Raw genomic sequence first — 1,108,494 nt, forward strand, 5'->3', positions numbered from 1 at the left:
GTAGAATCAAATTCTTCCTCTACTTTCACTTTTTCTTTTGAATAAAAAATTGCCCCAGTTTTTCATTTCCCTTGTTAGGCATGCCTATGGGATTAGGTTTATGTTTGAACCAGCTAGTTGCTTCTTGTTTCTTAGCAAGCTCTGCCATATGATCAAGGCAGTCTTCTTGTTGTCATGACAACCGACATTTACATAAGCAAGAACTGGGGGAAAATATTTGTTGTTTGGAATGATTTGTGGTAAATTTCATCGTAATGGAAAGATATAGCACCAACTTGACAGGCTAGCAGCTAGAATTGGAAAGACAAAACAGACTTTTCCTATTTCTTTTAGTGAGATCTATTTGATAGGTGCCACTTTTGGCTATCCTAAGTACCACCGTATCTGGGAAAAAAAGGAAAGAATGTGATAATCTTTCATTCTGTCTTTAATCACAATTTCAGTAGCAATCAGGACTTGGTGTGATTTTGAGAGGGAGAGGAGGGGCCTGTTCCAAAAGCAACGGTTATTGAACCAGAATCTTATAACCCCACAGATAAACCTCCTAAGGGGTATGGCAGAGATTACTCACTCAAATCCGTGTTCTCTTCTATGCACACTGCCTGACTACATTAACAGGACTTCCTTGCTGTTACGTAGGACCATGTGATTGACATCAGCCAACGGACTGTGTGCAGGAGTGTCTACGCCACTTTCGGGCCTGGCTTGTACAAACCCCTACAGGTGCTCCTCCATGCTCACCATTTCCACCCGGCTGGAATGGAGATGAGACCCAGGGCAGAAAGTTCATCCCCCTGACCCCTAAATGACTGCATGTAGAAGGGCCTCTCCAGCTTCGTTACCAGCTAGGTAGGAAATAAGCTTTGTTCAACCATTATATGGGGGCACGTGGCTGGCTCAGTCGGTGGAGCATGGGACTCGATCTCGGGGTTGTGAGTTTGAGGCCCACGTTGGGAATAGAGATTACTTAAAAATAAAATCTTCAGGGGCGCCTGGGTGGCTCAGTTGGTTAAGCGGCCGACTTCGGCTCAGGTCATGATCTCTCACTCCATGAGTTCGAGCCCCGCATCGGGCTCTGTGCTGACAGCTCAGAGCCTGGAACCTGTTTCAGATTCTGTGTCTCCCTCACTCTCTCTCTCTCACCCTCCCCTGTTCATGCTCAGCCTCAAAAATAAATAAAATGTTAAAAAAAATTAAAAAAAAAAAAAAAATCTTCAGGGGTGCCTGGGGTGTGGCATCGGTCTCTGGTCTGAGCATGGAGCCTGCTTATGATTCTCACTCTCCCTCTGCCCCTCTCCCCCACTGGTGCTCGCTCTCTCTCTCAAATAAATTTTATTATTTTTTTTTTTAATTTTTTTTTTCAACGTTTATTTATTTTTGGGACAGAGAGAGACAGAGCATGAACGGGGGAGGGGCAGAGAGAGAGGGAGACACAGAATCGGAAACAGGCTCCAGGCTCTGAGCCATCAGCCCAGAGCCCGACGCGGGGCTCGAACTCACGGACCGCGAGATCGTGACCTGGCTGAAGTCGGACGCTTAACCGACTGCGCCACCCAGGCGCCCCTCTCAAATAAATTTTAAAAAATGAAAAAATAAAATCTTTAAAAAGAAAATAAAATCTTAAAAATATTTTTAATTTTTAAAAATAAATTTCGAAAATCAAGAAACCTGGGGCGCCTGAGTGGCTCAGTCGGTTAAGTGTCCAACTTCAGCTCAGGTCATGATCTTGCGGTTTGTGGGTTCGAGCTCCATGTCGGGCTCTGTGGTGACAGCTCAGAGCCTGGAGCCTGCTTCAGATTCTGTGTCTCCATCTGTCTCTACCCCTTCTCTGCTTGCGCTCTGTCTCTCAAAAATAAATAAACATTAAAAATAATTCTTTTTTAAAAACCCATTTTATGTTTTAAGATCAAATAGTAGTAGCAGTTAGCCTACTCTAATACAAAGGAGTTGAATTGGATAGCTGAGAGGCTAACCAGCTGGCAGGCTGTTAAGACTGTATGATGCCAAAACTTTGTAGAAATTGGTCTAAGTATGTCCCATGTAATACCTGAAATTGAAATTTAACTGAGCGGGGCGCCTGGGTGGCTGAGTCGGTTAAGTGTTCGGCTTTTGGTCTCGACTCCAGTCATGATGTCACGGTTTGCGAGTTTGAGCCCCGCTGACAGTGCAGAGCCTGTTTGGGATTCTCTCTCCCTACCTCTTTCTCTGGCCCTCCCCTGCTTGTACCTCCTTTCTCTCTCAAAATAAATAAATAAACTTAAAAATTAAAAAAAAAAAAAATTTAACTGAGCATCCGTATTTTCATTTGCTAAACCTGGCAATTCTATCCCCGGCTGCCCTTTAAAAGGGAAACACAAGGGGCGCCTGGGTGGCGCAGTCGGTTAAGCGTCCAACTTCAGCCAGGTCACGATCTCGCGGTCCGTGAGTTCGAGCCCCGCGTCGGGCTCTGGGCTGATGGCTCAGAGCCTGGAGCCTGTTTCCGATTCTGTGTCTCCCTCTCTCTCTGCCCCTCCCCCGTTCATGCTCTGTCTCTCTCTGTCCCAAAAATAAATAAACGTTGGAAAAAAAAAAAAAAATTTAAAAGGGAAACACTGTGCCGGGCTGCTGCTCTCTCCTCAAGGGGTATTGCATTCCTTCCAAAGCATGAACAATCCGTACCTGGACATCTGGGGCCAACCCACTCATACTGTACTTCACATTCTTGTCATTTTGCTAATTGCCCCAAGTGTAAGTCCCCCAGTCACCCTTCATTTTGTTCCTGGCATCCTCAAGCTGTGCCGAGTCTTCTCTGAACATATGTGCCCTGTTTTGGACTTCACTCCATCTTTGAAGGTCTTGCCATCCTGTTCTGCCCCTTACCCACTTTACTGTCATCAACCAACCTTCCTCTCATTTTTTTTTTTTAATTTTTAATGTTTATTTATTTTTGAGAGAGAGCGTGAGTGGGAGAGGGGCAGAGAGAGAGGGAGACACAGAATCCAAAGCAGGCTCCAGGCTCTGAGCTGTCAGCACAGAACCCCACACGGGGCTCAAATTCACGAACTGCGAGATCATGACCTGAGCCAAAGTGAAACGCTTAACTGACTGAACCACCCAGGTGGCTCATTTATGAAAGGTTTACCTTCCTCTCATTTATGAAAGGTTTTGACATCTGGCCTGCTATCATCTGGGGTGACCCATCCATCACCTTGGCCTCTCTCTCTCTCTCTCTCTCTCTCTCTGTTTTTTTTTTTTTTTTTTTTTTTTTTTTTTTTTTTTTTTTTTTTTTTTTTCCGAGTACTTCAAATTCATTTTCTTGTACTTTTACATCCTGGGATCCTAGACATTTTACTCTCTGACCACTACCTTCTAGGCTTCCGGTTCTCTCACTTTTCCCAAAGCTCTCTTCTTCCCTTCCTCCTCTAGTCCCTAAACTCCTCAACTATCAGATACCTCCTATCTTTTTTTTTTTTTTCAAGTTAGATAATGAGCAAATATATAAAATATTGTTTGTCAGGTCTTAGATATATCCAACTGCCTACTAGACATCTCCATTTGGATGTCCTGAAGGCACCTCAGACTTAACATATTCTAAACTGAATTCTTCATCTCTTCCCCTATTTTTTTTTAAGATTTTATTTTTAAGTAATCTCTATACCCAATGTGGGGCTCAAACTTATAACCCTGAGATCAAGAGTTGCAGGCTCCAGGGGCACCTGCGTGGCTCATTTGGTTAAGCATCCAACTTCGGCTCGGGTCATAATCTCATGGTTCGTGAGTTCGAGCCTCATATCAGGTTCTGCATGGACAGTACAGAGCCTGCCTGGGATTCTCTCTCTCCCTCTCTCTGCTCCTCCCCCACTCGCTCTCTCTCTCCCTCCCCTACTTTCTCTCTCTCTCTCAAAATAAATAAACTTAAAAAAACAAAAAAAAAGAGTTACATGCCCCACCGACTGAACTGGACACAGTTGCCCCTTCTGTTCCCCTGTTCCTCATCCACATTCTTAACCTCAATTCTATCACCATTTGGCCAAGCCAAAAATCTGGGACCACCCTTTATTCCTTCCTCTCGTTCATCATTCCATTTCTAGTCAGTTATGGAATCTTAACTCCTAAGCATCTATAATATCAGTCCACTTAACTTCATCCCCACTACTGCTACCTTAGTTCAAACTGCCACATTCTGTCATCTAGATGACTGCAACAGCCGCCTAACTGGTCTCCTGCCTCTACTTTCAACCCCTCCAGTCCCTCTGTCACCTTGCAGTCCTAGTGAGGTTTCTACATTCATATTATATTAGATTATATTCCCCTGCAGCAGATAGCTAAACTCTCTGTAAAGGCGGGTAGAGCTCTTTGTGTTCTAGTTCCTGCTTCTCTCTCCAGCCCTGCCTCTCCTTGCTCTCCCTCCTGTACTCTGGGCTCTAGCCACACTGAATTTCTTGACCTTTCTTTACCTGACCCTCCTCGGTGCCCCTCCGGGCTTTTGTGTACAGTCTATACCTCTCTCTGACTCACCTTCTCACTTTCAATTACTAGTCTTATCTGACTAGTAATTATCTGACTAGTTATCTTATCTGACTAGTTAGGTGTCTGTCCCAGGTCCTTTGTTGGCAATATGTATTTACATTTGTAGCATCACACTGAACTGAAACTATCTGTATGTGTCTGTTGCATAACCAACGTGGCTCATTGGTGTATTTCAGTACCCAGCTCTGCTTGTACACACAACAGATACCCAATGGTATCTTGTACACACCCAGATACCATTATTTTGGACAAAATAATGGAAAGCAGGATAAGCCAGAGGTCATCAAAAGCCAAGTGGGAGCAGCGGGTAGTAATAAGCCAATGGACATAAGAAAGTTACTGTATCAGTTAGCTTTTGCTGCAAAGTAAACCATGTCAATACTTAGTGGCTTAAAACAACAATCACAGGGGCGCCTGGGTGGCGCAGTCGGTTAAGCGTCCGACTTCAGCCAGGTCACGATCTTGCAGTCCGTGAGTTCGAGCCCCGCGTCGGGCTCTGGGCTGATGGCTCAGAGCCTGGAGCCTGTTTCCGATTCTGTGTCTCCCTCTCTCTCTGCCCCTCCCCCATTCATGCTCTGTCTCTCTCTGTCCCAAAAATAAATAAACGTTGAAAAAAAAAAAACAAAAAAAAACAATCACTTATTTATCTTATAGTTCTGCAGTTTAGGTTGGCTCAGCTGGACTGTTCTGGTCTGCTCAGGTTCTATAAAAAAAAATTTTTTTTTAACATTTATTTATTTTTGAAAGAGAGAGACAGAATGCGAGCAGGGGAGGGGCAGAGAGAGAGAGGGAGACATAGAATCCGAAGCAGGCTCCAGGCTCTGAACTGTCAGCACAGAGCCTTATGCGGGGCTCAAACCCACAAACCGTGAATGTGGGGCTCAAACCCAGGAACCATGAGATCATGACCTGACCCGAAGTCAGACATTTAATCAACTGAGTCCCCCATGCGCCTCTGGTCTGCTCAGCTTCTGACTGACTGGGGGCTGGCCGGTCTTGGATAGCCCTCAGCCGACACAGTTTATCTCTGCTTTGTGTGACCTTCCATCCTCCGGCAGGGTAGCCTGGACCGGGTCTCATAGCTACTGACAGAATTCCAAAAGAACAGGAAGAATCCTATGGAGGCTCTTAAGGCCTAACCTTAGAACTGACACTATGTGAACTCCACCGCATTCGATCGATCAAAGGGAGTCTCAAGGCCAGCCAGGTTTCAAGGAGTGAAGAAATAGACTCCCCCTCTTGATGAGATGAGCTGTAAATACATCAAGAGTTGCATGTGCTATAGACTGAGCCAGCCAGGTGCCCTATAGTGTTTATTTTTTAATAGCTTCCCTCTATTTTATTTTATAAAAATAAAATAAATAAAAATATTTATTTCTTTAAGTAATCTCTACAGTCAACATGGGGCTTGAGCTCATGACCCCAAGATCAAGAGTCACACGTTCAAACAACTGAGCCGGCCAGGTGCCCCAAGCATGATTTTTAGCACCTGCCAAAGTGGGTGTTTGGAACTGGGCCTTGGGAACTGTTTGAGAAGAAAGGCCCATGGAAAAAGATTACTGGGAATGAAAAGACTCTGACAGCAAGTTTCTTAACGTCAGGGGTTGTGCCCATTTTATTCGCTTTTATCTGTAGCACCTCACATAATTACCACACAGGAAACACTCAGCAAATGTTTGTCAAATGACTAATAGTAAACTTCTATTTACTACTGTAAAGGAGAACCAAATGTCTAGTCTTACTAGCAGTGCTGCTGCATGTGAATATACAAGTTAGGCCCTAACGAAGGACTTGTGGGGCACAGAGGAGTGGAGTCCAAATCCAATCTGTGCTCCGATGGCCAAGATTCAGGCCTGGCTCCTGGCTTTGCCTGCCTGCGGGGGGCATAGTTTTAAGTTCAAACATAGCAGCCTTTTGCCTGCTAAGCAGCAAGCCTTTAAGACTGTGTGTTGGAGGGGGCACCTATTTTACAAATCTTACAACAGTTCTTTTGGGCGAGCCTGGCCCGGCCCTGGTAGTCTAGGGGAGCACAGAGGTGGCTACTGAGGGATACAAGACGACACAAAATGCACAAAGCAAGGAAATTAAGCATAAAACTAGAGACACTGTTCTTAAAAATTGATCAACATTGGGGCGCCTGGGTGGCTCAGTCGGTTAAGTGTCCAACTCTTGATTTCAGCTCAGGTTATGATCTCAGGGCTCATGAGATCGAGCCCCGTGCCAGGCTCTGCGCTGACAGTGCAGAGCCTACTTGGGATTCTTTCTCCCTCTTTCTTTCAGGCCCTCCTCCGCTTGTGTGCATGTGTGCACACATACACAAAATAAATAAAAAAGCTTTAAAAAATATTTAAAAAGGGTCACCTGGGTGGCTCAGTCAATTAAGCATCCAACTCTTGATTTCGGCTTACGTCATGATCTCACGGTTTGTATGTTGGGCTCTGCGCTGACAGCATGGAGCTCACTTGGGACTTGCTCTCTCCTGTCTCTGCCCCTCCCTGACTCGTGTTTTCTCTCTGTCAAAATAAATAAATAAACTTAAAAATTTTTTTTAGAAATTAATCAACGTCAATGAATGAGGGATTGAGAGAAACAGGAGCAAGAGAAGGAAAAAGGCATAGTGAGGTTAAAATGTCTGAACCAGGGGCGCCTGGGTGGCTCAGTCGGTTGAGCGTCCGACTTCGGCTCAGGACATGATCTCACAGTGTGTGAGTTCAAGCCCCGCTTTGGGCTCTGTGCTGATAGCTGGGAGCCTGGAGCCTACTTCCGATTCTGTGTCTCCCTCTCTCTCTGCCCCTCCCCTGCTCATGCTCTGTCTCTCTCTGTCTCAAAAATAAATAAAAACATTAAAAAAAATTTTTTTTTATAAATAAAATGTCTGAACCGAATTCTGAAACCGACTGAGAGTTAACAGAGACGAAAACAGTGGAGCACACAAAATATGATTTGTTTTTATATAGGGTGAATCTATGAGACAGAAAATAGATTTATGGTTGCCTGGGGCTGGGAGTAGGAATGGGGACTGACTGTAAATGGGCTCAAAGTTTCATTTCAGCATGATGGAAGTCTTCTAAAATTAGACTGTGGCAACAGCTACATAACTCTGTTAACACACTGAAATTAATTGAATTTTACGCTGAAAACTAATGGATTTTATGGTGTGTTTATCTCAGTAAAGCGATTTGAAAATATTTGTCTCAAATAAAAATAAACAAACAAATAAATAAATAAAAATATCTGTCTCAGCAAGAGATAACAAATGTTGGGGTGCCTAGGCTGGCTTAGTCAGTGCGGCATGCAATTCTTGATCTCGGGGTTATGAGTGCAAGCCCCACATTAGGTGTAGAGATTACCTACAAACACATAAATAGGGGCACCTGGGTGGCTCAGTTGGTTGAGCATTCGACATCAGCTCAGGTCATGATATCACTGTTTGTGAGTTCAAGCCCCACTTTGGGATTGCTGATGTCAGTGTGAAGCCTGCTTCGAATCTTCTGTTCCCCTCTCCCTCAGTCCCTCCCCCGCCCGCGCTCATGCTCTCTCTCAAAAATAAATAAAACATTAAAAATTTTTTTATAAAACAAATTTTAAAAATACATAAATAAAATCTTTTTTTAAATTGCTGTCCAGATTTTTTTTAAGTTTATTCATTTATTTTGAGAGAGAGAGAAAGCGCATGTTGGGAGGGACAGAGAAAGAGAGAACCCCACGTAGACTCCACACTGTCAGCACAGGAGCCTGATGTGGGGCTTGAACCCATGAACTGCAAGATCATGATCTGAGCTGAAATCAATGCTCAATGACTGAGCCACCCAGGCGCCCCCATAAAAAATTTTTTTTTAAAGAAAAGAAATGAGTGTTGGTGAAGATGTAGAAACACAGATCCCTCCTGCACTCTTGGTAGGAATGTAAATTGGTGCAGCCACTGTGGAAAACAGTATGGAGTTTCCTCAAAAAAATTAAAAATGGAAGGTTACCTGGCTGGCTCAGTCAGTGGAGCATGCAACTCTTGACCTCAGGGCTGTGAGTTTGAGTTTTACATAAATAAAATATTAAAAAAAAATTCAAACTAGGGGTGCCTGGGTGGCTCAGTCCGTTAACCATCTGCCTTCAGCTCAGGTCATGATCTCGTGGTTTGTGAATTCGAGCCCCGTGTGGGGCTCTGTGCTGACAGCTCAGAGCCTAGAGCCTGTTTCAGATTCTGTGTCTCCTTCTCTCTCTACCCCTCTCCTACTTGCACTCTGTCTCTCTCTCAAAAATAAGTAAACACTAAAAAAATTAAAATAGAAATACCATATGATCCAGTAATTCCATTACTCACTATATACCCCTCAAAATGAAAAAACTAGGGGCACCTGGGTGGCTCAGTCAGTTAAGCGTCTGACTTCGGCTCAGGTCATGATCTCACGGTCTGTGAGTTCGAGCCCTGCATCGGGCTCTGTGCTGACAGCTCAGAGCCTGGAGCCTGCTTCAGATTCGGTGTCTCCCTCTCTCTCTGACCCTCCCCTGTTCATACTCTGTCTCTCTCTGTCTCAAAAATAAATAAACATTAAAAAAATTTTTTTTAAATGAAAAAACTAATTTGAAAAGATATACACACCGCTATGTTTATAGCAGCATTATTTGCAATAGCCAAGATATGGAAGCAGCCCAAGTGTCCATCAGTAGATGAATGGATAAAGAAGATGTGGTATATACATACACAGTGGAATACTCAGCCATAAAAAAGAATGAGATCTTGCCATTTGTGACATATATGGATAGAGTGTATTATGCTAAGGGCAATAAGTCAGGCAGAGAAAGACAACATGATTTCACTTATATATGGAATCTAAAAAACAAATCAACAAACCAAAAAACAGACTTTTTTGTTTGTTTTAGAGAGACAGAGAGCAGGGGAGAGGGGCAGAGGGAGAAAGAGGATAATTTTTTTTTTTGAGTGTACACTGTATTTTATTATTTTATATTTATTAAATAATACATGCTTATGATAAAAAATAATAATACGTGAAGGGATGAAAAGTCCACCAGTTATGTGATTACACAAGGAAAACCACTGTTAATATTTGCTATATGTTTTCTGGTATGTGTAGAGAGAGGAGAATCTCCAGCAGGCTCCATGCACAGCACAGAGCCGACGTGGGACTCAATCCACGACCCAGGGATCATGACCTGAGCTGAAATCAAGAGTCGGATGCTCAACCGACTGAGCCACCCAGGTGCCCCCCGAAACACATTTTTAAATACATAAAACAAACGGGTAGTTGCCAGAGGGGAGGTGGGTAGGGACAAAATAGGTGAAGGGGATTAAGAAATACAAACTTCAAAAAAAAAAAAAGAGATACAAACTTCCGGTAATAAACGAAATGTCATGATAATGAAAAGTACAGCATGGGCAGTATAGTAAATAATGTTGTAATAACACAGTACGGTGACAGATTGTGATTACGCCCACTGCGGTGAGCAATGAATAATGCATTGTCAAATCACTACGTTGCATACCTGAAACTAATATAATATTGGTGGTTTTTTTTTGTGGTTGTGTTTTTACTAACATAACATTGTATGTTGTATAACAATTATATTTCAATGAAAAAGAAAAATTTAAAAAACAGAAAACATTGTTCTGAGTATGATAAAATTATTTGTCTCTTATCAGTGATAGCCACACTAAAAGTGAATAAGACATTGTGTGTCACCGATGTGATACAACAGGAAGCTCATAGCAAGCACCACCTCGGAGGCATTCAAATTAAAAAAAAAAAAAAAAAAAGGACCTTACTCTAATCCAGCTATCAGTTTACAGGAAATATGAGGAATACAGGAACAAGTTAAATAACACCATAAGGAAGTGAGGACGTATCCAGGATGTGAGATATTCTATAAGACAAATGGCCCAGTTTCTCTCAAATAAATGGCATGAAAAAGAAGAAGGACAGGAAGGGAGATCTGTTATGGATAAAGAGAGACTTAAGAGCTCTACTCACTGATGTATTGTGTGAATTTAGTTTGTATCCTGATTCAGGTATACCAATTGGAAAAAAAAAAAAAAAAGCATTTGAGACAACCGTGGGAAATTGACCATGGACTGAATATTCAATGATATTAAAAAAATGAATGAGGAGCACCTGGCTGGCTCAGTCAGTAGAGTATGCAACCCTTGATCTCTGGGTTGTGAGTTTGAGCCCAGCGTTGGGTATAGAGATAACTCAAAAAAAATAAAATCTTGAGGTACCTGGGTGGCTCAATCAGCTAAGTGTCTGACTCTTGATTTTGGCTCAGGGCATAATTTCATGGTTCGGGGATTTGAGACCACTGTCAGGCTCTGTGTTGACAGGGTGGAGCCTGCTTGGGATTCTCTCTCGTTCTCTCTCTCTGCCCTTCCTTCACTATCTCTCTCTCTCTCCCCCTCTCTTTCTCTCTCCTTCAAAATAAATAATGAAGGGGGCGCCTGGGTGGCTCAGTCGGTCGAGTGTCTGACTTCGGCTCAGGTCATGATCTCACGACTCATGAGTTCAAGCCCCACATCGGGCTCTGTGCTGACAGCTCAGAGCCTGGAGTCTGCTTTGGATTCTGTGTCCCTTCTCTCGCTGTGCCCCTCCCTCACTCATGCTCTGTCTCTCTCTTTCTCAAGAATAAATGAAACATAAATATATAAATATATATATGTCAAAATAAATAATGAAAACATTTAAAAAAAAGAATTAAAGATTAATTGATGAACTTTTCAAAAAGTATAACTCACTCAATTTACTTGTAAATTTTATTACTAGTGAGAAAGAATATATTTCTTTATTAACTCTTTGACTTTTCTCATGTATGAATTAGCAGGTTATACCCTTTTATTTTTTTTGTTTTTACTTACTTACTACTTTTAATTTAGAGAGAGTGTGCATGCGCTAGCTTCCACACACCCGTGTGGGGGAGGGGCAGAGGGAGAAGGTGAGGGAATCTTAAGCAGGCTCCACGCTCAGCTCAGAGCCCTAACATGGGGCTGGATCCCAGATCCTGAGATCATGACCTGAGCAGAAATCAAGAGTTGGATGCTCAGCTGATTGAGCTACCCAGGTGTCCCAGGTTATACCCTTTCCATATTTTATTTACTGGATTTACTCTTTATTCAAATAGTCCTTTTTTTTTTAATTTTTTTTAACGTTTATTTATTTTTGAGACAGAGAGAGACAGAGCATGAATGGGGGAGGGTCAGAGAAAGAGGGAGACACAGAATCTGAAACAAGCTCCAGGCTCCAAGATGTCAGCACAGAGCCTGACGCGGGGCTCGAACTCACAGACCGCGAGATCGTGACCTGAGCCGAAGTCGGACGCCTAACCGACTGAGCCACCCAGGCGCCCCTCAAATAGTCCATTTTTTTAATGTTTATTTTTGAAAGAGAGAGAGAGAGAGAGAGAGAGAGAGAACGAGTGGGGGGGGGGGGGCAGAGAGAGAGAGGGAGACACAGAATCGGAAGCAGGCTCCAGGATCTGAGCTGTCAGCACAGAGCCCGATGAGGGCTTGAACCCATGAACCGTGAGATCATGACCTGAGCCAAAATCAGATGCTTAACCAACTGAGCCACCCAGGATCCCCTTCAAATAGTCAATTTTTACTTTCAATGCTAAAAAACCTTCTTCCATTGATCTGACAGGTATTTGATTATATTTTATACTAATATTTATAGAAGTTGGTTCTTTTTTTTTTTTTTTTTTTCAACGTTTATTTATTTATTTGGGACAGAGAGAGACAGAGCATGAACGGGGGAGGGGCAGAGAGAGAGGGAGACACAGAATCGGAAACAGGCTCCAGGCTCCGAGCCATCAGCCCAGAGCCCGACGCGGGGCTCGAACTCACAGACCGCGAGATCGTGACCTGGCTGAAGTCGGACGCTTAACCGACTGCGCCACCCAGGCGCCCCTAGAAGTTGGTTCTTAACCTTACTTCATTAAATTTAAAAACTAATTGGTGAATGGCATAAAGTGTAGACCTAACTTCTTTCTAATTTGCTACTGTCCTCAAACTACTTACAAGATAATCTTTTCTTCTTCCTAAGTAATACAATCTTGTGAGGGTTGGAAGTGGTAGGTTTTACTAGTTATTTGGAGAATAGCAGAATCTTTTTTTTTTTTAACTGTATTTATTTTGGCGGGGGAGGAGCAGAGAGGGGGAAAGAGAAAGAATTCCAAGCAGGCCCTGCTATCAATGCTGACTGAACCCGATGGGGGGCTCCATCTCATGAATCTAGAGATCATGACCTGAGCTGAAATCAAGAGTCAGACACTCAACCGACTGAGCTACCCAGGTGCCCCGGAGGGTAGCAGAATCTTGAGTGAAATCAGCCACAAATGTAGAAGGACGTGATGTGGTGGATTGCTCATGTGCCCAAGCCTCTCTGGGCACCTGACCAGAGGGTTGAGGAGAGATGGCAGGATAGAGAGGAGGTGCCAGGGAAGCCACCTGTACTCCCATCTTTCCGCACAATATAAACGTGGGTATTTTCCTGAGAGTCAATGGGCAAGACTATAAGTTTCTGGGCTGAAACTACTTGCCTGTAACCTACCAAGAGGGGAAGCCCTTCGGAACCTTCCCAACAGGGTCACCTGGGTGGCTCAGTCCATTGAGCATCTGATGCTTGATTTTGGCTCAGGTCCTGATCCCAGGGCCATGGGATCCAGCCCCGTGCCCAGCTCTCTGCGCTGAGCATGGAGCCTGCTTGGGATTCTCTCTCTCTCTCTTCCTTTGCCCCTCTACCTTGCTTGCACTCTCTCTCTCTCTCCTAAAAAAAAAAAATAATAATTAAAACAACAAAAAAAAGAACACTCCCAACATATTTACACAGGTGTCCTGAAGAGAGCCAGTCACGGGCTGCCTGCCATATGTATATATAACTAAGAAATTATTCCAGCAATGTAAATATGAGTCCATTAGAAAATCTACTAATATAACCAACTATACTTACTCATTAAAGAAAAAAAAACATACTTTATAAAAATTGAGCCTGAAAAAGCCTCCAGTAAAAAGTAAAAACTTTTTTTTTTTATGATTATTTCCTTAAATAATTTCTATACCCAATGTGAGGCTCAAACTCACAACCCCGAGATCAAGACAGCATGCTCTACTGACTGAGCCAGCCAGGTACCCCAACATTCACTTTTTAACTCAGTTTTTATTTATTTTAAAAATATTTATTTATTTTGGGGGAGAGCACAAGTGGGAAAGGGGCAGATAGAAGCGGGCTCTGTGCTGACAGGCTGACAGCAGTGAGCCTGATGTGGGGCTTGAACTCACAAACTGTGAGATTATGACCTGCGCGGAAGTCGGATGTTCAACCATCTGAGCCACCCAGGTGCCCCTTAACTTAGTGTTTAATAAACAGTCTTACCAAATTAGAAGTAGAGGGATCTCTTTAACTTGATTTAAAAAAAACGCCTATTTATCAAACCATTAGTAAACATTACTCTTAATGTGAAATATTAAATTCACCTTAAATATTAAGGTGAAATATTAGACATTCCCATTAAAATATGGAATTTAACAAATGCCCAATTTGATCCCATATTCAACATTTATCTGAAGCTACATAGATATGGAGAAATGAGAAGTAAATAGGAGCTATCTTACTGTAAAGGAAGACACAAAAATTTATCTTTTTAAATTTTTTTTAAAAGTTTATTTATGTATTTTTGACAGAGTGAGCAGGGAAGGGGCAGAGAGAGAGGAAGAGAGAGAATCCTAAGCAGACTCCACACTGTCAGCACGGAGCCCAATGTGGGGCTCGAACTCAAGAACCACCAGATCCTGACCTGAGCTGAAACCAAGAGACGCTTAACCGACTGAGCCACCCAGGAACCATGAGACAAAAATTTTAGTAGTTCACTCTGAAAACCCAAGCCAGGGGGAAAGAGAGAGGGAAAGCCAGAGGGAAAGCCAGGGTGGCTCAGTCGGTTAAGCTTCCGACTTCAGCTCAGGTCATGATCTCATGGTTCGTGGGTTTGAGCCCCACATCCAGCTCTGTGCTGACAGTGCAGAGCCTGCTTGGGATTCTCTCTCTGTCTCTCTCTCTCTCTCTGCCCCTCCCCCACTTGTTATCTCCTCTCTCTCTCTCCCTCTCTCTCTCAAAAATAAGTAAACATTAAAAAAAAGATTCCCAACTTCCCCCTAATTAATCTATAAATTCAGGAGAACCCCAATCAAAATCAAAATGGATCTTGGGAGGGGCGCCTAGGTAGCTCAGTAGGTTGACCATCCAACTATTGAATTCAATCTGGTCATGATCCCCCTGGGATCAAGCTGTGCGTCAGGCCAAGTGTAGAGCCTGTTTGGGATTCTCTCTCTCTCTTTCACTGTCTCCTTCTGCCCCTCTCCCCAACTTGCACACACTTTCTCCCTCTCTAAAATAAAGAAAAAAATTCAAAACGTATCTTTTTTTTTAATTTTTTTTCAACGTTTATTTATTTTTGAGACAGAGAGAGACACAGCATGAACGGGGGAGGGGCAGAGAGAGAGGGAGACACAGAATCAGAAGCAGGCTCCAGGCTCTGAGCCATCAGCCCAGAGCCCGACGCGGGGCTCGAACTCGCGGACCGCGAGATCGTGACCTGAGCTGAACTCGGACACTCAACCGACTGAGCCACCCAAGCGCCCCTTAATTTTTTTTTTTTAACATTTATTTATTTTGAGACAGAGAAAGACAGAGCATGAATAGGGGAGGCACAGAGAGAGAGGGAGACGCAGAATCTGAAACAGGTTCCAGGCTCTGAGCTGTCAGCACAGAGCCCGATGTGGGGCTCGAACTCACGGACCGTGAGATCATGACCTGAGCTGAAGTCAGACGCTTAACCGACTGAGCCACCCAGGCGCCCCTCAAAACGGATCTTGAGAGAATGTTTCAGGTTGATTCTCCAGTTCATCTGGGAGACTTATAATACAAAATGAGTGAAATTTTGAAAAACATGTTTACTTTACCAATATGATAGTGTGCTGTAAACCTATTGTAATAAATAATGTCATGTTGAAATAAGGATAGACAAACGAGCACCTGGCTGGCTTAGTTGGTAGCATGAGACTCTTGATCTTGGAGCTGTGAGTTCCAGTCCCATATTGGGTGTAGAGATTACTTACAAATTAACCTTTAGAAAATAATAATAATAACTTTTCCTTCTAGGGGCTTCTAGGGGCTGGCTCAGTCGGTAGAGCATGCAACTCTTAGTCTTGGGGTCATGAGTTAGAGCCCCACATTGCGTGTAGAGATTGCTTAAAAATAAATAAATAGGGGCGCCTGGGTGGCTCAGTCGGTTGAGCGTCCGACTTCAGCTCAGGTCACGATCTCGCGGTCCGTGAGTTCGAGCCCCGCGTCGGGCTCTGGGCTGATGGCTCAGAGCCTGGAGCCTGCTTCCATTCTGTGTCTCCCCCTCTCTCTGCCCCTCCCCTGTTCATGCTCTGTCTCAAAAATAAATAAAACGTTAAAAAAAAATTTTTTTTAAATAATAAATAAATAAATAGATAAATAAATAAATAAATAAATAAAACAATTTTCCTTCCTAGAAATACCCTTATATATATGTAAATATGTAAATACCCTTATATATATGCAAATATACCCATATATATGTAAATAAATAAAGGGATTTGTTACAGTATTATTTGTAACAGCAGTAATTAAAAAAAATTTTTTTTAATGTTTATTTACTTTGGAGGGGCAGGGAAGAGGCAGGGCCAAGAAAGAGAGACGCAGAATCTGAAATAGGCTCCGGGCTCTGAGCTGTGAGCACAGAGCCCAACTCGGGACTCGAGCTCACAAACCATGAAATCATAGTCAGATGGTTAACTGACTGAGGCACCCAGGTGCCCCTGTAACAGCAATAAATTTTAAAGAGCTTAGGGGCGCCTGGGTGGCGCAGTCGGTTAAACGTCCGACTTCGGCCAGGTCACGATCTCGCGGTCCGTGAGTTCGAGCCCCGCGTCAGGCTCTGGGCTGATGGCTCCGAGCCTGGAGCCTGTTTCCGATTCTGTGTCTCCCTCTCTCTCTGCCCCTCCCCTGTTCATGCTCTGTCTCTCTCTGTCCCAAAAATAAAAAATAAAAAAGTTGAAAAAAAAAAAAATTTAAATTTTAAAGAGCTTAGATATTTATCAGTAGAAGATTGATTAAATAATATAACACCCATACAAGAGAATATCATAGGTGTTAAAAAGAGAAAAGTAGCTTTATAGGTACTATTGAAAAAATATTCTTGAAGGACACCATGCTGGCTCAGTCAGTGGAGCACACAACTCTTGATGTCAAGGTGGTGAGTTTGAGCCCCATGTTGGACATACAGTTTACAAAAAAAAAAAAAAGGTATGTGTGTATATATATCATATATATATATATATATATATATATATATGATATATTGAATGGAAAAAGCAGTCTGAGTCTGCAGAACAATATTATGGCAGAAAGTAATTTTTATTTCTTTTGGTTCACTTTTTTATTCTTTTTTTTTTTGTTCCTAAGTAGGCTCCATGCCCAGTTGGAGTCCAACAAGGGCCTTGAACTCCCCAGCCTGAGATCAAGACCTAAGCTGAGATCAAGAGTCGGAGGCTTAACCAACTGAGCCACCCTGGTGCCCTCACCTTTCTACGCTTTAAAAGTAGTACATAGGGGCACCTGGGTGGCTCAGTTGGTTAAGCGTCCGACTTCGGCTCAGGTCATGATCTCACGGTCTGTGAGTTCGAGCCCCGTGTCGGGCTCTGTGCTGACAGCTCAGAGCCTGCAGCCCATTTCAGATTCTGTGTCTCCCTCTCTCTCTGCCCCTCCCCTGTTCATGCTCTGTCTCTCTCTGTCTCAAAAATAAATAAACATTAAAAAAAATTAAAAAAAAAAAGTAGTACATAATCCAGGGCACTCGGGTGGTGCACTGTCAGGACGGAGCCTGCTTCTGATTCTCTCCCTCTCTCTCTGACCCTCCTCTGCTTGCACTCTCTCACTCTCTCAAAACAAATAAATTTCAAAAAGTTAAAAAAAATAAAAGCAATACATAATTAAAGATATTTATGAAAATACAACAAAAAATGAAAGCAAAAGCTGAAAATAAAACACCTATAATCCCTAAAAAACTGATTTTAACCTTCTTGGGGCACCTGGGTGGCTCAGTCGGTTAAGCGTCCGACTTCGGCTCAGGTCATGATCTTGTGGTTTGTGAGTTCCAGCCCTATGTTGGACTCTGTGCTGACAACTCAGAGCCTGGAGACTGCTTCAGATTCTGTGTCTCTGTCTCCCTCTGCCCCTCCCCAGCTGGCGTTCTCTCTCTCTCTCTCTCTCTCTCTCTCACTCAAAAATAATTAAACGTAAAAAAATTTTTTTAATGTTTTTAAATTTATTTTTGAGACAGAGAGAGACAGAGCCTGAGCAGGGGAGGGGCAGAGAGAGAGGGAGACACAGAATCTGAAGCAGGCTCCAGGCTCCTAGCTGTCAGCACAGAGCCCGACGCGGGGCTCGAACTCACAAACCATGAGATCATGACCTGAGCCAAAGTCGGATGCTTAACCGACTGAGCCACCCAGGCGCCCCTATACGTAAAAATTTTTTAAAAAACTGATTTCAACATTCTATTAGTGTATTTTTATTGTTTTCTAAATATAATTGTATTTTTAACAATGCAATGATACTAAATATGTGATTTCATTGCTTTTATACTTAATCATACATCATGAGAGTTTTTCATGGGTATCTTCATAAATTTTATATTGTAAATTAAAAAAAATTAATTTTTAAAAATTAAATTGTAAATTTTAAGGTAGTACACACATTTTAAAAATTTAAACAAATTTTAAAAAGTTTAAAATAAAATAATTAGCCTATTTTTACAAGTAAAAACACAATGTTAACTTAAAAAAAAAAAAAACAACTAAACTGCAAGCTCCCGGAGGCAATGACTAATCATATTTTTTAATGTCCTATTTCCTTCTTGTAGTGCTTAGCACACTGCCATGTATGGATACACTACTCAAGACAAGTCAAGTGAGGTCTTGTTTCCATTAAAGGAAATATTTCAATAAAGTTGGGAGACTCATACTTAAGGGTGTGATTTAATGACCTGGTGATTGTTTTAAAGGATTTTCAATGGAGTATGAAGTATCCATTAACACAGCAGCTGTGCGAAGTTCAGTATTACACTGTGAGAACCACCTCAATACAGCACCATGATTTTCTGTAAGTATTAATCTCTCCACCCAAGATAGTGCTTGAACTCCTCATCCTGAAATCAAGAGTCACAGGCTTTACTGGGCGCCTGAGCAGTTGGCTCAGTTGGTTGAGAGTCCAACTCTAGGTTTCAGCTCAGGTCATGATCTCAGGGAATAGTGAGACTGAGACCCAACAGGACTCTGTGCTGACAGCACGAAGCCTGCATGGGATTCTCTTTTCCCCTCTTTTTGCCCCTGCCCCTCCCCTGCATTCTCTCTCTCTTTCAAATAAATAAATAAACATTAAAAAAAAAAAGTCATATGCCCTACCAACTGAGCTAGCCAGGCACCTCTATGCATGCACCATGATTTTTTTATATCTGTTTTTTATAGTCCCAGATGCTATATCAAAAATGTTTCTCCTTTTTTTTTTTTTTTTTGACATAGTACTGGAAGTCCTAACCACACCAATCAAACAAAAACAAAAAAAACAAAAACAAACAAACAAATAAAAGAAAAAGAAAAAGAAATGAAAGGCATCCAAATTAGTAAGGAAAAAGTAAAACTCACTATTTTTTTAAACAGATATAAACTATTGAATATTTGCCACCAAATATTGTTTTTTTTTTCTAATGTTTATTTATTTTTTGAGAAAGAGAGAGAGACAGAGCATGAGTGGGGAAGGGGCAGAGAGAGAAGAAGACACAGAATCCGAAGCTGGCTCCAAGCTGTCAGCACAGAGCCCGATGTGGGGCTCGAACTCAGGAGCCGTGAGATCATGACCTGAGCTGAAGTCAGATGCCCAACTGACTGAGCCATCCAGGTGCCCTGTATTTATTTATTTATTTTGACAGAGAGAGAGAGAGAGACAGAGAGAGAGAGAGAGAGAGAGAGAGAGAGAGAGAGAGAGAGAGAGAAAACACACGAACCAGTGGGGGAGGGGCAGAGAGAGGGACAGAGGATCCAAAGTGGGCTCCATGCTGACAGCTAAGAGCCCGCTGTGAGCCTGAAACTCACAAACCAGGGGAGCACGACCTGAGCCAAAGTCGGATGCCCAACCGAGTCACCCAGGTGCCCCTTCACATTCTACCTTTAAACTTTCATTATTTTCAGAAGACATGATACTGTATATATTGAAAACCCTAAAAACTCCACCAACAACTACTAAAACTGATAAATGAATTCAGTAAGGTCACACATAGGACACAAAATCAATATACAGAAATCCATTGCATTCTCCACACTAATAATGAAGTAGTAGAAAGAGAAATTAAGAAAATAATACCATGTATAGTTGCATCAAAAGTAATAAAACACCTAGGAATAAACCGAACCAAGGAGGTGAAAAACTTGTACTCTGAAGATCATGAAACATAGATGAAAGAAATTGAAGATGATACAAGCAAATGGAAAGACATTCCATGCTCATGGGTTGGAAGAACAAATATTGTTAAAATGTCCATACCACCTAAAGCATTCTACAGATTTAATGCAATCCCTATCAAAATGGCAACAGTATTTTTCACTGAACTGGAGCAAATAATCCTAAATTTGTATGGAACCACAAAAGACCCCAGAGAGCCAAAGCAATCTTGAGAAAGAAGAACAAAGGTGGAGGTATCACAATCCAGATTTCAAGATACACTACAAGACTGTAGTAATCAATCCAGATTTCAAGATACACTACAAGACTGTAGTAATCAATCCAGATTTCAAGATACACTACAAGACTGTAGTAATCAAAACAGAATGGTACTGGCACAAAAATAGGCACAAAAATCAATGGAACAGAATAGAGAGTCCAGTAACAAACCTTGATTATATGGTCAATTAATCTTTGACAATGGAGACAAGAATATTCAGTGGGAAAAAAACAGTCCCTTCAACAAATGGTGTTGGGAAAGTTAGAGAAACATGCAAAAGAATGAAACTGGATCACTTTCTTACACCATAAACAAAAATAAATCCAAAATGGATTAAGGAACTAAATGTAAGACCTGAAACCATTTAAAAAATGTGAGACCTTAAAAAAAAAAGTGAGATCTAAAACCATAAAAATCCTTTTTTTAAAAAGTTTACTACTTATTCATTTTGGGGGTGGGGTGGGGTGGGCAGAGAGAGAGACAGAGAAAGAGAATCCTGAGCAGGCTCTATTCTACAATCCTGGGATCATGACCTGAGCTGAAATCAAGAGCCAGATGCTCAGCTGACTGAGCCACCCAGGAGCCCCTATGCCCCCCTAAAATCATAAAAATCCTAGTAAAAGATCATAGGTGGTAATTTATCTGACATTGGCCGTAGCAACATTTTTCTGGATATGTCTCCTGAAGCAAGGGAAACAAAAGCAAAAGTGAACTATTGGAACTACATCAAAAATTGGTCTGCATAGCAACCAACCATCAAAATGAAATAACAATGTATTGAATGGGATAAGATATTTGCAAATGGCATACCCAATAAAGGGTTAGTATCCAAAACACAGAAAGAACTTGTACCAACTCAACACCCAAACATCCCAAATAATCCAATAAAAAAATGAGCAGAAGACATTAACACACATTTCTCCAAAGAAGACAGGTGGCCAACAGCCACATGAAAAGATGCTCAACATCATTCATCATCAGGGAAACCACAATGAGATATCGCCTCACACTTGTCAGAATGCCTAAAATAAAAACACAAGAAACAAGTGTCGGTGAGGATGAGGAGAAAAAGGAACTCTCTCTCCCTGTTGGTGGGAATGCAAACTCGTGTAGCCACTGTGAAAAACAGTATGGAGCTTCCTCACAGAAATTAAAAATAGAACTACCATGTGATCCAGTAATTCCACTCCTGGATATTTACCCAAGAATACCAAAACACTAATTCAAAAAGATATATGCACCCCTTTGTTTATTGCGGCGTTATTTACAATGGCCAAATTACGGAAGCAGCACAAGTGTTCATTGATAGATGAATGACAAGATGTGGTATATATACAGGATGGAATATTATTCAGCCATAAAAATAATAAAATCTTGCTGTTTGTTACAACATGGATAGATCTAGAGAATATAATGCCAAGTAAAGTAACCAGTCAGAGAAAGATAAACACTATATGATCTCATTCATAGATGCAATTTAGGAAACAAAATTGTCTGTAGAGAACAAACTGAAGGTTACCAGAGGGAAGGTGGGTAGGGAGATGGGTGAAATAGGTAAAACGGATTAAGCATTAAGAGTACACTTACCAGGGGTGCCTGGGTGGCTCAGTTGGTTAAGTGTCTGACTTTGGCTCAGGTCATGATCTCACGGTTCGTGGGTTCAAGCCCCACATCGGGCTCTGTCTGCCGACAGCCTGGAGCCTGCTTCCGATGCTGTCTCCCTCTCTCTTTGCCCCTCCCCCCCTCACACTGTCTCTCTCTCTCTCTCTCTCTCTCTCTCTCTCTCTTCCAAAAAGTGAATAAAAAATTAAAAAAGAAGAGTATACTTATCAAGGTGAGCACTGAGCAATGTAACAATTGTTGAATCATTATATTGTACAACCGAAACTAATATAACCTTGTATATTAACTATGCTGAAATTAAATTTAAAAATATTTCTTTATATGTTTGTTACCTTGTCAATAATTTCTGTCTCTCTTAGTTCTGTTTGTTGAGAGGACAGGCAGTACAGTCAAAGAATCCATCTAGGTTTAAGATTTCCACCTTCTCAGCAGTTTCTTAGGAAGAGGCACCTTCAGATAGACTTCAGCCAGTCTTGGGAGACACTGCTCGGGAGAGAGTACCAAGTGGTGACAATGAGGTCCCCCCAAACCTCTGCATGTCCATGATAGCCCTGTAGCATCCTGGGAGCACAGCTGGCTTTGTAGGGTGAAAAAGGGGGGCCAATCTGGCCACCCCTGTTGGCTACTATTTCTGTGAAATGACCACTCTCTATCTTTTCACTGCTTTTCTTCTCAAGAGAACCCCACACTTACTGCTCTCACTTTCTTGCCTTCTTTATGCTTTAGCCAAATGCAGTGTGGCCTCCAACATCCTTTAGAAGCTGCTCTTGAAGGTCAGTAATGACCTAATTCCTACATCCAATGGCTTTTCCTCATTGCTAATCTTTTTTTCCCAAAGTTTATGTATTTAGTAATCTGTACACCTAATGTGGGGCTCGAACTCACAACCCCAAGATCCAGAAGAGTCCATGTTCTGTCAACTGAGCCAGCCAGGAGCCCCTATGCTGCTGTGGTAGGTTTGCTATTATTTTGTTGAAGCGGTTTGCATCTATTTATAAAAGACTTTGGTCTGTAGTTTTCTTGTAATGTCTTTGTCCAGATTTGGTATTAGAGAGCCAGGTAAAAGCTGGTCTAACAAAACGAGGTAGGACGTGCTCTCTCAGCTAATTTTTCGGAAGAATTTCAAAGGGTTTGGTGTTAATTCTTTAAATGCTTGGCAGAAAAAAAAAAAAGAAAGAAAAGAAAAGAAAAAAAGGGGCGTCCGGGTGGCTCAGTCAGTTGGGCGTCTGACTTCAGCTCAGGTCATGATCTCACAGCTTGTGAGTTCGAGCCCCACATCAGGCTCTGTGCTGACAGCTTGCTCAGAGCCTGCAGCCTGCTTCAGCTTCTGTGTCTCCCTCTCTCTCTGCCCCTCCCCCGCTCATGCTCTGTCTCTCTCCTACAAAAATAAATAAACATTAAAAAAAATTTTTTTTTAAGTGCTTGGCAGAATTCACCAGTGAAGCCATCTAGTCGTGGGATTTTATTTGTTGGAAGATTATTTTCTATTTCTTCTTGAGTCAGTTTTGGTAGTTTGCACGTAGTATGATCTGGTTCTACACACAATATTTCTTATACCAAATGTGTGGGTTCCCACACCAAGCAATTTTCCAATTATCTGTGGACACCAACTGGGTATCCTAAATTTTAATTCAATTCTGACACTACCCAGAGTTACTACAGACCCCGGGGACTGAGGTTAAGGGCTCAGTTCCATAGGACAGTTACCCACTTCATTATTTATTTATTAAAAAAAATGTTTTTAATGTTTATTTATTTTTGAGAGAGGGAGATGCCTGGGTCGCTCAGTTGGTTAAGCAGCCAACTTCGGCTCAGGTCATGATCTCACGGTTTGTGAGTTCGAGCCCCGCGTTGGGCTCTGTGCTAACAGGCTCACAGCTCAGAGCCCGGAGCCTGGAGCCTGCTTCGGATTCTGTGTCTCTCCTTCTTTCTCTGCCCCTCCCCTTCTTGTGCTCTGTCTCTCTCTCTCTCTCTCTCAAAAATAAATAAACATTTAAAAAATAAAAAAAAACAACAAATAACAGAAGCTCTTCACAGGCATTATTTGGGAAGTTACAAGAGTTTTAGGAGCTCTGTTCAAGGAACTAAGGACAAAGGCCAAACATGTACTTTTTACTATATCATGATATCACATTATGTTTCTAGGAATTTGTCCATTTCATTTGTTATCCAGTTTATCGGCATAGCATTGTTCATAATACAATCCTTCTTTCTGTAAGGTTTATAGTAATGTCCCTACTTTCATTTCTGATTTTAATTTTGAGACTTCTTTTCTTCTTAGCCAATCTAGTTTTTGTTATTCTCTATTTTATTTATGTCCACTTTAATCTTTATTCCGCTAATTTTCAGTTTAGTTGATTCTTCTTTTTGTAGTTCCTTAAGATGTACAGTTATTAATTTGAGATCTTCCTTTTTTTATTTTTTTTTTTAATTTTTTAACGTTTATTTATTTTTGAGACAGAGAGAGACAGAGCATGAACGGGGGAGGGTCAGAGAGAGAGGGAGACACAGAATCTGAAACAGGCTCCAGGTTCTGAGCGGTCAGCACAGAGCCCGGCACGGGGCTTGAACTCACGGACCACGAGATCATGCCCTGAGCCGAAGTCGGACGCTTAACCGACTGAGCCACCCAGGCGCCCCGAGATCTTCCTTTTTTTAAATGTTTATTTTTGAAAGAGAGAGAGAGGGAGGGAGATAATGCGAATGGGGGAGGGGCAGAGAGCGAGGGGGACAGAAGATGGGAAGAAGTGGGCTCCGCATTGATAGCAGCTAGCCCAACGCGGGGCTCAGACTCACGAACTGCGAGATCATGACCTGAGCTAAAGTCGGTTGCTCAACCCACCGAGCCACCCAGGCACCCCAAAAGATCTTCCTTTTTTAATGTAGGCATTTACAGCTATAAATTTCCCTCTTAGCACTATTTTTACTCATCTCATGTTTTGGTATACTGTGTGCTTGTTTTTATTCATCTCAAGGTATTTTTAAATTTCCCTGGTGATTTCTTCCTGGGCCATTAGTTATTTAAAAGTGTTATTTCAGGGGCGCCTGGGTGGCTCAGTCGGTTGAGTGTCTGACTCTTGATTTTGGCTCTGGTCATGAGCTCGTAGTTCTTGGGATTGAGCCCCCAATCTGGCTCTGCGCTGACAGCACGGGGCCTGCTTGGGATCCTCTCTCTCCCCCTCTCTCTGCCCCTCTGCTAAGCACATGCACTCTTTCTCTCTGTCTCTCAAAATAAATTTATGAACTTAAAAAACATATTTAAAAGTGTTTCTTCATTTCCACATATTTGTTAATTTTCCAGTTTTCTTTTTATTATTGATTTTTAGTTTCATTCCATTGTGATAGGAAAAGATATTTTGTATGATTGCATTCTTTTAACTTTTTTTTTAAGTTTATATATTTCTTTTTGAGAGAGAGAGAGAGAGAGCACACGTGGGGTAGGAGCAGAGAGAAGGAGAAACAGAATCCCAAGCAGTTTCCGCACCATCACTGCAGGGTGCAAAGCCCGATGGAGGGCTCGAACTCACAAATGATGAGATCATGACCTGAGCTGAGAGCGAGTCGGACGCTTAACTGACTACACCACCCAGGCGCCCCTCAATGTTTCAGCATTTATTAAAACTCATTTTGTGGGGTGCTTGGGTGGCTCAGTTGGTTGGGCATCTGACTTGGCTCAGGTCATGATCTCATGGTTCGTGGGTTCGATCCCCGCATCCCGCTCTTTGCTGACAGCTCAGAGCCTGGAGCCTGCTTTGGATTCTGTGTCTCCCTCTCTCTCTGCCTCTCCCCCACTTGCACTCTGTCTCTGTCTCTCAAAAATAAATAAATATTAAAAACAAAAAGACTGCTTTTGTGGCCTATCATACAATCTCCAGTTCCTTAACTTACAGAAGAACATGATGTTTGCTGAAGGTCACATGTTTATTTATTTACAGAATTGGGACTGGAACCTAGTAGGTCTTTTTGATTTTCATGTTTACCATTAAGATTGATAAGCTGGGGCGCCTGGGTGGCGCAGTCGGTTAAGCGTCCGACTTCAGCCAGGTCACGATCTCACGGTCCATGAGTTCGAGCCCCGCGTCAGGCTCTGGGCTGATGGCTCGGAGCCTGGAGCCTGTTTCCGATTCTGTGTCTCCCTCTCTCTCTGCCCCTCCCCCGTTCATGCTCTGTCTCTGTCTGTCCCATAAATAAATAAAAAAAAAAACAAAAAAAAAAACGTTGAAAAAAAGATTGATAAGTTGTTTTTTTTGTTTGTTTGTTTTTTATTTTTATTTTTATTTTTTTAGAGAGAGAAAGAGATGGAAGGAAGGGCAGAGGGAGAGAGAGAGAGAGAATCTTAAGCATGAGGCTTCAAGCTCAGTGTGTAGATCAACTTGGGGCTTGATTTCACGACCCTGGGATCAGGACCTGAGCAGAAATCAATAGTCAGAGGCTTACCTGACTGAGTCCCCCAGGCGTGCCCCTGATAAGTATGTTTAAAGTGTAAAGGGGCTTCGTTTCGAAGGCAATAAGGAGCTACCCAATCTCTTTCGTTGGGTCTCCTGCTTTCAAATATCTCTTAAAAGCAGGTCTTCTTCAAGGTTTCTCTGGTCTTCTACCTGCACACATCCTCTAGTTGCTTCCGTGGCAGCCTCCCAATTCCATGCTGGTAATTGTTACCTGATGATCTGTGAGAACCTTAGAACATGTACAAAAAGGAATTCATGTCTCTGTTCATTCCGTCATGTCTCTGTTCATTTATGTTCCGTTCATTCCGTCAGCAGCTTTCCCTACCCGTCAATTTTAATTTTTTTTTCCTCTTCACAAAATTGACACATCTGAACAGCTACAAACTTTTTTTTTTTAATCTTATTTTTAAGTAATCTCTACACCCAATGTGGGGCTCAAACTCACAACCCTGAAGTCAAGAGTTGCATGCTCTACCAACTGAGCCAGCCAGGTGCCCCCAGCTATGAACTCTTGAGGCTTTTCTCTGCAGGACTATTTCTATCTGTCCTTTCCTTCCTATTTTTCCTGCAACCATCTATTACTCTTACCTGTATTATTGTAGCCTTTCTTTAATCACAGCTGTGCAACCTTGTTTTAATTTTTATTTCATAATCATAAAGTTATGTTTTAAAAAATTTGTTTAAGTTTTTATTTTGAGAGAGAGAGAGGAAGAATGAGCCGGGGAGAGGGGGCAGAGACAGAGGAGAACAGAGGATCTGAAGTGGGCTCTGTGCTGACAGCAGAGAGCCTGATGTGGGGCTCAAACTCACAAACCATGAGATCATGACCTGAGCCCAAGTTGGATGCTTTACCGACTGAGTCACCCAGGCACCCCTCATAAACTTATTTTTGAAATTTATTTTTATTTATTTTGAGAGAGAGTGAGAGAGAGTGAGCGGAGGAGGGGCAGAGAGAGGGAAGGATACAGAATCCCAAGCAGGATTGGCGATGGCAGCACAGAGCCTGATGTGGGGCTTGAACTCATGAACTGTGAGATCATGACCTGAGCCAAAATCAAGAGTCGGAAGCTTAACTGACTGAGCCACCCAGGCACCCCATAAACCTTTTTAAAAGATTTTTTATTTTTGAGTAATCTCTACATACAGTGTGGAGCTTTAGCTCACAATCCAAGATCAAGAGTTGCACGTCCTTCCTACTGAGCCAGCCAGGAGCCCCTCATCATCACAAACTTAACTTTGGAATCCAGCTAGACATGGAGAGGAGTAAGGAAAATATGGAACCCATAGAACTATAGTGAGAGCACAAAGATTATGGGATTTTTGGAGCAGATGGGGGTGAAGGGGTGCTCTCCTGAGCTATAGAATGAATGGTCTCGTCGTTAAGATAAAACACAAATCAAAACCAAAAAAGATAAAACACAAGTTAAATTTATTAGATTTGTCCACAGTCAGCAATGGTCATCTTCTTACTGGTCTTGCCATTCCTGGCCCCAAAGCACTTCATGGCTTCCATAATACTCATGCTCTCTTTCACTTTGCAAAAGACCGCATGCTTGCCATCCAGTCTTGGCAAAGTGGATGAAAAACTTTGTGTTGGGTCCTGCACTTGCCATGGACAGATGCCAACACTTGTATGCTTCAGGATGAAATTCTCATCATCAGATTTCTCCCCACAGATGGACTTGCCACCACTGCCATTTTGGCATGGGAAGTCACCACCCTGGCCCATGAATCCCAAACAATCCTGTGAAAGCAGGAATCTTTATAACCAAATCTTTTCTCCCCTGTGCTCAGAGCACAAAAGTTTGCTTGCTGTCTTTGGAACTTTTGTCTGCAAACAGCTGGAAGGCGTCGTGGCCCAATGGCTCCCCAACCACAGCGATGTGGAAGAACATGGTGGGGTTGATCATGGCTGGGCAGTGCAGGTGGTTCTGGGATCATGGGGACTGCAAGGCCTCCCATGCAATCTCTATTAATCTTTCCAAAGTGTATCCATGATGGCATCATCCTCCACGTAAAATCATCAAAAAATAACTCCCTTGTGCCCACGGAATAAGGTGCAAACTTCCTAATTTACCATACAAGACTCTTCATAATTTGTTTCCAATCTACTTTTTATTCCACATCTATTGCATATCCCACCACAGTTTGTATTCTGACCTGAGCTTCAGTCATGCAACCAATATGTTATTGAGTACAAGGTGCTGGGAATCCATTGGGAAGAAACACAGGCCAGGTTCTTTCCTGCCTCCTCCATCTCGATTTAATATTGGTCCCACTCTTCTGCACCTTGCACTCCAGACCGGATTTCTCTAACAACTTCCCTCTCCTATCCACGGTGGGCCTAAGGAGAAAAAGAAGACTAAAAAGGAAGAAGAAAAAGATTGCAAAAGGCAAGGATGAAGTTGAGGTGTGAAATCTGCAGGCCCCTTTCCCCTACCAATTATAGCAGAGCCCCACTCTTAACCCTGGTGTCAAAAGGGTGTGAAAATGTCCCAGGACTGGGTTTGGCTGAAAAATACAGGAGCAGGTAGGACAGAAGTTGGTTTCAGTGAGGAAGGCCTGCCATTATAAAAACCGTTACAGCCTCTGGCTCTCTTCCCGCACGTCCAGGCGTCGGCCTTCGGTCACAGCCCAGGCTCCCTCACTCACTCGCTTCAGGAGCCGTCCAGGCGGCCTCCCCCGCGCTGTCTCTCTCTTCCCTCAATCTCTCGGGATAGTTCTCCCTCCCAGCCGTCGCAGTTCCCGCCTCAACGTCCCAACGCCTGCGGAGCCCACGGAGGAGGCGCTTCAGGCTGGTTCCAGCCTCTTCGGGCTTTGAGCTCCTGGACCCGCCCCCCTCCCCCCTCCGCGCCAGTTGCCAGGGAGCGGTTGCCATAGAGCTGAGCAGTTGTCCGCGTGCGCAGGCGGAAGTCCCGGATTGAGGCGCCGCCATTTTTGCTGCCCAGACACGGAGCGAGAGGCTGAGAGAGTCGGAGACACTATCCGCTTCCATCCGTCGCGCAGACCCTGCCGGAGCCGCTGCCGCTATGGATGATCGGGAGGATCTGGTGTACCAGGCGAAGCTGGCCGAGCAGGCTGAGCGATACGACGGTGAGTTGGGGGGGTTACGGGGGGCTGGAATTCTCGGACCCTCTGCCGCCGCCCACAGAGGCCGGGAGCAGGAGACAAAATGGCGGCATCGTCTCCGAACCTGCCCGGGGACGTGGATTCGGGAAGCAGGAAATGGCCTGTGGGCTCCCGGAGCGGTGGGAGGCTCCAGGCCCAGGAATTTGACCCCTTTGGCGTCCTCAGTTGCAGACACTCGCGGGCCTGGAGGCCGAGGCGAGAGGGTGGAGGAGTTGGTTGTAAAATGGCGGCTGGGGGGGGAGGGCGAGTCCCGGGGCGGGGGAGGGGGAGGAGATGGCGGGTGCTGTCTCCGCGCGAGCAATCCCCAGGGGAACCTCTGGGCCATCTTGGGATGTGGCGAACAATTGGGTGGGGTGATGGGGGAAGAAACACCCGTCACATGGGGGAGAGTGGCACCAGGAGCTGCAGCGCGGGCGCCTTTGAGGGAAATATGGCGGGTGGGGGCGGTGGCTTTTCCCCGGAGGCCCAATGTGGGGCGGCGGCTGTGGAGTCTCACAAAGGAGAATCCTTGCGAGCGGAGGGCTTCTTTGGGTTTGTGGTGGAGGGCCGTCTTGGGTGAGGGGTGGGGAAGGACAGAGTGGGAATCACTGCAGTTCATCCTTGAGCGGAGGCCAGCTGAGATGCTGCGATCGGATTTCCTTTCCGTAGGCCGGCACACCTTGTATTGAGTGATTTTTAGACTTTACGTTCAATCAACCTTGCTTTCTTCTGGGGAGGTCTAGAAAAACCTCACTCACGGTCCCTTTCCTCGGACTTATCCTGGAGAGCTCGCAAGTTCCTGTAATCATTTTCTGGCATCGTTAGCTGGGGACGGCGGGGGGGGGGGTGTGGGGAGACAGGTTCTGGTGGATAAAGCATTGAACAGGAAACAAGGAGACCATGATTCTTAGTCCTTTAGATGCCCGTGCCTCAGTTTACCAGTTTATAAAAATGATGACTTTACTGTTTACAGTTACCATTATGACAAACGAAAAGACCTGTTGGAAAATAAAGTTATTTCAAATAATGTTTAATAACTGTATTTTGGTTGACTCCCCCGGCTTGGAATGCGTGTTTGTATTTAATGGGGAGGTCGTAACCTACCCGAAGCCCTCAGCTGAGGGTTTGGTTATTGGATTTTGAACATAGGGCATCCCAGCAGATCGTATTTTCTCTTTTCTATTTTAAAGAAATGGCTTTGTGTACAGATTTGAACAGTTCTTTGTTCATTGCTCCTTTGCCCCTAAAGGTTCTTGAGTCATTTTTTTTAGAACTTGATCGAAATGTCCATTGTGTCTGTTTAGTCGTCAAAGGGTGCTGCTCTTTAAAATTGCCCTTACCTCCTCCATTTTGGACCTAGGTAACTTGAATTACCCCACATCCGTTAAACTGTAGTATTATAAAAACAAAAAACCTTATATGTGGTTTCTGTGGTTTTAATTCTGTTCAGGGGTGAGACAAGGTTGGAAACAACCATTGATCTTCAGATTTTTTCATAATTACTGAAGCCACTTATTTTTCAAAATGTTATGTAGGGCCCATGCTTTTCTTGAATGCCAGGTTGGTCATGTGAATAGCCTCAGGGGTAGTCTCAGTATATCATCATATATTAGGATTCAAGAATTTGAAAATTAGAAAAGGTCAGGAACTCCAATTGCATTTCGTAAATTCTTACATACCTATTAGTATTGAACAAGGTTTTTGTTGGGAGGGAGAGGGAAATAAGATGGGGAAGTACAGCTCAAGGTCAGATTTGTCTTTATTTCCGTGTTTAAAAGTGAAACAATGTAGGTGTGCTCCTTGTGGAAGTTTTTCTTCATCCCCCTTAGGCACCAGATAGGTTCCTCTCAATCTATTAGTGTCCTTGGGGGGAAACTTGAAATTATATTTGAATGCTCTCTGGTCTGTAAGGATTTAGGCTCAAATTCTCAAGTTAGGATTTAGGTTTTGCCAAAACCAAAAAGGGTGTGGAAGAAGCTTTTTGTTTTTAATTTGTTTTAAAACTGATTTTGGAAGCTCATGATTGTAGCTTCCAATCAAGTGATGGTTTAGTGATAATATTGGAGCTGGGTGGTGAGGAGTTTTAACCAAAGCCCTGTTGGTTATTGAACATAGTATTATCTAGAGAGAGCCACTTCATTAAGTTATTTAAACGTTAAGTGTCTCCTTCAGGATATAAAGGGGGAAAGAAATAGGATCTACCAGGTGGGAAGGAACTCCTGTGACTGTTGGGCACAAGATAGGGAGGAATTCATTGGGAAGAAGAGGAAAGCAGTCATCAGGAAGCAGCCTCTACCTGTGTCCACTCCTTTGTTGAGTGCAATAATTCAGTTTTGTGGTGACAAAAATTCCTCATAGTTTTAGTCACTGAACAATATGTGGTGTGGGGAGTAGAAGAAGTGCATTTGAATGATTTGTTTTTGGGTTGGAAGTAAATACTGGCTTTTCTGGTTCCTGCAGTATCTGTTATGTTGCATACTCTGTTGAACCTAATACTTTTTTGTAGCATCATTTAATTATATTCTGGGGAATTGGAATCAATTTATATGGATTATTTAATGGTACTGGAGGAAGAGCTAAGCTGTGTTCAGGAAAAGGACACTTGGGGGTTGCAGATAGGAAATATTGAAGTTTGGGGTAGGAGTGTTCACCTTGGAGATTAAATCTAACGGCATCACTTAGTCTAAGACATAGGTTTTCTAACATTTGTAGCAGTTTTAAGCAAGCCTGTTACCTTTAAGCATTTCTGAACCAAGTCTGAACATTCCCATATACACAAACCACAGTAGTACAGAAAAGGAAAAATAAAAGCGGAAAAAGTGCTTTTCACATTTTTCAGAGTAGAGGGGTCAGCATAAAGTACATTGGGTTTGTGGGGTAGTTGCTGGTTTTGTCCTTTCTTACCTTTTCCCTGTGATGATTGGCTCCTTGTGGGGTAGGGGTAAAGTTTAGATGGTCACTTCTGATTCATTCTCTGTGTGAATGAATGCATCTATTCTGAGTTATTTACTTGAGAGCTGTCCTTTTTAAAATACCAGAGCCTCATCTCTAGCTTATTCTATAGGCAGTGAAGGTGGGAACATGTTGTGAATAAACTCCTTAATAGATGTTAGGGAGAGAAAAACGGATAAAGAGTAACTTTAGTAACGAGTTTAAAGCAGGTTACTATCAATTCTATGTAGGGCAATAATAATTTTTATTATTCCTATTTCAGTTAATGGGAGTTAACTTTATTGAATGTTTTTTTCCCCTGCGTAAATATAAGCAGAATTGGATAACACAATTAAAAAAATCCCTTCTACAGGTAACCTTTAGCCTTAATTTTAAAACAAAAAAAATTTTTTTTTTTTTTTTTTTTGTGGGGCGCCTGGGTGGCTCAGTCGGTTGAGCCTCCGACTTCGGCTCAGGTCATGATCTCACGGTCTGTGAGTTCGAGCCCCGCATCGGGCTCTGTGCTGACAGCTCAGAGCCTGGAGCCTGCTTCAGATTCTGTGTCGTCATCTTCTCTCTCTGCCTCTCCCCCGTTCATGCTGTCTCTGTCTCAAAAATAAATAAACATTAAAAAAATTAAAAAAAAATTTTTTGAATGTTTATTTTCAAGAGCGAGTGAGAGCCCAAATGGGGAGGGGGGGGCACATAATCTGAAGCAGGCTCCAGGCAGGGGAGGGGCAGAGAGAGTGGGGGAGACGCAGAATCTGAAGCAGGCTCCAGGTTCCCAGCTGTCTTCACAGAGTCCAGCTAGGGGCTTGAACTCATGGACCATGAGATGACCTGAGCCGAAGTCAGATGCTTAACTGACTGAGCCACCCAGGTGCCCTAGCCTTCATATTTAATTAAATCGGATGCTCTTTTGTGTTTACTTTAACATTTAAAATACTTTTTTGTTTAAGTAAACTGTACACCCCACATGGGGCAGGAATTCATGACCCCAAGATCAAGAGTCGCATGCTCCACCAACTGAACCAGCCAGGCACCCCTACTTTAGGCTTTTGTACAGTATTGTGCACAGTGGGCAAATTTCAGTTTATTTTGTTGGCTTCCCAAACTATGGAATATAATGAAATCATTGTAATTTGAGATGATGGGAGTAAATTCTTACTATTGTGGACATTCCTAGGCATCCTTTTCACCTTTATTTGAAAAGGTCTCAATTTGAATTCTAGTATGGTCTAGAACACATAATCTGAGCAAAATTTGGATTCAGTAAGTACAAACAAACACGTTGAGAGTGTGTGCAAACAAGCAGAGTTTTCATAATTGTCTAATAAGCTTGTTCAAAGGAATATGAAATATTTAAAACACTCCTGGACTTTAACCTGGTATATACAGCAAGTGAAATATAGAAAGTGAAATTTCAGTCTGGTAACTTAATGTATCTAATTTTACAAATGAGTTACCAATACTTTAAGAAGATGATCTGAGAACATTTTTATTTATTTTTATTTTCTTAAAAAAATTTTTTTTTAATGTTTATTCATTTTTTGAGACACAGAAACAGAGCGTGAGTGGGGGAGGGGCAGAGAGAGGGGGAGACACAGAATCCGAAGCAAGCTCCAGGCTCTGAACTGATAGCAGCACAGATCCTGATGCGGGGCTCGAACTCACGGACTGTGTGATGATGACCTGAGCCGAAGTTGGACGCTTAACCAACTGAGCCACCCAGGCGCCCCTATTTTTATTTTCTTAAAATTTATTTATTTTGAGAGAGCACGGATGCAGAGAAAGGGAGAGAGAGAATCCTAAGCAGGCTTAGCACAGAGCCTGACATGGAGCTTGAGCTCAGGAAACCGTGAGATCGTGACCTGAGCTGTTATCAAGAGTTGGACACTTAACCCAACTGAGCCACCCAGGTACCCCTGAAAGCATAATTAAAAAAACTTTTTTTTTCATTTTTTAAAGTTTATTTATTTTGATAGAGAACGAGTGGGGGAGGGGCGGGGGGAACAGAGGATCTGAAGCAGGCTCTGTGCTGACAGCCCAGTGTGGGGCTCGAATTCCCAAACTGCGAGATCATGACCTGAACTGAAGTCAGACGCTTAACCCACTGAGCCACCCAAATGCCCCAAAAGCATAATTTTTTAAAAAGTTTTGATGATTTATTTATTTATTTTAATTTTTTTAATGTTTACTTTTGGGAGAGAGAGTGTGACCGGGGGAGGGGCAGAGACAGAGGGAGATGCGGTCTCCAAGCTGTCAGCTCAGAGCCTGATGGGGCACTGGAACTCATGAGAAGCCACATCATGACCTGAGCCGAAGTCGGAAGCTTAACTGACTGAGCCACTGAGGTGCCCCCAAAAGCATAATTTAAAAAAAAAAAAAAAAAAAAAAATTTTTTTTTGAGAGAGCGCGAGCATGAGCAGTGATGGGGCAGATACAGAATCGGAAGCAAGCTCCAGGCTCTGTGTGGGGCCAAACTCACGAACTCCGAGATCATGATCTGAGCTGAAGTCAGATGCTTAGCCGACTGAGCCACCCAAAGCATTTTTTTTTTAAATTTTTTTTAACGTTTATTTATTATTGAGAGACAGAGAGAAACAGAGCGTGAACAGGGGAGGGGCAGAGAGAGGGGGAGACACAATGTGAAGCAGGCCCCGGGCTCCGAGCTGTCAGCACAGAGCCCGACTCTGGGCTCAAACCCATGAAACGTGAGATCATGACCTGAGCCGAAGTCAGACGCTCATCTGAGCCACCCGGGCACCCCTAACCCAAAGCATAATTTTTAAAAAAGAAGGCTGTAAAGCTGATTTTGCAGCAATTTTTTTTTTTTTTACTTTATATTTAAGACGAGTGTGTGTTTAAACAGCAATGACAGGAGTAGGGTAAAGGCTAAACTTTTAGACTTTATAGAACACATTTGTCTAGAATTTCACATTTCACAAACCTCTTTCACAAACTTTTTTACTTATATCATGTATCAGTGAACTAGATAATGTTGCTTCCATTTTATGGTTCAGGAAAGTGAATTTGAGATTTAATGTATTTTTTTTTTTTTCTCTACCACATGACTGGTTGGCTAGTAAATGGCAAAGCCAGAACTTGTCTGCTGACCTTTAGACCAGTACTCTTATTTCTTCTAAGCCACTCCTAAGCCACAAAAGAGACCTATGTGTAACTAATTAAGGTAGTAAGCTGGGAATGCTGTATACTTATCTTTTTAGTAGTTCAAATAATGTGTCTTGGTGCTTGACTTGTATCTGTCATAAATAGTAGATAAAACATCTTCACGCTTTTCTAAAGAAACCTCGTGTTTTCAAAACAATTCCATCTTAGGACACCTCCCTGGCTCAGTCCGAAAAGCGTGCGATTCTTTAATTTTTTTTAATATTTACTTATTAAAAATATTTTTTAATGTTTATTTTTTTAATTTTTTTTTTCAACGTTTATTTATTTTTGGGACAGAGAGAGACAGAGCATGAACGGGGGAGGGGCAGAGAGAGAGGGAGACACAGAATCGGAAACAGGCTCCAGGCTCTGAGCCATCAGCCCAGAGCCTGACGCGGGGCTCGAACTCACGGACCGCGAGATTGTGACCTGGCTGAAGTCGGACGCTTAACCGACTGCGCCACCCAGGCGCCCCTTTAATGTTTATTTTTGAGAGAGAGGGAGGGGCAGAGAGAGGGAGACACAGAATCTGAAGCAGGCTTCTGGCTCTGAGCTGTCAGCACAGAGCCCGATATGGAGCTCTAACCCGCGAATTGTGAGATCATGACCTGAGCTGAAGTGGGTCGCTTAACTGACTGAGCCATCCAGGCTCCCCAACGTTTATTTATTTTTGAGGGAGAGGGAGACACAGAATCTGAAGCAGGCCCCAGTCTCTGAGCTGTCAGCACAGAGCCCGACGTGGGGCTCGAACCCACAAACCGTGAGATTGTGACCTGAGCCGAAGTTGGATTCTTAAACGCTTAACCCAGTAAGCCACGCAGGTGCCCCATAGTGTGCGATTCTTGATCTTGGGGTCATGAGTTTGAGCCCCACATTGGGTGGAGAGATTATTAAAAAAAAAATTCATAAACTTAAAAAAAAATCTCATTTTAAGGCACAGTGAATGAAGTTAGAATGAGGGATTTTAGGTAATCTCAAAATGTGTGTTTGCATACAGTTTCCTTGGTTTCCTCGGTTTGTAGAGTCTGCTGAGGTATGGCCAGGCATTTCTGCAAATTGCTTTTATTTAAAACCTCTGTCCACCCCCCCCCCCCTTTTGTCTTGATGGATGCAACCTTTAAGTTAATGATTTAGTCATAATACTTTTAGGAGGGGGAGAGGTTGACAAATGATTTGCAAATGTTGTTCCAAATACTAGCCTAGAGAGCTGTCATACAGAATCCATTAAGGGGTAGTGAGGAACAGTAGCAAAAAGTTAACGTATACTGTTTCTGAAATGGTCAGTTAACAGCAAATTGGTTTGCCAACATAATTCTGTGGTTTGAACTCATTAAATATTCATGTTAGACTACATAATAATTGGGTCATAATAACTGCCATAATAATTAAAGGGCCATCATAATTTATCATTCAAATCAGGATACCTTGAAACGAAGGGGTAGCAATTCATAATAGTGCTAAGACCGTAAGCATAAACTAGGATTGTTCGGAGATGCAAACTTGCCTTACGGTTATTGTACTTAAGACCATTTGTTCTTACTCATTTAGATTCATACAAACTACCAACCGGTGGACCTGACTGATAGTGTCAAAGCCAAATATGTTAGTTTTATGTCTGTCTGTCTTGAGTAGATCTGTGTTTTTGATGAATGCAGTGGTTAAGCTCAGGTCATGATGTCAGTTTGTGTCAGCTCAGAACCTGCTTTGGATCCTCTGTCTCTCTCTCTCTGCCCCCTCCTCCCCCCCCCCCCCGCTTGTTCTCTATCTCTCCATCTCTCTCTTCCTCCCCCCCCCCAAAAAAAAAAACATTAAAAAAGTCTTTAAAAATACTTGACTTAGGTGTTAGTAGCAGTGTCTGTCCTAAGCTTGGAAGATTTTCCCCAAGTACGCTTCTATAGTCTAACCCCATACCTTGTTACGACCATTCTGTTTAGAACACTGAATTGTTGAGTTTAGAAAACATGACCATGATCCTGGTTTATCTTGTTTTAAATTTAATCTTCAGTTTGTAGCCCTTCTTCCAGCGATTTAGCACAATAGCTGGGCAGATCTGTCATTGGTAAGCTTGATTTGTGATCAGGTCAGGATTTTATCCAGCTAAAGCAATTTGAAATATGTTTAACTTTCATTTGTGAAATTTCAAAGAGACACGCTGCATTGAAATTTATGACTATTTTCATATTTTGGCAGATGTGGTATAGTGCAAAGGCCTTGGAACCCTTGCATTCTTTGTCTGTAGAAGGGCAATTAATGATTACTTGCCTGCTAATTTACAGGGTTATGAAATTATGGGTTCATTAAAGGGCAGAGTATTCCTGTTTTCCGGTGTGAAAGATGAAGTAAAATTTTGCTGTGGATATACTGTGGTCATATTATAAGATGAATTATCTCTTTTGAGTTATTCCTAGCAAGTGTACTCTGGTGGTGTTAGTCTCTAAGTTACATTTGCATAAAGAGAAATTAGTTCTGAAAATCCTTAATTGTAACTCAAATCTGAACATTTGCATATCCTAAAAGTGAAGGTTGTCCAAATTATTCCGAAGCAATATAATACATAATTTGGCCATGTTGAGCTGGTCTGTAGTTCTTTTGATACTAATTCCAGGTTAATATTCAAGAGAATGTTCATGTCTCTCTGACAAATAAAACACCTGTTGTATGTGGATCTGGAATGAAAGATTCCATAGAATAAAAATATAATTTAGGATTAAAATATTTTTGCTAGCAGTCTCAAGATTACTCACTAGGAACATACTGATACTATCTATAGTAGGTACATATAGTGTATATACTACCTATAACCAGTTTTGTGAAATGTGATTCTAAAGGCTTAATGTAAGCCTTGGGCAGTGAATGGGTTCTGATTAATAAAATGCTACCAATTAATACTACTTGTACCTTGGTGGTTAGTCATTGTATTTATTTGTTACAATGTGTTGTTTTAAGTAGTAAAACTTTATGAGAAGAATATCATGAAAATTTCAAAACACTGTGTGTTCTTTGACTAGGAAATATCACTGACAGTTATGATTTTATTTTTTTAAATGTTTGTTTATTTTTAGAGAGAGCCCATGTGTGTGTGAGTGGGGGAGGGGCTGAGAGAATTCCAAGCAGGCTTCACGCTGTCAGCACAGAGGGCTCAATCAAGAGTTGGATGCTTAACCAACTGAGCCACCCAGGCGCCCCAGTTAGGACTTTGTTTTTAGAATTTCCAAAAGGAATTCATTAATACAAAATCTGCAGAATAGGTTTCTTTCTCACAGCTTTAAAACTGCTGAAATTTTGGTGAAGGTTTCTTGGCTGTTCAGAGACTTAGAAGAATAAATGAAATTAGTAATAAATTTGAATGGTGTAACCTTTCTTTTAAGCTGTATCAGTACAAGGGTTATTTTTGGTGCTTTTTTTCTTTGATGTAGTCTAAAACAAATGTGTCTTCTAATTCTGCAAAAATACGACAAAAGATTTAGACCTTGACCTTTTTTTTTCCTTTTTTCCCCCATACGTCAGTGTCTTAGGTCGCTTATCTTGCCAATCTCTTTTCTTTTTATTAAAAAAAATTTTTTTAACGTTTTTATTTATTTTTGAAGGAGAGACAGAGCATGAGTGGGGGAGGAGCAGAGAGAGAGGGAGACATAGAATTTGAAGCAGGCTTCAGGCTCTGAGCTGTCAGCACAGAGCCTGACGCGGGGCTCGAACTCACGAACTTGTGAGATCATGACCTGAGCTGAAGTTGAATGCTTAACCGACTGAGCTACCCAGGCACCCCTCTCTTTTCTTTTTAAATCTCTTATTTTCTATCTCTGTTTTCTCTGCACCTCATCTTTTTGATTCTACCAAGGCTTAACATTTTTGGCTGCCTGAGGGGATATCCTCTTAAACTCTTGGAAGAGAAAACTCCTGTTTTGATGGAAGTCAGAGGGAATTTCCCACTTCCCCCAATCGTGAGACTAATGAGAGTGGTACTTCTTTGCAGTCAAAATTGTAGAATCTGGGTAGAAGGTTGTCCTATTTAAAACAAAACATTTTTTTAAAGTTAATTTATTTTGAGAGAGAGAGAGAGAGAGAAAACGCACAAGTGGGGAAGGGGCAGAGAAGAGAGAATCCCAAGCAGGCTCCGTGCCAGCGGTGCAGAGCCCAGTGCTGGGCTCAGTGAGATCATGATCCGAGCTGAGACCAGGAGTCCTGACGCTTAACACACTGTGCTACCCAGGCACCCCAAGGTTGTCCTGTTTCTACCTAACAGAAGCTAGTTGGGAATGTTTTAAAGTTCTTCAGAAGGCGTACACAAGATTTTTTTTTTGCCTGTTTCTAGGGAAGATAGGAGTTAATTCTAGAGTGAGAGGTTCTTCTCTTCAGGCTGGTACAAGAAGAAAAAAATTGTACTTGAATGTCAAGATTATTGTGTTTTGAAAGTCTTTAGTATTCAGAGTGTTAAAAGTAATTTCCAAAGGCATTTGACAAATACATAATGAGATCCAACTATGTACCAGGCACTGTTCTAGACACTTGGGATTCATCATTAAACAAAATAGACAAAGGGTCTCTTCAAGGAGTTTATATTGCAGTGAATGTATAAACGTTTTTAGAATTATTTCTTCTGTTAGTATGTGTAATTGAGTTAATTTGAATTAGTAACAGTGATGTTTAATAAAGGCACCATACCTATTGCTGGTCCCTGTCCTGTATCAAGGACTAGAAAACTACAAATGTACTTTATTGGCTGCTGTTGTCAAGTAGTGCTAACAAACTGAAAAGCTTTACAAAGTTTTCATTGACTCTGTGATAATAAAATTCTATAATAACATCTATTAATTATGCCAGGTACTTATTATTTCTCTCAATCCTCAAAAAAAAAAAAAACCCCTGCAAAGTAGATATACCACTTATTTTACAGGTAAGGATTAAAGAACATTAGGAGAGGTGGCAGTAAATAGGTAACATCACTGGGATGGATGTTGCACTCCCAGGCTCATAGCTTCTGTGCTTGTATGTAAACATTAGTCCACTCTCCTTGAAGCTCTTATTTCTGTTCCATAGATTTTAATTTTGTAACTTAGAAGTTCCTTTGAAGAGTCTTTTGACTTAATTTCTGTTTAACATTTTTTTTCTTTTGAGAGGGAGAGTGGGGGAGGGGCAGAGAGAGGGAGAGACAGAATCCCAAGCAGGCTCTCCCAAAGTGGGACTCAAACCCACGAACCGTGAGATCATGACCTGAGCTGAGATCAAGAGTTGGACATCCAACTGACTGAGCCACCCGGGCACCCCTTTGTAAAAAATTAAAAAAAAAAAAAAAAGTTTGTTTAATTTTGAGAGTGCCTGCGCGTGAGTTGGGGAGGGGCAGAGAGAAAGAGGGATAATCCCAAGTAGGCCCCGAGCTGCCAGTGCAGAGCCTGATGGTGGGCTCAAACCCACTAGTTGTGAGATTATGACCTGAGCAGAAACCAAGAGTTGGATGCTTAACTTTTCTGAGCCACCCTGGGCGCCCCTAGCATTTTCTTTCATAGGAAGGAGACAGGGGTGTGGAGGTCGAGTATATTTTCCAGTGGAGAGGCAACAAGAGATAGTAGAACAAGCACTTCACAAGAAGTCATTAAATTTAGGGGGAGGTTTGTTACGTTCAGATTTTATGTGGATCACTCTCTTGAGACATGGTTACTTTCAAGGCCTGTTTTTATCATCTGTATAATGAGAGATTTTACTTTATTTTATTTTTTTAGTATTTATGAGAGTATGTGTGCGAGCTAGTGGGGAGAGAGTGAGACTTTTCTTTCTTTTTTTTTTTAACCTTTTTTAGTGTATTATTTATTTTGAGGGAGAGAGAGAGCGTGCATGTGTGTGTGAGAGAGACAGTGAGTGGGGGGAGGGGCAGAGAGCATCCCTAGCCAGCTTCCTGCTTTCCGCAGAGCCCAACAAGGGGCGATCTCACAAGCTAGGAGATCCTGTTCTGAGCTGAAATCAAAGTTGGACGCTTAACTGACTGAGCCACCCCAGACACCCCGAGAGAGAATCTTAAGCAGGCTCCACAGATAGTGTGGAGCCCAACTTGGGGATTGATCCCACGACCCTGGCTGGGATCACGAGCCGAGCCAGAATCAAGAGTGTGACACTCAACCAACTGAGCCACCCAGGCACCCTGAGAGATTTCTTTTCTGAAAGTTATTTTATGAATTTGCAGGCTGAAACTACTTAATTTATTTGTTGTATATATTTAAATGTTTACTTTTGAGGAGAGTGAGTGCAAGCAGGGGAGGGGCAAAGAGAGGGGAACAGAGGATTGGAGGCCGCTTCCATGCTGACAGCAGAGACCCCGATGCAGGGCTTGAACTCACAAACTGTGAGATCACGACCTGAGCTGAAGTCAGAAGCTCAGCTGGGGGCTCTGAGGCTGCAGCTTATTAAAAAAAAAAAAAAAATTTTTTTTTTGCATTTTTGAGACACAGTGAGTGGGGGAGGGGCAGAGAGAATGAGACAGAATCAGACAGAATCGGAAGCAGGCTCCAGGCTCTGAGCTGTCAACACAGAGCCTGAGGCAGGGCTCGACCACAAACTGAGATCCTGACCTGAGCCGAAGTTGCACGCTTCTGAGCCACCCAGGCGCCCCTGCAACTTTTAAAATCTTTGCCTTGTGACAAGTGGATGGAGAGCTAGGAAATGAATCTAAATTCAGATCTAGATTACATCTACAACTTTGGTTTTTTGATCCAGCCAACTTAGCTACTGATTTCATTGAATAGAAAGCTTCCATTCTCAAAATTTGCATTTCTACATAAATTATTTATTTAAATTTTGTTGTACAAATTGCCCCATTTATTATAGGCTAGCAATATTTCAAATGGTGGAGCTTCTTTCACCTCCTTCAGTCTTCTCATGACTGACTTTGCTGTGACAGCAGACGTGGTGTTGTAGTTCCAGGCACCACCCGCTCGCTATGGTTTGCATGCAGGAACCACAATGCCAGATCCCCACAGCTCATCTTTTCATCCTGGTTTTGCCACACAAGGAGGAAGTGTACTTGTGTGCTGGCTTGTTTCTTTTTAAAAAATATATTTTATTTTTGAGAGACCAGAGTGCAAGCGGGGTAGGAGCAGAGAGGGCGGGAGAGACAGCGTAAGCGGGAGAGGGGCAGAGAACGAGGGAGACACAGAATCTGAAGCACAACTGACAGGCGCTCAACTGACTGAGCCACCCAGGCACCCCTCCCCAAAACTTTTTTTTAATGTTTTTTATTTTTATATTTTGAGAGAGAGACAGAGTGCACGCAGGGGAAAGGCAGAGAAAGAGAGGGAGACAAGGAATCCAAAGCAGGCTCCAGGCTTCAAGCTGTCAGCACAGAGCCTGATGTGGGGCTTGAACCCACGAATGTGAGATTATGGCCCAAGCCGGAGTTGGACGCTCAACCATCTGAGCCACCCAGGCGCCCCATGTGCTGGCTCATTTCAGTCTTCACCATTTTCCTGAGGGAGGCACCATAACATGTCCCATGTTTATTGACAATTCCGTCTTTGTTGGTGCGTGTAGCCATGTCACCGCAAACTAGGTCCAAGCCCAGGGAGGACAAATTTGCATTTATATTTCTGCTTGTGTTGAATGAATTATGAGGTTGAACTATATGAAATTGCCAATTTCAGTCAATTTTTAGTTGAAGTATAGTGAACATGCATGGGATACTAGTTTGGGTGTACAACGTTGTGATTCAGTAATTCTATACATTGTGCAGTGCTCACCACAATAAGTGTAGTTTGTCACCATACCAAGTTATATTATTGACTATTTCTTTTTTTTTTTTTTTTAATTTTTTTTTCAACGTTTATTTATTTTTGGGACAGAGAGAGACAGAGCATGAACGGGGGAGGGGCAGAGAGAGAGGGAGACACAGAATCGGAAGCAGGCTCCAGGCTCTGAGCCATCAGCCCAGAGCCCGACGTGGGGCTCGAACCCACGGACCGCGAGATCGTGACCTGGCTGAAGTCGGACGCTTAACCGACTGCGCCACCCAGGCGCCCCATGACAGTATTTCTTATGCTGTATGTACTTTATAGCATTGTGACTTATTTATTTTACAGTTTTTTTAAATGTTTATTTGAGACACAGAGCAAGGGGGGGCGGGCAGAGAGCAAGGGAGACACAGAATCCGAAGCAGGCTCCAGGCTCTGAGCTGTCAGCACAGAGCCCAACATGGGTCTTGAACCCACAAACTGCGAGATCATGACCTGAGTTGAAGTCAAACGCTTAACTGACTGAGCCATCTAGGCTTCCCACCCCCCCCCCCGCCCCTTTTTGTTTTTATTTGAGAGAGTGAGCATACTCATGCATATAAGCAAAGTAAGGACAGAGGGAGAGGGAGGGACAGGAGCCCAACGATGGGTTTGATTTCATGACCCTGAGCTCATGACCTGAGCAGAAATCAACTGAGCCACACAGGTGCCCCATGACTTATTTATTTTATAATTGGCAGTTTGTACCTCAATTTCAATCATTTTTCACCTGTAAAAATGATCATTTCATATGGTACAACCTAAGTTAAGTGGTGGTTGGAAGGTCTGGAAGGTGAGCTGTTAATATATCCAAAGAGGCATCAAGTTTTAAGGAAGTACCAGGGTTACTGAGGTATTGTACATGAATATTTTCTGAGGTTGTTTTTGCTTTTTGTACGTACTTAAATAGATTTTACCTATTTTAATTTTCTAGGTCTTTTTTTTCTCTCAATAATTGATTCAAATTTGCTGTTTGCACTTTCTGTTTGTTTGTTTTTAATGTTTATTTTAGAGACAGAGCACAAGCGGGGGAGGGGCAGAGAGAGAGAGGGAGACAGAATCTGAAGCACGCTCCAGGCTCTGAGCACAGAACCTGATGCAGGGGCTCGAACCCAGGAACCATGAGATCATGACTTCAGCTGAAGTCGGACACTTAACTGACTGAGCCACCCAGGCATCCCTGTTTGCGGTTCTTTTAATGCAGCATTTTAAGGGTCACTGGATAGTATAACTTCTGGAACTGTGCAACATAGGTACTGCAGATAAATTTAGAAAATTTTGGAGGAAGGGTGGCAAACATTTTCCCCCCTCCCTCAAACAAAATGAGTGGAATTTACCCTTTTTTTATTAAAACATTTTTTTCTTAAAGTTTTCTTACTATCTTGAGAGAGAGCACGAGCAGGGGAAGGGGAGAGTGGGGAGGGAGGGGGGGAGAGAGAGAGAGGGAGAGAGAGAGAGAGAGAGAGAGAGAGAGAGAGAGAGAGAATGAATCCCAAGCAGGCCCTGTGCTGTAAGCATGGAGCCAGATGAGGGGTTCACACTCAAGTATCATGAGATCATAACCTGAGCTGAAACCAGGAATAGGATGCTTAACTGTGATTGAGCCAGCTAGGTGCCTTGGGATTTATCCCCCACCCCCATTTTTTTTTGGTTTTTTTTTTTTGGCTAGTTGTTTGCATGAAGAGAATGGAAAAGGCCACTATGCTCACTTTTCTTTCCAGAAGAGAATTGGTCTTGATACAGTTATAAGAAAATGTTCAGATTTATTAGATTATACGGTAGTAATAGGTTCCTCACCTGTAGCCAGTAGAATCCCATTTATAGATGTGGAATTTTTCTTATAATTCTATATTTATTTTAAAGAACTGATATCCTCCCTCTTTCCCCTCCCTCATTGTGAGATTCTTGTGTTTCTTTCTAGCTTTGGAATCTCACAAACCCTTGAGTTATTGTTCAGCCTTCTACCTCTTTAAAAAAAATTTTTTTTTAGTATTTATTTTTGAGAGAGAGTGTGAGTAGGGGAGGGGCAGAGAGAGAGAGAGAGAGAGAGAGAGAGAGAGAGAGGGAGACACAGAATCCCAAGCAGGCTCCAGGCTCTGAGCTGTCAGCACAGAGCCGGATGCAGGGCTTGAACCCACAAACCGTGAGATCATGACTTGAGCCGAAGTTGAACGCTTCACTGATTGAGCCACCCAGGCACCACCACCAACCTTCTACTTTTTAATATGGCCATTGAATATGTTCAAATGTTACTTAAAAAAAATTTTTTTTTTTGTTTGAGAGTGAGAGACTGAAGGCAAGCAGGGGAGGAGCAGAGAGAGAGGGAGACAGAATCTGAAGCAGGCTCCAGGCTCCAAGCTGTCAGCACGGGAGCTGCATATGGGACTTGAACTCACTAACTGAGAGATCATGACCTGAGAGGAAGTTGGGTGCTTAACAGACTGAACCACCCAGGTGCCCTCACCTGTTATTTAATCAAGGAATAGAGCAAATAAAACAATGCTGAGCATAAGAAAAATAACTACTGTTTGTAACCTCTTGCTAGACTAACTTTATAAAGGGCTGGATAGGAAAGAAGCTGTAGGAACTTAATGAGACAGTAATACGGCCCTCTGTTTTCCTTTTTCTTTCTTTTTCTTTTTATTCTTTATTTTTCAGTTTTAGAGAGCGAGATGGGGAGAGGGGCAGAGGGAATTCCAAACAGGCTCCGTGTTGAGTGCAGAGCCTGACTCGGGGCTCGATCCCACGACCCTGGGATCGTAACCTGAGCAGAAATCAAGAGTCGATGCTCAACAACTGAGTCACCCAGGTGCCCCTTTTCTTTTTCTTTATGTATCTTTTCAGTGTGTGATTTGTAAGGCATGTAATTTGGGGGCACTGGGGAACGGCCACAGGAGACGTTGGTTTTTTTCTCTAGACTATTTGCTGTTAAGTTGGTTTTTCCTCTTCCTGACAGTTAACAGATAACCATTAACATGGTCCTTTATGCCTTTGTCTTTTATTCGTCATTGCTGCAACTTGCTTATGACTTTCTTGATTTAGTTTTCCTCCATTCAGGATGTTGTTTGCCAGCATTTCTTTAGTCATTTTGTCTTTACTTTTTATTCTTGTCTATCAGACTGCATTAATATTGTTGCCCAGTTTTCTTTCCTATGCTTTAAAATTTTTTTTAACGTTTGTTTATTTTTGAGATAGAGACAATGTGAATGGGGGAGAGTCAGAGAGAGAGGGAGACACAATCTGAAACAGGCTCCAGGCTCTGAGCTGTCAGCACAGAGCCTGACGCAGGGCTCGAACTCATGGACCATGAGATCATGACCTGAGCCAAAGTCGGACGCTTAACCGACTGAGCCACCCAGGCGCCCCTCTTTCCTACGCTTTTAAAAGCTGAAAGTTTTGGAATACTAGTAGTAATATGTAAAGCAGTATATTTTATTTTAGTTCTGTATGACTTTGAAGATAATTAGATTAAGAGAATGGCCTATTGTAGAGGTCTTCATATCAAGTCTTGATTGATTATCAAGTAGACTTATTTGACTAATCAAGATGTGATTTAAATAATTAAAATTACTTTTTTCTCTTATTTTTATTTGACATCAAGTATTTAAGCTTAAAAATCTGAAAGTGATTTTTTAAATTTACTGACACTTGTGAAGCAGAGAGGAATTGAGGACAATCATTACTAAAAATAGTAGCTGGCTAAAGTGCATTAAAATTGACTTGAGTAACTTGGATATTTTCCAGCTAAAGCCTCTATCTAGTATATTTTCTGTATTTTTTTTTTCAGTGTAGATGTATATTTGTGGAAAATTTGAAAAACCAAAGGTGGGAAGAAAACTTGTATTAACTGGTGTGTTCTGTGCAGATTTTGTTTTGTTTCACTATTTCATTGTTTTTTATATATGTCTTTAAAAAATTTTTTTTTAGTAATCTGTACATCCAGTCTGGAGCTCAAACTCAAGACCTTGAGATGAAGAGTTGCACGTTCTTCCAGCTGAGCCAGCGAGGAGCCTGTTTTTTTTTTTTTTTTTTAACGTTTATTTATTTTTTTGAGACAGAGAGAGACAGAGCATGAACGGGGGAGGGTCAGAGAGGGAGACACAGAATCTGAAACAGGCTCCAGGCTCTGAGCGGTCAGCACAGAGCCCGACGCGGGGCTTGAACTCATGGACCGCGAGATTATGACCTGAGCCGAAGTCGGCCGCTTAACCGACTGAGCCACCCAGGCGCCCCTGGAGCCTGTTTTTTATATACTTTTTTATCTCGTTTTGCACAGTTTTGTATTATGGACATTTTTCTTATATCACGAACTATTTTGTAAATATTCTTATTGGCTGTGTAACATCCAGTAACAAACGTTTTTGGCTAGTATATTGCTAGTAATACTGCAATGAAATACTTACATTCAACGTAGCATTTTCTGTAATTTGGGTTATTTGCTTAGGAGAGATTTTGAGGAGTGGAATTTACTGGTCTAAGTAAATAAACCTGGGGTGCCCATGGCTCAGTCAGTTAAGTGTTCGACTTTGGCTCAGGTCATGATCTCATGGTTCATGAGTTCGAGCCCCTCCTCCTGGCTCTATGCTGACTGCTCAGAGCCTGGAGCTTCCCTTGGATTCTGTGTCTCCCTCTCTTTACTCCTCCTCCACTTGCTTGCATGCCCTCTCTCTCTCCCTCAAAAATAAACATCATAAAAAAAGGTAAATAAACCTGAGGCCTTTGGCTTCTGTACCATCCTTTTCTGAGAGGAGCTTTTCATTTTACAGTACAACGAGTTCATGAATGCTCAGTGCATATAATGTTTTCACTACAAGAACTCATGTATTTAAATATTTTAAACGTTACTTAAAATGTGAAACGCATGTCTGTTTTAATTACAAAAGCTAAAATTAAATGTTATAAAGTCCAATAGTACAGCCCTGTCAAATAGATACAGCTTCTCTGTACCGCCAGAAGTAATTATTGTTATTGTTAATGGTTTGAATATACTTCGAGAATTTTGTCTTTGCTCCAGTGTCCATGCACGTACAAATACAGGAAGATACTTCCATTTTATAGACCCCAACATGCTATTGATTTGACGTACATTATTACTTTGTATAACACCAATAAAGAAAAATGCTGCCTATTCCACCATTGATACATCACTAAGAAAAATCTGGATCGTATGGATGTTAATATGGAAAGTTTCCTAAAAGAGTGGATGTACACATCTGTATTACATTTTTTCATGGAAACATACATATCATTTAGCAGCATACCTTTTTCTCAGCAAAACATTGTAGATGTTAAAAAATACTTTAGAAACCAATTGGATGATGGGTTTAGCCAGACTAACATGAAAATTTAAAAAATGGTGTGTTAATCTAGGTCAGTCTAACGTCTAAAACAAAAACGTCTGGAGTGCCTGGGTGGCTCAGTCAGTTAAATGTCTGACTGTTGGTTTTGGCTCAGGTCATGATTTGAGGGTTCGTGGGTTTCAGCCCCTGGTCGCTCTTGTCTGAGTTGGCAGTGTAGAACCTGCTTGGGATTCTCTCTTTCCTTCTCTCTCTGTCCCTTCCCTGCTCACTCCTCTCTTCCTCTCTAAAAATAAATAAACTTAAAAACATTTTTTTCAGGGGCGCCTGGGTGGCGCAGTCGGTTAAGCGTCCGACTTCAGCCAGGTCACGATCTCGCGGTCCGTGAGTTCGAGCCCCGCGTCGGGCTCTGGGCTGATGGCTCAGAGCCTGGAGCCTGTTTCCGATTCTGTGTCTCCCTCTCTCTCTGCCCCTCCCCCGTTCATGCTCTGTCTCTCTCTGTCCCAAAAATAAATGTTGAAAAAAAAAAAATAAATAAAAAATAAAAAAAAAAAATTTTTTTTCTTTTTGTTAAATTACAGAAATGTTCAACATTTTTTAAAAAGGATTTTTATTTTTTTAATGTTTTTTCATTTTTCTTACGGTTTGTTTTTGAGAGAGTGGGGGAGGGGCAGAGAGGGAGAGAGAAAATCCCAAGCTGCCTCCCCACTGTCAGTGCAAAGCCCCATGCAGGGCTCAGTCTCAGAAACCGTGAGATCATGAGTTGGAGGCTTCACGAACTGAACCACTCAGGTTCCCCTTCAAACATTTTTTTAAAAAAGTTTATTTTTTAAATGTTTTATTTTTGACAGAGAGCTTGAGCAAGGGAGGGCAGAGAGAGAGGAGGGAGACAGGATCTGAAGCAGGTTCTGCACTGAGAGCACAGCCTGATGTGGGGCTCGAACCCACGAACTTAATGAACCATGAGATCATGACCGGAGCCGAAGTCTGATGTCCAACAGACTGAACCACCCAGGCATCTCTAAAGTTTATTTATTTTGAGTGACAGAGAGCGAGAGTGAGCGAGCACTCGTGGGCCAGTGGTGGAGGGGCAGAGAGAGGGGGTGAGAAGAGAGAATCCTAGCTCTCAGCAAGGAGCCCACAGCAGGGCTTAGTTTCACAGACTGAGATAATGACCTGAGCGAAGTCATGACCTGAGCGAAGAGTTGGATGCTCAACCCACCGAGCCACCCAGGTGCCCCAAAAGAAGAACTCCTTAAAGAATTTCAGTGTGCAGCCAGCATTGAGAACCACTGGAATCGATCATTGTTTCTCATATGCCTGACTGAATTAGAGTAACTGAGTGTGCTTATTAAAAATTCAGGCATTTGGTCTGTACTCCAAACCTAATGCGTATCTCGGGGTATACAGCTGCTTTTGACTAGATGACCTTGTAACGTTCCCTTCTAGAGAGAGGCTGTCTCAACGGTTTTTTTCAGCAGTTAAGTAATTGTCAGGGATCCTGAGTTTGAGAATATTGGAAGCTATGTAGCAGTACTGCATAGCTTTTTTTGTCTAATTTTTGTCCAGCTTTGAACAATGAGTAATGGTTAGTTATGTGGATATATTTGCCCAAGTGCAGTAATAAAGGATTACTTTCTGCCTTGCAGATGATAGAATATGTAGCATAACTTTAGATTTAAATTTAGCTGTAAATGCTAATAAGCATATTTAATCTGACTTAAAAAATACTATTTATCTTGTTTTAGAGTTGGCACTGCATACCTTATGGGCTTCTTAATGTTTCTTCCCTTCATTTGTTGATTTCTATCATTTTCCCCTGTATCAACATTTTTATATTACATTTTGATCATTTGATATAATTAGGAATTCCTCTCTTGGTACCTTCAAAAGCATTCCTAAGGATTTCTCCTGTAAATCAATTCTTGGGCTTTTTAATCAATAGGTATTTAGTGAGTTTTGAGAATGAGTTTCCCCTTGTGAATGATAAAAGAATTTACTATAATACTCAATGTAAAGGATCTTACAGTCCACTTTAAGGAGAATTGTGGCTAAAAACAAAATGATTTTGCTAGCTTATTGTTATGCCCAGAATTCATGATCCCCAAAGACCACTAGGGAGCCGAGTCCGATGCAAAAGCAAAGAGCCTTTATTCGAGCTAGCTCGAGCTCAATCCCCTACCTGCACCGACGCAGCGGTGAGATACCAGGGAAAGAGGGCGAGTTTCAAAAGGACAAAGGTTTTATTGGGGCCTGGGGGCAGTTGGTGAGGTAATGGCTATGGCCTCAGCCGATTGGCTGGGGAAGGGTCCTGGGGAAGGGTCGAGTCCTGTTAGGCAGGTGAGGGGGGGTTACTCAAGGGGAGGAGGTGTGGTCAAGGTGAAGGACACAGAACAAGATGGAGTCGGCTGGCATAGGCCCGCCCTTTCACTTATGTGATACAGGAATTTGAGAAAAGGGGAATTGAGGATAGCATTGTGAATAATTATTAGGGAAAGCTTGAGTAATAGGCGAGCTATCCAGTGGATAAGATTTGGGTAGTGAGAGAGGAAGGTTCTTTCAGATATGTCATCAAGAGTGCAGTATTGGAATTAAGCATGTGAGGCCTAAGAATGGAGTTATCTGGGCTAGAAAGAGGAGATGGAGTTAGGTGATGCAAAAGGTTCTATTTATTAGGCTTAGATTCTAAACCGTGTTCTTTATTTAGCTCATTACTGCATCAAGCACATTGTTAACATTCCTCTGAGGGCTTACATCCTCCTGGATTCCTCTGTCCCCCTTTTTTTAAATCTTGGAAGAGAGGCAAGCAAAGAAAAGGATTTTTAAGATGCTGTTGAGTTCTGTTACTTGCTACAGAATTTGCCTATGCAGTCTTCCTTTTAATTCTCAGAACCTAGTGGGTATCTCTGATCAGGAAACAGTCTTACAGAGATTACCTGACATAGGTTAAATAGCTTGTAAATAAATACGTAAGGCAGGAAGAAAGTCTCATCTGAGTCTTTCTGGCTGTAAAGGTGGTGTTTTCCTAGCATGCTATGTTTCTCAAAGTGTGTGTGTGTTTTTTGGTCCACTTACTAAGAGTACAAGTGAGAATTGTGGAAGTGTTACTAGAATTGAATAGGACCTCTTTAGAGAGGCTTCCCAGACATATTTTCTATTTCAAAAATCCTATTTCCTCCAACACAAAGTATACTTCTATTGACTTCTAAGTTAATTTATTAATTCTGTCCACTTGAAGCCGTTTAAACTCTTGCTTAAAAATCCCAGGAGAAGCTTCAAATCTTGCAAAATTATTTACTTCAAATTTCCTTCCTTTATAACTTCTAAAAATTTATTTTTTTTTTCAACGTTTTTTTTTTTTAATTTATTTTTGGGACAGAGAGAAACAGAGCATGAACGGGGGAGGGGGCAGAGAGAGAGGGAGACACAGAATAGGAAACAGGCTCCAGGCTCCGAGCCATCAGCCCAGAGCCTGACGCGGGGCTCGAACTCACAGACCGCGAGATCGTGACCTGGCTGAAGTCGGACGCTTAACCGACTGCGCCACCCAGGCGCCCCTAAAAATTTATTTTTTAAAAGTATTTATTTTTGAGAGAGAGCGTGCAAGCTGGGGAGGGGCAGAGAGAGCGGGAGAGAGAATCCCAAGCAGGCTCTCTGCACTGAGCGCAGAGCCAGATATGAGGCTTGAACCTACAAACTGTGAGATCATGACGTGAGCTGAAATCAAGAGTTGGTCACTTCACCAAGTGAGCCACCCAGGTGCACCAAGACTTTTTTTTTAATAGATTGAATTACAGTTTTGAGTAATGCAAAATCGTAAACTATGTTTTAGCATCTCCTAGAATTCCTTAGTGATTTGGAAGCCCACTCAAGTGCAAATAGACTTTAAAATGATGGCACCACAAACTTTGAGTAGACTCAAGCAGTCGAATTATTTATGATAAAGTTAAAATTGTCAAATTTGGCAGGGATTTAATGTTTAACAACCATTATAAGTTAGTTTAGCTAAGAATGTTTTGTAACCAACTTAATCTCATGGGTTTATTAGAGTGTAGTTATGTCAAAAATCATGTTCCATAGGGATTATACTGAATTTGTTGTATGGTTAACTGATACTGTACTCTCCCTTAAGATTGTCAAATGAAAATTTATTTTCCATGCTTTATGGTACAGAACTGGTATCTCCAATGGAGTATTTGTCGATGTGATAAAGTGCATGGTATTTAGAAAAATCTGTGTATCTATGTATTCCTAAATGTTTTTTTCTTTCATTTTTAAAAGTGTATTTCTGAGAGAGAACACAAGCAGGGGAGGTGCAGAGAGAGAGGGGGACAGGGGCTCAGAAGCAGGCTCTGCACCGATGCAGGACTCAAACCCATGAACCACGAACGAGATCATGACCTTAGCTGAAGTTTGGTGCTCAACTGACTGAACCACCTAGGCACCCTGGTGTATTCCTAAGTATTAACAGCAGAGTCTTTGCTACCAAGTTATTTGGATCTTTTATAAATCTGTAAGGCAGAGTATTGATTGTCATTGAATTATCTATGAATTGGCTGTTTAGAGATTGTCCAAATTTCGTTTGGCTGATAATTTCAGCCATTCCTTGGATATTGTGTAAGTCCATCAGTTCTAAAAGAAGCATAATACCTGAACTTTGACATACATAATTTTTTTTAAGGTGTATTTATTAATTTTGAGAATCCCAATCAGGCTCTGTGCTGTCAGCTGTAAGCCTGACACAGAGTTGGAACCCATGAACCGTGAGATCGTGATCTGAGTAGAAATCAAGAGTCAGACGCTTAGCTCACTGAGTCACCCAGGCACCCCACTATGTGTATCTTCTAAAAATAATGTCTGCTTTGGGGCGCCTGGGTGGCGCAGTCGGTTAAGCGTCCGACTTCAGCCAGGTCACGATCTCGCGGTCCGTGAGTTCGAGCCCCGCGTCAGGCTCTGGGCTGATGGCTCAGAGCCTGGAGCCTGTTTCCGATTCTGTGTCTCCCTCTCTCTCTGCCCCTCCCCCGTTCATGCTCTGTCTCTCTCTGTCCCAAAAATAAATAAACGTTGAAAAAAAAATAAATAAATACAGTATCTTAAAAAAAAAAATGTCTGCTTTGACTTGACAGCCTTTTTTTTTTTTTTAATTTTAGTGTGTTTTCATTGGCTTTTCTTTTTCTTTTATATTGATACACTAGTGCTTCCTCCCCTCTTTTCACAACTTCTGTACTTAGGCAGAAGGGCCATGTGAGCTGTTCATCAGTGAAATGTGAGCAGCACTAATGTGCGTAACTGTAGAGGCAGTGAAAACCCCTTTCCTGATTATTTTGTTTTTCCCTTTTCTGCTTTGACCAGGAATCCTCAACTATCAAAAGGCATAGTTCCTCACTTAAGAAACCTTGTGTGAAGTCTCTGAAATTTGGGGAGTAATTTTGTTCTCAAGCATATCCTCCCCCCCAGGCTATTGATTCTTTAGAAAAGGTTTAAACCTGTTTACAGCCTCTTTTGTGTTTTCAAATTGAGATGCTAAGTAGATTTCATCCAGGCTACTCTGCTTTCTAGATTTTAGGGGATTGTTTAAAATTTATATGCTAACTTTACTGAAGATGAGTAAAATCATCCTTTGACTGTTATCTTAAATATGTGCATGCCAAATGAAGGACATTTTACTTCTCTGGTAGCTTCAGAATATGAATGAATAAAGGGGCGTGATACTTCACCATTTCTGTGTAGACTAATTCTCTGGTGGAGTTCCTTCTTTTCATTCCTTTATTTCTAAACTGCATCTCTTTAAAATTAAGTATGGAGATTTACATTAGAAATTTGTTTTTTTTTTTTTTTTTTTTTTTAAATTTTTTTTTTCAACGTTTATTTATTTTTGGGACAGAGAGAGACAGAGCATGAACGGGGGAGGGGCAGAGAGAGAGGGAGACACAGAATCGGAAACAGGCTCCAGGCTCCGAGCCATCAGCCCAGAGCCTGATGCGAGCCTGACGCGGGGCTCGAACTCACGGACCGCGAGATCGTGACCTGGCTGAAGTCGGACGCTTAACCGACTGCGCCACCCAGGCGCCCTAGAAATTTGTTTTAAGAGAGAGCACACGTGTGAGCGTGCAGCACATACTGGAACAAGCAGGGAAGAGGGGCAGAGGGAGGGAGGGAGGGAGGGAGGGAGAGAGAGAGAGAGAGAGAGAGAGAGAGAGAGAGAGAGAATGAGTATATCTTAAGCATGCCCCACGCTCAGCATAGAGCCAGACTTGGGCTCCATTCCATGACCCCCAGGATCATGACCTGATTAGGACGCTCAACTGACTGAGCCACCCAGGTGCCTCCTTACTACTGAGGTTTGTTTAATTTGTTACATTAAGTTCTCTGGCGTTTATTTTAGGTCTTTTAGTTCTCCCTTTGGTCCTTAATTTAGCTATTCTTCCAATGTATTTGCTGGAGCAGGTCTGGGTTTTTGGTTTTTATTCGCTTGGGTGTCCCACCCCCCATGCGGACATCAGGTTTTTCTTTGCTGCTGTACTTCCTCCTTTTTGAGCCCAGAAGACGCAAATACATATATTTTTTACATATGGTGCAAGAGTCATTCATGTTCATACAGGGGTCTCTCCCTTCAGTGTTAATATCTCTGATAATCATAAGATGGGGACATTCTTAAAATTTAAACTGTTGACACACTCCTTCTAATAAGTTTACCTCTTTTTATCATCAAAGGATAAAATACTTTTTCGCAGCAGCTGGGAAAATGCTGCAGGATGTTTTGTTCTCTTCTTGCTGTTCTCTTCTAGTGCAAGTGGCTTTCCATGATGGTAAGTCTTTTCTGTGGTATTTATCCTTATTTTTAGATTTTTAAAAATAAGTGAAGTGTCTGTAAGATAATAGTCATCATGTGATGAAAGAATATTCAAGGTAAGGGAAAGATAGTGGCATTTTATTGGAATGTACAGGTCTTACACTGTCATTTATAATTGTACAGTAGATTTACCTCTTTTGGTAGATGTTCTATTATTTAATAGAATATTATTTAGCAAAAAGAACTATAGGGGCAGGTTAAGTGCCTGACTTGGCTCAGGTCTTGATCTCACGATTCACAGGTTTTGAGCCCAGTGTTGGGCTCTCTGCTGTCAGCAGGGAGCCTGTTTCAGATTCTCTTTCCCACTTCTTTCTCTGCCCCTCCCCCGACCACACGCATGCTTGCATGCTCGCCCACTCTCTCTCAAAAATAAATAAACATTAAAAAAATATTTTTATCTCAGGAAGTAATAACTTCTCTATTGATCAGTTCAGATATATGCATATAAAATATATTTTGATAGGTCCCAAACTGTTTCAAACAACCATTCCTGAGAACTAATAATTAGTCTAGAGAGAGAGAGTTTTACTGAGTTGATTTTTATAATTACACCAATGTGAATTTTAGAGAGTTTTACAGTTTACAGAGGTACCTTGTTTTTTTCCTCATCTTCCCCCATCCCCATTATAGTTCTGAGTCATCCCTAAGATAACTTTGCATTCTTTCCATGTGACATAGTGATTTGGGAAACTTGCCTTCATGCAGGCCAGCAGGAGCAGTAGAGGGACAGAGAGAGAGGGGGAGAGGTAGAGGGAATCTTAAGCAGGTTCCATGCCTAGCACGGACTAGGGGCCCAATCTTAGAACCTTTAGATCATGACCTGAGCCAGAATCAAGAGTCGGACCCTTAACCAGTTGAGCCACCCAGGTGCCCCTTTCCTTCCCTTTTTAAGGCTGAATAATATTTTATTGTATGTGTATATTACATTTTGCTTATCCATTCATCCACTGATGGACACTTGGGTTGTTTCCATGTTTTAGCTATTGTGAATAATGCTGCTGTGAACATGTGTGTACAAATATGTTTTCAAGACCCTGCTTTCAATTCTTTTTGGTATATTCCCAGAAGTAAAATTGTTGGGTTATATGGTAATTGTATTTAACAAGTTTTGTGGAAGGAAATGTTTTACTGTTTCACACAGCAAATATACCATTTTTCATGCCCACCACAACAGTGCAGGGTCTAATTCTCCACAGCCTTGTCAGCACTTCTTTCCTGCTTTTTTGGTGGTAGCCATCCTTATCTTTTATTTTTTTTAATTTTTTTTAAAAGCTTTTATTTAAATTCCAGTTACCATACAGTGTAATGTTAGTTTCAGGTGTACAATATAGTGATTTGACAGTTCCATACATCACCTGGTGCTCATCACAAGTGCACTCCTTAATCCTCATCACCTATGTAACCTGTCCCCCCAACCCCCACCTCCTTTCTGATAACCATCGGTTTATTTTTTTTAAATCTTTTAAATGTTTATTTTTTGAGACAGAGTGGGGGAGGGGCAGAGAGGCCAACAGAGGATCTGAAGCAGCCTCTGCTGACAACACAGAGCCCTATGCGGGGCTCGAACTCAAGAAACACAGGATCATGACCTGAGCTGAAGTCGGACGCTTAACCAACTTGAGCCACCCAGGCACCCCAAGTTTGTTTTCTATAGCTGAGAGTCTTGTTTCTTGGTTTGCTTCTTTTTTTTCCCCCTTTGCTCTTTTGTTTCCTAAATTCCATATATGAGTGAAATCATATGGTATTTGTCTTTTTTTTTTTTTAATTTTTTTTTCAACGTTTTTATTTTTATTTTTGGGACAGAGAGAGACAGAGCATGAACGGGGGAGGGGCAGAGAGAGAGGGAGACACAGAATCGGAAACAGGCTCCATGCTCCGAGCCATCAGCCCAGAGCCTGATGCGGGGCTCGAACTCACGGACCGCGAGATCGTGACCTGGCTGAAGCCGGACGCTTAACCGACTGCGCCACCCAGGCGCCCCGGTATTTGTCTTTATCTGACTGACTTCACTTAGCATAAATACTCTCTAGTGCCATCCATGTTGTTGGAAATGGGCAAGATTTCATTCCCTTTTTTTTTTTTTACTTTTTTTTTTTTTTTTTAATTATTGAGAGAGCATGAGCATGGGAGTGGCAGAGAGAGGGGGAGACAAAGAATCTGAAGCAGGCTCCAGGCTCGGAGCTGTCAGCACAGAGCCCGACACGGTTCATCAGTCTATGGTTACTTGGGCTGTTTCCATAATTTGGCTAATGTAGATAATGCTGCTGTAAACATAGGGGTGCATGTATCCCTTTGAGTTAATATTTTTACATTCTTTGGGTAAATACCTAGTAGTGTGATTATCTTTAAAAAATTTTTTTTAATGTTTATTTATTTTTGAGACAGTGCTAGAGACAGAGTGCAAGCGGTGGAGGGGCAGACAGAGGGAGACATAGAATTTGAAGTAGGCTTCAGCACAGAGCCCGATGTGGGGCTTGAACTCACGAACTGTGGGATCATGACCTGAGCCGACGTTTAACCGACTGAGCTACCCAGGCGTCCCAGTGTGACTATATTTTAAATAGATAAAGGACAGAGCTAGGATTTTTCTTTCACTGTCCTCTTAAATGCGCCCTAGGAGCTCTTGACTGGGAAAAGTGGCATTTTTTTTTTTTTAACCCTCTTTTATAGATTGCATTGATGGGTTTATTTCCCACCCACCCTTGTTTTTTACACCAACCAGTCACTTTTCCATTTAAAACATGTTATAATCCTACTCATTCTGTTTGTCTTCTCTTGATGATAAGTGGTGGAACTTCTAGACCAGGTTCTCACAATATCCCTAAATGCTTTGACTCTTGTAATGTGAAATGGTGTTGGTTCTCCTTTGGTCATTTCGTGTACAGGATTCAAGATAGGATCCCTGAAGATACCATAGTCTTGTTAGTTGGGAATATTATTTGAATGTATAGGCACTTTACCAAAGTGAGATAACATAAGACACTATACTAAATTTCCCTTTATATATTTAAAGAACAGACCTCAGATTTTCAGGATGATGATACCTTGGGTCTCAGGGACCTCTTTAGGGACAGATATAAGTAAGTTTTCTACCAAATAATACTGCTGACAGATGATTACAGAATCTTTGGTCCTATCTAGAAGGAATCCTTAAAGATTTCATTTACCTCTGACATAGTCAAGCCTACCATAGCCTATTTCTGTCTTTTTATTTAATATAGTTTGTCTTACTGTCTTTATTCTTTCATCACATGTTTGTGTTCCTTTTGTGGCATTAGATACTATGCTCTTCTGGAAATACATAGATAAAAACACATTTCTTGACCTTTTAGGAAAGTAATTTTTTTAAAAATTACTTTTTAAGTGTTTATTTTTGAGAGAGTGTGAGCAGGAGAGGTGCAGAGGGCGGCGGGGACAGCGGATCCTAAGTGGGCTCTACACTGACAGGAGAGCCCGATGTGGGGCTCGAGCTCATGAACTGTCAGGTCATGGCCTGAGCTGAAGTTGAAGTCTATGCTTAATCAGCTGAGCCACCCAGCCACCCCAGGAAGGGAATTTTCTAAATTATTGATTGACTGGAAGGTTATATTTGATGGGGAGAAAAAACACTGATCTTCAGAGAAATGTGTACATGGATTGGGAAGCACAGGAAGGCTTTATAGAATGAGATGTTTGAGTTTGATTCATAGTGATGAATAATTTCCTAGGCAAAGAAGAACAGTCATGGGCCAACTGATCGACCTTTACATAAAGCAAACCCAGTACCTCTCCAGAACCTTGAGTGACAGAACCTTTGTAAGGCAGTGTCTGATGCTATTATGGCCTTTTTCTTTTCTTGGGATGATTACTTTCAGTGTTCTTGGACTTAAGAATTTCTTGTTTCTATGAGCATTTAACTTGGAAAGTTCGTTGAATGTGGTGTTTGAGAGTTTAGGCACTTTAGTTAAATTGTCTGGTTTTGAATTATTAAAAAAAATTTTTTTAGACAGAGCACAAGTGGGGGAGGGGCAGAGAGAGAAGGAGACCCAGAATCCTAAGCAGGCTCCAGGCTCTGAGCTGTCAGCACAGCCCGACACGGGGTTCTAACCCATGAACTGTGAGATCATTGACCTGAGCCCAAGTCAGTTGCTTAAGTGACTAAGCCACCCAGGCGCCCCTGGTTTTGTGTTTTAAAGTCAGGATTATGTTTTGTAACCACTGGCAAGTATTTTTTCCATTTTGGGAATAATTATGGTTATGACCCTGTATGCTTCAGTACAAGGTACATTAATTCTGTCAGCTAGTACAGTGCCTGCTCATTTTTCCATGACAGATGCTGAACAGTTTGCTTCTCTTCTGACCCTGGATCTCATCAGGAACTGTAGAATTAGGCATTGTGGTAATTTTTAGTCAGTTTAAGGTGGAAACATGCCCCCTTGTAGATTTGTACTTTGTCTTTATAAGATTACAGGGCTATTGAATCTCAGCAGAAACTTGCTTTACCAGCTGTTGGGGACATCTTGGGATAATCATGTTTACTGGGACGTTGATGTAGAAATCTTAGTAGCATGGGAGTTATTCTGCTAGGCATGGGCATTAAGCTTTTTGGAGATAGTGTTCTGGAGGGTTAACTTGGTGGAAAAGGATGTGCTTTAAGCAAGAATAAGCCAAATTTTAATGTATTAAGCTTGTGTCTCTTGTCACTGCATCCATTTATTGCATCTGTTCTTACTTCAATTAAAAAAAAAGACCGGGTTGGGGGGTGGGGAGGAAAAGACCAAAGGATCCCCATCCAGAGGAATTCAAATAAATGTTCAAATCTGAGGTAGTATGATTAAATGAAAGTACAGCTCTGGAGTCAGATTGCCTGGGTTTATAATCTACTGACTTTGTGATTTCGATCAAGTTTAACTTCCCCGTTCTTCAATTTCCTTATAAAATGGGGATAATACTGCTACCTACTTCAGAGGCTTGTTGAGAAGATTAAATGCATTAATACCTGCAAAGCATTTGGAACAGTGCCTGGCATGAGGTGTTTTATATGTGAATGGTTTATTGAATGAATATATTTACACAAATACTTCAAAGAGCAAAACTAAGAAATAAAGCTAAATTAAAGTCAGGGTGAAAAATAGGGAACTTTTGGCAGGATAGTCCCATAACAAATATAGGCAAGCTGGTTTAAAGTAATTGATGTCTTACTAGGCTATTACTACACAGTAAAGGGGAAATGGCCTGGAACCAAACAGGCTTTTTTTTTTTTTTTAACTTTATAAATTATTATTACTATTTTTGAGAGAAAAAGGGCACAAATGATCGAGGGGCAGAGAGAGAGAGACAGACAGACAGAAGCAGGGCTCGAGTTCACCCAAAGCGGAACTCGAACTCACGAACTGTGAGATCATGACCTGAGACAAAGTCAGATGCTTTAACTGACTAAGCCACCCAGGTGCCCCCAAACAGGCATTTATTAGTATGTTTGATTATTGTGCCCTTTCTGTTGCTAGTATTCTAAATTTCCGTTTCTTTGATGATTTTCAGTCAGCTACCTATTGTCCCCAAGCTACTTGGAAGTCTCCCAAATTTTGTCCAGAGTTTTTGTACCAAATTGCCTCTGCATCCACATGTAGTCTTTGACAGTGACACTCTATTCACTGGTTCATAAGTTTTGATCATACCTGCTGCAAACAGATTTGACAGCCATCCCCCATCCCAGAAGTGCTTAGATCACATTGAGAAAATAGTTATTGCAGGGAAGACTTTGTGAAATACTAGTTAAATTGAGCATTTTTTGTGAATATAATTGCGCTAATCCTGCTGATGGTGGTTTCGAAGGTGTGGCCAGTTTTGGATAAATCAGTTTTCACGTAAAGTTTTGGGGTACTTTATAGGTAGGATCATGTTTCTGTTGCTGGTGTTAAAAGGGTGAGGATGACACCAAGGTTTTCATGAGAGCTTCATTATAGTCATAATTTGCAAATTGGTACAAAGCGCTGGTTGTATAGAACACCCAGGGGTAGTAGGAAGTGCTTTTTATGACTCATGGCTACTACTCTCCCTTAATCTACTACCTTCAGGAATGGACAGATTCTGGAAGTTGAGGGGCTAAGAGGGAAGAGTTGGGGTCTTAAAAGTAAATAACATCTGCAGCTCCATTATAAAAAGACAAGCCAATTAAAAGATTGGCAAAGCATCTGAATATTTTCCAGAGAAAGTACGCAGATGGCCAGTAAGCACATGAAAAGATGCTCAACATCATTAGCCATTAAAGAAATAAAAACCATGATGTGTACGACTTTGCACACACTGAGGTAACTTTTTTTTTTTTTAAAGAAACTAACAAATATTGGTGAGAGTATGGAGAAATTAGAATCTTCCTATATTGCCAGTAGGAATGTAAAAATAGTGCAGCCCCTGTGAAAAAGTTTGGAAGTTCCTTCAAAAAGTTAGTATGATGTCCCTGCAGTTCCACTGCTAGGTAATATAGGCAAGAGACCTGAAAGCATACTTCTGTGAATATTCATAGCAGCGTTAGTCATGGTGGCCAAAAAGTGAAAATTCAACTCACATGTCCACTAACTGGTAAACGTATAAATAAAATGTGGTCTATCCATATAGTTTGTGAACTATATTGTTAGGTGCTGCATTCTGGGTGAACCCTGAGACATGCTAATTGAAAGAAGCCAGTTACAAAGACAACATATTAGAAGCATACTTGGAGATATTGTTGATTTAGTTCCAGACTGCTGCAGTAAAGTGAACATCCCAGTGAAGCGAATATCCTAATCAAGTCAGATGAGTTTTTTGGTTTGCTAGTGCATATAAAAGTTATTTTACAATATGCTGTAGTCCTTAAGTATGCAGTAGCATTATGTCAAAAAAAATTACATACCTTAGTTAAAAATACTTTATTGCTAAAAAGGCTGTGTCTGAACGTTCAGTGAGTCATCTTTTTTTTTGGTGCTGGAATGTCTTGCCTTGTTGATGGCTGCTAACGGATCAGGGTGGTGGTTGCTGAAGGTAGGGACGGTTGTGGCAGTGTCTTAAAGACAACAGTGAGGTTTTCTGCATTGATTGATTTCCTTTCAGGAGCATGGGATGCTGTTTGATAGCATTTTGCCCATGGTAGAATGTCTTTCAAAATTGGGAGTCAACGTCTAACCCTAACCCTAACCCTAACCCTAACCCTGCTAATGCTTTATCAACTAAGTCTAAGTACTATTTTAAATGCTTTAATGTCATTTCAGAAGTCTTTTTTCCAATTAAAATTTTTTTCTTAAATTTACATCCAAGTTAGTTAGCATATAGTACAATACTGATTGCAGGAGTCAAATCCAGTGATTCATCCTCTTCATATAATACCCAGTGCTCATCCCAACAAGTGTCATGCTTAATGCCCCTTGCCCATTTAGCCCATACCCCCACCCACAACCCCTTCAGCAACCCTGTTTGTTCTCTATATTTAAGAGTATGTTATGTTTTGTCCCCCTCTCTGTTTTTATGGTTTTTTACTTCCTTTCCATTATGTTCATCTGTTTTGTGTCTTAAATTCCAGATATGAGTGAAGTCCTATTTGTCTTTCTCTAATTTTGCTTAGCACGATACACTCTAGTTCCATACATATTGTTTGAAATGGCAAGGTTTCATTCTTTTTGATTGCTGAGTAATAATACTCCATTGTGTGTGTGTGTGTGTGTGTGTGTGTGTATCTCACATCTTTATCCATTCATCTGTTGATGGACATTTGGGCTCTTTCCATACTTTGGCTGTTGTGGATAACGCTGTTATAAACATTGGGGTGCATGTGCCCCTTTGAAACAGCATGCCTGTATCCTTTGGATAAATACGTAGTAGCGCAGTTGCTGGGTTGTAAGGTAGTTCTATTTTTAAATATTTTGAGGAAACTCCATACCGTTTTCCAGAGTGGCTGCACCAGTTTGCATCCCACTAGCAGTGAAAAAGGGTGCTTTTTTTTCCACATCCTTGCCAACATCTGTTGTTGTCTGAGTTGTTAATTTGTAGCCATTCTGACAGGTGAGGTGGTATCTCATTGTGGTTTTGATTTGTATTTCCTTGGGGCGCCTGGGTGGCGCAGTCGGTTGGGCGTCCGACTTCAGCCAGGTCACGATCTCGCGGTCCGTGAGTTCGAGCCCCGCGTTAGGCTCTGGGCTGATGGCTCGGAGCCTGGAGCCTGTTTCCGATTCTGTGTCTCCCTCTTTCTCTGCCCCTCCCCCGTTCATGCTCTGTCTCTCTCTGTCCCAAAAAATAAATAAATGTTGAAAAAAAAAATTTTTTTTTGATTTGTATTTCCTTGATGATAAGTGATGTTGAGTATGTTTTCATGTGTCTGTTAGCCATCTGGATGTCTTCTTTGGGAGAAGTGTCTATTCATGTCTTTTGCCCATTTCTTCACTGGATTATTTGGTTTTTGGGTGTTGATTTTGATAAGTTCTTTATAGATTTTGGATTCATTTCAGCAGTCTTAACCAGAAGTAAATTCCATCTCAAAAAACCATTTTCTGGGGTGCCTGGGTGGCTCAGCCGGTTGAGTGTCCAACTTTGGCTCAGGTCATGGTCTTGCAGTTCGTGTGTTTGAGCCCCGTATCAGGCTTGCGTTGGATTCTTTGTCCCCCTCCCTGCCCTTTCTCCACTCACACTCTCGCAAAGATAAATGAACATTAAAAAAAATAAACCATTTTCTTTGCTCTATTCATAAGAAGCAACCTAACTCCCTTATTTGTTAGTTTTATCATGAGATTGCAGCAGTTGAGTCAACCTTCAGGCCTACTTTGTTATTTTATTATTTTAGTTTATTTATGTATTTTGAGAGAGGGAGAGAGCATGCATGCGAGGGAGGGGCAGAGAGAGAGAATCCCAAACAGGCTCTGTACTGTATGGATTATACAATGTTCACCACAAGTGTAGCTACTTCTGTCACTATACAGCATTATCACAACACCACTGACTGTATTCCCTGTGCTGTACCTTTCATCCCTCTGACTTACTCATTCCATAACTGGAAGCCCATACCTCCCACTCTCCTTCACACTTTTGTCCATCCCCTACCTCCCTTTCCTCTGGCAGCTACCAGTTCTCTGTACTTAGGGGTCTGTTTCTGCTTTTTTGTTTGTTCTTTTATTTTGTTCTTTAGATTTCATATATAGGTGAAATATGGTGTTTGTCTTTCTCTGTCTTATTTCACTTGGCAGAATATCTTCTGTGTCCGTCCATATTATTGCAAATGACAAGAGGTCATTCTTTTTCGTGGCTGAGTAGTATTCCATGGAATGTATGTGTACACACTATATCTTTATCCATTCATCTCTTGATCGACACTTAGATTGCTTCCATATCTTGGTTATTGTAAATAATACTGTGATAAGTGGAGATGCATATATCTTTTCAAATTAGTGTTTTTATTTTCATTGAGTTAAATACTCAGTGGAATTACTGGATCATATGGTATTTCTATTTTTAAAAAATTTTTTATGTTTATTTTTTTATTTTTGAGAGAGAGAGAGACGGAGCATGAGTGGGAGAAGAGCAGAGAGAGAGAGACAGAATCCGAAGCAGGCTCCAGGCTCTGTCAGCACAGAGCCTGACGTGGGGCTTGAACCCACGAACTGTGCGATCATGACCTGAGCTGAAGTTGGACGCTCAACCGACGGAGCCACCCAGGCGCCCCGTCTATTTTTAATTTTTTGAGGAATCTCCATACTGTTTTCTACAGTGGCTGCACGAATTTACATTCCCACCAGTAGTGCATTAGGGTTCCCTTCTGTCCACATGTTCACCAACACTTATTTTTTGTCTTTTTGACAGTAGCCATTCTGACAGGTGATATCTCATTTTGGTTTTGATTAAGTGCACTTTTTTTAAAGTTTGTTTACGTAATGTCCACCCAACATGGGTCTTGAACCCATGATCCCAAGATCAAGAGTGGCATGCTGTACTGATTGAGCCAGCCAGGCACCCCTGAAATGTATTTCTTTTTTTTTTTTTTCTTTCTGAAATGTATTTGTTAATAATAGTGAAAGTTGAAATTATCCTTGATTCTTGGGATGCAGAATTGATATTGTGTTAGCAGGCATGTGAAAACCTTAATCTTGTCCATCTCCATCAGAGCTCTAGGGTGGCCAGGTCCATTGTCATTGAGCAGTAATATTTTGAAAAGGAATCTTTTTTCCTGAGCAGTAGGTCTCAATAGTAGGCTAAAAATAGTGAACTGTGTTGTAAACAGATGTGCTGTCATCAGGCTTTTGTTCCCTTATACTGTACAGGCAGAGTAGATTCAGCGTAATTTTTTTTGAAGATTATATTTTTAGTAATCTCTACAACCAGTGAGGGGCTTGAACTCACAACCCTGAGGTCAAGAGTTGCATGCTGTACCGACTATGCTCACCAGGCACCCAAATTTAGCATAATTCTTAAGGGCTGAGGATTTTCAGACTCGTCAGTGAACATTGGCTTCAACTTAAAATCACCAGCTGCTTTAGCCCTACCTAACATGAGAGTCACCCTATCCTTTGAAATTTTGAAACCAGGCATTGACTTCTCTTTAGCTGGGAAAATCTTAGATGGCATCTAATAATATAGAGCTGTTTTATCAACACTGAAAATCTGTTGAGTGTGTAGCCACCTTCATTAATTATGTTAGCTAGATCTTCTGGATAACTTGTTGTAGCTTGTACCACAGCACTTGCTGCTTCACCTTGTTGTGGAGAGGACTTTCTTCCCTTAAACCTCATGAACCAACCTTTGCTGGCCTGACTTTTCTTCTGTAGTTTCCTCCCCTCTCTCAGCCTTCATATAATAGAAGAAAGTTAGGGCCTTGATCTGGATTAGGTTTTGGCTTAAGGGAATGTTGTGGCTAGTTTGATCTTCTATCCAGACCACTAAAACTTCTCTGTATCAGGGATAAGGCTGTTTTTCTTTCTTATTATTCATGTGTTAACTGGAGTAGTGCTTTTCATTTCAACTTCAAGAACTTTTCCTTTGTATTCACAGTTTGGCAAATTGTTTGGCATAAGAGGCCTAGCTTTTGTCCTGCCTCAACTTTCACCATACCTTCCTTACTAAACTTAATCATTGCTAGCTTTTGATTTACAGTGAGAGTTGTGTGACTTCCTTTCACTTGAACACTTAGGGACCATTTTAGGGTTATTAACTGGCCTAATTTCAATATTGTAGTGTCTCAGAGAATAGAGAGGCTTGAGGAGAGAGGCAGAGATAGTGGAGTGTGGGGTGACAGGACATGGTACTGAAGATGAATAGCAGGTTGGTGGGACAGAACACATCATTTATTGTTTGCCATTTTATATGGGTGCGGTTTGTGGTGCCCCAAAACAGTTGTAACATCAAAGATCACTGATTATAGATCGCCATAACAAATGTAATAATAATGAAAAATCAGCTTGAAATATTACGAGAATTATTGAAGTGTGACACAGAAACATGAAATGAACTGATGCTGTTGGAAATACGGTGCTGAGGACTTGCTTAGTACAAAGTTGCTACAAATCTTCAATTTGTAAACAATGCAGTTGTAAAACAAGGTATGCCTACATAACATGGTTGCATTTATATGGAATGGCCGGAATGGTAAATCCGTAGAGATGGAAAGGAGATTGGTGGTTACTTAGGGTTGAGAGAATTGGGGTATATGTGGGGAGTGATGGCTAATGGGTATGGAGTGTTTCTTTTTCAGGTGAGATGAAACTGTTCTAAAACTGATTGTGGTCATCGTTACACCACTTTGTGAATATACTAAAAACCACTACATTGTGCATTTTATTTATTTTTAAAACTTTTATTTTTTAAAAATTTACATCCAAATTAGCATATAGTGCAGCAATGATTCCAGGAGTAGATTCCTTAGTGCCCCTTACCCATTTTAGCCCATCCCTCCTCCCACACCCCCTCTAGTAACCCTCTGTTTGTTCTCCATATTTATGAGTCTCTTATGTTTTGGTCTCCTCCCTGTTTTTATATTTTTGTTTTCCTTCCCTTATGTTCATCTGTTTTGAAGATTAAAAGTCCTCATATGGGTGAAGTCATAATATTTGTCTTTCTCTGACTAATTTCACTTAGCCTAATACTTCCAGTTCCATCCAGTAGTTGCAGATGGTAAGATTTCATTCTTTTTGATTGCCGAGTAATACTCCATTGTGTGTGTGTATATGTATGTATGTATGTATGTATGTGTATGTATGTATATATACTACATCTTCTTTATCCATTCATCCACTGATGGACATTTGGGCTCTTTCCATACTTTGGCTATTGTTGATGGTGCTGCTATAAACATTGGGGTGCCTGTGTCCCTTCGAAACAGCACACCTGTATTCCTTGGATAAATACCTAGTAGCACAATTGCTGGGTCGTAGGGTAGTTCTATTTTTAGTTTTTTGAGGCACCTTCATACTGTTTTCCAGAGTGGCTGCACCAGCTTGCATTCCCATACATTGTACATTTTAAATGAGTGAATCATATAGGTGAAGATCAGTGAAGCTGTTGTTTAATAAAACTGGGTAAATGCTGCTTCTGTAGTTGTACCATAGTCTTTTGTGCATAGTTTGTGGCTTTCTAAAATGAAAGGAGTGATATACTTAATTGAATCGGATTGTAGACTATCATTGAGTCCTTTAATTCCATTTCCCTAGGGCCCTTGGGTGGCTCAGTTGGTTGAATGTTGGACTCTTGATTTTGGCTCAGGTTGTGATCAAGCTCTGCAACGGGCTCCATGCTGAGCCTTGATCCTGCTTGGGATTCTCTCTCTCCCCCTCTGCCTCTCTCCACTGTTCACGTTCTCCCTTTCTCTCAAAAAATTTTTAAAAATTAAAAAAATTTTTAAAAATATATTTCCCTCTTCTTACTGTAAAAATATTGTTAAAATGTTGAAAATTTTAAAGCATAGAAAGTGAAGGAAATGCAGATTATCTGGAATAGTACTCAGATCTATCATTGTTAAATTTTTGGTGGTATTTTGTGTATAGTTTTTCCATATAGTTGCAAAGTCATACAATTTAAAAGAATTGTCTTTTGGTGTGGCTAGATTAATTTTTAAATTGCTTTGTTGGGGCCAATATAGAAAACTAATTACTGATTCATTTCTGAGGAATGTTTAATTTGTTAGTTTTTTGAAAATAAACTTGTATGGAAGTGATCTTGAAATTACCCTCTGACTCCACTGGCCCTAAATTTAGCCCTTTTTTTTCCTAAATGTTTATTTTTCAGAGAGAGAGAGAGAGAGAGAGAGAGCGCGCGCGCGCGCCCATGAGCAGGGGAGGGGCAGAGAAAGAGGGAGACACAGAAATGGAAACAGGCTCCAGGCTCTGAGCTGTCAGCAGAGCCCAATGCTGTAACTCACAGACCGCAAGATCATGACCTGAGCCGAAGTCAGACGCTCAACTGACTGAGCCACCCAGGCGCCCCCCCCCCCCCCTTTTTAATGACTGTAGTTAAAAAAAAAAAGTTCTGGGGCACTTGGCTGGCTCAGTCCTTATAGCATGTGACTCTTGATCTCAAGGTGGTGAGTTCAAGCCCTGTGTTGGGCATGGAGCCTACTGAATTAAAAAAGAATGAATGCTTTCAGGCTTCCACAAATGAATTAATGGTTTTATTACTGTACTCCCTACTATTTCTTTAATGCTTCAGAATTACATTAAAAATTAAAGTATAATTTATATATGATAAAATATACCCCTTTTACATATACAGTTGACTCTTGAACAACAACATGGGCTTGAACTGAGCAGGTCTACTTACATGTGGATTTTTTTTTCAATGAACCAGTACAGTACTGTGAATGTATTTTCTCTTATGGAATTTTCTTTATAACTTTTTCTCTAGCTTACTTTATTGTGGAATGCAGTATATCATAGATACAGCATACAGAAATATGTGTTAATTATCAGCAAGGCTTTTGGTCAGCATTCGGCTATTAGTAAAGGTTTTGGGGAGCTACAAGGTATACTTGGATTTCTGACTGTGCTTGGTGCCCTACTCTTGTGTGATTCAAGGGTTTATATTGTACAATTTAGTGTTTAGATAAGTGTAACCACCACAGTGGAGCAATTTTCTTACTCCCCAAATTTCCTTTACACACAAGCCCGTCACTTCACCCCTATACCTTGGTATAACCACTTATTTGTTGTCTTTATAGTTTTGCAATTTCTGTGACTTGGCTTGAATGAATTATATAGTCTTTTTTGGTCTGGCTTTTTTCAGTTAGAATGATTTTGTAATTCATCTATCTTGTGACTTTTTGTTTTAAAATTTGTTTTTGTGCGGGTTGGGGAGAAGGAAGTGCATGTGCCCACATACGTGTGCGAGCAAGGAATGGGCAGAGGGAGAGAACCCCATGCAGGCTTCTTGTCCCAAGAACTGTGAGGTCATGACCCAAGCCGAAATTAACAGACTTAAAAGGCTGAGCCACCCCCAGGCGCCCCCTACATCTTGTTATTTGTATCCGTAGTTTATTTTTTTATTCTTGAGTAGTACTCCATTGTATACTTAGACTTTTGGGTTGTTTTCACCTTAGCGTTTTGAATAAAGTTGCTGTGACCATTTATTTGTGGGTCCTTGTTAAGATACATTTTAATTTCTTTTGGGAAATCTCTAGTAGTAGAATTACTGCGTCTTAATAGGGTTTTCTAACTATAAGAACTACCAAACTTTTCAAAGACCTTACTGTCTTAATATTTCTATTAATTTTCTGGTACTCCCTAAAGTGTAATTTTTTAAAACTTATTTTCCTGGGACAGCACATAATTTAACTGTTAAGGAGTGTTTCATAAAGTTACTATCTGTATCATATTTTAGAATATGCTTATGCTTAGAGTGTTAATGTATGCTAAGGGTATTTGTTAAAATGTAGATTCTTGGGGTCTTATGACCAAAGATTCTGAATCAGTAAAGAGCCACATGGTGATATGGCATTTAGTCTTTTCTAAAAGCATAGTTTTAGTAAATATATTTATTGGGTTAGTATTCATTGAGCTGTTTTTGGTTCTTCTTTTGCGTTTCTCTGCATTGTTGTTCCCTGTGTTTTTCTTTAAACTTGGGGATCTCCTAAGGTTTATCTGGGCTCCTTTCTTAGCCCGCCACCTAGTGGTAACAAATAGGAACCATCAAAAGTTTTGCTAATGAATGTGTAGGAGGTGGACAGTTTCTTTCTAAAGGTGGAAGGATGGAAACATCCAAAGTTATGTTTGGTTTGTGTTTGTGATTTAACCAAATGCTCAAATGTGTATGTTTGCTATATGAATATTCTTTTCTCCCATGACTTTTTGAAATAGAATTTATTTGTAAGAAAAAATATTTTAGAGCCTGTAAATTAAAACATTTTTTTTAATAAATTTTTTTTTTCAACGTTTATTTATTTTTGGGATAGAGAGAGACAGAGCATGAACGGGGGAGGGGCAGAGAGAGAGGGAGACACAGAATCGGAAACAGGCTCCAGGCTCCGAGCCATCAGCCCAGAGCCTGACGCGGGGCTCGAGCTCACGGACTGCGAGATCGTGACCTGGCTGAAGTCGGACGCTTAACCGACTGCGCCACCCAGGCGCCCCTAAAACAGATTTTCTTAATGCTTATTTTATTTTCGAGAGAGCACGCGCATGAGTGGGGGAGGGGCAGAGAGAGAGAGACATAATCTGAAGCAAGCTCCAGGTTCTGAGTTGTCAGCACAGAGCCCGATGTGGGGCTTGAACCCACAAGCTGTGAGTTCATTGTCTAAGCCAAAGTTGGGGGTTTGACCGACTGAGCCACCCAGGTACCCCTAGAGCCTACAGATTTTTAATCTTTGTCTTAAACTGCCAGCTCAATTATTTTTACTGGGAAATGGGCAGATGTGCTTTCCTAGTTCCCTTATTTAATGAGACAGATGCTTCTAAGCTGTATTGAGTTAGGTGGCATATGAGGTTTTGATTCCATAGAACTTTTATTACAGATTCTCTTGTTCTAGGCTCTTAGTTTACTTTCTTTTACATGATTTTTGGTTTTTTACTCCTTTCAGGTTTAATGATTGTAGTTATTTTTGTTAAAATTCTTACCTTTTTATACTAGCTTGACAGAAAAAAAGACCTATTGTGAAGGGATTTTGTATCAACAAAACTTACTTTGTAAGGTCTGATTTCACTTTTCCCTTATAGAAATGGTGGAATCGATGAAGAAAGTAGCAGGGATGGATGTGGAGTTGACAGTTGAAGAAAGAAACCTCCTATCTGTTGCATATAAAAATGTGATTGGAGCCAGAAGAGCTTCCTGGAGAATAATCAGCAGCATTGAACAGAAAGAAGAAAACAAGGGAGGAGAAGACAAACTAAAAATGATTCGGGAATATCGGCAAATGGTGAGATTATCTATCCTAGGCTTCTTTAAAGAAAGATGCCTCATGTTTTGGATATTTTATTTTAAAGCTCGGGGCATCTGGGTGACTCAGTCAGTTAAACGTCCAATGTCATGCTCAGGTCATGATCTCATGGCTTGTGAGTTTGAACCCCACTTCGGGCTCTGTGTGCTGACAGCTCAGAACCTGGAGCCTGCTTTGGATTCTGTCTTATTTTCTTGCCCCTCCCCTGCTTGTGCTCTGTCTCAGAAATAAACATTAAAAAATTTAGTAAAATTTTATTTAAGTAGTCTCTAAACCTGGTGTGGGGCTTGAACTCATGATTCTGAGATTGTCACATGCTCTTCCGACTGAGCCAGTCAGGCGTCCCAGGTTTTGAACATTTTATTATTTTTTTTAAGAATTTTTAAAAAGTTCATTTATCTTGAGAGAGAGCGAGTGAGCATAAAAGCAGGGGAGGAACAGAGAGAGAGAGAATCCCAAGCAGGCTCTGCATCTACAGTGCAGAGCCTGATAATGGGTCGTGAACTCGTGAATGGTGAGATCATCTCCTGAGCCAAAATCAAGAGTTGGACACTTAACTGACTGAGCCACCCAGGTGTCCCTGAACATTTTAGATCACACTGTAGTACACATGTGTAATATAAATTTTACACTTGAATGGATTTGCATATTTTGCTTAACCCAGATTATAGGTCATACAGTATTTCAGGACAGAGGTGAAGAAGTTTTCTCTGGAAGCTATAGAAGGTGCTCACTTTTGAGCACCAACAAGTAGAAACTAATTTAATCTTGTTTTTATTGTAGTTAACTGCAAAATACTTCATTGAGTGACTTGAAAGAACCATCCAGGACAATGTAACAAGTATTTTTGTGCCTCTTATGTGCCGCACAATTTGCTAGGTGCTATGGATGTAAAGATGAGACAAATACAGGTTACTTTGCATATGGAGGTTCAGTCTAGTCATTGTTTTCTTAATTGAGTAGAAAATGTTAAAGGCATTGGACATTATTTCTTGAAGTTACTGTTTCAGGTATTTTATATATAAATGGAATTTTTCGTACTGTGAGTTTTGGTCAAAAAAGTACCATAGCCGTTGATCTAGGTCAGTGGTTTTCAACCAGAGGTGATTCTACTGCTCAGAGGGCATTTGGCAATTTCTGAAGACATTTTTGGTTGTCACAACTTGGAGGGTGCTATTGGCATCCAGTGGGTAGAGACAAGGATGCTGTTTGTTGAATACCCTGTGGATAGAACAGCCCTGTATAGCAAAGAATGATCTAGTCCAAAATGTCAGGCTACTATTGAGAAAGTGATTCTTGTGGAAGAGAAAGGCATATAAACACATTTTGAGTCCAGCGAGGGAAATTACAGGAACACTCAAAAAGTAGCATGGGGAATGAATTTGGTAGGGAGAGGGAAAAGGGCAACTACATTTATTATCTCCACCTTTGTTGGACGCTGTTCTTGAGTGGGGAGATATTAATACACATAATTGTGCAACATACGGTATTTATTTAAATTACCCTGTAAAGAATAGGTATTAGTCTACTTTATAGATGGGAAAACTGAGGTTTTGAGTGACTTAAGAGGTGGTAAGCTGATATAGGGGCACGCCTGGGTGGCTCAGTCAGTTAAGCATCTGACTTCGGCCCAGGTCATGATCTCACAGTTCGTGAGTTCGAACCCAGTGTCGGGCTCTGTGCTGACAGCTTGGAGCTTGGGGCCTGCTTCGGGTTCTGTGTCTCCCTCTCTCTGCCCCTCCCCAGCTCATGCTCTCACTTTGTCAAAAATAAATAAACTTAAAATAATCTTTAAAAAAAGGTGGTAAGCTGATATCAGTGTGCCCATTAATGTCAAATATATTGGAACAAGAGTATGGGTTGTCAGTAGAAAAGTTTGGTGTCTCAGAGGAACGATGAAATGAGAAAGTTAAAAATGCTTAAGTGGCAGAATTCTGTGCTAAATTGTGGGATTTGGGCTAAGTAGGAAAGGAAGCAGGAAGCAAAGAGAGGGACTGATAAATTGGGGGAAGATGAGAGATTCAAGAGGCTGGAGGTCTTGATGTGTCTCTAATTAGGAATAACAGGAATAAAGAAGTAAGGAAGGAAGTTACAATGTAGTAGTGAAATAGAATTTAAGACGTCTTGGATAGGGGCGCCTGGGTGGCTCAGTCAGTTGAGCGTCCGACTTCGGCTCAGGTCATGATCTCGCAGTCTGTGAGTTCGAGCCCCGTGTCGGGCTCTGTGCTGACAACTCAGAGCCTGGAGCCTGCTTCGGATTCTGTGTCTCCCTCTGTCTCTGCCCCTCCCCTGCTCATGCTCTGTCTCTCTCTCTGTCAAAAATAAATAAAACATTAAAAAAAAAAAAAGACTTCTTGGATAAAGCAGCTCAGTTAGAGATGTTGACAAATAGGTCATGGAGTTGAGATCAGGGAACTGTATTGAAAGGAACATGAGTGATAATACCTTGGTGTGATACCAGGAATTGGAGAGGTAGCCTGTGAATGTGGTTGGAAGGCCTGTAGAGATCCACTGATAACAGATAGTGAAAAATTAGGTCACAGAGGATGAGCTTCCAGAGAGGAGCTGTTTGTGGAGTAACAGCAGCCAGTCATACTGAGTTAGTGGGGAGCTAAGAGAATTCAGAAATTTTTTCTCTTAGAATAATTGCTACTTGAAAAGCCATGAGGGAGGTAGTTTATTCAGGAAAGAGCTAGTTTAATTTAGGATCTGGATGAGATTATAGGAGAAGAGAGAGTGGGAGGATTCTTTACAATGGAAAGGAGGTTCCAGAGGGCATAAGAACTTGGAAAGGTTCACCAGTGTCACCATGAATTAATAGAAAATAGAGACTAAGATAATATGTACGTTCACTTGGGATATTCATCTTTGGTATGATAAATTGAGATGAGTGGCAATATTTACTTGAGTATACAGAGTTTTAGTGCTATAATTTGGCTGTGGATCTCTTCCACTTACGGCTGTTGAGCACAGTAGTGGTTAGGAATGTGAGCACTGGAGGCCAGTTGCCTGGGACTGAATTTTTATTCCATCCCTTATAAACCATGACCTTAGGTTTTCTAGCCTGCCTCTGTTCACATCATAGCTCTGTCTCTTGTTTTAATGTTTATTTTTGAGAGGGAGACAGACAGCACAGGCAGGGGAAGGGCAGAGAGAAAGGGAGACACAAAATCTCAAGCAGGCTACATGCTCTGAGCTGTCAGTGCAGAGCCTGACATAGGGTTGGAATCCATGAACCTCCAGATCATGACCTGAGCCAAAGTTGTATGCTCAGTAGACTGAGCTCCCCCAGGTGCCTCAAGATTTTTATTTTTATGTAGTATCCATACCCAACCTGGGGCTTGAACTCACAAGCCGGAGATTGAGAGTCCCATGCTCCATGGTCTGTGTCAGCCAGGCACTCCTGCCTTTTTTCTTTTTTAAAGCACTTAACAGTATGGAGAAAGAAAGAAGGTAATTTCTGTAACTTGGAGATAACTTTTCTCTCTCTCTTTTTTTTTTTTTTTTAATCAAGAGAGAGGAAGAAGGTTTGGAGAAAGATGTATATTCTGTTTACTATGGCTCTCTTCCTTAAAACCAGAGGGAGATTGTGTCATAATTTATGTAATCTCTTAGACTTAAACAATTTTTGACTTTTTTTTCCAGGTTGAGACTGAGCTAAAGTTAATCTGTTGTGACATTCTGGATGTACTGGACAAACACCTCATTCCAGCAGCTAACACTGGCGAGTCCAAGGTTTTCTATTATAAAATGTAGGTTCTATACTAGAAGGGAAAATGTGAGATTAAATGTTGGCTCCCTTAGAATTACCACTTTCTCTGTGTAGGTGTTCAACTTTAATAATAGTTTGTTAGAAGAATAGTTACACGGGAAGAATGATTTTCAAAACTTAATTTTTGAGTAGTCGTTTGCAGATTCACTGCTAGTGAACAGTTGTTGCGTTTAAGATGGTCAGACTACTGTGAAAGTACTAGGTTTTATTTTACCTGTTTGCATTTTTGTGTGGAATTAGCCCCCAGCTGTATAGTAATACATTATTACATAGCTCAATTTTAACATTTTATGTACAAGTTTTATTTCATGATTAACAAACTGTCATGCCATTTTTTTTGGGAACCACTTCTCATTTTTAATTCTAGTCATTGACAAATTTGTTCATTTTTGAGGCTTTTCAGTTGATTTCTCTAGTGTTTTGCTTCTGTTTGGTAATACGAACTCTGAGGGGGAAAACTAGATAGACTAGTCAGTCTTTCCTGAAAGAGACTTTGTGAAATTACTGAAGTATACTTGTTAATTATTGATATATTTTTGTCACATACTTCATTTTATAGAATATAGAAAAATTGTAACAGTCTACTTTCATTTAAAAACATTTTTCTTAATTCTATTTGTTTTATTTTGTTTTGTTTTAGGAAAGGGGACTACCACAGGTATCTGGCTGAATTTGCCACAGGAAATGACAGGAAGGAGGCTGCGGAGAACAGCCTAGTGGCTTATAAAGCTGCTAGTGATATTGCAATGACAGAACTTCCACCGACGCATCCTATTCGCTTAGGTCTTGCTCTCAATTTCTCCGTATTCTACTATGAAATTCTTAATTCCCCTGACCGTGCCTGCAGGTAAGTCATGGAAGAGAAACAAAAGCTCTCACTATGAAAGTGAAAAAGTTACAAAGGACAATTGTTTCTGTTTTGTTTCCTGGGACTGCCTTTGTATCCTTGGCCATGTACTAAAGAATTCTTTTGGCTCTTAATGAAACTGCTTTGGATGATTTAGGACAGACCTTACCTAGTTTGCTAGGATAGCAGTTTTGGATGTTGATGGGGAAATATTTTGTTGATAGGTTGAAAAAATTTTTTAACTTGTTAGTGATAGAGTGAAATGAGAGGAATTGTAGTAGAGTTATTTTAATGTTTTTATATTAGCTGTTAGTCCTTGTAGGCATGCTTTTTAATATAGTTATGCTCTTAGTTGTACATATTTTGTAATTTCTATTTTAATATGAACAGTTCTCCAGCTTTGTATGTTAACAATTCGCCCATTTGTATTTCAGATTGTTCCCAATTTTTTCCCTAAATTTATTTACTTATTTTGAGAGAGACAGAGGGCGAGTGGGGTAGGGGCAAAGGGAAGAGAGAGAATCTTAAGCAGGCTCCAAACCGTGAGTGTGGGAGCAGAGCCTGATATGGGGCTCAATGAGACTCATGTACTGTAGGATCATGACCTGAGCCAAAACCAAGAGTCAGATGCTCAACCGAGCCACCCAGGTGCCCCGCAATTTTTGAAACAGATAGAAATTTAAAGGATAGCTTTATGTACATGGCTTTTTACTTGTAAAAATTACTACAAAATACAACATGAAGGTTGTCATTCTAACCATTTTGTTGTATAATTGGATGGCATTATGTACACCTACAGTATTGTGTAACTGTCACTACTGTTTCTAAAACTTCATCACCAGGGGCGCCTGGGTGGCGCAGTCGGTTAAGCGTCCGACTTCAGCCAGGTCACGATCTCGCGGTCCGTGAGTTCGAGCCCCGCGTCGGGCTCTGGGCTGATGGCTCGGAGCCTGGAGCCTGTTTCTGATTCTGTGTCTCCCTCTCTCTCTGCCCCTCCCCCGTTCATGCTCTGTCTCTCTCTGTCCCAAAAATAAATAAACGTTGAAAAAAAAAAAAAAAAAAAATAAAACTTCATCACCAGAAACAAACTCTAACCACTAATTCTCCATATCCCCCCCCACTATTGCCCCTTCACAGTGTCTGCTCTCTGTCTTTGTGAATTTGCCTATTTTAGGTACCTCATAATTGGAATAATGTATTTGTTGTTTGTAACTTAGAGTATTCTTGAGTATATAGGAATCAGATAGATATTCCATGAGAGATTTTCCTGATGGGAGGTAGATTCATTTAAATGCAAACCGTGGGGCGCCTGGGTGGCGCAGTCGGTTAAGCGTCCGACTTCAGCCAGGTCACGATCTCGCGGTCCGTGAGTTCGAGCCCCGCGTCAGGCTCTGGGCTGATGGCTCAGAGCCTGGAGCCTGTTTCCGATTCTGTGTCTCCCTCTCTCTCTGCCCCTCCCCCGTTCATGCTCTGTCTCTCTCTGTCCCAAAAAAATAAATAAATGTTAAAAAAAAAATTAAAAAAAAAATGCAAACCGTTATTTATTCATCTAAAAGCATTCTAAATGCCTAGTTGAATTTGTCCAAACATATACAGGTTTTAATGAAGAAGTTATAGCTATCTGTCAGCTAATAGTATTGTGCTCTTTCATTGTTATTCTCTAGTTTAGGCTGTCCCACACATCACTTTGATTTAAGTCTTATCCATGTCTTTGTTATTACGCATTTGCTTTAGTCTTAAGCGTGCCATTCATGCTCTTTTCCTACTTTGAAGATGAGTTCAAATTTGTCTTCCCATCCCCATTTCCTCATCCTCTAGGGTTTCCGAAGCACTTTCTCCAGAGTAGCATACTTCTTTTATAATAGTTTTATGTGTCAGTCCTCTATTCCTAGATGTTTTAAGTTCATTGTGGACTGAGATCGTCTTTTTCTTCAGTTTCTCCACCAGTGTCCTGCTTTACTTGGTGCTCATTATATACCATACTCAGTAAATGTTGATTTTATTTCTTTTAAATTGCAGCAAATGGCTTATATGATCACATTTCTGTGGGTTCTATACTGCCCCCCCCTCCCCGCTTCTATTAACATTAAATTCTATGAAATTAAACTGAGATACTGTCTAAGTGAGTTGTTGACTAGAACTTGGCAATACCTTTATATTGCATGTATTTTGGCGGTGGTTTAGGATAGAATTTGGTTTGTGTATTCTGTTTACTGATAGGCTTGTTAAGCATAGTAAGAAGCAGTGCTCCAGGGGCATGTGGTTGGCTGGTAGAGAAGATGACTCTTGATCTCAGGGTCATGAGTTTGAGCCCCACATTGAGGGGAGAGTATGTTTAAAAAAAAAAAAAAAAAGAATAAGTAGTGCTCCAAAAATTTTACTACCTCCAAATTTGCTACATTACAAAATTAAATAGTTAATTTTTATCAGTTACACTTGCTTTTCTTTTATTTTGGTATTTAAACCCAAGTTACTTAGTGTCACTATTACATACTGTGGGATAACTAAAGAAAAAGATTGATTTCTAACATGTTATTTCTAATTCTGTTTTTGGGCTTATTTTTGTAATACATTTATGTAAATGCTTTTAGGTTGGCAAAAGCAGCTTTTGATGATGCAATTGCAGAACTGGATACGCTGAGTGAAGAAAGCTATAAGGACTCTACACTTATCATGCAGTTGTTACGTGATAATCTGACACTATGGACTTCAGACATGCAGGGTGATGGTAAGGAAACTTGGAAGTTAATGAATGCATCTTTTTGAGTTGTTGGGTCTTTTTACTCTTAGACATTCCTTGGCATTTTTTCACATTAAGCTGCAATTTAGACTCAGCCTATCGTCCACAAAGTATCAGATTTTAATTATTGCCTTTACAGCAAACGATCTCAAAACTACAGTTTTCCGTTTTGGGCTGTATGATAATGTAAAAGACTTGTTTGGAAAAGGGGATCTTTTTTTGTATTCGAAGATTTAAAAATTTTGCCTCTAATGTTCGCTAACTTCTCTCACTGTTGTGGAAGATTGAGGGAGGAAGCAGTTCATTTTATCTTCCTCAGATTCAATTTTAGAGATCGAATATAATTGTATTTGAATGTCCTGATCACTACTTTGGCCGACTGGTATCCTCAGGTTAAAACTGGATGGTGTCAGTAAATATTTATGAAGCGTCTTCTCTGTGTGGAAATCTTTTATCTAAAGAAGATTTTCTAGAGCAAATGGAATGTCCTGTCTTGCCATTAGTCCTTATTTAAGATGTGTGGTTTTAGTTTTCAGTTATAAATAGTTAGTATTTTACAAAACTTACTTTTGTGATTGGGCCAGGGGGTTAAAATTCTAAATGCCAAAATTTGTCATAATTGTTGATTTTAAAGGAGATTTTGTTGTGCTTATTCCAGAGAATCCATTTTATCCATGATAGATCACTGAAGAGTCAGGGGGAGGAGGGCACAGGGTGCAAAAACAAGTGTGACATGACCATTTTATGAGATAGCTTTACAGTTGGTGGTGGTATGGGGAAAAGAAAGTTTGTCAATATCAACTGCAGATCCTATAAGAGTATATTACCAAAATGAAACATATAGGTTGCATTGCTTGAGGCTAACTGTAGTCTGTTGGTCACACCAGCATGCTGTACTGTCTTTGGAAGCGTTATATTTCTTTAAAAGTGCCTCTGAAAATGGGTTTTCGTTTTAAATGTCCTTACTATGGAAGGATAGAGTGAGATTTTAGACTTACCTTAGGTACTAAAGTGAGAATTAGGTGACTCAGCTTTAAAGCTCACTAGGTCTATGAAATATTTAGATATTTGACTAGGGTTGGCTTGAGATGTGTGGCACGTGTGACCTGCTTGCACACTTTTCCAGCAAAGCCAGACAGTGCCACAGATTACTTTTTAACACAGCACTTCAGGCAACTGCTACCAGTCTTTGGGACTCAAAACCAATTTACCATCTCTGAACTAATGACTTGAGGTTCCTTCCAGCTTTAAAATTCTGTTGTATTCTAAACAATAACTACTCAGAAGAATGACCAAACAGCTGTGGACTCTTCATAGTCACCCTCAGCTCAGAGAAGACTAGTATCTGTTTGAGGGGATAAAAGGAAACATGTGGAGAGTTTGGTAAGCGGTGTTGACCCAAGTAAGGTATATACCTCTGGGGACATTTTTCTGAGGGTGAAAATAACAAACAAGGTGACCTGGGTTGAAACATTGCTTTTTAAAAGACATTTTATGCCAGCTTTTATAACTAAGATTGCTAGATTACAGAATTAAACAGAAATAAAGTTTTATATTTTCTCTAAAAAAATTTTTTTTAAGTTTAATTACTTTGAGAGAGGGAGAGAGAGCACAAGCAGGGGAGAGGGGGAGAGAGAGAATCCCAAGCAGGCTCTACACTTGAACCCACAAACCATGAGATCATGACCTGAGCCAAAACCAAGAGTCGAATACTTAACCAACTGAGCCATCCAAGCTCCCCTGAACTTTATATTTTCTACTTTATCATTGATAACCAGTAATTGATAAATCAAAGTAAACTATGTTTTTCCGTCTGTTTTTATATAAAACCAAAGATACTCTCTTCCTTGGTTATCAAGCATTTTATGAAATAGATCACTTTTTACAATAGGATATTTTCTTGAAACTACTCACTTTTCATAGTTGCAAAGGTTCTTTGTACAAAGATGTTTTATTACATTTCAGCATAGATTTCTCTTTAATCCTAAAACAGGTTTATGTAAATCTTAGTTAAATCCAGTTGCTTCAATTCTTACCACTTTGTAAACTGAATAATTGATTAAATTGGTTGTGACAGACTAATTTTCATTTAAGAGGTTTCATTTAATTTTCATTAAAGACAGTATTTGAAATGATGAAACTTGCTAGTTTAACAGCAAAAAATTCTAGTAGTCTCGTGACATTTTTAGTAAAATTAACAAATTATCTGAATTTACAAATTGTTGTGGGTACTAGTAATTTATTTGCCATTTTCCTAAAAGGTATAGTATTACATGTTTTATTAAATTGGTTTTGTGACTTAATCCATGCAGAATTGCAGTCATGGAATTGGCAGTTTTCCAGGATGTTGGATTTAGCGGACCATCAGTTTTCTCCTTTTTAATTTTTTTATGAAGGAAGAAATGTATGTGTTTCACAAGCTTTTATTGAGACGCTTTTATACTTTTTTAACTGCAGAATATGTTAACTTCTGTGTTGGAACATCTTTGTAAACAGATCACCACTTTTTCTCATTAAGTGATTTCAGTCCTTTTAATCTGTGTTCAGAGGACATTTCATACACAAGTCTATAGAAAAAATGTGTGTTCTCTGCCTTATTCCTGTCTTCCCTCAAAATCAAGAAACAATGGGCAAAGAAATACATACCCAAAGAAACATTTTTTCCTCTTCTGTATACCTTTTAAGAGGATATTATTTCATCCTTTTAAAGGTAAAAGGAACAGATAACTTTGTAGAATGAAGTTTATACAAAGTAAAAAGACCAAAATCTGATTCCCCTAAATCATTGATGTTTTCTTTTGTCCTGCTGTCTGGTTTATTTTTCTTGTAATGTTGCTTTCATATGATTGTTCTCCCTCCCTTTCTCCTTACAATATAGATTCCTAAAGGAAAATCCAACTCTTCCTTTCCTAAAAACTCTACTTTGTAAGTCATTATCATGGCACAGCAAATTCTGCTTTTTAGTTTTGGTTCTTCACTAATCATGCCTGCATATATTATCATCCTTTTGCTTACAAAACTGCCTGTTCTACATTCTAGGATGTGAAATCTTCTAAGACATTTATGATCTGCTACCCTTGTCTACCTCTGGTTGGGTGTGACTCATCTGACAATATTCTATGCCAAAGTTACTTGGAACTCTTGGCAAATCTAATGGTTGCTTATAAGTGAATTAGAGTGTGTTCTGTTGTTGTATGTTAACCATATTTTGGCAGTGTATTGCTGTTAAAAATGAGCGTGAATGTTCCTATCATTTCTAAGTTTGAATACATTGTTTTGGGAACGATTGATTGGGTGGTCCATCATTTCTTTCCTCAGTAAATGTTTTTTTGTCTTTGCATGTCCATTTTCTATATATGAGTCAAAAATCTTTATGTACCTTAAGTACTTTTTAAGAGTCACATATCAGTATCAAACATTTCTGTTAGGGAAGAAAATTATAAATGTTCTAAAACTACATTCACCTAATCCTTGTTGCCATGACAGCATTTATTGTTTATCATATCAAGGGCTGTTTAAAAACACTCTTTAGGGTAAATGCTTCATGTTGGTAGTCAGCCGGTCTTAGTGTTGTTTATCCATCCTGACTAATTGAGCAAGCAATGGGAATGGATGGATTGTCTGAACTGGAATGATGATTGGATTAGTTAATTGGTATTATTTTTTCCTGTTGAAATTTGATTCAAACTAGTAACTACATAGGAATTGTAGTGGTTTGTTAAAGCACAAAAGAATGTAACTTTTACCTGTTTTTTTATTATTATTTTATTTTAGCAAAAACTTGCATGTTCTCTTTAGTATGGCTGTGACTTATTTAATGCTTATTAATAGGTAGATGATTCTCCAGTGAATAGGCTGGCTTTTTATTGCATGTCATAGTGCAGTTGAAACTCCCGAGGCCGATCATCATGTTTTAAGGGAAAAGAAAAATGGCATGAGAGAACTGGTCCAAATGCCCTTCTTTAATAACCTCAGTGGTCTGGTTTACTTTGAGCATGCTGTTTCACTTTGGAGTAAGGAATTTGGTTTATGGTTTGGTGTGACTGGCTAAGATACAAAATGTAAGATACCTTAAAAAGCAAAACTCTCCCTCTAAAACTATAGACCTCCTTTGGAGCATTTTACTGCTCAGTTCTCTTTATTGAAGCATTTCTCATGGAGCTTGTGGGTAGATTTTACAAAACAAAAAAACCAACAACTATAAAGTACTGTTGAGTCTCTTGAAGAGGTGAGGTTATTGAGAAAGAGTATTTTGACCCAAGATATACATGAAAGCTTGAAAATCATTTAATAGTTATGGTTACCTTGGCTGTCTACTTTCAAGAGCTTATTTTAGCATAAAACTAGTTTTACTGTGCGCATCAGTTTTTTCATCCTGTTTACCATTCAGGACCATGGTCCAGCAGCACCTCTTGGCTTAGGGGTCTCAGGTGTTAAGGGTGGTAGAAGTCTTTTGCCTGTCTGTGGTTAATACCAATTGTAGCAAATATAAGAAGTCTTTATGCTTGGAATGATGCCTTTGTTTGTGACCACAACAGCCTGACTAGCCAGTATGCAATAATTAACTCATTCTTCTTTGTAGGTGAAGAGCAGAATAAAGAAGCGCTGCAGGATGTGGAAGATGAAAATCAGTGAGACATAAAAGCCAACAAGAGAAACCATCTCTGACCACCCCATTCCTTCCCATCCCACCCCCATTGGAAATTCCCCCATTGTCACTGAGAACCACCAAATCTGACTTTTACATTTGGTCTCAGAATTTAGGTTCCTGCCCTGTTGGTTTTTTTTTTTTTTTTTTAAACCGTTTTCAAAAGTTCTTAAAGGCAAGAGTGAATTTCTGTGGATTTTACTGGTCCCAGCTTTTAGGTTCTTTAAGACACTAACAGGACTGCATAGAGGCTTTTTCAGCATTACTGTATTGTCTCCTGCCAGGTGGGGCAAGATCACCATTAGAAATGGAAATGATATTTGAAAGCTATTAGACTTCTAGGTGACGCGAGCATCTAAGAGAGAGGTTAATCACACTATGAGGCATTGTGGTATTTTTCCTTTTTCTAATTGTTTAAATTGAATTTTATACCAATGTTTAAAATTAATTGGGTGTTAGCTTGAGGTGGTTAAAAGTTGTTCGGAGAGTTGTAATGGTTTTGCTGTAAAAAGTGTTTCAAACTCTGCTGAAATGTTGCTGAAAAGCATGGTGCTGGTAACAGTTCAACAATCCGTGGCTGCTCATTCTTGCCTACTTTTACTCTCCCTCTAAAGCAGGTTAGCATTGAAGGTGGTATGGAAAAGCCTGCATGCGTGTTCAATTCTTTGTTTCTTCTCCTTCCCTCTCCCCCCCGGGCCCCCCCCGTCCCTACTTCGCTCGCTCAACCTCTTTTGTTCAGTATGTGTAACTTGAAGCTAATTTGTACTACTGGATATCTGACTGGAGCCACAGATACAGAATCTGTATTGTTCTTACTGAAACACAGCATGGAATTAACATTAAACTTAAATAAAACAAACCTAAATTAAAAATGCCAAATATTATTGCGCCTCCATCCTTTATCTTTCTAAAATAAAATCTCTAGTCCAAACACATTGACAGTATTGTTTTCCTGAATGTGGAAAGGTCTCCCCTCCCTTTTCTTCGTAAATCACTTGTCTGTTTCCCCAAAGATGATGTGTATTTTTAGAAAAAGAATTTTTTTTTTACTTGTAACCTGGTTGTGAAGAACACTAAGAAACACCAAGTCACTTCATTACTGTCCTCTCAACCAGGTAGCAACACGGTATTTATTTTAATCATAAAAGGACAAATTCATACTTAAGGTATAATTATGGATCATTTTCTAGCATGGAATTTTGGGTTATACAACTAAATAAGGCTGAATGTGTCCAAATAATCCTCCTTACTTAGTCTGAAGTAAAATTACCTTAGCCCCCACTACCACTCCAAAGGTCAGTGGCAGAAGCAGAAAAGAATACTTTTCGTTCTCAGTAGTACATGTACACGTGGTAGAAGTCTGTAGCCGTTCCCCTTACTAGAGACAGTGTTAAGTAGTTTTTTTCAAAAAATAGTCTGTACAGCGTGTATAGGTATTTAGCTAATACAGATCATTCTGTATTCCGCATTTAGATTTAATTTGAATGACAGTGTAACATGGATGTACTCCTGATCTTTTCTTAACTAGTTGACTCCCTTTGGACATTCAGATTGTTTCCAGCATTGCTATTATAAATGGTGCTGCATTAAATATCCTTGTAACTGCACTTAAATATTTGCATGTGTATTTGATACATTTCTAGGTTTCCTGTGTCCGAGAACATTAACTTTTCTACTGGTAAATATTGTCCATTTCCCTCCAAAGGGGTCGTGCCACTTTATAGCCCCCCTCTTCCCTATCAGCAGTATAAGAATATCCGCTCCATCATCACACTTGATTTGTTGCTACTAAATGAGGTGTTGACACCACAAGTGTATATATCCTGGCTTCTCGGTAGAGAAGACTTAGGAAATTAACAGAATAGTAATGTGTCTTAGTAGTTTTTATCTTATGAAAATATATGTGTATGCCCATAATTAGAATAAGTAATTAAGATTTTTGTGTTAATGCTCCTCCATTAGATAGTTGGAGACATTTGGGGTTACGTCCAAGAGATTTTCAGGTTGATTTTTTTGTTTTTTTTTCCAGCGGCAAAGTGGCCAACTGCCTGCTGCATCTAGATCAAAACTGAAGGAATTCATAAAATTGTATTACACATTTTTAAACAAAGTTTTTTAATGTTTATTTTTGAGAGAGAGAGAGGGAGACAGTCTGAAGCAGGCTCCAGGCTCTGTCAGCACAGAACCTGACGCAGGGCTCAAACTCACGAACTGTGAGATCATGACCTGAGCTGAAGTTGGATGCTTAGCCAACTGAACCACCCAGGCACCCCTCTATTACACATTGTTAAAGATAATGGCATTCAGCGTTTTGTAGTCTGTTCCCATACTAAACACGAATGCACAAATGCCTGGATTTGAGTCAAACACATAGGTAATTTACAACATGGCATGGCTTGTGGAGGTGATGTTTGTCAACTTAGATCATCACATGAGTTTGTTTAGTTAAAAGGGTTCTCTAGTTGGTTCTGTGGATGGACTTCATTATATAATGTAGTCCACAAACTCAGGATGCCAGGAGCATGCTCAAGAATGTGATGATCTTGATACGGAGAGAAAAACCAATGAAGGCACTTGGGAAGGATTGTGGTGATGGGTACAGGTCTTTGGATCTCTGTCAGAAGTTGGAAGACAGGGAAGACTGCAGAAAGGGGACAGCCCTTGTAAGGACAGTATCGCTTCCACTTCTATCTGTGGTCTGGAAAGGTGGAGTTGTTTCAGCTCTTGGTTGAATGCTCTGAGGATCAATTGGTTTCAAGAGAAACTTGAGTTACCATTACAATTCGAGTGCAATTTGTTTCAATTATAATTCTTAGTGCTTTTCTTTGAAAAAAGATGTTTTAAACCCAAAGTGTTTTTTTTTTTTTTAAATATGTCTCTATATCCATACTTGGGTTTGAAAAAGATGTTTTAAACCCAAAGCTTTTTTAAAATGTTGGGAGCACCAATGAATGTATCTATGCTTGGGTTCTGGAACCGATGGCCAGAAAAGCAAATCCTCCAGAGTTATATTTTGCTTCTAGGAAGATAAGCATGAACTTTATGTCAGATCATAGTAAGGGGAAGGTGATGGAATAAATGTAGAAACATCTAACTTGGCTTCTGCCTCAGACAAATGCCACTTTGAGAGCTATTAATAAGGAAGACCCCAAATTGGCTGCTATACTAATGATTGTAGGACTGTAGGAGCTGGAGCATGCTGAAAAATGGCGTTTCATTTATTTTTTATTTTGGAGAGAGAGAGAGGAGGAGCATGAGCTGGGGAGGGGCAGAGAGGAGACACAGAATCTGAAGCAGGCTGTAGACACTGAGCTGACAGCAAGAGCCCGTGTGGGACTTGAACTCCTGAACTGTGAGATCATGACCTGAGCTGAAGTCGGGTGCTTAACCAACTAAGCCACCCAGGGGCCCTGAAAAATGGCATTTTAAAGGTGAATCTTGCTTTGTTTGGGAAATGGTAATTATTAACCCTGTCTTGCTATATATATGTCATTTGAGGTACTAATCTTGTAGTTGGTACATAATATGCAGTTAGTATTTAGTACTGGCCATATGCAGGCACTGTGCTCATTATTAAACAGTGTCTGTGATCTAGCACATAAATAATAGTTTGGTGAGTTGTCACCTGCATTTTGCAAATAGTAAACCAGGGAAAAGTTGAACTTGCCCAAAGCCACACAGCTAACTGTATTCAAACAGGATTAATAGTTAGGTCTGTATGACTACAGAGGCTGTGTTCTTAACCATTAAGCCATTCTATCTTTTTGCTCTTTATCAAAACTCTTAATGTTTTATTGAAATACTGTGTTTTCTCTATTTTACAGTGATCATTTAAAAAATACATTTTAACCTTTCTGAGATCATTTGTTTTTCAGTTGATAAACGCCTTTCAAAAGCTGTAATATATGAAGAGGTGAGCCCTGTGCTGTCTCAGTTACTACTTTAGGGAAGACCCGGGGTTGGCACTCTTGTATGATCAGCTGACTGTGTCAGGTTGTAGGTACAGGCCTGCTATGTATAAGGGAGGGCTGAAAACTGTTACTCTTAAAAAGTGCTTTGCTCTTTGGACATTTACTTTCTTTCATAATTGAAGTAATGTGTACTTGCACAACCCAGGCAGTATGAATCCTGTTCGGGGGCTACTTCTAAAGCTGCCATTGACCATGCTTCCAGTTGTGTTGAAACTCTTGGCAGTCCTGCTTCCACTCTATATTGCTTGTTTCTAGGTCTTTCACAAAGACCCTTTTTTTGCTATTTAAAATTCTGGTGCTTATAAGTCTTCCTTTCCATTAATAGCACATTTGTAGCCTTGATAACAGGTCTTTGCAACTGCTGAGCCCCCTCAGAATTTGCTTTTGATGGAATTCTAGGAAGAAACAACTTTAAGAGCATTCCCTCCCCCCCCCCAACCTTGTTCCTCTTTAAAATGTTAGTCAAAACATTTAAGAGATGCTAATTTTCCTTTGGTAAAGATTATAATTGGCAAAGATGATTAGATTTCTAGAATAATCTATATGTAAATTGTATGTAGAGAAACATTCTCCTATACTGTCGGCATTCTTTTAAAGCAAATTTCATATTCAAGTATAAAGAAAATAGATCAAAAGCCTACAGCTTAATGAATTTCCACAAAGGGAATACACTGTTTAACCATCACTTGCATCAAGAAATAGAACAAAACCAGCATCCTGGAAGACTCCCTCATGCCCCCTTCTCAGTCATATAGTTCTCCCCTTACTCCAACTGAAACCAGTGTCTTGATCATAGCCTTTGTTTGGTTTTGCCTGTTTTTGAACTTGATGTAAATGGAATCATACAGCATTTTTCCCCCTCTCAACATTCTGTGAGATTACTCCATGTAATAATAGTAATGTAATATCCTGAATAATAGTGTGTTTTCTGTTGTATTAGTATACCATTATGTATTTTATGGATGGACATTGGATTATTTTCAATTTGGGGATGTTACTAGTGATGATGTTATGGACATTGTACATCTCTTTTGGCATTTACATGTATGCATCAATGTAGCATATATACTTGAGAATGGACTTACTGGGTTATGGGGAATATGTATGTTCAGCTTTTGTAGGTAGATAATGCAAAAACAGTTTTCCAAAGTAGTTGTGCTGTTTTCAGTCCTACCAGCAGTGTGAGAGTCCTAGTTGCTCCACATGGTCAGTGGCATTTGGTATGGTCACTGGTTTTAGTTGTAGTCTTCTGGTGGATATGTAGTGGTCATTCTGGTTGTAATGGCATTTTCCTGATGACTAATGAGACTGAGCACTAAAATCTGTTTACTGGACATTTGGATATCCTCTTTTCTTAAATACCTTCTTTTGCCTGTTTTTCTGTTGGGTTGTCATTTTCTTATTGATTTGTAAGAAATCTGTATATTTAGGAATAGGGTATGTTTTTGGGGTTGTTACTGCAGTTGCCTTCTATCATTCTATGCCTTGCCTTTTCATTATATTGATGTCTTTTGACAAAAGGGATCTTAATTTAGTCTAATTTATCCATATTTTCCTTTAAGGTAAGTGCTTTATAGGTTTTATTTAAGAACTGTTTGCAAACCTCAAGATCATTAATCTTTTATGTGTTTTTTCTAGAAGCTTTGACCTATCACATCTAGATCTGGAATCTCCTAGAATTTGTTTTGTATATGGTAATAGGGAGATGTTAAAAGTAATATTTTCCTGTATGGATATTCAGAAGCGCCAGTGTTGGTCTATTTGTCTTAGTGCCAGTACACTTATGTTCAGTATCTGGTAACATGAATCCTCCAGTTTTTTGCTCTTCAAGACTGTATTGGTTATTCTTGGCTCTTTGCATTTCCATACATATTTTAGAATCGGCTTGTCAATTTCACTAGTAGAACAGCAGTAACAAAATCTGTTGTGATTTTGGTAAGCATTTTATTCCATAAATATATGCTCAGAGAATTAACATCCTTACACAACTATGTCTTTTGATTCATGAACAGAGTATATTCTTCCATTTCTTTAGATTAAATTTTTTTTTTCCAATTCTGTAGTTTTCTTTGTAGAGGTCTGATATCTTTTACTGGCCTTATTCCTAGGTTTTTTTTTTTTATGTTATTGTAAATAGTATTTAATTTTTTTCATTTTCATATTGTTGCTGCTTAATATTGACTATTGTATACTATCTCATACTCCATGACCTTGTTAAATTAATTTATTAATTCCAACAGTTTGATGTAGATTCTGAGACAGTTTTTTTGTTTAAGATTTTAGTTTTAAGTAATCTCTACACCCAGTAGTGGGGCTTGAAAGAATCACATGCTCTACTGATTGAGCCAGCCAGGTGCCCCCTGAGATGTTTTTTTAGAGGATTATCTGACAGTATAAATGAAAGTTTTAAACACCTGCATCCTTTGCTTGTGTGTGTATGGTCACAAGTATATGCAAAATATGTTCATTTCAGCATTATAATAGCATATTAGAAATAACCTAAATGCCCATCAATCATGGTATATCGTTACTATGTGCACCATGTTTTTTTTTTTTTAAAGATAAACCATTTCTTCTAATACAGAAAGATGTCTGATGTCTGCATATGTTAACTGAGAAAAGGAAGATACCTAACCTGTATAATCTTGTGTGTAAAATGAAGAATATGCTGTATGTGTACTTGCCTATCTTCAGAAAATTTCTGAAAGATACAACTTTTTAAGTAAAAAAAAACTCCAGCTTTATTGAGGTATAATTGACATAAAGTGCATGTACTAAACTACAGTTTAAAGCTTTGGCATATGTTTGCCCCTGTAAAACCATCATCATAAGCAAGATAGTCAGTATAGCCTTCACCTTTACAAGTGTCTGTTGTTACTTTGTAATTTCCTTGCCTCTATTCCCAATCAACCACTAACCTGCTTTCTGTTACATTAGTTTGTGTTTTTTAGAATTTTGTATAAATTGAATCCTATAGTATGTACTCTCTTTTCTTTTTAGAGGGAGTGTCTGGCTTCTTCAGTTCAGCATAATTGTTTTGAGATTCATCCGTGTTGCATGCATCAGTTCATTCCTTTTATTGCCGAGAAGCATTCCATTGTTATATGATATACCACAATTTGTTTATTCACCTATTCATGGACAATTTGGTTATTCCCAGTTTTTGTTACAAATAAAGCTGCTGTGAATGTTTGTGTACAAGTCTTTATGTGGGCATATATTTCCCTTTTTGTGGGTAAGTAGGAGTGGAATGGTTGGATGGCATGGTAGGTGTATATTTAGCTTTTTAAGAAACTCAAACTGTTTTATAAAGTGATTATACCATTTTACATTTCCACCAGCAGTGTCTGAAAGCTGTTTTCCACATCCTTTCCAGAACTTGGTATTGTCAGTCTTTAACTTTTCCATTCTTATGGGTGTGTAGTGGCATCTTAGTGTGTGTGTGTGTGTGTGTGTTTAAAATTTTCCTAATAACTAATGAAGTTGAGCATCTTTTTATGTGCTCATTTGCCATCTGTATATCTTTGGTGAAGTGTCTTTTCTAATAATACTGAGTCTTCTGATCCATGAGCAAGGTATATCTAATAGTTTAGGCATTCTTTAACTGTTGAAGTTATAAAGTTATATTTTGTACTGTTCAGAGTATAGGACTTTGCACTTCTTTTGTCAGGTTCATCTCTAAATATTTAATAATTACGGATGTTTTTGTAAGTGACTGCCTTTGAAAATTCAATTTTTGATTGCTCATTGCCATTATTTAGAAATAAAATTTTATATTTGTGTATTGATATATATCCTGTAACCTTGCTAAAACTCCCTTATTCTAGCAGGGTTTTTGTTTTTGTTTTTAAGATCTCCGACTTTTTTCATCGATAATCATATTGTCCGTGAATATAAAGTTTTCACTTATTTTTTGCTCCGGTCTGGAGACTGACTGTTTATTTTGCCTCATTGCACTGGCTGGAACCTCCAGTACCATGCTGAATGGAAGTGGTAAGAGTAGACATCCTTGTATTGTTCCTAGAAAGCATTCAGTGTTTCACCATTAAGTACAATGTTAGCTCTAAGTTTTTCATAGGTGCTCTTTAGTAGGTTGAGTTTACAACCTACTAAACTTGATAGCTTATTAAGAATGTAAGTTGGGTTTGTCAGATGTCTTCTCTGCATCTGTTTAGGTGATCGTGTGGGTTTTCTTTTCTAGTTTGTTAATATAATGAATTATATTGATTGCTCTTTGAATATTAAACCAGCCCTTCACTCCTGGGATAAACTCCAGTTGTTACATATTTTTATAAAAATATTTTTAGATTTGATTTGCTAGAGTTTTGTTTATTGCATTTATGTTCATGAACCCATACCTGAAAGTTCTGGGGTGATGAAGTGAATGTTAATAGCACCAAAAGTTTTATCTTCTGTGGCACTGTAGAGAGGAAAGAACAGCTGACATTCACAATGGATCTGCATGAAGGAATGGAAGAACGCTATAAATGGTAAATATGAAGGTAATATAAGACTTATTTTTCTCAGGATCTTTAAAAAATCTCAATGTGTTTAAGGCAAAAATTTTGTGGGATTTATAACATGTAGGTACATCATACATATGGTTACTATAGCATAAAAGGCAGCCAGGGCGTGGTAAATGGAGCCATTTGAATGCAAGTTTCTTCCATTTTACTTGATACTATTAACTCTAAGACCTTGAAAGATTAAGGATATATGGTAATACTTAATGCAAGTGCTACATGCAAATAATGCAAAGAGGTATATCTAAAAATCTGTAGATAAACTAAAATGTAATCCTAAAAAGTATTCATTTAATCCAAAAGAAGGCAGGAGGGGACAATAGCATTTGTGCTGCCCAATCTTCTCTCTAGGAGAGATTGAAAACTCAGTAAGAATTAATTTTGACAGCTGGGAACTTGTGTTCTTTGTTTTTTTGATGGCTGGAAACTTCTCAACAGTGTTGGCATTTTGAAATGACTCCTCTGAGCAATTTATAGAATAGTTATGCAGATTATGCCATGTTGTGCTTTTTGAAACAAAGTCAACATTAAAAAATATGCCCAAATAATTTCCTCATCTAAAAATCTCTTTGTTTACTGCACTGACATTTCAGCTGCCACCCACTGCTGATACAGAATTTACAGTATGATTTCAGCCAAGTAACTGATAAAAATTAAGTCTTCAGAGGAGCATAACAGAATCTAGAGTCAAATCATTTACAATAAACTTGGATATAATCCAAAACTCTGCATATGAAGAATCAGAAAAATGTGACCCATACTCGAGACAACCAATGGAGATTATCCCTGAGATGACCTAGATATGTAAATTAGCAGTTTTATTGTCCTACCATAGCAAACAAGGATTTTAAAGCTGATATGATTATGTTCAAGAAGGAAAGGGAAATACGTTTGTGACCAATGAAAAGAAATTCCTACAGATACTGCAACTATAATGAAGAACCAAATGGGCATTTGGAACTGAAAAGTAGATTTGAAATAAAGATTCACTGGATGGGCTTAACAGGAGAATAAGAAATGAAAATGATGGAAGGATCAGTGAATTTGAAGTTAGCTCAATAGAAATTATTCAATCTGAAGGAGAGAAAAAATAATTTAAAAAATGAGCATGGCTTTTAGAGCACTTGTAAGATCGTATGAAAAGGGCTAGCATACATGTAAGTATAGTTCTAGAAGGAGAGAAGAAAGCAAAACAATGGAGAAAAATGAAATATGACTAAAATTTGCTCCTATTTTGTAGAAGGTAGATTTGCAATTCAAGAAACCCAGGGAAAATTAAGCAAAATAAATACAAAGAAAACAGGCACATTATAGTGAAACTGCTGAAAATAAAAATACTGGAAATAGCATACATACTTATCAACAAATAGACAAATTATATACAAGGGAATAATTTAAACAATTGACTTTCCATTAGAAACAACAGAAGCCAGAAGACCACGGAACACAGTGTTCTAAGAAAAACAGCCAATCCAGAATTCTACAGTGAAAACATCCTTAAGAATGAAAGTGAAATAAAGACATTTTCAGGTAAAAGAGAATGAAGAATTAGTTCCGAGATTTCACAACAGAGAATGCTGAAGAAAGTTCTTCAGGCCGAGAAGAAATGATAACCAGATAGAAATGTAGATGTTTAGGAAGGAGTGAAGAGTGGAAGTAAATATTTTTTGATATACTTTTTTTTTTTAATTAGAGGATAAGTTTATTTATTTTGAGAAAGAGAGAGGGAGAGCGAGAGTCCCAAGCAGGCTCTGTGCTGTCAGTGTGGAGCCCCATGCGGGGCTTGAACTCACAAACATTGAGGTCATGGCCTGATCTGAAGTCAAGAGTTGGATGCTTAACCGACTGGGCCACCCAGGCACCCCTCTTTTGATATCTTTAGAAGAGCATATCACTTGTTTAAAGCAAATTTATACCACTGTATTTTGGGGTTAATAGCTTACAGATGTGAAACATATGGCAACTATAACAAGTACAAATAACTGAAACACTGGAGGGGTTCAACAAGCTGTGAGCAGGCAGAAGAAAGGATCAATGAATTTGAAGAAATGGTAGGAAAACTGGGTATCCAACCACATGCAGAAGAATAAAGTTAAGACCTTTACCATACACAGAAAAATTAAAGTGAGTTGAAAACAAACTCAAGAGCTGCAACTATAAAACTCTTAGAAGAAAACCTAAGGGAAAACCTTCATGACATTGGGTTTGGCAATGAACTCTCAGATAATGATCACAAAACCACAAGCAACAAAATAAATTGGTCTTAATCAAAATGAACTCCTTGTGCATCAAAGGACAATTGAAAGTGAAAAGACAACCCATGGAATGAAGGGAAATATTTGCAAATCATACATCTGATAAGGGATTAGTATCCAGAACACAGATCTCCTACAATTGAACAATGTAAACTTAATTCAAAAATGGGCAAAGGACTTAAACACACATCTCTGCAGAGAAAGTACACAAATGTCCAATAAGCCTGTGAAAAGATGCTCAACATCCCCAATCATTAGGTACATGAAAATGAAAGCCAGAGTAAGATACCACTCCACACCCATTAGGATAATTATTACAAAGACAAAATAAGGTTTGGTGAGGACGTGAAGAAAATGGAGCCCTTGTGCATGTCTGGTAGGAATGAATGTATAATGTTACAGCCACTGTGGAAAACAGCTTGGTGGTTCCGCAAACATATGTCCCAACAATTCCACTCCGAGGTATGAGCAGGGACTTAAAGATAATCTGTACAACAATATTCCTAGCAGCATTATTTGCATGAACCCAAAGATGGAAACAACCCAAGTATTCGTCAACAGATGAATGGATGGGGTACCTGGCTGGCTTGGCAGAGCATGTGCCTCAATCTTGGGGTCAAGGGTTCAAGTGCCACTTGGGGCATAGAATATACTTAAAGCACAGATGAAAAGATAAAACATATATTCATGTTATTCAGCCATAAAAGGAACAAAATTCTGGTATAGACTACAACATGGAGGAGACTTGAAATATGCTGAATGAGATAAGCCAGTCATAACAAGACAGATACAGGATTCCAATTATGTAAAGTACCTGAAACAGGCAATTCGTAAAGATCGTAAAATAGAGCATACCAGGGTCTGAGTATGGAGGAAATGGGGAGTTACATTGTTCAATGAGTATGCAATGTCTGGGCTGATGAGAAACTTCTGGAAATAGTGGTGATGGTTGCACCAGATTGGGAATGTACTTAACGCCAGTGTATTGCCAACCTAAAAATAGTTAAAATGACTTTTTTTTTTCCCTAAAGAAAGGCAGACTGCCACATGGAGTGCTTCATTTGGCTGTGTCTGGAGTTTTGGAAGCTTGACTACCTTATGTTTTCCTGCAAATGGACCTTGAAAACTTGTTTGAAGGTTCTAGTGAGTGTGGCTACTCCTATACCCTTGACGGAGAATGGTCCTCTTCCATCAGGGAAGGTTGTCTTCTTTGGGTGCACAGCTTTGGGAGGGATACACATGGAGTGGTGATGGAGGAAGGGGACACCTGCCTACCCAGGCAGGTCAACTGAATCAACCTTGGTGATCAGTAGGGTGAGAGATGGCACAGCCAGGTTGCCCCCACGTCCTAAACCGAAAATTTGTATTTATATTTTGCCACAGTGAGATAATTGAAAAGAACTGTCCTCTACACTCAATTTTGCTTTGCTCCTTCACTTTCCTACATTTCCAAGCTCTCACCATGTTTATATTTAAAAATGGAAATGACTGCATGACTCTCTAGCTTTCAGATAGGCTATAATGGAATTTAGGTTATTTCCTTGTTTCTTTAGTGTTTTGGTTGTTTACCAGTCTTTGCCTTTTTTTTTTTTAAATGTTTGAGAGACAGTACGGGAGGAGGGGCAGAGAGAAGAGAGAGAGAATCCAAGCAGGCTCTGTGCCATCAGCCTGGAGCAGCCTGACATGGGGCTCCATCTCATGAACCATGAAATTGTGACCTGAGCCAAACTCAAGAGTCAGATGATGCTTGACCCAGTGTTCCTTGTCTCCTTGCCCATAGCCATGGTTTTATCCCCTGGCCCTTTGATCTAAGGAGGTGAGTTCTAATCTTAACTGAGTCATTTCTCTCCTGAGAAGCTAAATAAGAGTCAGAAAATATTTCTGGGTAGCTCAGCTCAAAAGCCACCCCGACTTGGGGCTGAGGCCACAATTTTGCATCATTTATTAACCGATGAATCCATGTGTGTTGACAGGGTGGAGGAAGGTGCAGTGCAGGAGGCTCAGCAAGATCTTGGTTTCTCAGTTTTCTGATTCTTATAAGGTAATTTCATTGGTTCAAAGCCACATAAGTGCTTCCCAGTTCAACATGTTCTCCAGGAAGAGATCTTGCCTGCCTGTGGTCAGGAGACACACAGAAGGGAATTGGGGGCCTATGACAGGAACCCATTGGGCAAAGGTGAGCATTGCATTTGGTCAAGATGACAGGACCCTGAGAGTGAGCCCTAGAAAATCTTTCCCAGCAGAGCAGAACCCTGCTGGGGTGGGCGTGAATAAGGCTGAACCTACAAGAAACCTAGTGGGACCTGGGCATCTTCCACCAGGCCTGGCAACACCATTTGCTGCTTACAGCAGCATAGTGTAGAGATTAGGAGTATGGATTCTGGAGCCATAAGGCTTGGGTCCAAATCCCAGCTCTACCCTTTATCCTTTGTTCCCCAGTTTTCCCATCTATAAAATGAGGAAACAGTTGCATAATTATGAGGATTAAATGAGTACAACACTTTGTGAGAGCTCTCACAAAGTGAGAGTAATAATATGGGTATTATTGCTGCTGCCATTATAGTTCTGGCACCTTCTCTCTGGTCCCTATTATTTTCCTAGAGTTCTTAAGGATTCCCCTCCTGCTGAAGTAGCACAAGAACTAATGGTCTTTCCTCCCATGACCGATTATCTTCCTTTGTGCCGAGGGTTTGTGTGGGGTTTGCTACCTTCATTGTGGAGTATCTAGAAGGAGAGACTGTAGGTTTGTCCTGAGTAGGTGGCCTGTTAGAAATGAAATAAGCTCCCATCTCACACACAGTTTTTCTGTCCTATTTGGTCCCCTGTCCTGTGCTCCCATTTACTGCCCTTCCCTTGCCCCACCCTGCTCTGGCCCTATTGGTCTCCTTGCTATTCTCATTCATGCCACACCTGCCCCCACCCCGAGGGATACTGGCCACTTCCTCCACCCAAAACATTCCATTCCTGGTGCCACCTGCCTGGCTCTGTTGGTGAAGCGGGAGACTCGATCTTGGGGTTGTGAGGTCAAGCCCGACTTTGGGTGTGGAGATCACTTAAATCTTTAAAAAAAAAAAAAAAACCCTCATCCCATTTTGAGTATCTCCATAGTTCCCTCCCTCAGCCCCCTCCAAATTTTAGCTCAAAAGTCACCTTTGGAGGGCCACCTCACCTTATTTAAGCCCAACCTCTCCCTCCCATCCCACCTTACTCCTTTTATGTCCTTTTTGTCATTAAAAAAAACTAATCTGTACTCTCACTGTGGGGCTCAAACTCATGAGCCTGAGATCGAGTTGTGTGCTCCAGCGACCGAGCCAGCCAGATGCCCCTATTGTCATCTTTGAACATGCTATGTTTACTGTTTGTTGGCTGTCTTGATGATGAATCTGACCCACCAGTGCCTGGTGGTGGAGTTAATACTTCACAACTGTTTGTCGAATGAGTGGATGACAGCGTAAAGTCTTGGGAGGCATGAGATGAATCCTAGTTGTGTCACTTACAAGCTGTGTGATTCAGCACATTTTAACCTGAGCCTTAGTTTTCCCGTCTGTAACTGGAGACCTACCTCTCATGAGTTCTTTGTGAAGAGTTAAAGGAGACAATGTGCTGAATGAGCCTCAGTTGCCATTCTCTCATTCTTTCCGGTCCTATCAACTCTATTTAAAGAGTCTCCCAAGCCAATTGAATTGCAGTGAACGTTTTCATTTACTTTGGATTATAGGTCGTTATAAATATTAACAAATAAGACTTAAAAAGGACACCTTCCAGGTCAGACGAAAGTACAAAAATTGTGTGTGGGGCTGCAGTTTAAGGACCTTTTCTGCAGCCACCACATGGTAGCAAAACGGTGTTAAGCAGTGCACGAGAGTCTGCGTCGACGACAGCCAGAGTCCATGCATCGGGAGGTTCTCTCGGTTTGAGAAGAAACAAACAGGACATGCACGGGCCGGGAGGTGCAGTTCCTCGCTCTTGCCGCTAGGGGTCAGGAGGTTACCGCTTCAGGGTTGGAAGACGGGCCCCGTCTGGGATTGATTGGCTAGTGGTGGCGGTGGGAGGTGGGGGTGGAGGAGGATGCAGCGTGCTGTCGGGCGACTTCCTGGTTACTGACACCAAACTTTGGAATGACTTTGTGGTGGTGGTTGGTAGGGAGGGGCGTCAACTTTCCAGTCTTAGACCAGAGGAAAGATGCCAGTTTGGGGCCAAAGGCAGAGATGATACTGCAGCTTCCCAAAGAGCTTTTTCTTCAGCAGATACAATCTGCGAGGGGTCCAGAGCAGTGCCAGGGTCCTGGTGAAGATTCCCTCCTCCCTGGGGGTAAGCGCGGGGGGGGGGGGGGGGGGCTCCTTCCTAAGCACCCCACCCTCCACTGGGGCTGTCTGTCCAGAAGATCCATCTTTTATCCTGACTGTCCCTGGTCACGAGGGACCATCTTTCAGGACCAAGTCTACCCTTGTACAGCCTGGGGCAGTAAAGAGCCCCAAGTGGGCTCCTCGCATTTACTGGGCCTCTGTTTTCCCACTGTCTAATAAGGTAGTTGTTGAGACTCCCAGCCCCTTCTAGCCTTGCCATTCAGTTCAGTATCTTCACAGAAAGTCTGTGGGGTTCTTTTCTGAATGAGGCCCTCCAAGAGGCAAAGCTAAGAAAAAGCTAAGATACCCAGGGCTCACCCAGACAGGAGGCCTCTCCAAAATAGGCCATCTCTTTGCTCCCCAAAGGTTCCCCCACGCCAGCCTTGTGGTTAAAAGAGGAACCCTTGCCTGAGCCCCTGTGAGGAGCACGGCCTGGCCCATGGACTCAGAGCCCAGGGAGGGATGGATAGCTGAGCTCTCGGCCTGGACTGTGGGGACCTCTGGGGAAGCTCTGAATGGCAGAAGTGATTTCAAAGCTATCTAGCAGCTGAGGCAGCAGGACTGCCGTGGTCCTACCCCTTCACCATGCACCAGACCCTACCGAGTCTGCTATCTGCTGAACCCTCCAGAAGCCCGGAGGCAGAGGCCCAGAGAGTACGATCTCCCAGACAACCAGACCATGTGGCAGTCACAGGACCTGGGCTGAGTCCTGGTTTGCCCTTTCCCAGCTGTGTGCCACTGACAGACTACACAGCCTCTCTGAATCTCAGCTTCTTCGTCTGTCAAATGAGGACGACAAACCCACCCCATAGAATTGTGAGGATTCATTGCGAAAGTGCACGTAAAACTCTTAACATACACAAAGCTACCTTAAAGACAGGAAAACCAAGGCTCCGTGACCAGCAAAAGTTTCCCAGCTACCGTTTGGGGGCTGGAATCCTGTTCAACCTGCAAAGTGGGAAAGGGCTGATGGGCACTTGGTGGAATTCGAATCATCACCTCAGGCCTCAGATGGTGATGTGCTTTGTGTCTGCAGCAGGCAAGAGTGAGCCCTAGGCAGGCAGCTTACAGGATGGACCTCTTGTGTAGGAGTCCAGCACCCTACTTCCATTGTGTCCATAGCTCTGGGCTGGTGGTGAGGCAGGGGCCATGAAGCCCGGCCTTTGCCAGCTGTGGTAGGGCAGGAAGGCCTCAGGCAGGTCACTTTCCCTCTCTGGGCCTCTGTTTTATCCATCAGCGCAGTGATGGGACAAACACAGAAATTCCCTGGTTTTGCACTAGTTCATACAGCAGCCTTGAAGGCCCCTGGGTAGGCAGGAAAAGTTTGGGGCTTCATACCTGGGCCCCAAGATTCCAATGCCCTCAACCTGACTCAGCGTGCAAGGCCCACCAAGCAGGGTGTCTCAGCCCTTGGAGGGAGAGGAGCCAGCCTCACAGGTCTTCCCAGAAATGAGGCCCTGGACTGCCACCCAGCACTCTGAAAGGAACATCAGTGGCCACAGTAGGGCCAGGATGTAGGGCACTCATCTGGGCCTCTCACTTCCTAGCCCTGAACTCAGAAGTGGGGGGTGGGTGAAGGAAGAGGGTGAGGATGGAGACTTTTTGCTTCGTGAAAAAGGGAAGAGGGACTCTTCGGGACTAGAGCTGGCCTTATGCTTAAGCTGGTAATGAGAGGCTGGATCCATCCTCCAGGTTCTTAGGGAGGAGAAAGATTAAAGGTAGGAGAACTGGGTCTGAGGACTGAACTTGACCCTGACCCATCACTTCCCTCCTATGAACTGGGGTAAGCCTGGCAGGAAGGGATGGGGTGAGAGCAGGGCTGGGTGACATCACCCCTACCCCCATGCCTGTCCTAACAAACCCTGTCTCCAGAGTGAGACCCCACATCTTGCACAGTGATCCTTGACCCAATCACCATACTCTCCCCTCCAGGCCTTTGTAGATCATTTCCACTGCACACAGTGCCTTTCCTCTATCTGCCTAGAAACCCATTCATCCTTCAAGGCCTTGCTGAGGCATCACCTCCTCCAGGAAGCCCTCCCAGCCGAGTCAGAATCCATGGCACTCACCAGTTATGTCAACCTGGCCTTGGCATTCCTCACTCCCTGTTGTAATGGTTTCTAGCTCCCTGATTAGACCAGGAACTCTGAGGGTAGGCCCTGGTTCTCATTCTTCTCCAGCGGCTCGTGGAATCATTGAAGTGCTTGCCAATTGCCCATGTTCAGTGAGCTTGTAGGAACTTGACCATTCTTGCTCTCAGGTCAGCTTTTCTCCATCTGCCCAGTAATGCCAGAGACGAACGGTTGCAGTAAGAGCCTCCTTTTGGGAATAAACTTTTCCAACTCTTCCCTTCATGCCCCTTTCTCCCTAATGTCCCTCAGGAGTTCTCCCTGGCCCCACCAAGGCCAAGGTGCCCCTGCACTCCTGTTCTCTCCACCTGGGGTCCCCGTGACTTACTACTGACCTCAAATAGGGTCCTCAGCCCCTGGACGGCCCCCTTCCCTTCCCTGGGGTGGGTGCTGAGGCCAAGGTTCTCTCCCATCTCCTGCCCTCTTGGGCCCCAGGGGGCTGGAAGCAGGCCCAGCTTTCTGGCCTTGCTCTCCCTTGGAGTGGCTAGGTCCTCCACAGCCTCCAAGCGGGAGCTGCAGTGGCTCTGTGTCTGAGCAGCATCCTGGATCTCCCCCAAGATGAGGGCCAAGGCCCTTGGTGGCAGCTGAGGAAGCCCAGGGCCAGGCTGGTGCTGGGCCAGGTGACAGGCAGGGGCGGGTGCGGCAGCAGGTGGGGGCTGGTCAGTCGCTGAGCACAGCCCCTGGGAGTTCATTGGTGAGCGTGTGCCAGCGCTCGATCCTCTTGTCCTTGTTCTTCAGGCAGTCGAACCAGTGCTTCAGGCGCTCGCCCTTAGCATTGATGCCCAGAACCACGCCTCCTGCAAGAAGGGAACCGAAGGAGTAGCGAGGGACATGGTGACCTTCTGACTCCCAAGGGCCTGGGGGCAGGGGTTCCCATAAGACTAACCTTCTTGAACCAGTGCCCCCCACCCCAAAACCACCCCCTCCAGGGCTGGACCCTCCACCCTGCCCACTGGGCTCTGAGGGTGAGCAGTGGTTTGACTACCACACCACACTCTTAGCCTGACCCCCATCCCCTCTGCGAAACCAGAGCCCTGGGATCCTGTCCTTCCCCTCTCTAGGGCCAGAGCAGTGCTGGGGGTAAGGTGTGGTCACGTCTTAGGAGCCGAGGGATGGAGGCAGCTCCACTATGCACAGCCACGACGCGGATGCCGACGCCCACCAGGAATTCAGGGCCCCGAGGGCTCCGAGTCCAGCCCAAAGCACTGACCATCTTCACCTCTCACCACTGCTCCACACAGGCTGGTGTGTGACCCTCCCAGACCCCTTTCCCCTCTCTGGGCCTATCTATTCCTCTGTCACATGGAGTCAGGCTGGATAAAGTCTGAGGCCCCTTGTGCCTGGGGCCAGATAGTCTGGGGAAAGCCGGGGCCATAGAGGCTAGGAAGCAGAGGCTGTGGCCTGGATTCAGGGTCGCTGTCCTCTGCGAACCCAGAACAGGCATGTGGCTAAAGGACATTCTCATTGTGTCCTCTTACCAATGAAATCGTTGGATTTTCCAATGTCATAATCCCAAACAGTGACTTCCAGGGTCTTCTTCGCCAGGTCCCCATGCTTAATCTCGTAACAGAATTCCTGGTGGTCAGAAGAAGAGAGTCAGGGCCAACACCACGGGGTCTGGAACCTGGCCAGTGGCCAGGAAGGCTCTGGGGGTGCGGTGAGGGGCGAATGAATGGAGGGAGAAAGGAAGGGAGAGGGGGAGGGGTGGATGGGAGGGTGATCAGTGCTCAGTGGTAGATGGTGGCAGATCCTCACCTATTCCACCCACTTCTGCCTGAGAACCTGGCTGGGGTCCTCAAGGTCCCCTGCTCTCCAACCTGCCTGGTTCCTCTGTCACTGAAGCTGCTCTCTCCAGATCCCCAGGAGCCTCATTATCACCAAATCAACACACACTTGGCAACCTTAGCATGCTTGACCACTCTTGGGTCTGGCTCTGTTGACCACTCCCTGCCTTGTGAAAGTTTCTCCCCCACAGCTTCCGGGATCATCTGACATCTGGTATCCCTTTCACTCTCTGAAAGCATCTCCTTGGTCTCCTCTGCCTGCCCCTCAGTCACGCGGGCTCTTCCCTAGGCCCCTCTGCTCCTCTCCATGTGCCCCTGCCCCCCGAGCTGAAGACCTTGGGATCCACCCGGAGCAGACCTTCTCAAGGCCCTGGGACATCTCAAATCCTCACACCCACCAGAGCTTTCTCCATCTCGCTTGTACCTCCCCTCTTGTTGTCGGGTCCCCCCCTTCCACCGCCACATCCTCATGGCCACAGTCCCAATCAGCTGGATCCTCTGAAGAGCTTTCCGGGATTCCTTGCATCTCCACCTGCACCACTTTGGCCTGGTCCAGCCTGGCCTTGCCTCTCCCCCACCTCTCATGGTTAGGGGCTCTCCTGTTGGCCCCTCCCCACCCCTCAGTTTCCACAGTAACCCTTGGAAAAGCCAGTCTCTCCAGCAAACCCTGACCTGAGGGAGAGCAAGCAGCTTCCCAGCAGCTTCACCAGCCCCTCATACCTCGTTGAACTCGGGATTCAGGGTCTTCTTCTTTACTGCCGTCTTGTGTTTGGATTTCTTGTCCACATCTGGCTTCAGGTATCTGGAATTAGAACCAACAAATGGGCAGAGGGTGGGGAGAAGCTAAGGGGACAGACAGAGCCAGCAGGGCTTGGAAAAGCCTTTTGTTCTGGAGAGACATCCCTGGGCCCCCCATTCATACTAACCATGGGACACCCCAGCACTACTTTGTGGCCAAGGTTAGTGGTCATCTGCAGTGGGAGGAGAAGCAAGCGGTTCCTTTGTCACCTAGACTTCTGTCCCCACGCCCATTTCGGAAGTTAACCACAGAGTCCCCTTCTCCCCTAGAGGTTTTTCCTGGTTTCTGGAAGTCTAATGTTCATAAAGCTTACATTTCCCACCAGAAAAAAAAACATTTTTAGCAGCATTGGTCCCTTGTTAGTTTAAATAGCAGATTTATCAAGATATAATTCACATACTATGAATATCATCTTTCTAAAGTATGTGAAGTATAGTATATAATTATACAGGTGCTATATATAGTATACAACATAATAGTCTATTCCCAGATTATACAACCATTGCCTCTGCCTCACTGGAGCTTTGAGGAAGTTACAACAGTGCTTTCTGTAGGGAGAGTGAAGCCTGGCGTAGGAGCCAGTTCCTTTATAAGGAACTAATACCTAGACTTTGATACAGAAGGACTGCTTTCATCAGGCTCAGAGAGGTAGAGGGACTTGCCAGGCCACACAGCTGCTCAGCACAGGGCTGGTGCTCACAACCCAGGACAGGAGTTCCTTTGCAGAACTGCTCACCCTGTCCCTGCATAGACACTTGAGTGAGAACTGTCCTTCCCCTGCTGAGAGTTCTTTGGGCGTGAGGACTACATCTGTCTCACTCACCACCAGCTTCCTGGCACCCTGCTTGGGGCTCAGTACATTGGGTAGGTCAACAAACACCTGCTGAATGAATGCATGAATTCCTAGAAGTGACATTACCCGCCCAAAGGTACACACGTATCAAGTTTCTTGCTTCATTGTGCCAAACTGTCCTCTGGAAAGGCTGTATGGATGATGCATCGTACCCTCAACAAAGCTGAGTATGGCTGCCTTAAAACTCCTTGCTGGTCTGCAATCATCTCTTGGACATCAGTCTTAGCAACGTATTTATGGATGGGTCTCCTCAGGCAAGGGAAACAGAAGCAAAAATAAACTACTGGGACCATACCAAAATAAAAAGCTTGTACACACAAAGGAAACCATTAGTAAAATGAAAAACACAACTTACTGAAAGAGAGAAAATACTTGCAAATGATAGATCTGAGAAGGGGTTAATACCCAAAATATATTAAAAATTTTTTAACATTTATTTTTGAAAGGCAGAGCAGGGAAGGGGCAGAGAGAGAGGAAGACAGAGGATCAGAAGTGGGCTCTTCACTGATAGCAGAGAGCCCAATGTGGGGCTCAAACTCACAAACCATGAGATCATGACCTGAGCCCAAGCCGGATGCTTAACTGAGTCACCCAGGTGCCCTTAATACCCAAAATATATAAAGAACTTACACGCTCAACACCAAAATCCCCCAAATAATCTGATTAAAACATGGGCAGGGAACCTGAATAGACATTTTTCTTTAAAAATAAGATTTAAAAAAAGCCTGTAAAGTTTATTTATTTTGAGAGAGAGGGAGCACATGAGTGAGAGAGGCAGGGAGAGAGGGAAAGAGAATCCCAAGCAGGCTCTGCACTGTCAGCGCCGAGCCCAATGCAGGGCTTGGACTCACGAACCATGAGATCATGACCTGAGCAGAAATCAAGAGTTGGATGCTTAACCAACAAAGCCACCCAGGCGCCCCTAAGTAGACATTTTTCTGAAGCAAGTATACAGATGGCCAACAGATACATGAAATCAATAATCATCATGGGAGTATAAATCAAAACCACCGGGAGATACCACCTTACACCTGTCAGAAATGGCTAGCGTCAAATAGACAAGAAGTAAGTGTTGCTGAAGATGTGATGAGGAACCCATTCCTTGTTGGTGGGAATGCCAACTGGTGCAACCACTGTGGAAAACAGTATGGACGTTACTCAAAAGAGTAAAAGTAGAAATACCATATGATCCGGTAATTCCATTACTGAGTATTTACCCAAAGAAAACAAAAACACTAATTCAAAAAGGTATGGATATTCCCGTGTTTACTGAAGCATTATTTACAATAGCCAAATTATGGAAGCAACACGAGTATTCACTGATAGATTAATGGATAAAGAAAATGTGGTATATGTATGTATATGCATGTATATATATTTGTTCTATATACACACAAGGGAATATTAACCCTAAAAAAATGAGAGCTTTTCATTTGTGGCAACATGGATAGACCTAGAGAGTATTATACTAAGCGAAATAAGTCAGAGAGAGAAGTACCATATTCTTTCCCTTACATGCAAAATCTGAAAACCAAAGCAAATGAGTAAAAAACCAGAAACATCCTCATAAACCGAAACAAACTGGTAGTTGCCAGAGGGGAGGGACAGGAAGGAAGGGACAGTTAAAACCGGTGAATGGAATTAAGAGGTACAGATTTCCAGTTATTTAAAAAAAAAAAAAAATCCTTGCTGGCTTGAAAGGCAGCAAGTGTGATATATCATTGTTGGCTTTTTCAGTTGTGGTTTTTAGTACATAAAAAACACTAGTTCGTTATAGGAACACTAGAAGATACGTACTGGAGAAACTTGGAGGTGGGAAAGAGAAATGAAGACGTAGATCCAACAAAAACCTGTTTAGCAGTGCTATGCAGTTTATCAATAACTGGAAACTCACAAAAACCAACAGGAAACAATGAACAAAATGCAAGTAAGTACACACCTATCAATAATTACTTTAAATCTACATGGTCTAGGGGCGCCTGGGTGGCTCAGTCGGTTAAGCGGCCGACTTCGGCTCAGGTCATGATCTCGCGATCCGTGAGTTCGAGCCCCGCGTCGGGCTCTGTGCTGACAGCTCAGAACTTGGAGCCTGTTTCAGATTCTGTGTCTCCCTCTCTCTGACCCTCCCCCGTTCATGCTGTCTCAAAAATAAATAAATGTTAAAAAATAAATAAATAAATAAATAAATAAATAAATAAATAAATTTACATGGTCTAAATGCTTACAAGGCATGGGGTTACAGAATGGATTAAAAAAAGGAAAAAAAAAGACTTATCTATAAGCTGCCTAGAAGGGGCTCAGTTCAGACTTAAAGACACAGACTGAAAATGAGGGGATGGAAAAAGAAATTACATGCAAATGGAAGTGGGGGTGGGGGGAAAGCTGGGGTAGCAATACTTGCATCAGACAAAACAGACTTTAAAACAGAGACAAAGAAGGGCAGTATATAATGATAAGGGGATCAGTCCTACAAGAAAATATGAGAGTTATAAATATGTATACACCCAACATTGTAGCATCTAAATACATAAAGACATAAATACTAACAGACATAAAGAACACAACTGACAGTAATACGGTAATAGTAGGTGACTAATACCCCAACAATTACATCAATGGATAGACCATCCAGGCAGAAAATCAATAAGGAAACTGTCTTTGAATGGCACATTACACCAGCTGGAACATTCTCCAAGATTGATCACCTGTTAGACCACAAAACAAATCTCTATATTTAAGAAGACTGAAATCACATCAGACATTTTTCCCAACAATAAGAAACTAAAAATCAATTAAAAGAAAGAACTGGAAAAACCCACACACGGAGGATAAACAACATGCTACTAAACAACCAGTGGGTTAACAAAGAAATCAGACAAAATTTAAAAATACATGGAGACAGGGCACCTGGGTGGCTCAGTTGGTTGAGCATCCAACTTCAGCTCAGGTTATGATCTCACGGTTTATGAGTTCGAGCCCCGCGTCCGACTCTGTGCTGACAGCTCAGAGCCTGGAGCCTGCTTTGGATTCTGGGTCTCCCTCTCTGTCTCTCCCCTGCTCATGCTCTGACTTTCTCTCTCAAAAATAAACAAACATTAAAAAAATACATGGAGACAAAAATGAAAACACAATGGTCCAAAATCTTTGCGATGCAGCGAAAGTAGTTCTAAGAGAAATTGACAGAGATACAGTGCTACCTCAAGAAACAAGAAAAATCTCAATCTAACCTTACACCCAAAGGAACTAGAAAAAGAACAAAGCCTAAAGTTAAAAGAAGGAAATAATAAAGATCAGAGTGGAATAAATGAAATAAAGACTTAAAAACAGGAAAATACCAGTGAAACTAAGGGCTGTTGTTTAAAAAGATAAACAGGGGCACCCGGGTGGCTCAGTCAGTTAAGCACCTGAACACAGAGCCCATAATTCTTTCTTTTTTGAAATATTTTGAAAGCAAGTGAGCGAGCAGGGGAAGGGTACAGAGAGAGAAGGAGACAGAGAGTCCCAAGCAGTTTCTGCATGGTCAGTGCAGAGCCCAACATGGGGCTCAAACTCACAAACCATGAGATCATGACCTGAGGTGAAATCAAGAGTCTGATGCTTAACCAACTGAGCCACCCAGGTGCCCTTAGAGAGCCCATAGTTAAACCCATGCTTATATGGGTTAATTAATATACAACAAAGGAGGCAAGAATATATAGTGGGGAAAAGATGGTCTCTTCAATAAGTGATAGTGGGAAAACTGGACCACTTTTTTTTTTTTTTTAACACCCTGTACAAAAATAAACTCAAAATTGATTAAAGACTTAAATATAAGACCTGCAACCATAAAACTCCTAGAAGAAAACAGAAGTAGTAATCTCTCGGACGTCAGCCTCTGCCACATTTTCCTAGATATGGCCCCTCAGGCAAGGGAAACAAAAGCAAAAAAAAAAAAAAAAAAAAAAAACTATAGGGACTACATCAAAATAAAGATTATTTGTGCAGTAAAGGAAATCACCAACAAAATGAAAAGACAACCTACTGAAAGAAATTTGCAAATGATATATCCATTATCACCGTTAAATCCAAAATATATAAAGAATTTGTGCAACTCAACACTAAAAAAAGCCGATTAAAAGTGGGTAGAATAGATTGTTGTTTTATTTCAAAGAAGACACACAGCTAGCTAACAGAAACACGGGAAGATGCTCAAGATCAGTCATCATCAGAAAGATGCAAATCAAACCCACGAGATATCATCTCACACCTGTCAGAATGACTAGTATGAAAAAGACAAGAAATAACAAGTATTGACAAGGATGTGGAGAAAAAGCAACTCTCATGCACATTGGTGGGAATGTAAATTGGTGCAGCCACTGTGGAAAATTGTATGGAGGTTCCTCAGAAAATACCTAGGGGAGGGGGAAATACAGGCTTCCAGTAAAATGAGTAAGTCACGAGAATAAAAGACACGACATAGGGAATATAGTCAGCGATATTGTAATAGCGTTGTATGGTGACAGAGGGTAGCTACAGTTGTGGTGGGCAAAGCATAATATATACACGTGTTGAATCACTGTGTTGCACACCTGAAACTCACGTAACATCGTGTGTCAACTATCCCTCTACAGTGAATAAATAGAATGTGGAAAAAAAAAAAGAAATAGTAGATAATCCAGTAATTCCACTACTGGGTATTTATCCAAAGAAAATGAAAACGATAATTTTAAAAGATGCGTGTACCTGTGTGTTCATTGCAGCATTATTTACAACAGTCAAGATATGGATAGATGAATGGATAAAGAGGTGACACAGACACGCACGAATATTACTCAGCCATAAAAAAGAAGATCTTGCCATTTGCAACAACATAGATGGACCTAGAGAGTACGAAGCTAAATGAAATAGGTCAGAGAAAGACAAAAACCACGTGAAGTCACTCATGTGAAATCTAAAGAATAAAACAAGCGAACAAAGAAACAGACCCATAAACACAGAGAACAAACCGGTGGCTGCCAGAGGGGTGGGGGTGGGGGTTCGGGCAAAACTGGGGAAAGGATGTGGGAGACACAGGTTTCCAGGTATGGAATGAGTACAGGGACAAAAGGCACAGCATAGGGAATGTAGTCAAAGGTATTGTAATAGCATTGTATGGTGACAGGGTAACGTTGTGGGTCAATTATACTCAAAAAAAAAAAAAAAAAAAAAAAGGAAACCGAAACGTGCTTCGACCTAAAGGGGAACTGAGCAACAACTTGTGGTTTCTCTAGGTGATGAATGACTATCTGGTAATAAGAAAGACCAAACTACGGGTGCTCGTGATCATGTGGGTGAATCTCCAATGCGTTATGCAACATGAAAGAAGTTAGGTTTAAAAGGCAACATGCTGAAAGGTTACCTTTAAAAGAAAGTGTGGAGGGGCACCTGGGTGGCTCAGTCAGTTAAGCATCCGACTCTTGATCTCAGCTCAGGTCATGATCTCACCGTTTGTGGCTTCGAGCCCCGCATCAGGCTCCGTGCTGACAACACCAAGGCAGCTTGAGACTCCGTCTGTCCCTCTCTCTCTGCCCCTCCTGTGCATGCATGTGCTTGCTCGCTCTCTCTCTCAAAATGAATATAAGTGCACTTTAAAAAAAAAAGGCCGGAGGGGCGCCTGGGTGGCGCAGTCGGTTAAGCGTCCGACTTCAGCCAGGTCACGATCTCGCGGTCCGTGAGTTCGAGCCCCGCGTCAGGCTCTGGGCTGATGGCTCGGAGCCTGGAGCCTGTTTCCGATTCTGTCTCCCTCTCTCCCTGCCCCTCCCCCGTTCATGCTCTGTCTCTCTCTGTCCCAAAAATAAATAAAAACGTTGAAAAAAAAAATAAAAAAATAAAAAAAAGGCCGGAAAAGGCAAAACTGTTGGGAATGAAAACAAATCTGTGGTTGCCTAGGGCTGGGGGAACTTTCTGGGGTGACAGAGGTATTCCCTATCTTGACTGCGGTGGTGAGAACAAGATTGTATGTAGCAGTTAAACTTCAAAAGGGGAGAAACTTACAGTGTGTAAATTATACCTCACTAAATCTGACTTTTAATCCATCACAGGAACCTGGAATTCCTGTCAACTTGGCAGGTGGACACAGAGCCAGATTTTCAACATTTATTTTTGGGACAGAGAGAGACAGAGCATGAACGGGGGAGGGGCAGAGAGAGAGGGAGACACAGAATCGGAAACAGGCTCCAGGCTCTGAGCCATCAGCCCAGAGCCCGACGCGGGGCTCGAACTCACAGACCGCGAGATCGTGACCTGGCTGAAGTCAGACGCTTAACCGACTGCGCCACCCAGGCGCCCCAGAGCCAGATTTTCAGATTTCACGCCACTTTGGCTTTGGATTGGCTTTCCTCCCGTACCGGAGCTCTAGCACCCCAGATACAAGTGAAGGCACTTTGATGCCCTCCCCAGGCCCTTCCCCCTCCTCCCTGCCTCCCCAGAGACCACCACTGCTAGGACATTCTCTGCAGGGTTGGAGATCTACAAATGTCCAGAAATAGTATCGCGCTGTATATTTGAGATCTACAGATGTTCAGAAACACTGTTCTCAAGTTTGCTTTGGGGATCAGCATGTTTGGATAGCTGTCCATGTTAATTTATCTAGCCTGAATTTATTCATTTTAACTGCACGCTACTTCATTACACGCATATGCCACATTTTATTAATCTATTCTTCTGCTGATGAACGCGTGGCTATTTCGAGTGTACTGCTATGCCGAGCAATGCTGCAAAAATCGGCCTCTCACCCGTACGTGGGTTTCTAGGATACAAACCTGGGAGGGAGATAATACAGCCACAGGGTGCCCACATTTGCCTAGTTGACTGGATATGGCTGACTTTTCCTCCAGTGGTTATGGAGAGTCTCCTGATTATCTTCTGGATGGTTATGGCATTTCCTCTCACAGTAGTCTTTAATCTACTGGAAATCACGGTTTTGCTAATGATGGAGGTGGGGACCCAAATCACTGTTTTTTTTCCTTATTTTCTTATTTATTTTGAGAGATGGAGAGGCACAGCCTTGGGTGGGGGTGTGCAGAGAGAGAGGGAAAGAGAGAATCCAAAGCAGGTTCAGCATGGTCAGTATGGAGCCCGACACAGGGCTCGAACTCATGAACTGTGAGATCACGGCCTGAGCAGAAATCAAGAGTCCAGCACCCCTCAAATCACTGTTTATGTGGAAAACCAGTAGCCCCTGCACCATGTGACCCAGGTCAGCTTCCCATTATACCTGGCCCTGCTGCTGGGCCTGATGGCGTTGAAGTTTTAAATAATAGCTCTACTAAAACATGATTCAGGGGTGCCTGGGTGGCTCAGTCAGTTAAGTGTCTGACTCTCGATCTTGGCTCGGGTCATGATCTCACAGTCGAGATCGAGCCCCATTGTCAGGCTCTGTGCTATACGTGATGCCTGCTTAAGATTCTCACTCTCTGCCCCTCCCCTGCTCGTGCTCTCTCTCTCGAAAAAAAATGATCCACACGTTATATAACGCGCTGTTTTAAAACATACAATTGGGAGCGCCTGGCTGGCTCAGTCAGTGGAACAGAGGACTCTTGATCTCAGGGTCGTGAGATCCATGTCGGGTATGGTGCCTACTTAAAAAAAATAAAGTACAAAAAATGGTTTTTAGTATATTCAGAGCTGGGCAACCATCACAGTCAATTTCAGAACATTTTCGTCACCTGGGAAAGAAATGCAGTACCTGTTAGCAGTCACTCCCCATTTCCCCCCAACCTCCTTCCAGCCCCGCCAACTACCAATCTAATCTGTTTGCTGTCTCTGTGGATTTGCCTATATATATACATAGTTTATTTATTTTGAGACAGAGAGAGATCACAAGCAGGGGAGGGGCAGAGAGAGAATCCCAAGCAGGCTCTGCGCTGTCAGTACAGAGCCCGATGCAGGGCTCAAACTCCCAAACTGTGAGATCACGACCTGAACTGAAATACTGAAATCAAGTGTCCAACGCTTAATAGACTGAGCCACCCAGGAGCTCCTGTATTTGCCTATTTAAGGCTTTCGTATAAATGAAGTTCTACAACACGTGGCTTCTCTTGTGTTTGGCTTCTCTCCCTTAGCATAATCTTTGCATGGTCTTTTCAAGGTTTGTACAGGTTATAGCATAGCCATAGTTTTATGGCTGAAGCCCGTCGCTCTGTGTAGCTATGCCACTGTTGGTCTATCCACTCATCAGCTGACGGACATTTAGGTGGTCTCCTTTTGTCCCCTGTGACTGATGCTGCTGTGAGCATTCATGTACCAGTGTTCGTGTGCACGTGTGTTTCCAGCTCTCGAGTGGACTTGCTGGATCACGTGGTGACTCCATGTTTAACTTCTGAGGAACCACAGATGGTTTCCTGGAGTGGCTGTACCACATTTTATAATAAATAAAATCCTACCTACTTACTTTAAAATCTTAAGTTTTTTTTAACCTAAGTTTACTTACTTTTTTTTTTTTTTTTTTTTGAGACAGAGACAGAGCATGAGCAGGGGAGGGGCAGAGAGAGAGGGAGACACAGAATCCTAAGCAGGCTCCAGGCTCTGAGCTGTCGGCACAGAGCCCGACGTGGGGCTTGAACTCACGAACCAGGAGATCATGATCTGAGCTGAAGTCAGACGCGTAACTGACTGAGCCACCCAGGTGCCCCATTTTACTTGCTTATTTTTGAGAGCAAGAGACTATGCGGGAAGGGGAGGGGGAGGGGGAGGGGCAGAGAGAGAGAGAGAGAGAGAGAGAATATCTCAAGCTGCCTCCCCTATGTCAGCACAGAGCCCAAAGCGGAGCTCGATCCCATGAAACATGAGATCATGCGTGACCTGAGCCGAAATCAACAGTGGGATGCTTAACCAACTGAGTCACCCAGGCGCCCCTAAAATCTTTAAAAGTAATCTCTACATCCAACGTGGGGCTCGAACTCACAACCCTAAGATCAAGAGTCACACACTTCACTGGCTGAGCTAGCCAGGCATCCCTATAATGGGACCTTAAAAGTGACAGAAATAGAATGGAGGCCGATGGGAATGGTAGGCAGCCCCAGAGCTGTGCCTGTGGCAGGCCTGGCCTCCCTATGGTGTCAAGGCACCCCATGGCCCTTGGGGCTCCTCACTGTCCCCTCAGGCCAGGCTCATCCCTCTTCTAGGTTTAGCTCCTCTATTCCTCTGCCTACACAGGAATGCCTCCCCTCTGCTGAGCCAAATTCCTGCCCGCGTCCCACCCTTCCAGAAATTCTCACTGTGAAAGCAAACGTCCATCATTTATTTGTAGCAGGCCCAAAGCACGGACGGTGTAAGCTGTGTGTCCCGCTTCCTCCCTGTCTGCAGGGCCACCAGCTCCTGCCTTCCCCTCCAAGCTAGGGTCACTGCATAGCCTGGCACAGGTGCATGATGGCCTTGCACGCCCCCCCCCCCAAGTTAGGGTTTCTCTCCAGCACCGCCATAGGCCTCCCTGGCAGGGCGGAGTGGACCCTGACAGGCACCTGTGGCACCAGCACGGGGCTGGGCACACACGGGCAGCCCTAAGTCCTGGCAGAGCTCCTGCTCTGGATCTCCATGCCCGTGCCAGGCCTGGCCCCTCCTCCAACCTGCTAACGGCCCCTCCTGAGGCCGCAGTCAAGGGCAAGTCCGAATGGGGTGTCAGGAGACAACCACGCTCTGTGTGACCCGGGAAGCCATTCAGATTCTCCAGGCCTCGGCTTCCTCCTCTGGGAGACGTGGATGGTCAAACTTAACCCACAGAGTGGCCAAGAAGAGCACACGCTCCTGGGGATGCGGCGCCCACCCTGCCTCGGGAGATGCTCTAGCGCTTGCCACGCCACGCTCCCGTCCCGTGAGGTGAAGGGGGAAGGAGACGGCTGGCCTGGGCCGTTCACTCACGTCTTCACGTAGGGGTCCGAGTAGCCGTTGGCGTCCATGGCGGCCAGGTGTGCACAGCGCACGATGCCAACCAGCAGGCCCTGCTTCTGCGAGCTGTACTTGAGGGAGATCAGGATGCGGCCCCGCTCCTCCAGGGACTTGTCTTCTGTCTTGTCCACCTGTGGGGCAGGCAGTCACCTGGCCGTCCTCGCGCGCTCCCACTCTCTCCCGCAGCCAGGGGCTACTGAAGCGGTCCGCTGGCCCGGTGGGTGGGGAGGGGGGTCATCCTGGCCTGAGACCCCCCGAAGGTACTTCCTGGAGCCTTCAGGGTGCGGGGGGCAGCCCCCTTGGGGAGAGCCCACATACAGCTTCGACATATTCCTGACCCCAAGCAGAACAGGGGGGCCCCTCCTGTGCCCTGGCCCCTGCCCGGGGGTGCCTCGGGGATCAGACCTCAACTGTAGGTCTCCCCATCTGCCCCCCCCACCCCAACTAGCCTGAGGGTTTCCACTCCCCACCCTCCTGAGAGCACGGTTCCCACCGTCTGGCTCCTGCTCTTCCAGAACTTCTTCTCCCGACCCTCCATCCACCTGGACACACCCAGCTAGAGGCCCCAATGTCCCTCCTTGGGCCTCTCTGGTAGGCTCCTCTCACTGAAGTCCCAGCCACATCCCTTTGCCCACGACGGTCCTCTGCCTGTCACTCAAGTGACGTCCCGTGTGGCTCCTCATTGGCAGGGCTTCATGCCTACACCTCTCCGGAGATGGGACTCCCGTGAGGTGAGGGAAGGGCCACCTCCCCTAACTCCCACACCCAGAGCAGACAGGACTAATTGGCCACCGAATTTACTCTAAGCTCAGAAGAGGCCTCAGCATCTTTCTCGACACAGTGCTGGACGGCCATTATTAACAGCCCAGACCAGGCACGGGGGTTTTAACCGTCTGCCACTTGGGCCTGGTGCTTTGTGTGTGATGGTTCAGTAAACAGCGGCTTGTGCTAGTTTGGGTGACGGGTGAACATGAAACGATATAGAGGAGATTTTCAGCTGCTTTTTGGGGGGGGGGGGGGCGGGGTTCATTATACACTGGGTTGTTTCATAGAAAGACCATTGGATCGGGTATTGTTCAGTACTTACTGAGAACGAATAACGTTCACAGACCACGTAAAAACCTAAGATGTGCCATCAAAGCGTGTCTTTACTGCCAGAGCACTGATCTTAAACCGCATTCCTTGGTTACCGCGTGCCTGAGACCGGACCAGCGAGCGACTAGCAAATCCAAGCGAGGCTTGGCGACACCCTGATCACGCCCCAAGCACAGGCACGCGCGTACTGTCACGCATCCACGTGCGTGAACACACGCATGTGCTCCACCTACTTGAGAACGTGCCCACACGCATTTGCACACGCACCCACATCCCTGTGCGCTCCCATCCCCACACAGCGGTTTGTCATGCCAGGGTTCACAATTCAGGAACACAGCCATACTAGGGGTTGATGTTGCCTTTTAGAAGTGACATAGATCATTCGGAAAAAGTGGGTTTTGGCTAGTGACTCGTGATAAAATAAAAAAGGTTATATCCATCCATCATTCAAATGTCTAGGAGTTGGAAAGAATATGACAAGGGAATAAAATTTGATCAGGTTATGCAAAAAGTCAGAGTTGGGATCTTGGCCTCGGGCTGACTGTTTTTTTTCCAGGGCTGGACTAGGGCCAGCCTGCACGGAGCATTTGTCCCAGGGCCCGGGCCCTACCAGGGATGAGCCTTCCCCTTGCCCAGGCCTCTGGGGGGAAAATGCCCTAAAAGGGGGGTTGTGCCCTCAACACTAGGCTGCTGGAGGGTCTCAGGGTCCTGGGGCCCCCTGGCCAACGCCTCCCACCACCTCTTCTGAACAGAGTAAAGGCCAGGCCTCCAAGAGCTGGGAAGGGGATGGGGCGGGGGGAGGTGAGGGGAAGGGAGACACAGATGGACAGAGGTTGGGAGGGCTCAGCTGCAGCGGACAGCAGGGGGCAAAGTTGGTTTTGACCATTTCTAGGAAAGGATTAATTTTCGGCTCCTCTAGGTGTCTCACATGCACCTCACGCCTGTCGTGCTCCTGGAGCATCCCCAGTGGCTCTTCCCATGGCCCTCCACATCACAGTGGCCTCGGATCTTTCCAGGCGCTCGACCCCCCCCCCACCATGTCGGGGATGCTTGATCTACCAGCACACCCACTCCTCCTCCGCTGTGCACCCCACCCGCCCCGCCGCTGGGTCATACTTATCCCCCCACGGCTCTCCCCACCCTCAGTCTCCTCTCCCTCCAAGCCTGCGCCCAGGGAGCCTGTTAAGACAGTCAGAGGCCTTAGCCTCTGCGTGGCATCCCCCTGCCCCCCACCATGGCCCATCTCGCTCACGGTGAAGAGTCCCTCCCCGCTCCCTCCCCCACCAACCTCTGATCTCCCCTCCTAGGACCCAGTCCCATCGTTCTCCCTGATCCACACAGTGAGCCTCTTGCTTGTGCCTCTAACAGACCCAGCTATTCCCTCTGCCAGGAATATTCCCCAAACCTCCATCTAAACCACTGGCCACTCGGGCTTTCCTTCGTGACCCTGAGCACTGTCTAACCTAGGCTCTATTTGGGTAACTCCCCTTATTTTGAATCCGTCTCCTGCCCAAGCTCCACGAAGGCTGGGATTTTTGTCTGCTTCCCCAGCACCTAAAACCAGGTCAGGCATATAGTAGGTGCTCAATAAATGCCACTGGCCCTGAGCTGCCAAGCAGGGGGGGAGCCCAGGTAGCCTGTGGAGCCCCATCCCCCACTCACCGGCAGCTGCTTCTCCAGGCAGATGCTGAACGTCTTGGTGTGATTGGGCTTCAGCTTCTTCAGGGGCACGCGCGTCTCCCCGATGAACTCATTGTGGCGGAATTTGTCCTCGTCACACACGGAGATCCTGGAGGACAAGAAGCCAGCTCTTCAGATACGAGGTGGGGGCCGGGTGGGCGGTGCTCTCTGTTTGCTTTCAAAGTCGTAGGGATGTGCAGGGTGGTTGGGGACGTGGGCAGCAGGGCCAGCCCGAGGGGGAGGCTGGGGCGGGGCGTGGGTGAGGAAGGGGCCTGGGGCCCTCACCCACCGCAGGGTCTTCCGGATCATGTCTTCGTCTGTGATCCCGTAGTAAGTGAGGGTCTCATTCCATGTGGGGTTCAGAGTGTTTCGGAGAGTTTTTGTTCGAAGTTTATTTGCCTGGTGAGAGCAGAAACGAGGCTGTGAGTGTCAGGGAGTCCAGGCCTGCTGGGCCCCCAACACTGAGTAGGCCTAGGGGAAGAAGGTTGTTAAATTGGCTGGCTAAAACATGGAGGTCGGGGCGCCTGGGTGGCTCAGTGGAGGGAGGTCATGACCTCATGGTTTGTGGGGTCAAGCCCCGCTGAGAGGATATCGCGGAGCCTGCTTGGGATTCTCCCTCCTTCTCTCTCTGCCCCTCCCCTTCTCATGTGTGCATGTGCACATGCAAGCTCTCTCTCAAAAAATAAGCTTTAGAAATAAAAAATAAAACATGGAGATTTTCCAGGTGAGCCGGGCAGGCTCAATGCAATGTGATTATAGGGCCCTTGAAGGAGGCAGGGGGAGGCAGGGGGAGGCAGGGGGAGGCAGGGGGAGGCAGGGGGAGGCAGGGGGAGGCAGGGGGAGGCAGGGGGAGGCAGGGGGAGGCAGGGGGAGGCAGGGGGAGAACGTGGGAGCAACACTCAAAGAGGAAAGAAGTCACAGGCGGACGCTGGCGTGGGAGGTGGAGGGAGGAATAACGGGCGGGCGGCCTCTCGCTGCTGGAAAAGGGTGGAAATGGCCTCTCCTGCAGCCCTGCCACGCTGGGTGTCACCCCCATGGGAGCTGCGGCACTGGGAGAGAAGAAATGCGTGCTGCAAGCGAGGAAGTCGGCGGCAACTGGCTAGGGCAGCCCTAGGAAACTAGAACGGGGGCTCCCGGCGTCCAGGCCCCCAGCTTGTGTTTCTGCAGGAGGTGCTAGTACTGGGCTGCCGAGAAGCCTGGCGACGGGGCCGGCTTCTCTCCCACCCACCTCCTTGCCTCAGTCAGGCCCTTCCCTGTACCTGGAACACCATCTCCTAGAAAATGCCCGTGGGGTGGCGGGTCCGGGCTGCCCCATCACCTCCACTCCTCCCTCTGCTTCCCATAGCTGTTGGTTCTTTTATACTCCTCATCTGTCCTGCCCACCTGGGACTCAGCCCCACGACGGGCTCCCCCTGAGGTTGGCCATCGCAGCCAGGCTAGGAGGTCAGGCGGGCCCGGGCTCCAATCCCAGCTGTCCTTGCCCAAGCTCTGTGGAGCCCAGCAGGTTACTCGCCCCCTGGGAGCGTCAAGTTCCCACTGCAAAATAGGGCATAATAGTGCCTCTTTCTCAGCATGGTTTTCAGGAGCCTTCTTGATCAGGCGACGGCTTTTTATAAAACGCTGCCCTATGCGGGAGCTCCTGTGTGTGTGGGAAGGTCCTTACGACTCAGCCTCCTGGTACTGCTGACTCTAGCTCCTGTGAGTCTAGGGACTCACAGCTATCGTGCTTCGGAGTTGGGGACATTCCCCTGGTCACAAGGCCCTACCTGTAACAGGAGGACACTGAAGCCTGGAGTGGTGGCCCAGTGCCTCCAGGTACAGGTGGTTGGCCACTGCTGTTTCCCCTGCAGCCCTGCTTTCCTGAAGCGGGACTAATCGCCTCTGCCAGATGGCCCTCCTGGACTGGTGGGGAGCCTCAGCCCTTACACGCTGGCATAGGGGGTTTGGGCCTCAGACCCAACCTGGGCCCTAGCAGCCCATGGCTCTTCAGTCTCCTCCCTGCTTAGTTGGCCTGGGAAGAGTCAGGGGCAAGGGCAGCCCTCTCCCCAGGAGGGCATTTCCATCACAGTCTCTTCCTAGCAGGCCACTTGAAGGCCAGGAAGTCCTTTCCAAACTCTTGGTTTCTTAGAGCAAAGGCCAGGACAAGACCACCAGCCCTCGGGCTCTGCTGCTCGTGCTCCGGTGCCCCGTGTGCCCCAGCCTTCTGCTGGTGTCCTCTTGGAAGCAGAGCTGGTCTCCTGTCAGTCTCCCCCCCCAGCAATGGGGTCCACACAGCCTGCCCCTGAAAAGTCTGTGGGTCCCACACCCAACTCTGAAAAGATGATCTAACCCTCTCTCCGGTGAAATTAAAAACAAGACACTGAACTGTAAGACGTAAGAAAGTCTAGACCTTCTATCCAGTGTGGAGGGTCACCTTGAGCTTTGGGCTTAATAGCAAGTCTTTTCCAGAAAGAGTTCCCTTTTCCTAGGTGCACCATGAGGCTGTGGGGCTGACTGGGGGCTCTGGGTGGAGGGAAGTGACTGAGGTCCCATCAACTTGCTTGGGCTGTGAGGGGGCAGGGGAGCTCTACACCTCACTGGGTGCTCCAAGCCCAGCGTGGGCCCCTGTCGCAGCAGGGGGAGCCGGCTGGCAGCCTTGGGGTGGACTCCCTCACCTTACTGGCTCCTGGCAGCAGATGCAGCTTGACGTAGGGGTCCGCCAGCCCGTTGTGGTCCATCGGCTTCAGGCCCTGAGTGGAGGGGGGACAGCCAAAGGTGTGAAGAGGGAGCTGGAGACACAGAGCAGCCAGGGCCTCCGGGCACGGGGTTGGCAGGCATCCCTCGTGCCCAGGCCTCCTGGCTGGGTCCCCTCACCACCCTCTTTGCAGAGACCCCTGAACCCACGCCCTCAGAACTGGGAGGATGGCTCAGCGCCAGAGCAATCGCCCCTCCCCCTACACGTCCCGGCCCAGGGCAGGCGTCACGGTCGGTCTTTGTCAGACCAGCTTTTCTCTCCTCCAGATCATGGAGGCCAGGTGACTCACCCTTCTCTGAATGAGGGCCTCATTATCCTGCTTTGGTGAGGCCCTTCCTTCTTCCGGATGCCTCTTCCCCCGCTCCCCGAACCCACGGCTTCCCTCACTGACCCTCTGCCCACGTGACCCTCTATCCGCTCATCTATAGGCTTCCCTCTTTCCCACGGGAAAATGTTCTGGGTCCTGGAGACCAGGTTCAGTTTTGCTCCAGATTTGCCACCGCTCCCTGCCCGCCTGAATCCAAGGAGGCCACACGTCCTGGCTGGCCCTGGAGGGTCCTTCCACAAGATGGCATCCCTCGCTCGCTTTGAGACTTCAGTCAAGTGTGCACAGCCAGGGAACCAATGGAACCATAAGCAGACAGGGTCTTAGCAGACCTCATGCCTGCTCTGGTTTCTGGAAATTGTATTTTCTTTCTTCCACGGTGGCACCTGGGCATGAAGGGAGGCAGCCGTGGCCTGTGTGGGGCTGAGCTCACAACCCCGTGGCATCACAGATGAACGGCCGTTCACGACCAGGCCCACCTCCAAGGAGGATGGAGGCTCTCACCCCCACCCCCCCGGTTTGGCTTGGAGAGCTGGGGAGGAGGGGGGCTGAGATTGGAGGTCAGGGCTTCCAATCTCCCTTCTCCCCCCTGGTAGGGAAGGCAGGGCACACGGCACAGGAGGGGCTGGTGTCTGGAAGGGAGAAGAGACTGGGTGGCTCTGACCAGAGTGGCCTGACAGCAGGTGCCTGCTCCCAGTTCCCAAGCCCGGACCACCTCTACAAAGCTGGGTGGAAGGAGAGGGAAAGGGACCTGCCCGGGCCCTGCGGCTGGCACCCCACGTTGGTGTGGCTGCGGATCACCAGGTTCTCAGCTCCTTTCCTAAGGGCAGGTCTGGAGCCCCTGCATCTCAGCCCGGGCAGCTCCCGAGGGGGGTCAGGGCCAGGATGGCACATGCGGGCTTCTAGGTGTCCAATCAGGGCCCCGGGCCCAAAATGGACACTACTCCCCCTGCATGGCAGTCCAAGCGTGCTGGCTCAGGCCAGGTGACGGCGGAGACAGGCAGCCTGTCCCTCAGGGTGGGCAGAGCCATGGGTGAAGGTGCTAAAGGGCAGAGGAGCTCCCGGACTGGGACTGAGGGAGGGGTCTGGGCCCAGGCCCCTCCACGGCTCTACTGGGAGTCCCACTAGGCTGTACTACCACCCTTACCTTGCGGGAGAACATCAACTTTGGCACCTTCCTCCCAGAGGAATCGATGCGGGGGGTGGAGGGAACAGCATGGCTAAGAAGAGAGCTGATGCCTGCCAGCCGGAGGCGGGAGACGCCCCCAGCCCCAACCCAGAGACCAGAGAGCAAGGCTGGGCGCTGAGCCCACGGGAGATGAATCCCCTGCCTGGAGCAGGGCGTGGGTGCCCACCCACTCGTCGGGGTGCCCAGGTGTTGGGAACTTCAGGGGTCACAGGCAACCAATTGGAACCCTCTGGGTCTAGCAGGACATACCTGTCATCTCTCCGCTTCCCCTCCCTTCCCTCCACAGCCCCTCCCCAGCCCCGCCCCCAACCTGTGCCTTCCTTCTCTCATTCGCTTTCTGCTTCCTTGTTCTTCTCCTTCCCTGAGTGCCTGGCCCGGCAAGGCCTTCTGGGGCAGCGGAGAGGATTTAGGCCAGAATTCCCTCCCTGCCCTGCACCCACGATGCAGGTGCCACAGGGCCCAGACAGGAAACAGTGGGGAGGATGGGCCTCTGGATCTCAACCCCCGCCTCCCACCAACTCCAGCCGGGGCCCCAGACCCCGGGGACCGTGGGAGCCGGCGGGGGCCTACCTTGGCCTTGCTGATGGTGCAGTGCAGGGCGTTGTTCTCCTGGTCGTAGAGCAGGCTGAAGTCCAGCGTGCCCAGGGCAGCTGCGGACAGGGGGCTCGGGTCACGCACTGGCCACACAGTGGCAGAGCATCATCCACCCCTGTGCGGTGGGACCAGGTGCCCACAGTGACTGCCATTGACCAAGAACCTACTGCACCCAATCTCTCCACCCAGCCTCTTAGCCCCACCAGCCCTAGGAAGCGAGCAATGTCCTCCTCACATTCCAGACGACCGAGGAGCCGAGGTTCAGTGAGGCTACGTCAGCCCCGGTCACCATGAGTAGCGGCCCAGGAGTCAAACCCAGGTGGCAGGCCCCACAGCCCAGACCCCCGTGCTGTGGTGCTGGGCCTGGGGCTGGTCCGGCGTTGGGCCCAGTGTGCCTGGGGTACAGGGCACTCAGCTAAAGGTTCCTGTCCTCCCGCCGTCCTCGTGCAACTGCCAGACTTGGCTCTGTGCGTCAGTTTCTCTCACCCGTGAAGGGTCACGAGGACGGTGGGAGAAGTCAGAGGAGACACGGCTTTGAGAGGCTGTGGGTCCCGGCCAGGCTGCCTGGCTGACCCCCCCACTCCCCAGCAACACCTGGGGCCGCGGCTCCCCCGTCTCTCTGGTCCGCTGGGGGGCCCCGCGCAGGCAGCAAGGAGCCACCTAGGTCCCCACGCTGCTGAGCTGCAAGCCTTTTAAAGGCAGCAGGCAACTCTCTAGGGCTGGGCAGAGCATTTGGCAATAATTGGGTGCAGCTGCAACCCTGGGGGACAGTCACACACAGCAGCTGTGTTCTCCCGTGTTGACGTGGCTCCTGGCACGAAAGCGGGGGTTGTGGGTGAGCAGCAGGCCTCCAGGGGTGAGTCTCTGGACAGTAAGATGCAAATTCACAGGATGTCTTTGGAAACCCAGACACTGGCCGGTCAACTGGCACGCTATTCATTCATTCATTCTTTACCAAACAGTATTACGATAAGCTGGTTTCTAGGGATGAGGATATCAATAAGGCGGTGCTACTGCCCCAAGGAAAGCGGAGCTTAATAGGAGAAACAGATGGAAAGAATCTACCCTAACAGAGTCTGGTGAGCGAGGAGCAATAGGGGTCTAAGGATGTGAACTGGGGCCACCAGGGAAGGCTCCCTGGAGGAGGTGATGCTTCACCTGAGCCATATAAGATGATTAGAGGTTGGCCAGTACACAGTGGCACTGGGAGAAAGGGCATTCCAACCACAGGCCGACCGGGGGCTGGGGGGCTGAGTGGGTGGAGTGAGGCTAGGGGGAGGGCGCGGCTCTGTTCTTCCGGCCAGCGGCACCCAACACGGTTCTAGACTGAACTATGGCCCAGTGGCCTAGTCCAGCCAGGCTCATCTCTTCACATCTTGTCCACGGCTGCTTTTGCACTATGGTGGCAGAGTGGAGTAGATCCACAGGGACCGTATGCCTGCAGACCCCTGGGCTCGTGCAGGGGCCAGGGCATGGCTAAGTTTGGCTTGGCAGAGAAACGGGCAACTTAAGGGCCATGCGTGTGCAGCTGCCCTTCATTTTGAGGTGATGGCACTGAGTCGCATTTGTCTTGCCCCCTAGCTCCTAACACAGGGCAAGGCAGCCAGCCCAGTCTCTGTCCTTGCCTGGGAGGGGCGCACGTGGGGTAGGAGACCCGCCCTCTGACCCCGGACCTCGGGTTCAAGTCCTGGCTGTACTGTGCTTCTTTGCGGTGTGACTTTAGATAGCTTTTCTTGCCTCTCTGTGCCTCAGTTTCCTCATGTGCAAAATGGAGACACCACAGAGCCCACCTCACAGCATTGTGCCTTAACGCAGCCCCTGGGGGACCGGAAATGCTCAGTATGTAATTATAGAAAGAGCAGATCTATTTTGGCGATTTTTCTAGATAACTGTACTTGCCCCTCCGAGACACCTTCTGGAATGAACTCGTTCCAAACTGGATCACTCCCCTCCCGGCCTTTGTGGACAGGATATACAAATGGTCACAGATACTGTTTTCTTCGTTTTTCTGCCTCCTCCTTGGCCATCAGCCTAAAACTCCTCTTAGAATACTTGCCTCTGGTAGGCACACACAGCTCTCCCTCCTTTTCAATCGTCCCTTGTCTGTTCCACGAAACCAGGGGAGAATCTTTACTAGAATTGTGTCCAAACTATGAGTCAACAGGGCTCGAGTGGCGCCTAAGGCGCTTTCGTCAGTAGAGTCCGTGTGCTTCAGCGCTATCTGTATCTGGCTGCGGCCTGGATCCTGGCTCCCATCTGTGCAGCTGGGCGGGTGGGGGTGCTGTGAGCGAGGTTCGTATCACCACGCCTGTAACAGCGCACAGAGCCACGGGCCCCGGACTCTCCAGGTCCCTGCCTGTAGAATATTCTCCAACGCTGTTGGCTCTACGTGACAGGAAATCAGTCTGCTGTTCGGTTCAGGCCTCCCCAGGTCCAGTCTCCCGCCAGACATGAGCTTCCAGAGAGGAGGGACCATTGCCTCAGCCATGCCAGTGACACCGGCAGGGAGCAGATGTTCAATCCACATGGCCGGTCCGTTCCAACCAACTTGCTCTCCAGCTGTTCAAGGGAGCGGGGATTGGGTGTGATGCCCACGTGTTAAAAATGCACACCCCACGATCTCTGCCCGTTGCCCACTCTCAGAGAAGGACAGCCAGCCAGACGGCAGGGCTACCTGCTCCCCACTGGGGAACTTAGGTCCAGAAGAGAAGAGCCCCTTTCACCGGCTCTCCAGCCACACATCCCTGTTGAGGGACAGCTGACGCTGCTCGGGGAAGCCAGCACCTGTTATCAATTCCCAGGAAGGAACAGCGCACCCAGTGCGGTCCCCCCTCCCCCACGGCTGCAGGATTGATGACTTTTTTTGAACTCCAACGGAAGCTTTGAAAGAAATAATAGTTTTTAGGAGCGCCTGGGTGGCTCAGTCGGTTAAACGTCTGACTCTTGATTTCGGCTCAGGTCGTGGTCTCAGGGTTTGTGGGATTGAGCCCCGAGTCAAGCCTGCTTGGGTTCTCTCTCCCTCTCTCTCTGCCGCTCCCCTGCTCACATGCACTCTTTTTCTCTCTCTCTCACAATAAATAAATAAATGTTTTTTTTAAAAAAAGAATAGTTTGTAAATAGAAGCGTGGTCACCATTGGTAGAAACTTGCTGGTGGTGGAGATCTCTTGGGCAGGGATCTTATCGTCCAAAGTCTTCATTTCCCATTCAGGGGAATGAGGCTCAGAGAGGGGAGGTGACCTGGTCAGGGTTGCACAGCAGAATTGGAAGCAGAATCCAGGCCTCTTCACTTCCATCCTGATAGTTCCTTTCTTAAAGCCTAGTGGTGGGGTGCCTGGGTGGCTCAGTCGGTTAAGTGTCCGACCTCGGCTCAGGTCATGATCTCGCGGTCCGTGGGTTCGAGCCCCGTGTCGGGCTCTGTGCTGACAGCCTGGAGCCTGTTTCAGATTCTGTGTCTCCTTCTCTCTCTGACCCTCCCCCGTTCATGCTCTGTCTCTCTCTGTCTCAAAAATAAAATAAACGTTAAAAAAAAAATTTAAAGCCTAGTGGTTTCCCCCAATTTTTCTGTCTGCCACTTTGCGTGGCTGAAACCTTAGGAGGACGCAACAGAGAAACAGGGAGAGAAAAGCCAAGTTGCTCTCCGGGATGAGGGAGGGCTGGGCTGCCGTCCCGGAGATGGCTCACAGTGCAGGTGAGGAGGGCCCTAAGGGCAGGTGAAGGTGCTCGTCTGTGTGATCCGCTGGGTCCTGCCCTCCACCCACTCAAATCACGTGTCCTGGCTAAAGTTTACATCCTTGGAAAAATAATGAGGGTTGGTCACTAATGGGCCCTTGAGAGTTGTCACCTGCCTGTCGATAATTATAGAGCTTTAATGGGGCTAATTCAGAGAAAATCAGGCTCAAGCCCCTGTCAGTTCCTCTAAGGCCAAACATCCCTTTGCTCTGCTGATGGAGACTGACAGCATCATTTTGACCTTGGTTTGCACCTGGACTTTCCTCACCCGTACACTCTTGGGGATAGGAAATCTGCCCTGGTTGTTCTCTTTTCTTTTTTTTTTTTCTTTTTGAAGAAAAATGTCAGCCTCTCAAATAGTTTTAAAAAACTATGGCAAGGGGCGCCTGGGTGGCTCAGTCGGTTGAGCGTCTGACTTTGGTTCAGGTCATGATTTCATGGTTTGTGGGTTAGAGCCCCATGTCAGACTCTGTGCTGACAGCTCAGAGCCTGGAGCCTACTTTGGATCTGTCTCCTCTCTCTCTCTCTGCCCCTTTCCTGCTTCCACTCTGTCTCTCAAAAATAAATAAATTAAAAAAAAAAAAAAAAACTATTGCAAGAACCACAGAAAAATGGTCAAGCCTGAGTTGAAAGCATTTCCTAGTTGGGAAAACTGAGGCACTGAGCCAAGAACTTCAGGAAGGTACAAAGAAGAACGAGTCATAGCCTCTGTTTCCCAGCAGCTCTGGGGCAGAGGATTAGAACTTTAGGACCTTTGTAAGTCTAATCATTCTCCTGCTTTAAATTATTCAAAGGTTCACCACTGCCTCCTGGACTCAGTTTAACCTCCTTGGTGTAGCACTGAAGGCCCTCTGTGATATGACCACCTTGTCCTGAGCCACTTGACGGGCACCTGTGCCGGGCTGTGTTTCCTACGCCTCTCTACCTGTGCACACGGCACTCCCTCTGCCAGGAGCACCTCTCTTTTCTCCTTCCACTGTGCCAGCCTGCTTCTTCCCTTCTCCCAGCCTCAGAGCAGAGCCTTCTCTGTGGGTAAACTCTGTGCATGCTAGCGCTTATCCTTCGGGTTCCTGCCTCCCTGTTGTCACTGCTGGGCTACTTGTGCATCTCGGTTTCCGTGAAATCCCTCATGTCAGAGATTGTGTCTCGGGCATTCGTGAATCTCAGCACAGTGCCGGCCGTACAGTTGGTCTTGTAACGTTGAATCCATAGAAATATGGCGTGAGCAGGACATGACTGGGCACAAAGGAAGGGGAGTCACAGCCAGCAGGGACCAGAAACGCTGCCAGCTGAGGGCCTTCGGGACAGCGATTCCTCCACTCCATCCTCACTCCAGGCCTCCAGGGGCATCGCTCCTGACCCAGACCAGGGCGAATCATGCAGGGGCAGGTGTGAGCACGGGCATGTGATGCAATTCTGGCCAATGAGACAGAAGGACAGGTCTCCTGGGGACTCTGAGAGAGCTGTCCTCACCCTCGAACCGAGATACGGGCAAGGAAACTCGCCCTTGTCAAATTTAGGATCTTCTTGTTACATGTGACACCTGGACCTGAAGCGGCCGCCTTGCACCGGGAGGGAGGTCGGCCTACGAAGAGAAGAGCATGGCCGAGTGGAAAGGGGGGCAGAACCATCACCTCCCAGGTTGCTGATGAGACACTGCATAAACCTACCTGCGGGTCCCACGATCTCAACTGTCCTCACTGTTTAAGGCACTTTGAGTTTGCTGTTACTTACAACCTGGATATTCTAGTCTTTATAGTTTTGAAGAAGGGCCTGGGTCTCCCAGGTGGAGAGTGGGTGGGAGGGCATCAGCAGGGGAGAAGCACATGCAGAGGGCGGGGCCCGGGGCCCTTCTCCAGGGCAGCAGGCAGCCCAGCCCAGCTTGGCCAGGCCACACCGTGGACCCGTGGGAGGAAGGGCGCTTCTAACTCCAACGTTCACTGCGTTTTCTCCCCACCATCGCCCCCTATTAGATCAGTTTGGAACATGCGAATTTTGTGCTTGTGCCTGGAGGTGCCTTAATAAAGGATGGGCTTTAAAGAGAAGAGGGGGAAAGGCTGAATAAATACACAGCACTTCATTCTCAGCCTTGGACAACAGAGCAACCGCCCTAATTTCTTTTTGTTAGAACAGAGATAATCCAATAATTAGGGCAGCAAATAGCATAACCCTGGCTAAAGCCCTAATGAACCATCTGGCTTGAATCACTTAGGCTTATTCTAGGGATCTGGCTGGTAGGGCTGAGAGGGGGCCTCGGCCTGGGGTATCTGCTGAAGAGCGATTCCACCCCCAGCCTGGTCCCACCACAGGAAGGAGCTGAGTTTTCTGTGTTCCCATGCCTAGGATGTTTGCTCGGTCACTGATGGGATCCAAGTCTGGGGTGGGCTGCTGCTGGAAGGGGACAAGGGGGCCCAAGCTGGCCGTGGCTCAGCCATATGCCCTCCTCCTTAGCTCTTTTCAACAGACTGCCTGGTGTCATGGGTGTGGCCAGCCCACAGTTCAGGCTGGCAAGGCTGTGTCCAGGATGGCCTCGCATTGCCCACCTCAACTGAGTCTGTCCCCTGCTGGGACACGTGAGCTCCCTGGGCCCCACGACCCTGTCCTGTTTCCCTTTGCCCCACTCTCTGCTGCTGGGACAGTGCTCAGTGACAGGCTGCTGAGTTGATGGACTGGAGATGAGGCAGCTGGCCTGAGTTTGGGACTTTTGGGCCACCTTGCCTGGGGGCTTAGGGAGAGCCCAAAGAGATGACAAGATTTCTCACCTCATAACAGTGTGTCATCCAGAGGGCCCTTGGTGGCACCAGGAGGGTTCCCTGAAGTTCACGGGGAAGCCCTGCCCTGCCAGCTCACTCCCTTGGCACAGCAGGAAAGATGTTGGAAGGGCAACAGGTTCCCTAACCCTTCTTCTGGAGGTGGCTTTGGATTCATCACATCCAAAGGGGTGACTTGGGTCCCAGTTAGGTCCTTCCCAGATGCATGGCAAGTAAGGGGTTGTGATTTGCCCAGGGTGCCAGGAGCTGAGGGTGGGGAAGATCCAGGGCACAGCCCTGAGGACAATCAACTCCCACGACCCAATTTCCCCAAGCTGTCAGGGAAGGGAGTGGGGGGGGAGGACTGCTTCCCACGTCCATGCCCCACAGCAAGGCCTCAATACACCAGGTTCCGACCAGAGTGCTGAGGTCCAGGCCCACTGAAAGTACCTAGCACTTTCCTCCCCTTGGAGGATGGAGGTGGGGCCTCCTCCAGCTCTCTCCTCCAGGGCCTCCCTAGGTAGGACAATGAGCGGTGGGCCACCTCCCCCAGTGGTGCTGATGACCTCCACATTCAGCTTCCAGAGGCACATTTTATGCTTGGGGAAACTCCAGGCCGCCGGCCTTAGGCCCTTGTGAGCACCCAAACCAGGCGCAGCCACCTTCGCGGGCGCAGCACGTGGTTGTGGAGGGACTCAGCTGAGCGGGCCTTGGCGAAGCCTGCGAGCGACCCCTGCGTGGAAAGGTTCACATCCCTGGCAGGTCTGGTGTGGCAGGTCTCACAGTGACGCGACTGGGGCTACAGCTCGGCTGGGGACCCTAGCGAGCAGCGCTGCCCCCCAGCCCCACCCCGGTCTCGTGCCAACCCCTTCCGAACCAGGCAGCGACCTCTTCCACCTCGGTTTCCCCTAAGGTCCCGGGTCGGGCGCGGCAGGCACCCTCAGAGACGGGAAAGGCGAGGAGCTCCCGCCGGCCGGGCCTCGGCCCGGGGACCCCCGCGCTTGCCCACTCCCTGGGGCTCGAGGCTCAGCCCTGGGAGGAGGAGGCGCGTGCTGGGTGACCCTTCCTGGCGGTGGAAAGCGGGCGTAACAGGTGGGCGAAGGTCGGCGGCCCGGGAGAGCTCCGCGGCGGGGTCCACGGACACAGGAGGAAGAACGGCCAAGGTTTTTCCAAAGGACAAGCGGCCCCGCGGTCCTTTGGTGCTCGGCCCGGACGCCAGCGAAGCCGCCGCGCTCTGCGGGCCGCCGGGCCCACTCGGGAGGCCGGCCCGGCCCCGGGCCCCTCCACCTCCCGCCCCAGCCCGGCCCCTCGGCTGCGGGGCCGGCCCCGCAACGGGTTCCCAAGCGGGGAGGACCGCGCGGCAGGCAGCAACTGGTGTCTCCCCGGGGCGCAGCTCCGCCCTTCCCCGGAACAAAAGCCACCGCCCGCGCCGGAGCTCCCCGCCAGCGGGCCGAGAGGGGGCGCGGCGCGGGCTCCGAGAACCGGGCCCCGGAAATGGGACACCCCCAGGGGGCGCCCCCAAACTTCCCACCTCTCCAGTGCGGGTCAGGGAGGGGTTCGGGGCTGCCTCTGTAGGGCGCGCGGAGAGCGCACGGAGCGGGCGAGGGGCCGCTACCGGCGGGGGTGGATGCCGGCGAAAGGGGAGACCGCAGGGGGCCGGGGCACCCGCGAGGTCGGGGAGCGAACGAGAGGCCGGGCCGGGGGAGGGGGCGGGAAGTCGGCGAGTTGGAAACTTACTGCAGTCGTCGGATTCGTAGCCGTCGGCGTCCGGCTCGTCCTCGGGCGGCTTGGCGGGCGGCCGAGCCGGGCTGGGGCCGGGGCTAGGGCCCGGGCTGGCGCCGTAGGCTCCAAAGAGCTGGTCGACATCCTCGTCGTCGTCGCGGGCGCCGTCGGAGGGGCTGCGGCGGCCCGCGCTGGCCGCGGCGGGGCGCGCGGGGGCGTCCGGGGGCGCAGCGGCGCGGGGCCCGGCGTCCGGAGGCAGGCCCCGCGGGAAGCGGGGGAAATAGTCGGAGATCTGCTTGATGGGCCGGATGGGGCCGGGACACACGTCGATGGCCATATGCTCCTGGATGCTGATGGTCGCCTTCTCCCCGCGCCGCCGGAGGGTCATGCAGGCAGCGCGGCCCCGCCCGGGCGCGGCCCGGCCCGGCCCGGCGCGGCCCCGGCCCGGGGTGGGGGGGGGGGGGGGGCGGGGCGGCTCAGCAGGCCCGGCGGGGCGCGGCGAGGGCTGCGGGCATCGCCGGCGGCGCCCCCCGGACGGCCCTGACGCGGCTGCTGCCTGCTCGGCGGCGGCCGGCGAGTGAGTGCCAGGGGCCGGCAGGCGGGGGGCGGGCCCAGCCCGCGTCACCCGGCAGCAACCAAGCAGTGTGAGTGTGCGGGCTGCGCGGGCGGGCGCGGAGCGGAGCGAGCGAACGGCGCCGCACTCACTCGCACTGGCACCGGCGCGCGCACACCCGCGGGCCCCGGGCGCCTTCCACTCGCGCACACGGGCAGGACCGCCGGGAGGCTGAGCAGGGAGCCGCAGGACGCACACTCGCACGTTCCCGCTTGTCCCAGCCCTTGTGGGGTTCCGTTCCCTCCCACAGGACACACGCGGGGGTGCCAAGTCACTCTAAGCACACAGAAGCGTGTGCAGACGCTTGGCAGAAGCGTCCGCTGGCTCACACCTGCAGGACACATCCGCAAACGTTATGTACCCATACAGAGTTGGTTGCGGGTGCCGTTCACCCCCGATACACATCTGCCTAACAGGACACACACAGACACACCCATAGAAGTGATCAGGGGACTCGGGGCATCCCCCTCCACCCCCATCTAGCAGGACACACAGCCACGCTCCTAGGAATGTGCGTGAGCAACGTGTGTTGCTCACACGCTGGTAGGGCATGTACATCCTCAGTGGCCCAAGGTCATTGCTGTTCACAATTCCTCTCGGGTCACATACAAGCACACACTCTTCGTAACCCGGAGTCAGTCCCTCACTTGGTTAGTGAGCAGTTTGAGGAACTCGCCCGCTCTCCCCATGGGGATAGGATGGGTGAGAACCTTGACCACAGACTGGTCCCGAGGGGGGAGGGCAGACATGGCCTGGGCAGAAGACACATGCCCGGTGATGATGGATGAGGCAGAAGTGGGGAGGCAGGGCGTGGCCTGCCCACCTGCTCAAGCCTCCCACATGGTCAGATAACTAAACAAATCTCGGCAGCCCAGCCCAGAGCTTTCCGGGAACAGAGCTCTGTTGGGAATGGCTGCTGCTTATACAGGTGTGTCTCCAGAGAGCCCTGGGCCTGGACAGAATCCTGTTTACTGCCTGGCTTCTGACATATCAGAAATGCTTCTTGGCTGGGTCCCCTCCATGAGTCTGAATGAGGACAGCCCCAAGCCTGTGTCCCTCCCTCCACCATAACCCACTGAAAGAGGTGGGGGGAACAGAGAGAAGAGAGAGGAGGCTCTTTCTCATCACATCCAGCTGCTACATCCTGACGGATCATCTGATCTTTTTGAACCTCAGTTTCCTCATCTGGGAAATGGGGCTAATTCCAACCTCACAGCATTATGGGGAGGCCCCTTCCGGCATAGAACATGACAGATCAGAGGTGCTCGACAGGGTTGGCTTTCTCTTCTCCCTTCCCTTGAGAGACAAGACTCACTGGTGAGAAATGATGGAGAACCATACGCTGTTTTGTAAGTTCTGCACTGGGTGGTGATAGTCGGCATGACTATATCAAGACCGTTTCCAGCTGCCATCGCTTTGATCCCTTACATTACCCCATGGTGTAGACAGGGCATACTGTTACCATGTTCAGGCGAGGAGATTAAAGCTCAGGCACGATGACTTACCCACAGTGACTGCTGGCTTGTAGCAGAGCTGGGAGTAGAACCCAGGTGTTCTGACTTTTTTGAAGCTTCCACGCACCCCCTCCTCTGCCTCTTCCTCTCCATCCCTGTGAAGCTTGAAGGGTCCGAGCAGAGCTGGAAACACAGGTAAAACCTCGTTTCCCAGAGTTAGGGGGGCGGGGGCGGGGGTGGGGGGGGCGGGGAGAGGCGGCCAAGCCTCAGTGGTTACAATAGGAATGAACCAGCCTGGGGGCTCCCTAAGGACGATCTGGGAACCCGGTAGGAGAAAAAAAATCAACCTTCCAAGAATCAGAGGCCAAGGGAAGGCCAGGAAAGCCTGGAAGCCTAACACAGTGGGTTTCTCATTTCTGGGAATGCTTAAGGGGATTAGTTCTTAAATAGGCACAGAGTGACTTCTATGCCAGAGGTAGCTGCATCACAAAGTGATTATGTAATGATACGGGTATTAAAGTACAGACACTGAGCCATCATTTCATAAGTCCTTCACTTGAGGAGCAAGAGAGTATTGTCATCTGTTTACATCTGGGGAAACTGAGGCTTCAGGAAGTCAAGGGTCTGGGAATGAGAGTGGATATCCTGACCCCTGACCCTGTGCCCTTTTGACATCAAAGGTATACCCCTGTGTTCACTGGGAGTGGGGACAGAAGGGGGCTGACCTCTCCCTCTGGCCTCTTGACCTTCTGTGGGTCTGGCTTTTTGGAGGAGCAGCTCACAGCTTTTGGCCCTGCAGGTGCTGGCTCTTGGAGGGTCTGGAAGAAGTGGGGTGGAAGGCCCAGCCTCCAAAGCACTGAGTTGGGGAACCCCGGGATGCCCACTGGAGAAAGGGGAGGAGTGTGTGGGACCAACCCCTGGCAGGTGGCAGAGTGGAGAGCCACTCCACGGTCTGAGTTCATCCAGCTATGAGCCCCACCGAGAAGGGGCAGGGTCCCCCTGGAGGGACAGAATTGGTGTTATCCGGGCAGGTGACCATTTTTCTACAAAGAGTATGGGCTGGGGAGTCAGGCAAATTTGGACTCAAAAGCCAGTGTCTCCTGGCCCGTAACTGTGTCTGACTTTGGTCAAGTTGCTTAACTTAGGCCCCTCAGTGGTGGAGTGGGGGAGGCCACGAACAAGCGTGTGAGAAACGCTGATGGGGATGGATGGCACGCAACAGGCACTCAGTCCGTCGTAATTCTTTTGCCCCTGCCTTCCTGGTGCAAACCATCTGCATATGCCCTGTGCCTGCCTCAGTTTCTCTATCAGTGAAGCGCAGTTGGCCGCCCTCTTCCTGTCTGCTGCAGGACCAGGTGAGGCTATGGGGGGAAGTGCAGGCGGAGGTGAATGTACTTGCTGGCTGGCATGAATGGGGATCTTGAGGCGGCTGGACATGTCCAGGCCCCATCAATCATGTTGCCTTCCATGCTGGCAGCTGGACTGGCCCTTAGCAAAGTTAAGTGGGACCGTCTGCCCTTGGTCACAGCTCTCGGGAATCCTGGGCCCACGCTTCCTCTCCACCTGCTTCTCCCAACAGGCTTCTGAGCATGCCCCCCACCCCCCCAAGGCCCCTGTGCGATGAAGTAGAAGCGGGTTCCTCGAAGGATGGCCCAGCCATCTGTACCGGCAGGATGCATCTTAATAACGCAGATTCCAGGCCCCTACCTCACACCCCCTGACTCAGATACGCATGTACGTGAAGACTCAGGATGCATCTTAACCAGCGCCCCGGATTATTTTTATTCACAGTTATTTTTGTGGGAATCGCTGGGTGAGAAGGTGCTAAGGTTTAATACAGTGATTCTCAACCTGGTTTGCTACCTCCACACTGTTCACTGTGCAACACCCAGGCGGGGGTGGGTGTTGGAATTTCTAGAGTGCTTTGGCAAAGTCCCACACACACCACTTTGGGCATTGGGGCTTCTTTCCTGGCTGAGAATGACCAGTTAAAGCCTTTCCTTCCAGCAGGCGATGGGCATTTTAGAGGAAATGACTCGGCACTCGGCCACATGTCCTTGGTTGGCATCTCTGGCTGGTATCCACGTGCCCTGGAAGGAAGGGCCCTCCCTGGCCTGGCCTAACGTGTACCCCCAATTTCCACTCTCCTCTGATTACTGGAGGAGGAGAAGGTTGGGCTAAAAGAACCTTCTCTATATTCATAGGAATTTTTTACCCAGAGGAGGGGCTGATGGAGGACTTCTAAGCACAGTGGCTGGTTGTTGGAGAGGCCTTCCAGGGGCTCCTGAGAATCCACTGTTTACCAAGTATCTATTGAGCACCCACTCTGTGACAGGCCCCGTGCTACGTTCTGCAGGGCGCCTGGTGATGAATGAAGCCCCCCTTTGCTTTAGATTCCAGGGATAGAGGGCGGATCAGGAAGGGACGTGGGAGCCATCCACTCCGGCCCATCGCTGCCTCCTCCTTGCCCCACACAGTGGCCTCGGCTCAGGAAGCCTGGTAGAAGTCCGAGGAAACGAGTCACCAGAAGTGTTAGCGGTTGTAGCCTGTGGCTGCCGAGGGGCGAACTTGACGTGATAATTTATTATGCCCATTCTCATAAACACATGACACTGGTCACAGTACATTTACTAGCACTAGGTCTACCGTGAGGAAAAGCTGACACCTGGTGACGTTGTTTTGCAGACGTCAAACGCTCCTGGAGCTGTCGTGATGGGCTAAGTGGCTCAGAGACGGTCATCGTCTTCCCCTTCTGGGACACCTGTGCAGTGGTGTGCAGACCACAGATCTGTGGGCCCCTCCCCCGCCCGCTTCGCGTCCCATGTGAGCAAACAGGCTGGTGGAAATGGAGGGCCTGGTCCAAGGTCACAAGGGGCCGGGCCAGGACTCGCACTCACACGTTCCCTCCCTGCAGGGTGTGGCCTGTGCTGCCGGCGACGGGACAGATGGCAACGAGACCTAGTGAGAGCTCACCTGCCAGGAGGGGCTTAGCCTGGGATCGTGCTGCCTGTGGGAGGAGATCAGATGCCAGCAAAGGATAACGCTGCATCCTCAGGGGTTGCTCCGGAAATGACCTGCGGGAGGAAAAGGGGGATGGCCTGAGGACAAGGCGGTGCCCTCACCACCCTGCCCCCAGAGGCCTGGGGGTCGTTGGAGCCCTGGGTCTTGTCTGAATGTCTTTAGGACGGGGGTGGCTATCTCAGCATTACCGTGGGTTAGGATGGGCAGGAGCCCTAACTGGCAAGTTTGAAACCCAGGTCAACAGCCACACATGTTCCCTCAAACAGCTTTATATTAATGATGCAATCCAAAAGGTATTAACAGTGCAAATGGTGGCTTCCAATTTTAACTCATTCTACTTTTAAAATGTATGAGATATTTCAGTTCAGGCCAAAAAAGGCCTGGAGGATAATGTGAAGACTGCCCGAACTACCAGCCAGCTTACAAGCGAAACATTACAGGCTCCTCAAAGAAGCTAAAATAGAATTAGCACAATCAAAACAAAAATTATAGGGGCACCCGGATGGCTCAGTTGGTTAAGCGTCGGACTTCGGCTCAGGTCATGATCTCAAGGTCTGTGAGTTCGAGCCCCGGGTCGGGCTCTGTGCTGACAGCTCGGAGCCTGGAGGCTGCCTCGGATTCTGTGTCTCCCTCTCTCTCTGCCCTTCCCTTGCTTGTCCTCACTCTTTCTCTCTCTCTCCCTCGAAAATAAATGAACATTAAAAAAAAATTACAGATGCATTTGAAATGCCCCGATAGTCCTCCTCGATCCTGCTGCTCTCTCCAGAGGCAGTCACTATCTGGAATTTGATAATCATCGCCCCATGCACGCATTTTTACCTTTACTAAAGACATATGCATCCATAAACAATACGTGGTATTGTTTTACATGTTTTAAAACTTCAGGGGCGCCTGAGTGGCTCAGTCGGTTAAGCGTCTGACTTCAGCTCAGGTGGTGATCTCACGGTCTGTGAGTTCGAGTCCCGCATCGGGCTCTGTGCTGACAGCTCAGAGCCCGGAGCCTGCTTTGGATTCTGTGTTACCTCGCGCTCTGCCCCTCCCCCGCTCGCTCGCTCTCTCAAAAATAAACATTAAAAAAATTTTTTTTTCAACGTTTTTATTTATTTTTGGGACAGAGAGAGACAGAGCATGAACGGGGGAGGGGCAGAGAGAGAGGGAGACACAGAATCGGAAACAGGCTCCAGGCTCCAAGCCATCAGCCCAGAGCCTGACGCGGGGCTCGAACTCACGGACCGCGAGATCGTGACCTGGCTGAAGCCGGACACTTAACCGACTGTGCCACCCAGGCGCCCCTAAAAAATTTTTAAAAACTTCATATAAATGTATCATATGGTACGTATCCTCATTCAACTGATTTTATCACGTGCCATTGTGAGATTTAGTCCTGCCAATGCATGTGGCTGCCTATACTTAATTTTCATCACAGTGCAATATTCCACTCTGTGAACACACCACAACTTGTTTCTCTGTTTTCCTATCACTGGACATTTAGGTGGAATCCCATGCTTTGCTATCACTCTACACCTGTTATGGTGGCTATTCTTGTCTCCTGGCCCACCTGTGACAGTGTCGTTACCGTTTCCTGGAGAGGGAATTGCTGGGCGGAAGCACATACGTATCCCTGGCTTGACCAAGTAGTGCAAAGTGGCCATCTCCGTTTCCACCCGCTGTGTGTGAGAGTTCTGCTTCCCCCGCATCCGCATCAACACTCGGTGTTGCCAGACTCGAGTTTTTGTTGGTCTGATTGGTGAGAGAGGGCATCTCATTGTATTTAATTTGTTCTTCTGGCTTTTACTGTCGAACCTTTGCTATGAAGGGTGGGTGGGTGTTGTCAACAGACAAATGGAGCAAATTGAAGAGTTTTTTCTTTAACGTTTAAAAAGTTTACGCATTTTGAGAGAGAGAGAGAGAATGAGTGGGATGAGGGGGGGAGGGAGAGAGACTCCAAGCAGGCTCAGCACTGTCTGTGCAGAGCCTGACATGGGGCTCGAACTGTGAGATGGTGACCTGAGCTGAGATCAAGAGTCAGATGCTTGGGGTGCCTTGGTGGCTCCGTCCGTTAAGCCTCCGACTCCGTCCGGCTCAGGTCCTGATCTCGTGGCTCTTGAGTTCCAGCCCCGCGTCGGGCTCTGTGCTGACAGCTCAGAGCCTGGAGCCTGCTTCCGATTCTGTGTCTCCCTCCCTCTCTGCCCCTCTACCTGCTCATGCTCTGTCTCTCTCTCCTTCAAACTAAATAAATATTAAAAATTAAAAAAATGAGAGATGCTTAACTGACTGAACCACGCAGGTGTCCCCAGAATTGAACAGTTTCCATCAATAGCAGGGTAGGTTGAATGCAGAATGAGTCCCCCATATGGTGGGATAATGTACAGCCATCAAGAAGGACAGGGCAGCTGTGTGCACACTGATATGGGAGCTATATTGATATTCTGCTGTGCTAGAAAACTTTACATCTCAGAAGTATGGTTAAATAAAAAGAGGCATAAACAGCATGTAAATAAAAGGATATATAACACATGTATATTTTCATATATGCCTAAGATACCCCCGAAAGAGCAAAGAAATTGATAAAATAGTTCATCTCGGAAGGGAACCGGGGGGCAGGGAAACTTTTCTGCTCTGTGCATTTTTGCTACCTACATGCATTACTAATCCCGCCCCCCCCCCAAAAAAAAAAATCAGCCTGAAATAGGTGAATTGAGAGAGACAGAAAGTAGATAGAAGTTACCAGAGGCTCGGGGGGTTATTATTTAATGAGTATGGAGCTTCTCTTTGGGAAGACGAAACAGTTCTAGAAATAGTTACAACATTGTGAACATATACTTAACCCACTGATCATACACTTAACAATGGTGAAAATGGTAGGCTTTATGTTACGTATATTTTACCACAATAAAAAAGGTAGGAAAAAAGCCCACAATGTAAGCTTTTTTTTAATGGCACCATTAAAAAATAATGATGCTAAGAGAGTAGATCTTAAAAGTTCTCATCACAAGAAAAAAAATCCTTTTTCTTTTTGAAAAAAAATTCTAACTATATGTTAACTAGATTTCCTGTGGTGATCATCTCACAATATATACAAATAGCAAATCATGACATTGTACCCCTACATGAATATATGTCAATTACACCTCAATAAACCAATTATAATTATTGAAAACATCACTGCCTGTGTCTCCATCCCCTGAGACAAATCCTGATCCTGGCTCCATGGCCGGATGGTGGGAGCCTGGAGCTGGCACCAGGACCAACCGAGGCAAGACTCTCCACAGGAGGGCACTGTGACTTCCGGGGCAGGGGGTGGGGGGAAGGGGGGGAAGGGGCTCTTCTGGGCAGAGGCCACGGCTCCTGAGGCCTTGGCTGAGTACCGCCTAACTCCCCAGCGGGACTGTCCCCATTGGCCTGGGGCCTGGGTGCTCAAGCATCTCTGAGCTTCCCTAGCCCCAGGCTCCCTCCCACTGCTGGCTTCCCTCTCAGCCCTGTCCCTGTGTCTCAAAGATTCTTACTTTTCTGTAAACAAGACTTCGGATGACCGGGCCTCCCCAACCATTTCACCGCCCTCTTCCATCCCTTGGCAGTGGAGTCCCCCAAATCCTTCTGAGGCTCCTGCCAACAGGCTGCATCCCAGCCTCCACTGATACACACACTGCCCTCCCTCGTCATTCTTGCCCGGCAACACAATGGACCCAGTCCTGGACTCCTCGACGGCCAACCACCTTCCTGGCGGTTTCATTTCGGCCACACTCCCCCATGGCCACACCCTGGGCCCTGCCATGCCCTGTGGCCACGTCAGTTCCTAAATCACACGTGCAGCCCAGGGATCAGACACCAGAGGCGGGGGCGCTGGTCCTGTCCTCACAGGACACAGTAGCATCCTCCACGCTCCCCTGCTGCTCCTGACTACTCTGTCACCTGACAGGCCATGCGTCTCCACCTGTCCCAGCTTTCTGGGGTCTCTGGGTCTGAAGAACAGATTGAAAACCCTTGGCGCCCTGTGGGAGTCCCACGCAGAGCCAAGCGGTCCCCTAAACTGGCGTTCCCTAAGCTCTGTCACCTGTGAGGCAGCTTCTCAGCTGGGGCCTGGGTTGTTTACATTTTTCTTTAAACACCAACTTGCTTCGGGGCACCTGGGTGGCTCAGTCAGTTAAGAGTCCGACTCTTGGTTTCAGCTGAGGTCCTGATCGCACAGGTTGTGGGACTGAGCCCTGAGTCAGGCTCTAGGATGACAGCGTGGAGCCTGCTTGGGATTCTTTCTCTCCCCCCACCCTCTCTCTCTGCCCCTCCCATACTTGTGAACACGATCTCTCTCTCAAAATAAATAAATAAACATTAAAAAAATCAATTTGCTTAAAAAGTGCTTTAAATATTCAGCCTTGCTTTGTCCTCACAACAGTGTCTGTGACGGAAATTAATGTGCTGGTTACATTTCTCTACTGCACATCGAAATAAACATATAATTACTACAATAAAATACTTCTCATTAAGCATATGAGGTTAAGTCAACTGCCCAAGGTCTCACAGCTAAAAAGAGGCAGGACCAACAGTTGAGCCCAGGCTGGTTTGGCTCCAGAATCCATGCCCTTGACCATCACCAGCCCCTATGTGTTCAGCCCTGTCACCCCGGGCTGGGACAGTTGCTGTTCCCCAACACCCATCGACAGGCCAAATTTGCCACACATATTTAAGCTGACGATAACCCAGCTCTTTGCACGTGTTAGGGGGGTGTCGAGTCAGAATGAGGTTTGTTTCACATCCTCCATATGGGATCTACCCAGCTCTGGGTCCATCCTCCCCTTTCGTGGGACAACTGCCCTGGGGCCCGCACTACTGTAGGGCAGGTCTTAGGGCTCACCCAGAGAGCCCAGGGTCTGAGCGGGGGAGTGGGGTCAGCAGCGGCTGCCCCGCCTCCCCGGCCCCCATCTGCTGGGTCCCTGAAACCCAAGGCTGAGAAAGAGTTCAGCAAAGGGGGTGAAGGAAGCAGAAGTTTGTCTTCGCAGGAGGCCCGGTCTGCACTAATGTCGTCGCTGTGGGAGAGTGTGGCTGTTTGCACAACTGTTTGTGGTTGAGTCGGCTGGAGCTTGGGGTGTGCAGGGGGGCCCTACAGGGGTGGAGGGTAGAGGCCTGATGCCCTGCTGTCACACTGCCCCTGGATGCTGCTGACCCGCCAGTTCTGCCTGCTTCTGGGCAAGGGTGGGGAGCACTTCGCGGCACATGTATGTAGAGCCAGAGTCTGGGACCATGAAGTGCTTCTTCCGGCTCGCCCAGCGCCTCTCCCGCTGCACGGTCTGGGGCCCAAACATACCCATCGGCGGGGCTGCTGTGCCTCTGCCCGCTGCCCTCACCCCTCCCCGATCACTCGGCACGCTCCTATGCTGCCTTCAATGCCCTGCTCAGGTGTTGTTTATCCCTGAAGCCGATGCAGGTGTTCTTTCCACGATACCCCCTTGTGGCGTGCCTGTGACATGTTACCGGGCTTATCACACACCGCGTGATTTGGGTTTAAGAGTCGGTCTCCCCAATGGTGTCGAATTTCTTGAAGAGCTGGAGGGGACGGCTCCATCTTTGTGGTCCTCGAGGTGTGGGGTGTTGATTGATGGGACTTGGAACCCTCTGGGAGAGTCTCAGGACCCACCCTTAGGGAGCCCAGGCTGCAGGCCCAGAGTGGGGCCTGGGAATCAATCATGTTCCCAGGGTCCTGAAGCTGGGGGGCAGGTAGGACTTCCACAAGCACGGCATGTCTTTACTAACAGGGAACCTGAGGGCCTGAGAGGTTAACCTGACCTGTCCAAGGTCATACAGTAACTTTGAGTCAGGGACAGGGCTTGAGGCTCTGCACTTCCCCTTGCCTGAGGGGCTGGGAGCATGGGTCTCCCCTCTCCTGCCATCTGGGTCATTCATTCATTCATTCATTCATATTACTTTGCTTTTTTTTCTTCTCCTTAAGTTTATTTATTTATTTATTTAGAGAGAGAGGCGGAGAAAGAGACTGAGAATCCCAAGCAGGCTCTATGCTCAGTGCTGAGCCTGACACAGGGCTCGATCCCATGAAGTGTGAGGTCATGACCTGAGCTGAAATCAAGAGGCGGATGCCTAACCGACTGAGCCACCCAAGCACCCCTACCTGGGGTCCCTTTAGGCCCAGCCTCGGGCTCAGGGCTCGAAGCCCACCCATTAAGCCAGTGGAGTTTTCCTGAGGCTCTTCCCTTGGCCCTGCCTGGGTTCTGGTGGCCCTGATGGTGACTATACCTTGACCCCCTCCCACAGGGCCTTGGCAGAGGGCACTTAGTCTTGAGGAGAAATCCATTTAGTTTCCTTCATCCTACCCTCTGCTGAACAGGCCCGAAGACATTGAGGTGGGTTTGCCTCAGGGCATTTGCACTAGCCAGTTCCTCTTCCAAAATATCCTTGCACCAAATCACTTCATGGGGGACTCATTCTCACCTTTTAGATCTTGGCTCAAGACGGTCTCCTAGAGAGCCTCTACCAAAGCCTCTGTGGTCGGGTCCTGTTGTTTATTGTCAGGGAGCTCCTTGTAGGCAGGCACCTAGCACTGTGCCTGGCCCCTGGCTGGTGGAGTTCACAGTGGCTGAAGGGAGGGGTCTGAGCACATAGGTGGCCCTGGCCTCGCCTGTGGGCGACACCTTGGGGTTCCAGGCAGGGCAGCTGAGCGGAAGGAGGCAGAAAGACCAGCAGAGGCCCCGCCAGCCAGCCGGCCCAGCTCCTCCCTGCCTGCGCGCCCTCCCACTCTGGGCGGGCGGCCTTGGAGACAGCAGCATTTAGAGAGAGGAGAGAGGAAAAGCACAGGTCATCCATCAGCAGGGAGACGTGGAGAGCCTGGTAAATCAGGGAGGCTGTCTGAGGCCCTTTTGCCAACTGTCTGCCAGCACCCAGGGCGTCTGGGAGCCTGGGGGACAGGCTGAGGGGCCCCTTCGGCCCAGCTGCCCCCATGGGGACTGAGGACAGCCAAGGCAACCACAGGACCTCCCTGGTTGAGGAGAGAGGACCAAGAGATGCTCCATGCCCTGCCCCCCTCCTGCATGCTTCAGTGTGTTGACCCCCCCCCCCCCCCCCCGCCCCAGGAGCCTAATTACTTATACAACCCTCAGTATTTAGAATTTCAATACATAAGAGTGTAGAGATTAACACAACAAACCCCAAAACCATCCTCAACAAAATGAACATTTCATCTTTTTTTTTTTTTTTTTTTTTTTTTTTTTTTGAGAGGGTTTTTAACTTAAAGTGAACTATAAGGGCCACCTGGGTGGCTCAGTCCGTTAAAGTGTTGACACTTGGTTTCAGCTCAGGTCATGATCCCAGGGTTGTGGGATGGAGCCCCCAGTCTGGTTCCGCACTGAGCAGGCAGCCAGCTTGAGACTCTCTCTCTCTCTCTCTCTCTCTCTCTCTCTCTCCCTCTCTCTCTCCCTCTGCCCTTCTCCCCAGCCTGCTCTCTCTCTCCAAAATAAGATAAAAAGTAAAATAAATAAAAATATCAACACTGTAAAATATCATAGATATAACTTCCCCTTCCTGGGTCCCATGAGCGCCCCAGGGGCAAGCTTAATTATGCAGCTGATGTGGGTCCGCCCGGGGCTGCCTTTGATATTTTTATTATGCATATTTATATTCAAGAAGTATTGTTTTATAGAGTTTAAAACTTTTTATAAATGGCACCAATACGGCATGTATTATTCTGCAACTTGGCTCTAAATGCTTTATTAAAAAAACAGCTTTATTGAGGTATAATTTATACACTCTAAAACGACCATGGTAAGTGTACGATTTAATGATTTTGAGTAAATTTACAGGGTTGTGCAACCATCAGCACAATCCAATTTTAGAACAGTTGCGTGCCTCCTAAAATGTCTAAGTGGTTTTTTTTTTTGTTTTCTCTCTTTCTCTAAATGCTTCTCGATACACATTTTAAGAACTGCCGTCATAAAGCTCCTACTGTGTGCCTAGCGCTGTTCTGACAGCATTCCATACACGCACGGCTCACTTAACCCTCCCAGCCCCTGCGTAAGTTGAGCTCTCTTAGAGACAATGACACTGGGCACGGAGAGGGTGAGAAACCACCCGAGGTCACCTTGCTAGAAACCTACAGAATGTGCTGCGAACCCGGCCTCCTGACCCCAGAGCCTGCGACGCTTCGGTGCCACCATCTGAATGCACGAATCTGCCTGTGGCTCACGTGTCAGGCAAACACTCGTATCCCATGATGGGACACTGAGGCTTGGTGTCCCTGGGATGGGAAATGGCGGAGCTGGGATTCGGTCCCAGGTCTGTGTGACCCCCAGGTCTCCCGGCCCTCTTCTAGTCCCCTCTGCGGCTTTTCTTTTTTTTATTCCAGCAAAGGGAGAAGGGGAGAAAAAGGAAGGGAAGAATGAGTGGAAAGGGAGAGAAAGAGAGAGAGACAGGTCAGAACCAACTTTTAAGTTCTTTTGTGCTCACGCAGGTCTCTGCAAACACACTTCTATACCAGCACCTGTGCATGCGCAGCCACACTTGCACCCGTGACCGCACGCACGCACACGCGTGTACACACATCTGCACACACCTGTGCAGGTGCACACATTCATGTTCGTGCCCTCGTGTGCAGTGCACGCATGCTCAAAGGACCGGAGTCAGTGTTCAGAGGTCCTTTGTTGCTCAGAGGACAGAGAATGTCAGTGTGTGTGTGGGGGGAGGGGTTTTAGCCCCCCACCCCTACCCACACTCCTCTCTTCTGTCCAGGCGCCGGCTGAGGGCCTTTGTTAAGGCAGGTTTCAGCGCAGGGGAAACGGGGCGGGGTATGACTTCTGGGGACTTCGCTGGGTTGCTGGAGCCGTAGGGTCAGCCCGACCTTGCACTACCAGGAGTCCCGTCCACTGTGTCTCTGCTCCCCGGCCTGGATGCTTCCCGTCCCCAAGGTCATTCCTGGCCCCGGACGTATTTGAACATGCACAGACCTGCAAGGAACATGGGGGAGCCAGTTTGCTCACGAGTGAGCAAGCTCTGGGTGCCGGATACACGTCCTCATGACAGACCCACGAGGGGTGCGTGTGGTGGTCCCTGCCATTTTAGGTGGGAGAGAGCGAGGCACGTGGGCCTTCTGCAGGACCCTACAACTAGTGAGAGGCGGGCTCTGGATGCAAAGCCAGGCTGTGTCTCTGCCCCAGCTGGCCCGGGGATCCCCAGCCCCATCCCACACAACAGCAGCTGCTCCGAACCCGAACCCGAACCCAGGAGTTCTGGCATCTAGCTCCTGAGTCTGGATCCTGGCTGGTGCTTTACACGGGCTGGTAAGCTGACAGATTCGTGACGAAGCCTTTACCCAGCCATGGCAGAATAGGAAAAGCAGAGGACAACACGGTGAGTTTTATACAAAGTTAAATCCACTTAATTTGAAAAAGATGGCCTTTTTTGTGATCTTTTTTCTGAAATGAGAATGGTCTTATATGGTGGTTCTGATTAAAAAAATTTTTTTTTTTTTGGGCGCCTGGGTGGCACAGTCGGTTAAGCGTCCGACTTCAGCCAGGTCACGATCTCGCGGTCCGTGAGTTCGAGCCCCGCATCGGGCTCTGGGCTGATGGCTCGGAGCCTGGAGCCTGTTTCCGATTCTGTGTCTCCCTCTCTCTCTGCCCCTCGCCCGTTCATGCTCTGTCTCTCTCTGTCCCAAAAATAAATAAACGTTGAAAAAAAAAATTAAAAAAAAATTTTTTTTTTAATGTTTAAAAAGTGAGAGAGAGTGAGAGAGAGAGAGAGAGAGAGAGCAGGGGAGGGGCAGAGAGAGAGGGAGACACAGAATCAGAAACAGGCTCCAGGCTCTGAGCTGCCAGCACAGAGCCCAACGCGAGGCTCAAACTCATGACCTGAGCAGAAGTCGGACACTTAACCTACTGAGCTATTGAGGTGTCCCTGGTGGTTCTGACTTTTTAAAAAAAATGTTTAATGTTTATTTATTTTTGAGAGAGAGACAGAGACAGAGAGAGATGGAGAATGAGTGGGGGAGGGGCAGAGAGAGAGGGAGGCACAGAATCCAAAACAGGCTCCAAGCTCTGTCAACACAGAGCCTGATGTGGGGCTCGAACTCACAAACTGTTAGATCATGATCTGATCCAAAGTCGGACCCTCAACTGAGTAAGCCGCCCAGGTGCCCCAGATTTTATATTCTTACTTGGCAAGATAAAAATGTGGGTAACTGCACACCAGCCCCCAAATCCAGGGGAGAGGTTTCTGGTTTGTGGCCCCCCTAAAGTTTGGGCCTCTTCTGGGTGCCCACCATTCGACACACCTCGAGCCTGGAATCGGGACTTCTGTAGCTGTCCTCCCCAGTTTCACGTTTGTATTTGCGAAAACAATCTAGTTGAGGAAATCCTATCCAGGATGTTTGAAATCTTTATGCCACCAGCTCAGACTCTGGATTGAGTTAACAACAAAATGGACAGAAACTCCCTTTCTCCTTCAGCAGTCAGACTTCAAGGCAACTTCAACCCTGGGAACTCAGCCAGTTCTGGGGAAGAGAAAGAATCAAAGGCTTCTGAACATTAAAAAAAAAAAAAAAAAAACCACAACAAAAAAACCCTGCCTTTAGAACAGAGTTCAGTTGGGAGCCCAAGCTTTGGCCTTACTGCAAATTAAGAACAATGACTTGGTAAAGCTTGTTTATCTCCCGTGCACCATCCCTGCGGTGGGGGGGGGGCGGGGGGCAGCAGGCAGCAGATTCCGACTGTCGACTGTCAGGGGTTGGGGGCGCAGGGCTGACCTGTTAACAAGAACATTTAGGGGGAAGGCAGCCGTCCCAGTGACCCAGGGCCATTTAGTGTGGGGACGAAGAGGTCTTATGTCTCTAGTCCAGCAAAATTGACAGGGCGCTTACGTGCTGATCTGGAGAAAAAGGGCGGTCCTAATACATTGCGGGAAGATTGCCATAAAAGTGGCTAAAAAGCAATCATAAAACCAAAACAAAACCCGAACAGCTAGGGGACCGGATGAACTTCAGTTATCTGGAAGCTTAAGAGAGTGGCATTCACAGCGTGAATGCCTTGGCTGGCGGGAGGTGGAGGGTCAGTCTGGGCAGCCCCCTCCCCCTCGAGTTAGCGGTGTTGGGCATGGGCACAAGTTTCCCTCTGAGAGCTGGCCCTTGGGGTGGGCCTGGTACCCCAGGGTCATGGGTCCAATTGCACTCTGTGTCCTCCCCTGCTGGATCTTGCACCCAGAGCCTGGTAGCTATTCTGTGCCCCCTCTGATCTTGGGAGTGGGCATAACCTGAAAGAGTGGCTAAGCCAGGGCATTTGCTGCCCTTATCACGAACGAGGCAACGTTTGAAGCACGCACCGTGCATTATTTCATGTAATCCTGTTGTTATCTCCAGGAGACAGCGTCTCAGAGAGGTTAAGCTATTTGCCTAAGGTCACACAGCCAGCTAGTGCCAGAGCTAAGAAGAGAACACAGCGTTGTCTAACTCCGGGGCCTGGGCTTTCTGCCCTGAACTCCCCAGCCTCTTCAGCCAGCTGGTGGCCAGGTTCTGCTGCCTGGGGCTTCCACGGAGGCCGCGCCTGCTCAGGGCAGCCATGTGCCGGGCCTGGGATTGACCTCGCATTCTTTCTCACCCCTGGGGCTGCACTGACAGCAGAAAGCAGAATGTTTTCATTTCTCTTTCCCCAGATACCAGCTCTGACACCTCCAATTTCTACTGCGATCATAGTGTTTTCTGAGTCAAGCAGAGTAGAAGGAAAATCGCTCTTTCCCTGGAATAATTTATCATCTTGTTATTTCCATTAGCAGACTCTGTTTGAGCCTATTCCTTGCTGAGCTGTTTGAATTCCCAGCTTGGAAATCCCTGGGCTGGGTGCGGGCGGGGGGGGGGGGGGGGACGGGAAATGCTGCTTCCCACTTTGGGAGTGGAGGAGAGAGGGGTTCTGCCATCAGCTAGGGGACAGGGCATGGAATACAGTGGGGACAGGGCTAGGGATAAAAACCAAGCCAGGAAGCAGGGGGCATTCTTGTTGCTTCTGACTCCATAGGTGTGAATGTGTTGGAGCTCCACGGGGCCCTGCTGGGCTGATGGCTGGGGGTGGCAGAGGGCTGCTGGGATCCACAGCTAGGGGCCCGAGGAAGCAGGAATGGGGATCGTTCCAGAGGAGACCCAGGCCCTGGACCACAGCATGGAGTGAGGCGGCTTGAGGCTGCTTGAAGATGCTGATTTCCATTTTCCACAAGTCGAGCATCCTCAGGAGACCATGGACATGAGCACACAGCTTAAGAGCAGGGGCCATGGGTTCACATCCTCGCTCAGCCACTTGCTGGCTGTGTTCTCTCGTGTAAACCACTTAAGCTCTCCCAGCCTCGGTCTCCTCCTCTGTGAAGTGGGAGGAATGATGTCTCCCTCCCAGTGTTGTCAGGACTAATGGAGGGAGCGGTGTGAAGAGCTGTCTAGCAGCCAGCCGTGGCTCATGTGAGCCACATGTCAGCTGTTTACAGAGATGGGCTCTTCCCAATTTGCCTGGGAACTCTGCTGGTTTTGGTACTTTCATCTTGCGTCCTGGGAAACCCCTTAGTTGTGGGGACACTGGGACGGGTGGTCACGCTGGCCTGTAGCCTCTACACTCCTCAGATCCCGGACAGGAGCCCCCGGAGCCCGCTTCGGTCCTTAGCGGCACCGACGCAAAATCCCGAGCGTCGGTATCCCTCTGGCTCTGAGGTCTTGTTTTGGCTGAGTTAACGCCCCGTTGCGGGGTGGCCTTAAGTTTCCATATTCAGGATTCTGAACCACGGAGATTCCGATGTGAAATTCAGGCCCTTCTTCACCCAAATCCATCTCCATAAGCATCTGGGCATGCAGGTGGCACTGGGGACGTTCAGGGTGAGGTGAGGAGTGGCTTTTATCCCTGTGGCACCAACAGCATCGAACGGAACATGCACACTAGTGATTCAGCCACCCCTGTGGGTGGGGTCATGTGGCTGAGTGGGGGGCAGGGGGAGCTGTACCCAGGCATCCCCCCTCCCCGCCTCACCCCACCGCTCTGGTTTCAGTCTCTGACCTCTCTCCCTACTCGAAATACCTGTTTGCTTCTTCTCTTTATTTTTAGTGTTTATTTATTTATTTTTAACAGAGAGAGAGAGAGAGAGAGAGAGAGAGAGAGAGAGAGAGAGAGAGCGCAAGCGCACACAAGCAGGGGAGGGGCAGAGAGAGAGGGAGACACAGAATCTGAAACAGGCTCCAGGCTCTGAGCTGTCAGCGCAGAGTCTGACGGCGGGGCTTGAACTCACGGACCGCGAGATCATGATCTGAGCCGAAGTCGGACGCTTAACCGACGGAGCCACCCAGGCGCCCCAATACCTGTACTGTTCACTTCCAATATCTCTTTTGCGGCCTTGGTCCCCTGGTGGAGTGTATTCTTGGGATCATCCGCAGTCATCCTTTAAAAGTATTTTCCGAAACCGAAACAGTTTTTTCCCAAGAGGAATTGTGGGGCCGACCGTTCAGATAATAGCAGCTGTGCCTCACAGGGAACTGTGTTGAGTCATCTGTTTAGACTTGGAAAGCCCTAAGCATTGGGAAAGGCCACGTTTGGGATCTGTTCCATTCCTCTCTCCATCCCTCCCTCCCTCCACCCCGTCTGCCCACTCATCCACCTGCCCGGCTACTCATCCAGCAATCCGGCAATATTTCCTGACAGCTAACCAAAGCTGAATAAGCCACAGCTCCTGCCTGTAAGGACGGACTCCAGGGAACCCAGCTCTGCCACCCCTCATCTGGAAGCAGAGCCCAGGCAGCGGGCACAGGGCACCAGTCTGAGCAGGCCCTGCACGGGGAGGAGGGGTGCAGGATGAGAACACCCAGCCCTCCGTTTCCCCGCCATCAATGAGCCTGGGCAGAGGGGTGGAGGGACGGCAGTCGGGAAGGAGGGAGGCAGAGCGAGCGAGAGGCTTCATTTGTCAGCTGCTCAGCAGGTACAGTCAGACTTAAAACGTCCCCAAAGAGTGTGTGCTGAGAGGCGGGGGGGGGGGGTGGGGGGGGGGGTGGTGAGCACGCTGAATTATTTCTGCAGTAATTGGCATTGAAGGAGCTTCAGACATCCTGGGGTCTGCTCTCACACTCGCCTGCCTGGGTGAAGACGAGAGGGGCAGCTTGTCGGGGCCTCCCGGGGCTCTCCCCTCCCACCGGCCCACCCTCCCTCCTCCCCCTCTCCTGGGCCTGGGTACTGATGGGTCTGCAGGCTCCTTGACTTTGCACAGGTGGCCTGGGGGCGGGGCTGGTGCGCGCAGGTCAGAGGCCCACAGTCTGCAGAGCCTCGGGGCCCTTCTCTGCAGGCAACGGCCTTGCCAGGGGCTCTGCCATCGCCTGCCTGGCGGGGTCCTTGTCCCCAAACGGTCTGGGCAAGGCCAGTGCTGGGTTTTCCTTTGGTCTCATCCCTCCCCTGTGCAGAAGAGCCTTTGGTGGTGCTTAGGATGAACAATTTGAAACAACTGGTCACACAGTTTGTAAACAATTGAATCTTTCCATGTGTGTACGCACGTGTGTGTGTGTGTGTGTGTGTGTGTGTTCATGATGTTTGGTATCTATCTTCCCTGGTCTGGCTGGTACCTGGGGCACCCCTCCCACAGCTGGGCCCTCCACCTGGCAGCCTTATGCTGGAGGCTTCTCCTTCCTCCCCAGGGGCAGAGTGCGAGTGTGGGCAGCCTGGGGTGGGCGATCCAGACAGGTCACTTTCTAGCCGACCCTCATTCCTTCCTGCTGTGGAACCAAGCAGAGAGAACAGGTAAGAGGGGAGTCCCTATGTTGGCAGGAGGGGTGGGCATGGGTCCCAAACTGCCCCCTGGGACTTCCTGTGCCCCAGCTCCCACCCCCACCCCAGGCTGGTCTGGGGAGCACCGTTAGAAAACTCTATTTAGGGCACCTGGGTGGCTCAGTTGGTTAAACGTCTGTCTTCAGCTCAGGTCGTGATCGCACGGTCTATGAGCTTGAGCCCCGCATCGGGCTCTGTGCTGACGGCTCAGAGCCTGGAGCCTGCTTGGGATTCTGTGTCTCCCTCTCTCTCTGCCCCTCCCCCACTCATACTCTGTCTCTCTGTGTCTCTCAAAAATGAATAAACGCTAAAAAAATTTTTTTGATTAAAAAAAGAAAACTATTCAGTTCTCCTATCTCGTAGACGGGGAGTGACAAAGGCAGAAGGCTGGCAGCAGACACAGGATGAAGACCTGTGTCCCACATTCCCAGTCAGGGGCTCTGGCCTCCGGCCCAGGTGGAGAGTCTAAGTATTCGCTTCATCAGGCCTTGACTGAAGACCTGGCTATACTTATGGTCTGCACCCAGAAAGAAGAGCCAGGCCAGTCAGGACCAGCTACATAATTTGCAGGGCCCAGTGCAGAATGAGAATGTGGGGGTGGGTGCCTTGGTCGGTTAAGTGTCTGACTTTGGCTCAGGTCATGGTCCCACGGTTCCTGAGATCAAGCCCTGTGTCGGGCTCTGTGCTGACAGCTGAGAGCCTGGGGCCTGCTTCGGATTCTGTGTCTCCCTCTCTCTCTCTGCCCCTCCCCATTTGTGCTCTGTCTCTCTCTCTCTCTCAAAAATAAATAAACATTAAAAAAAGTTAAAAAAAAAAAAAGAATGAGAGTGTAGTCCCTTGTTCAAAATTATTTTTTTAAATTTGTTTAAAGAATGTTTACTTTTGAGAGAGAGAGAGAGAGAGAGAGAGAGGGGAGGAGTGGCAGAGAGAGAGAGAGAACGAGAGAGAGAGAGAGAAAGAGAGAGAGAGAGAGAGAGGGAGACACAGAATCTGACGCAGGCTCCAGGCTCTGAGCTGTCAGCACAGAGCCCGACATGAGGCTGGAAGCCATGAACTGAGACATCATGACTTGCGCCGAACTTAGACACTTAACCAACGGAATCACCCAGGCACCCCATTGTTCAAAATTACTTTGAATTTGAAGACAGCGACAGCAGCGTATTACACTGAGCGTGGGGCTCTGTGTGACCACGCAGGTCGTGTATGTACCCGTGAGGCCAGCACCGTGCCCTTCGGGAGCAGCTGGGGTCTCTGGGTGACTGCCATTCCCCATGCCAGGAGCCAGAGGGGCCAGAGAGATGCTGGAGGAGAGCATACTGCCTTCGAAGGAAAGGCAGCCCCTCGTGTACCCCTGGTGGGAACAGAAAACGGTGCAGCTGCTGTGGAAAACAGACGGGTGGTTCCTCAAAGACCTACACAGGGGACCGCCACGTGCTCTGGCAATGCCACTTCTGGGAGCATGCCCCGAACAATTAAAACAGGGTCTCGAGCACACACCTGGCCACCAATGTTCCTAGCAGCATTATTCACAATAGCCACAAGGTGGAAATAACCCAAGTGTCCTTCCCCAGATAAATGGATAAGCCATGTGATACAGCTATACAATGGACTTATTGTATAATTGGAATTATTTATTCGGCCACAAAAATGGAAGGAAATTCTGACATATGCTACAACGTGGATGGACCTTGACAACATTACATTAAGTAAAATGAGCCAGATGCAAAAGAATAAATACCGTGTAATTCCCTTTATATGAGGTACCTGGAACAGTTAAGTTCATAAAGACAGAGGGGAGAATGCTGGCTAGCGGGACCTGGGGGAGGGGAATGGGGAACAGGTGTTTAATGGGTATACAGTTCAATTTGGAAAGATGAAAAAGTCTGGAGATGGATGGTGGTGATGGTTGTACAACAGTGTGAAGGTAGCGTTGCTAAACTGTGCACTTCAAAATGGCTAAAATGGTCATAGAGCTAGAACAAACAATCCCAAAATTTGTATGGAACCAGAAAAGACCCCGAATAGCCAAAGCAATCTTGAAAAAGAAAACCAAAGCAGGAGGCATCACAATCCTGGACTTCAAGCTATACTACAAAGCTGTAATCATCAAGACAGTATGGTACTGGCACAAGAACAGACACTCAGATCAATGGAACAGAACAGAGAACCCAGAAATGGACCCACAAACATATGGCCAACTGATCTTTGACAAAGCAGGAAAGAATATCCAATGGAATAAAGACAGTCTCTTCAGCAAGTGGTGCTGGGAAAACTGGACAGCGACATGCAGAAGAATGAACCTGGACCACTTTCTTACACCACACACAAAAAGAAACTCAAAGTGGATGAAAGACCTCAATGTAAGACAGGAAGCCATCAAAATCTTCGAGGAGAAAGCAGGCAAAAACCGCTTTGACCTTGGCCGCAGCAACTTCTTACTCAAAACATCTCCAGAGGCAAGGGAAGCAAAAGCAAAAATGAAGTATTGGGACCTCAACAAAATAAAAAGCTCCTGAATAGCAAAGGAAACAATCAGCAAAACCAAAAGGCAACTGACGGAATGGGAGAAGATATTTGCAAACAACGTATCAGATAAAGGGTTAGTATCCAAAATCTATAAAGAACGTATCAAACTCAACACCCCAAAAATAAATAATCCAGTGAAGAAATGGGCAAAAGACATGAATAGACACTTCTCCAAAGAAGACATCCAGATGCCCAACTGACACATGAAATGATGCTCAACATCATTCATCATCAGGGAAATCCAAATCAAAACCACAATGAGATACCACCTTACACCCATCAGAATGGCTCACATTAACAACTCAGGCAACAACAGATGTTGGCGAGGATGCGGAAAGAGGATCTCTTTTGCACCGCTGGTGGGAATGCAAGCTGGTGCAGCCACTCTGGAAAACAGTATGGAGGTGCCTCAAAAAATTAAAAATAGAACTACCCTATGACCCAGCAATTGCACTACTAGGCATTTATCCAAGGGATACAGGTGTGCTGTTTCGAAGGGACACGTGCACCCCCATGTTTATAGCAGCACCATCAACAATAGCCAAAGTATGGAAAGAGCCCAAATGTCCATCGATGGATGAATGGATAAAGAAGATGTGGTATATATATATACAATGGAGTATTACTCGGCAATCAGAAAGAATGAAATCTTGCCATTTGCAACTACGTGGATGGAACTGGAGGGTATTATGCTAAGTGAAATTAGTCAATCAGAGAAAGAAAAATCCTATGACTTCACTCATATGAGGACTTTAAGAGACAAAACAGATGAACATAAGGGAAGGGACGCAAAAATAATATAAAAACGGGGAGGGGGACAAAAACATAAGAGACTCTTAAATATGGAGAACAAACAGAGGGTTACTGGAGGGGTTGTGGGAGGGGGGGATGGGCTAAATGGGTAAGGAGCATTAAGGATTCTACTCCTGAAATCATCGTTGCACTATATGCTAACTAACTTGGATGTAAATTTGAAAAAATAAATTTAAAAAATGGCTAAAATGGTAAACTTCTGTGTATTTTGCCACGATAAGAAAAAACAAAGAAAAAAAGGAAGGGAAGGCAGGTGGCATGGGAAGACAAGACAGTTGTAGGGGTGGTGAGATGTGCTGGGGGCTGCGGAATGGCAGCCTCCCCTTCCGGAGGTCAGGGGCCAAGTTCAGGGTTAGCTCCCAAAGCCCTTGGAGGAGCTGCAGGTCAGCCCAGAGCCAGGCCCTGGTTCCAAAGGCCCTGAGAGGCTACTTGATTGGTAAGTAGGAGCTCTTGGAAAACTTCTAAGCCAAACCCACCCCTGCCATTGCCTATATCTTGTGGCCTGAAAAGACGGCCACCTTACTGAACTCACCCTGGGTGTCCCTGTGAGGGAAGATTCATGAAAGCACCCGGAGTTCTCAACCACCCTGGACCGTGGGCACGAGACAGTGTCCAACATGGGGGCAAAATCTCCGGGCAGTGACTGAGATTTGCTCTCATTTATTACATTAGCAGTGGGGGAAAGCCCCAGAGGGACAAGGGGCTGGCTTTACCCTATTCATCTAGAAGTTTGGATCTGTGCTGCTGACATAGCCTGGCTGCCCTTCTACCTGTGTCTGGATCGCTTGACCCTCGGCACCCTGATTCACCAGCAAACCCCCACCCTGCATCCAATGGCCCCACATTCAAATATGGGCTCTTTTGACCCTTCTGGGTCTTAGTTTCCTCTTCTGTAAAATGGGCACAATAGAAGTATCTGCCTCATAGGTGGGTGAAGACCCCTAAAGCTGATAGCAGGTGACTGACTCAAGAAATGGTATCCACGATGGTTATTATGCAGCAAAATGCTTCCTTTCTCCCTGGCCGGGGCTCAGTGGAACTGGGGGCTCTGCTTGTTGTCAGCGAACAAAACGGTGTGAGGAGGCAGGGTCAGTGAGGGAAGCGAGAGGGTCCTTGCTGGGCCTCTCTCCAGAGCCTGAGTCTGCCCTTCCGCTTCCCTGTCCCAGGCTTGCAGCACCCTGCACTCAGGCAGAACACAGAGATGGTCCACGGGAGAAGTAGAAACAGGCAGAGACAGACACAGGCTTCTGGGAGCCTTGAGATGCAAGGCCAGGAAGTGGGTGTTTTCTCATTTGGGAAAAGATCCCGTCCCCACTTTGTTGTGCACTGGCTCTCACCTGCTGGGCCGTGGATGCTTTTGCCTCCAGGGCTAAAGAGCAGCTAGGGCGGCGCATCTGTCCAGGAGCTGATGTGGCAGCAGGATTCTGTCTGACGTTTGTCTCCTCGGCCTGTGGGGGCCGTGTTTTTTTCTGCCAGCCCCGTCCTCATTGTGGCTTCCCAGCCTGGGTCAGTCTAGGGATGGAAGTCCAAGGAAATGCAGGTAAACTGGTTCCACTAGACCAGTCGTTCTTTCTCTTTTTCTTTTTCAATGTTTATTTGTTCTTGAGAGAGAGAGAGAGAGAGAGAGAGAAAGAGAGAGAGAGAGTGGGGAGGGGCAGAAAGAGAGGGAGACACAGGAACTGAAGCAGGCTCTAGGCTCTGAGCTGTCAGCACAGAGCCTGACGCGGGGCTCGAACTCACGGTCCACAAGATCATGACCTGAGCCAAAGTTGGACACTTCACCGACTGAGCCACCCAGGTGCTCCAGCTCCTTATCTTTTTGTATATCCTTGTATACCTCCTCTGTGCTCATGCTCCAATCTGGGCTGGCTGGCCTTGGCCTCTAGCCCAGCCACACAGCCACCGCCATTGTCCTAGGGACTCTCTTTGCCCCTTTCCTGTGCTGGCTCTCCAGTTTCCTGTGTCCCCGGCAGTCTGCTTTTCTCCCTTGTTTGGTTGGAGCACATCTTCTAGCAGCTGCCTGAGAAAGAATGTATGGGAGGTCAGGTTTTTCAAAACTCACAATGTCTGAAAATATCATCATTCTACTATCATTGAGATTTGGCTGGGTACACATCTAGATTAGAAACCATTTCTGGGGGGCTGGGGTGGCTCTGTTGGTCAAGCGTCCAACTCCTGATTCCGGCTCAGGTCATGCTCTCACAGTTCTTGAGATTGAGCCCTGCGTCGGGCTCTGCGCTTGGCAGAGTGGAGCCTGCTTGGGATTCTCTCTCTCTCCCTCTCTCTCTGCCATTGCCCCGCTCACACTCTCTCTCTCAAAATAAATAAATTAAACAACAACAACAACACTACCAATATGTTGAAACCCTTCCTTAGCTAGCCCCTTCTTCTTGAGACGTACCTTGAGATCTGTTGTTTATCCTTCCTGTGCATTTCTTTATTCTTCTGCTGCATAAAATATATGTTAATATATGTTGTTTCTCCATGTTTTACAATCTATATATAGATGGTGTCGTAACATACACATTTCCTGCCATCTGCTTCTTTGCTCAGGTTGTTCATGAGAGTCATCTGTGCTCAGAGTGCTGGCTTTCACTATTGCACGATACGCCATTGACTCCACCGTATCCCAGCTTCTGTATCTGTTTGTCTGTTGATGTCATTTGGGTCGCTTCCAATTTTTGGCTGATAAAAAGGTACAGCTCTAAACATTCTGTACACGTCTCCTGGAGCCCACTGGGAAGAGCGTCTGTATGGAAAGGGTTCTCCGTTCTGCCAGCACCTCGGAGTCACGTGGGGGAGGTTTCCAAAATCATAACGTCGAGGCTGTGCCCCAAGCTGACGAAATCTCCCGGGGTGGGGGCCGGTCCGGTGTGATGTGTTTCTAAAACTCCGCGGGTAATTCCAATGAGTTCAGCCAGTGGTGACCAACAACGCCCTACACCAGCGCTACTCAGAGCGTGGTCCTCCAGCCAGGAGATCGCTCCGTGTACGCTCTCAGCCCCCGACCCAGGCCGGGTGAGCGAGAACCTGTTTTAGCGAGACCTCAGGGGGTGGATAGAATTTCTTCAACAGTTCTCTCCCCTTTGTTTCTTGTTTTGAAATTCCTATCAGTTGGAAGTTGGACCTCCCGCATGGATCTTACTTTGGGTTGTCCAATGTTCTTGACTTTTCCCCTATACTTTTACATGTCTTTTTTTGTGTTTTACTTCCTGGGAGATTTTCCTCTCATCTTCTGTCCCTTCTAATGCATTTTTAAATTCTTTAAAAATTTTTTTGAATGTACATTTATTTTTGAGAGAGAGAGAGCAAGCAGGGGAGGGGCAGAGAGAGAGGGAGACACAGAATCCAAAGCAGGCTCCAGCCAAGCTGTCAGCACAGAGCCGCATGCGGGGCTGGAACCCACGAACCGTGAGATCATGACCTGAGCGGAAGTCAGACGTTTAACCAACTGAGCCACTCAGGCGCCCCACATTTTTAAATTCTATTATATTAAAAAAATTTTTTTGGGGGCGCCTGGGTGGCGCAGTCGGTCAAGCGTCCGACTTCAGCCAGGTCACGATCTCGCGATCCGTGAGTTCGAGCCCCGCGTCGGGCTCTGGGCTGATGGCTCGGAGCCTGGAGCCTGTTTCCGATTCTGTGTCTCCCTCTCTCTCTGCCCCTCCCCCATTCATGCTCTGTCTCTCTCTGTCCCAAAAATAAATAAACGTTGAAAAAAAAAATTAAAAAAAAAAATTTTTTTTAACATTTGTTTTTGAGAGACAGAGAAACAGAGCATGAGCAGGGGAAGGGCAGAGAGAGAGAGAGGGAGACACAGAATCTGGAAACAGGCTCCAGGCTCTGAGCTGTCAGCACCAAGCCCGACGCAGAGCTCGAACTCATGAATCGCAAGATCATGACCTAGGCCAAAGTCGGATGCTTAACTGACCAAGCTACCCAGGTGCCCCAAATTCTATTATATTTGTTTTAATTTTTTTTTAACATTTATTTATTTTTGAGACAGAGAGAGACAGAGCATGAACGGGGGAGGGGCAGAGAGAGAGGGAGACACAGAATTGGAAGCAGGCTCCAGGCTCTGAGCCATCAGCCCAGAGCCCGACGCGGGGCTCGAACTCACGGACCGCGAGATCGTGACCTGAGCTGAAGTCGGACGCTCAACCGACTGAGCCACCCAGGCGCCCCTATATTTTTAATTTTCAAGAGCTTTAACACTTCCTTTTTAAAAAATAACATTCTTTCCCTGTTTCATGGGTGAATATCTTCAGAGGGTTAGTCCCTGTCCCCTTTCTCCTATGTATTGGAGTCTCTGTATTTTCGGTTGTTGGTTTTGGTCAACTGTTGGTGCCTTTGGCAGCTCCAACTGAGTGTGACACAGCCAAGCTACTAGGAAACTGTACATGTGGGTGGTGCCTGTGGACAGGGGCCTCCCGGTGGTGACTGGGAAGAGGATGGGAGATCGCCAACATTAGGATCTGTCCATCTTTTCTCTTTAGTGACTTTCCCAGTGATGAATTCAATCACATCTTGCCTTCAGGGTGGGTGGATGGAGAAAAAACCAGCTGTTAGTTAGGGAAGGGGACTGTGGATCTCTCCATTCATTGCTGTCTCACTCCAGCCTTTGGCTGGGCTTGGGCCCCCTGGTCCCAAATCTTTCTAGTTCAATCTTGGCCCGCAGTAAACCCCTCTTCTACCAGGGTCAGGGAAGGACCACATAGGCTGGGAGAAGGAAACTGGCGGTCTAGCTTCTTCCAACCAATACTATTTTCATATGCATCCCAACTTCCACCTGAGGGACACCTGGTCCCTCTAAGTTCTGAGCATCTGGGGGACTCTGCAAAGCAAATGGGGCTTATTCATGGTTGGCTTTCTCCCTTGTAGACATCTGGGGGAGCTGGGAAGCTGGCACTCCACAGTCATACTCTTCCATCTTCCAAAGTCTGCAGACCTCTCACCGGCTGCCATCCCTCTCCTCTCCTTTTTGGCTTTGCAATCTATGCCATTTTTAGTCCTTTAGGTAATTTTGGTGGAGTTTTGGGGGCAGAGGAAATACAAATGTGTTCGGTCCACTGTATTTAACCACAAGTCCTTGTCCATTTTACATATGTGCATATAAATTTGTACAAGTCAGGGCGCCTGGGTGGCTCAGTCAGTTGAGCGTCCGACTTTGGCTCAGGTCATGATCTTGTGATTCATAGGTTGGAGCCCCACATCAGGCTCTGTGCTGACAGCTCAGAGCCTGGAACCTGCTTTGGATTCTGTGTCTCCCTCTCTTGCCATTCTTCCTCCACTCACACTCTGTCCCTCTCTCATAAATAAAAATTAAAATTAAAAAAAAATTAAAAAAAGTTTGTACAGCTCATTTTGATTATATGTATACTTAATTTTTTTTTTTTAAAACATCAATGGCCTTGTTTTTCCATTCAACGTGAGGTTTGTGAGCTCTCCTAACACACATAGATCTAGCTCATTCCTTTTACTGTGGCTTAGGGAGTGCTCCAGTGACCAACATACTATGTTCCTTTCCATCCATTTCTCGATCGATGCATCTCAGAAACATAAGCGACTGTGCTCTGTTGATCAACACACTGGCTCAATGCAAATTCTAATCTTTATTGAATTCTGAAGCATGATTTGTCACACGGAAACAGTCTTTTTATGTCTGCCAGCAGCAAGGGCAAAAAAGCTAACGGTGGGGGCCTGAGAGCCCAGAGAGAAGGCCCTTCCAGAACTAGGTATGGGGGCCAGTGGGAGAGTGGCAGGAAGGATGAGAGAAGCCGACACACGCACGCGCACGCACACACACACACACACACACACTCTCTCTCTCTCTCTCTCTCTCTCTCACTCAATCTCTTTCTGTCTTCAGGGAAGGGTTTTCCAGAAGCAGTTGCTCACACTCTGAATTACTTATTTTTCATGCCAAACTGAACCTACTGAAGAGAAGTGAATTAAAGGCTCAGGGGAGCCTCGCACCCCAGCTGGGGACTCCGCTGAAGGCTGGTCTTCAATGAGTGAATTCACAGTATCCACCGGAACCCTTCCCAGCTCCACCAGCTGGAGAGAGGCTGAGCAAGACTTGGGGAGGCCAACAGAGGGTTCCAGGAAACCTAAGCAAGAACCAGGTTTTAACCATAGTGTCTGGGCCAGCCCCAAATGAAGGGAGGATGTTGCTGCCACCTTTGAGAGTCACAGGCAAAGGGAGGGTGGGCAAGCCTCTCATCCCACACTCTCTGGACCCACTGCTCGTCTCTAGGGGCCAAGCTCAGCTCTGAAGGGCAATGTTCAGGGTTGGACTCTGCTTCCATTAATACAAATATGGAGAAAGCCCAGCCCAGTGCCCTCCAAAGCCGCAGTGCACGTGGGAGGGCCTGAAGGCCCTTGCACCCCAACACAAGACAAGAACAAACTTAAAATGAACATGGAGGTAGGCCGAGGGAGGGTGCAGGCAAAGGACAATAAATAAAGGTCACGGTGAGCGGAATGGCTGGGGGATGGGGGTGGATGAGGAGGGCTCCCAGGAGAGAAGGGTGCAGAAAGGCACTGAGTGAGGGGGGAAGCAGACCCAGCCCCACAAACACTGGTTTGTTGAGTCAGAGGTCATATCCAACAGGGCTGGCCAGCTGAGGGCTCCGAGACCGGTCAGGAAGGAGCCGGGAGGGGTCTGGGGACCCTTCCAGCTTTCTCTCGCTCTCAAACTCTTCCACTGGAAAATCTGCTCCGCGCACCAATCACGCCTCTGCCAGGGCAGACAGAGAGGAACTTCACAGGTCATGTCAGCAGCGGGGACTCGCCCAGGTGTGCCTTTTGCCTTTAGGGGAGAGGAAAAAAAAGGCCGCTCTAGGGTAAGTGGAGGCGGAGTCCGTCCCCAGTGACAGCTTGACCTTTGGGAATGAGATGGAGGTGACCGCAGGGAAGACAGGCTCCTTGCTGGAGTGACCCCACACCTGAAGCAGCTTCCCTTTCTGAAACTAAACAGGGATCTGCCAGGGAGGACTGGGGGCTGGTGCCCCGGCCAGAGCTTTGCTCCGTTTCATTGCATCGTTGCTGGCAAATCATCTACTCCCCGTGCTTCAGTGTGTCCATCGACACCCAGGGTAATCAACACAGGTGATCTTAGACGCCAGAAAGAGCAAACGGGCATGGCAATATAAAGCTTCTCTGTCGGGGCGTCTGGGGTGGTTTAGTCGGTTGAGCATCCGACTTCGGCTCAGGTCACGATCTCACAGTTCGTGAGTTTAAGCCCCACATTGGGTTCACAGCTGTCAGCGCAGAGCCCAGATCAGATCCTCTGTCCCCTTCTCTCTGCCCCTTCCCTGATTGTGCTCTCTCAAAAAACCAAAAAAACAAAAAACCCCAAAACTTCCCTGTAGACCAATCCTCTTTGGGTTGTATCATAAGCCCTGGAGGCTCTCTACGCTCTGGGCCACATGGCCTCCATTGCTAGGTTTGTGCCAAAGACCTACTTAGGGCAGGCACTCCACACGGACCCTACATTTAACCCTCCCTGCAACCCCATGAGGAACACAGGGGGGTCCCCCCCCCCCGTAGCAATAATGGAATTGGGCACAGAGAGATCAAATATTAGGTTGAGTCACATGATTGCCGATATGTGGCTCTTTCTCATCTATAAAAATGCAATTTCATATGGTTGAATTTTATGGTCTGTCCAAGTTCACATGTCTGGGAGCGGCAGGGCTAGGACTAAAACATGGCTGATTCCAAACTGTCCTCTGTGGAGGGTTTCAGGAGGCGGGAAGGAGGGGAGAGGGTCCATTCCACAGCCCCGGCCACAGGGCCTCCCTCTCCCAGAGACCCGCCCACCCGCCACCTCTCTTACATGCCCTGCCCTATAGCTTCCTTGCACCATCAAGGCAGGAGAAAGGGGAGGAGGGAAGACAGGGAGTGGGTGGGAGCTTCCACGAGGTTTCCTGGAGGGTGGCTGCCAGCACACATGGGCTCCCGCACCCCTAAATGCAGATTCCTGCATGGAGCTAACTGCGGACCGCGGACCCACACACGCACTGCGTGCCCACAGGTCTGCTGACCCAGAGGTGCCAGGTCTGGCTGGGGCTTCTTTCTTTCCTTTTTAAAAAGATTTTACTTAAAAAAATTTTTTTTTAAATGTTTATTTCTTTTTGAGAGAGACAGAGCGCAAGCAGGGGAGGGGCAGGAGAAAGGGAGACACAGAATCCCAAGCAGGCTCCAGGCTCCAAGCTGTCAGCACAGAGCCGGATGTGAGGCTCGAACCCACAAACTGTAAGATCAGGACCTGAGCCAAAGTTGGACACTTAACCGACTGAGTCGCCCAGGTGCCCCAAGATTTTATTTTATTTTATTTTTATTTTTTTATTATTTAAAAAAATTTTTTTTTCAACGTTTATTTATTTTTGGGACAGAGAGAGACAGAGCATGAATGGGGGAGGGGCAGAGAGAGAGGGAGACACAGAATTGGAAACAGGCTCCAGGCTCTGAGCCATCAGCCCAGAGCCTGACGCGGGGCTCGAACTCACGGACCGCGAGATCGTGACCTGGCTGAAGCCGGACGCTTAACCGACTGCGCCACCCAGGCGCCCCCCCAAGATTTTATTTTTTAAGTAATCTCTATATCCAACGTGGGGCTCAAACTTACAACCCCGAGACAGAGTCACATGTTCCACTGACTGAGCCAGCCAGACAACCCTGGGTGCGAGGGCAGAACTGAGGACTCTCACCACGTGCCCCCCCACCCCCCCACTGCATGATGATCCCTAGTTGGCCAGACAGGGACAGTGGGCACGGCAGGGTGGAGCTTGGGTTCTTACCCTTGGTTTCCACACCTATCAAATGGGGGTAATAAGCCTGCCATCCACTACTCCAGTAGAATGCAAGGGGATCTTAGGGGCATCTGGATGTCTCAGTCGACTGAGCGTCTGCCTCTTGATTTCAGTTCAGGTTTGCGGGACTGAGGCACGTGTTGGGGTCCACACTGAGCCTGGACCCTGCTTAAGATTTTCTCTCTCTCCCTTTGCCCCTCCCTGGCTCTTGTGCAAAAAAAAAAAAAAAAAAAAAAAAAAGAATGCAAGGGGACCTTAGGGGTGCAAGGGCAGGCTAGGCTCTATGCTGCCAGCTCCAGGGGTCCTGAATTCTCCCTCTGATTTAGGTCTGGGCTGATTTGGGTGAGTTGACTCGGCTTCCTCAGCCACATGTTAGGTTTCTGGAGGTCAAGGACTGTCTCCCATCTGCCCACACTGGGCACACAATTGGGCTTGGTGAGGACTGGGGTGCCTGGCACACAGTAGGTGCTCTTGAAATGGGAGTTACTAAGGCCTCTGTGGAGATGGGGAAATGCTTTGAAAGATTACATGTACAAAGCAGTGGATGGTAACAACCATTGTTATGATTACTAAGAAGGGAGGGGGTGGTTGTCCTTATTTTGGGTCCCTCTCTGTTCATTGCAGGCAGGTGTGGGGTCTGGCTCACCTCTGTTCCCCCCAGTGCCTGGCATGGTGCTCAATAAACACAGAATTGCAAATGTCGTGTAGTACTCTCCAGTTTGGGCAGGTTGAGTGAGGGAGGAGGACCACGGGGAGCGGAACAGGGAGAGGAGGAGGCTGGGTTAGAAGGAGCGGCTTGGTACTCACCGGGGCCCTTGGGGTCTGGCCAGGGTGGGGTGCCCAGCTGCGGGTCTGCAGAACCAGTCCCGGTCTCACTGGCCAGGTTTCTCTGGCTCTCCGAGAGGTGGCTGGGCTGGCAGGCGGGCCTCATCTTGGGGGACTCCGTGCTGCCACCTGGAAGAGACCACGGGTGGGCTCTTTGGACCTTGAACTGAGACCGGGATGATGTCAGCCTGATAAGGAGCTGACGTAAAAGCTTCTCATTTGAAACTGTGATGGGTATCTATGGGATTGTCTGCCCGGAGCCCCTTACCTGCCGCCCCCACGTGCCTGTCACGTTCTGGCGTGACCCCACCTTCTGGCCAGTGCTGAATGGTCCAGGATATATAAAGGCCACTGCATGGGCCCTTGGGTCAGCTCAGTAAGGAACAAGCCACCCACATGAAAACTGGCAACAAGGAGGAGTTCTTCCTGACTTCATAGAATGAGGAGGGGGAAGGGCGTATACCTCCGTTAACCTGATGGGGTTATTATTTTTAAGTTTACGTATCTATTTCAGTAATCTCTACACCCAATGTGGGGCTTGAACTCACGACCTGGAGATCAAGGGTTGCATGCTCTACCGACTTAACCGACTGAGTCACCCAGGCGCCCCTCCTTCACACTTTTAAAAGATAGAATCTTTAGCCTGAGGGGCCTAAGAGATCATCCAGTCCAGCAGCGGTCGTCTCCTGTGCTGCCTCCACCTACTGATACTGATACTGAACACTCGGATAACTGTGCCAAGGAGGATTCTGACGCCATGTCAGGCTCTGTGGGAAAGAGTATCATGATCCACTAGTAATGTCTGCCATGGGCACAGGCGTGGGAGTAGAAGTGCGTGTGCCAGGCACCTGACATCTCTGATCTAGCCTGAACTGCTGTCCCCACCGGGAGTTCCTTCCCTATCAGCCCTGGCAGATCACCCAGCCTTGGCCCCAGGACAGCACCGGAGGCATGTCATTCCAGTTTGGGACAGTTATTATAAAGCTCTTTGCTTATGCCCTAAAACCAGCCTTCCTGAAATGTCTTTCAAATATCCCACTTCTAACCTCTGGAGTAACTCTGAATGACGTTGGTCCCCAGAAGGCCTTTTATGTGTTTAAAGGAAAGAAAAATATGCCCGAGGCCTTCTCTGCACCAGCCTCAAGACGCCGTTAAGGCTCTTTCACATGACAAGGTCACAGAGGAGAGCTCCAAGATGTTAAACTCAGGAGAAATTTTTTTGGGGACCACCTGCTAAATAGAAACAGAGGGGGCACCTGGATGGCTCAGTCAGTTAAGAGACCGGCTCTTGACTTTGGGTCAGGTCATGATCTCATGGTTTGTGAGTTCGAGCCCGCATCTGGCTCTGAGCTGACAGGGTGGAGCCTGTTTGGGATTCTCTCCCTCGCCCCGCCCCTCCCCTCCCCTCTCTGCCGTCTCCCCCCCCCCCCCCCCCCCCGCCGCCCTGTGCTCTCTCTCTCAGAATAAATAAACTTCAAGAAAAAAATAAAAAGAAGGAAACACAGGCCCAAAAGGTCAAGGTATGTGTTTAGGGCCCCACTGTAGTTTCACGGCAGAGCTGAGCCCAAAGAACTTCATAACTGATTTTTGCAACCATCATCACTCACAAGGCACAGTCTCATCTTGGGAAAGCTTGCAGTGAGCTTGGGGAGGAATTCTGGGTGTGCAGGCAGGTTGGCTAGATCCGCCCTCCTTCCCCCACCCCTGCACATACACCTGGGGCTCTTTTTCCTCCTGCTCTGCAGTGGTGCTAACGCTTCAGCTTGAAGCATCCCAGCCCCCAGGCCCACCTCTCCTCCCTGATCTAGAACAACTCCATAGACACCTGCTGGGGAGCCACAGCCCGAGGAAGCAGCGAAGCCACTTGCACCGGGGGCTTTGGAAACGAGCAGTGTACTGGCTATGCTTACCTGATTCCCCCTGGGGTTTGTCACCTTTGGGGGCCCTCGCGCCAGTCGGAAGGAGTCTGTCCTCCAGGCTGGAGGAGCTGAGATCCGAGTCACTGTCACTGTCACTGGAAACCACTGGAAAGAACAGACACCAGCATAGGAGGTTACCGCTGCTGGTCACTACCAGCAGGCATGCAGGTTGGAGGGGCCAGGGCAGGCCTCCCCTCTGCCAGCACTTTCGCATATGCTAACTCACGGATGCTTCACAACAACCCCTGGAAGACAGGGTTACCTTCGTTTCACTTGTGAGGAAACCGAGGCCCTCACTCAAGGCAGTAAGTGGGAGAGCTGGGATTAGTTCCCTAGCAGGCTGGCTCCACACCCTGTGTTTGTGACCACTCTGATTTTACTGGAAGAAATGAACTGGAAGTCAGCAGGCCTCGGCTCTCATCCCAGTTCATCCAGTAACTTGCACTGGGGCCCTGTGAGTGCAGAAGGGAGCCAGGCTGATGGGATTGGAGTCCCAGGAGAGGGGAGGAGAGGGAGCTCTCATGGCGGACACCTACTGTGGTAGAAATCTTTTCTGGACTAAATGGGACCATATTTGGCTGGTTAATCCACAGTGGGAGTCGTAATACAGGATATATTCAGAGGCTGAACATTCTATTTTAATTTTTTTTAAGTTGATTTTGAGAGAGCGTGTGCACATGCACACAGGGTACAAAGAGAGGAGAGGGCGAGAATCCCAAGCAGGCTATGCGCTGCCAGTGTAGAGCCTGATGCAGGACTCGATCCCACGAACTGCCAGATCGAAATCAAGAGTCAGACGCTTAAGCGACTGAGCCACCCGGGCACCCCTCCATTTTCATTTTAAGCACAGAAACGTACGTCCATCCGCCAATGTTTTGATGTAGGGGTGGGTGCTTCTTTGAGATGGGGCCACACAATCTTCCATGTCTAAGCTGCATCCATACTGCACTGTGATCCCCGGGTTCAGTTTCTTTAAACTGGAGCACAGCTTAAAGACACTGGCAAAGCAGGAGGAGTGCAGAATCCGTCCCTGTTTTTTCCATTTCTTTCTCCTGCCTTTTACAGTCGTCCTGCCCACACCTGATTCAATAGCTTTTTTAAGCAAGTAGTTTCTATCAAGACTTTCCAAAGTCCTGGTTTTAATGAAATGACTGTCTTTTCTGGCTCTTTTCATCAGTTTATGTAACATTTAATTAAATGATGTAATTCTAATACCAAGTACAACAGCACAGAAAGGTTTGGGATCACAGGTAAGTAGCTCTCACAGGTGACTGACTCTGTGGATGGGGCAAGAGTCAGTGTGCCTTGGGGCGCCTGGGTGGCTCAGTCGGTTGAACATCCGACTTCGGCTCAGGTCATGATCTCGCCGTGCAGAGTTCGAGCCCAGGGTCGGGCTCTGTGCTGACAGCTCAGAGCCCGGAGCCTGCTTCGGATTCTGTGTCTCCCTCTCTCTGCCCCTCCCCCCTCTCCCCCCTGCCCCGGTCAAAAATAAATACACATTAAAGAGTCAGTGTGCCTGGCCAGAGAGTACAAGACACCTGGTTCCAGAGGGAGGGTTGGAGGGGCTGGGCGCCCTCTGCCCGGCACTATACCAGGTGCCTAGACAGCATTATCTGCCAATCAGCCCCGTGCCATTGGGACTTGTCTGGCGGGACACGGGACTGGAAATAAAACCAGTCTATGCCAACGGTGGCTCATAGGTTGCGTCTGACCAGCTGGGCTGCTTGAGGAGCAACTTGCAGAGGGGGATCCTGAGGTGGCACCAAGAGCCCGCAGGAAGACCAGCCTGGTCACGCAGGGAAACCCAGAGTGGGCACAGGGGCGGGGCAGCAGCGGCAGGACCTAAGCCATGTAGCTTCTAGCCAGATCTAAGGCCTTCTGGAAAGCCTCTGTGCCTTCAGCCTGGGTCACCTTTCAGCAAAGGGGGTCACGGGTCACAGAATTCGGCAACCAGAAGGATGGAGCTGGCCAACCATAATCAAGAGATTCTCAACCCCGCAGCTTCCATAGCAGAGCTCTTCTCTCCCCCTCATCGCCACATTCTGCCAGTTTCACCTCCTAAATGGTTCTCCAATCAGTGGCCTTCTCACCATCGGTCACGGCCCCTGCCTAGCTCAGGGCCTCAGGGTCTCCGGTCTGGTCTCCCTCAATAACTTCCCACCCGGGCCCCTCCTTAAGGCACGTCCATCTGCACAGAGGGCAACGCTCCAGCTAACACACAGATCCTAGCTCGTCCCTCTTTAGGCGTTCCCTGTAACCCACAAGCCCATGCTCCTGATCTTTGTCTACTCCTCTAGCTGCATCCTGCACAATCTGCTCTCTTGCCCAGGCTTCTCCACACCTCTCAGAGTTCCTACCAAACTGCCAGTTGGTACCTCCTGCGGTTACTCACTTCCTGCTGCCCAGAACGCCCTGCCCATGGCTCTTCTCCTGGCTCCTTTTTATTTATTTAGTTAGTAATCTCTACCCCCAATGTGGGGCTCGAACTCACAACCTCGAGATCAAGACTCACATGTTCTACTGACTGCGCCAGCCGGAAACCCCTCTCCTGGCTCCTTTTGGACACCATCTCCTCCAATCACCCGCGCCTGACTGGCTGAATACCTGACGCATTTTGGTATAGCCACTCTCGGCTTTCAGTGTGCGTGTGTCTTTCCCCCAGCGGACCCCCAGGCTCCTGGAGGGCAGGGGCCAAAGTGCACCCCTGATTGAGGCTGGTGAACTTCTGCACAGCCTGACCCATGTGGGTGGGGCGAGAGTGACGTCAACGTGGCGGTTCCCAGCTTTTCCTTCCTTTATCTGCTCAAGGAGTTTGCTTTTTCTGCTCTCTTTCCCTCCTGGCCTTCAAGAAAGAGTTCTGCTTTGGCTCTTTGGGCTTTTGTGACGTAGACGCAAAAGGAGCTGGGAACTCAGATGGGCTGTGGTCCATATGCCCCTTCATAGTATTTGAGAAATGCAACGGCCTAATTGAGTTTGCAATTGCTTTGCAGGTCCCAGACTGGGTTTCTCTGATCATGACTCCACTGACCGAACCTCATGGGCATTGGATTTATAAGCATTTACGTGTTTTTGACTCAGTCAGCCTAAAGTGACTAAACACCAACCCTGTGGGTCTCCAGACAAAGGGAGTGGGAAGTGGGCAGGAAGCAGCCAGCAGCTTCCTGTGCCTCCCCGTCTCCCTTGGGGCAGCTGCAAAGGAATCAGGGAGGATTCTGCCCCTCCATGGCAGGGGGTCTGGCAGCCTGTTAAGCAGAGAGGAAGTCCCTGAGGGGAGCGGGGACTGATCTCCACATTGGCTTCCCCAAGTCTCTGGCAGAGATGCTTATGGGTAATCTCATTCTTCTTGACCTGGAACGTTCCATCTCTCTGATGTTTCATATGCACGATCTTCATAATTCTGGGCCAGCGGGGAGGGGGCATGGGGCTGGGGCAGTGGGGGCCTGGGGGACATGTGGCTCCCTGATCTTGAAACAGTGCCTCAATCCAATGCACAGATGACAAAGGGCACAAAATACCGAGAGCTCCAAAGGAGACGATGGGAAAGGGTGTCCAGGACTCAGGTTATGGTGGTGAGTTTTTTGTTTTTTTAATTAAAAAAAAAATGTTTATTCATTTTTGAGAGGCAGAGAGAGGCAGAGTGTGAGCGGGGGAGGAGCAGAGAGAGAAGGAGACACAGAGTCCGAAGCAGGCTCCAGGCTCTGAGCTGTCAGCACAGAGCCCGATGTGGGGCTTGAACCCATGAACCGCAAGATCATGTATGGTGGTGAGCTCTTTATCCCACTTCTTTACCCTCCTCCCTGGTGTGTCGTCTGTCATATGTGCACAGTGTTGGGTCACATGAGTCCCGGAGTGAGCCTGAACTGTAAGAAGGACTATGCCGTGGTACACTGAGAGAGCAGCTTTTGTGGGGAGGGGTATGTCTTGTCCAAAGCATCCAATCTCTGGAGGCAGAGTTCGGGAGGCAACGCGCTATGCAGTTCCCGTGTGCCTGTGCTGTGCAGGGTTTAGAAAAAACTAAATGTTTCCCAAGTTAGTCCGTTGACTTGTTCTTTGTCTCCTTTTATGGACCCCCGATGCCCACAGCCATGGAAAGGGGGGAATGGTTCCAGATGACAGGTGAATTTATGAAGGTGTCACAGAGCAGAGAACCGGCCAGCTGACAAGACTCCTTCCCTTAGGCTGTGTCTCCCTTGGCTGGCGCATCTTTGCTCATTGCATCTGGGATTTTGAGCCGGGGCCAGGCCTCAGCTTAGAGGTCTTTGCAGTGCAAACCCGATCCCATTCTAATCCACCGTAATAAACTTTACTTGAAAGAAAGAAACCAAAAGAAGCCAGCAGTGTCCACGCCTGGCCTTGGCATTTCCTGTCAGTAGGAAAGAAACACACCAAAAGGACACTGCTGAGAATGTCCCTGGACAGGGTCCAACGCAAACGCCATTTGCCCAAATATTCCTCCAGCAACAAGGGATGAAGTTTTTCTTCTTCCTCCCCCTCCGACTGTCACCATAAAACCCAAACCTTGGCTAATTTGCCATTCGATTGCCGTTGCCACCCTTCTCGCTGCGTAGCAGCTGTGATCGTAAATCTTCCAGGTCTATTAACGATGCTTTTAGGCTCATAAATCTTTTGGCCCTTGCTCTTCCATCCTCAACAAAACACTGTGTCTGAAGGCTGATTTTTTCTCTTCGAATTCCCCAAAGACAGTCTAGGACGGCTTGGCGATGAGTGCTTGTATTCAGCCCACGCCTCGTTTTTCAGATTGAAGATGGGAAAACACCAGAGAGAAGACTGTCCCACTAGTCTCCCAAGGAGGAGGAGTCGCCAAATGGATTCACTTGGGCTCTGCCAGGAGGCAGGGAGGAGGGAGAGCCTCCTCCACCACGGTGGCCTGAGACCCTGGACCACTTGCTCGGGGAACTGGCATCCCTGAGATTTTCCCAGCATGCCCCAGAAGGGCTGTCCCACTCTGCTCGGCTCTCGTCCTCAGCAGCGGCTAGCCCCAGCGCCAGCCATGCCCACTTCTCTGGGGATAGGCCAGCTTTTTTTTTTTTTTTTTTTTTTTTTTTCCTGGCTCACTCTTAGATGGATTTGCAATTTGACTGTCACCATGGAAACTTAGAGTTTGGGTACATGGAGGTGGGGGAAGTCTTTCCTTTTGGAAAGTCTTTCCTGATTGTCTCAAAGGACATGTGTGGCAGCTGCCATCCTGTGAAGCCACCCTGCCCGGGATGGTCCAGGGCACAGGCAGGATGCTGGCTGCTTGACCTCACAGCACTGCATTGGGTGGGGGCACCTGGCTCCTGGCTCTTCTCTGCCACCACCTTTCCTTGTGACCGTGGGCATCTCTCAGGACTTCATCACACAGAGACCAACCCAGGCAGCTACTGGGTCTGAATCCTAGGATTCAACCTCAGATCAGCTCTGTATCATCAGGGGAGAGACCCCAGGGTCCCTCTCTGGTTGAGAGGTGGGGAGATGGGACTTCTGGGCCACAACACCCGCCTGCCTGGCACAAGGACAGCCCGTGAGCTTGGGAGGCACTTGTGAGCTGCTGCTCTACTTGGAGGCTCCCAAAGCCCCCAGAAACTACGGGGAATTAGAGAGGAAGAGAGATATTTTCAGCAAACATTCTGCCAAGGCAAAGCAGATGGTGGAAAATTTTGCCTACTAAAAACACAATAATTTTTTTTAACGTAAAGGAAAGATGCTAAAGCCCTGGGGAACGCACAGACATCCCCAATTAGCCTTACCCAGCCTACCAGGCTGCAGAGGGCGGTCGCAGAACTGTCCCTCCTGGGACAGGCGAGGGCTGCCTCACCTGCAAACAAGGCCAGGCTGCTGAAATCCCCCTGAGATGCCCCCCCCCCCCGCCACCCCACCAAGTCTGGGGCTCTGTTTGGTGGTACCAGGAGGAAGGTACAGGCTGGTGGAGATGCACTCTGATGGGCTCCGATGGGTCCTTTTCTGAGCTGTGAGCATTAGCAAAGTAACACAGGCAGTGCCTGGAACATGGTAGGAGCTTTCTACTTGAGGGGGTCATCCTGAACTCATGGCCCGCACCACCTGGTACAGGGCTGGCCTCCAGAGTCACCATATTCGGTGTCCCGGCCAATCTCACAGGGGTGGCCTGGCCTCTTCCAAGGGGCTGAGGTTCCTAGGTTGTGATGTACAGGACACTGAAAACACTAGATGCCTTCAGGGGCCCTTTGCAGGCCAAGCTGGGATTTGAACCCAGGCCTACCTACTGCTGAGATCTCTGTTCTTTCCTCCCCACCCTGCAGGCAGGGCACCCCACAGTCTGGCCTCACCCTAAGGGCTCTGCTCCCTCAGGAGTCCTGCCCTCCAGGCATGCCCTCCCCAACATGCCCACTGCAATGTGAGAGACTTCTAGTTCATTCCTGACATCTAGGGTTGAGTTCTGGCCCTGCCTTGGACACTCCTGGGCAATGACCTTCATCCCTCTGAACCCCAATCTTCTCATTTGTAAAATGGAGACAATAATAACTCCCAAAAATAAGATCAAGGAGGACAAAAGGCATTGTAAGTTTAAAGAGCTATACAGCTGCCTGGGTGGCTCAGTCGGTTAAGCGTCTGACTTCGGCTCAGGTCATGATCTCACGGTTCACGGGTATGAGCCCCGCGTCGGGCTCTGTGCTGACAGCTCGGAGCCTGGAGCCTGCTTCAGATTCTCTGTCTTCCTCTCTCTCCACCCCTCCCCCACTTGCCCTCTGTTTCTTTCTCTCTCAAAAATAAATATTAAAAAAAAAAAAGCCATTCGAGACCATACATATTTTTAAAAATTAGATTCCACTTCATCCTCCAGGAACTCATCTAAATTGTGCCTCTACCGGAAAAGTCTTTCCAGCCCCGGAGAAGGAGAGATGGAATACAGGCCTTTGCTCACTCTCCCCACCACGGCTGGCGCGGCTCTTCTGGCCCCTCTCGGACACCGCCTGGCATTGCATTTCTTTTCCTACAAGTGCCTGCCTTGATTTCCCCACCTGTACCAGGAAACACCTGAGGGTGGGGCCACGTCTTAATCTGCATCTGACTCCTTCCCTCAGCCCCCAACACTGAGCTTTGAGTCAAGCAGGCACAAAGTGAGTAGCTGAGTGCTTTCTGAAAACACCCCCCAGGAGAGGGTACAGCACCATACAGAGACAGCAGAACCAACCGGTGGTCAGCAAGGTGGTGGCGAGCCAACTCCAGAAGGGGCGCACTTTCCAGCGAGCAGGCGCCTCCTCACAGCCTGCTCCCCCTTGAAGGACACTCAAGTGGGACAAGCCTGGCTGCTGGCGGCCTCAGCCGGAGCCAGGGACAGACTAATGAGGGGAGGAGCTGTCGGAGGCTGGTTGTCATGGGCAAGGGGTGAGCGGGGCCTGGGTGGGGGTGGGATGCCCTGTTCACACAGACTCTGTTCTTCTTTCTTTTTTTTTTTTTTTTTTAATTTTTTTTTTTTTTCAACGTTTATTTATTTTTGGGACAGAGAGAGACAGAGCATGAACGGGGGAGGGGCAGAGAGAGAGGGAGACACAGAATCGGAAACAGGCTCCAGGCTCTGAGCCATCAGCCCAGAGCCTGATGCGGGGCTCGAACTCACAGACCGCGAGATCGTGACCTGGCTGAAGTCGGATGCTTAACCGACTGCGCCACCCAGGCGCCCCTCTGTTCTTCTTTCAAATCCAAGGCCAGGCCACAGGAACAGGTTCTTCCTTTGTTTGGAAAACTCCCTCTAGGACTCCAGAGAGTCAGAGCCTGGACAAGGAGAAAGGGAGCCTCAAGGCTGGGGAGCCTGTCCTCATAGGAATGGGTCCTGTGAAGTCACAGAGGTATAGAGCCTGCCTCCCTCCCTCCTGGACCCCAGAGTCCAGGAGATCTCGGTGACATGACCACCCTGAGCTTCATTTCCTCATCTGTGAGGTGGGGTATCACAGCACAACCTCAGAGGGCGGGGTGAGTGTGCGACACCCAGGGGGCTTCCTTCCTTTCTTGGTCTCCTTTCCAAGCTGCCACCAGGGACATCAGCAGGGACGGCCCAGACCAGGCTGGGAATTGACCACTGGGGAGTGGAGGGTTTCCTGTGCTTGTTTATTCATTCGCCATTGATTTTAATTAACTCTCTCCTTTGGATTCACAGACAGACAGGAGGCACTGGATAATGAAGACGAGTCTTCAAGTCGATAGTGATGTGGTCGCCAGCACTGAAATCCTGTAGTCCTGCCCTTGCTGGAGGAGCTCCAGGTAGAACAGGAGATGGATGGATGATAAGGACAGCTTCCTCCAGCGAGAACATGATACTCTCTAGGGGAGGCAGACAGTGTTCAGGGAGAAGGGAAGTCAGGGAGGGCATCTCGGAAGAGGTGGCGTTTAAAAATGGGCACAACTTAGACAGAAATGCTAGGGCTGGTGTGTCCCACGGGCAGGGCAAAGGCCAAGTGGTGGGCTTCTCTGGGGCCTGGACAGCCCCGCTGGCTCAAAGAAAAGCTCCAGGCTCAGGCACCTCGGGCACGAGGTCCGTACTGTTTCTCTGCGGCAGGTTATTGTTGCTGATTTACGGCAGAGAAGAAACAAAGTGAGTGCATATCTCCTGCCTTTGCTGGATGCAAAGTACGGCTTTGCTCTGTCCCTGACCACAGCTCTCTCTCTCCTTCTGTCTCTGTGGATCTCTGGGCCTTTGTCTTTACTTTGTCTCTTCGTGCCTCCTTTTTGCCGATGTTTTAAAAAAATCTCTGTCTGCCTTTGCTTCCCTTGTCTTTCTTTCCCTGTCTTGTCTGTGTCATATGTCTTTGTGTTCTGGGTCTTCCTGGGGTTTTCTCTCATTTCCTTTTTCTGTTTTTGTCAGTTTCTCTCTCTCCAGTCTCATCTCTCAGCATCTTTGTCTGTCTGTCTGTCTCTGGGTCTGCATCCACCTCTCTCTCTCTCTTTCTCTCTCTCTCTCTCTCTCTCTCTCTCTCCCCCTTTCTCTCTCCCCAGGCCTCTCAGTCCCATTCTCTCAGGCTCCAGCCTTCTCAGCTTCTGGGTTTGTCCTTCTGGTTCCCTCACCTGAGCAGAAGCTCAGGGATATGGGGTCTGTGCTCAGAGCCTGGGTGTGGGGGATGGGCTGCCAGGTCTACCTGAGCCCCAGGGGGACCCAGAGGCAAGTGAGGCAGGAGAGGCCTGGTCCTGCTGTCCTGTATGGAGATCCGGGCAGACAGACTCTCCTAGCTTTGCTGTGACTCCCAGACCAGCAGTTAGGAATCAACTCGTCCTGCCTGCGAGGCTGGCCTTGACCTATGATGGACAGGCGGCCCCAGGAGAGAGCTTCCGAACTGAGCGGAGCCACGATGCTATCTCCTTGGACTTTACTAGAGTCTGACAGGGCAGGCGGGCCCAGGGTTATTCACTTTACCCAGGTCCCCAAAGGCTGAGAAATCTAGAGTGGGCAGAATTGAGATGTAGGTGTTTATATGGTGAGACAGGTGAGCGGCTGGGGAGGGTGTGCATCACTGCGTGAGGTGGAGCCCAGCCCTGGCCTGGCCCACGGCGGCAGGAGCTCTGTGCACGTCATTCGAGCTGAAGCCAGAGGCTGACTCGGGGGACAGGGCCCTGCTTTCCTGTCGGCTCGGATGCCATGGGAGTGGGGGCTGGGAGTCCCCAGCACCTTACAGCTGGAATCACCCAATCAGCTGAGGCTGTCACTGGGTTTGGGCAAATGAGAAGCGACAGCCACGGCCCTGACCTCTGTGGTGTGGCTAATGAGGGCCTTCTGCTCTTGGGAAATCAATCCTCAAGCCAATGAGGATGCCCAGGACAGGCAGGAGGGTTGCTGGGGCAGGAGTGGGGCGTGGGAGTAGGGGCGACACAGCCTGCCGAAGCTTAGGGCTTCTGTTCTGGGGATGCCCCGCCCCCACTTACCCACACTGGCATCGGACTAGAGTTTGGCTTCACCAAGGGCTCTGAAGGTCAAGACAAATTAGTATGCGTGGGCTTCTCTTTCAAAACACAGCCACATAAGAGGTGGCCAGGTCTCCACTTCCCTGGGAAAGGGCAGAGTTTCCCGAAGGCCGAGGGGATCTTTCTGCCCACACCGAGGTTATGATGCAAGTTATTTGCCTCTCCGTGCCCTACTATAAAATGGGACAGCAGTCCAGCCCCCCACCCCCGCCCCCCTGTGTCAGAGGAATGCACGGCGCCCAGCACAGCCTGCAGTGAGCAACCACGCAATCCACGTGGCTACAATAGTTGCTGGTTTTATTTGGCCACTTGCCACTGAGGCCTAACGCATACCTCTTTCACTGCACAGACCTACGGGCAGACGGTACCCTGGTCCTCAGAGCACGGAGCGCTGGCGGCCACGTGGGAAGCCCAACGACTGGCTGGCCGTTGGGTGTCTGCCCCAGTGGGGCCCACATGGGCTCAGGCAACTTGGCACCCTCCCCACTGCCTTCTCCTGCCTTTGGAGAAGGATGACATTCAGTTCCCCAAATGGCTGGTGGAAGCCCCAGACAGCACTGTCTGTGCCTCTTTCTGGTTTACTTATTTCCTGGACCCGAACAGCCGACCAACCCCATGCAGACTGGAGTCAAGGGGTTCAGTGAGGGACCCACAGTGCCCTTCTCAGGTGGTGGGAAGACAGCTTCTCCCACCCTCCTCTCTAAACAGTCCTTCCCGGCTCGTGTGCACGCGTGCGTGTGCGTGCAGGGGCAGGGCCAGGGCCAGTGCTGAAACGGGGCTCACCACCTGCCAGACATTTCTCCAGAAAGTTTCATTCCCTTGGATTTGGAGCTAGAAGATAAAAGCTGGAAGAGAACAGACTCTGTCCAGGCCCCCTAGTCTCTCCATCCCACTCATGGGGCAACCAGGGCTCAGAGAGGAAGAGGAACCGGCATCCCTAGCCTGGGGTCAGGGTCAGGAGTGGGAACACGCAGATGTGACACGCTCAGGCTCTGTCTTCCACTGGTGAGCTGGAGCGGCCAGTGGGTGAGGCGAGCCGGACATGATATTTGCTCTGCTCCATTTACGACATTTCTGGATACGAGTATTGATTTCCACAGAGAGGTATGCTCACTTTTCTTGCAACAGATGTTCCTGTTGGTCTAAGTCCTATTCTCTCTCTTTTCATAGGGATGTGGAAACCAGAACTATTTCACTTTCTTCTTAATAACCCTGTAAGCGTGATGATCACAGCATCAAGAGACAATAGGGAGGGGTGGGGACTGTGGCAAACCAGAGACCATGCGGCCAGGGTGAAGAGGAAGCTGCGACTCAGCTTGTCCGATTTTTCCAGGGAGGGGGGCAGTACTGGCAGACTTCCTGATTTTCAAAAAAGAAGCCAGAATTTCACTTTTTTTGAGAGAGAGAGAGAGTGAGACAGAGCGTGAGTGGAGGAGGGACAGAAAGACAGGCAGACAGAGAATCGGAAGCGGGCTCCAGGCTCTGGGCTGTCAGCACAGAGCCCAACGTGGGGCTTGAACTCACGAGCCGTAAGATCGTGACCTGAGCCGAAGTTGGACGCTTAACCGACTAAACCACCCAGGCGCCCCCCACCTTCTTTTTAATGAGGATTTTCCATGTTTAAAAAAGTTATCGGTGAGCATAAAGCAGGGAGCCAGATCGAGTCACTGCTCCACCAGTTTGCGACCTCTAACACTGGCGCGTGTCCGACCCTTGGCAGACAGATGGCATCCCGTTTCCCAACACGGACGCCCTCCTGCTCTGCTGTCCTCTGCCTCCTCCACGCCTCAGCCAGCCTGACCCCTCTGCCCATAGCACACACTCCCAGCTGCTCCGAAGGCTGCAGGGAGTTCACGCACCACGTCCAGGCCAACGTGACAGAAATGCCAAGGCCAGAGTCTGCTGGGGAAACACTGGGGGGTGAGCAGGAGGTGGGAGAGGGCAGCTGAGCGCTCTGAGGAGCTTCCAAAATGCCAATTTCTTAGGAATGGGGAAAGAAGGAAGGTGGCATAGCAACAGCTGGCTCTGGGCAGTGAGCAATCCTGTATGAAAATAAAACATTTTACAATCCACAACCGTGGCTCATTAAGAATGAATGGATCTACTGGTATAAATAGCACGCTGCGTTAAGAAGTCAGGAAACAGCATATGCGTTTGATGGAAAAACGGCTGCCACGGAACTGCTTATTAGCTCCGTCGGCTGCAGCTCCGCACTAACCAGACAGAGGTCTCTGGTTCAACGCTTTGGAGGGTCATGTGGATTTCTTGACCTTGGGCTGTAGAATGCATCCCCATCTCCCCAGCCCCGGTCACAATATGGGAGCAGATTCGGGACACACAGTAACGAGCCCCTAGTGAGTTTCCCCCAGTTTCTGAAGCACAGTATCCTCTATAATATAAAGTATCCAATATGCTCTACTATAATATCCAGCCTCTGCTTGAATGCTCCCGGTGACAGGGAACTTGCTACCATGTCAGACACAAAACACCCCATTCTGGGGTTCAGTGGCTCCTGAGCAAGGGACCCAAACCCCCTGCTCTGTCCCAGCTCTGCTTTGCGGGAGGGCTGTCCTAGCTAGCCACGCCACCTATTATATCTAATGGGGTACAGGCTAGGTGCAAAAGGGACAGCCCGGGTAGGAATGAGTCGGGCCAATCACCTCCGCGCTGAGTGTGGACACGGGGTCCCGAGAGCGGGGCCAGAGGAAGGGCGTGCAGGTGTGAGGCTAGGGGACGCAGCTGATCCAAGAGCTCCCTGAGAAGGAGAAATAGCCGCTGCCACACTCCTCCACCTCACAGGTCTTGCAAGCCTTGTCTCCTTCCCTGCTTCTGGGAGACAGACCTTCCCAGCAGCCTGGTGGCTATGCCTGTACAGGGGCTGCCTGTGGTGGTGGTCTCTGTTCCTGGCGACCAAAATCCTCTCGCCAAGTCTGAAAGGGGACAGCTGGTGCGTGTGTGGTGATTTGGGCAACGGTTTATTCTGTGTTGAACTCAGAGGGGAGGGGGATGGGCTGGGACTCAGACGCCTCTGGGCTGCAGCCTATATAGGTCGGATCGTCCATCACGAAGAACCACTTTTGCCGTCCGAAGCTGCCCCACAGGCTGTCTGAACATCAGATGAGATAACGACCGTGAGCCACAGAACTCTGACTGTGGCCAACACAGCACCCAGTATACTGGACGTGGTGGCACGGGCGGGTCAGCCGGGGTCATTCCGGAAGGGTGGCCCAGGGTAAACATGTGTAGCCTGATCTGAACCAGACTGTTCAACCCAAACAATCCTGAAGCTTGCTTTCGCTAGACTGCCAACGGAACCACAGTTGAGGATTTTTTAAAAAATCGTTTAAAATTTAGTGAACCAATGAAGTAGCAATGAAACCCACCCCTCTGTTTTTCTCAAAACTGTCCAACTGGAACAAATCCAAAACCTTGAAGTACGTTTCTGGAACAGACCTTGAAGTCGACCTGTGTGTAAATCTGTTCAAATCCATCTAGGAAGCTTGTGCTCTGTTCGTAGGGGATGCCAGGGGGCTGGAGGTAGGAGGACCCTGGAGAGGGACGGTGACCCTGGCCTCAGCGGAGATGGGAAAGTGAACTTGCCTCACAGCCATGGGAGCTGTAGAGGTCTGCTTGTGCCTCAGCCAGGGGCCTTTTGGCCCATCAAGGTTTCTCTGCCATCTCTGGGGGGATGGAGTATGGAGGAAATGGCTGTTTATACCCCGTGGGTAAGGCTTTATGGCGACTAGGGTGGAAGTGAAATATGAAAAGTCCTCCAGAGTCTGGCCAGGCCACAGGGCAGTGATGAGGGCTTCACACAAGGGGTGCCCTCCCACCTTCCCAGCCCCAGGCTCCCAGGCAGAGGCAGGTAAGCAAAGCCTTACCAATCCGGGGGTCGGTCTCCCAGGAACCCCAGCTCTCTGGCTCCCATCTGAGAAAAGTGCACATATCCTAGAAAGCCCTTTGACCAATGCATGGACTCTAGACTCAGGGCTTCAGGCCCCCAATTTCAGGGGCTCAGCCCCAGACGGGCAAGCTGGTGTAGACCAACCATTAAGCAGGTCCAGGGCAATGTTGCCTCAGTCAGAGCACTGCGGGCTGAAGAAAATAAGAAGCCTCATCATATTAAGGATCCTTGCCATTGGAGGCAGAGAAGCACAAAATCCTATCAGAATAATTTCCACAGGTAATGACTTCAGTCAGATCAGTTCGGCTCTCTGTCTAGGTCTTAAACGGAATTAGGCTCATCCAATGCCCAGTCTCCCTTTGACCTTTCTTCCATTCTTTGTAGTGAGTGACTAATGGCTAGAACCGCAGCAACCATCTTGTGACCACGAGGGAAAGAGCAAGAATTATAAAGACATCTGTCCTGACATCACCGAGCTGCTGAACCAAAGCTACAGGTGCCTTCCCTAATTTTCTAGCATGTGGCAAAAAAAAAAAAAAAAAAAAGGAAGCTCGTATTACCCAGATATGCCAGGTTAATATGGCACCCACCACCCCTACCACCAGCAAATATCTTTGCACTTGGCCCCACGGCGGGAATCCAGCTCAAAGGAAAGAAGTCTACGGAAGAGGTGGGCCCGGCTCTAAAGGGATTAAGACCCAAGAACCCATAGTACTGGCTCCACGTCTTACACCTTCCATTTCACAGGGGAACAGAGAGACCCAGGAGGGTGCCAAAGCGGGCTGCATTCATTGCTGCCGTCAACTTGGAGCAGTGGCCTGCCCGGGGGAAGCAGCATGGAGCGCTCTCCATTTAGGCTGAGCAGGTGGGAGTGTGCAGTCTCCCAGAGGCATGCAGATCGCAGCCGGGGCCACTCAGGCCGCACCATTCCTCGCCCCATCCTGGGGAAACAACGAATGTCCTGCCATAAACGAGCTGGGAGAGGGCTTACCAAGGGGTCTGCAGGCAAGTTCTTGGCCCAAATCAACAGCCCGTGTCAAAAGAGGGAGAGGGTAGCCAGTCAGGTAGTCAGTCAACCGGCTGCAGGTCCCACAGCCTCAGCCTCGCCGGCTCTCTTTGAGATAACATAGCGGCAAAACCGCTTCTGATCTTTCTCTAATACATTCTCTGTGTTATTTTTAACATTTAGATCTTTAACCTACCTGCAGTGTGTTTCTGAATACACATGGAACGGGGTGGAAATCTAATTATGCTAATTTCAGTTGTGACATAAACCTGTTATTTTCCCAGTGAATTGAAAAACTACCTATGTTCAGCTTCCATACGTCCTTAGATCTCTTATTTCTCTATTCTGTTCTACTAATCTATTTATTTATTCTATAAGTAAATATTCTATTTATTCTGGTGACAATGCTATACAATTGTATTGATTATAGTACCTTCAGAATAAGCTTTATTTGGTCAGGCAGTTCCTTCTACTACCTTGCCATTCTTGGGCGCCTGGGTGGTTCAGTTGGTGAAGCATCCGACTTTTGCTTTCGGCTCAGGTCATGATCTCACGGTTCGTGGGTTCAAGCCCAGCTTCGGGCTCTCTGTGCTGACAGTGCAGAGCCCGCTTGGGATTCTTTTTCTCTCTGTCTCTGTTCCTCCCCCATTCTCTCCCTCCCTCCCTCCCTCCCTCCCTCTCTCTCTCTCTCTCCCTCTAAAATGAATATACTAGGCATTTATCCACGGGATACAGGTGTGCTGTTTCGAAGGGACACAGGTACCCCAATGTTTATAGCAGCACTATCAACAATGGCCAAAGTATGGAAAGAGCCCAAATGTCCCATCGATGGATGAATGGATAAAGAAGATAATGGAGTATTACTCGGCAATCAGAAAGAATGAAATATTGCCATTTGCAACTACGTGGATGGAACTGGAGGGTATTATGCTAAGTGAAATTAGTTAATCAGAGAAAGAAAAATCATATGACTTCACTCATATGAGGACTTTAAGAGACAAAACAGATGAACATAAGGAAAGGAAAACAAAAATAATATAAAAGCGGGCAGAGGACAAAGCATAAGAGACTCATAAATATGGAGAACAAACAGAGGGTTACTGGAGGGAGTGTGGGAGGGGGGATGGGCTAAATGGGTAAGGGGCACTAAGGAATCTACTCTTGAAATCATTGTTGCACCATATGCTAACTAATTTGGATGTAAATTTTTAAAAATAAAATTAAAAAACGAATAAAGTAAAAAAAAAGTTTATGCAAAAAAATGAATAAACTACCTTGCCATTCTTTAAAAAAAAAAAAAAAAAAACATTCTGGGGCACCTGGGTGGCTTAGTCAGTTGAGTGTCCCAACTCTTGATTTCGGCTCAGGTCATGATCCCAGGGTCGTTGGATGGAGCCCCACATCGGGCTTTGCGCTGGGCATGGGGCCTGCTTAACATTCTCTCTGTCTCCCTTTGTCCCTCTTCCCTGATCACGTGAGCTGTCTCTCTCTCTCTCAAAATAAAATAATTCTTAAAAAAGAAAAACACATTTTTGGGGCACCCGGGTGGCTCAGCTGAGTAAGCTTCTGATTCTACCCTCGATTTCGGCTCAGGTCATGATCTCTCAGTTTGTGAGTTCAAGCCCTGTGTCAGGCCGTGTGCTAACAGTGTGGAGCCTGCTTGGGATTCTCTCTCTCTGCTCCTCCCCTGCTTATGCTCTCCCTCATCTCTCTCCCTCTCTCAAAATAAATAAAGTTAAAAAAATATAAAATAAAAAGACACATTTTGTTAAATTGAAATATAACTCACATACCATAAAATTCACCCTTTGAAAGCATAGGATTCTGTGGTTTTTAGAATATTCATTAAGTCGCGCAATTATCACCACTGTCCATTTCCAGAACATCTTCATCACATGTTCTCTGTACCCATCAGCAATCACTCCGTTTCCCCTCTTACCACCCCTGGCAATCGCGAATCTACTTTCTGTCTCCATGGATTTGCCTGTTCCGAACATTTCATGTAATTGCAACAATATGCTACATGGCCTTTGTCTCTAGCTTCTTTCACTTAGCATAAAGTCTGCAAGGTTCATCTGTATTGCAACTGGTGTCAGTATTTCAACCGTTTTTAGGGCTGACTAATATTTCTTTAAAAAAATTTTTTTAAACGTTTCTTCATTTTTGAGAGACACAGAGAGACAGAGAGTGAGTGGGGGAGGGGCAGAGAGCGAGGGAGACACAGAATCTGAAGGAGTCTCCAGGCTCCAAGCTGTCAGCACAGAGCCAGACTCAGGGCCCAAACTCACTAATCGAGAGATCATGACCTGAGCCGAAGTCAGACGGACACTTAACCCACTGAGCCACTCTGGTGCCCCAAGGCCGACTGATATGTCACTACATGACTATGCCACATTTTGTTTCTCCAATGGAGAACGGAACATTTGAGTCCATTCCTTTCTAAAGACTCCACTGGGAATCAGGTAGGAATTGTTACACTTAACTAATTTGGAGGGACCAAAATCTTTGTCTGCCTCTCTGTGTCTTACTTTTTGTCCTTTGGTAAGATTCTATAATTGTCTTCATGTTGGACCTGTAATTCTCTTTCAAAATTTGCTTCTAGGCATTTTGTAATTTTTGCTGCAATTATGAGTGAATTTTCCCATTTTTCCTTCTAATTAGTCAGCACAGAGTAAACTATTGATTTGTACTTGTGTACTTTTACTTCGTATCCTGTCAGTTCTCAAATTCTCTTATTAATCCTAGTGTGTGTTTTAGCAGGCTTTCTTGGGTTTTCTTGATATATAAGCATATCATCTGTAAGTAAGAAAATTTCTTCTCTTTTCTAATAGTAACAGATTATTTTATTTTCTTGCCTTATTGCATTAGTTAAATACTACAAAATACTGTCACATGATGGTGGTGATGGGGGTATTCTTGACTTGCATTTCGATAGAACATGGCTTTGGTGCTTTATCAGTGAATATAATATTTGGTGTTGGGTTTTGTTTCTTCTTTGGTAATTTCCTCATATGTAAGTAATTTCCTTATTCTCATTAGATTTTTTTATTTAGCGTATCTTTTTTTAACTTTGGAGAGGAAGGCACTTCGAAGCAACACGGGAAACCTAGAAACCACAAAACAATGAAAGACATACTTGACTTGACAGAAATGAAGAGAAGTCGTTTTTGAATGGCAGAATAGTGTGAGTAAAGGCTGGGGTCGAAAGAAACGGGAATTCAAGGAGGAAAACATTTGCAAGCCATCTAACATCCCTAACTCATAAGCAGCACCTATAAATCAAGGAGAAAATAAACCACCTAATATGAAATGAGCAATGGATTCAAACAGGCAGAGGAGTCCACACCCCAATGCTGGCCACTCCATTTCTGCCTGGCCCTGAGCTCAGCTGTGGCTGAATGGGGTGCTATAAGGGCTGGGCTTCCCAGATAGGCTCTAAACTAGACCGCAGACTATAGTTCTACCCCCAGCCAGCTGCCCAGCACCTGGGCACTGCTGATGGTCGGGCTGGGGAGGGGAGGCGACTCTTGGAGCTCAAGAAACGCTCAATGGTTCCCCAATCATCAGTGGTCTGGAAGGAAAGGTCCAGTGACGTCCCTATGCCAGATTTGCAAGGCTGCCGGCTGGGGGCTATCTGCGGCTAGGAGTCTGACAGCCTCGAGCCCAGCTTGAGAAGGAACCAGGACTGAGGCAGCGGCCCCCTGGCAGGTTGGGGGGCTTCCCAGACAGGTAAGGCAGACCTTTCCCCTGAAGTTGCTGCAGGCTTGACTTCCAGGCCATGTATACCGACCAGGAGGAAGCCAAAGAAGGGCTGGCGTGGGGCTGACCTCCCCTTGCCCCCAGGCTCTGGACCAGCTGTGAGGATGGCTGCGTCTGGCTCGGGCCTCTGATCTCCCACAACTATCCCGTAGCCACCCGAGTGCCTCGGTGAGTACATAGCTGTTTCTGGGATGGCCAGGGGACCCAAACTCAGCCAGAAGGCACAGATCCTGGCTTCTGCACAGGCTAATCGGAGAGGACAACCATGGGATCAGGCTCGGAAGCAGTTTAGGGACAGTCGGCTTGTTTGTGGCCCCTGCTTACAAACCCCTGTGACGCAGAACCTCGCAGCTTTCCTCCTACGTCCCCAGCTGCGCCTCCTTTGCCTCCTCCACCAGCTCCTATTCTTCCTTCCTCGCAGGACTGTGGGTTTCCTCAAGTTCAGTCTGCCCACCACATGTACCCCATGCACTCCCGATGTACGCCTTCCGTGGGTGTATGCAGACACCTCCTGGGCCTCCCCAACCAGCTTGGGGCCATCAGCCCTCACCTTTCTGGTGCCCACGGTGAGACACAGAAGTCATCTGTCTGGGCCACCTCTCCCTGCCTGGGACTAAAATGTGGATCATCACAGGGCTGCGATGCACTGGCCCGGGGCCTTGGCATGAAGGATGTGCTGCCTCGTGCTCTGGGAGCCTGGAGACTTGTGACCCAGTCTTCGGAGGGACACCAAGCTCACATGGGGGCCTCCACATGGCGTGGCCTGGCCGCAGCGCAAAGGCAGTAAATAAGCCGTGCCAACGGCAAGCGTGTGGGCCACTGGCCGCCTCGCCCACGTAATTAAAAGGCCATCTGTGTCTGCGTGGCTGAGGAATGGGGGCTCTGCCCTTCCCAGGGGTGTGTGTGTGCACACCTGTGCATGTGAACATGTGTGCTGTGCGGATGCTGAGCAGACAGGGCGGGGAGGGCCCTCGGGGCCTCCCCTCCCCAACCCCTCAAAGCAACATTCTGTTTCCGGGCTGCAACTCCTCCCTGGGCCAGAGGGGCACAGAGGTACCCTGACAGGGCCCAGAGCACAAGACCCTGCCTTTTGGTCCCAGCTCTGCCATATAGCAGCTCAGGAAGTCCATCCTTCCCTCTGGGCCTCAGGCTACACGTCTATCAAACAGGGCTACTAAATCGCTGCCCGGACTGCCTCTGCAACTTTTTAAAAAAAAAAATTTTTTTTTTAACGTTTATTTTTGAGACAGAGAGAGACAGAGCATGAATGGGGGAGGGGCAGAGAGAGAGGGAGACACAGAATCGGAAGCAGGCTCCAGGCTCTGAGCCATCAGCCCAGAGCCCAACGCGGGGCTCGAACCCACAGACCGTGAGACCGTGACCTGAGCTGAAGTCGGACGCTTAACCGACTGAGCCACCCAGGCGCCCCTGCAACTTTGAAACAAAATCACGAACGTAAAAGTGCTGTGTGAGCCATGGAGGGCCACCTACCGCAGCAGGTACCATTATCACCAGTGGGGCTGAGCACCCCTTCTGATGCTGGCCACGGCAGCGCGGCCTCCACAAATACCAAAGTGCCCTGGGTGCAAAGTCATTTTGCTCATTAGGACCAAGGACGTCAGGAGTCCTCCCTTCCCAGGACGCCCTTCCCGGGACGCGAGACGGGTCCGAGAAGAGAGGGTACAGGCCAGCTTCGGAAAGACACATTTCAATACTTTGCCAAAAACCCCAACGGCTATCACATTTCCGCAAAGATCCGAGGGCTCGTAGCATCCCCACCCCCAAACTGGTGCCTGTTTGGGAATCAGCCTCCGGCGGACCCTCCCCCTGCAAGCCGTCACTGTGCTAAGGTGCCCACGTGGGTGCAGGCGGGGCAGCTGGAGGCACTCGGGGACAGAGCACCAGCATGAGCCACGCAGAGGGTGTGGCAGACGCTGGCCTGGTGCCTGTGGCACTGGCGGCTGGCTGACAGCTGGACTGTGACAGCTGCTCTCCTGGGAGAGGGAGCGAGGGGGACTTACCTCTCCCTCGGGCCCACGTGTAGACGCGGCTCGTCTCGGTGCTTCTGGGCTTTTGCTCGGTGGGCTCCATGGGCAACGGTCGGAAGTGGGGGTCATCGGCCCGGCCGGGGGTCTTCAGTGGCAGGATGTACTTAGGGAGCCCTCGGTAGAACCAGGCCCCTGACCTCTTCCAGACCTGGCAGGGGTGATATTTACTTAGAGCGAGGGACACAGAGCAGCTCCCTGCACCATGCTCCCGCACGGGCTCACCCGCCTCTCCTGTTGCAAAGTTGGAAAGTGCTCAGCCTGGTGGGCATCTAGAGGGTGCTCAAGAGGTGCCACCTGCCTCCCTGCCACCTGCACCTTCCCTTGAGGCTCTGGGGCAGAGCAAGCGACAAGAGGCTAGAAGACATGGGGGGTGGGGGGCTGGGTCACAGCACAGTACTGGACCCAGAGCTTCCCAGGGATGAGTCTAGCTCTGTGAAGGCTCAGGGAGGGCCCAGGCCCCAGAGGGCCCCAGATTAGAATTCAGAGCAGCAACTGAGATTCCTGAACCCTTAATGCCTACTTCATAAAACACCAAGCGCTCTATAACTTCTTTGCCATTGAAGGAAATACTTTCAGGGTATTTAGTAAGAGGAGTGGGAGAGTGTGAAGGAATGTGACCTTCTTAGAGAAGAGCGAGCCTTGGCGGTTCAGAGCAGACGGCCCTGGGTTTGAACCCTGGATCCGTCATCCCTCAGCTGTGAGATGTGGACACTTCAACCTTCCAGATCCCGTTTCATCACCAGTAGGTGGAATGCAGGAACAGCATCCATCTCACGGAGCAGCCATGAGGACTAGACTCTCTTTGTTTTTTTTTTGTTTTTTTTTTAATTTTTTTTTTTCAACGTTTATTTATTTTTGGGACAGAGAGAGACAGAGCATGAACGGGGGAGGGGCAGAGAGAGAGGGAGACACAGAATCGGAAACAGGCTCCAGGCTCTGAGCCATTAGCCCAGAGCCTGACACGGGGCTCGAACTCAGGGACCGCGAGATCGTGACCTGGCTGAAGTCGGACGCTTAACCGACTGCGCCACCCAGGCGCCCCGAGGACTAGACTCTCAAACGAATGTTAAGGCCCCGCTGGCCAGTGTAGGGCAGGGCGCAGTCACTCAACAGACCTGATGCGCACAACCATCATTGTCACCCCCCCCCCCCACCTCATCTGACAAACGTGGAAGCTTTACAACCAGTGGACCAAGTTCCCTACTCAAAAAAGAGAATCAGAAGGCCGGGATGGCTCAGTTGGAAGAGCATGCGACTCTTGATCTCAGGGTCTTGAGTTCGAGCCCCACATTGGGTGTAGAGATTGATTAAATAAATAAATAAATAAATAAATAAATAAATAAATAAATAAAATGTGAAACAATATATATAGAATCTCAAGCTCTGTCCCTGATCTTCTGAGGCAGAATCTGCACTTCATCAATAAAATCAGAAGGCCAGAGTCTGCCCTGATTCTCTCTAGGACAGATTTTCCTAATCCTCAAACTTCCTCTGCATATTAGTTCTGCGGGATATTGACATGGCCGAACCAAAAAAATAAAATAAAATAAGGTTTCTGATCATGTACACTTGGGAAGCACTAGGTTAAACCAAGCATCACTGCAGGACTTATCAGAGCCTTTAATACACCAGTGTACTCAGGATTCCTCAATGTGGAGTACTTTCTGCTTTGGATCTACTCAGCAGGTTTTCCCAGAGAAGCTCAACCCTACTAATTGATCTGCATAGACTCAGCACTTAACTGCAACAGTTACATCACTCAACTATCGTATGTCATCTCTTCATGCTTCAAAGTGCCAGGCATGGGGGGACTGAGTCCGAACCCTGTCCCTGGCTTGAATCACTCCTCCTCCCTCCCAGCTACCCTATGCAGAAGGGCCTGTTTTTGAGTGGCTCTTTAATAACATAGCACCCATCTGGTGGGATGAATGCCTCATGGATCCTCCTTTTAAAAACCCTTTCTGATCCTTTCACGGAGCCTCCTACAATAAATATTTATGTGAATTGGTAGCAGGTACAGGTGGTCAAAAATTCATTGGGTGTGAAATTAAAGTCTCCTCCCCATTCCCAAAGGCATCTATCTGGGGATATAGTTCTTTGAGGAGTTTTGCTATTATCCCCACTTTCCAGGTGGGAAAATTGAGGCTCCGACAACTTAAGCAACATGCCCAAGGCTAGTCCAGCGTTCTATTGGCCTCAGACACTGAAGGCCTCAGGGTCTCATCCCCACAGTTTACGGATGCAAAGGGGATGCTCAGGAAATGTGGCCGAGTGCTGAATAAACCCTCAGCAGGTCAGACATCATCATGGACTCTGCGGAGCCCCTGCATGGTTCCTGAGAACAGACGCCCAAGCCCAAGAGGCCATGGGGGGCTGGCGAGGGGCTCATTCGGCCTCCCTGTGCTAAGTGAAGCCTGTGCACCCCACTGGTGCCGGCTTTGCCTGCCCTCCCCTGAGCACACCAGCCTCCTGCCTCCCAACACGGACTGGGCCTCAGGGGGACCAAATGAAGCAAGCCCTCAAGAGCCATCTGTATACCCTGCCATATACACAATTTTTTTTTTGAACGATCATATACATGCAACCCCATGTTTGTGCCACCCCACCCCCCGTCACTTAACTATAGATTATGGCAACTGTCCACTGTCACTTTTTAATGGCTTCATAGTTTGGATTTATTAAACTTAATCAAACCAGCCTTCCACTGATAGGCATTTATTTTATTATTATTAGTTTTTAATGTTTATGTATTTTTGAGAGAGAGAAACAGAGCATGAGTGGGGGAGGGGCAGGGAGAGAGGGAGACACAGAACCCGAAGCAGGCTCCAGGCTCCGAGCTGTCAGCACAGAGCCCAACGTGGGGCTCGAACTCACGAGCTGCAAGATCATGACCTGAGCTGAAGTCGGACGCTCAACCGACTGAGCCTCCCAGGCGCTCCCACTGACAGACATTTAAATGGTTTCCGGATTTTCACTCTTGTGAGCAGTGCCACAACCATCACCTCTGCACCCACGTCAGACAGGTGTTGTTTACTGCCTTAGAAAATACTCTGAGGGGTGGGTCTGCTGGGTCAAGGGATGTGTATACATTTACACGATGGTACATATCGTCAGACCACCCTCCAGGAAGAAAAGTTGAGTCTGAAGTGGGGTGCTAGGTGTCTTCAGGGTGGGAACCCTGCACTGTACCTCCTGCTGGGATCTAGGGTCTGGTCTAGGGACCCAGCTCGGGAGCAGTTCCCATGGGGTGTGGGGGAGGTGCTTGTCAGGACCTGGGGCCACAAGTTAGGTGCCACAGGAGGGAAGATGGGGACCTCACTGTCACCCCTGGGGCACACCGTCACAGGTGGAGAGCACACCCCTTCAGGTGCCCTGTTTGAAGGGGAGTGGAGAGGAGGACACTGTGGGTGATTCAGTGATGTGTTTAACACTTCACTGTTGTGTGGCTCTCAGTGGGAGAGACCCAGAAACACTATAGAGATGCGTTCGGGACTTTCACAGGGCCAGACCCATTCCTAATCCTCATGGGGCCTCATCTTGGACAAGCTGGGCCTACGGTCCTGGCCCCTGCGTGTGCATCCTCCTTTCTCTCCTTTTTTGTTTTAAATGAAAACAAATTTTAATTGTGGAAGACATCCATAACATAAAATTTACCATCTTAGCCATTTTTTTTTAACTACTTTTTAGGTTTATTTATTCACTCTGAGACAGAGCACAAGTGGGGGAGGGGCAGAGAGAACACTTTACTGATCAGAGAGAATCCCAAGCAGGCTCTGCACTATCAGCGCAAAGCCCAACGCGGGGCTCGAACTCACAAACGGTGAGATCGTGACCCGAGTCGAAGTCAGAGGCTTAACAGACAGAGCCACCCGGGCGCCCCACATCTTAGCCATTTCTAAACGTATAGTTCAGTAGTGTTAAGTGCGTGCACGTTGTGTAGCCAATCTCCAGAACTTTGTTTATCTCGTAAAATAGAAACTCTGCACCCATGAAACAGCAACTCCCATTCCCCTGTCTCCCCAGCCGCCGACAGCCACCATTCTACTTCCTGAGGATTTGATTACTCTGGGTACTTCATACGAACGGAATAGTATTGATCTTTTTGTAACTGGCTTCTTTCGCTTCGCATAATGGCCTCAGGTTCATTTCTGTTGCTACATGTGTCAGAACCTCCTTCCTTTTTGAGGCTGATCAGTATTCTATCGTCGGTACGTACCGCCTCTTATCTAGTCGTTTATCCCCTGCTGGCCACTTCGGTTGTGTCTACCTTATGACTGGCCCTTTCGTTGGTAGAGGCCATGAGGCTCCACCATCCAGGAGGGAGGGCCGGGGCACTTGGCTCACCATTGTGTCTTCAAGTTCCTGACACATAGTAGGTGCTCAATAAACATTGGCAGCTACGGGTGGTTTGCTGGAACGTGTCCCAATCCATAGAGTTGTCACCTTCCTGCAGAAGTGGCCTGGGGGTTTCACCCAAGTTCTTGTAATTAATCAAGTGGATTTACTGTTTCAGACTAAAAGAGGGATCAAGCAAAGGAGCCTAGAAGGGCGTGCCGGTGCAGAGCAAGCTCCAGCGAACCTCCCCGACCTAACCTCCCAGCCCCTCCTCAGGCACCAGCGAGACCGATAGCCCTGGCTGCCCCTGACTCCCCCGGAACATCATGGCCAGAGGGCCCCAGGCTCTCAGCCTCGCCTCCTGCCGCAAGGATCCACCTCCGCCCTTACCCCAGGGCTTAAACAAATACCGATCAGTAAAGTGCTTTTGGGAAATAGGATAAACAGCCCAAGATCCAAAGTATGAGGCTGAACTGCACAAACATGCAACGTTTTTTGGTATTCAATCATTTTTGACCTATAAATCCCCCCATTAATTTCTTATAATTCACCCTGATATTTATGCTCAGCAGGGCAATGACCCCACGGGACTGCCAGGCCTGCAGCATCTCCCTGGGGTCCAGTGGGTCCACTGTCACGGGGCCTGGGGTCTGTCTGCTTCTCTCATGTTGGTCCTGCAACCCAGGCGGAAGGCTTGATGTTGCCGCAGTGGACAGAGGTCAGAAGACCAGGAAGTCCAGTGATCCTCCAGACAGAGGAGCTGCCGTTCCTGAGGCCCCACGGGGGTGGGGTGGGGACCAGAGCACACAGGTGCCTTGCCCAATGTGGAGGGCACACCTGGGCAGGGGTGCACGAAACACATTATTTTGGAAAATGCCTTCCACATGGGAGAGCAGGACCGCCGAGGCGAGGAATGAGGGATCCCAGCTGGGCTGACTTCTGAGCTGCCCCCCTCCTCCCCTCCATGCCAATCCATGCACATCCTCAGACCTTCTCTCGCCTCGGTGCCTGTCCCCACTCTGCAAAATGCACCCCAGTAGCTTTTAATCGTGCGATTCTGCTCTGTGCATCCAGGCCCGACGCCCGCTGCCTGGCCCAACACCCTCTCCAAGAACGGCAGCGGGAAAAGCCCTCCACAAATTGGAAAACCTTCACTTTCTAGAGAAGCTGTGGGACTCTGCAAAGCCCCACTCTGTTCCCCACGTGTGGTTTGCTGTGATAAGGCCAGCAAAGCAGCCAGGCTTGAAAATGCCATTAAATAAGAAAAGGCCCACACGGCCGCCGTGGCCCTTGCAGGGGTGGCCAGCGGCATTCAATCCTCCCCGTGGCACTGCTTTGTGCTCTGCTTCGAGGTTTTCATTAGGATTGCAGCTCACGGCCAACCTGACTGCAGATACTGATGGATATTAGCCAAGCTGTTCCCAGGGAATTTTAATTACCGCGATAACAATCGCCAATCACTGCCATTTCCTAAATGGCTGTGGCTGGACAAGGTAGTGACTGCCAGGCCCTTCTGGAAAGAGGAGGATCCTAGGGAGGCCACTGGGGAGGATGCAAAGGGACGCCTTCTAAGACCTCTGTCCCTGCCCCTTGCTCCACCCCGTCCGCGTGTTACCGCCTCTCCCTGTCTCCCAAGCAACTCCGGAGTGCACCTGCATGAATGCAAGTGAGGCGTCCACACCCGGATCGGAGCAGGGATATAGTCTGTGGCACGTGCTGTGCCTTCCACCTGAGGCGTCCTTCATCCTCGTCTCCCACCAGGCAGTGACACTGCCCATAGGAAGCTTTCTGTGCCACCTCGTGCAGAACCAGAGCCCCTCTGCTGTGCTCCTGGAGGCCATTTGGACCTGCTGCCCCGGCATCTTACCCGGTCAGGAAGCTGTGAGCCCAAGGGCAAGGCTGTGCCCGAGCCACCCCCACGAGCCATGCCCGCCTTCCCAGGCCCAGTGAGGAGGCTTCGCGCAGCAAGGACGTTGCTGGCTGACAGAGTGAATGAACAGACGAAGAAGGCAAAGCAAAGGAATCATTCTCAGGGGACAGAACTCGGACTCTGTCTTCAGGGAGACTGTGTTCTGTCTGCTTAACAAGCTGGCCCAACCTTGAAAAGCCACAGGAAATGGCCTGTTATAGAGATGTCTTCTTGCTAACACTTTGGCCATTTTGTTTTTATTTATTTGTTTTCTTAAAAGTTTGTTTACTTATTTTGAGGGAGAGAGGGGGAGAGAGAGAGTAAGCTGGGGAGGGGCAGAGAGAGAGGGAGAGAGAGAAACCCAAGCAGGCTGTGCACTGTCAGCACAGAGACTGACATGGGACTTGATCTCACGAACCGTGAGCTCATGACCAAACCAAAGTCCGATGCTTGGCCAACCGAGCCACCCAGGTGCCCCCACTTTGGCCCTTTTAAAAAGGGTCTCTTAAAGGGCCAACCCACCTGGCAGGCCACACAGCCTTCCCTAACCCGTTCCCCGAACACACACACATGCATACTCACAGAGTGGCCTCCCAGAGCTCCACCATCAAAGCCAAATTGCACAGCATGGCCAACAAGACCCCAGAACTCTGCCAGCTCCTGCCTCCCTCACCAGCCTCCTCTCTTGTCTCCTCCCACCCCACGCTCAGGATCCGCCCGACACAGCCACGCTCAACTCCCCGACCACACAAAGCTGTCTCTTGCTTCCAGGCCTTTGTACATGCTGTTCCTTCTTCCCTCCCTAGGCTAGGCCAAAGAAATGCAACCTTTAGGAAATTACTTTCATCTAGGGGCTTCTACAGAACCATGCGCGTCTCCCACTGCACGGCACACACCGTGAAGATTGCCTATTTACATGTCTGTTTCCTGCACCAGATCTGGCCTCTGTTATTCCCATGGCCAAATTAATGGCCAAAGATGTGTCTTCTGGTGCCTCATGCTGGGTGCAGAGATTACTTAAAAAATGAAAAACCAAACATAAAATCGTTTTTTAAGTTTATTTTTTAACATTTTAAAAAAAGTTTCATTTATTTATTTTGAGAGAGAGAGCGCGCGCGCGCGCTCGAGCAGGGGAGGGACGGGGGAGGGATGGGGGGTGGAGAGAGAATCCCAAGTAGGCTCTACACCATCATCATGGAGACTGATGTGGGGCTCGATCTCATGAACTGTAAGATCGTGACCTGAGCCAGAATCAAGAGTCGGGTGCTTAACCGACTGAACCACCTGGACGTCCCCCCAAAAATAAAATCTTAAACCTCCATTCAATCCCAAGTCCACACTACCAATCACCTCCTTACGTAACTCTCACTCACCAAGCCAATATTCTTCTGCCTAAATCACCCAGGGAAGGCCCCTATGCCCCAGTGCTTGCCTAAATTACTTAAACTAGCCAATCCTCAGATATTTACCCTGCCCTGACTTGTCTTTCCCATAGAAACCCCAATAAAGGCCTGGCCTCGGCTTTTCCTTCACTCTTTTCTGCCCCCTGACCACATGTGACCCTGTGTGGCATGGCATGCCCCTTTGTCTCAGAACTGTAGGCAATACATTGTTCTTTAATGGCATTCACTCTCCATGTTGCCACTTAGTCACTTTTATAAATTAAGAACTGGCACAAGTCACAGAGCATGGGAAAATCAATTATGGCTAAAGAACATCTTTTTTTTTTTTTTAATTTTTTTTTCAACGTTTATTTATTTTTGGGACAGAGAGAGACAGAGCATGAACGGGGGAGGGGCAGAGAGAGAGGGAGACACAGAATCGGAAACAGGCTCCAGGCTCTGAGCCATCAGCCCAGAGCTCGACGTGGGGCTCGAACTCACGGACCGCGAGATCGTGACCTGGCTGAAGTCGGACGCTTAACCGACTGCACCACCCAGGCGCTCCCTTTTTTTTTTTTTTTAAGAGAGATAGAGGCAGAAGGAGAGGGAGAGGGAATCTTAAGCAGGCTCCATGGTCAGTGCAGAGCCTGATGCAGGGTTTGATCCCACAACCCAGGGATCGTGACCTGAGCCAAAATCAAGAGTTGGACACTTAGCTGACTGAGCTACCCAGGCACCCCTAAAGAACAATCTAAATGTACAATTCTGGCAATCTAGTCAGTAAAGGTATAATCTAGAAAAGGAAGGAGGCGAGAGCAGGCGAGGGAAGAACAAGGGCATTTGTGCCCACAACTCACACGAAAGGTTGATGGAAGAAGGAAGAGGCAACTATTATATAAAGTTACCAATTCCGTCAAACTCCAACACATTTTCAGTTGCAAATAATAAAAGTATCAAAAATTAGGAGTGGGGGGAATCAGAGTGGCCCAGGTTAGCCAGCTCATCACCCTTCAGAGCTTGCAGTCAATAGACAGTGCCCGAAGTTCTCACCTGGTGGAAGTCGAGGCAGTGGTGAGCATGTGAACTACAACAGGAGGTCTATACAGGGTGGGCTGGGTGAGGGAGAGGCTGGGCAGGTGGCTGCCCTTCTCCAGGGTAAGCTCTTCAGAATGAGTGAATTTTTCTTTCAACTAACTACATGTATCACTTTGATTAAGATCAAAGGATAACAGATTGGTAACTGGATGTCAATGTTATTAAAGTCCTGGGCTGCATGACAGACAGGCGGATACATGCAGAGTCGGGCAATCTATGGCTGGTATATTGACCCTGGATGTGACTTAAGAGAGAAAAACTGGTAGCTCAGGAAAGGAAAAGAAAGCAGTAATTAAAAATTCTGTAGTAGGGGCGCCTGGGTGGCTCAGTCGGTTGAGCGTCTGGCTTCGGCTCAGGTCATGATCTCACAGTTTGTGGGTTCGAGCCCCGCATCGGGCTCTGTGCTGACAGCTTAGAGCCTGGAGCCTGCTTTGGATTCTGTGTCTCCCTCTCTCTCTGCTCCTCCCCTGCTCATGCTCTGTCTCTCTGTCCTTCAAAAATAAATAAAAACATTAAAAAAAAAATTTTTTTTTTAATTCTGTAGTAAAGCAAGATAGGAAAAGAACCAAGTTATGGTTAGCTTAAAAACACCTGCACAAGTTCATAATACTGAGATTTCCGTCCCTGAAGAAAGCCATGCTGCCCCTTGGATGTCAGTGTACCCACCTAACGTCCAAGAGTCAGAATTTTGACAATGGGAGAAACTTGGACAGTTTTTCAAAGGGAACCAGGGCTTCCAAGCATAAAGGCTGGCAGAGCTGGGTCCCCCAGAAAACAGGAAGTGCCTGGGGCCTCCTGCTGCTGGAGGGAGGCTGCCCTCAAATACTGCTGGGCAGTACCTTTGACCAGGTTTCCGTGGTGACAAGCTGAGTATGAAAAGCCCTAATTACAGCCAAGGGCGACAAGCTGATACTGAGCAAGGCAAGTTGACATGAGATGTGCTAATGTAACGAACACAGTCGTTTTTTAGTTCTAGTTCATGCCAGAAATGCTGCTGCTCAAACCAGATTGGGACCATCCTATCTGGAAGTTGTGGCTAACAGCTTGATTACCTGCTGCCCTACTCAAGGAGAAAGGAGACTCAGCATTTATCCTGTGTGTGGGACTGTGGCATGGATTTGACCGTGTGTGTTTGTTCATCGCGAGCAGTGAGTGAGGGCAGGAAGCAAGTCACAGGGCCTGTTCCCACATGGAGGCAGCCCAGGAAGGCTGTCAGCCTTAATGCTTAGAACGGCAATCTCTATTTGCCTCAGTCATCAGGAGAATGGCCTCAGTTCTCATCTAGAAAAAGGTACTGTGGACCACATCAGCAAAAAAATATGAATGGTGAATCCAGTCTTCTTAAAATATTGCCCAAAAGTAGAGTTCACTTGATCAACAGATGAATTAAAATAAGAAACTCCTGAAGGGGTGGGGCAGCTGGGTGGCTCAGTCGGTTAAGCGTCCGACTTATGCTCAGGGTCATGATCTCCTGGTCTCGGAGTTCAAGCCCGCATGGGGCTCTCTGCCTGCTTCAGATCCTCTGTCCCCCTGCCCCCCCCCGCCCCCATCTCCTCCTCCCCGCCCCTCCCCTACTTGCACTCTCTCTCTCTCTCTCTCTCTCTCTCTCAAAAATAAACATTAAAAAAAAAAAAAAAAGCTCCTGAATGGGGAACCCGTGGTACCAAAAATTAACAGTTAATGAAATAAAGACAGAAGTTAGTCTAAATAACCAGTGTAAATGTAACTACAAAATAATAAAAATGTGAAGGAAATGATGCTTAAAATGTAGATATAAAATACTTAGTTAAAAAAAAAATAATCTGACCCCAAATCCAGATTGTCTCAACAAAAGGAAAAAGTGAGTGGGGGTGGGGCGGAAGGCATTGGGCTCCTCATTCTCAGTGGCCAGGGGAGTTAATAGACACTATTTCTACTGTAGTATAAGCAATTGGACAAATATTGCATTAAATATTTTAAAAAGTTATATATGCATTTACACACTTATCTGTCCATTTAAGACAACCAGCAGAATTGAAACTACAGAAAAAGTTTATCCTACCAAAATACATGATTTTCTGAGTATTCTTTTTCTTTCTCTTTTTCCTTCCTCCCTCCCTCACTCACTCCCTGTCTCTTTCTTGTTTTGTTTCGAAAATTTTCTCCTTGGAATGCCTGGGTGGCTCGGTCAGTTAAGCAGCCTATGCTTGATTTCAGCTCGGGTCATGATCTCACGGTTTGTGAGTTCAAGCCCCACATCGGGTTCTGTGCTGGCAGTGCAGGGCCTTCTTGGGATTCTCTCTATCTCTCTCTCTCTCTCAAAATAAATAAACTTAAAAAAAAGAGAAAGAGAAATTTCTCCTTGTTCTTGTCGTTTTTTCTTTAGAGCAGCCATCTTTGCTCCTGGCTTGTTTCCCCTACCTCAGAAAGAAGCTTACAACCAGCCTCTGAAGAGGAAGTGAGTAGATATTAATTCACTTAAATAACATTTCTTCAGGACCTCTACTTGTTAAGACTGAGGGAAGGAAAGAAAAGATCAAATGATTTTGCAAATGAGGGGCCCGTGGCAGAAATCCCCACCAGGCTGAGGTCCTCAGCTCCGTTTTTTCTAGCACCAGAGACTGTGTTCCCGCTCTGCCTTCGAGAGCTACTCTGTGTGGCTTCCCTATATCCACCTCCCCACCCCCCGCCCCCCCAGCACCTGGGGAGAAACCTTCAGTCTGCGGTATGGAGGTAAGTAAGCAATCCCGAGCCCACAAAGGGCTCTGAGAGGCTCCCCTCCTGCCCTGGGCTCTCCACTTACCCTCCTAACCAAGGTGTTAGCAGAAAGCTAAGGGAGACCTCTTCCAGAGTATTTTTGCATGTTTCCATTTTAAAATACTTTAAAACCTCCGGGGGGGGGGGGGAGGGGGGAGAGAGAGAGAGAGAGAGAGAGAGAGACAGAGAGACAGACTCTGTGTGTGTGTGTGTATGTTGGTGAGCCAGGGAGAAAGCCCCACCTCGCCCCCATCCTCTAGGCCCCAGCTCCTCCTGCCTGGAAAGCCTCCTGCTTCCGGGTCCTGCTGAAGGCCGGCTGGCTCCCCACACTGGGGCCGGGCCTGCGCCTCCCAGGGAGATGGGCTGGAAATTAAGCCCCAGCAAAGACAGAGCACCCACCTGACCCTTCCTCCGACCCCACCGCAGGCAGCTCCTCCCTGGGCCCAGGGAACCCTTGCGGATTTTCTTTTCATTTCTAGTGGGTTTTGAGCAACCAGGTCAGTCGGGGAGGAGAGCAATTGCCAGCACGGTTGAATGGAAAAAAGGCAGCGAGAAGAAATATTCTGAGGGTGCTATCTGTTTTCTTGACAGATAATTTAAACACCTTGGCTGGATTATTTCAGAACCAAAGGAAATGCTTTGGCTCCCATTAACCCCTGGCGAGGGGCTCACTCCCGTGAGGCTTCCGCACAATTACTGGGGAGCGGCGTGTGCCAGCTTCAGAGAGACGTGGCTCCCGACAGTGGTGCTCTATGGCTGCGGGGCTGTGTGCCTCACCCCTTTCTCACGGCCTAAGCTCAGGCCTGGGTGCCCCCCTCCCCCATTACCTGTGATGTGGAGAGGCCCCTGCACGCCAGTGAGAACAGGGACCCCTGTCTTCCCTCTCCCTTGGGTCCCACAGGCCATCTTCTCCCTGTATTCCAAATGGTCTCGCGAGTTCAACAAATCCATGTAGGCTAATGACGCTTATACTATTGTCCTTAATTACTTGATTTGCCAACATTGCATGCAGGCCTCCTCTTACGCTTCATTTGCATGCAGCATGAAATCCCTCTGAATCCCAAATATTTAACTATCTTCCCTGTTCCAAGACAGATTTGAGAGGGCAAACGTGTTACAGTGGTGTTTGGCTGTGTCCCTGCCTCTGTCCCCAGATGGAGTGGGCCACACATAGGGAATGAATAGAGCTGGAATCAGAAAATTGGACAGGCCAATTATGCCCAGCCAGGTCTTTTCAGAGGACCTTTGTGATTCTGATTCAATTCCCAGAACAATAAACATGCCTATGTTTAAACACAGTCTCAGAAACATATTCCAAATCCAACGTGAAATCGTTTCTGGGCTGACTGCGACCTGGCAGGGCTCATGGGCCTTGCAGGAACGCTTTCCTGGGTTATGGATTTGATTATTGCTTCATTTCCAATTGGTCTTGTTCCTTGTTGGGGAAAACCTGTAATTCTGAGGTTCTGTTGCCTTGTCTGTCTTCCAGATTCACCAATGTTTCTCTTATTGTTTTCAGCTCTCCCTGCCCCTCTTTCCCCCGGCATTCTGGGAGATTTCTGAAGCTTCTGTTCCTACCACTGATTCAAGCTTTTTTGGGTCTGATTTTAGTAATCCCTTGTTATCTCTAAGGTGTATGCCTGTGAAATCTAGCATGTATACGAAAGTACATGAAAACAAAGTACATTTCAAAGAACCATAGTTGGGGCACCTGAGTGGCTCAGTCGGTTAAGCATCCAGCTCTTGATTTCAGCTCAGGTCATGATCTCATGGTTGTGGGATCGAGTCCCACGTAGGGCTCCAAGCTGGGTGTGGAACCTGCTTAACATTCTCTCACTCCCTCTGGCCCTTTCCCCTGCTTGCATGTGCACTCTCTCTCTCTCTCTCTCTCTCTCTGTCTGTCTTTCTCTAAAACAAAACAAAACAAAAAACCAAACTGAACCATAGAACCATAGTTAAGTAAACACCTGTGAACTCATGGAGAAATGAAATATTACCCAATCTGGGAAGCCTCTATAAGCCCTTCCTGTCTTCCAGAGGTCACCATTGGGAATCTTGTGTTAAATAATCCCTTCCTTTTCTATTAAAAACAAAACAATACAAAAAAACTTATGTGTGCATTTCTAAAAAGTAAATATTTACTATTACCTGTTTTTGAACATCATATTTTTGAATCACTGTATATTCTTTGGTGACTTGCTTTTTTCCCCTTTGATCACTGTGTTTTTAAAAACAGTTCTTTGCAATCGCCATCAAAATAACACCAGCATTCTTCACAGAGCTAAAACAAACAATCCTAAAATTTGTATGGAACCAGAAAAGCCCCCGAATAGCTAAAGCAATCCTGAAAAAGAAAACCAAAGCAGGAGGCATCACAATCCTGGACTTCAAGCTATACTACAAAGCTGTAATCATCAAGACAGTATGGTACTGGCACAAGAACAGACACTCAGATCAGTGGAACAGAATAGAGAACCCAGAGATGGACCCACAAACGTATGGCCAACTGATCTTTGACAAAGCAGGAAAGAATATCCAATGGAATACAGACAGTCTCTTCAGCAAGTGGTGCTGGGAAAACTGGACAGCAACATGCAGGAGAATGAACCTGGACCACTTCCTTATACCATACATAAAAATAAACTCAAAATGGATGAAAGACCTAAATTTAAGACAGGAAGCCAACAAAATCCTCAAGGAGAAAGCAGGCAAAAACCCCTCTGATCTTGGCTGCAGCAACTTCTTACTCAACAAGTCTCCGGAGGCGAGGGAAACAAAAGCAAAAATGAACTACTAGGACCTCATCAAAATAAAAAGCTCCTGAACAGCAAAGGAAACAATCAGCAAAACTATAAGGTAACCGATAGAATGGGAGAAGATATATGCAAACGACATATCAGATAAAGGGTTAGTATCCAAAATCTATAAAGAATTTATCAAAGTCAACACCCAAAAAACAAATAATCCAGTGAAGAAATGGGCAAAAGACATGAATAGACACTTCTCCAAAGAAGACATCCAGATGGCCAACCGACAAATGAAAACATGCTCCACATCACTCATCATCAGGGAAATACAAATCAAAACCACAATGAGATACCACCTCACACCTGTCAGAATGGCTCACATTAACAACTCAGGCAACAACAGATGTTGGCGAGGATGCGGAGAAAGAGGATCTCTTTTGCACCGCTGGAGGGAATGCAGGCTGGTGCAGCCACTCTGGAAAACAGTATGGAGGTGCCTCAAAAATTTAAAAATCGAACTACCCTACGACCCAGCAATTGCACTACTAGGTATTTCTACAAGGTATACAGGTGTGTTGTTTCGAAGGGGCACATGCACCCAAATGTTTATAGCGGCACTATCAACAATAGCCAAAGTATGGAAAGAGTCCAAATATCCACTGATGGATGAATGGATAAAGAAGATGTGGTATACACACACACACACACACACACACACACACACACACACACACACACACACACAAGGGAGTATTACTTGGCAATCAAAAAGAAGCAAATCTTGCCATTTGCAACTACATGGATGGAACTAGAGGGTATTATGCTAAGCGAAATTAGCCAGTCAGAGAAAGACAAATATCATATGACTTCAGTCATATGAGGACTTTAAGAGACAAAACAGATGAACAGAAGGGAAGGGAAGCAAAAATAATATAAAAACAGGGAGGGGGACAAAGCATAAGAGACTCATAAATATGGAGAACAAACTGAGGATTACTGGAGGGGTTGTGGGAGGGGGATGAGCTAAATGGGTAAGGGGCATTAAGGAATCTACTCCTGAAATCATTGTTGCACTATATGCTAACTAACTTGGATGTACATTAAAAAATTAAAAAATTTAACGTTCATTTATTTTTGGGAGGGGGGAGGGACACAGAGAGAGGGAGACACAGAATCCAAAGCAGGCTCCAGGCTCCAAGCTCCAAGCGTCAGCACAGAGCCCGATGTGGGGCTCAAACTCATAAACTGTGAGATCATAACCTGAGCCAGACACTTAACCGACTGAGCCACCCAGGAGCCTTGCTCATTGTGTTTTTAATTCACCCTTTGATGACTTTAGGTATAGTTCTTTTTTTCGCTGCTATATATTATTCCACAGCCATGATTTACCTATTCATCGTACCATGAAAGACCATTTGGGATGTCCCCAGGTTTTTTTGCCGTTACAAAATATGCTGCTATAGGCACTCTTGGCCATGTCTCCTGGGGAGCCTTGTGAGAGTTTCTCCAGGTCGTATGGCTAGGAGTAGGGTGTGAGGTCGAGCATCGTGCACAGGAGATGACACTCATGAGGTGCCAGGTGCAGCATGGAAATGAACCAGCCAGGACTCCTACTGAAGGGGCCGCTCTGATTTAGTTTGTAGATAGGGAGCATCAGGACCTGACCCATGACATGACATGACCTTAAGTTGATGCAGGTTGGGAGCAGCAGGCAAAGTTTAAGAGTTAAGGGGACAACCAGGTGCCAGGTTCAGAGCTACAAACTGTTATCAGAAAATGGTCAGGGCCAGGAGGGCTTTGTTGTGGGTACATGGGCCCAGTCTGGGATGTAATGACTTACAAAGTCAAAGCAAGAAGAAGGGGGTCAGGGAGCCAGGAGTCCCCCAGAGCATGGGGGATGACTACTTTGGCAACGAAGGGGAGGGAGGCTGAGGGCCACCCCTATGCATCCATCCTGTCTTCCTCCAGCCCTCGAGCTGTCCTGGATTGGGAAGGAGTGAGGACCTATTCTGGAGAACAGTGGTCACAGGTTTGGTAGAAAATTGGGAGCGGGAAGCTGGTCTAGTGGCAAGGTTCAGACAGCCCAGGTTCAAATCCCAGTTCTTCATGCCCTTGCTGTGTCACCTTAGACTGTTGTACTTAAGGTCCTGGAGCTTCCATTTGGGTGGAAAATGGAGACACAGAGCCCCACGCCTGGCCCAGAGGAGGAGCCCAACAAAACAAGTTGTTTTCTGGTTCCTTTTTTTTTTTTTTTTTTTTTTATAAGAGGGATTTTCTGGCACTGTAGTAGGTCACGTGTCTTGAGTTATTTCCTTAGGAGAGGAGATGGGTGTGTTTTTCCAGGGCTGGGCACCACCTAGGAGTTTAATAAATATTTCCTGAAGGATGGAGTCACACTCTACTCCCCAGTCTCCATCCGCAAGACAGCTGGCTAGGGGGAAGGGCACAACTGTGCCAGCCAATGTCACTTGGCATCTGGAAAACGGGCAGGAAGATCCGATTATCCAAATTTTTATTCAAATTAATGCAGGAAACCGACCAAATTGTATGCTTTCTCCCTAGCTCACCTCCCTGGGACACATAGAGGAGGGTATCATAGCAGGGAAAACCAGGTCACAGAGGGGACCCATATGGGAGGAGGGGTGGGGTGAGCTGGGCTGTGGTGTCATGACACTGTTATACCAACACATCCACAGGGACAGTGAAGTGGTTCTGCACCTCGTCATACTCAAAATTGGTCACACAGATCACAGAGTCCCTAACCCCACAGACTACTGAGCACCCTGGGGTGGCTGAGTAAGTTGGGGGGGGGGGTGGGCACACAGCGGTGTAACAGAGCCAAACACTAGGAGCTGTGGGCCACGTTCCTGGTAGGGCTTCACATCAGGCCACGTCAACCCATCTCCCTAGTCTCTACGGCCAAAGAGCCTCCTGCTCCCCGCCTCAGGGGAACCCAGGACCTTGGACGTGGAAGGTGGGGAATCCCATCGGCTCTATGCCGCTCTGTGAACTCGACAGCACAGCGTGTCCCCATCCTGGACAGCCCCTCTCCGAGAGGGCCGCCGGCCTCTCTGCTGTACCCTTTCTACTTCATCTTCTCAAGAGGTCCACCCTGGACAGTCTCCACTCCCCACTTTTTAAACTGTGGTAAAAATGTGCGTAATGTAAAACTCACCTTTCCGCCCATTTTTAGCTGAACAGTCCAGGACCATCCAGAACACTCACATTATTGTGCTACTGCTACACCATCCGCCAGAACTCTTCCATCTTCCCAAACTGAAACTGTGTGCCCGTTAATGAATAATCCCTCATCCCCCCACCTCCAGCCCCTGGCAACCATCATTCTACTTTCTATGAATCTGACTATTCTAGGGACCCCGTGTAAGTGGAATCCTACAATGTTTGTCCTTTCGTGTCTAGCTTATTATTCAGCCTCACGTCCTCGAGGTTCTTCCATGTTGTAGCGTGTAACAGAATTTCCATCCCCCCCCCCCCCCCGCCGCCCTTTAAAGTAGGCTTCATGCCCAGCATGGAGCCCAATGCGGTACTGAAACTCATGACCCTGAGATAAGGACCTGAGCCGAGATCAAGAGTCAGATGCTCAACTGACAGAGCCACCCAGGCGCCCCATCCATTTCTTTTTAAGACTGAATAATATGAATAATAATCAGAAAGTACAACATATCGTTTATCCATTCATCCAACAGTAGACACTTGGGTTGCTTCCACCTTTAGGCTGATGTGAGTAATGCCACAAGGAACACTGATGTGCGAGGTCTGCTTGAATCCCTGCTTCCAATTCTTTAGGGGATATACCCAGAAGTAGAACTGGTAGATCATTAATTTGTGGAGCTCCCACCAAAGTGTCTTCCGTAGTGGCTGCACTATTGTACGCTCCCCCCAGCAGTGCTCAAGGTTCAAATCCCTCTATATCCTCACCAACACTTATTACTTTCTGCTTTTTAAATATCAGCCATCCTGACTAGCGTGTGATGTGGGGACTGGTCTACTTTTAGCCCTGTAGCCTCCCTCCCCACCCTGCACCCAACACTCCTGATCCCTCTGCCCTGTTCTACTCTCTTCCCCCTTCAGAATCTGACATCCTATATGATTTGCTTATCGATTAGTTTGATCATTTTTATTGTCTGTTCCCTCTCTCTTCTTCCTGCCCCTGCTAGAACGTAAACTCAAGGTAGAGGTATTTGGCTTTTTGTTCATTGCTATTTTCCAAGGACCTAAAACAGTGCCTGGCACATAGTAAATACTCAATGAACACTGAATGAATGAATGAATGAATGAGTGAACGAATGAATGAACAGCAAGTAGAGCTGTTAGAAGTTTTAGAGGCAGACACACCTGGCTCCATCAATTACCACCTGGTGTCTCTGGGCAAGTGACTTCCTTTCCCTAAGCCTCAGTTTCCCCATCTGTCACATAAGGGCAAAACTGAGTACTGCACTGGGCTCCTGAGAGGATGATGATTAATATTCCCTGTCTGGTCCACAGTGGGTGCTCGGTTAACATCTACTGCTCAACGCCAGGCGGGACTCCTGTGGAGTGCATGGGCAGGACCACTGGCCCAGTGGACTGGAGCACAGTGGTGAGGAAGTCCTCTCGGACTGGGCAGCCTCTCGGAGAGGAAAGTTCTTTCTCCGGGGCACAGATACAGGCGCAGATAGGCACCCCAAATAAGTGGCAGAGAAGTGAGCGGGAGACTACTCTGCCAGCCCCCACAGGAGGAAGGCGTGCTGGAGGGCCCCACGATCCCACTCCCCCTGCCACTTCCACATGCGTGGGAGGCCAGGAGCCTACGCTGATGGTCCGCTTGGCAGAGCCATGGAGTGTGGGAGGTGACCAACACACTGAGGAAGTAGGACCACCCGGGTCCCCCAGGGACGCTGTGACAGCAGCCCAGAGCCAGACACAGATGATGGGGCGCTCAGGCAGCTGCCCGCCCGCCTGCTCCGGTGCCAGCCGCCCACTCCTGAGCGCACTCATGGGCCTCCAGAAGGGCCCTCTGGCCAAGCTGTTTGCAGCAACAATCAAAACAGCAAGTAACAGCAGGAGCAGGAGAGGACCAGCGTGGGGAGGCAGATGGCAGCCTGCAGTGAGCGCAGGCTGCCCGCCTGGAAGGCAGGTGCCACGAGGCCTCCGGGCTAGGCTGGCGAGGCTGCTTCCTGTTGGTGCTGGCTTGCAGCGAAGGGGCCCCTGCTTCTCCTGGCCTCCTGTAGGTCTGTGCCAAGGTGGACCCTTCCCAGGGGCCCCACTGGGTCATACTGCGCACCCTCCAGGTTAGGCAATTTGGAGATGAGTTAAAGACCATCATGTGAAGCTACTTTCCTACTTCAAAAATTGCTCTTTTCAGTCAATCATCAAATGGGAGGGAGGGGCCAAGAGATGAGAATACAGACCCAGCATCGATGGGCATCAATGTGGGACCCCAGCCAGGGGCAGCTGTGAGGAGACTTCAGGGAAATCAAAAGCCCCCTGCTGGGAAAAGGTTCTAAAGTGGTCTGAACAAGGAACCGGCTTTCCTTTTTTTGCAAATGTCTCTTTCAATCAGCAAACGTTTCCTGAGCACCTTTTATATGCAAAGCACTGCAGGAAACACAGTAAGTGTTGGTGCAGCCCCGGACTCCGCTGAGTTATAATCAGGATGCGGCATGAAACTGGGAAGGCAAAGTGAACGCTCTAATTGTATTAATCAGCTTTCAATTGCTTACAAATTGGTCTTCTCCCCTTTCTAGCTCAGCCCCCTCAGAGAACGCCTGCGTCCTCAAAGAAGCCTTCTTATTCCAAAGGTACAGCCTCTACAAAGAGGCTCGAGGAATGGTTTCTGGAATCCTGGGGAATTTAGATTCTAATTAACTTTTCTACAGATTACAGTAGAACTTTGAGTGAGTCACTCTTTCTTTAAATGAATTGGGATTAAAGGCTAAACAAGCAGTGAAATAATTTCCGGCTTGCAACATCATGTGCTGAGAAGCCCCCATGCAGCCCCTCCTGACCTTGGACTAACACAGTCATGAAAGCACGTGAAGAAAGGGCACAAGGACACCGGCACAGGAGGGATCTGACAGTCAGCCTACAGGTGGTTGGTCTCCCCTCCGACAACAGAGTGGGCCAGATAGAAAGTGTGCGTCCCTGGGCCACCAGGGCCTTTCCTGCCTGGTAGGGATCAGGGGGCAGGGTGCAAAGCCCCCTGGGCAGCCTTCCTGGTGTGGCATGTCTGTGGGTTTCTAGCGCTGCACAGGAGCACATCACTCCCCCAGCCCTGCCTTTATACATGGGAGACAGGCTCCCAGAAGAGAACCAGGTGTGAGTGGGAAGGAGCTGCCATGGTGAATTGCATCTGGAAAGGTGCGTTTCCCTAAGGAAGGCTCAGCAGTGGGAGCAGGGACAGGCAGAAAGAACCAAACCAGGCCTGTAGATGTCTCCACCCTTCCTGGTCCCGATGGCTGCAAGGCTGGGTCCCAGGAGCGCCATGGTGTGTCCTCCGTGGAGCAAGATCCCAGACCCAGGAAAGGGGTTATGAACAGTGTGTATGCTGCCTGGGGTAAATCCTAGTCTGCAGAGCTCACAGCACCTGAAGGTGGATGTTGCACATTCGTATGCACAAAGACAAACACAGGAAACCACCAGAGTCATACAAATAACAACAACAATAAAAAACCCCAAAAAACCAGGATCGGTGATGTGGAAGGAAAGCTTTAAGATTCTTCAGAATGGAGGAGTTGGAAATGATTTGGTAGAAGATCATGAATACAGAAGACAGGATGGAAATGCACCCTTCAACTTAGAAGTGCCCCCAAGAAGAAACCAGAAGAGCTGGGAACAAAGCAATAAGCAAACACATAATTGAAACCCTTTCTGGAACGGAAGACCCAAATATGCCTATTCTAGAAAAATAATCAATGAAAATGACCTAAGCATATCCAGACAAAAATGTTAATTTCCAAATACATACATCTACACACCACCAGGTTATTTAAAGAAGAATAAAATGAGCCAAGTCTGGCTTCAGACTTCTCCCCCATGTCTCTGAGCTTGCCTTGAAAACTGTCTGTTGTGCATCGGATCCTGTCATCCCGCCTTCTCTTTTTCTCAGTTTTGCCTTCACGGGCTCCACGGGCTTGTAGCCTAAGCTGTCTCCCCGAGTCCCCGAAACTGTCTTCTGGCTCATGATGTCCTTCCTGGAGTTCTGTGGTGGTGCCTGATGTGCTATTTCACCAGTCCACCCAGCTCCTTCATCCCCCTTTCTTTATATCTTGAACACATGTCAGAGTCTATTAATTTGCCCACAAGGAAACCGGGAAAGTGACTGCAGAGGGTGGCTGCTCACAGAGGGAATGGGAACGGCGTGGGGCGGGGAGTCCGGGGAGCAAATGCTTCCACAGCAGCAAGTTGAAAAAAGGCCAATTGGGTAAGGGCTGTAGTTTTGTGTGGTCACAAAAAACATCATATTCACGACAGCTGGCACAGTAGAAATAGGGACTCAGTGCTCCAGGCTGTTGGGAGTTTTGACCAGGGATCAAAAATTTAAAAACAATCAATAAGAACCAAAAAATAAGGAAACATACGTGGCTGTTAATGGGAATGACAAGGTTCATTGTTCTAAAAAATTACTGAAGTAGAGCGCAATTGAGTTTTAAAATTTATTAATAGGGGCGCCTGGGTGGCGCAGTCGGTTGGGCGTCCGACTTCAGCCAGGTCACGATCTCGCGGTCCGTGAGTTCGAGCCCCGCGTCAGGCTCTGGGCTGATGGCTCGGAGCCTGGAGCCTGTTTCCGATTCTGTGTCTCCCTCTCTCTCTGCCCCTCCCCCGTTCATGCTCTGTCTCTCTCTGTCCCAAAAATAAATAAACGTTGAAAAAAAAATTTAAAATTTATTAATAACATTTTTCATTTTTAGAAATGAAAATGGTTCCGTGGTTCTTTTTCAAAGTTGCTGATTCTTTTTCAAAGGTCCTATTTGTTCAATTTGGTTTCTGATCTTTCTCTTATCTCTTTTCCTTAACTAATGAAAAAAAAAACCCATATTTATATCTCTTTTAGCTTCTCTATTATCTCTAGTTCCCTGGACACCAACCCTAGTTGTTACCTTTGCTGACCCTCCCTCATGGTGATTCTTTTCATATGTGGTTGGCAGACAACAGGGCAAACTCACAGAATTGTGAATGGGAAAGAGTATGATCAGTCCTATTACCAGTGAAGTTGTCTCTATGGTATAAAGGCAGGAGCTATTATTGGATAACAAAAGATTCCAAAAGCATACCATCCATGGGCCCATATTTAAGATGACCTAAAATTACACACAAGCTAATGAGATAAATCAAAAGTGGTAACTCAAAAGTGTATAAGAGGGAATATAAATGCTGGTGTTTATTCTTCTCTTCCAAGAATCCATTCTGAGAATATAATAAAAAAAAAAAAAACTTTTTAACATTTATTTATTTTTTGAGAGACAGAGACAGAGTGTGAGCAGGGGAGGGACAGAGACAGAGGGGAGTCACAGGATCTGAAGCAGGCCAGGCTCTAAGCTGTCACCACAGATCTCGACGCGGGGCTCGAACTCACAAACTGCGAGATCATGACCTGAGTTGAAGTCGGATGCTTAACCAACTGAGCCACCCAGGTGCCCCACCTGAGGATATAATTTTAGATGTAGGCAAAGAGTTATGCACAGATATTCTGTGGTTAATAAGAAGGAAAAAAAGGAAATAACTTAGACATCCTAAATTAGAAGTAGCCATATGACAGAATGTTTATAAGGAGTTATAGATTATGCTGAAAACGACTTACTATACGTTAATGTTGAAATGTAGGTTAACAATATAAAGAAAAAAGATCAGAAGAAAACATGTCAAAATGTTAGCAGTGATTGTTTCTGGATGACAAGATTATGGATTTGCGGGTGTATGTATTTCTTTATGCTTTTTGATAACACTGTAAATGTCAATGATCCATATTGATTTCATAATCAGAAAAGAGTAAAATGTATGTAACGTTTAAAAAAAAAATGAAAACTTCGGGGCACCTGGGTGGTTCATTTGGTTAAGCATCTGACTCTTGCTTTCAGCTCAGGTCATGAGCTTGCTGCAGTTTGTGGGTTCGAGCCCCGCGTTGGGCTCTGTGCTGACAGCGTGGAGCCTCCTTGGGATTCTCTCTCTCTGCCCCTCCCATGCTCCTGCTCACTCCTGTTCCCTCTCAAAATAAATAAATAAACCTTAAAAAAAAATTAAAAAATGAAAACTTCTAAGAGTAACAACAGTTAAGGACTTAAATATCTGGGTAACGTTAAATGCGAGAGCTGAAATGCCATCACCCTGACGCGGACATTATAGTGCACCATTCTCAAAACAACAGCCGGAGCATCCTTTAAAAAGAGGGAGAGGATTCAGGTCCTGTCTCTCCACTACTCAAGACCCCCAGGGGCTCTGCATTTCACTCAGGGTAAAAGCCGAAGTCCTTACAAGAGTCCACAAGGGCCAACACGATGTAACCCTCTGCCATGTCTCTGAGCTCCTCTTCCAACTCTGGCTAAAGCCAGTCACACTGGTCTCCTTGCTGTTCCTCAAGCCTTTGCAGTCACTGTACCCTCCTCGTGGAGTGCTTTCCAATCACATATCCATATAGCGTGCGTCAGACCTCTGCTCAAGTGTCATTTCATCAGTGAGCCCTTCCCTGACCCCCATACAAAATGGCAGCTGCCCCCAATGTTTGCAGCCCCCTCCCCTTCACCCTGAGCACGTTTTCACCATCTGTGACACGGCAGAATTCACTTTGCTGTGTTTGTGGTCTCCCTGTCCCACGAGAAGATGCTCAATAGATGTGTGTTGAATGCTCGGATGAATAAATGCGTTAGACTAAGGGCTGAAGCTCACACTGCCGTACCGCTGAAGTGCACAGATCAGGCAGTGACACCAGCCCGAGAGCCCCAGGGACACAGAACCAGCATCCTGCTCACTCCAGAGAAAACACTTACAATTACAGCCAGAGAGGACAGAAGGGAAGTGTCAAAAGGAAAGAAAGATGGGAGCGTTAGGGCACAGCAGTATGAAAGTTTCCGTCAGAAAATTCAAGTGCTTCCATCAGGATGTGGCTTTGCTGCAGGACAGAACTCCCGATTTTTATCACAGACTCCGAACCAGCTCTCTGTGTCACTTAAAATGACATTTTAAATGCTCTATTTAACTATCACTTTGTTGTGATTAGATAATTTTTCTAAGACAAAAAGGTATGAGGAAACCAATTACACGGTCACTCTCGCACCCCAAAAACAGGCAGGAAAATGTAGCACCTGGGTATGGTACACACTGGCACCCCGATGCACCACATGTGCGCTTTCACAGCCGGTCTGCACCTCCCAAATGTCCACAGTGGGCCTAGAGGGAATGTGGACTTTTTTTTTTTTTTTTAATATTTCTTATTCATTTTTGAGAGAGAGACAGAGAGACAGAGCGTGAGCAGGGGAGGGGCGGAGAGAGAGAGGGAGACAGAATCTGAAGCAGGCTCCAGGCTCTGAGCCGTCAACACAGAGCCCAGCGCAGGGCTCGAACCCACGAACCACGAGATCATGACTTGAGCCGAAGTCGGATGCTCAACCGACTGAGCCACCCAGGTGCCCCGGGAATGTGGGCTCCTCTCGCTAAGTTGTACTGGCCTCTAGAAATTCAAGGACAAACTGATAGCATAATGCACAGCCTCATATTCTTTGCCTTAGAAGAGATAAGAAAATTCATCCTAAGCTATTTCAGACTTTTCTGGGCACCAGAGCGCTCTGGAGATTAGGACGGGCCAGTGGAGGGCCCCGCACGTGGCAGCTCAGGACGGTTAGGGAGTGTGAGGGTGACCTGCGGGGGGCTGGGCAGGGGCAGCTGCCTCCGGAGCGCCCGGCTAAATCATTACGTTTGCTAAATTCGTCTTCCACCTCCTTTTCCCTGACAGCTCCTTCCTCTCTGTCCTCCCACAGCTGACCGCCATTTCATCCTAAGAATCTGCCACCAGACACTTAGCAGGAATTTCCTCTCTCTCTCTCTCTCTCTCTCTCTCTCTCTCTCTCTCTCTCAGCAGTGGATTTCTGCATCTTAAAAGGGAACCCTGAAGATACCTAAAGGACTTCGGGTTCAAAGTGAGAATTTCTGGCTGGGTGAGAGAGAGGCCTCTGATATAATGAAGTACCTATTCTAAGCCAGACATCTTGTGCACTTTGCATACTTTAATGACCTTGCTGAATTCCCACAGCACCTCTAGGCAACAGGTGGTATCATCTCCATTTCAGGGTGAGAAATCAGGGACCTCCAGACAAGACAGAATGTTAGCTCATACTTTGAGTATCTTCCCTGTTCTTCTTTTTTTTTAATTTTTTTTTTAACATTTATTTATTTTTGAGACAGAGACAGAGCATGAATGGGGGAGGGTCAGAGAGAGGGAGACACAGAATCCGAAACAGGCTCCAGGCTCTGAGCTGTCAGCACAGAGCCCGACACGGGGCTCGAACTCACGGACCATGAGATCGTGACCTGAGCCGAAGTCGGCCGCTCAACCGACTGAGCCACCCAGGCGCCCCATCTTCCCTGTTCTAAAACACAGCAGTGACCGATGAAAATATTCTAAAAACAAAATGTAAACTTATCCATATTTAAAAATAAAATATATATGGGGGCGCCTGGGTGGCTCAGTCGGTTAAGCATCCAACCTCAGCTCAGGCCATGCTCTCATGGCTTCTGAGTTCAAGACCCACATCGGGCTCACATCTGTCAGCACAGAGCCTGCTTCAGATCCTCTGTCCCTCTCTCTTTCTGCCCCTCCCCCACTCATGCTATCTCTCTCTCTCTCTCTCTCTCTCTCTCTCTTTCTCTCTCAAAAATAAATATTACAAAATGTTTAGGGGTGCCTGGGTGGCTCAGTCAGTTAAGCGTCTGACTTCAGCTCAGGTCATGAACTTGCAGTCCCCACATCAGGCCCCACATCAGGCTCTGTGTTGACAGCTTGGAGCCTGGAGCCTGCTTTGGATTCTGTGTCTCCCTCTCTCTCTGTTCCTCCCCTGCTCGTACTCTGTCTCTCTCTCTCTTAAAAATAAATATTTAAAAAAATTTTAAATGTTTATAAAACATTATGTATACATATGTATATGTATACATTATATACAAAACATATATGTATATATATTTGGAGTTTCTGATATATATATATATATATATATATATATATATATATATCAGATATGTATATCTCAATGGATCAGAAACTCCAAATAGTTACTATTTTGAGGGGCTGAAGGCACAGCCTGCTGAGCTCTGGGTCCAGAAGCAGGTGGAGGCAGCTGGGAGCTTAGCCTTCCAGGGTACAGGAAGAGGTGGGGCACTAGAGTCAGAGTCACTGAAGATGGGGGTTGGTGAAGGGACTTCCCGCCTGGGAAAGGAGGCTGAAAAAAGTGGAGACTGTCCCCTTGTCCAAGACTAAGAATGTGAACACTGAGGGAAGGTGGAAGTAGCACACACACAGTCAGGGCCTGGCCACGCTGCCCATGGCAGTAATGATCAGCTCTGGACATAATCCCATCATCACTGGGGTCACACAGCCCATCGCTAACCCAGGACATCTGGCTCTGCACTGGGGTGGGGGAGGGGACCCAGGACCTGTGGAGGAAACAGAATCTCAGCTGGGTGCAGGTGGGGGCAGGGGGAGAAATGGACTCCCACTCAAGACGAGCGTACAAACCCAGATGCCAAAACGCCTGAGGAAAGCGGACATTAGGGAAGACAACTAACAAAACCAACAGTTGGGAGACAGTCTCAAAGATTTAGTGAAATGGAAGGCAGTACTGAAGACTCTACCCAGAAAGTATGCCTGAAAGATAAAGAAAAAAAACAGGAAAGAGCAGTTGGGAGCTACTGGAGGATGACTGAGGCTCTATAATGTGTCCCACAGGACCTCCAGAAGAGAAGACACGGACTAGCAGGATAGCAACATTCAAGGACAGCATGGCTGAAAATTCCCCGTAACCGAAGATGTTTTATGGATCCATAGATTGGAAGTGTGTATCATTATCGAACTCAACACCCAAGAAACAAATAATCCAGTGAAGAAATGGGCAAAAGACATGAATAGACACTTCTCCAGAGAAGACATCCAGATGGCCAACTGACACATGAAAACATGCTCCACATCACTCATCATCAGGGAAATACAAATCAAAACCACAATGAGATACCACCTCACACCTGTCAGGATGGCTCACAATAACAACTCAGGTTGGGGCGCCTGGGTAGCTCAGTCGGTTAAGTGCCCGACTTCAGCTCAGGTCACGATCTCGTGGTCCACGAGTTCGAGCCCCGCGTCAGGCTCTGGGCTGATGGCTCAGAGCCTGGAGCTTGCTTCCGATTCTGTGTCTCCCTCTCTCTCTGCCCCTCCCCCGTTCATGCTGTGTCTCTCTCTGTCTCAAAAATAAATAAACGTTAAAAAAAAAAAAATTAAAAAAAAAAAATAACAACTCAGGCAACAACAGATGTTGGCGAGGATGTGGAGAGAGAGGCTCTCTTTTGCACTGCTGGTGGGAATGCAAGCTGGTGCAGCCACTCTGGAAAACAGTATGGAGGGTGCCTCAAAAAATTAAAACTAGAACTACCCTACGACCCAGCAACTGCACTACTTAGGTATTTATCCAAGGGATACAGGTGTGCTGTTTCAAAGGGGCACATGCCCCCCCAATGTTTACAGCAGCACCATCAACAACAGCCAAAGTATGGAAAGAGTCCAAATGTCCATCGACAGATGAATGGATAAAGGAGATGTGGTATAAATACACACACACACACACACACACACCGGAGTATTACTAGTCAATCAAAAAGAACAAAATCTTGCCATTTGCAACTACATGGATGGAACTGGAGGGTATTATGTTAAGTGAAATTAGTCAGAGAAAGACAAATTTCATATGACTTCACTCACATGAGGACTTTAAGAGACAAAACATATGAACATAAGGGAAGGGAAGCAAAAATAATATAAAAATGGGGAGGGGGACAAAACATAAGAGACTCTTAAATATGGAGAACAAACAGAGGGTTACTGGAGGGGGTGTGGGGGGGATGGGCTAAATGGGTAAGGGGCATTAAGGAATCTACTCCTGAAATCATTGTTGCACTAAATGCTAACTAACCTGGATATAAATTAATAAATAAATAAAAATTTTTTAAAAAAAGTGTCTATCAGTTGCAAAGTGAAATAAGTGAAAAAATAAATCCACATCTGGAAAACCAGGGGTGTGCTCCCTTGTGCCTGGCTCATTCGGTTACCACGATCCCCGTCCCGTGACCCTCCACAGAGAGGAGCTGCCTGCCGATGTCCTCCTGCCTTGACCCTGATCCTGGTACCGTGAAGAAAGTCCTGGGTTTGGGGTTAGGAGACATGGTTTGAGCCCCCTCAGAAAGCTCACTGAGCCTCGATTTCTTCTCCTAAAACGGGGTCAGCACCAGAATTATAGAAACTTAGCACCGGAAGGGACTTTGGGGTGGCTCATCACAGCAGACCGTGGCTGTGTTCGATTTCCAGCTCTCCCACTAACTGGCAGCTGTGCCCACAAGTTACTTAATCTCTAGTGTCTCCATTTCTCCATCGGCAAAAGGGGATAATAAGAGCACCCGCCTATGGGATTGTGTAAGGATGAAACGAACTTATATCTATAAAGAACTTAGCACAGTGTCAGGTGCACAGTAAACATTCAACCTAGGATGGCCATTACTATCACTGTAATACGAGCCTCACAAAAATGCTATGCGTACTTACACTCCGTGAGGGACTCCCCACTGAAACCACAGATCCCAGGCAAGGCATGCCACTGCTGCACTGTGGAACAGGCGAGCTTTCCACCCTTCTCCCTGGCCGCCCGTGGTAGGTCCTCCTTGGCCTCTAGGGAAGCCCCTCCCAGCGACCAACCATGAATTTCCCCAAATGCAAGTGTGCTCAGACCCGCCCCATCCCACCCCCACCTGCTGCCCTGGGCATCCTACCTCTCTCTGCTCACTGCAGATCTTACACAGCCACAGAGGCCGCTTCTGGCCGGGGGAGGCCTCGATCCCACATTTGGTGCACACTTTCTACAAGAGAGAGGACACAAGAATGTAAATACTTCAGCCACTTCCTCCTCAGCTGGGGGGCTGTGAAAACGAACCAAGGAACGCTTTGGCACCTTCCAAGGGGATGGTGTTTGCTTCAGACCGTCAGGGTACATGACTCAAAGGGCACAGATCATCTGAAACCCATAGCTGGCTCTGGGGCACAATGGACGTACCCAGCCACGGATTGCCATGATATAAATTCACCCCACCCCTCATTACGTTCTGTTAGGATCACATAAAAAAAACTAAGCTTGCTGGTATTCACAGCTGCATCATTTTCCACCGCAAAAAACTGGAAACAACCCAAATGCCCGATGCCAGCAGAAGATCCAGGCAAACGTAACAGAGTACGTTGTGGCCTTATCAGCAGATTGTGTCGATACCTGGTAATGTGGGCAGAAGTGATGCTAGTCAACAGAGAAAACACGCATTTGTATACAACCTCACAAAAAACTCACCTATGTGCCTGACAAGGTGAGAAGATGGTCTGGTGAGAAACACCAGTGACAGCTTTATGCCATGTTGCTCGCGGAATGACTCCAAGAACCCCATTATGGAAGTATTAGGCCCATTTCACAGGTGAGCAACCTGGGGTTCAGAGCAGTTTGAAAATCTGCCCAAGTTCATGCAGCAGGTAAGTAATGGACTCAGGTCTGACTCTAGAGCTATTACATAATTTTCCCCAGACGCGGAAGTGGCCAGAAGCTAGTTTCTGCGTGCTTTTCCTTCTATAGTGTTGCTTAAGAGTGTAACTTCTGTTAAGTTTCTCAAAAGCCACATATGAATGAAAACATATGGTATCTGTCTTTCTCTGCCTGGCTTATTTCACTTAGCATAATACCCTCCAGTTCCATCCACATTGCTGCAGATGTCCAGATTTCATTCTTTCTCATTGCCAAGTAGTATTCCATTATATATATATATCCCACATCTTCTTTATTCATTCACCAGTTGATAGGCATTTAGGCTCTTCCCATAATTTGGCTATTGAAAGCACCGCTATAAACATTGGGGTACAAGTGTCCCTATGTATCAGCACTCCTATATCCCTTGGGTAGATTCTAGCAGTGCTGTTGCTGGGTCATAGGGCAGTTCTATTTTTAATTTTTTGAGAAAACTCCACACTGTTTTCCAGAGAGGCTGCACCAGTGTGCATTCCCACCAGCAGTGCAAGAGGGTTCCTGTTTCTCCACATCCTCACCAGCACCTATAGCCTCCTGGTTTGCCCATTTTAGCCACTCTGACCATGGGGGAGGGGAAGGGGGAAAAAAAGTTACAGAGAGGGAGGAAGGCAAACCATAAGAGACTCTTAAGGACTGAGAACAAACTGAGGGTAGATGGAGGGTGGGGGAGAGGGGAAAGTGGGTGATGGGCAGGGAGGAGGGCCCTTGTTGGGATGAGCACTGGCTGGTGTATGGAAACCAATTTGACAATAAATTATATTTAAAAAAAAGAGTATAACTTCTACACATATATTTGGCTTCTCTGAAACACACAGCAACAGGCCAGGGCGGGCAACACCAGAAGAAATTCCCGGGGAGGCACGGGGGACTTCGTGGGGCTGAGACGGGTCTCCAGCTAACCCAGGCAGAGTATGATTCAGCGACAGCACAGCGGATCCTCCTCCAGAGGACTGTCCCACCGGCTAATCAATCTTTCTGCCAGGAGGAAGCTACTTGGTCCTTGCTGGGCCGGGGGCTCTCTCCTGCCTCCCGCCGCTGAGGGAAGGCTGGATCTGTAGCTTGGCCTTTTCCGCAGGCTGCCAACTGAGCAAGGAACACACTCTCCTCAGAGAGGAAAATGTCACCGACTTGGCTTCCCAGAGCATGTCGTCACCACCCGGTCAGGTGGCTGAGCCCAGCACCGCGGGGAGGCGGGAGCCAGCTCTCAGCAAAGGGAAAGCTGTGATACATTGGTGGGGGGTATACATTTGCTACCACTCAATGCTCAGGGATGAGAAACGTCACTTTTATTTATTATAAAATGTAATCTGCTTCAAGCTCTTGTCTGTCTGGGCTGGCAGGAAGTCCATCCCAGCCACAATTGGGGCCCCTCCCTGGCTCTTATGAAGGTCCTAAGCTTGGGGTCTCTGGTGGTGCAGTCCAATTGGGGAGGGGTCAGTGAATGCCATCTGGGGTGCTCACTGCTGTGCTGCTCTCCCTCTGGGTGCCCACAGTCCCTTGGAGGGGTAAGGGGTCTAGCTACTTCTGAACCAGGTCTGGGTTTGGGATCTGTAACAGGCTGGGGCTTAGTGTCACCAGGGGTCAGCAGCCTGTCTCCCAGGAGCCCTGAGCTGCCATCCCTGACCTGGTCTGGAGACTCCCCTCCCCCTCCCAGTACTCACCCTCAACCCTTCTATCCCTAGGACAGGGGGCCCCATAAGCCCAGACAGTGGGCCTGAAAACAACAACATGGGCCTCTCTTGCTGAGGGTAAAGAGACAGGAAGGAAGCACTGAAGCCAGCTGGCTGCTTCCCTTGCTAATTCCCACCATCCTGTATAAATGGCACATGTGTGGCCCTCTCAGAGAGGTGAGATTTTCCTAATGCTTATAGTGCTGGATGACAACTCACCTCAAAGCACCCTCTGCCCTCCCAACGAGATGAAGGTGCTAGGCATAAGGAGAGAATAGAAGACCAGTTGCTACCATTTCCTGAGCAATTGCATGTGCCAGGCACTGGGACCCTGGTGACAAAGTATGAAGGAGGGGGGTGTTATGATCTCCATTATAAGGATAAGGAAACTGAGGCTCAGAGGCGTTCAAGACTGCTCAAGGCCCCACAGCTAGCTAGGGACTATCAGGATCTGTGAGCATCCCTTCTCCCAGACCTCAGGAGAGCTGGATAACGCCCTCCCTTGCCTGGGTGCCAAGCTGGTGTCCTGGCTCTCCAGGGAGCTGGTTCATATCCCTGGGAGTGTGGCTGATACCTCTCAAATAGACAGAGAAGGCAACAAGCGTGACCCTGAGATGAGGCTTTGCTGGGATTGGGGTGCAGCCACACTGCTTATCAGCTGCATGACACTGGTTTTAGGAGCAAACACTTGGACTTGAAGTGAGCCTTGAAGGATGGGCACGCACGTGCCCTCGAGACCTATCGTCCGGTTGAATGAACATCCGTGCCATCGGGGGATAGGCATAACAGCTGTGTTGTCTTCTACCCGCGGACCTTGGGACACAGAAGCACCCAGCCTGGGGACAGGAGCAGCATGGGCCCGTTGCCCTCCAGAGGCTGGGCCAAAGGCTGTTCATCAATTACCAGCCTGGAGGGCAGGAAGAGGGATGGGTTGCACGTCCCAAATGTCCCCTCTGCTTCTTGTCCTGTGGAATGGTGTGTGTGTATCGGGGGGGGGGGGGGCGGCGGCGATCAGGAGTGGCACGACAGGACACACAAGCCTGTTTTCAGGCTACCACAGGCCATCACTGGTGGAGCCCATAGTCCGTTCTTGCCATCTCTCGGTCACCTTCCTGCGCCTGCAGTGTCTCTGGCTGGGGAATCCGGGCCAGCAAAAAGATAACGTGCTTCAGTTCAAATCATACATAATTGCTGCTCCATTAAATCTCGGATCAGTAAGAAAATAATGCACCTTTTCTCCTTATGGGCTTGGTCTTTGTTCTGGGGTTCCAATAAGGGAAATTAGGCAGGTGGTGTTTGAAAAAGCCAGTGACAGAGAGGGTGAGCCAGCCATGACATCAACCCAATGCAAAAGGCATAGGGCACCCTTATGTCAGGGACAGTCTCGGGGCCTGGAGATGGGCTTCCACTGAGTGGAATTGCCCCGGGGGTGCGACCACCAGCTTCCCGGGCTCGGCTGTCCCTTGCTTCCTGCAGCTTGGACCTCTGAGCATTAAACAAAACACGCCTAGCTCCTGGGCCTGCCTCAGAGCAGAAGCAACAAAGCTCCAGGCCTTCAGCCGCACCTGCTCTCTCTCCTTTCCCTCCATGCCCGCCTTTTGCAAATATGTATTCCAGCCCAGACGGGGTGGCTCAGGGCACAGTCCACAGGCTGTGGGGGCAAGAAGGCACAGCCTGCCATTAAGACGCAACCTTGGACTTGTTTCTAAGTTTCTCTGAGCCTCGTTTCTTCGCCCGTAAAATGGTGGTACCGGGCGGATTCCTGCCACAGTTGGGAGGTGGAGGGAGATGATTCATGAAAGTGCTTAGAACACCACGTGGTCAAGAGCAGCAACACCGCAGTTCTTTCCTGCACACCTGCCTCAGTGAAGGGTGCCAGCACCCATCAGTCACACAAGCCCAAATGCAAATCATCCTCGATCCTCACTCTCCCTCATTCCCACCAAACAATCCACCTCCAAGAATGCTACATCTCACTGGACGCCGTTGCCTCGCCTTCACCGCCCGCCACCCCCCTGACCCCGCCATGATCCACACCGTGGCTGTCTTCACTGCCCGGACTGCACCGTGGCCTCCCGGCAGATCTCCTCACCCCCACTTTGGCCAGCCTCCAGTTGGTTCCTGGCACAGCAGCAGGAGTGATCTTTTCAAGATGCAAATCTAATCATGTCATTTCTCCTGTCCCTGCCAGCTTAAAAGCCTCCAAAGACTTCCTGTTGTTCTCTGGATGAAGACCGCCTGCCTTCACGTGGTATGCGGTGCCTGTTGAGGCTGGACTCTCCTTGTCTGCCTCAGTTCACTCTCCCCGGCTTTACTACCTCACTCTCCATGCTCTGAGACCCAAAGGACCTGCTTTTAATCCCTGGTCCTCATTTGCTTCTTCTGCCACAGGACCTTTGCATATGCTGCTCCCTCTGTCTGGGATGCACTTGGCCACACTCTCTCATTGTTAACCTATGCATCCTTCAGACCTCAGCAAAAGTACCACTTCTTCAAGGAAGCCTTCCCTGCCTTCTTACCCCATTGGAGCTTCCATAACAGGCTCTTGCCTCTGTTTCTTCCACTGTCAGAGTCAAGATTTTTACCCTCAGCTATGTGGTGACTGTCACTTCCTCTACTAAGCTGTCAGATCCCTAAGAGCAGAGGCCATGTCTATGTCTGTTCACCTTCCTGTTTTCAGTGACCGGCACAATGAATATTTGTGGAATGAACGAATGAATGAACAAATACATAGGTGATACTTTTAGTATTATAATTGGGAAGACAAAACATAGTCCTTTCTAGAATGTGCCAGTCTGTTGGGGACACAAGACACACAGAGACAGGAAATAGCAGCACAAGCCAGGGTGTGCTCCCATCCACACCAAGTGATGCTAACCAGCAGGGCAATGGGAGAGCCCATACATGGGGTAGAGTGCCTGAGGTAGGACTGCCGGACGGGTGGGCCTCACTCTCAGGGTATGGGGCATGAATCCAGGCCTGCCTGGCCACAGAGAAGATGGCGCAGAGGGTCCTTTGTTAAGGATGGGGGGAAGGGATGTGTACCCTGCCCTCCACGTGACCGCTTCCGCCTGCTTTCCCAAGGGTACATCCTGCCGGCCACCTGTGTTTGCAGACCCATTCCAAGGTCTGATCAGGTGCCCTCTTTGACATCCTCACAATCCAGGCCACTTTGGTTACCCCTTCTACTCCCTGGAGCCCCCACACTGCAATCCAAACCTTTACCTTCCCACACCGCAGTCAAGAAACAGGAAGTACAAGGAAGTCTGTGAGGCCACGTGCGCCAGAGCTCAAGCACTTTACTCCCAGGTCAGGCCTTCTCATCCTCACTGTGAACCCCCGACCCCTTTCAGGCAGAACCCGTGCTTCTCGGGGGTCCCCAAGCTGCTGCCAATTAGAAGACGGGAGGGACACAGTGCCAGCGCAGGGCGGGAACGACACTGTTGGGCACGCTCTCCAACCCTTCCCAGGAACAGAGGTCTGGGGGCATCCGCCAAGCGGGAAACAGCCACACTCCCCACGACGGGTCCTGAGGGCTTTGTGGTATGATCAGATGTCACACAGAAAGCCACTTTTGTGATGCTCAGTCAAGGAAAAAAAAAGACGGAAAGGGACCCAAATGTTCCATGCAAGGAGCCAGAGAATGCACACTGTGCTGCGGAAATGAATATCGAAGACAGTTCACTTTAAAATATTTGGTGCTTCAATTCAACAAACGTTCGAAACTGGGTATAAGGCTCTGTTCTAGGGAGGAAGAGGATGAACACGGCAGGACCCTTTGTCCTCAATGACTCAGTGAGTGTCCCCCTGAACCGAGGAGTTTACGAACTGGTAAAACTCATCTGGAAAAGGACCTTCTGGACAGTTCCAATCATCATCTGAAGGTGGTTTGGAGGTGAAGCCGCCCCCATCAGGACCCACACTGCCGTGATGCTCACGGAGCGGCCGAGCTAACCCCGGGGAGCAGGGGCAGGAGTGGTTCCGCACGAATGACTGTAGCACCTGCACGAAGCAACGTAAAGAGGAAAGCCCGCAAGTGTGCCCCTCACCACACAACGTGCTCCCGGGGCTAGAGCCCCAGTCTGCAACAAGGAGCGATCTGCTTGTGTTCTGCGGAAAGCTATAGCGATAAAAATGCTGACAATGCAAACCAGAAGAAATGAAGTCAATCACAGCGAAGCTGTTATTTGTACTGAAATGGAACAACATTCACAAGAAGTTAAATTTAAAAAGCATGTTATAAACAGCATGCATAGTGTGATGCTCTGCCATATAAATATGTATAAGTGCCTACGTGTGTTTAGAAGCCAATATATGCACAGAAAAATCTATGGAATGATAGCGCCCAAAATGTAAATCAAATTGTGCTAAGTCAAAATCTATTTTAAATGGATAAGCAGAGCTCCTATTTAAAGGAAGCCTGTGCTAAATGCTTAGGGAAATCACTAGCCCCAAGTTCGTTTTTTGACCAGATCTCTATTTTGTGGGTCAGGATGGATTCAAGAAGCCAAAAGCACATGTACAAATAGGCAGGAGACAGGGCTTTTTGGTTGACTACGGCTCAAGTGTAGATGGTCAGCCTTGTCCCCCAGCCTCTCCCAGATGGTGTCACTCAGTCACTGAGTGACTGATCATAGGCTCAGCCCTGCTAAACCCCAGAGACATCATTGGCCAGGTTTGGAGGTGCATCAGCAGCCCCTATGGACCAGGAGTACAGGGGCTAGACACGGCCTTGTTGCCATGGATTCAGTATCTGGAACCCAGGTCCTGCTGCCAGATGACTTTAAATAGCTTAGATACTGATGTACATATTATAAATACTTACACGCTTTACTGAGCACTCATGCCACACCAGGCACCAAGCTAGATGTCTTACGTAGAATCTTATTAATTTGCGTAATAACCTAGGAGGTGGATGTTATTGTCCCTGTTCCATACACGAGAGATCTGAGGCTTGAGGTTAAGTAACTTGATCGCAGGGAGCTGGGATGTGAACCCCATGCTATATGAGCCCTAAGTGGCTGCCCAGACAGACACTTATCCCCTACCTCACCCCCAACCCCCAGTGATGGCAGAGCTCGTCCCTCCTCCAGAGTTACAGACTAGGTCAAACCTCAAGTAGGAGAGGCCATTGCCGGGCGCCACCTCCTTCCTGCTCACCAGGACACGGCCTGGGAGCCAGTGGGGCCGAGGGCACACTGACCTTAGCCCTGACTGCCTGCAAACCCCGAGTCACTGGGCCCAAAGACGTGCAGCCTTAAGAATGCCAGCCATCTGCTGCTCTGTCTGACACAGAAGCCAGGAAGCGACTGGAGAAAAATTTCAGAAGGAAGGCAGCTTTCTCTGTGCTTCCCACCCTAATGCCGGGCCAGGGAAACACCAGCAGTCTCCAGGCCGGCTGTGGGTAGCAGGCTCGTGACCACACAGGGCCGGGTCTCTGCTCTTCACACAGGCTTCCGGAAGGCTGCACGGTCGGCTTTGGGCAGGCCCACCCCCACCAGATGAGCCACTGACCCCCGGCCCCCAGCTAAAAGGAAGCACCGCAAATTTCAGGACTAGCTTCCAAAACACCTTACTCCAGCCAGACAGCATGGAGCGCTGAGTGGAGAATGGGGGTTGAAGAAAACACCAGAGAAAGCTATGGATTATTAACACTCACAAGCACATGATAAGACATCATGCTCGGACGTGGCTCGGGATCATCTCTGTGCCCGTGCCCCACAGAGCGCGTCTGATGGGGGAATGGGCTACTTCGGGCAAGATGAAGCTGCCAGGCTGGCTGCGAGGGCCCAGATGCTGCCCCACCTGCCCCTCATCCCTGCTAACTCTTCCTGATCCTGCTTATCCTCAGCATCACCTCTCAGGCCCCAGATGGAGTGCCCAATTTGTATCTCTCTTCCAGACAAACGTGGGAAGCAGCGTGCGAAAGACCTCCACTCCTCTGAGAGCGGTTTTGTCAGGGTCCTTGAACACAACCCTCCGAAAATCCCCAGGGCCTGGTGTGCACCTCAGAGCTCGCTCGGCACTGAGCCAACCTCCCGAGGGAAAAGGAGGATACGTATGGTCGATGGAGTTCTACCATCAAGCTTTTCGTAAGCTCTGAACACAGCCTGCTCCCCGCTGCCTGGCTCTGACAAGTCCTGCAACTTGAATCCCTGAGCCCTCATTCGCTCCTTCCAGCCTAGGGGAAGACCTCCTTGCTTCTGTGCCCTGCTTGCCAGCCTGGGTTCCCGGAACTGACGGCGCCTGAGCCGTGCCTGAGCGTATCTTGTCCCCCGGGCTCCGAGCCACGGGTCCGCTGTGCTCCACCTGAATCCCCGGGAGGGAAGGGGCTCTGGCCAAGGGTCTCTCAGGACTGCCATGTCACACGGTGGCCTGCAGCCTCCAGCTCCCCTCTGTCAGGAGGGAGTCAGGGCAGGGAAAGGCCCAGGTGGTAGAGGGAGCCGACTTACATCCAACTTGCTCCCTGCTGCGTGGTTACTTAGAATTACGACTCATAATAACGATAATGGCCACCATTTATTGGGCACTTTATTCCATGCCTGGCTCCACGCTCAGTGCTCAACACGCATTATCGTTATCACATTCAATCTCGTTTACGTTCAACACAGTCCTGTGAGGGTGGTTTTATGATCTGAATGTCATGGATGAGGAATCGAGGGCCCAGAGATGTTGGGTAGCTCGGCCAGGTTGATGCTACAAGGAAGTGGCAAAGCCAGGGTACGGACCCAGGTCCGTCATAATAAAAGCAAGAGCTTATATAATACGCACTGCATGCTGGGCACGGCATGAGTGCTTTACCTGGATTATTCATTTAACGATGACGGGAGTGGGGCGGACGGCTTAGGTAACTGGTCTGGGGTCACACACTTGTCTCAGTCTGGACTGCGGTCCTGCTCCCAGCCCCACCGCTCGCCCGTGCCCTCTGCGACCCCCTACTTACAGGGCCCAGGAAACGGACGTCACTGGGAAAGAGCAAGTGGACAGAGTGGTCCTATGAACAACGGTGGCCTGAAAACAAACGGCAGCTCACTTTCTGAGATACACAGCATCCATGCCAGGAACAAACACGAGGAACTGGAAGTCCCAAAGCCAGTCCTGGCCTCCCTTGGCCCAGCCATGGCTGCAGAATCCACCTCTGCTGCCCAGAAGTCCTGGGTCCAGGCCTCTCACAGACAGTTTCTGACTAGGGGGCATGCCTGCCACCTGGTAGAAATTTGGCTCGGGTTCCGTTAAAGGAACCTGGCTGAGGAAGAGACTGGACCTTTTTTTTGTCCTTTTTGTCCTCACCTCCAGCACCTTGAAAATGCCCTGCGCCTCTCAGCAGCCCCTGAACTAATGGCTGCAAATAGGCTTGGCTCCTTGGGGGCTGCCACAAAGCCACACCTTACAGGAGGGTACCCGCGGTGATCAGCACTGGCCACGCCAGGAGCCCTTGGCCAGGTCTGCCCCACAGATCCTAGCTCAGAAACTCTGTGGTCCCAGGGCACGTGACCAGTGTGGGCCTGACCCCACCAAAGATGCTGAAGTCACAGCCCCGCTTGCGGAAGGCTTGAAATCTCCATGGGAAGGCGAGGCAAGAGGCTCCTGCTAAGCCTCCACCAGCCCTTTCCCTAGAATCTGGTGGGCAGCAACGTTAGCTACAGGCCAGGAGCATTCAGCAAGCACTTCCCAAGGCCCCGCTACCACCAGGTCCCGGACCAGGCTGCCCGCACAGCGAGGCTTCCAGGTGAGGGGCGGAAAGAAAAGAAAACACCCGCACATACACCTGACAACCCCGCTCCTCGGCCCCCACCTAACCCTCCAGCTCCTCCAAGCCCACCCCCATGCCTCAGTGTCTGCTCCTAACACCCTGGATACTTCCACGCCTCCATGCTTTTTCCCAGGCTCCCTTTGTGCCTAGAGAACTTCTGTGTATCCTTCAGGCACAATGCAAACGTCTCCTCCCTCAAGGCTCCTTCCTGGATTTACCCCCGAGGGGAGCACTAGTTACTGCCTCCTGTGCACAATGAGCTGACATTTCTAGACTGATGACTGCATCATACTGAAATGGTCTCTCCCGTGATTGTGCCCCCCTCCTCCGACCATGAGTCCTTGGAGAAAAAGGACCTCGTTCCCATTCAAATGCCCAACTTTAGCAGGTAGCTGGCATAAATGAAGTTGGCCAGGAAAGGAGGGAGGGCCTGAATGACAAGCACAGTGTGCCCCAAGGCTGGGATGCCACTGCTTTCAAAGAGGGGACAGATCAGATCTGGGTTTCAGAAAAAGTACCTCTACCGAATGGTTCAGTCACCTTCCTGGTCCACCTGTCCTCTGAAGTCTCAGCAAAGGTTCTTTTTCCAGACCATTCCCGGATGACTATGGAATTCCGGCTCCTAGCTGGATAAGGGAGGTGAGGCAAGGAAGGGCTCCAGGGTCATTCTGAGGCTGCTGATGGGCAGTGGTGACGTTAACGGGGCGTGGTGAGGGGCGGGGGGGGGGGTAGGTAACTGGCTTTGGACACGCTGATCTTTGCAGTGTGAGCGGACTCCCTTGGAAGAGCTGCCCAGAGGTACTTGATACACAGGACCAAGGCTGGGGAGGAAGGCCAGGCAACCTACAGAAGAGGGAGGGCTGGAGCTTGGGAACTCAAGGGGAGTGGAGAGGTCTCACAGACCAGCGAACTTTCCATATTGATCTGTGTGCTGTCTACTGTCGATTTCACCACCCCTGGAAGGTGCTTCAGGAGGGCTGAGGCTTTGCCTGCCTCGTTCCCTGTGGGAGCTCCAGAACCCGGACTGTGCCCTATGTGCTCAATAAATGTTTGTTCAATCTGAAGGGGAGTTGAACACCTGGATTCTCAGTGATGGAGCTGGTGGAAAGGGAGAGCAGGGTAGGGGAAAAGGCTGCCACTGAGGCCAGTACCTGGGGAAGGCACAAGATGACCTGGAGCACTGCCATGGGGCCCGAAGCTGGATGCAACCGCCAGCCGTCCAACAAACTCGTTGCTCAGCCAAAGAGACCAGGGTAGGAAGCAGGGAAGGCTCGGGGAGGCTGGGGAAGGCTGGTGGGGGTCCGCCAGAAGCCAAGTCGGCACGAACTGCCTCCTGGTTAAAGTCGGGAGACCCCACCCATCCCCCAGCCCTGCCCCCACTAACTCAGCATGGCACATTTCAGCCCCTCAGGAGCCCCACCTGTCCCTGGGGTCTGCACTGCCTTCTCTGACTTTATGGGATTATCTTAAAGGTCAGTTTGTGTGAAAATACCCTCTCCCTCCAGTGCCTGGGACATAGCAAATATCTTTGAAGCCAAAAAATACCTGTTATTGGGACTGATTTTTTTTTTTCCTTGAAAAATACAGCAGACTAGACAAACATCCTAGGGCTTCAAGGAACAGCAGCGCTAACGATCAATGAGGGGCCCTGGTGATGCGCAGGAACAGAGCGCCAAGGAGAGTGGCCACCGGTCTGGGCCAGGTGGAGTCAGGCCCAATCCCTGGGTATTTCATTTATGCTGCTAAAGGCAGCAGCTTGTGCCCAGGGAATGGACTGAGAGCCCCGGATATCATGTGGGGGCGGTGAGACTTCATTCCGCAGGCAGTAGGGAGCCACGGAAGGCACAGGGAGGAAGGAGCACACCGATCACACTCGAGCAAGATGAATGAGCAGAGAAGCAGAGCATGATCTGGAAAGCAAATGAGATGCTAGGGCAGGCCATCAGGAGCTGGGTGGGGAGGCTCTGTAGTGCCAGGCGCTCAGGCCTCTCTCCCTGGCAGGCCCCATCCACACTCCTGTCTGCACCTGGAAACTCAGCAAGGCAGATGTGGTTCCTGGACCTTGAAGGAAGGGGTCTCTGGAAGGCCTCCCAGGCTCAGTTTGCCCATCTGTAACCTGGGAGACCATCCCTCCCACAGAGGGTGGGATGACAGGGTGAGGGAAGGGTTTGGAAGGGAAGTCACAGAGCCTCCCAGCCCTCCTGTGACAAAGGCCTGATTCTTGGTTCAGAAGCCCAGCCTAATGGGAACCACAGGAGGAGAGTCAGCTCCCCACTCTCTCCTCAGCTGCTCCCATCAGCACGAGAGGCGATGGGGGAACAGAGGACTGGCTAAATCCACCTCGAGTTAAGGTCAGTGAATACCAAATAGCCGTGAGGGAAATGTCGCAGGAGGAAAACAGAGGCCATTTGAGAGCGATGAAGAATCACAGGCCGTATGAAGTGTGGCAGCTGGCAGGGTGCAGCCGGAGAGGTGAGGGCCACACCACTGCCTGGAAATGTCATTATCTGTTATTTACCACAACAGAGGACAAGAGGCTGCACAAAATTACTGTTCCTGGTAACAGCCGCCGAACAGATTTGCCAACACGGCTTCCTGCTGCCAGCGTTCTCTCAAAGCTACGCTGACCAGACCCGGGCCAAAGAGCCACTGAGCTCAGATGGCAAGGGGCCCACGGGGCTGCTGGACGTGTGTCCTTGGGGAAGAGGCCTGGCCATGGTCCCCAACACCCCAACCCAAACCTGCAGAAGCTTTCACCCACTCGATGAGGAGCTGACCTCACAGTGACTCTGGTCCATACCCCCGGCAGACCCCCTACATACGTCCTGTCACCCAGATACCTCAGAGGTGTGACAAAGCAGGTTGAAGCCTCAGGCTCACTCTGCGATGGGTATGCTTCGGGGGGGGGGGGGGGGCGGGTCTGGGGATGGGTGCTACACCCTACTATGGATGGCCCACTCTAAGGGCTACACACTTAGTCAATACCCTTCGTACCCCATTGGCAAGCTGGCACCAGGCAGCACCTTCCTTTGGGGGTCTCCTACATGTCTTTAGCTCTCTCTACTTCCCACAGGATATGTGGGCAAAGTTCTGAACCAAGCAGTGAGAGCAGCTCTCTCTCGGCCTATTTCTCTATCTGGAAAATGGGTATAATCACTGTCTTTTGCGTACCTACTTCTGGCGGGGGTGGGGGGCTTGCCATGAGGGGCATATGGCGTCAGAGAAACATCAGAGGCAGAGGGGCTCTCAGAAGCACATGCCAACCCCCACACTGGCTTCCCCCTGCTAAGAGGACACGGATGCAATCATAGTCTGAGCCAAAGCAGACCGGGAGAGAAACTGATGACGGCTTTAAAGCAACAAGCCGAACTGTATTCGGGAGGCTTGAGAAATGAGGTTTAGCTCTCAGCTGCCGCTCCCTGATCTGTGAGGCCAGCGCAGCCCCTGGGGACCAGGTTCTGGGGTGGCAACACGACAAGGGCTGACTAAGCCTGAGCTTCACAGAAGGAAACTGCTGGAAGGGCCCGAGAGACTCTTTCATCCAACGGTTTCCTTTCACAAGGGAGGACAGAGGCCCAGAGGGGGAAGGGAATTTTACCCGGGATCCCAGCAGGGATCAGAACAGAGCTGTGGCTGTGGCTGGGTCTCCCGATGCGGGGTCCACTCGCTGCAGGTGAGCGAACAGTAGGCGGGTAGCGCCGAGCAGATGCGCATGTACTTCACCTACAGATTTAGGCCCCACGGCCCCACCCCAACCCACGAGCCGTGTCCATCCTCTGATTCCCTTCTGGGAAAGAACCTGACCTAAGGCCTTGACTGGATTTCAGGCATAGGGGAGGGGGGGAAGCCTGAGCAGAGGAAAGCCAAAGGAGCTAACCGGCAAAGCCGCAAAGCAAGCGGCACGTGGCCCTGAGAGAGGTGGGACGGACAGAAGGGGCCAGAACTAACGGGGAGCAGGGGGAGAGATGTCCGGAGTGAGGGGTGGGCCCAGCGTCCTGCCCCGGTCCTGATCCCCAGCGGGTGTGTGAGCAGCCCCAGAGGGGCCACAGGTAAGTGTGAAAAATTCCCTTAGATCACACAGCTCCTAAAGATGGAATTAGATTGCCAGGTATAGACCTGAAGCGGGTGGAGGGTGTGGTGGGGGGGGGGGGTAATCTTTGATGTTATTAAGTGGGAAAAAAAAAGGGAAAATTACAGAGTAAAGAGCCTATTACGGTCCCATTTAAAGTTATGTATGTAGGGGTGCCTGGGTGGCTCGGTCGGTTAAGTGTCCGACTTCAAGTCAGGTCATGAGCTCACAGATCATGAGTTTGAACCCCCCCCCGTTGGGCTCGCTGCTGTCAGCGCAGAGCCTGGAGCCTGCTTCGGATCCTCTGTCCCCCTGTCTCTCTGCCCCTCCCCTGCTCACGCTCGCATGCTCTCTCTCTCCCTCAAAAACAAAGAAGCATTAAAAAAATAAAGTTATGTACCTACGTACATCTGTGTGTGCTCGCATGCATGTGGACATAGAAGGGTGTGCAGAACACAAACACCCAGGCTGCTTAAGGATGGGGCTGGGCAGAGTTGAAGTGTATAGGCTCTATACCATCTGAGTTTTAGAACACAGCCAGGCATTGTTTCTAAGAGCTTACCATATACTTCACTCATTCCAACCCTCTCACCACCTTGTGAGGCAGGGGCCATTGTTATTCTTAATTTCCAGGTGAGGAAACGGAGGCAGAGAGGAAACTTGCCCAAGCCAGGCAGCCCAAAGTCAGGGCCCTTAACCTCTATGCCACGGTGAAACGTACTTCTTAAAATTCCAGGAAAGTAGAACCAATACAAGTAAGGGGATACCATCTTATTGAATTCATTAGTGCTCTGGAGCCCCAGCAACAACTCTGGCCCCCACCAACACGTAACAGGGAGGGGAAGGAAACACACCCCTTCTCACGCCAGTGGCCTGGTGCCCTGGGTCAGGGCTAACGGGTTAGGACAAGGGTTGGCATACTTTTTCGGTAAAAGGTGAGAAAGCAAAGATTTTACGCTCTCTGTCACAACTACTCAACCGTGCCACGGTCAAGCCTAAGTAGCCATATGTAAATGAGTGGGCGTGGCTTGTCCAACAGACTTCATGGACACCGAAACTGAAATTTCGCATAATTTTCACGCGTCACGAGATATTCTTCTTCTGATTGTTTCCCAACCATTTGCAAATGTGAAAACCATTTTAGCTCAAAGATTATACAAAAAAATGGGTTATCAAGTGCCACCCAGCGCTCAGGGCCCTGGTGCAGGAGAGGAACAGGGCAGGATGCTTGGAGTAGGGCTCCAAGGTGCACAGCCCGGGACAGGACAGGAGTTGTGAATTCTGGAAACACAGTCGGGGTAAAGCCGGAGGTGCCGGTACTGGCAGTCAGGGCTCAGGGTAAAGCCCGAGTTGAGGCACCAAATTTCAGCTCTCAGATGGAGCACTCAGATGAAAAGCCCTGAGCTCTTGAGGCCCTTCGAAGGCGGCCCCACAAGGGCCAGTCAGGAGGATGGGGTGGTGCCTCCCTCACAGCTTAAGGGGCTGGGCAGGGGAGAACCACCCCTCCTGGAGGCCCAGCTCTCTCCAACCTTCTAGGCCCCCAACGCCCTACTGGGCAGCTCCCCTGCCATTTTTATGGATCAATCCTTCTCACTGTAACTCCGCTCACACCTGGGTGACCTGACCTGACCGTACGTAGCAGGTGCCCAGTGACCCTGGTTCACTTGCCGTATAGACAAGCCCTGACGTTTCACAAGCATGACACCCACATAGGAACAAGAAGTTGCAGAAATGTCTCCACGAGGTCATTTAGGCATGTTCAGGGGGAGAATACAGCCGCCCCCCCTACCCTCCTGCCATGTACATCTTCTCCTCAACCCAGGCCTTCACTTTCTCCCATACCAATTCGGTTGCCCCCCACTTCCCACCCCCGACATCCACCTCTGGACTGCCCATCTCCCTCCAGGGACCCTCTTCAGATCCACGGCCCGGAATCCTGCCCACAGACCACGAGGTCCCCATGGCTTCCCCAAGTGACCTCAGTCCTCTCTGCATCAACAAGCCCCCCAGCCCGTCCCCATGCCTGCTGCCGCCCCAGCCACACCCTGCACGGCAGGCCCTGAGCACAGGCTCAGCACACGGGGCAAGGCCATCAGACCCTGCCACTGACCCTCATGTGGCCAGGCAAGGGACTAACCTCCACACACTTGTTTCCTCACCTGCAGGGTGGGGATCATGACCTCCCAGGGTGGCTGGTAATTAATCGAGCTCTCAATCACTGGCGGCTTTTGTTATTTGTAACTCATTAACTGTCTTTCAAGTCTCCATCCTGGTTGTCCCTCTCTGAATTCAGGCCCTTGCTATTGCTACTTGAGTAATGCAGCATCCAGCAGGCTCTCCAACCCACTACATCTTCCCTCCTCCAAATCTGCCCCTGGATGTCATCCCCAAAGACCTGCCTGGGTGTCATCCCCTGCTGTGCACCCTTTGATGGCTTTGCTGCCTACAAGATCCTCAGCAGCCTGGCCCCGTTCTTTCCCTCCCCGCTCTTCCTCCTTCCTCCACCACCCTTCCCCTGACCCACCGCCCCCCACCAGCTACAGCCACCAGCCCCAGCTCTTCCTCTCACCCTGCCCCTGCAGAGCTCCCCGGCTCCTCAGTGCCCACCCTCCCAGGTCTAGGCCTGGCCGAGAACCCGCTGCACTCAGCAGCCTCTCCCAGGGCCCTGTGCTCCTGATCACCCCACACCTCCGCCTACACGCTTCTCTCGGTGCTGCACTATCTGGCGCCGGCGGTGAGCGGGGCTCGGCAGGAAGGTGGACTGAGTGGGAGAGTCTCCGGAGGGCTGCAGGAAGGCACCCAATGGCCATAACCCCGGTGTCTCTCTGGGAAGCTCTGGGCTTTGATGTCAGGAGGCTGCGTGGTTCCCAGGGGCCACCCTCGCTCGCTCTCTCGCTCGGCAGCTCTTCTGCTGCCTTTGTCCTGACGACCCTGAAGGTCAGTGGCACGACAGGGTGAACAGAATGGACTCTGAACTGCACAAAACGGCAAGGAAGAAGCTAGGCTCGGGGAAGAAAAGTCGTGGCGCAGCCTCCAGGACGGCCAGAGAGAAGTGTGCCTTAATGGAGATATTCTGTTCCTTAGATTCCGGAGCAAGGCAGATGTTCCAAGATGCTGTGCGGTGTCTGGTCCAATCCTCCAATCTTGGCAACGGCAGCCAAGTCGATTCCTGCCAAGCAGCCTGGGTGATGCATCGGCAGCCAGAGCACGCCCGCGGGGCAGACGAATGAAGTGACTTTCCCAGGGAATTTAGGAAACATGAGTAGTTGAATGAAAAAATCCATCTTTGTAATGAGGCACACAAACGCACGTCTTCCACATCTGAACTGGGTCGAGGAGGAGAGAGGACACGGGGAGGCCAGTCTGGAGGCAGCTCGGATGGAATGAAACGGTTGCTGCTTTTGTGGCCACACCGAGGGACAGAGCCGCTGGGGGCTGGGTTAGGAAAGGGAGTCGGGGACGGGGACACGTGGACGTGGACGACCTTCACTGGGAGTCCACACGGCAGGCAGGCTCTGCGAAAAACCGCCCCCTCCTAAACCTCATACACCTCTGGTGGGATTTGCGAAAATGGTGCAGCCACCATGGAGAACAGTTTGCCAGCTCCTCAGGAAATCGAACATAGAACTATCACATGATCCAGCAATTCCACTTCTGGAAAGAACTGAAAGCAAAGCCTCGAAGAGAGAGTCACACACCCATATTCATAGCAGCACTATTAACAACAGCTACAATGCGGAAGCAACCCACATGTCCATCGACCTAACGGATCAACAAAATGGGTTATATACACACAGCAGAATATTATTTGATCTTAAGATGGCAGGAAATTCTTTTTGGGGGGGGGAGGGAGAGAGCACGTGCATGTACATGAATGCAAGTGGGGGAGGGTCAGAGAGAGAGAGACAGAAAATCTTAAACAGGTTCCATGATCAGCATGGAGTCCAACATGGGGCTCCATCGCACAAACCATGAGATCATGACCTGAGCTGAAATCAACAGTCAGACATTTCACCAATTGAGCCCCCAAGGCACCCCCAAAAGGCAGGAAATTCTTACACATGCTACCACACGCACGGACCTTGAAGACAGTATGCTCAGCGAAAGAAGCCAGTCAGAAAAAGACACGCACTGTATGATTCCGCTTATACGAGGTACCTAGAGTAGCCAAACTCATAGAGACAGAAAGTAGGTTGGTGGATGCCAGGGACAGGGCAGAGGGGTGAGGGGGTGCATAGGAGTTAGTGATTAATGGTACAGACTTTCAGTTTTTCAAGAAGAGAAAGTTCTGGAGATAGTGGCGGAGATGGTAGGACAACAATGTGAATGTACTTAATGCCCCTGAACCACACACTTAAAAAGGGTTAGGGGCCCCTGGGTGGCTCAGTCGGTTTAACATCTGACTCTTGATATCAGCTCAGGTCCTGATCTCGTGGTCATCTGATTAAGCCTCAGGTCAAGCTCTGTGTTGCCCATGGAGTCTGTTTGGAATTCTCTCCCTCCCTCCCTTCCTCCCTCCCCCCCCCCTCTCTGCCCCTTCCCTGCTCACGCACTCTCTCTCAAAATAAATAAACATTTTTAAAAAAACCATTAAAATTAGGGTGCCTGGGTAGCTCAGCTGGGTAAGCATCCGACTCTTGATTTCATCTCAGGTCATGATCTCATGGTTCGTGAGTTCGAGCTCCACATTGGGCTCTGTGAGCTGACAGCAAGGAGCCTGCCTGGGATTCTCTCTCCCCGCCTCTTTCTGCCCCTCCCCACTGGCATGTGTGCTCTCTCTCTCTCTTTCTAAATAAACATTTTTTAAAAACCTGTTAAAATCATCAATTTTATGTTACGTACATTCTACCACAAATTAAAAAACATGTTTTTTAATTGCCCCCTATTTTGAGGGACTCAAGTTAATTCAAGGAGCGGGGGGGCAGCCCCCCACTATGTGGGCCCAACAAGGGCCAGACTAGAGATTTGAAGGGTCATTTGTGAGGCCCTCTGCCTCCCCAGATTCCTGGCCGTTTTCCTTCTGTTTCTCACTTGTGCCCTGCACTTCCCCCCACAGCACCTCGTCCACGCACCCTCTTGGCCTGGGACACTTTCTTTAGATCCGACTTCAATTTCTCGTCATGGTCCCAGTGCAAATGTCATCTCATAGAGGCCCACGCTGTGCATCCAAAACAAAGTCGCTCCTTCTTACTCCCTCCCCCCACGCTCCCCATTTCTGCCTGCAGCTTTCCGAAATTATTGTATTTAGTCGTTCCCATCCATCTTACCTGTCCAGGTCATACACTCCACGGAGGGGATGTAGGACCGCAGTTCACAGCCAGGATGCTCAGAACCAGCCTGCTTGGTTTCAAATCCTGTCTCCGCATCTAACTAGCTGAGTGACCCTGGGCAGGGTTTAACCACTCAGTGCCTCAGTTTCCCCACCTGTAAAAGGGTGATGATAACAGTGCTGCCCCACAGGGCTGTTAGGAGGACTGAATAAGCTAATGCGTGAAAAGCCCTCAGAACCGTGTCCGGCACGGGAAAGTGAGGCAAGTACTGACGCTCAGTGTTACCAGCAGGGCTCACGAGGGGCAGGCTGCCTCCTGCCTCGTTCATCACAGGTACCGCCAACCCAACACACGCGGCAGGATCAATGAGGGACGGAGTTCTGCAGAGAGGCAGCGCTTCATGCAAGTCCATTTTCATTCGCAAGGACAGGCCTAGGGCGCTGAGCTGACTCCAAAAGAGGGGAGGGTCCCCGAGAGGGCCGCTCTTCTCTTGCTCGCACGGGCCCTTGGCCGAGGTGGGCCCAGCTCAGCCCCAGGATTTAGCTTTTGCCCTGGGAACATCCTGAGAGCATTCAGGCTGCCCCTGAAGGTCGTGGGGAAGTGGCTCAAAAAGGTGTTTCCCCCAGTGGTGGTCGGGGCAGCCAGCCAGCCACGCTGCTGGCACCGGGCAGAGTCCAGGTGGGAGGGCGGCCCCCAGACAGGGCCACCCGGGTGTACGCAGGGTCCCTGAAGGCATCTTCCATGCTAACACAGGCACCCCCTCTTTGACTTTAAGCGACTTCCCCTGTATCCTTTTTTGCCTATCTTTCCTCCAAAGCGTTTATTTATTTTTAATATTTTTATTTTATTTTTGAGAGAGCAAGCAGGGGAGGGACAGAGAGAGAGCGGGACAGGGGAGCCAAAGCAGGATCGCTCTCAGCACAGAGCCCGCCCGACGTGGGCCTCGAACTCACAAACCGTGAGATCACGACCTAAGCCGAAGTCCGACCCTTAAGTGACTGAACCACCCGGGCGCCCCTCCTCCCAAGTATTTGTAATTTTACCTTTTACATTTAAATCTATATTCAATCTAGAATTGACTTTTGTGCCTACTATGAGGTAAAAGTCAAGATACATTTTTTTCCATATGCATATCCAAATAGCTTTGCATCATTCATTCAAGAGACCATTCTTTTCCCTCTTGCATCTCAGCGTCTATTGTCATAAATTGGACTTTTTATTTTCTCTCATTTTTGCCTCAGATGTATGGAAATACTGATTTTTTTACATGTATATTAAACTTGTATGCAATAACCTTGCTAATAAATTCACCTACTAACTGTAATCATTTGTATTTATTTACTTTTTAACTGTTCATTTATTTTTGAGAGGGAGAGAGAGAGAGAGGGAGAGAGAGAGACAGAGCGTGAGCAGGGGAGGGGCAGAGAGAGAGGGAGACAGAATCCGAAGCAGGCTCCAGGCCCTGAACTGTCAGCACAGAGCCCGACGCGGGACTCGAACCCGTGAACCATGAGATCATGACCTGAGCTGAAGTTGGACGCTTAACCGACTGAGCCACCCAGGCGCCCCGTAACCATTTGTATTTAGATTCTTTCAGATTTTTCTAGTTGCATAATCATGTTCTTCAGAGATAATGACGGTTTTAGCTATTCTTTTCCAATCCTTGTACCATACGCTTCTTCCCTTGCCTGATTGCGCTGGCCAGGCTTCTAGCACAATGTTGGATAAAGATACGTAGCACTTGTCTTATTCCTGATTTCAGAGAAAGTTTCTGATATTTAACCACTGAGTATGTTTCTTCTTCCGTGTTCTCTACAAAGACAGCCCTGCTTCTCCCAGGAAGGGAGATGAGGTGGCTGCTTTGGTCTGAAGAAATGACGGAGCGGCAAGCACGGTGCAGCGAACACCCCCGGGGAACCCAGCTCCCCACCACCTGGCTGGGTCACCCAACTGGGCCACATGACCTCAGACGAAGCCCCCTGCTCTCCTTACGGCTTTGTCCTGAGGCTCAAAAAGTTTTGCGAAACGGCTTTATAAACCCTAAAGGACATCACAAAGTGAGAAAGACACGGCCTCGGCCTCGGGGCCCACGGTTTGTGAGAGCGAGGATGGCCTGAGGGAGGGTGTGGGAGACCCTGAGCTGGGGCGTGTGGTGTGTGGTGTGTGGTGTGGGGGTGAGGAGGTATGCGGGGGAGGTGTGGGGGGATGTGGGGACTGGGGGGTGTGGGGGAGGGCAAGGAGAGGGAGACAGGCAGAGGTCCTGGGCCGGGCCTGGGGCTGGGACCTTAGAGCAGAGGTTTTCAAACCCAAAGAGAATGAGCATCCCCTGGAGCCCTTGTTACACACAGGTCAGCGCCCCCACCCCCCAGGGTTTCTGTTCAGCAGGTACCAGGGGCTGAATGTGCTCCCTCAAAATTCATGCGTCACCGTCCTAACCCCCACGGTGATGGTGTTTGGAGGGGACCCTTTGGGAGGTGATCGGGGTCAGATGAGGTCATGGGGATTAGTGCGGGGGGTGGGGGTCACTGCCAGCTCCCCCGAAGGACACACCTCCTCAGGGCCCTGAGCAGGGGCGGGGGGCAGGAATCGGGTTCGGGGCGTGGCCCCTTCCTGCCGGGCTTCCCTATCCTGTGCAGGGTGCCTGACCCCACAAGAAGCTGGATTGTCCCTAAGGGCTTGAAGCAGAGTAGAAAGAGTCCCTCTTTCACATGGACTCAGCGAACACATCACAGAGACCTCTGTTTCATGCGCAAGCCCCTCTGGGTCCGCATTTTGGCCGAGACCAGACAAACCGTGACTGCTTCCCCTGCACAGTGACAACGCCGTCCTGGGCTCAGGTGGGGTCTCCCGCGGCCCTGTCTGCCCCCGCTCCGCCATGGTTGGTGAAGACTCTCAATCAAACCGAAAGCTGGCTGACTCAGCGCCTAAGCAATCAGAAGCACCAGGGCTCTCTAATTAACCAGCCAGCCCCTTTCCCTTCCCACCACAGCCCTCTGGTAATGAGGGCTGGCGGCCTGGGCGTGCAGACCCAATTACGGAGGGGACATTGCACCAAGGACCAGCATGGGTTCTACCAGCACACTCATTAGCTTGTGACTGCTGAATGCGTCAGGGCTCTTGCTGGGGACAGCTCCGTGTGGCCAGGAGCGCCCGCGCATGTGCCCCCCAGGCTTGGATCTGAACACTTCCCGTGTCGGAGGTCTCCCCAGCATCCCCTCTCTGGAGCCTGCCCACGCCTGCACACCTCCCAGCACCCAGGGCTGCAGGCAAAAGGTGAGAAGGTGGCCAGTGATGTGGAAATAAACAGGGGAAGCTCCCTAGAAATTGGTGAGCCCAGAGGGGAGGGCTCCTGATGCCCCTCATTAGGTCCAGTGCCCTGTTAGAGCTCTCTCAGTCCCCCAGGGCCGCCTCAGTAACCCCAACCACAACTGTAATTAATGATCCATAATCCTTTAACACCCCCTCCAGAGGGCAGGGTCTGTGTGTGTTTACACTGTATCCCCAGTGCCTGTACGCACAGACCTACAATAAATATTTGATGGATAAGTGAAAGGAGGACGCCGTCCCTCCCCTCCCAGACACTGTAGAGCCCCTGCAAAGCTTTAACTAAACCTTTAACTAGAACAGGGGCTCTAAGGTTAAGTCTGAACCTCCCTCCTGATTCTCTTGGGACTTGGCTGTAAGTGACCACCACCCGGCAGAGTGGCCCCACCCTGGCAGGGGGTCTGCACCTCTGTGGCCATTTCCCGGGGGACCCAGGGCCATATAGACCTGCCTACTCTGCTCAAATGCAGCTTGGCCCTCAAGACACCTCTTCCTTCTAATGAGCCCCATCTCCTTCCAAAGATCTCGGCCCTGCCCCCACGTCTTCCAGTCCCCAGGATCTTGTCTTGTCCCTCCCCCAAGGCTCCCGTTCCCCAGTCAAATCTGATGCCTTCTCCTACGTCCTTCCTTCTTTCAGCCCACTTCTCCTCGTCCTCGGGGCCTGCATCCTTATCGTCAAGTCCTTGCCCAGCCTGTTTCCAGCTATGTGCCTCTGCTGTGCTGTTCTCCCCTCCTCGAAATGCCCTTCACTCTGCTCTCAGCCTCTCAGAAGCCCAGTCAGCTTCCAGGAACCAGCTCCTACAGGCAGACCTCCCCACTGCTCTCCTCCTGGAACGCTGGTCCAGCCGTGTTGAGCATCACTCTAGACAATACAGTCTGCCCACCTTGACTGTCAGGACCTGAGGGAAGTCACTGTTCTAGACACCTCTCCTTTTGGATTCCTCTAACCCCAAATTAGCCCACAACAGTTGTGTAAGTGATTGAGTGTTAACATTTACATGAAGTACTTGACAGAAACCAAGGCATCTCCCTGCTGGCTCAGGACATCCAACGCTGAAGAGCTACAAAGACATCTGGAAACTTTTATATGACTTATCAAAACTATACGACTAATTGTGGGAGCTCCAATTTTAAGTACAAGAAAACATGAGTTCTAATAAGGAAAATGTGGGGTGCTATGGACTGAATTGTATCCCCTAAAAATTCAAATACTGATGGAGAGTATCATCAGTTAGCTCTCCTAACCCCCAATATGACTGTCCTGGAGACAAGGGGTCTTTAGGAGGTAATTAAGGTTAAATGAGGTCATAATGGTGGGGTCCTGATCCAGTAGGATTGGTGTCCTTATGAGAAAAGAGAGGCCAGAGCTCGCTCTCTGCCAGGTAGGACCCAGTGACAAGCCAGGAGTGTTCGAGCCAGGAAGAGAGTCTGTACTAGAAAGTGAATCAGCCGGCACCTTGATCTTGGACTTCCAGCCTCCAGAACTGTGAGAAACAAATTTCTCTTAGGGCAGCTGCGTAGTCCGTGGCATTTGGTTTTGGCGGCCTGAGCTGAGACATAGGGTGTCACTAAATCTGAGATACATGGAAGGTCAGCTCCATCCTGGGTCTGAACAGCCAGGACCTCGAAGTGGATGAATAACAGCAACAGGTATCCTTTACTGGGTCTTTGAAATGGATCCTGCACTCTGCTAAGGGCTTCCGCCTCCTTAGCTCACCTCCTCCTCACACCCACCCCATGGTGACGTAAGAAGCTTTATTACCCCATTTACAGGTGAAGAAACAGAAGCCCAGAGGTTAAGTCCTAGAGACCTTGTACAAGGTCCCGGTGCTGTGGTCGAGCTGGGACGGCAACCCACGCCCATGTGCACAGGAACGGCACTCACTGGCAAGCCCAGGAGGACCACCGCCCCTTTATCACACAGGGCAGACGGAGTGGTCTCTTGCTTCGGCCCATCTGCAGCCTAGGACCTGCTTTCCCTCCCGGGACCCTAGATCACCCTCTGTAACCTGTCCCCACCTGCTTAGATACAGTGAAAATATGTGACCCCCCCCAGGCTGTGTTGCCTCATCTCCACCCCCACTGTCTCATCCCTAATGACAGGCAGTGCCTAACCGGTCTCCCACTGTCACTTTATCTCCCCCTGCAACCCACTCGCCAGACGGATTAGGATGAGCCGCCAGCAGCTGGGCTCATCATGTACAAAGACAAATCAGATCACATCACACCCTTGCTTAAAACACTCCACTGGCATCCTATTAAACTTAGAACCAAAGCTCAACTCCTGACCTTGACTTTCGAAGCTCTTGTGGGATCGGCATGCCCGCCTCTGCCCCAGGTGCCTTCGTCAGTTCCTTGAACATGCCCCAGCTGGTTTCCACCTCAGGAACTTCATGCTTGCTGCTCCCTCTGCCTGGAACCCTTTTCCAACCGGATCTTCCCAGGGCTGGCTCCTTCAGCTCTGAGCTCAGAGCGGCCTTCGTGGTCATACTCCACCACACTGCCCTGCTCTAATTCACGGTGTGTTTGTCTGTTGTCTCTCTTCTCCCACCCCTGGAAAAAATCTCCACGGGGGCAAGGGGTTTGTTTGCCTTTCTCGTTCATGGTATTGTCAGCACCTAGAACGGCCTGCACGTAGGAGGCCCGCTACTGTTTGCAGAATGAATGGATGGATGAATGAGCGAATGACACAATCTTCTCAAGGATGGATGAAGAAAACCTCCAAATGCCCATCGTTCGTCTGTGGCCCCAACTAGCACCCTCTCCTCCACTTCTACCCAGGAGCAACTCCCCTCAGAAACTCAAAGGCCTCCCTGCCTCACCACCCAAGCCAAAACCAGGTCATCAGCCTGCTGCAAAATAAGAACAATTTCAAATGGAAATGTCTCTGGACCAGCCCAGTGCTCCAGGATACCATGGGGCAGGGCATCTAGAAGAATATTTTGTACCCTGTCCACCCCCATGCAACCGAGGTCATTCCCCGGGAACGCCACTGTTGCCTAGGAAATGGCTCTCCAAGGACTCTTCAGCAGTCAGGGCAGGAGCCGGCCTCTACAGCAGAGGTCCCAGACTTTTCCAGGGGAAGAGACAAGGCTCTGCCCCCTCGTCATGGCCCCACAAACCTGGACATTTATAGCAGTGGTGGGGGTAGGGGGGTAGAAAGAGGAAATAGGCTGCTGGGCCCCCTTGTCCCAGGCAGAAGTCACAGAATATAACCGAACCTGCCCGAGGGCTGGGAACAAGGCGTTCTGAGTCCCTCTGCCTACTACCTATGTTGGTATCTGGTCCAAGGCCACGAAGGGCTTAAGGGGGAGCTGACGCACAAGTGCACCCCACCCCCTGCCCGGCCGCATCTCCACTGTTCTTGGGACCCTTCACCAGCGAATCCACACTCCTTAGCCCAGTTCACCACGTGTCACAGACAGGGGAAAAATGACCTTATCTGAAATCCTGGCTTTCCCACTTATTAGTTTGGTATATTGACCTTTTTGCCTCTTGGTTCTCTCGTCCAGCTTTTGAATGCAACTCAAAATGATCTTATCAAGGCTGCCGATGGCCTCCATGTGGCCAAGTCCATGTTTACTTCTTTGACTTCTCTATATTCTACAGTCCTCTTGTTCTAACCACCCCACCCCATCCCACCCCATCCCCGATCTTCTATCCCCTGTTATATTCCCAGAATGTATTACGTCCTGAAGTATTCTTATTTGATCATTATTTGCTTTCGGTTCCCTTACCCAGTGTAATCTCAAGAGAGAAGTTTCCATCTTTGTCTTGTTGACCAAAAGATAGGCTTGTTGACCAACTTTGTCTTGTTGACCAACTCTAGGCTTAAAACACATTGAAGATGGGTGCCAGTAAAACTAGAGTGAAAAACAAAGAGGAAGATATAGTAACTTGGGAAAAGTGTCTCTAACCTAGGAAGGCAGTCAAGGGAAGTCCTATGATGACAGCTATGCAGCAACTAGTCTGGGCTGGAGTTAAGGCTAAGTGTCTCGAAGGAAAAAAATGTAGGCTCCATGCCATAGAGAGTAAAATTGAGATGCTAAATAATCCTGAGGATTGGAAGGCACATTATTCTTGGGTCAATAAGAAAAGAAAGGTAATTAGAAACTCCAGGAAAAACAGTTACTTTAAGAAGTTCTGGACTCAAGGCGCCTGGGTGATTCAGTCGGTTAAGCGTCCGACTTCGGCTCAGGTCATGATCTCGCAGTTCATGAGTTTGAGACCCTCATCGGGCTCTGTGCTGACAGCTCAGAGCCTGGAGCCTGCTTTGGATTCTGTGTCACCCTCTCTCTGCCCCTCCCCAACTCACACTCTGTGTGTGTGTGTGTGTGTGTGTGTGTGTGTGTGTGTGTGTATGTGTGTGTCTCTATCTCTCTCTCTCAAAACTAAACATTAAAAAAAATTAAAAAACAAAAAAAGAAGTCCTGGACTCAATAGGAACCAATTTAATATGTGGCACAATTTAGAATAATCTGTAGAGTATAAGATAAGGGAAAAATCCATTTGACTTTGCAGCAAAAATCATTCTCATTTGAGGGGCCAGGGATTGAGAGCAGATCAACAGAATAAGAAGTATTATCCTAGCACACTGGCCCTGAGGTGGATTTTATTTATTTAAAATGACGAATAAAATTTATTGAGTACTTATGTGCCAAATAAGGTTTTTAAGAGCTTTGCATGTAATAAATAATCCTCACAACTTTCTAGGGTACATATTATCGTTATCCCTATTTTACAGATGAGGAAGACGAGACTCAACGTATTAAACAAGTTTTCTGGAGTCATCCAGCTAGTGGAAGAACCGAATTCATACCCGGGCCTGAGAAATCCAGAGGTCCACTCCCCACAGGTGGCCCTAGAAGACAGGCCATTTGACCTAAGGCCTCAGTTCTTCTTGCCAACAAGCACAGGATACTGTGTGCATGCACAGACACACACAGACACGCAGTAGACACTCCCGCAGAGCAGGGCCAGACTGGGTAGGCAGAGCAGGGCCTTACCTTCCTGCAGTCTTTGCAGAACACCGAGGAGCTGCCCAGGAAGCCCAGCATCTCCCCACACAGCAGACACTGGGAGAGGCCATTCCCCATCACGTTCCGCCTCATGGTCTCCAGCCGCTCTACCAGCCGCCTGCAGCACAGGACAGAGTCAGATGGAATGTGACCAGAGTCGGGTGGGATGTTTCCTGTGCCCAACCTGACCACTGCCCGGGTGTGGCTGCCACGGGGCCCCAGCGCTGTATCCTGCCCCTTGTGCTACTCCCTCACCTGGGGTACTGTTCCCTGCCCCACCCCTTTCCCAGGCCAGCTCCTAATCATTCATTTGCTCGCCAACTATTGAGTACCTACGATGTGCCAGGGACTGGGAATATTGAAGCAAACAAGCCAGAGACAGACACGGTCCCTGCTCTCACAGAACGTATGTTCGGTAAAGCGAGGAAGTCCATGAAGAAGTCAACGTGCAAACTGATTTCAGACAGAGGGCGTGGTATAAAATCAACTAAGTGTGTGGGAGAAGTCTAAGGGGGACTGTATGCCCAGGCATGTCCAATGGTGATCAGTGACGGCCTCTCTGAGAACGTGTGAACTGACAAGGCCAAACCAGGTGAAGAGCGGGGGAGGGGCACTCCAGGAGGAGGGCAAAGACAAAGGCCTTGGCACCTTAGAACAGCAGGGTGGCTGGTAGGACCACCTCCCTGTGAACCAGCAGGAGCCTGGGATAAAGGGGGCTGGAGGGGCGAGGAGGGGACAGACGACAAGGGTTTTGTAGGTCACAAAATAGAGTTTGGATTATATTCTAAGATCAATATGAAGCCTCTGAAGAGTTTTAAGGAGAGGGGTGATTTGATCCAAGTGACATTTTTAAAAGCTCACTCCAGCTGTGGGTGGAGAGCCAGGACTGGGGTTGGCAGGTGGGGGGGAGGGGGGAGGGTAGTGCAGGTGAGGAAGCCAGCAGGAGGCAGTGGGAGGTCCAGTGAGGGGGGACCAAGACTGGCATTACTGGAAATGGGGCGTGAGGGTGGGGGGTAAGAGGGAGATCCGGGATGATGTAGAGGTTTTGGTTTGAGCAAGTGGGTGCATGAAGAAACTGGAGGAAGAAAGAAAAAGTGATCTTCTCTGAACCTCTGATGCCGAGTGTCTGGGAGCCTCCCCTGAGCCCTGCTAAGCCTAGGATAGGTCACTCTCCTCAGAGCCCCAAGCCCCTCAGCCCACTGTGACTCCCTCCCTTCATGGCAACCCTACAACCCCCACGAAGCTGGTGGCCACTTCTGTCTTATCGGCCATTATATCTCCAGTACCCAGGGGACCCTCAGTGGAAACTCCTGAATGAACAAATGGAGGACAGATTGCAGATACGTTGTCTCAACCCCCTCCCCCAGTGAGGAGGATGCTATTTTCCCACATTTTAAAGAAGAGAAGATTGGGGCGCCTGGGTGGCTTAGTCAGTTAAACATTGGACTTCAGCTCAGGTCATGATCTCACGGCTCCATGAGTCCGAGCCCCGTGTCAGGCTCTGTGCTGACAGCTCAGAGCCTGGAGCCTGCTTCGGATTCTGTGTCTCCCTCTCTCTGCCTCTCCCCCACTCATTCTCTGTCTCTCTCTGTCTCTCAAAAGAACATAAACATTAAAAAAATTTTTTTAAATAAAGAGGAAAAGATTGAGGCTCAGAAATATAAAGTCACTTTCCACGAGAGTTATACAGTCCCTAACAGGTGGAGCCCAGAACCAAACACCTAGGCCTCTCTCTCATGGCAACCCTATATTCTCCCCAGAGGTGATCAGGCTCTGCCTGGGGCCAAAGGGGAGCAGACTGCACAGAAGCTTCCTCTACCTACGCACCCTCCAGAGAGCACTTCTGCTCACATGTGCCTGGGCTCACGTGTCCAGGGAGCACTTCTTACAGAGGGGCCTTCTGAGGTTTTGCTGGGCTGGGTCATGCATCTATACCCCGGGGGCACTGGGGCAGAGCAGACTCACTCTGCATGGTGACAGCCAGCACGAGGACCCAGAGTGTTGATCTGACACCAAATGCCTCTGCTTCCCTCTCCTGGATCCCGTCCCAGCTCAGAAGCGGCCCTTACCCAATTCTCTGCTGCTCCAGGACGTCCAGCCGCTCTGCTCTCTGGATCACCTGCAGGATGGCCTCCACCTCGGCGGGGCTGAGGCACTGGTTCTTCCTCTGCTTCTCCGTCTGATAGGTGTGCACAGACCAGCCCGTCTGCAGCCTGGAGAGAGGACACAGCCGGCCTTGAGGCCACCACAGTGCAACCCCAGGCAGCCCTGCCAGATCACGAAGCCCCCCTGGAAACAGTGTGGGGACGGCCCAGGAGCTGTGTGTCAGGAGGAAGGATTCAGGGAACAGGGCAGACGCTTTGAAAGCTGGCTCTGACACCTGCCAGCCACTGGGTCCCGCACAGACGGCAGCGCTGGCTTAGCACCGTGGGAGGCAGGAGCATGGAGTGTGGCCTCCGGATGGATGGAGAAAGGCCACGGCCACAGCATGTGAGGCTTCCGAGGGAAGAACATGGAAGATCATCAAGACTGAGATCTGAGGCGTATAAGTGAAACGGAACTTGACCACGGGCTAGGAAAGAGTGGCGATTAGGTTAAAAACAAACCCTGAAGATAAAAGGAGATGCACACAGCAGTTTGAAAACTAGAGGGTTCGAGGGCAGGAGGGCAACACAGCAGTGCACCAGGAGAGGTGGCGAGGGCAGGCCGGGTGGTGGGGCAGAGCTGGGGCACAGCTGGGGGACCCTAGGGTCTCCACAGCCATGGGCTGCGAGAGCGCCGCCTCCTGAAGCTGTGACCAGGGGCTGAGGGCAAGAATTCACACCTGTCCCATCTTTCTGGATGGAAAGGGAGTGGCGGCAGCAGACCGAGCCCCAAGTCTCTGCCCAGGGTCCCCGCGTCTCTGAGACATTCTGAGCCAAGTGCTGGGGACACAGAGACAGGCAAGATGGCAAGTGACCACCTCGAAGAACTGTAACGTGCTTGGGGACACCAATGCCCAGTCAGTTACACCAGTATTTACTTAATGAAAACCAAGAAGAGCTATGCAGTCAGCACATATTTGTTGGGTGTCCACTGGGGCTCGTTAGGTGTTAGGGATGTGCTGCTGGGTGGGACACGCAGGCGGGCATTAGGAGGACGTATAAATAAGAGAACTAACCTAGTCGGGGTATGTTCTGGAAAGGCTTCCCTAAAGGAGTGACAGCAGGGGTGCCTGGGTGGCTCAGTCAGTTAAGCGTTCGACTCTCGGTTTCAGCTCAGGTCATGATCTCACAATTCATGGGTTCGAGCCCCGCACAGGGCTCAGCAATGGCAGCGCGGAGCCTGCTTGCAATTCTCTCTCCCTCTTCTCTCTCTCTCTGCCCTTCCCCCACTCTGCCCCCCCCACCGCCCCATCTCTCCCTCTCTCCCTGTTCCTCCCCCCACACTCACTCTCAAAACAAACACACTTAAAAAAAAAAGAAGTGGCAGCAGGCAAGAGTCTTAGATGCAGGACACAGAGAAGGAGGGTGAGGATGTAGACGCCTTCCGGGTGGTTCCCTGACACAAGGTGGACACCGGTGGTCTCATATCACTGCCCCACCCAGGCTGCTACAACCAACAGTTCTTGCACGGTGGGCACAGTGAGTGTCAGGAGGGCAAAAGAGCGCGTCCTCTCTCCGCAAGTAGAGCAGGCTGGTTAAGGTGAAGGACTCAGACTGGAGTCTGCTGGTTTTTACCTTCTGGCTCCCGCCCTTCCCAGCGGTGAGAATGCAGGGAGCTGTTCACAGCTGGATCTCCCGATCTACCTCTTTAAAGGGCGCCATGCAGATTAAACAAGGCAGGGTAGACAGGGCGCTCTGCATACAGCAGATGCCCAATTGCTTAATCAGTGGTGGTTAATGATGATTACTATAATCACCACGGGTAGGACCATCAGGAATGGCTTGACCAAAGAGGCAGGGCTTGTGCAGGATGAACAGGCGCTTCCCCACACGGAAAGAGGGGGACGGCGTTCAGGCAGAGGACCCATGCGTGCAAAGGCTCAAAGACATAAAATAAAACAATATGCTGTACTGAGGGTCCCCAGACTTCTAGACCGCTTATGTCTCCAATTCAAAAAGAAGCACAGCCCTAGACCAACACTTTCTCAAGCGGTCCTCACGGGGCTGGGGGAAGCGAACAATAGGAAAGGGGCAGGACTGGGGGGCAGAGGAAGGGAGTCCAGTCCTTGGAGTGGGCAAGGGCACGCGCCCGCCTTTCCTCTGTGCACTGGGCAGACTCAGGCCCTGAAAGGCAACACTCTCTCACCCCAACCTGCAGGTTTTCTCCACCTGAGCATTTCAAGGACTCAAGTGACTGGCCAGGACACCCTCTGTGTGCGACTCACTGGGCCCAGGGAGGAGACCTGGAAAACAGGGTCCCCAAGCTCAGGCCTCCCACCACATGGGAAAAAGAAAAGCCAAGCAACACAGTAGCAGGAGGGCACAGCACCAGGAACTTCGATCCATCCTGGAGGGTGTGCAACCCCTACCCAGCTAGCTCTGGGCCTGGCTCCGCCCAGGGCACGGCAGACCTCTTCGTGCCGGACCCTCCTGCCATTCTATAAGGCAGGCTCCCCATTTCTCAGTGGAGTAAAGAGACCGAGTGTAGTTAGATAGCTTTCTAAAGGCAAGTCAGAGGTGTCTGAGTGGCTCAGTCTGTTAAGCCTCCGACTCTTGATTTCAGCTCAGGTCATGATCTCACAGTTTGTGAGTTTGAGCCCCGCATCAGGCTCTGCGCTGACAGCCTGGAGCCTGCTTGGGATTCTCTCTTTCTCCCTCTCTCTGCCCCTCCCCCACTTGTGCACGCACACACACGCGCGCACACACACACACACACACACACACACTCTCTCTCTCTCAACATAGATAAACATTAAAATAATAATAATAAAATAAACAATAAAGGTGATCAGAGGTTGGTTGGCCTCCAGATCCAAGGAGCCCATGGCCAGCCGCTGCTGACAGCCCCCTGCCAGGCTTCCCTAGGGCATCCTCCAGGCCTCCATTTCTGCCTCCATCTGGTCACCTACCAAGCCCTGACAAGCTGTCCTCTCATTCAACCTCCTCCCCGGGCCCCTGCCTCTGTCCAGTCAGGCTGCAGCTCGTGCCTTTGGCCCTGGCTGCCACTGAGTATCTTGTTCCCCGGAATGGCCCTCCACACCACCAAAGGTGGCCAACTCGTGGCTGCCAGATAATAGGCATGGTTGTAAGCCCCAAGGAAGACTCTTCAGTGGCGACCAGCGCCCATCTGTACATGCCCCCCATACGGTGGCCTCATCTCGCGGCTGGCCTGGACTCACATGGTGCACCAACAACTGTTCGTAGTTCCTTGCGTTCTAGGCTGCACGCTGTGTCCAGGCCTTTGCTCACACTGTGCCCTCCGCCCACAGCGCCTGCCCGTCTCCCTAAACCCCCTTTTCCACTGGGTCACTCCTATTCTTTTTAAAGTCTTCTTTTATTTTTTAATGTTTATTTAATTTTGAGAAAGACAGTGGGGGAGGGGCAGAGAGGGAGGGAGACAGAGGATCCAAAGTAGGCTCCATGCTAATAGCAGAGAGCCCGACGTGGGGCTCAAACTCACAACCTGTGAGATCATGACCTGAACCAAAGTCGGATGCTTAACCAACTGAACCACCCAGGTGCCTCAAGACTTCTTTTAGATGCATGGTGAAGATTCGCTCCAAGGTGGGTCAAGAGTCCATTCTCAGAGTTCCCAGAAGGCCCAGGCATACCTCCATCACAGGGCTTAAACATTACCTCAAGGCCGGGTGGGAGACCCTCTGTCTCCCCGTCCAGAATGTGAGTCTAGGGGACCAGCCCTGCCCCATCTGGCCCCTGAACACTTCCCCAACTTCCTTTCCCCCCTTTTAGCACCTCACTCTGCATTCAAGCCACAGTGGCCTCCTATCAGGCATGTTCCTTCTACCTCAGGGCCTTTGCTCATGCTATTCCTTCTGCCTAGAAGCTCCTTCCCCCTATTTCCATCTAACATGTACCCCTCCTCCAGGACTCAAATTAAACATCACTTTCTCAGGGAAGCCTCTCCAAATCCCTGGATTAAGTTAGCACCTGCCTTCTTCACCCCACTGCCTGCTTCCACTGTCAAAGTAGCTACACATGGGTAATTTCATGTATAATGTTCACCTCTTCCTATCAGTGCCTTAAGACCAAGCACCATATTGGTCTTGTTCACTGCTGTGCAACCAGTGCCTGGCACCTGGTAGGGGGTTAGAAAATGTCTGGTGTCTCAGGACAGACCTGAGCTGATGCCCGGGTGGTAACTTCCCCGGGCCTCCCAGAGGAACCGTCAGGGCACAGCACCCAGTTGCAGGATTTGTGGTGTTCTTCTTTACGGAGCCTGGCATTACAAGGCAACACACCCTGGGGAGGAGATAAAAGCATTTGCTCTTCTAAAAGACGCTACAACAGCTTCTGGCTGCTGCTGAGCACAAGACAAGGTCAGGGAAAACTGAAAGAAATGCCAGAGGGGTCATCAGGGGTCACACCAGGCCCTGGTACAAAAGCACAGCTCTCTTCATATGCCGCCAGGGAGGACACATCGTCTTGCCTGGCATCGAAGCAGAGAGGGACAGGGGCTGGCTTCATCCCTGGTCTCTCCCCTGTGGGGGGGGCTGTGCAGGGGCTGAAAGGAGCTGAGCCACCCCAGTGAGAGGGACAAATTAACTACTGCACGGAGATTCCTGCAAATCATGCAGGGCTCCGCTCCTCTCGGGCGTTTCGGATTAATTTTTCTATCCCTCTTTGATGTTTCAGCTCTGTCCCCCTGCAGGCCTGTAACATCTAATTGCAAATTTCTTGAACTTGGTCCCATTGGGGAAATGCCGGCTCCCATAACTGACACTGTTTGACAGATCGAAGGGGCATTCTTGGGCTTATCAGGCACTGGGGACCGCCAAGTCCTCAGATGGATAGGGAAGACTGGAAGGCAGGACAGGCATCCGGGAGCCTCTGGTCTCCAGCCACGGGGGGACATTGAGGAGAGATGGCCCAATCTAACTGGATCTGAGGGATCACCAGGCTGAGGGTAACAGGAAAACTGGGGCTCTCAGGGGACAAACCAGCATCAGAGAGGCCCTGTTAAGGGCAGGGAGGAGACCGGGGATGCCTTGAGGCTGGCTGTGTGTTTCAGCCTGGGCAGGGAGGTGACGGGGGCAGGGGCTCAGGGACTGAAGGCTCAGTGACAGGGGGATTTATACTCTTAACCGAGAAGGCAGAGGAAGCAGTTTGACACCCGCACCCCCAGCCTGCTGTGATAGAAAGAACACAGGCATGGGAGTCAGGGGAGCCTGGGTGCGGGTCCCAGGCTTGCCGCTCACAAGGTAAGTGCCTTGGGCAAGGAGCCCAGCCTCGTTTTCCTCATCCAAGAAATGAGGGTAAGTCCGACGTGGCAGTTAAATGAGTGAATGGCTGTTAAGTGCTCAGCTCGGGCCTGGTGTGCCTCAGTCACGCACTTGTCTCCAAACTTCTCTTTCTGGGTCCCCGATAATGAATCTTGTCCAAAAATGGAGGGAAGCAGGGGTGGAGGAGGAAGGGAAGGCCTGGCGGGGTCTTGGGGGACTCACTTGGCTCGCAGGGCAAGCTGCCGATCATTGGGGCAAACCCACTGGTCGTTCCCGCTGCCGAAGATGGTGTCGGCCATGGCCTGGAGTGCCCAGCCGGGGCAGGGAGTCACATCTGAGGTGAGAAGAGGGAAAGACAAGAAGCGTGTCATCAGCTGGGGAGGAGATGGCGCACCAAGCGCTGGCACTTCTGGCGTGTCCCCGTGCCAGGCCACCTGCGGACGCATCACCCACAGAATCCCTTCTCCGGCTAAATACCGTTCCCTCAAAGCTCCTCTTTCTCATAATTCTGGGAGGGATAACTACGTGGCTCATGGAGCTAAGTGATAAGATTGGACATGACTGGCCAGACATCCGGGGTTAGAAGCAGAAAAGGGAGAAGAGGCACATCTCAGTAATCTTCAACTTGGCCGGCAGGACCTGAGGGCATTTGACTCCCGCGCCTCCCAAGTACAGCCCCTACTGGACTGAGCACAATGCCTAGCAGGAGGAGCTGGGGCCAGGGGGGCACACAGCTAGATAGCCCGGGAAAGCTTTACACCACCCCCAAACCTGGGGGTCCCACCGCAGCAGCCCAAGGCCTATGGGTGCAGTGAAAGTTGGCCACCCTCACGGGCTCTGCTCCCCACCATGTTCTGCTGACCATCACAGTGCTCCCCAGAGCAGGAAGGAGGGCAGGGAGCAGCGGCTGCAGCCGGACTGCCATCCTGCACAACTATAGGGGGCACGGTCCACCAGGACTACAATGACAACGGCACCCTCGGGCATCCTGCAGGGAGGCACCCCGGCTCCAGAACTTCCTGGTGGTTTAACTGGTGCAGCCCAACTTAGCTACCTTTCTCCTTGCCACCAAGGATATGACCAGCTCCTTGATTATCTAGCATGAGGATTATCTAGCTCATGTATTCTGAAGGGAGTGTGTGTGTGTGTGTGTGTGTGTGTGTGTGTGTGTGTGTGTTGAGGGAATGGAAAAGAGAGTAACTCAATCCCAGAGCAAAGATGAGGGATTGCACTGAGTTATCCACACCCCCCTGGGCCAATCCCATCTAGACCAGTAGATCTCAAACACAGAAATCTTTCATACTCTTAAAAATTACTGAGGTTGGGGGCGCCTGGGTGGCTCAGTCGGTTGGGTGTCTGACTCTTGATCTCGGCTCAGGTCATGATCTCACGGTTCATGAGATGGAGCCCCACACGGGGCTCTGTGCTAACAGCAAGGAGCCTGCTTGGGATTCTCTCTCCCTCGCTCTCTGCCCCTCCCCCACTCATGCTCATTCTCTCCCTCTCTCTCAAAATTAATAAGCATTTTTTAAAAAAAGTTACTGAGGTTGGAAATTAGTCTAGCAGTGCCTTCAATGTTAAACAGAGTTACCATGTGACCCAGAAACTCCTTCGAGGTATATACCCAAGAGAACTGAACATATATGTCCACACAAAACCTTTTATGTGGGTGTTCATAGCAGCATTATTCACAACAGCCAAAAAGTGGGAACAATTTAAATGCCCACCAACTGATAAATGGATAAAATATGCCATATCCATGCACACTGGAATATTATTTGGCCATAAAAGAATAAAGTACTGATACAGGCTATTAACACGGCTGAACCCTGGAAGCATTATGCTAAGTTTCAAGAGTCAGTCACAAAAGACCACATATTGTACGATTCCATTTACAAGAAATGTCCAGAACAGGCAAATCCAGAGAGGCAAAAAGTAGATTCATGGCTGTCAGGGTCTGGAGTACGGGTGGCCAGAGGAGAATGAGGAGTTTCTACTACTCAGTTCAGGGTTTCTTTTGGGGGCTCATGAAAATGTTCTGGAATTAGGTCACGATGATGGTTGCACAACTTTGAGAGTAAACTAAAACCAATGAATTGTAACCTTCAAGAGTGTGAATTTTATGGTATAGGAACTACACCTCATTAAACTGTTATAAAAAATTCTTTCCAATGGCAAATGATGTGAGTTTTATCTATTCATATTTACCACATTAGAAATTAAAACTAAAAAAAATTTTAATTGTAATTCATCAAAAAACAATAAACCCATTAGATGTTCACATATTTTATGTATGTATGTATGTATGTATGTATGTATGTATGTGTGTGTGTGTGTGTGTTTATATTTAGGGGCGCCTGGATGGCTCAGTGAGTTAAGCATCTGACTTCAGCTCAGATCATGATCTCACGGTCCGTGAGTTCGAGCCCCGCCTCAGGCTCTGTGCTGACAGCTCGAAGCCTGGAGCCTGCTTTGGATTCTGTGTCTTCCTCTCTGTCCCTCCCGTTTGTGCTCTGTCGCTCGCTCTCTCTTTCTCTCGCTCTCAAACATGTTACGTTTCTTTTTGAGAGAGAGAGCACGAGAGGGGGAAGTGTAGAGGGAGGGGGACAAGGGATCCAAAGCAGGCACTGCACTGACAGCAGAGAGCCCAACGTGGGGCTCTAATTCACAAACTATGAGATCATGACCTGAGCCAAAGTCAGCCACTCAACCAACTGAGCCACCCATGCTCCTTCTCTATATTTTATTTAAAAATATATTCTTTCAGAACAAAAACAATTAGTGAGAATGGTATTGCTTTACATTTTAAAAAATCTGCAGGTGCGCCTGGGTGGCTTGGTCGGTTAAGCGTCCAGCTTCGGCACAGGTCATGGTCTCGTGGTCTCATGGTTTGTGGGTTCAAGCCCCACGTCGGGCTCTGTGCTGACAGCTCGGAGGCTGGAGCCTGCTTCGGATTCTGTGTCTCCCTCCCTCTCTCTGTCCCTCCCCGGCTCGTGATATGTCTCTCTCTCTCAAAAATAAATGTTAAAAAATTTTTTTTACATAAAAATAAAAATCTGTGTAATATTTGGTTTAACAAAAGTCAGCTGGGTGTTCATATCTGATTTTTTTGTTCAATCTTTTGTGATTACGTGGTTTTGTTAAACTGCAGGAAGGATATCCAGATTCTCACAGATATGTACTACATGTGGAAAAGGGAGGAATATCTTAATCTATGTACCTACCTACCTATCTGTTTAGTAGGCTTCATGTCCAGCACAGAGCCCAAGGTAGGGCTTGAACTCACAACCCTGAGATCAAGACCTGAACCGAGATCAAGAGTCGGATGCTCAACCTACTGAGGCACCCAGGCGTCCCAAGGGAGGAGTACTTCAATAGTCTTCCTAGATAATTGTGGATACTCTTTCATACTGTACCAGAACTCAACAGATGGTAGTTTCCTAAAGATTAGTTTCAAATGTGGCATCTGGAACCGCATTAATGAACTTTTCATTTTCAGTACATTTGTGAGAGAACAGGATGCAGTATCTTATTACTATCAGGAAAACAGTTTTGACCTAGTGAATTTCCTGAAAGATACTGGGGATCCCCAGGGATCCTTGGATCATGGTTTGAGAACTACTGTTCCAGACCAATGTCACCGATTTCTACGATGACCAGCAGGGGGCAGCGGGTGGACTGTAGCTAACTGACCCACATAGAGACCAAGCCCATGACCTAGAATGCAGTGGTCTCCCTGTCCCGCGCAGCACATCCAAGTACCTGTGTTCCACTGTGGGCCACCTGGGGAGAGAGACCTGAGCACCTCCAGACCCTAAAGGGACCCCATGGCCAGGCCCAGCACTGGGAGGCCACCATCACCAAAGTCCTCCTCAAATCGAAAGCCTTGATCTTCTCCCAAATGAGGCGAACATATGATCCAGGAAAACACAGACAGGGTCAAAATGACACTCATCAAATAAGTGTAAACCAGTGTCCCACCTCCAGCCTTCAGTGCTCTATGGTTTGTTTTGTTGTTTTTTTGAAATTTCTGTTATCGGGGCGCCTGGGTGGCTCAGTCGGTTGAGCGTCTGACTTCGGCTCAGGTCACGATCTCACGGTCCGGGAGTTCGAGCCCCGCGTCAGGCTCTGGGCTGATGGCTCAGAGCCTGGAGCCTGCTTCCGATTCTGTGTCTCCCTCTCTCTCTGCCCCTCCCCCGTTCATGCTCTGTCTCTCTCTGTCCCAAAAATAAATAAACATTAAAAAAAAAAAAAAAGAAATTTCTGTTATCTTGTGACTAGCACAACCACACTGCCACGTGGGTGTGAAAAGCATTACTCCGTTCCAAGTAAACATTTAGAACATACTACAATTCATTAGCCTGCTCATTATTTTTTTTAAAAAAATACTTTGAGGGGACGCCTGGGTGGCTCAGTCAGTTAAGCGTTCCACTTCAGCTCAGGTCATGATCTCACGGTTTGGGAGTTTGAGCCCCACACTGGGCTCCTTGCTGGAGGTACAGAGCTTGCTTGGGATTCTCTCTCTCTTCCTCTCTCTCTGCTCCTCCCTTGCTCGCTCGAGCTCGCTTTCTCTCTCTCTCTCTGTGTCTCTCTCAAAATAAATAAATACGAACTTAAAAAAAATACTTTGGGAGCTGCAAGAAATGGAAATGATGGGGGTCTCCCTGACCCAGAGGGACTGGACTGTGTCTGGGCAAACAGGGTGTCGAGGAGCCACCGCTCCTGCCACAGCCTGCAGGGGGCGCCACGTCCCCGGCCACTGCTCCCAGGGCTGGAGGGTCCTGAGCCTCTCCCTCCGCTCTACCACAGACACCCCCACAGAAGCAGGGGTACACGAGGGGTGACCCCCGGAGGGGATGGAGCCAGCCAGGGAACCTCAGGGTGGCTATTCCATCTTCCGGACCAAAACTGTGTGGAGCTGGGCAGGGGGAGGTGAGGAGAAGGAAGGGGTCCTAGGCTCTCATGCGCCCACCTTCACCTCCTTTAATGGTGGGGACAGGTGGGGACAACCCAGGAGAAGACCGCAGAGGTCAAGATTTCAACAACAGTTCCTCACAGGCTGAAATCAGCCTTTAGGGGATGAAGCCCTTTTGTCTCCTGTGGGTCACTCCCTAGGGGTGCCAGAGTTTGGGGATCACTTGCAAGAGAGCCCCCAAGCTAACATTTCTCTCTCCTCTGACCCGTCTGAGTTCTGTTCCTCTTCATTTTTTTTTTTTTTCCTGTTTTTTGGTTTTTTACTCTTCTCTTCTTTTCAAAACTTTGGCAGAAATAACTCTGCCGTCGCCCACAGGTACTGTTCTGTTCTCCCTAAATCTAATCAGGACAGAAGAGAAACAAGAGAGGTTAAGAGAAAAGGTCACACAGCTAACTGCGCTGGTCTACTAACCCTTACTTCAATGCTAATTTCTCTGCACTGGGTCACCTTCTGCCGTAGGGCAGAGGGAAGCGTTTTGGGTGGTGAGGAAGGGGGAAAGACGACTCAGCTGGACAGAAACGCCCCGTCAAAGTCTGGCTTTTATGCACATGTCCTGAAAGACCGGGAACAAGTCAGCTGTCTTCTTTGGGCCCGTTTTCTCAGAGGGACCCGAAGGGGCGGAGACAGGCTGGAGGGGCTGCCCTGGGCAATTCTGACACCTGAGTCCACCCTGCCGAGTTCCGAGTTGCGAGTTGCGGGAGGGAGGCACAGGTGGCAGATGGGGGACTGGAGAAGGGTCCTGGGGCAGGAGGGGGGTGGCTGCTCCAACCTGGGAGGTGGGAACTGAGCCCCACCCCAGCCTAGTCCCTGAGGGGGTGGGGCGGGAGAAGGAAGGCATCCCCCTGTCCCCCACCCCTGTCACTATGCTCAGGAAGCTTCAGGGAAGATGAGCAGATGGCACCTTCGAGGCCCTGGGGTTGTGAACGCTGGCTGGCAGGGTCTTAGACGGTGCCAAGTTCGTGGCCGGGCTTGTCCACAGGGGTGTCTCCGAGGGAGAACTGGGGCTTCTGCCCAGGCTACAGCCCACGTCTCGCAAGGCACAGCTGTCCCTCGTCCACAAAGAGCAACCTTGGGACAGACGCTGAGAGAGGAAGGGCAGCTCGAGGAGCCACATTTTAGGAAACTGCCAACAGAGCCAGCTCAGGCTTTCCAAATCTCTTCAGTCTGAGCCAGCTGCCGGCTCCCTCGCATCACCAGCCAACCCCTGTCCCCGGCTTCCCGAACGCTCTTCATCCAGGGGGCTCCTCTGCCAAGCTGTGTGCTCACCACCAGCCAGCACGCACCGCCTGGGTTCTGCTCCAGGAGGAGGCCCCTCCCAAAGCCCATGCCCTCTTAAGAGCTGGGTCCTTAAGGCTTCCGAGGAGCAGTACCATGTGAGTTGAACGTATTAACAAGTGCCAATCTGTCCCGGCCAAAAATCAACTGATGGAACAGAACAGGGCCTTACAGAAGGCCAGTGAAAAGGCAGGAAATGCAAACCACACATACTGGAGGGAAAAGCGAGACTCAGGCCTAGAGGTAAGCAAGGCGGCAGGGTCCGCGGAGAGAGGGCTGCATGGAGCCCTGGCCTGCTCTTGAACAAGCAGAGAACAGGTGGCCGGGCCAGGCCTCCCTCTGAAGTCCTTCCAGCTGTGAGGGGGAAGAGCCTGAAGGAGAGACGTATGTGGTGTGCGTGTGTGTGTGTGTGTGTGTGTGTGTGTGTGTGTGTGTGTGTGCGCGCGCGCGCACGAGCGTGTGTGTCCTGCTGAGAAGGGAGACTGGTCCCGGGGGAGGTGGGCGTCAGGTCTGGGAACCCAGGCTCCCATTTTACTGACAACACGCTCCCCCCTCCTTCCCCACAGGCCTATGCCCTTGTCCCCTCTCTGTCCCCGGGGCCCAGCACAGGGCCTGCCACAAAGCCAGCGCTCAGGGACTAGCTGTTCAGTGGAACTGATTTCCTCAGAGAGACGGCCATTCCCAGACAAGGAGAGACTGAGACAACAAGGCAGAGTAGCTCAGGGGCAGCCCGTACTCTGCGACTTGTTCGCTCACAAAACAGTTTGTTCCTCGGGACTCCCCGCTGGGTAGTCAGCACCCAGTGGCTCCGATGGCTGAGCCACCTCCCTACTTAACCCAGAGGCCAGTGTGCCACAGGGCCCCCGCTGGGACACTGGGCCTCCAGGTGCTGCCTCCATCCTGGACTCAGGGGACCCTTCGGGGGACAGGGAACAGGGAACAGGAAATGCATTTCCTCAGAAAATTCCACAGGGTGGGGGGCGCCTCGGTGGCTCAGCAGGTTGAGCATCCGACAACTTCAGCTCAGGTCATGATCTCACAGCTCGTGGGTTCGAGCCCCACATCAGGCTCTGTGCCGACAGCCCAGAGCCTGGAGCCTGCTGCGGATTCCGTCTGTCTGTCTGCCTGTCTGTCTGTCTCTCTCTCTCTCTCTCTGCCCCTCCCCCGCTCACACTGTCTCTCTCAAAAATAAATGAACATTAAAAAAATGATCTTACTTTCTTTAAAAAAAAAAAAAAAGAAAGAAAGAAAGAAAGAAAGAAAAGAAAAGTCCATGGGGAAGGAGGTTCATGAGCCCCAGGCAACTTTCTGAGGCAGATCTGTGAAAACAAACTCGTTTTTACAGAGAGTTCCAATTGTCTCTCCCTAAAGTCCAAAGCTTGTCACTCTGGGTGTTAGTCACTGTCGACTGTCTCCACTGGACAAGCCACTGGACAAGCCACAATGCAACCACAGTCACCTTCTGGACATTGCCGAATACAGGACAGAAACCAGCCTGCACTCACTCATCACCCACCCCAGATGAATACTCTGGACATCTCAGTGTAAGGCCTCTTGATTTTGTTCCGGATATTTCTGTAGAAACTCCAAATAAAATTGGGTTCTTGCTACACATCCTGTTTGCTGTTTTCTTATCACATGGTACTTTCTCACATTATTAAAATACCTCAAAAAACCATGATTTTTAATTGTAACTTAGCGTTCTGGATATATTTTGTCATTTTCCTCTTTGGGAGCACACAGATGACTTGCAGTTTTGTTCTATTATATTTATATTCAACACCAAAATGCGTATCTGTGAGCTAAACCTCTGTGCCTGTCTCTGATTATTTCGTTAGGATCGATTCCTTTTGTTCTCTCTCGGTGGCTGTTTGGAAGCAGCGTCCTGCTCTTGCTGGTGACTTGTGTTTGCCTTTGCACGTGGTATGCAAAGGGGAAAGTATACTTTTGGCTAATATATTCTTGAGACAACTTTTACTGTTCATAGCCGCTCAAAGCTGTCAGTTGCAGGCCTCAGCCTGCTCTCTCCGAGGTGCTTCTAGAATGGCTCACCACTTTTCGTAGTGACAGAGTTGCATCTCTTTCCCATCGGTCTCATGTGGATTCTGGATTTTCGGTCCCAGAAGGCAGATGAAAGAACCTGTCTGGAAATCTCCAATAAGTTGGTTTTATAATGCACACAGCCAGGGGTGCCTGGGTGGCTCAGTCGGTTAAGCATCCAACTTCGGCTCAGGTCATGGTCTCACGGCTCATGAGTTTGAGCCCCACATCAGGCTCTGTGCTCAGAGCCTAGAGCCTACTTCAGATTCTGTGTCTCCCTCTCTCTCTGCCCCTCCCCTGCTTGTTCTCTCCCTCTCTCTCTCAAAAATAAACATTGACAACAAAAAATGTATAACACGTACAGCCCTCTAATCACTAAAAAAGGCCTCTGCTCCACAAGCATTCGCATCTACTTGAAAGAAGCCTTAAAGGGCTTCGTGTGCTCAGAATCCAGTGAAGCGAACACGGAAGTGAACACAGAGCCCCGAGTGACCCGGGTAGTCATGTAACACCGCCCCCCCTCCAGCCAATGTTCTCCTCCAAAAAGGGGCAGGGGGGCTCCAACTCCACCACAGGCTCCTGGTGAGGAGGAAATGAAAGAGCACTGCCATGAACTCCACACAGCAGCACAAATCGTCACTAATCCAAGAAAACACTGCTGTCAGACCCCCCGTCCCTCCAAACTCACACGTGCTTTAACACAGTGCTGGGAAACACTGCGGCTGCAGCTGTCTCCGAGAGGGCGGGGGCGGGGAGGTACAAAGCAACCCGCCCTTTGAGAAGGATTACACACACTCACGGGGTCCTCTGCTCTGCCTGCCAGGGCCAGGGTGGGGACACAGGCACCTGCCCTATTACCAAAGCTAATCACCTTTCCCTGGGGTGGTTATGTCTCCCACCTTTAGACCCTGGCATTTTCCACCTCCTTGATTTTGTTTCAGGGAGCATCCACTGATACAGCTGGGACGATGACCATCCCTCCCACCCGCTGCCCCCGGGTGTGCTGTGGATAGACAGCCTCGTGGGAGAGAAGAAATGATACCGAGAGAACAGTGGGAACGGAGCCGGCAGAATGGAAGGGCTGAAAGAAACCACAGGGTCTAGGAGGGGACATCACGTGCAAAGGCAAACACAAGTCGCCAGCAAGAGCAGGACGCCGCTTCCAAACAGCCACCAAGAGAGAACAAAAGAACGTGCGCGCGAGGCGTAGGAGGTTTTCTCTGAGTTGCTGGACCAGGATGAATGAAATGCAAGGTCTAGCCAAGAGCCCTGGCTGACCCATGGACTCAGGAACAATGAATAAATGTTGTAAACCACCAAGTTTGGAGGTGCTTGTTACGCAGCATTATCATGACAAATATATAACTGATACAAATGCTATCTGGTAAATAAAATCCCAACCCTGACCTCAGTATCCAGCCCAACCCCCTCCCAGAGCTGTTTAGGGTTTGATTTTCAAACCTGTGAGCAGTGGAAAGGCCAAAAGACCAGATGAGGAAGGCAAACTGGAGCCACAAGAGGCAAACAAGACCGCTCTGCTCCCCACCCACATGTCAGAGTAAGGAGAGGGGACTGGGGAGGGGCCTAGAGCCTTGGCAGGCAGCCTGCGCAGGGCTGGAAAAGAGGCTTCATCCCAGTGCCAAATCTGAGCCGACACAGAGAGTGCTGAACTGGGCAGGATTCAGGGCCTGCATTCAGCCTCTGGAGGACAGACGGCTGTGATCCTTTCCTCATGCCTGGCCTGGGCGGGCGGGAAGACTGCCTGTACACCCTCTACTGCCCAGTCTGCCATCCCAAGACAGCTAGCTGTGATGGGCCAGGGTGGCAGGTGAGTAGACGAGGGTCTAAAGGAGGAAGGAAAAGCAGGGATAAATATCAAAAAAATACTTGCCACCAAGCTGGCGCTTCCCGAGGTCTCCAAGACACCGTATAAGAGCCCTCAGTTCTACACCCAGGTATTAATATTCCAGGGAACCCTTAGCAACAGGCCCTGACATCTGTTCTGTTACCATGATACGGGAAACATGCTAATAGCAAGATAAGGTGAGCTGAGACATCCGCATTTCCTCCACCTGTCACGCCACACCGGAGGATGAAAGATCCAGACAGGAAGCCTCGAAGGCCTGTCTGAAACCAGAAGGAACCTCTCTATGGTGTCTTGGGCTAATTATGCATGAGGCAGGGCTCGAGGGTTTGGGAGATGAGACAGGACCCCTGAGGAAGCTACTGCCCGACAAACGTCCCTAGAACTCACCCTGTCAGCAGGCATCCTGCCAGAGCTGCTTCCTTGAGGGACTCTTCCCTCCCCTGCCTATTCAGTCCTCTGCCTCTCTTGCTCAGACTGTGGCAAAACCTTCCCAGTTGGCCTTGGGACCTCCTGGGGCCCACTTCACGCCCTTCACTTGCAGCCAGAGAGGTCGTCCTTAAAGCTTAGGTCAGGCCCTGTAATTCCCTTGCTCAAAAACCTTCAATGGCTCCCCACTGCCAAAGGAAAAGACCAAGGCCACACTCGAGGTCATCCGTGATCTGACCCTAACTACCCCACCAGCCTCACCTGCCACCACAACCCTCCACAAAACTCATGCTCTAGTCACTGGGCACCTGGACACATTCTGGCTGCTCACCTCTGTCTCCAGAACTTCTCACATGAAACGCCGTTCCTGCACGTTGTTTGCCTGCAGAGGCCCAGTAACCACCTCCTCTGGGAATTCTCTAACTCCTCCCCACCTAGCTCCTGTTCAGAATCCACCCCTCCCTCCCTCCCCACAGCATTTCATTCCCCTTTGTATCCTGGGGGGGGGGGGGGGAGGGTCTTTACCTCTGTTACCCGTATGAAGGCCACAGCCCCCAGGATGTGCCTCCGTGTCCCTGGGCTAGCGTGGTGCTCTGAACATGGCGGGTGTCATTGCACATTTATGGACCTAATACTAACCTTCAAGAGTTTACCACAGCCCATGGAATAATGCTCAGCCTCCCCGGCCTGGAACTGAAGGCCCCACATTGTAACCTCGGGCTTCCTTAACCACACGCAGGCCCACCCACCGCACAGGCCTCACCTGCCCTGCCTCTGGCCCACTCTGTAAAGTGGTTTCCACCAACTAGAATGGTAGGAAACCTAGAAAGGACCCCGACTCTTGAGGAGTGGTCAACTCAACAAGAGCACATCCAGGCACAATGTCACAGTCAACATCACAAATGACAAATGACCGGGGCGCCCAGGGGGTGCAGTCAGTTAAGTGTTTGACTCTCGGTTTTGGACCAGGTCATGATCTAACAGTCATGGAATCGAGTCCCACATCAGGTTCTGTGCTGACAGTGCAGAGGCTGCTCAGGATTCCCTCTCTCCCTCCTCTCTCTCTGCCCCTACCCCGCTCACATGCACGCTCTCCCTCTCGAAATAAATAAATAAGCATTTTTTTTAAAAGCAATGAAAATAAATGACAAAAGACCTAGAAAAGGGTTTATAGCCAGATCAGGAATAAGAAGTAGGGTAAGTGGTAGACACAACGACAGCACAACATACCGAGCGTGGGAGATGCAGAGCTCACGAGTCAGAGGAGAACGATTTGACATCGTGGGTGAATGGATTTCTGTAATCCTCTTCTCAGGGTAAGTTAGGCACCCTACCTGTCCTCGCGGCTCCCGCTCGGATTCCTCCTCCTGGGAGGGGCTCGCTAAGACCCTGCAGCCCCTGCTCCCATTCCTGCAGCCTCTCTCGTCTGTGGCCTTCCGGGACAGCCAATCCTGGGCCCCCTGTGGCCCATTCGGGAGCACATCCCCATGGACTCACAGACCTAGGAGCGTGCTGGGGTCCTCAGAAAGGCAAGCAGTGGCTACTTTTGGCTTCGCTGCCTTCACTCATTCGCCAAGCAAGCATTGAGCGTTGACCGTGCGTCGGACTTTGCTGCAGGGGGAGCTGGGGGCTGTTCTTTGTGCCCCCAGAAGGCCTCATGTGGTAGGAGGCCTCCGCAAGGAAGGAAATCCTCACCCAAGATGCCCACTCTGTGGGGCCCAACCCCCTGCCTGTCTCTTTGTCTCACCGAAGCCACTCTCTCTTTCCCAGGCTGAAGTGCTATGGAAGGCCTCCAACCGAAATGAGATGCGGAGCAACCCACTTCTTCCCCCCTCTCACTCCGAGTGCCAGCCCTCCAATTTTAACAGCCACAAGCTCTGCCGACATGTCCCCAGAGGCACAGCTCGCTTTTGTCATTTCCGAAAGGCCTAAAACCAGGTAGGGACAGGTCCCAGATCAAGGCGGTCAAAGTGGGCGGAGACCCGCTCCAGGGTAACCAGATCCCCTCGGGCCGGATCCTCAACCCGCAAACACACAGGAAGCCTCCCAGGTTGGCTGCCAGGCTCCCAGCAGCGGCCCATTCCCCATCGGACCACAGGCTATAGTCTCCTAGTGCTGCTGTAACCATTTACCACAAACTGGGAGGCTTGAGCAGTTCTAGAGCCTAGAAGTCCAAAACCAAGATGGTGACAGAGCCAGTTTTCTCTGAAGGACTCGGAGAGGAATCTGTCCAATGCCTCTCTCTTGGCTTTGGGTGTTTGCCCAGCAATCCTTGGCGCTCCTTGGCTTGAAGTTGGATCACTGCAATCTGTCTTCACTTTCACGTGGCCTTCCTCCCAGGTATCTTTGTACGGTTGTCAACTCCCTGGGCCTCTCACCACACTGGAGTGAGACCAAGGACATTCCCGTATGACCTCACCTTAACCAATGACAACGGCAATGCCCCTATGTCCAAGTAAGACCACAGTCTAAGGTTCTGAGCGTTGGGACTTCATCATACCCCTCTGGGGGACACAATTCACCAGGTAACACAGGGGGAAAGTGGAAACCTGGGCCCTCCCCTGGGGGGCTGGGTCAGCAGACTCGGGGGCCCTTCAGTGTGTACGCACAGAAGCTTAAGTTGGTCTAAAATGCATCCTGGAGTTCCTAGGTGCTGGGAACTAGGAGACGAGTCTAAATCTAAGAGAGCTGTCATGGTTGGTGCAAAAAGAGGATTCAAGAAAACATCTCCTTTGGGCACTGCTTCTCTTGGGAGTTCTATCAGGGGAGTTGTGACCTCGGGTGGGAATAAATTATACCTTTCTTTCCATTAACCTGCAACTGAAATTGTCTATTTTCTTTTACTACAAATGTAGGTAACACATCAGAGTCAAATTATTAGTACCTGTGGCTTGGTCATTAATAGATCAACGGTATTTACATATCACAGAGTTACAGATATCTCAAAATATTACTTATGTTCATCACTACATAAGTTATATTTAAAATTAAAATAGTTATTAGACCCACTGTAAGGTGGTTTACCTAATAACTCAAAAATGAATCACACGGATTACTATGTCAAAACTTGTTTTTTTAAAAATACTCTGAGAGCTATAAGTCAGTATAAGTGGCTCCTGTGTAATCCTGTTTGTACATTAAAAATCATTATCTTGAGAAAGGTTCCACAGGATTCACCAGACTATCAAAAAAAAAAAAAAAAAAGGGTCGATGGCACAAAAAAAGAACAGGAAACAGAATTGGAGCTCGATTAAGGTTACCAGAAGAAAACAAGTTTTCAGGTAATCGGATGTCTGTGGCCCCCAGGGACTGTGCTCAGAAAATGCCCAAACCTCCCCCAGGGGCTGCCAGGCACCTGGCTTGGGGTGCACAGTGAGGGGTGTTAGTGCTGCTTATCTTTCAGTGCAGGAATACAAGCCTGCTTCCAAGTGTGCAGTCTGTGTGTGTGTGTGTGTGAGAGAGAGAGAGAGAGAGAAAAGTTCTAGGCAAACAATTTTTGCAAAGGAAATCTGATTTTAGTTCGAACCTAGGAGTAGCTTGCTGGAGGAACCCAGTAGAAACTTCTCCATGCAGCAGAGAAGCCTCTGGAAAAAAGGCAGGTCCAGCCCTTCTCACCTGCTTGGTAAAGTCCCAATGTTCAGGTGTGCTGACAGGGGCAGTCCTCCGGGTCCCCAGGGCTTCCACACTGCTGCCACCCCTAGGGGCCTCCGCAAGGCCCCACCAGGACACCAGCTCCCTGGCAGTTCTTCTCAGGCTCTGCCAGGTACTTCTCCATGCTTCTCCCGCCCACTTCACCAGAGCCTGGGCGGGGACCTTGGCTCGGGCTATTTGCTTGAAGCCAGCAGCCAAGGCAACCCCCAGCTGACCTAGCCTGCTATCTGCCAGCCAGCTGTCCCCTCTCGTTCATGGAAACACAAACAGACGTTTCTCTGTTCCAACTCCAAGGTTAAGTACTGCACTGCCAAGCGCCAGCTGTCAACTTCTCTGTGCACTCCCCATTCCCCCGGCTGAGGCTAAGACCCCAGACAAGTGGGGGCGCCCGTCATGAATGCCCATGGTAAGGACTGCCAAGGACTTGGGCAACCGGGGGGAAGGGACATCAGGCAGTGAGAGAGGGGACCAACCCCAGAATGCGGCACGGTACAGAGGAGATGAGCTGCGGAAAGGTCAAACAGAACCACCGGCATCTTGCCGCAGTTTTTGAGGCTTTTAGGAGCAGTCTGCAAATTAAAATATACCTGCAAACACTCAGCCTGGCCCTGAGCTATCGGATGGGGAAGGGAAAGCAGCTGGCTTCATGGGGCACAACCTACCTGCGGGTACTTGCCACAGGCTGACCAAGTGAAATTCATCCCAGTCCCAAGGGGATGGCTTGATCATCATCCCTTTCCAGAGAGGAAATTTGAGACTGACACTTGAGGGGTGCAGCCTTAGGGCCACACAGCTGGCCACTGGCACTTTCTGTCACCTCTGTTCCCCAAGGAGCCCGGGCTATGGCGTATGGCATCTAATGAAAGCAATAGACCAGGGAGTGTCTCCAACCATCTCCCCTGCTCCCAGTACTATGGAGTGTGCCAGGAATTCACGGAAACTCAGACACGCAGAAATTGGCCAAACAGGAGTTCTGAGAACGTTCAGGATTACGTGGGCCACAGCAGCCCGCAGGTGCTGCTATGGCTCACCCTACAGCCCGAGGAGTAGTGAGGCACAGAGGCACCATCTCTGATGGCCCCTGCTCCCCACCATTCCCACTGCCTGACCCAGGTGCTCACCCAAACCCCAGTCACCCTATGATTCTAAGTGGTTCCCTGTCTCCAAGCTCCTCCACACAGACGAGCCCTGCAATGGCCCAGCTCTACTCAGACACTTCCAAATAGAGCCCAACATCCTCACCTGCAAGTTCACGGCCATCCACAGGCTCTGCCCCACCTTGCCAAATTTGTCTGCAGACACACAGAAACAATTGGCATCATCCCCCACATCTAAGCCCACACTCCCTCCAGGCAGCCCTCTTGCTGTACCCCCTGCCCCCATTCCACACCCACTGCCCCAGCCTGAAGCAACTGCTCCCTCTCCAGCATCTTCACAAACACCTACATTTTACCCCTCCCCAACACTTGCCAATTTCCGGTGGTTATGAATGTGTCTGACCTTTCCTATCGGACCAGATGCTCCCTGAGAGCAGGACAAGCCTCGTGCCTGGACGATGCTCAAAACATGTGCACGGGAGTAGATCTGAGAGTCCTGGAATAAACCCATACATCTAGGATCAACTGATCTGAGACAAGGGTGTCAAGGATGTCCCCATTCAGTGGGGAAAGGAGACTCTTTCAAAAAATGCTGCTCTGACAACTGGGTAGCCACAGGCAAAAGTATGAGGTTGGACCCTTACCTCACACCACTTAAAAATTTTACCTTTAGGGGCACGTGGGTGGCTCAGCTGGTTAAGCGGCAGACTCTCCATTTCAGCTCAGGTCATGATCTTATGGTTTGTCGTTCAAGTTCCACACTGTACTCCATGCTGACAGTGCAGAGCCTGCTTGGGATTTTCTCTCTCTCCCTCTCTCTCTCTCTGCCCCTCCTTTGTTCTCTCTCTCTCTCTTTCTCAAAATAAACTTAAAAAAAAATTTCTAACTCTAGGGGTACTTGGGTGGCTCTGTAGGTTAAGCTTCCAACTCCTGATTTTGGCTCAGGTGATGATCTCCCAGTCGTGAGATGGAGCTCTGCGTCAGGCTCCATGCTGAGTGTGGTGCCTGCTTGGTATTCTGTCTCTCTCTCTCTGCGCAGCGCCCCCCACTCATGCACTTCTGCGCATGCTATCTCTCAAAATAAACAAACATTTTGGTCTTAATTTAACTCTAGGGGCGCCTGGGTGGCCTCGTTGGTTAAGTGTCCCACTCTTGGTTTCGGCTCAGGTCATGATCTCGCGGTTCGTGAGTTCAAGCCCTGTGTTGGGCTCCATGCTGACAGTGCAGAGCCTGCTTGGGATTCTCTCTCTCTCCCTCTCTCTCTGCCTCTCCCCATTCGCTCCCTCTGTCTCTCAAAATAAATAAACCTCAAAAAAATTTAACAAAATTAACTCTAAATGGATCAAAGAGCTAAAACTATAAAACTCTTGGAAGGAAATGTAGGGGTACATCTTCACAGCCTCACACTCGGTGCTGGTCTTCTAGAGGTGACACCAAGAGCATGAGCAACAACAACAACAACAACAGACCACATAAACTGGACTCCATCAACATAAAGACCTTTAGTGCACCAAAGGACATCTCAAGAAGGTGAACAGATAGAGAATGGGAGAAAATATTTGCAAATCGTGTATCTGATACGGGTCTGGTATTTAGAATAAATCATGAACTCTTACAGCTCAACAATAAGAGACAACTTACCTAAAAAATGGGTAAAGGATTTAGACATTTCTCCAAGGCAGACAGACCCAAGCCCAAAAGCACATGAAGAGATGTCTGACATCATCAGCCATCAGGGAAACACAAACCAAAAGCACAAGGAAATGCCACTTCATACCTACTTGGATGGCTAAAACTTTGTAAATGGGAAATAACAAGTGTTAGTGAGGATATGGAGAAATCGGAACCCTCTTACGTCGCTGGTGGGAATGTAAAATATTGCAGCCACTCTGGAAACCAGTTGGGCACTTCCTCAAAGAGTTAAATATAGAGGGGCGCCCGGCTGGCTCAGTCAGTGGAGTGTGTGGGCTCTTGATCCCAGGTTTGTGACTTCGAGCCCCATTTTGGGAGTAAGATTACTTCAAAATAAAATTAGGGGTGCCTGGGTGGCTCAGTCGGTTAAGCATCTGACTCTTGATCTCAGCTCAGGTCTTGATCTCAGGGTCATGAGTTCAAGCTCCATGGTGGGCTCCGTGCTGGGTCTAAAGCCTACTTTTAAAAAAAGTTAGGGGCACCTGGGCGGCTCAGCCAGTTAAGAGTCCGACTTCATCTCAGGTCATGATCTTGCAGTTCACAAGTTCAAGCCCCGTGTTGGGCTCTGTGCTGACAGCTCAGAGCCTGGAGCCTGCTTCGGATTCTGTGTCTCCCTCTCTCTGTCCCTTCCCACTCACACACACACACACACACACACACACACACACTCTCTCTCTCTCTCTCTCTCTCTCTTTCTGTCTCTCCCTCTCTCAAAAATAAAATAAGCATTGGGGCGCCTGGGTGGCTCAGTCGGTTAAGCGGCCGACTTTAGCTCAGGTCATGATCTCGCGGTCCGTGGGTTCGAGCCCCGCGTCGGGCTCTGTGCTGACAGCTCAGAGCCTGGAGCCTGTTTCAGATTCTGTGTCCCCCTCTCTCTGACCCTCCCCTGTTCATGTTCTGTCTCTCTCTGTCTCAAAAATAAATAAACGTTAAAAAAAAATTAAAAAAAAATAAGCATTAAAATTTTTTTTTAAAAGTTAAATATAGAATTACCACACAACTCAACAGTTCCACTGCTAGGTATATTCCCAAAAGAAGTGAAACAGGTGTCCCCAAAAAACTTGTACACAGATGTCCCCAAAAAACTTGTACAGCACTATCCACAATAGCCAAAAGGTAGAAACAACCCAGTGTCCATAAACTAATGAACGATGGTAAAACCATACAGCAGAATGTTATTTGGCTATAAGAAGAAACAAAGTACTGATTCATACAACATGGATGAACCTTGAAAACATAGTGCTAAAAGAAGCCGGCCACAGGGGCGCCTGGGTGGCGCAGTCGGTTAAGCATCCGACTTCAGCCAGGTCACGATCTCGCGGTCCGGGAGTTCGAGCCCCGCGTCAGGCTCTGGGCTGATGGCTCAGAGCCTGGAGCCTGTTTCCGATTCTGTGTCTCCCTCTCTCTCTGCCCCTCCCTCGTTCATGCTCTGTCTCTCTCTGTCCGAAAAATAAAAAAAAAAAACGTTAAAAAAAAATTAAAAAAAAAAAAAAAAAAAAGAAGCCGGCCACAAAAGACTGCATAGATTATTCCGTTTACGTGAAGTGTCCAGAACAGGCAAATCTATAGACAGAAAGTAGACTAGCGGTTGCCTGGACTTATGGGGAAGAAGGCAGGTAACAGGATATGGGGTTTACCTCTGCAGTGATGCAAATGCTCTAAAACTGGCTGTGATGACAGCTGCCCCATCTGTGAATACACTAAAACCCACTGAATTGTACATTTTTTACAGTTGGCTCCATGCCCAGCGTGGAGCCCAATGTGGGGCTGGAACTCACAACCCTGAGATCAAGACCTGAGCTGAGATCGAGAGTCGGACACATAACCAGCTGAGCCAACCAGACAACCCTGAATTGTACATTTTAAGTGGGCGACCCATATGGCGTGTAAATTACATCTCAAAAAGCCGTTTAAAAAATCATGGGGCACAGTGAAGAATGAACCTGGGGTCTGAACAAGACAGCCAGGTACACAGTCTCCAGGGGGCAAAGAGCTGGCCACTGACACTTTACCATCAACCCTGATTGGTGTAGGGCCAGATTAACTGTAAATCAACCTCAAAACGCGCGCACGCGTGCACACACACACACACACACAACAGATGGTGCATTTGTGATAACACTGCAGGAGAGGGGCAGGGGAGAGAGGGGGGGAGAGGGGGAGAGAGAGAGAGAGAGAGAGAGAGAGAGAGAGAGAGAGAGACAGAAAGCAAATATGGTCAAATGCTAAGAATTACTGATGTCAAGTGGAGGGAAGACAGGTTTTCTTTGTATTATTTTGTCCAGCTTCTCTGCAGTGGTTGAAAACCTTCACAACAAAAACTTTCATAATGAACTCTCAATGGTTAAAGCTGGAATGATCTGGGCAACAAAATAAATAACAATACCATTGGATTATAACCTATAAAATAAAATAAATAGCTATGAGTCCTTACATAGATAATTGATTAAATAAATAGGGAGAGAGGACAGCTCTTTCTCGCAGAAGAGCCCTAATTAATAAATGCAGAATGATGGACTCCATGCTGGGCATGCAGCCTACTTAAAAAAAAAATTATATATATATATAAATATAATTAAGGAAACAAAAGAATCACCATTAAAACATCTCAGTAATAACTGTTACAGGGAAGATCTGTGGATGGATTCCAAAATTCGGAGGCCAAAGCTTGAGGACAAACAGGATAATTGCATCATCCCAAAGTATCTCCCCCAGAGTCTTAGTTGATTATGAAGGAAAAAACCAGTAACTTTACAGGGGAGAAACCAGCAGATACTACCTTAACCAAATGGCCAAGACTAATATCACCAGCGATAACACAAAGGGACATCGTGTACCTCCTGATACGATGCACTGAGAAAGACCTATCACTTCTGTGAGATTCTTACCAGAATGGATCACCCCAAATGAATCATAAGAAAATACCAGACGAACCCAAACTGAGGGACATTCTCTAAAATAATTGACAGTGATCTTCAAAAATGTGAAGGTCATGAGAGATCAGGAAAAAATTAATGAGAAGTGGTCATACTGTTACGTAAGCAGGGTAAACAGGGGTATAGGAACTCTCGGGACCCTTTTTGCAAATTGCACATGAGTTTAAATGATCTCAAAATAAGAAGCTGTTAGATTTTGCATAATTAAAACACAACTTTGGGGGCGCCTGGCTGGCTCAGTCAGAAGAGCATGTGATTCTTGATCTCGGGATTATGAGTTGAAGCCCCACGTGGGGTGTAGGGATTACTTAAATAACAAACAACTTTGTATTAAGGTGTCTACTGTTTAGAATCACTTATACCAAGGGATATGCAGGGTGATGTGGCTTCATAGGACAGTGACTTCTGGAGGAACATCCCCTCCCTGCCTGAAGCGGTAGCTGAGGCCCACTCAGGAAAGGGAGGGGCTCAAGATGTGACAGTGGGTCCCCCTGCCCCAGGGAATCTGGGCTGAAGGGAGCAGGAGTTAACCAGAGGGTCTGTCTGTCAGGGTCTGTGCTTATTTCTGAGACAGAGGAGGGCTCCCCAAAAGGAAGACAACAATAGTTAAGAATTTCACAAACGGGGCCCTTTTGATGTCAAGCAGTTTATATGACTTTTATTGTTTGAAACTATTACTCTTGTATTATCACTATTTTTGTAAGTTTACTTGTTTTGAGAGAGAGGAAGGGGAGAGAGAGCGCACAAGCAGGGAAAGGGCAGAGAACCAAGGGTTCGAACCCATGTACCGTGAGATCATGACCTGAGTCAAAATCAAGAGTCGAATGCCTAATGGACTGAGCCACCCAGGCTCCCCACACTTGTATTATTTCCATACTTTAAGATGACATAGATTCAATGCTGGGTGGCGTTTTTATTTTTTTTATTGTTTTTTTTAATGCTTATTTATTTTTGAGAGACACAGAGAGAGACAATACAAGCAGAGAAGAGGCAGAGAGAGAGGGAGACACAGAATCCAAAGCAGACTCCAGGCTGTGAGTTGTCAGCACAGAGCCTGACACAGGGCCTGAACCCACGAACTGCAAGATCATGACCTGAGCTGAAGTTGGCACTTAACCACTGAGCCACCCAGGTGCCCTCCCGAGGATGGCGTTTTTATTTTTTTAATTTTAATATGAAATTTATTGTCAGATTGGTTTCCATACAACACCCAGTGCTCATCCCATAAGGTGCCCTCCTCAATACCCATCACCCACCCTCCCCTCCCTCCCACCCCCCATCAACCCTCAGTTTGTTCTCAGTTTTTAAGAGTCTCTTATGTTTTGGCTCCCTCCCTCTCTAACCTCTTTTTTTTTCCTTCCCCTCCCCCATGGTCTTCTGTTCAGTTTCTCAGGATCCACATAAGAGTGAAACCATATGGTATCTGTCTTTCTCTGTATGGCTTATTTCACTTAGCATCACACTCTCCAGTTCCATCCACGTTGCTACAAAAGGCCATATTTCATTCTTTCTCATTGCCACGTAGTATTCCATTGTGTATATAAACCGCAATTTCTTTATCCATTCATCAGTTGATGGACATTTAGGCTCTTTCCATCATTTGGCGATTGTTGAGAGTGCTGATATAAACACTGGGGTACAAGTGCCCCTGTGCATCAGTACTCCTGTATCCCTTGGGTGAATTCCTAGCAGTGCTATTGCTGGGTCATAGGGTAGGTCTATTTTTAATTTTTTGAGGAACCTCCATACTGTTTTCCAGAGTGGCTGCACCAGTTTGCATTCCCACCAACAGTGCAAGAGGGTTCCCGTTTCTCCACATCCTCGCCAGCATCTATATTTACCAACAGGCACATGAAAAGATGCTCAACGTCGCTCCTCATCAGGGAAATACAAATCAAAACCACACTCAGATACCACCTCACAACAGTCAGAGTGGCTAAAGGATGGTGTTTTTAAATAACATTCTGATCTATTTAGTAACTTGTTTTAACTAGTTTTGCTTCAGTGAGTAGGGTCATCCATGGCTCTGAACCTCCCCCATCAGCCTGGTTAATGTAGATCATCTTTTTCTCATTACCACTGTCTATGTTATTAATGTATTCTCCTCATGGAAAATTCACAGTGTGCTCACTGTGACCCACCGGGCAGAGACGATGCTGACCTGAGTTCCAGAAAAGGGAAACAGAAATGCAGTAAAATATTAATAATAGAATCTAAGTGGTGGGCATGTAAGTAATCGCCATAAAACACTTTCACCTTTGCTTTATGCTTTTGATTTTTTCAAAATAAATTATTATTTTTTTTAAAAAAGGAAAAATTGCAAATGAGTATTTTGGGCATTCAAACCGTAAACCCAGATTCACAGCCTTGGTGGGAGAAAGCAGACGATGAGCCTTGGAGGCCCCCCATTTGCCGAAAACTCAGCCCAGGCTGTCTTTCCTTCTCCCCACAGGTGTCTGCAGGGGACAGGGCTGCCTGGAGGAGAGAGAAGTAGCGGAACTTCCTGTCACCGGCAAAGACCCGGGGCCTGTGGAGACAGTCTCCCTGGAAATACATCCAGCTCTCCGGGTTCAAACCAAGTCAGAAAACGGAGCAGCCGCCTCCCTGTTTTTATCAGCTCCAAATGAATTTGGCAACGGATGCCCGGGCTGACCACGCAGGCCCCAACCTGGTCACGTACCCCAGGTGGTTCTGCCGAGGGGCGGCTGAATTCGCCTTTTCTGCCAGGTAATAAAGGGCAGCGGTTACAAGACTGTTCTTTGGATCAGGTGTCTGGGGTTTGCATTCTGCCCTGTGAATTATTAGCTGGGCGTTCTTGGACAGCTTCCTTTATTTCTCCCAGCCTTAGCTGCCTCATCTGTAAAATGAGGAGCTGCCTCCTGGGGCTGTTGAGAAGAATAAATTAGATCAGTGGTTGTGAATCAGGGTGATTTTGTCTCCCAAGGGACATCTGGCGCATTCTGGAGGCATGGGGGGGGGGGGCGGTTGCCACTGGCCACACCAGGATGCTGCTAAACGTCCTGCAGCACCTAGAGAAGCTCCCACCCCCCACATAAAATCACCCAGCTGAAAACATCAAAGCACCCAAGTTTGAGAAAGCCTGATTTCAATGGTGCGGGTCACACATCCAGCACAGGACCTGTAACTCTGTGCACTCTCAGTGCATGATGGTGGCCATCATCACCGTCATTGTACCACCATGACCGCCACCACCATCACCTTCATCATCACGGTCATGGTCAGTATTAGCAGCCCTCCGATTCGCGGTACCCGGGAGCGGGCAGGTAGGGGGCATCAATGAGTGCCGCAGTACCAAACTGAACAGGTCGTCCCGTTGGTTAAGGACCGCCCGCTTCCAGAATGCACCTTCACGCGCCTAAGCTCCCTGAGAGACCTGCAGCAGTCTGAGGCAGGGAGGGGGAGATGGGAAAGGGGGGGCAGACGGGGAAAAGGGAGAGATGGGGAAAGGGAGGGGGAGACGGGAAAGGAGGGGGAGAAGGGAAAGGGGGGAGACTGGAAAGGATGGGAGACAGGAAAGGGGGGGAAGCAGGGGAAAGGGGGGTAGACGGGGAAGGGGGGGAGACAGGGAAGGGGGGGAGACGGGAAAGGAGGGGGAGATGGTAAAGGGGGGAGACAGGGGAAAAGGGGAGAAGATGGGGGAAAGGAGTGGGAGACAGGAAAGTGCGGGAGATGGGAAAGGGGTGGACACTGGGGAAAGGAGGGGGAGACGGGGAAAGGAGGGGGAGATGGGAAAGGGGGGAGATGGGGGAAAGTGGGGGAGACGGGGGGGAAGTGGGGGAGACGGGGGGGGAAGTGGAGGAGACGGGGAAAGGGGGGGAGACGGGAAAGGAGGTGGCGACAGGAAAGGGCGGGAGACGGGAAGGGGGGGAGACAGGGGAAAGTGGGGGGACGGGAAAGGGGGGATGGGGAAAGGGAGGGGGAGACGGGAAGGGAGGGGGAGACGGGAAAGGGGGGAGATGGGGGAAAGAGGGAGATGGGGGAAAGGGGGGGAGATGGGAAAAGAGGGGGAGACGGGAAATGGCGGGAGACGGGAAAGTGGGGGAGACGGGGGGAAGAGGGGGCGACGGGAAAGGAGGGCGGGGGTGCTCCGGGGAAAGGGTCCGAACCAACGATGAGGATACCGCGGACATCCTCATTTAGCACCGACCTTGTGTGAGTTCTATTCATTTCACACGTATTAATCCAACTCTTCCAATGACCGAAGGAGGTCAGTTCATAACAGAATAATATTATCTCCCCTCCCCACCATGATGGTAACTACTGAACTGTGCTCCCCTGGCGGGAAGGAACAGTGTTTCACAGAATTTGCCCTCTGCCTGTAACCAGTCCTGCCACTTGTCTGACCTCTGTACAAAGAGCCTCAGAATGTCGATGGTTTCCGAGCTTTCCATGCTGTTTTGTGGGAAATGCCCAAAAAGCATCATTTCTGGGCAGGGCAGAAGTCTGGGGAGAAGAAAGTCTATCTCCTGGGGAAAGAAACCAGCAGGAGGGGAAAGGCCATACTGCTTTCCTGACAGGGCTGTAGGGGCCCATCGGTTGACGCCCTATGACGAGCCAACTCCAATGCCCACGTCTAAAGGAGCCAGGAGCGAGGCAGTCGGGAGCCACTGCCGGGAGGCCTCTGCCAGCCCGGGCACTTTCCCACCTCTCTTGACTTTTCCTTACTGCCATAGCAGGAACTCGCTCAAACAAGATGGAGCTGGGATTCATCCCCAGAGAAGTCAGAATGAGGCGCAGCGAGGATGTCGACACTTGTAGCCAGGCTTAGAGCAGCAGCTCAGAGGACACGGCCCACAGAAGGAATCTCCAAGAGAAGGTGAGTGGAACAAGTCTGGGGCTTGTAACAAGGCAAGTGAGGGGAGGCCAGGGAAGGGCTGAGATCTGGGAAGTGGGTGTCTGCCTAGGGCATGACGTGCCTCCCATATGCTCACACTTCCTAACTCTGCGCTGTGAAGATAAGTGGGATTCTAGTGGGCTCTGGGGTCTCAAAGACCAGGACACAAGGGAAACATAAAATGTCACACGGGAGAAATGAAAGGTATGCATGTTAATTATCTAGTAGAAGAACCGCCATTTATCGAGGGTTTACTGTTTGTCAAGCTTGGTACCAAGTACTTTAAAGAATCACCTCCTTTATTTTTCACAGCAGGTTTTAACATGCCCATTTTACAGGGGAGGAAACTGAGGTTCATAAAAGCAAACGATTTACCCAAAGTCACACAGTCAGTAAGTGGCAAAGCCCAGGATTTGGACTCTAAGCAAAAGCTCTTCATTTCAAGGGTATCCCAACTGCTTAACACTAGACAGAAGTCTATGTGTTTTGGGGTCAATCGCCCCCACTCATACACACAGTCTTTCTTCTTGATCCTTTCAGATAAGTCAGAGATGATGAGTGAGATTCCAAATGGGGATCACTATTTTTTCTAAAATAAGAAAACAACCCAGTTAAAAAATGGGCAAAATACCTGAACAGACGCCTCACCAAAGATACACAAATGGCAAATATTAGCTTAAGAAAAGATGCTCAGCATCATGTCCTTAAGGAATCCCAGATTAAGATAACAGTGAGATACCTACATACCTATTGGAATGGCCACAGTCCAGAATACTGACAACACCAAATGCTGACAAGCATGTAGCGTGACAGGAACTCTTATTTACTGCAAAACTGTCCAATTGCTTTGGAAGGCTGTATTTTACAAAACTAAATATGCTCTTGCCATATGATCCAGCAACTATACTCCTTGGTATTTGCCCAAAGAAATGAAAACTTATATCCACACAAAAAATAGCACACTAATGTTTATACCTGTTTTATTCATTACTGCCCAGACTTGGAAGCAACCAAGATGTCCTTCAAGAGGTGAATGGATAAACTGTTGGATGTCCATACAGTGGAATAAAATTCAGCAGTAAAAATGAGCTTAAACCATGAAAAGACATGGGGGAAACTTAAATGTGTACTGCTAAGTGAGAGAAGCCAATCTGAAAGGCTACATGCTGTATGATTCCAACTACATGACATTCTGCAAGAGGCAAAACTATGGAGTCCGCAAAAAGATCAGAGGTCTGGGGGGAGAGAGGAAACGATGAACAGGTAGAACACAGGGAATTTTTAGGGCAGTGAAACTATTATTCTATAGGATACTGTAATGGTGGATATACTCAAATTTGTCATTTACATTTGTTAAAACCTAAGGTCCAACACCGAGAGTGATCCCTAATGTAAACTATGACTTCAGTTAATAGTAAATTCTCCTTTTCCAAAGAAGACATCCAGATGGCCAACAGACACATGAAAAAATGCTCAACATCACTCATCATCAGGGAAATACAAACCAAAACCACAATGAGATACCACCTCATACCTGTCAGGATGGCTAACACTAACAGTTCAGACAACAACAGGTGTTGGCAAGGATGCAGAGAAAGAGGATCTCTTTTGCACTGCTGGTGGGAATGCAAGCTGGTGCAGCCACTCTGGAAAACAGTATGGAGGTGCCTCAAAAAACTAAAAATCGAACTACCCTCCGACCCAGCAATTACACTACTAGGTATGTATCCAAGGGATATAGGTGTGCTGTCTCGAAGGGTCACATGCACCCCAATGTTTACAGCAGCGCTATCGACAATAGCCAAAGTATGGAAAGAGCCCAAATGTCCATCGGTGGATGAATGGATGAAGAAGATGTGGTATATATATACAATGGAGTATTACTTGGCAATCAAAAAGAATGAAATCTTGCCATTTGCAAAACATGGATGGAACTGGAGTGTATTAGGCTAAGCGAAATTAGTCAGGGAAAGACAAAAATCCTATGACTTCACTCATATGAGGACTTTAAGATACAAAACAGATGAACGTAGGGGAAGGGAAGTAAAAATAATATAAGAACAAGAAGGGGGACAAGAGATTCTTAAATATAGAGAACAAACTGAGGGTTGCTGGATGGGTTGTGGCGGGGGGGGGGGGGGGAGGATGGGTTAAATGTGTGATGGGCATTAAGGAAGAAACTTGCTGGGATGAGCCACTGCGTGTTACATGTAAGGGATGAATCACTGGCATCTACTCCTGAAATCATTATTGCATTTATGCTAACTAGGATGTAATTTAAAAATAATAATAATAATGCTATAACTTGTATAATAAACATTGACAATCATTTGTTTTTAAAAAAAGTAATGTCTCAATACCAGCTCATCAATTGTCACAAATGTCATCAATGCAAGACGTTAATGGGAACCCGGGGGCAGTAAGGGGATATGTGTGAACCCTCCATACGGTTTGCTCAATTTTTTTCTGTAAACTTAAAACTGTGTTTACAAAAAGTCAGGGGCCCCTGAGTGACTCAGTCGGTTGAGCATCTGACTCTTGATTTCGGCTCAGGTCAGGATCCCAGGGTTGTAGGATCAAGTTCTGTGTTGAGCTCTACCCTGAGCATGGAGCCTGCTTAAGATTCTCCCTCTCCCCCCACTGCCCCTCTCCCCTGCTCTCTTTTTCACTAAAATAAAAATTAAAAACAAATATTTTTTAAAAAGAACCCAATAAATACCATCCTGTTTTTTTTTTTTAAAATCAAATGCTATTAATGCAATGGAAAAAAATTTTTTTAATTTTCTTCTACAGAGAGAGAAAAAAAAACTATACCCTAATCTTCATCAATGGGAAAGAATCTTTCGATACTGCCCCCATGATTAAAATTAAATCCGTAAAACGTATCTGACCCTTCAAATGTTTTGGGGCCAATTAACGATTTGATGTCATCCCCGACTACAACCAAGGAAAACGCATACTGCTCGCGCCTTTATTCCTTGAACGTCTTCTCCGTCCCCACAACGTGGCCCACATGGGGACACAGCCTATTGCAGAAGGCTGCAAGGTCAACAAACACTAGCTCCCGATTCTCTTTCTTCATCGCATGTATCACAATTTGAGTGTGTGCATCTATTTCTTTGTTAATCTCCGCAGGGTCCTCGGGGAGAGGGGCCCCCTCTGTTTGGCTCGCTGTGAATACCCCGTGCAGACTGCACGTGAGCAGGATGAATCCTGAGTGAATCAGACAATGACTCTAATAAATGCTGGAACCGTACAAAGAACAGTGAGAGCAAAGAGCAGGCGCAGTTAGGATTTCTCTCTGCGGCAATCCCGGAGGGCCTCAAAGAGAAGAGTCTGGTGGAGAGTGGAAAAGAAAAAGTAGGCGGATATCAGGCAGGCATTCCAGGAAGGGAGTCATCCTGGTAGAAGGGCCAGAAAGGAAGAGGCCTCTCTGAACTTGAGAGCTGGGAAGTAATTCAGAGGATAGCAAGTTAAGATCACATTCATTCAGGACCCACAGCTCCCAGGCACCAACTCAGGACGGGTGAGATCCTGGGACCTCCTAGGAGCCCCTGAAAACAGCAGAGTGCACCTTGATTCTCAGGCCTTCACCTAAGTGAGGCTAATGACAGAAGAAAGTGAATACAGATCCCCCACCCCCACCCCCCTGGCATCCAGGGACCGGGAGTGTGGCCAGAAGCAACCAGCCCAAAGGTGAAATACCTCTGATGTCAAATTCCCATGCTAGGCCATATTATTAATTATTTTAAAATTAAAACAGTGTTTCTCCCTCACCTTAAGTGATACTGTCCCCAAAATGTCTTCCAGTAAAATTGATGTTCGGGATTGCATAAACCCTGGGTTTATGTAATAATGGTAGCAGCAGCTGATATCTATTATCAGAACTCACATAACCCTCACTGCAACGCTGTTTTGGGAGCTGTCCGTGCCCACATTTTACAGATGCACCCCAGCACACCACAGGGGGCTGCCCCACACACAGGCAGAGGAGCACAGACAGGGACGTCCTTCTCCCAAGTTACAGATCTCATCCACAGTCTCATTCCCAGACAACACCAGCATGTGTATGGAATCAGGCTCTGCAGTTAACTGGCTACAGAACTGGGGATTAGCTGTATTTCCCCACACTCTGTTCCCTCCTTCATACAAAGCAGGGAATAATACTTTCCTCAACAGGTCTTGTCCAGATTGAGGGTCAAATTCCAAACACAGTCCCTGGTACATCGTAGGTCCTCGAGGGGGAAAACAAAAACTCTTGTTCTTTAAACCAAGCTTGTCTCTGAACTCCTGGTGAACTCCCCTGCACTAGAAGGGAGAAATGGGAGAGTTAAACAAGACAGCGGACCCAGAAGACCGGCCGCTGACGAACGAAACCCTCGCCAGGGGCTGTCAGCCAGGCTGCCCAGGGCCAAGCTGTAGGGCAGGAAAATGCCTGCTTCCTTCTCCCGCAGGAACTGGGAACTCTGGCCTGGAGAGGAGCTTCCTTCAGCCGTCCCCACCCATTTCCTCCAGAACATTCCACACTCAGCCAGAAAACACCAAGAAGAGGCCACCGGGACCAACTGGGAGAGGTGGGCAGAACCCCCCCTTCCGGGCCTCTGCGCGTGACCTCTGACCTGCACCTTTGTCGGGCCCCCACTGTCTCCCCACACAGAGACCAAGAGTTGATTCGTCCACCCCAGGCCCGCCACTCTCCAGCTTCTCCAGGCTGCTGGCCAGAGCTGGCGGAAGACAGCCTGGGAAGCTAGACTGCTTGTCCTCAGCCATGGCCCTAGTTTGGCCTCTCACGCTCTCTTTCCTTAGGTCCCTGACTGGTCGTCAGGGTGCCCTGACTGGTACCTCTAGTCCTGGTACTCACTACAAGTGAGTCTCTTCAACGGCAGTCACGAACCTCTCCCCTCCTCAAGCACCTTCAATGTCTCCCACTCTCCACTGAATAAGTTCAGAGACTGCACCCTGGGATTCACTGTCTTCTCCGATATAATCCAAACCCACACTCCAGTCCCCACAGGACTGATACTGAAATAAATTATACCAGGATTTGCACACGCACTTCTGGATCTGTGATATGGATCCACCCTATCTGGATCCCAGCTGGATCCTATTCCTCCCCTTCCCCCCACCTGACTCTCTCATGAGCCCTTTCCCTTCCTGGTCTCTGAATCCGTCTAGCATGCTCTTCCCAAACCACAGGCATCCCGTGACACCTGCCATCTCCACATGGTCCCCGCACTATTCTTTACTTAATATTTTCCTTAAAATCAGCTCACTCTTTCACTTAAATTTATTTTCAAAGGAAACTCTGTATCTCTACCATAAACAGAAACACATATCATTTGCCATAAACAGAAGGCAACTGAAGGAAACACTTATATTCTAACAGACATGAAAATAGTAAGCATTAAGTGTTTTAAATGCTCATCTGTATAACATACTTTTTGCATTTTTTTAAATTTTAGAGACAGAGTGAGCGAGAGCAAGTGGAGGAGGGGGCAGTGGGAGAGAGAGAATTTTCCATGTTTATTCTTTTTTTTTTTAATTTTTTTTCAACGTTTTTTATTTATTTTGGGACAGAGAGAGACAGAGCATGAACGGGGGAGGGGCAGAGAGAGAGGGAGACACAGAATCGGAAACAGGCTCCAGGCTCCGAGCCATCAGCCCAGAGCCTGACGCGGGGCTCGAACTCACGGACCGCGAGATCGTGACCTGGCTGAAGTCGGACGCCCAACCGACTGCGCCACCCAGGCACCCCTCCATGTTTATTCTTGAGAGAGAGAGAGAGAGACAGAGAGTGCAAGCAGGGGGAGGGGCAGAGAGGGAGACACAAAATCTGAAGCAGACTCCAGCCTCTGAGCTGTCAGCACAGAGCCTAATGCGGGGCTCAAACTCACAGACCATAAGATCATGACCTGAGCTGAAGTTGGATGCTCAGCCCAACCGACTGAGCCACCCAGGCACCCCAGAGAAAGAGAAAATCTTAAGCAGGCTCTGCAATGAGTGTGGCTCAGCCCCCCGGTGCGGGCTCGATCGACTCTGGGATCATAACCTGAGCCAAAATCAGTAGTTGGACGCTCAACCAACTGAGCCACCAGGCGCTCCCCTATCTATATGACAAACTTGAATATTACTGTTTAATATACTTAAAGTCCTCTCACACCCTAAGAAACACCGCCTTGGCAGTTTATTTTTGCCTCTCGTGGCCCTTGGTTTTTCTGACCCTATCACACAGTTATCTGGGGACTTGTGTTAGGCTTGTCCTGGTTGACCCCAAATGTGAGTACTTCGGGGACACAGATCCTGCCACCTCTCTCCTGGTGGCTACATACAGCATAATGTGCCATAAAAATATTTATCAAACCAAATGTTCCAATTAGCTCGTTTGTATTAGCGTGGCCCCATTCTCCACCTGGTCCTTAGCCGCTGCTGCTCAGCTTTCCACCAAAACACACATCCTTTCCGCCTACCGCCCCCAAATCCATCCCTGTACACTGGGTCTCTTGGAGGATGGCACAGATAGTGACTGTCGAGGCAGCACTGGGCGAGGACCCCTGGAGCAGCAGGACCTGGGCAACCCAAACCCGGAAAAGCAAGTCTCCGGTTAACCATTAAGCCATACTCTCCCGGCCCAGACACACACCCTGCCCTGGGAGTCAGCAAGCTTCTGGGAAAACCCCTGCATGAGCTGAGCCCCTGGCTCCAGGAAATACAAGTCGTCTTCCTGTCCCCTCGGAGCCAGAGACCCCAAAACACCTACCAGGAATGGAGGGGGGCTTCGCCGGGCCTGGCCCTGCTGGCGCCCCAGACAGGAGGAGGTCACTCTCCCTCCCACCACGTGTTGTCAGGGGCGACCCCGAGGAAGATCTGAATCACTCAGACTTAAGTCAATAAGTGGCAGCTGCCGGGGAGGCCCCAGCTGCAGCCAAACCAAGGCCTGGATTCTCCCGGGCAGACGGAAGCCTGGACGAAGCCAGCCCACGGCCAGTTTGCTGGTGACCAACTTCCTGGACGACACAGTCTTTTCTAAAATTGAACAGACTCAGGCCACTTCCTGTCAGAGGGAGGCCTCCTTTGGGAATGTTTATGATCTTTTTGGTACTACTTTTGCAGTCTGGTCACTTTTATGAATTTCAAGGATTTTTTGTCGTTGTTAAAAAAGGGTACATTTCATGGACAGGTATCCAAAATGTTCATTCTAGACAGTGGTCATGCATGAGACATGAGCACCTCATAACTTTGGGTGTGGTTCCCCAGGAAGAAGGCAAAGTGAGGAACAGAGAACTTAACCAACACTGTAAATGGAATGGCCTCCCAAATGTAGCTTGAGGAGGACAAGGATAACGGAGAGAGCCCCTGCGTAGCCGGGGACCGTTACGCACCGACGCCTGGCCAGAGCGAGAGAAGGAAGATGACGAGGATCTCCTTTTTGACCTTTTCATAGTGCAAACAAGCTAATGACAGAAAAAAATGTGGTGGTGGGAAGAAAAACACCACAGCTAGCAGCCTATCGCTCACGGGGAGCAAAGGCAGATGCCACTAAAAGGGATGGATGGCCACAATCATGAAGAGGTTCTCAAACAGGGTTCCAAGGAGCCCTGGGGTGTCACGTACCCCTTCGGGGCCGGGGATGTAGGATTGGGGGGGGGATATAGAGGGTGCGCTCCAACCCAACCCAGAGCAACATGGCTCTTGGCCCGCTTCATAGATTGATTGGACTTTCGGGGAGGGTTTCATTTCAAGAAAAGAACAGCTGGGGTGCCTGGGTGGCTCAGCTGGTTGAGCGTCTGACTGGGGCTCAGGTCATGATCTTGTGTTTGTGGGTTCGAGTCCCGCGTCGGGCTCTGTGCTAATGGCTCAGAGCCTGGAGAGCCTGCTTCGGATTCTGTGTTTCCCTCTCTCTCTGTCCCTCCCCTGCTCGTGCTCTGTCTCCCTCTCTCAAAATAAAATAAAGTGTAAAAAAAAAAAAAGAAAAAAAAACAGAACAGCTGACAATGTTGAAAAAGGCTGATGTGTGACACTGGTGGTATCAAACAGGAGAAGGTGACATAAGTTGTCTCTGAGTTTGCGGGAAGCAGCTGCCACGTAGCCAGGTGTGCCGGGAACCAGCTGGTCCCACACCCGGAGTGTGGGCTCGGAGCTCAGGAAAAACGAAGGACAGGAGCCTTCTTTGCGGGTCCAGCCTGGCCACTTTGCCCCTCCCCTGGCCGAACCACAGGCTGGAAAGTGTAGGTGACACCAAAATCAAGCCATGCCCAGAAGGGAGTCAAGATGCAGAAAGGAGATTCAAGCCTCAACAGGCACAGGGTCAAACGTGGAGCCAGATTTGTGAGTCCTGCGACCAGAATTCCAGGACCGGAGGCCAAAGGGCCACGAGGAGTGGTGTCCGTTACTGTAGCCGATCTTGGGCAAAGACCTGGGACAATGCAGTGGCCAGAGGCTGGTTTCTGCACGCTCCTAGCAGCTTGCTGCAGGCACAAGGCTGGCTTGGATGAACCAGACCCGAGGATGCGAAGAGGCCTGAGTGGGCATATTCCCCCCAAAGACAACAGGCACGTTATCGCGGTGCTACGCAGATGTGCCCTTGACTCCAGACAGCCGCGTGCCCGTGTGCAAAGGCAGAGGCTGGCCTGAGCAGACGTGTTGTTTGCCCAGCATTCCTGTCTTTGAGAATGAGTCCTCCTCCAGGCCAGGGAAATCATGCCCAGTCCTTCTCCTGATGGTGATGGCAGGGGATGTAACAGGGGATAGGACACAGCCCCTCCTTCCCCTTCCTCAGGGCGAATGTGACTGGGGCCGACCGATTAGAATACCCCCTCCCCCCTGGGCACAGTGACTGGCTCAGGACTGAGCGTATGACCCAGCCCCAGCCATTCCGGGTCCTCCGCCAGGGTTCTCACTAGAGTTACTAAGAAACATGCTCTTGCCCTGTGCGAGTAAGCTGTGAGGACAGTGTTGGCTTGGGATGGCGGGTGGCCATCTCACCACCACTTGGAAACAGCCTGAGAATGAAACCAAGCGGAGCTGAGAAATGGACACAGATAACCTAAACGGCATCGTCAGTCACTGGATCCAGCCATACCTGAGTCACTATTTTGATTCCCAGGCTGCCAGGTCCACAGAGTCTCCTCTTTGCTTCAGGTAGTTTAAGCTGGGTCTTTGTTGGCTGTAATGAAGAGCCCTGAGTAAGGCACCTCTCCAGGAATGGGAAGGAACGGAAACACATACGCTAACTTGAGTGAACTTGGCATGTTAGCTGAAACGCCCTGGAAACGAGCTTCCTGCTCCAGGGCTCAACTGCCCCTGTGGAGGTCCGTGCCAGCAGCGGAGACGCCAGGGTGGTGGCTGCTCCCCTTTGAAGTGCCCCGTGATCATTCCCAGGTCTGCTTGGGTTCCTCTGCAGCATCCCCATGCCCAGAGGGAGCCCCTCCAAGGTGGACTTCTTCCATGGCCCCTGAATGGTATGGCAGCCTCCCTGGTGTCACCACGAGTGACCTTTTCCCCCAGCATCCACACAGACCGCTACGGGAGGCTCACCGCCGTTCGCGCCCCGAGGATACGTGAAGCTGGCCCAGGTCATCCCAGACCCCGGTTCATCTGCCAGGCTCCACGTCTGGGCTCAGGCTCCGCCGCTAACCACCCCAGGCTCTGCCGGTCTTCGGGACCAGTACCACCAGAAGGAACATGGCAAGGAAGCCTTGCATGCCGACTCAAGAACCTTCCACACGAACACGTGGGGAGTGTGAGCAGCCTCCGGCATCTCTGAATCCAGCATCATCCTGTGACGTAGGAATCACAAGCAGAAAGGCCCACTGGCTGCATCCTCTCACACTCCAGTCCCAACCTCACCGGACGTTTGGATGTGAAAGTAGGTACCAAATTGTTCAGTGAGTCCGTATATGAGATTCGCAAGACGGAGGCCAAAAGGGATAAACTGAATGACTCATACATGAAAGACAGTAATTTGATAGATGATATACACAGGAAATAAAAGTTCCCTATGTAAGTGACTAAAAAAAAACACCTAAAAAAGCTGAAGAGGGGGGAAATTAGGAAAATAAATCTGTTTCTGGAAAGTAAGAGCAATTAAAAAAAGCCGTGTTCAAGAAAACGTGCTACAAATACGATCAATACATATTCTATTTTAAACTGGAAAAGTGTCGTGCAGTGACCCAGCTGGACAAAGCCCATCTGGAGAGCCAGGCCACGCCAGCAGGGGGTGGCAGGCATGGCCGGGGCTCAGAGGAGGTCCTGGACCCCCCAACATGCCAGAGGGTGGCCCCCCAGGGTTGACAGGCACAGGGAGGCAGGATGTAAACCGAGACTGAAGAGTGAAGGCTGTTAGGTGCCCCCAGGGACTGCCTTCACCACTCCTGGGGCCGACTTGGCTAATTTCCCCAGCTTTCCTCCCACCTGCCCTGCCTGCCTCAGGTCCCTCTCACCCCATCCCTGCTCCAACCACAAATCTGCCGCCACCCCCTCAGGAAGCCCGTGGGCACAGCCCCAGCAGCTGGCTCCCCGTCTCCCCGCCACTGCCCTAACAGCACTGCCCCAGAGTAATTCTGGCCCCTTCTCGCCTCCAGCTCTGCCCCTCTGCCTTGGCTCCGGCTGCCCCCAGGGCCCCAGATGTCCCTCCCTGCATCCTTGCAGACACAGCGAATGGTGCGACATGACACCGAGCCCTCCTTGATCTCCCTGTCCCTCTGGAAGCAGACTCTCCTCCCCTGAGGTCCCTTAGCTCCTCACCGTCCCCTCCCTTCAGAGCTGAGGACCTGCCCCCTGATGTTGGTATTCGTCCACGTCTTTACTTCCACCAGACAGTCCGCATCCGCTTCACCTTGTGCCCTCTTTGTTCTTTCTTCCAGTCATTCCACAATTAAGGACCGAGCGCCTTCTACGTGCCACACCTGTGCTGGCACTGGGGCCGAACAAGACAGACACCGGAACTCAAGGGCAACAAGGCCACCAAACAAGTCAACACAAACGAATGGATCAGTCCAAGCTGTGATGGGGCCACAAGAGAAAGGTGCAGAGTGGCCAGTGTGTGAGCTCTGAACTAGAGGAGAAGTCGAGGAAGGCATCTCTGAGGAAGTGACCGGCACCGGAGGGGAGAGGACAGTAGGTCAGGCACACTTTCTAGGCAGATAATAATAGGTATTTGCTAAATGTCTGAGGAACACATGAGTGACCATAGTGAGTCACTCACTGTAGTGAGTCAGAAATTCCTAGTGTGCCCCTGTGTCCTTCCAGACACGTTTGTCCCCTCTTATCACCCTGACGGGTCACTCCAGCTGGCACCGAGCAACTCTATCTCCGACGACGGACACACAGGACAGGTCCGCCTGTGTCACACCTGCAGAAGTGCTTGTCAAGACAACGTGGCTCTCTACTCAGAGTCCCCTCCTGACTCCCGACACTGCCATCACCCCCCGTGTGGTCATGGCAAGTGGGTTTCATCTGGCACGTTGACTCCAGATCACTGGTAATGGCTGCCCGGAGCACATGCTAGAAGGATGGAAAAGGGCCATGACTGACTAGTGACGTCCGCCACGGGAGCAGGAGCAGACAGCGACGGCAATGGCACCCGCATCCCATATTTTCTTTGCCACCCGGGGTCCCGTAGATGACCACCCAGGCAAGAAATGTCCTTCACATCTAATGGCCTGGAAAAGCACTTGGTAGCTGGTATCCTTTTCCTTATAGATCACACGAACCATGCAAATAATATTATTTTCCTGCTTTAACTGCTCATTAGTTCAGTGAGAAACTTGTGGTTCGATGTAGCAAACTGTGTACAGGTCTATGGCCTGAGTATGTAGTCCGACTCTCTTCCCGGTTTTGACCTTCTAGTGAATCTGCATTTTTCCTGATCTTATTTTTATGGGTTTTTAATTACATACACATATACACAAATGTGTGTGTATAAATAAAACATCCACATATAGGTCGGGCATATAGTATCTCCTTTATGCTTTTATTATAAATACCTATCTCTGTATTTCTTTTATATTCAAGATGTAGAGAGAAAGCTCTAGTCTTGTGGGCATCTTGATTCCTTTATGGAACAAGATGGAGGCATAAGTGGAGAGATGGGTAGACGGCACACAGGAAAAACCAGGAAGGATGAAATAGAGTCTTTGCCTAAAAGGACTCAGGACACCGCCGTGCCCCGCCGTGAACACGGGCCGGGATCAGAGATGAGAAGCCCGGCTCTGTGTCCGAGCTCTGACCGGCAGTGACTGTACAGGAGAAGAACTACTCACACCCCCACCCCCACCCCGGGCAACTAGAGGTTTTACCAACTACTAAATGCACATAAGACAATCTGCCCCACTTGCTTCGCTTGGTTGTAACAGAAAGTAGATGGAAGGTTCGTGACTGCTAATCAGCGGTAAGCCCCCGGCTTATGCCGCCGACATCATTATCAGCACTGAAAACAACATTCTGGGCAACCAGCACCCAGCCGTAAGTGAGAAAACGCCACGCCGCATGGCTTCCTCTAAATGCCGCAGGAATTCAAAGAGAAAGGCGCCTCAGAGCCTCCATCTGCATGCAGTGTCCTTCCTCGTCCCCCCCCCCCCCCCCCCCAGATGTCTGAGAGCAGTGCCTGCCTGAAGGACTTCAATTCCCTGCTTCTCACAGCAAGAGAAAAAGCGCCATCCAGATCGGTCACACTCCTTGGGGCTGGAAATGGCGGCAGCCGCCTCCCCCTGGCTGGAAGGGCCAGGGGCTCCAGGCCGCCACGCATCAGGGAAAGAGCAGGAGCAGAGGCTGGAAACCGTGGGTGGGTCGGAGCGAGGTCGACAGCGGCCAACCCTCACACACGTCTCTGCCGACTGCACAGGCGTTTCCTGTCCCTTCCCGTCCCCAATCAGAGGCCCATTTATGCCACAATCACCAGGGTTTCAGGACACCTGAATCAGGGCCACTCATTTCAAACAGCAGGTGAAAGTGAGACAATGAAAATAACTCCGGTCCTTTTCAACCAGTTTGTCAGCAGGGCATGGGTTAGGACTTTCTTTTCTGGGGGAACTGACAGAATTCTCAAAGGTGGTAAAACTAATTCCAAATTCTAGAATGTTCCCTGCCCAGTCAAGAGCTGAAAGTGAAGGCCAAAAGAGGAGAGGAGGCAGGCAGTCAGGGGGCTGTGTCTGCAAACCAGTTCAAGTGACAAAAGGTCTCATATAGTTTTATCCCTGGAGGGGCAGACCAGTCCTAGGCAGTGAATTATCCAAGGTGGGGGTGGGGACATCCTGTCATAAGATAACCTGGCATCCCATCCAATGTCCCTTCTCCTCCCTGGCCTTCCCATAGCTGCCCAGCTGCCTTTAGAGGGACTGCAGAAGCCCAGTGTTTACACTGTGACCAGCCCCCTGGACCCAGCTGACCCCCCAGGGATGCACCTAGCCCAAGCTGGCATGTTGAGGTCCTTCCTCTTGACAATCTGAGAAATGGGCTAAGAGACCCAAGTCTCAACTTAGCTGTTCTCTGGAACAATAAGATGTAAACCTAGGAGCTAATGGAGGGGCTATTTTCCACTTGTAGAGACACCCAGGAAAGAGAAGGGTGGTGTGCAGTGAGGGAAGCGAGAGATGACCTAGCGGCTAGCACAAACACGAGTCAGAGAAGGGGCTCTTGCATTTGTCTCTGGTCCGTGTGCTTGATTCAGACCTTCCAGGGGCCTGTGCTTCAGTGAGATACTCCAGTGCCCTGGCAAAAATTCCCGTTTTTGTTCAATGTCTACTGTTTGCAACCAGCTAGCCCTAGTCAGCCTGATTAATATGAGGCCCATTCCCTACCACGCTCCCATTACGCAAGGAGATCTCAGCCGCTCTCTGGGTTGATTAAGAATACCCAGGGCAGGGCACCTGGGTGGCTCAGTCGGTTAAGCATCCAACTCTTGATTTCGGCTCAGGTCATGATCTCACAGTTCAAATAAGATAGAGCGTGGAGCCTGCCTGGGATTCTCTCTCCTCTGTCTCTGCCCCTCCCTCCGTCTCTCTCTCTCTCTCTCTCTCTTAAAAATAAATAAACATTTAAAAAAAAAAAAAAACATTGGGGCGCCTGTGTGGCTCAGTCGGTTAAGTGTTGGATTTCGGCTCAGGTCATGATCTCATGGTTGGTGGGTTTAAGCCCCATGTCGGGCTCTATGCTGACAGCTCAGAGCCTGGAGCTTGCTTCAGATTCTATATCTCCCTCTCTCTCTGCCCCTCCTCTGCTCTCTCTCAAAAATAAATAAACATTAAAAAAGTAAAAAAAAAAAAAAAAAAAAAAACCACCCAGGGGGATTCAAATCAGTGACCAGTGGAGAGGTTTCTGTGCCAGAAGGACCCAGGTCTGGCTCCATCTAGCCAGGGGACCCTGAACAATAACCTCCCTGAAATGCAGGTTCCTCCCAACTGGGCTACCGCAGATGCCTCCCCAGACCTACTGCTGACCCTCTCCAATCTGTTGTCACTGTGCAGCCCTGAAATGGAACTCCCTGTGCAAATCTGCCAGTGGCTTCCTACTGCTCTGATGATAAAACCCAAATCTTCCTCACTAACCCAGCCCAGATCAGCAAGCACTCCCCATTCCCCCCCCCCCAGCCCCCAGGGACCACTAATTCCCTTCTTTCTCTGTGGCTCTGCATACTCTAAACATTTCATATAAATGGCACCACATAATAAGTGGCCTTTTCTATTCTTTCATTTTTCTGTGCTCTAATCTTTATGATTTCTTTCCTTCTGCTTGCTTTGGATTGAGTTTCCTCTTCTTTTTCTAGTTTCTTAAGGTAGAAGATTATTAATTTGAGGTCTTCTTTATTAATGCAGGCATTTGTAACTACTAATTTCCTCCTAAGCACTGCTTCAGCTGCATCCTGTTAAGTTTGGGTATGTTGCATTTTCCTTTTCATACATCTCGAAGTATTTTCAAAATTCTCCTGTGACTTCCTCTTTGACGCATCGGTTATTTAGGAGTGTTTGCTTTCCACATATTTGTGAATTTCCCCAATTCCCTTTTGTTACTGATTTCTAATTTCATTCCACTGCAGTCAGAGAACATACTTTGTAGGATTTCGATCCCTTGAAATTTAATGAGGCTTGTTTCATGACCCAGCATATGGTCTCTCCTGGAGCACACTTTACACGCACCTGAGAAGAATGTGTATTCTGCTGTTGACGGGTGCAGCGCCGTGTGGACGTCTGTGAGGTCTGCCTGGCTTCCAGTGTTGTTGAAGTCTCGTGTTTCCTTGCTGATTCTGCCTGCCCCGTCCATCTATCACTGAAGGTGGAACCTTAGAGTCTCCAGTGATTACTGTCGAATTGTCTAGCTCTCCTCTCATTTCGGTTAGTTTCTGCTTCATGGATTTGGGGGGTCTGTTGTTAGGTGCATACATGTTTATGATTATTATGTTTTCCTGATTGATCAACCCCTTATTCACTACAAAATGTCCTTGTTTGCCTCTAGTAACTTTTTTTTGTCTGAACTATTTTGCCTGCTGTCAGCAGAGCCACTTCAGCTCTTAGTTACTGCTTGCGTGGCATATCTTTTTCTACTCCTCTACTTTCCACTTATGTGTATCTTTGAATCTAAAGTGTGTCTCTTGTACACAGCATAGAGCTGGGTTTTTTTTTTCATTCTGGTAATCTCTTTTTATTGGAGTATTTTACTCCACCTGCATTTAACATATTTACTGATAAGATTTATGCCGTTTTGCTATTTGTTTTCCTTTTCTTTTTTTTTTAATGTTTATTTATTTTTGAGAGACACATAGAGACAGAGTACGAGCTGGGGAGGAGCAGAGAGAGAGGGAGATACAGAATCTGAAGCAGGCTCCAGGCTCCGAGCTGTCAGCACAGAGCCCGACATGGGGCTTGAACCCATGAGCCGAGAGATCATGACCTGAGCTGAAGTCAGACGCTTAACTGACTGAGCCACCCAGGTGCCCTACTATTTGTTTTCTATATGTCATAGTCTTTTTACTCCTACATTCTTGCATTAATGCCTTATAGGGACATTCCAGCGTGGCATTTTAATTCTCTTTTATTACATATTTTTTAGTTATTTTCTTAGCGATTGTCCTGGAGATTACAATTGACATTTTAACTTAAAATGGCCCAGTTCTAATTAATGCCAGATTAATTTCAACATACACAAAAACTTCATTATAATATAGCTGTTTCCTCTCTTTGGTGCTGTTATTGTCATACAAGTTACATCTTTGTATGTTATTACCCTGCCAACACTGTTTTGTAACCATTGCTTTATGCAGATGGAAGGAAGGAGTTACAAACAAAATCTATTTATAGCTTTAAAGGTGCTCCTGATCTCTTCCTGTGGACTTCAGTTCCTGTCTAGGGGCCTTTCATTTCGGCCTGAAGAACTCCCTCTAGCATTTCTTGTACGGCAGGGCTGATAGCAACAAATTCAGTTTCCGTTTATCTGGGATGTCTTAATTTCTCTTTCATTTCTGAAGGATAGATCTTTTTCTGGATATAGAATTCTTAGTTGATGGTCTTTTCTTTCCGCACTTTGACCGTCATCCCACTGCCTCCTGGTTTCCATGGCTTCTGATGAGAAGTCAGCAGTTAATCTTATTAAGGATCCTCTGGCTAATTAAGTTTTCCCCTTCATTTCTGAGCTCAACCATCTCTTCCTCTCTGGATGAGCTCAGGCCCTTTTATACCTACCCTCCTGTGCTCTTTACTTCTCCTTTGTAGTGATGATTACAGCTGTAATTAAATAATCCAGGACAGAAGTAGCTCTTTTGTGTCTGTTTCCACCACTAGAATATAATTCCACAAGACAAGAACCAGGCCTGCTTTGTTCACCACTCTATCCCCAGGGGCAGCACAGTGAGTGGCACACTATAGTCTTTCAAAAAAAAAAAAAATTTCCTGAGCAAATGAGTGAAATTCATCCCCAAGTAGGCTGAATTATTGGTGTCAATTCTTCACTCCCGGTAATAGGATGAGATAGCCACACTCCGCCATGGCCTGATGGTGGGCAGCGTACTTCCCCGCGCCTTGGCTGGGGATTGACCACGTGGCTTGGGATTGGCCAATGGGATGTCAGCGGATATGATGTGAGCAAAGGCCTGAAATGCGCTAGTGCAACTGAGCCTGCTCTCTTGCCTTCCTGCCTGTCACCGGGACACGAACGTGCCCTTGGTGGCCACTGGTCCAAGTGGGGTGAGAGACACACGGAACACGCCTAAACCCAACTCACAGCCTGAAGCCAGTAAGTCCCACTGAGAGCAGCTTAGGTCAGCCAAACCTCACCCAACCCGCAGATACGTGAGGAGGAATTAACACTTACTGCCATATGCTGGTGGGTTTTGGGGTGGTTTGTTATGCAGCAACATTGTGGCAATAGATGACTGAGACGTATGTCTTGGCAAGTCTGAAGAGCACAAGGAGGTCCTGGGGAAGCTCTTCCATCCGGTCCTTCATATGGCCCACCATCGGGTCTAAGCTGATTCTATGGCAGATCCACAGCCCTCCTCCAGACTTACAGAATGAACTGCCCAGAATTCTACCATCCCACAACTGGGATCATCACCTCTCGGAGCAGCCTCCCAGGGCAGCCCGGGGTGGCTGAGGCGCCTGGAGCAGTGCCGGGCACACAGCAATGCTTGATGAGAGTTAGTCTTTTCTTCCTCCACCCACTGTCCCACCAACCCCCAAGAGGCCTGACGGTGCCTCTCCACAGCCAGAAGAATCTGGTTTTTCTCTCTGCAGTGGGGCTACGGAGGGGGGTGCACCCTAACCTGTCCCAGGGACTGGCCCTTCTTGCTGCCTCAACCAATCCCCCCGACTCAGGTACAGAGGAGAGGGCGGGGCACAGGCAGGAGGAGCACACCTCCTTACACCGTGACTCTGATTCCACGTATGATCTCAAATTATATTTATGAACTCAAGATGCATAACTGCCTCTTTCAAGGAGGGCTTGAGGCAGCTTGAGGGCTAAATGCAATAACAAATAAACAAGTCAGGGATCAAAGAGAACAGAAGCCAGGCAGAGAGCAGAAAGAGGAGACAGATGCCACCTGAAATCTGATGATTAACCTGAGCCACACATCTGACTCAGCCTTGCAGCCGCAGAAACAGGGCGAGCATATGGGTCACGGATTCGAGATAAAATCAAAGCAGCAGCTCTCGTGTCTGAGCGTGAACCTCCCCCTGCAGGCAGCCCTGAGGGCAAGACACACCCGTGAGGCCAAATCGGGGAGGCGTCAATACTACCGATCGTGACAAGCACTGTCCACGTGCCAAGCACTGCCCTACGTGCTCACGCAACACTTCTCATTTAGTCCTCGTCGCAAGGCGGAGACTCTCGTTACTCCCATTTTACAGGTGAGGAAACTGAGGTCCACAGAGGCAAAGCAACGTTTCAAGGCGTTGAGACGTTCGAGGCGAGAGAGCATTGGAGGCAGGATGAAACCTGCAAGCCTCAACCCAGAGCCCAAGCCCTTCACCAGGAAGCGATCCCCTTCTGCTCTGCTCAGGTTGGCCCCACCCACATCCTCCAGACGCTGAGCAGTTCTGGCTCTGGGCCAGCTACAGCGCCCCTCTTCTCTACTGAGGCCTCATCCCCTACACTTCGCTGGCCCAGCCTGTGTGTCAGGACCCCATCAGCGCCTGGTGAGCCTCCTGCAGAGAACCTGCCTGGATTCCCACCTGCCGCCTTACCTTCTTATCCCCACGAAACCTGCATTCCCAGCACTCACGCCCCCTTGCCACCTAGCCCTCCTTCGAGTGCAGCTCCTTCCGGGCTGCCTCAATGTGCTGTCCATCCCACGCGCCTCCCCCCCTTCCAACCGTAATGCTCTGAATACACGTTCTCCATCTGTCAGCAGGGCTCACCATAGACAGTGAAGCACGGTGAACCTGCTCTAGGGCAATGGCCCCTGGAGTGCAAACCTGTAGCCCCTGACTGGCTGCTTGGCCCATGCTCTGGACAGGTCTGCACAAAGTGAGGTTCGGGCCCAGCTGAGGTCCAGCTGGTCCCTTGGCCTGTCCTGTCTGCTCTGACCTCAGAGGGGGACCTGGATGCAAAGTGTCAATTCAGCGAAGGCAATTTAGATTCCACACAGGGCCTTCTTACTCCCAAGTTCCCTCCTTTGCCAAGTTATCCCCCGTCGCCCTGTCGAGGGTGACCCCGTTCATCGTACGACCCAAACCTGAAGATGGGCTTGTGGAAAGTCTGAGGCCATCCCGGCCCGTGACGCGCTTGTGTGCCATGAGAGGAGGCTGCTTATCGGAGGTGCTCCTCTTCCACCTGTTTGAAAATCATCGCAGTAAACTGAGCACACGAACACAAGACACTTCACGTCCATTTGTTAGAAACTGCTGTCATCAACCACGTACACCGAAGGCCTGCTCTGTGTGATGCCCTCGTAGGACGCTCGGCTTGCAAAAAGGTCTTTGGCAAACCCACCATGCCCACAACCACCTGCAGCTCTGGCCGAGCAAGATACTCAAAGTGGGGCGCCTGGGTGGCTCAGCCGGTTGAGCATCCGACTTCGACTCAGTTGACGATCTTGCAGTTTGTAGGTTCGAGCCCTGCATCGGGCTCTGTGCTAACAGCTCAGAGCCTGGAGCCTGCTTCGGATTCTGTGTCTCCCCCCTCTCTCTGCCCCTCCCCCACTCACACTCTGTCTTTCTTCCTCTCTCTCTCTCTCAAAAATAAACATTAAAAAAAAAAAAGATACTCAAAGCAATTTAGTCACCTGTTCAGCAGTACCCTCAAGACAGGGAAAGAACCATGTCCTGTTTCTGCTGAGCTCAAGTCACAGGTATAAGGGCCTAACAAGCCTGGAGAGTGTGAGAAACTTCTTCGTGTGTAGGCCAGGGTCATCAGACCCCAAAGTGATGGCTTCTGCAAACAAGGAAAACCACCATCAGGGTTAGAACCGATGGAAAGAGATCGCGACGGGAACCGGCTGTCCAGCAGGGCCGTGGGATGGAAACTGGGAAGATGCGGGCCACTGGGGTGGCTGCTCCCAGACACAGCAGGCTGGGCTGGTTTTCATCATCTGGGGTTAGACAGAATTTCACATTCATCTCTGACCTTTTCTTCGCGAACTTCACCCATGGCACTTTCCCCTTGATCAAATACTCTCCCAGACCCTGACATTAATGAGGACAAGCACTGTGACAACCCAGATGCCAGTGGAAATTGGGTCATTTCCTGTCACTAATCTGTGGGATTCGATGACATTAAAAAAGAAACCAGAAGTGAATTCATTTCCTTTCTTACTTTTAAATGAGGCCCCACTTAGAGTAGAACGATTTGGATGTAGAGCCTTCTCAAGCAAACGGTCCCTGAGGGGTGGTGTGGAAGAACTCGGGGTCTGGCCCTCGTGTTGTGGTCACCGCCCTGAATGGCCTCACCTTGCCTCAGCGCTCTACATGGAGGAGCAAGAGAAATGAACCTGGTTTCCGAAAACGAAATCCAGAAAATCATACACACTCCTACATTTCACCTGCTAAATTAAGCGTTCTCCATTAACGTTCCACTGGGGATGGAGAGAAAATTGTTGCAAAATTGCAAACTAAATTTAAAGTTAGAGGGGGAAAAAAAAAACCCAACAATTCACTAAACTCAAACGTTTGAAGCAGCTTTGTAACCAACGTTTAAATTAGAGATAAAGTGACTACCTGTTGGAGAGCTCACCTTGTCAGCCCAGGAATCCAAGGGTTCAAAAGGGGTCGTGTAAAAACTCAGGGATTGGTTAAAGGCAGATTCTACTGCTAAGATGATGCTAGCAATATGAGGGACACAATCCACTAAAAGGTGGGGGCTAGTGGTCTGGCATGCTGTACCCACCGGAAGTCTGTGGTTGTGAGCAACAGAAGCCAGGTCTGGCTGACGTGAAAGCACAAAGGAATCCATGGGCGGGATGGACACCTGATAGCTCAGAATCCATGGCAAAGCTGAAGCTGAAGTGGAAGGAAACAGGAACACTAGTAGCCACGGGAGTCCCGGCCTCAGAGTCTCTTCAGCTCCCCTGCAGAATCCTTTCCCTCCTTGCTTCATTCGGCACAAGTGCCAGGTCCCAGAATGGACAGCCCAGCTGACTGGCCCAGCGTGGGCCAAGATCCCACCCCTTGACCTGGATGATGGCTAGGTGGCTGCGTACACTTTGCAAAAATTATTCAAGCAGTACACTTAGGATGTGTGTGCTTTTCTGAATGGACCTGATTCTTAAAAAAAAAAAAAAAAAAAAAGGCCTAACCTATGACCCAGCAATTCCACTCTTAACAGAAGTAAGACATGTGAGAGAAAATATATATAAGGGCACCTGGGTGGCTCAGTCGGTTAAGCGTCCAACTCTTGATTTCGGGTCAGGTCATGATTTCATGGTTCGTGAGATCGAGCCCCACATCGGGCTCTGCGCTAACAGGGTGAAGTCTGCTTGGGATTCTCTGTCTCCCTCTCTCTCTGCCCCTCTCCCACTTACACGCTGTCTCTCAAAAATAAACATTGAAAAAAATGTTTAATAAATAAAAATTAAAAATAAATAAACTTTAATTGCTTCTCGGCCTTTTGGCTAAGATCAAGTGTAAAAATAAATAAACTTTAAATAAATCAGTAAGTAAAAATAAAATTTGGAATCCAGTGTGATTCAATTGATAAAACTTCGAACACATACAAAAGGCAAACAATGGATTGTTTAAGGACATAAACCCATACGGGAAAGCTATAAAGGACAGAAGGTTAATAACTGTAACAAAATCCAGGTTAGTGCATCCCCAGGCGGTAGGGAAAGAGGGAGATCCATTTAAGGAGAGGCATAAAAGCAATTTCTAAAGGTGTTCTATTTCTTAAGCTGGCTAGGCATAGGTCTGCTTTATTATTCTTATTTAAACTGTAAAAAAAATGTTTTATGTGCTCTTTTATATGTCCATCTCACAATAATTCAAAAAAATTTTTCTCATGTTTACTTTTTGAGAGAAAGTGAGACAGAGCGCAAGCGGGAGAGGGGCAGAGAGAGAGGGAGACCCAGAATCCAAAGCAGGCTCCTGGCTGTGAGCTGTCCGCACAGAGCCCCACAATGGGGCTTGAACTCAAGAACCGCGAGATCGTGACCAGAGCCGAAGTCGGATGCTTAACCGACTGAACCACCCACATGCCCCTCACAATAATTTTTTAAATAACTTCTTATATTCCAACATATCCAGTTGAAAATAAAATGTTTATTAAAAAAAAAAAAGATCCTATTCCCGAGCAACAAAAAACATAAACCACCTAGGAACAAACTAAAGAAGAAATGTTTACAGTCTTCATAAAGAAATCTATGAAACTTTACTGCACGCTACAAAAGAAGAGATGACTGGAAAGAAAGCATAAATAAATACAGGACAGACCATATTTCTAGATAGGAAAACTCGATGCAGTTATTATTTTATACATTTAATATAATTCCAAATTATATTTGATATTTGTAGAAAAACAATGAAATGATTATAAATTTCATATAGAATGAATAAACAGGCAAGCATAGCCAAGCAAATTTCAACAAAGAATCTGCACTACCGGATGTTAAAATTTATTTTTTAAAATGTAATTGGTGGCACCTCGGTGGCTCAATCCATTAAGTGTCTCCAGCTCGGGTCATGATCTCATGGTATGTGAGTTTGAGCCCCAAGTCTGGCTCTGTGCTGACAGCTCAGAGCCTGGAACCTCCTTCGGATTCTATGCCTCCCTCTCTCTGCCCCTCCCCTGCTTGCACTCTCTCTCTCTCTCAAAAATAAATAAACATTAAAACATTTTTTTAAATAAATAAAAATAAAAAATGTAATCGTAGAGGAAAAAGAGACAGGTCATGGAAGAAACAGAAAGCCTGGAAGCTTATACATTTGTGCACTATAATAAAGCCCCCATCTGGAAGGAGGGGGAAGGATACCTAGGGTCCAAAACCAAAATCTATAACCTAGTCACGCCTAGCTCCTAGTAACACCTTTCTGGAACCGGGAAGCTAAGGGATAAGAGAGGGAGAATCTCACTGTTTGTCTTTTGTATCTTTTGAATGTTGTAGTTTTTTTTTTTAAGTTTTAATTTTCATTCCGGTTAGTTAACACATAGTGTAATATTAGTTTCAGGTGTACAATCGTATCTGTTGAATTTTGAACAACAGGATTGTAACATATACTCAAAAAATCCACTTAAACTTAAAATATAGCTGGTGGGAAAAGAAATTAAATGGAAAGAACTGGTGACAGTTTGTAAAGCGATAAAATCAGGGTCTTATCTTACATGATAAACCAAAATAAGTTTCGATCGGATTAGAGCTGAACGCAAAAGGGAGCGGTGAATGGAAAAGCCGACACCAAATAAAGAACCAGAAGAAAATACAGGTGGATATTTATCTGACCTTGGGGTGGGGAAGTCCTTGCGAACCCTCAAGCAGAGGAAGAAATCATAAATGAAAGGACTTAGCCACAGTTATCAGTCAGCTAGGCTGCCTTAGAGACTGGGCAACCTAAACAACAGATGTTGATTCTTTGCAGTTCTGAAGGCTGAAGTTTCAAGATCAAGGTGCTGCCTAACTTGGTTCCTGGTATGGGCTCTCTTCCAGGCTGGCAGACAGGGGCCTGACTGCTGTGTGCTCACTTGGCCTTTCCTCTGTGCAAGGAGAGCAGAGAGAGAGAGAGAGACAGAAAGACAGAGTGGGAGGGAGGGAGAGGGAGAGGGGGGAAGCTGGTCTCTCTTCTTATAAGGACACTAATCCCATCATGAGGGCCCCACCCTCATGGCCTCATCTAATCGGAACTACCTGCTGAGCACACCATCTTCAAATACCATCCCACTGGAGGTTAGAGCATCAACATATGAACTTTTTAAATTTTATTTTATTTTTAGTAACTCTGTACCTAACATGGGGCGCAAACTCACAACCCTGAGATTAAGAATTGCATGCTCTTCTGACTGGGCCAGCCAGGTGTCCCTCAACACATGAATTTGGGGAGAACAGAAACATTCAGCCCACAATACCACACAGAAACTTCTCTATGTTTAATAATAATGATAAGAAGGAGGAAGAGGAGGAGGAGGAGGACACTGAACAAAGAAAAATGTGTTACATATATGTCAGTCACTATTGTTATGGATGAATAAACAAAATGCAGGTTGTAAAATCACTAACATAGAATGATCTCAATTTTTAAACATTAAACAACAGTTATCTCTGGGGGTTCGGAGTCACTGGCTTTTATTTTCTTGTGTTTTTGTGTGTTTTCTAAATTTCCACGATCAACATGAATTATTTTTGTGATTCAAAAGACCATTATGTTGAAGAAGTGTTACGTCGTGGTCAAGCAGCATCAGGGGCAGAGGGCCGTGTTCTGCAAAACTTGAGGAGGTTGGCTGATGAACCAGGTGCCCAGCACACTTTAGGATCTGGAATGCATGACCCTAATTAGCCCATAGTCTACAAAGGACGCCTTTAGGCAGAGAGTATTTGTGCCCAGAGGAGTCAGGCATGAGAGGGATCTTGCATCAGTGAAAATCCTGTGCCTTGTAGAAAGGAAGACTTGTTTGAAATGGCTCCAAAAGGACAGACTCAGAGGCAGAACAATAAAGAGGCAGATCTCAGCTCAAAAAAGGGAAGAATTTCTACATACACAAGCTGCCCTTAAATGCAAAACACTATGTGGAGAACATGTCTCAGTCCAACTGAGCTCAGAGACGCACCGAGGAAAGTTTTCTTGTATCAAACGGCCACCCCTCCTGGCTACGCACATCTGGTACCATGGGATTCCGTTTATATAAAGGTGTTGGAAGTCGGTGTAAGGGGTTCCTGGGCACGAGGAAGGTTTCTGGGAGGCTGGTAATGTTTGTTTTCTTTAGCTGGGTGTTGGTCACATAGGTGTGTCCGCATTGTCAAAATTCATCAATTTTTTAATTTTTTTTTTTTAATTTTTTCTTAACATTTATTTATTTTTGAGACAGAGAGAGACAGAGCATGAACAGGGGAGGGGCAGAGAGAGAGGGAGACAAAGAATTGGAAGCAGGCTCCAGGCTCTGAGCTGTTAGCACAGAGCCTGACGCGGGGCTCGAACTCACGGACTGCGAGATAACCTGAGCCGAAGTCGGACGCTTAACCAACTGAGCCACCCAGGCGCCCCTCAAAATTCATCAATTTTAATATGTGTACTTCTGTGTGTGCGGATAAGATTTAGCAAAACCAGAAGAAAGGCAGCAGTGACCCTAACCCCAGGACATGAATACAGACACACCATACTTTTGACTTCACTGTACCTGGAACCTTGGATTTCTAGTGACAACTGGGAGGTGCCATGAGAGTGGGTGCCCAGGGTCTGGTGGGAGGGAGGGGGTGGGAAGCTCTGGGGATGTGCAAGCAGGGCCATCAGCTCTGGTTTCTTCCTGTCCCCCGCCACTCTGATGGGTTTGGAGAGAGCTTGCTAAGCTAGGATGTGGCTTGTTGGGATCTGTCAAGTCAGTGAAGTGGCCCTTTTCTCACTGCCGTGATGCCTGGGGGCCAGCGAGGCGATGCGTATCACCTTCTGTTGGTTGTGGGGTGTCAAGTTGGCCCGGAGAAATGGCAGAAGACAGCTGGTGTTATAGCCCTCGGCATAGACATCCTCAACCCTCTGACAGCAATGAGCTGCCTGTAAAACATTGGCATTTCAAGGACCACGCCAGCCTGTAAAGTAAGTGGCATTCGCTGGGAGAGCGTCTCCTTTCGTATGGCAGTTATATGCTGCTAAAAATACCAGAGCACCTTATGCAAGACCGCCGTTACGGAGAGAGCACCTTATGTAAAAGCACCTAGTATAGCATGAGCAGTTAATCGGTTGGGTGTTGCAGTAATGGCTGTTGGCATCATTACAAAGTTATGGTGTGTTTACTCGTGAGGAGAGTGAATGATCATCAATATCCAGCCTTGGGGGGTGCCCAGGTGCCTCACTGGTGAAGCTTTCGACTCTTGATTCTGGCTCAGGTCATGATCTCACAGCCCATGAGATCGAGGCCCGCATCGGGCTCTGTGCTGACAGCACGGAGCCCGCTTGGGATTCTCTCTCCCTCTCTCTCTGCCCCTCCCTCCCTCTCTCTCTTTCACAAAATAAATAAACTTAAAAATATATATATATCCAGCCCTGCCTGACTCACATAGCTGTGCTCATGACTACTTTATGTGTTAGTGCTTTTTCATCTTTGGATCTGATTGTCGAAGCAGCTGAGTTGATGCCGGAGTTTATAAAGTTCCCTCTTGTTTGGTCCCCACCCCCTTCTCATTCACTGATTATACATCCTACGACTCCCAGAAATGTGGCATCTTGGATTTAGAAGGACCTCCTTCCCAGCCAAGAGTCCCCTCACAGAGTAGCCAGGAGGGGAGGGCCATCTGGCCTGTGCTTAGAGTGACCAGTGACGGGCCATCGCATTGTTGGGTGATGATCAGGAAGGAAGCGCAATGGAACAAAACCAAGGCACAGAATATGCCAGCGAGACCAAAATGCCTGCCTGAAACTGACAAGAGGAAATTTCACAGGGATCAGATTGATGAAGCCATGGGATCTGAGGCTGGGAAAGGAATGTCACAGTGGACATCAATTCGTTGAAATGACAAATGCACCTGCCCTATGGCACAGGGATTCTATTGCTCAGGATCTGCCCTAAAGAACCCCCGGCATGTGTGCACAGGTGGAAAGTTCTGGGACAGTCTCTGTGGCAGTTTGCAACTGTGAAAAACTGTGCAGTCTGAACATTCGCTGCTTGTGGAAAAGCTAAGTAAACTCAATTACTTGGCTTATGTGACTCAGCCATGTTGCTTCATGTGGCTGCACATTGTTCATCCTCGCTTAGAATGTTCCGCTGTGTGTACTCCCCCCAATTTATTTGTCCATCCTACTGCCAGTTGGGAATTGGGTGCTCTCCAGTTCTTTGGCTATTACAAATAGTGCTGCTATAAACATTCTAGTACATGCTTTTTCACCACCGTCTTTTGCCCGTAAGACATAAAAAGTTGTAAACTAAAAAAAAAAAAAAAAAGTTTGAAAACTGCTGCTTTAGGCCTCCAATCTTGAGAAAGACAACCTGCCCCACCTCTCCAATTCACCCTTTCGTTCTTTCAACATAGTCCTTCCAGCTTCTGCGTGGCACCAAATAAGGGTACTGGCCATAGGAGTCACACTTCCTAGGACTATTGCTGTGTGTCCTTGGGCAAGCACTTAAGTTCTCTATACATCAATTTCCTTACATATAAAATGGGGATAATAATAGTTGTTTTTTTGTTTTTTTTTTTTTTTTAAGCAGGCTTCACATCCGGCGCAGAGCCCAACACAGGGCTTGAACTCACGACCCTGGGATCAAGACCTGAGTTGAGATCAGGACACTTAACTGATTGAGCCATCCAGGCGCCCCAGCAATAGCACTTTTAACTTCGCTTGGTTGAGGATTAAATAAGGGAACGGTGTCCGCGCACAGTAAATGCTCCATCAACGTCAGTAGCTATGATAACTGCCAAAGGCACCCTTTCTTCGCACCCCTGAGGCACCCCGCTTTGGGCGGCCCCTGCCGGGAGAGCTGAGCAAGACTCCAACACAGGACACAGCAGCTGAAGACAAACCATGTCACCACCTCCAAGTGGAGCAGACCTGCACCCAAAAGCCCTCCCTACCACACCACACCGCTCTCTCCCTCTGCCTCCCCGGTCCCCGAGGATGTGCCGCGGCCACAGCCACTGTTCAATGGATGCCACTCAAAGTATGACCTAAACCAGGGGCACTGTTCTCGAGTTATTATTAACGGTATGTGCCGGCAGGCCAGTGACAAGCTGCCAGAGCATCAACATGGCCCAGAAATCGCTGCCTGAAAAAACAAAATGTTTTAACGTCCACGCAAAAGGATTGTGAAACGTAGGAGTGTGTGTTTTTAGGAGAAGAAGACGGAAAAAGCCCCTGGAAGCTTACAGTGCAGAGACCTAGGAGCAAGAGACTCAGGGCCTCACACTAGTGGTTACCATGGCAACTGTATTTCACAGCAGGAACTCATTTTCATGTGACAGTGACCTGCAGAGGGAAGGAAGGACTCGGAAACTTAGTTGAAGGCCTTACTGTTTGGGAGGGTGGGGTTGGTTTTGTTTACAAAAAAAAAAAAAAAAGCACGTAAAATTGCCTTCAGGGACCGAAAAGACCCAAACTATCCACGGGCGCTGCAGGGTTCTCTGTAGCACAACTTTTACTTAAGACACATGTGCGCGCACACACACGGAGACAAACACATAGGCTGTTTCTAAGGCCTCGGGGCAGATGTCACAGCCTCCCTGAGTCACTTATCCCACCATTAACCATCTGTTCTGTTACTAAGTCCTTTCCTGGAGTCCCCAAGCAACCAGTTGACCAGGCCACCAACACATCCCACACACCTGGGCCAGGTGCCAAGAGGACACAGAACACGCCCTGGACTGAAGCATACATACGCTTCCCCAAACTGCAAATCCTAGCATTGAAAAAGTCTTGGGAGTCAGACACCCGAGTCCCAACCTCCACCCTTGCCCACCTACAAGCTGTGTGATTTAGGTAGGTCCCTGAAGCTCTCTGGGTTTGAGCCCTCAGGGGCAGAACGAGACAATAATCGCAGTGCCCACCCCTCTGGGCACGGAGAGGATAACACACACAAGGGAACTGCCTGGAAAGATCAGCACACCGCCCCATTCCCAATCACCACTCAATAAACAGCTGCTATGATCACGAGCCGGAAAAGCATCTCTCACGCCCATGATACAACTGGAGGCTAATGGCAGAGAACAAAGTATTAAGTTGGGTGGCACAAACTGTAATGAATCCATCAATAACCCAGCAGGAGTGTGGATGGATGGGAATCCGGAACACTGGAACAGTCTAGGATGGAGGTGGACTTTCAGCCAGACCCTGAAGGACGACAGGGAGGTATTCACAGACGTCTGGGGGTGGGAATTCCTTTACTGAGTGTTTACGGGGTGCCAGGTCCTGGGGATCTTCAGGGACACGAAGGGTTGGAGACCAGCAGGCAGACAGCTGCATGAGGGCATGGTAGACAGGGAAGGCCAAGAAAGGGGCTCCCAGTGCAGCCAGCTTTCCCCAAAGCTTTCCCAGGGGAACAGTGACCGAGCGGGAATCCCAAAGGGCAAAAGGGCTGACCACAGAGGTAGGGAAGAAGTTGCACGACTGGAAACTGGTTTGGGAGAGCGAGGACACACGACCGAGGGGCCTTCAAATCTGGGAAGAAGAGCTAGGCTTTGTGCAGGAGGGAACCCAGAGCCTCTGAAGATTTCTCAGCGGAGGAAGGTCAGACAGAGACAGAGTAGTCAGGGACCGTCAGTCTACAGGTGACTTGGCAGATGGACTGCAGAGGCTCAGACACACTTCGGGAGGGAACCCCACTGCTGGGGAGCAAATGAGAGCAGCTGCCTGGGAGGAGGCCAGACTCCAAGGTGCCGAGTTTGGGGTGTCCCCGGGGCATCCAAGGAGCCAGGACTGGAGCCAGAACCCAGAGAGGGCAGCTCCCCTGAGGGCTCCCGGAGACAGCTCCTGCAGAGGCTAAGCACAGCACCTCAAAACACACCCCGCTAAAGAGGGAAGAGGGGTCCAAAGAGAAAGAACAATGGAGAAGGACAAAACCAGGAGAGTGGGGTACCCCAGAAATCACACCAAAGAAGCTGCAGAGAAGACACAAGCACACGGGGGTCTGCTCCCCAGGCAGAAGGACGAGGCCAGCAAATGAGCAATGTTTGGAAACAAGATGACTTTCAGGAAAGCAGTTTCAGCAAAGTGGTGGGGCCAGGCTGCGCCAGGCTGCAGAGGATTAAGAGGGGAGGCGTGCAGCTGAGAGGCAGGCGGCAGGTGCAGAGCACTTGTCTGGAAAATGTGACAGCGAGAGAAAAGAGGAAATGAAGCTTAGGGCTCCGATACGTGTTTTTCCCCCCAAGAGATGGGAAGCCAAGTGGATGTCACAGGCAGGAGGATGAGGGGCGTGGAGACCCCGTAGGGGCACATTCTCTCAAGGAGGTGGGGAGGGACTGCAGCCCTAGCTCTGCAGGGTGCCACAGGGCCACCCCGCCTCCTCCAACCCCCAGCTGCTAGGAAGATCAAAGGTTCTCATGGAGCAGCACAGATGGAACTTGATCTGTCACCACAATCTCCCTGGCCCTGATCTCACTGAGGATGGATTTCCATTTTCTGCATCACACCTGTCCTTAGAACAACCTGGGGAGTTGGGGGGGGGGGGGGGGGGACACAGACCACCTAGACGGGAAAATCAGGTCCTCAGCCTTCCAGCCAGGCAAGGGACAAACGTCCCAGATCTCCCAACAGAGCCCTTGCTAGAGCCCAAGAAAGGAAGAAAGGGGGCTTCCGCCGCAATAGTGCTGTGTCATAGGCACCACTATGAGCCCAGAGCCTTCATCCCGAAAGCAGCGAGGCACCCTGGTTTCAACACTTCCTCCAAGTCTTCTACCTGGGAAAAACAGGTGGCTGGAGTGGGTTTCCGGAGAGTTAGAAAGCAAACCCAGGGCAAGATTCTCAGGCCGAAAGAGGTGGGCAGAGTCACAGAAGAATCCCGTCTGGCCAGTGAGAAACACCTCCATCCCGCACTCACACGCTCCTGGGCACCAACGTGTCATGGGAATCCCACTCCCGACCACCTAACTACGGGCGAGGCCCAAACTTCCAGGGCCGGGGCCCACGGCGGAGCCCCAAGCCTATCACCCGGAGAGCGGGATCCTCAACAAGGGCAAGGTCGAGCGCAGAGGGGCAGTGGCGCGGCGACACCGAGGCCCCTCCCGCCGCACGTGCGCGCCCCGGCGGGGCAACCGGCGGCGCAACCCGCGGCGGGTGCTCGGTAAACACGGCACTTGTTGACTCGCTCGCGGGGAACGCTCACCCCAGCGCCGCCTGGCGTCGGCGGCCGCACTCGCCCGCCCTCCCCCTCCCCGCCGCGGCCGCCCCCGCTTCGCCCCCGCCGCCCCCCCAGCTCGGGGCGCACGACCCGCTCCGCGAAGGGCCCCGGGCCGGCAGCGGGCCAGACGCCGAGCGCACGCCGTCCCGGGGCCCGGGCCCGGGCGCTGCCCGCGGCCGCTCGGGTCCAGCCCGGGCTCCGGGAGAGACCGGCGGCGAGCGCGGCGGGGAGGGGAGCGCGGCGCCAGGGCCTGCCAGCGCCCCGCCGGCCCCCGGGGCTCTCGCCCCCGCCCCGAGAGCCAAGAGCTCCCAGGCCCCGCCCGCCGCTCCGCGGCCGCCCCGCCGGGAGCCAGACGCACCCCCCGGCCCTCCGAGACTGGGCCCCGGACGGAAGGCGGCCCCACTTTGGCCACACTCACCTGAGGGGTGGGGGGCGGGGGTCCGCCCTGCCGCCGGGCGCGCTCCCTGGCTGCCCTCTGCCGGCGGCCGCAGGTACCCAGGCGCCCGCCCCGCCCCGCCCCGCCCCTCTCCGCCCCGAGACCTGTTGCGGCGCGCGCGGGAGAACCGCGCCTGAGGTCACCTGGCGGGCGAGGGTCCCGCTACACCGCGACGTTCGCCGCGGACGGGTCTCCAGGGCCCCTTCTTGTTGTTGGTTTGCAAGCATCACTCTTTTCCACAAGCAGCTTCAAGTCCCCAAAGCCAAAAACGAGCCGTTCTAACAACCCCAGGATGCCAAGGGAGGGCGGGTGGGAGGCCTGAACCGGTACCCGTCACCCGCCGGAGCTCCACGTCAGTTCGTTGAGTGGACGAATCCTCCATTGATGGAGGGGCAAACGGAGGCAACTTGCTCCAGTCCTTGAGGGAAACAGCGACGAAAAGCTAAAGCTTTCATCGGCCTGGGGTGTTGCCTCCACCAGTTCAAGAACCTGTGCAATCAATGTTCTCCATTTTCATTGCCTCTGAGTCTCAGGGTGGGGGTCAGGGAAGAATGCAGGGGCCACGCTGAAGCTCTTTAACCCTTCACTCTACCAGGAAAACCATTAGACAAAAAAAAAAAAAAAAAAAAAAAAAACCCACATATATATATATATGAATATATATGAATATATATATGAATATATATATATATATGAAATAATTTCCTGAGATAATCCCAGAAGTCAGTAGTCGAGTGATAACCAAATCTGAGAGTCCTGGTTTCCAGACACACGGCAGCCCCCACCAGTCCCTGGGGTTGACTTCCATTTCGGATCTGGATCTTCCCCATTGGAGTCGTGATCTTGGCCATGTGAGCAAATCTCCCTAAGCCAGCACCGTCCCGCAGACTTCCTGCAATTAGAGACATGTTGTACTGCTATGCTGTCCACCAGCCACTAGTCACATGAGATGGATTCTTAAATTTCATTTAATTGTGCTTAATTTAAATTGAAATCACCAAGGTAGCTAGTGGCTAAGTCTCCGTTTCTTTATACGAGAAAGAGACCTCATAATAGTCCTGCTGTAAGGATTGAATGACCAATGCTGCAGGGATTCCACAAGTGCTACCCCACCTACCGGCCCCAAAACCGTCCCCCCCAGGAGTCGCCCACATGCTGCTTGCGTAGCCTGTGACAGTGCACTTACCGTCTGTGGGGGGACCTGACTTTTCTTTGGATCGCTGACCACCCAGAAAAGATTTATACCTGACCCTTCTGTGTGCATAGATTTGGGTGGAGAACTCAAAGAAGTGTTGAGTTTCAAGGGCGCACAACAGCCAAGGACAGGGCGAGGCCCGAGGTAGAGAGCCTTGAAAGAGCAAGTGCCTCAAATTAGGGACGGAGCCTGCTTTCATTTCAAGGCTTGGGGGAGCCCCAGCTGACAACCTGGTTATTAAGAATTATTTCCCAGGGCGCCTGGGTGGCTCAGTCGTTAAGTGTCCAACTTCGGCTCAGATCATCATCTCACAGTTCGTGGGTTTGAGCCCCACGTCAGACTCTGTGCTGACAGCTCGGAGCCTGGAGTCTGCTTCGGATTCTGTGTCTCCCTCTCTCTCTCCTCCTCCCCCACACACACTGTCTCTCTCTCTCTCTCCCTCTCTCTCTCTCTCAAAAATAAATAAAAACATTTAAAAATTAAAAAGAGAGAGAATCAGCAATCTATTTGCATGCGTGTGAAGACGTCTCTTTTCTATTGAGTCTGTGAGAGAAGGGTGAATAGATATTGGCTTATACAAATTCATTCCCACAGGGGGAAGACTTTATGAATATAATGCATCCTCATTATAGAGTTCCATATATTTCCAAGTGCCACTGACGGATGTAATAACCTGTGGCATAGATATTCAGGTCCTCAGGTTATAGATGCGCTCATGTGTATGCCCAGAGACACCCTGGCAGAAATTAGTGACTGAAGCTCAAACTCACTTCTCCTTACTTCAGGGCACTTGGAGACCTTGTGATCCAATAAACCACAGCTCCTTCTGTATGTTTCCTATGACACTTTCAGTAGATTGGAGATGGGGATCAGGCAGCGTGGACTAGTTGGTCTAAACTTACAGAACAGGGGTGCCTGGGTGGCTCAGTCGGTTAAGCACCTGACTTTGGCTCAGGTCATGATCTCGCAGTGCATGAGTTCAAGCCCCGAGTCAGACTCTGCTGACAGCTCAGAGCCTGGAGCCTGCTTCAGATTCTGTGTCTCCCTCTCTCTTTGCCCCTCCCCTGTTCACGCTCTCTCTCTCTCTCTCTCTCTCAAAAATAAATAAACATTTTTAAAAATTTTAATTAATAGACTATTTGTAGAAGAGCATTAGATTTACAGAAAAATTGAGCTTACACAGATTTCCTTAGTTTTTGTCTAATATCCTTTTTATGTCCCATCCAAGATACCGTATTACACTTAATTGTCATGTCTCCTTAAGCTCCTCTTAGCTACGACAGTTCCTCAAACTTTCCTTGTTTCTGATGACCTTGACAGTTTTGAGAAGGACTTGCCAGGTATGTTATAGGACGCCCCACTGTTGGGATTTGTCTGATATCTCTTCGTGGCTACACTGGAGCTATGGGTTTGAGGAGGTGGACCATAGAGGCAAAGAGCCATTTTCTTCCCATCATATCAAGGGTTCATGACTGTTGCCATAATTTATCACTGTCGATTGTTGGCCTTGATCACCTGGCTGAGGTGTCCATCAGATTTCTCCTCTCCAAAGTTACTCTCTCCATGGAGGTCACTATGCAGGGCCCACACTTAAGGAGTGGGATGTTCTGTTCCTCCTCCTTGAGAGTGGGGTAGCTACATAATTTATTTGGAATTCTTCTGTATGGGAGATTTGTGTCTTCCCCGCCATGATACTGTGATATAATAAGAAATATAGGGGCACCTGGGTAGCTCAGTCGGTTGAACGTCCGACTCTTGATTTCGGCTCAGGTCACGATCTCACGGTTCGTGACATCGAACCTTGTATCAGGCTCTGCGCTGACAGCGGGGAGCCTGCTTGAGATTCTCTCTCTCCCTCTCTCTCCGCCCCTCCCCTGCTTGCATGTGCTTGTGCGCACACACTCTCTCAAAAATGAATAAATATTTTCTAAAAAGAAGAAGAAATTCATATGTTGGTTTTCTTCCTGACTCCTGACCAGAGCTCCTAAAACCCGTCTATGTTTCCTAAGTGATAAGAACTCTAGGGCCATCTTTTGTTGTGATATTTAGGTGTTGTCCCAGGCTCCTGAAGCAGCTCCAGAGGGATAGAAGCGAGAGAGCATCTTTTCTGGTCCATAACAAGCCCCTTTCAAGCGCACCTGAGTTTATGTTAATGAGTGACTTTTGAAAGCCCCTAAGGATGCCCTAAGGATGGATGAGCCCGTTGCCAGGGGAACCAACCACGTGATTAGAGGGCTGGCACTTTTAGCTCCACCTCTGGGGAGCAGAGAGGGAAAGGGACTGGAGACTGACTTCATCATCAGTGGCCAATGATTTAGCCAGTCGTGCTTACATCAGGAAGCCTCCACAAAAATCCTAACTAAAAGGGTTTGGAGAGTTGCCAGGTTGGTGAAAACATGGAGGCGCTGGGAAGGTGACACCCCAAGAGGGCGTGAAGCTCGGCATCCCTCCCCACACCCCTTCCCTATGTATCTCTTCATCTAGCTGTTCGTTTGTACCCTCTATTTTATTTTTGGTTTTAGAGAGAGAGTGCATGAGCAGGGGAGGGGCAGAGACAGAGACAGAGAGAGAATCTCAAGCAGGCTCCATGCTCAGCACAGAGCCCAATGCAGGGTTTGATCCCACCACCCTGGGATCATGACCTGAGTCGAAATCAAGAGCCTGACGCTCAACCGACTGAGCCACCCACGCACCCTGCATTTGTATCCTTTAATATATCCATATATCCTTTGTAATAAATTGGTGACCCCTCCCCCCCAGTTTATAACTGATCAGTTTAAAGCATGGGAGGCCTGGATCTGTATTGGCATCTGAATGGGCGTGGGGGTAGAGCGGTCTTATGGGATTGAGCCCTTAATTTGTGAGGTCTGTGCTACCTCTGGGCAATTAGTGTCAGAATTAAATTAAATTGTAAAACACTCAGCTGGCGTCTGCCGAGAATTGGAGACTTGGTTGGTGTGGAAAAACCCATATATCTGGTGCCAGAAGTGTTATGTGTTTAAAAGGAAACAAAGCAAAATTTTCCTTCAGTGGATGTCAAAAAAAAGTGGGATTTGCTAGAATGGCCCTGGCTCGTGGGTGTAATTTGGGAAGAGAAGGATAAAAGGCTGGGGGTGAGGAACTGTGTGGGGGACAGTTCCTGTGTGAGGGACCTAGGTGGTCCCCGATGGTCTGAATCAGTAGCTGTGCTCAGTTACTAGAGGTAAAAGTTACCAATGGAATTTAGAGAGAGCTCCAACTCCCAGGGAGATGGTTCACAGGATGTATAAGGAAATGCAAACTAGTAAGAAAAAGGCAAAATACTCAGTCCTTTGGTTACTATCTGTAATAGCTAAAATGAAATTCAGAGTTCTGGGATGGACTTTAATGCTAGGCTCAGTTCAGATTTGGGTCAGTTTAAATTTTGGCTACTAGCCTCGAAGCCCCCCCAGCAAAGGAAAAAGTATGCAGTGACAACAGAAAGGATTTCTAAGACTTCACTGGCACCAAGAAGGTAGTCAATGTCGGGGGAGGGCAAAACCGAGAAACTTCTGAAACCAGGGCTATAGTATGAAGGAGCTGTTAAATTTTATAGGTTGGTGTCGTCAGCTTCCAGAGGAACTTGAAGCAAAATGGATTGTGGAAGTAACTAATTTGGGGGCTTTGTCTTTGGTTTTGAGTGCTGCAGAGTAGAAGAACATGCTGGGGTCGATGCAGGACCCACGGGTCCCTAGGGAACAGCACAGACTACTTGATACATAACCCAGACACAAAACAGCTTATTCCCAAGGGAACAGCCAGCCCGGTGGACTGGATAAAAGCCACTGTAAGGTCTGTTTACCCTGAGAATGGGACAGTCTGTCCTCTGCTATGAATGCCAAGTAGAGCACCGCAGATGAAGCAGCAAGTCATGGGGGACAGCTTTACAATGACCCGGATATTCGCCACCCATTACTCAGATCATGATAAATGCCAGGGTTAACGGAGTGACTGTTACATGGGCACCCCATATAACCTCACTACTGTAAAACTGAGGGTAGGTTCTGGAAACCTTATCAAATTTGCCGCCTCAGCTTCCCCTCATGGGTCTTACTGACACTAGTAAAAATTAGTAAAAACTAGTAAAAACATTAGGTTAATTAATGAGAGAATGGGGAAAGACAGAGCCTAGGCACTGGTTCAAGTATGGTGGAAATTTTAAAATGGTTAGTAAGAAATAAGACGAATAAAGTAAATATTTATAGGAGCAAAACAAAGAGGAAACAGAAAGGAAAAGCCATGGGACTTACCCAGAAGAATGGAAACCTTTGGATGGTTATTAAGAAGCAGGATGAGTGGGGATGCCTGGCTGGCTACTTGGTAAGGCACGCGACTCTTAATCTCAGGGTTGTGAGTTCAAGCCCTACGTTGGGCATCGAGCCTACTTAAAAAAGAAGAAACGGGGCGCCTGGGTGGCTCAGTCGGTTAAGCGACCGACTTCAGCTCAGGTCATGATCTCAAAGCTCGTGGGTTTGAGCCCCGCGTCAGGGCGAGTGACCGGTTCGTGGGTTCCAGCCCCGAGTCGGGATCTGCTGACAGCTCAGAGCCTGGAGCCTGCTTCAGATTCTGTGTCTCCCTCTCTCCCCGCCCCGCCCCCGCTCGCACTGTCTCTCCTTCAAAAATAAACAAACATTAAAAATTTTTGGAAAAAAAATGAAATGTTTGAACAGGCTTTTTGTGAAGTGCTGAGGTCTCTTTCACCTGATTGTATTATGAGGATGTGTCAGAAGCTGCGGTTAGTTAGGCTTTTTAACCGGATGCCTGGAGGCCAACAAATGGGGAGTTGGAGGCCGAGGCCGCTATCAGGACAGTTAGCAACCTGCCCTCGCGGCATTCCACGGGCAGGGCCACAAGAAGCCAGATCAAACCAGACAGGCCCCAGACAAAGAAGGCCTTGAGACCCTGACCAAGTAAGGAAGAAAAATTGCAAGACTCTGCTCCCAAAGAAATCCCCTCCCCAAATAATAAATATTCCACTCTACCCATAGTCAACATTGTCAATAAAAGAGCCCCCAAACCCTGGGTAGAGCTGACTCTTGCGGTCTCTTGCTCTCACATCTCCAGAATGCACTCTCTTTTTAATAAACCCTTCCCTCGCACTGCTCAACCACTCTGGTCTGTCCTTGAATTATTTTCTTGGGACAGGAGTAAGACCCTCAATGATGTCTGGTGGATGGGCTGAGCGGACGCCTCCGGGTCACCCAGCATCAGATGGACGTTGTGTCTGACTGGGGCACGTCTCCCCTGCCTTGGGTTGTCAAATAGAGGAGATGGGAATCCACCCTGCAAGCAGTAGTAATTGGACATGCCAGGGCGCCCGGCTGGCTCAACTGGAAGAACATGTGACTCTTGATCTCGGGGTCCTGAGTTCGAGCCCCATGTTGGGTGTAGAGATTACTTAAATAAAACTTTGATTAAACAATGTATAAAATAAAAAAAATTAATTAGACATGCAAAATGGGGACAAATAAGATTGCCTGCACCCACCCAGTATAGAATAAAATGTGGAGTGTTGGTGGGGACAAATGCTCTGTGTGGTAGCCCTGTGTAGGGCATAGACGGGGGCTTATGGCATAAGCTGGTGAGTGCCTCTCAGCAGTCTCCTGGGACTCGAGAATTTCCATCTGCAGGGCCTTTACTAGCTTGCTCTCTGACATTTATTGAAACTGCCCCTATGGCTAAAAGACAAAAAATAATCTTGAAGCCCAAAGTATGCAGGATGTCTTGGATGATGTCAGAGAAGCACTCGCTCCCATGAGATTGGTAGTGCTCAGAGAGTTCCAGAACAATATGTAAATGGCGAATGTAGGATCGTGCTGCCTGGGGAATGCATGATGCTGTTGGAGTTTCTTGGGCAAGAGGTCATTACTGTGGGTGTTCGCCTGAAGAAGGTTTCTGGTTGTCTGTGTATCTATTTGAGAGACTTTGTTTGTTTGTTTGTTTGTTTGTTTATGAGAGAGAAAGAGAGAGAGAGAGAGAGAGAGAGAGAGAGAGAATCCCAAGAAGACTCCATGCCCAGCATGGAGCCCGACACAGGGCTCATGACTGTGAGATCATGACCTGAGCCGGAATCAAGAGCCTGATGCTTAACCAAGAGAGTCAGGGAGGCACCTGGAGAGGCTATGTTTATACTTCAAGCCAATTTCTCAAAAGTGGCCTCTTGTGTCAGAAGCACCTGAGGGCTTGTTAAATATGCAGATTCACAGGCCCTGTATTGAATCTGGAGGTGGGGCCCAGAATCACATTTTAACATACTCTCCCAAGGATTCTGATGCACACCAAGGTGAACCCTATCAGGAAGGGCTGGGAGTCCACTAGCAGGAGACCACTGAAGATAGAATCTATGTTCTTCTACAGAGGCCAGCCTGATTCGTTGTTACCTTGGTTCTTCTTTCGCCACATGTAGAGCATTGGAACAGACACATCGCTCAGTTGCGAGCCTCTAGTAACCTCAGCAGGAACAGCCTCCTTGACTCCTACCTTCCTTTTGACAAAGACTCGCACCTTGACCAAATTTTAGTCGGCTCCTCTGATCCTACTTCTGGACGAGGCCTCAACCTTGGCCTGTAAGAACTGCAATTTTCAACGTGAACAAGATTGTCCACTCCCTCCACACGGAGACTTGAAAAAATATCTGGTATGGCTTGTAGCAGCCCAAGGTCACCATGTCACCCGGATGACCAGCCCTCCTTGAGTTCCTTAAGTGCCTTTTTTTTTTTTTTTAAGTAGGCTCAAAGCCTAGTGTGGGTCTTGAACTCACGACCCTGGGATCAAGCTCAAGAGTCACATGCTCTACTGACTGGGCCAGCCAGGTGCCCCTTGAGTTCCTGTCTGAAAAGCTCAAGGCTGCCAAAAGAATCTGCCATTTGTCCGGGCACCTGGGTGACTCAGTCAGTTGAGTGTCTGACTCTTGACTTCAGGTCTAGGCATGATCCCAGCGTCGTGGGATCAGCTCTGCCTATGTTGGCCTCCACACTCAGCCTGGAGCCTGCTTGAGATTCTCTCTCTCTCTCTCTCTCTCTCTCTCTCTCTCTCTCTCTCTCCTCTCTCTTTCCCTCTGCCCCTTACCCCTGCCTCACACCCTGTCTCTGTCTCAAAACAAACAAACAAACAAACAAACAAACAAACAAACAATCTACTATTAGTTCCACCTAATATTTGCCGTAGGCCCCTGTCCTCCATTTTCTTAGAGCATTTATTTTAAAAACTTGGTATTGTATATTCTTTCTCTGTCCCTTTCAGATGTACGTGTACCTTCTAGAACCCAGGAGCGTCTTCCTCAAGGACCTGGGAGTCATTCCTTTGCAATATAACCATCAGGAAGGACACGATCCCTGGGTCCCAGTCTCTGTGGAACAGTAGGAGCCTGACTGGGTAAGTGCCAAATTAATGGCCTAATCGCTTTGATATTGACCACTTTCTGGCCTTTAGTAATTTTTTTTACTTTTCTGACTCTGCTCAAGCCTCCACTTGCTCCCTGTCCCTACTCCCTCACTTTCCCCCCCTTTATTTTTTTAATTTTTAATTTTCTATTTTAGAGAGAGAGTGAGAGAAAGAGAGAGAGAGAGCACGAGTGAGCAGGGGAAGGGACAGGGGGAGGGAAAGAGAGAGAGAGAGAGACAGGAGGGGGCAGAATCTTAAGCAGGCTCGATGTTCAGGGTAGAGCCCACATGGGGCTCGATCCTACAACCCTGGAATCATGACCTGAGCTGAAATCAAGAATCGGACACTCAACCGACTAGCCATGCAGACGACCCATTCTGTTTAAAAGACCATGTCACCTGTACACAGCTCAGAACCAAACTCAGTTCTACATTAAAGCAGACTCTTTCCTCTATTGCTGTACTATTGAAAATCTGTCTTTACCACCATTAACTAATAACCAACTTAATTTTTCTGTAACACTTCCCAGGAATGTTCTGGGTAAGATGGAGCCTTAGGGCTCCCTGCCACCTTAGAATGAACAGGCCTTGTGACTCAGCCGTTAGGTATCAGTCCACAAAGGCAAGCCTGAGGGCAATAGGTCAGCTGTTAGTCAATAAGGCCTGGATCTCATACAAAAGGATCTCCCTTTGCCCAGTCAGGGAGGCCCTAGAGAGGCAACAGGCATCCTACAGAGATGGCAGCTGTCCTCAACAATAACTAATACAGAAAGAAACGTGGATCTTCTGAGTTCTGGAAACAGCGGGGGGGGGGGGGGGGTGCAAAATGTGGATGTAATCGCTTAACATTCCAGAGGAAACTACAGTCACAGAAGGGTCCCAGCACTTAATTATACAGATCCTGGGGAAGGGGCCCTGCAAACAGACCCACAAGTGTGTGTGTGTGGGGGGGGGGGTCCCAACTTCCTGGGACTAGCGACCTGAAAAGACAGCAAAAATGGTCCAGGCGTGAATAAATAACAAATCATCCCATTCGTGGAGCACACGAACCCCGAGTAATTACATTCCGTGCGTTATCTCAGAGGTGCCATTATTGTCCCCATTTCACAGGTATGGGGACCAGGGCTTGGAACAGCTAAGCTCACTTACCCAACGTGAGAAGTAAGGGAGATGATTCATTTTCAGAAGTACCAAATAAAAGCGGTGCTGTCTAGCTAACAGTAGGTTCACAGCCTGCTGGAAATATGTATGAACTCCCCACAACGGAGTCCCAAACCCTTGGACACTTCACTTCCTGGTTCTTCTCCTCTCCATTTCTAGGGCTTATTTTTATTGGTTTTGCAATGAGTGTGCACCAAAGAACAAGGAGAAGACGGACTGAAAGTCTCTGCATCACCTCAGGGAATGTACCTTTGTTCCAATCGGACTACTTGTTGCCTTACATGGGCATAGGCGACATCCGGGTAAGGCTGTAACCTCTGAGGTACTCAGCCAATGAGGAATCAGGGGAGGGACTTGCAGGCTAGGAATAAACCGTCTGCTGAAACCGCCCCCAGTGTGTCTGTTCATTAGACACCTGCTCTAGCAATGACATTGATTAAAGCCTCACTTCACTGTGCTCAGAGCCTCTGCGTCCCTCCTTTGATTGAGTCAGTGGGCTTATTTATCACACCCAAGGTCACAGAGCTAATAAGTGCTTGGCCTAGGGTTTCAATGTGAGCTGTCTCTAGTGCTGGCTCTTCTCCATTCCAACACACTGTCTGCTTGGTGCCAGGTCAACACTGAAATGCATCAGCTCCCTCGCTTCTGCTGCTGGTCTAGGAGTGGAGAAGAGTCCATTCATCACAAACCTTCTTCAGACCCCTGATCCCACCTCCCTGCATTCCACCAGCAGAGCCCCCTCCTGGGTTTCCATGACACCCAGGCTGTGCAGGACCTGAAGGCCACGGTGGTCGTAGTCAGGGCTATTTGCTCAGGGCTACCCGGTGAATGACAGGTGTCATTTCAAAGCTCCCTGTAGTTACAGGAAGGGAAATACTCCAGGAGTATCCAAGCACCCACCTCCGGGCCAGGCTGAAATCTTCATTGGGTGACTGTGATTGCAAGGCAGAATCCTGAGGAAAACACCCATAGTGCTAAGGCCTGGTGACAAGTGTCCCTCTCATTGGCTTCCACACATTGCACAAAATGTTCTGAAAATCGTGTTTTCCAGAAATAAACGTCATCTCTAGAATCAGCCGGGAGTTGAGAATGTCTTATCACTGATACTGCACCCAGGCCATTTTGTTTAGAGAAATAAATATTGATTTGAATGACATGGACATGGGGGGCGTGCAAGGGCACCTGGCTCTAGGGGTGTCAGGCAGACCAGGTTCCGCCCAGGCCGCTGATGACAGAGTGGTGGTAAAACAAGAAAGTTTCTCTCTCTCCCTCTCTCTGCCCCCCCCCAAACAGATATAGATAGATATATAGATGATAGATAGATAGATAGATAGATAGATAGATAGATAGATAGATGATAGATAGGAGATAAATTTTTAAAAAGGGGGCACATGAGTGGTTCAGTCTCTTGAGCATCCAACTCTTGAGTTTGGCTCAGGTCATGACCTCATGGTTTGTGAGATGGAGCCCTGAGTGGGGCTCTGTGCTGACAGGGTGGAGCCTGCTTGGGATTCTCTATTTCTATCAGGAAAATTTTCTATCAGGAAAATGTAGGGCAAAGTGGGTGGGTAGGAGCAGGTAGGCAGTCAAGGTCAAATATTCACAGTCTTAGAGTGAACCACCGGCAGGGCCTTGCTGGCTCAGGGCAGTCCTTGCCTGAGGGGGTAGTTTCAGTCCCCATCAGGGGATAGTTTGCCTGCAGGGTCCTCCGCCTAAGCCAAGAGACAAGATGGCAAGACGATAATCTATAAAGCTTGAAGCCAAAATGGAAGCAGCTGAAGACCTCTTTCATGAAGTTTAAAGCAAAGTAGAACAAAACAAAACACGACACTATACATGTGATGTTGGCAGGCCAGCTCTGGGGACCCAGTGGGGGTCCCGCAGGACCAGCCCAGAGGGCCCTGGCTGAGCACAGGATGGAAATCAAATGCGAGCCAGCAGAAGGTGAAGGCAGAGTTCATTGTACAGAGAGAGGGCAGGTATGGAGTGGGACACTCAGAAAGGAAAGGACGGAGTCTTTCCTCTCTGTGTCGGGTCTGGGGGGGTTTTACTGAGGACGCTGGTCTGGTGTGTCTGTCCTCTCAGGCATCCAGGAACTGGTTAGGACAAAGACGGGAGCCCAGGTGTTACTCCACGGAGCTGGGGGACTCGATGTGGAGACGTGCAGTGCTGGTGGTCTGCAAAACACATGTGATAGCTTCTTCCTGACACCCTCACATGGTCCTTCCTTAGACATGTTCTATCCTAAAGAAATCATTAACTCCTGGTCCCTTATAAGGACGACATACACTATTTGCATTCTCAGGCGTGTATAAAAGTGGGGGTGCAGGTCCTGGCAAGAACAGAAGCGGGAAAAGGAGCAAAAAGCAGGTTTTTATGCAGTCTTTCCATTTCCCTATCTCACGTGCTGCGCTAGGAACTATGTTAAAAGTTTTTCAAACTACTCATCTAATCCTCTCAACAACTCTAGGATGTGAGTACTCATAATCACAATTTAAAAGATAAGAAAACGGAGGCACAGAAAGGTCAAGTATTGCCCCAGGTCACACAGCAAGTAAGTAGCAGAACCAGGATTCAAATCCAAGCAATCTGGTCCCAGAGCCCATACAAGTAACCAGCACAGGACACAGCCAGCCAGGGTGGGACAGGTGGGTAGCTGGGGGCCTTCCCACATCCCCCAGGTCTTCAGTCAGCCCCAAGCCATTCTCCAAGCTCCTGGCATGATCACTGCCAGTTTCTCCCCCTGGAACCCCAGCTCCTACCTGGTCTAGGTCCAGGTCTGAAGATGGGTTTTTAAAATGCTAAAAACAGGAGATGGGAGGATGAGTCTTTCAGCCAACGCAGATCCCTGGGCCTTCCCACCCTTTTCTGTGCTGTATTTTGTCTGCTCTGGTGGCTAAACATAGCAGGAAGTCATGCAGTGAGCCTCATATAAGGTGGAAGATGGGAAGTGGAGAGGGAAAACTGTGGCCTGTGGGAAACCGGGGGGGGGGGGGGGGGGGGCGGGTAAGACAAAAATCCATATGAGTCTACTTAGCCTAACACAACAAAGAACCACAGACTGGGGGGCTAAAACAACAGCATTTTACTTCCCACGTTTATTGAGGGCAGAAGTCCGAGATCAAGGTGCTGACAGGGTGGCTTCTCCTGAGGCCTGTCTCCTTGACCGGTAGACAGCCCTCTTCCTGATGTGTCCTCACATGGTCGTCCCTCAGTGCATGCCTGTGTCCCAATTTCTTATAATTATGCCAGTCACATTGAACTAGGGCCCACTCTAATATCCTCATTTTTATTTATCACTGCTTTAAAGATCCTATCTCTAGGGGCGCCTGGGTGGCTCAGTCGGTTAAACATCTGACTTCAGCTCAGGTCATGATCTCATAGTTTGTGGGTTCGAGCCCCGCATTGGGCTCTGTGCTGACAGCTCAGAGCCTGGAGCCTGCTTCCAATTCTGTGTCTCCCTCTCTCTGCCCCTCCCGTTTGCACATGCTCTCTCTCTCTCAAAAACAAATAAACTTTAAAAAAATGAAAAAAAAAAAAGATCCTATCTCTAAATACACTCCCGTTCTGCATTACTGGGGTTAGGACTTCAACATATAAATGGAGGCAACACAATTCAGCAGATACTAGGATCCTAAGGAAATGGATAGGCTGGAGCTGTGTGAGGTTTTGAATTGCTTAGAAAAAAAAAAAAAAAAAAAAAAAAATATATATATATATATATATATATATATATATATATATATTTTTTTTTTTTTTTTTTTTTTTTTTTAAGTAGGCTCCATGCCCAAAGTGGGGCTTGAACTCATGACCCTGAGATCAAGAGTTCCATGCTCTACTGGCTGAGCCAGCCAGACAACCCTGCTTAGAAAATATTTTAGACAGGGGTACCCAGCTAGCTCCGTTGGAAGGGCATGTGAATCTTGATTTTGGGGTCATGAGTTCAAGCCCCACACTGGGTGTAGAGATTATTTAAGTAAATAAATAAAAGTAAAAACTTAAAAAATATTTTAGACATACTGAAAGGTATAAAGAATAATATAAACTATACATATATGATGTACCCACTACTCACCTGAAGAAATGCTCCTGGCTGGCTCAGTCGGTAGAGTATGGGACTCTTGATCATGGTCAAGATCTTCATCATGAGTTCAAGCCCCATGTTGGATGTATTTATTTATTTATTTTTAAATGTTTGAAAGAGAGCCCTCAAGCGGGGGAGGGGAGGGCAGAAAGAGAGAGAGAATCCCAAGCAGGCTCCGTGGCTCTATCCCACGACCTGTGAGATCATGACAAGAACCAAAATCAAGAGTCAGATGCTTAACAAACTGAGCCACCCAGGGGCACCAGGATGTAGAGATTACTTTAAAAAGAAAAAGAAAAAAAAAAAAAAAAAAGATGGGGAGATGGGGCACTTGGATATGCTCCGCTCAGCATGGACCCTGCTTGGGATTCTCTCTCTGTTTCTCTCTGTCCCTCCCGCACTCTCTTTCTCAAAATAAAGAAACTTTTTTTAAAAAAATTTGAAAAGAGGAGAGAAATGAAATGTTTCCAATCCAGTGGAAGCTCTGCTTGTAACCTTCACAGTCATGATCATCTCCCAACCTCCAGAGGTAACCGTAGCTAGAATTTAGTGTTTCCAGTTTCCCCGGTGTTCCTTTATACTTTTACTATATACCTGTGCATCCTAAAATGATATATAATATTGTCTTTTTATGCCTTCAACTTTATGTAAATTGTAACATTCTCTGTTTTTTAATTGAGGTGAAATTCACATAACATACAGTTCCCAGTATTAAAGTGTACAATGCAGTGGCATTTAGAGCATCCACAGTGTTGTGCAAACACCACTTCTCTCTAGTTCCAAAATTTTTCATCACACTAAAAGAAAACTCCACATCCATTAAGCAATTATTTTCCGTGTCCCCCTTCTTCCTCCCCACTGGCCACTACGGATCTGCTTTCTATCTCTACAGAGTTGCTTCTCTGTGTTCTTTTGCAATGTTTTTGTTCAGCATTTCAGACATCCATCCATGTGGTCACCTTTGACCATTGTTTGCTTGTTTTTCATTCCCATAAAATAAAATCAGTCCCATCATGGGACTCAACCACATTTTTCAAGTTCTTAGTTCTTACTCCTATTGATGAATTTATGGAACTTTAAAAAAGTCATTTGAGGGGCACCTGGGTGGCTCAGTTGGTTGAGCATCCGACCCTTGATTTCAGCTTAGGTCATGATCCCAGGGTCATGAGATCAAGCCCAGAGTCCAGCTCCATGCTGAGCGTAGAGCCTGCTTAAGATTCTCTCTCTTTCTCTCTCTCCCTCTGCCCCTCTTCCCCCACCTCTCAAATTAAAAAAAGAAATCAGGGGCGCCTGGGTGGCGCAGTCAGTTAAGCGTCCGACTTCAGCCAGGTCACGATCTCGCGGTCTGTGAGTTCGAGCCCCGCGTCAGGCTCTGGGCTGATGGCTCAGAGCCTGGAGCCTGTTTCCGATTCTGTGTCTCCCTCTCTCTCTGCCCCTCCCCCGTTCATGCTCTGTCTCTCTCTGTCCCCCCAAAAAATAAATAAATAAAACATTGAAAAAAAGAAAAAAAAATTAAAAAAAAAAAAAAAGAAATCATTTGAAAAATAAGTATTATATGCATGTGGCCACAAAGTCAAGCATCACAAAAGAAAATAAGGTGAAACTGTCTTTTCCCCCCTTTCAAAGAGACAACCACTTTACCTGTTTTTTTTTTAAGTTTATTTATTTATTTTGAGAGATACAGAGTGTGCATGCACACCAGTAGGAGGAAAAGCAGAGAGGGAGAGGGAGAGGGAGAATCCCAAGCAGGCTCCATGCTGTCGGCACAGCACCCGACTTGGGGCTCAGTCTTGGAACTGTGAGATCGTGACCCGAGGCAAAATCAAGAGTTAGACACTCAACCAACTGAGCCACCCAGGTGCCCCTATTTTTTTAAGTTTATTTATTTTTACTGATCTCTACACCCAATGTGGGGTTTGAACCCACAACCCCAAGATGGGAGTCGTACACTTCTCCAACTGAGCCAGCCAAGGCCCCCTGATAAGTAGTTACTGAGTGCTTGTTGTATGTAAAGCACTGTTTCAGGTTTTGGAGGTCCAGCAGTGAACAAAACAAAGCTCCCAGCTCATATTCTAGCAGAGACACACAGAGGAGGCACAAATAAACAACTAGATGTATATGTCAAAGGGCAGTAAGTGCTCTGAAAGAAAATAAAGGACCCTCAGGGACAGCAGTCAGGAAAGGCTTTCCTGATAAGGTAACATTTGAATTGTAGAGGACGAAACATCTTTTTCTTTCTATCCTCCAAGGTTTGGTAGCTAGGACCTGTGAATTAAACTGATAGAAGACAGGTTAACAAGAGAATAAAAGTTTTAATTAGGTGCACACCAGAGTTTACATAGAACAAATGTGACTCAGGAGGGTCCAGGTGCTTGAGACTTATATACCATCTGAGGCTAAACAAAGGAAAGGGGATTTGGGGCTTCTGTGTGGGAGGGAGTATGGGAAGGTGACCAGGAGAAGTATGGTAAGCAAGGGTTGCCTGGTAAGGTCTGTTATGTCTATTTCAGCCAGTGACTTCTCTGAATTAAGAGTTCACTTCTGGAATGGGAGAGGGAGACCTCTCTACAAATGTAAATTTCTTTTATAAATGTCATTTTCCTTTACAAGAGCTTTTTAGGGCTTTTCCTGTGTCTGCTAGTTCTCAATGGCCTTTAGCTCAAAATAAACCATATTCTAAAGAGATCTATTTGTGGGTGGCTTATTCTGGTACCCTTTGGAATAAAGGCAGGACATCTAGAGCAAGAATGTTCCGGGGGCAGCATGTGTAAAGACCTGAGCTGAGAGGTCTCAGCATGTTGAAGAAGCAGCAAGGAGCTCAGTGGGGCTGAAGGGAAGTGAGGGCGGGGGTAACAGGTGTTAGCAAACCATTTATGCTGCTCTGCACTTCTCCATGAGCACTCTCTTGGCCTCTGTCCCGAATTAGCCTAAATCAAACTGTCTCATTCTGTTTCAGAAGCTCCCAGGGACTCCACCATATGGATACAGTGCAATTTATATAACTGGTTGTAGGGTTTTTCCTCTAATTTTTTTTTTTTTTTTTTAGATAACATGAGGTATGAAGCGTGTAAAAAAGAAAACCACAGGTCCAAAATGGTGTCACTTAGGCCAAGTCAGCTAACCAAGACTTAATACCTAACCTAACTGCAGTTTCAACCCCCCAGGAATGTAGCTTTTAACCAGGCCACATGAAACTTCCTGGTCAATACTAGGAAATATACTGATAGACCCCTTCCTCCCGCCTTAGGAGGGCAATCTTGCCTAAACAATGCGTTTCTTGCTAATAATTTCCTTCCTTCCTTCCTTCCTTCCTTCCTTCCTTCCTTCCTTCCTTCCTTCCTTCCCTCCCTCCCTCCCTCCTTCCTTCCCTTCTCTTCCTTTCTCTTTCTTTTTCCCTCCCTCTGTCTGCATTTAAAAACTCTTCTTTTCTTTAGCTCAGCTCAGCAGACATCTCTCTACTTACTAAATGGGATGCTGTCCAATTCACAAATAGATTAATAAAACCAATTAGTTCTTCACATTTATTCAGTTGAATTTTTGTTATTTAACAAGTGAATATCAGGAAGCGGTCAGAGTGGGTTATAAAAGGAGGAAAGAAAAGAGCAGACCTGCTCTTAACAGTTGTAAAGCCCGGGGCAAGAGTGGAAGTGGAGGCCCACATACCATATGTCTAAATATTAAAAGTCATAAATTAAATGAACATACTGTTAAATAAAATATGCACTATTTCTTACCTTCATAACAATCTGGAAAGCTAGATTTAAATTTAAAATCTCAGGGCCTTTGGGGTTCTGCACCCAGCCCGTGGTCTGCCCACTCTTCTTACCATTCCCGGCTCCATCCTGCACTGACAAGGTCCTTGAATGCATAGGTCTGGACACCTCAGTCAGCTTAGGAGTTTCCATCTATGCTGCCCTTGGCCTAGAGCTACTTGGGAGGATAGGGCCAGGGAAAAGGCCCAGACAGCCCCTACACATGGGCTGGGGCCATTTAGGCAATAAAGTCCAAGGTGCCAGGGACTCAGATGATGGGCTAAAAGGGTGGGGGAGGGCACCTGGATGGCTTAGTTGGCTAAGCATCTGACTCTTGGTTTTGACTCAGGTCATGATCTCACGGTTCGTGGGTTGGAGCCCCGCATCAGGCTCTGTGTTGACAGTGCAGAGCCTGCTTTGGATTCTCTCTCTCCCCCTCCCTTACATGCATGCTGTCTCTCTTTCAAAATAAATAAACTAAAAAAAAAAAAAAAAAAAAAAAAAGGATGGGGGAGAGGGACGAGGTTAGCAGAACCACTTAATTCCACAGACTTCCTGCCCTTTAGGGAGACAGCTGGAGGAGAGTCAGAACAGGGTCCTGTGAAGTACAAGACCCAGGGCAGGGTCTCCACTTGCCCAAGTCTAAGGCCGGTGCGGCTGAAGAGTAGAAACTGCCTAGTGGCCTTGGGGGAAAAAAACTAACAGCATGGAGAAAGTGGGCTGGGCAGGGCAGAGCAGAGAGTGGGAACCATCAGCCCAGCCAGCTGGAGGGACCCGGCTAAGCGGGTAGCAGGAAGGGATAAAGTCCCAAGCTCTCCAAGGCATGCCCACATCAGGGCTGGCCAAAGGGAAAACTTGACCCTTGTAAAGGAAGCTCAGCTCTTAACTGCTCAAAACAATACCAGCCACTGAGACCACAAGAAGAAAGTATAAACAAGGAAGCTGGAACAAGTAATGAAAATACAATCATCTCTTCTGTTGGTCAGTGAACATCATTGTAAAATCAACTGATCTCCTGCAAGAGATATAGAACTAGGAATGTGGATTTTGTCACCAGCAAGACCCCAAGACCTGACCCTTGCATGTACCCACTCACCTTTGTCCCACATTTCCTTAAGTCTTGTTTCCAGCATATTTTTCTTTAAGTAAACTCTAGCTCCAACATGGGGCTCAAACCCAAGACCCCAAGATCAAGAGTCACATGCTGTACTGATTGAACCAGGCACTCAATTTCCAGCTTGTCTTTTAACTCAGGCAAAAAATCCCACGGGCATAGCATCCCATGATAAAAACTGAAAGGACAGCCCTGACCACCCAGACTAGTCTGAGCTCAACCACGACTCAGAACTGTGCAGATGGGCCCTGGAGTAACCAACGGTTGTCTCTACCTCATTGTAATTCTAAAATATCCACCCAAGAAGGAGCTGAACTTCATCAACATCACACACAATACGTGCAAAGGCACTTTTCCCTGACCTTATGCCCACCTCTGCCTACAATGACACAACTCCTCTTTCTGAATATTCATCCTACCCTCAACAAAAGAAACCCACATACTCGTGCTTGGGAAGTCACAGCTTCCCAAGTTACAGTTTTGGAACTTATTCCCCTGATCTCTCTATTTGCTGCAAAGTTTCCTTTCTCTGACACCTCGAGCTGGTGTAGTCTCTACTTGTAACTCACCAAGGAGGGAACTCACATTAGTTCAGTTACAATTTCAGGCCCAACACGGTAGCTAATTAACAGAGAGAGATGGAGCAAGTCACTTTGCATCTCTGATTCCTCATCAATCAAATTGGGATATACTTCCCCAATCTCTACTTGCAAGAGCTTTTTATGATTATACAACAGTATGTTCCTTTCCTGGATGTGAATTTTCTCTTTCAAAGCTGACTGGCTGGCTCAACATAACCTCTATGCAACCTTCACTAAAATCAGGAATCAGAATGGTCAAGCTGCCTCCTGCCAGATGAACATCCAGGCACAGAGGACCAGCTGAGAGGAAGACATGCCAGCCTTTCTTGGAAAGGAAGCACCTGTCTACAAGCACCAGGGGGAATAGGGCAGAGTACCTGGAAAGCCAACCCTGATGTCTCTATTGGCAGGTGATCATTTGCACAAAGGATCTCTGTCATTTACATTTCACTTAACTCCTAGGGACAAAAGCAGACAGGCAAAAGGCAGATTCCAAGCACTCGGGTATGTAGAGTTGTGCTGGACACATTAGGGAGCTTGCCAGTGTCTGAGAGGACTAAGGACATACCTACAGAACAACAGAACAGTCCTTTACAGAGGAGTAACGTGTCCACACATGCCTGTGTGTGGGTCAGTACTAATGACTGTCATTACTGAGTAAAATAGTGCCATGCCAAACCAGATAGATCTGATGCAATCCCCATCAAAATCCCAGCAGGCTGTTTTAAGGAAATAGACAAGATGATTTAAAAATGTGTATGGAGGGGCGCCTGGGTGGCGCAGTCGGTTAAGCGTCCGACTTCAGCCAGGTCACGATCTCGCGGTCCGTGAGTTCGAGCCCCGCGTCGGGCTCTGGGCTGATGGCTCAGAGCCTGGAGCCTGTTTCCGATTCTGTGTCTCCCTCTCTCTCTGCCCCTGCCCCGTTCATGCTCTGTCTCTCTCTGTCCCAAAAATAAATAAACGTTGAAAAAAAAAATGTGTATGGAAAAGCAAAAGCTCTGGAATAGTCAAAACAATCTTGAAAATGAACAGAGCTGGAAAACATACATGACCTGACATCGACATTTACTGTAAAGCTTACAATAACCAAGACAATGCAGTATCAGTGGGAGGAGAGACAAATAGATTGATGGAACAGAATAGAGTCCAGAAATGGATTCATACATATACGTTAGTTGATATTTAACAACAAAAAAAAAAAATGCCAAGTCAAGTCAATGGGGAGAGAAGTGTCTCTTCAATGAAAATTGCTGGGAAAAAAAAAAGAAAGAAAAGAAAATTGCTGAAAATATTGGAAATCCATTTGGGAAAAAAATGGGGGCGCCTGGGTGGCGCAGTCGGTTAAGCGCCCGACTTCAGCCAGGTCACGATCTCGCGGTCCGTGAGTTTGAGCCCCGCGTCAGGCTCTGGGCTAATGGCTCAGAGCCTGGAGCCTGTTTCCGATTCTGTGTCTCCCTCTCTCTCTGACCCTCCCCCGTTCATGCTCTGTCTCTCTCTGTCCCAAAAATAAATAAACGTTGAAAAAAAAAATTTAAAAAAAAAAGAAAAAAAAAATGAACCCTGGAACCATAAAGCTTCTTGAAGAAAACAGAAGACTATCTTTGTGATTAGGAGTAAGGAAAGAAAAAAAAAAAAAAAGGAGTAAGAGTAAGGAAAGACTCCTTGGGGAGGATATTAAAAGAAAAAAAAAACTGATAAAATGGCTTCATCAGCATTTTAAATGTCTGCTTTCTTTTTTCTTTTTTTTTTTTTTTAACGTTTATTTATTTTTGAGAGAGAGAGAGAGAGAGAGCACACGCCAGGGAGGGCCAGAGAGAGGGGGACAGAGGATCCCAAGGAGGCTCCGCACTGACAGCAGAAAGCCTGATGTGGTGCTCAAATTCACGTGAGATCATGACCTGATCCAAAGTTGGACACTTAACCCATTGAGCCACGCAGGTGCCCCATAATGTCTGCTTATCAAAAGACACTAACAAGAACATAATTGACAAGCTGCAGACCTGGAAAAATGTCTTTGCAGCCATCAAACTGAGAAAGGATTTATAGCCAAGACATGTAAAGAACTCTTACAAATCGACACTAAAAATATAAACATTCCAATTACAAAATGGGAAAAGACTTCAACAAACACTTTCACAAAGTAAGATACACAAATGGCCAATAAGCAGTTTAAAAAGTGCTCACTGGGGTTCCTGGGTGGCTCAGTCAGTTAAGCATCCGATTCTTGATTTCAGCTCAGGTCACGATCTCACAGTTTATGAGTTCCAGCCCCAAGTCGGGCTCTGTGTTGACAGCACGGAGCCCGCTTGAGACTCTCTGTCTCCCTCTGTCTCTCTGCCCCTCCCCTGCTCACGCTTTCTCTCCCCAAATACAGAAAAACATTTAAAAAATAAAAAAATTACTTCTGAGGGAAATGGCATTTACAACCACAGAGAAATACAACTTCATACACACTAGTGATGAGGGACCATAAGGCAAGCTGAGGGCAAAGCACAAGCTAGCACCTCCCTCCCCTCAGGTGGGAGGTGCGTGATATTCCTCAGGCACCCCGGCTGCCCAAGGACAAAGGAAAGGAAAGAAAACAGATCACAGTCATGCAGGACATGAGTCTCCATCAGTTTACAAATATCTCAGTAAATTACAAGAAAAAGGCAATCTTATCAGTAGCCTCATCTCCAGAAACCTATAGACTCAGTTTCCTGGAGCCCCAACATCTCCCTTCCATAGTGATGTGGGAACAAAGGCAAGAAGGAAATGGCAGGTAAAATTAAGTTTCCTTATAACCTGCCGCCCGTTGACAAACACTTGAGGCAAATACAGAGTAGAACACTTCTCTAGGAACGCCCTACCGTCCTAACGTTAATGTCTTACTAGAGGGAAAACAACCTTAGCTAGACAACAGCAAGGCCTCAGGCATCTTACGCGTTCTCTTTAGTGTATCAAAGTCCCTCTGGAGGCCTCCCTTTTGTCTTTACCTCCCCCAATTCCATAGAATATAAGCAGTCACTCTACACGACACCAGCGCAGCTCTTTCTGCCCGCAGGTCCTGTCCCCGTGCTTTACTAAAATCACCTTTTTTCACCAAAGAAGTCTTCAAGAATTCTTTCTGAGTCATCAGCTCCAAACGCCACCACCCCCACCATCACCCCAAAACCTCATCACTAGAATGGCTAAAATAAAAAAACTGATGTGCCGGTTACCTATTGGTGCATATCTTATTACCCCAAAACTTAGTTTGGTCGACAATTACAATCCTTTTGTCTCTTACAACCTCTTTGGGTCAGGAAGTCAGGATGGGGTTGGCTTCGTGAGGCTGGCCTGGGCTGGGGGTGGGAGGCAGTCTGCTGTTGCAGTGAGACTACGGCTGGATGTGGAAAAGGGGGACTGGAGCAGCTGGGGCCTCTCTCTCTTCCTTCACATACTTTTACCGTCTCTCCATGTGGTCTAGTTTGGGCTTCTTCCCAGCATGGCAGCCTCAAGGTATCAGACTTCCTTCCAGGGGGCTGAGGTCTCCAAGGCTAACATGGATGCTGCTGATTACTTTGCACTACCTAGCCAAGAAGCCACAGCCGCACTTTCCTCCCATTCCATGGGTTACAAGTGAGTCAACCAACCCACCCACATTGAAGGGGCATGGACTTAGACTCTGTCTCTTGATGTGGAAGTGGTAGGAGGCTAGAAGAGCATAGGAGGATGAGAGATACTCTCGCACTCGTTTTTGGAAAACAACCTGTGGTGGATAAGCTCGGCAAGAAAAGCAGATCACACCAGGCCTCGTAAGCCACACTAAAGTTCAGTCTTTTTTTGAGAGAGAGAGAGAGAGCGAGGGAGGAGCAGGCATAGGCAGGGGACAGAGGATCCCTGTGCTGACAGCAGGGAGCCAAGAGAGCCTGATGCGGGGCTCGAACTCAGGAACTATGAGATCACGACCTGAGTCGAAGGCAGTCGCTCAACCGACCGAGCCACCCGGCCACCCCTAAAGTTCAGTCTTGCTAGGTATTGTGATGGGGGCCCACTGGAGGGTTTTAAGCAAGAGAGTGAAATTTAGCCAATTGTTTTGAAGAGTTCATTATAGCAGGTTGCGGATAAAGAATTTGTGAGGAGGGTTTGGATGCAGAGAGACCATTTAGGTGGGAGGTCCAGAAGTTCAAGTGCCAAGCATGACCGTGAGTCCAGCCTAGGTAAGGGCACAGGGAGAATGTCGGGGAAGGTTTCTGCCCGTCCAGCTGCTCTGTTCCAGGAGAACCATGGGGAAACAGCTTTGTTTGAGACGCGTTGGGCTTGCAAGGCCCGGGGGGACGTACCGAGACTGGAAGCTGGGAGATAAAAATTTAGTAGACAACCAACAGCATTTTAAAAGGCACAGAAGCGAACGTGTACGTCAGCCCAAGCTTTAGAATCTCTCTCCTCCTCCCGGACTCACCGCGGACGGGGCCAAGGTCTCCCACATACTGAAAGGCGCATGCGCACGCCTACTCCCACGGGCGGCCCCTGGGCGGCAGCTTCCTGCTTGCGCACGCGCGATGTGCGGCGGTCGCCATGGAGACGCGTGGCCCTGGGCTGGCGCTTAGCTCCTGAGGCCGCGGGCTCGGCGGCCGCGGGTCTTGGGCTGCCCCAGGCGCAGGTGGCGGCCGGGAGGGCGGATGGACTGCCGCGGTGGGGCCGGGGCATCCGGGTACGGCGAAGAGGGCGAGGACGAGGAGGAGGAGGAGGAGGAGGAGGAGGAGGAGGAGCGAGAGGGTGACCCTGCGAGCTCGCAGAGACCCAAACTGCCCCCCATAGCAGGCAACGCCTTAGAATTGAGCAAACAGAAGGTGAAGAAGAAAAGGAAGAAGAAGAAGACGAAAGGGTCGGGCAAGGGGGACGGTAAGAGGCGCAGCTAGCGCGGCAGCCTCAGCTCCCGTGCCAGAGTTTCTTTCTTCCTTTCTTTTTTTAAAATGTTTTAATTTACATGTGTTTATTTTTGAGAGACAGAATGAGACAGAGCATGAGCGGAGGAGGGGCAGAGAGAGGAGACACAGAATCTGAAGCAGGTTCCAGGCTCTGAGCTGACAGCACAGAGCCTGATGTGGGGCTCGAATCCACCAACCTCCAACCTCAGAGATCATGACCTGAGCCGAAGTCAGACACTTCACCGACTGAGCCACCCACCCAGGCGCCCCTCCCATGCCAGGGTTTCTTCTCCAAGGTCACCTCTCCCCACTCCTCACAGAGATCCCTCATCTACTTGCAGGACCACTTGAGACCAGAAACAGAATCTCGCCAGTCCCAAACAGAGGTCCTCCCACTTAACGCAACACAGTGATGCCCCAGCCCCACCCATAAAAACCATAGGTGTCCACAGAGACCCCAAATCCTGCGTGGAGAATTCTCTACAGCCTTGGAGACCCTCTACCCCACAGAGATCCCCCACATAGCAGCATTATTCCCACAGAGGGTCCCAGCTCCACACAGCAACTCAGCTTTGCATGGACACCCTCTCAATTTCCTAATCCCTAAGCTGGAACTCAGAATCTTAAATATCCCCGCCTTGCCCACAGAAATTTCAAGCCCTCCTACAGAGATCCCCTCATCTTCACACACACACACACACACACACACACACACACACACACACACACACACACACACTTTCCCCAATCCTAAAATACTAAGACACTAGTGACCAACATGCTCAGAAACGCAGGCTTTTGCCTTCTGTCTCATGTGCTCAGGACACCTGCCCTAGATGTTAGACATCCTGTAAATGCATATAAAGTATCTTTACTGCACAGACTGTCTTCCGCCCCCCCCCCCCCCCACTTTGCCAGGGCCAGCCATCAGCCACACACACACCATCACACTAGTCACTGCTACATACTCTTATACTCCCCAACACCCTCAACAACAACCCCCTTATATCATTATAGTCACCAAATAAAACTCAAGTACAGATACCCCATCAGGCACAGCCTTTCCCAGTCTACACATACACATGGGTCCTCTGCTACACACTCACATTCATAAACCCCACCCCACCCCAGACACTTCCTGCACGCATGTGACTCTACGCCCTCAGGTTCCCAGCTTTATGGACACCTCACATACATACACACAGCAACACATGCCACAATCCCACGGGCTACCTGTATCTCACAAATTTCCTCTCCCAGAACCGCGCATTCCCCCGATTTCTCAACAGAGGCACTGAGCACCCACTTTATGGAGAGTGCAACCGTGACATGGAATGCACCTGCCTTTGTCACTTGTGTGGTCCCTCTCTGGGGACCGTCCTTGATCCTGGCACAGCAGCCCTGACCTGCAGCATGGTTAGTCCCTGGTTCAAGTTCCTGGGCCCTGGCCCATTGGCCTGCAGAGCTGGGGGCAAGAAGGAGCGGCAGCCTTCCCCATGTCATCCTTGTATTTGGGGGAGGGAACCACGGGAAGATTATAATGGCTCCTGCAGGTGGAATCTTCACAGAAAGGCAAGAAAGAAATTCTGGAGTTTAGGTCCAAAAGCCCCATGTGTATCTCCAAAACCAAACTGGGAAACTTCTTGTCTTTTTGGCTTCGCTTCTGACTCGAGACGTTGTAATGGCACGTAACTCATACTGTCAGCAGGGGACACCGAGTTGTTTTTGGGGAGTAGGAAGATACAGAAATGCCCAGACAGGATTTTTTTTTTCTTATTTTCTCTTGTTTTGGGAGGGATTTCTGTCTCCCCAAAAGTAGAAGGATGAGCTGATGAAAGAGCCATAACTTACAGTACTTTATATGAGTATTCTACAATTCCGAAATGCTATTAATATAAGAAATATCAGCACAAGCCACGAAGCAGAAGTATTTCCCGGCTTGGCATAATATTGCTTTCCACAATCAGATGTAGGGAGCGTCTCTGTTGTTCTCATTTCTCCCATCATGAAGAAGTCTGCACTAGGGGTAGAGACTCCTGGAAGCGGAAGGTACCTCGATGTGCATGTGGAGCATGGTGGAAAGAACAGGGCACTGGGAGTCAGGCCTGTGTTCAAATCCTGGTCCTGCCACTCACTATGTGACGTTGCTTGAGTTAGACTTTTTTTTCTTATTTATTTATTTATTTATTTATTTATTTATTTATTTATTTATTTAGAGAAAGAGCACGAGTAGGGGAGGGGCAGAGAGAGAGGGAGAGAGAGAATCCCGAGCAGGCTCCGTGCCCTCAGCACAGAGCCTGATACAGGGCTCGAACTCACAAACCATGAGATCATGACCAGAGCCAAATCAAGGGTCGGACGCTTAACGGACTGAGCCACCCAGGTGCCCCCGTTAAGACTTCTGGAGTCTCAGTTTCCTCAGCTGGAAAATAGGGCTGATAGACTTTATCCAGAGGACCTGGCCTACAGTATGTACTCAATAAATGGTTCCTCCTCCCCGCAAAATGACCTGACGGAAAGCATAGAGCCAGTGCGTGTGTACAGGTTGTTGGGCTTGGCTAGCTGAGCTCTAGGTTCCCAGGGGCCTCCACCCCCTCACATCTTTGGTGACTCGGGCATCGCAACCGAGCAGGCGGAGGGCAGGCAGCAGGCTGACAACCGCTAACACCTTTCATCTGCTCAGCAGATAAACATCAGAGTCGAGGCCTGAAGAATCAGCAGCTGTCCTCATCCTTCCACGACATCTTAAGTCCCCGCAAAGATCCCGGCCCGAGGCCAGAGCGCAAGCAGGACAAAGCTGAAAGCAAGCCCACACCCCCTTACTCCTCCACTCGAAGTCTCCGCTCTGTCGCTGAAATAGAAGAGCACCTCGCCAAGCAGGTGAACGAAAGCCTGCGTTGGGATGGAATTCTCGCCGACCCGGAGGCTGAGAAGGAAAGGATTCGCGTATATAAACTGAACCGGAGGAAGCGGTACCGGCTCTTGGCCCTGAAGGGCCTCCACCCTGACCCGTGCGCCGAGGAGGACCCGGAGAGCCGACCCTACCTCCCGGAGACAGACGGTGGCTCCGACGGCAGGAAAGCCCACCACCCCGATCCCTTCTTCCGAGGCACCGTCACACATTCTGACCTGGCTCTGCCAGAGTGACCATCCCCCCTCCACCCCCCGACACCGACCGGCTTGTGCATTGTCCTCCCCACAGGTTTACCCGTTAGAAAAGAATAATAAAAAGAAATCGGACCTCCGTCGGAAGGAAGCGGATGTCTGGTGTGTCCGGCGGGTCGGCCTCTCTCCTTCCACCAGGGCGTCCGAATCGCCCGGGGGAACCGCAGTCCCTTAACCTCCGCAGTGTAATGGACAGAGCTGCTTCAGGATTTTTTGTTTCTTTCTCAGACAAGTTGGCATCTCTTTCGTACTTAATTTCTCGTCGCAGATGTCTGTCATCTTCCCCTCAGAAAGAGAATGTGTAGATGATCTCAGTTCTAAATCTTAAGCTAATTTAACGGGTAAAACACAGCATGCTTCTCTGGGCCAGAGAAAAGTGCCTCAAATATCCTGGAGCCTTTTTTTTTTTTTTTTTTAAATTACACACACTCCCTGCCCTGATGTGGTTGTCAAAATAACTGAGTTCCAGAACTCCAACCCTGGGAGATAATTATGAGAAGGCTCAAAAGGAATATTGCTTCTCTTCTAAATATGGTCCTCCCAGAGAGCAAATTGCTGGTTGCCAGAGGGGAAGGGGTGGGGGCATGGGGGAAATGGGTAAAGGGGCCCAACTGCTCAGTGATGGATGGTAAGCACACTTGTGGTGGTGATCACCTTGTCGTGTGGGCAAATACTGAATTATAATGTACACCTGGAACGCCGTAATGTTATATACCAATTTGATCTCACTTAAAAAATATATACATATATATTGTCCTCTAATCCCTTAAAACGGGATTTTAAGCAAAGTTCTGGAGGATTAAAAAGACCTTACTATGCTACTTGTCCTAAATTAATATCCTTCCCTCGCACGAGTATTTATTGAGGGCCATATGTTGGGTTAGTTTGGGTTTTCCAGAAGCAGATCCCGAGACAAAGACCCAAATGCAACTAGATTATTTGGGGGGTAAAGGAAAGGTCAGTAGAGAAGGCACAGGAGGGAAAGACCATCAGTCCAGGGACACTGTTAAACCAGTTTCCATACTGGGTAGCTGGAGCTTATCCAGCCCGAGAGTGAGGGAGCTGGGCTGTTATACTGCCCATAGGCATTGGCTGAGGTGTGGTGCTGGGGGGGGGGGGTGTGTTAATTTCCTGTCATTTCCAGCCTGCCAAAGGTGTGGGCCTTGAGGCCTACTTCCGTTGGGGGCACGGGGATCACCCTCAGGCACAAAGATGCAGCCCTCGCGAGGGGTCCAAGGGATAGGGTAGTTTCTATGCAGCATAGTGTAGGGCCCAAGAGGGTCAGAGCGGAGGTCTAAGATCAGGTCCCTGCCTTCTGAGGAATTAAAGACCTGCAGTGTACTCAGGAAAAGTTGAAAGCCAATACAAAACATCACAATGCCTTTTTGAATGTTAAGCACAAGTGGTCATCTTGGTCCCTGTTAGCCCCAGCTGACCGAGCAGCCTTCTTCCTGCCTTAAACGGCTGCTTACAGAGTTTTCACGTTTGGAAGAGGCCTGTCCTCCCCTGGAGAGCCCCCCTGGCAGGGGCCCTCGAGCAGACAGCAATGGCCCTCTCTGCGTGGCCATCCAGGTTGAAGGGCAACCATGGAATCACGTGAAGGGAACGTGGGCTTTGGCGCGGCCCCAAAGGGAGGAGGACAGGGGACGTGTGTTAATGCTCAGCCACAGGACCTTGCCCGACACCCCAGTGCTCAAGGTGAAGACAGCAGAGGGTGGAAAGCTGGGCTGCACCTCCTGTGGTCTTCGGGTCAGCCACAGTGTGCCTGAGGGAGTGCGGCGCATGGAAGGGTCTGTGGCCTCAGGATGTCTCGGTCGCTTTGCATTAGAGCTTTCTTTCCGTGGGTGGTGAGAGTGGGGATGGCCTGTGGTCACCTTTCTGCTATGAGACAGTCTGGCATAGTGGTGGAAATGATGAGTTCTGATGTCAGAGCTGAATTTCTCTCTTTCCCACTATATGTGCGGGCTGTGTCACCTCGGGCACACGGAATGGCCTCTCCAAGCATGAGTCACCGTATCTGGAAAGAGGGACGCAGATACCTACCTCAGTGCCGTGAGAATCACATGCAATAATTACGTAGGGCATTTGGCATAGCGCCTCGCCCCCTGGGAAGCACGCAATCCATAGTAGGAGTTTTGGCGATGATGTTTTGGGCCGGGGTAACTCCGCAGCTGTTGGAGAGACCGGCCTGGTGCTGGTGTAGAGCTCACCTCATCAAAGGGCGAGCTTCACAAAGAAATGGGGATTCAGTGGCTGGCCAATTCAAAGAAGCCACAAAACAAATTCCTGGGGTGCAGCCAAGAGGGAATGTGGGAGGAGTGAAGCCAGGGTCTCAGAGTCTGGTGTTTGGGGGGCCTTGGGGCCGAACAAAAAAGTGCCTACTTGGAACTTGGAACCTTTTTATTACGAAGTGGTTTTCCATTTTGTGAATATACACCACAGACATTTCAGTCACTGTGAAATGGACACATTGCAGTTACCTCATATGGCTCTAGTGAATAAAACTGTCATGAGTGTGCTCCTTTTTTGGACACGTTTTCATTTCTCTTGGATAACTATCTCCTGGTATTTCGTTGTGGTTTTATTTGGCATTTCCCTGACATCTAATGATGTTGAACACCTTTTCGTGTGCTCATATTGCATCCATGTATCTGCCTTTGTGAAGTGTCTGTTCAAGTCCCTTGCCCATTTAAAAAATATGTATGTATTTTTAATGTTTATTTTTGAGAGAGAGAGAGAGAGCGCGCGTGTGAGCAGGGGAAGGGCAGAGAGAGAAAGAGGGAGAATCCCAAGCAGGCTCTACACTGCCAGTGCAGAGCCCGACGTGGGGCTTGACCCCACAAACCGTGAGATCATGACCTGAGCTGAAATCAAGAGTTGGATGCTCAGCCGACTGAACCATCCAAGTGCCCCCATCGCCCATTTTTAACAGGGTTGTTCATCTTTCAATGTTGACTTGTAGGAGCTCTTTGTATATTCTGGATATAAGTCCTTTGTCAGATGTAAATCTTTTTTGTCTGGATTACCTTTTATTTTCTTAAAGGAGTCTTTGAAGAACAGAAGTTTATATATAGAGAGAGTTTGATGTATCTTTTCTTCAGATTTTCTATTTCATTGTGTCAATTTGGTAAGATAAGTTTGTCAAAGGAATTTCCCCTTTTAACTAAGCTGTCAAATTCATTGGCATAAAGTTGTTCCTAATATTACCTTAGTATACTTTCGGTGCCTGTGAGATCTGTATGCAAATCGTGGCATTGGTAATTTGTGCTATTTCTCGATCAATCTACGAGTGGGAACTGCCCCACACAGTTACTGATAATTGGGGTTACTGCAGGGTCCCCTTTTTGTTCTTTTAGCCTGCTGACACCTGTGTGATCAATCCTCTGTATGAAATCCCCTCTGCTGGAAATATCTAGTATGATTTGGGCCTTGCTGACTGGACTCTGATTGTCATGCATGGTTTATACCAGCATTTCTTAAAGTGCATTTCAAAAAACATTAGTGCTATGTTTTTTAGTCCTTCATTAGTCCATGAAATGCTCCTGGGTCCTCTGGTCCAATGAGTTTAGAATATTCTGCAAACTAGATTTTCCCTATTGAAGATTCTACATCCACATTATCATATTAAAGGCTAGGGTAGTTTATTGCACAGCAAATATTTACTCCTCCCACATTCATGGGGGAAGTATGGTTCCCTGACCCACTGATGTTAGGTTTGACCATGCAACTTGCTTTGGCCAATAGAACATGCATGGAAGTGACTGGGTGGCAGTTCCTAGTGCAAACTTTAAGAGGTTTTGTATGTTTCTACTTGCTCCTCTGGGATCTTTTGACCTCTTGCATGAGAAGAATGTGCCCCAGGTAATCTCTCTAGCCTGCTTCAGAGACAAGTGGAATGAACCTGAACTCAACACCTGACCTTGGGCAGAACTGCCCTATCAGGCCTATAAACTTTTACACAAGAAATTAATGCTGCTGTGTACCACTGCGATTTTGTGGCTGGTAAGCAGCAAAAGCTGACTAATGCAGGTGTTCTAAACACTAGCGGTTTTGTTTTGTTTTGATATTTATTTAGAGACAGAGAGAGACAGAGTGCTAGTGGGGCAGGGGCGGAGAGAGAGGGAGACACAGAATCCGAAACAGGCTCCAGGCTCTGAGCTCTCAGCACAGAGCCGGATGAAGGGCTCAAACCCATGAACTGTGAAACCATGACCTGAGCCGAAGTCAGGTGCTTAATCAACTGAGCCACACAGGTGCCCCACTAATGTGGGTGTTCTAAAGAGCCCTGCAATGAACATATTTGGTATTTTCAGCTTTTCATTTTCCCAAACTTATTTTTTTTTAATGTTTAATTCATTTATTTTGAGAGAGAGAGAGCAGCAGAGGGGCAGAGACAGAGAGAAAGAATCCTAAGCAGGCTCCATGCTGTCGGCATTGACAAGAGCCCAGTGTGGGACTCGATCTCATGAACTATGAGATGATGACCTGAGCTGAAGCCAAGAGTTGGACGCTTAACTGACTGAGCCACCCAGCATGCCTTCCCAAACTTATTTGATCAAAGAACCTCCTTTTGGTCCATAGAAAGAACTCTGGGAAGTAGTGTTATGCACAAAACACTTTGTAGTGATTATACTCTAAAACAAAATTATTAGAATTTAATTTTGAGGGTCACCTGGGTGGCTCAGTCAGTTAAGTGTCTAACTTCAGCTCAGGTCATGATCTCACGGTTCACGGGTATGAGCCCTGCGTCGGGTTCTGTGATGACAGCTCAGAGCCTGGAGCCTGCTTCAGATTCTGTGTCTCCCTCTCTCTCTGTCCCTCCCCTGCTCGCACTCTGTCTGTCTCTCTCTCTTTCTCTCAAAAATAAATGAAACATTAAAAAATTTTTGAAAAGAGGCGGGTTTTTTTGCAATACGATTTGTTACCTAATCAATAAGGTCATTCATTTTTCACATTTCTGGGAAGTATACCAAAAAGGCTTCCTAAGATTTATCATATTATTAGGGGTGCCTGGGTGACTCAGTCGGTTAAGCATCTGACTCTTGGTTTTGGCTCAGGTCATGATCTCACAGTTTCGTGAGTTTGAGCCCCACATTGGGCTCTGTGCTCTCTCTCTCTCTCTCTGCCCCTCCCCTGCTCACGCTGTCTCTGTCTGTCTCAAAAATAATAAACTTAGGGGTGCCTGGGTGGCGCAGTCGGTTAAAGCGTCCGACTTCAGCCAGGTCACCATCTCGCGGTCCGTGAGTTCGAGCCCCGCGTCAGGCTCTGGGCTGATGGCTCAGAGCCTGGAGCCTGTTTCCGATTCTGTGTCTCCCTCTCTCTCTGCCCCTCCCCCATTCATACTCTGTCTCTCTCTGTCCCAAAAATAAATAAACGTTGAAAAAAAAATAATAAACTTAAAGTAAAAAAAAAGATTTATCATATTGTTAATTACACCTACTACTTTTTCCCTTGAGATACCAGCTTAATCTGATATTCTCAGAAAGATACTTTTCAAGGAAAAAGTGAAATATTAATTTCAACATGTATTTGCTTCTCTCTACACACACACACACAAGTACACAATTATAGCTTTAATCTTACTTTAAATATTTTTCCAACAAAACCTTGAAACTGCTATTAGCTCATTCATTTTATGGGAAATTTACACTATATAACCTAAGTGGCAATATCAGTTCTTGTTGTCATCCCTACCAGCCAAATTAGACTTCATTTCTGTTAAAAAGAGACTGGCTTTAAATATATATACATATGATAATATAGAAATGATAACATGCATTCCTGGGACATACTTGAGTTGTAACTCGAGGCCTAACAGATAAGGCACAGAGCCTTGCCATGAATTTGACACTTGAATGAAATAATACGCCTTCACATTTCTTATCAACTCTCTTCTTATCAACACTTTGCCCACAGGGACTTTCCTTCAGGGAAGGCAACAGTCTGAGATTGAAGAGACTGTGGGTATTAAATGAATAGTGTTATCACTTCAACTGCCTCACTTTATGAGATGTCGGAAGGAAGAACTTCCCAACACAGGCCAATCTTGCTTCTGCTACCATACTTCGTTCTTGACGAAATTATGTGTAGTACAATGACAGACATGAATCCCTCCAGTGGGGTTTTGGTGCCCCGATACCGAGGTTTCTGTCCCTTTGTCTAGTGCCTATGGGTTTTTCCAGCCCAGAGCAACATCCCACCATAAAATTAAGATGTGTTAGACTAACACATGTATTTCTTCTGCAAAATGGGAGAAAGGCAACTTGAAAGGGGAGGTGGGGAGGAAGGACTGGCCCAGTCACAGCTGCAGGGCAGATGGGTTTCAGGAAAGAGTACACATTGAATCTGGGAACAAATTCTTTAAAACTGCGTGTGCCGAGGGGTCCCTGTGAAATCTTCTTGTACGCCTAGGGGAATGCATACTTCCGACAGAAATGTGATATGATTAAAGCACAATCACGTCTTAAAATTTCTCAAGTTGAGGAGCTGTTCTTCTCACGTTTCTTCACCAAAACATTACAATTTTACTTTAAAAAAAGAGAGGCATCTCTCAGTTTTGTTTCTTTAAAGATAATTTATTGTTAAATGAAGAAGTCACAAAGCAAAATGGAATGGGACAGATGTCAAGATAAATTGAAAAAGTAGTTTTTGTCAAATGCTCTTCTGGATCTCCTAAGGTTAGAAACAGGAAAAGAGTTGAATGAAAAGGTAATCGTTCTTTTTAACAGGTCTGAATTTGAAAAGAAAACAACTTTTGTCCGAAAATACAAATCCGCTTTATTACATGAAAGCTATAAGTTAAGAGACTGAGAAAAAAGACTTTTTTTTTTTTTTTTTTTTTAGTAGGCTCCACGCCCAACGTGGGGCTCAAATTCACGACCCTGAGATCAAGAGTCGCGTGCTCTTCCTACTGAGCGAGCCAGGTGCCCCAAAGACTTTTTACTTAATAAGTAAACTGTATCTCTCAGATATGCTTAGGAATGTTTGGTTTTAATGAGCAAGTTTTAGAAATCATTGCTTCCACCTTGTAAACTAACACAAATCCACCAAAGGTCAACGTCATTTATTCACCAAAGTGTCCCATCACATCTTCATATGCTTCCTTTCTTGCAACTTGCAGAAAGCAGGTATGAAGAAAAAGAGAAGGTGAGAAAGATCTACAGTTGGTTCCCTAGTGAATAACTTAAAACCTGCTTTTCCATTTGTATTACACATTCACAATCGATCCCTTCTACTTACTTTACTGATACATTTCAGATTCTCTCCACACCTAGAATGATTTTCCCGAACTTAACCCAACCCCCAAAACAAACAAGTCTCGTATGGACATCTCAAAGCGCGGCTGTGTTCAAAGGCTATGTTCTCCCACATGTCTCTCCTGCCATGCTGTCCACAGTACTGTTCTGAGTTCATTCAAGTGTCCCCACTGGGCCAGAGCAAAGCCTTGGGAATTCTCTTAACATAACTTAAAAATTACATTTACCACTTGTCTTCAATGATAAGATTATGAAATCAGAGAGGAAAATTCGTGTTTGTCAAGAAATGCCAGGTAATTTTCCAGAAGCAGACAGTACTTGTTACTCTGCATGACGGAGCGGGGTGTGGAATCCCAGGGGGCCCCTTTACGGGTTCCGGCTCAACTTCGCTACGGCACACTCAGGACCATGGACCCCACCACGGGTTCCACCGAGAGATGCGTCCCAACAGGGGCACGACAGACTAAACATTGTTAAAGCTGAAGAGGACACCGGACAGATTGTCTCGAGGGGCTTCCGATAACGTTAAAGGAGAGTGATTATCAGCACACCTGCTCTCCTCAGAACAAAGGTCCCTGCTGTGGCTCCAGGGTACTTACAGAGTTGTCAATTTCGCTCTCAGGACACACAGAAACCATCCACAGAAACCCAAAGATACAGCGGGAATCCGGATTTACGATACCCTATAACCCTCGAGCACATGAGAGAACGTGGTTGTATTCAAAGGAAATATCCGTGGAATGTTCTTTCCAATAGTGGAAGATCAAAAGCCATCTGCCACCTTCTTCAGTCAAAAACCTCAGGGAGAGGCAGGAAGAAGTACACGCTGGGGCACGGAGGAGGCAGGGTGGGCAGGGAGCCAAAGCCAGAGACAGCCTGGCCCACCGCACCCTCCGGCCCATCGGCCATTTCTGCTTCTGAGGCCAGTTCAGCCGAATTCACGAAGTGTCTTCCGTCCGCACCTAATGCCCTGATTGTCACTTACACTAAAATAAGCACTTTCGAGAAATATGTACCATCGCGACAGTGCCCGGGTTTTGGAGTTTGACTTGTGACATTAACCCCTATCCTGAAGTCACCCTTCCTTCACCCGGAGGGGGTTGGAGTGATTTCTTGCTTTTGGGCTTAGACCTAAGGCACTGGTGGAATTCTCTGCAGTGTGGACGCCGTCAGTCAAAGTCTGAAAAGCAGTTGACCCAGGATCCCTGGAGAGAGGACAACCATCCTGATGAAACAGATTACCAGAAACATCTACCTCTGTCCCCTCCCAGACAGCGGTAAGTCCTAGGTGTGGCCGTCCATTCCCACCGTGAGCAAAACTCCCTCGTGGAATCCCCAAAAGTAGTTTCCCTAAGCATTCTTTAAAAATGCTGTTTCTCTCAAAAGGGCCCTCTGCTATGTTTTGCCTTATGAAAAAATAGGAAAGTATTTGGAAACCCCAAAATACATATCAGGAGAGTTACACAAGCCTGAGGACACATTACCAGATGCCAAGGGTTCAAGGCGCTTTGCCAGAGCCCAAGCTTGGAACTAATGGGTGGAAGGAATAAGAACAAAGCCGTTGCTCTCAAATTGGCCAGTTTGACCTGACTGTCCTGAAGAGGTGAGAACAGGGTGAAACTTTCTTTCTTTCTTTCTTTCTTTCTTTCTTTCTTTCTTTCTTTCTTTCTTTCTTTCTTGGCAACTTATATTGTGGTTTGGGGTTTTTTGATATCATGAAAAAGATTTCGAGAATTCCGAGAGTTTTGGTGAACAGGAAATACAAATGGAAATGGAAAAAAAATATGGCATGAAGCTCGGCTCTCCACAGATTGAACCCATATGGATGTCACAGCTCACTGAATTAGCACCGCTTTCAGGGAAGACACCTCAGGCTGAAATGTCTCCAAACTCACTTTTTCCGTCCCAGAGACTTTCTCCAGGGTCTTCCTCAGGCCAGCTGACCAATAGAAGAAGAGCTCGCTCCTCCCTCCCTATTTCAAACTGGGGCCGTTTTCCTTTTGCTTCAGTTGGCTTCCTGTTTTCTCATCAGATGGAGACTTTGGGGAAACCAGGCAGCAGCAAACTAACAATATACTCCTTTTGAAAACAATTTGACCATTAATATGAACCAAATTCTCTCAATGGTTCTAATACGATGCCGTGACATTTTCTTCCTTCCCCGGGCTGGGCTTAGAGGTGTCTCTAGGTCAGACTCCTCTGGGGCACGAGCCACGAGCCACACTCGAGGGCAAGGGAGGAGCTGGTCCAACCCCACCCAGCCTTGAGTCAGCACTCGTCCGAGAGGCAATCACTGCCCAGGAGCTCTGTGGCTTCGAGCTCCACGCTGGACAGGAATCTCCTCAGTGTCTTGCGGCAGTTGTAATCCAGAGTGGTGGTGTAGACGGTCTTGGGGTACTTGGGGTAGACGATGGTGGTGCTGAGGAAGCGGGTGGGCTTGTGGCGGGGTTCGAAGCGCACCTCGGCCTTATAGTTGCGCCACGTGCAGTTGGGGATGCAGGTGACTGTCTGGCTGCAGGAGGTCACTGCCAGGCCCAGGGGCAGGTGGACATCGTCAATGAAGTGCCTCTCTGAGTCGTACTTGACCGAGGAAGTGTACCTGGGAGGGAGATATAAGGCAGCACGAAGCCGTTCCCCTTGAGCTTGGGGCTCAGGGGTCCCTACCGTGACCTTGATCCTCTCGTGTGGTGCAAACCTTGAGATGTGGCTACTCTGGTCAGAAGCAGCAAGGAACTGAAGCACTTACTGTGTGGTACAGTTCTAAGCACTTCACTTCCAGGATCTAATTTAACTGAACCAACTACCCTGGGAGAGAAAACGGAGGTGCAGAGGTCAAGGTCACAGTGGGAGTGAGTAGTGGGGCTGGGGTTTACATGCACGTGTGCAAGATCCCAAAGTTTACCCTGCACGCACTATTTCCCTTTGCGGGCCGCAGCCCCTGGAGTCCAAGAGTTTTGGTGAATTTAAGCTAGGAGAGCTTGGTCACCTTACTTCCCCAAGCCTTGGTTCCTCTTTCTGCAAAAGGTGCCCAAAAAGAACGGAGCAGAGTATTAACACGCAGCAAGTGCTGTTGTTGGTATAACAAGGTGGATTCTACCTTTACTAGGGGTGAATGGTTTGTATTCTCTGTCCCCTGAAGTCACCATCAGCTTGCTTGCTTGCTTTATTCCTTCCTTCCTTTTTTTTAATGTAAGCTTTATGCCCAGCGAGGGGCTTGAACTCACATCCCTGAGATCAAGAGTCACATGCTCTACCGACTGAGCCAGCCAGGCACGCCCACCACCAGTTCTTTAATGAGAGGATGACGGAACCCAGGAATCCTGAATGCTGGTTCTGAAAGTTCAGTGATACCAAGTACTTGTACTTGGTCCAAACTTGGCCTTCGGTTTGGAGACCCCCTCAAACCAGAGACTCCGATATCTGACCTTATCAATCAAAGCCAATTACAGTCTTGATTTCAATAAAATAAATTAACATCCATATTCTACTTTTTTTTTTTTTAAGTCCTTCTTTGGTAACTTGGAACCTACCTTTTTTCTTTTCTTTTCTTTTTTTTTTTCTTAAATGTAAGCAAAGCATTAGTTCATTTTACTGAGTAATTATGGCAGCTTCATAGATCTTGAAATAAGAATGAGCATCACACAGCATTACCCACACCAGTGCCCCCTACCCACCGGTCAGGGGGTAAGAATTAGCATTCTTTTCAATGGAGAGGATGAAAACACGTATTCTCCTTAGGCAAGTAGGTTAGAGGCTGGTGGAAGCTAATGTCATGAAGTCATGTCCTCATTTTGTTCAAAATACAAGCTCCCCAGGAATAAAGGACTGAACCGCTCACCTCCAAACTGGTGAGGCCTTTGTTTCCCATAAAAGGGCCCTTTGTATTAAGGGAACTGAGACTCCAGCAAAAAACCCACCAGCTACCAAAAGTAAAATTCCTTTCTCTGAAAAGACAGATCTTTAACAGAGGCTCTCAGTGAATCTCTGCCCCCAGGTAATCCTGGATGAGATAAATTCCCAAAGGAAGAATGGTACTTTCAGATTGCAAGTGAAATTGTAATTGGAGACAAGGTTATTGCACCTTGAGGCAGGGGTGGGGAATGGGGGGGGGGGCAGCTTCTGAAAGAGGAATTATTTTATTACAAAATTGTAAATATCTGATGGTCATGATACACAAAGTGCAAAAAACAAGGGGCGGACTTTATGTATAACACGATCTTGTTTTTATTTTAAGAGCTGTGTCTATGTATTTAATTGGTGAGAATACACAAAGAAATCCGAAATGGTACCCAATAAACTATGAAAAGTCTTTGGCACACTTTTGTGGTTAACTCATTTTTTTTTTTTTTTTAAAATAACAAGCATTACTTTCTGGACCAAAACATGAAAGTGACAAAATCCAATCAGACCAGGGCCTGCTATATTTACCTTACTTCTGTCGGTGGTAAGGGGTCAAACTCCACTCCTTCGCCAAAGGACAGGGGGCAGAGCCTTGGCGAGCAGGCGAAGGCCAGGGGACTGGGGAGAGATGCTGGATTCTGTGAGGATGGAGAAGGCAGTTAGACCACAGGCCAGTCTGACTCATCCCCCACAAAGGTCCTGGCTCTGAGCTTCCTGCTGATGGACCCGACTGTGATCTGTGTCCTCCTCCTGGTAACAATGCCGGAGAAGGGCTGCCCCACAGCACGGGAAGAGCTCTGCATGGGGAGCCTGGAGATCTGGGTCACATCCCATGCCCTGTCACTTTATCTGCACACCAAGGGGATGCCCGTTTCCATCACTGAGGTTTTGTGAAAGGCTGAGGAGCTCAGTGTCACAACCTTGGTCAGACCCTGGGGCTGCTGCGTCATCGCACGGCAAGGCGATGAGAAAACCTCGATGAACTGGGGCCTCACTAACCAGAACCCTCAATTACGTGTACCCCAACGCTGTCATTGTCTCAGCAATACTTCAGAAAAGGCCAAAACAAAACTAAACTCTACCAGGAATTTTTTCACACTGGAAGATTCCAACTTCCCCGCCGCCTTCTCTGCCTCTGGGACTGCTAGATTTACACCCAACGAAGATGCAGAGATCCATAAACTCACTGGTAAGATGAACACCCCAAAGGTCTCGACCCCACCTTCCACCATTCAGAAACCAGAGCACGGCATTCCTGGAGGTTAACGGGCTTCTAGCCTGCACCAAGCCCCGAACTTCGATTCATCAAGTAGCCTGAGTAAGGGGGACAGTCCCGTCCTAGACACGGGGGCTACTTTTCACCCGATTTGACTGGAATTGGGCTTCTGTGTTAAGTGTTCACGGGAAGCAGCCTTTTGGAGTCCTGGGTTTACAAGCGATCTGTCATTTTCTCTGCCTAATTTGAGAGTAGGAGCCACACTCCGGCCAGGATGTGGAGGTGGCGGCCCGGCCCCCACATCTTCCAGGATAGAGAAGGAAGCAGACATTTTTAGAAGGTAGGCTCTAAGACTGTTATCATGTTACCCAGGCAGAGTGTCAAGTGAGGGTGTAGGGTAGAAACACCAAAGTCAAAGGGGACCATGGTAGGTGAGGGAGGGGCAAAGGGTCCAGCTCCTGAACTCGGGTGGAGAGCTTAAGAAGCCTTGGCTGGGGGAGGGGCTGTGGTTGGGAACTAAGGTCTGTGGCCGGCAGGGGGGGGGGGGAGGGGCAGGGGAAGGTGTGGGCACTGGCTGCTGCAGAGCTGCGGAAACAGCCCCCAAGTGATGGCAGGGAGGCCTACTCTGTCCCCAGCTCTCCTCAACCCAGGGAGCGCCTTCAGGCAGTGCTGAGGGTGGCAGGACGCAGGATGACAAGGAGTGGAGGTGTTCAACTCTTAACACTCACACTGCAGCCAGGAATCCACACAAGCACTCAGTTCTCTTGCCCCTGCCTTGCCTTCTCAGCTGCCTCACCCTGCCCACTCAACAGACACTCCCTGAGCACACCCCTTGGCCCAGGTCCAGGCTGGGGACGGTGCACGCAGCAGGAGTTCCAACAGACGCTTGAACAAGGTGCCGCCAGGGAACGGGGACCACGCCACTGATTTGGCCTGGCTCAGGGAAGCATCGAGGAAGGCTTCCCAGAGGAGGTGACAAGTTGAGCTTGAAGGGCCAGCAGTGCTCTGATAGGTCAAAAAGGCAGCTGGGTGTTGGGGGAGGTTGGAGGGGATGGGCTCGGAGGGAAAAAACATGCCAGGTAGAGGGAGCAGCATCGGAGGCACCAATGCATGTATCTGCCTAAGGTCAGGGGTGTGCCAGACAGCAAGGGTTCTGTGCCTTCCAACGGAAATGAGAGAGTACACGGAGGTCTCTGAGACAGGGTCAGTGGGGCAAGAATTCCACGTCCATGAAAGTGCATAGGTCTTTAAGGAACAGCAGGAGCCACTGACAACTCCACCCCCCCCCACCACCACTCGGGAGAGGCTGTAAATACCCATCCCCAAGGGGAAGGGAGGGGGGCTGAGAGCCCCACTTTGGGCCTTGGCTCTAGGCAGGATGTGGCTTCCCATGAGCTCTAGGGAAAGGCAATAAACACCACCTGACTGATTCCTGAGGCAAAAAAGTCTAGGTGTTTTTTCTGTAAATACAAATCTTGAAATAAAAGAAAAGAACTCCTTTTTGAAAGTTTCCTCCCACCCATCTAGAGTCAGACAGGGGTTAGGTGACAGGACAAGGTGGGGGAGGGGACACCAGGAGGCCAGAAGCTCATGGGGTAACTTTTCTCAAAGGCTGTCTTCCACGCCACTGACATGGTCCCCAAAGGCTGCCCGCTCCCTTGCTCCTTGAATCAGGGAGCTGAAGCACACCCTTCTCCCCCAAGACCAGCCAGGAGGAGCCAGGCCCTCGGGAGGCGCCCCCCGGTAGGGGCAAAGCCGGGTGGGGGCGGGTGGCGGAGGTGCCAGGCCCGCAGTACGGAGGAGGCTGGGGTTCCTTCTCCGTGTCCCGGGCCCCTCTCCGGCCGGACCCGGGCGGGAATGTGGCCGAGTTGTAGACTCGCAGTCCCGGGGGCCGCCACCCCGAAGAGAGGAGGCGGCGGCGCGCCTCTCCCGGGGCTCCCGCGCCTCCCAGGCGATGACAATTTTCCAGCCACCGGCTCCAGCTGGCCAGGCTCTCGCCGCGCTCCCGCCCCGGACTCCCGGCGATGGCCACGCCGTCCCGACGGGCGGGTGGCGGCGCCGACAGCGCGCCCCGAGCGGGCCGGCGGGGCTGGCCGATGGCCCCTCGGGAACCGGCTGCGGGTGGGATGGGGAGGGAAGGGGCCGGAGCGGAGCCACTCACCGGGGCTGCTGGGGTCGCCACCGCGTCGGGCTCCAGCGTCCCGGGTGCCGGCGCGCGCTCCCCGCCGCTGCCACCGCCCCCGGCCGCCGCGAGCCCCCAGTGGCTGGGGCTGGGGCTGGGGGGCAGCCCCGAGTCCGGACTGTCCAGGACGCCGTCGCCCTTCTTCTTCGTGTCCACGAGCTCGGGCACATCCTGCAGGCTCAGCCGGCCCACCATGGCTGTGAGCGCGCCGGGGCCGGGGGTCGCGGGCGAGCGAGGGGCGCGAGGAGCTCACACCCGGGCCGGGGCCGCTGCCCGCCCGGCCGCCCTCCCTGCCGGCTGCCCGTGCGCCGTCCGGGTCTCGCCGGCAGCCGCGCTCCGGGCCCCGCCCTCCGCCCCGCCCCGCCCCGCCCCGCCCGGCGCGCGGGGCCCGACCCGCACTGGCCCAGCTGCGAGCCTCGGCGCCAGGGGCCGCTGCGCTCCCGCCTTGCGTCGCCCGCGCGGCGCTCCGCACCGCAGCCCGGCCCGCCCGCAGCTGCCGATCCGGGCGTGCCGGCAGCGCCGGGCGGGCCTCGCAGCGGGAGGAAAGGCGCCCCGGCCCCGACCGGCCCCGCGCCCCGCTACAGGTGCTGGAGCCTGCTCGCCCCAGGCTCCCGATGGCGCCTTGTTCCCTGGCCTTGGCCCCGCAGAGCCCGGCGGGCGCTAGTCCTGGCGGTCGGGGGAGCCAGAGTTGAGTCCCGGCCTGTAGAGAGGCCTGGGGAGCCGGCCGAACCCGGCGAGCAAACAACTGGAAATTATTAATAGTTAATGCTCTTCGTATGGCTCCAGCCGCCTCTTGGCTCAGCAGGGCGGGCTCTCAGTGTGTCTCTGGCTCTCATTTCTGCCCCGGAGGGAAAGAGGACCTACTCCGAGTATCCTCAGGAGATTCGGGGGTGGGGAGACCCCACCCCCTGGCCTGGCTGCTCTGCTGAACAGGCTGTGGCCACACCAGACAGGGAAATTCTGCAGTGGGCGCGAACCGGAACCTTGAAGGACTTGGACAAGCTCAGCAGGCTGCCCACGGGCTGTCCGGGGGGCTGGGGGCTCTCCGGTGGGGGCCACAGCTTCTCATTCATGGCAGTTCCTTTCTAAAAACCAGATTGGGGGATTGCTCCCTCCTTTGGCTTGACAGAGAGGCCCTGAGTGGGAACTCGTTTCAATAGCTGTCAGCTGTAGCTATTCTCAAATCTAGTGGTTTTGCTCACAGAGACCTCCGTGATTTATCAGTTACGTATTGGAAGCTCTCACCCCCACCAGCCCCCCTCCCCTGGGAGTTTCTGATGGGTGTTTAGCTCAGGGCCTCAAGCAGGAGGTGTGCCTAGACCTAGCTGGCAGGTGCCAGCTCTGGGCGGAGGTGTGTCCTGGCCGGAGGAGAGGCGAGCTCTGTGCATGCCCCACGATGGCAGCCAGTCCGCATCCTGGCAAAAACAAAGGATACTTGTCCTGCCTGGGACCTGTTAAAGTCAGAATCTAAAGTGAGTAGATGTTAGAGGTCTGCTGGCAAACTTCAGCCCTCCTACCCTCCTTACCTCATCATTTTCAGGTAACAGAAAAGGGGCTAGACTCGGTCCAAGTCACATAGCTGGTACAAGGCACCTTGTCTTGGATGGTCCCCAAGGTTTCGTCACTGGAAAAGAAACCTGGCAGGTGCCTCTGTACTGGGAGGTCATTCTTTCATTTAGGGCCCGTGGGAATAGATTACAAAGTCAACGGAGCACAGTGTTAGCTCAACGATGGACTGTTAGCAATGGGCCTTGTGAGATGGGCCAAGTATGTGGCTATGTTGATCCCACCATGTGCACACCCCAGACTGCCCTGCCTCAAGTGGGGCATCCCAAAAGGGTTGGCAATGCCTCTTGGGGTTGTGGCAAGCGTGGGGTGTTGGCAGTAGGAGGACTCAGCGCCCTGGAGGGAACTCACCCCCCAGCATTCCCAGGTAGATCCTAAGAACTCTTCCCTAATCCTGGTCAGGTTAGGAAAGGTGTCCAGGAAGATGGCAGTTGCTCCAAGGAGGTGATGGCCTTCAAGGTCATCGGCCAGGAAGAGGTGGAGTGTGAGACTGTGGAACGTTGGCATGTTAGGCCAGTGCCCCAGCTCTCTCCATCAAAGTGTGGTCTGTTGTAGGGAGCTTGGGAGGGGTCTCCACCTGCACCTGCTAAAACCCGGGAGCCTAGCACTGCCACCCTCTAAGGGAAATTCTGAAGCATTTGGATTATCCACATTCTGACAGAAGATCCACAGAGACATCAAAGCTGCCAAAGTGAGCCAGGGGATCCGAACCTCCTGGCTTTGTGGGAGCCAGGCAGATCAGAGTGATGCCTTTGAGGCACCCCTTCCTCCTTGGCTCCAGGGTCATCAAGCAGCTGGCCCAGGATTTCACATAGTCCTCTTGGCCATCAAAGTGGACCCAAGAAGCATCCACACACTGACCTCCATCCTGCCAAAGTTTTGTCTGATCCCCAAGAACAGCTCCTCAAATCTACAGTGGATATCAGGAACTCTTCAAGTAGAGCTCAGTCAGGGCTTTCTGAATCCAGAGGATATCCTTGGCCCTCACCCAGGACAACTACCAAGGAGTTCCCAAAGCATAAGCTGTTGGCCCACCATGGCCTCCTTCCCCACAGAGGAACCCAGCATCGACACACACAAGAAACTGGAGGGGCTTGAAGAGGTATCCAGCTCCAGGTCTGGACACTGATGGAGAAGTAGAGTTGGAGACCAGGGTCCCAGACAGACTCCCGTGAAACAGGTGCACCCTCTCCCAATAAGCTGCACCAAACTCTGACCCTCCATTGGCTCCCAGCCAATCAAAAGACAAAGAGGAAGGACCCAAGGTTTGTACACTCTTGCTAGACTGTCCTTGAAGAGCTTCAAGGTAAGTCCGAGCTGACTGGAAGCCACATGGGGACCAAGGAGAGGGTGGGGAACATTCTGCCTGCACAGGCATCTCCATCGACTCATGGCATTCCTGATGGACATGAGCAGAGGTTTTCTTACAACAGAAATTATCCAACTTCAACCTGACCACGTGTCCTTCTGGGTGGGAGAGCAGGGGGACTTCCTTTGTAACTCAAAGGGAGCCATGTAGCTCAGACTGGAAATCAGTTGTATTTCCTCAGCCCTGAGCAATGAGTTCATGCTGTAAATGTACTGTGGTCCTTTGGAAGATCCCCACTTCCCTGGGCTCATCATTGTCCTACATCTTATTCCAGATTGCTTTCCATGGGATGTTTCTTTAAAAAAATCTCTAACCAAACCTTGGGAGGGATGATGGATTCCACCTTTGCCCCCTCCTGGTCCACCTTTGAGGCCTTCTTCTGAGGCATAGCTGGGGCACACCTAGAAATCAGGGGGGGAGCTACACGAAACAAAACAAGACCATGGAGCCTGCTTAAGAGTGGACTCTTCTCAAAGCTGTCTTTTCAGAGCGTGCCTGGGCCATGTCCCCCTGCCTGGTTCACAGAGACCGGTGTCCTCAGAGGACTTGGCTTCTGGCCTGGGGCCTTTCTCAGCAGGGTCTGAGGAAAAAAAGATGCCTAACAATGATGCCAGTCCTGCATTTTCCCTTTTTCTGCACTAAATTAAGCTGATGGCTGAATGGAGTTGAATCAGACAAGAACAGGGCAGGACCCCCACAACTGCTGCTGTTTATTGTTTTGGAACAGCCTGTCTTCAGTAAACCCAGCCAGCCAGAGGATTAAAAACAGCGATGGCTCCAGCATGCTGGCCTGTGCCCCGTGCCACCTTGCAGTCCCAGCGCATTGGGCCCTGGAGTTCTGGAATTCACAGAGCAGCGGATTTGCCTTAGTGTTGAATCAGGTCCCCCTTTCCTTCACATGCACCTGTATCAACCAAAATGCTTTTTTTTTTAATTAAACTTTATTTCCATAAGTATTTTGGGATTAAGATTAGAGTTTTCAAAGAACATTGAAAGGGACCTGCCATATTAAAAAAAAAAAGGAACTGAATAAAAAGATATACTCACAGGAGTGTGTGCACAGGCATTGGTGAGGATGGTTTATAACCCTGAGCCCTGACACTCACAAAGGTGGTGTGAGCCACATAGAGCCAAGGGACACCCAAGTTCTGGCTTAGCAATTTCAGGTTGAAGTGGGCCTGAGGGAACAGATCAGTTCCTCTTCTTCTGTTTTTTTTTTTTTTTTTTTTTTTTATGTTTTTTTAAATGTTTATTCTTGAGAGAGAGAGAGACAGAGACAGAGCTTGAGCAGGAGAGGGGCAGAGAGAGACACACACACAGAATCTGAAGCAGAATCCAGGCTCTGAGCTGTCAGCACAGAGCCGGACATGGGCTCAAACTAACGGACTGTGAGATCATGACCTGAGCTGAATTGGATGCTTAACCGCCTGAGCCACCCAGGCACCCCCCCCCACCCCCACCCCCCGGCTCAGCTCCTTTTGTGACCTTTCAACTGGGAGACCACCTGGTCAGGTGGGAAGACACCTGGTCCAGCACAGCTGGCGACACTAACCTAGAAACTACATGCAGCTTGGGATGGAGTCAGGCTGGTGTCCCCTGGGGGGAGAGCCCTGTGACCCCAAATACGACTCCGTCCTTGAGGGCTCCTGATTTGTAAGCTGAGAGCTGTGCTCCCAAATGCTCCCTAGTTACACAGAAAAGGGCTGTGGCCTCTGCAAAATAAAACCCAGATGGGATTTTGCAGAGAGCTGGGGCACATGGCCTCCTTGGACCTGCGTCAATACACTTGCAGTCCTGGCTCCGTTCTGCCTATTCACACTGGACAGGACTTGCAGCCCAGAAAAAGAGCCTTTAGTTGAGCAATTGAAGTTAAGCCCCTTGGCTCCTTGGCTGAAAGGCATGATAGAAGGGTGTGCTGTCACTGTCCCTGGGCAACAGATGGCCAGTCCGCGCTGCCACGCTCCAAAGGCAGCCTCGAGACGCCATGGTGTTTCAGGACCACCCGGGGACGCCGGCCTGCCCGGCTGTGTGGGAAGAGATGGTGAGTGGGAGCCCGTGGAGGCAGCCAGTTGGCTCCATAGTGATGGTCTGACCCATGGTGTCCTTCCTGGGAGCCAGGGCCCCTAAGTGCTTTCCTCTCCTCCCCCAAATTCAAAGCAGGATACACGCAGGCAGGAGGCGGCTGTGGTTTGCAGCTATGTACAACTGGAATCTCTTGATACTTGCTGAAGACATTTACGTGCCTTTGAAGAAATGTTTTTCAGTTTTGAGTCTTTACTGAAAATTAGCCAGGGGTGGGGGAAGGACTTGATGAGGGAAGAGAGGTCGTGAAGAAAGTGTTGTCTCCTGTTTTCCCAGGCCGTATCGCTGGGGGGTAACTGGAATTTGACCTTGCACTTTTGCAGGATGACCCCAAGCACGGACAAGCATTTCTGGAAACTTCTGAAGGTGCCTCTCATGTGCTCATAAATAAATCTGGTCATACACATGGGATGCCTGCTATTAATTTCCCTTTTCCTGCCCCTACCGCCCCTGCTTCTGGTTCTGCTAAGTCATGTGACAGTGTCCCACCACGGCCCCCCAGCAGGCTGCCCTTGCGGAGACCACCATCAGCCATACCGCTGCCCCTTACCAGGCGCTACCCGGAGCCCTGAGGGCCGCTGCTGCCAACACGGGCGGTGGGGGGAGGCTATATTTGTAGTGCGGTCCTGGAGCAGTGTGGCTTCCTTTATGCCTGCTTCCTGCCCTAGGACTCAAACTTGAACCCTGAAGGGCTAGGCCAAGAGGCAAATAGTAAAACAAACAAACAAAACCAAAACCCCCCTTTGAATTCCAAATCTCTCTCCCTGTCCTTCTGGCCCCTTCTCTTAGACGCTCCGGGGTCCTGCACGGAAAGAGGTTGTCTGGACCTGGGGATGATGAAGATACTCAACTCTAGCCTCAGCTGGGGACCTCTGCTTCACCAGACAACCATCAAATATCACCCAAATCCCATCTCCACGTCCTGTTTTTGAAGACTGAAAATTGGACTCTGATATCCCAGGGAGATCAGCTACCTTCCTTTACATCAAGGCTGTCTGTCTGCCTGGCAGGCTTTTCAGGCCAGAGCCGCCAGGTAAAGGATCAGAGAAAGGGCCTTCTGGTGTTAGTGGGTGGTATTGGAAGCAGCAGTTTCTAGAATGCCAGACGCCATCACCTTCCACATCCCAAGACAGGCCTTCTGCATAGGACACAATACCTGCCTGTCCTTCTATACGCTTGTAGTCAAGAGAGCAGTTAACACAAGCTCAGCCGGGCCTTCCATCCCACACGGACAGTAAACAATCTGGGTTCAGGGGTGCCTGGGTGGCTCAGTCGGTTGGGCGTCTGACTTCAGCTCAGGTCATGATCTCACGGTTTGTGGGTTCGAGCCCCACGTCGGGCTCTGTGCTGACAGCTCGGAGCCCGGAGCCTGCTTCGGATTCTGTGTCTCCCTCTCTCTCTCTGCCCCTTCCCTGCTCATGTTCTGTCTCTGTCTCAAAAATAAATAAAACATTAAAAAAAAAATCTGGGTTCTGGGCTCCTCATTGAAATACTATTTACCAGCAATCTCCTGGCCTTGTTCCACCAGAATGCATTTCACTTCTACTCCCAAGGCTGGTGGCTCTTACCAAAATCCACTTGGGATTCATTTGAGTAAGCCTGCTCTCCCACAAGACCCATTCATTCAACCAGCACCTACCAAGGGCTTACTCTGTGAGAGGCAGAGTGTGGGAGCACAGAGGGGGCTCCACCCGGCCTGGGGAGGAAGGGAGGCGAAGCTTGGGCAAAGATTTCCGGAGGAAGTAGCATGTGTGCTGATCTTAGCACACCAAGTATGAAACAGGCGGGCAAGGAAGGGGCGGGGAGAAGGCAGAAGGAACAACAGGTGAAGGCTGGGAGCTCTGATGGTCTTTGTTGATTACCGAGAAGTAGACCCTAAAGCATCCTCTCTACCAAATGCTACCTGCTTCGTGGTCAACCTGGGGAGCTTTCTGGTGGCCACACCCAGGATAAACTGCCTAAACTGGGGATAAAGGGCATGTTGGAATCCAATCACGTTTCCTTGAGTTTGCCTAACAGTCTTGGACTAGATCTTGAGACCTCGTCGCAGAGCTTTGGCGGTCATCTTTCTCTTCTGCCTTAACCTCACTGGGTAGAGAGCACACTGAGCGCTGCAGACCTGGCCAGGGCTCCAAGTTCAATCCCTACTGGAGTCAATTAGTTCCACTCCTGGACATGCATCCTGCGAAGGTGATCAAGGGAAGCAAAGGTTAGGGTGGCTGGCTTAGTCTAGACATGCTCTCGGCTGGAAATGCCATGTCAAGTACGCGGCCACAAGCTGTTAGTTTTCTTCTTCACTTGTAATGGGGATTGTTTTGTGACTATATACACTGGCAAGATGAAAGGTTAATACTCTTTTAATTTTTTTAACTGGACTCAGTTTAGCTCCTATGCCCCCATTTTCTCTCAATGGAAAACTGTCTTGCTAACTCAGTGTAGTTTCTTATCTTCTGGAAATGACTAGTGGCTTTGGGTAATTAATATTCTTGTCTTTCTCTTTTGCCTGGGTGGCATCTGGAGGGGCTTATAGAACATCATGGCAGCAAGGATGGGGTGGCTGAGATGAGTGCCTGGTCCACGGTCATCTTCCTCTCTCTCTGGCCTCCACTAAAGTATAGCTTGTTTTGCTGGGCCCTGGAATGCTACCTATCCATAGGCCACCTGTTCTGCATCACAGTTGCCCTAGCCTAAGGTATCTTCCAATGAGCTGGCCCTTTCACTACTTCTGGGAACTCAGGGGGCTTGGGAGCCGTCACCTCCCCATGATGGGAGTGTGAGGGACTCTGTGAGGTGCACCTCTGTCAGGCCTGTCTGTCTACATAATACCCTCACACACAGTTTCTCTTCCTTCAGGTGCCTTGTTGAACGCAGGGCTTCTCTATGGGGTCTGTGGTCTCCTAGGTTGATCACTGGAAGCTGGGTAATGGCTTCTGGATCAGGACTTCCCTCAAACTTATGGGGGGTCTTTTCCACCTCCAGAGGGCTCAGCCCAGAGTGGTGAGGTTCTGGATTTCTTTTCAGTGACCTTCAGCCTCTCTGCCTAGTCATATTCCCTCTAGTTTTTCCTTTCCTGACCGTCAAAATCCTCCTTTAAAATGGAAAAAGATACTTATGTCAAAATCCACTGTCCTGTGATGATGGCGTGGATAGTAAGCAAAGTTCTCCAGAATTTTGGCTCTTAAAATTTATTTTTTTAATGTTTATTTATTTAGAGAAAGAGAGAGAGAGAGAGAGAGAGAGAGAGAGAGAGCAAGAGGGCGAGTGTGAGCAGGGGAGGGGCAGAGAGAGAGGAAGAGAGAGAGAAAATGCCAGGCAGGCTCCAAGCTGTCAGCACAGAGCCTGACCCAGGGCTTGGTCCCACGAACTGTGAGATCTTGACCTAAGTCAAAATCAAGAGTCAGATGCTTAACGAGCTAAGCCACCCAGGCGCCCTGGCTCTTAAAATTTAACGGTAGGGGCACCTACCTGGCTGGCTCAGTTGGTAGAGCATGCGACTCTTGATCTCAGGGTAGCAAGTTCGAGCCCCACATTGGGCACAGAGATTACTTAAAAAAGAATTAAAGGTACATGTTCAGAATAAGAAACAAGGGGCACCTGGGTGGCTCAGTCGGTTAAGTGTCTGACTCCGGCTTAGGTTATTATCTCACATTCGTGGGTTCGAGCTCTGCATCGGGCTCTACACTGACAATGTGGAGCCTACTTGGGATTCTCTCATTCTCTCTCTCTCTCTGTCCCTCCCTGACTTGCACTTTCTCTCTTAAAATAAATAAATAAACTTAAAAAAATACTTTGCAAAAGAGAATAAGAAACAAAAACAAAACAAAATGCTATCCCAACACTCTTGCGTTGCCAGCCACGGCTTTAAAGACCACTCAAGACTTTCCTCTCTACTACAAAATCACGAAAGTCTATATAGGTCTGAAGCTAGGAATTTAAGCTATTCCATCTCTATCCTTTCCCCCATTCGCACCTGAGGACAATGCACACAGGACACCCTGCCTGCTCCCGGAGTGGTGGGGAAACCGGAGAGGTACAGAGGAATAGGAAGGATGCCCAATTTAACATCAAACTATCACCTCTCTCATGCACAGAGGATAATCATTGCTGTCATGAGGGACCCAACAAAGCATGTCCTCCAGCAGCCCTGGCCGTGAAGGAAGCCACAGGTCATTTGCTTAATAAGAAAGCTTTCTTGCAACATGATACGGCACCAGTTGGGTCACATTTGGTTTTATGCAACAAAACCCAAAGGGGAACTTGGGCTTCCTGGGTCTCCTTGGGCACAGCTGCAACCACATCCTTTAGATCAAGGAGCAGGAAAAAATATCCAGGGCAAGTGATGTGGAGAAGTGGGCACACACACACACACACACACCATCGAGGACAGTGTGCAACAAAACCATCTCTGTGGAGGATGTTTTGGTAAAGAGCTAACAACCTTCTAAATGTGCACATCCTTTAAAGGGGAACAGGACAATTTTAGAAGAGTATCCTACAAAAAGACGAGAACAAGTAAGCAAAGATACTTACACAGAGCCTCACTGATGAGGTGTTTCTAACAGCCAAAGAATACAAACCACCTGTTTATAGATTGATGGGAGACTAGCTAAATCAACAATGATATATCTGAACTATAAAATACCAGGCAGTCACTTAAATCAATAGATCTCTATATGCTGAAGAACAAGATGTCTTAAATTCTGTTGTTAAGCTGCTTATTATTGACTTTTTTTTTGGCAAAAGCCCCTCTTCCCCCCACCCCCACAGTATAGAGACAAAGTCTAAAAGGAGAGCAGGACTTTTGATATCTTGCCACATTGTTGTTGTTTTCAATTTTTTTATGTTTATTTTTGAGAGAGACAGAGAGCAAGCAGGGGAGAGGCAGAGAGAGAGCGGGGGAGACACAGAATCTGAAACAGGCGCCAGGCTCTGAGCCGTCAGCACAGAGCCTGACGCGGGCCTCGAACTCATGGATCGTGAGATCATGACTGGAGCCGAAGTTGGATGCTCAACTGATTGAGCCACCCAACCCTGCCTCCCCTGTATCTTGCCACACTGTTTTAACTTATTAACAGCAATACCGATATGATGCTTTAAAGAGGAGTATTACTGTTGCAACATTTTATAAGGTAAAGAAAATGGAAGCAGCAGCCCAGGAAACACTCAGAACCATCAGTGTTGCCAGTTAGGAGACAGGAGACTGGCTGGAGTGAGGTTCACACCAGCTCCTTCTGAGAAAGCCTCGGAACAAAGAGGAAGTCCCTGGGCCCAGTCGGGAGACCACGGAGAGGGGCTTCCCCACGCTGAAACCCCACCTCCCAGGCCTTCCGGGGGCCCACAGTCTTGACTTGTTGGGGCAAGTTGCATTTTCTCTTGATTAATAATTCAGAGATCAAGGATCAAGTAACCGTATTGGTTGACAGTGAGAGTTGTCAAGTGCGACTGAGTCTAAGGCTTGGTGATGCAGGAGCCAGGGAAGGGAGGTGGTGCCACAGAGACATGGGGGGTTCCAGGAAGGCGGCTGAGCCTACCTGGGGGTTACACAGGAGCTAATGATGGGACGTGAAGGTAGGCTGAGGGGAAGGACACCAGCTAAAAATCTGAGAAGCCTCCGAAGGCACAGCAGGTGTTTGCACCTGTGATGAATACACTGCCTGAAGGAATCTGGAGTGAAGACCTTGGGGCCTGACCATAGTCAAGGCTCACTCAGGTCAAGAAGAGCCAGTGAAGGAGACCAAGAGGGACTGGAACAAGAAAGCAAGGCATCACGGGGGTTTCGGGAGAATTCCCGGGGAGGGGTGGGGAGGACTCATCAAATAAATGGAGAGTGCACAGAGAATGAAAGTTTAGCAAGATCATCAGCGACCTCCAAGAAACATTTCTGGAAAGTAGCTGACTGGATACCTTCTACGAGGAAACGCGTGTGGGGGATGCAGGCAGAGGCTGTCCCTCTCATCTGAAATGATAACAAAAACAACAGCAGTAGCATGGGGGCTGGGAGGGTGGTGGGATCATAATGGGGAGAAAGCAAGTGACTGAAACGCTCAGAGCCTCAATTTCCCATCTGCAAAAGAGAATTTGACCAACGTTCCAAAAACAAGTAAACATGTTACCTAATGCTGACGCTCCGATTTGGAGCTTCCCAACCCCAGAGCCAAGCCACCGCTTTAACTAACACACAGCAAATGACCACACCGATCCCCTCAGCAATGGGGCTGTGTGTGGGGGCACCATGAAGCAGCCACAGTCCCTGCGCCCATCACCTCTGGCCTTAGCACCCCATTTGCCCAAGCGTGAGGTGACAGAAGCACAAATGTTACCATTTCTAGGTTTCAAGTCCCAGGGGGTTGGGGAAGCACCAATACACAGGTGTAACCTGTGGGGCTCGTGGGAGATTTGAAAGAAGGATGGGCTTCCCCTCAAATGGTGCCCAAGCCTCCGCCGTCCCTTCCAGTTGGCACGGTTTTGTTCTTAGAGCACAGCTGCCTTGCACTGGGGGCTCCTTGCCTTCTGATGTCCTTCCTTCCTTCCTCCCCCCCTCCCTCCCTCCCTTTGTTTATTTTTGAAGGAGAGAGAGAGAGATAGAGTGTGAGCCAGGGAAGGGCAGAGAGAGAGGGAGACACAGAATCCGAAGCAGGCTCCAGGTTCCGAGCTGTCAGCATAGAGCCCGATGTGGGGCTCGAACTCACGAACTGAGATCATGACCTGAGCCGAAGTCAGACGCCCAATGGATTGAGCCACCCAGGGGCCCCTGATGTTCTTCCTAAAGGTGGCAGGGCCTCCAGGGGTCTCCACATGGAATGTGGGTGATGGGTCAGGTGTGTTGCTGACTGGGTAGTGAATTTCAAATGAAACGGTGCTCTCTCCTGTACAAAGGTGACGCTGCCCCCCAGCCCATCCCACTCCACCCTGAGGTCAGAAAAGTCATGCGTGGCAGCTATTAATGAGGGTAACAGCTTCCAAACTGATTTCTGGGCGAACCTGGATTTCTTCAGAGATGTTCTGGTGGGCAAAGGAGCTCCACAAAGGTTCAATATTAACTTCTGCCTAAGAGTGCATTTAAAAAAAATTGCTTTTTTAATGCTTGTTTATTTATTTATTTATTTTTTAATTTTTTTTTCAACATTTATTTATTTTTGGGACAGAGAGAGACAGAGCATGAACGGGGGAGGGGCAGAGAGAGAGGGAGACACAGAATCGGAAACAGGCTCCAGGCTCCGAGCCATCAGCCCAGAGCCCGACGCGGGGCTTGAACTCACGGACCGCGAGATCGTGACCTGGCTGAAGTCGGGCGCTTAACCAACTGCGCCACCCAGGCGCCCCAATGCTTGTTTATTTTTGAGAGAGACAGAGACAGAATGTGAGTGGGTTAGGGGCAGAGAGAGAGGGAAACACAGAATCCAAGGCAGGTTCCAGGCTCCGAGCTGTCAGCACAGAAACCAATGTGGGGCTTGAACTCACAGAGCTGTGAGATCATGACCTGAGCCGAAGTCAGACACTCAACTGACTGAGCCACCCAGGCGCCCCCACAAGAGTGCATATTTAAAACCTATTCTAAAAACTAAACATTTGGGGCACCTGGGTGGCTCAGTCAAATTAAGTGTCTTGACTCTTGATTTCGGCTCATGGTTTGTGAGATCGAGCCCTGCGTCGGGCTCTGAGCTGACAGTGCGGAGCCTGCTTGGGATTCTCCCTCTCTCCCTCTCTCTCTCTGCCTCTCCTCTGCTCACCTGCTCTCTCTTTCTCTCAAAAATAAATAAACATATTAAAAAATACCTAAATATTCAAAACTGTAACAGTACAACATGCATCCTCAAATGTGTCTCGGGTGCAAACGTACGATGATACAGACCCTTTGTGTGTTAACCTGTGCCGTTAGGGCTGCTCACGTACCCGTAGACCTCAGGATCAAGAGTCCTTGTCACGTCTGTGTAACTGAAGGGTGTCGGGGATTGCAAGGAGGGCTGTTAAAACAGAACTGTGTTAGCTGCAAATTCTAAGCTGGATTAAATCAAGCTTTCTGTATTCTGTGCAACCAAAGCCAAGCACAGAAATAAGTTGGGGGGCGCCTGGGTGGCGCAGTCGGTTGAGCGTCCGACTTCAGCCAGGTCACGATCTCGCGGTCTGTGGGTTCAAGCCTCACGTCGGGCTCTGGGCTGATGGCTCAGAGCCTGGAGCTTGTTTCTGATTCTGTGTCTCCCTCTCTCTCTGCCCCTCGCCCGTTCATGCTCTGTCTCTCTCTGTCCCAAAAATAAATAAACGTTGAAAAAAAAAAAAAAAAGAGTGACACAATATTTAAAAAAAAAAAAAAAAAGAAATAAGTTGGATGCCGGGATTGATAAAGTGTCATCCATCACCTGAGATTTAAAATGCTTTCTATTTACTGCAGTGGTTTCAATGCTCTCTCTCTGATTTGCTTTGAAAGTTACTTGAACTTGTAACACGTATTAATAAAATACTTCTGTAGAGTGAGAGTCCCACGTAAAATGGTGTCTCGTGAATTTGAAAGCCACAGGTGTGGCACAAAGAGCATGGGTGGACTGAGACAGGAGTCAGACCCTGGCACCACCACCTGCTGGCTGTGGCAGTGGCATCCGCCTTCCAGGCCTCCAGGTCCACGTCGACAGAATGGAGCTGGCCACACCTGCTTAGCAGCGATTTTGAACCCACGAGGTAGCACCTCGTATTCAGGATGCAGTAAATACTCAGCAGCTGGTTCCCATCCAGATACAGAGAGCACGGAAGAGTGCAGACCCCTTGGTCCCCCTCACGATCAAAGAGATGATCTGCCTGCCCGACAGTATGGGTAGCTGGGGCTGCAGCCAAGGGCCCGGACGAACCCAGCTGGGACCTCACCTACAGTGGGCGCCCTCCTGTGACAGCATAGCCAGCCACCTGTAGTGCCAACGGCATGAATACTTTAAGAGCCGTGCCAGGAAGGCAACAGGCATTGGGCACGAGGTCGTGGGGTGTCTCTGTGTGTGAATTCATGTTTTTCTTTCTACAACATTGGCTATTTTTCCGTCTGCCTGCTAATGCTCTTCAGGGTCTGCTCCAGGCAGCCCAGCCACAGTGTTTTAGTTTGGGAATAATTCTGGGGCACGCAGTCTCTCCAGCAGATGGTCTGCTTCCCTTCTCCCCGAGAACCGCCTTTCTTTTCCATCAGCACAGAGCAAACATGCACAAGAAGATAGAGTTTCTCTCCATCACTTCACCTGGCTCTCCTGAAAGTGGCTGCCCGCTTTGCAAATAATTTCCTTGGCCTCAGAAGCAAAGGAAAGTTTGTGGAGAAGCTGTTCTTAATTTCTCACTTTTGAAAAATGACCCCAAATGGGAGGAGGCACGGCAATTGTACAAATTCCATTTGCTTACTGAGCAGAAGCTACCAGAGCCCTGAGATTAAGTGATAAACATCCCTAGGGGACAAAGCGCTGAACCCTGTTTAACTTTAATATCCCTCTATCACTTAGCATTCTCTGTATCAATATCCCCAAAGCGGATTGAAAACCCAGATTATAGGGATTCAGCTGGCCTTGGGAAAGGACTAAACTTCTTTGAAAGGCAACTGTAAAGTAATGCAAATAGCTGGTGAACCTCTGCCTGTCCCAAGATATTCTTACGTAGTTTTTTGGGTATTGTAGGAAAGGGGAAAAAAAAAAAAAAAAAAAAAAAGGAGGGCAGGCAGGAATTCTGTCCCTGCCATGAATGGCCAGTTGAAGTCTGGTCTATGGACACCAGACACCGTATTTAAAGAATTTGTTTGGAAGGGAGCCTTTGGCAACCTTTCTAATTTGCCTTCAGAGGAAACGTGCCACATATTCCACAACAGGCAGCCCAGCCAACACCACCAGGAGGGAGGAAGCTCTTTTCTGTCTGTAGGGTTATCCCAAAATACTGTGGAAATAGCAGCTGTTAGGACAAGGGGAATAGAGGGTTCGGAGAGTCTTAAAACGCTTGAATAAGTTGGATATCACAAGCATGACCTGAAAAGGCAAAGACTTGGGGCACCTGGGTGGCTCAGTCGGTCGAGCGTCTGACTTTGGCTCAGGTCACGATCTCGCGGTTTGTGAGTTTGAGCCCCGCTTCGGGCTCACTCTGCACTAACAGTGCGGAGCCTAGGAGCCCGTTTTGAATTCCGTGTCTCCTTCTCTCTCTGCCCCTCCCCTGCTCACGCTCTGTCTCTGTCTCTCAAAAATAAATACACATTACAATTTTTTTTTTTAAAAAAGGCAAAGACTAGCTATTCCGCTGCTCACCCTCGAGGCAGCCTGCACACAGCAGCATGGTTATGTTGTCACCTGGCCATTTTGTTCAAGTCAGTCCAGGGACAGAACAAGCCCTATGGCCACCCACCATCCAGCCAGGCCGGGCACTGGTGGTTCAGGCCTGGCGAGTGATAATGGACATTTACTTCGTTTTTCACACTGCCTGATGGCTGACAGAGCGTGTGCACGCAACCTGGTCTCCTGTGACCTACACAGTCCTATTAATTATAATCCCCTTTTACAGATCCTGAAAACTAAGGTTCGGAGGACTAAGGACTCGTCCAACGTCAAGTCAAAGTGCCGTGACCGGACCTGGAGACCAGGTCCTTCTGTAGAAATTTCCAGTCTCAGGCTGCTTTTGTTTCAGATGGACACATTCTTCCTACCCTGCTGCTCTCCAGTGGCTGGTTATGTCGGTGACAAGGATGAGAACGGGGCAGGTGAGCCACCTCGCACTGCTCTTCTGGAGGGTTCTAAGGAAAAGTCTCTTTTCTCATCAGATTGATCTCTGGGTACCCCAGTGAAGTGGGGAGGGGGTGGAAATAAAGAATGGAAACTAGGTAAGGCTCTTGAAGCCAGCCTAATGGAAGTGCTGCAACAGATTTTCCACCGCTGAAGGAAACGCCAGACTTCCCAAAAAGTTCACTGCAAAATGCCCACCCACTTATTACGGAAACAGGATTAACTTACTGTGTACAGGACAGAACTCATCTGCAGTCACATGGAAAAGCAGGCTATGACCGGAACAGTAAGGTGGAGAAGGGAAAGTCAACAGGACAGAAATTCAGAGCACAAGAAGGGTTCCAGATCGGACGCAGCACGCTCTACACGTATTTAGAGGTGTCCAGCAGACTGGACTTGCCAGGACCGCGCTGATGAACGAGTCTGTTTTCAGGCACTGCTTCCTTCGGCCGTCAGGGAAGGGGCACATCTTCACCGGGGAGAAGGGGAGACGCTGAGGAGGGCCCGAGGTTCACAGGCTTCCTGATTCTTTCCTATTGTCCGTTCTGTTTTCTGTCATCAGTAAGGAAATACACCCTAGCAAATGACATCCAGTAATGCTTTAATTAACTGTAGTACTTTATGCTCCAATATGCACCGCGAAATCACTTCCAGATGGGGGAAATGAAAGATATTTACACAAAAAAGCAGTCCCTTTATTTTAAGGAAATTGATATCTCCCACAAGTATAGAACTTTGAGGGTCTGGGAGGCTATCTATTTTGATAAATACTAGGATCAGACTGGAAATTGAGATTTACGATATAAAATGGATGCCAACTTTTCATGTGTCCGTGTTTCCAAGGCTATTGTTTAAATGGCCCGATGCAGTTCTAATGATTTTATTTTTAGAAATCTGACTTGGAGTAGAGAAGTGTGAAACACTTGCTCTCACCGTCAGCCAGCTAGTTATTCTGGAGATTTCTCCTCCTAGGGAGAGGAATTACATTTCCAGCTGTGACCTTTTGGCATTTCCCCTAGCATTCCGTAAACAGGGAGCTAGGTTTCCTTGTCCAACAGCAATTCAGGATGGGCTGGTGGAGCACCCCCACATCAGGCAGCAGCCGCAGACTTGCTTGCTCGCCCTGTCCGGTCCGTAAATGTCACCCTGCTCCCTCGCAGTCTGCTCTCAGTCCCGTTTGATCTGCACCCAAGAGCCATCCTTGGCTTGAGAAAGGAGGCACCTTTTTCTGGGGGCAAAGTCCTAGGTACTAGTTCTTGGTTCTTTAAGAGAGGGAGGAGTGGTGACAGTTTCACTTCCAGAACCGAACTTGGAGGTCCAAACACTCTGTCCACCCATTGTGGTTCCTATCACATGGTTATGATTCAGACAGAAGTTTCTCCGGCCTGGCCACCCCTAAGCCAGCTGTCAGGAAGTCTGTCCATAAAAGTAGATCTTCATCGATTACAAATTACCAATACGTATTTTAACCACATAAAGTGGCTTCAAGTTTTTTTTGTTTTTTGGTTTTTTTTTTGTTTTTTTAGGAGTTAGAGAAAGTGGGGGGGAGGAATGGGCACAATATCTAATTTAGCTTAATAACAGAGTTCTTTGTTACTGTTTTTATCTCCTTTATATATGTTATTTTGAAGTGACAATCATATATCAAATTTCTCTTTGGGGCCAGGTTGTCAAAACGGCAAGAATCTTAGTCTGTATGGGGACAGCACAATTCTGGCATGGTCCCTGTCATCAACACAAGCTTCAAATTAAAGCCCCTGGATGTTAGCAAAGAATCTTTCCCATGTTGGTACCAGCTCAACGATACAGTAATTACACTTGCTTAGAGAGTTGGGAAAAATAAATCTTCACGAAAACGTGCTACGGGAACACTTTGATAAAGCAAATGTCGCTCTACTGCAATAGTTTCTAACATGGGGGGTAAATGTTCCAATCACCCACATGCCCAGACCCCCCTCCAGACTTCCTGATTCAGAATCTCCAGGCAACTGTATTTGTAAAATGGGCCCCAGGTGATTCTGATGCATACCCCCAGTTGAGAAACATGCAGTCTTTAGAAGACGCATACGCGGAATTCAGACTCTATCAACGAGACATTTAGCATAACTCCTACTGACATCTGTGGGCTCCTTGGAGATTACTGACAATGTAATAAATCAAGAAAGCAACTTCCCTGGCTGTGACCACCAACGGGGGGGGGGGGGGGGGGGGAACAGCGGCTTGACATCTCAATGCGTTACGGAGACGTCCAGAAAACAACTCCTCAGAATGAACCAGAGAGAGAAGTGCGGGTCTATAAACACCGAGAGTGACAAGAACCAGGTGCAAGAGTCCACTGGCTCTCCCGGCTCCCCAGGTTGATGACAGATGGCTGAAGTGCCTGTGCTGTTTGGAGATGGGCCCATCAGCCCTTCTTTCAAGGGCAGGAAGAGAATGTTAACCTCCCTCAGTGCGCGCTGTGGGGTGTCACCGGGGCAGCAGGACGGCTGTCCCGGCAAAGTGAAGTCCGGGCAGTGTGCGGCCTGCGCTCGCCCCCTCCCCTCCCCGGCCTTTCTGCACTTTTCTCATTTAGCAATCTTTCCCTAAGAGAGCTCAGCCAAAGGTCACACCTCTTACTTTCTTCTCGGTGTTGTCCAGTTTGAGACGCTCAGCACATACGAGTCATACTGACTAGCAAGAAGAGACTGGAAGCCGGTGAAGAAGTGAGGCCTGGGATCAAAGCTGCGGCCAATGGGCTGAGTCTGGGACAAGGCTGATGGAGGGGAAGGGGCGCCGCACAGACTGGTTGCATTGGAAAACAAGAAAGGGAAAAATAATCAGTTCCTGGTCTGGTTTTCAAACCTTAAAGTTTCCTCCTTTATGGCTGTCACAAGTTTTATGGATTTTCAGGAAACTTCCTCTATCCTGAAAACTCATTTTTGAGCGCTATTTGATATCCCAATTTTATCCTGAGGGCCTGTTATGTGCATTTTCTGTAAAGAGTTCCTCCTTCCTCCTTAGTGCTCTCTCCCCACCTGGCCAACACATTGTTCAGAATTCCTGAACAATGCAGACACAAACGGCGGCTGCCCTGAGGCTGTGGTCCCGGTTAACTGAGGCTCGGTTTCCACTGAACCAGGCAAGTCAGGGCAGCTACCTGACATGCTGCCCGTTCTCATGCTGCAGGATGATGTGGGGACTGAGAGGCTCTAGGGGGCAGCTCTCTTCTGCAAAGCCATGCTGGCTGAGAGCCAGCTGGAGCCGGGGGTCAGGCTGTGTTCTGGGCTGGCACAGGCTCTGAGCAGGTGTTTAAGGTCAACATTCTGTTCCGAAGGTATGTTGTTCTGGCACCTCACATCACCTCTGTTGTTTCAGATCATTCTGGAAAGTAATGTGGATTTGAAAATACATGGCCAGGGGGCGCCTGGGTGGCTCAGTCGGTTGAGCGCCGACTTCGGCTCGCGGTCCGTGAGTTCCAGCCCCGCATCGGGCCCCTGTGCTGACAGCTCAGAGCCCGGAGCCTGTTTCAGATTCTGTGTCTCCCTCTCTCTGACCCTCCCCCGTTCATGCTCTGTCTCAAAAATAAATAAACGTTAAAAAAAAAAAAATTAAAAAAAAAAAAAAGAAAATACATGGCCAGGAAGGGGATTAGAGGGCCCAGGCCTCCTGTGCTGTCCCACAGCGTCATCTGAGGAGAAAGCCTAGGACAAGTTTTCTAGGAAAACTTCCTAGTTTCTTCTCACAGAAGGCAATCCCTCCCCTAGAAGTCAGGGCTAGAGTGGGAATAAAGAAATGGAGAAAATAATCTGCTTACAGCATGCAGTGAGTATGCCGAGCAGAACCCTCTCTCCAAGGCAGATATGGGTGTACCCCCATACCCAGGCAAGGAGCCCCAGGGCACAGAGGGCACCTGCTTCTGAGGCCTAGCACATACAGTCTTCCTGGGTGAGACACACAGAGGGACTTTCTCCTGAGACACATACAGAGAGGGGACCGGAGATTACTGAGATAACCTGGCCTAGGCATGACAATACATACCAGGAGATGGATCTAGAAGGAAGAATGCACCTGCTTCCACTGCCTTCATCAGGCAAGACTAATGTCCTACAGCTGTAATGTGTCACTGCATTAGCTCAGGCCCCAGACCCAAGCCCACAGAACAGGGAGCACAAATCTTAGCATCTGGCTGCAGGGGTAACCTCCCACAGCAGCAAATGGAGGAAGGGGTGAGATCCAGGGCTTCTACCCATGTTGTCTGGCCAGGTGGGGCAGATAGGGCCACGTGCCAGAAGGTATGACAGCAGAGGTGAGGCTGTAAAGCCAGTGACGAGCAGCTCAGGAACACAAGTGAACCGCAGGGCCCTTTCACCCACCGCTGCCTCTGCTATAGAATCAAAGACCAACTCTGTAGCCTTTTTATCACCCTGCCCTTGCTTGGCTTTTTGATTAGGACAAGAATTAAGACAGGTCATGGAGAAGACACATGAACAACCCAAATGTCCCAGGAGGTTTCAGGATTGATGATCTGAGAGTCAGGGGGAATGCAGGATTGGTGGGGGGCTTCCAGGCAGCCGGGTGCTGAGGGGCACCAGCCAGGGAAAACAGTGCCCCATGCATGCTCCTACAGTCTCTTTTTAATCAGTTTCTCTAGTTTGCGGATGCGAGAGGATTCCTGTTCTGGTGTCGGAGCCAGTAGTGACAGTGAGCCGGAGCCTTCTGGCCCTGAAGGCGGGGTGGGGAGCCTCTGGCGCAGGAGCTCCAGCATGCTGCTCTGCTCGCTTCTCTTCAGCCCCTGAAGTTGAAAGAGAAAGGAGGGTAATCATGACATCTGGCCCCAGTAAGTCCCCCAGGGGAGAGTGCAATATCTCGTGTGCTGTCAGCCACGGCTGTGCAAACAGCATAACTGCTCTAGGCTGAAGATGAACACTTCCTTCGGGGGCACTGCCTGCCGTGGGTAGCAGCCTGGGAGAAGAGCGGAGGGAAGAAAAACGGGTGAAAGGAAAGGAGAGAAAGAAGGGGCGGAGAGAAGGGACAGTTCACTCCTTCCGCCCCCAGCCTCTGCTGAGCCTTTGGTTCTCCATGGGGCTCGGAGGTACCAGCAGAGTCAGGAAGTTATTTTGTCCGGGGTCCTTCTCCTCAGAAGACGTCTTAGAATCTGGTCTGTGGCCTGGGGCTAGGCAGATGCACTCTGAGAAAGCTCCCCAGGAGCCCGTATCCAACCCCCTGGTCAGGAACCACCGCGTGTGAGAAGGATGTGCAAGTGTGGACAAAACAAGACAGCGAGCTAACCTTCATGTCCAGTATCTTCTGGAAGGTTTCTGTGTTGCAGTCCGTAAGGAGTTTGATATAGTTGTCAACAAACACCACCAGCGGTTCGTGAGGGGCCATCACTACCTGCAGGGGAGGGAGACAAGAGTGGGCCTGCAGGAAAACTCATGACTGGAAAGCAGGGGATCATTTTTCCTTACTTGCAAGCTGACCACAAAATGGATTCTGCAAGATTTCCTTAAGCGGCAGCAACCCTAAACTCAGAAATGTCCCGACGGCCTATTTCATCTCAACGTTCAATTATAGCAATGTTTCTTAAATTTATTAAAGCATAAATATCACCTGGATTGCTTTTTAAGTGTAGATTTCTAGGTGCCTCCCCTGAAGATCTGAACTCAGAGACCTGGGGTGGGGTCCTCCCACGTGGTTTTTAAGTATCGGGACCATTTGTGAAACGCTGTGCCGGAGAGCCTCCTGTTCTGAGATGGGGGTTCATGATACCTGCTCCTACTGTCCCAATGCATCTTTATCCCTGAGGAATGACTCACAAAACCCATAGATCTAAATGGATTTTCTCAAGGACAAAAATCCCAAAGCTGCCTTTCAAGACTTAAAACCTGAACTTCATTTAACTACATGCACTTAAACTGTCAATTAATCTACAAACAGAAGGAAACTGAGGGCATCACAATCTTCAGATCCATTCCGCTCTGGTTTTGGAATGCAGGAACTCCTGAGAATGGACCAGAGGGTGACAAGCCGTATTCACTCAGACACTCCCTGCAGATCGCTCCCCAACTGCACGCTCCCCTCTCCGGTGAGTGAGCCAGCTGGGGGAAGAAGCCGATTAGGCCGCTTCCAGTTTCCTCCGGCCGGAGCTCAAGGTCTGTGCAGGAACCTCACCTGGTCCCACTGATGGGCCATAGCTACTCTACACTCCCGCCATCATTCAAACCATTCTGTTTGGGAGACAGGCCTGATGAGCTTGCAGGCCCTGTACTTTTAGGAACATTTTAGGATAGTTCCATTTGTTCTCCAGCCTTCTCCCCTCCCCCAAACAGGCCCCCCCTCTCTTCTCAACAAGTGCAGGTGAAAATCAGATGCAGGTGCTCAAGGCTTCAGACATTCTCCATATCATCACCCCACGTATAATAGTTTGTTAAACGGGGCCTAAAGCCCCCATTAAAGCCTATTTGCTGATCAGATTCAGTTACTGCAACATCTGCTTGGAGTTCCTGGAAAGTTGCAGGGTATAGAAAGCTAAAGAGGTTTATGTGGGAAAGTGAGCAACTGATAGCTGGGCTAAATTCCTGCTGAGAAGTAAAGAGATCCTTGACTCAGACACTGATTCACAGCGACAGCCCCACCTAATTTCCAATCTTGGCCAAATCCTACAAGAGGATCCCATTACAATGAAAAATTCATTTGTCACAAAGAATTACTGATCCCCTGAGTAACTGTCCACTGACTTTCAACAATCTCTGATGAGGCCCAAATCTGGCTAGCCAAAGAATGTGGACAATCCTTTGGGGCTGATGGGGACAGCCCTCATCTGTACTTTCAAAACCAGTAGTCCTTCGAATAAACCACCAGATAACCAGCCCCTTTTAATAGAAACCCTGAGGAAGACACAAGACCCACCTTGAGTATCATTTCTGCCCGGGTCATGCCTTTCACAACAATTTTAGTGTAACTGGCAGGTGCTTTCCTCACCACCTGTGAGCCAATGGAAGGTAGATCAAGCAGGACCATCTTCAAGGAATGGGTGTCCAGCAGCAGCTGTGGGAATGAAGCAGATTACTAGCCACTTCATGGGGACACAGCACTTAGTATACCTATGCTGATGAATACCATTTTCCTGGGGCGCCTGGGTGGCTCAGTCAGTTAAGTGTCTGACTTTGGCTCAGGTCATGATCTTGTGGTTCACAAATTCGAGCCCTGCGTGGGGCTCTGTGCTGACAGCTCAGAGCCTGGAGCCTGCTTCGTATTCTGTGTCTCCCTCTCTCTCTGCCCCTCCCTGCCCCATGCTCTGTCTCTCTCTCTCTCAAAAAAACCAAAAGCAAAAGCAAGCATTTTCCTGATTTCTCCATTCTTGATGGAGAGAATTTGGAAAATAAACAGAAATATAAAAGGAAAAACATTTGTTACATACAATTCCCATTACCCAGGAAAAAACCAAGATGACACAGTTAAATGTTGGTAAGAGAGTAGATCTTAAATGTTCTCACCACAAAAAAGAAATGGTAATTATGTGACAGGATGGAGGTGTTAATTAACGCTGTGGCGGGAATCATTTTACAAGATATTAACGTATCAAACTAACACACTGTGTATCCTTTATACTTACACAATGTTATATGCCAATTATATCTCAATAAAGCTAGAAAAAAATGTGGTATAATTTCTGCCCGTTAAAAACTAAATTAGGAGCACCTGGGTAGCTCAGTTGGTTAAGCGTCTGACTTCGGCTCAGGTCATGATCCCGCAGTTCCTGAGTTTGAGCCCCGTGTCAGGCTCTGTGCTAACAGCTCAGAGCCTGGAGCCTGCTTCGGATTCTGTGTCTCCCTCTCTCTCTGCCCCTCCCCTGTTCCTGCTCTGTCTCTCAAAAATGAATAAACGTTAAAAAAATTAAAAAAAAAATCTATCGCTTAAAATAAAATGAGGCTATATCAAAGGTACATAAGCAAAGGAAAAAGTCAAACTAGAAAAGCGTATGTGCGGTACGGGCAAAGGAATACCATTCAGAACACATAAAGATTCCTATAAATCAACATGAAAAAGATCAGCAACCCCAAAGCAATAATAACACCAACAGTGGAGCAAAGATTTGAACTGGCAACTCACAGAAGCAGAAACTGAAGTGCCTACAAGGCAAGTGAAATGATAGTTAACCTTATTAGTAATCTAGTAAATGCAAATTAAAACCACAATTGTATACCATTTCATAATCATGAGATAGGCACAAGTAAAAAGGCTGATAATATCAAGTGTTGGCATGGATACAGGGCAATGAAATTCACACTTGTGGTAAGAGTATAAATTAAAGCACTTTGGGGGGAATTCAGTAACATTTCCTGCTTGTGCATGTGCATAACCCGTAACACAGCCCTCACACTTACATCCTTGAGAGAAATTCTTGCCCCCGTGAAAAATGTTCCCTGCATCTGCTGTCTATAAAAGCAAAAGACTGGGCGTGCCTTGGGTGGCTCAGTTAGGTAAGCGTCTAACTCTTGATATCAGCTCAGGTCATGATCTCATGGTTCATGAAATTAAGCCCCTCACTGGGCTCTGCACTGACAGCATGGAGCCTGCTTGGGATTCTCTCTCTCTCTCTCTCTCTCTCTCTGCTTCTCCCCCGCTTGCTCACACACATATGTCCTCGCTCTCAAAATAAATAAATAAACATTAAAAAAAAAAAGTAAAAGCAGAAGACTGGAAACAATCTAAATGTCCATCAACAGGAGAATGAACAAACAAATGGTGGCATATTCGTGCAATGGAACAAGATACTGAAGTTGAAATGAATGAACTCAAACAACATATATCAATGTGGTTAAATCTCAAAAACACTGTTAGGCAAAAATAGCAAGTGGGGAAATGATACATTTAGTACCACTTGCATAAAGTTTTAAAATGCAAAACAAAATCACGTATCATTTGAGAATATATACACACGCAACATACCAAAACACACACGGGAATGATAAAAATCAAGATCAGAATAATGGTTACCTTTGGGCACGGAGGGAGGGGAATGGCAGGGTAGAGTCCACAGCGGGCTTCGGTAGTAACTGTATGATTTCCTTTATAAGAAAAACTAAAGCAAACTACAGCATGTTAAGATCTGACCGAGCTACGTGTTACACCAGTGTTCCCGACACTAGTTCCTGTACTTTTGTTAACTGGGAATATTAATATTTTCTTTTTTTTGTCACTCCTTCTCTGTTTTGTTTTTGTTTTATGGAATGCTATTTGACGCTTGGTGAGGATTCAACTTTATCTTCCATGTAGCTAATTTTCAGAGGCTTGTCAAAATCAAAGCCATGTCTTAGCATTATTTGTCGGTGGGAAAAACACGATTAGGTTTTAAAACACATGGGGATACTTCCTACTTTTTCTATACTTCCTACTTCCCAGAGATATATTATATGCATAAATAATTGTATAGTCTTAAGTGACAGGAAGAGTTTTGAAGGAACTTGACATAATTCTCTGGGTCTCCCATATCTTGAGAGAGATGACATTTTCAGTCCCTGGCCAGTCACAATAAAATTCTGTTCTCACCAGACAGCTGAACAGATGGGAGACCTTGGTCTCAGGTTTTACAAAAAGCAATGAAGTCAGAAAAGGCAAGAGTTAGTCTGGCAGACTTTGCAGCTGTCTGTAGGAAGTGCAGGTGAAAGGCCCCATTTATCATGAAAATCTGCTGGTTTTCCCCGTCGAAAATAGCTAGCAGTTTATCTTCTTAGGCATGAAGCACTGGAGAAAGAGATGGCCATCAGCCAAATTTGTTTGAGCCTCAGAGAAAATTTTTGGGGTGCTATAGCTCTTGTTGGTGTGCTCCTGGGGCGTAAGGCTGGCCAGCACCCCATGCCCGTGAAAGGTCATCACCCAGCAGCAGAAAGTTTGGAGGGTTCACTTCTGAAGCCTCCTACAACTCTTGGGGGACATCGTGACTGGCACTAGTGATGAAAACCTTAAGAAGAGATCAAGGCACACGCCTAGAAGGCATAGAAGCATGTGCACACTGCTAAGTTCTTCTTCAATGAGGTGGCACAGTTGAAGATACAAGGAACGAATGGACCAAGGTAGGAATGGTCCAAGGAATGGACCAAGGTGAGGAGACATGCCATTTCTTTTCTTTTTAAAAAATTTTTTTTTTCAACGTTTATTTATTTTTGGGACAGAGAGAGACAGAGCATGAACGGGGGAGGGTCAGAGAGAGAGGGAGACACAGAATCGGAAACAGGCTCCAGGCTCTGAGCCATCAGCCCAGGGGCTCGAACTCACGGACCGCGAGATCGTGACCTGAGCTGAAGTTGGACGCTTAACCGACTGCGCCACCCAGGTGCCCCTTCTTTTCTTTTTTAAATTTACGTCCAAGTTAGTTAACATATAGTGCCCTTTTTCTTTTTCTTGAAAGATTTTACTTTTAAGTAATCTCTATGCCCAACACGGGGCTCGAACTCATAACCCTGAGATGAAGAGGTGCATGCTCCACTGACTGAGCCAGCCAGGCGCCCCTCCTTTCTTTCCCTTTTAAATTTAGATGAAAGCTTCATCCAGTAAAGTGTAGGAAAACCAAGTGTATAGCCTCATAAACTTTTACATACATAGACATTCTACTGTCTAATTAAAGATAGAGGACATCTGTGGTATTCCAGAAGGCTCCCTCATGTTCTCTTCCATTCAGTGCTCTCCCCGCCTTCCCGACAAAGGTAACTACTCGGGGCGCCTGGGTGGCGCAGTCGGTTAAGCGTCCGACTTCAGCCAGGTCACGATCTCGCAGTCTGTGAGTTCGAGCCCCGCGTCAGGCTCTGGGCTGATGGCTTGGAGCCTGGAGCCTGTTTCCGATTCTGTGTCTCCCTCCCTCTCTGCCCCTCCCCCGTTCATGCTCTGTCTCTCTCTGTCCCAAAAATAAATAAACGTTGAAAAAAAAAATTAAAAAAAAAAAGGTAACTACTCTTCTGGCCTCTGTATTAGTTTACTGCTCATTACCCTGCTATGAGCGTTCTTGTACATGTCTTTGGTGCATACACCCTCATTTCTTTGGGGTGGAATCTGCCCAATGTAGAATTGCTGGGTCATGGGGTAGACAGATAAGTGTTTAACTTTAGTAGAGGTGGCCTAACAGTTTTCCAATGTGGCCGTGCCAATCTACATTCCTACCAGCGATGTATGAAAGTTTCAGATGCTTCGCATTCTCACCAACACGTGGTATTGTCAGTCTTTTTATGTTCTGGCCATTCTGATATCACTGTGGTTTTCATTTACATTTCCCTGGATGACTAATAATACATTTATTGGCTTTCCAGGTATCTTCTTTTTGAACTGCCTATTTAAGTCTTTTGCCACTTTGCTATTGGTTGATCATCTTTTTCTAATTGATTTATTAGGTTTTTTTTTTAAGTGTTTTTTTTTTCAATTTTATTGAAGAATGACAAATACAATTGCATATATTTAAAGTGTACAATGTGATGACCTGGTATGCATATATACTGTGGAGTGATTACCAAGATCAAGGCAATTAATCGTTTTTGTGTGTGTGTGGTGCTAATGCTCACAACCTGTTCTTGGCACATGTCAAGTACATATAATACCTATTATTAATTATAGTCACCATGCTGTATGTTAGGTCCTCAGAACTTATTCATCTTGTAACTGAAAGTCCATACCCTTAGACCCACATCTCCCAATATTCCCTCTTCCACCAGCCCCTGGCAACTCTCATTCTATTCTCCAAGTCTATGATTTTTGTTTTTGTTTTTTTAGATTTCACATATAAGTGATATGTCAGAGGTTTTAAAAATATATTGAGAATGAGTACTTTGTTAGTTGTATGTATTGCAACTATCATCTGCTACTCTGTAGCTCGTTTTTTGATGAAAATAAGTTCTGAATTTTAATTATTCCAAATAATCTTTTCTTGGACGATCAGTACTTTCAATGTTTTGTTAAGGAATCTTTGCCTAACTCAAAGTCATAAAGATATTTTCTTATATCTTCCAGAAGCTTTATTGTCTTATCACTTTTAGAGCTTTAATCCACCTGGAATTGATTTTTTAAAAGCTGAGATACAATTCGTATATAGTAATATTCGCCTTTTAAAAGTACAATTCAGTGTTTTAAGCTAAGTATATTCACAAGGTTGTGCAACCATCACCACTATGTAGTTCCAGAACATCTCATCACCCCAGGTGGTAAGGGGTAAAAAGCCCCTTACCCCTTTGCAGTCACACCCCTTTCTCTCCTCCCCACCTCTAGCCCTCACCAACCATGAATCTACTTTCTGTCTTTTAGATTTGCCCATTCTGGATATTTCATGTAGACGGAATCATACAGTACATGGCCTTTTGTATCTGGCTTCTTTCACTTAGCATGTTTCCAAGGTTCATCTGTGTTACAGCAAGAGTGAGTACTTTATTCCTACTTATGGCTGAATAATATTCCCTTGTGAGATTATACCACATTTTGTTCATCCACTCATCAGCTGGCACACGTCTGAGTTGTTTCTACTTTTTGGCTACTATGAATAATGCTGCCATAAACATCTGTGCACAAGTTTTTGTGTGAACGTACTTTTTCTCTTCTTTTGGTTTTATATCTAAGAGTGAAAATGCTGGGTCATATGGTGACTCTATGTTCAACTTTTTGAGAAACTGCCAAAGTTTCCCAACAATGGCTTCAGCATTTTATATTCTGACCAGCAGTGTATGAGAGTTCCAATTTCTCCATGTCCTTGCTGGAACGGATTTTTTTGTATATGGTGTGTGGTAAAGGTCAAGATTAATTTTCTTCCCCATATGGATATCCAATTACTCAGCACTGTTTATCAAGAAGACCATCCCTCCCCAGCTGAATTACAGTGCCACCTGGTCATAAATCAAGTGTCTCTATGTGTGTGGGTTTATTTCTGAACTAGATTCTGTTCTGCTGGCCTATCTGTCTCTGCTGCCTGTACCACACAGCCCTACTAAAAGAAGTCTTGATAGCCTGAGATTTAAGTCTTCCAACTCTGTTCTTTTTTAAAAATAGTATTTTAGGTATTCTTGGTCTTTTGCATTTCTACCTAACTTTAAGCCTTTTTTAAATGTTTATTTATTTTTGAGAGAGAGAGAGAGGGACAGAGTGCAAGTGGGAGAGGGGCAGAGAGAGAGGGAGACACAGAATGCAAAGCAGGCTCCAGGCTCTGAGCTGTCAGCACAGAGCCCGATGGGGGGGCTCGAACCCATGAACCGTGAGATCATGACCTGTGCTGAAGTCGGATGCTTAACCAACTGAGCTACCCAGGTACCCCTCTATCTAACTTTTAGAATCAACTTATCAATTTATACCCACACTCCCACCTACCCCCAACTCAACCCAACTCAACCCAACCCTTGCTGGGATTTACTGTATCTAAGGATTAATCTTGGAAGAACTGACATTAAAAACTTTTTTTTTAAATTAATCTATTTTGAGGGAGCACATGCACATGTAGGAGTAGGGGAAGGGCAGAGAGAGAGGGGGAGAGGGAATCCTAAGCTGGCATGGGAATCCATGCTGACGTGGGGCTCGATACCACCGAACTGTGAGATCGTGACCTGAGCCGGAATTAAGAGTCAGACGCTCAACTGACTGAGCCACCCAGGGGCCCCTCCACTTATTTTTTTGTTTTTTGTTTTTTTTTTTAAAGAATGCTTACAAATGCCCTGCCACTTTTAGGAGATTACCTGAGAACTGTGCCCAAGAATAACCATCCTATTTTCTCATTTTTCCAACCGCCATTATGCATACCTGATTCTCTTTTCCCCTTTTCTTGGTGTTTGGGCTTAAGAAAAAAATCTAAAACTCGCTTTAAATATTTTTTCCAGATGGTTTTGAATTATGTGCATTTTTAAAAAGTTCAATATGGTCAAAGTACAGTGTATGTACATATGATGGAATATTATTCAGCCTTAAGGAAAGACATTTTGAAACACGGCTAAACCCTGAAGACACGCTAAGTGAAATAAGCCAGACACCAAAGGCCAGACTTGGTACGACTCCACTTCCAGGAGGTACCTAAAGCATCATATTCATAGAGACAGGAAGTAGAGCGGAGGGAATGAGAAGTTACTGTTTAACGGGAGTGGAGTCTCAGGTTAGGAAGATGAAAAGGTCTGGAGGTGGATGGTGGATGGCTGCACAACAACATGAATGCACTTAATTCTACTGTACACTTAGAAATGCTTAAAACGGTACATTTTATGTTATGTATGTTTCACCACAATACAAACTAAGTCACTGTGGTATTATAAAGATAACATAAAGGAAAAGAAAATAGCTTCACAGGCAATCTATTGCTCAAAATATTTCAGACTCCGTAATACAATAAATCTAGAAGGGCCATGTGAGGGTCTGATTCAGTGCTCGTATTTAAACATGGGGAAACTGAGCCCAGAGGAGGGAAGCAACCACTCGTGATCACAGGGGCCATTAAGAGCACAGGAAGGATTGGACCCCAAGTCTCAGGGTCCTTTTTACCACATCATATTGTGATGCTTCCTCTATGGTAATTTTGTGCAAATGGATTCCATTTCCATCTACCGTGTGCTCAGTCACAGCTACTACTGCTGCAGGACTCATTAATGACCCTGCAAATCCCATAAGATTCTCTGAAAAATCACAAACTAGCACGAAGCATTACAAATATCGGTATGGTTCAGTTCCATGTGCCCTTGCAATTGCTCAAGAGGGCTCTGGGGCCCAAAGATAAATAATTCACTTCGTGGAGTAATCAGGAAGAGAATAAAGAGCAGGAAAACGTCCCCTTTCCTGTCTTCAGCACAAGTATTGAAGGTAATCTAAATTTAGGATCTAGTACCTTTGTGGCAAAGCAGAGGCAGCTGAGATTAGGCTGAATCTTAGCTTTCAATTCTACAGCTTTTGTTAAAGCTTGGATTACAGCCGATACAGGACCCGAGTCAGAATCTGTTTCAGTCTTTGTTAACTACCTGATTCCTATGGTTCTGCTGCCTGAGTAATCCTGCCTCCAGCTGCTTGGGTTTCTAAGCCCAGATACTCAGGGCAAGCATGGACCCGGCCAAACCTGAATTTCACGTGGGACTCCATCAAGGGCTCATACTGCCCTGCAGTTCCTACCCATGCCCTCTCCCAGGCTGCGCTCTCTTAATCACCCACTCCTATCTGCCTTGTAAATAAAGGAAAATTCCAGCTTCACAGATGGTTTTCTCATCCACATCTCAAAGCAGAAGTTAATACTGGCCAAACTGATATTTTTCTGAAGATATGGGCTTTGAGTCTGAGCTGATTATTTTAACATTCGTTTAAAGGAGAGAAAATCTGAGGAACACAGATATGATATTGGATTTAGGTGACAGTATGAAAATATCATGGTTGTTAGACACTAAGTCAGCTAGCACGGCCTGGGCAAAGCTGCCAACTCATGAAAACGTGTTTCTAACCAGTCAACTTTATGTCCCAGTGGCTTCTTCAAGTCTAGACACAGAAAGCTAGTACCTCAGAACTCTATTTAAAGCTTCTCTCAGACACACAGATCAGTGCTCCACAACCTCTCTGAATATACACAACAGTGAGGTGAACAGAATGAATCCCCAGTAAACACGTGCCAGTGACGCTGGAGACGTGCTGGGGCATTATTCCGCTGTTTCCAATGGAGAGAATCAGTCCTATGCTTGTGACATTCAGGAGTCAAGAATTTCAAAACACCAAAACTCTATCGTCAGATACAGTCCACCAGCCTCTGTCTGAATCCATGCAACCTCCCAGGAAGCGTTCTGAGACAATACTTTTGACTGACTTTTGAAGCTGGTCAGCCAGATAGCCCGCGGCAAGTATCAACCAGATGTCACTGCGAGGGGAGGTGGGCACTGAAAGCAGAAATGAGCCATGGCCTTGGTCTGAGAATGCTTAAATTAGTAAGAGCTGGCATTTGTTGAGGACTTACCATGGGCCACACGTTGTGTCAAACACTTTCTGTGCACTGTCTTGTTAATCGCCACAACTATCCTGTAAGGTGGTACCATGATTATCCCCATTTTATAGATGGAGAAACTAAAGTGCTGGGGGGTTTGTCTAAGGACAAAGGGTTGCTATGTTGCAGAGATAGGATTCAGCTTCGGACCTCCATGATTCTGGAACCCAAAGTCTCAATGCTCACATCATAGTGCTTCTTTTCATAACCTAGGAAGGCCATCCACTTACAAAGAGTATAAACGTAACTGGGTGTTCTTTCAAATATAAAAAATAAGAGGGGAGCCCCTGGGTGGCTCAGTTGGTTAAGTGTCCGACTTCGGCTCACGTCATGATCTTGCGGCTTGTGAGTTCGAGCCCCGCATCAGGCTCTGTGCTGACAGCTCAGAGCCTGGAGCCTGCTTTGGATTCTGTGTCTCCTTCCCACTCTGCCCCTCCCCTGCTTGTGGTCAGTCTCTCCCTCTTTCTCAAAAATTAACATTAAATAAATAAATAAATAAATAAATAAATAAAAAGTAACAAATTGGTTAAATGTTGCTAGATAGAGGTCTAGAGAGGATTTACTTTAATGAATACATGAGAATTATTTATCAGTACATGAATAGTCTGTATCTAAACAGGTGTTTTTCAAGAACTGCGTGCTGAATATTACTGTGTGTGTGTTTTTTTCAATGTTTATTTTTGAGAGAGTGAGAGAGACAAAGCATGAGTGGGGTAGGGCGGAGAGAGAGGGAGGGGCAAAGAGAGAGGGAGACACAGAATCTGAAGCAGGTTCCAGGCTCTGAGCTGTCTGCACAGAGCCCAACACGGGGCTCGAACCTATGAACCTTGAGATCGTGACCTGAGCCAAAGTCGGACACTTAACCAACTGAGCCACCCAGGCGCCCCTTATTGTTTTTGTTTTTAAAGCAGCTTAAACTGTTCTCCAAATTCAAGCTGCTCAAATTTCTGACAGTCTGAATAGGTGCTAGCTGAAAAGAAGTGACTCTGCTGTAGCATATAACTCAACTCATCAGTGCTGAGGTGACACAATCTGTGAAGAGATGTCTTGAAGCAAAGGACTGAAGTGAACAGAGGGGGTGAATCAAGGAAGCCTTCCTGGGTGAGGTGAACAGTTTCTCAGTACCAAAAAGATCAGCCTTTCTTTTCTTTCTTTCTTTTTTTTAAACATTTATTCATTTTTGAGAGACAGCGCAAGTTGGGGAGGGGCAGGGAGAAGGGGACAGAGGATCTGAAGCAGGCTCCAGGCTCTGAGCTGAAAGCAGCAAGCCCGATGTGGGGTTCAAACCCACAAACCTTGAGATCATGACCTGAGTCGAAGTCTGGTGCTCAACCGACTCAGCCACCCAGGCACCCCAAGATAAGCCTTTCTTTGCTTGCTACTCTTAAGTGGCTTCTGCCCAGCCACTGTGGGATCTAAAATAATCAGTCTCTCTGCTTCCTCTGCTTGGATCCTTTTCTCCTAGTCCTCTCAAGCCCCAGGTCTCAGAGAAGACTTCTCTGAGCATCCAGTCTGGAGCCATTACTCCCAAGATGCCTGCGTGGCTCAGGCATGTTAAGCGCCTGACTCTTTGATTTCGGTTCATGATCTCAGGGTTCATGAGTTTGAACCCCACATCAGGCTCTGTGCTAATGGTGTGGAGCCTGCTTGGGATTCTCTGTCTCCCTCTCTCTCTGCCTCTCCCCTGCTCTCTCTCTCTCAAAATAAATAAATAAACGTTAAAAAAAAAAAAAAGTCATTAGTCCCTCAAGCCCCTAAGAGAATTCCTTCACAGAACATAGTTTTATACCCTTTAGCCTACTTAAGTTAAAATTATCTTCTAGTTTATTTTTTAACTGATATATTAATCTGTCTTTTCTTACTGGAATGTGAGCATCATGAAGGAGAGATCTTTTCTGCCTTATTCACTGTGGTATACCTACACCTAGCACAATGCCTGGTACTAAGCAGGTGCTCAACAAAAATGTTTTTTTTTTTTTTTTATTTAAAAAAAAAAATTTTTTTTTTCAACTTTTTTTTTTTTATTTTTTTATTTTTGGGACAGAGAGAGACAGAGCATGAACGGGGGAGGGGCAGAGAGAGAGGGAGACACAGAATCGGAAACAGGCTCCAGGCTCCGAGCCATCAGCCCAGAGTCCGATGCGGGGCTCGAACTCACGGACCGCGAGATCGTGACCTGGCTGAAGTCGGACGCTTAACCGACTGCGCCACCCAGGCGCCCCTCAACAAAAATGTTTTAAATGAGTGGATGCATTAAGCTGCCAGGTCTTCCTTTTGCCCCCAAACAGGGGAAATCAGCAATTTTATTTCTCCAGAATAAATCCCTACTAGAAAGATGTGTTTGATCTATGACAAAAGCCATAAGGAAAAGGCCCTATACCAATTCATCTCACCTGTTCTGCTCCCACCATGCTAATTGGCTTGCACTTGAAGAGGTGAGTGATGAACTTGGGAATGAAGGAGCTGTGGATTAAAAAAGAAAAAAAAGGGACAAATTAGGCTTCATTCTCTCTTTGGTAAAGGACTGTAGAAATTTGTTTTTGTTTTGTTTTTTTTTAAGTATGCTCCATGCCCAGCATGGAGCCCAACTTGGGGCTTGAACTCATGACCCTAGGATCAAGACCTGCGCTGAGGTCGAGAGTCGGATGCTTAACCAACTAAATCACCCAGGTGCCCCAGAAACTTTTTTTTTTTTTAAGGCCTCACTTCCTTCTATACAAAAACTGAGAAGTTGAAGTAGATGTTACTGTGGACTCCCAGCATCCATTGTCTTCTTTTTCTTTCCAGCCAAAGTCCCGGTTTTACTCAGGTCTTGAGATGATGGGGAAAAGCTGATCGCTCCTAAACTGCAGAGGTGAGTTCTGATTAGCCTCAGCCAATCAGAGCATGGCATTCCCTTGTTGACTGCTGTTGGTCCTGAGATGGGGGACACAATCCAAGCTGGACAATCGGACTGGAGGAAAGGACTTCACTGCATGGCCTGGGCAAGAGTTTCTCTCCTTCTTCAGGGTATTCTTGTGTTTGAATAAAACATCTAGAGTTGCCATTTTACCACCATTCTAAGGATGAAGCCAGCCCCAAGGAGAGCAGGGGAATAAGGAACGTGGTCCTTAATGACATTGCCGAACCACTGAATCAACCATCTTTCGATGTGTCCTACCTCTGATCTCCTGGCTACAAGAAACACAAAGTTCACCTTATGCTTAAGTGAGTTTAAGTCAGGCTTCTATTACTAGCAGCTGAAAATCACCCTAACAGACATGACAGTGACATAGTTATAGGGTGTTAAATGCAAAGATAGGAAGTAATTGCTAACGGAGTAACTGTCAGAACAAGGGAAAAAATACATGATCTCTGAAAAATTTACTGGGGACTGAAGGGCAACTGGTTTGGGGAAAGGGAGAAGTAATTTTTATAGATCATGAGGCCTTTTTTAGAACAAACTGCAGGGCCTGAGTAGGGAAAGCTGAGTTGTACTGGTGCGGAATGGAAGGTGTGGGAACTAGAAATGCCCATAATCAAGGGCAGATCCAGATTGGACTGACCAGCGGAACACAGGGCCCACGAAGGAACGATAATAAAACAGGATGTGGAGGTCAAGAGAAAGGCTGGCTAGCACCCTCATCGCCTACTCTTCAAAAGCTGCTCTTTGGGGCGCCTGGGTGGCGCAGTCGGTTGAGTGTCCGACTTCAACCAGGTCACGATCTCGTGGTCCGTGAGTTCCAGCCCCGCGTCAGGCTCTGGGCTGATGGCTCAGAGCCTGGAGCCTGTTTCCGATTCTGTGTCTCCCTCTCTCTCTGCCCCTCCCCCGTTCATGCTCTGTCTCTCTCTGTCCCAAAAATAAATAAACGTTGAAAAAAAAAATTAAAAAAAAAAAAAAAAAGCTGCTCTCAGGCCCATGACTCCACCCTCCTGGGTCTCTCTGCGCTGTCTCCTGTACCTTGGTGCCCGCTCTAATCTCTAATACCCGACGAAGTACCGGCCGTCTCACTGGAACAGCACTGGCACCTCAATTCCAGCACGGCCAGGACTCAGCCTCACCCTGGAACCCAGGCTCAGTGGACCTGATCTCGTTACCCAGTCACCTGAGCCAGAAACCAGGAGTGACCCCAGCGGGCTCCCTCAGCCTTCCATCCCAATGTCCAATCAGTTCCCAGCCCTTCCCCGGCGCTCCCTCACCCAGCCTCCTGACGCTGCTGCTCTTCCTCTTCCCACCTGAGCTCTTTTAACTGTTTCCTAACTGGGCTCCCTGCCTTCGGCCTCATCTTTGGTAACCATCGGCTGTCAAAGGGATTTCTTTCAGATGCCATATGCTCAAGCCCCTTCCCTGATTCAAATTCTTGAAATGGCTGCAGACGACACCTTCCATGACTGTCCTGATTCTCTGTCCCTAGCCTCTCATGCTAAGCTGTGGCCCCCTTGGCTTGATCCTGCAGACTATTTACTGCCTCTGTGACTGCTTACACGGCTCCCTGTGCCCAGAATGCCCTTCCCTACGGCCTTGTGGGTCAGTACCCACACAGCTCTTGCACCCTGCTCCAGGACCTCCCTCCTTATGAAGCGTCTCCTCAGTCGCCTCCGCCATCTTCTACACAGAGTTCACAGACCTCTAGCCTAGCAGAAACTTCCTCACGATGCTATTTGCTCACGTGTTTATTTCCCTCCACTAGACTGTACGGCAAATGAAAACAGGGACCACGTCTATTAAGCCAAAGCACTTAATTCTATGTCTGGGACAGAGCAGGTGCTCAAATGACTGCATGTTAAATAAATAATAAGTAATAACAAATTAAAATGGTAGCAGCTACCACTTTTTGAATGTCAGCTTGGTACCAGCACGGAAGTTTACACAAGACCTCTCACTTTATCCTCTCAACCACTATTAAGAGATTTGTTTTACGATCCCCATTATTGAATGGAAGAGAATCAGCTTAGTGGATGAGGGAAGTTGCTTGTGATTGTGATGTCAAAACAGGAAAGACTGCTGTTGCTTCAGAAACCAAATGGAGGCAAAAGGAAACACGTATGGCTTGCATCGATGCGATAAGAGAGGAAGTTAAAGGGGAAGAAACCTAAACTCTAGAGATCTGATCCAGGGGGAGGTCTGCTGACCAGGAGGGAGAACAGGGGCTACGCAGAAGGGATTCTTCAGTGCTCTACATCAGAGCCAGGCCAAACAAAAAACATGACATTGAATTCATGACTAATCACAATGGTACACAGTTTATTACCTAAGTTACTTCTCTCCAGAGTGGGCTTCGGTTGTACGCTTGAACTGGCTCTGTGTGCTAGTCTACAAGGGTGGGGTGGGGAAAATTTAGGGACCAGAGACATGTCATAGTGGGGAGAGGTGCTGGCAATGTGATGGGTAACTGCCCAAGGCTGCTCCAGCCCCAAGGGGCAGCGGTGGCCATTGCTTTTGATGGGGAAGGATCTTCTCACAGCGCCATCTCTGAGGTTTCTAGTCTTTGGCTGGGATTTACAAGGATGAGAGGGTACCATGGATTAAATCAGAAGACCACTTTTCCTATCAGAGGTTAAACTTCCAGATATGAGAGATGGGCATCGTCTTCCTAGCTCATCCAATAGAAGCTTAGCAATAAAATCAAAGGGCTCTGACAGAACGTGAGGCTGATGCCGGGACTAGCTAAGTAAATGACTCCTTGTTCTCTTTAACATTAGTTCAGACCCCTGTGCAACCATACTGGAGATTTTGGGCCACAGGGAAATTGTACAGAGACTGTTTCTACCAAGGGTATAGGGAGTGTCACAGCATGATTTATGAGCAATGCTTTTAACACACACCGATGAGCACTCAGAGGGTGTAGGGAATGTCAACTCCGGGTTCGTCCACCATATTGCAAACGTTAATGCCTCCCTGGGGAGTCCACCCGATCCTTTCTTGACAAACTGGAAATGAAGCTCATGCCGCAAGCTCTCCATAACCGTTGTTCCTTCAGGTTTATTTGTGAGGGAGAGAGAGAAGGCCTTAATTGAATACAAACCGGGAGAGATCTGGGGAGGAGAGAAACTTGGAGCCCTAAACCCCCCTTTGGGACTTGGATGAGGACAACTTAAATACAGTAGCTGGGAACAGGCTGACCTTCTCGAAGCCCTTCCTGGCGGCGTGTGCCAAAACGCGTGTTGGCTGGCTGGTCGGAGGAGGCACTGACCCTCTCCGTTGCCTCGTCTCGGGGGAAACAGTGCTACAGCCAGATGCTGACTGGCAAAGGCCCAAACCGTATCCCCACTTCCAAACGTCAAGCCAGAAATGGCCACACACAAGGACGTAGCAGAAAGACAAGCAGTACAGTGTTCACTACATGTCCTTTGGCAGTGGGGCTCCCTGACTTGCTCTTCCCAATTTCTAGTACCTTCCCCGGACTCCAGGAGGTCCAGAAGCAGATCAATTCTGGCAGCCCCAGCAATAAGTACTATGGGGAAGGAGGAAGAGAAGGCTTCAAAGAAGTAGAACTGACGGTCCCTACCCTAAAAATAGTTTAGAATCTAGTTGGAGAGACAAAATATATAACTGAAATCAGTGAAAAATAATTTTAATTATCTGAACCTGTGGGGAGGCAGGGGCACTGTTACGTCCACCTAATTCAAAACAACAGTTTCCCCAGCTCATCTGAGTTTGTCTTAATGTGGTTGGTGACTGTCCTGCTGTTACTGTTGTCTATGACTTTAAGTAGTGGACTTCGTTTTATTATCCTTCTTTGGAGCACGAAAAAATGTTTGTTTACAGGCACCAGAATGAATTCCAGCTGGATGGCGGGACACCTGGGTGGTGAGCATGCTGGCGGTAAGTGTGGCACTCAGAATAACCCAGTGATGGGAATGTTCCAGGACTTACTTTGCAAATTTAATGCAGAACTGAGTGAAGTATTTCCGGGTGGAGGCCAGGTTGTCGCGGATGATAGGGACATTCTGCTTAATGTGAAGAATGACAGAGGTGACATAAGGGCTCTGGTCACCAACGTGCTCCACATTCTGCCACTGCATCTGCAAACAGAGATAAGGGAGGACAAGTCTTTAGATCCTTCGCGGGAGGACAGTCTTCCGCGTCGCTGGGGAAGGGCAGGTGGAGTGACAGTGAGGCAAGAGCTTGCGACCACAGCTGCCATTTTATTTTGGGCAGTTTGTCTTACTTCGTCTGTAGTGGCTGATGGTGAATAAAAACAAGCAGACCCACCTCATCCTTATCCGTGAGATGTGACTCAGGTACCCTTTTCTACACTGTCCCCCTCATGCTTGAAATAGCCTTCCCTGCCCCTCTAAGCGGCCAACTTGTAATGGAACCCTCTCCAGGCAGGTGAACCGGACTGCACCGCTGTCCGCTGTCGCACCGGTTAAAGGACTGTGGGAGAACAGGGGAGGCACATCCATTTCTGAGCAGGTTGGTAGCTTGGGAGATCGAGGGGTGGTTGGGCTAAGTGGAATGAAACGTGGACGAGAGTTACTTAGGCCTTTCTCTCAAGTCAACGGTAAGGAGATGAGGATTTTGAAAAAAGGGAGCTAGAAATGCCGGGACGTGTGAGACGTGCTTCAAAATAATCTAGGATTAGGAGGAACAGATGAAAGATCGCTGAAGCTGGGTGATGGGTCCATGAGGTTTGTGGTACTGTTTTCTCTACTTTTGTACATAACTGAACTCTTCCATAGCAAAACATTCAAACCTTACTCCTAAAACCTTCGAGATTATGTTGGGGTTTCAGTCCAGGGAAAGGAAAGATCTCTGGCAAGTACGAGGGGGCAGATGAGAGGGTAGGACAGTGGTATGTGGAACAGGGCAGGAAGGAAGCACCCGGGGTAGTGTGAATGGCAGGCGGGGGGCACACCAGCATCACTGAGAGGACCTGAGTGGTCCCTGGGCAGGCCATGGACACAAATGAGGTACCTGACTGGCTCAAGCTCTAACCACCTGAGGAGAATCAGGAGACATGCTCCGCAAAAACAGGGCAAGAAGCAATGCCGTGGAGCCTCTCCCTGCTTGGATGCATACAGGAGAAGAGAGGCAGTGTGGGCTCCCAGCCTGCCCCGGAGCTGGCAGCAAATGGGCACTTTAATCCTGAAAAGAGCAGGAATGTGCTGGAGGAGTTCTGCTGAGTCAGCCTCTCAGAATGGAGCTGGGCTATTAAAAAGATCCTAAGCCAAACACAAACCATATAATATGTTCATAGAAGGAGGGCGGTAGTTCTGAGGCCTTGATGTCTCTGGCAAGAGAACTAGTGTTTTTATAGAGCTCTTGGGGAAAGGAAAAATTCAATACTGAGGGAACTTGTTTAAAAGAATCATATTGTACATGGATGGCTCCCCAGCTCCTGGGAAGCTATAATGACTCCATGTTTTGTTCTAATGTTTCTTCAAATCAGCAGATATTTAATAAAAAAAAATTTTTTTTAACGTTTATTCATTTTGGAGAGACAGAGCGTGAGTGGGGGAGGGGGAGGGAGAGAGAGAGAGAAAGAGAGAGAGGGAGGGAGACACAGAATCCAAAGCAGGCTCCAGGCTCTGAGCTGCCAGCACAGAGCCCGATGCGGGGCTCGAACTCACGGACCGTGAGATCATGACCTGAGCCGAAGTTGGATGCTTAACCGACTGAGCCACCCAGGTGCCCCCAAATCAGCAGATATTTATATTTTAAAAGCTTTACGTATGTGTAAGCATATAAAAAAGCAGGAAGGAACTTCTGTCTTCATTTTACACATAAGAAAACCAAGGCCCAGCAACATTAAGTCTTATGCAAGGTTTCACAACAAAGTGCCAGATAGAAAAAAGTCTCTAATTTTTTACTGGGGAAAATTAGAAACAAACCATGGAGAAACAGTAGAAGGTTCTAATATGAACGGACTTTATATTCTAATGCTTTGGCTATGTGTCATGTTTTCCTCCATTGTCTTTTCATCTTATTCAAAAGGTTTCTTTTCCCACGTGATTTTAGAGATTTGACCCATCTGAACAAAAAGCATCTTAGGAGATCTTAAATAAGCTCACGGGGTGAGGCCAAAATTGACAGATGCTGTTAATGTCTGCACCTCACCTTCTTTTCCCCAGCTGGCAGCACCACGTGGAGCCCAAGGCCCTGCGTAAACACAGCAACCCGGGAAGAGGGCTCGATGCCCCTTCCTCCACCAGCCACCAAGCTCTTGCACTGTAATGACTACTGTTGTCCACGTTGGCAACATTTTACATTTCAGCATCTCACAAAGTTGATAAGTAATTATCTACACATCACAGTTCTCCATTAACAGAAGACAACCATAAAGGGAGGTGGAGACGTGCCCTGTCATTGATTACAAAGCAGCTCTGAAGCAAGACAAAGCGTGGGACGCTGGACTTCAAGTTCTCACTGGTGAGCTAAACCCTCTTACTGGCCATGTCAGTACACATCCACATTTGGAATATATGTGAAAAGATCAGGTTTGGTTGAATAGTCAGTTATGACTCCACTGGTCAAGTTAAAAGTATGAGCAAAAGTCAAGTAGATTTGGGATTTTAAATTTAAGTCAGCTTAATGACATAAGAAAACTATTTATGTATGTATGTATGTATGTATGTATGTATGTATGTATTTATGAGAGAGAGAGAGAGAGAGAGAGAGAGAGAGAGAGAGAGAGAGAGAATATCCCAAGCAGGCTCTGCACTGATTGAGTGGCTTGATCTCATGAACTGCAAGATCATGACCTGAGCTGGTATCAAGAGTCAGTCGCTTAACTGACTGAGCCATCCAGGTGCCCCATGTCAGAAAACAATTTAAAGTACTGGAGAACAATGAAAGTTGACACTGGCTTTACTATTTAAAAAAATCTGCAAAATGTAATTAGCAGTGATTCTGTCCAGTCACTGCCTTAGATGGTTGATGCCTGCCCATCCCAGACAACTTAGGGTTTAAGTTGTAACCGGAATGGCCCAAGACACTGACATTAGGACCCACCGGATGCAGGTTGCTTTGCCTGGCACTTTGTATACATTATCTCATTTACTATTCACACATGAGCTCATCTGGTGATGAGGAAAGTCAAAAGCTCAACGAGGTTAGGTAACTTGCCCAAAGTCACACAGCTGGTAAATAACACAGTGGAGACAACCCAAGTCTGTCTAAAGCCCAAGCACTACGACACCAGGCTGTTTCCAAGATGATTGTTTAAAAAAAAAAAAAAGTAACAAAAGCAATTCCTGGGCCTTAATGCAAGCCAAGCCCCGTTTCTCAGGGAGAAGCTGATGAAATATACAGTGATCAAGCAAAGTTCTCTGTCAAAAAAGGAAACAAAAATTAGCCTGCACTGGAAGAACAAACATCATGAAAAGCCATCAGTAGAAATAAGATTCTGACTTTTCCAGGTAAACTTTGCATTTGACATTTAAAATTTACCCCTTCAGGGGCGCCTGACTGCTTCAGTTGGAGGAGCATGTGACTCCTGATCCAATGGTTATGAGTTCGAGCCCCGTGTTGGGTGTAGAGGTTACTTAAAAATCAAATCTTAAAAGAAAGAATTTACCCCTCCCTACTTAAAGTTTTCCTCTTGTGCTTTTAGTGTAGGGGGGGTTGCATAATACTGCCACTATATAAACAAGAAGAAAAACAGTTTGCAAAAGAAGCTGTAACTAAGATACAGGATTGACAGAAGCAGCACCCAAGGAAATGATCACACTTAGCTACAGAAGAGGCTGCAGGGGCAAGGGCAGGGGCACAACCACGGTTTCTGCCACCCGAGGAAGGAGTGTGTGACTGATGCTAATGCTTCACAGGAAGGCTGGGGAGAATAACTGCTTCCTAGAGAAGGCCCACTGTAGCAGAGAATTCTGACCAATCCACCAGTTGGAGAGCAAAGCTCCATAAGTAGCTTACTTTGGAACTTGTTTTTCTCTATTGCTATATGAAGCTTGGAAAGAGGCCTCCTGAGAAACTAATTTTCCTCAAGTTCAAATTCCCACCTATTCATTTTGATCATGGAACTAGAGAGATACAGAACATAGACTGAGGCATGCGGATTCTGGGGACATTTCAGGCAATCGGACTGTAGCATTATGGTGTAGGCTGCTGGGCCACTGGCCCCAAGCACCGGCCTTTGCCCAGGTACACACACATACTCTAAAGCTTGTCTGGGCTACTTTTACTCCTACAACAAGCACCTGCGACACTTACAGGTACCTTGTGTGTGCATAACACTGGACCAGCATTGTGTGGGGAATAAAAAGGGAGAAGGAACATTTTTTGAGCACCTACTATGTACTGGGCATCATGTGATTGACATTTTCACATGAACTTCCTGCTTACAATAATACAGTAGGGGAGGTATTATTACTCCTGCTTTATAGATAAGACAGGCTTGAGGACAGGGATTTGCCTAATGAAGCTTGAGGACAGGGATTTGCCTAATGAAACATAACTGAGAAGTTAACAGAGCTGAGATCTAGAAATTGGTTTGTCTGACTCTGAAATCCATGTTCTTTCCATTTTACCATGTTGCTTTCCAAAAAAGTATTACCACCCTAAACGAACTTGAAATTAGTGGAAGGAATTGGAGCGAGCAAAATTTCTGTATGAGGCTGCACAAATGCAGGTGATGTGGCAGAGGTGATGGCGGTACAGAGGAAGAGGACACAATGCGCCTTGACTCTGACGGGAAAACCAACAAGACCCAGAACAGAAAGTGGAGTAACAAAGGCTTTCGGAAGATAAATATATATTTTTCCTACTCACTGCTAGGCCAATGGGAAGGTGAATTTGTACAACCTTTTCTTAAATACAATTTGAAAGTATCTACCCAAAGTCTTAGCATTTTACATAGCTTTTGATCTCTGCAATTCCCTTTAAGGCAATTAATCTGAGGCTAATAATTACAAATGTTTAGAAGACACACACATGCGCACACACACACGCATTTATGAGGTTGTCCGTCGCCAGACTGTTTTTAAACGTGAATAATTGGAAAGAATGATCAAAATGGAGTTGATGACCTACATTTTAAGGGCAGGACTCCACCGGAATACTTAAAGTGAGGAAATGTGGAGTCTGCCAGTCCTGTGCAAGCTGCTAAGTGTGTGACCTGGGTAAGTTACATAACCTACCTAACCTCTCCGAACCTCGGTTTTCTTGGCTATACAAATTGGGGTGATAATATCTGTAATCCATACAGTTGTTGAAAGATAACACGTTAAGTGCTCTTAACATAGTGCCTGTCAGGTATTAATTCCATGGTAAATGTTAACTGTTGCTACGGTTTTAACAATACTCTGTCCTATGGAATACTATGCAATCACTAAAAATACAGTAGCTCTGGATTAAACAACACAGAAAACTATTAAAACCTGCTAAATGAGAAAAAAAGTTATGAAGCTGTATATAAAGTATAAACTTCTATTTAAACACTATATACATAAAGAGAAAGACTGACATAAATCTATTGGCTGGAATATGAGTGACTTAAATTTTCTTCTTTTTAAAAATCTGTATTTTTTATACAATTGTTTATAATAAAGGTGATTTGCTTTGGTCATAATGAAAAAAGAAATCTTTCTTTTTTTTAATTTTTTTTTAACGTTTATTTATTTTTGAGACAGGGAGAGATAGTATGAACAGGGGAGGGTCAGAGAGAGAGGGAGACACAGAATCTGAAACAGGCTCCAGGCTCTGAGCTGTCAGCACAGAGCCTGACGCGGGGCTCGAACTCACGGACCGCGAGATCATGACCTGAGCCCAAGTCGGATGCTTAACCGACTGAACCACCCAGGCGCCCCAAGAAATCTTTTATAAAAAAAGAAAGATGTGCTTTGATTGTTAAGTGGAAGGTGAACTTCAGGATTTCTTAATGATGGAGTTCTGCGGGCCTCCTGTAATAGATCTACATTTTAATGACAGAGGAAAATGAGAACAGATTTGAGGACTGTTCTAGCTATTTCAAAATGTCTTTGGGGGATAGTAATGTAGCCTCCTAGATTAGCACACGTTCAGTCTTGAAACCTAATAGAAATTACATGCCAGACTGTAAGGAAATTTAATTTGTTCAGTTTCTTCTGTTCTTTTCTAAAACTACTATTAATGGGCAAAAGCTAAGTGTGCTTGGTTTTGGACCGAGAGTTAGATTCTTTCAACCAAGTGATGTGAGTAGCCCCAGGAAAAAGGACACCTCGAGGAGGGTACCATGGGACCAATGGTCTCTTTTTAAGGAAGCCATAGAATTTTTAAAGATCCTACTTGTAAAGCCTAATTACAATGGCTAATTGCTAAAGATTTATAGAATTTACATTCAAACAATGTATTTCTCCTAAAGCACTTCAAACAATTACCTTTTCAAAAACTGGGGAGACTTGGTTTTATTTCTGGCTTCACCGTTACAAGGCTACATGGCTTTGGGCATATTATGAAAAGGAAAGAAAACACACACACCAGAAAGACAATTCCTTCCTTTTCAGTGAGAAATATGCAAACCAGACTGGAACACCTGGGTTGGCTGCTCAGCCCATTTTCGTCCCCAGGAGGAAAGTCACAGTGTCAGATCGAGAAAAGCTGAAGACAGATATCCAACAGGGTGCCTGTGAATGCCTGAAGACTCGCGGTCAGGTAGGCATGACAATTTTCGTGAACCCAGCAGTCCCGGGCACACACTGACTTAGGGCCCTTCTACTATCAGGCAAGTTACTGAAGCTAATTTTGCTTCAGTTTCCACGTTTGCTCATTCTGTATGTATGGTGTAGTATAATCCAGCTGAGAGACATTTGAATTTGAATTTGAATCCTGAATTTGAATCCTGGCTCTCCTACATGCTAGCTAAGAGATCTGGGACAAGGGACTTAACTTCTTTGAGTTTCAGTTCCCTTATCTGTGAAAGAGAGGTACCTTATACATTTATTGTCAGAATTAAATGAGATACTGCATTTGGGTGCTGATTCCTGGTAAAGTGCTCCATGTAAATAACCACTTACTATTATCTCATAGAGCTCATCTAAGAAAATAATGCAACACAGGAGGGAAAAATGGTCTGAAATTTTGATATAACTTATCCACATTACTGTAATCTCAAAATTATCGTTTCAGAGAGACCACTAAACTCTTACCATATTTTACTTCCTTCACACAGGCCCGGCCTGTTTTAGGCTGTTCCTGTGTATTTTCTACCAAACTTTGCCACTCTGTGTTTTCTTCTCCTTTTCTAGCAGCAGGGCTCTTGCCCACGCTTAGGGGGCGAACAGCTAGATGTGGGCATTTCCTATTTCTGACCTCCCTTCAACCAGCTCCAGGATGCTACTTGTTGGAAGTTAGGAGCTCTGCTATTGAGTACTATCAAGGAGCATCATACCTTCAACAGCACTTGTATGCGCCGAAAGGTTTCAGGGTCTCTGATCCTGCCATTTCCTAAAGAGACACTCTATGTCTACCAGCTCTGTCCAACTAAATCCGTTCAGTAGGGTTATCTGTGACTCACTTTGTCACCATTCTTTGGTCAAATGGGTGTCTACAAACTTTAGTTCTTTCTTCTTCTTGCCCTCTTTACCGTCAAAGGCATTTAGGGAACACTACTGTTAAGCTATGCCATGGAGATCCAAAAGTGAGCAAGACACAGCTCTCAAGTTGTTCAAAGCTTAATAGGGGAGACAGATATAAAAAAAATTGTATAACAGAGTAGAGAGATGGTCTAGGTACTGTGGTGCTTCACAGAGAAGGACACTGCAGGGAAGACAAAAACGGTGACATTGCAAGAGATCAAAATAGTCAAAACAATCTCGAGAAAGAATAAACTTGGAGGATTCATACTTCCTGATTTTAAAGCTTGCTACAAAGCTGCAATAATTGGGGCACATGGGTGGCTTAGTTGGTTAAGCGTCCGACTTCGGCTCATGTCAGGATCTCACAGTTCATAAGTTCAAGCCCCCATCGGACTCTGTGCTGACAATGCGGAGCCTGCTTGGGATTTTGTCTCTCTCTCTCTCTCTCTCTCTCTCAAAAATAAGTAAACATTAAAAAAACCCTAAAAAAACAAAAACAAGAACAAAGCTGCAATAATCAAAACAGTGTGGTACTGGCATAAAGACAGACATAATGGATCTATGGAATATAATTGAAAGTCCATAAATAAACCTGTACATCTGTGTTTAACTGATTCTTTTTTTTTTTTTTTAATTTTTTTTTTTTCAACGTTTATTTATTTTTGGGACAGAGAGAGACAGAGCATGAACGGGGGAGGGGCAGAGAGAGAGGGAGACACAGAATCGGAAACAGGCTCCAGGCTCTGAGCCATCAGCCCAGAGCCTGACGCGGGGCTCGAACTCCCGGACCGCGAGATCGTGACCTGGCTGAAGTCGGACGCTTAACCGACTGCGCCACCCAGGCGCCCCTAACTGATTCTTAACAAGAATGTCAAGACCAGCCAATGGGTAAAGAAAAGTCTTTTCAACAAATGGTACCGGGACAGCTATATATCTACATGCAAAGGAACAAAAGCTGAATCCTTACCTTACACCATATACAAAAATTAACTCAAAATGGATTGAGGGCCCAAATGTAAAGAGCTGAAGCTACAAAAAACTTGGAAGAAAATACAGGTGTAAATCTTTGTAATTCTGCATTAGGCAATGGTGTCTTGGATAGAACACCAAAAGCGCAAGTACCAAAGGAAAAAATATAAAAACTGGACTTCAACAAAATTAAAAATTTTAGTGTTTCAAAGTACATAATCAAGAAACTGAGGGGCGCCTGGGTGGCTTAGTCGGTTAAGCGTCTGACCTCAGTTCAGGTCATGGTCTCGCAGTCCGTGAGTTCGAGGCCTGTGTCAGGCTCTGTGCTGACAGCTTGGAGCCTGGAGCCTGCCTCGGATTCTGTGTCTCCCTCTCTCTCAGCCCCTCCCCTGCTCACACTCTGTCTCTGTCTTTCTCTCTCAAAAATAAATAAATGTTACAAATAAATAAATAAATACAATAAAGAAAGTGAAAAGACAACCCACAGAAAAGGAGAAAATATTTGCAAATCATATATCTGATAAGGAGTGTGGTTATCCAGACTATAAAAAGAAGTTTACAACTCAACAATAAAAAGACAACCCAGTTTAAAAATGGATGAAGGACTTGGACTGACATTTCTTCAAAAGAGATATACAGATGCTCAACATCTTAGTCATCGGAGAAATGCAGATACAAACTGAAACCACAATGAGATAGAATGGCTATGTTAAAAATAAAGCATTGGTAAAGATACAGGCATTTTAGAACCCCTGACTGTTGCTGGTGGGAATGTAAAATGGTGCAGCTACTTGTGGAACACAGTTCGGCAGTTTCTCAAAATGTTAAGCACAGAGCTACCACATGATACAGCAATTCCACTCCTAGGTATATATTCGAGAACTGAAAACATATCTATACAAAAGCTTGTACGTGAATATTCATAGTATTATTCATAGAAGTTACAAAGTGGACACAACCTGGGGTGCCTGGGTGGCTCAGTCGGTTGAGCGTCCAACTCTTGATTTTGGCTCAGGTCATGATCTTGTGGTTCGTGAGATTGAGCCCAAGTTGGGCCCGGTGCTAACGGCATGGAGACTGCTTGAGATTCTTTCTCTCTCCCTCTTTCTCTCTGCCCCTCCCCCATTCTTGTGCACGCTCTCTCTCTCTCTCTCAAAATAAATAAATAAAACTTTAAAAAAAAAGTGCAAACAACCCAAATGTCTATCAACTGATGAATGGATAAACAAAATGTGGTCTAACTGCACAATGGAATAGTATTCAGCCATAAAAAGGAAGCCTGATACATGCTACCACATAGAGTAACACTGAAAACATTAGGCTATGTGAAGAAAGCCAGTCACAAATGGCCACATGTTGTATGATTCCATTTATGTGAAATGTCCAGATCAGGCAAATACAAAGACAGAAAGTAGATTAGTGGCTGCCAGGGAAATAAGAAGTGACTGCTAATGAGTAGGAGGTTTCTTTTTTTGGCGTGATGAAGATATTCTGGAGTTAGTGGCGGTGGTTGCACAGTCTTGGGAACATGCTAAGACCTACTGAATTATACATTTTTAAAATTTATTTTGTAATGTTTACTTATTTTTGAGAGAGAGACAGAGCACAAGTGGGAAAGGGGCAGAGAGACAGGGAGACACAGAATCAGAAGCAAGCTCCAAGTTCTGAGCTGTCAGCACAGAATCCAATGTGGGCTTGAACTCATGAACCGTGAGATCATGACCTGAGCCGAAGTTGGATGCTCAACTGACTGAGCCACCCAGGCGCCCCTGAATTATACATTTTAAAAGGGTGAAGTCTGTGGTATGTGAATTATACCTTAATTTTTAAAAAGGGGACAGACATTGGAACTAGATCTTAAAGGGTGCGCTCGTTGGGCAGGCAATAATGGAAAGGGAATTCTAGGCAGAAAGAACAGAATGAGAAATGCATGGAAGCTGCCCCATCCCCAAAAAGTAATGCATCCAGGGGAGCAGGAGTGGCTGAGTGGCTGGGAGGCTGGAGTACAGGTATATGCACAGGGGTGGCAGAATGAACAAGGCAGCGAAGGGACAAATAATGGAAGCTCTACCTGCTACCCAGGGGGTGCCTTCGACAGGAATGAGGTGTCTTCCCAGCCGAATAACAGAATTAAATTGCCACCCATTTTGTCAAGCCTTCTTTCACCAACTCAGAATCCTCTAACTCCACTCCACTTTGGCAAGCCCAACACTCGTTTTCTCACTATTTATAAAATCCATTTCTTTTTTTATTTTATTTTATTTTATTTTTCAACGTTTATTTATTTTTGGGACAGAGAGAGACAGAGCATGAACGGGGGAGGGGCAGAGAGAGAGGGAGACACAGAATCGGAAACAGGCTCCAGGCTCCGAGCCATCAGCCCAGAGCCCGACGCGGGGCTTGAACCCACGGACCGCGAGATCGTGACCTGGCTGAAGTCGGACGCTTAACCGACTGCGCCACCCAGGCGCCCCTAAAATCCATTTCTTTACAGCATCAATTCTTTGAACTTTTCTCCCCACCAGGATAGACACCCCTTGAGGGCAGCCAATTTCCTGTTTCCGATCTTGACTACGGAAGCATGAGTACAGAGTGCTCTGTGAAACTCCAAAGATGGGTCACGAGATTGGCAGTTTTGACAAAGTTCAGAGCTTTTCCTAACTTTATAAATCTTTACTCCTATTGTCACCCTGTTTGGAATGCCCTTTTCATCGCAAATTCGTTCCAAATTTCACCATCTCTTGTGGTCTGTTTCAAATGCCACTTCCTTAGGAAGGCTTTCTTTGTTTCCCCACCTGATGTGAACAGAGAGATGAACTCTCTCCTCTTTTAAAGAGGGCACATTTTGGGGCGCCTGGGTGGCGCAGTCGGTTAAGCGTCCGACTTCAGCCAGGTCACGATCTCGCGGTCCGTGAGTTCGAGCCCCGCGTCGGGCTCTGGGCTGATGGCTCGGAGCCTGGAGCCTGTTTCCGATTCTGTGTCTCCCTCTCTCTCTGCCCCTCCCCCGTTCATGCTCTGTCTCTCTCTGTCCCAAAAATAAATAAACGTTGAAAAAAAAAAAAAAAAAGAGGGCACATTTTGTACTTCTCTCACATACTGATTTCCTCATACCTTTTTTGCTGTTACCTGGGCATTCCTCTCATCTCATACATCCCTTATCCCACACATTGTGGAATCTTAAGCACCTTGGGATAAGGTCCATGTCTTTCCCGGCCTTGTAACTCCCAGCACCGTGCTAGATAGAGTCTGAATTGAACTGTCCAACTAGCAGCAAAAACGGTGGAATCAGAGACAGAAATAAGCATGATCACAAAGTAGAAGTTTGAAAAAAAATCCTGAAAGAAACTACACAAAACAGGATGGCAGGCACAAATAACAAAGAGTGTATGTTGAATCAATTTGTGACCACTCGGCTTGTTTGTATCTGGTCATTTTCATCACATGGATCTCATTTCCCTAGAACTCCAGAAGACTCAGACAAAGACCAATGGCTTCCCAGCTGCTGCGCTCCCTAGTCTGTGGTTTTCCTATGATATAAACAAAAGATTCTGGAGGTATGGTCTCTGTTAATATTTGCTGGTGTGGGTCTGGAGAGAAATGGGTGGTGGTCCGGGGCGGTGGGTGGGGGGGAAGTTTGAGGGGGAAATCCACTAATGAACTGACAGTTCATATAAGCAACACCTGGAGTGTTAAACCCCCCTACAACTGTTATTTTACTGCGGGAAAAAATCCCCTCTTCCTTTGTTAAATGTAAAAATTCTTCCCCCAGCTGCATTCCAATCTAAAGTGTGTGGCAGTTCAGGGGAGATGGCAGCTGGAACAGATCAGATGCAGGGTACGGTGCATGTTCACCAGCAACTAGGGGATAATCAGAGCCCAAAGATGAATCTTCAGAGCCATATTCCTTTAAGAAAATGGGTTAGCCTCAATTTGCCTGCTCATGTTCTGCTCATAAACACTGAGAATACTGGAAATATACACGCACATCTGACTGGTGGAAAGCATCAGCTTTTTGAATAGAAACTTTGTGACATCAGCTATTCAGGACTCCCCACTCAGCTTCCTAAAACCCTGCAGCTTAAGTTTTGGTTTTCGTCCTACTTTCGTTAAATATTTACAATCTACTACAAACCCAAATTCAGACCAAATGTGTGCTTACACAACCTTGTGACACGGCCACTCCTCCCGACAAGAGCACCAACATCTACGGGCGCCAGGCCAGTCAGTCATTCTCATGTTCCGTCCTGACAACCCTGGGAGGCACAGAGCCGCATTTCACATACTTGAATTCATTTGGGCCCAGAGAGGTTAAGTCATTTGCTCAATGGCCCCAGAGAAAAAAATGAGAAGAGTTAGGTCCATCTGACTCCGAGGCCAGTGTTTTTTCCACTGTACTCTACTACTGGCCAGAAGGCTCCAGAGAAGTTCTTTCTTCAGAGTTTAAGAATGCTACAAGAGTTTGATAACTCGAGAACAGGCATTGGCAAACATTTTCTGTAAAGGGCCAGACAGGAAGTATTTTAGGCTTTTTGAGCTGTATAGTCTCATTACTTATTTACGAATTCATTACTTGCTTCTGCCACTGTAACACAAAAGCACCCACAGATAATATATACGTGAATGGGCATGGCTGTGTTCCCATAAAACTTTATTTACAAAAATAGGCAATGGGTAAGATTTAGACTATAGTCTAACTCTAACCTTGCTGACCCCTGCTCTAGAAATTCTAGAGTGGACGGCATCATGTTATTTGGGTTAACAATCAACAAAGAACTGCCCATTTACAACTTAACTAATCAACAAACAAGAGACTCTTCTAGATCCTATATGTCCAGGCACTTCAGGAATTTACATCCTTTTAGGAAGAAAAGACACAGACAAGTAAAAGGCAAATGGTAACATGAGGCAGCACGTGCTAAAGGAGGGAACTGAGGGCCCAGGGCTGACTGATGGGCCACCGTGACATTAGAAAACCAATGTCCACAAGCTGACCAAATAATCCTGTACTGATACCAGAGCTGAGAAAGAGCCAGAAGTTACTGCCGTAAGCACTAACAAAACCACCCATTCTGCTGAGACCACATGAACGTTTTCAGCATGTATCAGATGCTAAACAAAGACATCTCCTTTGGACTTACCAAACACACCTGCTCCCTGTCTCATTCTCAGAGAACAAGCAACTGACCTAAAGTACAAGATAAACTGATTTCCTAGAGGACTTCCATCCTCCTCCCTGCTGATACTTGAAGCAGTGAAGAACCTCAAGGAGCTACGGGCAAGAGCTGGCAGGAACCACCGGGGGTCCCTGTTGGAGGGCTAGAAGAGGCACTTCCCCACACCTTACCTTGCTCATGGCAGTGAGGGCAGGGTCGCAGGCAGCATCGAGATCTTGAACCAACAACTGGATGCTGCTAGAGATGACACTGCAAGTCAAACACATCACTGTGGTCATGACTTTAAAAGACTAACTTTCTCAATCACCAACACGGCCCCTGCCAAATCTTTTAGGGACTTGTCTCAAAGTTAGATTCATCATTTCTTCAGAAGAACTCGAGCTTGATTTCAAAAGGGAACGGATGACAAGGAGGAACCTTTCAGCTCTTCATTCTTGCTCCGTGTCCTGGCCTCTATTTGGGTGTGTGCCCGCTGAGTCAGATCACAAAATTCCATGGCTAGTCCCCCTGATCACTCCATCCAGAATCCCTCTTCACTTCTTACTTCAAAAGCACCTATTTGCCCCAAATGTTTAAATCAGAACTTGAAAAAAAAAAAAAAAAGTTGAGAAAAGGAGAGGAAATAACTTAGGAGGAGAATCTTGACTTTCCTTGGTAAGTGCTTGATGTGCAGGCTGAAGCCTGGCCTGCCCCGGTCTTATTTACTGACCACAACAAATGAACTGCAGACCGTACTGGCAAAAGGACTACTTTGAGAAGACTTTCCAGTTTGAACCTCTTGGACAGACACCCTCCACCCCACCCCCACCCCCAGCTAAAGTCAAGATGCTCACATTTCCTGTTGGAAGACGCTGCAGATAGGGCTGCCCTTTGTGGATTTGGGGTAGGCAGGGGGCAGACAGGAGGCCCTGGACTTGACCTTCCTACAAGGATGGCCAAGGGAGGACTTCTCTTTTTGTTATTGTCAGTAGTGCAACAGTAAAGGCCCCGTATGCTAAAAATGACTGCTCGTGAGGAGGCAGCGTGGGAGGCACCAACTTCTAATGCTTTTTCTTAGTGGCTACTGGAGAATCATCCTGATTCAACAGGAGGCCTGGGGGACCTCTGAAGTTCTGTAGTGACCTAAGGCCAACAGCCTGAGACATTCTGCTTTGTGAGGGGTAAAGGGCAGGCCTTAAGCAAATATGTGCAAGGTACATACGTGCTGAACGTATCCATTTCTCCGGTCAGATTGATTCGTTCAGTCAGACTCACATCAACTTTTTCTTTGAGTTTTTCTTCTAGCTATTAACAGTAAGAGAGAAAAACATGCTTAACGATTATCCAAAGGAGTGCTATAAATAAGAATACTTAACATGTACCGAGTTTGATGATTCAGTACAATTCCAGGCACTTTTCATGTACTGACTCATTTAATCCTCACAACCCGAGGAGGAAGATTCTATTATTATCTCATTTTACAGAAGAGAAAGTGGAGGTGTGACCTCCCCAAGACAGTACGTGGTAGGGCCACGAGTCAAACTTCCTCTAGAACCTGTGCCCTTTAGCACTGGGCTGCACTCGTTTCTTATGACACACTGACAATTCACTTCATTAATTTTAAAAAGACCCCGGTTTTTAGGCTCCTCCCTGCTCCATGAACTGCAGGCTTGCTCACCAGCACTGGAAGCCTCTGGTGGGAAGTGGCAGTAAAATCAGTGAAAGTATTCACTGAGAGCACTGCTATGGGCCACCCACTATGCGAAGGTGCTGGGGATACGCAGGTAAACAGCAACAAAAAAAGCACAGGCTGCCCTCATCAGCCTACAGCCAAACACTGGCCATGCTCCCAACCGCCTCAAAGAAGAAGACAACTGACCGGGAATTGTAAACATCTCCAAGCATCCTGGGAACTGACTCATCTAGCACTCCCAAAGCTACTGAGTACACAAACTCTAATAATGAATGTTTTGTCTTAAACTTAAAAATGCTCTTAGGGGTGTGTACATTAGTGTAACTTTCCGGAATGCAATTTATTTAAAAAGCAGAGATTTAAATACACACACTCTTTAAAACAGCAATTTCACACCTAGAGATATATTTCAATGAATAACGAGAACGATATACAGAGATACGCGAGTATTCTTTGCAGCGTTCGTTAATTCAACCAAAATTTACAGAAAACCTGCTTTGTGCCAGGCTCTGTAACAGAGTAAGTGGGTTACTCAGTGAACAAAACAGGTAAGATCCTCTTTTCTTTCCTTTCCTTTTTTTTTTTTTAATGTTTACTTATATTAATTAGAGAGAGACAGAGTGCGAGCAGGGGAAGGACAGAGAGGGAGGGAGACACAGAATCTGAAGCGGGCTCCAGGCTCTGAGCTGTCAGCATAGAGCCTGACACAGGGCTCAAACTCACGAACTGGGAAATCATGACCTGAACCGCTGGACACGTAACTGACTGAGCCACCCAGGCACCCCAAGATCCTCTTTTCTTAAAGCATACACTCTGGTGGTCTTGCTTATGTTAGTGACAAGCTGGAAACAGTTCACATGTTTATAAGGGGCCAGTGGAGCAAATGACAGCGCAGGCTTACAATGCTTAAATTCTTCAGCGGCCTTTTTCTGTTACGCTGAAAATACAATCTAAACTTTCTAACCGTGATTTGGGTCCTCTCTGGCTCTCCGGCCCACTTCTGGCTTTCCCCCTTGCCTGCTTGGCCTCACTTACTCTGATGGCTTAAGGTTCTGGAACGCACCAAGTCTCTCCCCCTCAGGGCCTTTACACTTCACACTTTCCGCTTCCTCTCCCTGAAACAGCCTTGCTCACCCCTCCTAACCGGGCTCCTTGCTTTGCCACCCCCACCTCCCAACCCTTCCTCACTCCTCCCCTGGCAGTCCCCCTCCCAACCCTTGGTGTCGGCTTCAATACCAGCTCCCCTCGGAGAGGCCTTCCTTGAGCAGCTACTTGAGTAAGCAACTCCCTAACCAGCACTCACCACAAGACTGAAGTTACATCGTGGCTTATTATTATCATCTTGGTTTCTCCGTTAGTTCTAAGTTCCCTGACAGTAAGAAACCATCTACTTCGTTCACTTCTGTTAATTAACAACAAATACCATGCCTGGTACATAGTAAGCGCTTCATAAAGATCTCTTGGATGAGTGAAAGCAACACCCTGTGCAGGTGTTAAGTGTAAAAGGGTTACAATTAATGAGCCAATAGTGAGACATTATTGGCATTGTTTTCCAAGCTTTATTTTTGAATTCTTCACTACTTAGATTTTTTTTTTTTTAAGTTTATCTGTTTTGAGAGGTTAGGGGGGAGAGAGAGAGAGAGAGAGAGAGAGAGAGAGAGAGAGAGAATGCATGTGAGGGAGGGAGGGCCAGAGAGAGAGGGAGAGAGAGAATCCCAAGCAGGCTCTGCACGGTCAGCGCAGAGCCTGATGCAGGGCTTGTACTAACAAACTGTGAGATCATGACCTGAACTAAACTCGAGTCAGACACTTAAGCAGGCGCCCTGCACCACTTGGATTCCTGTCTCTAAGGTATCTCCTTCCATTTCTTCTTGCCTTCTTCCTGCCATTTTTTTCTAAGGAAACTGGATTGTCTGCTCTGTAGTTTTCCCACAGTTTGGATTTTGTTGATTGTAGCCACAGGGTATTAATTAACATGTTCCTTGTTCCTTGTATTTTCTTTGAGTTGTAGTTTCATGTAGAAGCTTAATCAGATTCAGGTTCTTTTTTTCCTTCTCTTCTTTTTTAGAAAACTACTTCATGATGGTGTTGTGTATTTCTATCAGCAGATACACGATGTTCACTTGTCTCTGTTTTTGTGATGTCAGCAGCCATTGACAGTCAATGCCTAGATCCATTATTTCATTAGGAGGTATAAAAGAATGACATTCCAATTCATTTCTTCTTCACTTATTAGCTAGACTTCTGCTATAAAGAGATACCTCCATTGTCAATGATTTCATTATCCTGAAGTCTAAGTTAAATAGGAAAGACAGGATAAGAACTTTCTCTGTACCAGTTTTCAATTCACACCAGTGGTTCCTTAGTGTGTTCGAAGGTGGTAAGTAAACTTAAAACAAAACAAAACAAATCATCGTAACCACATGGATTTAAACACATCTGATGTTTTCAAAGCACTGCCATTAACTTCTCATTGATGCTTCTACAACCCACCTTTGACCAGCAGAGTGTATTCAGGCAGGCTCCTGGATTAGTTTCTTAGGGCTGCTGGAACAAATTACTACAAACCTGGTGGCTCAGAACAGACATTTATTCTCTCAGTTCCAGAGGCCGCAAGTCCAAAGTCAAGGTGTTGGCAGAGCAGGTTCCTTCCAGAGGTTCTGAGGGAGAAACTATCCCATGCCTCTCTTCTATCTTCTGGCTGCTGGAAATCCTTGGTGTTCCTTGGCTTGTAGACGTATCTCCCCAATCTCTGCCTCTGTCTTCATGTGGCTTTCTTGCCTGTGTCTTTGTTAGAGCTTCCTCTCCTTTCTAAGGATGCCAGTCATTGGATTTAGGGTTCCTAAATGCAAAATAATCTCTTCTTCAGATCCTTACTTAATTATAGCTTCAAAGACCCTATTTCCAAATAGGGTCACATTCACAGGTACTGGTAGTTAGGACTTGCACACATCTTTCTGTAAAATAAGCCCATTATGGCTCCTGAATCCTTTTGAAAGGACTCTCACAGTCTCTGATCTTTTTCTTGCTTTTTGTACAACATGATGCTCCAGGCTCATCTTGTACATTTTGTGTCCCAGACCTGGAATTACTCATTTCTGCAGGAATCTCTGGTTTCTTTTAGGGGAAAATAGTATTTAGAGATCACAATATAGGTGCTAAGAATGTACTGACTTTTATAATCAATAAAAATAATTTTTTTATAACAAAAAAAATTGGCTACATCTATCATGAGTCATCAAAATGGTCTTTGGTCCACTAGTACTTCTAGAACCTTTAAGAATCTGGGTGTCTGGATGGCTCAAGTTGGTTAAGCATCTGACTCTTGATTTTTGCTTTGGTCATGATCTCTGGTTTGAGGGATCGAGCCCTGTGTTGGGCTCTGCACTGACAGTGTGGAGCCTGCTTGGGATTCACTGTCTCAGCAATCTCTCTGCCCCTCCTCCATTTGTGTGTTCTCTCTCTCTCAAAATAAATAAATACACATTAAAAAAAAAAAAAAGAATCTGTTCTAGAAAAATAATGCAAAACATATTAGATATTCTTTGTAGAATTTACTTACAGAAGCAAAACCTGAAACAGCACAGATAATTATTCACGATCCTGTTAAATTATTTATGGTATTGTCCCTTAATGAAATATTACAGAATTATAACATTGTTAGTAATGAAGATATCATAGCAACAGGAGAAATGTTAATGCTGTGATGTCAATAAAAACAGCAAAGGGGTAAGAAGTGAAGTAAATTAAGATTATAGCATACAAAATTGTGGTGGTAAAGCATCTGACTCTTGATTTTGGCTCAGGTCATGATCTTAGGGTCCGTGTCCCTCTGTGCTGACAGTGTGGAGCCTGCTTGAGATTCTTTATCTCCTTCTCTCTCTCTCTTCCCCTGCCCCTCCCCCCCCACACACATTCTCTCTCTCTCAAAATAAATGAACAAACTAACTAAATAAACTGCCTCTCAGAAAGAAAAAAAATGATTGTAGCATACAAAACTAGTTCGTGAAAAAGGACTGAAAGAAAATACTCCAAATTGCTAATATGATTATTTGATGGTGATGAGATTAAGAGTTATTTTTTTTAAATATTTATTTATTGGGGTGCCTGGGTGGCTCAGTTGGTTGAGCTTCTGACTTCGGCTCAGGTCATGCTCTCACAGTTCGTGGGTTTGAGCCCTGCATCGGGCTCTGTGCTGACAGCTCAGAGCCTGGAGGCTGCTTTAGATTCTGTGTCCCCTTGTCTGTCCCTCCCCTGCTCATGCCTTGTCTTTGTCAAGAGTGAATAAAGGTTAAAAAAATTTTTTTTAATTAGTTAATTTATTTTGGGAGACAGAAAGAGAGCTCGTGAGCAGAGGAGGGGCAGGGAGAGTGAGAAAGAGAGAATCCTAAGCAGACTCATGCTGTCAGCACAGAGCCCAATGTGGGGCTTGATCCCATGAACTGTGAAATCATGACCTGAGCCGAAATCAAGAGTCGGATGCTTTAACTGAATGAGCTACCCAGGTGCCCCAAGAGTCATTAATTTTGTATTTTTCCCCCTTTGGTACCATGGTTATTTTACTTTTTTTAAAATACTCTATTTTGGGGGCACCTGGGTGGCTCAGTCAGTTAAGCGTCTGACTCGATTTTGGCTCAGGTCATGATCTCACAGTTCGTGGGTTCGAGCCTCGTGTTGGGCTCTGCGCTCAAGGCACGCACACGCTCTTTCTCTCTCTCAAAATAAATAAATAATCTTAAAAAAAATTCTATTCACATGTGTGTATGTCTTCCTTTCCTCACACATGCAAAACAGTTAAATGGTGTTTCTTCACCACAGAACTCTGGGACCTCTCTGCCTTGGAGGCCTTCATCAATATTGCTGTCCTGCCCTAGGGGTTCTTGGGGGCTAAAGGGATTGCCATCTCTGGCTCTGAGGCCAAACCTTTACAGATCATCACCTTTATAACCCAATGTGACCACATCCCCAAACAGAGCATGCTATTGCCTCTGGTTGGCTTACCCTCAACTGTGAAGTTTTGGGGGGAACGCTTCTTATTCTGGCCTCCTGTAGTCTTACTCTGGCTCACAGGCACTCCAAGCTGTACCGTCTGAACCATAATTTATGACTACCTTCCTATGATCCAGACATGTGTAAATAATAAGCCCAAAAGGGGGGGGAAGAGCAGAACCTTCTCCAATTATTTTCCTTCTCTTGGCCTTAGGTGAATTCCAGACCAAATGTGAAAAGGAACTTCTAATCCCACGTCTAAGGCTGAATGGAAAATTCTTCTGGGTCTTCCTTCTGCTAATGGGGAGCTCCAGGAGAGGCATCACCCTTTCCTGCTTCATAGTTCCTGAACGTCAGCGTCCAAACAATGGCTGTTTGTTTAGGCAGGCTGAGAATGCTATGTGCATTTCAGGAGACACATGAAAGCCCAAAGGATTTTGCTTAGCCCAGTAACACTTCTGAGCATGGGATCACTGCCTGTGACTCATCACCACCAAAGGCCGGGTCCTAGCACTGTTAAGTTTGTTGCTACTTTTCTCCTACAGGAGACAGTGCTACTGACCTACTTTCAAGAAGGCATGCCCTCTGAGGAACTTAAACCACTCTGGGGGAGACCGGTCATACTTTCTTGCCCAGACTCCTTTTAACAAGGCTCTTCTGTAAGATGGCTGCCTGGGCCGTCTTCCGGCTGGACTGCAAATTTTCCTCTGTGACCAACCTTTACGTGGCTGCCCAAGGTTGTACACGGCTTGTTAGGGCCCACAGTTTCAGCCACTGAGTTAGGAGGCCCAGATGGGTCAGGAAAAGGAGGTGGTGGGCAGCTCACCTGCTGGGTGGTGGCCAGACAGTACTCTGCTGTGCTCAGGATGCTGCAGATGAGGCAGAGCTCCTCTAGAGTGAACTTGGCCACTTCTGAGCCTTCCTTTTCCTTGAGGAGGCTGCTGATGGTCAGCCCTCCACTGCTGCTTGTGGTTCTGAGGAAAAGGAACAGGAACCGGTCAGGCTGGGACTTCTTATTTGCTTCCTGAACTGGTAACTGCACATCTTAAGACCAAGAAAAGGGGGAAGGAAAGGCTGGACATGGCCCAAACAAACCTACGTACACTGAGTCCTTTTCCTACTGACCTTACCTTGACTATCATCTGTTTAAATTCTCTGACCATCAGAAGTAGGAAGAGACGATTCCAACAGCAAGCCAATAATCAGTCACATGAACGAAGATGACTCTCATACTCACAGAGAAGGCGGCTGAGTGACTTCTCTGCTTAGCTTAGAATCTCCTGATCTGGAAAGTTCAAGAGTTCTGTAGCACAAAAGCTGGTTCTCCAATTGCCCCTCTCAGTTAGAAAACTTCTGCACAGGAATGTGTACGCTGTGCTTGTGGAGGGGTACCAAAATGAATGTTAAAGCATGGCTCCTGCCCAAAGCCCGACTATCTCACACCTTCCTACTGATCTAATCATGTGTCCACAAAATATAAAAATACAGTTATAAAACCTTCTGCTATTTCAACTGTGAGATTCTAAATTTTTTAAAAGACAGAACTCAGTGACATTTACCGTAAAAATAAAACGTTAAAAAAGGTAACCCTAAAACTGCCAAGTCTTACTGGGAATCAAAGATTTGAAAATATCTTAATTTCCAGCACTTACAAGGGTTGTGAGGACACTGGCCCTCTCTTGCACTATGGGTCCAGAGTACTGAATTGTAAAAACTTCGGGAGGCATATTTCAGGAGCTTAAAAAAAAGGTTCACACTGTTTGACCTGGTGGTTCCACTGCTGTTCAAGGATGCTTTTCTGTGTGTTACTTAAAATACTAAAGTAGTGAAACCAACCTAAATGATCAATTAGAAGTTCGGAAGGGAGGTGAGGTTCTTCTGTATGCTGGATTATCGCGACATCGTGAAGTGTTTCGATGACGATGTGCTAGTGTTGGACGGTGTCTGGTGGCCTCCCAGATCTATTCATTGCTCTTCTCTTCCCTCCTCTATGGCTCAGGAGACTGACCCCTACAGACCCATCACCCAGGCTTGAGAGGTAGAGGGGAGAGAAGGCTGAGTACTAACAAGGCCTCCTGCTCCTTCTGCTTCAGTGTGGTGCTGGCCCCCACCGTGGCCCTCTTCTGTGGGGCAGCCCTTCGTCCACAGCCCTGGCTCTCAAGGGAGTTTTATTTTTTTTTTATTTTTTATTAAAAAAAATTTTTTTTTTAATGTTTATTTCTGAGACAGAGAGAGACAGAGCATGAGTGGGGGAGGGGCAGAGAGAGAGGGAGACACAGAATCCGAAGCAGGCTCCAGGCTCTGAGCTGTCAGCACAGAGCCCGACGCGGGGCTCGAACCCACAGACTGCGAGATCATGACCCGAGCCAAAGCTGGACGCTCAACCGACTGAGCCACCCAGGCGCTCAAGGGAGTTTTAAAGTAGTTAACAATTACCCCCCCCCCCCCCCCCCCCCCCCCCCCCCCGGTATTTGGATGCTTCAGAATCCTCTGCTGGTGCCTTTCACCGTGCCCCCATTTCTGTGAATAGCTGCTTTGGTAACAACACCCTAGCTGAGTACACTGTTTCCTGCTGGGACACGTGGGAAAATGCTCACAGGATGATGTTAGGTGAAAGCTGCAGGGTATAAAACTACAGGCTGTATAGTCCCAGCACTGTTGATCGAGCAAGAGCACAAAATCACGCACATTACATATATAAGTAAACAACAGAAAAACATATACCAAAAATTTGAATTTGTCTTCTCCGGGTGGTGAGATGATAGCTGACTTTTATTTCTGTCTTTGTGCTTTTCTGTGTTTTCTAAACTATAATAAATTTATATTATTCTGACGATCAGAATAAAAATCATTAAAAATTAAAAAAATGTTACCATGGTCAAAGAAATTCTCGGTGAAATATATCTTTTTACTTCTAATCTCTGGCTACAGCATAAGGATTTTATTTTCTTTCCTCCAAATAACATAAAACTCCCATATACAATACATTTTAGTGAAAACAACAGCAACTAATTCCAGAATTATTGAATTTGGCCCTGGGGATGATTTATAAATACTAAGTTCCAAAGCATCACTTTAGATCGCATTATTATAATTGAAATTGCTATAGGACCAAAAATCTTTAAGCTCTAGTCAAACACCATTAATTTCCATTAGTAAGCAATATAACAATATTCTAATGTCCCAGAATGCATACAGTGAAGTCACTATAATTAGGGGCTGTGCTACACAACCCCCTTCCCCCAAATCCTACCAGATCTTTATTTATTTATTTATTTATTTATTTATTTTTAATTTTTTTTTCAACGTTTATTTATTTTTGGGACAGAGAAAGACAGAGCATGGACGGGGGAGGGGCAGAGAGAGAGGGAGACAGAATCGGAAACAGGCTCCAGGCTCTGAGCCATCAGCCCAGAGCCCGACGCGGGGCTCGAACTCCCGGACCGTGAGATCGTGACCTGGCTGAAGTCGGACGCTCAACCGACTGCGCCACCCAGGCGCCCCCTACCAGATCTTTAAACACTAGACTGTCCAGTATAGCAAGACACAGATACCATAAGAGAGACTTTGGAATGTACTCAGCTCGAGGGAAAAGCAGATTAGTGCCTCCCATGTGCTTATCACCCCAGGGTATGCAATCATTGAATGAAATTGCCCATGCTATTTATTTATTTATTTATTTTTTTTTTTTTAATTTTTTTTTTTTTTTTCAACGTTTATTTATTTTTGGGACAGAGAGAGACAGAGCATGAACGGGGGAGGGGCAGAGAGAGAGGGAGACACAGAATCGGAAACAGGCTCCAGGCTCTGAGCCATCAGCCCAGAGCCTGACGCGGGGCTCGAACTCACGGACCATGAGATCGTGACCTGGCTGAAGTCGGACGCTTAACCGACTGCGCCACCCAGGCGCCCCGCCCATGCTATTTAAAAATTATTGCTACCAGCGCCCTACCTTTTTTTTTTTTTTTTTTTTTTTTGCCAACAACCTATTGTTGAAACCATGTCAATTAAAGATATACATAATGGAACTGACTCCCTTGAGTCCACTGTGGGAAGATCTGACCTATGCTGGCGACCACGGTGGGCATTTCCTCTAACAGTCTTGATCAGCTGTGGAATCCCATTAGACAGGAAATAGTCTCAGGCCCTTGGGAACTCAGTAAGGGTATTTTCCTCGTTGAGGCTCTTAGCAGTTCAGTAAACTATTTCGGAGTAGATTTCCTCAGATTCCCATATTTAGGTATATTCAGAATCTTACTTCACCACTGGGACCAGGAAGAATAGCACTCACTTGGGCAGATTGCCAGAGAGGATTTTCCAGGCATATTCTCGGAGGTACTTCTGGAAAATGGTGGTCAGAGCGATCATCGGCTCCCCAGTACTGAGTTGAGAGCACTGCACCATGCACTTCTTGTAGTAGACAAAGAGGTCAGCACAGCTGGGGAGCACAGCACCCCCTTCATCAGTGTTGGGCTTAGGTGGCCCCTGGGCTTTGAAATCGGCCACGAACCGATCTATCAGCTCTCCAAGGTTTCTAGAAGGAAGAAAACCTGCCATGTTATTTCAAGAAAGATAAAGCAAATGTGCTTAACTGCCACGAGTAAATCATTCCTAATGCTTTTTACATTTAAAATTGGACCCAGGGGCGCCTGGGTGGCTCAGTCGGTTAAGTGTCCGACTTCGGCCCAGGTCATGGTCTCGTGGTTTGTGGGTTTGAGCCCCGCGTCAGGCTCTGTGCTGACAGTTGGGAGCCTGGAGCCTGCTTCGGATTCTGTGTCTCCCTCTCTGCCTCTCCCTAGCTCATGCTTGCACTCTATCTCTCTGTCAAAAATAAACTTAAAAAATAAATAAATAAATAAATAAATAAATAAAATAAATAAAATTGGACCCATTTTTATCGCACCAGCCCTCTTACAGTAACAGCAGCAAGAATAACTGGCATTTGTGTGCTGCTTTATACTTTTTTTTTTTTTAATTAATGTTTATGATTTTTGAGAGAGAGACAGAGAGCAAGCATGGGAGGGGCAGAGAGAGAGGGAGACACAGAATCTGAAGCTCTGAGCTCTCCTCACAGAGCCTGATGCGGAGCTCGAATCCATAAATCATGAGATCATGACCTGAGCTGAAGTTGGACGCTCAACTGACTGAGCCACCCAGGAAGCCCCTGCTTTATACTTTTCAAGGCATTTCATGATCACATTTGACCCCAAGCCTCTGTGAGAGAGGTAAGGTATTACTGGACTCTCTAAGAGATGAAAAAATTAAGGTCTATAAAGTTTGTCACATAATTTAGTGGCAGAGCTGAGCCTAGAATCCGCTACCATGTATCATTTCGCCTTTCCCCAAATGAAATAATGATAGAGACCACTGTCTGAACGCTTATGATGTATCAGGCACACACCATGTCGGCAGTTTATAAGTGTTATTTCATTGCATTTCACTTAATTTGCACAATAACCTTATGAAGTACGTATTATTAACTGTCCTCATTTTCAAAAAGCAAGGTGCAGGAAAGTTAAGGACCTTGTCCAAGGTCATACAGCAAGAGGGATGGGTGGAGCCAGGATTCAAAACCAAACAGCCTGGCTCAAACCTCATGTTTTTAACCCCTCTACCTTACTGCCTCTGAAAACACAAAAAGGTTATGATGTCAGGAAACATTTGGTATCATTAACCTAAATATGCCCACGAGGTAGATGCCAAAACAAAGAGAAAGTGTAAAGAAATATTCTAAGGCTTTCTTGATGTTTTTAATGCAGTTTCTCCTTAAAACTTACAGAATCAAAGGTGTAAAAGCTCTTGGGAGAGGGGAGGGGAGGGCAGCCCCAGGCTTGTAGCAGGTCACGATGGTGAGCATGGTTGCAGCTGTCCCCCCACTCCCCATTCAAACATCACTGAGTTTGCTCCGTCGTGTTGAGTCATCGTAGCTACGATCCAGTGGGGCTCTACTCACTGCTTCCTGCACAGTCGTGCTGTATGAAAAATGGGAGGGGTCCCTCCACCCCTTGACATTTTACATCTTTCTAGGTTGCTGTCCAAGGCTACAAGAATCCAGCTGTGCTTTTAATTTTTTTTTAATGTTTGTTTATTTTTGAGAGAGACAGAGACAGAATGCGAGTGGGTTGGGGCAGAGAGAGAGGGAGGCACACAATCTGAAGCAGGCTCCAGGCTCTGAGCTGTCAGCACAGAGCCCGACACAGGGCTTGAACCCACAAACCGTGAGATCATGACCTGAGCTGAAGTTGGGACGCTTAACCGACTGAGCCACCCAGGCTGTGCTTTCAAAATGTATTTATATAACAGGAAGAAAAAGATAAGAACCACACACAGCAGAGGAGAAAACTGACATTTTACTCAGGAGTTTTTGTTATTGAAAGTTTATTACATCCAGATGTAGCCACTCTGCCCTCAAAGAACTCCAGGCCTAGGCTGGGTCTTTGTGAGGATGGTTAGCAAGCAGGGGAGGACCTTGTCAGTTAACCTCGAAAGCTGCGGTGCCACCACCCCCATTCCTCACCACCTCTTCCTGCCCCACCTTTTCCATTGAATCTCTCCCTTCTCTTCCTCAGTGACCCTCCACTCTAGCCAGACTCCCCTTTACTTCCCCCTGTTCCATCTCTATCCCTGACTCTGAACCTTTGCCTGGATGCCTCCCCTGGCCAAGATGCTCTCCTGCCACCTCTCTCAGGCTCAACTCAGGGCTCACCCAGACAACCCCTACTCACACCATTCCTCTGTCTCAGTTTCAACTTCTGTCATCTGCAACACACTGACACTGTATTATCATTTTTTTGTAAGGATGTCAAATGTTCAAGAAACATGATGACCTTCTCCCATCCTGGGCCCACAGCCAGCAATGCTCTCAAGAATGGCTCTTTTTCATTGGTCTTTGGTGTAATTTCAGAATCTGTGTTGAGAGAGCATTCTGGCCAGTCACTTCTAATAAGCTGAAGTTGGTACAAAGGTGAAAGGTGCTTGCTACAGAGGAGAATCGTCGGCAATTCATATGTTATCATATGCTCCTTGAGAGGACGGATAATGTTTCCGGGACCTCTGCTCTCCCCAGGCCCACCCGTCACGTTTACGTGTGAGGTTAATCTTTCAGTTATGTTGGTGCCCAATACGTATGCAGCTGATCAGCCTCCATGCTTTGTTCCTGAAGGATGGGAATGGAAGGGTAGGAGAGTGGAGACGGGGCAGGGGCTGGTGCAGTAGAGGGGAGCATGTAATAGGAAAGCAAAGGGTTCCACTTGAGTCTTCTTAGGAGAGATTCTAACCTCCAAATCTCTACTGCTGACCAAAAGAGGGGCCAGAGCTCCAAAGTGCTTTTTACTTTAACCACTTATCTAATTCCGCTAGCAGCTGAAGTCAGAATACCTACTCAACTGCCTCATATTTCCGAGCCAACTCGATCAATAAGATTATAAACTAATTAAACTCATAGAGCATAGAGAAAATTTCCACTTTCAAAAAAAAAACCCTCTAAAAGACCACCCACACTTTGCAGGCCATCTCCCAAGTCACTTCTGACACTGCTCTCTGTGTAGGTGAGACATACTCCGTTAGAATAAGCTTCCCTCGGGGCGCCTGGGTGGCGCAGTCGGTTAAGCGTCCGACTTCAGCCAGGTCACGATCTCGCGGTCCGTGAGTTCGAGCCCCGCGTCGGGCTCTGGGCTGACCGCTCAGAGCCTGGAGCCTGTTTCAGATTCTGTGTCTCCCTCTCTCTCTGCCCCTCACCCGTTCATGCTCTGTCTCTCTCTGTCCCAAAAATAAATAAACGTTGAAAAAAAAATTAAAAAAAAAAAAAAGAATAAGCTTCCCTCCCTTCAATCTCCACTCTCTGCGCCTGCGTGCTTCTAAGCCACATGGGACACTGGAAAACGAGTAACTGACATGTCACAGCATAGATGGTTCAGTCCATCGATTTCCAGCTGAGCATTTAGTATGTGCAAGGCTCTGGGCTGTGTTTGCCATGCATATGAGACATAAGTGAGTCCAACTAAAGAAAAAAAAGCAAAGGTTGTCATTTCTTCCAGGTGCCAAACACTAGCCTGAGTTTTGGTGAGACCTTCTGGCAGGGTTACCAGAGAAAGGAATGTTGTAGCATACCGACCTGCTGATTGGAATCACAAGGAGGCGTCTTTTACACCGTAAAGCAAGTACAATCAGGTAAGAGTTTATGAAGGGCCAAGTTCTGATTAAGGTGTTGCTGGGTGTGGGGGTTAAGACACGCATCTGCCTATTAGAAGCTTTGATCTTATTTGGGGGGATAGGACCCTCATGCTCATGATATTTAGATTTCAAGACAGCAACTACATGCTAATCTTGTAGTACAGACAAGAGGAACAATTTGTTTCAGACAAAGGAAACTAGAGGCAGCTAGAGAGAAAATTTCGCAGCAGACTCAGGTGAGAATAAAGGCACAGAGTCAGAAGTGAGCACAGATTATGATGTGTGGAAGGGAGGATGTAAGGAGGAGGGGACGTGCCTAAGGTGGAAGTCACAAATTGGAAAAGCCCGACCTACGGTTTGATTTACAAGCTCCTCTGCATTCCCACAGCAAAGTGCTGCCAGCTTCATGTCTTCACAGCGGGTACCACCGACTCCCAAGAGGCCATAAGCCTATAAAGTAGGCATTGTGCTGGGTGCATCAGAAATTCAATCTCCTGTAATCCTCCCAACAGCCCTGAAGAGAAGGCGTTATTATCTCCACTTCATAAATGACAAAATTGAGGCTAAGAAAAAGACTGTAACTTGCCCTGGGTCACGGAATTTGTCGGAGCCAGACTCTGAACCTGGGGATGCCTGACTCCCAAGCCCAGCTCTATCTACTCTACTGTGCTCTGACTTTGCAACACTAAAGCGCTACACAGAGAGATGGAATTGTGCTTATTGCTGTGATTCACTTGCTCTCCGGCTTAAAGGAACATGTCACAGACGTGGATGGTATCTTTTACCCCCTCCCCTGTAGCTTGAGCTTTCTGAGCAAGATGCACGAGAATGTCAGGGGCCCACACGAACTACTGCTGGGGGTTCTGCTGATCACTGAAATGACCCAGGAAGAAAAGACCAATGCAGAGCAGTATTAGTAAAGGACGAGCAGGGCAGTTTCTTCCGGTGGATCTGCAGTCGGCATCCCTAGCAACAATATTCTAACTGGAAGGCAGAGTGGTGACGGCACGGGGAGAGGCAGGCGGCAGTCAGTCAAAGCTGGCAAGGAGGTGAGCATGGGCAAAGCGGCTTCAAATCCCCAGGAAGTTACAGGACTTGTTAAATCGAGGGTACCCAAACTGATCCGCACCCCCTCCCTCTCCTGCCCTTAGGATGGGGCCAAGGATTTGGCTCTGGTGTGGCCAGTGGGGTTGGGAAGCCCAGGTATGGCTTGAGCACAACTGGGAGATGGGTTACACACAGGTAAATGGAGCAAATCAGTAAATACACGGAAGATCTGGGGGCGGGGGGGGGGGGCAAGTTTCTCACTGCTGCAGAAAGTAGTTACAGACGAGGAAAGGGAGAGGCTAAGATAAATCCTGTGGTGTCAGAGCAGAATTAGAGTTACCAGCATAGATTCACAGGTTCTAATATAGGCTGGTATAAAAACAGATACCGATGCATGTGTTTAAACATGTATGTATATACATACATATATTTCTCAGCTCTCTCAGCTGCGAGGACCTAGAAGCATGACATCCGAGGAGTAATGAACATACTTGATGCCCGGAACTTAGTTTCTAAATATCATTCCCCACCAAAGAAACAAGGGATCCTGGAAAAACAGATGACTCCAGGGCTGGGGTAGGAAAGTGCAAGATGGGCCTGGTATATTTTGTTGTGCCAGAAAGGAAGTGCCCCAGAAATGATAGGAATATGCAAAAAGCACGAAAAACCAGCTTGAAGGGGGTTCCAATGGCCAAATCAGGGACAATTTGAGCATTAAAATAACGATGGATCCTGCAAGAGAAAAAGGACATCAGTGGAAAAACTGGTGAAGCCCAAATAAAGTCTGAGTTTAGGAAAGAGTACTGTACCAGTGTTAACTTGCTGGTTTTGAGAACTGTTCTATGGTTACGTAAGATGTTAACATGATGAGAACTTGGGGAGAAGGGAATACGGGAAATCTGCACTACTTTTGAAATTTTTATGTAGGTTTAAATTTATTCCAACATAAGCTTTAAAAAAAAGGTAATAACGGCTATAACCCATTGAATAAAATAGGAATCGACGAGTAGGTGCTGATACAATAAATGGGGAAGAGAGAAAGCTTTTTCTTAAAACATAATGCCAACTCATAAATGTAGAAGAAATGGTAGTATTAGAAAAATCACCATTTGGCAACGATCTTGGTAATAAATGATTCAGACAAGTATCAGGGGGAGGTGAAAGATGAGAAAAAGACTATTTATATGGTTTCAACGTTTCTCCTGACACTTATTAATTATTAATGACTTATTAATAAATAGAGAAACCTGGCGGACTCCATCTAAAGTGATAAAAGTGAACACCACAAGCTGTAGGGCAAACTGACAGTGCGCCTCCCGACATGAATTACTGAGAAGAGCCCGGCACTACTTCTGCATAAATCATAAATCATGAGGAAACAGTCGAACGCAGACTGAGGGACATTCCACAAACTGGCCTGTGCTTCTTCAAAAATTTCAAGGTCATGAAAGATAAAGAAAGAATGAGTTATTTTTCTGGATGGAAGGGACCAAAGAGACGTGACAAATAAATGCATCCTGTGATCCTGGCACGGACTCTGGGTCCAGAAAAGACCTGATCGGGACAACTGGTAAAGAGGAATGGGGTCCGTGAGTTAAATGGTAATGGCGGATCAAGTTAACTTCTGATGCTCGCAGGTATACTGTGGTTAGGTAGACGGTGCCCTTATTTACAGGAAACGCACACTGAAGTATGAAGGGGGAATGGGGCCCTCTCACCTACGATTTGGAGGAAGTGTTGACTTGGGGAAATCTCCAAGACAAAATCACTACATCCCCAAGAGTAAAAGTTCTATTATTAACTTCTTTCTTGCACATAAACAAAACTTGAGAAAGCCACCTAATGCACGGAAGGACAGCTTCGCCCAGCCTGCCGAGGAGATGGCTCTGGGAATATCCTGCTTCCTGCCCCCTCACCAGGTGCCGGCTCTGCAGTCCTCCCACCGCTGTTTGGCTTTTGGTTGGGGCAGGTCCCGCCAGAACTTTCCCCGGGCAGGTGGGAGGCTGGGGAGAGGAGACGGCAGACCCCATGCCAGGCCCAGTGAAAAGCTGGGAACACTGATCGGGCCACACAACCGCTTAAGAGTCCGGAACAAGACCACTGGCGGGGGGCAGCAGGCACAGTTCCTGCCCACTTGTGCCAAATGCCAACACGTCACCTCGATTCACCCTCGCCACTAATCTTGTGAGGGGAACAGTACTAACTTCACTGTAGAGAGGACAAAACAAACTCAGACAGGTCAAGTACCACGCTTGAGGTCCCAGGCTAGTGAGTGCGGAGCTCTGACTCAAATCCAGGTCTGTCTGGCATCCAGGCCCACGCTCTTTCCACAATACCGTGCTGGGTCTCTGTCATCTGGGAGCTTGTGAATGGTCTAAGATTTTCCTCCCTTGCAGATTTCTGAGTCAGAGCTACAAGAATGTAACATGTACAAAATCAGTCCCCACCTGAGTCTCTTCCCCAGCCTTAAGACTCTCTGACAAAAGGGAGAAAGGGCTTTGCAGAACCCCTTGAAATTGCACTCAAAATAGTGGGGGGGTTTATGTGAATTTTTTGTTTTTTGGGGTTTTTTTTTGGCAAGAGAGTCTACAGTCTCATCGGGCTCTCAAGGGGATCTATGACTCAAAAAAGGTTAATCACCACACAGCTTTAGGCATTATTTTGCCCGATTCTCTGCTTTAAAAGCTGAGGAAATGGATTTCTTGACCTCTATTTTCTACTTCAAGCCTTTGTTGCTTATTCTGGAGTGACAAGAGCACAACCTACGCAGTTCTCCTACGAGCAGCTCCCACTGCTTCCCCAGCACTGTGGAAACATCCCAGTGAGGCCAGACGGCAGGATGAGTGGCGAGCACTTCATTTTTCACAGAGAAATGGAGAGTCCCTATGGAAGGGAGGTCTGGCTCTCTGCCTGAAATAGCACGGACAATGAGTACACTTTATATGAATCAAGGCCATGTGAAAAGAGTAGATACCACAATTGTAATAATTCAGGAAAATGACTCTCCAGACCAGGTGGATTTGGGGAACGTATGTGGTTATCTCCGATATGCACTTTAAACCTGGGACCCGATGGCTTTGAAACCTTATGAAAAATAAAGAGTTTGGGTTGATGAGAGAAGACAGGCTTTGTCCAAGAAGAGTCACCCAAGTGGTCTGCTCTAAGACCTGTTAATCTAATAGGCAAATAACTGATCATTCCCCTGCCCCTCGAGGTGTCTTATTAACATCCTGAGAAAAAACTTTTAAACCAGAAAATGGCGTTTCAAAGAAGCAAATGGCAATAGTTAATAACTGCCTTTCTGTGTGCCTTCGGACATGAGCCCAATGGATAGAGAGGAGGAGGCAGACTGGCTCTACAAGGTGAAATGTGAAAGCAACTCTTTTTTGGGGGGGGCGTGGGAGGGGCGGGAGGTTTCTGTTAGCACAGAAGCTCTTCTACAAAGTTTATTTTCTAAGGCTTTAACATGAAACATTTTGTAATCTGGGAGGAGAAGAGTAGACGCAATCTATAAAATCAAATAGGCAAATAATAATAATGTTCCGTGTAGTGATTCCACTTGAAATAGTCTCTTAATCTTATGGTTTACCTCCAAAACATACTTGGAAACAAGAATTTGCTAACCCACACAACAGGGGGATTAAAAACAAAAAACAAAAAACTAAATCTCAGCACCTAAATGCTTTCCCAGAGAACTCCTCTTGAGAATTTTCTCACAGATGCTACTGCACTCCCTACAATGAGCCACCGTCTGGTCCTCACAAGTGTGTTCTTTAGGCTGCAAGACCTCCTCTCAGAGCCAGGGCCAGCCTGTCTCCAGAAACCTGACCTTTCCAAACTCTGCCTTCCTGCGTGGAAGGGCCTTCAACAGTTCCTCTGGCTGGGGACAGAGATTCAGGGATGAGGAGGGCTCTTCCTCCTTTGTGTGAATTACGGACACTGGAGTTTGAACACACTTCCCTGGCTGTGAGGAAACTTGGCTGTGGTGGGCTGCTTTGTGGACATTTCTGAGAACCCCTGAGTTTGTAAAAAGTATATATATTAAATGGCTGATAATCCATGAAAGGAAGTAAGAAGCCATCCATACTGAATCCATACTGAAGCGCCTCCTTACAGAACAGCTCCAATTAATTAATTCGGGAGAAACGATGGGAACAGAAAATGAACATTTGGCAAATGCTACAGTAAATTATTGCTTCAGGCAGGAATCATCAGGCCATGTCAAAACGAGTGGGCAAAGTGTGAGGAGAAACAGGGTATTTACGTAGTCCCGAAGTGTCCCACCGTGAGATACTTACTAATCACAAAGAGAAAAATAGTAGCTGCACAGTAGAGAAAGCTAGTGAGCGCCACCAGAGGCACGTGATCAGAGTTGACATCACCATTGAGGGGACAGGTCCACATGGTGTGTCTCCCGCTATGATGTACCGAGAGAGACACAGCATCGCCTCTATGGTATACTTGCCTGCGATGCAATAATCCGGGTTTCATCAAGAGCAAACATCAGACAAATACAGAAAGTAATCTGCCAGTACTCTGTAAAGCGTCAAGGTCACGAGAGACCAACGAGAGACTGAGGGAGTATATTCAAGGTTAAAGGAGACTAAAGAGACCTGACAACTAAATGCATGATGGGATCTCAGGCCAGAAAATGGACATTCATGCCACAGTGTTTCCGTCCTGATTTTGAGAACCAAGGTAATGTAAAATGGTAGCATTTCTCTGGGGGAAGGGCATATGAGAATTTTGTATAGCTTTTCTGTAAGTCTAAGTTATTTTGCAGTGAAAACTTAAGCAAATGATACTTGAAAACATATACAGTAGAGATTAGGCTTTCTTTCCCTGGTTTCCAGTACCTGACATTGTCAAGGCTTGTGGGCTGACGTGTGCACACAGGGGAAGGGGTTGTTGGGATACATTTGGGAGCTTATTTGAGTCAAATTCAGGCTTCTAAGATTTATGAACACAATGAGTGATAACATTCGTAAGATATAAAAAATATCCTTAGCAGGTTTCCAGAGGGCGTCACAGGAGCCATGCCAAGTCCCTCCTTCAGCCTCTGGAAGGAGTCACGCCCTTGTGAGGCCCACCCGTGACCGGAGGAGGGAGAAATGCAGTAGAAAACAGCAAAATATTCATCACTCACTTGTCCTGGGACTCAATATACACGTAGAGATGAGGCTCAAAACACTTGGAAACAATGCCATGAAACGGATTGTCTGGGGCTTTAGGCTTCTTTGGCTGTAAAGGAAGGAAAAAAAGAAGAAACCTATACTTGAGCCATCTTTGCAAGTTTTCAAGCAGTTTCAAAGAAAACATCCCTTCAAAGTTCACTCCTAACACAGATTAAAAGCACTCCACGTAACTAAACTGGGACTATGTCTTGCATTATGATTCATGCCAGTTTGTGAACAATGAGCCAGTTTTGTTAGCATCACTGACTTGCTTCGCATGTTGAAAGATTTACTGCTACTTTGATAACACACGCGCTTTTGATCTGGAAGCTATTCATCATCTTACTGATGTTTTAAAATTTTAAATCCTGGCGAATAACAGTGCCTTATATTTGTACAGTGCTTTAAAATTTATAAAGTGCCTTCATGTGATCTATTTTTTTTTACTTTATTTTTTTGAGAGAGAGAGAGAGAGCGCGCGAGAGCGCACGCGCACAAGCACACAGGAGGGGTGGAGAAAGAGAATCCCAAGCAGGCTCCACGTTGTCAGCGCAGAGCCTGATGCGGGGCTCCGCCTCACGAAACCGTGAGATCATGACCTGAGCCAAGACGAAGAGTCAGATGCTTACCTGACTGAGCCACCCAGGCGTGCCCATGTGATCTATTTTTGATAGCCTCCATTTACTGACGGTTATCACAGACCAAGCGCTTTGATATGAAGTAACATCTCATCTATTCCTCACAACAACCCTCAGAGTAGGAATTAATACTACTTTATACCTAAAGAAAGGAAGGCTCAGAGGGTTCTAGTGGCCTGCCCAAAGGCACACAGTGAAGCTTCCTATCTCCTCAACTAGAATTTTCTATTATAGCATTGCTTTCCTGCAATGGTTCCTAGATTGATGAATTTCACTGACAAGTAAATGTAAGAAAAAGAAGCATAAGGGACCAATATAGCGTTGCTGACTTTTATTTTGCTCCTCTCCATTCTCGGTAGGTTCCTGAAAAAAAGAGTATTTTATACCCAAACATTTTATAGGGAGAAAAAACCAGCATGAGGGCAGTCCTTCCTTTTCAGACAGTTGGTGACCCTATACCAGCTTGCTAGCTGGGCAGGCAGCAGGCAGTTTTGTCTTTATTTTTTGCCTTGGACCAGTGTAAAACAGGGCTAGCACTGGTCCCCAGTTGATACTTAAAAACCACTGACATACAGACCATGTAGGTAGGCAAGCATTAAAAAACTATATTTGCTCCCTAATTCCTTTTCTAAATCTCTAAAAAAATAAGCGAAGATCTTCCTACATATTTTGTTCTATTCCTAAAAAACGTCAATTCTATTTATTGTCAAACACCAACAAAAGGACCCTGAGGCCTTGTTGGGGTTGATACTAGAGTACAAACTGGGCATAAATTGACACCCACAGTATACTTGCTGAATTGAGCTGTTCGTATCTTTTAATAAATACAGGAAAAGCTGAGCCCCTAATGATAGACAGAAAGAATGATTCCCTTTTAGTAATTTTTAAAAATAAAACACTCTAATGGTTAAAAGCATCTGTAAAAACTGGAAATGAACACCAAAAATTAAATGTCAACCCTAGACATATCCCATTCAATTTCCTATTTAGCTCTCTTCCCTTTTCACCTTTTGAGAGTTCCATGTCTTTACTTTTTTTGTTTTTGTTTTGTTGTTGTTGTTGTTGTTTCTTTGCAAGATTTTTAGAACCTCTGGTGCTTCCTAAAATCTGGGCTATTTTCCCTTATTGTCCCAAAGCCACTGCCAAAGTCAGGTCTCAGAGTGAGACTACAACAGGCTCCCAAGACTGGGTTCGTGGAGTTTGAACTCTGGATCCAAAGTTCCACCTTCATTTCACAGGTGCCCCAGGAGTTTTTCCCACATGTCCATCAGTTTAACATGGCAGATCCATGACATAGTATGATGGCTGTGTGGGGGTGGTCCTTACCTAATTGTTCTACATTTTCCATGTCAGTTACCTATTTTTTAGTATTTTATTCTTTTCAATAAGGTGATTTTTATTTTATTTTTTTTTAATTTTTTTTTTCTTTCAACTTTTTTTTATTTTTCGGACAGAGAGAGACAGAGCATGAATGGGGGAGGGGCAGAGAGAGAGGGAGACACAGAATCGGAAACAGGCTCCAGGCTCTGAGCCATCAGCCCAGAGCCTGACGCGGGGCTCGAACTCCTGGACCGCGAGATCATGACCTGGCTGAAGTCGGACGCTTAACCGACTGCGCCACCCAGGCGCCCCAATAAGGTGATTTTTAAATGAAGAGGCAAATCTGATTTGTCTAACTTTTTTAAGACTAGGTGTCCTGATTTTAGAATTAGGAAATATAGCCACAACACCCAAGTATCTTTTTATTAATAAAATATAATCATTATAAGGATTATAATTATCCCCTTTATTTACATGTTCTTCCCTTGACCAAAATATTCATACATCTGCAGGATACCTTCTGCTAATTATAAACTGGAATATAACTTATGTAATATAGAATGTTGTCGTATTTTTTAAATTAATTTTTTAAAAAGGTTATTTATTCTGAGAGAGAGAGAATGAGCAGCGGAGGGGCAGAGAGAGAGAAAATCTCAGGGAGGCTCCATGCTGCCAGCACAGAGTCTAACATGGGGCTCAATCCCAAAAACCACGATATCATGAGCTGAGCTGAAATCAAGAGTCGGACGCTTAACCGACTGAGCCATCCAGGCACTCTAGATGTTGTCATGTTTTAAATCAACGTGTATATTTTGAATTTAGTTTTGTTCACTAATTTATGTGCAATTTTCCAATTACTGACAACAGTTTAAGTTATCGCCTTAGAATGGCTACATTATGAGATTTCAGCTCTACAAATTAGGTAATAGTGCTGCACTGAAACACATTTTCTGATTTCGATCTGTGGTGATTTAAGTGAATGACCTTCTTCTTAGGAAATGCACACAGGAATATTTAGAGGTAAAGGACATGATATCAGCTAACTTAAACTGTTCCAAAAGAGAGAGAGAGAGAGAGACAGAAGTGGGGAGAGAGGGACAGAGGGGGACAGAAATGGGAAGGAAAAAAAGGAAATGATAAAGCAAATGTAGCAGAATGCTAACAATTAGTAAACCCAGGTGAAAGATACTTGAGAGTTCTTGCAATATTCTTAAGACTTTTCTCTAATTTTGGTATTTTCTTTTTAAAAAGCAAGAAATAAAAAAGCTTGATAAAAAGCTTGAGAGATGGCTGTGGACGGCCTGGCAGATAACCCCAGAGATGGTGGTGGAGCACTCAAGCAGTGGCACATCACCTATGCTCTGGACGGCCTGGACGACAACAGTGTGGGAACATGCAGACCTCCAAGCCTGAGTACAACAGGGGTTAGAATCAATTTCACAGATTTAATAATGCACTAGTTATGGTAGCTGTCACCGCTGGGGGAAGCTAGGAGGAGATGGGTACACAGGACCTCTCTGCACTCTGCAACTACTTACGACTTTATAATTATTTAAAAATACAAAGCTTTTTTTTTTTTTTTTTTTTTTTTTTTAAACATTTATTCTTCTTCGAGAGACAGAGTGCAAGCCAGGGTGGGGCAGAGAGAGAGGGAGACACAGAATCAGAAGCAGGCACCAGGCTGTGAGCTGTCAGAGCCTGACGCGGGGCTCGAACTCACAAACCGTGAGATCATGACCTGAGCCAAAGTCAGACACTTAACTGACTGAGCCACCCAGGAGCCCCAGCATACAAAGATTTTTTAAAAAGTGGTACAGGAGACTTGGACTCTGACTGTGAAGTTGTTTTAGGAGTATCTTAACCTATTTATTTCACTCTTATTTTCCTTTTTATGTGTGTGCAAAAGCAATATATGATAAAAATCTGTGTCGAGGAGAGTCTGAGGAGCTCGCTCGGCATACGCATAAAAAGACAGAGTCTAAGGGATAAAAGAAAACAGCTACATGCTATTCCAGCAATCTCATCATGGTCAGTCTTCCACAGGCCATGTGCTCAATGAGGCCCCATGGAACAACACTCGGAACCCACAGAACATCGTCAGACTGCGCGGGCGTCCCAACCCTATGGCAGGTGACTGCCCACTAATGCCGCTCCTGGCAGGGAGCGGAGACCCAACACCTCGCCTCCTGGTCCCTTGCAGTGTTTTTAGTGTGAGTTGGAAGCAAAAGGGGAATAATGGGAGGGACTGCCCAAAGTTTCCTTTTTGATTTTTGTCCACAGGGCCGCCTCCGGCCTATAGCTGCTTTATGACTGTGCTCCTATTTAGATAAGAGGTGCTGGAATTTCAGCTCAAACTGGCGTCTCCCTTCGCACCGGCCAGCTCCCCAAAGGGTTGATTCTCAGCTTAAAGTACATACTAAGTCATTTAGCAGTAGCATTCGGACTGCATTTCTGAGTGTGTGAATTCTGTCCAAAAGCCGCAGATGTTTAAGTTATTTCCTCCCGGAGTTAGATGGAATAATAGAAGGTTACTGTTGTCACAGTAAGGAGCTGTGCAGCTGGCCCCATTTCCTTTTATTACTATCCAGTGTAAAGAGATTAAATCTAACTGCTTGGATCACCAGAAGGGTATGTTTTTAAACCAGAAATTCCTCACTTCTTCTCTGTCTCTGGGCACCTTCAGTCCCCTTTCGGATGCCGTTTTTTAACACTGGGAGTAGGATGGCAACTGACTGCTCAAACTAAATACCTCTTCTCGAGTTCACACCCCTTTCTCAACAGCATACACTCCAGGAGCGAGCAGGGAGAGGCCCTTACACCTTGCGGGCCAATTGTCTACTTATGCAGTGACGCAGTGAGTTGGGTAACCCCAGACAACCGCAGGCTCGGCTCACCTAGCATCCTGTGGACTTCCTCCCTGAGGCCCCACAGGGCTCCCGCGCTTCCTGCGCACCCAACTCCAGAAGCCAGTAAGTGGCTGGGAAGATGGAGATCCTGGAGCTCCCACTTAATGGACCACCAGCAAGACATGGGCAGGGGAGGCCGCAGGAGGCTGGGGACGGAATGTGAGGAGGCCTTAGTCACTGGTGCACACGTGTCCTCACTGACAAGCAATGGCCAAGGAAATTGCAGGTGGGTCATCTAGCCTAGGGGTTTTTGGTACTCTCTTTTTAAACAGATCTCAAACCCCTGGTTTGAAAGAATTCCATGACAGATGTGACTCAGAACAGAACTGCTCTGTTTTGGAGGGACTCAGAGCCCTGATCTCCTCCCAACTCCCCATAGTGACATGGGATGGGGCACCAAGGAATATAGTTTGAAAACCACAGGCTCTCTCTAAAGACGAAAAAAACTAGGTAAGTCTAGAGACAGTAAAAACCTACCACATGGTCAGTTAACAGCGGACCAGAGTCTGGCTCTGCCCTACCCCCTGGATCTGTGTCCTTGGCACGAGCAGTCTTCGTCCTTACAACAATAACGTCTGGCTTCCAGGATGAGCAAACAGTTCCACGAGGGAGACAAATCATATTGTATCTACCAAACCGATTTCGTAGTAACGGGGCTGCTGTCATAATCCAGTTTAACGACATCCAGAGATGACTGGCTAAAGGGATAACTTTTCATGGCAGCCACTAGCACTGGGAAGACACAGAGCCCTGAAAACAGAACTACCACCCAAAGCTCAAACGGGTGCAGGCGACGGAGTGTGGGTAGAGGACACACCAGAAAAGTGAACTCTATGTCCAGACTCCTTCCTATCGGGGTCCTTCCTCTCCAAATGTGAGAGATGCATTTCTTTAGTTGGAAGAAATCTGTTTTCTCCCACAAGAGTTAATATGATGGCTTTAAATCAGTTATACCTAATCCCACAGATCTCTGGGATATAGCCCTGAGGTATCCTTCCAGTTTATGTATCCGCCTGTATTCATGGGATTCATTTCTGTGCTCTCCACTTTTCACTGAGACACCCCGGTGTAGTGAAAGAGCTCCAGGAAAGGAATTCTAGTCTCTGACTTCTAGACCTTGCTTTCGGTCCTTGCTCTTCCACGCCCAAACTCTGTACCCCTGGGCAAATCACTTGACCTCTCTGAGCAGCACGCACTACAGCTCATATATAGAACCCTACAAAGAGAGAGGCAGGGGTTGGGAAGAGGAAATGGAATGGAGCATGTAGAAGAATCTGAAACTATAAAGCCCATGAAAATGTGAAGTATCCACATTATTACAATTATTTAATCAGTGGACCAGACACATTCTACCACATTGCTTCGGAATTGCTCCTGGAAATTCTGTTCTCTCAGCTCCTGCCACAATCGTCCACCTACCCTCACCGTGCTAGGAATGCAGGGTTAGCTGCAAAGTGCATGGCTACAGGTTTCCCAGGCTGGTCTTCCCAGCCAGCCCCCTTTCGGCGGTGTCTGGAGCAAAACAACACTATAAAATAATCCTCGAGCAGCCAAGTGTAGAAAATTAAAAAGAAGGGATCGCTAATCCAGACAGGAAGAGGTCTGATTTATTGCTCTAACCACTCTGCCATAAAATGGCAGTGAAACAGCAACACCATTCTATAGGATGGAGGGAGAGGAAATTTAGAGTTGGAAAGAAAATCCAAAGGAAATGAAAGTGTTAGTGTGCTCTGAAAAGTAACTCTCCAAATATGCCATTGGTCACCTGGACGTTTCCAGGCCGCCCCGATGGCTTCCAGACCTCAAGTGCTTGGCTTACACTAAGTGGAGGCCTCTCCTAGCTGATGGTGCTGCTAACTTCACGGGGGATTGCTGAGCCTCTGGTGTGGTCACCGGACAGACAAGGACACCATCGAGGGCTAGGCTGGCAGGCACAGGAGGTGATGGACAAGGCAGGGAGGAGTTCCCACCGCTGCACTGCACGGGCCAATGAAGCTTGTGTGTGTCGGTCATTCCAGTGGGGAAGCTCTTGGGGAACAGAGGTGGGCAGGACGGGCTGTTCTTCCATTCAGTTTTCAGATAAAGGCTTTCTCTAAGACCACCAAAGTGGTCAAGAGCCAAAGGACCATATTTAGAGCGAGCAGACCCATAATCGGAAGCAAACATTGGGTAGGTCACATGTGGAGATGCAAACTGGACTTACTTGATCTAAGTCTCCCTTCTCTATCGCCAGTTCCTCCATTTCTGGCGCTGGTTCATCTTCCAGGAAGGGATTGGTCGATTGGGGTGGAGACTCGAGTTTTTTCTGTTAAGAAGACATGAGAAAGAGACAGGTATTACCTGAGTATACCCTCAATACCTTTTGCCATCGATCTGCTTTTTTCCTAGTCTCTCCAACAGCTGAATCACGAAATCTGATGTAATGAGCAAGAATGGAGACGACATGGACCACATTCTCACCTCCTGGCCTTCAAACTGTCTTGCATCTTCCTGAAACTTTATTGCCCATCCCACCCCAAACCCAATCTGGCTAAAACTCTCATTCATCCTTTAGCCTTCAAATCAGAAGTCCCTTCTTCTGGGAAGCCTTCCCCATCTGTCAAGTTTGGGTTAGATGCCCCTGCTACATGATTCTATCCTACCCAGTATGTCTCCAGACCAAGGTATTTATTAAAATATTGCAAATACCCAGTTGTCTCTCTTATCCCCACCAGATTCTGTAATGGCAGGGATCATGTCTGTCTTCCTCACCCTCTGTCTGGTGCCTGGCATTGACTAGCTGCTCCCCGAATATGAATGAATCAAAATGCTGGATGGGTTGGAATTCAAGAACAAACTATAAAGCTAATCTTATACGTTCTAGATTATAGACGGGAGTCCCTTCCCAAATAAGTCCCATTACCAGAAACACAACAAAATCTCCTAGGGAAAAATTACTTCCTAGGTCCTGATGATGAATACTCTGTTAAAATATGTCCCTGAGTGGGAACACAGGCTAGTGGGAAAGCTGGAGGCAGGAAGTATGGGCTTTAGCTCTAACTCTTCGGCGCTGGCCAATCCCCTAAATTCTCTCAGCCATAGCAGCCTGAGGTCACAGGTACAGGACTACCTGAAGGATCAGATGGGAGGAAGTGTGCAAAAGGGGAGAAGGGGCACACGGCACATACAAGGGACGATGGTGATGATAATTCCAGGGCAACAACAGAACTGAGGCAGCTCTTTGGAATTTTTTTACAAATTTGACCTGAATATGTTGTTTATGTCAGGGAGCTGGGAGTCCTAGCAGAAAGAAAACTAAGTGGACAAGAAGGAGAAAAGGGATTGGCTGGTGCTGGGGGTGAGGGGAAGGGGCAAGGAACGGCTCTTTGGAGACAAGAAGCCAGGTGGAGAGGGTGTTTCTAAATGTGACATTTTCACATATATCAGCAGAGAAACTTGAACTAAACCTCTAAGCCAAGAGGGACAGCACATGGACTGTACAGAGTGAAATGACTTTGTTAAGTGTTAGGATATCAGATGAAGATACAAGGGGAAAAAAAACCAACAACAACAATCAAACAAAAACAATCCAGAAAAAATAAACAATTTGAACACAAAAAACACAAGCCACACCAGTGTCCAGTTTAGGCTTTAAGCCCATTCTGCTTACACTCATGTAAACTACTTAATTCTTGGCTCAAACACTTAGATGCTGTTATGTTGCTAGATAAAGACTCTGTATGAGAAAAACCTTGTGATCAATGCATTAGCTTTAAGGTAACCATTAGTAGGACAATGACTTCTACAGTATCCTGCTGAGAAACAATATGGGGTAACTACCAAGTAAACATTTAAAATTTATACACTCCAAACTTTGGCTGCTTTGCCTGCTACGGGGAAAAAAGTCCCTATAAACTTAACCCGAAAGAGTTTGTTTTTAGAACGGGGCTATTTTTAGAAAGCAATGTATCTTTCAAACAATATTTCCAAGTGCTTCTTTATACAGGTGATCAGACAAGGCCCCTTCAAGGAGGTGATATCTGAGCAGAGACCAGAATGAGAAGGAGCTAGTCAGGCAAAGATCTGGAAAGAGCACTCTTAGCACGGGACCTTGTGCAATGCCTAGAACAGGCTTGGTGAGTCCGAGGGACAGGGGACATGAAGAAAGAGAGGCAGCAGGAGCCCAATCACAGACCTCCGTGGGCCATGGTAAAGGTGAGATTTTCTTCGCAATGCAACTGGGCAGTCACTGGGGGGTTTTAAACAGGGAAGTGATGTGATCTAGTTTAGATTTTTAGAAGATCATTCCAGTGCTGTGGAGAGGATGGACTGTAACGCACGAAGACCAGTTTAAGAGGCTGGTTCCAAGGGTTCCAAGCAAAGACTGACCCAGGACTGGACTAAGCCAGCGTTGTGGAGACTGACACAGGCAGCCGGATTTGGGACATTCTTAGGAGATAAAGCCAAGAGGACTGGGTGACAGGTGAAGGCAAGAAAGGAATCAAGGGTCAGTCACTTTTTGGCCAGAGCAACCATATGGCTGGTGTCACCATTAAGGGAGTGACACACCTGGGTTTGTGTCCACGCTCTATCGCTTGGATACACTGCTCAGCTCCTCCAAGCCTCAGCTCTTCCTTTGTGAGGGGTATCGATGCCCACCACACAGAGCCGCGTGAGGATCAAATGAGACCATGTTGGTGAAGCATGACACGTGTACCAAGCGGCTCAACACCACGGCTGGCACTAGGAACGCTCAGTAGGTGGGGGTTCTCATTAGTGTTTAAGGGGGTCGAACTGTGGCTGTGCCCCTCTCAATGGAGCATCTCTGAGACGGGGAAGAAGTGGGAGCACAGGGCTACTAAGTGTGGTAGAAAGGATTCCCTTTTAGGGGCGTCCGGGTGGCTCAGTTAGGCTTGATTTCAGTTCAGGTCATGATCTCACAGCCGGGTGGCTCAGTTAGGCTTGATTTCAGTTCAGGTCATGATCTCACAGTTCATGAGATCAAGCCCAGTGTTGGGCTCTGCGTTGACAGGGCAGAGGCTGCTTGGGATTCTCTCTCTCTCCCCCTCCCCTCTGCCCGTTCCCCCCAATAAATAAACTTAAAAAAAAAGAATTCCTTTAATCACAAATAGGATTTTGTCCCTACTCTCTGCCTTTTTGGGCTATCTCCAGGAAATGAAAATAATGGGTCCATCAAATTACAAAGGCACAGGCCGGTGCTGAGCTGCTGCCGTCCTCTATGGTAAAGGGAGGAGAAAGCCCTGAGGGGCGGATATAGACGCTTGCTGTTTGGAGGGCTAGTTTAGCGCTCAATTTCACCTGCAGTGATGAAAGCCTAAATCTTTGCAGCCAGCAATCACCAGCACAACTGAAGCCTTCTATGCAAGAGCCCTGTTGTCAGAGCCAACCACACCACGCCTCTCATTTCTTGTCTGCAGCTGTTGTAGGCCATAAAGAATTACAGGTTTGGGTTTAGATTAGAAATAACTCAAATGACACAGTCCATGAGCTCTGGGGCCGCTAAATAAAACAAAAAAAAAATTGCCAAGAAATGAACGACTTTCCAATGTTACAAGAATTCATTCTTTTTGCCATGAGGACAGTCGATTTCAAGTCCGTACAGGAAAGAAAAATTCTTCAGATAGAAAGTTAATTCCTCCTAACTAAACCACATGGCGTTCCCAACACCTCCAAAACAATAAGGTGCACAGGCCGGCCAACCTGTCTAATTTACTACTGGAAGAGAGAACGCGGCTTTAGTCAGTAAGTAGTGTGTCTGCATCGGGGTCCAGCTGCACAAATGCTTTCCTGAGGCCCTAGCTGGACACTTCAAGTGATCAGAGAAGGCACTCTGAAATTTAAGACCAATCTGTTTCCTCTCCCTGGAGGAGAAAGCTTTCAGTTACAGGACGAAAATTCCACAATTTCTGTACTTCTTATTCCGTAAATGCTTTACTTCAGCCCCACTCCTGATTCGTCCTTAAAGAGATGACCTGGAGGCTCCAGTTGATAGGCCTGTAAACACAGGGCTCTGCACACCTGCTTTAGTATCACTGGGACCTCTCTTGGTACACCATGCTCGTATCTTACACTGTGACTGTTACACATTGTCTCCTTTTTCCGCTAGACCGTAGGCACCTCTCTGATTCAATTTTTCATCTTTTCCTAAGGCTCTGCCCAAACAGCGGCCTTGAAAAACTTTGTGAATAAATCCTGGTCAGATGGGAAACACTCATTAAAATCTTCTTTGGACACACAGGCAACATTTTCTATTTTCTGTAAACAAAACAAAGAAACCTGTGCATTTGTGCGTGTATGCTTGTTGGAGGGTCTCAAGCTATTAAACAGTGGACATCTCTGGGGAGACAGATTTAGGGCAACTAAGAAGGAAGAGGTTGTCCTTTTAAAATATTTTATTCTGTTTGAGGTTTAATAGCTATTTCTCTCTTCTCTTTTTTTTGGTAGACAAATTATCTGAAGAGTGAAGATGATTTATAACTAAACTCGGTATTTTCTAAAACGCTTAGTATTTTAAAACTGTGATACATAATTAACATAAAAGTCACCATTTTTGGTGACTTAAAATTTAGTGATTTTCAGTATATTCACAAAGCTGTGCCACCATCACCACTATCTAGTCCCAGAACCATTTTTACCCCAAAGGAGGCCCCATATCCATTAGCTGTCACTTCCAATCCTTCCCTTCCCCCAATCCCTGGTAACTCCTAATCTATTTACTATCTCTATGAATTTGCCCATCCCCAACATTTCATATAAATGGAATCATATAACATGTGGCCTTTTGTGTCTGGCATCTTTCACTTAGTACAGTGTTTTGGAGGTTAATCCTATAATATATATCAGTATTTCAGTTTTTTTTTTTTTTTTTTTTTTTTTGCTGAATAATATTCCACTGTACGGATATGCCATATTTTGTTTCTCCATTTGTCCATTAATAGACATTTGGGTTGTTTCTACTTTTTGGCTATCGTGAATAGTGCTGCCATGAACATTCACGTAAAGTGTTTGTACAAACACAGGAGAATTTTCAATTCTCTTGAGTGTGTGCCTAGGAGGCAAAGCATGTATTACTCTAAAGAAACATTTTCGGATTGCTTTGCCTTTTTTTAATCTGGCAGTTACCCCTTTACATCAGGCATCAATACATGAGCACCATGAATTTCACGAAAAGCAGAGTAACTATTTCTTCTGAATTTTAACAAACTGTCACTAACATCAAGATTCAGTGCTGGGAGACTAGGCAGGTGCATTTATAAGAGACAAGAATACAGAAAGCAGTTTAAAAAAGGGCTATCCTTGCTTGAGATTCTGTGTCTCCGTCTCTCTCTGTGTCCCTCCCCCACTTGTGCTTTCTCTCAAAAGTAAGTAAATAAACACTAAAAAATTAAAAAAAACAAAACAGAGGCTATCTTAAATATGAAAATACTCTTACTTTTTGGCCCTGTAATTCATTCAACTTGTATCATAAGAAAATAATCTCCATGGGGCGCCTGGGTGGCGCAGTCGGTTAAGCGTCCGACTTCAGCCAGGTCACGATCTCGCGGTCTGTGAGTTCGAGCCCCGCGTCAGGCTCTGGGCTGATGGCTCAGAGTCTGGAGCCTGTTTCCGATTCTGTGCCTCCCTCTCTCTCTGCCCCTCCCCCGTTCATGCTCTGTCTCTCTCTGTCCCAAAAATAAAAATAAACGTTGAAAAAAAAAAAAAGAAAATAATCTCCAATGTGAACAAAACTGTGTTCACCATGACCTTATTTATAATAGTGAAAAAATGACAAGTACTTAAGGGTCCAACAAGAAAAGGATAGTTAAGGAAATTCTGGACTATCTATATAATGAAATATTATATACTGATCGAGAAACCACTTGAGCTATGATATAACAAAGGAAAGTAAGCTTTAAAATTGTATTTACACATCATGGGGTGCCTAGGTAGCTCAGGTGGTTAGACGTCCAACTCTTGATTTCTGCTCAGGTCACAATCTCATGGTTTGTGCGATTAAGCTCCACATCAGACTCTGTGCTGTCAGCACAGCTGCTTGGGATTCTTTCTCTCTGTGTGTGCCCCTATCCCACTCACATACGCTCACGCATTCTCTCTCTCTCAAAATAAAGAAACATTAAAAATTGTATTTATACATCATATATAAAAACAAACAATATGGATCAAAGATCTAAATATAAGAACAAAGACCATAAAACTCTTAGGATGAAGCATAGGTAAATGTTTGTGACCTTGAGGATGACACCAAAACTCAAAGAACAAAAGAAAAAAAAAACCTAGAAAAGTGGGATCTCATCAAAATGGAAAACTTTTGTACATCAAAGGACACTATCAAAAAAGTGAAAAGACAACCCACAGAATGGGAGAAAATATTTACAAACCATGCAGCTGATCTATGATAGACTATATCTAGAAAATATTGTTTTAGAAAACCCTCTCACAACTTAACAATAAAAATACAAACAACCCAAGTAAAAAATGGGCAAAGGACTTGAATAGACATTTCTCAAAAGAAGAAGTCCAATAAACACATGGAAAAGATGTTCAGTGTTATCAGTCACTAGGAAAATGCACATCAAAACCACAATGAGATACTACTTTCTATCCATGAGGATGGCTGTAGTAATTAAAAAACAAAAACAAAAACAAAAAAACCCAGAAAGTAGTAACTACTGGCAAAAACGTGGAAAAATCAAAACCTCCTTGCACATGTGGTGAGAATGTAAAATGGCATAGCTGCCGTGGAAAACAATGATGGTTCCTCAAAAAGTTAGACACAGAGTTACCATGTAACCCAGTGATTCCACTCTTGGGTACACTACCAAGAACATTGAAAACATATTTACACAAAAACTGGTCCATTAATGTTCACAGCATTGTAACAGCCAAAAAGTGGAAACAACTCAAATGTCTATTAACTGATACATGGCTTAAAGCATCTACCCAAGCAATGGAATATGATTCAGCCATGAAAAGGACTGAAGGGCGCCTGGGTGGCTCAGTTGGTTAAGCAGCCAATTCTTGATCTCGGCTCAGATCATGATGTCGGGGTTCCTGGGATACAGCCCTGAGTTAGGCTCTGTGCCGAGTGTGGAGCCTGCTTGGGATTCTCTCTGTCCCTCCCCTGCTCTTGCTCTCTCTCTCAAAATAAACATATAACTGTGCTGACAGCTCAGAGCCTGGAGCCTGCTTCAGATTCTGTGTCCCACTCTCACTCTGCCCCTGCCCACTCATATTCTGTCTCTCTCAAAAATAAATAAATGTTAAAAATTTTTTTAAATCATTAAAAAAAAAAAGAAGGATTGAAATACTGATACGTGTTACCCAATGGATGAACCTCTTAAAAACACTATGCTGAGTGAAGAAAGTCAGGCACAGAAGGCCACATATTACAAGATTCCATTTATATGAAATATCCAGAATAGGCAAACCCATAAAGACAGAAAATAGATTAGTGCTTGCCTGGGGCCGGGGTTGGGGGGAAGGAGGAAATTGGAAGTGGCTGCTACAGTGGGAGTGGGGTGGGGTTCTTTTGGGGACAATGGAAACGTCTTAGAATTGGATAGGTGGAATGCTGGCATAACCTTATGAATATACTAAAAACAACTGAACCGTATACTTTAAGTGTATTATGTGAAATTTTGTTATATGAATTACATTTTAATTTAAAAATATATTTAAAATTTGTTTTAATCTTTACTGATTTTTGAGAGAGAGAGAGAGCGCAAGCAGGGGAGGGGCAGAGAGAGAGGGAGACACAGAATCCAAAGCAGGCTCCAGGCTCTGAGCGGTCAGCACAGAGCCCGATGCGGGGCTCAAACTCACAGACCACAAGATCATGACTGAGCCGAAGTCGGACACTCAACCAACTGAGGCACTGAGGTGCCCCTAAAAATATATTTTAAAAGTGCAATTTCAACTGTGTAAAATGAACCCCAAATCTTCACCTCTGACTGATGGGAAAATAAATGACGGTTTTTTTTCTTCTCCATTCTTGCTATAATTTCTACATTTTCTTTTAAATTTTTTTTTCAACGTTTTTTATTTATTTTTGGGACAGAGAGAGACAGAGCATAAACGGGGGAGGGGCAGAGAGAGAGGGAGACACAGAATCGGAAACAGGCTCCAGGCTCCGAGCCATCAGCCCAGAGCCTGACGCGGGGCTCGAACTCCCGGACCGCGAGATCGTGACCTGGCTGAAGTCGGACGCTTAACCGACTGCGCCACCCAGGCGCCCCATATAATTTCTACATTTTCTATCTTGACCGTGTATTGCTTTCTTATCAGAAACAAACAAGCAGAAGATAATATCCTCTTAGGATGCTATTCAAATAAAGCATTTATAAAACATTTTGAAACATCAAAGGAGAGCTCCTTCCGTGCTCAGGACCCAAGTCCTTGTACTGTGGCAGAACCACTAAGACCCTGCCCTCCTCCACTTGTGCAGTCTCCCTGACACACGTGTTAAGTTGCTGGAAGACTGAGGTATAGGGCAAGCTGCTTTGTGTGGGCTCTCGTTATGTTTAAACCGTGTGATTAAAAATCACATCTATAGCTTGTATATTTATAATGTACTTTAAAAAACTGGGCCAGTATAAATGTATATTGAAATGACCCCTAGAGGCAAAGGATGATTCTATTTAGAAAGGCAACTTATGCAATGGGGAATTTTTTAATTTAAAAAAAAAATTTTTTTTTTTAACGTTTATTCATTTTTGAGACAGAGAGAGACAGAGCATGAACGGGGGAGGGTCAGAGAGAGGGAGACACAGAATCGGAAACAGGCTCCAGGCTCTGAGCTGTCAGCACAGAGCCCGATGCGGGGCTCGAACTCGCGGACTGCGAGATCGTGACCTGAGCCAAAGTCCGCTGCTCAACCGACGGAGCCACCCAGGTGCCCCGGGAATTTTTTAATTTTATTAAAAATTTTAATTTTATTAAAAATACTACAGCGAGCCAGTTATAAAAACTTAACCCAGTCCACTTTGCTTTTGTAGAGGCTAAATACAGTGTTTACCTTGAATCTAATCGTTGAGTCACTAATAATGCATGTTGATATAGCTTTTTTTTTTTTTTAATCCCAGTTAATTAACATATAGTGTAATAATGGTTTCAGGAGAATTTAGTGATTCATCATTTATATATAACACCCACTGCTCATCCCAACAAGTGTCCTCCTTAATGCCCATCACCCATTTAGCCCATCCCCCTACACAACACCCGCTCCAGCAACCCTATTCGTTCTCTGTATTTAACAGTCGCTTATGGTTTGCCTCCCTCTCTGTTTTTATCTTATTTTTTCTTCCCTTTTCCTATGTTCATCTCTTTTGTTGCTTAAATTCCATATATGAATGCAATCATACACAGTATTTGTCTTTCTCTCACTTATTTCACTTAGCATGATACATCCTAGTTCCATCCACGTTGTTGCAAATGGCAAGATTTCATTCTCTCTGATTGCCAAGTAATATTCCGTTGTATATACACACCACATCGTCTTTATCCATTCATCAGTCAATGGACATTTGGGCTCTTCTCATAATTTGGCTATTGTTGATAGCACTTCTATACACATTGGGGTGCATGTGCCCCTTTGAATCAGCATTTTTGTATCCCTTGGATAAATACTTGGTAGTGCTATTGCTGGGTAGTTCTATTTTAAATTTTTTGAGGAACCTGCGTACTGTTTTCCAGAATGGCTGTACCAGTTTGCATTCCCACCAGCAGTGCACAAGTGTTCCCCTTTCTCTGCATCCTCGCCAACATCTGTTGTTTCCTGAATTGTTAATTTTAGCAATTCTGACAGGTGTGAGGTGGTATCGCATTATGGTTCTGATTTGTATTTCCCTGATGATGAGTGATGTTGGGCATCTTTCCATGCATCTGTTAGCCATCTGGATGTCTTCTTGTCTGTTCATGTCTTTTACCCATTTCTTCACTGGATTGTTTTTTGGGTGCTGAGTTTGATTAAGTTCTTTATAGATTTTGGAGAATGTAGGTACAGTTAAGTCACATCCAGACATTTGCTTTTAATTTCAAGGCATTTTAATTTACAGAGTATTTTGAATCCCTCTTAAGGGCCAGGAGCTTAGGCAATTAGCAAAAAGCAACGGTAGCTCACCTCCTCCAGGAAATTACAGCAGAGGACGCCATAACTGTGTTAGGGTTAGTACCTAAAACCAGACGAGCCCTGTCCTTAAAGTTCTTTCAGTGGACATCTCTAACAGATGTCAAAGTGGCATCTGTTAAAAAAGAGCCAAAGATGACCTATCACACTGGTCAGTTAGAGGCACTGGACTGTGATAGGTCCTTCCAGGTGAGTTCATCGCCGCTATAGCTCACCCTAATTGTTAATCAGTCAGCAAGGGGCTTAACAGGGTCTGAATATCAGTGAGAGGGGTGGGTGGGCCTGGGAGGGTCTTTGGTCAACTGACTCCTTGGCTGACTTATCTGTCCCATAACTTTGCAAGGAATTCACTGACTTTCTATGAAATTTGGTATATGTTATAGGGTATCAAGATATACCTGGGTTTACTTTGTAGTTTATTCTGATGCACTGAAGTAATGGTAACCACAAAAATTTTCCAAAAAGCAAGACAGCTCAGGGAGGGTGTAAGGAGACGGGGAGCAGCAAGTCTTCAGGTGGGGTGCCCAGCAGCTAGACTGGGGAGTCAGGCCACTTGGACCCCCCAGCCCAGCCTAGCCCAGGCCACCCCTTCCCAACACTGTCTGTTGGGAGCATGGTCAGCGGCCATGACTAATCTACCAGTGGCCCTGCCATTGAGACCTACGGGCTACAGGTGAAGGCCCCACTTGGGCCACAGCAAGGTGATGGCACCTCAGGCTCACTTCAGGGTGAACATCACCTACAGTGAGAAGCACATTTACATATTCCAAGGCAGGGCTGCAATGAACTGATTCTCTAAGACCTGGCCTGCCTTGTTGAGGAGGCCACAGGAGTTGTTGCCTTTCCACTAACTAATCTTTAAGCGGAAATCCTTAAAGGTTATGGAGCAGCCGCTGTCAGGACTTGGAATGCAGAATGGTTGCTGGGTCATGATAACTGAAACAAAGAATGGTCCGGGGTATGAGTCTGATCCAAAGGAGTTGAATGGTTTGGAGAAGTCTGTGGAGAAAACTGCCGACCCCATTGAGAGGGATGAATAAAGAGCTTATAGCTCAGCAGGACTTTCTGGCCCAGGATTTGTAACCTGAAACTCTTTGCAAACTTGACAGGAGAAGAAGCAACAACTGAACAATTGGAGAAATTTATAAATCAATTATGCCAGAAAGTTTTCAAAATAGAAGACAAAAAAGGGAAGAAACTGGTTTAAAAAAAAAAAAAAAGGTTCGAGCATTCCCATGTGACCATGACCAACCCCACAGAGCCCAGCACCTGCCAGGAGACAGGGAGACAGAAGGCTGCAGCCCAGGAGCCTAGACAGCGGAGAGAGGCCATGTTGCCCCGAGAGACAAGCACCCCCAAGCCCTCTCCTCCCCTACAGAAAGAAGGTGCTTACAGTGGGGCAACTGCCACTGTGGCATTCCTGTACCTACTTTCTATAAAAAAGTGTGGTCTTCACACAGCCCCTCCCGGTTTTTCATGGTCTCTACAGGGTTATCCTGTTTGTTTGTTAGGCTCACCTTGTCCAAAGGGGGCCTTCCTGGCCCCCGCATTACTCTGCCTCTTTGGACCTGTGGGGCATTTCCTAGCATGAATGAGAGGTGACACGTCCTGGGACAGCTCCAAGTTTACAGGCTCTCCTGGTCATCAGATACAATGGGGCCATCTGTTTCCCTGTAATCCCAGAGCCTCCTAAATGTAAAAGCAAAACCAGCAGGAAGTAGGGCCCAGTCAGAGAAGGAGAAGAATGGTGCAAAACAGGTGTTTGTGTGGCACTGGTGTCATTCAAGCAGCCTCCACGGGGTTCTATTTCCTGTAGTCAGCTGGACAAACCCGTCCTTTGGCTCCCCTGACCCTGCCTGGCTGGAAGCCATGGGTGCACAGTGGGACACTCTCGGATGGGGTCTGTGTTCAATGCTTAAGCCTCCTGTGCGCAAGCAGACCTCTGTGGGGCTAAACCCAGAGCCAGATGAGTGTCCGTCTGAAACCAGGCCAGAAACGGCTTGGGGAGAGCAGAGAGAATATCAGGAGCTGCTGAGGTCAACCAAAGAGGTCTCAGGAGAGAAATGCATTCTTCTTTCAGTCACATTTCTATTACCTATTATTTCCTTTTGTGACCTGCAGTTTATTTAAGGGCATTTTCATTTGTTTCGTGGCTTATTTTTTTCATTACTACTAAAAAGAAATCAATTTTGAACATGAAGTAACAAGCAGAGGAGTATACACATGTAGTTTTATTTTTTAAGTATGGAAAGAGTGCCCTGTGGTTCCTTGTATTTTATTTCCCCAAGTAGGTAGGGCCTTATGGTCTTGCCTTAAAATTGAGTGTTGCAGGGGCACCTGGCTCGCTCAGTTGGTAGAGCGTGCGACTCTTGATCTTGGGGTTGTAAGTTCAAGTCCCATGTTGGGACCTCTCCACCGTCTCCAACTTCCTTCCCCAGAGACAGCCACTGTTGTCACTTCTAGACCTTTTTCTTACACGTTTACATACATAAGCATGCTTTTTGTTTTTTACATCAAGAGGAATTACACCATATGTACTGGGCTACAGCTTACATTTTCCACTTGACAATGTATGTGAGGGGTTTCTTTTCTATGACAGCACATCTAGATCGAGACCCCATTCTACCGCTGTTCCACATTATGGCTATATTATATTTTATGTAATCATTTTTCAATGATAAACATAGAAACCTCCACTTTTTTTCCCCCTTTTAAGGCTGCAGTTCACCTCTTTCTTGGTACATCTTCTGATACATGTACAGATTTTTTTATAGACCTCCTATCTAGATGTTAAGCTGTTGCCACACAGGGCATGCGCATTTAAAGTTTTGATTACATAATGACGACTTGGTCTCCAGAAAGGCTGCACGTACTTGCATACTGGCCACTGTATTGTTAGTCTTGTAACATTTCTGCCAACCTGATGTAAGAACATTTGTATCCTCTTCTATTTTTTTTCAAGTTTACTGGCCAACTATTTCTTCAGTGAATTTCTTGCTAGGCTCTGTACTCATTTTTCTAATTGGTTACTTGCCATTTTCTTACTGATTTTGAAGAATTCTTTTATGTTGGATATTAAGCCTTTGTCTTATAGCTTAAACTGTATTTTTATTTCCTACTTTCTTGTTTATCCATTAGTTAAGTTAATGGTCTCTTCCATTCTTTTTATGTCGTGAAATCTTTTAGTACTTTTCTTTGTGGCTTCTGGGTTTGATGTCTTGTTTCCCCTAGCACAATGCTACTGAAGGATAGTTTCTGCTTTTCGTTTAACAGAGAAGGCAGTTCACTGAATTCTAGCAGAGTCTGGACTGGATCACAAGTATCTCTTGACTTGTTGGTCCAAGGGTTTTCCTACCAAGTCACATCAGTTCTCTGTTGTTACCAGTTTTCAACTTTGATTTCTTCCTCCCTCCCTCCTTTTGTCCTTCCCTCCTCACTCCTGCCTGCCTGCACAAGGTCTGTGTATTTTTTGCATGACAGGGAACAGAAATGAATCAACCATGGTTCCTGAATGCAAGAAGCTCAAAGTCTGTGTGTGTGTGTGCGTGTATGTGACGATGAGAACAGAAATTACATAAAACATAAAAATTTGGTTTCCTCATGGATAGGAAATCTGAAGAAAGCACACTGATGTGTTGGCAAGGAGGCTGGGTTTCCAAAAACAGTTTTTAGAGAGACGCTTTGGAGCTGGTGTCTGGTTACACAGGCACTAAGCGATGTTAACTAACAACACTACATTCCGCCTTCCTCATGGAGGTGCACGGGCCTCAGGCCTGCATGCATACTTTTGTGTTTTTATCATTTAGTAGTTCCCTGACATGTGGGTTTGTACGCTTGGCTTTGAGGTTTACAGGGACACACTGACCTGGTTTGCTCACCAGAGACATTAAGAAAACAAAGTCTACGGGTGCCTGGGTGGCTCAGTCGGTTAAGCATCTGACTTTAGCTCAGGTCACGGTCTTGCAGTTCATGAGTTCAGGCCTCGCACGGGGCTCTGTGCCAGCTCGGAGCCTGGAGCCTGCTTCAGATTCTGTGTCTCCCTCTCTCTCTTTGCCCCTCCTTGCTCACACTCTGTCTCTTTCTCTCTCAAAAGTAAATAAACATTTAAAAAAGAAAAAAAGAAAACGAACTCTAAAGTAAAAACATACCCTAATTGTAATAAAACTCAACAGTTGATAGAGTAATACGGTATTTGTGAGTGAATAAGTGAGGCCTCTATGACTCACAAAATTACTAGTCTGTAAAATGGAGCAAAACATCGTAAAATGATGACAGAACATTCTAAAGACGTGAAGTATCGCACAATAGGAAACAGTAAACCCACAGAGTACTCTGTGTCACCACTCACACGAGTTGAGCGAAATATCTGGACTGGGGGATTGAGCACTCGAGCCACTGGCTGGAACCACCGGATTAAAGACTAACATGAAGCCCAAGCACGCACACCCTGACTTCATGTCCCAGCCTCCCTCAGGAAGGTCCTACCAGAGCTCCATCTGTCAGGGTGCACCCGGAGAAGCGTTTTGCAAGAAACCCCTCAAAGTTAGTTGTTCTCTGAATAGCAAAAAGAAGCAATTTCACTTCAATTTCCTTGGCTCTGGTACGCATAATCTTGGCGAGTTCTGTCCTTCAAAACAAAGAGATAAACGCTGTCAGAAGAACTGATCATTCAAGATAGGGTAAAGTAAATGGCTGTAGCTTATATTAAAAAAACAGAAAGCATGTGGTCATTTCAAATCCTGAGGTCTGTCACGAACTAAGTTTAATGCTTGGGGAGCAGAAATACATATTCTAAATAAGAATTTTAAGGTAAAATTATCCACTAGTCAAAAAATAAATCAAGGATTTAAGGAGATTGATTTGGTTATACGGTCACTCTGATTTTTCTATCTTTCCATAATTTGTTAATAATATCCACAAAGCACTTACTCAGTATTTTATAAAAACGCATGCATTTTACACAATGGCACAAGCTGTCAATTACTGAATCACAAAGCTCCCTCTTCCAAACAGCTCAATAACCATCACTCCAACGAGAGAGCAGGAACCCTGGAAACACACGTGAGAGACCAGAACCCCCGTGTGAATAGTGACGTGTCCACGCTTCGGTGGTTCCCACCTGCGAAGCTTCTGTACCACTCCAGTGCGGTTTCAGGATGGGAGCCGCAAGGGAGCAGTTACCTGAGAGCTCTTAGTAAGTACTGGGCTATGATCATCTTCCCATACAAATAAATGGCAAGATGAAACAAAGAGCCTCTGAGATTACTTGAGAATTATGTGTCTGTAGGACGGTGGCCAAAATTCCAACAATGAAAGCCTGGCAGCAGCAGCAGCAGCAGCACCGGCATTAGCTGCTACAACGGATTTGTGGCGTTAGCTCACTCCCAGTTTCCTGCAGGCTTCACTTTTCAGAGTTAGTGTGCAAAAGTCACTGAACTGGATGCTGCAGAGAATCAGTCACCAATTTCTCAAGGAATTCGCTTTCTTGGCTAACCAGGACGTAGAAAGTGACAACCACAAGTGTCCTTAAATCAACATTGAAAGGTTATCTAAACCTATGACTGCAAATGTGCTTCTGAAAACAGCAGCCACATAGAACGTACAACACCTGGAGGGAACCCTAAGGTAAACTGTGGGCTCTGGGTGGTGAGGATGTGTCAATGCAGGTCCATCCATTCTAACAAATGCACATTTTGGTGGGGGATACGGGTAGCAGGGGGGCTATGCAGGGGCAGGAGCATATCAGAAACCTCCATATCTTCCTCTCAATTTTGCTGTGATCCTAAAATTACTCTGAAAAAATAAAGTCTATTAAAAAAACTGAAATCAACAGGCAAAATCCCTTAAGAAATCCCCCCACTGTGTTTAAACACAACTTAATTAAGCATACAACTTAATTGTACTCTATGATTTTAAGAAAGATGCCTACCATGAATTATTCTAAAGGTTGAGTTATGCTTAGACATGAGACTTTTTTTTTTTTTTTTAATTAGCCTGGAATTAATGTAATTGTGCACTGCGAGAAGGGCATAGATAATTAATAAAACCCAGTTACCGGGTGGTAACACTGTTGTGGTATAGCTGCAAATACAGAATAAAAAATTTTGACTACAGTTTTAGCTTTCTCATGGACACACAGATCTAACTTTCTTGGGTTTTAATTCATCAATATAAATGAGCTATCTGGCCCTGGGTGACATTCATAGAAACTGCAGACAGGATGAATGAGAGAAGGTCTTTAGAATGCTTAGAACATTCAGATGCTGATACTATGAACTATCCAAAAACTATAAAAACACTATTAAGGGCAGGAAATTTGTTCAACAAATATTTCCTGAGTGTCTACTATGTCAATGAGGTAGACACTAGCCCTGACCCTACAGAGCTACCTATGTAGCAAGTCAGAAAAGCAAAATGATGACGGATATATACACTGTATGCTGATATATGTGATGGAGACACAGGAGAAAATGTGGGGTGATGAGTAACACAGGGAAATCTGGTTGATGAGCCTTAAGCAGGTTAACTAGAAAAGGCAGAGTGTTCGAGGCAAGGGTTAGGCCAAAGGAAAGCGCTAGAGCAAAGACGGGAGCAGATGCAGCTGCTGTGTTATACATAAATTACTCGTGAGGGGAAAAACGAATGCTTTGGCTACAGGCTACTAGCCCAGGGCTCTCATGTACTCCTCTTCCCTTTTTTTTCTAGAAAAAAAAAAACATACATTCTCTCTCCTCTCGGATTGGAACTCTGAAGTTGAAGAAGTTGAAATACAGCCACGGCTGGAGTTTAGGGGTTGGTTTTGGGTATATAAAATCTGACTTTCAACAGGAAAAGGGTCTCCTAAAGGGAGAGAGTTCAGCACAGGAAAAGTTCTCATTAAAATGGTAGCTTTCAGTGGCGCGTGGGTGGCTCAGGCGGTTAAAGCGTCCGACGTTGGCTCAGGTCATGATCTCATGGTTTGTGAGTTCGAGCCCCGCATCGGGCTCTGTGCTGACAGCTCAGAGCCCGGAGCCTGCTTCGGATTCTCGGTCTCATTCTCTCTCTGCCCCTCCCCCACTTGTGCTCTGTCTCTCTCCGTCTCTCAGAAATCAATAAATGTTTAAAAAAAATGGTGACTTTCAAACGACAACAACAAAAGGTGGAAGTGGCACCCGATGCACGAGGCAACACGGAGCCCCTAGAGACCAGGGGATTGATTTCAATCGACCAATTTCAATTGATTTCAATTAACAGTAAAACCAGCCTAAAAACAGAATCTACCTTGTGACGTGGCAAAATTCTACTGCAATCCTCTCGGTCATGTACCACTCACGTGGAAACATACGGCCATATTTCTCCTCATAGTCCACGAGCTGGCGTTTTATCCAGGCATAGCGTCTGTCGATTTTGTCCAGCCAGGCAACCTTATTAGGAAGGGAGGGAACAAAAGCCACCCCGTGCTTAGAAGCAGTGTTGACAGTTTAAGGAAACAAGCAGAAACACAGAACCAAGAAAAACAAAACCAGTCTCTTTATTTCTCACAGTTTTAAAGAATCTAGGCTTCTTTTTCACTTGATCCAGAGGTACTTAACTTGGTCTACGATCAGACTTCAGGTGTCTGTAAATTTCCTGAAACTGCATGTACAGTTTTATGCATGGGTGCATTTTTCTGGTGAGAGGATCTGTAGCTCCCATTAATTTCTCCAAAGAGTCAGAGACGTCTGTCCAGTCAGCCCCTCACAGTTCAACCATCAACGTTTTAAGGCAGTAATACTAACAACATATAAATCAGCAGAGCATTTAATTTTCAATAAAATTCAAATGTAACATCTGATTTCACTTGGGTAATACTTACATCTTGGTTTTCTTGAAAAAGTACTAGATATTCTGACAGATGCTGTTTAATAAACTTTTTGATGATTTCCTGTTTGATTCTAGGGTCCAAAATATTAGCAACCAGACACGCATCTCGTAGGACGTTGCTGGGTCCTCCTGGCCTCTGGTAAGACAAACAACGCACACCAGTTCAAGGGCCAGAAACAACCTTTAAATCTCATGGCCTCTGACAGCTGCTACTTTTTATTCCTCTCTTGAAGTTATTATTGCTTCCACACTTAAGTCTTCTGCGAAGTGGATGGATATTTTAGTTACTTGTTACTCGATGAAAGAATTGTTAAGCTAGTCTGTAGTAGCCCATATAAAAGCTACTCTGTGAATCAGCAAGGAGACATTTTGGAAACAGGGTCAGCAATGGTCACAGGAAATTCTGCTTTCTGAATGCAAAAACTGAAATCACCTTGCTGAAGAGCTTTACATTTTTTTTTTTAAATGTTTTTTGAGAGAAAGAGAGAGAGAGAGAACACAAGTGGGAGAGGGGCAGAGAGAGAGGGAGACACAGAATCCAAAGCAGGCTTCATCCAGGCTCTGAGCTGTCAGCACAGAGTCTGATACGGGGTTCGACCCCACGGACTGAGAGATCATGCCTGAGCTGGAGTTGGACGCTTAAGTGACTGAGCCACCCAGGCGCCGCACCTTGCTGAAAAGCTTTAAAATTCAGAATGACACCAGTCTCACTCGACGTGTGCCACATCCCCTTGATTCCAACCTCAGATTCCTGTTCCCAGGTGCTTTATTTGTGCCAAACAGTGCAGTAGCATTTAAAATCTAAAACCAGGTTCCAAACCACCAGACTTGTTTTGCTGACAGTCAACTACTCAGACAGGTAACCAAAGGTAAATATTATGGTTTGGGCCTTTTGATCTGAAAAGCAAGAGAAGGGCTATCGAGGAGCCACACTCATACACCATGGTGGGAAGGCCTTTGTTCTTACTGAAAGCAATTTGACATGCTGAAGTTTTCTTTATAGTAGCTCACTGAATGAACATGGTTGGCTGAGTGAACTATAGCAAAAAGAACACTTGGAATCTACTCTTGGCTTGGCTAAACAGCTGTGTAGCTTTGGCACAGTTACTGAAACTCATCTGAAAAATGAATGAAAAAAATGGACTTCAATTAGGCGATGGCTGACGTTCTTCCAAATCTTCATGATTTTTTTTGGGTAAACTCTGTCCAGTGTATCTATCTCAACTGAAGTTCAAGAGTTTTGTAAGTGTTGGGGCGCCTGGGTGGCTCAGTCCATTAAACATCTGACTTGATTTCGGCTCAGGTCTTGATCTCATGGTTCATGGGTTCGAGCCCCGCGTCAGGCACTGTGCTGACAGGGCAGAGCCTGCTTGGATTCTCTCTCTGCCCCTTCCCTGCCTGCATTCTCTCTCCCTCTGTACCCTCTGTCTCTCTGCCCCTCCCCCACTTGTATTTTCTCTCTCTCTCTCTCTCTCTCTCTCTCAAAATAAACAAACTTACAGTTAAAAAAAAATCTCAATTTCTATTTGTGAAGTAGAAATAGCAACACAAGGCCTTTAAGAAAAGTCAACAGCCATTGAAAAGGAAAAAAGAAAACTTAGAAAAACTAAGTTACCCAGCTGCAGAAAAAGGAAGCAAGTTGTTAAAGAAAATCATTTGAACTTCATGTGGGGTTGAGAAAAAGACATAAAGTAGGTCATGATAGTTTCTTCTAAATAATAAAGCTGGTCTTCATTCATCTTTCTGAAACTTCTGGAAACTGGGCTAGATAGCAGAGCATATAGCAAAACAGACTTGGGACACTAAGAAGAGTCCGGTGCTTATAAGTTGTGAATATCTTACAATCCCTTTTTACAGGATTGCTTTCCAACATCCACATCCTACCGTTATATCAAGTGAAGAAAGAAAACAAAGTCCTGAAAGGAACATGTTCTACAAATAAAATATCTGATTACTAGAAGGCAGCCATAATATTTGCAGACATTAAAATCAAGAGCAGGTTTCCTATAGGAAGTCATCTACAAAGCTGGGGCAGCTACTTCCACCTACTTCCTAAGTTTCTTTTATGGAGCACAAAGAAAAATGATTAAGATATTTCCAGTTATTGAATTATAGAGCGGGTCCAGGAAACGTTCCTTGGCTCCGTAAATGAACATATATCCCCATCTCCACCCACCAAGTGCAGTGAGGAATGCTGCTTGCCTGTGTGTGCTTTGGTTCATTTGTGTTGAATAATTCCTTCTCCCGAAATAGCTCAAATAATAGAGAAAACAAGCTTCTGAAGGTTCTTCTCTCCCCAACACATGCAAAGCATTAAGATTACATCTGCTACAGTCTGAAAGATAGAGCTAAAAGCAGTTACCCAAGCACAATGACAGCCAAGTGAGGCAAGGCTTGTTATGGGAGAAGTGTAACCATAGCTCACGAGCGAAATACTGCGGGCTCCGCAGACACAACACAAACAGCCATGCCACCAGCGAGAGCTAACGGGATTAATCTGAAAGAACGGGATTCTGATCATTAAAAGTGAATCTCCTAACTGTGTCCCTCAGAGTTACATAAGCCTGCGGATGCTCCTCCCAGCTGTCTTTTCACCAAACTGAAACCAGCAAGTTATGTAACGATCCTAAAAAACACTGCGGCTTGAAGATTTTTTTCTTTTTTTTAACACAGCCATGAGAAAAAAGGAATTTACTGGGCAGACGAGATATTGGGTTTGACACACATTAAATTAAACCAAAATAAATCCTCACTTTTTGATGCTGGAAGAACACAGATGAAGATCAACATTGCTTTGGGAGAGTGAAAATCAGAGACGGTCTCACTGCCCTGAACCTTTAGCAAACAGACTCGTGGCAGCCAGCCAACACTTTTGGAATGGTAAAGGAAGAGTAACCGTAGCGAGTGTGAATCAGGCAAGAATGGTGATTATGTCTGACTAGAGGGAAAATGCAAAACAATACCTTGGTGCCCTGGGAAGGAAATGCTTCTTCAAAATCGGCCAGGATTTGCTGTCCTAACTCAGTCTGGGCGGCTTTCACTCTGGAGGGAAAAGAGAACATGTCATTGCCTGGTGTAATTATCATAGATCCATAAGTAATTATGCAAAGATCGATAAGGGTCAGAACTGTAGAAGTCTTTAGAGATCGTCAGGGAAGTGGGGAGGTGTGGCTAAATAAGAGAGGTCACATACTAGTTAGTGGCAGGTTTATGACCAGGACCCAGTCACTGGATTTATTCTCGTGATGGATTTTCTATATCCCAAAGTTCTTCGAGGCCACCCCCGACCTGGTGTGGGGTAGTATATGTTAATCTTTATAAAGTGTCATCAGGGGGTAGTTATGCTGTGGGAAAATGCTCTGTTATAATGCCCAATCCAATAGAAATTCATGTTGGATTACCGCTACAATTTCTCTCGTGCTCCTTGTGGTACAGAATGCAGGAGGGCTCCATGTTGCCTCAGAAATGTTTTTTTCAACCCTGAAACCAACACCAGGATCCTAAGTTTTAACAAAAAAAAACGAAAAGAATGTTTTCTAAAGGAAAAAGGAAAAAGATCCGAAAGATAAAATGAGCTACCACTTGGGAGTGAAGGCCAACTGAAGGAAGAGGAAGTTCACTCAGAAGACTGATGGACAACAAAAACGAGTTCGAAAGAGGGATGCGGTCAGGACTTAACCTGGTGGTCTGCACGTATACCGGGAGCTCAAGAAATACTTGTCGGCTTCAATGAGAGGAGGATGGAGAAGCGGCCAGGAGGAGAAAGGAATGGCGTGTCAGCACCTCCTGCAACGATCACATCCTGTCCCAGCCGCCAGGAGTTGGATGCCTCGCACCAGCCATTCCCCCAGAGCTGGACTGCCCTGAGCCCGAGGCAAATATTTCACCTTTGCTAAAAGCACCATAAAATAGTGTTCTTCCTTTTTTGGTCTCCACCCTGTTGCTTTGGAATTAACTTTGTAAAGTTTCTAGAAATAGTGAACAGCTCAAAACCACAATTTCTTTGGCTATTCAGCTGTGCCTGGCAACCTACTGAGAATTTTTTTTTTTTTTAAATGAGAGGACAGGCAGGACCCCAAACAATCTGTTTTTTTTCTGTGGCAGAGTAAGTATGCTTTATTCCACATTCTTTCCAGGGCTTTTCCACTATCTTCAAGATTTTTAAAACCATTCCTGTAAGTGGGTTTGCAGCCTCTTTAGTTGCTCAGTGACAGAGATAAGGCTATTATTACTGGGACGGCCCCCAAATCACAATCAGGGCCCGCCGTCCAGAGTTGCCCAACAGACAATGGGAAACATGCCTTGAGTATGAGGTCTGACAGGAGAGAAGAGAACCTGCTTTTGTAAAACTGTACCTCAAAGTCTTGTGACTCCACATAACGGGCCAGGCAGACAGCCTCCCCTGGCGCCAGGTCACAAGACAGAGGCAGCTTCCAGAGCCTCAGGCCCCGCTGTTCCTGTTTGCCTTTTGGCAGCACACAGACAGCCCCGGTTCCCTCCTGAGCCACAGGGACAATCCCTGGAGGCGAAGCTCCACCCCAAGTCAGGGACACTCATGTCATATTCTCAGGGCTCCTGAGCATCTCAGTGACACAAAGGTCCCAGCTCTGCCTCTTTCACCCCTCCCACCCCATCATCCCCAAACTCCACATTCTTGCCGGGGTGCCTGAAAAGACCAACGGAGCCTATGATAAGGCCTGGTGCTCCCAGAGCGCAGAAGAGAGGGGAAGAACCACGGTGTGATTTGTAGACCCCCTAGCCATTTTCTCCAATCCAGTTTCAAAGTCACGTCTTAGGAGCGCAGACCTAGCTGTGCCACCAGTGAGCCACATGTAAATACGTCATGTCCCCAGCACGGGCCACAACTAGGGAGTTGTGAAGTAAGAGGGTGGGATGCAGGCCTGTACCGGATGCCTTCTGCTGTCCTCTCCAGGACTGACTGCTGCCCAGCGCCCACCTTTCCAGCGCCAGTGGGCTCGGCAGGCACCTTCACAGGGGGCTGCAAGTTGGATGTGGAATTAATGCTGGAGCACAAGAATAGGCTTCGGAGCATAAATGTTTCCAAGCACAGTTTCTGAAGCGTCCAGCAGTGACTCAGATGAAAGAGCAACCATCTCCCTTACTGATACTAATGATGGTATCTATAATCCCAAACCACGATTCCATGCATTTTCAGGGTGAGATGTAATATAGTCTTTATGCTCAGTTGTCTAAACAGGATCCTAGAAAGCAGTCAACCCTAAGAGAACATATCCTGGGCCTAACTCGTTCCTCTTCTAATGATGAAAGTAAGTTCCGTAAAAAGAGAGACTGGCTGAGACTCTGTTGGCAGAAAAGAGTTGAACTACCATGATTTTCATAAAAACGGCTAGGAAATTTACCTACAACTAACAGAGGACAGAAATTTACCTACAACTAACAGAGAATAGGGTAAATAAAAATTCCTCCTGGTATCCAAGTAAGCTCAGTCTGCTACGGTGGTGACAACTCGGTGTTGATCACTTAGGCAACAAAGGAGTCACCGTGCTGATCAGAAAGGAAGGTCAACCAAATGACTTCTAGTACCCTCCACACCATCTGATGAAGGGTTGCTCAAAGGTGACCTTTGCACACTGGGTGGTAGCAGAAGGATACAGTAAATTATAAAAATTATTTAGACATCTGTGGATAAAGTAACCCTGACGCTTCCATTACCTTGTCAACGGCTGTCCCAAAGAAAACACCCTGGGCACTTCACAATAAGCTGACCTCCCAAAGTCTGCACTGGACAGAACGGTTAATTAAGTTAGTCAGATGCTCTATTTCCAAACAGACAGGCTCTGTAAAGAATCCCACCCCAGAATCAGAGTGATTCAGTGGGACAATTTGAGATCGTCAAGCACAGCCCTTGTACTTTTGAAACTGAAGTTCTTTCAGAAAGAACTTGTCAAAGTCACACAGTCAGACCTTTTCATTTTCCAATTTCTCTCATTGCTACACCATGCGACACCCCCTCTCCCCAACCTGCCAAGTATCTCTCTCATATAAAAAGTAAGTTATAGTCCTCTACGATATTTTTTTTAGCTCAAGGGTTTTACAGGTTTCAGGAGAATGCAAGAATCTTCTACTCTTTCTCAGGAAGTATCGACTGATTACTAGAAACAGTTGCTTTCGTGGATATTCTTGAACCAGGAAGCTTGAAATATAAAGATGATATTAAAAAAAATCTTTCCTTCAATGCTACATTAATATTTAAGCATTTTCTAGAAGGGTGGCTGGAAGAAACAGGTATATTCAAATCAAGGTCCATGAACTTCATATTTCAAACATACAGGCAAAGGTCACAACCTTTCATGCGACTTCTGCGATTTACAGACAGCAAGCTATTAAACTGGAGAAACTAAAGCAACACATAGGGTGTAACTCTGCTGCTTTCCCCCTTCCCCACAAACAGCTACTTCTATCATTTCCAGATGGTTCCACCATCACTTATGTAAACATAAGGGAGGAGAATTCACCAGAAATGATGCTAAAAATAAGAAATCTGGACTTTCCTCAAACTTTTAGTACCTCTTGAAAAACAATTGTAGTCAAGCACTGAAAACAAGAGATTTCTCCTCCTGTGTTGTTTTTGGTGTTACTTAATAGCACATATTCTGTATCACCAACACAAAAGTTTTGCAAACGGAAGCTGCAAAATGAACTAAAAGAAAAATAAATCCTCCTGTGTTTGCAGCAATCCTACGTGATAATGAATGGCAGAAGCCCTGAAATATACTACTAGAATGTTAGATTTTCTCTTTTTGAAGAGAATGTCTTACAACAGTGATCACAAAGTTCCTTCAAATGTATAAAACCACCTCTGTGAAAAACGTTAAAAAGAAGAGTCCTAAAAGAGTGCATCCTCTTGTAGGTCTTGTTTGTCCCTACAGACAATTAGGAATAGAATTCAGTTCTGCCGTATTTCTGCCATCGACAATGCCCACCCAAGGGGCACCTTGGGTGGGCATCTGACTCTTGATTTTGGCTCAGGTCGTGATTCCACGGTTTGGGATCAAGCCCTGTGTCGGGCTCTATGCTGAGTGTGGAGCCTGCTTAGGACTCACTCTCTCACTCTCTCTCACTCTCTCTCTCTCTCTCTCTCCCCTGCCTGTACTCACTCTAGCTCTCCCTAAAAGAATTAAAGCAACAAGAACAAACAATGCTTATCCAACACAACCAACTGGTAACCAATCCCTCCACACATCTCCTTGACCTCATGGCCACTGTCTTGGTAAGGTTCTTATCTTTTCTAGGCTAGAACATAGTCTCAATCTCCAGTCCTTTGTGCCTATAATCCATCAGACTTTTACAAAACACAAATGAGATCATGCCTCTCCCCGCTTAAGATTTTTCACTGTCCACAAAATAAAGGGCTCTTTAGCATGGCATATAAAATCTGACCCTACCTACCTACGTAGCCTTTCACACTCCATTGTCTCCCAAAGCATCATGATGTTCTCTCTCTCTCTCTCTCTCTCCTATTGTTCCTCCTCTCTTCTTGTCTTGGTGGTAAGATCCTACCTATTCCTCAAGACCAGATGCAAACTGAACTCTTCTGTCACTACTGCCCTCAGCCCCCAAAGGCGGAATCTTTCAATTCCTCTTCTGAGGTCCTGCTATTCCTTGTACAGTATCTACCAGTTTTGTTATATGCACGCTACACTAAAATTTTCTACTAATGTCTCTCTTTTCCTCACAACAATGGTGAACTCGTTGAGGGCAGAGCATATGTATTTCTTACTTTGTGCCTTCAGTACCCCAGCATGGGGCCTAGGATATAGAAAGTCCATAGTATATATCCTTTAGGTAAATGAAGGACAGAATAAAGTGAATTGGGAAAAAGATCAACTCTGGATTGTCACGAGGGTAAAGGGAGGGGATAGTGCCTTCCCTTCTCCTTTTCCATCCCCTGAGCACAAGTCTGCCTTCTCCATCCAAGCTTCCTTCTTTCTGGCAGCTCCTAAGGACCGGTTTGTCTGCTCCCTTGGCTACTTTGTGACCCCAGGGTGATATGGCGACCGGCCAGTTCTAAGTGTGAAGGAGTTAGGAAGGATGGGGGAAAGGGTGGCGATTTCCCTAGTATTCTGCCAAGTTTGGTTCTTCCATTCCCTAACGGTTCTGTGGCATTGCCACTAGAAGACGGCACACTGAGTACCTGCTGCGATCTCCCCTTCTGCCCCAAATCCTTAGACATAATGACAAGATTTTAATAAAAGTCCAGAACCAGGCAAGAAAAGGAGTGGCACACTAGAAACTCTTTGGACTGCCTGGGAGCACAGGACTGAAGAAGGAAATCACTGCTGAAAACTGCTTTTCAAACATGAAAGACATGAGGGTAGTGGAGACCAAGAGCAGGAAGTGAATGCCAGCGGGGTATGTCGGGCTCCTGCAGGAGGAGTCACCAAGCCAGTGTCCGGGTCTGCGTCCCCGCCTTGTGCGGCCAGGTCGGGAGTGGGTATGCGTCTGAGAACCCCAGCAGTGGCCAGAGGGCTGACAACACCCAGGCAGGGCAGGAAGCCCCAAGCCCAGAAGATCAGCCGCTGGCCTCTCCACCTGGCAGTTCCAGCCCCACCTCACCTCAGAAGAGCTACCTGCGGCACTTAGCTGAGCAGCACGGCCCCCTCTCCGTCACCGGTGGGTGGCAGGAAAAGAGCATCCCTGATCAGAACGACGGAATCTGAAAGCCAAAAGTGAGCTTTCGGCTAGAAATCACCCAACACCAGAGGAACGCTAATACCAAGAAAGAGAGTCCCATGATCAGCAAACCGAAGACCTTCTATCAGAGGACAAAGAAACAGAATAGGCAACTCAGAGCTTCAAAATACACAGACTCTATACACCCTGAGAGATTTAAGAGGATATTGTGCCCATGAAAAAAGAATCAAGTAGAGATCCTAAAGATTAAAGTGGGACTGCTGAAATAGAAACTCAACAGCTGGGCCAGACAGCAGAATGGGCATGACTGAGGAATACATTAAAACAGTAAGGCTCAGTTGAGGAATTCAGCCTTTTTAAAAGGGGGGAAAAAGAGATGCAAAGTAGGAAAGAAAAATTAAGAAATATGGCAGCAGATCTAGAAGTTCCAATATTCGTGCAATAGGAATTCTTTCCACTAAGAGAGAGAATAGGGAACAATGCATAGAAACTACTCAAAGAAATAGAAGAAAATGATTTCTCCCAACTTAAGGAACTTATGAGTCTTTATTTATTTAAAAAATTTTTAAATTTTATTTAAATCCAAGTTAGTTAACACATAGTGTAATAACGATTTCAGGAGTAGAATTTAGTGACTCATCACTTACGTATAACACCCAGTGCTCATCCCAATAAGTGTCCTCCTTAATGCCCATCCCCCATTTAGCCCATCCCCCTACACAACACTCCTCCAGCAACCCTATTTGTTCTCTGTATTTAAGTCTCTTATGGTTTGCCTCCCTCTGTTTTTATCTTATTTTTCCTTCCCTTCCCCATGTTCATCTGATTTGTTTCTTAAATTCCACATATGAATGCAATCATGTATGTCTTTCTCTGACTAATTTCACTTAACATAATACACTCTAGTTCCATCCACGTTATTGCAAATGGCAAGATTTCGTTCTTTTTGATCACTGAGTAATACTCCATTGTATATATATATCACATCTTCTTTATCCATTTGTCAGCTGATGGACATTTGGACTTCTTCCCATAATTTGGCTGTTATCGATAGCGCTGCTATAAACACTGGGGTGCATGTGCCCCTTTCGAATCAGCATTTTTGTATCCTTTGGATAAATATCTAGTAGTGCAATTACTGGGTCGTAGGGCAGTTCTATTTTTGAAACTCGAGTCTTTATATTGAAGATACAGTAAGTACAGAGTAACATGAAGGACAAGAGACCTATATCCTAGTAAAATTCCTGACACACACACCCCCAATCTCAAATGCTTCCAGAGCAAAATAAAAATCAAACAAAAACAGATGATCTTATAAAGGAGTAAGAATCAGATTGACCAGATTTTTGATAGGCAGTAAGAAACGCCAGAGAGTAGATTTGCCTAGTCTATCATGCAACAGCCAATGGGTAGAAGCAACCTGTGTGTCCATCAACAGATGAATGGATAAACAAAATGTATAATATGTATTTACAATGAAATCTTCAGCCTTAAAAAGAAATGAAATTCTGACACATTCTACAACATGGATGAACCATGAAACACTGTACTCAGTAAAATAAGCCAGGCACAAAAGAACAAATATTATATGATTCCATTTATATGAGGTACCTAGACGAGGCAAATCACAGAAACAGAAAGTAGAACAGAAGTTACCAGAGGTGGGGGAGAGGAGGTGATGGGAGTTACTATTTAATGGGTAAGAGTTTCTGTTTGGGGTAATGAAAAAGTTTTAGAAATAGAAGTGGTGATGGTTATATAATATTGTGAATATACTTAATGCCACTGAAGTGTATACTTAAAAGTGATTAAAATTTTATGTCATGGGTATATTAACACAATTTTTTAAAAAGTAGGAATCCCGAATAGACCAATTACCACGGAAGAAATCACAGTGAGAGTCAAAGATCTGCCTTGAACACAGGTAACACATCCAGATGGTTTTACAGGCAAGATCTACCACTGACAAAGCATTAATGTCCAGAATATATAGAGACTTTTACAAAACAATAAGAAAGAAAGAAAGAACTCAATATTCAAAGAAGCAATGGGCAAACAGGTATTTCAAAGGAAATGCAGATAGTCAATAATTAAATGAAAACTACTCTCAGTAGTTAGCAGAGAAATGAGAATGAAAGGAAGTGGATGTTATTTTTCATCCATCAGTTAAATAAATCGGAAAACTGACCATTTAGCATCGTTGAAGGTATGGGGAAATGGGTACTGATACTGTCCAGACAGTGCTATAAATAAAAAAAAGTCTCTTGGGAGGGCAAATGGGAAGTCATTATTAAAATTTTAAATGCACGCTACCCATGACCCAAAATCTCTCCTAGGGAAATATTTACAGATGTGTAAAAAGGGGTAGATTTTAAAAATCAGAAGCAAACAATCTAGTGATGTAAGAATGGTTAAATCATCTGCAGTGTATTGTACTTTGGAATTCCAGGTATCAATTAAAAAGCACGAGGCAGGTGTGTACATATTGATGCGGAAAAATCTCTAAAATACAATGAGAGGTTAAAACCAAAAGGTAAGTTTCAGAATGAAGCGTATGGTGTGAAACCATTTATTTAAAATGAAACAAGGGGTGCCTGGGCGGCTCAGTCAGTTAAGCATCCGACTTTGGCTCAAGTCATGAGCTCACGGTTCGTGGGTTCCAGCCTCACATCGGGCTCTGCACTGACAGTGCGGAGCCTGCTTGGGATTCTCTCTCTCTCTCTCTCTGTCTCTCAAGACAAATAAATTAATTTAAAAAATAAGTAAAGAAAAGAAAACTGGGGTGCCTGGGTGGCTCAGTCAGTTAAGCATCTGGCTCTTGATTTCAGCTCAGGTCATGGTATCGCGGTTGTGGAACTGAATCCTGTGTTGGGTTCTGTGCAGACAACACAGAACATGCTTGGGATTCTCTCTCTCTCTCTCTGCCCCTTCCCCACCCACGCTCTCTCTCTCTCTCTCTCTCTCAAATATATAAACTTAAAAAAAAATAAATAAATAATAAAAGAAAAGAAAACCACAAACTGAAACTATAGATTTATGTAAGTGCACAGATAAAGATCTAGAAGGATACACATTAAATTGATAAGAGTCACTCCCTGTGTAGGTAGAGGTACAGCTAAATGGCACTTTGGTTTCATCTGTATATTTTTGAGGATGGCGGGGGAGGGCAGAAAGAGAGACACACAGACAGAATTCAAAGCAGGCTCCAGGCTCTGAGTTGTCAGCACAGAGCCCGACGCAGGGCTCAAGCTCACAAACTGTGAGACCATGACCTGAACTGAAGTCAGATGCTTAACCAACTGAGTCACCCAGGCACGCCTGACTTTTGTTAAAATAAAGAAAACATATCCCTGGATCACTTATACAATTACCTATAGGATTACAAATACAGAAACGTGAGGAAAAAGAGGCCTGTAGCAATCAGGCCTCATTAAGAAGGCCGAAGTGAAGATGATGGCTGCTGCTAAGTTCCAGCTCCCTTGTCTCTTCTTTGTGGCAAGAAAGGTTAGGATTCGTCAATCATGATCATCTCTGCCTTCTCGGTATTCTCCTTGCCCTCTTTCTAATAGAAAAGACACTGAACTCACCCCCCTCCCACTGTCCTTTAGAATCTTCATCTTCCTTCTAAGCATCAGCCTTTCTTTCTACTGGTTCTGAATCTGGGATTGGAACTCAACAGAGGTAAGAAGAAAGAAGAGGTTAAGTCATCATTTTGTCACCTCTGAAGTTCTAGTGGCAAACAAGATTTTCCAAAGACTCCCACGGCAATATTGCCCATTCCACGTGCCCTTTCTGTCAGTGGGACTCTGACATTCCCCCCACTGGGAGAGGTGGCTTAGAAGAGACTATGTTCCTTCCTCCCTCATCCTGGCAGCCTTGTGACTAGGAATGATGCTATGGGACTTCCAAGGTCTGGTTCTCTTGGGACCTGGCCATGAGGAAGACCAAACAGCCCATGGAGGACAACTCAGCTGAACTCCCAGTGCACAATGAGCACCCACTTGCCAGCCATGAGAGTGAGTCACGGATCCTTCAGACCCCTCCTGAGCCACCCCAGCTGATGCTGCGTGAAGTAGAGGCGAGCTGTTCCGCTGAGGGAGGCCAAATTACAGGAGTAAAATAACTGTTGTTCGTCAGCCACTAAGGATTGTGGTGATTCGTTACAAGGAAATAGACAACTGGAAGAGTTTTTCTCATAAATGTGGACAGCCAAGAGTTGTCTACACATACAACATTCCAGCTGCCCGTCCTGGGATGCCGGGCCCACAACCACCTAATATAGATTGCTTTAGAAGATATGGTAAGGAGTCGGTAAGGGCTATGGTAGACAGGACATCCGTGTCACACAGAGACAGATCAGATGACATCTGAGGTTCTTTCTTACAAGATTCTGCAGTAAACATACTGAGCTAAGTGCTGAAGCGCATCCTAGCACGGTCTTTTCTTAAAGCAGATGATTGTTTTCTCCAATGACACTTTACCTCTCAGAAAGCTGCCGGATCTGTGGAACTCCCATGTACTTGTGGAAGTGCTCCAGAACATTCATCACACCCTGAAGAAGATTAGCAACTTCTCCATACTGTCTTCGCCTGGTCATGGCTCTGCAAGGAAATAAGAAGTTGAGAACGCTAGAAAAACACTGAGGACACAAGATACAGATGCAGGACAATCTACTCTGAACTACAAAATAGAGATCAACTCCATCTGGTGACCATGTACTACTGAGCACTGAATACGTAAGGTCCTGTGCCTTGCTGGTGAAAAAAATAAGACCTAGTCAAAATCCTCAAGGTGACATTGTTTAGTAAGACAGAGAGAGAGCCAAGTACACATCTAACTAAAACCAAGTAGGACAAACTGAGTCTACACAGAAGTACAAGTTATGCAATACAGGAGGTACAAAAGAACGTGGGAACGATGGAGGGGTCGGGGAGGGGAAATCTAGGAACACTATGGATTTGGGTTGGATGTTATGGGATTAGCAGGCTTTAACAGAGATGAGGGATAAGAATGTTACTATCTGAGGATTACAGCTTAGGGGCAAACAGAACACATCATCCCAGCCTACAACAAAGGGTGTTTATATGTATTTAACTCAAATCTGTAGGTTTTAAGCCAATGTTAAGCAACTCGTCTCAGATAGGTCTACTTTCACTACTACCAATGTTAATGAAGCTTAATTAAAAGAAGGCTAATAAAATCAACAGTTACACAAGGAAGGACAAACTGTTAGTTCTAAATTTTTCATTAGGGTGGAGCTTTTAAAATAATGTATAATTTATGACTTCCCTTAGGCATTAAAAAAAAAAAAAAAAAAAGAGGCTTTTAAAAAGACAGGACCAAGCTCAAGCAAACATATGGTATGTTGCTACCACTGCCTGGTCTGATAGTCTGGTTGGAACCACAGCATCTGGGGCAACAGACAAGGAAACAGCTCCTCTAGTTTCCCACTGGCCGGCTCACCTCTCTGATCACTGCTTGCGGGAGGATGGGCCAGGGTTCGCTGGAGCTCACACAATGCCTAGAGAGACCACGAAGGAGTCTGACCCCTTCCTCCCTCCAGCTTTGGATGCTGCATCTAAATTTCTGTGCAGATGCTCTTTCTCTGTCTATACGTGAGACTACACTGACACTGGGGCAGGGGGAAATTCTCAGCCTGAGACAGACCACAGAAGTGAACTGGCATGTCAGAATTGTGCTAGTAAAACAGGCCTTTGGATTGCTTCTTGCGGTAAATAGCCAGCTCTTTGTTTTAATGGTGTTTCTAATGTCCTCACGCATCATTCCCTATAGCTCCTCTAAAAACCACGCAGGGTGCTACAGTCTTTGAAAAAGACCTTGAAAAAGTGGATTGGGGGACAACTGGGTGGCTCAGTTGGGCGTCTGAGTCTTGATTTCAGCACGCGTCATTATCTCATGGTTCATGAGTTCAAGCCCGGCATCAGGCTCTGGGCTGACAGTGCGGAGCCTGCTTGGGATTCTTTCTCTCTCCCTCTTTCTGCCCCTCCCCAACTTGTGCATGTGCTCTCTCCCTCTCAAAAATAAATAAACCTTAAAAAAAAGAAAAAGTGGGTTGGAGAAAAAAGGTGGGATGAATGATAAATCAAAGCTCTGTTTCTCTACTGAACATCCAACGGCAGTGAGACTCAGCCCAACACAAGTCGGAAAACTTGCCAAGCAGAGGCTGCAGGGAGCCGTTACAGTCCTGAATGACCTTGCTGGCCTTAATGGTAGAGATTTGCCACGTTTAAATGACTTGTATTCTTAGAGTCATGCTCCACGTGCTGTCTGGGTCCCTTTCATACTCCTTTGCACCTCACTTCAAAGCGTCAGGTGTTTGTTACATTTTGAACACCAAAGGGCACAAAGCTAAAATGGTTGGGGCGCCTGGGTGGCTCAGTCAGTTAAGCAGCCGACTTCAGCTCAGGTCATGATTTCGCGGTCCGTGAGCTCGAGCCCCGCGTCGGGCTCTGTGCTGACAGCTCAGAGCCTGGAGCCTGTTTCAGATTCTGTGTCTCCCTCTCTCTGACCCTCCCCCATTCATGCTCTGTCTCTCTCTGTCTCAAAAATAAATAGACGTTAAAAAAAAAAAATTAAAAAAAAAAACAAAAACAAAAACAAACAAAGCCAAAATGGTGATTAACATTTGAGACCAATCTGCAGAAAGTGGGGCAGAAGTACTTGGCTGAGAAGTAAAAGGAAAAAACAAACAAACCCTATGCTGCCATTTTCTTTACATGGCACATTCACTCGCGGTGGACCCCAAAGAGAAAGTTGACGCTGCTTACTCAAGGGAATCCACGCCACCTGCTAACATGTGCAGGTGGTTCAGCGTTGTGATGGAGGTGGTCAGGTGGCGTTTGGCATGATCTAGCTGCTTAATATCGCGGGTGATTTCTTTAACCTAAATATCGAAAAACCGCAGGAGAAAAAGGAAGAAGGTTAAGAAAGATGTTAAATTCATTTGCAAGAAGCCCTGTAAGAAAATAAGGCAAATGAAGCAAGGGAAAAAAACCTCCGGTTAGCCCTTGGGGAAAACACAGACATTCTCATAACGTATAATCAAAATAACCTCCAATCAGCCCATTTGAATTTCATCTGGCATTTCTTCAGAAGACTTTACCCAGGGGTACAAAATCCTCAATTGCAAGAACGACATGAACTTTCTTTTTCACCTCAAGTGGAGTGATCCAAATAGCAATTTAGTATGGAGCATGTGGTCCAGGAGCCAAGTTCAGCGCATCTCCTCTTGAACAAGGTTTTTTTTTTTTTTTTTTAGAAAAGTATGTCTTCTGACAGGGCTATCAGGTTCAATACAATGAACAGTATTAGTCGGCTCTTCTACTGAGATGGTCTTTATTCATGGAAATAGACTTTACTGTCTGATCCCCAGCAAGGAAAGACTTGCTCTCAAATCTCAAGAAGACTAAAATGTAATACACTTAACATGTACTATTCTAGATGAGATGTAAGGTCTTCAGGAACCGAGAAGGTAATTGGGGGTGGGGGGGGGCGGGTAGAATTTGGACAGTGTTGACCCAGAAGATCCAAGAGAAAGAAACTCTGTACCTGGGAATACTAGTGTATTTTAGTCACCAGAAAAGCACATTCAGCAGTGAGGTGGGAACAATTCTCCAGCTTTGCTAATAACGAGGCAGAATGTTCCACTAAGCTGCCTGAGTTGATATTGACCAAGAAGCTTTCTGAAGAGCAATTTGATTTCCCAATTTCTTTGATACCTGGAAGGAAGGGAGTGCCTTGGACACCAAGCACAAGCCTTCCAGTCACTGGAAAGAGATATCTTCCATGAAAAGTGACAAACTCCGGGGGGCCTGGCTGGCTCAGTCAGTAGAGTATGCGAGTCTTGATCTTGGGGTTGTGAGTTCAAGCCCCCCATGTTGGGTGTAGAGATTACTTAAAAAAAAAAAAATCTTAAAAAAAAAAGTATATCTTTCACAAAGGAAGGTATATAGTACTACTCAACTGTATACAGTTAAAAACGATTAGGATGAGGGGGGCCTGGGTGGCTCAGTTGGTTAAGCGTCCAACTTGATCTCGGCTCAGGTCATGATCTCGTGATTCCGGAAGTCGAGCCCTGAGTCAGGCTCTGCTTGGAGCCTGCTTGGGATTCTCTCTCTCCCTCTCTCTGCCCCTCCGCAGCTCACGTGCATGTGCGTGCTGACTCTCAAAATAAATAAATAAGCTTAAAAAAAAAGTTAAAAACTTGGTAGTGAGTTATGCTCATGTGATCTGATTTTTCAGAGTTCGATCATCCGGGGTGAACGCAGAGTGAAGATCATAACCCTCCCAGCTTAGTTCAACACCCACAAACCTGTTGAGCTGACCTGGATCTTAGCAGTAAAAGTCCTTTCACAGGGACTTCCTCATCATGCCTGCTCTCTCTTGTCACTCTCAGGCTATCAGTATCTCTACTTCTATTGCCCAGGGTGGGAAACAGATTAAGAACCTGTTATTCTTCACAGAATAACTGAGTTTGGGGAAAAAGAAGATCAGGAGTGGTATAGTGAACTAGATACGGGAGTTTGGCCCCAGAATCTGACAACCCACTTCCAACACTGAAATCATTACCCTCTTTCCTACAGAAAAATCCCGGCACCCCTTTTGAGGTTCCTTAGCTCTGTTGGGTCTGTTAGCTCAGGGGTCTTTAACTACTGTATTAGAAGTCACAGTCATCTATGACTCTTTTCATTCCTGCATCATTAGTCAGTCACTAAATCCTGAGTACTCGTCCAGTGCCTCATCACAAAATCTGACCCTTTCTACTTCTTCAGACACCCCTTGCTCTGCATCAGAGGTGACTAGTCTCTCTGTTCCCAGTACCTCCCGTCTTTCCCCATCACATATCCTGTGCTTCTCTAGACATCACCCTTAAAGGCAGCTCAAGCAAGGGATGCTCAGGACAAAGTCACAGAGATCGCGACACAAACAGAACACCCTTAGTTAATGTACCTTAACTGTTACCCAGGGGCAGCCAAAAAAGGACAGAACATGACGTGACAGGTTTTGGAGTCAGGCAGCTCCAGGGTTGAATCTCAGCACGTCCAGTGTCCTACAGAAGCTGCCTGGCCTCACTGAGTCTCAGTTTCATTGATAAGATGGGTAATCATACAAATAATAATAAAACCTAGTTCATAAATTTGCTGTGAGGGCTAAATGAGATCACTTGTCCCACTATAAAGGGACATCCATGGCACGGTATTTGGCACACTGGTGGAGGGCAACAAATATCCGTTCCCTCTTCGGTCCTACCTCTTCTTCCCTTTAGCAAAGCGCCATCCAGGAAAGCAAACTGCTTTAAAATAAAACATCTACTAACTTCCATGCTTCAACAGCCCGCGGATGGTGCTGGGGGTAGTGCATCCTGGGGGAAAGAACCACCAATCTGAATCCCTCCTTGATGACATACAGCCTCTATCAAAGACTATTTAATTCTCTGACAAAGTACAAATATTATCATTATTTATTTTCCCCTCCTTCAACTCTTGGTTTGGTAGTTAAAGTCTGTAACACTACCTGCCTGGGAGAATGAACAGGAAGAGCTGACAGTGAGGGACGGCAACAACTGATGCTCACTCTGGGCCTATGTGTGACACGTCATCTCAATTAGTCCCCACAATTCTATGATGTACTCAGGACGGTCATCTCCATTTTACAGTGAGGAAACTGAGGCACAGAGGGGCTGAATAACACGGTTAGTAAGTAGAGGGGTTGGACCCCACCCAGGCAGTCTGACTTCAGACTTCACTTCTCTTCACTGCTCTATCAAACTGCCCTCCCCCCTCCCACTCCATGTCCTTCCCTATCTTGCCACACGGCCACCGAAGAGAGCTGAAGGATACACATGAGGTCTGTTCCTGGAGTAAATTGTAACAGGATGTGGGGAGGAAAGACTGTATGGATTTGGGAGTTTTTATAACCAAAAGAAGTAGGGGGGCAATGACATCAGTAACGGCTTCTATCACAAGCCTCGTACTATGCCCAGCGCTCTTCATATGTTTAATTCCACAACAAGCCTTTGAGGCAGGTGTTACTGTTCTTACCTTACAGGCTGAGGAAACTGGAGATCAGAGACAACTGAGAGACATTACATTATGTGGCCAGAATGTGTGCGCGGGAGCTGACATGTTACAGTGCCTGCCGTGGAGGAGGAGTGGGTGAGGCTGGGTTCTCCGTCAGTGGGCAGGCCTCCTGAGCACATCACCGGAGGACACAGATTTGTCAAAGGACAACTTCACCAAAACCGTAAGCATGCACTGTGGCAGGATCCGTCCCACCTCCCAATTCCAGTACCAGTTTTCATGACATATCGTGGATCTTAACAGAAATACGTGATATAAACAAATGCTCGAGAAAAGAATCCAAAATGACTAGAACACTATTTTGGGGAAGAAGAAGAAAACTTTTCCTATTTAAAAAAGGGCTGTGAATGCAGGGCAGCAGGGATGGTGAGTCACTGCACGTCTAGCTGCTCCTCTTGAACTGAACTGGAATGTACGCACAGGGCTTGCTTTCGAGACGTGGGTGCTGTGGCTGCCAGCAAGTGGGAGAAAAAGCCCATTCATGAGTGTGACTGGACAAGAACCGAACTTCCTCTTCTACTGCAAGAAAGTCAGGAAGAAACCTAAACTCACCATTTGCTCTGATTTTTCTGCTTTGTCTTTGATATCTTTGATTTTGCCAAAGAGCTGCTGGATAGCTTTCTGGGCCTCTTCAAGTGCCTAGAATAAAAGAAATAAATGATAAACAAGAAGCAACAAAAGACGGCCCCCAGTCACTGCACTATAATCGAGTCTAGCTTCAGAAGAAACCTACCAGAACGCGCGCTCTTGACTCATTGTTCTTATGCAGTTTTACTGGACCCAAATAGTAGACGGACTCTAGCATTTGGATACAGGCAAATACACAAGGTTCTTGCCAACCTGAATCATAAAGTTTTAATTTAAAAACTATCTCCCTCCATCTTAGTGATGACTCCATGTTACTGATGACAACACAGGAATAAAACATGCACATCTGTACATGTTGGCACATGTGTGTGCATACATGTGTGCATAATAACCTTAAAGCTTGTAGAGAGACAGAGGTGGTTCTAATTTGGGAGAAACTCTGAACTTTGAAAGTTCCAGGAGACTGTGCCTTCAACAAAATCAACTGTGCATGGGGACTCCAGAACTGCGGTAAACCTTTAAGTTATTTATTTATTCTGAGAGAGAGAGAGAGAGAGAGAGAGAGAGAGAGAGAGCGCGCACGCGTGCACGTGAGCATAAGTGGGGTAGGGGCAGAGAGAGGGAGAGAGAATTCCAAGCAAGTTCTGCAACTTGACACAGCGCAGAGCCTGACGCAGGGCTCGAACCCACAAACCATGATATCATGACCTGAGCCGAAATCAAGAGCTGGACGCTTAACCGACTGAGCCACCCAGGCGCCCCGTGAGCCAAATGTTTCTACTGAAAAACCTATAAGATGGATGCCACACATTTAAAGTATGATAAACCAGAGTTGCTCCCGCGAGGAGGGGGAAGCAACATTCAGGAGTTGTCAGGGCACTAAAAGCACACATGTGGAGAACATATGTACTTAGAAAAGATGTAGCAGCCAGCAGAAGGACTCATACTTCATTACATCAAACACACTTTATTTATTTTGGATTTAAGAGTGGTCTGTCCTAACCAGGCCTCACAAGCCCTTTATGAATGTAATGATAAGACCAATGTCACCCTAGAGCTGTGTTTCCTCTTAGTCTGCATAGGGAAAGAGGAGCCTTCCTGAGAGGGCCTTCCAGAGGCAGGAAGAAAGCAGAGCCGAGAGAAAGGGAGAATGACAAAAACCCTGACAGAATTAACTGGACTTCTGTATTCAGCTGTACCCAATGAGAAAGCCACCTCGAGACCATGAATGAATACGTTTTCTTTTGTACTTAGAAAACATCCCCCAAAAGAAACTTGAGCTGGCTTCCTCTGCTGGAAATTCCTTCCTTGGTGGAGGCAGGGATCGTATCTTTCTTTCCTCTGTAGGCTTCCCAGGCTGTCCCCTTCTTCTGATATTGGGAATCCTTTCTTCTTCTGGAGCTCCTTGCCCTTGTGTGTGGCATAGTTCCAAACAGGAGTTTCACATGTGGGGACAAGTATGCGGAGCCCTCACATGTGACTGTATTACAGCTCCTAAAATGCATGTCCAGAGGGTACTCTGAGAAGCTGTGTCTTTAGCCCTATTGCAAGTCTGAGGGGACACCATTCAGGCAGCCGCTCGCACCTCCTGGGGCGTGCCGGGTCAGTGTGTGTTTGCTCTGTGGGATCACTTCACTTGTATCTACAGGGGTTTGTGGGCAAAGAAGCTTTTGTACTTGTAGCTTCTGCCACCTGGACACAGGATTTGAATCATCAGAAAGTGTGGGCTTAAGACAACAGTCGGCATTGCTATCAGGGCCCAAAATTCATAACTTGGGAAACGTTACCTAAAATGCAGGAAACAATCAAAAGAGGGGATGGAATGCAAGTGGGTCATGCTGAGCAGCTCCTCTCAATCCCATTCTGCCCCAAAAGGATGCCCCCTCTCACTCAGCAGTGTTTCCACTCAGTTTCCTGCCATCCTAGGATCCAGCACCCCTGAGACAGCTGTGGCGGTGTGAGAAAACCCTAACCCTGTATTTTCCGACCGGCAGCCCGCCTGTGCTGTCACGCTGTGTGCGCAACCTCTCTGGGCATCTGTTTCCTTGTCTGCAGAGTAGTGATGACGATACCTACCTCGACAGTCGTTGGGAAGATTCAATGACATAACAGATGTAAAAACTGCACAAATATTAGGTTTATTTCCGGGGCTCAGGACCACCTAAGCAAATGCATGCACGCATATATGTACAGATATACAGGGACATACGCGCATACGTTCCCTTCTGGCCACGCCTTTCCCTCTCAGCACAACCACCAGGCCTGCCCACTATCTGATGCTTCCTAGCCTAAGCCGTTCCCTGAGTGAATCCACATCCACTCATTCCACCCCTCCAGCCCCCAAGAATTTTCTTCCTCACTTCAAATATTCACCTCCTCAAAACCAGGATATGAACCAGATTCTTTGGAGCACTGCCTACTACCATACTGCCCAACTTCAGATTTCATAAGATTGTGAGAAACCAAAATCAAGTTCTAACAAAATTAAAATGATAAAAAGGAGTAAAATATCAAATGCCCATTCACAACCAAAGGAGTAAAGTTTCAAAATAAAATGTTCAATACAGCTACTGAGAGCATGCAAATCTTTGTCATCTCCCATGACTTAGTTCAAATGCCACTTTTTCCCCATCCTTTCCCCAACTTCCCCTTCCCTTCCAACACCCTCTCTATATGTAAACAAACACATATGCAGCAGAGGGTACAATCAATTCATTCATCAGCTGGGTGCCTGTGATCCTTCATGTAAACTTAACATTCATAACAAGTTTTTTGTGAGTGTGTCTTTTGGTTGGACCATGACATCCTAGAAGGCATGGACCATATCTCATCCGTTGTGACTTATGGACACCCAGGGCAGTGCCCAGAATGATACAGTAGGTACTCAATACATGTTTATTAACTTGAATTTTAAAATCAATTATGGTATATGCACGCACACATATATACACACACACGTGCGCACATATACACACACACACGCTCCACCTTTGCTCTCAGGGTAGTCAGGCAACACATTTATGTAGTTTATGGCTGTGCCAACATTTCAACTGCAGACCTTCTTTTAAGCAACAATAAATTAGGTTTACAATCCTCACATACTGAAAAAAAAATACTGGGTCAAATCCGTACTCTATCATAAATAAATTCTCATTTTCCAGCAATGCAGACCTTCACGGTCTTGTAACTGAAGACTAGCTGTATCTGAACCGTGACACTGAATTCCTGCAGAAATTATGGTCCCAACTACATCTGTCAGCATTTCATTAATTCACTTCTTCTACCATTCAACAGATATTTGTGGAATAGCTTCCATGTACCAGGTACTCCTCTAAGCACCAGGAACCACTGGGAGATGAGACACACATGGTCCCTTTCCCTGTCCTCAAGGAACTTACTTCAAGAAGTGACAGGTTGGAGGAGATACTGGCAAAACAACTGAATAAAGAAACAAAGAAGAAAATTTCAGAGAGGGACAGGTGTGATGAAGGAATTGATCAGCAGGGTGGTCACAGAAGGTTTCCTGAGAAATAGCATATGAACTGGGACCTGCAGGATGAGGTAGAGTCAACATTTTTAGATCTGGAGTAAGAGAATTCCAAGTAGAGAGAACAGCAAATAAAAGATCCTGATGCAGAAAAAGACCTTGGCGTTTTGAAGGACCACAAAGGAAGGCAGTGGATGGCACGGTAGAATCGGAGTGGGAAGTGCTGATAATTTGGAGAAGCAGGTAGGCACCAGAGCCTGGAGGGCCCCAAAGGCCTGGTAAAACCACGGGATTTTGTTCAAAGTGCAATGAGAAGCCACTGAAAGGCTTTAAACAAGGGACTGGCAAATGCCTTACATATGTAAAACACGGCCCTGGCTGCTACACGGCAGGGGTGGCAGGGGCCATCCAGAGGCAGGAATGAAAGAAAAGACCGCTGGGAAGGGCTGCCGTGCTCTAGGCGAAAAACGGTGCCGGTCTAGAGCAGGTGGCCGACGGTGAGGGGAAGAGGTGCGAGTGACTGGGATTTGTAGGAAGATATGACCCACGGGACTCACTGATGGACTGGATGTGGATAATGAGAGAAAGGAAAGAATCAAGGATTACTCTTTGGTCTTGGTTCAAAAAGCCAGTGAATGTGTCCCTTAACTAAGGAGGGAAGACAGGAGAAGGAACAGGTTTGACAGGCAGGTGTGTATGGTGGTGGTGGGATCAGAAATCAAGAGTTCCATTTCAATATGCTAGGGGTGCACAGCCCACTGGATGTCCAGTGGGGACACCAAGACATCTCAAGCTGGACATCTGTGTCTGGAGCTTGAAAGACAGGAGCAGACTGGAGATTCAAATTTAGACGTTATCGGTTTATAGGCGATGGTTAAGTCTATAGAAATAGAACTCACCCAGGAAGAGAGAAAAGACAGCAAAGAGAAGAGAAAATGGCCCAGGCTGAGTCCTTGGGCACTCCAATGGTCAGCAGTCTAGAAGGAAAGAAAAAGCGAGAAAAAGATGCGGATTCTCTGTTTTACCAGTGACATGAGAGAAAATGAGGGACGGTGGTGTCACAGAAGCCAAACGAGTGTTGGAAGGAGGAGGAAATGAGAGATTTTTCTTATTTTGTTGAAATCTTATGTAAATTAGGATGGAGAATTGCCACTGAATTTGACAATAAGGAAGTCGCTGATGACCTTGCCCAGAACAATTTCAGTGGAGTCGCGGGGATGGAAGTGGACAGTGACGACGTGAGGAAGGGTAACACCTGTTTTTATAAATAATGTTTGGAACACACCAATCCCATTCGTTTAGGTATCATGTATGGCTACCCTCACCACACAACAGCGGAGACGAGAAGTTGTAAGAGACCACATGGCTGGTAAAGTCTAAAGTATTTACTATCTGGTCCTTAGCAGGAAACAAGTCTGTTGACCCCTGGTGTAGAGTGTTTTTTTCAAAAAGTGTTTGCTATGAGAAGACAAGAAAAATGGGTCAACCGATGGAGTGAAGGGAGGAAGATCTGAAGATGAGAGGTGCTTGCACAGGTCTAGTGTGGGAACGACTCAACAGAAAAGGAGAAACTGATTTGGGAGGCTGGGGGGCAGTAATGGGACAATTACAGAAGAGAAGGACCTTTTTATAATGTTCTTGGATTGTTTCGTGTACGAGTTCTAAACAAGACTAGAAGCGTCCTCCAGAGTACAGACCGATGACATGCATGGCATTCTTATATCCCCTATAGTTCACGCAATCACCCATTCTGGTTGCCAGAGGGGCAGGCCCAGTTTATGGCGACTGTCTCAGTATAATTATTAGGAGCTCACGCTGCAAAGTGACTCTGGTGACTGATCATATGGTCACATCACCTGCAGCATCCAACCAGAGCTAGAGCACAGGTGGAACTTGACAGATACTTGCCAACCGATTCAAACTGTTGTGGGGCACTCGTCGGAAGGGTAGCAGTGCCGAGACCACCACTCTGAGTGGGGTGTGCTGACCGACACCCTCGCCTTTCCCCAACCTCGGGCACATCTACCGGCAGTGGTTCAAGAACACACCATCACACTTTCTGTAAATGTTATCTATTTGGCTAATAAGGAGTCTCATGCCCAGGATACTGCAAGGGGTCAGTAAATTCTAAACCCTTTACAGCCTTCTAAAAAATGTCAGCTCATGGTGTAAAAAAGCACTGCCTGAAAGGCAACTGCCCACCAGAAAGGACTGACAGTTGAGGGCACAGCCCGCACAGAATTCTGTGATATTGTTGGTCATGCCATACCTAGTGATGCTCTAACGGGATTAGAAGCACCATCTTCCAGCCAAATATGCTAAGACAGAGACTTTCAGGTAAAAAGGCAAAATGGACCAGGTTCTATACTTAAAGTAGGGTCTGAAGAAGCATGCACGATCCCTTCTCAGAGAAAGAGTCTCTATCCATAGTTCTCTTTTATTCTTAATCTGGCATCCTACCAGAACGGTCTCTGCTGAAGGTACCACGTTTTTCTTCTAGCAAACAAGTAAGACTCACACAATCTTATATTTCAGAGTCTGAAAGAAAGATAAACTGTTTGCCAGATTTTTTTTTTTTCCCAGGCTGGAATACTTCTGCTTGTTGTAACAATGTACTGAAGTCGAGGAAATTTAATACAATTCATTTTCCAGAGTGAAAAGGGTTCTTCTGAAGCCTCTTCCATTAAGCAAGTCCACTCTCAACACACACCCTACTGTTTGATATCTAATCTCTAGTAATCAATTACACAGGAAGAGAATTTTGTAATTTGGAAGAATCATCAGGATTTTATTTTTAAGTAACACTAAAATATTTTTACTACCTGGCTGATCAGAAAATGTGCAGAGAGATAGATTCTGGCACTGTCCCTAGACTCTCTTTAAAATAAAATGTGGCTACTTTCCCATTCCAAGCTGTATGTAGATTAAAAACAGAACTAATCACCCAAACATGTCTGCTTTCAATCTACCCTTACCGGAATTTCTTTCTTTCTTTCTTTCTTTCTTTCTTTCTTTCTTTCTTTCTTTCTTTCTTTCTTTCTTTCTTTCTTTCTTTCCTTCCTTCCTTTCTTTCTTTTCTTTCTCTCTCTCTCTTTTCTTTCTTTCTTTCTTTCTTTCTTTCTTTCTTTCTTTCTTTCTTTCTTTCTTTCTTTCTTTCTTTCCTTCTTTCCTTCCTTCCTTCCTTCCTCTCTTTCTCTCTTTCTTTTTACATTTATTTATTGTTGAGAGACACAGAAACACAGAGCACGAGCAAGGGAGGGGCAGAGAGAGGGAGACACAGAAACTGAAAGACTCCAGACTCTGAGCTGTCAGCACAGAGCCTGATGCGGGACTCGAACCCACAAACCACGAGATCATGACCTGAGATGAAGTCAGACGCTTAATTGACTGAGCCACCCAGGCGCCCCTACCCTTACTGGATTTCTAAACTGAGATCGAAAGCGTGGCTACAGCCTGCATTCGAGGGTATTACTAAGCAGCAGTTATTACAGCGGTCCTCTTTGGAAACCCTAATTCTACAGCTAGGAGATGCAAAGCAACCCATCGGGCTAGCTCTGAAGACTAAGCAGAACCAATCAGGCTATCTCTGTGCACCATTCCCTGTACCCATTATTCTTAATTTTCCTTGCCTCCTAAAGTAGACTCTGAACAGGCTACCAAACCCATGCTGGGTCACGTGCACAGAAGATAAGCAGCATGGGACCTGGCACCACAGACTCCACTGCTTTTTTCTTTCATCTTTTTAATTTTTTGTCCAGAACCGTCACGCGCTACCTGTATAGACAGAGGAGATTTGATCCAATGGAAATGCCTTGAGAAATTAATATCCCATTTGGCGCGTGGATGCATGTAATTTTGCAGTTTGCTCTGTTATAAGAGAATTATATTGCCTTTATCCTGTGGGTTCACAGGCAGCCTTTAAGAGATTTGGAACGAAGATCCCATTTGTCACCACTGCCAGAAGGAAGAAAACGTTGCTCGTTTTCAGAAGAACTAGTAGGGCTTTATGTTCCTTGAAAAAGTAAGGTGCTAATATTCAAGGTTCCTGGGAAGAAGATTGTATTTTCCCACCACTCTGCTATCATTTCTGTTGTCCAATTCCACACTTGTCTGCCGTTTCCTTTCCTACTGTTCGGAAAAGCAACACACTGTATTAGTAAAAGGCAAGGGTTTTCGAACAAGCAAACTGGGACTTGAGTGTTGCCCTTGCAGCTTACCGTGTGATCTCTAACAAGCCACTTTACCTCCAGGAGGCACAGGCTCATCATTTCTAGAACAGGAGCTCCTACCTCAAAGCCGTTCTGCTAGGAAGGAATGCAGGGCTTATTATGAACACCTTTGAAACTGTTTACCCAGTTCCTTCCTCCTGGGAATCTTCCTCTCATTGTGTTCTTTTAGAGTCGGCTGTCTCAGAAGCAGGCCTGGTCCAAGCTGAGCCAGATAGTTTTCTTGTGACTTTCCAGAACAAATTGGCAAAGAGAGTTCATCTCTGCCTGGCGGGAGCCCCAAATGAGAAGCTGAGTTAGAGAGCAGCGAGGTTCCCCAGAAAGGGGAAGAGGCTGGTCTCCAGGTAGTGATGATAAAGTAAACACAGGCAGAGAGACAGATACAGAAAAATTGGGTGCATTATTCTGATCCGGGCTTCAACTGTTTGGTCTGACAAGGTGAGCTGCGACACTGCTATTCCATGGTCTGACTTCAACTTCTTCAAAACAAGACACAAGCGCCTTTCTAATAATCCTCCTGTTGGCCTATGCCAGCTTGAACTGGGATTTTGTCTTCTGCACCAGAGAGAACCCTGACGGGGGACTCAGCTCATAAAAGGGGCTCATTAAAAGGCCACTATTAATATCATTCCCAGATCCCCCAGATGAAGAGTACAATATTTCAAATATGACTATCACTTCAATAGCCAAAGGTTGTTAACCCATCCTTTAGAGTTTGTAAGTAAGCTGGTTAAGTTCAACATCTGCAGGCATATGCAGAATCAGGGAAACTGTTCCTCTGAACCACGTTGAAAATGAAACATTCTCCAGAAAAAAAAGTTTCAATCTTTTATTCACTCCTTCAATAAAAAGTAAGATTATATGTACTATGATAGATGCTGAGAATCAAAGATCACTAAATGGGGACATGTCTTTAAAGAACTTATAAGGTGGGAATGCAAGCTGGTGCAGCCACTCTGGAAAACAGTACGGAGGTTCCTCAAAAAACTAAAAATAGAACTACCCTATGACCCAGCAATTGTACTACAAGGTATTTATCCAAGGGATATAGGTGTGCTGTTTCGAAGGGACACAGGCACGCCAATGTTTATAGCAGCACCATCAACAATAGCCAAAGTATGGAAAGAGCCCAAATGTTCATCGATGGATAAATGGATAAAGGAGATGTGGTATATATACACAGTGGAGTATTGCTCGGCAATCAGAAAGAATGAAATCTTGCCACTTCCAACTACGTGGATGGAACTGGAGAGTATTATGCTAAGTGAAATTAGTCAGCCAGAGAAAGACAAATATCATATGACTTCACTCATATGAGGACTTTAAGAGACAAAACAGATGAACATAAGGGAAGAGAAACAAAAATAATATAAAAACAGGGAGGGGGACAAAGCATAAGAGACTCATAAATATGGAGAACAGAGGGTTACTGGAGGGAGTGTGGGAGGGGGGATGGGCTAAATGGGGAAGGGGCATTAAGGAATCTGCTCCTGAAATCATTGTTGCACTATATGCTAATTTGGATATAAATTTTTAAAAATAAAAATAAATAAATAAAAATAAAGAGCTTGTAAGGAATACATGTAAGAAATAGAAATAACTGTAAGGTGAGAATGATACAAAGAGGTATGAGGAAAGAATGCCAGAATCATTTGGAAAGCAAGGGGCATCTACTGAAGGTAGATAAGTAGCCTTTATTTATGGCATGTCCCTAGTTTTGATACTGCTGGCCACTCTGGCATCATGAAGAGCTGTTGCTACGGAAACAGGGCATCCTCAGCTGGAGGAGAGGTGCTTTAAGAAGCCTCAGCAATAATAACAATGCAGCCCATTCCCAATTACGGTGCCAAACAGCAGCAGAGGCTACGGGAATCTCATGGCTATGGATGGGCGCACGTGTACGACTTCCCTGTACCCTGGAACACACCACGTATCTTCTAGGTCTGGCAGTCATGGTCAAAGGCTGGATGGGCACCCATCAGATGAGAATCACTGGCGTTAACACCAATTCCTTCACTGCTCATTCAGAAATCTTGAGTATAAAGGGGTTTTATTTAAAGCACAGATTTCTTTCCAAGTTTGTGAACCAAAAGAATGTAAAGGGCAAAAGGAGTAATTCGCACCTTATTTGTTAAAATGCTCCGTTCCACCTAAGTCACTTTTATTTATGATTTCTGCAAACCACAGCCACTGAAAACATGAACCAAAGAGATCTTTTTTATTGTTTTTAGGAGACAAGCCAGAAGTTAAAATCACAAGGCAAGACCAGGACACAAATCCAGCAGTGCCCAAACAAGACTAAACATTCACTTTTGAAAGTTCTGCTTGTATCTGTTATCACCCATAACTTAAAATATGTTAGCCCCGAAATAGCTGGGAGTGGTGAATGCATTCGAGCTCAGCTCCCTTTGAGGAAACGTAACCCTGGGGGACAAGCACATTGAAAGCAAAAACTCCAAATGGCAACGCCAAGGAAGTGTTTAAACAAACGTCTCAGCTGAATAAAAGGTAGAGAAATTCAATATTTTAGGAAATGGGGCACACTTAAAGGAACAATTTGTCCCAGCTTAACAAAGGACTGTTTCCCACAAACGGCTGGGACTTCCCAGTTGCCATGTTAAGTTCTAATCCCCCATATTTTACTATTACTTGTTAGTCACTTAGAAAGTCCCATCTAGGGGCGCCTGGGTGGCGCAGTCGGTTAAGCGTCCGACTTCAGCCAGGTCACGATCTCGCGGTCCGTGAGTTCGAGCCCCGCGTCGGGCTCTGGGCTGATGGCTCAGAGCCTGGAGCCTGTTTCCGATTCTGTGTCTCCCTCTCTCTCTGCCCCTCCCCCGTTCATGCTCTGTCTCTCTCTGTCCCAAAAATAAATAAACGTTGAAAAAAAAAAATTTAATAAAAAAAAAAATAAAAAAAAAGAAAGTCCCATCTATATCACGAGTCTTCATTCAGAAGAAAACGACCTTTTGTGCTCACAACTGGATGTTCCTTCAGCTGACTTTTGGAGATACCTTCTGTACCAAAAGCCCTTTAGGCCATGGACCCCCTTGGGGCTCCATCTGAATGATCTCCTCCCATCTCTCTTGCCTCTCTCCAGTACTACCGGTGTGCACAGATCACTCAGCTCTCTCCTTTCAGCCTTGAGCACTTCTCTCTGCCTAGCCTCCTCATCATGCTGTGAAGGACCTAGCTGGTTAAGAAGGCCATGGTCACTGTCATTGCGAGGGACCTAGCTGGTTAAGAAGGCCATGGGTCACTGTCATTGCGAGGGACCTAGCTGGTTAACAAGGCCATGGGTCACTGTCATTGCTAGGATTCCCTTGGGAACCACTTAACTTTTCAGGTTCTGAACAGTGATTCTCAAATCCGCTTTTAAAGTTTGTCATTGTTGGGCACCTGGGTGGCTTAGCCATTAAGCATCTGACTTTGGCTCAGGTCATGATCTCACAGTTCATGAGTTTGAGTCCCACATTGGGTGAGCTCGTGCCCTGCTGTGGGTGAACAGGAGTCCCACTTTGGGTGAGACCCGCTTCTCTCTCTCTCTCTCCCTCCCTCCTCGGATGCTCTCTCTCTCTCTCTGCCCCTGGTTCACTTGCACCCTCTCTTTCTCTCAAAAAGAAAAAAAACCTGTCACTATTTCAAAAGAGAATTTGGGATGGACAAGTACACAGCATACTGGGAAGCAGGAAATCTGGACCTGGGATTCACTGACTGTGATTTGGGGCAAGTCACAGAACCTATCTGAGCCTGCCTCTTCACCTGTAGAATGGAGAGAATTATACCCATTTTATATTACATCAAGTAATTTGGAAATACTGCAACAAATATTTTGTAGAATGCAAGACAAGCATGCTTATATTGTAATAAAACATCAACATTATAGATCAAGACAAATGACTCAAAATGTACCTTCTGTCAAAGCAACTCTAACATGTCTCTGCTTATAGTGAATCAATCAAGAAAGACACATTTCTCCTACAACAATACATTCTTAATTCTAGAGGTCTGGGTAACTCCAGAGCTGACAGATGTATTGGAACCTGACCACAAGATGCTCATCCAGTCACCAGAAATCTCCAAAGATCAGAATCTCCAAGTATTCAACGAAAAAAAAGAGTGTAGCACTTGGCCTACATAAATGATACTACCATATGAGTAGGCGTTGGCTACCCGTCCCTACTGTTCTTATGTGACCGAGAACAAGAAAAGTTCAGAGGTATGACAAGGGGACAAAGGTGAGCAATTCGGTCTGAGATGGGATAAAGACCCCTCAGTTCACCTCTTTTCTTTATGAAAGACAGTATTTGGGTCATCAAATTTACCTGTCAGTAAGTACATCTCCCAAGAAATGTCCCCCTTATGCTTGGAGGCCATTATGAAAGTAGCACTAATATATTTTGCCTAACATCCATACTCCAGGTATCACGTGCAACACTTAGAGACCAACACAGCATCTGTTCAGAGTTTACAATATAACATGGAAACAAAAATCAAAGATCCTGGCATGTGACCCAATACTGTATGGAGGACGATAGTTTCTTACGTTTCAGAGCTTTAATCTAGAAGACTATAGAACACCAAACCAAAACAGACTAAAAAAAGCATTATCTTTAATTTTACAAAATTAATCTTCTTCTAGAGAAGACCTCAGAGCCCAAACTACAGCACAAGACATTTTATAGCTATATTACAGACTCACTGGGATTTATAAATGGAAATGATGACAGAACAACCACAGCACTGAACTCCCGCTGCTCTAAATCCTGTGTTTCCATGGGTGAAAAAAGGAAGAGCAAAAAGGAGGTCAAGTTCTTACATGAAGACAGAGTTTCAAATTTCCATCCATTGTTTAAACATATTTGAATGACTTATTGTGTCAAGGATCTGAAACCCAGAAAGCTTTGCCCTGTCAGCAATTTTTCTAACGTGCAACCTCAAACTAAGGATGGAATTTTCCTTCCCAAGTCACTAACTACTAGCAGTCAAAAGCAAGAGTAACCTGGGTAATAGCCAGAGCAGTTACAGTAGTGATGAATGGCATTTTCCTCTTTAGATGTAGAGACTCTAGTTTAAACTTGTGACTGCCTTTAACATGGAAACAAGCAGATGGCAAAAGTTATGCTTGACCTTCTTCCTTGGCTTCTGAAGAGTGCCAATTTATATGGGGATGGCTCAGAAGAATAATAAACTTCAGTGTTCCTTCTTGGCACACTATTTTCCTAAAACCATTTTCAATAGTCATGCTGCACACAAGTGGGACTTGATGTGTTTCTAAGGTCAGGGAGGAAAGAGTCCAACTGCTGGACTTCTTAGCTAAAGGAAATAATCGTGGTAGTTTTCTTTTTTGGAGGGGACAGCATCACCATTATTAGGTCCTGAACACAAAAGCTTATGACTCTACAGCTAATCTGAAACACAGTCTGTATGGATTAAGTGGAGATAAAATACGAATGTACGCCTGTCTAGTGGAAAAATAAATCTATAAAAGTTCAGACCAATGTGGAAAAAAAATGTTTCCAAAGAGATTAAATACACTGAAATGATTAAAAATGACCACATGATCCAGCAATTCAATGCCTAAGTACATACTAAAAGGAATTGAGAGGAGGGACTCAAACAGATATTTGTGTGTCAGTACTCATTACAGCATTGTTCACAACACCCAAAAGGTGGAGACAACCCAAGTGTCCAGGAACAGAGGAACAGATACACAAAAATGTGGTATATGCATACAGTGGAATATTATTCAGTCACAAAGAGGACTGAAGTTTTTGAACATGGATGAAAATCCCAGATGCAAATGCCAGAATTTAACAACACATTAGAAGGACAATAACACAATGACTCAGCAGGTAGGATTAAATGTTAAAAAAATAAAACCCCAAACTAAGCTAATCAATTAGATGGAAAACCATGTGATTATATCAGTAGATGCTGAAAAGGCATTTAATAAAATTCAGTTTCAATTTTCTGGCAAACATGCTTAGTGAGCCAAGGTCACAAGAATAACTCCTTAACAGTCACAGATTCTGGAAGTGAAAAAATGTCACACTTAGGGTCTCTCTCTGCATTGTTCATTGCATTATCCTCAATGCCTAGAATAGTGTCCAGCATAAAGAAGGCACTCAATATTTACTGAGTGAGCCTCCATGCTGTCAGCTCAGAGCCCAATGCGAGGCTCAAACTCACAAACTGTGAGATCATGACCTGAGCAGAAATCAACAGTCACTCAACTGACTGAGCCACCCAGGTGCCCAACATTAAAAAAAAAAAATTCTTAAAAAAAAATAACAATAAGCTCATTATATGTTAACATAAGTAACGTGTCTTTATGAAAAATAACTGTATTCCCCCTAAACAAAACAAATTTCACAAAAATGGCACCATTTCTGTGCCTTTGTGAATATCTTCAGCATCTACTTTAAGAGAGACCAGCTGGACTCTCATTGTAGGCCTCTGTATTGACTCTGCTGTGATACGTTGTGTGGTTGAAAAATATGATGAAAATGCGGCTTCACACAGATAAGTAGTTAGAAAAGACAGAAATATTTTGGGGCACCTGGGTGGCTCAGTCGGTTAAGCGTCAGGTCATGATCTTGCAGTTCGTGGGTTCGAGCCCCGAGTTGGGCTCTGCTCAGAGCTTGGAACTTTTTTTGGATTCTGTGTCTCCCTTTCTCTCTGCCCCTTGCCTGCTCACACTCTGTCTCCCTCAACAATACATAAACATTAAAAAATTTGTTTAAAAAGAAAAGTGGGGCACCTGGGTGGCTCAGTTGGTTAAGCATCCTACTTTGGCTCAGGTCATGATCTTGTGGCTTGCGAGCTCCAGCCCCATGTCGGGTTCTGTGCTGACAGCTCGGAGCCTGGAGCCTGCTTCAGATTCTGTGTCTCCCTCTCTCTGCCCCTTCCCCAGCTCACACACTCTCTCTCTCTCTCAAAAATAAATAAACAATAAAAAAAATTTTAAAAATGGGAATGCAAGCTGGTGCAGCCACTCTGGAAAACAGTATGGAGGGTCCTCAAAAAACTAAAAAGAGAACTACCCTACGACCCAGGAATTGCACTACTAGGCATTTATCCAAGGGATAGAGGTGTGCTGTTTCGAAGGGACACATGCCCCCCCACCATGTTTATAGCAGCACCATCAACAATAGCCAAAGTATGGAAAAAGCCCAAATGTCCGTTGATGGATGGATGGATAAAGAAAAAGTGGTATATATATACAATGGAGTTGTTACTCGACAATCAAAAAGAATGAAATCTTGCCATTTGCAACTATGTGGATGGAATTGGAGGGTATTACGCTAAGTGAAATTAGTCAGAGAAAGATAAAAATCCTATGACTTCACTCATATGAGGACTTTAAGAGACAAAACAGATGAACATAAGGGAAGGGAAACAAAAATAATATAGAAATAGGGAGGGGGACAAAGCATAAGAGACTCTTAAATATGGAGAACAAACTGAGGGTTGCTGGAGGGGTTGTGGGAGGGGGGATGGGCTAAATGGGGAAGGGGCATTAAGGAATCTACTGAAATCATTGCTTCACTATATACTAACTAATTTGGATGTAAACTAAAAAAAATAAAAAATAAATAAAATCTGAATAGAAGGCAAAAAAAAAAAACTGAAAAGAAAAGAAAGAAATATTTTAACACCTTTTCTCTGGGCTTGTTGATAATCCTCCTTGAAAGTACATCAAAACTCAAAAAGCAGTAGATTCTTAAAGATTAGTTGCAATGTAGAATCTAAAACCTTATTAATGAACTTATCATACCAGGCCACCTTGAAAGCCACTGGTCAGCTGGGCTCTCGCCTGGGATGCAGAAAGCCAGAGAGAGCATTGCTCTTATATTAACGGTGAGAAAAAAATACACAAACCAAAAAAATCACAACTTTCCTTGAATCCATCAGAGAGCTCGGGACAAGCAAGGACCATCTCACATGTGGCCGAGCTATTCAAGCAGACGGGAAGGAATCCGCTAAAATTTCTAACAAATGACCGACGGCCAAGTGCAGGGCTAGCGCGACAGTACAGAACCTCTGGGAGATGACTGCACAGAACGGTTTGCACCCGCTCTGCGGCTCTTTCTGGAGATCTTGGCTGCGTGCTCGTGAGAAAAGCTGCAGAGTGGGAAACCGGAGAGAGCCTCCTCCTGGAGCAGAGTCGGTGGACTCTGAGCAGGCACCGCAGGAAGGGCGTGAGGCCCTGAGAACCACTGCTCGAACACACCTCTCAAGAGCCTGAAACCCCTGGGGGAGGGGCAGCCCTGGCAAAAGTCTGATGCAGGTCGTAAGGCCAGGACAAGAGAACAGAGCCTTTCACCACCCCCGATGGAACAGCAGGTATTCTGGGCCACAGGTAAGCTGTGCTGCAATTTTCATTCACAGACAACGGCTCACCGAGGGACAGTAGGGAGGCTTGCAGAGCCTTTGAAGTGGCCCTGAAGCAGGACTTTAGGAATGAAAAGGAGTGGAGGTGATGGAAAAGTCACAGGAACTTGACAAGTGCCTGGATGCACGGAATTGGGATATTCCAGGGGGTTACGTCATATCATCAGCAGCAGCACCATCTCGGCCATTTGCTGAGCACCACAGAGCCCCGCCACCCTGAAGCAGTTATCACTGTCTCTATACCACAGACAAGAACCCTCCGCTCAGAGAAGTTAAGAAACTTGTCCAAGGTCACACCCAGGGGCGGAGCCAAAATTTAAATTCAAAGCTCAGGTGTTTTCATTTGACCAGGATGCCATCCAATGTTATATCAGTGACAATGTCCAATTACCCCAATCCTTAGTGAATTCAAATAAAATGCGCCCTTTTTTAGTTCTTCACTCTCCACAGAGGAGAGCAAGGACAGCTATTTGACTTCCTTACAGCTTGTCTTAAAATCAGAGATCATAGGGCGCCTGGGTGGTGCAGTCGGTTAAGCGTCCGACTTCAGCCAGGTCACGATCTCGCGGTCCGTGAGTTCGAGCCCCGCGTCGGGCTCTGGGCTGATGGCTCAGAGCCTGGAGCCTGTTTCCGATTCTGTGTCTGCCTCTCTCTCTGCCCCTCCCCCGTTCATGCTCTGTCTCTCTCTGTCCCAAAAATAAATAAACGTTGAAAAAAAAAAAAATTAAAAAAAAAAAAATCAGAGATCATAGAAGGCAAGTGGCCAGGGTTCCAATATGTAGCAAACAAATCACTCTGTCGAAAAGTGCTGGTAAGGCTCACGTGCCATAAAAGGGTTGAGGCATGGTGATCAGACTGAACCGTCACTACAAGTCCTTGCCTCAACTACAGTCAGCAGTGCTTGACAAGTAGGCAAAACTGAACACTTATTCAGATTCGACTTGTCAAATAAAGGCAAGCCAACCTTTGCACCAGATGTAAGAAATGCTGCCTGGAGAATGGTGGAGAGCCTCGATCAAAACCAGAGGCACCACTCGCCTACGGAAGGCTGCCGGAGAGGCACAAAGCCCCGAGAACCCTCACAACCTGACTCCACTGCCCCAGTGGGTGGTCACAGGGCTTCCGGCACTCCCAGGTCCTTCTCAGGTCTCAGCAATTTCTGAAGTTTAGTGTTGTCTGTAGACATTTTGAAAATGTCATTCCAAAAAAAACTAAAACAAAACAAAACAAAACAAAACAAAAAATGCCTAACCATTCTCGGTCACTAATGGACAAATTCGAGCATATGCTTTAAAAGCTCAATTGCTGGGGTGCCTGGGTGGCCCAGCCAGTTGAGTGTCCAACTTCGGCTTAGGTCATGATCTAGGGTTCGTGGTTTCAAGCCCTGCGTTGGACTCTGTGCTGACAGCTCAGAGCCTGGAGCCTGCTTCTGATTCTGTGTCTCCCTCTCTCTCTGTCCCTCCCCTGCTCATGCTCTGTCTCTCTCCAAAAATAAATAAACATTAAAAATTTTTAAAAAGAAAAAAAAAGCTCAATTGCTTTAGATTTAGTATGCTTCAGCAGGAGGAAGCAAGCGACAGTGCCCCCCTCCCCTTTCTTTTCAAACTATTTATAGCCCCTTTAATACTAATGCCATTTATTTTCTTCCATCAATGGGCTTCATTTTCCTCTCAAAGAGAGGATAAGAGAGGATAAATTTGAAGTGATTGAGGGGACAAATTCAAACCATCTCCCTAGAGAGCTGACAAATACAAATTCATAATCCCACAAAATGAAGATCAATGTTATGCTATAAACTCCCGCCATCTACCTAGTTCAGGGTCTTGGGGAGCACAGCTATTTTTGTTCTAACGCCTGAATTAGACGATAGCCTCATTTTGAGGATGAAAAGCAAAGAACAGTTCTTCCTTGGAAGGCAACATGCTTTACTGATTTAGTTAATAAATCTATACGATGTCTCCATGAAAAGAGAGAAGGCAAGTATGATTAGCCCCCATTATCTGAGGAAAATGGAGACATGGGAAATTTAAGAAACATGGCCCTGGACAGATACCAAGGACAGGAAGAAATTCTTTGTTTTCTGGGCCTGGCACTTTGTACCAAAATGAGGAGAAGGAAGAGAAGAGAAAGTGTCTAATAGCATGCCACGTGGCTATGAACCCATCCTGTTCAACCTTTTCGTCTACAACGTGAGCCAAGACATAGAATTTGTCTGGCAAATGTGCTAATGATAAAAAGGGGAAGTCATCAAGATTCCAAAAGGTCTCAGCTGGCTGGGGCAATCAAGCAAAACTAGCAAGATGAAATGGGGGGGACAACATAAAGTTCAGCACTTGATTTCAAAAGAATTTCTTAAACAAACAGAGGAAAGTTGAAAAGTAGTTCATATGAAAAAAGCCCTGGGGCAGATGTTGCGAACTGTTGGCGCAGATGTGTTTTGTTTGGCCTTTGCAGTATTTGTGAAAAACACTAAGCCAACACTGAAAAATGTGGAGAGTCGCACAAAAATCCGGATTTCCGGCTTCTCTTGAAAACCTGATAGGTCTGGCATCTCCAGGTGTGCATTCAGACATGACAACAATTGGTTAGAACAGAGATGTGGCTGTCCCCTTTAGATAGGGCATTTACTCGCCCGGTGGATACACATGGATGCACAGTGGCCTGCTGAAGCCATTTAGGTTACTTTTCTAGCGCTGTGAGCATCTGTCTGAAACTCCTGACCTGGGGATTTCGGACAACCGCCAACTCCGTAGAAGCCAACAACATGACATGGCCCAAAATTTCACCCAAAAATCCAAGGTAATGAATGAATGGGAGAACTGGGTCTAAACCAGTGGTCCTTAACTTCTGAAGAGTCACAGACTCCTTAAGAGAATTTTGAAAAATCAATGAATCTGTTCTTCAGAAATAAGTCTATCAATACAAAAATGAATAATTTCAGGAAGTTGACAGTCCCTGAGCCCCCAGTTCCCCTGTTAACAACCCCAGTTTAGAACAAGGAGGTAAACTGTCCCACTGTGTGCCCACACAGTATGTGTCCTCTTGGCCAGGAACCATGTTTTAATAATGATGCTGACAGGGGTGCCTGGGTGGCTCAGTTGGTTAAGCGTCTGACTTCAGCTCAGGTTGTGATCTCACAGCTTGTGAGTTCGAGTCTCACGTGGGGCTCCATGCTGACAGGATTCATTCTCTCTCTCTCTCTCTCTCTCAAAAAAAAAAAAAAAAAAAAATGATGCTCACAAACTGTAAGGTAACCAGGATGATAAAGGATCAGATTGTAAAGCTGAAGAAACTAAGAATGGTTAGCCTAGAAAAAGGAACAGTAAGAAAGGAACATAATATCCATTTAAAATTTCAGAAACTATAATAAGGAAAAGGGATTACACACCGGTCCAGCTGGCAGAACTCAGCAACGAGAAGTCACAATGAGGTCTATTTTACTATTTCAGTTCAGTCTAAGAAGGAAAGAAGTTTCTTACAATTAAAGCTGTTGGATACTGGAAAAGACCGAGCCTCTCCTGTGGAACAACAAAGGAGCGAGTTGTCCATCATCGTGAGTGTCCAAGCAGAGGCAGAAGGACACTGAAATGTCAGAGATGCCATAGAAAGGATTCCTGAACTGGGAGGAAGGTTGTACTGCAGATACTTGAAGCTTCTTAAAAACCGAATGTTAGTGAGCTGAGCTGGAGATGGCAATAACAATTTCTTCCCCTCCTGAACCCTGTTGCTCTGATGCAACAGTAACTCTGTAGCCAAGCTCCTCCACTCAAGAAGACAGAAGCCCAGTGGCTGACCCTCTCGGTGCTTCTCAGTGAACTTACTGGGAACTGGTCAACGTTTGGCCACTCTCGAAATGTCACATGCCAGCTTTCTCTTTTTCTAACCCACTCCTCTATTCACCTCTTTTCCCCCCTCAGCCAAGCTGTCTGTTTTAATTCTTGGGAAGCTGCGTAAGGCTCGTAGCATATCAGATCCTGTATTAGTGGAATTGACTCATCTTATCCACAAAGTTTGAAACATGTGGGCATTTAATTAAAGCTTTGGCCTGATGATTTCAGCAGAAGAAAATGGGGAGAATTCTGTGCTGTATTAACTCTGTATGAGCACCACAGTCTGGTTAGAAGAGGTCACAGACTAAACCAGTTCGTCTGCCACGTAGGACATGGTCAATGATCCAAAGTTCTCCAAAATGTGTAGCAGAATGCTAACCGGGCAGCTGGTTCCGAATTCTCAAAAAACTACAGCAAGTGCCTTCCTGTGTCTTCAATTTCTAAATCACTGCCTCCCCAAAGATAATTTTATAGTTAGAAACACTGCTTTTCAAAAATGTTTGCTAAAAAAAGTCTTTCAAGACACCACGAATGGGAAATAAACATTCCCTCTCATTTACAGACTAAAAAGCACCCTGGTTCTGGTTGGACACAATCAAGGTGAAAGTTATAAAATGAAAATTTCCTTCTGCCCGTAATATTGCTCTCCTCCCAAGTGTTCCTCAGAAGCTTAGGAAACAAGTTCTGAAAGCAAACTTTTACTCTGTTCCAGGGAAGAGGGGAATCTTGGGCCTCTCGACCTATAAAACTCAGTATTTTGGAACATCCATAATTCTCCCAAGTCTGTGCCAGGCAAATGGAGTCTCTCTTCCGCAAACCACCAGCCAGCCAGGGCTGGATAGCAAGGCTTTACCCACAGGGGCTGACAAGAATGGGACTCAAAAGCTCCCTGGAAAAAAAAAGTCTCTGTTCGAGCTTGCATTACAAACTGTTGGAAAAGATAGATGGAGGGGATGACAGGAAAAGCAATTATTTCTTCTGGGCTTCCTCTCTGTCTGGATTCTAAGGAGACGAACACAAAATTCCACCACAGATTGAAATGCTATCTAAACATTCTTGAAAATGTGGTCTTGCTCTCTGAAACCGGACCTGGCCCTGCTGCATCAACCTGTCACCTATGAACACGTGAAGGTGGCGAAGGCCGACATTCCCGCGGGCGGTCTAATTTGGGGCCCGGCCTGTCACTACTGCTAGTTTGTGACCGCAGGTCAGATCATAAATAACTAACTGCAAGATACACCTCTACATGGCATGACCCAACAAAAAGTCTTGATGCGTCCTTCACGTTAGGTTCACATTCTTGGAATTTTAAACACCTGACCCTCTCGTTAAGTATTTCAGTGAGCCGTTCGAAGTGCAGGTTGAAATCACACTAGAAAGGTGTGTCATTATTTCAAAGAGTAGTCATTCGAGACTGGGCACACACAAATCAAGCTGTAAACAACTTTATAGGGACACACGCTGATCAAAATGTTTCATGGTAAAGGGCTTTTGCTTATTTACAATAAATAAATAGTCTCACATAGACCAAATGTTCAATACCGTTGAATAAAATGTTACTGCACGTGAACTATGTGTTGAGAGAAATACAAAGATGGGGAGGATTTAGTTCTTGCCTCAAGGAGCTTATAAACTAGTCGAGGGGGCAAGATTTGTTCGCTAGTAAGTCAAAGGAGAGTACACGCACAGGCCTGGGAGTCTGTGGGCAGAAAGGATATACATGTAGCTAAGGGGTATCGAGATGAATCTGCTCATGAGAAGTGTGGACCAGATGAGTTCCAAGTCCCTTCTAGGTCTAAAATTCTAATTCCTGTATATCCAGATGAGCTAAACAGAAAATTTCATGGAGGAAGCAGTGTTTGAGCTGGGTCTTAGGTAGATTTTGAAATGAAGTTACTAGAAGAAAAAGAGGAGAGGGAGCATTTCAGACAAAACAAAGTAAAATGCATGGGTTCAGAAAGCACGGTGCTTGCGGAGCACTAAGCCTTCTGTTTGGATGGATCTCGGCAGGACACAAAACTGGAAAGGCAGATTGAGGCCTTGAATGCCAAACAGAGGAACTTGGATTCGATCTGGTAGACAGAGGCCACTGAGGTTTCTGAAGAGATAGATGACAAGACCAGACATATAGAAGGAAAGGTAAAGGGCAGAAGGAGGCTGGAGTATTTGCAGGCTACATTGTTACTCTTTATTACCTCTAAGGGCCCCATGTACACAGGCCTCACCTGCTAAAGAAGCCATGCTTCATAGGAGAAACCTAAATAGACGAAAACAAAGCAATAAGGGCTAAGAAGGATGCAGGGACTAGGAAATCGGATCAGTCTTAGGAAACTAACAGGTCTATATACAAATACTGCTGCTGATGACAACAAGGAAGGAAGGAGATACTTACAAATAGGCCAATGGAAGATGGTTATTAGGAAGAAAAGTTAGTCATAAAACGTAGGGGAAATCGAGACATGGATAAAACTAAAAACGTAAAAGAGACACATAATACCTATAAGCTACTAGCAGAGGAAGCAGGAATAAGAGAGAGCAGGACATTTATACATAGGATGACACCTCCCATCCCCCCAAAATTCGGGTAGCATAATGTATATTTTAAGAAAATAGCTGCAAAAAAAAAGAAAAGAAAATAGCTGCACTAAAAAATGTCAAAGAGGACAAATGACAGAACTGAAACTATCACAGAGGCACACACTGACCTAAGGAGTTAGTATCGAAAAGGGAACAGCAGAAACTGCACATAAGACCAGAAAAGGCATGCTCAGCATCTCTGTTATGACAGCAATTTCTGAAATAAGATGCCTAAACAGAAGAGAATCCAAATGAAAAGGAAAATGGTTAATAGCTAACAGCTGGCCCCTCAGTCGTGGAAGCATTCCTCCTCCCCAAACACCCCTTTCCCCCTTCATTCCCTTCCAACAGCCCTCCTTAGCTAGATCCAAAAAGAACTATACAACTATGACATGAATCCATGTCTGACACTGTGGAGAGAGACAAGGAGACTTCACTTTTCTCACTTAAGCCTACATGGCACTGGCCCGGGTGAGCTGTGCTCCCATATGCTCCTGGTTCAAGGGACGCCGACTGAGAGCTCACTGCTGGTTTAGGCAGCCCACCTCTGATAGGAGTGACACAAGTCATGCACACTTCCTGCCGCACGGGGGGCAGATCAGAAAGAAAGTGCTCTCCACAAGCATTCTGGTCACTTGGTCATTGGGTGGTGAAGAAATCAGGAGGATATGATTAGTATGGAGGAATAAGTTACTTACTTGCCTGCCATCCTGCCCCACGTTCGTCTGACCTCTTACAACAGTTCGAATATTGTCATCCAGTCTCCTAGTGAAAAAGTTCAGGGATACAAATCATTAAAACAGTCTCTACTCTAGGGTGACCAAAAGAAAAACAGCTGGTAACTTATCCATCAACTCCCACAGGGGGTACCTCCTTATCCAGAGAACCACACAAATTTGAATGATGGAAGACTGAGGCCTCAGACCCCCAACTAAGGCACAAATGGCAGTGTAAGAAGTCGAGCCCAGCATAGACTGAGGAGTAGTCTCTGCCTTTTAAGAAGCCTGTTCTTGCTTATTATTCAGAGCTGTCCGAAAGCCCCAACATAACTTAGTATTTTCCAATGGAGAAAACCAGGAATGGCGATGTTGCCGAAACTCTATGGGAACAAGTCAGAGAATTCAAACTGCCCCCCACAGAATCCCCGGGCACATCCTTAGAAACCTTAAAGGGCTAAGGAACCGGTGCTATATGGGATCGGTGCTTCATCCTCTGGGCCCTGACTGCGATCCGTGTAGGAGGTGGATCTGTGGACTCCAGTTCCAACACGGGCCATTTGGTGGCACCTCAACCAGAGACATTCATACCGGTTTAATTCCACTTTCCGTTCAGAGAATGTTTCAAAGGTATGTTGTCGTGCAGTGATTTCTGGACCATTTTTCCTGTGCAAATCCTGGCCAACTCAGTAGTCTCTGCTAGAACTGTTAGAGCCGAAGCCCACCAGAGCCGAAGCAAGAGGCGTCTTTGCGCATCCTAAGGCACCCGACTGAACAACACACTCATGGCAAAGGTCTTCACTGAAAGGCCCGAAGGTCGTAAGGGAAAAGGGAAATCATCTCCTGGATTCGAAGTGAGGCTTCTCTTCATCAAAAGTCAAACAAAACAAAACAAATGCAAAAAACGATATTTGAAGTACTGACATCAACCACGTGTCATGTGCCATGTGTCACAGCTGGAAATCCAGACATGGATAAACCAGAACCAGGCTACTGGGCAGGAAGGACTCCTGACGTCTAACTCTGGCAAGCACATCCCAGATTAATCCCAATATTTAACCTTCGGTCACCACAAACGCCAATGAGCACATCTGACCATATTGATAGCTGGTATATGGCCCAGGAATTCATATATAAACCCATCCTCATATCTAAGACTCGGAGGTACAAAAAAAGGTCAATCTGCTAAGGACATAAAACCAATAAAAATAGAGAAAAAAATGCTTTTACCCCCTTTTGTAACCAACCATTTTGAATAGCCTGTTAAAGCTTCCTTCCCTTTTTAGAAATAATTTGAAGACTGTCCAAAAAAAATCCGATTCTTTGCCACAAGGTTCATATGGAAATCCAGTTAGGGAATTATTTTTTTTTTAAGTTGTCATAAACAGCAAACTTGAGATTACAGGGTTCTAACTGATAAGTGTGATCTAGAATATGATTAAAATCAACAGCATACTTTTCATCAACGATTAATAATCATATGGTGTCACTTACCTTATTTTCAGTCTAATTTTGTTCACGACTTCATCAATGTTTGCCAGAGACTACAAAAAGAAGGAAAAGTGCCAGCTATTACTTCACTTTCTAGAATTTCCCCTTTACAGGGAAATAATGAGCTATCGAGGCTATTTATGACATCTCAAAAAAATTAATCATAGTGTGATACAATTTTAACTTTAAAAAAAAAAAAAAGAGTGGGTGGTTCACTGGGATGGAGCGCCTGGGTGGTTCAGTGGATGGAGCATCCAACTCTTGATTTCGGCTCAGGTCATGATCTTGCCATTTGTGGGATCGAGTCTCGTGTCCCCTGCTTGTGATTCTCTCTCTCCCTCTCTCTCTGCCTCTCCCCCACTTGCACTCTCTCCCAAAATAAATAAATGAAGTTAAAAAAAAAAAAAAAAGTATAGCAGTTGTTGGCAACTACTGCCAATTCCAGCCTGGTATCTATTTTTAGTAAATAAAGTTTTATTGGAACACAGTCATGCCCATTCATTTACATATTATCCACAGCTGCTTCTGAGCCACAAACGCAGAGGTGAATAGTTGCAACAGAGACAGAATGGTCCACAATGCCTAAAATATTTCCTATCCAGCCCTTTACAGAAAGTTTGCTGACCCCTGGCATATAGGATTGTGACAAGTTCATATAACAAAATACACCAACTAAAATGAAAGATTACAACCCACAACAAGAGGCATAAATCTTACTAACATAATGTTGCACCAAAAAAGCCAGACACAAGGACATATGTCGTATGACTCCTTTTATATAGTCCAAAAATGAGTGAGGCTATTCTTTCATGTCAGGAGCCAGGATGGTGGCTACCTTTGGAGGAGGTAGTTACTGTGAGAAGGCAAGAGGGGTCCATCTAAAGACGCTGCACGAATGTCTTATTCTCTAAATGGTGGTCACCTGGCTGTATTCATTTTGTGAAAATTCATCAAATTGTACACTTAAGACTTGAGTACTCCTCTACATCATGTTATACGCTGATAAATAAATAAATCTATTTTTTCTAAGTTTGTAGATCCATTAGAAAAAAACATCTGGAAGGAAAAACACTGGTAGCTTTGGAATCTATACCGGTAGCTGTAATCTATGAAATCAGTAGCAGTAATTTCAATCTGAGAAGGGATTCTAATTTTTTATTCTTTTTACCTGTAAGTATTTTCTAACTGCTCTATATTGGCTACACGTTGCTATTGTAATTATAATACAGTTATTTCGAGTTTTAGGACAATGACACACAAGTGGACTATTTCCAACCTTAGCCAGCAAAAAATGCAAGGAAATGGTGCCCCCTAGTGGAATAGAGATTGTACAATTTTATAACACCATTTTAACTCAAGTTTTCAAAAAACAATTTTTTAAGTCCTCTTTCCTTTTACCTCAGAAGGAAGCAAGGGTGATGCAGGAACTGTGCTTATTAATTATTATCAACAACCTCTGGTGGCAGGAGAAGGCCAGGAGCCTGCCTGGTAAAAGAACCAGGTCACAAGTGAGATGTCAGACCAGGCCATTTACATCTTTGTTTACTGTTCTGACAAAGCCACTGGTTACTGAGAATTTTCAGAAATCCAGACTAAGGTGAAAATGAATGTCAGAAAACAGAAGTTATTTTAGTAACTATTTTAATTGAGGAAGCTGTCAAGTTACCCCAAAACCGGACTGGGTATAAACCAGCAGTGTAATAACAGGAGCTGAGTTTGTTGGAGGACCTACATTGGGCACAGTGCTGCCACTACGAACATGCTCTATGTATAGAGGGCAATCTGTTTAGCCTGAGTGTATACTTCTTCATGTGTAAACTGGGCATAACCTCTTCCTTAAAAAAAAAAAAAAATTGGGGGGGGGGGGAGTATTGTAAAAAAAAAACTATTTAAAAAATGTTAACATCTAGGGCGCCTGGGTGGCTCAGTCGGTTGAGCGTCTGACTTTGGCTCGGGTCATGATCTCACAGCTTGTGGGTTCGAGCCCCGTGTTGGGCTCTGTGCTGACAGCTCAGAGCCTGGGGCCTGCTTTGGATTCTGTGTGTCTCTCTCTCTTCTCCTCCCCTGCTCACACTCTGTCTGTCTCTCTCTCTCTCTCAAAAATAAATAATACAACATTTTTAAAAATTTAATTAAAAAAATGCTAACATCTAAAGAATCTGGGTGAAAGGTAGCCATAAATTCATTGTACCAATGGATAACTATACCAAAATTTAAAAATTATAGTTTATTTGAAATTGGTAAAATAAAAACAAATAAAAAAGAAATTGGTAAAACATGTACGTAACCAAAAAGCCGAACAGTACAAGAGGATAAATTAGTGAAAAGCTAGGCTTCTTCTCTCCCTGTCCCGCCCCAGTTCTCCTCCTGAGAGGCAATGGCTCCGAGCTGGCTTCTTCTGTACTGTCCCAGAAACGGTCTATGTATTTACATTTAAAGCATGCCCATAACTTATGTCCCTTTCTTTATCCAATGCACATTGTCCTGCATCGTAGTTTTTTCACTTAACAATATGACTTGGAGGTTATTCCACAACAGTAAATATTGATTTGGGGTGCTACACACACCAACCAATGCTGAAATTTAACTCCTTAAACATGAAGGTCTTGCTTAAGCCATCACAATTTTTCTAAGAAGAGTAATTCAAAATATTTATGCCTTCGGATGTTCAACTGCATTTAAAAGAGCAATAACATGGGAATGGTCTAAATGGCCACAGTAGAAAAGTTAAAATAAATCAAGCCAAATTGATGCGGTGGACTTTTACACTACTGGAGATGCTGGGCAGGGAGGCTCCAAAACAACAAAGATAGTTTATGATAACATGCTATTAAGAGGAAAACACTAAAATGCAACTATTTAAAGACCAGAAAGAAATGTTCTAAAATTATCATGCTTGAAAAGATGCTCAACATCACTCATCAACAGGGAAAAAAAATCAAAACCACACTGAGATACCACCTCACACCGGTCAGAGCGGCTAAAATTAACAACTCAGAAAACTACAGATGCTGGCGAAAATGTGGAGAAACAGGAACCCTCTTACACTGTTGGTGGCAATGCACACTGGTGCAGCCACTCTGGAAAACAGTATGGAGGTTCCTCAAAGAATTAAAAATAGAACTACCCTACGACGCAGCAATAGCACTACTAGGAATTTATTCAAGGGATACAAGAGTGCTGCTGATTCATAGGGGCACACGTATCCCAATGTTTATAGCAGCACTTTCAACAACAGCCAAATTATCGAAAGAGCCTAAATGTCCATCAACTGATGAATGGATAAAGATGTGGTTTATATATACAATGGAATAATACTTGGCAATGAGAAAGAATGAAATCTGGCCATCTGCAGCAACGTGGATGGAACTGGAGGGTATTATTCTCAGTGAAAAGACAGATATCATGTTTTCACTCGTATCTTGAGAAACTTAACAGAAGTCCATGGGGGAGGGGATTGTTACAGAGAGGGAGGGAGGCAAACCACAAGAGACTCTTAAAAACAGAGAACAAACTGAGGGTTGATGGGGGTAGTGGGGGGAAGAGGGGAAAATGGGTGATGGGCACTGAGAAGGGCACTTGTTGGGATGAGCACTGGGTGTTGTATGTAAGCAATGAACCACGGCAATCTACCCCAAGAACCAAGAGCACACTTGACACACTGTGTTACCCAATTTGACAATAAGTTACATTGAAAAAAAATTTTTAATGTTTAAAAATATAAAATGATCATGTTTGACGACATGCTACCTAGACCGATTGGTGACCACGTTCCCTTCATCTTCCAGATTTTCTGCTGGTTCCCCAGCAGGGAAAGGGTGCTAACGTTTAATGTGGATTCATTATGCAATACTCTTCTAGATGTTCTACAGAAATGATTTCCCTTAATCTTCTCAACCACACTAGGCATGCTATTTTCTATTCAGTGGGGGGGGCGGGCGGGGGTGGGAGATTAGGCTCTGAAAGGATGGATGTTTTGTCCAAGGCTGTGTATATAACATTCAGCATGGCTGGACTTGGTTGGGGTCAATCTTGACTCTTGGGTTTCTGCTCTTTCTTACTCTACCATGCTTTTTTTTTTTTTTTTTTAATGTTTATTTGAGAAAGTGAGAGAATGAGAGAAAGAGAGAGAGAGAGAGAGAGAGAGAGAGAGAGAGAGGAAGAGAGACAACCCTAGGCAAACACTGCCCTATCAGCGCAGAGCCCGATGAAGGGCTCGAACCCACAAACCATGAGATCATGACCTGAGCCGAAATCAAGAGTCGGCCACTTAACCAGTTGAGACACCCAGGCACCCCTAACCATGCTACCTCTAAAGTTAGATCCTCAACCTAACTTTTAGGCATCCCACATATCCAAGGGATGTGGCACACTCCTTGCTAGGTTAGTAATCCTCGCGGGGTGGAGGGACTCCCCTGGTGTTGGGGAAATGCCCCAAAGGAATCCAGATTGGTGACCCTGGGTGGAGGTGATACATCTGCTCTTTGAGAATCACCCATCTAGTTTAGTTATAAGGTGGTTGTACAGTTTTATGACTTAAAAATGTTTTAATGATGGAAAAGTATTTCCTGATTCTAATAGCAATTCTTGCTAATTACAGAAAATACAGAACTTCCCACTGCACCTCCATCAGAAAATAATCACTATTAGTGTTTTGGTATATTTTTCTACTGTTCTTTCTAAGCAAATATGTGGCTTAAAAAAATTAAACTGGCATGAGAAACAATTTGGCATCTTACTGTTTTCACTTAACAACACAGATCCAGAGCATTGGGGGCGGGGGTCATTAAAAATTCTTTAGAAAAAAATCTTTAGAAACAGCTCCACGTGACTCTTCTGTCAAAGTTATTAATTGTATCAGTTTTATATTTATTTTTATAGATTTTACCTAGATTCCCCTAATCAAACCTTTAATGAAAACATGGCAAATGATTACCTTCAGTTTTCTACTAGGAGACTAGAAAAATTTTCCAGATCTTTGTTACCAAACCTGGCTACTCTTCAGAACTACCCCTAAGAGCCCTATAAATACAGCAAGCTGAGCTCCTGCCACATGGACCTAGTGAGTTAGAACTACCTGGGGATGTCCTACCTCCAGGCACATATCTCCAGGCAACCACTGACACGCAAGCCGCTCCTACTCAACAGACACCGCATACACATCCTCCTCCTTAGAGTGACCCTAAACTCATTCTTGATACACTGACATCTACTTTAAATTTTTTAAAGGTTTTTTTCATGTTTATTTTAAAGAGAGAGAGAGACAGAGACAGAGACAGAGAGACAGAGCACGAATGGGGGAGGGACAGAGAGAGAGGGAGACACAGAATTCAAAGCAGGCTCCAGGCTCCAAGAGGTCAGCACAGAGCCTGACATGGGGCTTGAACTCACCAACCGTGAGATCAGGACCTGAGCTGAAAATGGACACTTAACTGACTGAGCCACCCAGGCGCCCCTAAATATTCTAAACTCAACTCAGAAGTATTTGCTGCAGGTCCATGAGGTGTAGAGACGGGTTTTGCCCAAGATTTAGCAACAGGTGAAAGACATTATGATTCATGCCACTATTTTCTATTACGTTGTCATTACAGACCATGGGAATCTGGGCTGGAAAATGAACTGCTAAGTGTAAATCTGGGGTCGGGGAAATAAAAGCAACCTTGTGTCACAAATTTTCTTACTTTGCTAAGAAACTTCACTACGCGTTATCGTGTACATGGAGGTACGATTAGACAAGACATATAACTACATCTGTGGAATGACAAATGTCTAGTTGCTACCTTCAGTAGTTTAAAATCAAATACATATAAAAACATGTCAGGAAGAAGTGAGAACCTGGTGGTTTCCTATGTAATTTCCAAATCTAACAGTTATTTTTGCTTTGATGAGTCAGTATTCTTGATACAGTGGGGCAAATGGTATTTTCACAGCTAAAACTGCTGTCTTTATACAAGTTGTTCCCAAATTTCTACCTCCAGCTAATTCCTAGAATTCCTCTTTCACACTAAACAATGAGCTCTAAAGGCTATCTGTGAAATCTCAAAAAAGACAATCACACAGAATCATACCATTTTCTCCAACTTTATTTAAAAAAATGAGTATGTCCATTAGAAATTTTTTTTAATGTTTATTTATTTTTAGAGAGACAGAAGGCAAGTGGGGGAGGAGAGAGAGGGAGACAGAATCTGAAGCAGGCTCCAGGCTCCCAGGTGTCAGCACAGAGCCCGACACGGGACTCGAACTCACGGACCATGAGATCATGACCTGAGCCAAAGTCAGATGCTTGACTGACTGAGCCACCCAGGCGCCCCAAATATGTTCATTAGAAAAAGCTTAGAAGGGGGAGTCTGGATGGCTCAGTCAGCTGAGCATCCGACTCTTGATTTCAGATCAGGTCATGATCCCAGGGTCACAGGATTGAGCACCCCGTTGGACTCTGCACGGAGTGTGGAGCCTGGTTAAGATTCATTCTCTCTCTCTCTCTCTCTCTCTCTCTCTCCCTTCCTCCCTCTCTCTTCCCCCCTCCCTCTCTCCCTCTGCCCCCTCCCCCACTTGTGCCCATGTTCTGTCTCTCAAAAAATAAAAATTAAAAAAAATTTTTTAATTAAAAAAATAAAAGAAAAAGTTTGAAGGATATATGCCAAAAATATTAATAATTATGAGAATTATGAGCTCCAGACTCAAATATCCAAATCCACACTTCCACCGGAATGGCCCCCAAATGTTCAAAACTTAGCTTGCCCTTACACCCCACTCCTACTCTATTTACCACTAAAGCCTGCTCTTCCTCCTTATCCCCAAATTAGCTTAAAGGTATCTGGTGTTGACCCACTCCTTCTGCCAGGCTAGAGAGCAAAGTTCAAAATCCTTCATTTGGGTGCGCCTGGGTGGCTCAGGCAGTTAAGCGTCCAAATTTGGCTCAGGTCATGGTCTCGTGGTTCATGGATTCAAGCCCCATGTTGGGCTCTGGGCTGACAGCCTGTCTCAGGCTCCCGCTCCTGCTGTCTCTCCCTTTCAGAAATAAATAAAACATGAAAAAAAATTTTTTAATTAAAAAAAAAAATCCTTCATTTGGCGTATAACGTGCCGCTGAAATGCCATTTCTTCAGGGAAGTCTTTTTGGGTCCCTGAGACTAAGTGAGGCGGCATGTGCTCTGCTCCCACAGTACTTGGTGCGCTTCCTTCATGGCAAGGCTGAGCACTCTTTCTCCCTCTGTGCCTCCTTATTCCCATAACACCACTATTAAATGTTTAGAATGGTATCTGTGTGTTCAATAAATGTTAACTATTATCACAGTTGTAGCAGAACTTAGGGGTCTTTAGAGAGCAAGCAGCAAATCATAATTATACAAACAGGCTTTGTAGAGCCATAATAATTTGCTTATAATCTGTTAATGGTGTATTTATTACCTGTTAAGGTAGACCAGAAGCTCTGGGTTGGTAAGGACCCCATCTGTCTTGTTCACCAGCTAGGCCCAGATTTCTTAGAAAACTGGGCAGAGGAAGTGTGTTTTGGTGGGTAAAGGAAGGAATTTTAGATTCCACATCCTTTCAACCAGTCTGTGACTTTGGACTCCTAAATGGCTCTGTGGACTTGCTCTCTGAATCCCAGTCTTCACTCGGGCTCTTATCGTCCCCTGTAGGTGATCTGCCAACTGGTCTTCCTGCCTCCAGTTCTGCCTCCCCTGGCTCACCCTCTGCTCTGCTGCCAGATGGAATATTTTAAATGTGAATCTGATCCAGTCATTACCCTGTCAAGAGTCCTTTTTTTTTTGAGAAAGAGAAGGTATGTGCAGGGGAGGGGCAGAGAGAGAGAGACAGAAAGAAAGAGAGAGAGAGAGAGAGAAAGAGAGAGAGAGAGAGAATGAGAATCCCAAGCAGGCTCCACACTGTCAGCACAGAGCCTGACACGGGGCTCAATCTCACAAACCATGAGACCATGACCTGAGCTGAAATCAAGAGTCGATGCTTAAATGACCGAGCCCCCCAGGCTATCTAAAGTCCGTAAGTGAACAGCCACTGCCTAGAGTCACTGTCTCCAGCGCAGGGCGTGGACATCCCAAAGGGGTTTGCAATAATGCCCATTAGAGTGTGAAAAGAAAACATTAAAATCTCTATTTTGGGGGGGCTGGATATAGTATACTTTATTGACAGTACATGACAAAAACCTCTGTTTTTATTATTTATGTAACAAACACTACTAAAACCTAATTTATTTAAGACGGCTACTAGAGTATGTACCTAATACTTTGAGGGTGTGTACAAACCTAAAACTGGGCCCGGTGACAATGAGCTGTGTAGAAAATATTTCCCTGAGAGGCATGCGGGGCCTGCAAGCCTAGAGAACATGGTCCCTTCAGGACCCTTGCTCTGCCAACCCCATCAGCCTTATCTCCTAGGAGGCTCTGTTCCCTGTGCACACTCTGTGTTTCTCATCTCTGAGCCTTTGTCCTGTGCTTAGAATGAACTTCTCTCCCTGTCATCCTAGATTTGCCCATCAGTTGACTCTGCCTAGGGTAGAGTTCCGCCAGACGGCCACAGGCCTGGCTCCTTCATAGGTATCAAATCTTCGTTTAAAGGGAAGTACCTCACACAGACCGTCCCCGGCCACTTATCTAAAGGAGCCCCCCACCCCCGCTGCACCTGCTGTTTACCATAGTATCCACGACACTTGATAATTTCTTGTATATTTATTTGTTGGTTTGTTTATTGTCTTCTTCCTCACGCTAGACTCCACAAGACTAGGAACTTGCCTGCCACACCATTTCCCTCCAGTTTCTAAACAGTGCCTGGCATTTAGTAGACACTTCATAAATGTGTGTGACTAAATGAAGGAACGACTCCTTTAAGATTTGGCAGAAGGCCTGCCTCCTCTCTGAAGTTTTGATTTTCTTAGGAAGAACGTTCCTTTGTTCCTCACTAAACCATTCAATACCTCCCCCACAGCATTCATCAGTGTCTCTCTCCCAGCCCCCTGCCCTTGATCATGTACACTTCAAGGGCATGGACCGGGTGTTATTCTTCTTTGTGCCCCCAGCGCCTAGCTTGGTGACCGGTACCTGTCAGGTGCCCACTGAACATTTGCTGAATTCATAAATGAATTACCAAAAAGAACTCTAGCTGACCTTCTCCCGACTCTGATGCTTCTAATTCTCTACTTCTCACCTAAACACCCAAAAAACAACTGTGTAAGAAAAACCCATCTGTATAGGCAAGCCAACCAACACAACAAAATAAAAAACAAAGTCTGAAAATTCGCATCTCAAAATAGGAGTGAGAGTAGCTTTATGACCCCAGGGTTATCCTCCCCATCTCACTCCTACTCTTCCCGATTAGTTTTAAAAATCCTTTCTACCTCCCAATTTACCACAGAAAATGTAGGGGACTCTTACAGACTAAAGATAGCATTTCTTTCTTCTTCTTCTTTTTTTTTTTTTTTTTTTGCTTTTAAGTGGGCTTCATGCCCAGCACAGAGCCCAATACAGGGCTTGAACTCATGACCCTGAGATCAAGACCTGAGTTGAGATCAAGAGTCAGACACTTAAGTGACTGAGCCACCCAGGCGCCCCATTACAATTTCTAATAATATGCTCACAATACGAAGAATTCCACTCTCACACAACAGTATTTGGTATAAGCTTACCCCCCACCAAACCCCAATCGGTTACAATGATTTGAATTTAACTCTCATTTGTTTATCAAGTCTCCTTAGATCATGCAGTATAACATAGCAATCACAACACGTGGGATGAGCCAGAGGCCACTGAAATGAAGAAAACCCTATACTCACTTGCTCTGTTGGGAACAGGGTATTGATATACTCCACGGCATTGAAATCTGCTCGATCTAGAGGATCCTGGCTTGGAAACACCTGTATAAAGACAGGGGATTAAAAAATAACTGTCATCTTTCTGTCTTGTTTAATGTATTCTTTCTTTCCTTCCTACTGGATGGTAAATTCTTTGAAAGCAAGAAACATACCTTTTTTCATTTTAAAGGCTTAACACCCAACGACTGCTTGGGAAAATATATGTTAAAGTGAATCTTTGATTTTCACTAACATCTGTAATTTTAACATCTTGGTGCAACTAACAGAATGTGCAACAGTGGCAAGTTCCACAGATAGCAACAAAATTCCACAGACAAGGGAAAATAAATGGGCTTTGTCCACTATCAGATTAAACCAGCTGATGACATGACTGTATTAAGGAAGGCTTGATAAAAGACTTATGCATATGTCTGTGATGGCTTAGTACTGGAATTCACTTTGCACTGAAGCAATTTTTACGCTTCAGACAGTGTCAGGAAATGGAGCTTGCATTCAGGAACTGTCCATCTCTTTAGCAGAAGAAAGAACACTGCCTCTGAAAAATAACTCCCTTCAAAAGCTACAACTTGAATAACACGTAACAAGGTAGATTATGGAAGCAGTGGAGTGATGCCCTGGGTACTGGATTTCACCAGCTCAAGACAGTCATTCTGGGAAGCCAATTCTTTTCTGATGTCTGCTCATTAGATAAACCTATGCTAGAACTCAGTCTTCTTAAGAAACAGCAAAAATACACTCTTCTAAAATCCTTGCCAAACCGTAACTGACTGCGTTGTTTGTTTCTTCTATTAGGGCCCATTAGGTCCAAAGAGAAAATGAAATGTATGTCTTTTTCTGTCAGGTGGAGGCGGATGGGGAGCTGGGGCCTGAACAACAAAACCTTTGCCCAGTGGTCTGGCATCCTTAGGATGTGCCAAGTGTCCTTTGTATGGGGTAATCCAACCTGGTGGAAAAACACACATCCAAAAATCTATAAATGGGACAATACAAATAAGTTAGTACAGTGGCAGACCTATAATCAGTATTAATGCTCAAAAAAATATTAACTATTAGCAATGGTAGTAGTAATGCTTTATTTCAAAAAACTTCCCAGTGGTCATTAAATATGGCACAACCCTCCTTTTCTTAAATCTCATCCCCTACATCAATTCCTTTAACGGAGATCCTCTCCCTTTATCAGAAGCAAAATCCTGCACAAGGGTCTAAGTCACTATTTCCAATACAATTACTCTTAAAAACCCAGTAAACTTGAAAAGAGAATTTAGTCAACCAAAGAGTTCCGGAAGGGAAGGAAGGCCTCCCGGGAATATTCTTCAACCTAATCCAAATTAATCAACAGCAGAAATTCTCAACCATTTAAGTACGGTAAAGGGTCCTTTTTCAACCTTGTCCCCTCTGCTCTGTGACCCGCTGCAGGTGTTAAAGTTGTTCCCCTTCTCAATTCCTAGTCCCTCACAAAAGGTTAGACTGAGAAGCGGGAGCAGCGGCACACCAGCCTGGTAAATAATCCCCCAAATCTGACGTTGGTATCCACGAACTCCCTTCTTCCAGGTTCATGCTTTCAGGAGGCGCGGTTCCTTTGCCCAAACTCACCGGGACGCCTCATCCTCTAAAGACAATCAAGGCCTAGAAAGGGTCCTCTCCCTCCCCTGGATTCAGCAACCCCTTCCCATCACCACCTCCCCCCAAACCTGTCCTTTCCCTTCGGCGCCTAGCTCCCACCTCTCCGTCCAAAGACTGCTTCCTCCCCATCCCACCTCGGGTCCCACCCCCAGACTTCCCCACCCTCAGCTCTCCTGCCCCGTCAGGGCACGGAACGCTCACCTGCTCGATGGCTAGCTGCACATCAGGCGTGAGCTGCAGCACGGCTTCCAGCTCCTCCACGAACTCCAGTTCCTCTTCCTCCATCATCCCTCCGCCCAGCTCCCTCCCGACGCTCACCTCAACCCCGAGTAGCACCTCCAGCCGCCCCCGCCCCCCCCCACGCACCAGAACCACAGCCCTCTCTTTGCAGCGCTCAGGCAAATCTCCTTTCCTTCAGCCTGCCGGGCACTTCCGGAAAGCAGGGCACTTCCGGGATCTGGGGCACTCTGGGATAGTGGAGGACTGACCTCTGCGACCGCGGAGGAGGCATTCCTGTCACGTCCCCGGAGTCTCCCCGGGCAGTCCAGTGGTCCCGCAACCCCTGCCTGTCCTCAGCTCTCCTTAAGATGGTGTGGGGGCACGCTTCACCTCGCCGAGGGCGCGCCCCCCCGACGGAGGCCCCGGTGTTGGGGAGGTCCTGGTCGCCTCCCCACCCCCCCGGCAGGACCCCCAGTGAGGGTGAGCCCCGACAGCGTCGCGACCGACCGACAGCAACCCTCGCAGGCCGCGAAGCCGGCGATCCTACCGCTCCCAGGGCCCCCTTGGTCAGTGGCAGTAGGTGTTCCCCTGCCACCGGGGGAGAAATGACCCCAGCTGGTAAGTGGCGATGTTGCCAAGGACAATTTGTCGGAGGGACAGCGTCCACTTGACAGAGTTAAGTTCCCCGTGTGCCAAGCCTCTAGGCAGAGTTTTCTGGGGGTGTCTGCAGCCTCTCCCTAGTGGAGGAAGGGGGAAGAGCCAAATTAGCGCTCCGCCGCTGGGGAAATGTTTACTTTCCGAGACTCCGAATATCTGGAGTCTAAGTCCCATTCCACGACTGATAAGCTGTGGGTTCTTGGGCAAATTACTGCATCTGCCCCTTCCCCTGCAAGGATGTGGTGAGCGTTAAATATAAAAAGCGCTATGCAAATTTAAGCTAGTAATACAGGTAATATTAGGGTGTCTAGTCCTCATGCACCACGATGGGAAGAGAGGCCAGATCTTCCTGTGGAACTGCTTTTCCTCCAGACGTTTAAAACAATGAGACAATTGTAGCCAACCAGAGGAGTTGTTTTACCAGTTAAACATTGTGCATTTACAAAATGGAAGAGTCCTTGGGCCCGCTGAACTTTTTTTTTTTTTAATTTTATCAAAATTGTAGTAACCGTGAAAGCAATTTCTAACAATAAGAGAAGGCTTAAAAATATAAATCGGCTATACGATAGAATAGTACTGACTCATAAAACTGTGGTTTTGAAAGTTACTTAATGTCATGGAAAAACGTGCTTAATATGTTTCAGGAAGTAAAACGTACGTTTGAGAGAGCAAAAATGTACAGTATAGCCCCCATGTATGTGTATTTTGCACATATAAAAATGACATCAAAGAAATATTACTGTTCTGCAGGTGATGGAAAGTACACTCTATATTTTTCCAGAATGTCTACCAATAGCCTGTAGTACTTTTATAATACTTTTTTTGAAAGGAAAAATTTGATCCACCTGATTGGAATTTTTTGCCATCTTTCGTATTAAGGCATAATTTACATCCAGTAGAATTCACCTTTCAGTTTATAATGCCATGAGTTTTGTTAAAGGCGTATAGTCATGTAACTACCATCCCAATCGAGACCTAAGACAGTTCTATTATTTCTCCAAATTCCCTCATGCTCCACCCCATTGCCTGGCAACCACTGACCTGATCTCTGTCCCTATGGTGTGGCCTTTTCAGAATGTCATATAAATGTAATCATACCACATGTCACCTTCGGAGTCTGGCTTCTTTCACCCAGCGTGAAGCTGTTGCATTTCATCCATGTTGTTGCATGTGTCAGTAGTTCATTTCTCCTTGCTGAGTGCTATTCTGCTGTGCGGCTATACCACAATTTGTTTTTCCGTTCTTTGGTCGAAGGACATTTGAGTTGTTTCCAGTTGTTGGCAATGATGAATAAAGCTGCTGTGAACAGTCATGTGCAGGTTTTGTGTGAACAAAAGTTTTCATTTTACTGGGGTAAATGCTTAGAAGTGGGATTGCCGGGTTGTATGGAAAGTCTGTGTTAAGCTTTGTAAGAAACTGGTAAACCGTGTTTCCAACATAGCTGTATAATTTTTGCATTCCTACCAGTGATATACAAGAGTTGTGGTTGCTCATAGAGCTTTTTAATCATGATAAGAGCTAACATTTCCTAGCCCCTACCATATGCCAGGCACCATGCTAGGCATGCATTATCTCTTTTAACCCACATGGCATTCTGAGGTTGGAAGTTAGTATCATTGCCCCATTTAGCAGATGAGAAAATGGAGACATAGTTAAAATCAATAACTTGTGGGGCACCTAGGTGGCTCAGTCACTTAAGTGTCCGACTTCAGCTCAGGTCGTGATCTCATGGTCCTTGAGTTCAAGCCCCGCATTGGGCTCTGTGCTGACAGCTCAGAGCCTGGAGCCTACTTCGAATTCTCTGTCTCCCTCTGTCTCTCTCTGCCCTCTCCCGCTCAGGCTCTGTCTTTCTCTCTGTCTCTCAAAAATAAATAAGCATTAAAAAAATTAAATAACTTGTCCAAGATCCCATAGCTAACTCTTCCAAACATTCACTCACTCATTCAATAAACTCAATATATGTATTGAATGAATGAATGAATGTTCCTGCTGTTCTTGCTGGTGATAGGCACTAGGCTAGGTGCTGGGAATTTAGCAGTCAACAAAATAGATCAAGTGCCTGCCTCCACAGAGCTATTTCCATGTCTGAAAAGAGTATTCATACAAATAAACATAATGAAAGACAAAGCATACGTTGAAAGAGTATTCTGATTGGATTTGGGGGTCAGGAAAGGCATCTCTGAGGAAATGAATTTTAAGCTGAAGCAAAGGGTGGGTGGTGAGAGGAATCGCAGGTGACAGATGAAAGGAATGGTGTGTGCAGAAGCCTTGAGGATGGAAGAAATTGGCCAGGGGGATGGGACTTTGAAAGCCAAGGGGAGAATGGTAAAGAAGAGGCTAGAGAAATAGGTGGTGCCAGATGATGGAAGCTCCTGAAGGTCATGTTAAGGAATGAGAAGCCTTGGAAAGATTGTGAGCAGAGAAGTGACATGACCAAGTTTAGCATGCCTGTTATCAGTCCTAGTCCCCTCATTTTCGTTTTCTCTGCTTCTGAGAAGTGGGCATAATTGTGGCAGGTCATGAAACAAGGATGACGGTTTCCAGTTCAAATTCATGGTATCCAGTTTCAACTGCTTGTCCTTTATGCATTGTCAACTCAATTGCATTCCCCCTGCTTCCCTACTCTGAAGCTCCCAACTCAATTATTTCCCTTCTCCCTCTTTGCAGATAAGATACTAGTAATGAATATAAGCTTGGGTTTAAGAAAGCTGTCCAGTACAAAAAGTGTAGGAAGACAAAAGAGCAGAGATACAGGTGGACCCTACATTTAAAAAAAGGGCATTAAGATAAGTAATGACAGGCTAGACTTATTTATGATAAGCGAAAGAGGGAAATGGAAGGAGGCAGTCTGGAGAGACAGATTATATGGTTTTAAGATAAAATATGGATATTTACATATATGAGAATATCACATATTGATATTCTCACAATTTTTTTCCTGTGATGCAGTGGGATGGGGTATAGCTGATGACAGAGTATTACAGAAAACATTTTCTCACTTGAAATTTCACCTGATGCATAAATTCAGTCTCTAATACTTAAAACCTACTCACATACCTTGGAAGCCCTACCCTGTAATAGGCAGTGGAAAAGGGGGGGGGAGGTTGTTAAAGGAGGAGCACAGTAGGCCACAGGGGATTTATGGGGTGCATCTCTCAGGACAGCATCAAAATAAAGTGGGAAAATCCAGTAACCCCCAAATGAATTTTCATAATGTTTCTCATTAGGATGGAAGTATTAAGTAGTTTTAAAATAGCCTTTGTTAATGACATCCAGTGAGGTCTTTCAATTTCATATGCCTGTCAGTTTTGCGTTTCTTTCTACCTCTGTTAAAGGGAATCTCCAAAACCCTGGTATATCTACAACTGGTTTGATTGTTTTTGAAGTAGCTGTACTACATTAAGTAGACATCATGCAGAGTATGTTATTTTATAAGATCAAGACAGTATCTTTCTGCCAATTTAGCTTCCCCTTCATAATGACCCTCCCCTAAACAACTGAGCTTTTTGTGAGATTTCTTGTAAAAAAAAAAAAAAAAATTGCAAGGTGTCTGAATACCTGATCCTTAGCCACTAAAGGCCAGTAGCATAGCCCCATTCCAACACTGTATTAACCAAAAATATTCCCTACAAATTTCTAAAATGCCTCCTAGGACTCTCAAACACAATTATCCTATTATTACTATGATCCTATTATCACTATGGGTGGCAAAGTTCCCACGCCAACTTGTAATTGGAGGAATATAATTTGATTTCTACAAGAAAGCTTGTTTAAAAAATGTTTGCTTGGCACTCCTTTATGGACTGTTTTTAGTACGTGGCTTTTCATGATGATACTGTCTTTTGCTGTCCTTCATTCCTCAATTTTTTGAATATCCTGAACCACCAGCATTTGGTTTTGATCGGCAGTCAGATGTTCTGCTCGTCCCCATAGCCTGGACACCCAGTTTTGTTTTGATTGGCACGCTTGTTCTCTGTGCATGCCCGTTCTTGCTAAACAGATCCTAATTGCCAGCTAGCTTCAGCAGCTCCCCTGTTCCCACGATCATAGCTCAGGTATTCAGTCATGCTGGCTCCCAGATGCCTTTAGAACTTCCGCAGTGGCTACATAGGATTCACATTCAGTAATTCCTTCACCTACTTGACAAGGTGATAACTATATAGGCCAAAATGACAGAACTTTTGTGTACGTCTTACACTTTACAACAAAAACAAAAACATTTGGTTTTATACAATTAACATTAACTAACCAGTACAATCATTATAACGTAGCTGCCATTAATTTATTGTATCTAACACCCTTAAGTGTCTTACAATGCCATTGCCACTTCCAGCCCTGTTTTCTTGTTTCTTTGTCTCTACTTCTTCTGTTGTATTTCCTGAGCTGGATCTTCAACAACTTCTCTTCTCCTGGTCTACACCAGTAGTTCTTAATCTTTTTTGAGTCTGAGTCCCTTGGAGGACATGAAGAACACTATATAGATCCTTTCCCCCAGAAAAACACACATTTGCACCTTTTGCATGCAGTTTGAAGGGAAAGGGGGATTCCACTGAATATATCTTAAACTTTTTTTAACCTCTTTTTTTAAGCCCCTGCCTCCTTCTGCTAAACATAAAAATTTTGTGAACAGCCTTCCCACACATAATATTCTTCAATTTCACAATCACTGATTCACAGGTGATATCCCTTCTCCACCAGCCAAGAATTATTTTTAAAATATAGATTTTTATTTTAAATCTATACTGTAGATCTACATCAGAAAACCAGTGAAAAGTTTTATTTCCTAAATATAATATTTTTCAAAATTCTGATGGCTTCCTGTACCTCAGTCCCCCATTGAGAGTCACTGCTATGAGAGACCATTCCCACAGCCATCATTAGTCTCTAAATCTTTTTTTTTTAATGTTTTTATTTATTTTTGAGAGAGAGAGACAGAGAGAGAGCATGAATGGGGATGGGCAGAGAGAGAGGGAGACTGTGAATTATAAGAATATTTTTCAAACTTTTTTTCTAGTATATCTATAGCATTGCTTTCCATGTTTAATCTTTTGTATATCTGGAATTTATGTTGGTGTTTGGTGTGTGGCATTGTATTCATTTTCTAGGACTGCCGTAACAAATTACCAAAGGCTGAGTGCATTATGACAACAGAAATTAATTTTCTCACAGTTCTGGAGGACGGAAGTCTGAAATCAAGGTGTTGGTAGGGTTGATTACTTGTTGGGGGCTCTGAGGGAGAAACTAACCCAAGCCCCTCCTCTTGCTTCAGGTAGCTGCCCACAGTCCTTGGCTTGTAGACTCATCGTTCCAAACTCTCACTCCATCTTCACATCACCTTCCGTTCTGTGTCCTTTTCTGTCTCTTATAAGGATACTCTCATTGGATTTAGGGCCTACCCTGATCTAGTGCGGTTTCACCTCAGTCCTTACCATAATTAAATCAGCAAAGACGCCATTTCCAAATAAGGTCATATTCTGAGGTTCTGGGAGGACATGTATTGTGGAGGGGCAGTATTCAACTAATTTTGTTTTTTCCAAAGGATGGCTAATGGATTCTGTGGTTTTCTTAGTTAGTTCTTCATTTCCTCACAAGTATGATGTGTTTGCTACAGACTAAATATAGTGGGTCTGGTTCAGGACTGTGTTTTATTCCATTGATCTATTTGTTTCTTCTACACTGTTTCAGTTAGGATAATTTGAGGTATTTTGATATATTGTAACTTCTTCCCTTCCCCCAGTGTTCTTTATTCAAATATTTCTTTGCCACTCTTGCACGTTTTCTTTAATTCACATAAGCTTTAGAAAGAGCTTATTGAATCTATTAAAAACATATTAGGATTTCACTTGGAATTGTATTGAATTTATAGATCAACTTGAGGAAAATATACATGCTTACAATATTGAATCTTCCCTTTAGGACCATGCTGTCTATTTTTTAAGGCTTTTATGTCTTACAGGAAGGGTTCATAGCTCTCTTCATACAGGTCTGGCATATTTCTTATTAAGTCTAAAACTTGTAACAGATTTTATAAATTATAAAATTATAAATTAAAAAAATATATTAAAAATATATTTAAAAATATATTACACCTGAAACTAACATAATACTGTATGTTAACTATACTGGAATTAAAATAAACATTGTAAATGATCCTCCTTTTCTATTACATTTTCTTTTTTTTTTTTTTTTTTTTAATTTTTTTTTTTCAATGTTTTTATTTTTTTTTTTATTTTTGGGACAGAGAGAGACAGAGCATGAACGAGGGAGGGGCAGAGAGAGAGGGAGACACAGAATCGGAAACAGGCTCCAGGCTCCGAGCCATCAGCCCAGAGCCCGACGCGGGGCTCGAACTCACGGACCGCGAGATCGTGACCTGGCTGAAGTCGGACGCTTAACCGACTGCGCCACCCAGGCGCCCCTCTATTACATTTTCTAATTGATATTTATTTGCTGGCTTATAGAAAAGCCATTTAATTTGGGTATTGGTCTTGTATCCAGCCACCTTACCTCAATTATTTTATTCTATATTTTAGTTGATTTTCTTATTTTTTCTTTTTTTTTGCTTTTCTGTTTTTATTTTTTATATTAAATATAATTTATTGTCAAATTTGTTTCCATAGTTTTTCTTGATAAATTATTATAGTCTCTTCCTTTTTAATGTTAAAATCTGTTTTGAAGGCTTATATGTGCACTGTTATATTGGCTAGGACCTCAACAGTAGGGTGTTAAACAGCAGCAGATTGAGTGAACATGGTATTTAAAACTGAAATAGAAGAGAACATATAGAGATAAACCCATCAAGCTACGGATGTGGCATACAGAAACAACGGACTTACAACACGTGAAAGAAGGAAAAGTGGCAGAATCTTGACTGCCAAGGGCTTCCTGCCCTTCATATTGCAGTAGTATTTAAAATCTTCCAAATCCTCTAAGACCCCTGCCGGGCAGCTCCATCATGTTAGCTGACAACATGGGAATTTGCTCTGCCTGAAGGGCAGACGTATTTCAGTCTGGCTCATAACTCAACAGTTTATTCGGCCTTCAGACTCACAATTACTAATTTGTGAGGTCGGTCCCAGACAAGCGGTGACACTCAGCCGCCGCATAAGCACGCACCAGTATGCTCGGGGCTGAGGTGCTTGTTGCTATACATAATGAAGTTTCCTTCCCAGATAAGGCTCTTAAGTCCTTGTAACTAATTAGCTTTCTCTGCATTGTTTTTATTTTTGGCCATTTAGATTTTCATCCACAATCTTCTTGAGACGTAATTAACTCTTGGGGTGGAAATTGCCTGTGTATGCTAAAAGACATTACAAACTTAGCTCCACAAAGAATGGCTCTTCCTTCACCGCCTAAACAAGCACCGAGGCCCTATGTAATTACAGTTCACAAAATAGGTTAATAGAGCTCAGCCTATAAAAAGAAAAAATGATACTTAAATAGCAGCTTTAGTTTCTTATGATGCCCACTTTAAAGACAAAAACTGAATGCTAATAAGGATAGGACTCTTACTTTTTTTCTTTTTTTTTGAGAGAGAGAGAGAGAGAGAGAGAGAGAGAGAGAGAGAGAGAGAGAAAACACACATGCTCAGGGGAGGAGCAGAGAGAGAGGGGGAGACAGGATCTGAAGCAGACCCCGTACTGAAAGCACAGAGCCCGATGCGGGGCTCGAACTCACAAACCGTGAGATCATGACCTGAGCCAAAGTCAGACGCTCAACTGACTGAGCCACCCAGGAACCCTGGACTCTTACTATTTTTAAGGTTAAAGCTACCAGAACACATGAAGACCTTGTCTGTCTTTGTGCCAAAGTGTGTGCCTATGGACAAACCCACTCTCCCCCAGTTAAGAATTCCTTTCAAAACAAATGATAACCCACTTTAAAAGATCATCTATAATAATCAAATATCAAATTACTTCTGACTTATGAAAAATGAGGTTTGTAAAGATTTAATAACACTTAAAATACTTCTAAGTGAAATGTTAATATTCAAGATTAATTTAAAGCATGATCTCAATCAAATATGTAATAAATGCATATAAAGAGGTGCCATTTGCAACTACATGGATGGGACTAGAGGGTATGAGGCTAAGCGAAATTAGAGAAAGACAAATATTATATGACTTCGCTCATATGAGAACTTTAAGATACAGAACAGATGAATACAAGGGAAGGGAAGCAAAAATAATATAAAAACAGGGAGGGGGACAAAACCTAAGAGACTTAAATATGGAGAACAAACAGAGGGTTACTGGAGGGGTTCTGGGAGGGGGGCTGGGCTAAATGGGTAAGGGGCATTAAGGAATCTACTCCTGAAATCATTGTTGCAACTATACGCTAACTTAAATGTAAATTTAAAAAATAAATTAAATATTAAAAAAAGAGAACTGGGATGAATTCTACCAAGATGTTAATATCTGAGAGTGACATCTCTCAGTGATGGCATTATTGTGATTATTTTCCATAGTGGGCATGTTTTACTTTTTTATTTATTTTTTTAACGTTTATTCATTTTTGAGAGATGGAGAGACACAGAGCACGAGTGGGGGAGGGGCAGAGAGCAACAGAGACACAGAATCCAAAGCAGACTCCAGGCTCTGAGCTGTCAGCACAGAGCCCGACACGGGGCTCGAACTCATGAACTGTGAGATCATAACCTGAGCTGAAGTCGGACGCTTAACTGACTGAGCCACCCAGGCGCCCTGGCACATTTTACTTTCTAACATATTTTTTTTTACCAGAAAGCTAAAAATACTAGCAGAGTTTAGTTGAGTAAGCAAAATAAACCTGTCACGGAATTAATTATGAGACACAAAGACACTAAAATTATGGCTCTGATAATTTAGGAAGGCAGCTGAATTTGTTCACAGCAATTTGCTGGTTCTAACTCATTTCAAAGGTAATTTCCTTAATGGTTCAATGCCCTTCAATTTTTTTTTTTTTAACTAGAGTTTAGAATTCACACTACTTTCAGTTATGTGTGCTGATCTGCAAACAAGCAAAATTTTGCATTTATAGCAAAAGAAATATGTGAAAGTGCCTTAAAAATATAAAGCAGCACACAAAGGCAAGTACTACATAATCAGTTCTTTGTGTAAATTATGGTTTTTGTTGAGCGAGATCATTATCGCTGTGTACAGGAGCAAAGACTTCCCTGTGGTATGCAGCCGTGGTCACTGTTTGTAGAAGCCATGTGCTTGGGGTGGGACTGTGCCTCATAGACTCACAGTTTGCTTTTGCAAACAGTGCAGGATAAAACTGAGAAAGCTGCTGGGGCGCCTAGGTGGCTCAGTCAGATGACTTTGCCTCAGGTCATGATCTCGCGGTCTGTGAGTTCGAGCCCCGCGTCGGGCTCTGTGCTGACAGCTCAGAGCCTGCAGCCTGCTTCGGATCCTGTGTCCCCCTCTCTCTGACCCTCCTCTGTTCATGCTCTGTCTCTCTCTGTCTCAAAAATAAATAAATATTAAAAAAAACAAAACAAAACAAAAAAACTGAGGAAGCTGCCGCCTGGAAGCCGGCTAAGGCCAGGCCTAAATCTTCTTCAACCCCATAGATGCTCACTGCGAAGTTTAACATCAGGAAACTGTGCTAGGGGGATACTAAGATCAAGAATAATAGTCCCTTGGGGCGCCTGGATGGCTCAGTCTGTTGAGCGTCCAACTCGTGGTTTCAGCTCAGGTCGTGACCTCACGGCTTTGTAGGTTTGAACCCCACATCAGGCTCTGTGCTGACAGCCTGCTTGGAATTCTCTCTCTCTCTCTCTCTCTCTCTCTCTCTTCTGCCCTCACCCCCAACTTGCATTGTCTCTGTCTCCCTCAAAATAAATAAATAAATAAGAATAATAGTCCCTTGCCTGGGCCCGGCATGTAGTTTACTTGTATTTTTGAAATCTCTCATCTAATTCTCACAGCCATCCTGGGAGGTAGGTAAAGGAACCCACATTTTACAGAGAGGTTAAGTAGTTTTCACCACGTCACACAGCTTAGGTGTAGCAGAGCCAGTACCGGAACTCAGGTCCTCTAATCCTGACCCCTGTGCTATCTGTCCTGGCCGCCTTCGGGACTGACAGGCCCTGCCTGCCCACCAGAGGCACACCGTTTAAAGGGGAAACACATCTAAAAGTATCAGTGCAAAGCCATATTGATCAGGTATTCTTATGGAATGCCAACAAGCGCAGGAAAAAGAAGAGGCAGGCAGTTAATTTCCTCTTGGCCACGTTCTGTCCTAAGAACAGGGTGCCTCCTTATCTGTGCCATATATCTTCAGTGTAGTGTGGCTTTTGATGGTGCCAGTGTAAAAGGAAATGATGTTCCATAAAGGGCTATCACTTTCTCTTTGTACACCTCCTTTTACCTGTGTCTGTGTCGTACAGCCTCTTCCTTTTGTTTACTTGTGAATTCCAATCTCTGGGATCTGTATCTCTGTTTTCCTGAGTCAAAGGGGATGTATCTTGGCCTCTTTATTCCCTGTAGCTGTACCGATCTCAGTCTTCCGATAGATTTTCTTCCTGTGCTGCATCTTTCTCTCCACGTCTCTTCCCATCATTTTATTTCTCCTTTTGTCCTTCTTAGTCTCTGCTTCCAATGCCACTATTACAGAAAAGAAGTGCAGGTCTAAGCAAATATGGCTTTTTTCAGAATAGAGTTTCATTTTCTGTTGTTATTATTATTATTATTATTATTATTATTATTATTTTGGTAATAGATGGGTGGGTAGAGACCTCCAAAGATCTCTTTCAGTTCAGTTCTGGAGCTCAAAATAAAGACGTTTCATGTGTGAATCTCAATTGCTTTTCCTTAGGTCCATTTTTCTGGATAGGAAGAAAATGTCCTTGATGGAGGGTAGCAGCCTGCACATCGCGTATCTTAAAGACACTCACCTGAGTATTCTCAGTCTCTTACAAGTAAATATGGTATTTTCAATTTAAGGCTAGAGGAACCAGGGAGCAGAATGGGAGAGAGTTCTGCTATCCTGCCCCCTAATGGTATCCAGATTGGGGTTTACAGGAATGGGAGAGAGAGGTTAGAAACCAGAGAAATCCCACCACAGCCCTCCCAAACTGGGAGCTTTATAAATTCTTACTCAAGGTGTGGCATTCTGGTTTGGTAAATGAGTCTTGTCTTGGCTTCTAGTAACCCAAACTTCACTCTCCAAACCCACCTAAGAAGCATAATCAAAAACTCCTTAAATCCCAACTCTACAGCATGAAATCACCCTGAACGTGAATCAGGACCCTGAATTGCACCGTGAGCCTTGCTACTTCATAGGGTGGAGTGTCAGCTTCCCGTTCTGCACTTAAGTTTCTTCATCTATAAAATGAAATACTATGTTCTCCTGTTTTCACTGGGTTGTTTTGAGAACCAAGTGAGATATGTGAAAGTGATTTGAAAAATTGTAAAGGTATAAATATAAAATGATGTTAATAACGGCAGCATCAGAGCCCATAAACTACACTCCACACGTTTTAATTCGTGAACAATTAGAAACAGTGGTTATTAGTCAGAAACTATATTGTGAAAGACAACTATTTTCTTGTTTATCAGGTTTGAGGGCAGTGTAGTCATTAAGCACACTGACCTTGAAGGCAGAAGGTGATGAGTTCAAACTCCAACTCTGCCACCAGCAATGTGAACTTGGGCAGTTTTTTCACTGCTCTGGGTCTTACTTTGTGCACGTGTGAGTGCACACGTGCGCACACACACACACACACACACACACACACACACACACACACGATAATAGATTCTTTGTGAGGATCCAGTGAGATAATGCTTGTAAAATGTTTGATAGAGTGCCTGGCACATAGTAAGTATTCAATAAATATTAGCTTTAAAATGTATCAAATATTTCTTGGGCACTGGCAATGTGCCAGGCCTAACTTAGGAAACAAAATGGAAAGATAATGGTTCTATTTCCAAGAGCTAACAAGTTTGGTGGGGAAACATCCATACAAATGAAAAAACAACATGCTCACTATTCAAATGCAAAAGTGGTCTAGAAAAGGAAATTTATATTGGAGGCACCCGGATGACTGAGTCGGTTAAGTGTCCGACTTCGGCTGAGGTCATGATCTTGCGATCTGTAGGTTCGATCTGTAGGTTCGAGCCCCAGGTTGGGCTCTGTGCTGACAACTCAGAGCCTGGAGCCTGCTTCAGATTCCGTGTCTCCCTCTCTCTCTGCCCCTCCCCCACTCACACTCTGCCTCTCTCTCTCTCAAAAGTAAATACAACATTAAAAACTTTTTTTAGAAAAAAGAAAATGTATAAATAGGCCTGGAAGAAACAGGTAGATAGAAATTTTCCTAGTGAAGGAAACACGACTCAAAACTTTTGAAGAGTGAGTAGAAGTTTGTATTGAAAAGGCTTGGTGCTTTTTATTTGGCTTTATCATTTGCCATAGGGCTTGAAAAGCCAAGTCTCATGTTTATGCTTGTTGGCTTTCTGGTGATTCAAGCCCAAAATTCTGGCGACTTGATGAGCATGGTGTTGGAAACTGATTTTACTTGCTATTTTCTGTATGTGAAACATCTGTTGTTTTGTTTTCATTTCACAGACCCCATAAGAGCTGTACAAACAGCTTCTTGTATAGGGAATAGATTGGTTGCCACCACTTAAAAGTGTTAGCATCCTTGGAGCATGTCGCTGGTCCCTTTAAGGAGAGAAGGCAGGGAGAAATGGTAACCACTTGTCCCTCTCTGGAAAAGTTGGAGCTGGAGGTGACTGGGGCAAATAGGTAGGGAACAGAAAATGGGATGCACAAGCATTTGTCCTGGAGACAATGAAAAGTTTACAGAGAGCTGTCCTTTGTCCACATGCAAATGTGAAAATACAGAAAGCTTTGTATTTGCCAGATACCTTGCTACCAAATTGGAGTGCCTTTTTCAGTTCACCATGTATGTCAGCAATGAATTTGGGAGTTAGAGATGTTGCCCTAAGTGGAAGAAATTTCAGACTTTCCTTTGAGTATTCTGTTTCCTTAATGTTGGTCAAATCCTTCAACAATGCACAAGAAGATGAAAAAGCTGTGTTAACTCTATTATCTGCTTCTGTACCAATAGCTGCCATGTTAGAGAAATTTAATTGGCATCTAACAGAAATCATCTGTTACCTTAAAAAAGTCATAGAATCTTAAGAATTTAGAACTGGAAGAGCCTTAAAGAGCTTGTAGGTCAGCCTCTTCATTTCATAAATGAGCAAACGGTGGCCCAGAGAGGCTGAGCCTCCCTCACCTCCGTTTCGGAATCCTCTCCAGGGCTTTTGTAAGCATTTTGCATGCTGATGAAGGGAAGGGAGCCACAAAGCCTTTGCATTGCAATAGGCACAAGTGAATTGTCTTCCCCCCCCACATTTGTCAGCTTCGGAAGAGGGGGATCAAAGCAAAGTAAAACTTTGGTAAGTCCCAAGAGGGACAGAAGCCCGGTGATGTTGAAGTTACTGTATCGGTCCACATGACTGGCGCTGAGTGGAAATGAGTCGTTTCCAACCCATTCAAGTTTAGGGCACCTGGATGGAGAACTTTAAAATAAGAAAACATTGTCAACAACAACAACAACAACAACAAAACAGTCACCGAAACTGGAGAATATCTTGACCCACAGGCAAGAGGCAGCACCGCAGAACCACAGAAGGTGTGCAGACATGGTATTCCGCCTCACTAAGATTGAGAGAGGATCTGCTGGCTTCTGTAGGGGGATTTAATGCTTTTAGGAGCGACCCCCCCGCCCTCCCGCCCCGGAGGAAATGCAGCAGCGGCAGGACGTGGAAAAGCCATGTTTGGCCTGCAGAGAGATCTTTTCCTTAAGACTCCTATTTGGACGCTGAAGTGCCTGATAGATAAGCCGGGCAGGCAGATGGCCACAAGCTCACCGGTCCTCCCCTTCCTTCCGCCAAAGAGAGATGCCCCGGCCCGGAGGGCTCCCCAACCCTGGGGATGGGGGTGGGGTCTCGACCGAAGGCACCTTCGTACCTGGATTTCTCGCGGCCTCCCCCAGCCCGCACCCTCTGCCTGGGGCCGGGGAGCAGAGGAGGACTGAGGGCAGGTGCGAGGCGTTTCGTCGGTCGCGCCGGTCTGGGAGGGAGGGGGACGCGTCCGCGGTGACGGAACAGAAGCCCCGAGAGCCTCGGCCCTTCCCACCACTGCCTGGGCCCCGCGGCCGCTCCGGAGGCGGCGGCGAACGCTCCACACCGCCGGTTCGGGGCGCAGCGTCGGCAACCTCGGAGCTCACCGGGCCGCAGCTCGCCCGCCGGCCGGGGGAACCCGGGGGAAGCCTCCGGGCCCAGGGGCGGCGGCGGGGAGACCCCGCCCCGGCCGGCCGGCCCGCGCCTATCGCGGCCGCCGGCCTGGTCACGCGGGGAGTGGCGCCGCGGGCTCGGGGCCAGCGCCCGGCGGCTGCCGGAGTCGCGGCGGGCCGGGGCCGGGGCCGGGGCCGGGCCGGGGGCGGGGGCGGGGGCGGCGGCGGCGGAGGGCGGAGGGTGGAAACAGGGGCGGGCGGGCCGCGCCAGTCGGGAGCCGCGCGGAGCCGACCTGAGCCACGCCGAGGCGCCGAGCGCGGCGACCGACCCCCGAGCACCCATGCTGCTGACGCTGGCCTGCGGCTCGCTCTTCTTCCCGGGGCTCTTCGCACTGTGCACCTGGGGGCTGCGCCGCGCGCGGCCCGCCTGGACCGACAGCGACTGCGTGATGATCAGCACCAGGTACGGGCGAGGCCGGGCGCCGTCCGCCCCACCCCGGCCGCGCGCGGGCTGTGCCCGGCGCCCCGACCCGCCGGCGCCCGCCCCCTGCGCCGCGCCGAGGGCGGAAAAGGGGGGCGACAGGAAGCGAGGGGGCTGCCTCCCCGGTGCCTTGCCCCTCCGGGGCGCTGGCCGGAGCTCTCGGAAGACGGCGGGCGTCCCCCCGGGAGGGAGAGGGAGCCGGCTGGAGGGCGCCCACGCGGGGCGGGACGGGGCGGGAAGCTGCTGCTCGGGGGTCGGGGAGCGCGGCGGCGGCGGCAGTACCCTCTCCCTCACCCCCTTGGCGCCCGGGCCGCCTGCGCGAGAGGCAGGTTGAAGGCTTGGGCTTTGTGCTGTCTCCTGGACCGGACTTTTTCTTTTTCTTTTTTTTTTTTCTTTTCTGCCGCACGTTAGACTGGTTTCTTCAGTGCAGGCTGTGTTGGCCACCGGGTCGGGGATCGTCATCATCCGCTCCTGTAACGACGTGATCACGGACAGGTAACATCCAGCGCCAGGTGAAAGCAGCACCAGTGACAGCGCCGAACTTTGTGGAGTGTCCTTATTCGAGTGGCTCTCAGGCGCTAGTTCTTTATCAGCACGTGCTGTTGGGGAGCCGATTGATGGGAAAGCTGGGGCACCATAATTAGTGCCTCTTCCTCTCCGTACGTCTCTCGGCCTCGCCCACTTGGGAGAAAGTAAGCCCAAGATACGCTAGTGAATGACGGGTCTAGGTCTGAAGGTGGGCCACTGACCCAAGTACTTTGTGAGATACGTAAGTGTGAGAATTACTCGGAAGCGGAACATTAGCTTTTGGTTCTTTTCAGTGATTTCACTAGGGTCCTACTCTGGAGCTTCATTGGCCAACGTATGTCCAGTGTGGGTAGCAGAGAGCCCCCTCGGTGGAAAGGAATGAATCCACCAACCCTGTCTTTACAAGGGCGGCTCCGTGGTTCCTCTGGATTTGCTGAAGGCAATGAAGAGGCTTCTAGTGTTTTCAGAAAACTGACTTGTACGCCAATCAGAACTTGGTCCAGAGACAGGTCAGGAAAGGTGCCTCTAGTGAAGAAAATCATAAAGACCAGAGTGGTCTACTTTGTACAGTGTTTAGATCTCAGCAATTGTGCCTCCCTCCCCCATTTTTCTAAAAACCATTTTTTTCCATCTGAGTTCCCAGAACCCCTCTTACTTTCTCCTAAAGAGTGATAATGAAACACGCTGGGAAAATCTCAGAGCCTCTTCTAGTCCCTTTCTCATGTTGACTCTGCAAAGTGCCCTGCTTTTCACCTGTCGAGACTGAACTTGATGGGAGCCAGAGTGCAGCGTCCACCTCACTGTGGCCTGCAGACTTAGCGTCCGGATCTTCCTTGGATTAGTGCTGCCCTGTAGCTTTTGCGCTTTTCTTCCTGTGCCTCTTTTGCAGACGAAACCAGCTATCTGCAAGGAATTATGGGCTATGCAGACAGAAGATAGGTCAAGTGGCCTTGACTGCATATACCACAGGCTGACAGCATTAGCTTGGCCGGGTTCCGTTTTTATTCTCTTTGGCCATTTTTGAGGTGTCGGGGGCTAACCTGAGGGTGTGGGTCCCTGTGGTGGAAGCTGAACCACCCTGGAGTGTGGGGACACAGAGGAATCTGGATCCAAGTCGCTTCTTTCCCGCTTTGGGGCTCAATGCCCTGCCTGTCTCATAGTTCAATGGGTGAAATAGTTTCTTATTGAGTTGCAGGAAGAGGAAAGAGTTCAGAAGAGCAAAGAATAAGAATGGGTCCGCTAGATAGAAGATGAAACCCATCCGATCTGTGTTGGATCTCATCCAATCAGTCACCAGAACTTTCAACTGACCACAGCATGTTAGCCAGATCAGCTCTTTGGCCATTTTCTGATCATGCAACAAGTTCCCTCACTGCCCCCAGTTTGTCACATCCAACTTGAAACCAGCCTCCTTTGCAAAGATTAAACTGACAGACGTGACTCCACAGCATTATCCTGAGCTGATACGAGGGCAAGCAGCGAGTAGCCACTAAGCATTTCAAAAGATACTGGTACGCCATTAATTGCCCATTCTGTAGCGTGGTGTCTCCCCTCAGAAGCTCCACGTGTTTAGTGGCTTGATCCTGGTCGCACACCTGAGTTTGGTTTTCCGTTTCCTCCTTTTGTGTCTCTTTATGCCTTAGATTCTCTGATCACACAGTAGAGATAGACACATTTCTGTGCCCTCCACCTTTACATGTATGCGTGAAGATTTTTTTAAAGGTTATTATTATTATTTTGAGGGAGAGACAGAGAAAGCATGCAAGTCGGGGGGGTGGGTGGGTGGGTAGGGGCAGAGAGAGAGAGAGGAGGAGAGAGAATCCCAGGCAGGCTCTGCACTGTCAGCAGAGCCCAAGGCGGGGCTCTATCTCAAGAACCATGAGATCATGACCTGAGCTAAAATCAAGTGTCAGATGCTTAACCAGCTGAACCACTCAGGAACTCCTGCCTAAGGATGTTCTAGAGGTACCTAGATCATCTTAAAAACAGAGTCCTCAGCAAGCACTGCAGGTGATTCTGAATTCGGGTTGAGAACCAGAAGACTAAATTACTTCTATCTGACAGGTGCACAGTAAAAATCTGCTGAGTGAAGCTGTTCCTTCTCAGCATAGCATATGATTTCTATGTTGATTTTTTTTTTTCACATTACCTATAGAATGATTATTTATCATTTGGGAACAAAAGTGTAGAAATTAGAGACTTCTAATCTGCTCTGGGGCAGTGATACACAGTCATTTAGATTCTGCAAATGTTGATTCAGCCCCTTTGGACAAGTAAATGGGAACACTGTCTTTTGTCCCAGCTTCTCTTCTGGTGTCTGACTGCTGTAAGGTAAGTCCTTGGGCTCTGGGCTCATTTCCAGATGTATTTTTCTTAATGAGTGCAATTGGGATTAGCCATAGAATTCTAAAGAAAATGGTCAGGGTAGCTCCCAGAAACTCCCTACAGTGGGGTTGCAAGCAGATGCAAGAGGAAACTCCCAGCTATTGAGCAACTAAGTGAAGTCAAACGGGAAATATTGGATTTGGCATTTGGGACACCTACTTTCAAACCAGTTTCTTGGTGAGGCTATTGAATCATTTGTAGAGATATCGATATCAAAGTTAACTTATATCAAAAAGCGCCAGAAAGCCCATTAGAAATGAGTAGCTAAGTCAGAGAAATAGTGACAGCTGGCTCCGTGGTCCTGAGTGGATCCTGGTTTTCTGCTTTTGACACTTAGGAATTTGCCCTGTCACTCAGAGAAAATTTTTCACTCACCTTATCACTGTCAGTGTCTCCATTGTAAAGTATTTGGAGTAGGAAACAATCAGGTACGAAGTTGAAGGGGATGTGTTTGAGAAGAGGTCGGCTTTGAGCTTTCATAATTGAGATCCATAGTTATTTCATGGATCGTTCATATGCTTTCTTTTAGGCACTGGCTTGCCCGGGAGTACGTCTGGTTCTTGATTCCATACATGATCTATGACTCCTACGCCATGTACCTCTGTGAATGGTACCGAACTGGAGACCAGAGCCGCAGACAGTCCCTCACCACTTTTCAGAGCTTCCTAAGTAAAAACCGTCTCATGATCACGCACCATGCGGTCATTCTGTTTGTCCTTGTGCCAGTGGCACAGGTATGGCCTTCCAGCACAGCCACCAGCAGACTCGGTCACTCATTTTCTCCTGTTAAACTGGCTCTCTTGACTGTTTGTTGCCTCTGAGTAATGTCTTGCCTTCCCCTTCCCTGCTGCACCCGCTCTCCTGGGCCAGCTACTTAAGCAGTAAAACGTCCCAGGCAGATCCTGCAGGAAAAAAAAAAAAAAAAAAAAAAAAAGATCTGAAATGTCTGTGATCCTCCTTACAGACATTACTCTTTATGCAAGCCCCCAGCCCTCTGTGACTCCCAGGCTCTGTCAAAGGTTCTGTCTTTAGCTTATACAATATAAGAACAATTGAAGACACAATGCAGGGCAACATAAAAATTGTTTTAAAGAAACGAGAGCAGCTCAGTCAACTGGCCATTTGCTCTAACAGTGCCGGAGAGTACTGTATGCACTATTTTGAGATCACAAAAGCACACTCTCAAAGCAGAGAGCCTCATAATTTCTCCTTGGATCCATTTCCCCACAAAAACCCACCCAACGAGGAAGAGAATGGGAATGCCGGAAGGAAATTAGTAATTTTGAGTGCCTACCAGGTGACAGGTGCTTGTAGCTTTCTATCTGTGATCAGAAGTTATTAGAGAATAATTAGGTATTATTAGCCCTGTACCATAGATAAAGAAACCAGGGCCCTAAGAGTTTACTTATTGTACCCAGTGGTACGAGGTGACAGAGCTGCTATCCTACGCTATCCTGGTTTTTCTTAAGATAAAAGGAGTGGTAGGGTATATTACATTCTTCAAGAAGCTTCACCTGATTGCTCTGGGGCCCTAACATCCAGCACAGGGTCTGGCACATATTTTGTTGACTCAAACTGGCTAAATGCCCTTGGCGTGACAAAGTTAGATACCCAAAAGTAGGCTACGCGGTTCCTTCCGGCTGACATTGAAATTCAGAAAAAGCTTGGTGTGTGATGCAATCAGCTGATCTGAAGCTGCCTCTGGATCTTAGGGATTTGGCCATCAAATGTCACTGCTGTGGAAGCAGCAGCACATTCACTGGGCCTGTACTTGCTCATTTAGCCTTTCCCTTTCCCTTCGTGCTCTCTCGTGGTCACCCTTCTCAATAGCCCTGGTTGGAATTTTCCTTCTGGTGATTCCTTAACCTCCATGTCTTATTTCCCCTTTTTTCCTCCCTCCCCTTTTCCTTTCGCAGAAGCTTAGGGGAGACCTTGGCGACTTCTTTGTTGGCTGTATCTTCACGGCAGAACTGAGCACTCCATTTGTGTCGCTGGGCAGAGTTCTGATTCAGGCACGTATGAGTGAGATGGCAGTAGCTGTGCGGAGGAAGCCGACTCTGCTCTTCCTGGGTAGATTGTGGGGTTTAGAGAAATCCCTTTGTGCTAGGAATAGTGGGGATAGGAAACCACTGAACAGACCTAAAGGTCAGTTGGTGTTCTGAGCCGATGGGGTTGAAATTGTACTTCTGATTCCAATTTGATACAGGTTGATTTTTTTTTTTTTTAATTCAGTTTCCGTATGCCTGTCGGCTGGGCGGCTTATGCCAAATTCAGTATCAGTATTGGAAAAACCACGAGCCTATATGCACACATAAATACAGTGGCATTCAGTCCTCTTTTCTACAAGTGTCAGAAGACTAGATGCTTGGCCCTTACTGCGGTGGGGCTTGGGCTAGTCGTTCCCTGAAGGCACAGCCTTTTGGTGACTCTGCATTCTCCTTTCCTCTTCTCTTGCAGTTAAAGCAGCAGCATACCCTTCTGTACAAAGTGAACGGAATCCTCACACTGACCACCTTCCTCTGCTGTCGGATCCTTCTTTTCCCTTTCATGTACTGGTCCTATGGCCAACAGCAGGGACTAAGCCTACTCCAAGTGCCATTCAATATCCCTTTCTACTGCAACGTGGCCAATGGCTTCCTCATCGCTCCCCAGATCTACTGGTTCTCTCTGCTGTGCAAAAAGGCAACACGGCTCTTTGATGCTCCCCCAGCCCGAAAGGATGGGTAATTGCTCTCCGGAGTCGGGCAGTGAGGGTGCCTCCTCACACCAGCTGCCTCCTCCACTCAATCAATATTCTATGGACCAAATTGTGCCCTGGGTGGCCTCAGCCCTTGGGGTATTGATAAGCAGAGGGAGTTGAGGTTTTCTAAAGAATATTCATATTACCTCCCTCTTCTACCCCTTTTGCAAAAGCACTTTTTTCTTAGTAACTATTGGCTTCTGTCAGATTTCCACTGGTAGCAAGGTGGTTTCAATGCAAGCCCAAGGATCCTTCCTTGGGTCTTAGCTCAAAGGTTCTGGGAGGTAGAAGCATGGGGTATGGAGACAGGTAGACTAGGGTAGTAAGTGTTTGGGCACCCGCCTGGCCCTAATATTGGTGGCTACCCACCTTTCCAACCACTCAGGGCAGTATCCACACATACCGGGCCAGCAGAAGCAAGACTTGGTTCTTCACGTCAATTCTTGTGATGTTGGCCTGGGAAAATCACTGTGTGTAGGTAGTTTTTTTACCACTTACTAGATAACCCATTGGTCCCATGCCTCATCTTGTCATCCATGTGCCAACACTGAATTCTTGTGTCCACTGACTTCCATTCAGAAGTCTCACTGGCAGCAGGGTAAGAGGTGGGGAAGGGAACCTACAGCACTTGAGTAGGCAGAGGCCGATAGATCAGCGCCTTCGTAGGCTGCCTTGGGAAGACCAGTGTCAAACATGTGAGCTTGTTGTAAAGTCACAGATGCTGTTCCTTTTTTAGCACGTTCCCTCAAGCCCAGCTTTCCCCGTATCCACACGCACAGGATGCCGTTGTTACGATAGGGGTAAAGCGAACGGTGCCTATCAAGCTCTTTACTGGGTAACCCTGCTTTGACACTGCCCTTTCCATATGACATGGAAACAGGCTTCTGTATTCCAGACCATGAGATGTCTCATCCAGGCTGCCTGATAAACCACAGCCTGTGTCCCAAAGCCTGTTCCTACATGAGCGTACGGCCACTTTGCCACAGAAGGCTGGAGAGCAAGGGCGCAAGACAGCGCTGGCCAAAATACATCCTGTGGACTGACTCCTTCACCCGCCACTTGGAAATAGGATCCTCTGGTGCCAGTACTAATCGTTCCTTATCAACTAGGATGGTTTTTAGAAACTGCTACCATGAAGCGTTTTTTCAAGTGGTAGTAAAAATCTAGATGTTTTTAAAGTGCTTTTTAATTCATTGTTGTCCATGAACTTTTAAAGTACTGGGTATGTAACGGTGTCTCAAATTTTGACTGTTTCAGTCTTTAATGGGTGCCATTTAAAAAACCTAAAATGCTGTTAATTTTTTTTTTTTTTTTTTACCATTTTTATTATCGGTGTATCTTTATAAATCACCCCTGTGGTGATTAAATTGCACTAATATTTCCCAGCTTCTTCTCATTTGTGAAATACATCAATACTGACTTCTTTCCAGACCCATCCTGTGACCTGACTGGACTCACTGTTGTGTGCTATGGTTTCCGGCCCATCCATGCCACCTGGAAGAAGTGGGGGTGTTGGGGGTGTGGTCATGCTGTCAGTGTCTAGGAGGGCCTAGTTCATACCTTACTCTAACGTTTCTGGGGTTCCAAGAATACATGGTAGGGTCCTAGAGTTCAAGCATATTGATCAGGTAACTTTTGGCGCTTTCTTCCCTTCCTATGGAAGTACCAATTAGAGGAACTGGAGGGTTGAAAACCAAATGTAGGCCACTAAGCCAACCCACTTAAGGCGGGGGCGGGAACCAGAATAATGCCCCATTTTGAGTGAAGGTATGCACAGGCAGGTGATGGGGCATATCCTTTTCCTTTCCCTACCTCCCAAATTAAACGTCTCACCAACCAGTTCTCATAGTTCTGGGATATACCCAGACATGTTAAATTTGCATCTTTATGCTTCTGCACACACCACTGCCCGCTCCCACTCTTCAAAACCATGACAACTTACCCTAGGCAGAAGATAATTGTACCCATCCTTTATACCCATCTCTGCTGTGTTTACCAGACCTGGTTTCACACAGCCCCTCCTGGGTCCACTGAATGGAGTTAAGACCGTACGCCAATTCCAAAGTCACCCATTTTCTTAAGGTTAGTAGTCTACCCCCTGACATTTAATTTTCTTGGTCCAACGTTCTTTTACAGTGGTGCAGGCTGTTTGGGCACACAAATCACACAGCCACTTGCTGGCAGAAGGGAGTGCTTTTCCTTGTTGCCCTTTCCAAGGTAGCACGAAATGACTCTGGAAAGGGGTTTCAGTGCAAAAGAACATACCTGGTAATTTTTCCACTTGGGTGATTTCACCTTTGGACTCATTTGCCAAATTCTAGGGTGGATAGGTCCAGTTATGAGCAAGTTCCTCCCACCTTGCCTTGATCTTTAAGACTCCAGCTGAGCCCAATGTCAGGGAATCTCTAAGCCTAGACTATTGACGAGAAAGACTCAAGAGACAGGATAAAACTCAGAAGAGAATTTTATAATTTGTACGTTATAAACATCTAAGAAACTATTTTCTTTATAGTTACTGCCATATACCTTCTTAGCTTGTGTACAATTTCACATAACTGAAAAGTTTATGTTTCTCAGCTCGACCCCTAGAGACCCCACCCATGTTGAGGGCCCAGCTGTTTTCTGATCTACAAAGGTCAGAAGTTGCTGATCTTCTGCAGCAGGGTTTGGCGCCGCTCCTCAGGGCTAATGTTCTCGGCGATGGACTTTAAGAAACGCTGCTCATTTACCTTCTGGAGCAAGGAACTAACAGAAGGGTTGGCCTTGCTCAGGGTTTCGTAGCAGGTGAGGATTTCCAAGGCCAAGACGTAGAGAGGTTCACACACCTCTTGGTGGACCATGGCCACGATGTGCAGAACATGACAGAATACCTGGGTATAAAAAAACAGGGTTTCCTGGGTCAGGTCCTGTTCTTGTCCTTGAGCCCAAGGGCCAACTGACTGTATCAACCTAACGGAGTCCAGGAGGTTGGTCAGACTGTTACAGAGAAGTCTGACCACATGGCTCCAGCCTTCCATAGGAAGCCAATTACGACAACTCTGGCTGCAGAGAAACTGGAAGGCTCTCAGAAAGAGTACAGAGAGTTGGAGCTCCTGGGCAAAGGGCTTCAGGTTGAGCAGAGGAACAAACTGAATATATTCCAGGCTATAAGGGACATGTAGGAGCTGTTTCTCCAATAGTCTCCTGGTCAACTGGTAAAGGTACTGCCACTCCTGGGGGCTGCACCAAGGCATGACTTGTACCAGGGCCACCAGAAAACCCTTGCTGAACAATCTGACCTCCTCAGGGTTGCCCACATCTACCACCAAGAGGGAAAGCATCTGCTCAGAGATGCTGCTGGAGAGGTAGCAGCACTCCATCCAGGCAAGAAGCCCTGTGCCTGGCCCGTACCCAGGGTGGGCCTGGGAGGTCCACTCGTCCTCAGAAAGCTTACAGATCTCAAAAAGTGTGGCCGGCACCTCACACTTGAAGTGGCCCTCAAAGAGGTTCTTCATTCTCAAGCGCACTGTCCAATCGAGCTGTTCCAGCTTCCGGTGGAGCCAAGACTGGGACTTGATCCATATGTCCGGGGAGAAGGTCTCAGCATTAGCCAATACAATCTCACAGAGGATCTCCAGGATATGGATCACCAAATCCTTCCCATCCAAAGAGAGGCACCGCTTCTCTTTGGGGAGCTGCCAGTATTTGCTGAAGCAATCCAGCAGCTGGCACAAGCTGAAGATGAGAGGGAACGGAGAACAGGTCTGCAGCCAGTATCCCTCTAAAGATGCATTTGCTTGGAGAGTCTGGATGAAGATCTTCAAACTGAGGTCCACCTCTTTGACATCTAGCATCAAGAAGGGCAGGACGAACTCTTTTAGCACTTCATCTGGCTCAAGAAGAGCAGCAACTGGGATACCCTGGGGCTTCACAGGAGTCATGAGACAGCTCAGGAGCTCCAAAAACTGCTTTTCTTCCTTGGGTGTAGAGAACTTTCTCCAGACGGTTTCTTTGAGGCATGACACCACAAAATTGGTGGGTGGATTTGGACTCTGCTCTTCCATGAACCTAAGGGCAGGGAAGGCAGTGAGAATCTGAGCCAGGAACTTGTGAGTGCCAAGATTGACCACAGCCATGCTGCACATTTTCTTCACCGTGATCTCTGGGTACAGAATTACCAGGCGAGCCACAGAAGCTACAGCTTTAGCTAAGCCCTGTTCAGAGGCACTCTGTGCGAGCTGGTTAAAAGTTGTATTGAGGTCTTCCTGAAACCCGTCCAAGTAAGCCAACTTCTCAGACAGACCCTTTCGCCCCCAGGAGCGCAGGGTGCCTGATAGGACTTTATTTTTGTCTGGCAGTGAGAGGTTTGCATAACATTCCAGGATCAGGCTGATCACTTGTTTGATCTGAGATTCAGGGATGGCTCTGTCTGTCACGGTGACTTCCATCACCGTTTGCAACAGCTTTAACAGCAAGTCCGGCTCTTGGAAGAGAGCCTGGTTATTTACCAGGCAGGCTAGCCACTCATCTGAGAAAGCCCACTTCTTCTCAGAAGCAAAAATGTAGCACATTTCCATATGCCGGTCCATCTTCTGGTCGATGATGGCCATGGCGATCGAGGCAGTGATGTCCTTCTCGAAGCCCTTGTTCTTCAGCACCCTGTTTGTTTTCTTTAGGAAGTCCCCTACACACTCTGCCAGCTCAGAGACCACCTGCCCCTCCTCCTTAGACAAGCTGGTGGAATCCAGGTAGAGCTTCAAGTTCTGGCTGAAGGAAGTCAGACTATCACACAGCCGGTAGCTGTCATAACTTGTCCCCTGGCTGCTGTTGAGCACGGTCTGCAGCTCCTCCCCCCATTCTCGCAGCAGGCTGCACATGAACTCCAACCCGATGAAAACTGTGTCGCTTGGAAGCTTGGCCAGGGAAGTCAGGCTGATGTCCCGTTCTGCTTCCTTTACCTTCTTGGCCAGTGCCTGTTGGTGATACGGGTTCTGGGTGTCCAAATTCCACACGGAGATCACCGCGGCCAGTTTGTCCAGATACACAGTTGCAGACACTTCCTGGGAGTCGTCCTCCATTAGTGCAAACACTGTCAGCATGTCAGCCAAGTTGGCTAGCGCATAGCACTTCATCCCGGGGCACAGGATTCGATTTTGGATTTGTTTCAACCCAGTGAGCAGCATGGCCAATAGGGGCATAGTAGGACACACATCTGGGTCTGACTTAAACCTCTTTGGAGGATGGGAGAACTCATCTGAAGAGGACAAGTACTTATGGGCCATTGTTCTAAACTGGGAGAGCAGGGGGTCCTGCTGATTGCCTTTGTGCTTTATCATTTCCCACCAGACACTGAGGAAAAAGGCCACATCCTTTGAAGAAGTGTCAACAGACATGTGCTCCAAAAAGTGCTCTAGTTCTGCACGGCAGATAGTGGTGGGCAGGGCCATCAGGAGCTGGATAAAGAGTCCAGAAGCTTCCAGAGACTTGAGCAGCTCAAAAAGCACTGTGTGATTGATGGTAGGGATCATGTTGACTACTGAGAAGAACATATCTTCCTGCCACCGAGTGTCAGTGTCAGAAGGGGTGACAGGGTAGGGCTGAAGAACCTTGGCCCAGATGATGATCAGAGCTTTCTTCTTCCAGGCAAAGGGCTGGGAATGTGCCGTGGTGGAGGAGATCTCCCTTAGGGCCTCCACAATGGGCCGCCCAACATGCTCCCAGTCAGACTTTGTTAATTCTGCCAGTGCCTTGGGGTGGAACAGCTGCTCAGCGAGCAAGAAGCCTCCATGAAGAATAGTCATTTCCTCGCAGATATTCAAGGGTCCTGCACAGAGAGAAACCGAACAAGACAATGTGGTGAAAAATATTTAAAATAATTAGAAGGAGTTAGAGGCAAAGAGACATCAGTTAGCATAGGCTGGTTGTCATTATCAGAGTTGGACATGAGAAGGGTTCAGTGAGACTGGGAAGAAGGGATAGTTCCAAGAGCTGCTGCAGAGCTGGAGTCAAAAGGACTTGCCTGAGGAATAAAAAAGGACTCCCATACTCTCTAGCCTGGATTGGGAAGACAATGGGCATCACTGGAGGAACAAAGAAGAATCAGAACAGTTTTGGAGGAACCCACTGTTCAGTTTGGGTTATTTGGAGTTTGAGGTAGAACATTAAGGTAGAAACATCCTCCAGCAATGGAAAGGTGGGGTTGACACCCAGGAGGAGAGTCCATCCTGAAATGTAGCTCAGGGAGATATCCACCCAGAGGGGATCAATGGAATGAACAAAGTAAATGAGATCCTGCAGGAAAAGCATGTGAAAAGGGAAGGGCTAGGCCCTCCAGCACAGGATGGGCCAGCAGAGGATGTGGGGAGGAAGGCTGAGAGAGAGAGATATCACAGCAGTACCAAACTGCAGGGGCCACCACGTGAGTAGTGTGGAATGTGACAATTGAGCCTCTAAGTAATGATATAGCCTAAGAGGGGCACAGGCCAGGGCTGTGGGCATAGAAGCAATCAGACAAGCCTTGCCGTCCTTCCTTTCCCTTACAGCCTTGTCTTGCAAACAGATTTCAAATGTTCTGCCTTTCAGGGAAACAGTTTACCCCATAGCTCTTTCTGTCAAACCAGAACAAGCTACTGAAGGCGCTGGTTCTCTGGTAGAAACCGAGAGGTCGACACAAAAAAATGCTAGATTAAGAAAGAAAAGTTCTTCCTCCAGTGAGCCATGAATCAACAGACTTCTCAAGGAAGGCATTTTGGGATGTTTAATTAGACACAGCTTTAAATCCTAGCTCAACCATTTAAAAGCAGTGCAATCTTAGATTTCTTCTCTGAGCTTCCCTTCTGTGTATGTGGGGAAAATAGAGACTTCCTATTAGGACTGTGAGGAACAAGCGATAATATTAGCTAAGCCCTTGGCAGAGGTGGTTGCTGTTAGCTCCCGATTCCATCTCCCAGAGCTGCTGAGCGTTAAATAAGATATAGCTACAGTAAGCATCTGGCTACAAAGAGCCTGGTAAGTGCTCAATAAACGTTGATTCCCCCCAAATCTTTCCATTGTTGGCAGGACCAGAACCTTGTCACTACTCTTTGCCTTCCCCAGCTCAATAATAGGAAAGGACATAGGTCTTCCTCAAGTAAGCTTCTTCCGGCCCGGAAACAAAATAAGAGTACAAACACTACTCACTATTGAGTATTCCTGACTTCTCTCCCCTTTCCCAGGGCATGGAGATGCCACCCCTTCCTCATTCCCTCATGCCTCCAAGAACCCATCTTTCCCATTTATACAGGCCAAGAAGCCAGCAAGTGAGAGTCTTGATTCAGATTTAAAAAGGTCCTGCCCTTCGACTTTAAGGGAGCAGCTAAAGGCAAAGGATTATCCAACCAACTGGTGAAGGCAATTCACCTGGACCCCCAGTGGCCAAGGCAGACTCCCAGGGAAGATCAGGTTGCCTGAGGGGTCTCACTGGGGATTCTGCCCCTTCCCCCCCCTTTTTTTGGTTCAGGTTGGTCTCCTAGGACCCCAAAATATGCTCCCCATGAATCTGTACATTTAATTTTATTGCACAATCAGTTCAGCCAAAATGTTTGGCCCCCAATACCCACTTTCCAGAGATGGTATGTTCACTGTGCTACTTGAAGGAGTTAAGTCCCAGGAGCTATCGGTTAACAGCTGGGCAAATCCTAAGTATTTTTATTACTCCTGGTTAACTGGTGCTTGTAACTCCCTCCCTATGTTTATTAAGTGTTTACTCCGTGTCAGGCACTGTGCGAGATCTTTTTGAATCTTCACATCAACCTGCTGACCATTTCTGCTGTAGCGATGGGAACACTGAGATTCAGGAAGAGTTTGCTCAGAATGTCTCTACTACAGCGTAATGGGGCCGGGACAGAAATCACCACAGCTACAGGGCTCCAAACTCTCTCCTGTTCCACCACTGAAGAGCTAACTGGGGATAGGACTACATTTCTACTGGCACATCTCGGGGTGCCTCACCCCAGCTCTCTCAGAACAGCCTCCTGGTCTTATCTCCGTAAGAGCATGGCTAGCAGGGTGGGAGGCTGGACAAGGAGCCACCGATTTATACTAGCTCTCCCCTCCCTTCCCGCAGACCCTGCCTGTGAGGATTCTGAATTAAAGGCACAGAAGTTCAAAAGTGCCCCTCGGCTGCTGCGGCCCTCCCCACAGCTGCTGGTCGCATGAACGTTAGCTGTGCACAAGGCACCGTACCAGACACTGCATACACGTGCTCTCAATCCAAAGGCCCCCAAACTGTGTGGTGGATACATTATCATCGTCCCCGTTATATCTATGAGGACCTCAAGAGCGTAAAACGCTTGCTCAACAACTCGGTAGCCATTCAATAAATGAGACTGTCGGGGTATCCGGGATTCCCCCGGGCGACTTCTGAGGCGGGCATTTTCCAAAGCACGTGCACAAACCCTGCCTGTCCACCTTCAGGAAAATCTAACTTCACATCCGCTTCGCCCTTCACGTGGAAAGGCGTCCGGAGGGAGCAAGATGCCGGCCAAGGAGCTGCCGGGCCGGGGTTAGATCCCGGCCTCCCGACCCCCGGCCTCCAAGGATAACCCCGCCCTCCAAAACCCTCCCCAGCCCGGAGGTCTCCCTTAGCCCGGACCCGCTCAGCACCGCCCTCGTCCCCCGTCTCGGGACGCGGACCAGGAGGGCCGAGGACCGGCACCAGAGACACCCACCTAGGTCCATGGCGGCGACGCCAGCGGCCGTGAGGCCGCCCCTCCCCCGCGAGGCCGCGAGCGCAGCGCAGGCGCCACGGCACAATGGGCAGTTCCGGGGGGCGGGACAATGGGCCGCGCGCCTCAGCCCCCGCCCACAATCTCAGCCCCGGCTCCGCGCGGTCGGTCGCGATCCTCCCGCCGCTCCGCGCGCACGCGCGGTCCTCACCGGCAGGTCAGCGGCGCCCAGGCAGCCCGGCCCACATCGCCCCCTACCGGCCCGAGGCTTCCAACCAGCCAACAGGCAAGAACTCGCACTTCGTTTCCGCCCTGCGTGCCCCGCCCCGCCCCCAAACGTCCGTCCGGTCACTGGCCCCTGGGCTCTACAGCTCCCTTTGCCCGCGCGCTCAACACCGCTTGTGTTCAGCCCCTGCACAGCCCAGCCTTCTGAGTCCCAGTGGCTCCTACCCACTAGCTCCATCCCAGGTTCCGCTTTCGCTCTCATACAGTAACCCCCGGGATTACCCGCACTGAACGCCCTCCCCCTGGCTGCCCATTAACCAGCACAGATGTGCCACTCAGAGGCGTCTTCGCCCCTAGCGGGTCTGCCTGGTCTCACTCAAGACCATCTGCCCCCCCCCCCCCCCCCCCCCGACGCACAACCCGCCCTCCCGCCGCTCCCCAGAGTGCCTTCTTCTCATAGCAGCAGCACAGCATCCTAAATTTTCTGGCATCATAATAGATGCCTGTGAAATGTTACTGGTTACCCTCCCCAGAAAATGCATTTTGCCAGCCAGAGCAATAGGAGGGGAGATCCAATCCAATGAGCCTCAGTTTGCAATCTGAACTTTATAAAAACACATTGGACTTCTCACTGGGAAGACACACATGGACCTCCCGTGTTCTCAAACATTACCGTCTCCTTTGCTCCCTTTCACTCTTCCGAGACGTAATTACTAGCCTCCAGTGTTTCTAACTCTCCATCCTCCATCCTCCAGTGCCAACTGTCACCTAGAAAAGACACAGGGGCCCGGCCTCAGTTCCCCCAATGTGCCAAGTAGAGTTTGAGATGGCCTGCGCTGCTGTCAAGCAGTTGAAGGGACCTGTGAGTGATCAGGAGAAACTGTTGGTGTACAGCTTCTACAAACAGGCCACCCAGGGCGACTGCAACATCCCTGCCCCACCTGCCACAGATGTGAAAGCCAAGGCCAAGTGGGAGGCATGGAACGAGAACAAAGGGATGTCCAAGATGGATGCCATGAGGATCTATGTTGCCAAAGTGGAAGAACTGAAGAAAAATGACAGTGGATAAGGAGGAGTGCCAAACAGAATGAAGTGGCATGGCTCCTCTGGTAGGGAAAAGGGCTTCTTAAAAGTCTGATGGCTGAAATGTCATGAAGCCATAACAACTGTAGCTGAGCGACCTCAATAAATCACTTAAACTGCATGAGAGTGACTGTTTGCTGACAGGTGATTACACTCAAAGTGACTGGGAGAATCCTGGGGAGGTGTCCAAAATATATGAAAACAGCCTCTCCACTAGGGAAAGTTCCATCAAAACTGGCTTCATGTAGGATTCTAAGAGCTACCAGCCTTCCTATTCCCAGATAGATATTTGGCAGGAGTAGAGGAGTTGGGGGAAGAATCATGCTATGGAAATTGCCCAAGATTTGAGGTCAGTCACAAAGACCATTCTCCAGAGGCTAGGCCTCTCAGGGGAAAGGAGAAGGAAGGAGGAGGCTGAGGCCTCTCTCTCTTCAGGGGTTGTCTGTTCACTACTAACCCAACATTACTGAGGGGAAAGGGTCTTTGTCTTCCAAAAAGCTCAAGTCAAGTCCTACTTCCCAAAGCCCCACTGGAACATAGGCCTGATGAAGTTAATTATTTGAGGGAAGTCAAACATTTAGTGTCGTAATTGATGCATGACAACATAGCAGATGAGAAACACCGAAGCAGATGGTTTCAAAATCCCAGCCTCTGAATGCAACCAAAATTTCCTTGGGATTAGTCTGTAGTTAACCCTGCTTTCTGCTTGCATGTCGGTAGGACAAGATGTGTACATGTAAATGAGTTTATTTATTTGTTTATGTTTGTTTATTTTTGGTAGTGAGAGAGTGCAAGCACAAGCAGGGGAGGGGCAGAGGGTGGGGGACAGAGGATCCCAAGCGGGCTCTGGGTTGACAGCCTGATGCGGGGCTCAAATTCAAGAACCGTGAGACCATGACCTGAGCCAAAGTTGGACACTCAACTAAGCCACCCAGGCGCCCCCGAATTTGTTTCAGAAAGACAACCCACCCCTTGACCCATGCAAAGGCCAAAGTGCCTGAGCTCAGCTTCCTCTCCTTAGTGTTGATTATCACGGAGGCATCGATGGACAAAAAGTGCACTGGGATATGGAGTGCTATTACTAAAGACATTTCAGAGAAAAAGCTCTGCTGTGGCATGGAACTTCCCAATACTTTTCCTCAAAAACTATTTTCACAGATCATGACATCAGGTCAGCTCCAGTTCATGAAGGACCCTTAAACAATAGAAGCAACAACCATAAAGACTTCGGAGGACAAAGGAAACCAAAGATCTTTAGGATCTTCTGTTCATGTATTTACAGGAAGTGGCTATAGACTAAGTACATATATTACTTGAGAATAAAGTGTCCCCAGGACACCAGTGGTGTCTGTGACTAAAGAACTATTGTAACTATAAACTGGGCAAATAGTTTATAGTTGTACAATAGTTGTGCTGTCCTCTCTTCTTTGGAAGATATTATAAGCACATTTTGATGCTTTTAGGACCCTGATTCACATTAAATGTGAATTACTTAAAAATAATAATGGAGGGGCATCTGGGTGGCTCAGTGGGTTAAGCTTCCAACTCTTGATTTCAGCTCAGGTCATGATCTCACATGTGAGTTTGAACCCCACATCGGGCTCTGGGCTGACAGTGCAGAGCCTGCTTGGGATTCTCTTTCTCTCCCTCTCTCTCTGAACCTCCCCCGCTCTCTCTCTCTCTCTCAAAACTAAACAAACTTAAAAAAAAAAAAGAAAAAAAAAAGAGTATCTTGCTCCAAAATATGGTATAAACTCAGGAGTTGTAGGTATAGCCATACCATTCTGTAAATCATTATATAAAACCTGATAAAGTAAAAATACACCATAGTTAGGACTGTAGAAAAAAACCATAAGATGCATTATTAAAAAAAAAAAAAAAAGTGGGGCATCTGGGTGGCTCAGTCAGTTAAATGTCCAACTCTTGAATTTGGCTCAGGCCATGACTGTAGTGTTGTGGGATCATCCCTGTGTCAGGCTCTGCACTGAGCTGGGAGCCTGCTTAAGATTCTCTCTCTCTCTCTCTCTCTCTCTCTCTCTCTCTCTCTCTCTCTCTTTCTCCCCCACCCTCTGCCCCTCTCCGCACTTGCCTGCACTCTCTCTCTCCCTAAAATAAAAAAAAAAAAAAAAAGAGAATCTCTCTCTCTGCCCCTCCCCTGCTGGTGCACGCACGCATGTACTTTCTCAAAACAAAACAAAAAAAAGTATGTACACAGTGTGCTAAAATTTTTGGAGGAATGGGAGAACATAAGTATATTTGTATGCTTAATAAGTAGGAGGCAGGGAGAATGGGATTGAGGGGGACAGGTAGGAGCAAGACTTTTCAAAGTATACCTTTTTATATTGCTCTGATTTTTGAATCATTGACTCTATTATCTTATAGAGGCCTGAGGCAAAAGTATTTGTTGATCATTAAGGCCGGAGTAAATTTTCTATGAACTTCCCAAAGGAAAGGTAGGAAATCTTAGACCAAACTGCAAGTTCCCATTAACTCTCACTATAAATTTCAGTGCACAAATTGGAGCCCCTCCTAAAAACTCTGCTAAGCCACAATGGCAACATGTGACAGGTGAGATGGGCAGAAAGTCACATAAAAGAGCAGTGAATATCCACAGCTTTGCTAATTCCACCAAGATGTCAAACAAATATGGACTTCATACTAACTCTCTTGCCTAAGCTAGGGGAACTCTTGCAACATAACCATTCTAAATCTCTCTGGATTTAACTCAAGGGAAACTTGAATTTAAACTTAATATGCTAGGGGCACCTGGTTGAGCATCCATTCTACTTAGGCTCAGGTCACGATCTCACAGCTCGTGGGTTCGAGCTCCTCGTCAGGTTCTGTGCTGACAGCTCACAGCCTGAAGCCTGCTTCGGATTCTGTGTTTCCCTCTCTGCTCTTCTCTCTCTCTCTCTCTCAAAAATAAACATTAAATTTTTTTTTTTTTAATTTTTTTTTTCAACGTTTATTTATTTTTGGGACAGAGAGAGACAGAGCATGAACGGGGGAGGGGCAGAGAGAGAGGGAGACACAGAATCTGAAACAGGCTCCAGGCTCCAAGCCATCAGCCCAGAGCCTGACGTGGGGCTCGAACTCACGGACCGCGAGATCGTGACCTGGCTGAAGTCGGACGCTCAACCGACTGCACCACCCAGGCGCCCCCATTAAAGTTGTTTTTAATATGCTAGAAGTCCACAACCCCTCAAGGCCAAAAAACAAAATGACTGCTCTGAAAACACAACCCTGAAGAAGCTCAAGAACTTTCCAGCTTCATCTGTCTTAAAACACCAGCTTGGGTAAAACCATCTATCTATCTATCTTTCTTTCTTTCCTTTTCTTTCTTTCTTTCTTTCTTTCTTTCTTTCTTTCTTTCTTTCTAAGAAAAAAATTTTAGGTTTTATTTACTTTGAGAGAGATGGCACAAGCAGGGGAGGGGCAGAGATAGAGGGAGAGAGAGAATGCCAAGCAGGCTCTGCACTGCCACCACAGAGCCAGACACGAGGCTTGAACCCACGAACTGTGAGATCATGACCTGAGCCAAAACCAACAGTCGGACGCTCAACCGACTGAGCCACCCCGGTGCTCCCAAAGCCATCTTTCTTATTACTTCGTTTTCTCGTGGAGCATACCAGAGGTGGGAAAGCAATCATACCTGGGGTCTAAAATCACTAGCTACACTGGGCAGAGGCAAACTTTTGGATTCCTTGATAAAAGGCCAAAGTTGTACACTAAATGGTTTTAGGATGAACACAATACTAAAGATTGCAGCTAAAGAAAAATGACTGGCTTGAGATAAAAGGGGGCTTATTTCGTAAAGTCAAAATGTCCCAGGTGAATAAACAGCATTAACTTTTCTCATGCATAGATGTAATTTAAGAGAGGAAAATTCTGGTATATTAAAATTGAAGTGAATAAAAAGAAATCCAGTATGTGTTTAGTCATTCAGTACTTACATAAACCACTTAATTTATAATAACAAACTCAGATGGCCTATGTCAGCAGCCTAATACACTGGGAAAAGCATAGTTTCTTTGTACAAGAACAGTATTACCAGAGATAAACATCAAGAATTACTCATTAAGCTAAAGGGAAATCTGAGAATTAACAAATCTTAGTCTAAAGAGACACAGAGAAGTTTGGTTGTTCAAAATTTACGCAATAATTTCCCCATGTACGTGAAAATAGGTGAACCAATTGTTTAGGGAAGGAACATCTAAACTTGGTTTGCTTTGAACCTCGTGATTGCTTCCTTAAGACAGGGAATTTAAGTTGAATGAAAAGTGCTGTGGAGCTGGAAAAGGACTATTTTCTGTCAGTGAAGGTAAGACCACCCTATAAGATGAACTGAAACCCTGAAATTTCCTGCCAGCAAGGAAGAATAACTGAGGTAATTTCATACATTTATTCTGGAACTGGGAACCTCTGAGCCAGCCCTTTTCAATCTCCTCAGTTTCTTCTCTATAATTAGAACGTGGCCACAACCATTTCAAATAATGAATCTTATGGCTGGTATGAAAACTTGATTTCAGGAGTATACTTTCAAAAACCATTTAAGAATAAATATGGCCAATATAATTCTGTTTCCAATCATTAAAATTTGTTCTGCAGAACCAAACAGAAAACTATAAGAAAATGTTAAAATAAAATTTTTCAGGCCGAAGAAATAATCGAATCCATAGTTAAGAAATCTAATCCATATTTAAGAAATTGAAATTCTTGAGAGGATTTAGAAAAATTATATAAAGAAAGTGGCCTGAAGCCAGGCATGTAGCAGCACAACACATTAGATCCTTCCATCTGTTTTCTCTGGATACTCAAAATTTTAACGCAAGGAATGTGTGGGTGTTAGTCAAATCTTTTGATTCAATGAACAAAATGTCTTTAAAATGTTTCACTGTCAAGGCCTGCCAGAGGAAGGCATCAGAAGGGCATACTATATGGTATTGGAAGTATTCCTGCCATAAGCTTATCACAATTCCCTCCATCTCCAGCCAAAGGTCATGTCCCACATAGTTGCCCAGGCTGAAAATAATTCTAATCCACTAGAGTTACACATAGAATGTGCCATTCCAGTGACAGCACAGCTTACAGCAAGAGTTCTCCTCTAATGGGACTGACAACAGTAAGATTTTATTTCTAAATGTGTCTTGGAGCTTTCAAAGATTAAAACACACAGATCTTCACCACCCCAGCCTCCTTGCCTGTACAGGAAACAACCAAGTTGTGAGAGCGTTTATCAGGCATGGACAGACACATCAGGCCTTGCAGGTGCTAGACAGGAATCACAAATGCTGTTCCATGAGATGTCTTCTGTTAACCCGAAGCCTTTGGTTTATTTTGTTTAGCAAACCACTCATCACTTTTATCTGCCGCCATTGCCTATAGAAAGAGAATTGGAATGTATATTTAAGTCTATAAAACAAAACATACAGTCCACTTGGTGCCTCTCATTGCAAGTGCATTGTCCACAGTCATTAACAATTACAATATACTGAATGCATTCATTCGGTATAGAGTATTATGTTTAATTTCACTGGATGCTGATGAGTTTTGAGCAACTGTTTGCAGATTCTCACATGGCAGAGCGAAGGGTAAAGCGTGCATCCAGGGGGTGTGGCTGGACAGCTGACTGATCAGAGAGCAAGGAGCAAGCACACGAGTCTGCGGGGTCCTTGGTAGAACAAAAGGCTTGTCACTCTTCGCGTCTGGGTAGGCTCTCAAGCACTTTCAGTGCTAATGAGACTCAGTGTTACGAGACCAGATATGAAAAGCTATTTTCATGTTTTAGCCATTAAGCCTGGAATGATTTGCTTTTACAATGACTCCTCTGATACCATTCTACTGATGTTGGTACTGTTTGGTTAGTTTGGGACCTCTTAATTAAAAAGGAAGCCTTGTGAATATGTTTTGGTTCCACTAGAGTATTTTTATTTTATTATTCCATGAGGCTAAGACCATGGAGAAGGGCTTATAGAGTGATCTGGGCTTAGAACCTAAGTCTTTTAAAACTTCCTGTCCAGGGGCACCTGGGTGCTCAATCTGTTAAGCGTCCAACTTCGGCTCAGGTCATCGTCTCACAGTTCGTGAGTTTGAGCCCCACATTGGGCTCTGTGCTGACAGCTCAGAGCCTGGAGCCTGCTTCGAATTCTGTGTCTCCCTCTCTCTCTCTCTGCCTCTCCTCTGCTCGCTCTCTGTCTCTCTCTCTCTCAAAAAGATAAAAACATTAAAAAAAACCCCAACTTCCTGTAATAAAAACATGCATATGCTAAAAGGGTATTTGGTAAGGATATACATTAATTTATTCAGTCAAAAATCAAGTACAGAAATACCTTTAAAAATGTCAGTTTTCATTATGAGCCAGGTATTATGCTAGGTTCGGGTGTGGTGGCAGAGACCTAGTCTGAGGCTTTGAGGAGCACACAGAATAGCTGAGGACTCAGATGGAGACAACTATTTTGCATGAGGGAGCACGCATGTGTGTGTCTCGTAGGGCATTTGCTGTAAGAGAAGCACGAACAAGGTGATATGAGACCAAAAGAAAACAACTAAGTGGTTGGAGAAATGGTATAAAAAGACTCATATACCTCAGCAGGAAGTGCAAAGATGGTGTCTGCCACTGAAAATGAAGAAACAGAAGTATATGTATTTTTTATTTAGAAACCGTGAAGGTGAAAGTGGCTGTCTTGGGCGGTGGGATTCAGAGATGGGACTAGACACCGTCGCACTGACTTATATAAAATCTTAGCGTTATGTGACCTTCTTTTGATGAACATAAAAAGGTTTTTGAAAATCAAGGTATGCAAAATAAGAGAAAACCGACAAAGGTGCAGAAGTTTCTGTCACTTAGGAGCCATAAAAAATGAGGGAAACAACAAATGCTGGTGTGGAGGATCCAAGAAAGCTTCTGAGTTCCGAAGGATGAGCTGACTAAGAAGGAAGGAAATAAACCTTTGGGTGGAGGCAAGAAGATACATCTTGGTGAATATACACGGCTCAGTGGGACTAGAACAGGAGGAAGGGTGGGAGAGGGGCAGCACGGATCAGATAGCAGGGAAGGGCCAGACACGCTCCATGCTCTGTCAGAGTTTGGAATGTATCCTGGAGGCAGCAGGAGCTATGAGAAGACTAAACGGTTTTTGAAATGACTGGATTTATGTGTTAGAAAGCTGGTGTTGGCAGCAGGGATGGCTGGAAGGTGAGAGGAGGCTTTTGCACTATTATAGGTGATAATGAGGGCCCTTTCCAAAGGGAAGTGGATAGACGAGAGATTTCAGAGTGGAACTCACACCTCTTGGTGACTAAATAGCTAACAGAACTTAGGGGTGAGGAGAAACAATGTTCAAAAATTGCTTTTTAATTCCAAAACAATTCTAAGATAAAAAGCCTATTAAATGTGAAAGTAAAAGCAGTTCCACTGCTAGGTATTTACCCAAGAGAAATGAAACATGTCTACGAGACTTCTACAAGGATGTTCCTAACAGTCTTCCTTCTTTTTTTTTTTTTTTTAATGTTTATTTATTTTTGAGAGAGAGAGAGACAGAGTGTGAGCAGGGGAGGGGCAGAGAGAGAGGGAGACACAGAATCGGAAGCAGGCTCCAGGCTCCGAGCTGTCAGCGTGGAGCCCGACGTGGGGCTCGAACTCACAGACTGTGAGGTCATGACCTGAGCTGAAGTCGGCCGCTTAACCGACTGAGCCACCCAGGCGCCCCGTAACAGTCTTCCTTCTAATAGATAAAAATGTTAAATTGCTCCACCTTTTTTTAAACATTTTTTCATGTTTATTTTTTGAGAGAGAGAGACAGAGCATGAGCAGGGCAGTGGCAAAGAGACAGGGAGACACAGAATCCAAAGCAGGCTCCAAGGGCTGAGAGGTCAGCACAGAGCCTGATACGGGGCTTGAACTCATGAACTGTGAGATCATGACCTAAGCTGAAGTCAGACACTTAACCAACTGAGCCACATAGGAGCCCCTAAATTGCTCTGCTTAAAAAAAAAAAAAAAAAAAGTTTTATTTATTTTTTAGTAATCTCTACACCCAATGTGGGGCTTGAACTCACAACTCTGAGATCAAAGAGTTGCATGCTCTTCCAAGTGAGTCAGCCAGGTGCCCCTAAATTGTTCTACTTTTTGAAATGCCCATGGATATCTGGGTGAAGAGGTTTCGCTGGCTGTTAACACTAGTCTGGACAGAGACAGCACTAAACATAAAAAAAAGCTGATAAAACTGGACTTAAAATTTTTTCTGCTCTTCCCCACTTACAGCAATGGACAGATCATCTAAACAGAAAATCAACAAGGAAACAATGGCTTTGAATGACACACTGGACCGGATGGACTTAATGGATACATTTAGAACATTTAATCCTAAAGCAGTGGAATACACATTCTTCTCAAGTGCACATGGAACATTCACCAGAAAAGATCACATACTGGGACACAAATCAGCCCTCAACAAGTACAAAAAGATTGAGATCATACCGTGCATATTTTCAGACCACAACACTATGAAACTCGCAATCAACCACAAGAAAAAATGTGGAAAGATAACAAATACTTGGAGACTAAAATTTTTTCTGTTCTTATAAGACTGTGTTAAAATAAATCAGCAAGCCATAGACTGGGAATAGTACTTGCATTTGTAGAGATTTAACAAGTGACTTGCTTCCAGAACTCCAATAAATCAATGAGATTTAAAAAAAAAAAAACAGATTTGAGCAGGCCTTGAAAAATAAGCAAAAACTCAAATGACAGAAGGGCCATTCCAGGAGAATAAAGTCATGTGAGCAGACACACAGTATGGAAATACATTCATATTTAGAGATTATAGACTAGAATAGCTAAGATGTAAAAGAGATCAGAGGTGTCTCTTCTAATCTGTTTGTCATGAAACTCAGTGGATCATATACATTGTTCTATATTGATATAGTCCAATTATATTAAATATAATTAAAAAATACATAGGGAGGGGTGCCTGGGTGGCTCAGTCGGTTGAGCATCTGACTCTTGATTTTGGCTCAGTCATGATCCCAGGGCTGTGGGATGGAGCCCTGCATTGGATGCTCAGGGAAATTTTAACAAAAACTGGGTCTTCACTGACATTAAGGATATAGCATTGATTTTTTTGGGTGTAATATCAATATGGTATATAAGAAAATTTCTTGATTTTTATTTTTTTTAATTTTTACTTCTTTTAAGTCATCTTAAAATGTATAAAATACTTAAGTATTTAGGACTGAAATACAGCATCTAAGATTTGCCTTAAAATTCCCCAGGGGGAAAAAAAAAGTGGGGTGGAGGGAATGATGAAAGATTATGGCAGAGTTGAATGGTGACAATCACATAGGGATTTGCTGTATTCTCCTATGTGTTTCTGGAATTTTTAATCATCAAGTATTAAAAATAAAATCTACTAAGGAAAGAAATGGATGAAAGATTTGAACATAAAATTCACGAAGGAAGATATGCAAATAGGCAATAAGCAAATGCAAAGGTGTTCAACATCAACAGTTATCAGGGAAATGCACATTAAGCCACACTGAGAAACCCCTGTACATGTTCTAGGAGAGCTAAAACAAAAACCCAGAAAAGCACAAATGCTGATGAGGATGTGGAAAAGTCGGAACTCTCAGATACGTACATGGCTGGCAGGAGCGTAAAATGGTTCAACTGCTTTGTACAGTGGTGGCAGTTTCTTACAAAGTAAGAACAGTTCCTCTCTTAGGTATTTACCCAAGAAAAATGATTCATGTCTATAAGATTCACACAAGAGTGTTCACAGTAGGGGCGCCTGGATGGCTCAGCTGGTCGAGTATCTGGCTCTTGACTTCAGCTCAGGTCATGATTTCACAGTTTGTGGGATCAAGCACCGTGTTAGCCTCTGTGCTAATGTCAAGGAGCCAGCTTGGGATTCTCCTCTCTCCCTCTCTCTCTGCCCCTCCCCTACTCGTGCTCTCTGTCTCTCTCTCAAAATAAAGAAACTTAAAAAAAAAAAAAAGAACGTTCATAGTAGTCTTCCTTATAAATAGATAAAACTCTGGAAATAACTCAAATATCCACCATTGGAAGAATGGGTAAGCAAATCATCATATTCATAAAATTGAATACCGTTCAGCAATTAAAAAAAAACGGGGCGCCTGGGTGGCACAGTCGGTTAAGCATCCGACTTCAGCCAGGTCATGATCTCGCGGTCCGGGAGTTCGAGCCCCGCGTCGGGCTCTGGGCTGATGGCTCAGAGCCTGGAGCCTGTTTCCGATTCTGTGTCTCCCTCTCTCTCTGCCCCTCCCCTGTTCATGCTCTGTCTCTCTCTGTCCCAAAAATAAATAAACGTTGAAAAAAAAAAAAAAAAAGAACATGGGTGCCTGGGTGGCTCAGTCAGTTAAGCATCCGACTTTGGCTCACGTCATGATCTCATCACAGTTTGTGAGTTTGAGCCCCGAATTGGGCTGCTTTGGATTCTCTCTCTCTCTCTCTCTTTCTGCCCCTCCCCGTTCATGTTCTTTCTCTAAGAAATAAATAAAGATAAAGAAAAAAGAACTCTGATATGTACAATTACATGGAGGAATCTCAAAAATGTTATGTTGGGTGACAGAATCCAGGCACAAAAGAATATCTACTGAATGATTCCATTTTTAAGTCCAAGGACAAACACAAATAATGTGACAGAAATCAGTACAGTAGTTGGCTACTGTAGTAGTTGGTGGGAACTAGCTGGAAATGGGCACGAGAGAACTTTCTACAATGATGAAAGTGCTCTATATTTTGAGCAGCAGTTGTATGAGAAGAGTTAGCTGTCAAAACTTATAAAATTGAACACTAAATTTCTGTTTATTTAAATTCTAGGCAGGGGCTCCTGGGTAGCCCAGATTCCCTCTCTCCCTCTGCCCCTCTATCCTGCTCAAGCTCTCTTAAAAACAAACAAACAAACAAAAAAATCTCATGTATATTTTACCTCAGTAACAACAACAAAAAATACTTGTTTGGAGCTTAGGGAGGAGTAGGGACTAGAAATTAGAAGTCAGAGAATGGAGGTACCTGGGTGGCTCAGTCAGTTAAGTGTTCAACTCTTGTTTTCAGCTCAGGTCATGATCTCATGATTCATGGGTTCAGCCCCATATTGGGCTCTGCGCTGACAGTGCGGGGCCTGATTAGGACTCTCTATCCTCTCTCTGCCCCTCCCCTGCTCTCGCTGCCTCTCAAAATAAATAAATTAAAAAAAAAAAAACCAGAGGGTCGGAGAATGATGGTTGCAGCTCAGCGCAGAGGTAACCAGAGGACTCAGAGAAGAAGAATGGCACATGAGAATAAAAGAGCCAAAGTGGGACCACACGTAAATCATTTTGGAATGAGACAGAAAGCCATGCCTGTGTCTGCGAAGCTATCAAATATGAAGATGGCAGGATCTGTAAGACCAAAGCAGAAGTGAGCTCGAAAGAGGACGAAGTTGGTCAGTGATATGAAAGAGTAAGAAGGATGGGGCGCCTGGGTGGCACAGTCGGTTAAGCGTCCGACTTCAGCCAGGTCACGATCTCGCGGTCCGGGAGTTCCAGCCCCGCGTCAGGCTCTGGGCTGATGGCTCAGAGCCTGGAGCCTGTTTCCGATTCTGTGTCTCCCTCTCTCTCTGCCCCTCCCCTGTTCATGCTCTGTCTCTCTCTGTCCCAAAAATAAATAAACGTTAAAAAAAAAAAAAAAAAAAGAGTAAGAAGGAAAAGAGTCTAACGAATGTGCCACCTGAGAGGCTGCCTGACATTCTCCTTTCCTTCATGATAAAATTTATAAACGCTACATTTTCTGTCTCTTGCTTTCGCTAACATTAACTGAATGTCTGTTATTATGTCAGCAGTTTGCCACGTTCTAGAAGCCACACGACAATCCTAGGAGGTGGCTAATACGATTTTCTCAAATTTTTAGGTAAGAAAACTGAAGTTTAGGGGCGCCTGAGCATGCAACTCTTGATCTTGGGGGTTGTGGGTTCGAGCCCCACATTGGACACAGAGATTTCTTAAAGGAAAACAACACTGAAGTTCAGAGAATTTAAGCAAATCACTTAAGGTCAGTCACACAGATATTAAGTGACGGAACCAGGACAGATTGATTCATTCCTTTAATCATCAACAGAGCACTCGCAGAGTTCCCATTACACACCCAGTGTGTGCCAGGAGCTGGAGTACAACAACTGCTTTGGATGCTGCTGAAGACTGAGTTTGAGGAAGATAGAAAAGTAGCTGTGGGACTAAGCAAGACGGAGGTCATGGGTGACATCTACATGAGCGTTTCACAGAGTCACAGGAGCCAGCGCACAACAGGCTGAAGCATGAAAGGGGTAAGAAGTAGAAATGGTATGTGGGCAGATTTTTTTAAAAGAAATACGGAGAAGGGGTTTGGGGGTAAAAGATTTTTAAAAGATGGGAGACTTGAAAGCTTGTTTGTGTGTGGAGGAGAACCATTCACTGGAAAGGACAGGAGTGGCAGTGTAGATTGGAGATGAGGGGACCAAAAGAGCTAAGAAGTGAGGGGGTGCATCCGGGCATTTCCCTTAGCAAGCGGAGTCATGATGCATACAGCAGAGCAGCAGTGGTTGCCCAGGCAGCCTGAGCACATGCGAAGGGACAAATGCTGCACCCAGTTAAGGGTCACGAGGGGGGCGGGGGGGGGGGGGTTGCTGGCTGGCTCAGTTGGTAGAGCGTGCGACTCTTGATCTTGGGGCTGTGGGTTCAAGCCCTACGTTGGGTGTAGATTACTTTAAAAACATAAAATATTTTGGGGCGCCTGGGTGGCTCAGTCGGTTAAGCGGCCGACTTCAAATCAGGTCACGATCTCACGGTCTGTGAGTTCGAGCCCCGCGTCGGGCTCTGGGCTGATGGCTCGGAGCCTGGAGCCTGCTTCGGATTCTGTGTCTCCCTCTCTCTCTGCCCCTCCCCCGTTCATGCTCTGTCTCTCTCTGTCTCAAAAATAAATAAAAACGTTAAAAAAAAAATTTTTAAATAAAAACATAAAATATTTTAGGGGTGCCTGGCTGGCTCAATCGGTAGAGCATGAGACTCTTGATTTCAAAGGTTGTGGGTTTGAGCCCCATGTTGGGTATAGAGATTACTTAAAAATAAAATCTTCAAACAAAACAAGAGTCATATGGGTGGCAATGAAAACACATAGTCCTGGCTCAAAAGTCACCCCAACAGCAAAAGGACACAGCTGTGGAGCCTGTTGCTTTGGCCCTTCCCCCACACACTTAAGACCATCCCCGGTGGGCCTGTGGGAATATAAAGTCAGAAATGAGACTCACATCATCCAACAGTTTGCTTCCTTCTGGATCCATCTCAGAAAGTTCTCGAAATGCTTCATCCCCCACAAAGCAAATTTCATGTCCATCCTACCGCAATAAAGAGAAAAGAAATTTGGCGGAAAGACACCTTGCAGAAACCCCTGGTGCAGCCCACCCCTTCCCTGAGTAATACTTACAGGGTCAGCCAGAATGACCACTTGCACTGTTGCTTTCCCTGGGGTATCCAGACTCACCAGGGGAGTCAGAATCTTCTGGTTCTCCCTTTTCATTAAGTCTTCTAAGTCTGATAACTTGAGGAAGACAAAGAGGCAAAGTGAGCAAGGGGTCATGTACCACTCACGCTGTGGTCCTCAGCGGCCCTGGGGGAGGATGAGATCAACCAGAGAGAACTCGGGCACCATGTGTTTGATTTTATTAACTCAGCTGCTCTTGAGACAACTGTTGAACTTGATACCAAAGCCACAATCAGAATGAACCGAAAGGGGGGGGGGGGGGGGCGCGACATTCTTAGCAGGTTCAACCAGCTAGTCACAGAGCTTAAACCAAAGATCTAGGACCAAACATTACCTCTTTTTGGGGGCAAGAAAAGGCAATTCTTCCAAAAGCTGCTGCATGATCAACTGTACCTTTGATACCCTGTAGTTCGAGCTTACACTGAAAAGAAATAAGAAAGGTTTATTTTTTGGAACACGTTACATGTATGGTTAAAAAAAAAATTCAAACAGTACTAAAGGAATAAAGTTAAAACTAACGCTCCCTTCTACTCTCCCCAGTGGCAACTAGTCAACAGTTTCCTGGAAGACACATGGCATGCACAGATCTTCTTTTTTTTTCACACAAACGGTGGCATAATTTACACATTATTCTGTCCCTTGTTTCTACCCAATGTTACTATGTCAGCATGTAAGGATTCACCCCATTCTTTCTGACAGCTGCACAGTAATCCATTCTATGGATGAACCATAAATTATTGAACTACTCCTCTAATGCACAGAACACTGAGGTTATTTCTTATTCTTTGCTATTACAAACAGTGCTGCAACAGATAACTTTGTACACATTTCTTTGTGCACGTGTATGGTGAGTACGTCTGTAAAATAAATTCCTGGGAGTAGACCTGCTGAGTCAGAGTGCACGGACTAAATCATGTTCAAATGCTAGGTTATTTAAGGGGAAAAAAAAAGATGAAAATCAATGATCACTTCTGACTCCGCAAAGGTTATAGCCCTAAAAATAAACAAAGGTAATATATGGGTGATGGTTATCAGCAATTTTTATTTTCTTCTTTCTGCTTACCTATGTAAATATTGAGTCACTGTGAAAAACTCTGAGAATAACCTTCATGTGATCCTCATTTGTAAGCCAAACTCAAAGTAACAGATTACTTCTCTCCAAGATCACTCACCTGGTTATCAGCATAGCCCAGCAAAGCCCTTTGCTTCTCTTCATCTTTTTCATAAATTTTCATTCCCAGTAGATTAGACCAGTAGTTCAAGGATTTCTGAAGATCAGACACTGCTAGAGTTACTTTTAATATAGGATCTGGAGAGTAATAAAACAGTAGGAATGGATAGGTCAGCACAGTGGAATAGAACAGGAAGACTAAATCAGGCTCGTGTATATATGAGTTCAGTTTACGAGAAGAAAGGGATGATAAGTCAGTATGAAAGTGCACATTATTCAAAAAATGGCATGAAGAAAGCCGGCTTGTCATTTGGTTAGAAAAATTACACCTTTAAACGAAATGGCAAAATACATTCCTAATGGGTTAAAGGATTTAGTTTAAAGAATGAAATCATGGGGTGCCTGGGTGGCTCAGTGGGTTAAGCATCCGCCTTTGGCTCAGGTCATGATCTCACGGTTTGTGAGTTCGAGCCCCATAGGGCTCTGTGCTGACAGCTCAGAGCCTGGAGCCTGCTTCGGATTCTGTGTCTCCCTCTCTCTCTGCCCCTTCCCTGCTTGTGCTGTCTCTCAAAAATGAATAAATGTTAAATAAAAAAAAAAAATGAAATCATGAAAATACTAAAAACAATTATTATTACAATTATTATTGCTACAATTTTGGGGTGTAGAAAGATTTTTTTTTAAACCTGACACCAAAGGTAGAAAAACCAGGAAAGAAAAAATGTATTAGGTTAATCACATGAAATGGAAAATTCCTAGACAACAACCACCCCCCTCCAAGAAAAGAAAAAAAAATGATAATCAAAGAGTAAATGACAAAGTGGGAAACATTTTTGCAACATATATGACAAAAAGTCCTGAATACTTTTTTACTCTTTTAGTTTATTTATTTATTCTTGAGAGAAAGAGGGGGGGAGAGAGAGAAAGAACGAGCAAGGAAGGGGCAGAAAGAGAGGAAGAGAGGATCCCAAGCAGGTTCCACACTGTCAGCACAGAGCCTGACTCAGGGCTCAAACCCATGAACTGTCAGATCATGACCTGAGCTGAAATCAAGACTCAGAGGCTCGACTGACTGAGCCACTCAGGCGCCCCAGTCCTTAATATTTAAATCACCTTTAAACATTAGTAGAAAAAAGACGAACATCCTAAAAAAATAGGTAAAAAGCACAAAGCGGTAACCCACAAAAGAAGGACTTGGAATGGTCAATGAACACATGAAAAAACATTCAACCTCACAAATAATCAAAGAATTTGGAATTAAAACACAACATTTTGCCATCTCACTGGCAGATAATTTTAAAAGTTCAGTGTTAACTGTGATAGGGCAGGGGGAAGAATCATAATTATATAGTACTGGCAGAGTGTAAATTATAAATTAGTTCATTTCTGGGCAGCAATTTGACAGAATGTACCCAAAGCCTAAAAAAATGTAAACTGCTTTTGAAAGAGCTATCCTATTATCACCAATTAAAGAAGTAATTGTAGATGTATGAAGGGCTTTCTGCACAAAGACATTCTTTACACTGTTGCTTGTAACAATGAAACACTAAGGACAACATAAACATCCAACAATAGGCACTGTTTGATTCCTGGATGTAATACATAGGAATCGCTATAATGGAACATAAGATACACATACATACATACATATACATACACACATATATATGCGTACATACGTATATATACACACATATACATATATGTACGTATATATACGTATATATATACACATACATATATATATATATATACATATACGTACACACACACACATACAAACATAGATATACATTCCTTTTGATAAATGATTGAAAGATACACTCTAAAATGTTAACAGTGATTATCTCTGGCTATGTGGGTACTGTTTTCGTCTTTCTTCTTTGCTTATCTGTGTAGGAAAAAAAATCTATTTTTTCCAAAAAGAATAAAAGTTCTATTAAAACATTTAACATTATTGGAAATTTTTATATTGTAAAGTGACCCCTGAAGAGCTGTTCTGACTATGGTAAATTCAGTACATTTGTCTTCAGTTTTCACCGCCTCGGCCCGTCTCTCTGCCTCTCCCCTGTGCATGGGTGCACTCTCTCTCTCCCCGCGAGGGAAGTGGCTCTAGGACAGGTGGACCCCCGTGGGCAAGACAATGGAGAGAAGAGTTGGATTCTTGATGCCATTGCTGAGATGCTGAATCCACTAACACTGAGCTGTTCCTACCTATAGGATACCCGCTCCGTGAGCTAGAACGTTTTCTTCATGTGCCAGCTAGTCTGAGATCGATTTTGATACAGCTGAAAATATCCTAGTAGGTATTACCAGTAGGATAGAGCCCAAACCAGTTTAGATTCCCTAGAATTATGCACTGAAGTTCTAATATGAAAATATGATTTCTCAAAGAACAAAACGCTGGCTTGGGAAAGACATGTCATCGCAACACAGAAAGACTTCACGGGAGAAAGAAATCTGGCTCCTCTCTCCTTTCATCAAAGATGTCGTTAGACAGAGGGCTTTTACTAGTTCCGCTATAATTACCTGACTGAGGTGGACTTCGATTCTGCAAATAGAACTTATATCCTCCTGGGGCTTCAGTTTCAAAAACACCTTCCGTAACTTCGCTGAGTGGCCACTCCAGCCTTCTGGCATTGCTGACGGCCTGGTTAGAAGCGAGTGTGATACCCTGTGACAAACAACAGTACCATCAACTGTATAACCATGGATCTTTTCTAGAACAAGATAATGAGGCAAAACCCCGCTGCCTTTACATGATGCCACCGAAGATTTAATTGGCATTCAAAATTTTCGCCTAGGACATATTTCTCCTCCAAAGATTCCAAATGTTGTGAATTGTAGGACAGAAATTCAAAGGCTAGAGAAGTTTGATCCATTTAACACCAAAGATAATCTTTCATTTTTTTGTTTAAAATTTTTATTTAACAAAGATAATCTCTTCTAATTTTAAAGATCTAGTCAGAGAAATCTTGATCTTACTTTAGTTTGCCAGCTACCTATTTAAGATGTTTTTTATTTTTGCTTTCTAAACAAAATAATTTAAGCCAATTATCAAGGTATCATTTAAATTTAATCAAAATACCTAAAAATGTACACTGTCTTCTGATAAGACCAGCTGCACTTTTTTTTTTTAATTAAAAAAAAAAATGTTTATTTATTTGTGAGAGAGAGACAGAGTGTGAGTGGGGGAGGGTCAGAGAGAGAGGGAGACACAGAATCTGAAGCAGGCTCCAGGCTCTGAGCTGTCAGCACAGAGCCCGAGGCAGGGCTCAAACTCACAAACCGTGAGATCATGACCTGAGCCAAAGTCGGAGGCTCAACCAACTGAGCCACCCAGGCACCCCAGACCAGCTGCACTTCTAACTTGGATTATCATAACAGCTTCTCTTGGGGCGCCTGGATGACTCAGTCAGTTATGTGTCTGATTCTTGATTTCGGCTCAAGTCATGATCTCGCAGTTCGTGAGATCAAGACCTGTGTCAGGCTCTGCACTGATAACGTGGAGCCTGCTTGGGATTCTCACTCTTTCCTCTCTCTGTCCCGCACATGTGCTCTCTTAAAATAAATAAACATTAAAAAAAAAAAAAAAAAAAAAGCCAGCCTCTCTTTCCCTGAGTCTTGTCAATCCATCCTCCATTCTGCAGCCAGAGTAAAATTTCTGAAACACACCCTACTCTCAAGACAGCGACCTTATGTTGTTTTTCCCCTGCTTAAAACCCTTGATAGCTCCTCATGTCGCTCAGGGATGGCTTCTAATGGCCTGAAAGGCCCAAAACAATCTGAGCCCAGGTCATTTCGGACCCGTCTCCTCTCACTTTCCTCTTGCTCTGTCTATTCCAGCCACACTGGCCTCCGTGCATTTTCTCAAATGTGCCAGCTGCTGTTTGAGGGCTTCTGCACAGGCTGTTCTCTATCTGGATTGCTCTTCCCCAGGATACCACATGCCTAACTCTTCTCTCCTGAGAGAATTTCCCTTATTTTGTCACCTCCTCATTGATCCCTACCCTTGAAACCTTCGTTAAAACTAAAACCAGTCACTTGTCCCATAATCCCCACCACCCCTTATTCTGCTATGACTTTATTCCCCTGCCAGGCATAAATTTTTGTCTGTTTCATTCACTGGTTATCCAAAGTTCCTAGAACTGTGCCTGGCACATAGAAGGCACTCAATACATATTTGTGGCATGAATAAACACCACAATGTGTAATTTAGTACATAGTTCATTAAACATATTTGTGAACATACATGTAAACTAAGTTCCTAAGTGTGAAACTGCAAGGCCAAAGGATAGATGCATTAATTATTTTGATAGTGACAAAGTGAGGTTGTAGCCATATACACCCTTACTAGTAACGTGTGAGAGTGGCGCTTTTTTAACACCCTTTCTAACACAGCGCGTTATCACACTTTTTGAGTTTTGCCAATCGGTGACAAATGGCAGCTTGGCAGTTGAACATTTTTTTTTCAATGTTTAAGAGACATTTCTCATGTACTTTCTGTGGCTGTCTATTCAATTTTTGTCCTTTTTTCAAAAAATTAAGTTGTTGATCCTCTTTTTTTTTGTTTAATTTTGCAACGGTTATTTATTTTTGAGAGAGAGAGAGATAGACCATGAGCGGGGGAGGGGCAGAGAGAGAGAGGGAGACACAGAATCCGAAGCAGGCTCCAGGCCCCGTGCTCTCGGCACAGAGCCTGACGCGGGGCCCAAACCTATGAACCGCGAGATCATGACCTGAGCCGAAGTCAGGCGCCCAACCAACTGAGCCACCCAGGCTCCCCATCCTCCTCTTTTTCATGTACAGGGATTCTTTACAGAAGTGGGAGGTCTATGTAACCTGTTTTTCTTTTTGTTCCACAAACTGAGGAGCACCGAAGGTCCCTTTCCTCAGGGATACTTTCCTGCCAGAGTCTCTCAGGAAGACCCAGGGCGGAACAGCTGAGCTGCTCTCCTCCACCTACATGCTCTCTGGCCCCTGCGGCTCCATCAGTCAACATCTGACTGGAGCCGGTGCAATGTTCATGGTGCCAAATGGTTTTGCTTTTTCTTCTCTCCCTGATTTAAATTTGGAGAGCGAAGAAAAGGAGAAACACAAAGAAATTTTCACATACACTCAATCACCAAATCCTCTTAACTCTACCTCCTAAACAGCTCTCAAGTCCACCCACTTCTCTCCAATCTCCCACAACTACCAGGTTAGGTAAGGAGCGGCCAGTCGCTTCCCATACCAGCCTTTTTTTTTTTTAATTTTTTTTTTTTCCAACGTTTATTTATTTTTGGGACAGAGAGAGACAGAGCATGAACGGGGGAGGGGCAGAGAGAGAGGGAGACGCAGAATCGGAAACAGGCTCCAGGCTCTGAGCCATCAGCCCAGAGCCCGACGCGGGGCTCGAACTCCCAGACCGCGAGATCGTGACCTGGCTGAAGTCGGATGCTTAACCGACTGCACCACCCAGGCGCCCCCCCATACCACCCTTTGAGCCAGTTGCCTCACTTCCAGTTTGGCTCCCTTCCAACCTGATCTCCGTGCTGCAGCCAGGCGGATTCTTGCACACCACACGGTGTCATCCCCGCCGCTTAAAAATGGCTTCACTCTATTTTTAGAATGTAGTCTGAACACCCTCACGTGATGCGGTCCCAGCTTACTTCTGCAGCCTCACATCTGCCCCTTCGTCTTCACGCACCTCACTCGACACAAACTGCGCTACTCACTGTCCCCTGACTGCCATGCTGCCTCTCACCTCCAGGCCTGCGTGCATGCCGAGACACAAGTCTCACTCTCCCACCCCGACCCCACTCACCGGCTCGGCTGTCACTTCTGGAGAGATTTCCCTGCACTCTCACCTCTCTGGGAATAAGCTGGGAGTTCTTCCCAGGTGTTCCCACATCTGCCTGTCACAATCCTGGCACTTATCACACTGCATTCTTTTGTCTCTTTACTTATTTCCCCATAAGACAGGAAGCTCCTTAGGCCAGGGAACATGCATCATTCTACTGTACCCCCAGGACCTAACCAGGTACATGGCATACAGTAAGTCACAGTAAATATCTATTAAATGAATAAATTAGTGAAGGACATACAGAGTGAGAAAGAGAAAAACAAAGATACTAGTATGTTACATCTGAACAGTCCTTTTCATTTACAAACCACTTTTATAGATAATTTGATCCTCCTAAAAATTCCACCTTGATATCACTATTTTTTATTTATTTTATTTTATTTTATTTTATTTTTGATATCATTATTATTTTAACAGGAGTTAACAAGAGTAGCAAGAGCAAATGACCAAAATAAACATCTAGCATGAGGCAGGTTTGCTTAGCAGAGAGTAAAAACTAGTGCCTCCTATCTTGCTGTGTATTTGGGCCCAGAGACATTATATCTACCATGAGTAACTGCTCAGTAAGAGGAAGATACTATAACTATTAGATGCACAGTAACTTGAATTCTTGCATGAAAGAATGTAGCGCATGCAATGCCTTCTTCTCTTTCTCCTTAAAGCTTCTCATGTTTTTCTCTGACTAGCACTGGTTGTTAATAGTGCAGCTCAATCTTAACAGTTCACAAGAGATAATTCTCTGGTTGGTGATCAGGACCTGACCAGACCCATGACGCTGGCCCTTCTACCTCTCAAGGTTCAGTCATTCCCCCAGAGTCGTCTTGTCTCTGTCAAAGCTGTTTCTAAGTCTTAACTTTTTTTTTTTTTTAGCTTTTTTGTTTTCAACGTTTATTTATTTTTGAACGAGAGAGAGACAGAGCATGAGCAGGGGAGGGGCAGAGACAGACAGGGAGACACAGAATCCGAAGCAGGCTGCAGGCTCCAAGCTGTCAGCACAGAACCCGACGCAGGGCTCGAACTCACAAATGGCGAGATCATGACCTGAGCCAAAGTCGGACACTCAACCAACTGAGCCACCCAGGTGCTGCTTAATTTTTTTTTTTAATGTTTATTTTTTGAGAGAGAAAGAGAGAGAGAGAGAGAGAGAGAGAGAGAGAGAGAGAGAGAGAGAACACACGGGGAAGGAGTAAAGAGAGGAAGACACAGAATCTGAAGCAGGCTCCAGGCTCTGAGCTGTCAGTACAGAGCCCAGTGCAGGGCTTGAACCCATAACCCTGGGATCATGACCTGAGCTGAAATCAAGAGTTGGATGCTCAACCAACTCTTGATTTTGTTTGGCTCAGGTCACGGTCTCACCTTTTGTGGGATCAAGCCCCGCATCAGGTTCTGTGCTGTTAGGGATTCTTGGGATTCTTTCTCCCCACTCCCTGCCCCTCCCCTGTTTGCACGCTCACTCTCAAACAAAACAAAACAAAACAAAACCCCATAAAACTAATCACTAACCTGCACCCAAAGGCCGTCAATTCAGCAGTCATCATACCTAACATCGTATCAGGGATCTCAATAAAAGGCACAGCCAAAAATCTACTAGAATGAAATGACATTTACCATGAAGTCATTGCCAAGCTTGTAGTGTCCGATGCCATAATTGTAAGTCAGTTCTGCGACAAAATGATCATCCTCAGGTCCAAATCCCACCATTGTCTTACTCCATTTCCCATCATAAGGCCTAGAAAAATGAAAGTAAGTGAACCCAGTGACACAGACAAAATCTGCCTCAGGCCTCCCCTAAGGACTTCTTGGGACAGAGCAGTGGGCAGTCACCTCTGGTCCTCTAAGTACCCATAAAGATGAGATGACCTGTCAGCTGGTGCTAAAAGCAGCAATGGACAGTGTGTGTGGGTCCCACCACAGAGGCTCCAAAGACCATCTGTCTGGCACTTATTCGAGGGAAAGATTTGTTTACCTTTCTTTAAAGTAGAGGACAGACTCCTATAAAGATGCTTCTTCAACCTGATCTTTATTTTCATATATATCCATCAACAAACATGCAATTCTCGTGAGGCTTGGAATTTTCCAGCTTGCTATGGCTACTGAGCTTAAGAGACCCTTGATAAAGTGTTGCTTCATTTAGAACATACACTTACTTGTGTTCTTGAAGTTGCCACCTTAATTTATTTTCTCCTGAATTTATCCCACTGCCTTATACTCACTTTGAGAAACTGTCTTCTCTTCTCCAGGAGTATTTAGAGCCTAAATGAGATTTTAAGAAACAAGGGGTCGGGCACCTGCGTGGCTCAGTCAGTTAAGCGTCCAACTTTGGCTCAAGTCATGATCTCACGGTTCGTGAGTTCGAGCCCTGCATCGGGCTCTGTGCTGACAGCTCAGAGCCTGGAGTCAGCTTTGGATTCTGTGTGTCCCTCTCTCTCTGCCCCTCGCCTGCTTGCACTCTGTCTCTCTCTCAAAAAAAAAAAAAAAAAAAAAAAAAAAAAAATATATATATATATATATATATATATATATAAATAAATACAACATAAATAAATAACATTAGAAACAAGGTGTCATACCCATTACAGGCAGCTTTGCAGCCCTCTTCAAATTCCTCATGCCGCAGAATCTAGTAAGGAAATTACAATAAATTGTCAAGTGTTACCAGTACTGTATACAGCATATTTAGCACAACTTAAAATGTTAAAACACAAACATTTATAACTTATGTATAATAACATATAAGCTTTACTTGTAAGACAAAGATAATGAGCTTTATATCTTGCCCAGACTAGAAGTAGTAGAGGTAAGGAAGAACAGTTTGACACCAAGGGTGAGACAACCAAAGCTGTGAAATCTACTTACACTGGGAAGCAGTGCTGTGTAGTTAAAACAACAACAACAACAAAATCCCCCAAAAACCAAAGTTTGGCCTTCAGCATTAGAGAATTCTGATTTGGAATTCTGGATGTCACTCAATAGTTGTGTAACTCTGAGAATGTTGCTTAGGGTCTGAGTCTCCCAATGTGTTGTGAAAATAGATAATTTATTAGACCATTTGACACAGAACCCCACAGACAGTAGGCTCTCAATGTCTTAGTTTCTACTCTCCTTTTTGATTCCCACTGCTACTGCTCCAGTTCAAGTTCCCATCAGTTCTCTCCTAGACTATTAAAAATCATCTTCATTGATCTTTTTCCTTAATACCACCACAAAATTATGTGCCTAATGCACAGCTCTGATCACATCATTACCCTCTTCTAAAATGTAAGGCAGCTCCCAAATTACTGTGCCATAAAATCCAAATTTCTTAGTATTCAAGATACTATCAGAAGTGTCCTGATATCCCATCTCAACTTCATCTAAGTAATCTAAGCTAAAGACACAGAAAACTAGCAGTGTTTCCCAAACATAACTTATCTTTGCATTGGCTCTTCAACTTTTCTAGTATACTCCTCCCTCTAATCTTGGTTTGTGGAAATCTTAGCTATCTTTAGAGATCAACTCAAACACAAGGTCTCCATGAATTATTTCCTGATGACCCAGCCCAAAGTTAAATCTCTTCTGTCGTATTTTTGTAATAGTAGCAGCAAACACTTATATAGCACATACGATGTATCAAATACTACACATATAACAGTATTTAATTTTCATAACAACCTTTAATCAATGAGGAAACATGTTAAGGGAGAGTTTTGTGGTTTTCCATCACTTACCAAGTTTTGACTTCCATTACTGTACTATGTACAATGTACTACGTACAAATCCAATTCTCAACTCCACCCCCAACCTAGGCCAGGAGCTTTAGTTGAAGACAGATACTAGGGTCATTTTCATTTTTGTCACCAAAGTTCAACACACGACCATGAAACACGGAGGATGTATTTTAAATGACTGATGAATTCAGGTAACGCCCTTGCACTCCACGACTTCTGCACTGTCTCTGCATTAAATTGCACTCTCGCACCTCTAAAGCCCTTGCTTACACTCCCCAATAGCTTCCACCAGCAATAGGTTCCACCAGGGACCACCCAGGTGATCCCTGTAGATAGCAGCAGCTCAGGGCTGGAGAGGGCGCTTCCGGGTGTTGGAAAGAATGGGTTCTGACTTAGGGCAGGCGCTTTTGAATACACAAAAGGGACTATTCAAAGCAGCCCTGAGAGAAGCAAAGCTCTAAATAGGCAATCTAAACCTTAAGGCTCCAAACCGGAAGAGACTGAATTGTTTACTGGAAAAGTATTATATTACTTTTTGTTTACTGTCTTTCCCCCGGCTAGAAGCCCCAGGAGGGCTGAGGCTCAATACCTGCAAATGAACTAGGAAAGAAACGTGTGTGGGCACACAGTCGAGGACTAATAAAGGCCCCTTTCAAAGTCATCTAACCCAACCAGTGACATGCAACACTTCCCGAAGCTGAAAACTCGACAAGGCTAAAAAGAGTCCAAGGCTAAGGTCGGACACCCATTTGTCCCCACCATCGTGTGCCAGCCCCTCCGGGCCCTGTCTGCACCTTCATTCCAAGGACATCGCGAAAGAAATGCGTCGTCTGGAAGCGGTTTCCCACTTTGAATACGAAGTGCAAAGCTCGACGAGAAGCCATACCCACCGGCGCCACTCCCATCAGGCGTACAGTGCTGCCCGCCGGCAGCTGCGCAGACGGGCCGGTGACGTCACTGGCAGCCGCCGGCGCGCTTCCATGACGCAACCCACGGGGCGAGGGAAGATGGCAGCGCGGTTGAGGGGTTTAGTTTGGGCCAGCCGGCCGCTGCTGCCGGTGGTCCAAACTTGGGACCTCCACGCGCGGCGCTGGGTCCGGGCGCTGCGGCGGAGCCCCGTGAGAGTGGTGTCTCCATCCGGACAGGGGGTGGAACGTAAACCCGGTCCTGGGAAGCAGCCCCGTAGAGCGGCGGCTGAGACCGGTCCCCACGAGCCGCGACGGAAGCCGTCGCTTCAGGTGCCTCCATCCCAGAAGCCCTGCACCTGGGAAGATTCGGGGCTTCGCTATGATAAGGCTTTACCCGGAGACAGAAGGCTGAGGTGACTTGTTCCTGTGACTTGTCATGTATTCCCGTTTCTCTTCCCATTTCTCTTCCCGCCTGCCAACCTCTTTCCTCCTTTTGGAGGACTTCTTCCACCAGAATCCATTGGTTTTTATAATGCATGGAGGGCAGAATAAGTGTTTTCCTTGGAATTTATTTGTTAATGTCTATGAAGTTCTTTCTGTTTGTTAAAACTAGGTGTGTCTCGGTAACAAGGATGCTGGTAATTAACCCGTCTTTTTGTTTCCACCCACAGCAGTGTAATGACAATTGTTAAGTCCAGGCCATTTCGGGAAAAGCACGGGAAGATCCTGCTGGAAGGTCGCAGGCTGATTGCAGATGCTCTCAAGGCTGGTGCTGTACCGAAAATTTTCTTCTTTAGCCGTCTGGAATACCTAAAGGAGCTGCCCATTGATAAGCTGAAAGGTGTCAGCCTCATTAAGGTGAAATTTGAAGATATCAAGGATTGGTCCGACCTAGTAACACCACAAGGAATAATGGGTCAGTGGTTACAGCATGTCACCAGAAGTAGAGACCTAGGATCATTTGTTCATAATTATCTTTTTTTTCAACGTTTTTTTTTTTTTTTTTTTAAATTTATTTTTGGGACAGAGAGAGGCAGAGCATGAACAGGGGAGGGGCAGAGAGAGAGGGAGACACAGAATCGGAAACAGGCTCCAGGCTCCGAGCCATCAGCCCAGAGCCTGACGCGGGGCTCGAACTCACGGACCGCGAGATCGTGACCTGGCTGAAGTCGGACGCTTAACCGACCGCGCCACCCAGGCGCCCCTGTTCATAATTATCTTAAGGCAGCAAATTTTACTTAAATTCAAAATGTTATTGCCTAACCTTTTCTTGAGACACCCAGAAAAACACAGTTTTCAAATCTGTGCATCTTGTAGTATTTTCAGTGGAAGCTGAAGCCAGTTTTTTTGGTCATCGTTTGAATTACAGTTCTTGAATATTATATATTCTCCTTGAATGTTATATATTTTTAGGTCACTTCTTCAACCAATAATGTCCAACTAAAATTTAAGAAAATGTTTACTAAAAGATTTAGGCCTCTATTTGCACAAGACCACTGCCAGTGTGGTGATAACCTTTCTGTTGTTGACCCCCTTATTCTAGAAGCAGGTGTAAGCAGTAAGCTGCAAGCTGTTACCCTGTTTAGCCCATTGAACAGGAAACTGTGTCTTCCTTTGGTTGACTCTGACTTAAGATTCTTTTTTTCAAGTTTTTTTTTTTTTAATGTTTATTTATTTTCTAGAGAGAGAGAGACTAGGGGAGGGGCAAAGGGAAAGGGAGACACAGAATCCAAAGCAGAGTCCAGGCTCTGAGCTGTCAGCACAGATCCTGATATGGGGCTCAAACCCACGAACTGTGAGATTGTGACCTGAGCTGGAGTTGGACACTTTAACCGACTGAGCCACCCAGGCTCCTCTAACTTAAGATTCTAATAGATGGTGGTGTCTATTAGCACTTAGAAAGTCTTTTTTCTAAAAAAAAAAAAAAAAAAAAAAAAAAAGGAAAAAGAAAGCCTTTTTTCTGAATATGGGAAGTCTAAATATATCTTTTTGACATTGGAATTATATTTTTGATCTGAGAATTGAATGACAGTAAATGTAGAGGTTTCTCTTGGATAGTAAGGGACAGTTGGGGTAGGAGAAGTTATCTTCCAAGATTCTAATGTTTAGGCCAGGGTCCCTCATACCAGTTGTGCATGTGTTTTCCTGTAGTGGGTAAAGTGCAGCTATTAGTTGGGAGAGGAAATTTGGGGACTGTCTCTTATTCTGTAACCCATCAAGTCCTAGGGACCTGTGACCCTACACACAGAACTCTCCCCTAGAGTGGGGATTTGGACTGCTAAAGTTCTCCACCCTAAGTATCCGTGCTCTTGTTAGCTATACTTCTAATTCCCTTCTCTATGCTACAGTACAAGTATCATTCATTTTTATCCTGCTGGCCACTTTGGGCACATGTGTTGATAGCGGCTAGCCCATCCTGGACTTCTGTAGCCCTCCTCGTCGTCATGACTGCCTTTCATCGTTTTGTGTCTTTTAAAAATATATATTATTTAGCTTACCCTTTTATTTCATATTTGAGAGGTGGAGTAAAGGGAGAAGGAGATAAGACTGTCAGGCTTCTGGCACATCTCTGAATCCAGTAATGTAAGTAGGGCCTCTAGCAGAGTGTTCTCGTCACTGCAGCTGTCCAGGTAGAAATTAAAGGACTTCAAGGGGTGCCTGGGTGGCTCAGTTGGTTAAGCGTCTGACTTTGGCTCAGGTCATGACCTTGTGATTCATGGGTTCCAGTTCCATGTCAGGCTCTGTGCTGAAAGCCTGGAGCCTGCTTCCGATTCTGTGTATCCCTCTCTCTCTCTGCTCCTCCCCTGCTCGTACTGTCTCTTTCTTCCAAAAAAAAAAAAAAAAATTAACCAGAAAAGAAGTTAAAGGACTTCTAAGGTCCCCTGCTGTTGTGACTCTTAGGTGCAGGATCTTTTTACCACATACAGATACCTAATAGGGAAACCATTCCCTTCCCTTCATTGATGGGTTAGGTATAGGTCTGTATTCTTGTGTGAATAAATTGGAATAGCCTTTGGGGAGGACAGTTTAGCAGTATCTATTAAGAGTGCTTGAGTCACCTGGCTGGCTCACTCGGGAGAACATGCGACTCTTGATCTCGGGCCATGAGTTTGAGCCCCATGTGGGGGTAGAGATTACTTAAATATTAAAAAAAAAAAAAAAAGTGCACACACACCATATATTAATTTTACTTGCAAGTGTTTTTCATAGAGAAAAGTTCGGACATATGCATAGAGAGGTATACAGGGATGTTCACTGCAGGGTTGTTTATAACAGGGAAAGTGGAAAATAATCAAATTATCAGTTGGGGAAGAACTAAATAAAGGTGGTATGTTCATGTTACAAAATAACATGCAACAGTTAAAATCAGGTAACTCCAAATGTATTGACATGGCAAGTTCTCTAAGACATCTCTTGTTATAGAATTGAATAAGTAGTTTACAGGATAACACATAGAGTATGAATTTTGTATGTGAAAGAAAAGAAGCACCTGTATATGGGTAGACATTTATATATGTACGTAGATGCGTGGAACAGGTTCTGAAGGGATCTATACACTCCCAAGATTGAAAACAGTTACGGAGAGGAGGTGTCACGGTCAGGACTTTTTGTATCAATTTTTTTCAGTCAGAATGTATTCATGTAGTACTTACATGACTAAGAACACAGAAAGATCGATAAATATCTGAAAAGCCAAATTATCTCCCAGGTTCAAATCAGACAAGTGAACCGCCTGTTTTGTTTCCTCAGGGATCTTTGCCAAACCTGACCATGTTAAGATGACATACCCAGAGACTCAACTTCGCCATTTGCTGCCCTTATTGTTGATTTGTGACAATCTCCGTGACCCTGGGAACCTGGGGACGATTCTGAGATCTGCTGCTGGGGCAGGCTGCAGCAAAGTATTACTCACCAAAGGTCAGAGCACTTGTTCCTGAGTGGATTGGTTGGCCATTTGTAAGTGAGCTGGCTCTGTGGGCAGACATACATGGATTTGAATTTTGGGTCTGCCTCTTATTAGCCATTTGTCTGTGAGCAGTATTCTGAGTGTCATTTCCCTCATCTGTAAAGTGGGCATAACAGAATCTACCTGGTAGGGTTGTTCTGAGAAGTGAGATGGTGCACATGAAGTACTTAGCACTGTGCTTGGCACACGTTAGGTACTTCAGGAAATGTCAGTTATCTTATAAGATTATTTTGACACCGGCTAGGTTATTAAAGAACTTAAAACCAGGGAAAGAAATACATGCCAGTTTTAACACTTCGAGTCCTTTATTTAATGATCTTGAGTTCCCAAATTGGGGGGCATATGAAGCCTTCCTAACTGAAGACACTCTGAATCCTGTAAAAGGAGTGTGAATATGAAATTGGGATGCATTTGCCTTAGCCTTAAGATGGGTCAGACATCCCCACACAAGTTAGCCTCTGACATTTCTCTCTCCTGTCCTCAGAAATTGGGATGAGTAGGCTTGGTTCTAAACAGACTTGCCTAACAGCTGGGACACACCTAAAACACCTGTTACAACTTGCAGGGATGGTGAGAGGGAGAGAGTTCATCGAAAACACTCCAGCTATCATTCACTGTAAACTAATGACACCTGCTGCTGAGACTTGCCTCAGTTGCTCCTTTCACCCCTTCGTCCCAGTCACATGTTGTTGGAATAGATGGGAGTAGATGTAGAGATGGCAGCATGAGAGCTAGTACCGGGGTTCCATCATCAGTACCCCGCCTACCCACCCCATTGTTGAGATCTCTGAGAGCTGGTGTGGTTTTGGAGATGTACCTATATAATCCAAGTGGTGTGTTTGCCACATTCATGGTGGTGGCTGGTGTATAGGACAAGGGGAAGGAGTAGGGAGCACTTGGCCTGGTGCCCAGTATGGAGGATGTGAGGATGAGGGGGGAAATCCCACTTTGTTCCTTACTCCCCACCAGGGAGAGGGGTCAGACTGGATGGCTCCCCTCATGAGTCTCGGGCCTCTTTTGTCCTCTCCGTTTTGCCTGCAGCCTCTTGACACACAGCCCAACTCTTCTCTCCATTTCCCTGCAGTGATTGGGAAAGTCTGTGGTTGGCAGTCGGCGTGGGCAGTGTTACATTCTCTGTGTCTTATCTTCCTTTTAAAATTTGGCTTGCCCACTTACTCTGTTCTGAAGTTGGGTTACTTTTTACAGTAATTTCTAATGCAGAGAGTTGTGTTAACAAGTTAGGGGATGGTGGCAGACATGTGATGCCCTGGCCCTGCTGTCTCTCCCAGCCTGTGGTCCTGAGAAAGACCATGCAGAAGTGGCTAGGCTTAGCATGGGTCTGAATATAAAAAATAGTTCTTTTAGCCTTTTTTCTGTGGTGTGAGAGGGTGTGAGGGTGTGTGTGTGAGAGAGAGAGAGGGAGAGAGAAAGAGAAAGCTGTTGCCTTGGCTTTCCATGGATCACTGTAATTGCCTCCCATTTAATTTCCCCTCTCTAGGGTCTTCCCTGCTCTGGTGCAGATTTAACACTGAAGCCAAATGGGTCTTTCTAAAGCATAAACCAGATTCTGTCACTACTTTACTTAAAATCCTTTGATAGCATTATATTAATGGACAAAGTCCCAAACTCCTCAGCCTGGCATACCCACCCTCCTTTAAGTTGGTCCTTGCCTGCCTCCCTTTCATCTCCCGCTACGCCCCCACCCGCTATTGGCCTGATCGCTTTACTTACAGTTTTTAGACTGTGGCACTCTTCCCCCTTCTAGAATTTTGTCCTCTGCCTCAGCCTTTCTTTGACAGCTTCCTCCTATCCTTCAAGATCCAGCTCACTGTCATGTTCTCTGGGACATTTTTCCTGATAGCTCTGCTTCGTACATGGGACTTTTGTTACCCTATTAATACTTCTTTTACCTCAATTACTGATATCGTAGTCACGTGTTCAGATATTGTCCGAACACCATCGCCCATGATACCATGAGCTCCTGGAGGTTGGAGGCATTAATGCTCTTTGCCTCTCCTGTACAAGGTCTGGCCCAGGTGTATGGTAAATGTTGAAGGGATGAAGAAAGTCTTGTTTAGCACTAGCAGGAATTCATCCGTATAGTCCCTTTGCTGGATGCTGCCATAACTGGGGAGGCAGAGGTCCCAGCCATCCCGAAACTACAGGACATTTTTTGCTTTCTCTCCTCATCCAGAATTAATTTGATTTACTGCAAAGATCCCCTGTCTGGGATGGTTTATAATCTTAATTGGATTCTGTCTCTATTTTCTAGGCTGCGTGGATGCCTGGGAACCCAAAGTGCTACGGGCAGCGATGGGTGCGCATTTCCAGGTGCCCATCATCAATAATCTGGACTGGGAAACGTTGCCCAACTACCTGCCCACCGACACCCGGGTCTATGTGGCTGACAACTGTGGCCTTTATGCCCAGGCGCACATGTCTAATAAAGCCAGTGATTACGGCTGGGTATGTGACCAACAACTCTTGAAGTTACACAAGTATGAGGAGGAGGAGGAGGATCTAGAACCTGGAGCCAGTAAAGCCTGGCTTCCTGAAGTTGAGGTCCAGAGTTATGACTTGGACTGGACAGAGGCACCAGCAGCTGTGGTAATAGGCGGGGAGACCCATGGTGTGAGCCTGGAGTCCCTGCAGTTGGCCGAGAGCACTGGGGGCAAGAGGCTGCTGATTCCCGTTGTGCCTGGTGTGGACAGCCTAAACTCGGCTATGGCTGCAAGCATCCTGCTTTTTGAAGGGAAAAGACAACTGCGGGTCAGGGCGGAACACGTGAGCAGGGACAGGAGTTACCACTGAGAGGGATCTTGAAAGTCAGTCCTTGATTTGAGGTGGTTCCCAGCTCCTCCTGCATTGTTAGGAGATAGGCAGAATATGGTAATCAGGCCATATTCAGGAGGCAAGAGGTGGGCAAGATGCCATTATATGATTACTGGAAAAATAAGAATTTCCATGAATTTATGCTTATCTTCAAAAGTAACAAGGGTGAGAATTCTTCCTGAGATCTCCCCCAGCTCCGGAGCCGAACTTCCTCTCGTGAGAGCCCGGAGAGCAAGCATGACTCGTGCCCCAAGTGGTGGCAGAGTGGAATTGCTTTATGTTTAAGGGGAGGGGTTTTTGCAGGAACAATCTCTGGTTGGCTGTGCTCTCCCAGGCTGGTGCCCCACTTTGGTCTGGGCCTGGCCAGGGTCACACACAAATGTCTGATGCAAGTGGCCCACAGATTGTGCTTGAGACCCTCAATGCCCCGTCAGCTTTTAGAAGGTAGAAGAGCCCACAGCCTTCATAGAGGGCTGAACCCACAAAGGCTCGTCCTCCAGCTTCACAGAGGCCATGATGCCTGTCACACCAGCAGGCTAGATCTGGGAGGCAGCTCAGTACTGGAGTGTGTTGGCATTTGTTCTGTCAACACCTTGGAAAAGTGCTAAGAAAACGAGGTCACTAAAGGATGAAGCCAGTGTCCTGCAGCTTTGTCCCTGGATTATTGTTCCTGCTGATTTTTGTTACAAAATAAAGATCAATGACCGAACAACAAACCCTATGCCTTGTTACTGTTAAGAAAAACAAAACAATGCAAAACATTATACCTGGCACATAATTCTAAGTCTACTTTATCACACTGGGTGAAAGAAGGAAAAGAAATTTACGTCCCATTCACTTCATAGTCAATGGCTTATATGCCATGCCTTGTGAGTTCTTTTTGCACATTTGTGGATATAATTTAGCAAAGAGGGCAAATTTTCCTTTCTTTAAAATGACTACAGGGGAAGCAACCAGTGATGAGGCTCTGATTTGTTGAACGATCATGGAAAGTCACTTTCTCAAATTCTTTGCAATTTTAAGGCCAACATTTGTTTTTTTGCCATTTCCCCGGAAAATAAGAATTAAAGAAGGAGCAGTATAGGACAGTACACTACACTGGCTGGAAGAGAAGCTGTCAGATGGTTGGCAGAGCGGCCCCTTGACTTTGTTGAGTGGAGCGCCATTGATGGTTTCTGCCACAAGGTGGCAGCCGCACTTTGAAACCACTCCCAACCCTGAAGGGAGGGATTTAAGTTATTGAGAAAGGATGGAGTGAGTCTCTGCACAGAGGGCATTTTGCAGGACATTTGTGCTCAGAGGTGCTGAAGTTGGAGACCCATCCAGATTCTCATTCTCAGCAGAATCTGAAGCATAGATGGACACTGGGCCAAAAAACTAAGGGGGAAGTGGACAGAAGTGGGAAGCGGTTGCCGAGGGAAAAACCAGCATAACTTTTTCCTTTGAATGGAACCTCTGGGAAAGTAGCTCTGGACAAATGTTGATGTCCCCATAGGCCTGGAACTCACGCTGGGAAGCCTCACCCTGGTTTGCAGCTTCAGGGCAGGGAGAGCTGCAGAGTCCTCTTCCCTTCCCCCAGCTCGAGGTGAAGATCCTGTCATTAAGGCTCAGAGGATGAGCAGACCTCTGGGGACTGGTTTCCACCAGTTTCACCTGTGACCTCCTACTACTTGCCCCATGGATCATCGAAACACCAGATGTCCCCTTCTAAGCTGAGCTGCTTTTATTTATTTACTTAACGTTTTTGTTTTTGAGAGAGACAAAGTGTGATGGTGAAGCAGGGGTGGGCAGAGACAGACAGACACAGAATTGGAAGCAGGCTCCAGGCTCCGAGCTGTCAGCACAGAGCCCAATGTGAGGCTCAAACCCACGAACCATGAGATCATGACCTGAGCCCAAGTTGGAGGCTTAACCGACCGAGCCACCCAGGTGCCCCAAGCTGAGCTGCTTTTACCTCCACTTTTGCCATTTTGCCACACGAACACCCCAGAAACAGCACCACACCAAGGGTTCTGTGGCTAGTGCTGAAAACCAGCTGTGCTGCAGGGCCTGGGTGTTCCCTGGGCCAAGCCCTCCCCGCCCCCACTCACTTAAAAAAAAATTCTTTTTTAGGTAACACTCACATAGACATCTTTAAACTCCAATGACTTTCTTCAGTGCACAAAAGTAGCAAGCTGGAAGTCAAATGAATGGATGAGCTGTTTATTGCTGTGGGCGACTTAAAGTCTGAACTAGCTTGCCACGTATGTCTGCAGCTGAGACAGCCTGCAAGCCGGGCCCTCCAGAGCCGCGGCCAACACCCAGAGGCCAAGTATGACTGAAAGTCTGAATACGCTACAGAAGGCATCGGTTCTCTTAACTACGTTTGTTTTCTAGGGGAGCCACCTTCTTCAGCTAAGGCATCATAGTCGGAGGGCCATCCGCAAAGCTGCTGCTGCTGCACAATGCAAGAAGGGAACAAAGGTTGGGGACGAGATGTGGCCGTGACAGGGTCTGGCCTCCCAGCCTCCCTCTTACCTCTGTGATGGGAAGGGGTGGTGCGACTGACTGCAGACCGGCAGAGGGACTTACTTCCACGTCCTGTGATGTCCGAAGGAGATTTCTTTTTTAGCCCTGGGTCCTAAGATCATGCCCCCTCTTGTATCCTTGTGCTTACCTGTGTTGGGTGACTGACCTGTGTGAAGCATGAACACCCAGGAACCTAGACTTGAGGCTGCCTGCCTCCTTTGGGCTGCACAGTCACCTACAGGCTTGGGGAGAGACCTTCATGAGTTAGCACGTTATTTAATAGAAATCCAGCAGTCCTTCAGAACAAGTCCTACCCAAATCCGGTTACACATCTCCTAGCCTGGGAAGTATTGCAAGAGTCCAAGGGGCTGTGGAGACACAATATGCCTTAAATGAAGCAGATTTTCTTCATGCTTTCACATTTGAGGCACGCCTAGGACATCCTAACGTTGTATTTCCCCCATTGGAAGGAGAAATCGCAGCCATAAAGTGGACCCAATGTAACATTTTCCTACAAACAGCCTTGGTTCCTGGAAACCACGTCCCTTGCATTATTTACTAACACTGGATAATCAGGAACGAAGCTAACAGATGACAGCCATTTGTCAACAGAGGATTTTCTTTTGAGCAGCCTGCTTGGAAGAAGGCCATGGCGACTCTTGCCCGCTGGGTGTTCGCAAAGAGGGATACAGGTTCAGTGCTCGCTTCTTCAACACCGCCGCTTCAGGGAACTTGACAGACCCTGAGCTCTGGGCCTCTGGGTCAGTCCTCTGTTCACATGGCACCACCCAAAGAGGCCACAGAGGGCACTGCTGAAGTTCCCTACCGGCCACACGCAGCCGTGCCCAGTCCCATCGGGCGAATGTGGGCCTGTTCCTCCTGGTCCAGGGAAATGACTTATGAACAGGATGTCCCCATGCCTGAGCCTGTGTGACTGAAGGGCGCTGGGCCAGCTGCCTGCTCACATCCCTCCCGGAGCTACGATTCCAAGTCTACATGCGTGCGCACACGTGTGGTGTTCTCCCTGAGCGGACGCTGCGACACCTTATTAGGTTCTGCTGATCTATTCTTGGACCGTGTTCTATGTCTAGATCATTGCAGAACTCCATTTGCTACCCTGGAACAAGGCAGCAGGCGGAGAGAACAGATTTTTAGTGTCTTTAATTAGGCAAGAGGCAAAAACAAAGTCTGGCTGAAAATTACCACTTGAAGTTTGGCTCATGCCAAAACAGTTCTGGCTCCCTGTGCTTGGGTAAGTGAGAGCCATTGAATTTGAGGACATACTTGGAGATGGGGGGAAGCTTCTGGAAAGGAACTTCAGTTGCCCTCTGGCATTTACCGCTGCCCACCGTACATCCCGATTCCAAACACATACCCTTTTTCTTCACCAGATCTTTATTGTTGGGGACAGGTAAAAAAATCTCATCTGTTGTGAACACGAGTAGAGTCGGATCTGGAAGTCATTGTGGTGAGCACAGAATCTGGAACCCCAGGGTGGCATTTTTACAGCCACCTTCCTGCCTCAACCTACTGCGGCCTGGTTTCCCTTGCTGCTGATGGAAACCATTGAATATATCACAGCTGGGGTTTTAACCTGCTTCCAATTAGTGACAAGAATTAAGGTATTTTGGAGCTGCTTAAGAAGCAGCATCAAGAACCTTTGCATCAAGAACCTTTAAGATCTCATGCTACTGAAACAGGTTTTTACTGGCACTGGGAAGTGGTCCTCCCCCACCATTTCTCCTCAAAGCTGCCACTAGATAAACCTAAAACTTTTTTTTAGTAAACCTTCCCAGTGACCTTAACCTACACACCCACTCTAAAAGGGGAATTCTGGTGCCAAGGATCCAATTGACCTTAGTGGCAAGTAGTTCTGTCAGCCCCGTACAGGTCACAGAAGAATCACAGATGACCTGATTTTTCTGCCGCGTGACTTACAGGGACTCCTACCTGGACTTTGTTCCTTCTGCGCCAGAAGATAAGTAGTTGCTAAGAGAGACCACTTTTCCTCCAAGGCTATCATGATATAGGACACAGGCAGAAGTCCAAAGAAATCATCTTCCAAGTAAGGTTGACCTCACCTTGTCCCCACACCCACCACACTCCCAAGAGCTGGCAGGCCTGGCAGTGGGGCATATGTGGTGACAACCTCAAGTACAGCACCAAGTTCCTGAGCAACTTCCTGGGGCCCAAGAGAGAAAGCAAAAACCTGAGGGCACAGGCAGATGCTCACGACACCCACGTGGGCATCAAGGTGAGCACATTGCCGGGAGGCCCGAAGCCCTGCCCCAGTCAGGGTGCAGGACCAAGGAGCAAGGTCTGTAGGAGTCCAGCATCTGCCGTGCCCCTCAGCACACACACAGCTATCCCATGAGAAACCTCATGCCTTCAACCAGCACACCAGTACCAAGTACCAGGAAGTACGAAGGGTCCTGGGCAGCATGGCAGGCTAGGCAGCAGGTAGGAGCCAGGCTTGGGATGCAGCCATGATGGGGCAGAAACACGTTTGGAGAGGGATCTCCATTCCAGGGACTGTCCTTCCCGGACATCCTAGAAGACAACGTAGTTTGAGAACTTTGATATGGTGCAACACCTTGTCCCCACACCCACCACACTCCCAGAGGAGACACTGGCAACGTTCCCAGAGAAGCCCCTCCACTCAGCATAGAGCTAGGGTTGAGGGTCTCCAACTGTTGCCCGTTCTTCACTGGGAGACCTGTGCGGGATTCCTTGTTTCTGCAACCGGCCTCCTCAGGCTTCAGAGCACTTGCTCCCCTATGGGGAGGGGATGAGCACCAGTGTCCACAAGAATGCCTGTGAGCGGAGAATCTGCCCTCCACGAGGGCAAGTGGAACCAGGAGAGATGCCAGCCAGAGCTCCAGCAGGGATGTCGGATGCACTAACCCAAAAGAGCTCCCTGGCCTCAGAAGGATCCGGCAGATGACCACGTTAGTTAGTTTCTGCTCTGAAAAATTCTGAAACATAGCTACTAGGTATCCAATGAAAGTCAAGAAGATCTTGTGTGTCTCCCCCCCACCCCCGACCCCCCAGGGCCCAGCACCACAAGCAAAAAGATTTTTGTTATTAACCACAGGAGAGGCCAAGTCGATAATGTCCAGAGATGCCTGCTTTATTTCTTACTAGGTGATTGCATTTCAGGCTGTGACATCAAGTAACTGTCTAATTACCAGCTAACCTTGTACCTCTGAACTACAAAGCAACAGTCCAATTCAGCAAGGGGCAATGGTGTCAATAGCTGACCGAGGGCTGGGTTTTCTAAATCAGTGGTCTTGGCTGACAGAATGCTGTCAGCGGAGACAAGGGTGAGGCCTGCCATCAGGTGGAAGACCCTAACACCTGGTTGAGATAGGCCCAAATCCTGTGACTCCCTAGGTAAAGCCCCCACCCCAAGTCCCAAGGACACAGCAGTTGTTACTTTTGTTTTCTGGGATCCAAGCTACCTGAGCTTGCTCAGCAAAGTGGATCCAAAGCGTACTTTTAGTTGACATGCCCTCTGCTCGCACTGCCACCCTAGGATACAGCTCTTTCTGCAGGTTCTTAGGGAGAAAGCTAGGCTTCTGGTAATTTCTTGTCTCTTTTTAGTTCTGCTTTGACAAGAAAAGAGGGATGACAGAGGTAACCAAAGGTGGTCACAGGCACCGTGGCAGAGTGGGCCGAGTGTCAGAGGTCTGTGCTGGGTGAGGTGGGGCACCTCCAAGAACACAGGGCTGGGTGCCTCTTCTCGGGAAGATGTCCGAGGGGAAGAATTAACAAAATTCCAAGACAGCAGAGGCTGTTTGTACAAGAAGGCAGAAACTTGGAGAAGGTAAGATCAAGGAAAAAAGATGTAAGGAAAAAATCACATGGTAGGAGCTCAGAGTAAGCAATTACTACATGAATCATTACCATAGCTACTCTTTCTCACCAGAAAAGAACACAAGCTTCCTTTGAGATCGTGAAATCCCCGGCCCAAGAACCGACTGCCAAGCTGGTGTTTTTCCCTCACACCAAGAGGGAGAGTCACTAGACGAAGTCACTTAGGAAGGGATGTTCTCACCAGCAGCTCTAACCTGAGGCGAGCAAGGCTGCGGCCCTTTCCCTGCTCCACCTGCATGTACGTGTGTCACTGAGCTGTCCTGGGCCCTGCGTGTGCATGCTGACACCAGAGGCCGAGCCAGAGCACCAGCGCACTGTCCCTTCACGCTCGCTCGGCAGAAGAATGCCTGGCAAACACTGCTTCCAGAGCTAGTGACTGAGAGTGTGATGCAGTCCTGGCTCTGGCCGGGTTATGCCAGCCCTGTGAATCCCAGGCCGAGTCTCCAAACATGGTGGGTTCTTCTGCTGCTGAGAGGATGTGCACCTTAGGGTGCTAGCTGAGGAGTTAATGCAGAAAACAAGGCACCACAGAGAGGTTGGACACTTGGGTTGTGTGATTCAGGACACGCCGGAAAAGTCCAAGGGTGGAGGGAAGAAAGGGGAGGAGGAAGAGGAGAAGACCGAGTTTTAAATAACGTCTCCTGAGGCCGGAGCCCCACTAGATGGGCTCTGGTTTGAGCTTTTCTGCTAGGAAGTCATTCACAAAGGCCTCCACAATGGCAGGGGTGATCTCCTCCACGTCCATCACGTACTTGGCCCGGGCTGACATGTCCAGAATGGTGAGCAAAGGGGCCGCCTCGGGCAGGTTGGTGTAGTCTCGCAGGGAGTCAGTCATGTCATCCTGGAAGTCACCAGAGGGAGAGAAAACAGTACGTTTTCAAGAAGGAGGCTAGAGAGTCCCCAGAACGCAGCCACTCCATTGTCCTGAGGAGCGGGCGGCCATCCGGAAACGATGGGCTCTCAGAACAGGGAGCAGTGGACTCTGCCCTGCCTGGGGGAGGGGAGGGTGCTTTGTAAAGTCCTCTCTGCATCTCCCCAAACCACCAGAGAAGTCCTCTTTCTTCATTAGCACAAAAGCAACTTTAACATGCCCTCTGCTTTGTAAAAATGTGATGTCTTCTGATCACTTACTTTTGCAACTGCCTCTCAATTATTGGCGGCCCCACTATGGATATCTGAGGCCAACCTGGCCAACCTTCAACTCCGGAATGTCTTTAATGGAAACAGATCACTGTCCCCACCCCATCCTTAAGGTTTTGGGGGTGAAACTGCACAGCCAGTAGAAAAGACAGGGCTACTGCAGTACTTCCTGAGGCTTACATGGGTGGCTGCATTTATCATACATTCCCAGTGACTGTCCAGATGAATTTGCCTTATTAAGTAGAACGGCAAACCCAGAAACCCAAAGATAGGAGACAGACTTGTAAGGGAGCAACCATTTGAGATTACCTTTCGTGCACCCGACCCCCATTTGGTAGAGAACAGGAAATGGACTCTACACAGCCACCCCGACCCAAGTCACCCTGCAGAGGAAGGGCCTGGGGTATTCCTGGCCTTAAACGCTGGCGAATAGGAGGTATGAGATTTACTGCTCACTGGTTTCTGAGACAAAAAAAACAAAACAAAAACAAAAACCATTCCATTCTCAAAGGGCAAATCTTTAGGAAGATGATTAGTGATTGTCTTTTCTCCCTACCCCAGAAATGGCATGCACTTCCAGCAATGGCGATGAGGGATTCAGCACCTCTGGCACTGTTCACCCCGCTCAGGCCCTCCATGTGGGTTAATAAACAACCTTCATGATCGAAAGAGGGGAGACACCTGGACAAATACTGTGTATCGAATTCCCATTAGGAGGCCTTGGCCAGCTGAGCACAATGCTGCGTCCTCTCCCCTCTCCCTCTTTGCAAACCACAGGGAGATGAATTCAATGTCTACTAAGGCTTCAGAAGGGATGACCTCCACCTGGCAGAGTGGAGGGGATCAAGATAAACACCCTTAGCCCCAGGAGGAGCGGGAGAGGGCTGGAGTCCTGGCTCAGAGGTGCTTGGTCAGTGCTTGATGTTCCCACACCCCAGGACCATCCCCTTCCACACAGCCTTGCTTCTCAGTCCAGTTCTGAGTCCGAGAAATGGACTAAGACAGCTGCCAAGGTCAGGATCCCAGGTGAAAGGCACAGGAAGGACGAGGTGGCCAGGTGGCAAGATGGAGCAGTGGATGACCCTGTCAGACCCTCCTCTGTCCTAGACGCTTCCCTCCAGGCCTGGGCCTGGCCACCTGCCAGACCACGTGGGCAGCAGGAGGGACATCACTGCCTCTGGAGTCACACTGACCTCACGTTCAGTCCTCTGTGCCACCTACTTAATGTGCGACTTTGAGAAGTCATTTTTGTGAGCCCAGGTCTTGTCCCCTGCAAAATGGGTCTAAGAGCAGCTCACACAGGGACGAGGCGTGAGCGGTCTGTGCTCTCGAAGCCTCACTCATCTGTGAGATGGTAATCTCACATCCCCAGTCAGAGAGGTGAGGAGCAAGTGGGATGGTGCTGGTGGTGCTTGTCTTGGTGCCTGCTACACAGAAAACCCGCAAATGCGCCTTTTCAGCCACATTTCTAAAGCAGTTACTGGAGCTCCCCAGCCCCAGCCCTGCCCCTGGCTCGGCCCCTGCTGTCTTGCACCCATCTTTTCTGTCTCAGCCATCTGAAAGGGGTTAGAGTTCAATAAATTCAGAGCAGCTTCCATTTGTGCTTTGTGTAGAGCGGGCTCGTGTAGCCCCAAGGCAGGACCCTGTGAACCTGTTTTGTTCCCTCCGCCCCACGGCAGAGCGGGGTGACTTGAGCTGCCTGTGAGGGACCCGGTGGGGCTTAGGAGGGGTGGCTGTTGAGGAGGTGATGAATGGGTGGTGGTTGGGGGTCTGGCCTCATTGCCTCTCCTGGGATCCAGACAACACAGCATGAAACAAGCGCTGGGCTCTGACCAACTGGGGATGCAGATGGGTGGCAGGAGGGCAGGGGGCTTCAAAAAGTGTGTCTGTCAATAGCTTCCGGCCGGCGCCTGGGGTTGGGTGGGGAGAGGGGAGGGAGGAGGTGGCGGAGCATGCGTGGACTGGCTTCCTGGGGGCGGGGACTACGGCCATCTTGCAGGGATTTCCCCCATCTGCAGGATGGAGGCTCAAGCACCAGGGTGGGACAGGCACCCGGCTGAGGCCTTCTCACCCTGTGTAAAGTCCTCCGCTCAGCCCATCCCAGCTGGAGGCCTTCAAGGGACAGGTCTTGGGCGAAAAGAACCTGGGACAGCAGCAGTTTCCCACCTGAGCACCCTCCCTGGGCTGGCTGGGGAACTGCAGATCCGAGTCGAGGCCCCCAGTCAGGATGCCTGCAATGGGGGAGAGCCCACTTTGCAGGTCAGGGCGGAGGGACTGATCACAATCTTTGTGGCTGCCACTCGTGCTAGCGGCCTGGGTAGTAGACTGCCAGAGGCAGCGCTGTCCCGGGAGGGCCTCCTGCTGCTCTGAGGCTGCCGAGCAACAACGAAAGGGAGGAAGGTGCAGCAGGGACCATGCTGGATGACACCTTTTCATGCCACGGTTGTCTGTGGGCTCCTCACCCCAGATCCCGGGGCCCCTTCGAACATCCCCTAGGGCCACATCGCTCATGTTCTAAGAGTTGGCCAGCCGAGCAGCCCGCGGCCCAGGCCCCAGTGCACTCACCTCCCCGGCGACAAAGAACAGAAGTGGCGCCTCCTCCTCTTTGGCTTTATACTTGGCAATGATCTTCTCGGCTATTGGCTGGATCAGTTGCTTGGCTGCCTCGGACTCCCCATCATCCTCAGAATCTGTAATGGGGAAAGAGAGACACGAGAAGCACTAGTTTGTGGAACAGATGGAGTGGTGTCCCCTGAGGGAGCTGGGTCCTGGGCCCGAAATGCCCATCCGGGGAAGCCCCTGAATGGAAACAAAACGTCCCCTGGGACACAGGCCTCCCCTCCTGGGTGCACGAGGGTGTGTTTGCAGCGCATTCGCACCACTGCGCGCTGAACTTCCCCTGAGCCAGGATCTGAGGTCCTTGTAGCTCTTCTCTCACAGAATCACAGCATGACCTCAGATCTGACCTCCTATCAAAAATGGCAGGACTGATGGTGGCAGTGGGGTGCCCCTGAGGCCCTGGAATACCAGCTTCAGGGCTAGCCGGACTCTTCTGGGAGAGGATGGACTGCCTGTGTGGGAGGGGGCCTGCCCAGGTGTCCGGAGCCCCCTTTAGTCACCTCTTGCCTCCAGGGAAAGAGCAGCTTGGGAGCAGCCACACACAGGGGCCCTGGGGCTCACTCCTGATGGAGCCTGTAGCCCAGAGCAAGAGCAAGAACAACACCCCTAGGGGCAAAGTGGGAAGGAGAGACAGGTAGCAGGATTTGCACCTAGAAATGCCACATTGCCCAAGGGGCCCTCAGCCTGAAGACTCCGCGGGACTTATTCTAGATCTACATCTCATCAGCTCTGTGACGCTGGGAACTCACTTTATCTCTCTGGGACCTTCTCATATCTTCTCAGATGGCCAGTGAGCTGCAACTGTCCCTAAATTCAGAACTGTGTCCCAGAGGCCCCAGGATGTGGGTGTGGGGGCAGGCAGTAGGCGGCAAAGCCCCAAGGACAGTGATTCCCCAGGAGGCCTCTGTTCTTCAAGCACAGGGGCCAGCTTGCAAGTCAGTTTGTTTAAGAATCCCCTTGAGTCTGCTGATTGGCTCCCATACCAGACTTCCAGAGCACAGGGTAGGATATGCCCCCCCAATGGCATCTCAGCCATGACCCTCATACCCCAGATTATTTGGGGAGTTGGAGCTGAGCAACACAGCCCAAGGCAGAGGGTGAGGTGGCCCTTGGCCAGCAGTTGCTCTGTTTGCAAAAGGAACCAGGGTCATCCCACAGGGCTGCAGGGAGCCTGGAGTGGATGTTCTGGTGTCCCCCTGGCCCCCAGAGCAGTCACCCACTGAACAGAGAAGACACCGAGGGGGGCACGCAGAGACAAGGCCCTGAGGCTGGGGTGGGGGGCCTCGGCCCAAGGGGGCCCAGCCCCTGCAGCTGCTGTGCACGCAGCCCTGCCTCCTCCCAACAATGGGTCTGTTGGAGGGGGGCCGGGCTCCAGCCTGACCTATTCTTCCCAGCTGGCAGTGGAGGAAGGAAAGCACAGCGGCAGCTCTCAAAGCCCCTCCTGCAGGGGCAGAGCCATGAATAAATCATTGGGGTCAAAAGCAAGGCTGCCGGGAGAGACAAAGGCCCAGGCTCGGCATTGTTGGCATTGTTCAGGATGGAAAGAAGCTGCAGGATGGACACCCCCCACGTGAGGTCTGTCTTGTCCAGCCCACCCTGGGGCTCCTGCTGGGGCTTCATACCTACAAAAAGGACGAGGCAGGGGCCCTCGTTGAGCTGCACGGCATTGGAGTCGGAGAGCTCCAGCACGGGTTTGGGGTGCCACGGGAACTCCCTGCAGTCCTCATCGTTCAGCACCTCCACGCGCCCCTGCCGCGTGATCACTTCCCCCTGTGGGTCCAGCACAATGAGGGTGGGGATGCCTGTGAGGGAGAGAGCTCACTTGAGAGTCCAGAAGTGCTGGGACAGAATCCAGGCTCAGCCATGGGACTCCCTCGGGTCTGCCCGCAACTTGTCCAAGAAACCGGGCAACTCACTTCACCCCCTGGCTTCAGTGTTCTCCACTGCAATGTGGTAAATGGACCGCGGCACCCTCCTTCCCATCTTTGTAAAGATCAGCGAGGTCGTGCACTTAAGGAACTCAGCACAGGGTCTTGGCACTTAGAAGCACTCAATAAATCCTAAAGAGATCCCAGAGAAGCAGGAGACGCCCCTGCCACCTGCAGGGTGTGAAAACACACCCCCACACAGCGTACTTGCTGCCCACATAGGCCAGCACAAATCAACCCAGGCAAGGGGAGTCCACACACAGGCTGGCAGTCCCACCAGTGTGAGCACAGAGGCTGGAGGAGGGGAGGAGCCTGGGGCAGGGGCCACAGCAGAACAGGGGACAGCCGGCTGCTAGTGAGCCAGGGGCCCCACCTCCATCTCCAGCCCTGCTGCCCGGGGAGGTTCTGAGGGGGACAGTCCCTAGAGGGAACATGCTGATGGCAATGCTGCCACCCCCACTTTAGAGTCCTGGGCTGGAGTAAGAAATGCAACACAGAACTCTCCTCCGCAAACAGCACGCCCCACCCCCCTGCCCATAAAGCCTCAAGTGAAAAACCAGGAAAAAAACCCATCCTGGGTTACACTCGCATTTGGGATTTCCACCTCCTTGCTCTGCGTACCCTATTCCCTGCTGCCTCTCCTCCAGCCAGGGTACCCCCTACCAACCGCAGCCCATAGCCCTTTTGGAGACACTTGTCTCTCCACTACTGGCAGCCGCTCCCCTCACCCCCTCCTAACCAGCCACCTCTCCTCTGGAGCTGACCAGAGCTTTTTAATTTTCTATGGGCCAGCGAAAGCTGTAGCAATTTAATATTTATAGATTCCAAAGCATTCAGTGAGTAATTTGCTCCACTGACATTTTGCTTCTCTGTGGGGGAGGGTGGGGACAGCGAGGGACCCGGAATGTGGTCCTAGTGTTTTGTTACCCGGCGCGGCTGCTGGCGCAGCAGGCATGCAGTGGTGGGCCTGTCTTCAAAAGGACTTAAGTGAGTCCATTATGTTCACACCTATTAGAAGTAGCTTGGCATGCTGGAGAACAAGTCCAGAGAGAAATGGGCTCCGGAGAACTGCCGTTCCCACCGCACCACACACAAATGCATGCAGCCAGGGCTCCTGGGGGCATTCAGGACACTATCAGCTGTCCAGGCCTCCTGAGTTGGGAGTCACACAAAGCCTATGGGCGTTTCCAGCCTCATCCTCACACCTGCATGTTAGCCTCCAGGGGCCTGGGTTCCCCAGCCCCGAGGATGGGGCTGGGCCTGAGTCAGCAGCCTAAAGGAGCTGGGGGCCACGATGGGGATGGGGGCCTCCCATCGCCACGCCCCATCTCAAATATGCTTTGGCTAAGTTCTTTAATCAGAGTTGGTGTGTGGTTCTGACATTGGGCAATTTAGGAGTGTTGGGTTAAACCAGGGCCTGCCCACTGCTAATATTAGACACAGCAGCCAGCCTGTTTGTAGCCCAGACGTAGGATGCTGAGTTGGTCTGTGGAAGACGGACAGCCACAGAGGACAGAGAAGGGAAGAAAAGTAAAATCTGAAGGCAAAGAAACCCAGTTCCTGGTTTGATGCCTCAGTTTCTCCAAGGGACTACTCTAAGGGGCCTTCTGTGTTACCACGGCTGTAGCCTTTCTGAAGTCCTCACTGGTGGGGACCAGCAGGGCAAGGACATGGAGCCCCTGTCTGGCTGCTCAGGGGTCCTCAGCTGATTCCACCAAGGAACAGCACCCCTGGGCCTTGGCTCTCCCCACCCCTTGCCTGCAGCTACACAAAAGCAAAGTCCCCACTCGTATTTGTGCTTTGACACCAAAGCCCACGTCTAAGAGCCTAAGGTAACCAGGTGTGTGTGACTGTCGTACATCAACAGAAAGCAGCTTGGTAAAATGCCCACAGTCAGACTGCAAACCCAGAGAAGCCCCTTTCTGGCACATGCACTGGGCCAGGCCCCTCTGCCATCATGCCCGGCCCTAGAGCCTTAAGTGTGTGTGCTCCCCTCCAGGGGTGACCCGCAGGAAGAATGGGAGAGCTGTCTTAGCACATCTGCTCAGCACTAGCATGGCCCATGCTACTCCACTTCCTCCCCATAATAGACAGCTGCGGGAGGCACGATTAATCCTCTTTTCACGGACGGCCAAGTTACCTACCTAAGGTCATCCGGCCACAAGTGGCCAAACTGGGACAGGACCGCCAGTCTGCCTGTTGCAAAAGCTGCTGCTTTTTCTACCTGGCCACTGCCAGCAGGGGCTCTCGCGGGTAGGCAAGGGAAGGCCCCCCGGCATCCAGTTTTCTGCACCAGCAGCCGCCCTCCTCTTCCTCCTCAAGGCCACAGGGAAGGAGGCTGAGACTGCAAATCATCTCTTCCCTTTCCTCCCCCACAGCATACATTCCCGGCTCCCCTGAAGCGGGTTCCCAGAAGCAGAGACTTAGAAGGAGAAAATAGGGCAAAGCCCCTAACGGGAAACTGAAAGGGAATGGAACATTTCTAATCGATGCCTTTGTGCAAAATAACTTTGGCGGCACCAGTGAGGGGCTTCTCCGAAGGGAATGCCAAGGGAGCACGTGTCATCTCTGCCTGAGCTTCTGGTTCCCCAGCTGGGGGCGCTGGAGTGGCTGGGGGAAAGTACGGTGAGAATTCCAAGGCAGATCCAGGCCACCCACTTCACTTCGTGGAGCCTCATTTCCATGGCCGCCACAGGGGGTAGAGACAGGCTCCTATCTCAGTGGGTGTCGGGAGCAACAAACAAGATGACAAGTATAAAATGCTGAAAGCGTTTTACAATGAGTACTCCAGAAGTATTAGCCCCTCTTATAAATGAGTTCATTATTTTTAAAGTAATTTTTTAAGTTTAGTTTTTAATTTATTTTGAGAGAGAGACATAGGGAGCAAGAGGGGGAGAGACAGAGACAGAAAGAGGGAGAGAATCCCAAGCAGGCTCCGCACTGCCAGCACAGAGCCCAATGTGGGGCTGCAACTCATGTACCGTGAGATCGTGACCCGAGCCGAAGTCAAGAGTCGGACGCTTAACTGACTGAGCCACCCAGGCGCCCCTCGTTATTGTTATTTGTGGTCATCCTAGGTTGATTATGTGGCTCATGAGAAGGCACAGGTACAGAAAAGACTGGTGCCTTGCTGTCGTGAGATACACAGAAACCCTGTGCTGGCCGGAGGAGGCTAACTAAAGAAACAGAAAACAGAGACAATTGTCCACGCTGCAGCGAGCATCGTAGGAACCGTGTGACGTCTACCACACGTGGGGTTGGTGTTCGTTTACTTGCACCAGGCCAAGCGTAACCTTTGGGTGAGAAACACACACCAGCGCTCCTAGAGAGAGCTTCTGCCTCAAGCCCCCTACCCTGGGGAACTGGGCTGGACCACGAACAGTGCCCCAGAACCCCCTGCACAGTCTCTCTCAAAACCTACAGAACAAAGACCAAGGCCCGAAGGCCTGCTCCAAACGGTTTCCTCCTGGGAGGAGCCTTTCCGTGAGTATTTAAAACAATCTCAAAGACATGTGTACTGAGCCTGTCCCACATTTAGTTTGGCTGCTTTTCTGCTGAGCAAAAAGGGGGTTTTGAAGGAGGCGGCAGAGGGGGCCCGGGGCAGTGGGACAGAAGCTAGGCAGGGCTGTAACCCCAATGACCTTCTGTCTCTGCTTCTAGATGGCAACATGACCCGAGGGGGCTGGCAGTCATCATGCAAAGATTGCTGGGAGCTGGAAGAGAAATGGAAGGAAAAGCAGAGCCTTAGGCAGGAGGAACAGGTGAGGGTACAGGGCAGGGCAAAATAGGTGATCACGACAGTGCTCATCATGGGGACTACAGCAGGATGGAAACTGTAACATGTCATTAAATAGAAAGTAGAGAATCCCCAGTCCCGTGTGTATGATTACAGCTACATATAAGTATGTGTGCGTGTGGACAGAGACCAAAAGGGAGTCGGAACAGTAAAAACAATTGTGTAGTAAGGCAGGAATGCGGGTGAGAGCAATATAGACTCGAGTTTTCTTAGATGGTGTTATGATAAATGTGTATTAGCTTAAAATACAAACCAAAGAAAATCCGGAGGGCAGTCGGGCAGGGCAACAAACTCAGGCTAACGCCTTGGCCTTATCAATTACGGGTTCCCTTCAACAGCTCCCTCTGCACTCCCTGCTGGCTCCCCCAAGCCCGCCCTTGCCTGGAGAGCTATGGAAGGGAGAAGGCAGCTGGTCTGGGTGGTAAAACTCAGAGAATCCCAGGGCACCTGGGCGGCTTAGTTGGTCAAACGGCCAACCCTTGGTTTTGGCTCAGGTCATGATCTCAGAGTTTGTGGGTTCGAGCCCCATCTTGGGCTCTGCACTGATGGTGTGGAGCCTCCTTGGGATCCTCTCTCTCTCTCTCTCTCTCTCTCTGCCTTCTCCTCATTCTCTCTGTCTCTCTCCAAAATAAATAAACATTAAAGAAAAAAAAAACTTAGAATCCCACGGGAGGGTGCGAGGACGGGTCTAGCTTTGCACTTGGCCAGCAAGCCCAAAAGCCACTTGGGCACGTGTCTGTGTCAGAGGCACAGAGACGTTTGTGGCAGCACTCCTACAATACACAGAAACCAGACGCAAGCAAGCGTCCATCAAACAGGGTAACAGCTACGTAAACCGTGGTCCAGGTGTACAGTGAAACCCTTTTCAGCACCGAAGAGAAGTGAATCAGATATAAATATCAACAAGGACAAATCTTGAAAGCATAATGTTTAGTGAGACAAGCAAGTTACAGAACGATATTACAGCATGTCAGCACTTAAACATGCTTCTAAAAAACACACCCAGCATGACCATATATTATTCATGGATTCATACATATGCTGTAAGGATATGAAAACCAATTATGAAGATACACACGAAGTGCATGGTAGCATTTCCCCCAGGGGAAAAGGAAAGAGAACGGCGCTGCACAGGAGTGAGGGGGAGTCTCCCCTTGGTCTGTATTAATGCTCCCATTTATCTCCATTTTAAATACCTGAAGCAAAAATCTCAGTTCTAGGTGGTGGCCACACTGGGTGCTTGTTACTATTTTTTTTTTTTCCTGTCTGCTTTTTCTTTTTGTATGTTCTCCACATTAAACAAGACAAACAGAATGGAGCTGCTCAGGAGGTCCCATGGCAATGCGTGGCCTGACCTCCCCAGGCCCGCAGGGCCAGCCCTTTCATTCCTGAGATCTATTAAAAACACCAGCATTGGCCCCTCACACTCTAATGATTGAAAAACACAATCTCCAAATGCTTTGTTTCTACATAATAACAATTTTAAAAAATATTTTTATTATTATTTATTTTTGAGAGAGAGAGAGAGAGAGAGAGAGAGAGAGAGAGAGAGAGACACAGCGACAGCATGTGAGCCAGGGAGGGGCAGAGAGAGAGGGAGACACAGAATCCGAAGCGGGCTTCAGGTTCTGAGCTGTCAGCACAGAACTGACACGGGGCTCGAACCCACGAACCGTGAGTGCATGACCTGAGCCAAAGTTGGACGCTTAACCGACTGAGCCACCCTAGGAGCCCCCCGTTTCTATACAATAAATAGGTTCTGCCTCAAGTTCATGTTTTGAAAGGGGCGGGGAAGAGGGCAAAGTTAGGGAAAGAGAGAAGAGAATGGCAGGAAATGGAACAGGAAGGAGGGAAAGGGGAAGAGAAGCAGAAAGATGAGCAGGGAAAGAGGGCGACAGAAAAGCCACATAAGCCACATATCCTGTAGCAAATAGCCCTCACGCTGCTGCCGCCCCCTCCCCCCTCTGCCCCCCCAGCAGCTGGACTGAAGGCACCATCCACCTCGGGGGCTGTTTTCCCAGAGGCAGGGCCTACATCTGTCCGTCTGTCCACTCAGGGCCCTACACAGACCTTAGGCTGTCTGCCCTCCCCAGAGGTTGGGGCCAGGGGAGGAGAGGAAGAACATAACACTAGGGCCCCCCAACCCAGGAGAGAAGGGGCGCTAAGCCTCCCTGCAAAGAACACGGTGTTCCCTGACAGCCCGGATTAGACAATTGCTAATGGGATTTGCCTTTTGCCAAGTATGTCTAAACCCTTTCCTTAGAAAGGCATTTAAAACCACTTATAGGGCTCCAAATTCCCCAGTCTGCATAAAGCAGTTGGGGTAGGGAGGCCTAGGGCTCGGCGTAACCTGGCTACTCCCCTGAGACGAAGGAAACAGATGAGGCCAAGTGCCAGGGCCTCGGTGAGCCCGGGTGGCCTGGTGAAGCCCTCTGGTTAACACAGCCTGGGCTCAGTCCAGAGCCTAGAGGGAGCCAGTGACCAGCCACCCGCAGCGGCGTGACTTTCGGCCTGGCCAGGCTCATCAAGGCCTGCGGCAGGCTCTGCGACGACCTCAAGATCCAGACTCTCGCATGGCCGCCTGGACGGGCGGGCACCTCAACAAGGCCTCCTTCAGTGTACTACTGGGTGGGGCTCGCAATCCACAGATGCTGTAAGTCCAGCTTGCAGGATGCCCAGAGGACCCCGGGTTCTTTCCGCATTACCCACTTTCATCCGAGTCTGTCAGGATAACACAGGGAGCTCTGTCCTCACGTGCCTCAATAACAAAGTGACCGTCAAGATCAAGTTACTCGCTCGCTGTAAGGCACAGACCAGGCCAGGTGGAGGTGGCTCACCTTGGGGGTGGGCAGGGCAATGTACCTGGCACTGCTCTGTGAAAGCACCTTCAGAATGCTTCCGGGGGAGACACCCAGCCCAGGGCACACAGAGAGTCAGGCGGGGAGCATGAACTCTCCCACACACAGCCTTGCAGGATTCACTGAAGACTGGATACTCAAAACAGCAGGACCTCTCTACTGCCCCTGTGTATGTCTGGAGTGTGTGCACACGATGATACTGTAATATAAGAAATACGTATGTGGCCTTCATCCCCAGTTCCTGACACCAAGCTCCTAAAACCCTTGTAATTTCCTCAGGGGTGAGAGGGACATTCTTTGTCGCGATATTTGGTCTTACAACATTTGGTCTCAGAGCCTGCGACAGGAGCTTCTGAGGCCCTTGAAATCTGGGAGTGACAAGTGTGTTGTGTGTAAGGAGTCGACCAATGGTGGGGGAGTCCTTAAATAACTTCAGAAGTTGGGGGCTGGTTGCCAGAAAGGCCTGATGGGAAGGTTGCAACTTCCAGATGAACCCCCTGACCTCTGGGGAAGGGAGAAGGTGGGAGGTTGAGCTAATCAACAATGGTCAAGGGGGTGCCTGGATGGCTCAGTCAGTTAAGCGTCCGGGACTCTTGGTTTGAGCTCAGGTCATGATCTCACAGTTCATGAGTTTGAGTCCCATATCGGGCTCTTCACTGACAGTGCGGAGCCTGCTTGGGATTCTCTCTCTCCCTCTTTCTCTGCCCCTCCCCAACTCATGCATGCATGTGTGCTCTCTCAAAATAAATAAACATAAAAAAAAAACCACACCAATGGTCGATGATTTAATTGATTGTATCTGTGTAATGAAATCTCCATAAAGACCACTAATTGGTGGGGTCAGAGAGCTCTGGGGGGGGGGGGAGGGCTGAATCCATGGGGGTGCTGGGAAGGTGGTGTGCCTTGAGGACATGGGGGCTCTGTGCCCCTGCCCCTTCCCATATACCTATGCATCAGTTCCATCCGACTCTTTCAGAGCTGCATCCGTTACAATAGACTGTTGATAGTAAATCAACTGTTTTCCTGAGTTCTGTAGGACATTCTAGCAAAGGACTAAACCCAAGGAGGGGGTCATGGGAAACCCTGATTTATGGCAATTGGTCAGAAGTATAGGACACCTGCACTTATGATATTAATGTCTGAAGTATGGGGATTCTGGTGGGACTGAGCCCTTGACCCGTGGGATCTGCCACTAACTCCAGGTCAACGGTGTCAGAATTCAGTCGACTTGCAGGACACCCAGAGAACCCAGGAGGTTGGTGTTGGGGAGAGGGAACCACTCACACATATATGGTATCAGAAGTGTTGTGAGTAGGGGCGCCTGATTGCCTCAATCAGTGGAGTATGCAACTCTTGACCTCAGGGTTGTGAGTTTCAGCCCCATGTTGGATGGAGAGATTACTTAAAAGTAAAATTTTTTTTTGTTTGGTTTTTAAAGAAGTGTCGTAAGTAAAAACAGCTCAGAAAATACAGACATACATATAAATACACCCGTTGAATGACTGGAAGTTGTAACCACAGAGTCACACAAGACTCAGAAATAGAGTTCAATCAAAAATAATTTTCAGAGTTCTGTGATGCTACGGTGAGTATAAAAGAATAGACAATTCCTTCAAGTTCAAAGGTAGCAGAGCTAGACCGGTGGCATTTAAATATCCTCAGATGCAAACAAAAGCGAAATCCAGCCAGGGGATGGTACAGCCTGGCAAGGAGCTGCCCGCTTCCAAGACTCGAGACAGGCCATCAGCAGTGATACCAAACCAGGGGCGGGAACCACAAGGGCTCCAAAGGTGGAGACTATCCCCGGTGTATTGAGGCGCATGGGGACAGAGCATCCCTGTAAGGAACATGGTGTTCCCTATGTCTCCAGCCCAGCTGGAGGGCAGGTACCAGTCACCTTTGCCTCAGGACCTGGCTCAAAGCCACGGCAGGTGTCCAAGAAATGATTGCTGAAGAAAAGCCTGAATGAACCAGAAAGGAAAGAAAGGAAGGAGGAGGGAGGAGGGAGGAAGGTAGGGAAGGAAGGAAGGAAAAGAACTCCAAGTTTGGAACCTACATGTCCCCACTCCTTGTCCTAAAGGAGCAGCTGATCCCCGAGAAGAGAGTCCGCCTGTGGAACTACACATGGGAACGTGACGCATGACAAGAGATCACACAAGCACAGGAGTTCGGAAGAGGGAGGTTTGCTCCATGAGGGAAGGCACTGGGGAGGCAGCATTTGAGCTGGGAGGATGGGGAGGATGTGCAGAATGGTGAAGGAGGGCTGGGGAGGGAGGCCATGAGAGATGGCAGGGATGGGGGGAGGACAGTGTGGACAGGGGAGCAGGAAGAAGTAGGGCTGGAAAGGTGGTTGAGACCAGACTGTGGCGAACCACAGCCATGAGGGCTTCTTGGTGGGGGATGAACAGTACTATGAGAGTAGATCTTCTGGAAGGTTCACTTGGAGCTGCTCTGCCATGTTGACGCATACAGCACACTGGGGCAGAGGAGGACGAGGTGGAGCAGAGGAAAGGAGGTGTGCTAGGGATAAAGGAACCCTGGGAACACAGGGAGAAGAGCCCTAGACAGGACCCCTCAGAGGACATGGCGGAGGAGAAATCCAAGAGACAGCGGGGCAGGAAACAGCCAGGAGTGGGGGTGATGTGAAAGGAGAGAAGAAAGGATTTTAGGGGTAGCCCAAAGTGTGTGAAAACAAAAGCAAATGAAGCAAGAGGAGAATGGGGAGGTCAATAGACTGCAAATAACCGGACTCACTCCCATGTGGCCTCATCCGATTTTAGGCTTGCAATGTAACCACAGATCAAGTGGAAAAGGCCACATTTAGGGGCATCTGGGTAGCTCAGTAGGTTAATTGTCTGACTTCAACTCAGGTCATGATTTCACGGTTCATGAGTTTGAGCCCCGTGTGAGACTCTGTGCTGACAGCTCAGAGCCTGGAGCCTGCTTTGGATTCTGTGTCTCCCTCTCTCTGCTGCTCCCCTGCTTGCACTCTGTCTCTGTCTCTCTCTCTCAAAAATAAATAAACATTAGGCAAAAAAAAATTAAAAACAAAAAAGAAAATGCCACATTTATATCTCAAGGCCCACCTCCCTCCCAATTCCAGACTGCTGCATCTACACCACCACTCGGTCAAACTCAACATGGTCAGAATTAAACTACTGTTCAACTGAATTCCATATCGCTGCTGTCCACATGCCCCGCATCCAACACACAAGGCTTTCCCAGCTCTGCTGATGGGGACGCCTTCCCTCAGCTGCTTGGGCAGGAAGCCGTGGAGCTGTCTTTGACTCTTCCTTTACTCTCACCCTCCACATCGAGTCTGTCAGCAAATTCTAAGACTCTACCATCAACCTCTGTACAGAACCAGCCACATCTTGCCACTCCTGTTGCTACTATCCCTCCCGGAGCACCACCATTTTGTCCCTGGATGACTACAACAACGTCCCAACGGCTCTCCTGCTTCTCGGCACAACCACCAGAGGGACCCTACCATTAGATTATGGGACTCCTCTGCCCAACACCCCCCACCCTTGCTGGCCCACTTCACTCAGTGTGAAAGCCAAAGTCCTATTAACAAAGGTCCTTATGGGACCCTCTCTAGTCTAAGCACCCCCAAACTCCCCTTGCTCATTCTGTTCCAGCTACACCGGCCTCACTGTTCCATAAACACGTCAGGCATACTTCTGCCCCAGAGCCTTCGCACTGGCTGTTCCCTCTGCCTGGGATAGTTTTCTCTCTCAGAGAACCACAAGGTTAATTTTCTCATCACCTTCTCCATGGAGTTGATCCTGACCACCATATTTGAAACTGTGACCCACCCTTGTCCTCCCAATTCCTTTACCTTGCTCTAGTTTTAACCCATAGTTCTCATAACTCAATACACCACACAATTTTTTTTTTTGAGAGCATGCATGCATGCACGCCAGTGGGAGAGGAGCAGAGGGAGAGACAGAATCTTAAGCAGGCTCCACACCCAGCACAGAGACCGACACGGGACTGGATCTCACAACTGTGAGATCATGACCTGAGCCAAAATCAAGAGTCAGATGCTTCACTGACTGAGCCACCCAGGCACCCCACTTTGCTTTTAAAAATTATGTTTACTGCCTATCTCTTTCTGCCAGAATGTAAGCTCCATGAGGTCAGAGACATTTGTTTTTTTAGTTCATCAGCAGACAAGCACCTGGCATATGACATGCACATGACTACTATTTATTAAATAAAACATGACCAGGAGGTGCCAGTGACCTAAGAGGCCAGTGGCAGCTCAGTAATGGGGCCAGAAGAACAAGAGGTGAAGCAGATTCTCTGAGCTCCATGAGGGCAGGGGCCACGACCTTACCATGCTGGTGGCTCTTGTAGCACGAGACAGGTCACGTGGTAGAAGCCAAGGAAATGGCTTGAGAATTTTTTTAACTCATCTTATTTTACGTTTTTTTTCTTGAGAATTTTGATGTTCGAGAAAAAGAGGAATGGTAGCTGTTTGGGACTGAATGTGTTACCCCCAAATTCATATTTGAAGCCCTAACCTGGGGATGGGGCCTGTGAGGAGGTGATAAAGGTTAAATGAGGTCATAAGGATGCGACCCTGATTGGATAGGGCTAGTGTCCTTATAAGAAGAGAAGAGACACCAGAGCTTTCTCTCCATCATGTGAGGACCCAGCAAGAGGGTGGCCATCTACAAGCCAGAAATCAAGCTGTCACTTGGAATCGAATCTCCAGCACTGTGAGAAACCAATGTCGGCTAGTTAAGCCATGGTGGGCATTATGGCAGACCGAGCAGCCCGAGCCAGCAGCATTTACAGCTAAGAGAGACCCGAGCATTCCGTGAAGTGGATGGCAAGGAGCTAATAGAGAAAGAGAGACAAGGAGGTAAGAAAGAGAAGGAAAACTGCAAGAGGCAAGAACAAGACTCTAGAAGAACAAAGGCAGAATCTCAGAAAGCCCAGCTGGTATTTCTTCTAACAAGAAAGAAGAAAGGCGATGGGGGAGATGCCCAGACATTCTAAGTGATGCACCTGCCGACATAAAAGAGGTATTTCATGGCAGAGAGGAAGGAACAGGGACCTCAGGAGAGGCTGCGCTGTGGGACACCAACAGGGAGGAAGGGGAAGGCACCGGAGCTCAGCTCGTGGTCACCAGGGGAGTCTGGGGCCAGCCCCTGCTCCACACCCTCATCACTCTGCTCTGTTCCAGCCTGTGCAATGCTGTTCCCTGCAACCGCCACCCCCCACCCCCAGAACAGGCCATGTGCTTTTCTACCTTCTGGTTGGGTAGTCAGAGGCAGTTTGATACGAAAACTCATCTGCACAGGCACACCTCGTTTTATTTCACGTCACTTTACCGCACCTCAGAGATAATGTGTGTGTGTGTGTGTGTGTGTGTGTGTGTGTGTGTGTGTGTGTGTGTGTTTATAAATTGAAGGTTTGTGGCAATCCTGTTCAAGCAAGGCCATTGGTGCGCCATTAAAAAAAAACTTTTTTTAATGTTTACTATTTATTTTTTTGCGAGAGAGAGAGACAGAGCATGAACAGGGGAGGGGCAAAGAGAGAGGGAGACACTGAATCCGAAGCGGATCCAGGCTCTGAGCTGTCAGCACAGAACCTGATGTGGGGCTCAAACTCATAAACTGTGAGATCACGACCTAAGCTGAAGTTGGACGCTTAACCGACTGAGCCACCCAGGCACCCTCACTGGCACCATTTTTCCAACAACATTTGCTCATTTCATGTCTCTCTATCAACATTTCAGGAATTCTTGCAATATTTTAAGCTTTTTCATCATTATTACACTTGTTATGGTGATCTGTGATCAGTGATTACAACTCGTTGAAAGCTCAGATGATGGCTAGCATTTTCTGGCAACAAATTTTTTGATTAAGGTATGTATGTCATTTTTTAGACATAATGCTATTGCACACTTAACAGGCTAAAAATTTTATCACATGGTGTTGATCACATGGTGAGGATTAACTGACTTAATACATATGAAAATGGAACCATATTTAGCACATAATAAACACTCAATAAAAAGACTACACTGTAGGGAGGCCTGGGTGTCTCAGTCCATTGAGTGTCCAACTTTGGCTCAGGTCATGATCTCATGGTTCGTGAGTTTGAGTCCTGTATCAGGCTCTGTCCTGTCAGCATGGAGCCTGCTTCAGATCCTCTGTCCCCCTCTCTCTCTGTCCCTCTTCTGTTCGTGCTCTCTCTCTCACAAATAAATATTTAAATGACTACAATGTAGTGTAAACGTAACTTTTATAGGCAATGAAAAACCAAAAAATTAATTTGGCTTTACTGAGACTATGCTTTATTATGGTGGTCTAGAACTGAACCCACGACACCTCTTCAGGTATATGTGTACTTGTAAGCACAGTATCGCTGACTGGTAAGATTGTTACGAAACGCTGCACAAGAACTTACTAACAACGTGTGCCTCTAACAGAAACCAGACCTTCTAATGCACATGGAACCCCCATATTGCCATGAAGCAGAAGACACTAAGTGACCTTGTGAGGCTAGAGGGAGGCAGAGGCAGGGAGCTGGGCACTGGGCTGCAGAAGCCACCTGGGCCACCTGTCCCAGAGCCTGAGGGAGCAGCCACCCTCTCGTCATAGGTAGGCCTGAAGCCCAGTGTGAGGCTGGTCACGGTGGGCACTCAATGTGTCCATCAGAAATATCAGCAGACAATCTGCCTCTGGGATTTCTTTTCTGGTCTAGATTAAGTATGACTATTGCATTGATCACAAGTTCAAGGACCTCGGCATGGTGCTCAAGGCCCTTTAAGATGTGGCACCGTTGACCTTATTGCACACTCTGCCCTACAATACACTACAGTATCCCACTCTGGCCTTTGCCCCAGACACTCCCTATCTAAATCCCATCCTCCAGAGCCACCTCTTCAATGAAGCCCTCCTGGTTCAACAGCTCCAAGCCAGAGTCTCACCTGGACTCAGATTAGTCCATTGCATGGCTCTTCATGAGATGCTACCTTGAGAAGGATCCTGTGCTGCTCTCTACACTCTAACTTCACTGTGCTTTAGCGCATGTCTGGCTTGACAGGGCTGGAGGCAGGCAGATCAAGGTCAGCAGGCAATGCCTGCCAGGATGCCTGCAGGAGTGAGTCCTAAGTGGTCAAGGAAGCAGTCAGCACAAACCCTGTGCCAGGGAGACTATAAACCTGAGAGTAAGGAAGCAGGAGGTGGGAGCTGGGAGAGCGGGCAGGTCCTCCCTGAAGAGAGACTAGCACAGATGGCAGGGACCGTATGCCATGGAGCCAGCAGATGGGGAGCAGTGGGGCTGGCCCAATGCAGAGGACGCTGGCTGGCTGGCACTGGGTTCGGCCTGAATCTCACATTCTTTCACTGTGGCTGGACGGCCTCTGCTTGCCTGGCCACAGGGCCTCTCCAGGTGAGCTTTGTGGTCCTCAACTGAGGGCTTCTGGAAGTCGCGACCACATGTGTACTTCTCATCCCCACACCGCCTGGGCCTTAAGAGATGAAACCAAACCAGTGCGTCTCTGAGAACTCCCCCTTCTCTTCCTCCTCAGTCATGGTCAGCCACTTTCTGGCTGTCTAAGCCACGCCTAACAACTGCGGCTCTTAGGTCTGTAATATTTATTTATAGGTTTATTTATAGGTGTAAATATGTAATATTTATAGGCTGACAGCTGGGGAATCCAAGAGTTCCCTTCTTTGCTATCTGAAGGCAGACAGAAAATGATCAATTTAATTTTTTTGTGCCCTACCCAACATTTTACAGGGCACCCTCCAGCCCTAGGAGTGTGTCCAAAACTTGTGTTGAATCTTGCAGAGCTTGTGATCTTTCCTTATGAGGTCTCTGTTCTCTGCCAAGTACCTCACAGAGCAGAGACAGGGGGCACAGACGGTCACCTCAAACTACCTATGCATGATATAGACCATCTTTTGGTAATTATTAGCTTCAAGTGACCCTACAGCCTTAGCACTGACCATCAGGAATACCTACATCACGCTGGCCCCCACATCCAGGAAAGGGCAGCTCCCTACCTCGGAGAGAAAAGATTCTGCTCATTGATGGCACACGCTCGGGAAGAAAGGTGCCTCTGTGTGAAGTGGCCCCGTGGTGGAGCAGAGCAGCCAAGTGAGGCCCAGCACCTGCTCTGCCCTCTGGGACAAGTGTCAGTCTTCTATGGAGACTTCTATGAACAAAATGGCACCGCCTGGACCAACACTTTGTAGTTCCTCAAGACATTGTCATACTCTGCTCTCTAGGTATTTCCTAATGTAAATCTACTCCTGTCCACTCAAGGGCAGCACTGGGCTACTCTTCTGGTTTCTTACTTCCCACCTGAGTTCAGTCCACAGGCTTGGTTGCTAGCGAGAGCTCAAGAAAGAGATTCCTATGCATTTAAATCTACTCTCCCTTTCTTCCAAAAAGGATCAGAGGAAACAGAGGAAAATACCTTCTGGAAGTGAAAACAGGGAAGGAAGAGCAAACGAACCCAAGGTCAAGGGCATGCAACAAAAGAGGGGAGCTTTGCAAAGTTGCTAAAGGTAGTTACAAATTCAGCTCTGGGTTTTCCAGAGGCTAAAGCAAAAAAAAAAAAAAAAAAAAAAAAAAAAAAAAAAATCTGGCAGGGTGGTGGGGCGGGTGTCCACAATGAAATTCAACATGTATAAAAGGTGAAAGAAAAAAACAAAAACAAAAATCCACCACTTGCTCAGGAGAAGCTCAGCTTCTGCTGGGTACTATAGGATAATTTCCTAAGCAGAAATTCCACAAGTGGGATTTCTAAATTAAAGGTTTAGTAGATTATTAAAGGCCTTTGATGTATATTGCCAATTGCTCTCCTGAAAGGTTGTCCTGATTTACATTTCTACTAGCAGTCTGATCTCTTCTCTACACTGGGGGTTATCTTTTGGTGGAGATGGTGGGGGTGGTGGGACTTCTTTGCAAATGAGATAGATACAAATTCAGTGTTTTCATGTGTAAATCATGGAAGTATGCTGAATATTTTCCATGTCATGAAAATGATATGATTATATCATATCAATGTACTAGATGAATTGCCTACCTCATATCTTATACATTTTGACTAAATTCTCTTTTTTTACTAGTGTCTAAGGAGAGGTCTTTTCCTATGAAAGATCTTTTCCTATGGTTATTTGCCATACATGTTATTAATATTGTTGGTTGCCTTTGTTTAAGCTTTTTGACATGCAAAAGTTACCTTTTTTATTGTAAAATGAAATTTCCTCCTTTCCCCCCCAAGTTAATCAGTTAAATGCTTATTAAATGCCTATTCTGTACCCAACACTGAAGCCTCCCAATTTTACTGAGAAAAGAGAGGATAAGTGGGGTGCCCAGGTGGCTCAGTTGGTTAAGCATCCGACTCTTGCTCTCAGTCCAGGTCATGATCTCACAGTTCATGAGTTTAAGCCCCATGTCGTGCTCTGTGCTGACAGTGCAGAGCCTGCTTGGGATCCTCTCTCCCCCTCTCTTTCTGCCCCTCCACTGCTCATGCTCTCTCTCTCTCCAAAATAAATAAACTTAAAAAAAAAGAGAGAGAGACAGGTTAAGTAACTAGCTCAAGGTCACTCAGCAGTAGGAAGTAGGGACAGGACTGGGTTGTTGGTGGCCTAGACTAGAGTGGTGGTATCAGTGAGGGTAGAATAAGACAAGAAACAGGAAACAATGTCCCAAAGATCCAAGAGGCCCCATGCCTAGTGAAGGTAGGACAGCTGACATTCTTTTTGGTATGTACATGTAAGATGCCTCCCAGTCATCAGTGACAGTATGTTCCAAGGCCCAACCATGTGACGCAGAGTCACATCTTATGTGACTCATTTGTGCGTGAATACATACATGCACACAGACATGTACAGAAGCTGGGAGAGAGGGACAGGAGAAGCCAGAACATGATTGGAGGAGTTAGAGGAAGACAGATATCAAAGACACCTGCCGGTGTGTAAGGGGAATAGGGAAGAGAGAAAACTCAGGAATGTCCCAGTATTGCTGCAAGGACCAAGATGAGAAATCTGTGGTCCTCAGAAGGAGTGGGGACAGCTGCATGTAGACATGGGCACTGAAGGGCAGCAAAGTCTAGGTAATGCTAAGGAAAGACCTGGAACTAGTCAGCGTACCAATGGGGCTCACCTGGAGTCCCTCCAAGAGCTTCTAGTCACAGCCCCAGAACTGAGGCTGAGGAACACTCGCACTGGCTGGTTGCACCCGTTTCCCACTGTACAATGACAATAAGATGGTCACATCTCCTTTAAGTAATACACAGAGTTACCTTTGGAGTAAAGATCTGAATCCTAAAAGCAAGAAGGTGTATTTATTTATTTATTCATTCATTCATTTTTAAGTGTTTATTTTTAAGACAGAGAGACAGACAGTGAGCAGGAGAGGGGCAGAGAGAGAGGGAGACACAGAATCCGAAGCAGGTTCCAGGCTCTGAGCTGTCAACAGAGCCCAACGTGGGGCTTGAACCCATGAACCACGAGAACATGATCCGAGCTACAGTCGGACGCTTAACCAACTGAGCTGCCCAGGCGCCGCAGGACTGGGTCCATTTTTACTCAAGATTGTATCCCCCATGTCTGGAAGAACACAACATCTGGAAGAATACAGCCCTCAGTAAACAGTGGTTGAAGGAACAAATAAATGAATTGAGAGATCTGAAGTTTTACTTATCCTCACAAAGTGGCAATTTAATGCTCTGCTCAGTACCACTGGCCAAAGGTCATTCCTGATACTCATCTCAACAGATACTGCTCCTACATCTAGGCACTCATATTGTAAGTCTCTGTGCAAACACAGTGCTGGAAGGAAAAAGCTTTGGCATCTTCTTTTAAGTTATTCAACTTGGTCCCTTCACTTCTGGACTAGTAAACAATGTTATTATCACTCAGCTTTTGTTTGGAAAGGGAGCTCCTTTCATCTTTTCTTATTAATAGGAGACATGAGCCTCCATGGGATGCCTGGCTGGCTCGGTTGAGTGTCCGACTTTTTTTTTTGAGCATCCAACTTTTGATTTCAGCTCAGATTATGATTACATGGTCATGGGATGGAGCCCCATGTTGGGCTCCACACTGATAGCTTGGAGCCTGCTTGGGATTCTCTCTCCTTCTCTCTCTGCCTCTCCCCAGCTTGTTAACGTGTTCTCTCTCTCTAAAAATAAAAATAAATACCCAAAGTGGGGTCCCTGGGCCACCAGCATCAGTGTCACTTGGGGGCTTGCTAGAAATGCAGACTATCAGCCCCACCCCACCCAGACCCAGGAAATCTGAGTCTGTATTTTCACAAGGTCCCTAGAGGACTCTTAGGCACATATGAAATGCAGAAGCACTGATTTAAAATTAAATATTAATTATTTGGAAACTTTAGCTCCCAACAGAGCCATATGCTTACTCTAAATGGTGAAGAAAAAGCTTAAAAAGAACCTGATGAGTTCTCCTTAGCTGTGGAATTTGTGGCTAAATTTTGTCTTTTTTTTTTTTTTTCTTTCTTCAGTCCCTATAACACAAGCAGCACTGAGATCTCAGATGTTAGCTGTGTCTGTCTAGGGCTAACCAGGATCTGGTAGTACTGCTACAAAGGAAATGAGTTTAATTCTTCTTTTAAAATTGAGATGTAATTGACATATAAGAATGCATTTAATTCTTAACAGGCCAACTAAGTGCTTTACCAAGAGAAAACCGGGCTGGATGAAGGCTGGGAAGGAGGTTTCACATAACAGAGAATAAAAACACAATTCGTCTCACTTAATAATCATTATTTCTGAAAAATGCCATGATTAGTACTTCAAGTCCCAGTTTTCAACACTCTCAGGACATTGGTTTTCTCACCAAGAAGGCACCAGCCACTCAGCCCTCACTCTTGTGCTTCAGTAACCATGAAGTGCTTTATATACATTATCCTATTAATGCTCCCAGCAATTCTTTGTGGCAGGGATTTATCATGCCCATTTTGCAGATGAGGAAACTGAGGCTTAGAGAGTCTGACTGATGGAACCAAAGGTCACTCTTAGGTCTGTTTGACAGAACCCTCAGGATTCTGGCCAAGTCATTTGGGAGTGTGTGCTCCATAGCCCAAGGGCATGAGAACCCACCAGGTCAGGTGGTGAGAAGTAGCTGTTTCACCTGGGCTGGTCCTTTTTTTTTTTTTTAATGCCTTTAATGAGGTGTAATTTACATACTGCAGAATTCACAGCATGTCATTTTTGAGACGGTAAGGAACATGAACATGTAATGGAAATAAAGATGTCCTTTTCCCTCTAAAAGAAAAGCCAAAGAGGTGGTGAGCCCAGATGAGCAGGTCTCCAGGGATCCCAGGGAGTCGGGAACGCCTACCTTGGATTCCATACAGCCGGTTGAGGCGTGACCGCCGGGCCTCATCGGTGTAGGGGACAGCGAGCCAGGGCATCTCACTGAAGTACTGTTTGAATGAGTCCTCTGACCTACAGAGACACACATGGAAACAAGGCTCTGTTACCCCTGAAAGTGCCACCGCAGGGTCCTCCCCACCTTCCACCAAGTTACACCCAGGGCTCTGCAGATGCCAGCGCCTCTGAACATCATGCTCCTCAGACACCAGGCTACAGGGGGGCATTATTCTACCCCTTTTGGTTACCGCGCAGCAACAGCCTCCACACGACAGGCGGATGGGAACTGAACCACCAGGCCATTTCAAGTAGCCTGTTCCTGTGGATCCTACCAGTTGAACTCATGCCCAAGTTTCTCTTTCCAACACGGGCAGGTGGTAGTTTTATAAGAAGCCTAGATGTACAGCGACATTGCGGTCCCCGTGACACTTCTAAATTGTGCATATAACAGTCCTGTGTACAGGAGCACACTTTTAACTGAGCATAAACCTATGATTCCATGTATAAACAACTCTAGGAATGACAGATCTATCCAAAGTGATAAAAAGCAGATCAGGGGCTCCCTGGGGCTCGAGTTTGGGGGTGAGAACTGACCAAGAAGGGGCAGAAGGGCACCTTGTGAATGACAGAAATGTTCTATACTTCACTGTGACAATTACAGGGGTACATACATGGGTCAATATTCACTGAATTGTATGTCCAAAATGTATTCATTTTATTGTATGTAAATTACACTTCAATAAAGTTGATATTTTTTAAAGCTTTAAAAAAAAATGATGCCTGTGGCACCTGGGTGGCCCAGTGGGTTAAGTGTCTGACTTCGGCTCAGATCATGATCTCATGACTAGTGAGTTTGAGCCCCATATCAGGCTCTGTGCTGACAGCTCAGAGGCTGGAGCCTGCTTTGGATTCTGCATCTTCCTCTCTCTGCCCTTCCTGTGCTCTCTCTCAAAAATAAATAAACGTTAAAAAATTAAAAATAAAATAAAAATAAAAGAGTGATGATTGCTCATCCCCAGTTACATGCAGAGATGGGGAGCTGGGAGTACCAGGGCTGGACCATGGGCCAATACACCAAGCATGGCACAGTATCAGATATCAAAGATACAAAATGCTGGGGCGCCTGGGTGGCTCAGATGGTTAAGCGTCTGACTCTTGATTTAGGCTCAGGTCATGATCTCGCAGTTCATGGGATCGAGTCCCGCATTTGGCTCTGCACTGGCGCTACAGAGCGGGCTTGGGATTCTGTCTCTCTCTCTGCCCCTCCTGTGAGCTCTGTCTCTCTCAAAATAAATAAACTAAAAAAAAATTTTTAGAAGATACAAAAGGCCCTCAGTGTGTTGGCATCTCAGAGATCCTTCTGTGAACAGGAACTTGAGAAGCAGAAACACCTGGTGGCTTGGTCTGAACCAGAGTTGGAGTTTTGTGATGAAGGAAGGTCACTGATGAATAAAACCAGCAAGGGGGCCTGAAGCAGAGGAAGCTGAGGCTAAAAGGACCAGACGTACTCCAGGACGAATGTCTGCCCTTCTGGTTTTTAGGACAGCCCCCAGGCGAAGCACGAGGCCTGAGCGGAAAAAAATTATAGCACAGCCATCCCAGATAGGTGTCACATTCCATTAGCCTCCGGTTCTTTTCTTTCCATCCCTCCCCCACCACACCCTTTCATCACAATCCATAAAGCTGAACGAATCAGAAAATTGCATCCTAACCTCAAATGGCCTAGGCCGGAAGTGGGACGTGCCCCAATATTTACAGCAAGAACAGGTTTTTCTCAGCTCCCCTTCAAACAATTGCACAAGAAAATCTAAAAGGCATCTGTCTGCCAATCATCCCAGATACGCCTTCCCCAATTCCCATCTCCACGCTCTACACTTAGCAGGCGAGAAGCGTAAGGCAAAAGAAATGCATGTTAACCACCTTTGGGGAAGGGAACCACACGGCCACTTTCCCCAGCACGCGTTACCTGTCCGCACTAACAAAGATGATCTCAAATTTCTGGCCTGCCTCCTTGATCTTCCGGTAGGATTCCACCAGGACCCGGGTGAGGCTTCGGCAGGGTGGACACTGAAAGAGGAGAGTGAGATCCTATGGTTTGACCCTGTACCTTCGTCTTCTCCTGCCTGCAGAGGCCAGGTAAGCAAGACCCAAGTAGGACTGGGATAGCAAGACCCAGCTTATTAAAGAGGCAGAAACAAATGTGCCCCTTGTAATGGTGAGCATTCAGGATAGGCTCTTCTCACCTCCACGGTGTGCCAGCAGGCAGCAGTTTAAATGAACCCCCTTGGAGACCAGTAGAAGCCTCATCAGAATGGGTGAGGAAGACTACCCTTTCAGACCAGTCAAAAGAAGAATTTTCTTGCTGCTATTATCACTCAAAATAATAAGCGCTCGTGGCATGTAAGCCATGCATCAGGTGCAGGAGGAAGTAAGAACACCAGGAAGTGATACCCAAGCAGTAACACCCCTAGAAGCCAACCCCAACTGGTCTTGGTGGCAGCATCGCTGCTTCCTTCCGTCTGGACTAAGGAGGGCCTGAACACTCACCCAGTGTGCGGAGAAATAGACTCCCACGTGAGACCCCTCCAGGCTGCTGCTTTCCAGGGACTGTCCGTTATTTCTAAGCAAGGGCCCCGCAATGACTTCCCTGAAGGGCTTAGGTCCCCAAGGGAATTCCAAACCTGAAACAGGCAACAGGTGGTAAGAACGTTAAGATTCTTCCTTGAGACTTCTGACCCAAGAGTCCTCACAGCAGCAGGGCATGACAGCTTTATCATCAAATAGTATTTGTTAACACACGCATAGGATCTGGAGCTAAAACCCAGGAATGAAGGCAGAACCTTATCCACGGCACAGCCCCACCTACCTTCAAGACAATGGTTCCCGAACCTGGGTGATCATAGGACCCAGCTCCTGGGGGGCTTTTGAAAAGTACAGAAGCCCAGGTCATGCTCTGAGTCTTTGGATCCGGGGCCAAGGCTGAAGATCTATGTCCAAAGTGAAGCAAAACCAACTCCCCAGGGAAGTCTGATGATGGGCCAGGATGGGGAATCACTGCCTCATGTATTAACCATGAGTTTCTTCAAGTCCAACCCCGGAATCTCAGTGGCTCTCCATTCTGACGGCATTTCAGAATCAGCTGGGGAATTTTAAAATATGATGCTCCTGGGACCCACCCCCAGAGATTCTGATTCAGTCAGTCTGGGTTGGGGCCCAGGGAACCAAGTGAGAATTAAATCCAGTAAAAGGAAAGAGTAACACTCACTCAACCCAGATGTTCTCCATTCTGATGACACTTAAGCCCCAGGCAGGAAGAGCAACAGAACAGCGTTTTCTCACAGGGTGGTCTGTGGACCACCGCCTCAAAAATCGCCTGGGGTTGGGGGAGGGGGGAATGGGAGACACGCAGACTGACTAAACGTGCAGATGGCCAAGCCCGCCCTGAAACAAATGGTCCCAAATATCTCTGGGGATGGAGCTGGGAAATCTGCATTTTTAACAAGATCAGAGTAGAGAGAGAGTGTGAGTGAGTGAGTGAGTGAGTGAGTGAGTGAGTGAGTGAGTGTGTGTGTGTGTGTGTGTGATCTGCGAAGGTGAAAACTTGGTTCTACCATGCCTTGGGTTTTACTGAGGGCAATTCTTTGAAGCAGGTGAAATTTTTATTTGGAAAACCTGTGACCAGGGTTGAATCCCCTAACTGACAGTAAGTGAGGAAGGGAAGACCTTAGGATGCTTTTAAGACTCCAGTGCCAGTGGGACAGAAACAGACCTTGGACAGCCAGTGAGCAGAGTGATTAGGGCAGCCTGCACCGGGTACATCACCAAGGCCAAGGCTGCAGGACTTGGGCAGCACCAAGAAATGAAGTCAGTCACCCCTGAGGCCAGGAGAGCAACATCAAGACTATGACTCTGCTAGGGTAATATTTTAAAGAGGAAAAAATCTCACAACCGCTTAGTTTGCCTCTAATTGTTAAAGTGACGGCTGCTGTGGAAACAGCACCAGAAGTCCATCCATCTCCAGGCTCTCGTTGCTTCTCAATGACCTCCTCAGCCCTCAGAACTGAACTTCCTTTTTCAGGTTCCATCTCCTTTGGCCCATGAATGAAAGCCTCCAAGAGGAACATTCTGATCTCTTTAAAAACGTTAACCATGACTTAGAGAATACTATAACTTCATCAATTTCATCACAATATCCTCTAGCTAAACAAACGCCCTCAGATATATTTCATTTGTATGTTCTCTACCAGTAGGGACGGTCAGGGTAGGGGGACAGAACGGGGAGTACGGGATGGACACGCCAAAGTCCTACCTTCTGGGTCATCACGGATCACCAGCAGCCCATTCCTGCACACGACCTTCCCGGTGGTGGCGTCTAGGAATATTAGTGATGGAATGTTGGAAATTCGGTATTTGTTCCAAAGTTTAAGCTGTAAGAAGCAAAGTGAAAAAGGTGGTTAAGTCCAAACCAGATCAATCGAAGCATCCTTTTGAGCCCCATCAGGCCTGAGGGGCGAAAGAACTGGAAAACACTGCTGTACAGGGAAATGAATAAGTGAAGCTACAATCATTGGCCTCTGTGGTCTGTGACAGGGGAGGGGAGTCTGAGTCCCATCCAGGCTCAAGCTGTGACAGAGGCCAACAGAAGACCACACCTGTTCTAAGACAGCTCTTCTCCCCCACCTCTCCCACGGGCACTTCCTCTAAAAGGCATAAAGATGAAGGGTGCCTAGCTGAGCTCACTTGATTAAGTGTCCGACTCTTGATTTCGGCTCAGGTCATGATCTCATGGTTCGTGAGTTCGAGCCCTGCATTGGGCTCTGCGCTGACAGTGCGGAGGCTGCTTGGCATTCTCTCTCTCTCTCCCTGTCTCTCTGCCCCTCCCCTGCTCTCTCTCTCAAAATAAATAAACTTTAAAGAAAAGCATAAAGACGAAGATGAATTAGGAAATGAACTACATGTGCACCCCCAATACCAGGTGGTTAAAGCAGGAAGGGAGGCTTTTTGTTGGTGTCTCTGAACCCCATCAGCAGGCAGGTGCTCCCCTGCTTCCCGGCTCTGCTGTGGCACCTGAGCTCCAAGGGAGAGGGGACAAGGGTATCCCAACAGAAGACCAAATAGCCAGAATCCGGCGCTCTCCCCACCACATCGGTTCCTGCACTTGGGAGTATGGGCAGTCGCTGTGTGTGTCATTCACCCACAAACACTAGGGAAGCAACATCCTGAGCCGGCTCCAATTCTTAGTTCTCAGTGCCACTCAAAACAACCCACAATCTACTGGCAGGTTCGATGTTGCCTCAGCCAACTGTCAGAGGACCAGGGTCTAGGAGGGGTGAGGCTGAGAAAGCACGAATGCAACAGCCTGGGACAGGAAGCTGAGGATGTGCAGACTCCTTTATCAGCTCCCGGCCATCAGAGTGACCGCCATTCGGGGGCGGGGGGGGGGGGGGTCCACTGGGTGCTCTGGAACTTAACTGCCAAGCCCAGAAAGCAACATAATTAAACAAAATGTCCAGCTACCAACGGGAAATGGCAGAATGGCCCAAATGTCTAACTACCAACGGGAAATGGAAGAATGGCCCACTGCTGATTCAGCTGCAGCCTCCCTTCCGGGGGCCTGGGGCCCACACAGGAGGGCTGGCCGCCTGGGCATTGGCAGAATGGGGCGCGGATGTGTCAAGGGGAAGCAGGCACCAGAAGTCCAGCTGCACAGAGCAGATTATTATTGTTTTTAATTCAATCTCAAGCAGCGAAGGAGTCGGGTGGGGTATCTGCTACAAAATGTTAGGCTTCCCCTGTCTGTGGAGACCTGGGTCTTGGCAGGAAAGGTCGTGGGACCCCACCTGGAACTGGGTGGGCCCTGCCTTTCCAGTGGGCTCCCAAACCAGCCCTTCTAACAGGAGCGACTCTGCACATACAGTCGGCAGTGACCAGTACTACATCATCCCAGAGAAACCTGATACAGGCTTCAGATCAAACATTTTTAGGAGGAAAGGCCCAACAGCAGAACAAGACCATCCTGCTGCTGGGATTAGCTTCCTAAGTCTGCAAGTACAAGGATCCAGCCAGGTTAATAATTTTAAAGGGGGGCGGGAAGGAAGATGAAGCGATTTATCCGATTTAAAAAGTAATTATGGGGGGGGGAGTAATTATTGGAAAAAATGAGAAACACAGCAAACCGTAAAAATTGAGATAAAAATCACCCATGACTCACCACTTAAAAAGCTTGGGCAACTTTATATTTCTACCAGTGGCAAACGAGAGCCCATTCCTCAGTATTCTTACCAATATTACTTTAAAAAAAATTTTTTTTTTCCTCAATGTTTATTTTTGAGAGACAGAGACACACAGAATCTGGAACAGGCTCCAGGCTCTTATCAGCACAGAGCCCGACGCGGGGCTCGAACCCACGAACCGTGAGATCATGACCCAGGTCAAAGTGGGACGTTTAACCAACTGAGCCACCCAGGCACCCTCCTGGGGTACATATTTTGGCGAGTAGTCAGGGAAGGCATCTTTGAAGAAATGGCATTTGAGCACAGATCCCGGATATGAGATGGGGCGAGTCACGTGCTCATGGGGGAAGGCCACCTGAGGCCCAGGGCACCTGTTAGAGGCTGGGAGGCAGATCAGAAAGAAGGCTGGGGTAGACACAGTCAGATAGAGTCGGGGAGAGGGGCCACAATGAGGTCAGAAGGGCGCTCTTGGCAGATCTTTAAGGCCCTGTAGACTAGTAAAAATGATGGAATTTTATTCTAAGTGTAACAGGAAACTACAGAGCATTAGCAGGGGAGTGGTATGATTTGATTTACAGTTTAAAAGGTCACTTTGGCAGCCCTGAGGGAACATACTGTAGGGGAAGACAAGGAGAAGGCAGGATCTGGAGAGGCCAGTGCAAACAGCCCAGGCAGAAGTTGAGAGCAGTGAGGAGGACCTGGGTTATAGCAGCAGAGAGTGAGGACATGATGTATTCTTAAGACAGTCAATAGAGTAGGTTGACAGACTGAATATGTGGAAGGGATAAGGGAAAGAAAAAGATGAAGGATGTACTATGGTTTTGGAGTTTGAGCAAAAGTGTGTCAAGGGGTCCTATGAACCAAGATGAGGAAAAATGGAGGCAAAAGTTTGGGAGGGAAAGATGGAGATAAGAGAGGTCAACCTGAGATGCCCATTAGATGTGCAAGGGGAGATTTCAAGGAGGCACCTGGACTTACAAGTCTAGGCTCTGGGGAGCTGGGGGGCATGAGCTATAAATCAGGGATTGTCGCTGCCTGGATGCTGTGAGGGGTCATGAGCCTCCATGAGGTTATCCAAGGAGAGGACAGGCTACAGAGGAAAAGGCACCCCAGAGCAGAGCCAGGGACCACCCACAAAAGACTGAGAAGGAGTGACACATGACATAGAAGGAAAACGGGGAGACTCCGGTGTCCCAAAAGGCAGGTGGCAAAAGTGTTTTAGGGAGAGAGTACACTATTGCGTCAAATGCTGCTGACACGTTGAGTAAGACGAGGGCAGAGAACTGACCAGAGATGTGGCAGCTAAGTTTATTCACGACCTTGACAGTCAAGGAGGAGTCAGTAAAGTGAGGACAAAAGAGTGAGTGGAAGAGGGAGACAACGGGATGCAGCTCTGTCCGGCACACACACCTAGAGGGGCCCTGGGACCAGACAAACTCGAGTCGGCTTCCCACACGAAACACCAAGCGGGAACAATAAAAACAGGAAAGGCTATCAAGAGAAAAAGAAAATGGCAGATAAGGGGCTAAGGTAGTGACTACAGATAACTTTAAGAGTTTTGCTGGAAAGGGAGCAGAGAATAGGACTGTAGCTGGAGAAACACATGATGAGGTCAGAGAGAGGATATTTTAAAGGTGAAGTCAGGGGGCGGTATTTTAAAGATGGGAGATGCTTTAGTATATGCTGCTGGGGATAATCCAGAAGAGGAAAATATTGATGAGAAGGAAAAATGCAAGAACAGAGTCCTTGAATAGGCCAGAGGGTGGGGTCGAGGTCACAGACAGAAAGATGGAATTGTAAAACCTGACTAATTTTTAAATGTACACTCTTACTTCAAAGCACGTTTTTAGCCTGAATAGAAAGCCATGCTATTTGCAAATAAACATAACTTCACCTTCCTTTTCCACAATTACATCATTTATTTCCTTTTCTTAAAGAACTATATTGGCTGGAATTTTCCAGGACAATAGTAAGTAGCAATCATCTTTAACTTCCACCTGATCATAATGGGTATACCTTTTACTATTATATATAAGACTAGCCATTGGTATGAGATGGATACTCTTTTTTTTTTTTTTTTTTTTTGTTACATTTATTTATTTTTGAGAGACAGAGCATAAGCAGGGGAGGAGCAGAGAGAGAGGGAAACACAGAATCAGAAGCAGGCTCCAGGCTCCGAGCTGTCAGCACAGAGCCTGATGCGGGGCTCAAACCCACAAACTGTGAGATCATGACCTGAGCCAAAGTTGGACGCTTAACCCACTGAGCCACCCAGGCACCCCATGAGACGGATACTCTTAAACATGTTAAACAAAATAGTCTTGAATGTTATTCAGCCTTAAAAGGAAGGAAATTCTGGGGCACCTGGGTGGCTCAGTTGGTTAAGCATCCACCTCTTGATTTCTGCTCAGGTAACGGTGTCTCAGTTTGGGAGTCTGAGCCCCTTGTCAGGTTCTGTGCCGACAGTGGGGAACCTGCTTAGGATTCTCTCTCTGTCTCTCTCTTTCCACCCTTCTCTGCCCTCCCACGCATTTGCTCTCTCCCTCTCTCAAAATAAATCAATAAACCTAAAAACAATCTTTTTTTAAAAAACTTTTTTCATGTTTTATTCAGTTTTGACTGAGAGAGAGAGAGCATGAGCAGGGGAGGGGCAGAGAGAGAGGGAGACACAGAATCTGAAACAGGCTCCAGGCTCTGAGCGGTCAGCACAGAGCCTGATGCGGGGCTCAAACTCACAGACGGCAAGATCATGACTGAGCCGAAGTCGGACACTCAACCAACTGAGCCACCCAGGCGCCCCAAACCTAAAAACAATCTTAAAAAAAAATAAATAAAAGTGGAATTAAAGAAAAAACGGAAGGAAATTCTGACACATGCTACTACGTGTATGAACCTTGGGGACACCTTGCTAAATGAAAGAAGCCAGTCACAAAAATACAAATTCTGTGTGTTTCCATTCCTATGAGGTACCTAGAGTAGTCAAAGTCATAAAGACAGAAATTGTAATGGTGGTTGCTACCACCATTGGGGTTGGGTGGACGGTGGAGATGGAAGAAAGCTGGTATTACTGTTTAACGGGTATAGAGGCTCAGTTTTACAAGATCAAAAGAGTTACAGGGATGGGTGGCCATGAAGGGCTGCATGTCAGTGAGAATGAATTAAAAATGGTTAAGATGGTGAATTTTACGTTATCTGTATTTTACCACAATTAAAAAAATATAGGCTTGTGTGAACTTTTTGACCTAAAAGTTTTATCAGGAATGGATGGTTACTTTATGGGTTTTTTTTTTTTTAATTTTTAAGTTTATTTTGTATTTGGAGAGAGAGAGAGAGAGAGCACAAGCAGGGTAGAGGCAGAGAAAGAATCCCAAGCAATCTCCATGCTGTCACTACAGAGCCCGATATGGGGCTTGAACGCACAAACCATTATTAGATCATGATCTGAGCCGAAACCAAGAGCCAGACGGTTAACCAACTGAGCCACCCAGGCACCTCTATGGTTACTCTTTTGATCTGTTGCAGTATAGTTCATTAGTAGCCTTTAGCTCCAAGGTTAAGCCATCCTTGCCTTCCTAGGAGAAATCTTCCCTGGTCACATGTATTGTTAAGGGATCACTACTATCATATCTACTCTGGGGCTTGGGGCTCCCACAGACAAATGGCATCTGGTAACAAGACTTTATTTACGGGTCACTAGACTTGTCCCTAAAGTAGCTTGCAATCTGTGGGCCTTAAACATAAAAATGGAGGGTTCAACGTGATTATAATAGAGTGGTTTGCATGTGGGCACCTACATGTACTTGAAATGTAAGCACGTGATTGACTTTTGGCTATATATTTTTAAGGAAGGGTGGGTTTGGGTACCTGGGTCACCTAGCATCTAAATGCTTAGCCACCCAGTGTGAGTCAGGACCATGCTCCCCAGCTGACATGATGACAGGGTGACCTATGGGCTGGCCGGCCTACTGGGGTTACCCCGAGAGCATTAGTAAAGTACTTTTTTTTTTTTTTAAAGAAGATACTGGCATTCTCAAGTTCATTTAGAGAGTGCGAGTGTGTCCAGGTGGGGGAGGGGCATAGACTGCAGAAGGGAGAGAGAGAAAGAGAGAGGAAGAGAGAGAGAGAGAGAGAGAGAGAGAGAGAGAGAGAGAGAATATCTCAAGCAGGCTCCACACCACCAGCACAGAGCCAGACGTGGGTCTTGAACCCAAAAACTGTGAGATCATGACCTGAACTGAAATCAAGAGTCAGACACTTGGGGTGCCTGGGTGGATCAGTTGGTTAAGCAGCTGACTTTGGCTCAGGTCATGATCTCGTGGTTCACAAGTTCAAGCCCCACACTGGGCTCTGTGCTGACAGCTCAGAGCCTGGAGTCTGCTTTGGATTCTATATCACCTCACCCTCTCTCTGCCCCTCTCCTGCTTGCACTGTCTCTTTCTCTCAAAAAAATAAACGTTAAAAAAAATTAAAAAAACAAAAGCCAGACACTTAATCGACTGAGCCACCCAGGCGCCCCTCAGTACAGTACTTAAGACTCTAAAAATAGGGATGCTGTCTCCTCAACCCCCACAGATAAAAAAGAACAATTTGGTCTGGTTCCCTCATGAAGCAGAAGGACTATGATGCCCTCTGGCTGTCCCACCCCTAATCATCAGAGACATTTCTTTTTTCTCAGTATCCTTCTTGGAAAGGTAAGAAACTGTAACCCCCATAATCCTTCCCATCCCTCCCTCCCTAGGGATCCACCCCCCCTTTTTTTCACACGGGATCTCAAGGAAGATCCTGGCTTGTGTTTTATCCATAGTTGTGGGATCTTTTATTTCCAAAAAAAGGCCCACTGGTTCAGTGGAAACTAATTATGCTTTTAGACTCACATCTGACACTGAAAAGTCAGTCCTTCTGTAGACTAATACATCATGGTATAATTTTATATGATAGAGATTTAAAAAAAATTTTTTTTTACATTTATTTATTTTTGAGAAACAGAGTGAGACAAAGCGTGAACGGGGGAGGGGCAGAGAGAGTAGGAGACACAGAATCTGAAGCAGGCTCCAGGCTCTGAGCAAGCGGTCAGCACAGAGCCTGATGCGGGGCTCTCGAACCCATGAACTGTGAGATCATGACCTGAGCCGAAGTCGGACACTCAACCGACTGAGCCACCCAGGCGCCCCATATGATAGAGATTTTTTAAGGAACTTATGTCATTCGTCAGTGATGTGCAGGCTGCATGGGACTGTCTTTCTCAGGCTGCAGCATCACAGTTGCTCTGCTCTGAGCCAGTACAGTGGGCACGGGAATGATCATTCTAACCATGTCAAGTTTGATACTTGAATCAGAAAGTGAACTTTCCGTTAGAAAAGTCACAGAGGTCCACTTTGATGAGTCTCTTGTGCTGACTGGAAAAGAGAAAAGCTTGAGCTTAAAGAAATGATCCCAAGACTCACCCCCTGTGCCTTTTCAAGTGTGCATGACATCTCCAGTCCACCAAAGATTTTCAAAAAGGCCACTTTAAAACAGTGGCTTCATAACCATTTTGGGGTCACAGACACTTTTGAGGATAAAAGCTACAGATCCTTTCCCCAGAGAAAAATGCACATACACAAAAGTCTGTGTGTAATTTCATAGAATTCGTGAACTCCTTGAAGACCGTCAGTGAACCTGTCTGATCCCAAGTGGTCTACGGACCTCAGATAATGACTCCCCTTGTCTTACGAGTTCATTTTAGGGCATGGCTTGACCTTGATCAACCGAGAGAGCTAGGATATTGCCCCATCCATAAAACTCCCTCTAATAAAAATCAGCATTTGCCTAAACTCCACGATGATGTAATACTGAAGAGTGGAAAGTCACTCTCTCACTGCGTGTTGCAGTTACACTCCTAAACTCTTCCAGAACCGACTACCGCCTGCAGTCTCCCGTTCATCCTTGGCCTTCAGGATGCTGAAGATCAGAGGCACACTAACTGCACTTATTTGTAAGGATCCCCAAGAAGGAGCTCGTATTCCTCCTTGGTGTGATCATCAGAGTCAGGAGCCATCACTGAATCAGCACTGCCTCACTCTCTTAAAGATCCTTCTTGGGAGGAAATCTGGTAGTGCCGAAAAAGTGCGCTTTAAGGGGCTCAGTTTATATCCAGGCCCTGATCTCTCAGTGGACATCAGTAGGCGACACAGTTCCCTGGCTCCAGGTCACGGCTCTTGCCTTGCACAGTAACGCCCACATCTCAGGACGAAGTGAAATGAGGCGCCGTGTGTGGAGATACTCTGAAAACCAAAGCGCTGCACACATGGGGCACGTCGCTAATATCGGCATCAAATTTACGCTTAGTTCCCCCTTGTCTTGTCAGCGTCCTCTTCAAAAAAACATTTTCCTGTCAACTCTATTGTAAAGTTAATCAATCAACTGTATAGTTAGTAGCCTGTGTTGTAAGATGCCTCAGAAAACTGGGATTTCCTTCTGTGGCAAGTGGTAGTTTCGCCATAAGCACCTTCTGCAAAACATACACACAGTCTGGAGCCAGCTTTACGCAGTCTGTTTGCTCCCCCCTCTCCACCCCTTCCTTTCTGCCTTCCACTTCCCACGCTGGACTGCCAGGTTTTAAAGGGGCATATGGAAATTGTTTTGAACGGACTCTGTGGATTCTGCTCTTCTCTCTGCTTAGAACTCCGACACCACGTGTGATTCTGATGGGACCCTCCGCTTGGTCTCCCCACCTTCTGGAGAGGGTGACTGTGGGCCTGGCGCAGAGATGCCAAGGCCCACGGTGCCCGTCCCAGCAGCCTTTGAACCAGACACTGGATGTAGAGCAGGGGATCACATTCCACTGGCCATCGGAGAAAAAAGGCTCCGGCAACCTCCAAGTTTTTAAAAAAGTTTATTTATTTATTTTGAGAGAAAGGGGGTAGGGGGGAAGGAGGAGAGAGACGGAGAGAGAGAATCCCAAGCAGGTTCAGCACTGTCAGCGCAGAGCCTGATGCGGGGCTTGAACCCACGAACTGGGAGATCATGACCTGAGCCAAAACCGAGAGTCGCTTAACAGACGGACCCACCCAGGCACCCCAACCTCAGCACTTTAAAAGGACCTCCCTGGCTGGCACTGCTGCAGCTGGGGACAACCGAGTGACTTTGACTTCCAGTGCCTGCTCCCCCTCCAGTGACCATCCGGCCAAACGTCCACTCAGAGTTCACACTGACAACAGTCAGACTGGCTGTGCCACCTCCCTTCAGAGCTGCCCAAAGGCCAGGTAACTCAGGCAGAATAGGTCACAGCAAACCCTCTAAGCTTAGAGATCTAAGTGCTTATAATTAGCGTGCCAGATTCAGAAGCAAGGCAGCAAAGACGAAATGGAAAAAAAGGAAGAGGAGACAATATTAGCTCAACTTGGCAAAAATCAAAAAGGATGACAGAGCGGACTATTGAGTTACTTGAGAGTTCCCATTCCTCGGCCTGGCGGCTGGTTCTGGTTAGCGACTCTGAAGGCTGTGGTTGGAGCGATCATCCTAGGAATGCCGGCCAGAAACACTTCTCTAGTGATCCACGGAACAATGAAGCAAATATCAAAAGGGACAGGACTGGGAGCTGGTAAACTGTAAAAATGCACACTACAAAGCCAAGCTAATCTGAAACACCATGGGGATTCGTCAGCACCCACAGATGCCACAGGGAAATGCAACCTGGTGATTTCTGAGAAGCCCCAACTCCGGAGGGTGACTCAGAATCTGCCTCTCATTCCGAGGACTGGGTCTCGCACTTGACTGGGGGTCCAAGTTTTTATTTCTCAACAGCTGCTGCAAATCTATGGGATCAAGCCAAAGCTAACACAGATGTAAGATTCATCAGCAAGCTCGTCGGCAAGGTCAGCGCAGCCTTCTCAGGCAAGACTTACCCCTGCCCTTCCACCGAATGCTGACCACAGTCAACATCATCATCATAAACAGAGTCTTTGTTTTTAAGTTTATTTTATTTTCGGGGGGTGGGGGGGGGAAGAGAGAGAGAGAGAGACCGTGCGCACGTGTGTGTGCGAATAGGAGAGGGGCAGAGAATCTCAAGCAGGTTCTGTGCTGTCAGCCCATGGTCCAATGAGGGGCTCGATCCCTGCGAACTGTGAGATCATGGTCTGAGCCAAAATCAAGAGTCAGACTCCCGGACTGAGACACCCAGGTGCCCTCTCTTGGTTTTCTCATCTGTAAAATGGGATTAACAGTACATACACTTCATTGGATGTTTTAAAGATTTAGATATGTGCTTAGAATAGAGCCTGGCATAGACTAGGTACTACATTATTATAGTCAGCTACCTGCTACGATTAATATCTATTATTATTGTTGTTATCATTGCTACTGCTAGCTCAGAATCACTCTAAGTGCCCCAACAGGACCTTGTCCCAGAGTTAAGACCAAATCTTGCTTCTGAGGCATGATTCTAGTGTGATCTGTCCTGTGGCTGAAATTTTAGCCTGGTACAGCTAGCTGTTGATTTGCCAAGTACAGTGCTTGGCACACGTTATGTGTTCAGTGAATGATGGGTGGACAAATGGAAGAATGAATGAATGGAAGGAAGGGAGAGAGGAAAAACTGTCGAGGGGACAGCCAGAATGGATGGCTAGCTAAGCAATCAAACTCAGTCATTCAAAGGGCCTCCTTATCACCAAGACTCTTCCCCGTTCCTTGGGATAGCTGGGGGCCCAGAAGGCTCTTTGAATTGGAGCGTCAATTGCTCAAAACAAGTGCTGGTGGAATTCGAGCTCTTCTCCCTTTCTCGGACAGGACCTTCGATTCCCCCATCCACTTCACCTTCCCATCTCTCCTCTGCCTGAAGCCAACACAGGGAACCAACCAGCAGACAAGGCCAAGGAAGAGGTGAAAGTGAGCAGGGCCAGGCTGATCATGAGAAACCAAAGCCCTCCTTATGGATTTGCACTTAACAAAGCCGGAATGACCATCAATTCTCCCTTCACTGTAGTTGCTTCAGAAAGAGGGCCTGTGCCCCAAGGGTGCGGTTTGGAAAAGAACACGTACACTCTGCTTCCTGCAGGCAAAGGAGCCACACATTACATACACCACACACCATCCGTCCGAGTTCATCTCTGCCACTCCAGGCTATACTAAACGAAAAAGAAGGGGTGCCTGGGTGGCTCAGTTGGTTAGGCATCTGACTCTTGATTCTGGCTCAGGTCATGATCTCACAGTTCGTGGGGTGGAGCCCCACGTGGGGCTCTGCGCTGACAGTGCAGAGCCTGCTTGGGATTCTCTCTGTCCCTTTCTCTCCGTCCCTCCCCTGCTCATGTTCTCTCTCTCTCTCAAAATAAATAAATAAACTTAAAAAAAAAATAACAAAAGAGACTGGGTAGAAGGGACATTAAAAATTTATTCTTCATAACTTTAAATGTCAGAACAGTAAGTTTTCCAGCGGATGGATAGCTGACCCAGCCGTGCTATACGATCTGATGTTAGGTGTCATTTTCTTACAACATTACTCAAAGTGCTGCAGGAAGATATGAAGGGGGTGAAATACCATGCCTGCCTTCAGGAATCTTACAGTTTACAAGAGAAAAATGGTTAAAATGACAAATGGTATGCTTTATCTATCTTACTGCAATTAAAAAAAAAAAGTTGGAACCATGACTACTTATGTACAGGGATGGGACAGATCATGGCAACTGCCAGGATAAAGGATCAAAAAAGAAGAAAGGAGACTGGCTCCATCTAGTTTAGGGAATGTGCCGGTGCTGGTTCTGTATGTTGAACACACCCGCCCCTTCATTCCAAATCGGGTTGGCCACAAGAACCAACAGCTGGTGGCTGAGTTTGACCTTATTGGTCAGTCAAATCTTCAGTCAATGCTTTTGGTGGAAGGCAGTGTATGGTATAGGTAAAATGGTTAAGAACATGGTTCTGGAGCCAGACTGCCTGGGTTCAAGTCCCAACCCTGCTATGTATCAGCCGGGGGGGCCTGGGGCAAGTTAGTTCACTTCTTAAGAGCCTTAACTGTCTCATGAATAAAATAGGGATAATACCTGCCATCATACTGTTGCTGTGAGAACTCCCTGAATTAATATATTAATTAATATATTAATCGATATATATTAATAAATTCTTGGGGCGCCTGGGTGGCTCAGTCAGTTGAGCATCTGACTTCAGCTCAGGTCGTGATCTCGCAGTCTGTGGGTTGGAGCCCGGGGTCAGGCTCTGTGCTGATAGCTCAGAGCCTAGATCCTGCTTCGCATTCTGTGTCTCCCTCTCTCTCTGCTCCTCCCCTGCTTGCACACTCTCTCAAAAATAAACAAACATTTAAAACAACTAAAAAACAATATGTACGGTTCTCAGAATGCTGCCTAGTAAGTGTTCAATAGATGTTAGAATACTGCCATTTCTCTGATGCTAAGTAGAAGAATGTGGTGACCCTCTAACTCCTGTTTAGCACCCACGTCAGCTGCACGTTCCCATTCTGGTGGAAGAAATGACTTCTTGGGCCTTGTATCATTTGGGATGCCCACAGATAGAGGAACGGGGGCCAGGAGACAACCCGACGAGCCAGCGTCTCACTGCTGGTGTGCGGACATCTTGAGTTCTGAAGAGCCTCACTTTGCTTTGCGAGATATTCTTTTCCAACGGAAATCACTGTGCGCCTGGCAGGAGAGGTGTCGGGTCTGGTATCTGCTGCTTCCTTCTATCTCTTTAGCCGAGAGATGTCCATCTCCATCAGCAGCCAGCCCTGTGCCACACACCTCACCAGCCAAACAGCATGCTATGCTTCCGTCTTACCCTGTGACTGTAGAGTGCTGTCCGACACACTGCCGATTCTCGGGACAAAGGGCTGCACGCTCTCTTCTACCAGGCGGGGCACAAAACCACCACTACCTTTTAATCCTTTCTCCAAGGGGCTGGCTGCATTCTGGCAGTGTCACATCCTCACTGCATCAGGGCAGGAAGCAGTGCAGCGGGCAAGAGCACGGGCTCTGGGGGCAGACAGTGTGGGTCCGAACCCTGGCCCTGCCACCTCGGGCAAATGACTTTGCCTCTCCAAGCCTCAATCTCTTCAATCGCAAAATGGTTCCATGGTGCCTATCTCCTAGGGCTGGTGGGAGGATAGCACACGTGCTCAGAACTGCCCCCGGCACACGGCAAGCGCTCACAGGAGAACACTTCTAACGTGTGCCCTTCCGGTTTTACAGCAGACAGCCCATCAGGGGGGCAATGGGCCCGGCACATGGTCAGACCGTAAGAGCGCGTCCCCAGCAGTAACTGACTGTGGTGATCAGGACACGATAGCGCCACTGGTCCCTACCAGGGCTGGGACCCAGGATGACCCACACAAATCAGTATGAGTAAGTACAGAATATTCCACAAGAGAACTCCTGCCAGAAGGTAGGTAAGCAGATCAAACCCGACAAAGGAAGGGATGAGCAGAGGAGTCTCTACCTCCCCAACAACGACTCGAGGGGTGGGGGTGGGGGCAACAGCTCCCCTTCTTCATGGAAATGAAGACATTTTCCAAACTAGCATCCAGTCTGTGGAGTGAGAGAAATCAACTAAGAAATGCACACAACAGAGGGGCACCTGGGTGGCTTAGTCGGTTAAGCGTCCAACTCCTGACTCCAGTTCAGGTCATGATCTCACTGTTTATGAGTTCGAGTCCCAAACCAGGGCTGTCAGCGCAGAGCCTGCTTGGGATTCGCTTTCTCTCTCTCTCTCTGCCCCTCCCTTCTTCCCTCCCTCCCTCTCTCTCAAAATAAATAAATAAACATTTTTTAAAAAAAGAAAAGAAATGCACACAGCCACCAGAGACACGAGACATAAGACACAAGGCAGAGACACAAGAGGCCAGAGACACATGGTGGCCATGCTAGTGGGCATGAGAAACTAAAAAATAAAAACGTGGCATTCCCTGTGGCTTGGAGACCTGGGTCTAGCGGCAGTGGGCTGCAGTCTTGGGATTCTGGTGACAGAGTAGTGGGTTGCTGGCAAGGATGAAAAGTGAGCATAGGAAAGAAGCCACGTGCTCTGTGCAACCAGCAATGGAAGAAGCCGGCAGGGAACTAAAGCACATTCCAAAACCCCGGTGGCTGCCTCTTCCTCCTCCTTCCTTCTCAGGGGTCACTCACCAAGAAACTCTGCCACTAAACTTCCTTTCAGAAAGTTGCACCTTCGGGGGGCACCTGGGTGGCTCAATCGGTTAAGTGTCCGACTTCTGCTTAGGTCATGATCTCACAGTTTGTGACTTCAAGCCCCACATCGGGCTCTGTGCTGACAGCTCAGAGCCCGGAGCCTGCTTCGGGTTCTGTGTCTCCCTCTCTCTGCCTCTCCCCCACTCATGCTCTGTCTCTGTCTCTCTCTCTCTCTCTCAAAAATAAACAAACATTAAAAAACAGACAAAAGGAAAAAAGAAAAAGAAAGCTGCACCTTCAGATCAGCTTCAGTCAACGACAACAACAACAACAACAAATTATTAAGGTTCGCAATGATGCCCACAAACACAAAGGCAAAAATGTAAATATTTTCTTCTCAGCCTTTTGAAACTGCTGAAATGCAAAATATTTCTTTTTTCCCCAAAGTATCTCCCAATCACTCTAGCTCCCTGTGGCCTGAGAGAATCCCGTTCCTGAACACTTGGAACCTGGTACCATGTGTAACGCTAATTAAAGAGGTTCGTTGACTATGCTGTACAACTTCCTGCCCTAATGACTCAACAAGCCAGGAGATGAGCAGTTTGTTGGGAGTACAAAGCGACATATGGCTGCCAAGTTCTTTCTGGCCGACACCACAGACAGAGGGAAAGGCTGTTCTGTTTCCCCGTGCCTCAGCTCTCACAAGCTGACAGAGGGATTTCCTAAAGCCCCATCTGGTATAAAAACCTCTACTGGGCACAGTGGTTTGGAATTGTAAGAGGGTGGCTAGTAATAACAGACCAGGGCCAAATGCTGTAGAGAGAGAAGGATTAAAGTGGCTGGGAGTTTGCCCATGACACAGGACAAGGAGCCAGAGTCAGTCTGGAATCTGAGAGACCATGTTCCAGCTCCAAAGGCAATCACTCAGGGGGCCTGGGGGGTGAGGGTGGGGGAGGAGAGATAGGGTTTCTGTGGCGTGTGTCATTGTGGATCCATCCCTCTGCTGATATAATCAGGAAAGAGCTCGAGTTTGCCCACATTCACTCTGAGCAGTGTGTTTTTACTTGAACGCTGGGATCCCTGATCTGCCACCTCCTTTGAGAGATGTGTCGCCATCCAAGCTCAACCCAGAATGTTAAGTTCATACCACAGAAAAATCTATTCTGAGTGTCTGCACGCCAGATTGTTAGAGGACCCATAAGGTTGAAAGAAAACCAAAAGGAAAGCAAGGAACTCTGGAAGAAAGGGTACCGCTCCTTGTAGATGTGGGGTTCTGCTGCAGGAAGTCCCCTGTCAAGGTGGGAATCTCTCTCTTCCCTCCCTGCCCTTAGTTGGAAGGTGGCAGAGACCATCAATTCACCCTAACCAATCCATCCAAAGGACTTTACAGAAAATACGCCAGCAAGGTTTTCATTTTGTTTAAAAAAAAAATCCATGCTAAGAAGGCTTTTTCATCTGAAAACAGAACCCCTTCCCCCACAACTGAGATGGGGTTAGCACAGGGTGGGTCCTGAGGACAGCCTCCTCCATTCTGGGGGTGCTGGCAAGCTATGACCTTGGAGCTCCAGGCTCTGATTTTCTATTAACTCTCAAACTCAGCACTAGACAGAGCTCCTGGACCAGGTACCACAGTGGAAAACTCCAGTGAGAAAGGGGCAGGTTTCATGACTTGTGGCAACAAGGGAGTTTTGAGACGTGAAGGGAGATGCCATCCTACCACCGTCATTTTCATGGGGCTCAAAACCAAAAAGACCAGCTCACATGACCTTCACCAGATGCATTCCTCCAGGGGAATACATCTCGTGCTGCTTTTGCATCCTCAGTGCCTCGCATGCAGTGGGAACTCAATCAGTGATGATGACCATGACGATGTTCAGGCCAAGAAAGAGGGCACTTAACTGGCTCCTCGCGTTCGACTCTACAGATGCGGCACGAAAAACGAGCAAGCTGGCATTTTATTTTCACACATTCATCGTAGTCCCTAAACAGCTACTAAATAAGTTGCCTTCCAAAAAGAAATCAGGCAAACAGGCTCAAAGCTTCCCGCAGTTTCCAGGAAATGAGGACTGTGATGGTGTAACACCTCCTAACCCCTTGCTGAAACTTACAGGCCAGCAGGGCGAGCTGAGCATTTCCACGTCCACTCTTGAAATGAAAACAGGGGCAGAAAGTGTGGTTTGTGAGAATTACAGAGATGTTTATCATTTTAGTGCCATCCAGACCTGTTCCACAGTGGAGCTATTAGCACTCAGCAGAGTACTCCCTTCAAATTTCCTACCTGATTGTTATTACATTGGGTGTGTTTGCTGTGTTCTCCCCTGCCCCCCCCCCCCCCCCCCCCCCGCCCTCCGCTGGCTGCACGAAAGCTCTGTTTCTTGGCAGAACCTTCCAAGTGCCCGGTTAAACCCCTTGTTACCATTTTCCTGCCTCAGGAAGGCCCACTGAGCCCCGGCCAAATGACAAGGGGAGGAAAGGAAACATTTACAATGATGTGAGAAATTCCCAGTCTGGAAAAAAAGATCAAAGAGGACGGTCATAAGGCACCATTCTGCACAGAGCCTGGCACATGAAGGTCCTCCGTAAATTGGACCGGATTGGTCCATGACGAGAACGACATTACCTCACTGGGAACCCAGCACGCTCCTCCGCAGCTCTGAAACCAGCCTCGGCCACACTGTTATGGACCAGCTGTGTCCCGAGTGAGGGGAGTCGTGTCCTATACTAAGAAGCTGTGATCACCATGCTCCTAAGCGCCTTTATATAGAAATGGACTGTGGCTTGCACTGGTCCCCTCTGCCAACTCTTGAAATGAAAGGGTCCATGGTGAAATAAATAACAGCAGGGAGAGAGAAAGAGGGAGGTAAATTGTTTGGAAAGTAGAAGACAGGGTGGAAAAGATGAAATTCAAGACAGATGTAGGAGAGCCGCAAACAAATGTCCTTGAATTTATGCATCCAAGTGATTCATGTAGAATAAGGAGAAAAGGAGCTACGTACCCTATATAGAAGTAAATATGGGAGTAAACACAGAACAAAGTATTATATTCCCGGACTCTTACAAAGAAACGTCGATTCACATCTCTCTGCTAAATAAAGCTGTTATAAAACAGGGTGAGGGAAGGGTCTAAAATGAAACTATTAATTCAGCAGAGGTTCTCTGCTGTCTTGTCACACGCAATAGGACGTCAACCACCAACGGTTCATGTCCAATTACTGAGTGCTGATCTCTGATCTCCAAAAGGTAACTTCTGCCACTTGCTTCACACCAGCAGAATTAAAAAAAAAAAAAAAAAAAAAAAAAGGGTAGTAGTATTTGCCAGGTTAATGCCTGGCTGCGAAGAAAAAAAATCAAGCAGGAAATTTAGATGGGCGTTTCCATAGACACACAAAAGTCCAAGATATTGGCCGGAAAGGCATTTTTACAATGAAGTATTAGTGTGTGTTGTTTTACTTCTAAACAGCTAACTCAAAGGGGCCACCGCACAATTGGTTCCAAATGCTTCATACTGAGAAGAAACACAGGCGGCCTGCCTCGCTGGTTAACTACTCTCAGTTTGAGACTTCAGATGGTAACAAGAAAGGAGAAAACGGCATGAATGTCCCCAGTTGCTATAAGTGCTAGAGAAATGGGGTGAAGCAGCGTCCAAGTACAGGACACGGAGGGTGGGGGAGATGACAGTGTTTTCTAGATAGATCAGGTGCTTAGCGCAACTTCAGACCTACACCACGCATACGGCTAGCCAGTTACTCATCAAGAGACATTTACTGAGCATTAAAACCTAGCAATATTTGTGCCAGATGGTGTGGGGGTATAGAGATTAAGGACAAAGGTCCTTGCCTTCGAGGGAGGAAAGCAGCCTGTTAAGTATCTGAACCTGCTTGCTATTTGGACACTCCACTGGGATGCTGGTCCTTGCCCCACATCCCCAACCCCCACAGTGGGACATGTTTGTTTCATGGGCACCAAACTCGGGCCACAGGTGACTGCAGCAGGTATGAGCATCTGATCTGAGGCCAATCATATGCTCTCCTGGGAATTTAGAAGTTGGCTACAAAGACAGATTCAGTAAGGTCAGAGCTTCCCAACCAATGTGCAACAAACAGGTTAGAGGCAGGCGCCTTACTGATCCTCTCAGCCCTTGGGACACCTGGAGTCCCCACACCCTCCATTAGTCCTTGGCCTCTGGGGCAAGCTGCCTGTGCCTTCATCCCAGGGGACAAACAATGAGCGTTTTCTAAGTGTGGCAGGGATGCGGAAAAGGTGGAGAAGCACCGAGGAGACGGCGGTGGAGGCGAAGCGGAGGCAGGAGTAGCCTTGCGGGACCAGCGACAAGCAGAGAGAAACAAAGCTGACAGAGACGGGGCGGTCAGGAAGACAGATGGCAGAGAACAGAGACACAAATGAGAAACTGCAGCCCCCGAGGAGGAGGGCGAGAGGGCTGGATTCTGAATCCCGCTCTGGTCCTCTGTGTCCCAGCTGAACTCGATTTCCTGAATCTGGATGCCCGTGTGATTAACAACTGTATTCTGAGAGCCTAACCCAATCTGCTCATGCCAGCTTGAGTGCATTTCTGGTCCTCGTAAACAACCCCTAACTGAGCCAGATGTGTGGATATGTGTGCATGGAAGGCCCGCGTGCACCATGAAATCCTCACTGCTTCGAAAACAAAACTGCGTTATGCCCTGAAGCCTTCCAAATCCCTTTCTCATATATCCTTCTTCTGTCCCCATGGGAACCTGGGACCCTGAGGAGGAAACTCAGGGCGACGGATGCAGAGACGGGAGCAAGAGGACTCCCCTCAGGTGACAGAGCAAATTGGCCAGGCTGTCCAAGTCGCTTCACTTGTGTGAGAAAGTTGTCTCCGCTGTAAAGGTGTCTCTTTGCTCTCTGCCAGCCAGCAGCCCTGACAATAAGCCCTCACTTCTCCAACGTGAGCCTAAAATACTCTATGTGGACGTGAGAAAAAGCAGCCTGCCTCTCCAACTTGTTGTGGGTCAAACTTGCCCCCTCGCCACCCCGCATTGAGTTCCCCGGTAAAGGGGTGGCTCTCCCTCCAGAAAGGTTTTACATTCTCTTTGCCTCCAGAAGATGCTGTCCTGAGCTGAGTCGAGGGGAAGAAAGTCTGAGGTTTCTACAGACAAGACGAATGGCCACTTTTACGAAACCCAATGTCCTTTACAGCACATTCCCAAGGTCTAACATCATTCATGACATTCAGAAGCAGACATGGCCAGTCGCCACCAACTTTTTGTTTCCAAGACCACTCGGTGAGGTGCTGCCCTCGGAGGACGCTCCCAGCCTAGGTGCACCAGCACCTTTCCTTCAGGCTGATCCTAGAAGCCACTGGTGCCACAGAACCCAAAGGGGCAGAAAGTGTAAAGTTTCTGAGGTTGCAACCAGACTGGCTTTCTCCTCCAGAACAGAAATGTCCCAGTGAATCAGACCTTGAATATGCCACTAATCACTTGCTTAGGAAACTTAAGCTGCTGAGGTCTTCTGAATAGAAACCACACACAAAGTGATTCTCCAGAAGAAGCACAGACTTTCTGGGACACACTGACCGTTTTCAAGAGCTCAGTAATCTTCTGTCAACCTCTTCCAGAACCGAACTGTTAGATGTCAACAAGCTTCAAACTGGGCTCCAGACCACCCATAGAATCATGTGTGTCCAAAAGCAAACAAGTGGATTCCAGTGCCCCTGAGCTCTGTCCTTGGTGACACAACAATGAAGACCCCAAGTTCTGCAGGCTGAAATGACGGAGGTCAGGACAAAGGGTAGGAGGAAGCCCTGCCTGCCCCTCTGAGAGCAGCTCCGGGCCACAGACAGAAAGGGAAAATGCTCAGAAAGCACGAGGCAGAGCAAGCAGGAAAGGTGAGGGGTCACCGAAGTGACCCAGGGGTCACTGTGTCCCCCAGTTACAGTGGAGAGCAGGCTGAGAGAGCAGAGCGGTGAAGTGGGCCAGGCTGTCCAAATCGCTTCACTTGTGTGAGAAAGATGTCTCCGCTGTAAACTAGGGGAAATGACCATTCTTGTCTCACAGAGTTGCTATGAAGATTGACTGACCTAGAAAATCCAGATGGCTCCTTCCAGTGTGCAGATTTCCCCAACCCAGTTGTTCACATATATCACTGACAATGTGTGCCCCTAACTCTTATTTGTTTTAAATAGACTCTTTAAAAAAGATTTTATTTTTTTTAAGTTTGTTTATTTTGAGAGAGAGAGAGATTGAGTGGGTGAGGGGCAGAGAGAGAGGGAGAGAGAGAGAATCCCAAGCAGTCTCTGTGCTATCAACTCAGAGCCCCACACCGGGCTCGAACTCACAAACCGCGTACGAGATCATGACCTGAGCCGAAATCAAGAGTCGGATGCTTAACCGACTGAGCCACCCAGGCGCCCCTAAATAGACTTTAAAAAACAAACAAAACACAAATTTATCTTGAGAGGAAGTTTTATATTGCTATTATAAGTAGAAAACCAGTATCACCAAATAGAAGGTATGTGTCAAAATAAAAAGAACAAAACCCAAACAATTATTAAACTTGATCCAGCCCCTGGTGCCTGCAGAGGGCTCTGAGGTCTGCTTTCTCTATTGGAAAGGAGGTTAGCAAGGGTTCCAGAGGGTTAAAGAGGCAGTGTGCATCCAGACTGTCTCCTGATAGAACCAGCAATTTGAAATAGAGGATGGAAAAAGCATGATGTAGTTTGATCAATGGCTCCGATCCCAGTAACAGTCCTGCCACCTTAAGCTCCTTTAGGTCCTGTGCCAGTGGAAGCAGTGGTGAGAAGAGGGGGTGAGAACCTAGGGGGGCCCAGCTCACCCCTACATGCTGGCTGTGGCCCCCCTGCCTCCAGAAAGCTCTTCACCAAGGAGGAAACCCTGCTGGCTCAGTCTCACTGGTCACTGAGGCATCGCGATGACTTCCTCCCCACAAGCTCCATCAGGGAAAACCCACTTCGGCCACAGAAGTGGTGTCTCCATCAAGGAAACTTATAACACTCACCATGATCAGGAAGTTGGCAAGGTCTCCTGAGCAGTTGAGTTACATTTATGCCAAACCTAACTGTCTCCACCTTTACAAAGGAGGCCTGGAGTTGTGTCACATAAAAATTGCAAATTGAAGAGTTTCACCAACCATGTTTAAGGCAGCATTTCCCCCAGAAAGACCTGCATCAGAATCCCCTGGGGTGATAAGAGATTTCTGGGCCCCACTGTTGACCCACTGACTCTAACCCTCTGAGGGTGAGATGCAAAAACATAAATTTTAAGAAAGTTGCCAGACAATTTTTACACCCACTGAAGTTCGAGTCCTGTCTGCTCTTTCTTACATATGTCTCTCTGCCCCAACTGTTTTCTCCTTCCCCCGGATATATATATACACACACATATATATGTATGTGTATATATATATCTTTCTTTCTTTCTTTTCTTTCTTTCCTTCCTTCCTCCTTCCTTCCTTCTTTCCTTTCTCCCTTCCTTCCTAAGTTTATTTATTTTTTTGAGAGACAGCGGGAAACAGAGAATCCTAAGTAGGCTCTGCGCTATCAGCTCAGAGCCCGACGTGGGGCTCAAACTCACGAATTGTGAGATCATGACCTGAGCCGAAGTCAGATACTTAACCCAGGCGCTCCCCCCACCCCCACCTGCCGGTATTTCTTACTCATCCTGGAGATCTCGGATCAAATGTCTTCTTCAGGAGAGCCATCTCTGCCTACTCCCCTCCTCACCACCCCCCCACCCCCGTCTAGACCAGGTCCCCCACTATACATCCAAGTCCTAATGTTCTTCCTTCACAGCACTGATAACAACTTTCATTATATGTGTGACTTGTCAAAATAATGTCTGTCGTCCTCAACGGCCTGCACAGGACAGGGCTGATACTGTGCCCAGTGGCCGGCACAGTGCCAGGCACAAAGTCGGCACACAATAAAAATATTTGCTGATGAAATGAATCAGCCAGGAATCAGCACCTTAATTGTTGTTGTATTTTTTAGTTGAATGGGTTTTTAACTGATTCCATGTGCTCACCTGAGTGGAGTGTTAAAATGTTAGAACTGTACATATACTCACATAGGAGAGGTTAAAAGCCTTCACAGACCCCCTCCCTTGTCCCCCTCCCCGGCTCATTTCAGCCCTTGAATCTCCTGGGTCCCACTGTGCCCTAAGGAGATCCAGGAGAGCTATGCCCAGGGTTGCATGCCAGGTGAGGGAAGGGATCACTTTCTACCCAGAGTCCAAAATAGCATTTTTAAGGCTAGTAAGAACTTGACTTGCTACCCTAAGATCAATTTATCCCACAAGTTCTATTCATGAGTGAGTCTGTTGAAAAGTTTTGTTTGAATTAGTCCAATGCTCTCTGAAAATATGTCCCAGAAGGAAGCAATCCTCCCATCCTTCAACGAGTATAGACACGGCCCCATCTGATCTCCCACCAGTTCTGGCAGCCAAACACCCACAAATGTTTAGCTCTGCCATGGGATATGTAGAATAAATTAAGTTTAGGGGGAAAAAAATCATAAAACAAGCCTCTAAGTCTAAAGACTCTGTGTACCTTGGCTGGGGAAATGTATGTGCTACAACAAATCAAATCCAGTGTGCCAGAGAACTCAATCGAAACCAGCAGAAAATGATTCCTGTCATCTGAGACAGGCAGCCCCACAGCAGTCCCTGAGGGCAGATGGAGATAAGGGGGTCTAATCTAGCCCCGCATCTGCCAAAATTCTTTGCAATAACGGCTGAAGAAAGAAATGGCCTAAAACCCGAAGTAAGAGGAGATGGACATTCTAAAGTCAAGGCTTTGGCGAGCACAAAACAAACATTAAACCCCCTCAGGTTGGCTTTCTCACTAAAGTCCTTGCCTCCAGAATTCTGACCGGAAGCACTGCGTGGAAGGGAATCTTAAGTCATTGCGGGGCGGGCGTACTCTAGGCTGGGAACCCACCAGGTCTTAAAATACGGCTCCATTAGTCTTGCTAAGTACTTGCCTCTGACTAGAAGCTCCACAATTTCCAGGGCTGTCCCTGCCCTGCAGCTGGATGGCTAAGTTCACTCCAGCTAATCAGCCTGCAAGGCCCAGCCGCATCATCCACAGTAAAATGGGACTTACTGGTGAGACACACCCATCCCTGGGTAAAGAGGTGACAGAGAGTACAGCTTAGCTATTTGCTTAGTAAGTCGGGATTTCTCAAGCCAGTGTTTGATATGAGGGGCAGGTCACCTCACACCCCTGTTACACATTTCTCCACTCGGTAGAGAAATCCATCAAAAGCATCAGAATATCTGTGGCTCTGATGGACTTCTGCTTCTTCAGATGGGAGCGGGTCATGAACTCAACCCTGGGCTACTGAGGCTCATTCAGAGTCTGCACCGTTACCATTCATGAGTCATCATCAGAAATGTTCCCCTGAGGGAGTGGTTTCAAACAGATCAGAACAGATTTCCATTCTAGCCTCTCTTCTTTGTAACTTGTTTCTTTTTTATTACGTTTATTTATTTTTGAGAGACAGAGAGAGTGTGAGTAGGGGAGGGGCAGAAAGAGAGGGAGACACAGAATCCAAAGCAGTCTCCAGGCTCTGAACTGTCAGCACAGAGCCCGACGCGGGGCTTGAACTCATGAACTGTGAGATCATGACCTGAGCTGAAGCTGTAACTGACTGAGCCACCCAGGCACCCCTGTTTCTAATGATCTAATAACTGATGCTACTTTTGGATGAGCTGGGCACACGCCCCTCTAGAACAAAAAGTACAGACAGGCCTTCTTTCCCAACCTACGGTGCAAGCTGGCCGCCTCAAATAGACAACTTTCGCTAATTGTTGCCAAAAGGGCTCAACACCACCAAAAGCCAAAGTTATTGTTTTTGGTAGACACTTTCCAACTTTTTGTTGATTGGTAAATGAAGCACCAATCCCCAGTGACAAGTTGCTTCCTTCGGTTACCATCACACCGAGTTCACCAGGAACCAGGATCAAAGCTAGGTAGAGTCTGTGAGGGATTTGTCAAGGGCTTTCTTTACCAAGGTGACACTAGCTGTCAGGATATGTAAACCTTCACGTTCCCATGGAGCAGGCTGTACACATCACCATGACGCATATTCTTGGTCTCACTGTAAATGCTACTTTGTCCTCTCCTTATTTTTATTTTCTACTTTATGTATCTTATTCCTTGAACCTTATTTTGTCTTGCCACATTTTATGCTTCCTTTTCTGAACATGGACTGGAATATGTATGCCTATATTCTGTTTCTAAAGGAAGCACTAGTGCCTTGATTTGAAATAAGGGTTGTTGTTTTTTTTTTTTAAGTTTATTTATTTGAGGGGAAGAGAGAGAGGGAGAGAGAGAGAATCCCAAGCAGGCTCTGTGCTGTCAGCGTGGATTTGTGTCAATCCCACAAATCAAGAGATCATGACCTGAACCGAGATTAAGAGTTGGATGCTTAACCGACCGAGCCACCCAGGTGCCCCTGATATAAGGGGTTTTTTAGATCTATGCCAACTACTACAAAACCCCTACTTTTCAAGGACATTCTAAAAACTTGAACATAAAAGCTATCTGTATTAGTGGTTCTCACCATCCCAAATACCACCAGGGCAGTCAAAATCTGTCACCGGGCAATGTTTCCCTAAGTGGAATCCCTTATCCATACCTGATGGAGGTCACTCTTCAGGTGGCAGAAGTATTCCCCACTAAATAATACTGAATCATATAGCAATCAAACATTATTCCTTTTTCAATTTTCTTCCGGTCCTCCCAATTACTTTAGGGGAAAAGTCTTAGTTTGATGTTAATAAGTGACTAACATTTCTCTAGCACCTGCTCATCTCCTTTTTTAACAGCGGTATAAGTCAAAAGTTTAAAAGTGAGCTTATTTAAAGGAAAATATTAAATGAATGGTAATACAGCTGGTATTCTGACGTGGCTAAACCACAAAGGTGGTACTGGAATGACCGAGATACGGAAAATACGAGTGAAAACCTCACATTTCTCTTTTTAACCTGTATCTAGCTGAGAGCAGGCAGTCGTCAATTTTCAGAGCTTATTTGTTCTGAGCACCCTGACATAATCAAATCAGGCTTCATCCTCCAAGGAAGAACTGACAAAATTATTTAATATTGGCAGGATCCGGTTCAAAGGCCATCCCATCCTCACAGTCTGGGAGAGTTTCATTACCAAGAACATTCACCACTCAAGAAAAAGACCAAACCATTCCAGGAAATACTTTCAGAACCAACTTCCTGTTCAGCTATAGTTTTATGATTAACTCTTCTCAGTCTGACCCCCACAACCATGTTTAATGGAATCTATTAGACGGGTTTATCCACATTTACCAACAGTAGAAAGCTGTCGAATAGAGTGAGATAAAGAGTCACTCCCTCAACTCACCAAAGGAGTTAAGACCAGAAATACTGCAAGAGATTCCTACTGAGGTCATTTGGAGTTTAGGGGAATTTTTGGTTTGGGTTTTCTCTTAGTTTTAATTGCTTATAAAAAGCTCCTTAACGTCAAGTGAAGAACAACAACAAATGTGAAAAGTTAACTTCCCCAAGATGTTTATTCTACAGAAAAAATGTGTTCCCTGCAACTCTGATGCAGGAGGGGATTAAAACTAGATACTATGGCCTGAAAAGGAAAGGGAAACCCGAATGACTCCAGTACAAAACAACAGCTGTGCTCAAAGGTCCGCCAGAGAAGCAACTTATCTGCTTAGTGAAAATCTGTTTCACAGATCCCAGATCTGCTCTGGGGGTACCAGCGTCAGACCCACTTCTGTCAAAGGCCAGTAAACAGACTGTCAAAAGCAAGCTCAGACATCTTCATTCGATCTAAAAGGCCTGTACCTCAGGTCCTCCCCATCACCCATTAATTATCTTCCCACAGAGTGCTGTGCCCTTTCACACCAATTACCAAAGCAATAGACAAAACTAAGCAAATGAGCAGAGCGGAGGGAGATGAGGACCACCACACTTCACTGTCCCGAATCAGTCTCCTCTGGTTACGGCCGACCCTGAGAACCAGCACCCCCCCCTCCCCCACTCCTGGGGGGTGCGTGAAGAAGAGCTACAGGTACAGTTTTGCAATCAGGAGGACAGAAAGAATAAATCAGAAGGTAACGTTTGGACCACGTAAATATTTTTTATGTGCCAGAAGAATACAATCAAAGAAAAAGCATGAGAGGGGCGCCTGGGTGGCTCAGTTGGTTAAGCGTTCGACTTCAGCTCAGCTCATGATCTCGCAGTTTGTGAGTTTGAGCCCGCATCGGGCTCTGTGCTGACAGCTCAGAGCCTGGAACTTGCTTTAGTTTCTGTGTCTCCCTCTCGCTCTCTGCCCCTCCCCTGCTCACATTCTGTCTCTCTCTCTCAAAAATGAATAAACTTGGGGCGCCTGGGTGGCTCAGTCGGTTAAGTGTCCGACTTCGGCTCAGGTCATGATCTCACGGTCCATGGGTTCGAGCCCTGCGTCGGGCTCTGTGCTGACAGCTCAGAGCCTGGAGCCTGCTTCGGATTCTGTCTCTCTCTCTCTGACCCTTCCCCGTTCATGCTCTGTCTCTTTCTGTCTCAAAAAAATAAATAAGCATTTTAAAAAAAATTTTAAAAAATGAATAAACTTAAAAAAAAAAAAAAAGCATGAGAAGAAAAAGCAAATCCTAAAGTTGAATATGAACAGACACATATGAACCTAACTGTATATGATGATTATTACACCATCTGTGGTTAAAAAAAAAGCGAAGTCATTCCAAGTGACTTCTGGATACAGTTCTCTGTTCACTTACCTGGATGTAGTCAAAAAAGGAAAAAAAGAAGAAGAGAAACCTTGAATTTTACTTAGTAGGTTTATTGTTGGTCCTATCAGTGTTATAAAGTTGCAGACAAGGTTCTCACTGTGGGACAAGAGGGATGCAAATATGCAATGAGAAAGTCAGGGAGTGCCCTGTGATGCTGGTTCTGAATCGAACATATCACTATAAGCTCAAGATTTTAAGAAACATGTGAATTTCTTAGTTGTATCTACTCGAAGTGTCTGGAAGAAGGGACTCACCTAGCAGTGGGCATACGTGATGCCCACACCTTGATTTCTTTTTTTTTTTTTTTTTCCTCTTTTTAATGTTTATCTATTTTTGAGAGAGACAGAGCACGAGTGGGGGAGGGGCAAAGAGCTACAGAGACACAGAATCCAAAGCAGTCTCCAGGCTCTGGGCTGTCAACACAGAGCCAGACATGGGGCTCAAACTCATGAACTGCGAGATCATGACCTAAGCTGAAGTTGTGGATGCTTAACTGACTGAGCCACCCAGGCACCCCACACACCTTGGTTTCTAAATACCATTTCTCTAGCAACAGGGAGCAGGGTTTCTTAGAGAAACAGCTGATTATAAGACTGGGGCAAGAAAAGCCCATGTCGAACCTGAGTGCCTTTCTGTATGCCAGCACAGCAAGGAAACACTTAAAGAATGTTGGGGACATGTTAAAAGGATCCGAGAGACATCTTGAAAAGGTTCCCATTTATCAGGTTTGGGATGATTAGAGCATTAAAAGGAATAACAAAGTTAATAGATTAATCGAACTCTTTAAAAATCCATGAGTCTGAAGTGATCCTAAAAGGGGAGGGGGTGTGGCACAAAGGTCTCTTCTTTATAAAAGACTGCAAGCTAATAAACGTGGGCATGTCAGAATGCAAAGATCATTCTGCAATGACCAACATAAAATGTAGGCAAGGACCATCAATGTATCAATAGATGCTAAAGCCACTGGGTAACAAGTTAGTGGGGACAGAATATTCCTATGGTCCTAAAATATCATAGCATTTATTGCTAATTATGAGTGAGGAAATGCCTTTACCAGACAGAGAGATCTGGCAGGGCTTACTTTAACCAAGTGTTTAAACTCAGCATCACCAGTGGCTACAGACTGAGTGTTTCTAGCTCTCCAAATTCATAGATGTTGAAATCTTAACCTCCAACATGATCGTACTAGGAGGTGGGGGCCTTTGTGGGGTGATTCGGTCACAAAGGTGGAGACTTCATGAATGGGATCAATGCCCTTATAAAAGAGGCTCCAGAGAGTTCACTTGCTTCTTCTGGCCACATGAGGACGAAGCGAGAGCAAGGCCATCTATGAGCCAGGACATGAGTCTCACCAGATACAGGACCCGCCAGCGCTTTGATCTGGGACTTCTCGGCCTCCAGAACAGTGAGAAATAAAGCTTTGTTGTTTAAGCCATCCAGTCTATGGTATTTTTGTCATAGGTGCCCAAATGGACTAATATACTAACAACAGGACAAAACCACGACACATCTCCTGGTGAAATACAATAGGAAGTATCCATCACCTCTGACTGTTGACAAAAATGCTTGAGAGGCATCTAGGTGGCTCAGTCAGTTAAGCATCCAACTCTTGGTTTGAGCTCAGGTCATGATCTTGCAGTTGGTGAGTTCAAGTCTCGTATTGGGCTCCATGCTAACATTGTGGAGCCTGCTTGGGATATTCATTCATTCTCTCTCTCTCTCTCTCTCTCTCTCTCTCTCAAAATAAATAAATAAACTTAAAAAAAATGTCTGACTTGAATCTAATCATGAGGTAACAATTGCACAAATTCAGACTGAAAAATTCTAGAAGACAACTGATCTATCATGTATCATATACTCCTGTTAAATTTTTTTGGATATGATAATGAGACTGTTGTTATGAAGAGAATATCCTTGTTCTTAGGAGATACATAACTGAAATGTTTAGAGTATCATGATGTACACAATCTACTTTCAGATAGTTTGGGGGAAAAAATACCCACCACTCATATATCTGTACAGATTTATATCACAGGTTCATAAGTAAGCTCTACATCCAAGTGGGGCTTGAACTCATGACCCTGAAATCCAGAGTTGGACACTCTACTGACTGAGCCAGCCAAATGCCCCAAAGGTTTTTTTTTTTTTAGGTTTGTTTATTTGAGAGAGAGCTAGGGAGAGAGCAAGAGCAGGGGAAGGGGCAGAGAGACAGGGAGAGAGAATCCCAAGCAGGCCCCAAGCTTGTCAGCGAGGAGCCCAATGCAGGGCTCAAACTCACGAACCATGAGATCGTGACCTGAGCTGAAACCAGGAGTTGGACGCTTGACCGACTGAACCAGCCAGGTGCCCCACAGGTTTATGTCACAGGTTCTTAAAACCAAGGTCCGCAGACCCACGGCAGCACCAGCAGCAGCAAAATGTTCACCACAGGTAAATTTAGGTGTGGGGCGTACGACGGACTTTCATGATCTTATTCTTTAGCTTTTCTGTAGGTCTGACATTTCCCAAAGTGAAAGGCTGGGAGTACAGAGAGAAAATGTTAATCCATTTCCTTCTCAGGGAATCTAAAGATGGTTCTTCCTCAAGCTGTTGGTTCTTGAATGTGCAAAAGCGCTAAGTCGGACTGTTCCATGTTCTCTGCTCCATGTATAATGTGTGACTAAGGCACCAGCCTCAAAGGGGGTCGGGGGTGGGGTCGACTCCACGAAGGGAATACAACAGAGGAACAAATGGAGCTCTGCCATACAAATGGCTGCCTCCGGTGTTCGGGCTGTTTTTCTCTAATAAACATCGGTTACACCAAGAGGAATGTGAAGCTTTGGAAGAACTCATCTTGCATTTCTTACCTCTCTAGATAATTCTCGGGTCCAGCATCTCAGAATTTTTTTTTCCCCTTTTTTACCAGACTTCTACCGGGAGAGAACTTCCAAGCTAATTGCAACGGAAACCATAATTACCCCAGCCCTCACTCTGAGGTTCTTCTAATTAAAGGGCCTCCTTAAGGAATGTATTTGGCATTAAAGGAGCAGAGAGGATGATGCACAGTTAAGCAAACTGTTATGAAATCTGCTGAAGACGTAGATGACCCAGGAGCTGCTCAGCCTGTCTGCCGCCCAGGGAAGGGCCAGATTCCCTGAAGCCTTCCCGCCTTGTTAATTGTGAGAGGTGAAGAAGGTAAAGGAGCTAGAAACTGAAGGGCCGATTCTGGCATTTTATCTCCTGCTTAAGCCCTTCCCAGAGGCCCGGCTTCCACGGCTCAGAACTAGAACCATCCCCGGGTTTATATAAAACCATGGCATGGGACTAAACAGATCATCTTGCCCACACGGAGCGGACAAGAAAACCGAGGTCCCCACAGGTCATCTGTCTTGCTAAATGTCATTCACGCTCCTCGCCGGTGCTGCCTTACAGTTTGTAAATGCGTTTGCCTCCAGCCTCTGTATTAGGGAGCAGAAACATTTTCTGGGAAAAGGAAACTGCCAGCATTTTAGGCCGGCTGTAAGCAGCTAAAGTTAGACCTTTTCTATCAGGCAGCCCCAGCTCTGTCGCCTACACGAAGGGCTTTGGCAATGTCATCCAAGTTAACAATGTACGTATCTTTTGTCCTAGCAATTCCTGTTCTAGAAATTTATTCTATAGATATGCATGCATGAGTGTGCAAGAATGTTAATCACAGCCATTATTTGAAATAGCAAAAGACAAAGGGAGAGGTATAATGTCCATTTATAGGGGTCTGGGTATGTAAATTATGCTATACGCATTCAATGGGATATAATGCTGGTATTTCAAAGACTGAGGCAGTTCAGCAAGTGCTGATAGGGAAAGACTGTCAAGTTTCATAATTAATTTTTTAATTCAAGGTTCTTCTGTAAATGAGACAGACATTATCCATCCATATATGCGTGTTTATAAATACACAGAGAAAGGTTCGTGGATCTACTCCTATTCGAGGAGGACATGTGGTTACTGAGTTACACCTGTGTTTTACCCTCTAGTACAGCTTACATTTTTTAACCATGTACATGTAGCTCTGCTTTTATAATTAGAGAAAAAAGGGGAGAGCCTTGGAGGCTCTCAGTCTCAGCCCAGACCCTATCAAATGAAGACTTTTTAACCGAATTAGCAATTAAACTTCTGGATGTGAGCTAATCTAGTTTGCTATCTCAAAATATATACTCTTAGTGAAACAAATAATTTGAACATGGGTCAGGGCAAGGCCAGCATTCAAATACTGCTGTGCTGCAAACCCTCAGCCAGTGCCAGCCTCAGGCTGGAGTCGGAACATTTGAGTGGAAACATTTTACAGGAAAGAAAACTGATGCCAGCTTGGTCAGCAAGTTCTCTGGCTTCTCCAGGGAATTCTTTCCAGTCCTTCAAGTTATATTCAGGGTAGGGCTTGCACAGCTACAAAAGTATAGTCTCGCTTTGTTGAAGGAAAAGTCCAGTGAAACTGTGTAGCTACAAGACACTAAAGACTTTTTCTCAAAGGCTGGGAGAAGAGCAATTTGGCCTTCTGGATAATCTCAAACTTGTGATTAATAAGAGAAAGATTTAAAAAAAAAAAAGAGAAAGAGAGACAGCCTCATTCGGGAGATTCAAATGTTTAAACAACTATATGAGCAATCAATTAACTTGCAAAGGAGATGCAGAATATGTCAAAATGTAAGTGAAGGTCCTGGATGAGGACTCTCTGTCTTGTCATTAGAGACCCTCAGAGTTACAGGAACTTGACCTATTTTGAGGGACACAGGGGCAAGGGGATGTGACTTAGGTTGTGGGCAAGGCTTGTGAGGCTTCCTGTGTATCATCTCCTAGATGGACCCCTGGCAAAATCTCCAGTGGACTCGCTGCCTCCATTCTTGGGACCACTTACCTCCATCTCCTACCCACTGGCCATCTACAGGCTTATCGTAAAACACCTGTTTAAAACCATTTCATGTTTCTTACAAGACCTATATGAGTAAAACTTTTTGAAAACTACAGAAAGGGACTCTTGGGTGGCTCAGTCAGTTAAGCATCTGACTTCAGCTCAGGTCATGATCTCACGATTTGTGAATTTGAGCCCTGCATCGGGCTCTCTGCTGTCAGCACAGAGCCTACTTCAGATCCTCTGTCCCCCCCTCTCTGTCCTCCTCCTCCCTGCTCACACATGCCCGCTCTCTCTAAAATAAATAAACATTTAAAAAAACTACAGAAAAACACAAAAATGACCTTGTAAAATGGAAAGGAATACTGTTAGTTCATCAGAACATGGAACATCACAGAGATATATGTTCTTTCTAGGTTAATAGTGTAGATCAGTTACAGTGATCCCAAAAGAATAACATCAGGTTTGCTTTAAAGTTCACAGAAAAAAAACAGTCAAGAATAGCCAGTAAAGCCCTGAAAAATAGAATAAAAATGCAGGATTTGTACTGCTGGCTATTCAAAGTTATCATAAAGTCTCTATACAGTGGGTTTTGGTACATCACAGGAAACTCATAGAACAGAACAGAAAATCTGCAAATACATCCAAGTGAATATTTAAAAAAAAAAACCCACATATTTCATGTTAAAAACATTTCTGACATCTTCAAGATGAAGTTTCAGCACTTTCCCACATAAGATTTTTTGCTCCTATCACTCTTTCCAACTGCTGACCTTATACTTCAACATTCACAACTATATGTACCTTGGAGTCCCCTCCCTCTGTCCTCTGCATATGCTATTCCCTCTATCTCAATTACCCTTCCCTGTCCCGTTTATCTGAGTCTTACTCTTTCTTCAAGACTTGGTGAGATCTCTGGAAAACCTCCCTGATCTCATCTCTCTCAACTCTCATCCGGCCAGCAGAGTGAGGAGCCCCTCAATGGTGTACCCAATGCCATCCCAACACACACATACCTGTCTCCTGCTCGCACTGGCACCAAGAGCAGAAACCACAGCCCCCACGGTAGCCCTAGCGCCATCCAGTACACGGTTGCAGGAGTAAATGAGTACAGCTGGGAAAAGTCCATAAAGGACAAAGAGGAAAAGAGGCTTTCCTTTCATCTCAGAAATCACTGCACAAGTGACACACTCAGAGCGCACAGAAGCCCACATGCAGAAGCCCAGGCAATGGCCATGCGCACAGTGCTCTCTCTCAAGGCTGGCCCTCTCACAGATAAACCTGGAGGCCTGGGCGAGCCCCATCCACCAATCAGTTCCTCTTCTTACATCTTTTTCTATTTTGTTATCTGTTAACTTCCCAACACAAATCTGTTTCTCTTTAAAGGGCAGGCAATCATTACTCATACCAGGTTACATCAAAGGCCAAAATGCCTCGAGGAGGCCATTCGGAACAGACCCCGGCAGCTGCTCCTGCAAGCGTCCCAGCTTCTGACTCACCAGGCACCGCTCGTGCTCTCTGATCAGGAAGCCCTGGGCAGGCAACTTCAGGTTCCAGGGGGCTGCCTGCCACATCTCTGCTCTGATCCAACAAGGGCTTCGAACCTACCCAGATTACAAAGGGAAGAGGAGGTCTCTAAAGTACCCAAAACGGCTTTGAGCTGCAAATGGGACCATCTTCTTGAGGCATTTTGGCAGAAGTTTCTGTCCCTGTTCACTTTCACACATTTAATACTGAGTACTGTTTCTGCCACATCTAAACTTAATACCATGGAAAGATGACGTAAGAATAATCAGTAGATGTAGATTTCAGTGGAAACCATTAGTTCCCTAGCTCTACCCACTTAGAAAAGACTCATTTCAAATACTCAGCTCTGTAAATTACCTGGAGAAATGAGTCCAAAGGAAAGGAGAAAGTGCTACATAGGTAAATCATGACATTGTTTTTGATTTCCTCTACTCTTTTCCTATCATCGTTCCTTCTAAGCAAATACTCTGGAATCACCCACACTTTTACAACTTTGATATATGCTTTGAATTGAAACACGGTGATCTTCACCGCCAGAATTCTGAAGGCATATTTACAACCACCATTAACCAAAGAGTATACAACCCTCAGGCATCCAGGAGCTCTAATATTAGAGACTAGTCTAGTAGAGTCAACTCGATAAGTCATCTATTATTAATTTCACTTAAAGGGACGTTTGTAAAACATTTCTTTTTCAAATATAAATCACAGCACAAGCATTTGTTTTTGATAAGCTTCCCCGAGTGGAAAAAGTTGAAGTATACTAGCTGACCAGTAATTACGTGTTTTACCCATTCCCAATCTAGCTACCCTGCATTACTGATGAACACCCAAGAGTTTCTCTCAAGCTTATAAAATGCTTTAATTAACAAGTCACAAAGCATCTATGGTGCTATTTGCTTTATTTCCTGGGAAACTAGGCGATGGGATATGGGGAAGGAACTGTCAAAATCTGGACATGACTACAGAAGTGGGTTATATATGGAATTTCATATACCATGTGTGCTATAGCAAAAAAAAAAAAAAAAATCAGGAAAAAGAAGATGAAAAAAGTTGAGGGTTATGGTTCTAATACAGAACAAAGAAGGCCTGAAGTAATACCAGCTGTATATGGAAGAACTGGGGACAAAATGGTGAGCTCCAGGATCAAGTCCTGGTCTTTCAGCTAAGCTGCCATATACCCGTAGGCCTGGACGCTGAGCTACAACATTAAAAGACAGACAGACAGATAGACAGAGTATGCAAGCACCTGTGATAATTTTATGTGTCAATCTGAATGGGCCACAGTGTGCCCAGATATTGGTTAAACATTATTCTGGGTGTATCTGTGAGGGTGGTTTAGGATTAAGATTTGCATGTAAATCGCTAGACAGAGTAAAGCAGAGTATCCTCCCCAGTGGAAGCCTTATCCAAATCGGGTTGAAAACCTGAAAAGAACAAAAGGCTGAGTAAGGAAGAATCTGCCCTCTTCCAGTCTTTGAGCTGGGACACTGGTCTTCTGCTTTTGGTATTAGACCGGAACTTATACAGCTCTTCTGGGCCTCCAGGCTGCCAACTGCAGACCTTGGAACTTCTCAGCCTCTAAAGCTCCGTGAGCCCATTCTTTGTAATAAATCTCTTCATTTATAAACACACACACAACCTACTGGTTCTGTTTCTCTGGAGAACCCAGACTAACACAGAGCCCAAATCAATGACTTCTACAGGTCACAGAGAGAGCCTATCACCTTTGAAATTATGCACTGGGGAACATCAGGCTCTTGCTGGAAACTTTCAGCTTCTGCTTACCTGAGACCTCCATAGCTCCTGTGGTAGAAGGGCTGAGGGAAGCAAAGTTCTAGAAGCTTTGTTCATATCAATAATGATGACAATACCCAAAGAGTTTGTATGAAATTGTCTCTTCTCACAAACAAAACAAAACAGCTCTTCTCACCGCTGATGAAGGAAAAATATTTAAGCCTTCACTTAAACCATTTCCCCAGGGAAAACAGGTGAGCCCATTTATTACATAGGACTGAAAAGGGAAGGTGGGAAAAAGAAACAGACTGGAGTCTAGTGAGGATGAACACTTCCCAGCTTCTTTCAAATCTCCAACACTCACTCCTAAAACAGAATTCTATTCTCCTGCCTGAGTTCTCCACTCCAGCACAATCCTTTTGTCACACAAGAAGGCAGCTGCCGCCACTGCGGGGTCCTGTATGAGAGAATCAGAATCTGCTCTAGATACGTAAATAAATCAGCTGGGACAAAAGACAGAAATGGCAAGGGAAAAGGAATAATTTTGAAGAAACACATCAACACTACAATGAACATCATCAACTTATTATGAGAAATCCAAATAACAGTAGCAATCATTGGTTGAGTGCTTTCTTTGTGTCATCACAGGCTTAGAACAGTGTTTGGAGCCTGCCAGTGCCACATAAAGGATCAGCTGTTTTTATTATTTAATCATGTTGCAAGTTAGAGCAAGTGAAGGAGGAAGAAGAGACATCTGAACTGCTCCTTGAAGAATGAAGTGGATTTTAGCAGGCAGGCCATGGGAAGGATGGGATAAGGCATCCAAGACAGAGCCAGAGGCAGAGTAAAGCCCATATACACTTGGGGAACTGCAAGTTTTCCCGTCCTGTGGAATATAAAGCCTTAGACTTTGTTTTGGAGGTTGGGGGAGCAGCGGGACACAGTGAGGCTGGTGCCACATGGGCTGACAAGTATGACTCCCATTCATGTCATCATGGAAATATACTACTGGAAATGAGGCCAGAACAGAAAGCCCAGGCTGCACACTGGGGACACAGTCTGGAGGGGGAAACAGATGAGTAAAGAACTAACTATAAGGCAGGTGGTAGACGCCATGATGGAGATGTACAGAGCCACGTGATAACCTCAGAGCAGAGGACGGGTTTTTTAGGAGAATGTGACCCCTGAAGGGACATGTATACGGCTTACTTTTGAGCACCACATCTTGCCACATAAAGAAGGGAAGAGCAGCTCTGGTGGAGGAATCAGCATGCACAAAGGCTCAGGGTGTGACAGTGGCTGGAAGTCTGAGGATCTCTGGGTCAGGTCAACGTGGCAGAGCATAGAGCCACGGTGAATGTGCAGATGACCAGGAAGCTAGGTGGGGCTTGGTGGTGAGAGGCCTTGACGTCCATGACGTGGAGTTGTGGATTCAATCCATCTGTGATGAAGGCTTGTATGTATGAATGACTGGGGTTGTAGAAAGTTCTGCTGGGAGCCATGCAGAGGGGATGAGGCTGGAGGTCGGTAGACTAGTGAAGGCACTACTGGAGCAATCGTGCAGGACCTAATTAGATTCTGAGAGTGGGGGAAGCGAGTTGAGAAGGTTTATAGCTTGGGTCAATGAATCAGTATGACGCCGTGACTGGAGTTAACCAGAACCTTACAAAGCAGATAGAACCTGTTAAAAGGTCAAACATTTGTTGAATGAATTCATTAGTGAAAGAATGGCTGGACAGAGAGGGATGGAGACACAGGACACAAAGTGGAAGCAAAACTGGTGGAAGTCAGGAAATGGGTTTGGTTTTGGATCTGTGGAAATTGAGATCCTTCCAGCAACCAGGTGAGGACACCACCAGTTGACTGATGAGTAGGAGATGTCTGCCATGAAAACTGCACGTGAACCCACTGGAGTTCATTACACTCTGCCTGTCCCTACCCAGGAGGTTACATCTTCCACCAAGGGGAGGTGCTTCCTGCAACTGCCTCTTTGTGGCCTCCAGCAGGGGGCAGCACAAAGGATGGGTCAGAAGAAAAGAACTCGGGCTTAAGTATGTGCGGTTTAAGCCATAGGTCTCTAGAAGCTTCTCTCACAGGTATGGAATTCAACCACAATGCCCACTGTGGTAAAGCACTGTTTTGATCCAAGAAGAGAGTGACGAACAGAATGACACTGAGACCAATTCATCTTTCAAGTAGAATCTCTGAGCTGTATTTTGTTTGGTTAAGAATGGAAATTCCACTTTTATTCCAAGCCAATCTTCTGATGCACCAAATTCAAGGATAAACGTTCATTCAAGAACTTTAAAAAAAAAAAAAAGTGAGATCACAATGATTAAAAAACAAAACAAAACATTGTTTTGCAAGGGAGGGGCAAAACGGTCTTATCCTCAGTTGGGGCAGAATTCCTAATCCTAGTCTCTAGAAACAACACAGGGCCTTGAGCAAAAAAAAAAAAAAAAAATTTTTTTTTGGTTGGGGGGTGTTCATTTCCTCCTATGTAAAATGAAAGAATTTAATTAAATAACTTTGGATTAACTACCAGGGCTGAGGTTTATGATAAGATTGTGATTAGGGGCACAGAGAAGAAGAAAATGTCTTAATAAGCACTTCTTTGTTGCCTGTTTGAGCCTTTCTTAGTAAACTAATACATTAACACTATTCCTGGAGAGAAAAATCTTGGAAATGACCCATTTCACCAACAGGAGAGCATTTCCAGTAATTCACATGTGGTAGAGTTAAAAAAGAACCTGGCTCAGATAGGTCAGGGAAAAAATTCAAAATAAGTGTTTATTTTTCTGATCAAATCTAAACAATCGGTCTCAAAATAGAACAGCCCCAGAAAAGCCACAGACTCTTCCAAGTGGAAGTCCTCTACTCAGAGGAGGGTGACGCAGAGAAAAGAGGAAAAGGTATTTCCCTCTCATACCAAGGGAGTAGAGCTAACAATGTGTTTGTCAAACTCTTTACACATATTTAGGAGCAGAGCATCCTTTAGGCCAAAAGAATAAGCTGATTGCGAAGCACAGATACTTCCAACCAGAAGCCAAGTAGGGCATTTGGTCGGACAACAGGATACGGCTAAGCAAAATGAGGTCCTCCTCCACAAATCCTACAGTCTGGGTCAGAGCTTCTAGAGGTTGATCAATCCAGGGTCCGGTGGCTCAAATGTCTGAAATTGTCTCCCGTGCTTGCTGCTCCCTCTTCGCCAGGTAGCATGAGCCCTGGCTTCTGCTCAGTGAGTGCACACTCTCAACAAGCAGGAAGCTTCTGTATGGGAGTGAGAAGCTAGGACAAAAAACAATCAGCTAGAGTCTGGATGGTTGTGGAATGTTTTGCTGGGCAGAGTGAGATTGAAAATTGGTTGGAAAGGGGAAAAGGAGTCCTAAACACAAAGGACAGAACAATAAAGCTTACAAAAAAAGATAGAAGGTTAAAGAAAAAAACTTAGCATGCCCCAAGGTGGTGACAGATTTCTTATGACACAAGAGCGGCCATCTTAAATGAGAAGTCTGACCTGACTTCATTTTAAGATTAATAAATGATTCTATTTATGTAAAGCTCCAAACAGGCAAAACTAAACCACAGTGTTTAGGGAAGCACACTTAGGTTGAAAATTCTGGAGAGAGGCAAATAAGTGATTGCCATAAAAGTCAGGGTAATGGTTTCTTTGGAAGGTAAGAAGGGGGCTACGCCAGGGAACACTTTTGGAGTCTGATGAAGGCCTATTGCTTGATTTAGATGTGGTTCTATGGAAGCTCAGTTTATAATAATGCATTAACTTGTACATTTATGTCTTGTGTACTTTTCTGTGTGTATATGATACTGGACATAAAGGTTTTAAGAAAAAAAAAAGTGAAGAGGAAGCAGAGAGCTAGACTGAGAACGTGAGAATGTGCCCTAAGAACACGACCCCAGAGAGCTTACAGACAAGTTTAAGAAGAGCCAAGAAGGATGAAAAGAGAATAAGCTTGTCTTCTGTCAGTGATGATCAAAACTCAGACAAAGGTCATTCAAACCAACTTAAAAACACAAATATTATTAAGAAATTATTAATTTTTAAGATGTAATAATCTGTGTGTATTTACAGACTCCTTATCTTTTATTTTTTTATTTAAAAAAATTTCCTTAATGTTTATTTTTGAGACAGAGAAAGAGAGAGCAAGGAAGGAAAGGGCAGAGAGAGAGAGACAAAGAATCCGAAGCAGGCTCCAGGCTCTGAGCTGTCAGCACAGAGCCCAACGTGGGGATCAAACCCATGAACCATGAGATAATGACCTGAGCTGAAGTTGGGACGCTCAACCGAGCCACCTACGTGCCCCATTAGAAATACATTCCAACACATTTATGACAGAAATGATATGACACCTGTGATTTGCTTCAAAAGAAACTCGGGCAAGAGGGGGACAGTTAGTGTATGGAGATCAGATGAAACGCCACTGGCTGTGAACCGCTGTGGCTGGGCAGTGGATACGTGAGGGTTCATTTGATATTTTCTCTACTGTGAAATTAAGTTTGGAAGTTACCGTTATTTACCATTGTTTAAAAAAATAACAAAAGAATACATTCTTTTTTTTTTAATTTTTTTCTAATGTTTCTTTATTTTTGAAAGAGAGCACACAAGTGGGGGAGGGACAGAGAGAGAGGGGAACAGAAGATCTGAAGCAGGCTCTGTGTTGCCAGCAGCAAGCTGATAGCGGGGCTCAAACTCACAAACTGTGAGATCATGACCTGAGCTGGTGTCAGACGCTCAACCAACTGAGCCACCCAGGTGCTCCAGGAATACATTCTTGGAAAGGCTCTAATGCTGGTTGTTCAACAGCCGGAAAGGACTCTCTCTCTGGCACTACAGATGAACGTATTTCTTGACATCCAGGGCCTCTCCTAGGCCTACACAGGCCCTGCTCAGCACCCAATCCCTCACCTAAACCAAGAGCCAGCAACAGTGCCCCCACACCCTCTTTCAACAACCAAAGTAAATGATTATAATAACTAAAGCCCCTTTCATCTTATAATTTCTTGGCAAGAATCTGGAAATGCCTCAAATACTTTTAGATGGGTGGGACCAAGTGGTATTAAATCCAAAAGCTCGTGCAAATATATATTGGACAAAGGGTTTGTACCCCAACTTTAAAAAGAACTCATGGGGGCGCCTGGGTGGCGCAGTCGGTTAAGCGTCCGACTTCAGCCAGGTCACGATCTCGCGGTCTGTGAGTTCGAGCCCCGCGTCAGGCTCTGGGCTGATGGCTCAGAGCCTGGAGCCTGTTTCCGATTCTGTGCCTCCCTCTCTCTCTGCCCCTCCCCCGTTCATGCTCTGTCTCTCTCTGTCCCAAAAATAAAGAAACGTTGAAAAAAAAAATTAAAAAAAAAAAAAAAAAAAAGAACTCATGAATCAACAGTAAGATGAATGATCCAATAAAAAACAGGCAAAAAATGTGAAGACACCTCAAAGAAGTAAATAGGTGGAGAGCCAATAAGCAATGGAAAGCGTTCAACATCATTAATCATTAAGGAAATGTAAATTAAACCACTTCATACACACTAAAGAGCAGAAATAAAGAGCACGCACCACGCTAAATACTGGTGAGGAGTTGGAAGAACCAGAATCCTCATACACTGCTGGTGGGCCTATAAAATGGTACAACTACTTTGAAGAATTGTTATGGAGGTAAATGTATAACCCTACAATTCTTCCCCAAGGGAAATTTTAAAATATGTTCAGGGGCACCTGGGTGGCTCAGCTGGTTGAGCACCCGACCCTTGATTTCAGCTCAGGTCATGATCTTGTGGTTCATGAGATCGAGCCCCACGTTGGGCTCTTCTGTGCTAACAGCACAGAGCCTGCTTGGGGTTCCCTCTCTCCCTCTCTCTCTGCCCCTTCCCTCCCCTCTCTCTCTCTCTCTCAAAATAAAATAAACTTAATATAAGTAAGTAAATAAATAAATATGTTCATAATAAGAACTGTCCAAGCTTATAGCCGCTTGTCCCACTCCAAGCTGGAAACACCTCCAACAACTGGAAAACAGAAATCGTGACATGTTCATCCAATGGAGTACTTCTCAGCAATATCAAAGGACAAACTATGGATACATACAACAGAATGGATGAACCCACATACGTTAAAGGCATAGGTATGATTCCATTTATATGACATTCTAGAATGTGCAAAAAATGGCAGTGATAGGAGACCGAAGGTGACTGGGGGGGGGGGGGGGAGGGGTGGCAGTTGACTAGAAAAGAGCATGAGGAAACTTTCTAGGGAGATAGAAATGTTCTACATCTTGCTTTGAGTGATATTTACATAACAGTTGTCCAAACACATTGAACTGGACACTTAAGATCTGTGCTTTTTTTTTTTTTTTGAATCGAAAAAAATTTTGTTCTTTCCATCTAGGGGTAGGTGATCGAGAACTCCAGAGTGAACACATGGTACTTGCCTACTGGGCACATTCACCTTTCCACGAGTGATCACCACCCCCCTTCCTTCTCTTCTATTACCCGCTGTCCTGGTGAACAGCAAAAACCACCCTGTACCCATTTTCCCAAGACTGAAAATTGGGAGTCGTCCGTGATCTTCCTTCTTCCTTCCTCCTACTCAGTCACTTCCTGGATAGCTCCTGAGCCCACTCCACTGCCTCTTCTCCATCCCAACTGCCTTGGCTGGAGTTTAGATCCAGGCTGTTACACCTGCCTCCTGACCATTTCCAGTCTGGCTCCCTGGTCTATCCTCATCCAAACACAAAGCCTCTGCTTAACTTCCTCTTTCGCTCTCAATCACTCTGAGCATAAAGACCAAAGTCCTCAGCAAGAAAAGCAAAAGCAGTGAGTTCCTTTTGTGCATGGAGCAACTCTTTGCTTTAGCTGTTACAGCTGCCTCGAGCACCCTCCCACCACCCTACCCTTCATACTTCCTTCCCATCCCTATCTTCATAGCTGTCTACCTGATAAGTCTCCATTCTTCCTTAAGGCTTACATCAAGCATCACCTAGTCGTGGTCTTTTTTTTTAACATTTATTTATTTTAGACAGAGAGAGAAACAGAGAGACAGAGACAGAGGGGCAAGTGGAGGAGGGACAGAGAGAGAGGGAGACACAGAATCCAAAGCAGGCTCTAGGCTCTGAGCGGTCAGCACAGAGCCTGATGTGGGGCTCTAACTCACGAGCTGTGAGATCATGACCTGAGCCGAAGTCAGACGCTTAACTGACTAAGCCACCAAGGCGCCGTCCCTAGCATCACCTATTTTTACAAGCCTAGGTATCCCTCCTCTGCACTCTGCCTCCAGACATCACCTTACACTGTGTGGGGCTTACTTACACGCTTATGAGATGGTTCCGATTGCATGAAAGCACTTTATGTATGTTAGCTCATTTAATAGCAATTGTCACTCTGCATGATGATTGGTCTTCTCTTTGTCTAAATGGTAAATAGGGACTATTTTGTTGCAATTTTTCCCTCATACCTTTTCAGGTACTAGGAAAGTATAGGTATGAGCTTAACGATTTGTTGAATTAATGAATCTCAATACAAGTGAAGGCACGGACTGGTAGCTACATCATTTTACTCCAACAAGCAAAGTGAGCATCTAGGGCAGGCTAGCTACTGAGCTTTCTACCTGGCGTGCTATCGCAAAGCCCAGCCATATCTGGAGAAGTCCGCAGAGGAAGTCACATGCCATGCCCAATCCTCAGATGTCTCAACTGCTTTACTCTCTTCTTTCGCTACAAGCAGCTCCTTACAACCACCTCAAAGTAACTACTGTGTACCTTGCATCATTCTGGCCTCCCACACACATGGTCTCATTTAATCCCCACAACAGCCCTGAAGGTGGGCATCGTCATCATCCCCGAGTTTACATATGAGAAAACTGAGGTTCAGAGACGGTGCAGAAACTTTGTTTAAAGAACCAGACTTGTGGGAAGCTACTTGTTTAAGGTGAGATTGACTCTATCAACAGCTGGGGATTTCAGGAGGTGATTGACTTGCAACCTCCCAAGAAGTGATAAAAAGCAGAGAACCAGGTGCTCAGTCGGTTAAGCGTCTGACTTTGGCTCAGGTCATGATCTCACAGCTCGTGAGTTAGAGCCCCGCGTGGGACTCTGTGCTGACAGCTCAGAGCCTGGAGCCTGCTTTGGATTCTGTGTCTTCCTCTCTCTCTGCCCCTCCCCTTCTTCCTCTCTTTCTCTCTCTCTCAAAAATAAATAAACATTAAAAAAAAAAGCAGAGAACCTGGTGGTTCAGTTGGTTGAGCATCTGACTCTTGACGTTGCTCAGGTTGTGATCTCTCAGGCGTGGGATTAAGTTCCTTGTCAGGCTCTGTGCTGGGCACACAGCCTGCTTGGGATCCTCTCTCTCTCTCTCTCTCTCTCTCTTTCTCTCTCTCTCTCTCTCTCCCTCCCTCCCTCCCTCTGCCCTTCACCTGCGTGCACACATTCACTCTCTCTCTCTCTGTCTCTGTCTCAAAATAAATAAACATTAAAAACAAAAAGGCAGAGAACTATCCTGATAGAACTGTAATCCCATGGAGTACAGAGCCTGCAGAATGCTAGGAAAGCGAGCTGGACTCTACTTGGCCACGTGGAACCAGGAGACAGAAGCCAAGGCCAGGCCAAGGAGAAGGAGCAGAAATTGGGCAGGTGGGTGGTCCCGTCTTTCCTGAGGAAGGGTAGGGTGAGGGAAAGATCTGTAGGCAACTGACCCAACTTCTCCCCCACGTGTCTGAGACCTCAGTTCACAGGATCTAAAACTCCTCATTTTTTTTTTTATTTAACTTTATTTTTTAAAATTTACATCCAAATTAGTTAGCATATATAGTGCAACGATGATTTCAGGAGTCGATTCCTTAGTGCCCCTTACCCATTTAGCCCATCCCCCTCCCACATCCCCTCCAGTAACCCTTAGTTTGTTCTCCACATTTATGAGTCTCTTTTGTTTTGTCCCCCTCCCTGTTTTTATATTATTTTTGTTTCCCTTCCCTTATGTTGATCTGTTTTGTCTCTTAAAGTCCTCATATGTAAAACTCCTCATTTTTAAGTGGAAAAGAAAAGACTAGTTTTCTATCTTTTCCTCCCATTTTTTCTTCCCACCAACCTGTGGAAGACGTGTGCCCATTGGGCCGGAGGGTAGCAGCTGGAGGAAGAAGAGAGCTGATTTGGATGAGGGACCTGGCTGGCTCTCACTAAATCCCAATTTCCCAGACAGGGAACCACCCTGTCCACAGCCCTGGCCTCTCCTCTTCTCTCCCCTGGCTCGCAGGCAGGGGCTGCTTGCTGGCTATTGTAAAAGTAGTCTCTGTTCTTGGAGTTCAACCAGCACAGGCCTCAAATTTCCGTGACACCCACAGCTGGCAGTCCCTCCCACACCACCTTCGTGACCTGAGGCTAAAGAAGGAAAAAGCTGGCCATAAACGTCCTGGGCCAAGAAACTAAAGCCTCCTCCCAAGAGAGATCACCCATGAGAAGACCCTCTGGATTCCTCCCCGGAAAGCAGGCACGACACCGGAAGCAGAAGTTCTCATAAAGACAAGCACGAGGAAAGCTCACTTCACGAGGATTGTAGGGATAAGTGACCCATACAGTGCACAGTACAGAGATAGGGCAGCAAGATCACAAGACGTGGGCCTAGTCAGGGGGATGAGCACAGCTAAAGAAAGACTGGGTGGGGAGTGCTGTGGATGTGATGTGGGGTGTGGTCAGCAAAGAGCAGAAAAAATCAGGGTGCACAAAACCAGGTTCTGAAGTGTGCCCAGCACTGCGGGGGGCAGGGGGTGACATTCAGTGGTTGCAGGAGAAGGGTTAAGCTGGAACTAGGGGGAAGGAAGTATCCCTCCATCTGGCCATCCATCTACCTTGTTAACACATCTTCTGGTCCCTGATCTGGTTTTCTAGCCACCAGAGAACAGGGAAATGCAGTGTCCAGGATAGAATACAAACATTCAGAAGCCAGGACAGGGGTGCATGGCCCTTGTGAATTAATCAGCTAGCCTGAGCTGATGTCTGACCCCAAGGGTCTCACCATCTATGGATGTCCTAGGAAAACGTGTCTCTAGAATGTGAACGAACGGATCTTTAGCAGCTACATCCCAATAACTGGTCTAGAACCCAGGGAACCAGAGGCTAAAATTATGGTTTTCATATACTCACATGATTAATCAACCCCACAAAATTACTTGGTAAACTGAAGTACCCGGTGGAGAGCTGGCCGGCCTCACCTTAGTAACAGTCATACGCTGCTGGCCAGGGCGGCCCACCTACCTGCACTTGTAATTTCTAGAGACTGTAAAAACCAAGTGTTAGAATTTGTTATTTCTTATTATTATCATTAACTTGTGGGTTTTTCTCCAGATATATAGCTGAGGACAAGGAAGAGTGACTGAGGTATGCATGAAAAAAGAGACTGGGGGCGGCTGGTGGCAAAGTCGTTTAAGCATCCGACGCTTGATTTCGGCTCAGGTCATGATCCCAGGGCCATGGGATGGCGCCTTGTGTCGGGCTCTGCACTGAGTGTGGAGCCTGCTTAAGATTCTCTCTCTCTGCTCTCCCCTGCTCTCTCTCTCTAAAATAAAAATTAGGGACGCCTGGGTGGCTCAGTCGGTTAAGCGGCCGACTTCAGCTCAGGTCATGATCTCGCGGTCCATGAGTTCGAGCCCCGCGTCAGGCTCTGTGCTAACAGTTCAGAGCCTGGAGCCTGTTTCGGATTCGGTGTCTCCCTCTCTCTGACCCTCCATGCTCTGTCTCTCCCTGTCTCAAAAATAAATAAAATGTTAAAAAATAATAATAATAAAATTAAGTTAAAATTAAAAATAATGCTCTTAAAAAAAAAAAAAAAAAAGAGGAGTCTGGGGGCACCCGGGTAGCTCAGTTGGTTGAGTTTCTGACTTCAGCTCAGGTCATGATCTCGCGGTTGATGGGTTCAAGCTCTGTGTCAGGCTTTGTGCTGATGGCTCAGAGCCTGGAGCCTGCTTCAGATTCTGTGTCTCCCTCTCCCTCTGCCTCTCTCCTGCTCATGCTCTGTCTCTCTCCCAAAAATAAACATTAAAAAGAAAACTTAAAAAAAAAAAAAAAGAGGAGTCTGGCTGAGCATATCATCTGGCAAGAGCCATCTTAGGGGAAAGAGGGACATCCAAGACAGAGCAGTCCCGAGCCAGGTCTCCCAGGTGGGATAGACTGGCACAGGGGAGAGAGATCCAGGAAAATGGCCTTGGCAGGATGACAGGTCCCATAATGATCAGGCAAGCCTTGGATGGCAAACGTATTAACAGATGTGCATGTCTGAGCAGGAGGCTGGCCGTCAAAAGGGTTAAGGATTCTGTAGTGAATCTCCTACTTCGTCCTTTCATTTCTCCTGTTCAGTTTTTCAGCCAGGAATGGTCTCTGGAATTAAATGGCCTTTCCCTCCTTTTTTTGCACATGCCCCATTCTGAAGACAGGCTCCGTGCCCCCCTGGGGACTGCGATGCTTGCTTTTGATGTCTCTTGGGAAATTTTGAACAAAGGCTCTAAATACAGCTCAAAACCCTTGCACAGAACCACACAAAAGGCAGAAGGAGGCTTGTATGACGTGGAACCCATCAGAAGTAAAAGGCTCTGTGTCCAGGGCCCGTGACACTCGGATCGGGATACAGGATTTCTCTAACCAAAGCTCCTGGGTCCCAAGTGTAAGGCAGACTGGATTCCTTTCAGGAAACCATGCATGGGTATGCTCTTGTACAGAATTTCTCCAACGTTATTCTTGGCTCTGCTAACATTGCTTTGGCTTTAAAAAATCAATAAATAAAGCAAGCAGAAGGTCCCTTCACATCCGGGCCGGACTAAAAGGGCTTTGCCCTTACCAAGCCAAAGGAATATTCGGTTCAAGCAGATATATTATGCTGGATACTTTCACTTGATTTTTCCTTGGGAGGGCCAGCAGTGCACGGAAGGCTTTGCTACGTATGACAATCAGTGTTGCTAAGCTACCAAAAGTCACTGTAGTGAGAGAAGAGCCAGAGATTGGGGGGCTGGTTGGTAGGACATCAGCAGGAGAAAGGGAAGAAGGGAGAAGAAATCAACTCCCAATCACACAATGATTTTTAAGTGTCTGAAGGGACATTGCCGACTCCTGAAAGTTTCAGTTCTAGAAAGTGGATCAAAATCCTTTCCAGTGATCCTGACATGACATGACATGACATAAAGAAGGTATAGAAAGAACAGCTCTTACTCCTCTGGGCACTTTGATCCTGATCTAAATCAAAAGGAAGAATGCCTTGATCTCATTCTATTATTTATTCTAACATGTTTGCCTGACAACCCGGGTACAACAAACTTTTATCTAGCAGGAGCTCAATAAACACTTGGTGGTGGACTGGCCAGTGCTCTCCCAGGGAGGAGATGACCAGTGCTCTCCCGGGGAAGAGACCACAGGGATGGAGGATCAGCGGGGGAGGGGAGAAGAGGGTGTGTGCAAAGCTGTGCAGTAACAGGCTGCCTGTGATTCAGAGGGTGTGATGCAGGAAGCTGTCACTCACAGGCTTTTGTCACCAAAGTCAACGAGCATACTTTTTTTGCACCACATAGTGGAGTTTTTCCAGTTTTCCCCCTTCCGTTAAAATCCTACAGCTTGCTTCTCCCAAGCAAAGAGGCCAAGAAAAGAATCCATATTGTCAGAACTAGCCACAAGGTAAACAAAGACAAAGAAAGAGTGTGCTAGCCAATTAAACAGAAACGCAGGCTCCTGGCAGCGACATGACCCAGTTTTTCCATTCACTTGATGTAAGTAAACCCCCTTTACTGAGATGGCCCCTTTGGCTTCAGGGGGGAAAAACAAGAAAGGTTTTCCATGTGTTTCTACAAGACTTCTCTACCTCCTAAGAAACAGCAAAATTCCATTAAACCCAATTCCCATTCAATGGAAAGGAAGCAGGCAGGGCTTTGGCAGCACACAGGCCTGGGTTCGAATCCTTGTTCTGTTTCATCCAAACCAGTAGCCCTGAGGTCCAGAGCAAGTCGGCTGAGCCTGTCCAAGCCTCAGTTCCCTCGCTTACAGAACAGAGACGTCAGTAACCATCACACAGGTTGCTGACACAACTAGAAAAGACAATCCATGTTCAGAAAAGTAAGTGCTCCTTTCCCTGCAACTTGGAATCACACCACACCTAAGGGATGTAGTGCAGGTACCATGGAAAGCGCAGAAAAGGACAGAAGACTGGGCTTAAGGAGCTTTTTATGTTGTTTTTAAAAAAAAAATTTTTTTTAATGTTTATTTTTTTGAGAGAGAGAGACAGTGTGTGAGCAGGGGAGGGGCAGAGAGAGAGAGGGAGACACAGAATCTGAAGCAGGCTCCAGGCTCTGAGCTGTCAGCACAGAGCCCGATGCAGGGCTCGAACTCACCGGCTGTGAGATCATGACCTGAGCTGAAGTCAGACGCTCAACTGACTGAGTCACCCAGGCGCCCCTATTTTGTTTTTTTAATGTTTATTTATTTTTGAGACAGGGAGAAACAGAGCATGAGTGGGGGAGGGGCAGAGAGAGAGGGAGACCCAGAATCTGAAGCAGGCTCCCAGAATCTGAGCTGTCAGCACAGAGCCCAACACAAGAATCGAACCCACAAACCGTGAGATCATGACCTGAGCCGACGTTGGACACTTAACCGACTGAGCCACCCAGGCTTCCCTTAAGGAGCTTTTAATGGGGAAAAAAAAAAAAAAAAAAAAAGGAGGGGGACTACTCCACATCTCAGAACAGGGGAAGGTTTGGCAAGATTTTTAAGGCTTTAAAAAACCAGGGTATGTTAAGGTCTTCAAACTACAGCTGGGATGTCAGAGGACTTTTCTAGATACCTTGGAACTTACACAAACACTGACTGGTCCACTCAAAATGCCAGACTCAAAAAACAAGATCCAGAAAGCTAGGAGTTTTTCTAATTCTTAGAGCACAAGGAGAAAGCACCCTTGTGGTTAAGGGCTTATGCCCGTCAGTAAACAGGTTCAGATCTCAGCCCCGCCACCCACCAGCAATGCGACCCATGCCTGCTTGGAGGAGTTGGTGAGAAAGGCAGACCACTACACCCAGTCCCCGAGCGTATAAAATGCTTACTAAGGGGTGAAGTTCCTGTTGTTGCAAAACACTGAAAAGCTCTGAGCCCTGATACACGGAGTGATTTTGCAATTCGGTGTGTCGAAAAGAAGATGGTGGGAAGGCAGAGATAAATGAGAAATGCAGACAGATTCATCCTGGGGGGTTGTGCAGGATGCAAAATGAGAGCGGTGCCTGGGGTTTCAAGTTTAAGGCCATGAATACTTCAGAGCCCACGGATACTCCTTGTACTTCAGAGGGAGGAACAAAGCGCCGGAATGCTTTGTCTTTGCTCCCCCTGGACTTGCCACACAAAATGTACCCCTCACTCACAAAGAGCATGCAGGAGCACAGCCAGTTCGTAATCCCTACCATTCATTAGTCTACAGCAAAACGCCCCAAACCTAAGGTCCAAACTTACCAAGACATCAAATTCAAAACAACAAAAGTCGACACCTCATATGTAAAGGATCTTAATTAAACAGTGTCAAAAATGCAAATGTGTATGCAGTGTCTGGACCTACTGATTATGAAATAAACTTGATTAAGAACAAATCCCTTTTAAGAAGAGGAAAAGAACCCGGCAACGCTCATGAACATCAAATGCTGTTCTCAATTAGCCCTTTTCCTCCGAACGTCACAAAGTACCAGCAGGTGGGAGATAATTAACGTTTTAATAAAACTTGTTTTACATGCCTCAGTTGGAACCTTTTTGTTCTGCAAAGCTTTTCCCTGTCCAGCCCCAAGATGCACCCACAAAGTAAGATTTTTTTTCACAACATTATTTTTCTGGTTACATTTTGGGGGTTTGTAACTTCAGGAAGATGAAGGTAGAGGAGGTAATTTATGAAAAGGAATATTTCTCTTTATCCATATTTACATTCTGCAGGGGAGGGAGTTGGGTTTTTCGGTTCTCCTCCCATGCCTATCAGGGGAATAAAGTCCTTGCTCTCACTTGACAAGATTTACAGAGCAATGAGAGGTCTGCAGACTGATACAAACTGTACAGCCCACTTCATGGGTGCACCCCCTCCCCCCCCCTCCATTTGCAAGAACTGCTGACTTTGACAGCTTGGATTTTTCCCTTTAAAGACAAATCTCTTGTCTTTAAATGCAGTCTTCTTGTAGCTTCTCACCCTCACCTGCAAACCTCAACATCCACGTGAGCCTGTTTCAGTATAAAAATGCTGGGGCACCTGGGTGGCTCAGTCGGTTAAGCGGCCGACTTCACCTCAGGTCACAATCTCGCGGTTCATGAGTTGAAGCCCCGCGTCGGGCTCCCTGAGGACAGCTCAGAGCCTGGAGCCTCCTTCGGATTCTGTGTCTCCCTCTCTCTCTCTCTCTCTCTGCCCCTCCCCTGCTCACGCTCTCACTCGCCCGTGCTCGCTCGCTCTCTCTCTCTCAAAAATAAACAGTAAAAAAAATGCTAATGCTTGAACATTTTTCACTGAGTAAGTCTTCACAACTTACGTCCTGCTGCCCATAACACAATGTTGGCAGCACACAAGCGAACAGTATACGCTGCAGAGACCAACTCATAAAGCCATTCTAAGCTGAGACATGGAGGAGCACTGTCTTCCTTTTCAGAAAAGGAAACCGAAGCACTTGAGAAAAAGAACTGTGTTGCTTGCACATGGGGGATCAGAACCCAAGACCTGGGCTTTTACTTCTGGATGGATCAGAGACTACATCCCATCTGAGAGTAACCTAAGCTAACCCCACCATGCACAACCCAATCATTATAATTTCTGGCATTTTAATTGGACTCAGACCTCAGGGTTTGAATTTAAGAGGGTGAGAGCTACAGGAATCTGTGTAGGGATTATGGCTGGAAGGTTGCCTGCAAGTTACAGTTTATTTTCTCCTCAGGCCTTTCCAAACCCCCACCCCCCACCCCCACCCTCCCATCGGCTGCCTCTGCTCTGCCACGGCAGGGACAGGACGGCCACCATCCAAACACCATGTTCCTTTTCAGCGCTGGAGCCTCTCAAGCCCGTTCCCACACAACCACGCCTGTACAAGGGTCTGTACAGCGGGGCTTTCCCATCTGGGCACTACTGGCATTTTGTTGGGGTGCTGCCTTGTGGGTTAGAGCATATTGGCAGCACCCCTGCCCTTTATGCGTTAGATACCAGTAACACACACCCAGTTGTGACCAGCAAAAAATGTCTCCAGAAGGCACAGGAGAGTTTTAGGGCAGAGAAACTATTCTGTGTGATACTGTAATGGGGGACACGTGTCATTATGCATTTGTCAAAACCCACAGAATATACAACGGAGAGAATGAACCCTAATGTAAACGATGGACTTTAGTTAAAAATAATGTATGAATATTGGCTCATCCTTGTAACAAATGTACCACATTAATGTAAACTGTTAATAATAGGGGAAACGGTGGGGGGGGGCGGGTAGGAAGAAAGGGGGTATATGGGGATTCTTTGTACTTTCTGTTCAATTTTTCTGTAAGCTGAACTGCTCTAAAAAATAAAGTGTGTTAATAAACCTACAAGGACACAGAACAATTGATGGTTTAAGAAGGGGGGATGGGTGGAAGGATGGGCAAAATGGGTTTTGTTCCTTTTTTTAACGTTTATTCATTTTTGACAGAGAGTGAGCAGGGGAGGGGCAGAGAGGGAGACACAGAGCACAAAGCGGGCTCCACACTCTGAGCTGTCAGCACAGAGCCTGATGCGGGGCTGGAACCCATGAACCATGAGGTCATGACCTGAGTCGAAGTCAGACACTTAACAAACCCAGGCGCCCCCAAAATGGGCTTTTAAAAAAAGAATGAATCATAAAAAAATTGTAATTAAAAAATTAAGTTTATTAATTAAAAAAAAAAGTCCCTAGACACCTGCCATATGTCCTTATAGTGCAAAACTGTTCCCAGTTTTACAGTCCGTATACTGCTGTATACGGGGCAGGCTGTATATGGGGCAGGCTAAGTCCCTGGAATGAGCTGACCAGTCCAGCTGTATCCAGTCACACTTCAGGATGGAAAAGGGGAGTTTTCTGGGTGTCCGGGGATCACAGACACTCTTCTAGAGGATAATCTTATTAGGAGAGAAAGTACCTCTCTTAGGAAAGTCCAGGCAAAGTCCACACAGAGGGACCCAATCCTCCTGTCCTGGCCTCAAAGACAGCAACTCGGACACTACATGCCGTCTTAGGCAAGGACGCCCTCTTTAGTGTCCCCTTTGTCAAGACTGATCTCTAGGCCCATAAGGAGTGGAGAGCCCTGGGCTTCCAAGAGGCCAAAGCAGTATCTAAATCGCACCCGAGATGCTTCCAGTGGCAGCTGCCACGACTCACCTCGGTGTTTCTGTCCGAGGGCTCTGGCAGGGTTACAATGGGGACAGCGACCCGTGTGCACTACCCTCTGCTTTGTACGCCCCCCAGAATGCATGATGAGATGTGACAACATCAAGTGTGCATCCACTAGGCAGACAGCAGTGCACACACACACCTGGAACATGAACAACACGGGTGTTGTTACCAGTAACAGAGTCGATGCCCCCCCACACACACCCCCCCTTGACTCCTGACTCCTCCTTTCACCTGTGTTCTCATTTCCTTCCTCTTTCCTCTTATCCTGTCACCCCTTCCTTTGACAGTGCAGCTTCTCTCAAAGAAAGAGGACAAAACGAGGCTCCCCAGAGAGGCAGAAAAACAAGGGATGACAATACACACATTGGGAGGAACACTCGGGGCACGCCTCCGCAAAAAAAGTCAGGCAGGCGGGCAAACCGCACGAGTGAGCATTCCCAAGCAGCTGCAGTGATACTGTCCGGCTTAGAAAGACCAGAGCTCTCCCAACACCGTTAATTTTTCTCTCCACTCTCAAGCTCTTCCAAGGTTGGACCTTTTGGTAACATGGGCCTTACGAATTGCTCCTCCACCTTTCCAGGCTGCCGGGAGGATTAAACACGATCATGTGCATCTAGCACTTAACCTGGTGCCCGGCACACAAACTGGCCCTCGAACAACACAGGTCTGAACTGCGCGGGTCCACTTAGACGCGGATTTGTACGGTTCTGAAAAGACAGTTTCTTTTCCTTCCGATTTCCTTAATAACGTTTTCTTCTCTCTAGCTGACTTTACTGTAAGAACACAGGATATAATACATATAACATGCAAAATATGTGCCCATCGACTATGTTACTGGTAAGGCTTCCAGTCAATAGTAGCCTGTTGGTAGTGAAGTTTGTGGGGAGTCAGAAGTTATACATGGAATTTTAACAGCGCGGGAGGGTGCCCCTAGCCCCGTGTTGTTTAAGGGTCAACTGTACGTGTTTACTAGATGGTTTCAGCTATCATCTAAATTTGTACGTCGGGGCACCTGGGTGGCTCAGTCAGTTAAGCGTCCAGCATCCGACTTCGGCTCAGGTCACGATCTCATGGTCTGTGAGTTCCAGCCCCACCTCAGGCTCTGTGCTGACAGCTCAGAGCCTGGAGTCTGCTTCAGATTCCGTGCCTCCCTCTCTCTCTACCCCTCCCAGCTCATGCTCTCTCTCTGTCATGCAAAAATAAACATTAAGAAAATTAAAAACAAATAAATAAATAAATAAATTTGTATGTCAACTTCTAGCTAACTCTAAACACTTATTAAGCCATCCATTTCCCCCCACTTATCTTATCAATCCTAGCCCAGGGAAGTTTCTGTGGAATTGACATTCATTTTTATGGACAGAGCTGTTCCTGGCAACAGGAGCTTGTCATCAGGTTCAGAACTCCCTTAAACCCAGGGCGCCTGGGTGACTCAGTTGGTTAAGCTCTGACTCTTGTTTCTGGCTCAGGTCACAGTCACGTGGTTTCCTGAGTTAAGCCCCATGTTGGGCTCTGTGTTGCCAGCGCAGAGCCTGCTTGGGATTCTCTCTCCCCACCTTCTCTCTCTCTTTGCCCCTCCCCCACTCATGCTGTCTCTGCCTCTCAAAACAAATAATAAACTTTAAAAAAAAAACAAAAAACCTCCCTTAAACCCATCCCAAGAAACACTTCAGCCTCTCCAGATCTCCGAGACTTTAAATAAAAAGGACCAAGCGGCACAGATTACCAAAACTGACTGAGGGCTCTACCATAGCGTGTGCCCATTCGACAGCTCATCCCATTTCTCAGTTGCCTCATATCACAGAGAATATTCTCTTTCTCTCTCTCTTCCCCGCTCCCCCCAAACCAGGGGTGCCTTCATATCCCTCACTGTTTAGATTATGCCTCTCAGAAAAATCCCTGCAGGAGATAAACACAGGATCTGTAATGGGAACTCCAACACACCAAACAATAGTGCCACTGTCACACATGTGTGAGCTTTCGTGAAAGCAAGGGATTGGCAACGCGGGGCTGCCATGCCCGGGAAAATTATTTCCTGTGGGAAAAATAAAACAACCTTCAGCTCCTGGCAGGTCCCGGGCAAGCCCAAGCCAGGCTCACCGGAGAACTTGAACGCTCCATCTTTGGAAACGGAGGCAGACGTAAGGGCTGTTCCCGCCCGCCCTGGAGTGCCCAGTTGGGGGAAAATCAATGCCGCAGCATCAGGGACCTGGTTTTTTCCCAGCACAGCATAAACAAAACCACCACTGCTGGGGGACAATCAATTAGCAAGATGAGTCATGTGGTCAAGAGAAAAAACAACAACAAAAAGAAACTCCATTTCTTTTTGAAAGCACGTTCCAGGGTCGGATGCATTTTTATCCCATCAGTCAGATGTAGAAAGGTGATCGCTTAAATTCAATAAGAGAAAGAAAAGGCTGGGCAGCCTCAGTGACATCCTGTATGCTCTGCTATTATTGAAAGGAAATAGAGAAATTACAGACAGCATAATCTATTAGCTTCAGCGTGCCCCAGTATCACGGTGATCAGCAAAGACTTCTTCGATGCTGTGTGCTCTTCAACTCAGAGTTAAATGAATTCTTGGTTCAGGATTATTTAAGGATGACCTGACATAACGCACTTAGAAGTTTCCACGGATGGAGCCGGCTGAACAACACTGAATTCTCAAGTAACTACCTACCCGCTGCCACTCCTTTCTTTCCTCCTATTCATCTTTGTTCCTACCTCAGCCCTCCCCCAAACCCCTCCAGGCAGTTTTTCCCCAGCTCAGGGTTTCTTGACCTCAGCTCTTTGTGGCAGGGGGCTGTCCTGTGCACTGCAGGACAATTAACTGCACTCCCCGCTCCGCCCTCCACCCCCGCCCCCCACCCCAGTCATGACAAATAATCCCCACAGGTGCAAAACCCCCCTGGTTTGAGAACCCCTTCCCCCGTCTACTGTACTGTGCTCATTGGGGAGCAAATTCCCTTTTACCTCCCCATTGCCTGGGGTACTTTTTGGTCCCAATTTTATCTCCTAAACTTCTATTTTGCTTCTGGGAATCAGTTTGGGTGTCACCTCCTCTGAAAAACTATGACACTCCACCTTGCCACTCCCCCCTCCAGCACCAAAAAAAAAAGGGGGGGGGGAAGGGGCTGGGATTCCTCCTCTGTGTGCCCACCCTGCCTCATGCATGCTTTTCTGGTAGCACCTACATTACAGTATCATAATGGTCTCCTTACTTCATTATTTAATAATTCATCCATATGGGGTGCCTGGGTGGCTCTGTTGGTTAAGTGTCCAACTTCGTTCGGCTCAGGTCACGATCTCACTGTTTGTGAGTTTGAGCCCCACGATGGGCTCTATACCGACAGCTCAGAGCCTGGAGACTGCTTCAGAGTCTGTCTCTGTCTCTCTGCCCCTCCCCCACTAAAGCTCTCTCTCTCTTTCTCTCTCAAATATAAACATTTAAAAATTTTTTTAAATTCATCCATCCATTCATTAATGCAACCAATTTTAAAGTGCTGTATAGGAAATATGGCCATGAATGAGACACTTGGACTCCTGCTCCTGTAGGCTCATATTCTAGTGATGGAAGACAGGCAATAAATAATTACAAATAAAATGGCAGGGGCTCCTGGATGGCTCAGTTGGATAAGCATCTGACTTCAGCTCAGGTCATGATCTTGTGGACAGTCTGGTCCATGGGTTCAAGCCCCATGTCAGGCTCTGTGCTGACAGCTCAGAGCCTGGAGCCTGCTTCGGTTCTGTGTCTCCCTCTCTTTCTGCCCCTCCCCACTCACACTGTCTGTCTGTCTCTCTCTCTCAAATAAACATTAAAAAAAAATGGCAGACATTAATATAAGCTATAAAGTAAATATAGCAGATCTCTCCCCACAAGGAGACTTAGCTCCTTAAGAGCAAAGACTGCTTTATTCATTATTGTATCTATAGGAATTAGCACTGAGCCTTAAAAACACGAAAACAAAAAACCAGCATTTTCCGCTTTGTCTCTAGGCATATGTCATTTTTTGCTCTCTGTCATGGAGATTTAGGTACAGGGACTCTCTCCTGGGATACAGTAAGCTTCTTGAAGGAAGGATCCTGCCCAATTTGTATATAAATTTTACACAGAAAAATCAGAGGGCTTTGTTAAATGATTTTCCTCAAGCTATGGTTTTTAACACTGAAATTTTTTCTAAAGATAAAGCAGAAATGCTTATATGAAGAAAAAAGCATCTTATAGATGGAGAAACTGAGGCTCAGAAATGGTGACTTACCCAAGGTCAGAAAAGCCAGTCAACTGGACTGAATGTCTGGCACTAAAACCCAAGCTTCCCTCCCACATACCACTGCCGCTTACAGAAGCCAGACAGATGCAAATCGGGTAGAAATGTCAGGAGAAAACCTCTCTCCTCACAGAAGACTGTTGGCAAACTGTGGCTAGCATGTAGGTGGTGAGTTTATTTACAGGCAAAAGGGATCTGCTGGTCAAAGAGGAAGAAAAATGAATGACATTAATTTTTCATTCTTACCACTGGGACTGGGCCTAAACTTTAGCACTTTATAAGAAGGCCAAAAACCACTCAAAAGCCAACGCCTACAAAGAAGAAGAGGGCCAAACATTTCTGCCTTTTTCTTTTCAAGAAAGAAAGGTTTGCAATATTTACAAGCTTGGGGTTGTTCTTGTACAGATGTTAAAAAATGACCCAGGGGCGCCTGGGTGGCGCAGTCGGTTAAGCGTCCGACTTCAGCCAGGTCACGATCTCGCGGTCCGTGGGTTCGAGCCCCGCGTCAGGCTCTGGGCTGATGGCTCAGAGCCTGGAGCCTGTTTCCGATTCTGTGTCTCCCTCTCTCTCTGCCCCTCCCCCATTCATGCTCTGTCTCTCTCTGTCCCAAAAAAAATAAATAAAAGTTGAAAAAAAAAAAAAATTAAAAAAAAAAAAAAAATGACCCAATCTGTGGGGCTAGAAGCACCTTCTAAGAGGCAGAGGTTCCGAGGAACAAGCATGCACTTTAGGAAGTCCGACATGCATTCATGGGGTGTCTGCGTGGCTCAGTTGGTTAAGTGTCCCACTCTTGGTTTCAGCTCAGGTCATGACCTTACAGTTACTGAGTTTGAGCCCTGAATCAGGCTCTGCCCTGACAGTGCAGAACCTGCTTAAGATTCTCTTTCTCCCTCTCTTTGCCCCTCCCCTGCTTGCTTTCTCTTTGCCCCTCCCCTGCCGGCTCTCTCCATCTGTCTCAAAATAAACAAACTTAAAAAGGCGGGGGGGGGGGGGGGGGGGGGGGGGGGGGGAACCTGAGCGATTCAGTTGGTTGAGTGTCTGACTTTGGCTCCCGTCATGATCTCACGGTTCCTGAGTTTGAGCCCCACAGAAGGCTCGCTGCTGTCAGCCTGTCAGCGCAGAGCCTACTTTGGATCTTCTGTCTCCCTCTCTCTGCCTCTCCCCCACTTGCACTCTCCCCAAAATAAATGAAATTTAAAAAAACAAAAGGAAGGCTGACATGCATTCAAATTTGCACCCACTTAGCCTCTCCAAATTCAGGAATCTGGAAGGAAGGGGTATGATATCTAAGTGGAGAGGGATAACAGTACCCACTGTTACAAGCCAACGTTATCTTCTTCCTTTTCCGCAGTTCATGCCAGGGAAGGACCTTGACCTGGGAAATAGGCCAGCTGGTTTCACCTGCGAGCTCTGCCCCGACTCAGAGTGACTCAAGTACTGCAGCCGCCATGACCTCTCGCTTCCTCACTGGAACCTACCTCAGACAACATAGGACTAAAGGACGCTTTGTCAGTTAAAACCAGCAAGGTGCCAGAGGGCAAGCTGTAGGGACTCAATAAATGTTAGCTAAATCTGAATCAACTGGATTTTGTCCTGTAAACGCTCATCAGGAAAGTTCCCCCCTCAACTTGGGAGTTTAAACACGGCCTGATGCAGTGCCATCTGTCAGCTGGACAGTGATGCTGGCAGGAGGTTCCAGCCGTTCCATGGTCATGGTCCCAAAAATACCCCCGGGTGTTTACTCCAGCTGATGAGTCAAGACTGAACCTGAAACCAAGGGAAAGTATTACTACTCACCACCTACCTCTCACCAATCTTACCACTGTTCACACACACAAAGAACAAATATCTGTGATCCTACCCAGACATAAACCAACGTGAGCTCTATCATTCTTTAAAAAAACTATAGCGTTAGGGGCGCCAGGGTGGCACCAGGGTCATTTGAGCATCTGGCTCTTCATTTCGGCTCAGGTCATGATCTCAGGGTTCATGAGATCAAGCCCTGCGGAGGGATCTGTGCTGACAGCATGAAACCTGCTTGGGATTCTCTCTCCCCCTCTCTCTCTGTTCCTCCCCTGCTCTCTCTCCCTCTTTCTCTCTCAAAATAAATAAACACTAAAAAAAAATTTTTTTTAACTATAGCAGTAACAGGAAAACAAAATTTCTTAAACTTCCAATATCAACTTCTGATATCTACAACCTTCAAGCAGAAGGTATCAGAATGTCTTTGTGAAGCCCAAAACTCACGGTGAAGGTCCTAAGCATAGCTATTTGGAGGCAGGCACAGACCATTAGGGAGACAATAGGTATGAAAAAGATGCCACCGGGGGAACCTGGGTGGCTCAGTCAGTTAAGCATCTGGTTCAGGTCACGATTTCACAATTGGTGACTTCGGGCTCTGTGCTGACCAGGTGAAGCCTGCTTGGGATTCTCTCTCTGTCCCTCCCCGGCTTGCACACTGGCACTCTCTCTCGGTCTCAAAACAAATCAAAAAACTTCAAAAAAAAAAAAAAAAAAAAGACAAAAGAAAAAGAAAACGATGCCACCAGAAAGCTTACTGCCTCAAGGGGCTGTCTTACTCTGCCCTGTCCCCCCTCCAAAGTCAACTGTGTTGTTCAGTAACACTGAACTCTTGGAGGTATCATTATCCCCATCCTCCAGATGGAACATTAAGATTCAGAAAGGCCGTGGAACCTGCCCAAGGTCATGCAATCCCTAAGTGGCTTAGCAGGACTCAAACCCAAGATGTCTAACTCCACAGCCGGAGGGCCTGACAGCTGCCTTAATTTACAGCTCAGAGTAACTCCCTCCTGGTGTGACCCCCCGGAGGCACCCTCCACCCCACCCCACCCCAACAAACACAGGTTCTTAATAAAATTCATGTCCCTTTGTGGGGAAAAGGCACTAGTCTGTGGACAAGGAGGAGTTAAGGCCACATTTCCAGACTTCGTTTTCTCAGTTTTGTGGGCTGAAGTCAGACTTGTAGCATTAACTTTAATGCAAATTTTTTTTGGAGGTGATTCACACAGAATTCCTGCCAAGAATTTTAATAATTAGGCTGAATGAGACCAAACTCTGTCAGTACATGCCTAACGACATCTGCTGATGTAACAGTTATCCTGGAAGCCCCACGAAGCCTGGGGAAGGGTGGGGGCACAGGCCATGTGCGGGGAACAGGCTGGGCAGTGGAGAAAGACACCTGTAGGCTGCCCACGATTTCCGCCTTCCATCCAATTAACAACCGGCTCCACTTTTATAATGTCTCGTAGCCAACGGGGATGAAAGGAAGGGACACAAATCAGAAGAGGCTCATAAAAGAAAAATGTTTCCCAATGGTCTCTTTTCTACCGCGAGTCAAGGGCTATAAAGTGTTTCTCTCTAATGTGATTTTCAGCCTTTTCCCCTGCCCTAACTCAGTGCATTCCCAACAGTAACAGGGACTCACCCACAGGGCTGGATTTCTTTAAGGGGAGAGGGAGAGAGAGGGAGAATCCAAATCTTTACTCCCCACCCTTCAAGAATCAGATTCTTAAGGGTGGGGACCCGCAATGTTTGGCAAAGGCCCCTAGAGAATCTGTTTCCCATCTTCCTCTCCACTTCTCTCCCAGTCACACACAAGCACAAGCATACACACTTGTGTGTTCACACACAAACTCATACTCTCACACTCAGAGCACCACGGACCCCAAACATGTCCAGTGCCACTGGATCAAACCTTTCCTGGAAGGTGGGATCATTAAAAACACAGAAATTATAGTCAAATTATAAAATAACATAAGCTTCTTAAAGTAGTCTTAAAGACGTTTGGGTCAACCTGGCCCTTCCGAAAAAAGTGAGGGGCACTGTCACATGCCAGAATGTTACCAAATACAAAGGCATATTATTTGTGTAAGACACAAATTATGCTTTTGCAAACCATGGGAAATGGTGCTGGCCATTGCTGTCCACTAGAAGTGTTATGTGAGCCATCTATATAATTTTAAATTTCCTACCAGTCCCATTAAAAAGGTAAAAAGAGACAGATGAAATTAATCTTAATATATATTTTTAAATTTTTTTTAATTTTTTTTTTCAACGTTTATTTATTTTTGGGACAGAGAGAGACAGAGCATGAACGGGCGAGGGGCAGAGAGAGAGGGAGACACAGAATCGGAAACAGGCTCCAGGCTCTGAGCCATCAGCCCAGAGCCCGACACGGGGCTCGAACCCACGGACCGTGAGATCGTGACCTGGTTGAAGTCGGACGCTTAACCGACTGCACCACCCAGGCGCCCCTAATGTTTATTTTTGAGAGAGAGAGAGACAGAGTGTGAGCGGGGGAGGGGCAGAGAGAGAGAAGGAGACACAGAATCCGAAACAGGCTCCAGGCTCTGAGCTATCAGCACAGAGCCCGATGCGGGGCTCGAACTCATAAGCTGCGAGATCATGACCTGAGCCGAAGTTGGATGCTTAACTGACGGAGCCACCCAGGCACCCCTAATCTTAATATATTTTAACTCAATATACTTGCAATATTATCCTTTCAACATATAATCAATGCAAACAAGTATTAGTGGGATATTTTACATTCTTTTTTTCCATACTTAGTCATTGAAACCCAGAATGCATTTATTTATTTTTTTAATTTTTTTTTCAACGTTTATTTATTTTTGGGACAGAGAGAGACAGAGCACGAACGGGGGAGGGGCAGAGAGAGAGGGAGACACAGAATCGGAAACAGGCTCCAGGCTCTGAGCCATCAGCCCAGAGCCCGACGCGGGGCTCGAACTCACGGACCTCAAGATCGTGACCTGGCTGAAGTCGGACGCTTAACCGACTGCGCCACCCAGGCGCCCCCAGAATGCATTTAAAACAGCACATCTCAATTCTGGGTGCTCAACAGTAACATATGAGGCCGGTGGCTACTATATGGACTATGTGGCTCTAGGAATTCCCCAGAGTTCCAGCTTACTTCTCAGTTGTATATTTCTGAATGACTGGCCTGTAAATAATAAATACATACTATGTTTTTTAAATATTTTTAAAACAGAAAAAGCCACTTTTCAAATGGTTCTGGGCAAGTAATCTTAACCTTCGTGAGCTTCAGCTTCATCAAACGTAAATGGAGATGAAAATATGCCCACACGGCTTCCCTTATGGGGCTGTTGTACACATCCTATGCTATAATGTTTATTTATGACAGTGCTTTGTACAGTGCCCATGCAAATGTTAATTATTGTTATTAGAGCTCCTGGAAGAAAATAGATCATCCTTGCAGATCAATAGCATTCTTCTCTACAGCCTATAAACATTTTGCACACATCTGTCCTTCCTTCCTGAAGGCATATATAAACAGTAAGAAATACACATCAATAATCCCCTAGCATTGGTACCATACAAGAAGCCATAAACCTACTTTACGGGAAAAATCCCATCATAATTTCCAAGGCATATTTAAATAGATATTTTGTTAAAATGAAGACCTTGCTTTAAAAACACGAAGACATCACTGGTCAGCAAATTCTAGAGGGAACAACTGATGTGGAAAATGTTGGGATTTGGAGCCAGTGGCCAAGAAAGAATTCTTGTGCCATTTTTGGTGAAAAACAATGGTTTTATTAAAGCACAGGGACAGGAACCGTAGGCAGAAAAGAACTGCACTGGGGTTGTGACGGATGGCTGATTATATACCTTCAAATTAGGAGGGGGTTAGGGATACTGTAAGTCTCTAAGGAATTTTGGAAGCAAGGTTTCCAGGACCTTGAGGTGGCTAGCTGTTGTTAGGAAAAGATCATTTGGTACTAACAAAACCTTAGTCATGAGACCCTTCAGATTTATATCAGCGGACCATATGCTTGGAGGATGATTGCTAACATATATTGGGCGGGGGGGGGGTGGGGTGGGGTAGACAGATAACAGAAGTTTCCGAAGGAGTTTTATATGTTAAAGTAGATTTATAGGATCGGGGTGGTGGGGAGTTGTTGGGCTAAGACTGCCTTTTGCTCTTAGCATGGAGGCAGCTGAGCTCCTAGAGGAATGTCACCCTGCCTGTTTCAATGACTTGTCAATGGCCTGTAAGCTGTAAGAAAATTTAATTTTTTCTTTTGCCTTTGTTTCCCACACCAGGAATGAGCCTTGCCTCCCAGAGAATTAGACAATTCAGAAAACATGTTCTGAACTAGTGAACAAAGTTGGAGAATACCTACCCTCCACACCATCCACGTATTTACCCTGCCTTGTTTCCTTTCCTCCAGCCTCCTGATTCTTTTAAGAGATTTTACAAATTATCTGTGAATTTGGGTGGTTAGAAATAATCGATACTTGGGGCACTGGGGTGGCTCAGTCAGTTAAGCATCCTTGATTTCAGCTCAGGTCATAACTCCTGGTTCATGAGTTCGAGCCCCACATGCTTGGGATTCTGTTGCTCCCTCCCTCCCTGCCCTTCCCCACACCCTCAAAAATAAATAAATAAACATTAAAAAAAAAAAAAAAAAGAGGAGTGCCTGGGTGGTTCAGTCAGTTAAACATCCAACTTCTGCTCAGACCATGATGTCACGATTTGTGAGTTTGGGCCCCTCACTGGGCTCTCTGTTGTCAGCACAGAGCCTTCTTTGGATCCTCTGTCCCCTTCCCTCTCTGCCCCTCTCCTGCTCATGCTCTCTTCTCTCTCAAAAATAAAATAAACATTTAAAAAAATAAAATAAAAAATAATCAATATTTTAAGATTCAGAAGAAAGCTGTGGTCTAAATATTTTTTTAAGGTTTTATTTATTTATTTTGAGACAGAGAGAACACGAGTGGCAGAGGGGCAGAGAGAGAGGGAGAAAGAACCACCAGAGCCCGATGCAGAATCAACACAGAGCCTGATGCAGGGCTCAATCCCACAACCATGAGATCACGACCTGAGCTGAAATCAAGAGTTGGATGCTTAACCAACTGAGCCACCCAGGCACCCCTAAATATTTCTTGACAGTTGAACAAAGATTTGCTAGATGCCCCTCTACATCCCACTTGTTATGATAATGGAGACAATAATGCAACCCTTGAGTAGTGATTAAGTGAATAAGTGAGTAGTTATTATTTTATGAAGAATGATTTATATAAAGAGAAACCAGAAAATTTGTTCTCTTTTGAAAATTCATTGTAGGCAGAGAACAAATCCTACTTTGTCAAGGCCATTGGAGGCACTTGGCATTAGCACCCTCCCCTGAGACACAGAATGCCAATCCTGGCAGTGGTCGTGAATGGCATCCCTGAGGGCATCCCCACTTTATAGCTAAGTCATAAATGCACCAGGTTTCTGGAGTCCAGACTGTATCTAAGATCAGCCTTTCCCAAAGTGTTCTGCATGATGCTTCTGGTCATTTCATTAAGAGCAATGGCAGGGCGGGGGGTGCACCTGGGGGGCTCAGCCGGTTAAAAGTCTGACTTCAGCTCAGGTCATGGTCTCGTGATTCATGGGTTCAAGACCGGCATCAGGCTCTGTGCTGACAGCTCAGAGCCTGGAGCCTGCTTCCGATTCTGTGTCTCCCTGTCTCTCTCTCTCTCTCAAAAATAAACAAACATTAAAAGAAGAAGAAAGAAGAAAGAAGAAAAAAGAAAGGAGGAGGAGGAGGAGGAGGCGGAGGAGGAGGAGGAAGGGGAACAGGCAGAGGTTGCATGGCTAAGTGAGTTTTGGGAAATCCTGGGTCCACACAAAGTTCGACAGGTTCTTCTACTGCTCATAGCAGTGTTCTGGGGTGGGGGAGTGGGGGGGAGGGATTTTTCAAGTATCACATCTGGAGCATTCTCGAGTTGACATGAGCATGTCTTCAGACACTTCCACAGACACTTCTACTTTCATAAATAACACAAAATATACCAGGGGACAGAAAAACAAAACAAAACAAAGGTAGGTGCTCGGCCAAGAGTACTAGAATACCTGTTGTGTGGTTTTCATACTTGTTGAACTAAACATCAAAGCAGACCCTCAACAGTGCTAAACTCGGTGCCGACCGACGGGACTGGCTCAGTGGTAGCTTTGTCCATCTACCCGTGACTTCTCTGTTCTACCAGCCAGGCCACCCCGATAGATACCTGTGGCTCCTGATCAAAGGCATTCCTGCTTTTGTACCTAAAGGTACCAGCAGAAACAGTGTTAACATTGTGAAACAAAATGAATCGTAGTAACTTTTGTTGTCTTCACTGAGGTTCCGCAGAGCTTGCTCATAGTAGGAATGCACTACAAAGGAAGACCAATTTCATTTCTGACCCCTGATTTTTCTCCTCTAGAGCCCAATTTGGCTGTTTCAAAAAACCCATGTTCTAATAAATCTCTGGACTGAAGTCATTGTGGCTAAATCTGAACAGGGCATGGCGGTGGGGCCCAAATGTGGGCCTCAGGGTCATTATGAAGGTCCTTCCATCTACATGAGCATCCAACATTTTCTGCAGACCCGAAACTCAACAGTACAACTGCTATTACATGAGGGAATCCATGTAACCTTTTATGTTTAAAAAAACAAAACCAAAAACCAAAAAACTAAAAAAACCTCCTCATGTTTTAAGAAAATTGGAGACCAAAATTAGGGCTTTTAATACATATATGCCCTGCCAGTAATCTGTCCTCTTAGCAAGAGAACACATTTTGACATCTTCTTTTAAGTTAAGATTAATTAAATGATAAAGAAACACTCTGCTCTTGTTTCTTAGTTTTTATCTCATAAAACGTGGCAAAATTTGAAATCACAAATGCTCATAAACCCAAACATTACACAGGTATCCACCCTGAAATTCTACGATTTTCTCCTCTTTGGCAAGGAACAGATTAGCAGATATTGTATTTGTTTTTCAGTGATACCAAACAGAGGTAGGTATTGATGTGCCTTTAGAAAAAGTCTCAGTAGAACATTTTGACTGACCTGCACTGATCAGAAAAACAATAAAGCCACCCAAACCATGACGACCTTTGACTATTCACAAAACATAGCATTTCTTCTGCTGGAGTTTCACAAGGGATGAAAAATGATGGCTTCATAAACTTGAGTTCCAAAGGAAACGAATCTAACTGCTGTAAGTGATGCTTATAAACCAGCTAATGGTTAATGGCATGCAATAGATAACATTATCTAAAGAAATGTTAGCAAGTGAGATCTCCTTTAATATCTATTTCTATCCCCTATAGCTATTATAGAAGAATCATCATGAAATACTCCAAACATAAAGGCAATTTATTTGTCAGGAAAAAAAATCTTAAAAGTCATTTCACCCATTCACTATGAAGATTCCATGAAGACCTAGAAAAGGGATTGTTTTTTCTAAAAAGATTTTATCCTTGGGGCACCTGGTGGCTCAGTAGGTTAAACGTCTGACTTCGGCTCAAGTAATGAGCTTACGGTTGTGGTTCGTGAGTTCGAGCCCCGTGTCGGGCTCTGTGCCGACAATGTGGAGCCTGGAGCCTGCTTTGGATTCTGTGTCTCCCTCTCTCTGCTCCTCCCCTGCTTGCGCGCGCTCTCTCTCTCTCTCTCTCTCTCTCTCAAATTTAAATAAACATTAAAAAAAATTTTTTTTAAGTTCTATCCAGTTCCAGGTTGGAGCAACATGTCATACCTTCTAAATCGAACAATCTAGGACTTAGCTTCTAATCTTTATAACCGGCATAGAGATGATAAAATGTTTTCCAAATGCTGTGGGAATTTTTTTTAAAGCTCCCAATGCTTAATACTCTGGTTTTGCTTTTTTTTTTTTTTTTTTTAAAGAATTTCTCATCAGTTCCAAGTTAGAGTTCAATTGCAACAAATACTCAGAACTGATGACTTTTCTTCTTAAACAACATACTTTCTTATACACAGCATTATTGCTTCGATGAATTAATGCCAACAAATGTGGTCAGTATTGTTTCCAGATTCTTCAAGCAATTGTACTCCTTGTACGGTCAACCCAATCCCGTCTGTCCTTGATTTACTTCATTTTCAGTCTTTTGCAAACTCAAAAGTGAAAATGTAGAGGCATCTGGGCCACTTTATTCAGCGACAGAACAAAGAATTTGGGCAGTTCATAGACTTTTTCACATAGGTCTTCTAAATACAAAATACACTGTGGAAGGAGTTCCCTCCCTAGATGTAGAGGACTTTGAGAGAGAGGGAGTTTCCATCTTGGGGGGGTGGGGGGAGAATACAGACTTTAGGGAAGAGTCCTTCTTGTTATAGCTTATCTTTTATAAGTTTTTTTTTTTTTTTTAACTATCCTTTACTGATTAACTCCATTCTGTCTCAAAGGACTCCAAGTTCCCACAATACATATGTATTCAATTTTATTGCTTTGCACTTGATATACTGCTCTGTAACTGTTCAAGGCATTTTCTGTGAACATTATGTTTCTGCCTCCCAAACCATACTCTAAGCTTCTTAACGATAAAAACCATGCCCTGACTCCACCTTGGGACTGCATTAAGTCTATAAATTAATTTTGATTAAACGACATCTTTACAATATTTCACATTTCCAGCTAGGAACAGTCTGTTCCTCCATTGATGCAAGTCTGGTTTTTTTCCTTTAACGTCTAACCAAAGTTCTGTAGTTTTCTCTAACTATGAAATCAAACGTGCACATGGTAAGAAACTTCAAATAAGTCTATCTCCCCAGGTTTCAGTCTTACCCTTACAGGTAATCCCTCTCAATGTCTACTTCTGTAGCTCCCAGAACATGTTCATGCAGGTGCCTATTTATACAAGCATAAATATCATCTCTCCCCATCCCCTTGCTTTAAAAAAGCTGGGCCAGTTATCAATTTATTACCTCTCAGCTGGTGAAGGAGAAATATTTAAAGGGAACAGATCCACCCTCATAGATCAGGCAATGAAGGACAAGTCTGGAGTTAAGAAACGGTAACCTGATACTGGGCACAGAGACTAAATATAAGCATACTATACACAGCACAAATTACCAATCTTTTCATAATTTACTGAACCAGTCTTCTATTCAGAATCATTTATACTGCTTCACATCTTAACTACAAATATTGCTATCATGAATATATTTGTACAGACATCTTTGTTTATATTTGTAAATTCTTTTGGACAAATTCCCAGAAATTGAATTGGTAGGTCAAAGGTTATATACATTTTAATTCTGAGTGACACTGCCAAGAAAATTACATCAGCTTATACTCCCTCTAACCACACGAGTACCTGCTTCTCTACATGCTTGCCCACACTGTGTATTATCAATTTTTTTTGTCAGCCTAAATAGTGACATACGTTTTACCAGTTGCACTTCTTTCAGTACAAGTGGAATCACGTACCTTTTTATACTCATAAACATGTTTATGTTTCTCTCTCTGTTTAAATTCTTTACTCAAATTTAAGAGCTGCTTATGCATTACCAAAAAAATGGGCCTTTTCTCCGTTGTATGCATTGGAAATCTCTTTCCCCAGTCTGTGGTTTGTCATTTGACTGGCGAAAGCCAATTGTGAATCACACAGAAGTTTCATATTAGAGTCATTTCTTTTATATTCACTGACAAAATCTAGTTTAATTTTCTGAATATGGATATATGTTAACTTCCTTTCAAGAGAGGTGAAGTCAGACAGTAAAATTAACGAGTCACCAAAAATCCTTCCCCTAAATTTATGAGAACCTGGAAGAACAAATAGCTGTTAACCAAACACTGCCAGCACTCAATGATGTAATTCATCGAAATGGCACATGCCCTGGAAAGGCACATTTTCTCCTTTTGTTTGAAAAGTCTGTTATGCTTGTCAATTTCCCAGAGTCCTCGCAACCCTCTCTGCCTCTAGTAAAAGATGCCTTGGCTTAGCCATTTCAAGAAAGGAGTGATTACAGATGAAGATTTTGGCCCCTGCCCTGCCACAGCACAGACTCTTTAACACAACACCCGGTTCAACAGGCAAAGAAAGATTTGGTCAATTTCCCAGAGAAACTATGGCTCAACACAAGACCAAAAGAAAAAATGATAACGAGGCAGGTTCTCCAGCTACCCACCAGGTCCCCAGGCAATGAACGGATGACAGATGTTCTCAGATAACTATTTCTCTTCTGGCACCTTCTTCTTCTTATCCTTACCAGTAAAAGAACAGAGAAAAATGAAATAGAAAAAAAAAATTTTTTTTAATTTCTCTTTTTACCTCCACTGGCAAAAAGTCACTTATGTTACAGCAAGGACATTAACTCTAATTAGAATGGTTTGCCCTCCCAAATTCAGAGAAGATTTTAACTGCATTCTAATTTGTTCTTGGTAGTTGAACATGATGGTACCAAATTAATGTCTGTGTAAATAATAATAATCAATTGTGCCACCACTATGATAAACAAGGATTCATTGCAGAGGGGTTATTTAACAAGTCTCCTACGAATGTTGGTTTACTTAACACACATCTTTAGAATAAATGCCACACGTCTGGATCTGTGGATGTGGAGTCTGTGTGTTTCACAGGGATACTGTCTAATGAGAGACTGAAACACACATGACAATGGCTGCAGTAACCTGGAAGTCTTTTAGCAAAAGAGTGCATCAAAGTGCTAAGAAAAGCTATAGGGGGAACATACAATCAGCCTGGACGTCAGAGGGGGGAAAGCCTTGGATATGGTGAGTGTGGATTATTCCAAAGAGAAGCCTGGAAGTAAAAAGGACAGTGATGGAATGAATAAGAGCTTAATTAAGTGTTCATTAAGGAAGAAGGAAGATTTTTTTTTTTAAGGAGGAAGAAGTATACAAAGAGAGCATAAAGACTAAAAACAAATACAGTGTTTACAACGGATAGAGCAAGATGAGACAAGAATATACACAACTCACTCAACAAGTATTTATTGAATGCCACCCTGTGCCAGCATTGGACTAGATGGAGACAAAGATGATTAACAAAGACTTGCTTCTAAGCTTCCAGAAGCTCACAGTCCAGTGAGGTAATTAATGAAAAATGCAATTTGATAGACAGTATTAAGATATGGGAAGTATAAGGTACTGTTAGGTACATGCAAGGCATATCTAAGTCCTATTTGGGGAACTGGGGCTTCCTGGAAGAAGTGATATGTTCATGGAATCAAGAGCAGAAGTAGAAGAAAGAAACAGATGAATAAAAATATGAAAGGTGGGGGATGGTAGAAAGGAAGTTGTATTAGAAAAATAGGATTTTATAGTTGACAACAAGTGGGATTACGATTAGGACCTCTGAAGTATTAAACAGTAAAATTCTGGATGACCTCTAGGAATTGTTTCTACGAAAGGACTAAAAGTGAGAATTAATTAGGACACAGCATAACACTCACCAGCTTTGGTGCAGCACAAAGATAGGATATAACAAAGAGAGGGCGCCTGGGTGGCTCAGTCTGTTAATCATGTGACTCTTGATTTCGGCTCAGGTCCTGATCTCACAGTCATGGCATCGAGTCCCGCGTCAGGCTCTAAGCTGGTAAACTCAGAACTTGCTTGGGACTGATTCTCTCTCTCTCTCTCTCTCTCACTCTCACTCTCTCTCTGCCCCTCCCTCGCTTGCACTCTCTAAATAAGAAAAAAAAAAAAAGAATATAACCAGGAGAGCCTGGAGCTGGAAACGCAGCAGGGCAGTAGACCCAACAAAGAAACCAGAGGGCACAACACTAAAATGGGTGACCACACATGGGGACAGAGCTGGAATGTCCAGGGTTTCCCCTTGCCAGGTATTCTCCCCTTTTCCCTAGAGTTTTGGTCTCTAAGCAATCACATCTGTGTTTTTATCTCTATACTCACTTGTAAGCCACAGTCTGAAAAGGCACTTCTTGAAAGGCAAAGATTGGGAGAAAAAATACTGAGGCTCCTAAGAGCTCCTGTCTAGCTGCCAAAGCACTGTTTTAGTCAAATGTCAAATGAAAAAGGAGAAACAGAATGATGATTTTTTTTGAATTGCTTCCAAGGAAAAGTAACCTCTAGTGAAACACTGGGCCCACTTTGCTGGAAATCCTGGCATGTCGACAACAGAAATGGAAGCAGAAAATTGCATCTTCCAGAAAGCATGGTTATCAAATAGGAAAAACCGCAAGAAGTGATGTGCTTTCAGGTTCCTGTGGCTCAGGAGCCATTTCATTCTTTTCTACTTCTTCCTGCTGAAAATGAAATTATTTTAAACATAATTTCCCCTTACAGGGGGCTTTTGGAAGTGATTAAAGGCCCAATCCCTTGTTTTTGAGTAAAACTAATTTATTAAATTCCAAATTTACTGAAGTAAAAAAGGAGGCAATGAAAATAAATAAAAATATATTCCAAAACTTTAAAATGAAAGAGATTTCAGGATGTAGTTAAGTGACGGTTCCTCCTGGTGAAACACAAAATTGCACCCCAGCCAGATTAGCTACTGTAAATATTCAAGGATTCAAAGTTCTAAGTGTTCAGCGATTCTAGGGATCCCTGTGGCCCAGAGGTAAATGTTAGGGGCAAATAGGGGAAGAGAGAAAAGACAAGATGGAGTTGGGAAGCTCTCCCAAAGTGTGAAGAGCCTTACCATTCTACTCAAAAGTTACAGCAGCCAACAGGCCTTCCTGTGGGTTAATCACCATCATAACCTCTTCCTTAGAAACTTTTTTCTTTTCTTTCTGATGTTCGGCTATTTATTCTTTCTTTTTCCCCAACTTATTGAGCTATAACTGACAAATCTTATATCTATTTCAGGTATACAATATGGTGATTTGATACATGCATATATTATTAAATGATTAGCACAATCAGGACAATTAACACGTCCATCGCCTCACATAGTAACCATGTTTTACATGAGAACACTTAAGATCTAACCTCTTAGTGGATCTCAAGCACAAAGGACAGTATTATTAACTATAATCCCCATGCTGTACAATAGATCCCTTCCTTTGAAATCTTCCCTCCAAGGGGAACCTGGGTGGCTCAGTCAGTTGAGTGTCTGACTCTTGATTTCGGCTCAGCTCATGATTCCAGGGTCGGGCTCTGCACTGAGTTGGGCTCTGCACTGAGCACAGAGCCTGCTTAAGATTCTCTCTTTCTCTCTTTCTCTCTCTCTCTCTCTCCCCCACTGCCCCTCTTCCCCACTCACTCCGTCTAAAAAATAATAATGATAATAAAAATAAAATGGAATTTCTAACTAAGCTGAAGGCAGATTTTCTGTAAGTCTTTACCTTCATTCACCAATCACATTTGTTAGACATTATTTCTCCTGTTTCCTTATGCATGTTGGAGTTACAAGTCAAATAGACTTTGCTTCCAGTGAGACTGCTTATTCTTCTGTGAACAAAGGGACGGAGCCTTCATCTGTGACTCTTACACTCATGAACCGAAAGCCAAGTCCAAGTGATACCTTGTCACCACCTCTTTGTGACAGATCCTTCTTGTTTTCTCACCCTGCTCCTGCTCGCTGATCATGCTGCTGTCTCCTTCCTGACACATCTTCTCATCCTGTCCTTTTTTTTTTTTTCCACACCTACTCTTAGAACTTAGCCCTGGTACCTACAGCACCTTGGCTAGGCGTCAGGCACACTGTCAAAGACGTGGCTCAGACCCACCTAACTGTTCCACCGAACTCAGACCACTCACCCTAGGTGGACACTCCGACCAAACTGAACCGCGTGGAGGTAACCCCCAGCTTCCCCAGCTCTACAAGAGGCATGCACAACACACGTCACCACAGGGCTCGCATGTCAGTGAAGAAAACGAATGTGTTTTGGAGCCTATTTTGTGGACCAGAATCCCTCATGGATACTAATAAAATGCTGACTGAGCTCTGGGTACATGATCTAGTATAGGGCTAGGCACATAACAGAAACTCGTTAAGCATTTGTGGAATAAACAGAATATCGGTTTCATTTAAAAAGTAAAGTTGTAGGTCTGTATCAGGAAATAACCTGTAACGTTATCTTACTAGAAGTATCAAAACCAAAACAAACGCAAAAATCCCAGAAAATTCGAGATCGTCTTTCCCAAGACAACAGTGCTTTTCCCTCCCGTAGTCACAGAATGACAGACAAGGCTGTGCGAGGCCGGGCACCTTTGTGCCAGAAACAGAGCCATGGAACCCTGATGAAGGTTATTTTCTTTGTAACGTTCAGATTGGTGGGAGAAGGGAGGAGTGTTGAAAGGGAAACTGGAGGGGCCCAGATGCACCAGTGAGCCTCATCACAGCAGTTTCCTTTGTGAACTGGACTGGGGGCCCCTAATTCCCATCTCCACTCAGCTCCTGAGTCAACAATTCAGTTCTAACGAGCTTCTGTCTTCCCGACTTAAAAAGGGTTTGGCTGAAACCTTGGTGACTTTAAGGACTCAGATAACAAAGTAGGCTAAATCAAGTTTGCACAGCCTCTTTCCTTATTAAAAAAAATGGTTCTGGGATGGTTTTTCCAATTAAAAAGCCTTTGTTACGGGGCTCCATCAATGTCGTGCGATAATGCCTTAATTCTGAAATGCTATTAAATGTGAGTGACCACGAGGAAAAGGCTCTATAATCTAAGCATGATTGAAAGCTACATTAATGCAGCCAATTCTGTGAAGACTAGGGTCAAATCTCTTTCTATATACCTTTTATTGTGGGTTACAGAATCAGTCTCCCACACACACACACCCCCGCCTCCGCTGCCGCTGCCCAGGATTCACTCACTGAAATCCCTGCACATTCATCTCACCTGGCCCTCAGAGGGAAGACAGAATGGCATCAATCAATATCCATCAGGTAGGGCACAGCTCTGGAGGCAAACAACAACTGGGAAAATGATGTTGGCAAAGGATCCAGAAGATGCCGCTAGATGCCAAGCAGTCCTGGTAGAAAACACCTGGGAGTACCCTGGTTCGATCTTGGTAGACCCACTGTTGCGTGAGCTCATCTGACTCTGCCTCCCGCTGCTCCCTCTACAAACTGACATTCACGAACCTCCAGGCCACAGAACAAAATGTATCTTCCGTCTCTCTCTGCCTCAACTCCTGCCAGCCCCCTAAAGGTGTTCACCGCTGGGCTAGATTGCCCACCTGGTTCCAGAATGCCCTCCTTACTGTGGACCTTTACCTCCAGTTCACCTTAGCATGGCAGCCTCCTGAATGTTTAACGCCCAAGTACCCCCAAATCCCGAATTGCAAACTTAGAAATCTTGCTTCCTACCCTTTCACTTCACCCAGCCACCTCTTTGACCCTGGGGAATCTGACAGCATCTTACAATTGTTTACATTCAGCCTGTCGAGCCAACATGCTCACATGGCTATCCTCTCAGCAAGGTGCATCTGGGGACGCCTAGGCCCCACTGGAATGTGACTTCACAACCTAGCAATGCCTGCACAAACCCCCTGGCCTTAGTGCGCTGGTAGCCTGCCTGGGCTTGGCATCGTCTCTTAGCTCAGTTCCTCCCATGTTCTCAGTCCCAGCATCCAGCTCCCTTCCCTCCAGATGTGCAGTGCTCTCCCAGGCTCTCCGCCTTTGTCCAATTCACTCACTGTCTAGCCTACACTGCAGAGTCAGTCTCATCAGTTATAATCTCACTGCAGCAACGACTACATTCTCAGCTCACTCTTGATTTATGCTGCCCCCCTAACCCAGTCTCCAGTCCTCTGCCCACCCAGGCATCTGAGGATTCTGCTGCCTGGAAGTCTTTTCAGTGACCATCTTTCAGCTCCCTTACTGGTGCCCACAGCAGTGTTTTCCCAAGTTTGCCAGCTTTTCTACACCCAGAGCCATTCGTTCTTGACAGCCTTGCCTATCTCCATCACGAGATGAAGGCATCCGGTAAGGACTCTTCCGGTCACTCGTCCCTTGGTTTTCCTCCTCATCTCCTCCCCGCCAAGGCTCAGAAGTTGGCACCCCAACTCCCACAACCAACTCCTCCACTTGTGCTCTCGCACCCCAAACCTGCCATGTAAGTGCTGTGTGGCCTTTAGGAGCTGCTTAACCTCTCTGTGACTCAGTTTCTTCATCTGTGTAATACAGAGCAGAGTGTCCCCCTCACAGATCCGTGATGAAGTCTGGCAGGACCACAGATGAAGCACTTACAACAGTGACAACCTACACGGGAGTGTCTTCCTTTACTGCCCCTCTTCCTTCTCCTCAATGTACAGAGTCAGCCCTGTAACCTCAAGCAATTGCTTTCTTTCCTCAGCACCAAGCTCGCTGACTCACCACCACCTCTTCCTTGCCCCCGCTCACTTGCTGGCTCCCTGCTGTCTGGCTTGGGCTTGGCAACTCTAGAGAATCCACTCTCAGCGAGGTCACTGCTGATTTCTTTTTTTTTATTATTATAATTTTTTTAACATTTATTTATTATTGAGAGACAGAGAGACACTGAGCATGAGCAGGGAAGAGGCAGAGAGAAGGGGGGGGACACAGAATCTGAAGCAGGCTCCAGGCTCTGAGCCGTCAGCACAGAGCCTGATGCAGGGCTCCAACTCACAAACTGTGAGATCATGACCTGAGCTGAAGTAGGACGCTTAACCGATGGAGCCACCCAGGTGCCCCATCACTGCTGATTTCTAATGGCAAATCCACCGCCCAGTTTTCAGTCCCCTCTGCCTTCTACCTTGTGACACCATCTCTTCCCCAGAACTCTTCCCTTGCCTCTGCCAGCTCTTCAGCTTCCGTGACTAGTCCCTGCTGGTCTCTGACCCGGGGCCCCTCTGCCTGTCCCCTAAATTTGAGGGCTGGCTCCGCCCTTGGCTTTCTCGTCCTCCCTCAAGGATGAGCTCATCTGCTCCCACAACTTAGACAATGTCTGATATACAATGGTTCCTCATTCATTCCTCACCCGCCCTCTTTTCTGGGTTCCATCGGCCTGCTGTCTCCACCTGCTTATCCCAAGAGAATCTCAAACATGTCCAAACTAAGGTTGCTGCTATCCTCAAACCTGCTTCTTCCCCTAAATTTAAATTTTTTTTAATGTTTATTTATTTTTGAGACAGAGACAGAGACAGAGAGACAGAGTGCGAGCAAGAAGGGGCTGAGAGAGAGGGAGACACAGAATCCAAAGCAGGCTCCCGGCTCTGAGCTATAGGCACAGAGCCCGCTGCAGGGCCCGAACCCACAAATCGCGAGACCATGACCTGAGCTGACGTCAGACGCTTGGCCGACTTGAGCCACCCAGGTGCCCCTCTCCTGGATTTCTTATATCGGCAGCTAATGACATCATTATCAAGCCAGCTCCCCACTTTAAACCTTTGGCAGTGTGCTGGGCAAAGGGCACAGTTCTGGTAAACCCATTTGAGTGGGTGCCTGGGACCGTACTGGTAAAGAGAAATGGGCTAACTCCGTATTCATGGGCATGGGTTCCAAGTGTAAGGATCATTAGTCAGAAATGGGATAGGGCCACAAATAAAACCTAAGGGGTATATGTCAAAGCAAGAGCTTAACAAAGACCTAGTTAGCTCAAGGTATTGGTTTGGGGGGAGGGTCAAGTTTGGGGCCAGGAGCCAGAGAGATGAGACAAAGGAAGGAAGGGCCCAGATGGAGCCCATCCCAATTCTTATAAAGTGCTGTGTGACCCCCAGTGGCCTGAGGTCACTCATCTCCTCTCTACTTCTCACTTCCACTCTACTAACCACTCAGTTCCCAAACTCCTCTGGGTTCCCCTGGTCTGCTTTCCCAACCCAGGACTTCTCTGTTTCTCATCTCAGCAACCACAACCATCCACAAGCTGTTCCTGCCCTTGGGTCTCCTCCCTCTCATTGTCCCATCTCTTAAACCATGATTGTGATCATACCATTTCTCAGCCTTAAAACCCTCAATGGCTCCCAACTGCTATTAGGAACAGCACAAACTTTTTCGGCCTTCACAATCTAGCCCCGACCTGCCTTTCCAGCTTCCAGCCGGCATCGCTACATCTATGACAAATGACAGGTACTCTATGTTGCCCTGGAACACGCCACATTCTGACCCCTTCACTCACCACACAGGTTTATTTCTTCTGTCTGGGACACCCTCCTCTGGCCAACTCCAACACTTCTCTTTAATGTGTACTTGCAACTGTTTCATGGGCGTGAGGCTTTCTCCTCAGGCAGAGAGCTAATCCTCTCTCCATCCATGAGTTTTTAATATTTGTTTATGCACACATGGGCCCTACACACAATGGGCCCCTCAAGGGCCGGGCCCTTGTCTTCTCCATCCGGGGGGTGCTATTAGGGTGTTTAGCAGAGAAGAATAATGAAAATAGTCATTTAGTGAGCGCTAAACCTTTTACACCCACCATCTCATTACTCCTCACAAGAACATTCTGAAACACTCTGGCAACTCCTTCCAAGAGATTCTCAGATTCCTGTATGGAGTGTGCTTAATACATCTCCGCCCTCTGCTGCCCCTCTCCCAGAAACCAGGTTTCTTCATCATATGAAGCCTCTGATTTTCCTGGCGACTGCAAGCTAGTTACTCCTTCACAGACTGGTTAAGGGTGCAAACTTTGCTCACAAAGTATCTCCTCAGAATTCCACCAATGAAAAGCTTACTAGTTTGAAACAGATACTCTCAGAGGAAAATATAAAAGATCAAAACTAATTAAGAAGTAAAAAAAAAAAAACCTGGGGGGGTTGTCTGGGTGGCTCAGTCGGTTAAGCTCATGACCTGACTTCGGCTCAGGTCATGATCTCGGGGTTCACGAGTTTGAGCCCTGCATCGGGCTCTCTGGTGTCAGCACACAGCCCATTTTGGATCCTCTATCTCCCTCTCTCTGCCCCTTACACACTCGTTCTCTCAAAAATAAATAAATACTAAAAATAAATAAATACACTTAAAAAAAGAAGTAAAAAACTTGAATCTAACAATAATCACATAATATCTACACATTGTTATTGTCAAATCACCACTTGCCCAAAAAGGCACTGGGCTCAGGCAGGTTCATAGGCAACTTCTTTCAAAGTTCTAAGAAACAGATATTATCATCTATTTAAACTATTCCAGACCCCGGAAAAAGGACTGTGAGTGATCTTTACTTTCTTCTTTCTTCTTTTTTATGTTTTCAGAAACTCCACATACAGCATGTGTTATTTTAATAATTATAAAGAAACACTAAACACATTGGATTAAAGACATTTTTAATAAGGAAATTATTATGAATTTGTACAAAGTTTTATCTATACACAAATGAGATTTTTAAAAAATGAGCTTTTATATATACTTTACGAGCAAAAATCAGAAAAGGGAATGTGTAACCGTGTATTTGCCTAATCACTTTTTGTTTGCATACCTACAGCATGCCAGGAAGGCAATGGGGATACCATGGTAAGGTAAAGCCACACCAGAACCCATCCTCATGGAGTTTACACTCTTGTGAGGAGACAAATATCAAATACTGCCAAAACATACATATCATAAACTCTGAGAAATGGTATGAAATAAATATAGAGGTCACAAGGAAAGTACATACAATGGATACTGGGAAAGGGGCCTTATCTGGGGGTCAGGAATGATGGGGCATCAAGTAACTGTTTAATGATGTCTTGGGGCGACTGGGTGGCTCAGTCAGTTAATCGTCCGACTTCGGCTCAGGACATGATCTTACAGCTCGTGAGTACGAGCTCCGCATCAGGCTCTGTGCTGACAGCTCGGAGCCTGGAGCCTGCTTCAGATTTTGTGTCTCCCTCTCTCTCTCTGCCCCTCCCCCACTCATGCTCTGTCTCTGTCTCTGTCTCTCTCAAAAACAAACATTAAAAAATTTTTTTTAATTAAAAAAAAACGCAAAAAACTGATGTCTTGATGAATAGTAAATGCCATAGGAGAATACTCATGAGACAGTGTGTGACAACTATAAAACAGTATGCATAGTTTACTCCCACTTATGTATAAAAAAATAAATATACATAGAAGAAAGGGCTGGAAGGCTATACGAATACGGTGAATTGTAAAATGTTAGCAGTGGGGAGATTTATGATTCCTGTTTTCTTGTACTTCTGTCTTTCCCAAATTTTCTACAAGATCTTGTACTGATTGTGCCCTATTCTTCATGAAAGCTTCATTTGACTTCATTCTTTTTTTAATCGTGGTAAAATACACACACCATAAAATTTCAACCTGCTTTAAGAGTACAGTTCTGTGCCATTAAGTACGCTCACATTATTCTGCAATCGTCACCCCCATCTATCTCCAGAACTTTTTCACATTCCCAAAATGAATGAAACTCGGTACCTATTAAACATTAACACACCAATCCCTTTCCCCCAGCCTCTGGCAACCACCAAGCCTCATTTGATTTTAAAACACCAACACTCAAAACACCAAGCCTCGTTCACCCCTGAAGTATAAATTACTGTCATCTGCCAAACTGCCTGCGCTAGAAAACACTGCCCTAGTAAGGCAGGCGAGCGGTAGAGTTTTACAGCGCTGGGAGACAGACAGGTCTAGGGGGCAATTGTGGACAACCAGAGGATGGCATGTGGGGGTGTAACAGGGAGAGGAGATTCTATTTTTTTTAAATTTTTTTTTAACATTTATTTATTTTTGAGACAGAGAGAGAGTATGAACAGGGGAGGGTCAGAGAAAGAGGGAGACACAGGATCTGAAACAGGCTCCAGGCTCTGAGCTGTCAGCACAGAGCCCGACGCGGGGCTCGAACCCACGGACCGCGAGATCATGACCTGAGCTGAAGTCGGACGCTCAACCGACTGAGCCACCCAGGCGCCCCGGGAGAGGAGATTCTAAAACAGATATGGGAAGGCAAAGTAACTGCTTGCTTTGAAGTTTGGCCCGGGACCCCAGGAGCAGCCAGTATTTTCAGGTGCGAGGACCAGCGGACCATAAACCTCTACTTCTTTCAGTTCAATGTCACTGCCTCTGGCTAAGAGGCACATGTACACACAAAAGAAGGCAGCAGGAAGGAAGGATGGTAAGGAAGAGATAGACACTTAAACATCAACGAATCAGGTCACCCAGAAACCAAATGCAGGAATTTCTTTCACAATACTCTTGACAGCTGCCCATGCAGCACCTGCCTGAACACATCCAACGACAGGGGTACATCGGAGCCCTGACATTCCGGAGAGGAACATCCAGACAGCTCCATAAATCCCCCAACCCATAAATACAGAAAGGGTTATAGAGGCTTCTGGCTTTTTCCTTTTCTTTTTTTGTTAAATGTCTCACCTCCCACTGCAAGTTAACCCCCTTTTCAACCTTCTCCAAAACTCTATCTCACTGGAAAAAAATGCTGTCCTGGCTCAGGCAACCACTAAAACTTTCATGAACTTCCTTGTTTCCCTATGAAGTATCCGGTGGACTTATTCCCAGCACAGCAAAATTCATCATTCTAGTCTTTAATTTATCCAAAACTCCTTTTTTTCTGGCTAAGACCTATCCTTTCTTTGGACATCTTTGCTTTTTCGTCCCTAATGTCATTAATGCTAGCAAGCTGATTTTCTTTTCAGAAGAGCCATTTTCCTCACGAAGCAAGTTTTAATTAGTTAAGATTTACAACCAAGCTGCAATTCAAATCCAGGTCTTAGTAAAATTACAAAATTACTGGGGCGCCTGGGTGGCTCAGTCAGTTAAGTGTACGACTCTTGATCTTGGCTCAGGGCATGATCTAGCAGTTCCTGGGTTCGCACCCCGAGTCAGGCTCCTTGCTGATGGCGTGGAGCCTGCTTGGGATTCTGTCTCTCCCTCTCTCTTCCTCTCCCCTACTCTCTCTCTCTCCCTCTCATTCTCAAAATAAATAAATAAGCTTAAAAAAATTACAAATTACTATCTGTCAGAAACCTTTAGGATGGTCTGAAGTGCTCAAAAAATCGGGACTGTGTTAAATCTGGAAATTCTAGAGTCGCTGGGGTGGCTCAGTTGGTTGAGCATCTGACTTCGGCTCACGTCATGATCTCCAAGTTCATGAGTTTGAGCCCCACGTCAGGCTCTGTGCTGACAGCTCAGAGCCTAGAGCCTGCTTTGGATTCTGTGTCTCCCTCTCTCTCTGCCCCTCCCCAACTCACACACTGTCTCTCTCTCTCTCTCTCTCTCTCAAAAATAAACATAAGGGGCGCCTGGGTGGCACAGTCGGTTAAGCGTCCGACTTCAGCCAGGTCACGATCTCGCGGTCCGTGAGTTCGAGCCCCGCGTCAGGCTCTGGGCTGATGGCTCAGAGCCTGGAGCCTGTTTCCGATTCTGTGTCTTCCTCTCTCTCTGCCCCTCCCCCGATCATGCTCTGTCTCTCTCTGTCCCAAAAATAAATAAACGTTGAAAAAAAAATTCAAAAATAAACAAACAAAAAAAAGATTTTCTTAATCTGGAAATTCTAAGTATTTACTGTTTATGTGGCTTCCCCCCACCTCCTTTGTTCTTTTAATAGCAGCACCCCCATGTTCTTGGGAACATGGTTCTAGGTAATGAGAAGTTCTGTTCTTAAATGTGATTGCCCATCTTCCCACCGGAGGCAGCCAGAAAACTGTTCACCTGGAAGGGGAATGAGTGATCTGATGGAGGGCTAGGAAGAGTACTGGAATAGGAGATAAAAACAAGCAAAGATGGCAGGGGTGGGGGGGGTGGGGGGGCTGATCTGGCTGAAGGACAGGGGTACTTCCATCAGAAGACACTGGGCTCTTGGGGGCAGAGAACAGAGAGAAAAAGGACACGGGCTACATGGAAAACAGGTGAAGCAAATTTCAAAATAGCGCCTGGAGATCGGCCTGGCCAACCCTCACCAGCTGTCCTTCAGTCACTCAAGTCTGCATGTAATGTTCCTTCAATGACCTAGAATCTTAGCAGCCAGAGAAGCTTGTACCAACAAAGCCATCTCCTCTGAGAAGCTGGGCTGCTGGTAATTAAAAAAGAGAGGCAAGATGGGGTGCCCGGTGGCTCAGTCGGTTAAGCGTCCGACTTCGGCTCACGGTTTGTGATTCGAGCCCTGCATCAGGCTCTGTGTCATCAGTGCAGAGCCTGCTTCAGATCCTGTGTCCCACTCTCTCTCTGCCCCTCCCTCCTCTCAAAAATAAATGAAAACATTAAAAAAAAAAAAAGAACTTAAAAAAAATTAAAAAGAGAGGCAAGGATAAATATCATAGATAAAGGAAAACCACAGTTGTAAGCTTGAAGCAGAACTCAGCCAAAACTGGAGGAATTATGTCACAGGACTGGCATAAGGAAGTCAGGAGGGTGGAGATGAAGGTGTTGCAAATAAAGTGCTGTGGAAATGTGCTGTCAACCTGTTGATGAGCACAGACGTTCAGGAAGTGGGATTATAAAGGCTCAGCACCACTTCTTTAAAAAGTGACATCTAACTTCGTATTTTACTTCAAAATAATGGCAGTTTGGGGAAAGGTGGTACACCTGGCATGTCTGACTTCATGAGAAAAGCATTCGATGAGCTTTTTTTCCATGGCATCCTGGCGGACACAACGGGGACCCGAAGGTCAGATAAGGCAAGCTGGTAAGTGGCCAAACCAGCATGCCCTCAAAGTGCAGATTATTGGATGAACATTAACCTAGAGGGAAGTTTCTCACTGTGTCCTAAGGGACTCCATTCTGGCTGTGTTCAGCTCAACGTTATTCGGGGTTTTTTTTTTCTGAGGTGGGGAATGCGAGTGGAGGAGGGACAGAGAGAAGGGGACAGAGGATCCAAAGCGGAATCTGTGCTGACAGGCTGACAGCAGTGAGCCCGACATGGGGCTCGAACTCATGAACCAAGAGATCATGGCCTGAGCCAACCCAACTGAGCCACCCAGGTGCCCCAGCTCAACATTATTCGTAATTCCCTTGAAAAAAAAAGTATCAGGGAATATCATGATCGCATACAGATATCACAAAACCAGAAGACAATAAATAGTATTGTCAGCTGTGTAAATGTGATACTCAGAATCATTTTTAAGAACTGCTTCCAATTTACATTTAATCCCCATACAGTAAAGCAGAGGCCTTAAATTGGTGAACTGCATACGTGCTTTATTTGGCTTGCTCAGTGTTTTGTTTTTAACTTTATTTATTTTGAGAGCCCAAGCACGTGGGCCTGTGCAGGTAGGGGAGGGGTAGAGAGAGAGAATCCCAGGCAGGCTCCGCACTATCAGCTCAGAGCCCAAAGCAGGGCTCGATCTCACGAACTGTGAGACCTGAGCTGAAATTAAGAGCCAGATTTAACCAACTGAGCCACCCAGGCCCCCTGGCTTGTTCTACGTTAAGAAAAAATTTAAACTAATAGCATGTAACAATTAGCTGGTTTCACTTTAAAATCCATATTTTAAGCTTGGAGAAACAGAACACCTCATTCCTGCAAAGGCAACATCAGCTGGAGGTGAGTGTGGCCTTGACCCCTGCATGGGCTTCCATTTGGGGCACGTGGCCCCCACCAGCATTTGAGTTAGTGACTCCTGCAGTAAAATGCTGGTTTGGATTATTAAATGTGATCGTATACACAGTTTTTGATTATGCATTAAATTCTGATCTCCTCTCACTTTCAGCCTTTGTCGATTTTGCTCCTGCAGCAAGATCCAACATCCGATCACAACTTTATAATGAGAACCTGTATATACAGAATATGCCAATTTTTCAATGTGTCTTCTTTTCCTTTGGTTTATTAAATCTTCCCAATATTCCAGGAAGTCTGGCTTTATTGTTTGTATTATAAGGGAGTTTAGCTAGCTAACAGGGGCCAAAGGCAAGATTTCAACTCAGGGTTTAGGTTAAATCTTAATCTACCACTTCCCACCATACCACACACCCCTCAACCCCTGGAGACAGCCTTGATTTTGACCCAACCAGAGGAGACTTAAGTCCAGATTGCAAAGCCCCTGGGCTGTTCTGGAAAAAGGACAGCATTTGGAATCCTTGCTTTATTTCCGTGTTTAATCTTCTAAAAAAAAGTTTATAGTAGTGCTTAATCCAAAGACAGCTGACTTTCATTTACACTTAACCTGTGTTGAACTCATACATTAAATTTTAAATCTCTGCTCTTGAAAATGTATTTTGCTCTTTAAGATCTCCTTGGTAATACTAGTAATTGGTATCTGGCCTACAAAAAGACCCCCAAAAAACAAAACAAAAAAAAGCAAACAAAAAGACTTTGGACCCTATTAGAATAATAGAATTTGAATTAGACTACTTCTGGTCTAATTCTAATTCTAACTAGAATTAGAATAAAATCCCATTGGAAATCCAACTCAGGAAAGTTCCAGAATGAGAGAGCTGTGTAGCAGCTCAGAAAACAACCTGTCCAGAATGGAGGAAGACTAGAAAACCCCAGAAAAGGGGGATTCTCCAAGGTAAAGGGGGTACTCAATAGAATGCCTGACTGAATCGAGTTTTGGGGGAAAAATTGAGGACATAAGTCAAATAGAACAAGGTGGGTGGAAAGCCCATTAGGAACTTCAGGAAAAATACGGGGTGCCTGGGTGGCTCAGTCGGTTAAGTGTCTGACTTCCGCTCAGGTCATGATTGCACCACTTGTGAGTTCAAGCCCCGCATCGGGCTCTGTGCTGACAGCTCGGAGCCTGGAGCCTGCTTCGGATTCTGTGTCTCCCTCTCTCTCTGCCCCTCCCCCACTGGTGCTCTGTCTCTCAGAAATAAATAAATGTTAAAAAAATTTTTTAAAAATTAAAAAAAAGAAACTTCAGTAAAAATTTTAAAAAGCTGTACAAGAAATATAATCGTAATACACTGCTTGAATTTGCCCTGAACAATATTTACAGATGTTCAATTACACACAATGTAGGAATCACAAGTATATAACAGAATGTAAGTGTCAACAACTTTGACAGAGCAAAAATTCAAGAACAGAAAATAGGACAGAGAGGGGAAAAGAACTGAAGGGCAAAGTAGAAAGATACCAACATTCTCAAATCATGAAGTCTTTATTGAAGCACGAGGATTAAAGGCATAACTGCATTATTTAAAGCTAAAAATGGAATCAAGAGAACCAGGAAGGTAAGGTTTAGTTTAAGTGAGTTAAATAGTCATCCATCCTAACAGAAAAGTAACAGATAATGTGGGATTTGTTGGATTGACAGAGAAATAGCAGGAACATATATTATTTAGAGATACACACGTAATCACCAGAGTTTTTTTTTAAAAAGCCATTACAGTTAAAAGTGGTAGCTTTTGGGGCGCCTGGGTGGCTCAGTCAGTTGAGCGTCCGACTTCAGCTCGGGTCATGATCTCACAGTCTGTGAGTTCGAGCCCCGCGTCGGGCTCTGTGCTGACAGTTCAGAGCCCGGGGCCTGTTTCGGATTCTGTGTCTCCCTCACTCTCTGACCCTCCCCGTTCATGCTCTGTCTCTCTCTGTCTCAAAAATAAATAAACGTTAAAAAAAAAAAAATTAAAAAAAAAAAGTGGTAGCTTTTGGGAATAGAAAGAAATAGAGGAAGATCACTTTTTATTATAAGCCTATGTGTACTATTTATGTTTAGCCATAAGCATGCATATATATATATATTTTTTTTTTTTTTTTCACATATTGGGAGACTGCAGTGGTAACTATACATGTAAAGTATGTAATAGGACAGCAGTGCCATTATGACTGCAATCAGTGTGACCCCCCTGGGAGCCAGAACAGACCTGTGTGAGGCTTTCTTCTCTGACCCACACATTTGCACAAGGAACACCTGCTCTGGTCCCGCAATGACATATCACACCCGTCTGACAGGAGTTCACCCACTCTCAACCCTGCGTCCTCACGACCGCACTGAGTGATTTAGATCCAGTTCTCTCTGAAAGCCTTTATCTATGTGTCATTCATGAACTGAGCCTTGAATGCAGCATGTTGTCTCCCAGTTATTCCACAAATGAGTTGAGTGAATTAAATAATAAGGAATCAACTATCTGAACGTGGGCAGTCGGGGAGTATCAGAGGTTGGAAGGTCCAATTACCAGGACACACGTGGACTCTCTGGTGAGGACTGGGAAACACGGGGTGATCTGCTCTGGCACAGCACAGGGGAGATGGCCCCCAACATCCAGATCCAGGTGAGTTTGTTACTCACCAGGTGTTCTCTGGGCCCTTAATCTGAACAGACAGATGTGAAGTGTCCGCCCTGGCTTCAGGGGGTATGTAGACCTGGATGGAGACTGGCAGACATCATTGCTCACAAAGAAGGAAATAGAACAGGTGTGCATATGTTTATGTGGGTGCAGGCGGGTTGCCAGGGGATGCTCATCCCCAGGAAAGAAAGAAATAGGCATGTGGAGCTACAAGGAATCTGTGACATTGTAGACATGATCAATGACAATGGTGGCTGGGCACCGGGTCATCTTACAAGGCTAACAGGAAAACCTAACAGAAAAACAACTATACATAAATACAAAGAGAAAGGGCAAACAGTTAACTGAGATGCTACCAGGAATGAACACGCCAAGAGGAATCAACAGTCATGACCAAAGGAAGAGTTAAAGGCACAGGTGGGTTTCACGTTGGGGAGATGGGGAAGTTCCCTCGGATGGTTTATTTTCCTCCGTGCAGAGCTCGGAGGATAAACTAAGAGAGTGTGAACTCAAAGCCAAGGAGGCCCCATGTTTGAGGACAACGGAGCATCTGTATTATCATACATTATTTAACTTTTAAAATAATTTTAATCCATTTGGAAACCTAAGGAAAAAAAACTAAGATGAAAGAAAGATCATTTGAAAAGTCTGTCTCCCTACCTGGCTACCAACCAATGTTGCATGGTTTTGTCTTGAGTAGTGGTTCTTCAAGTGGGATCCCTGGACCAGCAGCCACAGCATCAGTGGTATCACCTGAGAACTAATTAGAAATGGGAATTTGGGGGTTCCACCCCAGACCTACCTAGTCAGAAACTCTGGGGTAGGGCCCAGCAGTCTGTATTTCAGCAAGCCCTCCAGGTGATTCTGATGCAGATGCAGGTTTGAAAACCACAGGTTTTGGGCAAAACAAAATCCAATGGCAGTGTTTGGTGCTATCATCATCTCCTCAGCTAAACTGTTTACGATCCACTTAGGCCAGGTGAAAGCCATAGCCCTGCTAAGAAAACAAACATTTTCAAGCAATCTCTAGAGCTAGTTTCCCGAGTTAGGGCCAGAGAGAGGTGACCTTGCCCTGACTTCTGGTGGAAGCCAGCAGCAAGGACTTGTCTTGGGAAGAAGTTTCTGAGAGGTACCCATCTGCCACAGTTATCAATGGGCAGGCAGTGGACTGGGTGGCCCCTTGGCTGAGCAGCTGAGTGCACTGGGAGTGCCATGTGGCTGGCTTTGCATAAGTCATCTGCTATTATAAGGATGCAAGAGGCACTTCACTTCTGTTCTGGCTCCTGGCATTCTCAACAGAGCTCTCAGATATCCTTTGGCTATTTCTGACTTAAAATAGACCAAAGTGGGAGTGGGGAAGCAATATCTTGCATCCTATATACACTGTGATGATGGGCTCCAGGGTGTATGCTTTGCCAGCTTCTCACTTCTGCTTCTGTTAGGAGGGAGTCAGAGTTCCAGGAAGGTAGAGAACATTTCATGCCTGCCTCCATTTCCCTTTACAGAGCCCCTGACAGACACAGCAATCAGACAAAGCCTCAGAATCCTTAACATTCGCCTCACAAAGCTACTACCGATCAATCTGTATTGACGGGCAAGATGAAACTTATCATACCAGTTCAGGACACTGGAGTATTTTATCATCACAAAGCCCCAAACACAAGTCCCAAAGGATGGCACAGTTGCCCTAGGGTCTCTCGGTAGGAACAGGTGACCATCATTAATGACTTAATTTTCTGCACATTTTCCTTTTTAGTTAGGGTAATGAATTTCATACATTACCATTTATTGCCAACAACATGAAACAGAACTCATTTTCATTTCTCCTAAACAGTCTTGCTAGAATTTATGTCCAGAGGTTGGTGGGCTGATCTGCATGCAGGCTTAACCATCCCTCTTTAAGGGAAATTAAAGAAGTGCCTGGGTGGCTCAGTTGGTTAAGCGGCTGACATCGGCTCAGGCCAAGATCTCATGGTTCGTGAGTTCGAGCCCCACATTGAGCTCTGTACTGACAGTGCTTGGGATTCTCTCTCTCCCCCTCTCTCTCTCGCTTCCTCTCTCTCTGATCCTCCCCTACTTGCTCACTCTCTCTCTCTCTCAAAATAAATAAATAAACTTTAAAAAAACACCTTAAAATATAAGGGAAATAAACTTGAAAAGTTCCAAAAGCCAATCCAGAATGGGTCTAAGTCCCATCTGAACATAAACAGAGTGATCTAAATGTTCAGTTCTGTTCCCTTCCTTCAAAGTGCTTATATACAATTTGGAAAGCAAAATGAAAAATACAAATCAAGGTAAGTGCCAAGTTGCTGATGGAAAAGAAAATAACACCAGAGGTTCCCAAAAGGAACTCAGAGAGTTGGAGGTTCCCAGAAAGTTGGAGAAGGCTTTCTGGAGGCCATAGTTGGATCTGGGCAGGCAGAGAGCAGAAGGGCAGACATTCCAGGCAGAGGGACAACAATCGCAGAGAGGAAAATGGGACAGAGCCTATGGCTCACCCCCAGGGAGCAGACAGGCCAGCCTGCCAGAGAGAGGCCTTGAGGCCAGAGAGCAGTGAACAAGGCTCCGGGGACAGAGCAGGTGGAACAGGTGAGAAGACAGCCCTAATGAGTGGTTGAATGAGAATGGTGTTTAAGACAGATTAGTCCCGGGGGCACCTGGGTGACTCAGTGGGTTGTGCATCCAACTTCAGCTCAGGTCATGATCTCACAGTTTGTGAGTTTGAGCCCCTAATCAGGCTTGCTGCTGTCACCACAGAGCCCACTTCAGATCCTCTGTCTCCTCTCTCTCTCTACCCCACCCCCCTCCAAATGCACTCTCTCTCAAAAATAAACATAAAAAAAAAAAGATTATGGGTGGAGGAGGATGGGCTAAATGGGCAAGGGGCATTAAGGAGGACACTTGTTGGGGTGAGCACTGGGTGTTACATGTAGGGGATGAATCATTGAATTCTACTCCTGAAATCATTATTGCACTATATGCTAACTAACTTGGATGTAAATTAAAAAAAAAAAAAAAAGATTAGTGCCACTGAACTGAAACTGAAACTTGGGGAGGTACAAGGGAAGATCTATGGGTCTATGTCCTTTCTTAGTTCTCTTCTGGGAACAAGGACACTGAGTGGCCTATTGTCTCTCCCAGCCTGCCATCTGCAAGATAAGGAATTCAGACCAGCCTCCCTCACTTCCTCCGATTGCTTCTCCCCCACCACTCCCACCTCATCAATCCTAACAAACCCTGTCTTGCCACTGCATCCAGCACCATTAAATGCCCTGAAACTCTTCTAGGTTACCTGAGGGCTGGGAAATCATGGAGGGGATCTAATATGACACATTTGTAATTAGTTAATTACAGAGGCAGTGGGGTATAATGGTGAAGGGCTTGGGCTTGGAGTCATCCTGCCTGGATCTGAATCCAGATTTTTCACTTACCAATCTATGATTTTATGAAAGTTACCTAACCTCCCTATGCCTCAGTGTCTCCATCTATAAAATGGGGCTAATGACAACACTTACCTCATAGGGTTGTTATGGAGACTAAATTGACACACGTAAAAAATAAACAATGTCTGAGATGCCTGGGTGGCTCAGTCAGTTGAATGTCGGACTCTTGATTTCAGCTCAAGTCATGATCTCACTGTTCGTGAGATCGAGCCCCTTGTTGGGCTCTGTGCTGACAGCACAGAACCTGCTTAGGATTCTCTCTCTTTGCCCCACCTCTGCTCACGCACGCGCGCAGCACGCGCTCTCTCTCTCAAAATAAATAAACTTAAAAAAAAAAAAAGCAATGTCTTACAAATAGTAAGTGTTCATTAAAGATAACCGTTATCAGTAGTACTATTATCCCATGTGTTAACTATACTAGTTCTGGGCACCTGGGTGTGGCTCAGTCGGTAAAGTGTATGACGTCAGCTCAGGTCATGATCTCCCGGTTTGTGAGTTCAAGCCCCACATCCGGCTGTCTGCTCTCAGCACAGAGCCTGTTTCGGCTCCTCTGCCATCCCCTCTCTCTCTTTCAAAAATAAATAAACATTCAAAAAAATTAACTATACTAGCTCCAAGATTATTTCCATGGGTTATTTCAAGCCAACCCATTCACAGAATTTTCTTACAAAGTCTAAACGTCCCTCAACCGCATCTGAATCCATGCAACCACCTGATGTTCACATAAAACTTTGGAGGTGGAGAGAACTTAGGAATTATCCAGCCCAAATAACTCTTTTAAATTTTTTTAATGTTTATTTTTTTAGAGGGGGAGGGAGAGGCAGAGAGAGAGGGAGACACAGAATCCAAAGCAGGCTCTAAGCTGTCAGCCCAGAGCCTGATGTGGGGCTTGAACTCACGAACTGTGAGATCATGAGCTGAGCCAAAATCTAGAGTCGGATGCTTAACCAACGGAGCCACCCAGGTGCCCTGAAATAACTCTTTTAAAGATGAGTAAACAGACTCAGAAAGGCTATTTGTCAGTACTCAGTAAAAATTTTCTTTCAACTGATCTGAATTGTCCAAATCACAAAGGAAATCGGAGATGGGCATTCAAGCCCCCCTCTGTAACCTGCTCCTTTTCAATCTTCATGACCACTTGGAATAGTCCATTCCCACCAACTTTAATATCTGCAGCCTGCAACTGCCAAAAGGACTAAAAATTCACCCGTTTCCAAATCCTCAAAAGTTCCAAAATGGAAGATAATTTAGCGTCTCATTCCTGGAGCCACTGGGACCAAGACACAGTGGAACCAATCACATAGAAGGTCCTTCGGTCTTTCGGAGAAAAAGTTCTACTTCAGGATGCAGTCACCATTGCCAGAAGCCAACATCTGCATCTAAAACACGGAACCATTTGAACTGGCAAGCGTGCGTTGTTAAGACCGAGGCGAGGCCTTTGGGAGAAGAGCTTGGCCAAGGGAGAAAATCTGATTAATAAGAAGATAAGCAGCCAAGAAATAAATTAAAAGACTGCTCACAGAGAGAGCACAGGGGGAAGGAGGGGGAGGTGAGGCTTGGTACACACATCGTGAGAGGGACGGAGAGCTTTAAGGATAAGGAAGAGGGGAGGGTAAGAACTGATTTTCTAATATTAGACTCACCACATGCTCAATTCCCAAATCCCAGCCAAAATGAGGGCCCTGTCCTGCGGTGAGTCCCAGGCAGCATTCTGCTTCGGGACACTTTTCTCGCATCAGGACTATGCATGAATGCCAAAGCAAATCCCATCCATCTCAACTCCTCGCTGCAACACAAAATTACTCACAGGGCTTATCTTGAAATGTCCTTTCATCTTGGCCTCCCACTAACTTAAAACAATGCGTTTAAAAAATATTCAAGACCCCCACAGTAAATCCATATCCCCATTATTCACAAAGCACTTATTAGAAAGCTGTTTATCCTGAACAATACGTGGTCAGTTTGAGAAATATGCCTTCCGTTAAGCTGCTTTTGATAAAATATATAAATCAAAGCCTTCGTGAATACCAGAACACTATCAATTTGGACCAAATTCCTGGATTCTAATGCAAGCAGCTCAGGTCCTCAAGCTTTGAGCACAAACATCTCTTGCCCTTTATTAATTGAAAAATAAGCAGATGAGGAAAGACACGGGTGCATGGCTCGCTATGCAACTTAACAAATGACGTGATGTTCTCAAACTTTGATTTAGTTTTAAGTAGGCATTTTCTTTTCAACTTTATGATAAAAGTGATAAATGCTGACTATGGGAAATTTAGGAAGTACAGAAAAGAAAACCAAGGGGTCGCTTCTGAAAACGTTCTTAAATTGATGACTGATGGTTGATAAGATCCCAAGCCTGGCCATATTCCAACCCAACTAAGAACATTCTCCTAACCTATTTCCAAGCAGACTTTCTAGTTGGACAGAGCATTTATTCGCTGCCACTCACCATTGCATCATTTTGCTGTGCTCTTCAAAACAGCTGCGGGACTCCACCCCAATTCCTAGGTTTCTGGGGGTTCTCTGGCAAGGAGTCACCGCCTCTCTTACGTCATGTGCTCTACACGACAGCCAAAAATCCCCTGGGCTTAACAACACTGGGATGCGGGGGGGGGGGGGGGGTTACACTGGATGGCTGTGCGGACAGGGCAAGGACAAACCAGGGGCTATTTTGCGGCTGGCCAACCAGGCAATGAAGTTTGGGAAAGGGTAACTCTCCGAAACCGAGAGCTATGAAATCAGGTCAGGGTGCAGCCAGAGGAAAGCTCAGAAGGCCCTCAAATCTTCTGGCCAGGGCAGAATCTGGAGGCATCTAGAAAATGAGAGGTTGATAACAGAGAAGAGCTGGTAAGGCCTTGTAAAAATGAGAAGACACCAGCTTTGGAACTCGTTGAGGGCTACAGTCAACAAGCATTCTGGTCAATGAGCTATGTGCTTGTTCACTCAATGCCTATATATTGAGCGCCTACTGTGTATAAGACCCAGACTCATACAGAACAGGACCGTGAGTAACAGAAGGAGCTTACTCTGATAGAGCTCTAGGAAAAAATGCTATTAATGTGGGTACTGACTGTTGGAGTCCTTCAGAGAACAAAGCCACCTTTCATACCAGGCTGCCTGCATGAGAGTCTGCTTACCATCCTTCCAACATAGCCCACATAAGACCCGCAGCCTGGATGCTGTGAGGCTACACCATCTCTGTCCCCCTCCTGCTTACATCCTTTGTCCCCCAAAGGATGGTGGGGTCGCTCCATATCAGTAGTGTGCCATTCATTCAACCTATGGAGTAAAGCCACGCCATCAGGCCTCAACCCAGTGTAAACACTATTCACGAGAACACCTGACTACAGCTATCTGTCTCATTAGATGACAAAGGCTTCAGTTTTACCTTTTCCTCCCCTTAGAGTAGAAGAGCTGCCCTTTGAGCACCACCGCTGTGCATGTTGTGGTGAGTGGCTGCCTGGCTGGTGCAGCCCTTACACACTGCTTGTGCAAGCCCGGGCTCAGCACGCACCCCAGCTAAAGCCCTTCTGTGAATGGACGTGCTACGTGGCTCAGCCACTGAGGCTTTCCTTCTACACTTTCCCGTCCCCAAACATGATCTAAGGACTGGATGCTGCTGTGAAAACTGGAGCCAGGTAAACACCACTAAGCTAGAGAGAAGCAGGGAGAGAACAGCAAGGTGTGCCGGCCGGCCTCCTTTCTGTGATGCCAAACCCTGACCACACAAACAATGAGGAAAGAAGGCTATTAGGACACCCAGGCTTAACAGGCATGTGGAGTACCAGTCAGGCGTCCCCGGTCAGCTTGAACCTGTTTTCAGGATATATGGCCTTACAAGACAATTTTTCCCAAGTTGCAAATACATATGAAATACTTCACGAAGGCATTACAGTTTACATTCACACACATCAACTCACCTTTGCTGAAAAAGTTAAAATGATATAAAACTAGGAGTGCCCCAGAAAATGCAGGACATGTGTTCACCATCACAATACCTACTGATATAAAAGAGACAGAAAATAATCCTTTCTCTGTGGTAAGTGTAAGCTAATCTTCAGGGCTCTTACGAGAACAAAGAGCCAATACGTACACATAAGCACCTAGATCGACGTTAGGTACAAAGGGAGTGCTATGCAAGTCTGTTCAACAAGGAAAAGGGAATAGCATTTTAAAATGCTATAGTTTGGAACAACATATTTAACAAAAATTTGCTGTGAACCCAGAGACTCAAAGTTTATGAGGAAACTGTCCACAGTCTCCAGGGGCTCCAAGCCCAAGGAGGAGAAGGAGTCTAGGGCTCCAGCTATGGGGGGTTGTCTGGATAGGAAGGTCTACAGCGTGGGACCAGACACCTTCTGGGTGGGAGCCTGGCCAAGCATCCTGGATGGGCTGCCTTTCCCTGAATAACCCTTGCTAGCCCGCAGCGGGAGGCAGGGGGCATTTAATTAGAGCTCTCTAGGCCTTGGCTGGGTAAACACTTCAATGAAAGAAAGCTTGAGATCAACCAAGATAGAGATGTAATTTGAAAAGCTGACTCTTAAATACATACATAAAATGAAATCTGGAATATCTGAACACTGATTGGATATTTGATGTCATGAAGTAATCATCCATTTTGCGGGTACGATAAGTTGTTTTTCAGATCCTAACCTTTTCTAGATCATATTCAAATACTTATGGCTAAAATGATACGATGCCTGAGATTTGCTTCAAAACCACAGAGGGGGTAGTAGGCTGGCAAAGGGGAGAGAAGAAACAAAGACTGGCTATGAACTGATTATTGCTGCAGCTGGATGATGGGTGTGTGGGGGTTCATGGTATTGTTTTGCCGATTGCTATATACATTTGACACGGCCATAAGAACAAAATTTTTGTTATGCTTTTTTTTTAAAGGAAAAAAAGGAGGGGGGCAATGGCATGGTTAAAAGAAGAATCCAGGCATTCCAGAGAAGGAAATGGCCAGAGGAGAGAGCCTGCCTTGAAGAATTTGGGAAACAAGTAAACCACCAGGCGATGATCATTCACACAATGAATCCTGAAGTCGCAGTTTAAGCGGGGAACTTGGGGGCGGAGCGGGGTGAAAAGGAAAGAAAAACTGAAATATTCACCATAATCAAGAAGAACATATGTTCGTCCGGGATTATTGCCAGTGAAACCTCATTTCCTTCCGAACACGTACACAAAGTTACTGGGGTCTCTCCCTACCTACATCCCCCCCCCACCCCAACACACTCACACCAGACAATTTCACTCTCCTCTGCAGATTCCGGGGAGGTATCCTGGAGACAGACATCAAAGGAATTAGAGCTGGCAGCCCAGAACAGGTCATGCTGTCAGAGGGAGGCTAGGAACCACATGAAAAGCAGGGAATTCACAGGGCGTTTATTATTATTATTATTATTATTATTTTTTAAAGAGCTCAGAAATGTCTCTCGTTTTAGTTTTAGTTTAAGGACAGCTACCTCTGGGGAAAAGGCTTTGAAGTCATCTCGCCCAGAGCAGCAAGCAGCAGAGGGAGGAAAATGCTGTGCCCAGTGGAAAAAAACAGAGGGATCCACGTCGGCTTACAGGTTTGGCCTCTCTTCGCTAAATGATAACCCAGAAGATTTATGCTTGATATAAGGACATGAAGGAAAAGGAAAAGGAAAAGCCGCCAGATATAAATAGGGTAGCCGGGACCGGATCTGAAAAGGCTACAAGGCTACAATTGCAACTGCCTTCCTAAGCAGCCGCAGTTTATAGAGATTAAGTTAAAGAGACCCTGGTAGGACCCCACCTTACGACCTCTTATTTGGAGGCTCAAGTGCTGGAAGACAAGAGTGGCCTGACAGGCAGACGAAGCATGCCACTCAGACTGTGTGCTGCTCGAGACAGCGCTACCTGAGATGCCCGGGATGGGAGGTCCCAGGGCAGAGGTGTGGTATCTACAGCAGAGATGTGACAAACAGGCGGGCCGCCAGTCACGGCTGACAGCCAGCAGGAAGGAAACAAGAAAAAAGTCCGAGCATAAAGTTGACCCCAACTCAGCAGCACCAACCAACACAGAAGAAAGAGAACAGAGACGGTCCCTGCTAGAACTGCCCATGTGTCCAGCATCTTCCCCGCTCCTGTGGGGATATTAAGGAGCTGAAGTAGCAATTAGCTTCGCATCGACAATCCCAAGATCTGAAAGGAGACTCTACTGGCATCAAGGCAGAGGGGACAGAGGGCCACCAAGTGGAAATTACAAGCCCCACCTGTGCACAAACACGGGACCTGACAAAACTTTATTCAAGGGCAAATGAGCCATACAAACCAGAATATTCCACAACACCAAATATTCCACAACAGAAATATTCCACAACACCAAAAGCAAGATGTTGCATTTAAGATACAAAGAACAGACCACCAAAAACAGGAAAAATACGGAAAATGCATGCATGCTTTTAGGCCAAAGTGTTAAGAAAGAAAGAAAGAAAGAAAGAAAGAAAGAAAGAAAGAAAGAAAGAAAGAAAGAAGGAAGGAAGGAAGGAAGGAAGGAAGGAAGGAAGGAAGGAAGAAAGAAAGAAAGAAAGAAAGAAAGAAAGAAAGAAAGAAAGAAAGAAAGAAGAAACTGAATAAAATGAGGAAATGTAAAAAAAAAAAAAACTAACTAAAAATGCAATTGCATTTTTACAAGATCCATTTAAAGGCCATAAAAAACAACAGTGCCAATACTATAGAATTGAAAGGAACAATAAAAGAGAACGGAGAAAGTCAAAAGAAATTAAAATGATGAAATGAGGACAGAACAAATGAAAGGGGGAGAATACATAAAGATACAATGAAACCTCTGACCCAGTAGTCCTTCTAATTGTTTTAATGTTTATTTTTACTTTTAGGAGAAAGAAAGAGGGAGAGCAGGGGAGGGGCAGACCTAGAGGGAGACAGAGGATCTGAAGCAGGCTCTGTGCTGACCAGCAGAGCCCAATATGGGGCTCAAACTCACAAACCGCAAGATCATGACCTGAGCTGAAGTGTGTCGCTCAACTGACTGAGACACCTAGGAGCCCGAAGCATGGCATTTTTACATAGTGAAATACCATGTAGCTCTCAGAGATCATCTTTTAGAAGAATACAGTCTTACGTGGAAATAGGAGTACACAAGAAAAGAGGCCTACAGGTGATTTTCTCCCCTGTACACTTTTTTAATATTTTCCAATTTTCTACAATGATCCTGTATTACTTTTGAAAGAGAAAAATGTCCCGATAGGTGTTTTTGGTAAAATGAAGAACAAAAGAGCCCCAGGCAACCTTAAAATACAACAGTAGGGCTGCCAAAAATCGATTCTGCTGAGGTCAAAGGCAACTCCCCTTCATGAAGCTATCGCTCAGACAAGTCTCCTCACTATTCAGGATTGGCACCTTACAGTTTGCCTTATTTTACAACAACCCAGCAGGCTTTCCAGAACCCTTAAGAATAGGATGCCACTGCACAGCCATCAATTCACAGCATGGGTTTGCCTCCTCGGGTTTTCTATAGGGTAGACAGGCTGGAGACTCTCCCCTCCCTTCTCTGTGCCAACATACTTCACTACTTTTAAATAACCTGTCACTTTCTAAAGGTAAATATTAGGGTTAGCTCCTTCTCAGGCATCATAATTCTCTCTCAACTAAAATGTTTGTGAATTTTCAATCTCTCCACTGAGGTCCATGTCCTCCATGAAGCTACCCTGTGGACAGCTGACTCCTGGCTCTATTTTAAATATCCCAGTTTATGGACCTCTAGAGAAAAGTCACAGGCAGGGACATGGAGGCTCCAAGGAGATCTACTGACCAGAGAGGGTTCTGCGATCACAATGCAAAAGCAGAAAGGATTCCCTGACAAGGTCCTGAACACACAGCCTTAGGCGTGTCTGCTCTCTACAACTTACACACTTCTTCTAAGTTACTTCTTCCAGCCTTCAGACACTGAAAATAAGTAACATCTTGGCATTACATCACATATCTTTCTTCAAAAGAACATCACTAAACAGCGAAAATTGTAAGTTATTATGTCTATTCTACTACAATAAAAAAAATTTAACTTTTTTAAAAAGTTTTTTTTAATGTTTATTTATTTTTGAGAGAGAGTGAGCGAGTCGGGGAGGGGCAGAGAGAGGGAGACAGAGGGGCAGAAGAGGGCTCCACGCTGGCAGCAAAAAGCCTGACATGGGGCTCCAACTCACTAACCATTAGATCATGAACTGAGCTGAAGTCAGATGCTTAACCAACTGAGCCACTCAGATCCCCCTAAAGATTTTATATTTAAGTAATCTCTTCACCCAATGTGGGGCTCGGATTTACAACCCCAAGATCAAGAGTCACATGCTCTACTGACTGAGCCAACCAGGCACCCCAAAAATATAACTTAAAAAAAAAAAAGTCACTCAACTCTTCCACTTAAAAAATAAATATCACCTGCTATATAACTTGCTCAAACTTTGAGAGTTTGGAATGTAGGTGACTCATGTTCCAATCTTGTCTGTATTAGCCCCAAACTCCAAGAAGATTAAATATACTTCTGACTTTATTATTTTTTCTAATGTTTATTTTGAGAGAGAACGCAAGCAGGGAAAGGGCAGAGAAGGAGGGAGCCAGAGAATCCCAAGCAGGCTCCGCATTGTCAGCACAGAGTCTGATGCGGGTCTCGAACTCACGAACCGCGAGATCATGACTTAAGCCGAAGTCGGATGCGTAACCCACTGAGCCACCCAGGCGCCCCTTTCCTTCTGACTTTAAGGCTGAAAGTTTATACAGACCCTTCCCTGGATGAGGACTGCCTCCAAAAGTAGTAATCTTCCCGTCAGCTAGAGGCCCTGCCTTGTGCTCATGTCAACATGGTGGCTCCTCTCATCTGTCCACTCTACTTCAGCCAGTGGTTCCGCTTTGAGCCCTTTCAGTTGAATGGATGGCAAAGGCCCGACAGTATGATAGGTTATTGTTGTTTATTTGTTTCAAGTAACTAAAAGTGACCAGATCCAGGGCGCCTGGCTGGTTCAGACAGTAGAGCATGTGAATCTTGATTTTGGGGTCGTGAGTTCAAGCCCCACACTGGGCGCAGAGTTACAATTAATCAATCAATAAAATAAGATAAAATAAAAGTCATCAGATCCTCTTCCTTTCATCTCTGGCAAATTATCCGGTGCTGGAAAAGTCCCTCTGCAAGCCAGTCAACAGGGTGCAGGTGGGGAGAGAGGGAGGAAGGGAAGGAAGCCCTTTTCCCTCATTCTCACCTCAAAAACACCAAGCTTTGTTAGGGATTCCCAGCAAGTCCATATTCCTCACTCTGAGAAACTGAATAGAAAAATGCAGCAATGCTTGGGCAGAGGTCAACATTTTAAAAATTGCGTCCAGCAGGGTTGGTATTTTCTTTCAGGCAAGGGCCACACTCGGGGAAACTTTAAAACCAATAATAACAAACCACCTGCCAACTGTGAAATACATGGAGAAGAGAAAATTGGGTGCAAAATGGAAATGGATTTTTCTAAAATGGAGTCAGATGCCCAAAGGGCTCACCAGAGAACTCTAGGAATGGTGGCCTCAGTAATCAACAACATACCAATGATTTGCAACAGCGAGCATTTCTCTTTAAAGCATTTGTGGAAGCACCAAAAGGGGCTGAAAACTGTTTTCTCAAGCCTTCAGTCCTGTTCCCGAGACAAGCCATGCCCTCTGTCACCACCCTGGCCCGCGCCCTCTCATTAGCCTCTCAGGCTGCCCTTCCCCACTCCAGTTCTCCAACAAAATCGTACCAGAATAATTTTCCTTAAATACCACAATCATCATCTCATGCCTCTGCTCAAACTCCTTTAATGGCTGCTTAAATCATCATACATTTGGTGTAAACTTTCTAGCCTGCTTCTCCAGCCCCACCCTCAGCACAGACTTCTATTCCTCTCCTCCCAGAACGGGCCTCCATCCTAGGCCCCCTCAGGACCTGGGTTTGAGTCCCTGGTCTGACTTTCACAGCTGCATGGACCAGAACGCTTTTTGTGACAGAAGGAGGCTGGATTTTGGACAGGCCTGAGCCTGAATCCCATCACTGTCACTTGATAATTTGCTTCTCTGAGCCTCAATTTCCTCACTTGAAAAAAAGTGGATTAACACCACTTACTCACAGGGTTGTTTCATGGGTAACATGGAAAAGAGCTTGTAAAGCACTGGCACGGTGCTCAGTCCCCGGCTGGCACATTTTCCCCTTGTGCAGGTAAATGTGAGTGCCCTCCTCTCGCAGCCCTCTCGCAGGGCTCCTCTGCTGAAGGCAGACAGTCAAGTGCTATGCAGGGAGTATGTGTTGTGACCATTTTTGAGCTCACCCTGGGAACTCTGCCTGAAATGTTTCTTCTCCCCTCCCCTTCCAGGCCACAGCAAACCCCAGCTTCCCTGACCACTCCAAGGGGTCCCAGGCTTGCCTTCCGACTCACACAGCTGAATGCCATCTTCTCTGTTTTTCATCGCTTCTCTGACAGGGGTAGGGCCTTTCCTCTGCTAGAAGACCATAAACTCCCTGGACACCGCGTGCTTCGTGCTCCTGAATGCCCCCCAGGAACTCTCTGTGCAAAACTCCACACCCACTGATGCTCCACAGGCTGCCAGGTACAGACAGAGCACAGAGAGCACAGTGTTCGGAGCTGCTGTACCCCTGACAGCCCGTAAGGCCAAAATCGCCAGGAGGCCACCCAAGGACAAAACCAGGCCCTTAGATGTCTCGCTTGACACACACATTTTAAGTTTTAACTAGCTAACACCACTTAGAAAGCGGAAGAGTCCACGTTTTGTAAACATTTTGGAAGATTTGACCACCCAGGTCTGCATTCCCACATGGCTACTCCTCTGAGATGAAGGGTGCTCTCCCCAGTTCGCCCCAGGCCCACCACTTCCTATCACCTCTGCACCGCACAGAACGCAGGCAAAACAGAATTGCTTTTTACTCCTAATTCTCTATTAAAGTTTAGGAAACAGAAGTTCCACGAGAAAGGACGTAGGATTCTAGAAAAATGGGCAAGGAGTATGTTTCTCTGTGGAAGAGATTATTCCTCTGTGTTTCGTAAACACACAAAGAAGGTCCATGTGGAAATCGCCCACGTGGTTCATGCCATTAGGTGACAGGAGGTGTTTGTGCATGCTGCCCAACAGCAATCCTAAGTGGGTTTTAGAGGAACCCTGGGGGATAGAAGTTAAACAGTGAAAAGTCAGTGGGTACTAAGGGTATGGATGTCCTCCCCCGATATAACGAATAGAGGGGTCCAGTAGGGCAGACCATAGGGTCACAGTGCACACAGCCGTCCCAACACCTCCGCCCACCCTCAGGTATCAGGGGCAGCCAGCCGTCTCCTATTTGCTCCCTCGGCTTATCTCTTTTTTTTTCCCTCTCTCTCTCTCTCTCTAGACTCTTGTCAATTCTGCCCTTTCACAGAAATGCTAATCTTCCAGAGATGATCAGCCAATCAGGAGCCACTTTGGGCTGGGTCAGCAAACCGCAGGCTGGAAATGTCCCTGGGGTCCTGGGACCTTGGCTGTTTTCACCCTTTTGGCTGCTCAAAGGGCTCTTTCTTTGCTGCCATAGACATTCTTTCCTGGGGTAGTGAGACACTGTGTGTGTGTGTGTGTGTGTGTGTGTGTGTGTGTGTGTGTGTGTGTGTGTGTGTGTGTATGTGTGTGTGTGTGTGTGTGTGTGTGTTAGGGGAGTTGGGTTAACTAAAAGAAGACGAGGGGTTGATGGATTCTATGTGCTTGAAAATTCAGAAGCCCATCTTCTGAGAACTGAAGGTTTCAACCACTCTCTTGAATCCTCCCTTTTCTAAGAGTCTGTGTTTGGTGTGCCTGCCTTATCTCCAGTAATATCCGAGCTGAGAAATTCCTGCTAAAGACCAAGGCCATATCTGCTTCCCAAATGTGCCTTAAAAATGTAACTAACTGGGTGGCTCAGTTGGTTAAGCATCCGACTTTTGATTTCAGCTCAGGTCATGATCTCAGGGTTTGTGGGTGCAAGCCTGACATCAGGTTCTGTGCTGACAGTGCAGCATCTGCTTGGGATTCTCTCTCTCTCTGCCCACCCCGCCCCCCCTCGCCTCCACTTGCTCATGCTCACTCCTGCTCTCTCTCTCAAAATAAATAAACTTCAAAAAATATTAAAAGAAAATGAGGTGATTCTGCCACTTACTAGCCCTGTGGGCTCATCTTTTAATCTCTCTGCTTCAGTTTCCTTATCTGTGAAATGGGGGTAACAGTACCTACCTCATAGGTTCTTGTGAAAGTAACATGAGGCAGCACATGTAAGTACTTCCCATCATGGTGCCTGGCACATGCAAGACATCTCCTTAAGTGACAGCCTTCCTCAGTTACTAGGCAGCTCAGCACAGCCCCAGGGGCAGGTTCTGGAGTCAGAGGGCCAAGCTCAAATACTGACCCAACAGTATCTCACTTACCAGCCTGACCAGCAGAACTACTCAGTCCAATAGTGCCTCCCTCAACGGCCATCTTGAGACAGGGAAAAGGAAGGGACCCCATGAAAGAAAAAGCTGGTTTTCTCCTTTGCGTCTTGTCCTGCTTTTATTCTTGCTAGGACTTGCACCCTTACCTGACACATGCCTTAATGGGTGTCCACCTTGTGAAGGTCAAGGAGTTAATGATTTCTTTGGAGGCTCCCAGCACAACAGATAACATCTAAGGAGCATCTGGTGAGGTCCCCGTGAACGTTTTCCAAGACCACAGCCTCCAAACACCTTGAAGCAAGACCCCTGGCTCCAGGGCATAAATGACTTCTGGAGGACACTGAGCACAGTTCCTGGATGCCTGAGAGGACACGTACACCACACCACTGTCCTCGATACAAACTCCAGACCCCAACCAAAGACAAGACTCATGCTCCTTTTCCTTTCCAAGTCTTCCAGACGCTCTGGCTGTATCTGCTCTCCCTAGATCTTCAACAAACCCTGCTCTTACTTCCTCTCGGCTAATGTTTGATTTCCATCTTGTGCGAAGCCAAGGACCCTCTTCTTGGCTGGTCCGTGGGACACCCTCTGGGTCCTCAGACCCAGCCTGCCCACATCGATGTGAGAACTTAAATAAATACATACAAAGCACTTGTCCAGGGCCTGGCAAAGTGCACACCCAATAAATGAAAGCTGTAACTCTGACTCTTATTATGATTATTTATTCTCAGCATCCCTTCATTCATGTGTCTCATTCTACATCACAAAGCACTAGATACTGGAATACAGTGGCGACCTAAAAGCATATTAACACTAATAATCATCAGGGCCTGCCTGAGATGGACCAGAGCTGCAGGACTAATGGGTCTCATACAGGAAGGAAGGATACATCTCACAGCTACTGTGGACTCTGTATGAATGACTGACTACAAGATTGTATCCACTCACTTTCTTAGACATTATAGGCAGGCAGAACAGGGTTTCCCTGCATTTAACTAATTTCATATAACGCATGTCCTATGTACCAGGCACTGTGATATATGCTGGGAACAAAACAGTGACAAGCACTGGGAATATGGCTTTTGTTTTTTTGTTTTGAGAGAGAGAGAGTGAGAGAGAGCAAGCAGGGGTGGGGTGAGGGAGGGGAGAGAGGGGGAGGGAGGAGACAGGGGGAGAGGGGGAGAGAGAGAGGCAGAGAGAGAGAGAGGCAGAGAGAGAGAGAGAGGGAGAGAGAATGAATATCTCAAGCTGGCTCCATGCTCAGCGCAGAGCCTGACATAGGGCGCCATCCCACTACCCTGGGATCGTGACCTATGCTGAAACCAAGAGTCAGACACTCAACTGACTGAGCCACCCAGGTGCCCCGGGTATATGTATTTTCTTTTTTTTTTTTTTTTTTTTCAACGTTTATTTATTTTTGGGACAGAGAGAGACAGAGCATGAACGGGGGAGGGGCAGAGAGAGAGGGAGACACAGAATCGGAAACAGGCTCCAGGCTCCGAGCCATCAGCCCAGAGCCTGACGCGGGGCTCGAACTCACGGACCGCGAGATCGTGACCTGGCTCAAGTCGGACGCTTAACCGACTGCGCCACCCAGGCGCCCCCGGGTATATGTATTTTCAAAGAGCTCCCCAGTTGACTCTGAGCATCAGCCAGGGTTGAAAAATCACAACTTGAGGTTTCACTTGGGATAAGCTCTTGAGGCAAACCTAACAGAGCTAGGTCCCATCACCATTCCCTGCCTCTCCCCACTGCGCTCTGAGGTGAAGTATATTCCCCATAAGACAATGGGATCCACACTTAAGAACAGGAGGAACAGAGACTAAGTCTCCGCTCCACTGGCCTCCTTTGCTAGCACTATCTGCTTCCTCAATCTGGAAAAGGGCAGCAAAGGGAGGGCCCTCCCACCACCACTTCTCCCACCCAACCCCCACCCCCACCCCAGGGGGCTGGGGGGACTCAGCCTGAGCTCCAGCCTGGGAGCAGCAGCTGGGGGGTAGTGATGCAGGCAGACATTACCCATCCTTAGGCCCCAGCGTGCAGGCCCAACACCTTGTGATAACAGCCATTTGGCCAGCAGCTTCTGAGAGGATAATGCTGAAACCAAACAGCTCAACAGCCAGAAGTAATTTGCCCCAAGAATTGGTCCTGCTTGGAGGCAAAACAATTAGTAGGTTGATGACAGCCTGATGCTTGAGAAATCATTTTTTAAAAAAGAAGGGAAAGAAGGGTTGTTTAAAAGAAGCCCTTTAACTCAGAAGGCAGTCCCATCCACCTTACGAATTCAATGCCCTCTGACTACACATCCATCTGTCACAGCAGGGAATCTTTTAACTAGCAAAAGAGCAAGAGAAGGAATTCAGATCAACATCACGGGCTCCAGCAATAAAGCTCGTGCCAATTCACCCCTTTCCCTCGAGGCAGGAAAGAATCAAGGAAGAATTTCAAAATCTTTTTACAGAATTAAAGAAAGGGATCTGGTGGGGGAAGGGAGCAAGGATGGAGATCAAGAAGCTTAAGGTTTGCTATTCTAAGCTCAAAAATAAATCACGGTAAGAAAGGACTAGAAGTTGTGATTTTTTTAAAGATCTAATCTAAGGCAGGTACAGTACTGAGTGTTTGGGGAGAGGGTGGGCTGAGCAAACTGTCTGGCCAGTACCAATCTTCTCACCCCTCTTCCAAGCCCCCAAAACAAAACCAGAGTTTGTCACATGCTTCTAGAATTTTACAGTCTTGAATTACAGCTTTCAAATAATTCAGATTCCACTCTTAACAAAGTTCAGAAATGTGAGGCAGATTACAAAAAAAAAAAAAAAAAAAAAAAAAAAAAATCCAGCAAAACGTATCCAAAGAATTGTATGCAACCAAAACGGTAGCAGAGAAAAGGAGGAGACGATATGGTAACTTTGGCCCAAGAGGACCAGCAAATTACACACCAAACCAGTAAAGAGGGCTCCACAAGAAATACACACTCAGGATTTCCCAAAATGACTTTAGCATCCACTGTTGTCAATGATCGCTTTCTAGAAGTCTCTTACATGGTCCGACCATTGACCTTTTATAAAGCAAAAGCGAAGTAAAATGGGTAGAACCCTGGTGCTGTGCACTCTAAAAAGCATTTCCTTGGCAGAACCAATTAAGTTCTTTGCAAGTACACGTCAGTGGGCTACTGGGCAGTGTCAAGGTCTACACGTATTAGGACTGGCAGCCCGGGGTTGGGTTGTTTTTGGCACTTCATTCCAGTAGAGCACTACGACATTCTGGTTCGTCCTCCTCAGATGCTCTTTTCTTAAGTCAGTGACAAAAATGTATGTATGCTAATGTATGTTAATACACACACGTTTATAAAATAGATCTCCTCCCCCACAAAAAGCTCTTTTACTAATTTCAAGATTTACTAGCTCATCCCTTACGCAATTAGAACTTTCTTAACAATCACGGAGTTGAAGGTTAAGTGTTGTGACCACAGCACTCAGGACCCAGAGTGCAGTTTCTCCTGACTATTCTCTCTGGGGAGATGGCCAAGCTCTCTTTCTGCAGACATGTGTGGTTAAATCCAGAGTCTTTTTCAATAAATACATTTTAAAAATGTGAGCCAGGGGGTGTCTGTCAGCTGTGGGGAAACAAACCTCCTGCTACAGGCCCTCTCGCGGGGGAGGTTGGCAACCCCGCTTCCATGTATGGAAGTGAACGAAAGCAGTAAAACCTCAGGCATGAGTCTGGGCAGGGCTGGGGGTGGGGGCAGCATTCCTCACGGTAAAGCAAGCTCTGGTCCACAGGAATGGGCTACACCGGCCCTTCCACCCTGCCCTTGGCCTGGGGTCCTGCGGATTCATTAGTGGGATGGCCGTGAGGGCAGAAATGATGGGAAGCGCCAAAACAACGGGCACCCAGGAAGCGGAGGTTCATCCACTCACAATGCACGGACGGGAGGAGCCAGGCTGTCCCAGGAGCACAGGCTGAGCCCTGAAAACCAGCGCTATTCGGCTCCCGCATACACTGACCTCAGCGCACTGGAATGCAGAATTCTCCACAATTTGCCATCCATCACCATTGCTCCCACAGGCTAGCACTAAAGGGAGGGTAGATTTTTTTGTGTGGTCTAGGAGACTCATGACTAAGGCAGAAAGGACAGTAGCTCACTTCCAGGGCAAGTGTGGAAGTTGCAAAAAAGTTTAGGACACACTGGGTGGGGGCTGAAGCCCTGCAGGTGTCATTCACTACATGACTCTGGGTAAGTTACTTCATGGCTCTGTGCCTCAGGAGCCTCATCTGTACAGTGGGGACAAGAACAGTAGGTGCCCCCTTGGGGCCGTTGTATGAAGCCTGTAGTGCTGTGCCTGGTACAGAGGAAGTGGTGTAGAACGTTGACTACTGTTAACATGTAGTCTAAGTGTAGAAATTGCTCACTGAAGATTTAGAGCACCCTTCCTAAATTTATAAGTCCAAGTGGTACCTTTCAAACTTTTCTGACATTTCATGTTCAACTAGTTGCTCACCTCCTCTGTGACAGATCTTCCCTTGGCTCTGTGATATCCCCACTCCTGGGCCTTTCTCTGTTCCTTTACCACCCTGTCCCCAGGTCCCTGCTGGTGCTCCACAGGACCTGCCCTCAGGCCACCTTCTCTTTCCACCACTCTCTGGAAATCTCAGTCCCTCTCCTGGCTCTATTTGCTTGTGACTCACAGACCTACCTCCCTGCAGACAACTGAACATCTCTGCCTGCTTTTACTCTCCCTAGCCTCCCCACAAAATCAACACCCTTCCTTCCATTTCCCCTATCTCAGCTGGTGACATACCTTGATGTCATTAACTCCTTCCTGTCTCATCCATCCTGTCTTAGCTCAGGCTGCCATTAACAAAATACCAGACAGAGACTGGATGACTTTAACAGCAGACAGATTTCTCACAGTTCTGGAGGAGGGAAAGTACAAAATCAAAGTGCTGGAAGATCGGTGTCTGGTGAGAGCTCTCTTCCTGGTCTACACACCACTGTCTCACACGGGGGTGTGGGGAGAGCAAGCTCTGATCTCCTCATAAGGGCACTGATTCCATGATGAGGGTACCATCTCATGACCTCATCGAAACCTAATTACCTCCTAAAGCTCCCATCTCCTAATGCCATCACCTTGGTGGCTAAGGCTTCAACATATACATTTGGGAGGGACATAAACACAGACACACCTCATTTTTATTGCACTTTGCTTTATTGCATTTTGCAGACACTGCATTAAAAAATTTTTTTTAATTTTTGTTTATTTTTGAGAGACAGAGCACGAGTGGGGAAGGGGCAGAGAGAGAGAAAGACACAGAATCCAAAGCAGGCACCAGGCTCTGAGCTGTCAGCACAGAGCCCGACATGGCGCTTGACTCCACAAACTGTGAGATCGTGACCTGAGCTGAAGTTGGGCGCTTAACCGACTGATCCACGCAGGCACCCCCAGACACTACATTTTTTAATAACTAAAGGGTCTGTGGCAAGCCTGTGTTGAACGAGTCTACCGGCGCCATTTTTCCAACAGCATTTCCTTACTTTGTGTCTCTGTGTCACATTTTGGCAATTCCTGCAACATTTCAAGCTTTCCCATTATTACTATGTTTGAATTGCTGCAATCTCATGACAAAACTTTAACAGATGAAGAGCTGCTTCTTGAGGATGAGCAAATAAAGTGGTTTCTTGAGGGGCACCTGGGTGTCAGCCAGTTAAGCCTCCAACTTTGGCTCAGGTCATGATCTCACGGTTTGTGAGTTCGAGCCCTGAGTTGGATCTGTGTTGACAGCTTGGAGCCTGGAGCCTGCTTTGGATTCTGTCTCCCTCTCTCTCTGCCCACCCCCTCTCTCATTCTGTCCTCTCTCTCTCTCTCTCAAGAATAAACACTAAAAAAACTGTTTAGAAAGTGGTTTCTTGAGATGGAATCTACTCCTAGTAAAGATGCTGTGAAGATTGTTGAAACGACAACAAAAGGGTTTTGAATATCACATAAACTTGGCTGATAAAGCAGTGGCAGTGTTTGAGAAGATGAACAACATCACATGCTACAGAGAAATTGTTCATGAAAGGAGGAGTCCATTGGTGCAGCAAACTTCACTGTTGTCTTATTTTAAGAAATTGTCACAGTCACCCCAGCTTTCAGCACACAGCACCCTGCTCAGTCAGCAGCTGTCACCATAGAGGCAAGACCCTCCACCAGCAAAACGATTATGACTCACTGAAAGCTCAGATAGGGTCAGCATTTTAGCAATAAGGTATTTTTAACTAAGGTATGTACGTTTTTTTAGACGTAATGCTAACTGCGCTCTTAACAGTTCATAATATAGTATAAACATAACTTTTGCATGCACTGGGAAATGAAAAAATTCATTTGACCCGCTTTATGGTGGTAGTCTGGAACAGAACTTGCAGTGTCTCCACGGGATGTCTGTCTCCGGTCCACAACAGCCTCCAAAGCCAGGACAACAGCCATGGATCGTATCTCCAAATGCTGCTCAGATCCATTCCCTCTGTCCTGCCCCATCCCATCCCCACTACCCTGTGTACTTCACTCCCTCAGCACCTGCCTCCTTGGCGGTGCTGTCCAATAGAAAGACGGGTGGTTCCCGACTTAACAATGGCTTGATTTTTTGACTTTCTGATGGTGCGAAAGTGATATGCATTCAGTGTAAATCTATTTCAGATTTTGAATCTGGTTCTTTTCCTGTTCTGGCGATGTGTGGTATCTCTCCTGAGGCACAACAAGCCACAGCAACCCATCAGCCACGTGATCACAAGGGTGAATAAACCAATATACCCACGACCATTCTGCACTCATCCAACCATCTTTTTTGTTTTGTTTTTTTACTTTCAGTATTTAATCAATTACATGAGACAGTCAACACTTTATTATAAAATGGACTTTGCCCAACCGTAGACTAACGCAAATGTTCTGAGCATGTGTAAGGTAGGCTAGGCTCAGCCATGATGTTTGGCAGGGTCAGTGTATCCAATGCATTTTCGACTAATGATATTTTCAACTTACGATGGGGTTTATCTATCGGGACAATCTACATACAATTTGAAATTTTTTAGTAGCCACGTAAAAAAGTAGAAAGAATCAGGGGCACCTGGGTGGCTTAGTCAGTTAAGCATTCAACTCTTGGTTTCAGCTCAGGTCATGATCTCGTGGTTTCGTGAGTTCAAGTCCTGCTTGGGATTCTCTCTCTCTCATTCTCTCTCTCTCTCTGTCCCTTGCACATGAACATGTGCACTCTGTCTCTCAAAATAAATAAATATTTTTAAAAAGAGTAGAAAAATCAGGTGAAATTAATTTTAATCTATCTTATTTAACCCAATATATCCAAAAGATCATTCCAACATGCAATTGATATTTAAAAAAGTATTAAGGAGATAGGGGGCGCCTGGGTGGCGCAGTCGGTTAAGCGTCCGACTTCAGCCAGGTCACGATCTCGCGGTCCGTGAGTTCGAGCCCCGCGTCAGGCTCTGGGCTGATGGCTCGGAGCCTGGAGCCTGTTTCCGATTCTGTGTCTCCCTCTCTCTCTGCCCCTCCCCCGTTCATGCTCTGTCTCTCTCTGTCCCAAAAATAAATAAAAAAAAAACGTTGAAAAAAAAATTTAAAAAAAAAAATAAAAAGGTATTAAGGAGATAGTTTACATTCTTTTTTTGGTACCAGGTCTCTGACATCCAGTATATATTTAACATGGCACATCTCCTCAGGACCAGCCACATTTCAAGGTACTTGCTGTCACACATGGCAGGAAGTTATTGGACAGTGTGGCTCTGGTCTCCCCTCGAGTTCATTGTCCACACAGCTACCATGGTTATCTAATCTGATTATGGAAGATCCCTTCTTAGAACATATCAGTGGCCCCCATCAGGACACAGTCCTGCCCCCTGACGTCCCTTCATTTTCTGCCCCCTACTTGCCCATCCAGACTCATTCCTTACCATTCACTCCCACCTCTCATGTTAGGCTCCAGCAATGGGGAACTGCAAAATGCAGATTGTGTAACAATAAGTATGGTATGACACTAGTTTTAAGCATATTTATGCATATATATCTATAAAACATGTGACACTACAGACGGCAGTACGTACATCTGCATAGAAAAAACTCCAGAACGACAGGCACCAAAATGCAAACAATAATGATCTCCAGTTGGTGGAATCTGGACAATCTCAAGCACTGTTCCTTTTGCAAATTTGTATTTTTTAATTTTTTATAACCACACAATTGAAAAGACAGTGGGAATACGGGAACTTGCTGAAGGCGTGGGCATTAAAGCCAAGAAGTATTATAAAGGTTGCCCTACATGTTCAGCATGATGTATTGGAAAAGTGGGTACAATCATTATTCACAAATTCTGTATTTACAAATTGGCCTAGTCGTTCAAATTTATTTGTAACCCCCAAATCAATCTAGCGACACCTTTGAGGTCATTCACAGACATGCACTGGTGAGGAATCTGAGTCACCTGCCACACGTGTCCCAGCTGAGGTCAAACTAGACAACACTCTGCCTTCTTGTTTCAGCTCATACTATAAACAAGTGTCCTTTTCATGGTCTGTTTAGTGCCACATTTTTCGAATTTTTGTGCCTTCTGTTGGTGATTTCACTGCTTAAAATGGCCCCCCAAGCATAATGCTGAAGTGCTGTCTGGTGTTCTGAGTGTAAGAAGGCTGTGCTGTGCCTTAATGAGAAAATGTGTGTGACATAAGCTTCGTTCAGACATGGGTTACACGGCTGTGACCGTTAAGTTCAATATTCCTGAATTGACCATATGTGCTGAATAAGGCATCTTTAAGCAGAAACAGGGAAGAAACATGTTCTGTGCATGGTCACCATGGAGGGAGGTGACCACACATAGTCACCAGAGCTCCACGCCACAAATCCTTTCTGGATAGCAAACTACAAAGCCCAGCTTCAATAAGATTGTGTTGAGTTTCTGAAAGTATTTTAAAGCACACCAACATAATTCCTTTTTTTTAAAGTTTATTAATTTATTTTGAGAGAGAGCTAGTAGGAGAGGCAAAGAGAGAGAGAGAATCTCAAGCAGGCTCTGCACTGTCAGCACGGAGCCCGATGTGGGGCTTGAATTCACCAACCGTGAGATCATGACCTGAGCCGTAGTCAGATGCTTAACCGACTGAGCCACCCAGATAATTCATTAATAAGAACTGGCTTGAGGAATGATTCCCACTCCTAAGTTTCAGCACATCTAAATTCTCCCTCTAGTAAAACAGCTGGTCTGGCCCAGCAGCCCCCTTTCCGAACTGGAGGCTGAAACCAAGTATGCGTCCAGGCTGCCCTACTCTGGCTTGTATCTTCCTGCTCAGGTTGGAATGACCTCCAGGAAGCATGGGGCAAATTCGCGTGACCCCTGGACGTGTGGCGAGGTACCCAGGGTTCAGGTCCCAGCTAACCCTCAACACGGGAAGGGCGCTAACTGCCTGGAGATAACACGCCTCCCCCTCTCCCTTCCCCGCTGGCCCAACAGGAAAAAATACTGTGACCACCAGTCATCTAAATGGAATTTCTTTCACACTAAGGAGCCTCATCAGCCTGGACTCACAAATTCAAACACCTGGCTCCTTTTAAATTCCTTTCTTTCTGTCTCACATCTTTCAGCCCTGGTAATCCCCTTCTTAAGTGCTCGGTGCTGTTGTTCAGTGAAGTAACGTGTTTGTTTTTTCAGCGATGAGTTACAGCCACTTGAGGCTTTCCACCCAGGAGGTCTGACCCTGACCGGCACCCCGGGCCCTGACCCCAGCCCTTCCACAGGAAAGTGGCTCTGCTCTCAGGAACAGGCTCCTGAGACCAGGAAAATCGCAGTCCTGCTGTCTCCAGGCCAAGATACACAAAATCACTCAGGAAAAATAGGACTTGTGGCATTTCCCTCTTTTCAGGACGCTTATCTCTCTGTGCTACGAGCAAACTTTGGCCAAGTCACACGGACACACCGGTAGGCCATTTTTAAAAGCACTACCAGGAAGAGAGGGGCGCCTGGGTGGCTCAGTCAGTTAAGCGTCCGACTTCAGCTCAGGTCATGCTCTCACCCCTTGTGGGTTCGAGCCCCGCATCGGGCTCTGTGCCGACAGCTTGGAGCCTGGAGCCTGCTTCAGATTCTGTATCTCCCTCTCTCTGCCCCTCCCCACTGGTGCCCTCTCAAAAATAAATAAACCTTTAAAAAAATTTTTTTTTTTTTTTTTTTTTTTTAATTTTAAAGCTCTACTGGGAAGAGTATCAAGGAATGTCACTGACATGGCAACAGGGAACCTGGGGCTGAGAGGCTGGCCGGCAATGTGGCTGCCTCCTCTCTGGGCCTTAGTTTCCTCATCTGTAAAGGGAGGGAGTTGCTGCATAATCCCCAACATCCTTCCCAGTTTAACATTCAAAGACCCCATTGCCCAGTGTTCTACAAGAGCCTTTGCTTCATTGATGATGAAAGCACAAATACACAGAAAAATGTAGATCTCTGTTTAACTTTGAGACTCGCTTTTATGCTTGGAATTCAATTTCTCTTTCTACCGGACTCTAGCCCACTCTTTAATTCTAGATCCCAACCTATTCATTCAGTCTTTCAATAAATATTTGTGCCCAGTATTCGTTAATAAGTTTACCAAATGCATTAAGGATGAATAACATACTGATGAGCACGGAGTCCCCATCCTCAGAAACATTCTGGTCTGGTGGAATGACAGTCACCACCTCCTGACCAGCTCCCACGTGCCACCCAGTAGGCTAAGGGCTTTTTAAATTCCTTGTCATCTCGAACCTCCACAGCCACCCTCCAAGGTAGGTACTACTATCATTCCCATTTTACAGATGGGGAAACAGGCTTGCAAAGGTTAAAGTAACTCGCCCAAAATCTCAAAGCTAGAGAACAGGAGAGAGAAGTGTGAGCCAGGTCATCCACGACGGGCGGTCCAGCCTCTCTGGCTGCTGTCTGACGAAGTGTCATGGGACTCTCTGTTCTTGAAGCTTCTGTTGGCAACCCCATCCCTATTACAATCAACTCACTAAACATCATTGTATAGAGACTCTAAGTTTACATATGTATATCATGCCTTATCTCCCCAGGTAAATTAAAAATGCCTTTGACAACAGGGACTTTGTCACTAATTTCTCTGCATCCTTGACACTGCCCGAGGCAAATAAGATACTCAGAAAACATGTGACTGACCGAAGCTGGGCAGTGTCAATACAAAGCATTGAAAAGCGCAGGCTTGACTTTGTAATATGAGCACTTATCAAGTGAGAAATCCAGAACGAGGGCTTCTTAGTCCCAGTCACTGTTCCCCCCTCTCCCCAACACTATACAGTAGTGGAAAGTTCCGCGAGGAATTTCTTTTCCTTTATTTCACAAACAGAAGCCATTAACCCAGGGTTCCTCTTTATGATCTAATGAAGCCTACAGAAAATGTATTTCTGCAGCCTGGCCCACGACGAGGTTCTCGAGTTTGAGTCTGGCCTCTGGTACGAAGGCATCTGTTTCTTACTTACTACCTGGCGTGTCTTTCTCATTCCAAGCCCAAACCCTGAGAGAGGCCACTAATCCCATGTGTCCAGGTCTGCTTCCCAGAGTCTTCAGGCCTGATGAAATCCCGCCTCCAAATCAGAATCACCGGAAATGTTTTCTCCCCACCACCTGCCAAAGGAACTTTTGTTTTTCCTTATAAAAGGTAACAATGTTCCCCTGAGCATGGGGAGTCTCTGCCACTCATCAGTTTCCAAACAGGCACTGTCTCTTCTCCACCCCACTCTCTTCTCCCTGCTGGATCCAAAGAACTTTCTCCTTCTCAACTTTCCCCTTCATTCCCACGTGGTTATTTATATCTGGAATATCTTTCTTTATTAATCCACTGGACTACCCTCCCCCTCATTTGAAAAGGTCACTTCCAAGTTATTCTTTCCAGAAAGCCTTTCTGGAAGCAGGTTGGCGCTTCAGTAAGGCAGCGACTGTGAGCAAGGTTACTTCCTCATCTTCTAAAAATGCCACTCAACTGCTGACCAGATCGAAAGGGGGTAAGAGAACCCACACGAAAACAAAGCGTTCACAAACTATACGCACACCCTTTCCAGGCAAGAGCACCATTATCTCCTCCCATATGTTTTCATTACACAAGCGATCACATTTCGGAACATTTGTAAATCAGAGACTCACCACCGTAGACACCACTACCCCAACATAACGATAAGCAATTTGGGGCATTTACTGCAATCTTTCTTATGCATCTGTTTAAACAGTGTTGTACTGTAATTATGGTATCTGTGTAATTTGGGATCTCGCTTTTTTGAATACAATATCTGAAGTATAGTTCTACGTTCCAGCAAAGGTCATTAACTCCATTTTTAATAGCTGTTCGACATGATTCTGAGTACTGTAATTTACTTAACCATTCCATGATGAACATTTAGAGTGTTCATTATTACACAGCTTTAAAGGATACCTTCACGAAGGTAAGGCAAGGCAAGAAGCATTATACTTTTGTCCTGGCCTATAGGATGTACATTTATTCGGCATTTATGACTAATTGTTCAGAAGATATTCTTGCTTCTAAACTAACACTCATTCCCCTTCCATTCTTAAGTCAAGTCCTCTTTTATTTATTTTTTTTAGAGAGAGAAGATGAGCAGGGGAGGGGTAGAGGGAGGGGGGCAGAGAGAATCTTAAGCAGGCTCCATGCCCAGTGCAAAGGCTGATGCAGGGCTCAGTGTCACAACCGTGAGATCCTGATCTGAGCTGCTTAACTGACAGCCACCCAGGCGTCCCAAGCCCCCTTTATTTATTTATTTATTTATTTATTTATTTATTTATTTATTTATTAGCGTTTATTTATTTTTGAGACAGGGAGAGACAGAGCATGAACGGGGGAAGGTCAGGGAGAGAGGGAGACACAGAATCTGAAACAGGCTCCAGGCTCCAAGCTGTCAGCACAGAGCCCAATGCGGGGCTCGAACTCACAGACCGCGAGATCATGACCTGAGCTGAAGTTGGCCGCTTAACCGACTGAGCCACCCAGGGGCCCCCCAAGTCCCCTTTTAAAGTTCACTGGATCTTTGCAAAGTGTGCCTTTCATAAGCTCTATAATCTATTTAATAAACCTATTTAATTCCCCTAGCAACCTTTTGATTTTTCATAAGTAACTTGCATCCATGAACTATAACTGAGTTATAAGTTTTCTCAGCTGCCTCATATAGAAATGAATAAGGAATGTTCAGAGGAAAGTGGAAAAGTTGTGTGTGATATTTAGTAAGAGGACTTTTGATGTAATATTTGTACATTTTTCTCGAAACAACTGATGCATTCCAAAGATGTTGTCAAGGAGTTTTCTAAGTGGAAGAAATCACATTTTGAATCTCTTAGAAGCTCACAACCTAAAACGATTTGGCCTAATAAAATAATCCTTCCATAATGAAAATAACAGATATAATCCCTTATTTGATCTATTTCATAACCTTGGATTCTGGTGGTGATGGATTTTCTAAGAGTGCAGCACACTCAGTAAATAAAAACTTATATTAAATACAGGTTGCCTAATACTAGTCACCACAAAAGACACAGCATAATACAAGTGCCCGGCTTGGGGTAGTCTTTTGTTCCTGTATAAATCCGAATACTCTTAGAAGGGAAGAATGACAGCTCAGAGAATGAATCTCTTAATTTATCCAAACGGCAGGGCACAGCAGTGGAAATTCCACAGACACTGTCTTCTTGAGTGCTTTATGTCAGTTCTAGAGGGGGCCCCTCTCCAAGGACGGGAAAGCTGCTTTCAAAGGTCTTCTTAGCCCACCATACTCAGCAAACATGTCAGGCGAAGCCATTTCCCTTCTAGGGATAGTGGTGTTTGTGGGGGAGGAATTCTGTTCCTTGTCTCCGTGTTGGGTTCATTACCACAGCAGGCACAGTACAGAGTCACCATAGGGCTATGCAACGGCACTTCTAGTCTTTACCCACCTGAGGAAAAAAAGCAGCACCTGTCAGGGACAGCCAAGAATATGAGCAAGATCTGTTTAAAAGGCTTGGTTTAAAAAAAAAAAGTATGCGTGTATCAGGGACATGCTTGAATAAAGACAAAATACCTCTGAAGGGACATAACAAGAACCTGATCATGGTGGCTGCTACAGGGGAGGCAAGCTGTAGTCAGCAGTGGGAGTGAGACTTACTTATCCCTGCATGCCTCTCATTTTATTTGAAATTTTTTTCTTTTTTTTTTTTTTTAATGTTCATTTATTTTTGAGACAGGGAGAGACAGAGCATGAATGGGGGAGGGTCAGAGAGAGAGGGAGACACAGAATCTGAAACAGGCTCCAGGCTCTGAGCTGTCAGCCCAGAGCCCGACGCGGGGCTCGAACTCATGGACCACGAGATCATGACCTGAGCCAAAGTCAGACGCTTAACCGACTGAGCCACCCAGGCGCCCCTGAAATTTTATTTAACATGTGAAGACACTGTCCTTTCAGAAAACAAAAATTAATTTCAAATGCTAAAAATCTACTCGTGGGGCACGTGGGCGGCTCAGTCAGCTGAGCGTCCAACTCTTGATTTCGCTCAGGTCATGATCTCACAGTCATGAGATCGAGCTCCACATCAGGCTCCACTCGGGGCACGGAGCCTGCTTTAGAGTCTCTTTCCCTCTCCCTCTGCCCCTGCTCCGCTTGTGTGTGCACATGCGCTCTCTCTCTCTCAAAAAAAAAAAAAAAAATCTACTTGTATAAAAGATATTGAAGCATATACATTCATACCTGTGGTATACACCTATTCTTTTACCAGAAGAATAATATACGACACCATTACTGATTATCTCTACAAAGAGGATTATTTTCTAACTTAAAAAATGAAATCCTGGCTTTCTCTTGCAAATGGGAAAAAGTTAACAAGTGGAAAAATGTGTTTAAGTATATGCTGAGTAAAGGAATATAAATGGCTTTTTAACGTGAGCAGCAGAGACATAATTTTTGCTGAGGATGCGTACAAACCAACAGCCTCCTCGTGAAGGCACAGCAGGTTTGGTTCCGGGGATCTGCACTCGCCTGGTCACTACTGTCTCTGTGGCTGTTGTATCCACCCAAAAGCAGGCTCAGATGACCTCAGAAAAAGTCATTAACTGAACCTTTGCAGGAAAGCAGCGCTTCAAAAAGCGCTTCAAAACTGGAGTGTTTCCACCACAGCCGCTGCAAATTAATACTTTCCACGACTCCAAATGAAAGAGAAGACGTTCAAGTGGTACGAGGTAGTGTTTTACTCTTAAGCACAGTTGTAAAAGTAAAAACAGTGCATCCAAGCGCTGAAGCCCGCACCCTTCTGCAAATTTAGGAAAGTGATTTCCCCCAGGAAATTGTTTGAAGGCATTTAATGCCAATTCATCCTCATGCCTAACATTTGAAATGTCAGCCTTCTTAGGGGCCAAACTGCAAAGGATAGAACAGATTTACGTGTAATCTTAAACAGGCAAACACCCTCGGGTAAGAAAACAAGTCCCTTGTAAAAGAAGGTAAAATTTTCAAAATAAATGGAGTGATTCATTCTAAAAAGCCAAGTGTTAAGAAAAATCTATCTGCAAGGACGCTAAGGTTGCTTTGCAGCGAGGTTTCCTGTCTCTTGCTAATTTTGAAACAAAATGCCACACTTAATTAGCCAGCCAGATTCTCATCCTGCCCTAGCCCGATGGGGAGAAATGGCATTAAGGAAAAGACTCCCTCAGGCTCTATTAGTGCCCTAATGAGAGAGTGGGAGGAGGGAGGTGTTGGGATGGGGACAAGGCAGCCACTACTGCCACACAGACTTCAGAAAGCGCAGGATCTGAGCATCCTGGTCAAATGGGTTGCTCCCAATTACACTCTGACAGGGGTCTCTGGCCACAGCTATCCCTACAGGGTTCTATGCAGGAAACAAATGTACCAACCAACACTCCACACAGGCCCACTTCTTCCTGTAAGGTATGAATTACATCCAAGAGGGAGAAAATATGCCCACAAGATCACCTAACACCTGTCAGTGATTTCATCACCAGCAACCAACAGATGGAAGGCAGTACTGATTTTCATTCAAATGGGCAAAACAGGGGAGATTCTGCAAGCTACAGATCGGTGAAGCTGACATCAACCCTTCAACAGATCCTACAGCTTATTACAGTTATTAAACACACACTTAGGAGAAGAAGTGATCAGTTTAGAAGTAAGCATGGGTGGGGCGCCTGGGTGGCGCAGTCGGTTAAGCGTACGACTTCAGCCAGGTCACGATCTCGCAGTTCGTGAGTTCGAGCCCCGCGTCAGGCTCTGGGCTGATGGCTCAGAACCTGGAGCCTGTTTCCGATTCTGTGTCTCCCTCTCTCTCTGCCCCTCCCCCGTTCATGCTCTGTCTCTCTCTGTCCCAAAATTAAATAAACGTTGAAAAAAAAAATTAAAAAAAAAAAAAAAGAAGCATGGGCTCACTAAACAGAAATAATTTCACACTATCTTTCCTTGAAAGGGAAATGGCAAATCTCTAAGTTAGAGCCAGCAATCTGTTAAGGTCTCCTATGATAAAGGTTAACTGGATGGAGAGATGTGGGCTGAATAGTAATATAATTAGGCAAATTTAGAACTGGCTGGATTCTAAGGTGTTTCAACAACTAACAGACCAATATTAGTCTGGAGGAGGCTTTAGTGGTGTGACCTGGGACTCCATCCCCAGATTTAGTGAAGGTCTGCAAGGGATCACATAATTCATAGCTCAGAAGGGGCTATGATTATTGTGGGTGACCACATACACATGCAAAAAAGATTCTGACAGATTGCAGTAAATAATCAAATCTAAGTAAACATATTCTTAAGGATCACAGATATAAGATTTGGGACTCTGTTCTCATTTGTTCAGGTATAAAACTGATGAACAAGCCTTTGGAGTTTTGGTTGACAAAAAGGTCAGTGAGTCAACACAGTGTAATGTGATTGTCAGAAAAGCTAATACAATCTCAAGCTGTAATTATGTAAGTTCAGATAATATCTAGATAAGCTGACCCTTTGTGCTTTGGGCAGACCCCCCTGGAGTCCGTGTTCAGGTTTGGGGGGTGGGCTTAGATACGAACAGCCAGGATAGTGATGAAACTTGAACCCTTATCATGTAAGAAATGGCCAAATGACCATGGGAATCTTTCAGAGAGAGAACTTCTGCAGGTCTCTGAAGGCTGGCCAGTCCCTTAGGCAAGGATGGCTGGTGTCAGAATGGCCTCCTAAGGAGATGGCACTTTGTGGTCACTAGAAATGCTCTGCCAAGGGCTGGGTGACCACTTGCTGAGCATGCTGCCATGGGGTTAGGCATAGATGACTCTAGGGGGCATCTGCAGTCCTCTCATGTCCCCGCCCTCAAGTAACACACTCTCATTTTCCTTGGTAAGCACTCCCCTTTCCTGATGTTCAGTCCACTTGGTTTGTGACCCCACCCTCTAGCTATGCACGTGCGCATATGACTCGGGTGTGGCCAATCAGAATATCAGACATGTCCGGGGATGGGAGGGTGACCAAAGCTGGCCTCCTTCTCCTGGGGTTCTGAGAGGACAGAAAGCAAACCCAGAGCTGCAGGTGGCCCTCCTATCACAGGTCACTATGAGAGCAGCCGGCCAGAGGTCAGGGCCCCCACAGAGAGAAGCGGAGTGGAAATGGAGAAGGGCAGCCCCCCTGAAGAACTGCATCTGAGCCACCAGGGACTAGGAGGCAGCCAACACCTGGTCTTCTCAACGACAAGGGCCTAGGACACTTTTGAACCCAAGAGTCAATATTCTGTAGACCTTTACAATATGGATAAGAAAGGGTTGGGAATGTGGCAAGGGGGCAGACCCAGAGAAAGTTCAAGTGGAAGGAGAAACTTTAGGTTTAAAAGACTTTAGGGACATAGCTACCAGTTGCAATGTGGTTTCAAACAAATCAAAAAAAATTATTTTTATTAAAAAAAAATTAGGAGACAATCAGAGAAATCTGAATACTGAGTGGATATTTGCCGATATTTAGGAATTATTTTAAGGTTATGATATATTATGATTTTTTTTTTCAACGTTTATTTATATTTTTGAGACAGAGAGAGACAGAGCATGAACGGGGGAGGGGCAGAGAGAGAGGGAGACACAGAATCGGAAACAGGCTCCAGGCTCCGAGCCATCAGCCCAGAGCCTGACGCGGGGCTCGAACTCACGGACTGCGAGATCGTGACCTGGCTGAAGTCGGACGCTTAACCGACTGCGCCACCCAGGCGCCCCTATTATGATTTTTTTTAAGAGTTACTTAGTGAAGGGTTCCTGGGTGGATCAGTGGGTTAAGCTATCTGACTCCTGATTTTGGCTCAGGTCATGATCTCACAGTTCATGGGTTCCAGCCCCCCATCAGGCTCTGCGCGGACAGCACGGAGCCTACTTGGGATTCTGTCTCCCTCTCTCTCAGCCCCTCACCCCCCAAATTAACAAATAAACATTAAAATAAATAAAATAAATAAAAATGTTTTAAAAACGAGTTACTTAGTGAAATGTTTACGAAGGAAATGATACGATGCTTAGGCGCTGCTTCAAAGTAAATCCACTGAAGGGGAGGGGGAGAGGGCATGATGAATTGGTGATCCTTGCATCTGAGTGCTGGGTACAAGGGGGTTCACTGTGCTCTTTTCCCTACTGGTGTGATGTCTGAAGTTTTCCATAATAAAAAGTCAAAAAAATAAATAAATAAATGGCAGGAGAAATATATACAGCCCAGACTCCGCTGCCCACTCCCAGCTCAAAGGTGAATCCATTAGAATCCGTTCAGGAAAACTGAGCAACCAGTTGGTCAAAGAGCTGGTCTAGAATTCTACCCAGAGTCAAAGGCATGGTGTGTCATCAAATCAACAAGTGACCAGTAACTACCCCTGTCCTAGTGAGAAACTGGGGAGAAACAAGATTACATTTTGGGCCACTAGATGCAGAGTCTAGGTGCTGAGGACAGGCGTGATACAAAGAAAGAAAAGCTGAGAATTTTTCTCTCCTGTCATCTGACACAGCCAAAACACAGGAACTGAAATATTGAAGTGCCTAGGGTAAACATTTAAAGGGCACTTACCATGCACTAGGCACTGTTCTAAACTCTTTTTGAATAGTAACTCATTTAACCCTTTAACAACAACCCTACAAGGTAGATACTGTTATCTCCATTTTAATGACCAGGACCTAGAGACACACAAGTTGGGTAACCTGCACCGAAATTGCATTGCTAGAAATCCACCAAGGTGTGATTCAAACCCAAAAGACCCAGACCCAGAACCCATACTCTTAGCCACCGTGTGACAGATTTTAAACGTTCACTTCTAATAGCGGAGAATTTGTGAAGGTCCGTGGATATAAATGCTTTTTTAAGCTGCAGTCACTCAAGCACATGCCCAGAGCTGAGAAAACGCTATCCTCACACCTACATTCACTGCCATCCAGAGAGAGGTCAGAGGTAACACTGTGATTTTTCCCTATAGCTGCTTGTTCTGCCCAATCTGTATATTTCACATCAAACCCTGAAAAATGACTAACAGATGAGGCAGCTGTGCTATGAGGCACCACGATCAAAAGAAAACTGTCTTGACCCAAAGAAAACTGTCTTGACCTGATCACGTTTAAAGGGGGAAAAGGCAACATCTTCTGATTCCGTTCAGATTTTTGTCCCTAGCATACTGACGAAAAAAGACAAGTAAAACTCTATAAAACCGATTCATCTGGATAAAATTCCCCTAGGAAAACAAAGAGGGAAACCCTATCCCTAGAACAGCAAAACTCACCACACCCTCTTTACGAGTATTCAACAATGATCTGAGATGAAAGCATTCTTCACCGTAGAAATATTACTTGAATTTACCTGTAATTGGTGTCTACCTTGAAATAAGACAATGGGGAGTGGGGGAGTGATAAGATGTAACTGAAAGGAATGCTGAACTGTAAGCTTAAATGGTTTCTTGAAAAGGATTTTAAGTGTAGTTCATACAAAAATACACTGTATATCTGGTCCAAGAGTTACGACCAGCAAGCAGCAGAAAATTTATGTTTGCTTTTAATCATGGATGCCACAGAACAAAAGTTTCCATTACAGGGTTTCGCTCGAGAATAACAGCACTCAAGCAACTTTCAATTACTATACTTCTTACTTGTCATAAAGCAGAAAGCACATGTTTGAGATTTCACTGGAAGTTAGAACAGCAGTTTCTGAAAACCTCATAAAAGGGAGGACTGATTTAGTCCTAGGATCTCGGCAGGACACCTGAAGTTCAATTTTGTCTCAGAACAAAAAGCACTAAAGCAGCCCGCAGGCTCTGCATAGGATGAAGGGGAGTTGGGGCCACTTCACTGGCTGATCTAAAAAAAGCCAAATCATTAAAAGGCCCTTAGAAACCACCACCACCACCACCACCACCACCACCTCAGAAAGGCAGCAGCAGCAAAGAAGTTCTGGCTCTCCTGTCTTCCAGGCAACAGCAAATGCTTTCAGCAGTTAAACTACTTCTATCTTATTTCAGGGTCTTCTATGCATATCTAGGGTGAATCCACACCAAAAACCATTCGTTGAAAAGAGAACTTTCAGCTCCCTCCTCTTCCACAGAGAATGTTTGATGTGAACATTTTGTAAGATACGATTTCACAAACAGAAAGGACCGAGTTGAATTTAAGGGACTTCAGCTGAGCTCTTTCATCCAACACTGTGACCCTAATCTAATAATTGGTTCTCTTGCTTCAATTCTCCAACTCGAATATACTTTGAAAAGTTAAAACGTTTAGTATCTACTGATTGCTAGTTGCTCGAAGATGTAATAGGCATGCATTTTGAGTTCCTTGGAAGAAAGATTCCTGAGAAACACAAACTATGAAACATAAAAGCATGGAATGATAGGTCTACAGATAGGAGACTATTTTAATGGCCTAAGATTTTTGACATTTCAAAGTCTTTTCCTGTTTTTGAGCACAGAATTACAGGGCAATGGAGTTACACATCCATTTGCTTGTTTAAGTGCCTTTTACAGCACTCGTTAAGAAACAAAAACAAAAACACCCACATACTGTGGATATATACAATTATACAATTCAATTAAGGCCTAACTCTAATATTAAATATTAAAATCAAGCTACACAATAGTGAAAGCACACATTTCAACTTACACGATGTGGAAGCTACCATGTGTTCAAGTTCCCAATCTAAAAGTCCCATGCCTGCTTTTCTGTGATCACAGAGTCTCAGCACCTAAGGAACTGATCATCTCCCCCCCTCTTTGGTTGGTTTCTGTCCTCAAAGAGCTTACAGTCTAATAATGAAACAAACACAGCCTAAGTGCTAGGGCATTTGCGCAGAAGATCTATGGAAGCCCACAGAATCATCCCACCTAGAGGACAAAGAGACAAGAAAGCTTCTTAGGGAAACAGGGGAACCAGGACTGAAGTTTAGAAGTTCCAAACTCAGCCAGCTGGGAGGGAAAAGAACACTGTGCAGGTGAGACAGGAGACAGGAGAATAGTCAGGGACCATGCTCTAGAATTTGGACTTGACCCCAAAAGCTATGAAGAACTACAGAATTCTTAGGTAGGAGAATGATATGATCAAAGCTGTGATTTGGACTTGACCATTCCAGAAACAGTCTAGAGCAGCGTTGCTCAAGGCTCAAGGTAGGTTTGCAACCCAGTGCTTTCCCATAAGTTGCTACTGGCCCCAAACAAGGTAAGTACAGAAATTGAGAATGAGTACTCAGCAGTTCGACATTGCAGCAACAACCAAGCCTGTGATCAACAGGCTCCTCTTGTTGAAAAGGACAGAGACCAGCCTGTGTGAGGTCAATTTAGCGGGGAGTTGCATGTGATTCAACCTCAACAGGAGTCATGCTTAGTAAGGCCACTTGGATTGGTGTGTGATGGACTGGAAATTAACAAAATAAAATAAAACTGATCATTGATTATAGGCAGTTTGAGAAGATGGTCTGAGAACCATTCCAGGCATCAAGATTGGAAGCAAGGAGCCCCAGGAGAAGCTGCTGGTGGTACACAGTCGTCCAGATGAAACCTCAACTCAAGCCGTGATGATAGGGATGGCAAGAATTGTTCAGAGTTGAGATGTGTTAAGGAAATTGCATCAGCAAGACTCTGTGGATGTGAGGGGTGCCAGAGAAGCAAGGATGACTCTTGAGACTTCAGAACTCTTACTTCTCTTTTTTAATTTTTTTTTATTTTATGAGTTTTTTAAAAAATTTTTTTAAGTTTATTTCACGAGAGAGAGAGAGAAACAGAGCACATGAGCAAGGGAGGGGAAGAGAGAGAGGCAGAGAGAGAGAATCCCAAGCAAACTCCATGCTGTCAGCACAGAGCCCAATGTGGGGCTTGAACTCGAATTGTGAGATCATGACCTAAGCCGAAGTCAGGAGCTCAACGCTTAACCAGCTGAGCTACCCGGCACCCCACCCCCCCCTTTTTTTTTTAATTTGAGAGAGCAAGTGGGGGTAGAGACAGAGAGAAAGGGAGAGAATCCTAAGCAGGCTCCACACGATCAGCTTTAATTTTTTTTTTTTTTTTGGAATGTTTATTTATTTTTGAGAGAGAGAGAGAGAGAGTCAGAGTGCGAGCCGGGGAGGGGCAGAGAGAGAGGCAGACACAGAATCTGAAGTAGGCTCCAGGCTCTGAACTGTCAACACAGAGCCCAACGTGGGGCTCGAACCCTCGAACCACAAGATCATGATTTGAGCTAAAGTCGAACACTTAACCGACCAAACCACCCAGGCGCCCCAACTCTTACTTCTTTTTAAAATAACAGCCAGATATAAAGCAACAGTACGCAAGAACCTCATGAGAGCCAGGATCAGCAAAAAGATTCCAAATTCACAGCCATTTTCTTCGAGTGCCTTTGAATAAGTAGCGTGGTAAATTAATAAAATACTGAAAAGTAAGCACTCTGGTGGTTAACACTGAGCACCGCTGGGAATTGAGAACCCAAAGAGAAGAAAACATCCTATGCCAAGCCTATGCTCTCCCGCTTGAAAGGAAATCATCCCTCGAGGAGCCTGGTCTATTCAGATTGGGGCTAGCTAGAGTCCTAGAGCCCCAAGCCTTATCAAAAATAAAAATAAAAAAAGACCCCCTCCACCTCCCATACACAGAGCGACTTACTCAGTCCCCACCCCAGCTGTGTATCACACAAAGCCTCCTTTTTCAAATTTGTGCAGATACTAAAACAAGGCCTCAAAACCAAAAGGAAGAGTGATAAAAAGAGGGTGGGGGAGGGGGAGAAAAGAGGGTAAATGAAATCAATGACCCTAACCTCAAAACCCACAGCTTTCCTCTGTGCTCTGGTGCGCATCCCAACCTCTATCAATCAGCAAGAGCTGTGAACAGCTAGCCAGTCAGGCCTGAATCCCTAACTGGAGGCCTGAATCGTAAGGTGCAGTGGCTACAAGTCTGGGCAAACCTATCCTACAGCATTCCAGAGCTAGGAAGGGAGGTGGCCGTGTTAGAGGGTGTGTTAGAGTCTCCACTGCTCCAGAGAGTAGGCACCATCCCTTTCCCAAGCTGAAAGAGCAGCAGCCCTACAACCTTCACGCTGCCCGGATTTAAGAGGGCAGGATCAGCGTCAGACGCGCCTAATAGCTCTGGCAAACCGCAGAACGAGCACCAAGTGCGTAATTAATCTCTCTCAAGAAGGGTGCCTCATCATCTTAAAGTTGTTACCCTTTATCCCGTCTGGGCCTCATTGATCTGATGTCTCAAGTTTCACTGACAAATGTGAGTATGGAGCTCAGTAAATCTCAGGACTACCAGTTCTTTAAGGAACAGTTTTGTTTTGTTTTTAAGTTTATTTATTTATTTTGAAAGAGAGAGCAGGGGAGGAGCAGAGAGAGAGAGAGAGAAAATCCCAAGCAGGATCCACACTATCAGCACAGAGACAGACACAGGGTTCAACCCCATGAACTGTGAGATCATGACCTGAGCCAAAATCAAGAGTTGGACACTTAATAAGCCACCCAGGAACCCCAAGAATAGTATTTTCTAAATATTCAGTTGCTTTCATTGCTTCATTCTTACAGGTCTTTCTCCTCAATTATAATCTCTTCTAGGGCAATTCTTTCAACTCCTTCACCATACCCCCCTGTACACTTAGAAGTCATTTGTTTGAAAAGTTAAAAAGTATACCTTGTAACCACAATTCTGTAATGTGATATATTCCAAAGTCTCAGGAGATGAAAGAATTACTAGATTTCATGAGAATTTTTTAACGATAGCTAGCACTTAGTGAGCACATACTATCTGCCAGGCAGATGTTATTATCGTCTCATTTTACAGATAAGGAACCTGTGGCACAGACACATAGGGTAACTTTCACAAGGTCACACAGCTATCAAATGACAGAGCCAGGATCTGAACTCAGGCAGGTGGACATCAGTCCCTATTTTTACCTACTATATACTAGACGTCTTCATTATGCAGAGAAAAAGGAAAGATTAAAAAGCACATTACAAATAATGGAGCAAGGAAAAAGCCTCTCAAGGAAAATTGCTTTTATTACTTTAATTGGACTGTTGTCTTTTATTAGACAGATCCAAGTCCTGGAAACAAAGTGAACAGAGGGAGCCTGTCCTGGCTGATCCAGGCTCCTTTTGCAGAAGGCAGAAAACCCCATCTTCAAAGCTGTGCTTTTTCCGCTTTTAGCACCATGAAAGTGGTCAGTGTCCTAGAAGTTATTCTCTTAGTGGTCAGGGTATCGGGATTTGAGGGAAGATGAGCTGGGAGAGATGGAGCTATAAAACTGCTTGGGTTGGAGGGCGGGGGGAAGTGCCTGGGTGGCTCAGTCAGTTAGGCATCCAATTCGGCGCAGATCATGATCTCACAGCTTGTGAGTTCAGGCCCCGTGTCGGGCTCTGTGCTGACAGCTCAGAGCCTGGAGCCTGCTTCAGATTCTGTGCCCCCCTCTCTCTCTGCCCCTCCCTGGCTCACACTCTGTCTCTTTGTTTCTCTCTCAAAGATAAAAAAGATTGCCTGGGTTGGTACCAAACCTTGCCCCATTCCAAAGAGCCAAAGGGATTCCAGCGAATTCTAGGCCACACCTCTGATTTAGTCTGAACCAAAAGAACCACCCAGAGCAAACAACCCAGACAGGGAAACAGGAAGATTCCCCTTCCCCTGACTGGAGCAGGCAGACCGGAGCAGGTAGACTGGACCAGAGCCTCCTGACTGCCACTCATCGGCCCCAACTTTCTCTTTTCCTTTCTGTCTGGCAGGAAGGTCTAGGGCCAAGCCAGACCCAGGCAAACCTGTCTAAGACCAGTGGTCCTACACCATTTGATGTCAGTGCACCCACACTGACCAAATGTATTCCATCAGGTATCCAGCCCAGGCAAAATGAAGTCCAGTGGCTTTAAAACCAAACTCCGTGCTGCCCTCTCTGATGCTGAAGCAGAAGATCCTGGGGATCCACTCTCCTGTTCGGCCAGCAAAGTAAGTTATCCCCACCCGAAGGAACACATCAAATTCCCAAAGTCCGAATCATCACCACTTTCCAACTATTCATTTCATTCTCTCTCTCCGGAAATCTGAAAAATGTCTCCCAACAAAAGGAAAAGCAAACCTACTTATTAAAACAAGTCCAACTGCCTTGACTTCAAGATTATAGGTTTCCTGACAAAACTGCTCTTATAAAGGCAGTCAAAGTTCTATTATCATTTAATTACAATTTCTATACAGCTATTTATATGTGTGTGCTTGGAAGCCAAAAAAATGAAGCTTCAGTTATTTTTGCACCTACCACAAAAGCAAGCAGAAACAGGACAACCTTCCATAAAGCATTTTTTTATTTGTTTGTTTAAAGATGCTGGAGTCCTTTTATTTGCTGTTTTCTCACAGCTTCAGTCAAGGTGAGCAGAGCCAGGCAACATGCAAGCCTAACATATATGGTCATCCCCAGACTTTCTTACTACATAAAGGGGAAATTAATAAAAGAAGAAAAAAATACCACACAGCATTTTCTTTCCCCACCATAATCTTTCAATTTTCTTTAGAGAAATGCCAGCCAATAACTAATTAGAACCATATCCTTTGTTATCCCAGTGGGAAGAAGTATATGAATGGTTTGAAGGAACAAATGTTAACGAGAACTTTAAAAAACTTAGTAATCTGGAACTCTGGTTTGCCCTTCAGTGTAAAACAAAATTCTATTCTTTGAAACTATTATAGTTGGCGAAACAACATGGACAGGGGCCATCAGCAAAAAGGTAAGCGTTCACCGCTCAGCACCCTGAACTGGGGATGCCCTGGGCTTTTCCCTGTTTTTATCACGAAACTGCCATTACAAGCTCACAGACTTCTAAGCATCTCAGTTTCAAACAGAGAGACAAAAACTCAACCTTACAAAAAAGGGAACTGTTTACTTTCTTTGGTTTCAAGGGAGAAAATAATTCCTTTCAGAGGGAGTACATAGCTGTTGTCATTTCTGAAAATATGTTTTCCATAAAAAACACAGCTGGAGTCTTTTTACCTGGCATATCACTCCGGATGGTTTCCGGGATCAGACAGACCTTGAGTTGCCTATTCATGAACATCCAGGAGTAGAAACTACCTCTTCAAAAACTGGATTTGTTTTACACAACAAAGTGAACCAGAGGATGCAAGACAGAAAAACTCCGAGCGAAAAATAAATGTTTAAGATGCTATGCACCATGGTTTGGGCATGTTCAGCATTCTGAACTGTATTTTCAAATGAGGGTCTGCCCTGTGTCATCCAGACTCTCATCCTGGTGGAATCGGCAGGTCCAGACTAGGGCCACTTTTTGTGTGTGTGCAGGGGACTAGCCCCGGCAGACAGAACCAGGCATGGCATATAGCATATGAAATAGTCTCCTTTTTAAAGAAAAAGCTTTACGTATTTGGAAAACATCGCAATCTGCTCCATGTTTTTACCATCCAGCAAATTTACTTCCTCCACTGTGAAAAAAAACAATAGGCCTCAGGTCTATAACAGTTTCCCATCATGTTCCTAGAAATCACGTGGATTGCCCAATAAGGACGTTATTTTACACATACTGGTATATACAATAGAAACTTGCCATAACAATAAAAATATTTTTTGGTAAATCACTTTCTGAATATTATTTCTCCCCAAAAGGATCATAAAAACAACCACCAAGGAAAACAAAGAATTCCCATATTTTTAAAGCAAAAAAGGATTGGCCATTCATATTCATGCACTATCAAGTATATAACCCAACTATGAGCAAGATCACCTAAAAAGTGGTTAAAATGCCAAGTTTTGCCTCTGTGTGGTTAGTGAGCTCATGTTTTTCCAATGTGAAGTTTAAAAACTGTATTTGTTAAATTGTATTTCATGCTTTAAATCCTAAATCCGCACCTTACACTATTTGGAGATGATTTACTCGAGACATTTGGGGTCACAATATAAAGCCTTTTGGTCTTACTAAATCTAAATCATGCTTCTCAACAAGATTCTGTAGACATAAAAGAAACACATGGCATGCCGTTACCATCCTCCCCAGGGGCACCTCCACACCCCCAGAACAGCCCTTCTTCTCCTGTCCACTCCATAAACTAAGATTCTCCTCAGAAAGGGAAGGTGCAGGATTCACACGTTGCATCACGCATACAAATTAAGCAAGAACGCTCCAAAACTTTTCCTGCTTCGATTTATGACAAGATTTCCTGAATCCCTTTTATTAAAACAGACAGCTTCATCCAACAGATGCACTCAAAAACCCAAACTAATTTCAGCAGCAAAATGCTGGGAATGAGTAGTTGACAGCGAAGTATAAATTTCCCCAAAGCCTCGTTTTTCCAGTTAACCTAAGGGATCAGTTCAGCATTTAATTTCGAAGTGTGCCAAGACGACAGTGGCCCACCGACCAAGCAACTCAGACCTGCAAAGACGGGTCTGTTCCTGTGCCTGAGAGGCATCTGGGGAGGACTGCTGGACAGGCAGACAATGAAAAGCTCCCCGGTGGCCACTAGTCGAGCCCGCGGGGGCGGAGGGAGGAGGGAGGAGGGAGAAGGGGAGAGGAGTGAGCGCCCTTCTCACTCAAAGCCACGGTCAGCGGCTGCCTCTCCGGGGCACGGGGCGGCTGGCCTCGGAGTCCCGGGTCACGGGGGAAGGGGTCCCCTGAAAAGAAGATTCCTCTCAGAGAAAGGAAACTTCCTGGTTTGGGCATTATGGGTAGGGGGCGAGCGCCAACCCCCCACCACTACAGGTATCCGCCGGGAGTCTGGAGGCTGAGGGAAGGAAACAGCCCCTCCCCGCGCCCACGGCGGAGGTTGGGGGTCACGGGGTCGGGACCCCCGGCGCAGCCGCCCACTAAGCAAGGCTCCCGACGCGTGGGGATCTGGCTCTTGGCTCCTCGGGACAGAAGCCGGGATCGGGCGCCTGGGGGTGTCAAACTTCCCCCACGGGCGCGGCCTGGCACCCGCACCGAGGAGTTGCCGCGGAGCCCCAACCCGGCGGGATCCTCGGACGGAGGCGGGCATAGACAGAGGAAGGCGACACTAAGGGACACGAGGGGAAGCGTGTGCAAAGATACAGGAGCGGGGCCGAGGGGCCGCGTGTTGCGGGTGGGGCCGGCGAACACCCCGCTTCCCCGAACGCGCGGGCTGCGCACCGAGGCCAGGGGCGCCAACGAGGCCCGCGCAGCTCACCTTCCTGTGCTTCTCCTTGTAGGGCAGCGCCAGCCACGGCATGTCCCGCACGAAGTCCTGCCACTGCCGCTGGTCCTGGTCCGAGGACACGAAGACGATCTCCAGGCGGCGCAGCGGCTCGGGCTCCGCGGCCGCCCCGGCCCCCGGCCCCGGCCCGGCCCCGGCCCCCGGCCCGGCCGCGGCGTCCCCCCTCAGGCGGCCGTAGAAGGCGGCCAGACTGCCGCTGAGCTGCGCGCAGGGGGCGCTCAGGCTGCAGCCGAAGTAGAGCCCGAGCAGCGAGATGCCGCGGGAGCCCAGCGAGTGCACGTCCACCTCCTCGCCGCCGCCCGTCACCAGCTTCTCGCCGAGCAGCTCCTCCAGGAAGCCCGACATCCTGGCCCACCGCAGCCCGGGCACGCGGGCGGGCAGGCGGCTGCAACCCCGCTCCCTCGGTCCTCGCGGCGGGCGGAGGCGGCGGCGGCGGCAGCGGCGGCGGCGGCGGCGGCTGAGGCGAGCGGCGGGCGAGGGGCAGAAGAGAGCCCCGCCCACCAGGGCCCGCCCCTTGCCCGCCCCTCCGACCCGCCCCCGGCCCGCCCCCTCCGTGGCTGTCCCGGGCCGCGCTCTGGGCCCTAATCTGCTGCAGCTGGCGATCCCGCGCAGGCTCCCACCGCGTGGCCGAATTGCTCGGGAAAGAGCCCTAGCAAGAAGGCTGGCCGGAAACGCCCCACTCTGAGGGCATGCCCGAGGCTAAGTGCAGAAAGGAGAGGGGTCACCGAGCCGGCCTCTCTGAGTCTGCAGTCGGTGCGGAGCTGGACTGGTCCCCCACCCTCCGAGCTCTCAGTTCTCTCTGGACTTCTCCAAACATTCCCATAGTCCCCCTACCCGAGTGCTCTCTCTCTCTCTCTCTCTCTCTCTCTCTCTCTCTCTCCCTCTCTTTCCCTGCGCAAGGCCTAACCGGCCATTTCGTACCCCATCTCGGAATGCTTACAAGTACTTAGCATCTATACACAATCACCACTTCATCAGGCTGGGGCTTGCTAGCACTTATTTCTCTATCGTGTGTTTTGTGTACGTTTCGTCTACCTTAAGAGGACTGGAGGACGCCGCCTCTTGCATTTCTCGGGTAGCTAGGCACACATGAGGGAGTCCTTGAGACTGGCGAGTGGCTCGCGGGTTGCGCTGTGGGAGTTCAGTCCACAGGTCGCAGTGAGTGGCTCTCTTCCATCTCCGCAAGTGTATGAAACAGATGCCACAGCAGCTTTAAATCCATGCTGGCTGCACTCCTGAATCGGTTCTATACTTTCTATCAAGTCTGTTGATAGTTAAGACAAATTCTAGGAATTATTTATTTATTTATTTATTGCCAGCTGGCAAGATGCTACCCTATGCTTGGATTGAACAGGTGGTCTGTGGCAAGCCTTCCCGCCCCCCCCCATACACACGAAAAAATAAAATGCATACCGTGCCAACCTGCAATAGAAGAGGACCTTCAGTTGTGTGTGTGCTCAGCTACCAGCAACCCAGTGAAAGGAAAAGACGCCCCTCTCACCGCCCTCCACCATGCCTTTGGAAGTTATTTCTTGGGCATCTAGCGCCATCTAATGGAAAGAGTGAAAAAATGAGATCTGCCAGAATCCAGTATGTGAAGAGATACTGGCAGGCAAGCAAAGTATTTCTACTTTATAGCAAGCAAAGTATTTCTACTTTATAGCAAGCAAAGTATTTCTACTTTATAGCGGCTTTCCACCCACACAAACATACAGACACACACACATCATAGCACACTTTACAAGAGTTAATTTAAACCTCAATATCATCGCAAGATTTTGGCACAAATTTTCATGCCTAAGGTTCTCAATTTATCTAGGCTAGAACAAGGAATTGTCGTTTTTCAGCTCAGTGAAATGTTAACCACACAAACTGATGAAAGAGGTGGAGGTGGGAGCCTAGAGTGGATTGGCAATCCTAAAACTTACACCCGCCTTCTTAATATCCACCTAATATATCTGCTCACTTCACAAGAATGATCTGTGGATTGAAGACTGCCTTTAAACAAGCAAGATTCCTATCACAAAAAGGAAATTCTGAGTTAAGTCTTAAAGTGTCATGCCAAAATTCTGTGCCACTGCAGGGGCAGACTTACAATAAAACACAAAGGAAACATCACTTTTTACTGAAAATATATTAAAGCTATGAACATAACAGACATTAAGTTATTAGATATCTTTAAAAATCCTGGGGGCGCCTGGGTGGCTCAGTCGGTTGGGCGTCCAACTTCAGCTCAGGTCATGATCTTGCAGTCTGTGAGTTCGAGCCCCACATTGGGCTCTGCACTGACAGCTCAGAGTCCGGAGCCTGCTTCAGATTCTGTCTCCATCTTTCTCTGCCCCTCCCCTGATCTCACTGTGTGTGTGTCTCTCTCTCTCAAAAACAAAATAAAAACATTAAAAAAAAATTTTTTTTAATCCTGAAAGGAGGGGCACCTGGGTGGCTCAGTTGGTTAAGCGTCCAACTTCGGCTCAGGTCAGGATCTCATGGCTTGTGAGTTCGAGCCCCGCGTCGGGCTCTGTGCTGACAGCTCAGAGCCTGGAACCTGCTTCAGATTCTGTGTCTCCTGTTCTCTCTGCCCTTCCCCTGCTCACACTCTGTCTGTCTCTCTCTCAAAAAGAAACATTAAAAAATTTATTTTAATCCTGAAAGCAGGGGTGACTAGAAGGCACAGTTGAGAGAACCTGAGACTTTTGATGTCAGTCAAGTCCCACGTTGGACATAGAGATTACTTTTTAAAAAGGGAAAAATCCTGAAAGTCATATCTGAAATACCCATCAGTGGATCAAATTAGGCACCACTGAAATCACGTGAGACAGATAGATCCTACGTTCTGACATTTTCAAATGAACACTGAAGAGATGTAAAAGGACTACAAATAAGCATTTATATCCTATGGAAGCAAAGGTGTGGAGGTAGGTGAAGTGGGAATTCGGGGGATCACAAAGTTGGGAAAAGAGTGAAGTCATTATTAGCATACTTAACTTTGGTCCACTAGGTGCAAGTCTGATATAAAGAGGCAGCTTGTTCAGCCTTTTACTTTTATTATTTCACAGGAAAGCACTTTCCACTGGAGTATATCCAAACCAGCATCTGGCACCTGGGAAAGTGAGAGTTTGAGCATACTGCACATGAAATATAAATAAAATTTAGAGAATTGTTGGTGCAGCAGGCCTTGGTTAGAAGCCAAATATCACAGCTGCCTTTTAAAGGGGTGTGGAAAGAGGGGATTTGCAATGGAAATGATTCCAAAATCATAATTCTAGTGGGTGTTTGTTACAAGAAGAAGCCCAAGGAGACTCATTTGGCTTCCTGTAAAGAATAGCCAACATCCTTTGACTTGTGAAAAGCACTCTCTCTGCTTATGCAGTTCAAGAGACCCACTTAAAGATAATGTCCCTACTGGTACTTAGCTAGTCATATTATGTGAGTTGACTGGCTATTCTGAAAATTATTATTGTATTAAAATATGTATTAGGGAACCACAACGTGCCTGCCTAACATTGTATGGAACATACACATTTACAGAATTTCCCTTTTGAGAAATTGCATTCTAAGGCACATGATGCCATACAAAACATGTACTGACATATATGTGTTATACACACACACACACATCTATGTACACACATACATGTCACCTTTAAGATTCATCAAGACCACGTTCCTTGATCTTCGGGTCTAGTAGCATATGTGCACAAAGATGTATGTGGACAGATATTTACTGATCCACTGGTGAAATCAGAAAAAAAAACTGGAAAACTGGAAAGAGCTTAACTGTGCAGCAACAAAAATGATTGAATCATAGCACATTCATTATTTGAACTACAATCTGGTCATTGAAAAGGATTAAGGAAAACTCAATGTATGCTGTATTAGTCCATATTCTCCAGAGAAATAGAACCAATATATACAGTGATTTATTATAAGGAATTGGTTCACATGATTAGGGAGGCTGAGAAGTCCATATCTGCACTCCGCAAGCTGAACCCAGGAGAGTTGATAGCAGAGTTCCAGTTTGACTCCAGAGGCCTGAGAACTAGGAGAGCTGAGGGTGTGAGTTCTAGTCTGAGCCCAAAGGTGGAGAAGACTTGTGTCCTAGCGTGAAGACAGGCAGAGAGAACAAATTCTCCCTTACCTCACTTTTTTATTCTGTTCAGGCCTTCATCCAATTAAACAAGACACACGTGGGGGAGGACAATCTCCTGATTCGCATGTAAATCTCGTCCAGACACACCCTCACAGACACATCCATAATGGTGTTTAACCAAATATCTGGGTACCCGCATCCCAGTCAAGTTGATACATAAAATCAAACATCACAAGTCAATCCTTTGTCAACCTGGCACCCATAAGCGTCTCCTTAAACCATGCTTACTCTTCAAAGAAGACAATGACAAGATCATAATTCCACCTAACATGATACAAATATCCTGTGTATAAATAAAAACACACTAACCTCTTCCCCATAAGAGGTAAAGTTCTTGAGTGACGGACGTTTACTCCTCTCCTTATCTAGTAACTTGAATACAATAACTTTAAATTAACAATACTTAAATATATCTTTTTTTAATGCTTATTTATTTTTGAAAGAGAGAGAGAGAGAGAGGGCATGAGCGGGGGAGGGGCAGAGAGAGGAGACGCAGAACCTGAAGCAGGATCCAGGCCATGAGCTGTCACCACAGAGCCTGACGCAGGGCTCAAACTCATGAACCGTGAGATCATGACCTGAGCCGAAGTTGGACGCTCAACTGACTGAGCCACCCAGGCGCCCTAATACTTAAACACATCTTATGTTACGTTATAAGTGAATAAGAGAGGTAATAAATAAAGATGTTTGCCAAACATATATGTATCCACACATATTTATAACAATATAAGACAATGACAATCAAGTGGACACATAAAATTAACCATCACATACACTAACATGAAATATCTCTAAAATGTAGCATGAGAGAAAGTAAGGTGCACACTAGGTAGGAAATATGAAGCTACCACCCACAGATTTTTAAAATTTTTTTTTTCAACGTTTATTTATTTTTGGGACAGAGAGAGACAGAGCATGAACGGGGGAGGGTCAGAGAGAGAGGGAGACACAGAATCGGAAACAGGCTCCAGGCTCTGAGCCATCAGCCCAGAGCCCGACGCGGGGCTCGAACTCACGGACCGCGAGATCGTGACCTGGCTGAAGTCGGACGCTTAACCGACTGCGCCACCCAGGCGCCCCAACCCACAGATTTTTAAGTGGAGAAAAATACACATATGCACACACAAATATGCTTACATGTGGATGAAATACATCTGGAAAGACATTTAAGAAATAGTAGCAGGTTGCTTGGGGAAGGAAATTGAAGGACTGGAAATAGGTGTGAGAAAAATCCAGAGGGTTATTATTTTAAGCCCAAGAAAAAAACTTTTTAAATTTTCAAATAAGGACTTATTCAAAAGATAAGATACTAGGGCCACCTGGGTGGTTCAGTTGGTTAAGCATTCGACTTCAGCTCAGGTCATGATCTCACGGTTTGTGGGCTGAAGCCCTGCCTGGTGCTCTCTGCTGTCAGTGTAGAGAGCCTGCTTAGGATCTTCTGTCTCCCTCTCTCTCTGCTGCTCTCCCGGTCTCTCTCTCTTTCTCAAAAATAAAGAAAAAATTTTTAAAAAAAGATAAGACACTATAAGTGGAGAAAAAAATATGAAAGTACATCAGGACAGGGGTGCCTGGGTGGCTTAGTTGGTTGGGTGGCCAACTCGACTTTGGCTCTGGTCAGGATCTCACAGTTCATGGGTTTGAGCCCCGCATCGGGCTCTGCACTGACAGCAAGGAGCCTGCATGGGATTTTCTCTCTCCCTTTCTCCCTGCTCCCTGCTCGTTCTCTCTCACTCTCTCAAAATAAATAAATAAACTTAAATACACACACACACACACACACACACACACACACACATAAAGCACATCAGGACATCTCAGAATGAAAGAGAAAAAAGGTCTTATACCAAAAAAAAAGTATAAGCGGGGGAGGGGCAGAGAGAGAGGGAGACAGAATCCGAAGCAGGCTCCAGGCTCTAAGCTGTCAGCACAGAGCCCGATGTGGGGCTTGAACCCACAAACTGTGAGATCATGACCTGAGCCGAAGTCAGACACTTAACCACTGAGCCACCCAGGCGCCCCTAATTGTGAGTTTCCTTTAAAAGATTTCACCTGTAGATGAATGCTGTATCACAGCTTTTACCTGTTTTATCTGTCCCTTTTATTTTTTTATTTATTTTTTTTTTTTAATTTTTTTTTTTTCAACGTTTATTTATTTTTGGGACAGAGAGAGACAGAGCATGAACGGGGGAGGGGCAGAGAAAGAGGAAGACACAGAATCGGAAACAGGCTCCAGGCTCTGAGCCATCAGCCCAGAGCCTGACGCGGGGCTCGAACTCACGGACCGCGAGATCGTGACCTGGCTGAAGTCGGACGCTTAACCGACTGCGCCACCCAGGCGCCCCCTATTTTTTTTATTAAAAAAAAAAAAAAATTTTTTTTTTTAACGTTTATTTATTTTTGAGACAGAGAGAGACAGAGCATGAACGGGGTAGAGGCAGAGAGAGAGGGAGACACAGAATCGGAAGCAGGCCCCAGGCTCTGAGCCATCAGCCCAGAGCCTGACGCGGGGCTCGAACTCACGGACCACGAGATCGTGACCTGAGCTGAAGTCGGATGCTTAACCGACTGAGCCACCCAGGCACCCCTTATCTGTCCCTTTTAAAAAAGGCTGGTCTTTTGGGAGCCTGGGTGGCTCAGTTGGGTAAGCATCTGACCGGCTCAGGTCATGATCTCGCACCAACTTCATAGGTAACTTCGGGAAGTCACCATTATTGTTCTTTTCACTGTTCATTTCATCTCCCAGCAAAGCAGGAGGAGGCCTCTAGTTCCTGAAGCCTCCTAACGCTTTCCTGAGTTGGAAGCGTGAGGTGCTAGAAAAACATTATGCACATTTCCATCGTTTCCAATACTTTTCAGATCAAGCCAGGATCACAACTTGGCATCACTGTGACCCTAGCGCAGACACCGCAAAGTGGATGGTTCATTAACCGAGTCTGAAGTAGGTCCTAGCAATCCACCAGACTGCCAGATTGTTTGCCAGATCTCCAATAGCTTTGTGTAAGCAAAACCAAAGCAACAGCACAAGAGATGGTAAGCAAATCTGGATTGCTGGGTATGAGCAAGTAAAACCTCCAAACAATTACGCTGTGGGAGAAATTTGTTCCAGAGCATTAAGACCACCCACCAGAATCAGGCTACGGTCTAAGGATCTCTCACTGGAAACAGCACAGGATGCCTTTGCTCTTACCATAGCTATCGTAGGTCATAGGGAAAAGGCAAAAAGAATTAAGAAATAATAATAACAAATATTTTCTAACAGTTGTCCTTGACTGAGTATAGGGCACAAGTCAAAGAAATGACACACAGTCAAAAAGTCCAAACTCATCTCTCAAACACTACAGATCACAAATTATTAAGAATGATTCTGAGCCATCACTTCTAGATCCAAAAGAGGTATGGAAAGCAGACAATTGGGAATGGAAATGTTCCAATGAGAGCAAACGTGGACTGAAGCCTATTTGTCTTCTTGGGCACAAGCTATAAAAGCAACATTTTGAGTTTATTTTTTTTTAATTTTTTTTTCAACGTTTACTTATTTTTGGGACAGGGAGAGACAGAGCATGAATGGGGGAGGGTCAGAGAGAGAGGGAGACAGAGAATCGGAAACAGGCTCCAGGCTCTGAGCCATCAGCCCAGAGCCTGACGCGGGGCTCGAACTCACGGACCGCAAGATCGTGACCTGGCTGAAGTCGGACGCTTAACCGACTGCGCCACCCAGGCGCCCCAACATTTTGAGTTTAGATTTTATCCTGGCATGGAGAATTCTGAGCAGGGAATTAATCATGTTTCTGTGCTGAGAGATCACTCTGGATGCTTTGGAGGACAGCAAGGTAGTAGGTATGAAGAACAACTAAAATTCTATTAAACGAAACCGACTAGAGCCCAAAATATGGCCGTGGCAATGGATATAAAAAAAAGGGGGTGCCTGGGGCACCTGGGTGGCTTGGTTGGTTCAGCATCTGACTTTGGCTCAGATCATGTTCTCACAGTTCATGGGTTTGAGCCCTGCGTCATGACAGCTCAAAGCCTGGAGCCTGCTTTGGATTTCGTGTCTCCCTCTCTCTGCCCCTACCCCACTCATGTTCTCCCTCTCCCTCTCAAAAATAAATAAGCATTAAAAAAAATTTTTTTTAAAGAAGGGATGGATTTGAAAAACAGTCAGATGGTATCTAGGGGATGCAGCATGCAAAGAGTTTAATCCTAATTAAATTCATGGAATCACCATTTCACCTAGATGGGAAACTCAGTAAGACCACATTTGGGGAGGAAAATAAATTCTAATTTAGATCCACCTGAACCCAGTAGTCCCATAGAAGCTTCCACCTGTGGATGCCCAATAAAAGCCACACACACACTTAGGTGAGCTCTCTTGTCTGTCTCTCAGATCTGTTCCCCTGGCCTCAGAGACCCTGATTTGGGATCCAACTCCACCCCACCCCCCCAACTGCTCCCCTGATAGGTTCAGGCTCTTCTGTGCTTTCTGAGGCCTCCTACTTGGCTTCTGCTCCCAGTTCATGGGCAAGAGTGTTTCCTGCCAACCCCCACACTGGTGCTGCCTCCTGAGACCTCAGAGAGCCCCCACCCCTGGGCCAAAGCCCCTTCTCCTGGGTAGGGGTGGAGGGATGGAAGTTCTTCTCTAAAGCCCAGGTTGGCCTCAGCATCCTGAATCCCAGACCTGCTTCCAATCCTACAAACTCTTCTTGACCTACACCTGAACAATCCATTTATTTATTTAATTTTTTAAAAAGTTTATTTATATTGAGAGAGACAGCTCAATGGGGGAGGGGCAGAGAGAGAGGGGAGAGAGAGAATCCCAAGCAGGCTCTGCACTGTCAGCGCAGAGTCGTACACGGGGCTCGAACTCACGAAACAGTGAGATCATGACCCGAGCCAAAACTAGTAGTCAGACACTTAACTGAATGAGCCACCCAGGTGCCCCCTGAGCAAGCCCATCTTATTCTTTAGTCTGATTGGAGGCCTGCCTGCCAGTGTTCCTTCTAGATCAACAGTGCTCTCGAGTGGCAGGTGATCGATCAGCTGTCCAGGGGTTATAACGAATAATACAGAAGTGCGCTTGCCCTGTGCCCTGGCGCCAGCAAAGCCGCACCCTGTGCTCCTCCCAGAAAAGCTCATTCTCAACCCAGAGGACCTCCAGCCTTTCTCCTTTGGCCATGAAAGTAGTATCAGGACAATGGGGCTGTGCACTGCCCCAGCCCTTCTTGCAACCCTTGATGAAAAATCATGTTGTGCAGCCTTCTGAACTGAATAGCCACTGTGTACTTAGAGGGGCCTTTTTTGACCCTCATCCTCTGAGAAGGTGCAGGTAGTCCCTGGTGCTACAGTACTGCCTTTGGACCAAAAGCAAGAAGTGTACTTAAAAGCCCCAGAGGAGCTCCTGGGCCACATCTTGTCCACACAAGGGGTCCAAAATGATACCAAACATGGTGTTACATTCATGGAAGTAAGAAGCCCTCTCTCTCTCTTTTATTATTATTAGTAATCTCTACATCCAACATGGGGTTCAAACTCACCACCCGGAAATCAAGAGCCGCATACTCTACTGACTGAGCCAGCCAGGCATCCCAGAGGCCCTCTCTTTCTAATTATCAGTCAGGATTTCCTGGAAATTTCCTACACATTACCAGCACTTCATGTCTTACTTTTCTGCCTTATTTTCCCTCATTTACAGGTTTCCTCAGAAATAGGAAGGTGTTCTCGGTTCCCAAAGCTTGCTTGTAGTGAGTGGTATGCTGGCAGATGTTGAACAATAATCACAGAAAAGCTTTGACTTACAACATTTACTGATTTCTATGGTGTAAATATTTCCATCATGGCCAACTTCAAGCCACCAACATGATGTCACTGATCACAAAGCTGAGAAGAAATGCCAGCAGGACACCCATTAAGGAGCATTTCTATTACACGGGTACAATAAGCATTAATAGCCTCAAGGGCACAGACGATAAGGCTGGTTCACAGGCTCCTCCAAGGCTTCCCAGGTGTGATCTGAAACCAGCCCCCACACAGGGAGCAGGGAGAGACCGAAGCAAGAGGCAGGCCACCAGGCTGCTGGGTGGAAAGTTTAATAAGCAAGGGAACGAGGCTAGTCATGGGGAGCCACGAGGTGCAGGTCTCCACGCCCACTCGCCAGACTCACAAGTTGAGACAGAGGCCTCACCTGGGTTCAGTCATGTATGCCGTCCAGTTGCTCTGAACACCACCGAACTAACTCAAGGCTGTGTCCTTGGAGCAGCCTCTGGGAGTGAGGGCGTCCAGCAGAACCCACATTCCAAAACCAGAGGAGGGGCTGAGGAGCCTCCGAGGGCCTGGATCCAGTTCACTGGTCATCAGCAGTCACGTTTTCTCCATGACCTCCCCCAACAAATAAGAAAGTGGAGTAAAATATTCAGGAAGTGATGATTTCTGAGTATATATTGCCTTTATTTTTAGTAGGATTTAATTGTAAGTGTATATAATTTAAAATAATGGCCATGCTTAGTGGTCCTGAGTGGCTCGGCCAGTTAAGTGTCTGACTCTTTGATTTCGGCTCAGGTCATGATCTCATGGTTTGTGAGCTTGAGCCCCTGCTTCGGGCTCTGCGCTAACAGTGCAGAGGCTGCTGGGGATTCTCTTTCTCTCCCTCTCTCTCTGCTCCTCCCCTGCTCGTTCTCTCTCTTTCAAAATAAATAAATAAATAAGAACTATGGCCATGCTTAATAACCAGTTAAAAGAAATCCCAAAAATTCAATAATCAATTCTTATGAATAAGCTGGAGCTGGCCCCGGCACCCCACTGCTGGTAACAGACTCTTCCGGAAAGCCCTGGCTGGGGCAAGGGTGAAGAGTAAGACCAAACTTTAAGAGGATGTCAAAAAAACTCAATAATCAAGAGAAATACTATTTTATTTTATTTATTAAACAAATAAATTTGTTTATTTATTTTATTTTTTACTTATTCATTTATTTAAGCAATCTGTATCCCTAACATGGGGCTCGAATTTACCACCTCGAGATCAAGCGTCACATGCTCTACCAACTGAGCCAGCCAGGTGCCCCAAGATAAATAATATTTTAATGCAATGTTTTAAAAACCAAAATTATGAAGAAAACAATCCATGATGAACAATTTACCAAATTTTAAATAGAGGATCAGTGGGAACTTTGAGGGTGTGAGACTGGAACCGGGGTGGTGGGGGGGGGGGGGGGTTGTCCACCAAGTGAAGTCACCTATCTAATGCAGAAAAGAAAGTTCAACCTGGAAAGAGAGTCTTATTTTTTTTAATGTTTATTTATTTATTTTGAGAGAGAGAACGAGCAGCGGAGGGGCAGAGAGAGACAGAGAATTCCAAGCAGGCCTTGCACTGTCAGGGCAAAGCCCGACTCAGAACTCAATCCCAGGAACCGTGAGCTCATGACCTGAGTGGAAATCAAAAGTCAGATGTTTAACTGACTGAGCCACCCAGGTGCCCCTGTTATCTCAAAGTTTTAGAACCTCAAGAGATAAGGATCACCAAAGAAAGTTTTTCAGAAGTCTAAATTTTATGCCATTAGTAATAAAGCAGTGATTATTTATTCACAATCAAATTAGCTACACTGATTTTTCAGCCCTCCTCTAGAAATGTTATGTTATTCTTTTTGCTTCAAAAGTCCAAACGGTAGAGAACTTATCCTGCCTCTCTTAGAGGAGTGGACAGAGGGAGGTTCCTCACAGGACATGGCTTGACCACTGCTTCCAAGAAGTGGGGTGATTTGATAATGTGCTTTTGAAAACCCACATGATTAGATAGAAACCATTTTCAATATAAATGATTTTCAATCACAACTTTATTTGAGATATTGAAAGGTATTACTATATATGTTAAATATCAAGTAACAAGGTAGCAAAATATCTTAGGATTTGGAGAAAAGTGTATGAACTTTACAAGAAAAAACACCTTATGCTTTCAGGTGCTTTGGTGGCTTAGTTGGTTAAGCATTTGACCTCGGGTCAGGTCATGATTTCCTGGTTCGTGAGTTCAAGTCCCGCATCGGGCTCTGTGCTGACAGCTTGGAGCCTGCTTCAGATTCTGTGTCTCCCTCTCTCTCTGCTCCTCCCCTGCTCACGTTCTGCCTGTCTCTCTCTCTCAAAAATAAACATTAAAAAAAAACCACTTTGTCCTTTTGATCCTTTGCTTTCTTGTAACTTGAATGGATTCTCTTTAATTTTTTTTAGGTTTTAAAAATTTTTATTTTTTTAAAGTTAACATGCATAAAAGGAAACTGAATAACACAAGAAGCAAAGAACAAAGTCATCCATAATCACAAGCAGTTTACCAGCAGACTTCTAGGTCTTTAAATTTTTTTAATGTTTATTTATTTTTGATAGAGAGAGACAGAGTGTGATCAGGAGAAGGGCAGAGAAAGACAGAGACACAGAATCCAAAGCAGGCTCCAGGCTCTGAGCTGTCAGTACAGGGCCCGACGTGGGGCTCGAACTCATGAGCCGTGAGATCATGACCTGAGCAGAAATCAAGAGTCGGATGCTTAACCGAATGAGCCACCCAGGCAACCCAGTCACTTCTTATTAATATCTTCTCCTTCCATGAGTTTCTCAGACACCATATTTCCATCCTCAGCTCCTAGAGATCCTTTGGCTTTGGAGGTCATGGGCCAAATCCCTTTAAAAGAAAGTCACTTGTCTAGTACCCACTATCTACAATGAATCAGTTGGCTATTCAGAATATCTATGTGGCCATACCTCCTGCCAGCAACAGGACTATTCAGATTACTCACCGTTACCAAATTCATATACAGTTCAAATCCACATAGGACACAATGCACTTTCCACTAGGCTCTCCTTATTCTATCCCACTTGTGCTATTTCTTTGACTCTTGGGCTCCTGCAGCACGCTGAGAGAACTACAGGTGAGCTGGGGTCTCCCGGCCACCTGGGGTATGGTATGACCAGACCCTCCTCCCGTTCATCTGGAGTCCTTTCAAGTGACGAGTCAGACACTCAGACACTCAGAGTGTTCTGACTCTCCCTACAACACTTCCCATGAAGGGTTCATTTTTAACTGCCTCCTGTTCTCTCTGACCCACTGAGATACTCCCCCTATCCTTGTGGCCAGAACAGACAGCCTGGGAGTGGGGAACCAAACTGTCACATGAGGCTGCTGGACTCCCCATGATGCCAGGGCCAGATAAATCCCTAGACTACCGGCAAAGGTTCAGCCCAGGGAAACAGACATGGGAAACCACTTCTCACTTTCAGAATATACTTGAAGAGGTTCAAGTTTTCCATCAGGTGAAACCCATTCCACCTATGGAAGGAGATGGGTGGGTAGAGAGAGATACCAGATCAGTGTCTGTAACTGTTCTCTCCCCATCTATGATCCAGGCCAAGGATGTTCTGTAAAAGGCTCCCTCCTTCATGTGCCTTGGCCACATGAAATTTCTCCACGTGCTGACCTGGATCTCACCGGAACTCTAATGCATACCCTTCATCTGGGGATTGATTATTGCTCTCTAATTAGTCCCATGGGTTAATTATTTAAACCATCCCTTGCTTTCCAAGGCTGCCTTACCTGGGACTTGCCTGTGGCTGGGGTGGGGGTGGGGCTGTCCCAACTTCTCTTAAATCCATCTGTGGCTCTTACAACCTCAGCATGAATCAGAGCCCTGGGCCCCTCATTCATCTGGAAGGAAAGGGTGGTTAGCAGGGTGTGTTGAGTTAGAGGTGCCTATGGGAAACGTCTGGTTCTTGTGCTTGTAAGAAAGGTCTAAGTTGGAGATGAAGATTTGGGAGTCATTAATGCATTAGAGATGGCAGTAGAGGCCACAAGGATGAGTTGCTCCGGTGGAGTGAGTTGCATGAGAAGAGAATAAAGGATGAAGCCCTGGAGGACCAACAAGAAAAGGTCAGGCAGAGGTGCCTGCCAAGAAGACTGAGCAACTGGAGAGGCTGCAGCAAAACTAGGAGAGAGAGGTGCTCACCAAAAATACGGAGAAATCTCCGAAAAGGAGGGAGGAGGGGCGCCTGGGTGGCCCAGTCAGTTAAGCCTCGGACTTTGGCTTAGGTCACGATCGGTTCATGGGTTCGAGCCCCACATCTGGCTCTGTGCTGACAGAGCCTACTTCAGATCCTCTGTCCCCTCCTCTGTCTGCTCCTCCCCCGCTCATGCTCTCTCTCTCTCCCTCTCTCAAAAATAAATAAACATTAACAAAAACTTTTTTTAAAAAAGGGGGGTGCCTGGATGGTTCAGTTGGTTAAGCATCTGACTCTTGATTTCAGCTCAGATCATGATCTCACAGTTTGTGAGTTCAAGGCCCTAGTCAGGCTCCACACTGACAGTGCACAGAGCCTGTCTGCTTGGGATTCTCTCTCTTCCTCTCTCTCTGTCCCTCCCCTGCTCATGTTCTGCCTCTCTCTCAAAATAAGTAAATAATTTTTTAAAAAAATTTTTTAAAAGGAGGGGAGGGCACCTGGGTGGCTCAGTTGGTCAAGCCTCTGACTCTTGATTTTGGCTCAGGTCATGATCTTACTGTTTGTGAGTTCGAGCCCCACATAGATTCTGTCTCCCTCTTTCTCTGTCCCTCCCCTGCTTGCTCTCTATCTCTCTCAAAATAAATAAAAATAAACTGGAAAAAAAAAATGAGGGAGGAGTCAACAGTGTCAAATGTTGAGAAGTCTAGTAAAATGAGGTGTGAATTAGATTCAACAACTGGGAATCCACGCGGGACCTTCACAGCAGCTCATTTAGCGGCCTGGTGGGGACAGAAGCAGGGGGAATCATACACTGTGCTTGGCTGCACAGAGCACTCTGGGTACCAAAGAAGCATCTCTGCCTATGTTGCCTGGCAACGCTCACCACCTCTGTTTGCATTTATGTTTCTCTTAGCTATTACACTCAAATACACTGCTGGATCAGTGTGACAGTATGGGATCTATTTTAGTACCATAAAAGCTACTGTAAAAGTTTTTCTGGGTTCATATATAGTATTATTTCACAGTTTACCTTTAGGTTCTGAGTTTGCAAGCTGGTAAACACTTTAATTGTTTTAACATAATATAAATCAGGCTTCCCATGGCAATGCTAGCCCTACGTCCCCAATTCCACTGACAACAACTGGCTGGAGAGAGTAGCAGCCTCAGCCTTGAGCTCTCCATCTGGCCATTTGCCTCCACCTCCTACCATCCTTCCGATTTTTCTTATACTTGGCTAGCTTAGCTCATTTGTTCACTCATTTGTTGGGCCCCTTCTCTCTCCTCAAAGGTTTAACTGTCAAACAAAACATATATTGCATACATTTGTACCACGCTTTCACACTTATTTACAAAACACCTTCCATCATTTACCTCTCACAACCCCCTTCTTCAAGGAATGATTAGGCTCGAAAGGCAGTGGCGAGGCGCGTGCGTCCCCTGCCGTCACTCCGGCGCTCTGCAGCCTCGCGGGCGTGCTACCGCTCCCCACCCGGTCAAGAGCTTCAGAGGAGGCCGCCAGGCGAGTGCCCGCGCAAAGCTTCCTGGGAAATGCCTGGCCTACAAATCCCGGTACGCCCCGCGCAGCAGGCCCGAAGCAGAGGGCGCTTTCTGTGGACTCTGAATCTTGTTTGTCAGTGCCACTGGATACTGCACGAGACCGATTCAGTATTCCCAAGAGGCTTTGGGGGAACATGATATCTCTTACGCCCGGTGCGCACGAACAGACTTTACTTCCGCAGCTTCTTGGTCTTGCTGGTTGTGGCGAATCTGCCGTTGCGTCACGATGGCTAGGCGCGCAGGCCCTCAACGGGAAGCTTGCGGAATCTGCTGCGGGAAGAACGCCCGGGTTTCTTGAGCATCTACAGTCATGGCGGCGACTGCCCCCAGTGCGGGGGGCTCCGCGCCTGAGGCGGCGGGTTCCGACGAAGCCCCGCTACAGTACAGCCTTCTTCTGCAATACCTGGTGGGCGACAAGCGTCAGCCCCGGCTTCTGGAGCCTAGTAGTTTGGGTGGGATCCCGAGCCCCACCAAGAGTGAGGAACAGAAGATGATCGAGAAGGCAATGGAAAGCTGCGCCTTCAAGGCAGCGCTGGCCTGCGTGGGAGGTGAGGCAAGATTGGGGGGCGGGGGGAGCATTGGGAGGCTGAGGGCTTGGACCGCAGAGGGGTCCTCTGCCAGGGAGACCACGCGCCTGGGAGGCGAGGAGCCTGTGGACCTCGACCTTGACTACACCCCTGCCTCGATCCATGAACTCGAGTAAACCCACTCTAAGCCCTGAGGTTAGTTTTCGCCTCTGGAAATTGGATCAGAGAATCGGTACTGTTCGGGCCGGGGCCTGGAGGTTGGCTATAAAATGGTTGGCTTCGTTCATTCATTCGTTGATTCGCTTTTAAATAAGGATTCTTTCAACAAATTGTCATAAGCAACTATCACATGCTTGGTAGTGGAGGGACAGGGGGAGACAAGACAAGAGCCTGGTTCTCATGAAGCTAACATTTTAATATATAGAGAAACAAGAATGTTGAGAACGAACCTGGCAAGAGAGTGCTGCAGACAAACGGGAACAGCAAATGCAAAGGGTCTGGTAGGAACCAGTCTGAAGTCTGAAAAACGGAAAGGCCATTGACGCCAATGTGATTAGATGGCGGTGAACAAGGGGGAAAGACGTCTGGCGTTGGCCCTTCCCCCCCCCCCCCCCTTTTTTTTAAACCTTTTGAGGATTTGAGAATGTATGGGGTGCCTCTTGTAAAAAGGTTGGCCACATCTGCAGAGGAGTTGAAATCTCATTGAGAATGAAAGACAATCCAGAAACAAATATAGCGAGAGTTGCAGATGTAAAGTATAGTTGAAACCAAAGAGAGGGGTTTTGTTTTGTTTTGTTTTTGGTTTGGGGAAGGCTACAAGAGGAGGTGAGATTGCAGCTGTTATCTTAAAGGATTGAGAGAATGGGAGTAGACTAAGAGGAAGAGAAATGTCCTTTCAAGTTGCAAGTGGGGTTGAGTATTTGGGCGTTTTGCCTATAAGGCATTAGGGCGGTAATTGATGAACTTGGTGACCCAGCACTGAATGTAGTGAAGGAAAGTGTGGTGCTTCGGGAGACCATATAGGGAATTGGCTAAAGTGAAGCTCTGTGAGGCCTGGCCTTGGTCTTTGGTCATCATTGTGCCTGACTCTAATACATCACTTGCATATTTGTTGAAATGATGAATAAGTCTTTGTAGTGCTCCAGGGTGGAAGTGATAAAGGCCCTAGACTAGGATGGTAATTGTGAACGTAGGGTTGTAGAGGAAAGCAAAGAGGCAGTCAGAAATGCCCTTGAGGGGGAGCCTGGGTGGCTTAGTAGGTTAAGCAGCTGGCTCTTGGTTTGAGCTTGGGTCATGATCTCACGGTTTGTGGGATCGAGCCCCAGATGGGGCTCTGCGCTCACAGCACAGGGCCAGCTTGGGATTCTCTCTCTCCCACTCTGTCTGCCCCTCCCCTGCTCTTGCACACTTACGTGCACTCTCTCTCTCAAATAAATAAACTTAAAAAAAAAAAGAAAAGAAATACCCTTGAGGTTTGAAGTGAGAGTGACTGGAAAGAAGGAGCCATAAGTAAGAAAGTCTGGACGGGAGATGCCCATGATTTCATTAAACATTGACCTTGATGTGATGAGAGGACATGTATATGGAAATGCCCAGCAGGCTCAGGAAGGCTCAGGGAGATGGGGACAGCACTGTAGGATTTGCCACTTGGCAGCTTTGTGACCTTAGGGAAGTTACTCCCTGAGCCTCAGTTGCTTCAGCTACAGAATGGAGAGGATAATAGTATGTACCTCATGGGACTATTGTGGAGAATAAATGAAGCTGTGACTATAAAGTCACAGCTTTATAGTCAGAGTACTTGGCACATGGTACTCAGTGACAGTTATGAATGTCACCATTGTCACGGGAGTGGTATGCAAAGTTAACAGCTGAATGTCTGAGTACAGACAGAATGAAAGGTTAAAGATTGAATCTTGAGGAATTTTAGACAATGAAAGGAGGAAGAAATCCAAAGGGAGACCAAGAAGAAGCTGTCAGCAAGGTAGTTCTTAGCTTGTGTGATGTGGAAACCAGGTAAGTGGAGAGCTTGAGTGGCAAGGTGGAGTGAGGGGGCAGCAGGGAGCGTCCTCTTTGCTGGTGGCCATCCAAAATGTGCTATTCGAGTAGGACCTCATTACAGTAACCCAGAAAACATGCCAAAGAAATCTTCATCTCTGTTTGTTTTTAGGATTTGTATTGGGAGGTGCGTTTGGGGTGTTCACTGCCGGCATTGATACCAATGTGGGCTTTGACCCTAAGGATCCTTACCGTACGCCGACAGCGAAAGAAGTTCTTAAAGACATGGGGCAGAGAGGGATGTCCTACGCCAAAAATTTTGCCATTGTGGGCGCCATGTTTTCTTGCACCGAGTGCTTGGTAGAATCTGTAAGTGTCTCTGCCTTCTGAGAAAGCCTTGCCTGTGCCATGTTATGACTTCTAAAGAGAAATGCTCTGAATGTTAATTAGAAAGCAGATCAGAAATGTCTGGTACTCGCTAAATTGAATTTCCATTAGTCCATAATGTAAACTTCTCGTGCATTTATGATTTGGGCTTGCGTTATTTTTTACTTCTTTTTGTAAGCTAGAAGTTAATGATTTTATTTTTTTAAGTTTTTAAAATTCTAGTTAGTTAACATACAACGTAATATTAGTTTCAGGTGTACAATGTAGTGATTCATCAATTCCATACAACATGGGGCTCAAACTCACGACCCTGAGGTCAATATTCACACTGAGCCAGCCAGGCACCCTAACAGTTCTATTTTTAACTTTCTGAGGAAACTCCATACCCTTTTCCAGAGTGTCTGCACCAGTTTGCATTCCCACCAACAGTGCAAGGGGGTTCCCCTTTCTCCATGTCCTCACTAGTACCTGTGGTTTCTTGTGTTGTAGATTTTAGCCATTCTGACAGGTGAGAGGAGATACCTCGTTTAGTTTTGATTTGCATTTCCCTGATGATGAATGATGTTGAGCATCTTTTCATGTCTCTGTTAGAAGTTGGTTAGGGGGGCCTGGGTGGCTCAGTTGGTTAAGTTTCCGACTTGGCTTCCACTGAGGTCATGATCTCACAGTTCATGGGATCGAGCTCTGCATTGGGCTCTGTGCTGGTAGTGCGGAGCCTGCTTGGGATTCTCTGTCTCCCTCTCTGCCCCTCCCCCACTTGCACTGTCTCTCTTTCCAAATAAATGAATAAAAAAAAAAGTTGGTTAATGATTTTATTTAAAAAAAATTTTTTTTTTTAATTTATTTTTGAGACAGAGAGAAAGCACAAGCTGGGGAGGAGCAGAGAGAGAGGGAGACAGGAACTGAAACAGGCTCCATGCTGATAGCACAGAGCCCGATGTGGGGCTCAAACCCACGAGCTGTGAGATCATGACCCAAGCAAAAATCAGAAGCTTAGCCGACTGAGCCACCTAGGTGCCCCTAATGATTTTATTTTTTAAATTAAAAAATTTTTTTTATAATGTTTTTATTTATTTTTGACAGAGAGAATGAGAGACAGAGCATGAGCCAGGGAGGAGCAGAGAGAGAAGGAGACACAGAATCTGAAGCAGGCTTCAGCCTCCAGGCTCAGATGTCAGCACAGAGTCTGATGCAGGGCTCAAACTCATGAACTGTGAGATCATGACCTGAGCCGAAGTCAGACACTTAACTGACTGAGCCACTCAGGCACCCCTAAGTTGTTTTTTTAATTAATTTATTTTTGAGAGAGAGAGAGTGTGAGAGAGGGAGGCATAGAGAGAGAGAATCCCAAGATTGAGATGCTGGGCTCAGTCTCACGAACTGTGAGATGATGACCTGACCCCAAATCAAGAGTCCAATGATTAACCAGTTGAGCCACCCAGGCACCCCAGAGGTTGGTTAATGATTTTAACCATGGGACTTATTGGAGAACCAAAGAGATTTTGATTACTTGTCAAATTGTACGCTTGGTTTCTGCACTCTGATACCACCTTCAGGAAGCATCCAAGAACACATTCAAATTAGGAACTATACTTTCGAAAGCAAAGAAGATTAGGTTTCCTTTGGGGAGGGACTAATTTAGCCAGCTAGAAACGCTGTGTTTTTTCCCCCTTAATCATCTTGTCTGGCTTGTTTCTTTGGCTCTAAACTGCACTTCTCCACCCACAGTACCGGGGAAAATCAGATTGGAAGAATAGTGTCATTAGTGGCTGCATCACTGGAGGAGCCATTGGTTTCAGAGGTTAGTAAACAACTCTCACATGGTTTTCTTTGTGGCTTCGGACAACATGCTATAGTTAACATTTCCAAATGTATGAGTGTTTCAGGGACAGCCCAAGGCATATGTGGACACTTGATATTCTTCCCTCTGAGAAGTAAATCACATTTACTTTTGTATTAACTTCATTTTGGAAACTTCTAGTGTGTAGATCAGGATTTTTCATCTTTGGCACTATTGACATTTTGGACATGTAAATCTTTGCTGGAGGGAGAGTAGGGCTGTCCTTTGCATTGTAGGATGTTTAGCAGTAACCCTGGTCTCTACCCACTAGATGCTAGTAGCATCCCTTAGTTGATCACTGAAAGTGTCTCTAGACATTGCCAGATTTTCCCCAGGGGACAAAATCACCCATGGCTGAGAATCACAGAAGGATCTAGATTTTAGAACTGGGCTCACATTGAAAAGATGGGAAGAACTTCCTCCCAGTAATTCCTGGAATGTGTTGCTCTGCAGGATAAGTACGGAAGCATGGCTAGGTCTCACTCAGCTCCCGAGAGCCCACTTATTCCAAACGGCAGGCCGTGCTGAACTCGCAGCTCTGTGCATTTCAAGTAGCTAAGATATTTTTGTTAATACTGTACAACTGTCAGTTTTAATATTGTATGTAAGTTATACAGTCATGTCTTTTCATGTTGAAGATTCTTAGACTCCTACCCATGGAAAGCCAAATGTCAGGTTGTCAGCCGTAAACAACAAAGAAACCAGTCCCCTGCACTTCTCCCTGTTGGCGTGCCCATCAAGAGTGTGATATGGGGTGTCAGTGTCTGGACTCTGCACAGTGTCCATTGCTGGGCCACTCTTCCCTCTGCCGTGCCCTGATTTACCCAAATAGCCTGTTTTCTCATTCTCTGAGAGGCAGGATGATTTGCTGTCCTTAAAAGCTGCTTTTGCTCCTCTGACAGCCATTTGTGATTTATAGAGTAGCTTTTCCTCTGGTCTTCCCATCGCTCCGCTTTGTCAGGGACTCTGAGAAGCCTGGCTCCCTCTGGGACTGCTTTGATCACCTTCCCAAGAATTTATTTCATAAACAAATCAGGGTAACAGGCTGTGTGCTTTCACTTGCTTCCAAGGGCTGGTTCTCTTAACCAGTTTCCTGCCTGTGAGGGGCTATTTCATGAAGCTGCAAATAGTAATTCTTCGGAGAAAAGCCAAATGCACACTTACATAAAGCACACTAGAGTAGATTGTATACACAGCTCGTTGAAGTCTTGTGGATCTGATGGGTTTGTTGAATGACTTCGAATGCTTCCATGGGTTTCTGCATTCATGGGGCAGGCAGACTCCTGAATGCGGACTGTGTTCGTCACTACACGTAACGCCATTTCTGTTTGCTTTACAGCGGGCTTAAAGGCCGGGGTCATTGGTTGTGGAGGTTTTGCTGCTTTCTCTGCTGCGATTGATTATTACCTACGGTGAGAGTTATTGCCTCCAGGGAAGGACAGTACCAGCCCAAGATTAGAGCTGTTCCGTGGAGGGCAGTTTCTGTACCACTCCGAGGCACTTGCTTCCGAGACCGAAGACCTTTGTTTTCCCTTGTGTAGTTGGTGTGGTGAGGGAGCCACCTGGCTGCTTTCTGCCCCCAGCCTCTGAGTGGCCATACTGTCTGCTCCTGGGTTCTAGCCACGCCTAGTGGGGGATGTGCCATGGCAGCCTCTCTCTCTCGGGCAGATCAGGAGTCAGTGTGTTGACTTGTAGGAATTAAGCTCCCCAAAGCTCAGTGCTGACCACAGCTGGCCCTCTGGTTGTTTGGTGCTGGGAACAGAGGCGACTGGACGTACACCAGGAAGTTCGGAGCTCCAGGCAGTCATCCATCTCACACGAGGGCAGGGCACAGCGAATTTACACCTTCTCTCCCATTTTGTCATTATGTTTAGTGTTGTCTTTGTTTAAAAAAATTATATGACAGTTTAAAAGGTTGGTTAGTTTTGGGGCGGCGGAGGGGGGATAATGACAGAGTGAGTCTTTGGTTCTGCCCCTGGAGCCGGAGCTGTCTTGTCCCCTCCTCTTCCACTTCCCATTATAAATAATAAAGGCCGTTCAAACCATAAAATAAATGAATAAATAAAAGGTGGTTTATTTTTATTTTCAAATTTCACAATTCCCAAAAATGGTGCCAGGTAGCCCAGAGGTTGAGAAAGCGCCTGAGCGTCTGGGTACATTTGATTCTCAGGGTTTGCAGAGGAGTGTTTTCTGAGTTTGTTACTTCAGCCAGGGCCTGCCCTCCAGGAAGCCCAGCCTAGCCGTGGCCCAGGATGCATCAGAATTCCACGCATAAGCCCTGGCCTCTTCTAAAAACCCCATAGGCCGCCTGGTGGGAAGGCCAGCAGTCCGAGCCATGTTGGTTTTAGGCTCTGACCGCTGGACCAGGCCCAGCTCAAGGACACAACGTGCGCAGGGTCCCGCTGTGGTCCTGCTAAGTCACAGCAGCTGCTGGTGAAGATCGGCTGTTCACCACTACGCTCATTCTCTGGTATCAGGGTTTTTTGGGTTTGTGTATATGTATTTTAACATCTTAGTGTTTTTTATTTGATCTAGTGGCCTTTTTCTGACAACAGAAGCTCATCCTAATTGTGTGCCCTGGGGCAAAAGAAAATAGGCTTTTGGTTGGGATCTGCCCTGAGACCTTCTTTACTCCGGTGCTTCAGTGATGACATGAAGGTGATGAGCTCAGGCTCTGCCACTTGGGGGCAGGCAGGTAGGCTTTGTGGGGTTGTATAATTCCAGCCGCCTTCAGCCAGCAGTAACGCCTCCTGTTTTCTACTGCACTCTAACTTCTTCATCTTTTTTCTTTGCTTTCTTTCCCCCCTTCTGCTGTCTTCTAGCTCACCCACCCTTAACCAGAATTCACTCAGCTGACGTGTCCAGATGCCCCAAGTGTGAGTGTGTACATGAGTGATAATGTCCAACTCAGTTGGCAACACCTTCCTCTGGCTATGCATGCGGTTTCCTTTGCAATGAGTGTGAGCCAGCGCATTCCTGTCCTTATGTGGTGAATTCTATATAATATCCCATCCAGTCTCACAGGTGTGAGACTTCATTGCCCCTAGGCCAGCTGGAGTATCCTCAGAGGTCTGGGAACAAAAGAGTGTTTCCTATACAGTCCCTAAATATGTCACCTATAAGCACTTTGAGAGCAAGAACAGACACTCCTACCTGGCAGCTGTGATACCTGGCATCTACCAGCCGGTCCAGAAAGTAGGGTCAGATATGCCAAATGAGGACAAGAAATGCTACTTTCATGACTGCCTTGGACAGATGAGCCCTAGGCTGTCAGTAGCCATCACTTCAATAAGCCAAGCATTGTCCACATTGACTATTCAATCAAGAAAGGAGATGAATAGTTTCCTGTTTTAGATGGCTAAGGAGTCAGTATGAGCTCATAAACCAAACACCAATTTTCAGAGACATCTGTTCCTGATCTCCAGAATAAACATAGTGTCCAATGGCTTAGGCTGGTAGGAACCTATATTAACCCTACTGGCTCTCCTAAAGGGAGGCGGGGCCCCCTAGAGAATCCAGCCTCTCCAACAATCAGACTAGGCCAAAAGGCTGCCCCAAAGACGCCCACTTCCAAGGAAAATGTAGAGAAGAGTTTACATAAAATAAGAAAACTCCCCTGGGATGGACAACTTTCTGCCATCTATCGGAGGTACACTGATGTCCAGGTTGTTGGGACCTTTGTCTTTCATGAAAGGAACTGGTTAGTGACTGACCTGAGACCTCTGTGAAGCACACAGAGGGGGCTGGGCTCACCTCCCCCCAAGGTGCCACAGTCCCTGTAGGCTGAAGGGAAGCTCAAGGGAAGTTGACTAGGTGCACAGATTCCTGGGAGCTCCCATCTGGATGCAGCTGGAGGAGTTAAAATGTTTAGATTGGTGGTCTTCCCTGGACTACTGAGTATACAAATGTCCACACCACAGGGCTGGGTTGTGTGCAAATGTTGGGGCTTTGCATTTTTTTTATTAACATTTTCCTCTCACGTGGTTTACATCAATTTATAATAATCTACATAAGTTGAAACAGAACATAGACCAAAAAAAATATATCCTTACCAACTTAAAGTGAAATATTAATGAAGGTTCCCATCCTACCTGTATCAGCAAAAACTGGCCGCCCACAGCCATTGCCAGCAGGGATGGGCATACTGGGATTCCTGCAGCCTGTCAGCTGGGCTCCTGTTGGCACAGCCTGCCCGGCTGGGCACAGTAGCTGGGGATTCTGGGCTGCACGGTCCCTCTCAGGAGAACCCATGGGCTACTTCCTTGATGCAACTTAGTCCATGTCTGGTACCTGCCCCTCCCCACCCTGGGGGTGGAATTTATAAATATTCTGAGTCTTTTGCATTCCTCAGCCCCTGCAGCTTTCCCTTCGGTTCTCAAGTTGCTTAAGCAAGTTTGGGGGGTCTGGTGGCTACCTGATGCTGAGAAGCAAATGTCTCTTGTTTCAGGGAAGTGGGAGGCACCCATTTTTTGGCTGTAACTAGCTCTAACTGGTCCTCCAGTTCATTACCATTAATTAATGGCTTTTGGAAGCAGAAGCCTTCCATGCCCTACACCAACTCCTGAGTGCAGAGACTCCTGGGATGGTCACAAGCTGGGATCTTTAAACTCAAATGGTGTTCTTTCTCCATCTCCTGTCCCAGGGAGCAGGGCTCCTTGCTGAACCGCTAACAGGCAGCTATGTATTTCCCTCCTGTTAGGCATTTCTTTCCTCTGATGTGCACAGAATGTGTACCGTTCTGCCCAAGATTGGGCAACAGGTGTAAACAAGATCAGAAAGGGCCCTCCCTGCCTCTCACTGAGCAAACGTTCTACCTTTAGGTCCAGCAAACCCTTCCTTAAAACTCCGCCCTGAGCACAATCTAAGGGAACCGTTCTCTACTTCTCTGCCACATGGAGCCAGAGAGCCGTGTACTACAGCTCAAGCCTAGGAGTGTTCTCCGAAGCCACCTGCCACATGCCGGTAGCTACTGCTCAGGTGGGAGGAGATACCTCTCAGTCCCTTCAGTGTGGAGAAAGGGGTCTCCGAGCTGGGAACAGAACCTGCTGATCCTCTGCTCTGGGGAAGAGTGTCAACAATGAAAGTCCCCAGCAAATCCCAGTCCCAAAAGAGGCAGCTGCCCATGACTCCTCATTCCTCCCCACTTCTGGAGTTGCCTAGAGTTCACCCAAAAGGCTGCATCTAGAAGCTGTGGGTGGGGTGGGGAGGCAGCACCAGGATGACTGGCTACTGCTGGACCTGGACCCTGCCTGTGTTTCCTAGGCTCTGGGGGACACACGGCCTCGGGGGCTGCCCTGTGGCAGTGCTTGGCTGTGGAGGATGTGTAAAATCTAAGGCAAAGGTACCGCAAGGTACGAGAGGCGCCAGGAAGGACTGCCTCCTGGATGGAGCCTGCGTGTTTCTAGATACCTGCTTCAGCCATATTAGTTGCCCCCCTAGAGACCTGGCTCCACTACAAAAGCCACTATAATTCCTTGTTGCTGAGAGCCACTTCCCCCCAACTCGGGGCACCTGGTGCTACATGGCACCCCTCCAAATGTTCAACCTGTCTTGTTTCCTCAGTGGCCCGCCTCCCGCCTCCCCTGATTCCTGACCCTCCGGCTCTCTTAATATTGGGTCACTTCTGAGTCTCTACACTCAAAGGAAATAGAACACCAGGGGAAAAGGAACTGAAAAGCAGAAGAAACAGTGAAAGATGCCTCAGTGAAAGTAGGCAGGAGACAGAACAGATAAACCCCAGAAATGGAGATTGTCAGGTGGAAAATTCCAGAAATCTGCTCTCCAGCTCTGTGCTAAGCTGAGGATTAGTGTGAGTCTGTCCCCTTGTCCAACATTTGCACAGGCAGCAAGGCAAAGCAGGTGTGCTTCCACAGGTAGAGGACAAGGAAAAGGCTGGGGGCGGAGGGCAGCAAGCGGCAGCCTTTGACAAGCCACCACCGCCACTGCCACCCGGGGTCTCAACTTTCAAAGTGATGGAGCAAAAACCAAGGCTGCACATGCATGTGGGCAGGCTGGGAGGAAGCAGAGGGTGGAGGAAACCCGAGGAGAGGCTGCCAGGAGACTGCAATCTGGGAGCAGGGCCAAGAGAGGATAAGCTGGCAGTGGTTACAGAGCGCAAAATAAAAGCCCTTGGACTGGACTCGGGAGGAAAGAAAGTGTTGGAGGAAATGAAAGAACAAAGCAGGCTGTCTGTATGCCCATACTGGGTCGGTCACTACCATTTCTGCATGACAAATAGACATAAAACAATTCCTGAACAGCACGGGGCATTAGACACAACTAGAGGTACAGAGGGCGGGGCCCGGGGCATGGTGGTGAGGCTGGGGGCTGGGTCAGCTGGCTTTGTACAAGGTGGCACGAAAGATGCACATATTCCAGTTCTTGGAAATCTGTGTCCCTTGGAGTCTGGAGTGCTGGGTTTGGGAGTTTTCTCTTGTAGTCTTTCAAGTCTGTGTTGGGTCCCCCGGCTGGAGGGGCTGGCTCGGGCCACCCCCACAGCTGATCCCACCTTGGGCTACACATCGGTAGAGAAGTACAGTGTGTTCCGCTTCAGTTCTGCGAAGGAAATGGGGGGGTGCTGCAGGTAGTAGAGGAGGACCTGGACCTGTGGGGGGACAGGGAAGACTCAGGCTGGGTCCCCGTCCTCCCAGCCTTCTGATCTGTTGAGAAGAAACGGTCCCTGTGCTGGGGTCACCTCTGTGCCGCTCCCCTCCCTGCCCTCAGGCCGCTTCGCCTCCCTGGAAGCCCAGCTGTGCCTGCCTATTGGCAGCAGCAGAGGGCACTGCAGGGCAGAGGGTCAGGGAGCCTGGGGTCACTTCCCCAACCTCAGTCAGAAGCTTCCAACCTGCTCCATAGGTTGGCTTTGACTGGGCAGCCCTGTCTCCAGACTGGACTCTGCCCTGAATCTTGTAGGGATTCCAGGGAAGCTTCCGACCCTAGAAGCAATCCTAGAGCTTCCACACATGAGGACGAGACCCCTGGATGTTACCTGTGCCCCTGAGCCCGTCTGGGCCCCTGGTCTAGGCTCAGCCTTTTTTTTGTCATGCTGGTCCCGAGCCCTGCCTCCCTGGTGACATTCCGCAGACCACCTACCCCGCTGCTAAGGAGGGAAGGGGTGTGGGACTCTGAGCTGTTCTCCCCGCCCCCCAGGGGAAGCTTGTCGCCCGCCTCTACCATTCCAGTTCCGGGCGGTGCTGGCGGTACCTGTGCCATGACATCATGGGACCAGATGTCTGCAGCCGACGTGAGGTGTGCTTTGCTCTCCACTTCTGAGGGTCTCAGTAACGTGGGGCCAAACACAGTAGCCAGGTTGTGAAGGGACATTTTGTTGATGGGTTCCTTCTCAGCAACCCTGAAAGGGTTGGGGCAGGGGAGAAAAAAAAAGTCATTTCTCAGCAGCTGCTCAGAGCTCCAGACCATTGGCCCGAGCTAGAACTGGAGGGATTCCCAGAAGGTGGGTACTAGCCTCCCTCTCCTAAGGGTGGGGACCTCTTGGGATGGAGGGACTAAGCCAATGGACCAAGTCTCCAGCTATGTCCCTGCACATTCCTGTATTAGATTCTAGCTCGTGGGCCACCCCTTGATGGTAAACTGCCAGAGCCAGAGGGCCTACCCCAACTCCCTTGATGATATTACAGATTCAAGAACTTTATAGTAACTCATACTCCTCACGGTCCTTTGGGCAGGAACTATCATCATCTCCAGCATACAGATGAAGAAACCAAAGGGCAGAGGGGTTAAGTGACTTGCCTGAGGTCACACAGCTAGCAAGTGGTAGAGCTGGGATGTGACCCCGCGCAGTCTGCCTCCAGAGCCAGTGCTCCTCGCCACTCTGTGCTCTACCCGTGATCGGTGAAGCTGGAGTGCATGGCCCAGAGGAAGAGCCACAGTGTGTGGGGCAGTGGCAGGGGCCAGAGGTAGGGAGCCAGTGCTCCGGCAGCAGTCACTCACTAGACCTGAGGTTCTTTGGCTGTGCTGTGGCAAGAACCACCCTAATCCCAGACGGAGCCCAGGGGCTCTCCTCCCATGCCTTTCCAGAAGGGTCTTCCTCATGGGACCCCGGAGTTGCCTCCCTTTGGATCGTTCTCTGCCTCTCTTGCATAAGAGGCCTCATGCTCTGTGGAAACTTCCCCTGAGTGGCAGCAGGGGCTGCCACCCGTGGTACTGGCAGACCCAGTACCACCCAACGCATCAAAGAGGTGCTGGGCCTCCCTCCCTGAGCAGTGCCTCCTCCCAGCTCCCAACTATACCATCATTCCCAGCCTCTGGGCAAGAGCCACAATGCGCATGCTGACTGCTTTGGAAACGGGCAGACAAACACTGCCATGCCAGGAGGCAGCTGTGCGGCTGGCCCAGCCCCCTCAACACACACACACACACACACACACACACACACACACACACACACACACACCAGCCAGGGGCCCAGATGTGGGAACAGACTGTGCCCAGTTCCCAGGGTGGAAAACCTAATGAATTTTCCCTTCCCACTCCTCCTCTGTGTGTCCTCCCCACAGTGCTCGCCAAACTATGGGAACTGGTTGGGGCTTCGGTCCTGGCCAAACCAGAGGGAAAATGTCTCATAATGGGAAAAACAAGACAGCAGCCCCAGGCGTTTCCAGGTCTCTGCTGGCCCTCCAGAGCTGGCCTGGCTGAGCTGCAGCCCAGAGCCTGGGCCTGAGGGCTAGAGCTGAGTTCAGGGAGGAGCCGGCCCTCGGCATGGCCCCAACTCAGGAGCTCCCTGGTCCTGGGTGACAAACAGATTTAAGGGACACCAGGACACTTTTTGTCCCCACTTACACCTGGACCAGTGCTGGGCTCAAAGGCGAATGGCGGGGACACCGTGAGGGCTGGTTTCAGTTCGGAACTTTGCAAGCATCAACTTCAGCAGCTCCCAGTTAGAGCTGACTACAGAAAGGGCGGGGGAGACAGTGGGGGTGGGGTGGGGGCGGAACTTAGTTTAGGATTGGGGACGTGCATTCTAAGGACAGAGTTGTTGCTAACCCCAAGCAAATCCCTGTGGACTGGGGCTCGGTTTCCCTGTTAGGTGAGGTGTGGGTCAAGACCAGTGCATTTCAAACTTTTTTGACTGTGACCCACAACAAACACACTTTACATCCGAACCCAGAACACGTGACCACGTGTAACCGAACAGAACCACAACATGCACGCTTACTGCCCACAGCGTGCCCTATGCCGTCTGTTCCATTCCACTTAAAAAATGTTATGGTGACTGAATGACCACTAACTGCAAAATCCATCTACAGTCCCTGGCTCTGACCCTGCATTTCTAAGCAGTCTATGGCCCATACCTGAGGTCACTATTAGGACCCAAGTATTTCTCAAAACAGAAGAATTTGAGGGCAAGAGTTTGAAAAGCAAACCCTCACCCTGTTAGGGATGGCCCAGCAGAGGCCAGTGCCCATGAGGAAGAGCTGAGAGAAAGGGGGTCTCCCCCAGTAGATGTGTCCTCCCCATCAGGGGCCTGCCCTGGGCTCCCTGCTCCCTCCCCCAATTGGGCCCGTGCTCATTACCTTTTCAAGTGTTCCAGCAAGAAGAGGAAGGTGATGAGGTTGGGGTCGGGCAGGGTGCGGAGCAGGTGCATCATGCAGTTTTCCTTGGCAGCAGGGTCTGACAGGGCTGGGGGGAAAGCAGGGCGAGGCTGGAGCTCAGCTCCCAGGCGGGCAGGCCCGAGCCAGCACCCCCATGGTCAGGAGGCTATGCGACCCTGAGGGAGAGCCTGGGCTGCTGTGCTCCCCTGAGGGGAGCAGACCCTGTAGGAAAGGAAGGGCCTGGTATCTTCCCAAGGGTGGGCTATTAACAGCTAGTTCCTACAGAAGCCCCCACCCATGACCTGTAACTCAGTCAGGAGGTAGGCTGGTGGGGAGCAGGCACCCTTCCTCCCCTTACCACATGGGCCTCTACGGCTCTTGCCATTCCCCATGCCTGGTCTAGAAGGCTAAGTTTAAAGAATGATGATACTGGCACGAATGTTTCCTCTCTTTCAACTGCCTCTGATGCTAGAGCACGGCAGTGAACAGCCTTCCCTTCTGTGGGGCTCTTCACTTCCTGCCATGGCTGAAGCCCTGATCTGCTCCTGAAGGATGCAGGAGGGAGGAGGCAGGAGGGAAGAGGGAGGAGGGAGGAGGGAAGTGGTAGGAGAGAGGAGGGAGGAATCAGGAGGCAGGAGGGAAAAGTGAGGGAGAAGGCAAGAGGGATGCTCCCAGGCCTGGATTCGCCTGGGTGGGTGGAGGCTGGAGCCCTGCTGGCCGAGGCCCTCAGCCTCCACCCACCCATGGCATCAGTGAGAGCGAGGGAGTGCTCCTCTGGAAGCCTGGGTTCCAGCCATCTCAAGTGCACTCCAGCCAGGCTTGTCCTTGGCTCTGGGATGCTGGCCCTGACCACCCACCTCAGGGCACATTTCCCCGGATGCCTGGCTTTCCAGCAAGGAGGTCAGTATTCAAGGAGGAAGCACAGAGGGCAGCCCACAGGGGCAAGAGGGGAGAGGGACAAGTGAGCGAGGGTCCACCTCTGGATCAGGCCCCAGCAGGTCACACCTCACCCTTTGGGCCACTCGGTCACGCAGCCCCAGAGCACTGGGCAGACCAACAAGCAAGGGAAGCCACGGATCTCTTGGTCCTCACTTTGCGGTCAGGGAAGTCTGGCTCAGCCCAGCCCTCGGGTCCCCCAGAACCTCACCGATGCCCTCCATGAAGGCTGGGTAAAGTCGGTCTGTGAGGAGGGGCTCAGGCAGCTCCCGGAAGTAGAGCTTGAGGGTGCCGGCGATGGCATTGATGTCCATGTCGCTCAGCATCAGTAGGATGTCCTTGTTATCTGCAGAGGAAGTGCGCAGTCAGGTCTGTGGTGGCCTGAGCCCCTCTCTTCCACATAGTCCTCAGCCAGGCGGGTGGGCCTGTTCTGTCCCACACAACATGGCCAGGGGAGCCCCCCACCCACTCTGTGTCTGCTCTGGTCTCCCCAGGAAGGGCAGGAATGTAGGTAGTGCCCACAGGTGGTCTGTGACTCAGCCCCGGGGTGGGGGTAGGAGAGAAGCACAGTTCACCATCCAGAGTTTTGGAGCCACATTCACACCACATGTCAGACACCCTCTTTGGAATCTCCCCACTGCTAAGCCTCTCTCTGGAAGGCACTGCACATTTTTTACACCTAAAATCATGTTCTGACGAAGCTTCAGCTTCCAGGTTGCACAGAGGAGCCATGCCAGCACATCCCCAGCCCCTCACCCCAGGCTTCCTGAACACAGGCCCCACCTCAGCTCTCATGGAATCAGCACTGCCCGGCCAGTTCAGGTTTCCTGACTACTGCAGTGTGAACCAACAAGATGAAGGAAAGAAGAATCAGAAAGGTCAGGACCCACCACTGAGGAGTTTACGGGGCTAGGGGAGCAATGCCCCTCCCAAAGGGTGCTCGGGGCTCTGGAGACAGCAAAGGGGGGCCCGGGCCAGCCAGTTCAGGCTTAAAGCCCTTTAGATTCCTTACAGCCCACCAGGCACCAGGGAGCTGGCAAGAAAGCCAGGAACACTGGAGTAAGAAAGATCTGAGTTTCAGTCAGGCTCAAAACCTACAAGCTGGGCGATCCCGAGCAAGCGACTTGGCCTCTCTGAGCCTCAGTTCCTCACCTATGGCAATGGATAACAGATTGGAGGGGAGGAGGATCACAAGAAAATACAGGTGGAGTCCTTGCTTTAGAGACTCAGAGATGACCCACCACGTGCCACATTGGACTGTGATTCACAGACCAAGGCTCCTATGCCATCAGCTACTTGGGGCCTCTCTGTGGAGAAGGCTTCCAGTTCTTCTAGGCTCCCCTAGCAGGTGGCTGAGCCTCTCAGAGTGCCCTCTGCCCACCAGCCCAGGTGGGGCCTACCAGACTCACTGGCATCAAAGACGGTCTTCAGCGCCTGGATGTCAGTGGCCACCCCTGATATCCGGTAGATGCCGACCTCCTCGATGCCCCTCTTCTCCACCTCCTCCACACACTGCCGCACGATGTAGGGCACCTTGGAGCGCTCCCGCCTGGTGGGGAGGGGAGGGGAGGGGAGGGGGTGGTAGAGGGCCTCCCCGTGATGGCTATGGGTAGCCCCAACTCTGCACACCTTGGCCTTGGAGTGCACTAGCCTCTGGCGTCAGGGGATGGGGCCCAAGAAAGGGCTAAGAGGCTGTGCCACCCACACCCCACCCAGCCAGCCCGAGGCCTGCCTGCTGAGGGACAGCAAGGGACAAAGGCAGGAAGAAGGCTTGGGAGAGAAGCCCAAAGACTCTGAGAAAGAATGTTCCTTAGAGCACAGATCTCAGGTTCAAATGCTTACGGGGGACCAACAGGGAGTCCACTGAGGACTCAGGTCCTCAGGTCCTAGGAAGGGGAGACAGGAGGTGGCGGGCAGAAGGGCACGTCCCCCTTCCCGAGGGGCAGCCACCCCTTGGAGTCCAGCCCGCTGCTGCCAAGCCTCAGTGGTCACAGCCTCTCGTTCATTACAAGAAGCTGACAGCCTGGGAGTCTCACAGACTCTCCCAGTGCTCAAATGCTGGCTTGTTGATCTCTAAAGCACTGGGGAAGATGGAGATAGACCTCTGCGGGCCACTTTGGGCCTCCAAACTGGCCATCCACTGAGCTGGAGGGGGGCTGACGGGGGCTGGCAGGGGCCCCGGGCACTCATGCCAGCACTCAATACGCCGGAGGCGGCACCTACTTAGTCACCACGCTGATCTTCACGCCGAAGACTCCAGTCTGCTTTTTGGACGGGGTCCTCTTTAGGCTCATATCTCGACTGGTGAACTTCATGGAGAATTCCACTTTGATCTGGTTGGGGGTACGGCAGGCACAAGTCCCCTGGGGCATGAGTGCCTCCAGAATGCAGGGGTCCCCTCCCCGCGGGGCCACATCCACCACCCAGGGCTCCCCGAAACACCTGCAGGGTGGGAGTGGGCAGGGTGCCGGCAGTGTAGGGGGTAATGGGCCGGGCTGAGGGGACAGGGGTAAGACAGCACCCTGGGGACAGCAGCCAGAGGCCCACCCATTGTGCAGACATTTCCTGTGTCTCTGGGCTCACCCCGTTCATCTCAATCACATCCGTGTGCCAGTTCTTGGTTTCTACAGTTTGTGGATCCAACTGCAGAGAAAGGAAGAAAGAGAACATGAGTGAGAGGGATGCAGATGGCAGCTCGGGGGCGAGCCAGAGCTCTCTGCTGGCCAGCAGCTGCTCATACGCGGGCTACATGGTCAGGAAGGCAGAACTGGGGCCTGAGGCTTCTCTTGAAATCAACCCTTCAGGGAGGCTCCAGCCCCTGGCCCTCCTGTCTGTCCTGGCTAGTAAAGGACTCCCCTACTCCGTGAAGGAGTCAGGACATACTGGTAGGCACTGTGGCCCATCACATCTCATTCGTTAGTCACTACCACCCTCTGAGATGGGTATTAACACCCCACTTCACAGATCAGAAACCGAGGCTTACAAAAAATAGGCAGCTTATTCAACTACCAGGACTGGGGTGGACAGGAGGGTCTGTAGCCTGTGCACATGGAGGTGCTGAGTGGGAGGCGGGAGAGGTTAGGGGGTCCGTCTCAGGAGTCAGGCTGCCTGGGTCTGAATCCTGGCTCTGCTGCTTCCAGGTGTGTGACCTTGGGAAGTTTCAACCTTGGTTAAGCCATCAGTTCCCTGCAGCAGCCAGTAGCAGAACCTGTCTTGCCAGATTGTTGGGAAGACTGAGTGAGATAACAGTGGGTGGGCAGCTGGCCCCCAAGGAAGAAAACACTCCTGTAGGGGAACCCCCCAGATTGGGCTGGAGCCCCAGGAAGTGGGGGTAACCGGGGAGTCTCAGGGGCACCTAGGTGGCTCAGTCGGTTAAGCGTCCAACTCTTGGTTCTGGCTCGGGTCATGATCTCACAGTTTTGTGAGTTTGAGCCCCGAGTCGGGCTCTGTGTTGGCAAAGCCTGCTTGGGATTCTCTGTCTCCCTCTGTCTCTGCCCCTCCCCCACTCCCCCTGTCTCAGTGTCTCTCTTGGAATAAATGTTAAACTTAAAAAAAAAAAAAAAAAAATTTAAAACAGGGGCGCCCGAGTGGCTGAGTCAGTTAAGCGTCTGACTTTGGCTCAGGTCATATTCTTGTGGTTCCTGAGTTCGAGCCCCGCGTCAGGAGTCAGGCTCTGTGCTGACAGCTCGCAGCCTCTCTCTCTGCCTCTCCCCAACCCATGCTCTGTCTCTGTCTCTCTCTCTCAAAAATAAACATAAAAAAATTAAAACAAACAAACAAAAAAGCAGGGGAGGCTCAGAGATATTCCTCACAGGGGATCGGACAGGACTCCGTTTCTCTCAGTGGCTTTCAAACTGTTTTTCCTTGTGCACCCACACAATCATCTTGAAAAAACTATGCACTCCCTGGCCCATTTTCAACTCAACATCTGAGTATTTCCAAAGCAAGTTTCAATAGTTGCAAAGGATAGAACTTCCAGGATAATGTAAATATTTACATCTTAAAACACAAACTGCTACATGATTCTCTTCAATGTATTCAGTGGAATCCAGTTACCACAGTGATTTGATGCACCGTCATCTATTTAAAAAATACAAGCTCTTCTTTCCCTCGTACAAACCCTGTGCCATTTCTTTTTCTCCCTGGATTTGTTGTTATTCTACTTCTCCTAAAGAATTTTCTCCTAGTTTGTACTTTTCTGTCTTAAAGGCTTTCATTCTTCACTCTATTACATGTTGCTTCAACAAAAATATCTGTACAAATGGCAAGGAAATACTTCCTGGGGCCACAAGGCTCCAAATATTCAAAACATGTCCTAGATTAGTTATTACAATGATTAGCAGCACACAATAAAAAAACTAACCAACACATTACGAATAGTTATTAATAAATATTCAGTAGCAAAGTACTATTTTGACGGGACTGCATCTCTTCATGAGACAGGTAGAACATTTTTCTGTGTGTGTGTGTGTGTGTGTGTGTGTGTGAATGTTATGTTTTGCTAGGGTGGAACTGGGTACAGCCTCAAATACTGCTTCTGTGTGTGCATGTGTGTGTGTAAGTGTCTTGTTTTTTTTGTAAGCTCTACACCCAACATGGGGCTTCAATTCATGACCCTGAGATCAAGAGTCACACGCTCTTCCGACTGAGCCAGCCAGGCGCCCCTGGGTTTGTTTTTAAAGATGTAAAGGATGGAACATCTTGTTCATATAAATAACTAGATGGGGCTGAAAATAGTTTTATTACAGCAACACTATATGATTCTTTATGCTATTCCTCCTCATTTGCCTTAAATTGCATATATACCTATCATCAAAAATTTTGTTTTTATTTTTATTTTTGAGAGAGAAGGTGCAAGCGAGGGAGCGAGGCCACGTGGGGGAGGGGCAAGAAGAGAATCCTAGGCAGGCTCCCCGCTGTCAGTGCAGAGCCCGACGCAGGGGCTCGATCTCAGGAACATCAGATGTTGACCTGAGCTGAAATCAAGAGTCGGATGCTTAACCGACTGAGCCACCCTGGCGCCCCCCAAAATTTATTTTAAATGACGTCTCAGCTGACAATTTCCATCAGTTTTGTGGAAAGCAAAGAAGTGGAAAGCACCCGACTTGTAACTGGGCCTTTAGTGTCTTTTACTTTCTCAACACCTACACCTACATTTCAAGAGGCCCTGTGCTGTTGGCCACCCAGGGGGCCTTGGTGCCCTGGGCTATGCTCTGCAGTGAGTCCTGGGCTCCCCAGCAGAGGAAGGGAGGCGAAGGTGAAAGGCTTTTCTCAGGCAGATTGCTTTGTGGTAATAGCACCTGTGGGAGTTGAGAGTCTGCCGACTGATGCTCTGAAAACTCTCCCTGCCCACACACCCCCTGGAAAAGCTCTCTGCACCCTCAGGAGTGTGTGTGCAGCAGTGTGAACACCACTGTTCTAGCAGGCCCACACCACAGAGGAAAACGATCAGGTCAGCCCGGAGTGGGCTGGGCCCTGGAGCTTCCTATAGCTCCAAGTAACTCCTTCCAGCACCTTCTATCATCCACACCAGCTGCGGGCAGGTGGCAGTGGGCGGGGGGGGCGGTCTGCATGTGGGCCAGCTTTGGTCCAGGCCAAGCCTCTAGCAATTGGTTCCCTGCCCAGAGGAGAGATGGAATTGAGAAGGGGACAGAGGAAGAGCAGTGTGGATAGGACCGAGCAACCCCCATGCTCCCCAACTCTGCCCCAGCACCTCCTCAAACACACAAGGGAAGCCTGGCTGTTGTCCAGGCTCGTTACTTCAGAAGATTTGGAACCAAGCATCCTACTGGGTCCCAAAGGAAGCCCCAGAACCTCCCTCTCCCTAAACCTTTTTTATCTCAAACCCTCACCAGGCCTGTAGCACAGGCTAACCCTTATCGTTCCCTCCTGCCATCCAGAATGCTGGCTCTTGGACATAGGGCCTGGGTCTGTCCCCAGCCCTATCCTCTAGCAGTGGCCACCTGGAGTAGAGAGCTCAACGGTGCTTTGTCAACTGCGGCTACCACCCTTGGGTCACACAATCTGGACGGACCAGGACCTTTTAACTCTGGTTTTTCCAGCCATCAGAATACGCCTCAGGCCGACTCCATGGTCCTGGCACCTAATGCCCCTCCTGTGCTCTAACCACCCATGATCTGGCACCTCCTGGCAGCTGCCATGGACTAGGGAGCCAGTGGTCCCTCCCTGGGTCCTGGAGTGGCATCTGGACACAGCCAAGTGGGGATACACAGGGATTGAGAGTCAGGCCTATCTGGGTCCAAATGACTGCTCTTCTTCCACTCACCTGTGTGAATCTGGGCAAGTCACTTAAACCTCCTTGAACGTCAACTTCCTCATGGGGCATCCATAGCACCTCAGAGGACTGTTACGGAAAATACTAACAGAACTAATGCATTCTGAGCATTTTCTAGGAGTCTGTCATGATGGATGACAAACCCTTCACACACAGCATCTCAGTTAATCATCATAACAAGCCTGTGGGGTTTAAGCCTTTTTTAGCCGCCCCCATTTTACAGATGAGGACACTGAGGCTTAAAGGGAGTAAGGAACTTGCCCAGCGCCGCACACTTAGGAACTGAGAGCTGAGGCACAAAATCAAGTCTCCCCGACTTACCTACTCTGCTAACCCTGCAAAATAAGGTGCAAAGCACCTAGCTGGTGTCTGTGCCTCACGGCAACAAGACATGTGCTATTTCCATGATTTGCTTACAAAGGAGACATTAGGCCTCCCGGTGCCTGGTCTGACACCACAGGCAGGCCTGGGTGCTGGAGGGCTGCCTCCAGTACAATTCAGCCATTCTCTCCCTCCCCATCGTTTCCGTTCTAACTGCTAAGCAGCAACCTTACATTTTCCTGGGAGCATGTGAGACACAGGAAAGGCAACTCCTGATGTTAAGGCCAAGTTCTAGCCCTGCTTCTTCCAGAAAGCCTTCCTTGGATACCCCCAGGCCTTCAGTTCCCTTCTGCATTCCTGCTGGCACTGAGACCCTGTCCCTCTGCAGCCTGCTGGCACCATTTACTGTCATTTCACACACTCCAGCCTGTCTGAGGCCAAGTCTGAGGAAGGTGGCACTTCTGTGTTTTCCTGTGAGTCCCCACCACTGCCATATTCTGGATCCCCTTTGCAGGTGTGGCCCTGGTATGCTCGAGGGAGGCCCGCCTAGCCCCTTGGTGTCTTGACAATGAAGTTCTGTCTCCCAGCAGGCCACCAGCCTCCAGAAACCAAGTCTATTTTCAGGACATCACTTAAATACAGAGAAGGGAGGGTGAGGAGTGGAGACGAACGTGGCACATTTTCCAGAGAAATGATGCTGCCTGAACTACTGTGGCTATTTATAACCCCTGGGAAATGTGGACTCTGCTATTTCCTGATTAGATTAGTGCCGGGGGCGGAAGAGCCAGCCCCCAGGATGTGAGCGGACAGGAACACCTGACCACTTACCCGCCAGTCCCAGCAGATAGATGCCCCCCCCCCCCCCACTGGCCCTGGGGAGCGGGTACCTAGGGGCTGCCAGATCACCTGAGGGGGGGGGGGGTGGAGACAGATGGGGCTGTGAAGAGCCAGGCTGGGGGAGACCCCCAGAGGACTCCTCCTTCACCCCACAGGTAATACACATGCCGCTGGGGCTCCCCCACGGTGGGGTCCAGGTAGGAGACAGAAATGAGCCACAGGACATCCTGGAGAAAGTCATGAACAAGCGGGCCACACACAGCCACCGGGAGCACCTCAATTATGTTGTTTGCCTTTGCATTTAGGCAAAGGTCGGGTCATGGCTGCACATTCAGACCTCTGCCAAGGAGACAGCTGACCTTGGGGATGGATGTCCACAAGAGAACTACCAGGTCACCTGCACTGAAATCCTTCCTGTGCTCGGAATCCTGCATTCCTGCTCAGGAGACGGAGACGCACATTCTCAGAGTGAATGTGGCCGGTAGTTGGGTAGCTGCTTCACCGCCTCACATCTCGGACAGGAAACCCCAGCGGCCTCACAGGGGCGCTGACAGGATCGGAGGACAGGACGGCAGGGGAGGATGCTCTGAGCTCACCTAGGCGACCTGTGGATGGCGGCTGTGACTTGTTCTGCAGGAACATCCTCAAGGGTCCCCTCTGAGAAGCCTAACCCCTTCCTCCCAACCCGTTTCTCGCCAGCCTGGGGCAGGTGACCCCAGTGGATCTCCTTCCCTCTGTTCATGGCCACCTCTCAGTGCTGGGGCTTTCAGAGGCACCAGTGAGTCTGGAGTCCCCACTGCTGCTCCCCTGGGTGGGTGACACAGCCCACGTTCAAACCCAAGTCCTTCTGATGGTGGCCCACAGCCTTCCCACAGTGCCACACTCCCATAGCCAGGCAGCTCGCCCAAAAGCCTTCTGGTGATTTCTGCCACTGCCCCTTCCCACACGCCTCACAGGGGGCCTGTGGTTGTACCGCACTGTCTACGGGCAGTGGGGATAACCAGATGGAACTGACAGCTACAGTCCCAGTGGGAGGGGACAAAGGGGCACAGAGCAGCCATCAGTGTGTTACTTTGGGATGTAACACAAGGGCTCACTGGGTGACAAGGACCCATGAAGACAGTATTCACCAGGGACCCCAGGGGCTCCGAGGCCCACCCCCACCCCCTCCCCACAGCCCCTTGGCTCTGAGTCCCTTTCCTCAGAACGTCACCCTGTCATTTCCACAGCACAGCCCTGAGGCCCTGTGGAGCCTGGCCGATCCCTGACCTCTTGTCCCTGGGGGCCTCGCTTCTGCTTTCACTCCAGCGCTGCTCTACCCTTGGCTTTCTGAGTCCGGAGCCTGGCATCCTGGGCCTGTCCTGGGAGGTGGCATGGACTTCTCTCGAAGCCAGACTCGTTTGTAGGGCTAATAAAAACTAAGTGCTTCTTAACAAGAAGGACAGCAAATCCAGTATACTGGACTCGTCACCCTCAGAGGTGAACGGGGTGCTGAATGGAAGGTAGAGATGGCTGGCAGTGTTTCTGGGGATGCCTGCCAGAGGCCAAGTGCTGGGCTGTGGAGACCAGGCCCTGAGCCAGGTGTCCTGTCTGACGGCAGTACATTTCCTGTGTCTCCCAGGCCAGTGGCCACGGTGGCGGTACCGGGCTGGCCTTCTCCTGCCCTCCCCCAAGTGTGTCCACATGCTCTGGGCTGGGTCCCCTTGGGACACCCAGGCCAGCCTGTCATTGGGACAGACCACAGGCGTGAGAGGCATGGTAAGGCTGGCAACAGGGGAACCAGGGAGCTGCCAAAGCCTGCCTCTCCTCCCTCTCGGGAAGGGTACTAGAGGATTCCGTCAACGTGGCTGCTCTGAGAGAAGCTCGCAGAGAGGCAGGGAGGGGTGGCAGGAGGACGCCAGGGCCTATATCCTGGCTTCCAGCTCAGCAGCTGGGCCTGGGGAAACCATGGTCAGGCTCAGAAACTCACCCCGTTTTCCCAGGGGTTGACTCCCCCACCGTTAGGCCAAACAGGTTGCTGTAATGCCCCTCCAGCACTCACCCTGCAGGGTCAAGGTACCCTCTCCCAGGCCCGCTGCATGATAGGCTTGTGCTGACTCTGTACTGCAAGGCACCAGGATCTCGCCTCCCTTTCCCCCGCCCCCCTGGACTTTGAAGTTCTCAGAGGCCCACATATGGAAAGGGTTTAGCAGCTCTGAATGAGGCTTTTATTGAAGCCAGGTTAGCCTCATAGCACCCACTGTGACCTGCCTTCCCCAGCGGTCTGCATTCCAGTGGCTCAGCCTGCACTCAACCCTGGGCTGCCTCGGGAGACCCCCAAGGCTGGGGGCATCTCTCCCAGAGCCCTGGGACCCTGCCTTCCTCAGGGCTGGCCCGTACACACTGCCTTCCCTGCTCCAGACAGCCTGGACATTTCACCCCAGAACCGGGCCTCAGGCTAACAGCCAGGAAGTTGCCTTGCCTTGGCTCAGGGCCATATTGGGGGGCACCAGGGTAATGAAGGCAGGGTTGCTCTTGGGAAAAGGAACTGGCTGCGGCCAAAACAACACAGAGGCAGCCCAGAGCAGCCTCATCTCCAGAGTCAGGAGTGGGAGGCTGAGGTCCTGAGCAGGAAGTTTCATGCTAATTGCCATGGGAAGGCCAAGGGCCTGCCGGACCACCACGGGCTCGGTGGCCTCCCTCTGGACTCAGAGTGCTTCGGTGAGCATTGTGAAAGTCCTACTCTGAAGCTGACCTCATCCTCCCTGCCCAGGCCAGGAACGCAGTCTGGGCACAGAGCCTGTTCGTGAGAATGAGTAGCCCTGGCGATTCTGCTGCCTGTGCCCGCTCCGAAGGGCCTCTCAGTGCACTCTTGCCCTGGTCCCACAGGCCGCAAGTCCCCAAGCAGCAAGGCACCCTATCCAGGGCACCCGGCCCCGACCCCATTGAGTTCTATGACCACCCAGACAACCGGGCAACTGAGGATCAGTCATAGGCCCCCACGGGGCTCTGGACCTCCACCTTGCAGGGCGGCATGCTGGCTGAGAGCCGAGTTTAAGTGCTGGCTCCTGGACTAAGCCACTCAGGTCACTCTGGGTCAGTCTCTGAGCCCGTTTCCTCATGTAAAACAGACTAGATAACATTAGCACCTCTTAGGTTATCACCTCTCACATTACCGCTAGGAATGACCTGGTACTCAGCAAGTGCTCAAAATGTGTCTGCATCACTAAAACCAGGCTTAAGCTCCCCAGGGGCTTCCCACTGTGCTGAGATTAAAAGCTGAACTCCTTATCATGGCCTGCAAGGTCCTACTCAATTTGGCCACTGCCTGCTCCATCCAGGGTGATCTCCTATACTCTCCCGTGGCCTCTGTCTGCTTCTGAATATGCTATTGCCACCCCGGCCGCAGGGTTTTCACTTTGCCTGTTCCTCTGCCTGGAATGCACTATCCTGGATCTTTCCAGAATCCTTTTGTCATTTAAATCTTAGTTCAAGGAGCACCTGGGTGGTTCAGTTGGTTAAGCATCTGACTCTTGATTTTGGCTCAGGTCATGATCAGGTGGTGAGATTGAGCCCTAAGTCAGGCTCTGCACTGAATCACACTGCTTGGGATTCTCTCTCTCTGCCCCTCCCCTGCTTGTGCTGTCTCTCAAAATAAACAAACGCTAAAAAAAAAAAAAAAAAATCTTAGTTCAAAATTACCTCTTCAGGCAAGGCCTCTCCCTTCTCATTACTCTCTAATCTATTACCCAATTTTATTTTCTTCCCAGCACTTGTCCAGCCTGAAATGATCTCATTTATTGCCTGACTCCCTCTGTAGACAGAAAGTTCCATGAGATTAAGGGTTCTCTGCCTTCTTTGAGCACCCAGTACATGGAAGGCACCCATCAATATTCAGAGACAAAATGAATCAAATGGGATGTGGGGGGTGGAGAGAAAGCAATGCCTTTCCACCAAGGCTCCTTTAGGACAGGGGTCAAGAAGTCTCATGTTTCCTGCTCACCTCTCAGCTCCTTTGTTCAGTGAATGGCTGGCCTTGGCCCAGGGGCAGCCCTGTGACCTCTCCCACCCAGACTTTCCCAGCGTGTTGAGAGTTTAAGACTTAGGAACAGGAATCTTGAGACATGGCCAAAATCATCACATGAGCTGGATCTAGGAGATCATCCTGTTCAGCTCCTTCATGATACTGATGCCAGAGAATCAGAAAGGTGAAGAGATTTGGCCAAGGTCACACAGCCAGTAAAGACAGCAGGCTCAGAGTTAGAAAAATAAGGCCTCTTGACTCCCACCAGCCTGGTGCCCTCTCTGGCATCCTGTGCCGCATGAGCCTGAGGGGCGGGGTGCTCCAAGGAGGAGGCCAGGACACAAACAAGGCTTCAAACATGTGATGGGAAGCAGAGCTGTGGCTGTCACTGCTCTGGCTGTGCCCATCTGAGGCACCAACCTTGGCTGGGATCACTGTCCAGGACAGAGAAGGTTCTAGCTCCTGGCTGAGGAAATCACTGTGGAATGACAGGGCCCTCCCAGCCTCTCTGCAGAAGAATCCTAACAGCAAGCTCCCAAGGTGGCTTACCACCTCTCTAGGCTCACCCTGGGGACAAAAGACAATGCAGCGGGGGTGGCCTTAATCTAAAGCTCAGTGGGATCCTGGACGGACTCTGGTTCCTCCCAGGGACTGGGCAGGCAGGTTCCAGACATGGGGGAATGGGTGTTCCTCTAGGATGCTAGGGAGCAGTCAGAACACAAATATCTTTCCTGTCCCCAGCATGAGCTGATAGGGAGAAAGGAAGCCAAGACAGTACTTGCTGACCAGCTCCTGACAATTTGGGAAGCTGGCAGGCAAAGCCACTCAGCAGAGGGCTTTCCAAACTTGTGCTCCCTGACCAGTGCCTGGCAACTCCCCCAAACTAGCTCCTGCAGAAGTTTCTGGGCTCTTTCCAAAATGTCTGCCCTCCTGTGGCCTCGCTGCCTCTGGATACTCCTGCAACACTGGGCTCTGACAGCTTTGGCCTTTCAGGAACCACCTGGGTTGGCAGGCTTAGCTCCCCCTGGTCCGGGGCCATCTAAAAGCTGGGGCACCAAGCCCAGCATGGCTGCCTGGCCAAGCCACCTGTGGACCACAGAGATGCTGGAGAGAGCCAGTGCCCTTTCTAACCTCCCCAGGTGCAAAGAAACAGCACTTGCCAAGTGCACTTAGAGTAGGGGTTCCTACCTTGGGATCTGTAACCGTATCTAAAACAGCATCCAATTTGTGCATATGGGTGGCTCTGTGTCTGGATGGGGGCTCCATAACCTTCATCAGATTCTTAGAGTTGAGGACCCCTGCTCTGTGGAATCAAATAGCCCTCTTGGGAGCCATCTCAGTGGAGAAGTAGGGGCACTGGAGGTCAGGAGATCACCCATATGGCCCCAGTGAGCAAGTGCTGTAAGAAGCTTCATGGCTGTGAGAATGTGGGGATGTTACTCCATTCCCCCTTGCTAACTCTCCAGCCAGCCTGATCACAATCCTGGCTCTCACAGAAGCCCAGGGGGTAAATGGGCTGGCCACAGGGGTCTCCAGCCTGAAGGAGAGGCACTATCGTCCCTTTCCTACAGCTGAGGGATCACTATAGGGGTGCAAGTGGGCACATGAATGATTAAGACATAGACACGGGTCCCTTCCCTCTAGCAGATATGGCAGAGGAGGCAGGGCAGGGGGCGAGGGGCAGGGCGGTGTGTGGGCAGCCAGGGCAGGATAGATGGCTACTGCATAAGGTTTCAAGATCTTTCTTGGCATCCAGAGCCAGATTATGAAATACAGTTAATGAGCCCAAGATGTACCTGTATCTGATAGCCTAGCACCCTTGTGCCCTCCACACCTAGAACAGCCAGGGGATGGCTGTGTGAGCCTCAGGGATATACGCATGGTTTGAGTACCTGGTGCTACCTGTTAGGAAGAACTGTCAAGTTCAATGACAGACTCTGGGAGGGGCTAGGAGCTGTCCTGTGGTCACAGTCAAGATGGCAAAGAGAAGGACCTGAGCCCTAAGGTTCCCCAGACAAGTGACCCAAAGGGGGCTCCCATCCTGTCCTTCCTCAGGCAACACCTCTGACCCTCTCCAGAAATAGAGGGAAGCAAACCCTATCACAGACACTCTGGGGTTCAGCAGGAAACACTTCCATTTACCTTGCTGGCCTCTGGCTTCTTGGCAGAAGTTCTTTTGAGGCAGGGAATTCCCAACGCCCTGTGGCAACCCCTGAAGCAGAGCCAAAGTCATCAAGAACTGTCCTCAACCCCCCCCCCCCACCCCCCGCATCCTCTGGGCCTTGCCAGTTCAGCCTCAGTCCCCACCTCCAGGCAACCCCCCCACCCCGCCACTTGCCCAATGCTTCTGGCTTGGCCTCTGCCTCATGGGGGGCCTGCTAGCTTCTCTATGGCTCCCACAAGTGACCCCATTAAAACCTTTGGATACTTCAGGGGGTGGGGGATGGGCCTCCTCCTTCAGCCTCTCTCCCTGCAAAGTGCAAACCAGGGCTCCAGGAGCAGGTGTGATGGGAGGAAGAGCAGGCGCTGAGCCTCATCTCTGGTAGTGTGATTGAGGCGCAAAATTAAAAAACAAACAAGAAATTAAAAAGGAAAGGAAAAGGAAAGCAGAAACGCGAAGCGGTGCCGAGAGCCCTGGCGGAGCCCGCAAACCCAAATGCCACGTGTCTCCTCTGCTAAACGCTTTGCACCACACGCCAACCGCCAAGTCAGAGGCCAGAATGAGGCTTCAGCCCCAGAACTCCCCTTGGGGATACGAACAACCCCAAACACAGCCCCCTGGGACCCAGAGGGAAGCCCCTTCCAGCAGGTGCAGAGACCCCACAGGTTAATACTAACTAGGACTGTCCCATCTGAACACATTCTTTAGCCCCAGCAAGGGGTCCCCAGATAAGTCACATACACCCCCTCCAGCCTTTAACAAATCTTTAGTGAAAAGGGAGCAGGAGGGCCGCAGGTGTCTTGGCATCCACAGCATCAAATCCTCAGGGCAAAGTTGATGAGGAGTTAATGGGCGACCCCGCCTGCCAGGCTGGGTGGCACCTGGCGCCCTTCCCCCATGCCACCTAAGCTGCTGCCTGATCCTAGTCCCCTCCCTGGCTGGCAGTGAGCCGCCTGCCCTGCAAAAGATAGGTTAATGCAGCTGGGGAAAGAAGGGGAGTGGGCAGAGGGCCTGGCCCCCCAGGCCCGCCTGTTCACCCACCAGCCTGGGCACAGTTAGGCAGGCGCAGCAGGGTGAATGAATGTCCCGCCATGCAGACCCTCGTGTCTGTGACACTGACATACTTTGTCACACAGCGGGAACTAAAGGACCAAATCCCTGGCCACACAGGGTACCCTAGTGCCAGAGCCACCCTGCGGTCGCACGGATACCAATCGGCTCAGCTGCTCAGCACCCGGCTGGCCTGCCACCCTTGCCCAGAGGGTACCGCCAGACGTGGAGATACAAGAGGCCCCCAGAGGCAAAGCTGCCTAAAGAATTCCTGAGGCGGATTCTTGATTTTGCCAGTCACACACGCACAGCGAAAGAACAGAAAGTCTGGGATTTGAGGGGTTGAAAAATTGCCCCCTACCTGCCAGGCCCCTCCCCAAAGGGACAGGTGAACCAGAAAGGCTCTGTTTGGCTGGCACCAGGCCAGGAACCTGCTGGGGCAGTTTCTTGCCAACCCGGAGGTTTGGGAATGGACAATGAGCTTTGGGCTGGTGTCCGCTGGCCTCAGCAGGGGCCGGGGAGGGGGGTGCAGGGAAGGGACGGCTCCGGGCTGCCGGGCACAGAGAGCTGCCTCAGCACAGAGGGGCGACGGGAGCAGCTGAGGCCAGCAGGGCTCTGCTAGCCTGGTCCCTGGAGATGCTGAAGGTGACACAGGGGCCAACGCAGGACAGCTCAAGTCGCTGCCCTGTCCAGCACTTTCCAAGACTGATGTCACCTCTGGGAGGTCAAGTATGCCCCACTGGCAAGGGGTGAAACTAGACAAGGAGACAACAGGCCCAAGATCCCTTCCTCTTTGCAGGTGCTGGCTGGAGGTAAAGACCTACACACAGGGTCTCCCTTCCCCTCCTCCCCAAGCTGCAGGATGGCTTGGAAATCTCCATCAGCCACAGCCACAGCCTCCCTTGAAGGATGGGCATGGCCCTTGCCAGCGGGGACAGGCACCCTGCGACATCTTGCTTAGGCAGTGAATTCAGGGCACAGTTATCAAGTGCTTACTGTGTACTAGGTGCTGGGTCTGGTTCCTCCTCAGATGCCTGATGCCAGGGCCCAAAGCCAGCCCCTAGGCAGCCTGCCCAGCTGCAGGACAGTCGGCTTCTATCTCAGATTTTAATCCCCACCAAGGTCTGGGGCTGCAGGCAGGACAGGCAATCCGCCCTGGCACAGCTTGGTCTAGGCTGCCTGCTGGGTCAGGAAACCCCTGGCACGCTGACTGGGTTGCCTGATGCCCAGCTGGAACTGGGCCAGCAGTCATCTGGGTGGTCCCTGACAAGGCAGGCCCCTGGAGGCTGTAGACCCCAGACTCAGCACCACCACCACCTCCACACCGTGCTCCCGTCCTCCCTGGTGGGGCATGATGCCCACAGCCCCGTACAAAGAAGTCTTACATGGCCAGTGGTGTTGAGTGCTTCTGCCAGTACCCCTCAGCAATGTCCACGGGATTCGGGAAGGGGGTCCCACAGGGGGTGGGCACCCTGAGTAGGGGGAACTGAGACCCAGGAGCCCCTTGCTTAACCGTTCACATTCCTGCCTGTATAGACTCAGAAAGGAGCCAGGCTGTCCTCTCCCACAGGAGACAACAACCCCCCTCTTCCTGAGACAGGGACAGATGCAAAGAAAGCAGCCAGGGTCAGGGGTGGGGGTGGCAACAGCATTAATCATCAAATTAAGGCCACTTACAACAGACCCACATGCCTACCCCAGCCTCTGTCCTAGGACTCCGTAATCAGGCAGGAGCTGTAACGGATCTCCAAGGGGGGCTGGGGGGGGGGGGGGGCGGACAGAGCGGCCCCAGCAGTCCCTGGCCCTCCCACCCACGCAGGTCCCCCTTCCCCCCCTCCTAGCACCTTTTGGCGGAGCAGCTTGCTGCGCACCCGGCCCCAGAGCCGGGCTCCCGTGTTGGGGGGCCGCTTGCTCCCCGGCTCCTCCAGCCGATCCAGGCAGCAGCGCTCCAGGGGCTCACAGACCGCCTTCAGGCTGCAGTCGGGCTGAGGCAGAATGTCGGTCATGCCGGCGGCAGCAGGACCCGGCCCGGACTACAACCGGGCCTGCGGTGCCCGCTCCGGGGACACGGGAGAGGCAGAGGCGCGGGCAGCCTGGCCGCCGGGGCTCAGCTGCAGCGGCGAAGATAGAGGGAGCGTGCGGAGCGCTCAGCCCCCGGGCTGGCCTGGACTGTTACTCCAGCCGGACAGGGAAGCGCATGGTGTGCGGCTCTGCTTTCTCCTCCCCTCCCCGGAGACTGCCTCCCAGAGGAGCGCACCGGTGGCGGCGGGCCCTCTTCTCCGCCTGCTGGTCCGCGCCAGGCTCGCAGGGACGCCCCAGTGCGTGCGCCACGGACCTCCCGAGACCGCGCGGGGACCCGCCCCCACTGAAGGAAGTGACTCAAAGGAGGCGCTGGCGGCTGCCCCTCCAAAAAACCCAACCTCCGGATTTTAACTCTTGGCAGCCTGGGGCTCCAGCTCACCGACCCTCAGCCCAAGTACTGAATAAAGTTTGACAAGCAGCTAAACACAGTCTAGTCCATTCCCCTCTCCATCCGCGGCTAACCCCTTCACCACCAGGCTGCTCCCTGGGGTCTGGGGGACGTGAGGGGGGCTTGGGAGGAAGCCAGAGGGGGGTCTGCAGGGGGCAGGAGCTACGTTCTGGCCATGGACAACTGCCCTTGTCCCAGGCAAAGGTCCTGCACTGCCCTGGAGTTCTGCTTCCCCTGCTCTCAACTCCTGCCCCCAGGCACCTCCCTGGATGCCAATTTGGTGACAGGACCAGACATGTGTGGACTGGCACTCACAAACCTCCTCTTCGGAATGTAAAGAATAACGAAGTTCTCCAGTGGGGCAGCCTCCTGGGCTCTAGGGGTCTGAAAGGAACTGGTCACCATGGGCCATTCTCCAAGGACATGAGCAAAAGCCAAGAATGACACTGGTTACAAATGCCCAGCAAAAGGTGCCCCTCACACAGCCACTTTTAATAGTGGCCACATGCAGTTCACCAGAAAAACCCCAAACAGTTTGTGCTGCCGCGGGCAGAGCCACTTTGGCAAAGGGCAATCAGCCACTTTGTCTGGGCTGGGTGGCTCGGAAGACAGAGAAGAACGAACTTGTTCTTTACACTCAAGTTGGTAAACATTCTAACCAGAGTGAGAAATGAATCACCAAGTTAGAGCCTGGTGTTGGGGTGGGGGGTGGGGGGAAGGCCCCCAGATGGTTAGGGTACACAATACCCAGAGACATCACATTATGCAGAGCTGGGCTCACAGCAGGAAGGAAACCAACGTTTTCAGGATGCCAACCACGAGCCAGGTCTCATGCAAAGGGCTTTCAGATATCCAACTGCATTTAGGCCTTACAACTTTTGTGATGCCTGTGTTACTGTCTCCGTTTTCTGAGTTTTGAGGACTGGGGCTCAGGGAGGGAAAATTCTTGCCCGAGGTCACACAACTGTAGCTGGGGAGTGACAGGTCTCTTTCAAAGCTTCTGGTGCTCACAACTGCTGGGCCTCACTGAAGTGTGGCTGGTTCCTTTTTTTTCCTTTTTAAAAAATTATTTATTTATTTATTTATTTATTTGAGAGAGAGAGACAGAGAGAGTGAGCGAGTGCGTGTAAGCATGAGCAGGGGAGGGGCAGGGGGAGAGAAAGAGAGAGAATCCCAAGCAGCCTCCATGTTCAGCATGGAGCCCGACACAGGGCTTCACTGCAAAGAAAGCCAAGACCTGGTCATAATAAAAGCCACCCTCTACCGAGCATTTACGGTGTGATGGGCACCGTGCTAAACCACGTGGATTAACTCACTTCGTGATTCCTCAACCTTATGAAGTAAGTACCAGCACCCCCATTTTCCATTTGAGGAAATGAAGGAGACCGGAAGTTGAGCACCCTACCCAAGGCCATGCTGGGTCCAGCCAGAACAGGTCCGGCGGACAGCACCACTGTTGTATCCTGCATTGCAGGATCTGGTCCTGCACTCCCTCTGCCTGGCGGGTAGAAATGGGGTCCTGGAGCTCTGCTGGGCTCTGGGTGTCCCTGCAGGGTGGCCAGGCCAGCTCCATCTGTTCTAGGGCTCCACACTCCACACCTGCTTCTACACAGTGCAGACAGGGCTAAGCTGCCAAGGCTGCACGGAGTCTCCTCACATCTGAGCTAAAGTTGCCCAAAGTCGCAGCAGCTAAACACGGCCGGCCCATGACACCTTGCCCGGTACTCCCTGAGGGGGAGAGAAAGAGACCCACAGAGGCAGGGACATATCTGTGTCCCCTGCCCAGCTGAGGCCTGAGGCCCCCTATCCTTCCTGACCCATCCCTAATCTGCCTCTCCCAGGGCACCAGATGCTCCCTCTGAAGAGAGTCTTCCTCCAGTCCCACAAGGGGCCAGGCAGGTTCCCCACCCTGGCTGTCACAAAACCCATTCCTCCAGGAAGGCGTCGCTCACTGCTGCAGTCTTCACTTCTCCAACTCATTCATTTCATTCAGGAGGCGCTGACTGAGGGCCTGGCTATGTGTTTGACCCTGGGTGTGGGGCTGAGGAATCATCACAGACATGAATCGAAAGTCTGTGCTTGACAAGGCTGAGAGCCCAAGAGAAGAGCAAGACATGGGCTTAAATACCTTTAACAGGCAGCAGAAAAGCACTCCTTCACTTGACACGTATCAAGTGTGTGCCTACCATGTGCCTGCCATACCCAGATGGCCAAAGCATCACCTTAGCTCTCATGAAACCCAGTCTTAGGCCTTAAGAAGAGCACAGATAAAGTGCAATGACAGTTGAAGGAAAGGAGAGAAAATTTCTAGTCAGAGGAACCGCACAAGGCTTCTTGGAGGAGGAGGGGTTGGCATGAGCCTTGAGAGCTGTGAAAAAAGGCCATCCGCTTGGCTTTCCTCTGCAACCCTTCAGCTGACGTGCAACCGCTGGTTGTGTAACTGGCTGGGAAGGTGCCATTAACATCTCTGACCATGTCGGTACGCTTGGTACCATCAGCTGGTTAACTTCAAAACTGGCCCCTTGCTGGCTTTCTAAGGTTCTCTTCCTTCTATCTGGGTCATATGCCACAGGGTACAGTTTACTCCCCCAAACTGCACCCTGTGGGACAAGGTGTGCCTCCCCCACCACTGGGTGTGTGGGAGAAAGGAGGCAGTCTAGATCCTGTTCCCAAAGCCCTATGCTTGCCTGTCATAGGAACCCCAGGCTCAATACTTGTCTGGGTAAAGCAAACTCTGATTGGGTGAAAGCTGGCCAACTGGTCTCCATGGCGACATAAGCGCCTTAGCAGATGGGTAGCTGAGTTGGAGGCTCTTCCCTTGAGATGTTCATCTTTCCCTTCCTCCCCGTGGGCTGGGGGCTCTCTCTGGGACAGCACAGATTTGCCTTCTCTTCCCTAAGCCTGACTCACTCCTTCCTGGAATCAATGGTCTAGGAGCAGGCTGCAGGGGGGTTTGTACAAGACAAATGTTCCCAGTCACTTCCTCAAAAGTGACCGTCTGAATTCCAGTCCCTCCAGCCCACCACAGACCCTTCCTCATCTTTGCTGGATGGGCTAGGCTTAGGCTGTCCTGACCACCCAGGGAAGGACTGCATCCCCTTCCCCCTTCTGTCCATCCCTTCCGTCCAGCCACACCTGGCAGAACCCGCCGCTGAGGACATGCAAGGGCCCCCTGTCTGGATAAACAGAGCCTGGGCGGGAAGGCCCACACGAACAGATGTCGCTGTCTTTGGAATTAAAAACATTCCTAGTAGACTGTCCTGTCTTCCCTCATCCCTTCTCTGCACCCCCCCTTCCAGGCTCTCTGCAGAAGGAACAAGAAGGGCCGCCCTTAGGGAGGTGCAGGGCCCTGGGTTCCACCTAAGGAGGGGTGTATATCTGGGACGGTTGGGGCCAGGCACCCAGCACAAGCCTGCATGAGGCGAAATCAGGTTAAAGTGATCAGTAGCGGCATCACTGAAGAAAAAAAGGTCAACAGAGAATAGATGCAGCCTGAGATGTGTGGGCGGGAGAGGCAGGGACTGCCACCAGTGCTGCCTTGGTGACAGCTGGGGGTGGGGACGGCTTCCAGGCAAATCCTCCAGCCTGTGAATGCTAGGAGGAAGGTTCTTTCTCAGGACTTTGGGATGCTGCTGCCACTTCTCTGGAGTGACCCCCTTTTCTGCAGAAGACTTCCCTCTTCTCCCCAGGCCCAGACTAGAACCCTGATCCTCTATCCCTGGGATTGCACTGAGGATGGGGAGCAGAGCTGGGGAGCAAGGTGGTGGACAGCATGATGGAGTCTGAAGCTGGAGGGCTGCAGAAAGGAAGCCCGAGGCAGTCCCCACCCAAAGACAGGCACAGGAGGCCAGCCTGAGAGAACCAGCAGGGCCAGCAGCCGGAGCCCAGACAGACCGGGGCCCTCGTGCAGGGTGTGCAAACTGGCGGGGCAGGTGGTACATCCCAGAGCAGCTGTGAGAAAGCATGAGGAGACTCCCCTGAAGATTCCTGGCTCTGTATCCCTGCATCCCTAATGTGTGTTCTCACCTCCTTCTGTACTTGTCCTATAGAACTATACCAATGGCACATCCCTGGCAACCCCTAGTGATTCTCATGGCATATTTGGTCATGGAAATGGCTGGAAAATCCACTGGAGCCTTTGGGAACATCTCGCTTATCTAAAACAAACCCCACCCAGGGACAGAGCGGGAAGAACACACCTACCATGTCCTTCTATTTGCTCCCCATACAACTCATGGCCAGACCAGCACCCAGACCCCCTTGGCTTCTTGCCTGCTCCTTCTCACCAGAAGGAGGTATGTGGCCAGGGTCTCCCAGCACAGTGTTGGGGGAGAGGCAGGGCCCGCCCCCCCCCCCCCCCCCCAGGCCTCATGCTGAAGACACAACAGCCTCAAACAGGAAGGTTTGAAAGTAAGTCAGGATCCAGTGAGCCCCTATGCCTTTTGTCTCCTGCTCTATGATTAACCAACTCTTTTCCACTCAACTCTCAGCTCCAAATGAACAGAAGAAAGCTCCTGGGAGCCAGGGAACCTGGGCAAGAGTCCTGCCTGGTCACCGGAGACTCAGGAGCCACTTTCTCTCTCTGAGCTCAGTTTCCACACCTGTTAAAACAGGGGCTTGGACCAGACAAATGGTCATCAATGAATTTTTTTTTTTTTTTTTTTTTTTTTTTTTTTTTGCAGAGGACACTCTCTGCCTTTCTTTCCAAATGAAATCTTATACCAAAGTCTCCCTGCCCCCCAGTCAGATAAAAACAGAAGAAAGAAGAGGCCCCTGGCTAAAGCCCGGGGTGGATGGGGTGCTCCAGGTCCCTCCCAGCAACCCCTAAGCTCAGTAGGCAGAACCTGGAGCCCCTTAGCCTCCTTCCAGGGGATGGTTCTCATGAGAACTGCTGTTTCTCTTAACCACAGCCATTGGCCCCAGCTTGCCCTCAGGGCGGGGAGATGTGGAGGCTGGGGAGATGAGGGGCTTTTTAAGGAGACTTCCGGGTCAGAGTCCTGGCTCTGAAACTCGTGTCTTATCTCTACTTTTCTCTCTGCTTTGGGAAAGCTGTGGGCCTCTGCTTTGCTGGTATGGGTTCCCTTCGGAGGCTTTCCAACTGGATAACACTCACCGAGTCATTCAGGCTGGTGCTTTCTGGGTCACCTTGGTCCTGAAGCCAGTACAGCCCAGCTCTTGCCTCTAAGGGTATGAGCAGGCTAGGCTGTGCCCAGCCTCTCCCGTCCCAGCTCACGGGAAGTGGGCTGCTCCTGGGGGTCAGACCCTTGCGGAGTGCCACCACTGCCTACACCCTTCAATGCCGTGGCAAAGGCTGGGCTGCAGTGAGGGGCCACGGCAGGGTCTGCAGCACCCGCAGTGAGGGAGGCTGGCAGACCCCATGTGAGGTGCCCCATGTGAGCATTCATATCCACCTCAGCCCTCACTCAGGGATGTCCCTGGCAATTCCTCTACTAAGTCCTTTTCTCAGAGATCTTTTCAAAAAAATCAAAAGCAAGACCACCCAGAGACCAGTTTTTTTTTGATTTCTAGGAAGATAAAGTTGCAGCCTCTGCCTGCAGGGAGCTCAGCGGTTACTGAAATGTACAGTCACCTCTGTAATCTCATTTAATATTCACACGGGTTCCAGAGGAAGCACTCAAGAGGTCACCTGAGGCCACCTTGCTATTAGGTGGTGGAGCTGGGATCAAACCCAGCTCTTCCGCCTGAGTCTGGGAGCCCCCAGAGCTGGGAAGACAGCACCCCTCTTGTGGTTTGTTGAGAAGCTGGATATTCTCAGGCCCTGAATGAGTCAGTTCCCAAGGTCCTCTCTGAATTAGCTTCTCTGCTTGCCACCACCCGAGAGGTGGGCCTAGGAAGTGGGCACCAGGCCTGCCCTCAAGGTGGCATTCCCAAGAGGGGCAGGAGGGCAAGAGGGAGGTTCCAGCCTCCAGCTGTTTCCTATTGAATGCTTCCCATCTCCAGAATCCACTGGGGCAGAGTCTGCCTCCCCAAATCAGGAACACCCGGGAGGCGGAGGCAGCTGAGCAGGGGTGGAACGAGAGAGGTTGTAGAAGTGTGGGGAAGTCTCTGGGTAGCGGGGCACTGGCCTTCCCAAGGTATCCCGCCCCTGGATTTCCCCCATCCTGCTGCCTGCTCTCCAAGTGTAACTGAGGCATCTGGACCAGTCTTGAGAAGTGACAGCAGGTGGGGATGAACAGCTCTGAGACGGGCAGGGGATGGGGTGGGGCAGGACAATGGCTCCAGTCCCAAGGCCTCTGGGAGGAGGCAGTGTCTGAAGCAGGGAGAGGAACAGTGCTGGCACCAAACCTCCCCTGTCCCCATGTGCCTCTGGGCTGGCCTGGTGGTGGTGGCAGCAGCAAAGAGAAGAGCCCTGCGTGGGCCAGCTCTGAGAACAGCAGGCAGCAGGGATATGAAACGCAAACTCTAGAGGCAGACGCTTCCCCTGCTTGTGCACATCAGGACTGAGGCTGGGTACAGGGGAGGACTCCACCTTCCGGGGGGAAAGGCTGGAACACCATTCCCAGCATGGCCACTGCAGCGTCCCAGGGGAGGGAACTGCCTAGCATTGTGGGTGCCAGGCCAGGGGTTGAGGGCTGGGGTGGTGGAATGAAAGGGAAAAGCCAGCCCCAAGGCTTTCTCATAGCTGCCCCCACACCCTTAGGTAAAACCAAGCCATTCCCAGGATCCAGGGCCCAGCAGTGGTCAGCGCAGCCCGAAAGACGATTGGGAGAAGGTGTCAAGGACCCACATGAATGTCCCTCTGTGATCCCACCCAGGGAGGGACCCCGGCACCTCCTGGCACCAGCCATGAAGAACCAGAGTGGGCAAGAGCTAAAAATGTCTGGGTCAACCAGGCCTCTGACCCAGAGCCCAGGCTCCCAGAGCAATAAAACTGACATGCCTGGCCCTCCAGCAGTCAAACAGGGACAACAGACCCCTCAAGGGCCAAAGAGAGGGATGTGGGGTGGGGGAGCCCTTGACTCCTGCCCTAGCAGGCTCCTGACCCACGCTTACTCTGAATTTCCTCATGCTCTGCAGAGTAATTGAAACCAGAAACAATTCTGGGCCAACAATGGCCCCTTGTTCCCAGCTCCTCACTCACTTTGTGCTCTGGGCCTGACCGCACCATGCCAAGCTGAGAGCTGCACCAAGGGAAGAGCCCAGAGCTGCTCAGTCCAGGGTCAAGGCAGGGAAATCTTGGCTGCCTGGTGCTAAGGGGCCTAACCTTGACCTCCAGCCTACTCTGAGGTTAGTTCATCAAAGCCAGGTCTGACCTTCATCAGCATAACAAAATAGATATGGCCTCAGCCAACCTAAGGTCTATACAGAGGGGGCCACTTGCAGGTGACAGCCTTTGGGAGGGGGTGCTGCTTGATGAGCTATACCTGGAGTCCCCGTAGGAAGGTGGAGGACAGTGTACCTGGACCTGCCAGTTTGGGCAAAGGGCTGTCATTATTAGATGAGCACAGACTCTGTGCCAGCCCTGTGCCACGGGCTTCAGGGACTTCCACATTCAATTCTCATTAGGACCCATTTTACGGATGAGAAAACAGAAAATAAAGTTAACTTACTCTGCTCTCCCAACTAATGAAAGAAGAAAGCTGAACTCTGAACCCTAGATCTGTTGGGCCTCAAAGGCCCAACGACACTGACATATCAAAATTCTCCTCTTTTGTTTACTACATGCTGAGGTCCTGTTCATTCTTCGTATCCACAGCACAGTGCCTGACACTTAGAGGGTGCTCAGTATGCAGAAAGGCATGAAAAAGCTAGTGAAAGCATGGCTCTTTCAGGGAGGCTCCTCTGAGCCTTACAACAAGCTGGTGATGAAGGCAGAGTGGGAATAGTTATCCCCATTTAACAGATGAAGAAACTGCAGCCCCCAGATAGCAGTCTTCTGACCCTCAGCGTCAGGGTCACTCCCTCCACACTCAGTACATATAAACCATGACCTAGGGAAGGGCAGAGGAGATCCGAGGAAATAAGGGTCAAGGAGACAGGGATGCCTAAATTGGGGGAGAGAAAGCCAAGAGGCAACTGTTTGAACCAGAGAAGGCTAATAGTGACCAGTTGGTCCTCCACTTGTGGGGCCCTGCTTTCTGGTAATAGCTGGAGACCAACGAGCAGTTGGCTGGGGGTGGGGAATCTTGGGTCTGGAGAGGAGGAGGCTATGAAATCTCCATCCTCAAAGACCAGGCTCTTTTTCTCACTTAAAAGGAAGAAAGTCTAGGGGCGCCTGGTTGGCTCAGTCGGTAGAGCATGCCACTCCTGATCTCAGGGTCGTGAATTCAAGCCCTACATTGGGTGTGGAACCTACTTAAAATAAATTTTTTTTTTTAATTAAAAAAAAAGGAAGAAAGTCAAAAATAACCAAAATGTCCATTGGTGGATGAGTGGATAAACAAATTGTGGTCTATGCATTCAATGTTATTCAGCATTAAAGAAGGAAATTCTGGGAGGGGTGCCCAGGTGATTCAGTGTCCAACTTTGTCAGTCAAGTGTCAGTCAAGTGTCCAACTTTGGCTCAGGTAATGATCTCACTGTTTGTGGGTTCGAGCCCCATGTCGGGCTCTGCAGTGACAGTGTAGACCCTGCTTGGGATTCCCTCTGTCTCTGTCCTTCTCTGACCTGTGCTTTCTCTCTCTCTTTCTCTCAAAATAAATAAACTTTAAAAAAAAAAAAAAAAGAAAAAGAAATTCTGCGGGCCCCTGGGTGGCTCAGAGCCGCCCACATCGGGCTCTGTGCTGACAGCTCAGAGCCTGGAGACTGCTTCGGATTCTGTGTCTCCCTCTCTCTCTGTCCCTCCCCGCTCACGCTCTCTCTCTCTCAAAAATGAATGAACATTAAAAAAGTTAGTTTAAGAAGGAAATTCTGACACATGCTACCGCATGGATAAACCTCAAAGACATTATGATTCCACTTCCATGAGGTCCCTGGAATGGTCAAAATCACAGACAAAAAAAGTAGAATGTGGTGGTTGCCAGAGGGGTTATCTTTTTTGTTTTGTTTTGTTTTGTTTTTTAAAGTAAGTTCCATGCTCAACATGGAGTTTGAACTCATGACCCCAAAATCAAGAGTTGCATGCTCTACCAACTGAGCCAGCCGGGCATCCCCTGGAAAGTTACTGTTTAATGGGTATGATAAGTTAGGATGATGAGAAAGTTCTAGAAAAAAAAAAAAAAAGTTCTGGAGATGGCTGGTGGCGATGGTTGCACAACAATGTGAATGTGTCTAATGCCTCTGGGTGACACTAAAAATTATTAAAATGATAAATTTTATGGTATGTATATTTTACCACAGTTGAACAAAAAAGAGGGTCTAGATATTGTCAGATGTGCCCATCAGGGCTTTGTGTCCTAGTACTGAAGGCAGGGGACTGGCCTTTGTGACCTCCTCCTGAGTGTCATTTATAATAGCTCTGAACCCTCACAAGCTTCCAAGAGGCCAGGTCAAGAATGTTATAGAAACTATCCCTTTTCCCCTTCTGACATGGGCTCTGCACTTTGGAAGGGAAGAGGACAGAGGCAAGGCATCCCATCAGGCCTGAACTCTGCAACTGGGGGTGAAGGGCACCAGGATAGATGGAGCCTCCTTCCTGGCCTGGGACCCTGCCCCTTCCCACCCCAGGGTCTTCAGTACTCCCAGGTGAAGCCGCCTTCTACCCTGGGGTGTGTGTGTGTGGGGGGGGGGCACAGCCAAGGGTGGGGGCTGTCGCCACGCCACGTCTGGCTAAGCTGAGGAGTGGGGGTGGAGCAGGGGCATGGAGGGGTTCCTCTGGCTTAGGTAGCTTCTAGGTCTCAGACTCCTCTTTAGTCTGGAGTCAGTGGCAGGAACCGAGCTATGGGGTCCTCAGGGACAGCTCTCCCCTCAGGCCATGCCAGTCAACACGGGCTGGGCCCTGGGAATATGCTAATCAGCCAGCGGGTAGGTCCCAGTTGGGGACAGCACATCTGGAGCCTGGAGTAGCATAGTTGGAAATAGACTGAGATAAACATATGGAAGTCCCCTGGGGCCAGGGAGCCAAGGCAGACAAAGGGGGGCCTCCTGGCTGAGAGGTTCCTCGGTCAGGCGGGGGTGGGTCCGCAAGGAGGAGGCAGGCAGTGGGGGTGGCCTGGACAGAGAATCTGGACATACTGGCCTCTTGGGTCTGGGGAACAAAGGGAGGGCTCCTGACCGTGGAAGAGGAGAAATGCACTAAACTGGGGGTGGGGGAGGCTCCAGGAAATTTGTAGTGACAAAGGGCAGATCCCTGAGGGTCACAGACTGACACCCGCCCCATCTAAGAGCATTTTCTTTCATTCATTTGCCCAGCAGCTGACCAAGCATGACCAACCTGGGACTGGGTCCCTGAATTTGGAGCCCCTGCTCGACCACTGTGGCTCTGTCACTCACCCTTTCTGGTCTCAGTTTCCTTCTCGGCCCAAAACAGGATTGGATTAAATGCCCCCTAGGAGTCCTCTGGCCTAAAACCCTTCTGATCTCTTCTTTCATTCATTCCTTCAATCTCCCTCTGACTTGTGTTACTCACAATCCCTCCTGCTCGGGGCAGGCGGGTTCTTTAATTTCCTGGGACACTCCCTGCACATCCCTGCCTCCCAGCATGGCCACAAAGGCCCTTTCCCCGGAATGCCCACCCTGCTCCTTTCTGCTGATCCAGAGCCTGCCCACCTTGCTAGAATAACACAGAACCTTAAAATGGCAATTCATGTGCTGGCCATTATGTAAAATGATTTTTATGAAGTATAAGATCTACTTTGGGTAACGTAACAAAAAAGGTAATTATAAAGACTACATACAGCCCCAGAAAAAAGGGAGGTAATGATATTACATGAAAGTAGAAAAAATACAAAATACACACTGTGATTAAAGCTATATAAAAATTTCTATGCCTGCGGAAGGGAAAAGGCACAAAGTCGAATGGCTGTTTCAGAGGAGTGGGAGGAGGGATGGCTCGTGATTCTGTTTCAAGTCCCTTTACTATTACTGCAATTTTCCTTCTAATATAAACACTGCATTTGGAATTTTAAAAAATCCAGGGCTCTCAAATCCCCCTCACTCCACCTCCTCCTGGGAGCCTCCCTGATTCCGGCGCACGGTGGTCTTTCCTTCTTTGAATTCCTGCTGCACGCTTTTCCATCTTATTCCACAGGGAACAGCGGCAGGCAGGAGAACGTCTGCAGAGGACAGGGCTCCAGCCTGCCTCCAGTTCTGGTTCTGGTCCTGTCTCCCTCCCCACGGGCAGCCTGGCGTTGGACAGGTCACCTACCCCTTTGGTGCCTCAGTCTTCTCATCTTTCCAACTGCGATCGCTTTCCTCTCCCACAGGGTACGTGAAGACCCCTGAGAAAACAGCTTCAAGTGCTGGGTGCTAGCTCTGGGGTGCTATCACCATCATTACTGGCATCTTGTTGTGCTCTCTTGTGGCTTGGCTCTCCGATCTTGAGGCCAGGCCCCTATGGATCTTGGAGCAGCCAGCCCATGGTGGGTACACTGCAGAAGGATGCTAAGTCCCCCACCCCTGGCTCTTGTCTCTGCAGGCATGCTCATTCTGCTTCTTGCCAGGTGCACCAGGCGGTAAGCATCCCCTGCCAATGTAAAAGGACTCCAGACTAAAGAAGGACTAGGCTCACTTTATACCATAAAGTGGGGTGCTGGGGCAGAATATCACCCTGGCTCCTTCTCTGGGCCACTAGCCATGCCAGTGCCCTGGACCCAGCCTGGGAGATTCCTTGATGGAGGCCTGGGGGATAAGGACACGGCACAGAGAGGGCATGGTTGCCCTGCACACGGTCAGCAGAGGCGACGGGCCTCAGTGTCCTCACGGGGAGGATACAATTGTCATTTTCCTCACAGAGCTGTTGCGAGGATCAGAGGAGATCATGTTTGGGAATGTGCCTCCAAGAGCCCAAGGGCTGGACACACATGTTGCTGATCAGTGCTGCCATTTGTCTGCCACTAAATGCTGTCCCGCACCCCCAGCCTGCTGCTCCAGATTCCCTGCCCCCACTGCCACAGCAGGCAAACTCAGAGAGAGACTCGTTTCTGAGCAAACACCTGGAGCTCAGGAAATGGAATCCCTCGCTGTTCTTTGGATGGGCTGAGTAGGAAGGGGCTTAGAAAGAAGGTGGCAGACAGGCATGGGCCTTCTTTCCCCTGCCCCTCCTTCAGGTCACCCAAACATTACCAAAGATGGCCCCTATGGCAAGGCCACCTTTAGCTCCATCCTCAGTGCCCGCCAAAGGGGAGCAGAGCCATGTGCCGGAGGCTGGTGCCAATTCCTTTCCTTGGACACGTGGCATAAAGGGAGGTGGGAGCAAGATGTGGGAACAGGCTGTTCTGTGGCTCCGTGGGGCCTGGCCACATGGGACTGGCTCAGCGCAGGCTTTCCACCCAGCCTGGTGATCCACAGGGGCTCCGTGGGGCATCACGGGGGAGCAGGCTTTATGAGGCATGGCGCACACTGGGCAGGACACCCCCACCCCTCCCTGACCCACGGGCAGGAGGGCAAGGCAGCTCCATAGCTGAGGGCCAAGGGCTGCGCCCTGGGGAGGAGAGGGCTGGGAGACTCCGAAGTCCTCCAGAGAATGCTGGCTCTCAGCTGGCCGCTCATAGGCCCAGGTCAGCTGGCAGCAGGAAGGTTTGTATTTCTTTTAATATCAACTCCCAGGCATTTAACATTCCTCGAAGCTTAAACACAGAAACATTTTCCTTACCAGACTGTGCTTTCTTCTCTGCCAAACATAACCTGGCTTCCTCCCCTTCCCCCAAAGCCTCCATCTGCTCCTGTCTCCAAGATGTAATGATTTATGGTGTGTTTCCCCTGGGGCTTGTGAGGCTGACAGAAACGAGGAGGAGGAGGGAAGCAATGGAGCTGGAAGTCCGGGTGGGGACGGTGCCATGGGGCCCTGGAATCTGGATTCTGGGGAGGGGGGGGGTCAGTTGAGGGGGCTGCCCTGGACACCCTTTTTAACTCTCCCATGCCACGGCCACCAATGGCCCAGGAAGCGTGGCAGTCACTTTCTTGGCTGGGTATCTCCTGGGGCTGAGCGGGCCAGCCCCAAACCCCTTCCCTGCCTGTCCCTCCGGCCAGCCCAGGGATATGGAGACGGGGCCCCCACCCCTTATGCCTGCAGGAAGTAGGTTCTGAATTTACAGCCCTCTCTCTCATCTAAATTAATGAAGGACTGGCTTGTGGTTGCCTGGCAGCCCGGTTTCCCTGGTGACAGTGCTGAAGAGCGGGTCCCACAGCATCAGGAACGGACACGCACAGGAACACGGGGCGACAGGAGGCGGATGGCCGGGCCCCCACCGAATAATGCCATTCCCCTGTTCTAACACTGAGGTGAAATAGGTGGGAGAAGGAAGAGGCCCATATGGGTCCCCAAAGGGCACTACCGCCAAGAACTTTACCCAGCCAAAGCCAGATACCAATCTCTGCAGCCTCAACAGGGCAGCAGAGAACAAACACTTCCTTTGAAAAAGCATCATTCAGCCCCCCCTCCCCCATCACACCTGGGGCAATTAAGCTCAGAGCACCTAATGCCCATGGGCTCTGTCCCAGTGCTAGTTACTGCTTCCCTTGATTTCGTGGTCACAGAATCCACCCCCAACAAGGCCACTTGTGTCCTAAACAGAAGGTGCCAGATGGAGTGTGGATGGCTCCATGCTGAATGTCATCCCTCCAAACCTGCATCCTCTTAATAGGTGAATGAATAGCAGCCATCTTCAAAACTGGCAGAATGTTCCAGAGACACAGGCTGCAAATAAACAAGGCTTTCAAGAAACACAGCTGAGGCACATATACTCTTACCCTGACTCAGGACCTGGCTCTACCAATACCCACAGAACCTACCCGAAGCCAATGAACTCCTGGCATGAGTAAGGCCCAGCAGCCCTAGCAACAAGTCAGAGACCAGCCCCCAGCAAGCCAGCTGGGTCCTAAGCCCTTCCAGCTTAGTGGCAAATGCTCAGGGTCTCACTCCTCCTATGCCAGACATTGCTAATCAAACACAGCATTCATGGATGCAATATAGCCTCAGAATCCTTCTCAGCACAATGTTCCTGGGAAAAGCCGCCAGCAGATCAGAGTGGAGATGTGACAACCAAGGTAGGAGTCATCTCTCCAGCCCACCATGCAGGAGTGTGTGTGATGTACCTGAGCCAGCCGTGAAGCCCGAGGAAGCAGGCACACGTGGGCTTCTGGAGCTAGAACAAGATGCCATCTCCAGCAGGGGAGAACAGCCAGCCACCTTGGGGAACTTTTCTCAAACCAGCTTTAGACCCAAGTCACAAAGGGCCAAGCACCTTAGCCAAGAGGGCAGGTAGGAAGGACTCCTTCCCAGTGGCACTGCCTCTTGGCAGTGTCCAGAGCCTTGCCTCGGTGCCCTGGCCGCGCCCGAACCCTCACCTGGATCTGTCCTTTGCCCATGATCTTGTCCACGATCTCGTTGTTGTCCTTGTTGACCTTGGTCTTGTCATAGCACTTTTCGTAGCACAGGATCCTCAGGGACTGGGAGCCCTCCAGCTCAATCTCAAACTCCTGGGGAAAGATGGTACCACGATCCTGAAACTCCAAAGCTGAGACACAAAGCTTCCTGGCAGGTGGGGGCCCCAAACTTGCAAGGTGAGAAAGGGGTGAGGGGGGCCCATGAGGAGCACACTGCAAGGCATGGAGGAACTTCCTCTCTTTCTGGAACTCCAGAGGCCTCCAAATTTACTGATGAGGTGGAATTTGGGCCTGAGCTGAAAACCCCATGTCTAGACGTAAACACGGTATCAGACACCAAATGAGCAGGGAGTGGAGAGCAGAGGGGTTGGAGAGAGAGAATTCGCCAAACCAACAGGCTCGGCCACCCCCAGCCACAACAGGAAGTGAGCACGGGGAGTGGGGTGGGCACAGCTGGTGATAAGCTCAGGGGTCCCTGTGGGGACACCAGCCCCCTCCACTCACCTCATCCCATTTGGGCTCTGTCGTGTCCCGGAACACCCTGGTTTTGGCTTTGCTGACAAAATAGCCAAAGGAATCCACCTCCAGGGTGCAGTACAGGTCTGCAGTGGGGACAGGCAGAGACACATCAAAGTGAGGTCTGAGACTCAGGACCTCGGGAGGGAAAGGGGGATAAATACCTCTGTCCCTCCCAGCGTTCCTGCAGGGCAGCCCTCAGTGTTCCCCTTTCCACTTCTCTGCCCTCTTCTTAGCTGGCTCTGCGCCTCCCGCCTCACTCACCACCCTCCAGCTACACTGGCCTCCTCCCTCCAACGTGCCCAGCTGGCCTCACCTGAGGGCCCTTGCACTTGCAGTCCTTCATCCCTGATCCTGGCTTGGCTGCCTCGTCCCCATGAAACCCGTGGCCGAGGTCTTCACTGACCACGCAAACTGAAGAAGCTCCCCTCTCCCCTCCCCCTCCCCGCTGATCCCACGTTCCTCAACAGGGCATCTGGCATTGGAGGTGGGAGGCTCTGGAGGGCATTTGGCCCCTGGGCGCTGTAAATCTGGAGCAACCCCCACTCACTGTGACAAACCCAAAATGCCCCCCGCCTTCCAAAAGCTCGGTTTGTTTTCTTCATAGCACTCGACTTTAACTCAAGTTATCTTTCTGCCCGTCTGTCTCCCCTCACTACATCGACACCACACAGGCAGAAGCCCGGTCCTCCTAGCCACCAGTGTACCCTCGGCACCAAGGACAGGGCCTGCACAGAGTAGGCACACGGTGAGTATTTGCGGGATGAATGAATGAAGCAAGCTTTTACCACCACCGCAAGTGCTTCAGGTGACAAAGTGGTGGACGGCTGGGGTGGGAGGAAGGGGAGTTTTCCCTAGTGTTTCCACCTTGAACTGTGGCCTTTAAGGCTGAAAATCTTCTCCCCTCCACTCCGGGATCCAGCTGATGTGGCCACAACACTGGGTAGCCACCCCAGGCACTCTGCAAATCCACAGACTCCCTCTGGGGCTCAGACCCTGGCACCCCTCCCCCTCCATGGGACCTGTCAAGGTTGTTTCCCAGGGTAAATGGTGCTTTGGAGGTGCTTTGGGGGTATTAGAGCCAATCCTCTGACTTGTGAATCAAGGGGCAGAGGTCAGAGGGTGGACATACATGCCCCTCCCAGGCTCCCGTTAAAGGGCTTTCCTCAGAAAGGAGAGAGGATGGGGCTGCCCCCGAGTTGTCTCTGGCCGGGTGTGATGCAGACCAGATATAGCTGGGTATCAGAGCACACTGGAATGTGGGCACGGATTAAAGCAGGAATCACGATGGTGTCTACATCCCAGGCCTGACAGGGCAGATGTAATGAACTTATTAGGACAAAGAGCCATGGTTGAAGATTCATGGGGCCTAACCCTGTGGACTTAGAGTGAACACGTGAGTGGCTCAGGAGGCCGGTAGAGGGAGGAGGTGGGGACAATCTGGAGGTCAGGAGAGGTTTTGTAGCAGCTCACCTCGTGTCTAACCGCCCTGACCCAGTTTGGGAGGCAGAACGTCTATCTGCCCTTGGAGAGCGGGCCACTCTCCCCCAATGAGCTGGCTCCCAGGGGCCCACGCTAGCAAACAGGGAGCAGAGAGACAGGGTGAGGCACCTGGGCAGTGTGGGTCACAGACTCACATGTATGTAACAGTCCTAAGGAGCTTACTCACTGGGAATATTCCCGGGCAACTTCCCGGACCCTCCCCAGAACCCTGGGGAGTCTGTGTGTCTGGGGAGGGTCCAGGAAGCTGCCATGTGTACAAGCACAGCTTGAGTGATAAGTGACGTGGTCCTGGCCATACTGAGAGAAACCCTTCTCTAAAGCAAAAAGTAGGCGTGTTGCTAAATGGGAATGATATCAGTGACCTCCGAGGGACGTCGAGGATCACAGCAGAAAATCCACTTGAAAGGGCTCTGAACATGCCAAAGCATGTCCACACGCTGGCCACATTGGAGTTTTCTCCAGCATCTAGCAAGGTGCCCAGGCATGGTAGTAAGCTACCCCATGAACTTCACAGTAAATGTTTATCAAATGGATGGCTGTGAGCCAACGCCACATTTTCTGTGTGATGTGCCACAGGGAGAGAGGCACAGGACAGACCTCCCCACTGCCACAGAGAAAAAGAAGGGGGGGGCGGGAAGGGGTGGGTGAAGAGGAGAGGAGTCAGGAGCCTTGGGGTTCTGACCCTCTGTGATGTTAAGTCCCTTTAATCTTTCTGTGACTCAGTTTTCTCGTCTGGCAAATGGGGAGAAACAATCAGGTGTCTAACTGGCTCACAAATTCCTATGGCGAAAAGTTAGATAAAAAAGTGTAATTGTATTTTGTCCAACACTAAGATCTGCACAGATTTAGTAGATCGTGATAAAGAAGGAAGAAAGGGGATGGGTGTGCCAGTGCATTCACTGTCATATTTAAGCCTGCTCTTAGGTCAGTATTAATGAGGATGTTTGCCTTTTATGGAGAAAGAAGTCGAGGCTCTGAGAGGTTAAAAGACTTGCCCAAGGTCACATAGCTTATAACTGGCAGAGATGGGGTTAGAGCCCAGGATTTCAGGCACCTAGGGGTTGGGGAGGGCTTAAGAAAGAGCAGATCTTGGAGACACAGGGCAGCCAAGAGGAGCTGGTTCCTGACCGTTAGGGGAATGAATGGCCACCCACCCACATGTCAAGGCAGCTGGCAGGCCCCCAGCGTGGGGCAGGCCAGAGCAGGGTAAGTGGAAAGCGGAAGGCCCCATGCAATGGGTCCACAGGGACTTCTCATGAATGGATGAGCAATGGCTCTCTGCTCTCCCTAGGGCTGGGGTTCAGGGGCACTTACTGGCTGACTGCTTAAACCCCTTGGCAGAGTGGACGATGACATGGAGGAAGCCATAGAGTCCTGGAGACTCATCGTCTGTAAGAGAGGAAAGCCCGCAGGGTAGGGGGTGGTGAGAGGCCTGCTTTAGCCCCTTCTCACCCCAGGCTGGCAGGAAGGCACAGAGGGTGGGAGACAGTTGAAGCCTTGGTCTTACAGCACCACCTGGTGGCTGGATGAAGAAGTTTCCAGAGCCCACAGCTTCCTGGAATGTGAGCTGGTAGCGCTTCTCCCTCTACAGAGCCCGGAAGGCCAATCCGCATCTTCCCTACTGGGCCAGGGATTTCATACTATTCCCCAGGGGCACTTTTCCTCCAGCTCTGAATCCTGCCTATCCCATGGCTGTCCCCCGCAGTGTTGCCTTTCCAAGTGAAAATTAACCACTATAAGTCAGCCTCCTCTTGAGACAGGGGGCAGATGACCCCCATATGGGGAGGACAGTCTGCCTTCAAAACCCCTTCCACAAGGTGTACCCCCTCCCAGCACCCACAAACAACCAGATACCACCCATTCTGGGCCAGCCCGGATCACAGCTCTCTCCTGCTCCAAAACCTCCTGCAGGCTCCACGGCTTGAACAAACGTCTTTGCTTGGCATTCAAGGCCTTCCGAGATCTGGTCCCTGGAAGCTTCTGACATTATTTCTCATACACTAATCCATCTACGCTTTCCCCCTCCACTGCCATCACATCTCATGCTTCAGTCTTTTGCTTCCATTATCTGACTACCTCATGAACATATTAACAACATGATTCCAGTATATGATGGTGCCAGATTCTCCTCTCAAGCCAGAGGGGGCCAGTGATGAATTGAGACCATCTGGGAACTCAGTAGAGAACAACCCCTATTCAAGCTCTCTGTGTACCTGGCAACTGAGTCGTTACAGCCACGTGTCTGGCTAGGTCCTTACGGAAGGTTCCAGCAATGCCCTGGGGGCTAGGACCTGCTGATAAGGCAGGAACCTTGGGTTCCAGATCTTACCGTCTTTATTGCTGGTGACAGGAATGTTGTGTACAGTCCTAAGTTTGAAACAGGATCCCGTGAGCACCTGGAGCTCCACTGAGCTCAGGACAAAGGCCTGGAGATCTGTAGGAGGAGCCAAGAGGAAAATGTCGTCACAGATCCACCAGGACCTGCTGCTCTTCTCTGGGGGCTACTGAAGGAAAAAAGCTTAGCTCTAGGGGCAGAGTGGGTCATTGGAAGGGAGGGAAAGACTTGCAGACACTCACATGGGAGCAGTCATAGGTGCTGTCAGCAGGTAGGGATGAGAGAATCCAACTGAAAAGGCTCGAGAATGTGTGTATGAGATAGCGAGAGCAAGAGAAAGAGAGATAGACAAGCCTGGGCTCCGAGTCCAGTCCTGTTGCTGATTCACTGTGTGCCTTAAACAAACCACTTAAGTCCTTTGGGCCTCAAGTGGTCAGTAGCATCAATTAAGTGCCACCTGCTCTGGCACCTTGCAGAGTGACTGTGAGGGCCAAGGAGGAAACCCTGGACATGAAAGTGCACGGAAATGCAAAAGGCCACTGTTGCCATGGATACCATCAGAGCAGTGTAGAGTGGGGCGGGACTTTACCCTTCTTCTGTAGCTTCTGAATTGCTTCTCTCCACTCTGACCTCTCATAGTCCGAGGACAGTAGGAACAGGTAGCTCTGAAGAGAGGAGACGAGAAGTCAATGGGGTGACCATGTGGTCAAGCACATTCCTGGCTCCTTCTTACCCAGGCACCCCTAGGCTTGGAGAAGGTGGCAGCTGGGAGGAGAGTCTCCTTTCCTGGAAGCCCAGTGACAGGAGTGGCAGTGCCAGTGATGGCCAGCAGGGGGCACTGGCTCCATACCAGCTGGGAGTTGTTGCACCTTCCTTGGGAATCCCGCCTAAGTGCCTGACTCCCACCACAGGTCATGGACAGGAGCCCTAGAGAATGGCAGCCCTGGACCAAGGAAGGGGGTTGCTTCTGTCCCATCCCCACCCCTCCCTGACCTTTCCATTCCGATTGTGGATCCGAAATGGGATCGTGGGGGAGTTGAGCAGCAGCAAGAACTCGTTCTCAAACATCTTCTTTTTCAGGCGCTCGATGGCCCGGCTCTGTCCTTTGTTGGCTTTCTGTGGGGGGATGGAGAGCACAGATGGTTTCCCTCACACACTCCACTCTGCACTCAGCATCTCTAAGCACAACACTCCCTTGTGCATTAGTCGTGTCTTTTTCTTTTTTATATTTTATGACGCTTTGACATCTTGGGGGGCCTAGCTGGCCAGGAAGAAAACTACCCCTCCCTTAGAAATCAGGCAAGCTGATCCCTAAGATAGTAAATGACTCCTCTGTGTGCAGACCTTCCATATACAAACCAACCAGCCCTGAGTTCATACCCCCAACACCTCCTTTACCTAACTCTCACTCACCATGCCAATATTCCTCTGCCTTAAATAACCCAGGGCCAGATAGCACACAACTAGAGACCACCCTATAGCCCAGATCCTGCTGACGTTTTTCCAACTCTCAGTCCTAAGGAGTTGCCCCTGCCTTGCTTTCTTTCCCTGTGGGAAACACGATACAGGCCCTGAGCCATGCTCTCCCCAGAGGTCTTCAGCATCCTGACCAAACCTGGTGCTTCCCCTGTGGCCTGTGTGGTATGACATGCCCCCTCCTCTTGGAAGCTCTAGGTCTTAAGAATCTTCTTTTAGTGCCATTAGCCCATCCATGTCATCACTCAGTCATCTCTAGAGATCAGATCCTGGGCACCATCAAGATACTCTGCTTAAGGGGCATCTGGGTGGCTCAGTCGGTTGGGCGTCCAATTTCGGCTCAGGTCATGATCTCATGGCTCATGGGTTCAAGCCCTGCTTTGGGCTTTGTGCTGACAGCTCAGAGCCTGGAGCCTGCTTCGCATTCTGTGTCTCCCTCTCTCTCTGCCCCTCCCCTGCTCATGCTCTGTCTCTCAAAAATAAACCTTAAAAAAAAAAAAAAGATACCCTGCTTAAAAACTTCAGACACCTTTCAGCAAAAAGCCCCAACTGCTGGACTGGCACTCGGGGCCTCCCGGGGCTGGGCTCTGGCCTCCATGCGCAGCTGAATATCCCACCACACCCCACCCTGCACCCCCCACCTCAGCTGCACGGTATTATTATTCCCTATTCTTTAACAAGCCATTATGTCTCAGCCCATGCTCTCTCCTCCAGCTTTTCAAGTTTGTATTTCATGAAGGATCCCTTCCGTCTTATTAGCTGTGGTTATGCTCCACGTTTCCGTTCTGGCACTGCCCTCAAGCTCCTCAGTTAGAATTCAACTCTATGGCATTTTCTTACCCACTAGACTAGCAAAAATGGCAACAACTGCTCATAGCCAGTGTTGTGACAGTGTGGGGAGACAGTGACTCTCACACACTGCAGGGAGGGGGGGGGGTTGGTACATAATCAGATGCAACCTTTTCAGAGGTAAATGTGGCAATTAGTGCAAGCCCTCTGTCCCAGCCATCCCACTTGTAAGGAATCTACCAGAGAGAAATAGAAGTGCAGTCAGGTTTACTGCAGTCTTGCCGGTTGAGAGTAAAATATCACATGCGTCCTCATGCAGTCAAGACAGAATACAATAGGATTGAAGATGGGGCACCTGGGTCACTCAATGGGTTAAGCGTCCAACTCTTGATTTCTGCTCACATCATGATCTCACGGTTCATGAGTTCAAGCCCCGAGTCGGGCCCTGTGCTGACGGCTGACAGTATGAAGCCTGTTTAGGATTCTCTCTGCCCCTCCCCTGCACTCTTGCTCTCTCTCAAAAATAAATAAACATTAAAAGAATAGGATACAGCTGTTAAAAAGAATCTGCTAGGTCCAAAAAGCTCTATGACACACCATTAAGTGAAAAGCTTAAGTTGCAAAATGGCACATTGTAGTCTGGTCTCATTACAAAAAACATACTACACACCCGTAAAAGCAGAGAAGAGTCTAGAAGAACACACCTTAAACTGCTGACAATGGGGGGTGGGTGCTAATCTGTTACACTTTGTACACTTCAGTATTGTATTTCTTGTTACAATAAGCCAGTGTTACATTGGTGATTAGAACAAAAACAAGTTTTTAAAAAAGTATTATTAAAAGAATAAATCACTGCTCCTGTGACTCAGAGAACAACAATGTGCTTCCCCAGGGACTCTCCTCATATCGTGTCACATGCTGACGTCAGTAACGGGTAAGACAAGGAACTCCGTGACAGGTATCTGGCACACCCCTGCAGCCAGCGGCCAGTGGAGCTCAGCAAGTGTACCTTCAACTGAGCAGAAGGCCACATCTGTGCACCTGGTGCAGGAGGGAGGGGACAAAGTCCACCATCAACCAGGACCAGGATGCCTCGGGGGGGGGGGGGGAGCTTGGCCATTCAGGAGGAGGACACCTGTGCCCTTCTGAGGAGATGTGCCTGCATCACACCCCCCAGTCCTAGGTCATCTCTCTGACCCAGACACCCCTGGGGTCATTACTGTGGTCTTCCTCTCTTTCAAAGAGGGATGTCTAAGCTGAAAGTATTCTTAGAAGCCATCTGGTCATGGATTCCTCAATAACTGTTTATGAAGCATCTATTATGTGCTAAGTCCTAGGGACATAGAACTGAAGAAAACAGTGCCCTGGCCAGAGTTCAAATTCAAGTGGGGAAAAGAGAAAGCAGCCAGTGAAATTATGATTCAGGACCGATAAAGCAAAACAAAGGGGCAAACACCAGGAGCCGGAAAGCAAGGCACCCAACCCAGACTGCAATGGGTACATATCAGGGAAGACTCTTCGGGAGGTGAGGCCTAAGCCAAGTCACTGGGCGAGAAGAGGAAACCAGGCCAACCAACCAAGCCTCTCCATGCCTTTCGTGACATTCACCGGGAAGGCTCCTTCTAGGGGGGCTTTCCTCCAGCCATTGTTTTCAAATATATGAATTGAAGGCTATACATTTTCCTCTAAAGAGTGCTTTGGCCACATCCATGGGGTTTGATATGAGTGCTTTCATGCGGTTCTAAACGTTTTGTAGTGTCGATTTGACTTCCTTTTCACCTTGAAAGTTTTAATTTTCCAGGCATTTACTTAACTGTATTCTACTTGTTGATTTCTAATTTTGCTTCACTGTGGTCTGTGAACATGACCAGTAGGCCATCAATTTTTTTAGGGATACCTGGCTGGCTCAGTTGGTGGAGCATGTGACTCTTGATCTTGGGATTGGGAGTTCTAGCCCCATGTTGGGCGTAGAGCTTACTTAAAACATTTTTTTTTTAATTTGAGATTTCCTTTGAGACTTAATACGTGATAAATGTGTGCAAATGTTCCACATGAGTTTGATAAGAATTTCAGTTCTAGGCTACAGCACAAGCTTCTGTGCATTTTTAGTTTTTCATTTAAAATTTTTAAAGTTTATTTTATTTATTTATTTATTTATTTATTTATTTTTTCTTAATGTTTTTATTTATCTTTGAGACAGAGAGAGAGACAGAGCATGAGCAGGGAAGGGGCAGAGAGAGAGGGAGACACAGAATCGGAAGCAGGCTCCAGGCTCTCAGCCATCAGCACAGAGCCCGATGCGGGGCTCGAACTCACAGACTGTGAGATCATGACCTGAGCCGAAGTCGGATGCTCAACCGACTGAGGCACCCAGGCGCCCTTGAAGTTTATTTATTTTTATTAAAATTTTTTTCCCAATGTTTATTTATTTTTGAGAGACAGAGACAGCGTGAGTGAGGGAGTGGCAGAGAGAGAGGGAGACACAGAATCTGAAACAGGCTCCAGGCTCTGAGCTGTCAGTACAGAGCCCAATGTGGGGTTTGTACTTGTACTCACGAACCCTGAGATCATGACCTCAGCCGAAGTCGGACACTTAACTGACTGAGCCACCCAGGTGCCCCTTATTTATTTATTTTGAGTGAGAGAGAGAGAGAGAGAGAGAGAGAGAATCCCAGGCAGGCTCCACACAGTGAGCATGGTATTCAATGTGGGGCTCGATCCCATGAACCGTGAGATCATGACCTGAGCTGAAGTCACGAGTCAGACACTTAACCCACTGAACCACCCAGCCTCCCCAATCTGAGAGGCCTCTCAGGCTCCTTCTTGCATGCATCCTGCTTTTCCTTAAGAAGGCCTTCTTCTCTCACCTCCCTTTTCTACAGTGCTTGACATACACCAGGAAACTTCCTATGACTAACTTCAGTCAATTCTGAGCACTGACTTCTTGGCCTTCCCTCCATCCGCTCAGTGCTAATCTGCCACAGCCAGAGTCTCTTCCTGAGCATGTACTTCAGGCCTCCTATCCTTGCATCCCGCCTCCCTTATCAGATTCTCAAAACTCACAACTTCCCCTCCTTCTGCCACCTTGGCACACCTGGTTCAAAGGGCCCCAAGGAAAAGGGCCACCCTCCCTACCTCGGCTCAGATGCCAGGCTCTACTCACCTCCTTCTGGATTTCACTCTTGAGGGCAGAAATCTTCATTTTCATGTCTTCCAGCTCATGGTCTGGGAAGGGATGCACCTGGGGGCTGGCCTCAGACTCCTCAGGTGATGGAAACACGAGGTCAGCCAGGGGGATGTACCACTTGCAGTCATACTGCTGGTGCTTCCTGCAAACAAGCCAGAGAAAGACATGAGCCAGAGGGAAGGAACTTGGCTCTTCAAGCCTGAACTGCCAGAATCCAAAGAAACCTGAAAGGGATTTGCTGTGAACTTGTCACAGGCAAGAATGATCCATGTCCTTGAGGAGTCTGATCAGAAAACCCACGTGTGGAGAAATGACAGTCAAGTTCTAGGGTCAGGCAGCGGTAAGGGCTGTGGACCTTGGCCTTGCCAATCTTCAGGCCCAGTACGACTGATGTTTTTAAATATCTCAACCCTCTAACTCTTTCCTATTCCCCATTGCACACTCTTCCCTCCCCCAAGCCTATCTCTACTTAGCTCATATTTGTTATCCTTTGGGCTAGAGGTGTATTCACACATGTTATCTTTAATGCCAACTCTGATCAATAGAGGTCATGTGGGGTACTGGGTAGAAGATTATAAAGCCACACCCAAGCCTAGTGGGAAACAGTGCCGTGGTTCATTAGTAATGTCTGTCACGGGCAAAGGACTAAAGGCATAGGTGTCTTTGCTTATGACTGCCATCTCTGCTTTTGAATGATCTCATCTGTGATCCCGTTCCAGGGAACTAAAGCACATAATAACCTCTCCTTCTCTCACTTCCCTCAGGACTTGGGTTTGCACCTCTCGTTGTGGCCCCTTAGTGCTGCAGTCTCCCCTGGACTCTGAGGCACACAGTAGGGGATCAAGAAGTGGGGGAGGAAAAATGAGGGAATGAGTGCCACATAACCTCTTCTGCTCACGGCACAGTGTAGACTCATGTCACTGCATGTGGAGATGGAGGTGGAAAGCAGCTTTCAGGTCTGATTAAGGTTCAAATCCTACCTTCTCTAGCTCTAGTGCGACCTTGAGCAACTGAATTTTTTTCTTCTTCTTTTTTTATTTTAGGGAGAGAGCACGCACATGTGAGTAGGGGAGAGGGGCAGAGGGAAACAGAATCCAAAGTAGGCTCCACACTCAGCACAGAGCCTGACGTGGGGCTTGATCCCACAACCCTGGGATCATGACCTGAGCCAAAATCAAGAGTTGGACACTCAACTGACTGAGCCACCCAGACGCCCCTGATTTAACTTTTCTTTTTTTTTTTTTTTGAAGTTTTTTTTTTTCAACGTTTATTTATTTTTGGGACAGAGAGAGACAGAGCATGAACGGGAGAGGGGCAGAGAGAGAGGGAGACTCAGAATCGGAAACAGGCTCCAGGCTCTGAGCCATCAGCCCAGAGCCCGACGCGGGGCTCGAACTCACGGACCGCGAGATCGTGACCTGGCTGAAGTCGGACGCTTAACCGACTGCGCCACCCAGGCGCCCCTGATTTAACTTTTCTAAGTCTCTTCTCCTGTCTGTGAGATGAGGATAATAATACCCACTTTGTGGAGTTTGGGGGAAGATTGGAAATAATAGAGTCAAAGCATTTGTCATGGCACCTGGCATGGCATAAGCACTCAATAATGACAGCAGATTTAATGAATATTCACCAAATTGCAGTTAGCAAAAATTTAGAGCTGTCTAATAAAAGGAGAATGCTTAAGTAAATTATGGCATATCCACTTGTAACATCATGCAGGGAAGTAAAAGGATGATTACGAAGATTAGGCAGCAGCGGGGAAAATGCTTATGACGTGAAATGGAAAAAGCAGCAACCAAAATTGGGCATTCACTCTGATTACAAGTACATGAAAAAACATGAGAAGGTTTAAAAAAACTGTAAGGAAATATAGCAGCAGGAGACTGATGCTTATGTTCGGGTGGGTGATGGGTTTTTCCCCCTGTAGTTTGGTTGTATTATCTTTATAATTGAAAACAGGATTTATCTTTAGAAAAAGGATATGTAGGGGCGCCTGGGTGGCGCAGTCGGTTAGGCGTCCGACTTCAGCCAGGTCACGGTCTCGCGGTCCGTGAGTTCGAGCCCCGCGTCGGGCTCTGGGCTGATGGCTCGGAGCCTGGAGCCTGTTTCTGATTCTGTGTCTCCCTCTCTCTCTGCCCCTCCCCCGTTCATGCTCTGTCTCTCTCTGTCCCAAAAATAAATAAACGTTGAAAAAAAAAATTAAAAAAGAAAAAGGATATGTAGTAAAACAAAATGAATTAATGTGTTTTTTAAAAGGAAAAATAAATGCGGACTGCCCCAGGTGCGGGGGAGGGGGCTCCTCAGGAGGCAGAGTCTAGCTCCCTCCCACCTTGCCCCCTGGACTCACCCTGCGGATGTCTTCTTGAGCTTGGCGCACAGTAGGACATCTGTAAAGAGGAAGACGTGCCGCAGCTTCCGGGAGCTCTCTGACACTTCCACCAGGAAGCCGTCCTTCACCAGCTGCCGTGTCTGAGGGAGATAGCACACCCACCCCCACCTGCTCAGGGGGAGTCAACCTAGGGCCTGGCCTGCTCTGGGGGCACCATCCAGCTGGGAGGTGCCACAGGCACACGGTTAAGGTCCCACAGACACGGGCTTTCTGGCTGTGATCTTGGGCAAGTTCCCTGACCTCTGAGTCTCAGTCTTAACATCTGTAAGATGGGGACAATGATGTCTGCCCTGTAAAGTAGGATTCACCAAGCAAGACGGTATATGTAAAACGGCCCAATGCCTGGCACATAATATGTGATCGATAAATGGTAGCTTTGTATTTCCCCCCAGCTGCCAACAGCTCTCACCTGGATAGACAATAGTCCAGAATGACTTGGTTTCTCCACACTGGGGCATGAACACCTCCCACTCCCAGCCCCAGGACCACCCCAACCTTGCCTAAGAAGGTGATCTTGTTTCAGTTCAACCTTGACCCACAGACCCGCTGGGGTCTGTTTATGCCACCTCTGAGTGGATTCTATAGGCGACCTCAGGTGGACAGGAGACACTGGTCTCCCTTGGGTGGGGCTGTACCAGTTCCTGGGGGAAACTGCGGCCATCTCTAACCTGGGTTCTGGATGGTTAAGAGCATTTTGCTCCACGCAGAACTTCCAGACTTTCCTCCCTGACACCCTCAGAGCCAGCAGGCTTCTCTGGGGCTGTCACAAACTGTCCCAGCCTTCCCTGTGTTATATACCACGTGACCTACATATTCTGTGATATGTAGGTGGGCATGGTGAAAGTATACAGTTAAAAAGACCTGAAACCGACAGTGCTCTAAACCTTCTGGAGAGCTTTCAGCTATCTTCGAGTCAAACAAGTCAGTGACATTCCAGGGTTTGCAAACCAGAGCTGGGAGTTGCACACAGGGACAGCTCTCTGTGCCCCATTAGTCACACTCCAGACCCTGTCCCTCATTACTTCCCTCCCCAGGAGATATTGGGGGCTTGTAGATGTAACAAAGGAGCATAAATTCAGCCAGCCTTCACTCCTAAATGCCAATTAATTACCTCCCCCGGACAGGGAGCACTGTATAAGGGCCACGCTGCTGACCCACGTGGGTTAACACTGTCCCTTCGATTCTTTAAACCGCTTCCCCTCTCTGGGATACCCCCACCCTTCCACCAAGAAGGGGCCCCAAGGAACTGGAGCTGCTGTACCACATCTAGGTGCCCACCTGGGACATTCCAGCAACCTTAGCCACCTCTCATTCCAGACTTTCTTGCTGTTGGGCTCGCTCCTAGCTCCTGCCCTCCTATTCGTGCAGGCTGATAACAGGCAGCTCAGAGCTCGACTCCCCGGGCTCCCTCAGGCTGTGCCATTATCTTCCGGGGGACCCTGAGGGCATCACACTGCCCACGGTGGGTGTGTGCATTCAGCATTGTGAGAGCCAGAGCCCCTGGTTTCCCTGGTATGGGGGACAGTGCGTGAGGCTTGCAGAGAGATAACCCCAGCTAAAGAATCCAGTTCCAACACTTATGGCCAAGAGACCTTGTGTCAGATCTTCAGAGACCCTCCAGGCCTCAGTGGATTATTATAAAGATTAATGAGACACCGAACTTAAAGCTCCCAGGGCCTGAAGACCTTTTCTTGGCTGGGCATGGGAGAGGAGGGTTGGCGAGGCAGAATGCCTGCTCCCCTGTGCAAGAGGGCAGGGATAGGTGATGTGGTCCACTGCACCCTCGTCAGCCTGGGTGAGTGGCTGGGCTGGGTCCTGAGCTCACCTCTCCCTTGGGGGTTGTGACGGCAGTCCGGCGGGGGTCGATGTCCTCATTGATGCTGGACAGGAAGTTCTGGGAGATGCGGAGGGCATCCTGGAGCAGCGGGTAGTCTGGGTGGTCCACAGGTGTGTGCTTCAGCAGGTCCTGGGAAGGGGTGGGGTGAGTCAGGGGCGGCAGTTCTGGGGCTCAACGAGAAGACAGTGGGGACTCAATCTTCACCAAAGGAATTCCAAGGGGGGGCACTAAGGGACCCATGCTCTAATCTGGTCATGCCTGCAAAATCAGGGTCAGAGAGGCAGCGTCAGGGCAGTGGCGCCCCTTTGTCACTAGTGCAGTCATCACTCTTCCCCCTGGCGGAGTGAGCCAGGTGGAGTCTCATCTCACCGAGCAGCTGCGAGAGACACCCCTCTACCCACCCCACAGCTGCTCCAAGGATCCTGGAGACCATTAGGCCAGGGATGGGGAGGCAGGAAGTGCCTGCCTCCCCGGGAGCATTTGGTCAAGTGTCAAACTTAGTAGCCAGGCTATATTTAGGCCCTGGCTCCGCTGGCATAGGTACCACAGACCAGGCAGGTACAGTCGGGACCCAGGGACACTCTGCCCGGCTCCCCAAGTGGGTTGTTCTCAGTGACTCCAGCGCTCACCACCCTGGGCTCAGCCTCCCACTCAACTCCTAACACCTCCCTGGCCATCCAGGGGGCTGACACTCACATGTAGGACCAGGGTGCTCCTGGTGACTCGGTCAATGGGCTTGTAGAGCAGAGCTGTTGGCAAAGGCAGGGAGAAGGAGACAGGACAGGTGACATACAGGGAGCAGCTCGACACCTTAGAGATAAGCCTTATCCCCACCCTCCCCGCCCCCCTGCTGCTGCCCTACACGGACACCCATGTGCAGGAAGCCACAGCTCCATTCTGTCCCAGGGCAGGCCAGATGACACCAACAGGCAGACATGCAGCCCTGGCAGCCCAGGCCCCCTCCTACCTGCCTCATCTCATCAGTCACCAGAGGTGACTTCTTTAAGGGCCATCCCACAGGCCTGTCCTTGTCTGACCAGGCTCAGAGCAGATGAAGATGCTCCTCTGCACCCTTAACCCTGCATCATACAGCTATACCTAGCCTTACCCCATAGAGATCTAGCACCCCCAGAATGTGGGAAAGAGACGTGCTGTTTTTCCAGGGAAGGTAGTTCCTCCACACCCAATCATTCTTATACTCCTCCGGTCCAAGGTCTGGCATTGCCAGCTGGGAACGGCAGGCTTTGTTCCGACCCACACGGTTGGCCTCATCCCCATGAGAAGACCCCCCCCCCCCCCCACCCTCCATGCCCTCAAACTCTCCAACCAAACAGGACAGGCTGAGGGTCAGGGAGGCAGGCCAGCTCTCCACATAAAGGCTCTGCTCTCAACCAAGTGGCAGCTGAGGGGGCAAAGATTTCCCACAGGAATTCAGGTGGGGCCTCTGGGAGCCCTGAAGAGGCTGGGGAAATGCCAGCTCAGCAGGGCCCCCATTCACCACACCCCGTGGCTGACCAGGACAAATGAGGATTGCTGGGATTCAGCAGGGACAGGTGGAGGCAGCAGCTGGCTGACCATACTTCCAAACAAAGCTTCCTACAAACAGCTGTGCCTCACCCCTCCCAACATAGGTGGTTCAGCCTCCGTCCACCTGGACGCCTCTGTCCATAGGCTCGTGACCTCTGTCCTCCTGCCCCGGGGCAGGAAGAGGCAGGAGGCTGGTTGTGACAGTCCCAGAGCCGACACTCATGCCCTAGCTAGCCCCCGAACCAAAGAGTCCCCTGTAGATATAAATACCCCATGCACTGCTAAGCAGACACTTTGGGGAACGATCTGCTGGCTATGGAGAAGGTACAGTCTCAGTGGTGCGCCATGAGCCTTATCTGCAGTCTTTGCTTGGCTGCCCTTTAGAATCACTGGGGGAGCTCTTAAAAGAAACAGCTGCCTGCTCCACTCTCCCCACCTCATCAGCGAAATCCCAATCTCTGCTGGGTGGAACCTGGGTATTAGCATTTTTAAAAAGTTCCTTTGCTGATTCTGATATGTACCAATGGTTGAAAACTACTGCTTTAGGCAAACACACTTTCCGTGACTTATTTTAGGCCTTTCTTAACTTAGCAATTGCTAGAGACCCTCCCCATGGTATATGGGAACCAAAATGAACAGGACCAGGCTGGGGTTATCCAGGGATAGGGAGGATACAGCCCAGTTACCAGCCTAGGGCAGGAGGACCCTGTATTGACACTATTTAGAGTATCCACCTGTGGCTTAGCTCATCTGCAGGGGGGAAATCACACCCGAGAACCCCAAAGACCCAAGAGAAAGTGCAAGTTCAGCAGACACCTGTCAGCGTGGGCTCTGGAGTCCCAGCCCGGGGAAAGCTGGTATTGCAGTGCCAGCTCCCTCTGCCCCTCTCCCAGGTCCCGGCAGGAAGAGGCTGACTAAGCTCAGAGGTCTGCGCAAATGGTGGGTTGGGTTTCAGAGGGGTTATTAATATGTCTGAGGTCACCTCGAGTTGACCTGATTGGGGCTGTGGAATGAGGGCCTGGGTTGGGGGAGAGGGGAGGAATGGTGGGGACAGGGGAGTGCAGGAAGAGGGCCCTGGGGCCACAGTCAGATATGGAGGGAAGAAGAGGGGGGAAGAACAACCCCCACGTTCTGCTCATGCTCCCCACGGCCCCTGTACACCAGTCTCCCCTGACAATGCAGGGTAAAAAGCCCACCCTTCCCCCCTTACCTGCTCCATGGCCCTTCCTGCCCCTGCTTCCCCTACTCTCCCTTCTCCTCACCATGCCATTCCAGTTCCTGGGATAGACACCATTCACCAAGTTACAATGCCTGTCTCCCCACCTCCTCCAGGAAGGCTTCCCTGATGAGGATTTTTGCAAATGACACTCACAGTGCCTAAAAGTCAGACCACTGACATAAGCAAGCTGGCCTCTCTGTAGTCTGCTGGGTACTTAATCTGCATCCAGTGGCACTCTCTTATACGTGCTATTTCTTTTGATTAAAAAGACAAGCAATTAATTACCACTAGCCCCATTTTACAGATGAGGAAACTTCTCTAAGGCGCGGAGAAGTTACATAACTTGCTTATAATAACAAAGCTGCAAATGGTAGCTGGGTTTTGAATGTAGGTCTACCCATGCTCCTGGCTTTGAGCTATCATCTTCGGTACAGGAGGGCAGCGTCTGCGAAAGCTCAGTGACCCTCGGGAGGATTCTTGGCAAGATTCACCAGGAAGGAGTGGGTAAGCTGGCCTCTTTTTTGTTACCAAGATGAGCCCCCTCCTTGGGGGCCCGGATCACACACAACTTCCTTTTGCATCCCCCACAGCAACTGGCACAGAGACGTGCAGCAAATAAACCAGTAAGCCAGAGCGAGCCCCAAGTGCAGAATCTCCCCCCCACTGGAACTCCCAGAACCGGCATCTCTTGGAGGGGCTGAGAAGATTCTAAACAGTGTGGTTGGTAAAGGCTCATTCTCTCCTCCCTCCCCACTTTGAAGCTGACTTCAAAGACAGCATCACAGTCACAAAAAAAAAAAAAACCCTGAACTCCAGTCCCAGGTCTGTTTCACTAAGACTCAACTCCCTTTTGGGGAGGGAAGAGGAAGCAAAGGGCTGACCCGTTTCCTTTTTAAGGAGGCAGAGTGGAGACCTGACCCACTCCTAGGCCAAACCAAAAAGAGCACTTCTCCTCTGATCTTCAAGCAAGGCAATTTCAAGTCCGTCCCTCCTCTTGACCCCAGCCTGTTGGAATCTGAGCCAACGGGTGGGGGGCCCAGGACAGCTCCTGCCCGGTGACTGGGGTTCCCACAGCCGTCCTCCTGGGGCAGCCGGAGAGGGGCTACCTCAGGGGTTCCTCCATCAAGAACGAGCCTCGACACAGCATGGCCTGAGAAGGGAGCGGACAACAGCCCCTCCAGCACAGTGGCCTCTGAGAAAGAGCCCAGGAAACCTCATCATTTCTCCTCCAGCCGACAGCCACCCTCCTCCGTTCAGCCTTCCACAAGGAGCTCCAGGTTACCACGGAGATGTGAAGGCAAAGTGACTGAGAGGATGCAGAGACAAAACGCCTGAGGCAAGGAGGTCCTAAAACCAGCCGCCTGCTGCTCCAACACACAGGGGCCCAGGGCAGCCTGCGTGGAGGTCACACCTGACCCTCCCTCCGCACCCCGTCCCTGCCAAAGGCAGCTCGGGTCATCCCTAAGGCACTTCCTGCCTCAGAGAGCAGCGTCCGCTGCTTCCGGACACCCCCTTTCCTGGGCCTGCTCCTACCTGCTCTGAGCAAGAGCCTGGCTGACAGCACGCGCCTGTCCCAGGACCTCCTTGCTGAGGGAGCTGCAAAGAGGATGCTCTGGGTCCCTTCCATTGACCAGCAGGTGTGTGACCTTCACAAGGCGGCAGCCTGCCACGCCCCCCTCTCTACCGGCTTGCACCAAGTGCCGAGACCTCAGCTTGGGGGTCTCTAGAGGCTAGAAACACCCCTCCATCCTGGGAGCAACCCAATTCCTTCCTGCTCTCCCAACTGCATCCGCGTTCTCCCACTGCCGCTGTTCTGAGGAGAGAATGTCGCGAAGGCAGCATGTGCGCTCTGAGCACACAATACCCTGGCGGCTCAACCGCCTCTCCTCTCTCCGGAAACAAAGAAACTCCCAACTTGTCCCTCCAGCGGGGTCCCCCTGGCCCGAGGCACTGCTGTCCAGACCACATGCCACTCTTTGACGGTCCCCTGCCGGGCCCCTTTAGCCCCAGGGTTGCCACACCTGCAGGCACAGCCTGGTCACTTTCTCTTCTTAAACAGCATCTCCAGGAAGTTGCCCACAGCCTCTCGAGCTAAGCCCCCAATTCCCCACCGATCCTCGGGACGGGGGTACCTGGACGCTTCTAGCCTGGTCGTTCCATTTCCGAGCCACCCTGCCCCGCGTGGCCCCAGACTTCTATTCCAAGCTGGAAGCTGGCCAGAACGGGGGTAAACACAGATCTAGCCATTTGCACCCACTCCCTTCCCTGCTGCCCCCCAAACCTTGCCAGCCACACATAAGCCCACTCTGGCCGGCCCCCAGAGGTGGGAAGCCACACCGCCTCCCGTGAGAGGGGGCCTAGGTTACCATAGGTGCAGTTACAGCAGAAGCGAATGATGAGGAGAATTTCCATGGCAGCCTCCGTCCCAGCGGCAGGAGCTTGCGGCCATCGCTCGGTGGCTCCCATCAGCAGCCTGGCCACTCAGCCACCTTGCCGGCTGCTGCTGCACAGCCTGAATCAAGCAGCCGCTTCAGAGTGCTCCTCTAGCAAGGGGGAGGGGCGGGGAGGGAGGCGCGCGTGGAGAGGCAGGAGGGGGAAGGGGGAGGAGGAGGGGAGCGAGCTGCCTGCTGGCATCCTAAGGAGGAGCACGTTTGTAGCTGGCCGGCTGCCTAGGGACAGAGGCTGGATTCTTCCCATTTGTGCATCACACACACTCACACACTCGCACGCACATGCTCACACAAGCAGGGCACCGTAGTCCACAAAGGCAGACAAAGGAAGGTGACTGTTACCCAGCTCGTTCCCCAGAGTACCTTCCATAGTGACTGATGTGTGGCTGTCCTTGGAGTCCTTGGGACCTTTCACTTTGAGTTCCTGCCAAACAGAGGGGAGGAATCACTACATGGCCTCCCCATCCCCCACTGGAGGCATAGCAAGTACGGCTCTGAAACCCAGGGTGTGAAGAGGAGGGCAAAGACCAAAGCATGGGTCCCCCCACTGCCTGCCTCACTGACTCCCGACTCCCTGTGCCACACCCATGATCTCCTGGAGCCTGTGGAGTCCCAAGACTGGGTGTAGGTGAGGAGGAGGGGTTCTGGGTACCAGAGAGGTCTGTGACAATAGTGATCCTCAGACACACCCCCTAAAGCCCCTCCCTGGTGACCCTGAGGGCATTCCAATGAATGGGTGGTGACAAGAACAGGACCTCCCCCTGCCCCCACCCCCACCCCCGGTCAGGGTTCCCTCCACGGCAGCCACACACAGGGGTTGTACACATCAGCCCAGGGTATGTGGGATTTGAGAGGACAAGGAAAAGGAGTACCAGCACCTTGGGGCACAAGCAGACCTGGAGACAAGGAGGGATGGAGATAAGGGGATAAGGTCTTGCACAGGGGGAGGCAGGGAGGCAGCACACCTGGGGCAGAGACCCAGCTCCACAGGGTGGTCTGACCTATATCCTACCCAGATTGAGAGGGACTCAACCCAGCCCCCACCCACACCTGCCACTCCCCACCCACCGGTGCCTGTGCTGGCAGCAGAGAGAAAACTGCAAGCGAGGAAGGAAGAGCCAACACCCCTCCTGGACCCCAGGCAAAGTGATCCAGAAGTGAGGGCTGGAAACAGACTCCAGGGATGGCTTATCCATTCGATCCTCTTTTATCTGCCTTTAGAGAGAGAGCTTCCTGCTCTAGCCCTTTGGCAACAGACCAGTATGGCCTGTAATTGGAGCTGTAATGCAACCCCCACTTGCGGGGCTGAGTGCACGGAGGGGGCCTCCGAGTGGGGTGTCAGCAGAGAGGCCAGGGCGAGGTGAGGCCAAGGTCGGAAACTCAGGTGATGTTGTCTGCTCTGCCTGGAAGTGGGGAAATGTCCAGGCAGCGACGGGAGCTCCCCATTTCCTACTCCTGCCTCAGGCTGTTTCTAGACAGAGAAAACCCTTGGGGACTGAGCATGGGGGTGGGGAGAAGAGGGTTACTCAGCTCCTCAAGACTGTGTCTCTGGCTGGTGAGTGGATTCCCAGCTTCAGGAAATGTTTCTCTATGCTCCTCTCCAGCGTGGCCTAGAGGTATGAAATCGCTCCTGCTGCAGAGAAGGGCCTGACTGCAGTGATTAAGTGGAAGCGCCAGTAGGAAGCCAGGAAGCGACGGCATCAGTGCATGAGTCAGGGTGAGAAGCCACCTGGCAGCAGGCCAAGGGGCTGGCTCCGCCTTTGGGGCCAGCAGCCTTTGCCAGGGACTAGGGGAGGGATGCAGGGGCCGGCGCCGACCAAAGAGAATGGGCAGTCGGCCCAAGCTAAGGGGGGACTCACCACTCTCTGGACCGTACATGACCCCGGGCAGCCTTGAACACAGATCAGAGGGCTCCAGTTTGTTCCCAGGGAGCGCTGGGAGTGATAAGGGGAAGCGCCATTTCTCCAGCCTTGTGACTCCATGTGGAGGGACTTCCCCACCCAACTCTGTCCTCCCAGGCAGAGGGTGACTCACCTGACGGCTGACTCTGGGAGAAGAAACTGAGCTTAGCTCCCTGCTTCCGTCCCCAGTAGATGTATTTGATGGTGGAGGGGAAGTATTAGCAAGCCCAATGTGGCCGCAGACCCAAGTCTACATTTTCCCATCTGGCTTTTACTAGTAATTAAGCTGACGTTTTCATCTCCATCTGCCCAACCCTTGTGCTGCCTCTCCGCTAGTTCCAAACTGGAGGAGAACCCATAACCCCAGGAGTCTCACAAACACTATCCTACGTCTCACCAACTCTTCTAGCACCAGCGCTGAGAGCGGAAAGCAAAGAGTCCAGAGAGGCCCGTAAGGCAGGATTTCCAAAACTGCAGAAGGAGCCCCCTGTCCCTGGAACCAGAGGTTTTCTTGTCCCAGGCTTGGAGCTGGTGCCGTGACTGCAAGGCCAGCAGCTTGGGGGTCTCACTGAGATCCTTCTGACCAAAGGGGTAAGCTGGGCTCTGCTCCCGGAGGATATGCGAGCTCCTCCCTGACACTTCCTGGAGAGAAGTGTCAATGGCAGACATTGCCACATCTTTGCCCTCCAGAGAACGGGAAGAAGGCTTAGCTGCAACAGGGGGACAGGTCTATTACCAGCTGGAAGGTATATGGCTGTGTCCCCACATAAATGGGCCTGGCCCTCTCTCTGTTGTGGGATTGCAAGGATCTTAGAACACCACCTTGGGGCGCCTGCGTGGCTCAGTCGGTTAAACATCTAACTTCGGCTCAGGTCATGATCTCACCGTTTGAGGTGAGCTTAACATCTGTTAATTCTGGGAGCCTGAGTCTGGATCCTGCTTTGGATTCTGTGGCTCCCTCTCTCTCTGCCCCTCCCCACTCTCTCTCTGTCTCTCAAAAATAAATAAATAAACATTAAAAAACACACACACACACACCACCTAGTTTAGACCTCTTCAAATCTTCCTTCCTGCTCATAAAATCACCTGGGAAGCTTGTTAAAAATATAGACTCCTGGGTCCCACCCAAACCCTCTGAATTGAAGCACCAGGGAAGGTGTCTGAAGATCTGCATTTTAAACAGTGCTCCCGGTGGTTCTTATCAAGCAAGTCTGGGATGAGCTGAAACACCCAGATCCCTCACTGGACAGAAGAGGAAATAAGGCCAAGAGAAGGCAAGTGACTTGCTCAAGGTCACTACCGTGCTGGGAAAATACTGCCTTTTTTCTTTTTTGCCTCCTCTGTTCTAATATAGAATAACCTAAACAGAATAACAAAATCAAACAAATCGTTATTCTTATATTAAGGGGGAAAATATCAAGTGTGAGAAAGCAAATGTCAGTCTAAGTGTTACCCTCAGGGGAACCATTTCCCTAACTGGCAACAGGCCAGAAGGCTGGAAGGCTCCAGGTTGTAGCGGGGGCTGTGCAGGGAGCTGCCCACCTCCGAGATCTTCTGGAATTGATTGTTGGACTGGCTGCACTTCTCAGCGGTCTCCAGAGCGACTTTATAGTTATCCACAAACGCTTTGTACACGCCAAGCTGGCTGGCCTGCAGGGAGAAGAGAGGAGAGAGAGAGGAGGGCAGGAGTGGGATGGGAGAGAGGATTAATGAATGGATGAAAGCCTAAGCAGGGCACCTGGAGCTCCCTTAGCACTCAGAACTTCTGACTTAGCTCCAAAGGGCTATGTGGGAACAGAGAGGGAAAGGTAGGATGAACATACTACGGTACCCCTTTGAACTTGACTGTTTCCGTGGAAACCAGCTCAGCCAATAAGGTTAACAAGAGGGTACTGGGGGCTGGGGGGATCAGGGCAGGGCCTTTGTTGGCATGCTAGAAACTCAACAGCATTTGGCTTTATTTAGCATCATCAAGGTCTCTCAGGGTTTGAAGCCCCTGAATGCCTCACACGTCTTTCATAGTCTGGAATTAGTTGGAGCAGGGAGGGCACGTGTAGCCTGTTCAGTACCCCACTCCCCATGCTGAGTATAAGGCACAGCACTTAAAGGTACAGTGCCTGAGCGCCTGGCTGGCTCAGTTGTGGAGCGTGCAACTCTTGATCTCGGGGTTGTGGGTTTGAGCCCCACGTTAGGTGTAGAGATTACTTAAAATCTTAAAAAAAAATTTTTTTTTTAATGTTTCTTTGTTTTAGAGAGAGAGAGAGAGAGAGAGAGAGAGCATGAATGGGGAGGGGCAGAGAGAGAGGGAGACACAGAATCTGAATCAGGCTCCAGGCTCCAAGCTGTCAGCACAGAGTCCCATGCAGGGCTTGAACTCATGAACCATGAGATCATGACCTGAGCCGAAGTTGGACACTTAACCGACTGAGCCACCCAGGCATCCCTCTGTGTTTTTACTTTTAAGAATAGGGCTACTAGAAAATTTTAAATTACATATATGGCTCGCACTATATTTGTACTGGAAGCACTGCTCTAGAGAAACTTGCATATGTGTGTTCCCAAGGAAATGTGGGCAAGTGTATTCACTGCTTTGCTCTTCCTCCTGTGAAAAGACTGATAACAAATGGTCACAAAAAAGGGGAATCCACACACACAGCACAGTTCAAATGAATGAACTAGATCTCTGTGTAGTAACACTGACAAGTTCCAAAACAAATGTTGACTGAATTGCAAAATATATACATGTAAAAAGTACATGTAAGGCCATAAAAAGATACAGACCCATAATAAAAAACACAAACTACAGCCCAGAAGGCGACACACCAAATTCATTCCAGTAGCTGCTTCTAGGTTGAGCAGAAGGGCAAGGGAAAGAGAGAGAGAGAGCCTTCATCTGTAAGGCTTTGTTTTCTTGATTAAAAAGCCTTTCTGTATATCTTCAGAGCTTAACATCTATTAATTCTGGGAGATGAGTGCACAGTTGTTTGCTACATTATTCTCTAGAATTTCTGCTTTAAAATCTTTTTCAATGAAGTAGCAAGGAGGTTCAGCTGCTACGGGGCTCCGTCGGGGGATCCCGCCAAGGTGCTGGGGAAAGTGGGCTGCCCTTGAACCCCATTCTGCACCACTCTGCTTTCTGCAGAATCCTTGTGCTCCTTAAGATCCCAAAGAGGTGGGGCAGGTGGAAGCTGGCAGGTGGGGGCCAGGAAAGCCAGAGGGGAAGATGAGCACTGGGATGCTTGCAGAGAAGCCAAGGCCAGAGCTGTGCAGGTCTCAGCCCCAGACAGGCCAGACTTTGCAAAAAAAAAGAAAAATCTTGGGAGAAGGGCAGGAAGGGATGGAGCTCAGTTCCTTCTCCAAGGGGAGTATTGGCCCACTGGTGTCCCAAGCCACAGGGAAGGTTCTAGACAGCTGCTTCCTAAACCAAAGTAAAAATCATTGCTATTCTTCTTCCAGGTATGTGCTCTCCTTGTCCCCCTTTCCCACAAGAACGATAAAGGCTGGCTGCCCAGTTGGAACCCTACCTTCCCATCCTACTGCCTCAGGGAGTAGCAGGGCAGGAGTGAGAGCAGGAACTACGTGAGCAGAAGACCTGTGTGTAGGGGGTCACTGACCACCCCCGGCACTGCCATCTCCATGGCATATCCTTGTCTGTAGAGCCCAAGGCCGGGCCCACCAGGGCCATTAACTGGGAAGTGGAGGTTGCTTGGAAACAGCAGCTTGGCACTGGGGTGATCTCATAAAACAAATAGCAGAGATGCTAATTCCCTTCTCTCAGTAATGGAGACCAGCTGAAAATAAACTGCCTCCAGATGCCTGGACTGCCCCAGCTCCACCCCGGCCCTCCCAAGCCTGCAGCTCCAGGGGCTTCAGATAGCAGTTCCTGATGTTGGAGGAGGGAAGGTGGGGAAGCAAATTCACAATCCAGGCCTGTGGGGCTGAGACCAGAATGCGGGGACCCTCGTGACAGCAGGGTCCAAGTGACAAAGATAAACTGGGACAGTCTTTCCACTATGCTCTGGCCTACACCCCCTACCCCAGCTCTGGTCAGCTCTCTTATGCCCTCCCAAGCTGATCAGCTCAGGCTCCTGGGACCAGGCCAGGAGTGATGACTGGGTATTCACCATCCCTGACCTGGCGCAAACACACTGGGGCTGCTGGAACCAGGAGCGTGGGGTTCCCTTGCATACTACCTTCTGGGGTGCCTCTTGCTAAGTATAACAACAATGACGATGATGACAGTGGTAATGGCAATAACAGTAACGCTACTGGCTAACTATGGAGTATTTACTAATGTATTATATTCCAGGCCCCGTTCCAAGCACTTTTCAGGTAATAACTCATGTAGTCCTCACAACAATTCAATGGGGTAAATACTGTTATTATCCTCTTTTTTACAGATGAGGAAGCTGAGTCACAAAGAGGTTGTACACGAAGTCACAGGTTCAATCTGTGGCAGAGCCAGGATTCAAAGTCAGCTGTGCCTCTAGAAGCTATGTCCCTATAACACTGCTGGCCTCTCAGGACACAGACCTCAGGTCCTGTGATGTCTCCCTCAATGCTCTTCCAAGTTCTCCCTAGTCCCAGTGGTCAAGGTCATGATGCACTCATTCATTCATTCATTCATTCATTCATGTATTGGGCACTGGGATGGTTCTGGGGTCTAATGATGAAGCAAACACAGTCTGTTCTCTCAGAGCTTATGGTTTTGGGGAGTCAGGCAGGTACAGTGTTCACTGAGGGGAGAAGCATAGGGGCTTTGTTCGAAGGTCTGGGTAAAGCTTCTCGAAGGAGGCTGTTCTAAGCTGGGAACAGATGGGGAAGGACATTTCAGGCAGCTAGAGCTGCAAGAACAGAGAGGTCAAGAGTGTCTGCTGCATGAACTAAGAATAGAAAGTTCGGTGTCAGGGGGCACAAGGTTGGGGGAGGCAGCAGCCAGAGGCCGGGGGGTGGACAGAGGCCAGCATGCAAAGGGTCTCAGAAGCGGTTCCTCAGAGCCTGGTATTTACTTATCCAATGGGCAAGGGGGAGAGATTCAAGCAGGGGAGAAGCAAGGTCTGGTCAGGAGTTCAGATAACTCTCTCCTGCCAGTAGCTAAGGGTTGGGAGGCTGCTGGGGAGGCGGGCCCAGAAGCAGGAGTCACTAATGAGATGAGGGTGGGGACAAGCAGGCAGCTGTAAGCTTTAAAGTGGACTCCTTGGGTTGCGGGGAGAGCTTCAGGACGGGGAAGGTGGTGGGGCAGAGGAGGTGCCAAGGACTAGTCCAAGGGAGGCATGGATGGATGGTGGCTGGGATGGTGGCAGCACCCATTGAGACAAGAGGCAGGAAGAAAAGCAAAGAACTTCAGACACAGTAAGTTCAGTTCTGATCGTGCTGAGCATGAGGTCGCAGGAGTATCCAAGCAAGAGTTTTCCCCAGTGTAAGCAAAATACAGGCCTGTCCATTCAACCAGTCCCACCACTGCAGGGGAGGTAAAGGAAAGGCACTGCTCCTTACCCCTACCATTCACACCCAGAGAACAAAGACTCCTGACTGGCTGTCTCTTCCTGCCCTCTGGGCAGGCAGAAGTTATAGGCAGAGAAACACCAGGGAAGAGTGGGGTTGGGGCTCTGTGGGTCTGACCTGGGGACCCTCCAGGGGACACAGCCAGAGACAGTGTCAGAGCCAGGGGAGGGTGTCACAGAAGGCTCAGGAATTGGAAGATCTCTGCAAGCCTTTCCCAACAGTATGTCTGCACAGTAATTCTACCTCCTCATACCTTTCCCTCCCTTGCAATCCCTCAGGAGAGCTGACCCGTGTCCCATCTGACTGTTGAGTTCAGAGGCAGCACTGAGGTGTGGCAAATGCCCAAGGTGTCCCAAGTGAGCAGTCCCTGCCCGCCCATCTGGCACATACTCCTCTATCAGCTGAGAACAGGGGACCTGAAACCGAGCAAGTGAGCCTTCGTTCCAGCCCTTGAACTCCCTTGGGGAGAGAGAAACCTATGCATATAGCCTCTCACATCCCTGGAAGCACTTAGGGCTTCACCATGGGAGACCAGGAGTTGAGGCACTAGGCCCAGGTCCCCATACAACAGAGGCCCAGGCTTTCCTCCAGGACTCAGAAATGACCCAGGCCTTCAAGGAGGCCAAAAAGGGCTAGGGATGACCAGTCCTCTCCCAACACCAGCAGCTCCACCGAGACACTGGATAAGGACCCTCCATCAACAGAAAACTCACCAGCTTCTGGAAGAGGTGGCCCATGGTGACCTGGCTGTCCCACTGCTGCACCTTGGGGCAGAGGTTGTCATAGAACTCCTTGTGGATCTCGTAGATGTCCTGGATCTTGTAGAAGATTGTCTCAATCTGTTGGATGGTGAGCACGGGCTGGGAGGTGGTAGCTGTGGCCTTCAGGGGTTTCATGGGCTGGAAGTGAGGAGGAAGGCAGAGAGGAGGTGAGAGGCACATAAACCGGAGGGTCAGAAGGCCCGGGGCACTGATGAGCCTTTCCTGCAGCTAGAGTGGTACCTAGACAAGGCCACTGAGGGCAGGGCACCTGAAGTGTGGTTTGTATCAAGTAGCTGCTGTCATAGGCGCCGACAAGCCATGCCCAACTGCGAGGGGACCTGGCAGCCAGGGCCTGGTCCAGCAGCCCTCCCAGGCCCCAGTGTTAATTACCACCAGGACATATTTCCCCCACGCCCTCATCCCCCAAGGGGCCCCTTCCCCTAGCCTGTATGGACTTTGGTTATTGGTTTAAAAGGACATGTCCTTCTTCCACAATGGCCTTGTGCTCTGAGTCATAAGCTCCCTTGTCACACTTCAGTGGAAGGGAGGGTTGACTGGGAACTCAACCCCTTAGCTACTTCCAAGAAACACAACATGATTCTAGGATTTTGGGGTAGTGTCTCACAGAGACCCAAGACCAACATCAGCTGCACTGACATTTCTAGTTCCCATCACTTAGTATATAGACAGCGAGCAAGGTGGCATGCATGCCCCTGTCCTACCTCCTATACCTGTGGCAGACATCGCTAGTCAATCACAATGCTCTTTCTAAATGAGCTTGGTTGTGGTCTCAGACTCTTTCTCAGTGCTGAGGTTGACATGTAAGATGAAACTTATCTGTGACCTCTGCTTGTCTGCACCAAAACTCTCCAGGGCCTACAGGTGGAACAGATGAGGTGACAGACAATAACACAGGACCACTCCCTAACACTGGCTGGAAGCTGGAACTATCAGCTTAATGCCCCAAAGTAGGACTTGTAGGAAAATGGGACTTGGGTGCATTCTCTTCAGGGTGATTGCCTGTGAGTAATGAGTAAATATTCATTTTATAGCCAGGGGAAAAAAAAAAGCTATTAAAATTTATAGTTGAAACAAACAAACAAAACCCCCCGGATACTGAGAGATAAACAGCTCTTCCTAAGTTGGCCTTTCTCAGCCCTAAGCCTCCAAAAGATGCCTCGACTGCACTCCAGAGGCCCTCCAGGAGACAGGGTCTGGAAACCTGCCACATAGAGAAAGTATAGGAGAAGCAGGCACATTCACCAGGAAGACAGAAGCCTGAGTCAGACATGGTTAATATTCTTCATCTAGCTGAAGGGTTCTGTGTGGAAAGAGGCCTTTGACTTACCCTGAGTCACTCTGGAGACCCAGGAACAACCAGAAGTTATGGGGACAGGTGTGGCCTCACTAGAGCTGTCCCCCATTGTCTTATAGGATTGGGTAGTGAGCTTTCCAACCAGAGAAGCATTCAAGCAGATAATGGGCGACTCAGTGCTGGACTGGATGGAACACCGACACTGAGGGGCCCACTCTGAGAGCTCTGAGAGATGACTATCAGCTCGAGCTCCCACGGCAGCCAAACTCCAGGCAAGCTTCCCGCACTTCTCCCATCCGGCTCTCTGGCGGTGGCAGGGTCATGTCTATCCATAAGAGGAAGTCCCATCTACTCAAATACCCAGATGATGCTCTGAATGCCAGCTCCCTCATCCTCCCAGCTCTAAAAAAAAAAGTCCAGAAATGATAAAGGCAGGGAAAAGCAGAGCCTTCCTTCTGACCCTTTTAGCTAACCCTAATGTCCAGGCTTTGCTAGGGAGGTAGTATGGGGTTTAACCTGGGGCAGGCCAGGGGGTGTGGGCTTGAGTCTCCGCTCTGCCACTTAATAGCTGTGGGCACATCACTTAGCATCTGGGCCTCAGCAGCCTCATTTGTAAAACCGAGATAATATTACCTTCTTGAGAACACTGATGGGCAGATCAAAAGCCATAATTTATATAAAATACCAAGTATGTGCCTGGCATACAGACGGCAGTCAATAGTGTTAGCTGCTACTATTATTATTACTCACCCCACAAATAATGTACCAAGTGCCTCATGTGAGGCCAGACCAGGGTATTCAGTGACTCACAACACACCCAGTCCCCGAGCCCGTGGAGCCTCCCATCCAGTAGGGGAGACAGACACATAATTTACATAGAAGTGCAGTGAAAGAAATAAGAAGGGGACCTCCTGAGACAGGGTGGGGAAGGACAGCTTCTCCCAGAAAGGAACATTTACCCTGAAACGGAAGCATGGGGGTGCAGAGGACAGTATTCGAGGCAGGCTTCCTCAACGCCAGTCCCGAGGTAGGTACGGTCTTGGCGAGAGACAGGAGCCGGAAGAAGGCAGTGAGCCTGCGTGCCCGGGCAAGGGGGAGGAGCGGGGCTGGAGGACCGGGCAGAGGCCAGATGGGGCAGGGAAGACAGGCAGCTTGTAAGCCCTTGCAATGAGGGTGAGGCAGGGGAGTGATGGGGGTCCAATTTTCTTTATAGGAGATTTCTTTTTCTGACTCATGATCCTTGCTGTGGAGAACGTTATACTCTATTTGAGTAACATGGACCAACACAAATGAAACAATCTAGGGGTGCCTGGGTGGCGCAGTCGGTTAAGCGTTCGACTTCAGCCAGGTCACGATCTCGCGGTCCGTGAGTTCGAGCCCCGCGTCGGGCTCTGGGCTGATGGCTCAGAGCCTGGAGCCTGTTTCCGATTCTGTGTCTCCCTCTCTCTCTGCCCCTCCCCCGTTCATGCTCTGTCTCTCTCTGTCCCAAAAATAAATAAAAAACGTTGAAAAAAAAAATTAAAAAAAAAAAAAAGAAACAATCTAGTGGGCAAAGCGAGATAGAATATCACCCATCTTGGACTGTCAGTACCAACCAAGTGGTCCCAAGGTTGGTTGTGCTGGCACAGCTCCGAGGGCTTCACAGAGGAGGTGACAGGAACAGAACCTTGAGGTTTGGGAAGATCTGAGCAGGTGGAGGGTGGGTGGGGCATGGGTGAGCATGCCAGGGAGGGAAACAGAAGGAACCAGGGGCCAGGAGACAGGGAATACTGTTCTCCCAACCCCAGGTGGGTGGCCCCACTCGGCTTTAGGGCTTCTGAGATTCCCTGAAGGACACAGAGATGGTCCTCAAGATCAATGTCCTACTTAATCCTTTTTTCCTCTACCAGGGATCCAGTGGACAGACAAGTCACCACAGACTCCCAGAACCTTTACTCCTTGCTCCTGCCTGAGTGCAGTCCCCACTAGGGAGGGACTAGTCCTGGGAAGACAAAGGGTCAGGATTTCTCAGGAGCTGCTGGGGATGCACTCCTCTGCCACCTATGCAAAGATAGGATCTGACCACTCTGCTTCCTCCTGAACCTCCCACTCTGTCTACAAAAAAGGAAGAAATGGGTGCTCACCAGCAGTAGGTCACATGGACAGGGGCTGCACTCAGGCCATCACAGGGTTCTCAGGACAGGGTTGGGGACCTTTGGTCTCAGCTCTGATTTCACTCGGGGAAGAGGGGAGTGATGGGTGTGTGTGAGCCCCGGCTGGCCAGAAACCCTTGAATCTGGTGAAGCCCTGAATCCAGGCCTCGGGTCCAGATGGCTGCAAGGCCAAGGCAACCCCACACTGAACTTTGATCCAGCACCGTTCTTCTGCCCAAGTGTTAGCACTCCCAGAATCCTGCTGCAGGGAGCAAGGGTGGCCCCTGGCTCTCCATTTTATCAGAGGAGAAAAAGATTCTTGAGAGGATCACAGAGGGACCTCAGAGTCAAGCCTGGCGCTCGAGTTCCCATGAAGTGCTTCTCAGGAAGATGGGCCAGGTGGGTTCTGACTCATAGTGGGACTTCACACAGCGATCTGTCAGCTCTGTCCCCCGGCAACTTGGCTTTCGAAACAGGGGGAAGAAATCTGCCCACCTCCTCCACCTCCTATCCCAGAAGGCCTGGGTTTACTCCTCCTCCCGGAACCCAGAGAGGGAGGCATAGTTAACCTGTTTTACAGATAAGGAACCTGAGAACCCCAAAGTTAACTGCCTAAATGAGAGGCTGAGAGAGGAGGGCCAGGGGTGGGAAGAGCTTTAGGTGAGGGCCAGGGGGCAGCACCTGAGCTCACTTCACACACTCCTCACACATTCCCCACGGTGGGGAAGATGCAGAATTTCCTGCATTTGGTTTGTCTCCCTTCCTCCACCCCCCCCACTTCAGCCCAGGCTCCCAGACCTACTTTGCTTGTAATCTGAGCCAACCAGGAACCTGGAGGTTTCCAGATTACCAAACCCTACCCTAGCCAACCACCCAGGGGCAGGAACAGAGGCTCCTGTGTAGGTCCTGGCTGCGTGTGTGTGTGTGTGTGTGTGTGTGTGTGTGTGTGTGTGTGTGTGTGTATTCGGTGTTAGGTACACACACCCAGCCATCTGCATATCAGGAAGTGTGAAGCTGAGAACAGTCGAACACAAACACAGTAGGAGCAGAGCCAGGGGACGAGGGTCGAGAGTCTGGTGATGAGTAGGAGATCTGGGCGCGGACCATGGAGAGGACAGGTTTTCTTCTCCAGGCCCCTTGGTCAGGTCATCCCCTGCCCCCCGCAAAGAGCAAAGGGCTTTAGCAACCAGGCAGCCACGAGGGGAGGGTTCTATAGCTCAAGAAGGGGGCAGGGAGGTTTGATTCCTTATCTCTGAGGCTTATTATCTGAGGCTGTGGCTGTGGAGGGTCCTGCCCCCTCTTCCTGGGGCCCTCCAGCACAGGCCAGGCCTCCTAGATAGTCTCTCCCCTCCCTCCTGCCACTGCTCAAGAAAGAACCAATCAGGGGCCTGGGATGAACAAACTCTGGGGGGTGGAGGGAAGGAGTGATGCGCCCTGGGTCACCTCTGGACTGGGGCTCCAGCCTCACAGGTTTTGCCTTTGAGGCATGAAGCTGTTAGAAAGGCGAAGCAGGGAGGGAGTGTCTTGGCCCCTAAACCTGTTGCTATCTTTGCTGGGACAAACGGAAATTCACATGGGGCCCAATGACTGACAAGAATGCAAGTTGGCATCTACGAGTGGCTTGCCTCTGATGAGGACGGGCCTCCCCTTCCTTCAGGGAAAGGGCGTGTTGACAGAAACAAGCCCTAACCTGAGTCTCTCTCAGCCCCGGAGAAAATAACAGCAGCAGCTAACACTTAGGCTCTACGAGCTTCACATACACGCTCATCTCGTCGCCACAACAACCCCATGAGCAGAGTGCCTACTAGTATCAGTGCAAGCAGTTTGCAGATGGAGAAAATGGGCCGCAAAGGCTCATCAATGTGCTGAAGGGCTAGAGTTAGAAAGCGGTCAAGCAGGGATTCTGGCGAGCAGTCTGGTTCCTTTGTCTGAACTCCTTTCAAACGGGCATCCTTTTCGTAATGACAACTACGCCCCCTCATTTTGGTGTGGCAATTCAGTGTGTGAGAGGTATTTCACATGTGTCTGACTGGCCCTCTGCTTGTCTTCCTTCCTTCAGCTAATTGAGTGCCTAAGTGCCTGGGATTTATACTAGGTCCCCCCAAGGATCACCTGACCTTCTCAACCCCACGAAGGAGAGAGAGAAGGTAGTGGGATTATTCTCAGCTTCAGATGAGGAAAACGAGGTTCCAGGATATTATGCGTGGCTTGCCCAAAGCCAGTGGTTTTCAAAACCACAACACGTGTGAGAAATAACGTGGCCCAGTACACACATACATATACACATCCATACAACAGACCCAAAGTTTCACAAAATAGTACCTATTCTTACTACGTGCGATGCACGCTGACATTTTCCTTCTCTTTTAAAAAAACACACTGGTTCAACCTACTATGTTGACTTCACAAACGCACTAATGGGTTCAGATGCACAGTATGAGAAACAGTGCAATGAGTCTGTGATTAACAGCACAGTCAAGTCTTGCCCTAGTTCTGGCCTCAGACCACAGTCCTATCTGCCATACCGTCCAGCACTTGAAAAACACTTGCTATGCCTACCAATAAACTCCCGGGGAGAGCTGTCCCAAACTGAGCCCAGGGTGTCGCAAAGTACCTGCACATTTCGATAGTTATTCCTTGGGTAATAAACACCAAGTCCCACCCGAGACACCGGGTGACGACATCTCACATCACAGCAAGTACAGAAATGTGCATCTTACGGTTCCTGTAAGAATGAGTTTCTACTCATCTACGTTTCTTATGCTCCCTGTGACTGATACCATCCTACATCTCAGAAGGCAAAACATGCAGGGGAAAGAACTTGACCTGCCAAAGTTACTCTGCAAACTACCCAGCTGCATCTAATGAGCATTTTCTTCAAAGGCAAAAACATCTTACATCTGTGTACTACTTTTACCTAATATTAATAGTATTTTGGGGCGCCTTGGCGGCTCAGTCGGTTAAGCTGTCTGACTTCGGCTCAGGTTATGATCTCACTGTTCATGAGGTCGAGCTCCGTGTGGGGCTCTGTGCTGACAGCTCATAAATAAACATTAAAAAAAAAAAAATAGTATTGCCCTCCCAGGCTGAGTCTCGCCATGCCTCCGTCTTGGGAGGAAACTGAGGCACCTTCACAGAGGGTTGGGGTTGGTCTAATGCATCAGAGCTATGGTGATTCTTAAGAGACACAGACACCCTTCCACCTCACCTTTCCTGCCACAGGGCCTCGGGATGGGGTGAACGGCTCACTGCTCCAGGGAGGAGGAAGGACTGGCACCAGGAATGACTAAGAGGGCTCAGTTTGATTGACTGGTAGAGACTACCCTGAGCAGTGTGGAGGCATAGGCTGGGACGCCACCCCCTGACCTGGACAGAGTGCTGTGATTGATTAGTAATGCCTGTGTGCTTTCCCAGATCAGGTAATGGAGAGTCAGGGCTGAAAGGCACAGGCCCTTTCTGGCAATGACCCCTGGCCACCCATTGCCAAGCTGTCAGCAGAGCAACACCAAAGACTCTGCCCACAGAGAAAGACTGATCCAGGTCTCCCTTCTTCTTCAACCCCCAAAGCAGTTTTTGAGCCTGACACTGAGGTCAGAGCATATACTCACCAGCAACAAGGCTTCCAGCTGGTTAATGTAGATCTCTTCGCTGGCCAGGAACCCCGAGAGAACCAGCTTCCTCATCTCCAGGCCTTTCCCTGCTTCCACCTGTATGAGAGCAAACCGAGAGCTAACAGGTCAGGAGAAAGGAGGCTAACATCCCGAGGGACCTGTTTTCTTGCCTTTTTCCTCCTCTTTAACACTTTTATAGAGAATAAAACCCAAGTAGATTTACTATAGAAAATTTGGAAAATATAGAATAAAAAAGGAAAAACAATCACCCATTTTCCTGCTGCTAACATCTTCCTTTCTCTCCCACATTTCCTTATCGGACATCCACCCATCCACCTATCCAGTCTTAGAGTAGTGAGCAAAAGAACAAAGGAGGTGGCCTCGTATGTAAGGGGCAGTTTGATGGGGGAATACAGACAGTTGACAAGGGAAATCAGAGCCATGACTGAGGCAGCGCATGATCACATGGGAGGACCCAACAGGGGCCAGAGGAGGCTCCTGGAAGAGTATAAACTGAGAAGAGGGGTAGAGAGAATGAGACGGAAGCGGCCATGGGAGCCCCATGTTGTGGCCTTCTAGCTACACCTCTGACTATATCTTCCTGTCCCCAAGGGCTCAACCCCACAATAGAAGGTGCTGCACCCCCCAGCATTTCCTGACCACCTCACAGTGCAAGGCACATATCCTAACTAGCCTCCTCCCCACTCCAGAACTCCTCCTCCATAGTGATCGTGCCCCATTTAGCCTTGAACATCCGTCTTGCTAATCTCTTACAAGGACTCTGTTCCACCCCTCCCTTTCTGCTGCGGGCTTTGGCTCTGTCACCCGGATTCTTCTAACTGACCTCTGCCTCTCTCTCCTCCCTTCACACCACACACCAGAGCCAGGTTAACCTTCATGAGAACACTGCCTTACCCCTGATGCTTGTCAAGGGTTTAATATCAATACTGTAAAACCTTGCTAGTTGCAACAACATGTATGGATCTAGAGAGTACAATGCAAAGTGAAATGTGTCAGAGAAAGAAATACCATATGATTTCACTCATACGTGGGATTTAAGAAACAAACGAACAAAGAAAAAAACAAGACAAACAAAAAACCAAAATCTCAACCACAGAGAACTGGTGGTTGCCAGAGGGGAGGTGGGTGGAGAGATGGGTGAAATGGATGAAGGGGATCAAGAGTACCCTTTTTCTGAGAAGCACTGAACAATGTATAGAATTGTTGAATCGCTATAGTGTACACGTGAAACTAATGTAACACTGTATGTTAACTATACTGGAATTAAAAATAAATAAATAGGGGCACCTGGGTGGCTCAGAAGGTTAAGCGTTTGACTTCAGCTCAGGCCATGATCTCGCAGTTTGTGAGTTTGAGCCCCACGTGGGGCTCTGTGCTGACAACTCAGAGCCTGGAGCCTGCTTCGGATTCTGTGTCTCCCCCTCTCTCTGCCCCTCCCCTGCTCATGCTCTGTCTCTCTCGATAATAAGCAAACGTTAAAGTTTTTAAAAATAATAATAAATAACATTAAAAAATATCAACAGCGCAAAATGCGATTATTTGGGGATTCAATTAGGTCATTTGTTCATTTATTTATTCGTCCAGCAAATATTTACTGAACACCCACCAGACTCTGAAGATCCAACGGGAAGCAAACATACAATAATCCCTGCTCTTATGTGGTTTATACTCTAGAGGAGAGAAAGACATTAAAACGAACAAACAAGTAAATATAAATCTATAACTATACACTGTGATATGGGGTCCAGCTTGTTCTTCACTTAAACACCTTCCCTGGCTCCTAGCGCCTCTCCTTACCCTGCGAACCTGCCTCACAGCTGTCAGATCTCTTTGTCTGCCCAACATGCCTGGAGTGTTCTGGCCTCTGAACTTTGGTTCCTGCTGCCCAGGATGCCTTCTTCCACTCTGGCTCTGCTCTTGTCCCAATCCCAGCTCTCTTTGGAGTCACAGCTGAAGTCTCTGGGCTGCAGCATCAGCTCTCACATCAGTGTCTGGGGGACCGACTCTCCCACCTGACGTGTGAGCTCTCGTTAACTGCCCAGTGACTCTGTAGGGCCTTGGAAACACTGTCATCACACTCTTCTTGCACATCCCTGAAGCCCAGCACCACAACGATACCCCTAACACGTGGGCATCCGACATTTATTAAGCCTTGTAAGTTCCTTCCTCTTGCATTTAGCCCTCAAATACCTCACTGAGGTCGGTACTATATTTTTCCATTATGCAACCATCTGCATAGCAGGCAGGACTTGGAAGAGGAAAGGGACTAGCCCAGGGTCACACAGCCAGGCAGTGGCAGAGCTGGGATTCCCTCCCAGTCCTTGAGTACCAAATTCCAGGCTCCTCCAACTGCTTTAATGATTTCCCCGCTCTCCTTTTCTTTTTCAAGCATCAGATGCTTCCCTGGAATCTCAGACAGAACCCTCTCTGGGCATCAAATGCACACTCCTAGTACATGCTGGGAGAGTCTATGAAGCTACCAGAAATTTCTGAAGTCTGGAGAAGAGTGGCCTTCTCCCAGTTGCACAACCTGTCCCCAGCATGTTCCCACAGCCTTCCCCAGGTGAGGGCCTGAATCCTTGGCCTTCTGTCAGCAACCCAGTTATCAGATCTGGGCCAGAAGCTGCTGCCCCCAGAGTCTCTGACCCTGTGATAGAAAAACAATGTCCTGCCAAAGATGTCCACATCCCACGCCCCCCCAAACCTATAAATACGTCATCTTATATGGAAAAAGGGATTTTGCAGGTATGATTAAGCTAAGGATTTTTAGGCGAGATGACGACACTGGATTATCCCAGTAATCACAAAGGTCTATGAGGGGGAGGCAAGAGAATCAGCGTCAGAAAAGGCAATGTGAGCAGAGAAGGGGAGCAGGAAGAGGGAAAGAAAATGTCTACAAGACTGGAGGATGCTACACTGTCAGGATGTGGCCATGAGCTAAGGAATACAGGGGGCCTCTCTAGAAGCTGGAAAAGGCATGGGAATGGATTCTCTCACCAGAAGCTTCCAGAAGGAATGCAGCCCTGCTGACCCTTTTAGACTTGTGTGTGAGAGAATACATTTGTGTTGGGCTAAACCACTAACGGTGTGGTAATTTGTTTCGGCAGCATTAGGAAACCAGCATGCACGTCAAGCTTTCGGGAAGGACAATAGTTATTTATTGATGGCTTCACAAGTACCAGGCACAGTTCTAAGAACTTTCCAGGGATTCACTCACTACAATCCCACGATCTGGAAGGGGTTGTCATTACCCCCACACCCAAAGGCACCGGGTGGAAACTGCCAGCTGCTTGGAACTCTTGGCATTTCAGGCAGGCAGCACACCCTTCAAGGGGCAAGGTCTGAACCTAGAGCAAGGCCACGACCCCGGCCCCTCATGGTCAGATTGCGGGCAGCCTCCCTGCACATCGCACAAACCCTGCTGCTCCCCAAGCCTGACAAATGGGAGCACGCCTTCCCTCCTGCTCCCTGCCAACCAAAGATTCACCTGAGGGCCCGGCAAACATCTAAAGGAAGTCACTCGGGGCGCATTTGGAGCTTAACGGCAGAGCTGGTTGGACTAGGACCGGGTGAAGACCTGGTGACGGCAGCTGCTGCCATGTTTTCATCCGCCTTGGCGTGAGTACAGAACACTGGGCCAGTCCCTGTGACAGCCCCTCTCAGCAAGACCCTCTTCTCAAGAGACTTCCGCCTCAGAGCCCAATCATGAAAGAGCTCCTCCAAAAGTCAGTAGTCAGCCCCAAGAGTTGCATTCTGGGCCACAATGACCTGACGTTTTGGCTGCCATAGGGGTAAAGGTGGCCGAGAGCCGAAGGATGTGAAATTAGGTTGTGCACATGTTACCAACAAGACGCCTGTTCTCAGTTACCACCAAAAACCTCTTCCTTTTTTTTTTTTTTTTTTTTTTTTCCTGCTTTCCTCAGACCCCCGTGTTCCTGGCTTAGAATCATCTGGAAACTCACAATTGTTTCTTCGATCCTTGCGGGGCTAGTCTTGTCTCACAAATCACCAGGGCTGGACATTCATTCATTCTGCACTATGTGCCAGCCACTGGGAATACAAATTCAAAGGTGAGAGAGACAGTCTCTGCCCCCAAAGAGCCCTCCGGGGGTGGTGCCCACATGCCCAGAATCCCCAGGGCCAGTTCTCTGAAGAGCTCAGGGTCCCCACAGCATGGGCCATTCTGCTTGCCAGTCGTCCAGCACAGGGAAGCTGCCTTCTGAGTGACGATGTCTCCACTTCCTCCCCAAGCAGAGCTTCAGAAACGTAGCCACCGCGGGCTGGTTCATTCCCAGCAGTTTACACAGTTTGGGGGCTTGAGGCCCCCAAATGCAAGAGGTCAAGTCCCTCTGGTAAGGACAGTACCTACAAGGTAGGTTTAGCCAGCTCTGGCCTGGTCTTCTAAAGTGTTTAGAGGCTAAATAAAGGTTTGGGTCTGGGCCAAACCAAGATACGATCTGTCCAGGAACTCTGACCTCCTCCAAGAAAATAGTGAGGACTGAACAGGCAGAGCCACCTGCCATCCAGAGCCCTAGGCCAAATGGCTCTGCACACAGCAATATTCAGTTCATGGGCCACCTCACCTTCTGAGGAGCACCCAGCAGGATCTGCTCAGAGTAGATGCCACTGGGTCTAGAGGCTGTGCCCATGCCAAGCAGCAGCCTTAGGACAGCTGGCCCCTCTCTGAGCTGAGACAGCTGCAGGGATGCCCAGCCATTCTCTCTTCTTCCTTAGAGCTAGGCACTGGGGAGGTCCCCTTCAGCCATTTCCTTAGCGGAATTTAGAGAGGGGGGACAAAGCCCACTCCCCTGGAAGGTGGATCCCTGTATCCCAGGTTCTCCGCTGTCGGAGGCTTTAGGCAGGCCCAGCAGTGTTTCTGAAGGCCAGGTGTTCATAGCCCACCTTTGCACTTTGGTCATACATACCACCTGCACTCCTGTTTACCTAATATTATTCTTCACAACTGACTTCTTAAAAGTACAGCCTTATCTCAAGCATTATCTTTGAAATCCTAAGATGTCAAGTCATATTTCCCCTAAGATACATTAAAATATAAACCTGACCACTAACATGCAAAAAATACATCTAGGTGCCACCTAAAATCACATCTCAAATCATCCGAAGTGTAGCCCACACTTCGGGAAACACCCCAGCGGGGGGCACAGGCATGGCCATCGCTGCCTGTAGGGGCCCAAAAGACTGGGGCAGGTGAAATCAATGTGGGTGTTTCTGACTATCCATTAAAAACTGGCACGGAACAACACCTGATAGGTTAATCTGCATTACAAAAACATTTTTATTCCTGACAAATGAGTTCCTTTAAATAGCAGCTTTTAGATAGCAAGGCACTATCAGCCCTACGTACCTTTAAATAGAACCGTACGAAAGAGTTTTGGAAAGCACACAACACTTTACGGCCAGGAGGTGATGCTGCTATCAGTATTAACATTATTATTAGTTTATAGGGAATTAACTCCTCAAAGGGAAGTCCGGGTTGAAAAACACAGCAAGCTCCAGCCCCAGCTCCGGAGGAAACCACTGCCCTAATCACCTCTGTCCCCCAGGAAGATGAAGCAGCTCGGAAATTACACTGAAAACACGATTGATTTATAGGACTGGCATTTGGACACATGCTCAGGAACACAACCACTGTTTAAGGGGAAGTACTCCTGGAGTAAAGTAATAGCAAAGAGCGAACTGCCTTGGATTCCCACCTGCTGCCGAGAAGGGTCTATCGTGCCAGACTGCCAAGACCGTCCACAGCCCAGGCCAGGAGCACACCCTCCAGAAACGCCCCTTGACCACACATGTGCACACACACACAGGCTCACACGCATGTGCACACACATGCACGAAGTCCAGCTCTGACCCCGACAGAAGTGGTGTCTCCTCCTCTGAATTTCGTACCCTTTTATTGGAACCCCGAGTACTTTCTCATTCTATCCCTATTATCTGTGTGCTTGCCCCCTTGCCCTGAACTGTGAACTCTTTGTGAGAAAGGATCATGCCGTGTTAATCTTGTCTCCTCCCCAGTGCCAGGCAGGATGCTTTGACTAGAACACAACCTGACAGCGTTTGTTGAATGACTCAAAGAGGTTTCTCCCCACTTCTCTGCAGCCACCCTGCCTGTCTTCTCCCTCTATAGCTGACCAACCCTGATAGAGAATGAGGGTATCCTAGAGGTGTTCGGGATGAGACAGGGGGCCTGGAATTCCTCAACACTCAGGAAAGGCCTCTTCCCCCCTTGCTGAGACAAGTCCAGGAAAACTGAGGCAGCAAAGAAGAGGGGAAGACCACATCTAGGTGCTCACAGGGATCTGGAAAGACCGGGCTTTTTAGGTGTGACGTGTGCCTGGGCCCCCTTAGCATCTGTGTGCAGCCTCCGGGGAACACCTCTGAGTAGAACAAGGCAGGGAACATGGTACACCCTTTGCAGGCCCCATGGAGCCTCGCTGTCTCCACAAAGTCACTGAGCACCAGTCATGTCCCCAGCTTTGTGCAGTGTTCAGCAGTGAATACAACATGGCCCTTGCCCTTGAGGAAAATAGGGTAGAATCAAGGAGGCAGATGCCTAGAGTGCTGAGCAGAATAAAATACGGTCTAAGACTGAGGTAAAAGCCAGAGCCTAGAATAAGGGTGGATCCATAAGGCAGCATATGAACAGGACCCCATCTGCGCTGGGGAGGGGTTCTCAGAGAAGGCCCATTAGGGACTCCCCGTATCTCCCAACCCACACACTACTTAGCTCCCGGCCGGTGCTCTTGGTTCATTACCAGACTTTTCCCCATCCTGTTCCTAGTGGGGAGGTTGCTCAGACCCTAAGTGCAAAGGCCTCTGCGGGCCTAGTTAAGTCACATCTTAACCCCCAGTGCTCTGAGCTAGCACCAGATGAGGGAACCAGGGGTGGGATGCTAGCCGCTGCCCGTCTCCCATTACTGCTCCTCTCTGCTCTGCACCCAGGCCAACGGCTACGGCTCCACGCAGACGCCACACATCAGCCATCTCCTGTGGGTCTGTAGTCTGTTTTTACCTCCATTAGCTCCTCCTTAGAACCACACTGTAGTGCGGGCGTGGCAGGGCTGTGATCCCCATCTTACAGGAGGGACAAAGAGGCCCAGAGAGGCTCAGGGGCAGCCTCCTGCCCACGGCAATGCTCCGTGCACCACACCCTCCGGGGTGCAGACAGGCCCGGCGGGGAGTGGGGCATGGATGGTCGGTCACTCTGTTAGGCAGCCTGGCTTGCAGCCTGCAAACTCCCTGCTGTACGTTCCCACTGGCCCTCTCTCCCAGACACAGAACACAGAGGAGGCGAGCAAAAGGCTGAGGTCAGGGCTCTTCGAAGTGGGCCTAGGTGAAAGAAAGGAAGAATGAACGGTGCAGTGTGGATGCCTCACCATGCCTCAGGCAGCACCGGTGTGGCTGCGAGGGGCACCCCTGGCCCTGGGGAGGAGGCGAAGAAAGGAAATGGGATTGATGCACAGCCCCCTCCTGCTCTACCTTCAAGGCAACTCCTACGACAGGACAGGCGCATTGCTGGGGAGAACGTTCACAGCCCCAGAGTGAGTGGGCTGGGGCCCAGCAGATGCTTCTTGACTACGCCCACCTTGGGAAAAGTGCCTACCCACCTGGCTCCTGCCTCAGAGCCAGCTGTTATCACCCCCTTTTCAGCTGATCCAATTCTTTTCCTTCAAGGAAGCTCAGTGACCTCTGGCTCTCCCTCTCTCCCAATGCTCTCTTGCTTGCCCTAGCCCAGACTCACAAAGTCTCCTTGCTAGGAGGCCAGTGGCCCCTGTGGCCCGAACTTCCTAAGTGCACCTATCCTACTGTTGCCATGGAAACAATGAATTACGACCTCCTGGTTTCAACTCAGCCAGCTCCTCTGGGGCAGCAGGCTCACACCACTGCCGTGCCCACCAGGTGACTCATGTCACTGCCAGAGAAAGCCCCCAGCACAGCTGGCCTGCTGGGGAAAGCCAGCAGCCACTGCCACTTTGGACAACTGGTCCAGGGGGAGGAGGCAGGCACTGCACCTCTCCCCCAGGAACAGCTGCCAGAGAGCTCGGCCCCTCACAACCCCTCGCAGGCATGCGCCAGCCCCTCTCGGCCGGAGTGCGGTGCTTCCACCCGGCCATGAGGCTGGTGCACAAACCAGCCATTTCTGCCCGCACACAGCTTCGGCAGTCGAGAGCTGCCAGCCCTGCCCCTCCCCCGACAAGCATCCAGGGCGTGTCACATTCCCACCTTCACGGCCACCAAGAAGGGGGACCCTGAGCCGGGGCTGGTCGGGGTTCCCAGCTCGCACTCCTCCAGGAGAAACACATCTTCATCCTCCAGAACCTTGTCCAAAAAGCCTATAGCCTCCTCTTCCTCTTCCATGGCAGCCGGAGGCGCGGAGGGCAAACAGGAAGCGGGGTCCACGCAGCAGCAGCAGCCGTTGCCGCCGCCGCCCCGGAGGGAGGCAGGCGGGCAGGGAGGGGAAGAGCGTGCAGGGCAGGCCTAAACCAGCATGCTGGCCTCCCCGGAGTCAGTCCTGGCACCCGGCCACCGGCTCCCGATGAAAGGCTCCATTATGAACCTTTTCCTGCTGCCGCTTCCCGGCCCTCCCGCGCGCCGGGGCTGCGGGCCGCCTCGCGCGCGTCCCCAGGCCGGGAGAGGGGAAGCGGCGCTCCGGCAGCCCCGCCGCCGCCGCCGCGAGCGCAGGGCTGTCACTGGAGAGAGACCGCGCGGCGCGCCGGCGGAGCAGGAGGAGGCGCCCCCGCCGGCCGCCTTGGCCCTTCCTGCTGTGCGCGCCGGCCCGGGCGCAGGCGGGGCCCCGCGCTCCCCGGCCGCCGCTCCCGAGCTCCGGCCGGCCGCCCCGCCGCCACCGCCGCCGCCGGTCCCACAGATCCCGCCCTTTCTGGACTCGGAGGCTCGCGTTTGCTATTAATACACAGGAAATGCACGACTTGACTTGTGAGGTGGAGCCGTTCCCTCTGCGGTCACCGGCCAGAGGCTGGCGGAGGCTTCTGGAGCGCGGAGGAGGGGCGAGGAGGCCGCAGACGGGCCGGGCGCAGGGGGAGGTCTGCTTCCCAGAGACAGGCTTTATTTACAGCCCCTCACCAGAGCCGGAGCAGGCAGGGGGAGGAGCGGAGGAGCAGCTGCCCGCACAGCCTCCGGGAAGACCCGGGCGAGCCTCGCTGTCACCCTGGGACGGCCACAAGCTGAGCCCCCTTCTCATCTCTGCCTCGGGTTCTGACACCTTTGCGGAGGGGAGGCCAAGGCCTGGTGAGAAAACAGTTTCTATCACCACTGTGGCTGGGAGAACAAGATTTTGTGCAGAGGAGGCCCGATCCGCGTCACCACAACAGAAGCAAAAGTGCCAGCCAGGTTCTGCAGAAGGGCCCCCTTGGACGGCCGGAGATGCCACATCTCCTACTCACAGATGCTGCTGAGATGAGCAATCCCACCTCCGTGGGGCTCTTTTCGCTCAAGAGGGGCCTCCGCCCAGGAGAGCCAGCCCCACAACAGAGAGTACAAGGAACCCAGGGAGATAACACCAGCAGCCCTTCCCACTCCCAGCAGGCTTCCCCTGGGCTTCCTCAGGGGTTACAAAGCTCAATCCATCCAGACAGCGAAGAGCACAATCTGGTGGTCTAGGCCTCAGCAGGAGAGGAGCAGACACTTACTCTCTTGAGGGAAGAGTTTAGGGGCAGCACCTGGGGAAAGCTCTTTCACAGCACAACACCTAGGGCAAAGGTTGCAGACTCCAGCAGCCGTCAGAGTGCAGGTAAGAGCAGTGAAGTGCGCCACGTAGGAGCTGGGTGAAAAAACCACCACTCCGCTCCAGTTCATGGCTGCTAGGGGCAACGCAGGCTTCAGGTCGCCCCATCTCAGATTGTTCTAGAGAACCTGGAAATTTGGAGTCTTAGGTGATATCTCTCAATTTTATTTAAAAAAAAATTTTTTTTTTAACGTTTATTTTTTGAGAGAGAGACACACAGAGCATGAGCAGGGGAGGGGCAGAGAAAGAGAGGGAGACACAGAATCGGAAACAGGCCCCAGGCTCTGAGCTGTCAGCACAGAGCCTGTCGCGGGGCTTGAACTCACAAGCCGTGAGATCATGACCTGAGCCGAAGTCAGACGTTTAACTGACCGAACCACGCAGGCGCCCTGATATCTCTCAATTTTAAAAGGATGGCAGATGAATTACATTAAAACAAAACATGGTGCGCTCTAAATGAAACACATCCGTGAACTGAATTAGGCCCAAGACAAGGTTGCTGCCTTCTCGCAGCTGGTTGTTTCTCTAAGGGAAGTTGAGAGTTGTGTAGGTGTAGGGGACAGGGTGGTGGTGTTCCCCGAATATCCCCTCTGCCCCGTTTCCTCATTGGATCCGGCATCTTGGAATCCAGTTCAGCTTCACACACTACCAACACAGCACTTACCTTTGTAAACCTGCATCATAGGTGCCACCACCCAGGTAGATCAAGTGAAAATTCAGGACTCTGGGTGGTGAGCCCTGAAGCTTCATACCCACTCAAGCCAACCCCCTCAACCTCCCACCAGCCCCCCAACAGTGTCTCCAGCCAGGGATTCCCTTGGCTTTCTCCTCATACACACGCTCTCAATAATGCAGTGTTGGAGCTGTCCATCAGTGCACGTATCTACCACCAGCCTCCTTACGCACGTGTCATATCCCCTGTCAGGTGGTAATGGCCTTGGCGGGGAAGGGTCAAACTCTTGGGAAATGAGTTCCAAAGGAATGTCAACTGTGCATCATCTTGTCATTACCTCTCCTTTCCACTGGGCACCTCAGCTGAGAACAGGGCCCCTGGCTGAGCCTCCAAGCTGGATGGAGAGTTGAGGGGAGAGGAGGGAAAAGGAGAAGAATGGAAACAGTTTCTAATCCCAAATCCCCAAAGAAGTCTGTGGAAGCTCTGAGCTCAAGATGGGGCTTGTGCCATTTGCTAGAGCAGAGAAGCTGTCCTCACCACTGACAGGCTCCTCCCTGTCACCAAAGCTGAAATAGAGACTGAGGGATTTGGGGTAGGCTCTTTGGGGCCTCAGGACTGACAGGGCTTCACAGAGGCACACCCCACCTTACAGCCCGCCCCCTCCCTCGGTCCCTGGTTTTTCCCTGTCCCTGCCCTGGCTGGGTTATAAATAGCCGGAGCACATCTGAAGGGCCCTTTCAGCCACAATTCCTCATTTGGTTTGGGCGGGCGAGGCTGTTCCCAGTGCTTGGGAACAACTAGGCCTGGCATTCCCCAGAGCACAAGTGTGCCAGCCCGGGGCTCTATGCCACAGTTTCTGCCTCGCACCCCGCAAGCTTCAAGCGCATGGCAGGACTGACCCACTGGTCAGACATACAGGTGGAATGGGAGAAGGGTCTAAAAGCCCAAGGGCTCCTCTGGTGTCCCTTCCCCCACCCAATCGGGGAAGTGCCTTCGGAAGTCTCCTGGAGTATTCCTGACTTCATTCGCCATGCCCCTAACCAGCAGAGCCGGATCAACACCCACTTCTTCACCAAACCTTGAGACCTCTCAGAAGCTGCTCCCTAAACATCCAAGGCATCTCTGCTCCACCCCACCCCAGCTGGCTGGAAATTCCCGTGAGTAACTAGAATGCCCTTCCATCTCCATCGGGCATACAGACACCACTCAGAGGCCCTCAGTCCTCCCCCTGGGGGGGAAGTGACTCACAAGTCCCAGCAATGCCCCCTCCCTTTCCCCTACGAATGCCCTGAGCCAGCCCTGGACCTGAGCTTCCTCCCAGCATCCTCCACACTCCGCTGCTTCAGCCTGGCTCCCGCTCCTCCTCTCCAGAGAAGCAGCCTGCTCTTCTCTAAACTGCCTAAACTGCCGTATCCCAAAGTCGGAGACCTCCCTCTCCCACTCCTTGGCCTCCGCAGTCTGGCCTTTCTCAAATCCCTCAGCTCCTGTAAGCATGCTGGTGCTGCTCTGACCGCTCTGCTTTAGGCTGGCCCTCCTTACTTCTGCCTCCTGTCAGCATGGAGTCACCCATTCAGGACCCCGGCCCCAGCCCACTGCTCTCCACCATTGAAGAAGCCTTCCCTTCTTACTTCCAGGCCAAAGGCAGCCCATCACCATTTGTAACCCAGCACCTTGCTCAGCTCCAAGCATGACATTTATGCTGGCAGCTGGGTCTCCTCACTTGGAAGTCCCACCAACTGCCCGTTAACTCCACATACCCAGACCAAACGACCCCCACCCCCATGCCAGCTTCCCCTTCTGGCTTCTCCACTTCTGTCGGCAGGGCCACCATCTTGCGACTCTTCCTTCCCTCAGGCCCCACATCCCTTTTACTGAGTCCCCTTCGTTCTTCCTTTTTTTTTTCCCTTTTCTTAAAGCCACCACCTGACCAAAGTTTGCAGCATCTCACCCCTGCACAGCCAGAATAATATTCCATTTTGAGTCCTGATCTTGCCTGTCCATCTATCTGCTCCCTTGTTTGTCCCTTCATACCCAGAGAAAGCTTGGCATTACAAACACAAATCTGGGAGACACAGCCTTTAGAGTGCTCTCAACCTATAGGAAGTGAAGGACATAGGAACAAAAGAGACAGTGTCTCAGTGATCAACACAGTGGGGACATAGGACAAAGGCAGATTCCTGCCTCAGAGGAAAAGCTTCACAGGAGAGTGGCTTCTAAGCAGCATCTGGAAAGAGTTGGGAAAGAGGTGGCGCCTGGGTGGCTCAGTTTGAGCGACCAACTTCGGCTCAGGTCTTGATCTCACAGCTTGTGGGTTCGAACCCTGCATCAGGCTCTGTGCTGACAGCTTAGGATTCCCTGCTTAGGATTCTGTGTCTCCCTCTCTCTCTACCCCTCCCCCATGCATGCTGTTTCTCTCTCTGTCTCTCAGAAATACATAAACGTTAAAAAAATTTAAAAAAAGAAAAAAGAAAAGGGGAAGAGTTTGCAGGCAAAGGGAGGAAGGCCAAAAAGGAGAACTTTCTGTAAGCAAACACAGATGGAGAAGAGAATAGAAAAGGGGCAGGAGGTGAACTTGGAGATGTGGCTGGAACCACGCTGTGGAGGGCAAGGAGCACTGATTGAGATTTCTGACATTCGTCAAGCCCACGCTCTCAAAGCCACCGACAGTCTCCTCTCCCCAAACCCCATGGCCTTCCCTTACACTCATTCTCCATCCCTCATTCTCATAGCCACTGAATCAATAAGTATCTATCAACTGCCTGCTGTGCACTGGGCATTCGTATCACACCCACGAACGGGACACTACGTCTACCGCCATGGAGCTGACGGGCTCGGGGACAGATTGACCGCTGTGAGCCACAGCAGTGCCAGGAGCGGGGCACAATCTCAGAACTATGGGGCTGAGGGACAACTCTCCCAGGAAGGAGAACACGGAAATGTCTATTGTGATGTTAAACGTTCACACCCTCTGATGCAGCAACTCCACTTTAAGGGCTTTTTCTGCAAACACATTTCTAAGAGGGCACCACGAAGATCCGAAGATCCGTGTACAATGACATTCACTGCAGCCCAAGGCCAGAAACACCCAAATGTCCGGCAGAAGGGGACGGCCAAGTGTGTCAAGTGGACTGTGCATGCAGTCATGTCACATAATAAAATAAGGAGAAGTACACAACCGACTTTTAGCAGAAGTTTTGTCTGGAGGATGGCACTTGGGGAGGCTTTCACTTTCTACATTACATATTTCTGTAAAGTCTGGGTTTTCAGTGAGGTAATCAGGGAAAATAAAGAAGTTAAAAAAAGAAGTGTGGTAACTGCTCTGCCTGGGAAAGTAGAGTGAGTGGCAGCTCTCTCCACCTCACAGAGAGCACAAGACAGCTGATGCTGCCAAGGGGGAGTCCTAGAAGGTTCTCTGCGGGAGGTCACCTTGAAACTCACACTTGAAAATGAACAGGGGCTAGCCATGCCAGTGGGGGCGGCGGGGGAGGGCAGACAGGACTGGAGGAGGCACAATGAAATGAATTCAGTTGGGTGGCGAGTGTTCATTCAATAAGCCAACTGATGTTTACTGAGCATCTATTATGTGCCAGGCACAGTTCTAGGCACTAGCGTTTTCAACGAGCAAGCATTTGGTTATGAAATGGGCAAACCTCCATCTTGGAGCTCACATTCTGGTTGGGGGGTTGGTCAAGAGGCTGCAGAAGTAGGCAGCAGTCAAGTGGTCAGATCAGGCAGGGTCTTGGCAGCATTGCTAAGGGTTGGATTTTGCCAAAAGGAGAGAGGGAAGGGCATCGAAGAGTTTTAAGCAGGGAATGACAGGACCATTGTTCAATGGTCATCCCTCCCACTGACATCAGATTATTCTTTCTAAAACATTGCTCACTCGGTGCCCAGCAGGAAGCCACCAAATCAGCCCAAACAAGGGCAGTGGGGCCCCTGCTGGTGATTCAACCAATCCAAGTGTTGACAACACCCTCTGAAAGGCCAGGCACATTCCCACCTCCAGGCCTGTCCTGGGCTTGAAGCCCCTTCCTCCTCCTCTCTGACTATCCCAGGCTCAAGCCCCACCAGATTTGCTGGAGCTCAGTGGGGCCAATAAGAACTGACCCCAGGGGGCCAGTGCCAGGAACAGACAGAGTCAGCCACAGCCATAGATGGAAGCAGATTCATCATCTTCCTGATAATTGTGCTCCCCATTCTGCCTTCCCTTCTCTGTTATAGAAGTCACTCCAATAATCATATATAGGGTTTTCATATAAAGCAAATGTTGGGTCTAAGCCCATACTGACACTATTTATACAGTAAAACAAAAACAAAACCAAAAAGAACTTCCCTAGATTCTGGATATGAATCCTCCCTCTGCTTCTTGACGTTTGCGTGACCCTGGGCAAGTCATTCAAACACCCTGGGCCTCAGTTTCCTCATCTGTAAAATGGGGATAATCATAGCACCAATTCTAGGGTTGCAGTGAGGACTAGTCCATGTAGGGCAATGCCTGGCAAGTGTCAGCCCTTATTAGGCACCAGCTATCCTTTTTTTTTTGGCAGTGGTGGTGGGGTGTGGGGAGCACAGAAGTGGGGAGCCCTAGCTCACTCTCAGCCTCACTCCCCACCTCTTCCAATGAACCCAATGCCCAGCCACACCAGACCATTCTCCTTTTCTCAAATCTCCAGAGATTTCTCCACATTCCAGAACTTACACAGCCCTCTTTATCTAGAACGTCCCTCCTGACCGATGCCCAGGCAGAACACTACCTATGAGGCTGCCTCCTACATGCTCCCCACCCTGATTGCCCCACCTGAGGTCACATGACTCCTCCCTTGGGACGCTGTACATCTTTCAAGGCTGTTGCACAGATGGCCTTGAAATAGAGTGTGTGTGTGTGTGTGTGTGTGTGTGTGTGTGTGTGTGTATGAGAGGGGTTAGGGGCAACCCCTGCTCATGCTATCATGCTAATTCACCACAATATCTTGTAAAATGTGGGTGCTCAGAAAATACTTGGTGAGTGGAAATCGAAGCTTACAGGGCAAGGCAAAGGGTCTCCCGAAAAGATAAATCAAGGTGTTGAGGTTGGATGGATGGTTCCTATGGAAACTGGTCATATGATAAGAGGCTCATAGGGCCAAAGGGAACAGTCCTACCAAAGGAAACAGGTTGAAGGGGAGGAGGGGTAAGCACCCACTGGCGCCAAGTGAATGTGCCAGGCGTGGCTTTATCTCAAGTTCCCAGCACTTCCCTCCTTCCTTAGCTCACAAACCCCTGGCGGGGGGTGGGGGGGGGTGTCCCGGAAGGTGGGCTTAAGGGGAACACCCTTGCAGTGGGGGCCAGGGAGAAGGGAAGGCAGACTGTAGCCAAGTGAGAAATGGCCCAAGACAAGTCTAACCTCCTTCCCAGCACCTGGGCTCTCCTCTGTGTGCCTCTCCTCCCCCTGAATCCTCCATAGCGGTGCCCTCACCACGCAAGAATGCCACTGGGGGCTGAGCCCCCTCTGCCAGGACTAGAGCAGGGACAGGAGGGTCTGAGGGCAGCCAGAGCCAGGGACTCATGGAGAACTGGGTTCACATCCCAAGAGAGATTCAAATTCAACTATCACCTCCGGAACGGGTCCTCTGTGCAGTCCAGGCAGAACAAGGTGTTCTCGCAGTTACTATGTCACTTGGTCCTTGCGGTAGCCCTTCCGGACAGGAGGTATTTATTCTCATTTTCAGCTGAGGGTACCAAGACTCTGCAAGTTGCCCAAAGCCACACAGCCAGAAAGAGGTAAAAGAAAGGTGCAGAGGGCAATGTTCTGGAGAGAAAGCAGAGAGCAGCTGTGACGAGTACCCTCCCACTCACCAGGTCTTTGCACCTGAGTTTCCACATCTGTGAAATAGGGCAATAATGGTGCCTTGCTCACGAGGTCGTGGCGAGGGCTAAATAAGTTAATGCTTAGAAAGTGCTGTAACACAGTGCCTGCATTTCGTAAGTGCTATGGAAGTGTTTTTTTCTTTTCTTCTTCTTTTTTTTTTTTTTAATTTAGAGAGGGAGAGAGAGCATGGGGGGAGGGAGGGGCAGAGGGAGAGAGAGAGACAGAGACAGAGACAGAGAGAATCCCAAGCAGGCTCCACGCTCAGCACGAAGTCCAACCTGGGGCTCGATCCTACGACCCTGGGATCATGACCTGAGCCAATACCAAGAGTTGGATGCTTAACTGACCAAGCCACCCAGGAGCCCCTCTGGAAGTGTTTCTATGAGCTCTTTTCCTTTTGCCACATGGGCAGGATGGTGAGGGGTCTGGAAACCCTCCAGACAGAAGCACCCAGTGGGTAACCCTGAGGATGGCAGGCTCACCAGTGCATCATCCGTGTGAAAGAAAGCGCTGGCACCCACTAGTGGAGAAACTGGGTGACAGTGATGGAAAACAGTCCCTGGGGCAAGAGCCAGCCTGCTGGCCTGGAGGAGGTGCTCTGCCCTTCTGCACAAACCCCTTGCCTCTGGCCCCAGGGTGGCTCACTTTTGTGAGAGCACATTCTCAGGGGCGGGGCTTCTAGGGCGCTTAGTTCGCACGCAATTTCACCCCAGTTGGTGTGATTACATGTAGGTCAGTCTGCCTCCCTGCCCCACCCCTGGAGACTCCAGGGCCTCAAGTGCAGAGGATGGTCCTGGCTGAGCTCACCCTCACAGCCACAGTGCCCGGAACCTGCAGGAGATCAGCATCCCTTCACTGAATGTCCCTTTGGGAGAAGCGTTAGGGGTGGATGTGAAATCCATCACGGAACTCTGATCCCAGCATGCTGGCAGGGAGGGGCAGATGCAGACAGGCTGTGAGAGCTACAGGGATGCTCCGGATCAGCCAGGTGTGGTCAACCACAGAAGGCCAGATCCGAGCCAGGTGTGAAGAGGGCACGGGCCAGAGAGGACCTGCCGTGGAGGGGGCTGAGGTTGCAACCAGGGCGCTATGTCTCCCTACTTCCTACTCACCTCCTTCTCAACGCAGACAAGCCAGGGAACCCCCCTGAACCTTAGTTTCTTCATCTACAAATGGGGTGGGAGCTCACCCAGTAATGGGAGGAGTTAGGAGGCAATGAAGCCCATGGGCTCCGAGCTTGCCACCTGGTAGCGGTGGGGCCCAAAGATCCAGAAACGGACAAGTAGGGGGCAAGGCTGCTGAGGCAGGACGCTGGAAACTTGAGGAGAGTCTGTCTCTGATTCCACTGGCAGATGGAAACTCCTGAGAGGAGTAAAGACCACGGCAGCCGCTAGCCCACCCAACCCAGGCCTCTAACAATGTCCAGAGGGACCAGACTGGGACACAATCTCACATGCTCTGGCTCTCCACCTGGCTCCTCCATTCACCTGGAAGCAACCTCAACTCCCCAAACCCAACCTTCGGAAGGGACTGAAGAAGGAAAGAGGGAGCAGAGATCTCCCGAACTTCATGCCCTGAGACTGCATCTGAGTCCTTCCTCCTTGGCCACTTGGTACTACTCAGTTCAGTTCCACAAACAGCAGGTGCCAGGAGCTGCGGAGGGGGGCCGTGGAAATGATCGGGGACTGGGGCTCCCGATCTCACGGGGCCGACCGGCCCCACAAGGAACGGTGCACTCTTCCCAAAGGGCAAAGGGCTCAGCGACGGGCTGTAAAACTTCACAAGGGAGGTGGTGTCCGAGAGACCTGAGTTTCAACAAATCTCTGGCCCCGCTGGCTAGTCTTGGGTGAATTACATCACCTCTGCCAGCCTGTTTCCTCAACTGTAAGATGACGATTACCGCACCAACTTCACAGGCCCTGAATGAGATAACCTGTGTAAAAGGCTCAGCGCAAGTCCAGGCAGCTGTGACGAGGAGAAGCGGGTGGGGGAGATGGAAGGACAACGGTGACCGTTTCAACGCCCGCCCCCCCCCCCCCCGCCCTTACTCTGGTCTCTCCCGCTGGCTGAAGTCTGAACCCCTCCATCCGGCCTTTTATTAGATGCCTCTGACCTGCCTCTGGATACCCCCGGAACTACAGAACAAGTCTGACATTGAGCAGTCCCACCAACGTGGGTACAGACTCTACAATTTGCAAAGCACCCTGACACTGTCTCACGGAAACCTCATGACGGGTGTGGGCGGTCAGGAGGGAGGAAATTCTCAGTATCTTCCCTTTACAGATGAGTAGATTGGAGCCAGACAGGGGGCGTGGCATCCCTCAGGTCACACAGCTAGGCGGCGGAAGCCCGGAGACAACACCCAGATCTTTTCTCTGCCTTGTTTCCACTTTTTACCGTGTCTCCCAAGGGGGCAGAAGGAGGAGTCTCTGGCTTACAGGGAGCAAGCTTTTCTGTATGACCATGGTCCTGGCAGAGGAACATGTACCCCAACTTGTCAGCTGAGATCAAGAGTCCCTGCCCTGCCTTCCCAAGGTGAAATCAGGCACTGTCGGTCGAATCGAGCCACCAGTGACGTGAGGCCCTGGCCCTACTAAGGGGCTCTGCTCAGCCTGGGCTTGAGGGAAGGGGAGGGTCTGCAGGGCAGGGCTTGAGGTTTCCCCCGAGGCCTAGTGGGCTGCACAGCTGGGGCACACCGAAGACAAGAGCAGCAGAGCCAGGCTGTAGGGGGCAGGTTGGGGAGCGAGGAGACTGGGACACCACAGAGACCTGGCTCTATCTGGGCCACCATACCTGGCAGGAAAGGAGGTTGCAGAAGCAGATTCAGTCCTTGTCTAGCTAATATTCATTAGACCAGGTCCTTACAATGGTCTTGGCTCCAAAAACAGGCGAGAAAAGTCTTGTGGGTCCCAGTCGCCAAGGGCTGAGCACCCACGGTGAGCCAGACCCAGAGCTGCGGGCTTCACCTGAGCTATCCCAGTCTCTCCCCAACAATCCAGGCAGCTGGTCCTATTTTGAGATGAGGAAAGTGAGGCTCGGAGGGGTCATGGCACTCATCCAGGGCCTTACAGCTAGAGAGTAGCAGGTGTTCACCTATCCAAAGCTCGTGTTCTTTCTGTTCTCTGGGCTGCTGCACGAGTGAGACTGTCAAGATTGTTACATTTATGTGTCACAACCTGACTGGGCCCAGACATTCGGTCAAAGTTATTCTGAGTGTGCCATGAGGGCATTTCTGAGTGAGATTAACATTTGCATCAGGCAACTGAGTATAGCTGCTTCTCTCCCTGATGGGGGTGGTGGGCCTCATCTAATCAACTGAAGACCCAAGTAGAACAAAAAGGCCTAACAAAAGGGAACTCTTCCTGCCAGTCAAGCTGAGACATGAGTCTCTTCCAGGCTTTAGCCTCAGACTGAAACACTGGCCCTTCTTGGATTTCGAGGCTGCTGGCTTTCAGACTAGAACTCATACTATTTGGCTCTGCTGGTTCTTAGGCCTTCAGACTCAACCTGGAACTATTACATCATTCCTGGGTGTCCAGCTTGCTGACTGCAGATCTTGGTACTTCTTGGCCTCCATAATGAAGTGTGCCAATTCCATGATCAAGGGCAGCTGGGTGGCTCAGTCGGTTAAGTGTCCGACTTCGGCTCAGGTCATGATCTCACGGTTCGTGGGTGCGAGCCCCGCGTCGGGCTCTGGGCTGACAGCTCAGAGCCTGGAGCCCGCTTCGGATTCTGTGTCTCCCTCTGTCTGCCCCTCCCCTGCTTGCACTCTGTCTCTCGCATTGTCTCTGTCGGGCTCTGTGCTGACAGCTTGGAGCCTGGAGCCAGCTTCAGATTCTGTGTCTCCCTGTCTCTCTGCTCCTCCCCCACTCATGCTCTGTCTCTCTCTCAAAAATAAATAAACATTAAAAAAAAATAAATCTCCCTACAGATATAGATAGGCATCCCATTGGTTCTGTTCTCTGAAGGACCAAACCTTAGGCTTCCCGGCACAAGTTGGCTGCGTACAGGGCTGTGAAATGCCCAGCTGCCAGAGGCCAGACATCTGAATACTTAGAACAATCGTCTGATTTGGTCCAAAAGTCCCCTTGGCTCCCAAGGCCCCAACAGGAAGCCTGGCAGGGAGGAGACCTGCCTAGCCAAATGAACAGAGCCAAGTAGCAAAAACCTTGGTTTTCTGTTTTGTTTTGTTTTTAAACCAAAATAGCGCCCAAGTACTCAGGAAGGGGTGTGTCAACTCTCTGTGGCACCCCAATGTAAACAGCAATACTTGCAGAGTCCACTAGATGGGGCCAGTGACCCAGAGGAAAGGGCAGAAATGCAACTAACTCCAGGAAGGAAGGTGGGCCGGAAGGAGGTTCATCGGACTGGAATCTTCACCCGTATCCCCAAGTTGGATAAATGCTCCTCACCCCTACCTCGCATGACTTCTAGCCAATGGTGTAAAAAAATCAATTCCGGGGTTCCCAAGCACTTTAGTCAGTTCTCACTGTAGCATCTCTGGATTTCAAAGTCCTCAAAAAAAACCCAGTTAATCACTCGTGAGCCACCAAACAAAATGGGCAGCCACAAAGTGAGGAAAGTCACTGGCTCAAAACCTCAGAGCTCCAGGCAAGGGGGGGGGGGGTCTCCCGTTGCGCCTGTGATCTGTTTCACTGGGAAAAGCACCCACTAGCACCTTTCACCAAGGAATCTAAGAATCGATGGGCAAGCATGCCAGCGAGGCGGTCACGTGATGAGGGAAGGACCCGAGGCAGGAAGCAAGGAGGAAGGCAGGGGGGCGGGGGGAGGCAGAGAAGGGGGATGAAAATGGCAGAGGCACTTCGCTTGTCAGCAAGCAGCTCTGTTTGGCCACACGTTCTCAACTCTCAGCCAGCATCTTGGCTCTGGGTTGGGTCCTACAGTGAATCTTCCTGCACCTGCTCACAGTGGGGTAACAGCTGAGTCCTCCAGGGGGCCTCTGAGCTCTGTTTGGTCAGAGACCTGAAGGCAGAGATGGGAAGCAAGAGTTTTAGCCTTGTTTCCTCTGGTTGGCCTCAGTTCACGCCCCAGAATACTCCCTCCATCACTAGCAAAAATCCTGCCCTGCACGTCGGAGATGGTGGACTCTCGCCTTCCTTAGGATGACAGGGCAACACTCCAGAATGCCAGCTGTGGGGGTCCTGAACCTCACCCGTCCCCTCCACCTCCCACCTGCCCCCACCATCCGTTTCCAAACTTGCACTGCCTGGCAGCCACGAAGCTCTCCCTCAGCCTCTGTTGCCATGGCAACAATGTGGCTTCCCTCAAGTGGGAAGCCGGTTGCCAAGGCCCTTGTTGCCAAAGGCTATAACAGCCACCCCAGTGTGTGAAGAGGGGGTGAGAGCTCTGCGGAGGGGTGGAAGGTGGCCAAGGAGGCTGGGAGGGAAAGAAGCAGGGGGTTCTCCAGAAATGGTAGAGTCCAGGCAGCCCTCCTGTGGAGCGGGGATTGCTGGGCCCTTCGGGAGGGGAACAAGTATCTCACAGCATCTGAGTGACTGCTCCTCGGGGTTGTTGGAGGGAAGAAAGGGGTCCCCCACAGAACGCATCTGGACAAGCCCTTTACCAAGCAGGACCAGACTCTCCATGCCCCAGCCCCCCAAATAGAGGAAGGGCTTTGATTCTCCCCAACTCCAGAAAAACAGCCCCCAGGAGCCCCTCTGCCTCACTTGCTCATGTGTCTCAGGTGCACACATACAAGCTGGGCCCAGACACAGCCAGTCCCTGCGGCCAGGAACGGCATGAATCACAAGGCTTGCAAACCTCCTGGCCCGTCTCAAAGCACATACTTAATATTCCTTGTAAAATGCTTCTCTTTGGAGCAGAGCTCCTATCAGCCGACAAGAGGAGAGGGGGACAGACACCATTAGGGCTGATTCCCTTCCAGAGTCAACAGAGGCGGGCAGCATGGGGCGCCCTTGATCTTCAGGGAATGCTACGGAAGCAGCTCACTCCACCTCACAGAGAGCACGGAGACCAGCCTCGCTTTGCTGAGCCGGCATCTGTGCATTTACAGCCCACAGGCCATGTGCGCTGCTCTGGCCCAGAGAGAAGGGCCTGTTCCCTCCCCCAGGCCCCATCCTGCTAGAGGGGCTGGAAGAGAAAGCTGAGAGAGGAAGTGAGGGTGTCCAGAAGGCAGGGGAAGCAGATGGCTGGTAGAGGAGGCAGAGATAGGTGCAGGGGTGGCAGAGAGAGCAGCAGGTGGTGGTGGGGAGCCTAGTCTGAGGGGCCCAGGACTGGGATGAGGTGACAAGGGCGCCAGGTCCACATTTCCCCAGCCCTGCTCTCCCAGTAGCGTCCCAGGCAGGGCCTGGCCCACAACACCCATGCCTGCCTTCCCCCCCACCCCCCCCAGGAAGGAAAAGCAGGTGCACCTACCCCAGGCGCCAGCCCCTCAGGTGGGGTGGGGGAGATGCTGTCCCCGCCGCCTTGGCCACGGGCACTGAGCTGGGGCGACATGGTGGGCGACTCGTCGATGTACGGCATGGTCTCCGAGCCCTCCGGGGGCCCCTTCTGCTCCTCATTCCCTTCTCCGTCGTAGTCGTCTGCCCCGTAGCTGAAGTCTGAGACAAGGAACAAGAAAGGCCACTGAGAGTCCTCCACGAGGGCTGCCAGGGACTGATAGCGCAGTGGGCGCCTGCGGCGACCCCCGGCTGCCATGCCCCCCGGTGCGGCATGCACGGCCAGGCCCGGGCGGGGGCTGCGTGGGGGCCCCGGGCCTCGAGAGGGGCTGGGGAGCGCCAGCAGGTCCTGGGGCTGCAGTTCAGGGGCTGCTGGGAGTAGGGGAGGAGCGGCTCCACGGTTGCCACCCGCCAAACAGCATGTCAGTCGTGGATTTCGAGCCGCTGTTTCCTCTGCCTCCTGCCTAATTCCAAGTCTAAAAATTCACAGTGGGAGCAGGAGGCAGGACGCTTCCAACTCTCCTCTCTGAGTCACCATTTTGCTTTTTATAGGGAATAAGGAGGTGGGGCGGGCCAGGCGATGTCACTTCCTGAGCCCCTCCTCCTTGGGTACCATTTGTACACCGAGCCGATGCCTGGTGTGGGGGGTAGAGCAGGTTTCGGGGCGGAGGGCTGAGGCACTGCACCCGGGGAGTCCTCACCCCTCTGAACGAGGCCCCTGCACAAGATGGAGCCCAAGACTGGCACAGTGTGGGCGAGAAGGTGGCTCTGGGGCCTGGCAGGGACATGGTTTCACAGCAGACTCAAAAGCCGGCACTTATTTCTAGAATTTCAATGGAGGCTCCCTTCGGAGAAGAGGGAAGAAAGGGCTGCAGGGAAGTGGAGCTGCCGTTAACCCCCTTGGTGCTGCCAGCACCAACCAGGCTGCAGAGCCCACGCACATACACCCCTCCCGGGAACAGCGGGCCGGGCCCATGGGGGCATAGGGCAGCACCTCAGAAAGGCCCCCAAGCTCCACCGGTGGGGTCTCTCCTGCAGCAGCACAAGCGATCCTCTCACGGCTCCTCACCCCCTGGCTGGGCCTGGTCCCACCGTCCGCTCTGATTTCACTTCTTCCGGGATGTCCTCCCTGGCGTCCCAGCTCAGAACCACAGCACGTGGCCTTCTAGTGCCTCTGTTATCTTGCCCATTTGTCCCTGCACCTCTGGGGCAGGACCCGGGGGGGGGGGGTGCCTCAGTCACTGCTGTGTGCCCAGAACCCACGGGCGGACACGCGGCAGGATCTAGGGAAATGTGCGTGGAGGGAATGAATGAGCAGAGGAATGCACTGTCCCTCTCAGGTCTCAGGCTTGAGCCAAATTCTCCACGGGGCCCTGGCTCCTCCTCTTCTGTCACAACATACCAGCCCCAGGGCAGCCGGCAGCCTGAGAATGGTGTCAACAGGTCACCAGGGCGTCTGGCCACAGCTATACTCAGTCCAATCTGGCCCTTTGGCAGCCGAGAGCTTCCCCCAGCCTCGCTGCACCTGCTCCCTCTGACTTCCTCTCCAGTCCCTGTGCTGACGGCCCATTAAGCTGTCAGAGAACATAAACTATTTTTTTTTCCCCCAGAACAGGCATGCAAGTGAAGAGCCACTGTGATGTGTGTGTGCCATGCACGTGGAAATAGGGCTCACTGACCAGAGGACACAGGACCTATGCGTGAGGTTGGCAGGCGGTGAGCCGACTCTGCTATTTCCATGGGGCAGGAGGGAGAAAGAGAAGCCACAGCATCCATTCTGCCCAAGTCTGGCACTGTGAGGGGGCCCGGCTGTTTGGGGAGACCTACTCACTTTGGAGAAGCACAAGGAGGGAATGGAACATCACGTTAACCTGCCATGTCTCCTCCAGGAGGCTCCAGGCTCTCCTATTAGTGTCTGGAGTCATGGTCAGGGGTTCGAGCTATGGTGAACCCTGACCCGGCCAACAGTTCAGATTCCAGCAGGCCGTGCTGACTCTCCTATACGCTGACCTGTGTTTCCAGGGGTCACAGGACCAGATCCGTTAGTCTTAATTTATTTATTTCCAAGGGGCAGAAGGAACAACAGGGAGGGTGGTAAGGCTCGCCTCTACCACACGGTCTGGAGTTGCCTGGGTCACGGCAAGGCGGGAAGGTCTCCGGTGGCCTTCCCTCACGTGTGCATGATTCAGCCTTATCAAGTGGTGGCCACGGACCCGCGTCTCCTGCTCCTCTCAACCCAGCCGCGTCTATACAGCTGTTCTCACCATCCCCTGTTTGCAGACGTCTCTGAGTTTCGGAGAGATTTGCGGCAAGGATCTGAACCCAAGTCTGTCTGTCTCCAAATGCCATTCTTTCCCCTTTGAGCTTCACTGACCTTCCAGAGAAATCTACTTCCGCAGCTCTCCTTGTCAGGGGAGGCTGACCAAAGTGGGGAGGGAAGGGTGCCAGCCATAGCAGTGGGGGAGGCCCAGAAGTGGAGAGAATGCATACAGAGCTCTCTGCAAATGTTCTTAGAAGCTTTTCCTTTCGTTCCACCCTCTGTAAAATGCTGACAGCCCAGGAAGTCAGTCAGAGACCCAGAAGAGCCCCTACCAGGAAAAGGGATATAAAAGAAACCCACCCTCAGAGAAGGAAGGAGTCCTGGGGACTCAGGAGGATGGAAAACTACCAAGCACAGGCTTCAGTTTATGAGAGGCCATGGATAGAAAGGCTGAGTTGACCATGGCTTGGCCACTAGGTCTCAAAAGAGAAAAGTCAGAGGAGGCTGCTAACAGCCAATATCCATTTCCCCTCCTGGTAACAGAAATATCACTATATTTGGAGTGGCAGTGTGCCCAGTGGCTAGCTAAAAGACTACTTTCTCTAGTGGTGTGGGCCATGTGAATAAGTTCCAACCAATGAGATGTTAAGTGGATATGTGTGAAACCTTGAGGAAGGCTGCTAAGAAAGATTGGTCTAGCTGTAAGGTATGCCATTCCCCCCTCCCCTCCATGTTTCCTCCTTCTATTGCCAGTTTGGAAAGCAGATGGGATGGCTGGAGCTCCAGCAGCCATATTAAACCATGAGGTGATATTGAGGCTAGAAGCCAGCGCTGAAGGTAGCTGAGTGCAAAGCCAGGAACCTGGGCTGGTGATGGCGCAATGAACTGCCATACCACTCCAGGACTGTCTACCTCCAGACTTCTTTTAGAGGAGAGGAGAAAAAAATGCTTGTTATGTAAGCCACTATTATTTAGTTTTTATGTTATATGTAGTCAAACTTATTTATAACTGACCCAGATGATTTTCTTGACCTTCTGTCTGAGTGTTTTTCCTACTGCCTTCACTATTCTTTCTAAGTCTCCTTGGTGGAATCCTCTTGCTCTGCCCACCCCTTAAAAATAGGTATTCCTTGGGGCGCCTGGGTGGCGCAGTCGGTTAAGCGTCCGACTTCAGCCAGGTCACGATCTCGCGGTCCGTGAGTTCGAGCCCCGCATCGGGCTCTGGGCTGATGGCTCGGAGCCTGGAGCCTGTTTCCGATTCTGTGTCTCCCTCTCTCTCTGCCCCTCCCCCGTTCATGCTCTGTCTCTCTCTGTCCCAAAAATAAATAAAAACGTTAAAAAAAAAAATTTTAAAAAGAGTCCGACTCTTGGGGCGCCTGGGTGGCGCAGTCGGTTAAGCGTCCGACTTCAGCCAGGTCACGATCTCGCGGTCCGTGAGTTCGAGCCCCGCGTCGGGCTCTGGGCTGATGGCTCGGAGCCTGGAGCCTGTTTCCGATTCTGTGTCTCCCTCTCTCTCTGCCCCTCCCCTGTTCATGCTCTGTCTCTCTCTGTCCCAAAAATAAATAAAAACGTTAAAAAAAAAAATTAAAAAAGAGTCCGACTCTTGATCTCGGCTCAGGTCACGATCTCACCGTTCATGAGTTCAAGCCCCGCATTGGGCTCTGCCCTGACAGTGTGGAGCCTGCTTGGGATTCTCTCTCCTTCTGTCTCTCTCTCTCTCTCTGCCCCTCCCCTGCATATTCTCTCTCTCTCTCTCTCTCTCTCTCTCTCAAAATAAATACATAAACTTTAAAAAATAAAAAAACATAAAATGTTAACCTCCCTGTAATCAAAGAAAATTGATTTTGTGTGTGTGTGTTGGGGGGGGGGTGTGATTGTTGCTATTTTTCTATCAAATCAGCAAGGTTAAAAAAAATACCCAAAGTTTCCAGGGAACAGGTACCCTCAGAGACTCGTGGAGGGTATGGGGGTACATGGCTGGCTTGGGTGGTGGAGTGTGCAACTTTTGATCTCAGGGTTGTTTGAACCCCACGTTGTATGTAGAGATTACTTAAAAATAAAATCTTAGGGGCGCCTGGGTGGCTCAGTCGGCTGGGTGTCCGACTTTGGCTCAGGTCATGATCTTGAAGTTCATGGGTTCAAGCCCCGGGTTGGGCTCTGTGCTGACAACTCAGAGCCTAGAGCCTGCTTTGGATTCTGTCTCCCTCTCTCTCTGTCCCTCCCCTACTCGTGCTGTCTCACTCACTCTCTCTCAAAAATAAATAAAAACATTTTTTAAATTAAAAAATAAAATAAAATCTTAAAAAAAAGAGAAACTCTTGGAGGGTATGTACACCTGGGACAGTTTGTCTGAATTCAGTTTGGTAACTGGTTTTGAAAGCTCTATTTGTTGGCAGAGCTTTTAACCCAGCATAACCCAAGACTATGTCCTCAGAAATTAATTATAAGTGTATCTAGAAATAAGGTTACAGGTTATTAATCACAGGGTTCTTTATGATTGTGAACTATTAAAAACAACCCAAATGATTAATTATGGGGAGCCGGTTGAGTAAAGTATGGTATTTCTCCAAGAAGGACTACTATGTAGCCATTAAAATTATATGGATGGTGATCAACAATATGCCAAAGTATGGAGAGAGCCCAAATGTCCACTGATGGATGAATGGATAAAGAAGATGTGGTATATACATACGATGGAGTATTACTCGGCAATCAGAAAGAATGAAATCTTGCCATTTGCGACTACGTGGATGGAACTGGAGGGTATTCTGCTAAGTGAAATTAGTCAGAGAAAGACAAATATCATATGACTTCACTCACATGAAGACTTTAAGAGACAAAACAGATGAACATAAGGGAACAGAAGCAAAAATGATATAAAAACAGGGAGGGGGACAAAACATAAAAGACTCTTAAATATGGAGAACAAACAGAGGGTTACTGGAAGGGTTGTGGGAGGGGGATGGGCCAAATGGGTAAGGGGCACTAAGGAATCTACCCCTGAAATCACTGTTGAACTATAATAACTAACTTGGATGTAAATTTTTTAAAAAATTAATATGGACAGTGGGCATCATCTTATTAAGTGAAATGGGAAATAATAGCATGTACACTAGGATACTAGGTTTGAAAAAGTAAAAGGGTATGTATTTGCACAGGATAAATGCAAGGCAATAGCACAAAACAATTATGAAGCCCTCAGATTCTAAGAATTCGGGAGAAATTAATACGTGATCTCTGCTCTCTAGCTCCTACCCAATATCCATCTTCCCTTCTCCCCTGGTTTTATATGAGGTGGCAAAGGACCCAGTCCCAGGCAAGACACTCACTTTCTCTGCCTCTCTTACAACTAGAGTGGCCCTTTGACATCGTTCTGGTCAATGAGACCCAGTAAAGCATGATGGGGCCTCAGCAAGGCCTTTGCTTTGATCATTAAAAAGGGACTCCTTGCCTTGAATGCAAATATGACTGGAGTGACAGTGGCCATATTGCTGTCGTGAGGAAATGATCAAGAAAGAACACAGACATTCCCCTTGATGCTTCTGAGCTACTGAACCACATTAGAAACAGTCCATCTTGGGGCGCCTGGGTGGCTCAGTCGGTTAAGCGGCCGACTTCGGCTCAGGCCATGATCTTGCGGTCCGGGAGTTCGAGCCCCGCGTCGGGCTCTGTGCTGACCGCTCAGAGCCTGGAGCCCGCTTCAGATTCTGGGTCTCCCTCTCTCTCTGACCCTCCCCCATTCATGCTCTGTCTCTCTCTGTCTCAAAAATAAATAAACGTTGGGGCGCCTGGGTGGTGCAGTCGGTTAAGCGTCCGACTTCAGCCAGGTCACGATCTCGCGGTCCGTGGGTTCGAGCCCCGCGTCAGGCTCTGGGCTGATGGCTCAGAGCCTGGAGCCTGCTTCCGATTCTGTGTCTCCCTCTCTCTCTGACCCTCCCCCGTTCATGCTCTGTCTCTCTCTGTCTCAAAAATAAATAAACATTAAAAAAAATTAAAAAAAAAAAAAAAGAAACAGTCCATCTTGTTTTTTATTTAAGTGAAAAATATAAGCCCCTATCTGTTGGATTTTCTGCCACTTAAAATAAACACATTCCTGAGTGATACCCTTCCAGCCCAGCAGAGGAAGGCTGTCCAATAAGCAATAAGACATCACAGGTGCTATGACAGAAGTACTTCACAGGTGAGGCAGAGAGGAGGGAGGAGGCAACAGTGTGGGTGAGGGGGCACTGGAAGAGGTTAGGTGGTACTCAGAGGGAGGCGGTTTATTTATTTGTTTTGAGAGGGCGTGTGTGTGCACAAGCAGGGGAGGGGCAGAGAGAGAGAGGGAGAGAGAGAATCCCGAGCAGGCTCAGCACTGTCAGCACAGACCCCAGTGCAGTGCTTGAACTCCCAAACTGTGAGATCACGACCTGAGCCGAAACCAACAGTCAGACGCTTCACCGACTGAGCCACCCAGGTGCCCCAGAGGGAGGTGGTTTATCGCTGTGGCTAAGAGCGAGACCCTAGGGCCACACGGCTCAGGTTCCAGTCCAGGCTCCATCACTTCCTAACCTCTCTGTGCTCACAAGAGTGCCTGGCACAGGGCAGCCGCCTATAAATGGATATTGGTTAATCGAGTGAATGTGAAAGAGGATGATGAAGGGGCTAAGTGCCCAGGCCTGCTTTGAGGACTAACTGGAATAAGGCATGCAAAGCACTTAGCACATAGTAAGCACCCAATAAATCTTAGTGGCTATTATTAACATTATTAATTGAATCTTGAAAGATGTGTGGGTGCTTGCCAGGCAGATGGGGACGGGAGCAGAGTTCTAGGCAATGAGAAGAGGCTTGGCAAAGGCACAAAGTGTAAAACAGCAGGGCCCCTCAAGGGGACTATAAATAGCCCAGCACGGCTGGGACACTGAATGAGCAGGAGGGTGAGGTGGCAGATAGCGCTGGAGAAGCGGGCACGGACCAGCACACCGAGGGCCTTGTGAACCAAGCTAAGAGTTAGGCAGGACCCAGTGGGGGCCGCTCATCTGGACCATCACCTGCTGTGGGGTCCTGCCAGCCACACCATTGCCAAATATCGCTAACTCCAGATAATGCCGCTCAATGCACCAGTTCCTCTCTCAAGTTACAATGCCGGCAGAAGCCTGTGACCTCCAGATCTCTTAGGAGTCATCCAGATTGGGACCACACGTGAACGCAGGGTACCTATTCCGAGTCTGTAACGGAGCCTGTGCCAGATGACAGAACATGAGCTGACCAGTGACAGACATGGAGACCTCAGACATGCTCCTTTTGGGCAAGGTGAAGAGCTGGCCCGTCTGGGGCAGGTTCAAACCCAAGCGACCAGCCCTCATTCCCACCATCCTAAGCTCTGGTAAGTGCAAGGGGAAGAAAGGGTGCCCAAATGGCTGGAGGCATACAGGTGTCAAGCTGTTTACAACCTTCCCCTAAGACTGTCTAGCACCAATGATGGAAGGGCACAGCCAAGACTATGTCCTGGTACACCCAACCTCCAAAACAGATGCTAAAGGCAGTTTGGGGGATCTTTCCAACCTCTTCTCAGACACTCTAAGAACCTGTGGGTGAGTGCAAGATAAAGTTAAGTTCTAGCTGTGGAATAGTCCTGCGCTCCCAGCAGGGATGCTACGAAGGCTGATACCAGATGATAAGCTTACTCTCTGCCCTAGAACTGACACAGGAGTGGGGAAGAGAAAGCTTGGGAGAACAGCTGGAGGGCAGCCCAGTCCTGACCATCATTCCTACCAAAGCAGCATCCAAGGTCTTCAGAGAACATCCAAAGTCTCTGTCCACCACATGCTGCATCAGGTGGGAACAGAGCACAGGGGCATAGGCTCCATTCCTGCCCTCTGGGATCTCCCAGTGTGGTCCTACACATGCCCACTGTCATCTGTGTCTGTGTGGGGCACAGCCTGATTTCATCTTCCAAGTAACCCCGTGACGGAAAAATCTTACAAACATGTTGAGCAAAAGAAAACCGACACGAAAGAGCACGTACACAGGATTCCACTTATATGAAGTTCAACAACAGGCAAAACAAATGGAGGGTGATAAAAATTCTCATTAGTGGCTCCCTGGGGAGTGGGCTGTGGGAGAGTGTGGGTGTTGACTGGGAAGGGGCATGAGGGAACTTTCTGGGGTGCCGGAAGTCTAGGTGGTGGTTACACAAGTAGACATATGTAAAATTTATTTTTAAAAAAGTTTTTTTTAACGTTTATTTATTTTTGAGACAGAGAGAGACAGAGCATGAACGGGAGAGGGTCAGAGAGAGGGAATCTGAATCGGGCTCCAGGCTCTGAGCCGTCAGCACAGAGCCCGACGCGGGGCTCGAACTCACAGACCGCGAGATCATGACCCGAGCCGAAGTCGGCCGCTCAACCGACTGAGCCACCCAGGCGCCCCGACTTATGTAAAATTTAAAACCAAGAAAGTAGTACCATTACGATTCTCATTTACAATTGAGGAAGTGAGGGCGTAGGGAGTGAGGTCACTTGCCAGAGGGATTAGTGGCTGGTAAGTGGAAAACCATGTTGAATAGTAGTCTGACTCCAGGACAAGTGCTTTAACCACTGTCATGAGTGGGACCCGAACAGACAGAAAAAATCATGTGGGCAGGTTGCTGTCAGGGCCCACAAGAGGAAGAAACAACTGGTGTCAAACTCTGGTGGAGGAAGAGATCCATCTGGAGGCGGGTCTGAGCATCCCTTGACGGGATGCAAGCATCCTTGGGGACGCTTCCCCAAGAGGGGAAGGAAGCAGCTGTTCCAGTGAGAGGGGCAGAGCTGCAGAGAACGGGGTTACAACTGCACCCTTTTGTTTGGGGCACTACTGAACAGTCTGGTGTAGCTGGAGCTGAGGTCCCGGTGTCCTCCTGCATGGATAGAGTCCTTCCAACTTGCCTTTCCTGTCACTAACTCGCAGAAAATGATTCTTCTCCCTGCTCAGACCTCCCTTGGATGCCAGGTGCTGGGCTGAGGCCTGCATCAATCCTGTTGTGAAACTGTGCACGAGTGGTTTTCCAGTGTCAGCACCCCCCCCCCCAGGAGAGGCACAGATCTGCTCATTTCCCACCCCTGCCAAGTCCCCTATCACCCTCAAATTCCTCCTCCAACTAAGCTGGGTCTTCTCTACCTTCTCAGCAGACCAGGACACTGGCTAGACTCAACAGTTGGGGTCAGTTCTGAGGCTGACAAGCTATATAGGGACCCTCATCTCCCCCACACAGCTGAGGGGCACACAGGGCTATGAAACTTGGCCTCCCCGCAACGTGGTGGGAACTAAGACCCCAAGGCTGACTTATAGTCTAGGGTCATATTGACCATGCCAGAGCTGGGCTGCCACAGAACTGAAAGAACTGTGTTTAATCAGCTCTGAGGGGGTGCCAGGGTGGCTCAGTCGGTTGAGTGTCTGACTCTTGATTTCGGCTCAAGTGGTGATCCCAGAGCTGCGGGATTGAGCCTTGTGTCAGGCTCTGCGTGGAGTGTGAGGCCTGCTTAAGATTTTCTCTCTCTCTCTCTGTCTCTTTCTCCCCCCTGCCCCTGGCCCCGTCTCTGGGTGCCTTGGTGGCTCAGTCAGTTGAGCGTCCAACTTCAGCTCCGATCACGATCTCACAGTTCTTGAGTTTGAGTCCCACATAGGGCTTGCTGCTGTCAGGGCAGAGCCTGCTTGGGATTCTCTGTCCTCCCCTCTCTCTGTCCCTCCCCCACTCACATTCTCTCTCTCGCTCAAAAATAAATAAAACATTGGGGGACAAAAAAGATCCTCTCTTTCCCTCTGCCCCTCTCCCCGACACATGCTCTCTCTCTCTCTCAATCTCTCTCTCTCTCTCTTAAAAAAAAAAAAAAAAGCTCTGAGGATTGTCAGCTGGCTGGCTCCAGGCCTCTCTGAGTTTCAGTTACTCATCTTTGAGACAGGGATAACAATGCCCATGTCACAGGCTGGCTGTAGGATGACATTAAATAACATAATTAGGTTAAGGAACTTGGACAGTGTCTGGGCAGACAGAACAGTCCTCAAGAGAGGTCAGCTGAAGGAACAGGAAAGCAGGCTGCACGCCTTCAGGGCCCTGTGACCCCAGATGACCCAGGAGATACCACTGGGAGCCTCTCAGTGGTAGCATGGCACTAAGGTGAGGCATCTCTGGACCAGCATCTTTCCTGTGGAACAAGCCACCTCCTTCTCAGTATCTCCTCCTCTACAACCTATAGAGGAGAGGGCTGGGGAACCAGGATAGCATAGTGGTTAAGGGCATACATAGGCTTTGAGGCAGATTCAGGTTATAATCCCAGTGTTACCACTTAATAGCCATGTGACCTTGGGCAAGCTACTTAAGCTTCCAGATCCTCAGTCTCCTCACCTATAAATGGGGAAAACACATAATCTCATGAGTTTTCCATGGGGTTCCAGTGAGAAAATATCTGTAGTGTGAGGCACCTGGCCTGGGGCAAATGCTAAATAAATAGTAATCGTCATTACTACCTTGTCCTCTTCCTAAGCATTAAGTGCCCTGGGGGATCTCCTAGTCCTTGAAAAACAAACAAAAAACCAGGGGTCTGGAAACACACAACTGGGTTAGGCTTCCGCAGGCCGTCCTCCATCAGTTGACCCAACTGTGCATCCACCAGCCTATATTCCAGAGGCTCACATTGAGGAAGCCGCCACAGGCCATCAGAGTAGCTTAAATCTTAAACTTTCAGACAGTAGTTCCAAACTTTGCTGCACACTAGAATTCCCTGGAAAGTTTGGAAACTGCTGATAACTGGCTCCCGCTCCAGAGATCCATATAGAACTGGTGTGTTCTGGGGGTGGGGTGGGGTGGGGAGGGCTGGGCCTCGGGGCTGTTAAAAGCTCCCCAGGTGATTCTAATGTATTGTAAGGCTGAGAACCACCAGATGGAGACAAGGACCCTGAGTCAATGAAACTGAACTCTGAAACAGCGCTGTGCGAGAAGCGCAGGAAAGGTAACTTGCAAGAGGCGGATATGAATTCAGTTGTGAAGGACGAGGAGGTCTACCTGGGAAGAGGCGAAGGGGCGGACGTAAAGGGCTTGGCTCAGATTGTACACGGCGGGCCGGCTGTCCCATTCGTGCAGGGCCTGCAGCAGCCCCCTGGCCCACAGGGTAGCCTCCTCAGGACCCAGAGGATCTCACGCAGGCTTGGAGCAGGGGCACTAACCCAGCAAAGGGGCAACTGGAAGACAGGGCATCAGCGACGGGGGCAGCCGGTTTCTGGAGGCGCCGCTGCACAGTTGGAGTTAGAGAGACCGGTTCTGGCTCTGCCTGGCTGTTGAGACAGACTCAATGCTTCCACCCCGAGGGGGTGAGGCTCAGCTTCTGGTTGCCATGGAGATTCGATCAGATCCTCTACCTCTGGGCTCCCTTGAGGAGGGAGGCAGACCAGGGCCTCCTGGAGAAGCCAGGGCCCCAGAGCCTGAGACAAAGGAATCCTAGGTCTTGGGGTTCAGTGGCAGGGGCAGAAATGGCAGGTAAGGGGCCTGCCAACAGCCCTGGGCAGAGAAGGGAGAGGGGCTTCCCCAGTGTCCGGGCTCAGAGAGATTGAAGAGAAACACTATTATCTGCACCATGTTTCACAGCGTACAAAGCAAGACCCAAGTCAGGGTCTCACAACATGTGGAGGTTGTCAGAGTAGCTGTTACTCCCCCTTTTTACACAGGGGGAAACTGAGGCTCAAAGAGGTTCTAGGTCTTGTCCAGGGCCACCTGGTTAATAAACAACTGACCGACAAATTAGAGTCTACTCTTTGGAGCAAGTCCATTGCTTTCTGACTTTGACATAATGTGCCACCCAGGCACAGGGGCCTAGGATTTCTAATTGCTCTGTCGAAACAGCAGCTCTAAGCCCGCTGAACATAGAGGAATTCTGGTGCAGAATGGTTAGATGACCTTGCCAGAAGGGAGGGAATCTTTGGGTGTAAATGAACAATAGTCATTCAACAAACATCTACGTTATTATGCGCCAGATGCAATGAGAGGAACAGACCCCACACAGGACTGGACACTCCCACCACTACTGCCAGTAGCCTATCAGCCAGTCAGTGGGCTGCAATGAGTCAAGCCCGGGGCCAGAAGTCAAACAAAGCTGGGTTCTGGTCCCAGATTTTCTGGACTTCCTGCAAAGTGCTCATTTTTCGGGAGGCTCCACTTTCTCACTGTGAAATGGGAAGACACAGCTGTCCTGCCCACTCCGCAGGGCTTCTCTGAAGAGCAGTGTAAGCTACCAAAGAAGAAAAGCGTTTCACAAACAGCGCAGCATTCGATCAATCAGACAAGAAACATTCCTCTACAAAGAAAGTCAAACTCACATGCATTAGGTCTTTGGTATATTCTGGTTTCCCCCACTAGGTGGCAGGAATCTGGAAGGCAAGGACAGCCCTCTTCTGGCACTCGGAACAACAGTCACACCTAGCGGACGCTTGGTAACTGCCAACTGTCGGATACAATTCCCTAAAACTCCTCCGAATCTCCTCCCCTAACAACCAATTCACTTATTTAGGGTCTTGGGCCAGGAGGTCACTCTGACACATCCCATAGGAGTTCTAACCCTTGTTACAGTTAACAGCTTTAACTTTAGTCTCCTGCTTCCTCCCTGAACTGCCGTGAACTGGTGAGAAGTAAGGATCCTGGACTGATTTGATTTAAGGCTCTGCTCTTCTGACCCTCTGCCTGCTGCTGGTGGGAGATGCCTCTTGGCCCCAAAGAGGCAGAAGATGGAGTGGACAGGAGGCAATGAAGAGGGAGAATCAAAGGGCCGTTATGACAATGACTTTCAAATCCAATCTCACTTAGCACCCGCCTGGAATGGCCTCCTTAGAGCCCCTCTCCCATATATGGTTTCATGAGTCCCTAGAGTATTTATGAAAAATTAAATGACTCTCAATCTAGTGCTGAGAAGCAGAAACGGATAGTTCAGAAAACAGATAAGTAATGTAAGGTCCAGAGGGGTCAGTAAGACCCCTAAAGCAGCCTTGTACTTTGGTGGCAGCCAGGGTCAGAATCTACAACCTCTGCCCTCCACACTGGGGGTTCCTTTCAATCGTAGGGCCAAGTGGCCCCCGGTGGGAGCCTGGGAGCCAAGACATTTCCAGCCTGCACGTGCTTGCACACACCCCCACATCCACCCACAGCAACACGCCGTATCTCTGTCCATTGCTGCCAGGAGGCCAGACTCGCTGGCATTCAGCTCACGCTGTTGACTCTCCACAAAGCTTCCCTAGACCTTAAAAATAATTCTATTGTTGAACAAGGCCATACAAGGGTACCTCAAAATTCATGCCCTTCTCTGTCCCCTCAGCTCCAGAGGGTCAGTGTTTCTGCCTATTCCAACTTCCTTTTGTCACCCACTGAGGGGAGATGAGAGGACCTCCCCAAATCAATGGCCTCTTCCTGAAACACCAAGTCACCTTTCCTCAGGAGTTGTACAAAGCCAGGTGAGGGCTGTGCTGGGAAAGAGCAATGTGGTTTGCCCAGCCAGCTTCTTTCTGCTCTTGGCCCACATGCACACATACATGCACACAGAGAGGCACACACAGGCACACACACATATACACACACGCACACCCATGCACATAGGCACACACAGGTACATACTCACATCCGCATCAAGGCCCTGACACCTTCTGACTCTCTCTTCTCTGGTCAGCCCTTGTGAAAGTTCTCCATTCTCCTTCCCCTGCTACAGTCACCTCGGGGGCCGTGGGTTCAGAAGGTGCAGCCTCCATCAGCTGGGACCCTGAGTGACCATGTGGAGCGGAGGCCCCTGCCTACCAGTGAGGGACCGGTGTGAGCAAGCAGTAAACCTTGCTGGTGTTAAGTCATGGGGATTCCAGAACTGATTGGTACTGCAGCATATCCAGCCTACCCTAAAACATCTTCAACTGCTCCATTTAAGGTCAGCTGGCCAGTCCCAGGCTCAAAGGAGCTCCACGTGCACTTCCCACTGCCCAACAGTCCTTTCTGCTAACACCACCCATGCCAGGCTCATGGTGGACAACAGCCACCCTCCTCCTATACAGGAGAGAACCAAGAACCCAGCACCCTCTTCCGAGGGCAGAGGGGAAGGAAATCTGGAACGTCCTCACGCAAGTAGATTGGTTCCAGAAGCACCAACAGTTTAGTGTCTGGTAGAGGACGGCACCAGAGGGCCAAGCCTTCCCCACCCACTTGGCTCCCCACCCACTCTCCCAGGACCAAGGCAGTGAGCCCATCCCTGACCAAGTCTCAGGGATGGCCTATTGCTCTTGTGTGAAGTAAGCCCAAAAGTAGACTGGGAAACACCTGTATTCATTGGAGCATTATCCGCAACAGCCAAAAGGTGGAAGAAACCCACGTCTCTACTGACAGATAAATGGACACGCAAAATGTAAATGTGGTATATACATACTGTGGAATATTACCCAGCCTTCAAAAGGAAAAGAATTCCGAAACATGCTACGCTGTGGATGGATCTTGAGGACACTGTGCTGAGTGAAATCAGCAGCCACAAAAAAGACAAATACTGTGTGATTCCATTCACGTGAGGCGCTTAGAGCAGTCAAATTCACAGACACAGGAAGTGGAATGACGGTTGCCAGGGGCTTGGTCAGCAAGAAACGGGAGTTAGTGTTTAATGGACGCAGAGTCTCAGTTTTGCAAGATGAAGAGAGTTCCGGAGATGGACGGCGGCAAAGGTTGTGCAACACTGTGACTGTACTAACGCACGGAACGGCACACTTGAAAAATGATGACGATGGTAAATTTTACGGTTTATGTATCTTATCACAATTTAAAAATAGAATAAAGCATAATTTTTTTTTTAAACAAAAAAGCAGGGGCGCCTGGGTGGCTCAGTCGGTTGAGTGGCCGACCTCGGCTCAGGTCATGATCTCACGGTCCGTGAGTTCGAGCCCCGCGTCGGGCTCTGTGCTGACAGCTCGGAGCCTGGAGCCTGTTTCGGATTCTGTGTCTCCCTCTCTCTGACCCTCCCCCGTTCATGCTCTGTCTCAAAAATAAATAAACGTTAAAAAAAATTTTTTTAATAAATAAATAAAACAAAAAAGCAGACAGGAAGGACCAGAAGGAGCAAAATCAGAGACAGAAACCCTTTCATGGGGATTACCAAGGGGCTAGGGGACTAAACCAGGCCTGGAACCCACTTAATTTCCAAGAGGGCTTTGGAGTCGCTTTCTGAGTTACAAAAGTAGGTTCTACCTCCAGAGTTCATTTCTGTTTTGCTGCCAACTTCCTGGCACAAGACAAGCCTGGCTCTGCCCTAGGCAGGGGCTAACAGGCATCTGTCAGCTCCAATGTCAATACTCCTTCTCCCATCAGACAGCATCTGGGCACCCACTACAGCCTTCAACCTGCCAATGCCAACGGCAATGTCTTGGAGAGCACGCAGAATGCCCCCAGGGGTCATGGCTGGAAATGTAACTTCCCCCAGGTCACCACTTCCCCCGGCTGGACCCCTACCCCTCTGTCACTTCCCAAGTCCTCCATGCAGATCCACACAGCTCCACCCTCCCACCTGGCTGGGAGAGACGCCAGCCTTACCTCCCGCAGGAAGGCAGCCTCCTCCAAGAATCAAGCTCAGGACCAGACCCGGCCCAGGGGCTGATGGGGATGGGGGAGGGAAAGGAAAAAGAGATGTGCCAACGGGGCTCTCATAACAAGTGTGGCCGTGTCTAGACCACAGGCCAGAAAGGACAGGCCAAGAGAGACAGGTACCAGGGCTCACAGGTCCGGCAGGACCTTCCCTGCTTCGGGTAATTACACTGGACCATCTGAGTGCACGCAGACTGGTGGGATGAGGCTGGAGCTGCAATGGCCAAGGTCAATCATGTCTGCTCCCAGAAGAGCTCCTGAAAATGTCCCTTCCACACCTGGGCATGTGAGCGTGAGAGGAGAGAAGGTGCACAATACCCACAAAACCAGGGCATGGCTGATGTCAGAGGCCACACCTCATACATAGGACCTGCAGGCAGGCAGGTGGGCACATGGCAGTGTCCCAGGAAAATGAGAGCAAGATTCTGAACTGGGGACAAGAGAAGGGTTATAGGGCCTGAGGCTTCCTCTAGGAGCCATGAAGGGGCATAGTAGCATGTGGTGCTTTGATAACACCGGCTCTGGAGCCAGGCTATTTGAAATCAAATCTCAGTTTTAGCTGTGTGACCTGGGGCAACTTGCTTAACCTCTCTGTGCTTGAGTTTCCTCCTTTATAAAATGAAGATAAAAATAGTAACACTATCTCATAGAGCTTTGTGATGGTTAAATGAGTTAGCTCAAGACCAGTAACGTTAGCGGCTGTTATTGTTGATCTTCTTCTCGTTATTGTTATTTATCCCCCAAATCCTGGTCCTGGGAAGGACACTGAGAGGAAGCCCAGTTTGCCTGGTGTCTTCTCAGGGACTGGAAGGAGCTGCACATCGTGTGCACACTCCATAGGTTACCCAAGCACCCAAGGACACACAAGAGAACAGCCCACACACGCGGCAGTCCTTCCACTTTCCCTGCCTGCTTCTTCTGGGGCCACTGTCCACTCTCAGCTCCAGACCCAAGCTCCCTCCTGGGAGCCTGGGGCCCTTCAACAGGATTAGGCTAGCAATCCAGGTGTGTGGTCTGCAGCAATTTGTGCTTCAGCTCTACACCAGAGGCGGCAGAGCCCGCAGCCCCCTGGGAACCACAAAGGCAGGAAGGGAAGAAGGGAGGGCCCTCGTGCACACAGGCACAGGTGTCTCTGGGCTCCCGGAAATGCATAGGCCACAGCCATTAACACACAGAAGCTCATAAGTGGGGTCCTGAGCCTTCCCTCCCATTGCTGGTATACTGACGTGCTTGCACGTACACACACACTCCTCAGACTGGGCCACACAAGCTAACTCCCTATCATCTTTCCAGAAGGTAAGAGCAGAGACAGTAGTCATGGAGCTTATGCTCTGGAGCCGGACTATCTGGGCTTGAATCCCAGCTCTGCCTCTTACCAGCTGTGTGATCTTGGGCAAGTCACTTAACATCTCTGTGCCTCTGTTTCATGTTCAAAATAGAACAGCACTCAAACTCTCAGGGTTTCCGCGAGGATGAAATGAGTAAATACATTTGAAGTGCACACAGAACAGTGCCAGCACCACCTAAGTATTATCTACTTCTCGCTGTGTCTCATAAACTCAGCAAGTCAGGTCTTCTGATTGCTAGGCTGCTGCAGAGGCCCTGGTCCCCCTGGCTCTACATCTTACCCTGGACCAGTTCACCAAACCCCTCTCTGCTGACAATTCATCTGACATTTAGCCTTCACCCCTAGAGGGCCCCAGGCAGAATTCCCAAGCTCAGTCTATGAACCAAGCCTGGACTTTGTCAATGCCCTGCCCTGACATCACCAACTGCTTCCTGGGTTTTCCTCTGTCCACAGGCAACACCCACATCTCTCATGCTTCCCGTTCAGAAATTAGAAAGAGCTCCAGTCAACCATGCCCCACACAGAACACGTGGTTTTCTCTGGAAGAAAACTGGAAGATGTACAGTGTGTTTCTTTACTAGACATCCTAAGAGGTCCTGATTCTAGCGGGATCTGGAATGCAAAAGAACACTGGACATGAAGCCCAAAGATTTAGGTTTAATTCTTTGGGCAAGTCACTTTAAATTCTATCGGTCCCTGAGTCTGCTCCTCTGCAAAATGGGGACAGTGTTACCTACTCCGTAGGGGTAAGGAGATGATAAAACGATGAACTAATATTTAGTGCAGTGCCCAGCACATAGCAGGTGCTTGATGCAACTGGAATGCGCACTTTATTTTTAATGTTTATTTATTTTTGAGAGAGGGCAGGGCAGCGAGAAAGGGAGACAGAGTATCTGAAACAGGCTCTGCGCTGACAGCACAGAGCCCGATGCAGAGCTCGAACTCAGGAACTGTGAGATTGTGACCTGAAGTTGGACGCTTAACCAACAGGGCCACCCAGACGCCCCTGGAATGTGGACTTTTTACCTCCTTTCCCATTATAAGCAAAATGTGGGAGAAGAGAACTGAACCGAGGTACCAGGCTGGCTTGGTCAAGCAGTTTATTATCGTTAGCAAGATGAGCTCTGTTAGGTGCTTTAGAAAAAAAACCATGATGCAGCCTGGGCAGGTTTTATTGGCCCAGAGCTGCCCTCTGTACAGGGTGACAGGTTACATTCTGGATCCCTTCCTTCCCCCAGAATCTGGTTTACTTGGTCAAATCACCCACTATTTCCAGAATGAGGAAGAAGGGCTAAGGGAGCCACTTGTGTCTTCCAGGCACACACGCCCGACCTGGTCAATGCCCACACGGCTTTTGGAGCAGCTGCTCCATCATGCCTACCTAAGCAGATGACACATCTCTCCTTGGAAGGGGTAGAAACACAAGCCCACAGGCCCGTGTGCCTATCACATGGCCGCATCACAAGGCGAGAAAACCACACCCTGCAACTAACTCATCCTTCTCACTGGTTTGAAGCCTAGTGGTCACCATAGCAACAGGCTCCCGCTCCAGCCTGCCAGGCGGTGCTGACGCAATTCTCAGGCAGCGAGCAACTTGGACTCGGCTCACACAGCTCTGTTCCCACTTGGGGGCGGGTGAAAGGGGAGAACAAATGAAGAGGGAGGATGTGGGCACACACCCCACAGAAATCTCTGCTCTCCCTCCAGTTCTGTCCAAGGACTGGAAATAAGGGATGTGGGCCCTGGAGCAAGCGATACATTGCCCTCTAGTGCGTCTAACAAATACAGTGTCACCGCAGTGGCTGCCACTTCTAGAAGATTCACCTCCAGGGTCTTAGGAGATCTGGAGGAGGGGGAGACAGACTGCACCACAGGCCTCTCCACCACCACGCGGCCCCTTCCCTGCCTTTGGAGCCAGCACCCCACCAGCTAAGCACCTGTGCTTCCCTCAGCCCACAGGCAGCCCAGCAATGCAGAATTCAACAGGTGAAGCTTTACAGCTCTCTGCTCTGTCGTGTTCTCTGCCTGTGTTGCATGAAAGTAGCCGTAAGACTGGAACTCCCCTGCAAGCTAAAATGTCCCCATGATCCCCATCCTCCCAGCTCCCTATCCCACCCAACAAAAGTCTTATTCACTGGCTGGAGTCAACGTGAGACAACAGTCCCACGCAGAGGACATATTGGCCAAGAGCCACTCGACCTCTTAAAGCATCCAAGTCCCCCAACCTCATGGAACAAGAACTCAGAAAGGAGGGGGATCAGGGGCGCCTGGGTGGCTCCGTCAGTTAGACATCCGACTTGGGCTCAGGTCACGATCTCGCGGCTTGTGAGTTCGAGCCCCACATGGGGCTTTGTGCTGACAGCTCAGAGCCTGGGGCCTGCTTCAGATTCTGTGTCTCCCTCCCTCTCTGCTCCTCCCCTGCTCCTGCTCTGTCTCTCTCTCTCTCTCTCAAAAATAAATAAACATTAAAAAAAAGAAAGAAATGAGGGGGGATCAGGTCACACACTGCCACCCACCCACCCTATACCCCACACTCGAGAAACAGGGAAGGAAGCCATGTTAGGACCAGAACTTGGCAACGCTAATGGCCCTTTCCAGTCTCCCAGCGCCTACCCATGGATGCAGGGCTCTCCCTCCCAAGGCTGTTGTCCTGGTGAAGATGCCTCCAGTGCCAGGAATGCTTCCCTCCTGCAGGCCCCACTCCCTTCTCCATCCCAAGAGCCACTTCCCGCCCTGTGTCCCCTCCTACCTGGCCTGCATCAAGGGCATCCACCCAATCAGAAGCTGTGCTTTGGCACAAACAGGCCCTGCTCTGGGACCTTGCCCCCTGCACTGGGAGATGTGCTGGCGGGTGCAGGTAGAGGCAGGGAAAGCACGCCTCCACAGCACCCTCCCCGTGTGCCTTCAGGGGCCAGTCACACGGGGCCCTCCCAGTGGTCACCTGACAGATGCGGGAAGGGGTTAACCCCAGAGGCCACTTGGGAGCTGGTGTTCGGCTGTGGGATGTCCTGGTAACACATCCAGCAGGAGCCTCCAGGGCTGCTGACAACACATGGGCAGAGATGGTAAACGGTTAAAGCCAGAGGTGGCTTTCCACATAGATCGATCAATGGAGTAGATGTGAGACGCCAGAAATAAACACATCTCTGTATGGCCAACTGATTTTTAACAAGGGTGCTGGGACCTTCAATAATTTTTTTCAACAAATGGTGTTGAGATGGCTGGATATCCGCCTCCAAGAGAATGAAGTTAGACCCTTATTTCATACTTTATTTCACATACAAAAATGAACTCAAAATGGATCGAAGACCTAAACATAAGAGCCAAAACTATGAAACTCTTAAAGGAAAACATAGGGGGAAAGCTCATGACCTTGGATTTGAAGAAGGACACCAAAAGCAACAAAAGAAAACACAGATAAACTGAATGTCATCAAAATCAAAAGCTTTTGTGCTTCAAAGGACACTATCAAGACAGTGAAAAGATAACCACAGAGTGGGGGGAAAATATTTGCAAATCATGTATCTGACAAGGGTCTTGTGGCTAGAATATGTAAAGAAACCTTACAACTCAACAATAAGAAGACACATAACCTGGGGCACCAGGGTGGCTCAGTTGGTTGAGCGTCCGACTCTCAATTTTGGCTCAGGTCATGATCTCAGGGTCATGGGATCGAGCCCTGTGACTGGCTCCGCACTGAGAGTGGAGCTTGCTTAAGATTCTCTCTCTCTCTCTCTCTCTCTCTCTCTCTCCCTCCGCTCTTCTACCCCACTCATGCACATGCTCTCTCTGTCTCAAATACGAAAGTTACAAGTCTATTTTAAAAAAAAAGAAGAGGGGCGCCTGGGTGGCGCAGTCGGTTAAGCGTCCGACTTCAGCCAGGTCACGATCTCGCGGTCCGTGAGTTCGAGCCCCGCGTCGGGCTCTGGGCTGATGGCTCAGAGCCTGGAGTCTGTTTCCGATTCTGTGTCTCCCTCTCTCTCTGCCCCTCGCCCGTTCATGCTCTGTCTCTCTCTGTCCCAAAAATAAATAAACGTTGAAAAAAAAATAAAAAATAAAATAAAAAAAAAGAAGAAGACATGTGACCCAAGTAAAAAACAGGCAAAGGATCGAATAGACATTTCTCCAAGGAGGGTAAAGGCGGCTTCCCTCCACTCCACTGACAGATATCCGGTGTGTACCTACTATGTGCCAGGTGCTGGGCAGGCAATGGGGACACAACTCGGAAACAAAGCAGACTCAGCCTCTGCCTTCATGAAGTTTACAGCCAGTGGACAGAGAGTACACATCGACTATGTGTCTGGTGTATGTACTAACTCCCTTAATTCTCACAATGAGGTAGATACTCTGACAGCTCCTGTTTTACAGATGAGGAAACTGAGGCACAGAGAGGTTAGGTAACTAGCTCAAGATCACACAGCTCATAAGTGGCAGGGCAGAGGTTTACACCTACAACAGTCTTCTCTCCAGAGTCCATGTCCTGAACAATTGCATGATACTGAGCATTATCAGAAGTGATTCATTCTAGTGGGAGTCAGAGAGAGCCGTTTGAGGGACAGGATGGTGAACTGGCTTTGAATCTCTTCTTGAGGCCAGCAAACGGGGAAGGCAGAGACATGGAAGCAAGAATCAATTCTGAGGGAGTCAGAGGTACTTGAGCAGACAGGATAAAAGCACGGTGAGGGGTGGGGGGAGTGCTGTGGCCAAAGAAGCCAGCAAGCCTTGCCACAGAGGTCGAGGTGGGGAAGGGGGCTCCTCCCTCCCAAAGGCCAATGGGGAGCACAAAAAGGTTTTAAGCAGGAGGGAAACCTGATCCTACTTGAATTTTAAAATGGTTGGAGGTGGCCGGGAGGGGCTGTCAGGGGAGGACAAGGGTCTGGCTAACCAGCTGTGGAGGGCTGGGGAAAGATGATTCAAGTGCACGCGGTGGCCAACAGTGGGCCGGGGGCAGCCCATACCATCCTTCTCCTCGTTGCTCCCGTGTCTATCATGAGAGTGGGGTGGGCAGGGTGGGCATCTGCTGGCCACCAAGGGGCAGAAGGAAAGGTGCTCACCGCAGGGTGCGCCATGCCTCGTGTCTGCACAGCCGGCCCCCATGTTTGACTCCAGCACGCTCCTCGTTAAGGACAATAAGAGCCGGGCGTGGGAGGGGGACCACATTAAGACCCACCCCCACCAGCCTACACCACTCAGTATTCTAAGGTGCATTTACGTCCCGAGAGAGAGCCCAGGACTCCAGCTGCAGGGCTCACGAGTGGAGCATTCCAAGAAATGAGCTTTTGCAGAGACGGACCTGGGGCCAGGTGGTTTTCCTTCACACAAGCAACAGTGTCCTGTGAGAAAATAAATCTCTTTTCTTTTTTTCTTTTTCTTTTCATTTTATTTTATTTCTTCATCATGACAGGTGCACTCCTTAATCCCTATCACCTGTTTCCCCCATCCCCCTACCCACCTTCCCTCTGGTAACCATCAGTTTATTCTCTATAGTTAAGAGTCTTTTTCTTGGATTGTCCCTCTTTTTTTTTTTTTTTTTGCCTTTGCTCCTTGAATTCCACATATGAGTGAGGTCATATGGTATTTGTCTTTCTTTAACAGACTTATTTCATTTAGCCTTATACTCTGTAGCTTCATCCATGTTGTTGCAAATAGCAAGATTTCATTCCTCTTTATGGCTGAGTAATATTCCATTGTATATACATACATCTTCTTTATCCACTCATCTATCAAGGGACATTGGGCCATTTCCATGTATTTGCTGTTGTAAATAATGCTGCAGTAAACCACAGGGGCACATCTATCCCTTTGAATTAGTGTGTTTGTGTTTTTGGGGTAAATACCCAGTAGTGTGATTCCTAAAAATAAATCTCTTTTCATGCCGTTGTTGTTATTTAAGAGCCATCTCCTGAATTTGGGGCTGGGTAAGCAGGTAGAGGGCAAAGCCAGATGCTGTACTAAAAGCCTCGTGTGCATTATCTTATTCAATTCTCTTAACAACTATGTGGCAAGTTCTTTTATTGCCTCCGTTTTGTAGATGAGTAAGCAGAGGCCCAGGAAGGTCAAATAACTTGCTCATGGCTACACGGCTAGTTAATGGTGAAGCTGGGCTCTGAATACAGGCAGCCAGGGTCCAGAACCAGCTCTTCCATCCACCTCCAACTTCCTTTTAACTGGGTGTTTTGACCTCTTCCCAATGTAGCCATTGTGTTCAGAGATATTAGCAAAGAATTAGACAGGTTTCAGGCCCTGACACACAGTTGGGTTCAGGAATAATAGTAACAGCCTAGACTTACACAAAAAAATTAATTCATTTCATCCTCACACCACCCCATGAGGTAGGTACTACCAATATCCCCATTTTACAGATGAGGAAATTGAGGCACAGGGAGGTTACATGTCTTGCCCAAGGTCACACAGCTGCTTAGTGGTCAAGCTTGGAACCCGGGCAGTCTGGTTCCAGACACTATCCTCTCTCTTGCTACCTGACTGAATCAGTAATGCTACAGTGCACACACTTCTAACATGTCCAGAGATCTGGTCTCTCAGGCCACAGTTCATGAGATGGGCCACTAGGGCAAGGCCACAGGTAGAAAATGTCCAGTAGGAGTGGGGAGATGTCTACAGTCACGACAGATGGAAGGGCGGGAACCAGCAGGCACAGTGGTCTTGTGCCAACGGGTGTGTGAGCAGACAGTCCTGGCGAGACAGCAACAGGGCATCCCTGTGCCTACCTGCTGGGCACAGAACCACAGGGCCATTGAGCCAGACACATGAGGGGGCACACTCAGCCGCTGCAAATTGACCTATTAGTGCATCATGAATCTGTTTGGCAGGTCACCTCTTGGAATTGATGAAAAAGGAGCATCTCACGGACTAAGAGTAGGTATTGTTTTGTGAAGCCCATATATATAGTTTGTGTGTGTGTGCTGTGTTGCAGTGTAAAATGATTTTCCTACCACGGATTTTGTCCAAAGGTATAGAAATAGTATACTTTAGACCTATACTTTGGTAGTAGTACAGTATGACTACTAAATAAGTTGTGGTTTATTCCTAGGATGGAATTCTATGCAGCTTTGACAATGAATAATCTAAAGCCACAGGCAAGAACGAAGATGAATCTCAAAAACATAATTTTAAACAGAAAAAGGCAAGTCACAGAAAAATACTCATACTATGATTCCCTTTCTATGGATTGTTGGCAAACCGGCACAGTTACATTGTTTAGGAATACACGCCTATGCAGTAACACTCTGAAGAAAAGGAGGGGATGCTTACCACAAAATTCAGGACGGTGGTTACCTCCGCTTGCAGTGGGGGAGGGGGGCCGTGAGGGTGAGTGCGACGTGATGAATTGTGTCCTCTAAAAAAGATACGTTAGAGTCTTAACCCCCAGTACCTCAGAATGTGACTCATTTGGAAACACGGTCTTTACAGAGCTAATCGAGTTAAAATGAGGTCATTAGGGTGGGCCCTAATCCAACATGACTATTTTCTTTATACAAAGGGGAAATTTGGATGCAGAGACACTGGGAGAACACCATGTAAAAATGGAAGGCAGAGGTCAATCCGGGTGATACATCTACAAGCCAAGGATTGCCAGCAAACCAGCAGAAGCTAGGAGAGAGGCACAGAACAGATTCTGCCTCACAGCCTCAGAAGGGATCAACCCTGCTGGCACCTTGATCTTGGACTTCTGGTCTTCAGAAGCGTGAGCCAACACATCTCTGTTGTTTAAGCAGCCCAGTCTGTGGCACTTTATATTAGCAAACTAACACAGTGAGGCACACAGCAGCTTCTCCTGCCTGGCAAATGTCTCTTTAAACTTAATGGAGGACAGGAGCCCCTGGGTGGCTCAGTCCGTTAAGCGTCTGACTTCGGCTCAGGTCATGATCTTGTGGTTTTTGAGTTCGAGCCCCATGTTGAGCTCTGTGCTGACAGCCTGGAGCCTGCTTCAGATTCTGTGTCTCTCCCTCTCTCTGCCCCTGCCCCACTCACTCATGCTGTCTCTCAAAAATAAATAAACGTTAAAAAAAAAAAAAAAAAAAAAAAAAAGCTTAATGGAGGACAAATGGGTATTTGTATTGTAAGTCTTTTTTTTTTTTTAAGCTTATTTATTTGTCTTGAGAGAGGGCACATGCATGTGGGGGAGGGGCACACATGCAACCGGGGGAAGGGCAGAGAGAGGGAGAGAGAGAATCCCAAGCAGGCTCCACACTGCCAGCATGGAGCCTGATATGTGGGGTTTGAACCCACAAATTGTGAGATCATGACTTGAGCCGAAACCAAGAGTGGGACGCTTAACCGACTGAGCCACCCAGGCGCCCCATACGTCTTTATTAAACCAAGCCTAGATATTTTATATACCCTTTAGTATATATGCTATATTTTCATATAGAAAATAGAAAGAAAAACCATATAGGGATAATCCAACCATTACATTTTACAGTTAAGGGCACCAAGGACCTGCCTAAGATCACACAGCCAGGGAGCAGCCAATCTCGGAGAAGAACCCAGGTCTCCTGCCTCCCAGTTCAGTGAAGGCCATTGTCATAGCCACAGCCCAGAGTTACCCAGGGAAGGCTGAATTCTGTTCAGAGCACAAGGAACCCAGAACTGCTCTGGGACTGAGCAGGGACGCTTTGCTCTTTTGTGCCACAGACCCATGGCAATCTGGTGAAGTGAATGGACCTTTTTCTGAAGAATGTTTTGAAATGCATAAAGTATGTAGGACCACAAGGGAAACCAGTTACTCTGAAACTCTATGCCAGCTATGGGGATCCTAGTGAATCCAAGAGAATTAACTGATTAGTGCCTGTGCACAGTAGGACTCAATATAGGTCAGCGATGGTTACTGTTAATATTAGGAGCTGCTTCCATGACCTTGGACCTGGGTCAGTGATGCTGAGGAGAGAGATCAGGGACCCACACCTTGGAGCCTGCAGACATTGTCGGGTCTGGATTCAGCTGAAGGATGAAGGATGCTACTCCCTGAACTTGAGGCCCCTGTGAGTGATGGCATCACCAGGGAGGGGTGCTATCTGCAAAGAATAGGTCTCTCAGGACAGAGAGGAGAGGGACCCATAGCAGGCCTTGCCTGGAGATAGGGAGGCGGGCCCTAAAGGAAAGCACAAACACTGCCAGGAACAGAACCCTGAGGGCCTGTGACCACAGTGCCTGTGGTCTCCTGTATTGCTAAAGGGCAGAAGGTGACATTTAATGGGTGCATCTATGGGCCTGGCATCTCTGCACGTTATGTAACTGAATTTAAAAATATATTTTTTTTTGAGAGAGAGAGAGAGAGAAGAGAGCACTCGTGCATGCACATGTGCAGGTGTGCAAGCAGGAGAGAGGCAGAGAGAGAGGGAAAGAGACTCTTACACAGAATTCTTCCAATCTTGAGATCAGGACCTGAGCTAAAATCAAGAGTCAGACGCTTAACCAACTGAGCCACCCAGGTGCCCCTGTGTAACTGTATTTAATCAAGCGTCAGCTTTGCAACTACACCATTCCTATGAATCATACCCTGATTTCACAGATGAGGAAACCCAGGGTTACAAGATGTAATGACTTCCTAGAATCAACATTCACATCTAAGGCTCTCTGGTTCTAAGGAGAACCTGTAATGCAGACTAACAATCAATCATTCATTCATTTGTTCATTCATTCATTTGTTCAGTCAACGAATCTTCGGTTATATGGAAGTCTCCCGAGGTGGGGCACTTATCCAGGGGAGACCCTGTCACTTGATGGAGTTGTTGTCCTTGACCCTTTCAGCCTCTATGCAGTGCTGCTGATGAGTGCTCTGAGAGAAGTGGGCAGGCAGCAGCCAGGCCTCACTGCCTTCTAGAGAACCATGCAGACCTCCAGCCTACCTACACCACCTCTGGGAGCCTCAGCACCCATCTTGGGCCTTTCAGAAAGCCCTACCCATCTGGAAGTTAAGTCTTTCCAATTGGGTCAAGGTCGCCTCCTAGATCCTCTAACCGACACCTCCCCCAACACAAGGCTGGCTAATAGTAATGACAGTATCCATGCCCCTGTGAATCCCAAACCGGCCCAATGAGGTACATTTCACTAAAGAGAGGCTCACTGACGACTTGCCCGATGTCACATGAACATTAAGCAGGGCTCTGGGATTCAGATGAAGGCTTCTGCAATTTTGCAATTTCTGTTTCCTTTACCCACATGTCCTTTGGAGATTAGAGGATCCCAAGCAGAAATGAGAAAGTGGAAGCCTCATTCCGTGGGGGGTACCCAGTGAGTGTTTATCAATAATAACAATTATCCCTTACTCTGGCATAAAAGAGTATGAGGCACACATGCTGTCCCCATTCATGGTCTCGCTGATTTTTCCAGCAACCACACAACATACACGGGGCGGGTTTCATAACCCTCGCTTTGCAGATGGGGAAAACTTCAGAGAGTTTCTGGCGTGTGCCCCTCCAGGCCCATTTTTTCCTGCTTCTCTACCCTGTTTTCTGCCCCAGAGAAATCAGAGGAAGGGAGGATCTGAGGCTGGGGTACTTCTCCCCCCAGCCCCTCCCTGTGGGGCACCAGGCTGTGTGATTTGATTGGAGGTTGCAGCTCCTGCCAAGTCTCACACTTGGCCTCTGTGCCTCCGGTGTGGGAACCAGACCCTCCCCTCATTCTGCCCACATTTTGGTCATGGTCCCATTTAAGCTCTCCCCAAACTTCCCAGCTGAATGTGCCACCTGTTTCCTGCTGGACCCTGATGGATGTGGCAATAAGTAACCGGCTGGGGACTCTGGTCTCCAGATGGATAAATCATGGCCTCTTGGAACCTGCCAATAAGTACTTACTGAACAGTCCCTTGAGGACCTGGGGGGGGGAGGGGACATGGAGAAAAGGAAGATGGCAGAGAACTGAAGAAGCTAGTAACAGAGACAACAGACAAAGTTCTTGGTCTCAGATTTCTCTTTGAATTAACTGGAGTTAACCTTTGGAAAATGAGGAAAGACCACAACATGGAGAAACTGGGTCTAGGGGAGGCATGCGGTAGAAAAAGAGGTGGGGGAGACTTGGATCTAGGCTTCTAGCCAAACAGAGCCACTAATGCTACCTATATACGCATTCTGGACACTGGTCACAGCCACAAGCTGGGATAGGGCCGAGGCAGCTCCCTGTAGCAGTGGGCACCTCCACACTGTGGCCCCTGGGATGGGCTGGGGTGTGGACAGGTGGGCATGTGATGACCTTGAGAGAGTATCTGTGGGCACCTGATCCTCGCCGTGTCTGAAAGAGCCAGCTGGAGAAGGGGAGATGCCACCTGTTGGTTTCCAGACCCTCTTTCACATTTATCCCCCTTGGCACAAGCGTCCAGGGTTGGTGCTGGGACATGGGGCTGTCAGGGGTTTCTGTCATGCCCTGGCCTCCAGCCTCACTCCTGCCAGGAGCACACAGTTGGGCTACATGCCCAGACCCTGGGTGACAAACAAGAGCAAAGAGGAAGGCTCTTCTCAGGGGGTGGGACAGTGGCACTTGGATTTTCTCCCTTCTATTTTTAGGCATTTTTCTCGTCTTCATTAACTACATGCATTCCTTTTACAAAGGGAAAAAAATTCTATGCTGGAGAATCATGAAGATTCTCAAGGAGAAGGAAGACATCCCATTATGACATAATTATTTGTGAACTGATAAATCTGGAAAGGACCTGGAATTAGGATTTACAGGCATGGGCCTCAGACAGGCCTGGAACCCGGGCCTCTTGGGGACATTCACTTTATACAACCTCTCAGCAAATACACAGAGATGTGTCAGGGTCTCTTTTCTTGGTGACAGGCTGGCATGTGGCCAGTGTCTCCACAACATTCAGGGGGTGGTGAGCAGGTGGGTAGAGACCCTGGTGTGAGGTCCTCATGCCTGGCCAAACCCTCTTTCCATCCAGGGATCTCAGGGGAAACAAGGAAGTCACTGTTCTCTCTGGGAGCAGGCTGTGTTATCACCTGCTTTGTGAAACCATCCCTGTAGGTTTCCATGTTCTTGACCTGAAAGTAACTTCACATTTTTTTTTTTAATTTTTTTTTTTCTCAACGTTTTTTTTATTTATTTTGGGGACAGAGAGAGACAGAGCATGAACGGGGGAGGGGCAGAGAGAGAGGGAGACACAGAAGTGGAAACAGGCTCCAGGCTCTGAGCCATCAGCCCAGAGCCCGACGCGGGGCTCGAACTCACGGATCGCGAGATCGTGACCTGGCTGAAGTCGGACGCTTAACCGACTGCGCCACCCAGGCGCCCCACTTCACATTTTTAGTGTGGCAGTTGGTAGGCAAGATGCGGCCTTGTGTCCTATTAAAGAGCAAGACCACAGGAGTCAAATTGCTTGAGTTCATTTCCCAGCTCATCACTTACGAGTCTTTGAGCAAATCGCTTGCCTAATTTATGCATCTGTGGTCTCATTTGTAAAGTGGAGATAAGAGTCTTCTTCACAAGATTATTGTCAAGAATCAGGGAACTTACATGCATAAAATGCTTAGAACAATGTAGGGACATATAGCAAGTGCTAGGTAAGTGAGAGCTATTATCACTGGCATTTCCCCCTTAATCACATCACTATTTTTTGTGTCAGTCCATAAAAACCATCTCACAGTATTTCTGTGTTAAACCCACAGAAACTTCTCATCAGCTTCACCTCTAGGGGTCAGGGAGTGGCACAGAGGAGAGAAGAAAGCAATGAAATGTTCTCTCAAAAGGGGTGCCTGAGTGGAATGAGCAAGGAACATCTAGATGGGTCCCTTGCTAAGTGTTACATACATGCCATTCAACCTGGTGGCAGAGACACCAATAAAACACAAGATACCCAGTGAAATCTGAACTTCAGAGAAGTAACAAATACATTTTAGCATATCTCAAATATTGCGTGGGATATAATAGACTTAAAAATTTTTTCTATCGTTTATCTGAAATTCAAATTTAACTGGACATCCTACATTTTTATTTGCTGAAAAATTTGGCAACCCTGTCAGTGGGGGTGGTAATGTTGTTCCCATTTTATAGGTGAGGAAGACAAGGCAACACATCGCTTCCCTCCAGCTGCTCCTCTCAAAAGAGGGAACAGACGTAGAGCCAGAGAAACTGAGACCTCAATTACCTGCCTACCATCAGTGTGCTCCTCAGCCTGGAAAGGGGGTGTGCATGCAGGAAGAACCATTTTTCCCAGAGAAGGGGGAGCAAAAGCAAGAGCAAACCAATGCAAACAGGGAGCCTCCCTGGGAGGGGAAGGGTGGGTGACCAGGGGGTAGGAGGTTCCAAGAAGGGCTGCGGTCAGCCGGGGCCACACCCACAGCCCTTCCAGAAGCAGCCCCTGCCTGGGGCTGGAACCTGAAGGCAAAAAGCCCAGGAGAAAACTCAGGAAGCACCAAAGGAAACCCCTCCGGAAGTCCTGAAATATTTCCACAGCCCAGAGAAAAACTTTAAAGTGAAAGCAGCCATAAAAATACCTACAGGGGGCACCTGGGTGGCTCAGTTGGTTCAAGCATCCAACTCTTGATTTAGGCTCAGGTCATGATCTCACGGTTAGTGGGTTGGAGGCCCGAATTGGGCCTAGTGCTGACCGTGTATGGAGCCTGCCTGGGATTCTCTCTCTCTCCGCCCCTCCCCTGCTCAAACTCTCTCTCTCTCAAAAAAAAAAAAAAAAAAAAGACTGCTGACAGGAGGGTCAGGCTGGCCTCTCAGAACCCAGGGCATGACCACAGTGCCCCGGCAGCCCCGGCCCAGGTCACAAGGCCAGCTCCCCAGAGCTTGCACAGATGGCCTAGGGCCTCCCCATGCTCCAAAGAGTGCCCTCTCACCTTCCCAGGGAGGGGCCCCATGCCCCTGGGACTCCAAGGTGGGGTTTCACTTCAGTACTTCTCAGCTCTATTTTTACACAAAGGTGGCAAGAAATAATGAGTGTTCAATTAAGGATAATTAAGTCACCTTGATTCCATGCCTCTGCAAGGCTAGGGACCACAGATGACCTTTGCTGGGAGCTGGGATAGGGAAGGATTCTAGAAACCTTTGGGGACTCTCTCCAGAGCTAGGATCTTAGGTCTAGAGCCCACTCCCCAGTCTATGACTTCCCAAGGAGTGACATTCAACCTTGTCCTCACCTGGTTGAGAAAGGCCAACGAGTGTTCCTCTGGGCAAAGGAACAGCATGTGCAAAAAATACCAAATGATGACTGGGCATGGGGTGCCTGAGGAACTATGAAAACTTCAGGTTGGCTGGAGGGTCATGAGTGTGGTAGGGAACACCAGGAGGTGAGGCTGGAGACAGTGTCTGAAAAGGCTCCCAGGCCATGCTAAGTGGTTTAGATTTTACCCTGCAGAAAGGAGAGAGGTGGGAAGGTGCTAGACTGGCAAGTGACCGAATCAGATCCTCCAAAAGGGCTTGGAGGAGTCCAGGTCCTTCCTACCCCAAATGGGCATCACCTGGGGGCTTGACTTGACATGCCAAATGGGGGCCCTAGCAGAGGCTTGGCTGGGTCAGAATCTGCATTTTCACAAGATTCCCCAGCTGATTAACATGCCCTGATCTGAGTGAGGCCTGAGTTACAGCTGGGGTCCAGAGAGGGTCACGGGATTGGTCTCTCCAATATGCTTTTCTTTCTTTTTTTTTTTTAATATTTATTTTATTTATTTTGAGAGAGAGAGAGCACGTGCAAGTGGGGGAGGGGCAGAGAGAGAGGGAGGAGGAGGATCCCAAGCAGGCTCTGCACTCAGTGCAGAGTCCGACATGGGGCTCGATCTCAAGAACAGTGAGATCATAACCTGAACTGAAATCAAGAGTCAGAGGCTTAACCGACTGAGCCACCCAGGCGCCCTTCTCCAACATCCTTTTCTGACTGCCCTTCTGCCCTCCTCAGGCCCAGCTCTGCTGCCTCCTTGCATTTTCCTTGCTCCACGATTCTCTTGTATGATGGACCTGGGTCCCCCAGAACCCTCTATGTCTTCATACCCTCTCTACCAATCATGGAGCATTTCCAAGCCCCCACATCTTCAGGGCACGGCTGGGTGTGTGGGAAAGGGAGAAGCATGTGGTGGTTCAGAGCCAGTCCTCAAACTGGACAGAGCAGGCAGAGGAGTGTTTCAAACATACAGTTCTCATTCTGAGAGCCCTGACTTTTGGGCACCCTCACTGACGAGCACAGGCTGGAGCATCCACACAGATCTGGGTTTAGAGCCCAGCTCGGCCCTTTATAGGAAAGCTGTTGGACGTGTCTAGAATCTTGAAAAGAAAGTTTCCTCATCTATAAAACTGGATAAAAATAGTTGGGACCTCCACGGGAGGTGGAAGAGTAAATGGAACATTGCAAAGTACTTAAGGACAGTGTCAGGCACCCTATAAATGGCAGCCTTTGTTATTCTTCTTCATGCCTCTAAGGAGTTTAGAGTCTGGCAGAGAAGAAAAGACAACAGACGCAAAACACTATATAGGTAAACACTACAAAACAACAGGTAAGAAAGTGCTCCACGATGCGGCCTGAAGCAAGCAGGGTTCTGAGCTGGGGACCTCACTGGGGTGAGCACTATAATCAGACTTGGGGTGGGGGCCTTCCTGGAGGTGGTGGGAGGCTGAGCAAGGCTTGAGGTTGGATGGGAGTTCACCAGAACACGGAGCATGGCTGTGGGGTACTAAGAAATCTGAATGGATAGTGCGAGGATCCCCCTGCATGGGGGACCTTTTTTTTTTTTTTAATGTTTATTTATTTTTGAGAAAGAGAGCATGGGCAGGGGAGGGGCAGAGAGAGAGAGAGAGAGAGAGCGAGACACAGAATCCAAAGCCGTCTCCCTGCTGTCAGTGCAAAACCCGACGTGGGGCTTGAACCCATGAACTCTGAGATCGTGACTTGAGCCAAAGTCAGACCTCGACCAACTGAGCCACCCAGCTGCCCCTGCATGGGGGATCCTGAAGGCAGTTTGGATCTAATGTGGAGAGAAAATGCCCCAGGGCAAAGGAGAGGAGATGGAAGTAGGTTTATCATAGCTAGAGCCACATGGAAAGCCGGTGGCGCCTCAGGAGACATCAGAGAAGGGACTTGGGGGTGCTTAGGCATCCCCTGCAAGGGCCTGGCTACAACGGCATGGATCAGCCAAGACAGCGTCCCCAGGCCAGAAGGAGCATTTCAGACGTCAAATTTGTGTCTTGCCCTTCCCCTCCAGGGAGCAGGAGACAGAACCAGCGCCTGCTTTCAGTCTCTGAAGGTTGTACACACTAAGATGGAACACAGTGCCCACTGACACATCTGGGTGAGCACCATCCAGGCGCAAAGGGGGAACGTCAGTCAGGAGCTGCCACAGGGTCTGCAGAATGTTTGTCCACCTAAATCAAGGGAAACGGTGCTTCCACACGGCTGAGTGGCACACCAGCTGGTCTCTCATTAACCCTCTCGATGATGCACTAGAAAATTAACAACCAAGGCATTCTGCTCCATTAACACTGAAGTCGGCCCTTCAGGGGGCAAGGGAGGTGGGGAGGACACAGATTTTGTCTAGACAGTGGCACTCAGAAAAGACCAGATGCCTGACCTCCTGCCACACAGGGAGGGGGTGAACACAGGAGACCCCCATGACAAAAATCCCCAGCAGAAGCCAACCACAATGGCCGCACTCTCCTCTCATCCTTGGCGTGAGGGTAACAACCTTTCATAGGTTTACTGGGTGGATTAAATGAGATCATGAACATACGAACACTAGCTCAAGTCTGGTTGGTGCCCATTAGACTGTCCAATCAATTGCTTCATTCTTTTTGTTTTTATCGAGAAGGGGGCTCAAAAGAGAGACATGTCATGGGTTGCCTTTCATCTGGCTAGAATCCAGTTTCAGAAGGGTCTGACTTGGTTCACAGTCTGCAGTCAGTCTCCCAGGGATGGGAATCAAGGAGCCCGGAGCTCTGCTACCCAAACTGTGGTCCTTAGACCTTCAGCAGCATTGGCATCCCCTGGGAGCTTGCTAGAATGCAGAACCTCGGGCCTCAGATCTACTGAATGAAAACCTGCGTCTTAACAAGATCCCCAGGCGATTCAAATGCACAACAGAATTTGAGACTCTGCTCTAGTATATTTGTTCCTAGGAGAAAATCATCTTTCTCTTCTCCTCTCCCACCACGGGAACAATGGAGCCCAGGGCTCTGGGTAGATAGAAGTAGAGAATGCCACCGCAGAGGGGCTCTTTGATTAGCACCTGCTTGCTAGCCGCCCTGCATTAAAGCACACTCAAGCACATGTTGAGAAAGTTATTCCCTTCTTGATTCCTTTCAATCTCCCTGTTACTGAAGAACAAAGACTCTGTTTGATACTGGCATGTCTTTAACATCCCTCTATCTTCTGTTCCTTTTTCTTTAAACAACCGTTGGGGAGGCTCAGACCTAGATCCTTCCAAGGGCAACAGTGTATAATTAGGATTAGTAACATTGTTTAGTTTTTAGCGTGTTTATTGGTAAGGTAACTTTTGGTTTATTGCAAGCAGTACAGAATTTTCACTAGTTCTCTTTCTAAGTTATATTTCAAACAACAAATCAAATTGAAGAAGAACGCTAAGTCCATAAGAACAGAACTATGTAAATCTGTCGAAAATCACAACAGCGGTATATACATGACTGCGGTCTAGTAAATTATTATTCCTTACGGTTCATAAAAGCCCTCTGAGATTATCGTGTCCACTGTTTTCATACTGCAGATCCTGAAATCAATGTAGTAGGTCATGATCAGCACTTTCTTGGTTTGCTTTGAATGGAATAAAAGGGCATGAAAATCTAAGTGCATTGCAAATGTTGCGGAAAGGGTAAGTACTGCCCTGTGAAATTTTGTATTGCTCTGCACACGTGCTTATAACGTAAAGGTACTGCGTTCAGGTTGCAAGTTAGGAAGTCATTCACCTAGTCCAGTCTTCCCTTTGATGGGTGACCCCACTGCTAACTTCATCCCAATGGTGAGGAGTCGACTCCTTTGGCCAGGTCACCCATGAGCACACTGCCCTTCATGCTACACCCTGGAGGTCCCCACCTTAGCTCTCTGGCTCCTGTCTCATGACACAGAGATGACAACAGTAGCTACCGCAGCAGGTTATTAAACGGGCACTCCCCAGCTCTGCTCAGGTGAGGAAGGAGTTGAGCAGCTTGCAGTAAGGCCACTGTTCTGACCTGCACAGAAGGACCTGTGGAGAAGCACTAGGGTGAAGTCGCATCCTCTTTGGAAGGACAGGATCGCCATCACCAGGCCCTCTCAATTCTTGGGCAGCCCATTTCATCAGTCTTCCCCGAGTGGTGTCTCTTCCCTTGAAAGACAGTGGAGGCTGGGGGGTGGGGGGTGCGGGGAAGGGCAGGAAGCACAGGAAGACCAGGAGAAAGCTCGGGGGGTTATGGGGGTACGCCACAAGGTTGCACCTAGAAGATGGATCTTGTCCAGACTGAGCCTCTGGCCTGGCTGCGTCCTGGAACCACAGGGAGGCAGAAGCAATGGAAACTTCTTACTAGAAACTCCTCTACAAACAGGAGCAAGGGAGGGGAAGGTTCATGGGTCCCCACACCCAACCAAAGAAGGATTCCTAAAAATGCCTACAGGCTTCGTGCAGGAAGTAAGCTGCCCATGAAGTTGTGGGCAGGGAGGGGAAAGGAAGAGGATGGGGTCAGGGAGCTCCCCCCTTCTCCTCCCCACTGGCGCCTTCTGGCTTTGGTTTTCAGCTCAGGGCAGGGCGTTCCTCCGTTTTATCCCATCCAGAACACTCACCATACACAAACCCTCTTTGCAACCATGTGCTAGGGTGTAAGCCACCAGGCACAGGCTGCTGCTCAGCAGGGGACCCTGGGCTCTGGGGCCGTGGGGGTGTGGGGAGAGGGGCTGAAGGGTCTGCACCAAACCAGCCCATCATTAGCATGCTGCGCGTGGGTGAGTTCAAACACAGAGGCTGGATCTGCAGCCCAACTGGCCCTGGGCCTCGGCAAAGGACCTTGGTGTGCAGTGGCCTGATTTAGGGCTGAGGGCCCTTTATTCTCCTTTGGAAACTGTGGAGGTGAATTTTAAAAGGCCTGAGAGTGAGGCCAGTGTGGCTCTGCCGAGTCCTCTCCTCCAGCTCTCATCTCCTTGCCTCTGGCCCTGCTCTGCTCTAGAAACTGGGAACTAGCTGTACTCCATTTCTATCCCCAAAATCTATTTTCTCTCTTTCCCTTCAAACTTTATTTTGTTTATTTAATTATTTAATTTGGTTAGCCATCAGTGTTTCTTGGCAATAATCCCAGGGATAAGGTAATGGTGGGATACGGGCTCCAAGTGCCCATGGGGAGATCTCCTTGGGATCATTCCTTAGGAAGAGGTAGTCCAGTGGATGGGCACATACAGGCCCCCTGAAGGCTGAGAGCTTTCTGAGCCCCATGGGGGAGCCAAGCCTGTCTTTACAGTTGTCATTTTAGCTAGAGAGGTGAGCAGATCAATCAACATCCACAAACTACCTGGCCAAGGGGGGGCCTCACTGGCAATGCTGTGAAAGGCAGGGAGTGTGGGAGAAAACACAGTTCAGAGTCCAGCCAACCTTGTGCTCAAAGCCTGGCTTGTCTTCTAGCTCTAGAAGCTAGAAGCTCTCATTCTCTTGAATGAATTACTTAAATTCCCTAAGCTCATTTCTTCTCTATAAAATACAGATAACAATTCCTGCCTCATAAAGTAGGGCCTGTTGAGGACTGGTGATAACAGGGTTAATGCCTAGGACAGTGTCGACACATAGTAGGTACTCAACAGCATTGGCTATCATCATCATTGCTGCCAGAAGGCTACACATAGAATCAGAGCAATCTGAAATCCGATCCACTTCAAACTGGAGCCCTTTGGCAATAACCTCACAGGGCCTCTGTTCCCTTGTCTATAAAACAGGAGGGATAATGACAGTTACTTTGTTGGGATGTTAGGGATAATTCAAGGAAAGTATGTAGCACAGCATCTGGCACGTAGTAGGGCTGGTTATATGTCACATCCGTTCTTCTTAGACCAAATGGAAAAACTAATCTTGACAAACCAAGCAGGACTGACGAGCTTCTTTTCATGGGCCCAGGGGTCATGAGTGACCCAAGGGTGAGATTTCTACGTACCTTTGTGGAACCCAGACACGTTTCCCAAAGAGGCCCCCATCGTATAGAACACCCTGCCACTCTGACCCCAAAACTCCCAGAAGGGGTTTTTTCACCTAAAACTGCACCTTCAAGAGAGAAGAAACTCATTCACAAAGATGGCCCACAGGCTGTTTAGGCCCAGGGTAACTTGCAGCTGAACAGGGTGACCACAAGTGAGGAAATCAATTGCTGCTGTGGATAGAGATGTCCCCCAGGTAGGGAAATAACTGGGTTTAATTATACGACATCTTTCGTCTCCGTAATCTTGATCCATTAAACCCCTGCTGCTGGCCAGGAGGCAATGCCCAGGAGGAAGGGGTTAGCCCAACACGCTAATAGGATCAGCCCTTCAATCCCATGAAGGTAATTATGGCCACGTCCTCCCCCAACAGCCCTGAGTAAACCCACAGATCCTTAGTCAATACGGGGCTTTTCTACGCGGCACCAGCTCCGCCAACATACCAGAGAGGCCAGTGGCCATGGCATCTGGAGTGACAAAAACTCTGAGCTCCATCAGCCCTGGTCCACCCAAGGCCTTCCATCCACCCAACACTTTCTGGAGATCTTGCTCACCTTTAGGCAAAATGCCTGACCATATCATCTTCCATGTTTATCTGTGGTCTAGAGGGATATGTAGGCATCAGAAGTGAGGGTGGAGAAAAGAGAGAAATGGCATCTGATCAATTAGGTCACTGCAGAACCCACCTCATCTGCCCCATCTCCTGAAGACACTGGTCCTGTTAGTTTCCATATGGCTAGTAAACCCATATTCAGTTTTCATTCTGGTGTGTGGTAGGGAAGGAAGGGGAGAAAAGAAGATAGGAATGAAGCATAGGTACAGAAAACTGAGTGAGAGACCCCAAAAAGGTCTGAATCTGGGACAGAGAACATCTATTCTCCATCCAGTCAGTCATGGTACCAGTTGGTCCCACCTTTAAGGGCTCTTGGGCAGGGGGTTGGATTGAGCATCTAGCCCCAATCTCCATATGGGGCCATTTCTATAAGTCTGCCTACTGCCCTGATTTCTTTCTTCACATTTACAGGGAATGGACAGGTTCTCCCCAAGATTCAGAAACAAGTAGAACACTCCCACTGCCAGTCAAGGGTATCCATGGCTCCCACTGACCCGATCTTGCCCAAAGAAATGCAAATGAAGCAGACCAAGGCCACGAATTAAAATCAATGTCTCCTATTCTGCTCTGGAGACAGCTAAGCTACAGGCCTCTCCTACTGGTGTTCAGTGGAAAGTTCTAAGAGCCTGTAGATAGAATGTGATGGGTACTGGAGCCCCATGGATCACCTCCACCTACCACAGCCAGGGGCCCAGCAGAGGAAAACAGTGACGGATGTGGAGCTGACTGTGAAGCTGCCTAGTTCCTGGTTTGCCCCCAAAGGGCTCAAGCTGAGCCAAACAGCTGCAGCACCAGCCCTGGCAGTGAAGTCTTCCAATTGCACAATCTCAAGCCCTAGCAACGCGTGGGACTCCCTTGGGGGGTCTCCGACTCTACTACAAGCTACTACAATTACCAAATCCACACAGCTGGAAACTTGTGAATGGGCCAATGAATCGGTTTCTGGGGTTTCTGGTGGAGTAAGGAGTTAAGGAGCCAAGAACCCAAGAGTTTTCTTTTCCCTCTCTTACTCACTCATGCAACCAAAAATTACAGGGGGCTCATTACGCATGAGGAGCTGGCCTAGGCACTACCTAAAAACTGGGTCCGGCACTCTGTTCCTGCCAGCCCCCTTCCCCCTTTCCCGGCCCCTTGCCACTCCTCAGCAAGCCTTTCACGGACCCCTGTTCGTGATGAGGGCCGTGATTGGAGGGCAGTCCAACAGCACTCCTCACCTACAAAGCACCTTATAAACATTCATCAACCCACATGGTGTCCACGAGAGACATTCGTGGCTTCATATTACAGAGAAGTGTGCACAGGGTACCAGAACTGCCCCCAGGGAGAGGACCACACCTCAGAAAACGGCCCCAAGTCTTCCATCGCACCTGCAAGAGTGAGGCAGAATGAGTTTTCTCACTACTCCCCCGTCTGCTACCCACTTAGCTAATTCTTCACAAATGTTCCTGTCATTTCTTCCGTTTTGCCAAAGAACAACAGCAACAATCACAATCACAAAAATTTTTCTCGGAGTAGATGACTTCATCCTTCTGCCAGCCCCACCTCCGAGACTCCAGCAGCCATAACAATAATGGGCTGGTGTTAACAAGAAGGACTAAGTGACTGGGGCCATTCAGAGGGTAAGAAAACACCCATCTGCAGGTGCTCACTAGCATATCCAAGGCGGTCTGAGGCGGCCTCTGTGAGACCACTGCTCTGATCAGACCCACACAGTCTGTGTCAGGCCAGCAGCCTGGTCCTTGGTGTGGCTAATATGGGAGTGAGATGAGAAACCTAGGCTGCCTCATGATGCTCTGGAGATGGGTTTGTATCCCCACAGCCGCAAATGCTTTCTTGGCTCTTGGATGGGGCACTGAGTCTATAAGGGATGTGAAAATATCACGAGTGACTGAAATATCCCTTGCAAATGTTGTCTGGGGTAGAAGACGAAAGACTTTCCACTTGAAGAGGTGCCAAATTATTGCCTGCCTGGGGCACATACATGCCTCAATTCAGATCTGTTTGGAGAGTGGTATCCACTTAGAGGGACAGGCTCAGAGCACCCTCCCCATTTTGTTATCCCGCTTTTTAATTTTTTTTTAATGTTTGTTTACTTTTGAGAGAGAGCATGCGCATGTGTGCTAGCGTGAGCAGGGGAAGGGCAGAGAGAGGAGAGAGAATCCCAAACAGGCTCTGGAGCTGTCAGCTCAGAGCCCAACGTGGGGCCCAAACTCATGAACCGTGAGATCATGATGTGAGTTGAGATCAAGAGTTGGACGCTTAACCTACTGAGCCACCCAGGCACCCCTCACAGAGCTTAATTTAATCCAGTCTAATTCCATGGTATAGAAGAAAACCAAGAGGAAGTGATGTGTTTAGTGGAAAAGGTGATGAGAGAAAGGCACAGAGAAGATAAAATGAAGGACACAGCCCTACAGAAAGAATCACACCAGCTCCAGGGAGAGAATTTAGGCAAGGCATTGAGGAGCAAAGCTGACATTATTACAGTGACATAGGAAAATGACTGGGACAGAGACAAGAAGTGGGATGGCTGGAAGCCTTGTCTGCCACTCCAGCTTATCAGGAGCAAAGACCTTGCTCCCATCAGTCCCATATCACACTGGCAGCTGGGAGTCAACCTGTCTCCTTGAGTCAGACAAATCACCATCACCGTGGCCCTTCAGGACTTCTACCGCAGGGGAGAGGGGCCTGCTGCCCACCTCTTCTCAAATGACTACCAACCTGCAATGAAAATGCACATACTTCTCCTGGGATAGATGCTGAAGCCACAAAGAATGAGCTGACAACTCCAAAGGCAAGAAGTAAGTCAGAGGAGGGGCCGGTTGGCAGCCTGGCATCTTAGGAGGAGAGAACCATCAACCTCAGTGAGTTCAGAGCCTCAACCACCCACACCTTGGCTCTAGGACCAGCCCCCGGTTCCTACAAGAGGCACGTGGACTCTTGTTGGGCTCAGAGTCATTTGCGGCCACTTATCCTGCTGGAAGAATCCTGTGAACACAGAGGACCAAAGAGACAGATGTCCCCCATTCCATGACATTCCAAGGCCTTGAGCAACTTCTGACATATCTAGGTGACACTAAGAGTCTTCCTTACCAACCTAGGGTGTGATCTGAACTGCAGCTTTATCACTTATCACTTATGTGACTTTGGATAATGATTTGAGCTCACCAAGCCCCTCTTTCTGCAAAATGGAGATAAGACTACCTGTCTCACACAGTTGTGTGGTCTGGAGAGGATGGATGGAGAGAGCCTAGCATAGTGCCTCGCACATAGTGGGTCCTCAGGATATGCTATTATCACTGTTACCAGGAGCAGCACTTGGGAAGGGCCTCTATCACTGGGTCATTCACATCTCTAAGCAATGCCCACCCTGTGCCCTGGGGACTTCCCCTTTGCAATTCCTGACGGATTTAGCTTTTGTGGGGACTTGCCACCCCAGGATTGTGAGCCTTGTAAGCAAACAGCTTTCTGAGAGGCAGAGGAACTTCCTCCGGGAGCTACAAAACCTTGCTGCCAGGCAAATGACAGCCTGGGTATTTGTTTTAATTTAGGCTCTTGTCAAGAGGAAACTTCATGGCTAACAGCCCAAACATGACTGCACAGCACCTCCCCAGGAAGCCTCATTCTATGGCTCTCAAATAAGCCATTTTGAGGAGGGAGGCAGGGACTCCTCACATTGCTGCCAAGTCAGTGCCTTCCCCCCTCCAGGCTGCCCCCAGGAGCCCAGGGGCTGGGGCAGCAGCATAGCAGACAGCTCAGATGCCTGCCTGCCTGCCTGAGTCAGGGCTGGTTAACAGGCACCCCTAAAGAAGGCCTCAGTCGAATTCCCTTTTCAGGTCCCATCTTCCTCTGGTCAGAAATTTTCAAGGAGACCTCAGACAATTTTGCTTCCCTGCTCTAAGTGGCAGGGGGAGGGGTGGCAGGAAAACTTGGAAATAATTAGGTTAGGGAGTCTTTGTCAGGGCAATAGAGAGGAAGTCAGACACAGATTTCCATAGGATTCTACGCTTTGAGAAATACAGAAACCACTACTGGGTTTCGCCAGAGAGCCAGAAATATTTGGGAACATAAGTAGCATGTGAATATGAGGCATTGTTATTACTGTTATTTGCAAGAGCACAGCTAAGAGGTCACTAATCCTTCCTTCAGGTCAGGAGCTGATCTGCAGCAAGGCTCTGAACAGATGTGTGCCCCCATTCACACAGACACACGTGCATACACACGCCATACAGCCATGGGCCCTGACCTTCACCCAACGGATGCTGGCCTCTGCAGGGGAAGGAGCAGATGGAGTGGCTGGGCTTGGTGCAAGACTGACACCCAGGGGATCTGGCTTTGCCCCTTTGATGTTGAAAAGCCAAAGTGGAATGAACCATCACAAGGAGAGCTCCTATGGAGGGGGGGTGGGGGGGGCGGAGGAAGGAAAAGAGGATGGAGGGGGAGGAGGAGGGAGAAGAGGGAGGAGAAGAAGGTGAGGGGAATGATGGGGACCCAAGGGGATACAGAGGTCAGAGGCTGGATACTGAGTACCGAGGGGCCTCCAGGGCAAAGCCTTGGGGGTTCAAGGCACCATCCCTGTCTATTCCTCTCTTCACCCATATAACCGTCAACAAGGTACCGGAGCCAGGTTAACCCTTAAAAATGTCCTTGTCCCATGGCATCCAATGTCCAGAAACTGAGCTTGCCTCCCCCAACCCCTGCCCCCCGCCTCAGGAACTCTGGGCTAGGAGACATAGCAAGAGAGTGGGAGGGTCCCACTGAAGTGCTCAGAGAGGGCAAAATCCACTCACTGGCTTCTTCAGGGGCCTGCAGGACCCTCTTCTTAAATCACTGAAAGCTTTGGGGAAGATGTCTCAAGGGAGGGTGGAGAGAAGCGCAGGGCTTTTAGTCACCTAAGCAAGGCAGGGTGTAAAGTGGGGGTGCTCACGGGGAGCCCCCAGAATGTACGAGTGATCAGTTACACATCCCCAGCGGCAGTGCAAGAGCAATCACATGATCGAAGCAGATTTGGGAATGAGGGGGTGGAAAAGCCGAGGTTTTTTTTTTTTTCTTTTCTTTTCTTTTTTGGGGGGTGGTGAGGGTGGGGGTGGCGATGAAGCTGGCAGGAAAGACTGCTGAGCCCGAGGTTTTCAGCTCCTTCAATCCAAATGGCCCCCATGGAGATCTGCCCCTACAGACCCTCCCACCCGACCCCACCTCCACCCCAAAACACACAACACCCCAGGATGTCCCCGAGGTGACAAACTCAGGCGCCAAGGACTTTGCCAAAATGGCCTTTCTGCTTCAGCGTGGACAGAAGGAGCAGTCGGTCGGGAAGCGGAGGGAGCCCCCTACAAGGGCTCTCCTTCCTGGGGGCTGGGGAGTGCTCAGTTACACAACAGGTGGGAAATGGGTGACACAGCTCTCCAAGCCCCGTCGGTCCACTGGCCCCCCACCCGCTCCAAGTCCACTCTGGGGACCCCATCTGCGGCCGATGGCGGGGGACCCACGCCTCTTCCCCGCCTCCCGGCCCGCTGGCACCCGGCCGGCGGCGCCCGCAGCCCCCTGCCCGCTCCGGGCTCCCCAGACAAGCCCGGCGGTCGCGCCCCGGGGCCGTCGGGGCGCCGCGGCCCGTTCCCGCCCGGCCTCCCCGGCCCGAGCGCACACGTACTGCTGTAGAGGGTGTCGATCCAGGAGAGGCGCGGCAGGCCCCGGTGGCTGAGCGGCTCCATGCCCGCGGCTCCGCGCGGCGGCGGCGGCGGCTCCGTCAGATCGGAAACCCGACCCTCATCGCACAACAAAGGAGGGAGGGCGCGGGCGGCGGGCGGGCGGGCCGGCGGGGAGTCGGGAGGGGCGGCCAGCCCGGGAGGCCGAAGTTGCCGGGCGCGGGGTGGAGGCGGGGGCAGGCAGGGAAACAGGTAGCAGGGAGGAGCCGGAGCTGCCGGGAGAGGAGGGGAGGGCGGGCGAGGGCAGGCGAGCGCCCCCGGGAGCCCTTCCGGCCGCAGTGGCCTCGGCGAGCCCCGCTGCGGATCCCGGAGCGGCGGCCCCGCAGCGCGCCCGCAGACTAGCAACTTCCCGGGGGCTGCGCCGCGGCCAGGGGCGGGGGGCGGGGGCCGCGACCAATCGGCGCGAGGCTTCCGCGCCCCCTCCCCCGCCGCAGCACGCCTCCAGACCCGGTCGGGGGTGCGGGGAGCAGCCCCAGTCCCCACGGACGCCCAGACGCGAGGGGCTCCAGCCCGTGACGGAGGAGTGGTCCCGCGGGGGTCTCCGGGCTGCGGTGCAGGCCCAGGCTCCGCTTCTTCCCCTCAATGCGCTCAGCCGAATTCTGGCAACCCGCAGACTAAGTGCCGCGGGGAGACCTATGGGCCCCGCAGGGGTGACATCACCTGACACCCCAGGATCTCCAAGCGCAGTTTCTGGGGCCGGTGCGGCCGTCAGGCCCCTCCCCTAGACAAGCCTGGGGGACGGCGCTGACGGGGTTAATGTCCTGCCCGCCTGCGGAAAGCCTCGGCCCGCGCGGGAACTCTTTCCTTCCAAACCTGAACAACCTCATCTATTTCAACACCCGTGACCTAAAAGCCGGGCAGTTCGGCCCTACACACCAGAGGGCGGCGGCTGGAGAAAGGCGGGAGGCTGGGGGTTGAGTAGGGGCAGTGGAGGACCAACTGGGGGCAGGAGAGCCTCCAGGGTCTTCCCTGGGTTCCCCAGGAGACTTCTTTGGGGATCCACAGCCGCAGCCCAGGAGGCATACCTTGTATATATAATCACATGCAAGCTGAGGGAAGTCTGGGGTCAAGATGCCTCTGAGAACAAAACCTGAGGAAGTAAAATTCCTTCTAAGACCTCGCAAGAGCAGTGGAGAGGTTGGGGGAGGGGGTGGTGGCGGAGGGCTTTAGGCCTCCTAGGTGCCAATTCTATGGGACCCAAGGCAACTTTGCTGCAGATATGGTCCTGTGGGACCCTGGAGGAGGGACCAGGCTAGGGTGGGCAAGGGCAGGGGGCGCTGAAGCTCCTCTCCAGAACCCAACAGAAGCGAAGCAGTGGGCCCACCAAGGAAACCCTGCGCTGGGCCATTTATGCTAGTTTTACCTGAAATAGTGAGGTCTCCGATAGTGGAGCACACCCTCCCCACCCCTCAGCCCCCATCATCAAGCAGCTGACAGGCAAAGCCTTCATGGGACCCAGCTCTACTGGGACCCATCCACATGGGGGCAGGGCTCCTTCCTCATCATTCCAAACAAGCACAGATCTAGTTCTTTTGAGGAGAAAAGCAGACCCTCACCCGTAATGCTGAATGGAAGCCTGCAGCCAGTTCCGGCAGCTGCTTGGGTAGAGGCCTCCAACTCACAGCAGGTCAGGTGAACCCCTGGGAAGGTGCAGGGGAAGGGTGTGAAAAGCCTCCACAGGTGGCTGGCTGCAGTGGGTGTTTTTCAACTCTGAGGTAAGGCTGGCCCCTCCCTGCATCCACTCAGCCTTCCCCCTTCCCAACCCTCCAGGCTCAGACTCTGCCTCCGTCTCCTGCGGCCCCTCCCTGCTCAGCTGTCACCCTCCCACCATCCCTGACTTGCACACAAGACTGGGAGGGCCGAGTAGGCACCTGGAGCTTGGCAGAGAGGGGGCTGTGCATCTCCAATGAGATGCTCCAGAAATAGAGCCAGGATGGGAGAGGAAGCAAATGAGCTCTCATTTGAGGGAGGATGGTGAGGGTGGAGGAGCAGAGAGGGGCCCAGAGCCTCTCTTCTTCCCACGTGGAAGTCTCAGAAGGCACAGAACCCAGAAGAAAGCTAGAAACAGGAGCTCAGCCCAGGGAAGCAGCAGCACTGCCCTCTCCCCAGTAACCACTACCACCATCAAGGCAGCATGGGCCCTCTCTGTATCAGCAGGGGTTTTCCTGATGGCCACATCCGGAAACTGACTGCGAGGAGGCCATAGATGTATGTTTCTGCGTGAGACACATACATTTGCATACATTTTACATTTTTATCTACAAAGGCTTGAACACGCTATTTTCAGCATTTTCAAGCTAAAATGTTACAGTTGCTCTCCTTAGCGTTGCCATAGTTTGCTTTTCTCCTACATTCTGTCCAATCCTGTCCTGGACCTCCCGCTCCAGAACACAATATAGGGTACAGGGAGAGAGGAATCTTGGAGGAACACTTCTAATAATTAACAGAGAATGTCTGCGGTACACCTGGCTTGGATCTTAGTGCTTTGCTTACAAGATTATCTCACTGCGAACCTCAATGTCATCTCTGTTCCCTCCATTTTCTAGATGAGAAAGCTGAGGCACTGAGCAGCTAATTAAACCCTTCCAGCCCTCCTCCATCTCCACACACAGTTTCATACACGTGTCCTGGGAAAGGGTAGTTACCTCAAGATGCCCTTGATGCCTTTTCTGGTGCCTTCCAGTAGGTGGTTAACACCACACAGCCCAACTCTTGGCTTGGAGACAGGTGTGTGGGTCTTTGAGCACCAGGGTGTTTTGAGACCGGAACAGAAGTCTCCAGATTCCTGGCACTAAGGATGGGGGAGGAATTTGGAGAGACCCAATCCAACTTCCTAGTAAGGAAGGAGTTAAATAATCATTCTCATCTGCATTGTGCCAAAGGTCAAGTGCTCTGCCAACAACCCCAATCTCTCAGAGTGGCGGAGGGGCTTTCCTGTGCGCAGACTGCCCTGATTCAGCGAAGTGCAGACCTGCCTGAGTACCCCAAGGCACTGAATCAGCACTCAACGCACCTCACCTCGCAGCCCACACTAACCATTCTCTCTCTAGGCTTTTGAGTGAACACTCCCCACCTTTGCAGGTAGGCTGTCCTCAATTCCCCACCTCCCTTGGTGACCACCTGCTCCTGCCTCACCACCCGTTGATTTAAGGGGGACTTAAGGGTCGGTTGCCTTGCCCGTAGTGCTGGGCTGATGATGAGAGGCTGAGTGGGAAGGAGATATATCCCATTCTGAAGGTCAGCGGCCTTGCCCTTAATTCCCAGGTGTTCCACTCACTGCCTTCACAACAACCAACACTTGATTCTACCAGCCACTCAGCCAGGAAGGAAAAAGGGTGACTGTGCTTACAGCCAAAACTGGGTATCTCCACGTTTCTTGCCTCCTCACTGTTAGCAAATCCTGCTCCACTGTGCACAACAGGAAGGCTCCGGGAGTCCCTGCTTCCTTGATCACCTGGAGATCACTGCTGGTGAAAAGGATGTCCATTCACCTCTCCCCATGCTGGGGCTGGCAGGGGACCAGTGTGCAGAGGTTGGATGTACAGGTGGGGATGGAGGGCCTATGCATTCAAATTAAAAAAAAAAAAAAAAAAAAACGCTTGGGTGGCTCAGTTGGGTGAGCAGCTGACTTCAGCTCAGGTCATGATCTCGAGCCCAGTTCGAGCCCAGCAGCTCGCTGCTGTCAATGCACAGCCTGCTTCAGATCCTCTGTCCCCCCACCACCGCCCCTCCCCTACTCACACTCTCTCAAAAGTAAATAAACATTAAAGTGAAAACAAAAACAAAAATCAGACTATGATAGCCAAAAAAACCCCAAGACTTTGTATCCTTCCTGCCAGATCAGCTCTTTCAAAGCTGGAACTGCATCTTTTTTCACTGGGGTATCCACAGCACTCTGCCCAGTGGATGACTGACTCGGGTAGACTGTAAAGCAGCCATAATCATATTGTGCCCCAAGACCAGACTTTCTGCCCAAAGCCCAACAGAATGGCGTTCAATAATACGGGCTGAATAAATCAAACGAATGACGGCTAACATTTACTGAGTGCGTCTTAAGTGTGAGGCCCTGCTCTGTGTGCTTCATGTAGGTTATCTCACTTAATCCTCATAATAAGCCAATGAGATAGGCACTGCTCTACGCTCCCTACCCCAGAAGTAGACAGGCTAAGTCACTGGCCAGCTAGTAGCTGGTAATACTTGGAAATGAACTGAGATGCTGAATCCAGAGTCCAGGTGTGTAATCTCTGTATTGGGCTGCCATAAGAGTGAACTAATGAATGAACAGAATGAAGCTAAACTCAGACAGAGGAAGAAACTGGAGCCATAGGGGAAATGCAAAGCAGTGTCATTCCAGAACGCGCCTCCCCTCCAGGGCCACCAATGATTAAGCAAAAACAGAGCTGGTTTTCAAAGAAAGCCCCATCTACTACAACAGGGCAGATGACTCTGGAGATAAACTAGATGCAATCAATCCAGTGCCAGTTTCCTGAACTCCAGTCCCCACTGAACCCCACTGCTTCTATGCCTTGGGCCAATCTTGAACCTTTCCCATCTCATCTTTTGAGTCTGTAGGTGGGTACCCAGGTAGATAAGGCAGATGACTTCCAGACTATAAACTCTGCTTCCTAGCCGACCTTGGGTGGGAGGGCTGTTTCTGGGTCCTTGCTTCATTTCCTTTACCTTGGTACAGTAAAGCAGCATTTACTGTTCTGAAATTCACCCTCACCCCTAGGGCCTGGAAAGCAGAAAATTCTCCAGGCCTCTATTGGGTCACCTCTTAGGGAGAAGGCTTGGCCTTTGTCCTCTTCTGACCTGTCTCTTCCCAGCCTCCTTGCTTTGCCAATGACAGTGAGATTTACAGATAGCACAGATCAACTCAAAGCCCTCCCCAATTATTTATTTCTCCCAAAGTTTTGTGTCAGCTTGAGTCGTAAGAAATATCTGCAGCCCTGGCAAGACATAAACCAGAGAACTGCATTCATCCCTTTGCTGCCTCCCTCAGCAGCATGGCCAGGAGAAGGCACAGTGACATCCAACTCCCTGTAGTCATGGAGCTCCCCACACATACCCACATGCCCAGCTCCCATGGCCAGTGGCCACAGCGAGCCCAGCTTCTTGGACACAGTAGCTGCCTTAGATTATGCTAAGTATACACTATACCATATGCAATTTCGGGAGAGTCTCATGCCAACCCCCGGCTAAAGTGGCCCTCCTCACCCGACTTGGCTCAGATCACACCCCCCCAGGGGTCAACGTGAGAGGTTTCCTAAAGAGTCGATCAGAGGGCTCAACAGTAGAGTGTGGAGACCCCTTCCTAATTTACTCACCACAGCATCCCCGTCAGCATTTGGAAAGAAGCCAGCAGAAGAGATTGAAGGATTCTTTAAGTCCCCAAAGTCCAGAGACAAAGTTCAGCGGTTCCAACCTTATCAGCTCTGAGTAAAGCAGAGGCATGTCCACCTGGGGTCAGAGCTCACAGGCTGGCCCTCTGCCCTCCTGTGGCCACCATTCCGCTGAAGCTGGCTGTGCTTCTGGTTCTCTCAGCCAGAGTTCTGCAGATGCATCCCAGCCCCGTGCTGCTCTGCCAGGAGCTGTGACGCCACCAGCCAGGCTGGCCCTGTCCCTGTCAGGCCCAGGAGTGGCCGCAGGGGCTGAGGACAGGCTGTCAAGGAGATTGGCTCCAAGAGGTGGTGGCTCGACATTCAGGAAGGCGACGACAAAGGAGCATCAGAGCCTAGTCAGTGGTGCCTGTCATCAGGGGAGTCTTGTGTTGGGGTTACCGTGCAAGTTTGCGGTTGTGTGGCCCTGTCTCTTTAAGGACCAGGCCTCCTTAAGGCAAGTTCCCTCTGCAGTCACTCCTGCCACCAGCAGTCCTGCGGCAGACGGCGGGGGGCTCCCGAGTGCCATCTGGTGGCCCAACAGAGCAGCACCTCAGCCGCCAGACACGGTCCTGCCAACCCTGGCCACAGTCCAGACAAGAGGCCTGGAAATGCCTGTACTCAAATCTCAACCTTGCCTGAGCTCCAGGCTACCATTGTGAGTAATGAGGCTAGGGAAGGCAGGAGGAACTCCATTTGGGGTCAGGAGACATCAGGAACCTCCATGAGTAGCCCAGGAAGAATAACCACCCCACTTGACAAAAGCTTCTCTAAGATATTCTGAAATGGGGCGGGGGGGGTGGTGGTGGTGATTTTTCCAGTTTCCTGGCTTGCTAGCTGTGGGACCTGGAGCACAGCTATGTGTATGTATCCTGTGCCTGTAAACACTGCAACAGTGGCTCTCAATCAGGGGAGGGGTAGTTGGTACTGCCCCACAGAAGTATTTGCAAATGTGTAGGAGTATTTTATTTTTTTTTTTTTTTGTAGGACCATTTTAAAGCGAGAGATGTTAAAGTATCCTGCAAAATGCAGAACTCCCTCACACAATGTCTGTCCCCAACAGTGCTGAGAACACTATGTCAAAGTGCTGAGAACACTATTTGGTTAGGGGGAAAACGAAGATGGTCTCTTGGCAAGCTCATACCCCCTCTTTGTTTCCCCATCATTCTTCCATTGATGTCCTAAATTTCACCTTTTGATGTCCTCTAAATTTCACCTTTATAATCTTAAAAGGAGAGAGGAAGTGGGCCACTTTCACAAGGGATGCCCCTTCCCAGAAGCTGGGTATACACCTGTACTCAGCTTGTGTTGGGCAGTCATGACCCTTGAAAGGGAGAGGCAGATGGGTAGGCGGCCTAACTCAGACAGTTAGGAACAGCAGACAGTGTCCGAGAAGAATCACAGAAGACCAGTCACCCCTTTTCCCCAAGGGACCACCCCGCCATCCTTCCCACATGGATGATTCAACCTAGCGCTGGCTTTCTCTCCCTGAACTGACCCAGAACACCCATCTTTTACATAAGGCACTTTGAGGTTCTAGTCATAAAACCTTGTAACTCCTAATTTCTCCTTCCCCAAGTTCATTGCACTCTGTCCTGGGCTAGTCTGCTTAGTCTCATGAACACAGTCTGGTGCCAGCAGCTGACATAAGAAACCAACACATGTGACATGTATTCTAACAAAGGGAGAGTGGAAAAGAACAAAAGTCTGGCTGCAATAGCCAAAACAAGCCACACAGTGGTCACATTTGACTTGAGTCTGTCAGTTTACACAGTCCCAAGCTCATGAGGCTGACGTCAACACAGAATGGTCAATTGGAGGGAAAACTTGCCCAGCAACCCACAGCAACTAGAGCACTTCCCACTGCTGGCAGAAAAAAGACCCACATCCTTTTGGTGGCACACAAGTCCCTGTGGCCTGGCCCCTTACTTCCTTCCAGCTTCATCTTTCAGTCCCCTGGTCTCTCTTGCTTTTTCAGAACTTTTGCACAGGATGGTATTTCCAGCTAAAATGCCTGGACATTTCTTCATTTTCCCTCCGATCTTAACTTGAATATCACTTCTGCTAGGAAGCTTTCCCTAACCACCAGACTAGGGAGGCCTGCATTTCAGGTTACTTGGTGCTTTTGTAAACCACTCAGTGTCTGTCTCTCCTGCTAGACTGAGCCCTCCAAGAGGATTCCAAACACCTCTCTCTTGTTCACCACTGTAACCCCAGCACCCTGAAATAGTGGTTTCAGTGAATGAATGAGTACATGAATGAAGGGATGGCCAAATATGTTCCTGGTCACAAAGGCTCTGGAATGAGGGAGTATAGACTCCTCAGCCAGCTCAGCTCCACCAGCTGGAGAAAAAAAAAAAAAAAAAAAAAAAAAAACACATGTCTGGGCTGGTTGGGATGTCATGAGAGGGGTCACGCTCTCTGGAAAGACTCAGAAAAAAACCAACAGGATCCTAGAATCAGATTTGGGGCAAGAGAATTGCTGCTCTAATTAGTTCCTAACTATTCACATGAAATCCCAACTAAAAACTCCCCAATGTACAGGGCTCCCTTACGAAGCAGCCAGCATTTAATGCTGCACTCTTTTCTACCCAATCAGACTCCAACATGGAAATGGAATAGAAACCAAGAAATGGTTCAGCCCACTAAGGGAACTTTGGTCTCAATTCTCAGAGTCCTTCTCGTGGGCCCGTCCCAAATTTGCAATTACATTTGTTTTTAGAGGAGGGAGGCAAATTGCAGCTCTTCTCTGGGAAAAGAAAAGCAGTCCCTGGGTGTGCACTTGTCCAGTCTCCCCTCCCATTGTGTGGCAGGGGACAGAAGTTGGGAATCAGAGAAACAAGATGCCACTTGCCTGCAGCAATGCTGAACTCCCCTGTTCCGGGGGCCTGTCGGCGGGCGCTGACACTCACTGGGTTCCGGTGATTACTGTGGTGTCCCTCCAATCAGAGATGAGAAATCTTGCTTTCAGCTCAGTGATGGGAGAAGGACGTGGAAACTGACTCTGGACACCCTGTCTTCCCAAGGACCTAGCTTGAGAGGGTCTGAAGGCTGCCTGACAGAGGGCCAGACAGACAGACAGCAGGCTCTGTGGCCGCTGCTTGCACTGAGCCATGGAGGCCCCTGGGCCCAGGGAGCCCTGGAGGCACTGTGCCAGAGTCGCCCAGTCTGTTGGGAACATGCAGAAAAGGAAGAAGATTCCTTTTCATTTTCCCTTCACTGAAAGAAAGAGACAAAACACCCAATTTTTACTCAAGGTTTCATTTGTTGGGCCTTGGCTCTATCATGGTCTAGAAAAATCACCCTAGGCCCCTAGGGTCAGTAACCCAGATGGCTAGTCCTCTAAAGCTACCCACCAGCTTCTTAGCTGCTGCCTAGGAAGGATGTACTGGCATAGGTAATATTCCCAGGGCTCCTCCCTGCCCTGAAATGACGGGACCGGTGGGAGGAGGTCGTAGTTGTCAATGATGGGCAGAGGAATAATAATAATAAGGGTGATAGCAGCAAACACACGGTGCTTATGGTGGCAGAGCCGATCTAAGGACTCTGTATTAAATCATTTACTTATCAGGGCATCTGGGTGGCTCAGTCAGTTAAGCGTCCGACTTCAGCTCAGGTCATGATCTCAGGGTTCGTGGGTTCGAGCCGTGCGTCGGGCTCAGTGCTGACAGCTCAGAGCCTGGAGCCTGCTTCGGATTCTGTGTCTCCCCCTCTCTCTGCCCCAAACCCACTCACATTCTGTCTTCCTCTGTCTTTCAAAAATAAATAAATGTTAAAAAAAATTTTAAATCATTGAATTATCACAGTAATCCTGACTACCCCAGAATATGTCTTTGCCCCTCAATACTCCACTACTTCCTCCACAGAAGGGAAAGAGCACTAAACTGAGTATACCCTGAGTCCAGGCCCTGGCTCTGCCACTAATCTGCTGTGTGAGCTTGAGAAACCCCCTTTCACTCTCTGGACCTTGGTTTCCTTACCTTGACATGCAGGGATGAAAGCTGTCCTATGATTCCCTGAGAGGCAGATGACCAGTAAATGGCTGCTAAGAGAGGGGAAAAACTTTCTTCTTTCCCACCCCTCAGTTCCCCAATATTTCAGGAAGTCCCATGGATTTTGAGGGCTGGAAAAGTTGTTCATCAGCCCATTGAATATTCCCTGAGCTTTATATAAGACTCAGTGCCTTTGCCCAGGATACATGTGATTGTGGATTTGTGACATGCCCAGAAGTCTCCAAGAGGCAAGGCAGTGCTTGGTGGGTCCAGAGAGTGGTGTGGACAGTATGCCATGGAGGGGGTGAGGGACCACCAGTTGGAACTGAGTTAATGACTAAATGCTTCTTAGAGGAAGTGTCATTTGAACCAGGGCCCGGAAGGACACCTCATATTTCACAGGCAAAAATGGTAGGTGGGGAGGCAGTGCATTCTGGGGGGGGGGGGGGGGGGGGGGGGAGGGAAAAGCATAAGCAATTATCCAGAAATGTAATCAGGCAGAAATGGGGGTGAAGAGGGCAATTAGAATGGATGCCTGGAAGAGAAGGTTTTGGGGGGACTTGGGGAGAATATAGGCAGTTGCTAATATAATATGTGCCCTCAGCATGAATTCAGGGACACAACAGCATTTGCAGCTTTTCTTGGGCCTGTCTTTATAAAGAAGGGACACCTTTTCCCTGCAACACCAACAATAAAAGTTTTGGGCTCCCCTCCCTGTGAATTTGTGGGCAGAGGCATCCAGTTACTGAAAGCCTCAGTCAGTGTGTCCCTGGCTTCACCAATATGTATGTTCTAGGCACTGTGTCAAGCACATTACTTTCACTTTTTTTTCTTTCCAGGTTTATTAGAGTATAATTGACAAATAACATGGTGTAAGTTTAAGGTGTACAGGAGCGCCGGGTGGCTCAGTCAGCTGAGCGACCTTGGTTTCTGCTGAGGTCATGATCTCACAGGCTTGTGGGTTTGAGCCCCACAGCAGGCTCTGCGGTGGCAGTGCGGAGCCTTCTTGGGATTCTCTCTCTCCCGCTCTCTCTCTGCCCCTCCCCAGCTCACAGTGTGCACAGTCTCTCTCTCTTGAAATAAACGTTAAAAAAAAAAAGATTGAAGTTTAAGCTGTACAATGTGATGACTTATATGCATTGTAAAATGATTACTACAACAAGGTAGAGAAAACTGAGGTATCATTTCTACATCCTGCCTCACCTAAATTTTTACATCTCCACTGCCCTGGCCCTAAAGAAGAGGACCAGTAGTACACTCAGAACTTTCTCAAAAATTCTTTGTGCTCTGAACAAAGCTAGAGGCCCTGGGGGAAGATAGCACCACATGGTGAGGTATAAGACATTCACTTTCCTAAGGAAGGACGCTGCACTGCTGAGAAACCTTTTCACAGAAACTCAAAGGGTAAAAGTTCTGTGGAACGTTGGTTCTCCTACAGTGCCATCTGGGGGGAGCACTTTCCAATGCTGCAGGCGGTATCTAATCTCTGAGGCATCCCTCCCACAAAGGCAGCCCCCTAGCCCTGCCTGGGCCAGGCACAGCTGAGTATTTATAAGGAGCACTTAAGAGAATCATTCCTATTCCAGAGCCACCAGGAAAGAGGGCCTGAGCTCATGGTCTGGGGTGAAGAGGGGGATGGTTGAGGACTTGGACCTGCAGCAGCCTCATGCTAAATGATTTCAGACGTCTGCCCCTGGCCGACCCTTCCAAGGTCAGCCCCATGCTCAGCTTCTAGGCTGGCAGGTTGCAGACAGGAAGACACTGTCCCTCTGCCTCCCAACCCTTCTGAATACTCAGGCTTTACAGACCTCCTTAGATCTTAGCCATGACTGAGATGAAACCTGGTTCCTCACCCTGACACCCCTCCCATGGCCCAGTCTTCCAGACAACTCATTGCCCAATCCCTTACATGCCCACTGAGTTATTTTCCAGGTTCCTATTTCTATCTGATTATGCAAGTTTCTTTCCTCCACAAAGCCACGTGCTCATCACATGAGGGTAGCCACAAGTCACCAGCAAATGGGAGAAGGGTGCTGGGAAGAGCCCCTTTCCTGGACCCCAGAGCTGTGGGTCGCGTTTCTCCACTCTCTGCAGGAGACCGGGACCACCGGAGGGAGACCAGTGCAGCCCCAGATGAGATCAGGACTTGGTTCTCAGTTTCACCAGAGGGCAGTCCCCGGAGGTGGCCCCTGCACGTGGGCTCTGTGCCAAGCAGCCCGAACAGAAGACAACCGCTCCATACAGGCCAGGAAGGACACAGGCGGTGCCTCCCCTTAACGCCAGCTGGACCCGGCTCCAGCCCTACTCTGCCTCTCAGATCCCTGGCTCTTGGGGCAAATGCACAGTACAGCCCGTTGGAGCAGAGCCACGCTAGGGGCTGCTGAAATAGGAACTTTTGCTGCTCCTGCAGGCCAGAGCCTCTACCCTGGGGCTTAGTTTTGGGGACGCAAGGCCCTTAGGGAAGCCGAGTTGTTTTTTGTTTTGTTGTTTTTTGCTGTTGTTGGGGTATGTTTTGTTTTTGTTTTTTTTCTAGAGGTAAAAGGCCGCTTTTGTAAAAGAAATCCAATTTGCCTCCCACCACGACTAACCACAGATGAGGAAGCAGCCAGAGAGAAGCTCTGGCCCCCGGAGCCCCTGGCTTCCTGCTGTTCTCTCTCAGAGACCACACATGGAGCTGCACACAAAGCAGGCCACATTTCCTTCCAGTCCTACAAGGAACCTTGACTTCCTACAAAGACTACTAATGCCAACGTCAGTACACATGGGCACATCTACCCGTGGCAGCACTTCTGCTAATTTCTAACGTGGCTTTCAGGATCCAAAAGGAAGAGATCTGTCTTGCCAAGGAGAACATAGCCTGAGACACCAACAGCAGCTGACTTCCCACCTGGCCTGCCTGACCCTGCAAGCAAAGATGCCGGATTCCAGGGTCAATGCACTCTCTCCCATGAAGACCCTCATTCTCAGGGAGCTGGTGGAGGTGTAGAAGCTTTGCTCAGGAGTAGTCAGGGTCACAGACACTTTGGCAAACAAGTTCTTTCTAAGTCTGCGAGAGGCAGGGAAGAATGGGGGAACCTGAACTGTGGCAACGTCCTGCTGTGAAGAACACTCAAGCTGCTAGCTCAGAAGCCACACTGCAATTAGCACCCTGTCATTTGCTCACTTGTACGCATCTCACATGCCATCGAAAGACCATGTGGGGGCGCCTGGGTGACTCAGTTGAGCATCTGACTTGGGCTCAGGTCATAATCTCATGGTCTGTGAGTTCGAGCCCTGCATCAGGCTCTGTGCTGACAGCTTGGAGCCTGCTTCAGATTCTGTGTTTCCCTCTCTCTCTGACCCTCCCCCACTCACACTCTGTCTCTCTCTCAAAAATAAATAAACACTAAAAACAAAAAGACCACATAGAAGGTGTGAGGCATATAGACTGTCTGGTTTTTTTTAACTAGTAGTTTATTCAGGCTTTTTCCCCCCTGTTCTACAAGTAATGAAGCCACAATACACATTTTTTAGACAATAAAAAAGTAAAATGTACATTAGCATTTTCCAGCCTTTTGGGACATGCATACAGTGGGGGTCTTTGCGGAGTTATAATCAAAGCAGCTCTCCAGAATGCGCTCACAAATTTCTCAGCCACCGATCCCTGGCCAGTCCAGCTTTCATTCTCTCCTGCATCCAGCAAGACAAGTTCTGTCTAGATGAACCATAACCTCACCTTGCTCAAGGCCACCTTGGCCCTAAACACAAAGATGAGCCGCTGGGAGGAAACTCTAGTTCATCATCCAACTTTGCTCACAGTGCAAGCGAGATGTCTCTGGTTCCTTGGGGGAGGGAGGAACATCACCCACTTGTCAGCACTGCCCAAGGATACTAGAAACATAGTCTCATCTGTAGTGTCCTCAGTAGGAATCTGAGAACTGCTCCTGATAGCACCTGGGGACTCTTTCTTCCATGGAGCTGGGCCACAGCTTTGAGATTAGAAGGAAGTTTTAGGATTGGCCAGGGTGGAAACTGAGGAGGAGGAGGGGAGGGAGGGAGGTACAGGAACAGAGGTTCCTGTAAAGACAAAGAGAGGTTTGAATTCACCACCCAAACCCCAACCTGTGACAGGGACAAAGTAAATGGAGGTTGGTTTGCTATTCCAATCTCAGGAGAACAGGGGAGAGACGTGCTTTATCAAATTTTTTCACATCATGCCACAGGCAAGAGATGCCGTGTCTGCACAGCATGCTGGGGCAAGCAGAGATGGAAACATTCAGTATCTCCTCACACCTTCAACACATTCTAGGCACTCTGACTGGGAAGCTCGGGGAAGGAACAGGGAGAGATGGCCATCCTATTTTCAACAAACCTCCCAGTGGCCACAGTCTTCATAAGCATTTCTGACGTTAGAAGCCCCCACAACTGCCAAGACGAAATCAGTGAAACTCCAAGGCAGCAGTCCTGGTCCCCACAGCTGATGACATGGGACAATGCCCAGGTGAATTCCCCTGTATACTCAATGGGGCTGAGGCACGCTTCCCAGGAGGACACCCTATCCGTGGGGCATGGTACTGAAGAGTTGATAGCCTAGAGGAGAATGCCATGGCTTGGGCCAGACATTAATTTAGCCAATCTTGTCAAAAGGTTCCTGTTTCCTGGCTCAGGAGTCCAAAGGCCTGCCGGCCAAGAGAGAAGCTGACAATTACTTTACAAAAGCAGAACTGCCCACACAAGAGTGGCTCTTCTTGGGCTGGGTTAGCCCACCTTCCCATTCCAGGTGCAGGAGGAGGGTGGGGACACCTGCTAATTCCCCCAGAACACTGCTGCTAAAAGCACCCAGCATGTTGCAGGACCATCCAAAACCAATCACATCAGCAATAGCGTCACGGGGCCAGTTTCTGGGCTGCTGCAATTCCGGATGCAGAGTTTAATGGTCAGGATGTGGGTTCCAGAGACAGAAAAGACCTGGGTTTAAGACCCGGTGCCCATAATTCAATCTCTCTGGACCTCGGTTTCTTTCATTGTGAAATGAGGATAGTAATGGTAACTGCCTCATCTGAGACGGTTGAAATGGGATAACAGATGTTAAGACACCCTCCATGGTGCCTGCTCCACACCTGCTACACACTCAGCAACGTTAACTAACATCATTATGCTGCTTGAGCTTTGTGGGCGCACACACACCACTCTCTGGAGGGCCAAAACAAGGCAAAAAGTGAAACAGCTCCCAACCCCCGCAAAGGTTACAGCAAACCCAGTGAAGAGATACTGTGAGATGTGCTGAGGTTACCAAAGCCAAACCACACCCTTTGTTTTCTGTAGGTGTCTCATCTTTATTGCAGAGTTAACTCATTAGCATTTTTAAAACAGTCAAAGCAACCCTAATCCCTATTAGAAATGTGTATCCTCCATACTTTGCTATTCCATAGCTGCTAGAGCAAGAAAAAGAAGATCCATCTAGAAAAATATAATCCCTTCACCTTAAAGTCAGGGCTGTCAGGCCTATGAGAGCCTGGGAGCTTCTAGACTGGTAAAGGTCTTTGAAAGGCTTCCAGGATAACGGAAACTGAAAAAGTCAGTTCAGTATAGACTTTCTTGAGGAACAGAATTTTCTCCAAGACTCCGAGTATAAAGCACCCGCCTTGGGCAAAAGGGAAATGGGTCTGAAGTGTCTAAGTGTGCTCATAGAAAAAAAAGATATATGGGTAATTTTATGTTAAAATGTTAAAATTGTAAACCTTGGATTATCCAGAGTAAACACTAAATCAGAATGGTGGACTAAGAAAAAAATTTTCTTAGAAATTAGTATATATGAATTCCTCCCCCCCTCCCCCCCCCCCCCACACACATAAATGATGAGATCATATTTAAGGGCATTTCCCCTGTGGACGAAGAACCCAACTTCCCAACCCTCTTCTGAAGGACCTCGGGCTATGGTGTGCCCACCAGAGTGTATAACACCCTTTTCATGTTTTCATATATTAGCTCTTGGTAAATGTTGCATGAAATTTGATGATCCTGCTAGGAAAGGGAAGATGATTCATCATCATCTATTCCTAATCCACAGACCCTTGATGAAAGCCTGCTAGGTTTAGGGTTTGAAACACTGGGGCTGGGAAACACTGGTTTGAAGACAAATGGCCCTCTTATTTACACGAGGAAGCCCCAGACGCCTGCAGAAATAGTAAATTCAGCTCTCCCTACTAAGTCCTCTACTAGTTCCAGCATGAGCCTGTGTGAGAAGCAGGTCCTGGGGAGGCCCTCTTGGATGGGGCCTCTGACCCCAGCGGGGCTCCCGGACAGCTCCTAGGGGGCGGGGCCAGGTGGGGGCGGGGCCGCAGGCTCCTGGTCACGTGACAGGACGCAGCAGCATTTAAATTTGAAACGGAGCACCGCGGCTAAGCCTTGTTGCCAACCAGAGTTGCCTCCACCTGCACGCGTGATTAATCCGACATCAAATCAGAAGTCGGGTGGCTGCCCGACGCTCGAGGACCCCGGCAGGGGAGGCGGCCTCGGTTTCTGCGGTTTACGCAGTTATTGTGATGCAAATGTATTCAGGGATGGGGCCGTGTTTCTCTGACTCGCGCTCTGAGGCAGATGCCGAAACCCTCCGGGGATCTGCCTACATACCCTCAGCACCTTGCGGGGTGAAAGGAGGCCCAGGCTCTCCCTGCTGTGGTGGGAAGGGACCGGTCAGGGGGTGCGGCATGTGTGTTGGTCTGGCCACGCTGCAGCCAAATAACTAGACGTAAGCGGTGGACATTCCAGGAGGCACTGGCTAAAGCGGGAGGAACCAGCTCCAACCTTTTATTCAGGCTTTAAAACAAACAGATCAAAGAGTTTCCGTTTCCTGGCCTCGGTGTCAGATCCACTGGGGAAATCCCAGGAGCAGAAGGGGAAAGAGCGGGAAAGCACAGGCGCACCTGTCCTAGGCGCCAGGCCAGCCTACTTCCTCTTGGTGTCTCCCCCAGCTCTTACTGGCAGGAGCCACGGTCAGGGTCTCCAGGATTTCCCCCAGGGGCACTTGGGGGAACTATTACAGTCCCTAGCATCTGAAAACATTCCTTGGAAGCGCTTCAACGATGTCTTTTCACAGGGTTTAAAACGTCCTAGCAAAAATGGAAGATCTGAAATCCAGATGAGGGTTATCAGGCAAGGGTTTGCTTACTCGGGTCTCCAAAAGTACAACTGCTAAAGGAGAATGGAGGCAAGTGGAAGACCCTAGTGTCCCTTAGACTCCTTCAGACCATTTTGGGTTTGTAAGAAATACACCAGTGGGCAAGGCTCATTCATTTATTTTTCTTAAGACTGGTGCCTCCATCTCTCTCTCTCTATTTATTTTGAGAGAGTAATTAAGCAGGGGAGGGGCCGAGAGAGAGAGAGAGAGAGAGGATCCCAAGCAGGCTCCACACTGTCAGCACAGAGCCTGCCTTGGGGCTCAAACTCCCCAAAGGTGAGATCATAACCTGAGCTGAAATCAAGAATCAGACATCAGATGCTTTACCGACTAAGCTACCCAGGCGCTCCTCTGTCTCCTGAAAAAGAGGCACTGGCCCTTTTCAAAATAAGAAACATCGCTTCAAACTAATTAGCTGTGGATCCCTTGGCACATTACCCAACTTTCTTAGGCCTTGGTTTTGTCATCCATAAAATGGATTAATAATACTAACCTCTTATGGCTGTGAGAACAAATGAAACAATGAACAAATTAGATATGAATACTTGTGTGTGTGCCATAAAAGGACTAGAAATACAACAAACTGTCAACTGCAGGATCTTTCTGGAGAGAGGAGTGTAAGTGGTGGGAATAGGTGACTAGAACTGATATGTTTTATTACAAAGACTTCAGTACTATTTTCATCTTTATATTAAAAATGTTTATTCATAATACAAGGACTGATTCATGGTATGTACTCATGTTAATTTTTAAAACTGAGATCTGGGGGTGCCTGGGTGGCTCAGTCCATTAATCGTCTGACTTTGGCTCAGGCCATGATCTCACGGTTTGTGAGTTCAAGCCCTGCATTGGGCTCTGTGCTGACAGCTCAGAGCCTGGAGCTTGCTTCAAGATTCTGTATCTCCCTCTCTCTCTCTGTCCCACCCCTGCTTGTGCTCTGTCTCTCTCAAAAATTAATAAACTTTTAAAAAAAGAATTAAAAAAATAAAATAAAACTGAGATCTTAATTCTAACTTAATTTTCCTTTGGGGCTTCTGTTTCAAGGTGGAAGATTGAACACGTAGAGGGTTTTTTTTGTTTGTTTTACACCATTTTAATAAACTTGTCATATGCCTCTCCCTCTTAACCCAAATCTCTAGACATGATCTAAATCATGTATTAACACAAAACCTGTAACAGGATACCCTAACACAGGGTACTCTCAAGACCATGAATTCTAGGTAATCCCTGAAAGAGGGGATAGGGGTATCAGGTTGAAAGGAGAGACCACAGGCAACAACATACCCAGGAGAGGACTGCTACCAAAACAGTGGGTAGGGTGGGGTGCAGGAAAGAAGTAGATCCTGGAGGAGGAGGGCACCTAGGGGCAGACGGCTCTCTGGGACTCTAGCAGAGAGGAAGTAGAAAGAGTGCCCAGGTGGCTTAGCACCCAGAAGTCCCTTCTGTCCCATCCTCTCTTCCCCAAAACCCAGAGCCCAGCTGCCTTTTTCACACAGTGGCTTTTATTCCATTTCTGGTTCATAGAGATGTAGATCTTATTTTTAAGCACAGCTATACCTTTTTAATTAGAGAAAAAGTTTTATCTATCATGGCTTTGTTTAGAGCAGAGGGAAAAGCCTAAAGCATGAATTCACAGCATGAACTTGATCTGAAGTTTGAAATGATTGATTTTCCAGGAAAAATAAGTCCAAATATTGGTTTGAGAGGAAAACGGAACAAATTATTAACCCTTAACAAAATGGACAAGTAGGCAAAGATCTGGATATGAGATTCTGTTGGCTATAAAGGTAAGGGCATCTAAATCTTTACAAACAGAAAATGCCCATGTTATATGAACTGTTCCATGTCACTGAAACAGATGGGAAGCTACCCAACTAATTTCATGATACTACCATAACTCTGACACTAAAACTGGATAAGGACAGCAAAAGAGAGAAAACTATAGATCAATATTTCCTATGCCATAAATGCAAATGATCTTAATTTTTAAATAGCATATTGAATCTAGCAATGATTTTATTATTTTTTTAAGTTTATTTATTTATTTTGAGAGAGAGACAGCACCTTTGCCCTCATGAGCAGGACAGTGGCAAAGAGGGGGAGAGAGAGAATCTCAGGCAAGCTCCATCCTGTCAGTACAGAGACCCTCTCGGGGCTTAAACTCACAAACCTGGTGAGATCATGAACTGAGCCAAAATCAAGAGTTGGACACTTAACTGACTGAGCCACCCAGGCGCCCCTAACAATGTTTTTTAAAAAACAAGTATGTCTCAGAGGCACTATGCTTGGTTGTGCAGGTTGTGCACTGCACAACTTGCTGTTGTGTGAATAAGTTGTTTAGTGCACCACTGAACCTGTATATCAGATTCTGTATATCAAACCAAATAGGACTTCATCCCAGGAATATATACCTAGTTCAACATTAGTTAATCTATTTGTGTAATTCACCATATTAATAGATTAAGGAAGAAAAAGTGTATGATCATCTTAACATATTTGAGAAAACCATTTGCCAAATGTTAACACTCATTTCTGCTCAGAAAAACAAAAACAAACAAACAAACAAACAGAAAAAATACTCCCAGAAACTAGAAATAAAAAGAACAGCAGGGGCTCTGAGAGTCCTAAAATTCTCACTGGGTTGGTGAAGTATGCACATACAAATTCTTTGAGGTTACCCTCATTGATCCATTCCATAAGCTATTGAAAGAAATCCTGACACCCAGTGGGTCACCAAACTAGTTCACCAGCACAGGGAGATGCAAGGGCTGACATCTGCAGGCTGCAAGAGCCATGGCCTTGGAAAGGGTCCCAAGTTCTACCACGATACTGGTGGTTCTTGCCATGCAGTTTGCAGAAGACACAATACTCTCCAGCTTCAACATCACCCACCGCTAATATAAGTAATGTTTGTAAAATTCTTACCTGATAAACAATTCAGAGTAGTCAAAAAAAGAAAAGAAAAAAAAAAAAAAAAAGAACAGCAAATTTCCTTAACTTAAAAGTAAATCTATAATTAGCATACTACTCAGTGGTAAATGGTTAAATGTATTCACATTAAATCTTAAAAGTTGGGCAAAGAATATCACAAAGAAGAGGAAATAGGAGTCACCAAAGAATATAAGAAAAGATACTGTATCCTTATTAGTAATCGGGGTCATATGTACATTGAGGTATGTTTTTATCCATTAGATTGACTGGCACAAATGAAAAATAGTAACAAATGTTGGCGAGAGAGTGAACAGGTTGCCTCAAAAAGTGTGGGGAGAGTATAAGCTGGAACATTTTTGGAGGACAATTTGATATTAATATTTAAAATGCACATGGTTTTCAACTTTGCAAGTCCATGTCTAGGTCTTGTCTAGAGAAATACTCACACATATGCACACATGGGTTATGTACATGGTTTTCCATTGTGTACATGGATTTAATCGTAGTGTTGTGTGGAATAGCAAGAAACTGGGACATCCTTCCAGGGATGAGATTAGATTTGTCCCCTTTCTCTTTTCTCTAGAAAAGAGAAATGCCCTCCCCCAAATGCTCTTGGAATCACAGACCTTATAACCTTATAATTCCTCGGGCATTCTGTCTTAAGTCAACCACTTTGGAACCACTGACATCAGAGGCGGCCTCCTTGCTGCAGTCTAGGAAAGATGGTGTAGGAAGACCCACTGAGTTCTGAGCGTTTAAAAAGAGAAGGTTTCCAAGGGCGCCTGGGTGGCTCAGTCGGTTGAGCGTCCGACTTCGGCTCAGGTCATGATCTTGCGGTCTGTGAGTTTGAGCCCCACGTCAGGCTCTGTGCTGACAGCTGGAGCCTGGAGCCTGCTTCAGATCCTGTGTCTCCCTCTCTCTCTGCCCCTCCCCTGCTCATGCTCTGTCTCTCTCTCTCTGTCAAAAATAAATAAACATTAAAAGAAAATTTTTTTTTTAAAGAGAAGTTTCCCAGACCCTCCCTCCACCCCCCGCGATGGGTCCCCCGGGGAAAGGAAATAGTGGTGATCCTAGATCCTGTCCTTTCGGCCTTCCTGGACAAAGCGACACAAGGGAAGCAGCTCTGTCTGTGACCCAAAGGAACAGGGGATCAGGAGCAGGTGCCCTCGGCCAGTCTTAGCGTTTTCCTGTCTGCAGACCAACAGCAAGCTGCACTGGGTCTCGATCAGTGCGTTCCCACATGACTTGCATGTTTTCTGTTGGCCTGCACAGTGAGCAATCTTTACTCCTAATGAGGCTCGAGTTCTTTACCGCGTTGAGTGTAGTGGCACTGACGACCACTGCTCCCTCTTTGACTCTAAGGGACAGCGACAAGGGGGAGCTGCCTGCGATTTCTGCTGGTAGGCTTGTGGGCACTGGAGAAACAAAGAAAAATGTCAAAGGATGCGTCCTCAAGATTGTGAAGCAGTTGCTATCGCTTTTGTAACCATTGGTCAGCCTGCAAAGATGTGGTAGTTGAACACAGTGGTTACCAACGGTCTTATACAGACCTTCTTTGTGCCTTGGGAGGCAGTTAAAGGTGGCAAGCCCTTGGCATGGGTCTCTATTATATTCACATTCAGGCAGTGAAAACCTGTTTGCTAGCCTGGTCCCACAGTGACACCAGATTCTCTTAAAGCAGAGGTTTGAGCCCTTTCCTGTGACGTACTGTTTGGCACAATTCAGGTGTCAATGAAGTTGTTTTAATGGTGACTGCATCCCTTTCTCCTGAAGGGGAGTTTATGGTAGCCCAGAATTGATCTCCCATGGTCATAAAATCAGACATACATGCTTTTACTCTCTGCAACATGCTTTGAACTGAATGATGTTTTATTGTCCAAATCCTTCTCTTTTAACCCTCCAATACTTAGTAATTTAGATACTCCATAAACATTGAGAATTATTGTAAAGGTATTTGTTGACCTTTCTCATTGATGAGTTTGGAGGTTATAAGTACTCCATGCCATCCAGTGACTTTTTTAAATGCCAGAAAAAGTTCCATTTATTAAAGTCCAGCGGGTTTGCCCAACTATTTACAAACTCAGCAAATTTATAAAATTGCAGTGAAGTGCTTGTCTTAATCTCTGCTCCCAAAGAAAATACACACACAGGTGTTTCACACCACCTACCTCTAAGTTAGCGGAGGCTGACCCCTTTGAGAGAGGGAGAGAGTAGAGGCAGAAAGTAAGGAAACTCAGAGAGGCAGTGGCTCAGCCTGTGCTGGGACTCTGGGGCTGTCACTTGTGCCCTGGGTGGAAAGATGTGACCCCACCCCACTGCCCTCCTTCCCCAAAGCTCAGCAGGGGGAATGAATGCAGGAGAGAACCCGACACCTTCAAACGCCACGATCGCTGTCTGGGGGCAGCCAGAGGGTGACCTACATGATTCAAACCACAACCAGCCAAGTGTTTTGAAACAGCAGATCACAATGGACTTCTCTGTACCATGGTCCAAGTGCCACTCAGCTTGCTGATGCTGTGTTTACTCTCAGGCCAAAGGTCACCCTGGGCGGCTTCCTCCCTCTGACTGTTTGCTGGCTCCTAACACAAATGGATTACTTTATCAACTGTCTGGCAACTCCTTATCTACTCACACAGACTCAAAAGGGCTTTTCCCTTCACATTTTCCTTGGAAGCACCTAAAGTTCTTAAGCAAACTGGGAACTTTTTTATGGCTTCCTTTTTAACATCAAGGTTTGGGGCTGTATGGGCAGAAAGGGCCTCCCCAGACATGTTCCAGCAATGCCCTTTCTGGGTATTTACCCAAAAGAGTTGAAAGCAGGGTCTGAAAAAGATATCTGTACACCGAGTTTACACCAGCATTATTCACAATAGCTAAAATGTGGAAGCAACCCAAGTGTCCATCGATAGATGAATGGATCAGCAAAATGTGGTATAGACATACCATGGAATATTATTCGGCCTGTAAAATGAAGGAAATTTTGACACATGCTACCGCATGGATGAAACTTGAGGACATTATGCTAAGTGAAAGATGCCAGTCACAAAAAGACAAACGCTGCCCAATTCCAGTTACGCGAGGTACTTACAAAGTAATCAAATTCATAGAGACCGAAAGTGGGATGGTGGAGACTATGGGGCAGTGGGGGAGGGGAAGTATTGTTTCATGGGTAGAGAGTTTCAGTTCTGCAAGATGAAAAGAATTCTGGGGATGATGGTGGTGACGGCTGGTACCATATTATAAATGTATTTCATACCCTTGAAGTGTACACACTTAAAAATGGTTAAGATGGGGGCGCCTGGGTGGCTCAGTCGGTTGAGCGTCTGACTTCGGCTCGGGTCATGATCTCGCGGTCTGTGAGTTCGAGCCCTGCATCGGGCTCTGTGCTGACAGCTCAGAGCCTGGAGCCTGCTTCAGATTCTGTGTCTCCCTCTCTCTCTGTTCCTCCCCTGCTCATGCTTAGTCTCTCTCTGTCTCTCAATAATAAATAAACGTTAAGAAAAAAAAAATTTTTTTTTAAAAATGGTTAAGATGATAAACTTTATGTTATGTATATTTTACCACAAAAAGTTTTGGAAAGAAAAAAAAATGGGATGTGATGTACATAGCCTGATCCTGTTTTCCATATTTGATGGCAATTGCAATAAAATTTCCTTTTTTTTTTATATTTATTTATTTTTGACAGAGAGAGACAGAGCATGAGTGGGGGAGGGGCAGAGAGAGAGAGGGGGAGACAAAGAATCGAAGCAGGCTCCAGGCTCTGAGCTGTCAGCACAGAGCCTGATGTGGGGCTCGAACTCACAGACCGCGAGATCGTGACCTGAGCCGAAGTCGGACGCTTAACCAACTGGGCCACCCAGGCGCCCCTAAAATTTCCTTTTTGATAACAAACTATAAAAGTGCCTGGCTGAGGGGTGCCTGGCTGACTCAGTTGGTGGTGGAGTGTGTTCAACTCTTGATCTCGGGGTTGTGGGTTCCAGCCCCACACTGGGTATAGAAATTGCTTAAAAATAAAATCTCTACAGGGGCTCAAGTCAACTCTTGATTTGGGCTCAGGTCATGATCTCATGGCTCGTGAGATCAACCCCGCATTGGGCTCTGCACTGACAGTGTGGAGCCTTCCTGGGAATTTCTCTCTCCTTCTCTGTCTGCCCCTGGTGTGCTCTCTCTCTTTCTCTCTTTCTCAAAATAAATAAATACACTTGAAAAAAAAAAAAAAAAGAATTCCCACAACATGTTAAAAATATAGACTCCAGGTTGTGCCCAGACCCACTGGGATGCCACTTCAGTGGGTCTAGGCACCAGGAGTCTGTTTTTGTTTTTTTTTTTTTATAATGTTTATTTATTTATTTTGAGAGAGAGAGACAGAGACAGAGAGCATGAGCAGAAGAGGAACAGAGAGAGAGAGAGAGAGGAGAGAGAATCCCAAGCAGGCTCTTGGCTATTAGCACAGAGTCCAGTGGGGGGCTCAATCCCACAACCTTGAGGTCATGACCTGAGCCGAAATCAAGAGGTAGATGCTCAACCGACTGAGCCATCCAGGCACCCCAGGAATTTGTCATTTTTACAGTGCTCCTGCAGAAGATTCTGACTTGCAATCAGTTCCTTATTTAGATTACTCTAAAAGTAGAAGAATAATAGTTTAGTAATTTTCTCAATCATTCTTTTGGGTTAGTGGATAAACATCTGTCAAGCAGGTAGGACACATAAGGCTCTATGGCAGATGGTGGGAAAACAGAGGGTAAATAATAATATGAGTTATTATTTACTGAGTGCTCACTATACATCAGGCTGAGTACTTACCATGGATTACTTCATTCAATTCTTACAACACTCCAGGAGGTATATGCTATTGACACGTCCATTTTACAGATGAGAAAACTGAGGCACAGAGAGGTGAAATGACTTTTTAAAGTCCTCACAACCAGTAAATGTGGCTCAAGGGTCTGCACCCTTGATCACCATAAGTCAGTCCCTGCCTTCGGCAAGCCCTGTGAAGTGGGGGTAACACTGAAATTACCATAAGAGGCAGAATGAAAGAGTGTTAAATTCAGACACAAAGACAAGGGCAGAGGGAGGAGCCATGGCTGGGATGACAGATTTGGATTCTAGAGTATTTTTCACCCTTTTGCTAATCAGCTAAAGGAGTGTGACATTCCCCAGCAAATCCTTGAATGGAGCCGTAAAGAATCCGTAAGAGCCAGCTCATCTGACCACAAGGGGAGATCCAGCGTTTGTTCTAACACAGATCTATCTTTGAGGTATGACATTAAACAAGCTCTCACCCAGGGACCAAGAAAGAGAGTTGGCTAGTTCCACCTTTCAGGTTCTAAAACCTCTCACTTTTGCAGTGTGCTCCGGTGGGAGCCAGGTCAGCCTGGGAAGTGGTCAGACAAGAAACTGCAGATTCTGTGTTTTCTTTCCATCCTCTGCCTGCGATTGATTCACAGGAAGACTGATGTGCAGGGACAGAAGAAAGCTGTCAGGCAATTTGGAAGCCAAGAACAAACTAAATAAGTCTGAATTATGGGCACTGAAGTCACTGTCCTAAGTCATAAAAGTTCTGTGCAGGCTTTTCAGAAACGGTGTGCAAACTGTAGCAAAGACAGTGTCTTAACCCCACGGTGATCTCACTTCTTCAAGGATGACAAGCTCTGTGGTTCCAAAGAAACGAACTGGTTAAAAAAAAGCAGCGTGAGACACTTTCTATTTTGAAAAGATGTGAAATGCTGTATACGACTTCTTTTCGTTTCTTCTTTTCTTAATCCTAAAGATTAGCCTGTATAGGGTCCCTCCTAAAAATGTATTTTGGCTTTCATCAATTTTTAAAATTTATGATACATACATTTGATTGTATTATAAATATACATATATCTTCTCCATGAGTGACTTAACAAGTTTAAATTACCTACTTTAGCCCAATATAAAGGAAGAAGAGGGGCGCCTGGGTGGCTCAGTTGGTTAAGCATCCGACTTCAGCTCAGGTCATGATCTCACGGTTTGTGGGTTCGAGCCCTGTGTCGGGCTCTGTGCTGCTGACAGCTCAGAGCCTGGAGCCTGGTTCTGATTCTGTGTCTCCCTCTCCCTCTGCCCCTCCCTCATGTTCTGTCTCTCTCTGTCTCTCAAAAATAAATAAATGTTGAAAAAAAAATAAAGGAAGAAGAAAGGAGAGACCTAAGGTTTGCATATAAAAATTCTGATTGCAGGGGCACCTGGGTGGCTCAGTCGGTTGAGCGTCCGACTTCGGCTCAGGTCATGATCTCGCGGTCCGTGAGTTTGAGCCCTGCGTCGGGCTCTGTGCTGACAGCTCAGAGCCTGGAGTCTGCTTCGGATTCTGTGTCTCCCTCTCTCTCTCACCCTCCCCCATTCATGCTCTGTCTCTCTCTGTCTCAAAAATAAATAAACATTTAAAAAATTTAAAAAAAAGGAATCTTGGGGCGCCTGGGTGGCGCAGTCGGTTGAGCGTCCGACTTCAGCCAGGTCACGATCTCGCGGTCCGTGAGTTCGAGCCCCGCGTCAGGCTCTGGGCTGATGGCTCAGAGCCTGGAGCCTGTTTCTGATTCTGTGTCTCCCTCTCTCTCTGCCCCTCCCCCGTTCATGCTCTGTCTCTCTCTGTCCCAAAAATAAATAAATGTTGAAAAAAAAAAAAATTAAAAAAAAAAAAAAAAGGAATCTTAAAAAAAAAAATTCTGATTGCAAATCAGAATTTTTCTTCTGATATTTCTTCTTTCTTCTAAGTTGGCAGCTATCTCAATGTATATATAAGCACAATAACTGAGTTGTATTTCTCTCCAAATAAGTCACTCAGATGAAATACTATTGCCCAAATCTAATTTTGATATCCTAAATCAATGCTTTTATGGTCTGTACGAACCTGAAGAATGAAATTAAAAATAAAAAGGTTGTTTCCCTCCTTCTCCCCACAGTAAACCGGACAAAAACCAAAGACAAGGTGATCACCCTTGGGAATGTTTCACAAGCTAAAAGTAGCAACCGGAAAATAAACCCAGGGAGATGTTGATTTGGAGGCTTCTTTAATATGACTGTGGTGGCAAGGACAGCTGAGGGTCCCCCAAAGATTTCTGCCCCAGCCCCTTCCCCAGAGCACGGCTGTTACTGGGAAGAAGCTGCCAGGTGGGGGGTTCACTCGCCAGGACCCCCCTACATCTAAGAGGGGACACGGGCCTGGTCTTTGCCAATGCAATGTGAGCAAAAGAAATGGGTATCACTTCTGGGCTAAGAGGAATTAAGAAGTACATGTGTCTTCACTCTCTTGTTTGCCCAGTGCCCTCTGGAAGCAGAGAACTACAGGACCTGGAGGAGGGCCGACGCACCAGGGCACTGGAGCCTGGGTTCTGAGTGACCGCAGGAAGCAAACCTGCCCATCGGGAACACCTACGTCCACTGTCATGGGAACCAGAAGAAACTTCACCTGTTAAACCACTGACATGTTGGAGTTGGTTTGTTGCAGAGGGTAGCACTACTCTGATGGTTATATTCCAAGGTGCTCGCATGAGGGGATGGAGGAGGGAGTAAAGGCTTATTAGGGAGTGAGGATGCACACTAGGAAAGAAATACCTTTTTTTCTTCTATGGAAAAACTCTTTTACACACGGATTGTAAACTCAAATGCCTAAGACATCAGGCAAGGAGTGTAATACTAGTGTAATTAACACCTAAGCAGCACTTGGAATGCGACAGGCAGCTCTAAGCACTTATACAAACTCACTCACTTCTCACAAATTTGTTAGGCACGCTATTAATATAACCCCCATTCTGCAGAGGAGGAAACTGGGGCCCACCGGAGTTAAGTAATTTGCTTAAGGTTATGCAGCTAGTAAGTAGCAGAGGCAGGCTGCAAGGCCGGGCAGCCCAGCTCCAGAGTCTTGCTTGTTCACCACACTACACATACACCCTGCATGACGTGAACAGAAAACGGGGCCAGCCCAGGGCTGAAGCAGTTAGTGAAACCATGCCCCATCTGAATGGGTCAGCTCTTCGCCTGATGATTTCCACATGTACCGCAGATCTTCCCATCTCTCAGGAAAAGCCAGAAATCCAGATTTTTATGTACCATTTCCAGATTTTAAATTGTTCCCATTTTGTTTTAACCCTCTGCAGCCCAAACAAAGTGCAGAAAGCAGACTGCGTGTAGCCCAGGGCCGGCTACCTGCCTCCCCTGCTTTTCGGGCAGCTGTCTCCTAGGACCCTGCAGTCTTCTGCTTGCACAAAGGCCCTGGGGGATTCTGGGTCTGGTAGCCAGAAGGAGAATCAACTCTGCAAACAAGAGCTCCTTCAGGCCCACTGATATGAATAATTAATTTCTGTTTTCTCACTGCCAGCCTACAAAGGTTACCACCAAGCCTAGCATTCAGGAAGCAACTCTGTCCCCTTCTGAGACAATGAGGACAAGCATGGGGGATCCTGGGGATGTTCAGGGAGCCCCATAATGAAGTCCGGAGTGGTGGCCTGCACTCAAAGGGGGCCAGTGGATACTGGGGAGGGCCTGTGTGTGTGCTCCCTGCCTGACAGCCTAGGTAGAGCCATCAGAGCTTCCGAAGAGGCTCATTAGAGACTGACACTCTTGTGGCTTTCACTGCTGTCAGCGGGAGAGGGCTCTGAATTCCTCAAGATGCTTTATAATAAAACAAAAAGGCACAATTATGCAGCCAAACAGAAGGCAAGGCAGCTGCATACAAAGCAGGGCTGTCTCCATAATAGGACCACAACCTCAGCTAGCCAGCCCTGAGGCCTCACCTTCCTCCCCAGGCTGCAGCTGTGAGACTCTGTAATTGGAGGCTCCACTGCTCCAGCTCTTGGATTATTCAAACTGCAGGATTTCCAGAAGCCTCGGGTTTCAGTTGAGGATATGCCCAGGCAACAAGATGAGCCACAGACCATTTGCCACCCTTGCTGTCTATTTCAGCAAAGCATATGGCCAACACACGTTACAGTTAACACACACTGCATACCGTGTGGCAGGTGCTTTTCCAGGTGCTTCACATATTAAGTTATTTAATGTTTACACCAGCTTACTTTGGTGTCGTTATCATACATACCATTATCACCTTCCGTCTACAGATATGGAAACTGAGGCAGAAAAAATTTAAGTTAGCTCAAGGCTGCACAACAGTAAGTGGCAGAGTGAGGCTTTGAACGCAGGCAGTGCGGTCCTAGACGGTATGCTCTTCACCGCCACACCAGCGGCTGCTGTCATTTTCACAGAGCTTACTGTATGCCAGGCCTTGTGCCACATATTTTCTGTATATTATTTCATCTAATCTCTACAACACCAGGTGAGATATATTCATCTACATTATAGAGAAAAGAAAATGGGTTTATGGAAAGGTGAAGTAACTTGGTCAAGGGCACAAAATAACAAGTGGCCTACGGACCGGATCCAAACCCAGGCTTCTCTGATTCAAAGCCAGGCTCTTAACCATTACTTGGTACAGAGTAGCAGTTCATCTAACTGGTGTTCATAAAGTTTCGGCCTGGAAGACCATCTAGTCTAATCCCCTTATTTTCCAGGTGAGAGATGTGGCCTAGAGAGATTAAGAGTTAGTGGGCCGTGGGGGTGCCTGGCTGGCTCCGTTGGTAGAGTATGCAACTATTGATCTTAGGGTTATGAATTCAAGCCTCAAGTTGGGTATAGAGTTTACTAAAAAAAAAAAAGAAATAGAGTTAGTAGCAGGTTGTACTGGAGTAACTTTGGCCCCAGAAAGAGCTAAGGTTCCAATCCTAGCTTTGTCCTATTAGCTGTGTGACTTGGGCAAGTGACTCAATATTTCTAGACTTATTAGTATGGAATGGGAATAATAACACTTAGTCTCACGGACTATAAATTGTGTGTGTAATATATACTTCTAATAAACAGTCAGCCTGGCAAAACCATTTCATTATAGTCAGGTGGTCCTGACTATTCAGTTTGATAATTTTAAACTTTTGCTTACAAATCTGTTCTTTATGGCTTGAAATCATATGTATGTGGTGAGGAGGTTGCCAGTATGGCTCCCAAAGTCTAATTAACAAACAAAGATCTTGGAGAATTGCATTGCGTTTCTGAAACTTTTCTGAGTGTTACCCTCACTGTGCAAATCCCCAAGGAAATTACATTAATCAGAGATCTGAGCAATCAGACAAACATTTAGGCCTTCTATCCTCCAAATAAAGTTACTATACTACCAGATCAATGACATCGTGGACAAGATAGGTTTCCATGGTCTTTAATTCTAGTATCCCTTCCACTATGGCAGTGATTTCATGATTTTGCACCTGGAACAATGGACCATGCTGTGATGGCTTGTTTGGCCCTTTTGCACAAACACCAGTATTGCCGATATGCATTTGGTTTCGTTTTGGGGGTTCTTATTTTTGGCTGCCAGGGGTGGTTTTTTATCAGGGTATGCCTGTGTGACCAGCACCTCATAATAGTCTCTAACCTCAGACCCAAACAGACTTCCTTGGGAATAGATAGCCCATGTATGTCTTTGTAGTCTGCTTTGAGAGAGAGAGAGAGAGAGAGAGAGAGAGAGAACTGCTAAATGGACTCAGACAAGGAAAGACATCCAAGCCTTATGCTGGACCTCTGTGGAGTCTGTCGATACATATATTTTTCTTGCCGCTTTTGCTCTGTATCGTCTGTAAAAAATCTTAGCCATGAGTATAATCTGCTATTGAGTTCTACAAAATCCTTCTAGGAAATCACTGAATAAAACAAGGTGAAACAATTTAGCCATTTCTAACACCATTTTTCACATTTTTGAGCCCCACCCTCTGATATATATACCTACAGTAGCTATAGTTACCACTTGGCCTCAGTGAGAAGGGAACTTAGAGGGGCTTTTTGTGTGTGTTAGCTTTGGTTTTTTAGAGCTTCCTTTTGCATGTTTATTTAGTTTTGAGAGAGAGAAAGAGAGTGTGCGGGCCTGTGATGGGAGAAGGGGCAGAGAGAGAAAGACAGAGGTTCCAAAGCTGGCTTCACGCTGTTGGCAGAAAGAGAGACTAATGTGGGGCTTGAACTCAGGAACCATGAGACCATAACCTGAGCCAAAGTCAGGTGCTTAACTGAGCCACCCAGGCGCTCCTTTTTGTTTTTTTAAAGACGTCTCATCTCTTTTTGTTTCTTTTTTTAAGTTTTTATTTATTTATGTTTGAGAGAGAGACAGAGAGAGAGAGGGAGGGATTGGGCACAAGCAGGGGACAGGCAGAGAGAGGGAGAGAGAGAGAATCCTAAGCAGGCTCCACACTGTCAGTGCAGAGCCTGATGGGGGGCTCAAACTCACAAACTGTGAGATCATGACCTGAGCCAAAATCGAGTGCGATGTTTAATCGACTAAGCCACCCTAGAGCCCCTGTTTTGTTTTGTTTTTTAATACAGGTCTAGGGTTAGGCCTGACATCCTGCATTTCTGTCTTTTTTCTTTTCTTTTCTTTTCCTTTCCTTTCTTCCTCTTTCTTCCTTCCTTCCTTCCTTCCTTCCTTCCTTCCTTCCTTCCTTCCTTCCTTCCTTCCTTTCTTTCTTTTTCTAAGTAGGCTCCATGCCCAAGATGGGTCTTGGACTCATGATCCTGAGATCAAGAATCACATACTCCACTGACTGAGCCAGCCAGTGCCCTGGGAACTTAAAGGTTTTGAGGAAATTACATTGATTTCTTTTATTTTTTTAATTTTTTTAATGTTTATTTATTTTAGAGACAGAGCACAAGCTGGGGAGAGGCAGAGACAGCAGAAGACAGACTCTGAAGCAGGCTGCAGGCTCTGAGCTGTCAGCACAGAGCCCGACATGGGACTTGAACCCATGAACCATGAAATGAGCCAAAGTTGGACACTTAACTGACTGAGCCACCCAGGCACCCCAGAAAATTACATTGATTTCTGAAGCTCCAAAGAGTCATTCTTCTTTATGAATATAAGCCAGGTGTTTGTATCAGTCAGGATAAACTAAGTGATCCTGCAGTAACAACGAGCACCAAACATTGTAATGGCTTAAAATAACAATGGTTTCTATTTCACTCTAGTACACATCCATTAATGATTGACTGGGAGCTCTGTTCTGTATTGCCCTCCCCCTAGGACTCAGGCTGATTGAACAGTCACCAGCTTAATCATTGTACAGAAGGAAAAAGGTCTCATACCAGCATTAAATGCTCTGGTCCAGAAGTTGCACGTATCACTTCCATTCAAACTCACTGGTTAGAACTAGGCAAAGGTTCCTACCCAATTTCAAGGGAACCAGGGATGTAATCCTACCTACCTACCGCAGACATGGTAGTAAGCTGAAGGGCACACGTCAAAATCTCCTCAGGGGCATTTGAAGTTTGAAAATGGCTTCAGGAGGAAAAACCCACCACAGCCCTTGAGAATAATGGCTCTAGAATATGTCTTATTAATTGGTCCTACTGACCCCCCCCCCAAAAAAAGGTGGGGGGGGGAGGAAGAGATGAATATAAAAGCAAAGCGGAAGAGAAGAGAAAAAAGTGAAAGGTCTTAAAGCGCTTAGAGATCCCAATAGTGTGCCCAGGTAGTCCAAATCCCACAAAATTCTTACTTGAAAAGGCACATTCTTCTTCTTCTTCTTTTTTCTTTAATAAATACAATAATACACCAGCACTGTGCTAGGGGCAGGGAGACTAGACTTTTTTAAAAGTGCTCCATTTCTAACACACATGCACTTTAAGAGGTTAGAATCCAGTTGGGGAGACAGAGAGGCAAACCTATTTAAACCATATTATATTTGCTCAAATGAGTGTATGTGCAAAGTGCAGGGAAGAACTGTGTGGCTAACACTGGGCTGGTTTTCCAAAGAGCCAATCACAGTCTCCTCTCTTTAACACTCTTTACAACAGAGGCTCAAGGGCTGAAATCCTTGATCTCCCCTCCAGCCCTCCTTGCAGCTAATGACGGCCACATTATGTTGGCCAATAGCATGAAAGCAGCAGTTGCTAGGTAGGGTTTGGTGGGGGGAGCTTTTTAAAGGGACAGCCAGTGTGATCACTACAGTCCTTTGCACCCTTCCCTTCTCCCTCTCTGAAACATGAGCACACATCTAGTGATGCAGCAGATTTTTTTTTTTTTTTAACTATGAAGCAACAAGCAAGAGGACAAATACCTTTCTGCTTAATAACAGGGAGAGTCTGGGTCCCTGAGAGTGCTGCTGAGCCGTCCCAGAAAGCCTGCCTCTGGAGTTCTTGGGATCGGAGGAAAACAAAGCCCTATCTGGCCAGGTCATTGTATTAGTTTCTGTTGCTGTTAACAAACGATTACAAATTTCCTGACTTAAAGCGACACCAGTTTACCATCTATAGGTGAGAAGTCTGACACGGCCTGTCACTGGGCTAAAGTCAAGGTGTTGGCAGGGGCTGGGTTCCTTTCTGGAGGCTCTAGAAGATAATTCATTTCCTTGCCTTTTCCAGCTTCTGGAGGCTGCTCATCCTGCTTGGCTCAAGGTCCCCTTCCCTCCTCTTCAAAGTCAGCAACAGTGGATTGAGTCCTTATCATCTTGTATCACTCCGACCTCTTCTACCTCCTTCTTCCACTTTGAAGACCTTTGTTACTACATTGGGCCCACCTGGATAACCCACGATTCTCTCTCCATGTCAAGGTCCTTAATTTGATCACATTTGCAAGGTTCCTTTTGCCATGTAAGAGAACATACTCCTAGGTTCCAGGGACTGGGACATGGACATCCTTGGGGGACATTATTCTGCATATCACAGTGTCATTGTGGCACAGTTTTGTCTTATCTGCAGACAAACGCACTCCTGACACCCAGTTCTTGGGTCTACCCAGGAAAGCAGGAGAGGCTTTACAGAGGAAGTACCTCCTAGCTGAGACCTGAAGGATGAACAGTAATTTGTCATGTGGACAAATATGGAAAGGGCATTCCAGGGAAGGGGAGCCGCACGTGCAGAGGAATAAGGATGCAGGGTATGTTTGGAAACTACAAGCAACTCAGGATTGCTAGAGCATGAAGTATATGCGTGTGTGGGTGGGGGAGGGCACAGCTGAGGGTGGACCGGATCACAAATGGCTGGGCACATTTGCATCTAAGAAGCTCAGATTTACTTTGAGGGTGGCAGAGAGTCACGGAAGAATGCAAGCAGGGGGTGCATAATTAGATTTAGGGCGATCCCTTTGGCTTTAATGTGGAAGATAGCTGGGGGCTGAAGCAGAAAGAGTGAGGCTGGAGGCAGAACAATTGGTTAGTGCACTGATTTAGATCAGGGGCATTGAAATGAAGGTCTGGACCTTCATGAATTGTTTGAGCGGCTCCTATATGCCAGGGCACTGTGACACTCTGGGGCTACCAAGGCAAATAAGACACAGGTCAGAACAAGGATGCCTCTCACCACACCAACCACAACCCCGAGGCAGGAAGGAGGGGTGCTCATGGAACTCAAGTTTGGGGTGTTCTGCCCCCTTGCCCCAAGTCTGGGAAGCACTGATGGGGTGAGGTGTGGCCCAGGGGGAATTCAAAAGGGCACCAGGACCATCTCAATGATGGGGAAGCAAATGAAGAAGTAGATGGTCCTTTCCTGTGCATATTTCCCCCAAGCCTGCCCTAGTTATTTTAATATATACAGATTTTTAATGTTTGCTTATTTATTTATTTATTTATTTATTTATTTATTTATTTAGAGAGACAGCACAAGCAGGGGAGGGGGAGAGAGAGGGGGAGTGCAGAGTCCAATGTGGGCCTTGAACCCATGAACCTCAAGATCATGACCTGAGCTGAAATCAAGAATTAGACACTTAACCAACAGAGCCATCCAGGAGTGCCTGACCTAGTTATTTTATTTTATAATTTTTTTTAAGTTTATTTATTTATTTTGAAAGAGACAGAGAGTGCAAGCAGGGGAGGGGCAGAGAGAGCAGGGCAGAGAGGATCCAAAGCAGGCTCCGTGCTGACAGCAGAGAGCGCGACGCAGGGCTCGAATCCACAAACCATGAGATGACGAACTGAGCCGAAGTCAGACACTTAACTGAATGAGCCACCCAGGTGCCCCTGGCAACAATTTTAAATCGTTGCATGTGGTGAGTTAGAAAAGGAAATGGTGTGGTCAGAGGAGAAGCCTGGACCCAAACACAGTCCCCCCCCAATGGAAATGGTCTGGAATTAGATATGAGGGATGGTTGCACAACTTTGCAAATATACTAAAAACCAACCCGTGACTCCATACTTCAAAGGGGTGAGTTTTATACTATGTGAATTATCTCTCCATAAAAGGCATTAATTTTTTCAATAGGAGAAGAAAATAACCCCAGCACTTGGCCCTAAGGGAACCTGGGCTTGTTAGCTAACTGGTCAGAGCCTCGGCTTTCCTCATCTGCAAAATGAGAAGAGTGGTACTTACAGAAGGTAAAGAACAGGAGACTGTGCTGAATATTAATGTGACCGTGTAGGTTAAACACTTAACATAGTGCCTTGCAGGTAGTAGTTGCTAAGTATATCCTAGTTCTTTTACTAAGTGCCAATAACATTTTTAAAACAATCATTTTCTCGGCAGCCACAAGATATGACATAAGCTCTAGGCAAGCTCCCTCACACAGTCTTGTCTCAGGCAGACTAGAGCCAGGATCAAACGGGAAGACAGCAACACGAACCGAAGCCCACGCTCCTGCGGAAAGACTGCAGATTTACTCTGGAGCCATGCAGTGCAGAAACCGCGAGAGAGATTTGCGTGGCATAAATACAGCTACACGCAGCAATGGTAAAGGAAGGTGGGCACAGAGATTTCTGTTTATAATTCTGGTTTGGTATACAAACTAGTCCGGTTTCCAAAACAGCCAAGTCTGCCCCAATACCTGGACCAGTCCATTGCGGCTACAACGCAGCCCTGAGGTTTAGACATGCCCCATGCCCCAATCTCCTCGCTCTGGCTCCTCAAAACCACAATGAGCCAAAAACAAACCTTATATAACCGTAATTTTCTAGCACAGTACCAAGGCAGGGGATTTATTTTTTCACTGAACATCTCGCTTGTGATATTCCAAAGTCAACCAAGTACTCATCAAGAACCTGCCATGTGCCCAGCCCTGTGAAGGATATTGTGAAGGAGAAAAAGAAGCATAAGCTATGATCCCTGCTCTCAAGGAGCCAGCTAACCTCTGAGTTTGAAAGCTACACTTCACAGTAAACATAGAAAAGGCATTGTGCCTTGCACAGAGCAGTGGTTCAGTCATTATTTGTTCGTTGGGTCAATGAATTAATAGAGGGCACAATAATAAGACAACTGTGTGAGTGTGGGGCTCACTCTAAGAACCACAAGATGGGTTGGAGTAGTTGGAAAAGGCTTGTGCCAGAGGCTGCTAGCTGCCTACTCAATATCAATTCTTCCATTTTTTCTTATAACAGAGACCCTATTTTATTTGAGGTGGCCATATGCCCAGATAAAATACTACATCTCCCAGCCTTCCTTGTAGCTAGAGGTGGCTAATGAGATCTAAACAGAATTTGTTAGGAGAGGCTACCAGGAAAGTGCCTTAAAAGGCAGACCAACAGCTGCCACTTAGTCCTTCCTCCCTTTCTTCTAATTCTCATCTGAAATGTGAATGTGATGGCTGGATTTTCAGCAGCTATTTTGGACCATGAGGCAACCTTGAGACAGAAAAGCACAAATAGAAACAAGCCCAAATTCCTGATGATCATGGTAGTCACCATACTCTCCCTGGACTGCTTACTTCTGGCATTCTCTTACTTGAAAGAGAAATACACCTCTATCTTGCTTAAGCTACTTTTTGGGGTTTTGTCATATGCAGCAAACCCCTATCTTAACTAACACAAGATATCATGGAAAAGCCAGGCTTTGAAGGAAGGGTTGGCTTTGTGACTGGGTTTAAGTGGGGGTGAAGGGCATCTCAAAAGCCAGACAGAGCCCACAAAGACACTGGAAGGAATGTGCATTAGCTGAAAGCAAGTGAGTAGAGAGTAAGAAATAAAGAGAAGCCAGATGACAGTTTTATAGATGCCAGGGACAACAGGGATTAACTGGGGAAGGACCAGCGACCACAAAGGAACAAGAAAGCTTATCTGCCTCCAAAGGAGCAAAACACCTGTGACCTGGAGGAAGTAAGAAAGGAGAGACAAGAGGCTTGGGGAACTTCATTACACAAAGAGATAGGAATGTGAGCTGTGGCCTGGACTTAGAACAATGACAACACCACCATCTAAGCTTCATTAAATGCTTATGTGCCTGGCCCTGTGCTAGGTACTCTTCACACACTTACCCCCTTTACACTTCACAAGTCTATGACACAGTCCAATCACCATCACCCACTTTCAGCGGACAAGGAATCCAAGGCTGAGACAGAGTCAGTAACTCATCCAATGTAAGTCTTACAACCCTGCAAGCTGGCTCACATCAAACCCATTTTTCAGATGGGGAACGTGTTTGTACCATTGTTTCAAAGCCGGGGAAATACGTCAAGATCCTGATTTTCAAACATAAAGATCCAGGGCCAAGTATAGAGCCAACTGCTTTGTGAATAGTCTCTTAACCAGAAGAAAAACAAGTAGAGGAAAAGAAAAGTTTTGAGTCTTGGTTGTATTTACTATGTATGTGTAGAGGAGGAAGGGCTCGTTAAACAAACGCACGCACACCCTCTGGCTGGCTGGTAGAGTGCTCCTGAGGTGTAGATAGTGCTAAGATGGTGGGGTGATGGTGGAGAGAAGCAAGCTTTGAGAAGCCATGTCAACTCCACTTACAAACGAATCACAGCCAACGACCAGCTCATGTGTCTCAGATAGTGTTTTAATATCTCTCTGCAACAGGGAATGGAAAAAAAAAAAATCACTCTATCACAGCTAAGGCTGAAAATTCAACACTTTGAATTAAGTTATTCAGACACATCACTGAACACAAGGAATTCTTCCCGGAGCAAAAATCTCATTAGTCACTCACGGGAAGGGGAAAAAACCCATCAAGTTACAACGATCTAGGTAACATGAGTACCGAATAGGAAGTGTATTTCCCATGCAGATTAAAAATAAAAAGTCTCCTTTGGCAGCCTGGCAGAATCTGATGGCAGGGCCTCCCAAGTACAGAACGCGAGAATTCTACAGCTGGCCCAGGACAGCACTAAGTGCTGGAAGCTAAAGAGTGCTGTTTTTGTAAGACTGAGTTCAAGGCGGATTCCATCACGAAATGTTTGACTCTGGGTAAATCTCTTTACCTCTCCTGGCCTCAGCACTTTACCTATAAAATGGCAGCAGTAATCTTCACCTGCTGAGATGGATGTGAGGCTAAATGCGATTGTCTACTGCTCCTGTTACCATGACTTTGACAGAACTTATGTCTTTAGAGTTCTCTGCTTAAAATTCTAGGAAAGAAAAGGCCATAGGACAATGGAAAGAGCCTTGTCCTGGCTCATAGGTCCAGCCTTGAGGGTCATGAGCGTGTGACCTTGAGGTTACTTTTAGGTCTCCAGGACTCTGTCTGGAGGGGGCAGGAATAGACCTACTGTAAGATCTCTTCCTGTTCTAGACTCGTGAATGTCACTAAGATTCAGATGAACAGTCCTTAGTCATTCATTTCAGGATTTACAAAGTTTTTTTTTTTTTTTAATGTTTATTTATTTTTGAGAGAGAGAGAGGGAGGCTGAGTGTGAGTGAGGGAGGGAGAGAGACAGAGAGACAGAATCCAAAGCAGACTCCAGGCTCTGAGCTGTCAGCACAGAGCCCAACACGGGCTCGAACTTACGAACTGTGAGATCACGACCTGAGCCAAAGTCAGACGCTTAATGGACTGAGCCACCCAGGTGCCTCAGGATTTACCAAGTTCTGCTGGAAAGCTGTTTCTTTATCTAAAAATGTATGGTTTCTACCCTTGGAGCCAAAGAGTCAGTGAGAACCTTAAAAGCAGGTCACCGACTGTTGCAGTCTTGACCCTTAACACAGACTTGGCATGAAGTAAGACCTTGATAAACTCGTTGGGTTGGAAGAGATTAATGAACAAATGAATGAATTTCAAGGGCCTGCCAAATAGAGCCTGCCTGCCCTCCACCGGGCAAAGTTTAGTGCAAGGAGAAAATGCTGCCAATTTAAAATATTAATGATATTTACTTTGTCATCTGAACTACAACCAGAATATCGGGTGAATAGTTTCTGCCAGTCAAAAGGATGACTGACTCCGAAAAGCCACCTTTGGGCTTTGCTAGAAGAGTATGCTTTGGTCCACAAAGAGTGCGCGTGTGGTACAGGAGATGCCACAGGCTATGGAAGGGATGCATAAGCCCTGAGAAGGTAATGTCACCCAACCTCTGTGGCAGGAATGGCACAGAAGCAAGGCAACCCAAAAGGGAAAATACCACGGCTCTGCATGTGGGCACGCAGTTGCGTCCACCCAAGAGTGCCCAGCTGAAGAGAGGAGATCTAAATCCAGCAGGGGGTCTGCTCACCTGTGAGGCCAAGTCCACTCAGGAGCCCCAAGGGTGCGCAGCAGCCCTGTTGGTCGACCCCAGCAGCAGATGGACCCCCCGCCATGGGGTCTGCTGGGGATTTTCGTGGTACAGGAAATGGTAATAATGTACACGGACATGTGTATGCACTTAATGGTCACTGTGTGCCAGGTGCTTTGCTAAAGTCTTCAAATATCTTATTGTATTTAATTTTCTTTTAAAAAAATTTTTTTTTTCAACGTTTATTTATTTTTGGGACAGAGAGAGACAGAGCATGAACGGGGGAGGGGCAGAGAGAGAGGGAGACACAGAATCGGAAACAGGCTCCAGGCTTTGAGCCATCAGCCCAGAGCCTGACGCGGGGCTCGAACTCACGGACGGCGAGATTGTGACCTGGCTGAAGTCGGACGCTTAACCGACTGCGCCACCCAGGCGCCCCTGTATTTAATTTTCATAACTACCCTGAGAGGTAGGTGCTATTATTGAGGCAGTATAGCTTGGTGTTTGTTTGAAAGCAAGGACTCGGGACTCAGACTGCTTAGATTCAAATCCCAAGTGTCACTTACAAGCTGAGTGACCTTAGTCAGGGCTATTGAAGCTCTCTGAGCCTTATGATTCTCATATGTAAAATGGAAATAATAATCCTGCCTGTCTTAGGAAGCTGTTGTGAGGCACAGATGAGTAAGTACATTTAAAATGCTTACAATAGGCACTGGCTCAAAGTAAGCCCTCAGTAAGTGTTAGCTATCCTTGTCATTGCTAATAGAGACGAAGGCAGCTTCTCCATGGCCTCACAACTGCTGAGGGGCAGAGTCGGGGCACACAGGTCTGTCTTCAGAGCACACGGGACCCAACACGAGTAATTCTAGTTCTGCAGCCCTCACCCCATCCACACCACCACCCTGATGCATGTCATCATGGCCTGGTCTTCCTCAGCACCAACCCAGGCTACAAGGTGCTAAAAGGAATATACTCAAAGAACTGGCATTCTAACTTAAACTCTGGTTTGGCTACTATGTGTAGAAATAGACCCATATGTGTCTTTGTATGGGAATCTGCCTCTCATTTAAGAGAAAATGGTCCTTTTCCAAGGAGAGGGGCATCTCTGCCTCTCTGACTCTCATGTGGCACTGTCTCCTTAAGACCTCCAGACTGAATGGCTTGATAAAACCCGAACTTCAATTAAGGATCTCAGAATACAAATAATGAGCATAATTGCTGGTGGAGAAGGAGAAACATGAGGGCCAGTCCAGCAAGAGAGCTTCATGAGCAAGACACTGCCCTGGGTCCTGCCCTGCTCTTGGAAGGTTCTAGAAAGAGCCAGAGCCTTGCTAGGAAAAGTACATGCATCACAGAAAACCAAACCATCTGTGATTCCTATCTGGGAATGAGAGAATCTTTGAAGCATCTCAAAGAAAATGACCTGTAGTCATGGTTAGCCAACACTGTGAGTGCCTACCATGTGTCAAGACATGTTCAAAGCCCTTTAGAAACAAAATCCCACTTATTCCTCATATCAACAGTATGATATAAGCAGTGTTTATCAGTCCCATTTCACAGATGTGGAAACTGAGACACACAAAATTCAAATAACTTCTTCCAAGCTCACACAAGTAGTCTAGCTTCAAAGCCCATAGTCTTTATCAGTATTTTCAAACCTTTTTGTCCAATTCATGGCAAGAAATACCTTCTACATCAGGACCCAATATACACTCACACATTTATACACAACTGAAACAAAGTTTTAAAACAGAATAATGCTCTCCATTACCATGTGCAATGCACTCCCATGTTTCCTCTTCTCTTCAATCCCATTAAAAAATTATATCATTCAACAAATATTTATGGAACACCTAATATGTGTGAGACACTGTTCTAGGCTTTGGGGCTTGACGTCAGTGGATGAAAGAGATAAAAATCCTTGCCCTCAAGGATGCAGAGAAAGAGGGACACTTTTGTCCTGCTGGTAGGAATGCAAACTGGTGCGGCCACTCTGGAAAACAGTATGGAGGTTCCTCAAAAACTTAATAATAGAACTACCCTACAACCCAGCAATTGCACTACTAGGAATTTATCCAAAGGATACAAAAATGCTGATTCAAAGGAGTACATCCACCCCTTTGTTTATAGCAGCACTATCAACAATAGCCAAAGTATGGAAAGACCCCAAACGTCCATTGACTGACAAATGCATAAAGAAGATGTGGTACATCTATACAATGGAATGTTAGTCGGCAATGAAAAAGAATGAGACTTACTATTCGCAACAACGTGGATAGAACTAGAGAGTATTATGCTAAGTGAAATAAGTCAGAGGAAGGTAAAATACATGATTTCACTCATATGTGAAATTCAAGATACAAAACAGATGAATATAGGGGAAGGGAAACAAAAATAAGATAAAAACAGAGAGAGAGAGAGAGAGAGAGAGAGAGAGAGAGAGAGAGAGAGAGAGAGAGAACCATAAGAGACTCTTAAATACAGAGAACAAACTGAGGGCTGCTGGAGGGGTGTTGGGCGGGGGATGTCCTAAATGGGGGATGGGCATTAAGGAGGGCACTTGTGAGGAGCACTGGGTGTTGTATGTAAGTGATGAATCACTAAATTCTACTCCTGAAACCATTATTACACTATATGTTAACTAACTTGGATTTAAATTAAAAAAAAATCCTCCTCCTCTTGGACCCTGCCTTTTACTGGAGAGAGAGTGAAAAAGGTCAACATGCAAAATCGTAGCGTCTGAAGTGGTAATTTGGTGAGTGCTACGGGGAAAACTAAAGCCAGGACAGCCAAGCGTGGACAAGGAAGGCTTCTCGATGCTCTCATTCCCCACAACACTGATTTCAGTGGACTGTCACCCACTGCATGAAAACCCCTGCTCTTAATCCCTCCCCTCTAGGGCCTCTCTGTTTGTCTGAAGGCTCTTTCTCCTGCACACGCTTGTGACTGTGCACACGTGCGTATACGTGTACAGGCATGCGAGTACGTACGTGTCCAGCCCCAGGCACTTCCTCAACTGGGGAGGTTTGGGAGGAGGGGCCCCCATACACAGCTGTCCAGGTGTTCCCTCCACAAGCTTGCCCTGCAGAGGGGTCCTGGAATGGGGCCTGAAACACCAGCCAGGCACCACTAGCCGAAGTCCTGAAGTGCCAGAGTGTGTGCCCTCCGGCTGGAGTCTTCAATCCAGAGGAAAGAGAATCTTTTAGTCACTGGTCCACCCAGAGGGGGCACCTTTTGTAATTCATTAGGCCAGAAGAAATGCTAATTCCTAATCTGTATCAAGATGCTCCGTGTGCTAGAATGCTCTTAAGGAGAGAGGAGACAGCACACAGAAATAAAAATAACTCCTGGAGAAAATCCAGTGCATTGGGCACACCTGAAGGGGTGATTGATGTGGGTTTCAGGGAAGATGGGACTGGAGCCAGCTCTGAAGCAGCTCTGGGCACTTGGGTAGCCTCTACTGAGTATTTGGAACTTGGCACTAGAGTAAAATCTTCAGACTCTTCCCTTAAGTTAAAGGGGCACATAAAAATGTTACTAGCATGGGCAGCAAAAGCATTACCTATGGGAGAAGCAGCCAATCTCTGCTAATGAATAAGTGTAATTGATCACAACTGATGATTTGATGGACCTTCCAAATGTGCTTTTAGCAAAGTGGACAGTTTTTCATTCAAATGCAAACTCACCCAGATAAGATCTAATAATGGAGATTTTGGAACAATCCCAGCACCAGTGATTTCTTTCTCTCCTTCACTGAGCAGGAAGGCATCTTAAGTTCCCGGTTACAGCTTGACCCAACTAGACATCAATTTATTCTTTCCCTGTGGCTGAGGAGACCCTGACAGCTCCAGGGGCAGCAAAGGGGCAGTCACAGGCCACCTCACATCCCTATCTGTCCTTTCCTCCTTAGCCCCATTACCACTCCCTGACCTATGGGGAGCTGGGTGGCTGAGAGACCCAGACTCAACACATAAATATTTATTGAGTGCTTACTATGTGCAAGGCACCCTATTGACTGCCACAAGGGCATTCAAAGATTGGCTAGGACAGGGGCGCCTGGGTGGCTCAGTCAGTTGGGCGACCGACTTCGGCTCAGGTCATGATCTCACCGCTGGTGAGTTTGAGCCCCAGGTTGGGCTCTGTGCTGACAGCTTGGAGCCTGGAGCCTGCTTCGGATTCTGTGTCTCCCTCTCTCTCTGTCCCTAACCTACTCGCATTCTGTGTCTGTCTCTCTCAAAAATAAATAAACATTAAAAAAAAATTTTTTTTAAACAAAATCAAAGATTGGCTAGGACTAGGTGCTGTCCTCCAAATAGAAGGCAACGGCGACTGACAGCCCAAGTGGAAGTCTCAGCTCACTTCAACAAACACTTAATCTTTCCAAGCTTCCGTTTTCTCCTTTGTCAAACGAAGACATTGCATTAGACATGATCTCTGGGCACTAGGCCAGCTCGAAAACTATGATTCTATGCCCTCTCCTTCCCAATCAGGCTCCTAGGAAGCTGACAGATCTAGGAAGGGGGCAGCCAGCAAAGGGAGGGGGAGAGGGGGCAGTGAGGATGATGTACCTTTCCCTGGGTGAGAGGATGTCTCAGTTTGGCCAGAACACACGATACAGGCTGGAGAAGATGGCAGATAATTCAGAAAATTAAATGAGAAATTTAGACTTTCACATCAAGGAATGTGGGGGAAATGGGGAGCCTCTGGAGTTTGTGCAGAGAAAGGTACTATCATGTGGTGGATAGGAATCTGACCAACCCGTGGAGGATGAGTTCGAGAGAGGGAGGGCCGTGATGTTACAGTATCAGAGCATAAAGGTTGAGGCCTGAAGTGAAAGATGCCTCCCATGGTCTAGCCAATCCACGCATCTAGCACCATTCCATCACCCCCTGCCATCGCCACCCTGCTTAGTTTCATAAACTCGCCCAAGGCGAAATGATGTTGCACAATCTTTTTTTTTTTTTTTTTTTTCAGTTCCACAAGTGGTTTCAGGGTAAACAGATAAATTTTATCTCTTTTTCCCAAGTGCCTAAGGTTAAACAGAACCAACGAGGTTTGCCGGAAAGGGGTGCAGGAAGGGGCCAGGAGCCCCCGGGATGCGCGAGGGGTGCGCCTACCTGCAGAGAAGCCGTCCTCGTGGTCCGAGCTGTTGTGGCTGCAGTCACTGCCCCTCTCGGGCGAGCTGTGGCTGGGCGAGTCCCGCTCCGGCACCCGCAGAAACCTCTTGCGCCGCCACGGGGGGAGGTGCTCGCGAGCCCCGCGCGGGGGGTGCTCCTCCGCAGCCAGGGGCGAGCTCCGCCCGTCCTTGGCCTCCGCCTCCAGCTGCTCCAGGTCGCGGCTCCGGCGCTGCTGCCGCCGGCCCCCGGGGATCAGGTGCATCCAGCGATGAGGGCTGCCCGCCCGCGCCGGCTTTTCGGCCTCGTCGCGGGTCCCGAGCCGGCAGGGGGGCACGAGCAAGTGGCCGAGGACGAATTTCTCGTTCAAATCCACCATCTCGAAGTCGTGGTCACTGCTGTTGCCCCCATCATCTGCGACCGAGGCGTCCGGCTCGCCCTCCTCGGAGCCCCGCCCCGCGCGGGTCCGGGAGGACAGCTCCTCTCCCTGGGCGCTGGGGACCGTGTCATCGGGGCCGGGCGGCGCGCGGTCCTCCCGGAGTCTGAAGAGGAGGCGAGGCTGCAGCAGCTGCTGGTGGATGGCGGCGGTCAAGCTGCGCACGGCGCCCCCTGCCCCCGCCGCCCCGGGCCAAGTGGGAAGGTCGGGGCACGCGTGACGAGTCCCGGCCTTGGCGGCCACCTCGGGGTCAGGGCGCCAGGAGCCTGGAGGGTCTCCGCCGCCGCCCGCGGCGCCCTCCTCCTCCCGCGGTGGCGGCGCCCGCTCCGGCCCGGCCGGCGCCGGCTCCTCTGCCCAAGCTCCCCCGCTGTCGCCGTCTCCGCCCTCCAGGCGCCCGCAGCCTAGGTCCCGCTTCTCCCCGGCCAGGGCCGTCTGCAGGTAGGAGACTTTGAATTTCTCCTCAGCCAACACCTGTTGCAGCCGCTTCAGGTTGAGTTTGCAGCGCTCCAGCTCCCGCTCCATGTCCAGCACCGAGTCCAGCCGCATGACCGGCGCCTCCTCCCCGGGGAACTCGGCCTGCCAGTGGCGCTCAAAGTCCTGAGGGTCCCACATGGCGGCCGCCCCTTCGGGCCTCCCGGGCCCAGCTCCGCCGCGCGCCGCGGGCTGGGGTCGCGCCGGGCTTTTCCGGGAAGCCCGCGCTGGCGCAGTCGCCTGCCCTTCACTTCAGCCCCAGAAGAAAATAAGAGCAAAAAAGAATAATAAAAAAAGTTTTTCCCCTTCCGCCCTCGTGCCTTTTTTTTTTTTTTCCTTCTTCTGGGTTTCGCCTCCCTGACGTAAGCGGCCACCCACCGCGGAGGCGGGCGTCTGGGGGCCCTGGGCCCGCCCCGGGCAGGACGCGCAGAGCCGGCCGTCTGCAGCCCCCGCCGCCCCGCGGGCGCCCCGCGGGCTCTGGCGGCGGGCTCGGGCGGAGGGGGAGGAGCCTCGGTGGCGTCCGGCCGGGTCCCGCTGGCGCGCCTCGGAGCTGAGCGGGCGACCCTCCGTGCCGGCCACACGGTAGGCCCGGCTCCCACCTCCCCCACCGCCGCCGCCGCCGCGCCGCTCCCGCCGCCGAGCGCTGTCCGCGCGGGCTCCGTGCACCCGAGCGCGGGGCCGCGCGGCCGCGGGGGGCGGGAGCCGCGGTGAGGGAGCGCGCGGGGGCGCCCCGGGCTCCCAGCCAACCTCCCGCCGCCAGGCTCTCCGCAGCCTCGCCTGGCCAGAGTCAGCGCCGCGCCTTGGACCGGGAAGGCAAAGGTGGGGGGAAGGCGATGTGGCGCGGCGACGAGGGCAGGTGTCAAAGGAGCGGTCTGCCGACCGGGGGAGTTATCCTTACCTGGGAGTTACTGAGCGCCCTGCACTAACGTGTCCAAAATCACAGCGCTGTTTAATCCAAAACTGGGGAGTGAACTTTGTTCTTTGGCGAGTCCCTTTAAAGCGTTCTCTCCACTGCTCACTAGAGCTTTTCCTGGGGAGGAATAGGCAAGGGTGACAGCTCCAAGTGGCTCTGCTAGAGGCCCCTGTGACTTCAAAGCTGAGAGTACTCCCGGCTGACTGAATCAAGCCATGGCAGCGGGAGCCTTAGACACTTGGGCATCTAAGAGGGCCCCCCCATTCCATGGCTTCTTTTCTTTTTGAGAGAGAGAGAGGGCGAAAGAGAGCGGGGGAGGGGCAGAGAGGGGGGGGGCGGACAGAATCCCAAGCAGGCTCCGAGTTGCCAGCACTGAACGTGATTTGGGGCTGGAACTCAAAAACCATGAGATCATGACCTGAGTCTAAACCAGGAGTCAGTTACTTAACTGAGGAAGCCACCCAGGCGCCCCTCCACTTCTTCTCTCTGGCCTCACGCAATTCCCCTAGAGAAGGAAAGGGGGACCTGGGGACAGTTGCCTAGGCTGGCACTCACGGCGGGGTGGATTGGGGGCTCCCAGCTCCGCCTCCCTCCCCCTTCCTCTTTTCTAGGTCTTGGGTGAGGACCCACTTTCTGCAGAGAGAGGTCCTGATAAACTGTCTCGTGCTTGCTGCAATAGAGGACCTTATTGGTGATTCACATTTCCTTCATTTTAAGGATGAGGAAATTGATGTTCTAAGAGACTTGACATCTGGAAATTCTTCCTGCCCACACAGCCCTTTGGGGACTAGAGCTAAACTCAGCAACCCCTTCTCTGTAGCCACCTGCCACTTTCCTCTCACCTGAACCGTCTGAACAGGCTATCCTACTTCCACTTTTCAATCCCTTTCAACTCATCCCTCAAGGCTGGCTATTGGGAAGACACCAGGAAGATAGTTCTTAGCCACAAATGAGATAGTGCGATGCTTTTGCTCAAAACCCTTCAGTGGCCCCTCGTTACCTACAGGATGGCCTCTAGACTCTGCATGACACAGGAGGTCCTCCCATAAATGGTCCTTGCCTCCCTCCTATGCTTTAGACTTACCAACTCCATGCTGACCTCAAAGATGTGTCTCCCTTATTATGGGTGACTTTTCCTCCAACTTGGCACAACTCTCTGCTGCCTGGGAGATTCCAATGGCCTTTAAGACCCAGCTAAGGGACCTCCACCTCTGAGAAGACTTTTCTGGCCCCTCTCCTTCCTCCTTGTGTCACCAGTCCATCTAGTACATGTCTTTATCTTTGCCCTTGTTCCACTTTATGATAACTGTTAGTGACATCTTTTGCTTCTCCTACTTTTAGAGCCTTCAAGGGCAGGGTTTGTGCCTTTTCCACTTTTGTATTGTTGCTGCTTCTTGCAGGATGTGGTAGAGAGATAACTGATAATCATTGAATGAAAGAAATGAATAAACAAACGAACAGACAGATTAATGAGTCTCCACCTTGTGGTTCCTACTCAGCTTCTCCAGTTGTGAATCACTCCAGATTAGGAGCAAATGTGCTTCCCACAGAGGCTTCTCAACTCCGGGATTTCCTTCCTTGACAAACTCCGTGTTTACTCATTTTCCCAATAGCCTTTATTTCTTCCTTCTCTCTCTCTCTCTCTCTTTCTTTAAAAAAATTTTTATTTAACATTTATTTATTTTTGAGAGAAAGAGAGAGACACTGAGTGCGAGTGGGGAAGGAGCAGAGAGGGAGACAGAATCTGAAGCAGGCTCTAGGCTTTGAGCTGTCAGCACAGAGCCCCACACGGGGCTCGAACTCATAGACCTGAGCCGAAGCTGGACGCTTAACAAACTGAGCCACCCAGGCGCCCCCCCCCCTTTAAAAAAAAATTTGGTGTGCCAGTGGCATTACTCATCATAGTGTTTGTCTGGTGCCAGACTGAAGGAATAGATATGTTTTAGAATATGTTGATTGAGTATTCCCCAGTTTGTGTGATTTCTCAGTCCTTCACCTAGTTCCTCAAGCTGCTTTCTCTCCCACCTTTGCTTCATATTCTCCCGTGACCTCCTCAGAGGCTGCCACAATCTCTTTTGTCCACTGGGAAGGACTGAGGAGCTCCCAATGCCTACAGACAGCCAGTGCAGGGGTATTCCATAAAACGGAGTCCACAAGCATCTTGGCCTCTGTTAAAATTTCAGGATGGTAGAGAAATGCAGCCCAGCAAGGATGGATGAGTCCAGTCAACAGCATATTGATTGGAAGATGTTTTGATATACACATTTAAATGTACAAAGAAAAAAAATCCTGTAAGTTACTACAAGCATCAATTTCTGAGTTTGTAAATTCCCTACGAGGGTAGTTTCAACTCTGTCCTTTAATTAAAACAGCAATATGGTTCCCTTTTGGTCAAAGGAAGTTGTTACTAATACCACTAATTTTTTCCACGAGGACCAATATAGCTGGAAATGCCAGCATATATCTTCTGTAAACAGATCCCAGGAGAAACCTTCATTGTCTCTAGCTGGTGGGTAGTTCAGTTTATTACTTGGCTTGGGGTCATCATGGGGGCAGGGGTAGAGTGGCTGACATTTATTAAGTCCATACTTCTAGTTGCCATACATCTTTGATCTCATCTAATTCCTCACAACAACCCTGTAAAGAAGATATTATTGTTGCTACTTCAGAGAGAGAGAGAGAGAGAGAGAGAGAGAGAGAGAGAGAAATAGAAGATCAAAGAGGTTAGAAGTCACATGGCTAAGGCACCTGTATGGCTCAGTTAAGCATCTGACTTCAGCTCAGGTCATGATCTCATGCTTCATGAGTTTTAAGCCCTGAGTTGGGCTCTGTGCTGACAGTGCTGAGCCTGCCAGGGATTCCCTCTCTCTCTCTCTCTCTCTCTCTCCCCCTCTCTCTCTGCCTCTCCCCCACTTGCATGCCCTCTCTCTTTCTCTAAAAATAAATAAACTTTAAAAATTAAAAAAAAAAAGTCACACTAGTCTGCTGGATTCTAAAGCTTGGTCCGGGTGCATCTGTCATTAACGTTCATTTATTCGATAAATATAGAGCACCTATTAGGTGCCAGTGTTTGGCAAATAAAGTGTAAACTTTGTAATGTGGCACAGAAGACTCTTCACAATGGATCCTCTCTGACCCCACCCTACTTTTCCCATTTCCTGAATTTTTTCTCCCACTTGCTGCACCCATTCAGTCCCTTAATCTGAGTCACCCTATGAGCAGATGCCTTTTGTGTCCCATGCCATCTCCCTTTGGCCCATCTCAGAGTGCAGCGGGCCCTTCCCAAGGGCTGCCATGGTCTCACCTCAAGCCACCCACTGCTACCACTCTCCCGCTTTTCTGCCCCAGGGCTTTGGTTTTCAAAGTCACAAAGCTCTCAAGGGCATCCAGGAAGGAAGCTTCTAAGGGGAAAGTTAATATCCATCCGCAGGGGCATCCCACAGGGCAGTGCGGAAATGTGAGCTGCTTAATGAAGTCCCAGGTCCCATCTTTGGAGGACATTTCTGAGGTGTACTCAGCGGGCCAACAGGAAGGAGCCCCAGTTGTTCACCGTGGTAACCAACCCATAACGAGCTCTCTATTGGCTTTCCTTTTTGTCTGTCTCCCTCACTTCCACTTTCTGGGATAATCTGACTAGAATACTTGTACCAGGTCCCTATGTCATTCCCCATGTCCCCCTCTGTTCCCTACACTAAGACATACTCCAGCCTCCCATGCCCTCTCTGATACAGCTGCACAAGATGCTTCACCATTCCCCCAGCTCCTCCTTGGTCTCTTGTCCTTCTTTCTCTGTGCTGCTTCTTCCTCTACCTGGTGAGATCCTTTTTCACCTATGCAAGCCCAGCTCACCTGTGACTTTCTCTCCAAAGCCTTCCCTTCCCTGGGCATGCTTATCTGCAGAGGGATTTACTTTGGTTCCAGCATCGGTCACACCATACTCTAATAAATTCCACAGCTCCTTGAGGAAATCCTGGCTCTGGCCAGCTGGCACCTCTTATTCCTCCAACTGCCACAGCACCTAATGTGGTGCCAAACAGCCAATACCCAGTACACATCTGCGGAGTGAATAGATAAATGATGATTGAGTGAATGATTAGTACTCCACCTGGATCCTTGAACCTCTACCCTATGCCATCCTTTTTTTTTTTCCTTAAGATTTTTATTCTTAAGTAATCTCTGTACCCAACATGGGATTCGAACTCACGACCCTGAGATCAAGAGTTGCACGTTTTTACCAACTGAACCAGCGAGGTGCCCCTATCCTATGATATCTTAAAGCAGGACCACCCTGACCCGAAGGATGAGTGGGAACTTAATTCTGAGTTCATGATGTTAGAAGCTCTGCTTTTTTTTTTTTTTTTTTACAAGAATTATTTATTTATTTTGAGAGAGAATGCGAGCGAGGGAAGGGTAGAGAGGCGGGGAGACAGAGAGAATCCCTGGCAGGCTCCCCACTGTCAGCACAGAGCCCAATAGGGGGCTCGATGTCACGAACCTTGAGATCATGACCTGAGCCAAAATCAAGACTTGGATGCTTAACCGCTTAACCAACTGAGTCACCCAGGTGCTCTGGAGCTCTGCTTTTTAAAATATTCCTTTCGGGGCGCCTGGGTGGCTCAGTCGGTTGGGCGTCCAACTTCGGCTCAGGTCACGATCTCGCGGTATGTGAGCTCGAGCCCTGCGTCGGGCTCTGTGCTGACAGCTCAGAGCCTGGAGCCTGTTTCGGATTCTGTGTCTCCCTCTCTCTCTGACCCTCCCCCGTTCATGCTCTGTCTCTCTCTGTCTCAAAAATAAATAAATGTTAAAAAAAATTTTTTTAAATATTCCTTTAGGGGCACCTGAGTGGCTCAGTCAGTTTAGCATCCAACGTCAGCTCAGGTCACAATCTCGCAGTTTGTGGGTTCAAGCCCCATGTCAGGCTCTGTGCTGACAGCTCAGAGCCTAGAACCTGCCTTGGATTCTGTGCCTCCTTCTCTCTCTGCCCCTCCTCCCCTCAAAAATAAATAAACATTAAAAAAATTAAAGAAAAATAACTTATAAAAAATAAAATATTCCTTTAGATTAAGAAGCAGCCTCTATGGAAATATAAGATTTGACTATTAGTCATTCACACTTCAGTGTGAAGTACCTCCCCTTGCTTTCTTCAGGATTATCTGAGGTTAGTATGAAAGGGCTGGGAACTTGGACTAGGGAGGAGAATTGGAGCAGAGCGCAACTAGAAGCAGAGGGGTGACCTGGGGAGGAGTTGGGCTGGGGAGTGACCTGAATCTTGAATGCTAAAGGTGTGAACACAGGAAAAAGTGCCTGGGGGCCTTTGAGCAGTTTCTCCACTGGGCTTGCTTCCTCTAATGAAAGAATACTCCCTTAGAATAACCGGAGAGCTATTCAGACTATCCAGTCTTGGACTCCTTCTGACAGCAATTCATTCAGAATTCAGGAATAGAACCCACACCAGTATTTTATTTATTGTTTAGCTTTGTATTTATACAATATAATCATTTGTTTTGTGTATGCAGCTTGCTGAATTTTGGTAATTGCAAAGAATCCTGTAATCTCCACAATAAACAAGATATAGAGCAGCTCCTTGACACCAAAATGGTCTTTTTTTTTTTTTTTTTTTTTTAGTAATCTCTGCACCCAACATGGGGCTCAAACTCACAATGCCAAGATCAAGAGTCACACGCTCTACTGACTGAGACACCCAGGAGCCCCTAAATGTTCCCTCTTGCTCTTTTGCAGTCTATCCCTCTTCCTGACTACCAGTCCCAAACAACTAGTTTTCTGTAATTTTTATCACTGTAATTTTCCTTTTCTGTAATTTTATATGAATGAATGCAGTTTTTGGAGGTTGAGTGCTGAAACGTAGCATAGTGTTTTTGAGCTTCATCTATGTTGGGTGTATTTATATTTCATTCCTCTCTCCACCCCCTCTCCCTCCCATTGAGAATAGGCACCTTAATGTACTTTATCCATTTCAACCCTCATAGCGCCCTCATAGGCGCTGTGACAAAAGTATTCTCATCATTTTGCAGATAAATGGATTATCGTTTGATGAGATTAAGAGAGTTGGTAAAGTTTAGATCATTCCTTCCTTTTTATTGCTGAGTCAGATTCCATACTATGAATACACCCCTATTTGTTCATCCATTCTCCAGTTGATGGACATGTGGGTTGTTTTGTGTGGCCATACAGGAGTGGGACTGTTGGGCTGTATGACAACTGTATGTTTAACTTGTTAAGATTCTGCCCTACAATGACGTCGAAAAGTGGTCGTACCGTTTTCCACTGCAACCAGCAAGGTATGAGGGTCTCATTGCTGTACATCCACTCCAACACTTGGTACAATCTTTTCATTTTACATTTAGAGGGTGTATAATGTTATCTCATCGTGGTTTTCGTTTATATTGCTTTGATGACTAGTGATGTATAGCATCTTTTCATGTGCTTGTTGGCCATTTGTATATATTCTTTGTGAAGTGTCTGTACATAACTTTTTGTTCGTTTTATATCAGATCCTTGCCTTTTTTTTTAAGGATATTTCCTTTTTTTTAAATTTTTATTTATTTTTTTATTTTAGAGGGAGAGAGAGCAAGTGGGGGAGGGGGCAGAGGGAGAGAGAAAGAAAATCTCAAGCAGGCTCCACATTCAGTGTGGAGCTGGAAGCAGAGCTCAATCCCATGACTCTGGGATCATGACCTGAGCTGAAATCAAGACTAGGACTCTCAACTGATTGAGCCACCCAGGTGGCCCCTGGATGTTTGTCTTCTCATAATTGAGTTGTAATAGTTCTTTATATTCATTCTTCCAGCCTTTTGTCAGATGTGTGTCACAAATAATTGTCTCCTAGTCTGTGGCTTGCCTTTTCATTTTCTTATCTGTGACTTGTAGACAGTGAACATTTATTTTGATGAAGTACATACAGGTCATTAATTTTTTTACAGTTTATATTATATAGTATATATATAAGATTTACAGTTGATAAATTTTTTTGCACTTTTTGTGACCTATTTAAGAAATCTTTGCCCAACCCAACACCACAAAGATTTCTCCTATGTTTTCTTCTAGAAGTTTAATAGTGTTAGGACTGGTGTTTCAGCCTCTAATCCACTTTTAGTTAATTTAGGGGTGTGATACAGGGTCAGGGGAGGGGTTATTTCTTTCCATGTGAGTATCCAATTGTTGAAGCTCCATTTAGTAAGAAGATTCTTTTTTACACCTAATTACTTCGGCAGCTTTGTAAAAAGTCAATTGACCATATAAGTGTGGAACTATTGGTAGATTCCATTCTGTTCTATTGATGTATATGTCTATTTTCACAGCAATATCATGCTGTTTTCTTACCACAACTTTATAATAGGTCTTGAATCAGGTAGTGAAAGCTTCCTAATAGTCCTTTTAAAATTTTGTCTTGAGGGTGCCTGGGTGGCTCAGTCAGGTAAGCGTCCCACTTTGGCTCAGGTCATGATCTCGCAGTTTGTGGGTTTGAGCCCCGCATTGGGCTCTGTGCTGATGGCTCAGAGCCTGGAGCCTGCTTTGGATTCTGTGTCTCCCTCTCTCTCTGCCCCTCCCCAGCTCACACTCAGTCTCTCTCAAAAGTAAATAAACATTAAAAAAAATTGTCTTGGTTATTTCTAGGTCCTGCTTGCCTTTTGGTATAAATCTTAAAATCAGTTTGTCAGTTTTTCAGAAAAGTCTGTTTGGATTTTGACTGATTTCATTGAATGTGCAGATACATTTGGGGAGAACTGTCATCTTAACAACACTAAGTCTTCCAAACTAGGAACTCAGTGTTATCTCCCCATTCGTTAAGGTCTTCTTCAATTGCTTTTAGCAATGTTTCACATTTTCAGTGTATACGTTTGCACAACTTTTGCTTAATTTCTAAGTACTTTATTTTTCTTGATGCTATTGTAAATGGGATTGCCTATTATTTCATGTTCTAATTGTTCGTTGCTGGTATGTAACCTTATAATTGTTTTTCGTATATTGACTCTGTATCTTGAGAACTTGCTAAACTTACACATTGGTTCTAGTAATTTTATTGTAAACTCATTATGGGCTTTTATGTTTTTGTTTTGATTTTTTTTTTACTGAGATCCCATTCATAGGCTATAAATCTTGCCATTTTAAAGTATACAGTGCAGTGATTTTTAGTATATTTTCTCAGTCGTATAACCTTCCTGTTATTTATTTCCAGAATACCTTCAACACTCTAAAAAGAAATCTCTGAGCACCTGGGTGGCTGCGTTGGTTAAGCATCTGACTCTTGATTTTGGCTCAGGTCATGATCTCACGGTTCATGAGTTTGAGCCCTACATGGGGCTCTGCCCTGGCAGTGCGGAGCCTGCTTGGGATTCTCTCTCTCCTGTCTCTGTCTCTGCCCCTACCCCGCTTGCTCTCTTTCAAATTAAATAAATAAACTTAAAAATAAATAAATAGAAATCTCATGCACGTTACTAGTCATTCCCTATATTCTCCCAACCCACTAGCCCCTAGCCCTAGGCAACCACTAATCTGCTTTCTGTTTCTAGGGATTTGCCTCTTCTGGACCTTTCTGACTGCTTTCACTTAACATAACATTTTCTAGGTTCATCCATGTTGTAGCATGTATTAGTAACGAACATGGGAGAGCAAATATCTTTCGAGATGGCTATTTCATTTCCTTTAGATATATACCCAGAAGTGGAATTGCTGGATCATGTGGTAGTTCTATTGTTAATTTTTTGAGGACCACCCCTAATATTTTCCATAGTGGCTGTACCAATTTACATTCCTAACAACAATGGTTGGGGTTTCCTTTTCTCCATAGCTTACTTACATCTGTTATCTCTTATCTTTTTGAGAACAGACATCCTAACAGGTGATGTCTCATTGTGGTTTTGATTTGCATTTCCCTAACGCTTAGTGATGCTAAGCACCTATTCATATGGATGGTCATTTGAATAGCTTCTTTGGAAAAATGTCCTCGTGTCTGGTCACGTTTCTTCTTGTGATGTTAGCAACCATTGACGATTATTGCAAATGGTATTATACCATCACTTCTTCATTTAGAAGCTGGAAAATGTCTATAAAGAGAAACGTTCCTTCATCACCCATTTGGTTATCCAGTGGTACAGTTCATACAGGAAACATGATAGACGCTTGAATCTTTACCTTTATTTCCAATATTTTTAAAATAATGAGTTGACTTGATCTTGGCTCAGGTCGTGATCTCAGGGTCATGAGTTCGGGCCCTGTGTTGGGCTGCATGCTGGGCGTATAACCTACTTTAAAAAAATACGATACTATAAAATAATGAGTTGGTTTAGGGGCACCTGGCTGGCACAGTCAGTGGAGTGTGCGACTCTTGATCTTGGATGTGAGTTCAAGCCCCATGTTGGGTGTAGAGACTACTTAAAAATAAAATCTTAAAAATGAGTAAATAAAATGAATTGGTTTACTAGTGTCCTTGATTGGCCGTGATGAGGTTTTATTTTGTTTTGTTTTTAGTATAATAATGAATTCAGGGATTTAAATATACTTATGCATTTTGTTCCACTGTAATTATCTTTACTGATGTTCGAATTGTCCCATCTTTGGCCAACAGAAGCCTCTTCAAGCATGGGTTTCTAGACTTTTTGACATCAGTCTAAAGGTCTTTGATAGCTTTGTTGGTTTCTTGGTTGAAAAGATGTTCCAGGCTTATCTTGTCTGTTGTATTTCCCGTCCCAGGCATAAAATCAGCCATTTTTCCAAAAAAGCCCCAGTTCCTTTTAGTGGGAAATGGCATTTGGAGATGCCAGTTAAGGTGTTAGAGGTGTTTATTTATATTGCGTTAGTCATCATTTATAGGTCTTTTCAGTGGAAAAAGTTAGGAAATATTTATATATTTACTTACTTGCTTATTTAATGTTTATTTTATTTTTTTCAGGGGGCCTGGATGGCTCAGTTGGTTAAGCATCTGACTTCCGCTCAGGTCATACTCTCGCAGTTTGTGGGTGTGGGCCCCACAATGGGCTCTGTGCGCACAGCTCAGAGCCTGGAGCCTGCTTCAGATTCTGTTTCTCCTTCTCTCTCTGCCCCCACCCCCACTCACGCTCTGTCTGTCTCTCTCTCTCAAAAATAAACATTAAAATAAATAAATAAATAAATAAATAAATAAATTAATGTTTATTTTATTTTTGAAGGAGAGAGAGTGCGAGCAGGAGAACAGCAGAGAGGGGGAGACTGAGGATCAGAAGTGGGCTCTGTGCTGACAGCAGAGAGACGGATGTGGGGCTCCAACTCATGAACCATGGGATCATGACCTCAGCCAAAATCAAGAGTCAGACGCTTAACTGACTGAGCCATCCAGGTGCCCCAGGAAATATATATTAAAACTACATCATGAGCGTAGAGGCTGCTTTTAGGCAACCAACATGAGCAACGGAGGCCTGAGTAAGGGAAAAGGGTGCACGGTGAGCCTGAGTACAGACAGGCCTATTAGGTGACCCACCTCAAAATAGCCATAGCCCCCAGCTGACCAATGGGCTACTTATTCCCAGGCGCAGGTGCCAAAAAAGGAAAATTTCATAAGTTCCCATACCTCCTCACTTTCCCCCTTAACTACAGCCCCCCTTCCCCCTGCTTCCTGGCAGTCTCTCCCTCCCTGTCCTGCCTGCTGCTCTCTCATGGTGTATTCAATAAACTTCTGGCTCCTTGTTCTGCCTCCGGTGAATCCTTCCACCGCGCACCACGGCGGCCTCCGCCTGATCGGTTGCCCCACAATGACTTTATGGTGATTTTCCCAGCTAATATTCAGGATGACAGAGTTTCTACTGATTCTCCTTCGCCTTTTTCCTTCCAAAAAAGAGCTCGTGTTCTCAATAACACCGGCCTGATTACTCACACAACAGCCTCATGGGAGTTATCATTAATCTGCGTGTCACCTGTACCCAGGGACTGTCCCAATCCTCTCTGTAGCATTCTAAATTTAGTGTGTGTGCTGCTGGGGTGAGAACAACTATATAGTCTTTACCAGTCTGAAAGGTGAAAAATTGTATGTTGTTCTAAATTTAGCTACATTTGGTCGGTAATTAGTGAGGCTGAGGGTGTGTCTTTTCATTATAGGCAGGTCCCCGGTTTAAGCCTCTTCCCTCAGATTGCTGGTATTCTCCACAACAGTCTTTCCCAAACTTCCCAATTAACAAATCCCCCATGCTCTTATTTACTGACTGTATTTTTAGTTACTGAGCTCCATCTTTTCTCTTTAAGTTTTTATTTAAGTAATCTCTACACCCAACGTCGGGCTCATACTCACAACCCTGAGATCAAGAGTTGCACGCTCTTCTGACTGAGCCAGCCAGGTGCCCCATCGAGCCCTCTCTTCTGCAGTCATATAGGGCATAATAAACATGAATAGATTTGGTGTCTAGTTATATCTTATACACCTCCCTACTGCACATTAACATAAGTGCATTACTCTTTTTTTTTTTAATGTTTATTTTTGAGAAAGAGAGAGAGCGCGAGCGGGGGAGGAGAAGAGAGACAGGGAGACACAGAATCCAAAGCAGGCTCCAGGTTCTGAGCTGTCCACACAGAGCCCATTGCGGGGCTCAAACTCACGAACTGCGAGATCATGACCTGAGCCGAAGTCAGACGCTCAACTGACTGAGCCACCCAGGTGCCCCTGTACATTACTCTTAAAATAATAAAGCAGGTATCACCTGAAATTATCTAATGTACCACTCAGCGCCCTGCAGGCCTTGGCATTCTGAGACGAGACAGAATGAGAGGGTGACAGTCATTGCCCCGTGTCAACATTTCTTCCGCAAGAAAGACTGTGTTCTGAGGAAAGCCAGACCAAATGCCTGCCCTCACTTGGTGCCAGCATGGCCCACTAATGATGATGTGCTTCACCACTGAAGGTGGAGAAGAAGACCCGGGGCTAGACTAGCAGTCCTGGGGTTGGCCAGCTGGTGTCTTGGGGAAACCACATCTAGCCCTCAGTTTCCTCATCTGTAAAATGGAGAAATTGGAGCAAATGATTTGAAATTCCTACCATGCTTAAGGCAAGGTTTGTAACCCCTTCCACGTTTGTGCACTGAGACCTCCAAGTTTAGAAGTAGCCATCCATTTCCTCTCATCTGGGTTCCCAGGTCAGGACTGGTGGTGGATGGTCCCAGTCTAAACCAGCAAGCTTCTCTCTGGTGGCACTGGCAGAGGACTCACACCCAAGGAGCTTAGAACCTCCTACGCTCAGGAAGCACCCAAGGGTACTGAAGAGTTACAGCTGCCCGGCCCAGATCCGGAGGAGTTGGGGTTAGGTCAGTGCAGACTGTGTGAGCATCTTAAGAGGGTGAGACCTGCCATCAGGTAACGCAGGCGGCCCTGGGCAGAGCAGAGCCTGGCAGGAAAGGGTGTCATGATGTCCGAGAGAGGCAATGCACACGACGCAGAAGCCCAGCTCATGTCCTGCTTCCAGCAGCTCGGTCCAGATCAGTGAGGATCAGGAGAGTGTGTGTGGGATGTGTGTGTGTGTGTGTGTGTGTGTGTGTGTGTGCGCGCGCATGTGTGGCATGTGGAGTCCAGAGCAGCAGAAAAGCACCAGACCGCCTGGGCTTGACTATCACCCCTGCCCTTTACTAGCTGTGTGGCCTTGGACTAGTCACTTGTGCCTTGGTTTCCTCATCTGTAAAATAAGGATCATAGTACTACCAACTTCCTAAGACAGTGACAAGGCTTGAAAGGGTTAACACGTGAAAAAAAAAAAAAAAATGGTGTGGCCATGAGCGAGTTTAGGTGTCCCAGAGAGAGGCAAACAGGAAAAGGGTGAAGGACAAAGGGCAAGTTAATCAAAGCTACTTCTCCAGTGAGGTGGGGGTGATGAGAGTAGGGGAATGATCTCCAGCCCTGAGATCTGGGAAGAAAATGGGATACACATGGGGCGCCTGGGTGGCTCAGTCGGTTAAGCGTCCGACTTCGGCTCAGGTCACGATCTCGCGGTCCGTGAGTTCGAGCCCCGCGTCGGGCTCTGGGCTGACGGCTCAGAGCCTGGAGCCTGCTTCCGATTCTGTGTCTCCCTCTCTCTCTGCCCCTCCCCCGTTCATGCTCTGTCTCTCTCTGTCTCAAAAATAAATAAAAAACGTTAAAAAAATTAAAAAAAAAATGGGATACACAGAGGTAAGCTTCTCTCACAGAGCAAAGGCAAAAACCAAACAAACGAAAAACCGAAACAAACAAAAAAAACTGCCCAGAGGTATTTTGTTACTCAGATGGGGCCCCCGAGGCCCCTGACCTCACCCAACCAGGTGCCTCTCGCTAAGAAAAACAACACATTGTTCAGCGGCACGTATGCCTCATGTTTGCTGTTTGGGGAAGAAGGGAAGTTGCCAAGTGACACGCAGCTCAGAGGAGTGCATGTGGCACTTAACCTTAAGGACAGTCATGGGGTCTTACCCCCGGGAAAAGCAACAGATAGATCTGTGGAACGTGACTTTTGCTCAGTTACATGTGCACAGAAAACTGTAAATTGCTCTGGACGGTGGGTCAGATATAACCTGCTTGCGACATTAGCTCAAGTCCAAATGTCCAGAGCTGGGGCCACCCAAGCATCCCGAGATCAACTGATAACTTGCGACCCTGGTGTTGGGAATCCTCTCCAGATACCATGCCCACTGAAAATGCCACGCCCACAGGAAGTGGTTTCTTCTCCACACCAGAGCAGAACTGAGATCTATTGCAACGTTTACTTTTTTTTGGTACTTAAAAGGGGTGTCTGTGTGGCTCCGTCAGTTAAGTGTCTGACTTTGGTTCAGGTCATGATCTCACAGTTCGTGAGTTCCAGCCCCACATTGGGCTCTGCGCTGACAGTGCAAAGCCTGCTTAGGATTCTCTCTCTCCCTCTCTCTCTGCCTCTTTCTCTGCCTCTCTCTCTCTCAAAATAAATAAACTAAGAAAAGAAAAGAGAAGAGAAGAAAAGCAACAAAACAACACTTTGGTAATTTCCTTGAGCAGTGTGTGTGCGCACGTGCGTGTATATGTATGTGATGTCTAAAGAGACAACCTCCCTTTTGGCCCCTTTCCTCAGATGCCTGGGAAGGTTTCAATCTGACCCAGTCTTCAACTATTCCATTGGGACTTCTTTTTCCTGCCCTGTAGCATTCTCCTCAAAGACTGGCCACTACCCTCAGCAGGAAAGTTCACCTGCCTACAGAGTCAGCATGGGAGGCCCAGTAGCATGGAGGCATTCCTTCATACCTTCTCAATATTTCCCCTACCTGCAGACTGATGACTGCAATTCCTTCTTCTAGTTCAGGCCTTAGGTTCCACATCAAGAGACAGCAAGCTGTTCTGTAAAGGTCCAGAAGTAAATATTTTGGGCCTTACAGTCTCTGTCCCAGCTACTCAAATCATAGCTAGAAAGCAGCCATAGATAATACACAATGAAACAGCATATCTGTATTCCAGTAAAGCTTTAGTTACAAAAGTAAGAGCTAGACTTGGTCTGCTGGCCGGGAATTGCTGACCCCTTGTCCTATATTTACAGAGAAGGGCAGTGGGATGGGGTAGGAAGAGCTGACATTTACAGGGTGTATAGTACATGCCAGGCACTGTGCTGGCACCTTCATACACAGGATTTCATTTAGTTCTCACAAAAGTCATTTTGTAGAAGGTACAATTAATGTCCCCATTTTTTTTTAATTTATTTAATGTATTTCACTTTTTAATTTTAATTTTTTTTCATTTTAATTTTTTGTTTATTCTTGAGAGAGAGAGAGACAGACAGAGCATGAGCAGGGGAGGCAGAGAGAGAGGGAGACACAGAATCCGAAATAGGCGCAGGCTCCGAGCTGTCAGCACAGAACCTGATGCGGGGCTCAAACTCACAAACTGTGAGATCATGACCTGAGCTGAAGTAGGACACTCAACCAACTGAACCACCCAGTTGCCCCAAATTTATTTTATTTTTAAGTAAGCTTCTTAAGTAAACCCCCCAACGTGGGGCTTGAACTCACAACCCCAAGATCGAGTCATGTGCTCAACCGACTGAGCCAGCCACGTGCCCCTCAATATCCCCATTTTATAACTAAGGAAACCAATGCTCAGAGAGGTTAAGTAACTTGACTGAAGTTGCTCAGCTGATCCCAGCAGAATCTGAACTTGGGCATGTGAAGTTCCAAAGCTTGGGTTCTTTATACAGGAACAAAGATGCATAGATTGCTGGAGCCGGATAGGCCTCAGAGCTCACAAAACCCAACATCCTCATTTTTCAGAGAGGAAATGGGGACAGTAGGGGGAGATAAGATTCAGATAGGCTTGCCTTCTTTCTCTGCTTTGTACGGGAATGGCGCTAATGCCCTAATACTGTCACCTGGGCACAGCATCTCTCCTCACGAGTAAGTAGTCATCGGCAGTCTCTCTCCCTCGGGATGATACCAAACTGCCTCCTTCCATACTCTTGCCCTATACTCTGCTGAACATCTAGTAATATGTCATAGAAACAGCTAACAATTTTTTTTTTCCTTACTGGAAGAACTATATTTATTGTAGTATTGGTTATGGAGGTTTGAATTAGCTGGACAGCTTTATGTTGCAAATAACAGAAGCTGAACTCAAAATGGCTTAAAAATTAAAGGTCATTTGTTGGCTCACATAACTGAACAGTTCAGAGATGGGGCTAACATCAGGTGGGGCTTGCTATAGGTTCAAACAATGTGCCCAGGACCCACCTTCTCTTGGTTTCTCATCATCCTCGGCACTGGCTTTAATCTCAGGCATTGTTCTCCCTCATGGTGGCAAAATGGCTGCCAGGCACTCCTGAGGCTACATCTTCCCTTATTTGCATACTTCTCTCAAAGAAGTATGCCAGAAAGCCCAGCAATCATTCCCTTGCATCTTATTGGCTCGGGCTAACTACGTTACTACATCCAGAGGCTGTGACACTCTGTCTTAGGCTAATCAGAATCCATCCCTGGAACTGGGGGTGGGGTTAATTGTACCTAAACCACATGGCTGAGAACCAGGGATGGGTTAATTTCCCATGAGAAGTCAGGGTGCTGTTGGCAGAAGAAGAGGGATTGGCAAGCAAAATTATCTGCTCTGGGTTGAGCTAAGGGTCCTCAAGGAGCTCTTCCATTTCCAAGAATTCACTATTCCATTCTATTTCTTTCTCCCCTAGGCAGAGGAGGCTGATTTTAAAAACATTCTCCCTCTCTTAAAAAAAAAGGTTTTTTAATGTTTATTTATTCTTGAGAGACAGAGAGAGGAAGAGAGAGACAGAGACAGAGAGAACGAGCGGGGGAGGGGCAGAGTGAGAGAGGGACACAGAATCCGAAGCAGGCTCCAGGCTCTGAGCTGTCAGCACAGAGCTCCACGCGGAGCTCGAACCCACAATCTGTGAGATCATGACCTCAGCTGAAGTCGGACGCCCAACCGACCGAGCCACCCAGGCGCCCCTCCCTCTCTTTTCTTCTTGGAGATAAGGGTGAGCCTCATCTGCCATCTGCCTGGCACACAAGCCATGTGAGAACGGCATCCAGGGTGAATACGGGGCAGCTGTGCTTCTCATGGGCACTTCCTGGCAGCCAAGTGTGCGTCTGAACAGGGGGGTGCTCAAGTGACCCACTGGAGAAGGGTTTTGAAACATTTTAGATAGAGGAAGCAGCTTTGAAAATAGCCATTCACCCACCGTCCAGGGTGAGTAAAAACTGATGCCAGAGAAGTGAGCAGGGCCGAGTGCTTACTTCACGAATTCAGTGACGGCTTGGCACAGTTTCAATGCTATTTAGGGGGCCCCTGCCCAGAGGCCCTCTCAGAGGTGGTCAGAAGGCAGGCAGCAAATTACTAAGCTTGCAGCCTTTTCCAAAGTTCTCATTAGCAAGTGATACATTAGTGTCACCACAGGCCATCTTCGCTGACTGCCAAAAATACTGTGACAGGTACAGGCACAGCCCTGGTTCCAATTTACCATGACCAGGTACAAGCTGTAGACCCATCTGTCCTTCCTATGGAGGGGTGCGGAAGTCGTTTGGAATCCTTATGGTCCTGGATGAAGACCATGAGATACCAACACAGCTGTGGATCATCTGTGGAAACAGAGGGGAGGCATTAAAGCCTGTGGCCATTTAGTGGACTTCCTTGCACCATTTGGTTATGATGTATTTATGTACAGAGGGTGCTTGGCTGGTTGTCTTACACTGTTCAACTGTTTGTATTCTAACTTTCATCCAGGTTTTTCTCACCCTCCGTGTTCTTAACATCCAGTCCTTCATCTTAACTAGAGGAGTGTTGCTCTGGTAAGCTTACTTGGTTAAAAGCCAAAATTAGGGGCGCCTGGGTGGCTCAGTTGGTTAAGTGCCAACTTCGGCTCAGGTCATGATCTCACAGTTCGTGAGCCTGCTTTGGATTCTGTGTCTCCCTCTCTCTCAGCCCCTCCCCTGCTCACGCTCTGTCTCTCTCTGTCTCTCAAAAATAAATAAACATGTTAAAAATTAAGGAAAAACAACAACAAAATTAGGGCAATTCCACTCCCAGATGTATATTCCCAGAAGAATGGAAAGCAGGGACTCAAACAGATACTTGGACACCAATGTTCATCATAGCATTATTCACAATAGCCAAAAAGTGGCAACAACCCAAATATCCACCAACAGATGAATGAATAAGTAAAATGTGGTCTATCTGTGCAATGGAATGTTATTCAGTCATAAAAAAGAATGAAATTCTGGCACATGATGCAATATGGTTGAACCTTGAAATTTTTAGGCTAAATGAAATAAGCCAGACTCAAAAGGACAAATATTGTAAGGTTCCACCTATATGGGTTATCTAAATAGGCAAATTTATAGAGACAGAAAGTGGAAAAGAGGTTCCCAGGGACTGGGGAAAGGGAGAAATGGGGAATTATTATTTAATGGGGGCAAAGTTTCTGTTTGGGAAGATGCAAAATTCTGGAGATGGATGGTGGCAATGGTTGCACAAGTACTTAATGCCACTGAATTGTACACTTACAGTGGCTAAAATGATCAATTTTATATTATGTATGTTTTACTACAATTCAAAAATATTTGGGGGGGGGGCGTGTGCCTGGCTCAATTGCAAGAGCATGCGACTCTTGATCTCAGGTTATGAGTTTGAGCCCAACGTTGGGTGTAGAGAGTACTAAACACACACACACACAAACACACACACACACACACAACTTTTAAAAGCATTGAAAAGAAATTAGAAAAAATTTTAAAAAGTTTTTTAGGTCAAAATTAGGGGCAAAATTTAAGTAGAGTCCTGTTCGTTCCATCCTATCTCAAACCACCTCAGCCCCATCCCAGGAATAACTGGTATTTAGAAATCAGTACCTCTGATCAGTAGAAAGTTTGGCTCTTCCAGTTGATAAGAAATCTGATCCAACTGCTACTTTAATAGTGGGTTAGGAAAGTTGACCATGACACTGAACGTTACACCTAGAAGAATAAATAAATAAGACATCCACATTGTTCAAACATTAAAAATAAAAGGCATATAGTAAAAAGTCTTCCTTACACTTTCCCCATCCACTCAGTTCCCATGTCCTCCAACAGGTGAGTCTGTTGTTTAGTTTCTTGTTTATCCTTCTAGAAAAATGTTATATAGGGGCGCCTGGGTGGCGCAGTCGGTTAAGCGTCCGACTTCAGCCAGGTCACGATCTCGCGGTCCGGGAGTTCGAGCCCCGCGTCAGGCTCTGGGCTGATGGCTCAGAGCCTGGAGCCTGTTTCCGATTCTGTGTCTCCCTCTCTCTCTGCCCCTCCCCCGTTCATGCTCTGTCTCTCTCTGTCCCAAAAATAAATAAACGTTGAAAAAAAAATTTAAAAAAAAAAAGAAAAAAAAAGAAAAATGTTATATATATATACAAGCTATTATGGATATATGTTATTTCCCCCCTCTGTTTTTTTTAAATTTAAATTCTAGTATAGTTAACATACAGTGTTCATTTCAGATGTACAATATAGTGATTCAAAAATTCTATACGTTACTCAGTGCTCATCAAGATAAGTGCACATCTTAATCCCCTTCATCTATTTCATTCATCCCCCCACTACCTTCCCTCTGATAACCAGTTTGTTCTCTATACTTGAGAGTCTGTTTCTTGGTTTGTCTCTCTCTCTCTCTCTCTCTCTCTCTTTTTTCCCTTTTGCTCATTTGTTTTGTTTCTCAAATTCCATATATGAGTAAAGTCATATGGTATTTGTCTTTCTCTGACTGCCTTATTTCACTTGGCATCATACTCTTTAACTCCATCCATGTTGTCGCAAATGGCAAGATTTTGTGGCCATATTATATGTAGAAATACATACATCTTCTTTGTCCATTCATTATTGATGGGCATTAGGGATGCTTTCATAATTTGGCTGTTGTAAATAATGCTGCAATAAACATAGGAGTGCACATATCCCTTTGAATTAGTGTTTTCGTATTCTTTGGGTAAATACCCAGTAGTGCAATTGCTGGATCATAAGGTAGTTCTATTTTTAACTTTTTTGAGGAACGGAGCTCCATACTTGTTTTCTAGAGTGGCTGCACCAGTTTGCATTCCTACCAACAGTGCACAAGGGTTTCTTTTTCTCCTCATCCTTGCTAGCACTTGTTTCTTGTGTTGTTAATTTTAGCCATTCTGACAGGTGTAATGTGATCGCTCATTGTAGTTTTGATTTGCATTTCCCTGATAATGAATGATGTTGAGCATTTTTTCATGTGTCTGTTGGCCATCTGTCTTCTTTGGAGAAATGTCTGTTCATGTCTTCTGCCCATTTTTAATTGGATTATTTGTTTTTTGCATGTTGAATTGCAGAAGTTCTTTTTATAATATGGATACTAAGCCTTTATCAGATATGTTATCTGCAAATATCTTCTTCCATTCAGTAGGTTGCCTTTTAGTTTTGTGGATTGTTTCCTTTGCTGTGCAGAAGATTTTTATTTTCATGTAGTCCCAGTAGTTTATTTTTGCTTTTATTTCTCTTGCCTCAGGAGATATAGCTAGAAAAATGTTGCTATGACTGATGTCAGAGAATTACCACCTGTGCTCTCTTCTAGGATTTTTATGATTTCAGGTCTCACATTTATTCTTCAATCATTTGAGTTTATTTTTGTGTATAGTATAAGAAAGGGAGGAGTGCCTGAGTGGTTCAGTCAGTTGAGCATCCAACTTCAGCTCAGGTCATGATCTCTCAATTCACGAGTTCGAGCCCTGCATCAGGCTTTGTGCTGACAGCTTAGAACCTGGAGCCTGCTTCAGATCATGCCTGTCTCTCTCTCTCTGCCCCTCCCCTGTTTATGCTCTGTCTCTCTCTCTCTTTTTCTTAAAAATAGGTAAACATTTAAAAAAGTTTAAAAAAGAAAGTGATCCAATTTCATTCTTTTGCATGTAGCTGTCCAGTTTTCCCAACACCATTTGTTGAAGAGACTTTTTCTCATTGCACATTCTTTCCTCCTTTGTTGAAGATTAATTGATCACATAATTGTGGGTTTATTTCTGGGTTTTCTATTCTGTTCCATTGGTCTATGTATCTATTTTTGTGCCAGTACCATACTGTTTTCATTACCACAGCTTTGTGGGTTTTGTTTAAAATGTTTATTTATTTAAAAAAAATTTTTTTTTTAACGTTTATTTATTTTTGAGACAGAGAGACAGAGCATGAACAGGGGAGGGTCAGAGAGAGGGAGACACAGAATCTGAAACAGGCTCCAGGCTCTGAGCGGTCAGCACAGAGCCCGACGCAGGGCTCGAACTCACAGACTGTGAGATCATGACCCGAGCCAAAGTCGGCCGCTTAACCGACTGAGCCACCCAGGCGCCCCAAAATGTTTGTTTATTTTTGAGAGGTGGGGAGGGGCAGAGAGAGAGAGGGAGACAGAGGATCCCAAAATGGGCTCTGCACAGAGAGCAGAGAGCCCAACGCAGGGCTTGAACTCACGAACCATGAGATCATAACCTGAGCTAAAGTTAGATGCTTAACCAACTGAGACACCCAGGCGCCCCATGATTACTACAGCTTTGTAATAAACTTGAAATCTGGAATTGTGATATCTCCAGCTTTTTCTCCCTCAAGATTGCTTTGGCTATTTGGGGTCTTTTGTTGTTCCATACAAATTTTAGGATTGTCTGTTCTAGTTCTGTGAAAAATGCTGTTGGTATTTTGATAGAGATTGTATTGAATGTGGCAATAGCTTTGGATAGTATGGACTTTTTTAAATTTGTTTTATTTTTTTATGTTTTATTTTTATTATTTTTATTTTTAAAATATAATTTATTGTCAAATTGGCTAACATACAGTGTGTACAGTGTGCGTTTGATTTTGGGGGTAGATTCCTGTGGTTCATCGCTTACGTACAACACCCCGTGCTCATCCCAACAAGTGCCCTCCTCAAAGCCCATCACCCATTTTCCCCTCTCCACCCCCCCACCACCAACAACCCTCAGTTTGTTCTCTGTATTTAAGAGTCTCTTATGGTTTTCTGGATAGTATAGACATTTTAACAATATTTGTTCTTCCATTCCACAAGCAAGCATGGAATGTCTTTCCACTTCTTTGTATCATCTTTAATTTCTTTCATCAGTGTTTTATAGTTTTCAGAGTATAGAACTTTCATCTCTTTGGTTAAGTTTATTCTTAGGTATTTTAGTATTTTTGGTTGCAATTGTAAATGGGATTTTTTTAAAAAAATTTTAACGTTTATTCATTTTTGAGGGACAGAGAGCGACAGAGTGCAAGTAGGGGAGGGGCAGAGAGAGAGGAAGACACAGAATCTAAAGCAGGTTCCAGGCTCCAAGCTGTCAGCACAGAGCCCGATGAACCGTGAGATCATGACCTGAACTGAAGTTGGACGCCCAATCAACTGAGCCACCAGACACCCAGGATTGTTTCCTTAATTTCTCTTTCTGCCGCTTCACTATTAGTGTGTAGAAATGCAACAGATTTCCGTACAATGATTTTTATCCTGTAGCTTTACTGAATTCATTTATCTATTCTAGCAGGTTTTTTTAAAAGGAGTCTTTAGGATTTCCCTCTTTTTTAACATAAATGGTAGCTCCCTTTTATGAAGCTTGCCTTTTTTTGTTAGAATATATCTTGTTGAACTTTCCATCAAATACATAAGGAGATTCCTTAGTCTCTTTTTACAGCTGTATAATATTCCAACATATGAAGGTACCATAATTTATTTAACCAAGAAGATTTCTAATCCTCTGCCATTACAATTATAATGAATAACCTGATATGAATGTCATTTTTTACATGTGTAAGGATATCTGTAGAAACAAATTCTAGAAGTGGGTACTGGATCAGAGGGTATTTATAATTTATTATAAATTATATTATATTATTTATAATTTTGATAACTACTTACAAATTGCCCTTGATACAGGGTGTCAATTTACTTTCCTACCAGCAATGTATGAGAATGTTTGTTTCCTAGCCCACACAGTGATACCAAATTTTTGGATTTTTAAAAAAAGTTTATTTACTTACTTTGAGAGAGAGAGAGAGAGAGAGCACAGGAGGGGCAGAGAGAGGGGGAGAGAGAGAGAATCCCAAGCAGGTTCCACACGATCAGCTCAGAGTCTGACTTGGGGCTGGAACTCACAAACTGTGAGATCATGACCTGAGCCAAAACCAAGAGTCAGACGCTTAACCGACTGAGCTATCCAGGTGCCCCAGGGAGTTTTACTAGTGTAAAGAGTGAAAGGTAATATCTCAGTGTGGTTTTAATTTGCATTTATCATAACTGGGGCTGAGCATCTTTTCATAATGAAAGCCATGTTTCTTTTCTGTGGGCCATCTGTTTATATCTTTTGCCCATTTTTCTCTTGGGTTATTAATCTTTTCTCATTAATTTTTAGTAGCTCTTTAAATATTAGGGAAATTAACCCTTTGCCTGTAACAGAAGTTGAAAATATTTTTCCAAGTTTGTCATTTGTCTTATGACTTTATGCTGTTTGCCTTGTAGAATTGTTTATGTAGCCAAATATGTTTTTAGTAGCTTTTGGATTTTGTGCTACAATGAGAAAATCCTTACTGCCTTCAGAATTATAAGAGAATCCTCTTGTATTTTCTTCTGTTACTTCCATGGTTGCATTTTTCTTCCCATTTTAAACTTTGATCCAATTGGGAATTTATCCCCATACAAAGCATAAAGTATGGATCCAACTTTATTTTTCCAGCGGCTACCCAGTTGTTCCAATACTGCATATTGAGAAATGAACCTACTCCCCCACGGGTGTTATATCCTATCTGAATCAAGTATTATGGGATGGAGTGGTTTACCAGGAACCTCCCTAGTGGGCCCCTCTTTTGTCCTCCATCCCTTTGAGGACCTGCCCAAAGTACATCTTAGACTCTCAGCAGATGTTTCCACTCGACAGTCTGTAGTCCTACCTTCTCCTAGATCTCATCCAGTAATTGATCCCTATCTTGTTAACTTTTGGTGGTTTTTGTTTTTTTTTTTTTTTTTTTCCTGAGAGAGACAGAAAGAATCCTAAGCAGGCTCCATGTTCAGTGCAAAGCCTGACTCGGGGCTCGATCCCACAACCCTGGGCCGAAACCAAGAGCTGCACGTTCAACCGACTGAGCCATCCAGGCACTCTCCTCTTTGATACTTAAAAAAAAAAAAAAAAAAAAAAAAAGATTGTTTTACTTTGTCCAGCTTAAAAATTTTTCTTTGTGGAGAGGGTTGTTCTAATTACCCAGTCTACTACTACCAGAAGAGGAAGTTCTGGGTTTTGGTAGTAGAGTTCTGTATGGCTGAACCGTTCTCAAATTCCTGGAATAAACCCCATACGGTCATGATATATTAATTTATTATGCTTATATTTTATTTACTAATATTGCATTTGGACTTTTTGCACTAGCATAAGTGAGATATATTTATACATTCGGTGAAGTCTTTTATGGGTTTGGTATCAGTCTTATCATATTTTTAAAAGATTTTGGAAAATGCTCTTCTTTTTCTATAGTATGTAACAGTTTAAGCAGCTCTACGGTTATCTTCTCTTTAAAGGTTTGGTAGAATTCCCCTAGGAAACCATGTAGTGCACTGGTTTTAATTGTAGTCATTGGGACCCTTGCTGAGGGGCTATGGAGGGGACGAGTGTAATTTAAATGACAGACAGTATTTGATTCACACCAGTGCACACAGCTGGAGCTGGAGCAAGCGCATGATTTAAAATTTTTTAATTCTAGTAAAATATTAACACCATGAAATTATAAAGATTAAACTTTTGGTTTGGGTTGTTTCAAGAGTCAAAAGCTTCAAAGTTTTTTCTTTTATTCATTTCATGCTCTAGCCTTTTTCAGAGATCAAAACGTGTTGAACCACTTTCCAAACATTTATTCTGCCTTTGTTGGTCATCAGAGCTTTAGAGATGAGTCTGGTTGCTCCGGGCCATAACGATAACCCTCCCTCCAATCCCCAAAGTTAATCTCCTATAAAATTTGACATTTGCTCATCAAAAACAATTCCTATTTCTGGGCTGCTTATCTGTGCTGTTCATCTCTTTGATTAATCCTATAAGTGGAGTAAATGTGATCATTTAGAATAAAGATGAAAGCAAGATGGGGAGGAGGAGCGTCAAATCTACATTCTAAAGCAAAATCCAAATAAACAAACAAAATCCCAATAACGCCAAAAGCCCTAACTCCTTTAGAAAACAACGTGCTATTTGTTAATAGGCTTTTTTCTCATTTCCCCTTCTGAGGGAAAAATCATGCAGAGAGACCCTGATGTACAGCCAAAGAGCCTCGGGTCAAAAGTGACCTTTCTGAGGTAGCCTCGTTTCATAGGAAGTATGGGATGTAGAGGCCAATTTAGGGCTTCAAAGTAATAGGAGACTGAGGGCATCTGAACTGGAACTCTGCCCTGCCCCCACAATCCTGGAAAAGAAGGTGGGAGTCAAGTTCACTGTCAAGATTAGAAGTGCTTGAATTTCAGGATATTGTCCTGTTCAGCCAGTATGTACCTCTACTATGGGACTGATGTGATTTTGCTGGCTAAATGGAGTTAGTTAGCTACTAATTAGGGGAAGCTAGAAATTCTACTTGCCCAGGTTCATGTCTCTCTTGTGTTCAGATTGTAATCTAATTGAGGATGGGAGTTATTTTTTTAATCTCCGATTTACCAGTGCCTGGCACAGAATACATGCTCAGTACACGAAAGAAAGAATAATAAAATTAAAATAACGGTATTCATTCATTCGTTCATTCATTCATGCATTCATTCATTCTTTATTGTGTAACTGGGTTAGGCCCTATGCTGGATGCTGGTAATAGATCAGAGGACAACCCTGGTCTCTGCCCTAGTGGGGTTTGTGGTCCAATGGCACAAAATGTCCAAGCGCCAGAGATGGTCAGAGCATGGACGGCGGATGTGACCTTAACCCTCCCTGGGGCTTCCCACTCCCTGTCAGTGGGACCTGCAGAGTACCGAGCAAAGGAGTCTTGGGACTCTAGAGTCTAGATGACTCTATTCTGGGGAGCCTCTTGCTGCTTCTGCCCCAGTTCAGTGAGTAGCGAACTCTTCTTGAGTAAGAAGAAAGCCGGGGCGCCCACCTCGACTGCGGCTCACAGCCCGAGGCTCTACGCGCAGAGATTGTAATCTGCATCTTGGCTGTTCTGGAAAGGGTCGACCAACGCGTGACTGGAAGAAAAGCTCCAGATTTGCGCAGATGGTGGGGGTGTGGCTTCCCGAGGCAAGCGCTCCAAATCAGGCGACGGTGCGCCCCCTGCTGGATCTAAGGCTGTTCTGCAACTAGCGCATCGCATCTTCAGTCAAGCCATGTGGGAGGAAGGCAGCTCAAACTCAAAGTCGGAACAAGGAAAGTTCAAGAACTTTCTTTGTTTCTTCTAAAGGCAGAAGACAAATCCCCAAGGGGAGAAAAATCTATCAAGATTGATCCGGGGGCCCCCATCTCCCCTACCTTCTGGGGAAATCAGGAAGGAATCAAGAAGGGATACGTGGTAAACAAATCTCCATCTGTAGCTTTGGCTACCCACTCTGCTGACCAACTCACTACCCCCTTGGTGCTTCACTTCCCATTTTGGGCTCACCCCGAAAAAAGTTACATGCATTGTTGTAAAACATCTGTCCCCCTCTTTTTCTGCAAATACAGGGACGCTGGGTGTGGGGAATAACACAGATAGCGTCACTTGCCCGTGTCTGGCTCACTGGCATCTCCCTTCTCCCTCTCCCACAACAGCATATAATTTGAGGATTTTCTTAAAAGAAAGACTTTAATGCCCCCAACTAATCTTTCCCAAACAGCGATGATTATAAATTCCAAACAAAACTTCGAGGCATGTGAGCCTCTCTCAAGCTTTTCATTTCAATAGATCTGATAATTAAAAGCTATAATTTAACAAATAATGACCTAACCATCTCACTTTGAAACCAAACAAAAACCTACCACTAAAACGTTGGACTAGATAAAGATAATGAATCCTGGCGCAATTCAGACTCCTACTGGGCCCATGCTGGCCCCCTTCCAGCAACAGGCCTGACGCCTTTGATTAGAAGCAATAGTTTTCCAAACCATTTGGAGCAAACTCACTACAGGGAGGATAAGTGAGCAATTTGTGAGGCTAAGTGTTTTTTTGGACCCACTCCCACTGCTGATGGAGCAGGTTGGAATATTTATCCCTTTCTTGCCCTCATTCATTGTCACTTGGTCAATTTCATTTTCTCCCGACCCTTCTTTGGCCCTTGGGGGAGAATGTTGTTTCTGACGTAACAAGCAGGAAGGAATCGTGAAAAGGAAAACTAGCGATGAAACCGGGTGATGCTCCCTGCATACAAGCACCCTCAGTGGTTAATAAAATAATAAACGATGAAAGCAAGAGTGCTTCCCACCTACCACGTCCCCTCCCTCAGCTGGGAATGGGCATCTGTGCCAGCCCCAAAATAGCCTAGTGTTCTGGAACCTCCCCCACAGCTCAAGCTCGCACCAGCCACCAGTGTGTGCCACCCGTCTGCTCTCCGGGCGTGCTGGGTCTCCATGGCAGGAGGGCCGCAAAGACTGGCCCCTTCCTGGAGCCCTGGCAAGGGGGGAGTGGCAAAGGGCTCCCCATGGAGCTGAAGACCGGAAGAGTCGACACTGGGTGAGACCCCAGAAGAATACAAAGCTTGGACACTCTGAATCTCTGTAGATGCAGGAAGGAAGGAGCTGCCAGGTGTATCCACATCAGGCTCTCACCTTCAGGACCTCATCTAGGGCTGTGATATCCCTAGGAATTGTTCCTGTTTTGAAACATTAAACCCTAATGTCCTTCGCTCTTGAGCACCACTCCTGTCCATTATCTCCCTCTATCATTCTACCTGTACCTGTTCGTCAGCCTCAAATAGACCTGATAACAGTTGTCACCCTCGTCTGCCTCTTCTTTCTCCTCCTCCTCATCGCTACCATATATTTAATGCTTACAATGTGCCTAGGACTTAGGCTAAGTACTATATGTGGACTGATTCAATTAATTCTAACAACCCTAAAGCAATAGGAACAGACTTTTTTCAGCCCTTGTTCACTCATTTTCTTCCTGCATTCTCTTCCTGTCCAAACCAACTTCACTGCACGGATCAAAATAGTTCTGCGTGTCTGCCACCCACAGAGTCCTTCTCTGAGAAAAGTGGTTACATTCTGGCTGTTTCTTGCCATGTGCCATGTAACTGAACTATTCTGGTTCTAATAGGTTGGTTCCGGGAATGGGGCCCAAGCCCAAAGTGGCTTTGGATAGGTTGGGCATAGAATAACCAACCACTCACGTGTGAGTCTGTGAGAGTCTGTCCAATAGGGTCGCTCCATACTGGATAGTGACAACATCAGCCAATCAGATTTTCTCTGGAGGTACACTTCGAGGTGCACGCTGGGAAAAGGGGAGGCTACTTCCATAGATCTGGCAGACAAAGCTGTTTGTGCGCTGTTGTGTGTTTCCCAAGTGCCAAGGGCTCTGCTGAGCACTTCTCAAGTTTTACCTGGTTTGCTCTTTCAGCAGTTTCACAATATATGTACGTTAGCAACCTCAACTTTAGAATGAGAAAACAGAGGCTTGAGCAAATTAATCAACTTGCCATGGGTCATCCAGCCATGGTAGGGAGGAGATTCAAACCCAGGCAGTCTGACTTAAGAAACTGTATTCCATTTTAAAAATAATTTAAAATTTTAATTAAAAAGAAGATAACAGATGGTTGTCAGGGGTTGGGGGGCAGGGGGTGAATAGGCAGAGCACAGAGCATTTGTAGGGCAAGAGACTGCTCTATATGATATATAATGGTAGAGACGTAATTATACATTTGTACAAACCCACAGAATATAGAACACCAAGAATTAACACTAATGTAAACTGTGCACTTTGGGTGATTATGATGTGTCAGCATCGGGCATTGATTGCAACAAATGTATCACTCTGATGGAGGATGGTGATAATGGGGAGGCAAGGCATGTATGGAGGCAGGGAAAATCTCTGTACTTTTGCTCAATTTTGCTGTGAATGTAAAACTGCTCCAAAAAATAAGATCTGTTTTAAGAAAGGGGATGCCTGGGTGGCTCAGTCAGTTAAGCGTTGAATTCTTGACTTTGGCTCAGGTCATGATCTCACACAGTTCATGGGTTCAAGCCCTGCATGGAGCTTTCTGCTGTTAGTGCAGAGCCCGCTTTGGATCCTCTCTCTCTCTCTCTCTCAAAAATAAATATCTTTTTTTAAAAAGGATAATAGAGTCACATGGCCCATATGTTTTTTTAAAAAGCATAAACAACTATTCAGTAAAAAGTTTGCCTCCTACCTCTGTTCTCCATTCTTCCAGCCCTATCCCATCTCTGCCTCTGAAACCACTCATATTAATTTCTCATGTGTCTTTTGAGAACTTCTTTATGCAAATTCAAGTATGTACAAATATATATTCTTATTTTCCACCCTTTTATTTTTTAATAATTTTTAAAAAGTTTATTTTGAAAGAGAAACAGCATGTGAGCGGGGCAGGGGCCGAGAGAGAGGGAGACAAAGAGAATCCCAAGCAGGTTCTGCACTGCCAGCACAGAGCCCGATGAGGGGCTCGAACCCATGAACTGTGAGATCATGACCTGAGCCAAAGTCAAGAGTCAGACACTTAACTGACTGAACACCCAAGTGCCCCTCCACCCTTTTACACAAAAGGTACATACTCCACACCCTGTTCTGTGCCTTTCTGTTTTCACTAACAAGGTTCTTCGAGAAACTTCCATGTTGGTTCCATCCTTTTCTTTGCTACAGCTGCATATTATTCCACTGTATGAGTGTGCCGACATTTATTTAAATAGTCCCTTACTGATGGATATTTAGATGGCTTACAATCTTTTGCTTTTCAAAATAATGCTTTCAGAGGCGCCTGGGTGGGTCAGTCGGTTAAGTGTCCAACTCTTGATTTCAGCTCAGGTCATGATCTCATGGTTCGTGGGTTTGAGCCCTGTGTTGGGCTCTAGGCTGGTGGTACGGAACCTGCTTTGGAATGTCTCTCTCCCCCTCTCTCTGCCCCTCCCCTGCTCTCTCTCTCTCTGTGTCAAAATAAATAATAAATTTTTAAAAATACTTAAAAAAGAAATAAAAAATAAAAATAATGCTTTCATGAATAACAATGGCAGATGTCATTTCATGGGTGCAAGCATAGCTGTAGAATAAGTTCCATAAAGAACGATTGCTGGGTTGAAGGGAATATACCTGCGTTATTTTGATAGCTATTACCAAATTTCCCTTCATGAGAATGATGCCAGTTTCCTTCCCAGCAGCATGTGTGAGAGGGCTTGTCCCCCTGTGGGGGTGGGCGGGGGGGCTGTCTTCTAAACCATTTGCTAGATTGCTTTAACTATTGGAGCTTCTTCTAGGTCTGGAATGCCAATGAGCCACTGTTGTAGTTCTCCCTAGGTCACCATGTGGCTGCCAAGAAGGTGTCCTTGCCACCTCACTTCCCTGAGGATGGTAATACCAAAGTGGGTGTTTCTTCCAGTGTGGCCCTGGGACAGCAGCCTCAGCATCACCTGGGAACTTGTTAGAAGTACACATTCTCAGGCCCTGCCCCAGACTCACTGAACCAGAAACTCTGGCAACCATTCCCAGAACCATGTTTTAAACAAGCTCTCTGGGTGATTGTGACGCACGCTCAGGTTTGAGGGGCACTGTCCTAAGGTAAACTGAGAAGTCCCTTCCTTGTATCCTGAAAGAACCTCATAATTCAGCCAGTACCATAATCCAACCAGCAAGAGGGCTGATCATCTTACTTGACTTCTTCAGAGTCTTTGGCTCATGACCGTGGTCACCTCCTCGAAATGTTCTGTGAGTCTTTCTTGTGGTTTCCCTCCCACACCTCTGGCCTCCTTCTTTAGCTTCCTTTGAGGGCTTTTCTTTACCACCCACCACTACTTCACTGCTCTTAATGATCTGTCTGACACCCACTGCTCTTCTCATCCATCATGTTTCCCACGGCAATTTCATCCATTCCTCTGGCCTTAGCAGCTACCCAATGTATACCTCCATGCTAACCTCTCCTCGAGTCATGCTGTATAAATGTTTGCCTGTTGTGAATTATCTCCACTGTAATGTCCCACAATCACCCCAAACTCAACTTTTTTAAAAAAATGTTTATTTCTTAAAGATTTTATTTTTAAGTAATCTCTACATCCAATGTGGGACTTGAACTCATGACACCGAGATCAAGAGTCACATGCTCCTCTGACTGAGCCAGCCAGGCACCGCCCCCCCACCAACCCAACTTTTAAAAAACTCAGCTCTGGGGTGTCTGGGTGGCTCAGTCAGTTAAGCATCTGACTCTTGACTTCGGCTCAGGTCATGATCTCACAGTTTGTGAGCTTGAGCGCCGCATCAGGCTCTGTTCTGACAGCATGCAGCCTGATTGGGATTCTCTCTCCCTTTCCTCTGCCCCGCACCACCCTGCCACTCATGCTCTCTCTCTCTCTCTCAAAATAAATAATAAATTTAAATAAATAAAACCTTAAAAAAACACCTTACAAGATTTTTTTAAAGAATTATTTGAAAGAGGCTTTCAGCAAAGTGTGTTTTCAGTGAATGGAACGCAGTAGTGCTTATATTGACGTAAGAACACTTCTTACAAGGTGTTTCTAAGACATGAGCTGAAAGATGCATTCAGCACATCTGAATGTTGTTTCAGTGAATGGAACATAATATGGCCATCCTCTAATGCTTATACAGATCTGTTTAAAAAGACTTCTTACAAGGTTTTCTAAGAATTATTTAAAAGATGATTTCAGGACACCTGGCTGGCTTAGTCACTAGAGCATGAGACTCTTGTTCTCACAGTGTGAGTTCAAGCCCCACGTTGGGATTAGAGATTACTTAAAAATAAAATCTTTTAAAAAAGATGATTTTAACACAGTGTGTGCTCAGTGAGTGGGCTATATAGTCACTGGGTAATGCTTACATTTAATAAATTTAAGAGAACTTCTTAGAAGATGTTTCTTTAAAAAAAAATGTTTATGTATTTAAACATAAAGGAACAGAGAGGGAGCAGGGGAGGGGCAGAGAGAAAGGGAGAGAGAGAATCCCAAGCAGGCTCCATGCAGACTGGGGGCTGGATCCCACGACCCTGAGATCATGACCCAAGGTGAAATCAGGAGTCGGATGTTTAACCAACTGAGCCACCCAGGAGCTCCTTTAGAAGATGTTTCTAAGATGCTATTTGAAAGGCTGGGGCGCCTGGGTGGCGCAGTCGGTTAAGCGTCCGACTTCAGCCAGGTCACGATCTCGCGGTCCGTGAGTTCGAGCCCCGCGTCAGGCCCTGGGCTGATGGCTCGGAGCCTGGAGCCTGTTTCCGATTCTGTGTCTCCCTCTCTCTCTGCCCCTCCCCCGTTCATGCTCTGTCTCTCTCTGTCCCAAAACATAAATAAACACTGAAAAAAAAAATTAAAAAAAAAAAAAAAAAAAAGAAAGGAAACTGGGTGAAGAACATATGGGAACTCTGTGATACCCTCTCAATTTTTATGTAAATCTAAATTCATTTAAAAAAATCGTCTATTTTCAAAAAGAAAAAAAAAAGTCTAGTTTTTGTAAGAGATGGGAGGGAAGGGGCTCCTCAGCTCAGCAGCAGGGGTTAGCACCCGCCAGCAGGAGGAAAGAAGACTCATGGGTGCAGACAGATATTTTTGTGAGCGCTAACAGGAAGTTGAGGGTTCACATATGAAGGTCTCAATTTCTCCCCCTTGACGGGAGGTGAGGGTGGGTTCCTTGCCGAGAGACCTACAGAAAAACTGTGGGTTGCAAGTGGTGAAATCTGGAGAGGCCTGAGGGGAGCAGAGGAGGAAGTTGACCAGGAGTCAGAAAAGCGCAATTTCCTGTTACAAATTTGTGCTGCAGGCAGCTCCCAGGAGCAGAGAGCCAACGGGCTTCAGCCTAGAGGCCTAGATGGACGGTCTCCTTGGAATTTCACATCTTGACCAGCAGAGGGCGCAGAGACACCACACCTTTTTTTTTTTTTTTTTTTTTTTTTCCCCGCTTTCGCTTTCCCACACCCCTGGTCTAGATTTCCCAATTTTCTCTTTCCAAAGTTCTAAAGCCTTTGATTTGGGAAGTAAAAAGTTCTTTTCGGAGTTAGCCGTGTTTGAAGAATGAGAAACTCTTTGAAACAGCTCAAAGGAACACCTTTGAGAAGAAAGAATTTGTTTAGGCTTCTGGAAGCTTATTTCTGTTACTTGCCTCCTTCAGGGAAGAGCTGGCAGGGTAGACGCCCACCATTACCGGGTACCTGGTGAGTGTCAGGTGTTCTAAGTGCTGTCTCATTTAATTCTCACAACCACCTCTGAGTGGTGATTCTCACCCCCATTTTACAGCCGAATAAAGGGAGTCACAGGGAGGTTAAGGGGGTTACCCAGAGATCAATCCTACTGCACTAAGCTGCATTCCTATCTGGTTTTAACCTCTTAATTCTTCAACAGATGTGTGTGCTGGAAAGCCCGTCCTGGTAGATGCTCTGTGAGGAAAGAATTCTTTGTCAATAAATTTGTTTCTGTGTGTTTCAGCAGAGTGGAGAATCCTAGGAGTCAGGAAGCAAAGAAACCTGCTTGGTTTTGTTCAAACCCATCATTTTCCAAATGTATTTGTCCAGAGAACTTTTGTTGTTGTTGTTAACACCTGTTAACATCTACAGAACAAACTTTGTGAAATGCTGTGGTCAACACCACCACGGTGGCAGGGAGGGGAGTGACCAGACTTGTTTGGGAATGGTGTTTGGGTAGCCAGGTGGAGGGAGAGATGAGGCATAGATAGACTGAGGCAAAAAAGATCAGTAAGAGCAGTTTGGGGACTCTTCTACCAGGAGATGATGGCTGTGAGGATGAAGAGGAAGGGACAGACTAGACAGCAAATCATGAGGTAAAAGCAACAAGTTTGGTGGACCATCACATTGTGCGTATGTGGAAGGGTAGTGGACGGCAAGGGTGGGAAGTATGTGGGATGGCTCCTGGGTTCCCGGCTGGCACAGCCAGGTAAACGATGATTTTGTTCATTTGCTAAGAGGGGAAGCCAGGGAGAAGCGAGGTGTATGCGGGTGGAGATGTCTGCAGAACAGTATTCCAGAAGTGAGGAACACGGATCTGCACGTCAGGAGAGAGCTTGCAGATGGAAATAAAGATGTGGAAGACCTGGAAATAAAGGGGTTGACGGAAGAAGAGGACCTAACCAAAAAGACAGAAAAAGAGTGGGAAGAGACCCAGAAGAGAGGTGCATACCAGGAAGCAGGGAGCACTGTTTCTGGAAGGCGGGAGTTGTTGGCTGCTTCAGAGCTCACTGGCAGGGCAAGCTGGGTGAGAACTGAAGATGGCCATCATGTCAGCCATGTAGGAAGCCACTGATGAATGCAGTTTCAGCAGAGTAGACAGCCTAATCCAGATTATTATGGGATGCTAAATGAGGCAGGGTGGGGGGTGGGTAGTGAGTCAGTGAGAGATTTCTAGGGAAAAGCAAGATCAAGGGAAGGCTTTGTTATATTCAGGACTAGATACTTGATCACTCCTGGTCGATAGTCTCCCAATACTGCTGCCAATAATTCCTCTAATCCATGGACACACGTCATTCAGTCAGCCAAGAGTTGGAATCTATTTTCCCTCCCTCTGTGCTGGCTTTGAGACTTGCTCTGACCAAGAGAGTTGGCAGCAGTGGTGTTTCGGGTCTTCCCACCAAGTTCAGTCCTTAAGAGAAGCAGCAGTTTCCCCTTTTCCCCTCTTGGAACCCAGCAGCCATGCTGTAAGGAAGTCCAAGCTATCTTGCTGGAGAGATGACCCTTGTAGAGAGGCCCTGGAGAAGGCGGGAGGGACCGTCTTGGGCATTCCAGCGCCAGAGAAGATCCCAGGTGAATGAAATCATCAATGACCCTAGCTGACATCACACGAGGAGAGGAACTGCCAAATCAACCGACAGAATCATGAGAAATAACAGATAGGTGTTTTAAGCCACTTTGGGGTGGTTTGTCACGCAGCAATTGATGGATTGAAATAGCACCGTATCTATGGACTGAAGGGAAGGAGCCAGGGGAGAGACGCTGACTCATAACAGAAGGAGAATAACTGATGGAGTGAGTCTGTCCTGGAGGCTGAAGGGATGGCCCTGGGTGGAGTGGGGGCTGCTTCTTCCCCTGACACAAAAGCAAAGGAGACTGTGGACACGGAGTGTTACAAGGTGGGAAGCTAGGGATTTGCCTGCCCACCACCCCCCACATCGCCCAGCCCCCGCTCGGAGCCCTCAGGAGACCTGGCGAGGGAGATGCCCGGACCCACGGGGTGGCAGGACGTGCACCGCCAGCCCACAGGACTTACGCGGGTGACCACCGGCCTCCCTTGCCTCTGGGAAACCCGCTCTCCGCGCCTCCCGACAAGGTCTCCGCTCCAGGTCTGAGCTCGTAAATCTCCTTCACACAAAGGGCAATAAATCAGGGGGCTTTGCGAGACCCCCCAGCTCCCTGCGCTCTCCACCCCCCCCCCCCCTTCTGGAGAGGATCGGGGCGCAGGAAGCCCCAGGGACAGGGTGGGCGGGGCCGCCCCGGACCCGCCCCCTGCGGCATGTTAATTATAGGCCCCGGAGACCTCTGGGCCTGATTTATGGCGGGGCGGGCCGCGTCCTGGGGCGGGCGCTGGGCACGTCTGGGACCCTTGGAGCGGCAGGGGCAGGAGCCCCCAGAGGCTCCCAGATTCTGAGGGACTTGTGGAAATGACAATGTTGATAACATCAAATTGTAACTTATTTATATAAATAAAGTATAAACAGAAGAGCAATCGCTCACATTGATTGAGAGACTGCGCCAAACCGGGCTAAACACTTTATTAATTCATTCATCAAATATTTATTGAATGCCTTATTCGGTGCCAGGAATTTTGCATATACTATCTCATGAACTTCCCCAAACAGCCCGCAAGTTAGGCCTTATGGTTCCCGTTTTGCAAGTGGCAAAATCCCAACAAGAAGAGATTAAGTGACTTCTCCAAGGTCACTAGGCTAGCGAGCAGTGGGTCCAGGACTCATACCCCTGGCTATCTGTCCTTGGAGCCTAACCTTGTTTGAGCAGATAATACTGCCTCTTTGCTATCACTTGCCTCACTGTCTTCTTGCTCGACCAGGAGCTGTGTGACCTTGGGAAAATGCCTTTGCCTTGCTGAGTCCAGTTTGTCCTTGTTGGCAAAAGATGCACTCTTCCCTACCTACATCACAAGAAGTTAGGAGGATCGAACTAAACAGAAGTTTATGGAAATGTTTTTAAAAACTATCTGTAGAATAAAGCAGAAGTGAGGAGAATAGATCTATCTATGAGAAAGTCTGTCCTATCTGTGATTGGAGAACCATATGAAGAGAAAAACAAAAAGCAACAGAGGCAATATTTGAAAAGATAAAGGAGAGGAATTTCACCAGTCTAGAAGAGATAACAAACCACAAATTCAAGAAGCCCAACAGATCCTAGAAACTAAAATTTTTAAAAAACTCACATGCTTAAATGTGTTATAGTGAACTATCAAAACCCACAAAAAATGAAAAGCTTTGAAAACCAATCTGGAAAAAAAAATTACCTTCAAGAGAGTGACAGTTACTCCGAAGCTGTTACTTCCATAGCAGTGGAAGTAAAAAGACAACACCGTATCTTCAAAGTGATTTTTTTCAATGTAATCATCAACCAAGACTTGCATGGGAGAAATAAAGGTGAGAGTCATCACCAGGAGGCTTTCAGTAGAGGGAACTCTAAAGACTGTAATTGAGGCAGAAATAAACGCCCCCTGATGGAATGCCTGAGATACAGGAGGTAACGTAGAGCAAAGAAATTCATAAATCTATGAGCAAATTTAAGTGAACATTGATTGTATTTTTAAAAATCTGTAAGACTCTGTATGGAAACTGTATTAGTTAAGGTGATGGTAGATGCAGCCCTTCTCCAGGCTTCTTCTCCCTTTAGACTCCCGCTCCCAGCTCCCACAGATGCCCTAGGTCTTCAAGCCAGGAGGAAGGGGACGGAGCGTGGAGGCTGCATTATTATCCACAGAACTGCGAGTGACTGTACATCACTTCTGCAGATATTCACAGGAGAACTCAGCCAACTGCAGGAAAGGCTGGGAAGTGGCATAGTGCTGTATTAATTATCTGTTGCTATACATAACAAATTATCTCAAGACTTATTGGCTTAAAACAACAATGGACATTATTAATTATTCCGGTCGCTATGGGTCAGGATTTGAGGAGCTGCCTACTTGGTGGTTTTCTTCCCCTTTTGTGCATGACGGAGGATGCATGTGACTCCTAGAACTCCTGCAGCTATTTTGCCACCATGAGGGAAGCCACCTTGAGAAAGAAACATATATAGGAGAGATATAAAAGAGTCAAAGAAGAATAAACATGGAGATGATTAAACTAGACAGAAGGATCCTAAAATCCCCATGGAAGTGTAAAGGGCCAAGAACATCCAAAACAATTCTGAAAATGGCCGAGGAGACCAAGGCATTGCCAGATCACACGAGGATTAAACAGAAATGGTTGGAGGTGGCATTATAGACATGTGGCATTACAAATCACTGGAGACAGAATAAGGTATTTATCAAATGGAGTTGGAAAATTTGGCACCTGGGTTCCAATAATAATAAAAATAGGAATCTGATAATAATGAAAAAGCAATAACAGTAAAAGTGACTACCATCTACTAACACCTACAAAGTCATAGAAATATACATTCAATTTATCTCATTCTATCCTCACACCAACCCTACAGGGAACTTACGGTTCCCACTTGACAGATGAGAAAATTGAACTTCAGGAAGGCAGAGGTGGTTCCTTGAGACTACACCTGGCTGTCAGCCTCCTGGGCACTGGGGGAGAGCCCTGTTTCTCCTCCCCCACGGCAGGGCCCTGTCCTAAGAATTCCAGGCAGGGGCAGTGGCTGCCTCTCCAGGAGACAGGGAGGCAGAGTCCTCAGTCTACACCAAGCCTGGCCCCAGGACCCAGAATTCCTACCTCATCCCCGACTGACTCTGGGGCAGATCTGTGGCTGATTAGAACCACGCTAAAATCACAGAGGCCCTTTGTCATTGCTTTAATGAGAAGCCAATCACCAGTTCATTAGTGGGTGGAGGTGATAAGGAGTTTGGTACTGGGATGGGAGGAAGGAGGATGCTCTTACTTCCTGGATGATTTACAGCTGCAGTGGCCAGACTGGCTGAGGAAGGGAGGAGGGTGGCAGCAGGAGGAGAAAGTTAGCATTCCTTGGACACTTAGAGGACCCAGGCCCTGTGGTGAGAGCATACCATGCTGTTTCATTTGATCTTCACAACAAATCTGATGAAGCAGTACTATTATATGGCCCCATTTTATGGACAAGGAAGCTGAGGCTCAGAGAGGTTAACTGAGCATTTTGCCCAAGGATATACAGCTAATAAATGATGGTCCTATTCCAGAGCCCAAACAACTCACTCTGCTGTTAAGTGTTATAGGCACAGCAGAGGTGAGTGTAGGTGAAGGGCCAAGAAATATTCTAGCTTTAGACCAAGAAGGAATAAGCTGTCAGGGGTTGCTTGACTGAGGGAAGTGACTCTGTGGGCTGGGAGTTGGGGCAGGGGGAGAGAGCCATATGCCTACATGAGAGTGGAAGAAAGAACCCCTGGGGTGGTAAGTCTGCCAGAGAGAGGATAGCAATCATAATAACAAAATAGTAATAAGTACATATGTGCCAGGCACTGCACCAAGGGTTCTCTGCATGGTGCCATTTACTTATCCCAGTCTGGTTGGGAGGCAGTTACCAATCCATTTTATAGAATGAGGACACTGAGGGTCAAAGAGACTAAAGCACCTGCCCCAGGTCTCAAAGCCGGTACCTGGCAGGTACAGGCTGGGGAGTAATTGAGGGGAAACAGGATGGTTGCTTACTCTCTGCTCTGTGTTGTCCGGATTCTTGGTTGTAAACAACAAAACCCAATCTGGTTCACTTAAGCAGAAGAAGAACTTATTGGGTAGCTCTGAGGCAGCTCACAAGATCAATGGAAAGAAAGGCTGGGGTTCAAGTTTGGGAAACTCATAGGAATTACAGGAAAGGGGGTGGCTGGACCCACACCTGAGCAATAACCTCCTGTGGATGCCCCACAGGACACTCGCGGCTACTGGCCCAGGTGCTGGCAGAGCAATTTCTCCTCTCTTGCCCATTTCTTTAGGACACCTGCTCCACACTCAAGTCAAGGAGTCAAGTACCTAGACTCCTGTCTGTCCCAGCTGCGAGGAATCCCTCCCACCTAGAGCCCCACCATGGAGGTGCCCCTCCCTCCAGGTAAGAATACTATTAGATAAAAAGCTTCTGCACGGTGAAGGAAACAATCAACGAAACTAAAAGGCAGACTGTGGAATGGCAGAAGATATTTGCAAATGACATATCCGATAAAGGGTTAGTATCCAAAATCTATAAAGAACTTATCAAACTCAACGTCCAAAAAACAAACAACCCAGTAAAGAAATGGGCAGAAGACATGAGCAGACACTTTCCAAAGAAGACATCCAGATGGCTAACAGACGCATGAAAAGATGCTCAACATCACTCATCATCAGGGAAATAACTATGATGAGATATTGCCTCACACTAGTCAGAATGGCTAAAATTAACAACACAAGAGACAACAGATGTTGGCAAGGATGTGGGGAAAGGGGAACCCTCTTGCACTGCTGGTGGGAATGTAAACTGGTGCAGCCACTCTGAAGAACAGTATGAAGGCTCTTAAAAAAAAAAAAAAAACCTAAAAATAGAACTGTTCTATGATCCAGCAATTGCACTATTAGGTATTACCCAAAGAATACAAAAATACAGATTCGAAGGGGTACATGCATCCCCGTGTTTATAGCAGCATTATCAACAATAGCCAAACTATGGAGAAAGCCCAAATGTCCATCCACTGATGAATGGATAAAGAAGATGTGGTATAGGGGCACCTGGGTGGCTCAGTCAGTTAAGTGTCTAACTCTTGATTTGGGCTCAGGTCATGATCTCATGGTTCATGGGTTCAAGGCCCACTTCGGACTCTGTGCTGAAGGTGTGGAGTCTGCTTGGGATTCTCTCTTTCCCTCTCTCTGCCCCTCCTCCCTCATGCTTACTCTCTCTCTCTCTCTCTCTCAAAATAAACAAAATAAACATTAAAGGGGCCCTTGGGTGGCTGAGTTGGTTAAGCGTCCAACTTCGGCTCAGGTCACAATCTCACAGTTCATGGGTTTGAGCCCTGCATCAGGCTCTGCGCTGATAGCTCAGAGCCTGGAGCCTGCTTTTGATTCTGTGTCTCCCTCTCTCTCTGCCCCTCCCCTGCTCACACTCTTTCTCTCACTTGTTCAAAAAATAAACATCAAAAAATTGTAAATAGACATTAAAAAGATATGTATACACACACACACAATGGAATATTACTCAGCCATCAGAAAATGAAATCTTGCCATTTGCAATGACGTGGATGAAGCTAGAATGTATTATGCTAAGCGAAGTAAGTCAATCAGAGAAAGACAAATACCATATATTTCCCTCATATGCGGAATTTAAGAAACAAAACAGATGAACATATGGGAAGGGTGGGATAAGAGAAAAGAGGGAAACAAACCAAAAGAGAACTCTTTTTAAAAAATTTTTTTTTCAACATTTATTTATTTTTTGGGACAGAGAGAGACAGAGCATGAACGGGTGAGGGGCAGAGAGAGAGGGAGACACAGAATCGGAAACAGGCTCCAGGCTCTGAGCCATCAGCCCAGAGCCCGACGCGGGGCTCGAACTCACGGACCGCGAGATCGTGACCTGGCTGAAGTCGGACACTTAACCGACTGCGCCACCCAGGCGCCCCGAGAACTCTTAACAATAGGGAACAAACTGAGGGCTGATGGAGGGAGGTGGGTGGGAGGTGGACTAGATGGGCGATGGGTACTAAGGAGGGCACTTGTTGCGATGAGCACAGGGTGTTGTGTGTAAGTGATGAATCACTGAATTCTACTCCCAAAATCAATAATGCACTGTAGTTAACTAAAATTAAAAAAAAAAAAAAAAGACTATTCAAATGGTACCAGCAAATAACGACAACAACAACAACAACAACAAAAAACCATGCAGGAATGCTCCAGTGCCCCAGGTCTCCCCACCCCCAGCCCCAGAGGTGACCATAACACCATCAGCTCTCTGCCTTTCCTGAGTATTCTCCAAGTCCACACTTGAACCCTAGTTCAGAGAGCCCATCACTAGGAACTGATCCGAAATCCCAGACTTCCAGTTTTTGAAGGGGGACAGGGAAATAGCACTTTCTTTTCATCATCTGCTACATCCAGTTGGTTGCCTCCATGTACCAATTCTACTTTCCAAACAGATGTTGACTCCAGCACCCCCCCCCCCACACACACACACACACCTGCATACCTCAGGCCCCTCCCCTGCCACCTGAACCCCTGCAGTAGCTTCTTAACCAATTTGCCTTAGATCCATTCTCCATACTGCTCAGAGGAGCCACAATCCATGTACAACTGTGTCACTCCTCAACTTAATATCCTTTTGTGGTACCTGGTCACCTACAGTGACCAAAAGCTTTCTGGCATAATGCCTCGTAATCCCCAGCTTCATCTCCCACTCCCTGGTCTCCCATATGGTTTGGCAAAGCCAATTGACTGCATTGTTCCAGGCTTTGGCATATGTTGCTCCCTAGATTGTCAATGCTTTCCACCCCTTGTCTGCTTGGCACACTCCTGTACTCCTATTGATCCTTTGAAGTCTAGTTCAGGCATCATCTCCCCTGTAAAACCCTTCCTGTCCCCTCTTAGAAACTCATCCTCCAACCTCTGCACCGCTTCTAAACCTTGCGTTCTCTCGTTTCATGCTATGGAAAAACAATTGTTTACGAGATACTATTCTGCACTGGATGGTGAGCTCCGTGAGGGCAGGAACCACATCCATTTTGTTCATCATTGTATCTTCAGTGCCTAATCCGAGACCTGGCAAAGAGGTGCTCAATAAATGTGTAACTTAACTGACCAGGAAAGTCTTGCTGGGATCACAGGGGATGAATGAAAGAGAAGAGGGTTTCAGGAGACTGGGGATTGGGGGTGACAAGAGCCAGACCTCGTTTATAGGGGTGAGAACTGATGCTGGGCGAGGCAAGGAAGATGTTCATTGTAGGTTGTCAGAAAGACTAAGTCAGAGAAAGCAGCCCAAGCACATTTGTATTTCCAAGGAAGGAGCCAGTGGAGAGGGAAAGCTGTGAAACCAAGGGAGAGGTAACCGATGAGACAAGGTCCCCAGAAGAGGTGGAGTGGAGGCAGGGAGGAGAGAAGAAGCCTTTCTTCCCAGAGCACTGGCAGGGGAGGAAGGACACTAAGAGATGGGTGCTGCCCAGAGGGGAGGGGAGAGTCCTCATCCAGCAGTCGGAGAAACAGAAAGCTAATAGTTTTTCTTTCTTCTTCTTCTTTTTTAAAAGTTTATTTATTTATTTTGAGATAGGGAGGGAGAGAGAGAGAGAGAGAACACGAGGAGCAGAGGGGGGCGGAGAGAATCCCAAGCAGGCTCCCCACTATTAGTGCAGAGTCTGACTTGGGGCTCGAACTCACAAACTGCGAGATCACCACCTGAGCCGAAACCAAGAGTCAGATGCTTAACTGACTGAATCACCCAGGTGCCCCTCTTTTTTTCTTTTGATTAAAAAAAAACATTTTTATTTTATTTAATTAATTTTTTAAAGTAGGCTTCATGCCCAGGGTAGAGCCCAAAGCAGCTTAAACTCATGATCCTGAGATCAAGACCTGAGCTGAGATCAAGAGTTGGACACTTAACCAACTAAGCCACTCAGGTGTCCCCAAATTTTTATTTTTAAAAGATTTTATTTTTAAGTAATCTCTGTACCCAGTGTGGGGCTTGAACTTACAATCCTGAGACCAAGGGTCCTTCCGACTGAGCCAGTCAGGCGCCCCTGTTTTGTTTTTAATGAAGTGAAGGGGAGAAAATAAATGTTTAATGACTTCCCATATCTTGTCAAGTAAAATGGGAAGATATTGCCATAGGCTACATGGCCAAGTGAGCCAAGCTCACTTGTTGCCCTGCCCCACCCTCACTGGCCACCTTGCTTGTGGATGCTGTCCTGAAACTCAGACATACTCTCCTGCCTTAAGACCTTTGCACATGCTCTTCCCTCTGCCTGGAAGCTCTTCCTCAAGATAGCCACAATGCCTTGTCTCATTCAAATCCTTACTCAGATGTCACTTTCTCAGGTGGGCTTCCCCTTACCCCATATCCCCCAACCCCTGAACCTATACACACACTCTTCATTTTCTGTTTTCTGGTGTTATTTTTACCTTCTAATATACTTTTTCTTTAAAAATTTTAATGTTTTTTAAAATTTATTTTTGTGAGAGAGACAGAGTATGAGCAGGGGAGGGGCAGAGAGAGATGAAGACACAGAATCCCAAGCAGGCTCCATGCTCTGAGCTGTCAGCAGAGTCTGATAAGGGGCTGGAGCCCACAGACAGCGAGATCGTGACCTGAGCTGAAGTCGGACGCTTAACCGACTGAGCCACCCAGGCGCTCCTATACTTGTGGGGGTTTTTTTGTTTGTTTGTTTAAGTTTATTTATTTACCGGGGGGGGGGGGGCAGACAGAGAGGGAGAGAGAGAATCCCTAGCAGGTTCCATGCTGTCAGCGTGGAGCTGGGTGTGGGGCTTGAACCCACAAACAGTGAGATCACAACCCTGAGCCAAAATCTAGAGTCAGTTGCTCAAACCACTGAGCCACTCAGGTGCCCCCTGATATACTTATAATGGTACTTATTTACTATACAAATTACTTATTTTTCTCGTTATTTGCTCTCCGCACTAGAATGTGACTTCCATGAGGACAGGTTTTTGTTTTATTATTACTCTACACCAGTAACTAGCACAGTAGGCAGTCAGTACATTTTTGTTGAATGAATGAATGAATGAATGAATGAGCAGAGCCTGAGACTGAACCCGAATCTGCCGGATCCCAAATTACCGCTACTCTAAGCCCATCTCTGAATTGAACTGCTAAGGGTCTCAGCCTGAAAACGAAGGAAGACTGCAGGCCTTTCTGGGGGTCGGCTCTCCCGCCCCGCTCGAGTTCTCAGGACCCCGTGGGCTCGATTCCCCCGGAAAGCCCGTCCCTCGGTCTGGGCTTTCCCTCCGAGGTGGGACTTCTGCCCTCCCCCCGGGGGAGCGACGCCGGAACTTCCAGAGGAAGAGCAGGAATTTCTGAAATCCAGGCCCAGTCGAGCGGTAATAGGCACCTTCGCGGCCGCCAGCGGAACCGCCTGGCCCTAAATCACGGCCGCGGCCCCTCCTCCCTCCGCCCGCCCCGGCCGGGTGAAGCTGTGCTCCTGGGCGGGGGCGGGTTCCAGCCGCGCCGCGGGAGGGACCCGCCGCCGCTGCAGGTGCCGCGGAAATGCTTGCCCCGCTGCCCGCCTTTGAAGTCCGGCCGCACTGCCCGCGCTCGCCGCGCCCGAGCCCCACCGCGGAGCCCCACACCCCGGGGACTGCAGCCGGGATCCGACGGAGTCCTCCCCCGGATTCCTGGGATTCGTGGGCGGCGGGGGCGCTTCACTCCGGGAACCCCGGCCATTTGTCAAGAGAGTGTGGCTCAGAATTATTAATTTGGAGCCGTGGGCCATTTCCTGACTTGTTCGGGGAAGGGTGGGGGAGCAGGCCTGGAAACGTATGACACACGGGAAGGAAAAGCCAGAACTGTTTGGGGGGAAGGGATTGGGAGGGTAGGCTCCTTTCCAGGTCTGGGAACTTGTGCTGTTGGGACATTTTCTTTGTTTTTCCCCAATCTCGTTTTAAGGGTTCATGTTAGGGGGCCAGAAGAGAAGTCAGTGGTTCAAGCTCATGTTTTTGTTTTTGTTTTTCCCTTATTGATTTTCTATGGCTATTTTGTTCCTTTTGAGACCCATAGTTGTCTCTTGCCATAAATTTTCCCTGCATCCACCGCATGGATAGGGATGCTCTAAAGTTAATGTTCAAGAAACAAATTGTGTGTAGTCAAAATTACTCTTGAATAAACATTAAATTGTGGCATGCAAGGCATAATGTATATAACCCTCAACAGGCATTCTTACGCAAGCTGATATTTAATAGCCACTGAGCTAGACTCTGGAAGAACAAATCTATCTTTCTGAGCATTCCAATCACTTTTGCTGTTAGAAAAATTTTTTAATGTTTTACTTTTTTTTTTTTTTTTTGAGAGAGAGGGCGTGGGGGCAGCAGAGAGAGAAGGAGGCACAGAATCCGAAGCAGGCTCCAGGCTCTGAGCTGTCAGCACAGAGCAGGATGCGGGGCTTGAACTCATGAACTGTGAGATCATGACCTGAGCTGACGTTAGAGGCTTAACCCACTGAACCACCCAGGAGCCCCTGCCCCTTTGCTGTTAAGACAGAATTTTGAATTCAGTAGATGTGGGGTGGGGTCTGAGAAGTTTTGTCCATGCTGCTGCCACCACAACACACTTTGAGAACCACAGCTTATTTGTTTTGAGATTTTATGTTTAATCTCTACAGCCAACGTGGGGCTCAAACTTATAAACTCCAAGATCGAGAGTTACATGCTCCACTGACTGGGCCAGCCAGGTGCCCTGAGAACCACAGCTTTGACAGCTGTCAAATTCCCCCCAGGGAATAGGGTGGGTGGGGAATTTTAAAGCACTTTTATTTGGCTGCAAGGTTTATTTCCTTCTATTATAATAGTGGGCTTCTATAGACTTAATACACATACTTGTGGCTGTCAACACATGTTAAAGCTTATAGCACTGGGCCCGGTATTTATAGATGGTCAATAAATATTTACTGGATTTGAATATACAGCCCGTTTGATCAGAGCAGTGTGGAATTTCCAGAGTTTCATGAATTTCTTAATATCAAGGATTGCACCATTTGGTCAACGTTCAGAAAATATGTCCTTGCACCTCCTATGTACCAGGCACTGCGGTAGGCCTGGGAGTACAGAGGCGGTCCCAGATGTGGACACAACATGAACATAATAGTATAATATGATCTGCTACATTCTGAGATGGAGTTAAGAAAGGGAGCCCTGCAGGGAAGGGCTCAGGGCTGGCTTCACCGAGGAGGAAAGCTGCGGAAGCTGGTGACCCGCTGCAGGCCACCGAGATCCATCCAGAACTCTACAGACAAAGAGGCCTAAAGCCTTCCCAACGTGCCCGTGTAGGAAGCTGCAGGCTGATCTTGAATCCCCTCCGGCTACTCCTGGCTTACTGGGCCCTTGCTCACCTGCCGTAGGGTAAGCATGTGGTTTGTCACTTCTGCTCTCCGGTGCTCTCCTTCGGGTCCCAGCGGCCATCAGTCCAGCTGGGGTCAGAAAGAGGATTAGCCAAGGAAACACCAGGCAGCAAATCTTAGCCCAGGAGACAGGCAGTTGGGCTGCTCAGGACTTTTCCTGGCTTCCAGTCTATATTCTCTCTTCTTTCCTGCTTGTCTCTCTTCATTTGGGGGGCCCTCCCTCGCTACTCCAACCCTTCTCTGTACCAGACAAGTTCTTTTTATTTTTTACACTTGGTTGAAACTGTTCGAATCTCTTAATGGCTTTTGTTTCCAAGGGCAGGAGCCAGGCCTCTAATACCTGCAGGTGGTCAGTGGGGGTTGCTGGTGCTGGGGGTGTGGGACTCCCTGAGTTGAGAATGCAGGTCCAGCCCAGAGGGCTTAAGACTGTGGTCTGTAAATAGGAGTCACACAGCTCAGCCCTCTGACTTGCGGCAAGTTACTTACTTTTCTCTAGGTTGCAGTTTCCAGTCTGTAAAATGGGTATTATAATAACAGGGCCTTCCGCATAGGATTGTTGTGTGGCCAAGATATGTTTCAGAAGCACTTAGTAAAATAAATAAATAAATAAATACAAAGCACTTAGTGCTATGCCTGGCCTATAATAAGCCTTCAGTAGAAATCAATATCAATATTACTAAGATAATGAGGAGCACCTGAGTGGCTCAGTCAGTTGAGCATCCGACTTTGGCTCAGGTCATAATCTCACAGCTCATAAGTTTGAGCCCCACACTGGGCTCTGTGCTGACAGCTCAGAGCCTGGAGCCTGCTTCAGATTCCATGTCTTCCTCTTTATCTGCTCCTCCCCTGCTCCAACTCCCTCTCTCCCTCTCTCTCAAAACTAAATAAACATTAAAAAAAAAAAAAAGAGGATGATTGCTATTACTAGTAATTATTGCTAAGCAGCATCCTGCTCATGGTGGATTGTGAGTTCTCAGTAGTGGAGGGAAAGGTGATGCAAACAGTTTAAGCTTGTTTATCACTTGACTGGCACCCTCCCTCAGCTCACACACTGCCCCAGGCAGACTCTCCCCTCTGGGAGGCTGCCCTGAGGATCTGTGGGAAGGACTCCTCAGATAGGTCATCTCCATCCTTCTGTGGAGGTGAGGGGTGCTTAGGGCTTGCCCGTCTATTTCCTCCTGATCGTGGGTAATGGGCTCCCTGGAGACACCATGAGGGAGGGGAGGCCTGTTGGTGGTCATACTCAGGCTGAGGTTACCCTTGAGAAAACCAGGTGCAGTATTTCTTGAGGCCTCCTCTTTACTGGAGTCTATTTCACCGAGTCCTCTGAGACTGGTAGCCTATTTTGCAGGTGGAGGACTCAAATATCAGATGAGTTTTGATCCAAAACTTGTGCTCATTACCTCTACACTACTATGTCCTACACTCAGGGCCAGATTCATGGGCATGGGACGTGGGCACCCCATGCTTAAAAGGGCCCCCAGCTCAGTTGAATGTTCTCCTGTCACCGTCTCGAAATTCGCAATGGTTTTGAACAAGGAGCCCCAGTTTTCATTTTGTACAGGGCGCTGCAAATTATGTAGCTGGTCCTGCCCACCTTCTTTTGTAGAAAGGATGTCTTCCTTGCAAAGAAAAGGAAATTGAAGTATATAGAAAACAGGAGTGGCACAAAGTCATGTAGCAAGTTGGTAGCAGAACCAGAACCAGGTCTCCTGACTCCCTGTCCAGTGGAATTCTCTGGAAGCACTCATATGTCCAACCGTGCCCTGGATGGGGGCAGTTTCAGAAGAAGACACTGGCTGGGGGGTGGTGGGGGGAGGGCTCCCATTCACCATATCACCTCTCCCACCTGGCCCTTCTGGGAATGAAATGTCCACCTGCTGCCTCCTGACCTGCCTACCTTGGACCCTAGGGGCCAGGCTTTTCTGAAGGGCTGGGCAAGGCCATGAGCAGGGCAGTGACTCATTTCTGTCTAGAGTGGTTAAAGGACATGGATAGGGGTAGCAGCAGAGGTGGCCATAGAATGTGATACTCAGGAACCAAATTCTCTGGGTGTTGACCTGATGACCTCTTGACCTGAGATGACCCATTGAGACTGACATCCTGTTAGTTAAGCTGGATTCTACTGGCCACAGTTGGACATCTGTGGCCTATGCTCTGTATAGAATCCTGCTAGAGGCATGCATTTCTGTGTGATTTGGTGTGTGTTTGTGTGTGTGTGTTGTGGGGATGATGGGAAACAGACTGAGAAAACATCCAGTTCTGTCTGCTTTCATTCACTTTGTAATTTCACAGATATTGCAGATTTGGGGAATAGAGCCCCAGAAATACAAATGTCCTTAGGATGCTTATAGTCTAGTGAGCAAGACCGATAATAAAATAAATAATCCCAGATAAATACACAATTTGTTTCCTAGTGCTGTGTTCTTTTTCTCCACGGAGCAATTAATAGTTTGAAACAATGGGATTATTGGTATGCTCTTTGGTGAGAAGGATATGAACCCTATACTCATCTCAGCTGGATGCCAGAGCAAACCTTCACATTTTGGAGGCTTTTGAATTGTGGCTGGGAATGACATTGACTTTGCTGCTTCAAATAACTCACTTGTGGATGCCTGAAATTCCACTGAGGGTCCTTCTCTAGGATTAAACATTATTCTTTTTCTGAGACTCTATTTAAAATTCAAATCCCTGCGAGTGTGTGGGGGTGGCTCAGTCCATTAAGCATCTGACTTCTGCTCAGGTCATGATCTCACAGTTCATGGGTTCAAGCCTGCCTTGGGCTGTGCTGACAGCTCAGAGCCTGGACCCTACTTCGGATTCTGTGTCTTTCTCTCTGCCCTCCCCCACTCACTCTCTGTCTCTCAAAAATAAACCTTGAAAAAAAATTTAACTTCAAATCCCTGGAAATGGGGAGGGGTGGTGGGTGGGTGAGTTCACTGAGTTCATAACATGGCAGTGCTGTGTCATGAGACAGAGCAGCCCAAGGACCCTGAACACCAAAAGATGCCCCTGATGGTACCACAAGGGGAGCCAGGGTGTCACAAGACAATCTCCATCACCCTCTGCTGCTGGCTCAGTCCAGTTCTGCCTTCTGAAGGGGGAGCCAAAGGGAGATAGAGGGAGAGTAAGGTCCAAACAAAACCCAGACCCAGAATCCCAGGCAAGGTCACTCTGGTAGCTGGAAAAGCCAGAAGCTTCAGGTCTCTCTTACCTGCAGGCCCTTGCTGTATCAAATCTGTCCCTCCCTTATTGGCCCCACGGGGACAGTAATGCTTTGCTCAAGCACAGCTTTATGGTTGTACAAGCCTTGACGAGAACTTTCGAGGTTCTTGAAACACACTCAACTACCACAGCGACCCTTCCGTGTACCTATCGGCACTCCTGCCCAGGGGCCAAATTTGGCACTGTATTTGGGGTCTGCAGGTGGAACGTGTGTTCAACCTGGTCACCCGACAGAGGCCCTGGAGTGAGGCAGGGCAAGTTCTCCCTGGCGGCTGGAGCACTGCCCCAGGCATGGCCGGGCTGCCGGGTCTGGTCCCCTCTTGCAAGAATCTGCATGCTTCCTCCCTTCCTTGCTTCCTTCCTCCCGGTTCCTCCCTCGCCAACCTACCTGGAGGCAGGTAATAAAGCAGGAGGAGGGAGATGAATGGATGAGGAGGGTGGAGAGCCACGTGGTGCCATAAAGCCCAGCTAGAGAAGGCCTGTCCGGGAGTGTCCAGCCTGCAGGAGTCAACGCTCAGAAGGTGAGGACTGTCAGCCCCGCGAGCCGGAGCCGGGGCAGCAAGGCCCGGGGAAGGCCATGCACCGAGGCGGGCCGGGACCAGGCCTCAGAGGCCTGAAGGGGGCCGAGGGCCCCGCCGAGGACTTGGGGGGCTCTTGCCTGGAGGCCGGCAGGGATTTTGGGGTGCTGAAGGAGAATGGCGAGGCCGAGGAGGCGGCGAGCGGCAGGAAACGCGCCCGGCCGGTGCGCTCCAAGGCGCGGCGCATGGCGGCCAACGTGCGGGAGCGCAAGCGCATCCTGGACTACAACGAGGCCTTCAACGCGCTGCGCAGGGCGCTGCGGCACGACCTGGGCGGCAAGAGGCTCTCCAAGATCGCCACGCTGCGCAGGGCCATCCACCGCATCGCGGCGCTCTCCCTAGTCCTGCGCGCCAGCCCCGCGCCCCGCTGGCACTGCGGGCACCTGGAGTGCCACGGCCAGGCCGCGCGTGCCGGGGGCGGCGGGGACGCGGGCTCCAGCCCGCCGCCGCCCGCCCCGCCGCCCGCCGGCCCCTTCGCGCCGCGCTGCGCCTCGTGTTCCCCGCACACGCACCCGGGACGGCCCAGGGCGGTGGCCGAGGCTCAGGGCGCGGCCCAGGCGTCCGCGGGAAGCTGGCGCCGCGGTCCCGGGGCTCCCTTGGCCTGGCCGCGGGGCCACCCGCGAGCGGGCCCCGGGTTGGGCTTCCAGCACTCCTGACTGGCTCCAGAGAGACCCGGTGGGCCTGGAGGGAGGCCGGCCAGGGAGGAGCCAACGGCAGGATGACTACTAAAGGGAAGACTGCAAAAAACCGCCCTGGACGAAGAAAAACTGAATGGCTGAGGCCAGAGAGAGAGAGAGAGAGAGAGAGAGAGAGGAGGCAGCCTTGCCAGTAGGAAGGAACTGAGCCCAAGGCTGCGCTCCCCAGCACCTCCCTCCTCAACCTGAAGCCCAACCAGGGATGACAGCTCCAGGAAAGGAGCAGGATCCTGCTGGCTTCTTTCTTATGTTTGGACTTGATGAACTCTTCTCAGAAAGTGATCTTTGCGTTCCTGTGCCTTTGAGTCCTATCTCTTCTTGCTGCTTTTTAGGAGAAAGAGGGCTTTTGGACCGGGGGGGGGGGGGGGGCGGGGGGGAGGGGGGGCTTGTAGGTGGGAGTATGGGTGACACCTGGTGTGGTCTGATGACAGTGTGGGGTCCATGTCCCCAGCCTGTGCTGATACCCCAAGTCTGATCTGAGAGAGGCAACAGAAGGAGCCAAATAAAAAGGAAAAGCTATCATCTCCGTCTGCTATCAGATGTCCACTGGGCCCAGTGGCCCAGGGTGGCAGAAAGGCCTGAGGTCTGGGGGCTCACTGTGGAATGTCGGTCTCCCACGGCCTGATTCCCACAGGTAGGTACCTGATTCATGGCAGGGCCCTAGGTGTGGCTGAACAGTGTGAGGAGCACTGTGGGAAATGACATTATTTGGGGAGGGGGAGCGGCACCAGGAGACTCAGGATGCAGTCAGCCTCATCTCTGGGACCCGTCACCCTGCAGAGCTGCTGTCTGCAGTGAGCCACCATGAGGGCTGCAATGGTTGAAGAGTCCGGACCAGTCTCAGGAAAGGAAGCCTAGGGCCGACCAGGGACTGGGGGTGGGTGAGTCCTGCCTGTACCCTGAGTGTGGGTGAATGGAGCTCCCAGGGAAAATTGGTCCAGTGCATAGAGCCAGGGCCTCTATGATGAGAGGCAGACATAGAATCAGGAAAGATTATGAGGAGGAGGTTAAGGGAATTAGGGCCAAATCTGCTGAGAAAGTGGGAGGCACAACCAGCCCTCCCAGAGAAGTCTGGAGAGCTTTTGCATCTAAGACGAGCACTCCCAAGCTAGTGTCTGGCTTCACTCATGCTGACCAGGCTGATGTTGCAGCTGCTGCTGGCTGGGGTGAGAACCCAGATGTGCCAGAGGAGGGCTGGGGGCTCTCTGGTCTCCTTGGAGAGCTGGACACTTGCCAGCTTGGAGAAGAAGAGTTACACAGCTCGGAATGGGGGCTATCACAGAAGCTGGAGAGACAGCCATAGACCCCAGGATAAGTGAAGGGTCCCCAAAACAGTCAAGATGAGGCTCAGTGCCTTAATTAAAGATATACTTGCTTTCTGCAAGTGAGACACTGGCTGGCCCACTTGGCATCCTGCCCTCGGCCCATAGGTATCAGGGTTCCCAATTTCACAGGGCAGGTGGCTGCCGCACAGATCACAGGAAAGCTTTGACTCTGGGCAGAGGAGTCCTGGGGTCCAACCAGGAACAAAATGTGGGAATCTGGCCCCAGACCTGCCCACTGAGCCTTCCATTTCATGGAGAGGCAGTGCCACCGTCTGATAGTGGAAAGGAAAGAGCCAGACAGGCCTGGGATCCAGTCTCTGCTCTGCCACTTACTACATGTGTGACCCATGGCATCACTTGACCTCTCTAAGCCTCTAGTTCCTCACCTTTGACACAGATGATTCTACCTCAGGGTGGCTGTGAGGGTTAACATTTGTTCGTAATGTAGTTTCTGGCAATTAGAAGGCTTTCATAAATTGTTACTGTTTGTATATTATTATAATCTCAGACCAGTTTGGACAATGCTTCTGCCTAGCTTCAGACCCAGATTTTTATGTCCTGGAAACATGATAAAATGACCAGCAAGTCCTGTTTTCTTAAGTTGCAGGATAGAGAGAGCTCAGAGTTCTGGCCCAGTTTCACGGTCAGTGCAGGAATGGCGAGAGCGCCCCCTGCACGTGGAGGCGTGAATGTGCAGCAGATGTGTGAAGTCAGAGGGAGGGATGTGAAAGTAGTTCTCAGTCTCTTCACTTTCCAGCTGAGTGAGCTTGGGCAAAATGCTCAAGGGACTTGAGCCTTGGGGTTCCCCTCTGTATAACAGGCTAAAATAAGTACTTACATCGTAGGCTGTTGTGCAGACTAAATGAGATAATGCATTTCAAGCACTTAGCGTAGTGCCGGTAAGCACTCACTGAGTGGAAGCTGTTAAGACATATTCTGTTCAGTAGGTTGTTATAAAGACAGAATGCATGGGAGAGTGTTTTATAAATTAAAGTCCACATACATTAGCTATTGTTTTATCAGGGCCATGTGTTTTGTATATTTTCACGCTGATAGGTGTTTGCCTAGCATTCAATTTTTTTTTTAATGCCATAAAAGTTTTCTGATGTGTACACATCACAGGAGTGCTTATCTAGGCGTGTGGACATCTAAATATTTGTGTGTGCATACATGTATGTATTGACCTAACAGGTACTCCCTGCCTCTCCTGATGCATTAGAGTCTCCTGGACCAGAATGCCCTTCATTATGGGCCATCTGGGTTTTCTGAAACCCTTGATTTTTTAAAATGTTTATTTATTTTTGAGAGAGAGAGAGACAGGGTGAATGGGGGAGGGGCAGAGAGAGAGCGAGACACAGAATCCCAAGCAGGCTCCAGGCTCTGAGCTGTCAGCACGGAGCCTGACGTGGGGCTTGAACCCACAAACTGCAAGATCATGATGTGAGCCAAAGTCGCCTGCTTAACTGACTGAGCCACCCAGGCGCCCCTTGCTTGATTTATTTTTTAAGTTTTATTTATTTACTTTGAGAGAAAGAGAAAGCATTATGTGGGGAGGGGCAGAGAGAGAGTGAGACAGAGAATCCAAAGCAGGCTCCCTGCTGTCAGCACAGAGTCCGACGTGGAGCTTGAACTCATGAACCATGAGATCATGACCTGAGCCAAAGCTGGACGCTTAACTGACTGAGCCACCCAGGCGCCCCTGATTTTTAAAAATCTGCTTCCCAAGACTGTATCCATTCTCCAAGATGACTGACTTACTGTGGAGAGGAGCAGCTAAATCTGTGGAGAGGAATGGGCGTTGTCAACCGAGACCAGCTAGGCTTGTCCAAATATAGAGAAAAATAGTACAACGATAGCTATTAAGTGAATATAGAAGGGAAAGCACTAGAAAGAGAAACCACATATGTAAGACAGAGTTGCTAAAAGTCATGGCTAAAAGATACAAAGGACCCGTATACCTCAAGACAGAAATTATATAAGATTGCTACCAACCGTCCACTCAAATAGCGCTCGAAGGAGAGGGAGTCAGAGAAGAATAACAAGTAGATGCCTTCAGTAGTCCACGGCTCATAAAGGGCTCCCATACACGCAGTCTCTTGGCTTCTCTTAGGAAGTCTGGGCCTTCCAACTCCTTTCCTTATGCTCGTTGCCTCCATCACAGGAAGCAGCACCTTGTCTGTCTAGCAAGGAATGAGACATACCAGCAAAAATAAACAACAGTTAAGACTGATGTTGCCAGGGATGTGGAGAAGAGGTCGTGGGAACAGATTTCTAGTTGTTCTGTAGATCTGTTCCTTTTTTTGGTGAAGAACAAGCTGGCAAAGTCACAATAAAAACACTCCAAGGAGGGCGCTTGGGTGGCTCAGTCGATTGAGCATCTGACTCCAGCTCAGGTCATTATCTCACTGTTTGAGCCCCACATTCAGGCTCTCTGCTGTCAGCTGTGGTGCTCGCTTCCGATCCTCTGTCCTGCTCTCTCTCTGCCCATCTGCTGCTCACTCTCTCTCTCCAAAAAAAAATTAAAGAAAAAAACACTCCAAGGGAGTAATTTAAAAAGAAAAACAGATTTGCCAAAAGGCAGTCCCAGAGTCCCACGGTGAAAGATTTGAAACAATAAAAATGCCCAACCATAGGGGCGTGGCTAAGAAACTTTGGTGTTCTAACAGTAAAAATAATCGTGAGTTAGTAGCGCAGGTCACAAAATGGTCCGTGCCCACTGATTATAACTGTAGACAGACATGCAGGTACATGAACACACCCTGCAAGAATTTGGAAGGATGCAAACAGAGTTAGTATCTATTAGGTTCTTCAGAATTGTTTTTTAAAGGTGAAAGATTTGTCTCCTTAGAGGGCCTTCCAAAGAGGGGTAGGTAGAGAAATGTTTTGAGCGAGGACAGTGAGGACAGAGTGTCCTGAGTGGATTCCTTTGGAGGGACCTCACCTCACTGGATGTGAAACCCAGGTGCTTGCTGATGAGAACAGGACTACATCATGTTTTTCTTACAGTGTGTGTGTGTGTGTGTGTGTGTGTGTGTGTGTGTGTGTGTGCGCGCGCGCGCGCGAGCACATGCTCACACAGATACCAGAAGGCTGCAGCTGTCCCTGGTGCAGGGTGCAGGGTGAGCTGAGCTCAGGAAGCCCTCGGTGAGAAGAGGGATTTGCTTAATTATTCCTGTCCTGACAGCCCCATAGGGTTTCCTGACACCCAGTCATAGACCAAGGGTAGAAAGGGCCATGGGGCACAGATCTGAGAGGGCTCTGTTACCTCTACCTTGGATTAAGGTCCGACTTACCCATCCTTCTGAAGTTGGCTTCCTTCCCCCACCCCAGCTTGCAGGTCCACTTTCCCTTCCACTGCTGACCTCAGCGTCTTCCTTGCTTAGGGTGCACTAAGGCTGGGGGCAGGCAGAGGTAGGAACTAGTGTCCATGCAGGCACACCCTGGGCACTTGGTTGGTGCTTTCATCTTCCTCTGCTTCATCCAGCCAGTCTTAACTGGGCCAGGCCCTGGGCAAGGGGGCCAGGGCACACCTGCCCACTCCAGGACCTCACAGCCCAGCGGGGAAGCTGGGGAGAGAAGAGAGGATGACTTTTTTTCAGTTCCCTATGAAAGCAGGCCGGCCAGACAGCCGCGGAACAGAAAGGCCAGTCCATCTGTCTAGCTGCAGGCTCACGGCTCAAATCCCCTGAGACAGGCAGGCCTCATGAAGGCAGAGCTGGAGGAGCTCCTTCTAAAGGCTGCAGCTGGCCCAGCGGCTTGCTGTTCTGCAGAAAATGGGCCCAGAGTTCCCACATCTTCATGCCCGAAGTCTGAAGCTCTGTGCAAGCCAAACCCATTCTGTACGATGAATATGGCCTGCAGTCCTCCGTTTGAGACCTCATTTGGGGGTGGGGGGAGCGGGGGCGGCAACGGCAGGCTTGAGCAGAGGCAGCTGGCTGGGCTGGGCTTACCAGCCTTGGAGCCCCAACCTGATGCTCTTTCTTCCGGTCTCTCCCCTTCTCCTGACTCTCACCCTGTGATCATTCCCATCATCACTACCAGGCCACTAGATGGCACCATGAGCCCAGCATTACCCAGTGGCCGAGCACACCTGGGTCCCCAAGTCCCTGAAAGCCAGCCACTGGTCCTGCCACCCCACTGCCATGAGCCACCCTGGGGACTTCTTGCCTTTTTTCTTTTCGCTTTAAGTTTTTATTAAGTCAGAAAGGCCCCCCTTTTATGTCGGGTTCATTCTGTTCTAGACCAGCACTGCCCAAGAGAAACGTAATACAAACCATGTTTTTAGTTTTTAATTTTCTGGTAGGTATCTTTTTAAAAAGTGAAGAGATGGAGGAGGTGACAGTAATTTTAATCATGTTTTATTCTGCCCAATATATCAACATTATTATCACTTCAATATGTACCCAATGTACACAGTATTAATGAGATCTTTTACATTGCTTTTTGTACTAAGTATTCGAAGTTCAGTGTGATTTATACTTCCAGCACATTTAAACTAGCTACATTTCAGGGGCGCCTGGGTAGCTCATTGGGTTGAGTGTCTGACTTCGGCTCAGGTCATGACCTCATGGTTCGTGGGTTCAAGCCCCGCATCGGGCTCTGTGCTGACAGCTCAGAGCCTGCAGCCTGCTTTGGATTCTGGGTCTCCCTCTCTCTCTGCTCCTCCCCTACTCTCTCTGTCTCTCCCTCTCTCTTAAAAATAAATAAAACATTGAAAAAAAATGAAATGCTTTAAGTACCTCAGTAGTCACATTTGGCTAGAGGCTATGGAATCTTTGGGCTGGGCAGTTGTCGGCCCCATGGAGGGCCTGAGTCCCTTGCTCCCAGGGTTAGCTTCCAGGCCGTAACATGGAATTCTGTCCAGGGTGGACACTGACTTAGAGTCTAGGGGTCTCAGGCACCCGACTTACCACCCTTTGCAGGAGGTCTCATATTTAAAAAGACATTAGCACATTCCCAGAGATTCCTGGACCAGGGAACCAAGCTCACTCTCCCTACCCCACTAAGATGAGGAGGAAGCCCCCACCCATGGCAAGAGAGCAACAATGTCACTGCCCTGGAGTGCCCTGCATTTTGCAAACAACGATAAGTTTCCTTTATGGAGCAATAATTCTTAATTTAATATAGTCAAATTTATCAAACTCGAAAATTTGCCCCAAAGCCACACACTATTTTCAAAGCTTATTGGCCCCCCGGGTGCCTTTGCAGCTCCCCAGCCTCCCCCTCAGCCCCTAGCACGTGGCTCTTCCTCCTGTCTGTGGCCTGCTCCTCCCTCTCTCTGCCAGTCACACACCCTCTTCCACCTTGTCCCAGCCCTTTCTGGAAGCAGCATTTCTGAAGCCGGCCTGATACACAAACCCAAGCTCTTTCTTTCTGCTAAAATGACTCATCTTGCTCCAAACCAGCCCCTGGATCTGGGGATCTGGAAAGAGATTGGCGTCTGGTTGAGATACAGTTTGGGATGAGTGTCTCTCCATCTCTGGCCTCAGTTTTCTAATCTGTGATATCAAAGGATCTGAACTTTACAACCTCTGAGCCCCCGGCCCTCCTCTACCTTCCCACCCCCATCCTGGATGACCATAGGGTCTTAGGTTTTTTTCCCTCACCCTCTTCTACCACCCGCCCCAACACACACACATGTACACACATGTACGGTGGTTCCAGGGTTCCAGGTCGTCCTTATGAAACTATGTAAGGAGAGGGATCAGGGACATAGAAAGAGATGAGGAGAATAGAGAAGGAGGCTGAAACAGAGGGAGAAGACACGAGAGGAAATGAAGAAAGACAAGAGACAGTAGGAATCAGAGAGGACAGTCTACCAGAACTTCGGGGCTGCGATCTGCCCCAGGCAGCTCCTGAACAGAAATATCTTTGCTGCTCTTTAAAAGCACCCCAGAGGGTGCCTGGGTGGCTCAGTGGGTTGAGTGTCTGACTCCTGATTTCAGCTCAGGTCATGATCTCACAGTTTGTGGGTTCGAGCCCCGCGTCGGGCTTTACGCTGACAGTATGGAGCCTGCTAGGGATTCTCTCTCTCTCCCTCTCTCTGCCCCTACCCTGCTCGTTCACACACACACACTCTCTCTAAATAAATAAATAAACTTAAAAATGAATAAATCAAAGCACCCTTGGAAAGCTCTGATGGGCATGAGATGGAACCCACACTTCCTCCCTTGACACCCCTCCGCCCCACCCCTTGGTGAGGTGCTCAAAACCAATTCGGGCAGGATCCTCCCGTGGTGCTCAGGCTTCCCTCTCCTCCTGGAGCCAGGAGCCAGGCTGTGACCTGAGCACCTCTGGGGGTTGGAGGTCAGGGTCGAGGTAGGATGCCAGAGGTCCAGGGCCCAGCGTTTCCCAGCAGATAAGAGGAAGTGCACAGACGGGAGGAAGTGGATGGAGTCTGCTCCAGCAGAAGAGAAGCAGAGGCTCAGTTTCCCAGGACGGTTGAAGACATACCCTTTTGTGAGCCACTTTGTCTTTTTCCCCTTCCAGAGCCCCCAGCCCAGAGAAGCAGGTTCTGTGGCTGCAGCAGAAACCAGAGGCCCACTCAAGTCCCTCTGGGCTGGGCTGGGCTGGGCTGGGCTGGGCTAGGGCAGTACGCTGCTGGGTGGCTCTCAGGGGAGAGGGGAATTGAAAAGGAAAAGCATCTCGGAGGAGGGTGGGGAGAGAGGGAGGCTGTGTGGTGTACTCTCTCTCTCTCTCTCTCTCCTGGACTTAGCCTAAGCCTCACCCGAGAGAGGAGTGTCTTCTGTCTGTTCTTGGAGCTGCTTTCTGTCACTTCCCCGCCCATCTGTGCTGTCAGCAGCACCGGCAAAGTTGGCCTCAAACTTGAACGGGGCTGAAGGCTCCAGCTTTCCGAAGCTCCGCGGGGGGCATCAGGCAGGCCTCAGCCTCTGAACTCTGGCTGGCCCAGAGAAGTCGACCCCCTCCCCCTGCCAGGCTCCCACTGGCCCTTGCTCCCGTGGGTGACCTTTCTGCCCCTGGGCCCCCAGTCTGGGCTGAGGAATGGTGTGCTGAGGTCCCCCTGGAACTGATCGTCTCAGTCTGGAGCTGGAGCAACCCAAGGCCCGAGCCGACATGGCCAATCCTGTGCAGCCTCAGTTTCCCCCAGCCCGGGAGCCAGGCACTGCCTCGCCCACAGACCTGCCGGAGATGGAGAAGCTCCTCACTAAGGTGGAAGGCAAGCACGACAAGCCACTGAAGCTGTCCAAGTCCCTCTCGGGGGCCTTGGACCTGGAGCAGAATGGCCATGGCCTGCCCTTCAAGGTGGTGTCAGAGGGGCACCAGGAAGCCACACTCCCCTGGTCACCCTCTCGAGCCAGCTCTAGGCGGGCATCCTCCGTTGTCACTGCCTCCTCTGCCCAGGACCAAGAAGTCCCAAGAGATTACCTCATCCTTGCCATCACCTCCTGCTTCTGCCCCGTCTGGCCCCTCAACCTCATCCCCCTCATCTTTTCTATCATGGTAAGTGCTGCTGGGTTTCAGGGCAGGGGCAAGGCCAGGGCTCAGCAGGCATGGTCCTCTGGGAGGCACCAGACACTCTGTCTGGGTGCAAAGTAGGGGGGCTGGGGGCTCGGGAGAAGACTCCCCTTCTCACCTGGCCTGCTACCCCCCCCCCCCGTTAGAGAGGGGGCCGGGGACAGGAGACCTTCTGTTTGCTGTCCTCCCTCATCTCCGCTGTTCCTGTTGGGCATCACAGATCGACCTTGCACGCATCCCTGCTGGGGAGGGGACCCCAGGGAGCCACCTGGAGCTAAACTCTACACAGCAGAAAGACGGCCAAGTTGGGGTGGGGGCGGCTTGCCTTTTGCAGGAGTGTCCTGAGTGAGGCTGTGTATCAGCAGAGGTTGTGGCCAGTGTGGGTTCTCAGGACCCCCAGTTCTCAGAAGGGGAGCCAGCTGCCCCCACCCCCCATCCCAGGTCACCTGGGTATTCTAACAGCCTTTGCCAGCTCTGGTTTCCAAGAGCTGTGGCTTCCCTGCCATGCACTGAGGGCCCTGGGGCCTGGATCCCCCGAGGCTGCTCCTCTGTGGGGCGGTGTTTTTGCTGGGGGCCCTCTGGGCTTCGTGGCTACACTGATTTCAGCATCTGTCTTCAGGGTAGGGGAAAATGTGTGAAAAATGTGAGCGTCAGAGGGCATGGCTGGCCTTGCCAAGGAGGACCGTGTGGGCTAGTCATTGCTTCTCACATACTTGTCCCGTAAGGTTTTGAGTAAATTGTCATAGGTTGTCCCCAAACCAAGCCATTTGGCTAGAACAACTGACAGAAGATCCATAGAAAATGTCAGTACATGTTGGCAAGTGACTTTTGAGGTCCTGGAAGAGGAAGGAGGGAGGGACGGGACGGAGAGAAGGGGGTGAGAGAGAGACTTGCGGAATGAAAAAAAAAAAAAAAAAAAAGAATGAAAGCGGGGAGGGTAAAGTACCAGCTCCAGGCTGGTCAGGGCTGGAGACTCTGTGTGGAGACACTGTCTGCTTCCCTCTGGAGCGCCTCCACTGCTGAGTCACCTATCATTGAGTCCCCTCAGGAGTTGTGGTCACTCCTGCCGCCCCCGGGCTGTCTCCTGAGAAGGCCCCTATTCTCCAAACACCTCTTGACTTCACTAAGGCCCAGTGTCCAGTCGGGGATGCCTTCCCTGATCCCCTGTCAAATCTAGCACCACCCGCCAGTACGTCAGGGGACACTGGTAGCATTCCTGAGTCCGAGACTTGGCATGGGCACAAGAGCCAGGGCTGAGCAGGGCCCAGGGTGGGGCCTCTGAGGAGCTTCCTGTCCTGCCTGCTGCATTTGGGGGCAGTTGGGAGGCAGAACCAGGCCTCAGGGGTGCAGCTGGGGGCTCTGGGCAGGGCCAACCTCTTGGTTACAGGGAGAAGCCCCGGGAGGGGAGACAGGCTTCTGGGAGGGAAACCACACAAGGGCCCAGGAGAAAACAGTTGCTAGAATCCATCTCCTTGTGGGAGTGGCGGGGTGCAGGCTGGGTAGACGCTGCCTTTATCAGAGGAAACCTGGGTCCAAGACTGTGAGACCACTGCACCCACCCCCAATACATTTCTACGTCCTTCCCAGGTTCCTGAGCCAGTTCTGAAGGTCACTGGGCCAGGGGCAGGGAATACCAGACACAATCACCAATTCCCAGGAGCCTCCGGTCCGGTGGGGAGAAACTTGTAAACAGTTCCTATCACACATTGCAAGAAGTACTCGTGCTAGACAAAACAGCAAGATTCTGTGTGGCCTCGGGCAAGTCCCTCGAATCTCTCTTCTCGGTGTTCCCATCTGCAAAATGGGTGCTGCGTAACACCTACATTAGAAAGCTGTGTGAGGGTGACGTGAGATCAGCCACACAATGTGCTTAAGAACCACAGTAAGTGCTATGACGCCGTAGCAGTGATTAAGTGGCAGCTGAGGGTCTCCCTGGCCAGGGATGGGAAGCCATCACGGGATATTTGTTTCTTTTTTTTTTTAATTTTTTTTAAAGCTTTAAAATATAATACACATATCGTGCAATTCACCTGTTCAATGTGTACAATTCAAAGACCTTTAGTGTATTCACAGATGAGTACAGCCGTATCTACTGCACATTTCCCTCACCTCCAACCCCCCAAGCCTGTTTTATCACTCCATCTCTCCCGTGCTCCCTCCCCCAGATCTAATGAACCACTAGCCTTTCAATCTCTACGGATCTGCCACTTCTGGACATTTCCTATCAAAGGAATCACACAGCATGGGGTCATTTGGGACTGGCTTTGAGCTTCCCCCACATTGCTGCATATATATCATAGGATTTGGAGCCAGAGTGGGGTGTGGTTGGATTTCCAGTTTGGTGCAGGATGAGAGGAGGGACCAGAGGGGCCCCTCTGAGCCGAGCAGTTGGGAGAGGGAAGCTTTGCAGAGGCACAGGTGAGCGGAGAAGAGGCCTGGACCAGGGCCATGGCAAGGGGCAGAGAGGGTTTCTGGAAACCTTCTAAAAATTGTTAACACGGACAATGTATTCATTCATTCAGTCAACCATACGCTTGACTGGCAAGTTGCTTGTTTGGAGGGAATTAAGTGGTACAGAATGACTGGGTCCCCCCATGAATGAATATGCCTCTTCTACAAATGAGGTGCATGCTAGGCATTTGGGAAGATGGATAACCTGGTCTATTTGGCATGTGGCCCAAGGATGCAAGAGTATGGTGATGGAGGGAGGGGGGCAGGGACCCGCTCTAGAAAATTAAGTTTATCCTGGTGGTTCTGAGGAGTCCCTGAAAAATTTTAAGCAGAGGCATGATGTGGTCTATTCATATTTTATCTTTTTTTTTTTTTTTTTAACAGAGAGAGAGAGTGAGCATGGGGGGGGGGGGGCAAAGGGAGAGAGAGAGAATCTTAAGAGACTCCATGCCCAGCACAAAGCACAACTCGGGGCTCAATCTCACCACAATGAGATCATGACCTGAGCCAAAATCAAGAGTTGGAAGCTTAACTGACAGAGTCACCCAGGTGCTGTGGTCTGTTCACATTTTAAAACAAACATCCAAGTGCACTGTGGGAAATGACCTAGAGCAGGCAAGACTGGGAGCCAGGAGACTCCATAGGAGGCTCTCGAGATAGTCTAGGCAGTGATGTGATGAAGGCATAGGCCAAGCAGTGGCTTAGAAAGGAACGCACCGATGAGAGGATTGTTGAGGAGAGATCAGCTGCACTCACCTCCCAGTCCTGGGTCTCCACTCAAAAATAGGGCAGCTGTCTTGGAGAGAGCTCTGGGACTGCAGCATTTAAGGGGTGGGTGGAGGGAGTGGACAGGAAAGAGTTTTGGAAAGAAGACTTCAGGAGGTGGGAGGCAAGCTAGAAGAGAGGGACAGATGCCCTGGGAGGAGTGAGTTTGAAGGAGGAGGGATGGTCAAACTCAGTAGGGAGATCAGGTCAAATTAGGATGGGGATGTCCACTGGTTTGGCCATATATAGACCCCTGGTGACCCTGGTGATGGAGAGGCTGGGCAGAAAAGAGTGAGGTGACTGACGAGGTCCGTGAAGAGTGCAGATTGGGATCCAGAAGGACCCTGTCCCCGGGAGCCTGCAGGAAAGGCCATGAGGGCAGAAGCAGATAGAAATCCTCAAAGGAAAAGGAGCTGGCTCATGCTACATGGGCTCCTTGCCACCAGGGATGTGGAGGGCAAGGCCATTTGCTGAGAAAGAAGGGCCTGGTGGCAGGGGAGGGGAGAGGTGACAAGGGACAGAGAGGTCAATGGCCTGAGGGCTCTGCTGAGGTTGGAGACCACAGGTCTGAACTGTCATCAGCTTGTGTGGTCGTGTGTCTTTTCTCCGGCTATAGGTACAGAGTCAATAGATGGGACACCGGGCCCACCCAGGGCTGGGGATGGCAAAGCTGCCATGAGGACAAGACCAGGGGGCACAGAAGATGCCGGGAAGGGTGGCGGAGGTGGTACACTGAAGGATCAGGCTGGATTGGGAGGCAGTGAGGCTGGAAAGATGGTGGTGACCATGGAGGAGAGGCAGGGGTCACAGGCTGAGGCTCAAAGAAGTTAAGGGCAGGTGCTGTAAGAGAGAGATAGCAGGGGCTGAGATTGCAGAGGAGGGGTGTGTGGGGGGGTGGCCAGATGGGGTGTATAGCTGTGGAAATGAATTTCCAAAGAGAACTGTGAGAAGCCAGCAGGAAGGAGCCCGAGGGAGCCCAGTGTTAGGGGATAATATCACTTACTAAATGTTAGACACAGGTTCAAATTCTTCACATATATTATCTCATTGAACCTGGCCTCTATAACCCATTGGTATTGGTATTATGCTCTTTTTACAGTGGAGAAAACTGAAGCGCAGGTGTGAAAGAACCTGCTGGTCACTGGGGAACCTAGGACCAGAGGGATGCCCGGAGCCGGAGCTGGGGTTCTAGCCATTACACTAACCTGCTTGGCGGGGGTTATCAGGAGGTGCCCACAGTTGTCTCCCCTCTCTGGGAGCCAGTCTGGGTCACAGGAGGGAGTGCTGAGACTCGGCCCCACCCAAGCAGCAGGGGTGAAGGAGGGACAGAGGGTGTGGGCAGCTAGTACGTCTCCTGTGCTGACGTCTCTAGGTCCTGGAGACAGACATCAGAACTCTGGCTACCAAGTAAAGCCCTTGACCCCAGGGCAGAGCCCCACAGCCCTGAAAGCCTCTCTACAGCCTACTGTCTGCAGAGCATGCCCTACTATGAGGCTCGCCGAGTCACGTTAATTGTTCTCACTTAACACACGAGGCAAACAGAGACACTTGAACAGAGCCTTGCCCACCCGGTGGCACAACTGGGTGCTGAATCTAGTGTTCTTGCCACGACCCCACCCTGCCTGCAGCTACCTTTGGGGACAAGGATGGTGTGTCCCTCCCAGGAAAGCCACATGTTTGAGACATTTGTGCAGGGATGGAAGAATCCACTTCCTTCCCTCTGTCTCTCCACCCTCCTCCCCCTACCCCCACCCCCGTCCTTCTGCACCCCTACTGACTCCATCAGTGGAAGACTCATGGACCAGCAGTGTCCTTCCCACTGTGGCTTTGACAGGGGCTCGCTGTGACAGGGGCTCAACCCGAGGGGCTGGGATCACAGGTATGCAGACCCAGCCCTGGTCAGCACCGCAGGCTCCCGTGAGCCTCTTGAGGTGGCCAGGGCAGGGCTAGCTTCATCCGTTTGACTTCTGAGTCAGGCTGAGAAATGGCCATGCTCTTCGTCAGTGCCAGCAAGGTCTCCTGTCAGCAAGGGGTGCCGGACCCCAGGCGGCGGTCCTTCAGTTGACAATGGTGCTTAAACCAGCATCAGATAGGCCCGGGTGTACATGCCTCATGTACCAACCAGCTCCATGCCTCCTAAGCCACGTGATCATGTCCGAATCACTCCACTGCCTCAGTTCCCTCATCTATAAAATAGGCGTGATGAAACTGTCTACCCGTAAAGCTGCCGGAAGGATTAACTGGGTTAATATGTGGGTTGGATATGACGGAAGGATTAACTGGGTTAATAAAACACCTAGTCCAGAGCCTGGCACATAGTCAATGCTCCATAAATGGCAGTGGTTGCTGTTTTTATTAATACTAAGTGAAACTTGGTAATGTCAGAGGAAAGGGCAAATCCCCAGTGGACAGGCAATTCCGACTTTAACCAGTTTGGGGGATAATGGGGTCTCAGCTGTCCTGACACCAGCTGGGGAGGGGCAGCCCTGTCTGTGGTTGTCGTGGAGACCTCTGAGCAGCCCCTTCTCGGTGGATTCCCTTACGACATGCGGGAGCGCTAAAGAGGTCCAGAGTGGCTCCAGGCTTCCTTTCTCAGGCATTTTGGATGACCTGATTATTTAACTGATGTGTTGCAGGCTCCCTTTCATTCATGTACGCATTCATCCATTCACTCGGCAAGAGTGCTGAGCCCCAACCAGCTCTGAAGATCAGCCAGCACTCAGACATATGGCTTAAAATACTGATGTACTCCTTATTTATTTAAATCCAAGTTAGTTAACATACAGCATACTATGGGTTCTCCGGTTCTCCGGGACCCCCATCCCCCACCCACCTTGACAGCTGCTGCGTTCCTGACTCCTCCCCCAGAACCCTCCCCCACCGATGCTTCCCCACTCTCCAGCAACTGAAGTTAACCCTGTAGTTAGGGTGTTCCAGAAACAACTGCTCTGTTGCAGAGAGAGGGGTGCGAAGGGGGCATGAAGCACATCCCGTGGCTTTGACCCGCCTGCATTTGTTTGATCTCCTTGGAAGGACCAATAGCTGATCAGTGCTCAGCTGATCACAATTTGTCAAGTCCCCTCAGGTCTCCTGGGGGCTTGGCCTGAGCCTCACCGGTGGAGGAAACTCTTTCCTGATAATTTTTGTTGCCGCCTGCTTCTGGCTGGTTTCCTCTGCTGGCAGCTCTCCCCAGCACTCTCCCTGTCCTATCTTCTTCCCTCCTCACCCCCTACCGGCTCTCTCCAACTTTTTTCAATGTATTTCCTCACCGATCTGTTAACCTGAGTTCATCTTTTCCCTCACCATTCCCACTGCCATTGCAATCACAAATAATCTATTAATTTGCAGTCATTACAACCATTACTGCAGTTATGGCTCTGTTCCTTCAACCTGAGCCATTTTGTATAAGGGGAAGATAATGCACTAAGTGGGGTGTGGTATATGCAGCTGGTAATTCACTCGTGGAAAGTAAGAAAGGGTCTTCTTCCATCTCTGGAGTCAAGGGATGGATTAAAAAAAAATTTTTTTTTAATGTGTATTTATTTTTGAAAGAAAGAGAGACAGAACATGAGCGGAGGAGGAGCAGAGAGAGAGGGGGGGAGACACAGAATCCGAAGCAGGCTCCAGGCTCTGAGCTGTCAGCACAGAGCCTGACGTGGGGCTCGAACCCACGAACCGTGAGATCATGACCTGAGCCAAAATCGGACGCTCAACCGACTGAGCCACCCAGGCACCTCTAGGGATGGATTTTTTATTTGGGAGCTAAGGTTGGGTGGGGGGGTACTTCAGAAATGAGTGCCAGCTAGCAGTGAGGAACTTCTGTTTTTCAAAGTAGGGCTCTACCCTTCAAGGCAGCTATTCCCTCCATTTTACGGATCAGAAAATGAAGATTTACAGAATACTTTTGAGGTTTACACTGGACAATGTATGACACATAAAGTGTCTGACACAACATAGCAGGTGAAGTCAGGTCTGCCCCACTCCATCTGGCCATTCCCAGTGATCTCCCTCAACGCTGTCTCTCGGGCTAAAAGGAACACGCATGACTGGGATGCATGGGCTGATGGTGCTGCGGATAAAGAAGAGGGATTGGGTTTAGAGCGACTGAAAAATTCATCTCTCCTCTTGCTTCCCCTCCCCACCTCTCAAACCCAAGCAACCACACGTGCACCTCTCTCCACGGTCCTGGATCATTATTGAACACACAAAGATTTCTCTGGCAAGTGAGGAGCAGGACTCCTCTGAAACCCTGGGCCCCTCCCCAGTACATGCCATGCTTATGGCCGAGAATGAGTCCCTTGGTAATAATTCCAGGTAGCCCCAGAATTTCTACAGCTCAACTTCCTGGAAATCCCTAAAGCTTTTCTGTATGTTTCCCCCTCTTCCTCCCAATGTTGCCTTGGTGTTGAAGTCCTTAGTTCAGTACCCTGGGCCAGCCTTGCAGAGAGCTGGAGGTGGCCTGGGTTAGTGGGTGGGGCCCAAACCCAGATAACAGATATCTCTCCTGTGGGACCTATTGCCTATATTTCATTCAGGAATCTTCTATTATAACTTGAGCATTCCACTGACTAAGTTCACTGGTTAGAAAACACCGCTCATTCTTTTTCTCTCTTCTGTTATTCTTCACTTCCTCAAACATTTACTGAATACCTACTAGGGCCAGTCCCTAGGTTACATAAGAGGGGCACAAAGATTTAGGCTTTGTGGTCCCTGCCTTCAAGGGGCTTACAGTCTAGGGAAAGAGACTGACACAAGAAGTAATGACACAAGATGGGAAGAGAGGCAAAGAGCATGGTGTGAGATGCTATGGGAGCTCCAAGGAGAAGGTGATTAATTGCTTGTGGACCCCAGGGAAAGTTTTATTGGAGGTGACTCTTGAAGGGTTGGAAGGAGCTGAAGTGGCAATGTGGTAATGAGGAAAGCTATTCCAGCAGAGACAACAGTACAGGCCAAGGCACCGAGGCATAAAAATGTGTCCCTTTTGGGGCATCTGGCTGGCTCAGTCAGTAAAGCAGGTGACTCTTAACCTCAGAGCTGTGAGTTCAAGCTCCATGTTGGATGTGGAGCCTACTTTAAAAAATGTTTTTACGTGAAAAACATTTTTAAAAGAAACAGAAAAATTTCATTAAAAAAAAAAAAGTATCCCTTTTACGGAGAGCCATGTGACCAGGCTTGTGGTTTAAAGACCTCACCTTGGCTCTAAAGAGGTTGGCTGGAGGGGCTCCACGGTGGCTCAGTCACTTGAGCATCTGACTCTTGATTTTGGCTCAGGTCGTGATCTCAGGGTCATGGGATCGAGTCCCGTGTCAGGCTCTGCGGTGAGTGGGGAGCCTGCTTGAGATTCTCTCTCTCTCCCTCTCCCCCTCTCCCCTTCTCTCGCTCTCTCTCTAAAATAAATGAAATAAAATAAAAAAGGAAGAAGAGGTTGGCGGGGGGCAAGGCTGGAGCAGAGAGACCAGTGAGAAGGAAGGAGGCTGTGCAGTCTCCAGATGAAACAAACTGTGAGAGTGGGCTAGGGCCGTGGACTCAGGGCTGGAGAGGTAGGGACAGACTTGAGGAACATTAGAGAGGTCAGGAATTCATACGTGACTGTATTTGAGGACGGGGAGAGATAGAGAAGAAGCCACGCTGCGGGGACAGCTGTGGAGGATGGGGACAGGCATCCAGGAGGTCTGGTTCCAAAGCCTGTGCTCCTATCCGGGCTGGCTGCCTTTGCAGGGAGCTGGGAGGCTGTACATGCTCCCTCAAGTCCTCGCCATGTCCAAGTGAGCCTCAGGATGGGCTGTTACCCGAGCCCCCGCCCATGCCCCCTCCTCAAGCCAGACCCATCTGTTCTTTCATGTCTCACGGGATCACACTCGTTTATTGTCACCGAGCGCCCTGGTGTCCGGAGACTGAACCCTCACGACTCTGCCCCGACCCGCCTGCAGACCGGTCAAAGCGTGCGGCCGCCCGCACCCACGTGTATCTAGTCTCCAAGAACAGCAGTGCTCTCCTCTGCTGGCTGTAGGGCATCCCTTTGCGCAAGTCCAGACCTCTCCCTGCTGCCCTGGGACATGGGGGCACCTGTCACTCCTTGGTCTTTTCAGCCTCTCCCTCTGACTGGATCTTTTCCCTCTCCTGTCGAAACCCTCTCTTTGTCTCTCCCCGCTGCAGGCTCCCCAGGGCTTACAAGACAAAATCCAGATTCCATCTGCGGTAGTTCGGGCCCTTCCTGATCTGGCCTTTCTCCCCTTCTCTCACACCTGCATGGTGCTCTGGGCTCTAGCCCCTCCTTTGTAAAATGGTCTAATAACCCTCCCTAACACACTCATAGGAGTGTGGGGATGCTCTAATGCTCTGCCTGATGGCAAGCACTTAACATAGTTCCAGGTCCAAGGTAGATGGTCAAATCATGTTAGGGATCATTATCAGTCCAGTCTCAGCAAGTTTCACGGAGGAGAAGGTGGCATCCGAGGCAGCCCTCGACAGATGGAGAGGATGTGGACATGTGGTGTTTGAGCGGGAGCGGGAACAAAAGCAGGGAGAGGTCAGTGCCGGCAAAGGCATCCGTTGTGGCAGGGAAGAGTAGAAGATAAAATCGGGAAGGTGCAGAGCTGACCTGGGTTTGGACTTTGTTCTATGAACGGTGGTGGGGGGCCATGGAAGATGCTGGGCAGGACCACCGCCTAAGCCACCATCATCTCTTTGAACTCATGCGTCAGCTCCTGTCTCTCCGCCTCCTCTCTGATCCCACCCTAGGACCACATGCCGGGGGCCTCGCACAGGGCCTGGCATAAACATGTGTGGAGTGGGATGGTGGCGTGGGGGTGACACGGAGAGGAGGAGAGCTCAGAGCCGGGGCCGGGGGTGGGAGGCTCTTCAGGAGGCTGTTGTGTTGGCTTGGGTGAGAAGTGGCACCTGGAACCAGGGCAGGTGCAAGGGGGCCAGGGAGGACTGTGGGGGAACTGGCCAGGAGAGGAAACTAATGGGTAGGGTGGCAGCAGACAGGTGTTGTGACCGAGTGGGAGGACTGTGGGCTGTGGCCAATAATCGGGCAAGTGGACAGAGGAGCACAAGGCCAGGAGCAGATCCAGGGCAAAGAGAGTCTGAGGTCAAACACTGCACCAGGCAGGTGGCACTGTCCTGGAAGGAGCTTGGACAGGGAGCCGTGAGGTGGGGTGGAGGGTTGGTTAGGTTTCTGAGAGGAGAAACAGCACCTGGGGAAGGGGGGCACCCTCTTCCCTGAACTGCAGCTTCTTTACAAGTTTTTTTTTTTTAATGTTTATATGTTTATTTATCTTGAGAGAGAGAGAGAGAGCATGAGTGGGGCAGGGGCACAGAGAGAGAGAATCTCAAGCAAAGCTCCAAGTTGTGAGCACATAGCCGGACCCAGGGCTTGATCTCACAAACCATGAGATCATGACCTGAGCCGAAATCAAGAGTCAGACGTTTAACCAGCTGAGCCACCCAGGCGTCCCCTGAACTCCAGGTCCTTTAAAAGTGACCAACACTGCCAGCCTCATGGGATGGTTCTGAGCCTAAGGGAGATCTTCCAGGTACAGTCCTTAGCAAGTCCCAGCACAAAGTAAGGGCTCAAGACACATCATCATCACCACTGCCATCATCAAGGGACTTGACTACATTTCTGTGCTGAACTCGGGAGCCTCAAATAATCTGAAAATAAAATAACCAAATAAGTGGCCTAAGACCTTGAAAGCAGTCACACCTTTAGCGGACTCCTGCCTGTGCCTGTTCTGGAAGCCCAAGGAGCATCAGGGAGCTCTAGAGCTGGAGGAATCTGGAGGTCACAGTCAGCCCTGGCCAGCAGGTTGACACCTGAAGCATTATGGGTGAGGGTGAGGGGTGGGGGTGGGGGAGGATGGGACACACCTCCTCCTGAGCCACTCCCAGGAGCTCCCAGGATCCTTTCTGGCCATCCCCACACTCACCCACCTGGTTTCACCGAATTAAATAAGGCTGAGAAAAACCGAGCTCACTGAGAAAGAAGTATCAAATGGGTCTGGTGAAGCCAGGCGTGGCTCTCGCCAAGCCCCAGCCTTTCAGTTCAAACCCAAGATACCTGCCTTTCTGGTGTGATTCGGCAAGTCAGCTTGGTTGAACTAAGATGTGGTTCCTGGGTGAAAATAGGAGGAGGAAGGATCGAAGATACTTTTTTCCTGCTGTGGAAGAAGGGGTCACAGAGGAGAGGAGGCAGGCACCTCGGGCCACAGAAAAAGCCACAGGAGGGGCGCTGGGTGGCTCAGTCGGTTAAGCGTCCAACTTTGGCTCAGGTCATGATCTCACAGTTCATGGTTTCAAGCCCCACACCTGGCTCCATGCTGACAGCTCAGAGCCTGGAAACTGCTTCAGATTTTGTGTCTCCCTCTCTCCGCCCCCCCCCCAACTCTCTCTCTCTCTGTCTCTCTCTCAAAAATAAATAAGCATTAAAAAACATTTTTTTAAAAAGCCACTGGGGCTTAGTGTGGTCATAGCAGTGAGCCTTGGGCAGGGGTCCAGAGGGGCCTGGCGTGTCTGCTCCTGTTAGCCCAGCATGGCCTGGACCTGGTCCACTCTCCCAGGCCCTCCATCTTCACCAGAACACCTGCCATGGCCACCCTGCCCCATCACTGTCCTGAGAGGAAGTGCCCCGCATTGCTTGGTTCTGCGTCCAGTGAGGGGCAAGCTCAGTTGGGGGTTCCCACAAGAGAGCTGAGCCACTTGGGTCCAGGCCAGTTCTACAGGAGAAGCCTGCTTCCTGCCCCCGAGGTGGGTGCTGGAGTGTGGGCTGAGGTGGGGGCTGGGTGGGCTCTGGAGGCCCAGGCAAAGGCCCCCCCCCCCCCAACAGGGCTGCTGGGAAGAGCCTTCCTGAGGTCTCTGCCACCCTCTCTCTGCAGTCTCGAAGTAGTGTGCAACAGGGGGACCTGGACGGGGCCCGGAGGCTGGGCCGCCTGGCCCGGCTGCTCAGCATCACCTTCATCATCATGGGAATCATCATCATCATTGTGGCCGTGACCGTCAATTTCGCAGGTGAGGCTCAGCCACACGGAGCTGAGGGAGGCAGCTTGCTCGGGGTGCGGACCACGGAAAGGCGCAGCCCAGCTCCCAGGGGAGGGGGCGGTGAGACTGGAGTAAGAGCATATAAGGGCCACAGGCCAATCCTCTCGGAGAAGCGACCCCGTCCCCGGGAGTGCCCAGCAGAGTGGGACTGGCTTCAGACCTCCCTTATGCCTGGATCATTAGGAAAGGGGGTGGAAAGAGCACAGGTCTGGGAACCAGAGGTGGCCCCAGTCCTGGGCCAGTGTGGTGCCTGGTTGAGCCTGCGAGCGTCACCCAAGATCATGGATGCGATGCTGCTTGGCGAATGCTGGGCCTGCCCTGCGAGCATTCCTGCTGGGGCGGCCAGCACATACAAGAAGTAAACTACGCATGTGGTGGAAGTCTGGCAGTAACACTTTTGTAAGCCCCCAGATGTGGCCCAGGGAGCTTATCCAAGCAGGGGCACCATTTTCAAAGGTGACTCTCAGCTGCTCAAAAGGCCGGTGCAGCTTTGAGTTTCTGGGCCACGCGGGTCAGTGCGGTCCACTCGCCTCCCTTCACACGCTGGCCTCGGGAAGCCCCCAAGCATCTCTGCCATTTGCAGTGGTCAGTCTAAACTTTTCCCCCTAAACATCTTGCTACTCTAGATGCGCTGTGTGGACAGCGGCAGTGGCTGCTGACACTGGGAATGTGTCCCATCCCAGACCCACTGAATCAGAACCTGCATTTCAATAAGATTTCCAGCCCCGTCATTAAAGGAGGCACTGGTCCAGAACATGAGTGTTCAACTTGGGGCAGAAAGCCTGGGATACGGCGGTGGGGTCATGGGCAACCTTGGCCACTTCTTTGGAGAGGGAAGAGTTCAGGTTGGTAATCAGCCTGCCTGGGTTCAAAGCCCACATCCTCCACTGACTAAGTATCTGAGAGGAAGCACATTCCGCTCTCTCTCTGGGGCTGATGCACATGCAGGTATATGGAAGACAGGGATCTCCGGCCAGGGCATTAGCCTCCGTATCACCCTGTGTGCCTCACTCTCCTCTGTCCTGCTCGTCATGTTAGCCGTGACTTTTTTTTTTTATTATTTTTAATCTTTATTTTTGAGAGAGAGAGACAGCTCAAGCAGGGGAGGGACAGAGAGAGAGATGGAGACACAGGATCTGAAGCAGGCTCCAGGCTCTGAGCTGTCAGCACAGAGCCTGATGCGGGGCTTGAACTCACGAACCGTGAGATCATACTTGAGCTGAAGTTGGACACTTAACCCACTGAGCCGCCCAGGTGCCCCATAGTCATGACTTTTTTGATGGCAAATGAGAACTACCGAACTCAAGTTGGCAAAGGGAATTGTTTAAAAACTTCAGGCACAGATGGTTCTATGTTTGGGGGTCCCAAGCCACTGTGAACCAGATCACCCTATTACCATCTCCCACTAGGAAACAAACACCCCAAACCTCAAAACGAGGACTTGAAGACTTGTTCTGAGCTCTGTTTTGCCTCAACTGTTCTCCCCTTTACAGTTCAGAAGAAATAGAACTAACCAGGGTGCTGTGCTGGCAGGGACGGCCCCCGCCGGCTAGAGGCCTCCGCACACCCCCACCACCGCAGGAGGGCAGGACCACGGCTGCCAAGCGCCCACTCTTCCCTGAGCTCCCGAAGCACGGACTTGGAGTCAAGCCCCTAAGTCTCCCCACTGTCAGCCCACATCAGATGTGAAAAGCAAGAAGAAGAAAGGAAATTAAATTTCCTGTGAAACTGACAAATAATGAGGTTTAGTCTCATGGACACAGCCTGGTATTTGCCCTCAGTGTTCTGGCTTGTTTCTCGGCCCCACCGTTTCCTGGGATCTAGCAAGCAGCATATTCTGTGTGTTGGAGGAGGAGCCAATCCCACAAATGAGATGGACTGTGGTTGGGAGAGAAGCAGCGCATTCCCTGCCCGTCTGATGACCGAGAGCCAAGACGTGGGACTTTCTCTTTTGTATTTTTTTTGGGGGGGGGGGTGTAAAAAAGACCACTTGCATGCCTGTGCCACATGCTTGCTGTGATCCCAGCCAGTGCCCTGAGCCCAGGGGCCCAGGTGCCGCTCAGCATAGGCCCTGGGACCGGTTGGGCACACAAGATGTGCAGCTGCCTGCAGAGAGGTGACCGCCACATCCATAATAGGGTGGATGTTGGTGAAGACAGGAGCAGGAACCGCATGACCCACAGACCTCTTCTCTAACTTTTCAGCCTCAGGAGCATCTCTGCTAAGAACTCTGGTCCCAATACGTCTCCCAGGATGACCCAGTCTGCCTCTTGCTTCCTCCCTCCCTGTGCTGTCGCCTGGGGCACCAACCAAGTGGCCTGGGGCCTGACCCCAGCCCAGCTCAGCCAGTGGGGAGAAGCCTGGACTGGAGCTTGCCTCCTGCCTGCCATGCCCTCCCTGATGGTCTAGGGTACAAACTTGGGGCCCCAGGTGGGGCCTGGGCTCTGGCTCCCAGCCCAGCAGCACCGGCTGCTCTGTGCCTTCTCCTGTGCCCCTGGCCATCCACAAAACAGCATAGGCTTTCCCTGGAGATTTTGGGGCCACCTCTGTGCTGAGGGCTTCCCACAGGCTCCCAGGCTGTTAGCAGTGTTAGTCCTGTTTGCAGGGGAATGGGCCAGAGGGTTTTTTATGAAGGTTTATTGTTGATTGGGTCTAGAGAGTTCTAGGACAGAGAGAAGAGCTGGGCCAAGAGGCCAGTCTTTGGGAGAGAGGGAGGCCCTGGGCTTGGGAACACACTCACATGCCTCGAGGCAGAGGTGACTCCATGGCTTCTGTCTCAGGACCTAATGAGACACCTGAAAGGACCGAGCAGGGTCCCTTGAACTCCTACCTGACTTCTGGCCTGGGATTCTCCCCAGACCTCTGCCTGGCACAGGCTCTACCCACAGGGGCCTCTCCTGTGCCCACCTCCCTGGCTCACTTCTCTTCCCAGACCCTCAGAGAGGGATGTTCCAGGATTTCCCACCCTGGGATGCCCTGTCTAGCAGCTATGGCTACTGCCTTTGATAAGAGGGCATGTTCCCAGCCACAGCCAGACTAGCCCCAGGCTGGCAAAGAATGATTCCCCTGCACCCATTCAGGGCCCTCATGCCTCCTCTCAGGGCCCTTTCCTGTCTCTCTGACGCTTCTCAGACTCCTAGGAAGGAGCCTGTTAGCTCTGTCTACTAGAAGGGTCCCCAGTGCAGCTCTGAGCCTTCTAGGAGGGGCTTTGTGGCAGGGGAGGGGTGTAGGGCCCAGGGGCACTGGGTGGATCCCTCTGGGGCCCCCGTTTCTGCATTAGTTCCCCACCTGGGGAGCAAACTCCAACCTCTCCAGATCCTAAAGGAGGGGTTGGGTTTGCTTTATAGGACCTTTGAGGCCAAAATAGAGATGCCTCTGTGTTTTGGGGGAGGGAGGGAGGGAGCCCAGAGCATTCGTGTCACTTGTGAAGTCAGGTCAGGCCAGGGGGTGAATCACAAAGTCTATGGAACTCGTGGTTCATGAGGCCATGGTCTCCTGGCAGGCCCCAGGGGTCCCAGCTTCAGCACCCCAGGGGGAAAGAGAATAACCAGTCAGCCGGTTTAGGCATGGTCTTGTGGGGGAGAACGATGGCCGAAGTGGGGCTCTATCTTGCACACTGTGACACATCCAGACCTGCCCTGGCCCCCGCAGTCACACCCCCACAGACACACACTTGTTCACACTCAAAGCCCAGAACAGTCGAGAAAGAGAGGAGCCAGCAGCAGACAGCCACAGGACAGCTGGGAATTCCTTCCATTCAGGCAAGGACAACGTGGGAATACTCTAGTTGTACCAAGGACGTAGCTCAGAGGCCTCTGAGGGTTGCAGAAGGAGCAGAGGCCTCAGGAGACTGACTCCTGGGGCAGAGAGGAGCACAAGGCCTGCACCCTGCGGAGATCGGACTGGAGGGAGGGTCCCCTGACTCCCCTGTCGCCTCCACCCACAGGCAGCCTGGCCCACCCCCCCCCCACCAGGCCTAACCCCTGCTGCCCCAGCTCTGTCGTGGGTCCAGCTGCTGGCTGCATGAACACAGCGGTCCCCCAGCTCTGGATGCAGACATAGCTCCTCCCCCTGTCCCAGCAAGAACCGCGCACCCCCGCCCGCACCACACTCTCTAGTTGGCGCCTCTGTATTGCTCGGCATGGAAACAAATAAAGCTGAAAGCGCATGTGCTCCACGGCCCTTTGCTGGGGTCAAAGGATTCCGAACAACAGGGTTGGGGGGAAATCCACTCAGTCTGTCGGTGCCAGTTCCGGGGTCAGGGCCCGGAGCCAGACAATGGGAAGGCTGGGCACACTCGAGGCATTCCGCTGGGTAAGTTTGTCCTCCCTGGGCCTCAGTTTCTCCAGAGAGGAATGCAGCTCCCACCTTCCCTCAGTTGTCCTTTCTGCACCTGAACAAAGACCTCAGGCACAGAAAGAAGAGCCCAGGAAACCGACACTTACTGACAGCCTGGCTCATGCTGGGTGTTTCACATGCACGGGGAAATCCTAGGGGGTTACTAGTGTTATCTCCAGGTTCAGATTGGTAAACTGAGGCTCAGAGACATTCAGGGACTTGTCCCAGGTCACACCATGCCCAGCACACAGAAGGTACTGAATAAATGTTGGTGAACCGACCCTGTCCCTAGGGCTGACCCCAAAGTTGGCTTCTTGCAACCATGCTTTGCTACTCAGAGAGGAAAGCCCTATAGAAGGAAGGCAAGTTAGTTGGTGGGGGTGGGGAGCGGTGGTGGGGGATAAGGTGGGAGGAAGGATCCATTTCCCAGACTGCTGGAGTGTGGGCCAAGCAGGGTGTGGGTGTGGGCAGAGTGACATCTACCCCCCCTTTCTCTCTCTCCCTCTCCCTCTCTGGGAGTCTCTTTTATAAGGGCACTAATCCCAGAACCCTTTTGACCTAAGCACCTCCCACAGGCCCCACCTCCTCATACCATCATCTTGATAGGTAAGATTTCAACATACAAATTTGGGAAGGACACAGCAGTCAGACCACAGCAGTGTGGAGGTGTTTCAGTGGGTGCTCACAGAGAGAGCCGTGGAGGGAGCAGCAACCTCTGCCCCAGAGTGGGAGGGAGGCTCCCCAAAGGAACCTGGGCTGGGACCCCTCCCTCTCTCCTTCCACAAACTTGTAGTAAGTGCGGGGTGCTCCGATCGGATAGGGGAGCCACCAAAGGTGGGGTGTCCCAATCGGATGGGGGCTGGTGGCCAGGGCGGTGAAAGAATTCACCCAAGGCAGAACAATGGAGATAGAAGTTTATCAAATACACCGTGAGAGAGCATGGGGCAGGATAGCAAAATAGAGCCGGTCAGTGCCGAGGTGGTGGGGAGGGGCCACAGTTACAGGATGGAGCGAGGGAGTATGGGAACATATGGAATTTTCCTTTCTTTGGTAATCTTAAAAACTGGTCATTTTTAGGTGGGTCCCTTAATGAGCCCATTTGCATTGCCTGTACCTTACTCAGTTTTCCGTTGCTCAAGATTGTTCCCTAAAAGCTGCCTCTACATTGAACAGGCCTTATACTGGACCCTGAGGACACATAGATGAAAAGGACAGGCTTTCTGGACCATAGGACCTGTGGCCTAAAGGGAAAGTTCTGGAAGGAAGGAGTTAGTTGCTGGGGCAGGGTGAGTGAATGTGCCAGCTGGGTAGATGAGGGCTGCAGGGAGGGGAACACGGGACAGAGGGCTGTCCTAGGAAGTCAGGGAAGCCAAGAGCAGGAAGGTGGCCTTCACCGGGAGACTCATGATCTTTCCAAGGATACTTAAAGCACCACCCGGGGATCCAGATGAAGATGAAATGCCACCAGTGTAATGCTGCCAATTTAATAACACTCAGGTGACTGGGCACCTCCTGTCCACGGGCACTGCCAGTAACAATCACATCACTGTAGTGCCTGGCTTGTTGGTTCGACATTGTCAGACACAACCCAATTTTAGAAACTTTAAAACGGGAAGGGGGCGCCTGTGTCTTACAATCAGTGAGGGAAATATTGGAGTTTTCACAATGCAGGAGGCCTCATATGACAGATGGCTATGCCCTGGGACAAGGGGTCTGGCCTCTCTGAACCTCATCTCCCCATCTGTAAATGGGGTGATAATCTGCTCTGGACACGCCCAGGGCTGTTGGGAGCCTGACGCAATCCTGGGGAACCGCGAGGGCTCGATACATGTGGGGGGCACAGCCTGGCCCCCAGCCTGGAGAGCATCCCAGAATCTGGGTAGTTCTGGGCACCCTGGCCTGCCCCTTGAGTCCCTGCCAGCCTCCTGCCCATCCCCCGACCCATGATAGGAGACAACCCCGTGGGCCCTGGAAAGCTCTCTGGCCCAGGCCCCAAACTTTTCCCTCATTGTCTGTGTCATCGTGGGCAGCCCCTGGCCTCTCTCTGGGCCTCAGTCTCCTCAAGTAAAGGAGTGAGCTGAGCTGGTCTAGAATCACCTGGGGGCTTGAGGACATGCTGAAGCCTGGCTGCCACTCCTAGAAAATCTGGTTTAAGTGGTCGGGGGTGTGGCTGGAGCACCTGCATTTTTTCTTTTTTCAGATGTTTTTTGTTTTTTTTTTTTAAAGTAATCTCTACACCCAACATGGAGCTCAAACTCACAACCACAAGATCCAGAGTTGCATGCTCCACCAAGTGAGCCAGCCAGCCTCCCCTGGAGCATCCGGGTTTTAAAACATTTTTCCAGTGGTCACCCCAATGGTCTTTTGAGGTTGGAAGCCACTGGGATGGACTCTAGAGCCTTGCTACTCAAAGTGTGCTCCCTGGACCATTAGCTTGGACATGACCAGGGCTGGCAAAAATGCAGAAACTCAGACGATGCCCTTTAAGGAGAATATCCACCTTTAACAAGATCCCCAGGCTGTTCCTTTGCATGTTAAGTTTGGGGAAGCTCTGGGCTGGAAGCCTGAAGGAGAGCTGGCTAGTCTCACCTTAGGTGGTTCTTTTCTTCTCTAGTGGTTCTTTTCTCTCCCCTGCAAAAGTAACAGTCATTTGGGTTTCTTTCTTACTACAAGGATCTATTGTAACAAACTGAGAAAATCTAGGCAGTACTGAGAAACAAAGAGAAGGACAAAGAGAGGAACCCCGGGTAAGTATGGCATTTCCTAGCAGGTGACGTCTACACCCCTCTTCCCAGTGTTTGCCAGTGAGGCTGCAGCCCTTGGCGGAGGAGGCGCGTGTGAGTAGGGGGTGCGTGTGTGGGAGGCAGTCAGAAGGCCACGGTGGGTGTGCCCCCAAAGCACCATTCCCAAGGAAGCACGGAACTTCCCCAGCCTCTGGCCCCCCACCATGGGTCTGCTGGAGTCTGCTGGAATCTGCTGGAACCTGCTAGGGACCAGAGAAAGTCAAACAGGTGTCTTGAAGCTGCTGCTTGGATGGAAGTTTCTACTTGCAACCAGAATGAACTCTCTGGCTCTCCTGGGTCTCTACCTGCTAGACACTGGGCCCTGGAGGAAGAGTGGGGGATGTCTCTTGCACCCTCATCCTGTGAGAGGAATTCCTACTCCCAGGGCTGGACCGGTCCACATGGTTCCTTTGTGTTGAGGGACACACGGGCCCCTCCAGGCAGACGAGGTATGGAAATTGTAAAAAAAAAAAAAAAAAAAAAAAAAAGGCCACCTTCCTGGGTATGTTTGCAGCCCAGCTCCCAGCCTGGAGCCCTGGGGACAGCTGGATTTCCATGAAGGATTTCAGCGACCCAAGCACAGAAGCCCACACCACCCCATCGAGGGAGGGCTGTGGAGAGTTCCTCCCTGGATCCTGGGGCAGAGCCGGTCAGCTGGAAGATGGGCCCTGCCAGGGCTTCTGCCTCCTGCATTATTGATCTGCTGCCTGGCCATGGACATGAATAATTCATCAGGGGAAGGAAGCACTGAGAAGTGCAAATTGGAGGCATCCAGGCTCCTCTCACCTCCATGTTGAGGTGGGGGGGGGGTACTCCTCTTTGCTTAATGGGCTTCCTGGGAGGCCCTGCTGAATCTCAAGTTTCTCCTCCTGCCCATGGGTAGGCCCAGAAAAAGCCCTGCACATTTGGGGTGGCCCTGAATCTGGCCTAACTGGGTACAGAGCTGCCCACAGCCCCAAGAGCCAGATGATCCATCCTGGCCATGCTTCTGCTCACCTGGGACTCCACTGGACCTGAGTTTACACACTGAGCCCTTTATCCTCTCTGATTAGCTGGATCACCATGCCATTGTTATGCCTGAGAAGGTCCTGGATGTAATCTTGCTCAGGGAACAGTAGCCCTTATTGTTGTTGATGCTATATTTACAATAAAAGGTGGCTCCTTTCACTGCTGTCAAGGTCTTGGGGAAGGGCTGAGGGTACCAGCTGGGAAGGGGTGAGTCAGGATGATGGAGAAGCCTGCTTGGGGTGGGGTGCAGTCTGAGCCTTAGGGGGGTGGGGCAGGCAGCGGAGGGCAGGAGGTGCATGTGTAGAGGAGAGCATCGAAAGAATTATTCAGGATCCTTCTAGGGATTTATCCTCTCTGACCAGACTTCTCCAAACTATGGTCTCAGGGGCTGCAGGAATTGGAGTCCATCGACCAGCTCATCCCTGATGCTGCGGATCTCGGGCTCAGTTCTATTCACTGGTTCCATTTAACACATATTTATTTATTTTTATTTATTAATTTTTAAAGGTTTATTTTGAGAGAGATGGAGATAGAGGTGGGGGGGAGACGGAGGGGCTGAGAGAGGGAGAGAGAATCCCAGGCAGGCTCTGTGCTGCCAGCACAGAGCCTGACGTGGGGCTCGATCTCACAAACTGTGATATCGTGGGCGCCCCTAACACATACTATGAAGGGTAATGTACGGCCTATAATCTCAGGCCAAACTCAGGTGTGCAAGAAACATAATTTCTCTTTTGCCCCATTTGGCCTGGTGGCAGAAACTTAAGCTTGGTCAGTTCAGATATCTCTCCCCTTTCCCTGGGGATGACAGCAGGCCGAGGCATTGGGGACAGGGGTGGCAACAATCTGGTCCTCATTCCGCTGTCCTTAGTCCCTGCAGATGGCTGTGGAGGCAAACTTCAGTTGCCGTGTTCAGCCTCAGCGCTTGCTCCTCTGTTCCTCTGCCCTCTCACATGTCTAGAGATGGTTCCATTGTCTCCTCACTGAACCCATTTACAAGTGCTTTTGGTTGAGGGGTGCCTGGCTGGCACAGTCGGTTAAGCGTCTGACTCTTGGTTTTGGCTCAGGTCATGATCTCATGGTTTGTGGGTTAGAGCCCCAAGTCGGGCTCTGTGCTGACAATGCAGAGTCTGCTTGGGATTCTCTCTCTTTCTCTCTCTCTCTCCCTCTGCCCGTCTCCCCTGCTTGTGCTCTCTGTCTCAAAATAAATAAACTTAAAAAAAATTTTACGAAGTGTTTTTGGTCGAGGCCCTCTGAACACCTGTGTGCACAAGATAGGGTTCTTTTTTTCTCATTTAACAAGAAGTCCAGAGGTAGGCAACCCCAGGGAGGGACAGTGCCCCCACGGTTCATCACCCAGGTGCCTTCAGTCTTCTTGCTTCAGCATCTTAATCTCAAGCCTTTGTCCTCATGCCTTACACCTAATACTGGTCACAGAATGGCTGCCACCGCTCCAGCTATTCTGGCTAGCAAGGAGGAAAGGGGGCTGCAGAAGTTCTGTCAGGCTGCCCACGGGCTGCCTGCCCAGATCCCCTGGGCAAGTGTTTGTCTTCTCTGGCGTCCTGTTCTCCTTCCATCTGCCCAATCGGAGAAAGCTGCTCAGAGCCCCTCTGTTCTTGGATCTTATACACCCACCTGAGAATTGCATTGTGTGTCCCCGTCACTGCCACTACGTCCATGGACACTCAACTTGGGAGAAACTGGCAAACAGGGCCCCAATCTGCCTTTCTCACTTCCCTTCAGACCAGAGATTCTCGGGGTAGGAGCCCTGCTCTGACTCATCTTACATTTATTCTTCCAAATCTATTTCTTAAGCCTTTGGTTCTTTCAAAAGACCAGGCTTTTGAAACACAAAAGCCAAGAACTGGCTCCTTTTCCTTCCTGCTTTTTCCTGGGTATTTCCTACCGTGAGATGAAAAATAGGAGTGGATGGAGGAAATGAGGATTCAAAGAAATATAAGAAAAGGGGGGAAATATGGTTAATATGTCAAAGTAATACAACTACACTGTGCTGTTTTTCCTAGTTACACGAGCACACGTACAGGAGCAAAGAGCGCGTGGTCTCTGCTCACAAGCTGCTTGCGGCCTAGGAAGGTAGAGAGACCTGCAGGGTAGACAGAATCTGAGTTGTGCGAAGATGGCAGGAAGCAAAGGGAACCACTGAGGGCAGCGCTGAGGAGGGTCAGAGGGCTCACCGAGGAGCTGAGCTCTGGGCTCAGCTGAGTGCTGGCATGGGAAGAAGGGAGGGTGGGGAAGGGTGTCCCAGGAGGGGAACAGCCTGAGCAAAGACCCAGAGGTCTGGGGTGGTCACAGAGGACATCATGCTGTTGAACAGCCGGGGAGGGGTGGAAGCAGACAGGTGGGGGAGGACCAGATTGATCACAGGAGATCTGGGAGCTCTGGGAGCTGCTGCCTGTGTCCAGGACTCCAGCCATTTTTATTTTTTATTTTTTGAAGTCTATTTATTTATTTTGAGAGAGAAAGAATGAGTTGGGGAGGGGCAGAGAGAGAGGGAGCCAGAGAATCCCACAGCACAGAGCCCAGTGTGGGGCTCAAACTCATGAACCGTGAAACCTTGACCTGAGCCCCAGGACTTCATCCTTGAAGAAGTTTGTTGTTTCTCGCTTCTGTCTTAAATGGAGCCTGGCCCTAACTCCGCCGCCTCCCCCGAAGCAGGGCCTTCCTTCTCACTGGGCTATAACTACTCTTCAAGTTGCTGCATCAGAAGCAGATGCTTACTTCTTATTGCTCAACTGCTTTTCACAAAGCAAAGAGCTGAGATGAACGACATGAAAACCAGCCTTATTATTATTATTATTATCACTACTACTCTGTGCAGTTAGTAATTACTGAGGAGTGCAAGTTGCTTTTTTCTTGCTTTGAAACAATATTTCCAATATTCCGTCAGACTTGACACTTTTCCTTTCCTTATTACCCAAGACAAATCATAAATAAAACTTGAGAGATCCTCTAAACTGGGGATTGGCAAACTTTTTCTGTAAGGGGCCAGATAGTAGCCCTAAAGGAGCCATAGATAATACGGAAATAAATAAAACTTTATTTATAAAAAACATGTAGTGGACTGGAACTGCCCCATGGGCCGGTCTGCCCACCCTTGCTCTAAACCCACTTGATATATGACTTTCCATGGCACAGAATAGCTTTTTTTTTTTTTTTTTTGGCATGGGCCAAGATCCAGGTGAGAAAGTGCTGGGCTCACCACACAGCAATGTCAGGAGGCCGTTAGTGAACCTGGCTCCTTCCTGGTAGGTGATTACTCCCCTATTATAGGTAAATTAGTGACAGTGGGGCAGATGATTGCTTGCTCATCCTATGATGATAAAACCCATCATAAGAAGGAGGGAAAAGTCAGATCATCAGTATCTACATTGGAAATGAACATGGACTCTAATTCCAAAAGGCGTTACCACAAACTGCCGGGTGCCAGGCCGTGGGGTGGGAACTGGGGGTGAGAAGGGGAGGGAGGAAACGAAACCTCTACATCAAAGAGCTCTTGGGGCCTCCAGGGAGGGGTGGGGAGCCAACGCTCTGCTAGAGACACAGTCACCACCAGTAGGGAGACAATGAGGCAACCAGGGTGACAGGCCTCCGCCCTGTGGCTGGGAAAGGGGGTCTACAGAAGAGGGCTCTATTATCAAGTAAATGAGGAAAACACTGAATTAAATAAGGTTAAATACAGGTGCTTGACTAGAAGACTTCTCAGAGCCTTGAATATGCCGACATGCAACCTGAATCTCCAAGAGAGGACTGAGATGTGGTATTTCCTAAAATTAATGCACTGCCAAGCCCTTTCTTTGAGGAGCAATTTCTTGCAAACCTACTTTAGATTTGCAGAGCCGAGCAATTCCCTACGTTATTAAAGACTCTGTGAACATCCTTTTTAGTGGCTATATAATATGTATAAACCATCACTTATTATTTATTTGCTTATCTTTTCTCCCATTGCTGGGCACTTAGGGGCCCGGTTTTTCTCTCCTCTTTCTTTTCCTGCCTATAATTTAACAAGAGGGCTTAAGCACTAGGGGAGCAAAGTCCAAAAAGTGCTCCAGGAGCAGCTGTTGCTACTGAACCTCCTGGATTTCACTGCTACTTGGAGCCTGGGGGAAGAGCCCCGCCTCCCCACTGGGGCAGGTGGCTGGTCGCCATGGCAACCAGAAGGTCTGGGAAGAGGCAAGATGCTGACAGGTGGGGCTACACGAGGAAGCCCCCAAGGCCAGGTGGCTGGGAGCCTGCAGTGCTGAGGCTGATCAGACCTGACTGTTGCGGGACCCCTGGCAATGATGGATGGGCCTCTAAGCTGCTTTGACTTTCTTCATGGCTCCCGGCACCACCAGGCTACCAGGACCCTCAGCCAGAAGATTGGGGCAAAGTGGGAGACAGGAAGTAGTGAGGAGCTGGAAAGGTGGGTGGCTGGGGGGTCGATCGGCCCACATTCTCGCCTCAGTGTCCTGCATGTCTCCAGAGTTTCCCCACTTGTTTTCATTGGATGGAGAATTTTCTTCTATGTGTTTCTTAACGTGCTTTGAATTGTAGGCTCCTCAAGGACGTTTTAACAAGGATCCCCTTTTGCACAGTTGCCTGTAAGAGGATGAGGTTTCTGGGTGAGAGGAGATCTGGTCTTCTTGGGACCCTCCCAGGGGCGCAGTGTGCAGGAGGGCCATGCGTGTCGCAAGGACCAGTGTCCCAAGGGCCTCTCAGGCTCCATGAATGCTGTAAGCAACCCTTCTCCACAAGAACTTGGTGCTTCCCGGCCCGTGCGATCTTCATTCTTTAACATTTTTTTTTTTTTTTAACATTAAAGCAATACAAGTTATGTTCACCAAACTGAAGTCAGCAGTCACCCTTGGGGTGGGGGTGGGGGTGACCCTGGGGAGGGGACAAAGGCAGCCTCTCAGTTTTTATGCCATATACCTTGTACCCTCAACATCTTACAATAAGCACTTATTTCTGTATTACTTTCACAATGTATAGTTTAATTTTTAAAAAACAGGAATGTGGGAGGGAGGAAAAATCTGCACCATAATCCATTAGCTGAAGCAATCAATGTGAATACCTGAGCATTTTTCTTCCAGGCTTCCAAGAAGGAATTTGTTCTGAATACACAGCGAGCTGCTTTATAGTAGCAGAGCTCAGCTAAGGGCTCTCTGTGCTGTAGCTGGACCTGGCAGAGATTTAAGCAGCAGCCACTTTCAATTTCCCTCAAAACTGCCTCCTCACACATGCCAGCCTCTCCTGACTGGAAGGACACACAAAACTGGCACAACATGGGTGGGATGGAGTGGGTGTTTTCAGAGGGGCTGGAAGCCCCTAGAAGCTCTCTCTCTCCTTGGCCTGACTGGGCGGATCTCCAGAAAACCTCGCTCTCTTGGCATCGGCATCGCCTCCAGGGACCTCCCCAGCGTTCACTTCTTCCGACCTTTGCTTTGGATTCAATTCTTGCTCTTGGCCATCGCCCTAGAACTGGATGCTTCGGTCTGGCTCTTGTCTCAGATCTTCTCTCAGCCCCTGCCCCAGTTTCCCTTTGCTGGGACCCTGCCCTCCCATTACTCCAGCTGGAGGCAGATACCTCTGGTGCGTCCTCCTTCCCCTACTGAGCTCAGAGTCCCTTCCTGTATCTGCTAAACTTTCTAAGGGCCTGTGGCTGTAGCAAGATGTCCACATAAGGGACAAATTGGATGCTGGAAAGTCCATGTAATGGGATTCAACTTGGATGGACCTGTGTGGTTTTCTCATGCCCCTCAAACCACCTCACAGCTCTCCCCAAACCCATTCAATTTGTTGGAGGCTTTGGGAAGCTGAGGGAAGTCCCAGGCCAGGCTCCCTCTAGGGTCTCAGGACATTCCCCCGAGAGGGAGACACCCGGTTCCAGGTTGAGCCAGCTCGCCCTCCCAGAGGAACCAAGCGCGATGAACTCATGTTTTGATCATGGCCCTTGGGAGCTGCTCTTGAGCTGGTTAAACAGGCAGGAGGTAAACACACACCAAGGAGACCGACTTGGGCTCCCTGTGCAGCAGGTTTAGTTATAATGATGACAGAAAAACAGGGGAGGGACACAGGGAAAAAGCCCTCTTACCAGCACCCCCCTTCCACTGCTGGGTGTGTACGGGCCCCCTTGTGCTCCCTCTGGGTGACTTCCCACAGTGTGGAGTGGTTTCTTCCCTCCTTCATTTTGTTCTGATTACAAAATTAATGCCTCATTGTGGCAAACTTGGAAAATGCAAAAAGTGTAATGAACATGACAAAAATGTCCCTGAATTGCTCTATTCACTCTCTTTCACATTCAGCAGGCTTATTTTCAGTACAGCACTTATCAGCCTCTGAATTCATCTTGTTCATTTATTTGTTCGCTTGTTTACTGTCTACTTCTCCCCCACCACAATCTTAAATGTCTCTCTTTGATTTTGAAAGAGGAAGAGGGCAAGTGGGGGAGGGACAGAGGGAGAGAGAGAATCTTAAGCAGGCTCCACACCCAGTGCAGAGCCTGACATGGGGCTCGATCCCATGAATTGTGAGATCATGCATGATCTGAGCTGAAATCAAGGGTTGGATGCTTAACTGACTGAGCCACCCAGGTGCCCCTATGTCTGTCTTTCTTTCTTCTTTCTTTCTTTCTTTCTTTCTTTCTTTCTTTCTTTCTTTCTTTCTTTCTTTTTCTTTCTTTCTAAGCATTTGCCATTGGGCTTTTGTTTGGTTGGTTGTGTGGACACAATGTATACAAGTTGAGTTGCACAAAAGTCCAAGGAAGAGTCTGTCTTAAGTCTATCTTGTAAACAGCTAATGCCCAGGGCCCAGGAAAAGGCTGGGCACGTGGGAGGTGCTTCATTGCATATCTGATGAATGAATGAGTTCAGGGCAATGTGTAGATTTTCACTCAGTTGTGATCACCCAGTTCGTGTTATTTTGTATGCCAATTTCTTTATGTGCTTCATGCAGTTGTGGTGGATGGCAGGAGAGAGGGCGGCTCTGGACAGGGAGAGGAACAGGCCATCTAATGACTGTGATGTCAGAGTCACACATCTGCCCCATGCAGGGACATCTCCTAACTCTTCGGGGTTGTTTGTACAGAAATCTGAGGCTAATTGAACTTGCTCAAGGTCTTACAGCTGGACAGCAGTGGAGTCAGGTCTAGAACCATAATAAAAGCTTCATCTTTTAGAAAAAAACATATCAAATCAGAGGTATGAGTTACATTTTTAAGGCAGCTTTTAACTTAAAAGCTCTGAAGCACATCTCGGGGACCTCAATGTCCTTTTCATTCGAATACTGTTCCATCAGAAGACTTAGTCTGTGCTGATAATAAGATGGGTTTCACAAGATCGGATCCAACAAAGAGGTGTGGTTAGCTGATTAATTAACTGAAGCAGAGATTTGGGAATTTAAAATTTGGCGACCTTTGTTCTCCCTCAACGCCAGAAAAGATTTCTCTTGCCATCAGGCTGGTTTAATGTATGGTTGCCTTTATCCATCTGAAATGGAAAGCTATAGGTTTGCAAAACACATTTTAGAGAACTGTGAGAAATTTTGGTTAAGGAAGGAGATGATTAATACTTCACCGTCTGTATATACTCACCACTTCAAAATAAATCTATCAGTTGTACTTGTTAATTAAAATAAATTTTGGACACCTGGGTGGCTCAGTCGGTTGAGCGTCCGACTCGGTTTCAGCTCGGGTCATGGTCTCATGGTTCATGGGTTCGAGCCTCACATCAGGCTCATGATTCTCTCTCTCCTCTCTCTCTCAAAATAAATAAATAAACTTCCAAAAATAAATAAATAAATTTCCACACCTCTCTGGGTCTTTGCTTTCCACACCAAAAAACATCTCAGAGTGGCTTTTGAGATGACTTTTGCACCTGCTGTCTCCCACCAGCGACAGTTCACAACGGTGATCCGACAGAACAGCTTCTGACAGTTTGTAGTTTAAAATCCCACGTAGGTCTTTCTGTTCTCCAAATCCGTGCTCTTTCCAGCTGCCTCCTCCCGATGCTGTCAGCATTCTTGCTGGTCACCTACAGCCATCAGCATTTACAAAGCCAGAATACTAGATCTGGTCTGGATTTTACTTCACAGACCAAGTCGTCATTTTAACGAGAGGCCTTAGCGTTTTGTCTCTGCATTGCTGCTTGTGTTTCTGGGGTTTCTGGGGAAGTTTCCTCCAGCCCTGTTCTGGCACCAGGGGTAGCTTGGCTGGTCCACCCACATCAAGGGCAAAGTCTTGCCCGCCAAGGAGCCTCCTTGAGAAACCCATGCCGCTCCCCCCCCCCCCCCAATGTGGGCTGTAGTTCTCAGAGAGTCCCTTGCCCCAGGATGCTTTCCTTGCTCAGAAGCATTTCCCCAGGGCACATCAGGGGCTTGGGGAGGTGGGGATGGGGTGTGGCTGGGGGAAGCTGAGCCCTGGAGACTCATTCTCAGGATACTTGGTTCTGCAGGGAAGGAAAACCACCTCCCTGGAGCCTCCTCCCTCCTCAAAGGAGGAATTCAGTGAGGGAGGAATTCAGTGAGGCAGAAATTAAGAAAACCCTCCAACTGGGGACACGGGCATGTGACTGGAGAGAACAGACATGAAGAAGTCACCCTCTTTACAGATGGCTAATAGAGGGTAGAGTTACTCTGAGTTAAATAGTGAACTGCAGATTTTCATTTTCACCAAAAACTTCCATCTCATTTTTTAAAAATGTTTATCCATTTTTGAGAGAGAGCAGGGGGAGGGGCAGAGAGAGAGAGGGAGGCAGAGGATGTGAAGTGGGCTCTGTGCTGATAGCAGAGAGCCCGATGCGGAGCTCAAACTCACAAACTGTAAGATCATGACCTGAGCTGGAGTCAGAGCTTAACCTCTACTGGGCCACCCAGGAGCCCCCCAGTCTCATTAAAACAAAAAATTTTTTTAAATGTTTATTTACTTTTGAGAGAAGGTGGGGAGGGGCAGAGAGTGAGGAAGACAATCTGAGGCAGGCTCCAGGCTCTGAGCTGTGTGCACAGAGCCTGACTCAGGGCTTGAACTCACAAACTGCAAGTTCATGACCTGAGCCTAAGTCGGACGCTTAACTGACTGAGCCACCCAGGCGCCCCTCCCTCAGTCTCATTCTTAATGCCAATTACCTGGGGAAAAATCATGAGATCCTCTATTCCACTCCCAAAAGCTCTGTTTTACAAGAACAAATCAGTCAATTGACATTTACTGAACATCTACTAGGTACCACTTACTTTTTCGCATATACTATCTCATTTGTTCCCAGTGACAATTTAAGTAGGAATTAGTTTTCCCATTTTGCAGATGAGAAAACAAAGTTTTGCAAGTGTTAAAATTAAATTATTGTTATTACACACAGCCATGAACATGAGGGAATAAAAATGACATCTTTGGCTTCTACCCTGACAGCAGAAAATCTCTCCTCAGTTTTTTTTTTTTTCAATATTTATTTATTTTTGAGACAGAGAGAGACAGAGCATGAACGGGGAAGGGTCAGAGAGAGGGAGACACAGAATCCGAAGCAGGCTCCAGGCTTTGAGCTGTCAGCACAGAGCCCGACGTGGGGCTCGAACTCACGGACCGCAAGATCATGACCTGAACCGAAGTCGGCCGCTTAACCGACTGAGCCACCCAGGCACCCCTTTCAGTTTTAAGTTCACAGTGTTTATTCTTCATTTTTAATTGTGGTAAAATACACATAACATAAAACTTACTATTCATTTTTTTAAAAGTTTACTTATTTTGAGACAGCATGAGTGGGGGAGGGGCAGAGAGAGGGAAAGAAAGAATCCCAAGCAGGCTCCACACTGTCAGTGCAGAGCCTGATGCAGGGCTCGAGCTCATGAACTGTGAGATCATGACCTGAGCTGATATCAAGAGTTGGATGCTTAACCAGCTTAGCTATCCAGGTGCCTCTCTTACTCATTTAAAGAAAAAATAGAAACAAAAAAAGAATTTGCATGTTATTCTTGCACAGGGGCCATGCTAATCTTCTCTTAATTCCAATTTTAGTCCCTGCACTGCCAAAGTAAGCACCCATCTTACTCATTTTTTATTTATTTTCCAGAGAGAGAGAGAGAGAGAGAGAGAGAGAGAGAGAGAGAAAGAGAGAATCTTAAGCAGACTCCACACTCAGTAGAGAGCCTGATGTGGGGCGCGAGCCCACATCCCTGGGATCACGATCTGAGCTGAGATCAAGAGTTGGACGCTCCACTGACTGAGCCACCCAGGTGTCATCCACCTTATGCATTTTTAAGGGTACAGTTCAGTAAGAACATTCATACTTTTGTACAACCATCACCACCGTCCATCTCCAGAACTCCTTTCATCTTGCCAAGCTAAAACTCTGTATCCATTGAACACTAACTCCATACTGCCCCCTCCTCCTGGTCTATGGCAATCACCTATTTTCTATTCTGTTTTCTGTCTCTAAGAATTTGACGGTTCTAGGTACCTCATATAAGTGGGATCATACAGTGTTTGTTTTTGTCACTGGCTTCTCTCACTTGGCATAATGTCTTCAAGTTTCATCCATGTTGTAGCACGTATTAGGATTTGCTTCCTTTTTAGGGCTGAGTAGTATTCTACCGTACATACAAACTGCATTTTGCTGATCCATTCATCCATCAATAGATACTGGTTGCTTCTACACTTTTGATTATTGTGAATAATGCTATGGACATCAGTGTACACATAATTCTTAGAGACCCTGATTTCAATTTTTTTGGGCATATACCCAGAAACAGAATTGCTGGATCGTATGCAAATTCAGACTGACAACCAAGTGTCAGTGAGGATGTGGAAGAACTGGAATATTCATACACTGTTGGTGGGAATGGAAACTGCTACCATCGCTTTGGAAAACTGTGACAGTATATCCTAAAGCTAAATATAGGTATAACCTATAATCTAACCTTCCTACTCCCAGATTTAAATAACCAACAGAAAAGTGTATGTATGTGTCCCAAAACCCGCGTTCAAGAATGTTCAGGGCGGCACAATTTGTAATAGTTCCAAGGTAAAAAATTATGCATCTACAGTAGAATGGCTACATACAGTGTGATTATTCATACAAAGAAATACTCCAGAGTGATGGTTCTCAGACGTCTGTGTGCATCAGAATCACCCAGAGAGCTTGTTATACTGATTGCTGGGCTCCATCTGCCTGTCCCCTGCCACCTCACAGAATGTATCTCACATTTCTCCTCCTTAGCTGCTCTTATCATTGTTGAAGATGGCTGTCAGCCGCTCCCTGAGTATTCTCTCCTCCCCCACATCAGCAAGAGTGGGGACTAAAGAAGCATAAGAAGCCTGGTTTCTGACCATTAGCACAAACACAAAAATCGCTCTTCTGCCAGGTCAGTCCTGCACTCCTGAATTTGCTGACATACTTATAAACTTTACTTCCCATAACTCTGACAACATAATTAGAGCATAATTATGACAGCATTATGGTGCCCAGCTTTATCCATGTTTTATAGAGAAGGAATTGACCATTAGCTGTATTAACTGCAAGGTCCTCCTGCTAGGCAAAAGTAGAGATGAGATTCAAACCTGTATCTTCTGACTCTGGGTTTAATGCTCCCTCCTCCACAGCTGGCTGTGTCCCCAGAATGCCAGCCATGCTTCTCCCTCTTCTCCAGCTATCCAGGTGCTACCAAGTTCCAGGTCTAAGTCAAGGCCCCCTTTCTCCAAAAAATAAATACTGCAACCCAAAGCAAGATGGCTCTGCCTGATGTGAATATAGTATTGTTTAGCTACCTAATGTGCTTCTGGGCATTAAAAGCTCAGCCCCGAAAGAGCTCCTTCAGGCAGTGTCTGCTGTTTCTGTGGCTAATTGGCTATCCAGGGAGGTGGATGCAGCTGCAGCGAAATGCTGATCTTTTCACCCTGATCACTAGGAGTGAGCTGGGATACGTTTCCTCTATGCATCAGCATTTCTGAAATAGCTGCTTATGACTTCGGCAGAGCCCAGGGGGAAGTGGGGACTCCTTGAGAGCAGCCTGTGGCTTAAAGAGGTTCAGTACCAAGGGCAGTGACTCAAGCCCCACTGGAGAATAAAGAGCCATAAAAGCAGAGGTTCTCAGTCCTGGGCTCCACCCCAAGTCCAACTGGATCAAAACTGGGGGTAGATCTGGCATATCTATCTATCTATCTATCTATCTATCTATCTATCTATCTATCTATCTATCCATCTATCTATCCATCTATCCATGCATCTATATAGCGATATATACCGCAATTTCATATCTACCCATATCTATCTATCTACATACACATATATACATATATGTTTAAATCCCTCTTTCCCAAGTGATTCTAGTACACAACAAGGATTGAGAATGGCTGTAGTAATGAACCAATAAATAGGAGGAGGAGTTGTTCCAAAGAATAGGCGGTGTCCATGAGACTTAAGAGTTTTAAAAGGAAACTTCCAGGGGAGGTCACTTAGCTCTCCGCAGCCCTGCTTCCGCAAAAATATTCCTGGCCCACTGTAAACGGGTGAGTGCTACTCTTTCTACTCAGGCATAGCCTACTTGGGATCTCTTTTTCTTATACCCACGAGAAACAGCCTGGACATTCTTCGGGGCAAACTGAAGAGCTCAACTACATCCACTTCAAAAAACAAATACACACACCCAGAAAGAAGCCAAGAGGCAGCAGATGTCTTGGGTGTTGGCAGAATGTTTCCTTTCAAGATTTTTAAAAAGAAAAACCAAGTGTTGCTTAGTTATTCATAACGGGGTAAACCTGGAAACTGCTTTAGAGTTAAAAAATAGGGTGTTGGGGGGGCGCCTGGTTGGCTCAGTTGGTTAGGTGTCCTACTCTTGATCGCAGCTAGGGTCTTGATCTCAGCGTCGTGAGTTCAGGTCCTGCACTGGGCTCCACACTGGGCATGGGGCCTACTTAAAAAAAAAAAAAAAAAAGAGAGAGAAATATAAAAAATAATTGTTGGTTATATTTATGTAATTAAGCAAGCAGGAATTAGGTGTCTGGATAATGAAATTCGGTGTGGCCACTGCAAAGTATGCCATGTATGAAAATGTAATGACATGGAAGCTGTGTATGTTCTAGTACATGAAAAAAATCTGGTCACAAGAAAGAATGTACCACATGATCCCAACTTTAAAAAAATATATGCATATAAGTGTTTAGGTATTTCAAAAATGAAAAAAAAAATTCAAGTGTTAGCCATTATCATAGAATGTTAGTGAAACAGGTAATATTTATTTTCCTTTAATTTTTCTATTTGATCCTTATTTCCATAACAAACACACATTTCTTCTGTCAGGAAAAAAGAAGTACAAAACCCCCCAGATGCTGAACCAGTGAATTGATCCATAAGAGTTTCCTGTTTTCAATAGAGGAATACAGGGAGTGTTAGGCTGAAATACAATTTCATAGTACAATCAATGGCATTCAAATAATGAAAGCAATATAGATCCTTCCCTAGAATAAATAACTTCTTTAAGGCAAATGTCCATGCCTCCTTGGAGTTAAATATTAATCTCACAGAACCCAGCCCAGCCTACAATATGAGTTTTAGTTTATGTGAAATTTTTATGAACTAATTAGTGGGTTGGATCAGAGAGTAGGACCAGAATAGAGTCACAAAGAGGTCTTAGAAGATAAGGCATTTCTTAATTCACCATTGTTTTCTTAAAAGGACATGAACTTGGACGAAGAAGTTACCTACTGAGGATCAGAACACCTACTAATCTAAGTCATGTCCCAGGTGGGAAGCAGGGCTGGAAGCACGGAAAAGGGAGGAAATTAAAAAGCTGGGACAATATTCACTTAAACATAAATGCCAAACCCTGCTTGATGGGGTCTTAGAGAAGCCATGGCCCAGATGGCATCATTGCCATGTGTGTGCCACCATAAATGATTAAATAGGATACAATGTAAAAATCTCACGGTTCCATTAATACTTCAGTGCTCCAATTTCCTACCAGTGTGGAGTTTCTGAAGTGCTCTTGGCTAAACAGAACAATCTCTATTCATAAATTAAAAACATGTTTGCAATACTGTCATTTTTCTAAGCAGCCTATTTCCCCTTTACAAAATATAAACAATTATAGAATGCAGTATATACAGGGAGAGAAAATAAGAGTTCTTTTCATCTATGGCCTCCAGTTTGCTCATTCTGTTTCCCAGAGGTGGCTGCTCTACCATCTCCAGTATCTTTCCCAATATTCTACACACAAAATAACCCATAAAAGTGAGCAAAATGGCACAACAGACACTCAGATCAATGGAACAGAATAAAGAACCCAGAAATGGACCCACAAACGTATGGCCAACTGACCTTTGACAAAGCAGGAAAGAATATCCAATGGAATAAAGACAGTTTCTTCAGCAAGTGGCGCTGGGAAAACTGGAAAGCGATGTGCAGAAAAATGAACCTGGACCACTTTCTTACACCATACACAAAAATAAACTCAAAATGGAAAGACCTAAATGTAAAATAGGAAGATAGGAAGCCATCAGAATCCTTGAGGAGAAAGCAGGCAAAAACCTCTCTGATCTTGGTCGCAGCAACTTCTTACTCAACACATCTCTGGAGGCATGGGAAACAAAAGCAAAAATGAACTACTGGGACCTCATCAAAATAAAAACTTCTGCACAGTGAAGGAAACAATCAGCAAAACTAAAAGGCAACCGACAGAATGGGAGAAGATATTTGCAAACAACATATCAGTTAAAGGGTTATTATCCAAAATCTATAAAGAACTTCTCAAACTCAACACCCAAAAAGCAAATAATCCAGTGAAGAAATGGGCAAAAGACATGAATAGACACTTCTCCAGAGAAGACATTTAGATGGCCAACTGACACATGAAAACATGCTCAACATCACTCATCATCAGGGAAATCCAAATCAAAACCACAATGATACCACCTTACACCTGTCAGAATGGCTAACATTAACAACTCGGACAACAGATGTTGGCAAGGATGCAGAGAAAGAGGATTTCATTTGCATTGCTGATGGGAATGCAAGCTGGTACAGCCACTCTGGAAAATAGTATGGAGGTGCCTCAAAAAACTAAAAATAGAACTACCCTATGACCCAGCAATTGTGCCACTAGGTATTTATCCAAGGGATACAGCTATGCTGTTTCAAAGGGACACACACACCCCAATGTTTATAGCAGCACTATCAACAATAGCCAAAGTATGGAAAGAGCCCAAATGTCCATTGATGGATGAATGGATAAAGAAGATGTGGTGTATATATACAATGGAGTATTACTCGGCAATCAAAAAGAATGAAATCTTGCCATCTGGAACCACGTGGATGGAACTAGAGGGTATTTGCTAAGGGAAATTAGTCAGAGAAAGACAAATATCATATGACTTCACTCATGAGGACTTTAAGACACAGAACAGATGAACATAAGGGAAGGGACACAAAAATAATATAAAAATAGGGAGGGGGACAAAACAGAAGAGACAAATATGGAGAACAAACAGAGGGTTACTGGAGGGGTTGTGGGGGGGGGGGGATGAGCTAATTGGGTAAGGGGCATGAAGGAATCTACTCCTGAAATCATTGTTGCACTATATGCTAACTAATTTGGATGTAAATTAAAAAAATAAAATTAAAAAAATAAAAATAAAATATTTCATCAAAGAAAGAAAGCAAGGAAGGAAGAGAGGAAGGAAAGAATGGAGGGAGAGAGGGAAAGAAGGAGGTAGTGGAAGAACTGGAGGATAGATAAATGCAAAAAAATACATGGAACAATATTAGCAAAATATTCATAATTGTATGATGTGTACAGGTATGTTTAATATACTATTTCCCAAATTCAAAAAAAAAGTGAGCAAAAGATTTTAAACAGACATTTCACCAAAAAAAAATATATATGGGTGACAAACACATGACACCATTAGATGTTAAGAAAATGTATACTAAAACCACAATGAAGACATCACTACAAACCTATGAGAATGGCTAATGTTTAACAGACTTATACCAAACGTTGGTGAGGATGTGGATGAACTGGAACTCTCACAGATTGGATTATAAAATAGTACCCTTTGGAAAACAACTTGGCAATTTCTTAAAAAGTTAAACACACAGTAGCCAATTGGTCTAGTCATTCCACTCCTAGGTATTTACCTAAGAGAAAGGGAAATACATGCCCATACATAGACATGGACATGAATGTTCACAGTAGGTTTATTTGTAATTGTCCCAAACTGGGAACAACCCAAATGTCCAACAACAGAGAAGTGGATGAGCAAATTGTGGTACATTCATGCAATGGAATACTATTCAGCAAGAAAAAAGAATGGTCTATCGGTACACACAATAACATGGATAAATCTCAAAATAATTATGCTAAGAGAAAGAAGGCAGACCCACTCCAAAAGAATACATATTGTATGATGCCATTTCTATAAACCTTTAGAAGATGTAAACTAATCTGTAGTGAGAGAGCAGAGCAGTGGCTGCTTGGGGATGAGAGGATGAGGGGTTAGAGGGAGGGATTTACAAAGGGGCATGAGGAAACTTTGGGGGATGATGGATATGTCCACTGTCTTGATTAAGGTGATCAAATTGTTCAATTTAAATACATGGAGTTTACTGTATGCCAATTTTAACTGAATAAAGCTGTTTTTATTTATTTTTAATGTTTGGTTTTTTTTTTAAAGGTTCTTTCAGTAATCTCTACCTCCATCCAACATGGGGCTCAAACTCATGACCTGGAGATCAAGGGTCTCATGCTCTTCTGACTGAGCCAGTCAGGCTTCCCAATAAAACTTTTTAAAAAACATATTATGGGGGCGCCTGGGTGGCTCAGTCAGTTAAGGGTCTGACTTCAGCTCAGATCATGATCTCACGGTTCGTGGGTTCCAGTCCCGCATCAGGCTCTGTGCCACTAGCACAGAGTGGCACAGAGCCTGCTTGGGATTCTCTCTCTTTCTCTCTCTCTGCCTGTTCCCCAGTTGCATGCTCTCTCTATCAAAATAAACTTTAGACTAAAAAAAACAAACATATTACATGTATATGACACATGCATATCATTTTTTCCCACTGAACATAGCTTGGAGATCATTCTGTATCAGGACATAGTAAATAAGCATTCTTTTGAAACAGCTGAATAGTATTCCATGATATAGATTTATATAATTTAGCCATCTTCCCTCTGATGCACATTAGGTTACTTATAGTCTTTCTTTTAGAGTCAATGCTGCTATTGTACTTATAAGGTTGTACTTACAAGGTTGATTCTTTTTGTACTTATAAGGTTGATTCTTAGAAATGGAATTGCTTAGTCAAAGGTTACATTAACTTATGATTTTGATAGATACTATGAAACTGCCCCATTTTTCTCACTGGCTCAAGTCCTGCCTGCTCTGGAATGGCAGGGATGGTCCCCACAAGGATTAAAAGGACTGACTGACAAGCAGCTTTCTGAATTCCACAAAGTGGAATTCTCTTGATGGTCACGCTCCAGTGAGCTGGTAGTGTGGTCTTGGTTTGTAATCACTCTTTGGTTCCAAGCTTTCTTTGACAAAGGATTGTCTTGAAATAGTTGTGGGAAAAGAGGCACCCCATATTGTGGCGCCTACTCTCCCTGACTGGTCACAGGGAAAGGAAAGGGAAGGGCTGAGCAGCTGTAAAACAGTGAGGCTGCAGTTAACGAAGAGGCCATGGCACTTGAGGACATTCATGTCCCAGCGTTACGGCCAATATAATGCAGGGCAACTGGGTCCTTCCACTCACCTCTCCGTCTTTCTCTTCCTCAATAATGATGGAGCATCTACTAGGTTTGCTGACTGAGGTTGTGGGATCACTAAGGAAGATAAGAGACACAAAGGAGGGGCAGGTCAGGAAGTCTTCCCAGAGGAGAGGCCATTTAAGTAGTGTTTTGTTTTGTTTTTTAAATGGAAGTGAAATTTACATAACACAAGTCTTTTAAAATGTACAGCTCAACAGCATTTAGCACATTCACAACACTGTGCTACCACTATCTCTATGTAGATCTCTATGTAGTGCACTGCATCACCCCCAAAAGAAACCCCACAGCAGTTACTTCCCACAGTAGGGTTTTAAAACTAGGAGAAGTGCTTCCCAGGCAGGCTTGGAAGGGAGGCCATTCCAAAAGAGGAACTTTACAAAGTCTTTGGAACCTCAAGCCACTTGGGATGGGCTGAAGAAGTGACTGGGTGAAAGCAGGAAGGAAAGGCAGGGCGAGGGGCAGTGAAGATCACGTGGGCCAGCTTTGTCCTAGAAGCAGTTCGAGCCAGTCAAGGGTGGTAAGGAGTAGTCAGTGGTTATGGAACCTATTTGAGTAATTTTCATCCCTGAGGAACATGACCAACTTTAACATGAATTCAACTTGAGCCAGGGTTTCCCAACACTGGCACTACAGGCATTTGGGGCTGGAGGATTCTTTGCCAGGGTGGCGGCGGCCATCCTGCGCACTGTAGGGTAGTCAGTAGCACCTCTGGCCTCTAACGCGAACTGCCAGCGGCATCCTCCCCACGTTACCACAGTTGTGACACTGCCAACCGTCCCCCTGCGGGAGGGGCAAAATCGCCCCAGTGAGAGCCCTGGAAGGACTGGGACTCTGTACTCCACAGTCCTGAGACGCAGGCAAATCACACAGTGTTCTGGGAGGCACTCCCTCTGAGCTGTGTGGAGACGAGAGGGCACGGAGCAGGACCACCTCTGAGCGCTGGGATGTGAGTCCTGAGCTTCCAAACACAGCAAATTAGTGTTAAAACTTTGCAGTGTTTTTTTTTTTCTTCTCTTTTTAAATTCCTTCCACCATTTTTAGTCGACAAGCACTTCATGCCTACCACCTGCCAAGTACTGAGGTGAGCACCAGGAGAATGAGCTCCTCAGGGGATTAGAGTCTCATTCTTCCACCTCACCATCCCCACAGAGGAGACCTCAACGGTGTGCGTCTTAAGGGAGTAGTGTCTCACCCTGGAAGGAATGGGGAGAGAGGAAGGTGGGAAGACCAAGGGCAAGACCAAGGGACGGGCAGCGGGGGGAGATGTGCACTGGCAGACTGGGAGGTGTGTGGGGGGTCACTGGTATCCGCTGTGCCTCACCCTCTGCTAGTGTCCTAGTCCCTCACAGTCCTCCTCAGAGTGGCAGCACCTCAGGGGAATGGCTGTGGGTTGGGGTGCACCAGGGAGGACGAACCCAAGGCTCAGGAGCTCCTTGGTAAAGATCCCTATGCCCAAGGCTGACATACGTGGGCTCAGAAAGTGAACATACTGGGTTTAGTGTGGGGTTCAGTGTGGATTAGAGTGCCTGCCTCAAATGTTCTGGATGTTGAAAGACTCTTGATAGCTTTGTACAAGCCAAGACGCAAAGAGAAGGAGATTCAATTATGACCGAGATTCTTTTTTTTTTTTGCTAGGCCCAGTAGGACAGGGCTCTGAGTCAGAGTTAATTGAACTTAGAAGAGTTATGTGACAGTTTCTGCATAAAGTTCATACACATGACATGAAGGAAAGGAACACTGCCCTAGCTCTCCAGGAACTCACAGTCTAGTGGAACCCTCCCTCTGCCCCCACACTGTTTCCTGAGGACATTCTGAGGAATTTTGTGCCACTATTATCTTTTACTTGATTCAATCTCTACAACTGCATAAAGCCACTAGAGACCACTCTGCAGAAAAGACTGAACTTAAGAGTGGTTTAGTGACTTTGCCCATGGCCTAAATGTATCTGTTCCAGTGCCAGAACACAGAACGTCTGACTCCAAGATTTGTTCTTCCTACTCCATCAGGTAGCCCTGCTGATTGCAGCTCACAAGGGAGGAGGATGCTGTGGTTAGGCAAAGAGCAGCTGATGGCTACCAGGAGCACTCTGATCTCTTGGGCTTGTTTTTGTGTAAACGAATACTACCTCACTAAGTGAACAGGATGTTGTGTGATGTGTGTATGAACGTGGCAAAGCTCCAGGTGTGTATTCCAGGTGTTAACTCACTATAACACACTGGCATACATAACAGGGAACTGGTAGATATTCCTGAACAGAGTGACGAGAGGTTGGAAGTTGTTCGGGAGGATAAACTAGGCAGCTGTGTGCAGAACACGCTGAGAAGGGGTTACATGAGAGGTAGGGCACCCAGCTCAGAGGGACATGCAGAGGGGGACAGGAGAGGACAAGGAGGCGACTGAGGACTTATTCCAGAGTGAAAAACACAGAATTCCATATTCTTAGCACATTACCCACAAGAGGGAGAATTTTATGAATTATGTGCCACACTCACTTAGAGAGAACTTGTCGCTTTGGGGGAAATGATTCTGTCTGAACCATACTTTTTCAGCATTGAATCAAAAATAGTTACTATTTGTATTTGCCTGCTCTCCCTCAAGCTGTAAGCGATTTCATCAGTAAAAGGATGAACTAATGATGCTTGAGAATATCTAAAAAATAAAATAAAATAAAATAAAATAAAATAAAATAAAATAAAATAAAATAAAATAAAATAAAATAAAAGTAGTAATTAAGAGAAAGCGACTGTTTCCTAAGAGCTTTGTATCCCAAAGGACAGAAACTGAATACCGCAGATCAGGATAACAAATGAGATGATTATTTGACGAGGGCAAGAAAATCGTCAAGTGATATCTGGGATTCCTTTAAGCATTTACAGATTTTCAGCACCCAATCTTCTTAGTTTTTTAAGTATTTTCAGAGAGGGAGTAACAAAGAGCTGTGCAAGCTGAGGAGCTCTGCCAAAGTGGGAAATCTTAGCTGGGTGGAGCGGAAGGCAGCAGACAAAACAGGATCCCTCTTTGTTCCAACTCAGCCAGCAAATCTGTACCTTCAGGAGGAGGAACAGACTTTTCTCCACGCTTTTGCTTTAGAGAAACAAGAGAAAATATCCTGATGGCAAACATCTTCAGGGAGAGTCTCCACCCACTTTTTTTTTTTTTTTTTTTTTAATTCTGGGCCTCTCTGCCATCAGACATGGCATGTTGGGGCAGGGCCTCAGATCCTTTCCCCAAGAAAGGGCAGCATAATAGGAGTGGCCGCCCATCAAAGCCATCGCACCTAGAAAGGAAAATGCACCACTGCCTCAGTGTGGGTGGAACTGGCTTCAGGATCTGCTCTGAGGTGCTCTGTCCGGCTCGGCCTTGGCCATCTCTAGGAAGACCTCTGAAACTAGAAGGTACAAAAAGAGCTGAGCAGGAAGTGTGGCCTGAATTAAAGTCACTAAAAATTTTTTTTACAACTTCAATATATTCGTTCTCATAAAGGAAGTGATTTACAAATGAGTCCTCTTTACTAAGCAGTCAGCCAATAGTATTCCTTGAAAATAATCAAGCCACAGGACTTTAAATAAGATTTACATGTATCACTGTTAAAACCAGGCAAAATTGGTGCTTCTTTCCTAGCTTCTCCTGTGATCATGCAGCACAAGTTATACTTTCTGGAGCCAGCACGATATCTGGCATCAAAAAGCCCTCAAGATTCAAATCCTTGCTTTACTGTTCACTCTGATTTTCAGCAAATTAATCCTTCTGGGCTTGTCTTCTTATCTGTGAAAGGGATGGCTAACCTCACTACGAGTGGTGTTGGGCTCTATGTACGTCTATGTGGGGGTGTGCATGTACAGAGCTGGGCACATGTTAGTAGCCAAAGAAAGGTCAGGATCTCAAGAAAGGTGGGGTGCTTCAGAAGCCATGTGAATGGATGAGAGGGAAAAACTGGGGTGGCCAAATCAGTAAGAACAGTCTGTTCAGATAAAAAGGACAGAGAGTGGGGTGGAGAGTCACTGCTAATGGGAACAGTGCTGCTTTCTGGGGTGATGAAAATGTTTTTTTTTTTTAATTTTTTTTAACGTTTATTTATTTTTGAGACAGAGAGAGACAGAGCATGAACAGGGGAGGAGCAGAGAGAGAGGAAGACACAGAATCTGAAACAGGCTCCAGGCTCTGAGCTGTCAGCATAGAGCCCGACGCAGGGCTCGAACTCACGGACCGTGAGATCATGACCTGAGCCGAAGTCAGACGCTTAACCGACCAAGCCACCCAGGCGCCCCGTGAAAATGTTTTGAAGTTAGTGGTGCTGGTCGTACAACTAACATACTAAAACCCATCAGTACACCCTAAAAGGGTGGATTTTATGGTATGTGAATTTTATCTCAATTATACCATTACTTAAAAAAAAAAAAGATGAAGAAAACATGAATAAAAACACGTGGAGAGGTAATGGAAGATGAGGGATTTTCAAATTCTGGTGGGGTAGAGAATCAAGTTCTGGTCTCCAGGATAAAAAACCATTATTTAGGGAGGGTAAGAACCTGTTTATCTTGCTAAATTCTACAATTTTACACTCCCAATCATACCTTCTGAAGTTTTATTTTGGTAAGAGGTTCTCCTGCATCCCTTGGGCTAAATTATCAGTGGAATAGTCATATGATGTTTCTGAACAACAGGTGATAGGCAGCTTCTCAGCACTTCTTCACCCGGGGTTTTAGGACATGATGAGAAATACTTATCGACAGCAAAGATTCCATAATCACTACCGCAAACTGCCTCGATGGTGCGGCTTCAATACAAACAACCACAGGCACAACCATTTAGATTTCTAATTTATTATTAAATTACATAACAAAGCTTCTTCTATACAGTCAGAAAATGCATTTAGATGAGAACAAAAATTAAGTACAAATACAATAAATCTGGTTCCAAGAAGCCATTTTAAAAGCAAAAAAAAAATTAGAAAGTGCATTTGGAATAGATTTTTAAAAATCTGTATTGGCATTTCTCATGAGGAAACATTTTTTATCATGGCGAAGTGTGACTGGAATGGATGTCCCTCCCTCTCTAAGAGCTAACAGGATGTGGACAGATAAAAATACTCTGGTACTGAAGTGAGACACTAAGGACAGAGAAAATGAGAATGATCCCTCAAGACACGGCTCAGCTTTGTCTCAGTTTTTTATCCAATAAACATCCTTAAGAGTCACTTAGTCCTTCCTTATTTTCTTTCCCCATATACGCTTAAGAATATGCAGGTCTATAAAAAAAATAACAAGATTAGTTTAGAAAGACCATGATGAAAAGCTCTGTGTCTTTGTAGAGACCAGGCTAAATAACCTCTAACCCAAAAGGAGAATGGAACATAATCATTTTAATTTTCTGGGTAGAATCCATTTGTTCTCTAGTTATTACATTTGCCACCAACTTCGGCACTAATCCTAGACATGGCCATTTACCCTCAACGGCAAGTTAGAAAACTTGGTCAATTTCCAAAAATATCGTATCTGGCTAATGACCAAACATGAGGTATTAGAAGACCAAAAAGGTTAGTCCAGTTCTTTAAAGTCCTTTTCATCAGGTTGAGATTATTAACAGTGAAGAAAACATTAATGGTGGGAATGCAAGTCCAAGGTGCCTCAATTCCATAGAGGCCAAAAGTCATTATTACATGAAAAGGCTCAATAAGTACATTTTCCTATTCAGATGTACTCAGCATCCAGTAGGAAAGAACTAAAGTAAATATTTGGTTTCAGGTACAAAAAAGTGCCCGCGTGATGTTTCCTCTCTTCACTTGTCCAATTCTTAGGATTTTACTTCCACGCCTGATCTGAGTACTGGGTAGTAGGGAAAAAAAGAGGCATTCTCTGTACAAGTGAATTTTGGTACAAAGGAGAGAGGAATAGTGGAGAAGGAAAGCCCTTTTCTAACATTAGAAAAATAAAGGGTGAGCAATACAGGTTACAGGGAATCCTTCAGCATCACTGAAAACACTAAGAAGATTGTAGAGATAGCCAGGACAGGTCACCTGAAGCACTGGCATATCAGGGTTTGAACTTTAGTAATAAATTAAACATTTCTAACTAAAGTCATCAGCTCACATTAAGACAAAATCTCAGAAGTATACCTTTGGGAGGTCTGTCCTTTTTGTTGCTGTGGTTTTTCACACTTCTTAGTGAAATGGAAAGTTTTGAATTATTACTAAAATAATCCCAAAGGAAAAGGTCCCTTATATGACAATGGCCAAGGAAGAATAACTTCCCTTAAGAGGAAACTTCCTTCCTGAACTCCCAGCTCTGACAGGCAACTTACTGTTGGCCCCTGAGCCTGGCAACAGGTCTGTAAGGACAGAAGAAAAGGTGGAAAACCAATCTGGTTAAAAAAAAAACAAAAAAAAAGTTAAATGGCACCAAACTGAAAGAGTTCAAATCAGCTACCACAGGATCCAAATCCTCTTTTTGTAAATGACACACTTCTATTTCCTTACTCCAGGGTTTCTTTCTGCAAATGAAAGAACCGTAAGAGGAAAGGACAAGCCCTGTCCTGGCTAGCTACATTTGGCCCTGGGTCACCTCACTCTGGGCTATATAGCACTGGGAGGTTAGTCAGACCTACCAGACAACAACATCTTATACCAAGCCTTATCAACTTCCTTGGAAGAACTAGTTTATTTTCATAAAGAAAATAACCAACATAATTCTATTACTTCATTTAAGCACTACCCTAAAGGAAAGGCTCATCAGCCATCAAAAGTATTTGCTCAGTGCAGCAAGCAGCTCAGCCCCTAGTTTTACTCTCACACAATCAGCTTTAATGAATATGCCAAATAATCAGACCAGTAAAAAAGACTGGTAGTATAATTAAATAAATAACTTTATTTATGATACTTCAGATTTTATAAATGCCAACCATATAGCAATGAAAGTCCCATAAATTCTAGCTGAGGCACAACCACCAATCAAGGCCCTTTGAAAAATCAAAGATAATAAAGTGTCAGGGGAGTACAGTCTTGTTCTCCCAACAGAGAATTTAGTAAATGAACTTCTCTGATCCTTTAAGATTTACATTGGGAAAACTTAGACTTTCTTTTCAGGGCATCCCCAATCAAGTTATCTGATCAATCAACCCATATTTAGAAAAATAAACCCCATAGTTTAAAAAAATGTATCCAATGGCTTTCATACCCAGAACATAATAAAACTTTGACAACAGAATGAAAAAGCTCTCAGTTTCTGTACCAGACCAGGCGTTAGTATAGCCATCAGCTCTTGTATCAAGTTCACCTGAATGTCATCACCGATGCACTGTGATATTGTTAAGAACTACATGCTCATATCCTTTTATTCCCTGTGGCACAGTCTGAGGTCAATACTATAAATACCAGAGTCCATTCCAATGGTGAAGAGCAACCTTCTTTCTTGGTGAGGAGTGTAGATGTTGACGTCTTCAAACTATTTGTGGTAGTTCAGGTGAATAAGTTGTAAGTTTACAGAAATGGAGAAATGGTTAAACCTGAAAAGAATTCTGGTGGGTGGTTTAAAATTCTGTTACCGTCCAGGGATGGTAGTAGAAGACAGGTGCAGATACAGATAGATTCTGTCACATGCACCTTCAACAGTAAAACCATTCTCTGGATGTTTGGAAAGCTTAACAGATTTGGAACGAGTAGGTTTTCATAAAACACAGACTTCCTGGTACATTAGGCAGTATTTCTTGAACTTTTGCTCATAAATCATGGAGCATTTACAAATGGAATAATCTGGATGGTGACCCCTCAATCAATGTCTTTTTACATGTGGCTTGCTGAACAGATCTCACTGAAAATTGAGCAGTCCCCTCACTCAGGGTTAATCCTGACATGATGAGGAATAGTTGGGGGCACTGACAGACACTGGCTATTAGTTACTTTTACCATGGTAGAACTGAGATTGCATTTTCTCATAGTAGCAAGTATTAATCCAATGGAAGAAATAAACAAAACATCAAAACAATGACGGACAAAAAAGCCTGTTATTCTCAATGCTTTTCCAGCAATATAGTTAATCCCAGTGTGCATACAATTTAAAAAAAGAGGAAGAAAAAAGCTTTTCTTGCAGTGTTTGTCTTCTGTTTCAGACAACCTCAACTGTGTTGAAGTTGACCTGTTAGCATCTCAAAGAACCTGTGAAAAATGTAATTCTTCTGGAATACCAAAACAGGGGCACAGAGTAGAAATTTATAGCACAGCTTATCAAGAAATGACTTGTGATTTCTCTTCACGACTGTAAAATAAAAGGACAAGAACTATTTTTATTCACAACCCAATCTGGTGGCTGAAAGGAAAACAGTCTTTGGATATAGAGAAGCCTGGTTTTCTGGAGTCCAGCTGTAAGATCTGGCTTGTTATCAGCCTTCAACACTATTACTGAAGCATAGAAACTCTGTTTCTGATTGGTTTACTTACCTCCTGGGAAGACAAAAGCAACTGAAAACTTTTTTTTTTTTTTTAAACTAAAAACAGAAGGAAATATGTGTTAGAAAAGATAGCACAGGAAAACTGTGGCTTCAGCTCAACCTGACCGTATCACAGAGTCCATCACCATCAGTCTTGAATTAATCCTGTTGGTCAGGCTAATCATCAGGACAATCAACTTCTCCTTCCTATTTTTCCTTATTCCGGATCAGGGTGTGAAAGTGGTGGTTGTCAAGAGTCCCTGGAGATGTTCCTCAGTGGAAAGCATACAGCAGCAATAGGATGGTACAGACACCAATAACACCGCCCAGGATGAGGGAGTCTCGCCGTTTCCTAAGATTGATTCGTTGGATCAGGCTGTTCACAGCAGGAAAACGATCTTTGGGAAATCTTTATTAAGGTCATATTTGAAGAAGCCTCTTTAGTGAAAAGTCACAGGGGTCACAAAAATAGAGATCAGTGGAGTCCAGAAACAATAAATAATGAGAAGAGATACAGAGGAAGAAAATTACACTGAGGGAGTCTTTAAAAAAACACATACCCAAACTGGGAACATCCTACTGCTCAAGGTCCCAAACCAACCGAGGAATTACAACCAGGCTTGGGGTCAGGGGCGGGAGGTAGTGAGCTTAGGAACAGAGGGACTCTGCAGGGCAGGGAGGTGTAAGTACAGCCAATACCACTGCTAACAACACCCTATTCTGTTCTCTTTTCCTTTCTCTCTCTTTTTCTCTCTCTAAACCCCTTCTCTCAGGAAAGTGAGAAGTTCGGCCAGAAGAGTTCTGAAGTTCTTGATCCTCTCCTCACAGGGTGATAACCCCCTTGGAATCAGGCAATAGGTGGTGGCAACCAACTCTAGGGTCTGAATAAATCAGTCACTGGTGAATTATTTAAATTTTTTAGTTTACTTTGCAGCAGTAGGTAGGATATGGTAGGTAAGGGGGCTACACTGTTCTAGCTGTCCTACTTAGGAAACATAAAAAAAGATAGGAAATTTCCAATTTTAGAGGTTTAAAGAAGCAGTCACAGCTATATTTTACTTAGTATTTCAAAATATCTTCATACTCTTATTTGTATGTTATAGACCAAAGCACATGCCTGTGCATCCTAACTTGTTTTGCATTTTTTAAAGTTTATTTACTTTGAGAGAGAGCGAGAGAAAGGGGTGGGGGGGAGAGGCAAAGAGAGAATCTCAAGCAGGCTCTGCACCGGCAGTGTGAAGCCTGACATGCAGCTCGAACTCATGAACCATGAGATCATGACCTGAGCCGAAACCAAGAGTCAGACCAACTGAGCCACCCAGGTGCCCCTGTTTTGCATTTCTGACAATATACCTTCGGGTGCCTCCTCTTTGTTAATATAGGTATTTTATCAAAGTCAGGAAAATCACTGACAAAAACCACCTACAATACTAGAGAGCTAGAATAATACCTCCACTCTGTGAATCTTTATTGCATTTTCCTGTAATTAAACCACCCAGCAGGGACTATATTTATTTGTACACTTATATATTCTACATATTATATGATTAGGACCATGTTATCTTCTAATCTTGAATTTCCCTATCCAGAACAGAGCTTTACATATTGTAGGCATTAATGTGTTTTTTGAATTAATGAGAAAAATTTGCAGAAATAATTTTTAAAAATACTGAAGCAGCAGCAGCATGAAATAATAGGCAAAAACTTTTACAAGGTACAAATCTCATATAGAACAAATGCTTAATCTTCTCTTGCTTCGTAAAGAATCAACAATCCCCTTAGAATATTTTTGGCATTAGGGAATTCTGTCTATAATGGGCATATTACCTTTAGAGAAGTCCCCCTCTCTCTCCTTCTATAATAATCTAGATCAGTCCATGTAATAGTGTAGGCTGACCTTGTCCTCTGCCATCAGGTATATTTACAAACTCGGATTGGCCAGAAAGAATATTCCCTTCTAGTGACTCAAGCTGGGGCAACTACAGTCCTCTTGGGACTTTTATTACAGCTGGTAGAAAAGACCCCCTTTCCATGGGGATTTTTAACTGGCAGAAGGTGATTCTTCTAGCCATCTCTATCACTATGTGTAGAAAACCTCTTTGAGAATGAGGCCAATCACAGGAAAGCAAAGATAAGAGATGGAGTAGGTAGGGGGAAAAGAGAGAGGAAAAGCAGATTCTTGACAATAAAATCTGAGCTCCTGAATTGAGCCATGCCTTAGGTTAAATTCTACCCCTGAATTTTAGATAAATATGAACAAATTAATTCCCTCCTTTCCCCCCTTAAGCCAGTCTAAATGAGGTTTCTGTTACTATCTCTCTATGGAGTCTCGACTAACAGACGCATTTTGTTTTTGAACACATATTTTTCCAGAATTATTATAATTTGTGGTAATGGCAAGATGATACAATGTATATAACAGTACTCTGTAAACTGTACAGCCCTATGTAAAATATAAACAATTATGGATATGTTATTTTGCACTTAGGGTGACAAAACAGGAACAAAATTCACAAAAAGTTGGAAAATACAAAATACACTTCAGGATATTCCTTAGGGAAGTAAGTATCAAACTAAAAGTGACCTTAAATTATCTATGACCAGGGTACCTGGGTGGCTCAGTCAGTTCAGTGGCTGACTCTTGGTTTTGGCTCAGGTCATGATCTCACTGTTCATGAATTCGAGCCCTGTGTCAGGCTCTGTGCTGACAGTGTGCAGCCTGTTTGGGATTCTCTCTCTCCCTCTCTCTCTCTGCTCCTTCCCTGTTCATGTTCTTTCTCTCAAAATAAATAAACTTAAAAAAAAAATTATCTAGGACCAGAAGGTACTCAACTTTTTAGGCCCTTCCCCTTACTAATTGGGGAAGGAAACTTTTTCTCTAAAAGTCTTGACTTCTCAGAGAGTAAACAAAATGTTTCAGAGTAGCAGGCTTACCAGTTTCCCCACTGGGTTTCATGTTAGTATTAGTAATCCTAATTCAAATCAGGAAACTCAAGAGTTAAAAATGTAGAGGTCACAATTAACAAGCAGAGAATCTATTCTAATGTTCAGCTTGTGCATAACGAATCACAATGAAAATACTCTAACAGCAGTTACAACTCATCTACATGTATGGCTGTCTCCTTCCTTCTCTTTCTAAGAATCTGACACTGACTTATTCTTCAAACTGGAGAAAGAAGTAATAAAAAAGCATATAATTTATGATGTTGAGGTAAGAATAATATATACTGTGGAGTTTTACTGGGGTGCCTGGGTGGCTCAGTTGGTTGAGCATCCAACTTCGGCTCAGGTCATGACCTCATGGTTCGTGGATTTGAGCCCCGCGTCAGACTCTGTGCTGACAGTTCAGAGCCTGGAGCCTGCTTTAGATTCTGTGTCTCCCTCTCTCTCTGCCCCTTCTCTGCTCATGCTCTGTCTCTCTATAATAAAACATTTTTTAAAAACTTAAAAAAATAAAAAAACATTTATTCATTTATTTTGGGAGAGAGGGAGGGAGGGAGAGAGAAGCGTGAGTGGGGGAGGGGCAGAGAGCGAGGGAGAGAGAAAATCCCAAGTAGGCTCCATGCTGTCAGTGTGGAGTCCGACCCCGGGCTTGATCTCACAACAGTGACATCATGACTTGAGACGAAATAAATCAAGAGTCAGGTGCTTAACCAACTGAGCAACCCAGGCGCCCCAGGAGTTTTTAAAATGTAAAATAATTTGAAAATTCCTATTTATAATTTTCTAAATCTACTAATGTCAGACTTCTGGTGTAGAATCTTTTACAAATAGTACTAAACAGTATCAACTTCTATAGAGTAGGAATGCAAGGCATATTCATATGTAACTATTGATGCTCTCAACCACTACTGATGATGGCAACCTGACCAAAACCAAAACCAAAACCAAAAAAGCACACACACAGACCCCCACCCCCACCTCAAAAACCTAGAAATTTCAAACTTTCAGAAAGGATACTGGCCAAAGTATTCATTTTGCTCTGAATTGACTTCAACATTCCTCTCTGTGAAGTCATATTTTCTTTTGTTGCCATAGCAATGCTGAAGGGGGAAAAGAGAAGATAATTACGTCGGCATTTAAGATTATCCTGCGCAGATCCATCATATTCTTAAAAGTGAAGAGAAAACTAAGATGGGCAACATCATCTTGAAAAGCACAGGCAGGAAAAAAAATCATTTCCCAAGTCACCTTCCCACTATCTTTTCCTGAATGTCCACTCCATCCCTACTGCTATCTTCTGATGTCTTTCTGGACAGTAAGCCATTTCCTGTGATTTTTCCCAAAGTAACAAATGAAATAACAGAGAAATCCCTATTACAAAAGCTTCTTAAAATGGTTTTGAAAGGGGCCAGCTACTAAAAATATCTTTAATCAGGAAAACTGTTGAGAGAGAAGTAGGAAATTATAATCATAAAAAAAGAACCAAAAGTGTTAACACATCACAAAATACCCATATATAACCAGCCCTTAACTTATGAAAAGATTATGTTCCAGAATTCCACTTGAGAACCATCTAGGCAGATTTTAGGAGACACATGCAACATTATGCTGGGTTTCCAAGCCAGGTGACAAAGGTTATGCATTCATTAAATGACTCAAAGAGATGGGGGAACGTCCCTTCTCTTACAGACTATACTATAGTCTCTTCCATGTGACTATTCTGATGTCCTGTTTAAAAGAATCTCAATATCTTTTTGCTTTCATGCCAGGATTAACTTCAACAGTCTTATCTCCCTGGGCATTAGAATCCTAGAGGATAGGTCAGTACCCATTTTTATATATAACACACAGGAGAGAGCTATAGATACTGATAACATAAAAAACAATAGGAAACAGAATGTCCTTGAATAATTCTGAAAACATATCAAACGTTGAAAAAAAAAAAAAGCAACAGAGATGAAGAGATTCTGGGAAGATGATGATCAGAGCACAAATTCCTGACCCTATCGCTGGTCCAACTTCCTCCATGGAGGAACACATGAACAAAGGCAGATATGATGGGGAGGGGTCCATCTGAGATCCCTCATTCTTTTGAAATATCCAAGGAAGAAAGCCAGGTAGGCTATACTCTCTCAAGCAAGGGAAGAACCAAGGAACTGATGGCAGGGAAGACGAGATTTTTCTTCAAGCCTGGGGCAAAGCCCTAGGTTTCAATTCACCCTAAGGAACCCAACAATGGAAGATATGGACGTGCGTGTACAGGAGCTACAGTGATGCACTGAACTGTAGCTGGTAAAGGGTGGTACACACAACCACAGAAACCTATGAGCCAGGAGCTGACAGTCCATCAGATGGTGTGATGCCCAGCCCTGAAGAAGAAAAAACTGCTGGGGCACCCACTACCACCTAGTATGCCACTGCTTAGGGGTCTAATAGCCTGACCTATCTGGGAGCTGACTGAACACACTCTTGAACAGCCAAGACCAGGTATCCTATTGGAGGAAAATGCTAGGAGTACTCTAAGCAAATGACATATCAAAACTGAAATTTCAAGATTTGAGAAGGCAAAGAAGAAACAGTGTGGGGAGACAGATCAAAGGATATATATTAGAGTGCTGTTTGGAATAGTAAGAGACAAGCAAACAAAAACACCCCCCAATGGAAACAACATTGGAATGGTTTAACAGATTATGATACAACGAAACTATGAAATAATATTTGGTTATTAAAAAGAATAAGTTGGCATTATTTCTATTAAACTGGAGGAATGTTTATGATACACTGAATAATTAATGAAGCCACAGAACGTGTAAAGTATGAATCCTTTTTTATTTTAAGCAATAAAACATCATTGTATATGTTTGTATGACAATGAGAATGTATTTAGAAAGATACACAACTGTCAGTGAATACAAGTTACTTAGGGGATAGGAATGGAGGGACACTACCAGATGAACTTTTTTTTTACATTTTAGAATGATTTACATTGCTAAAATAAGAACACTGTACTTTTCTAAACTATACATATCTCACAAAGAAAATTACAGGAATTCCACCTGAGTGATGAAGAAACGTGAATAACATTATCAGCGCCAAATCTACTGTAGTTATTTGCCTCAGTACCACTAGGAGTTAAGCATGATTTATAAAAGTTTTTCCCAGATCCTAGAAAAGATCAAGATTTAAAGGGATCAGGTATCTCTGAAGGCAAAACTGTGAAATAGGGCTAAAAATGGAAATTTGTGCAAAGAATTGCCAGACCCCTAAATTATCTTCCCTGAACAACACAGTCAGGTGACTGCCCCCAGTTCAGTAGAAGATCTAACCTAGAAAAAGAGACCTTAAAGATCCTGACATTTTGAAGTTCCCCACAAAACCACCAGGTCCCTTTCTGATCATTCATTGTAAGGCCTACTACTTGGCAAGTCCCACCACCCATGTACAGAGAACTAGCTTCCAATTACTGGATTTTCTGGAGCCTCACCCTTAAATATGAACAAAGAATCAAGAATCACTACAAGTTTGAGAAAAGCCTCTAACAGAGATCCAAATAAAAACTAGCAAACAGAAAAGTGAGTCTGAGGAAACAGAGGCAATAACAGAAGTTCAAGAAACTCTAAAACTGAATTATATTTAATGTCTTCAGAGAGAGAAAGAAGGTATCACACCCATGAAAGACATAAATGTATGTGTGTGTGTGTATGTGTACGTGTGTGTAAGAGTGTACCCACCACTGAGAAAAGAGCCGGTATAAATTTAAAAAAAGAATGGAAATAAAAGTGTAACAGAAATCTCGAAAGGACAAACTGAGTAAACCCCTCAGAAAGTAGAAAAAAAGATAAGTGGAAAACGGAGAAAGGGTAAAAAAAGGAACAGAAAGCCCAACATGTTACCTTTTAAAATTAAAACCAAAAAAAAAACCAAACAAACAGAAAACAAAAACAGTGAAGAAGGAGGTGGGAAAATGAGAGTTTAAGAAAATGTCTCAGAACTGAAGAGGAGTTTCCAGACTGTAGGAACTCATCCAATGGCCAGTACAACGAACTGGAAAAGATGCACGATAAGGTTAAAAAACACCAAAAGCATAGGGAAAAAGGGATAATCCTAAAAGCTTCCAGAGGAAAAAGGCTCATCACATACAAAGGAACAGAAATCTTAACTGGCAGTGAACTTAAAAACAATACTGGAAACAATGTCATCAAAAATTTCAAAATTATTCCTAACTTAGCTAAACAATGAATCAAGAATAGATGTGAAAAGTCCAAAAGTTGTACCTCCTGTTCTTTCTCAGGAAACCACTGAAGAACGTGGTCCAGCATAATGAGGGAATAAACTAAGAGTTTATGGAAGACACCAAATCCAAGAAATAAGTGATCCAATAAAGGAGGTCACTGAGGTGTCTGGGTGGCTCAGTCCGTTAAGCATCCGACTCTTGATTTTGGCTCAGGTCATGATCTCATGGTTGGTGGGTTTAAGCCGCCAAGTCGGGCTCTGCACTGACAGTGTGGAGCCTGCTTGGGATTCTCTCTCTTTCCCGCTCTCTCTCATAAATAAATAAACATTAAAGAAAAAATGGAGGTCATTTTAAGGTAATGGGGATAGAGCATCGCAGGACCAGTGCAGGATGGCAGGTCTAGAGAACAACCAGTCAAGATTAAAATAGAAGGAAGCAGACAATGTTAACTTTACACTGAATTTTAGATCCAAAGAACGAAAAGAACACAAGAAGAGTCCAAAATAACAACGTCCTTTGCATCATTAGCTTTTTTTTCTAAGTTTATTTATTTGTTTTGAGAGGAAAAGAAAGCACTAGTCAGGGAGGTGCAAAGAGAGGGAGAGAGAGAGAATCCTAAACAGGTATGTGCTGTCAGTGCAGAGCCCGATGTGGTGCTTGAGCCCATGGACCATGAGATAATGACTTTAGCCCAAGGCAGATGCTTAACTAACTGAGCCATCCATGTGCCCCTGCATCATTAGTTCTTATTCATAATTTTTCCCTTAAGTGTATGTCTATGATAGAATATAAGGTATTTAAAATGAGGCTTTAAAAATTATTTATTTATTTTAATGTTTATTTATTTTGAGAGAGGGAGGGAGGGGCAAAGAGACAGGGGGAGAGAGAATCCCAAGGAGGCTCTGTGCTGTTAGTGTAGAGCTGGATACAGGGCTCAATTTCATGAACCACGAATCTGAGCCAAAATCAAGAGTCAGACACTTAACCAACTGAGCCACCCAGGTGCCCCTGTTTTATTTTTTCTATATTTTGTTTTAGAGAGAGAGACAGAGAGCATGCATGCCAGCGAGGGAGAGGGGCAGAGGGAGAGAGAGGGAGAATCTTAAGCAGGCTCCACACTCAGCACAGAACCCAGCATGGGGCTTGACCCCATGACCCTTGGGATCAGGACCTGAGTCAAAATCAAGGGTCGGATGCTCAACCAACTGAGCCACCCAGGTGCCCCTAAAATGTGATTGTTTTAATATAAATTTATAAAGTATTTTAAAACAGGTATTATGGTCTTATATAAAGTAACACAATTTCATTTAAAGCTAGGCTGAGCATCTGAAAGCAATCTTTGAATCATATATGCCTGTTTTTTTTACACTGGGACTATCACTATCTCCCATGCACTCTGACTCAGAAGTAGATAAAGAAGATTAAAAAATAATTTCCACAAAGCACTTTGTATTCCTTGGAGAATGGATATTATCATCATACATTATGTTATTATCTTGGTGAATATGCATGATTGCCAGTACCACACAAAGTATATCTAGACATACTTTCCCATCTCACTGCATCATCTGGAGTCAAGCTGAGTGAAATCTAGACTGTTGTTATTTCAAGGGTCAAATACTCAGAGGCAAAACAAGCTCCAAATAATATATAATGCTTTTAAAATGATAAATCATTGATGTGCTTACTGGAACTTTCTTACCTGTTGTGTGAACTAAACTCAGACACTTATTTTTTCAACAACAGACAATATCAGTTATACATTTAAAGCTTAAGAATAAGTTAATATTAAAAATATCAGTTCTTTTCAATTAAGTGATGCCAGAGTCTATATTCAGTTGTGTACATATTCTTAAAATCTATTTTTATCTCCAAGAGTAAAAAGTAAATTGTTACATATAGAATATGCAAAAACAATTATCTGACACTTAAATTTTATATTACCTATAAGTAATCATAACTAGCTTTAGAATCAATAAAATTTTACTTGTGATATCTACCAGATTTTGAAATAAAGGGAAATAGTGAAATAAAAGACCTTATGATTATATTATTTTGCTTTTACCTAGCAAAATAACAGTAGCAGTGATTCAATGGTTCTCAAATGTTCCTATACTAGGAAGTACTCCAAATTTTTTATACTCATATTACCAGCCCTTAAATAGGCCAGCTTTGAATTGAAAAGCTTAATTAAGACAGCCTGGCCCAAAGAAGATCAGGCAGAAAGAGGAGGGGAAAAAAGGAAGAAAAAAGGAAAAGGATTATAGAGAAAGTTTAAGTAAAAAGTCCTTAGCAAATGCTATCTTACTTTATGTGCTGTTGAAAGGGAAGGAGTCACAAGGAAAATATTTCAGTTGACAATTAGGCAATTTTGCAAAACCTTTGCCCAGATGGACAACCCAATGCATGCAATTTAAACAAAATCCCCAGATATGATAACTACACATTATTATAAGAGATTATAATTTATTAAATAATGATAGAAACATTATAATCTACCAAATAAAATAAGAATCCATGAGCCTGTATCAATATAAATGCATACTTAAAATGTGAACAATGAAATATTTAGTGGTAGAGAGGCATCATGTCTGCAATTTATTTTCAGGTAGTTCAAAAAACGAAAAGTGAAAAAGCAAATGTGGCAAACTGTTAACGTGTGGGGAATCCAGGTGAAGCGTATATGGGAATTCTTTGTACTACTGGAATTTTCCTGAAATCTGAAATATCATGACCTGAGCCAAAATCAAGGGTGGGATGCTCAACCGACTGAGCCACCCAGGCGTTCCTGACAAAGCTACCACTGACAGATTACCTAGTATCATTCACACATTGTATTAGGCATTTTACTCATTATCTTTCATCTTCACAACAATTTTTTAGGGAGGTATGATCATCAATCCCGGTTTTTGAACACATAAGAAAATGAAGACTCCAAGTAACTTAACCAAGAACAGATATCTAATAAGTAGCACAAACCAAATCACACTCTGAAGCTTGTACACTTTCTACAAGGTGGGAAATACAGTAGTAGCTTAGATAGAGCTCTGGTCCTAGAATTATAGAGATTCAGGTTTGAGCATTTGAATCCTGAACACAATTTATCAATCATGTCACCACAAGCAAATTACTTACCTTAATTTCTTTTTTGTTTTGGACAGTGTTTATTTCATGGGTCATTAAAGAAATTAAATAAAATAAAGCATGTAAAGCATTTGAGACAATACCAAGGCCTACAGTAAGAGTACATGTTTGTTGTTGTTTCCATGTACTTCATCACACCTTTCCCAAAAAATGCTTTAGACATTGCTGAATTCTAACTGTAGCTAGTTCATTTACTTTTTTACCTTCATAAGATAGTATCTAAAAATTCACCAAACCTAGAGAATTAAGTAGTTCAAACCAACATAATTGTCCCTTACCTTAAGCAATAAACTACTTCAGTGTTATTACAGATAATACTAAATATTACTGCAGCACATTTTCCACAGCTGCTGTGACTGAAACCCAATCTACATAAATGGTATATACACCAAATCACATGTCTAAGATGGTTTTCCTTTAAAAAAAAAAAAAAAAGAATAAAAAGACTGAAGCTGAAAGTACTGAGTATGAATTAAACAGAAAAATTAACCTTGGTAAGTCAGCTTAATTCCACTAATTCTTGAAACAAATATTTTGTGCTTCAAATGTCTCTTATAAGTGAAAGACACAGTAAAAATTCATCACAATCTAGTGAAATTCCCATCTCTAAGGATGACAAGTGAACTTTATCCCTAGTTACAGGGTTAACCTGATCTGTTCACTTATGTTGCAAACAAACAAAAAACAATAGAGTAAAACAAATTTTTTTTCCTACCTTATTGTCTCTTCTATCAGACGATCTGAGCTGCAAATAAAATGGAAATTAAAATTCTGGAATTATTAAAGCACTTTAAAACTTGTACTTAATTTTTCTACACTTTAGAGAATAATTTTTCAGACATTTATACAAACAGAATACCCAGACTTTTGAAAGCATCTGGAGTATATTCTGGTCCCCGAAATAAATTTAATTTATCCACATATATAATTTTCATCTTACTTTTATTAGCTTAAATCTATTTCTTTCACAGAGATACTTGATGACTAAAGACAGAACAGGGTTTTTTTAAAAAATGTTTATTTATTTTTGAGAGAGAGAGAGAGAGACAGACAGACAGAGTGCAAGCGGGGCAGGGACTGAGAGAGGGAGACAGAGAATCCAAAGCAGGCTTCAGGCTCTGACCTGTCAGCACAGAGCCCAATGCGGGGCTCAAACCCACAAACCATGAGATCATGACCTGAGCCGAAGTCAGATGCTTAGCCGACTGAACTGCCCAGGCACCTAAGACAGAACAGTTTTTTTTTTTTTTTTTAAGACAGAACAGTTTTAATGACCGCATAAAGACATGAAACTTCTTTAATCTAGATAGCTCAAACTTGTCACCACCATCTATTCAAAACTTAAGAATCACAACCAACTTGTTGAGGCAGGATAAGGAAATATAGTTCTGATGCCTACAAGAAGTAATTATTTACACCTTAAAGTTCCTTCCATTTTGGGGAAATAGTTTTTTGTTTTGGAAACAAAACCAAATTTCAGCTTACAAAATTTACAATTCAAGAATCTGAATAAAGATACTAAATGCACCTTTGATCTGTACAATGTTTGCCTTTATGCATCAGACCTTGGAAACAAACAACTCTATTTTAGGGAGGAATTTGTAGGTATTTAAACTGGTATAAAGGTGCTGCTTTACAGCAGAAAGTGGGAAAACTAACTCCTAAACATCTGCATCTGCGCAGCACATGCAAGGTGCACAGTAGGTTCTCAACTCAATATTTGCATATTTTCTTCAAACTGCTTCTATACAAAAGAATTTCTAGGTTCACTGTATAAAATAACTTGAGGTTTCATAATAGGAAACGTAAGTTACTGCATGAACTAGGTGACAAAGATGAGCTTTAAAAATACCATAAAAGGGGCACCTGGGTGGCTCAGTCAGTTAAGCATCCAACTCTTGGTTTTGGCTCAGGTCATGATCTCACAGTTCGCGAGACTAAGCACTGTGTCAGGCTCTGTGCTCACAATATGGAGCCTGTTTGGTATTCTCTCTCTCTCTTTTTCCCTGTCTCTTCCCTGTTCACACTCTCTCTCTCAAAATAAGTAAATAAACTTTAAAATAATAATAATAATAACAATAATAATAATAAAAGGATCATACATGATGATTAAGTGGGATTTATTCCAGGGATGCAAAGATGGTTCAACATTTACAATCAGTCAATGGAATACACCACCCTAACAAAATGAAGGATGAAAATCACATAATCATCGCAACAGATGCAGAAAAAGCATCTGATAAAAGTCAACATCCATTTATGATAAAAACTCTCAACAAAGCATGTACAGAGGAAATGTACCACAACATAATAAATGTTATGTACATGGCAAGCCCACAACTAGTATAATTTATGATGAAAAGCTACAAGCTTTTCCTCTAAGATCAGAAACAAGGATGCCGACTCTTGCCACTTTTATTCAATAGTTTTAGAAGTCCTAACCAGAGCAATTGGGCAAGAAAAAGAAATAAAAGGTATCCAAATCTGAATATTATACATAGAAATATATATATCTATAATTATATCTATATTACATATAGAAAACCCTAAAGACTCCATCAAAAAACTTTAGAATGAATTCAGAAAGCTGCAGAATATAAAACTCATAACTCAAAAATTGGTTGTTTCTATACACTAATAATGAACTATCAGAGAAATTAAGAAAACAATCCCATTTATAATTGCATAAAAAAGAATAAAGTACCTAGGAATATATTTTACCAAGGAGGTGACTTATATATTGAAAATGACAAGACATTAATAAAAAACACTGAAGAAGACACAAATAAATGGAAAGATATTCCATGCTCATGGATTGGAAGAATTAATACTATTACAATGTCCATACTGTCCAAAGCAATATGTAGATTCAATATAATTCCTATCAAAATTCCAGTGGCATTTTTTTTTTTTTACAGAAATGAAACAAACAATCCTAAGATGTATAAGGAATCATAAAGGACTCTGAATAACCAAAACAATCCTGAGAAAGAAGAACTAAGTTGGAAGTACCATGCTCCCTGATTCCAAACTATATTACAAAGCTATAGAAATTAAAATAGTATGGTACTACCATAAAAAGACATAGATCAATAGAAAAGAAAGCCCAGAAATAAACCCATGCATAGATAGTTAATTTATGATAAAGGAGCCAAGAATATACAATAGGGAAAGGGCAGTTTCTTTAATAATATATATACATTATTATATATATATTATATATACATACACACACACACACACACACACTCACAATGGAATACTACTCATCTGCAAAAAAAGAATGAAATCCTGCCATTTGCAACAACACTGATGGAGCTAGACAGAGTATTATGTTGAGTGAAATAAGTCAGTTAGAGAAAGACAAATACCAAATGACTTCACTTATATGTGGAATTTATGAAACAAATGAGTAAAGGGGAAAAAAAGAGAGAGGCAAACCAAGAAACAGACTCTTAACTATAGAAAACAGACTGATGGTTACCAGAAGAAGATGGGTAGGAGGTCAGGTTAAATAGGCGATGGGGAGCATTGGGTGTTGTATCGAAGTGCTGGATCACTATATTGTAATACTTGAAACTAATATTACACTGTATGTTAACTAACTGGAATTTAAACAAAAACTTTAAAAAATTATTCAAAAATCAATCAATGTAACTCACCATATATGAACAGGCTAAAAAGCATTTGACAAAATATAACACCTATTCATGAGGAAAATTCTCGGAAAAATAAGAATAGAGGGATATTTCCTCAACTTGATAGAGTATCTACAAAAACTTATAGCTAGCATTATACTTAACAGTGAAAGACTGAACATTTCTCCCTAAGACCTGGGACAGGGCAAGGAAGCCCATTCTCACCACTCTTATTCAAAAATAGTGCTGGAAGTTCTAGGCATGCAATAAAGCAAGAAAAGGAAATAAAAGACATACAATTGGAAAGGAAGAAATAAAATTATCTTTATTTGCAGATGACAAGACTGCCTACACAGAAAATCCCAAATAAACTATATAAAAACTCCTAGGGGCGTCTGGGTGGCTCAGTCGGTTAAGTGTCCAACTTCGGCTCAAGTCATGATCTCGCAGTTCACGAGTGCAAGCCTCGCGTTGAGCTCTGTGCTGACAGCTCAGAGCCTGGAGTCTGCTTCGGGTTTTGTGTCTCCCTTTCTCTGCCCCTCTCCCACCCACACTCTGTCTCTCTCTCACTCTCTCTCTCTCTCTCTCAAAAATAAACATTAAAAATTTTTTAAATAAAAAAATAAAAACTAGAGTAAGTCAGTTCAGCAAAGTTGCATTACAAACATGCAAAAATCAACTGTATTTCTATGTACTACGAAAAAACATGTGGACCCCAAACCTAAAAAGACAATGCCATTTATAACTGTTCAAAGAAGAAAAACATAGATGTAAATCTAACAAAACCTGTATAGGACTTGTATAGGACAATTACAAAATGCTGATGAAAGTAATCAAAGAAGATCTAAATAAATGGAGAGACACATCACATTCAGGGATTGGAAGACTCAACAAAGTAAAGATGCCAATTCTCAAACTGATTTACAAATTTAACACAATTCCTAGATATAGATAAGATCACTGCAAAATATATAAGAAAGCCAAAAGAATTAGAATAACTAAAGCGATTCTGAAAAAAGAATAAATGAAAGTCAGTTTACCCAATTTCAAGACTTATTACATATCTACAGTAATCAAGACTGGGTGGAAAAAAGACTGTGTTACTGGTCGAGGGACAGACACAGAGATCAGTGGAACAGAAAAGTGCCCAGAAATAGTCCCACACAGATATGTCCAACTGATTGTTTTTTCTCATTTAGATCTCATAAGTAGCACTTGAGGTGGATATCTAAGAGCTGAGTTTTTAAAATACTGAAATGAAATCATGTAACATAAAATTAACCATTATAAAGTGTACAATTTAGTGGCATTTAGTACATTCACACTGTTGTGCAAGTAACTGACACCACCAAATACAGGTGAGGATACGGAGAAACTAGATCATTCACACATTAGCAGGAATGTAAAATGGTAGCCACTCTAGAAAATAATTTTAAAACTAGTTAAAAAGTAAACACGCAACTACCATACAACCCAGCAATTGCACTCCTGGGCATTTATCCCCGAGGAAAAAAAAATATGTTCACACAAAAACTTGTACGTGAATGTTCACAGAAACTTTTGTGTGTTAACAGCCAAAAGCTGGAAACAACCCAGAAATCTTTCAATGGGTGAATGGTTAAACAAACTGTGGTACATCCATAGTATGGAATACTACTCAGCAATAAAACAAAACAAAACAAAAAACCAAACAAAACAACAACAAAAAAGGTGCTAGTGATACATGCAACAAGCTGCTCGAAACTCCAGAGAATCATCCTGAGTGAAAAAGTCAATCTGAAATGGTTATATACCATATGATTCCAGGTATAAGCAACATTCTTGAAATGACAAAATTACAGAAATGGAAAACAGATGAGTGGTTGTTGCCAAGGGTTAATGGGGAAGGGAGAGGCAGGAGGGAAATAGCTTTTAAAAGGGAGAATAGGGGGGCACCTGGGAGACTCAGTCGGTTAAACGTCTGACTCTTGATTTTGGTTCAGGTCATGATCTCACAGGTTTGTGAGTTGGAGCCCAGCATCAGGCTCTGTGCTGACAGTGTGAAGCCTGCTTAGGATTCTCTCTCTCTTTCTCTCTCTCTGCCCCTCCCCAGCTCTCTTTCTCTCTCTCTCTCTCTCTCGCAAAAAACAAATAAACTTAAAAAAAATAGTAAAAAAATAAAAGGGCGATGGAGAAACCTGGTGGTGATGGATAAGCTCTGACAAGTTTATCACTATCTTGGTTGTGATATATAGTGTTATAATTTTACAAGATGCTACCTCTGGGTGAAATGCACATGAATCTACAATTAACTCAAAATAAAAAGTGAAAAATTTAAAAACTGAAGTGTTGACCAATGTACCAATTCTAAGTTAGATTAAATATAATGGTACATACCTTAAATAGTATACAGTGGTGAAGCAATGTTAAAAAAATAACAACAGAGAAACTACTGTGTGGAAAACACATTTCTAACTAAACTCAACTGAATCTGCCTAGACAGTAATGCAAAAATACAAAGCTAAGCATTTCACACAAATCATGAGAAAATCAGCCAGATATACTTCAATGTTAGTTATCTGATTTCTACAAGATTTGAAAATACACTAGCATTTCTTTTCTATCTGTTCTCAACCATAGATGTCAGAGCTAAATTTCAGTAAACTAGCTAATAAATTAGTCTAACTATTAGACTTTGGTTGGTAAACAAAGTCATTATGTTTTCTATTCAAAGACAATGTCCTTGCAGAAGTTGAAATGCCCACTAAGAAACAACTTTCTATATCATGACATAGCGAGAAAATTCTTTGATGTTTGTAGCACACAGATATAAGCCTTGGTTTATGTAGTAAGTATGTTCCTTAAAAGATATCCTTTCTAAAAGTAACATTTTGGCCAACTGAAATTGTATTTTAAATGTAGTAAGGGGGCGCCTGGGTGGCTCAGTCGGTTAAGCATCCGACTTCAGCTCAGGTCACGATCTCGCAGTTTGTGAGTTCGAGCCCCACGTCGGGCTCTGTGCTGACGGCTCAGAGCCTGGAGCCTGCTTCGGATTCTGTGTCTCCCTCTCTCTCTGCCCCTCCCCCACTCACACTCTCTCTCACACAAATAAATAACATTTAAAAAAATTAAAAAAAAATAAATGTAGTAAGGCCATTCTACTTACATAAATCAAATTAAAAATCTTACAAGGCAAATACTCATGCCTCCATTCTTTGTTCTTCATATTTTTTTTGTATAAAAATAGATCTTCAATAATAGGTTTTCTTAAACTATTTTCATTGAGATAGGTCATTTTATATTTCTTTTTTTTTTTTTAATTTTTTTAACGTTTATTTATTTTTGAGACAGAGAGAGACAGAGCATGAACGGGGGAGGGGCAGAGAGAGGGAGACACAGAATCTGAAACAGGCTCCAGGCTCTGAGCTGTCAGCACAGAGCCCGACGCGGGGCTCGAACTCACGGACCGCGAGATCATGACCTGAGCCGAAGTCGGGCGCTTAACCGACTGAGCCACCCAGGCGCCCCATGTCATTATATATTTCTGAGAGTCACAACTTATCTTCATAAAATGGTAATTTTACAGCATCATCTGAACTGCAGTCAAAAGAGTTTTCCGGCTTTCCCTAAAAAGGAAACCAACCTAATAATAGGTTTTACTTGTAAAGAACACTAAAATTATAATCCCAAATATCCTATTCTATGGAGGAAGGAGGTCCTCCCTCCCCATGGTATCCTTCATTTATACAGTGGCACATACAGAGGAAGCCCAGTGATTTTTAAATTTCTTCTCAGACTGCCCAAAGTCTCAAAGTCCTTAATTAGCTAAGCCCTCCACTGACTAAACATCATTCACTAAGAGCATCCTGGATAGTGTGGATACCCATTTAACAACAGAATGGCTCCATAAAGATGGCATAATCTAGTAAAAGTCAAATTTAAAACTGCTTTCCTTTGGGGCATAACATATACAATCAAGTGGAATTATCCTTCTTAAACAAGCACTTCATAACAGCCCACAGGCATTCATCTGAGTCTGTAATTAAGCAACAAGTTTCTGTTTCTTTCAAGACCAATTTGAACTAGCTGAAAACAATGAGCCGAATTTCATCACTAATTATTGTATGGAGGAATCACTAAAGCCACATTTAAATAATTCTTTTTTAAAATAATTCATTTCCTCCAACATACATATTGCAAATGGTACCAATTTCAGGAATGAAAATGGGATTTCAAGCACATTATTTGAAAGCAATTGAAACCAACAAAAATAAGAATGTGGCAAGATCACTCAGATAACACCTAATTAGTATATGTGCTGCCGAAGCGAGCACAGATAACACCTAATTAGAACCCTCTTTTATTCTATTAAATAAGTAAACAAGTAAATACGTAAAATAAGCAAGTACATAATAAATACAATTTTAAAACTGAACCCTTTATAAACTGCAATCGATGAGGCTGTCACCCACTAATCCTACCATTTACAACAAATACTGTAGTGATGTAGTCTTTCACTTATAGTTAACCAGAGAGCCCTTCAAGATCTGGGTCTTATTTCTGTATAAATATCTCCTAAAACATGTTAAGTGAATATAATGAAGCTACAGTAGGATACAAAAACCTGTTTCAGGGGCGCCTGGGTGGTTCAGTCAGTTAAGCGTCCGACTTCAGCTCAGGTCATGATCTCACAGTTCATGGGTTCGAGTCCCGCGTTGGGCTCTGTGCTGATAGCCCGGAGCCTGTAGCCTACTTCTGATTCTGTGTCTCCCTCTCTCTCTGCCCCTCCCCCGTTTGCAGTCTGCCTCTCTCTCTCTCTCTCTCTCTCAAAAATAAGTAAACATTAAAAAAATTTATATTAAAAAAAACTGTTTTAGAGCTAACAGATGTTTATTTTACAGATAACATCTGGAAGATACAGAAAAACAAAGATGGAAATAGAAATTATTTGTAATCCCTCTTCCATGAATACTGTGGTTTATTTCTTTCCAATCTGGGTTGACCAAGAATATCTTTACTTGCTTTTTTTTTGTGTGTGTGTGTGTGTGTGTGGCTTATTTGGCACAGTAATTTTTAAAATATTTACATGAAGCTACCTAAGGACAAAAAGTAAGGCATCTGACAGACTCTGAATTCTAATTTAGGAAGAGAAAAAAGAGAAAAGTAAAAGCTAAATTATTAGCAGTGAGTTCCCGGAAAGTCACTTCTTCCATTTTTTAAAATTAGTAGACTTATTTTTTAGAAGAGTTTTAGTATTCAGTAGAAAGTACAGAGTTCCCATATACCCATTTCCCCCCACCTATTATTATTATTTTTTTAATATATGAAATTTATTGTCAGATTGGTTTCCATACAACACCCAGTGCTCAACCCAAAAGATGCCCTCTTCAATACCCATCACCTCCCCTCCCCTCCCCTCCCTCCCACCCCCAACCTTCAGTTTGTTCTCAGTTTTTAAGAGTCTCTTATGCTTTGGCTCTCTCCCACTCTAACCTCTTTTTTTTTTTTTTTTTTTTTCGTTCCCTTCCCCCATGGGTTTCTGTTAAGTTTCTTAGGATCCACATAAGAGTGAAACCATATGGTATCTGTCTTTCTCTGTATGGCTTATTTCACTTAGCATCACACTCTCCAGTTCCATCCACGTTGCTACAAAGGGCCATATTTCATTCTTTCTCATTGCCACGTAGTACTCCATTGTGTATATAAACCACAATTTCTTTATCCATTCATCAGTTGATGGACATTTAGGCTCTTTCCACAATTTGGCTATTGTTGAGAGTGCTGCTATAAACACTGGAGTACAAGTGCCTCTATGCATCATCCCCCACCTATTATTAACATCTTTTAGTGTGGTATCTTTATTACAATTGATGAGACAATACTGATAGTTAAATAAAACCCATAGTTTATATTAGGGTTCACTCTTTGTGCTGTATAGTACTACAGGTTTTAACAAATGCATAATGTCATGTATCCATCTTACAGTGTTATGTAGAGCAGTTTCACTGTCCTCCTGTGTGCTCCACCTACTCTATCTTCTCACTCTGAACCCCTGGTAACAGCTGAACTTTCTGCTGTGTACAATTCTCTTTTAATGCTTATTTAGTTATTTTGGGGGGGGGGGAAGGGGAAGAAAAAGAGGGAGAGAGGGAGTATCCCAAAAAAGCTCTGTGCTGTCAGTACAGAGTCCAACACAGGGCTGGATCCCATGAACCATGAAATCATGCATGACCTGAGCCGAAATCAAGAGTTGGATGCTTAACCAACTGAGCCATCCAGGGGCCCCTCTACCATCTACAGTTTTGCTTTTTGTCACATAGTTGGAATTATACAGTGTGTAGCCTTTTCAGACTGGCTTCTTTCGTGCATTTAAGGCTCCTTCATGTCTTCAGGGACTTGCAAGTTTACTTTCTGTATCACTGAATAATATTCCATTGTACAGATATACTACAGTTTATCTGTTCATTTACTGAAGGTCATCTTGGTTGCATCCAAGTTCTGGCAATTATGCATAAAGGTGCTAATAAACATTTGTGTGCAGGTTTTTGTTTGAACATAAGTTTTCAATTCATTTAGGTAAAATACCTAGGAGCATGATTTCTGGATCATATGCTAAGACTATATTTAGTGTTTTAAGGAAGCTGCCAAAGTGGCTATATTGTATCCCCACCAGCAATGAGAGTTCCCTCTGTTCCACATTCTTGCCAACATTTGGTGCTGTCAGTGTTTTGGATTTTAGCCATTTTCATAGGTGTATGGTGGTATCTTATTGTTGTAATTTGCTATTCCCTAATGACATCATGTTGAACATTTTTTCATATGCTTATCTGCCATCTGCTTATCTTCTCAGATGAAGTGTCTGTTAGATCTTTTGCTTACTTTTTAATTGTTGAGTTTTAAGAGTCCTTTGAATATTTTAGGTAACAGTTGTTCATCAAATATGTGTTGTGCAAATATTTTTTTTTCAGTCTGTGTCTTGTCTTTTCATTTTCTTGACAGTATCTTTGGCAGGGCAAAGCAGAAGTGTTTAATTTCAATGAAATCCATCTTATCAGTTTTTTCTTTCATAGATAGCGTTTTTATTTTTAGTATTATTTTTAATGTTTTTTTTTTTTTTTGAGAGAGAGCATGTGCACACATGCTCTCTTACATGTGTAAGAGAGGGGCAGAGACAGAGGGTGACAGAATCTGCAGCAGGCTCTTAGCTGACAGCAAAGTCCTATGTGGGGCTCCAACTCACGAATGGTGAGATCATGACCTGAGCCAAAGTTGGCTGTTCAACCAACTGAGCCACCCAGGTGCCCCCATATATGGTGTTTTAGTGTTGCATCGAAAAACTCCCTGCCAAACCCAATATCATCTAGATTTTTTCTACATTATAAAACTTCTAGAAGTTTTATAGTTCTGTATTTTACGTTTAGGACTATGATCTGTTTTGAATTATTTCTGGGAAAAAGACAGTGTTTATATTCGTGTGTGTGTGTGTGTGTGTGTGTGTGTGTGTGTTTGCATGTAGGATATCCAATTGCTCTAGCACGTTTTGTTGAAAAACTCTTTTGTCCGCTGAATTATTTTTGTTCCTCTATCAAAAATCAGTTGATTATATTTGTGTGCATCAATTTTTGAACTCTCTATTCTATTCCATTGGTGTATTTATTCTTTCACCAATACCACACTGTCTTGATTACATCCAACATACAATGTATGTACAACAGAAAATCAAATATAAATGGAGAAGAAGTTTTTGTTTCTTTTTCCCTTCTCAAAGTATTTTAATCAAACATTTTGGTGCAAAAAATACTTTTTTAATGTCAACAAATGTGTTCAACCATAGCAGAAACAGAAAGCTTAAGAAAGAATGTGGGGATGGTAGTTTCCATAGTCTGTTCTTTAGATAAATGGTTTAAGAAGACTGAAAATCCCCAAAAAAACTACCCAAATCACAAATCTATGAATTAAAGAAACATTCCCCCCCCAAAAAAAAATAATAAAGCATTTCCCAATGTTTCTGAAGCCTCTAAAAAAAACCTCCATTTATCAATATAAGCTAATCTGCTTACATAAGAATGGAACTATACTTTTCATTTTATGTATATTTCTCTCACATACTTATAACTCAGAAAACAGTTCCATAAATGTAACCACAGAAATTCAATAATACTAGCAATCATGACACTTATGAAACTATACAGAAGAAAATGGCTAGGGGCACCTGGGTGGCTCACTCGGTTAAACATTCGACTTCAGCTCAGATCACGATCTCTTGGTTCCTGAGTCAGAGCCCTGCACTGGGCTCTCTGCTGTAAAGCCTGCTTTGGATCCTGTCTCTGCCCTCCCTCTCCCTGCCATCCCTCCACCTCCTCTCTCAAAAATAAAAATAAACATTAAAAAAAAGAAGAAGAAAATGGCTAATTGCTCTCTCTTACACCCCAGGCCCTGGGTTCTAGTCAAGGCTTTAAGCACCTTGGCTCTATGAATTCACTACACGAAGTTGTCATAAGGCTCAAAGGGATAATGTAAATATAAGTATCTTGTAAACTATATAAGCCTGTAGATACGTGGTTGATACAGATCAAGGCACTTTCATGTCTCATAGTGTCTCTCTTGGCCTGGAATCCCTTTACCTGATTCTCAACATAAATTGCTTATGTTTTAAAGTCCAGCTCAGAAGTCAAATCGTGTGTGAAGCCTTTCCCATTTCATCTATATATCCAGGCAGAACTAATTCTTCTTTATACCATAATATTATGCTTTCATAGGTCTTTTGTTCTTATCAATTCATTCAAGAATATACAAGCATTTAAGATACACCAGACATTGTACTATGCACTGGAGGAAAAATATCTCAAATTTGTAAAGCTTCCAGTTTTTTTCATATATGTCATCTCATTTAATTTTTTTTAAATTTTTATTTATTTTTGAGACAGAGAGAGACAGAGCATGGACAGGGGAGGAGCAGAGAGAGAGGGAGACACAGAATCCGAAACAGGCTCCAGGCTCTGAGCTGTCAGCACAGAGCCCGACGCGGGGCTCGAACTCACGGACTGTGAGATCATGACCTGAGCCTAAGTCAGACGCTTAACCCACTGAGCCACCCAGGCGCCCCTCGTTTAATACTTTAAAAATGTAACATTTCACAAGATAGCACAATTATGTTTATTATTTCTCCAACCAGAATGAATTCCCAAGGAGTAGAGACTGAGTCTGATTCATCTTTGGTTCCCTAGAGTCTAGTATAGGACCTTGCACACAGGAGACACTCATTAAATGCTTGATAAATGAATAACAGAAACTTGTTAGATTAATAAAGTATCAATCAGTTAACAGTTAATCCATATAAATTCCACGGTGGGGGTTGAGCAGGCCAAGGATGTGTCACATTATGCAAACATGCATTTGGGGAGAGAAAATTCCTCACTACAGCAGAGCATCTCCAACTCAAATTTTACTGTTTAACAAAGCAATGTACCAACTGAAGATGAATTTTTATTTTTAATATTTATTTTTGTGAGAGAGAGAGAGCGAGTGAGCATGCACAAGCAGGGGAGGGGCAGAGAGAGGGAGACACAGAACCTGAAGCAGGCTCCAGGCTCTGAGCTGTCAGTAGAGTCTGACACGGGACTCAAACTCACGAACTGTGAGTCTGACCTGAGCCAAAGTCAGATGCTCAACTGACTGAGCCACCCAGGCACCCCTGGATTTGATTTCAATACAGCTCCAAGTAAAGAAAAATGAGTTCTCTATAAAAGCTCCTAACTAGGTCATTTTGCTTTGTAAAATTGTACATTACCACATGAATATAAAAATAAGAAAAGTATTATTCAGGGGTTCTATTAATTTGCTTTGTCACCTATTTCAACATGGCAGACAACTGCACCACCTGAGACAAATGGAGCTTTGGCATGTAATTTAAAAATATCCCACAAATAAAATGATAGATACATAGTGAAATAATCCAATGCTAGCAGTCCTCATACATTAAAAATTCAACTCACTATTATACAAAATACCCCTAATATAGGTAAGGGATATATCTCAAGATCTTTGCATATTCCCATATTTATGGCTACTATTATTCCATAAGCTTCCCATTTTTCTACTTATGAGCACCACTTTTGTAGCATCACTTCACTAGCATTACCTTTATAAAGGCATTTTCTTCTTGGAGTGATGTTTCACAAAGAAACAAAAGTATATGCATGTACATGTATAAATCATTTCATAGTAGTTACCAAGTAAATAACAATAAGCAGAAATATGAACACAGAAGTGAGACTGAAGTGTAAATGTAGGTTATACATACTTGTTAGCCAAGTGACTTCCTCAACACCTGCTCATTAGCTCATAACATTCAAGTTTGTATCTCAACAAAACTATACATCATGAACCTTTAGGTTTCATATATAGTTGAGAAAGCTAATGTCAAATCCTGAATGCCAGGAGTCTATTATACTATCCCATTCACAGATGTTACAATCGGACCATTATTTAATTGGAGTCTTACGCTTTTTATTAAACAATAAATGTACATACGATTACACCAAAAACTTTTGAGATAAAGCCACTCCTTGTGAAGGTCACTAAATTATGGTGATCATATGTCCCATACTTTTCAAATATGGTCACGGTCCATTAATACAATTAGGATTTAATTTCACAAAGATTATCCTAGCATCACAAGCATTTCAAATTATATTTAAAACCTGAAAACTGTCAGTGCATATAAAAGGTTTTCTCTTTTAGTATTTGCTTTTCTTACTCCTAAAACCCTCATTATGTTCTTTTTTTCTTTTTTCTTTTCATTTGAGAGACAGCGCGTGCAAGTGGAGGAGAGGGGCAGAAGGAGAAAGACAGAGACTCTCAAGCAGGCTCCACGCTCAGCACGGATTGAGTACTGTGGGGCTCAATCCCGTGACCCTGGGATCATGACCTGAGTCATAACCAAGGGTCGGATGCTCAAGTGACTGAGCCAGGTGCTTTAACTCTCATTATTTTCTGCTTTGTATAGAAAAGCCTCACAGTTTGCAAAGCCTTTTTACGTGAGTTATCCTAGCAACTCTGTGATACAGATACCATAAGAATCAGTTTAGAAGCAGTGCGATATTGTAGAAGCAACACAATCAGAATACCTGGGTTTGAATCTCAGCTTTTACTACTAGCTGTGGGACCTCAGAGAAATCTGCTGAAAATCACGAAACAAACAAAAAGTGAAACTGTTTTCATTGTTTTTAAAATGCTTATGGAAAGTATTTTCATCACCACAACTTTGGATCACCTGAATGACAAGACTGGTGAGTTTAAAAGATTCAAAATATCAATAGTCTAAACATAGGCTAAGAAAGGTCATAAGAAAAATTGTTAGCAGAGAAATGTAAGCCTCTGAGAATATGATAATTCTTTACTCATTCATGGATATATTTACACCTAAATATACAAATATGTATGCCACCTCAGTAACAATCATGTCAATGGAATGAAAACAAAACAACAAATTCTCAATACTATAACTGATCCTGTTTATTTAAGTGTAACTTGCTTTAAACAAGTCCTATATTTGAAAAGTTATGTGAAACAAATTCTTTAGATTTTTTAAGGTATTTTATAATGCCTTAACTCTTAAGCTATTCTTCCTGAAAATTACATAACATAAAGGGACAGCTACAATCCCATTACAAAAAACTAAAAACCCAAAAAGCAAGCAAACAAACAAACAAACAAACAAACAAACAAAAACAGATACAGAGAGACCAGGTCACTTGCTTTTCAGAGAAGTGAAAAGCAACTGATCTTTCAACTCTTAATAGCATTATGCATGCTGGCCCCCTAATACAAGAAAAATAAAATTTTAAAGAAGAAAGTCACAGGGAAAGCAATATGATGTGGGACAAATATGGAAATAGTTTGGGAAATGTGGGTTTAGTATATTATTAAATAGTTATGAAACCCTGGCCTATGTCCTTTCTGAATCTTGTTTCTTATCTGTAAATAAGAGAGATGTTGCCAAAGACTGTTAATATATACCATATAAGAATTTGATTTTTAATAACTCATCACATTAATAATAGCCCCTTTAGTTCTCAAAATCAGATTTTATATGTATATGTAGCATCTGGACCAGTACCTTATACACAGTATGTATTCAATAAATATTTGGGGAGTAAGTAAATGAATGAAACACGTTTCCTATATTGGGAAACAGGTGTCCTACATATACATGTATATGAAACCAAAAATAATACCTTCTGTTTACATCCATTTATTTATATAAGAAATAAATATTAAGTGTCTACGATACAACAAACTAGGGGCACAACACTGCCAAGAACTAGACTAACCAAGTCCTTACTCTTATGAAGCTTACATTCAAGGAGAGTCACATCATCATCATCATCATCATCACAATACCAAAAACCAAACAGATCATTACATATTTTCATAAATGCTATGAAAGAAACAACAAAAAAAGTTCTTGGTTCATTTGGTTAAGTGTCTGACTCTTGATTGTGGCTCAGGTCATGATCTCATGGCTCGTGAGTTCAAGTTCCATGTCAGGCTCTGTGCTGACAGCTCAGAGCCTGGAACCTGCTTCAGATTCTGTGGCTCCCTCTCTCTCTGCCCCTCCTCTGCTCATGCTCTGTTTCTCTCTCTCGCAAAAGTAAATAAACATTAAAAAATATACATGGGCGCCTGGGTGGCGCAGTCGGTTAAGCGTCCGACTTCAGCCAGGTCACGATCTCGCGGTCCGTGAGTTCGAGCCCCGCGTCGGGCTCTGGGCTGATGGCTCAGAGCCTGGAGCCTGTTTCTGATTCTGTGTCCCCCTCTCTCTCTGCCCCTCCCCCGTTCATGCTCTGTCTCTCTCTGTCCCAAAAATAAATAAACGTTGAAAAAAAAAAAATTAAAAAAAATATATACATAAAATAAATATGGAGAGAGAGAGGTCATAAAGGTAAAACTCCTTTAAGGGAAAAAAAGAACTTTAAAATACAAAACTAATTCAGATATTTTTTCAAAAAGGAAAATATAAGAGAGCAATGAAAGAGAACAGATTAAAGGAAGAGAATTAATCTAAATAGCAAGTAAAGAACTCACAGGAATGCATCTACATTATAGCCCAGGGAAAAACAAATAGCTATAAACTTGACACTAATGCAAAATCAGCATTTTATTCTGACTGATACACTGAAACAGACTCAGATTTCAGAGACAAGTAAGAAATGAAAGCTACCTTATCCACAAGAAGAGAAATTATTATCTTTCATGAGATAAACTGTTACAAGCTAACAACATTTATGTTTAGACAAAAAGTGTTAATGGGAACTGATAAAAATAATTACAAAGTTAGGATTTTTTAAAGTTTGCATTCATTTATAAAAATCTTTCTCAAGGGAAAAATACATATTTTTGAAATAAGCTGCAGAAATTTACATTAACATAAAAATGTTATGAAGAATCAAATAAAAATCTACATATGTTTTTAGCCATAAAAAGTCCAATGCTACTGCACAAAATCAAACTAGTTACCTGAGTTACTGGGTATTAAATGCCTTTATTCATGAAAGATCAACATAAAAATTACCCTACCAGTAAATCTGGCCTATTAATTACAAATGGTACTGATGAACTATATAATCTATAACCACTATAGGTTTCTATAATCACTTAAAATTTTTTTAATGTTTATTTTTGAAAGAGAGAGAGAGAGAGAGGGAGAGAAAGAGAGAGAAAATATGAGTGGGGGGAGGGGCAGAAAGAGAGGGGGACAGATGATCCCAAGCTGGCTCTGTGCTGACAGCAGCAAGCCCGATGCAGGGCTCAAACTCAGGAACTGCGAGATCATGACCTGAGCTGAAGTTGGAAGCTCAACAGACTGAGCCACCCAGATGCCCCTATAATCACTTTTAGGTTAATTTAACTACTACTTCTTTATGCTTCTTTTGCTTGGCCATTTAACTTGTTTCTTTAATGAAAATGTATTCCTCATATTAAAAAAAAAAATCTATTACCTGAAAAATTTTGCCTATCTTGCCATAAATTAAAAAAAAAAAATCAAAATTTCAGTGTTACTGAGCACCCTGGGACATGTTTACATATATACTACTAATAGCTCTCTAAACCAGAAAACCTTCAGAGGAAAATTTGACAGTAATATGCCAAAAGCTTTACAAATGAATATATTCCAGTTCTAGGAATTTATCATAAGGAAGTAATTATGGATATTTGTAAAGACTTCAATATGTGCAATAATAAAAACTGGAAATAATCCAAAAGGCCAACTTTAAGGAAATGGTTAAATTTTGGTTTATCTGTATTACAAAATATATGCAAAAACAATAAAAAAAATGATCAAATAACATGCAAAAAGGCTCACAATATACTGATGAGTAAAAAATGGTTAGAGAATCTGTACTAACGAGTGATTTGAATGGGTTTTTTTTTTGTGTTATTCATAGTTTCTACATCAAGGACTTTATTACAAAGAGCACTTATAGCTTTTGTATGGAAAAAAAGTTCTAAAAGATCTTGCCAATTGTGACTCAAACCACTTAGCCAATGAAATAGAGAGGACATTGAAAAAACAGAGTTTTCTGTATTATTTGTACATGTATCATCCATGATTTTACGTTATTTTGTTACCTACCAAATATTCGTAATTTACACACAAAAGATTGATTTTTCCAAAATGTATTTGGAAGCTCTGTGATCCAACATTGAGAGCAATGACTGAGCTCTTGTTTTCAGTCTCAACAACTTCCCTGATTCATCAGAAGCTCATATTCCATTTAATTCATCCTGCCTCAGTTTCTCTCTATATAGAATGAACACACACAAACTTTTTCACAAGAATACTGAAAGGAATATATATATATAAAGTATAGCATATATAAAACTGAGAAAAATGGAAAACACATTTTGATTTTCAGTCTTCTCATCACTTTTATAACCATAAACAAATTAGTTATGTGCCCCTGAACTGTTGTATTTTTTCTGTAAAATGGACAATACAAAACTCCTGAAAGGCTTTCTTTGATTATTAACACAAATGCAAAACTGCAAATTTTCATATAAAATTTATAATAAACAGTGTGTCCTGAAAGTATGAAACAAAGGATATTAATTTATGTAATTACTCTGGTATACTCTTTAGCAACAAACATATCATTCCTAAAGTAATTCAACTATTGCATTTCTAACTTAAACATCTTTTTGAGACAATACAGAAACATTGATGCAATCTAACCTTTATTTTGTATAAGATACTTAAGTATTAAGTATCTTATTCCTTAAATTTACTCTATAACTAAAGAATATGTTAACATCGCTTTGGATGTAATGCAAAGTTCTTTATTCTGGTGGTTTTTATCAAATACAAAAAGAATAACCAAAGCTACGAGTAACTATAAACTAAACATACTCTAGGAAAGACTGCCCTCTTGTGCCAGTCAATAATATTCAACAGACTAAGAAGGAACACTAATAACTATATCCAACACTAGAAGAACTCAGGCTTCTAAAAAGGTCTTGATTTTTCTAAGTTCTGATTTCAACAGCTTATATTTAGTGGTGATCTTCAAAGAAAAATAAATTGAATAGTACATTAAGCTCATATAGACATGACTAGTTTATGATATTCAGCAGCAAATATCAACATAATTTGTAATGTTTAACTATCATAGATACTAGCTGCTCAAGTGCTTTGAGGCTGACCTCACAGAGATAAGTAACTTTCTGATCCTTAAGTTCTACAACAAAATACAGAGAAAATATTAAAGAAACCAGTAGCTTGCAGAGAAAAACACAGATGAAAAAGGGATAGAATATGGTGACTTACATTAAAATATATATACAGTTCATTCAAGTTTCTAGGCATTTTCTTCTGAATTCTTAGATAATATGATATTCTCTTTTTGATGGATTTTTAAAGATTTGGTGTATGGCCTATTACTCTTTATTTATTTTTAATTTTTTTTCACGTTTATTTTTGAGAGAGACCGAGCGTGAGCAGGAGAAGGTCAGAGAGAGAGGGAGACACAGATCTGAAGCAGGCTCCAGGTTCTGAGCTGTCAGCACAGAGCCTGATGTGGGGCTCGAACTCATGAACCGAGAGATCATGACCTGAGCCGAAGTCAGACACTTAACCAACTGAGCCAACCAGGCACCCTGGCCTATTAGTCTTTATAAAGCTTCTTGGCATAAATAAGTGGTAACAGACCACTCAAACATAAGTCATTTTTAGCATCCTTATTATTACTAATAATGTATAGTACTGTACAAATGTATTAGAAGAATAGACTTGCTAAAGAAAAGAAACATTAAGGTGACAAAAGATGTATTACAAATAACAAGTGATGTAAATGCAGATTTTTGATATTCAGTAGCATAATATCTTTCCTAATTATAGCTGGAACAGTTACAATTCCATTTCTACCAAAGAGGGTTGTTAGGAGAATTAAATGAATTAGCACTGATAAAGCGTTTGCTATAAAAAAAAAACAAAATGTTTATTACATCAATAAAGGAATTAGTAAGTATGGGAAACTACATGATATGTATGTGTACAATAATACCTACTTTCGAAGGTGGTCATGTTCTTTCAAAAACAGTTCAGTTCTTCTGTTGTTCACTCCAGACCCACTTTTATATGACCTAGAACAAAATAGAGAAATGGCATTTATGATAAATCGATAAATATTATTGCCTCTTTAATTTAGGGATGTTTATTATTTTCACCAAAATCATCCAACATTCTTTTTTTTTAACATTTATTTATTTTTGAGAGACAGAGAGAGATAGAGCACAAGCAGGGGAGGAGCAGAGAGAGAGGGAGACACAGAATCTGAAGCAGGTTCCAGGCTCCGAGCTGTCAGCACAGAGCCTGACGCGGGGCTCAAACCCACAGACTGTGAGATCGTGACCTGAGCCAAAGTTGGATGCTCAACCGACTGAGCCACCCAGGCACCCCAAAATCATCCAACGTTCTTAAACAAAAATCTTATTTTCCTTTGCCTATTATTATTATTGTCTATTATGGTATCTTTATTGTCTCCAAGTGGAAGTAAAAGTTTAAAACTGATCACTGCACAGCACATGGGGTGGGAAGCTACTGCCATGCAATGTTTTCCTTCACAGTGGTACATGCAGTCTATCAACTGGAGCCTATGGAGCTAAAATGCAACTGAAGATCTGCCCATTTTGGCATACTTAAGGATTTCTATCTTGGTCTTAAGTGCATTAAAATTTATAAGAAAATGCTTTTTATCATTACTATCAACACTTTCATGATTTTGGTCTTTACTCACAATAAAGTATTAAGAACAAAATAAAAAATTCAAGTAACTGCACATATACTGCAGTAAGACAAGAGGGCCATACTGATAAAACTGAACTACTGGCTAAGGGGAAGTGTTAATTTGCAAAGTATAGTGAAAAAGAAAACCTCAGAAAAAGCAGCATGAAATAACCTAGAGCACACTGGAGTTGGAAGACAGATAATTTAGATGTAAATCTATCTCCCATCACTTATTAGCCAGTCAACCTTAGATAAGTCTCTAAATACCTAGTTTTACAAAATGGGACTAATGATTTCTAACTTATACCAAAAGAATGAAGTCAAAAAAGCGGTAATATATGGAATAGTGTACAACTACAAAAAACTTTTAAATGTCAGTTATTACTGGGACACCTGGGTGGCTCAGTGGGGTAAGCGTCTGACCCTTGGTTTTGGCTTAGGTCATGATCTCGTGTTTCGTGAGTTTGAGCCCCACATGGGGCTCTGCGTGGACAGTGTGAAGCCTGCTTGGGATCTCTTTCTCCCTCTCTCTGTGCCCCTCCCCTGTTCGCTCTCTCTTGAAATAAATAAACTAAAAAATTTTTTAAAAATTTAATGTCAGTTATTGCTACTGTGTCTCATCTCACTAATCATATTCTGCTTTGTATTATATTAATTTGAGTATGTGTCTTACTCCTTCTAGCTCCTATATTATAAAATCCTAGAGGGCTAAGTTGGTCTTTTCATTTCTACCATCTTCTGTGACTTATCTAGTGTCTTACTCATGGCTGGTAATCAGGAAATAGTTTAATAAATGGATGAACACGTTTCTTTTATGATTATCTTTCAGAAAGCAAGTTATTACAGTGGGCTATATTCTAACAATTCCCACCAACTGTGGGGAAACAAAATGCCTAAACATTAAAGGCTGTCCCCTACACCAGGGGGCACTAAAATCCGTATGTAAATAGTCTGTACAGATATTAAACAAAAGACTTACATGTTCCTGAGAACTAAAAATATTACGAAATTCCTAACTATGGCAAAAATGTTTAGATTTTTTACTCCCATGTGTCTTACGAAGTACACAAGACTAAGCATTTAAAAAAGGATAAAACAGAGACAAACAATAAAAATTAATTTTCCACGATAATTCTGGGGGACAGAAACATAACTATTAAAGTTATGTTTAATCCTCAATTAGAGTTCTGAGCAAAAAATTTTGAATCCAGTGAATATGAAATTACTTCTGCTGCTGAACTGTCTTACTGGTGTAGTAAAATAAAGGAGCTCTAGGAAAACATTTTTCAGAATATACACGATACATATCAGTTTATCATATGGTAATGCATATCTTAGACATGTTTATGAAATACAAGGTCACACTTACTTATGAAAAGTGTCATAAATTTCTCACAAGTGAGACAATGATAGGCATCAACAGATAGTCCAAAAGTGGAAAGTCTTCAGTTTTAATTGGATGCCCAATGGATTTACCTTGTCAGAGGCGAAAAATATTTTAAATGTGTATATGAAATGCTAGAATATATTACTGAAGGTGAGGTAAAGGGATGGAAGAACAAATATTTAAAATATGGATTGAGATCAGCATAAAAACATTGGGAGTTCTTAAATAATCTGACATAAGGCTATGAAGTTTGAATAAAACATAGAAAACACAGATATTTCAGATTCTAGAAAAATAAAGTTTACTTTATATATATTATGTAAAATATATATAAAGTTACAGATGTGTCTTTGCGTATGTGTGTATATGTGTGTGCGCACATGCGCGCACACACATAATTGTTAGGGCAAAAGAAAGGGTAGAGAGGTAGGTGGTAATCAGAAAGGGAAACATGGACAGCTTCAGCTATTGGAAATTCTTAAGGTGAGTGTTAAGAGATCAGAGAAAAACTTAGGAAGATATCATCTAAGCTGGACGCCAAATTAAAATAGTAAAGTCAAGATTGGCAGGAGCCAATGATAAAACTAGGGGAAACTAGAGATAAGTCCAGCAAAGTGAATTAGATCCATATTATAGCAGCAATGTTTAAAGAACAGTGAAATGGGAATTAGAAAACTTGAACTCTAGGGGCGCCTGGGTGGCGCAGTCGGTTAAGCGTCCGACCTCAGCCAGGTCACGATCTCGCGGTCCGTGAGTTCGAGCCCCGCATCGGGCTCTGGGCTGATGGCTCGGAGCCTGGAGCCTGTTTCCGATTCTGTGTCTCCCTCTCTCTCTGCCCCTCCCCCGTTCATGCTCTGTCTCTCTCTGTCCCAAAAATAAATAAAAAACGTTGAAAAAAAAATTAAAAAAAAAAAAAAAAAAAAAAAAGAAACCTTGAACTCTAAATCATGGTTCTGCTACTCAGTTTGCTGTTAATCACAGATATGCTCTAAACCTAAATGTGAATAAACATCCTACAGAATAATATAAAAGGTAACTTACTCAATATCCTTTCGTACTGATCCCATGAGATTCTCCCTTTCCCGTATTGCCATGAAGTTTGCTTTGGTTTTATGGAATTCATGTGTATAATCCTGCAATAAATCAACATCCAGTCTCAACACAAGCTAATTATATATTTTCATTTTATTGAGCCCATTATGTATTGTCATTGTATTAAAAATTTCTGTCAAGAAGACTGCTATTTAAGAATCAAATAGTCAGGGCCCCTGGTTGGCTCGGTTGGTTAAACGTCCAACTTTGAATCAGGTCATGATCTCAAGGTTTGTGAGTTCGAGTCCCGCATCAGGCTTTCTGCTGTCAGCACAGAGCCCGCTTTGGATCCTCTGTGTCCCTCTCTCTCTGCCCCTCCCCAGCTTGTATGTGCACTCTCTCTCTCTCTCTCTCAAAAATAAACATTAATAAATAAACCTCTAAAAAAAAAAAAAAAAGAATCAAACAGTCAAGAAGTAAAAATAACATTATAATCCTTTTCCTGAAGAGTGACCAACTTCTTTCAAATGAAAACAATTCAATGGTAGGGTAATAGTGGCACTAGATCACTATCCTTCTATCTTTTAGTACCTTATGAGATAGAATTATGAAGAAGAAAATAATTTTAAGATAAAATGATTCCAAATAGCCTAGAATAAAATCTGAGGGACTCTTTAGTGTACACCGAATGGGGCTTATTTTCAAATTTCATCTTTTTGGAACTCCCACAGAAATTTGATTCCTAAACCAGTCAAAGGAAGAACAGAACCAAAAGAATTGTAATGAATAATCTTTAATATTTTCCTTTTTCTTTTTCTACTACCATACTTTTAAGTTATTAAGGAATATTCATTACTTTTTAAAATTCAGAGATGTATATAAAGAAAATGAAAATCATAATCCAATCTCCCAGAAAGCCCCTACTGCCCTTTAAAAACAAAAATATATATGAACATGGGAGAATACTAAAAGAGCACCAAAAGTAATAAAAATAAAAACCATCCTGCTCTACAGCTCATAACTATTATCACTTTCTTGTATTTTCTTTCAGGAACTACGTTTTTGTATATATAAGCTTACCTATTATTTCTTTCACTTATGCTAAAGAAATCATACCACAATTGATTCTTGAACAACACAGATTTGAAATGCAAAGGTCCGCTTACGTGTGAATTTTTTATAGTACAGTTCTGTAAATGTATTTTATCATTTTTTAAATAACATTTTCTTTTTTCTAAATTACTTTATTGTAAAAATACAGTGAATAATATGTGTAACATACAATGTATGTGTTAATCAATTGTTTATGTTAGGCTTCAAGTCAATACTAGGCTATTAGTACTTAAATTTTTATGGAGTCAAAAATTATACACAAATTTTTGACTGCACAGGAGTGGAGAGGTGGGGTGTTGGCACCTCTAGTCCCCACACTGTTCAAGGGTCGGCTGTATTCTGCTATATACCTTCTTTTCAGTAGTTCATAAAACATCAAGTAACCTTTCCATATTAACAAATAGAAATCTACATTCTTTTTAATAGGTATATAGAATTCTATCTTATGACTGTCATTTAGTAAATTCCCTACTGGCAAACATTTTAATTGTTTTTTTGCTGGTTTAAAAAATGCTGTTTGAAAAATAAACATTCTTTGATACATATTTTATTGAAATTTCTTTCTCTTTTTTAAGTGTATTTAAAGAGTAAATGCCTAACAGAATAACTGAATCAAAGAATCTTACATTTAAATTTTGATAGTGCTAAACTGCCTTCTAGAATGACCACTAATTTATGTTCCCAGCAACAGTGATGGGGACTCGTTTTTCTATATTATTGTAATGTGCTACATATGTTTCAATATTTGCTAATCTGACAGGTGAAAAATCATACCTCATATTGATGGGTATATTTTCCTTTCAGCATGTGGTTTAACATCTTTTTTATGGTTTTGGACATTTTCTGTAAACAGCCAGTTAGTATCCTTTGCCCATTTTCCTATTAGGTTATCTTTTTTTTTTTTTTTTTTTTTTTTAAGTTTATTTATTTAAAGAGCGAGAGAGAGAGAGAGAGAGAGAGAGAGAGAATGAATGAGAATGCATGGGAGGGACAGAGAGAAAATCCCAAGCAGGCTCCACACTAACAGAGAGTTGAACTCACAACTATGAGATCATGACCTGAGCTGCAATCAAGAGTTGGAAGCTTAACTGATTGAGCCACCAGGCGCCCCTAGGTTATCTGTTTATTTCTATTATTTCTTTGTATATTAAGTAAATTAGACATTTGTTATAGTTTCCATTATTAGGTCTTGTTTAGAAAGTTCTTTATTACCCAAAATGTATAATTTTCCATGCTTTACTCTGAACATTTAGAATTTCTTTTTCTACATATAAATCTTTGATCCATTTGGAATTTATTCTGGATGTGAGGACTGAGATAGAAATTCAAGTTTGTTTTCTCCCCCCAAATAATTAGCCAATTATTACAGGTCTATTTATTTTATGATCCCTCTTTTTCCCACTGATTTAAAATACCACCTCTATCAGAAACTAAATTTCCATGCGAACTCTATTCAGTTCTGTTGGTATATTTTTTCCTCCAGAATCAAACTATCTTAATTATTCTAGCTTCTTAACAGGTTTTAATATCTGGTAGAACTAGTCATTCTTTACTACCTATCTCCATTTTCACATTTTTTTTTCTTGGTTATACTTGTATCTCTGTGAATCCAAATGAACTTCGGTGTCATTTTGCTAATTAAAAAAAAAAAGAAGAAAAAAAAGAAACAAAAAGCCCCTTTTCATTGGGAAGGCACTCAATTTATAGGCTGATTTAGAGAGAAATATTCTTTCCAAAGGCAAAATAATTTTTTCTCTTATTTAAATTAAATCCTTTTGGGGGGCACCTGGGTGGCTCAGTCGTTTAGGCATCTGACTTCTGCCTTCCGCTCAGGTCATGATCTCACAGCTCATGGGTTCGAGCTGTGCTGACAGCTCAGAGCCTGGAGCCTGCTTCGGATTCTGTGTCTCCCTCTCTCTCTGCCCCTCCCCTGCTCATGCTCTGCCTCTCTCTCTCCCTCAAAAATAAATAAAGATTAAAAAAATTTTTTTAATTAAATTTTTTTTTATGTTCCTCAGTAAAGTTTTATACATGCAAGTCTTAGTCATTCTTATTAAATTTTTACACAAGGATTGTATAGTTTCTTCTATTATATTTTCTAACAGGTTATTGTTTATATGTAGGAAAACTACTTGCTTTGATATGTTAATTTGTAATCCACCATCCTACTTAATTTGTTTCTAATTTTCTCACTGCTACATAATGCAAATTTTGCCTCTTCCTTTCCATTATTTAGATCTTGTTTATTTATATCTCTAATTGTACCACCAAGAACTTCCAAAACAATATTAAACATCTGTGGTGACTGTGGATATCTTTATCTTGCTTTTTTCTTCAAAGGGAATGCTTTCAGTACTTTATCATTAAATGTGATGCTAGCTTTTATTATGGCATGCACATTTTTGCATTAGGTAAATAAAGTGTCCTATTCCTATATTTTAAAATTAGAAAATGTTGCTGAATTTTTTCAACATTAAAAACATTTGCCTTCCTATTTTTACTCTATGTTTTTAACATCTCTGAATGTAAATATTTAAGAATTTATTTCATTTTATTGGTACACTTCTAACATTTTCTCAAACAATATACTAAATATAGTATATTACCTCCCTTCCACATTATCTTCAAGGCCTGATGAAAGTATACTCCAAACCACCATATTAGGGCCTCTGCATGACAGCTGGCTATTTCACTATTATTGCTAGTGAAATTGCAAGGTCTTCCACAATAGAAGTTTATTTATCTAGTGATGAATATTACTCATTTTTACCAGGCAAAAGCAAGAGCTATCATTTTCAGAATTTTATTCTACCAAGGGAAAAAAGGTAAAACAAGACAAATTTCTGCAGCATAATATTTATCATTTCAGAAGATTCTTCCCTTTAATCTCTTAAATACATGTGTATACATTCTATTCAGGGATTTTAAAAAAACCTACTACAATCACTTAAAAATCTCCAGTGCAATATACTACCTGCAATATATCTCTATGTCGCTGTAATGTATGCATCAGTGCTGCATTCAAAGACGGGACACCTGCACTGTTGGTATATTCTGCCATTTTATCATTTACTCCTGTAAGCTAAAAAGAAGAGGAAGGAAGTAAGGAGGGAGAAGAAAACCAATAAAAATATTTTAAAAAGCAATATAAAGAGATACAAGTCAAATATTTGCCTGTATGCGCTTCTGGCTAACAGCAAGCAAATAAAAAACCACCCCCAAACCAAAAACAAAACGACAGGCAAGGATTCAGTATTTCCCCTCAATAATCTATAAAGGCTAAAAATAACACCCAAAAGACTTGAGAATGGCTGTAATGAAAATTCAAGTGTCCTGGGGAGGCACATATCTTGGATGAAAAGGTGATTTCAATAAATATGTCTGCATTAATATAATCGAGTACCATAGCTAACAAGTGACTAACCTAACCTAGTAACTAGCAAAACAGTCATTTCACAGAAAGTACTTACCCTTGCCAAAAGCTGTTCAATCTCAATGGCCATTGTTTCAAACATTCTGTCTTGGCTTGATCCATTTAAAAGGGGTGTTGTGTCAGAGCTAAAGAGAGGAACCAGTAAAGAGAATCCATTACTTAAACCGAATCCTTTAAAACATACTTAAAATAATAAGGTGATTCTTAAAGAGGTCAAGTGGAATCCCAGAGACTTATTTTTTAAGAAGCTACAATTTTCATAGAAGTTTTCCTATAAAGATCACACATGTCCCAAATATTAAATTCAGTATAAAATATAATTATATATATGATTTTTCTGAGCTTTAATACATCTACTCTTAATAATGTAAAGAAGTTTCAAATGCTTGTTTATAATTTCCCAAATGAAAGTAACTTAAGCTATGGCAGTGCCCACTGAATGCTGAATCTAAAGGAACAAATTATGTGAAACAGAACTGTAGAACTAAGTAGTACCACATATAAAAGGAGGTGTAAGAGGTATTATGGATTATTTTATGGGATCTTTGGGAATAGTTTTTTACATTTTTACACCTAAGCAATTATGGCTCCTCAAATTAAGTTCTCTCTTCTTGGCTGGACTCTTACCGAAAAGAAATAAAATTAAGATTTACATGATCCGTGGAAAACTAGTTATTAAGTAATCAGTACTGGCTTTAAGTCTAATATAGATAGCCATGTCCAGCAAGGAAGTTTCAGTACCAACTCTCTACATTTCTACTTATATTACAAAACTGTTTCAGTTTTGTTTTACAAAAAATGCGAGCTCTTCTAAAATCTGAATAACCAGTCAAAAAAACTAACTTTTTATAAGTGAAACTTATGTTTGACAGATTCAAATTCTAAAACCAGATGTCCAGAAAATTTGTTCTGCCTCTTCAGAAAAACCACTAGCCTTCATTAGATCCGCAAATGGTATGCATTATCCTATGAGCATCTCAAAAGAGATCTCAGTTATACTGAAAACAGATAAGTACTCAGGCAATGACTATGCTCTTTAATCTTACTGAAGACTTTGGCTTGTCCTGTGACAGTGCTTGGGTGTGGTGAATGAAAACAGAGTAAGTCATCAGTTTAACATCAAAAAAGTACCTTAGCTATTTCCCTTTGCTACATACAATTTCACAGCAATAGTAATAAGCAATCAAATAACCAAAAAGTAGCTAATAAAAAGGACTTCTACTTTAAGATGTTTAACTAGGTCCAAATTTTTATTTCTTAAAACATTTCAATTTGTGGGGCACCTAGGTGGCTCAGTCAGTTCAGTGTCTGACTACAGCTCAGGTCATGATCTTGTGGTTCCTGGGTTTGAGCCCTGTATGGGCCTCTGCACTATCAACAGGGAGCCTGCTTTGGATCCTCTCTCTCCCTCCCTCCCTCCCTCCCTCCCTCCTTTTCTCTCTCTCTCTCAAAATAAACTTTAAAAAAATCTCAATTTGCTACTTGCCTTAAAATATATCAAAATATCTAGTTCTTTATTATACGTTAGGGCCAACCCAAAGTTCTGTGGTTATCTCTCAGAATGTGCTCAGGCAAAAATGCTGAACCTCCTCTACCAGATATATGAAAAAGAACAATGGGTCAATGAAGGTAAGCCTCATGAAGAGGGAAACTGCTTGTCTTATTCACAGATATATGCCAAGCACCTAGAAAAGTGCCTGGCACATGGTAGATAACTCATTAAATACTTGAATGAATGAGAAGACAATCTCTATATTCACCATTCAGTTAAATTTAATTCAGGTTCAGTTAAATCTAATTCATTTTATAGATGTGTGATGATTCATTGACCATAAAGTTCTCAAAATAGAGAAAGTAAAAAAAAAAAAAAATTACTCCTAGATGAAGAATTCTGATCATCACTGAGTTTATGCATTATGACATGCTTTCAATCTGGGCAATAATAAAACACTTTAGAATGTATATCGTATCTTGATCCTCCCTGCCCTTACGTTTCTTATTGAAAGGAGAGTTAGGCTATAAGAACCTACAAAGTCAGTCCCAATTTGGTGTAGAATTTCTGAGGAAATGTTTTCAAGATAGTTTTCCCTTTAAAGGAGATGTAAAAGTATTAAGTTCATGAAGCACAGAAAATATAGAAAAATCATTATGTAACTGTATCTCTTAACAATTCATAGTTTTAAAACTGTATACTCACTGGCATAGTGTATATGGGCGACTTAAATTCAGGAAAAATGCTGTGGTAAAATAAGTTTAAGTTTACTCGTACAAAAGAACATCCCTCGTTTTCTTTACGTGCTAAGTCAAGTCCAAAGCAATGTAATGCAATCAAAGCTATGTGATATACCAACAGCTTACTTTTAGGTCCCAGAATCAATATGTTGGCCCTGCTATCTTTAATTCTTTAATAATGTGCCCTTATTAAAAAGAAGCAATACTTTGGCTGTGGTGTTGAAATGAGTCTTTTGTTGGAATGTGCATAGAAAGGTTTAGGGCATAGGCTCTGAAGATACAAAGATCTGGGCTCAAATCCAGATACTTTTAGTTTTTGTTTTGATTTATTTATTTATTTATTTATTTATTGTTTTATTTATTGTTTTATTATTATTTTTTTTAAATTTTTTTTTCAACGTTTATTTATTTTTGGGACAGAGAGACAGAGCATGAACGGGGGAGGGGCAGAGAGAGAGGGAGACACAGAATCGGAAACAGGCTTCAGGCTCTGAGCCATCAGCCCAGAGCCCGACGCGGGGCTCGAACTCCCGGACCGCGAGATCGTGACCTGGCTGAAGTCGGACGCTTAACCGACTGCTCCACCCAGGCACCCCTTTATTGTTTTATTATTAGTAGCTGAGGATAATCCCACCCCACTGCCAATCCTCAGAAAAGTATGGGAAATAAAGAGCGGATAACAACTAACAGCTCTACTACTAGCAATTCCACTGCTAGATATACAGAAACATTTTTATAAGTAAAGATGTTCTACCAGCCTTCATATAAAGCTCTTAAAATAGTACCTGATACATGATGAACACTGTGTCAGCCCTTAAAATTATTAATTAGCAAAAATGAGAAACAATGTCCATCTATAGATTATAATACACAATTACACTATCACAATATGATACTACATGTAGCAAATAAATATACCACAGTTAAATGCATCCATAGCTTAAACACAAAGATAATGTTAAACAAAAACACGAGCTGCAAAATAACTAGTAAGATACTATAAATTTTTTAGGAACACAAACATAATGTGTAGATTACAAAGAAGTAGAAAATGGGATGATAACAGGGACTTCAACTGAATTGGTAATGATTATTTCTTCAAGTGGGAAACAGGCACAGGAGGATCCATTATTCTTCATACCTTCCTAAGTGTTGTGAATATTTCCTAACAGTTTTTTAAACAAGGGGATGGCCTAAGTGAGCATAAGATTCAAAGATAAAAATACATCTTCCATATGTTCAATACAGTAGTATGCAAGCTTCTCAAAAAAAACCCCAAAATTTAAAATAGCTTGGATGATTAATAGTGAGGATACACAATGCATTAGATTCATTCTAAAACACCAGAATAGCAGTATGTATACTTTACATTTGGGTAGTTTCTCAGATCCATTTAGCAATCAGAAGATATAAGAAATACAACGTGGGCAGAGGCGTCTGGGTGGCTCAGTTGGTTAAGCATCCAACTCTTGATTTTGGCACAGCCGAAACCATGATCTCATGGTTTCATGAGTTCAAGCCCTGCGTCGGGCCCTGTGTTGACCACGCAGAGCCTGCTTGAGATTCTCTCTCACTCCCTGTCTCTCTGCACCTCCCCCACTTGTGCTGTCTCTCTCTCAAAATAAATAAGCTTAAAAAAAAAAAAAAAGGGGGACCTGGGTGGCTCAGTTGTTTGAGCATCCAACTTTGGCTCAGGTCATGATCTCACAGCTCCTGAGTTCAAGCCCCGCATCGGGCTCTGTGCTGATAGCCCGGAGCCTGCTTCAGATTCTGTGTCTCCCTCTCTTTCTGCCCCTCCCCTGCTCATGCTCTGTCTCTCTCTCTCAAAAATAAATGAAAGAAAGACAGACAGACAACGTGGGAAAATCAACCACATTTCCTTACACTGGCTGAACTAGAAACTTATCTCTGATGCAAACTCATTCTTTTTTTTTTATTTTAAAAATCTTTTTTTTAACGTTTATTTATTTTTGAGACAGAGAGAGACAGAGCATGAACGGGGGAGGGTCAGAGAGAGGGAGACATAGAATCCGAAACAGGCTCCAGGCTCTGAGCTGTCAGCACAGAGCCCGACGCGGGGCTCGAACTCACGGACCGTGAGATCATGACCTGAGCCGAAGTCGGCCGCTTAACCGACTGAGCCACCCAGGCGCCCCTGATGCAAACTCATTCTTAAGCCTTAGCATTTTCCTCCTGACATCTTTATGGCCTTTACTTAAGGATCCCAAATGAATGCTAGTCTCAAGGATTAAGAATTTTTATAAACCACTAAAATATAAACAATAACAAAAAAATATCAAAAACTCACCAATAGACCAAGTTACAGAATTATATATTTTAGTTTATTTTTTAATGCTTTTAAGAAATTATATGGTTTAAGGCATAAGAGACAGAATCTGGTAGTACCTATACCTGTCGCGTCTTCCATCTCGAGTACTGCTGTGACTGTAACTTGTACATAGTTTACTGAAGGAAACTAGTTTCAGGTCAAGTTCATTTTCCAGCTGTCGAGCCTGTTTCCTGAGATCTTTAACAAAATCATGAAAGCAAATAGTTAAACACAGAGTCCATCAGCAGACATAAAAATCACACAGCTATTCTGAAGAAACAAACTATGAAAATAATCATAAATTGAGGCAGTTTCTCCCATAAAGAACGTTAAAAAAGAAAACCAAAGATTTACCCAGAAAAGCAAACTGTCTCTCATTTAAACTTCAGATGGGTCAAGAAGGGGAGAAACAGGGAGAGGTGAAAAATTTCACCGGTATTCCAAAGACAGCTAGACAACAAATGTTCTAACATCCCTGGATTATTTCTGTAACAATGACTAAAATTTTGTAATTTGGCGGGAAACAGAAGAGAACACAAATCATAAAGAAACCGAGTATGGTTTATAACCAACATTACACCAAGTTACCAACTAACTTTATAAAAGAGAAAAACCATCACTGTTTTTGACAGAGATTTTCCTATCTCTTTATATTCCAAAGCTTATGAAATTCTTAGAATGACTTAGTAACTGAGGCTTAAGAAAAAATAATCATTAACAAAGGATTAAAAAATGGTCTTTCAATAAGTTTACTGAAAGAAACTTTAGAGGGGCTTAAATTAACAACAAACAATATGCGATCAACAAGGTCAAATATAAGTATGACAAAATAAGAGCCTAAGTTTTAAAAGAACAGAAGCAAACAGAAACACTGGTATAGTAGTTTGGCCTAGTGGTTGAGGGAGAGAAGCCACAGTCTGGAAAGCTACTTCTAGATGTGAGTACTCTCATTCATCGTAAAGTGGAGGTCAAAATAAAAGGGCTGAAATGTAGAAAGGAACATCGTAAAGATTCATCTTTCATGAATAAGGAATACAAAATATTATTTCAATATGTTTATCAGCAACCAGAAGTAGGAAGCAGTATAATACAGTCTTAGAATCTTAGCTAAGCCTAATGTTCTGAGATTCTGAGAACTGGCTCTGAGATTCAGTGAAAATCTACTTAACCTATGAACCTCAGCTTTTTGTTTTTCAAACTCCTTACCTTCAGGGTTTTTCTATGCATGAGTAATCATGTGCTTAAAGCACCGGGCACAGAGTAGGTTGTCAATAATAAGCTGCTATAATTATTATAGAATGGAGCTTCAAAAAACTATAGCCTGGGGCGCCTGGGTGGCTCAGTCGGTAAGCGTCTGACTTGGCTCAAGTCATGATCTCGTAGTTCGTGGGTTCGAGCCCCGCGTTGGGCTCTGTGCTAATAGTTCAGAGCCTGGAGCCTGCTTCGGATTCTGTGTCTCCCTCTCTCTCTCTGCCCCTCCCCCGCTCATGCTCTGTCTCTCTGTCTCTCAAAAATAAATAAAAATGTCTTAAAAAAAACCCACTATAGCCTAATGACTAGTATTAAAGATAACAACAGCCACTTGTACATAAGTTAAAAATATTTTCTACCTAGTACACACATTTCAAATAGGCATTTAAATACACGTTTTAAACCACGCTTCTCTGTAACTAGTAACTGTCTTCCCTAGTAGAAAACATCAAATAAAAGTATTTTGAAAATATAACAGGCAAGGGGTGCCTGGGTGGCTCAGCTGGTTAAGCCTCTGACTTTGGCTCAGGTCATGATCTTGCGGTTCATGAGTTCCAGCCCCGCATCAGGCTCTGTGCTGACAGTTGAGAGCCTGGAGCCTGCTTGGGATTCTGTGTCTCCCTCTCCCTCTGCCCCTCCCCTGCTCGTGCTCTGTCTCTCTCTTTCTCTCTAAAATAAATAACCATTAAATAAATTAAAAAGAAAGAAAAGAAAATATGACAGGCAAGTATGGATGAACTTAGAATTAAGCTCTTAGACCGAGTGGCTGATAGTGACAATACTGTTACTTGTAGTTTCCAAGAGACTTCAGAGGGTAGCAACAGGAAATAGGTTAAAAGAGAAAAAGGATTCAGAGAGTAGTTTCTGTTGTAATAAAGCAAAGAGGCAACTGAAAGAAAAAGATGAGCCTTCACTCATCCTTGGTTGCCATGGTCCGGGAGTGGGTTTTGCATGAGCCCGCTTTATCAGAACATATTTTCAGTAAATAAAGGTACTTGTCAAATCTCAAGACGGTTTTTTGGCAGAAATATAGCAAATGCAATCTTTGCAATTCACAGGGGTTCTCTCAACTTTCTCTTTATAACAAACTCATCTCTACAGCAGAAGGTAAAGTTATTTCCTCTGTCTTCAAACGCGACTCGACACCCAATCCTCGAAGTCGCAGCCTGAAGCTGCCAAGGGGACCCAGTAAGAGACACTTCGTTCATACAACTTCCCCCGACGGACCGGACTGACAAGTTCCTTCTTTCCCTTATCCTACTCAATTGTCCAACAGTGACCTCAACTCTTAAAACGCTGACTCTTCCTGCCTCCTGGGCTTGGGATATTCTCGTTCAAAACTCGTCTCCTCTCAGAGTTCGTGCCCCAAGCCCCTTCGCCCAAGTTCGCTTAGCCTCTCAACCCAGTTCTCCTCCAGCGGCTCAGGACCCTCTTCTTCTGAATCCGCGCTCAGCTCTCTCCGCCCAGCCCCTGCTCCAGGTCCCGAAGCCTCTCAGATAACCCCTTGCCCCAGACCGTTCGGTCTCCTCAGCCCCCAGGCCCGGGGCTCCCACTAGACAAGCCTCACCCGTCGGCTCGGCCACTCCGGAGGTCAGGCTCTTTTCTCTGCCACCTCCCCCAAGACCCGTCCTCACCCATTCCTTCTGCCTCTCGGCGAGACCCACACAGTAACGCTCGCCCTTACCTTCCCAATAATTGCTGGTTCCTGCAGCCATCTTTGTTATCCAACGTCAGTCGGGATAGGAGAGTAGAGGCGATGCGAATCAGAGAATTAGCTCCACACCTTCTTCCGCCCCGGCGCCAGGGCCGATGGGATACGTGAGCTTCCACAGACACCGCCACCTGGCGGTCAATTATCATTTCACAGCTTTTGAGCGGTGGGACTGAAAACGAGTTTTACTCCCTGACACTACCTGAATGTCTGTCCTGGAGCTCATACCCTCGGGCGGAACACCTAACCTGTATCATCGCCTTCGATTCGGCTTATCCTCTCTCTCAGCAGGGGCCTGCTTGGCTGAGAAGAAAGTCATCATTAGACGTAATTCCCTGTTTTCCTCACCTTTTCTCAATAGGTGTCTTCAGCCAACCTCTTCCCTTCTCAGAGCCAGAGGCTCTTTTCTTCCCAAGACCAACCCTTCCATCCTCTCTCTGCCTAGTTATTCCACTCTGACATAAGTGCTCTTCTCCACTGGCCGCCTGTTCTCCTGTCTACAGCAGTTCAAGTCCCAGCCTTCTTTCTTTTTCAGCTGCCAAATCTAGAAAGTGTATGCTGCTTTTATGTACCTTATCCTTCACCCTCAACCTGTCAAAATCAGCCTTCCAAAGCCACCCTTTCTAGATACGTAAATTATCACAGTCGACCTGTGTCCACATTTTACCAGTTCTAGTGAAATGTACAAGTTACCTCCAGTAAAGGTGTTTATTTATTTATTTTTTTTTAAATTTTTTTTTAACGTTTTATTTATTTTTGAGACAGGGAGAGACAGAGCATGAACAGGGGAGGGTCAGAGAGAGGGAGACACAGAATCCGAAACAGGCTCCAGGCTCTGAGCCGTCAGCACAGAGCCCGACGCGGGGCTCAAACTCACGGACTGTGAGATCATGACCTGAGCCGAAGTCGGCCGCTTAACCGACTGAGCCACCCAGGCGCCCCTCCAGTAAAGGTGTTTAAATGATACCTGTCTGTTTACCCATTCCCAGTTATGACTGTTTTTAAGACTTCCTCTACATTCATCGAGAACCACACCAGATGTTATCATTTTTGCTTTGACTGTCAAACATAATTTATAGAATACAAAAGGAGAAGGAGAGATGACTGTATTTACACTTATTTTACTCTTTCCATTTTTCTTTCTTCATTCCTGACTTCCAAGTTTCCTTCTTTTATCATTTTTATCATTTCATTTCTGTTTCAAGAATTTCATTTAGTCGTTTTCTTGAGTAAGTGTGCTGTATGTATGTATGTATGTATGTATGTATGTATTTTCTCAAGTTAGTTAACATACAGTGTAATCTTGGCTTCAGGAGTAGATTCCTGTGATTCATCACTTACATACAACACCCAGTGCTCATCCCAACAAGTGCCCTCCTCAATGCCCATCACCCATTTCCCTCCACTCCCACCCCATCAACCCTCAGTTTGTTCTCTATATTTCAGAGTCTCTTATGGTTTGCCTCCCTCTCTGTTTTTATGTTATTTTTCATTCCCTTCCCCTATGGTCATCTGTTAAGTTTCTCAAATTCCACATATGATTGAAATCATATATCTTTCTCTGACTGACTTATTTTGTTTAGCATAATGCCCTCTAGTTCCATCCACGTTGTTGCAAATGGCAAGATTTCATTCTTTTTCATTGCTGAGTAGTATTCCATTGTGTGTGTATATATATATATATATATATATATATATATATATATATATATATACCACATCTTCTTTATCCATTCATCAGTTAATAGACATTTAGGCTCTTTCCATAATTTGGCTATTGTTGATAGCACTGCTATAAACATCGGGGTGTCTGTGCCCCTTCTAATCAGCATTCCTGTATCCTTTGGGTAAATTCCTAGTAGTGCAATTGCTGGGTTGTAGGGTAATTCCATTTTTAATTGTTTGAGGAACCTCCACACTGTTTTCCAGAGTGGCAGCATAAGTTTGCATTTCCACCAACAGTGCAGGAGGGTTCACCTTTCTCCACATCCTCACCAACATCTGTTGTTTCCTGAGTTGTTCATTTTAGCCACTCTGACTAGTGTGAGGTAGTATCTCAATGTGTTTTTGATTTGCATTTATTTCCCTGATGATGAGTGATGTTGAGCATCTTTTCATGTGTCTGCCATCTGGATGTCCTATTTGAAAAAGTGTCTATTCATGTCTTTTGCCCATTTCTTCATTGGATTATTTGTTTTTCAGGTGTTGAGTTTGGTAAGTTCTTTATAGATTTTGGATTAACCCTTTATCCAATATGTCATTTGCAAATATCTTCTCCCATTCTGTCAGTTGCCTTTTTTTATTAAAAAATTTTTTTATTTTAAAAATAAAATTTATTGTCAAATTGGCTAACATAACAGTGTGTAAAGTGTGTTCTTGGTTTTTGGGGTAGATCCCCATGGTTCATCGCTTACGTGTAACACCCAATGCTCATCCCAACAAGTGCCCTCCTCAATGACCAGCACCCATTTTCCCTCTCCCCCACCTCCCCATCTACCCTCAGTTTGTTCTCTGTATTTAAGAGTCTCTTATGGTTTGCCCTCCTCCCTTTCTGTTTGTAACTATTTTTTCCCTTCCATTCCCCTATGGTCTGCTGTTGAGTTTCTCAAGATCCACATAAAAATATGGAAGCTTCACGAATTTGCGTGTCATCCTTGCACAGGGGCTGTGCTAATCTTCTCTGTATCCTTCCAATTTTAGTATATGTGCTGCCGGAGCAAGCCCTGTCAGTTGCCTTTTAGTTTTGTTGATTGTTTCCTTTGCAGTGCAGAAACTTTTATCTTGATGAGGTCCCAATAGCTCATTTTTGCTTTTATTTCCCTTGCCTTTGGAGACATGTCAAGTAAGAAGTTGCTGTGGCTGAGATAAAAGAGGTTGCTGCCTGTTTCTCCTGTAGGATTTTGATGGTTTCCTGTCTCACATTTAGGTCTTTCAGCCATTTTGAATTTATTTTTGTGTATGGTGTAAGAAAGGGGTCCAGTTTCATTCTTCTGCGTGTTGCTGTCCAGTTTTCCCAGCACCATTTGCTAAAGAGACTGTCTTTTTTTCCAGTGGATACTCTTTCCTGCTTTGTCAAAGATTAGTTGGCCATATATTTGTGGGTCCATTTCTGGGTTCTCTATTGTATTCCATTGGTGTATGGTCTGTTTTTGTGTCAATATCATACTGTCTTGATGATTACGGCTTTGTAAAATGGCATTTAGCCATTTTTTTAAAGAGTAGGTCAGCTGGAGACAAATTCTACTTGTTTTTCTTCATCTGATAACATCTTGATTTCCCCTTCATTCCTAAAAGATATTGTTGCCAGATATAGAAGCTAAGGTTCATAATTTTTTTTTTCCTTTGGCCCTTGAAAAATGTACCAATTTCTTCTGGCTTCCACGTTTCTGATGAGAAACTGGCTGTTCTTTGAATGGTTTTTCCACTATAGCTAAGGTGTCTTTTCTCTATCACTGCTTTCAAAATTTTTCTTTTGTTTTCAGAAAGGTAATTACAATGCATCTTAAGGTGGTTTTCTTCGGTTTTATCCTCTTTAGCTTCTTGAATCCTAGGTTCATGTCAGTTGGCAAAGTTGGGAAATTTTCAGCCATTGTTTCTTCTACTACTTTTTCTTCCCCATACTGTTTCTCCTCTTCCTCTGGGACTCTGATGAAATGAATGCTAGATCTTTTGTTAGTGTCCTACATATACCTGAGGCTCTACTAATTTCTTTCTGTTTTCTGTTTTTTATATTGGGTAATTTCCATGTTCTGTCTTCAAGTTCACTGACAAGCATATATTTCCTCTCTTCCCTCCATTCTGATAGCGAGCCCATTCACTGAGTTTTTAATTTCATTTTTTGTATTTTTCAGAACTAAAATTTCCATTTGGTTCCTCATATATTCTATTTCCTTTTTTTCTTAAAAAAAAAAACTTTAGAGAGAGAGAGAGAACATGCAAGCTAGGTAGAGGAGCAGAAAGAGAGGGAGACAGATAGAAGCTTAAGCAGGCTCCACACTCAGCATGGAGCTTGACGTATGGGTCAATTTCATGACCCTGGGATCATGACCTGGGCTGAAATCAAGAGTCAGATGCTTAACCAACTGAGGCACCTAGACAAACCTTCTATTTCTTTGCTGAGACTCTTTTTATCATTTGTTCTAAGTTTATTTATAATTTCTCATCACAATATATTCATTATGTCCTTATCAGATAATTCCAACATCTGTGTCATCTTGATATTCGCATCTGTTGATTATCTTTTTTTTCATTCAAGTTGAAATTCTTTGGGTTCTTGGTATAACTAATGATTTTTAAGTTGTAATCCTTGATATTTTAAGACCCTGAATCTTATTTAAAGCTTCTGTTTAAGCAGAACTCCTCTGACATTGTGCTGGTGGGGGTGGTGGGGAACTGCCTTGTTACTACCAGGTTGAAGTAAAGAAGTTCAGACTCTTCCCTGGCCTCTGTTGATAGCCCAGGTGGTGGGTGGGGGTGCCTTGTTACTCTTCCACAGATGGCCCTCGGTGACACCATGACGGGGGCCTCATTACCACTGTGCTGTGTGGAGGTCCTGGCTCTCCACCTGGGCTTTCTTTGACACTACCCACCCATCCTGGCTTTATTACAGCCAGGTGAGGGTGGAGTCTAGGCTTCCTGCTCAGCCATTGCTGTAAGGGGTAGAAATGGGCCTTGTTTTTTGTTTGTTTGTTTGTTTGTTTGTTTGTTTTTGGTAGCATTTGGCTGGAGCGGTGCAATTATCGTCTAAAATTATTGCACCTTCGTAGGCTGCCCCTTCCGGTGTCCTTTGGCTACAGAAGCATTTTCTTTTGGGGTTTTTCTGTCTGCACCCTTTGGAATCTCTGGATTGCCAGCTTCTCCATTATGGGATATATAATGCAACACCCACTATGGGATATATGAGGCAGAAAGAAAACCCAAGGAATTCACCACATGTCGTTTCTTGGGTACAGAGGTTCCTAACTGGTTTGCCTCTGTCTCTCCACCCTTTCTGTGCTTAGTGGGAGGAACTGAAGAGAAATACATCTACTCCATTTTGTCCAGAATTGAAAAACTTCCATTTAACTTTTAATAGATTTTAATTATTTGTTAAAATTCATCTTTTCTTTCTGCATTTATTCCTTGCCATTATTTTTAAGTTTCTGATTGATAAATGAAAAATCTGTAACTCCTATGGAACTGTTTCTATTTTTTTCTCTTGATCTTTCATCTTTTGATAGTGTCTTTTGACAATAAAAATAACTTTCAATTGGATGCTATATATTCTAAATTAAAATGTGTAGTAATCATTTGAGGCCCCAGATGATATCTTCTTCCAGAGACAGTTTACTGCACTTCACACAGGCAGTTCAGGTAGTGGCACACCAGCTTATTCAAGTATGGGCTGGGACTTTTACCAAGTAGGATTCTGGGTTTGTAAAAATTGGTCCATTTCTAATTTGCCCTTACTTCTTTTTTTTTTTTAATTTTTTTTTTTCAACGTTTTTTATTTTATTTTTGGGACAGAGAGAAACAGAGCATGAACGGGGGAGGGGCAGAGAGAGAGGGAGATACAGCATCGGAAACAGGCTCCAAGCTCCGAGCCATCAGCCCAGAGCCCGACGCGGGGCTCGAACTCACGGACCGCGAGATCGTGACCTGGCTGAAGTCGGACGCTTAACCGACTGCGCCACCCAGGCGCCCCTAATTTGCCCTTACTTCTAATGTGCCACCCAAGTGTCCTAACTGAAAGCCTGTTGACCAGTGCCCCCTTCCTTGATAAGTGCTGAATTCATATTTTCCCCCGACCCAGTGATACTGGCTACAGCTTCTGTTTGGGTTCTCTGCCTCTTGCCTGCCCTCTCTGCTACTACGTACCTGTAACTCTCAGTTAGTTATGACTCTCAGATTCAGTTATGAATCAACAAATCCCTCAAGGTGAGACTTGACTGTCATGTTCACCTCTAAATTCCCTTTGCTCTAGGATCTTGACCCCATAAGTCCTTGTTACCTTAGTAGTTCTTCACTCTTTCAAACAATTGTTTTGTTTTGTTTTTAAATCCAGATTTTCTAATTGTTCCTGATGGGAAGGTCTTTTTGTTTCAAGCCAATTCATCTATAGCTGGAAGTAGAACTAAATTATCTTATTATGTCTAATTTACTTGTAGATTATTTTGTATTTTTTCACATGCATAATCAAATCTGCGAGTGGTGACAAGTTTGCTTTTTCTTTGTCAATATCCATATCTGTCATTCGTATTTTCATGCTTCATGGCTGAGGTCTCTTCCATCAATCTAGCAAAATCCAGGTACTTTAGATTTTTTTATGGATTTATTTTGGTGATAGGGAGAGGTTGTAAGTTGCAGGACTCTTAAACATTCCTCTTTGCTTCTTTTCTTTCTCATCACTTGTTAAATTTTCCTTCACCAGAAGCTCTGTGTTTCAAAGCTGTCCCTTGAAATCATGCCTGCCCACTTTGAATTGTGCTCACTTTGAAGCCTCTTCTCTATAGTTTGTACTCTGATCTACTTGGACTTGTTTTTAGACCATTCAGACTGAAGGTGGACTTGGTCTTTCTGGCAGTAGTTTGAGACTAACATTAGGCCCTTCTTTTCTTTCTTGCTGTTCATCTCCATCTGCCTTCTCTCCACAAAGCCTTGCACAGGTGTGGTGTTGGGGCAGGCATATGGAAGTACGTGCCGAGATTTGATTTTTCTCATTTTATTCAGGTAGTTTGGCATTTCGAAATTCTCTGACTTCAGGTTGTGCTGAGAGTGTGGCTCTTGTGTAGGTTTCATTTTTTCCTTCCTGTTTTTTGCATTACTTTGCAACGAAATATTGGAAGACAGGTAGCTTGGGCTTCACTAATGTCTTCAGCTTCCTGGTCGTTCACCTTTATTCTTGAATGACTTGCTCAATATAGAATTCTATGTTGGAAGCTATTTAGTGTTTTACCCAGCACCTTCAAAGTATAATTTTACTGTACTCTGGTTTCCACTGTTGGGAGTGAGTCTCTAATATTTTAGTCTAACTGCTTATTTTTTGAAGTTAACTTTTCTCTCTGACCACTTCTGTCTTTGGTGCTTAGTGGCTTCACTGAGGTGCCTAGTTGTGGGTGCTTACCTTTTCTTGCTTAGATTGAGTGCCTTAAATCTACAGATGTCATTTATCAATTTTGGAAAATTCTGCATCATTGTACCAAAATAGTTTATGTTCTATTCTTTCTCCCCTTTTCTTCTAGAACACTGATGATCAAACATGTATTAGTCTTATGTTCAGTCCACACTTTGGCCCTGTCTTTCATATTTTCTACCTTTTTGTCTCTGTGCTGCATGAGACAGTTTCTATGGATCTATTTTCAAGTTCATTGCTTCTCTGTGTCCAATCTGCCATTATAACTGTGCATTTTAACTTCTGTACTTTTACTTCTGGAAGTTTTATTATTTTATAGTTTCCTGTTATAGTCTCAGGCTTATCTTTTATTCTTTGAAAATAGTAAGTATATTTGTTTTACAGTGTTTTCAGATGTCAGCATCTGAAACCAGCATAGAACTTTTTCTGCTTTCTTACTGGAGGTGTCTTATTTCCCTACGTGCTTGGTTATCTTTGCCTGTGTTTGGTCATTGCCCTTGAAAAATCAAGAGGTCTCCTCCAAATCTAGGATGGAAATGCCTTCCTCTAGAGAAGAATTGAATTTAACTCAGTTACCTAGAGGTAGTACCACATGGCGTGATGCCAGGACCACGCAGGCTGTGCCTGCCTGGCTAGATTCTAGACACCTTATTTGCTGTGATCAGTCCCTTTGTTCCATTCAAGTTCTGCTGAATACAAGACTATATATACAACCCTTCCCCTGTTGCCCTCTGGACATCCACATCTTCCAAGTAAAAACCCAGTAGTCAATTCTACATTATCTTTGCAACTCTTCTGTAAACCTAAAACTATTCTAAAATTATTTTCTAAAAAATCCACGACTTGTCCAATTCATCCATTACCATAATCAGCCCACTCTCCACCTATCCCATTCTCTATCTTTAGGATCAATTATTATGTGCACCTCACATCTTTCAAACTCTTGAAAAAAAAAAGCCTGTTTGATCTTAAACAACCCTACTGGAATAATACCTAATAGACAATAATAATTATATACATCGGAATAACTTCAAAAACTCAAAAATAGTAGTGGTTCAGATCTAGCAATCTAGATCTTTCCCCATGACCCCTTTGCTTTTGGTCAATCTTGGTGACAGTCACAGAATATAATCCATGTTATAACAATTTCTACTTAAGCTGCAATGTCTTTCTACATGTTCCATCTTAAATTTCTCCATCGGCTACTATTTTCCACCTACATTTTGATTGCAACACAACCTTTTCCTATTGCTTCTAACTGAATCCATAAATTGTCTTTGCTGACATGGAGGTAATCATCTCAATATACTCCCACTTCCAATTACCACACTTTCAATCTTCTCACCCTTCTGTATTCAGTCTTGTCCAGCTTGGCCTCTAAACTTGAACAACTTTCTGCTCCTTGCTTGCCTTGTGTACATTTGTCTATGCAGTTAATAGGGAATAGGATTCCATCTGACTCAAGACAAAGTGCAAAAGAAATAACATGCTTGTTTTTAACATTCTACTGATGAATGTAGTTGGAAACTGTAATATTGAAGTTAAAATTGGGCTTTGTATGCTAATTTCATTGCTTTTAAGTGTGGGTAATAATTAATGATGCATGTATCTGAGGTTTGCAATAAACAGCGTACAATCAGTTGGTGTTCTAGCTGCAAGTGAGAATTAGAGGTGAAGGCCTAACACAATGGCATTTATTCATAACTGAGTGCTCATTTAGCACTGAGCATCATGCTTAATTGCTGAGGACAATTTGCTTCTAGAAACCTGAAAAATGAAACATCACTGATAGATTACCATTTATGGTAGAAACCAAAAGGTTCTTGATCAGTTATGAGAAAACTCCTGACAAAAATTCAGGAGAACATTTCAAACACTGAGGGGAAAAGAACCATTATCACTATTCAGATTTCCTGTAGCAGGTTAAGTAAGGCTCTTTTCACTGAATAGGCATAAGTACAATCTAATTTCATTTAAAAACAAATCTGAAGCATTTGGCATAATTTTAAAAACTTTACTGCCATGCTATAGACAATCTATGGAACTACATAATGGAAAATTTCATAGCTCTTTTTTTTGTTTTGTTTTTTAGTATTCATGTGTAGGGATTTCTTCTAAGTTAAAATGACCACCTGTAAACAGATCTCCGTTCATATATTTGATAAAACCCCTTTCTTTCAAAAGATCAGACAAATGAAGAAAAATGATGCTGGTTACCATGGGCATTCAATTCTGAGTTAAATATTACGTCAATACAATCCTATCAGGTATTACTCCTTAACAGGCAGAGATATTAAGACTTAGAGAATGTGGAGAAACTTGTACAATGCAAGGTCACGTAGGGAGCAAGTGGTAGAGCAAAGAATCAATCACAGATCGGTCCAGCTCCAAAGTCCACGTTCGAATCTCCATGTTATACTTCCCCTGCCACAGAGATTTTCTTTTTTAGAGGAACCAATCACTGTGGAAGTAAAGCATATTTTCATTTCTATTTCTCTGGTCTGGACTAGGAGTTCCTTGTCAGTAGAGCCCATATTTTTATACAACTTTGCTTTCCCTATTCCTATTAGACCAGCAGTATCAACAAATCATTGCTAAATTTAAAGGGGACAGTGAATTCATCACCACTGTGCCTAAGGTGGCAGAATGTGGCTTATTTGGAAAAAGGATAAAATTTTTAACAAACAAGTTTGAAATGCATACATAAACTTTTCAGTGGCCAGCTTTGTGGTGTTTGTTGTGAAATGATTGGACATATAGCAATCTAGCTGAGCCACAAACAGAAAGGAGAATTGTGGCTACTATAAGATGGGATTATTTTGGAAACAGCTTTCTTTCAAGTCAATTTGTGAAGACAAAAACATTCTACAGGTAACACTCTGTATTCCTAGCCTGGTACTATTTTTTCCCCTTAGCACAGGTAGAAAAACTAAATACATAGCTTTCAAATTGGGACAATAATTTTTTTTGGTCTGTTGCCTTTGAAAAAAGATTATGAGACAAAACACAAAGAAAGACAAACATCATAAAATAACCTTTATACAGGATTAGTAGATCTGTTTACATATAAAAAACAGAAAGGACCTCATTACAATTAGATTTCACATAAATTACACAGATTGACTTTTTTAAAACTACTATTCAACTTCATTTAAAGTCCCTTTTAAAAATTTCATTTTGAAGGCACAGTGCATGAGATAAACCAAGACTGAAGCACTTGAGATGAATGAGTGTTGGGCACCTCATATGAATAGCTATAGAATTGTTCTGGAGCCTGGGAATGTCACTCTGGAAAAACAAAGAGGCGAAAAGTTGATTTTTACTCTGAGCATAAAAAAAATACCATTATGTCATACCTCCAGAAAATCTGCAGCATGGCCAGCATAGAGTGTAGCTAGTGCACTCATGTTACACCATTTATAAAAGTCATAATCATACATATTTGCATAATTCATATCCAATTGCCTTAAGATGGTAGCCTATTTTCAATTTCATAATATGTTCTGTCTAATCAAAATCAACTAGGACAATATTCTGAAAATCAAATGGAATATTAATTAATCAATGCTAAAAATTGGAGAAATGGGTGTTGGGAGATATTTCTTCATGAACTGTAAATCCAAGTTTAGTTGACATTAATCAAGGGCCCTAACCACCCCCAAAGAATCTGCTTTAGTTAAAACAAATCAGAAACTCAAAGAGCTACCAAAAAGTTTCTAGATAGAAAATCACTGAACATCAACCACAGTCGAATTTTTTGTAGTAACAATAAAGTTGCTATTGTTAAAAACAATTCTATCAGAGAACCATAAGGCAGGGCACCATGACAGCATTCATAGCCAAGAAGCTTTTAATACAGCAGGGACAAAACCTAGCACAAGTGCATTTCTGGCAACAAGACGAGAAAACTATTTACTATTGAGAATAAATGGATATAGGGGAGCAAGTCATGGTTACTGAGTAACCTGGTATTAGCTCAGAAACACAATAAGCTGAGGCATACGACTACCTTTTATTTATTTGTCAACTCATAATTAGTTTTAAGTTCAATATTCATTAATTCAGCAAATGCCGTCCAGGTGAAAGTTACCAAAGATTAACCAATCAATCATACTGGGCCGAATATACATTATGTTTCCTTTCTGGAGGATGACAAAGTCCCAAAGCAAATTCCCTCCAATGAAAATTGCAAGCATTCCTCAACTGGATGGAATCCCAAACACTATGCAAGTGTTCAGTGAAATACAGCAAAACCAAAAGGTCTCTCCTTCTGAAATTAACTTGAGTTCATCTTATGGAACTGCATTAACCGTACATTAACAAGTACATTTACACAGGCAGACACTTTGAACATTACCTACTCAATCACTTTGCCTTTATTAAGGAGCTGGGAGGGAAGAAGGCTTACAAACTGATCACCAGGACAAAAAACATGCCTTGTGAGGAAAGAAAGGCACAACTCAGATTTGGGCAAATTCCTTAATACTGTGATACTTACTTGCCTCCATGACTCCAGGGAAATGGAAAGTCTCTAGGAGAAACACTGAAGAAATGCATTCCCTGTCCCCTATGGCTTCAATGCCTTAAGCAGTTAATGTGGTCTAAGATTAGATCCACAAATAAAAAACAAAGCAGGGCTGAGAACACAATCTTAGTAGTCATGATCCTATACATTCATGTTCATAGGTAACACAGGCTGAGAAGGTCTTATTTTCCAGAGCAATGCATTATTTAGAAATTCATTAAAGATTCAAGATTTATAGCAGAATTTGGTTTTACTTTCAGGAAAAATTACTAAAAGAACTATTTGTATGTTCATTTCTAAAAAATTTTTATACATGCTTAAAAGGCATGGACTCCAGCCACTGTGATGTACAGTTAAAGATATGTTTAACTCAACAGAGAAATGAATTTAAAAGGCACCCTCTACTGAAGACCAATGCTAAAAAAGTAAAGGCTGTCATATCAACTTCGTTTCATTTCCACCTGCAATGTCCCAACCAGGGCCAGCCACTCATAGGCCCTTGTTGGTTTTCTGACTTTGCGCTCTTAAAAGTAAAGCTCAGAAGAGCAATGCCACCACATCATCCCCTTAAAGAAAATGTAAAGTATTATTAGAAGAAGTTAAATCACATATATTTCATGAAGCATTAGCTGTTCTGTGTATGCGGTCAGGTGAGAATGGGGTGGCAAGGGCTCAAAATTTAGAGTTGTTAATGATAGGATTAATACCAGAATGGCTTAACCTTGAACCACCCAAATTTATCGCAGATACTAACAAATATCATGACCTCATTATTCCTGCTTAGCCAAATCTCTTTTTATAAAGCCACTTCGGGTGCATTCCTCACAAAACGTGGAATGACCTACATGGGTGGTAAACCACTCCAGAGGAAGGCTTTGGGATGACTGATACATTAATGGATATAAAATACAATTTGAAAAGATGAGAGCAAGTTTTTTGATCCCCTGATTTAGTACAAACTCAGCAGCAAGTTGGCCACTAAAAACATTCAAAGGTATTAAACCATTAGATCATTGGTAAGACTCATACTTAAAAAAAGCATCAATTCCATTGAATAGCATGATATGACAGACACAATAAAATGCAAATCTTTCAGGTCTTTGCAATAACCTGAGTGGCAGTGAAGATGATACTTTCTCACCACAGCGTTATAGCACACGGCAATCCACAGTTTACATTTTCTTTTAATGGAGGGAGCCATATTTAAATGCTTTCAATTGAACTTTTAACAAAATTGGTTGATCAAAAAGAGACTGCCAAATGAAACATTAGGACAAAGAACCCAATCACTTGCAGAGACCTATATGAATAAGACTGGCCAAGCTATTTCAGAAACAGTAGGATATCCGTAGGCTTGAACTGGAGCATGAACTGTAGTTATTTTGTGTTCAAATGTAGGTTAAGGACGTGCAAGTAGGTCTCTTCCACACTTCCAGATATTTTCAGTAGAATTCAGATCTTGTACATTGCCGGGTCATCTGAAAGCCATAAGTGTACAACACAGAAAAAGTTTCAAATTTAGGAAATATTAAAGAATTAGGCATTCCTAGAATAATCTAGTGCTTCACAGATAAAAAGCAGCAGCACCTGTGGGATTTTACCAAGTTAAAAGATATGCCGCACGAGTTTTAGCTTTTGGTAGATCTCCCTCTCAGTTCTATTCAAATGGACATTTAGATCTTTTACAACAAAGTCAACAAGTTCTCCCGTAAAATGGGGGTATTAGAACTTTGCCAAACCTTATAAGAGAGGTAGTGAAGTCCTGCTTAGAGCACTGCCCACCAGTTCTGATCTAACCTTGGAACAAGTAGAAAGCCAAATGCGGAAGCCCATGTATTCATTTCCTAATGTTATATATTTAAAAATCAATTCAGCCTCCATTAAACCTGAATAATAAGAGAAACTCCAGCTGCTTAGTAACTAGAGAAAAGTACTTCTCAGTAGGTTGAGAAACCTTGAGTTTTTAAAGCTTTATGTCAGATTCTGACTGCTGTCCCTGCCTAAATGTTTCTGGATTCTTTTGGCCATTTAAAATAAAAAAAGCTAAAGCCACTAGTAAACACCTGATGTGCAAAATATAAGATCCAAGTGGCTTTATGCAGTTATAACGTAAGCTCCAAACAGCTCATCTTAAATTAAAAAGAAAAACAAAGTGGCTGTCCCATCTCTGCTGCATAAATAGAAAGCAGATTTTTTTTTTTTTTAAGGTAACAGTACTTAAAGGAGGGGAAGTTCAAAACCGCCAGCCAAATTCACAGAGAATACAAATTTAGCAAGTTAACTTCCCAAAGCTCTTTGAAGAAGCAAGAGAGTCTCTCTTCTGAATGCAGTGTCTCCCAAAAGGAACTGTAATTTTGCTGGGTACTTATGCTGGGAGATGTGCGAGGTCTGTTTCAATGTTTGCTAGAATATAAGGTTTCCTCTTCAGTGTCTGTTTCATCCTGGAACTCGTGGCTTAAGAGGGACTTCTTGGAGCCTGTTGACATCATGCGAATTTCATCTTCATACTCATCGTGATGCTGCCTGAGCCGATGAAAGCCATCCTTATGTCTGTTAGACTTGATTGAGCAGATGCACCAAATAATGCAAGCTGTTAGGATCAACGCTGACATGGTGGCACCTATGAAACAAAATTGCCACTTGAGTTGTGTTCCACTTTAAGGATATGAATAAGCTGCTTACAGTGATGCTTTTCATAATATGCCCTTTACTTCTTTTATTTTTATTTCATGCACTCAAAAACAACCGTTTATTATTACACAGGCAGTACGTGTAGAAAAATACAGATAAACGGGGCGCCTGGGTGGCTCAGTCAGTTAAGCGTCCGACTTTGGCTCAGGTCATGATCTCACAGTTTGTGGGTTTGAGCCCTGCATCGGGCTCTGAGCTGTCAGCACAGAGCCTGGAGTCTCCTTTGGATTCTGTGACTCCCTCTCTCTCTCTGCCCCTCCCCCACTCATGCTCTGTCTCTCTCTGTCTCTCAAAAAGCAAAAACATTACAAAAATTTTTAAAAAAAGAAAAAAGAGAAAAAATACAGATAAGTAAAAATACCAAAACCCCAAGCCAAAACTCCACATCACATCTCCATTAACCAGAGATGATTTTTAATAACGCTCATGAATATTTTTCCACAGCTTTCCATGTGCATGTGTGTGTAGGTGTGTGTGTGTGTGTGTGTGTGTGTGTGTGTGTGTGTGTGTATATATTAACCACAATGAAGCCAAACTATTGCTCTACAACTGGCTCTATATCAATCAGTGACTCCTGCTCCTTTCCAACAAATTTTATCTCATCCCAAACCCCCATTTATTTAAAATATTTGTACATAAGTTATCAAAATAAGAGTCTTAGTAACAGAAATAATAACAAAATCATAAAAAAAATTAAGTTCATGACAGTAAATGGGTGGCAAAGCTAGATTTAAACCATTGCTGACTCAGAGCTCCCATGTCCGTCTAACCACTAAGTTATTCACACTTTATCTGGTTCAAGCTAATAACTGTTTACTTTGAATATTCCACACTAGTATCTATGATTTGACCATATTTCCAATATACCATTCTCTATTAACTAAGACTCTCTCTGCCACACACCCTGTAATAAAACTTGGTTATTTTGTGTCAAGTCCAAATTGCACTTAGAAATGAGCCAAGGTTCTCTGTATCAAAAGGATACAATACAGAGTATTTATTATTGTACTATACTTTTTTTTTTTTTTAACTTTTTAACCTTTCAGTAATTCAAGCTATGGCACATATTAGTCCTGGAGAAAACAGGATCCACGATGTACTGTATTGTATTTTAGAGAGAGCACAAGTTGGGGAGAGGGGCAAAGGGAGAGACAGAGAGAATTTTAAGCAGGCTCCATACTCAGCACAGACCCTGATGCAGGGCTTGATCCCATGACCCCTGGATCATGATCTGAGCTGAAATCAAGAGTCGGATGCTCAACCAACTGAGCCACTCAGGTGCTCCTCTTCCTTCTATGATCTTGAAAAAATAGAATACAAGTCAAAGTCCAAGGGACTTATGATCTTAATATAAAGCAAATCATTCATTCAGTCAATAACTCTTCATTAAGACCCACTATGTGCCAGCCATGGTTCTAGGTGCAGGAGATGTAGATAAACTCCCTGTTCTCTCTGAGGCTTTTATGTTTTAGTGGGAAAGATCGAATATAGACAAGTAAATGACTAAATATATAATATAATGTCAAATGGTGATAAGTCCTATAATAAAAAAAGTGGGGTAGAGAGAGTGACAGGGGTGCTGTCTTAGCTAGGGTGATCAGGGAAGATGTCTCTCTGGAGGTGACATTTGCGTATAGACCTGAACACGTGAAAGAGCAAGCCATGAGAACATATGGGAGAACAGTGTTCCAGAAAAATCCAAAAAAATGTTTAGATAAGGAGGTATTAGAAGAAAAGTGATTAGCTTCAGGTGATTGGGAGGCAATCCACTCTCAAGTTGAAATGTCAGAACCGGTTTTAACTTCAACTACTAAAAATTTAAATTTCTTTACCTGATACGGTTACCACAAGCTCCCTTGGCAAACCAAATATCCGGTTATCTGTGTCAAAGACTATTACCACAGAACTAGCTGCATCATGATGCACAAAGACCTAGAGGAATAAAGTGCAAGAATTACAAAAAAAAGTTCCCTTAAGGTATATTGTATCCTTGGAATATTCCTAAGGCCTTTATACCAAACCAAGGAGATGAGTCATTGTCATCACAAGTATACAAAATGCTATAAAAATTTCCCTTGTGTTGCCAAAGCCTAGAAAGATAACAAGATATCATAAGCAAGCGTTGGTTACACGTTGTGTTTCTTTATTCCTTACAAGAGTTGCAAAGAAAAATAGAAGTACTATTAAGAATAAGAATTTACATGATACTACTTAGTTTGAGTTTCTCACCTGTGAATGTTGTTGCTGATACCCATCAGCGATGGCGTTGATATTATGGACGCCTGGGGCTAACAGTACATGGAAATAGCCCCCTTCTTTTGTGTGTACCTTTATTCCTTCATTGAGTACAATGACTGCTTTAGAAATTGGTTTTCCAGTCTTATCTTTAACAAAACCATGAACTCCCTTGTGGACCTGAAAAAATATTCAACATATAAATTTGTGTTTCCAGATATTTCCAGAGGCAACAGCCTGAGGCATGATAAAAAACAATAAACAAATGAACAAAGCAACAGCAAAAAAACCCCATAAACCTGGCTTGTTGGTCCTTCCCCAACTGCTTCTGACCTCATTTGCTACTCATAAACTGCTTCAGAGCATAAAGATGAAATATGTGAAAAAAGAACTCTGATAACAGTCAAAGCCTAAAGTGTCGGAACACAAATCTTCTGATATCCTGAATGATTTACTTTCCAGCACAGTATACTCGCTCAAAGTAACTAATGCATGAGATTCAAATGAAAAATATGTGCAACATCACACAGGGTTAAATTATCTAAATTACAGCAGATTCCAGATATGTGAAGTCACGGCACTGACCTAGGTGATATAAATTCAACAAAACTCTTTCCATACATATTTTTAAAATAAATAATAAAATTTTTAGTAAAAAATTAAGAACATGTTTTGATGAAGATTTTCATTGAACATATTCCTGGGAGCTTGCTTCTAGTTAAAAAGGGAAAGGCTCACCTCCACCAACATGCTAAGAAGAGATTTTTTATTTTCTGCCCACAAGGAAGGGAGTTGTGCTGCACTGGGAAAGTAGCAGCAGCTCGTGTACACTGTGATTTCCGGACAGTGGCCATAGGTGACACTATAATCCTGGAATATAAAATTCAAAAACGAATGTAGAAAAATTAACACATACAAGTAGGAGTGAGGCTTCGTAATGCAACAAATGAATAGAAAGAAAACCTGGGTGATGTAAGCAAAGAATCTGTAAAGCATTTTCTAGCAAATAAACTGCTCAGTATTATAATCAGTCACAAACATGGCTGTTGCTAAGAGAGTCCTTGAGACTAGGGACTAATTCACTTTTGTATCTCC

At 47.0% G+C, this 1,108,494-nt stretch overlaps 18 protein-coding genes, 5 long non-coding RNA genes, 4 other non-coding genes and 2 pseudogenes across 44 annotated transcripts in view; 11 read left to right on the forward strand and 18 right to left on the reverse strand.

The window, feature by feature from the left end:
- The first annotated feature begins 29,295 nt into the window (after nt 1-29,295).
- Nucleotides 29,296-84,735, forward strand: YWHAE (tyrosine 3-monooxygenase/tryptophan 5-monooxygenase activation protein epsilon). 4 transcript variants are annotated; one of them, XM_086686376.1, is made up of 7 exons: nt 29,296-29,474; nt 55,377-55,451; nt 71,629-71,828; nt 75,495-75,601; nt 76,262-76,468; nt 79,060-79,196; nt 83,791-84,735. In XM_086686376.1, the coding sequence occupies exons 1-7, from the start codon at nt 29,411-29,413 to the stop codon at nt 83,841-83,843; spliced, it is 843 nt and encodes a 280-aa protein (XP_086542502.1). In that variant the 5' UTR covers nt 29,296-29,410; the 3' UTR covers nt 83,844-84,735. The 4 variants fall into 4 exon arrangements, with proteins under 4 accessions (XP_086542502.1, XP_086542501.1, XP_086542499.1 ...); XM_086686375.1 differs by lacking the exon at nt 55,377-55,451 and adding an exon at nt 82,087-82,133; XM_086686374.1 differs by having other exon boundaries at nt 29,322-29,474; nt 55,357-55,451.
- LOC147574141 (large ribosomal subunit protein eL43 pseudogene) lies at nt 42,371-43,140 on the reverse strand (annotated as a pseudogene).
- A 13,553-nt stretch (nt 84,736-98,288) lies between the features above and the next one.
- DOC2B (double C2 domain beta) lies at nt 98,289-130,806 on the reverse strand. Of its 2 annotated transcripts, XM_086686370.1 has the most exons (10): nt 130,254-130,806; nt 122,013-122,092; nt 121,401-121,427; nt 119,849-119,923; nt 117,484-117,593; nt 117,177-117,303; nt 114,393-114,550; nt 103,585-103,666; nt 102,559-102,655; nt 98,289-101,877 (listed from the first exon to the last, which is right to left on the reverse strand). In XM_086686370.1, exons 1-10 carry the CDS (start codon nt 130,624-130,626, stop codon nt 101,741-101,743), a joined length of 1,266 nt encoding a protein of 421 aa, XP_086542496.1. In that variant the 5' UTR covers nt 130,627-130,806; the 3' UTR covers nt 98,289-101,740. The 2 variants fall into 2 exon arrangements, with proteins under 2 accessions (XP_086542496.1, XP_086542497.1); XM_086686371.1 differs by lacking the exon at nt 121,401-121,427 and having other exon boundaries at nt 130,254-130,692.
- A 28,217-nt stretch (nt 130,807-159,023) lies between these two features.
- Nucleotides 159,024-306,338, reverse strand: RPH3AL (rabphilin 3A like (without C2 domains)). Its single transcript, XM_086686372.1, is given in 10 exon segments — nt 159,024-160,241; nt 163,054-163,083; nt 163,085-163,200; nt 164,982-165,095; nt 185,614-185,788; nt 214,860-214,946; nt 242,743-242,872; nt 244,824-244,967; nt 250,361-250,472; nt 306,256-306,338. Coding segments are annotated over 9 exon segments (1,215 nt in total). The 5' UTR covers nt 250,438-250,472; nt 306,256-306,338; the 3' UTR covers nt 159,024-159,899.
- On the forward strand, nt 282,710-282,793 carry TRNAP-GGG (transfer RNA proline (anticodon GGG)). Its single transcript has one exon. It is a non-coding gene; the product is annotated as a tRNA-Pro (tRNA).
- Nucleotides 306,339-330,102: 23,764 nt separating the features above from the next.
- LIAT1 (ligand of ATE1) lies at nt 330,103-334,438 on the forward strand. Of its 3 annotated transcripts, XR_015243937.1 has the most exons (3): nt 330,299-330,426; nt 330,535-331,868; nt 333,139-333,271. XR_015243937.1 is itself a non-coding variant. In XM_086686379.1 (2 exons), exons 1-2 carry the CDS (start codon nt 330,204-330,206, stop codon nt 333,597-333,599), a joined length of 687 nt encoding a protein of 228 aa, XP_086542505.1. In that variant the 5' UTR covers nt 330,103-330,203; the 3' UTR covers nt 333,600-334,438. The 3 variants fall into 3 exon arrangements, 2 of the variants coding, with proteins under 2 accessions (XP_086542505.1, XP_086542504.1); XM_086686379.1 differs by lacking the exon at nt 330,535-331,868 and having other exon boundaries at nt 330,103-330,426; nt 333,136-334,438; XM_086686378.1 differs by lacking the exon at nt 330,535-331,868 and having other exon boundaries at nt 330,189-330,426; nt 333,139-334,438.
- Nucleotides 334,439-340,171: 5,733 nt separating this feature from the next.
- On the reverse strand, nt 340,172-348,494 carry RFLNB (refilin B). Its single transcript, XM_025918552.2, has 3 exons — nt 348,151-348,494; nt 345,302-345,411; nt 340,172-343,472 (listed from the first exon to the last, which is right to left on the reverse strand). The coding sequence occupies exons 1-3, from the start codon at nt 348,364-348,366 to the stop codon at nt 343,142-343,144; spliced, it is 657 nt and encodes a 218-aa protein (XP_025774337.2). The 5' UTR covers nt 348,367-348,494; the 3' UTR covers nt 340,172-343,141.
- LOC147574144 (uncharacterized) lies at nt 343,674-345,009 on the reverse strand (annotated as a pseudogene).
- Nucleotides 348,495-364,499: 16,005 nt separating the features above from the next.
- Nucleotides 364,500-502,262, reverse strand: VPS53 (VPS53 subunit of GARP complex). Its single transcript, XM_025916500.2, has 22 exons — nt 502,114-502,262; nt 500,251-500,331; nt 490,464-490,513; nt 488,952-489,018; nt 465,704-465,790; nt 461,840-461,955; nt 459,533-459,652; nt 449,339-449,417; nt 446,368-446,511; nt 445,794-445,936; nt 443,019-443,160; nt 428,613-428,714; nt 421,518-421,612; nt 411,444-411,686; nt 407,979-408,126; nt 401,693-401,775; nt 400,662-400,740; nt 386,715-386,863; nt 382,252-382,321; nt 370,804-370,941; nt 369,184-369,288; nt 364,500-368,686 (listed from the first exon to the last, which is right to left on the reverse strand). Exons 1-22 carry the CDS (start codon nt 502,198-502,200, stop codon nt 368,516-368,518), a joined length of 2,499 nt encoding a protein of 832 aa, XP_025772285.1. The 5' UTR covers nt 502,201-502,262; the 3' UTR covers nt 364,500-368,515.
- Nucleotides 502,263-512,641: 10,379 nt separating this feature from the next.
- Nucleotides 512,642-517,216, reverse strand: LOC147574145 (uncharacterized). Its single transcript, XR_015243940.1, has 2 exons — nt 516,754-517,216; nt 512,642-513,377 (listed from the first exon to the last, which is right to left on the reverse strand). It is a non-coding gene; the product is annotated as an uncharacterized LOC147574145 (long non-coding RNA).
- A 38-nt stretch (nt 517,217-517,254) lies between these two features.
- On the forward strand, nt 517,255-524,587 carry TLCD3A (TLC domain containing 3A). Of its 2 annotated transcripts, XM_086686387.1 has the most exons (5): nt 517,256-517,481; nt 517,911-517,994; nt 520,942-521,146; nt 522,329-522,424; nt 522,870-524,587. In XM_086686387.1, the coding sequence occupies exons 1-5, from the start codon at nt 517,360-517,362 to the stop codon at nt 523,137-523,139; spliced, it is 777 nt and encodes a 258-aa protein (XP_086542513.1). In that variant the 5' UTR covers nt 517,256-517,359; the 3' UTR covers nt 523,140-524,587. The 2 variants fall into 2 exon arrangements, with proteins under 2 accessions (XP_086542514.1, XP_086542513.1); XM_086686388.1 differs by lacking the exon at nt 517,911-517,994 and having other exon boundaries at nt 517,255-517,481.
- Nucleotides 524,588-525,598: 1,011 nt separating this feature from the next.
- GEMIN4 (gem nuclear organelle associated protein 4) lies at nt 525,599-532,125 on the reverse strand. The gene is made up of 2 exons (XM_025917953.2): nt 531,840-532,125; nt 525,599-528,955 (listed from the first exon to the last, which is right to left on the reverse strand). Exons 1-2 carry the CDS (start codon nt 531,847-531,849, stop codon nt 525,789-525,791), a joined length of 3,177 nt encoding a protein of 1,058 aa, XP_025773738.1. The 5' UTR covers nt 531,850-532,125; the 3' UTR covers nt 525,599-525,788.
- On the forward strand, nt 531,988-533,265 carry LOC112854716 (diazepam-binding inhibitor-like 5). The gene is made up of 2 exons (XM_025918271.2): nt 531,988-532,122; nt 532,817-533,265. The coding sequence occupies exon 2, from the start codon at nt 532,867-532,869 to the stop codon at nt 533,128-533,130; it is 264 nt and encodes an 87-aa protein (XP_025774056.1). The 5' UTR covers nt 531,988-532,122; nt 532,817-532,866; the 3' UTR covers nt 533,131-533,265.
- A 3,047-nt stretch (nt 533,266-536,312) lies between these two features.
- Nucleotides 536,313-541,759, forward strand: LOC147574146 (uncharacterized). Its single transcript, XR_015243943.1, has 2 exons — nt 536,313-536,440; nt 541,407-541,759. It is a non-coding gene; the product is annotated as an uncharacterized LOC147574146 (long non-coding RNA).
- On the reverse strand, nt 538,250-558,326 carry GLOD4 (glyoxalase domain containing 4). Its single transcript, XM_025915452.2, has 9 exons — nt 558,174-558,326; nt 556,243-556,292; nt 555,281-555,401; nt 550,357-550,501; nt 547,829-547,965; nt 546,991-547,077; nt 546,600-546,713; nt 546,424-546,510; nt 538,250-538,523 (listed from the first exon to the last, which is right to left on the reverse strand). The coding sequence occupies exons 1-9, from the start codon at nt 558,282-558,284 to the stop codon at nt 538,458-538,460; spliced, it is 918 nt and encodes a 305-aa protein (XP_025771237.1). The 5' UTR covers nt 558,285-558,326; the 3' UTR covers nt 538,250-538,457.
- Nucleotides 558,327-558,356: 30 nt separating this feature from the next.
- Nucleotides 558,357-565,802, forward strand: MRM3 (mitochondrial rRNA methyltransferase 3). 2 transcript variants are annotated; one of them, XM_025917772.2, is made up of 4 exons: nt 558,357-558,700; nt 558,959-559,203; nt 562,038-562,205; nt 564,527-565,802. In XM_025917772.2, exons 1-4 carry the CDS (start codon nt 558,360-558,362, stop codon nt 565,063-565,065), a joined length of 1,293 nt encoding a protein of 430 aa, XP_025773557.1. In that variant the 5' UTR covers nt 558,357-558,359; the 3' UTR covers nt 565,066-565,802. The 2 variants fall into 2 exon arrangements, with proteins under 2 accessions (XP_025773557.1, XP_086542512.1); XM_086686386.1 differs by lacking the exon at nt 558,357-558,700 and having other exon boundaries at nt 559,007-559,145.
- A 4,901-nt stretch (nt 565,803-570,703) lies between these two features.
- Nucleotides 570,704-730,924, reverse strand: NXN (nucleoredoxin). The gene is made up of 8 exons (XM_086686384.1): nt 730,416-730,924; nt 600,491-600,608; nt 598,729-598,862; nt 598,148-598,248; nt 596,150-596,256; nt 576,852-577,031; nt 575,176-575,300; nt 570,704-572,311 (listed from the first exon to the last, which is right to left on the reverse strand). The coding sequence occupies exons 1-8, from the start codon at nt 730,785-730,787 to the stop codon at nt 572,129-572,131; spliced, it is 1,320 nt and encodes a 439-aa protein (XP_086542510.1). The 5' UTR covers nt 730,788-730,924; the 3' UTR covers nt 570,704-572,128.
- Nucleotides 681,837-695,762, forward strand: LOC147574147 (uncharacterized). Its single transcript, XR_015243939.1, has 3 exons — nt 681,837-682,355; nt 685,688-685,879; nt 694,237-695,762. It is a non-coding gene; the product is annotated as an uncharacterized LOC147574147 (long non-coding RNA).
- An 8,176-nt stretch (nt 730,925-739,100) lies between the features above and the next one.
- LOC147574148 (uncharacterized) lies at nt 739,101-746,363 on the reverse strand. 2 transcript variants are annotated; one of them, XR_015243942.1, is made up of 3 exons: nt 745,930-746,363; nt 740,771-740,964; nt 739,101-740,658 (listed from the first exon to the last, which is right to left on the reverse strand). It is a non-coding gene; the product is annotated as an uncharacterized LOC147574148 (long non-coding RNA). The 2 variants fall into 2 exon arrangements; XR_015243941.1 differs by having other exon boundaries at nt 739,101-740,661.
- TIMM22 (translocase of inner mitochondrial membrane 22) lies at nt 746,355-752,931 on the forward strand. Its single transcript, XM_025917793.2, has 4 exons — nt 746,355-746,663; nt 748,810-749,006; nt 750,753-750,825; nt 752,204-752,931. Exons 1-4 carry the CDS (start codon nt 746,426-746,428, stop codon nt 752,278-752,280), a joined length of 585 nt encoding a protein of 194 aa, XP_025773578.1. The 5' UTR covers nt 746,355-746,425; the 3' UTR covers nt 752,281-752,931.
- A 1,860-nt stretch (nt 752,932-754,791) lies between these two features.
- On the reverse strand, nt 754,792-938,898 carry ABR (ABR activator of RhoGEF and GTPase). 6 transcript variants are annotated; one of them, XM_086686381.1, is made up of 23 exons: nt 937,726-938,898; nt 850,085-850,269; nt 827,384-827,482; nt 820,281-820,466; nt 815,605-815,712; nt 812,525-812,585; nt 807,662-807,714; nt 806,954-807,094; nt 805,087-805,208; nt 802,716-802,881; nt 798,281-798,403; nt 797,877-797,952; nt 797,282-797,386; nt 796,267-796,341; nt 793,438-793,535; nt 792,895-793,026; nt 763,935-763,994; nt 763,575-763,684; nt 762,761-762,900; nt 761,563-761,697; nt 760,398-760,503; nt 758,068-758,215; nt 754,792-757,468 (listed from the first exon to the last, which is right to left on the reverse strand). In XM_086686381.1, the coding sequence occupies exons 1-23, from the start codon at nt 938,768-938,770 to the stop codon at nt 757,379-757,381; spliced, it is 3,564 nt and encodes a 1,187-aa protein (XP_086542507.1). In that variant the 5' UTR covers nt 938,771-938,898; the 3' UTR covers nt 754,792-757,378. The 6 variants fall into 6 exon arrangements, with proteins under 6 accessions (XP_086542507.1, XP_086542509.1, XP_086542508.1 ...); XM_086686383.1 differs by lacking the exon at nt 937,726-938,898 and adding an exon at nt 899,080-899,304; XM_086686382.1 differs by lacking the exon at nt 937,726-938,898 and adding an exon at nt 893,698-893,848.
- Nucleotides 938,899-950,414: 11,516 nt separating this feature from the next.
- Nucleotides 950,415-950,521, reverse strand: LOC147574149 (U6 spliceosomal RNA). The gene has a single exon (XR_015244428.1). It is a non-coding gene; the product is annotated as a U6 spliceosomal RNA (small nuclear RNA).
- A 38,488-nt stretch (nt 950,522-989,009) lies between these two features.
- Nucleotides 989,010-990,076, forward strand: BHLHA9 (basic helix-loop-helix family member a9). Its single transcript, XM_025918579.2, has one exon. It carries the CDS (start codon nt 989,081-989,083, stop codon nt 989,735-989,737), a length of 657 nt encoding a protein of 218 aa, XP_025774364.2. The 5' UTR covers nt 989,010-989,080; the 3' UTR covers nt 989,738-990,076.
- Nucleotides 990,077-997,792: 7,716 nt separating this feature from the next.
- Nucleotides 997,793-1,015,004, forward strand: TRARG1 (trafficking regulator of GLUT4 (SLC2A4) 1). The gene is made up of 3 exons (XM_086686390.1): nt 997,793-998,562; nt 1,010,670-1,010,802; nt 1,012,326-1,015,004. Exons 1-3 carry the CDS (start codon nt 998,176-998,178, stop codon nt 1,012,337-1,012,339), a joined length of 534 nt encoding a protein of 177 aa, XP_086542516.1. The 5' UTR covers nt 997,793-998,175; the 3' UTR covers nt 1,012,340-1,015,004.
- Nucleotides 1,015,005-1,028,881: 13,877 nt separating this feature from the next.
- LOC112855819 (U6 spliceosomal RNA) lies at nt 1,028,882-1,028,985 on the reverse strand. Its single transcript, XR_003223053.1, has one exon. It is a non-coding gene; the product is annotated as a U6 spliceosomal RNA (small nuclear RNA).
- A 14,561-nt stretch (nt 1,028,986-1,043,546) lies between these two features.
- GOSR1 (golgi SNAP receptor complex member 1) lies at nt 1,043,547-1,090,920 on the reverse strand. Of its 2 annotated transcripts, none has more exons than XM_025916755.2 (9): nt 1,090,811-1,090,920; nt 1,087,959-1,088,073; nt 1,083,352-1,083,439; nt 1,082,856-1,082,963; nt 1,078,778-1,078,869; nt 1,075,632-1,075,706; nt 1,056,161-1,056,190; nt 1,049,085-1,049,167; nt 1,043,547-1,045,522 (listed from the first exon to the last, which is right to left on the reverse strand). In XM_025916755.2, the coding sequence occupies exons 1-9, from the start codon at nt 1,090,839-1,090,841 to the stop codon at nt 1,045,398-1,045,400; spliced, it is 747 nt and encodes a 248-aa protein (XP_025772540.1). In that variant the 5' UTR covers nt 1,090,842-1,090,920; the 3' UTR covers nt 1,043,547-1,045,397. The 2 variants fall into 2 exon arrangements, with proteins under 2 accessions (XP_025772540.1, XP_025772534.1); XM_025916749.2 differs by having other exon boundaries at nt 1,087,953-1,088,073.
- On the reverse strand, nt 1,062,357-1,064,439 carry LOC147574150 (uncharacterized). Its single transcript, XR_015243944.1, has 2 exons — nt 1,063,406-1,064,439; nt 1,062,357-1,063,364 (listed from the first exon to the last, which is right to left on the reverse strand). It is a non-coding gene; the product is annotated as an uncharacterized LOC147574150 (long non-coding RNA).
- A 2,535-nt stretch (nt 1,090,921-1,093,455) lies between the features above and the next one.
- LOC112855749 (U6 spliceosomal RNA) lies at nt 1,093,456-1,093,561 on the reverse strand. The gene has a single exon (XR_003223046.2). It is a non-coding gene; the product is annotated as a U6 spliceosomal RNA (small nuclear RNA).
- Nucleotides 1,093,562-1,100,971: 7,410 nt separating this feature from the next.
- CPD (carboxypeptidase D) overlaps nt 1,100,972-1,108,494 on the reverse strand; it is an 82,968-nt gene continuing 75,445 nt past the window's right edge. Inside the window, exons 18-22 of one of the 3 annotated variants that reach the window (XR_015243945.1) lie at nt 1,108,138-1,108,269; nt 1,107,394-1,107,579; nt 1,106,997-1,107,096; nt 1,102,447-1,105,093; nt 1,100,972-1,101,236 (exon numbers count right to left, since the gene is read on the reverse strand). Coding sequence is in view for 2 of the 3 variants with exons in the window: in XM_086686391.1 (XP_086542517.1) it covers nt 1,104,867-1,105,093; nt 1,106,997-1,107,096; nt 1,107,394-1,107,579; nt 1,108,138-1,108,269 (645 nt within the window). In the remaining variant the exon portion in view is untranslated. Of the gene's footprint in view, nt 1,105,094-1,106,423; nt 1,106,465-1,106,996; nt 1,107,097-1,107,393; nt 1,107,580-1,108,137; nt 1,108,270-1,108,494 lie in introns of those variants that run through there. The other 2 variants (XM_086686391.1, XM_086686392.1) reach the window with 2 other exon arrangements.

Source organism: Puma concolor, chromosome E1 (assembly GCF_028749965.1).
Source record: "Puma concolor isolate L17-30 chromosome E1, mPumCon1.1.hap2, whole genome shotgun sequence".
Classification (NCBI taxonomy): domain Eukaryota; kingdom Metazoa; phylum Chordata; class Mammalia; order Carnivora; family Felidae; genus Puma; species Puma concolor.

Excerpts from the sequence above, each read along its gene's own strand:
- BHLHA9 (XM_025918579.2), top strand. The coding sequence starts at position 989,081 with ATGCACCGAGGCGGGCCGGGACCAGGCCTCAGAGGCCTGAAGGGGGCC.
- RFLNB (XM_025918552.2), bottom strand. The coding sequence starts at position 348,366 with ATGGTGGGCCGGCTGAGCCTGCAGGATGTGCCCGAGCTCGTGGACACG. Across the intron at positions 345,412-348,150 it reads TGGCGACCCCAGCAGCCCCG|AATCCAGCATCTCTCCCCAG; the intron begins GTGAGTGGCTCC and ends CCATCCTCACAG. Across the intron at positions 343,473-345,301 it reads TTACCACCGACAGAAGTAAG|GTACACTTCCTCGGTCAAGT; the intron begins GTAAATATAGCA and ends TCTCCCTCCCAG.
- DOC2B (XM_086686370.1), bottom strand. The coding sequence starts at position 130,626 with ATGACCCTCCGGCGGCGCGGGGAGAAGGCGACCATCAGCATCCAGGAG. Across the intron at positions 122,093-130,253 it reads CTACGAATCCGACGACTGCA|CTGCCCTGGGCACGCTGGAC; the intron begins GTAAGTTTCCAA and ends CCCTGTCCGCAG. Across the intron at positions 117,304-117,483 it reads ATGATCCGGAAGACCCTGCG|GATCTCCGTGTGTGACGAGG; the intron begins GTGGGTGAGGGC and ends CTTGTCCTCCAG.
- TIMM22 (XM_025917793.2), top strand. The coding sequence starts at position 746,426 with ATGGCGGCGACTGCCCCCAGTGCGGGGGGCTCCGCGCCTGAGGCGGCG. Across the intron at positions 746,664-748,809 it reads AGCGCTGGCCTGCGTGGGAG|GATTTGTATTGGGAGGTGCG; the intron begins GTGAGGCAAGAT and ends GTTTGTTTTTAG. Across the intron at positions 750,826-752,203 it reads AGGAGCCATTGGTTTCAGAG|CGGGCTTAAAGGCCGGGGTC; the intron begins GTTAGTAAACAA and ends TTTGCTTTACAG.
- YWHAE (XM_086686376.1), top strand. The coding sequence starts at position 29,411 with ATGGATGATCGGGAGGATCTGGTGTACCAGGCGAAGCTGGCCGAGCAG. Across the intron at positions 29,475-55,376 it reads GCAGGCTGAGCGATACGACG|CAGCTGGGAAAATGCTGCAG; the intron begins GTGAGTTGGGGG and ends ACTTTTTCGCAG. Across the intron at positions 75,602-76,261 it reads AAGGTTTTCTATTATAAAAT|GAAAGGGGACTACCACAGGT; the intron begins GTAGGTTCTATA and ends GTTTTGTTTTAG.
- LIAT1 (XM_086686379.1), top strand. The coding sequence starts at position 330,204 with ATGGACTGCCGCGGTGGGGCCGGGGCATCCGGGTACGGCGAAGAGGGC. Across the intron at positions 330,427-333,135 it reads AGGGTCGGGCAAGGGGGACG|CAGATAAACATCAGAGTCGA; the intron begins GTAAGAGGCGCA and ends TCATCTGCTCAG.
- VPS53 (XM_025916500.2), bottom strand. The coding sequence starts at position 502,200 with ATGATGGAGGAAGAGGAACTGGAGTTCGTGGAGGAGCTGGAAGCCGTG. Across the intron at positions 446,512-449,338 it reads TTCCTTCCCAGGGCACCAAG|AGGCCAGGAGGACCCAGCAA; the intron begins GTATTGTTTTGC and ends TTGTCTTACCAG. Across the intron at positions 443,161-445,793 it reads GAATTTTGCCACGTCACAAG|GACAGAACTCGCCAAGATTA; the intron begins GTAGATTCTGTT and ends TTTGTTTTGAAG.
- NXN (XM_086686384.1), bottom strand. The coding sequence starts at position 730,787 with ATGTCGGGCTTCCTGGAGGAGCTGCTCGGCGAGAAGCTGGTGACGGGC. Across the intron at positions 598,249-598,728 it reads TCTATTTCTCCGCACACTGG|TGTCCACCCTGCCGAAGCCT; the intron begins GTGAGTGTTCAG and ends CTCCTCTTTCAG. Across the intron at positions 596,257-598,147 it reads ATCTTTGTTAGTGCGGACAG|GTCAGAGGACTCATTCAAAC; the intron begins GTAACGCGTGCT and ends GTGTCTCTGTAG.
- TLCD3A (XM_086686387.1), top strand. The coding sequence starts at position 517,360 with ATGCTGCTGACGCTGGCCTGCGGCTCGCTCTTCTTCCCGGGGCTCTTC. Across the intron at positions 521,147-522,328 it reads TCCTTGTGCCAGTGGCACAG|AAGCTTAGGGGAGACCTTGG; the intron begins GTATGGCCTTCC and ends TTCCTTTCGCAG. Across the intron at positions 522,425-522,869 it reads TGGGCAGAGTTCTGATTCAG|TTAAAGCAGCAGCATACCCT; the intron begins GCACGTATGAGT and ends CTTCTCTTGCAG.
- MRM3 (XM_025917772.2), top strand. The coding sequence starts at position 558,360 with ATGACGCAACCCACGGGGCGAGGGAAGATGGCAGCGCGGTTGAGGGGT. Across the intron at positions 559,204-562,037 it reads AACACCACAAGGAATAATGG|GGATCTTTGCCAAACCTGAC; the intron begins GTCAGTGGTTAC and ends TTGTTTCCTCAG. Across the intron at positions 562,206-564,526 it reads CAAAGTATTACTCACCAAAG|GCTGCGTGGATGCCTGGGAA; the intron begins GTCAGAGCACTT and ends TCTATTTTCTAG.
- LOC112854716 (XM_025918271.2), top strand. The coding sequence starts at position 532,867 with ATGTGCCAAGTAGAGTTTGAGATGGCCTGCGCTGCTGTCAAGCAGTTG.
- GOSR1 (XM_025916749.2), bottom strand. The coding sequence starts at position 1,090,841 with ATGGCTGCAGGAACCAGCAATTATTGGGAAG. Across the intron at positions 1,083,440-1,087,952 it reads GGAAGACGCGACAGGTATAG|CTCTGACACAACACCCCTTT; the intron begins GTACTACCAGAT and ends TCCTCTCTTTAG. Across the intron at positions 1,045,523-1,049,084 it reads CAAAATGAATACTTTGGCCA|ATCGTTTTCCTGCTGTGAAC; the intron begins GTATCCTTTCTG and ends GATTTCCCAAAG.
- GLOD4 (XM_025915452.2), bottom strand. The coding sequence starts at position 558,284 with ATGGGAGTGGCGCCGGTGGGTATGGCTTCTCGTCGAGCTTTGCACTTC. Across the intron at positions 550,502-555,280 it reads AGCTTGGCAATGACTTCATG|GGTATCACACTCGCTTCTAA; the intron begins GTAAATGTCATT and ends TGTTTGTCACAG. Across the intron at positions 546,714-546,990 it reads TTTCTTGCCCCCAAAAAGAG|TTATCAGACTTAGAAGACTT; the intron begins GTAATGTTTGGT and ends GTCTTCCTCAAG.
- ABR (XM_086686381.1), bottom strand. The coding sequence starts at position 938,770 with ATGTGGGACCCTCAGGACTTTGAGCGCCACTGGCAGGCCGAGTTCCCC. Across the intron at positions 827,483-850,084 it reads CTGAGGGGCTGGCGCCTGGG|GTGGAAGCAGGGAAAGGCCT; the intron begins GTAGGTGCACCT and ends GCTCTCATACAG. Across the intron at positions 793,536-796,266 it reads GGGGTTTAAGCAGTCAGCCA|ACCTGTACTGCACCCTGGAG; the intron begins GTAAGTGCCCCT and ends TCCCCACTGCAG.
- TRARG1 (XM_086686390.1), top strand. The coding sequence starts at position 998,176 with ATGGCCAATCCTGTGCAGCCTCAGTTTCCCCCAGCCCGGGAGCCAGGC. Across the intron at positions 998,563-1,010,669 it reads CCCTCATCTTTTCTATCATG|TCTCGAAGTAGTGTGCAACA; the intron begins GTAAGTGCTGCT and ends CTCTCTCTGCAG.